The following is a 1153433-nucleotide window of genomic DNA, read 5'->3' on the forward strand; positions in this document are numbered from 1 at the left end:
ATTTGAGAGATTTTTCTGGATGTTTGTGCCACATACTCTATAATTCCCTGCTCTTTTTTAAGTTCAATGTTCTCAAGCAATTCCATCATCTCCTTTTCTTTTTCATGGAGAATGTTCCGTAATTTGAGAAATCCATTTCTGATCTCCTTTCTCTTAGTTTCTTTGTAGGTCTTAAAATTGTTCTTTAGCAAAAGGATTTCCATTAGGTCATTATCGACCCCATATCGGACTGTAAAACAAAATCAAGCCAATTATTTCAACATCCCATTGAAATGTTGTGTAGCAGTTAGTAGGACTCAAGCTGGTCTAGTATAGCATAGAGGGACTTCAGGATTGGTAGAACATAAGACAAGGAATCAGAATTCTGATGCTTTACTCTCCGTTGTGCCGCTGCTTGCTAAGTGTCCTTATAGTAATGATTGATTACTTTTCAAATTTGAATGGATAAAGTTAGGGGCCTCAATAGACATGACCTACTTTCGAGAGGTGACAGAGCTTGGCACTTCTGAAAATTAGGTGGCCATTTCTTTAGATGCCAAAGTAGGGATTTAGGTGCATAAATTTACATATCCAAATTCAAAAAATTTGGCCTCATCCTCTTAGCACCTCAATTTGGTCTTCTGTAAAATACATCTGATAATGCTTATATACCTCACCTTCGAGCTTAATTTATGAGTGATCATAAAGCCCAGAGTAATCTTTGTGAAATTTACCATGTTAGTGCAAAGTATTACTTATTATGAAAACCATACTAGCAAACAGCAGCAGTTATCTGAGTTTCTTGTTTTGCTTTTTATTCCACCCGTCTGTCTTTTCAAAGGTTGTTATAGGGATTTAGCCATGCAACTCCCTTTGAATTTAGAATCTGGTGCCAGGGTAATATCCTGGTTAAAAAGTTTATACATATAAATTCACTTGTAAGCAGGAGGGAAAAGGGGAGGGGCAGGATTCTGGGAGAGGGTCTGATGAGGAAAACAGTAACTGGGAGGGAGAGGCATAGAGTATCTGGTCTCGAAGTGGGGAGCACTGGGTAGGCAAAGGAAAGGGATGAACGGAGGGGAATGTCAGAAATGCAGGGTACCTGATGAGGGGTGCTGAGGATTATGAGGTGGATGGAGGGTGATGCAAGGAAATGTGAGAAGGTGGGAAATCCATAAACTCCTATGTCTTTTAAACTGTAAGGGTCAATTTCTGGCCCATACTATAAGCCCTTTGTGGTACTTTGGCAGTGTAAAGTGACTGGAGAGATGCCACACCTGTACAGCTAAAGAGTCCCCTGTGTGAGGGAATATCTGACTTAGCTGGCTCTGGACCACCCCAGGACAGAAGGCACATCTGTGAGAGAGAGCACAGCCATAGTGCTGTGGAACTCCAATAAATCCTGACCGGTACAGCACCCAGGCAGGACTTGCTAATGACTGCAGCAGTGAAGTCTTGTGTTGATTTCATATCTATCACAGCACATCCTTTCAGTGGCTGTCATGTGTTAATGTGCTTTAAACTTGTATATATCTATATTTTTGTATAGATGGGGTAATATTGTTTCAGCTGGACTCCCCGAAACACACTTTCAGCAACAACGATTTTAATGAAGTTCTTTGCACATTTCCGATTGATAGATGATAGAAAGAACTTCATTAAAATCGTTGTTGCTGAAAGTGTGTTTCGGGGAGTCCAGCTGAAACAATAAATATTACCCTATCTATACAAAAATCACACAGCCAGTTAAAGACAAACATCAGAGTTTTTAAAAACAGTGCAAACAAGCAGAAAAGCTGACATAGGAACCTTTTTTAAACTTGGCAATAGCACTGAAGAGTGAAGCAGCCTCATTTGAGCACGCCACTGGCAAGGATAGTATCTCATGACCATTGTGCAGGGAGGCACTGCAGAACTCACAGATTAGCTCGTGGTCATCTAGACAGTATTTAGAAAGGTTTGAGTTGGGATGGAGTAAACAACAGCACTCTCCTTGATCTTCTCGATAGGCTTTGGTAAATATGTGGTCTTGAGTGGTGATCTCACTGTGATGTAACCTTAGACACTCGTTACAAAAATTCAGCCGGCATGTGAGACATCTCTTGGATGCCTTCTTTGTCTTCTCTTTGCAAACTTGACAATAGATTGGTGCTTGGGTTTTGTCAAATCTCCACCTCAGAAAGCCATGTCTGCGCATGTATCTCCGAGCCAGTTTGGCTCTCAGGTAATTCATCCTCAGATGAGTTTTATTAGTGTAGGGGAGGCAGTGTGCTTTGACACACACTGGGCATACAATGATGAAGAAATTCTCAGTTACTTCAGCCTGGGCTTTGCTTTTACTTATACACTTCTCACAAATGCAGTGGTTGCATGGTAGCATAAATGGGTAGAGATAGAGTTGTTTACACAATGGACAAATGAGTTGGTCACGAAAAGCATGTCCTGATGCATCCCTCTCCAGTGTAATGATTGATGTGTCACTTTTACTTCCAAAGGTTGGCAAGCTAACTCTTGAACTGAAAACAAAAAAAAAAAAAATTGGATACTCACTAAGAAATAGATTCTAATGTACACAATTCTGCTGTACAACCTCATCCATTTTTATTTTTCCAAGATTTTGATTTCAAGAAACAGGTCATGACTGTGTTCTGTTCTGCCAGCATTGCACACAAGTGAGTAAAAAGAAAAGGAGTACTTGTGGCACCTTAGAGACTAACCAATTTATTTGAGCATGAGCTTTCGTGAGCTACAGCTCACTTCATCGGATGCATGCCGTGGAAACTGTAGCAGACTTTATATATACACAGAGAATATGAAAAAATACCTCCTCCCACCCCACTGTCCAGCTGGTAATAGCTTATCTAAAGTGAAACCTGACACAAGTGAGTGTTTCTGTTCATGGTAGTAGTTGCACATTTACTACAGATTTGTACAATGCATGCAAAGCTGCCTGTTTTATTTTTCAAGATGTTCGTTTCCCCACCACCACAAGTGTTGCAGCTATTACACAAATGTCACCATCCAGCACCTATTTTTTGCTCCACCTCTTTTTCTTGTTTATATGCTTTGCCTGTTAAAATTACTATAATGAGTTATGATTCATGTGAATAGTAGAATAAACAGGTACCTTAACCACTGTATCTAACTATCCTTTGCCTTACAAGGGGAATCAAAATCGGCCTCCTAATGGAACCCTATTGCCAGCTCAAGGATCTTTGCGGACAAAAGTTTTTAAAAGTGGCTGGTGATTTTGGGTGTCTCAATTTTTGCAGTGCCCAGCTTGGGATGCCTTAATGGGGCCTGATTTTCAGAAAGTGCTCTGTAAATCTCTCTGCTCTGTAAGTGCTTTTGAAAATCTTGGTCAACTGTCTCTCCATCATAATTCCAATGAAGATGACACAAGCTCAAGTGGTTAACATAGTCACCAGAAACATGAGATAAAATCACTGCCTCATCATTCAATTTTTGCTGTAGACCTAGTTGGGTTGGACAGTCTTGTACCCACTCCCTGCTTCCATAATACTGCCTTCACCACTACATTTCTTGTTGCTGCTGTTTTCAATCTCATATCTCCCACTCTACACACTCCAAAACTGCTGCTCCTCCCCCTTGAGGTGTGGCCCATCCCCTCCCCTGTATATAAGTTAATGTGTGTAATATCATTAACTAAATAGATTCTTCCCAGCGCTGCCCTTGTTCTATCCACTTGTCTCCCCCACTTTCAGAGCCAGAGTTACATATTTTAAAGGCAAGAATCACTTATGTGTCATAGATCTCTGAAGATCAATCAGTTCTTCTCCACTCACAGTCTAATCTTTATAATCATTACCACTTCTTTGGTCTGGCTAGTTTCTTAGAGCCCTAGGCATACCGTTGCAGTAATTTCTTTTCACTGTCTGCTCTTCAATTTAACCTGTATTTAATACTTACATTTTCCCATCCCTCCCCCACCCCAAGATTATTATCATCCCATCTTTCCACTCTTTTCAGAACATTTTTATGCAGTTGACTTTCAGTTTCCTCTACTCCCCTACCCTGACCACCATTTTCCATTAGTCAGCATTTTTTCTCTTTCTCTTACTCTCACTTCACTTTCCTCTTTATCAAGCATGTGTCCCTTCTAATTGTACAGTCCTCTTTCTTTCCTTTTCTCAGGCTTTTACTCAATTAAAGCTTGTGGGAATTTTTCAGTTAAACATTTTTTTCACTTAAAATGTCAATTTGTCAAAACCAAAACTGTTCACAGATCAATAAATGTCCTGTCTTGAAAAAATGTCAAAATGTTTTGAAATTGTCAAAACATTTCATGCTTATATTTTCTAAATGAAAAATTCCAGTTTCCTGGAACAAAATAACTTTGTTTTGAAATTTTATGCTTAACGGGGGTTAAAAGAAGGGGGGGGAAGTCAACAGTAAAATGGAGCATTTTGAAATTATTGAAGCAAAACATTTCAATTGATCCAAACTGAAATAAATCTTTAGGGTCTGGGTTTTGAATTCACAAATATTTTTTGATTTTTTTTTTTTTTTTAACTTTCTTCCTGATTCAGGCATGGAAATTTTTTTTTCTGGATGGGAACACTGTCCTCCCACTACTTCAGCTCTACTTTCCATGCCCAGCTTGGTCACACTGAGAATAAGTGACAATTTTTGATTCGCGCCCCCCCCCCCCCCCATGCAGCATATCCATTGTAATGTAATATGTAAAAAAAGACTCCTTCTTTGAATGCACTTACTGACGTCTCCTTCTGACTCTGGGAAGGTATGATGCGTAGGTGGTATTCCTGCAGCATCTGCTCTCATAATACTGACAGCTGGTGTTCTCATCAGTGGTACAGCAACAGCACTTGCAGTCTGGGTCATTTGAACAGGAGCAGCAGCACCAACGGCAATTTGGGCTCTCTGAACATGAGCAGTGACAACATTGGCAAGCTCTGCCTTCTGCATATGGGCAGGGGAAACAGTTGCAATTCCGCTCCGCAGTAAAAAGGAAACGCCAACATGAACAGCATCCTTCATTAGTCCTTTCCAGTGGTGGGCAGCAACGGCAGCCCAGACAACATGGCCAATTTAGGCATAAAGTATTGTCCATGGCTCCACAAGACACTCGGAAGAAGGTTCACTGATCCTTTGAACCCTATCCTCACTTTACACGGTAGCACTTCTAAAACACATGAGACTGGTTTGACGACTCAGGCTTTGTGTTGGGATAAATGGTTCGCATTCCAGTTAGGAATAATGATGTCACAAGGAGCTATTTAACCAAGGACAATCATATTTGCATATGTAAGTGATGTGCTGATTACATCATGTATATGTCACAATTACTAAGATCTACCTTTGCTGTTTCTTGTATTGGCACCCAACACAACAGTCTCTGAGCTGGCAGAAGTTACATCTTCATCCAGCAGCCAATGGCGCTTATGAATTTCCAACAGAAAATTCTCTAGTGTGTTGAAAATTTGGGAGCCACATTAAATAGAATACAGTATAAAATAAACACAAGTAATATTGTGCTGGTTGTATATTCATGCACATATTTAGAGTTAGTAAAGCCTATATTTTGAAATTTGCCTCAGAATTTTTAAGGTACTGCGGGAACACAGGGTGTCTTGCTGCACAATGTAGATCCAGCGCGCCACAGAAAACATGAGGATTTTCCACCTACCTTCTCAAAGGTATATATGAGAGAAGCATTTTCTGAAGGCTTCTCTTTTTCAGTGCAGACGACCAGCCACTCTACCCCTACCCGACTCTCCAAAAATAAGGCAGAGTCTGATCCTGTTTAACTTCCTCTTCTTGCAGTTTCTTCCCATCACTTTGGATGGTGATATAAAGGCTTTGGAAAGAGAAGAGTGCCCTGCACTTTTCCAGAGGGGACAATTTCAGCTTCTGCCTTTTATATCTGCATGATACCCAGTCATTTCAGTGCCTCATATTGACAATTAGCATTCCTTTGCCATCTATTGAAGAATAATCCCACACACTGTTTGATACCAAAAAAGCAAGGGCAGTATGGTCTAGCCTATTAAAAAATTTGATACAACAATGCAAGGAGCTCTGGAACCAGCCAGCTTCAGTTCTTACAATTTATTGCTTGCATTAAAGGTCTCCTCTAGGGACCACATCCAAATATGGGGCCCCATTATGCTGGGTGCTGTACACATACAAAACAAGAGACCCTGAAGACCTTACAGACTAAATAGGAAAACAGGCAAAGGGCAGGAGAAAGAGATATCAGTATTTTACCTATTTTACAGATGGGGAATGGCTGGATTTTCAGAGTGATTAAGTGTTTTATCCGAGTTCATGCAGGAAGTCTGTGGCAAAGCAGTAAATGAACGTAGGTCTCCTAAGTGCTGGCTCTGTGCCCTCACCACAAGACCATTCTGTTGTAGAAAACTTTTCCTGGCAAACTTTACAAAGCTGCTGATTTTTTATCATAGTTCCCATCCTGAAATTTGGTTTCTTCTTTAGCTATCCTGCCCCAACCTCCTGGAAGGACCCTGCTGCCAGACAGACCCCGGAGAAGGTCTTCAGTTCTGGCGCAACTTATATCCATTGAGGCTGCAGAAATGTTGTGATTTCACACAAATATTTAACAGATTGATCTACACATTTAATGAATATGCATTCTTTTTTACATAAATAGCAAAGATCCTGATTACCAGACATTAAGACTGTACTGCTCTTACAAACACAGGAATAGCTTTGGTCCTGACAGGCTCCTGGTCATTATGGTGTCTCCTAAAGACTCTGCACCTGCCCTACTTTTCCAAAATGGATGGACACCTGTGGCTAGATCAATGAGCTTGGTGAAACATGCTTTTGACAATGTATGATAACTTTGATGCTGATGTCATTCACTGGCATGGGAAGGGAATGGTTGACTTTGCATTGACAGCATCTCTCAGGAAAAACAGAAAAATGTCAACCTCATCCCCCATAAACCCATGCCAGGGACCTTCTACTTGCTTCCCAAGATACAAAAACAAGGGAACCCTAGCCAAGACACTCCTATGGAAGGAATATTAGGACTCATAAAAACCATCCTCAAGCCATTCAACACACAAAGGGACAGCTTCCTCCAGGACACAACTGACTTCCTCCAGAAACTCTGCAACATTAACAGCCTCCCTCAGAACACCACACTTGCTACCATGGATGTCTCCTCCCTATTCACCAGCATCCCTCACAATGATGGAATCACTGCCTACCTCAGATATCTACAAGAAAATAGAAAACACTCAGATGTCCAGTCCAAACACGTTGCCAAACTCATCCATTTTATAGAACAGTATCCATGTTTATCCATCATAACAATTTTATATTCAACAACACACACTTAGTCTCCATGGCTGTTTCCTTGGTTTGGACAATGATGACTCCCCAATATGTCCACTCTTGAATGAACTGAAACAAAAAAATGCTAAAAGACCAAAACATCCCATATCACTTGTGGGTGAATTCTTTTCACAATGCAATCACTCTATAACTGACTTCTCAGTCCTCATCCTCAAAGGAATCCTTCAAAAGATGGCTTTGCTAGACACTAAACATCATTAACTGAATAGGGACATGGAATTTATGGCTTTTTACAACAATCTGTAACCCACTCCACTCCCCTTCCCTAGCCTCTCCCACCTCTTTTCCCTCTATGACTGAAGTGGTGTTAACTGGCCCCTTCACCTTGAATGGTCCCTTGAAATGTAACTGCTTGTGCTAAACAATCTGTTCCAACCTGTATTTAGCTGTGACGTGCTGAGTACATTTCCCAGACCTGAAAAGGAGCTCTGTGTTCGCTCGAAAGCTTGTCTGTGTCACCAACAGATGTTGGTCAAATAAAAGATATTACCTCCCCCCACCTGGTCTCTCTAGGTAAATACAACGGTTACCATTAAACAATCAATAGCGTCTAACAATTACCGCACAGACATCTGAGATAGCGCCGTCTTTTCCCTTTACTTGAAAGTGAAGACAACAGTAAGAACAGTATAGTATATGTTGATTTTTTTAATGGCACCTATTGTGCTGTAGGTAATTAAGAGTTTCTTTTAACATGCAGAATATTCATCAGCTTGGATAATGGGCTAATGAATAATTTGGGCGTAATTAAGACAGAAGTCTTGACAAAGTTTGTTATTACAATGACTCAAAAGTAGCTGTAGGCTATTTGCTTAAAGCCTAATCTACTTAGATTTTTCTGATTCACTGAACCACAACCCAATAGACCATAATGGTGCATCCTTATGGGAGGCCATTTACATGATGGACCATAACTGATCCTATGGAATGATTATGGTCAATTTTGTCAATAGATTTTTCATAAATAAGCCTTAAGTCAGCAGCTTAAAAAAAAATCGTTCTAGACTGTGGGGAGGGGTGAGAAGAATGTTGCTACAAATACTTTGGACCGCCCCACTACTAGATATTCCTTCCCTAATGCAATTCAAGCTTCTCATCTTTGCATTCAGGCCCCCATATGGTAACCCCTGCCTGTCTTCCCTTGTCTTTTACTGTTCTACTTTGAATGCCACCCTCTCCAGCACCCCCAGTTTGGTGCAGCCTCCAAAATCATTTAATTTTTTTTCTACCCTAGACCCTGCATTTGGACAACACTTTCTATGATTTTTGTTTGGATATACAGCCAGTTCTGCCAAGAATGGCCCATTTTTGATTAACAAGTTTGTTCACCTCTAGCAGATACTGAATGATCAGATCATTTTGGCTGCCAGAGGAACTGAATCAGAGGCAGCAACTGCAGCCAGGCTGACAGAATTTTAGCATTCAGCAGTGTTTCTTTTTTTCTGTTGTGACTTGGCCCAGCTACCACTTATATCACATGGCGTAGTAGGCATGTTTTGATGTAGTTTTGATGGTTTCACCCACTAATAGGTCCAATCCTGCAAGATGCTGAACACCTCACAGGTTGAGGACTTGCAGGGGGTTTTGTGTGTGTGTGTGTGTGTGTGTGTGTGTGTGTTACCTAGCTATTACCCCAGTCAAGCAAAAAGAAGAGAGGATAATATAAAGGTTGAGAAAACAGAATAGTACAGGAATAGAATTTCAATGTAATTTAAACTAAATGAATTAGGAATAACCATTCATTAAGGCTTCATTAGCTATCAATTGGTTTATTTTAATCTGATGTCTTCCACCCTTTGAATCATCTTGTTCATTGCCCCTCCCCTCCCCACCACCACTTTTAAGAGTGCTGGTTTTTTTTCTTCCTCCCCAAACATCTCATTGATATTTACAGATGTAGGAAAAGAGGCTGACTGAAATGCACACGTTATCCAGGGCTTTACACATGACCAGTATGTATATTGACATCAGATGAACTCGGCTGAAGAATACATTATTCAGGGGTGTGCCTGCTGTTTCCATGTTTATACAGCTTAGACTAAGCAAAGCACACTAAATAAAGAGGGGAAAAATACTGAGCTCAGAATTGCTTTTGATTTTAGCCTGGATTACTTTATATAGTGTAGAAAGACAGCCCAGCATTACTGCCCTTCCACACCTGGGCAAATTTCCCTAATAGGCCCCAGTTCGTTATCCTTTGTCATCAGTCCCAATTCTCAGTCCATGCAGTTCAGCAGGGTTGGCTATTTACATACGACTCTCAGCATTTTTACAGTTGTTTTCCTTGGCCGGTGGTGGTAGGGTGTTAGACGCTTCTGTGTCCTCGGGGTGTGGGACATTTGCCCTTCTTGTTTCAATATTCATCTTATCACCATTTTAACGTGTATTCTCTAATGTTGTAATGTATGTTTTAGCTTAGCAACAGGGATAGTTGTGGTGGGGCACGTCTAGACAAGCTGTATATGTGCATGTGACCATCACAAGGCACATGAGTAACTTGGGCGAGGGGGAAGGGTGTTAAGAGCTTCTCTTTGGGGTGGAGAGGTGACCGACTCTGAACAAAGAGGTTCATCTGCCCGCAACTGGTACATCTCGCTGCTGGCAGGGAGTGAGATTGTTTACTTTACTTGCTGTACTGTAGCTTACAATCACATATTTGGATTCTATTGTTTTCAATAAATGGTTAAAATCCAGCTGGTCTCTTGAACCTAACTGAATTGCTTGTAGTAGGAAGGGCAGTTCATAACAATTGGTGCCCCATGTGAGGACCAATGGATCTTGCTAGATTTGAAAACTACAACACTTGGAGTCAGGGAATCACAATCTTGCATTTCAAGTGGGGGAAGCTATCTTAATCTCTTGAAGAGAGATGGTGGTGGGCTAAAGCCTGTACAGAAAAGAGAATGGTGGAGGAAGAGGTACACTGTTACATCTCCTTACTGGTCCTTAGATGCCTTCATGGCAGACTCTCAATTATTCCCTTGGAATTTGCTCCAAGAGCAATGGGAAAAGTTGATGGCTACTAAGCCTAAAGGCATCATTAGGAAAAAGGCCCTAATTCAAGGATGCTGGAAAGACCGCTCTGAAATTCTTGGAAGACTGTGTCAGATCCAGGGAGCCTTCAAGGATATACAAGTACAATAGGCAGGAGAACAGCAAGCCCACCAGTTCCTTGATAGCAATCTGCAGACTGCTCAAGCCTCTATCTTGATCTTCTTAGTGACACTGGGAATGGTCACTAATGAAAAGGAGGCATTGTCTGAAAAGTGCCAACAACTTGGGCAAAAAGCAGGGGAATTAGAGAGAGAATTGGAAGATGCTCAATCTGCCCTTCGAGCTGTAAAGCAGGAGAACCAGGAATGGAAAAGGGCAGCCTCCCATGATCACTGCAATTGAATAATTGCTAAATTACATGCCCAGTTACAAGTGAGGCAGGATAAGATGGCTGCCATTACAGGTTGCTGTGCAACTCAGTACTCACCCTTCTCCTCAGAGGAAGAGCTTGATGAGGGAGATTTATGTCCCCTGTATTAGTGTGGTTTATGGCATCATGATCCAGATCAGGGAGATAAGATTAGGGTGAGTATGTCCCTACTCATTAGAGACCTGCCAAGGGAAGCAATCAAAATGGCAACTACAAAGAAGTGGTAAATGAAACCACAACTACTTCACTTTCCAACAAACAAATCTGAGCCATTGCTCAGTCCATGGGACCTTCAACAGGGAAACCATTTGCAGCTGGATTCCATAATGGGAAAGGGAAGCTAAAGTAAATGGGTGGACAAATCAAAATCATTGCCACCCAATCTCAAATCACCTATTCCCACCGAGCTTATAGATAAGCATATAGATGAGGAACCACGATCAAGAGAAGCTAAAAAGAACCTAGCTGCCACACTCTTAGGGGAAAATCATTTGTACCCTAGTGTGATGCTGTATGATTGAATATGGCCACTTTTATAATTGATATTACCACTGTTATACAATTGCAACAATTCTTATACAGTGTTTGTCATGTAAGGTATCAATGGAAAAATTGTAATCTGGTAGGTATGATCTTATTTATATGGATGTATCATTTTTGCATCTGAAGTTATGAATATGTATTTGTATCTCAAATGTGCTTTGTTCAAGGGTGACACCCACAGGCTAGTTTAACATCCAGTCTAGCTAGCATCTTGTTGCAGAACCATTAAATTGTTTGATGGACCATTCAGGTGGTGATGGGCCATTAAGGGAAATCAGCTCAATAATGAGTCTTCCTGTGGATGTCTCAGACGGCGTGGGGCCAATGGCTATCCCTGTGATTCAGCAAAACCTGTAAAGACATGTGAAGTGGACATGTGACCTAAGACACCATCTTTGCCAGTAACTTTCCATGTACATGGGCTATGGGCACTGTTTGGGACTGTAACTTTCCATGCACCTGGGAGAGGGGGTAACTTGTAACTGGACCATCTCCATTTTGCTTCATTCCTGCTCCAACTCTCTGGACTGTGGATTTACAACAAAAAGGAGTATTTTGAACTAGGGACTGAGGACCTTCCAATCTTTTGGAAATTACCAAAGACTTTTGCAAGCCAGCAGTCTATTCCATCATTGCTACAAACCTGACCTAAGGCTTTGCAATTATTTGCATGTATATGCTCTTCTAACCATTTTAACTCTATTCTTGTCTTTTATTAATTCTTAGTTCGTTTACAAAGGATTGGCTGACAGCATGATATTTTGGTGAGATCTGAAATCTGTATTGACCTAGATATATATTGGGGTAAGTGTCTGATTCTTCTGGACTGGTAGAACCTCATGTATGGTGAATTGGGTTTTCAGTAACCTTTCGCTGTACAAGACCAATTTGTCTGCATGGGAATCGTGGGCTCCTTGGAATGCCTAAAGGGGACTGTGTTTTGGCTTCTTCTCAAGCAGTGTGGTACTGCAGAAGCTCTTTTGTCACTGGTTTGCTGAATCTAATTGTAGTATAAACGACCAGTTTTCAGGTGTGCCTGCCTTGTTTCTTCAGTCTGCCCTGAGTGTGGCATTCTCGATTTGGTCCATTCTAGACACCTGGTCACACCTAGCATCATGAATATAGAGCCTGAGATCTCCTCAGGGTTTTGAAACTCACTTTTTTTTGGATATTATGATTTAATCTTCCTGGGTGCCTCACTATGTGGAGGCATAGTGCTCTAGGCTGCAGTACCTGGGGGAGGGGCTGAGCTGCCCTCAACACAGGGCTATGCCTGACTTTGAGTGCCCAACTTGCAATATATTAGTGTCTCACATTGCATGCCCAAAAAGGGAGGCACCCCACATTAGCAGTCACTTTTGAAAACTTGGTTGCCTGTGGCTCACCCTCAGCACCTGTGACTGAGCCAAGAATAGAACCAATGTCTTTTGCCAATAAACAGGATCTCTATTTTTTTTACCCTGTCAATTTCACTAATACTTTACGACTGGCGTAGCAGTGTCTGTTACGTGGCTGCTCCCTGGCAATGAGCCTACCTGGAAGATAGCTGGTTTTATTTCATTTGTTTTTAACTTGTTTGCCAGCCCTGCTTGCTTCAGCACCTGATTGGGAACCGGCCCTTTCCTCCCAATATCTGTGATGTGTCAGCCCCATTTAGCTTAAACTCCCACATGATAGAAATGTTTTGCTGGCTCAGTTGCTGTTAAATGAGAGAGATTTGAAGTATTGAACCTTTCCAATTTCTTGCTCTTATAATATAAAATTAAAATTCAAGATGATTCAGTTGCCAGTGAGGTGCATTGGAAATAGCTAGACCAAAGTTGAGCTCCTGAGGAGAGGAAGGCTCCAGCTAAAGATTAGCAGCTGGATAAAGCAAGAGAGCAAAAACCATATTGTGAACTTAAGACTGCTTCATTGCCCTAAAGCTACAGCAGGAGTTTGCTGCACTGAGCATCATACACCACTGAGTAAATAAATAGGAGGAAAAAATAACATGGTTTCCTTTACAACATTTTTCCTTCTGGTTACAAGAGAATGTAATTTGCCTCATTTAATGTACAACCACCCAATGGATTAAGTTGCACTATGACACATCTGGCAGTCATTCAGCTTGTCCTCCCCATCAACGTTAATTTCTGAATACTATGTAAATGCTAGAGCTGGACGAAGTACCAGGGATAAGTATTTGTCGAGTAATTTATTTGACCGTTATTGCAGTTACCTGCAGAACAGATTATATGCAGACAATGTTCAGCCAGCTTTAAAGCTGGTTGAATGATGCCAAAAATTAATTGTCAAATCATGGCAATATTCATCATGAAAGAATATAATTGACAAATGAGCTTTACTTGTATAATCATGTGGTCATGATGATGCTGTGAAATCAGACTTTCAAAGTAATATACAGGTGATTTATAAGGTTAAAAATATCAAACATAGAAACTGCCATACTGAATTTGATTGGATGGCCATCGAGTCCAATATCCTGTCTCCGACAGTGGTCCATATCCTATGCTTTGGAGGAAGGTGTTGGAAACCCTGTGAGAGAGAAAACCATTTAATAATTTGTCCATAAGGGAAGTTTCTTGCTAAATCCAGGCATTTAGGCATCAGTCCTGCCACATGCAACATGCTCTGGCCTTGATGCACCAAAATACTCATGCACATACTTAACTTTACACATGAAAGTATACATATTTGTGCTTAAAGTTAAGCACAAGCTTAAGTTCTTTGCTGTATTAGGGCTGAGGTGCTCCGTACTTTGCAGGATTGCTCCCTTAGTTGGTGATACATGAGCTGAAGCACAAGGGTTTATGGACCTCCTATTTCTTACCCTATCTTTATATAACTTCACCTGTTTTCATTATGCACGTGTCCAATCCTTAAAAATCTTGGCCTAATGATTTCTTGTGGAGAGGAGTCCTGCATGTTAATTATGCACTGTTTAAAAATGCATTTCCTTTGAGTTTCATTTTGTTGTATTTCAGTTTCATTAGCTGCTTCTTGTATCAATTGAGAGGGTAAATAGAAATACCTGATTTACCTTCTCCATACCAGACATCTTTTTTTTTATATCCTACCTTTTAATCCCCACTTATTCCTCTCCTTTCCAAATTAAACAACCCTAATCTTGTCACTCTTCTTACAGACTGTTTCAGCCTTCTAACCCTTTTTGTCACCCTGTCTATTGCAGCTGTTATTAGGGTTACCATATTTCAGATTCCCAAAAAGAGGACAGGGGAGGGAGGAGGAGCTGAAGGGGGGTACAGTTGGAGGGTGGTAGGGGGGCACCTGTGGCAGGGGTACTCACTGGACATGAGGGGGCAGTTTCGCTCCCTGTCATGGTGGTAGGTCAACTGGCATAAGCCCAGGACACAGCAATAGCTGTCGGTCAGCACCTCCTTGTGGGACCGCCTTCCCAGCGCTTGGACCTGGCGCCTGGGTGGGCAGGATCCAGCAACTGTGGCTGCAGGGGAATGGACCAATCAGCTGTGGATGCAGGGGAGGGACCAATAAGGAAGTGGACCAATTGGGTCTCTTCTGCAGCGTCTGCTCTTCAAAAAATCTCAGACGTTTCCTGTTCCAAAAATCTGCCCAGACAGAGGATGGAGCCACAAAAAAGAGGCAATGTCAGGGAAAACCTGGACGTATGATAATCCTAACTGTTGTATGACCTAGCTGCTCCCCTGTGTGTAGGAGGCAATCATCCTATGGAAGATGTCCCTCTCTCTGGTGCTGCTGAGGCAGTAAAATGGTAGCATTTTGTGCCTTTCCCTTGCTATGTGTTGGATAGTTGTGCCTCATCCATACTGTAGCTATAAAGAACTTTAAAAGCTCTTTATTCTTTCTTCAGTGTTGCCAACTCTTATGATTTTTATTATGAGCACTGTTCCCTCTAAGCTGTGTGTGAGTGTGCACGCACACAGAGATCCTAAATCCCACGCACACGGCAAAACACCGCGCACACAACAATTTGCACAGAAGAAATATTTTGCGCACACAGCCTGTCAAAAATTAGAGGGAACATTGATCATGAGTCTTGCAATATAGTGTTTTTCTTTAAGCCTCAGATGCTGGAGTTATGAGATTGTGTACAGCTTTCATTTAAAAAAAACCCAAAAGGTAAGTTGCTAGCTCTCATGGTTGCGAAGAAAAGCTTGAGAATATGACAAGTGCACCCTAAAGATACAGAAACCAGAAAGCCAATACCAAAAATCTAAATTTTTTTATTAGAAACAAACAAACCCCATGATTTTTAAGCCAGTCGCATGATTTTGGGGGCCTGCCTCATGGTGTTTGAACATATGGGCTTCCCAATAATATAATCCTTCATTTCATAATACCAGCATGATACTACAGGACATAGTAATGCTGTCCATATATCTAGGCTGAAGACACTGAGGCCAAGTTTCTCAAAAATAGGAGCCCAACTTTTAACTTATTGAAAAATCAAGAGTCCACATAAGCATTTAAGGGCCGAACATTTGACACCCAGCTTTGAAATTCTTGGCCAAAGGCTCCAAATTATTTGGTGTTTTTCTGTTTGAGTCTTTCACAGACTGATCCTTATTCATTAGTTGTATTTTCCAAATAGCTTATACAAACAATTGTCAGCCTGTGGTCTGTTTGCAAACTATTAAGTTGCAAGTTCGTTTGTTCATTCATTTATGTATGTGCTTTGCAATAAGTCATCTTTGACATATGTTATAGCTTCTGATCCCTGGTTGGATAATTGAAATGTTAAAACAGAAGACTAGTGAACAGCAAATGTTAATAAAGAATAGCAAACACTCTTGCTTGCGTATGAAGCTGCTTATTCTGGTGCAAATGTTGGCATTCATACAAGGAACAGACATTTACGTGACCACGGACTAGTTTACTCTAATGTTCATTAACAGCAAACAGTAAGGGGTATGAACATGGTCAAACCACCACACAGTCAGAATTCAAATGACCACTCACAAATGCTGTTTTGCAGCTTTCAATCATCTCTATTGACAAGACCTCCTTGATTTCGTGGTATTATCCATCAGCACAGCCGTTTAAGTGTTACTAAGTTACTTTCAAGCAAAAAAAAAAATCATAAAGCAATCTTAAATAATACCAATCCAAAGCTCCCAAACATTTTACAGTAAGATCCATAATCAAGATGTCAGCAAATCATTGTGTTGTTGTCCTAGAGATAGGAAAGGTTCTTGATGGGACAAATAACTTGTAGATTTAAGCTTTTAAAAAACCGACAGTTACCAGATCATGGTACAGCTACAACACTACAGAACAGCATATAGCCCATACATTTATACAAATGTAATCTGCTATAATAACAATCGGCTAAAGAAAAACTTAGAGAAGTGGAGAAATTAACGGATGTTATAGTTTGTGAGTTAGTAGTTTGTGGAGAGGGATAGGGAAGTAGGATTCTGGTTTTATTCGTGGCCCTGGGCAAGTCACTTTGTCTTTCTGTGCCTTGGGTATGGTTCTTACTGTTTTTCTCAGTGATGTTGCTGCTGAGGCTTAATGAATTAATAATAACTGTAAATCACTATTAGCTCCACAGATTAAAGAGTCTCTATATGTGCAGTTATAGCATGTGTAAGTATAAATTGTACTATGAAAGTTCCTCATGCTGTTGAATCATCCTCCACCTCCCATTTGTAATGATGAATCCAGGCATTAGGCAATTTCATGTAATTAAAATGTTGTGCACTAAAATCGCCCCCTGAGTTGCAGCTCTTGTTTTCATGGGGATTCCCGTGGAAGGCAATAGTCTTCCAATGTTAGCTGAGCACACATGAGCAGAATACCAACAGTGTCATGGAGGGCATTGTCTAAAATAGCACCAGGCACTTTAGGCAGCCACAATTTCAGTGAAATGATAGAGTATTTTCAAGACTCAGGACTAACCTGTCTTTGAGCGGGTGTGAATGCTCTTCTTACCTAACAACCCAGACACATTCAAAGGCTGCATCATCTTGTTTTTTAATATTAGTAGATTGAATTCAGAATTTTGCATTGTTGCGTTTTTTGTTGCTCCATTTATAATCTTAGCACGTCGCACACAATTAAGCAGTTTCACATATTCTTAGCCTTCAGCCATTCCATTTTGTGTGACCCCCATTAGCGCATACAAAAACTGAATAGTTTTGAGTCAAGGGCATAACTAGCTATACATTTGTGGGGCGGGGAGGAATTCAGTTTAACTATATTACCCCCCCCCCCCCCCCCGCTGGTCTCCTCACATCATCACAACCCACCAGTCCTTTCTAGACTTTCCAGCAACAAAGGAGCTGGATTCTAAAAGATATGCTCTAGGAATTATTTGTTTGTGTTATGCAGGAGGTCAGATTAGATGATCACAAGGGTCCTTTTCTGGCCTTGGAATCTATGAATTTCCCTTTCCTCCCAAACCATCATCCCTTACCTGACTTTCCTCCCTTTCCTCCATCCAATTCTCAGCCTTAGGCCATACAACACTAATGGCTTCAGCACAGGGTCTGGCTGGTTGACCAGGACTTGTAGCAGAATTGACTGGGATCTGTGATTATTTACTCTTTGTGATAGAAGATTGGCTCCTTACTCCCCTCTGCCATATATCTGTCATATGGGAGACCTTTTTCTTCACTACAGAGGGTGAGGGTTGGGGGTAGGACTCATGATTCCATTAGCAGCAACTCCTCCCTCCCCTGCGTACAGTAGTACTAGCAGTGTGGAGATGCTCTCTCCTTTCCTCACCTCAGTTCCTGTGCTTGGCTAACATTCTCTGATGATGATTCCTGAAGTGAGAGCACTGCAGACCAAGCAAAGGAGGAGTCATGGTACTGAGAGAGGCCTCACTAACCCCCAGGCAACAGCAGATCTGTAACAAGGAGGCCTGTCATACTGCAAGCCAGTGACTAACATGTGAGCGGTTTATGCTCCCCAAACATTTGATCAGTGCCACCCTCATTGGACTCTGGAGGTCAGCATTTGAATGGGATGCCTCCAGGGGATGCCTACAATGAAGTCTCCCAGAAGCATTGTTGGTGATCCAGGAGCTTCAGACTTCCCTGTCAATAAGGATGGTATCAGCGCTGCAAGACTGAACTCTGCGGCTGAGCCTGCAGTATTTTGAGTGAAATGTAAAGACTACATCTACCCTCCCTTGATTTAGTCATTTACGATTCCATAGCACTGTTAGTCCTGGTCACAATGCCAAGCTGAATAAAATACATTATGCCTATCTAAATTATCCCAGTGTTTTCAGTTGGATTTGTTTTCATTTCATTGTCTAGCATTGATGTATGCCACTGAAAAGCGGCCACATTTCACCCCAGAAATAGCTTCATTTTGATGCTATTGAAGCAATCCCTTTGTATAAGCTGTATTTTTAGCATGTAAAGCTCTTTTGGAGCCTGTAAGTTGAAAGCTGCTGCACAAATGGAAAAACAACCTGCTTTCATCAATACCCTCATTATCATGATTAACTTGCCACAAATCATCAAGGGAAACATGGGAATGTCATGGAAGTTCTAAGTAAGTCATGATTCTTATGTGAAATCGAATAAGAAGAGCATGAGAGGACAGTTCCGCTAGCTATGATAAAATCACGAGAAGAAAAGACTCAATCCTCATGCTTCATGTGGTAAGAATAGTTGTGGTCAGGAAGACTTTTCCATCTATTGTATAATAGGGCACAATTAGATACATTAAATCTCTGAGGCATTTGATAATAGCCATTGTGGAAAACAGGATATGGGACCTGTATGACAATTTCTGTGGTCCTGCAGTTACCTATCTGGCCTATGCTAGATATAAATATAGACCAATATTTGATCTTCTTCCTCTTCTTTCAGTACTTACTTATTTCTTCAACTGCAAATATTTAATCCCAGCACTGAGGTATCATAAATAACTTATTATTTTAACCAGTTATGTTGGTTACAAGCTACCTTGGTTATATCGTGGGCACTTGGTAAAGAAAAAATTCGCCATCAATCCAAGAACATAAAGTCCTCCTCAGTATCATCATTGTATGGTTCTTGAAGATGAATGTTAGGACAGAGTACTCATTTGCTGACATAAATAACAGACCTAAAGACTGGCCAATAGCAGTAATACATGACTGCCAGAGTCCTTCTTGAAAATGGGTGTGTCTAGTTACCACGTTCCAGTTGGAAAATTAAATAGGTCCAGCTAAAGAAATAGATTGAAATGACTGTTCAGTCGCATCTCAGAATTTTCCGAGTCTTTTATCTCCTTGGGAATAACATACCTGAGGACAGAGGCTTGGTCTACAGTACCAACTTATGTTGGTATAACTAGATCGCTCAGGGATGTGGAAAATCCATACCCTTGAGCAATGTACTTATACCGCTCTAACCCCCGGTGTTGACAGAGGACTTCTTCCATTGACATAGCTACTGCCTGTCAGGAAGTGGAGTCTTCACTAAGTGCTAGAGCACTGCAGCTGCACCCATGCAGCTGCAAGTGTAGACAAACCCTCCCAGCCTGCAACTGCTTTATTTCTTATCAAACAAAACACACAAACAAGGTGTAAACCAAGAGATCTTTTTTATGCAGAATGAAGTGAGAAGTAAACAGTTGTTCTGCCTCTATAACGCACACCTGCTCTTTGGAAACTTTCAACAGGAGTGGACCAGTTTTAATAGTATCTGCCCATGCTGCTGCTTAAACTGTGCTTCTTTTCCTTCAAAAATGCTGTTTTACTACAAATTTTCACTGTTTATGGCTAAATGGCCCACAAGCGGTTTGAGAATTTTGTTGTTGTTGTTGTCTATAGAAATATACATAATAGCAGGAGGGCACACGGCCTATCATTCTAAATGAATGACCATATGCCACCCCTCACATGTGGGAAGTAGCTGTCAGTGCAACTGTAGATCTGGTCTCTGGGTTCCTCTCAGAATGTGCTGCCAGTGAGTTAAACTAGCCAGTCCAGAAACGTAAGACTGTCCTTCCTGTTCTGACACAGCACTATTAAGGGACTGGCTGGAGATTGAGTTCAGTTCCCAGCTCTGTCCCAGGCTTTCTCTATAACCGTAGGCAAGTCACTTTATCTCTCTGTGCCTTAATTCCCCAACTGTAAAATCTGGATGATCATAAACCCTCCTTAGACAAGTCAGACAATCTCCTACTGTGTTTGTACAGCTCCTAGGACATTAGGGTCTCTATCTTTGCTATTGTAATACAAACAATTTTTAGCTCCATGCAGAGAAGATAGTGTCCTAACAAATACGATGTATATCTAAAACTGAAAAATATTTATGTTTAGCAGGCTATATGTAAAAACCCCATGATGAGCTCAGCTGAGGATGTCTTACAGTGTTAGACTGAACCACAGCTGTTCCTGCATATTGTCCTTTCAGAAATCTAATTATCACTTTAAAAACAAGATCTGAATATGGGAAAAAGGTAACACTGAGCTGGGTGGCATAGGATACTTCTGCACCATACTTCTGCAGCCCTGTCATTTTTGTGGAGAATGAGAGCTGAATTGTGAATTGTTTTGCAATGTGTGTGATACATAGGAAAACAGCTAATCATTTTTAGGATTTAAATGTAGATGACAGTATTGATAGCAGAGCTGGGCAAATGTTTTTGACTGAAATTTTTTCCACAGAAGAAATGCAGATTCAGGCCAACCAAAACAATTCACAGATTCATGTCATTTAAAAAAAAAAATCAAAGCTTTTCATTTTGACATTTTCAAAACTAAATATTTTAATTTTTTATTCAAAATGACTTTTCATTTTAAAATTTACTTCAAATTTACAAAAAATAAAAAAATTTTAAAAAGCTAAAGAAGAAATGAAAAGTTTTGTTTGACCCAAAGCAAAATTTGCTACTTTTCAGTTTGCCAAAAAAATTAAACTTTTTGTATCAGGTTGACTCAAAATGTTGTTTTTTTCCTTTTTTGCTTTTTGTTTTGTTTTTGGAACAGCCACTGAAATGAAAAAAAAATCAGTTATACACATAGCTTTGTTTCTGGAGTTAACAGATACAGGATTGAACAGCCCAGGGTAGAAACATGTAGACAGCTCTTGGCAAGTTCAGGTGCCATCTTCTCATTGTATGTTTCACAGTAAGTTTCAGTTTATGGTACAGAAAACATAAATGTCACTTGTGATACACCATACATCTTTTATACAGATTATTCAAAGGTCAGTCTGCAGTTCTTATCTCTCAAAACAATATAGACATACTATAGTGGTTTGAAAAGGGGAGAGATTTGAGAGTATATTGGCTAATCTTTGCCAAAAGGAAGTGCAAATTCCAGTGCACTGAGCTATTACAAATTTGTGATAGATTACAACTCTTATACTTCAGCTTTCTATTATGGAAAGTAGAGTAACTAAATTAGGGAATAAGGTCACCTGCTGCTTGAGGAAAACCATTTAACTTTTCCATATGCTAGTATTTTAATATTAAAAGACTTTATCTGGTCTCCTTAGAAGGTGGGTACCCTTAGGCAATCGTCAGTAAAGCAGTATTTAAAATCACTGTCTACTTTTGTCATTCTCAGATGAGTATCTTTTTTTGGCCTGTGGCCCCAGTTAAAGCTTGCATTACAAGAAAGGAGAATGAACCTAAAGAGCCTAAGGTGTCTTTACAAAACACATGTGACATGCTGGCAGACCAGGTGCCATCTCTTGCCAAATGCTTCAGCCGAGCACTGACAAATTCATTGCTGGAAATCAGTCTGTTATAAATTCAAAAATCTTAACTATACTAACACACGGGTGAAACAATGTGTTTAATTTTAATGAAATACTTGTAAATTGCTGCCTACATTAATATCTTCTCTCAAATCTGTATCTCACGTTATAAGGTAATATTTAAGTTTTTGCTTTATGACTGTAAAAAATGTTTGCTCTGAAACTGTGAACCCAGTCAGGAGGAATCATCTCCTAACCACCAACAAGGCTGGTTTGGGGAGATGAAAACTGTACATGCACCTTTGTCAGGCTGTCCCTTTGTGACCCAGTGTGAATTCATCTCAAAGGTGGGCACCTGCCTTTCCTGAGGGGTTCTATAAGGTGGTGGCAACTTCAAACCTTCCAGCATTTCCATAGAAGCCATTCTGATGGAGGTCTGGTGGGACAATAACAGAGAAATGTTTCCACTGCTTTCTGGTGTGTTTAAAATTTCATTAACAACAATAAGATAATTCTGAGGAATTGGTCCCACCTTCTGAGTATGGCACCCTCATTTAAAAACAGGGCCTTCTGCCTTCCTGTGTGTAAGGACAGGAATAATTGGCATGCCTTAATTTACAGTAAAGAATGCTTAGACACTAGGGCCCACATCTTCAAGTGTACAGTTTTCACCTCCCAAATTAAAAGGAGCTAGGTACCTAATACCTTTTGAGGATCTGGCAAGAGCCAAATTCTACACTCAACTGCACCGCTGTAACCCACTGATATCAATGGTGCTGGCTAACAGTAATACAGAGCAAATAATCTGATATATTCATGACCAGAGTTTAGCTTGTACAATTTATCCCCAAACCGGGCTTATGGTGAATTGCCATTTTCCCTATGCACTCAATTGCTAAGAAGGCTTTGAAGAACACATACAGATAATTTTAAAAGACCACTGCAGTGTGCAAAATCATATCTCATTTATTTTACCTTAAAATGAAATAAATTTCCTGCTTTAAAATAATTTTCCTGTTAAAATGGTCATTCATTGCATATTAGTAATTAGGCTACCGGCCAAAATTTTCATATGTGGGTGCCTAAACTTAGGTGCACAAATATGGACTTAGATGTCTAAATGCCTTAGGCTTTGGTTCAGCACAGCATTTTAAAATATATTTAATGCCTATTGATGTCAGTGGGAATAGACTACTTACATTGAGTATATGTTCAGGAGCTTTTGTGAATCAGGGCCACCTTCCTGATTTTGAGAAGTACTGAGCAAGCATTGCTTCCATTAATTTAGGTGCTTAAAAGACATCTAACCCTTTATGACAGTCTGACCCTATTTGTGAGCAATAAACTTTTCTTGAAAATGTAACCCATTGACTTTGGTGGGATGTGGGTGTTCAGCACCTGTGAAAATCATTTCACTTCCTGCGATACCTCGTTGTGGGTTTTACTGCTCAAACTATATGCATCACCATTACATTTACTTAAACAAAGTATTGTTACAGCCTACTGAAAATGGCTGCTATTCAGACCAGTGTTCAGTTCACTTTTCTGAAGTATTTGTACAAATACAAATAGTTAGAAAATAGCACAAATTGAATACAGTGACACAAATCAAATACTAATTGAATTTTCTTCCCATCATTACCAAGAAAACAGTCACATTTCTTTCCTAAACTGCTGTCAACTATCTGGCAAGGAGACTATAGACTGCACACCAAACAACTGGAAAAGAGCCAGTTCTGACTTTCCTAGGTTCTCAGACTGTGGGTCGGGACCCCAGTGTGGGTCATGACCCCCTTTGAATGAGGTCACCAGGGCTGGTTTAGACTTGCTGGGGCCCGAGTTGAAGCCCAAGTCCCACTATCTAGGACAGAAGCAAAAGCCCAAGGGGCTTCAGCCCTGGGCAACAGGACGCAGGTTGCAGGTCCTCTTCCTGGGGCTGAAGCCCTTGGCTCCCCCACCCAGGGCAGTGGGGTTTGGGTGGGTTCAGGCTTCGGTCCCCCCTCCTGGGGTCATGAAGTAACTTTGTTGTCAGAAGGGGGTTGCGGTGTAATGAAGTTTGAGAACCCCTGTCCTAGGTATTATTATTCAGCCAGTGGAAACATCTCTGAATGTTAGTGGGGATAGTATGGGAACAATGCCCACCAATCATTATTGTACCTGGCTACAGAAGGCAGGAAAGAACATATATTCTGTTTATTTTCACCTATCAACTGTCTTTGTTTTGCACTGAAATGTGTGGATTCCATTCCTTTTGGATTCCATCCTCTGCCCCCCATGATAATCAGTTAACCTGTCTTGGATATTGATGACAGTTTACTTTCCACCAGACTTGATTTTAAATATTTGTCATGGACAAGGGTAAGGCCTGGAGCAAGCTTCACAACAAAACATTTTAGCTTCTAGATGCGGAAGTTCTGATGCCCATTTGTGATGGACATGCTTGTCTGAAATATGTATCAGCTGCTTCATCCAAGCCCAGTAATTCACAACCACAACTACAGCAGCACTCTCTCTCAGCATTAGTAGACAGTTGTAAAATTCAAACAAACAATCTCAACCTGGAATAAGTCAGCTGAAATATTAAAGATAACCTTTGGCTTTTTCAGCAGGGTCCAAAGACAGGTTTTGACTTGTGAGTCTAAGCTCCTTAGCTTTTAGTGTCTGGTGTTTTTTTTTTTCTTGTCATCAATATAATTAAATTTGCATCTGACTGAACAGGAGTGAGATCCTGCTTCATTTGCAGATTCAATCCTACTAATTCCTTGTGCCCCGAATGGAACAATATAAGACATAACCTCCCTCTCCCCCTGCAACTGTAGGAGATTCTTTCATAACAGCCTGCATGATGTTTTTAACTTTTGAAAAGTCTTTCCATGTGGCACCTACTGAGTATCACAAGGCAGCTAAGGCCTAGATGAATCTTTGTTATCATTGGTACCACAGTACTGCCAGGAGGCAACGGTGTGAATGGCTCTACTGGGCTAAGGGCTGTACAACCACTTAAGAAAAAGTCCCTATTCCAAAGATCTTACAACCTTAATAGACGAGACAGACAAAGGGAAGTATTATTATCCCCACTATACAGTTGGGAAACAAAGAGACCAGGAGATTAAGTGACTCACACAAGAATACACAGGAAGCCTGTGGCAGAGCCCAAAATGGAATTCAGATCTTCTAAGCTTTAGCCCAGTGCCTTTAACCACAAGATCATCCTTCCTTTTAAACTCTTTACTCTGTTCTACAGCCACCAGTCTGATGAGCAAACAAGGTATTGTAATGTGAGTTTGTTATATTTTTGTTCTAATGTAGGTGAGAGAGTGTGTTCTCATGTAGCTGAGAAAATTGAGGAGTTGTTTAAAAATAAAATGCCATTGTTTTCACTTGGATCAATACCATTCCCTGAACCTAAAAGAACCACTAAAAGGGTTTCTCACAATAGAAGGCACAAGTTATTGTTTTGTACTAAGCCCTCTGACGTTTGACTTTCTGTATATAAAAGACCATACAACGTAAGCCACCCCTCCGCATACTCACAAAATGCAGTGGTAAAGAAAACAAGGGGGGAGAGAGTAGAAAATGCTATGGAATATAGCTAACATTCACAGTATTAAATACTACATGTACTTTGGTTAATTATATATACACATGTTGCCCGACTATTTTATTTCCATGCATTATAAAAGTATGAGGATGTGTACAGTACCTGCAAAAAACCAAACAATCCAATGCTACTTAGCATGAATTTAGCCAGGCTATAATTTACATAATACATTTAATCTGTGTTTTGTCACCATTGAACTGTTTCCATCTCCCTTCTGGGTTCATGCAGCTGAGACATTCGACTTATATCCACATAGTCACCAGAAAAATACACTACTAGACATTCAAATCCCAAGTCAATGTCAAATAAAATTAACATGGCACACATCACATCGAATAAAAGTTGTCTGATAGGTCTCAAAACATAATTGTAAATGGGGAATTTTCATTGAGCGGATGTGTTATTAGTGGGGACCCATAGGGGTCAGTTCTTGGTCCTATGCTATTTAACATTTTTATCAATGACCTGGAAGAAACCATAAAATGATCACTAATGAAGCTGTAAATAATGAAGAGCCCAGGTCACTGATACAGCGCAATGTGGATTGCTTGGTAAGCTGGGCACAAACAAACAAGTTATGTGTTTTAATACAGCCAAATATAAGGATGTGTCTACATTAGGAGCTAGGACAGAGGTGAGCAAACTGTGGCCCGTGGGCCACATCTGGCCCGTGGGATGGTCCTGCCCGGCTCCTAAGCTCCCACCCCGCAGCCGTGCCGCCATGCCGGCAGCGCTCGGGGCGGCAGGGCTGCGTGCTCATGCAGGGCAGGACGGCAGCATGTCTGGCTCCGGACAGGCGGTGCGGCAGCCAGACACGCTGCTCTGAGTGGCCTGGTAAAGGGACCAGTCAGGGGACAGGGAGCAGGGGGCAGTTGGATGGGGTGGAGGTTCGGGGGGGGAAGAACAGGGGGGTTAGATAGGGGATGGGGTCCTGGGGGGGCGGTTAGGGATGGGGGTCCCGGGAGGGGGGCAAGGAGCAGGGGCGGTTGGCTGGGTCAAGGGTTCTGAGGGGGACAGTCAGAGGACGGGAAGTGCGAGGGGACAGATAGGGGGTGGGGGCTAGGCTGTTTCGGGAGGCACAGCCTTCCCTACCCAGCCCTCCATACAGTTCCGCACCCTGATGTGGCCCTCGGGCCAAAAAGTTTGCCCACCGCTGAGCTAGGATTTGATTCCCCGGCTTTTGTACACATACTTATCCTAGCACTCATGCAGCTAGTGCACATATAAATAACGTACCAGGAGTAGCACAGACAGTGGCAGTGGACACACAGCTGAGCCATGCTGAGTATATACCTACTGGTTTCCCAATTACATTTCAACACTTTGCTAATAAAAATCACAATAGTTATCCCTTAAAGAGAGTCTTTTTGATTTATGAAGAGCAAAGAAACTGTAGACTGAATCTCAGCGCCGTGATATTGTGGAGTTGCACACAGTAGTAGTTTGGTTTCACCTGTCTGCTCTTTCTTCCCCCCTCTGATTCACTGTAGCTAATTATGTTTTTTCAAGTTAGGATCACTAGATTCTTTGAATGTTTAGTGTTGCTTTCCTGGTAATTTACACGCAATCTGTTTGCTCAAGCTGATAGCCTAAAGCTAGATACAGTAAATTCCTAATTGTCTACAAAATAATAAACCAGAGCTGCATAAGATTTTAACTCACAACATTTAACTGGAAACAATACATACATTCTACTTTATCTTCTGACAGAGCTAGTAAACCAGAGCTAAAAAGCCTTTCCTAAGTTACTTCAAGAGGAATTTAACTTCCCTGAGGTTTATGTTTACTCAGATAAATTAAAAACAAACGCTCATTCACGTCTTACTTGACTGAGGTCACTCCTCTAGACCACATATCATATGCCAGCTACTGCATAGGGAAAAGTGATGTATCTGCCACTGCTGCTGTGACTTCTGCCCCCGTCTCATGTAGTTTTGAAGACGTTGCTGAAACACTTTCCTCTCTCCTTTCCCCATTCCTACCTGAACTTTTATTCGCTTTGGGGCACAGCCATAGCTGAAGTCCTGGAAGCCAATGGACATATGACACTTTATACCAGAGTGGTGTCCTAGATACACACAGTTCATGGATGAAAAAATAGTCAGTCTGGAACTTAGAGCAAATGTCAGCTTCGCTCCAGGGCCAGAGAGGTAGCTGGATACACAGCCCATAGACCCATACTGTGAACCCAGACTCCCAATAGATTATAGCAAAGCCTCAAAAATCTTCTTATGAGGTTCGGGATCTGAAACTAGATGGCTCTACAGATTGGTAACAAGATACCAGTGCTTAACCTCTTGCTCATCGGCTTCAATCAAGACCAGTTCTCTAATGATCAAAAGTCCTATAAAAGTTGTTTGGGAACCAGTGTGGAATGAATACAACCGGTCACTGGAATTTAAAATGTAACCCTTCTGCCAGGTGGAGTTGGCAGCAACCAGGGCCAGTTCAATATCTAGGGGTTCCTTTTCAACAATATAACACAGAACCGGCTCAAGCCCCTACCCAGTAATCTGGGAAAATTACACACCACACTGGGTGCATCTGCGAGGCAATACTTCCCCTCTCATAAGCACAGAGTCTGAATGTAGAAAAGTAACTAGTGGTGTTCCAGAGGGTCAGTCCTAGGACCAATCCTATTCAACTTATTCATAAATGATTTGGAGAAAGGGGTAAACAGTGAGGTGGCAAAGTTTGCAGATGATACGAAACTGCTCAAGATAGTTTTGTGAGATCTTTTTGAAGTTCTTCACAGTCTGCTTTGGTCTTAACTAAGTGATTGGGCAACAAAATGGCAAATGAAATTTCATATGGATAAATGTAAAGTAATGCACATTGGAAAAAATAACCCCAACTATACATACAATATGATGGGGGCTAATTTAGCTACAAGTAATCAGGAGAAAGATCTTGGAGTCATCGTGGATAGTTCTCTGAAGATGTCCACACAAAAGCAAACGGGATGTTAGGAATCATTAAAAAAGGGATAGAGAATAAGACGGAGAATATTTTATTGCCCTTATATAAATCCATGGTACGCCCACATCTTGAGTACTGCATACAGACCTGGTCTCCTCATCTCAAAAAAAAGATATACTGGCATTAGAAAAAGTTCAGAAAAGTGAAACTAAAATGATTAGGGGTTTGGAACAGGTCCCATATGAGGAGAGATTAAAGAGGCTAGGACTTTTCATCTCGGAAAAGAGGAGACTAAGGGGAGATATGATACAGGTATATAAAATCATGAGTGGTGTGAAGAAAGTGAATAAGGAAAAGTTATTTACTTGTTCCCATAATACAAGAACTAGGGGCCACCAAATGAAATTAATGGGCAGCAGGTTTAAAACAAATAAAAGGAAGTTCTTCTTTGCACAGTCAACCTGTGGAACTCCTTGCCTGCGGAGGTTGTGAAGGCTAGGACTATAACAGGGTTTAAAAGAGAACTGGATAAATTCATGGAGGTTAAGTCCATTAATGGCTTTTAGCCAGGATGGGTAAGGAATGGTGTCCCTAGCCTCTGTTTGTCAGAGGGTGGAGATGGATGGCAGGAGAGCGATCACTTGATCATTACCTGTTAGGTTCACTCCCTCTGGGGGCACCTGGCATTGGCCACTGTCGGTAGACAGGATACTGGGCTGGATGGACCTTTGGTCTAACCCAGTATGGCCTTTCTTATGTTCTTAAGGACAAAAATGGGCTTTGAGCTTCCCAATAGTCTACGAGGAATATGAGGAATATTGGAGTTTGGATTTGGGAGCTTGCTGGTTTCACAACAGACCTGCATTTCTTCACTGATCAGAGCAGAGAACTTGATAGTATTCATATTATCCAAATGTGCACAGAAATTCAGAAGAACAATTCATCCATTATCACTGTCTCCGTGAATCCTGCAAAGAAAAGATTTAGGTGTGGATGATTTAATTGTTGTTATCATGACACTGAACCTCATTAGATCACATGGCCTATATTATTTCTAGTTGTTATTATTTGTATTTCAGTAGCAGTTGAGGGGGGTCCAATTGAGATAATGGACTCATTGCGCCAGGCTCTATAAAACATACAGTCCCTGCTCTGCAGCGCTTACAATCTAAATACTGTAGACACGACAGACAACAGGTGGGAGGGAAAACAGAGGCACAAAGAGGTGAAGTGACTTGTCTATAGTTATATAGCAGATATGTGGTAGATCCAGAGTCAGAACCTAGCTTTCTTGATTGCCAGTCCAGAGCCCTTATGCACAAGCCCATGGATTTCCTTGTTGAACTCACATCTGAAAAGAGTGATTTGCTGTGCTACTCTGAAATTAGACATTTAAAAGGAAGGAACACCTTTGTAAAATTTCTTGTATTTCTAGAAGAGATCAAAGATTTTTAACTGGGAATGGGAAATCTGTTGATATGTCTGAAAATTAAAAGTAGCTCTTTGATCTTGAAGGGCTCATGGATATTAAATCACATCTATATCAAAAAATGTAAATTTCCCTTTTCGGGGTTAGAATCTGAGGCTGAATTTCAGGTTCAGATCCACCTTCCAAACAAAGCAGACTTATTTCAAGCACACCTTCAGCAGAATGACATTTCTTACTTATGCCTAAAGACTCAAAAATATCAGTGAGATCACACATTCCAATACTGAACATGGATCAACAAGTTTAATGATTCATGTGTTTGATGGTTCAGGACAGAGATAAGAACATTTTGTTTTTAGTGGAATCGGATGTTGTTGAGACCAAAGCAGAACTCAGATACATTTAATACTCTGAAATTTATTAAGGAAATTCACAAATGCTAATCCTATTGGGAGTTATGAAATTCAGTGGGAGGGGACTGGGACCTTAATGAATTCCTATAAATGCCTGCTGAGTACAGATAACAAGAGTTAACATACAGGAGATGCCATTTCTGCAAGCAACTTTAGAAAGACTTGTAATGGTGACCAGGGCTTTTCTATTACAAATGGGAACAAATAAAATCACTGCAATCCCCTAACAGACTCAAACCTACATTTTAAAAAGTGTATAGCCACCTCAAAGATACAACCACATATCAATAAGTTGGTTTCAAAGGAGCTGTGCCAATCTTCCTATCTATACTACTTCTCCTGTCGCCTCCAGCAGCACTGGAGCTAGGCACAAACAGACTAAGCAATTGTTTGGAGCCCCAAGCAGCTCAAAGGGAGGGGTCCCCTATTCAGTTTTTATGTTGTGGTGTGGGCTGAGGGCCCAAAATATTCCTGCTTAGGGCCCCCAATGGGCTAGCATCGACTCTGGCCTCCAGTCAGTATTTTGCTATTTTGTGTGTTTTGAAATCCTTGTATACTCTTCCAGCTCTTTGAGGTTGCAGGAACAAACCATCTCAATGTGTAGAAAAAAGAGTAAATATGGCAGGCGACCAGCTTGGCTTAACAGTGAAATCCTTGCTGATCTTAAACACAAAAAAGAAGCTTACAAGGAGTGGAAGATTGGACAAATGACCAGGGAAGAGTATAAAAATATTGCTCAGGCATGCAGGAGTGAAATTAGGAAGACCAAATCACACTTGGAGTTGCAGCTACCAAGGGATGTTAAGAGTAACAAGAAGGGTTTCTACAGGTATGTTAGCAACAAGAAGAAGGTCAGGGAAAGTGTGGGCCCCTTACTGAATGGGGGAGGCAACCTAGTGACAGAGGATGTGGAAAAAGCTAATGTACTCAATGCTTTTTTTGCCTCTGTCTTCATGAACAAGGTCAGCTCCCAGACTACTGCACTGGGCAGCACAGCATGGGGAGGAGGTGACCAGCCCTCTGTGAAGAAAGAAGTGGTTCAGGACTATTTAGAAAAGCTGGACGAGCACAAGTCCATGGGGCCGGATGCGCTGCATCCGAAGGTGCTAAAGGAGTTGGCAGATATGATTGCAGAGCCATTGGCCATTATCTTTGAAAACTCATGGCCATCGGGGGAGGTCCTGGATGACTGGAAAAAGGCTAATGTAGTGCCCATCTTTAAAAAAGGGAAGAAGGAAGATCCGGGGAACTACAGGCCAGTCAACCTCACCTCAGTCCCTGGAAAAAATCATGGAGCAGGTCCTCAAGGAAGCAATTTTGAAGCACTTTGAGGAGAGGAAAGTGATCAGGAACAGTCAGCATGGATTCACCAAGGGCAAGTCATACCTGACTAACCTAATTGCCTTCTATGATTAGATAACTGGCTCTATGGATGGGGGAAAGCAGTGGACGTGTTATTCCTTGACTTTAGCAAAGCTTTTGATACGGTCTCCCACAGTATTCTTGCCAGTAAGTTAAAGAAGTATGGGCTGGCTGAGTGGGCTATAAGGTGGATAGAAAGCTGGCTAGATCGTCGGGCTCAGTGGGTAGTGATCAATGGCTCCATGGCCAGTTGGCAGCCGGTATCAAGCGGAGTGCCCCAAGGGTTGGTTTTGTTCAATATCTTCATTAATGATCTGGAGGATGGCGTGAATTGCACCATCAGAAAGTTTGTAGATTATACTAACTGGGAGGAGTGGTAGATATGCTGGAGGGTAGCAATAGGATACAGAGGGCCCTAGACAAATTAGAGGATTGGGCCAAAAGGAATCTGATGAGGTTCAACAAGGAGAAGTGCAGAGTCCTGCACTTAGAAAGGAAGAATCCCATGCACCATTACAGACTAGGGACTGAGTGGCTAGGCAGCAGTTCTGCAGAAAAGGATCTCGAAGTTACGGTGGATGAGAAGCTGGATATGAATCAACAGTGTGCCCTTGTTGCCAAGAAGGCTAACGGCATTTTAGGCTGTATAAGTAGGAGCATTGCCAACAGATCGAGGGACGTGATCATTCCCATCTATTCGGCATTGGTGAGGCCTCATCTGGACTACTGTGTCCAATTTTGGGCCCCACACTACAAGAAGGATGTGGAAAAATTGGAAAGAGCCCAGTGGAGGGCAACAAAAATGATTAGGGGGCTGGAGCACATGATTTATGAGGAGAGGCTGAGGGAACTGAGATTATTTAGTCTGCAGAAGAGAAGAACGAAGGGGGATTTGATAGCTGCTTTCAACTACCTGAAAGGGGGTTCCACAGAGGATGGATCTAGACTGTTCTCAGTGGTAGCAGATGACAGAGCAAGGAGTAATGGTCTCAAGTTGCAGCGGGGGAGGTTTAGGTTGGATATTAGGAGAAACTTTTTCACTAGGAAGGTGGTGATGCACTGCAATGGGTTATCTTGGGAGGTGGTGGAATCTCCTTCCTTTGAGTTTTTCAGGTCAGTCTTGACAAAGCCCTGTCTGGGATGATTTAGTTTGGGATTAGGTTCTGCTTTGAGCAGGGGATTAGGTTTGGGATTAGGTTGGGATTAGGTTCTGCTTTGAGAAGTCTAGATGACTTCCTGAGGTCCCTTCCAACCCTGATAGTCTATGATTCTATATTTTGTTTAAATGTGCAGTTATTTTTGCTTAAAATCCTACGCATGTTTAGTTGTGGCCCTCAGACTCTTAGTAAGTTGTCTACACAGCTCTCAGCACTGCCAAGATTGTGCACTGCTGACATAACATATGGATTATTTTAAGTAATCACATTATGTGACTAGAAATAGGATGAAATCTCAAGCATAACTCTGAACCTTTCATCTTATATTATACTCTCTCAGTTCCAACTGCTTTATTGAAACATCAAGGTTAATATATAAAACATGTTGTTTTGTCCAGTGTATATGTGTCTTCATACAATTCAATTGTTTTAACAACCCTTCCTCTTCTAGCAAATTCTAGCCTCTTCTGCTACGTCCTATCTATCTCCATTTGTTACTCAGATTGTGTCCTGAGAATACACAACTTCATACCACTATTGTATGTTTCACCCTTGTAATTATTCCAGCTGGCACACTCAAAGGAGCCAAAGAGAGTTAGATACCCACATACCTTTAAGATTCCATAGAAGTTAGATATCTAGCTACCTTTGGCCACTTCGAAAACCTAGGCCTATAATACTGAATATTACTATTATTTATTAGAGGCTCCACTGCTCTAGGCACTGTACAAACACATCATAAATTCCAGCACTCCATAATGTGTAATCTAAACAGACAACAAAGGGTAGGAAAGAGGAGGAATAATTCCCCATTTCAAAGATGGGGAATTGAGGTTGAGATTTTCAAAGCTATCTAGGGGATTTAGACAAAGATTTTTCAGTGGAAATTAATGGAAGATCTGTGCCTAAATACCCTCCTTGTCTTTGAAAATGTCAACATGAGAGATTATGTGACTTGACCGTGGTCACAGAAGAAGCCTGTGGCAGAGCAGAACAGCACCCCCAAACTTCTGGGTCCCTTTACCACGCAACCGTAACAATGCAACCATCTTCTCTCTTAGCAGCAGAGCTTTGAATAAAACAGAGAATGTTTTTCTTCATATGTTTACTCTTTAAAAAGGAAACTAAAAATTCCTAATCAATTCCCTGACCAGAACTAATAAAGCAAATATAAAAACTGCAGTGAAAACTCATCTCTTTTAAAATATCTGTGCTTTAGCTACAGAAATGAGAACCAAACCTTCCAAGAAAAGACAGTGTCCCCCATCCCCCTTTTGTGTGTGCATGTGGCAGGGGCAGGGGCAAGGGCCACTTTCCCTTTTAGAAAAAGCAGTCAAAAAGGTAAGTCCCAGCCATCATGATAGCCAATGAAATGGATACTTTCTTAGACCAACTCTATTTTATTGCAATTGCAATTAATACCGTTATAAAATTATTATCTTAAAATAATCTCTGAGTGAGGAAATAAATGGTGGCTACAGATGGCATCACTGTCAGTGGAGTGACACGCATTCCCTCTTCTCTTTTCAGGCTAATTGACCAGCTTGTGCCTGTCTCTCTTGTGGCAGCTCAATTGTTTCCCTATTGCTCTCTGATCTTTCTTTCTCTATGCCTGCTCTCTCTTCCTTGCTTGTCCATTTTTTCTCCTCAATCTTTCCTTCAGTTGTAAAACAAGGACATTTTTTCCCTGTCAGACTCAGCATTATCATGCACAAGAGGAGCTGAGCCCAAGGCACACTGCAGGGAAGTGATTGCATGAAGCTGCACACAAGATAGTGATTTGCTTGCTTCTGGTACTGCAGGAAGCATGAACAAACATCTCAGTGACAGCAGCTGAAAGCATTGCAGCAGAAGGACTGAGAGTGCTCACCTTCATGCAGCTGTGAAGAAACAAAGCGTTTCTACTTTGTACTGAGTCCAAAAAACCCCACTCCATTTTCTGTGTGGGCTAGACAGGAACATTCTGTCATTTTTCATTTAATTTCATTCACACTGGCAATTGAGTGGGATGTGATGTTTTGGTTTTTTTAAAAAAATTCCTGTCCATTAATGTATTCATTTCTTTCTCAGATGGAAAGACACTGGTTTCTCTTAATTCGTCCAGCAGAAACTCTCAATTCTGGGCTGTTTAATACGGGAAGAATTATTGCTATGCAAAGGAACTTGGCACCTTTTGATTATTTCTGTTTTAAGAAAGAAGCAGACAACAGGATTAAACTGAATTCTTTATTCAAGCAAATTCATATGCTGTAAGTGAAAGAGCTACCAAACATCGTGCCCATCTTCTCTTGATTCTGTTGTTTAGAACCACAGGAATCACCAGACTGGATCAGAACAGTGGTCCATCTAGTTCAGCATCCTTTTTCTGACAATGACCAGAAAGAAATAAAACTGGGCAGGAAAAGGTTTTTCCATCCTGAGAGACTTTTTGAGATTTCTAATTTTTTTCCTCATTCTGAAGCAAGATGAAAAATTGAAATCTCAAATACTTCCATGAAGCATAAATCAATTAAAAGAAAGAACAACTTAGTCTCAGGTCAATTCAAATGTTTCACGTCAATAATTTCGATCTTTTAAATTTGTTTTTCATTTTTTACTATAAAGTAACTTAAATTTCAAAATGAGAGGACTTTTCAACAAAAAAATGGAACAGTTTAGTTTAGGAAAATGTCAAAATGATATTTCTTGACAACTTAGGGTATGTCTACACTGCAGTTAGACACCCATGGCAGACCCACACCGTCTGACTGAGGCTTGGGGGCTGTTTAATTGTGATGTAGACTCTCAGGCTTGGGCCCAAGCTTTGGTACCCTCCCACCTCGCAGGGTCCTAAAGTCCAGGCTGCAGCCTAAGCCTAAATGTCTATGCTGCAATTAAACAGTCCATTAGCCTGATCCCCATGATCCCAAGTAAGCTGGCACAGGCAAGTTTTTTATTGCAGTGTAGACATACCCTGAGAACCAATCCTGTCCTGCAAACAGTTATGGTTTTTCCATCACAAAAACATTTTGTTGAAAAATGCCCAACCAGCTCCTGTACCAGCTGCTGCAGAGGGAGGTCCAAGAAGCACCGCAGTAAGAAGTTATGGGAACAATCTGCCTCCAGGTAAAGTTCTCTCCTAATACCTAATAGTTAGAGGTTGGTTTATACCCTGAGGCATGAGAAGATACAGCCAAATCTTTTGTTTGTTTCTTTAGGTCCCTACAGCACCTAAAGTATGTGTTGAATTTATTCACTCTTGTTCTATACCAAGGGTGGCCAAACCACTGCTTGTGAGCCACATGCAGCTATTTTACATTTACAATGTGGCTTGCAGAGCCCCTCAGCTCTTCACCATTCTCACCTACCAGATTGTGGGAGAGCTCGGGGCTTCTACCCTGCAGCAGGGTGGTGGGGTTAGGGGCTTCTTCTGCCCAGCAAGGAGGGAGGTCTTGGGGCTTGAGCCCCGCGGGGGCACCTATCAGAGCAGGGCTGAAGCCCCAAGCCCTGGCAGGTGTCTCCTGCCAGGCTGAAACCCCAAGACTTCCCACCCCTCAGGGCAGAAGCCCCCAGCAGATGCCTGCCACGGAGCTAAAGCCCCAAGACCCCGCCCCCCCACCGTTCGGGGTTGGGACCCTGAGCCCCAGCAGGCATACCCCAACTCTCTAACTTCTGAAGACTGTCATATGCGGCTGAGAGGGTCAGTAAGTTTGGCCATCCCTGCTCTGTTCAATCAGCATTAGATTCAACATGTGACAACTAGATAGTGATGAATATCAAACGATTAAATAAATCACAAAAAAGGTGAGTCAAATTTGTTGGAAATGGTGTTAAAAACTGCTTTATGTTTGGTCCCATAGTACAACACTGACATATTTTGATCTTTATATTAAAAGTAACACAGCAATTGTTATTGCCATCATAACATATAGCAGTGAGAAATGGCAACTTACCAAGAAAGATACGCAAAAGCTGGATGCATTTCATCACAAATGTCTGAGAACAATATTGGGAATAACATATAGAGATAGGAAGACTAATGAAGAAGTCAGAAAAATGACTGGACAAGGCACCCTCTCACAAATCATCTACAGAAGAAGAATTTAGTGGCTGGGACATGTGCTGAGAATGGAAAAAAGAATGCTTACTAAATACACCCTTGAATGGAAACCAGAAAATGCAAGAAGAAAGAGAGGAAGACCGTGAATAACATGGAAATGAACAGTTCTGAACGACATCAAGCACCTCAATATGAAATGGGAAGATTTGGAGAGAAGAGCAGTTAGATGTGCCTCCGACCCCCAGACCTCTATAACACAACATCCCTGCTGGCTTATCATGACCCATGACACCACATCTTGCAATATAAATTTTAGGTCTGAGCTTCCTAGCAACATCCCAGTGACGAACATCCCCCAGTCCAAACTCTACTGCCTACAAACCATCCCCACACCTACAGTGGCAAACCCACCAATCACTGTGCCATCAGAAAAAATTCCTCCATTTTCCCCATGTGGATTAAAGGAGCCCAATTAGGGCCTCTGGAAATCTTACTTCATAATGAGCCCTGAAAACCTAGAGGTCAGAAGTGGATTTATTTACATACACGGTCTCTAGTCCTGCAAAGACATCAAATTCAAAGTGTAACTACTCACAGTATATACCATTAAGGATGTGTGTAATTTGTTGCAGGACTGAAGCCTATGTCACTAACATCTGTATATGAGATTAATTAGTACAGCTTGTCCAAAAGGTTCCCTCAAAACATTTTTTTCAAAGAAAAAAAGCTTTTTTGACAAAATGGACATTTTTGTAAAAAAGCTTCCATTTTCATTCTGTGTGTATGTGCGTGTGTGTGTTTTGCTTTTCAGGATCCGAATCCCTCTTCCTCCTAAATTTAAAGATTTTAACCAAAGCCAGACATTTTTTAGCTTTTGACTATAAAAACATGAAGTGTTTGTTGTTCTGGATTTCAGTTCTTTTAAAACCCCTAAAACGTTAACAAAACCTGAAAAAACAAAAGTTTTCATCAAAAATGTTTTACAGAGAAAAAAAATTATTTCCTGGTGAGCTCTGTTAATTTGCCTTATATTATTTAATATATCATAAAAAAATTACTTTCCCTATTTTATTTATCTCCTTTTCCTCCCCCCACTGCATCTCAAGTCTCATTTGGACACTCTGCATATATAAGAGTAAATACGACAACGTGTCTCGTGATGCAGAGTCGGCAAAGAGGAGGACATAAACTTCCTAGTCACAGTTTAGTACTGTTTTCCTGCAGGAGTTTGCAAGATATTAAAATAACAGAAACATGTCGCTATAAAATCATATGTTTCCTCATCCTGAGTGTGTATTGTATTTTATCCAGTTTTGGAAGTACCAGTTATTAAGAAAACCTATAGGAGATTCCCCACCCCAGTCATTTAAAACACAAAGTTTGATTTCAAGACAGAAAAGGGCAGTTTGTTGTCAGGGCAGATGTCTAGTGAGGCTGATTGAAGAGTTTTGGAGAAGGGAAAATGGGGCTAGTGGATACTAATTGTATGAACTTCAGGGCAAGGGCTGGATCTGCATATGTTTGAAAAGCACTTTGTGTGCTGTGGATGTGATCGCAAATAAATAATAGATAATTTTGGAGCTATTGGAGAGATGTGTGGAAACAAGTTGTGGGCTGTTGGGGCCTGCGGGAAGGCTGTGACAAGGGCTGAGCAAGCCTGGAAAGACTATTGGAGGCCTATGCTGAGGGGCTGCCACAGTTTGGGATCTATTAGAGTGTTCTGCAGAGGGTAAGGGAAGGCTGGCTGGCCTACTGGAGGGTTATGTGGATGGGATAGTGAGGCTGGTGACATCTATGGAATGGTATTTAGAGGGCTTGGCAGAGAAACTGGTGAAGGGCCATACAGAAAGAAGGACACAGTTAATGGGACCTGTATTAGGGTTGGATAGACAGGACCATTGTGATTATCTAGTCTGCTCTTCTGTATAACACAGGCCATAGATCTTCCCCAAAATATTGTAATATAATAATAATGACCACATAGAAGCCCTTTCATCTCCTCCTTGAAGAATGCCTCTTTGAACTTTCCCAAGCCTTGTAAAACATTTAGTTTCACTTGAGTCTCTGATCTGTTTAGGGTGACCAGATGTCCCGGTTTTATAGAGACAGTCCTGATATTTGGGGCTTTGTCTTATATAGGTGCCTATTACCCCCCACCCCCATCCCGATTTTTTACACTTGCTGTCTGGTCACCCTAGATCTGTTGTTTATCACCACTGATAATATAGGGTTTCATATATACAGCACTGAACTGACCAATGCGTATTTTGTCAGTGTACCATTGCTATCTGCTGTATCAGGGTCATTCAGCTCTGTGGTATGGGCCCCATATTAATAAAAACTAAGGAATAATCTACTGAAGGTGAAATGGTAGGGATCACGGTTTGGGAGCTATCCCCATTACCACTGATATGAATCACCATAGCATACAGTACAGTTTTAACTATGGAGTGCTAGCTGGCCAAAGATTAATGTATATATATACACTCATACACACATACTCACATGAGTGAGAGACATTTCATATAGAAGTAGAAGGACATGATATGCAAGTAGAATACCAAGATGTGATGGAACACTATGGAGAGGTTGATTGATTGAATGGGGTGCCAGACAGACAAAGATAGACAGAAGTACACAGCCAGAGAGGGATACAGATGCAGTCAGCTGGGGGGAAAAATGGCAGAATACATTACAAGAAGACAATGGAGTAATCCCAAGAAAAGCAGTACCTGATAATGATTTACATTTCCACAGCACTTTTCACCCAGGACGCTTTACAAACATTTTACAAAGGGATCTCTCCACTCATCCCAGAAAAACAGTTACCTCTTGGGTGAAGGTGTTAAAAAAAAAACAGGTTAGAGGAATGTCACAAAACAAGGAGAGAGAGAGAGAGAATGATAACATAGAGAAAGAGAGGGAGGCAGAATAGTTAAGGCTGATATTTCATTTAAAATATATCCTATTCAAAACAAAGTCATGCCCTTGGACCAAAGTAAAATACACTTCAATCAAAACAGCATGATAATGAACTTATAATCGTGTGCTGATTAATGTCTATATTGTAACAGACAAACAGCATTATCATTTCAGTTACCCTCTGAACTTTTATATTTAATTAGTATGTTTTATCATTCAAAATGAGAAAAATATTAAATCATCAGTAACTTTTGCCTATTGTTTCTCTATCAATAAGAAATAGAACTGATATTTAAGGTTGGAAGGCCTAATTTTAAAACCAAATATCTAGTTTTGCAGTTTTCATCCTTGGATAATTTTATCCACAACTTTGAACTTGCAGTGAATTGCTAGGTAGAAGCATGAGTGAATGGCAGATCCAAAAAAATGGTGGCCCAGTTTGAAAAATAAGCATATATACACACCTATACCCACCCACCCACACACCTTCTAAATCTGTTCATTGAACACAAGCAGAAGGACTCTTTTCCTCTTTGAACTATTGTCTTACATTCATTATGCATGTTTGTATTTTGCAACCACAAAGACCATCAGTCTGCCCTACACTAAAAGCAAGAGAGAACATTATATTACAAGAAACAGCACTTTAGCATCTATCAATACAAACAGAACATAGCTGGAATATTACACATTTTACTGAGAACTGCTGACTATAGCTGCACACTGCCATGATGGCATATGTTGGGGGTACACTACTGATCTCCAGCTATACAGATTTTGTATTTGTGGTGTGCAGTGTGTTGCGTGTGTGGGGTTGCTGTAGAAAATTCTCTCTCAGCTGTTGTACAGTCACATCTGAAAGCTGACTGATTATAGTGTCCACATTTCATTTTCAGATAGGTTTACATGACCTTTCTCCACTACGAAGTGTGGTCCCATTTCACTGTGTATCTGATTATGTTCCTAATTATGTTACCCTCATCAAAAAGTAGAATGAGATAGTATATAGCAAGCTGATGCAATGAGATCTGAATCTTCTCCACATGCCCCCTTGTACCTTCCACCCTAAACAGACACCACCACTCCTCCACCATCAAGACATATTCTGGTGAGTAATTCCATTTTTAAAAAGTAGAAGATGCGCAGCTCTCAGCTATCTGTGGCTACATGAAATAAAGATGCATGAGCAGCTCAGGAGATGCATGCACAATCCTTTGTAAACTGCACCAGAGAAAAGCAAACACCTCATACTGACTGACCCCTAAACTTCCAAATTACATTTCACTCTTAACACATTCAGATTAAAATACTCCCCTCCAACTTTATACTTGGCTTCACAATAGGTGTGCTTGATCTTGTCCGTGCTGTATCTATTTCAGCCTTGCTTCTTGATTCTGGGATTTATTCCCTTTATCTCATATACTCTTGTTTTTTGGTATTGGTACTCTACATCATTCCAGCTGACATCCCATTTCTTTGTTCTGCTGTAGTTCATTTTTGTTGATTTCATTCTTATACCCACATCCGTCTATACGCTTAACTGAGCATTTCCTTGCCTACCAATGATTCAGAATCTTTTAAAAGTTAAAACCATGACATTAGACTTTCTCAACATTTGCAAAGTTTAGATGTTTTAAAGCAACACAAATAAATGTCTAAGGCACTGGGTGGGGTAGAAGGTGGCCCAGAGGAAGATGAGTAGGAGGTGGGCTAAGTATAGACCATCCCATGCTATCATACTTTCAGGGCCCTGGACCAGGACACAATGGAGTAGGAAGGCCCAGGTCCCCCTACCCTCTCCACATTCCCCTATCCACCCCAGATTCCCCTATGCCTAGCTCTTTAATGGGCAGACTAAGGGGGTTGCTGACAAGGAAGCTGACCCAGCTGAGACCCATTTAGGGGTTCTTGCCACATTGAGGTAAGAGAGAGACCCTGCTGACCAAACAAACCATTCCACATCAGTCAGGAAGCTGTTAACAGTCTTGGTTACCTCTTCACTCTCTAGAGCAGTTGGTTTATGTTTTATTCTTTTTTTCTTTCCTAATATATAGATTCTGTGGGTTCTTCTGAGGAGTCTAAATATGTGTTTATGAAGAGAACAAAAGCCTATTTTTTTTCTTAAACATTTAAATGTTGTTTGGGTTTATTCAGATGCTCGGCCAGAACACCTGAAGGGAGGTCAAGAGTGTGAACCAATGAAGGTCTCCACATGTCAGAGAAATGACAATACTGATGTAGTATGATGAGAAATCACCTCAGGAAAAATACAACTGAATCTTTTGAAAAATAGCCAGAAATTATACTTGCATCTGAAGTGGAGGTGTTTTATCATTATTCCTGCGACAGCAGGAAAGCTTTGTTATGTATTTTAGATGTTTGTTATCTTGAGTAAATCTGCTTATTACTGCAAAAAAGATCACATTCAGTTGTTCAGGGATGTGTTTTCTAGTAGACTCATGGTTGTGTAGCAAATTGTGATGTGAGATTACTTTTAATTCAGACCTATTTTAGCTTGTAAATAGATATGGATAAAGCCTTTTTAGATGCTACCCCATGAGCAGAGCAATGTCTGTAAGCTTCAGTTGAGTGCAGTGAAAAAGAAGAGTCTTGTATTCACAAACAACTAGATCAGAGCTAACATACACATTAAGTTACCAATATCGTCAATAGGGTGTGTTTTATTGCGGGCAAATAATCAACATTTGTCAGAGCATTCAGAAGAAAGCAAGTGAGCATGGATAGACTGGTGGTTATTGTCACATGCAGAGATTACTTCTAGTACAGAATGGAGTACTGTGACCTCAAGTTCTAGGTTAGTGAAATAAAGAAGTTGGACGAAAATGAGTGAAATAACTGATTTAAAAATCATACACACAGACACACACACACACACACACATATATATGTTTATTTGTTGTGGCACTAATGAATCTACTAGTCAATGAAGATTACAGGAACTGAAGTGACAAGTATCTTCTTGGTTAACGGGACTTTTAACTGAGTTCAGAAAAATCTGCAAAAAAGGATGCTAATGAGTCACCAAATGCTGTGTCAGGGTCAGTAAAGCCATTCACAGACTCAGAACTAGACAACCGAATTTGTTTCACTGACTGAAAATCAAACTGTTGTTACAGAATTTATAAAGGGAACAATCATTATCAGCATGACCTACTCAGTAGCCACATTCACCAGCCTGTTAAGTCTGATTTGAATCACTCCAGTAGAGTGGAACAGACAAAGTCAATGTAAGCGATTATCTGGGAAGTGCTGCAGCATAGGGGAATCCACTGTTGTTGTGGTGTTAGCAGCTTGACTTCTTTGCCAGTTCAGATACAGAGAATGACTGGAGAGCCACTACTGTTGCCTGATACCCAGCTGCTGCAAGTGACCCTTGGACACATAAGCAGCCTAAGTAAGATGCAGCACCCGTGAGGCTGCTCAATTGTTTATACCGGTGGCCCAGGTCTTAAGTCATGTCAGTGCCATGATCAGGACTTAATGCCAGCTTTGAACTACACAACTTGTACCAAGAGCAGCATGACCAGTGTCGTGTATCTGGCCCTCTGTCACGTGGATTCATCATTACAGGATTACCATTAGTGGTGCTGGAACGCTTTTAGTAGTGGAGGTGCTGAAAGCCAGCCCCCTCGCCCGTGTGTGCATCCACCCCCACCAAGCTGAGGCTGGGAGCAGGGCTGTGTCTCTGGGAGGGGGAGGAACGGGGACAGTGGTAAGGGGGCCAAGGCTGTGGCTGCAGCTCGGGGTGGGCGTGGGGCCAGGAGAGGCCCTGGGAAGGGGCCGGGAGCCAGGACCCCACATGAGGGGCCAGGAGCAGAACCCTGGCTGTGGGGCTGGGCGTGGGGCCCTGGGAGTGGAGTCCTGGGAGTAGCAGGCCGGGTGCAACACCACAGGACTAGAGTCCTGAGAGCCGGGGATGGAGCCAGGCAGGGGCCCCGGGCATGGTTAGGCTCCAAAAAATCATTAGATTCACTGAAAAAATCAGGAGATTTTTTTAAAAAAATCATTAATTTGGGGTTCTTTTAATTTGTCTTCTACTTTGAGTCTTTAGGTTACACTTGCTTCATATTTTCAGTCTTTTTGCGGCAACCATAAGGATTAGAAATTTACTCTTTTTTTTTAAAATGAAAGCCAATATTCTTATGTAATCTACTCACTCCAGCATTGGGAGGCTTTATGGAAAAACACCAAATATAATAAAAAATTCGGATACATGGCAACACTGGATCTATTTCCATGTTCCACGATCATATTTTTTCATATATAAAACTGCATTGGCTTGTTTGTAATATATCCTGTATAAATTGCAAACTCTTAGATTTTTTTCTTCTGATGCCAGCCTTAAAAACTGTAGATGATTCTATTTGCTGGTCAGGTCTTATAGAATAGTAACAGAAGCTGAGACTCATTGGTCTCCTGTCAATGTTCTTGGGGATATGGACATGAATGATGATGCTATTGATGACCCACAAAACTGAAGACTCAAGATTTATATTCTATTCACTTTTTCAGCTATTGCCAGTAACCATACATTACATAAAATCTGATAAAATAACAAAACTTCAAAAGATCCTCCACTTTTAAACTGGTCTTTAGCTCTTGCTTATACTTCTATTCTTCACCTGCTCCCTAGGTGTTACTATTACTGACTTAATTATCATTTGTGAATAAGTTAATTTACTTGGGGGGGAAGGGTTTTGTTTACAAACCTACAATGATTTCTCCAAATATATGCATTATTCACAACTTTATGCAAACCAGTCTAAGTGGGTTGGAAAACTATTCATTTGAATTATTTGTGATCCTTCTTTCATTACATAGCTTGATCACTCAAGCCACATGGCATAGTTTTAGTTTCGCTGAAGACTGAATGCTTCTGTACATCCAGTAGTCTTGAAAATGACTGACAGCTACAGGCTTGATTTTCAGAATTGTACACGAGCAATTATAAATCCAATGTGTGTCTGCAATTTTGTGCCTAAACTGCAGGTGCAATTAATATGACTGCACATGCAATCAGATCACTTCATGTTCAAATGGCCCTGCCCATATAACTCATGATCTGAACATACACTTATCCATTTATGTGCCTATTCGTTACACAAGTGCATGCACAGTTTTACGTATGTTGCACTGCGAGGCAATGGTCTTTTTTAAACTGGAACATTTTATTAAAGCTTTTGTCAAAATGCAAACAAATACAACATGCACAAGCCCTACTACTAGAGAGTTTTCAGGGGGCATGAAACTCTGCTTGCCACCCTGCTCTGTAGAGCTTCGTGTCTGACTTCTTCAGCATGGTCTCATCCCTCAAATGGACCATGAGGAAAACTTCCTCACAAGGAAACTTGCCCCGGCTGGCATTTCAGCCTGTTCATTTTCTCTCTCTCATACACACACACACACACTCAAATACTTGCATTTACATTAACATACTCTAACATTTATATTCTCAAGTGTGAGAGCAACACATACAAAACAATGCATCTAGTTTTGAGACTCATCTGCCTAGCTCTCAGCAGCTGTATTTGTCTGACTGCTCAAGGAACTGGTTTTTTCCTTGGGACACTGGTCTCATCTAGCCCTCTTTTCTTCATCCACGTTTCTGGAACAAAGCTGTTCCAAGTGGATCATTTTAGCCTTCTGATAAGGAGACATTGTACTGACCTTCCAGGATAAAAAATCAGCTAAGCCTTTTATAACTCAGTTTACAAATAAATTTTATCCTGTACTTTGGCAGTCGGGGGGGGGCATGTACAGTTCAAAATATCCCTAGGGCATCAAACAGAGAGAAGGTTAAACTAAAGAGCTACTCGAATGGCAGTGGGAATTGCTACCACCATTCTGTCAGCATCCTGTCAGCAGGAAGGGCTAGAATGCAAAGTGCAAAAATGCCTCTTATTGTGTAGCTCAGCAATCTCTGTGACCAAAGAATGAGACAGTTTGTAGGGAATTTACTGTTTTGATAACTCTCATTGCCTAAGCAGAAGATTTTAATGCCTCCATCTGTTTGTGTCTGTCTGCTTTCAACCTCAGCAAACAGAGCAACTATAGGAAATGGGGGGGGAGGGGAGGCAGAATCCTGAAATAATAAATGCTACTTTCTTTCAGAATCCCAAGAGACTTGTAATTGGTTTGTGTTCTTAGAAAGTCTCTGATGAGCTGCAAAGTATGTTTAGACTAACGTCTTACCTGAAATGACTTTTGTAACTCTCCTAAGCACTTACAGTGCAGGAAGAGTTTTATAAAGTTGGTGTTCTTTGCCCAGCAGATGATTTGAGAGCGAGAGAGTGAAAAGAGAGACTTCAGGGGAGAGTAACAGTCAGCAATCTTGCTAGTACACTCAGGAAAATATCAATGAATTCCTCTAGCATTAACTATTGATATACCAACCAGCCATACGATCCCCTTAGAGTCTAAAAACATTCCTACTAATATAGCAGAGCTTGTGTTCTGCTATGTACCTTACCTTTTGCTCACCCCAACAGCCTAAGCATAAAGTTATGTGAACCAGTTAGGAAAAGATCCCCTGCTGCCTCTGTGCACAGAATCTGCAAGGAAAGAGCACTAAAGATGAACTGAATGTGGAGAAATAAATCATGTGTTTAACATACAGTTGTGCACACTGAGGTCTCCTATTTCAAAATGAACGAGGAACTCAGACTGTGCTTTTGACAACTTTAGACACGTTTCAAATATTTTATTATCCAGTTGCTGTAAAAATCTGCTAGAATAATCAGTTTGTAGAATGATTCCATTTGACATGGGTGAAGCTTCAGGCCATTATTTGTGTTACACTGGTGCCTAACTGCCTCAGTCAGAGTTGTGGCCCTGTTGTGCTAGGTACTATGTGTACACATATTGAGAGAGAGTCTCTGTCCCATAGATCTTGCAATATAAATAAAACAGCCAAAAGGAGGGAGGTGAAAACAGAAGCAAAGTGACCTGCAGGTTAGTGGTAGGGCAGGGATTAGAACCCACGTTTCCTGCTTCTCCATATTGTGTTCTATCCATTAGATGAAAGTACCCCCACTTCTTATTTTATCCCAATCATTTCACTTCTTTCTCTTATAAATCCTGAACTCAGTTTGGCCCTTACCCTTAGGGTACCCTCAGGGTGACAGTGTGTAGCATGCAGGTTCTACTCCACCTCTGCACACACATGTTGAGCAGCACCCAGGCAGTTCTTGTTCATAGCTCAGGACCTGGGATAATTTTTCCATTTGATTTGATTTTGCTGTGGTCCACTGGATGGCTTCCTCATCACTTGGACAAGCTTTAAACATTTCCAGCTAGACCCCACTTGTGTAGTACAAGCCTAGAAGGGGGATGTCCCTTTCATAAATCTCACTTACAATTGTATAAATTGCTATGGGCCAATGAGTGAAGTCCTTACTTTGGTTTTGCTAGGTCCTTACTGAAGTCAATGGGAGTTTGTGACAGTAACGTTTCAGTAGCAGTTAATAAAATATTTTAAAAGACATCAGGATATGCCCTGTGTAATTATAGTACTTTGTATACTGTACAATGGATGCCATTTGCTATTCAACATTCACCACAACGTGGCATTGGACTTTACTGTGGTAATTTCTATGGTAATTACTATGGTGAAGCCAAATCAGTATTTTTCACATCACAGTAAGTAACATACAGTGTATTTCCTTTAAGGCTCTCAAAGCAATTTATAAATTTAAAGAAGTCCCCTGGGAGGTAGGTATTATTACATTAATTGTACCAGAAAAGAAAAGCAAGAAACAATCACAATGGGAATTACATAACACCACACAATGCAGCGGAAGCAGCGCAGAAAACAGAATGCAGGAATCGTTCCTCACAGTCCTCTGCCCACCTCTCAGGCGAGTGACCTAACCACTGGGCTATGGGATATTCTCAAACTCTCCTACTGTAGCTGAGGCACTCTGGATAAATAGTTAAAAAGTCGTTGGAGCAGGGGGAGCGTCCCAGCTCTCAGGTAACTGCTCTCGCCAGGAAGCTGCAGACATTCTTTATGCTTCTGCATGTTCACTCTCTCTGGCCCTAATGAGAGCGAGAGAGAGAATGTCACAATGCCTAACTCCTGTGAATTCAGGCATAAGCCCCTTGCTGGATTGGATCGGAGGGTGTTAAAAGTGAGAGCTTGTACAGTAATACAAAATGTAATGGATCTGACAGATTCTGGGCTAAATTCTGCTCTCATTTGCATTGGTGTAAACCTAGAGTAACTCCACGTAGTTCAGTGAAATTGTTCTGAATTTACACAACAGCACACAAGGAAAAAGTTACTGCTGTCTACTGTCTCTTGAAATAAAACTTCAGACAGAAGGATAGCCCCCAAGTACAAGTTAATCAAGTAAAGCTTTGATATGGCAGACTCATACTCTCTGAAGCCCACTCTCCTCCAGTATGAAAGTGTAAAATCACTGACTTTTTCCTATTCTGTTTAGTAGCTGTTTTATTATGATGTTACAGCATCATCTTCATTATCAAAATCTGACAGCCTGGCTCACCAAGAGTGTGTCTTGTGTCTTTCTTGGCACACCTGATTTAGTAGGGCATGTTCCTAACATAACTCCTTTGACATCATATAGGATGTTGTTTTTGAGTCTTAATGCTATATCCATAGTCGAGACCAGATTCTCCACTGGTGTAAAGCAATATAGTTATATTGACTTCAAATTATTTGAAGTTCTGGCCCTATGTATTGACTTGGAGCTCAATCACTAACACTGAGCTATATCCCTACATTTCTTGCACACAGAACTCCTCTGTAATTTGGAGGAAAATGTGGGTAAGTAAGGAGTGTGGGACGAAGTACACTATGTGTACAGAACCTGATGAAAAATATAGCATATACTGACTTGTCAATATAAAGGAAAAATACTTATATACATTTTCAAAGTTTTTATACAGTTTTCATCACTATTGCCCTGGTGCAGCAAACAACACAAGCAGATGCTTAATTCAAGCAAGTAAATATTCCCATTTTAGTCAAAAAGACATAAAAATGTAAAGCTAAACTTACTCCATGTTTTGGTTCAACAATCAAAATGTGGTAAGATGATGAAACTGAAAAATAAAAATCTGGCTATGGTAGCGGTATAGGTGACAATCCAGCAAAGCAATTAAGAATGTGCTTAACATTTTAAGTACATGAGCAGTCCCACTGATGTTTTCTGACGTCTTCATTTTGGCAGAACTGTAAGTGCAGATATGGCCTTAAGTAGGATTTACTTATCCATGCTTGGGGAACATACCACTATTCAATGCAAATCTATGGCTTGTCCAGGTCTGAGTCTTCATTTCGGCATTATTTTCCACCATATGTGTCTCTCACTATCCAGAAGATTTCCCAGTCATTTCTTTACAAGAGCAACTGTAGCAACTGTGAATGATGAACCCACTGAAGAGTTATGATCCCAGTCCTCCAAGGCCTCTACACATGGATCTTTCATTCTGTGCACAGCGAGTTTATAGTATTGGACCCTATATCTGAAATAAACAATCTTAGCCACAAATGCTGAGTTCCAACATCTTAGATGACTTAAGATAACTTTTAGAATATATATCCTACTTAGCTTTAGTATTGTAAAATAGAGAACCCAGAGTATTACTTGCCTTTTACTGAATTGAGAGGCATGTCACATAGCAAAAATGTTGCAATGGCTTTTCACATTTTGTATAAGCAATTTTCATTTGGTTGTGGTCTCATATATGCTATTCTGAAACAAGGAAATCAAAGAATATTTTAACTTGAACTAACTTGCTTTATATTGAATTATTTTGGGATTTACCTATCTTAGCTTACAATATGCCTGTCACAGACTTAGACAAAAACCAGGTAAAGGCTACATAGATGAAAGAGTATAACCAGTTCATTGGTTTATGGACACTGAAACCCCAAGAGTAATCCATGTAATAATCCCAAGTGCTGGATTTTCCATTTGGATCTGAGTTAGCTGAAAATTACAAAGACACAGACAGCCAAACAGCTCCTCTTGACTACTCATCTGGCTCATATACACAGTTTATCCCAGCTAGTGTAGAAAATGTGCACACATGAAACATTGGCAAACTACTTTCAGAAGTGACTGTATGACTCTCTTATGGACAGGGATAAAAACTCCCTTTTATTTGTTTCCAGTTCCTCACTTTGGATGTTGTCAAACACAGATACAGTACACAGGGAAACACTAACCGAACAGGGCTTTTTGATAGCTGAATCAAGGCAGAGCACTTTGTGAGGCGGGGAATTTGCAGCAGGGAGAAGAGGCTGCTGGGATCCATTCATATGTATAGATAACTCTGCTATTTAGTGCTGTGCTATTTACATACTTAAGACAGAGAACAAGCCATGTGTGCTTTTGCTCTGTATTTAGGGTCCAATAGTTTAAGCACAGGGCTGTAATCAGGAAGTCCTGTATTCTAATCCCAATTCTAATGTGGTGTCTCTCTCTAGCCTTGGTCAAGTCGCTTTGGTCCCTAAATTTCTCCATCTATAAAGTGAGACTGGGAGGCTTTATAAAATTAAGACCTAATTCTTCCCTTGGTTATTCTGGTTTCTAGAAGCACTAGGACCAAGGCTGGCTGCCAGCTAGGAAAAGTTTTTTGAGCTAGAGCTAACGTCTACTGACAGAGCCGCACAAGGGAGGTTGGCTATGAAAACACTATCTGCTATGCTCTTGGGTTGAATCTCATCTCCTAAGGTGCCATGGCTGGTGGGGACTCAAGGGTACAGTATCAGCAGGGGTGGATTGAGACCACTAAGTACCTTGAATGTGAAAAATGTGAATGTGCTATAAACTACAAGCTATCCATATCCTTTCAACTCTCATTAACAATAAACACCCATAGGTGTCCTCTTAATATATCCCCCTATCAATGTTATAAATCCTGGACTGTATGAGAAACCACAGGAATCAAAACCAAAGAATAAACTCTTGAAAACACCTAGGAATCAAAATGACCACGTTTAACGCGGATTTAATTAAAATTCTGTAGCACAACAGGGGCTTAGACTCAGAGAACCTGAGTTAGTTTGGGGGCTGACTTAACACACTGTTCCAGCGTTGATGCTGGCTTAACCATGAATAATGGGTTTTCTGTTTGTTATTTAAATAGACGATTTAATGTTTAAACAATAAATAAATTTCTACCAGCTATTCAACCAACCTAGTGCCACACAAACCACACAAGATTCAATGAATATCTAAACTCTTGGGTATACAAAAGCAGGGCAGGAAATCTAATGTATCCTTCTACTCCCAGCCCTGGCCAGAACTAGAAAGAACAAATTATACACCATTGGGAGAAATAAATTTTTCAAACATTTTAAATATCTCAAAAACAAGTTTCAGGTCAAGTTTTGTTCTGTGCATGGGGGAGAAGTTGGGATTGAGGTGTTTGATTTCATGATTACCAATTCACTCTTCCTCATCTAAAATCTTAAATTCAGAAATATTTCATAGTTTACATATGGAGAAATAGGCTTCTCACCATTTGCCATTTCAGAATCATGTGAGCAAAATATCTTTAAAATATTATTTAGATTCACCTACAATGTTTTTCTATATACAAAGAACAGCCGTATGTGCTCTGTCTGAATGACTTAGGCAGAGCTAGCATTAGCATTCTGAGGTGGCCCTATCCTTTTTGCGCCAAAGCAAACAAATTCTTGTCCCCTGTTATCGTACCACTATGCATAGGGCTGATCTAAGGTCTTGTCTATACTACAAAGTTTTGTCACTGCTGTTGCATGTCCTCACTAGCTCCTTGTGTCAGCAGAGTGCATCCACAGTAACAGCTCTTGCATCGACACAGAGAGCAGTGGACTGTAGTAGCTATCCCACCCTGCACCTGGTGCTTTGGGAAGGGTTGCAGTGCTTCATGGGGTAGGCACAGCATCACATGATGCAGGTTTCTCAATCCCATCATTCCAGGGGCATCCTAGTAGATTGTCCACAGCTTTTTCAACTGAAGTGGGGGAGTGGGAGGAGGGAGAGGAGAGTGGTGTGTCTGGGGTGGGGGAGACAGCAGCCTGCTGCCTGACTGACCTATCCGAAGGCAGGGTGAACTCCCCCCCCACACACACACGTCAGGCCCCAGCTCTGCTCAGCACAGCAGGCTCTCCCAGAGCAGTTCATTCTGCCTGCCTGCGGTTCTGTGATTCCCTACAAGTTCTCCCATACCCTCCTCAGCTGCTGGGGGAGCGGCATCCTGAGCAACCCTGTGAGCTCTTGGTGCTGGGGAATGTCAAAGCAGCACAGCAGTGCCCCCCCCCACACACACACACACCCCGCTCCCTGCAGCAGCAGTCTGTCTGCCGCAGTGTTCCTAGTGCAGGGCAGAACAGGAGCATTCCACGCTAATGATTTGCTCTTTGTTCCCCAAATGGCGCAGCATGCTCAGCTGTCAGATATTTCTGGGAGCTTTGAAAAGTGAGGGCCGCATGCCTGCAGGGCAGCAGAGATCAACACAATGAGCAGAGCGGACACGGCAGGCATTGTGGGATACTGGTGGAAGCCAGTTATGTCAACAAAAGAAACAGCAGTGTCTACCCTGATGCTTTGTCGCTTTAACTTTGTGGCAAAAATCTTTATGCCTCTCATTGAGGTGGTTTTATTTTGTCGGCAATACAGCAGAGTTTTGCCACCAAAAGCAGCTTTGCAGTGCGTACACCTCCCCTGTTCTGTTGGCAAAAGCTGCCTGTTGCCGACAAAACTTTGTAGCGTAGACAAGGCCTGCGAATTTGGGGGAAGTTCACAGGACGAGTCTTTCAGATACACCCCCCTAACTTAACAAGCATGTCACATAAAGAGCTTCATCCAGAAAAAGAGAGAGAGTTCTATTTACCTGTTCCTGGATGGCCAATTAACGAACATCTCCTTTCTGACAAAGTTGCTCTGAAAGTATCAGCATGATTACATCCATTGGCTCTCTGTTCTTTCTGAGGCATGGCATGGAAGGCAGGAAACCCATAGAAAAGCCGTGGTACTGGTGCTGAGGCAGCTACACAGAGGACAAATTGATACTCTCCTCACCCTTTCACTGGGGCCACCACTTTCTCTCCCACAGGAAAAAAAAAGCTGTCGAGGGTGCAGTCAGCACACTGCCCCTCATAGGGACATAGCTCCACATAATACTGCTCAGCTTCCACAATCAATAAGACAGAGTTAGCTTAATAGCTGGTTAACATAGTTCGTCCTGTAGGCTGTCTGATGGCTACGACATGAAGATAAAAAGAAAAGGAGGACTTGTGGCACCTTAGAGACTAACAAATTTATTAGAGCATAAGCTTTTGTGAGCTACAGCTCAGCGCATCCAATGAAGTGAGCTGTAGCTCATGAAAGCTTATGCTCAAATAAATTTGTGAGTCTCTAAGGTGCCACAAGTCCTCCTTTTCTTTTTACGGATACAGACTAACACGGCTGCTACTCTGAGACATGTAGATAGTCAAGCCAGCTAGGCTGCCTTTGGGGATTGGTCCTGCTTTGAGCAGGGGGTTGGACTAGATGACCTCCTGAGGTCCCTTCCAACCCTGATATTCTATGATTCTATGATACAATGGCGTATCCGCTTTAGACAGACAGCCACAGACTGCAGATTGGGTTCCCCTCTGATCCTTGGCTATTTCAGCTCCATTCCTTCTACTTCCCAGCTAGGCCTCCCCTGCAGAGGGACAAAGGGGAAGCTGCCCAACAGCCATGGAGATTTTGGACGATGAGGTTTTACATAAAACAGGCAGACAGGAGAATATTGTTGGGTTTGTGTAACCATTTGTTTCAGATTAGACAGATTTTCTAATTTTCCTCAGAAACTGCCCCCCACAGGTACAAGTACAAAGCTGTTCCTCTGAAATTGTTTTTCAGAGAAGGGATCATCTGTTCCAGTGTGATGCATAAGTGTGTGTGTCTGTTTATGACCAGAGAGTGGCATTTTAAAAAATATAAAAATTGGGAAAATAATTATATGACCGATTACACCATTCACTGCTGCTTTTTAAAAAGTTCTCTAGTGAAGATCCTACCTCTGTTGAAAGCAATGATGGTTTTGCCACTGATGTTAATGGAAGTAGGTTTGACAATAGAGCCAGATCTTCAGGCTGGTACAAATCAACGTACCTCCAATGACTACAATGATTTAACCCCATAAGGATTTTATGTCATGTTGATTTATATCATGTCTCTATACATTTAGTTTCCCCACCCAATTTTTGGCATCTCCAGTCCTTTTAGAAGTGGTAGACACATATTGTGCTGGTTGTTAACTTTTATAAAAAGGATAGTACTACAGAAAAACTTCTCACGGTTTCCCAAATCCCTTGCTCTCATACATTAATGTTTTCATCCAAATTTTCAAGAAAACTATGTGTTTCCAAATTCTGGACTCTATGGTCTTGAGTTCCTGGGAAAATAAAAACAGGGAGCCTGGGGAAATGTTCATTACTGAACTGATTTGCGCTGGCAGCTTCTTTTAAATACAGCTGTCATGCTGCTAATGGTATGGAGATTTCTTTCTCTCTCTCTCAGAGAAAGGCAGTTTTCTTTTCCAACAAGAAAATCCACAACATGATGCAAAATGTCAGGAGTAATTAATTAATTAGTTGTGTCAACCATTAGCAAAATCTCTCTGAGAAGGTCATTGGTTAGCTAAAGCAACCACAAAGGAAACCACAAGGGTATTGTAACTAGACCTGGACTAATTTATAAGTTGTATTTAGCCTTATTTTGCTTATGGAATACCTCTGTGTCACCATGATTTCCTTGAACCTGTTCATTTCCTGAATGTCTTAGACAAATTTGGTTTGTTTTTTCCCCTCTGTGGGCTTACTGCAAGCAGTCCTCTGTGTATTTAATATGTGCTATTTGAACTGTGTTGACTAGTTATCATTATTCAGAGACATCACATGATACTGTTTCTCTTGCTTGATTGGATGAGTGCATTTGTGGTGAAAATACATGCATGTGCAAATTTAAACTTTGGTTTCCATCACCATTCAGACCAATAAGATCTCATTCCTTCAAATATTCATGGAAAGCCATTGTGCTAATACAAAAGAGGGATGAGCCCAGTCCAAAGGGAATTCACTTAAAAAGCTGGAATGAATATTTGTAGGGAAAAACTTGCAACATTCACTCACTTTCACCCACTTGTAATAGTGATTTCACAGCACTGGCAAAAAAATAATGTGATTTCTTTTTTTACCCTTTTCGTCTGTTAGAGGAATAACTGGCAATTTCATTTCTGATAAACAAATTTTTAATAGAATCTAGGTGCTACTTGTTTTTCGATTGTATGTGTCCATCTCTGGAATATTCATCTCACTAATTTTAGATAATTTGAATTAAAAAAAATTACAGGTTAGTTCCTTAGGTATGAACCACCTCTGAAGGGAGGACAAAAATGGCTGTGTGTCACCTTTATGCCCCCTAATTCTGATTCCAGCACCCCCAAGCACATCTTAGGCCAGCCTCAGGGCTACTTTAATTGGCAACAGCTTCCAAGGAGCCATTGTAGAAACTGAGAATCATTGAAGCATAGCAGTGTTCTGGTCATGCCACAAGAGGATTCCGCTTGCTGTGCTAAGGAAATCTTCAGTTTGGCCACTTAAACCAGCACTGGAGCAGCAGAAAATGCTTATTCTGGCCCAGGATCTGGACCTCTGGATCCAAATACCTCTTAGAATCTGATGCATTAGAAGTGTGGACAGGATCCTAGAGTACATCATTATACAAGCTTAGGCGAATCTAAGGACTTGGCCTCCATTCCTTCTGAATGTGTTATTAGAGGCAAGGGCACATGGGTCCTAGCAACCAGGGCAGACCACCAGAGTAAATCCTCCCTCTCCCTGCCCATAATGCCTGAGGTAATACTAGGAGAATGGATTGGTTGTTGCACATTTCTTTGTGAATGTGACATCACTATCCAGTGTTTCTGTGGATGCTCAAGGATGGCTTCTACAGCATTATTAGAAGTTCAGCTGGGAGAGAGGACCAGAGGTGAAAGTAAGCCGGTACACCCCAGTACCACGTACCGGCAAGAGCCGGTGCGCCATACCGGGGTGGACTGGCTTCCCCAGGCTCAATTTAAAGGGCCTGCAGCTCCCAGCAGCGGCTGGAGTCCCCGGCCCTTTAAATTGCTGCCAGAACCGCATTGCCAGAGACCCGGGGTAGCAGTGGTGGGGCTGGGGTGGCGATTTAAAGGGCCTTGGGCAGTCGCAGCGGCTGAGCCCTGGGCCCTTTAAATCATCCCCGGAGCCCCGCTGCCACTTCCCCAGGGCTCCAGCAGGCTCCGGGGATGATGTAAAGGGCCCGGGGCAGTAGTGGCGACCGGAGCCCCGTCCCCAGAACCCTGCTGCCAGAGCCCTGGGGAAGCAGCAGCAGGGCTCCGGGGATGATTTAAAGGGCCCAGGGCTCCGGCCGCTGCTACCGCCCAGGGCACTTTAAACCACTGCCAGAGGCCCCGGCTGCCACTGTTACCCCGGGGAGGGGGGAGGAGGCACTTGCCGGTACACGGTGGGCTGGGGATGGTTCTGACGTCCCCCAGCCCCACCCCTTGCGCCCGAGGCCCCGCCCCTTCTGGGGGCCAGAGCCGGCCCCAGCCTAGCCCTGTACTGGTAAGTCCCAAGACTTACTTTCACCCCTGGAGAGGACATCCATTCCCAAACAAGAAGAGGAGAGAGAATGTCATATGACTTATCTGACCAATTGCAACTCACCATTGCAGCCCAGATAGATAGTAAATATTGTCTACTCAGTGAACTTTTCATAATCTATAGAGTTAACACTTTTTCAAATTAATTTCTAATGACTAGGTTAAAGGAAACTGAAATATTCCATAGGGGAAATAAAATGTCAAAGACTAAATTCACTCTGAGATTTAATAGATTTGATCTATAGAAGAAAATATAAAAGAAAAAGAGCACGCATTTTGATGCTACTCTGGCTTTACAGTCCAGCACCGACTGCTTTGAACCAAAACCTTTTTTTATTTAGATAGCTTATTTAAAACAGTCTGCTCTAAATCAGCTATTGTAGATTTTCACTTTGAGTCTGTAACAATATAAAAGATTGTTGAGTTACAGACTCAGGGTGACAGTACAAAAATCTTTGATTGGTGTCTTAAGAGCAGTGCTTTTGTTCATACAAAACTTGAATAGAGAATTATGTATATTGATTCTCTCTGAAAATAATAGGAAGCATTATATTTCAGAATAAGAAGGTATTTGATATATATTACCATCAGCACAGTTACCCAGACAAGAACCTCTTTACACAGAATTTTTGTCTCCAGGTATCAAGCTTCTATTTCTCAGGAAAATGTACAATTTTATAAGCATATGGAATAATTTCATTACAACTTTTCAGGATCCCAAATGGGTAAAGAGGATGATTTGCAAAGTGGAGAAAGTGGCAATTATCTTGATGATGATTTATCGACTAGCTGTGCTGCTCGATTATGAATAATTATCCAGTTAATTGCTATACGTGTCAGTGACTAAGTTTACTTTTCAAAATATAGGTTTATAGTTCATAATGCTAAAATGGGTATAATCACTACAGATACTCACCTATTTATTTTCTTTCTTTATTCCATGGTGACTATCAGATTTTGTGACAAGAATGACAAAGCTTTCTCTTTTCCTTGTGTAAGTAGTTAAAAAAATTAACATAATTATCACTTGTCTGAATCAGTTTTATATGTTAATTTTTATTTAAAAGATACATATTTTTGAAGAGAGAAGTAAAGAGAACGTTGCCATTTTAGAGTGTCCTAATGAACTTTAATACTTGTAAGTGAAGAAATAAAGTTCAAAACAACTGTTGACATATTAGTCTGATTTTACTCTGAGGCCCCTTTACATCACTCTGGCAGTATAAAGGGGCCTTTAAAATGAGTGATAATTATAGCTATAACTACTTTAAGGTCAGTTTTCACTAGCATTAAAAGCCTTACTGTAAATGAAAACCTGTTGAACACTATCATACCGTATTAGTAACTTGTTTAAATACAGAAGTTCTATTGCATAAACTTTACCAATATAGTTAAAGTGGGACCACCCTCCTAGTGCTGATGCAACCATATTGGTATAAGATATGTATGCCAGTATTACTTATTTCTATACGGGAAATGAAATAAATTACACTAGTGTAAGGCATTTTTATGCCAGGGTAATAGTGTCCACTGTAGAGGTTGTACTAGTTTAACTATTTTGGTTAAAAATAAAATACATCCCTATCCAAAATACCAGCACAAAAATTGTGTGTGGTTCAGTCCCAAGGAGTGCAATGGAAAGAGATTGCAATTACAGTACTCAAAGTAACTCTGACCACCTGTCAAAGTCATTAGCTAATAAGGTAGCCTGTTCAATTGAGTAAGATTTTAATAGCGCTATTAACAAAAAAAAAAAGAATTATGCTATTAAATAATTAGCCTCCCAAAGTTTCTGATTGTGAGGTAGTTTAGTAGATAGGTCAAGAAGGTACAAACTGCTTAGGAATTTTCTTCAAACCAGGATGATATTAAGCAGTATACTTGAAAGCTGGTTGAAACCATAGATTAATAGTTCAGGGCTCTTCATAATGCTACCTTCACTTTGATTCAGACCCAGACATTAGATTCAAGGTAAAGCAGACTCTTGTGAAGAAAATAGTTGTAAAATGAAATAATATTTTCTTTTCAGAAGAAATTAATCAAGTAGTGGTTGCTCCTAATGGATTCTGCCTCTGCTGCTTCACGCACCCTTATCTGGTCTGCTAATTACAGTACATGTCATGAAGAGATGATCAACTCTGCTTCTGAAAAGAGTCCCCCGTGGAGACTGCCTACGGTTTTGACGTTTTCAATGCCAAAAATGAAAACTGACAATTAAGTCAACCTTTCACTGAACCAAAAGAAAGGATAAAAGGTCCTGTCAGTCATAGTCCAATACATATATGAATGTTTCAGAAACAACTGGGGAGAATGGAGCAAAATAAAAGGAACAGAGATGTGAATGAGCAAATAGGGAAATGGATTGTCAAGCAGTTTGTCCTGAAATCTGGGCTTCATGAAATGTTTCACTAAACTGCAAATGAACAGAAATGTTTTCATGAATTCCCTTTTTAAGGATGTGATCCTGTGGGTATTGAAGTCAAAGGTGCAAGATGAGGCTCTAAGGGCAGATTATTAAAGATATTTAGATGCCTAAAGATGTAGATAGGTGCTTATGGGAGTTGGGCACCTAGGCCTCTTGAAAATCCCACTAGGCACCTATGCACCTAAATATCTTTACAAATCTGACCCTAAATCAATTAGAAGAGTGTTCTTTTGCATTTCCATTTCCCCTGGGTGGATGAAACCTACCAGGACAGGAGTTTAGTGAATCAGTTCTAACAGCTTGGAACCTCAAAATCCTGTTACTACTAAAACAACTAAACTGATGTATGAATAAAGTAAAGAGTTAGTGTACAATTAACCTCATCTGCTTGAGGACAAAGATGAAGCTGGCAGCATAGGCTTCTTCAGATTTTGGCCCGCACTAGACCCAATGGAGACAATAGAGGAAGACCGTGTCCAGTCACTACATGAGTGAAAAGTAGGGACAGGGTGCAAGGATCCTCCTCCACTGTATGCTGTATCAGTACCGGCCTCAGTGTCAGTCCTTGTATTCTTGGGCTGAGATTCTGAGAGCTACTGGAGAACTTATACACCCATTTTCCATTCAAATTAATGGGAATTGTTTGTTCAAATCCCTTACGTGACTTTAAAGATCTTATCCTTGAAGTGCAAAGACTTTGTAGGGCTTGTATCCCTGCTGGCACTAACCTCTCCAGGGCAGGTAGGGAGAAGAGCCATGGTCCCACACTTGTCAGCAGAGATGGCCATGGAAAGTTGGAAGTGAATACCATACCTACTTGAAGGGTGGCACAGCCACCATGCCCTTCTAGTGCCCCTTGCAGCCAAGGAAACGTTGTGCCTCCTGCAGGTCCATTGCTTTCCAGAGCAACTCCTGGGGTGGTTGCACTTCTGCACCTCCCTCACCAAGAGACTGGTTCTACCTGCCAGAACCCACACCAGAGACTCTGCCAGCTCATACTGCCAGCACTTCAAAGACAGTTGCTGAAAATAGCCACTCTGTAAAAGAAATGCTGGAGCTGATCTCTCTTTGGACAAATTAAATTTAAAGCTTCCTAGAAGGGGAAGATTAATTCCTTTGTATCCAAACAAGCAGAAGACGCCACCCTGTAATGTTGTAGGGAAAGTAATTACCCCAAACACTAGTGAGAAAAATCATCTGAAATGAAAATTCTTTACCCAAAAGAACAAAGCTTCTCCCATTTGACAGGAGTCTAAAAGGATAGAAAATAAAGTCCAGTTACAGAATATAGAAGGTCTTGTGCTCCTCTACTCTATTCTGGTTCTGATGCCATACCTAGCATTATGGTATTTTAGCACCTTAGCATCTGTTACCTACAATTCTTTCCTTCTTACTCTCTTCTTACCCAGAAGGGAAAATTTAATGTGGATTTTCTTGATTTGCATTTTTTTGAATTTTGTTTTTTAAGTGTGCTGTTTTATGAGTTATTAGTGAAGGCAAGGTCAAAGTAGCACACTTTGCATTCAGTCCTCAGATCTTTCTGTCTTCATGGAAAAGTCTCTGACTGGTCTATCCGGTCTTGAGTGCTATAAAATTCTTATTGTACACACAGAGATGGAGTGCATTACAAAGTTATCTGTGCAGAAAGATCAGAAAAGAAAAGAAAAAATATGACAGACCTAATCACATACGGTTGCAATGAACATGCTGGTCACATGTTTTTGTTTTGTCTAAACAGTTGTCACTGTTACACAGTCAAGTTTCTCTTCTCTTACCCCCTTCTTCCCTCCCTTCCCCGCCCCCCAACCCGCCGACCAAAGGAGACAGTTTTGTTATGAGTTAGGGGTTAGTATAGTCAGACACAGTTTGGATATATTGGGCCTGATTCTTATACCAGGATGAAACTGGTATGATGGGGTGAATTCCCCGATACAGTCATAGAATGGAGAATAAGGGTCCTTGTTTAAATCTTGGCAGTGCCCCTTTAAGATAACTGCATTAGATTTATATCACTTTGAGGCAGAAGTCTCATTTTTGGTCTATATTATGTGAAAGTTTCTTTGGTCTGCTTGACGACACATACATGTCAAGGGATTAAGAGCATTCCTTAGAGAACAATGATGACTTTTAAATTTGCCTGGAAGCAGTGCCACTTGAATCACCGAATTAATTCTTACCAGTCCATCTTACATACCAATGTTGAGTCCCCAGATACTGTATTTTCATTATCAGTCAGTTTGTGTACACAATGAATGCAACCTATGCACAAGAATTAAGCAGCATACTTATTATTCTTTAGCAAAGACATTTTCAGAGCTGAAACAAATAGAAGCCTATCTCAGCACTAGAGGGCACTCTGTAGTTAGGCACCAAGGGCCTGATTTGTAAAGGTACTTAGGAGCATAAAGATGCACATAGTTGCTCTGTGGGATTTTCAGAAGTGGCTGGCTGTGTATCTGTATATTTAGGAACCTGAAATACCTTTAAAAATCTGGCCTGAAACACCAACTACTATCTTTAAATTGTTTAAATGTTTAAATTGAAAAAAAAAAAAAAAAGGCAGTGCAATGCAGAAACACCCAGGTGCTGGCAGGACAGGGATTAATTAGAATGTTACTTCTAATGTGGCAGATGAAAATGACGCAGCCTTTTTTGGAAAGTGGGTCTCCATATAAAGCTGATCCAAACAGTTGTGAAGTGCAGTATGTTACAATGCTGTTCCTGCACAAAAGAATCCTCTCTGACTTGACACAACTTCACAAATAAGAATTGTCATCGTGTATAAAAGACAGGGAGTTCAAGAATGCTTAGAGCTTCCCTCATAAAAGACCTGATTTTTATCTCAGCCATGCCCATTTAGAGCTCTTGACCTCAGTGGCATTCACACTAATGTGAGGTAAGAATTGGGTCACAAACTGGGTTTAGAACAAGGATCTGAAAAAGGACTACAGAAGAAATGGGAATATTTGTTGTGTACAAATATATGGAGAAGTTTGGCAATTTCTCAACTACTGAACAAGGGGAAGCCTGTCCTGGCTGGAGCTACCTTTTTTAGAGTCCCTTTATACCATTGCAACCCTTTCACCCACTGCAAAGGGGCTAGAGCAGGGATGAGGATTTCACAGGTATTTTCAGAGATCCAACCTACCTAGGAAAGGCTGCCAGAAGAATTAAACAATGAAGCTTATCTACACGATTATCAGGTAAATTCTGACTAAAATGAATATTTGGCCATCATGACAACATGGAAAAGAGGTAGAATAAATATTTAATTTTCAGAAGAGAGAGAGGTAAGTAGCAGGAGAAAATAGTTATTCTGGTTGTTAGTAATGGAGTAGAGTTGTCTGCAGGTGCTATTTTTCCCCGTAGAGTAAGTAGTTGCAAGCAACACATAATAAATATGAGCACTTGAGTTGTGAAAGTGATGAGAGCCCTGGTGAATTAATAAGGAAAGTCTTTGCCCGTGAAAAAAAATTTCTCTCATGATTTCACTCTTTCCCACTTACAAATCTTGGTATCAGAGTAGCAGCCGTGTTAGTCTGTATTCGCAAAAAGAAAAGGAGTACTTGTGGCACCTTAGAGACTAACAAATTTATTTGAGCATAAGCTTTCGTGAGCTACAGCTCACTTCATTGGATGCATTCAGTGGAAAATACAGTGGGGAGATTTATATACATAGAGAACATGAAACAATGGGTTTCACTGTAAGGAGAGTGATCACTTAAGGTGAGCTATTACCAGCAGGAGAGCGGGGGGGGTGGGGTGGAGGGGGAACCTTTTGTAGTGATAATCAAGGTGAGCCATTTCCAGCAGTTGACAAGAACATCTGAGGAACAACGGGGGCGGGGGGGGGTGGAATAAACATGGGGAAATAGTTTTACTTTGTGTAATGACATCAGGAACAGTATCCCCGATAATGTCACGGCAAACCTGGTGGCTGAACTTTGTGACTTTTTCCGGACAATGTATACCTTCAAGTCAGCGGCACTGCCCCACAGTATGTCAACATTTTTATGTCTGACTTAGAACAAAGCTTCCTCAGCTCTCATCCCCTAATGCCCCTACTCTACTTGCACTACATTGATGACATCATCTTCATCATCTGGAACCATGGAAAAGAAGCCCTTGAGGAATTCCACCATGATTTCAACAATTTCCATCCCACCATCAACCTCAGCATGGACCAGTCCACACAAGAGATCCACTTCCTGGACACTACGGTGCTAATAAGCGATGGTCACATAAACACCACCCTATACCAGAAACCTACTGACTGCTATTCCTACCTACATGCCACCAGCTTTCATCCAGACCACACCACACGATCCACTGTTTACAGCCAAGCTCTACGATACAACCGCATTTGATCCAACCCCTCAGACAGAGACAAACACCTACAAGATCTCTTTCAAGCATTCTTACAACTACAATACCCACCTGCTGAAAAGAAACAGATTGACAGAGCCAGAAGAGTACCCAGAAGTCACAGGCCCAACAAAGAAAATAACAGAACGCTACTAGCCATCACCTTCAGCCCCCAACTAAAACCTCTCTAACGCATCATCAAGGAGCTACAGCCTATCCTGAAGGACGACCCATCACTCTCACAGATCTTGGGAGACAAGATCCCCCCAACCTGAAGCAAATACTCACCAACAACCACATACCACACAACAGAACCACAAACCCAGGAACCTATCCTTGCAACAAAGCCCGTTGCCAACTGTGTCCACATATCTATTCAGGGGACACCATCATAGGGCCTAATCACATCAGCCACACTATCAGAGACTCGTTCACCTGCACATCTATCAATGTGATATATGCCATCATGTGCCAGCAATGCCCCTCTGCCATGTACATTGGTCAAACTGGACAGTCTCTACGTAAAAGAATAAATGGACACAAATAATAACATTCAAAAAACAGTTGGAGAACACTTCAGTCTCTTTGGTCACTCGATTTGGTCACTCTAAGGTGCCACAAGTACTCGAAATCTTGGTATGTTTGTTCCATCTCCCCTTACTTCCAGCTCAAGTAGCTTATCAAGTACATTACACACTGTTCTTGCAACCTTGTTATGGTCTTTTTGCTTCGGAGGTTTAACATAAGAAATGTCAAAAAAAATTGCTACACATTAGACCTGGGTCTTGTACTATGACTGACTGATGAATGATCAGACCTATGCAAACATGATGAAAACATTTGATTAATCAGTTCTAGATTTATGAACTCCAGCCTAATCATGAACGTACATCCTTAAGAAACACAGTAAATCATTCCTAACTTCTATACCTCAATGCAATGAGCATGTAGTTAGAGTGGAGTTGATTTAGACATTACCTGTTTTTTAGGAGCCACATAGTTTTGGTTGTAATGTTGATTCCTTCAAGTCCCTCCTCAAAGGTCACCTCTACCTTAACACATGCAGAAAACTGCCATCAACCAAGCAGGTGGTGAGTGTGATCAGGGCTACTGATTAGCTAATACAATTAGCCTGTGCTAAAACACCCTATCTTTTTTGTTACCCCAAAACCTGTTTCTCACTCACCAGTTCTGTTGGGTCTTAAGCTCTAATCCTCTGTTGACTTCAGTGGGGTTACATGTATGGGCAGTAGTTAGCTCATATTTTATCAATTGCAGGATCAGAGCCATAGATTGTAAGATGTTTTGGGGGTAGGGACTATCATTCACTATAGTCACTATACAGTGCCTCTGTTTGAGGCCTCAAGGCAGTGCAACAATTTAAATGTTAAACAACAAAATAATAATGGTACCCATGATTCCCAGCCTTTTATATATCTCAATTCCAAATACGCACAAGTTTCAGCACGCAAAGGAATTATGCAACTGACTTGGCTTTAAGGCTAGTGAATGTTTCTTTTCTGAGAATTCACTAAATGGAAGCATGTATATTAGGGTATGCCTACTCTGTTCTCGAGAGGTGCAATTACAGCTATCTTTGATGTAGCTTGATGCCAATTGCAGTGTAGACACACTCTTAAGTATCTATCTCCTTTTTTGTCTTCCTTGACATGTTTTTATTTAATAGGCTAGTTTCTCCATCACCACAATCTATCAGACTTTATTTTATGCTAAACAATCCTAACGGGTGGTTCCTTTCTTTTCCATTATTTAGCCCTATTTAATGCTTGATTTCCTAATCCTCTTTGCTGACCACTGATGCTGTTATGGATAATTTCGCAGCCTAATGACATAGCTTGTAGGTAAAGTACCATATTCGGGGACCCTTGGGGCCTAAGAATTTAAGCTCTCTGTCTAATTTGGCAACAGGATTACCTATATTACATATATATATACACACACCTATATGGCAAGTCACTTAATCAGCTTGTATTACAGATTACTCATTTGGAAAGCTGTGATAATTGTGGAGCTCATACCGCACAGTTCTCATAGAGGATATGTTGTATGAGGCTCTTAATAAAGCGATGGCCTTCAGGGTAATAAAAAATAAAGTATAAAAAAATTAATCATATTGAACTACCTGCCTTGCTATGGTATGATGGGTGATGTGGAGAGCTGAGTATTATTAGTGCATTTCCATAGGCAAGTGAGTATGACCAGGACATGCAAGGTGACATTTGTATAACACTATAGATGAAGTATTAGAATGAGAGAACCGGCATTATGACAAATGTATGCTATAAGAAAGTCCAAATTGGTTTGAAGTGCTTGAATTTAGTGTGTAATGAGTGAGGTTACTTTATAATACAAGGTAGTATTAAACTAGAAAAAGAGAGACAGCACTTTTATGGGATAGCTTGTAGGTATTAGTGCAATGAAACAGAGAGATGCAGGATCTGAAAAGATGCACATCAGAAGATATTGGTATTTGGCCCATTTAAGTGTAAAAAATTCTCTTACAGCTATAATAAAATGAGTGATTTGAGTCAAGTGTTCCATTAAACTAGATCATAAATCTTCCTCAGCTCACAAGAGAGAAAGTTAGACATAGCTGAAGGAAGTGTCATCCCACATAAATGGGATCTGGTGAACTTGATGTGGATTTGGCACTTTAATGACTAGGCAGGAGGGGGACAAAGTAGAAAATATTCTGATACTTATAAAAGCTTTCTGCAGAAAGTGCCCTGTAAATAAGCAAGGCAGAACCCACTGACATTGCCTCTTGTCTCTAGCCTTCATGTGATAAACTGATAAGTTTATCCCAGCAAATACATCTTGACAAACTAGATAAATAGAGATGTGAAATGAGGCTGTATGGGAAGGAAGGGCTTTCTTTTGCTTAAGGCACAGTTCTGGGAACCCAGAGAGCTAGTTTGTGTTCCCACTTCTGCAACAGATTTCATGTGTGTCCTTGGGCAAATCACTTAACCTCTCTATGCCTAGGTTTTGTCACGTGACTCCTTGAAAACTCAGGGCCACTCTTTGTATACAAAATCACAGCAGGAGTGCATTCATTCTTAAAAAGAAAACTTGATGATTTGATTAATCAGTTCTAGATACATGAACTCCAGCCTAATCATGAAGATACATCTTTAAGAGACACAGTAAATTATTCCTAACTTCTGTACCTCAATGCAATCAGCATGCAGTTAGAGTGGAGTTGATTTTCCAGTCCTTTAAATCCTACCTTTTTTCCTGTGACATCTCTAGAGAACTGTTAGATATTCAAGGTGTAAATGAGGTGAATTTGTTTCTAAAATTCTGAATGTCAATCTCCCTCTCCTCTAATTTTATTAAAGAAAGGTGTTTTTATATCAGTGATCTTCTGTCTATTCATATCCATAGGCTAGCAGCACTCACCGATCATAATAGCAAAATTTGTTGTGAGGACTTTCTCAGGTTGACACCATTCTTACTGTATATGTTATGGAACAAAAAGAAAAAAGCTGAGATAAAGATTGTCTTGAGTTTATCTGCGCCACTGGCCACCAGAGGCTGCAGCATTAGGATGAAGACTGTCTTGGACTGTAGGTGTTCACACATATACATGTGAGAACAAGGCGGCAGGTTACTGAATGTAACGGATTGAGGCCTCATGATGTCCCTTGTAGCATGTATGCCCCCTGCAGGTCTCACAAATCACCACTGAAGCGATTCTTTCAAAGAGCAAGCCATGTTGGAACTCCTTCATTAGCTAAGAGCATTCCAGTCCAACCCCAAACCACAGCTTTAATGAAAAGTCCAAAACAGCAATGGCGGATTTAGAGTTAGTGGGGTCCTGTGCGCAGCTTCATTTTCAAGGGGCTCCCCTCAGGACCTAGCCAAGAAAAAGAACATTCTCCCCCCTGTTTTTCATTCTTTTTTCTTCATCCTCCTCCTATATTACAAGTAATGGGAAGTAAATGAAAATAAAGTGAGGTACCTTGATTGGGGCAGGGGGTTGGGGTACAGGAGGGGGTGGGCTCTGGGAGGAAGTTTGGGTGCTGGATGAGGGCTCTAAGATGGGGCAGAGGGTTGGAGTGGGTGAGGAGTGTAGACTCTGGGAGGAAGTAATACTGATTGTGTGTATCTAAGATGCTACTCATAAACAGACAGTTCCTGTCCATCAATATAACTATTGATTCAGAGATCAAAAGGAAATATTAACATTTGAATGAATCTTGGGTAAAATAATGTCATTGTCTGTAAGTCTCTTTGAAGTTTGTAATAGACTGCCTAATGGATAAATTGACCTATGTTCATTTGTGTAACTAATTACTGGTGGTGTTTAGAAAGCAAAAGGTCACATCAAAAACCTATTGTTTAACCAGGACTGTGTGGTCAAGTGGATGCTAGGACACTCTAGAAAAAGACCTTTGAGTCCTGATCCCATTCATCTCAGATCTGCTTAGGCTTCATCAGGGGACATTTGAGTTGCATGACTGGGGATCCCAGTTATGCTGATGCCCTGAATATGATATTTGGATATTGGACTATAACCTATGAACTATTTCTGAAAGAACTCTCTGCAACTACAAAGCTCACCATCTGTGCTATGAATCTGCACCTCAATGAATTGAACTCATGTCTGTATGTATATTAATCTTTTAACCATACTCTCTCTCTTTTACTTTTTAATAAATTTTAGTTTAGTTAATAAGAAATGGCTGTAGTGTGTATTTGGGTAAGATCTGAAACATTCATTAACCTGGGAGGTAATGTGTCTAATCCTTTGGGATTGGTAGACCCTTTTCTTTTATATGCTGAAATATGATTTACAGAAATTTTCATCAGATTTGTCATGGGTACCAGGATGGGGACCTGAGGCTGGATCACTTTAACGGAACTATGTTGTTTGAACTTCTGAGTAACCAGTAAGGTAATAAAAAAGCAGTTTTGTGCTGGTTTGTTAAATATAAGTATTGGAATATCCACCAGCTTTTTGGGTATTATCTGCCCCATTCTTTGCAGTTCACCCTAATTGAATGACCACAGCTGGCTATTAATTTTTAATAATTTGAAAATACACAAAATACATTATTTAAAACATTAAATGCTTTAATGGTACGTATACATTTGCAATTATGTAATGCATCTTATGAAATCTTATTTTTACAAATTGGTCTGAACATTAATTATAGAGCTGCAATTTTTTCCCTCGCTTTCATTTTGGCGAACTCATTAATAATGTAATCAAAACCTGCGTCTTTGGCTATTTCATATTCTATGCTCAAAGTGAGCAAATGGTTCAGCCTTTCTTCCCAGTGGCTGAACGCAAACAATTTTTAATCAATGTTAGCTTACTAAATGCATGCTCGCCCGATGCTACCAACACTGACAACACTGTTAGTAGGCGTAAACAAATACAAATCTGAGGAAACATTTTCCAACCCTTTTTTGAAGAGAGCATTAAGAAGTGTAAGTGCAGAGGTTATATGTATACCAACTCTTAAGTTGGAATCTTCTTTTATTTTGTAAAAGATTCTAAGTTCCTCTTTACAATCTTCTCTGTGGAGGTCTTTTGGATATGCTGTGGCCAAAGTGTCAACAAAATTTTCTATAGAAGATTCATCCTCTTTATCTGGTGGACACAAAATGGTTGAAAATAAATTTGAGACTTCAGCCATTCTTTCACCAAGACTTCTTAGCTCTGATAGAAGCAAATCCATTGTCGGGAAGAACACCTGTATTTTGAACTGAATATCGGGAGAGTCAAACATGCCAAATCGGTCCCCCCAAGAGGCAGTTACCTAGTCACAGATACTGGTCTTGATCCCTCTTAAAGGGACCATGTACCCTGTGACACTACACCAGCAATTATTCCCTACCAATTGATCTAAGGAGTAGCTAGGGATTTGTAGAAGATTTCTATTTACTTCCCTTCTGGATGAGATTTTCAAAGGTGCCCAAGGGATTTAGGCATCTAATTCCCACTGACTTTTGAAGGGCATTGGGTGCCTATCTCCTTTGGGTTCTTTGGAAAATCTCAGGCTTTGTCATTCATAGCAGCATGGAGGAGAAAAAAAAATTCAGTCTTAAGTACATGAGACCTGGTGCAAAGCTTATGGTGAGTAAAAAACTTATGAACCCACTCAGAGCACCCTAGGCATATGTATTATGTTCATGGCATATACACAGAGGAGTTCAAAAATGAACACAACAATACTCTTTCTGAAAGGTTGCAAAGTAATATTGCTTTATTTCTTAGAATCCAGAACTGTAAGCCTACCTTGCTGCAGCCTACCTTGCCGCAGTCCCACTGAAGACTCACAGGGTGTCCCTCAGACCATACAATTCTACAAACAGGACCAGGCTGCGCCTTACAAATTAAAGTGATCACTTGTAATTTTCACACAGCTTTCAATACACCACAATATGCTTTTAGTCAGGGTGGTGAGCAAGGGCTAACTCTTGTTCAGATGCCTTAAAGTGTCTGACCGCATCTGTGTGCACTCAGAAAAATCTTAATATGCTACTGCAAAAATAGCTACTGTATGATTTCACATAAGGAGGGTTATGACCTTTCTGTGTGAGCAAGTGATAGCTGAAGTGCAAAACAAGATTGGAAGGACGGACTTTCTATGATCGGGACTGGCAAGGAATCATAAGTGAGAAAATAGGTTTGTATCTCAATGCCATTTTCATTGCCCTTTGACTGAGCCTGAAAGAAGATAAGTTTATTTAAAAAAAAAAAAATCAATCCATGAGGATATTATCATTCTAAAAAGGCCTCTTCGGGCTCAGGTGGATGCACTGTGGAAACCAATGTCCTTTCCCAGCCTGCTTACACCTCGAGGAATAAAAATAGTCGTTCTATTTGTCCTTCAGCTCTTTATTGAACCAGGCCTTCAGAGTATGGTTCACTTTGAATTCATGCTTAATGAAGCATAAGTTGTATTAATAGCAGCTATTAAATCTAGATAGCTCAATAGGTTATTTGGACTTAACACACTGAGTCAGACAATGCTAAGAGTGGCCATGTCCAGTTTGTGATGCACTCCAGAAATTTCATTTCAATTCCTAATGCTCCTGGCTATGAATCATAGTCCGCCACAGAAGCCTCATTCTGTAGAAGTAGTCTCGTTTACAGGGAAGAACTCTTAGCAACAGTTATCAGTGAATGATGAAGCCCACAGCTGCTAGAAGAAGCAGGATGGAAAATAGGAAAGAAAAACTCAAACAAATATTGTGATGTTGCACTACATAATGTTTTATGAAAATATGCTTATGAGTGTGAATATAATGTAACTGGAATATGCTTTATGCAAAAGGTCTCTTGTAAGGTATCATTACAAATATTCTACTGAGTGTGTTTATCCTATGTCTATGAATGTATCCTTCTTGTATCTGAAGCTAGAAATATAAAGTACAACTCAGGTCCTATCGTAATTATGCAAAGTGTGGGCCATTGATGGTAGTTTAGAATCTTGATGGCTCCCATTGACTAGGACAATTGGTTATAAATGGCTCTGTTGACTTTCAAGCCTTCCTGTGTTCATGTAAGCCAGCCCAAGAAGCATGGTGGAATCCATCTTAAACCTGGTGCTTTTCCATTTAGAAAAAGGGGTGGGGATCCAATGAGACAAAGATTCCCGCCTTGTGCCAAAGCTATAAAAGGGGGTGGAAGAGAACAAAGGAGACTGCTAGTTCTAGACTGCTAGGAGAACACCTCTAGTTTCCACCTAATATGCCTGCTGGAACCCACAAGGACTGTGCCGAGGAAAGGATTGGCCCAGACTAGGAAGGAGTCTAGTCTGTGAAAGAAGCTTATTGGAACATCCCTTAGGGTGAGATATTACCTGTATCAGTTTCATAATGTATTAGGCTTAGACTTGCATGTTTTTGCTTTATTTTACTTGGTGACTTACTTTGTGCTGTCTGTTATTACTTGGAACAACTTAAATCCTACTTTTTATTCTCAATAAAAATACTTTTGTTTATTATTGAACCCAGAGTAAGTGATTCATAAGAACATAAGAGTGGCCATACTGGGTCAGACCAAAGGTCCATCCAGCCCAGTATCCTGTCTACTGACAGTGGCCAATGCCAGGTGCCCCAGAGGGAGTGAACATAACAGGTAATGATCTAGTGATATCTCTCTTGCCATCCATCCCCACCCTCTGACAAACAAAGGCTATGAACACCATTCCTAACCCATCCTGGCTAATAGCCATTAATGGACTTAACCTCCATGAATTTATCCAGTTCTCTTTTAAACCCTGTTATAGTCCCAGCCTTCACAGGCAAGGAGTTCCACAGGTTGACTATGCGCTGAGTGAAGAAGAACTTCCTTTTATTTGTTTTAAACCTGCTACCCATCGATTTCATTTGATTAATATCCGGGGGAGCAAACAGCTCTGCATATCTCTATATCAGTGTTATAGAGGGTGGACAATTTATGAGTTTACCCAGTATAGGCTTTACACAGAGTAAAATGGATTTATTTGGTGTTTGGATGCCATGGGGAGCTGGGTGCTGGAGACAGGTAATCTGCTGAGCTGTTTTCAGTTAAGTCTGCAGCTTTGGGGGAGTGGATCAGACCCCAGGTCTGTGTTGCAGCAGGCTAGCATGTCTGGCTCAACAAAACAGGGTTCTGGAGTCCCAAGCTGGCAGGGAAAATGGGCTCAGAGGTAATTTCAGTACATCAGGTGACAGTCCCAAGGGGGTCTCTGTGACCAAATATCTTGCCAGCTAAGAAAAGGTAGGATATTTTTAACTATCCAAATAATATAACCACTGCCATGGCACATTCACATTGTCCCTTCTACTCAAATGGTCCAAAAATGTTGGACAGCATTAACAAAAAATATATAAACTGCATTATACAATCTATATGCAAAACTCACTTCCTCCACTTCTGAAGTGGTATGGAACATACCTAATGCTACACTATACTTAGTGGTATGAAACATACCTGCATGAAACATACTGAACGCTACACTATACTTAGGACCCTAACAAATTCATGGGCCATTTTGTTCAGTTTCATGGTCATCAGATTTTAAAATTCATAAATTTTATGATTTCAGCTATTTAAATCTGAAATTTCACAGTGTTGTAATTGTAGGGGTCCTGACCCAAAAAGGGGTTTTGGTGGGGCGTGGGTGGGTCGCAAGGTTATGGCGGGGGGGTTGCAGTACTTCTACCTTTACTTCTGTGCTGCTGCTGGCAGCAGCTCTGCCTCAGAGCTCAATATTTATGGTATTGCCACCCTTACTTCTGCGCTGCTGACTGCAGAACTGGGCCCTCAGTCAGCAGCCACCACTCTCCAGCTGCCCAGCTCTAAAGGCAGCACAGAGCTAAGGGTGCCAATACCATAACCCCCCCTAAAATAACCTTGTGACACCCCCCCCCGCAACTCCCTTTTGGGTCAGGACCCCCAATTTGAGAAATGCTGGTCTCCCCCCTGAAATCTGTATAGTATAGGGTTAAAGCACACCAAAGACCCTGATTTCATGGGGAAGACCGGATTTCATGGTCCGTGATGTGTTTTTCATGGCCGTTAATTTGGTAAGGCCCTAACTATATTATTTGATTGGATGGCAAGAAGAATAGCATATAAAACAGCTGAACCTGCCAGGGGACTTTAGGTAGGCAGAATGTCATTTCCCCAACAGATATTGTTTCCACATTGCTAAGGTTAACATCTCCTAGATCCACCAAGTCCAATATGCTGCCTCTCAGAGTCACATATGCCTGCTGCTTCAGAGGAAGAAAATAATACAGTGATCTGAGCATAGGCCTGGGAACAAGGACTTTATTGGGTGAAATCTTGGCCCTATTGCATTGGTGAGAGTTTTGCCATTGACGTCACTGAAGCCAGAATTTCATCCCAAACTTTAATCCCTGCTCTGAGACTGACTCCCATTGTGAGATTGCATGAGTCATTAAACATCTCGGCTTCATTTCCTCATCTTTAATAATCCCTATTTACCTCAGAGAAGCAAAGGGAAAATGATTGGGAATTACACGAAAACTACATATGCTACTAAATTCTAAGTATAATGAATGATTATAGGATTAACAACACTCCATCATGCTTCTGACCAATTGTTTAGTGGTGTACAATAAATGTTGAACAATAGTAGCTGTGGTGCATATTCTCTCTTGACAAAGCTAGCTAAGCCCTGAAACAAGAGAATTATTATTTTCTTAAAACCTTTTAACTGTCCTCTTAGTTTCCCAGTGTGGTTTGATCAGACTTTTGTCTCTCTTTCAAATTGCATTACAGCTCTGAGGAGCCACCTTAAACAGCTCTGAGATTTAGCCCATAACAAATGGATATGAATAAAAATAATTAGAATGGAAAATCCACAATGACTAATTCACCTAACAAATTTAGACATTTTTTCTGCTCCTGAAAAATTATTCTTAGTGAATTTTACCATTATTCACATTTTTTCATTAAAGTTTTTTACTCTGCAGATCGATCGAAGTTACTGTGCTTCCTTGTTTCAAATTTGAGCTATAATGTCAAGTTGTGATTGTTTCTGCTTCCTAATTGGATACATATCACGTTTGGAGAGGCCACTGGGACAGGCAGAAAATAAGCATGATAAAGGAATTTTAGAAATATAAACAATTTTCCTTTTTGGGCCTTTGTCCTGGTATAACTCCTTCCACAGGGTTTCTTGGCAGAGCATAAATTTAGCCATTTAGAAGAAGTAGCTGCATGTGATCATAATTGCTAAGGGGCCAGTCACATGCATGTGGGGGTCCCATGTCATTTCTGCATTCTGGAGTTGGCTTTTGGGAACCCTGTCCCCCTCCTATGTCAAGCAGCATCACACCTCGTATAGAGTACATCACTCCAAGTGCAAATATTTCCAGTTTAAGCTTAACACTGCTTTCATGTAAGCAAAACTTATTTGCTTGAATGTTGCACAAAAGGGATGTGAATGAGATCTGAGAAAAATTCACCTTTTAATCAGATTGAATTGTCATGGAAAATTCTTTGCTATATAAGCCCTACTCAAATAACAATGAATATAAGCTGTAATATCAGTCCATTTATTTAAAGCCAAGCTGTGCTATGTATGTTGCTAAAGAAGCTTAAGAAAGTAAAGGAGAGTCTTCCCCAACACAGAGTTACATTAGCATAGCCACATGGGCCACTATGTTATGTCAGTAAGTCTGCTCCCTAGTGCTAGCCCCACTTTCCCCTCCCCAGATCTCCAGCTTATCTCCCTTGTGCAGATTCTTTGCCTCTAAAGAGGCACATTCTTTCCTCCTTTAAACCCCCAAACATCCAGCTCCCCAGTGAAGCCAGGCATCTACCTTTATTTCTTCCTAAGTGCTGGTCCTGACTGTCTCTGGATGGTGGTGAGAGGTGATGAGATAAGGTGGTTAGGAGGCAAGCATGAGATGTGTGTCTCCTTGCTGACCTAGCCTGTGGCCCTCTCCTAGAGCTGGAGCTCACTAAGGGATAGTGAATGCACTGCAAGTATAGATGCCTATATCTGCATCTACCTAGTGGTCAGAGCTGCCCAAAGCCAGACTGTTACTATCGTCCATATTTTATAGTTATAAGATAAAGATTTTGGGAGGGGAGTAATGATTTTGGGTGCTCAACTTGAGACACCTAAAAGGGACTTGATTTTCAGAGGGTGTGCACTGAGCATTTTCTGAACATCAGCCCCTTTAAGGTGTCTCACTTTGGGCACCTAAAAATCATTACACCCTAAATCACGAGTCACTTCTGAAAATCTTAGCCACCCCTCCCATACCATTATTAGCTACCTTTTAAGAAAAGCTGTGCTTAGAATGGATTTGCCTGAACACAAAGATGCTATTCACAGCAGAGATCTTTACTAAATGGTACAATGAACATCTGTCTTTCACTTCACTAAAGCCCAACAGACAACATAACATTAGACTTTTGATATAACAGAAATGAAGTTGATGTTTCTCACTTGAAAAGGCTTTGCCTCAACATTTATTTTGGCTAAATGCCTCAGCTTCGCCTTGGCATTTTACCGAAGCAGCGGAGGAGCAATATTCTATGTCACTGTTCTGTTCCACTGACTAACTCTTAATTATTATTCCAAATGGAACTGAGACCAGCTAATCAGGGAGCTAGAGGATGACTGACCTTTATTTATTGCTGAAAGGAACCCAAAACCACACTGATACCATTAAACAGGGGCAATCTCTAGGATATAGCCTTAGATATCTGATAGCTTTTCCTAATAGTAATAAAAGCATTTCTATAACACTTCTCATCTTCAGAGCACTTCACCAACTATAATTCTTTTGGCAGCCATGAGGTTGTTAATGTCCCCTAAGCTGGAAATGCATTTGGCTAGTGGACAAAAAAAAATGTTACTTTTAGAAGTGAATTCTGCTACTAACATTTCAGCGAACTCACTATACTGGTGTGCCAAGCATATTCCTTCCTCCTCCTCCCCACAGCCCACCCAGGATTGGCTCTAGGTGTACTGTGTCCTAGTCAAAGGCATGAATTTTCCATGTCCTGTTGCTCCCCAGAATAATGAGCCCTGTCTGCAGTGGGGAATCTCACTCTCAGGTATAAAGAATCAGTTGGTATTTAAACTTTGCTTTTAATTTTTGTTATGAGAGGCCAGTAAGGAGCAAGTTCATGAGAAGTATCCAGATCTGTCCCTGTCCCCCTGCTGTTCTGCCTATAGCTCATCATTTGCGTCTCTGCTGAATTTTTGCATACCAGCAGACTGTCATCTTTCCCCTCTTGAGATCATGTTCTTCTGATTTCTTGTTGATCCAGCTTGCCAGAAGGTAAGAAACCTCCCAGTCCTAATACTATTCCAGTAGTATTATTCCTTATTAGGTGCACCCTAAGCAGTCACCCATATACCCTACACAATATTCAACACAAAATATTGTGGGTTGAACCTTTTTTTAAAATGTTTTAGCAAATAGAAAGTTGAAAAAATTTGTTTCAGGTTGAAATGGTTCAAAACCTTCTCCCTCTTACAGTGGTGTAATTCCACAGTGTGAGAGTGCACTACGTGGCTTACAATGTTCCAGCTAGTCCTGGCAGATCTGAATATGCAGTAGCGGTGTCAGTCCCAGGATATTAGAGCAACAAGGTGGGTGAGGGGATCTCTTTTATTTGACCAACTTTTGTTGGTGAGAGAGAGAAACAAGCTTTTGAGCTTACACAGAGCTCTTTGACAGAGAGACAAGCCTTGTGGATGGGGAAAGCGGTAGATGTGGTATATCTTGATTTTAGTAAGGCTTTTGATACTATCTTGCATAGCCATCTCATAAACAAACTAGGGGAATACAACCTAGATGGAGCTACTATAAGTTAGGGGCATAACTGGTTAGAAAACCATTCCCAGAGAGTAATCATCAGTGGTTCACAGTCAAGCTGGAAGGACATATTGAGTGAGGTCCTGCAGGTATTGGTTCTGGGTCTGGTTCTGTTCAATAGCTTCATGAATGATTTAGCTAATGGCATAGAGAGTACACTTACAAAGTTTGTGGATGATACCAAGCTGGGAAGGGTTGCAAGTGCTTTGGAGAACAGGATTATAATTCAAAATGATCTGGACAAACCGGAAAAATGATCTGAAGTAAATAGGATGTAATTCAATAAGGACAAATGCAAAGTGCTTTACTTGGGGTGGGGGGGGGGGGGCACAATCAATTGCATGCATACGAAGTGAGAAATGACTACCTAGGAAGGAGTACTGCAGAGAGGGATCTGAAGATCACAGTGGACCACAAGCTGAATATGAGTCAACAGTAAAACATTGTTGCAAAAAAAGCTAACATCATTCTGGGATGTATTACCAGGAGTGTAGTAAGCAAGACACATGAAGTAATTCTTCCATCCTACTCCATGCTGATAAGGCCTCAGCTGGAGTACTGTGTCCAGTTCTGAGTGCCACATTTCAGGAAAGATGTAGACAAATTGGAGAAAGTCCAGAGGCGAGCAACAAAAATGATTAAAGGTCTAGAAAACATGGCCTATGAAGAAAGATCGGGAAAAAAATGGGTTTGTTTAGTCTGGAGAAGAGAAGACCGATGGGGGACAGGATAACACTTCTCAAGTACATAAAAGGTTCTTACAAGGAGGAGGGTGATAAATTGTTCTCCTTAACCTCTGAGGATAGGACAAGAAGCAATGGGCTTAAATTGCAGCAAGACAGGTTTAGGAAGGACATTAGAAATAGCTTCCTGACCATCAGGGCAGTTAAGCACTGGCACACGTTGCCTAGGAAGGTTGTAGATTCTCCATCATTGGAGGTTTTTAAGGACAGGTTAGACAAACACCTGTCAGGAATGGTGTAGTTATTATGTAATCCTGCCTTGAGTGCAGGTGGCTGGACTAGGTGACCCACTGAGGTTCCTTTTGATCCTACACTTCTATGATTCAGGTCTGGGAAACTTACTCAGAGTGTCACAGCTAAATACAAAGTGGAACAGATTGTTTAATACAAGTAAACACATATTTCAAAGGACCATTCAAGGGGAAGTGGCCAGTGAACACCCCTCCAGTCATGGGGAGAAAAGAAGAGAGGGGAGCAGGGACCAGCTGGGAGGGGAGATTACAATTGAGTTATACATGATTGTAGTAACCCATAAATCCAGTGTCTGTTCAGTCCATGATTTTTATGACCGTGATAGAGCGCTGGATGTTTACAGGTGAGGCAGCGCTCTGATTACTTTGGGGCGAGTCTACACTTAAAAAGCTGCCTCAGTGCAACTGCACTTTTGCATCTTTGCTGCTACAGTGCTTTAATGAAGATGCTCTAAGCCAGTGGGACAGAGCTCTCCCATCAGCATAGTTAATCCACCTCCCAAAGAGGCGGTAGCTATGTTGGCAGGAGAAGCTCTCTTGCCAACATAGTGCTGTCTCCTCAGGCGTTAGGTCAGAATAACTATCTCGCTCAGGGGAGTGGATTTTTCACACCTGAGTGACGTAGTTATACCGAGACAGTGCTGTAGTGTAGGCCAGACCTTAGGCACCAATCAGTTCCCCTGGAGAAGGCAGAGTGAGGGTATGCAGCTAATTAGCTGATCAGGCAGGATAGGCTGATGAATCAATTAGCCATCAGCTGAGGGATATAAAGGACGATTCTGGGGCATCCCAAGGACAAGGATAGAGCTTGCTCCATTACAATGACACATTTGGGATGGAGTCAGCTAACTAGTATGGGTGAAACAAGCTCCAGTCTTGAGCTCTCTCACTCTCTGCCATATCGATCTCTTATCTTGTCTTAAACTTAGATTATAAACTCTTTTGGGAATGGCCCTTTGTGATATGTTTTCACAGTGCCTTTTGGGGCTCTGGCCTCTAGGCACTACTCTTATACAAAACAGTGCCCGTGCTAGTCCACTGGGGGGGCCCAAACAGGGATTATTTGACCCCCATCCCCAATCAATACTAATAATTAATAGGGGGGCCCCCTCGAGCTACTTGGAGTCCTAAACACTTGCTTAGTCTGCCGGCTCTGTGTATAAATAAATACGTAAAAACTTTCAAAAATGCCACCTTTTTTTCAGTGATTTTTCTCCTTTCCTTGCTACCATGGCTCGAGTTTGTAGAGGGGGCTGGGAAGCACACTCTGGAAACATTGTGAGTCTGTCTCAGGAACTTTCCACCTCCTAAACTATCAGAGTTCAACATCTTAGCATCTGAATAACTAAGGCTCATTTTTAAATGGAACCAAACTTCTGAATCTGGTGAGAATTGCCCAGAGCCAGGAAGGGTGAACACTGATTGTGTTAACATGGTTCATACAGCCATCATAAAAGTGTTGATAATAATTAACAGAAATAGGTTTCTGATTGAGGATATATGTTGCTTCCTGCACAGATATCTATAGCTGTATATTAAAAAAATACTTACTAGATCATATTACAGCTGTTGGTTCAGATTCACTCAAATTTTGCACAGAATAGAATTAATACATCTTCATGCAACATGCTATGACATCACCTCTTACCTTTTATTAGGAAACAAAATTAGTTCTGGTAATCACTTCTAAATCATCAATTAGGATGAGAATTTCACACACATTTCAATGGGAGCAGTTAGGCTGAGGGCTTTTGATCATCTCACTCTGAAGAACTCATACATGTTACCAAAAAATTTAAAGTGTTGCCGATAAAATGGGTTCAGAGTTTGAGTTAGGTTCATATTTTCTCTGAGTTCATTGCTCAATGGGCTAAATATGTTTTATTAAGCAGGAACAGAAAGAATTAAAGGTTATTCTGGGGTGGGTTGGGATGCAATTCTGTATTTTTTAAAAAACTAATGAAAAAAGGAATAAAACCCAATTGCTTTCAAGGGATTGAGCAGGGAAAAGGAGGAAGGAACTGCTTTATAAGGAGGGGAGGCTCATTGGTTTTTAGGAGGGGCTTTTTCTGTTAGAAAAACACACTTTGGAGCTATGTCCTTATGCCAGCTTACAAGGCTTTGTTCAGGTGATATTATAGCCAGCCAGTACAGCGACTGCTAACTAATATTCCAGGCCCTCATGATGTTTTATCATTAAAAATTATAATGATTTATTTTAATCATACAGTGTCCTGAAGGGAATAAGCTTTCAGGAATGCAGAAAAGAGCTACATATGCCACACCTTCATAACTAATGAGAAAATGGAATCTTAAACCAGTAAGCTTGGCCAAGCCTAGGTTACGTGAATTAGAGTATGAAGGAACCCATCTAGCTCTGGCTACTGTAACACCAGGCCCTATGTAGGTTACCAGCAGCAGGGATTGAAGCTTGGACTTCTGGATCTTAAAGCATGAGTCTTTACTACCTGAGCTAAAAGACTCACTGTGTTAGCCACAGCTGTAGCTGGCCTGTTGACCTCTGTGTGGCCCATCTGGAGAGGGTGTGGGATACAACCCATAGCAGCCTTCATTAATCTATTGCTTGCCTATCACAAACCCGAAGATGTGATGATCCACTCCCCCACTCACTTTTACGTGAGGCTCAATAGCCTCTGCAGGAAACACTGGTGGTTGAAGGCAGCAGCCAGAATATCAACTAGGATTTAGAAGACAGGATTAGAAAATAACCAATTGAGAGAACAACCCAGAGAAAAAAACTACAACATAATTGGAGACATTGTGGCTGACAAACCAGGTGTTAATGTATAAAACCCTAGAAAAAGCAGGAACCTGGGTCATCCCACGAACAACATAGCCCACGGTTGATGCTGCTGCTAGTATCATTTTGTTTAAAACATGAAAAATGTGGATATTGTGAAAACTGAAGAGCTTTAAAAAGTAAAACAATTGGAGTTTTACAGGTCCTTTAAGGTCTCTTCAAAATTGGAAGCAATTGCTCAGATATATTTTTCTCTTCCTTTTACCTACAAAATAGGCTTTATTATGTAGCCTAAATAACAGCAAATCAATATAACAATGGAACTAGTATCCCTGAATTGATTATACAAGCGTGTTTGCTCCAAATGAACCATTAACTATTTTCACTGTTTACTGTGGGAGCTTGCAGTATGGGGAGGGGGTGGATAAGTGGAGAGTGGTGTGTTCTGGGGTTGTTGTAGATGTTTGTTTATTCTTAAGTGGTGGCTTATGAGAGTTACACACGTAACTATAGTTGGTAATTTTAATCTTCTTTGTGTCCCATAACTGTGTAAGCAAATGGAATTTTATATTTTAATCAAATGGTTCTCTCACTACAGGAATCACCTGGTGTTACTATTTTTATTTATTTATCTGGGGTTATCAGTCCATCTTTTACAGTCTTGGCCCCTTTGTCAGTCAGATATCTGTTGTGTAGTGTGCCATCTTTCAAAAAAAAGAAAGAAAGAAAGAAAGAACAATGGATCCAATATGTTCATCAAAACAGTTGTCTTTAATCTCTAATCCTTTACATTTCATCACTCAAGTAAAATGGGATACATAACAGGACCCTGTTGAAAATAGTTTGTATAGATTATACTCTAAATAAATTTGTTAGTCTCTAATTTTCCAACAGTAGGTTTTGCCAGCTCTCAGGGCTTCTAGGTTCCTCACTCTGTGGGAGGGAGCCTGACAGCTCCAAAACTGTGAAATTCCTGTCTCAAGCCTGGGTTTCAGGCTCCGAGCTGCGCTGCAGGGATCCTAGAAGCAGAGCTACCAGATCTCCAGGCTGCTTGGAGAGCCTCATCAATTTCATTTTGAAAAGTCAAAACAAAGTGTTGTTTTGATTATTTCTAAATGAAATGTTGGAATTCCCATTCAATGGAAAATGTCAATGTTTCATTTGGATTCTTTTTCGGGTTCCATCCCACCATAGCACCAACCCTTCAACAGACCCTCCACATTACCACCTCATATCCTCCCCAAATTCACAAAAAAGTGCTGAAGTATTTTATAACCATGAGTCTTTTCATAAAGGCCCCATTACTCCATAATATAGACTAAAAGGTATAGCCAATTGTTTGACTAGCTACATTCGTGGTTCTTCTTAAAAGTGTTCAAGAGAACAAATACCCAAACTCAGACAATAAATTTGGCTAAAGACAAAACTGTACAATATGAAAAGGAGACATCCATACCCCTTCTTCTGAGAAGAATTTTTTATTCACAGCATGCTCACCTTATGCAGAAGATGTGCTTCAAAGATATGCATTTGAGTTAGTAGTATTTATAGTAAGAGTTTACAAGTTATAAAACTTTACACATCACTGAAAGTTTAACCCACTAATTGTGCCAGTTTTGTCCTTGATATCTCCCCCTCTATTTTTCCCATCTCTCATTTTGAATATTACATTCAAAGCGTTGACGAGTCATGAAAGTATTCCCTAACTCTACTTGATATCAAATATTCATGCATCTTTGTTTTGACAAGTTTCCTATTTTCTAACGGCAAAACAGACTTCAGCTTTTCAACGTATTGTGGGATGTTTGACATAGATGAACAGAATTGTGGGAAGAGCATAATACATTCAGTTAGCATAACTTCCTGTCATAAATATAAAGGGAAGGGTAAACCCCTTTGAAATCCCTCCTGGCCAGGGGAAAGCTCCTCTCACCTGTAAAGGGTTAAGAAGCTAAAGGTAACCTCGCTGGCACCTGACCAAAATGACCAATGAGGAGACAAGATACTTTCAAAAGCTGGGAGGAGGGAGAGAAACAAAGGGTCTGTGTCTGTCTGTATGCTGGTTTCTACCAGGGATAGACCAGGAATGGAGCCTTAGAACTTTTAGTAAGTAATCTAGCTAGGTATGTGTTAGATTATGATTTCTTTAAATGGCTGAGAAAAGAATTGTGCTGAATAGAATAACTATTTCTGTCTGTGTATCTTTTTTGTAACTTAAGGTTTTGCCTAGAGGGGTTCTCTATGTTTTTGAATCTAATTACCCTGTAAGATATCTACCATCCTGATTTTACAGGGGGGATTTCTTTTATTTCTATTTACTTCTATTTTTTATTAAAAGTCTTCTTGTAAAACACTGAATGCTTTTTCATTGTTCTCAGATCCAAGGGTTTGGGTCTGTGGTCACCTATGCAAATTGGTGAGGCTTTTTATCCAACATTTCCCAGGAAAGGGGGGGTGCAAGTGTTGGGAGGATTGTTCATTGTTCTTAAGATCCAAGGGTCTGGGTCTGTAGTCACCTAGGCAAATTGGTGAGGCTTTTTACCAAACCTTGTCCAGGAAGTGGGGTGCAAGGTTTTGGGAAGTATTTTGGGGGGAAGGACGCGTCCAAACAGCTCTTCCCCAGTAACCAGTATTAGTTTGGTGGTGGTAGCAGCCAGTCTAAGGATAACGGGTGTAATATTTTGTACCTTGGGGAAGTTTTGACCTAAGCTGGTAAAGATAAGCTTAGGAGGTTTTTTCATGCAGGTCCCCACATCTGTACCCTAGAGTTCAGAGTGGGGGAGGAACCTTGACACTTCCCAACACACACACAAACATACATACACACACACACATAACACCTATCAATGTGGTGTTTACTATGCCTAATATATAGGCATACAATGTATATGGCTAACATATAACAATATGATTAAGGACCGTAGAGATACAAACCTATTCTTTTTTCTTGCCATAAAGGTCCCTCATTTTCCTCTTGAATGGGGGTTCCTGCTCATGCAGTGAGACAATCCAAATCTTTATTTGGTGAAATAAAGACTACAGAACATTACCTTTTATGTGAAATTCTAAAATCATATTTATTGGCCAATTCACAGAAAGTGCCATAGTGACCACAAAAATGAATCTGTTTTTAATACATGTACAGGCCAAGTTTTAAAATAACAGGTCTATTTTCAATATGCATTTAACAAATCATGTGGAAAATGCCAGGATTTTAGCAATCTCAAAATCAGAAACGATTGTTCAAAGTGACATGGTTTCCATGGATTATACCACAATGTTGATGCGGGGAGGGAACACAACTTATTCCCACTACATATAAAGTTCATTTTCAGTGCACTTTTCTGTGTATCAATTTTTACTGAACAATTTATTAAAGAAAAAATGGAAAAAAAATCAGTAATCAGATTTGTAGTAAATGTTCAAAAAATCAATAAAAACAAAAATGAGGAGTCCTTAAAGGAGGAGCACCTTAAAGACTAACAGCTTTATTTGGGCATAACCTTTCATGGGTTAAAAAACCCCGCTTCTTCAGATGCATGGAAGAAGTGGGTTTTTTACCCATAAAAGCTTATGCCCAAATAAATCTGTCAGTCTTTAAGGTGCCACCGGCCTCCACATTGTTTTTGTGGATACAAACTAACATGGCTACCCCTCTGATACAAAAAATCAATGTCAGTTCATATTCACCTTTTTAATTGCATATTAATTTCAACATCCTGCAAAAATTGTATAGATCCTCTCTTCCATACACATTTAGCACTTGCAACAAGACATTTCTAGGTGTGGCTTTGATCACTTCACGTGTACAATAATATATATAATATAATGAGCATCTCTCCTATGCTGAAGAGATTGTTTGAGACACAATAAAAGGCTTAGAACAATCATACAATATGTGTCTGATTCATTTGTATCCCATCTGGTATATTCTGTATTGCCTATAAATATGGTCACAGTTACACAGAGATTAAATTGTTTAATTGCTAGGAAACCTCCCGAAACTGGAAAAAAAATGCTACTGGCTAGAATTATTGCTTACAGGCAAGAACTAAAGCACCAATATGGAAGCAAATCTTGCAAATTAAAAGTGCATTTTCCAACAAGGAAAGGTATCTTTTCCACTATTCAGTTATTATAAAATGTAGTGACTAGAGAGAATATGAAATATAGTGAAATGAACCGACCCAGTCAGCCAATTAGAGAAAAGGGATATTGAACTCAAAACGGTGTGGTTATTTCCTGCTGTGCAAAATCCTGAACTCTGATTGGCTTATAGGTATGATTTGCATAACTATATTGTTATATCTGAATAAAAAATGCCCACAACAAGCACAGATGCCTGAACTTTTGCCTCTCGACCTATCCATTCATCCCAGTTAACCCCATTCTTTGCTGTTCCTCCCCCTTGTCCACTTACAACCCCTCATCAAATAAGATTAATCCTTTTTAAATTGTATTTAATGTGTGGGGTCAGATGGGGGTGAAGAGCCATAAGAAGCTGGAAAATGAAAACAAACACTGTTGAGAATTTGCTTACCATTTTCCAGCCAGCTCAAAAAGTGGCCACGTTTGTTGTAACTTGGGAATTCGGAAGCCAATAGCAACTGTGGAAAATATAATAGCCAGAGGTGATTTGCACTTTCACTGCAAAAGGACCACCCATGGCTAGATCTTGCCTGTTAGGTACAGACCTGCACTAAGGGAAGAATAGAGCCACTTCACACCCAGATGAGCAGTGGAAGGTCTTCTGCTTCACTGAGGCACAATGCCACCCTGACCTCCCAAGCAACCAATGGGGTGTGCATCCACTATTGTAGCCTTTATGAGGTGCTCTCTACTTCCCCATTTCACACCACAGATCATAATGGGGGTAGCATGGTTCTACCTCCTCCTTTCTGCCCCTTTTGGAGCTCTATATGTACCTGGAGAAGTGGGGATATGGCAATCTCTACTCTCCCCTGAACACAGACCGCAGAATTGGGTCACACAAGGTTGGGGTGGGAGGAAAAGCTCCTTGCGCCCTGCCTTCTCCCCTGTAGACTCAAATAAAAGCCAGGCACAATTTAGCCCATGATGATTATACACAACACTTGAATCTGATTGGCTAATAACTCCAAACTAGAGAACAGGGAGTTGCACATTCCATGGTTGAAAAATAACCATACAATTACGATGCCATGTTTATAGATTTGGGCCTGTGGTAATGTCCCAAAGCTCCAACAGGTTGACACAATTCCATTTCACGGGGCAACCTCAAGTACTTATCTACATAACCAAGCACATTCAGCCAATCAAATCACATGAATGGATGAAAGTTCTAGTGTCTCAAAGAAATAAAAACCATGCACCAGTAATGACAACTCTTGACGGTTATTGTTCAGAGGGCAGGGTATTTCTTTCATCCCTTTTACAAATTAGAGTGTTTAATAACATAGTCATGTGCACCAATGATGCCTCTCTTTGTATTTCAGAGTCTAAGCTGTGACAAGCTACAATGGCTTAAGCTTGCCTCCTGACTCTTTCAGTCTTGCATCAAATACACATTGATATGAAGAGAGACTGTCAAGTTCATATCTGGCCATATATATATATATATATATATATATAAGCAGTATCAGAGATCATCAGTCTGTTACTGTCTAGCTTGTTAAAAGAGAGTTTCATTATAGGTTTTGTATTTGTTTATCTCTGAGATACTGCACAGAAGTACACAGCACTGAGAGAGTGAACTGACCATAAGTAACAAGGGGAAATATTTTTTTTTAAAGATTTTGTGGTAAATAGAAATTCATAAAAAAGGCAACAAAAATGATCTAGGGATTGAAGACCATGAATAAAGAGACATAATTAAAAGAACTGTGAATGACTTGTCTCATAAATGACCAATGGAGGAAAAGTGATAACCATCTACAAATATGTGGAAGGTATAAATCATAGTTAGGGAGAAGATTGATTTAGCTTAGGGTAAGAGGGTGTAACTAAGAGTAATGGGGGGAAATTAAGAAAAGGAGAATTTAAACTGAATACCAGGAAAAGCTTCCTAATGATGAATTCTATTAGACTCTGAAACAGTCTCCCAGGGGAAGCAGTGGAAGCCCCAGCCTTAGAATCATTAAAAAAAAACTAAACTCGGGGGAGGGGGAAGCATTAGAAAATATATTATAAGGAACAATCCTGCATTGCTAGGATAATAGACTAGCTAGACTATTTTTTTTCCTCATCTTCTGATTTCTATGACTAAGATTTGATGAGCTAATATATGTTCTAAAAGTAACCTTTAAACATTGTGGTATTTTTCTTTCTTTCCTACAGTTTGGTATCTTTGTACAGGGCCACGTATATCAACAGGAATCACTTGAATGTCTGTTACTGTCTAAAGCAATGATCCACTTCAAATCCATGCTCTTTTGTTAACACTGTTCTTATTTTCTGAACTACTGAATTCCCAATTAGGTACAAACTGATATTACTCAGATTGTGGTGGTGCACTATATACATCGTAGCATGGCCATTTCAAACATTTTCAGAAGTGACCACTTATTTTTGATGCCTCAGTTTTTGGGTGCCCTAATGCAAGACATTTAGGGGCCTTATTTTGTGAGGTGCAAACTATCTTCAGTTTCCCCTGGAATTGTGGGTAATCAATATCCCTGGAAAAAAATATTACACCTAAGGTTTTCAAAATTGTAGCACCCAAAATGAGTGGATACTTGGACATTTGTAGCAACTCTAGAACGGTTTAATGTAGTAGTTAAGACCTTTGTATTATTGAATGCAATCTTTATACGGTGCCCCCTGTTCTTTATGTAACATGATTTTTTTCCACAGCTCTCTGAAATATCTTAACACAAATCAGAGTGCTGAAATGTCTCTGAATCTTCCCTTAATTCTAATAACACAATCACTGGAAATTTTAATTATCTGTGAATACCTACAGAATTTGCATTCTCACAAATCAGAAAAGACCTAGTTTGACCATAAAGCATTCCCCACACAATGCAGGCGTAGCACAGTGACATTTGTCATGGTTCTTTTGCCTTCCTGTCTCTGCTGGAGGTGTTGTAACTAATGTACCAAACAAGCCACAGGCAGCAGCAACCAACTTAAATCACTCACAGTTTTAGTTCATTACCACAATAGCCTCCATGCTGTGAATGATTAAATATTAAGCAGAAATGTATGTATTGTCATCTTAGAACACCTGTCAATTTGACATTCAGCTTCCTTCCTAAAACTGCTAAATGCAGATAACGGTCAATCCAGAAAGGATTATAGGAGATGTTTCTATTCTCTCACCATTTGATACTCTGAGGATTTGAGCCTCCAATGCTTGTCTCTTTTACACCAACCTGATAACCCGCTTTAGCTCTGTGTCCACTATTTACTTTCATCTCTGCTGTGTCACCACTCACCATTCATTTCTTAAATATTAATCCTCTGTTTCCTACATTGCTCACCTAACATTAGCCTATATTCTTTTCACATTCCAAAAGATCATACAGCCAAAACATCCATATAAATCTTTCCCAGCACCACAGGGCCTCACTCTTTGCAGCCTACTGAAAATGATGTATCGCCAGTTTTATTTCCAATGTGAAACTTTACTCTAGTGACTAACATGGTCAAAATTATCTGAGTAAGCCTTTTATTCAACTGAGATGTGTTTAATACTTTGGAAGGAATGGAAGGGGAAAGACACTGGGGAAAAAAAAAAACTAATCAAGCCCTGGAAAACTTAGCAAAAGGTCTGATAAAGGATAAGATAGTCAAAGGAGCCTAAAGAAGCTAGGTGCCCAACTCCCATAGAAAGGTTAAATTCTTTTGAAAATCCCATCCAAAACCAATGGGTCAGAAATTTGCTCTATATTCAGACACATTTCTAAAAATGCACCCTGTCATTTTACAGACATATAACACACTGCACAGCCTGACAGGTTCTGCTACATGAAAAAGGTCACCGAATTTGCCACCTAAAATGAAATCAGATATTTAGCTGACAAAATTAAAGTCACACTTCTATGAAAGAAGCATGTAAAACTTATGCTTCTTCCCTAAAAATTCTTACCGTACAAATACAGTTGTACCTATTGGCCTGGATGGAAGTTTTGGGCCCATATTGGGACCAATATTTTCTAGCTCAGGTGCCTAAAGTTTATTGTCTAAATCTATATTTAGGCATCAAAGGGCTAGATTGCTGCTTGCCTTCAGGGAGCTGCACAAAGGAATTCAGGAGTGCAAGGTTCCCTGTCCTTCTCCATTAGGCTACCCAGATCTTGGGCTGGGGTCCTGTGCACAGTGTAACACAGTCATTGCTCTCCCTCACAAGCGGAATATGAATGGAGTCATCTGTCTTCTGGAGCTGGCTGGATCTGTGTTGGGGGTGGGGGGTGCAAACTGCATCCATTCCAGTGTCCTAGGAGGAAAAGTGACTCTGCAGGGCTGATTGTCCACTACCTCATGCAGCCATTTATACCAGTGCAAAATGAACACACTGTGGGTATAAAGCACTACCAAGTCAGAACTGTACTGTTTTGCATTCATTTTGTAACAGTGGAAATGACTGCAGCAGGCACAGGACTAAGAGAATCAGGCCCGATGACTCATAGAACCTTCTGGAACTCCCCTGGGACCAGCACCCTGTACTCAGAGCTTCATAGGTGGCTAGATTTTCAGTGGTGCCCATAAATCTTTATTTTCCACAAAAGGAAAAAAATCCATGAGACATTCCTTTTAAAACAACCCCCCATTTCACCCCCCAATGTTTATCTTTTTCTACAGGATCAGTATAAGCTTTTAGCATTACATACTTTCTCTCTGTTTTTATTAGTATTTTAAGTGTATTTCATTTTATTAAACATCCTCTTCAGAAAATCCAATTAAAATGGACAAGAGAATAGACCAAGGACACTCTCTCTCTCTCTCTCACACACACACACACACACACACACACTCTCTCTCTCTCTCTCTCCCCCCCTTGTTTTTGGCAGGATTTGTGCCTACTGTGCCCAGAAAAAAGTTTTTTCATCACACAACATACATAATTGCAAATTCATTCCTCTGTCCCTCCTCCCACACTTAGCAGACAGACACACTCCAACATGTATGCAGTAAACAGAGACCTTATATCTGCAGCCGGTAAATGTAAAACCTCTAAAGAAATTAGGAAAGTTAAAAAAAAATGGTTTTTAGTTAACTTTGTTGTAAATGTGCATTTGCTACCAAGGTTTCAATAGCCCAAGTTTGTCCGGTTTTTGGTTTCCTTTCAGAGAGCATAAAATTACTTCAAAACAATTATTATTTTCCCCTACAGTAATAATTAAAGAATCAACAGTGCTAGCAGGGGCAGGGGCTTTCTTTCATTGTGTGTGCATACAGCAGTGCCTAGCACAATCAGACGCCATCCCTGACTGAGGCTTCTAAGTGCTTCTGGAACACAAGTATTAAATAATAAATTATAATAACTAAGTTCTCATGAGGCCTGTTCCAACACCTATTGAAGTCAACAGAAAGACTCCCAATAAATACTGCATATCAGGTCCATGCGCGACCCACTTTTTCAATCACCAGGACTCTTGCAAACTCTTGTAATCCCTGTGTGAGAATGCTGACAAAGCCTGTGTCATTTTTCTACTTGTTATATAACAGAAGCTTCACATAAGATGGTGGCGGGTTTTTTTTTAAAGTATTTTCTGTGGTATCTTTCACCCTTAATTACAGTCAAGAACTTTGTGGAATGAATATGAACTGTTTTTATGCAATTCAGGCTCTATTAATTTCTGTTTAATCATCATGGCTCTTTTCCAGAAAAATAAAACACAGCAGCTTGCTAAGTCATTCAGAAACAAGGAAGCTTAGCTGACTTGCTAGACATCACTGGTGAAGTTTTGCTGCTACATCAATGTTATTTTAGCAAAAATATTTCTCAGGTCTGATGGAATGTGCTGTAACAATAGCGGTTGTCTCTTGGACAACACAGTCCAACTGGATGTCTTTCTGCCACTCTCCAATCAAAAAGGATTGCGCCTCCAGCTGGCATGGTCTAAAAGAAGAGTTAAACCATTACAGCATGGTCACAAACTTGCATTCATTCCAGGATGGCATTTCCTTTACTAAAAATATTATAATATCCTACAGCAATGGTCCTAGGCCACTCTGGCTTACAACTGTTTTCCAGCTGTGTTTACACTGTAAACTGCAGGAAACATAGCAATTCTTAAAGAACACCCTGGCTCCCTATTTGTTTTGAGTGCAATTCAAGGCGCTGATGCTGATTTGGGAATCTCTATGGTGGTTGGGCATAGGCATAGAAGTCAAGGTTAGCTGGGGATTCTTTTGTTGTCAGTCCTTAGACATGGATTTCTGAGGGCTAGTAGTTGAAGGGGTCCTCAGTGGAAAGCAGTTGGATTGGGAATTTTTATGATGTCGGGTGTGCAGAGCCAGAGTCTCTGGTGGACATTCAGGCTTTGGTGTACAGTTCGTATCTTTCCCTTGGCCTTATCCTATGAAGACAGCATGACTGTGACGGTCCTACATAGTTTAGGGATGAGTAAAAGTGGTCAAAAGGTGAGGTACACTATCTTTAAATAGCATAGAGCAGTAAGACACTGGCCATCGCTGAACCCTCTGACCAAGTCACAGTCAAAATGGAGCCCTTTCAGGATATAAAGAGTTCACCAAACTGTCTACCCTTACCAGGGTCTTCAGCCTCATCTATGAGCCCTTTAAATCCAGTCCTTTGCTCAGTTCTCTAAAAAGGCCTTGTCCCATTCTCCTGACTTAGGGCACCTGGTCAGTGATGAGGGGAACCCAGACTTGTCCACTACTCTGGGTTCCAACCCAGGGACCCTACAAACAGCATCCACATACTGCTTCCTTGAATTAGCTGCTGTTGAATTCCTTGGATCTGGTCCCTTTACCTGAGGCTTAAAGTTCTCAGGTCCTCGGTCTCCCCCAGTCCAAGTCTAGTAAATGCACCCCATCAAGATCCTTTGGTCAGAGGGGAGCACTCCTCTTCATTCCCTCTGGCTCCAGCCTGGAACTGAGCTGCTAACCCCTGCAGCTCCTTTTATCTGAGCCTGCTGAGATCTGATTGGCTGCTTCCATGAGGCTCTCCAGGCAGGCCTAGAGGACTCACCTCCACTGCTCCTTTCTGGGGTGGGGTGTAGTAGAACTACAGAGCCTTCAAACATATACTAGGGAATAATCAACAGTTACACCAACTGGCCATCAATCCCAAAGCTTGTTATCAGCCTGAATCTCCTACACTGCACAGCAGTAAGAACTGAACCATCAGAGAGATGGTTCAATATGTTTTAAAATGCATATGAATCTGACACCATTAGTAACAGACAGAGTACTATAATTCCAAAAACTCCAATAACAAAAGGCTTACATGAGTCATAGTGGTTTACTTATCAGTTGCAAATATCCAACTATGAAATGCCTCCGCTGAGAAAGCTAAAATGAGAAATCACCAGGATTTCACCTGCTGTATAACTGGCAGAGGACAAATACCTAACTATATTTAAAGTGGTAAAGTACACACTATGACACCTTTATTTCCTATCCAAAGTTTAATTCTCTTGTTGCTGCTGCTGCCATTATTGGCTTGTTTTGGAAGGGGAGTGGAAAACCACTATACAGAAAACAGAGGAAAAACATGACCCATAAAGGTGAAACAATTACAGTTGGAGAAACTAAGATGTTAATCATGTGTTAGACATCAAGATTTACAGCACTCTGTTTCTTTCCCTCAAGCTAGATTCCTACAAATTGGGTACATGAAAATTAAATTGTGCTACAAGGTTTATATTGTCATTTTCAATAAACATACAACTGGCACAGATATGCTTAATCTAATCAATTATGTATTGTAGTAGGGAAGATGGGATTTCTACTGGCTTATAGATCATCAAGACCTGTATTTCTCCTCTCTATAAACAATCAAATGCTTTCTAGATGTTTTTAATTTTTGTGATTTATGGTATATTTCCCAGATATCATCATATTTGAATAAATGAATATTCAGAACAAACACTAACATTTTATTTGAGTTAATACAAAGATTTAATGAACCCTTATTTGAACTGGTGTCAGCTGGTGCAGTACATCTTGATATTGATCTCAGCAGCCATATGTCTTTAGAATCATTTGTATAGATATCATACGTGTGGTATGGGTGGAAGTGAAAAAGAAATCTGAGCTATTGACCATGAAAAGCAATGTAAGCAGCAATATTAGTGCAGATAACACATTGTGCAACTGGACTGAATTTGCATTAGTAAATTTTGCAGCTTTTTCCAAGCTGCCTCTATCCTCCAAATGTCAGAAGAGAAAACGTAGGTATCTATCTTGGGGCATTTTTAACACCCCATCCCCACAACAGCCAGATGCCATATGAGGAGGTCTTGCTTTTGCGGTTTTTCAGGGACTTTTGGGGCCTAATCCTGCTGCTTTTAATAAGGTAAAGCTCTCATCTTAATGACATCAGTGTGAGTTTGGCTGAGTAAGGGTTACAAGACTGGGTCCATTTTAACACTTGCTACTGGAAAATGAGGACTTTTATGGGGCTTGATGATCCAGATCTGTATTTGGAGCAAGGGGATATGCCTCAGGCAGCTAGATTATTCAGGGGAGTGCAAAAGAGTAAGGATATTATACTGCCCTTTTAAGAGGTTGTACAACAGTTCCTACAGCAGGGGGTGGGGAGTGGGCACCACATAGCTTCTTGAGTGTAAAGACTGCAGTTTACCTGTTTTCTAATAGGAGATAGATGGATGCTCCTTGTATACATTCTCCTCCCTTGTCATGAACCTGTTCAGGGCTGGGTACAATCTGGCCTTGAATGAAATATAGTCTCTAGTCTAGCCATAGGATCAAAGTGATAAGATTGAGGGTCCAGGGAAATACACTTTGAAATCTCTAAGGAAGTGAAACAGAGACCCCCCCTATTAGAAATATTACATAGTATTTTTCATTATTCAACCAGTACAGTCATGTAAATTGTAGTGTGTTGTAGAACTGGTTGAAAGTTTTTAATGTAAGCATATTTTTGACAAATACTTTTTCAAGCAAAGTGATTCTCCCCCCCCCATTTTGGGTGGAAAAAATGGCAACTGAAAAAAAACAAAACAATTCAGTAAAAATGTTTTGGCTTTCATAAAGATTTTTTACCTTTAGGAAAAAAAAATCTAGTTTTGGTTTCAGCAAAAGTGAAATATTTTTACTAAAAATGCTTTTTGAAAACCAAATGTGTTTGGTTTTTATTCATTAAAAGAACCTGAAAAAATTGTAGAAATGTTTGGAAAAAAAATGAAATAATGAAAAACAATTCCTTCAGAAATAGATTGTAAAATGACAGTGTTCCAGTGTTTTGGGCCATTGCTACAGAAAACTGTAGTGATGTTTCATATGTGTGTACATTTTATAAAGGAATATCCAGTTCTCACTGAAATTTTGTAAAAATGACCTTCCTGATTATTTGAATGAAAAATGCTTCATAACCTGCTCAGATGATTAACCTAAAATAAGAACATTTTAGTGTATAGACTACAATCTTGTAAAACCAGTAACAGAGGTTCTGCTTTTACTCATCTTACTTCTATAAATTAGACATTTACAAATATAAAATTATTCATATTTCCTCCTTCTGTAATGTACCAGCATGATCTGAATAGATTTGCATCCAATAACCAAAATGTAAATATTTAATGAATGTTCATATATTTATCAAGCCATGAATAAGTTATAAAATAATTAGACCATTAATAATGTTGTAAGTTGCTGTTTTAAAAAAAATGGTGAAAATCATTTGACAAAAGTTGAATTTTTCAATACAATTTTAATTTTGAGATTGATTTTTAAATCTCTAATTTTTACTTTCTGTCTGAGCAGAAAGCTTTGTTTAGTTGTGTGCTGAAAATAAAACCACAAATGAAAGGCCTGCTTCATATTATTATTAAAAAAAAAAAATTATGCCTTTTCACCAGATTTCCTTACATCATACTCTGGAAGGAAGAAAACACAATATATATACACTTTAATAATGAGTTGTTTGTACATACACCATCTAAAATGCAAAACAGTAAGTGGCCTAAAGAAATATCTTGCTATTCAAAATATTAGTGAGTATAAAAATAAATTAGGGGACCAATCCTGCTGTTCTTACACCCTCAAGTAAATGGGACTGTAACACATGAGAAAAGTTCCATATTGCCAACACCAAGCATTCAAAAATCATGAGTCAGGTTCCCCAAAATCATGAGGTCAGTCTAAAAACCATAATTTTTTTTTAAAAAAAGGAATAAATTTGGGACTGTCTTAATTTACCTTCCAATTTTTTAAGCTTGTAGGGCCCACTCGGGTCTCATTTTCAACCTTTTTTTGCACCCATAAGAGCTAGAAACTTGATTTAAAAAAAATGAAAGCTGAGATTTTCTGTATTCACATTACTGTAAGAGCTGAGGCTTTAAGAAATATACCAAGTAGCAAGAGAGCTAGCAACCCTAGAAGTTATCCATATGAACCCAGAGTGAGTAAGGGTTGCCCCCTGCAGGATTAAGTGCCATGACTGTGCATGGAGCCATGGCATCCTAGCAAAGAAAAAAGATTGACATGTATTTTTTGTTCTGTTACGCTCAACACTGTACTGCTACTGAGCTTCTTGGGGGCACACAGGAAAGATAGGAGGAATGGCTCACTCCAAACAGCAAATTACAAAGCCAAATCCAACAAACAAAATCTAAAGGAAAGAAGAGGGTTGGAAACAGGTGAAAAGCCACAGGGCAGCATTCATGGTCATGCCAGTTGGTTTGTCTGTTATACATTAAAATAGTTACCCTAGGAAGTGCTGCCTCATTTGTTGTTCATGTCATTTTGAAGATGCAGAGGATATTAAAGGGAGGAGGAAAAAAAAAACAAAAAAAACCAGAAACAGACTTACCAGCATATTTTGTGTATTTTTTTCTTTGAACAGTGTTTAGGAAAAAACATGCTGCATTAAACTAATACTTGCTCAAGCTCTCATTGTACTTTTATTTCTTTTGGTTCCAGGTGGATTCTCTTTCCTTGTTCCTATTTTATTTTACAGACCCCTTTTCTCAAAGAATAAAGGGTTCAGGAAGAGGAGAAAAAGGACAGTTGTAAGTGCAAAGGAGAGCTGGAGAGTCTAGGTTATGTCAGTTTTTTCCTGTGCCACTGTTTGGTTGCTAAAAGCATAGCAAAAATGTGGGACGATATTTTACAGAATAAAGCCAGACAAATTCCAGCTGGCATCATTTAATCAGTCTTTCTACAGGCAGAAGGGAACATTTCCCCAAGACTGTATTTCATTTTCATGCATACATGTAAGTACCTGTCTAAGTCCCAACCAGAGGCAACTTGAGTATACTGGGGTTCATTGATTTCCTGTTACTGCAGTAAGATACTGCATCAAGATAATGATTTACAATGCAGATTACAAAACACTGATTTGCAGCAAATTACTGAATCCATGGCTAATGATTTATGTTTCACATAAGAAAACATTGCTTAATCTGTGGGCAGAAGATCTCTGAGACTTAACAAAAGAAAAAAAAAATTTTTTTCTGGTGGTTTTACATGATAGTAGTCAGATTTCAATAGGTGGACTGGTTAAAGATTATCTTCAAGGTCATGACACATTAGCAGATAAATGTATTACCCATTCCTATTCTCACATACACCCTACATGTGAAGTCTTAAATATCCCTCTGCAGAATGCAATTAACATCCAAGAAGGCCAAAAAAAAAAAAAAAGGGGGGGGGGGGGAGAGGTGGTAAATGGCATTCAGCCTTGACACCTGTAGCACTAAACCTCTGCTTCCCCCCCACCGCACTCCTGGAGACACTGCAATACCAGGTCAATCTGAAGGCAGATTTTTTTTTAGACACAAGAAAGTGAAGCCAAATGGCAACAGCATTATTTGGATCCACAGAAATAATCATCATAACAAGCTGAAATCTCTCCTATATGAAAAAATAGCAAAGGCAAAACCTCTATGGATTGAGTGACAGGACTTTTATTGGATTATTTGGAACAGAAACTGGAAATTGAGGGACTAAATTGACGGACCAAGCTCCAGACTAGTGTCATTACCATAGAGGACATTAAAGTTGGTACCCTGTATTTCACAAGGCATTGTAAGGAAAGGGACAATTCTATCAATAGCAACTGATACAACGATATCAATTTGGGCAATAGAACTATATCTATTTTAGGCAATAAATTCAAATCCTGTCAGTTAATTCATAGACAGAAATTAACTTGACTCAGAAATAAATTGTATTGCTGTTTACAAAAGGAGCAATAGGACTGGCAGGTTCTAGTAAGGGAGTGTTGAATCATCCCACTCCAACTGCTCTTGCCTGGTGGCATTCTGTTTGTCTCCCGCATTTCCAATTTCTTCTTCCTCCTCCTCTTCTTCACTTTCACCTGATTCATCACTGGTTGTATCTTCCTCCTCTTCTACCTCCTCCTCACTCTCCTCTTCTACATGGTGAGGCTCTTCATATTTCTACATTATGTTAGAAAACACAGAAGGAAAGGGACTTGTTCATTAACCTAGCTAGGGGAACATAAAGCAATTGAACCAGTAGTTTAATACCTCCTGTAACACCCATGAAAATACGTAATGTAGCTATATAATGGCTTGCTTCAGAAATTAATTGCTAATATATTGGGAAAGCGTGAGTTACGTGACTACCTGGTTACTAGAGATATATATAGATAGAGTAGAATAAAGTAGCAAGTAAATTCTAAAGCTTGAAGCTATTGTAGCAAAAATGGAATATTTGTAAATGATTGTCCTTGTTTAGCAAAGCTACCCATAGTTAGCTCTTAACTTTTGCTCATGTGTCAGTTTCTCTAGACAGGTGTTCAATTTTGTTGCTCTTTTCTGAACCTCTGCCCTGGACTTCCGCTTGCCTTCAGTTTGTCAATATTTGGTACCAGCACATTTTAAAATGGACAAATTGCATTGTTGTGGGTGCTTCAAATTGCAAGAGTCTATGCTGGGCAGGAAGTGAGAGGGCAATGCTCCTCTCCCCCTTAAGCCAATTCTTCACCATCCCATCAAACAACAATCAGATGTAGGAGGACAAATAAAATAATAAATAATCAGAAGCATAATCATCACCATCTGTATTATAGCCATGCCTACAGGCCTCACCTTAGATCGGGGACCAATTGTGCAAGATGCTGTACATACACATAGTAAGAGACAGACCCTGCCCTGAAGAGTGATCACACAAACAAAGTAGCAATCTAAATAAATCCATCTTTAAAGTGTTTTTAAAAAACAGTAACTAAACAAGCTACCACCCAAAATGCTAACTCCTGGAAGTGCCATGGCAATCCAACTTTTTTGCATACCTCCATGGGGTTGACAGTAATGGTTAGAGCAGAATCATCCCAATCCATTTCATTTTCTTTACTTCCTTCATTTTCTGTAGAGCTGGGCTGATGAGAAGTCCGAATTCTGTAGATGCCCAAGGCTATGATGAAGACTAGTATGCTGACACAGATTATTATAACAATAGTAGCCACGCTTGGAACAACTGAAAAAAATAATGGAATAATTTCTCTACAGATTTGCCTAAACACCACTAAAAACATTCTTTCCTTCTGTTTTTTTCTTTTCTTATGCTGAGATTCTGCAATCTGCACATCACTGGTAATATTTCCAATAATTACATTCAGTGATCACAAATGGTAAGAACAATGCAGAACAACTCAATGTTAGACAGTTGTCTGTTGCTGCCAGAAGGTTAAACTGTCCTTCATCCATATTGTCCCTTTCTGCTAAGGGCAGCCAGCACGTCCCTTGGACCGCACCGCTTCCCACAGCCCCCATTGGCTTGGAGCGGCGAACCATGGCTAGTGAGAGCTGCGATCGACCGAACCTGCGGATGTGGCAGGTAAACAAACCTGTTCGGCCCACCAGGGGCTTTCCCTGAACAAGTGGCGGACCAGCTTTGAGAACTACTGTGCTAAGGGACAAATATTCCCAGGATTACAATTAGAGAATTAACTTCATTTGTGAAAATCACTGATGTCTGGAATTCTGCCATTTGCCAGTTTTAAATTTTTCAACTTTCTGGTCTCTATTTAAAAAAAACAAACAAAAAACAAAAAAACCTGGCCACACAATTTCCAATAGTGTATTTTTTAACGAAAGCACAACTCCTCAGAAAGACAGAGGGGGACAAATGTTACTTTCTTTTACACCTATGCAATGACTTCTTTTGGGTTGCCCAGGGTATAAGTGGGGATTCTATGTCTTCATTGGTTGACTGAACTGAATCACAACAGAAACACTGACAACACCTTAAGTATTATGAGCAATCTCTGTATAGTTAATACCTGAGCCAGGAATGCTGTTTATGTTTTCTTCTGGGTGATGGATAGACTGGAGAAACGGTGGCTGTATTACCATGTGATTTACATGCTCCATAAAATTAGAGTTCGAGTTGTGTAGGATATTGACCTGGAACAAAAGAACAAGCAGCATGATACTACAAAGTGCTGTAAATTCCAATACCATGCCTTCTGGTGTCTGAAACTGGTCTGATGATGAACTTCACAGCAAAGATTATAGTATATTGATCTTAGTAGAAGATTCATGTTCATTTTGTAGGCACTGGAGACAAGATCAAATGTCTCCCGAGTCAGTTAACCTATCCTGCGTTATTTTATGGTTTAGCTGGGCCACTTTGTTATTGGTAGCTCTTGAACAGACTCAGAGAATAAAGAAGCTCTCTCTCTCTCTCACCTGTGTGAACCAGCTCTCTTTTTTCATCTTTCTATCATAAGTTAGATGCACTATTGGAGTCAATAAGAGTTTTATCATTGTATTTAACTGGAGCAGGTTTGGGCATTTGTAGAGCCCTTATTAATTTGATGGAATTTTCTAAAGTACTCTAGAGAACTGTCTTGAGGGCACTCTGTTCTCTGTCCTACTCTAAGTGCAAGCACAGCCTCTTGTTTGAATGTGATGCTATCTCTGTTCTACTCCAGGTTAAGTAACAAATGTGGAATGTTTCTTTGGGGCTCACTCAGCTCTTTTCTATTCTGCTTCTATGGGGAACGCTATGGCAAGTTGGGAGTCTTGCAGTGTGGGGAGTCACCCAGTTATTCAGTCTGCTCCCTGTATGTATATCTGCTGACATTAGTGACTGATACATTTTATTACTCTTGCTTCTGTTAGCAATATAGAGCCATGCCAGCTGTGGGAGAGTGGGCTGAATTCTATTTTGGCTCATGCATTAACGTAATTGTTAATTAAGTTGCAAAGGCATGGTCAAATTCAGTCTTCATTCACACCTGTGCCACAACACTAAAGGTAATGGAGTTAGGCACACAAGAAACTCTAGAGAATCTGGCCTAGAAAATCTTTATGGAGATGATCAATGAGCCAGAAGGAACAAAGCTGGATTTTCAGAACCCAGATTACATTTATAGGACCAGCAACTAAACTCAACCTTTTTTCTTGTAAACCAAGACAAACTGTTCTGAAAATCATTGAAACCCCAACACAGAACTCTCCAATGACAGATTTAATGTCAATTTGCACAGTGCAACGGCATTTGAAAAATGTCCAGATGAAAGCCCAAAGAATCATCAACATGGTGCTCAAGAAAATGTTTCACAAAAGTAAGTATTCATGGCAGTCCTGACTATGCAATGTAGCAGGTGTGCACTATGCTTGTGTTCTTCCTCCTTGCCTGAAAATGAGATCTGAGCCCAAGTTAACAATTTTCAAAACACTGAGTAAGATGAGCAATATATTCAAATATTGATTATATGTTTCATTTACCCGTGGCAAATAGCATCCTTTGTAATAAGTCCCCAGGTTTTAGAAAGGACAAAGATTTCTCACATGACAGCACATGTACATGAAAAATTCTACTTGTTTCCTCACAGAACTTACTTCTCTAAAGGTTCCTTCAAAGGAAGGAAGGAAGGAATGTAATTCATAGCACAACGCAACTCTAACCCCTTCTTTTCTCATAGTCTATATAAATACCAATAATAGGCCAGGAGGAAAGCTGAGAAAGGAAAGCAAAAGGCAGAGCAGAGGTGACAGGAATTTGTTTTTTTTCATAGCTCATGCATGCATTTTTAAAAAAATTAATTTACTATTTTATTTTTAAAGGGCCTAATTATAGGATCTCTGGGCTTGGACCTCTATTACTTTGCAGTATGTCCAGTCATTTACACCAGTGCAAACTGGATATAAAATGATAGCAATGCCAAAAAAGTCACTCTGCAACAGGGTGCACTCACCCTTTAAGGAAAACTACAGGCTCAACACAACATACTTCTACTTTTATCCCCAGAAAAAGAATTCTGGGAGAGGAAGCACCCAGATGGATTCTGGGAATTGTAAATTGGACAGAATATAAGAGGCAGCCTTTCCTCACTCAGTGTGAGAAATAGAGATGTGGAGTGAGGAAGGGAAGGTGGCAGGCATGCTGGGGAGATTCAGCAGAAGCTGGTGAAGCTAGCAATTTAGAAGGTTCTATGGAAGCAATCTAGAAGAGGTGGGTGGATAAAAAAGTGTAAAGAACCCAAGGGAGATGGGAGTTCTGTGACTTTTGTAAAGAGCCTTGGGGTGGACAGAAGTAGAGGATGGTAACCAAGGGTTGTGAAGTACACACAAGGAGGGGTGCTATTAGAAATAGCCAAGTCCCAGCTGGAAAAATCAAGGGATTACCAGAGTGAAAGAAAAAGCTGTGGGCAAAGGGAACATACAGGGAATGGGGCACCAACTGATTGATAACTTACTGATTTGGGACCCACCACTGGAGCTTCCAGACAGTGAGAGCACTCTCTAGCTTCAGTTCCCTGCAACATGAGAAGGGAAGAATGGTAGACCCTCAAAGAAGGCCTGTGGCTCAAAAGGACAGGCTGGATGAAGTGCTATTACATTCCAGAGAATGGAAAGATGGACAGAAAGGCTCATGACCCAGTAATGGGACTGCATGGAGCTTTTGTGTTGGTTTTTAATTTGAACTCCAGTTTGGGACTTCAGTTACCCCAGGAGATATGGAATCTTTCTGAGTTAGCTGGAGGACTTAATTTAATCATTGTACCTGCCTAGAGAGAAATTGAGGCACAGCTAGGAAAGGGAAACTGATGCAGTAACCACATTATAATAGGACACCTCTGACCACAAACACCAGTCCTGATTGCATTCCTCCCTCCCCTCAAAAGCCTATGTGAATAAATATGTCTGGTAGAGTGACCTACAGGGAAACAAATATGGGCTATTTCAGATGAAGGGTGGGTGTTAGTTGCAATTTAAGGCCCCTTGTGAAAAATAGCATGCGGGTAAGTTCCCTTTCATGTATACCGAGTGGGCTCCAGCTCTTTAATCTCCACTGACCAACTTTAGCTCTGTTGTGCAGGAAGAAAGGCAGTGTGTCACGTAGGCAGTCCTCATACCATTCAAGATCAATGCCAATACTTTAATTTCCTTTCAGAAAGGAAGAGATATCTATTGCAAATCATGGCACAGAATTATCCTGTCCGCTAGCTTTGTCTCCAATTTGGTTGAAGGTGTAGCTCCAATGCTGACTGTATTGCAGTAATCTAATTTTGAGGTGATGTGGCCATGGATAACCACCACAAAGTCTGCCTCCCACCAATAAGGCCACATTCTCCTGACTAAGTTGAAAACTGGCCTTCCTAGACATGTTATATGTTACATGATTTGGGAGGAGTGGTAGCTACGCTAGAGGGCAGGGATAGGATACAGAGGGACCTAGACAAATTGGAGGATTGGGCCAAAAGAAATCTGATGAGGTTCAATAAGGATAAGTGCAGGGAACTGCACTTAGGACGGAAGAACCCAATGCACAGCTACAGACTAGGGACTGAATGGCTAGGCAGCAGTTCTGCAGAAAAGGACCTGGGGTGACAGTGGACGAGAAGCTGGATATGAGTCAGCTGTGTGCCCTTGTTGCCAAGAAGGCCAATGGCATTTTGGGATGTATAAGTAGGGGCATAGCGAGCAGATCGAGGGACGTGATTGTCCCCCTCTATTCGACATTCGTGAGGCCTCATCTGGAGTACTGTGTCCAGTTTTGGGCCCTACACTACAAGAAGGATATGGATAAATTGGAGAGAGTCCAGCGAAGAGCAACAAAAATGATTAGGGGTCTGGAACACATGACTTATGAGGAGAGGCTGAGGGAACTGGGATTGTTTAGTCTGCAGAAGAGAAGAATGAGGGGGGATTTGATAGCTGCTTTCAACTACCTGAGAGGTGGTTCCAGAGAGGATGGTTCTAGACTATTCTCAGTGGTGGAAGAGGACAGGACAAGGAGTAATGGTCTCAAGTTGCAGTGGGGGAAGTTTAGGTTGGATATTAGGAAAAACTTTTTCACTAGGAGGGTGGTGAAACACTGGAATGCGTTACCTAGGGAGGTGGTGGAATCTCCTTCCTTAGAAGTTTTTAAGGTCAGGCTTGACAAAGCCCTGGCTGGGATGATTTAGTTGGTGATTGGTCCTGCTTTTGAGCAGGGGGTTGGACTAGATGACCTCCCGAGGTCCCTTCCAACCCTGATATTCTATGATTCTATATGGCTGTTTAGTAGCAGCTGGGGATCCAGTAGTTCCCCCAAATTCTATTTAAAAAAAGTAGGCGTACAACATGAATAAGAAGGGCAGGTATAATCCTTGTTCTAACTTCCAACGGCTTCCCCCAACCTACCAATAGCAAATCAGTTAGCTAGCTGTTACCTATTCTCCTTTGTCAGAGGGTGCAACAGTCAAGAGTTGCTGCTGTTCTTAACTGAGAGCAGGGAGTGGCATAGAAATGCTTAAAGAGAAGTGTTGAAGCAGTTCAGTGTCTGAGAAAAGCACTTGCGAAGCTTTTGAGAAGAGGTGAAGCTGTAAACTCAGCCAGACTTGATAAAAGAGAAAAAAACAAACGAGAAAAAAACAAACAAAAAAACAGAATATAAGCACAGCAGCAGCCCGAATTCGCCACATTTTCTAAATGCAGGATTTTATAAGAGCTTAAAAATTAAAAGGAAACTATGCCAATTGTGCCATGAGCTGAAAGAAATGAAGTTCTTCGTGGCATTACAACAGCCATACAAAGGAGACACTGGAGAACCATGTATGTGATTGATTAGATGAACATATGGGAGCATCCTGCGGCATATTTTGCCATAGAAACCCACTGTCAGGCTAAACAGGCATTCAGAATTCCAATAGAGAGGACGCATTCCATAGACATAAGGAAGAGAATGGGACAGTCATCCCAGGAAATGGGAGATAAGTGGTGAGCAGAAATGATTTCAAGTATACAGCACTTGTGGAATTACTCCCAGCAGCTGTTGCCCCACTCAGTTTGGTTGACTGCGGAGCAGACAATCAGTCACCAGCTGAACAGCTCACTTGTGTGAATGTAGTGCCTCTAGGTCTGGTTTTAGTATGCAGCCTCCAACTCTGTAGCTGAAATTTTTGCTAGCCATTTTGAATCCATTTCAGTTGGAGGCACAATTTGTTCCATTTCTACATTTAACAGATTTATGGGTGCAAAAGCAGGAGCAACTGTTTGTAGGTGAAAAAATATGTACTCAAAAGTGGAGTGAATTATTTTTTAAAGTATTGACCTTTCCCATAGTACTGACTATTTAACCTATTTTATAGGTGTAATTTGAGATCCTAATGTGGGAAAACAAAAATGGAAATACCCAGCCCTGAAACAGCTGTGAATTACATCTATAACTGTCAAATAAAAGTGTATCTTTCAAAGTGCATGAAGTCAAAATCCAAAGGTTCAAAAAATATGCATTTTAGAAGGGAAAAGGATCAAATAGAGTGACCTGGCCCAATGCAACTGCTAGTGTAATTCATATTATCTCTATTAAAACAGATAGTTATTAAAATGCAATATTTTTGTTGGCAGGATTGGACTTTCTGTGAAATTTCATACCAAGGAATACTGCCTCCATTTGTAGTAGATAAACTTGGATATACACGTAAGCAGAACCTTTTCTACAATGCTATTAATCCAATTCCAGTTCTTAATGAACAGGTGGCCATCTATGTTATAAGTTGCCATATCAGATTGGACCGGAATTGCATCTGGTTTTTTATCCTGACTCTAGCAATCTCTAATACCAGATTAGACCATGTAAAAAAGCACCACCACAACTGGCACCCAGGTTCGGACGAAAGAGGATTACATCAGCATGGAAACTGAGCAAAACAGCCCCTCTCACTTGTGAAAGGTTGACTTGAGCCCCATTACTGGGATAAGCGTGGTGGTGTAAGCCTCCTTACTCTGTTTTGTGCCTCCACAGAAAACTTAAGCCCTGGGATATCAATCTGGCATATTATACCAGCATGCAGTTCACTTTAAAGAAAAAAATTGTTAACTAGAACAGGTGCTAGCGGTGTTGAGTGAGGTCTCTGAAGTAATGCCGCATACAAGAATGAAAAAGGCTCTTTTGTGCTGGAACAGCACGCTGGTTACTAGGCAGAGCTCGCTTGCCTGTGATTTGTGGAGACACCTGCAGTATCTCACATCGCTGTGCATAGGAAGCAATAGTGTTCTGCCTCATTTGCTGGAGACAAAAATATGTGGACTCTCTGCTTTATATGCAGTTATTTAATTGTGACTATGTGTGAGCAGCAAATGCTGTAGAACAGAGTGTTGATCCTGAGGTTGAAAGATGCAGTACATCTGATGCGTTAGACTATGAAAGTGAAGATCCTCTATAAAAAACTGAATTGAACTCTATCCTCATACTGACTTAGGAGGTGCAACTTAATCTGGAATGATTTCCTACTGATGAAGAATACATCATTTCACTTACCGCAAGTCGGTAACACTTGGTGGCACACAAAAAAGCAGCACTGACAAAAAAGAAACCGTACGTGAAGTTGGAAAGCAATGAGCGTGCAGCATGGTGCTTTCAAGCTGTAGTATAATAGCTGGGACATAGGTTGGAGCTTGAATGTGGGAGGCAGTTCATGGAAAAATATTCATGGTAAATAGGCCCAATGTTAGATGGGGTGGATCTGAGTTACTACAGAGAATTCTTTCCTGGGTATCTGGCTGGTGAATCTTGCCCATATGCTCAGGGTTCAGCTGATCGCCATATTTGGCATCAGGAAGGAATTTTCCTCCAGAGCAGATTGGAAGAGGCCCTGGGGTTTTTTCACCTTCCTCTGTAGCATGGGTCACAGGTCACTTGCTGGAGGATTCTCTGCACCTTGAAGTCTTTAAAACCATGATTTGAGGACTTCAATAAGCTCAGACATAGGTGAGAAGTTTATTGCAGGAGTGGGTGGGTGAGATTCTGTGGCCTGCATAGTGCAGGTCAGTCTAGATGATCATAATGGTCCCTTCTGACCTTAATATCTATGAAAAAGTAAGGATGACCTACACCTCTACTATGCATGGGAAGAATGTGGTTTTGTATATTATGTGATACAGCATGGCCAGAGGGCAACAGGAGAGTACTAAAAGGGAGCCTTATTCCCTGTAGAGGGAAGAAAGTTTGCAAGAGACTAATTAAAGCATCTGAAGCCAGTCGCATGATAAAAAATCCCTGCTTCAATCAGACCAGGAGGAGTTGGAGCAGAGAGCAGTTTGGAGAAGTGCCATGGCTGGCTAGAAGACCAAGACCCTAGGTAAAGAGACACCCGGCTTATGGGGGAGGGGAGAGGAGAGAGAGAGGGGGCGGGAGCAGGAAGCCCCACAAGCTGAAGAGCAGGAGAAGGAAGTAGCCCAGGGGAAGGAAGCACTAGTTCAAGTGGTTTACCACTATCCCTAGGGCCCCTGGGTTGGGACCTGGAGTAGAGGTGGGCCCGGGTCCCTCCCTCTCCACTATCCTTCTCTGGGTTAGTGGTGGGACAGTAGATACCCTAGTTCAGGGGCAGGAAACTGCCCTGAACCACTGCCCCACTCCCCAAGCAGAGGAAGTGTGGGACCCATCATAATTGTACTGGCAATTTGCCACAATTAGCATCAAGTGAGAGTTCATCTTGTCGTTACATACCACTGAGTAGGCTAGGCAGAGCAACATCCATTCAGTATTCCCAGCTAGAGATGCCATACAAAATGAAAGTGACCTATGACATATGTAGAAGTTTTCCTCTCATAAGTTATTACTACTCTTTCATTATAGCACCCAAAATGTGGTAGGTACTGTACAAACACAGGAACACTCAATCCCTGCCCTGAAGGATGAGGGAAGAAATGTAGTTCATCAATAACAGAGGGAAAGTTTTGGTAACAATGCATCTTTTCATTACTCACCTCCAAGTTAAAGTCATTACTGGTGTATCGGCCATTCAGCTCTGAGCACTTGATCCTGAACTTTCTATCAAAGATGTTGAAAGTGTGCCAATTGCGATATCGAACCTGTCGAAGCACCAGTTCATAGTTTCTCATTGTGTCCACACCTGAATCAGTAACACAACATGAAAAAATACCAAAAGATGCGTAAGAGGCAAGCATTGTAGAAACCTTTGTGTTTACTACAAGAGTACTGAACAGGGAAATCACATGTTCTAAATAATAAAATAAAGTGGATAGAACAATCTGAATTTGTCAAAGATTCCAGTTCATATCAAGTTAAGTGAGCAATGTTAGGACTTCAGGAACCGTAACAAAAAAACCCCTTATTTTCATACTAGAGAAAAAAATATACAGATGTGGCACTAATAATTTAGTAACTTCAAAAATTACAGTGTGGCCTTCAGTGGGTCAGGAACTGATCAGCACTTGTGTGAGAGCACCAAGGAATCCTCTCACTGACATATGCCATAAGGTCTTGTCAAAGGGAGAATATGTTCTGTGTCCCCATATGCTCCTGGGGGTTCACTTCACCACATAGGGGTATAAAAGGTGGGGCTATGGACATGCTGAGTCCTACAGGATGAACCAGTTACCTGGTGGAGCAGGCTTTCATCTGGGAGCTGAGGTGGAATTGTGCTTTTTTGAGGCACAATCCCTTATTCAGCTTCCTCTGGATAGTGTGATTCAGGTCTGCTCTGTCCCTAACACAGAGTGGTACCTTAAAGGCAAAAACCTGGCCCTTTCCTTTTAAGGATGTAATTAAAATGTAAATGACTCATTAGCATACCATAGATAGAATACCCTGCTGTGGAGTTGGTGGCATCTAGATGTTTTCCTTGGTGCTCCTTACGATCCAGTTCTAAACACTCCTGTCTGGGATCTAGTTCCACACCAATGACCAAAATGTCACAGAAATCCAGGTTGTGAACCATTTCCTCTAACACAACTGGCTTATGGACTGTAAACACAGGGAATAGACCATACAGAAATAAGAAACAAAATCAGAGAAAAAACAGTCATAAAACAGATTTATACTTTAACATGGTTTGCACAGTGCTGTCAGCTTCCAAAGGGAATTGCTGAATAGTTCTAAGCATGTATTAAACATTGACTATAGCATGCAAGTCAAAAGCAAGAAATCTCCAGTACTCAGATGTGACTATGAGGGGGGCATATCAGTACTTAGATGAATCCAAAATATAGCAAACCATAATAAAAAGTACTCAAGAATATGTGAGAAATAACACTGAAACATGGTTTTGGAAGTAACTTCACAGCTTAACAATTTCGCTTTTCAATACTGTATTGACATCAGCCTGGTACTACTTCATTCAGTACATTACTACATGTGCCAAGGAGCTGTGAACATAAGTCTTTCTTTCTGTGATTGCACGATTCTCTCAATTCTTCTATGGCCCATAAAGAATTTTGTATTAGAGAGGATGCTATACTAATCTATCCAAGAACTAGCAGTCATAAACTGGAATATCAAATGATCACGCGTTTTCCAAGCTCAAAGTAATTGAGTTGTAAACTGACTGTCCTTCAGTGAGTAGTATAAAATCTATCCTGTCTCAGAAGAGAGTTAGATGCATATTTAATATTTTAATTCTCTGGTTTACTTGGCACAAAGTGGCTGGAACACTGGCTTAACTGGCTCCCTGCGGACAACCTTTGCATAATATAAATCTCTGGAATCACAGCAACTGTCAACTCTCCTTAGGGTCCCAATTTAGAGGCCACTCCCAAGAGGAAGGGATTAAAGTCAGAACCACCCTATTCCCTGGCAATCTTCAGCTGCTGGAATAGCCCATGAGGGCTGTGGATTGCTGGGCACAGCCTTAACTGTTTTGCCTGAGATGCATCCAGCCCCCAGTCAGCTGCAGAACTGGGGGGGTGGGGCAGAAAGACAGATAGCAGAGTTACCTTTGCCCCAACTCCCTCAGCTGTGCCAAGTGTATCTCTGCTGCAGCTGGGGATCTAGCTTTACAGAGTCTGTTAGGCAACTTTTCTAAAATCAGTGAAAAACTTCCTTAAGTTAGCAAGAATTCACAGGTTTCATAGTGGTAGCCATGTTAATCTGTATCAGCAAAAACAACGAGGAGGCCTTGTGGCACCTTAGAGACTAACAAATTTATTTGGGCATAAGCTTTTGTGGGCTAGAACGCAGAAAGCTTATGCCCAAATAAAGTTGCTACTCTCTAAGGTGCCACAAGGACGACTCCTTGTTTTTTCAAGAATTCAGTTACCTTTGCTCTTTGATCCATGGATGAAAGTGTCCAAATGCAAGAATGATTCAAACCACAAAACATGGTACTTATAATTCAATATTTTTTGCAAAACCAGAATCTTTTCCAATAAGAGTTGCAACAATTTAACAGATACTTTATCCAACCATTTTTATTTACTACTGTTAATAGATAATGGTATGAGGTAACATTTTAAAAAATGCCTAAGTGATTTGGGGACCTAAATCAATTGGACCTAGATTCCTGAGTCACTTATGGACAGGGTGCATTAAAACTGAGGAGTTTTTAAAAAATTAAATCTGATTTTTTAATTTAAATTAAAAGCAGGATTATTTTAAAAATATTTAAAAATTAAATTTGAAGTTGACAACCTATATTAATCCCTACATTTAATATATTAAAATTTAAATTAAATACAAAAAATAATAAGCAGTAAATGTTTGCTCACAAGTTCCAAAGAAAGTCAAACCACTGAACTGGTCAAAGCCACTGACTGAACACCTGAAACCAGAGTTTGCTGAAATATTAAACAAGCTTTTGACAGCAGTAGCCTCTTCTACATGTGCAGAGAGAATATTTTCTTCATTTTAGTTTATTCAACTAGTTCCATGCAATGACTAGTTCATTCAAAGTTAAGAAACCCACTGGAAGCTGAAAAAACAGGGAAGCTTGTTTTCCTCTTCCAATCTATGAAGAGCAATTTAGTGGGAGAGAATGAGATCTACTAGTTCTAAAATATTGAAGGACATGGTAATCCATTTACTAATGACAGATAATACTTCATTTGTTTAACACATCAGTTTTAAATGCAAAATGTCTCAATAAATAATTTTTTTCCTTACTTATCTAGCACATTCAAGATAGTGTAAGAACAATATTTTTTAAAACCATTTAATTGGGTTTGAATTTCCATCCATATACAGATGGACAGAAATTACAAGTTAAAATGAAGCATCTAATCTAGTAAAAATGTAAGATATATTACTCAAATAAATGTGTATCAATATAGTGCATCCTCCTGATTATTATGAAGCACAATGTTTCATTAATGTTGCAAATCAAAAATTCTATTGGTTACCCATCAGTGTGGATCAATCTTCCCTTAGCAAAATAACTAAAAAGTACAAATGCAAAACACAATTAAAATCAATTACTTAAAACAAGGTTTTCTGCTTGTTGATTTAAATTACAATTAAAACTGGTGATTTAAATTGCTTTGATTTAAATCAGGGGTCTCAAACGCAAATGACCACGAGGGCCACATCACTGACACCCCACTCTCGCTGCCCCCCACACTGCCTCTTTCATGAGGCCCCACCCCTGTCCCACCTCTTCCCACCCCTTCCCTGCCCCCATTCCAACCCCTTCCCCAAAGTCCCCACACCAACTCCGCCCCCTCCCTGCCCCCAGGGGGTGCAGGAGGGGTGCGGGGTGTGGCAGGGCGCTCAGGGCGGTTGGGGTGCAGGAGGGGTTCGGGGTGCAGGGTCTGGGGTGGCAGCGGTGCGCACTGGGGCCAGGGCAGGCTCCCTGCCTGCCTACCCTGGCCCTTGCGCCGCTCTGCTCCAGGAAGCAGCCGGAACCATGTCCCTGTGGCCCCGGGGGGCGGCGAGGGCACAGGGCTCTGTGAGCCCGAAGCTCCCTGTTCCCGGCCAATGGGAGATGTGTGTGTGTGGGGGCAGTGCCTGACAGCCATGGCAACGCAGGAGCCCTCTGCCTCTCCCCCGGGCCACAGGGATGTTGTGCTGGCCGCTTCAGGGAGCGGTGCGGGGCTTGCAGGTCAATCCCGTGGGCCGGATCCGGCCTGCAGGCTGTAATTTGCCCACCCCTGGCCTGGAGGTAGGCTGGGGGCGGGCTGCAGGAAATAGCTCTGCGGGCCGTGTGTTTGAGACCCCTGATTTAAATCAATCTGTCCTGTTTAGGACTAGATTTTTAATGGTATTTTGGTGCCTAAAGATGCAAATACATGCCTAGTGGGATTTTCAAAAGCAACTAGGCACTTAACTCCCAATGGGAGTTAGGCACTGAAGTACTTTTGAAAATCCCTTTGATCACCTAAATACATTTAAAAATCCGGCACTTAGGCATTTTTACTCATAATGCACAGGGATCGGAATGAAATCTCAGAGTCCCTAACATGCAAAGTGACTGATCACCTCTTTTGAGCAGGTATCCTTTTACATATTACATTGCATGCAGTGACTGTAGCTCACAAAAGCTTATGCTCAAATAAATTGGTTAGTCTCTAAGGTGCCACAAGTACTCCTTTTCTTTTCACTACGATCTAGAATACTTTTTGGCCTTTGGAGGGCAGATATAGTTTAAGGCAACCGATAATTAGGATTGTTACAGAAAGAAGCTTTAGAGAACCAGTGCCACTATATATCATTAGCAATTTCAGCTTTTCTGAGAGATGTAGAAATAGTTGCCTATTATTCTGGTCTGAGAAATGTAGCTGAGGAGGATTCCTAAGACAGCTGGTTAATGGCTTTTTAATTAAACTTCATAACAGCAGCCAAAAGGAAGATTCTTTTTTTAAGAAATTTTTGGTGATGCCTTATTAATATTTCCTAGTGTTTGCCTACCACTGAAAGGATATTCACATTAGGATATTCAAAAGATATTCAAAGAGTCAGGATATTTCACGTTAACTCTGTTGAGCACTTCTAATAAGAAGTAGGCTCTTCAAAAGCACAATGTAAAAAAAAAAATTAAATGGTTTAGAGAAACTATACTTAATGAACATACACACAGTAGGCCTGTAAACTTGTGCCTGAGGATCTGCCCGTTTGTTTCAAAAATTGTTTGAAATACACAGTAAAATAGTCTAAATCCAAGATTGTGAGCTCTCTGGAGCAGAGATTGTCTGTGTTATTTCTGTGTACTGTATCTTGTACAATAAGGCCTTAACTCCAGCTTGGGGCAAATGTGGAAAACAAATACACAAACCTCCATCATTTTCTTTGAAGTCCACAGAATGTTCCACTTTGGTGACTGTGCTGACAATTCTGATATCTGGTAACAGAGTCACTCCTCTTTCACTTTCAAATTGCGTAGCTGGTCTAGCAAAGTGGTCCATTCCACTTATTGTGATCTTGGGCTCATTGGCCTGAAACACCATTACATAGGCTTCTATATCTGGGATGTTAATGCAGACATCTTCACCAAAACACCTGAAAAATATATTTCTTTAATTGCATGGAATAGTTGTCAGGTGAAATTCCTCCCTTGCTAGAGGCATGCAGTAAAAAGCAAGCTAGCATGGCTACCTCACCCACTCTTTCTGTGCATGTTTCTGTCTTTACTTTCTTTTGCCCAATGCCCAACTAGTTAATTTTTGTGCTTATTTCTCCATGTTATTTAAGCTGTCTTTGCCCCCAGATAAGTCCATTTCATACTGTGATCCACCAGTACATATGCACATATTTCTGTACTCTGCCATCTGTAAAAGTTAGCAATGGTACGAACAGTTCTGGGTTGCAAAGTTCACGTGGGCCTATATACAAATGTTCACAATTACTGGAATTACCTTTGAGTAGTTTAACACTTCAGTGGCAAGTGCAATCATTAGTAAGGTCAGTAGGCAAGAAACATTTAGACACTTAATTAACATTTAACAAAAGAGTCAATGGTTAAAAAATAAAGTTAATTAGATAACAACTAATCATTGTAAGCTTAACAGAAGGGACCTATAATAACCATACAGCTAAGGGTAGCCTAGAATTCCTCCTAACCTGTAAGGGGTTAAGAAGCTCAAATAACCTGGTTGGCACCTGACCAAGAGGACCAATGGGGAAAGAAGGTACTTTCAAATCGGGGGGTGGCACGCACAGAACGCTTTGTTGTGTGTGTTCTCTTGGGAAGTAGAGAAGCATCAGGTCAGAAAACTCCTTCTCCTATAAACCATCCTAAAAGTCTCTCATATTACAAAAATTGAGAGTAAAAGCCAGGCAAGGCATGTTAGATTATCTTTTGTTTTGCTTGTGAATTTTTCCTTTACTGGAGGGAGGTTTATTCCTGTTTTTTGTACCTTTGAAACTAAGCCTAGAGGAAGTTCTGCTGTGTGTTTGAATCTTTTGTTACTCTGTAAAGTTATTTTCCATCCTGATTTTATAGAGGTGATTTTTACCTTTCTTTTAAGAACCCAACTGATTTCTCTATTGTCTTAAGACCCAGGCGTTTGGATCTGTGATCACTTTGTAACCAATTGGTTAGATTATTATTCTCAAGCCTCCCCAGGAAAGGGGGTATAAGGGCTTTGGGGAATAGTAACTCCAAGTGGTCCTTTCCCTGATCATCACTTGGTGGTGGCAGTGTACTCTCCAAGGGTAAAGAATTTGTGCCTTGGGGAAGTTTTAACCTAAGATAGTAGAAATAAGCTTAGGGGGTCTTTCATGCAGGTCCCCACATCTGTACCCTAGAGTTCAGAGTGGGGAGGGAACCCTGACAGGACCAAATTGATACAACATATGTGGCAAAATACCTTGTTTACCTCAGTCCTTTTTAGCCTTGGAGACTCAAGTTTAGGGCAAGACAAATCCCTATAGGTTGCACAGGGTCCTGCTACTCCTCTCCTCAGTCAGTCCCTTGTGCTTGTTTTCCTGCCCTTCTGGGGAAGCAAGTGCAGCCTCCCTACTGGGAAGGTTTGGTGTCTTGCTGCAAACAGCCTACTAGCAGTTTCCCTACTCCCTCAGTCTCCTCCTCCTGCTACCCAGCAGAGGGTTTAAAAAGGTCCCAAGTAGATGGAGTCAGCTGAAGCTAATTGGTTCCCTAGCAACCCCTTTTCCAGCTGAACCCTATTGCCCAGTGGCTCTCTCTCCTCAGTGGATAGGGAGGGGCCTTTTAATCCCCTGGGACTAATTACTACCCCCCTTTTGTATCTTTGTCCTGGGTTTACCACACATAGTTGTCTTGTTAAATGTGAATCAAGAACTTAACTATCCACTTAAATGGAATGCATCATGGGCTCAGTGCTGCTCTTCCTGAACACCAACAACTCCAACTGAAGTCTGTGTGTACAAGGAATGGAAGACTGTTCCTTTACCATGGAGAAATGTTATCATTGTTGTTTATGCTATTCTGTGATAGTTGTATGATAATAGTAGGACACAGTAATTTCTACTTTGTCCAAGATGCCACAATTTTGCAGTGATTGTGGCCCTATCACAATATAGGCAAAGGCTATTTCTAGCAGAGAGGCATTGTTCCTGTAGATGTACCCTCTAGTCATTATAAAAGGCCTGATTTAAAAGTTATGGCTCTAAGTATGTCAGAAGAAAGCTTAAGCAATTGGTCAAATGGGAATAATACTGACCTTCTACTGATATATAACATACACACAGACACTTCAATATAGACCAAATGCTTCACAAATGGTACACAACTAAATTACATTTACAAGAAAGACACCATAAAAGCAAAACATAAGAAACCCACAAAGTAATTCAGTATAAAAGCAAATGCAGCTCATGCCTTATGCTTGATAGTGTAAAGGTATAGTTTATCATATATTTTAAATCAAATTCTATTTTTACATTTCCAAAGAAAAAATAATGTATTTAAAAATATAACTGATCTAATCGGTTTAACTGAATGTAACTTACTGGACTTTAGATGAGACTTTAAGACGCCGTACGCCCGCGGTAGGGAACTGTCTAGAGTTGATATATGAGACCTTTTGGAGAGCTTGATTTATATTCTCAATATCATCTCCTTCTATGACAAGGACTGACTGGGAAGGGTTGAAGTGATACTGGGGAAAATGCATATAATTAGTATTTAGGGTAACAGATGGATAACACACTTCTAAGGAATTATTTAGAGAGACTGGCTAAAATCTAATAATTTAAGAAACAAATGCTGTGAGTAGTCAATATTAGTTAAGTACATATATAGCTTTTAGGAACAAGTACCCACCAGATGCTCATCTATCACACATTTTAGAAATTGTTATTGCTATAGTTAACCGTATAGTAAATGAGGAGCTAGTCGAACTACTGTGAATCTACACTATTTACTCAGCTGCTCATATTTTTGAAATGCGACTTTTCATAAATGCATCATTTTATTATTATTATTATTATTATTATTACAGGATATGCTAGGGAAAAATTATTGCTGGTAGAAAATCATTGACTTTAATAAGAGTTATACATGAAGAAAATCTGTCCTGCCTTGTTTTCACTGCCTCTGTGTATTTTTATGCCAGTCCATCTTTGAGATATTTTTCCACATGAGTGAACAAAGCAATTAAACTTTCCTTACCACAACCCCAGGAATGACAGTCACAACCAAGGGTATTCTCCTCCCTCTATCTCATGATCACTGGAGGGATCACTGTGTAAACTGGGGCTTCCTCCTGCATAAAACCTGCTGCTCATTTGAACGGATAAGTCTTATTAGAGAATCATCGGTTGTCTTTGTAGCTGTGCTAACCTTTCCAAAGCTCATAAGACTGAAAACAAAAATGTAGCAGCCCGCTGACAGAGGCCAGCCTATCTATGTGAACTGTAAATGCTGATTGGTTTTATCACCACCAAGACCGTGAGGCTTTTCCACAGTAGTGACACTGCAGGGGTGTGATTTCTAAAGCACACTAATGCATTACACATGTAGCTCCCACTCACGTGCACTAAATCTTCCTGACTGCGCTTTAATGTCATGCTGTGTGAAACAGCACGATGGTAAAGCACACTAGACAACCTGTTATGTGCAGCAGCAGGGTCTACACGGACCAATTAATGTGTAACACATCAGTGCACTGTGGAAATCACACCCCACTATGTAGACAAGCCCTAATTCTGAGGTTCATTTACAGACAAATAAGTTTGTTTTCTACCTTTTTTGTTAGTTTGGTGTATGTGTGTGAGAGAGTGAGAGTTTGTTGTTAATTTCCTTCTGAAAGATGTCTGTTAATCAGGTCAGTGAGCCATCTGTGCTGCACAGAAAACCAGATCAACCTTCTGAGTTTACATCCTCCCACTTAGGCTCCATAAAATGTAAGGAAACTAATACCAAACGCACTTTCATTCCATGCAGTCATTTCCTGAGGCTGACTGTTGATTATGGGAACATATTTTATAGTTCATGTCAAACAAACGTCTACATTTTAAAAGAAAAAGGTTTAAAAGATGAAGATTAAATAGAATGTGCACATGAGAGAGGCAGGGCAAGCTTCGAGCTGAGTAGGACAGGGAGACGTAGGTTCAAGCCTTGTGAATACACATCATGAAAAATTTAAGAGATTTTCTGCAGAAGAATGTACTAACACTACACATGATCATGCATATCACTCTTTTTACCTGTAGACTAGCAACAGCAAAGAATGACATTAGCAAGGGGTGACTCAAGCTAGCTAGTTAACTTAATGGCTCAGGTGCAAGAGTTCTGGAATGCTGCCAAAGGGAGTGGAAGAAAATCCTAGCCCTAGTCTACACTACAGAGTTAGGTCAACATAAGGCAGCGTTGACTATGGAGTTGCTTACACTACAATGTTCCTCCCGCCACTTTAACTCCCGCCTGCTATGCCAATCTAATAAATATGCGTTAACCTAAGTGGCCACCATGAGGTGTCCCACAATGCCCTACCATGATTGCTCTAGTCACCATTTGAACTCCGCTGCCCTGTGGCCAGATACACGGGTGCATGCCCCTCCCCTTTTAAGGCCCGGGGAATTTTTGAAATTGCTCTATTTACTTGGTGTGGAAAGCGAATATAACTGCCCAGCTGACCATGCTGGCTCCATGCAGCACTGCAGGTGCTGGATCTCCTGGGTGCAGGCATAGCTCTGATCCAGCCATAGGAACATTGACATCTATGGCCAGATCGCTCGGGGCATGGAGGAGAAGGGCTACAATAGGGATACGCAGCAGTGCCATGTAAAAATCAAGGACTTGCACCGGGCATACCAGAAGGCAAAAGAGGCAAATAGTTGCTTGGTGTGGAGCCGCAGACATGCCAATTCTACAGGTAGCTGCATGCCATCCTTGGTGCCTACCCCACCTCCACGACGAAGTGCCAGTAGATACTTTGGGAGGACCTGGGAGTCACAGGCCACCAGAGTGAACCCTGAAGATGAGGTGCTGGACAAGGAGGAGGAGGAGGATGGAGGACAGGCAATACGGGCATCTGGTGGAGTGGCAAGCCAAGATCTCATTTTGACTCCTGAGCAGTTAAGCCACTCCCAGCAGTCCAGCACTGGAGAGCCTGATGCAAGGGAAGGAACCTCGGGTAAGTACTCAGTTTGCTTCAATATTGCAGGGCCACATCTGTGAAATAACCAGTAGAGGTAGAGTCACTATTTGCTTCTCATTCCCCTGTACAGCTGGGCAGAGGTGGCCCTGCCGAACAGTTTGTCTATGTGCACTGGATGTCCCATGAATCCTCCATAGAGGTCTTTAGGAAACTTTCCTGGAGGTAGTCTGCAATCCTTTGCCAAAGATTTCTTGGGAGGGCTGCCTTCTGTCTTCCCCTGGAGTAGGACAGCTTGCAGCTTTCTGTACAGGCCTGTGTTCTTAAAGATGCATGCTTCATGCACTTTCCCTGACCAGTTCATATTATGTCAGTGAAACAAACCCGGTGATCCACCAGCGCTTGCAATACTGTAGAAAAGTAGCCCTTTCTGTTGATGTATTCCGTCGCAAGGTGGTCTGGTGTCAAAATAGGGATGTGCGTGCCATTGATTGCCCCACTGCAGTTCAGCAACTCCATTTCTGCAAAACCATCCACTATTTCCTGTACATTGCCCTGAGTCACAGTCCTTTGTAGCAGGACATGATTAATGGCCCTACATACTTGCATCCACAAATGGTGGATTTCCCAACACCAAACTGATTCCCCACTGACCTGTAGCAGTCTGACATTGCAAACTTCCACAAAACAATCGCCACTCACTTCTCCACTGTGAGTTCAGCTCCCATTTTGGTGTCGCTGCACCAGAGGGTTGGGGCGAGCGCCGCACACAGTTCCAGGAAGGTGGCCTTGCACATCCAAAAGTTCTGCAGCCACTGCTTTTCATCCCATACCTGCATAACGATGCAATCCCACCACTTGTTTCTCGGGCCCAGAACAGACGGTCCACCATGTGCAGCTGCTCTGTGAATGGCAACAGCAATCTTGAATTGTTTATTTTCCTGGCGCATAGCAAGGCAGAAACCAAGGCACCATCATCAAACTCACAGTTCAGTAAATACTGCTGGATCAGGCATGTTGTGTTTGTGCTGCTCAGCACAATACTGAAGAGCAGTGAGGATCCATGTTTTCTAACAGAGATGGTGGGCACTCAGGTTACCACAGCTGTTGAAAAGTGGCACAAAACATACTAGAATGTCGATGGAATGGAGTAAACCGATTCAGGAGATGCTGAACCTGCCCCCATGAGGCATTACAAACCCTTCCCAAAACACCCTGTGGTAGATTGTGGTGAGTTGCACAGTGGGATAGCTACCCAAGGTGCATTGCTCTCTGAGTCAATGCAAGAGCTGCTACTGTGGATGCACTCCACCAACACAAGACGGTAGTGTGGACATGCAACAGTGGTTTAATTACATTGATATAACTTAAGTCGACTTAACTTTGTAGTGTAGACAAGCCCTAGGCTGTTTACATCTTGCTCTTGGAGGGTGTGGAGAGGGGAGAGATAAGTTAAAAATAGCATAGACAGTGTCTGCAAGATTTGTTGTGTATATCTGAAAATTAGACCATGGAAGAAGCATAAGATAAAAATTGCAACATAAGAAATCTTGTGACAGTATTAAACTGTTCTTTTCTAGATAAATATAAAGAGATCAAAGGGACCAACTGACAATCCTACTAACTTTTAACATTCGCTAGTCATTTTCCTTCTGGCGGTGGTACCATTCAAATATCCATATTGTACATATCCATGGCAGTCACATACAATATCTGATGTCACCAGGTGTGTTTATTTTGGGACAATGGACACGATCTTCCTCTATTAATTTTCAACCCAAGGTCAGGCACCAACTGTGCCTCTTCTATCTGTTCCTCTCCCTCTTGGCACAACCAGAAAACTCTGCCTGGTGTATCTCCGACTGCTTTTTTCCATTTTTGCCTCCTGCTGTCAACTCGGACTGTCAGACTGGTTGGGGAGGTAAACATGAAAGAAGCACCTTTAAAGAAACACCATGCCACTGTTGTAATTCTGAAATTGAAAATGTTTTGAAGTTCAGTGTGGGAAGGAAAAAAAATTCCCTGGACTTCATTTTTCTTCCACCCACTGCTGGTTCATAGAGAGAACCATTCATCCGTGCGGGAGCAGCAGTGGGAGGCAAAACTGAAGAGAGGTTTTTCCACCCACACCTGAAACCACAGGCTACTATAATAATGTCAATTTCAAAATGACAACAGGGGTGCAACGACTAGGTATGTTTTTAATAAGCATGAGCCAAGTATAAGCTGACTTATGACATACAAATTCCAACATACATGTATTGGTATATATTTGTGAGGAAACAGGATTTTCTAGTAAACAGCCTTATGTTACATTCATAATCTTAATTTGTAAAGGACATTGCTAAGAAGCATGCCATCAAAATTTACTGAATTGCTGGGGTGGAAGTCCTATGAAATCATTTACGTTCTCACTATAATAAATAAAACATGAAAATAGAGTACTTTTGGGGCTCTTTGTTCAGTATATAAAGGTAGTACCACAAAAAAAGAAGGTTTCATGCAATAGGTTTTACCCAGGAAAGAATGAGGTGGTGAAATAGAGCCACTCAATACTGACACGAGGGTTAAAGTAGAACAAGGTGAATAACTGGGGTTTTTGTAGGTCTCCGGAAGTTCCACAAAAAACATTCGTTTGTCCGAAACTGAAACCGATTTTTTTCAGTATTTTCAGCTAATCAGAAAAGTTGACAAATTTCATTTTGGGTTAAATGAAACAAAATATTTCATTTCTGGGTATTTTTAATAAAAGCAAAGGAAAATGAAGGGCTAGATTTTAAAAAACTACTGGAGGAAGTGGAGGTAGTGGTGGAAGTAGGGGTGTTCCACTTTATATAAAATGCTTGAATAGTTTTTGGTCCAAAGAAAGTGAGAATGAGGACACTCATCTGGAATGTGGGAGACCCAAACTCAAGTCCCTGATTCTATACCTACGTAATTATGTATGCAACAGGAAAGACAGAGAGTGCCACCCCAGAATAGCCAGTAGCCTAGTGGTTAGGGGCACTCACCTAGGAAATGGGAGGCCAGCTTTCAAGGTTACTGAGTATAAGGGGCTACGACTACCTCCTCCTCTGGTACTTTTGTGATTGGCATCTAAATTCCCTTGTCAATATAGGGTCCCCTTCCAAAAAAATGTGTTTTGTTGGAAACTAATCAGCAAATTTATATCAAATTTGTTAATAGCTTCAGCCAACCTGACTCTTCATTTTTCAGCGAATAAATTATTTGTCCAAAAACTTTAATCAAACTCAAGTTTAAAGACAGTGAAACAATCTTATCTTTACCACATAAAGCTAACTCCTGCAGCTGTTACTCATGTTGAGTATTACCTATTTTCACAAGTAAAGGTTGAAGAATCTGGTCCTAAGCTTGCACATGCAACTTAAATTTTGCCCCCTTGTCTGCAGATACCATAAATCAAGAGTACAACATAACCTCTTGTCTAGATTCACATGTGTATCTTCTTGCAGCTCTGTGTATTACTTAGTATATGCCACATTTGGCATATGTCAAAACCCACTCAAATAATTTCCCTGAAAAATACACATAAACAGTACCTTCACAACATTCTCTAGATTAAAATATAACACAAGAGTAACAATGACAATTTGTTGCCAGGTGGAGGCCACATAAATTTGCAGTTAAATTACCTCCCTAGTTAATTGTTTAATTCTCTGTTCTGTTCCAAAGGAAGGTTGTACTGTGATTATCTATACTGCTAAAATAACTCAATATTAGTGAACTGGCTGACTCCCCAAAATATGCCAAAGCAAGATTGTGCTGCTGATTAAAAAGAAAATGTATAATACTTGGGAACTGACAAATTTGTTAAAATATGCAGTTTAGAGAGGAGTATTTGTTACCTAACAAGTCTCTTAGTAACTAGAGCTGTTCTGGAATATTCTGACAAATTTGTGTCAGCATAAAAGGGTGAAAATTACATTCAAGAGGCTACGTATGCATATCCAAGAAAGTAGAGAAAACTATGAGTGAAGTCTTGGCCCCACTGAAGTCCTAGCAATTTTGCCATTGACTTCTATGGGGCCAGGAGTTTGCCCTATATTGTATTACTTTATAACGTGATTATGTCATTAAAGACCATAAGATAATGGATATATACAAACACAGTTAAAGTTGCACATGCAAATTTAATCTTTGCATTTCCTGACTTTTGCATACTTAATGGTCCCATCTTAATGTCCTATTAATGTAGTTTGCCTTGTGAAATATATGTTAAAACTAACACACAACCCAGTTTGCAGAGCTGCCACCAGATGAAATGATATTTCACTTATGTTTCCTGTTGCTTTAAAGCTATTTCAGACCAAAATTCAATAAAATACAGCAGTCTGTAGAAGCATGCCTATTTTTGTAAAGGTTTCAGAGTAGCAGCCATGTTAGTCTGTATTCACAAAAAGAAAAGGAGTACTTGTGGCACCTTAGAGACCAACAAATTTATTTGAGCATAAGCTTTTGTGAGCTACAGCGAAGTGAGCTGTGGCTCACAAAAGCTTATGCTCAAATAAATTTGTTAGTCTCTAAGGTGCCACAAGTACTCCTTTTCTTTTTGTAAAGAGTACCAAAACAGGGCTTTGACAACATGACCTGGAAATCCTTAGGGACTGTGAAATAGCTGCGGCACCTTACTTTCTAAGTGTGTATTGTTGAAATAATGGAAATATTTTTCTTTGCATTATCACAGCTCCTCTCCTTTATGCTTTTTCTTTGCATGACTTTATGGGAAATTATATTGCTTCTAGGAGTACATTTGTACTGTGTGTACTTTACCTCTGGCTCTCCACTTCATAAATCAGGTCTAAATTTTATCAAAGATGATGTCAGTTCATCCCTCACCTTTATTCCTTGGCCAAGACTCTCAAGAGAATTAATATCCAGACCTTCCTTGCAGGCCTGCAAACAGGAAATCACTTTCTGACTTTCAATTTTGCCTGGACGGATAGTGAGACTGGCAAGGCTGCCATGGAAATACTGAGCAAATCTGGGCTTAGCGACTTCCCCTCCTAGGAAGAAACAGAATGCAAAATTATTCTGTTGATAATACCCAAATACAGATATTCTAATAACTCATCTTACAATATTGTAACATACAAATATAGGTTTGATATCCAATTTAGTCAAACACTGTTAAACTCCTGCAATCCCAGTTACCACAATCAAGTGAACAGAATCCCAACTAGAATACGCTTTAGGCATTGTTGTGATGGCATCCAGGAACACCACTATATTTAAGGTTTTGTCAGCATTTCCATTATCGTAAACTGCTATTTTCAAGGGTTTCAAACATGTACTTGTTGTTGAAACATAGCACACAAAATCCCTGCCCAGGAATGTATTGTTATTTCAGAATATGTGAATAAAAAGGTATTTGACTATTTTTTAATTTAAACAGGATGCGAACAATCTAAATTAAATATAACATTTTTATGAGATTTTGTACACCATTTTATGCTTGCACAGACTAAACACAGGTTTCAATGTATTTGTTTGTACATATATTTATTTGTCCTTTTTCTAAACACTTGTCCATCACAACAATCTCTGGCAGCATGTGCATTTCTTTAAAAAAACAATGCAACTTTATACAATGTTAAGTAAAAGTAGACTCCATCCAGAAATTTAGCTTAGCTATAGATTAACATAAGCATTGCCTGACCTCATCCCCTCAAGCAAATCCTAAAGAAAAGATAGGGCTATCACTGTATCCTGGAAGTCAACAAGACTTGGCCTCTTGGGAACTAACATGAGAAGTGAATTCTAGAGTTGAGGTCCTTCCTCTGTGTACAGCCCGCCTCTAGCCTCCAAACATTCTAACTATCACTGGATTTCATTGAGTTGGCTAACCAACTGCCATGAACGTGAGGAAATGAACAGAGCAAAAAGAGGCAGCTTCTCCAAATTCAAATCCTACAGGGTTTCAAACATCATGAATTGCCACCAGAAGTGAATAGGAAGTCATAGATGCATTGGCATACTACAGCCAACTCATTAGGCAAACGGGCTACTTTATTCAAATGCAGCATCTGAATGGTATTCAAGTATAGCATCATTTTTAGTGGTCAATAATAAATGTTAACATCCACCACTTGCAAGCAATTGGAGTTACTGAGCTACTGCCCACGAGCACTTTGTATAAATCTCCTTATTCTCTTCTGGGTACACTTCTAGACATTGATGAGTAAACCCCTGAGAACTCCCTTCCCCACTCTCTCTCAACACTGTACTCACTACAGAAAAAACAGTTATTTCATATATATATATAATAATGTGACAATACACACTGGAGTAATGGGGTTGGGGGAAGGTTTTGTAGACATAGGTTTGGGATTGCTTCATTCCCCAGTCACGGAAGCAGACATGTCACCATGTACTCTTAGATGTGTTCCTCAGCCAAAGAGCATCCCCTTTTGTCTTCTCTGATGGCATCACATTTGGCATCACTATTTATCTCAAAGAAAACTCCCCACAGTGAGAAAAAAAATCAGTCTTTTTCTCCAAGCTGTCCATCATGTAGAAAAGTTTCTCTGGGTGGATTTTTGCAGAGTACAAGAAAACCTTCATTTTTTCAACATCTCTAATTCAGGATTAGTTTCTACTGTACATTAGGCCTTTCAGTATTTACCGAGTTCATAACACCATTTGGAAAATGGTTAGTGTACCAAAGCCACATTCAATTTCTCCCTCCCCCCCAAAAACCTAGTAATAGCAACAAAGTAATAGTAGGTGTTCTTTAAAATTAGCAGTTAAGTATTTATGCACAGTAGATATTTTTAAAATATAAATTATATTACATAAGAACACATTGAACTGAATTAACATTCATTTTCCTTTTGTCAGGAATATCCTCAAACAGAATATAAAATCAAACAAAATACCCTTCACACCCTTCCCCCAAAACCAGACAAGAGCTCAAAAAAAAAAAAAAAAAAAAAAAAGGAGGGCCTCTAATTGTGCTTTGAAGTTGTGCATGTTCAGGCTTCAGCAGACTCCCTAAGAGACCAAGCTCCACAGATGAGGGCCTCTGGCTAAACCCCTGACACTGATCCTGGAGTTTTAAACTTCAGAAACCAATAGCAAGAGCTTGCCAACTGATCTGAATTGTTGTAACGTGATGCAGGATGAGAAGTACACAATTCAAGGATTTAAAGATTACAGCCTACTCCTTAAATTGTATCAGGAAACGAACATGAAGTTAGGGCAATGGTTTCAGTGTAGGTGATCTCCACTCACAGGGCCTCAGTCGGTAGGCATTCATTCTACACTATATGGTGTTTCTGGGGAGATTTCAAGGAAAGCCATGACAACTAATTAGGGTGAACCACCGTAGTCTTGTCTGAAGGTGACAACACTAAAGATGATCATTGTGTGGTCAGTGTTATAGAGGGATGATTCAAGCATCTTGGCCAGGCTGTAGAGAATAGAGTGATGCACAGATATTTTTTGCTTCTTATTAATCTGGGTTCAGGCCTTTCACTTTGTAGTTGGTCACTTAACTGGTTTGCCAGTTTCCCGGGGATTCATCCTACAGCTTCATCGTCCTGGCCCACACTGAAATGTAGACATTGAAGGGAAACAATAATGAACCTGCAGGACCAAGTGGGGGGATACAGAAGAGGATGAAGAAGGCATGATAGAATCATATTTCCCATAATCTTTTCCTGTTAGATTAGCTGGAATGTCTCACTGGGGTCCTTCCTTGATATTCCCTTACTCCCTAAGTATATATAAGGAAATACAGTAGTAACATCTACAATACAACTGAAGCTACATATTGTGGTTGATTACAACATATCATTTGAAGAAGTCTTTATTGTATCATTTAAAATGACATAATTGACCTTGGACCATACTGAATACACATAAAGAGAATATTATTGTGCCAAAAACCCACTTGTAAAATCCATTTAAACTGGTTTACAAGAAAGCAGAATGACCATCTGGAGCTGTTACAATCTCTGAAGTATAAAATTCTTGTTTTAAAAATTATCTGTCATGCTGGGAATCAATGAACTTCCACAAACCTTATATGATTTGCCCATCACTATTAAAATACTTATTGTACTGCAACTCTACAGTCAATAAGTGCACGAATCTGACAGCCAGCCAGTGATTAGCTTCTGAAGGGGCAGTAGGGGTGAGAGGAGCATTTCCCCCTTTAACCTCTCCTTTTCCTCTATGCAGGAGCTGCTCGCAATGGCAGTGATTGCATTCACTTGATTGCATGGGGCTATGATTATTAATGGAGCTAACCACCCCAAAAGGGAGACAGGGAAGGCCCAGCAAAAGAGGGGGTCATGTTCCCCCCACTATGAACTGGCCAGCTGTGAAAGGAAGCTTGTGTTTTCCCTGTTGGACGTAGCAATGTTCTACCCTGAATGCTGGGGAGTTTCAGGATGGGTTGAGAGTCTGCACAACTCCCTCTCCCCCGCCACCTCCCACTCGATTTATAAAGGCGTAAAACCAGGAAGCTGATTTTCATATAAGAAGCCATGACCATTTCCTAGAAATGGTCTACTAGAATGCTTGGTGGATGCAGAAATAACCAGAGACACCAAAAATATCTGAAACAACATGCTCAGATACTACTCTGGTGCTTACACACAATGATGTCGGTGTCTATACAAGTATATAGTATTGTATAGTTGGTGTCTATGCAAGTATATAGCTATTTCAGATAGATCATTTCTAAACTTTACAGAGGTATGCTGTTTTCTTCATAGGGTGGGGTAACTTCCACTAGAATAAACAGGAATGATTGTACACGCATGCTTAGAAAGAAGAATGCATCTCATAGTTTGCTGAAATAGGCCAATGAATAAGCCTTCCATATAGCACTATTTAGCAGAGATAAAGAGAAAATGATGTACCTGTCATTCTTGTCCTTTTATGGTAAATACCAGTAATTTTAACTGACCACCATCATGGGTCTGATAGCACATGGACATTTTGCAATGTTTATAGCTCAGTGTTTCAACTCGGATATCTTCTCAGACCAATGAGCCTATATCAATTTATTGTGCACTTCAACAGCCAGTAACTGCCACCACCATGCAAAATGAACAAAATATACAGTAAAACAAGAACCGAAAACCAAAGCTTTCCCCAATTTTGAAGGCAAAATTGACAGGATAGATGAGTGCTGATCTGTTATAACTCAGTAATTTTCTGTTTTCCAAAGGTACAAAATAAGAGATCCCCACTCTGTGAAGAATAAAAAAAGTGTCCTGAGTTTTTATAAAATATTGCTAACTGATAACACATAAAAAACTTGTTGCAAGTGGAATTTCCAATAGCAGTATAGAATCAGTATGTGATTATGGACAGTAATGTTTATAAGAACAAGCGTTTTTATTTGGGAGCAGGATATTCTTCTTCTAAAGACACCTCTAACTCCTCTGGGGCTCATTCTGATCTAGTTTTATCCTTGTGTAACTCCATTTAACTTTGGTGCTTTTGCTCGATTATACCGGTACAACTTAGATCAGAATCAGACCTATTTACTTCAACAGAGTTGTATCCAGTTACCTGATGACTGAATTTGACCCAAAATACCTAAAATAAACACATGCTAAGAAACATCCCCTCAAAATAAAATTTAAGGGGTAGAAGGGTGAGTTGCTTCCAAGAAAGTTCTCTGTCTGTGACACTTTTAACCAAAATTTGAATTTCTGTTACAGTGCTGAGTCCAAGCAATAATCTTTTGCATTTGTATGTAGGGTACTCAGATGCATTTAGCTGGAAATCTCCTGAATGATAATATATATATATATATATGGGGCTAGCAGTAACCAGGAAGAAAGGCAAAAGCTTTGGTGATAGAGGTCTGGTGATGAACCAGCTCACCTTCAATATAAGGAATTTTTAAACTCATATGCCATTGTGTGGCAGAAACTAAAACATTCTTCTTCTCTGGCATAGCACGTGCAAATTCCTGTCCTTCAGAGCTGTCCTTCAAAGCAAGCCATCTAATTGATCTAGAAATCATTGATTCTCAAACTTTTTTTTTTTTGCGGGCCACTTGAACATTGCTGCGGGTCTTGGCGGACCACTTAATGATATTTACAATAGTTAGCTAACGGTACAAACAACATTTGGAAAGTGCTTTGGATAAAAGTGCTATATTTTAAAAAAAAACCCTTAATAATTAACTTTTTTGTTCTACAAATAAAAGCACAACTCATATTTTAATATCAGTAGTCTTACCTTTCTAATGCGATGGATGTGCCCTCTCTCCCCCACTCGGCAGCCCTAGAGCTGATACTTGGAAGGAGGGGGGGTCTCTCCCTCTCTCCCCTGCCCTGGCAGCTCCTTAGCTGGGGAAAGTTGCCTCTTTCTCTGGCCACCTCAGCCCTGCATGGCCCAAATTCCCCGCAACCCCTCTTTTCACCCCACTTCCCCCTCCCACCTACCCCTCTATTCCCTCCAAGGCCACCACCTCACCTTACATTTGTGTCTTCTCCAGGGTCCAGGCACCTAATTAGTGGAACCATGCCAGTGCAGCTCTACTGATTAGGTGGGTGGCCCTTCATTCTCTTGTGTGCGGTCACCCAGGCATGCACCTTAGCGGGAACTATCAGCGGGAACTATTTATCACTATGAATGGAGCTCGCAGACCACTGGTGGTCCATGGACCACAGTTTGAGAACCTCTGATCTAGATTATCTCAACCAATTTCAGTGTCAGCTGTTCCTCATAGTCAGCCACTTCACAGTTAAACTCAATCAGATATTGATATGCTTTTCTAAGAGTCTGTAGTAGTATCAAGGACTGTGAGAATAAGGACACTATCTTCTCTGATAGAGTTTCATTTAGTGTCCCAGCTGGAAACTCTACAGAGGGAGATGATGAATCAGATTCATGCCTCAATGCACTAATTCACTTAGGGAAATAGTTACGGTTGGGTGCTGTATGCTGGGCTGCATGACAGCGAATGATGAGGGGAACTCTTGCAATTAGCTTCCATGCTGTCAGCCATGGAGTGCTGTTGATATATATACGCAATCCATGGAGAAGTGGAATAACCTGAGAGTGCCTCTGCTTATTCCCCAGAGAATGGTGACAGGCAACTCTCCAAGTGCTTTTAGTTTCAGAATGTCACTCCTCTTCTTTAATGTGTATGTTCAGTTCAGTGAGGCAGCAGGGGTCACAGTATCTTTAATATGCTGATAATACAAGTGTGCATTGCTTTTTTATCAGACCCAGATGGAGGCAATTACTTGCTTTCCCAATGTCTGGCAGAAACAAATGGATGAAGGCTATCTGGCATAAACTCAACTCATATAAAATGGAGGAGACAACAATTGGCTATCAGAGGCATCTGAAGAAACTGCCAAAGTCTATTATTGCTCCCTGTATTGAGCATGTCAGAGTGGGTTGCAATCTCAAGTATGCCAGACACCTCCCAACTCCTGGATTCCCAGATAGCCAGAAGCACTTTTTTCTATATTGGGACATGCAAAAAAATCTTACTTTCTTTGCTCTGGTCCAGATCTTGCCACAATCATCCATGCCTTTACTGCCTTAAGCTAGACCAGTGCACCGCAAGAATCCATGCCATCAAAACAGTTGGTGCATTACTGGTGTGTGTCTCGAATGAGGCCAAAACCACTGACACAAATGATGTCTCATGTTTCAAGAGCACAACACAATGTGGTGGAGGACCTTCATATAACAAGCATTTTGGTAATGTGGATCCACCAGTAGGTTCTACTGAAAATAGAATCAGAGGGTCTGGAGAGAACTGAAGGTCCTTGAAGTCTCAAGTGCAGACATCAAGACATATAAGCCATTAAAATGAGGCTCATCATCAATACGGGTAGGTCTCTACACATATTTCAAGGAAGGTTCAATTGCTTTACCTTTTGAATTAGAATCAAGTGACACACTGTGAAGGTAAGAGCACTGATGTGTCCAGGCAGTTGCTTCAAGACTGTCAAAGTGCCACTTTTTTCTAAAATGCCAAATTTGCACTAAAGTGCCAGCTTCCAATGCCTAGCCTCAGCCCTCAACCAAAATATTTGATTCATCTAATCTCAAGGACCTTTTCTTTGGGGCTGCCAGATGTGCTGAAAGCATCAGGGAAGGCCAGACACAATGATAGGTTATTGCCTGAGTTGATGGCTCAAGACAACATCCAGCTGAGTTGTGATTCTTTTGAGGTATTATAATGACTGGTCGTGCTGTCAGTGTCAGGCATCTTCCAGGTTCATGGCGGGCAGGGGCAGGGGAAACAGAGGGAGGAGAGCTACAACCAGACAGCAAATGTAAATAGAAAAGGAACTTGAATTGAAACTTATTTATGGGTCAACAGACAAGACAAAACAACTTGCCTCATAAAAAGAAAATGGTGAGTCAAAGAATTAATGTGCCAGCGGAGCCCAGGCAAACTTGGTAATACTTTTAAGGGGGCTTTTAAACAAAAAGGAAGTCAAGAAAAAACAAATAAGACAACTTCAGCAGCTAGCTGATGGTCTGGGATGCTGAAACACCTGACGGGGAAAACTGAACAGCAGTATTAGCTGAGAGGAGTATCCAATTTTGTCCATGAAGAGAAAAGAAATAAGGAGCAGCTATTTGTGGCCCTGACAGGGATGATTCTAGCAAATATGAGGCCTGCTGCAAAGCTTTCTGATTGTGGATTGGAGTTTGATGTTTAATTCCATAGTGAGAGAACTAGCTGTTGACTATTGTGTCAACAATGGTGTATTTGTGAAGGGATTTAGAGAACTAATAGATAGAGGCTTCTACTAAACAAGAAGAGGAGGAACCTACAGTGTATCCCAAGAAGGGTCCCAATAAGGGAATATGATTCCCCAGCAGTTTAATTTACCATCCCAGATCTCTCAGTCAGCACAAAATAGAGTGTGTGCCATAGCACTCAACGCAAGAGCTAATTTCATGAACATTATGCTACCATTTCAACCTGTCTTTGGTGTGGTGTCGGGGCCTTCATGGCTTGAAGTCTGAAAGCAATATCCGAACTAGCCCTAGGTCCACAGAACACTTAAGGGCTACCTGCCATCAGCTATACAAATTCCAGCCTGTCTATATGCCATACATGAGATCCACAGAACGAAGGTTTGTTGCAACCCTTGCCCTTTCAGGAAGACAATGTTCTTCCAAATAAGATACTGGGCAACTTGCTATGGAGTTGTAACCTCATGCTGTAACTTAACTTTCTTAATTACTGGGGAGGCTGGGGGGACGAACAAAAAACCCCCTCACAATTTCTAATTTTTGTATTCTGTTTCTCAAAGTAAATCACAATTCATGCTAAATTAATTAATGCTGTACACAGAACCATTGTACTATAAGCCTACTGCTGGAATAACATCCCAGAGCCTGATGCACATCCCCAGGAGAGAAAATACAATTAAATAAGAGGCAAGTATCCACACCGAATTAACCATTGAACATAAATTCAGCTCTGACAGAAAATACCCACGCTCTATTCTATTTTTGCTGTGTATATAATGCTAACAAAGATTTGTGAAGAGAGGCTGCATTTTTCTGCATCTTGTCTAGTCCTAATGTGATGAAAGTTGAGCAACACAAAAGGAGAGTGTAGAGACTCCCCTACTATTGTAGCAAATGCACCTGTGTACATATGTGCAGGGTCATACTCTCTGCTGCATCTGAAATCTGTTTGACACAAAAGGAAAAAAAGAAGGGTTTATGACTCTTTGATTCTTTTCCAGCTTCACCTCAGCCCCAGTTGGAGCAACCTAATATCTGTTCTAACATACATCAGCTGGCAATGACCCTCAAGTCATTGTCCATCAAGATGGAAATAGAAGGAATGCACCATTCTCCAACACATGCTGTATGCCAGGGCTACAGGGAGGGGGCTAGAAGCTGGCTCTACACCCATTGGGATCTCCCTAAACACTTAGGAAATCCTGAGAGATGCAGGCAGTTTCTTCTCCCTTCTCTCAGTATTCTTAGTCCGCCTTCTATTGCACTGCTCCTAACATACTTTCACTGACTTGTGTAATTAGAAATCAGTTCTCATACTGCATATACATTTTGGTGATTGTTTTGCCAATTGGATTTCTTGGAAGGTGAGATTATTCCACAAAAGGATTCTATAACAACAATTCGGGTATTCATCTGAACTATGGGAAAAGGAAGAAATAAGAGAACACAAAACAAAAGAACCAAAATTACTTCAGTCCTGGCTTTTTATTGTATTTATGCTTACATAGTTTGCTTGGTGACAGGCTTGTCCTAAAGAATTTGCCCTTCTTAAAATGTACAATGCAGTCAACCCAAGTTAATTACCTCATCTCTCACCATGGATTCCAAGACACCACAACAAGAATAGGTTGTAATATTGAAAATAATGACTTTCAGCTATGACAAACTACAATATAACCTTGTGGCAGTAATTAACTTGTGTCACCACTTTACTGACAAGAGGTGGGGAATGATACATAAAGAAACAATCAATTCCTGAGAAGAGTATGAAAATTGGGACCTTATCTTTTCAAAGAAACCTGGCTGAAGTTCAGTCTGTGGTACAATGGCTGATTAGATTACCAAGTTTTATAACTTGCTCACTTTTCTCACTGGCTTTGCCACAGAATGATTGCTAGCAAAGAGGGGATCAAAGTGAGAACCTATAAACCTTTGTTTAATGGAAGTAATTTCTCACCCTGTAAAAGGGTTCATTTGCAGCATCCTCAGATAAATTGAATCACAATATAATGGGCTCATTCAGAAGAAACTTCTTACCAGGGCAGAATGCTAGAAAATGTAACTACAGGACAATCTAACCTCATTTGTTTGGACTGCTTAGGAGCAAGAAACAGCAATTGTAGAATCTGAAAGGGGGAAGAAGAATTATCTTGTTGTTAAAGACCAGGACTGGGAGTCAGGCAATCTGGTTCTATTCTCTGTTGTGACGAAGATTTGCTTTGTGACCTTGGGCAAAACACCTTTTTTCTCTGTGCCTCAACTCTCCCGCCTATAAAGTGGGGCAAATTATAATTCTCTGCCATGGAAGGATGTCATGAGGCTTAATTCACTGGTGTTTGTAAAGTGCTTAGAGAGCTTTGGGTGGATGAGTGTCAAGGTTCCTTCCCCACTCTGAACTCTAGGGTACAGATGTGGGGACCTGCATGAAAAAAACCCTAAGCTTATTTTTACCATCTTAGGTTAAAACTTCCCCAAGGTACAAACTATTTTACCTTTTGCCCTTCGGCTTTATTGCTGCCACCCCGAAGCGTCTAACAAATATATAACAGGGAAAGAGCCCGCTTGGAAAAGTCTTTCTCCCCAAAATCCTCCCAAACCCTACATCCCCTTTCCTGGGGAAGGCTTGATTAAAAATCCTCACCAATTTGCATAGGTGAACCCAGACCCAAACCCTTGGATCTTAAGAACAATGAAAAAGCAATCAAGTTCTTAAAAGAAGAATTTTAATTGAAGAAAAAGTAAAAGAATCACCTCTGTAAAATCAGGATGGTAAATACCTTACAGGGTAATCAGATTCAAAACATAGAGAATCCATCTAGGCAAAACCTTAAGTTACAAAAAGACCAAACAGGAATATACATTCCATTAAACAGCTTATTTTATCACCCATTTAAACAAAACAGAATCTAATGCATATCTAGCTAGATTACTTACTAAAAGGTCTAAGACTCCATTCCTTTTCTGTTCCTGGCAAAAACAACACACAGACAGAGAGAACCTTTGTTTCTCCCCCAACTCCAGCTTTGAAAGTATCTTGTCTCCTCATTGGTCATTTTGGTCAGGTGCCAGCGAAGTTATCCTAGCTTCTTAACCCTTTACAGGTGAAAGGGTTTTTCCTCTGGCCAGGAGGGATTTTAAAGGTGTTTACTCTTCCCTACCCTTCCCTTTATATTTATGACAAGGCTATATAAGTACAAAGCATTTATTATTATTATAGGAGAGGAGACTGGCATGGACACTGCAAGCTCATGAGCAGTAAGTGATTGGTGGGATGGCTCATCAGCCATAAAACCCACCTTCTTTGCTTATAAAGTAACACATCAACAGAAGTAAGACTAAATTTCCAATTTAGAAAACCCCAGACACTTCAGGTCCTCAAGAACCTGCACCACACAAGAAATTACACCCCCAGTCCTAGGAAATCAAGCCATATTAATATCATGAACTGTTTTTTTTAAAATAAATCTTTCTCCAGTCACTGCACCCTCCATTGCTTCTAGGATTTATTTTGGGTTTGAGAGGGCATCAGTTTTTACTTGCATGCAGTTAAGTTTGGCTTGCATATTTTAGCCTAATAATTATTATAATTAGTCAAACAATTTTTCAGATGCATAGTATTTTAGATGTTTTAAAATGGTTATTTTGTATTTCTGTTAGTTGAAAGATATTTTTAATCCAGTCTGATTTAAATCTGGCTAAATTCTAAAATTAGCACTGTGCCCCGAAACTTCCACGGTGTAATTCCCTGAGGGCTCTAGCGTTGCTTTATGGTGCCAGTCTGCAATGTGGAGCTGAAGGGGTGCTCTCCGTTATGCAAGGAAAACACGCCTACTGCTACACCCCTACAGAGTGGCTGGTGGTGTGTTGGGAGCCGAGCCATAGCCACATCTCCTTCCTGGTTGAAGCAGTGGTCCTCACTGAGGTCTCCCTTGTGCCCCTAAAAGCCTGTAAGATGTCAATCTTGCCCTCAGTGAGAAAAGTGAAATGGATTTCCTTTAACATTAAAGGCATAACAGCACTTTAGACTTAAAATGATAACACAACCACTTACATCAAAGTCACAGCTTTGACAAAAATTCATCAGACCACAGCTTCATACAGGAACAGCCTTTTGAAGAGTTGCAATTGAGTTAAATCCCCTTCCCTAAATGTCGACAGGGAAAGCTACTACAAGTACACAAATGTATCATTTAAGGAACAGGTATATTATTATTGAAACATATTCACCTTCATATTCACAATTTATCATTAGGGTCCAATTTAGTCACCCTTATATTGAGTAGTACTTTACTTCATGCATATTCTCACTGAAATCAATTATTCTACCTAAGAAGGAAGGTACTATTCATCACTAGGGCCCTACCAAATTCACAGCCCATTTTGGTCCATTTCACAGACATAGGATTTTAAAAATAATCAATTTCATGATTTCAGCTATTTAAATCTGAAATTTTATGGTGTTGTAATTGTAGGGGTCCTGACCCCAAAAGGATTTTTTGGGAGGGCGGGGCGGGGGGTGCTGCGGTACTGCTGCTGGCAGCGGCACTGCCTTCAAAGCTGAGCAGCTGGACAGGGCGGCTGCTGGCTGGGAGCCCAGCTCTGAAGGCAGAGCCACCACCAATAGCAGTGAAGAAGTAAGGATGGCATGGTATGGTATTGCCACCTTTACTTCTGCGCTGCTGCTGCTGCTGCTGAGACCAGATTTCGTGGTCCGTGATGCGTTTTTCATGGCCATGAATTTAGTAGGGCCCTACTCGTCATCAATAAGGGAGTCAGGAGTGGCCTCTTTAAACTGCAAAACAGTAAAAATAGCTGCTAAGAAGTTACTTATTTGCAGATAATTCTGACTATATTTTGGACAAGCGGAAATAAAAGTATAAAGGGAATCTTTATATGTTCTTATAATGTCCTCATTGCCATAATATCTGACCACCATCAGTACAACATACAGCAGCATGAGGGACAGAAAGGACTGGTTAGTTTTTGCTTTGTAATTCTCTTTAAGATATGGGACAGATGTATTTGCAACTACACTAATGGTCTACAGCAGTGGTTCTCAAACTTTTTTTTTCCGCGGACCACTTAAAAATTGCTCAGGATCTCAGCGGATCACTTAATGATCTTTCCAAATGTTGTTTGTACCATTAGCTAACAATTGTAATGCGCTTTGGATAAAAGCGCTATATAAAAAAAATCTTAATAATAATTAACTTATTTTTTTATCTACAAATAAAAGTACAACTCATATTTTAATATCAGTATTCTTACCCTTCTAATGCAATGGATGTGCCCTTTCTCTCCCAACACGGCAGCCCCGAGCTGGGACTGGGAAAGAGAGGGGTCTCTCCCAGGCAACCATAGCCCTGGAGCTGGGGAAAGTCACCTCTTTCTCTGGCCACCACAGCCCTGCAAGTCCCAAATTCCCCCCAACCCCTCTTCTCATCCCCTCCCACCTACCCCCTATTCCTCCTAGGACCACCACCTCACCTTACATGTACGTCTTCTCCAGGGTCCAGGCACCTAATTAGTGGAGCCACACCTGAATGGCCCCACTAATTAGGTGGGTGGCCCTCCATTCTCTTGTGTGTGGCCACCCAGACACACACCTTAGAGGGAACCATCCACGGACCACAGTTTGAGAACCACTGGTCTACAGCATCATCATTTGGAAAATGTAGTGAACTCATCATTTTGCATGAATTCTCACTGCAAATGCTCAGAAGGATTCAGGAACAATTCACAGTAGAAACTGGATCAAATCTTGTTAGAAATCCAATCACACTTGTCAGGACTTCATACAGAGCACTTCAGGATTCCATCTTTTTTTAGCTGTTGATATGATTGCACCCACTAAAAGAATCCTGGAAAAAGCATATGGACACAAACAGACTAGCATAAAAATATCATGGAAGTTTACTTAATTTCTCTGTGCACTTTGGCAATAATAAAAACAAAATTTGGATGGTGTACATTGCAAAAGATTAGTGTATTTGATGAAGAAAGTGAAAAGCAAACATGGAAGTGAACTGCTGAGAATAAAAGCTCCTACTTTGGTACTAAGAGATCCCCACTCAGTGAAGAATAAAAAGTGTCCTACATTTCTATAAAATATTGTGAAATAGTAACATATAAAAGACTTGTTGCAAATGGAATTTCAAATAGCAGTATAGTATCAGTATGTGATTATGGACAGTAATGGTAATAAGAACAAGCGTTTTTATTTGGGAGCAGGATAATATTCTTCTATTGAGAATAGAAGCCCTTACTTAGGTGCTAGTTCTTAAAGCACTATTAAAATTACTCATAATTCTCCCATGATTTTCTCACTGGAATGCAAAATTAAATGAAATTCCTGAAGACTGACAAAAGCAGGGAATATAGTAGTATTCATTTACACTATGAGGATGCTTTGGACACAGTTCTCACTCATACTCTAGTAAAGCGGGAGTAATTTCTCTGATGTCACTGGAGTTTTGTTAGAGTCAACCTGGTGTAAGATGAGAATCCCAGTCAGGCCCATGATGGTCTTCCATCCCAATGAAGGCCTAAAGGAATACAAATTCTGGAAATTTGATCTAAAGTAATCTAATTGGTGCAGATAGGACACTTGACGTGTCCAAGTCTCAAGCTTAACTTTATCATATAGTTAAGTCCAAGAGAGCATAAATTTAGATGATGTACAGCTGCTTTTGAAGGAAGACTTTTAAGATTCCTTTTAAGAGGAATCCAGAATGGAACTTTGGCATTTCCTGTATTCCATCTGAACAGCTGAAGGGAGAAAGAAGATTCTGCGAGTGTCTGTAAGGACAAATAACTCCCCTAACTCCTCAGAATGGATGTGATAAACAATGCCATAAAAGCAGGGGGAAAGAATTATTGTGAAACTGAAATGTTATTTATGACAAAAAGCAAAATTCTCTCTGTCTGAGTCTCCTACATCAGATCCTACTGTACACCTTTCAGGAATCTGATTTGTCTTGCATATCTCACATTTCACCTCACCGAAAATCTACTTGCTTACAAAATCAGACATAAAAATACAAAAGTTTCACAGCACACTATTACTGAAAAATTGCTTACTTTCTTATTTTAAACATATAATTATAAAATAAATCAACTGGAATATAAATATTGTGCTTACATTTCAGTGTATGTATATAGAGCAGTATAAACAAGTCATTGTCTGTATGAAATTTTAGTTTGTACTGACTTTGCTAGTGCTTGTTGTAAAACTAGGCAAATATCTGCATGAGTTGACGTACCCTCTGGAAGACCTCTGCGTACCCCTAGGGGTATACGTACCCCTGGTTGAGAACCACTGTCCTACATGATGTTCCTCAAGGGAAGACAAGACTAGCAAGCGAGTGGTTCAATTTTAAGCAAGCTCAACATGGATTCCAAAGCAGATGATGAAAAAAACTGTGGCTGAAAGAGATTCCCATCTCTTATAACCTGGAACAAGCTCAGAACAGCAGCTCCCATTTCAGGAATTTCTGATTCAGATTCCTCACCTTGCAACAGGTTCTCTTGTGTGGCCTTTAGCAAGGCATCAACCTCTCTGCCTTCTCCCATCTGTTCTTAAGTACATCGTGCAGTGCTATGAGACTATGTCTTGCAAATGCTTTGAAAATGAAAAGCACTACATTTAAGGTCAGGCTTGACAAAGCCCTGGCTGGGATGATTTAATTGGGGATCGGTCCTGCTTTGAGCAGGGGGTTGGACTAGATGACCTCCTGAGGTCCCTTCCAACCCTGATATTCTATGATTCTGTTCTAAGGTCAAGCAATTTCTGTTATTGGTATAAATACAGGGGTGAAAGTGAGCCGGTACGGGCCAGTACTTCATACTGGTAAGAACCCGCACTAGTCCATTCCCAGCCTGCCCCTTTTGCCTCCCCTGTCGGCACCCCTGCTGGTAGGGTCTGTACAGGCCGGGGGAGGCAAAGGGAGCAGCTGCCCTGGGGCCGGCAATTTAAAAGGGCCTGGAGCTCCGGATGCTGCTGCCACTACGGCAACAGCAGAGTCCAGAGCCCCAGGCCCTTTAAATCAACACGGGAGCCCTAGGCAGCATGGGCCAGCGGTTCTGGAAGGGCTGGCTGGGGGATGCTGACCCCCCAGCCCCGCCCCTTCCACTCGAGGCGCCGCCTCGCCCTGTACCAGTAAGTGGCCTCAGTTACTTTCCCCCCTGTATAAATGGATTATTCTTAGCTCATTCACAGTAGCAATACTTTGGTCTTGAAGTGAACATTAACAAGTGTGGTAGAAGCAGCAGTTGACTTTATAATATTAGCAGGTGCTTCACTGAACAAAAGGATGAACATTGGCAGTCAGAAATGGAGTGCCTCTTAATTCCACTTACAATCCACTGAGCCATCAAGTTTCACAAGTCACTGGATAAAATCCAGTCCAAGCCAGAAATAACTGAAAACTGTTTCCACTTGCTGTTTGTGTGGTGGTCTAATGTATGTGAAATAACTCTGTGGTCTCAACAGAGCTGTTGGGAGGTTGGACAAATGCCTCCATCAAAAATCCAGAATGACATTGCACGTTAATTTTCACCCTTACCAGCAATCTCAGACAAGGGGTCAAGATGGTCAGGAGACTGACCTATTCTCATTGCTACAGGTGGCCAGACTGGAACTAGGTTGAGGCACATGAATTACTTCTGGAGGAATTCTACGTTCCTGTGAGGGCACAGAATTCATAACTTCTGCAAATTTCTTGGCTCCCCCGCAGAAAAATGGGGGAGCAAAGAAATCTGTGGGGAACACACGCCTCTTCCCCGGCAGCCTGGGCACGTCTGCTGGGAGCAGCTAGCAGCAGAGAGCAGCTCACAATGGGGGGGATCAGGGAGGCTGGGCATGCTTGCGTGCGTCCATGGAGAGATGTTAAGGGGATGGAGCTGGGCCCGTGCCTGCGTGCGAATGAATGAGACACACACACTCTGTCCCTCTTGCTTGCTGTTCCTGGATCCCAGCTTGGAGGCATAGGGCTGTCTGAAGCAAGCTCTGTCCCTAAGGCAGAGCAGAAATGTAACAATTAAGCAGGCAGGCTGCTAACGTTCCCATTGTTAGTTAATTGCTCCCATTCTTAGTTGATTAAGGCTCGTTTACCTTGCCAGAGAGGGGTAAAGGAGCCTTATTGTAAATGACAGTAACGAAATCCTAAGCTAGGAAGATCTATGTCAAGGGATCTCAAACTGGGGATCGGGACCCCTGAGGGGGTAATGAGGTTATTATATGGGGGGTCGCAAGCTGTCAGCCTCCACCCCAAACTCCACTTTGCATCCAGCATTTATAATGGTGTTAAATATATAAAAAAGTGTTTTTAATTCATAAGGGGGTTGCATTCAGAGGCTTGCTATGTGAAAGGGGTCGCCAGTACAAAAATTTGAGCGCTACTGGTCTATGTGCTTTCTGTCTTTTTTTCCTGTGCCAGAGAGCCACAATGGAGTTAGATTACAGCTCAGGATCTATTTTACTTATCCATTAAAAAAAAAAAAAGCAGGACAATGATTAGCAAAACTGTATGACTTTCATGTGTGAAAATCTGCGCAATTAAAAGCGACGTTGTACGTTACAGAACACCAAACACCAAAATAAAAGTAATGTAATTTAAATGAAAATCCACGATTATAACTGGAATGCAGGATATTGGTTACCAAGTATTTGTAATTTAACTTTCATGTATTTAGGAAATGCTGAACAGTTATTGTGATTTTTTTCTGTATATCAGTTTAAATACATTACCAAAATAAGTGAAACTGGTGTGATTATATTGCAGTATTTCGACAAATTAAATATGCAGGATTTTGCAGAATTTTGCATTTTTGGTGCAGAATTTTGGGGGTTTGGGCACAGAATTCCCCCCAGGACCAATGGATATAAGAGTGTGAAGATCCCTGCATGCCTGCTACTCATGCAGTATCTCTTCTGTGGACAAACATAGGATTTCATTTTCCAGAACTATTAACATTTAATTTTCTTGATGAGCACAAAGGATGGAATTTTAGGGAAAGAGACAAAGTAGTAGAAGAAACTAATGAAGCGATAACTGAAAAAGGATAAAAGCAATTAAGGGGATGCACCAAAACATAAAAAGAAAAGGAGTACTTGTGGCACCTTAGAGACTAACCAATTTATTTGAGCATGAGCTTTCGTGAGCTACAACTCACTTCATCGGATGCATACCGTGGAAACTGCAGAAGACATTATATACACACAGAGACCATGAAACAATACCTCCTCCCACCCCACTGTCCTGCTGGTAATAGCTTATCTAAAGTGATCATCAAGTTGGGCCATTTCCAGCACAAATCCAGGTTTTCTCACCCTCCGCCCCCCCCACACAAACTCACTCTCCTGCTGGTAATAGCCCATCCAAAGTGACCACACTTTTCACAATGTGTATGATAATCAAGATGGGCCATTTCCTGCACAAATTCAGGTTCTCTCACCCCCTCACCCCCCTCCAAAAACCACACACACAAACTCACTCTCCTGCTGGTAATAGCTTATCCAAAGTAACCACTCTCCCTACAATGTGCATGATAATCAAGGTGGGCCATTTCTAGCACAAATCCAGGCTTTCTCACCCCCCCCCCCCCCAGGAAACACACACACACACACAAACTCGCTCTCCTGCTGGCAATAGCTCATCGAAACTGACCACTCTCCAAGTTTAAATCCAAGTTTAACCAGAACGTCTGGGGGGGGGGGGGGGGTAGGAAAAAACAAGGGGAAATAGGCTACCTTGCATAATGACTTAGCCACTCCCAGTCTCTATTTAAGCCTAAATTAATAGTATCCAATTTGCAAATGAATTCCAATTCAGCAGTTTCTCACTGGAGTCTGGATTTGAAGTTTTTTTTGTTGTAAGATAGCGACCTTCATGTCTGTGATTGCGTGACCAGAGAGATTGAAGTGTTCTCCGACTGGTTTATGAATGTTATAATTCTTGACATCTGATTTGTGTCCATTTATTCTTTTACGTAGAGACTGTCCAGTTTGACCAATGTACATGGCAGAGGGGCATTGCTGGCACATGATGGCATATATCACATTGGTGGATGTGCAGGTGAACGAGTCTCTGATAGTGTGGCTGATGTTATTAGGCCCTTTGATGGTGTCCCCTGAATAGATATGTGGGCACAGTTGGCAACGGGCTTTGTTGCAAGGATAGGTTTCTGGGTTAGTGGTTCTGTTGTGTGGTATGTGGTTGTTGGTGAGTATTTGCTTCAGGTTGGGGGGCTGTCTGTAGGCAAGGATTGGCCTGTCTCCCAAGATTTGTGAGAGTGTTGGGTCATCCTTCAGGATAGGTTGTAGATCCTTTATAATGCGTTGGAGGGGTTTTAGTTGGGGGCTGAAGGTGACGGCTAGTGGCGTTCTGTTATTTTCTTTGTTAGGCCTGTCCTGTAATAGGTGACTTCTGGGAACTCTTCTGGCTCTATCAATCTGTTTCTTCACTTCCGCAGGTGGGTATTGTAGTTGTAAGAAAGCTTGACAGAAATCTTGTAGGTGTTTGTCTCTGTCTGAGGGGTTGGAGCAAATGCGGTTGTATCGCAGAGCTTGGCTGTAGACGATGGATCCTGTGGTGTGGTCAGGGTGAAAGCTGGAGGCATGCAGGTAGGAATAGCGGTCAGTAGGTTTCCGGTATAGGGTGGTGTTTATGTGACCATTGTTTATTAGCACTGTAGTGTCCAGGAAGTGGATCTCTTGTGTGGACTGGACCAGGCTGAGGTTGATGGTGGGATGGAAATTGTTGAAATCATGGTGGAATTCCTCAAGGGCTTCTTGATTATCATACACATTGTGAAGAGAGTGGTCACTTTGGATGGGCTATTACCAGCAGGAGAGTGAGTTTGTGTGTGTTGGGGGGGGGGGGCGGAGGGTGAGAAAACCTGTATTTGTGCTGGAAATGGCCCAACTTGATGATCACTTTAGATAAGCTATTACCAGCAGGACAGTGGGGTGGGAGGAGGTATTGTTTCATGGTCTCTGTGTGTATATAATGTCTTCTGCAGTTTCCACGGTATGCATCCGATGAAGTGAGCTGTAGCTCACGAAAGCTCATGCTCAAATAAATTGGTTAGTCTCTAAGGTGCCACAAGTACTCCTTTTCTTTTTGTGAATACAGACTAACACGGCTGTTACTCTGAGACCTGTCACAAAAACATGTTAAATAGTCCTGCTAAGAAGGATACTAGCTAGGAATATGTGGTAAAAAATCTCATGAATGCAAACATCCAAAAAAAGTTTCTTCATCAAGGATACTGGAAGTATTTGAAAATACAACATCATTCTTTAATACTGATACCTATTTAAAACCCCTAAATTCACTGGATCTTTGTGGATTCCATATACCCAAGGAAAGAATGGAAGGAAGTTGAGTTGAGTTAGTTCACAATAGAATTGTATGTGAATCAAACAAACTGTTGACTCTTCCATTTTGCTTCATAGATATTGTACAAAGACTACAGAAGAAACAGAAACCAGACCTAACCAAAAACCCCTCACTTAAGCTAAGCCATTACCCCTCCAAACAACCAGTTGAATTGAGGATCTAATTTCTGAAAACCTTGATAGATTTTTCACCACATATTCCTAACTAGAAAAAAAATAAGATAGAATAAAAGTGTAATAATTTAGTTATGTTAATTAATGCTAATGAAATAAAAAATATATAAATTGCATAGGTGTGAGTGGGAAGAAAGAATCGCATTCTCAAATACCAGGCAGATACACATAAGACTCAATCCTGTACTCCTGACCCCGGTTCTAAAGGAGCTCTGCAAAGGATCAGGTGCACAGGATTGGGCCCTGTAATAATGAGTTGATTATCATAATATTTTTCTGATCAATATGCAGCACACAAAATCTTGACTATCATTATGATCTTGTTGTGTATGGTACTATACACATAAATATAAAGATAGGATCTCTGCCTCAAGGAGTTTACAATCTAAAGGCTGGTTTCAAAGTAGCAGCTGTGTTAGTCTATATTCGCAAAAGAAAAGGAGTACTTCTGGCACCTTAGAGACTAACAAATTTATTTGAGCATAAGCTTTCGTGAGCTACAGCTCACTTCATCGGATGCATTCAGTGGAAAATACAGTGGGGAGATTTATATACATAGAGAACATGAAACAATGGGTGTTACCATACACACTGTAAGGAGAGTGATCACTTAAGGTGAGCTATTACCAGCAAGAGAGCAAGGGGGTGGGGTGGGGGGGAACCTTTTGTAGTGATAATCCAGGTGGGCCATTTCCAGCAGTTGAAAAGAACGTCTGAGGAACAGTGTGGGGTGGACAGGGGGGAGGGGGTTATAAACATGGGGAAATAATTTTACTTTGTGTAATGACCCATCCACTCCCAGTCTCTATTCAAGCCTAAATTAATTGTATCCAGTTTGCAAATTAATTCCAATTCAGCAGTCTCTAGTTGGAGTCTGTTTTTGAAGTTTTTTTGTTGAAGAATTGCAAATCTAAAGGCTGGATTTGATAACCCTTACACACTGAATAGCGCCAACGCCTCTAAGCAGTTGCAACCTTTACTGAAAACATACAGTAAACGACAACAGACCAAGCTTGTAAGATAGATGCAGGAGGAGGTGGGAGTTTTGCCCCATAACTTGACATTACTGCAGTCAGCCATTTTGTGTGTTTAACCACTATTAGCTAAAAACCAAATACCAGATAGCTAGAAATAATTTTAGGGCTCTAAAAGGCAAGGCCAAACAGCTACATAAATGCAGTTTTTCTAATTGAAATAAATAAATAAATAAAAACCAAAAAAGTTAATATGCCATAAAAATAAAAGAAAATGTTTAAACAGACAATCTTGGTTTTAAGTACCATTGTCATATACATTTTATTATGGTTATAACTATAAATACTAAAAATGTTTTAATAATAAAAAATAACATGTAATTTCCTACATTAAAAAAAATTGGTAACCCACTAGGGGTGGCTATAATAACCCACTGAAATTATTATAAATGATGTGCTTTATTTAAACTAGCTATATAAAAAAATCAGCAAAAAAATACACTTTAGAGCAGTCCAAAAAAGCTTTTCTTAGGGCAGGGAGCTAATACCTAAACTCCCCATCGGCTGGACAGAAGGCGGGCCCCTGGAAGACCGGCTGGTAATTACTCAAGACCATCTCAAACTTTGGGTAACTATAATGTTTGTGGTGCTCTAAACTATTGCTATTGCATATATGCAGGTGTGCTTAAAGCCTAATAAAATAGTATTATTATTAAACAAAGAAGTTGTGTCCCCATTGATTTATTCCTAATGCCACCTTAAAAAAACAAACCAGTTACGTTACCATTGCTTTGGGTTCAAAAAACTCTGGGTAATGGGAGAGAGAAAACATTTAACAACAGAAAGGGAATACATCCCCTGGGAAAGTATTTTTCCCTATTTTGAGCACATTGTACACATTGTTCTATTTCATATTAGGAAGTTGTTTTTGTTTTAATGGTTTTTTTAAAGTTACGTTCCTGTGCATGAGTAGATGGCAACAGAGGGAAGATTAACAATGGAAATCTAATTGAAAGAAGTGAACTTTAGAGGAAATCGGATGGAGGAAGTTTCCAGTGCATGAAAAAAATGTGAAATAAGAGACAGAAGTACAAGTGGCATAAGGACAGGAAGGAGGACTGGGAAGAATTCACGGCATAAGAAGGGGAGCAAGAGGCAAGTAAGGCTAATATATAAGCAGGGCAAGCTGTGTAGGGTTTTGAGGACATGAACAATATTTGGATGGGCTTGAAGCTGGAGACCAAAAAGAAGGAGGTTAGAGAAGTCAAGACAAAAGGTAATGAAGATTAGCCTCATCTCAGTACATGCACAATGCAAGCCAAGTACATTATTGCAAAATGGAAATATAGGGCCTGCTTCTGCTCTCAATTCCACTACTTTTACCACTGTGGAACTTCATTGATTTCAGTGGGGCTTCTTCTGTTTTATACCAGTGAAAGTGAAAGCAGAATCAGCTTTCCGTCAGTCCCGTAATTCCTTAAAAAAATTATTCTTAGTGCACTTCACATGAGAGAGGCAGACAGGGGAAAAAACACTCTTTAAATGGGATTTAAATACTTTCTCTCAGTTTATGTACCCTTGATCGTGTTACCTTGCCAGCAAGCACCAACAGTTAGCTGCATGGCTATGTGTGATGGATGAATAGGCCAATCATTTGTCACAAGGTAAGGCTCATACGTCGTGCCGTCCATATATAAGGTAACCACAGGAAACTCAACATTGATGACGTAGTAGTGCCATTCTTTATCACAAATCTGAATAATAAAAGAAATGAAAGAAGATCTTTAGACCCCTTTGTTCTGCTCCTATTTTCATGCAGAATAAATTCTTTTGATCATGTTATTTCCAAGACGTGGAATTCTACTGGTAGAAGCAGATAACAATTACTGCACTTTAGGCTGAAAAAGAACAATGTTAACATTTTCATGGATAAATTTTTGACACAATGCTATGGTATTTAGCCTGTAACTCTGTGGTTACATCTCTACACACGCTGGTCAAAAAGGAGGCATCTCACTGAAATTAACAAAAGTCAAACCAATGTTGACAAATATCACAACTGGCACACATGTGTAACACATTTTAAACAAATTCCTCTTAAAACACATTCTTTAAAGGGATGGAGCAGAGTGAAAATTCAATGGATTTTGCACTTGTTGTGCATCCTTACATTACTTAAGTCAGATTAACTAGTTAATACATCAGAATAGTTAATGTTTGTACAGCCTTTCAAGAATACAAAGTTCTGTAGAAGTGCTCAATAGTGGTTTTTGTATCTGACCATGATTATTCTAGACCATGAATCAGCAACTTTTGGCATGCAGCCCGCCAGGGTAAGCCCCCTTGCGGGCCGGGCTGGTTTGTTTACCTGCTGTGTCTGCAGGTTCGGCCGATTGCAGCTCCCACTGGGAGTTCATCAGCAGTTCATCACTACAGACCAATGTGGGGTGCGGGAAGCAGCAGCCAGCACATCCCTCAGCCTGCACCGCTTCCTGCACCCCCCATTGGCTTGGGACACGAACCACGGCCAATGGGAGCTGCGATCAGCTGAACCTGCAGACGTGGTAGATAAACAAACCAGCCCGGCCTGCCAGGGGGCTTACCCTGGTGGGCTGCATGCCAAAGGTTGCCAATCCCTGTTCTAGATATCCCTTTTCCCCCTAAATTAGGAAAGAATTTATTGCTCAGGGCGTTGATGAATTATTAGCACTTGTTTGACCCAAACATTATTATTTATTATTATTATAAATTGTATTGCCTCGGTGCCTAAGGTCCTCAGTCCAGGAGTTCATTGGCCTAGGCATTGTACAAATGGAACAAAAGAATGGGCCCTGCCTCAATGAGCTTTCAATCATGGTTTGGGCAGGTAACATGAAAGTTTCCTCACGCAAATCTATCAATGAAACTCAGCGCTGGCCAACATTTTTGCTGCTATTTCAAATGTGAGATCCTATTCTGTTATGCCAATGTACCTTTGTCTTGAACACCAGTGCCCACAGCTAATTCCATACCTGCCATGCCAAATCTTGTGTGATCATTTGTGAGATGGACAGGGGTTAAAATGAGACCACCACACCCATTTTCACTTGTAACACAAATACAGATTTGAAACAGGTCTTCAGATATGAAAGACTATGTAAACCCCATTGCATTCCTAGCTCCCTGATCCCTTCATGAAATCTTGCAGATTTTCAAGTTCAAAGGCGTAACTCACAATAAAGTGAGAATGCAAAAATGTGTTTTTAAAGATGAAACAGTTTCAATCATCACTTGCAACTTTGAAGTCTGTACAGATAATTGTTTTCATGTTTTAAGACAGTGACACACTTGAATGCAGATATTGTCCCTGTTTCTCTAAGGCGAGCAGAAAGGTAAGCGATGTTAAAGGGTAACAACTTTGTCCTCAGTTGGGTTAAATGTTATCTGTAGCAATATCTGCCCTTTGAGAGAAAAGCTAATGTTTTGTTCCAGAAGACATTTCAACAGAGCTTAATCACTTCCATTTCAAATGGATACATTTATTATTGCAGACATTGTAGCCAAACAGCAAGAGATAAACGCAACAACATGCTGCTGAAGACTTCCTTTTCCCAAGCAATATAGAGCACAAATGTTTTCTGAAGGTTAAATGAACTAAAAGCAAAACTGAAAGTAAATAAATTGGAAAACTGAAAACTCTTTTGAACAAACAGCAACAACAAATAGGATTATTCAGTCTGACCCTTCAGGGAAAAGCAACGTTTCAAGAGTCCTGAACTAATTGTGATGCATCATACCTACACATGTCTATCTTGTTACATAAAAGAAAATGACTGATGTGGTTGAATATGGGATACTGTCAACACATGACACAAGCCTCAGAGGTTATAGTCTATACATTTCTGAGGGCTCCCCACGGGTGCCTCTTTTTGCTGTTATAAATAATACTCTTTGGGAGATACCAAGTACCACTGCAGATGAGCAATCCTTGCTACATCCAAACAAAGAACAAGGACATTTTAAAAAGACAAACTCTCGGGGGGAACTCTTGTGTGTATATTATAACAACCTGTGAACGGGCAGCTAGCTGGATTGCTCAATTGACTGAACAATCTGGTAATTATACAGGAACACAAGATTAAATCACTGCACTGAACCAGGAGATGATTCCACTTAGTCTAGTGCTATTGGATTCTTCAGAGAAATATGTAGGTGTCCGTCATGTACAAATTAACATTTCTATAGGGAAATTTATAGACCGTATGATGTGTTAGTCCTCTACCCCTAAGGTATTAAAAATAATAGTTAAAAGAAACCATGGCCTAAGTAACAGCATCTGCTTCTTCACTATACTAACAGGAGTGGAACCAGCTCTGATCCTAAATTTGAACTGGAACACAAAGTATACACTTTGGTAGTCTATGTATTTTGTGTCCCTGATTCCGATCTCACAAAGTTATGACTGTATAAAACAGCCATGAAATGACAATGGGGCCAGGCATGCCTCACACTCATGCTCTCAACTTAGAATTGTGTCATTCTCACTGCAGTGGGAAATCACAGTGGAGAAGGCCTCCTAGGACTACAGACTTGACAATGCGCTAGACAGGGGTGGACGAGGCAGAAAGGTCAAATGGGCTCACAGAAGTAATGGGCTTCCATAGAATTTGGTCAAAAGAACTTTATAGCAGTTTAGCACAATATGAAAGTTTCTTACATTTCCAAACAAAACAAAGACACCACATTTTGGTTTTATATATATATATATATATATATATATATATATATATATATATATATATATATATATATATATATATATATTAACACTTTTTAGTCTCTGGACTACATCAGTCACTGATTCTTATGGCTAATTTTATTTCTGCTGCATTCTGTTGTGAGCCTAGAACTGACATGTGCCACACTGGCTGTGCAGAACTTAAGGAACACCCACCCACCCTTTCTGAGGGCCATTTAAATGCTACTACTTTGGCAAGTACCAATATTATGGTCATTTTTGTCAGAGACAAAGACACACTAGCACCCTGCCAGGTGTTAAAGAGCTATCATTGGCTTAAATAGCCCTTCCTCAGCAACAAGAAGGTTTAAACAAGAAATTTAAATTTCATCACAGAGAAAGTTCAACCCTCACATCCACAAGAGACTACTTGTCGCCTGCACCCCAGTTTGGGGTAATCCTCAAAGAGAGGACAGTGGTCTGAGAGAGAGAGAGAGACAGTGCCCTCCATTTCACCTCTCCTCCTCCCAACTCTCTGCTCAGCTCTCAAACAGCTGAATTAAGGGGGAGTGATCCCAAGCTGGGAAGAGACCCAGCCTGTGAAATTTACAGCAGTGTATGGTGAGACAAAACCTTTGCTTTTAAATTCACTTAGCTTAAGTTAGGTGTTAGTTTGCACATGACTCTTATTTTCTTTTGTAGCCAACCTGACTTTTATGTATCATCATTTATAATTACTTAAAATCTATCTTTCTGTAGTTAATAAACTTTTCTTATTGTTTTATCTTAGCTAGTGTGTTTGGAATGAAGTGTGTGGGAAACTCTATTTGGGATTACAAGGCTGGAGCATACATCATTTTCCTTTGATGAAATAATGGACTTTCTATGTGCTTGCACTGTTCTGTAGTGTGCTGGACAATACAAGATACACATGTTTGGGGAACAAGGCTGGGAATAAGAATTTGCAGATGTCTTCCTGTACGTAATTCAGAGAGTGCTGATCAGAGTGCTTGTGGGTTTAGCTGGGAGTGAATTTGAATGCTGAAGGTTGTGTGAGCAGACCAGCAGTGGATGTTCTGATAGCAAAGCAGTGTAAAAGGCACCCCAGGCTAGAGAGTTAAGGGAACACCACTGTTCAGTGGTACAGATTGTGCCCTGAGGAATGTCACAACCACCTACCTACACTACAGAACATTAGATGGCATATTTTATATAGCCTGGACAAATCCCAGCATCATCAGATGCACCCATTTCATTGCACTAACAAATTTAAGGGCCTAGGGCCAGATTTTCACCGGTATTTAGACACCTAAAAATGCAGGTTGGTGCTTAGTGAAATTTTCAAAAACATCGGAGCAGGTTAGGTGCCTAACTCCTGTATTATTTCAATGGGAGTTAGGTGCCTAGGTGCTTTTGAAAATCCTACTAGGCACTTATTTGCATCTTCAGACCCCTAATAACCTTTGAAAACTTGCCCTGGGTCCTTTATAGAAGTGGATACATTTGAAAAAGCTAACGGAATTGTCCAAGACAACAGGACTTAATTCCAATCACTCAGAGAGCAGCCGCAGTGGGTATTTCATGCCTGGCCATGTCTCAAGAAATAAAATGATGAAATAAATAATGGCAGCATGTAATTTGATGTGTAGCCATTTCAGACACCTTTTTTGAACCTGTTGACCACAGGAAGCCAATATGTTTTCCCATATGCAGCTACTGTGGCAGCAGAACATAATGCAACCACTACAGTGAAGCTGTTAAAGTAAAATGACAAAATGTATTGGCAAATCAAGATTTTTTTAATCAGATCTGGTAAGAAATTTTTAAATACCCTAATTTATAAAGCTATCCTAGTGAGATGTTACAGATGAGCAAACTTGACCTTAAAAGACTGCTGGGTGGCCAGGGTGGTCTAATCACTTTATCATGTCAGTCTGCCTCTCCAGTGCATTAATCAAATCATAACTAAATAATCAGCTTGGAGGCTCAGTGGTATTTATAGCTATCAGGATGCATTTTATATAATAGATGCAAATAATGTGATATACTTTAATGGAATAATCTCTACATTCATACACAGTTTTTCAAGGTATAAAATACCCACCCTCTTCTGATGGAGTTATCGAATGCCAAAGATTTTGCTAACTGATATTGGTGTGATCTGGACCAAAACCGAAGTACTTTTACCTTGCCCTTTGCAGTCTGCAAAATAGCCAGGTACTTTCTTGACCATTACATGCAGATAGTTCTTATACACATACAACAGTAGACTTCAGTGCAATTGGACTGCTTGCATTATCAAGGAGTAAGAGTTGCAGGATCCAGCCTTGTTTACTTCAATGGGGCTACTCACATGAGTAAGGAGTGTTCACATGCTCTGTATAATGGTTTGCAGAACTGGATTGAACATTTACCATTGTGGCAAAACAAGAGGAAAAATTAGCATAATATTCCTCTTATGCTAGTGTAACTTCATTGGCTTCAGAATCAGGCCCATTGGGAGTTTCATAGATACTAAGGTCAGAAGGGACTATTATGATCATCTAGTCTGACCTCCTGCAGAACGCAGGCCACAGAATTTCACCCACCCACTCCTGCAAAAAACCTCTCACCTTTGTCTGAGCTATTGAAGTCCTCAAATTGTGGTTTAAAGATTTCAAGGAGCAGAGAATCCTCCAGCAAGTGACCCGTGCCCCATGCTACAGAGGAAGGCGAAAAACCTCCAGGGCCTCTTCCAATCTGCCCTGGAGGAAAATTCCTTCCCGACCCCAAATATGGTGACCAGCTAAACCCTGAGCATATGGGCAAGGTTCACCAGCCAGATACTACAGAAAATTCTTTCCTGGGTAACTCAGATCCCACCCCATCTAATATCCCATCACAGGCCATTGGGCCTATTTACCATGAATATTTAATTACCAAAACCATGTTATCCCATCATACCATCTCCTCCATAAACTTATCGAGTTTAATCTTAAAGCCAGATAGATCTTTTCCCCCCACTGCTTTCGTTGGATGGCTATTCCAAAACTCCTCTCCTCTGATGGTTAGAAACCTTCGTCTAATTTCAAGTCTAAACTTCCTGGTGGCCAGTTCATATCCATTTGTGCTTGTGTCCACTCCCTTAAATAATTCCTCTCCCTTAAATAATTCCCTTAAATAATTCCTTAAATAAGTTGAGCGCGTTCGGCAGAATCAGGCCCCTATGGAGGTTATGAAAAATGCAGTCTGTTTTCTTTTAAGAAAATTTCCATCATACAATGGTTAGTAGATATTTTATGAACTTCATACCAGCTTCCTTCTCTTACTTTTTTCATCTCATAATGCACATCATAATCCTCCATTCTGTGACAATGACTTCAGCACATCCTGTGATTGCACACAATATTCTGAGCTCTGAGGTACTATATAAAGAAGTCACAAATATCTTTTCACTAATTTTTCGATACTCTGTGGGCAAAACGGTAGGGACGTGTGACTGTGCTGCTGCCCTGTTTTCTATGTGCAGATACTCTGCAAACAGAGTTGGATGAAGAAAAATGCTGCATCATTGATGTTTAAATTGCACATATTTTTGAAGTTGCACAAGATACAACCAATATTATCAGCACTGATTTACACATAGAGGGCAGATTCCACCATCAGCTATTCCTGTGTAACTCTACAGTATACCCACTGAGATCAGTGGAGAGACTCCAGATTCACAGCAGTGTAACTGAACAGAATTCAGCCCAGTCACTTTAAACTGATGTTTTACTCTTTCAGTCAATAAAAGACATTTATCTCCGCTTCCCTAGTAACTGCTGCATTCTTTGTCCTTGAGATGTAACCCACTTTTCCAAACACATGCATACAATGCAGCATCTTTGTGGAAAATCAGTAACGTTTAAGGGACACCCACTTTGCTTTTTTTTTTTTTTTAACCCTACTATTCCTAGTCCAACTAAAATTACTGCCAAGGAAGTGAGGTAGAAATAGAAAATAATCCCTTTTTGAAAGATGTTTACTATGTGCATTTGATAGCACTTTGTGTTGGTTAGTATCTCTGTTCCCTTATATGGTCAGTCACTCATGCCTCCTCCCACACTTTATTTGTATGGGCATTTCCAGTACAGGGAGTCCTGGGACTTACAACACAATTCGTTCCTCAGAATTGCATTGTAAATCGAAACGGTGCAGGTCGAAACTGCTTTTCCCATAGGAATCAATGGTATAAAGGGGGGATTGGTTGATACACAATTTTCACCACAATAACCTAGATTTTTGTACTAAATGAATTATAGATGACTAATGTAGCAACATCAGTGTATTTATTTGGTAAACATCATTCAAATAAACATACAAAATCACATATGCTTTGAGTTTCCAGAACTTTTTGAAGGGCTCTTGGCTGGGGACTTCTCTGAAATCTGGGCTGCAGTCTTCTCTGGACTCTTCTCTGCAATCTTAAAGAATGTGTCCAAGGAACTTTGTACAGATGAATTGGGCTTGCTTTTTACAGAATTGCTTGTACATAACTTTGTGGTCATGTTATAATGAATGGAGCTGGAACGGGGTCCCTTGAAGTCGCTTGTCTCATTGGCTTTCAGGGCCAGAGCAGCTTGTTGCCAAGTAGCCTTGCTGCTTGTTTTTGATTGGCTCCCAACCCCGGGCTCAGCCAATCAGAAAGCTTGAACAGTGAAATCAGTGATTGGCTGAGGCTCAGCATGTGTTGTGTGCTGTCCTCCCTGCCGGCTTTCCTCGTAAGGGTGAAACAAGCATCATAGGGGCGAAATGGGCAGTCAATTGAAAAGTGTTGTACGTCCAAGGACTCCCTGTATTGGGGAGGGAACAATAATGAAAAACGAAGGGAAGTGGGGCCTCCTCCGTTAAACCTTCTGGTTTGTGCTTGACTCTGCCTGATGCCTTCATCTTGCTAATGCCCATCAGCCTGTTGCTTCTCCTCTCCTTCCCCTACAGCACAGGACTTTGCTGTCTCTCCAAATCCGTGGAAAGCAGGCTTCCTTTCAAACTTTCTCCTCTGGATACTTCCTCAGGTTTACCTCCATGGACAGCATCATTTAGGGATGGGGTGGGGGAGCTGGGTAGCAGAGTAGGACAAATGATTGAAAACACTCTAGCATGATTAACTTTATCTACAAAGATTTGTGAAAACTACTTTTCAATGTGTAAATATTTTAAAATAAATCACTGGAACACTCAACTTTAAAAATATTTAATATCATAAAAAGAATTTTTCAAAGAAACTTTCCTTTTTCCCTACTTGTTGTCCATCAACAGCTTTTTTGGCTTGTCCAGAGGATGACTTGCTTGAAGTCCTCAGGTCCAGCTATTCTCTTCTGAGTACTTGTGATTCCTTTGTGCTGCTACTTGGTCAGATAAGTAGTTAAGTCCAAAAAGAGACTAAATAGGTTACACATTAATTTCAGAGGGACTTAATTCCGCAAACCCTCTGGATCAATTGTTCTCTTACCTCCTGGGATGTGCCACCACTGACCATTTTAGGGACTGCACTGGCTATTCTCTGACACAGATGGGTTTGTGTACTAATGCAAGGTCTCCCAGAAACAAGTTTTCTGACACTGGCCAGGCTATGCATTGGTGGAAGTAGAACAAGTTCTGGGTGAATCTGGTCTCTGACTTGCTTATCTCCACCTCCAGGCTTGTTTTTTTTCTCCTCCCCTCTCTGCTTTTTCACCTCTCTGCTTTATTTAGTGCCAGCTTCCTTACAGTCCTTTTTCATTATCTTCTGACTATTGATATGAAAGCTAGAGCTGTGCAGGGAATGGAAATTCCATTTTACGGAGGATGTCAAGATTTTGAAATTTGTTTTCATCCCAAATGGGAACAAAACCCCCCCAAATTTGAAATTTTCTGTGAAAGAAAGTTCTTGAAAAAATCATTTGGAGTTAAATTGGGTTTCTTTGACAAAATCAAAATGGTTCCATTTTGAATTTTTAAAATGTTATAAAATAAAATATAAAATGAAAAAAAATTCCCAATGAAATCATTTTCAAAAGAAAAAGAAAAATATTTCATTCCAAAAATATCAAAAAGGGGCATTTCAGCATTGTTGGAACTTTCTCTCTGAATAGGGTGACTATATTTCCCTATGCTGTATACGGGACGTGGTAAAATTACTTGTATTCAAACAAGTTCAATGGGAATCAATCAGAACTATGCAGTACAAAAGTTCAAATTAACATCAAGTTGACTAAGCCCCTGTTAAAAAGAAATTCTGCATAGTTGGATTCTTTTTATTTACCTTCTTATCTTTAAAGCTTTCAAGTTCACATGAGGAGGGGTGACACACACACCCCTACCCTCCATATACACACACTCCCATACACCTCTCTCACAAAGGTGGGGTGACTGACCGTCTGACCCACCCTGACACTCTCCGCCCTTCACGCCTGGCTGGGCCCCCAGGATGGACCCGCCTCTCCTGGTACTTGGTGCCGCGTCTTCCCGAGGCAACACATGGGGGTGTGGCACACAGGGTCACATGCCCCTCCCCCCCAAATTTCTTCCAGTGTTCACACCAGAATGTGGCCAGCAGCAGCCATGGGGGGGATGTGTCTTTGCAGAGCTCATCTCTTCCCTTTCACACACATAGCCCCCGCCACCTCCTGTGGCTGGAAGCAGCTTTTCCCTTCCTGTCCGCACAATGTTGAAAGGCAGCTAACACCTTCAGTCTGCTGCTGGCCACTGACATAACCTGGCCGCAGACATAACCCAGCTGCCTCCAGCACAGGCAGGAAGGGGTTAATCCCTAAGGATGCATTGTGCACAAGGGCCCAGGGAACCTGACTGCAGAGGCTTCATTGAACCTGGCCAGAGAGGTGTCTCAGTAGGGGAGGGTGCCTAGGAAACGGACTTATAAGTAAGGCTAAGATTATGTCATGGAGGTCATGGAAGTCATGGAATCTGTGACTTCCAGAGACCTTTTCTGCTTTAGCCTGGGGATAGTGGGGCTAGAGCTGTCACCCAGCATGGGCCCTGAAGCTCTCACCTACCATGGGCCGCAGGGTCCCTGCAACTCCCAGCTGCCGTACCCTGGAGCTCTGAGCAATGGTGAGGGGCTCCACACAGCTCCGAGCTGCTGTGGGCGGCAAGGGACCCCAGCATTCTCAGCCACCACAGGGTGCCAGGGGGACTCCGGAACTGCAGCAAGGGTGGGTGCTGGATCCCCCCCATACCCATTTTGTCACAGTTATTTTTGATAAAAGTCAGGAAAAGGTCACAGGCTTCCATGCATTTTTATTGCCTGTGACCTGTCCGTGACTTTTACTAAAAATAACTGTGACAAAATTTTAACCTTATTTATAAGAGGTGGATTAAAATAATCTCTACTTCATCCAAAAATATTGGTCAATCATCATCCACACATGCTGCATGTAAATATTAAACTGAGTTACAATTTTAAAAATAATGTGGTTATTCGGGGCTAGCCTAGCCATTAAAGGAAAGGACTGGGGAGGTCAGAACATTTGGGTTCTAGTTTCACCTCTGCCATTGACTTGCTGTGTGATCCTGAGCAAGTCACTTAACGTCTCTGACCTACACCCACAAAGGGATTTAGGCATTACAATGCTCAGCCACTGGAATATAGAAGCATTCTCAAGCTGTGTCTAGCCCAGGGCATATACGTACGAAGTCCACCAGCTTCAACAGGAGGGATAGATAAAGACCCACACCATAATATCCCTTAGTCCAGTGGCTAAGGCACTCACCCGAGAGATGGGAAATCCCTGTTTAAATCCCTTCTCCATATCAGGCAGGGAACTGAACTGGGGTCTCCCACATCCTCAATCAGAACCCTAACCCCAGGACGAAAGGTAATAAAGGAGGTCACCTCCAGTGTCATGCTGTCCTGCAGAGAGGCTCAAGAATGTGAGTACCAACCTCAGGGCAGGCTGTTAAGAAACAGGGCACAAACCCCAAATTGACTATGAGTTCTATATTTAGATTTCACCAACCAAGTACCAAGCATAAACTCCTCAGGCACCACAACAGCCTAACCATGGAGTCACAGACTGTCCTTCTTGGGTACCTCAGTCTATCTTGTCACCTAGGCAAACTTGCCTTTGAGATAGATGGTCCCTTACATCAAAAATCACAACAATATTCAGGTTATTCCCAGTACCAAAGGACCAATCACTTACCCCAGATCAATTGCACCTTAGATCTCACACCAAAGACAACGCTCAAAGCCAATCCTACAATAAACTATCTAAAGATTTATTAATTAGGAAAAGAAAATAAGAGTAATTTACAAGGTTAATGCAGGTAAACATATACAAACAAATGAGTTACAGTCTTAAGTTTCAAAAGGTTATAGAAGCTTCTCTAATAACCAAGTTCTATATATTTCTCAGCGCAAACCCAGGCTAATCACAGGTTCTCTTGCTTATGCCTAGAAAACCTTGCCCTTGAGATTCCAAGCAGCACAGAGATACAGTTCCTTCTTATTAAGCCTTTTTATTCCTGCTTTCAAGTTGCAATCTTAGCGGATGGGAGAAATTCACTTACATGTGAATTCATGGGGCCGTGAGAGAGCACTCAACAAAGTCTTTTGTCCTGATGTTCTACAATAGTGTCCATGGGCCTTCTCTGTTGGGCAGGACCCAAAACCTTTTGGAAGCCAGCGTTTCACACTAATTCATGTCTCTTTCCTGTCTGGTGAGCTACAGAGGTTTACAATGCAAATGCTCAAGTATTACCTTACCATATGGGATAGATATGTTATAAGTGAGATTAATACAAGCACCAACTTACAAGCATTCATAAAGTCTAAGCACTAAGCACATTTTTATGACTCTGATACCTATTTTAGCAATACTAACACACAGGTGAGCCAGACTAATTCCAGCTATGTATTTATTGGTGTTCAGTTGAGACATCAGGGCTTTGGCATGATCTGGCACCTGGTTTGCCAGCATCACTTCCACTTCCTCCTCTGCCACCACCCTCCCCCACCCAAGCTGTTTTGTACAGTGTTCAGTGTGATCAGAGCATACCTACCAGATCAGGGATCCACAGGCAAGACAAGCATTTCCCTGATTGTTCTTCACCTGAAGATCATGCGGGGGCTTAGGCATGAGATCAATATCTGGGTGCCTGCTTGAGGCAGCAGTGCACATGCCCACAGGCAGAAATTTAGGTGCCTATGGAACATTTACAATAAAAAATTAGGTGCATAGTGATTTTAAGCACTTACAGGGTTAGGCAGCAGTTGAACAGGGGTTTTATGGATTACAGTAGTACCTAAATCTATAGGTCTATTACGGGAGTTGGTGGGTGAGGTTCTGTTGCCTGAGATTTGCAGCAGGTCACACGAGATGGTCCCTTCTGGTCTTAATGTCTATGAGTCTAATTTTGGGGTTTAGGTAACTAAGTCCCTTTGTGGACCTGGTCCTATGTGCTTTAATTTAGCCATCTGTAAAATGAATATAGGAATAATACCTATTCACATGGGAGAAGTTATGAAGTTTAACTAATGTTCCAAAAGCAGTTCCTTTAAGATAATTGGGTGAAAGTGCTATATACAAGAATTATCATTATTAAGGCTATGAATTAATCATGGGTAGGTCATGGACAGAAAAAAAAAATGACAGCCCCTGACCTGTCCATGATTTATACCATAGATACCCCTGATTGAATCTTGGGGCTGTAGGGGGGCCCACTGCCACTCCAGCCATCACCAGAGGGGGAGCCCGCTGCCTCTCTGGTCCCCACCGTGATGGGGGAGTTCCGGGTGGCCCACTGCTGCTCCAGCCACCTCCAGGGTTGGGGAACCCTAAGGGGCCCACTGCCACTCCAGCCGCTGCTCAAGGAGCGAGGGAGCCCTGGGGCCTGCCATTGCTCCAGGACTGCTGCCAGGAGCCGCGGCTCCTCCTGCCATCCCCAGGACTGCTGCTCAGGCAGTCTCCGGGGCCAGCTGCATCAGCAGCTGCTCAGGTGGTCTCTGGGGTCAGCCACATGGGGCCACCACAGCAGCGGCCAGTGCAGTTGGCCCCAGGGCCAGGGCCACTCCAGCAGCAGCTAGTAAGGCTGGCTGTGGGGCTGGCTGCAGAGCTGCTCTAGCAGTGGTCCATGTGACTGTCCCCGGGCCTCCTGGGCAACTGGTCCTGGGGACAGCTGCTTGGGTGGCTGTTGGATCAGCCACACTGGCAGCTGCAGAAGTCACAGAGATCGCAGGAAGTCACGTAATCTGTGCCTTCCGCAAACTCCGTGACAGACACGGAGCCCTAATCATTATTAAACATGACCATTCTTTATTGAAATAGTTTATTTTTACAACCTCATTGACATCAACACAGATGGGCCTGTCTAGTTCAGGAAAGTTTCGGTACTTTTAACTGGGTAGTCCCACCTAACCCTACAGAATGTAGGTCATATCTCCCAACTGATGTATATCACCACCTGGAATGTCACTCCAAGATTTATTAGCCTTATAGCAGCCTGTCTGTTTACAAGATCATGCAGTATGTCACTAGCACTTTTCTTCCATCATTGTCACATTCTTTTTGGTGACCTTTCAAGCTCCTGATTTTCTACTGCTCAGCAGTATTGCAAACATTTGTGTTTTAGGCCATTGTTTACTATCAAGACTATAATGGAGAAGGTTATTATTGTCAAGTTACAACAAATCAAGATAATTAATAAAGGAGCAACCAGAAACAGATAGGCATTGGGATGCCTAAACTGCTTGAATAATGATAGATATCTGTACTTCTCAGTAAAACAGGTATACTTGGGACTATGATCATGAATTACATCATTTCCGACAGTAACACATTAGAAAAGGGGAAGTGCTGGGAGTAACGTTGCCTTATAACCCTGAAAATGCTATTCTCCCTGGATCAGCATCATAGGCTCTTTCAATATTTTTGCACATCTCTAGAAGAGCTTGTAAATTGTATTGAAAGGGAGGAAAGTCTTTAATGGCTTTGTTACTAAAGAGTTAGAGGTATCAAGCCTTTTCCTCATCAATAGGATAAATATTGATCTTAATAATGTTAACATGTTCTCTTAACTCCATACATATACTGTATTTATTATGCAGCAGGTCATACAGTGAATAATATATTTTCCTGAATCCTGCTAGATTTCACTATACGGTACATGTACATGGCTTATACATAAATTTCCACTGTTGTACAGTTTTCCACTTTGTAAGCATGTCTCTATAGAGTTTATAGAGGTCACTATTGTGAAAAGTTAGTAAACATGCAGGGATGGTTCAGGCTCTGCATTTTTATTTGACTTTACTAGAGAGGATAACAAATGCAGCTAGGAGAATTTCCCTTTGATCTTTTGCTTATGGGCATTAGCATTATCCGCTCAGCCACAGCACCCAAATCAAACATTTTGCCCTGCTATGGAAGAGGTGACATGCTTTGTAAACCTACTTCACAGTTTTCCACCCATTACCATTATACAGAATATGAACCATAGATGTTGGGTGGGTGCGGGGAAGAGATATTAATCTGGGCTTAAAAAGAAATATCACTTTTTTCAATTTATAAAACAATCCTTTTTGAAAGAGCTTTGTTAAAATGTACATATTCTGACACCATCCTTTTATGCAGATGACAGAAGATGGATAGTTAAATGGATCCAATATATTTTAATGAAGAAAGATCTCATTGTTAGAACACTCAGCACCAAGTACATACTATGTGTCATCACTGTACTGTATACAAAATGTGGCTCCCAAGGTAATAGAGTCTGAAGGTTCCAAAAGACAGCTTCATCTGTATCTTCGGTGGGTAGTGTGGTAAACCCAGGACAAACAGCTACAAAACGGGGGGGGGGCAGTAATCAGTCCCAGAAGGTTAAAAGGCCCCTCCCTATCCACTGAGGAGAGGTAACCACAGATTAATAAGGTTCAGCTGAAAAGGGGTTGCTAGAGAACCAATTAGGTTCAGCTGACTCCAACTGCTTGAGCCCTTTTTAAACCCTCCCCTGTTAGGCCAGCAGGGGAATGAGAGAAGCAGGGAAGCTGCCAGTAGGCTGTGTGCTGCAAAACACTGAACCTTTCCAGGAAGGAAAGAAGTACTTGTGGCACCTTAGAGACTAACCAATTTATTTGAGCATAAGCTTTCGTGAGCTACAGCTCACTTCATCGAATGCATACTGTGGAAACTGCAGAAGACATTATATACACAGAGACCATGAAACAATACCTCCTCCCACCCCACTCTCCTGCTGGTAATAGCTTATCTAAAGTGATCACTCTCCTTACAATGTGTATGATAATCAAGGTGGGCCATTTCCAGCACAAATCCAGGGTTTAACAAGAACGTCTGGGGGGCGGGGTAGGAAAAAACAAGGGGAAATAGGCTACCTTGCATAATGACTTAGCCACTCTCAGTCTCTATTTAAGCCTAAATTAAAAGTATCCAATTTGCAAATGAATTCCAATTCAGCAGTTTCTCACTGGAGTCTGGATTTGAAGTTTTTTTTTTGTAAGATAGCGACCTTCATGTCTGTAATTGCGTGACCAAAGAGATTGAAGTGTTCTCCGACTGGTTTATGAATGTTATAATTCTTGACATCTGATTTGTGTCCATTTATTCTTTTACGTAGAGACTGTCCAGTTTGACCAATGTACATGGCAGAGGGGCATTGCTGGCACATGATGGCATATATCACATTGGCGGATGTGCAGGTGAACGAGCCTCTGATAGTGTGGCTGATGTTATTAGGCCCTGTGATGGTGTCCTCTGAATAGATATGTGGGCACAGTTGGCAACGGGCTTTGTTGCAAGGATAGGTTCCTGGGTTAGTGGTTCTGTTGTGTGGTATGTGGTTGTTGGTGAGTATTTGCTTCAGGTTGGGGGGCTGTCTGTAGGCAAGGACTGGCCTGTCTCCCAAGATTTGTGAGAGTGTTGAGTCATCGTTCAGGATAGGCTGTAGATCCTTAATAATGTGTATGATAATAAATGTGGGCCATTTCCAATACAAATCCAGGTTTTCTCACCCCCCGCCCCCACACACACAAACTCACTCTCCTGCTGGCAATAGCTCATCCAAACTGACCACTCTCCTTACAATGTGTATGATAATCAAGGTGGGCCATTTCCAGCATAAATCCAAGTTTAACGAGAACGTCTTGGGGGGGGGAGGGGTGTAGGTTTTTTCCTACCCATCCACCCCCAGACATTCTGGTTAAACTTGGATTTATGCTGGAAATGGCCCACCTTGATTATCATACACATTGTAAGGAGAGTGATCACTTTAGATAAGCTATTACCAGCAGGAGAGTGGGGTGGGAGGAGGTATTGTTTCATGGTCTCTGTGTATATAATGTCTTTTGCAGTTTCCACAGTATGCATCCGATGAAGTGAGCTGTAGCTCACGAAAGCTTATGCTCAAATAAATTGGTTAGTCTCTAAGGTGCCATAAGTACTCCTTTTCTTTTTGCGAATACAGACTAACACGGCTGTTACTCTGAAACCTTTCCAGGAAGGGAGGCTGTATTCCCTCCCCAGAAGGGAAAGGAAAACAGGCACAAGGGACTGACAGAGGAAAGGTATGGCCTGACCTTGTGCCACCTAGAAGGACTGCCTTGCCCAAACCTGTGTCTCCAAGGCTAAAAAGAATTGAGCCTGATGAGGTGAACAAGGTACTTTGCCACAGTAGTTTGTGCCTAAAGCACAGAACCAGTATTTGAAAAGTAATTCAAAGGAGGAAATACTTGTTAGTTCAGAAATTCCTGTTTCTCTGGATTTAAATTGAATTTTCCAGACTGAAAATATTTTTTCTACATATGCCACCTAAGTCAAATGTGAGAAGAACTGTGGGTATTCTATTTGGGAAATAATTCATTGTGCATGAGATTGATGAATTCTGCATGAATGTGACCCAAAAGGTGAGCATACAAAAGGCTTTCCCTCCATCCTGCTGTGGATTAAATCTATTGTTCCTTATGAATAGAAAACACTTTCAAAGAAATCAAATGAGCTTTTTAGATTTTATTTTTGAAAATAATTTATTTTCTTAATTCTTTTCTTATTGTTGAATCTCATCTAATAGAAACCTGTTACTGTTGAAGCATGTTCGTGTAAAATGAGCTGATGAATATCCAACTGTCCCTAGCTGATAATCACAAGGGGTTAATTATATAAATATCTACAGGTCTTCCGTTTGTTGCAATCCTTTTGTTGTGCTACTCTTTCTTTACACAGATCTCTTCTGTAAAATCTCCTTAGCAGAGAGGTTCATGGGTAATGCTGACTGATTAATGGGAGCAAATAAGTTATTCAAATTTCACCTCTATTTTCTTCCCTGTATGGTCAGTGAGCAGCTTATGATTTCCTCTGATCTGTTTCAGAAATATTTGCTGAATATTTCTGGCAAATACTTCTCAGTCTGTAGATTTCTGTGAGTAATTCACTGCATGTAGTCTGTAGTCAAGCTGACCAACAGGTTAATTTTTATTGGAGATGGGTCACATGGTATATTTCTATCCTCTAATAGGATGAGCATAGCTATTAAAATCATGTTCCAGGGATGAATAGACAGGAATATATATACTAAATTCATTTTTCAGAGCATTACTCAATACACAATTGGCTGGCAAGTATATTCATTTTCTGGAGGAGTCACTGAAAGTAAACACAAGAAGGGTGCAAACAGTCTAATCAAATCCATCTAACAATATTAATCATCGCAGAAGTGTTTCTTTGTTTCAGTAACTGTTCTGTGTCTATTCCCTTTCTGCCTGCACATTTACATCCAGTTATTGGCTGCATATGCCAACCTTATTTAATCCAAACATTACTGCCCTGAAAAGAATTTTAACTGACTTTTGAGGCAAAGCATCAGCCCACTATTCATGACTGCAAAAAACCCAACAACTAATAGCTCTACAGCCTCTTCATAACATTTGTAACAACTGTAAAATTGATTTTTTGTTGCTTTTTAAAAAATTTCCCTTTGGTTTTCCCTTCACTAAATTTACATTTTTGCACTTACCTAACATGCCACTTTGCTTCTAGAACTGTGAAATGAATATACCTGCCCCTCCACTGACAACAGATAATGTATGAAGGCAATTGTTAAGAGAGGCTGGAAGAAAAATATCTCTATATGGAAAAGAGAATCCATATACCCAAACCTGTTAAGTTAATGGACTGTGGACTGAAAAGTGGCATCATATTCGGCAAGTTCAATGGTTTTCCATAATAAAGGATACTGTCATGTACTTATCCTCCACATCAAACTTCAATTAGAATCTTAGCTGCTTGGATTCATACAATCTCTTTGAGCAAGTTTCTGAATCCTGACAGCTGGTGGCAGGCAGTGAAAGGAAAAGCCAGACTGCTTTGCTCTGGACCAGTGCTTATGAGACTGCAATAACAATTCTGTTCCAAATGTTAGCAGCAGAGGGGGTTATTAGGTGGTGCAGTTTGTACCTCCCTCTTAGGAGATGTTTCATTTTTGCTTTGCCCATAACTGGTATCTTGGGGCCATACCACAACCTAGATTTCAACAATACTGCAGCAGCACAATAAGCTGATGTTGTACAAGCTTCACATATATGCAGTCAATGTGGGAAATAAACTTATTTCTGGGTTCATGGACTGTTTCAAAAATTTCCAAATCCAGCTCTTAAAAAATTGCAGGTAGCATGATTACTGTTGCCCTTTCTTCTGACAACCTGTTTTACTGTGATACCAGTGTTGCTCTTCTGCAGTGTCCCCCTCCAATCCTGGAACAGAGGCAATCAAACAGCATGCAGGGCAATCTTTCTTTTTAGGAATCTCAGCCCAACACCAATGCCCAGTTCCCAAAGAGCAACTCTCATCAGAGAGCAAACTCATTCTTTCCACCACTCTCCAAGGACCACCGCCACTACACAGCACTTAGTGTAACATAACTAATACCACAGTATGTCAAGTTCCTCACCTTATATAGTATTACAATTCCTTGCTACAGTACAGAAATAAGCTGACTGAGTTGGAAGTTATGTAAATCAAACAGCATCTAGAACAGCCTCACATTCTGAAGAGGAGAAACTGAAGATGTGGGGCAGGGTAGGCCTGTGTCACCATCTTGATCTCACTAACTGAAAAGGGTAGTGCAGCTTTACATTTCTGAACAGGAATTTGAATAATTATTAGTTATTCCATGCACATTATAAAAAATGTGCAGGATTGTAGCAGCGTAGTCATCTGCTCCTGCCCTGAAGGGCTTGAAATTGGTCCTAGGAGAGGGCTGTGGCTGGGAGCAAGCAGTTCCCAGGCTGATTGGGGGAGGCAGGCTCAGCTGTGGCCATGTCCCAATCAGGGCTCAGCTGGCCCTTACAAGAGGGCAGTGGGTCAGGAGCAGAGTGTCTCCTCTAGCTGTGGAGGGAGATGGGCCTGGCTGCAGGGGAGTATACCAGAGTATGTAAGGTGGAGCAGGACTGGGGGAAGGTCTGAGGAGCTCCGGCCTGCAAACTCCCCAGGCTACAGGCCTAGTGAAAGGCCAAAAAGGGTACTAGGGTTGCAGAGGGCAGCCCACGGGTAGGAAGAGGCAGCAGGTCCAAACCCCCCTTGCCTGTGATGATTGGCTTATACACTGCAGTCTGCCCCAGTGAGTGGGGGCTCAATAGTGACTGGAAGTAGCCAAAGACTGAGGAGGTGGGGATAGTGGGTGTGGGTTCCCTGGGGAGGGGAGACCCAGAGATGGGGAGGGAGGGTACTGCCAGGGGGCAGCACCCTAGGGAAAGGGGCACTGGGGTCCAGGAGGGACACGAGGGGGCAAGCAGGACACTGGCCTACAGAGGGCACTCCGGAGGCTGGAAGAGCTAATTCCCTGAGACCAGCAGGAGGCGCTGTAAGGGTGAGTCCTGCACCGTTACAAGGATTTTATTGTATACGGTGCTCAGGTAAGTTTTGTATGCAAACTGTATTTCTGCTTTCTCTCAAGGAATATCTGTCCTCTTGAAGTTTATCATTTTTAAATTAGTTACCTTACTCAATACAGAATTAGAGTATGCTCTTTCCTTACTGTTTCATATGTATACTATTTAGGCATTTAGTTTAATTTAAAACTAATTTGCATCCTTGCTCTCATTTTTAATGTATATTCCCTAGTGTTATCTGGAATACCCATCTAACGTGTTTATGGGGTGTTTAGAAGACAACCCTAAGGCTTGTTCCTTATCATTTTGGAAGGAATGATTAGAAAAAATTGAGATGGCTCTAGCTGATGTATGTTTGTCTTATGTAGTAATGATTTACCTTACCAATCCAGAAACTGCATCTTTCAAAACTGAATTCTCCTCTTCTAACAGTACTGCATATTTCTTTGCCACAGTGTGGATGTCCGCTGCATGTTTTGAAAATACTCTGATGCACTACCATCCATGGATGTTCCACTTGTTAAATAAGTAAAGATTATACGATGATATAGCACTGAGAAATTTACTGTAAATATTATCATTGGTCCATATTTATTCTACACACACCTGTTGATTACACTGGATATTTCTCCCCATATCTACCTGATTTTTTTTGCAGGCAATACATGGTTAATATTTTTTTAGTCATTTAGTGATCTACCAAAGAAGTCATTCTCTGTCCCCACCACACATCCAAGCAACCTTTCCACAGAGATTTAATCACATTTTTGCTAATTTAAGTTTCAGTGAAACCGCATTTACTGATGGAAGAAAGTGTTGTCATATTTTTTTTACCAGCTCTAGTAACTACCCAAGTAAGTTGGCTCTAACTTTGATATCAGAGTCGTACAAAAAAGACGTTCTATGATTTTTTTCTGTGATAAAGACATGATTGAATCCAACAACTTTCTGTCATATTTTCAATGATGAGTGACATAGCAAATCTTTTCTAGAGAAGGAGATAAATAAAAATAATGCAGTTGCCTGCTGTCAATTGGGGCAAATATTTTATTACTGAGATTAAGGTTTAATCTGATCTGTGCACTGTTCTCAATTTACAAGTACCAAAAATAGATTTAGTTTCTTGCTTTGTCTAAACTGCCTGCCTTACATGCTATAGGAGAGAAGGTTAATTGTAGTATTGACCTCTTTGCTAGATAGTCTCTTAATCTTCATTCTCCTGATGACATTCAGCCAGACTGATTTGATAACTGTCTTCCAACACAGGGCTCTGTCCCCCCTTTGTTAATCACTCTACCCATCAGAAGGGGTGTGTGTGTATATATATATATATGCTCTTACTTTGCCATTTAATAAAGAACACTTTACTTCAACCCTAGATCATCTGGAACATGGAGGTCAGAACTTAAGAACTTCAAGGAATTCAAAGATAAATCTCATTTATTCATTCTCAACATTAGAAGAAAAGAAAATCAAGCACAACTCATACCTCCAAAATGGGTCCTCCTTATTATGCCCTAGGTCCCATTACTTCAATGCCAGGCAGCCTTTCTTCCATCAGGGACTGTTCCAGATTGACATATAACTGGTAATCCATATTTTGGAGAGGATCCCCAGCTTGCCCTGCTCATAAGGGAATAGACTATCACACCCTACAAATACAGTAGACCCAAGGACTTCTTTTAATAGTATCTACACCACTGACAAGAGAACGTATGCCTGATTATTTATTTAAATATATTTTTCAGAGTCATTTTTATTGTAACATAATGTAAATGGATTTAAAATCGGGTTGTACAGCAGTTCTGGATTTGCAATACATTCCTGCCTTTTTTCACACCCTAAAAATTCCGACAGTATAATTTCTTTTCTCTCCCCCCTCCCCTCCCCTCCCCCCCGATATAATGAATTAAAATTACTGTCAAAATGCTGCCTTTGTCAGACAATTTTCTTCCAGCTAGAGGAAGAATAAGAATAGTGATAAGAACATCAAAAAGTTCAGGATTTGGATCAAATAAGGATCTGGACCATTAAATGGTCACTTCTTTTCAACAAACATCATTTCCACAAAGAGGTCTGATAGCAATTTAAGTCCCTTGATACTTGATGATCTCCTTCATTTAGCCCTTTGTAAACTGGTGTTTTGTTTTTTTTTTAGGTTCCCACCCATGGAAAAATGCCGAATCCATTACACTAAGCATAAGTGATTCAAATTTCATGTCACATAGGTTTAAGATGGAGAATGTGGTATTCCAGAACATACAAACAAGTGTTGCTCAAGCTAAATATTGAGCAACTGAAGTGTTTAATATTGAAATTAAACTGAAATATACTGGACAAGTAGTCATGTTTACTGGTAGTTAATAAAAGTAGTTATTGAAGTTCCTTCTGTGTCAAATAACACAGATTAGGTAATTGATAGAAGGCTAAATGATTCCCATGAACTGGTAATTAATATAAAAAAATGACTTTGGGATTACAAACAACACATTGGTTGACTGCTTCTTGGTTTTTTTTTTTTTATTTTAATTATACTCAAGGGTAAAATAGTAAATCTAATCTATGATTTCTATTAAATACCCTTTGAACTGCATTTGGACGCAAGAGCTGAGGCACTCCAATGCTCTATGCAAATGATCTCTAATGCAAGAGACCCCTAATCTCCATGCTATGCCTTATGAAAAAAAGGTACATCCCGGATGCTTTCACATGGAGATGTTCATTCTTCACTCAAAGAGCGTCAGCCCTGCTGAGAACACAGGACTGATTTCAGCAAAAGTTGGAAGGTGTGAGGATAAAGTCGGTACTCAGCCACAGGTTTTCCAACAAAAAGGGTGAGATTTTTGGCTGAAGTCTGTGTTGTGAAGTATTTGTTATCCATAATACTCTAGCTTTAACTAGGAGCACTAGGGGATGTTGACTTAGATTGTGGTTGTGTGTCTTTTTGTTAGCACACAGTCTGATCCATAAGCTTAGCCTGTCAGCAAAAGGTAACTGACACTGAGGCCTACTGGAGGTTTACCACTCTGTGTCCTCAGCTCTTGTGAGGCCCGATGTATTCATTACACCTCACACACTACAGTTAATCTGTATCTAAAATGTGTCATGTAAGAGATCACGGGAAAACTAATTGATCATTAATAGTCATGTGTGGGGTGTGTGTGTACAAAGTTATGGATGTGTTAGAATTATCTACCAAAAATGTACTTGGCAAGCAACACATAAACCCAATCTGCCTGAGACAAAGGAATGTGTATTTGTTTCTGACCAGCCTAGCTATCAAAGACAATGAGGGTACATTTACATAAAAGGTGAATAAAGCCATCAACCTAGTGAGTGGGGGAAATAGCATCTTGAGAAGGTCAGAACCTCAAATGCTAAGTAATTTAAAACCAATTGTAGACAATATTATCATATTAAAGTTTATCAAGTAAGTTGTTTTATGAAAACTAATGATACACTGGTAATCATTGTTAAATCTATACATTAACATTATATGAGAAATTATGAATAACCAATGATATGCTTTGTCTGTGACCAAATTTTTCTCCCCAGGCAGGAGTGAAGGTAGCATTATTGAATGTAAAGAACAGCAGCCTCATTTACATACGTATCAGCAGGGGAATGGGATGCCCACAGGAAGGGGAGAACAGCATGAGGTCATCCTGCCTGTTAAAACAGGGCCAATGAATATTGAGCGTGAAGGGCCAAACTCCCATTAATATGTATGTAAGATCTTGACCACTCTGTCTGTTAAGAATCTTTTACATATGCCTCAGACCAAGCTGTGGAATTTGGGCCTGAGGCCTAGTTAACAATGGACAATATATGGCTAAAGAAAGCTGGGATAAGCAGGAGCCAGCCTTGTTTGTTTCAACTATACATAAAATAAGCTGAGACGGCATAACTCCAGGTGGAGAGCAGTAATTGGAAGGCTTATCAGGAGTCATAGGCACATAACTGACTGAGAGGAGTCTTGAAGTCTGCTCACTGGTTCTGGAAAAGATAACAGTACATACTCCTCTAGAGCCAACCTGAGTTCAGGGAGAGACCTAAGATGATAGCATGAGTTATGGCATCCTCCCTCACAGATGCCAACCCCCATTCGCAGAAATGCAGGGGCTAGTTAGACACGATTGTCATTGCTGTGTACTGTTCTTTTTGCTTTAAACCCTCCAGAAATGTACCTGTGGGCCAACCTGCCTGGAAAGGGCTACCGTCATTTCTATGGACATGAAATCAGGATTTAACTTGCACGTTACACAGGTATTATCCCTCAAAATTCTCCTCTTGCATTAGCAAACACGTTAACCTGAGCTATAGGTGGCGCTATGATGTAATCTTTTAGACTATTGGCTTATTGTGCTAATTTAGTCTTGCTGCTCAAAACTATCCAGGGGCTCAGGAACTCCCACCCCATCACTTCTCTCTGTCCATTGGCAGCCTATATAGTCTATTGTAATCCATTGTTTAGCAGTGTCTCACTAAGCCTAATAAGTGAAGTGACACTCCACCAGCACTGCGCGTAATAAACCCGCATGCTTGACTCTACACGGTGCCGAACTTCTCTTCCTTCAGAGAGATATAAGGGGAAACAGAGAGCCATTCTGGTATCTTTCACCTAGGAAGACAAGGGAAATCACGCTTCAGAGTTCGGTGGCAGCTCCTGACTAGGCAAAAGTCAGCCATGGCAGGAAAGAAGAAATCTATCTTGAACCAAGACTGTAGCCTGTTCGGTTAAATTCTAGCCACTAGAAAGTATATTTTACGTTCGTATGTTTGTCATTCTTTCTCCCTTGAACTTGAATTCACTTAAAACATCTATTTTTGATTGATAAGCTTGTTTTACTTTTAATCTAAACCAACCGTGTGCTGTGTTTGAACTGAAGTGATTGATGACTCCAGGTAATGGACTAAGCTGTGCTTTTGTCCCTTAAAAAGGGCAGTAAACCTTGTTACTTCTCTGAGTATTCCAGCAGAGGGTTGGACACTTCAAGGTACATTGTTTTGGGGCAAGTCAGGCCTGGGAGTTTGTTGGGGTCAACCTGCAAGTAGTAACCTGCTATAGGCAGGCTTTTGGGGTCAGAGCGCTGAAGCAAGGTTGCACAGCACAGACACAAAGGAACTGAATGTTTGCTAGCTGTTGGTGTCTGGGTTGTGATGCAGAGCATTTAAGGCATCCAAAGTTAGAGGGCAGGTAGTGACACACATTCTTACATTAACATAGCATCCTGAAGTTAGCTGGCAGTGTGGTCAAGCAATCTCAAACAGGCAAAGTGTTTGATACTGCTGACAACTTTTCATTGTCACAGCAAAATGCCCACTGAATATTAAAAAAAAATCTGTCACGTGGAGAATTCCCGCATTGGACTGTCTGTCTTATGATATTATGTAATGCTCCCTTTAGTATTTCATAAAGACACTAAACCCACCCAGCAATTCAAATTCAACTTTTCCATACTGTGCAGATTTCCTGTCACCCATGCGGAAAGCAGTTCAAAGTGTCTGTTCTACCATAACTATGAATGCCCAGAAAACGTAAGTGCTATACCCCTCAAACCACTCCCCCAAAGGCCTATGCCTTGTTAGACATTTAGATAAATAAAACAAGACAAGCTAAAATTAGCCAGTTGAGCATTGGATAACAATCCCCACCTCCTACAATTTTGTCCTTAATAAGCCTGAATTTTTCAGTCTAGGATTACTCAGAATAATGTTCTTGAACAGTTGGCGATTCAGTCATTTACACTGTATATTTCTATTATATTAAGGATAAAAGTGTTTGGACCACAATTTGTATATTGCATACTTCCTTCTCTTGGAAGTATAAAAATGAATCAGAGGTCACAAATTTTTTCCCTTTCCTCTTGAACAAGTAGACTGTAGAATGAAGAAATTAAATTGTCTGTTTACATTCATTACACAATGAGGAAGCGTCTTGCTATTCAGTTTTAGAATTAAGGCATGCTTGTGGATAACGAATATGCCCCTATCTGCAAAACAAACAGAAGGAGCCTTTTTCACTTTCATATTGGCATATTTGAACAGAATGGAAAAATTATTACCCTGGTTAAATATAACATGTGCAGTCCTAACAACAACATGGTCTTAACAGGTCACAGAAATACAACGTAGCTCAAGTTTTCAAACTAGATTCTTTTCTTTTAAATGCCAACTGAGTGGCATGATTTTTAGGTTAGGAAAAGATATAAGGCTTCAACCCCCCCCATGGGATGCTTCATATCCTGAACCACCTCAAAGTTTTCACCGATTTAACAAAATCCTAGCAATGCATGGTCCTTTTCTGTCCTTAGTGTTGTCCTGATTATCCTGGTAATGTCTGCTCCATTACTTCTACGTACTTTATAAATGATATCATTAGTACTGATATGGCAATTTCCTGCAATAAACTTAATTCAATGAGATTTTTCAAGGATAAGAATCTTTGGAGTCCATTTATTAAATGCAAAGGTTATGTAACACTGAAAGCCCCAAGAAGTGTTATAAATTTCAGAGGACTATACTGAACAATGGGTCAAACAAGAAGGGACTTTGGGACATTCTCAAGTGATTTGCTTGAGGAATCTCCAGGCAGAGGTGAATGCAAATTCCCACCTCCAGTTATGCAAGACCCAGCCTTGAAAGCTACATCCCGAGGAGGGGACCATTGTCTGCTGAATAGCTTCTTCCTGGATTCTGAAGATCAAAGGCCCAAGATGTATTCAAGGGGGTGCTTATTCTGAGCTAGAGCTGTTATTAACTTGTAACTGCAGAAAATCCCCTCAGTGGGGTTTAAAGGACTGACTCCTGCCAGAGCCTTTATTGGAGTTGAGGTAATCTCTGGTAAGCTTATTAGCATGTGTTTACATTTCTTCATTGTTTTCAATTTTTTTTTCTGGAACACTTTCACCTTCAGAATAAATGTGCTTGCTTAGAAAGTGCTGTGTAGTAACTGCTAGCAATTATGTTGTTCATAGCTTCAAAGATTAAACAAAAGTACAGATGCTGGCCTGTGGGAATATCACAATGTAGGCAGGGAACTGTGCAGTCTGGAAAGAAGTCAGTAAGGAGGGAGAGAGACATGTCTCCACCCAAGAGAGGTGACAACTGGGATTCTAAAAGTGGGTGCTCGTCGTGGACCATGGAGGGGAATACAACTGCCCTGAAGTGTGACACACTTTAACAGAAATCATTATAATGATGTGAGGCTCTGAAATTTCATCTTACCCAGTCACTTAAATGCAATTCTGGCTAAATGTTTTAGAGACAATCAACATCAGTATATTTCAGGAAAGGGGGAAAAAAAGCCAAGTTGTGACTACACTGGATTTATGATGTTTAGGAAAAAACAATTGATGCTGCACAGTATATAAGGTTATTACTAGAATTGGTAAAATCTGAAAGAAAAAAACACTTTTTATGGTTAATGAATACCAAGTTTTTGATTAAACTCAAATAACTTGTTGTTGATTTATTTGTGGAGCTAAGAAGGCAAAAGTATCGTACAAAATGAATATGCATTTTAGAACACCAGTTCTCTTCAGTGCTTCAAAGACACACACACACATATTCCTATCCTTAGTTTATATATCCATCATTTGGAAGCCCTATTCAGGACACAACTTAAGTATGTATTTAACTTTAAGTTTCAAATAAACACATACTTAAGTTGTGGCCTGAATAGCAGGCACTTAAGTTCTTTCCTGTATCAGGTATCCCATATTTTATATACTGACCCTGGGCCTGATTCACCACATTTCATTGAAGCCTATGCAATTATTCACACTAGTGCAAGTGGGAATCTTAAAACAGACTTCTTTCCTTTGAAAGTTTCCACTGGATTTTTCTGTGGGAGGGGATGATCTTGGTCCATGGGAGCTGGACTATAATTTTCAAATCACACATGAGGGTGAAGTCCACCTGCTTTTCCAATAACCCAGTATTTTTCCTCTTGTTTGATTTTACTATTCTGGGAATATTTTCTAATGTGGAACACATTCAGTAAAACGGTCTTGACCGGAGAAGGATTTACCACTGGCCAAAGAAGTAGTTGACCAATACTAATTATTGCTGTCACTAATACTAGTACTTTGATTAAAATACCAATCTGTATGTTTCTCCCATGGTGCAGACAATAGTATTTGTCAGAACTGTCAGTTCATTTGTCAAATAGTATTTATGGGTTAAAATAACTTAGTTTGATTACTTTCGGATGTTAAATTATAGCCTGGTCAGTTATACAGTTTAAAAAAAAAATAAAAACAAAACTGTGGTCCTATTTATTCACACATTGTCAAGAGCTATACTAAAATTGTTATCCTATCAAATACAGTCTCTCTATTTGAACTGCAGAGCATTTCAACAGCCTGCAAATGAATTATTGATGTATGTGGCAAAATTATCTCTCAGTACAAAGCTAAAAAAGATAATTCAATTTCCCTCCCTTTGAAATGTAGCATGGCAGTCTTTAATGTGGATTCTCCTTTAAAAATCTATTTCTTTAGGGGTGGGGGAGAAGAAGAATTCTACCTGTCATTCATATATACTTGCACAGTTTGCTAAACACAACAGAATATCTCCATGGTCCCTCCTCGATGTTACTCTCTGAATGAAAAGAGTGCTCAATATTGTGAAATGAAGGTGTGCTCTGCTTATTAATTAATCTTGATAACATTATTTTTTAAATCCAATTGAACCACGTCTCCCACTGCATTTGGGAGGGGGGAGAAATGACCCTTAGTAAATGCTGCAGGTTTTGATTTTCTGTCTCTGTTTTAAAAGGCTGTTTAGCCTTTCAGCATTTTAAAAATTATATTCCAGATGATGGACTACATCATGATTTATTTGTTAAAACAACTTTCCCGTCAAATGCCTTAAGGTTTAAATTCTGGAGAGCACTATGGTATATGGTATTATCCTATTGCTTATGTGTGATCTGTATGAGACACAAGATCTTAAGACTCACAGCGAAAGCTTTTCTGAAACATAACACCTGAACAGATTATTGGCACTTAAATAATAGTAATGTAGAGTAAAGAAAACAACTCCAGAATTAGAGCCTCTAAATAGTCCCTATTCCTCCTGTCTAACTCTAATCTAAAAAGTATTTGGCTTAGATCACACAAGACTTTACATTTAACCAATATTACTGAAACATGCCATTTTCCCCTGGATATTTTATTTTATCATCTCTTAAAAAAAACATTTTATGGTCAGAAATATGTTGAAAAGGAATGCTGAGAATAATTTATTCATGTAAACTATACTGAAAAATGTACTAGGCTCTTATATTCTCTTATTATTAATGCATATACTAAACTTGATGTACAAGCAAAATGGAACAGCAGTTTGGGCTTAGAGTAAAACATCTCTGAAGGTAACTGGAATGAGCCTTTATCTACATATTTATTCTCATTTAATAGTGAGCAAATATGGAATTCCACTTTATTTCATTCATAGGCTATATAATTCATCTTTGAAACCAGCTGGCATTTAAAACACTTTCCATGATGCATGGGATCTGTCTTCTACTCAGCTGATATCTCTAGGGATTCTTCCTGTAGACACCATTATTAAGGGATTTATGATAACATTATTTTTCACTCTTTAGAGGCTTCAGTAAAATATATAGTCTACAAATTGGTTTTTGGTGGTAAACTAAATAAATACTTATTTAAGTAGCTTTCAGAAACATGTATTATTCACCCCATAGGCTGGGAGAGACTCTTTCAAGTCTACTATATAATAGTTACTTAGAATATATAATGTGAATATTAAAACTGTAGATTGCCCTCATGCAAACTAGCCCCTCGCATATTATGCAAGTGGTGAGTTTTGCAGACAGATGTCTATGGGATGATCTGGGCTAATGATACAACTTTTAAATCCTGATGCCAGGCCATAAGTAACCAATAAACAGGCTATAGTGACCAGTACTTTGTTTTGGGGAGAGGGTTTGTTTGTTTGTTTGTTAAATAAGCACTAATTTTCTTTTTATTAATAACACATCCTTTTAGTTGCTGAGAGTTTGTAGGCAAGACAGACAAATGATGCTACGTTCTCCAAATTCTCCTGACTTCACAGAGAGTATGCTTATCAACGGAATATCTTATCTGGTCCTCATCCCACTCTGCTCTACAGATAACCAAAGTCTTATCTGTACAACATGGTCACTCCTAAAGAAAGAATACTAATGCTATGATTTATTTAAGGAGTCTGTGTAGGTTATTAGCCATATGTTAAACAAAGAGATTACTCAGATAACATTATATATTTTCAAAAAGAAAAGGAGTACTTGTGGCACCTTAGAGACTAACCAATTTATTTGAGCATGAGCTTTCGTGAGCTACAGCTCACTTCATCGGATGCATACCGTGGAAACTGCAGCAGACTTTATATATACACAGAGAATTCCCACAGTATTCTTGTCAGCAAGTTAAGGAAGTATGGGCTGGATGAATGCACTACAAGGTGGGTAGAAAGCTGGCTAGATTGTCGGGCTCAACGGGTAGTGATCAATGGCTCCATGTCTAGTTGGCAGCCGGTATCAAGTGGAGTACCCCAAGGGTCGGTCCTGGGGCCAGTTTTGTTCAATATCTTCATAAATGATCTGGAGGATGGTGTGGATTGCACTCTCAGCAAATTTGCGGATGATACTAAACTGGGAGGAATGGTAGATACGCTAGAGGGGAGAGATAGGATACAGAAGGACCTAGACAAATTGGAGGATTGGGCCAAAAGAAATCTGATGAGGTTCAATAAGGATAAGTGCAGGGTCCTGCACTTAGGACGGAAGAACCCAATGCACAGCTACAGACTAGGGACCGAATGGCTAGGCAGCAGTTCTGCGGAAAAGGACCTAGGGGTGACAGTGGATGAGAAGCTGGATATGAGTCAGCAGTGTGCCCTTGTTGCCAAGAAGGCCAATGGCATTTTGGGATGTATAAGAAGGGGCATAGCGAGCAGATCGAGGGATGTGATCGTTCCCCTCTATTCGACATTGGTGAGGCCTCATCTGGAGTACTGTGTCCAGTTTTGGGCCCCACACTTCAAGAAGGATGTGGATAAATTGGAGAGAGTCCAGCGAAGGGCAACAAAAATGATTAGGGGACTGGAACACATGAGTTATGAGGAGAGGCTGAGGGAGCTGGGCTTGTTTAGCCTGCAGAAGAGAAGAATGAGGGGGGATTTGATAGCTGCTTTCAACTACCTGAAAGGGGGTTCCAAAGAGGATGGCTCTAGACTGTTCTCAATGGTAGCAGATGACAGAACGAGGAGTAATGGTCTCAAGTTGCAGTGGGGGAGGTTTAGATTGGATATTAGGAAAAACTTTTTCACTAAGAGGGTGGTGAAACACTGGAATGCGTTACCTAGGGAGGTGGTAGAATCTCCTTCCTTAGAAGTTTTTAAGGTCAGGCTTGACAAAGCCCTGGCTGGGATGATTTAACTGGGAATTGGTCCTGCTTTGAGCAGGGGGTTGGACTAGATGACCTTCTGGGGTCCCTTCCAACCCTGATATTCTATGATTCTATGATTCTATGAATATGAAACAATACCTCCTCCCACCCCACTGTCCTGCTGGTAATAGCTTATCTAAAGTGATCATCAGGTGGGTCATTTCCAGCACAAATCCAGGTTTTCTCACCCTCCACACCCCCCACACAAATTCACTCTCCTGCTGGTGATAGCCCATCCAAAGTGACAACTCTTTACACAATGTGCATGATAATCAAGTCTGGCTATTTCCTGCACAAATCCAGGTTCTCTCACATCTCTCCCACCCCCATACACACACAAACTCACTCTCCTGCTGGTAATAGCTCATCCAAACTGACCACTCTCCAAGTTTAAATCCAAGTTAAACCAGAACATCTGGGAGCGGGGGGGTAGGAAAAAACAAGAGGAAACAGACTACCTTGCATAATGACTTAGCCACTCCAAGTCTCTATTTAAGCCTAAATTAATAGTATCCAATTTGCAAATGAATTCCAATTCAGCAGTTTCTCGCTGGAGTCTGGATTTGAAGTCTTTTTGTTTTAAGATAGCGACCTTCATGTCTGTGATTGCGTGACCAGAGAGATTGAAGTGTTCTCCGACTGGTTTATGAATGTTATAATTCTTGACATCTGATTTGTGTCCATTTATTCTTTTACGTAGAGACTGTCCAGTTTGACCAATGTACATGGCAGAGGGGCATTGCTGGCACATGATGGCATATATCACATTGGTGGATGTGCAGGTGAACGAGCCTCTGATCGTGTGGCTGATGTTATTAGGCCCTGTGATGGTGTCCCCTGAATAGATATGTGGGCACAATTGGCAACGGGCTTTGTTGCAAGGATAAGTTCCTGGGTTAGTGGTTCTGTTGTGTGGTATGTGGTTGTTGGTGAGTATTTGCTTCAGGTTGCGGGGCTGTCTGTAGGCAAGGACTGGCCTGTCTCCCAAGATTTGTGAGAGTGTTGGGTCATCCTTTAGGATAGGTTGTAGATCCTTAATAATGCGTTGGAGGGGTTTTAGTTGGGGGCTGAAGGTGACGGCTAGTGGCGTTCTGTTATTTTCTTTTTTAGGCCTGTCCTGTAGTAGGTAACTTCTGGGAACTCTTCTGGCTCTATCAATCTATTTCTTTACTTCTGCAGGTGGGTATTGTAGTTGTAAGAAAGCTTGACAGAGATCTTGTAGGTGTTTGTCTCTGTCTGAGGGGTTGGAGCAAATGCGGTTGTATCGCAGAGCTTGGCTGTAGAAGATGGATCGTGTGGTGTGGTCAGGGTGAAAGCTGGAGGCATGCAGGTAGGAATAGCGGTCAGTAGGTTTCCGGTATAGGGTGGTGTTTATGTGACCATTGTTTATTAGCACTGTAGTGTCCAGGAAGTGGATCTCTTGTGTGGACTGGACCAGGCTGAGGTTGGTGGTGGGATGGAAATTGTTGAAATCATGGTGGAATTCCTCAAGAGCTTCTTTTCCATGGGTCCAGATGATGAAGATGTCATCAATATAGCACAAGTAGAGTAGGGGCTTTAGGGGACGAGAACTGAGGAAGCGTTGTTCTAAATCAGCCATAAAAATGTTGGCATACTGTGGGGCCATGCGGGTACCCATGCCAATGCCTGAGATGATGGGGCGCCCAGGATTTCCAGGTTTATGGATCTTGGGTAGTAGATAGAATATCCCAGGTCAGGTAGATAGAATATCCCATTGCCAATTGTGCCCACATATCTATTCAGGGGACACCATCACAGGGCCTAATAACATCAGCCACACTATCAGAGGCTCGTTCACCTGCACATCCACCAATGTGATATATGCCATCATGTGCCAGCAATGCCCCTCTGCCATGTACATTGGTCAAACTGGACAGTCTCTACGTAAAAGAATAAATGGACACAAATCAGATGTCAAGAATTATAACATTCATAAACCAGTCGGAGAACACTTCAATCTCTCTGGTCACGCAATCACAGACATGAAGGTCACTATCTTAAAACAAAAAAACTTCAAATCCAGACTCCAGCGAGAAACTGCTGAATTGGAATTCATTTGCAAATTGGATACTATTAATTTAGGCTTAAATAGAGACTGGGAGTGGCTAAGTCATTATGCAAGGTAGTCTGTTTCCTCTTGTTTTTTCCTACCCCCCCGCTCCCAGATGTTCTGGTTTAACTTGGATTTAAACTTGGAGAGTGGTCAGTTTGGATGAGCTATTACCAGCAGGAGAGTGAGTTTGTGTGTGTATGGGGTGGGGGGGATGTGAGAAAACCTGGATTTGTGCAGGAAATAGCCAGACTTGATTATCATGCACATTGTGTAAAGAGTTGTCACTTTGGATGGGCTATCACCAGCAGGAGAGTGAATTTGTGTGGGTGGGTGGAGGGTGAGAATACCTGGATTTGTGCTGGAAATGGCCCACCTGATGATCACTTTAGATAAGCTATTACCAGCAGGACAGTGGGGTGGGAGGAGGTATTGTTTCATATTCTCTGTGTATATATAAAGTCTGCTGCAGTTTCCACGGTATGCATCCGATGAAGTGAGCTGTAGCTCACGAAAGCTCATGCTCAAATAAATTGGTTAGTCTCTAAGGTGCCACAAGTACTCCTTTTCTTTTTGCGAATACAGACTAACACGGCTGTTACTCTGAAACCTGTCATTATATATTTTGTAGATGTATTCTAGGAAATTTTCTATTTAACCTCCCACATTATGGAACCTAGCTATACATAAATATAATTTTAGAAACAATATAACGTGAATTGTCTTACTCTTCGTTACAAAAGCAAAGCATTCCAATTAAATATATTCTGGGTAATATAATAATAAATTAGTTGGCATATCACAGATCTTTGTACTTGTATATAAGCCTCCCATGAATAATTTAAATAATAAATTCTGCCCCTTTGGAAAATAGAACTCATTCCACTGGATTTGTTAAATGTTTTCATTTCCAGAAACATGTGCTTGGAAATAATGCTATAAATTTGAAACCTTGCTATTATTTCTTCAGGTATTAGTTATGCAAATCCACACAAGCAGGGTTAGCAGAGACATTTCCGATACTTGGCTAATGCATGTGTTTACTTGCTCACTTTCTGGAGAATATTCTGGGGAGCAAAATCAGAATTTTGTCCTGAGATTTAGCTACTCCTCTTCTGAAACAGAATATACATGCAGCTTCCCATTTAGGGGCTTTGAGAACAAAATCTTTAAATAAAAGACTGGATATAGCAAGGCAGACGTTATGGGTTATAAGCTCCCCTTTTGCATAAACTGGTGCAGAGGGAGCAGATATCTGCCAAAAAATTCTGCTCTCAGTGCTGGCTATCAAATATCAAAGGATTAAGCTTAAAACCAGAATGCCTTGATCTCCGGTGCTCTCAGGGCTTAATCCTTAAATTGCTAAGAACTCTGGCCCCAATCCTGAAAGCACTTAAGCAAATGCTTCTCTCCCTGAGCACAGCAGTAGCACCACTGAAGGGAAGCTTCACCACAAGGGAAGTAAGTTGCTGTAACCCTAGTGAGAGTTCAGTCTGTTCTGCCCCAGATGGTCGTACATAGGTGAAAGATGGAAAATCCCTGGCTTCTTTATGAGCGGGAAGACCTGGGATATATCTTCTGCTCTCCCCACACCTCCTAGAGCTATGATCCAGGCAGCATTACCATAACTGTGCAGTACTCTTAAGATTTTGCGCTCTCCCACCCCCACCACTTCAGGGTGCAGCTGTGTCAGTCTGGGGCACAGACTTGCCTTATATTTGTTAAAACCCTATTGGAAGTACGGCATGCTCCTTTTCATCCCTTTGATAAGTATCTAGTCTTTATGTCTCAGTTCTCACCTGGTAATCTGAAAATATTTAGATTCCCACTTTAGTAACAGGTACACAGAAAAAAAGAGCTTCAGTAATAGCCGGTGGGGATGATGACCTCTCTCACTGTAAATTATATTTGCTGCTTCTTTGATGACTTTACATCATTTGTCGGGGCCTTCGGCAAAGACTTGCTATCTCTTAAGGTGACACTGACTTTGCCTGAGAGGGTTCCTTTGAATACCTCACAGAAGGAATGTGGAGTTCAGACAGGCAATGAACACATGCCCTTTTACAATTTTCACATGATTGGGAAGGTGATTTACTTGAAGGAAGTGCATATCAGTGATAAAGGCTTCCCTGCTCCTTTAAAACTTTAATGTTATATTGAGAGAAAGTCCCCTGAGAAACCGAATAGTTCTTCATGTGGGAAGCCTTATTCTAATTCTAAATGATACTTTTGTCTAGATGAGATGAAGATATGCAGAGAGAGACATGTACATGATATGTGCACCTACCCTCCCAAATTAGTGTTATACGTTCCTCTGAAGATTGGGCCCTAGAGTTCCATATTTGCAAAGAGACCGTGAATGCTAGTTTGTTTTGAGCAGACTTTGATCTTTAGTGACGGGAGGTGGCAAAGATTCATATTTTGCCACCTTCTTAGTTTCTGTAAATTGAAAAATGATCGTATTTTCATCCTTCTGTGTTTATAATAAAAGATAAATGTGTAAGTTACCCAGCCCAAATATTATGCATTGTCTCTCGACTTAAATGGGAACTGCTGGCCATTTAATTACACAGCTGGCATTATGTAGAGACAGATTATATGTTAGGTAACATACAGAGACAAGTTAATTAAGTACCTGTTATGCCTGAGATATAGTCAGAGAATAGTGTTGTTTAGTCAGCAGATGGCATTCTTTCAGTGCTAACTATAACCATGATAGCTTTGCTTTTGTGAGAAACTGAGTTAGCAGTAAGGGTCACATTCTGTCCTCCTCAGAGCTACTCTGGATTTGTATCAGTGTAATTGAAGGTAGAATTTATCTCGAGTGTCTAGATTAGTTTAAAGAAAAGGAGTACTTGTGGCACCTTAGAGACTAACAAATTTATTACAGCATAAGCTTTCGTGTGCTACAGCTCACTTCATCGGATAGGCAAACTTTAGAAGGTTAATAGATTTGGTTAGGTTAAATATCCAAAAGTTCTAATGCTTATCCACAGAGTTGAGCTGGCTGAAGTTTTGCTACTGAAATGTTATTCAACAGATACTGGCTTTTTTAATCAGATAGACATTTTTATGAAAAAAATTCTATTTTTGTCAAACATCTTGGGGGGTCTTCTGAAAAAACAACAACAAAACAATAGTTTGGGGGGTTTCACTACAAATTTTTTTAAAAATCAAAATAAAATTTTTAATGAGATTGAAAGAAAACATTCATCCACATTTTTCATGGATGAAAAACCATCTCCCAACCAACTGTACTAAAGCATATACAAATGTATCTCAAACTTTTTGGTCTGGAAATCTTGCAAAGTGAAAATTCTCTCAAAATTTCTAGAACCTATGGCTTGATCAGAAGTTTTATTGGTGTGAAAGCAATCTTTTTTGCAATAGAAGTACAGAGATGAAGTTCAAACACTAAAACTACCCTTCCAGAACATTTTCTTGAGTTCTCCAACATCAAAAACATTTTTTTCTTCTTAATTTATTATGCTGCTCCTGGTCACAACTGCCTAGTTATGGTCAGGTTCTCTTTTTTCCATTGAGTGATTCAACCACTTGATTCTGTATGAATAATACACTGTGTCGTCCCCAAATTTACAACGCCAAATTTGTGAGTAAAAACTTACTTTTTGGAGGATTTTCAGCTGTTACTTAGTTTAATAGTTAAAGTTGGCCCTAAGATATCTTTAAGAAATCCCTTTGAGTGCCACATTCTTATAGTCCTTCTAACAAACAAAGGGCTCATTAATGACACTTTAAATTTCCCAAATAAATTACATCTAATTGAAAAGGCTGGAAATGGACACATTTGAAGATACTGTAATTAAACCATGTTATTAACTGTTGTTGTCTATAATTGTTACGCTCACAGTCAAGGACAGTTCAACAGATCAGGTCAGCCTTGAGCAGTGCTGCTGTTACATTAGAGGTAATCAATCAATCATCAGACCCCTACCGTTATATTTGCATGCTGTAGTTTTCTTGGTTGAAATGAGTCCGTGCAATGAGGGAAACACTACAAATGCACGAAGAATTTTCTTTGGCTGATTGCTTGTTGCCTGTTGACAGATCAAAAGCACACTGGAATTGCAACATGCTCCTTGGTCTGAAAAAACACTCCTAACCTCTTCCCATCTACATCTTTGTCTCAACAGGGTCCCATCAGAAGCTGATGCCCATCTCTAATGGCAGAGTTTTCAGCTGCTCACCTTGTGAGGGTATGCACTGATAGTAAACCTATTGCTACAGAGAGGCAGGAGGTGCTTGCTCCTCAACAGCCTCCTAGTCAGTGAACTGACCCTGCAAGAGCTCAGGGCAATGCTTTTCTCCATATTACAATAGGGCTGCCCTGATACCTCTAGGTGATAATCTGCCATTGGCAGCCTTCAGCTCTGTCCACTGGCACCATCCCCACTTTCTGATGGTCAGCATCTCCCCTCCAGTCTGTTCTACCAGCAGTCCTCAGCCCTACCCCACCTTTCTTCCTTCTGTGCCCTCAGCCCTGTCCTTCAACCTCCAGCAGCTCCTCTCCCTTTCTAGCTGCCACATACAAGGAACATAAAAGGCCCCCCATATCTATTTTATATTCTGCCCCTTTCCCTACCTCTTTCTCGCCCACTCAGACCCACCCCCTCAACACACTCCGTCAAGACACTTGAGAGAGCTGTTTGTTATGATAGGAATTCAGGCAGCACCAGAGATGAGGATCCCTTACACAACAGCATCTCCTTTCATAAAGGACGAGATCTTAGTGAAAGAACCCTCCTTGTTCAGCAGCTTTGATAATATTTTAGTTTTTGCTATAATGTCTCATTCTTTGTGTACAGCTAGCTGAGCCTGATAATACATTTATCAACACCTATCAAGTGCACACAGGGATAAGAAGAATAAGAGGTTATGAAACTGCATGTGTATCACACAACGGAGCATTCATCCCATTAGGTAATAAAAAGTAATGATGATCATATGTTTATAGGTCAAAATTAATCCTGACCGGTAACTTCCCCACACACCATGAAGCATGTACCCATCTTACATATCAAAGGGGGCAAATTACATGCCAATTGAGCATTTCCCTAGTCATCAAGAACAGGCATCCCATAAAGCATGATGTGTACTAGTCCAAAGGATAATTTTGGGCCCTTGGGTTCCAATTCTAATCTTAGATACGGGATTTGCAAGCATACCCCATATACCCTACCTCATAAAATCAGGTACCACACGTGCATGAGATAAAGTTTTTAGTTAGATGACCTTCTTCCTCTATGCAACTGAGATTAGAATCAGATTTAAGTATTTACAATATTATGTAAATGTAGAGCACATGCTACAACTGACGTATATTTAAAATACCTGTGTTTAAAGAACCATCTTGGAATCTTCTGTAATTGTCATAGTGTTATCAGTGCTCTTCAGGTTTATTATTAATGTCCACAGCAGAAGAACCAAGCTTTAGATAAACATTCCAAGGAGTAGTTCTGATCAATGGCCTCAAGATCTTTCCACCATCTCACAGGAAATAAATATTTCTTAAATCTAGCTAGGGCCTCATGCTCTTTACTCAGCTTTTATTTTATAAACAGAAGTAATGTAATATTGCTGAGGTCTTTGATAATGATGTAGAAAAGATTTTTAAAAATAAATAATAGAATGCGTTAACTACACAAAGTTAAGCTTATCAAATATTTTGGAAATATTACACAAATTATTTTCATATATAAAACATATACTCCCTATCTGTACACAAACTCACTCATGTGTATGCACACACATCAGCATGCACACAAAATGTAGCTGAGATATTACAGATAAATGCATATTGATGAAAAAACAAAACTTCCTCAACGACAAATAAAACTTTGCTCTCTTCTTCTTGAAGTTTTCATAGTCCTGCCATTTAAGAAACATGGTAAAAACTGTAATGATTTAAACTGCCAGTACATATTTAGACTGGTAGAGTCTATACAATAATGTACTTTAAAGAGACACATATTGTATAGTTTTCTGCCACCAAACTACAATTATATAACTGGCTTTTGGTTTATGGATCTCATATTGATATTTATTTTTCCATGTAATTACTCTTGAAACATGACAGGGTATATTGTGAACTATGACATTATATTAATATTTTTATTTTATACTTTTTTCCTCATTCCTTATTCCTTTTTTCCTTACAAAAAGCAGATACATTCTGGGTTTATAGAAAAAAAAATCTGAAGTCCCTGAATGGGTTAGCGTATCAAGTGTTTTCTCAAACACTTTTCACAATGCTGACTAAAAGTGTCTGTAGGGTGTGAAGACAGGATGCACAAAGTGTGAGAAATCACATTTACGCTACATCTCTCATACAAAAATCACAGTTGAGGACATAGCTAATTTATTATCTGAGAAAAGGCAATTCTCCAGGGCAGACAACTATCAAAGTGAATCTACAACAGCATCAAATAGAGTTGGACTCTTCTATTCCCTCAAGTGCACAGCAGACATAAACCCATTCATTAGCACATAGGAATTGTTCACTTTCATGTAACATTTCCATCTTCATTTAGGTTACATTAAGAGAATGCCAAAACTGGCAAAGTGAATTAACAATTTATTTTGAATTTAGTCTACACTGCGCACCCTAACATTTTAAAAAAATATCACTTGTGCTATCTTGCTGATGAAATTTTTTAGTGAATTAGGAATTTCAAATAACTGACTAGGGGTTAAGATAGCACTAATATGTTATTACGTGAGAAGATTTGAAATGCTAGGCTACTCTCAAGATAATCTGCATTTTCAGTGTGTATGAATCCATTTCATACATTAAAAGACACATTGGGTAATGCAGTGATAAAGCTTACATTAAGTTTTCTAAATTGATAATTAAGATAATCAGATACACTACAACAGCAAACGATTGGCAATAAAGTAAAAATTCTTCATACTATAACTGATCTGTTATATTTTATATAAAATAGGCTTGTGGAAAATATTTTACAAGGTTCAATCTGCATATACAGTTCCAAAATTTAATCCTTACACATCCTATGTTCACAGTTCATAGCAACTGCATTTGTATTCCCCCTCCTTGGTCCACCAAGGGCCCACTGCTTCCGGTTCCTTAGCCATCACCTCTCTTGGGCAAAGACATGTTTCTCTCTCCCTCTTGACCAAGTTTCGAGTTTGCACAGTTCCCTGCCTACACTGTGATATTCCCAGCAAGCTAGACTACCTAAACAGGCCAGCATTTGCACTTTGCTTACTCTTCAAAGGCTATGAACAACCTAATTGTCAGCAGTTATAAGTTACCATACAGTTCTTTCTAAGCAAGCACATTTATTCTTAAGGTGAAAGCACTCCATAGAAAACATATTAAAAACAATAAAAGAACCTACACGCATTCTAATAAGCTTGCCAGAGATCATCCCCAACTCCAGCAGGGGCTCAGGTAGGAGTCAGTCCTTCAAACCCCAGCAAAAAGTTTTCTTGTAGTAATAAGTTCATAACAGCCTCAGCTCAGAGTAAGCATGCTGACTGTTTCTTTATACAGCTTAGGCTTTTGATAGCTCAATTTTGGGAACAAGTAATCAGCTGGCAATGGTTCTCTTCTCAGGGTGTCAAAAGGTAGAGTTTTTGAAAAACTGGGGGGAGCAGAAGGGATTTGCTTTGCACCTCTCCCCAGCTATTTCCCAGGAATTCACTTTATAGGCATTGTCCCAAAAGACGCTTCTTGTCTGCCACATTGTTCAATATAGTCCTCTGATCAACCAGGCCCACAATGCTACATAACCTTTAACTTTAATACAATGGACTCCAAAGATACTTAAATTTAATTCAATAAGTATATTGCAGTAAATTGCCACATTGGTCATACATATACGTGATTTATTTGACTATTATTTCATTTTAAATTAATTTTGTAAGATGCCCTAAACAATAATTATTTAAATAATTTTGCTGTTGACCAATGTACCTTGACACTGGAAGTTGATAGGTAGGATTTACCAAGGTACAAAGTCAAGAACTACATTTTTCAATCAATTGGGATCAATAGGGATCAGACATTCAAAATGTTGATAAGAAAAAGTGGCTGTGATTGGCCCATTGTGACTTGGAAACCATGTGTTTTCATTAGAATTCAAATGCCTCTAGTATGTGTTAGCAGCCGGGATGTAGGAAGTCTGGCCAACTGGTGAGAGCAGGAAACAGGTCTAGTGGTCAGAGCAGGCATCCACACTGGGGAACAGAAGCAGGGGTCAGAGCCGGAGTCAACAGCCAAGTATCAGAGCCAGGAGGTTGAGCCAAAGTCAGGACTAGCCATCAAAGCTGAGGATTGCAGCTGGCTCAGATACCTAATGCCAAGACCAAAGGGTTGAGCCAGAGTAAAAAGTCAGGGCTGGAGGTCAGAGCCAGGATTGGGAGCTGATGGTCAGAGCAAGGGAAAAGGGCAGGAACCAGAGAGAGGCAAGGATCAGGCATCGAGCAAGAGCAAGGTGGGAGCTATAACTGAGGAGCAGGTCAGGAGCAGAGCAGGAATCAGGAATAGGGCTGGATCAGGACTGGAGGAGGCGGGCAAGTGCAGGGTCCAATGTGGCAGTAGCAGAGGTCTGCACAGTTGCTCAAATGGCTGGCACAGGTCACTTCCTGGCTTAAGTAGTGAGTGTGAGCCAATTACATGGTTGCAGGCCTTGAGTGCTACAGTAGAACTGCCTGTGGTGTCTGACCTTCCAGGTACAGTCAGATGCTTCTTCACCCATCTCCCTTGGTGGTGACAAGGGAGTGCCAGAGATCCAGAAACCCCAAAGGCCCGGGCTCCATACAGTTTCATAATATTATAAAACCAGTGACCTATATTTCATGAAACCATTAACAGTTACAATAACATATTTCAAAATATTATCCATTAATATAGTATACAGAGGCAACATGTTTTAGTGGTTTGAACACAGAAACGGGGAGTTAGAAGACCCAAGTTCTGCACCCTGCTCTTATGCACAGGGTGACCTTTGGCAAGTCATTTAACTTCTCTATGCTTCAGTTTTTCAAGCTGTGAAATGGGGATGGTGGTCATATATAATTAAGTGGCAGAGAGAAAATTCGAAGCAGACTAGTAAGCTTTCTGTGTTACATATCCCTTGAACAAGCCATTCCAACTGAGCTGTTCCACTGAGTTCATTGGAATTTGGACCAGACCCTTAACATGGTCTGTCACTTCCCTCTTCATTTACAAGAATTTCATTATTATTAGTACTATGCTCTCTTCCCTCATAGCACCCAGCACTGTCACACCTGTCCTCTTGCTGTGAAAAAGTATGTCTACCCTCTGCAATGAAAACCCTGTGGCTGGCCAGTGCCTACTGAGGTTGGAGGGTCCCAAAGCTCAGGGTACAGCCCAAGCCAGAATATCTGCACCACAATTAAATAGACCCACAGCCCAAGCCCTGCGAGCCCGAGTCAGTGGGCACAGGTCTCACCCGGGGGTGTCTAACTGCAGTATAGACATTGTACCCAAAGTGGCCTTCTGATGCGTTAATTCTGCTTTTGAAATTGGTGAGCAGGAATTATACTACAAGGTCATAAATCATCTTCTTACCGACCACCAGTCTCTCTCTGCCATGAGTTGAGACTTTACTAACCTGAGAGGAATACAAACACTCTTGAATGAAAGCACCTACATGACAATGTTACTTTCCATGTCCTGAGGCTGAATGGATTTCAATAATTGGACAAACTTCATGATATTCATAGCTATGGCTCTTATCTAGCACTCCCTCAGCACAGTGTGGGAGCCTTGACATGAGACAAAGAGTCAACGGTGGCAAGCAAATAAATGCAAAGCTTATAATAACATATATATATAGTGCTACTTCACAGCAATTATAAGTTATTATAAGCTTATTATATATATATATATATATATATATAATATATATATATTCACTGGTATACGTTAGTGCAACTGTCAAATACAAGAGTTTGCAAACTTGTTTCCAGGTGAATTGTGAATCATTTTTGTAAGACTTAAGAATTGTAATATGCAGATAGCACAGTAAGTTCACATTCCCTTTCAAAAAATATGGATGGTTTAATTACAACTTTAAATAATTAAACTGCTTTATCATATTGACAGTCAAAGCGCCTGAAAGCCCAGATTATTATGTACTATAACTGCAGCATGTCTATATGCTGTCACACTAGAACTTCAATATGTCCTACTAAATTAGGTCCATAGTTCACACATGAGGAAATAATGTTATAATCCACTTTTCTTGTCACTAAATTGCAAAAAGGCCATTAACATTTGATTAATTCATATAGGTAGGGCCCTGTGTATTTTGCAATTCTGTAGCTACAAAGATAACCAAGAAATACACCCTTGACACAGAATTTGTACGAGGAGCTACAAATTTACATTGCTAGGCCTTATTGTTGCCAAGAAAATCTTCCAGACATGGAATAAGTGGAAAACCGATATAGAATTTTCTTTCTGAGCCTGGAGACATTAAAAAACAATAGCTCTAAGACAGGTGTAAACTGCTCCCCTTCATCTAAATGCAAAACCATACTCTGAAGTGTCCCCAGTCTCTGTTTACCAGAAGTTGGGAATAGGTGACGGAGGATGGATCACTTTATGATTACCTGTTCTGTTCCTTCCTTCTGGATCACGTGGCACTGGCCACTGTCAGAGGACAGGATACTGGGCTGGATGGACCACTGGTCTAACCCAGTATGGCCGTTCTTAGGTTATCATGTAAATGGATTAACACAGACTTATTGATTACAGTTTAAATACCAACATTGTTCGTTGTTTCAACGTTACAAAAAAATCCAGCTCCAGTAAGATATCTAACCATTATATCTATAGAAAATAGCAGATAGTTGTCTGATTAGTGACTATGGTAAAGAACCACACAATTGCTTTCATCTAACATTGAACAAAGGAACTTTATTTAGTAGAATTTGGATAACAGAATTCTTCCTAAAAAGAAAAGGAGTACTTGTGGCACCTTAGAGACTAACAAATTTATTTGAGCATAAGCTTTCGTGAGCTACAGCTCACTTCATTGGATGTAGCTCATGAAAGCTTATGCTCAAATAAATTTGTTAGTCTCTAAGGTGCCACAAGTACTCCTTTTCTTTTTGCGAATACAGACTAACATGGCTGCTACTCTGAAACTGTCAGTATTCTTCCTGAAACTTCTTTGTATCTGATTCATGGTAGATTTTCTACCTAAAACTTTCCCCATTCTGTTCCTTTCTAATATCCTGCCAGAGTTTTAAAGAAAAATACACATTTTCAAACCTTATGCCCAAACTAGAATTTAACATCACTTCTGTTATTAATCACAAATGGGAGGGGGAAAAAAATCTATCATTTCCCCCTTGCAAAATAAATAAATAAATAAAATAAATAAAAATGCCTCTTGAATCTCCAAAAGCTAAACTGACTTTCTGTGAGCCAAAAGTCACAGATGTTCCCTACCCAGCTGCCCAGCTCTCCAACTTTGCCCGATAACTTCCGCAATATAGTCATGCACATTCTATAAAAACTTCAGTGGCATAACTGGAAATCAAGGGACAGCACAAAATAAATGCAAATAAGAAAAATGGACTGAGTCTATTTTTCACATTCATATTTAAACAAACAAAAATCTTTAAAAAACAATTTCTGAAGCTCCAGGAGAATTTCTACATGAATACTTCAGAAAAAAACAAGGCAACTTGATGTGGTAGGTCCAGCTTGCTGCAGCATATACAGGTCCCAACATATAGGGTCTGCTTGTGCACAATTCTCCATGTATGGAACACCCATTGACTTCCATAGAGCTATTTGGAGAGTTTGCAGGAGCTGATCCATACTGTGTTTTTCCTCCATTGTTTCCCATTTAATTTCCATGGGAGTTTTACCTCTGACTTCAATGGGACCAAAGTTAAACCAACACTGGTTGCTTTTGAAAATCCTGCCCTGTAATAAAATTACACGAATATTTATATCCCTGAAAAAAAAAGCGGGGGGCGGGGGTCAGTCTCAAAAGGCAGCACACAAACATCCATAGAAATATCTCCTGATCACTGAAATTAAATGCAAAGAGGGGTATTTCTGAATGCAGCTCAATGCCTCTTCAAGGGTCATAGCAGGTTTACAACGGCACAATGCAATATTATAGAAATCAGTTGGCATAAAAAGAGTTTTCAGGCTCATGTAGCACAATTGGTCTTGCGCAGCACAAAATTTAATCCATTTGTCAAGACTGGCTGTTAACTGGGATAGTACAATTACATTAAAAATACCTTAAATTGGGATTTCAAAGGACATTTTTGTGCTGGCAAAGGCTGCTTTGAAGCAAGATGCTACATATAATGGATCAAAATAGCATTCAGAGTGAGAAAGAAAAATGGTAAATAAACTGTGTCAGATAAGATATTAGAGGGTTAGAATGTAGTAGACTAGGGGTGCTTTGGATGCCACAGAGGCTGTTTGAGGCCTGGGATGATTTCTTCTTAGTCACAGGATTAGCATGATTCATCTATCATTTTTCTCCTGCTGGCTGTGTAGGATGCAAGTTAGGTGTTTTCTAATTTTCTGTCTGTGGGAGGCTTATTAAGGATGTATGCACAGTGCTCTACAGGCCTGCATACCAATTGGTGAAGAAGTAGTTATATGCTTACGAATTGAAACTCTTTTGTGCATGATTAATTAAAGTCACTAACTTTTTTTTTTAAACTGGCAATGAAAGGTGCCAGATTTACACACACACACACACAGAGACACACACAGACACAGGCACTCACACAAACACACAGACACTCATGTAATGGGCAGTGCAAGTTTATGCCACACTATCCCATCAATACACCCCAGCATTCTAGGGTTCAGAGTATAGTTCAGTCATAGTCCTCTCTGCTGACTCTGTCAATAAAAGATCCCTTTTATGATTTTCATGTTATGGTCACTTGTCCTCTAGGAAGTAGTCTCAGTCTATTTCCTAATTTCATATAGAACAGCCATCATATAATAACAACTTTCAGCTACTACTGACAAAACTAATTCAAACTATTACCCTGGATATGAAAGGCTATATATCCGATTCTAACCCCTTAATTTTGCCCTATGATAACACAGCATGCATAGCTGCATATCTTGGAAAATCAGCTAAAGCACTATCATACACACGCACAGTTGCTTACTTTCCAAAGTAAATAGAAATGCAGTGTATTAAAGGACAAGCACTATCAACTGTAAGCTCCTATTCTACATCGTCAATGAGTCAGTTGCATGTAAATGGAGGCCTACTCAGCACCATGTGCACGTGTGTAGAGGCAGACAGATAGAACACATTATATTCGGATTCACTTGAATAACCTACTCTCTTACTATGAACAATCACTGTTTTCTGTATGATAAAACTAACCTTGAGGCTGTTTTAGTACAATTTGTGCTTTACACTCAGTTTGGATTATTCAGAGCAGCTTATCTTGACTTTGAAAAGAAACTATTTTCTGCATCTTTATCCATTTTTGCCAATTTAGCATGACTGCATCATGCTCCTAGATCCTGCAGTGCAGCCATTTTTGCAGGGACTCAATGAAGATTTTGCCAGGGGGCTCCAGGACCAGATTCAATATGAGCGAAATAGCAAGAGACAGAAAATAATTAGAGTTTGAATTAAAAATTCTTGTGTCCCTGGCTGAAAGGTCAAAATAAGATTACAGCTTTAGATGTTGATTTAGGGGGAAAATGTCTTGGCTTTGATTAAGTCTTGCATACTAGTATGAAAAATGTAATATCCATGGTGCACAGAGTGTGAAATATATTGTGCATTGGCCTGTTTAATGCCTTGTCCTCCACTATTACCAAAAGGCTTTGAAACGATGGCTTATTATACAAATCATTATTTGGACTCAGTGCTGTATGGGTCAGAGGAAGTCAGGAAGGAGCAGTAGTATAAAGTAGATTGAGATAGAAGGGAACTCTTCCCACACCAGCCAAGGAGGACGGGGATCCCTGTCTCTTCAGATCGCTGAGGAGGAGGAGCTGTAACCTGGCTCCCCCTTAATGCGGCCCCACCACAGGGGAGGTACTATATGGGTGAGAGGAGCATTTATCTCCTTGCAGATCTCCACGGCCAACTGTAGTGTTGGCGACAGAGTTGGTATTAGCAGTTTTTTGGGAAACAATTTTTTGCCACCCCTTCTCTAAATTAACTAACTCTTGTTCACTATGGACTCACCACTATATCAGGGCCAGCACAAAGTTTTTGAGGAGGGTTAGAGAGCTGATCTTTTGAGGGTATATGTCAAGCTTAGTTAAATTATTTTACATAAGAAGAGGGATGAGTGTGCGAGTAAGAGAGGATTTAGCCCTTTCCAAACCCCAGTTCCCTGCACTCACCCCTCATTTTCCTACATTCCTTCTCCACCAATATAGTCTCAACAAAGCAGATTAACAATGTATCCTAACACCTGCAATAACCACTTACAACACACTTACTGACAGGTTAATGCTGAACTGCAGAGAAAGGGGTTGTTATAAACAAAGCTTTGAAAGGAATATTGGTTAAGCATTCATGAAACATGTACCTTGATATGAATGTAGGTATTTGTGTGGTGGAGGAGGCCCAAGGATGTCCTCCTCAGCTATGCCACGCATTCAAGACGATTTCTTTCCCTTTGGACTCCTGATGTTGATTTCATCATCAGATTGTTTCTTGTGCTAGTTGTGACAATCTAAGCAATATAAGTGTCTGCAGACTTTTGGGATTTAAAGTCTCTGGGTGTGCTATCTCATGTGTGTTGTATCAACCAGGCAAGATACTAACAAGCTTCAACAGGACTTTATTTTCAAAGTGTAAACCTCTTTACCAAGCTGCTGCTGCACCCTCTGAAGCTCTCTCCCAGCCTCTCAACTCCTCCCCCCTCCTTCCTGTTTCCTGTCCTTTCAGACTCCCAACAGCCAGTGCCCCAATTCTAATAATTACAAGCAACATCTAAACACCACATTCCCGCCTCTCTTAAGAAACTCTCCCAATTAAACAAACATTATTGTTCTAACCACAGAAACAAATATGAAACAAGACACTATACTGTTGGCAGAAATATTACACTGAAAATACTGTAGATACTACATAACAGTCTCTGGTCCAGACAGGTGGTCGTCTGGGTCTGACAGGCCGTCTCTCAAGCCCCAGTTCCAGTGCAATGTCTCGTTGTGTTGGTACTACGGTGAAGTCATCCAATGCAGACTGGGTGTTGGCATAATCTCCCCTTGGTGCATAGGCAGGTGCAAGGTAAGAAGCATTCCATACCCGCCCATTAGAAAGTCGATAGGTGTAAGTTGTGGTTCTAGAAGTAAGCGTTCTCTTACATGAAGCATGGTTGTTTTCTCAATGGAGCTCTTCTCTAATCATCTCATCTGCCATATTCCCAAAGTCACAAATTACAATCAGACTCCTCAGGGAAGCAATATACTGCATTATAGTTTCCCCTGGTTTCTGCTCACGCTGGCGAAATCTGTAGCGATTAGCTACTACATTCACTTTTGACACAAAAAATTTTTTTAACGCAGTGAGTGCAGTCTCATATTTATCATCTGGAAGGGGAAAAGTGCAAAATATACGCTGCCGTTCTGCTCCAAGGCAGTGGATTAGCAGAGTATGCTTTCTTACTTCAGAAATCTCTGTAGCACTGATTGCAAGCAGATAAGTCTCAAACATATAGATCCAAGTTGTAAAAGCAATTGGAGGCTCACTGGGTTTTGCAGAAAGGGTGCAGGTGGGTTCAGAGGCAGAAGATCCATCCTCGTCGCCAAAAGGTTGTATCAACCAGGCAAGGTACTAACAAGCTTCAACAGGACTATATTTTCAAAGTATGAACCTCTTTACCAAGCTGCTGCTGCACCCTCTGTAGCTCTCTCCCAGCCTCTCAACTCTTCCCCCTTCCTGTTTCCTGTCCTTTCAGAATTCCAACAACCAGTGCTCCCAATTCTAATAATTACAAGCAACATCTAAACACCACAATGTGCTGTATCCATGTTTGAAAGGAATCCATTTACCTACTGAGATCAAGGGATATAGCTAAATTTTGGGCCTTTAGATGACTGGGTAGTAGAACTTCCTTCGAAGCTCCTTAAACCCCACTGCAGGGATGCAATCCAGCCACTAACAAAGGCTATACTGACAGAGTTTGTAACCTCCTTGAACATAAGCCATTTTGACAATCTATAATGGCAGTAGTTCTGTTGATGGAAATATATATGACACAGCCATAAGGAAGCAGAAATTATAAGACCTTTGGGGAGGGAACTTTCAAAGGCTTAAAAATTGTAGCCTATAACTCTAATATTAAGCACCTAACCTCCCCAAAATAACTGCAACTGCATGACACACATTAGACACATATGGAGTTTTTAAGACATATGATGTGATAGATAAATAAAACCTCTTATAGACCTTTTTCAAATGAGAAAAGGATTCATTTCAAACTCTTGGATCTCCAAAAACCCATCTCTGATTAACTTCAATGTTTCAGAGAAGTATTTATCTCTTGGCAGGAGACTAAGCTTCAGAAATATCAGGTGGAAAGGAGTTTTTCTGAGGAGAAGGAAGAAAGTTACTTGCAAACTCTATAGTAGAGCTGTAAACACAATCACCTACTGTGCTTTAAGAAACAATCTTACATTGGCAGGAAGAGAGACTAGAAAATTTAACTGGTTTTACATTTCTAGGGTGAAATTCTGGTTTCACTGAAGTCAATGAGAGTTTTCCCATTGATTTAAAGAAGATCAGGATTTCACCCCAAATATCTATTCCAACTATGACAAGTTGGCCCTTTGAAGGGCACTTGGTTAAAAAACCTTGTGCAGAGAAAGTTTACTGAGACTGTAGGCAGCACCAGTGGCCCCTGGGAACTTGAGGGATATCTACTAGAACTTCATTAACAGCAGATCACTGGTTACAAATACTCTGGGGGATACTCCACTGGCTCAGCTATACCCAAAGGGAATTTAAAAAGTTCAAATTCTACAATAACCAGCCTCACCAATTATTCCCAAATAACTCAACTAAAGAACAACTCTACACTCATTCACCAATAACCTCACAAGTTGAAGAGGAAAAATATTAAGGAAACACTTTTCAGATTCCTTTCCAAGAGATCATTATTTATAGAGCCCAATTTTCATATTTGGGTGCCTAAAGTTAGGATCTTAAATACGGATTTAAACTTCCATATAGCCATTTTAGGCAACTAAGTGCCAATTTAGATGCCATTTGTCATAAATATAAAGGGAAGGGGTTAAGAAGCTCTGATACAGTACTATAAAATCTTCTTACCTGTAAAGGGTTAAGAAACTCAAGTAACCTGGCTGGCACCTGACCAAAATGACCAATAAGGGGACAAGATACTTTCAAATCTGGGGTTGGGGGAAGGTTTTGTCTGTCTGTCTGTGTGATGCCTCTGCCAGGGACAGATCAAGAAAGCAAGCAATCCAACTCCTATAGAGTTAGTAAAAGTAATCTAGCTAGAAAATGCGTTAGATTTTCTTTTGTTTTTGGCTTGTGAAATTCGCTGTGCTGGAGAGAATGTATATCCCTCTTTTTGTGTGTCTTTTTGTAACTTAAGGTTTTGCCTAGAGGGATCTCTATGTTTTGAATCTGACTGCCTGTGAGATTATCTTCCATTCTAATCTTACAGAGTGTTTCTGTTATCTTCTTTTGCTCTTTTAATAACGTTCTGTTTTTTAAGAATCTGATGGGGCTTTTAGGGTCCTAAAAACCCAAGGCTGGTCTGTGCTCATCTTGTTTATTCTCAAGCCTCCCCAGGAAAGGGGGTGTAAGGCTTGGGGGGATATTTTGGGGGAAGACATCTCCAAGTGGTCTCTTCCCTGATTCTTTGTTAAATGGCTTGGTGGTCGCAGCATACTGAATCCCAGATACGAGGAATTTTGTGTCTTGGGGAAGTTTTAACCTAAGCTGGTAGAAATTAGGGGGTCTTTCATGTGGGTCCCCACATCGGTACCCCAGAGTTCAGAGTGGGGAAGGAACCCTGACACCATTATATGGACTATGATGATAAATCAGCTCCTAATATATACTAAAGTTTGAAAATTGGGCTCTATAATTAACTATGAGAAAAGAAATGATTTAAAAAGCTCTGGCAAATGCCTCACAAATGTCCTTTTAAACTTCTGTACAGGAAATTTACAAAAACAAAAAAATAAATGGTTTGATTTTGCACATTGAAATGAAGGAAACACCTATGCTTCACAATAAACTATAATTGCCAGAAGATAGGGAAGCTGCTACCTATGGGGCATCTGTCGCTCAGTTGCTTAGGAAATGTTGCAGCTATGCTAACAGTGTGTGCATATGAGATACACACTGTTTTTCTTGAAAGTTATCTGAACCTTATATTCTGGGTCATTACTAAGGGGCTCACTTGGAAACTATACTGGCAGCTGCAATCAATTTCAGAGATGATTAAAGTGGGGATTAAAAAGAATCAGTGGTAGTCTGTATTCATTTTGTTAATGTTTCTTATGAATAACAAGGGTCCCTTCAGTTTAAAGTCCTACAGTCTTAACTATTAGTGTTTTGGCACATATACAGCTAAGAGGTTAAATGTGCTCTGCAGGTACAGGCCCAACGTTATGACACTTTCAGGTCAGTGGAGGACTATAGGGTGAATGTTTAGCACCATGTGCAAAAATTTAGCTTTGTGACTCTTCCATTAACTTTAATGGAAGGTATAGGGTAAATACATACCATACTGAAAAGAACCCCATCAACCTATGAATAGATTTAGCAGCCTGCCCACAGCTGCTCACAGCTAACTTTGCAGCTCCTACTGTGTGGAGGTCTCCCCATGTATTATAACTGCAGGCTGCATCAAATTTCCAAAAGGAGGAAACACTACAAGAAGAGTAGCCATATAATATCTGACGTGGCAACCTGTGCTGTGCCTTTACCCGAGGATGGAATTTGGGACTCAGTTATGTCTTCCTGCTATAGATATAAATGAAGTATAAGAAATTATATTCAAGATGAAAACGAGCTGCCTTCTGTGATCTTTGCCTCAGAACATCAAACATCTTGTGGGCTAAACAGGGAACCCTAAGAATCTGGTATCATGAATTCTATTGCTCCACAGTACTCGTGAAAAATAATCCATGCTCCTGAGGTCACTGGACTCCTCTCAGCTCAAACAAGCACCAAATTGTTGTCAGAGTCACGCAGTAATTTATGCCCAATAAAGTACCCGCCCACTGTTTACTTTCAATTAACAGATGCTCTGTGCTGGGCCCACTGCATCAACCTCTGGTTTTTCTTCCTGAACCGTGTACATGCCATGAAGTCTGCAGATTTCCACATTACAGCATGCTCCAGGTTGTGAGAATCTGGTTAATATTCTGAAACAGCCAGGTTCCATCACACTAGCACTTAAACTATTCATTTCAAAGACTGAGAGGTCATGTACTAGATCCTGGCCTAACTAAACTCAGAGGGCCAGATTTTCAAAGATATTCAGGTGCCTTAAAAAAGCAGAAAGGCACCTACTGGGATTTTCACCTTAGTAGATTAGGCACTTACATTCCATTGGAATTATCTTTGAAAAGCTCTCCCAGAGTTTCAGTCTGGTTGGGTTCAGGAAGAATTTGCAGACGGTGCTGGAAGGCCAGAGGGAATAGCAACAGAGAGTGCATTTACATGAGAAGTGACCTTTCCTAGTTGCCAAAGCCTCCTGCAGTATGACTGGGACAACAGTAACTAAGGGTCACAAAAACCTAGTCGCTCTAACCATAACAAACTTTATGTATACTTTACACTTAGCCTGTTGTTTCAGCATGGAAGAGCACTAGAAAATATATTGTGAGTATTATCCTACACTAGCAGAGAAAAGAAAAATGAACTAGTTGATCTAATAAATCTTTTCTATCATTGAATGTAGTTAAGGACATTGAAGTCAATGGTAAATGGGACAAAATACAACATGGTTTTACAAAAGGTAGATCGTGCCAAACCAACCTGATTTCCTTCTTTGAGAGAGTAACAGATTTTTTAGATAAAGGAAACGCAGTGGATCTAATTTATTTAGATTTTAGTAAGGCGTTTGATACTGTGCCACATGGGGAATTATTAGTTAAATTGGATAAGATGGGCATCAATAGGAAAATTGAAAGGTGGATAGGGAATTGGTTAAAGGGGAGACTACAACGGGTCCTACTGAAAGGTGAACTGTCAAGTTGGAGGGAGGTTACCAGTGGAGTTCCTCAAGGATCAGTTTTGGGACCAATCTTATTTAATCTTTTTATTACTGACCTGGGCACAAAAAGTGGGAGTGTGCTAATAAAGTTTGCAGATGATACAAAGCTGGGAGGTATTGCTAATTTAGAGAAGGACAGGGATACCCTACAAGAGGATCTGGATGACCTTGTAAACTGGAGTAATAGGAATAGGATGAAATTTAATAGTGAGAAGTGTAAGGTCATGCATTTAGGGATTAATAACAAGAATTTTAGTTATAAGCTAGGGACGCATCAACTAGAAGTAACGGAGGAGGAAAAGGACCTTGGAGTATTGGTTGATCATAGGCTGACTATGAGCTGCCAATGTGATATGGCTGTGAAAAAAGCTAATGTCGTCTTGGGATGCATCAGGAGAGGTATTTCCAGTAGGGATAAGGAGGTTTTAGTACCGTTATATAAGGCACTGGTGAGACCTCACCTGGAATACTGTGTGCAGTTCTGGTCTCCCATGTTTAAGAAGGATGAATTCAAACTGGAACAGGTACAGAGAAGGGCTACTAGGATGATCCGAGGAATGGAAAACTTGTCTTATGAAAGGAGACTCAGGGAGCTTGGCTTGTTTAGCCTAACTAAAAGAAGGTTGAGGGGAGATATGATTGCTCTCTATAAATATATCAGAGGGATAAATACCAGAGAGGGAGAGGAATTATTTAAACTCAATACCAATGTGGACACAAGAACAAATGGATATAAACTGGCCACTAGGAAATTTAGATTAGAAATTAGACGAAGGTTTCTAACCATCAGAGGAGTGAAGTTTTGGAATAGCCTTCCGAGGGAAGTAGTGGGGGCAAAAGATCTATCTTGCTTTAAGATTAAACTCGATAAGTTTATGGAGGAGATGGTATGATGGGATAACATGGTTTTGGTAATTAAATATTCATGGTAAATAGGCCCAATGGCCTGTGATGGGTTTTTAGATGGGGTAAGATCCAAGTTACCCGGGAAAGAATTTTCTGTAGTATCTGGCTGATGAATCTTGCCCATATGCTCAGGGTTTAGCTGATCGCCATATTTGGGGTCGGGAAGGAATTTTCCTCCAGGGCAGATTGGAAGGCCCTGGAGGTTTTTCGCCTTCCTCTGTAGCATGGGGCACGGGTCACTTGCTGGAGGATTCTCTGCTCCTTGAGGTCTTCAAACTACAATTTGAGGACTTCAATAGCACAGATATAGGTGTGAGGTCTTTTTTAGGAGTGGTGGGTGAAATTCTGTGGCCTGCATTGTGCAGGAGGTCAGACTAGATGATCATAATGGTCCCTTCTGACCTAAATATCTATGAATCTATGAATCTATGAATCTATGAATGGTTTTTAAGTAATAGGGTCCCAGTCCCCTACATAAAAATTTTCAGTCCATCTTCAATGTTGGTCAATGCCTGATACTATATGATAATATGGAGGGCATATTTTAAGTATAAAAGTGGTTCTCTAGTGACAATCAGGCCAATATTATTTCACTAAATATGGAAATATAATATGCCAATTACTGGTTTGGATTCCCTTCTAATGGTATCTGCTCCTGCAGAGATTCCTTCAACTGAGTGAAGCTCTTCATCTCTCACCAGAGATATAACTCAGAGCATGGCCATGTTAATCTCAAACTGTCTCTAAGGGCTCATTCAATTGTCTCTAGATGAAATCTTCAGGAATCTTCAAGATACACACCAAAGAACTATAGCTAAATAGCTGGGATGATGTTTAAACTTCAGTTCAAGATGTGAGGCCAGTCTGCTCGTGTAAACTGTCACAGCTCCATTGACTTCACAGAGAATTTGGCTCACAGCCTCAGGCCCTCATTCACCCCTTATTGGACACTGGATAGCAGTTGTATTTATCAAGTTTTGACACAGACACTCTGATTTGGCTCTATGTATTGTTCTGAAACAGTAGCATATCATACCCTAAAATCCAAAAGGAAAGGTGTACCAAAGCAACTGGGAGGTGAGCAGCACTCTGCACGAGACAGAGGGAGGAAATGTTAGTATCAAAATATAAACCAAGAGAATGTATGTTGCCTGCTAACCATCATCTATATTAATCACAAGCAAAAATATGACTAGACACGAAAAAAAGAAAAGAATCCAGAGTCCAGTTAAAGATATACATTGTTTTTGAATGTAAGAGGGAAAATATAATTGTAAAGCTGTTGCCATTTCTATATTTCCAAGTGTGTCTAATTTTTAGCCTCATATCTGAAAAAGTGTGGAAATGACAGAGAGAAAGCATGTGAAGGAAAAAAATCACAGACTGTAGTAGAGATGAAAAAGTTCTGTCAGGCTGTTAGACATCTCCCTATCAATGTAGTATTGTCCCCTACTTCACATTTTCCAGTGCTTTGTCATGGCTAAGTTACTGGAATTTCATGCTAGTTTACTTATTCAAAGACACTGTTCCTCCCTCTTCAAAAGAAAAAAAAATAACCCTGCTTCAAAATCACAAGGTGATTTTAATTCAGCTTTCCAGCTCAAAATGGTACACATACGTTTTGAATAAATATCTCTAAAATGTTGAATGCTTATCAAAACTTATCTTTTACTGTAGCAATTCAGTTTCCTGGCATTGATTTATAAATATTTCTATTGCACTCAACACAATAGTATCAAACTAAATCATTTTTACAAGACCTTTAAGGTTCACCATTCATTAGTGTAAATTCATCCTTTGAGGCATTTTAAGGCTTCTTCATTTCAAGTATACCGGAACTAACCCTCATCTGGATACCAGAAGTGAAAAACAAGTGCTATGTCCATTAAATGGGTTCCTGTTACATATATTTGACAATCAGGATTCAAGGCAACCTTCTGGTACATTTTAACAAGAAAGTAAGGGATTAAACAATTAGCATAATGCTGTACCTGTATGTGAACTTTACATTTTGTGCTCAAAAATATGTCACAAAAACTTGGTTTAAGCAAATATTAGTCTGTAAAAATGTGTCTTTGCATCATCCTTATCGTGACTAGAATTAATAGTTCTCTGGAAAGTAACCTTCAGTTACTTAATATTTTCTCCATAAAGTATTCTTCATAATCAATCAAAATTAAATATAACAGCAACTGAATGTAGGAGTCTACAGACTAGGAAGGACAAGTCAACACACACCATCAAGTACTTGTCTCCACATCAGCAAAGTCCTTATTGGAAAGGTCTAAATCAGTTCTATTGTGCAAATAAAACAGGCTTCTGATGGTGAATGGAGGACTTTTTAGGAACTACATGTAATGTGATGCCCCTGTGTGGTTGTCATCAATGGGAATCAAACCCACGAGCTCTGGATCTAAAATTACAAGCCTCTATCGCAACGAGATAAAAACAGTTAGCTCAAAGCCTGCAGCAAACTCTTCAACATTGATGAGTGGAACAGAGAGCCATCCCCCATAAGTATAGGTTATATACAGATAACAAAAGGAGCCCAAGTACCTGATCCAGCTTCCAGTGGAACTCTGCTGGGCGAAATGTATCAGCCTGGTCAAAATCTTTACGCAGCAGAAACACAAGACGACAGTTGTGCACATAAAGTGCATAATGGTGCCGATTCATTTCTGAAAATATATAACAAATAAAGAGGCTTAGACCACTGAAGTGTCATAATTGCTTTGTCTAGCTGAATTTGCCTCAAATAAAAATTCTGCCTGTATAAGCAATATACACTTCAAACAAACCAACAAACATAACATTCTACTTTATTTCAGAATTGTACCTCCTCATGAGTTTAGTGAAAGCTGCAGGTGCTTACCACCATCGAGGATTAGGTCCTATCCATTTAGTTTATGGATTAATTAGGTCAGCTGTTTTCCAATTAATATTTAATCTGATTTCAATTAACACTTAAAACTAATTTCCCAAATCTAAATCATGAAAAATTAAAAACTAATTTTCCCCATTTTGTCAACCACTCTCCACAAAATCCTCAGATGAATTTTGAGAAATGCAAAAGTATTGCGGAAACTTTCACTGAGCTCAGTTACCACCCAACTAAGGAATGTGTAAAACTTTCAGAGACACAATACTCAAGATTTATGGCTTCCTTTCAAAATATATTAACTGATGGGAAGAAAAACTCCACTCATGCCACCGTGATCTCTGCCAAAAAGATTTAAAATAAATAGACTCACCTGTCTTGTCAGAGTTGCAAAGAATGGTTTCTTTTTCAGCTCTCAGTCCTGGACTAGGTCCATGTTTCATCCACATAGTGATAGTGAATTGATCAGTTAAATTCTTTGGTACTATTCCATCAGGAATTTTGGCTCCTTGTTTTCCATCAAATTTGAAAATCATGTCATTGTTGTCTATCAGAAGCCCAGCTGTCCAGTTAGTTGCTGGACTAGGAGTGGGTAATAAGTCAATGGCACCTGAGGATGCACCTGCAGATGACATATAATGAAGAGGTAGTGATGAGAAAGCTATTCTGTTAAATTCATTATAGGCCAGATTCTGACACCTTTGCTCCTGTTTAGCAACATCTTACTCCACAAATGGTCCCATTGACTTCACAGTCAGAATACCTTTATACAGTATCAACACACAGTGTACAGAAAGGTGTATTATGTTTTAGAGGTTTTGTTTTTGATGTTGTGGTTTTTTTAAATTGGTGCTATTAATGAAATCTCTTCCCTCCTCCCCCCGCCCCCGATATATTGGTCACACTGAGTACAACTTTACAAGTACTGGGGGAGATGAATGTCATAGAATGGTCTCGTTATCTTAAATAGCTTTAACATTATCTTATGTTTCACATCTGGCATTTCAGAAACTACAAGAAGCAAATACTCTGTCCCAATGGAAAGCTCAAAATCTCCCCTTCCTGCTGGTGTGTGTACATAGTTCATGGTGATGTGTTGTGATACAAGGTTTTATAAGCATGCGTTTGAGACGACTGCATGAATTTCCTTCCATCAACACATCATAGAAATTCACAATGATAGTAGAATGTTAGTAATGCTATCTCTAGAAAACAGGTAAAGATTCATATAACTGCAGGATGACCAGATGTCCCATTTTTAAAGGGACAGTCCCACGTTTAAGCCCTCCTGCAGGTGTCCTGACTTTTTCTTAAAAACGGGCAAATTGCCCTGTATTTTTTGTCTCCCCCGCATCAGTACTGGTGGGTCCTACTGCTGGCCAGATACTGCTCACCAGCCACCTGCGGTGAGTCGGGGGGTCCAGTGGCCAATGATGGGGGTGGGGATATAAGGCTGGTAGTGGGGTGAAGATGCAGTGCACAGGGCCAGCCACTCCCCCCGAAGCGTGCCAGCTCTTGGCCTGCAGGGCCCCGCCCCCCCATCCCCTTTCTGGCTGGCACTGGCTGCGAGCTGTGGTGGTTGGTGAATGCAGGCAGGTGCCAGGCGGTGGCCGGTTACATGTTGCCTCTGCTGCCCACCCATTGGCCCTTTACGTGCTTCCTCTCTCACTGTCCTTTCTCTACTTTGCCTCTTTGCCCCCACCCCTTCCACTCAGCCCCACTACTCCAACATATCCCACCCCCCAGCGGCGTGCATCCCGCTCCCAGCACTGTGCGGAGAACCAGCCCCTGGTTGAAGCGCTGAGCTCACCAACAGCCTGGCTGGCAGGCTCCTTCCTTCCCCCACTGCCTCTGGCTGGGCCGGTGCCCTGGGAAAGCCCAAGACCCTCTGGGCCAGGGCACTGAGCAAGAGGAGCGGAGCCATGCATGTGCCAAAGCCCACACAGCGCTGGCAAGGGGAAACCTCTCTGCCCCTCAGTTAAGCTCTGGAGTGGATGGGGGGGGGGAGAGAAGCGATTTCCAGCCTGTTCATGCCCATAACCTGCAGGATCCACAGCAGCCCCTGGGCCAGGGCTTAGCACCCTCCTCACCCCTTCCCCTGCCCTGAGTCCTGCCCCCAAGGGGCAAAGGGCTGCTTCATCCCCTGCTGAGCCACCTTTCTGGCCGGGTTTGCCAAAGCCCCTGAAGTCAGGTTCCCTGGGCCCCTGTGCATAATGCATCCTTAGGGCTTAACCCCTTCCTGCCCGAGCTGTAGCTGGGGGCGGCTAGGTTATGTTGGTGGCCAGCAGCAACCTGGAGGGGTTAGCTGCCTTTTGACACTATGTGTGCAGGAAGGGACAAACTGCTTCCAGCCACATGGGAGTGGTGGGGGGAGGTGGGGAAGAGATGAGCTCTGCAAGGACACAGGCCAGGTCATCCCTTCCCCTCCCCCACATCCTCCTTCCCTGCAGCTGGAAGCAGCTCCCATCCTTTCCCTCCCTCACAGTGAGAAAAAGCTGCTGCTGGCCACATTCTGGTGGCAGAAATCTGGAGGGGAGGGCATGTGACTGCATGTGTCCCCCGCCCCGTGTTGTCTCAGGAGGGCGCCCCGTGTTGTCTCAGACAGCATCGGGCAGGGAGGTGTGTGAGAGGTGTGCGGGAGCGTGTGTGTGTGACCCCTCCCCATGTGTGTGTATGAGGGGTAGGGGTGTGTGTGTTACCCCTCTCTACATGAGCCCTAAAGCCCTAAAGATAAGAAGGTAAATAAAAGAATCCAACTACACAGTATTTGTTTTTAACAGGGGCTCAGTCAATTTGATGTTAATTTGAACGTTTCTATGACTGATTGCCATTGGACTAGCTTGAATACGAGTAATTTTACCAGGCGTCCCATATTCAGCATAGGGAAATATGGTCACCCTATATCACTGTAATAGACTCTTGTAGTCCCCTCGTAAAACCCTTGGGCCCCATCTACACCTAAAGTAAATAAGAAAAATGTTGTGTCCGTTGTGATGTAATTAAGTGGAGCTGACCCCCACAATAGCTGTAAGTAGGTTGATGGAAGAATTCTTCCACTGACATAGCTACCAAGTGGATATACCAACAGAACGCCCCCTTTCATCACTGTATGAAGTATCTGTACTACAGTGGCATAGCTGCAATGCTGTAGCTATAGCACTTGTAGCATAGACTTACCCTCAGTATCATACAATACATCCTTGATAGCTGTTACCCTAAGTACCCTAATGACTGCAGAGAGAGTGAAGGGGTGCTCATGACGGAGGTCAATCAGTCGCTTTCTAAAAAGTGAATGTTTAATGAAGTGGCTATAAGCTACCCAGCATTTTTTGGAGAGACAATTTGAAAAACAAACATGGAAAATGCTACAGTGTAGAAGATCTTAATAAGTTAGCAAAATTCTTTAGAGTTGGGTGGTCATGGAAACATAGCATCCTTCTTAAGGTTTACCATTATCAGGCAGCTTTTTGAGATAACTAATGGTCTGTTGTGGTGGAGCCTTTACTTGGTAAGGTTAGCAAGGTTAGTATTTAGCATGGGTTAGGCATCCCAGAAGAATTTGTACATTCCTGATGGTGCCTTGGTCAAGAGAAAGTGTCAAGAAGAAATCCCAGAATGAACCAAAACAACTCAAACTAATGAGATACCACCAACTAGCAGAGAAACACCCTAACCTCTAGTGTTGCATTCGGTGTTTAGCTGTATGTGGGGACTGTATCCTAGCCAATTTTTTTTAATGTAATTACCATACTGTAATAATCAACATGCACCTTTGTGGTGGAATTTGTCACATTTAATAACTCTGAAGTTCTTGGATATTTTCCCCACCCTTACGTTATTTCTAACAAGTTTTCTTTTTTAAAACAAATCTCATTTAAAAGTCATTTCCAAGTGGCAGCATCATCAAACCTAAAAATATATATTTGGAAGCTGTGCACAAGGACAAACTGTGTTTGTTTTATAAGCAGTAATTGTGGATAACACACCAGGTTGCATTGCCTAATACACAGATGTTATCTATTGGAAAACAACAAACTCAATTTATCCAGATGGCACAATCTATAATAAACTTTGTAAATTTGTTTTTTTATTGCTCAAGCCACTTAAAAATACTTTACTTGCACACAGCACAAGTAACACTATCTTTTTCTAAAGGAATCAGCCTTTGTTTCTTTTTAAACTTAAAAAAGGCCACAGAAGTAATTTGCAAAGAACTGTGTGTTAAAGAAAAAATATGTTTTTAAACTAAAACAGATTTGTACTAAATAATTTCTGGGATCATGGAGAAACATTTCTGTCTCTTTATTAATCCTGCACCATGGTCAGAGGCAGCAATAAACATTTAGTAGGGTAATCATGCTAAGATCTAATTTTTCAGTTAGAGTGAAACTGTGAGAAAGTTCCCAAATGAACAAATAAGCTTCCTAAATAGCTTGCTAAGACTCCAGTCCAGCAAGGTACTTAAGTAGGAGCCTGACTTTAAGTGTCTGATAGCACTGTTTGGCTTCTCCAATGCTTAAAGTCAGACTCCTGCTTAAGTACCTTGGAGAATCAGGCCCCAAACTGGGAGGTTCCTACTCAATTCCTACATAATTGTGTTCCAGAGTAGCAGCTGTGTTAGTCTGTATCCTCAAAAAGAAAATGAGTACTTGTGGCACCTTAGAGACTAACAAGCTCAAATAAATTTGTTAGTCTCTAAGGTGCCACAAGTACTCCTTTTCTTTTTACATAATTGTGCGGAGATTTACTCCAAAAACAATGTTGGATTTGGATGTTCAATACGTGGCATCTCATGGAGCTTTACTGAGTTTTGGCACAGTTTATACAGGGTCCCTGCTAAGTAACTGTTGGACCCACATTCTTGAGATGTTCCCTTCTTCAGTATGAGATATTTAATTCTCAACAATGACTTTGTCAGTAGCCTGGAATCACCTGATTTTAATTTAACCCTAGAAAATACAAAAAAATGACTGGTGATATGACTTATATGCAAATTCATATGTAATTACCATTTGAAGCACTCCCTTTTTCAAATTTAATTTTTGTTTCTATATTAGAGAAAACAAACTAAAGTTATAAAACTTTAACCATTTGGGAGTAAATCCTGTCTGTGCTTATGCAACCATGTCAGGAATAGCGAATCAAATAAGGAGGGCAAAGTCAACATGCAGGCAAGAATATATGGGTTGAAGGGACACAGATGCAATCCTGTCACATTGTTTTTGAGAGCATTAGCAACTGCTCTCTCCTACAGTAACATGATGCTCACCATAACTACAGTGTGTGAGGTGGAATAAAAAAAAGGGGCGTGTCTTCCCCAAAACAGCATAAAGTATGTTATCATCTATTGCAACAGCTAGCACCTTCTGAAAATCACAAAGCACTTTGTTTCACAAGGCAACAGCAGCAGACAGCTGCTCATTGAAGCACCTCAATATTCTGCTCAGGGTATCTTTTGTAGCAGATTTACCTCACAGAGAGCCCACAATGCACTGCTGCCTAGGGTTTGGCAATATTTAATATGAACCTTTTAAATACTTTTTGCTGTTTTTTCTGGGGGGCGAGGGAGGGGTATTTCAGTTTATTGATTAAAATAGATGTAAATGGTTTCATGCTATGCAAATGTCAAGAGATGTCATTCCTCCCTTTATTAACGCTGTCTTAAAGGCCTAATTCCCTCCTCTGGTGTCCATAGATCTCGTTGACTTTAGTGGGTGCTGCACAAGAAGCACAGAGTTTAAGATCAGAAAGGACCAGCAGATCATCAAGTCTGACCTCTTGCATATCACAGGCCACCCACAGCACCCACACACTAAGCCCAAAATTAAACCATAGTGTTACGGCCCACAGGAGATTAGACTATTATGTGCCACAGGCAGAGAATAGGAGGGACCAACGTGCACCAGTGCCTGGTGCCGAAATGATTAAGTGAGAAACACCCAGCTAATCCTGGCAAGTCACTCACACTCACACGTGGCAGAGGATGGTGAAAAATGCCAATCTGACCTGGGGACAAACTCCTTTCTGACTCCACATATGGTGATCAGTTAGACCCTGAGTACATGTGCAAAAACCAACCAGCCAGGCCTTTGAGACAGAGAATGCTCAGTGCCTTGTTCAATGTCCTATCTTCAGCCGTGGCCATCCCTTATTCTTCAGAGGAAGGAGATTAAAACAAACAAAACCAGAATACATTTGGGGTATGTGTGTGGCAGTGGGGAGTCCCTTCCTGACCCCTGCAAGTGACCAGATGAAACCCTGAAGCATGGGCTTTTAGGAACTTACGATATAAACCAGAAGTGAACCGCAGGACTGCTGGGCCTTGCCTCTTTCCATCACAAGCAACTTCGTTGTACTCACAGATTTCTCCAGCTCTTTCTTAAAACTAATTAAGTTGTTTCCCCTCACAACTCCTATAGGGGGGTTGTTCCAGTACCTCACCCCTTTGATGGTTAGAAACCTTCTTCTAGTTTCCAGCCTGACTTTGTTCACAACCAGTTTATATCAATTTGTTCTTGTGCCAACGCTGACCTTTAGCATATAAAGGATGCCCTAGTGGTTAGGGCACTAACTGGGACTTGAGAGGCCTGGGTACAACTCCCTGCTCTGCCACAGACTTCTTGGGTGGTCTTAGGCAAATCCCTTAATATCTCTGTGCTTCAGCTCCCGATCTGTCAAATGGGGATGTTAGCAGTTCCCTATGATTTTATTTTTATACAAATATATTGGGAGAAGGGAAACAGCAGCATGATCATTCATCCCCTGTTGTCCAGCCTTAACTGATTTGTTTAGTCTAAACGTTATTTTAGTAGCGGGTGGGGTGGGAAGGAGTACTGTACTTTTGCAGAAGACTATAGATTTTTTTTTCCAAATTCCCTATATTTTAAAATGAGTCAAGAAGCATAATTTCATCATCTGAGCTGAGGATTCGCTTTTTTTTTTAAAGCTCCTGTTACACCGATCTTTTCTGGAAATTACATTGCATACCTTGATTGTCAAAGTGGGAGTGAATCACTGGCACATTGAATGGCAGGTATAAATGAACAGAAAGATAAATGACTGCATTTTAATGTCTTGTCCTTCTTCAGCAGTTGAATTCACTGGATGTCCACCAGATAAGCTAAGCAGTGAACACATGATTTATCAATTGGGGCCTTAATTACAAAGGCTTGAGAGAGTCTTGTGCTCTATGTGGCACAAGTGATCATTTCTCTGTAATCACTCAACATTGCACTCTCCCTGCAATTGCATGGTACTTCACTGACATCAAGATATGCAGGTTGTTCCTTTCAAAGAATTTGTTCCTCAAACTATTACACACGATCAGATCATTTCTGGGAGAAAACAGTTTTCTAAACATAATTAACCTGCTTTCCTATGAGCCGTCTCTGAAGTAGGGACAGGCAGTAAATACTAAATACAGGCATTTAAACCACTCCAAATGCAATTCTGATGCAAAACTCATTTTCTTTTATAACCCTTTCAAGCAAACTCCTGTCATCAGTATCTGTCTGTCTGTCTTTCACATCTACTCTTCTCTATGAACACAGGAAATCCAGACACAGGAGCATATCCTTGAGTCCATTTGAATTTTTCCCATTTTACAATGATATTTTGCATTCCATCTATTTTCTCTTCTGGATTTAAAGATTCTATTCCTCTATAGATGTGCTGAGAATAGCTCTCACCTAAGCAATAATACAGTATTGTTAGTCATTGTGTCTGTCCGTCTTCCAAAACACTTTCCTCTACTGGATACACTAACACCATAAGACCTGCTGAAGTATTTATGATCGTGCCTCTCTCTATCAGTTTTAACCTGCAGATATTCTTCCTAGGAAAAATGTTAACCCAGAATTAAGACTGTAAATACTTATCAGTTACTCAAGGGGAAAAAGTAGCCCTTTAAAAACGTAGTTTACTCAAAAAGCAAACATTAGAAAGATTGGAATTTCTTTTTCAAGTGTCACCTGAACGAGAAAGCCTAGAAACTCACATCTAACCTTAACTCTGCCCCTTAAATCTACCAACCTTCCACCTTGAGTAAAGTTCTTATCAAAACCTAGTTTAAGTCTAAAGTCTTGCTTGCTGAAGTAGTTTCCTCAGAGTGTTGAGCTGAGAATCTCTGCTTTTGTATACATGTATCAGTGATACTGCATGTATGTATGATCCCTGTCATCCCACATTCCTGGCATATAACTTACTTAGTTTGGGTCCTGCCCTTAAAAGATTCATATCCCCAGATATGGTTGCTACATAACTTTTCTAAATCTTACAGAGTAACCCTTCTTCATCTGAAACCATATGTATTTTGGTGAAATTGTCCTGAATGATTACCCAAATGAAGTCAATTTTTGTTGAAGAGACATATAAACCTATGTTTTTCTGATGCCTGCAATGGGTCTTGAAAAAGGCAAGAGTATTTTGCTGCAATGTGAAGACACGTTTAGTTTTATTTAAAAGCTAAAGTGGTACACAATCGTCTATCAATATGGTTTTCAAACTTTTTCTTTTGCAAAAACACTAACAAATTTTGAATGGCGAACTCCTTTGGAAATCTCAGACATGGTGTCCACAGACTACAGGTTGAAAACTACTGTTCTATGTTAATGACAACCTTTCACAGACCCCTGAGACATAATCTGCAGACCCTTGGGGGTCCGTGGACCACAGGTTGAAAACCACTGATCTATGAACAGGTTGCCCAGATAGATCAATGTCTCAGTTTTAATATCACTAATATGATGAAGATGAGTGCTGCTTGTAGACAGATTTTCTCATGCTTTTGTGGTATCTCTGTTAGTTGGATTATGATACAGGAGTAAAATTATGGTTGTTTGTGTTACCTTAGCTGTGCAATTTCCAGGCTAATATCTGTAGATTTTATAAGGACAATAACATTCTTTTACTTCTTGTTTACGCTCCAAGTAACTGATAGATATTTATAATCTTAATCCCAAATTAAAGTTTTTGGCCTGGGAAATGTTTTAGATTTTTAAAAAATGTTTGGTAAAGTTGCCCGAGACATTTTCAGGCCCAAAATTATTTTCTAAAGGGTTAGTTTATTGATCTGTACATCTGTGCAGCATTGCAGTGGTGTTATCAAAGCAAATTTAAGCCAATTAATAGAGTACAACAGAAAAGTTATGAATTCAAATGGAAAAGTTGTATTGATTGTAGGTATCCTAGAACACATGTCATGGAAGCTTAGACATGGGTCTTAGGAAAGATGCACTCTGGAGCTGTAGACTGCCTAACCGCACACTGATGGCAGTTCAGATACAAGTCTTAGGAATGACACACCCTGGGGTTGCAGACATCAGAAGGTAAAGTGTACATGGCTCTACAGTGTGGCTTGACAGTCTGTTGACATCCTGAAGTGAAAATCTTACACAAGCCTTTAGCTGGAGTGCTGGCCACTCCAATGCTCAGGAACTATACCAGAGTCCACACATAGAAATAAAAATTTCAGGTCATAGGTGTATCAAAATACTTTTTTTCTTAACTAACTAATAACTAACTAAATAGTCCTCTTGCCTTCCAAGAATAGCAGGACACTTTTCCTGTTGGTGATACCTGCATAGCAAAACAAATTTGGAGCATCTAGTTCAAGCCTATATTGAGTTACTGAATAAAGGGGCAAAACACATTTGGAAACTCTTCACTGAGTCAGAATATCTTTTGTAGAAACTATCCATCTCTGAAATACCTTTTGTCCATATTTCAGAGTAATAGTCGTGTTAGTCTGTATTCGCAAAAAGAAAAGGAGTACTTGTGGCACCTTAGAGACTAACCAATTTATTTGAGCACAAGCTTTCGTGAGCTACAGCTCACTTCATCGGATGCATACTGTGGAAAATACAGGAGATGTTTTTATACACACAGACCATGAAAAAATGGGTGTTTATCACTACAAAAGGTTTTCTCTCCCTCCACCCAACTCTCCTGCTGGTAATAGCTTATTTAAAGTGATCACTCTCCTTACAATGTGTATGATAATCAAGGTAGGCCATTTCCAGCACAAATCCAGGTTTTCTCCCCACCCCACCCCCTAAACCCACTCTCCTGTTGGTAATAGCTTATCTAAAGTGATCACTCTCCTTACAATGTGTATGATAATCAAGGTGGGCCATTTCCAGCACAAATCCAGGTTTTCTCTCCCCCCCAGGAGGAGAGTGGGGTGGAGGGAGAGAAAACCTTTTGTAGTGATAAACACCCATTTTTTCATGGTCTGTGTGTATAAAAACATCTTCTGTATTTTCCACATCTTCTATATTCCACATCTTCTGTATTTTCCACATTGCACCCGATGAAGTGAGCTGTAGCTCACAAAAGCTTATGCTCAAATAAATTGGTTAGCCTCTAAGGTGCCACAAGTACTCCTTTCCTTTTGTCCATAGTCTCCCAAACTTTCCAATTTTTTTTTTAAACTCTGGCAAAGGACTGCATGACATTTCTTAGGTGGATTTGTTTGGTGCAATGAAATTAGAAAGTGTCATTGGAATAGGAGTTACAGTTTCATGTGGGTGAAGTGCTAAGGTCTTCATAATAATCTGTTATTTGTTTGTACAGCTCCTGGTCTGATAAACACGGATCAGAGCCCTAGGTGCCGCCAAAATAGAAATAATAAATCATCCACATCATGAACGAAGGGAAGGGAGAAGGATGAGAAGAAGAAAAGAAGATAAAGAGGGGAAGAGAGGAAGGAGAGGAGAACTGAAAATAAGATAGGAATACGTAATGAAAAGAGAGTGGAAAAGAGAAGCAGGAACTACCTCTGATGTCACATCATGCCATCTTGTTAATTCCTATGGGTACCAGCCAGTTAGCTATAATGGGCATTGTGCATCTGTAAAACCACATATACAGTAGCTACTTGGTCTCTGTGTTTATGGGAAAAGTGCTTTATCTGGACAAAAGGAATTAATAAGTAAACTGAAAACCAAGCACATACCACATAATTTTTGCAGTGATTTCTCAGAGTATGTCTCTCGGTCACAACCCTTGCCAATGTAATTGGTTTGCAATTCAATAGTGGTCTGGATTGAGGAAACAGGTCCATCACAGGTTTCCAGATGAATGCTGGGAAACAAAGGTATGCTGCCAGAGCCAGGCTTATACTCAATACGCTTGTTCCAGTCTGCAAGATAAAAATAAATCCACAGTACAAAGTAATTAAAAAAAGAGGAGTATGGTGATTAACATTAGAAGAATTTCCTGAATTGCACTGGATAAGAGCAGAGAGAATAGAGAGGAGGCAGTTGGAGAACAGTGTTGGAGACACTGAGCGCTGGTGCTATGGAGACAATATTGTGCCTAAGATAGTTGGTTTAGCAGAAAATAAATGCACCGGGTTGTGCAGTGGAGATCCAGGAAGAGCTGTTTCATGGCAGGGTTGTCAGCTCAGGAGAAAAGAACTTCAAATTTGTTTGCTTAACCCAGAGTCGTGTTTTAGTTGAGTTATACTGAAGCACATGTCACAGGCACCTAACTGGAGACCCGAATGGACAACGAATGAATAATGTGACGTGCACATTTAAAATAAGCCACATTTTCTAGTATTGACCAGGTAAGCTTGATGGGCTTCGAAGACTGAATTCTCATTGATTTGTAAAATGCCACTGCTTTGCCCCGCCAGTTCAATAAGTTCATTGCTGGGACAGAGACCATAAAGTTTGGACCCAAGCATCAATGAGTTAATTGCTCTATTTTTTTTTAAAGATGTTACTCTATTTGTAAAAGTATTTTGTGCTCAGTGAAGTAATAACATCGCTGGCTAGTGCTAGGCAAGCACTATGTAAGTTTCCTGACAAGAATTGTTAATACATCTCATTCCTGATCTGCAATGGCATTGCTTATATCATATTCCTGGGAATAATATTGTCAATCATGCCAAATTATGACAGATTATGAAGTTCTGTGATATGAGCAAATGTCCGCTAAGGACTAGGATATGACCACCAGCTTCATTTGACTCATGATTAAAAGCTTTTCAACTCTAGTCTGGAGATGTGAAAGGCCAGTGTACCCATCCACAGCACCACCTTTCTCTCTCCAAATGTTGTCTTAGTTCTGTGGACTACTAATGACAGGAAGCTACAGATGAAGGTGCTCTGCAGGCTTACAGCCAGACCAAGCTGATCCATGCTTTGTTTATCCAGCTGTCTCACAACTGAGAAGATTTGAGAAGTTACCAATCTTATAGCACATGCTGTCTGTGCCACTGACCTTTTCAACTGGAATGTTTAGTTTCTAAATCTGAATAAATATGGTGTTTTCAAGCTGTTTTAGGGATTAGGTAGTTCTGATTTAGTGATCCCACCAAAGGAATGCTGTATTAAAATTAAGAAAAATGAGTGTGTTTCAGCTATATTTCCAATTTACATTTCAGCCAATACACTTGTTTTAGGTACATAATTTATTACAAAACAAAGCAAAGGTGCCACATTAATATTGAGATTAAACCATTAATTCTTTTAAAGTCATGGGCCTGCTTAATGTGTGTCTGCCTAATCTGCACATCTGGGTATTTGGAAGATTTTTCAGACAGATCAATCTTGTAATGTGCATAGCTCCAGCTTCTCTGGAGTATTTTTAGCCAAAGTGGGTCTTTGCTAGTAGAATAAACTAAATAAGTCTGAACATTCAATCAAACCTGATTAAAGGGAACGTACCATCCAAGGAAGTTCTCTTGATCGGGTGGTAGAAACAAAAGTCTCCAATTCAGTAATTAAATAGACTTTCACTTGCTTTATAGTGAATCTTCACCCTGCTCATGCTGAGGTTTTACTCCACTGTAAATAGGTTGTACCAAGACAACTCCTTGGCACCAGGTCTCACTGCAATTGTTTCCAGACGGTGAGTAAAGAAGAACTGAGCCTAGAACTGCTCTTCACTACATACTCTCCAGAGAGCCTCTTGCTACTGCTGATTTGGGATGCCCAATTTGAGACACCTTAAAAGACCTTTCAGAAAGTTCTGAGCATTCACCCTCTGAAAAGCTAACCCTTTCAAGGTGTCTCAAATTGGGCACCCAAAAATCACTGGCCACTTTCAAAAATTTGGCTTAGTCTATCCGATTATCTGTCAAATACTTGTTTTCTTGCTAGAGACAGAGATTAATCATTTAATACTTTGTTATTAATTGTCTGAAGCTGTGACTGTGGGAAAATGAAGGTTGCACATGATGTTCCATACTTACTGTAACAAAAGCTTTTAGGATGTGTTGGTCACTATTCAAAATTATTAGAAGGCAATCATGCCTTGCTCACTATACCTATTCTATAGGATGTTTAAAATAACTACATTTGCCTGAAACTCCTTCCTCTAACAGATAACTAATTCCGTGGAATGTCTTAAGACGTTGTCAATTGTATAACAGTATATCAACAGATTTGCATTCTCCACCCTTTCCAAAATACTTCAGGTTTACACTCTCAGACTGCTTAGAAAATAATGTAATTTACTTCCTAACATTTCACTTCAAAAATATGAGCATTTGCTGTTATATATGTGCTGTGAGAACAGATGAATCATGGCTCCTTCTATTCTCACATTCTCTAGTTACTTACAGACTATTCCCACACCCACAAATCATCAAACAGTGTGAGTTTCAAACTATTTAAAATGTTTCAGACTAGTTCTGCACTTCTCTGATTTTGGCCACTTTTTGGTTTCTTAGCTATCTTAGATGAATTGGCACTCATGCAAAATATTCATCACTGGATGTGTGAAAAATGACTGAACAATTAAGGTTGACACATCTGTCTGCAAATCCACAATCTTTAAACTTGTGTGAGGTGTTGCTTATAAAATAGGCCATAAAAATGTCAATACTCATATTGTAGAATAATGGAGGGCTTCTGTTCTTCTGTTTTGTTTTGTTTTTAATTGTCACCTCAAGGTCTCTTGGGATTTAAAGAGGTGCAGCTTCATTTATTCCTGTTACTTTTCCACTTGGCAAACGAGATCACTTATGACTAGAACTATACCAACCTCATAGTCTTAGGTATTCACATTTGTCCAAGCTCCACCGTAAAATCCCAACTAGAATTCAGCCACTGCTTTTTCATGCTGTATGTACATTTGCATCACAGTTTGTGTTGCTGGTAGTATTTCCATCCGCGTTTGACACTGGGGCCTCAGCCCTGCCTAAGTCCAAGCTGCACTGCCTGCGCAGACACAAAAGGGATTTAATGCCGACGTATTAAGGTCAGCATGGCGTTTGCCCTCAGTGTAGGTGGCATTCTGGGACAGGAAAGGGGCAGTGCTGGAGTGCAATGTAATCCTGAGCACCCAGGCTCTAAGGTGATGGCTATGTTAAAAATAGATTGGGTTGTTTACATAGTCCTCATTCCTATGGTATTTCCATACCCCGGAGGTGTTAAAATGGAAGTTAACACTCTTACCCCACCTCACAGTAAGAGGCAACTTGAAAAGTACATAGAAGTTGTGAATGTGAGAGAATGAGTGAAGTATCTGTGTGAAGAGGTGACTGCGAGAAAGCTAAGTCAAAGAGATAAGTGTTGCATTTCATTCTGAATGGGGCAAGATGTATGCTTGTTCTGATCTCTTGCAGAAGAAAGCTCCATTGATTAGGTCCCAGGTCCTGTAAAAATCCCATCCCTTGTCCTCAATACGCCTGGTTGGCATGGAAAAGTTACTGCAGGAAGTCATGGGGGAAGAGGGGATCACTTATATATCTTGAACCCAGGCCAGGGAAGCTTTTGAATAGCAGGACAGACATTTTAAATTGGGATAGACAAAATGCAACTAATTTCTGAGGCTGAATAAACAATTAGACAAATTAAGATATCTGAACCCATCTGAAATGGATGGGTTGGTATCCAATAAGCTAAATCCAAATCTCCTGGGTTCTCCTTTGGTAAACTCTGATCTGTGACAACATATTTCCAAGGTAACACTCTGCAAACCCATACCAGCCACGGTAAAGAGTCTGGACAAGAATAAGTCTGCCCAGTTCCAGAGAATGAGGACACTGTCTGCACTTCCTCATTCACCTGGCCCTATCCTGCCATCTGTGCTATAAAGCACTGGCAGGTAGTCCTGGGCAGGCCTCACACCTAAACATCACCATGTCATATATTTGGGTGTGAGGTTCCATGGACTATGCAACTAAAATTTGAGCCTAGATCCAAACTCTGAGTACCTCAAACTAACCCAGTGTGATCCTGTTCAGATCAAATTTCAATGACAAGCCAATCTTTAAAAATAAATAATAACGATCCCCATGCACAATGATGGAATGATTTTTCCTTTGAAATGATAGGTAACGTAAATGTTTTAAATAAAATATGGGGTGCTTATCTTGACCTTTATATGGGTATTATCTGTTTTTTCTTTCCTTTTGGTATATACTGTAATACAATATATTTCTAATTTCTATTTACTCTATCTGCCAAAAAAGGCAAATTCTGCCTCTACCTTTGTGGCTAGAGAGGGAGCCCTGGCACACTAACCAGTACAGTTCCCCCTGTGCCAGGGAAGATGCACAGAACTCAGCTCCCACTGAAATTGTTTCTGTGCCTATGTGGAAGAGGGCAGTGGGAGCTATGTGCAAGGGTGGGGTGGGGTACAGCTACCTGGTGAATCTCCCCAATCTCCCCTGTGGAAGGGCTGTCCCTGTAGGCAAGCGGGGCCTATTGCAGCCTCAAGGGTTTGGAGCTGCATTTGGCAGAGTAGAAGGGGATATTTGATTCTCTCTGTGCGCCACCCCAGCACTCTTCTCAGCTACTGGCCCCTAACTGATTTGTTTGACAAGTATCATCTGTATTTAAATATTTTACTGTTTATGCACTGAAAACCAATACCATGTGAGAACAAATAAAAAAAGCCAGCACACCCAAATAGAGTTACAAACCGAACAACTGTGAACAGCTCAGCGTCCTCACTAAGTGGCCTAGAAAGCTCATGACTGATGTATGGAGCGATACTCAGATGAAAAGAAGCCCAAGGGCTAAATAAATGACATCTCTGGACACTTACCATATGGAATCTGGGACGTACAATACAGTACAGTCAGGCAAGGCATGATTTTGTTACAACACCATTTATTTCAATGGAACGTAGAGACATACTACCGCGTCACAAGCTGGTGCTGCTTTGCTTAACTTGTACACTCAGGGAATGCTTAAAAGCTTAATGTTCAATAAAGATGCAACATTTCTGAGGCGGTCCTACTTTTGATACCTGTGTTGCCCTTTAGCCTTTGAATACTGTGCTCCATGGAATGTCATTTTAAAGGCATAACATATATTGTCAAAATTATAACATCCCAGTTTACACAAATAAGATACAAGGTCCTTTCCTTTGTTTTTCAAACACTGAAGTGAATGCACCAAGCCATTCAAAGGATTAAGAGAGGAAAATGTTTTTTTTTTCTCTGCAGTAATTTGTTTTGTTACTGTTAACCTGCTCTGAATTCTCAATATCCGAAATAGTCTCTGAATGCTAGAAAGCCTCACTTATATTAGCATTCAAGGTCTTTCCTAGTTCTATTAGTGAATTATACTTTTCCATTAATATTCTGTCTTCAGGTTACACATGCATTTGTGTGACAATAATTCCTTTGTATATATGTTGTGCACGTACACACACATACGCACACACACACACACAGAATAACTTCCCCTTCCACAGTTTTCCATTCATTTTATAATCATTTGGTAATGTAATTCAGTTGTTCTTTATAGTCAAAAGTTAATTTTGAGAGAGATCTTGAAATTCCACATCATAATGATGGATAATCATAATAATGGAATGATTGGTGAGGCCTCATCTGGAGTACTGTGTCCAGTTTTGGGCCCCACACTTCAAGAAGGATGTGGATAAATTGGAGAGAGTCCAGCGAAGGGCAACAAAAATGATTAGGGGACTGGAACACATGACTTATGAGGAGAGGCTGAGGGAGCTGGGATTGTTTAGCCTGCAGAAGAGAAGAACGAGGGGGGATTTGATAGCTGCTTTCAACTACCTGAAAGGGGGTTCCAAAGAGGATGGCTCTAGACTGTTCTCAATGGTAGCAGATGACAGAACGAGGAGTAATGGTCTCAAGTTGCAGTGGGGGAGGTTTAGATTGGATATTAGGAAAAACTTTTTCACTAAGAGGGTGGTGAAACACTGGAATGCGTTACCTAGGGAGGTGGTGGAATCTCCTTCCTTAGAGGTTTTTAAGGTCAGGCTTGACAGAGCCCTGGCTGGGATGATTTAACTGGGAATTGGTCCTGCTTTGAGCAGGGGGTTGGACTAGATGACCTTCTGGGGTCCCTTCCAACCCTGATATTCTATGATTCTATGATTCTATGAATAAATAAACTGCAATTTACTTAAAGAATTTGTACACGTATATCTTTATGACTCTGCTCCTGAAATCTGATCTGTATAGATGGATCCCAGCAGAGCCCCATTGATTTCAATGGCATTCTTCAGGATTTCACCAGGCAGATCCAACTGCAGGACCAGGGCCTGAGTTGCCAGAGTTCAGACTAGTGCAAGCATAGGAGTTAAGTTTCAGAGTAACAGCCGTGTTAGTCTGTATTCGCAAAAAGAAAAGGAGTACTTGTGGCACCTTAGAGACTAACCAATTTATTTGAGCATAAGCTTTCGTGAGCTACAGCTCCGATGAAGTGAGCTGTAGCTCACGAAAGCTTATGCTCAAATAAATTGGTTAGTCTCTAAGGTGCCACAAGTACTCCTTTTCTTCATAGGAGTTAAAACGTCAGATTTGACCATAGTAAATTTCACTTTTGCCATGGCCTCATTTCATAGAACATTTAAGAACTGGCATTCTGTTGCACTCACACATCAGCAAGAAAGAGTGGTTAGTGATGTCACTGTTCCCGTCTTCCCTTTCATGTTTTCTTTGTCTATTCCTCCATCTCCCTCCTCCCCGTAACAAATAATTTAGCTTGCTTTTTGTTTTATACTCACAAAATTAGTTTAATGTTTAAAAAAGGGCTTCTCTCATCTGTATTTTATGCTGCCAGGTAAGTCTTTGAATATCACTGGAAGCTGGTTTGAAGAACAGTGATTGGTTATAGTTTAGGCCTTGTCTACACCTAAAACTTGTGTTGACCTAGCTACATGGCTCAGGGGTGTGAAAAATTCACATCTTTTAGAGATTTAGTTAAACCAACCTACGCCCTGGTATAGACAGCTCTAGGTCACCAGAAAAATTCTTCTGTCAACCTCGCCATGGCTTCTCAAGGGGGTGGATTAATGACAGCAAAGAAAAAACACTTCCATCACTGTAACAAGTATTTACACTACAGCGGCATACCTGCAGTGCTGCAGCTGTGCCACCATAGAGTTTGTAGCGTAGATGTAGCCTGACAAACATATCCTTAGAAACGTATGATCACATCTTTTCCAAAATGCCAGTCCAATTTCACAGGGTCCTGAAGGACTTCATTTCCACGGAGTGTCAACAACTGGCTTAGTATTTTTGACTGCTAATGTTGGCTTTGTGATGTTAATGCTACCAGAACTGTGGATATATGACTCACATTTTTGAATCTGCAGAGACTTCTGAGAACCAGTTAATCCACCTAAGGATGGAGATTGTGGTCACATATTTTGAGGAGATAGAATCAGTGTGGAAAAGTTAAAAAGATGCCTTTTTAGACTGACTGTACTTCCCTTTTAGTGACCAAGTGAGGCCAATGCATTCTGCCGGCTTGAGCACAAAAGCATTGGCAGAAGACATACTACATGGCAATCTATACACGTTGACTCAGATGCTCTTATTTCACACCTGCACTGATCTCAACGGATTGTCAAAACTGGGTAAAGTCAATTTCTTATAATCTGTGAAAGAAAGGACGGACTAGCATTGCATTGAAAACACCACCTCAGCCTAAATAGTGTGCTATTCACACATTCAGTGACCTGCCTCATTCAGCATTGGTTGTGCTACCCATGGAAGTAAAAACATACTGAATAGTTCTTATCCTCTATTACATACCTTTTATAGTACACAAGTACCTACAGTTTGGATGTTGGCCATGTATAGAACCAGATTAAGGAGCTTCTAAACCTCAACATGCCCTGTAAAGGATGCTCAGTATTCTTATAGAAAGCATCATGGTGATAGCACACAACTCAGACAAAACTTAACATAAAGTGCAGCCACACAGCATACATGCACCTGGCCACTGCCTGAAAATCTGAATCCAACTGCTCCATCACACACGTTAGCCCCGAGCAGCAGGGTGCTTCAGATACACATAAGTTCACAGCAGCTGCTCACAACTCCCACAGTCAAGATGCCAAACAGCCAAGACATTCTAACAAGTTAGACACTGTAATTATTCCAATAGATCACACTAACTTCTTTGTCTTTCACCTGAAATGGTATTTTCAAAGTGGTTTTGTACATTAGTCATATCATACACATCAGGTAGTCATTCTGCACCCCTTTTTTTTTGTCTGAGTACATGGTATTTAGCCAGCTGCTGTACTGCCTCGTTTATTTCCACAGAAATATTGTAGAGTTCCCTCTAGAGTTGTGTATATATAGACGTAGGTTTGCGTATGGCCATTTCCATTTTTGTGGGTTTGCCTTCTCCAGCAGTGGGTGTATTTGTCCCCTCCTCACCCCAAAAGCACATACAGGGAGAATGAAAAGTTATTTTAATGGCACAACTCTGTATGATGGCCCATGCCATTCTGCCTTTGCCAGCATTCTCTGCATGGGGTTGCAAACAAATGTAGATAAAAGTGCAGCTCAGAGAGAGTTATTTCTAAAGCATTTTCAGCTCCATTTTGGAAACGGATATATGAAAATAAGAGCCATCCCACCTGATCATCTCATCTGTTCCCCCTGCCCTTGGCATAAATGCAAAAAACTTTTGAAGGGGAGAACTTTTCTCTTTTACCACTTTCAAAGGCCATGCATGTGAAGTGGCCTTTCTGGGGAACTCTGGATAGAATTTCTTACAGGATCCATCAACATCATCACTGTACCCTTGCCAGAGTTTCATTTTTTGAGATCATGCTTTAAACAGATATAAGCCCCTGACAGTGGTTGAGAGAACCTTCTCCTTCCTAAGGACCTGAGTGTGCTGCCTGCCAAGGACTCCCAGCAGCTTCAACTTCCAGCATCTGATGGATAGCAGGGATTATGCCAAAATGAAGCAAAATTTAAGTTGCAGCTGGGCCTCCAAAGGAACCCTGCCACCGGTGGTTGCCCCCAACAGGAAAGGGCCCGAGACCCAACAGAGCTGGGGATGAGGGGTTTGGGGTGTGGGAGGGGTTCAGGGCTGGGTCAGAGAATTTGGGTGCGGGGGTGAGGGTTGTGGGGTGGGGCCAGGAATGAGGGGTTCAGGGTGTGGGAGGGGGTTCTGGGCTGGGGCAGGGCGTTGGGGTGTGGGAGGGGGTCAGTGATCTGGGCTGTGGGTACTGGCTCTGGGGAGTTTGGGGTGCAGAAGGGGGCTCTGGGTTTTGGGGGGGGCTCAGGGCTTGGGCAGAGGATTGGGGTGCGGGCTCTGGAGTGGGGCCAGGGATGAAAGGTTTGTGGTACAGGAAGGGCTCTGGGTTTGGGGGAAGCTCAGGGCTGGGGCTTGTGGCGTGGGGTTGGGGCATGGACTTATCTCAGGTGGCTCCCAGTCAGCAGCCCAGCGGGGGGTGTTAAGGCAGGCTTCCTGCCTGTCCTGGAACCGTGGGTGGCGCTGCGCCCCAGAAGTGGCCAGCTGCAGGTCTGGCTGCTAGGCAGAGGCACACAAGCAGCTCCACGTGGCTCTCGCCTGCAGGCACCATCCCCTCCCAGCTCATGTGCGGAACTGGTGCTCGGGGCGGGGGTAGCATGCACAGCCCCATTATCCACCCCTCCTAGAAGCTGGACCTGCTGCTGGCCGCTTCTGGGGCGCAGCGCGGTGTCAGAAGAGGTAGGGACTAGTAGCCTGACTTAGCAAGGCAGCACCACCGGCGGGACTTTTAATGGCCTGGTTGGCAGTGCTGACCAGAGCCGCCATGACCCAGTGACTTACATTCTGCAACCCAGTAGTGGGTCGCGACCCGCAGTTTGAAAACCACTGGCCTAGGAGGAAAAAGGACCAAAAAAGTGCCACCATGGCTAAATAACAAAGTAAAAGAAGCAGTTAGAGGCAAAAAGGCATCCTTTAAAAAGTGGAAGTTAGAACATATTAAGGAAAATAGAAAGGAGCATAAACTCTGGCAAGTGAAGTATAAAAATATAATTAGGAAGGCAAAAAAAGAATTTGAGGAATGGCTAGTCAAAGACAAAAAAAGTAACAGCAAAATTTTTTTTAGTACATCAGAAGCAGGAAACCTGCTAAACAACCAGTGGGACCACTGGATGATCAAGATGCTAAAGGAGCACTCAAGGAAAATAAGGCCATTGCTGAGAAACTAAACTTATTAAAATCTGAGGAACTGTCCCAGATTGAGGTGCCATTAGAGGAGGTTTTGAAATAAATTGATAAATTAAACAGTAATCAATCACCAGGACCAGATGATATTCACTCAAGAGTTCTGAAGGAACCGACTGTGAAATTGCAGAACTAACAACTATGGTATGTAACCTATCATTTAAATCAGCTTCTGTACCAGATGAGTGGAGAATAGTTAACGTGATGCCAATTTTTGAAAAAGGCTCCAGAGGCGATCCTGGCAATCACAGGCTGTCAGGGTACCCTCCCCACTCTGAACTCTAGGGTACAGATGTGGGGACCCGCATCAAAAAAATCCCTAAGATAATTTTTACCAGCTTAGGTTAAAAACTTTCCCAAGGCACAAATTTTGCCTTATCTTTGAACAGTATGCTGCCACCACCAAGTGATTTAGACAAAGAACAGGGAAAGGACCACTTGGAGTTCCTATTTCCCCAAAATATCCCCCCCAGGCCCTTACGCCACTTTTCCTGGGGAGGCTTGAGAATAAACAAGATGAGTACAAACCAGCCTTTGTTTGTTTTTTAAGACCCAAAAAGCCCAATCAGATTCTTAAAAAACAGAACTTTATTAAAAGAACAAAAAAAGATAAGAGAACAGCTTTGTAAGATCAGAATGAAAGATAATCTTACAGGCAGTCAGATTCAAGACATAAAAAATCCCTCCAGGCAAAACTTTAAGTTACAAAAAGACACAAAAACAGGAATACACATTTCCTCCAGCACAGTGAATTTCCAAGCCAAAACAAAGAAAACCTAACACATTTTCTTTACTTACTAGATTACTTACTACCTTCACAGGAGTTGGAGGGCTTGCATCCTTGATCTGTTCCTGACAAAGGTATCACACAGACAGACAAAAGCCTTTTCCTCCCTCCAGATTTGAAAGTATCTTGTCCCCTCATTGGTCATTTTGGGTCAGGTGCCAGACAGGTTACCTGAGCTTCTTAACCCTTTACAGGTAAAAGGACTTTGCCTCTGGTCAGGAGGGCTTTTATAGCACTGTATACAGAAAGGTGGTTACCCTTCCCTTTATATTTATGACACAGGCTGGTAAGTCTAACTTAAGTATTAGGCAAATTGGTTGAAACAATAGTAAAGAATAGAATTATCAGACACATAGATGAACCCAATATGTTGGGGAAGAAGCAACACAGCTTTTGTAAAGCGAAATCATGTCTCACCAATCTACAAGAATTCTTGAGCGGGGTTAACAAGCATGTGAACAAGGGTGATCCAGTGCATATAGTGTACTTAGGCTCATCAAAGGCTCTTAAGCAAAGTAATCTGTCATGGGATTAGAGGGAAGGTCCTCTCTTGGTTAAAGATAGGAAAGCAAGGGTAGGAATAAATGGTCAGTTTTCAGAATGGAGAGAGATAAATAGTGGTATCCTCCAGGGGTCTGTGCTGGGACCAGTACTGTTCAACATATTCATAAATGATCTGGAAAAAAGGGTCAAGACGGAGGTGGCAAAATTTGCAAATGATACAAAACTACTCAAGATAGTTCAGTCCAAAGCAGACTATGAAGAGTTACAAAGGGATCTCACAAAACTGGATGACTGGGTGATAAAATGGCAGATGAAATTCAGTGTTGATAAATGCAAAGTAATGTACATGGGAAAACATAATCCCAACCATACATATAAAATGATATTAGCTGTTACCATCCAAGAAAAAGGTCTTGGAGTCCTTGTGGATAGTTCTCTGAAAACATCTTCTCAATGTGCAGCAGCAGTCAAAAAAGCTAACAGAATGTTGGGAATCATTAAGAAAGGGATAGATAATTAGACAGAAAATATCATATTGTCTCTATATAAATCTATGGTACACCCACATTTTGAATAATGCGTGGAGATGTGGTTGCCCCATCTCAAAAAAAGATATATTGGAATTGGAAAAGGTATAGAAAAGGGCAACAAAAATTATTAGGGGCATGGAACAGCTTCCATCTGAGGACAGATCAATAAGACTGGGACTTTTCATCTTGGAAAAAAGACGAATAACGGGGGAATATGATCAAGGTGTATAAAATCATGACTGGTGTGGAGAAAGTAAATAAGGAAGTGTTATTTACTCCTCCTAATAATACAAGAATTAGGGGTCACCAAATTAAGTTAATAGGCAGCAGGTTTAAAACAAACAAAAGGAAGGATTTCTTGACACAGCACGCAGTCAAGCTGTGGAACTCTTTGCCAGAGGATGTTGTGAAGACCAAGACTATAACAGGGTTCAAAAAAGAACTAAATAAGTTCATGGAGGATAGGGCCATCAATGGCTATTAGCCAGGATGGGCAGGGATGCAAAATTGTGCTCTGAATTGTCCCTAGCCTCTGTTTGCCAGAAGCTGGGAATGGGCAACATGGGATGGATCATTTGATGATTACATTCCCCCTGAAGCACCTGGCATTGGCCACTGTCGGTAGACAGGATACTGGGCTAGATGAACCTTTGGTCTGACCCAGTATGGCCATTCTTATATTCTTACTTGCAACCTTAATTCATTTTTAACTATGTATTTTGGGAAGAGACAGACTATTCAGATGAGTTCCTTGAATTCTGAGCAGACTGGTTTGTTTACAGCAGCTCAGTAGCCCGATAGCCTTAGTGATTGTTATCCCTTTGGAATCATTCTGTTCTTGTGAAGTAAAATAAAAACCTGATTTGTGGTTTAATTGGTCAGTAACTGATCAGATCTTTGTCAACCTGAAGGTGAGATTTAGGAGGTCTTTGTACCTGTGTTTTTCTTTCTTTCTTTTTGGCACACTCTCTACTCAAGAATACTAAATTCCCCTTTCCTTTTTTCCCCCCAGCATAATTTATAATGGAACATAATTCACCACAGGCCTCAACATGCTAGTAATGATTTTTTTTTCTCCCCCCACCTCACTGTTGCCTATGTTGTATCTTTTCTCATTATACTACTGGGTCTGACAAGCAGAAATTAGTTACTTTTATCAGTTTTTGAAAATAACACCTTTCATGTCTTCATTGCAATAAGCATTAATAATACAATACATACTCCTATTTTAGTTCTTTCTTTAAATGTGACCTTTGAAATTTATTACTTATCAGATGTATTTAAAATACCATATATAATCAAACAAGTTTCTAACCATTATCTGTAAAAAAACAAATTATAATTTTTAAAACTTTAAATGGTACTCGATTTCAAAGAGAAAGCAATTTACAGCAGAAAATGAAACAGCAATTCAAAACACTGATAGAAAAACACAAAGAAGGGAACAGAGATGCACTCTGATATTTAGATTTTTGCACATTCATTTAAAAAGGTGGTCATGTTGCCTTAGTGTCACAAAGACTAGGAGCCTGATCAAAAAACTGATGGAGTTTTGTTTGAGTAAGGAGTGAAGGTTTGGCTCATCAGTTCCTTTATTAAAGGCAGTGATTCTAACCTTAACACAAGTCCAGTGTGGTGATTTATTCCAGTGTGAAACCTGGTCAGGCACAATCTCTTCAGTATCAAAGGGAGGACAGTAATTTGTAATGACATTCCACAATTTCTAAGAAATCTGTAATGATGTTTTATAATCCTCTGCTATATGTAAAAAGGACATGGGTAATTGAACAAACAACCAAAACAATCTCATTCAACTGAGTGGAGATTCTGAGAACCAACTACCTGAAGCAAATATACAAAATTCGAGATAAGCTTCTATCATTTTACATTAAAAATCCACGGTACCACAGGTGAGTGGATTATTGGTCTATATAAAATATAGGAGAAACTCAACTTGATTAGAAAAATGTGCTGTCTGAAACTCAGCTAGTGCTTTCTTCAAAGAAACTATGATTCTATGCTTATTATTTGGTGAGTGCCAAAGATGCACTATACTCATGTAAACCAAGATCCCAAGGAGCTTACAATATACAATGCAATCACATACCATTTCAAGTGATCTGAAGAAACGTAGATACAATTAAAGAGATTCTGTTATCCATTTCTCTGATGTAAAAACCAGACTAACTCCATCAAATGAACTAATTTGGAAGTACCTTGGTATAATTGAGAGCAGAATCTAGTGCAGTTTACTAATACAGATTTTCTCCATGGCCTATGCCAAAGACTCATAATAGACTCTTGAACAACCTCAGACCATAAACAACAAAGAACACAATTGTGCAGCATATCCTACGAAAACAAAATTCAGAGTTAAAATAAATATTACGTACAGGCTTAATAAATGCTATCAGGCCACATAATTTCCAACTGCTCATAGATGTCTCAGATGAGCTATTCTCTTCTTATACCACATAGTGTACAAATTTTTTAAAATGTGATTTTTGTCTACATACTTTAGATAAGTTCTGCCTCAGTTTAATGCAGTTCCCACCCTCCTCCCCATTTTATTTTCCATTCCAAACATATGGGCCTCTAAATTCTCTCAATGTCACTACATTAAAATAACAATCCAGGGAATGATCCCTACTATACATCAAGAGTTAAACAAAGCATCAGTCACACACAACTCTGATTTCTAGGCGGAGAATAACTTCTGCATGTGGGAAGAATCAGAACTCATGTCCAGCCTTTTGCCAAGATCATAAATAGATTATATCCATTTTACGTAATATTAAAGAAGGAGAATGTAAGCAAGAAGGGTTGTTTGCATCTTTTATCACCTATCAGTTTTTTTAATTACCTGAAATATGTTCCAATGAGCAACTGTATTGTAATTGATGTCTGAACTGTCAAATAAAATTGCTGTAAGTATGATGTTATTGGGCAATATAATTGTGCTTTGAGCATGATTTCTTCACAAAGATTACCCAGTCTATAGAATACCTTTATGGAAATAATGAAATAGTTAACAACCGGGGATTGCATCATTTTAATACTAGTTCCTGAGCTTACATTTTGATGCATTTAATCTTCCAGCAAATGATCTCACAAAATAGAGTATTTGCACAAGTAAAATCTCTCTAAAGAATTCTCTTTGATCTTATAACAAGAATAGTAAGTTTTTTAGACCAACAAACATAGCTAAGAAAATGTAGAACTATTTCAAATTTGTTTCTTTCATACGCTTATTTTTATAAAATCTGTCTCTCAAATATTCTGGACACATGCACAATGAAAACTATGTATGGCCTCTGACAACTAACGTGTGGTTTTCTCCTCTGAATGGTGAGTATAAAAATGGAATCCTGGTGCTCCACGTTTATTGCATCTCACTGACTTCCAGAACCATTGTGCTCAGTTTACAAGTAGTTTCTTCTGTCAGCCAGCTCCACAACCTAGGTGATGACAACGAAGGCAAGATTTTTCCTCCATAAGCATCCACACTAACCATTAGGTGTTAACCCCATTTTAGGGATGGCAGATTGCTGCCTGCGGATTGTGCCCTCTTTGGTACTGTGCAAATACACTAATAACACTAACAGACTGTCCATGTAGGTGGAACTTAGTAAACAACTCTGTTGATGACTCATGAAAAAGAATCCTGCTTGCTCTGTCCCAGCGGTTCTCAAACTGTGGGTCGGGACCCCAAAGTGGGTTGTGACCCCATTTTAATGGGGTCATCAGAGCCAGTATTAGACTTGCTGGGGTCTGGGGCTGAAGCCAAGGGCTCCAGTCTGGGGCAGCAGGGCTTGGGCTCTGCCCCTGCCCTGCCACCTGCCTGGGGTCATGAAGTAATTTTTGTTGTCTGAAGGGGGTCATGGTGCAATGAAGTTTGAGAACTGCTGCTTTATCCTAGCTCTATTGGCTCTGAACAGTTTACTAAAAAGGATTTAAAATAAACCAAAACCCAAACCATCACCATTTTTGAACTCCATAGAGTGTTTGACTAAGTTTTGGAAAGGTTTTTAAACGATGCTTTTATTCTGCGTTGATTTGATCAGTCCTTCATTCTGAGCTTTGCCACAAGTAAAAAATACCAGTAAAAAATAGTAATCATTTTACACATAACTGTAAAGAATACCAGACATTATATATTGTGAAAGAAAGAAAAAAAAAAAACAACAAATGATATCAAATATTAAACCCTACCTTGCCAGCCTGGTTTGCACACTGGTTTGACATCAACTCGTACTAAGACATCTTCTGTTGCACGTTTTTGTCCACAGTCAAAAGCAGTTACCATTATCTCATACTCGTGCTGTTTATCGTAGTTCAGCTTCTCGGTGTTTCTAATATTACCTGCAGATTTAATATAACATCCAGGAATTATTTATTGGTCAAGCTTATTTCTTTGACAATTATGTATTGCATCCAGGTACCAGCCCACAATAGCGAGGGCCAGATAAAGCAAGCCCTCAGTGGGCAGAATTCCCATTCAGGAGTTCTACAAGCAGAAGATTGTGGGACAGGGCCCAAATGAAAGGAACCCATCAATGTCATATAAGATTTAATTTTACAGCTATGTATTTGCACAGACTTGATTACATGCAAAAGTATCTTTTTAAGTAATATTGAACATGTAATTACAGGCAACACTATCCTCATCTGCATACACTTCTTGTAGAGCATCCACATCATCTCTCCTTTCCTTTAGACCTTGTAGACTGAAAACCATTGGCCCATGTTTGGGAAAGGAGTAGGAGGAGGGTAGACTATGCGTCAGGGCTAGGAAAAAAATCACACTGTTTGCCCTCTAGTCCTGTGGAGATCATGGAGGGAAGATAGTTTAGCTTCGGCTGTACTATCTTGTCACTCATTCCCTCTACAGTTAGTTCCTATCTAAATGGTGAATATCTTCTTCCTTTTAGTCCCCTCCCTCGGGCTTTAGCCACAGGAAGAGAGGATTGGGGCCAGGATCATCATAATCTACATAATAAAGCTCACTAGCATTTTATATGACACCTCTGTGCTACCAGATGGAAAATAAAATTCAACAACAAAACTCATCTGCCAAACCTGACAGATACATAAAGGTGACAAATTACCTGTTCTAGTTATAAAAAAAATTACACATTTCACAAGAAAATGGAAAGATCTCTCTCAGTCACCATATTCTGTAGTGTTTTAGGACTGCTGTCATAATGAATGAGTTCAGCATTTTAATTCAGTCCATTTCCGCAGAAATACAGTTGTCGCTCAACCTGCACCTCAGAAATGTTTAATATACCCTTTGCTCCAACATATTAACGCATTCTTTAGCCAGGAATATATCTAATCATACACACATCCTAAAGTTATATTCATTCTAGATGGCAACTCCTGTCTCAAGTCATCATATCATACCAAATGACAATCTAGATCTGACAATCAAGTAGTTTGACCAAAATTTGCAAACTTGGGCACCAAAATACATACATTATTTATGCACATAAAAAGTGGCTGATTATCAAAAGGTACAGAGAAGGCAGAGCTGCCTCCTTTAAACATGCTGGCCTTTGCTAATTCTTTTCATCAAGTTTAAACTTGAGAAAAAAACAACCCCAAACTGCTATACATACATGGCCAATTTCCAAATCCGGTCTTTAGTTCACAACTGTGCAGGAGACACCTTGAACCCACAGATAGTGTTTTCAGGGAAACTATATGCAAGTGCCATATTGGTCATTTGGCCATTTTGGTCAGAGTCAATCATTTCTGAGCACAAACAATAGCACGTACAGAACGGCACACACAGAATTAGAGCTCTTGCACTCTGGGGGAAGTACCCTATCCGGGTGCATCGTGCTGTCCCTTCTTCTCTCCTCATAGCAGGGGGAAACAGGGAAGATGATTGTGACCAAGTCACATTCTGGTTCCTGCTCCTGAGGCAGTGCAGTAAGCATTGCACTATACTGATCCTTAGTATTTAGCTAGGACTATATATTTTCCAAATGATGCATCTTAATTAAACCCTCATAAAACTCCTACAAAGTAGGCAAGATCATTATCCAGTCAATATCCCTCTCTGGTTAATTGTCCCTCACTTGGATAGTAACCCGTGTAAAAGGTCACACTGAGCTTTTTCTGACCACTCTCTGACCTAAAAATAGCTTGCTATTTTACTTTCCCACCCTTATTGCAACTTATACTAAAACTATGTTATTGGTACATTTTTTTCACAGGTTTTGTCCATATGTAAAATACCTGTTTCCTTCTAGATCAACCAACCAATAACACTCAGGAAAAGTATACTCTAGCCACCCTTCACTGTAAACACAGCTTTACGAACCTCATCTAAAGCCCACTGACATCTCCTACTCTCTGCTGGATCGAACACCATCTTCTGGTCCACATCTTTGTGGGTTCCTTCAGTTTGTGCTAAATTGAATCTTGCTGCTCAAGCTCCCAGTGAGATACCCCACCCATTATTAAACCCCTTTCTTATGATTAAACACAAAAGAACACAACATCTTGTTGAATACTTGCAGCAATAAGTGTGACTTATTTCCTGTTTTGCTTTTGTCCTTCCTTAACCCCTTCCGTTCCAATTGAGGGTGAGAGTGTACACACTTCACAGAAAGGGGAACAGAGCAGTGCAGTGACTTGAAGGTCATGCAGGAAGGCAGGGACAGGATTAGAATTCCTTTATTCTAGACCATTGGCCCACGTTGAAATGTATTCTGATATTCAGAACACTAGATTCTTCTATCTGATAAGAATGAAAACTCAAACATATACTTCTCAGTTATTTTTTGGCATTATAATGAGTATCAGGAATTCACTGTTTTTGTTTATAACTCACATTGCTTAGTGCTTCCTTAGTAGAAGTTCAGTGTGTTGGGGTGCCATTAAAACAACTAAATATCAAGGCCCTAAAAAACAAGCCCTTCTGAATAGTAACAGGGAAAATTACTAACGAAGTATTCACAAACACAAGGCTTTGGACTTGGAGTGACGAAAGTCCCCTGGAAACCCCATGTTTGCAGCAGATACACAAATGTTGACATTCAAGGGTCATAGTGTGCTCTCCAAACCCAAACAGATTAAGGGATAGAATTCGACACACTAAATATTCTGACTTATAATACCGAAATATAAAGATGATGAATTGTTAAATGGTAAGATTAGGATGAGTGTTGTTAGTTTATTTTAATAATTTGTAATTATGGATAATTTAGATGAGGTAATGGCTAGGCTAAAGATTTACCTGGTAGGGCTGTTTTGCCATTTCTTCTCCTTTTACACAAAAATTATTGATTTGCTTAAAATGACATTATTGCTGATAGGATAAATACAACATTGTGCTGGAAATTTTGAGATTAAAAAAACCCTACACAAACCTGTAATGACAAGAAGTCCTTCTACTTGGAAAAACTAGGGGCAGGATGACAAGGAATAGAAAGATAGCAATGGTTTAAACAGCAAAAATTGTGTAAATTGCAGGAAATGTATAAAAAGACTCAATGAACACGGCCCAAATTGGTGAAACTCTGGATCAGAAGCTGAAGGAATGGGACTGAAGGACAAGACCAAGGGGTCAAAGGAGGCGATGACGGCCATCGTAGAGTACAGGAGAACTTCCCTGTGCCCTGGAATGCAGCAACTTGGGTCCTCTATATAATCTATTTATTGTCTGGCATAAACATGTGTTCAGACACTATAAGTGGTAATTCTGTCTTAAATTGTATAAATAAAACCAAAAATTGATTAAGCCTAAAATTGGGTGGACTCGTAAATCAGTTTCCCACCATTATATCCCTAAGAAGTGCAATGTTGCCATTATATACTTACTTGTGCATTTATTATCTGTTCATACTTTACTTACTGTCTGCATTTTATTATTTCTTTCCTGCATATTCCTTTGTGTATGCTTCTTTTGTTCTCTGTACCATTGCTTTACTCCATGATATGTGGAGATAATTCTCAAGACACTGAAGTTGGCTAAATCAACATTAGCAGCCTACAGGAATTTGCTTGGGATGATAGCTATAATGAAATACAAATACATTATAATGATTTATAAATCTCAGAACACAGTTATCTTCTAAGATTTGTACTCCTAAGATTCTGAATATTTAGGGTATTTTTTAATTTTAGAGGTCATTTGAATGTCTTCTACATATTACTGTGTAGTTTACTGATCTAATTATTCTGTGTGTTTCTGTTACATCTGCTATTTGTAGCTTTATGTTACTTTGTTATTTTACAATTTAATCAATGAGACTTTTTTTAATAAGCAAAGGGGAAACATTATAAATAGACAAAATAATGAACGGCTTACAGGTGATATAGTGGGAATTTCTGTTCTCTGTCTCATCCTACACAAACAAAGGGATAGTCAATGAAACTGAAAGGAAGGAAAGTTAAACCTAATAGAAGTAAATACTTTTCCACATGCTTCACAGAAAGCTCATGGAACTCATTGTAACAATATACCATTGAAGCCAAGCACCAAGCAGGATTCAGAAAAGGAATTAAACATTTATACAGGTAATAAGAATACCCAGAGTTATAATAATACATATTAAAAATAATAAGGATATAAACCCTCCTGCTTCAGGGCATAAACCAACCTCTAACTATTAAGGGTCAAATATTAGAAACTATTTATTGGGGCAGGCTAACTCATAACTGCCTGTTGTACGGTTTCTTGGACCTTCCTTTGCAATAACTGATGCAATCCACTGCTGATGACAGGATACTGAATGAACTGGACCACTGATTTAATCAAATAGTGTCACAATAAAATGCCCCCCCATGGGGTCCCCTGGGTAAGCACCAGTGTTGTATATTGCTAACGCCTTTATATGCATTGGAAAGTATCTTGGGAAGGGTTGAAGGTGTAAGTGGGGAGTGGAAGATTCCGTTGCAGGTTATGAGAGGCCGAAGAGGGAGGAAGGGAGAAAGGAACGGGTTAACTCGACGATCCAGCTAGGCCCAAAGATAAGGAATGAAACTGCAGCCCAAGGCCAGCGTATACAAACAAGCTCTCTGCTGCCAAACAGCCAGAAGCCTCTATCTCAACCCCGGCCAGCCGTGAGAAAGAAGAACTGAGCCAGACAGAACTGAAGGGGTTGCAAAACTAGTAAGATTGTGAAGGTCAGTGAGTGGAAAAACAACAGTCATGCGACTCTGAAACCGGTGTGTTTTGGGGAAACTAAGGGAGCTGCGGAAGGCTGGTTTGGACTGGTACCAAGAGCATGGGGGACGAGGGTCCCTGGACGAAAATGCCCCCGGAAGAACCCAGGGCTTAAAACCCTCCTGAGAGCTGAAACAAGTCGGAGATTTACAGCGGACCCTAGATGACCTGTGCACAGGGCAGGACTCTCATCTACCCTTCCTCCCCTCTTCTTCTTCCCACGGTTGGCCAGCCTTGTGTTGTGCATGTGTAAGTATAAAAGTGGGTTAGGGCTCAGGCACTAACACTTTCTTCCTCCCTCTGAGTGACGTGGGGTGCGTCCGGCACTCACCACTGTTATTTGGTTAATAAAGCTTTAAACTTAGTCACTTGGTGTGCTCCTTCATCTCCTCCCCTAAAGATCCTGCAGCCTCAGCCTGATCACCTGAAGCCCCAGGCAGAATGGTAACATAAATGTGTCACACGAGGGCAATTCCTGTATTAGCACACCAGATGAACTAGAATTGCCCCTTAAGTTTTATCCATGCCTCCTGTGTTAGCAGGGAGTGACTGTATTATAAAAAAAAGCAATTCATGACTCCTATGGAGGGTGAAAGGTTCTTTTTGCTGCATCAGTGGCCTCTCACCTCTACTATCTGTCCTGGGGCACAGGGGCTGAACTTTGAAATTGAAGTCTCTTTCCATCCTCTCTACAGTAGAGGGCTATGGGAGGCTGCATCTGGCTACCTGCTGGGGTATTAATAGGATTCCCAGATGTCCCAATTTTATAGGGACAGTCCCAATATTTGGGGCTTTTTTATATAGGTGCCTAATACCCCCCCACCCCCTGTCCTGATTTTTCTCACTTCCTATCTGGTCACCCTAAGTATTAGAATAATGCCTTGTGAGGAAGCAGAACACTTTAATGGCAGTGAACACAGGGGGTGATTTAAAACACACACACAGAGAATTCATGATGTCTTAACACTAAATTCTCATCTTCTTCTGACAGCCCATATTCTATGTTCTCTTCAAGGACATGCGAGCTGGTGGGGACTACATTGTGGAGAGTCAAGTTAACAAAGAAGCCAACAGGCAGCTACAAGCTGCACAGCTTTCTAAATCATATCTTACAGTACTTTTCATATAAAGATCTGAAAATGCCTCACAAAAGCAGAGACTATTTCTACACTATGAGCTTGGGGGTGGGATTCCAGGCTTGTCATAAATATAAAGGGAAGGGTAAACCCCTTTGAAATCCCTCCTGGCCAGGGGAAAGCTCCTCTCACCTGTAAAGGGTTAAGAAGCTAAAGGTAACCTCGCTGGCACCTGACCAAAATGACCAATGAGGAGACAAGATACTTTCAAAAGCTGGGAGGAGGGAGAGAAACAAAGGGTCTGTGTCTGTCTGTAGTCGTCTTGGCCAGGGACAGAACAGGAATGGAGTCTTAGAACTTTTAGTAAGTAATCTAGCTAGGTATGTGTTAGATTATGATTTCTTTAAATGGCTGAGAAAAGAATTGTGCTGAATAGAATAACTATTTCTGTCTGTGTATCTTTTTTGTAACTTAAGGTTTTGCCTAGAGGGGTTCTCTATGTTTTTTAATCTAATTACCCTGTAAGATATCTACCATCCTGATTTTACAGGGGGGATTTCTTTATTTCTATTTACTTCTATTTTTTATTAAAAGTCTTCTTGTAAAACACTGAATGCTTTTTCATTGTTCTCAGATCCAAGGGTTTGGGTCTGTGGTCACCTATGCAAATTGGTGAGGCTTTTTACCAAACCTTGTCCAGGAAGTGGGGTGCAAGGTTTTGGGAAGTATTTTGGGGGGAAGGACACGTCCAAACAGCTCTTCCCCAGTAACCAGTATTAGTTTGGTGGTGGTAGCGGCCAGTCCAAGGTGTAATATTTTGTACCTTGGGGAAGTTTTGACCTAAGCTGGTAAAGATAAGCTTAGGAGGTTTTTCATGCAGGTCCCCACATCTGTACCCTAGAGTTCAGAGTGGGGGAGGAACCGTGACAAGGCTCATGTAGACATACGTGTGCTAGGTCTCATCAAGGTAGTGCACAAATAATAGTAGTGTAGCAGCAGTGGCATGGGCTAACCACTTCAAGTACGTATCCCAGGATTCAGGCAGGTTTGTACTCAGGGCAACTAGCTCATGTTGCTGCTGCTGCTCCCCATGCTACTGCAGCTAAATTACTATTTTTAGTGCACTAGCCTGACAAGCGACAGGTATGTCTACATGAGCTGGGAATCACACCCCTTGCTCGTAACGCAGATGTAGCCACAGAAGTGAAGTGACTTGCCCAAGTTTACCCAGTAGGTCAGTGGCAATGCTGGAATAGAACCCTGGTCTACTCACAGCCCCATGCTCTGTTCACCAAACCATGTCCCCGGCCAAATGAGGTAGAAAATGCAATAAACATAAAGTTCTGATAAAACCTTATTTTGTGACAGAACTCTGCATTACAACATAATTGTTACTAATATTGTCTAATTTTATTTTAAATAAATAACTATTGAATTGGTCATTGAAGATCTCTGCTAGGAGGAAAACTCTACTAGGCTGCATGCCACAATCAGTTTTAAAAAAAAGTCAGATCTTGTGCCTTCATTTCCAGTTCTTCATGCGGACACGCATGAATTTGCCCCTTCCTGTTAAGTGATTTTATTTTATGGCCAGTAGTTCATTACCGACAAAGTTAAGCTCATTACATACAAAAAAATCCATTTTATGAGCATTATGGTCTCATCACATGGATGAAATTTTATTCAGCAGAAAATTACAGACACACACCCAAGCCATTGTATGTAAGGGATATACAGAATCAGGCTCTCAGCTGGTGTGAACTGGCTTCACCATAGCTTCACTGACTTCGATGGAGCTCTGATGGTTTACACCAGTTGAAAATTCAGTGTGTAGTATTCCGTCCCTTGGGGGACTTGGATCTCACATGGCAAATGGCACCTCGTTCTTCCCAAGGTTTGATTGAACTGGTAATTTCAAAGGTGGTTTAAAAGAGAGTCTAATGATTAGATTAACAAATAAATTTGCTAGTCTCTAAGGTGCGACAAGTACTCCTTTTTTAATGATTAGTGGTTCCTAACAACCTTGCATCTCACACACACACACCTCTTTCATCTGAGAAAGGAAAGGTATCACACAGCATCTCATAAGCACTGAATACACATTCCATAATCCTGAGATTCATCACAATACAGTTAATAGACTCAATGCACCTCTCCTTAAGTTAGGTCTGTGATACCTAGCTTATGATCCAAATCAGGATCCAAAACAAATTCTGCTCTATTGAATATTTTCCCAATCTATCTCACAGACGTAGTGTCTGTGACACTCCTTCATACTTCCCCTTTGCATTTTTCAAATACCAGATGGCATCTTGGATCTTTTTACCACGAATTTCATCCCTGCTACAAAAAAGAGTAGACACAATGGGCATCTCTGGATAGACTGGGTGAACATTCTGTAAAGATAATTCAATGACTAGAGTGAACTCTCTCTCTCTCCTTTTCTACCAATAAACACTGTTGCCAATTCTTGCAATTTAATCATGACTGTCATGGTATTTGGTGTTTACCGTTAAGCTGCAACTCCTGGAATCATGTAATTATTTGAGAATGTTTCATTGTTTACTTTCTAGCCCTCTTGCTGTGGAGAAAAACTTGAAAACATGAGGCCTAAAAGCTTAAAAACCAAAAATCAAATACCTCCCCCCCAAATTATGATTTTTAAAAGTCATAATTTTTTGCAGCCTCACTTTTGAATGCTTTTGGCTGGGAATAATGAGTAAAATTACCTGTGATTTAAGTGCCCTAAAATAACCCATTACTTGGCTAGTAAGAAAAACTAACGGGGGTAGAAAGTGGTGAGCAACAAGCAGCTCACCATGCAATTTTTAACTACACCACTCTAACGGCTTGCTTTGTTGTTATATATTTACCTGGGTTTCTTGCTTCTCCTGTATCCCACTCTGGGAAATTTACACTACCCAAGTACTGTTTGGCTTGGGTTTCTTTTTTGCTGAGCATGGAGCAATAACATACAAGCACCATAGCTCAGCCTATGAAGGAAAGCGTGACTAGAGTGACTGTGTGATATGCGTCAGTGCAGAGAGTTGTAATCTGCTGCTTGTTTATGCTGATGGCAGGTTACAAGTCTCTGCAGTGGCATATTTCTGCTGTCTGGTGTTTTGGGAGGCTGGAGTGAAGGCTTTTCCTATGCCCTGCCCCACAGACGGTCACATCCTGTCCACTGTTAAAACTTCTTTCTGGCAATGCAGAACAGATTTAAAGCTGAGATACATGTTTTTGTTGGTGGTGGTGGTGGTGTGCCCCAATTTCTCCCTGTTGGCTGCATAGAATAGAGGTGTTCTCCATTTTGAAAGCAAAGCAATGATTTTTCATGGGAACAAAATATTCAGATGTTTCTTGAATTAGTCAGGTACATGATACTAGGCCTGTGTAAAAAAAATGAAGCCTCTGCAGTAAGCGCGTAAGCTGCTGTGTATTGTCTGGCAAAGCCATACATCAGGGGGCGGGCAACCTTTTAGAAGTGGTGGGCCGAGTCTTCATTTATTCACTCTAATTTAAAATTTTCCATGCCACTAATACATTTTCACATTTGTAGAAGGACTCTTTCTATAAGTCTTTAATATATAAGTAAGCTATTGTTGTATGTAAAGTATATATGGTTTTTAAAATGTTTAAGAAGCTTCATTTAAAATTAAATTAAAATGCAGAGCCCCCTGGATTGGTGGCCAGGACCCTGGCAGTGTGAGTGCCATTGAAAATCAGCTTGCATGCAGCCTTTGGCACGCATGCCATAGGTTGCCTACCCCTGCTATACATTGTTACAGATGCAAGTGCTATGGGATTTTTTTCATATTTTTGTGAAGATGGGGGGTTGCACATCCTAGATTGTAAAACAGCGTCTTCTCTGCACAGAACTCATATATTTGGGTTGAGTACAATATATAGGTTTTGTTTCTTAGGGTCTGATCCAAAGCTCATTGTAGTCAATGAAAAAATTTCCATTGGCAACATTGAGCTTTGGATCCCATCCAAAAAGAATAGCTTCTAAAAAAAAATTCCCTCCTGCTTACCATTAAATATGTGAAATACTCATCCCTTTTGTAAAGCATGACAACAGGTTTATCCATTAGAACTAAAACATCTGGACACAGTTTGTACATTAAGCAAACCTATATGTGAACTCTTAATTAGCACAACACACCTTAATAGGCACAGTTGCAGATATCTCCTAGATCTTATTTAAAGCATCCCACAGCTAAATAAATAGTGGGGCACAGATGCTAGAACTAGGGGTTCTGGTGGAGATGACGCATCCCTTGGTTTGAAGTGGTTTGCATCATATATAGGGTTTACAGTTTGGTTCAATGGCTCTCTAGCACTCCCACTATAAAAATTGTTCCAGCATCCCAGAACGTGGACTCTACCCTGAGCCCTAATGCCTACACAGCAATTTTTAGCCCTGCAGCTCAAGCCCCGTGATCCTGAGTCAGCTGACCTGGGCCAGCTGTGGCCATGCCGCTGGTTTTTTACTGCAGTTTAAACATACCCTTCATGTCCTATTCAGTAAGTCAAACTCCCTTAGGGCTTTCAACTCCCAAAGAAGAGGGGAAGGGGAGATCCCAGTCCCTGCTGCTAGAGCAGCCTTCACAAAGCCATTGCCAGTCCTGGCACAGCTCTCACTTTGCTTCCTGGTGCCACATGCAGTTCATTTCCCCTTTCTCTTTGCCTACCAGGGTCCTTTAAACTGTTCCTCCACTGGGAGCATACCATGCGCCTGTTGAGGAGAGGGGCCCCCAGCCCCGTATTCCGCCTTGTTCAGTGTGGGGCCTGTAGACCCTGTCACATTACCCAACAATCCTGACAGTCCTCCTTATTCACACCAACCATCCAAGCACTACACAGCTACTTGTTACACCACTTTTGAAAGATAATGGATAAAAACTGAAACCTATAGTATTTCCTAATATCTCAAACTCGGGAAATAGAAATCAGTAAATCTGGCAGAGTTGGAGGGAATTGCATGCACATGCCTATCTCGCTGTATAAAATCTCCTGTTCTAGCACTCTCTCTGAGAAAAGATTACTGCGCCAATTGACTCCCATTTACTTGAACACAATCATAACCATTATGATTACGCCTCCATATGATATCTAAAATGCTTGCTATGATGATATTATAATGGGGGGGATTCCCCCCTCCCCGCATGCCATTTACGTTTTTATTGATGCTAACTGGTTATTATCTTTTGATGCTCAGCTATGCATTATGTGAAAGCAGCACAAATAAAGACAAATCAGTTTTGAACAGGGGAAAGGTTTTCTCTAAAGCATCCCAGCATGAAAATGGCTGCTAGGAGAAGACAGCTGCTTTCCATATGTAATTTTGCCAAAAATCAGATTAAACTTCAGAAAAAAAGTGCTCTCCTCCTAAACACAACATGGATTAACTGATTCCGTGGGGCAAGATAAGTTGGAGCTCACATACGACACATTTCTTTGTAGAGTTTCTTCTGAGCACAGACATTAACCTTTTTTTTAAATTACTTTATGCAAAAAAAGTATTTTTTGTCAAGATCAATAGCAAAAAGTTGATAAAATGTCAATGGCCAGGCCTGGATGTTTCTTGAAAGATCTCAGCATGATGTCTCTCATGACCTTAGGGTAACACAACTGCTCAGTTTTCCATCATAGTTCTCTTCCCTCAAGAATGCAAGAGGTAGCACATTTGATCTACAAGACGATGCCAGAGTGGATCTGCTGAAATACCCTACTCAGAGAGCTGCTGGTTTGTATTATATGTGCAGCGGGGGAAGTCTTCAAAGTGTTTTAATGTGACCCTGCCACCCGCAACTCTGGTGACAAGTGCTGTGTTGCTCCCCAGTGTGAAGTGGACTGGAAGTTGCAAGAAGCTGACAAGCAAGTAGGGCAGCCAAGGGTCGGGCTGCGGCATATGGAAAACAAAGTGTTTTTTCCAGCGTAAACTAAGGTATTTTTTCATAAAATACCTTTTCATTTTGTTTTTATATCAGCAAATATGTACCAGGAAACCAATTTAAACCTAGGACTAGAGGGCAAATTAGTGTTTGCCCAGAGCCGTCTTTATTCCTTGTTACTCCACAAGGAAGTGCGCTTCAGTTCCACTCATCAGGGACCACCAGTAGAGAGGTGAATTAGTCATTCTTCCTGCTGATCCATGCCAGGAAAATCTGGGCTATCAGAAACACTGGGAGCAGGTGCTCCAGTCAGCGTTTAGACCTTGATTCATCAAGGTTCTTAAGCATGGGACTAACTTTAAGCAAGTGAGTAGTCCCCTTGACTTCAGTGGTATTACTCCCATGCTTAAAGTTAGGCATGTAGTTAAGTAATTTACTGAAGCAGGACCTTAGACACCAAGTTGATAGGCACTGTGGGTAATAATTTCAAAGGTACCTAAGCCACTTAGGTATTTTTGAAAATGGGATTTAGGACCCTAAAGTATTTAGGCACATTAAAAACGTATTAGTCTTTGTAAACATCTTGGATTAGAATCCACATTTAGGGGAACAGAATTGAACTATTTGATAAATTGTTCCTCCTTCCTGGAACATTCTATTAGGACTTTAGTAATGTGCAGGACAAGATTAAGGTAGGCAAACCACTGCTCAAAGCAGGGATGCACCACCCTCACTGGAGATCATGGAGGCATAGTACCTGCCTGCTACACTCTTCCAAAGGATGCACAGGGTCCTCCCCTCTCTTCCCTACACATGAGGTCATGTCTGCTGGCTCGTGCAGAGAAGAGCGAGGGCCATACCCCCCATTTGTTTTTCCACGCTTTTTTGGGAGGCCAGCACCAGTAGTGGCACTAGCTTCACACAGTCCTTGTGTCCTCTCTTCCCCTTGTGCACTGCTAGTTACAATCTAGCCCTACACTAAAAAACCATACAATAATAAACCTCAAATGACAGGACGAATAAAGCAGCATAATTATATATACAGAATACAGATTTTTATTTATTGCAGCTAGACTGCTCATGGGAGAGAATATATCTCAAGGAGGCAAAATTACATGGGGTCCAAATTGGTTTTATTATGAATAGCGCCACAGAAGAACTCAGAAAAAAAATGGCACATAGTAGGCTCAATCTATGACTGCTACAATGCAAGCCTCAACAAAGCTATCTTTAAAAAAACTGATTCAATCTAAAACTAGAATTTCAGGCCCCTGGTAAACAACCCTTACACTTTCCCCCAAGATCCTTCTCCCACTTGTGCAGCAGAAACAGTGCTGTTCCACTGTATTTTGGTCCTGTACTTTCATGGATTTGCAGGCTGGATCTGGCCCTTCATGTCTATATTGTAGAGAGATTTTAAAACTTACTTACAGAACACAAAGTAGTAACAATACATAGCACTGACTGGAAATATCACTTTTAATCTTCAAAGTGCCTTTTCAGCATTAACTAAAGAATTCCCACTACCCTAGTGAGTTGAGTAAGTATTATTAGCTCAGTTTTATAGAATGGGAAAGTAAAGCAGAGAGGCCAAATCTGGTCTTAAAAAAGCAGAGCACATAGTCTGGCCTAGCAGCATTTCCGCCATCCCACAATGTTGTACAATGAATTACCAACTGGTAGGGCACTGAGCCTACGGGTATGGAAGTATTTAATGCAAAGACTCAGGCACACAAGTAATAAATATTATTTCAATTTAAATTCAAATCCTCAGCTGATGTAAATCAGGGTAGCTCCATTGTCCACAGGACCCACTATTTAGCAGAAATCACTGCAGCTACGCTGACATACACCAGTTGAAGGCGTGGCCCAGAATTCCTAATTGCATCTTGCCCAGGACTCACCGTTTCTGTCAATGGCAAAAGGAACATCCGGGGTGACAATTTCATAATTGCATATCTGGCTGTACTGTGGAGAACAGTCCTCATCCACGGCTTCCACCTGCAGTATACTGTCATAGATCTTTCCCTCTGTCACTGTGGTCTTATACGAGGTCTCTTTGAAGGTAGGTGCAAACTCATTAACATCCTTCACCTGGATATGGACCACTGCCCTAAAAATATAGAAACAAAGAATTTGGAGAGAGATATCCATTCATCTTGACTTCAAACTGAGATGTCAATCTCCGTTCATTATCCAAACACATGACAGATTAACACCAAAGAGGGCTTGGAAAATAAAAACCTATGCACTGTGAGTAAAGTGCTCTTGTATCATTTTACTTTGTGTTTCATTTCCATTTTTAATCTGCACTACTTAATACTTTAATATGACATTTCTGTTACGAAAATGTGCAACAAAGTTATCATGGAGAAAGCCTAATTCTCCTCTTGCTTAACACCAGTGTAAATCAAGAGTCAGTCAGTGGAGTGAACCCTTTGTAAAAAAGAAAAAAGAAAAAAGGCATAAGAGGAGAATCAGGCTTAAAATGCTCCCTTAGACACCAATTGCTTAGACACTGAAAATATAAATATCTTGAAAAATCCCCGTTACTAAGTAAGCACCTTCCCTTCTTTCCAGGGCAAAAGTTAATTGTTTATCCACTCCCTAAGTTCCTAAAATACTGCAGATTCCATGTTCATTTCCCCAGTTTCTTGCATGACATTTAGAGCTTGTGAAAGATGCTGCATTGAGAGCAATAAGGGCTGAATTCATCGACAGTATTTAAAAACAAGTCGTACATGGGCACTGGTAGGGACATCTTTCTCTTCATACCACGTGACTGCACCTGAGCCTTGTTCTGGAAGGCAGTGTGCTGCAACCCTCCTCAGAAGGGCTCAGCTCTAGAGATTGGGAGAGTAGTTCAAGTTCCACGTTGATTCAGCGCTTAGCTGCTCCGGTGACTGACGATTATACAGCCCCTCTGGCAACAAGTGTGACGCTGGATTGTTGTGTGATGTGGATATCTGTTAATAGGACCTGAACTAGGAGCACCAACTCATTTCACAGATAGCTAGCCACTAATCAACCATCTTCATGATTATTACTTAAATTGGAGTAGACCCTAGCAGGCCCAGCCAAGAGCACACCCCCTTTGTGACAAGCACTTGACACATATGAGACAGTTCCTGCCGAAAGAGCATACAATCTGAATAGACAGCGATGGAAAGGGCAAAAGAGGGATAGAGAGGTGAAGTGACTGTTATACAGTAGGTCCGTGGCAGAGGCAAGAACAGAACTCCAGCTTCAGTTCGGTGCCCAATCCAGTACCCCACACTGCCCTGCATTAAATAATAACAACTTCTAGACACAGCTAACCAGACTTGGTTTTGATCACAGCCAGACCACAAAGTCCCAAAGTCTAATAACTGCTAGACTGCTACTGAAGTTTGAAAGAGAGAGACCATAGCATTTCATATGAAACTCCCAAAATTGTTACAGTGGAAAAATTAGCTGTGACTTGAAACTTGTTCTATTTTTCAGGTTGTGCCTTAAGAAAAACATGATTAAAAAAAAATAACAAACCCACCCCCCAAAAAAACCAGATCATGATGCAGCTCACATTATATAGTAAAATAAATTCTTAAATTCCTGTATATCCGATATAAACAAAACGGTGCATTGTTTAAATGGCTCATACAGTAAATTGGGCAGTTTATATGGCAATTTCACTGTCTGTATCAGGGCAAATTTCATCTTTACTGACAATTGGTTTCATGGATCAGACAAAAGGCAGCACCATATCTGGGGCATTGGTTCTATATTGTCTCAGTAAAGAGTGCCACCTACTGACCCACCAGCAACACTTCTTGCAGCCTCTGAATCTTTGGAAGATTCCCACCAAATGCTGAGCCAGCCAGGTCTGCTGAGCTTCTAGGGGCTAATAAAATCTCAGTGGAAAGGCAATAAAGCTGCAGCATATAAATGAAAATTAAAAAAGGTGATTTTCCCCCCTCCTAGTAGCTCTTCTCTACCATTTGAAATTGGCTGAATAAAGTTAGAGAAAAAATAAATTCAGCATAGTTTGGTTACATAGATATCAGTTAATTCTAGTTTCCAAGGCTCTGATTATTTGATTTAGCTGATCTGTTTAATGTGGGAAAATATATAGTATGGAAAAATATTTAAATTTAAAATCATTATTTTATTGTAGTCCATTTGATCAGTAGTTCTATTAAAACAGTTCCATTGAAATTACTGAAAATCAGGTCAATTTGAGTGAAATGTTTTTTAAACCAAAAAAAAAGACACCAACAATGCACAATCAATTCCAGTGATAAAGCATTTTGTTTCCATTTGCTTCCCACAGACTATAGCATAAAAAGAAGCTCTTCCACCTGAACTACATCTTTGAGTAAATACATGCCACAGCCAATGCATTTTTTTCCCTTATTGTCACTCACTTGTGAGATTTCTTCCAGTTTGTTCCACTAGGTCCCGCTCCACAGTCGTATGCCTGGATGATAAATGTGTACTCCTTCTGCAGTTCACAGTCAATTGGACTTTTTGCTCGGAGACGACCTTCTCCAGATGTCTTGTTTAGCACAACAGCTTCAAAGGGCATTTCCTGTCCATGGATTTTAAAAGCACAGATTTCGCCTGTAACGAATAAAACATGGGGAATATTATTGTTGGTTAGAACCGATTCAGACATGTTTGAGTGACATCTGATGTGCAGGCAACCACCTGTATTTCACAACCTGTGACAGATAAGTGATGTGGACTATTCGCTGAACAGCATACCATCACAAACTACCAGCTGAAATAAACAGAACCTCATGTAAATGAGTGAGAGGTAAAGGGACAGGCAGAAGGAAAAATAGAGAAAGTCTTTATACTAGGTCTCATCTTCTTTCGTTGCTATTCTTTCTTCTGACACCCGCACTGCCTCTGTACCAAGTGGCAGCATGTCGATTTCACCAAATTGTTTTGGTTGGGGAAAAAAAAAAAAATCAGGGAAAACAAAACCCAAACATTTCATTTTGAATTTTTTTCCAATTTTATTTCAAAATTTAAAAGGTTAAAAAAGTTCAAAATTGACACGAAATGTTTTGTTTCAGGTCAAACAAAATGTGTTGCTTGACGCAAAGTGATTTTTTTTTAACCTGCCAGTGAACTGAAAAATGTGCACTGCTCTACTCTCAGTACATTGTAAGTGTAACTTGTTCTATTTACACATATATACCAGTTCTGGAACAGAGGCAGTCACCTCTTTTCAAAATCTCAGCACTCACCCAAACATCTTATTCCCAGGAAACTATACTGTCCCAAGACTTACTTCCAAATATAGAGAATAAAAAGAGAACCAACTCTGTGCTATTTGCCACAGCTTCTCTCAAAGGACTACTATATAACAAAACTGACAAAACAGCATAGACTAAAAATTGCTTGCTTACTAACAAAAAATTGCAAGAATATATGTAAGAGCACCATCTGGTGACTCTTCCTATAACATTTTTAAACACACTTTTAATTAATGGCAAGTAGGCTACACTATGGCTCTTTGCCCATTTCACAGGTCGTCTATAGCTTCAACCTCTGTCTTGACAAACATGCCGCAGCTTTAGAGTGTAATCATTATGCTTCACCTCTGTAGGTAGGAAATAAGAAAATGTGGAGGCTATTGAACATTGTAAGGGAGGGTGTATTAGAGTCTGGTACTGTGGATTTCTCTACAGGATCAGCACCAGTTATTTAGCATTTGTGTTCATCCATACTTATGGCACAGCAGGAGAATACATACAATACATGTTTAGCTGGGGTCAGTGGCCCCACCACCTTACACAATAGCATGGATGGGATGCAACTCCTATACTAGTACATAGGCTGGAATGGTGGCTGCAGGTAGCCTGCACAGCTCTCATGGCCCTGGGCTGAACATAAGATTTCACCTTCCCAGACTCTGCTTGCTCCACCTGCAAAAAAACTGAATGTTAGGGCTTTATGCAGGTGGATTTTACCAAATGGTCAAATCCCAAAAGGGGCTAAGTATCTGCATTTCGGTGTATTACTGTGGGAGTTGTGGGTGCTCAGCAATACCCAGGATCAGGCCCATTGCTGTGTATGAACTGTAATGGTATAAATAAAGGGGTGAAATTAATAAGATGCCAAGGATGATGAAGCTTGCTGAGTGCTGATCATGGGTGTTGATCATTGTGAATATATACTAGGCATCAACTGAATGCCATATTCATCTCTGAGCAGATAATTTTCACTCCATGCATCTGAAGAATTGGGGGTTTTTACACATGAAAGCTTATGCCCAAACAAATCTGTTAGTCTTTAAGGTGCCACCAGACTTCTTTTTGTTTTTGAGGATACAGACTAACACGGCTGCCCCTCTGATCTCTGAGCAGAGTGTTATCCTTATTTTTCTGCAACAAAAAATTCTGAAATAATACTGTGGACTTTGATTTTAATTTAATGCCTTTTCTGATACATCAAAGTGATATTGTTATATAACAACTGAAGTTTAATGGAGAAATATTATTCATGGCATTCTGTAACAATGACCTTCCCACAGTTCTTAATAATAAAGTTTCCCCACAGATGTACAGTCCATCAATACAAATCATACCTTTAGGTTTTTGTGGTTATTACTATATTGATCTCATCTGATTATGAATAATACAACATTTTTAGTCACCCGATTCTGGCCTTTTAAAAAATAAAATAAAAATAGTTTACTGCAGTAAAGAAGAAAATTAGCTGAATCTCACACACTCTCTCACACACACACACACGTTTGTCAGGGTCAAACCTGAGTGATGCTGTGACCACTTGCACCAGGGTGCAATGCTACTTGCTCAAATTTGACCCAGCAGCCCCTTCACCATAACGGAAGGGCAGTCAGGCCAAACCAGAGCAGCACTGCATCCCCAAGTACTAGAGCATATATTTGCCTAGGGTCCACGGATGGATTAATCTGGCCCTGTTTGTGATTATCCTGTTTTTCTTTCATTTCCTCATTGCGTTGTACAAGCAATTCTCTACAAAGGAGGTTGACTTTAGTTCCTGGGTTGGCCTTACAGAGACCCATGGGAAGGTTGGAAAGACAGGAACAAATCCTTGTACAGAGATTCACATAGGGCATCCACATGGCACATGCTAGTGTAGGCTTAGAAGGAGCTCCTAGTGGGAGCAGGTGTTACTCTTTCTTCCATGCCAGCAACTTGAAGTTCTCCCTCCCCATCCTTCTCTAGGCATGCCTGAGAAAGGGACCTTTGTCCTGGACCTGTAAGTAAAGATATGCTTTACATTTTGTGGGACAACTGCTTTCACAACTCTGGCATCATTCAGACTTATCCTCACTCATGCACATGCCTATCTCGCTGTATAAAATCTCCTGTTCTAGCACTCTCTCTGAGAAAAGATTACTGTGCCAATTGACTCATATTTACTAGAACACAATAATAATCATTATGATTATGCCTCTAGATGATATCTAAAATGCTTGCTTAAGGCTTAAGTTGAAACTGATCACCAGAGAAGAGGCTGAGGATATGATTCCCTCATCCCACCCCTACAAGAAATATTAGTCAAGGTAATTAACTTTAGTTTTGTTTGGGGTTTTTTGCCTCCCTTCAAAACACACTGCAGTATGATCTGAAGGGACCAGAAGGGTGAAGGGCTGCTTTACAAAGTCTTCAAAGACAGGGGATGAAGGCGGCGCTACCAAAAAAAAAAGCATTTGCCCCATTTAGGATAAGTTCCTTTTTATGGTGCCTTTCAGCTCCAAAGCTTGGGCATTTGTGGATAGGTGGAAGTCTCTTGCAGTCGAAGTTGGTTGTAATGAATGCCCATAAAACAGGCATGAGAACAGGTATCCTGAGGATGCTGTGTGGAGGGAGTGGTGGTGGAAATAGGGCATGGAGGAGGGTCTATACAGAGGTACAGAGACCCCCTTGGGAAAAAAAACATTTTTCCACAATATTGATATGGGTGGGGAATTGCCTCTTGGGGACCCCCTTGGGTTTATGAGTACTTGCTACAACATTAGCTATTGACTACATGGTTACATCTCAGTCTGCATTCCTGTAATTCAATAAAAGTTGTGGCCATTGACATTAACCTATTTATGAGTGTTGTGTTCTCTCTGCACATCATCCAGATTGGCTTCAGCAATATACACTTACTAAATTTGAGACCTATGTTACTTGAAGTGTGAACTTTGGTGGAGATCCATGGATTACTACTGTAGGGCAATCAATCATATCATTTCCCATTTAGGAGTTATGCTGAACTGAAAAACAGTACTGGTAACTTGCCATTCTTGGCGTATAATTAACAAATCTCCTCAACACTTTGAAATTCTTATTAAAACAAAATCTGATATTCAGCAACCTCTACATGCAAGGCTTAGGATATCAATTATTGCTCAAAATCAACCAGACTGTCCTAAAAGTGACTCCCATTTCAGGGAATTGGCACTGATTTTAGTGGCAGAGGATCACGCCCCTAACTTATTTAATCTACAAACCAGGGGTGAAAGTAACTTAAAGGATTTACCAGTATTCCAGAGTCCTGAGCAGGGGGGCGTGGCCTCAACTGGAAGAGGTGGGGCCTTTAAATACCTGGGCCCTGTAAATCAAGATTTAAAGGCCCGGGGCTCCAGCTGCGTCTGGGAGCCCCAGGTCCTTTAAATCACCCCCAGAGCTACCAGCTGCAGAGGCGGCTGGGAGCCCCTCAGGGATGATTTAAAGGGCCCAGGGCTCCGGCCGCCGCTACCACAGAGGAGCTCTGGGCCCTTTAAATCACCACCAGAGCCCTGCCACCGCTACCCCAGGGCTCCAGTAGTGGGGCTCTGGAGGTAATTTAAAGGGCCAGGGGCTCCGGCCGCTGTGGGGAGCCCCAGGCCCTTTAAATCACTGCCAGAGCCCTGCTGCTGCTACCCCGGAGTTCCGGCAGCAGGGCTCAGGAGGTGATTTAAAGGGCCCAGGGCTCAGCCACTGCAGGGAGCTTTAAATCACCAGCCTGGGGAAGCCAGTCCAGTCCGGCACGGTGTACTGGCTCTTGCTGGTATGCCGGACTGGACCAGACCCACTCACTTTCACCTCTGCTACAAAATCAATTGTTGGACTTGCATTGACAGCTACAGAGAGGAAGCTACTTTAGTTTATAAATACAAAGGAAAACAGTTTATTTAATTAATTTCAGAAGGAGCCAACAGATGAAAATGTGTTATGCCCTTTTCCCCCCTGCTTACAGATGACCCTTAATGCTCTGTTTACTTTTTCGTCAATTGACACGTATAACACCAAAGATGATGTGTCTCTAGCCTCACTCAAAAGGAGTGATATAAAAAGGTAGTTCAGTCTGCATGCCCATTCATCTGTTAGCGCCTACTAAGGCTTATATATGGGCTCCAACAATAATTTTTGCTTACATGGAACTTTTAAGAACTAGATTGAGCAGATGGATTAAGATTAATCATGTCACACAGGGTATTTGAAAGCCTTCAGTATCTACTTTTAGTTATTACCATCCTGGACTGAACTCAAAAAAGGGTCCATGAAGCAAAAAAAGTTTGTTATTTTTTATCCCTTTACCCATCACCTGAGCCATTTAGTCCTCCAAGAGTTTTAGAAAGGTTCATTCTAAATTGGCTAGTAGATATGATTCTGCTCTCAGCATAAATCAGGAATGGCTCCCCCAAAGTTAATTAAAAGTATACCAGTGTAAAAGGGGGATAAATCAGAATCAGGTTCTAAATCCCTTTTTAACTTATTGCACGCACTCCGTCTATACACATTGATTTAGATACATTGCGCGAGCACACACACAAGAAGTATGCAAGCAAACAACACCGTTAGTATTGTACGATTAACTCAGTACCCACTTTCTCAGTAACCCAGCATGGAGCCGCTGTAAATAGATTTTGTTGGTTTTAAAAGTTTTTAAAAATTGAAACCTTCCAGTGTAATAAACTGCAGGAAAGTGTGAGAGCTTGGATTCTGCAAACATCTCCTGCAGTGCACAGTTCTGTGTTCTTGGGAGTTTCTCAGTGGCAGGGGAAAGGCTTATTGCCACGACCTGTTTTTCTGCTGTGCTAGCGCTCAAACAATTACAAGCTATTTTTTTAAAGCAAAAGTAATAATTTGTATTACTGAAGAAAATGTTGTTGCGAGCAGTAGTACTTTTACTGTGTATGCCTTTCTAGCTCAGTGAACTCAACATTATTGAAGCTCGGCGAACTACTGCAACTTAGCAAGCTATACTGAAATCATAAAGGAAGAAGCGGGTAACTTAATAAAATATGCTGATTATGTTTAATTTTATGAGCAAGAAACTCAGCCAACTGGAATTCAAAACTACTGCTATACGCACTGCTGTATTCACTTACTCTTCAAAAGGTGAAAATTTGAGAAAGCCATTCAGCTGCAATAACGTAGAGAAGTAGCCCTTTGCTTTGATGTACTCCATTGCAAGATGGTCTAGTGCCAAAATTGGGATATGCGTGCCATCTATCTCCCCAACGCAGTTAGGGAATCTCATTGCCGCAAAGCCACCCACCATTTCCCGTACATTGCCCAGAGCCACAGTCCTTCGTAGCAGGAGGCAATTAATGACCCTGCACACTTGCATCACTACAACTCCCACAGTGGACTTCCCAACTCCAAACTGATTCGCAGCTGATCTGTAACAGTCAAGAGTTTCCAGTTTCCACAAAGCAATCACCACTCACTTACCTACCATTATGGCAGCTCTCATTTTGGTGTCCTTGTGCCACGGGGCAGAGGCAAGCGCTGCACACAGTTCTAGGAATATGGCTTTGCTCATATGAAAGTTCTGCAGCCACTGCTTGTCATTTCATATTTTAATCACACTCCAATCCCCAGAGCCAATCAGAAGGGGGGCCAGGAGGGCCAGTTGGCCTGGGCCTCAAGCTCAAAGGGGACCTCAGATTTAGACACTTGTTAATTTTTTGGCATTTGATAAGTTTTGCAACTTGTTTTTATGCGCATCCATATTGGACCAAAATGTGACACACACTCTCAGCTTAGAGCTGAAAATTTAAGAAAATAAGAGATGTGATTTGGTAAAAGACATAATTTTTTGGTTAACTGATATAGGTTTTGTCATATTAAAGTGTTAAAAATGTTCATAAATATTAATAAAAATAATCGGTTCTGATGGCACAAGATTAGACCATGATGAACGTGTCCTCTCAGATCAGCTGATTATATAAACAAACTACTACTAGTGTCTGGTGCTGGATCAACTGTATAGAAAGGTAGAGAATTGTTACATTTTAGTGTCTTTATAGTTTTACGTCTAGTTGACTAAGGAATTATTTATGTGCGAGAATTCCTCATTATTATCTTCATATGGTAGCTAAAAGAGGTGACTGGTTGGTTGGTTGAGCCCTAGCTTGGTAGCTTGGCCATCATCATAGGCTTTCGTAGGCTATAGGCCCAGATTCAAGATGAAAATTTGTGAGGACAATCTTGTACAGTGCGTTTCACGAGGACCCACGTTTGAAATTTTTGGACATTATCCCTCTGTCTGTATCTGTGTCTGTGTTTACTATATATATGTGATCCCTTTGTCTTCAGCTCAGCCTGTTATATTATACCTTGAGCGCTTGAGTTTTGATTCAGTGATAAGGATAATAACATGTCTGACTGTTTCATTTTGTGTTCTTAATTAGTATTCCTTCATTTTAAGTCTTTTCAGCATTTGTGTACCATTCAGCATTTTTGTATATGTTTACAGTAGAAGATTTCAAGTGTAGATAAGCTACTTATTAACAGCAGAATATTTCAAGTGTGGATAGGCTACATATTGACCAGATAGATCACTATGAAGAGGAGATTTGAAAGTGGTGCAAGCAAGAGACAGCAAAAACAACTGATTGAAGCAGCAGCTAAGAGCTCAAAGCCAATAACTTCATTTCTCAAACCACTGGAAAACACACCTTACCCAACAAACAATGCTACAGATAATGAAAACTCCGCAACTGCAACAGGTGATATTTCAGTGCCAATACCCAAACATGAGGACAGTAGTCAAGAAGGAGATGTGCCAACAGTAACAGATGCAGCAGATGCGTACGATCAAGAAACTCAACAGCAACAGGAAATGTAGATCTTATGTAGCAAGAGCAATTCATGAGTACTACAGGTTTGACTGTGACTGACACTGGAATTACTGACAAGAGCAATGCTGCCCAAACGCAACCTTTTCTTCAAATTAGTTGTTTTGAAATTCCAAGTAACATTCTACGAGATGCTGATAATCATGCGTTCCCTACTTGTCTGCTGATAAAAACTCTTCCAAATGGTGACACCTGCAAAAGGGACTGGTTATGCTGGAGTACGGAAAAACAATCTCTGTACTGTGCACCCTGCTTCATTTTGAACAAAGGTGGTGCAAATGCATCAGTTCTCTCCGATCAATCAGGATGGAGCATCAACTGAGGTTGGAGGAAATTGAAAGACCGAATACCATCACATGAGAGTTCAACGTCACACAAAGAAAACTATGTTGCATGGAAATCAGCCAGTGGGGCAGCATCAGCTGAAAGTTCAGTTAAGAATTTACTCTTGATTGAACTCTCTACAGAAACTAATAACTGGAAAAAACTTCTTGAGTGCATCCTGAATGTCATCCTTTTTCTTTCTGAGCGGGGATTGGCTTTCTTTGGTTCCAGTCAATGTATTGGTGATTGTGCAAATGGAAACTTTCTAGGCATAATTGAGCTCCTCAGCAAATATGACCTACTTTTAACAGAGCATGTTAAACATGTTTGAGAATCGCAAGAGAATAAAAAGCGCAAGCAAGTCCATTATCTCTCCACACACATACAAAACAAGTTTATTGAGCTATGTGGGTCATTCGTTCAAATACCAATTCTTCATGAGATTTGAAATGCCAAGTATTTTTCAATCATTGTTGATGCCACTCCAGATTGTTCTCACAAGTAACAAACTACTATAGTTATTTCATATGTTAAGATTGTAGACAGCTCAAAATTTTCAATTGAAGAAAGGTTTATTTTGTTCGATAATTTCATGAGAAAAACGGGAAAAGAAATTGCTGCTTGAGTACTAGCAAGTCTACAAGGTTTTAAGTTAGATTTTCAAGTCTGCATTGGTCAAGCCTATGACAATGAATCTAGTATGGCTGGGAAGTACAAAGGCGTACAAGCAGTTCTGCTTGAGCATAATTCAAACTGTATTTTCTCCATCTGTGGAAACCACACACTAAACCTTGTAGGTGTTGATTGTGCTGAATCATGCAAGGAGGCAGTTACTTACTTTGGCACTACTCAGCAAATGTACAATCTCTCCAGTAGCAGTCCACAAAGGTGGGGAATTCTGAAGCAATATCTTCCTGTTTCGCTGCATGGGATGTCCAAAACTAGAAGGTCTGCATGGATTGTTTTTAAGTTTTTAAGGTTTTTAAGGTCAGGCTTGACAAAGCCCTGGCTGGGATGATTTAATTGGGGATTGGTCCTGCTTTGAGCAGGGGGTTGGACTAGATGACCTCCTGAGGTCCCTTCCAACCCTGATATTCTATGATTCTATGATTGATGGTGTTCAACCAGTTATGCAGCATTTGAATTCAGTGAGAAAAGCTTTAAATCAGCTTGGATCTCTCAATCTCACTGCACAGGCTCGAACTGAACTTCAGTTTATTCAGAAGCACATGTCCAAATTTGAATGAATTCTGATGTCATCTTTGTAGATGAAGCTACTTACAATGATCCACCAAACTAATCTGGTAACTGAAGCACACAATGCTACAGTTGATGTTGAGAGGGATAACTTTGAAAGTCTTATCAATGACATTCAACAGATTCGTGAACAATGGGATGTGATCCTGAGTGAGTCCAAATTAGTAGCACAGAATATTGGCATTTCATCTGAGTTCTCCACCAATCGCAACTTACCTACTGAATCCGATGCCGAGCAGCATTATAGGGTAAATGTCTTCCTTGTCATCATTGACTCTATTCAATCAGGTCTTACACGTCGATTTGTGTCACTGCAACTAATTTGTACCCTTTTGGGGTTTCTTTGGCAGTTCAACAGACTGAGTAATGAAGATCTACTTTCTGCAGCTGAACAATTTCAGCAACAGTACAACAAAGAAATCTCAAAAGATCTCAGTGACAAGGTCATCTTCCTCAAATGAATATATTCCACGAACTTTAAATTGGATTGCAAGCAAAAAGAATTGCTTGCAGAAATACTCCAACTTGGACTCTCTGGGGTGTTTCCAAATATCACAATTGCGTTGCGTATTTTTGTCAGATTGCCTGCATCAGTGGCTTCAGGTGAATGCACCTTCAATGTGTTGAAGCAAGTAAAGAACTATCACCGTTCAACTATGAGACAAGTGCATTTGAATGGGCTCGCCATGCTTAATATTAACTGTGACATTGCATAAAAGCTAGATTTTTCCTCAATAATTAGTGCGTTTGCATAGAAAAAGGCTAGAAAAGCATTTGTTAAATAAAAAAAATATTCAAATTATGTCTCATGCTTTTTTTGGTGCCTTCTTTTGTTTTCATGTATCATCATTTTTTTATTTTTCTTATGGCTAGGGGCCTCAAAAGCTGGAAGTGGCCCGGGCCTCTCTGGACCTCTGAGAGGGCCCACCGATCCCACCACTCAGTGCTTGTTTCCCGAGCCCAGTAATGAGTGTCCACTGTGTGCAGCTGCTCCAGGAATGCCAACATCCACCTTGAATGGTTTCTTTCCATGGCACACAACAGGGAAGGCAGCACAAATTCCTGTTCAGATTCGAAGCTCATGAAATACTACAGGTTCAGTTGTATTAACACTTATCAGAAGACTGGTGAACAGTACAGGATCCATGGTTTTATGGAGAGATGGCAGTCGCGAAGTTTATAGGGGAAGTTGAAAAACCATGTGAAATGCAGTCAGAAGCCCTTGGCATTATGGGACAGCGAAAACTCTCCCCTCCCTCCATGATCCACTGCGATCCATTCCTAGAACTCCTAGTGGGAGAAGGTGGCGATTCGCACAGTGGAATACCTACCCATGATGCACTGCTCTCTTTGTCAGTGCTAGAGCACCAACTGTGGACACGCTCCGTTGACACAAGGAGTGTTGCGTGAACAAGCACAAGCAATGTAATTACAGCAGTTTATGATTGTCAATGTAACTTAAGTCAACTTAACTGTGTAGTGTAGACATGGCCAGGAGTGGCGGCTCTTACAGCAAAGCAGTGTAAAAGGCACCCCAGGTAGGAGAACTGAGGGGATACAGCTGTTCATCAGTGCAGATTGTACCCTAGGTAATGTCACACTGAGATCCTGGGGTGTAAAGCAGTATAGAAATAGAAAATATTGCATTTCTTTTTTCTCAGCAATCAATACTTACCAAATTCAATTTTCTGTTAGATTATTATGGATAAACCTTAAGTAGCCCTCAATGTATCTTAACCAACAAACTTTCCCTCATCCTCAGATCTTCATGATTCAGCAGAATAAAGCAAGAAAGGTGTAAATTTTGAGAACAATGCCAAGGAGTTCCAGAGCACAATCAATAAAAGGAGTGCCAGAAAAACCTATGGGTGCTGAAAATGTACTCCTAACCACATTAAGCTTGCTCCAACCACAGTATATTGACTTCCTAATCTTTGATAGTTTCATGTTTACAATAGTTACATAGCTGTAACAGTGCATATGAGTATTGCATTGACACAGAGACAGGGATTAGGGGCACGTTCGTGATGTGGCATGTGGAGACCTTGGATTGATATCCCTCTACCTCTGCTCTAACTGTTCCCGCATTGCCAGCTCTTGTGATTTTATCATTTAATCTCATGATATTTGCTGTCTGCCTTAAACCACAACCTCCTAGGTTCATGATTATGTGTAATTCTCAGCTTTTGTTTAAGAAAAAATGTTTCTACCCCTAGTGGTTTTTGCATTTTGCACTTTTGCATTCCCTGATTTTAACTGTGTGACCTTAACATTACATTAACAGAAGGAAAAGGAGTACTTGTGGCACCTTAGAGACTAACAAATTTATTTGAGCATAAGCTTTCATGAGCTACAGCTCACTTCATCAGATGAAAGCTTATGCTCAAATAAATTTGTTAGTCTCTAAGGTGCCACAAGTACTCCTTTTCTTTTTGCGAATACAGACTAACACGGCTGTTACTTTGAAACCTGTCATTAACAGAAGGGTTGTTTTTATGCTATGACTATATAAAGGACACAAACAATGTCTTAATTAAGTCATAATGCTTAGGGAAGAAGAAATAGCAAAGACTCTATAACAGCTTTATAAATCATTAAGGAAATATACTGGTATTGTCACATTCTGCAGGTTTTGAAGATATAATGCAATATTCAGAAAATATTGAAAACTGTATAGTTAAAAAGTGCAGATAGTAACATTAACAAGAAACCGTTATTCTCTGGGGACTAACTAGGACATAATTATTCTGGTTCCAATGGCATCTCTTTCTGATTCATTTTTTAATGAGTGTCAATAAAAGTCATAATTGGATGTACAAATCCTTTAGGCTTTTATACACAGCCTACCTTCACTGGATGCCTATTGTTTAGTCTAAGCACATACTGCAGCCTCTACACTCATGATCAATGATTGCATATTTTTATTTACATATCAGAAATCTGTAGTAGATGACACATCAATTCATTTCAGCCAGTCATCTTTTAGTAAACACTGGCACCCAGATGCTGCAAATGCCCTAATTCCATGTGTGTCTGAAAGATGGATCATGGGATGATTTCTCCTCTAGATTAGTGAGGTCCACATTGATGAAAACAGGCGATAATTTGCTCTACAAGGCACTGACCCATTTTAGTGTGTATATCCTTTGAAAAAGGTGAAACCGTTATTATAATAGAGACCTAGAGGACTTTATGTGTAAGATTAAAAAGCGTATTACAATGGCTGCAGTAATTTGTAGTCACTTTAAGTATTGCTGAGCTGTTAAAGGACAAATGCTAATAAAATATATAAAAGCAGCTTATCATATTAAGAAGCTAATGATGTATAATGTGACTGGAATTTCAAATTAAGCAAAGATCAAGAATTATGAACATTTGCTGGCAAACACCTAGTGCTTACTGAATAGTTACTCCACAATAGTCAATTAAACGCGACAAAAAATACAAAGCAGCAGGATTACACCAACAGATCTGTTCCACTCAGATTCCTTGTGAGATGTACAAATCACTCCTGTAAGGCACAGAGACAAATAAGAAACTAACAGTAACATTTCATGTTTGGAATAGAAAACTAGCAGCTGTTTATCTTTTGAGGACTCAGAAGACTGACAGAAAAAATTACTTTTTAATTAAACTACTTTCTCCAGGGCCCAGCACCAAGACAGAAGAATTTCCTGAAGCAGGAAGCTTGTGACACTGTGCATTTATTTAAATTATTCTTCTGAGTTTTTTTAAAATGCATTATTTTAGGGTACTATTAGCTTATTCAGTGAGGTAAACATGGCAGGTGGCCAAGTTTTGTTTTCTAGTCTATTATTACTTAGAGTTCAGAGGAGCCATACAACTTTAATACCACAATTCCATATAAGGCATTCTGGGCCAGATTCGGACCTGATGTCAGCAGGTGAACACTCCATTTAAGTCAATGGAGAGGCATCTGCTTGCAGCAAGACTGAATTTGGCCCCCTATTTGTGAGATTCACCATGGCTCAGATTGGGCAATCAGAGCTGGAGGAATGGACTTCTGCACCTGTGTAGGGTTCTAGACTTCTGCACACGCAGAGTTGTGGAGGCTAGAGGATCCAATTCCAGGATCAGGGTTCCCCCCCCCTTTAGTATTTGGAGAGTTGTTGCCTATTTGCTCTTTTTATTAAAACATGACTTACATTAAAATCAATCACTTTAATTCGAAAGGTGCTGAGTGTTTCATTTCAGGCTCAAGCCTGCAAGGAGCTGAGCCCTCTGGCTCCAATCCAGCAAAGCACTTTAGCCTGCGTTTAACTTTCAACACGGGAATAGTCCCATTGACCTCAACAGCTCTTTGTTGACTTGAGCTGAGCCAGTCACATGCTTCAAGGTAAGCAGGTATTTAAATGCTTTGCTGGCTCAGGGTCAACATGCTCAACATGTTGCAGCATCAAGCCCTAATACTGGATAGCCATGGTATGAAAATGAAGACTATATATGCCTATTGCCATTTATAAGAAGCAGGCTTCTTCCATATTTTCTTGTCTGAGAAAGGCATGTATGCTTCCCAGTTATCCTAAGCTCTTGTAACTACCACCTGACTCCACAGAACTCTCCTCCTTGGCGAGCATTACAGTATGTAAGGTTTCCTCTGAAACCAGATGATGTCACTCCATGTATCACAGGCACCTCTTGCCTCCGGACCAAAATATTGTAAATGGTGTGTGCCTTGTTTAAGCATATATTTAAAAGGAACTCCCCCACCCCCTCCTCCTTGCTGACTGAAGTGCATGAAAAGCATTGAAACTAACACATAGAGCCAAATCCTGCCCCAGTTCCCCTTTCTTTCCCTCTCCCCCCACTCCTGGTAGACACAAAAGGCCCTGAATTTGCAGAAGCATCAGGATTCCTCTGTGTGTGGAGGAGAATGAGTCTGGGAAGTGTTACAGAGAACTTCTGGCAGACCATGAACGTCTGTGAGGGGAGGGCTCCTACCTCATACTGAGAATGAGGGGCGATCAGCAGGTTATCTCAAGTGCCTATATACAAATGCACAAAGCCTTGGAAACAAGCAGGGAGAACTGGAGGTCCTGATGATGTCAAGGAATTATGATGTGATTGGAATAACAGAGACTTGGTGGGATAACTCACATGACTGGAGTACTGTCATGGATGGTTATAAACTGTTCAGGAAGGACAGGCAGGGCAGAAAAGGTGGGGGAGTAGCACTGTATGCAAGGGAGCAGTATGACTGCTCAGAGCTCCGCTATGAAACTGCAGAAAAACCTGAGTGTCTCTGGATTAAGTTTAGAAGTGTGAGCAACAAAAGTGATGTAGTGGTGGGAGTCTGCTATAGACTACCGGACCAGGGGGATGAGGTGGATGAGGCTTTCTTCCGGCAACTCGCAGAAGCTACTAGATTGCACACCCTGGTCCTCATGGACGACTTTAATCATCCTGATATCTGCTGGGAGAGCACTACAGCAGTGCACAGACAATCCAGGAAGTTTTTGGAAAATGTAGGGGACAATTTCCTGGTGCAAGTGCTGGAGGAGCCAACTAGGGGGAGAGCTTTTCTTGACCTGCTGCTCACAAACCGGGAAGAATTAGTAGGGGAAGCAAAAGTGGATGGGAATCTGGGAGGCAGTGAACATGAGTTGGTCGAGTTCAGGATCCTGACACAGGGAAGAAAGATAAGCAGCAGAATACGGACCCTGGACTTCAGGAAAGCAGACTTCGACTCCCTCAGGGAACTGATGGGTAGGATCCCCTAGGGGAATAACATCGAGGGAAAGGAGTCCAGGAGAGCTGGCTGTATTTCAAAGAATCCCTATTGAGATTACAGGGACAAGCCATCCCGATGTGTAGAAAGAATAGTAAATATGGCAGGTTACCAGCTTGGCTTAACAGTGAAATCCTTGCGGATCTTAAACATAAAAAAGAAGCTTACAAGAAGTGGAAGATTGGACAAATGACGAGGGAAGAGTATAAAAATGTTGCTCGGGCACGTAGGAATGAAATCAGGAGGGCCAAATCGCACCTGGAGCTGCAGCTAGCAAGAGATGTTAAGAGTAACAAGAAGGGTTTCTTCAGGTATGTTGGCAACAAGAAGAAAGCCAAGGAAAGTATGGGCCCCTTACTGAATGAGGGAGGCAACCTAGTGACAGAGGATGTGGAAAAAGCTAATGTACTCAATGCTTTTTTTGCCTCTGTCTTCACGAACAAGGTCAGCTCCCAGACTGCTGAGCTGGGCAACACAGCATGGGGAATAGGTGGCCAGCCCTCTGTGGAGAAAGAAGTGGTTAGGGACTATTTAGAAAAGCTAGATGTGCACAAGTCCATGGGGCCGGATGCGTTGCAACCGAGAGTGCTAAAGGAGTTGGCGGCTGTGATTGCAGAGCTATTGGCCATTATCTTTGAAAACTCATGGCGATCGGGGGAAGTCCCGGATGACTGGAAAAAGGCTAATGTAGTGCCCATCTTTAAAAAAGGGAAGAAGGAGGAACCTGGGAACTACAGGCCAGTCAGCCTCACCTCAGTCCCCAGAAAAATCATGGAGCAGCTCCTCAAGGAATCAATCCTGAAGCACTTACACGAGAGGAAAGTGATCAGGAACAGTCAGCATGGATTCACCAAGGGAAGATCATGCCTGACTAATCTAATCGCCTTCCATGATGAGATTACTGGTTCTGTGGATGAAGGGAAAGCAGTGGATGTATTGTTTCTTGACTTTAGCAAAGCTTTTGACATGGTCTCCCACAGTATTCTTGTCAGCAAGTTAAAGAAGTATGGGCTGGATGAATGCACTATAAGGTGGGTAGAAAGTTGGCTAGATTGTTGGGCTCAATGGGTAGTGATCAATGGCTCCATGTCTAGATGGCAGCCGGTATCAAGTGGAGTGCCCCAAGGGTCGGTTCTGGGGCCGGTTTTGTTCAATACCTTCATAAATGATCTGGAGGATGGTGTGGATTGCACTCTCAGCAAATTTGCGGATGATACTAAACTGGGAGGAGTGGTAGATACGCTGGAGGGGAGGGATAGGATACAGAAGGACCTAGACAAATTGGAGGATTGGGCCAAAAGAAATCTGATGAGGTTCAATAAGGATAAGTGCAGGGTCCTGCACTTAGGACGGAAGAATCCAATGCACCGCTACAGACTAGGGACCGAATGGCTAGGCAGCAGTTCTGCGGAAAAGGACCTAGAGGTGACAGTGGACGAGAAGCTGGATATGAGTCAACAGTGTGCCCTTGTTGCCAAGAAGCCCAATGGCATTTTGGGATGTATAAGTAGGGGCAAAGCTAGCAGATCGAGGGACGTGATCGTTCCCCTCTATTCGACATTGGTGAGGCCTCATCTGGAGTACTGTGTCCAGTTTTGGGCCCCATACTAGAAGAAGGATGTGGAGAAATTGGAGAGAGTCCAGCGAAGGGCAACAAAAATGATTAGGGGTCTGGAACACATGACTTATGAAGAGAGGCTGAGCAAACTGGGATTGTTTAGTCTGCGGAAGAGAAGAATGAGGGGGGATTTGATAGCTGCTTTCAACTACCTGAGAGGTAGTTCCAGAGAGGATGGTTCTAGACTATTCTCAGTTGTAGAAGAGGACAGAACAAGGAGTAATGGTCTCAAGTTGCAGTGGGGGAGGTTTAGGTTGGATATTAGGGAAAACTTTTTCACTAGGAGGGTGGTGAAACACTGGAATGCATTACCTAGGGAGGTGGTAGAATCTCCTTCCTTAGAAGTTTTTAAGGTCAGGCTTGACAAGCCCTGGCTGGGATGATTTAACTGGGGATTGGTCCTGCTTTGAGCAGGGGGTTGGACTAGATGACCTCCTGAGGTCCCTTCCAACCCTGATATTCTATGATTCTATGAGGCTGTGATTCACTGGGGCTCCCTCCATCCTAGCACAAAGGGTTAGTACAATGGGTTTCAACTTTTTCTATACTGGCAACACCTCAAAGCCCCTCTCCCATAAAACCATATGGGAAGGACACAGTGGTCATAACTCCTGGTCAAAAACCTCTGTGCAAGGGAGTTCACAAATATTTGAATCCCCTGATTAACTGTATCTATCCCCCACTGCAAATGGTGCAAAGACAAAAGCAGAGGTTACTAATTTTCTAATGGTGTGTGGACTGTACATGCAAAACTGATCATCAGAGAATCAAAGCATTTTATCATGAATCATTCTGTGGTAATTCACTTATACTGTATATTGTACATGGCAGATTGTGGTCTGTATAGACAACCAATTTAGTTTTGTATTGTTGCTTGTGCAAACATTGGGATATTCTGGATAATCTACAGCCTTTCTTATTTTATCTTTAAAAATTCTGAAAATGCCTCAATTTTTTTGATAATTAATTTTGCATGTATATCCCACAGTTCCTCTCCACAATCAAAAGTGATATTGTTAATGTGCAAAACTGAGAACATTCTAGGTGATGATCCTGAATGGAATGGAATTGATTCACATTCTGAGCTCTGGCAACCTGATTCATGCTACCGAAGTCAGATAAGGAAGACAGATTTATTGCTAACCCCAAACAAACTCATTAGGTGTGTATAGAAATATGGGCCTGGTGCATGGGAGTTGCTTGGGAGGGAACATTGTGAGGCTACATGGGCTCATTTCGAAAATGGAATGTCTCCATTTACTGAGATACAACCTTTTGGTGTGATCATATAGGATGTCACACATTAGCAGACTCGGCACAGGTGAGTATTTGGATGGGAAACTACCAACCCTACATTTCTATAATTCTATGATTTCTCTCTCCAGGTTCTGTGTCTGAGGGACAGGTGAGGAACCGAGAGCCAGATTACTTTCAGAGGGGAGAAACAGAGTGAGCAAGCTTCAGCTTGCCCTGGAGCCCTGAGTCAACCATCCTTTCCAGAAGCCAAAAACCCATTGTCCAATGTGCAGGAGCTCTGACTAGATCAGAGGGGGGCAAACTATGGCCCACAGGCCACATCCGGCCTGCAGGACCCTTCCCTCTGGCCCCTGAGCTTCTGCCAGAGAGTGGTGTCAGGACAGGAGGAGGAGCCAGCCCAACTCCCCGGCAGCGCGGTGAGCGGGGTGGAGGCTAGCCCCAGCCCCTCCCCTTCTGTTCCCCTCCCTCCCTCGCAGTCACAGTTCCCCCAGTGCCTGGGCAGTGTGGCTGCAGCTCCGGCCGGGTGGCACGGCTATAGCGCCGCCATGGAGCTCCAGGGCGGCGCGGTCAGGGGGTGGGGAGCAGGGGAGTTCCAGGGGGTGGGGGCGAGGAGCAGGGGGATGGTTAAGGGGCCTGGGCCCTGCTGCCGGGGGCAGGGGCAGAGCAAGCCAGGGCCCCCCTCCACCCCCAGCATGCTTGGCCCCTGTCCCCAGCAGCCAAGCCCAGCCAGGGAGCGAGCCCTGCCTGACTGCCAGGGAGAGCAGCAAAATGAGCAGGGGAAACAAACAGGGAAAGGACTGAGCCCCTCTTTTCCCCACCCCATAGGTAACGTGGGGTGGGGAGAGCAGGGAGGGTTGGATAGGGGATGAGTGTCCCATGGGGATGGTCAGGGGGCAGAGAGCAGGGGTATTTGGATAGGATGCAGGAGTCCTGGGGGGCAGTCGGGGGGGGGGTTTCCGGGGGGCTGGATGGGGGCAGGGGCCAGGCCACGCCTTACTGTTTTGGGAGGCATAGCCTCCCCCAGCCTTCCCTACCTGGCCCTCCATACAATTTCTGTACCCGATGTGGCCCTAGGGCCAAAAAGTTTGCCCACTCCTGGACTAGATGATCACAATAGACCCTTCTGACCTTAAAGTCTACAAGTTTATGAATCATCAACTAAATCATATGGTGTTGTTTCTACTTCTTGACTGAATGACTGAAACATTATAAATAGGGGGAAAACACTTCTGGGACAGATAGCAAGTTTCTGCTCTATGAATCTCCATTTCAACCACATCCTGCAGGTTAAACAGCATTCCTATGATAAGTGACTATCCTTCTAGAAACATCTGCATGAGCTTTTGAACTTATGAGCTTTTGAACTTCTTCACCAATTATTCTAACTAAATTTCTTGTTATCATCTTCCTTTGCATATTTAATCAGCTTGAAGGTATACGATACAGTAGAACCTCAGACTTATGAACACCAAAGTTATGAACTGACCAGTCAACCACACATGTCGTTTGGAACCAGAAGTATGCAAACAGGCAGCACCAGAGACCAAAAAAAGAAAAAAAAAAAAAAAGAAGCAGCAAATACAGTACAGTAATGTGTTAAACATAAACTACTAGAAAAATAAAGGAAAAGTAGCACTTTTCTTCTGCATAGTAAAGTTTCAAACCTGTATTAAGTGTATGTTCACTTATAAACTTTTGAAAGAACAACCATAACATTTTGTTCAGAGTTATGAACATTTCAGAGTTAAGAACAACCTCCATCCCCGAGGTGTTCGTAACTCAGAGGTTCTACTGTATGTAGGTTTATCGGGGGTTCTCTCAGTAGGTGTATCGGGGGTTCTCTCAACTCATGTTCATAAAAATGTAAGAGAGTCAAACAAACAAGAGGGAAGATATAAATACAGATACAAAAATAAATGGCTCACCAAGATTGTAATCGACCGATTTGTCATTTCCAAGAGAAGCAGCTTAAAATAAAAAGCTTAGGAACATTATTTGAATTTGGCATGGAGCCTGAGACTGTGGACTTAATACCTACATCTAGCAGATATACAGTACAGTAAAGCAGAACATATATTTTAACTGTTACGAGCACCATATGGACCCTCCTGATCATGTTTTTTTCCCCTTAATTTGCTTTAACTTGTTTGGGTTTTTTAGAGAATTTGAAAATGTTCATTTCCAGGTATAGATTCACGTTTCAAACTGGATTGATAGACATGATGAGTTACTTTGCACTAGAGACTCTCTGAGTCTAAATTATCACCACCAATTTAAAATAACTAAGGTAAAATGATAGCGGCTGGCTCTGCATGAAAAAGAATATCACACAGTCAAGATAATAAATACATATATCAAAGGGAAAGAAAATATGGATCTCCCAAACTCAGATACTAAATTATTATCTGCAATCTAATTTATGCTTGAGCTATTGCTGATTTTTTTGTAAATTCAAATTAACTTATGCTTCTGAGCCTTTCATTCATTCCCCTTATTAGTTTATTTATGCATTTATTTTTATTTCCTGACTGCTTTTTTCTACAAAGCCTCTGGAAAAGACCAATAAAAGCACCATTAATACACCCTCTATTGGCTTGCCCCACCAACCATATATACAATCTGCCTCTTTCTTCTTTAGATCGAGTGGTAAAGGCATGTATTTTTGACGCTGAATACCCCAACTATAATCCTCACTCATGACTGTGATGTCCATGTCCATGTAGCCATAGTTCATTAGATTACACTTTTTTTTCAACACAGTTATTTAAGAGCTGCCCGCCATATTTTCAATGAGATCTTTTTTACAACCAAACCATGCTTAGTGCTTTATTCATTATTGATGTGAGAACCTTGGCCAGAACAGCCAATTTCTATGTTTCTGAGCATATTCTAAAATCAGTAGCAATGTTTTCTATGTCTTCCTTACTTCCTAGTTTTGTCTGTGTTATGGGCTTTTTGCTTGTTTGTTTGTCTTTGTGCAGACAAATTTTTAAAGAGTTCAGTATCTCAGTCATATGAATCATCACTAAGTTAATTCTCATCATTTATTATTGAGCCTATTGCTCCCCACTGCAGGAATGTCAAATACCAGGGCCATTTGATGGGTTTTTATCATTTGGATAGCATATTTAGGATTTGTGTTCAATTCAATAACTGCACAAGTGTAACCTGCTGGTGTAGATACTATCTACACTGTCATGGAATGACTTGTACCAGTGTAACTTAGCCTAGTTACAAAATTATGCTGCAGTGGTATAGACAGTGTTGACAATAGGCTATACTACTGGCTGAAATCCCAATGCAGAATCTAAGAATCTAAGCTTCCATTAAAAAACAAACAAAAAAACCCCTAAATTTGTGGCATTCGTAGTGATGAAAAAAACCTGAATGTAGATAGAGAGAACAAATGCAGTGCTCTGACTGAATCTTCAGAAAGCCTTAAAAAATGACTCAAAGATGTGAAACCCACTGCCCCCCATTAATCTCACTGGGATACCAATTCTATAGTCAATGATGACTCGATCTATTTAATTGCTGATCCTTTTAGTGGATGGGTTCGAGGAAGGATTGTGATTGAAACCTCTGGATTGTGGGAACTGAAACTTGCTGCAGGATAGGAAATACAGAAGGAAGATAGAAAAGACAGGGAAGCAGAGAACAGAGAATGGGGAAGGAATAGAAATGTATGGCAGAAATAATGCTGGTCCTAGAGAGAAACATATCATTTTTATTAAGAGATACTGAATATGTATAAAATAAGGCCTAGAAAAGTTGTACCAATATAACTATACGAGAATGGTTAAAGCAATACAACCTCTGAGAGTGAACACAGCTATACTAGTATATAGATGCTTTACACCACTAGAGGTATTCCCATATAGGAAGGGGAATCTTCTTATATGAGTTTAGCTTTTTTATACAGTAGAAATGCATCTAGACCAGAGGTTGTTCTTGTATTACTATTTTGCTTAAAACAATTACATCCCTAACTGAAATAATTAAACAAGTACAACAAACTGCGCATCCTAGGCCTAAGGTAGCAAGCAAATAAATAACTAGAAGATTAATTACTCGATAAAAGCCATATTTGATCTTGATTAAAATCTCCCATTGTGATCAGTGGGAGAGCTGCTATATATTCAGGGGAGCACGGAGTCCAAAATGTTTCCCTGAGCCCAGGGACCATAATTAAAAACAGAATTCAGCTCTCACCATAAAGGGTGTGTCTTCACTGCAAAAAAAAAGGGAAGATGGGAGGAGTCAGAGCAACATAAATAACACACAGTTATCTCACTGTAAAATCCTAGTAGAGACAAAACACTGGTAGTTTATATCTTGAGGTAGCTAGGTGAGGTCAACATCCTGGCCATCCTCAACTGGTTTATCACGTGGTAAAACTACAGATGTCTTGTCTCCACTAGGCTGTTACATCTGGACAGCTAACACATTAGTAATCCTGTGCTAAAAAACACACTTGTTTTAACCAGTGAAGACAAACATAAAATGAGTTATCTAACATCCTACTGCAGTGCTTCTTTATCAACTGATATATTTGTATATGCGACCAGCTCTACTGCAAACCGTTAACAAACTTGTGATCTCTTATTCGATTCCCTCTCCTCTTCTTTAGTGCTAATACAATTTGGGTCATATGTTGAGCCTGAGATCTTTAAGTAGTCAATCCCTTTCAATGCTATGGTACATTAGCTGCTTCTTGTTCCTCGCTTTCTGCCTTTTAGAAGAATTGTTGATTGTTGTCTCTCCTGTTTTCTATACATTTCCTAGCTCCTTCTGCACAGTGGATGAAATCCTGGCCCTCCTGACATCATTGGGAGAGCTGTCACTGACTTCAATGGATCCAGAATTTCACCCTTGGATTTTAATACTTCCTATCATTGCATATTACTCACTAGGCTGCTTAAGGCATCAAAACACATATAAGGATCAGGCTGAATGGTGTAAATATCTGGGATATGCTTGGACTTCTTTTCCTGCATGCTGACATTCAACATGAGAATAAGCCACTTGCTTTCTGTGGCATATAAAGCTTCAGTGAGTGACCTGTGCAGAGATTAAGGGTGTGATCCAAACCTCATTGAACTCAATGGAAAGACTCCCATTGACTTAAATGGGCTATGAATCAGGCTAAGGTTTTTGTCTTCATGTTGAAATACTCTTGGATATATCATCTCTTCTTTTATAACTTTTACAACCTTTGATTCTTTGACACCGTTTGTGTTTTATGATTCCAGGATGTAGAACTTTGAGTGCTCAGATAAGTAAGTGTACTAATGTGCTCAAGTATTTGGATGATCAAGCCCTTAAAAGTTAACAGGAAAACACATATTGTAAGATTCCTATAAACAAACCTTGAGAAAGGAGATGCTGCAGCAACTTAAAAAAAATAGCCACTGAAAATAGGGATTTTTAACAAAAACAATAAATGGATTAGAGCTGGTCCTATTCCCACTAAAGTTAAGAGCAAAACTCCCATTGACATCACTGGCAAAAGGATCAGGACTTTGCTGAGTGTTAGCAAAATATAGCATTACAGACCACTTAAGATGCAGCATTACAGATCACTAGTGGCTATATTATTCTTAATAAGTAACCATATTAAAACTAACTCCTTTAACACAGGAAATGTACACAGAGAACACAATTACCAGATAATCTTATGCATAATAGCAAGGATTTTAAAGACAGAATAGATTTTTTCCCCTCTCTAGTCTGTATTCCATCATCACCTTCATTTTAGAAAGTGAAGATGAAGGCTTATTTTTTACGCTTTAGAAGCTATGATTGAACTTTCATTGCAATTTAATATTTAATTTGAAATTAATGGAATGAAGGATGCAACTATTAAAACTCAACATGTGCAGCATAAAGCAATAAAAACATAGTGCTGTAAAAACATACCATAATAATAAATCGTTTCAGGCAATTTAGAAAGAGAAAATAAATATCTATATAATTTTAATTAACTACTCCTCAATAATGTAAAAAAAAACAAATTACATTTGCAGCTTCTGAAGTAAATTACAACTGTAACTTGAATATATCTGGTAGGAAATTTAAATAAAGCATTTTATCAAGATGTACAATTAATTCAAAGCCATTTCTATTGGGTGATCTTTGCATTTATATCCTCAAGACTGGACAAAGAGCATTTGCATTACTGGGCAATACTGTTTTGTTAATGTTTAAATAGCGCAGGCAGCTGTGAGCTAACTTTAAAGAGAACAGATACTTGGGAATCTTTCAAGGTTTGAACTTTGGGAAAAAATATTTGACACCATGACATTTTTCAAAAATAGCTACTTCATTACATGCTCAACCACCATTGGAGCGGCAGTTGTACAAGAAGGCTGTTGGAATTTACTGTGGCATTTAGCCACAAGTCCTGTGTAGGGGGATGAGGAAGAATGTGCCCCAACCCCAGCAGAGCACAAGAGATAGCTCAGCCATTAGGGTAGCATAGAACGCTTCCTCTAGCATGCCAGTCTCTCTCCCACTGGGGTGCTTTAGGAATCAGTCCTTGCACTTCTCCGAGCAGGGGAAGAGCAAGGATAGCAACTGTGAGCAGCTCGTACAGGGCTGCAGAAGTGGGAGGGGTGTGTCTTGTTTCTCTCTGTGGTCAATCAATGGCCAGAATCAAACTAATTCTTAGCAAATATCTAGTATCACAGTATATTGGGAAATTATTAGAATTAGTAGAAGAAGGTGGGCAGGAGAAACTGTAAGAATGTGGGGAGATGGTTGCATCAGCATACGGAAGGTTAAATCAGTCAAGTGATGAGTTTATCATCACTTTCAGCATCAGTATGATCTGAGATGACACATTAGTCCTCATCACTGTACAAAAATGCCTGCACTGTGCTGAGGGAATACTCAACATCTCTCAGAGACTAGGCTGAGTTTGCAGATTTAGCAGTTAGAAAAAAATATTTTTACTTGTAAACTGAGCACATCAATGAATTGAGAAACCATATGCAGGTGAAGTTCCCACAGTACTGCAACAGAACACATGCACATTAAACACACCATTCAAACTTGCCCCTTTCCTAGTGTTTGGCTTTATTTGCAATGCAAACACCATCATTAGCAAAATATAAACTTCAGTCTGTATTGTTCCAGTGAGGCTGTTCTAAGGGTTTCCCTGTAGTGCCTACTCTGTCTCAAAACCTAGTTTCCTCTGTCCCTTGAGAGAGACTCCTTGATCTACATGCCAGCATGAGCCACTGATTATATCTTTATGCAGAGGTCTAGCATCTCAGAGTGGCTCTGCATGCATTCCTCCTCTGCAGGATCCTAGACACTGCCACCCGGTGACAGAGACTATAACAGGGAGCCCCACCGTGCCTTTATTCGAAAGTCTCTTTTCAGTATAGAACTGCACTTTAATATTTCAAAATGCAGTATCAGCAATCTGTGTAGCATCATACACCACGCAAAGAGAGGAAAGCACCTCCACTGCTGCTCTATAACACATAGTCCGTCATATTATCTGGACTAGTAGGCTTAAACCATGACAGTTCCTCTGATAGGATTATATCCATGAAACAGTAAGGAAGAACCCAGACATGTGTTACTCACAATGTATTAAAACATTATAGATGTGATAATTAAGTCAGTTAGTCAAAGGGAACTATGCTGAAGGATTCATGAAAGAAAAAATATGGTCAAAGATGTATCAATATTTATATTTAAATTTTATTTCCTGTGAAGGGCTTAGATAGAAAAACCCCCAAACGGTGGGTGTGGTATAAGTCTCCTTCAAATTCTCCTGTCTGTCCGTGTTCTGAATCACCCATAGCACCTTAATGTATGCCTCAGATTACTATTTAGCCTATCAAAGGTGCTCACATCTTAGTCAGAATTCCTGGGAACTCTTAAAAGTGTATGTGAGCATGTGGGGGAGGGGGAAGAGTGTACCCATGTTTTAGTGGGTGAAAGAAGGTTGAAAAATAGCACGGAAGAAGTCAAATGGTACTACTGGTGACAACAAAGATAACAATTAAACAGATCAAAACCTCAAAGCAGGTAAACCCTCAAGATCCAGATAACTTCAGCAAGTAGTAGCACTCATCCTCTTTGCCCCTCCCTCCTATGGAGTGAAATCCACTGGTCTCCACTGAAGTCAGTGGGAGTCCTGTAAAGCATGTTTAGAATGTATAAAGAGACATAGAAGGAAAACATAGATGGGCCCTTTCCATCTGAGATGTTTAATACTGATGTAAATTAAGTTTTGTCTACGCAAGTAGACAGAAGCGGGGGGGAGGGAGGGGTAAAGAAAGAGTATAAGAAAAGGCAAAAAGAAACATGTGAAAATAAAACTAAACATAGTCTTCAAAGCAACAGCTGTGTTAGTCTGTATTCGCAAAAAGAAAAGGAGTACTTGTGGCACCTTAAGAGACGAACCAATTTATTTGAGCATAAGCTTTTGTGAGCTACAGCTCACTTCATCAGATGCATACTGTGGAAAGTGTAGAAGATCTTTTTATACACACAAAGCATGAAAAAATACCTCCCCCCACCCCACTCTCCTGCTGGTAATAGCTTATCTAAATTGATCACTCTCCTTCCAATGTGTATGATAATCAAGGTGGACCATTTCCAGCACAAATCCTGGGTTTAACAAGAATGTCTGAGGGGGGGGGTAGGAAAAAACAAGGGGAAATAGGTTAACTTACATAATGACTTAGCCGCTCCCAGTCTCTATTCAAGCCTAAATTAATTGTATCCAATTTGCAAATGAATTCCAATTCAACAGTTTCTCGCTGGAGTCTGGATTTGAAGTTTTTTTGTTGTTGTAATATTGCAACTTTCATGTCTCTAATCGCGTGACCAGAGAGATTGAAGTGTTCTCCGACTGGTTTATGAATGTTATAATTCTTGTTATAATCCATTTTAATCTACATACCACACAGACTATGCTGACAGCTTGTGCCACACGCTCTCAAAGAAACTGCGGAACCACCTGATCAACATCCTCTACAGCAAACAGGGAAAGATTAAGAACGAGCTCTCAAAAATGGATACTCTCATAAAAAAACAACCTTCCACACAAACTTCCTCGTGGCTGGACTTTACTAAAACTAGACAAGCCATTTACAACACACACTTTGCTTCTCTACAAAAGAAAAAGGACACTAAACTTTCTAAACTACTACATGCTACAAGGGGCCACAGCAATGGTTCCCTCAACCCACCCACCAATATTGTTAACCTATCCAACTATACTCTCAGCCCAGCAGAAGCAACTGTCCTATCTCGGGGCCTCTCCTTCTGCCCCTCCACCCCCACAAACATGATACAGTTCTGTGGTGACCTAGAATCCTATTTTCGACTCAAGGAATAATCCAACATACCTCTGAACAACATACTAATCCACAGAGACCTCCCTACCAACACTACAAAAAGAAGGATTCTAGGTGGACTCCTCCTGAAGGTCGAAACAGCAGACTGGACTTCTACATAGAGTGCTTCCGCCGACGTGCACGGGCTGAAATTGTGGAAAAGCAGCATCACTTGCCCCATAACCTCAGCCGTGAGGAACACAATGCCATCCACAGCCTCAGAAACAACTCTGACATCATAATCAAAAAGGTTGACAAAGGAGGTGCTGTTGTCATCATGAATAGGTCGGAATATGAACAAGAGGCTGCTCGGCAGCTCTCCAACACCACTTTCTACAAGCCATTAACCTCTGATCCCACTGAGAGTTACCAAAAGAAACTACAGCATTTGCTCAAGAAACTCCCTGAAAAAGCACAAGATCAAATCCGCACAGACACACCCCTGGAACCCCGACCTTGGATATTCTATCTACTACCCAAGATCCATAAACCTGGAAATCCTGGGCGTCCCATCATCTCAGGCATTGGCACCCTGACAGCAGGATTGTCTGGCTATGTAGACTCCCTCCTCAGGCCCTACGCTACCAGCACTCCCAGCTACCTTCAAGACACCACTGACTTCCTGAGGAAACTACTGTCCATCGGTGATCTTCCTGATAACACCATCCTGGCCACTATGGATGTAGAAGCCCTCTACACCAACATTCCACACAAAGATGGACCACAAGCCGTCAAGAACACTATCCCCGATAATGTCACGGCTAACCTGGTGGCTGAACTTTGTGGCTTTGTCCTTACCCATAACTATTTTACATTTGGGGACAATGTATACCTTCAGATCAGCGGCACTGCTATGGGTACCCGCATGGCCCCACAGTATGCCAACATTTTAATGGCTGACTTAGAACAACGCTTCCTCAGCTTTCGTCCCCTAACGCCCCTACTCTACTTGTGCTATACTGATTACATCTTCATCATCTGGACCCATGGAAAAGAAGCCCTTGAGGAATTCCACTGTGATTTCAACAATTTCCATCTCACCATCAACCTCAGCCTGGTCCAGTCCACACAAGAGATCCACTTCCTGGACACTACAGTGCTAATAAACGATGGTCATATAAACATCACCCTATACCGGAAACCTACTGACCGCTATTCCTACCTACAGGCCTCCAGCTTTCACCCTGACCACACCACACAACCCATTGTCTACAGCCAAGCTCTGCGATACAACCGCATTTGCTCCAACCCCTCAGACAGAGACAAACACCTACAAGATCTCTATCAAGCATTCTTACAACTACAATACCCATCTGCGGAAGTGAAGAAACAGATTGATAGAGCCAGAAAAGTTCCCAGAAGTCACCTACTACAGAATAGGCCTAACAAAGAAAACAACAGAACGCCACTAGCCGTCACCTTCAGCCCCCAACTAAAACCCCTCCAATGCATTATTAAGGATCTACAACCTATCCTGAAGGATGACCCAACACTCTCACAAATCTTGGGAGACAGGCCAGTCCTTGCTTACAGACAGGCCCCCAACCTGAAGCAAATACTCACCAGCAACCACAGACCACACAACAGAACCACTAACCCAGGAACCTATCCTTGCAACAAAGCCCGTTGTCAACTGTGCCAACATATCTATTCAGGGGACACCATCACAGGGCCTAATAACATCAGCCACACTATCAGAGGCTCGTTCACCTGCTCATCCACCAATGTGATATATGCCATCATGTGCCAGCAATGCCCCTCTGCCATGTACATTGGTCAAACTGGACAGTCTCTACGTAAAAGAATAAATGGACACAAATCAGATGTCAAGAATTATAACATTCATAAACCAGTCGGAGAACACTTCAATCTCTCTGGTCACGCGATTAAAGACATGAAAGTTGCAATATTACAACAAAAAAACTTCAAATCCAGACTCCAGCGAGAAACCGTTGAATTGGAATTCATTTGCAAATTGGATACAATTAACTTAGGCTTGAATAGAGACTGGGAGTGGCTAAGTCATTATGTAAGGTAACCTATTTCCCCTTGTTTTTTCCTACCCCCCCCCCCCGACGTTCTTGTTAAACCCTGGATTTGTGCTGGAAATGGCCCACCTTGATTATCATGCACATTGTAAGGAGAGTGGTCACTTTAGATAAGCTATTACCAACAGGAAAGTGGGTTTGTGTGTGGGGGAGGGGTGTGAGAAAACCTGGATTTGTGCTGGAAATGGTCCAACTTGATTATCATACACATTGTAAGGAGAGTGATCACTTTAGATAAGCTATTACAAGCAGGAGAGTGGGGTGGGGGGAGGTATTTTTTCATGCTTTGTGTGTATAAAAAGATCTTCTACACTTTCCACAGTATGCATCCGATGAAGTGAGCTGTAGCTCACGAAAGCTTATGCTCAAATAAATTGGTTAGTCTCTAAGGTGCCACAAGTACTCCTTTTCTTATAGTCTTCAAAGCTATCCACCTGCCATCAGGTACCTGCCCGATAGAAGACTGTGCGCTTCAGTGTAGCTTTCAATGGGATATAAGCTATTCTGGGAACTGGAAGGAGATACCGTTGTATTAATTTATACGGAATAACATGGGCCCAATGAGTTAAAGGTGTTAAAATGACCCTGCAAGTATTCAGCATTAAAGAATTCTAAACAAGGTTTGGCATACAGAGACCTCAGCCTGCTTAGTACCATGGCAAATGCCATGAAGAAGGAAAAATAGTTAAAGCATTTGAAATGTGAAGTATTAAATAAGGCTCTTAATTTAACAACATCCCTCGTTCCCTTTAGCTTTAAAGAGTTTTTAGAACAAAACCCCCAAGTTTGACAGTCTTTTAGATGGTATTAAAGATGGTAATAACTGTACTTTCTGGGTGGGAAAGAACTTAGTTGAAATGCGTTGGAGCTGTTGTTATTGCTGTCATTGCTTGAAGTCTGATCCCCCCCTGCCTTTTTTTAAGATGACAAAATTAGATTCACACACACAAAAGGAGAGAGAGAAAAGAATAGCAAAGATGGAAAATGAAGCTTCTATCTCTGGTGTTGACTTGCACTTGCAATCACACTGCTGGAAAAACTCAGGCACAGCACATGGTTTTATTAGCCACTCTTGAGACGTGGCAAACTTGTGGCACTGATTAATGCATTGCTTTAATTTGCCTTTCAGGTCACAGGCTTACATTGCTGTTGCAAAATAGACAATCCTGGCTGGCTAAGCCAGACTCTTATTGGACAGAAGAAAAAGGAGATAAGAAAAAGAAGAAATAATGTAGGGAAGAAAAAGGATACAAACTTTGAGTGAAACTGATTTATGCTTTAATTTTGATAGAAATAAAAGTTTCAGACAAGAAAACCCTGCTTTTATTCAAGAATATACTTTTTAGATATTATAGAAGAATTTTTAAAAGGGGGCTTAATGCAAGAGTGCATGTTGCATATAAAAATGAGTTAAGAGTATAAATTGATCATTAATCACTAGTATTTCACTATGTAGAACCAATGTTATAGCATAAAGTAAGTGATAACTAGAAGTGAAAACACATATTCAAAAGTAAATGATTCCACTAGGCATGATCTAGGAATAAATCTCTTTATAAATAAAGTTCCATACTTTTCTGATAGGATTCTAGTCCATCAATCTGAAAATTAAAAGAAAATCCCTTTGCACACAAGGGAAAAATTGAGACAGATCTAAAAAACACCGCCATTCCTAAAGTAGGTCTAGAAATTTCTTTTACGGAATGCTGTTTCCATGAAATCATGGGAGATCAGAGTTGTGTGTGACATTGTGGATTCGGTGACACTGAAATATTTCATGAATTTGTGTCCATTTCAGTGAATTGTTTCATTAAAAAACTTTCTTAAAAAATCCCCTCCCCAAATGAATTGTTTCATTATTTAAAAAATATAGAATATTTTGATTTTTCCATTTGAAATGACTTTTCATTTCAAAACTTCCTTTAATTGTATTAAAAACAATCAAACATGTTTAAAAATGGTCAAAATCCAAAACAAAACTCTCAACTGTCAAAACAAAACACATTTTTTCAACCTTTTGATTTGCTGAAAACTAAAAGTTTTTGGTTCAATCCAATACTTTTTTTGGGTGTGTGTGTGTGTGTGTGTGGGGGGGGGGGTGAATATAGGGGATTGCCAGTGAACTGAAATATCCATTATTCACACAGCTATACTTGCAGGTACCAATTACAATTGAGCCCATTATGTTAACATGGTTGGAAACAGGGGCTACCACCTCCAGTCTCAGAAAGTCATAACTAAGGGTTCCAGACAGACAGATGAAGGTAGTGAAACCTGTCACCTCAGAGAGTGAACTGGTGAGATATTACAAAGGGACATAAGCCACCCCTCACTCTGTAACCATAACAGTACAGTAAGGATGGGGGTGCAGTAGCCTGGTAATCCAGTCTAAGCAGGGTGAACTGCAGACTTCCACTCTAGAACTAGCGTAGGTAGAGGCCTGTCACTGGGAAAAAGCCCAGAGAAACTGTAGATCTCAGAGGGGCAGCTCATACCTGCAGTATCACTCAATCATGAGCAGAAAATTCATTGAAGTAACAGGTCACATCTCCCATTTTTTACTCTCTTTAATTTTTTTAATTGAAGAGAAGAGATTTGAGGGATCAGAATGAGTGTGTTGGTTTTAGTGATCCAACATGAGCACATCTATTCTGGTCTGCAAATGTAAGATTTATTATTAAATATGATGCAATCCTCAAAAGCTCACAATGCTGTTTCCCTTAACTAATAAGTAATTTCTCTACTATGTAATTTCTCTTTTTGCCCTTTGTAGATGATCACTATTACATTCTTTGAAGAGCCCATTTTCTCAAAGCATTTTCTGTGGCCCTTGATCAAGCTCAGTAGTATTCAGCCATGTGAATAGTCCCATTGACTCAGGACTACTCTATGTGAGTAAGAGTTGCAGAATCTGGTTCTGAGTGAGATGCAATTAAGTTCCATAACCTATTCATGCTAGGGAATCCTCCTCCGAGTGCCATGAACTAATTCTATAGAAAGCAAAAATAGTAATACACTAAATCAAATGGTCAGGTTAGACCAACATGACCCTCATTCACAGTTCTCACTGTAAGGTTTTATCTACAGAGTGTATGAAAAAACTCAACAATATAAATTTTTGGAATAAATTAATAGATTTATGCTCTATACATTAGAGAAACGAGTGCATATTTGCACAGTTTTGAACTAGGACCCTACATCTGAACTTTAGGGGCAGTGATGCAACCTTTAATTATGCCCCACTGGAAATCTATTGAATGGTATACAGAAAGACTGGCCTTTGATTGAAATATATTCAGGACGGGTTATGCCACTCAAAACAAATTTAAAAATCTCCTGAGATGAATAAAAAAATAGTCTCTTGGTTGTTATTGCATCAGCTTCGCTTGGTATTCTGCTAAATCCAGGAAAGTTCCAGCAAAACTTTGATATTATGATACTTAGACCTTGAGAGCCTAGGAAATCCATTCAGATCTTGATATCAATGACTAATTCTGTCTGTACATTATTCCATGCTGATCGATATCATTTTCTGTGATCCTGTGGCAGGTAAATTAATCTCAGATAATTTTATACCACTGATGAGGTATGGTCAGTGAGGGGACCTCAATTCTCTAGCGCCTTTCTCACCTTGTTTAAAAAGTGGCAGATTATTTTGGCTTTCCAGAAACACAGCAATGCCTTTTCCTCTCTCCTTCCCCGGGTTAGATCTTCAAGGAAGGGGTTAGGGGTAATTTTTTTTCTTTTGGTTAATTTTCTGAATAGCTAATTGGATAAGTAGCAGTTTAAGTAAATGTTGCTGATTTGGGGCTGAGGGGTTTTTGTTTTAGCGTGAACACAATTAGAGCAATGGAGGGATTCATTTTATAAAATAAATATAAATCTCAAATCTTCAAGTCACAATGATAGATAGTCCAAAGCTGCAGAATGGCTACATACTGCACTATATAAATGCCAGTTCTACTTTCAAGTTCCTTCAAAACACAAAGCTATATTTGGCAACAAAAGAATAATAAAATAATAATGACATTTTTTCAAAGGTTTTGACCCTACAAAGTACAATGTGCAAATCTAGAGATGTGCCAAAGAGATAAGAGTCTTCAGGGGAAAACCTCAGTGAAGGAAAATTATGCTCTAAAATGAAAGGAGTTTAGGAATGTGAAAATCTTTATGAAGATGTCATTTCTGCACTGAAAGAAAAATGTTGCAAGGGTAAACACTATTCAGGCAGATGTATACCATCAATAGCATGCTGTTCTTTAAAGAACATATTAGAGTCCATATGCTGTGAAGTCTCTGAAATCATAACAACGATTATCCACTAAAGAAAGAAACAGTGTACATTATACATAATACAAAGGCAGGATCAAGACTATACAGAAAGATACTGATATAGGTAAGAATAGAAGAAGAAGGCTTCCATTGTCTACTGCAGTACCTATTAACTCAAGCTAGGGTCTGATTCTTTCCCTTTCATTTTCCTACAGGTTTAATTTATATGGAAATGCTTGTACAATAATTAACACTGGATAATGTGCACAAGACACAATGAGCTCTCCTGCCAGAGAGGAATGTTAAAGCTATACAATCAGCACTCCAGCCTTGAGGGGTTACCCTATTTTTTGTGGAATAAATGGAGTTAACAGCCAGCCACTTCTACAAGTGTATTCCTAATTGTCTTTCCTTCTGCCTCTGCAAACTCTCTCATCTGCCTCTTTTTCACTGTCAAAGCAATCTTTGCCCCTTTTTTGGCTGCCACTGCTCAGCCACCCTACCTATGTCAGTATAGTGCCAGGTGCACTCACTAATACTACCCACCTCTGTCTGCAGGACCCTTCTCTTTCCCTTTATACTGTCTATCCCACCCTCCTCCAGTCACATATCAGTGAGGGCAGATAGAGAAATGGTGCGAGGAGGACCTTCTACCTACTGTCCTAAGTTACACGTTCACTGCATGACAGGTTACATATCCCTTAAGCCATCCTTCTGCCCACTATCCTTGTGACATGTGTCCATCCCCTGTACTATTCCAGCTCACCCCTGGAAACAACTCTTGTTCCTTCTCCACTGCCATATGCCTCATTGTCCCAACACAACCATCTTCCACAGCCATTATACTATGAGCCACAACACACCCACATCCTACCCAAAAGACCCCATCCCATTTACCACTTTCCCACTGCCATTCAATCACAATTTTAAGAGAGGTACTAGTTTGGGGACTCAAAAAATCTCAACACCCTTTCAAGGTGAAGGGGTGGGAGAAAGAGAAGTAAAATTTTGTCTGGTCACAGAATTATATAATTTTTAGGTGAACAGACTTCATTCCCTCCCACAATAAATATCTTGAAAATGTGGTTCTAGTCTGGAAAAAATGACTGTGTGATAATTATACCAACAACAAATCTGCTCAGTCTATATGAAAACATCCTTTCTTTCTGCCAGCCCTGCAAACTCATGATACCAGTCAGCTCTGTGTTCTTGGAGAACCAGGATGCAGTATCAAGCCTGCCTGACTCATGAAGGACACCCCCAACCCCAGCCTCTGCTTGAACCAAAACCAATCAGAGAAAAGACTTGCAAAGAGCAGTGAAGGGCAGTGGGAGACACACCTAGACCCTTCCTGACAAGGGTGATAGGATTAAGGCAACTCCCCTAGCCTCATTTGCATCAAAGATGGGACAGGGAGGCATGTCCATTAGCATACAGAATGGAAAACGGAGATTCCAAGGCAAGAACAGCACTGAACTCTGTGGCCAGAAAAGCAGGGAAGCACTGCATCCTGGGGGATCTCTGCTCCAGATGTTAATGAACCTATGCCTGCACACACCTAGCTCAGCAGTTATCAGACCAATTCTAGTAATAAATCTTTGATTGATATCCAAAATACTGAAGCAGTCTAATTGCATTGTGAGCTCCCTGGAAGGAAGGAACACCACCCATAGCTAGGAGTGATCAGCCCCTATTGTCTAGCCCAAAGAAAACCCTTGAGTCATCAGTTTACCCATAATCAAATCTAGTGTTCTCCCTTGAACCATTGTTGTTTCTCTACAAAAACCTCTACCTATGTTCAAGTAAGTGTTCTGATGCATGGATCCATACTCTGTACCAGTTCCACTGGGATTTCATCTTCTCCTGACTGATCATGCTGGGGGCTCTATCTGTCTCCAGCACTCAGGACCCTGAGCTACCACCATCACCTGGGAACCCCGACCAGTTCAAGCTTCATGGAGTGATGAGATCCCTCTCTCTCTCTCTCTTTTCTTTTCTACCTCAGGTATAACTTTCTAACCCTGACTTGTTTGATCAGTTTTCTATATATGACTTTTGTAACCTTTAATAATGTAACTGTTATGTTTGTTTAGGCTCTCCTTGTGTAGTTATCACTGTTATTCAATAAATAACTTTTATGGTTAAGCTGGTTGCTTCTCTCTCTCTCTGAACTTTATTCTTTTGTGTTTTCAGCTTCCCCATTTGCTCTGCAGCAACACTTCTCTACCTAAGCTACAGATTCCTGTAGCGCCCAAAAATACAGTGGGGTTTGCTCATCCAGTGGGTTACTACTAGTACAGTTGTAACGTGAAAGTGGGGATAGGGACATGCTGAACCTGTGACGTATGAGGGTGGCAGCTTGAAAGTGCTGCTTGACCCCGTCCGCTGAGTCCAGTGGCATAGAAGGGTGGCAGTCTGAAAGTGCTGTTCAACCCAGCCTGCTCAGGCTTACTCTATTCCAGTGCGGTGCCCGTGGCATAGGAGGGTGGCAGCTTGAAAGTGCTGCTTGACCCAGCCCATGGAGTCTAGGGAAATATAAGGGGTCAGCTTGAAAGTGCTGCTTGACCTGGTCCACTCAGCCTTCCTCTGTTAATATGTGTGTGTGTGTGTGTTCATCTGGTTATGGGGCTGGAGGAACCCAGCCCTGGGGAACCTAGGTCCTGCAGGATAGCTCCATTGGGAGGGGACTTGCAGAAGGGAGGAGGGGAGCTCCATATGAAAACACAAATGACACAAGCAGTACATTAATAGAATTATAGAACCCCCTCCCCAGAAGAGTAACCCTAATAAATGAGCGTACCCCAAAGTAACGGGAAAATCTGGTAACACTCCGCCTGCGATCTGAAAGATGAGTTGGAGTCATGTGCAAGACTCTGCTGGCCAGATTCTGCCTGTAGTTAACAAGCACAACTCCATTGTCAATAGTGAGGATAGATATAGGTATAACTGGAAACAGAATGTGTCTGTGAAACTGGAAATTAGCTGTTGTCAAGGCCAAAGCCAAACCTTCCCATAGGTTATACTGGCTGTGTATGTGCTAACAGGGGTCAACAGCAGTAAAAACAAACAAACAAACAACACAACTATTTCTTACTCTAAAATAATCACATGACTGAATATGTACAAGAAACACAAAGTAAAGGGTTGTCACCAAAAGAGAACCTGTGGTTCCCACCAGTTTGTTCCTGTGATATAAATGTGTCACTCATACACCTTTTGCTTTCAGCCTGATGCTAAAAAATCCTTTTGTAGCAAGGAAGAGGGTGAGATGAAATGATTGACCTTGCCTTATATCCCAGGCATTTAAACTGCAAATCTGGTCACTTTAAGAAATGCTGGTATATTTACATATTAATTCAAATTCAGGAAAGGAAGAGTAAAATCCATTTTCTGTACAAAAGCAAGTGAAGTTAATTCAATCAATAATACAGTTGTATATGGACTCTTTTACTGTTCTTATATAGTAATTTGCTATTTCATGGAATCACTTTACAACCACCATACATTGGTTCAGAGGATTAAGTAAAAAGAAATCCTGACAAGTTCTCTGCTGTGCTGAAACAGTGGAAAAAATCCATTTAACCCACCATTAGCATTTATTGCATTTCCAACTTGTTCCCAAGTGGTACAAAGGGACACCTCAGTACACAGTTTGGAGGTGGAATGAAGGGATGCAAAAAGGGTTCTCACACTCTAATGTAGCCCCAGAATGAACAGGAAGGGAGGAAGTAGGACCCATCTCCTTTCAGCAGCCCATAAAGGGCAGTAAGAATCTCTCCATAAAGGGATGTAGTAGCAGGCATATGTCCATGGAAATCAGGAAGATCTGGCATGCATTCTGTTTCTGGTACTTTGTTGGGAGGGGAGCAGACCATCCCCATTGCAGGGCTCTGCCTTCCTGACACAACTGGCTTCATATATTAGAAGGAGAAAGCACATATTATTACTGGTGTGAAAATGGATATATATTTTATTTCCCTCTTTATGAGCCTCTCTTTAAAAAAATATCATACAGAAAATGTGGATTTAAGTATTAACTCAAACATAGAACCAAAATTTCAGTATCATCTTCTAGCAGCAGAAGAAAAGCAAAAGATCATTAAGAGTAGTAATTTACAGATTCAGCTGCTATATTATCAGTTTTTGTACCAAAAACAGATTAGTACTTCAGCGGATTATTGTGCAATCTATGAACCATACATTTCAAACAATTATTTTGTGTTCTGTTTCAGCTATTTAAAAAGGCATTTGCTGACACACACACCCTGTTGTGCCAAAATAGTCAGCCAATTGGCACTAAATAACTTTTCAATTTACTTTTCATGTTCAATTTCATCTGGCAACACAAAAGCAATGAAAATATACATGGTTTAGTTCTTTGAAGGTTACTGTAAATAACTTGGGAGAGATATAAATTATTATTGCCTCATTTCATATCAGGAGCTAATGACTTTTAAATGCAAAAATGTTTCCACTCACACAGAACTCTACGTTGACATTTCTGTTTCAACTATCACATATATTTTTATGATCAGGGCACTGAATGATCTGTAATTTGTCTATTGTTATTAAAACAGCCCAGCAGTATTAGGATAAAACCTCATTTCCCACACAGTATTATGCAAGATAAATTATCTGTTAATGATGCATTTCAGCATAGAGTAAATATATCCGATACTTCATCCTTTAGAAATAAATTATATTTCAATATGATTCATGATATAAACCTGCTTGGAGGAATATAGCATTTCCATTTTTAGGGATAGATGTTCTGTGTGATAGGGAATTTAGATATGAGATTCCCAACAGAGTTAACAGAAGCATGATTATACCACCCAAGCAGGTTAAACATGTGGGGCCCAATTTTACCCTCAGTTCCCATTGAAGTCACTGGCAAAGCTCCCTTTGATTTAAATGGGAGCAGAACTACACTCTTTCCCCTAAGTGACACTACACTGGATAATTACCATGCAACATTTGTGGGCTTAACTGTGCCTGTAGGGAGCCAGGGTGGCTCCCCTCCGAACCAGAGGGTAAAGAGCCACCCTCTGGGCCTGAGTGGGCGTGGCCAGGCCAAGCTTCCGCCAATCCCCGGAAGGGGAGGGGTGGGACAGGAAGTACAAAGTGCGGGGCCCTCTGCCCAGTGAGGAGAGCACCAGGGAGGGAGACAGATGCAGGCTGCTCCCTCATGATCCTGCTGCTGTCCCAGGTGAGGCCCTGGGCAAGGAGGAACCGGACCGGGAGGAAGGCCTGTGGTGACCAGGACTGCCAGCTGCTGAATACCTGGAGGGGCCTGGCTGCAGCCCAGGCCAGCGTGAGTCCGACACAGAGGGGGAGCTGGAGCTGCCAGCAGCGGAACACCCGGACGAGCTGGAGGGACTGGAGAGACCGGGTAGGAAGTAGCCCAGGGGCAGAACTGCACCATGGGGTGGGTGTGTTTGGTCAGCGGGCACGGACGGCCCCGCTGGCCCAGCGGCAGGACCTTCGCCTCCCGCCACTGACCGGGCCCAGGGGCTGGAACGCAGTGGAGTCGGGTGGGCCTGCGTTCCCCTACCCCGGCCAGCCTGCCTTGGGTAGCAGAACGGTGAGCTACAGACTCGTGCCGGCGCCCCCCTGCCTGAGGGGCGCGCTGCAGACTCGTGCCGGCACACCTTCTCCGTAATTCCCCAGCGCCCGAAAGGTGTGACTGAGGCCTGCCAGTGGGATCATAGCTCTCCATCGCCCCTAGGGGCTCGGAGGACCGACTGAAACCTGTCACAGTGCCATATTGAACCAGATTGGGTGGGACCTTCCCTGTTTTTTGATTGGGGAGGGGGCCAAAGGGGCAAATAAGCTGTTATTCAGAGGAAGGCAAAAAATAACATCTTAACTACAGGTATCTTCTCATCTCTTTCTCAGGGCCTACCTGAAATCAGCTCAGACTACTAGGTAGCAGCCACCAGAAGCCTTTCCAAATTCAGCCAGCTGAGAGAAGCACAGACACATTCTTCCTCTGTTGCAACCTGCTTTGGTACCAGCTTCCCCTTCCATTTCATAATCCCACTCAGATCAGCCATGTGATAGGCAGGAACCCAACCATCCTTTGTATGCCAAAGCACCGTTATATCCTGTCTTAGTATATAACATGTTCCAAACTTTGGCCCATTTCACACACTAGTCACTTTTTATACCAACTCATGTCAAGCTGAATAAAATCTGACCAGACAAATGAATGCTGCTTCCTTTACGGTTTCTGACACCGGCTAACATGGGGTGGGTTTGGGTACATGTGCCAGCTTGTTGCCCTAAGGCAACATGTATATCAAATGTAAAGCCCACCAAACTAGGTTTTCATTTCTTAGAAAAAGGAAACGCTTAACCAGTGATGTTCACCAAAACTTTTCCCCAATAAGGGCTCACTGCCAACTTGCCAGTTTGAACATACTTTGCATAACACTGAACTGCACTCTGCTTTATTTTTAGTACCAAGACACAGCCCACAAAGAATACATGTAACAAGGAGTGCTCTGACATGATCCATTAAGCTTGCTGCCAAGATCAGGATAAATCATCACAGGCTGTGATCTGTAGTCTTTGCAGGCTGTATATCCGTACTGAAAATGAAGGCAGAATAGGTTGCTTGAAAAAGTCCATGAACCAAGCCAATGGGCTGGATGCACTTTACCCTCTCTTGGTCTTATATGGGCAAACATCAGATGGTGCCAAGGCACTTTTGGAGATGGTGGTAATTTCAGCTAAGTTTCCATATCTGAAAAATTTAAAGACAAAAGCAGATACTAATATAAGGAAATAAATTATTGATCATCTATGAAACAGCATGGAATAGTTTGGGAGTATAATTCCCAAGAGTATTTTTATTCCTATCCTTTTAGAATGAAATATTTGATCCTTCTGTCATTTGAATTTCATTTCCTCATACCCTATGAGGAACAGCTGTACTGTTTGTATTATGTATCCTAATAAAGGAGGGCCATATCATTCCCTCTCTCTGATACAAATTAGGCATAAAGGGCTGGAGTGTTGGTTCTGCGGTGTCATCTCCCACTCCCTTTTGGAAGCCTCTTCATTAAAACTCTATAAGGATTGGGTTCTGTACTATTGGAAGGATGTCCTAGAAAGGGGCAGAATTGTTTGTGTGTGTGTGTGTGTCTGTCTGTCTGTGTCTGTTCTTCCTAGCATTGTCCACCCACAAACAGTAAGTATATGCCAAGTGTTGTCATTAATCCTTGATGTGAAATCCACCCCAACCTCCAATAGAAGGTTCCACAAGTAGTAAGAGGTAGCCCCCCTAAAGCACGGATCCTTCAGGTGTTATTCTGCCAAAGGTCCAGATGTGTGGAAGGAGCCAGGAGCCAGTGCAGAGACATAGGGTTTCTAGAACTCTGCAGAGCCCCTGTGAGCCAGGCAGCCTTGAGAGTGTCACTGTTAATGGAGCCCTAACCCCTCGTTTCTTCCTCAGGTTGGGAAACAAAACTCACCCTCAAATGCAAAGGAAACTCTGAGTGGAAATTTATTGAATTTCATATTCTCTTCATCTGCCCAGGTAGCAGATGAAATAGCTCTTAAATAGATGGATTGGGCCTTACTCTTTGTTTGCACTCAAACATAGGATGCCAGGCGTCTATGACATGACAAATAATTCTCTTCTCCCCCTACCCTGCAAACCTCATGCTGGCCAGTGAAGCTATCCTCCCTTGAGGGAAATTGCACTTTGCAGCCTTCCACGCGATGGCCATTCTTCCTCTGTGCTCTGGGAGAAGGTAGCACTTCGGTGGTACTTCTCTCTACTACCCTTACCTAAAACTGTGGCTGTGCCTTAAAGGCACAACATAGACCAATAGATGGACCACAGCCACATACAATACTTTACAATCCAATTAACGTTCAGAGCCTCTTACAATATGTACATTCTAAGACAGCATCTTTAATATTATTTCTTTTCAAGAGTAGCATCCTTTCTGTATTTACTCCACAAAAGCATAACTCTAGTAAGCTGGATGGTACAGTATTGACAAAAGCAGTAGTCAACGAATATTGACTAAACTTCATGCAACATAACTTGGTTTGAAATATCCTTGAAGGTCTGTGGTTTAACTTTGCCCACCTTGTTGAAAAACATATATCAAAATCATTCTCCACACCCTAAAGAACAGTCCATCATGTAAATGAACAAATTAATGGCAGCTGAAGCAGGGCCTGCCAATTACTGTGAAAATTAATTATTCCGTTAATAACTACATTGATTAAATCTTACTTTAAAGTCATGTTGGACAATGTGATTCATTAATTTCACTTGAGATCTCAGCCATTTGTGCTAATTGTGTGTGTGTGTGTGTTTGTTCGATTAGCGCACACAGCTGAGGTAGATAGATGCGAGATACGGATGGATGATGGCAGGCCTTCCAAGTACGTTTCCATTCCATCTACGGCTGATCTGTTTCAAAATAGCCTGCTAGTCTGTTTCAAAACAGTATCCTTTGAAAGTAACAATGCACACTAAAATATATATCATTGTGCAGCCTGTAATGTTTAGAAATGGAGAAAGCAAATATTTTAAAAAATGCTATTTTTGAACTCTGGATATTGTGACCATAAGAATGGCCCTACTGGGTCAGACCAAAGATCCATCTAGCCCAATATCCTGTCTTCCGACACTAGCTAGTGCCAGGTGTCCCAGAGGGAATGAACAGAACAGGTAATCCTCAAGTGATCCATCCCCTGTCGCTCATTCCCAGCTTCTGGCAAACAGAGCTAGAGACACCATGCCTGCCCATCCCAGCTAATAGCCATTGATGGACCTATCCTCCATGAATTTATCTAGTTGTTTTTTGAACTCTGTTATAATGTTGGCCTTCACAACCTCCTCTAGCAAAGAGTTCCACAGGTTGACTCTGCGTTGTGTGAAGAAATACTTCCTTTTGTCTGTTTTAAACCTGCTGCCTATTAATTTCATTTGGTGACACCTAGTTCTTGTGTTATGAGAAGTAGTAAACAACACTGCCTTATCTACTTTCTCTATACCACTCATGATTTTATAGATCCCAATCATATCTCCCCTTAGCCATCTCTTTTCCAAGCTGAAAAGTCCCAGCCTTATTAATCTCTCCTCAGATGGAAGCTATTCAATACCCCTAATCATTTTTGTTGCCCTTTTCTGAAACTTTTCCAATTCCAATATATCTTTTTTGAGATCGGGCGACCACATCTGCACACAGTATTCAAGATGTGGATGTACCATGGATTTATATAGCGGCAACATGATATTTTCTGTCCTATTTTCTATCCCCTTCTTAATTATGCCCAGCATTCTGTTTGCTTTTTTGACTGCTGCTGCACATTCAGTGAATGTTTTCAGAGAACTATCCACAGTGACTCCAAGATCTCTTTCTTTAGTGGTAACAGCTAATTCAGACCCCATCATTGTATACGTATAGTTGGGATTATGTTTTCCAATGTGCATTCCTTTGCATTTATCAATATTAAATTTCATCTGCCATTTTGTTGCCCAGTCACATTAGGTTTCTTTATTGCACTGCATATTTCATCTCAAGGTTCTTTATGAAGTAGGTACATGAATTTTTAATGAAAATCGGACCAAGTTAATGAGGAAATACACTCCATTTCGTACCATATTGTACATTTTCATAACTTGCTCTTTGGACCATGTTCTAAGAGCTATTCTGTGCAGACAAAAAATCCCCAGTTTTTACAAACCAAGAAAAAAAAAAAAGAGCAGCAGTTGAAAACTTACTAGCTGAGACCAAATTAATTGAACATATACATTTCTCCAAGGTTGTCTTTCATCCCTTATAGATCTTAGTCACTCTTTGTCATATGTTCCCATTGGATGTTTGCTCCACCAAAGAGTTCAAAATTGAACTTTCTGCTCATAAGCCCTGTTAGAAAAGTAAAAGCACTTTCTCATTTTTCCACTGTATAGTATATGATGAAAATACATGAATCCATTGTGATTTATAGACAGGTTCAGCAGTCTTTTCATATTTTCTTGAGCCATGAATCAAGTTTCAGGCTCACTCTTGAAGAATAAATTATTTACTTGAATAAGTACAGTGTTAGCTGATCCAAACCAGTTGAAGTGTTTCTATCATAACTATGTTTCTTAGGATTGATTTATAGTTTTTTATATTGTTTATACCAGTTGTTCATATTTGATTGCTTTATTTGTTCTGTAATGAGTTGGGGTTTTCCTTCCTATTCAAACACACTTCTTTCTTTGGACCAACTCTTCCCTCAGCTTTCTGCAGTCGTAAAATACCTCATGTGCTAGTGAAAGTTGTTAATAGATCATAGCACTTGTTCACAAATTGTCTTTCTTATGACAAATTACCTTATGGACATCTCCTCATTCAACATCCTAAAAAGAATATGGTCAGAATCTTGACTAAACAAGTTTGGATCCTCAAATGATGATGTTTGAAGAATGGTGGTTAACATTGTCTTTAGGGAATATACAAGTCACTCCTGAGCCTGATGATATCAAAGGTTTATACCTACCTCTGTTTCTTCACTGCCAGATGACTCTCAGATCCTCTCTTTCTCTTCTTCTGACGATTTGAAGACATTTCAGGAGATGGTAGCATGTTTGGGTCCAGATTCTTGACAACTCTGTCTTGTCCATTCAAAAAAAGACCCATATACTCTTCATCATGTTGAATTTTCCCAGAGTCAAAGAGTTTTTAGACTTGTCCAAGAAACTGTACTTACAATCTGCTTCTAGTACCATCATGGTGAGAACTGTACAAAGTGCCCCAGCATTATTCCAGTTTATTTTTCTATTACCAGGATCCTTAGTGGTCTCCAGTGCCTCCAGCACATCCTACTGGGGCAGGTCTTTGAGAGAAGAGTGATAATCTGGGTCTTGGGAGCCTCAAGTGCAATTGCCTGTGCCACAACAGATTCCCTGTGTGGTCTGGGGTAAATGAGTTAGTCTCTCTGTGTTTCAGTTCCCCGTCTGTAAAATGCAGATAATAGCACATCGCTATCTGATAGGGATGTTATGAGGATGAATACATTAAAGCAGGGGGAAGTCAATTATTTTTGTCAAGGTCCAAATTTCTTGGTCAAGATATAGTCAAGGTCTAGACTCCAGAAAAAGTAATAATAATGATAATAAATAGATTTCGGGGTCCGTTCAAAAGCATCTGACGGTCCAGATCTGGCCTGTGATCCGCCTATTGGCTACCCCTGCATTAAAAAGAGTGTGATGTGCTTAGTTACAATGCTAATAGAGATCATACAAATAGCTTAGATAGAAAGGGATCTACTCAAGAGAGGCTGTCTAAATCCATATACATAGCAAATTATCAAGCCATTATGACATAAGATTTCCCAGCTCTGAGGTAAGATTCTTAATGTATTTGATCCCCTCTTGGATTCTAATGAAGGGAACATTAAATCCACAGTGCAAGAGGGCTACAAATTAGTAAACAATTGCTTGAGAGAAGTTTATGGTGCTTCGGATCAACTAGGTGAGTCACAAGGTGGATGAAGCACGATAAGCAGAAGAAATACATGCACACAACTTCAGTTACTGTTAGACCCTATTTTAGGGACTTTTTATTTTTTAGATATGTGAAGTACACTGTTAGGCTAACACTAATTCCCATTAAACAATGTACCTGAGTGCTGAAAAAGCACCATGGTAAATATCATCTGGAAGATAAAGAGGGTGGGGGGGGAGGAGTAACAGCATCCTCCCAGCCATATTTAAATATATTATAAGACAAAGAGATAGAGAAACAGCATGAAGCAGATGTGTTTGGGCACATTTTATGAATCCCAACAGTGGGATATCAGACAAAAGATGCACTGTGTCACAGCCATTCTAAGGCAGGTGTTTTCTGCCCCAAGCAAAAAACACCAACCAACTCTCATACTGAAAGGTTTCCATCACTTATCATGGTTGCCAATTTCCTATCCCGGGAAACATGTTTGCTTATAAGCGAGATGCATGTTGCTGTCATTCCCCCAAACCTCTCCCTCTCTTCCTCCCTCCCCCCACTGCACTCACAGGATTATTAATTGGGGGGAAATACCTTTTTTTAAAAAAAAATAAATCTAAACTTTAATGCATGAGTTCTCATTCTAGTCAGTGTAGACTTGATGAAGGAGAAAATGAGTAATCTTTGTCACTCGGCTGTGACTGCTTTATAGTCTGTGTGTGTGTGTGCACGTTTAAAAAAATGCTTCTTCATTAGAAGCTCTCATTCCCATCAGCCAGAGCAGATTGAAAACTAATGGTGAGGTCCAACTACTAAATTAATGCTGGCAATGAACAAAATCATTTCAGAGTAGTCAAGTACATTTCTCTGTAATCTGATTCAATGCGCTTGGAAAGAGACACATTGTTCCTATTCAGCACAAGTGAGAACACAGTGGCATAAATATGAAATACTGTAAGAAGTCAGGCTCCTAGAAGAAAGAACCAAATCTTCATTTCAACTACCCAGCCCATTAATTGTATTTACTGTTTTGAATTTTTCTAGCACTAAAATTGTTTTGGGAAAAAGCTTCATAAGGTTATAAAAAGTACAATAGACACCTAAAAAGAAAAGGAGTACTTGTGGCACCTTAGAGAAAAACCAATTTATTTGAGCATAAGCTTTCGTGAGCTACAGCTCACTTCATCGGATGCAACAGACACCTAAATAGTGTATGCAAGTTGCATTTCATCCAATTATTTCATTCATTGCTTATGATCAGCCACTCCAATTCAATTCTTTTCCTCACAGTCATTAGTTTGATCCTTTGTCTGACTCCAGACAAAGGAGTGGCAGATCTGGAAAAGTATGTATCGGCAGGAGAGAAGAATGAGCTAACAAGTCAGACACCATGTGGAAAAAAACAAAACAAAACCCAAACCAACCCAGCATACAGGTGTGACTGTGCAATCTATCTAACAGAATCTGTGAGAGTCAGCAAGTTATTATTTTTTTTTTTTGCTACCTTCTTTTTCCAGTTACTAACTTATTTTTCTGGCTCTTTTCTCTATTTTGAACCAGAATTTAAAAAGATATGCCTCACTTCTGAAAGTGTCACTTACCAACAGGAAGTGAGACAGGGTAGGTCAGTGTGATTGTCCTCTCACCCAGAACAGAGAATATTATGTCTATGCTATTGAAATGCTCCTTCTCAATGGGAAAGAGAGTTCCTTACACGATCCTAGATTCAGTTCCCCAGGTGACAGCATATCCTTGTCTGGCAGAGCATCAACCAGCACCCATGCATATAGATTTTGGGATTAGTTCTAGTCTTTTAATCTCCGATCCTAGGGAAAGATTTGACAGCTACCGTGACACAATGACAAAACATCTCTTTTCTTTAGTAAAGGTAGGACTGAGCACGTGTGTTGCAAAATTCAGCAGCAGTGCTGTCTATATATTACACACACAAAATGCCTTGAACATTAAGGTTACAGGTCAAGCATGCAAAAGGTAGGGAATGCCAATATTAAGGTTGCTCATGAAGGGAGCATTGAGAACACAGGGGAGCCTGTTTCCCTGTTCTCAGTTCTGGCCCCTGGAAGCCAGGAATAGCAATCGCACAGGAAGTCTCCTTGCAGCTGTGGGATAAGAACATGGTCATTAAAAATGGAGTATTCAGAGAATTTAGCTGCCAAACACTATCAAGACTCTTGAGCATGTGCAAATTCGGCTTATAAAAGGCTTATAACTTGGTCAATTTTGGATAGATTTTCGCAGAGACAGGAAAAGGGACAGCACTTACATGAGAGCAACCCACCACAAACACCATAGTACTGTTTACTAAAAAGAATGACACTTGTGTTGTGACTATATGGCACGCTCTGATATTGGGGATGTAAACCCACGCAGTTTGTGTATCAGCCCAACCTAGGAAGTCACACCGGTTCTGGTGTAATATGCACTTAAGAGCATAATACAGTGACGCCCAAATTTTTCCTGTTGAGCCCAACCCAGGCCAGTAATGGAATCTGTATGCACCCCCTCTCCCTTACTGCACGGGTGGCTCAGCAGAGGAGCTTGAGCTGAAGGTGGAGCTGGGAGAGGAGCTGGGGCTAGAGGCAGAGCTGGGCTGGGGGCGGAGTGGAGCTGTGGCTGGGACCAGAGCTGGGTTTGGGGGTGGGATGGGGGGCTGTGTGGCACTCCCTCCCCACTACCTCCATAGGGGTTGGCCTGGGCCCTGACCCGCACCCCCTCCCCAAATGTTCCTCCATGCCCCCCCAGGGGACCACACCCCAGAGTTTGGAGATCACTAGCATGGTAAGTGAGGAAATGCCCTTGGAAGATTTGCTTCCAAATCAAAAAAGTTACTTAATAGTTCTCATGGTGCATTTTAAAGGTTAGAGTTAAAAGAAAGCCCCAACACAAGATGTTAATTAACCAGTTTAAACTACATATGTGACAGGGATAAATAGTGCAGGAAAAACGCCATCTAAGGAGAAACTTTTTTCTAATTCTTGTGATTTGGAAAGGCTCTGAATCACTAAAGAAATACTGTGGAAACAGAAAAAGAAATATGAATACATTGATCTTTAATTTTCTGGTACTTAGAAAGCGTTGACAAAGTTGCTTTACACGTCAAATATTGAAAAAGTAAGGCAGAAAACAGGGTAAAACAAAAAAAGGCTTCAGGCATACTAAATACAGAAACACAACGAAAACAATTGCCAGAATTGTTTCCCTACTTCCCCCCCCCCCAAGACTAAAATTCAGCACTTATAAAAAATTCAGAGACAGGTCCTGAGCTAGGTGTATATCAGCATCGCTCTCAATTAAGTCAATGAAGCTGCGCCAAATTAACTAGGTGATGCTCTGTCCTTCTTAGTGGAAACCTTTCACTTATACAGGATTATTATCTACTAGATGTGCTTGTTTTGCATGCAGGCTGTGTAGTACATTTAAAAAATACACATTTGATTTTAAAAGCACATAAAAGTAACTGCCCTAATAAAGCAAGGGTTTCTATTTCCTGACTCTTCTCTGAAAGATTTATAAAACAGCTTTAAATTCTAATTCAATAAATATTTGAGCAGGAATAATGGAAATGAGCCACATGTAAATAGTAATGGAACATTGCTGGAAGGCAGCCTGCACTAAAAAGAATGGTTAAGTCAAATCAGATCGGTATTTGTTCATCTTCAGCTGTTTGGCTCCAGAGAACCTGTTATTTAGACAGCTTATGTTAGCTACACAATAGTTTCCTTCAGCTCTGAAAACTGCAAATCAATGTGAGACATTATTTCTGGTCTTTCCCCTCTTCACTCCTAAGCTTTTTCAAGGTTATACTGATAGAGCCAGTCTGTAGCATAATTTAACCAGTAAGAGATTCATCAGAGAAACCATACAAGTGAATGCAAAAACATAAATAAAGTGTGTTACGTGAAGATGCAACATTTAACAGTGATTCTGTAATCAACAGTGACCAGGGGCTTTTCTAAGGGCCATACATGTATTTGATTCACAAAGGAAGTTTGCATGTTTTCTTATAAGCATGATATTAAGAAGCTTTATAAAGCTGTAATGATGGCATAAATAGTCTTTCCATCCACTTCACATCAACTGCTCCCACCGATGAGTTGCTTCAGACTCATACAAAAAATGTTGAGATTCCACAAGCAACTTTCTTATAGGATGACAGAAAAACTGAAATTTCAGACATTACACCCTAAAAAACCCAACCCAACCCAACCCAAACCCTCCTCCCAGAAAATAAGGAGCTAGATCAGGGGTCTCAAACACGCGGCCCATGTGGCTTGCGGGGTTTTTTTGTGTGGCCTGCCAAGCTCCCTGCACCCCCCTCCTGCACGCCCCTCTGCCTACCCTGTGGTGCCGTGAGCCCCGCGCCTCTCCCTGAAGCGGCTGGAACCATGCCTCTGCGGCCCGAGCAGGGAGGGTGTGGGGGGGCAGAGGACTCCATGAGTTCCTCTCGCTTCCAGGCACCGCCCCCCACAGCTCCCATTGGCCAGGAACGGGGAACCTCAGCCAATGGGAGCTTCGGGGGAGGTACCTAGAGGAGCAGCAAGAGCAGCACATGGAGCCGTGTGCCCCCCCGGGACGTGGTTCCAGGTGCTTCCTGGAGCGGAGCAGGGTGGCACGGGGTCAGGGCAGGCAGGCAGCAAGCCTGCCCTGGCCTCGGTGCACACCACTGCCACCCCAGAGCCGCTCTAGGTAAGCGGCGCTGGGCCGGAGCCCGCCCCCCAAACCCCTTCTGGAGAAATAATATGTCATTGTGGTTGTAGAGGGTTTTTTAAAAAAAAATTTAAGTGCTTGGGCAGAGTTTATACCTACAGAGAGATCCAATTTATTTATTTAATTAAAAGTGAAATATACAGTACAATGCTTCTCTTTAATGTTTCATTTTGACAGGACATTTATCTTGGATCATTTGGATCCAACATCAGATGTAACTGATTTTGTATTAACCATTATTAAAATATCCAGTAATGTTAGCCATAATGCATGCAATGCCACAAAGGGAGCTAAGTAGCTGAATAAGTTACTTTTACATGGGCAGACCTAATTCTTATCAAACGTAAGCCAAAAATGAGTTTGTTGGTCTCAGCACATTTCATGGCGGGCATTTCGTCACACCGTGTTGGTCTCTCTTCAGGACAGACACAGGTTAAAATGGCAAGAGCACTGTATTTAAGGACTGAAGTGCTTTGTTAGGCGTGATGGGAGAAAGAAATACTTGCAGACTGTCTGCCCACACTATGCTGGGTTTCGGCTAGTGCCATAAGGCCTAACATCACCAAAGGCACCCATGCCTCTTAAAGAAAGTATTTTCATCATTGACATTGTGGCTGGTCGCAGCAAAATCTTTATGGTAAAATATTAAGATTAAAAACCTAAAATGGTGTGTTGATAAATTAGGTTGGGATTTTTAAAAACGAGCTTAAGTGAGATAGGTGCCTAGTTCAATGGGACAGCTGAATTCTTAGGTTAGTTGGAAGACCCCAGCCTTTGTACACAGAGGAATCTGTAATGCTCCCACCTGAACGACACCCCCAGAAAGCGGTGACATTTAAAATGACAGTACATTATAAAATAGGGAGGAGCAAACTTGTTCTGACTAATTTCATAGCCACAAACAATCAGAGCTCAAAAATTTGACCAAAATGTATGGTGTATTCAGATTCTGCACTGGAGAAACTGTTAAAATGGAGCAGAGTGAAAAGCATTTAAGACAGAAAAAGGAGCAAAAAGACAAGACAGAAAAATTTGAATGTAAAAGCAAAGCCAGTACATTATGATACTATACTGCACAGAGCAGTGGTTCTCAACCACGGATACACATACCCCTGGGGATACTCAGAGGTCTTGCAGGGGGTACATTACCTAACCTAGATATTTGCCTAGTTTTACTACAGGCTACATAGCAAAGTCAGTACAAACTATAATTTCATAGACAATGACTTGTTTATACTGTTCTGTACACTGAAATGTAAGTACAATATTTATATTCCAATAGATATATTTATAAGTATATGGTAAAAATGAGAAAGTAAGCAATTTTTCAGTAATAGTATGGTTATGACACTTTTGTATTTTTAGGTCTGATTTTGTAAACAAGTAGTTTTTTAAGTGAGGTGTAATTAGCGGTTATGCAAGACAAGTCAGACTCCTGAAAGGGATACAGTAATCTGGAAAGGTTGATAGCCACAGGCATAGAGGACACCCACTTGTGCTGGACTGCCTTTCCAGGGTTTTTCTATCCTTAATAGAAAACATAAACTTCTATTTAAAGTGTTAGAATAAAAGAACAGCCATACTGGGTCAGACCAATGGTGCATCTAACCCAATAACATTTCCTTATTCACTTTCTCCACACCATTTGCAACTTTGGATTTAATGTTTGAGGTCTGTTAGTACAACACTATAATAAAGTTAGACAGTGTAATTGATCATTCTGTTCCCTAGAAACTAATCCGATCTCCTGTCTCCTCTGTACAGATTTGGTTTTAGTATGTGATAAATAAAGTAATTAAGGTGATTACTCTAGATTTGAGATTCATCCTCCACATACATTTGTGATTGATTTACTACATTACAGAAAGAAGCAGCTCAGTACTGGAAAAAGGTGCACGCTACTTCACTGATTATAGAGCAGTTCATGAAAATTTCGGAAAGATCTCAGATCTTTCATTGTTCACCTAGCCATCTGGATGGATAGAAAATACACAATGGGGGGAAAGGAGAGAAGACAGAAATTCAAGCTAAATGTTCCCATTCAAAAATAAAAATATTGGAGGAAAGAATACAAGTTTTTCTTTCATTGAATGTTAGAAAACCCCTGGGGGATTTTAAACAAAATGTTTCAGTTATGTGATATTGTACTGCAACATGTGAGATAAATGTGTTTTTATGATCACCCATGCTGTGAAAAAACTATGTTCAGTATCACATGTCAAGAATGCAATTGTACAAAGAATGTTAGCAATAAAAATTAGCATGTTTGGGGCTGGCAGGCTGTGCATGTCTGTCACAGGGTAACCACCTACACCAAGCACTCTTTTCTGGTTACTGGCCCATACCTTCCCAAAAGAAGTACAATCCAGGACCCTCTCTTCCTGTCTTTGCTTTTTTATTTTCTCCATCAGAGTTATAAGATACAAAATTGACTTTGTGGAAAAACTGTTCCTTCCAAGCCAAAATACAAAATTTGAATTTTGCAATTTTAGTGTTTTTGATGTAAATTTTTTTTTAAAAAGCAATTTTGTAGAATTACACAGAAAAATGGAGTCTGAAGGCTGTAAAATTGCATGAAATACACTTTTTTTGTGAAAAACTTCAGAAAAAAACATTTTCAGCTGTTTTACACAGCTCTTCTGAATAGCATAATGAAAGATAATGAAGCTCTGCAGTACAGACTCAATTGATCAAAAAACAAGTAGAAACATAAATCTTTTTTTTTACCTTCTAGCTGAGAAAGGAAACTCATACTGGTCAAAAGATGACCCAATAAGAGATGTGCCGGAAATGGTTTTCCCATCCGGCACACATTTTTGAGACTAAAAATAAAAGGTGTGTGTGTGTGCCCACATGCACAGTCCCATGGTTAGGCATTCATCTGGTATATTGGAGACTCAGGTTTACATTCCTGCTCCAAATCATGGGACTTGAACTCTCTCTTTGGCCCAGTGAACATTTAACTATTTATACAACGTGGACAAGCTCAAACAGGATAAACTGAGATAGACACTCACTCTATATCCTTGTGGTTAGGGTACTCACTTGGGATATGAAAGCCCCAGATTCAAATCCCATCTCTGTGTGATTCAGGCTAGAGATTTGAACCTGGGTCTCTGGGATCCCATGTGAATGCCTAGCTATTAGGCTGTTGTGGAGTGGGTGTCTCTGTCCAGAAATTCCATCCTGGATCTGAGAACCCTTCCCAACAAGAGTTTTGTTGAAACTGGCCCTTTCTGGCAAAAAGTCTTGGTTTTGACAAATTGGCATTTACAAATGAAAAAATGTTTTGTCAAAAAAATAAAAAATCCACAACCTGATACATTCCAGAAATGAGATCAAATCAAAACACAGCACAGGAGCTGCGGCATGAGGCATTACAAAGTACTGATTTAGTGGGACGAAGAACTGCCTGCAAGAAAAAAAAAATCCCACAGAAGTTTTCACATTATCTTTTCTGGATTTTAGCATGAAGGCCTAAAGGCAGACTTTATATTTGCTCAAACATGCTTTCCCAGAGAGAAGAAATTGGAACAACCATTGCTTTTCCAGCAAATCTCTATGTCTGATAGGCTCGTGAGACATTTTTTGACAGTGTCTTCTTGGTGAAATTACTGGATAACATTAAAGCATTCTGACCTATACAGTCAAAACTGTAGTACCGTTAAAAACAAGTGTTTAGTTTTATTTTGAGTAATTCTTGGAAAAAATCAAGCAGCATCCATAATACTGTATTGAACACATATTCCTGCCTCTATATGTAGGGTTATGTCATTTTATATATAATTTAAAAATATTAATTGTATATTTTAGAACGTAAGGACATAAGAATGGCCGTACTGGGTCAGACCAAAATTCTATCTAGCACAGTATCCTGTCTTCTAACAGTGGCCAATGCACGGTGCCCCAGAGGGAATGAACGGAACAGGTAATCATCAAGTGATCCATTCCCTGTCGCCCATTCCCAGCTTCTGGCAAACGCTAGCGATTTTGTACATTTCTGGCTTTAGTCTTCCGATTTTTAGATCTTTGACATTTCTTTAACTCAAGACCAGTTCCCTAAATTCATGTTATTACATAATGAGCACACAACTCATACCTGTTCCACTGACTTACATATACTTTAATAATTCTCCTGCCCTGAATGGCTAATTACAGAATCTTATGTTTTGTATTCACAATATCTGAAGCTGCAGGATACATGGAAATAAACTGGCACCTGGAAGATGCTGTTTTCTTATTCTACATCTGCTTTCACAGTGAACTGCAGTACAACAAAGAATCTGGAGTGGTTTTATTCTTATATGCCACAGGGCATAGAGTCAACATTGATGGAGTAACATCTTTTGCTTTATGTGCTGTGAACTACTTCACATTGTTTTGCCCTCCTCCTCTTGTCTGAGTCTGTTCATGGTATATTCATCTTTGTGTTTTCAGGAGGACCACCAAGTTTTATCAATTGACCAGGGAGCCACTTTTTTGATGATTTTCTATTGTTGGCTCCTCTTTACTTATTCTACTCACCCCTTCACTCTCCCACCCCAAAGGGAGAGCTGACAATTAGGCTATTGAGGAGATGTGACGGATCGGATTGAGTTAGCAACATGAAAGGAGTACAAAATGACGGAAGTTTATAAAAGATAGAAAAAGTTTCTTTCACTTTTGTGGTATATATTTTTTCTGCTATTTTTATCTTCTGCACCCTGCTGAATGATTCAACATAAATATGGCAGGTCTATAGATCTTTCTGTTCCCTGCTTTTGTGGGCCCTGGACCCTGCCACAGAACTCCAATATCCTGGTTTATAAATCCATTCCTATTCAGCAAAACACTTAGGCATATGTTTAACTTTCAGCATGTGCTAAAGTCCTAATAACTGATGGAGCTAAATGGTCCATTGTGTTTAAGTGCTGTTGTTAATAGACACCTACGTGCCTGGCTGAATAAGGATGGACGGAAGTGCATGTTTAAATGCTTTGGTGAATTTGGGGCCCAAATGAAGATAGGTACTTGATGTAAATGGTTATCTTCTTCACCAGTAAGTAAAACTCTGCTATGTATCCAAAGCCTAAGACGCTATAGCAGGGGTAATCTATTTTTATTAAGTTCCAAATTTGTTGGTCAAGATATAGTCAAGGTCCAGACTACAAAGAAAATAATAATAAAATAATAAATAATAATAATAATATAAATAACAATAATGATAATCATAAGTAAATAAAAAGGTTTTGGGGTCTGGTCAAAAGTATCTGTGGGTCCAAGTTTGGCCTGTGATCTGCCTATTGATTATCTCTCTACTATCGGATGTGTATCAGTCTAATAAAATCAGCATCAACATTTTCTCTTCAACCATGGACGGAAGGTGACCATGGACCAAATATCACTACAGCGTGCCCCTATTTAGACCTGAAACCAAGGAAAGCGAAGGACTCCAGATAGTCAGACAGGTCTTGTTACAACACTCTCAGCCAATGTGCCCAAAAAGGAAGATTATGCATAGTTAAACTGACCTGTGATCAAAGGATCATGAAATATCTTCCTTTAACTCTTTACATGCTAAAACCATACAGCAGATAAATCAGAAAGAGACTTGACAGAATGATCTGAAAGTCATAAAATTCATTCAAAATCTTCCCAAACCATGGTTGATCTGGTAGGAGTAAAGGGATCAATTAATCTGGATTACCCTACATCCCAAAAGACTGTCAACACAAATCCCTGTCTGGGCTTATGTTTGAAACTGAATTCAAAATCAACCCAGTATTTGTTTCTACGCATATTTATTAAAAGGTCCACATTTGTATTTAGACATAAATACAAAGAGCAGGCTATACATTTGCACTCCTTTGTTAATGGGCTATCAAAATCCACAGGATATTGAACACTTTTACAGTGTAATCCAACAGTTTATTGTCCTTTAAGGGATCAATAAATTTCTTGAATCAAGGCAGTTTCTGCCTGCACTGAAACCTCAGAAAAAAGAACAAGGTCATAGCTCAAGTTGGCCTTTTGTCTCCCATGATAGTGAAGCATTTTGTTGCATTAATCTTCAAATCATTTCTTATTTTTAGGGGTGTCAGTGGGGTGCCTGGTGATACGGAGATGCAGAGACAGATAGAGACAGCAACCAGTGTCAGTGGCTGTGAGGAGTGTGTGTTTGAACAAGTGCTGCATCCAAGGAACAAATAAAGCCTGTGTCCTCACATCATAAAATAACCAGTGCCACTGATCATCCTTTCTATGCAATAGTGGTGGGTGGCATCGACATCTCTTAAGAAGCACAATACAGGCTTCAATAGCTTGGCTCCTACTTGTCTTAGAAACCTGTCCTGTGTCTTGACATCCCCTTTGACTATAATACCAAACTGGTCATGAACACGTTGCCTATGCTTATTCAAAGAAGATGTTTGTGATCAGATTTTGAAGGAGCAGCATAGCTAGGCAACATTTGTTCTTAGCAGCAGAGGACAAAGATTAATTTGACTGTTCTCTGAAACCTCAGAGTGTTGTATCCAGGTTGAATGATGAGAAAAAAAAACCTCACTAAGGTGCGACAGCATTGTTGTTCTCTTCTCCAGATGCTGAATGCTGAAAACACGCAGTACATAATATGAAAGGGTAGACTTCTTTACTTTGGTGGGTTGCAGCTATTTTGTGAAGAGAATTTACTTGCCTGTAAGACTGGTTCTAATGGAAAATAATAAGAAAAGGATGCTTTTCCCCACAGGAAAAAGATGACAGTTATTTCCATGGTACATGCTGTACTTTTGTGCTTCATGCCTACAATCTTAGAGAAGCAGGGCACCCTGTAGCGAGCAGATTCATATTTACATAAATAGACATTCTTTCTTGCCCCATTTTTATATATACGGACCCCTGGAGAGTCACAATGCTAAATATCAAGCTGTCAGGCATAGCTGAGGCCCTTAGTGTGTCGGTTTGTTGCCATCTGTCTGCATTTGATTTTCAAACCGGCACCTGGTTTTGATGGGTACAATTCAGGTCTGTTTATGTCAACAATCTGTTTGTTAGTTGAGATTTGCATGGGACACGACCCCAACATCCTACTTTCATGTATTCCCCTTTAATCTACGTACCCATCAATCTGTTATGCTGTGAGATTACTCACGTACTGCGCTTTTGCAACTGCCAGTCAGCTTTTTTCCCCTCTCTCTCTGTCTTTCTCATGTACACACACACAGACTTAATTTAACAGTCTCTCCCAGAATGAGGGGGTTACTTACCTGTAACTGAGGGTTCTTTGAGATGTGTGATCCCTATCTATATTCCACTGAGGGGCTATGCATGCACACCATGCATTGAGAGTCAGAGATTTTTCAAGTAGTAGTGTCCATTGGTCCGTGCATGTGCCCTTGTCTTGCCCTGTGGTTTCATCTGAGGTGATAAAGGGTGGGGCGGACCCCGTGGCTGGTACATAGTCTCTTTTTTCTGCCCTCTTTGGGGTAGGCTTACATGTGGCCAGCGTATGCCAAACTGTGCAAGCTGGCTTAAGGATGGCATCACTGATTGGTAGAGCGACTCTGCTTGGCCCCAATGAGTGAAGCATATCTAGCAGCTTATGCTGAGTGCCTTGGATCTGCTCCAGGGGAACGTGAAGTTCCCCTGAAATTCTATGCAGGAGACCATGGAATTGGTACTAGTCATCAGGAGATGGGGAGGGGGCTGTCGAAGTCACAGCTACATCAGGAGAGGACGACGGGAATCTCTCCTGTTTTGGCAGTACTGTCAGAGCTGGACTAAATGTCTCATCTTCCATTACCGGTTCCGAGTGTTTACTTGAAGGAGCCCAAGACAGTAAAAAAGGTGAAGCCTCCCTGACAGAATAGACAGGTTCTGAGGGAGGGTATTGGGGCCAGGATTCCCAACAGGGCCAGTAGGACGGATCCAGAGGGTGCTGAGGAAGGCCCCATGGTGCAAGAAACTAGTGGCTGTGCAGCAGCTGGAGTGGAGGATACTGCCAAGATGTAGAAGGCCTCCGTTGGTATTTGTGGTAGTGGGAAGGGGTGCATGGTCCCTGACCCTCAACCAAGCCCTCCAAAGATGAATCCTTGGAGACTGGTTCCATCAGCAGTACCTTCGGAGCTGGCAGAAGCATGTACACTGCCAGAATGGGGTGAGGAGTGCCTCAGATGTCGCATGTCTGGTGCTGGTGATGATGTCTCCCTGGAAATAGAGGACCCCAGAAGTCATGGGGACCTTGACTCTTCCAGGGCAAACACTTCCTGGGGCTCTGGTGCTTTTCCCAACTTCCCTGGAGCGAAGGCACTTTCTCAGTCCCCGGAACTGGAGCGATGGTCTTCCCTGGAATGGATGGCTTTCTGGCTCTGAGGGATGCCGATATGTTGACTGTGCATGCAGGTCTGCATTCGGTATCAGCGGATCCATCGATTTGTGCAGCTTCTTTTCATGTCTGTGCGCTTTAGGGCGCATTCCGTCCCCATGACTGGAAAGCATGGAAGGAGTCTCTCCCTTCTTAGGCTTACAGGAAGACTTACTGCGATGCTTATGTGCGTGCTTCCTTACCTCCTGACTAGGCCCTGGTATGGGGTCCATAGTGGTGCTACCACCAGTGCTGGCCTCGGACTCCATAGTTGGAGACACACTCCTGGCAGCCTCAGGCCAATGCACACAGGGGTTTGCCCGGCTAGTGTCTGAATGAGGTCTCATTGAGACTTCCATAAGGTGCTTCTGGAGGTGGAGAGCCTGGCCTTCCCAGGCTTGGGAAGGACGGGCAGACACTGTACCTGGCTGAAATGTGCGCTTCTCGCAAGCAATAGAGGCAATGATGAAACAAGAAGCAATGTGGACAGAAGGCACAGATTTTGAAGCCTGGGGTTTTTGGCAGAGCCCAGTACCTGCATGTAAGTATGGAGGCGGTGTGTTCACAGGGAACAAAACTCCACAAAAGGGAAGCCCAATCCTACTCCTAAAACTAGCAAACTACTAAAAACTACTATAAAAACAATAAAAACAGTAAAAATAATGATGTGCAAATGTATATTTTTTAAAGTGTGTCACATGCAAGAGGACGCTAATCGTTCTGACCTGGACCGTGCGGAGATGAGAAGAAACTGGAGATGTGGTTGGCCCGCCCCGACCTTTACTACCTCAGATGAAACCATGAAGCGAGCCAAGGACACATGTGCAGTCCAGCTTGAAAAATCTCCAACTCTGGATGTGTGGTATGAGCCCCCAGTGAAATATAGATAGGGGCCATCAACCGAAGAAGTTATGCTTCAAGTTGTCACTACTGAGAAAGGATTATCCAGTAGAGTAACAGAAGGCAACTGAGCACTGTCCTGCTTTGCAGATTCTGAGCACCATACAGGAATTACAGGTAAAAACATTGCACCAGACTGCGAACTCTTTTTTCATCTTAGTGAGCAGAGGATTAATCTTTTCCAGTCAGTTGGACTTGCAAATAACTGCTCATCACTCTAAGGGTTCACAATCTGGCACTTTGACTTTTCATAATCATTTACTATGTTAAAGTGCATTAGGGAACTTTTAATGCTCACCAGCAGGGTCTACAGGAACCAATTAATGGGCAACATTAGAAATCACACCCCCATGGTGCACACTGATGCACCATGTAGACACACCCTTACACAAGAACAGAAAGTTTTTCGTCCTGCCCTGCAATATATATTTTCCAGCCTGTCTCACACTGCCCATTTCATCAAAAGTCAACCCTATAATATTCTGCATGTATATGTACAGTTTAATTTGAATTCACTTTTCATTTATAGCTCTTTTGTTTTTTGTGGGGGAGTAAATTGTGTCAAAAAGCAAAACTAAAACCGCTTTGTACATAAAGAAATCAGGTTTTGTGAAGACATATTACACTCTGACTTCATTTAGTGTTAGAGTATTATCCACAATAAATGACATCAATAAAAAATGTGAAGGTCGTGGTTTACCAGTGAGTAAATAAAGCAAACAACTCCCTGATTTAATTTAGAAAAAAAAATCTAGAGGGAACAATAAATTCCAGATATGAAGCAATGAGCAAAAAGCAGGATGTATTTTCTTACTACTGGGATTTCTTTCAGCAATATAAGGCAGTTTCAAGTTTTTAGGTCCCTTGTCCATAAAGATTAATGTGGCTGAATTCCATCTTCTCTTTAGAATCATAATGGCATGGGGAAAACATTGTTAGATTTTTACTAACCCCAGCAAATGTTATAGAGGCAGATCTCAAACTTGGGTGGCAACTTTCCCACTATCACTTCATCAAAGTATATCTTAAATGTTTCAGGAATAAGATCTCTTTTCACTTACTAAAATATTTCTTTGAACTTTTAGACTCCATCTTTACATTTTTAAACACCCAAATTGAACATATTGAAAGCAAGATTTATTTTGCAAATCTAATCTTTAACTAAAAAGGACCATGTTTCTAAGACATTTCTCTGCATCTATTTGCTTAATCTTGTTAAAACTGGGATTTATGGAACTTTTTCATGTGAACAATTTTGAATTAAAATAAGATTGGCCTTGTTAGGAATCAAAAATTTAACCAAAAGAGACAAGATAAACTATATCAGCAAAGCAGTAGATGCTATGAAGGGCTGTCACTATGGCACTAACTAAATTTTGTTCATTATTTGAGACTTCTCCAGTTTGAATGCTCCTGACATCATGTGTTACTTCCTGAACAAATCAGATAGCAATGGAGTAGAGTATTTTATAAGAGTTTCCAATTGTCTTCAAATAAATAGAAAAATTCTGGCTTTTTGGGGGCTAGACAATAATTCTTGCTCTGTGGGAGTAATACAGTATTTCCAACTCATGACAATAAAATCTTTATTACACACCATGTGTTCTCATTCTTGTGTGTTATGGTCACAGTTCTCCACATTTTTGCATCAGTTAGATGCAGCTGTAACAATGGAATTACATTGGCCTAAAACTGATGTAACAGAATGGGGAATCAGCCCCAACTTTGAACTCTTCTCTGATCAGAAATTAATTATGAGAACTGTAGCTGGTTAACAACAGTAGTTTTCGGGTAAAAGCAGTTCCTTTACCATCTGCCTTTGCTTTGGGACCCATCCCACAATTTTAACCACTTTCCCCCCTTTGTACAGTATTTTACTACTACTGAATTAGAATACCATCAACATGTTGGTCCCTTGACTTCAATAAGGCTCCATGGTGGCACAGGGGGCCCACCTGACCTGAGTCATTTGCTGGATCAGAGCCTTAGATAATAACAACACACCATTTCTACACTTTTCACTTCTTCCACTCCAACCCCCCCTTCGCTGATATTTTAAGATGCCAGTTCAGATTAAAATAACTCTACTGAGTCCAAACCTGCTCCCAGTGAAGTAAATTGGAGCAGGATTAAGCCAAAAGGGAGGGAAATCTTGAAAGTATCTTGGAAAGTTAAATGCAGAATTCACTATGTAGTCCTGCATAGATAATATTATATGGAACTTGATTACTATCATCAGAGTTCAGATACTGTAGTGATGCACATGATAGACAGACAGACAGACAGACTGACCCAATTAATAACCTGAGAAATTGAGTGGGGGCAGCATTTGTCTTCTTCTGGTTAAAACAGTCTAACAGAGAGGAAAGCTTTTACAATTAATACTTTGATGGTTAAAAAGGAGAAGACAGGCACCATACATAAAATATAGCCGAAGCAAGACAAATTATACAGACAAAAAGCACATCAAAAACTATTTCAACACAAAAAAAAAAGAAGAAGAAATCATTCTTTTCATGCTTTAAGAGTTGCCATGACACTGGAAGTTCTAGCAAAGGAAAAACGCTGTATACAATTGCAGCATAGCATTTATTTTCTAAATCTGAACAAGCGAGCTGTACTCAGTCTTGGTCTGCTGGTGATAAATTAAGGTTAGAAATATAATCAAAGTAATTTTTCATGTTGGAGTGGCAGCACTAGATACATTTAAGGCCAGAAAGTCTGAAATGATTACGTTACCTGTAGAGTAAGTTTTGTTGTGAATGCTGACTGCTGAGAAAATTTAGAGGATTTAGAGCATATTATGCCATAAAACAGTGGTTCTCAAACTTTTTTTTCTGCAAATCACTTGAAAATTGCTGAGGGTCTCAGCGGACCACTTAATGATCTTTCCAGATGTTGTCTGTACTGTTAGCTAACTATTGTAAAGCGCTTTAGATAAAAGTGCTATATAAAAGAAACCCTTAATAATAATTAATGGTTTTTGTTCTCCAAATAAAAGCACACAACTCATATTTTAATATCAGTAGTCTTATCTTTCTAATGTGGTGGATGTGCCCTCTCTCCACCGCCGTGGCAGCCCCCGAGCTGGGGCTGGGAAGGAGAGGGGGTCTCTCCCCGATAGCCACAGCCCTGGAGCTGGGGAAAGTCGCCTCTTTTTCTGACCCCCTCAGCCCTGCATGTCTCAAATTTGCCCCACCTCCTCTTCTCACCCCACTGCCCCCTCCCACCTACCCTGTATTTCCCCCAAGGCCACCACCTCACCTTACATGTGGGTCTTCTCCAGGATCCACCTAATTAGTGAAGGCACCTAATTAGTGAAGCCAGGCCTGCGCGGCTCCACTAATTAGGGGGGCTGCCCTTCATTCTCTCATGTGCAGCCACCCAAGCCCGCACCTTTGAGGAAACTATCACGGACCTCCTGAATGGAGCTCACGGACCACTGGTGGTCCACAGACCACAGTTTGAGAACCTCTGCCATAAAATTTATTGTGTAGTTCTATAGTTTCATGTCTAAAAGCCAGGCCTGCCGACAGGAGAGGGGCAAAAGGGGCAATTGTCCAGGGGCCCAGCAATTCAAAAGTACCTGGGGGTCTCCAGCCACCACCGCTGCTGCGGTAGCGGTGGCGATGGCCAGGAGCCCCCGGGCCCTTTTAAATTGCCCAGGTGGGCCGCAGGGCTCCTAGGCGCGCTTGGGGTGGTACTGGTAGTGGCGGCAGCAGCTGGGCAGTTATGTGGAAGCCCTGGCCATGCCAGAAGTGCGTGCCCAGCAACGAAACCAGCAGGAGATCCTTGGGCACCAGCCAGCGCAGGTGCAGTAGTGCCCAAAAACCTCAGCCATCCCTTTCTAGGGGGCCCATTGACCGTTCTGCCCTGGGTCCCAGAATTGCAGTCAGTGGGCCTGCTAAGAGCTACAGTTTTAGACCCTTAACCAACAAGATGTTTAAGCATGTTCCTACATTTGCAAATGTGAATAATTCCATTTAAGATATTTATTTTCAAAAGATATAGTATACAGTAACAGGTTTTCCTTCCCTTGAAACTACACCAGAATATTAAAAAAATGAACTTGCTGTAGTCATTTGACTCTTTAACTGCAGGAAATATCATCGTATTCCTCCACACAAAATAATCATGGTTTTATAGTTTACAATGGGTTCTCCTAATGTGCCCAGTGTGGTATCTGATATCAATCCGTTAAATTCTAAGATACATAATCCAACCTATTGAACAGTTATGGATTTGACTGAACCCTAGACACTATACAGTAATCATAGGCCTAAAAGCAGCATCAATATTTCAAACTCAGAATGGGCTAAGAATAAAATTATGGTTTGAAGAGGACACCTGCTAATACATGAGCCACTACTCTGTTTATGTTCATCTGCACTGTATATACTTCTCTTTCTTTAAACAAGGAGGAGAAATCAAGCTAGTCAGGGCACTGTGACTGTCAATGAATAAAAGTAGTCACTTATTTTTATAAAAAGAAAAGGAGTACTTGTGGCACCTTAGAGACTAACCAATTTATTTGAGCATGAGCTTTCGTGAGCTACAGCTCACTTCATCGGATGCATACCGTGGAAACTGCAGCAGACTTTATATATACACAGAGAATATGAAACAATACCTCCTCCCACCCCACTGTCCTGCTGGTAATAGCTTATCTAAAGTGATCATCAGGTGGGCCATTTCCAGCACAAATCCAGGTTTTCTCACCCTCCACCCCCCCCACACAAATTCACTCTCCTGCTGGTGATAGCCCATCCAAAGTGACAACTCTTTACACAATGTGCATGATAATCAAGTTGGGCCATTTCCTGCACAAAAATGGCCCAACTTGATTATCATACAGATCCAGATCCAGAACTTTGTAGTTTGGTTCTCTAAATTCCTAATGGCAAAAATCCAATTTAAAAACTCTCCCCAAAGAAAATTCAAGATACTCTAACCAAATTCAGTCATCCTGCCATCACCTTCTCACCTGCCCAAATGTCTGTTAGGAAGAAGATGGGCCTTGCATGCTCCTGAAAGGCTGATAAATCCAAGCTCTAGAGGACGAAGAGGAAAGTATTCTGAACGCAGAGCTGGAGACCCCTCCAAGAAGAAAGCTCTCTCACCAGCTCCCCTTTGTTCCTGTTGAAGGACTTCCAGTTCTACTGCCTCTACTAATCTCAGTTATGGCAGCGTGGGCAGAGGAGAGATGCAGTCCCACTGGGTCCCAAATCATTCAGTGCTTTACAGGGTATACGGAGTACCTTCCATGTCACCCAGAAACTAATTTGAAACCAATGCAAATCTTGGAGTATTGCTGTTGTGTATACCCTGTACGTTATACCACTCAAGGAGCACGTGCTACATTCTGCACTCATTTAAACTTCTGAGCAGCCCAATGTACAGCCCCCTGAATCACCACAATCTACTCTTGAATTGAGAATGGCATGAATGATAGTAGCGAGATCCACATCTGAAAGGAAAGGTCACTTTCTTTTGCCTACGACTACTATATGATTTTATGAAAGTAGCCCTGGGTTTAATAAATCCCTAAGTCTGTGAACTTGGGTCACAAATGGAAGGTGCTCTGCCAGCCAGGAATGCTGGTACTATCTTCACCCCCTCCCCTGGTAGTTTTTCAAATAAATATCACTTCAGTCTTGCCTCAATTAAGCCTCAGCTGAATCACCCTCATCTGTTCTCCAAATTTACAAACAGAGTCGGCTATTTGTGTTACTGCACCAACTGGATAGGATGTGATGAGAATGTGGAACAAACATTAACAGCACACCGAATATGCTGGAGCCTATATTTCCTCACTCAGAGTCTGACATAAAGCCCACTGAAGTTACTCGGACTCTTTCAATTGATTTCAATTGTTTTGGATCAGGTCTGATTTCTCCTAATGGTCTCAAATACACCCTGAAAAGGGATGAAAAAGAACTGACCCTCCCCCCCACAAGAGATCTCTGAGTAAAATAGCAGTTGCACAATTTCAATATTTGAGACATCCCAGCTAGAAATGAATAGAACAACCAAAAAAGTAAATCCACCCCCTGCTACTAGTGACCTCTCACACATCCCAATAAAACCTCAGGCTCCATGGTATCAAAAGCATGTGAGAGATCTAAAAATCTGCACAGATACTTTATCCTCCTCCATTGCTAACAGCAGATAGTTTACATTGATATATAATGTATATTTGTGCACTAGCAAACTACTGGAGAATGAGAGATGAATTGTGCCAACTACGTCTTCCACTTTTCTTGCTTTCGAAACATAAATAAGCTGAGCAAGTAAAATGTTTACAGCAGTTTAACATACATAAAGAGGGGTTTGGTTCTTGTAAAGGCAGAGGCTGGAAATGTCAATTAATATCAACAAATTCATTTAGGGCTGTAGTTCATCAATAACTGAGCTCCTCAGTTTCTTCTGTCAATCTCTGGGACCACATAAAAACATGCTTTTCTGTATAAGTAGCCTGCCATGTGCACGCCAGTGAAGAAATCACTCTTGTGTATGGCCACCAGATTACTATAGATATGGTTAGGGAATAGAAGCAAACCTCAACTATGTAAAAATACCCACTGTGATAATGTACATTTAGGCAATGTATAATTAATAGTTCCAAGAATATGCTACTAAAACGGCAGGCTAACCCTGGGGGGAAAGTTATAAGAAAAACTGCAAATGAAGCACAGAGTTGAATGCAAACACGTGCAAATGTAATCCACTGGTTAGTGTGTGTTATACATCCCCCTCTCTGCCTGAACCACAGAAGTTACATCTCTAGCTATGGAGCCTGACTCTTTAGCTCAAGCTAGAAAGATTCATGCTTTTAACTCTTGAGACCCGCAGTTCAATTCCCATGATGTTTTCCAGCATTTCATTAGCATCTGATTTAGAATGCTAATAGATTCCTACTGTATGACATACAATACACAATAGTCCTCCATGGAGATACGTCCTCCCTTTTTGGAGGAGACTGTTTCAAGATACACTGCCTTTGAGTGACTGGTTTTTAAAAGACACACTTAGACAACATAATATTTAGTACATATACATAACTCTACACATTTTTTCTCCATACAGATATCTTGCAATGGTTATGATGATCAGTGTTCCACAAGTTTTCATTAGAGACTTTACACAACATTCTTTCGGTGAACCTAAGGGATCCCTGTACCCCACTGCCCACTGCCAATTTGCATCAAGAGGTTTTGGGGTCACAATTCCCAATGGCAGCCAGATCTTCTAATTTCATTATACCTCTATTAATGTTGTTGTAAATATTAATATTGTTCAAATGGTAATAATTGAAACTTGTTACCATCTGGTGGCTATTTGGTAGCCTACAAGAAATGTCTGTTTTGTAAGGGACAAGTATGTACATTGCAAAACTAACACCATAATTAATACAGATCAATTTAGGACTATGGGAGTTCCACTTTGGAGGCAGTTCTCATACTAAAGCTCTACTACTGCTATCTTCAAAGATATCTTCAAAGAACAACAGTTACAGATAAGTAATTATCTCTCTTTTGGACACACACAAATTACACCTAGTGTCTGTAATTATATGAAAATATAGCTGTACATTTCTATGCATGCTAGATGAATGATAGCCAAGTTTATCGGGAATAATGTGCACATCTCAGAACAAATAGAAAATCCTTGGAATAAACAGGCATACTTGTGAAAGCACAAATGTTCTGAAGACAGACCTAGTATATTAATATAGCAAAATACATTGCAGGTTTGTTATGTCATTTGGTAAATCCTCTCTGAATGTTCTCTCCTTTCTCATTACATATTTATATCTGCAGAGTAAGATTAAAAAAAAATGTACCCTGGTATTTTCTACCTCTCTACCCTCTCCATGTTACCGTTACACTATACTTCACTATAATTATTCTTAAGAGACAATGCGTTTTACAGACTAATTCACAGACACTCTGAAACTGTTAAATTATTTACAAAGTCAAAGGAAAGACCTTAAATTGTGTTCCCACTCTGAAATACTTTGGCATTTTAAGCTTCACGATGTGTGAAAGTCAGTGCATGCTCAACAATTCAGGGAACTCAAGTACAAAAAAAGTCCACCAATCAATCAACGTACTCCGTTTTAGTAACATTAAGGCTCTGATTGAAATCCCCAAATGCAAGGAAATTCACAGTGAAGGCTGAAAATTCTGGCTGGAACTCCAATAGTAAGACATTACATTGCCTTTCAGATTTCTCTCTCTCTTTTTTGGGGTGCGAGGGGGGGCACAAAGAAGATAAAATATAGGTATCAGTCTAGATTTTCAGATGTACAGTATCTTTGCCTTTTGGGACTTGAAGTTGGAGCAAAAGTTATGACATTCTTCATGAGGTAATGTAAGGCAATCTTTAGCTGCTGCCAAAAGTTACCAAAGGGTGAGCTTCTTGGGGAGCCCAGAATACATAAACTTTTTAGATGGCCTGAAAAGCTAATCTGAGCAATTCCTTTGAGTTTTAACTGCTCTAATAAATCAACTATAGGGTCAGATGTTTCTATAAAATCCTATAAAAATCTCCATAAAAATATTTAGCACAATGTACTGTACTGCAAGCAATGCTCCTTGAACTTATTGCACATATATATTGCAGATTATAAATTTTCTGGAGCCCTGTAACAGTGCTCTCTCTCCCTCTTGTATCTTTTGCTAGTAGGGTCCGACAAGAGGGAAGATTTTCAGTAATTAGGGTTGTGAATTTGTTTTATGACCTTTTGTATTGTGTATCTTAGTCAGACTCTTCAGTTTTGACTAACTCCTGGGGCCCCTGCATGCCTAAGCAGGCCCCTAAGTAGCATAATAGATATGTACTGGTTGTGCTGAGGCATAGCAGGAGCAGAGATCCCAAAAAATAAGACCGTGTATCCTCCCATGTGCCATGAAGATGATCCTGAAGGTTAACCTTCATAGCTTCCCTACAAATGGGTAATGTGGGGAGGCTGGAACATGACCAATGGTACCGTCCATTACACGGACTGATTGGGCCAAACATTGCATAGGTAGGAAGAGCAATCTGCATTCATTATTTCTCTGAGCATGCTCAAGCCTGGCAGCGTAGGCAGCTTGTCTGGTTGGGCTAAGGACTCAGTCCTCATCCTACCATACATTTCTGTCTGAGGCTCCTTCCACAGGATCTGACTCTAAAGGTCAAATACACAAAATGTGGAGGTTGCAGACACTGTCCAAGTAATGCAGACATGCATAAGCATCCAGTTACAGTGGCTTTAGTGCATTGTGCATGAAACGTCAAAGCAAGTCAAAACATGGGTGCTCATGTTTGCACGCATATTTTGCGCAACCAGAGCCATTCCTTGGGTACAGCAAATCGGGATGGCTGCCCAGGGTCCCGCACTTTTTGGGGCCCTGTGGTGACTGCCCAGAATCACCGTACGCTAGGGATGGCTCTGTGTGCATGCCATACTGTGGGGGCTAGGTCGGCCCAGGGTGCGAGGGGCTAGGCTGGCCCAGGGACTTAGCGGGGGCCTGATGGTGGCAGTGAGGGTCAGGCTCCTGGCATCGCTTGAGGGAGGGGGCGGAAGCCGGAAAGAGGTGGTGCAGGGGCAGAGTAAGGGCAGAAGAGGCGGGGTGAGGGCTTGAGGAAGGGGTGGAGTGGGGGCAGGGCCTAGGGTGAAGGGGGGTTTGTCCCAGACCCCACAACCCCCCTAGTGACGGGCCCTGCTGAAAACTGAAGTATTCTACACAGGAGTTTTTTGAACTGATCCAGTGGTGCAAAGCAATCACATATCTAGTTTCACTGGCTACTCAGAGATTCACCTAATGGAAGGTGAATCCATAAGTGGTGCTGTCCTGTGCCATCCTGATCTGGGATAGGGGACATGTTGAAGGTGTATCTAAGTAAGCAGAGGTATGCTGCTGTGGTCCTCCATTTATCTTCATCTGCTGGAATGTCCCTTTGGCAGTAGTTGCAGTTGGATGAAACTTAAAGAAGCCCCGAAGCCTGAACTACTTAGTGGATTTTGTTTGTTGGTTGTGTTTTTTTCCTTTAACTTTTCACTAATTTTTATTGAAGTAATTTTTCATTTACACAACAATGACCAGAAGAAAAACAAAGTACATACATGAATCCTGCAGGAGACAGAAGAGTCTGAATGTATGGAAAAGACAATTAAACATATATTTCACTATTTTATTAAACTGAGAAGAAAAAACAATGAAAACAGCTTTCGGGGTCATTGATCTATGGCAACAGAGAAATAGCAAGGAAAGGCTAATGTAATAGCCTCAGCTAACTTATCACAAATCACACCAGATTTTATTGTACATTCTTTTAACCCTCCCTATAATGAGAGTTTCTCCATCAAACTGATGTTAACTACTTCAAACTTATGGGTTGGGAGCACAAGCTTTTTTTAAAATGCCTTTGGTCACAGCTCAGGCCATAGAGACAGAAGAGGTGGTATGTAAATTATTCTTCACTAGGCCAAGAAGGCCAAAATGTAGCCATAAGAGCAAAAAGAGAAATACCAAGAAATGTAGCAATATCTTTGCAAATATCAGGCTAGCACTTCTTTACCTTCAGGCATAAGAACTGAATGTGTGATGTCTTCACAGGCTGTGTTTTGGATTAACACCACCAACCTTTCCTTCTAGAGAGAAACTAGAAACTTGCAAGATTCCCAGGCTGGGGAGATAAACTCATGCTAGTGGGGCTCAAGCTAGCTCACTAAAAATAGGAGTGTGGATGTTGCAGCTTGGGAAGAAACTCCACCTGACATCCCAGCTCTGAGCTTGGGTGGCTAGCCCAATCTCTGCCAGAGACACAACATCCGTATTATTTTTTAGCGTGCTAACCCAAGCCTGCTTGCTAGTGTGAGTCTGTCTACTTGGTCTGGAAGGTTCACTCTCAGCAGCAGTGGAGACATAACTAGTTTTACTGAACCTTGAGGGCAAGAATTTTGTTTTGACAGAATATGAATAACAATGAGTTAGATATGCTCTTACTGCAAGGACAAATATTTTCTACTCAGTGTCAGATAAACTCATTTTTCAGGCACCCATTTACATTTCACCTTTGTAAACAAGTTGTATAGCAGATGTGCCCTCTTCCAATCTGTACTATAACATCCATTTGATACGCTGCAAAGTTGTAAACTGCCATAAGCTCTGGTGATGGGAGGAGATCAAGTAAGACCATGCACTGTTCTAGACTAATTTTTGTTGTTTGTTTATCAGTAATGAGATGACTCAACGAATATCTATATTTTATTATTTCAGAGCAATATTACAATTATTCCAGCTAGAAGTATTTAATAAGCCACATATATTGGGCCCAGAAAAGACAGAACATTTTTACAGAGACAACAAGCAAATTATTTTCAGGTCAATTTTTATTTCTGCTCTGCTAATCAGAGATTCTGATCTACTACAATATGGCAAAACAGTCTCATAATTTGTCCAGTAATATAGGCTACTTTAGAGCTGACAAAAACTAGCCTGCATTTTAACAGTAAACTAAATCCTCACCCCTCTTCCAAGCCCAAACAGCTGATCTTATCTCAGAAGAGAAAATGGTGGGGAAAGGAATCCTCCCTAACATTTAACAGTAATCACAAGAGTTAGTGAAAAATGCTCTCTGCCGTGAAAAAGGGATATTAATCCTTTACAATCTTCTTATCAGGTGACTGGGGCCAAGAAATAAAGAGGAGTCTCTTTCCAGCACTTCTGTGTATCAACTTTCACATTTATAACACCAAGTGCCCATGGAGTGTCTCTGTAACTGCTACTGCAATCCGGAAACAGCAATAGTTCCTATTGATTCTGTGCATGATTCAAGGGTCAGAGGGTCATTATAACAGTGGATCTACCAACACTGCCTTCCACTAAATCTGGATCTCTGGAGATATACAGCCCCTTCGCTGCCAACCCCTCCCTACACACCAGTTCCACTGCCTCTATGCTTTCTGTGACCACAGAAGAGGGGGCAGGATTTGCCCCAATTCATTTCATTTTAAAAATAAGGAAGTCTTTTGTATACTAACTGGAAAGGAGCAGTGATGTCCTAAGCAAATCCTTTGGGATGAGAAGGCTTTATTTCCTCTACAGCTTTCTTAGCACTCTGTGCCACACTTGGTGACTGAAGATACAATCAGACTTGTAATTCCCTATCCACCATGTTATGTTATCTGCTGCCACGCCTTTCCTATAGGCAAAGGTAACCACCATTGATTTCTGAAACGTTTGTCCTTCAAACTGTGGATTTGAGATTCCTGTGCATAAAGAAAAGGGCAAACTAAAATAACAACTTTCCTGGGCCGTCAAACTGGGATTCACCAGCATTTAATGTTGAGTTACATTGTGATAAACAGTGGAGGGTTTTGATTTCAGTAAAAGAAATAACAGATGGCAGAAGTCTTTGCTCACTCATCTGGGGTTTTTCCCAGAAGGGACAACTGGTGAGGCACACCCTTTGCTGTAAAATGGTGGGAGCTTTTTCAAAGGCAGCCCAACCCACCACATTAATTTGAGGGGGGGAGAGAGAAACTTTATCAAAACATCAACACTGACAGAGTTACTTTGATTGTTTTGCTATTTCACTGTTTAAATACTTGTCAAGTATTTAAATACAAGTGGCTATGATTTCAGAAACAAACGTGACTGGCTACATTCACCCCAGCTCCCAACAAGAACATAGTTTTCCTCTTCTTCCCCACACCCCCCTCTTATTGTTATTTAGTAATCAGGAGCATATGGGCCATTGTCTATTAGCAAAGACTGTCTGACATGCTGCTACTCCTACATATTATATTAAAGAGATGCTGATTTAAAATTTCAAACTAGAAAGATTTAAAAAACAAATAAAAAATATACAGCTTGCCATGCCTTTTTTTAATTAATACAGAACATTTAAGTACCGTACTTAAAAATGGCTTGCAACAAGACCAAATTAGAAGCAAGGCCTATAGGACAATAATCCAGGGTTTGTAAATTTGAATAATAGAAATGTGGGGCTGGAAGGGACTTCAAAAGGTCATCTACTCTATCTCCTCATGTAGAGGCAGGACCATATATACCTATATCATCCATGACAGGTATTTGTCTAACTCATTCTTCAGTTCCTCCAATAACAGTGATTCCACAACCTTCCAAGGTAACCTGTTCCAGTGCTTAACTATCCTTATAGTTAAAGATTTTCATAACATCTAACCTAACTCTTCCTTACTGAAAATTAAACTGTACAGATTCTTGCTCCTGCCTAAGGTATTATCCAGTATAGTAGTAGCTCATTAAACACTGAGCACTCCATCACGTTGTACAGAGACCCTGTACTCTCCATAGCCTGTGGTCCCATAATCCAATAAGATTGCAATGGAAGTCTTGCCAATCACTGTCACTGTAGCAGGGCCAGTCCTTAAATCATTTCCCTCAAAAAAACCCCTCATACTATATGTACCTTTAACAGTTCAGAAACTTCAGCTCACATTTATTTCAAACCCGAGTAGCTACAGGAGCAGTTTCAGCAAGTGGCATCGTAAACAAGGCATGTACAAATTAAATCATAACTATCATGATTATCAACAAGCGGATTTACCAATCAATTCAAGAGAATGCAGAATTGCCAGCAGTCTTTCAAGTTTGCAGGAATATTCAAAAGAATGATATAATTAGACCTGAGTCTAAAGTTAGAAGAGTAACAAATAATGAATTGTCTATTTAGAGTACGCTAGAAGCAATTTCAAGGACAAAATCCAAGTCTCAGGAAATTAGAAGTTGTTATATTTCTGGAGCCAGCAGAGACAGAGATGGACAGTCAGATCCAGAGGTAGCTGATAGACACACAGCTGTCTACTGTGTTGATTTTATTGTTCTGGTTGCAAAACTGAAACAAATAGGAAAATGAGGCTTTTCACTGGGAAGGGGGAAATGCTCAAACATTTAAAGGGACAGAACATCACAGAACCTGTGTCCAGCAGCCACTGAAGTCACACAAGTAGATATACAAATGCCCAGCCAACAATCTCAAGACACAGAGAATGGTGGAATACTAAAATCCATTTCAACTGCATCAAAAACTTGATGCCATGTTAATCCATCTATAAGAACTGACTTCTGATGCCCAGATGTCAACCTCATCACCAAGGTGAAATGCAAGCAGTGTCCTTATGACACTTGCTTTCAAAAACAAAAACAAAACAAAACAGAAGGGGCATACTCTAGATGCTTGAGGCTAGTTCAGAAGGGAAGGAAAAAGTGGCAATCACACAAATGAAAACATGTCTATAGAATCGCCCTCTTTCAGCAGAAGCATTGGGATAGTAGTCTGGAAACAAAGGCCCTGATTCACTATAACAACCCAGGAGCGCAAAACAGCCATAAACCCATCTTCACTGTCCACCCTGCAAGATATCACCCTGTATAGGGAAGTCCTCTGTCGGCCTAATAGTGGCATCTGTGCTACTCCGCTCGAATCCTCTGGTGACAAAGCTAAACAGGGGCTTGGCTGGAATGCCTTTGCACCCAGATGATCTCCGGCTACCAAAACAGACCCCGGAGACCATGGACAGCTAGGAATAAGGTAAATCAGGCAGCTTTAAATTATTCTGGGGACCAGCCCAGCCCTAGGTATCAGGGGAGAATAAAGATAGTTTAAAGTCAGCTTTGTTCCTCCATGCCCACTGGTTTTGCATGCAGTGTAACCCACACACTTCCTGGGTGTGGCGTTCTGGCCCATCTAGTGGCACTGAGACCACTTAGAGAGAGAGTTAAATGGGTCTGTTATACAGCCTTAGCTAATAGCCAGTTTGTTTTTAGCTCATGCCGTAGAGGCTCATGAACTAAACTCCAGAGATCCTCGGTTCAATCCTGCCCGCCGACGACCAGGATCTGTCGGCATTACAGCAGCACAGCACAGCAATCTGGGTGAAGATCTCGAGTGAGATCACCCTCTCCTCTTTTTGAGTTCAGTTGTTATAATAAAGTTAAAAAAAAATTCCAGTACATTTCTGAAGTGCTGTGGATGCCACTCTATAGAGAAAAGAAAAGGAGTACTTGTGGCACCTTAGAGACTAACCAATTTATTTGAGCATGAGCTTTCATGAGCTACAGCTCACGTCATCGGATGCATAAAGTGGAAAGTACAGTGAGGAGATTTTATATATACACACAGACCATGAAAAAATATACATTGTAAGGAGAGTGATCACTTAAGATGAGCTATTACCAGCAGGAGAGTGGGGTTGGGGGAGAGAAAATCTTTTGAAGTGATAATCAAGGTGGGTCATTTCCAGCACATTTCCAGAAGTTAACAAGAACGTCTGAGGAACAGTGGGGGGGTGGGGAATAAACAAGGGGGAATAGTTTCACTTAGTATAATGACTCAACCACTCCCAGTCTCTATTCAAGCCTAAGTTAATTGTATCCAATTTGCAAATTAATTCTAATTCAGCAGTCTCTCCTTGGAGTCTGTTTTCGAAGTTTTTTTGTTGAAGGATAGTCACTTTGAGATCAGAAATCGAGTGTCCAGAGAGATTGAAGTGTTCTCTGACTGGTTTATGACTGTTATAATTCTTGACATCTGATTTGTGTCCATTTATTCTTTTACATAGAGACTGTCCAGTTTGGCCAATGTACATGGCAGAGGGGCATTGCTGGCACATGACGGCATATATCACATTGGTAGATGTGCAGGTGAACGAGCCGCTGATAGTGTGGCTGATGTGATTAGGCCCTATGATGGTGTCCCCTGAATAGAGATCAGGTCTGGGAATAACATAGGGAAGGCACTAAGGAAATGAGGGGTTCTTCTCACAACGTAAGAAGGAAAGTGTCTCAGTTCTTTAGGAAAAAGGATACTTTGCCCCATTGCCTCTGTGGTTGGTTTGTATGATTTAAAATGTAGCCTCCTTTATATATCAAACATCAAGATATGGAGCTAAGGCCAATTACTTTGACTCCCCATCAAGAAAAATTGCATTATCTCACTCTTTCTACTTCAGATCTCGTATGCTATACTTTTTTTTTTTTTTCAACTTAGGGCACAGTTCTGCCACCCTTATCCTTTCTGAGTAGTACTTTACTCCATGAATAGTCTGCATTTCAGTCAGAGGGCTATTTGCAGAGTAAGATACGACCCAATGGATAACGGAACCTGACCCTTAATGTTAGAATTGTACTTTCCTTTAGCTGTCCATCACTCTGTAGCTCCATCAGCATCTGAATTTCAATCAGATGAGCCCCTTTCATCCACTCTTCTTCATTTCTCTACGTGTGATATTTAGTTAAAAAATAACCTGACAAATCAATTGTCTTTATTAAAAGTAGGGTTTCTTGGAGCAAGGTAGATAAGTGTGTGCACGTGTTGTCTAATTTGACTTTAATTATTTTGGCTCACAAGTTTCTGTGTGGAGACCTCAGGAGACGCCTATCTGAAGCGATCTTTTTGGCATTGCCATAAAATAGAAACGGTGGAATTTTCAAAAAAGCTCGTCATTGGCCTAACTTTGGTCTCACTGAAGTCACTGGGCATTTTACCCATTGACATTGAATGTTTAAGAAAGTCTAGCTCAAAAAACAGTTTCATGACCAATTCATAGATAAGGCCAGAAGGGACCATTGTGATCATTTAGTCTGTCATCCTGTATAACACAGGCTTCCCTGAATTAATTCCTATTTGAACTAGAGATGATAATCACACACACTCAGCAGAAGTCCAAGTGCAGAGGCTAACAGTATGAGGAGAATTGCCCAGATCATACACATACTAGGTTCATGACGATATGTGAAAATTATCAGTATTTTAGGAGCAACCTAAAATTGAGTGAAAACAAGCAGCCAGCACACTGTGGGCTTGCTCCTCACAGCACAGGTGTGGAGTGTTACACATAAAAACTCAAGGTAAAAAGAGCAACACAAGAAAACCTGATTCTGTATTAATGAAGTTACCACTATCTACCACCAGAAATAAGGCCAAAGATGGGAGCACGTCATTTGCCTGATGAGGCATTATACTTGAGGAGAAGGCACACTGATGGCATAACACTTCTTTCCATTCAGTGCAGAGAACTGCAGTATTGTCTATTTTCAAGCAGAGAGTCTATTCATGCTTGCTTCCAAGAGCAACAACCTGTGATCTGTGTTGCATGTCACACACAGATTCACAGGAACAAAGCCTTTGTGTGGATATGTCTGGAGACCACAGGAATTCAAGAGCAGGGTTTTTTTTCCCCCCAGTTCTCTTTCTCCTAGACCATGGACTTCTGCAAAAAAACCTATACTCAGTGACTTGCGAGTTTACAATATATTTTCTTCTGTTCTTATTCCCTGCTCATCACTGTGGGTTAGGAGGGCCTAATGGTATTTCCTCCTACTGGTTTGGGAAGAAGAGGAGCCTTAATATCCACTCTATCTTTCCCCAGGCCCCCAATATTAGTGTAAGAAAAAGAAAAATAGACGTAATCCCTGTTGGAGTTTGTCAGTTCGTGGAATGCTGGGCTGAGCCTCCAGGGGACCTACTCTATGGGCTAAAACAAGGACTCCAGAGCCTCTCGATGTCATTTCCTAGCATGCTTAGAGTCTGGGGCAGCGACAAAATAGATTGAAAATACCTACAAAAGCCAATAGGGAAGCTTCTGATGGGGTAATTTATACAGAGTTTGTTGGGCCAACAAGGAGCCAGAGCTGCTCTGTCCCTGAGGCTGGCGGGGCAGTGGGGGCCAGGGAGAAGAGCAGTCTGACTCAGAGACAAAGGGACTAGTCTTAATTTTACTTGGATCTGTTGAGTTTGGAGCTGAGAAAGAAGCACACCTACAGAGTCTCTGCTTAGCTCCCAACCCCGACAAAGGGAGACTGAATTGTTGCAGGATCCCACGTGTGGCTGGACAGTTCAAGTCCTGCAGAGACCAGGGTCCACAGAGGCAGAGAATCAATCTGGAACTAGCTCTTCAGAGCCTGCGAAGACCTCCACAGCACTCTGAATCAGGAAGCCAGGAGAAGACCCTGTCCCAGCTACGATGAAAACCCTTTTGCTTTCCTTCAGGCAGCCAATGTTTGCAGCACTGCTACCTCCATCTCTGGACTCATCCTTTACATTCCATCTGGCTGGAAGATGCCAGGGAGAGTTGTGGTACAGTTGTGAATGTTAGGAGAGGGAGAATTTGTTGTATTAATATTTTAGTATCTACTTAACCTTAACACTTTTCTTTCCTAGAGCCTCAGTTTCCTGTCCCCTTTTGTTCAGTCTTGGCAGAATTTGATTTTCACTTTTTTATAATTTTGATCGATAATATCAATGTTTATTTTAAAGCATATTTTACTGATTTAACTGCTCGTAGTTCTGCAAAGTTATGGTGATCAAACTTTTTTATTTTCTATTTATTTAAATTGTCACAGTTATGGGAAATTGCGGGGGGCAGATGATAATTATTTAATGACACTAGGTATTGAGACTCAATAATTGCAAACTTTGTACCCATTCTAACAAGTTGTGAATATCACATATCAAAATAGACAAAATAAATATGTTTAAATCAAACTCCAATTACTTCTCAAGAAGTATTTTTCTTATTTTGCCTATTTATAAATTGATTATTATCAAGGGAAATATTTTTCTGATGGTGTGTGTGTGTGTGTGTGTGTTTATGATGAAATAGACATTTGCTGAGAAAAAACCTAATCCTTTCAAGTCTACTTTTGTAATTTTTGGGTGTGACATTTCATTTGTTGGGGTTTATATTAGTACATTTTGTTTCTTGTATACTGGGTCCTACTTCTTGTTAAGAGTAGTAGTACTAGTCATTTTCCCATGGGACAGCATCTTTTGTGTCCCCGGCACAGAGAGGAGTCATCTTGGGTGGAGGCACCAGGCATGGCAACAAAGAACCCAAGAGCCAACTTATGCAAGGAGGAGGGGGAAGTCACTCCAAGTAGCTAGCACCGATGAGGATGCTTAAGCCATGCCTTAGGGCAGGGGCAACATAGGACGTCACATGTTCAGGAGCAGTGACACTGATTTTGGGCAGGTCATATCCCAAATTGAATCTTAGATCTTCCATAATATTTATTTACATGAGACACTCTGTTCATCTTTGCACCTTCAATATAAAGGTGAAAGTTTAAATGCTGTATTTCAGCTATCCTATTTATGGCAAACTTAATCTATATATCAATGATAATGCAATGTGATAGCCTCTCCTAAACCATTACAATGTATCATATTAGCATATACTTACAGGATCCTTAGCGTACTAGTTCTGATTCTGTACAGATTGGTTATTTGGGAGTTAGTGTGATGTATCATATAAATTCCATAGTTGAGATGCCTTTAATCCACTAATGACATCCAACAGAAAAGTAAACACATTAGAGTTTTCCTAGTGAAAGAGGTACATAAATAAATTAAAGTACTGCACATGCATAGTAAGTCAGGTAGTTTTATTTTCGGGGTGGAGGTAGGGTGAAAGGGCAAAAATCTAAATAGATAGATTTAAAAAGAAGTCTACAGGTCTATATATCATCATCATCAGAGCTGGCCAAATACTGCAAAAACAGTGTTTGAATTCCAAACAGCAGTTCTGTTCAGCCATTCCCACTACATGGCTTATTCCAAAGACCAATGAAGTCAATGGGAACATTTCTAATGAGAAGTGGCACACCAGTTGTTCTATCAAAAGAAATATCTTGCAGAACCTGTCTCTGTAGTTAGTGGGAGAAGAGAGACATTCCCCTTGGAAGTATTAGACTTTTGTTGCCTGATGAATTATCTCATTGCTATTTGTATCAATATTCTGTAGTCTGGCATTATATATACATACACACAGACTGATTGTGGTTGCAGGTCAACCCATAGTGCACTTATAGCCCTAATGGGGTCATGTCTTACTGTATTTAATGATTAACCTTTCATGATATTTTATGCTTTCTATAGGACCAAGTAACCATATTAACAATAACAAATATTAACACCAATTACTGCTAGTCAAAAAAATTCATTAATATGTACATTTCTGTGCAATGGCTTTTCACAACCATTTGTAGAGAATATTTTCATTTTAGTCAACATTTTCTGTTATATTTTTATGAAAAATAAAAAGGAAGGGGATTTTGGTGAGGTCTCCCTTGGCTCTTCTTCACATTTGCAAATGAAAAAAGTATGGGAAGGGGTGTGAAGCAGGAGCAGGATTTTTGATTTTTTTTTCCTCCTGAAAAACCAGAAGACATAAAACTTAGAAAGAAATGAAAAAAAATTAATTTCATTTGAAATTTCACAGAGAACAGCATTTTTTCATTCGGCTCTAACACCAAAGGTTCATGTCTTTATTATGAAATGGCCTGCAAATGTTCTTGTAAAACTTGAAATACAAAATCACTTGCAAGTTGTGGAAGTATATAATAAGCTACTGGAAGCATAAAATGTTTTTTGCTGTTTGCACCACTCTCACTGCCATTTAATTTATCATACTTTATAAATAAAATCAGAATTAAATACATATTCTCACTTAGAAAGGGATTAGTCAGCATGAAGTTCCTCAATCCATTTGACCTGCTGAAATCACACCTCAAGTAATACCAGTGGAGTTAGCAAAGCTGCCTAGAATGTCTTGTTTGCCAATTAGCAATGTCTGATGCTCTGACTAACTTCACTCTCAAAAGTATCACTCCAAGGGAAAGTGTATACTGGAGTGACATTCCCAAACAACTCAAGGTCAGAAATAACTTGAGTTGTTTTGGACTGATGTTAAATATCCAACAAACGCATGCTTCTCTGAATGTATATATATTTCCCCAAACCAATTATATATATATTTATAATTCTGTGTTAAAACCTTAAGATTCAAATTAAGGGTCTAAAATATCTATATATGCCATTCAGTTTTAAACCCCAAAAATAGAGGTTTGCAAAGGAAACACTGGCAAGGCAAACCTTGAACAATAGCAGATCAGACAACACCTCCATAATACATCTGATTGCTATTGATTTAGAGCTGCTATGTATTCTCTCCTTAGCCACGTGTCTTCTTTTGAGTTTCTTGCACTAGTCTCGTTAATGAAGCTGTTTTCAGAGTTAGTTCAAAGACAGCTGAGCTGCATCTTATGAATACACAAAATATATCCCCCAACCTTACTGCTTTGTTTCCATGACTGCTAGCAACCAAGTTTTGAGCTAGTGCTCACTTTTGTATCACTGCAACACAATTTGTACTGCTGTTGTCTTCCAGTATGTCTATCATAAATCCCTCCATCTTCATTGGCTTTTACACTGAGTTGTCTGTAAGAAGTTAGTCTCAGATGAAATTTGGCACTTTGTTTCTTTGACATTTAAAAACAATCATTTTTAAATGTTTATAATAGGTCATTTTCCATACAACTAAACATATCACAAGAATATTACCTATCATTCTAATGTACGTTCATGGCAGATGCACTGAGTTAATGGACAGACATGAAGTCTATTGTCCTCACAAACATGAAATAGAATATTCCCAAAGCAGAGCTAAGCTAGGACTAGACCATGAAAATCTCTCTTCCCCAACTGAGTAGATGATGTGGTTTTCCATCCCTTTTTAATCCTCCCCAACAACATGATTTCAGGTGGGAAAATACAGGCTTTTGAGCAAATTTTATTTTTGAGGGTATACCAATGGTGACCCAAGTCACTTTTCCTGCCAAGTATAAACTCTCAGGCTTTAGTTCTGTGTATCCTGGTGGTTCTACCCTTGATTAGTAACATTCAGTTAACCATTGTCAGTGATTTCGCACATCCTAGTGTCGTACAACTGAAAGGATATAGTGGATCACAAGCTAAACATGAATCAACAGCGTAACACTGTTGTAAAAATAGGAAACATCACCAGCACCTCCCTTGGCCCACACCGCTTCCTGCAGCCCCCATTAGTTTGGAGCGGCGAACCGCGGCCAGTGGGAGCCGCGATCGGCTGAACCTGCGGACGCGGCAGGTAAACAAACCGGTCCAGCGCGTCAGGGGCTTTCCCTGAACAAGTGGCGGACTGGCTTTGAGAACCATTGGTCTAGATAGGTTTCAGAGTAGCAGCCGTGTTAGTCTGTATTTGCAAAAAGAAAAGGAGTACTTGTGGCACCTTAGAGACTAACCAATTTATTTGAGCATAAGCTTTTGTGAGCTACAGCTCACTTCATCGGATGCATTATCTAGTGGTGGGTTGTTTAGCCAGGCTAAACAAGCTGTGATGCCTAGCTCTGTTCCGGAAACTTCTATCAGGACCCAGTCAGAGGTGATGGACCTGGACCCCAGGCCAATGTCTGCAACTGCAGTAGTGGATCCAGTCCCAGAGACCCAGATGGAACCAGTCCCAGAACCAGCGGAACAACCAGCACCAGACCCATTGCCAGCACTGAATCAGTACTTGCAACCTCAACCCCAGAGAGCCCCACCGAACCTGAACCGGCAGCAGCCCATAACCCTACACAAGAGGCTCAGCCAGAGCCTGAACCCCAACATAGTGTCCCAGCAGAGAGCGGTTCACAGTCAACGGAAACAGCCCCATCCCCTACATCGCTTCCAGAGGGACCAAGCATAGGTCCATAATCCAATGAGGAACTGATGTCTTCAGCATCAAGGGAACAGTTCCAGATCGAACAGGAAGCAGATGAAAGCCTCCAGAGAGCTTGGACGGTGGCACGGAGCAACCCACCACCTCTCAGCTCTTCTAATCGATCCAGGTTTGTTGTAGAAAAAGGACTTTTATACAACGAAACTCTTTCTGGTGGACACCAGGAAGACTGGCATCCTCAGAGACAGTTGGTAGTTCCAACTAAATACCGGGCCAAGCTCTTGAGATTAGCCCACAATCATCCTAGTGGCCATGCTGGGGTGAACAGGACCAAAGACCGTTTCGGGGGGTCATTCCACTGGGACGGAATGGGCAAGGATGTTTCTACCTATGTCCGGTCTTGCGAAGTATGCCGAAGAGTGGGAAAACCCCAAGACCAGGTCAAAGCCCCTCTCCAACCACTCCCCGTCATTGAAGTTCCATTTCAGCGAGCAGCTGTGGATATTCTGGGTCCTTTTCTGAAAAAGACACCCAGAGGAAATAGTTCTGCTTTGAGTGTCAGGGACTGGACTACAAGACCTCTCAAGGTCCTTTCCAGTCCTACAATTCTATGATATTTAGAGTTGTACAGAATCAGAAGTTAGAGACAGAAAAGATCTGTTAGCGCATCAAGTCCAAGCTATCTCTAGGTACAGGAAACTTATTGATTGACTTTTTTTCCAGAATACTGAAATAAAGATTTTAATCCGTTTGCATCCAGCTAATGGACATGTCAGAAATTGACTTGATATTACATTTGACCTTTTGGTGCTGGCAGTTTGTGAACCTGTTTCTGCCCTCTGCCATAAAGAAACAGATTACAAGCAGCTTATGCCACAGCAAATCTTTCCCAGCCCCCAGTCCTACCACCTCCAGAATTTCTACCATAATACAAGCAGTGCTGTAGACTGATGCTACATTATCATGTCAGGTTTAGAGATTTTTGTGAATTGATTACTATCTACAGCCTTATAAAGTATTGCCAACTCTCAGGGTTTTATCAAGAGTCTCACAACATTCAATGTCTCTTCAAATCCCCTGCTTCTGGAGGCAAGTAATGACATGAGAATCTCAGCTTTCATTAAGAAAAAGTAAATTTCTCACCCCAGTGGTTTCAGTGAAAAGCTTGAAAACATGACCTGAGTGTTCCCAGAAACCAGAAAGCAATAAGATCCCAGATTGTATTATTTTTAAAATCTCATGATTTTGAGGCCTATCTCATGACTGTTGAGCGCTTCAAGTTGGCTGCTTTTGTTTAAGGATAACTGATAGAGCATATAATCAGCACACCTGAGGGACCCACCATTACTTTTATGGAGGTACAGAAGTCCTTAGTAGCCTCTGTGCTGCTCCTGGATTCTCAGGTAGGAGCCATAGTTAAGAGCACTATGTTTAGTTTAATCTGTGTCTGGTGAGAAGAATGCAAGCTTTTATTTCAGTTGGCCATGTATGGGTTTCCTGGATACTAGACTACTGTTTATGATCTATATGGGGCTACACTTTAAAATCGTTTGAGAGAGGAGGTTAATGCAGGCTGCAGCTGCTCATTTACTGAGCAGCGCTTCTCAGAGCATCATCTGCATTGGCTTCCGATTAGCTTCAAGGTAGAGGTTAAGATGCTGTTTAGATCTGGGACCTGAGAGACCATCTGTCTTCTACAGCAGCAGCAATCACTCAGGTTATCAGCATCCTGGATTGCAAGGGAGGAACTGAGAGACAATTTTCTGTGACTGGTCCTCAACCCTGAAACTTATTCCCTTCCTTAATCCCATAGAGCCTGGATTTGATGGTTTGTAGGTGGTGTTTTTTTTGGTTATGTTTTATATTGGGGAGAGGGGATAAGAAATCGGTGGGTTAACGATGCAAGTACTGCAATATATAATCCTACATTCCTGCATATGTGATGCACGGTGGTTATATTTCCCCGCTTCTGGTTTTTGGTATATTTTAAATTATTGTACAAGTATCTAGAGCTTTAACTAAAATAAAAAATACACAAGCTTTTCATGACACCTTAATTACCAGTTTTGTAGGGAGCTTTTACCACTGGATACATTAAGTACAGTGAGTTATAATTAGTGACATGCTAACACTGTGGTAATAAAAATATTGATGTCCAACATTCCAGAGATATTCATAGTCTAGGCAGCAGGAACACCTATTTAAAATGGAGGCATCTGCAATAAAGCAATCATACTTCAAGGCCAAAAGGGAAAGGTGGAACTGGTAAATGGAAGTAATGAGAACTAGGGCACATGACACTAGGTGATAACGGCAAAAATGTATGTGTGTAACCTGAGAATCAGATGCTGAGGAAAGATTGCTTTCACACCAACAAAGCATTCAGTAAATGATTAATACTTACTGCTTAATACTTGTATGACCTAATCCTTCATGGAGCTGTGTGGAATGTGCAAGGGTTCACTCATTCAGAGGTTACTACAGGATCGGGGACTTGGACTGTAAGCATTTCAGGACAGACGGTTTTCCTTTCATGTCTCAGAAGCACCTAGCACTTTGTGGGTGCTGCTGCAGTTAAAAGTAATAATCTTTTGCTGATGCTACAGGAGGGATAGTTTGATTTCCAATTCAAGCATCTGGACTGAAGATCTGCTTTTCAAAAGTGCCTCAGTACCTAGCAGTTCTCATTGGGACACTTATGGCTGACCTGTTTTGAAAATCTGGCCATGTATTTTGGTGGAAGCTGAGCTTTTCTGGAAATCTAGTCCTTAGTAACTATGAGGATGCATCTAGGAAATAACAACTTTGTAGACAATTTGGAATACTACATGGAAAAGAAGAAAAAAATGCATTCATCTGGAGGAAGAGGCAACTAGGATTTGCTTTTTCAAACTCTTTTCTCATTTTGTGGCAGCTCCTGCAATCATAGATTAGATTAGATTAGATACATAGAGAGCTCACTATAAAGTTTTATTTTCCCCTTCTCCTTTTTGTACAAAGCAAAAGTTTATATCCTGGATATGCCTAGCTAATCATGGTCATCTATAGATAGGTCAATACTTGTCCGTTTATATAGCAAATAAAAGACTATGACTATAATGATTATAGACATATTAATTATGGGCCAGATTCTACCACCCTTACTTCATGTAGTATTTAACTCCAGCAGCATCCCATCTGATTTAATTGAGACTACTTATGGAAGATTTTAAATTCTATTTACAATTTGAGCAAGGGTGGAAGAATCAGGCCCTTAATTAGAGCCAGATTATGAATCTCCTGTTGAATAGTCCTTCATTCATACTGCTTTTGAAGTCAGTGGCATTACTCATAGAGTAAGGGGATACTAACTGTAAGGCAGGTATGACAACCACAGGTGGAAGTGACTGCAGTATCATTTCAGAACGAATGAATATTGTGTGATGGTGCTGATGCTTTCCAATAACTGTTGAGAAGCCAGGAGCTTGGACATCATATCTGAATTATGAGGTAGAAGACAGCATGCATAAAAACTGGCCAGAACTGAAGACAATACACCACTATCAGTGTGCTCTAGTTTACTAGACTGATTCATTTAAAAGTAGTTGTAAGCTATCATTTGTCCAATGCCACACTTAGCATTCTTAGTTTCTTCTTGATTCTACCCAACTTCCAGTTAGTCTCCCTAAAATAAGTGATATGAAGCCAAAAGCATTTATATAAATCACAAAACCCCAGACTGGTATGCTGGGAAACTGTGTAATTGTGTGAAAAGGCTGGAAAAAAAAATCTAAAATGCCCTGAAACGATTTTCATAATTAATTTACTCCTAAATAGGACCCCTTAAAAACACTGTATAGAATGGCTCTCTCCCTTAAAACATCTTATTCTCTTAGCACCAATACAAAATATAACTTACTAAATTAAAGAGCTACTAATTAAACAAAAAAAAAAAACCATGAGAAAAAGGATTTTAAAAAACCCACAACTTGATGTTGATAATACAGAACTAAATATGTACATAGACCCTTATCCTGCCACCAGATCTGCAGTTAATGAAGTGTGTGAGAGAGCGAGAGACAGAGAGAGAGACTTCAACTTTTTCCCCAGAAAGAATATGAAAGAATTCAGAGTAACAGCCGTGTTAGTCTGTATTCGCAAAAAGAAAAGGAGTACTTGTGGCACCTTAGAGACTAACCAATTTATTTAAGCATAAGCTTTCGTGAGCTACAGTTCACTTCATCTGATGAAGTGAGCTGTAGCTCACAAAAGCTTATGCTGAAGTGAGCTGTAGCTCACGAAAGCTTATGCTCAAATAAATTGGTTAGTCTCTAAGGTGCCACAAGTACTCCTTTTCTTAATATGAAAGAAGTGGTAGAAGGAAAATTAATGGATTTTGCACTAGACCAAGTCAGACTTTTCTAGGAAAGAATATAATGCATCATAAATAACGTAAAGGTAATTAAAGTCTAATTTAAAAGTGCATTGATATTATATGAAATATTTAAAATTGCTGAAAAAATTTAAGCTTACTCCAGAAACAAATATCTTTCTCATTCTGCTGTGTGGGGAAAGTCCTGGCGACATCTTGTTTATGAAGAAGTTCTTATCTAAGAGTTCACTGGACTTTAAGAACCTTCTATATAACACTGAAATATGCCACAGAATTTCTATAAAGAGGTCATACCTGAGTAATAAATCAAGAGGGACTATGCTATTTTACTTTACCAACCACTCAAAAAAGGTAGAATACTTTAGGTACTAGGAAGAAGTCCTGTATGCAGGCTTTTTCCTGAATGAAAATAAAAGTTAAAAAGAACTCTCTTGAGTTCCTCTGTGGGTCAGACCTGTGTTTTCTGAAACAGGATCGCATAAACTTCTGTCAAAAATATCAAAAGAAGAGACGAAGGAGGACTTAAAAAAAAAACAACAACAGAGAATGAAAATGTCATGTAGACAGATTCATGTCCCCCTCTATTTTCCCTGGTCTCAGGGTTGAGCTGGAATTCCATATTAATATATTGTTCAAGAAAACGGACAACATGATCACAGTAGATGATACTTAGGCACATCAGCGTGTTGACTGCTAGTTTTGCTCAATGGCCCAAATTTAGCCATAGTATAAAAACACTGGACCTGGTTCTTAGAAATAACTGTGTTAAATGTGATAGTCATTGGCAAATGTTCACTTATTAATGGCGGCCACCGTAGATAGAACCATTACAGCATATGGGTCAAATTGTGGAATTTTTACCTGCATTGGTATATACACCTCATATGCAGGCATAAGTATTTTCTTTCTGAAACAGCCTGGCAAAGAGTTTCAGCTTCAAGAAAACAGTACTTCTTAGTATAATCTTATAGCTATAACAGACAAACTTTTTTCTTGGGGTGTCCTTTTGAAGCCACCTATTCCTTGTGCTGCTGTAAAGCTGTCATGTTTGCTCTATTTTCTTGTGGCCTACATTTATGTTCAAGGACAGGAATCCCAAAAGCTGCATTTAAAGGTAATATGCCCATGAGCATATCTGAGCATTTATTCACCACTTTCATATTTTTTCCTGCATTGTGTCCAAATTAATTTTAAAAAAAAAAAAGTACAGATGCTGTCTCTTTCTTTCAAATGTTACCACCAAACCAACCTGCTTTTGCAGGGAATTGCCCAGTTCTGAAGACTCAGCTTGTATTTGTCAGAATGTGCATAATCAAAAGATGGTCAAGATCACCCAGGTAAGAATAAAAAGCATGCATTACATAAATTTGAGGCACTTCTCTCACACACACGTTCTGTTATACAGAATCACCCCTCAACCAACATCATTATACTGTCACAGTCAAACTGTGAAAGGATGATTGCTTTACTGCAGTGAAGGTCACAGGAAAATAACCTTTACTTGGGTTCAGAAGTTCAGATTCAATCTGAACTGAATCCAACCTGAACTCAAGCATTTTCATATTAACTCCCTTGTCCTAGAGCACTCTTCATACTTGACTAATTAAAGAATGAAATAACTACACCACAGAAAAAGAAAAGAAAGAAAGAAAGAAACTTAAACTTTGTATACTTTATATTTTTCCCTGACATAGCAATGTATTACATTTTGTTAGTTAAACCAATCATTAACATCTGTGGTGACTATACGTCATGGCATGAAGAAAAGGCAAAAAAAGACATTAATCCAGATCAAAGCTTGCAATCAATTCGATTCAGCTTCAGTGAAGTAGGAGGGTCTTGAATCCAATGTGCAGGATCTCTGCATCACTCCCCTCTCCCCCTGGGGTGATCATGAGGAAGGGGAAGAATTGTAACTCCCATCATTCCTCTGTTTACTCAGCATGGCCAGCAGTCAGGAGGCAGCAGCCAGAGCTTGTGGAGAGCAGCATGGGAGAAAGACAATGGGAATGGGCAGAGAAAGTCAGTATCAAAAGGAATTTTTTAAGTGAGATGCTATATTCTATATTTCACATGGGAAAAACTAATGTCTTAATTTGTTTTCTAAACATTTTTGGATAGGAAGGAAAAAACAACCTGAAGACAAAATACAAGCATTGACAGCAGCTTGCACTATGGTCATGACTGCTCTGTTTACAGAATTGTGGGATCTAGAGGTTCAGTGGAAGCTTTGTGGGGGGAGCTGGAATAAATGGCTGAGCAAAGGGATAGGATGGCTAGCATCAAGTTGAAGAGCATTTCAGAATTCAGGGAAGAAGAAAAGTGTGTAATGCAGGAAGAGAAGTCCTCTCAGGAGTACCAATACATCTTGAACTATCAAATGAAGCTCATAACACACAATGCAGCTGCTGTTGAAGGAAATAGATTGGATGCACCACCATTCCCATTAGGGGAGTTGATGCAATAGCAGCTAAAAAAAAAAGATAAAGCAAAAACACAAGGAGAAGATGGAGTTTTACAGTGGTGAGCTGCTCCTGGCATTCATGTTTTGCACATGCTGACTTGCTACGTTTGTGATTAAAGCTTGCTGTTGTACAAAGAAAACTGAAGCTTTTTTTATTTTCAATTTTTTGGTGTGGCACTAAATCAATGAAGACTAAGGCAAGGGGTTGGAACATGTCACGGTTAAAAATAAATTTTAGAGATACCAGGCATCCATTATCTCTGTTCATGCATCTGGTTAACTCCAGCATCTTTAGCTCAAAAGAGCTATACATGAATCAACATTCTCCACACACTTCTGCATGAATATTAAACATCTTACTTATCTTTTCGTAAAAAACTGCAGCAAAGGCTGGCATTGAACAGTTTTGTATAACTAGGAAACTGGGCATATTTACTAAGCACACAATGTAAACACTTATTTCTCATCTGCAAACTGGTGTGGGTGGGGTAGGGGAGGAGGAAGAGCACTGTCATGACTCACAGATTATAAGGCAGAGCATAAGAACACACAAAAAGAAAATCGCATTTGTTGCCCGTCCCTGGAATGGCTTCTATTACCATAGCATTTTTGAGATGAGATGACCAGAACTGAACACAATACACCAGGTATGAGGTGCCATCAATTTATGTACTGGAATTAATCACTGCAATTTTTCCATGCCCCTGTACAGAGCAGCAAAAGGAATGGGGTGGTTTACAGAATCATGGAAGTATTGAGTGTAATGGAACCTCCTTTGTAACACATGTAACTTGCACCTCAAAAAATATCAGCAATAAAGCAATTAGCAAATATTAGGATATAACAACCGACTGAGCATTTTAGTTCCCATTGCTTTCATGGACTTGTGGGTGTCATCTCTTGAAGAGGGCACTGAGTGTTATACAAAATTGGGTCTTATGTCTCCCAGTAACAGTAATTATGGATGAGAACAGGTATCTTTATCTAAACCCGAGGAGATACACTTCACTCTGGAAACCTTTAGTGACTGACTATAACTGTCATTTGCAGATCCAATAAGATATGCCTGATTAATATTTGAGCTTGAAGAATGTGACAGTTCTTGTCAACTGTCTAAATGGGCCATCTTGATGATCACTACAAAAGTTTTTTTTTTCCTGCTGATAATAACTCAACTAATTAGCCTCTCACAGTTTGTATGGTAACTTCCAACTTGTCTGTGTGTGTGTGTATATATATATATCCAGTAAAATTAAGCAAGGTATGACCAAAAACAATAGAAGCCCTACTTATGCAGGGATCTGCAGGGGGATGGGAAGTCCACAGGAAGGGAAGAACAATACGTGGTCACCCTGACTGACTCTGGGGACAAATCAGTAAATTGGGGAGGTAAGAAAAGGGAAGAAACCATTTTGGAAACCATCACCGGAGAGACACACGGGACCAGAGCTCTTGGAAGCTGAGAAAGATGATCCTTCAACCAAGGCAGTTGAAGTCTCTAGGAACAGAAGATTGGTGAGAAAAATGAACAAAGATTATAAGTTGCTGAAGGTAGGTCTTTGCAATTAGAAAGTGTATTTTTACTTTGTTTATTTCTAACCCTTTCTAACTGTATTCCGTCTACTTGGTATCACTTAACTCATGTCTTTTTGTTAATAAACATGATTTCTTTTTACAATAAACCCACCCAGTGCTTGAAGGGAAGGCTATATTTACCCCAGTTAAATTAATAAACTGTATTGTGCTTTTCTCTCTTTAAAGGAGCAAACAAACCAAATTAATTCTTTGAATGGCCTAGGAGATGGCTGGACATTTCAGGGCAGACAGTTCTGGGGAAATTTGGGACTGGGGGTGTGTTAGGGTCACTTGGGCAGTAGTAACTAAGATTGGTGGAGACCAGAGTATGGCTGCGATATAACAAGCAGACTGTTGGGGTCAGATTTGCTAACCCAGGGCTGCTTATCATAGACACTCAGTGCATGCTTGCAAGCTGGGTGGGAGCTTCCAAACAGAAAACTACAGCAGCAGAGTATTTTAAGGTACTCAGGGTTACAGGGCACCTGGACTGCACCCCAAAATGTGACAGTTGAAATTTAGTAAGTAACAGGTGTCACAAAATATGGTCCAGATACGCATTAGGGAAAGGATATGGATCCCTGATAAACAGGAGTTAGAAGTGGATTTAGGGGGAGGCATCCACCCAACGAAGACGGGCAGTTGAGGCTCCCTATACCTGGTACAGCAGGTAAACAACCTCCCTTCTTTCCCAGTCCCCCTTAGCCCTGATACAAGGAGGGAGGTCCGAGCAGATTGGGACGGACCCATGGCTTCCCACCCACGTTGGAAGAAACTATTGAGGAAGAATAAATGACCTGTACTGTGTGATTTATTGCAAAGTATTCCCAGAGCTGATAAATGAATAAAGTTGAAGCCTAATTAAACCACATCCTTTGCATCTTGTCTTTCTTCCTGCATGAAAATGAAAGGAGAGAGATAATCTTTGGACCTTGCGCAGGGTTGGGGAATGGTTCCTTGCCCCTTCTACTCCCTCCTTGTTCACCAGGGCAGGACTAAGCACAGTCTAGACTGTAATGTAAGATGGACTGGTAAAGCTTGAGAAAGTTAATGAAGCTTGCAGTCTTATTGGTTAGTACTGAAGAATGAGAAATAACATTACAAATAATAAAAAAATCAGTTTGCTGTGGAAAAGAAATGATTCATAGTGCTCTGATGTTAGGAAAGTATAATATTTAACAATTCTTAATCCTTCCCATACATTATGTACTAGTTACAATGGTATTTAATATTTCAAAAGGAAGATTTGAATTTAAAAATGTAACATTTTCTATCTTGAGGGCTTGGCATTTCTGTGCCATTTGAGAAGAGAGATTTTTTTTTTTTTAAAATTAGGCCACTGGCATGACAGTTCTGCAAAGTGAGACAAGTCCAACTGTTTCCTACAAGTGCTGTGGTTTGCCATGCTTCCTCTCTCATGAAAGAGACCTTTGCTTTGTTGTGACAGTTTTACAAATTGGCATTTCCTGCTTACATGCATTCTCACTGGTGATTACTGGCTTAAGAACCAACACTGTTTATTTGCACTTTACACATGCTTGGTAATGTTACAATTTTTTTCTGTATACAAAAAAAGCAACCATACACTTAGGATGAGATTTTCAAAGCAATTAGGGGGATGCAGACCCTATATTCCATTAGTTTCAATGAAAGGGATATATGTCTCTGAATCTCCTAGACCATTTTCAAAATCTTTACCTTAAGTCTAAGGGTTTGATTATACGAGGTGCTGAGCATGCTGACCCAGATCCAGCAAAGCGCTGAAGCACATGCTAAGCTCCAAAAAGATTTAGAAAGCGACTTAATTAAATCAGTGCCATTTCTTTGCACAGCCCACCCCTCACATTATTAGGCTCCAATATCCTTTAAGAAAAAGAGTGGAATATTTGATGGGTTTTTGGCCTTGGTGCAAGGTCTACCCTATAAGATACAAACTTATATACCATGTAGGATGTACTTGGATTTAAAAACAGATTTAAAATGAAATCCTTTAAGCAATCAAAAACCCAGACGTTACCTTTACAGGCTTATATCCTGAGTGCCAGAGGTTCTGAATTATGTGCAATCTTTTAATTCCTGTCAAGAAGTTATGAGCCCCATGAGTTGCATGCCAGTGGAGTTTGTCATAGCCATTAGCCCCACAGTCTATAGGGCTTGACTACATGGGGGTTTAATCTGTAGTGAGCTAATGTGTTAACGCATAGTATGCATGCCACACTAATAGCATGCACATAGAACAGGTGTGCCTCTTTCAGTTCACAGAAAATTACGGAATTGAAAATTTGAGAAGCCATAAGCATGTCAGGCATCACTTAAAAGTGGCCAAAGGAAAGCATTCATTGTCCCCTACAACTCCCCTCAGAATTCTCAGGTAAAGATTACTATAACCTTCCTCACATTCTTTCAAAGCCCTTTCCTGAGCTATCACCTGTAGATTTGGCGGGGGGAAGGGAACATTTTGAATAGTTTATTAATTGAAAAACCCAGTTTGGGGGATGACCAAAATTATTTGTGAATTCAGGTAAAGTTTGGCGAATAGTTTCAGTGGGGAAAAAAGGGGGGTAGGAGAATCGGAAGAAGTCAAAACTTCGTTTCAACATGTTCTAAAGGAGAGATTTTGACTTCTTATTTTGAAATGATGTTTCATGTAGAAGATAAACTTGATTTTTTTAAAGGATTAAAAAACTGAAACTGGAAAATAAATCAGTTCAGTTCAAATGACCCAAACGGATTCATTTTTGTTTTGGTGAGAAAACCTCCAAAAATTTCAGTTTTAATTTGACCTAAAACTAATTCTTTTTCAATTCTTTGGTTGCACCACCATTCTGAAAAAAATACCTGCTCAGCTCTAGCCACCAGCAAAGGAAGTCTCAGAGGTGCAGATTCACCAGAGATGTCCTCTCATGAGAATTTAACTGAGCACAAAATACCCAATACTAAAGAACTATTTTTTGTGTGACAATGAGACACTGCCTGCAGGTGGGAAAGAGGTGGAAATGTGGACTGCGTTAAGGATGGTGTTCAAAATTGTATTGCTAATTTTCTAAGTTTCTACTCTATAGTGCACAGTGTTGCAGTTTATAAATACACACGTAAAGACACCGCAACAGCATTTTAGCCATTTAAAGACATATTTTCAACCTTAACATTCTTAATGATTTATATCTGAGAACATTTGATACACTTTGTATTTACCCCAGCCTAACAAAATTTTTATTAGTGCAGACACCCACACCATGATGAGGCTTATGAAAAGAGTAATGATATTTACTCACCTGAAATTATATAAATTAATAAGCAAGCAAGCAAATTCATCAGGTAGCATTTTGCCAACCTTGTTTTACTCTGTGAGGAAGCACCTCGTAGTAGTTTCTATAATATTCTTGAAGCAAAAGAACCTACTGGGTTAGTAAGCCTATAGCCTTGCTAAAGAAAAGAGATGGGAAGCAATGTCTTTACTGGACCAACTTCTGTTAGTGAAAGAGACAAGCCTTCAAGCTTACACAGATCCAGGGGTAGTCAATAGGCAGACTGCAGGCCAAATCCAGACTGCCAGACACTTTTGAATCTTTTCATTTACTTATACTTACATTGCCTGTGTAATACGAAGAGAGCCTGAGACATAAGCCCTTGTATCAGAGGCCTGGTATGAGGCAGAATCTGGCAAGAACCGGGCTGATATTGCAAAAATACACATTCCTAAGAAGTGCTAAGCACAGAGTACTCATGCAAACACATCCCAATATCAAAGATGGTACAAAAACATTCCCCAAGTATAACATGAACACACTGACCCCTCCTAAAAGATAAGGTCAGGATAACACTACGCAATAAAGATGTTTTAATCGAACCAATATGTACAAGGTGATGGGTGATAACTAACTATGTCAGGGGGCAGTAACTATGTCAGAGGCTTGTTTGTATCAGGGAATAAAGACGTATCTCAGAGGGAGTATCTTTGTCCAGCTGAAGGGGGAATGAAAGTCCCTCCATTCACTGAGCTGCATCCATTCTCACGAGCATGCATGTCTTAGTATCCTCGAAGAGTCTGCCAGGTGCTATTACCGTGCTTTATCAACAATAAACCTGGCTTTGTGCTTTCATACCTTAACAGCTCTTGTGGTCATTGGGCTGTTCACTGAAGGTCTGCTGTGCCAAGTGTCTGCGCAGAGCTGGGGCAGCACACCGGGAGAACACACACACTGCCGAACATCTAACCACAGCCTGTTGCTGCGTTTGACAACCCGGGGCTGATGGCTTGGGCTATCAAAGGCAGCAACAGGTGATATAAGTGCGGGACTGACCGCCAGAGCCCCGCTGCCACGGGGCTTTGGGGTGCAGTGCCCCACAATGCCCAATGCTGTCAGTGGTGGAAGCGCTCCTGGTGAGGACACGCACCACCAACAGAGGGGGCATAGCGTGGACAAGAAAAACTGTGGTAATTACTGCAGTGGCTGAACATCAATCTAACTTATGTTGACTTAATTTTGTAACATATACTTGCCCTTATTATCATCATATTGCTAGTGTGGTGCAAAAAATGTTCCTCTGGAGTCTGGACCTTGACTATACCTTGACCAAGAAATTTGGCCCTTGACAAAAAAAATTAATTGACTACGTCAGCACAGAGCTCCTAATCAATTATTTTTTTGTCAAGCTCTTCCTCGGGTCTGGGAAAGGTAACCAGAGGGTCACAGCTAAATACAAGATGGAACAGATTGCTTAGCATAAGTAGTCAACATATACTGTAAAGAGAATATACAAGTGAAGTGACCTACTCCTCTGCAGTCATAGGAGAAAAGAAAAGAAAAGAAAAAAGGGTGGGGCGGGGTATTAGTGTGTTACAGATTGTTGTAATAAACCATAAATCCAGTGTCTTTATTAAATCCATGTTTTTTAGTATCCATCAAAATTATAAATTTAAGCTCCCAGGGTTGTGTTTTAAAGGTGTTGCCTGTCTCACCAACAGAAGTTGATCCAAGGAAAGATATTACCTCACCCACCTTGTCTCTCTAATATCCTGGGACAACATGGCTACAACAACACTGCATACAACATATAGCATTATTGACATCTGGACTTACTTTTTTCCATAAATACTGGTGCAAGTTATGTTACTATTGCTCTCATACATGCTAGGTCTACTCATTTGTCCTGCTCTCATGCCTTCTAATACTGTAACTCTATGCCTCTTTTCAATGACTTGACATGTGGGAAATTATTTATCTCATATGTTCAATACAACTTTCTTGCTATGCATGATTTATATAGTTTAAGTATTTTGTTGACTTTTCAGTTATTTGTTTCTAATAGTTCATCTTAGGAAATATGCATAACTGTATGTTTCACTAATGTAATTCTCTAGCCAGGATAATAAAAAAAAAGGCAGAGGCACTAAAGGCATGTGCCCAGGACCACAGCTCCTGGAGTCATGTGATTATTTTAGAATCTCAGCTTTCATTTAAAATTAAAGTGTATGCTTCATGGCTGCAGAGAAAAACTTGAAAATATGGTTGAAGTTTTACTGACCCAGTAACATCTGAGCCTGACTGCCTGAGTCTGCAAACAACCCAAAACAAATGCTTGGGAGTTATGAACTGCCTCAGTCATCGCAGTGTAGAACTGCTCTGGGGGTACCACCAATATAACCCCAGCAGAGGATTAGGTGTGCAATGTGCAAAAGGCCAGTCTGCTCATCTAAGATGATATACCCTGGCTCCTGAAGTAACTACTGAGAGGCTCACTGCTGCCACACTGACTGCTCCAGGTGGAAGAGGCCATGGCTGATATTTCTGGAGAACAGGGCACCATACTACTTCCCTGCCACAAGGGATGGGAGGGGGTTCCCCTTCCAATGCTACTCCAAATCACTGGGAGAAGTGAGGACAGTCATGGAAGACCATTTGTCACAGGGCCCCAGACTGCCTTATTGCCTAGAACTGGGAGCACCAATGTGCCACAAACTGTTTCAGTGCATTTCCAGCCCTGTTTTGCAGATAGCTCAAAATCCAAACTTTTGGGTACTTGTGGAAAGAATCTCAGTATTCTGAGGTTTGCCCAAAATACGTTTTTGCTACCACAATGCAAATTATAAATAATTACATACATCAAATGACACATATAGTTAGCTTTAATTCCACCTCTACAGCTTTTATATCATGGTCTGAGCTATCTCAAGGAGTGTTGAGTGGAAATTACACAATCTTACTGTAATTTTACTTACAAGGCTCTCTATATTTTTAATAGCACACTCCACACGTACTATATTGAGTCATGAGGCTGCCAGTACAGCACATGTTGAGGTCACAATGTCACTAGAAGTTTATAACATGATTTGTACACAGGTTATTTTAATGTATCTATTTTTGCCCTCAGACCAAAAGGAAACTGTTTTCTCTATACAGAGAAGTCTCACTCCAAAGGCTGTAATGTGAGGTTTCTGCACCTTAATTGCTTGTTTTCATTAGAAATGTATCCTTGTCAAGTTTCACCATACTTGGAAGCCATGTAATTTTGGACACTATTGATTAGTATGTAATATAATGGTATTTAAACCATTTTAACAAAAAATGGAGAAAGTTCCATTATTGGTCATAAAAATGTCCTTTATGAAACACAACATTTTACATTCTGATTGATTTTCTTTTCTTTTTGTTTTAAACCCAGTAATGGGGAAGACCAGGAGAAGAGGAGGAGTACTTTAGCAATAATACTGTCCTGGGTATTGTTCCATTAAAAATACACCACTATCTAGGGAAAGGAGCACACTGTATTTTATTGCTGTTTTCCAATACAGTGAACGTATAAGAGAGTATTTTAACAGCATTAATGCTTGTTTCATATAGTTTGAGCTGGTTTAAAAAAAAAAACCTCTAGTGAAAAATGTATACCAGTTTCTCAGAAAATTTTGACATTTCTTGATCTGTTCTACACATCATTCTGGCAAAAAAAAAGGCCCTAATATATTCAAGTAACTTTGGTTTCTACTATTAAGTTCAGAAATACAATTGGCATTGAATACCAGAGCAGAAAGGGTTTTATCCTCTGAGATACTGAGCACCTTCACCTTCCATAGAATTCAATGGGAAATTGAGGGTGGATAGCACTTGGCAAGTTCAAGCCCTAATGTCCTAAGTATCAGTCATGCTATTCTGAACATCAGAGAAGTACCTTGAATAGAATGTATATCCTGGAAAACAAAATAAAAGACAAAAACCAATATATAAAACACAGTTACTTCAAAACAAAGGGCCATGGCAGTATTTCAAACACTTCATCACCGTTTCCCACCTCTGACCTGGAAGTTTGTAATTTGAAGCCTCTCACCAGGATATGGGTTCATACCCAGTACCATCACCACATTTTAATACCAACAAGTGCTTCTACACTATATAAAGTAGCATCCATTCAACTAGCTGTGAAGCCAAACTCCTTCCTGACTATCCATCAGACATGGGCAGGAAGAAGTTAACCAACTGTCTAATATTTTTATAAAGTGGAGAGGATTAGGCTGGTGCCCCTGCCAAAATTCCCTTCTCTCAATAGAAACTAGTTTCAAATGTCCAAGGATGTGCATAAGGCATATTCATATTGTTGAACTGCCCCATTTTCTTAAGACTGACACTGCAGTACACACTATGTAACCCATTACTGTAAATTGTGTCAGGAAACCTTGAGAGTGCAAGGATCTGTATAAAAACCAAGTTCTGTGCAATTCAATATGGTCCATCATAAATTACTCACTGCTCTCCCTGTGCACTTGTCCCACTCTAATTCTCTCATTGTTCTGCTTTGCTTACAGCTACATAAAACCCCAAGCTATATAGGGCAATCCTGTTTCTAGAAACAGACCCTCTATTTATTCCATCCCGTCTGCTTTGTGGCAGAGGGTCCTGAACTACTACTATTTCCAACCAAGTTACAGAACAGTAACAGCTCAGCTGACCCCCTTTTTACTCTGTAATCTCAAAGGATAAGAAACAAAACAGTCATTTCAAGAAGGATCTTCTATTTAAAGCCATTACTTATTTTCATTACAACCTACTTTTTGTAATTTTATTTAATTAAAAATAAAGGGAACTGAGTAGGAATATCCCTGCAAAATAACCCTGGTACCACTACTAATTCATGCCATTTCTTAAATTCAGACTAGTGCAAAGGAAAGATAGTTTCAGCTGAATGGCAGATGATTTAGCCACTAATCCTAAAATATGTTAATTACAATGAGACAGTTTGTTACCAAGGGTTTACAGTTCTTATAAACAAGCATAGTAGTAGGTTACACATCATAGATTTTCACTCCAGGCATGCTATACCTTTCATGGAATGGAAACAGGGAAACACCCCCCCCCATGTCTCAGAAAACACACAGAAAAGAAACGTATGCACAATCAATATCAACATTCTTTTTGGCACTTCTGTGCCAGTAAAATCCATGGGGAAAAAACCTAATTCACAGATTATTAAAACACATGGGCAGTGACACAATTTGCCCTACTTTGTTTTGTCTAGCCCCCAAAAGCAACTGAAATACAGTGGTGTAATTTAAATATTATCAACCATTTGAGGGGTGTATAAATATTTTGATAGAAAGGAAAACTAAAAAAAAAAATAGATAAAATAATTTGAGCTGTATTCTTTACTCAAGGAAACCTGACGGTGATGTCAATCAGGCCCTGATTCAGCAAAGCACGATTCAGCATGATTTCAAAGAATGTGCTTACATGCTTTGCTGAACCAGGGCCTCAGCTTTTGCACTGGATGGATATTCATAAATATAGGGGAAAATAAGAGAGAGATGGACAGAAGGGGTGAATATACTCACTGGTGTGATCCTTGCACAAGAGGAGAGACAGTGTTTCCAACTAACACAATATTTTTGTGGGTCTTGTAATTTTGCAGCATTAATAATAATAATTATTATTATTGCATCTCATAAATTCATGAGAAGCTCCTGATCTGGCAGCTCAGGTTTTCTGCCTGAATTAGTCCTGATACAGCAGTTCTGGCTTCGGCCATTAGATGCTGCTGCTGACAGTCTGAGCTTCTGGCATTGGACTGCAATTCTGGCTGCCAGCCCCTGCAGTTTGCTCCTGGCTTCCAGACTGCAGGTGCTGAGTCTGGAGGCAGTACACCATGTGGATCACCTGTAGAGGTACTGTCACTGGCTCAGGCTGAAGCCCCTTTGTTGTGTTCAGTAACTCTCTCTATAGGCTTGTACGCCTCCTCTGTGGGGCCAAGAGGGTAATCCAGTCCCACCCTTGACTCTGTGTTCCAGCCCAGGGCCCTGTACCAAATAGCTAGGTTTGCTCCTTTACTGTGGTTTTCCCTGGGCCACTTCCTCCCTCTCTTCTCAAGTTCCCCTGTTAGTCTCCCAGTCTTTTTCCTGGTTAGTCAGGCTCTCTCCCAGGCTTCCCATCCCAGAGAGCTTTCTGTACTCTATCCCTGCTTAGAGCTCCCTCACAGCTTCCACCTGGCACTCTCTCTCCAGCTGGGCTTTATCATCACTTAAACCTGGCTCATTACTGCAGCTTTACGGGGAGTTGCCTGATTATCCTCAGATGAGGCTCATTCTGTAATCAGGTTGGCTGAGGCCCAGGCCCTGCAAGCAACAGGCCAACCCACCCTGTTACATGTCTGATGGGGAGGAAGTTAGGCAGGAATTTTGTGCAGTGAAGGAGGAGAGATAGCAAGGGACTGAGCCCTTCAGAAAGGGGGGTAAGTAGAAGGCAAGGCCCAGGGTAGAGAATGGGGAAGGGGCAACATCCTGATGGGGAGGAAGTTGGTCTGAAGACAACATCTGGAGGGAGTGAGTAGGGCAGGCAGCAGTATCCAGTAGAAAGAGCACCTGAAAGTCCCCAGGACAGAAATGGGAGGCTTTGGGGGAGGCTGTTCATTCTAATCATAGAAGATTAGGGTTAAAAGAGATCTCAGGAGGTCATCTAGTCCAACCCCCTGCTCAAAGCAGGACCAACCCCAACTATATCATCCCAGCCTGGTCTTTGTCAGTCTGGGACTTAAAAACCTCTAAGGATGGAAATTCCACCACTTTCCTAGGTAACCCATTCCAGTGCTTTACCATCCTCCTAGTAAAACAGTTTTTCCTAGTATCCAACCTAGACCTTTCCCACTGCAACTTGAGACCATTACTCCTCATTCTGTCATCTGCCACCACTGAGAACAGCCTAGCTCTATCCTCTCTGGAAACCCCCTTCAGGTAGTTGAAGGCTGCTATCAAATCCTCCCTCACTCTTCTCTTCTGCAGACTAAATAAGCCCACTTTTCTCAGCCTCTCCTTGTAAGTCTTGTGCCCCAGCCCCCTAATTATTTTTGTTGCCCTCTGCTGGATTCTCTCCAATCTGTCCACATCCTTCTGTAGTGGGGGCACGCAATACTCCAGATGTGGCCTCACCAGTGCCAAATAGACAGGAATAATCAGTTCTCTCGATCTGCTGGCAATGCTCCTACTAACGCAGCCCAATATGCTGTTAGCCTTCTTAGCAACACTGTTGAATCATATCCAGCTTCTCGTCCACTGTAATCCCAGGTCCTTTTCTGCAGAATTGCCACTTAGCCAGTTGGTCCCCAGCCTGTAGCAGTGCATGGGATTCTTCTGTCCTAAGTGCAGGACTCTGCACTTGTCCTTGTTGAACCTCATCAAATTTCTTTTAGCCCGATCCTCCAATTTGTCTAGGTCACTCTGGACCCTACCTCTACCCCCCAGTGTATCTACCTCTCCCCCCAGCATAGTGTCATCCACAAACTTGCTGAGAGTGCAATCCATCATCTAACTCATTAATGAAGATGTTGAACAAAACGAGCCCCAGGACAGACCTCTGAGGCACTCCGCTTGATACTGGCTGCCAATTAGACATCAAGCCGTTGATCACTACCCATTGAGCCTGATGATCTAGCCAGCTTTCTATCCACCTTATAGTCCATTCAACCAGTCAGGATGTAAAAAGGTGTTGGGGAAGGATCCTTCTGATCAGTCAGAAGTTAAAGTGTACACATGTGTTTCTAACATTACAGGTGGAGTTTTCTGAAATGCATGTGTCTTTCTCCCTAAGAGTTCAAAAATCAAACCAGCCCTCCCTTGCAAAAAAAAAAAAAAATTTGAAAAAATTAAATATCATGATTTTTCAAGCCAATTTCATAATGGCTCATCTGTCTCATGAAGTTGAACCAGTGGGTTTGACAACACTGGAGGCACGACTCAAGTGCAGTAGATACAAGAGGATTCTTTATTTGGGAGGCTGGGCACAAGTCCCTGGCTTACTGACTGAGAATCACAGCTTGTGGTACACACTGCCTGGAATAAGCAATCATGGAACAAATTGAACACTACTGTGCATACTCAGATTGCCTTAAATCAGCCCTCCATTCAACATAACAACTAGGAAGAAAACTCTGCAATGAGAGGCAGGAGGAGATTTCCTGCCATTTATCTCCCTCATGCAAGAGGGACAGTTGTTCTCCATATTTTTGTACTGCCTGTTTTGGGGGCGGGGGTCGTTTTTTTGTTTTAACTGATTTTGGTCCCTATTACATTGTAACCAATTGAAATCAATGGGAGTTTGCCTGAGTAAAGAATGCCAGACTTAGTGCTAACATATCTTGTTCCAAATGTGCTTGCACCAAAGCAAGTTCATATTGTGCAATAAAAGAAATCATAATGTAGTGCAACTGCAAGAGTGAATGCCACATAACACTGTGATGATTCCCTTTATTATACAAATATTTCTTTGGCTCTGCTGCTAGTGATCAAGTTTAGTAGAAACTCAGTCCTAGACTATGTATACAGATTTTTCTTTAACTTGACCTACTCCACTTCAGTGCTTACCAGAGATATAGGAATATGATTTTTTGAAGAACTGTTTTTGACTGAGGAATTGATTAACCTACAGAAAACACAGAGAACCTGCTTATGATTAACACAACTGGCAGACAGCATCTGCAGGTATAGGAGCCCTTTCAGGCAAAGAGTGCTATATACTGCTAAATGAAGCCTACTTTATCTTGAGTACACACATGAAAAGGGGTCTTACATGACCAAGTAACAAGCAGCTGAAACTAGCAAAGGTTTTAAAAGTTATAAGCAACTGAAAATAGGGAGTTCAAATGGAAACCAATATTATATGTAACCTTAACTGTGATAGCTTTTCCAACACTAACTTAAATGCTAAAATAGAGACAAGGTGGGTGAGCCCAGATCTGAGGAAGAGCTCTGTGTAAGCTCAAAAGCTTGTCTCTCTTACCAGCAGAAGTTGGTTCAATAAAAGATATTACTTCACTGACCTTGTCTTTCTAATATCCTGGGACAAATATGGCTACAACAACAGTGTTAAAATAACTTCATTTAAAACTCAAAAATAATTTTGAAACTGACAATACCAGGAACTCAACCTGTGACCTGAAAATCAGTCTGTGTTCATTTCTGTTTCTAACATGATCTCCAGTTCAGTTGGAAACGAACAATTGGTTCTGATGGAGATACATAAAGGGAAACAGAAGCCAGCTTATGCCCTATAGTTGTTTTAGCTATGTGGTTCTTTCAGTTGTTAATACCTGGAACTCAGTCTTGAAGCTCGGACACATGAGCTTCCTTGATCTAACTGAGACTGTTCAAGTAGTATCAGAGATTTGATTTGCCAGTAAAATAAATAGATAGGAATGGATCTGCGGGAAAATAAGATGATATTTGAATATAGTATTTTTCTGACTACAACCTCACTGAAAAACAGAAGACTTACTTTTCTGATTATTAAGGTTATTCTATTAGTATGCTGCAGGTTTGCACTAACACTTGGCCCCTAAATTTACTCTACTCTAGATCACTTTAAAATAGCCCCTTCATCCAAAGCACTGGCCCTTGCATGATGGTTCAGAATTCAATTCAGTATTTCCCATATGAGCTTATGTGACAGAACATGCTAACAATCTAACCAGAGCTGGTAACAATCTACTCTTGGAGAGGGAAGAATGAAGATGGATGACATAAGGATTAAATTAAAAAATCACAAGAAAATAAAAATTAAAAAGTGGTAATGGTATGTACTTCACAGTTCCACCAGAATAAAAGTAATTTCTGTGTGTGGTGGGGCGGTGCCCAACCCCCTGAGAAAAAAGGCTGAGCCAGGCTGAGAGGCGGCGCAGACCAGCAGCCAATCAGAGAAGGCCTGGGGACAGCCAATCAGAGCAGGGAAAGAGGCAGCCAATCAGGGCCAGGCTAGGTCTTATATAAAGGCTGCTTAGCAGAGAAAAAGGCAGTCACTCCCTGACTAATGAGGGAGAAGGACTGGCTCCTGAGCTAAGGAGCAGCGTCTTGGATAGAGCACTGTGGGGCAAGCTTGGGGAAGCAGAGCAGGACTCTGGCCCAGATACCTGCCAGGCTGTGGCCCTTGCTAAGAGGGGTCAAGAAGGTGCATAGGGCCAAAGGGGAAATGGCCCAGGGAAATAAGCAGGAGAGAGGAGGGCAGAAGGAGGCTGCTGCTAGAGGCATTGTTAACATATCACTATCCAGGAGATAGACATTTTAGGAACAATAATAAAGGTGGTGAAAAAAAACCAACAGAACTTCCCCTCTTCTTAAGTGACCCAGCAAGGGGAAGAAGTATGGCGATTGTCCAGTGGCTTAATACTATCCAATGCCCTATTAACTACCACATAGGCATAGGTGCTGGAACTAGGAGGGGGAGGGGGGAGGGGGGACATGCTGCAACACCCCCTAGCTTGAAGTGGTTTCCATTATATACAGGGTTTACAGTTTGGTTCAACGGCTCTTAGCCACCCCCACTATAAAAATTGTTCCAGCACCCCTGCACATAGGGATGTAGTGGTCAGGCTTCGCAACTATGATATATCCTTAACATGTACCCTTCCTTCAAACCCACTGCCTCTATCTGTTCTTGAAACCATCTCCAAGTGTGAACTAAACTGGGCCTAAAGGTATCAAGAGCCAGTGTTTGTTCAATTTAAAATGAGCACTCTTTTCTTTCTAGTGTAATGTTTGTAAGCAATATAATTGGAAATGAACAGCTGCATCATACAGACATTAACATCTGCATCAGCTGTGAAATCTGAAGGTAAATCAGTAAATCTCAAGAAGGAATGTCATGTAAATTAATTGGGAGCTCGTGCTTGCTATGTGAACATGGTGAGAACATCTCTGCTTTCTATGCTGAACCCTTGACAGGTGTAAATGAGAGCTGTTCTATTTATAGGACATAGACAATGGAAGAGTATTCCTGGTTCCTCCTATACTCCAGTTTCCTTCATTCTATAATAGACTCATATGAAGATGTAGATGAGAAGGTGATTAGTAGAAATTTATCCAGAAATCTGAAACAGAGGAGAACAAGCAGGAGTCCTCAGTTCTCATAAGTATCTGACTTTCTAAAGTTATCCAGGCCCAAGTTATTTCAAAACTGTACTCCAGCTTCCACTTATCCAACTTCTACATTTGCTGCAAGCAATGAAAGGAAAAGGAAAATCCTTTTGAAAAATATGAAAAGTTAAAGGTGACCAGTTCTGAGTGGAAAAGACCTGGTAGTTATTTAGTCAGTGAAGGGAGTGCAATAAAACAGGTGAGGTTGGAAAGATCAAGGGCAACTACAGCAGAACTTCAATGTGGTAGGTGACAAATTTACTTTTATTAAGACCACCTGTCAGACTCCTGCAGCAACTGAAAATAACTTGATTCAATTCCTGCTTTTTTCTTTGTCTTTTTTGCTGATTTCTACATTGTCTTTTCCCTCCATCCCAAAATGCCCCTGTGCTGAGACTTTCTACAAATACAATAGATTGAGAAAAACATTACTATTATTTATGGCTGTAATAACATCACTCAGAGTACAGAAGATTGGCCGAGTACAGAATAAAAGATTCTTTATTTTATTTCATTAAATAAAGAAAATAAAAACAGCCAGCTAGTGGTGGTTTTGTTTTTATTTTCAATTTGTGGTTCAGCCTATATATATATTTTTTTCTAGGAGTAAGAGAATATTATTTTGTATCAATGAAGAAGACTGTATTGTGAGAAATATTGTAGCCAGTGAATTCTCTGCAGCTCATCATAACTGCTCGTTTGCAAGCAGGAGATTTATTTGATGTATTTTTTGATTTGCCAATTCCATCAAGGCATTTTTACTCACTCTTTGCTAAGAAATTCCCAGGAGCTTTTAGGACTATTCCTCACAGAGTAAGGGGTAAAATCTCATTTTGGTGCACCAAGAATTAGCCATGTAAATCCCTGAACATCAAGGAAAAAATGTTTTAAAAGAGATTTTAGAGGAAAATATATTTTCATATTTTTATTTTGTGAAAATTATAAACAGAATACTATTACTATTTAAACTGCAATAGCAGCGCCTGCCATGCTCAGGGCCCCATCATGGTAGGGGGCAGTACGTACAGACTGGGCCAACATAGTCATGGCCTTAAAGAATTTACAGTCTCAACAATTAAGAGACAGAGTAGGAGAAATATTACTTCTATTTTATCTGGGAAACTGAGGCACAGATTATGTAATTTATGCAAGATCACACTGGAAGTTTGTAGCAAAACCAGGAATTGATCCCAGTTCTCTTGGGGGCCCAGACCAGTGCTTTAAACTCTAGATTAACCTTTATATCAAATCAGAATAAGTTTTAGCAATCTGCTAAGTATTTTTCCAATTGTTGGGAGTTAATAGCATAAATGTCAAAAGCTAAAGAATAGGCCAGAAAACTCTGGATTCTGGGGCCTCAAATAAGACACTTCTCCTTCCAATGCTTTTTTCATGCCAGTTTTCAAGATTAGGAGAAGGACAACTTATTATATGTTAAACCTCAGATTTACTACCCTGGTCAGCTACTGTAAATACAGTAATCTAATCTGTATTTAAAATGCTGTGATCATGTCCCAGGAAAACAATAAGATTATCAAGAGGGATGGACCATTAATAATGTAGTTGCTTAGTAGAAAGTCTGCAAAAATAGGAGGAAACAGAGAAGGAATCTGAGGTCAAACTACAGCTGGTGGTTTGATGAAAGTAATTCTACAAGTCAAGCATAAGGAAGCAGCTCTGATGCCCACAGTGTCTAATGGCTGACATAAGGAACTTTGCATTTTACAGATGGTCATGTTGCACACAGGGGGTTGGCTGGAGTACACTTCAATTGAACTGAAAGCCATGATACAGTCATGTGGAAGGCAATGTTTATAGAGGATGCACCTTAATAATCTAACAGTAAATTGTGTATAAAACAGCATGCAAGCTCTTTAATGTGTGGTTTTTTTTTTTAGAAATGGCCTTCATTGTCAAGGTTCAGTAACGAGCCCATTCATCTTCAGAAAGGGTTGGTCCTATCTGAAGAAATACAGAAAACATGGGATGTAAATTTCCTAATTTCATTATCTTGTAGCTATTAAGAAATTGAACTATATTATATGAAAAACAAAACCACTGAGATGCCAGGATGGGTATTACTGAAGGAGGAATGTGTTTCCCTTAACCTCCTTTTGGCAGCTCTTAGCTTGTCAAAATTATAATAAAAGTGGTCCTTCATTGAAACTGAATGAATGTTTGATTGAAACATTGTTTAAATCTTCCTCCATGAACAATCTACACTATAGGGCATTCCAGCTATAAACTTTGGAGGCTATATTTTTCTGAACTAACAAGATGGCCCAGAGTACATTTCATCTAGAGTAGGTTAATTTAAAGATGGTTGCCAGCTCTCATTCTCACCTCTCAGTTAATGTACAAATCAGTGTTTACAATATTGCAGAATAAAAATTTGATAAAAAAGATGCCAAATGTAAACAACAAGAACCCAAATCAGTGGTGTGTTTGATTTTTGGGTTCTCCTATTTTTTATATAAACTATCAGTGTTCCAAAACATACAATTATGCTTTGAAATGTTCCAAAAAACCCACAGGGAAGAAAAGATGGTTTAACTTGGAGTAAGGCTTTAATTAGACTTAAATTAATTAAATTGGGTGAATTTACGTCACTATTAATATTAATATTTCTTCAACATCTTTCGACAAATTCCCTGCAGACTATACCAGATGCAATGCAGAAGAAATCTGTAACAGTAATATTTGCTGGAAATGTAGGAATGCAAATCTTTTGCACGTTGTTGTGGCATTGTACTAAAGGAGGGGGTAATAAGAAGCTGTGTTTCTAAGCAAGGAGTTTGCTGTTGACTCAAGGAACTTTGTGCTGAATGCTTTGAAACTTAACAAGAGCCTGAGTAATCCTCATGAATAGTTTTCGGGAGAGCTTCAGTCTACGAAACTAGAAATTGACAAGCCAGTTGAAAAACTGAGTAGCATTATGAGTGAACTAAATTGCCTGAACAAATTCATATTTTAATCAAAAGAAATGGCAAAACATTTTAAGATCTGGCTACTGTTTCTAGATCACTAACATTAAGATGCCCAGTAAAGTCATTTTTTCTTGGATAATTTTTACCACCTTTTTTGCTGTTTGTATTTGTCACAGAAACCCCATTACTGCGGCCATTACCTACTCCTTTTCTGCCTTTTTAACAGACGTTTAAACAGACAGAAAATGTTTTGGTGGGAATAACTGATGTCTTCATTATCTGCTAGGTTCCCCCTGTATGCAAACCAATATATTTATGCACAATGACCTGCATGTGTATGGTTATCAAACGTGGCTATCATCTTAGCAGCTCTGACTCTGAGAAAGATTGAACTGGTTATTTTGTGATTCCAGCCATCTGTCTTTTTTTTTTTTTTTTTTGTTAGACCTCACTTAAAGGACATAAAAACTGACAGAGGTCAAAAGCAATGGGATGAAATTAACAAATGGAATTAGGCTACAAATCAGAATTTTTTTTTTAATCAGTAAAGTTTTTTAGACAATGGAGTATGTGCAAAACCAAGTAGTGGCTTCAGCATCATCCAGCACTAGACTGCACAAAGCTGACAATATAATGCAGGGAACAATCTTGCATTAATTGAAGAATGTACTGGATAATCTTATACAACATTGCTATAGAAAGAAGATGTCTAGAAATGTTCCATAACTGCTTTGGAGGCAGAATACATCTTAGTACTTTACTTGGAAGTGGACTACACCTCAACTCCACCTGGAGTCTAGAACCAGAGGACAAGTGGAAGGATAAGTGGAAATAAATGTGATTGAGAAGAGTTCCGATTTGAAACCAAGTCTTGATGAACTATATTCCAGTGCTGTATTTTAGTAGGTCATAACACATGATTCTTCCAAGATCCTTTAAAAGTAAAGAGGCAGAATGTATTCAGTAACTCATGCTAGATGAGTGTTTTGAATGCAAAAATGTAAATTTCTTGCTCTGCACTGAAGGAATTTATATTTGTCAGATAATTTCTCAAATTAAGAGCTCATTGTATTTGTAATTATCTCCCACCCCGCATAGTTATCTTTCTCACACTTTCTACTTAGATCACCTAAAAGCATTTTATTTATTGTCCACTGTGGGTGATATCAGGAGTCCTTATGACTACTAGTGTAGGTAGCCTGAGTCAAGAGGCTGTTCTTTCACAGAAATCTTACACACACACACACACACTAACCTCATGGGTAAAGCTATGTCACTTAAGACGATATTAGTATACTGAAAAGTAAATTCCCCAGAATATAGAGATAAAGAGCAAGTGAAGAGTAAATGTATTATGAGCAGTGTATCATTATTTGACTTCTGCTACTGTCACGGTTCCTCCCCCACTCTGAACTCTAGAGTACAGATGTGGGGACCTGCATGAAAAACCTCCTAAGCTTATCTTTACCAGCTTAGGTCAAAACTTCCCCAAGGTACAAAATATTACACCCGTTATCCTTGGACTGGCCGCTACCACCACCAAACTAATACTGGTTACTGGGGAAGAGCTGTTTGGACGCGTCCTTCCCCCCAAAATACTTCCCAAAACCTTGCACCCCACTTCCTGGACAAGGTTTGGTAAAAAGCCTCACCAATTTGCCTAGGTGACTACAGACCCAGACCCTTGGATCTTAAGAACAATGAACAATCCTCCCAACACTTGCACCCCCCCTTTCCTGGGAAATGTTGGATAAAAAGCCTCACCAATTTGCATAGGTGACCACAGACCCAAACCCTTGGATCTGAGAACAATGAAAAAGCATTCAGTGTTTTACAAGAAGACTTTTAATAAAAAATAGAAGTAAATAGAAATAAAGAAATCCCCCCTGTAAAATCAGGATGGTAGATATCTTACAGGGTAATTAGATTCAAAAACATAGAGAACCCCTCTAGGCAAAACCTTAAGTTACAAAAAAGATACACAGACAGAAATAGTTATTCTATTCAGCACAATTCTTTTCTCAGCCATTTAAAGAAATCATAATCTAACACATACCTAGCTAGATTACTTACTAAAAGTTCTAAGACTCCATTCCTGTTCTGTCCCTGGCCAAGACGACTACAGACAGACACAGACCCTTTGTTTCTCTCCCTCCTCCCAGCTTTTGAAAGTATCTTGTCTCCTCATTGGTCATTTTGGTCAGGTGCCAGCGAGGTTACCTTTAGCTTCTTAACCCTTTACAGGTGAGAGGAGCTTTCCCCTGGCCAGGAGGGATTTCAAAGGGGTTTACCCTTCCCTTTATATTTATGACAGCTACTCTAGAATATTTTTGTAATTTCTTTCTAAACTACATGTCAATACAGAGGTCAGGCACACCTTCATGTTAAAGAGGACTAATTAAAGATGAAAAATTGCACTTCCCATGAAAGGGAAAAGTATGAAAAAAATCTAACCTGGGAGTACAAACGCTCAAATGCCTTGATCACAATCATCTGTTTATTACATAGCATCACTACTGGGCAGAGTTAAGGGTGTTGGGTGCCTAACAGTGCATTTCTTACCTTAGCTTGTTTGTATTTCTCTCAAGTGGAGTGATAACTCTGAATTTCCTGGGTTTATAATACTTGGTTTGGGGATGATTACAACATCCCTAACATGTTTTTAATCTCATAGGTACTCAGCCTTAACTCCACATTAACATAGTTATTTGTTTAGGGATATTTTAAGTGATTCCAATTAATGCCCTTATTTCATCTGTCCAGTTCCAAGTAGATAATGTCCAGATTAAAAAAAAAATACCACCCACAACTGGAACTCATATATGCAGTCTACAGAAAGAGGCCAAGGACTGCCTTGCCACAAAGAATGGTCTTCTCCCTCATTGATACTGGTATTCTGTCCCTCCAGCTTAAGAATGAGGCATACAGGGAGAGGATTGTTGAAAACCTGCAGTGCCACTACCTTTCTTAGGTCTGGCTCTATAGATAAAAAAAGAGGGTGTGATTCTCAAAGACCATCAATCCAATACTTTTTAGGACCCTAAAGGCCTGAGCCAAACATCACACTGAAATCAACAGAGACTCCCATTGAATTCAATGACTTTTGCATCAGGCTCTAAGGCCCAGATCCACAAGGCGACTTAAGTGCTTAACTACCACTTTAGGTACCTAAGGTCAAAATTTAGGGGCCACTGAAAACCCTTGCTCAGCTTCCATCTAACTCTGGAGGTGCCTGAAAATCCCTCGGCATTTACATTTTTGCTCTAAAAGACCTGTGGGAACCCAGGTACTGTTTTATACCTGGGCCTCAACAGGATCCTCAAAGCAGGAGAAGGTAGATGTTCCCCCACCTATACTCCCAAATGATTGGGTGGAAGGAGAGAAGCAGGAGAGTTCCTCCCATATAACCTTTAGCTCAGAATTTAGGGAACTCCCTTGGGATGTGGAAGACACCAGTTCAAGTTCCCCCCTCCCTAATGTAGACAAGCAATTTGAACATGGGTCTCCCATATTGCAGCAGTGCCCTCACTCTTGGGCTGTGGGATATTCTGATTTGAGTCACTCAAACTCTCCTGCTGAAGCTGATCCACTTTATATACATAAAATAAATGTGCACTGGCCCAAAGAGAGTGAAAATGATTCTATAGCTCAGTGGTTCGAGCACTCTCCTGAGAAGTGGGAGACTTATGTTCAGATCGCTTCTCCTCATCTGGCAGATGGTGAAAATGAACCTGGGTCTCCTACATCTTGCCACTTTTTTTTTATTTTAATTTTTTTTTCATTCTGCCACCAAACGAAAGAATTGGATGTTCACACAACTCCCTACTCAAGTGCTCGTCTTTCTGCAGATGTATAATCTTTTGCAGGATCAGGGCCTGAGTAACAAATAGCAGAAATTGGCTCAGTAAATTTCATAGCATTATTTAAAGATTTCAGTCATTGATTTTGATCTTTGTTTTGAAAAAGATTAAAAACCAGGGAACCAAAACCCTTGCAGGTTTTCATCTGAACATTTCCAACCAGCTACTACATATTGTTTGATTAACTGCCTACAGCTAACTATGGTTCCATTTACATGATGCTATAATATGTTGATGTTGATTTATAGCAGCACACAATAAAAATGTAGTCAATGAAGGAGTAATTATGAGCTGCATTTTAATTTCACACAACAAAGCAAGTTCTGCATTACAAGTGGAGGAAAATTAGAAACTAGAAAATTACTGTGAATGCCAAAAAAATTAGAGTATAGTATTCATTCACACTATTCAAACACCAGCTCACAAGAAACTTGTTCTCTACATGTACTCAAATATGTAACAGATTGCTTAAAAATGCAATTCTGAATTTACAAGCCATATAAAAGTGTATGGTTGTGAGACATTTCAAATAGCAGAAGTCAAATGACGGTTAAAGGAAAAAAAAAGCCCACTAAAATACATACCATGCTGATTGTAACCCTCATACAAGTTCAATAAGACTAAAAGCTAGCTTGTTCTTTGAAGTTAGAAAGATCATTGGTTAAATTATTTAATAAATCTGCTGTATACAACTACACTAAGGCCGGGAACCAAAATCCACTGAAGTTAATGACAGTCTTTTCATGCATTATAATTTAAGCATTTGATCAGGCCCTACAAGCATTTTTAAACCATGAATCCTGATCAGTCTCCTAAATATTCTAGTAATAAAAGGTCTGATAACTAAAATTTTTATTAAGGTAAACCATTGAAAGTAAAACCTGAAGACAGGTTACCACATCAAAGTATTATACTAACAAGTAGATGTCGTTGAAGCAACTATAAAAAAAATGTTCCTCTTCTTACTAAACAAATCTCCCTAGGTTAAGTTGTGACAGCTAAGGGACGTGAGCCCTCACAATTTCCACTGACTTCAATGGGAAATGAGGGAGGCCACCAGGGTGTGGTCTCCTCCATGGTTTTAAAGTTGTATCTGTTTGCTACAGCTACAAAAATCCATCTGTACTACTGTTTACTCTGCTAGCTCTGCAGAGCCAATTCTATTATGGCTGAATGAGCTGGATTCCATTCATGAATAACCAACGGAACTGTCAGTTAAGTTCCACTTGCAGAATCACTTTTAGTGGTGATGATGCATGAATCAGAATGAATACAGCTCATCTCACATCCCAAGCTGACTCGGTAGCACTGGCAGTTACAACTCCCTCCCCTTGGGGAAAAAATTGTGTACTCTTTTTTTTTTGTATACTAAGGAAATATATTTTAGAAGCCCTGGACGGACAGAAACATGGAACCCCATGATGTTCTTGAGTCAATTTCCAGAATATCTTAAGTATATTCAATAACAAAAGATTATATTTCATATAAGAAATCATTCTTCTACATTGCAGTGATTAATCATATAGGCTTTCAAAATTAAACCAGCACAGAAAGAGAGCAGAACAATAAAACAGAAAATAGCCTGACTGACTCAAACAAAGACAGCAGATAAAATAACCCCTTAAAGGAAAAAGTCTGTTCCATAATTTTAACTACTTTCTGATTTTTAAATCTCAAAAGAAAGTACAATAATAATTCATTCTGAATGGTGACTCACAGTCTAGCATGAGCACATATTAAAAGGTATAGTTAAGTTACCAATTCTGGCTGAAAGTAGGAAATGTAAGAATTAAAAAAAAAAAAAAATTTGGAGAGAGAGATAAAAGTAAAAACTAAACTGATGAACTTTTTGAGCCTGATAAAAAGGTTTAGGTTAGTTTCTGGTTTATCCAAACAGCCCTAAGAAAACACAGCTTTTCAATGGGATCAAGAATAGCATGTTCATCCTCAGAGTTTGTAGAGTGGCACAGGTATAGACATCCAACCATGGCTTCTTTTCCAATCTACTCAGCAAGGGAAATACAATGACAATATTCAGAGTAAAAAGAAAAGGAGTACTTGTGGCACCTTAGAGACTAACCAATTTATTTGAGCATAAGCTTTCGTGAGCTACAGCTCACTTCATCGGATGCATACTGTGGAAAGTATAGAAGACCTTTTATATACACAAAGCATGAAAAAATGGGTGTTTACCACTACAAAAGGTTTTTTCTCCCCCCACAAACCCACTCTCCTGCTGGTAACAGCTTATCTAAAGTGATCACTCTCCTTACAATGTGTACGATAATCAAGTTGGGCCATTTCCAGCACAAATCCAGGGTTTAACAAGAAAGTCTGGGGGGCGGGGGGGAGGAGGGTAGGAAAAAACAAGGGGAAATAGGTTACCTTGCATAATGACTTAGCCACTCCCAGTCTCTATTCAAGCCTAAGTTAATTGTATCCAATTTGCAAATGAATTCCAATTCAACAGTCTCTCGCTGGAGTCTGGTTATGAAGTTTTTTTGTTGTAATATCGCAACTTTCATGTCTGTAATCGCGTGACCAGAGAGATTGAAGTGTTCTCCGATTGGTTAATGAATGTTATAATTCTTGACATCTGATTTGTGTCCATTTATTCTTTTACATAGAGACTGTCCAGTTTGACCAATGTACATGGCAAAGGGGCATTGCTGGCACATGATGGCATATATCATATTGGTGGATGTGCAGGTGAACGAGCCTCTGATAGTGTGGCTGATGTTATTAGGCCCTGTGATGGTGTCCCCTGAATAGATATGTGGGCACAGTTGGCAACGGGCTTTGTTGCAAGGATAGGTTCCTGGGTTAGTGGTTCTGTTGTGTGGTATGTGGTTGTTGGTCAGTATTTGCTTCAGGTTGGGGGGCTGTCTGTAGGAAAGGACTGGCCTGTCTCCCAAGATTTGTGAGAGTGTTGGGTCATCCTTCAGGATAGGTTGGAGATCCTTGATAATGCGTTGGAGGGGTTTTTGTTGGGGGCTGAAGGTGACGGCTAGTGGCGTTCTGTTATTTTCCTTGTTAGGCCTGTCCTGTAGTAGGTGACTTCTGGGAACTCTTCTGGCACTATCAATCTGTTTCTTCACTTCCGCAGGTGGGTACTGTAGTTGTAAGAACGCTTGATAGAGATCTTGTAGGTGTTTGTCTCTGTCTGAGGGGTTAGAGCAAATGCGGTTGTATCGCAGAGCTTGGCTGTAGACGATGGATCGTGTGGTGTGGTCAGGGTGAAAGCTGGAGGTATGTAGGTAGGAATACCAGTCAGAAGGTTTCCGGTATAGGGTGGTGTTTATGTGACCATCGTTTATTAGCACTGTAGTGTCCAGGGGGCGGGAAGGGGGGAGAAAACCTGGATTAGTGCTGGAAATGGCGCACCTTGATTATCATACACATTGTAAGGAGAGTGATCACTTTAGATAAGCTGTTACCAACAGGAGAGTGGGTTTGTGTGTGTGTTGGGGGAGAACACCTGGATTTGTGCTGGAAATGGCCCAACTTGATTATCATACACATTGTAAGGAGAGTGATCACTTTAGATAAGCTATTACCAGCAGGAGAGTGGGGTGGGGGAAGAGAAAACCTTTTGTAGTAGTAAACACCCATTTTTTCATGCTTTGTGTGTATAAAAGATCTTCTGTACTTTCCACAGTATGCATCCGATGAAGTGAGCTGTAGCTCACGAAAGCTTATGCTCAAATAAATTGGTTAGTCTCTAAGGTGCCACAAGTACTCTTTTTCTTTTTGCGAATACAGACTAACACGGCTGTCACTCTGAAACCTGTCAATATTCAGAGTAGCAGCCGTGTTAGTCTGTAAATTGGTTAGTCTCTAAGGTGCCACAAGTACTCCTTTTCTTTTTACAATGACAATACTCAGTAGGATTGACTATTTTATTATACACGTGTAAGAAGTTCTCAATCCAAGGCCATACTGAAGAGCTGTTCAATATACTTCCTTCCATCAGCTACCTTCTAAGAAAGAAACAATTTCAAAGGAATGATAAGTTTTATAACAGGTGTTTCCCTACCCCTAGTTGCTAGCTAATATCAATTGCTTTATATGTGAGCACCACACTCCACTATTAGCCACCTTGTCTCTCCTTCCTGCAGCAACTTTACATTATGTATCTTTGAGCACTCTCCTCTCCTCCCCTCCCCTCAACCCTTCTTCAGCTAACTTTGCTTTCCTTTCACACTACCCTTATCATACACTTTTCTGCTTCCTGTTAACTTCTCCTCTCTGATCTCTCTCACACCTTTCAGCGGAAGTGTTGCTGCAATCACTATTTTCTTCAGTTTGCAGTTTATCCACAGAGAACTGTCACATTTCTTCCCTATTGTGGGGTTAGAACTGTTAGTGGATTTGGGGTTTTTTTGGGGGGGTCAAGCACTAAAAGGATTACTTTGGCTGATGGCACACATCTCCCTGGGTGGAAGCTTCAATCAGAAAACACACACATACCCTCTCTACGATTTGATTCTCATTCTAGAGTGAAGCATTCAGTGTATGAGCTAAGTCTTCGATTTGTCTTAAGTGCATTATGAGGAGGGGATTGTTGCCTATGAGGCAGCTGGCATCTGGCCACTGATAGACAACATGATGGATTATTGCCTTGCTCCAGTGCTTAATTTGTAATGAAAGAGGTGCCAGGGCTCAAGCAATATTTTTTTACTTTCATAACAGATGCAGCAAGCCCAGAGGTGCCAGGGCTATGAACTGCCAAGCCTAGAGGTGCTGGGGCTCAGCCTTGGCACAAATTAAGCCCTGCCTTGCTCTGGTTCCAGTGTTCCAATATGGTTCCTGGTTATAGATAGATTTTTCATGTCTTTTATGTCTTTTGGGTGAAACATAATAAAAGATTTGGGTAGTAGTGGTCTTGCCCTTTTAAAATGATCAAAGTGCAAGCTAAATAGATGATACTCTCAGCACATATTAAGAATAAGGGAAAGCTATTTTCTTTCCCTTGGAAAACTTTTTCTGCTATACCTTATGGGACTTTTTTTAGTGCATTAATACTTTACACTGAACCTGGAATCCACCAGCAGGTCTTTCTAGTGATTCTGAGAGGAATCAGCAGTCTCAGCTAAACAAATCAGAAGCATTAAGAAGCTGGAGTAAAAGGGAAAAGAAATTGGATGCCTGTGAAAAGAAGGTTCACTCTCCAACAAGTCTGCCACGTTGGCATGAGAACCTATAATGAGAGGTTGCTCCCTCTCTTCTGTAGAATGGAAACTCACTCCCAGCTGATACATGTCAATGGAGAAAGAAAAAGCAAGCTCTGATGATGACCCTACACTGATTCCTATCCTGATACATTTGGGCATTTCAGCAGAGATTAGAGTTGGAAAGTAATTCTAGTTGCTCAGATACTACAATAATACACATTAAGATAAATCTGTAAACAGACAGACTAATGCTGGTAATTTAGGATTATGAGATTTTTTTTAGTCCCATTCAAACTACTCTCTCAAGAAAAACTTTGAAAAAGAAAACTTTGTTTCTTATGTTTGTGGCACCTTAGAGACTAACCAATTTATTTGAGCATGAGCTTTCGTGAGCTACAGCTCACTTCATCGGATGCATACCGTGGAAACTGCAGCAGACTTTATATACACACAGAGAATATGTGTGTATATAAAGTCTGCTGCAGTTTCCATGGTATGCATCCGATGAAGTGAGCTGTAGCTCACGAAAGCTCATGCTCAAATAAATTGGTTAGTCTCTAAGGTGCCACAAGTACTCCTTTTCTTTTTGCGAATACAGACTAACACGGCTGTTACTCTGAAACCTTTCTTATGTTTGTGACCCATTTTTATCATCATCATTTTGACCAACATCCTTGAGAGTAGGTAGAAGGGAGAAATTAAATAAAATTTTAATGACACGGAAAAAGAAAAATTAAATTTAGTTTTTCTCCAAATTCCACTCCGTGATTAATATTTTACAGTATTTTCTTAGTGGAATAAGCTGGAATCAAAATTGACTTAATAAACAAAGAAGAAACATTATGTTTTAAAGACTGCACAAAAATGTTTTAAAACCCTACCAAGAAGAACAAACATTACTAGCACTTGGTTGGTTTCATTAGTTTTAAAAAAGAACAGTGGCCATGACTAATGTAATAGAAAGTTTGAAACTACAGTATGTGATCGATATGAAAACTGCTTCTTTTTGATGCCAGCTGTTGCTGGTTCTGATAGCTTCATTGGTACATGTTTGTGAGCTATTTAATTGAATAAAGACTGGTTTATAGGAGCAAAAGAAATGGAGAATAACCATGTTCATTTAATTCACTTGAGATTCAGCTTGTTTTCTGCTTCCTTAATATTAATGAAAAGAAATCCAATTTGTTCTACATGGCAAGATATGTAATTTAGATGCTCATTAATTCAAGGTTCAGGTAGCAGCTCCCTGAGAATGTTGTCTTTAAAGTGTTTATTTTCTAAGCTAAGTAAGTTTGGTTGGAACAAAAAAAGTCTTGCACCAAATACAGTAAAATTGGAGATGTCTTTTCACTTTTTCCATTGCAAGTTTACATATTTTTGCATTTTATTTTAATTTTGAAAGCTACAATATGTCTTTGGCATACCAGCCTTTTGATAATATGTCTCTAAAATATTATTATAGGACTGATATGTATCATACATAAGCTTATATCAAGATATGTATGACAAACAATATGCCATGTAATATATATCAAAATTATTTACATTTACTAGGGTCTCAGAAACAATCCTCCTTTGCTAAAGGGTAAAGCTGCTTTCATGTTTTGGTTCCCAGCTATGTTAATTGCATTATGAGCTCCCTTATTAAGGTATTTCTTTGACACCTCTGTAGTAGGAAGAGGGCCTGAAACATAAGACCTTGTATCAGAGGCCTGGTATGAGGTCTGAGGCTTGGGCTAAAGTAGCAGTCAAAACTTTGCTGCTATAAAGCAAAGTTAAATTGTGAGCAAAAGGCAGGCCCTGCTCACAGAATCTGGCAATAACAGGGCTGATATTGCAGAAACACACATTCCTAAGAAGTGCTAGGCACAAAACACACAAGCAAACACATTCCAGAAGGGTGGTGCCAGAACACCCCATACCAAGAATAGCACACACACATTTCTCAAATATAACAGGAATACACTGACCCCTCCTAAAGGTAAGGTCAGGATGACAGCGAGATGGATAGAGATGTACAAGGTGATGGGTAGTAACCAGCTACGTCAGAGGGTATTAACTAACTACATCAGAGGGGCAATACATAACTTGTTTGTACTGATGTATAAAATGGAGTCTCAGAGGGAGTGTCTTTGGCCAGTCTAGGGGGCAGTTGAAAGCCCTGACTCAGCTGCGTCCATTGTTACGGGCATATATGTATTAGTGATCTGGTAGAGTCTGCCGGATACTAGTACCGTGCTTGGTTGACAATAAACCTGTCTGGGTGCCTTCGTACCTTAACGGATCCTGTGGTCATTGGGCAGTTCGGTCGAGATCTGCTGTGCTTTCTGCGCAGAGCTGGGACAGCACCCAGAGAGAACACAGACATGCAGCCAAATATCTAACAACCACCTTAGGATACTTCTGTGACCTCTAACTTTTGCCCACTGTGTTTAAACAAGGGGATATTGATTAATGCTTAAACTAGGCTGTGTTTTTCCAAAAATTAAGCAAATGGGGAGCTATTATCTAACAGCTCCAGACTCTGATCAACACAAAACAACATGGAACCACAAAAGTCCCTATAAGTCTGCACAACTGTTCGTTGCCTGCAAACAATATGTATGTATTTTAAATTCTATCTAGAATCAAATGCTCAAGTGTGGATTTAATAAACAATGATTAGTTCACAGGTTTTTCAATTTCTCTAACATTCACAGTTGAGCAAAGGTAGCAGTCCAAGGAGTCTATGCTGGGAAAGAAAAGGAAAGTAAAGGACATTCCACTAGATATACTTTCGCATAATGCAACTACAAGAATGAACACACAGGTATTTGGAACTATTGGACATGGGGTGGGCTGAAATTCTTCCTTCTCCCACTTTACCATCTAAAGCAGTTATAGATCAAAAGGCTTGGTTCTCCACTGCCGTAAGCCCTGTAAAAAGTAAGTTCTACCATTTGTACATTCAGAATTCTGATTAGGCAGAGTTCTGCACAGGCATAAGTGACCATACATGGCAGTCGAGAATCAGGCACCAGTAGTTTTGTGACATTTTACACTAAGTTAACAGGAGCCCGCCATGTTATTAGGAAATAGTAAATTAGTTTGGATATAACGAGAACTGACAACCTCCTTAGGAACTCAAACCAAACCCTTTTTTTCCCCAGGAAATTCAGATGACATTCCCACCTCTCCTCTCTTTCATTTCTGCTCACCTCTGCCAACTCACCTTGGTTCCAGACATGTAAAACATTGGGAGGAAGTCTGGGCTTGTTACATTTCTACTACATGCAAAGCAGGAAGTACCAAAAAACTTGAGCTTTCTATAGTGCCTCATGAGCAGGGCTAGTTGATAAATTTTACCAAAACATTTTCCTTTTCAGAAAATGGGGTTTTGTCAAAATTGAAAGTTTCCACAGCAAGGGGCAGATTTTGGCAAAAGTTTTCCACAATGGAAAATAAAAACTTAACATTTTTGTTTTGCTCAGCGTTAATCTTTGCTCCTGCCTGAGCTGCCATTGTGCCTCATCAGAGTTGTAGTTCCAGGACTCGTATGACCCCATTCTCCCCTATGTACAAAGCTTCCCGGCTGAACTACTTTTCCTATGAGACACTGTGATCTCTCCCTGTGGATGAGCTTCCTATTGTGCCTCATGAGCAGGGTCCAGAGGGGAAAATAGGGGCATGAGAGACTCAGAGCACCTATGAGGAACTGTGGTAGCTAATGTAGATGCAGTAATTAATGTTGACTCGACCTGAAATTAAATGTTTCACTGTGGGACAACAAATTGAAACAAAATGTTCTGAAATATGGGAATGCCGAAACATTTGGTTTTAACTGAAAATGTCAAAATGAAATGTTTCAACCTTTCTGAATCAAAAGCTTTGCTATTTTGAATTTCTGATCCTAATCAGGAGGGAAACAAAATTCAAACAATAAATAAATCAGAATTTCCTGCGTAACGAGAAATGGAATGTCCAATCAGCTCTGCTCAGGAACTTCTCAACCAAGTTTTGCACATCTAAGTGGTTATTTATAATATTTCAGATAAGATTCAGATAACTATGGGTTTTTGGAGCCTATATGCTCTGCTGATGTAGAGAAATTGTCAATATTCTACCATTAATACAAGCACCTCTTTTGCAAGCTTTTCTGAAACACTTTCCTCTCCTCTCTTCCGTAGCCTGCAGTGGTGGGTGGCATATGGCCTAATGTTTGAGAAAACACAACAATTTCTAAATTATTGTTTCATTATATCAGGCTATTGGTGTCTTGTTGGCCGAATTTTCAATGTACAGTACTTACAAACCTTCTATGCATCTCAAAGCCAGAATGATTTGTCTTTGCAATGTATTTTCAGTTTTGCTGCAGAAGAGAATTGCTACATTGAGGTCATTTTCCGGGAATGTGCATTAAGGAAATGAGTCCTGTCTCTTCTCAAACATTTTTGCTTGCGAAGTGTCAGCTATAGGAAGTGAAAGTACAAAGATTATAATGAAGCAGTATTTTTATCTTGCTTCCAGGTTCCTATGCTGGGGTCTTTCAGATTCTTGTATTATCACTGTTCTGCTGGTGCCAGGGTTTCCCCATCATTTTGCCCATAACCCTTAGAAATTTTAAAATGAACATAAACTCATATTGGACCACTGGCCACATCCAACAGCAAGACTTCAGCATCCCACTGACAAATTTTAAGTCATGCCACCTTCTCTCTATGACATGAATAAAATCCTATTACGAATCTGAACTTGATTATCATGGTCTTCTATAAAATTAAGGAACAATTTAATTTCTGTTATTACGATGATAGTAGTGGATTCAATAGCCACAAATTTAGTTTCTAGCTTTTTGACTGAGCTATTTAGGGAGTGCAATTATCTGTTACCCTTGAGCTCTTCAGCCTGAATGCTTGGCTTGCAGTCAGCTTGCCATGCACATTGTAGTCCATTATGCGTTGAGATTTCTTTTTAAAGAAAAGCTTTGGAGAAATCTACTGGTTACAAAAGCAAAACTGCACTTAATAAAGTGAATAGAAATATAGACAGTAGAAAGTATGAGGTTCGAAAGTCACAAGAAACTGATTGTGTGGGACACTCCCACCTGATCCTAACAGATGTTCACTGATCAATGCTTAAGAGAAAGGAAAATTAAAAATAAGAAGGTCCTGACTACATTATTCTAGAGGGGAAGAAATCCTTCTTGGCTGTAATCTGACAATCAGTTTAATCATGCACAAGAGATAGCATAGTTAATCCCCTTTTCTCTTGCAGTTTTATAGAAAGTTACATAAAGCCCCATGTAAACTGGGTTACCACATAGATAGGGGCCCACATTTTCAAAAGGGATGCTTCAATTAAAATCAGCAATATTTACAAATGGATTCATTTGTACAGCAAAAACCCATATTTGTTCTTAAAAATCAGGCAATTGCACAAGAAAACCAGTACTTAAGAGTAGTTACACAAGCTGTGCATGGAAGTGGAGGATTTCAAGTGTCAATTTTATTTTATTTTTTGTGTGCACAAATGTGTTACTTCGCCAATATTTTGTGTACAGTGTAGGCTGCTTCCCATGCGAATCCTCACAGCCAGGGTGCCTCTGTGGTGCCTCAAATTCCACACAGATTCCACACTCTTTTTCTGAGGTCAAAATATTCCTCCCTGGGGTCTGAGTTATTCATGGAAAATAACTCAAAATAAAATTCAAAGCCCTGACTTAAAGTCCCACAAACAAATGTTTCTCTTCCTGCTCCCAGGCTTCCCTGCCTGCAGAGTTTTGAACTCTTTCCCTTGGCTGCTCATTAGCAGGCTACTCCCAGCCCTTCCTTAGGATACATCTACACTGTGTAAGTGTCAGGATGAGCTCCACCCTGACATCTGGTGGTGAGGTGTGGCAAGTTGTGGAAAAGAACTTTAGGGGCCGATCTCATTTGCACAGGCACACCCACCATGCCTAGAATGAGACCATAGCTGCCCAAATGGTCACTTTGGCTGCTGTGGGATCCCCAGTGTCTCTGTTATTGGGGCAGGAAGAATAAATTGTTATTACCCTGATTATGGGAACTATGCTTGGAACTGTACGTGGCCTTTTGTTATGATGGAAGGATTCACCATCAACTAAGTAGCACTCGCTAGGCAAGGGTCATGGGTTCCAAAACTGTGTGAATAGAGAGAGGCTGTGGACAAGTATTAATACTTGGTGGCATGGGCCCCTTGGTGAGGGCCTTACATGCTAATTGCACTTCCTCCTCTCTCCACTGTGGAATATCAGAGCTAATTTTGATTTCATTAGAAGTCTAGTTATAGGCTGCTGAACTCACTTTGGGCTGACAGTGCACCAGCACTGGGGCTCCCCTACTACAAGCTGAATTCACCTAAGAGCTGAAATCACTGAGTGTTGTGTTAAGTAGTGGGGGAGCCTGAAGATATATTGTAGAGCAGTTTGCAGGACAGCTGGTGAAGCAGTTCGATGTGGAGCAGTGTGTGGATGGCAGGAGCTGCTTGTGGGCCATGGAGCTGAGCGAAGGAGTTCGTGGGGCGGCTGGCGGAGCGCAGCTGAGCGAAGGAGTTCGTGGGGAGGCTGGCAGAGCGGAGCGCAGCTGAGCGAAGGAGTTCGTGGGGCGGCTGGCGGAGCGGAGTGCAGCTGAGCGAAGGAGTTCGTGGGGCGGCTGGCGGAGCGGAGCGCCGCTATGGAGCTATGGGGCGGTCAGCTTCAGATCACGTAAGGTGCCTCTTACCCCCGTCCCATTTCCACCCAGGTTGGGAGGTAAAGCTCCGCAGATAAACTTTCGAACTCTGGGGCTGCCCTGGCCAGGGACAGAGACTTTTGGGGCATTGGACTTTTGGGACTTTGGGTGATTTGGGGTTGCTGGACTCAAGAACCAAAGGGAAAAGGGCATGCCCCAATTTGCCTGAGGTGGGTTTTTTTTGCTCATGGGTTGTGTTATGAATCCTGTTGGTGGTGTTTCCCCACATAATGCCACATTGTTTCTCTCTGTTATTAAAAGGCTTTTGCTACACTCAGACTATGTGCTTGCGAGAGGGGAAGTATTGCCTCTTGGAGGCGCCCAGCGGGGGTGGTATATATTGGTCCCAGGTCACTGGGTGGGGGCTCGAGCCGGTTTGCATTGTGTTATTGGAATGGAACCCCTAGATATTGAACCCGGCCCTTGTTGCTGCCAACTCTGACGGGCAGAAGGGTTACAACTGCAATAAAAAACCCAGTGCATCATGTCCCAGAGCCCAGGTCAATTGACTCAAGCTTGCAGTGGAGACTCCAGGCTTGGGCTGGAGTCTGGGCTTTGAGACCCTCTCTTCCCATGGGTGCCACTCCAGCCCGAGTGTCTACGTTGCAGTTTTTAGCTACTCTGCCCACGCCCCAAAAGCCGGGGTCATCTGACTCAGGCCAGCCGCAACTGTGCCATGGGTCTTTTATTGCTGTGTGAACAAATCCTAAATTCCAAATCCCAGAACTCTGCTAGAGCCTGCCTGTTCCTAGCAGTCTCTGTTCTCCCTGAGCATTTACCCCCTCACTGGAGCTTCCAGCTGGTTGTTATAGGGGAAAATTACCTCATCCCTCTCAGGTAGGGTGCAGCCTGTAATCAGGGTGGCCAGGGTTGCCAAGGGCAAGCCACACTATTACATACAGTTAAAGGGAATCTTATGAAATGTTGAGCCTTTATATGCCACACTATTGTTTTTATTTGTTTGTGGGATTTTTAAAATGGAGGCGTTTCACTGAACAGATATCCAAGAAAAAAAAAGATTTCATTTGTGTTTCTTTGTTAGTTTTTTTCTCTGATGTCATATGGGATATAGATACCAGACTTGTTAATTGTATACACTTGAGTAATGTAGTTTGTTTAATACAGTGCTATTATTGATTTGACCAGATTTTGATTTGTGCTCAATTTTACTTTTTAAAAACAATATTCTCTGGTCATTTGTGCACTGCATTTCACATCACTTACATCAGTCAGGTGCTTATTCCTGTGATGTCCTATGGAATCAAATGGAAGTTCTGTTACTCCTCACTGGAGACTGGTCAACATAGTCTGCAACTCTTGGTGCACTAGTTATGAAAAATACACCCAGTGCTTATTAATAATCACCTGCCCCACCCCCATTCATTGTAGTACTTGTAGATGAAAGTCTGATATATCACCCCTATATTAAATTAATAGTAAAATTTGTCATAGCATAGGCCTTTGTAGAATGCTATTATGCACTCATCCATCATATACATAATGCTCAGATCCTGCAAACGCTTAGGTGCAGAAGAATAGGACTGATCTGAAGCTTAAAGTCAATGGACTTCAGTTGGCTTTAGATCAGGCCCTATATGCATAAGAATGGTTCCACTGATTTCAGTGGGACTACGCATGCGCACAAAGTTATTCATATGCCATGTTTTCAGGCCCAAAGACAGCAGAACACTTTTCATGGTACACATTGTTGTAGGTAGGGTTGCCGATTTTGGTTGGACATATTTCTGGGGGTTACATTAAATGATATCATCTCTAATTAAAGATTAACCTTTAATTTCTGAAGACTCCAGGACAATCCTGGAGGATTGGCACCCCTAGATAGCCTATCAGACACTGGACTGTTTGAGAGGATGTCATTTAGATGAGATGTAAAAGCAGGGCCATGGTAGTAAGTGGTCATTAAAGATCCCATGGCTCTTTGTGGAAGAATTGGGACCTGGGACATGCTCCCTACTTCTTCATGGTGAACTCCAGGTGGGGAGAGGGGGAGAAGGCAATAACATTAAAAACTGCAGCAAAATACAAAATACAAAAAACACTTATTCCTAGTGTATCTGAGGACCACAGAAAACAAAGCAACAGCCACTGCACTGGAGATGTTCTTTGCACCTTCACTCAAAGGCAGGAAACAAACTGGAGAAGAGGCTTATGGGAGAGGGCCTTTGCTGTTAGAGGGCATCATAACAGCTGCTGGGCCTGAACTAGGTTGTCTTGCCTCCTGCAAGCATATGTTACTTTCCTTTTGTAAATCATGAAATAATTAATATAATCTAATACGTTTTAATCAGCATGGTTGCTCCTGCAATGTAAAATAATTTCCATCTTAGAATAAATTCTGAGTTTTATAGTGTAATCACTTAATTTGAACTAATTAGAAATTAAACTATAAATGCAATTATAATACAATTAAGAATAAAAAAACATATGTTTTGCATCATAGTTTCCATAACATTTTTGATGTTTTGTTTACCAGCTACTTTATCTTCAACAGAAGCCAAGATCAAGTATGTAGCCTCCTCATGAATAAAATGTGAACTGAATATATTTTAAACCTGCAGTCTTATCATAGCATCATCATCTTCAAACTGATACAGTCACATTCCAAAATAACAGAGGCAAAAATGAAATCAGATTAAAAAAATATACATCAAGAAGTTATGACAAGCATGTCAAGTACAGTAGTGTGGTGTTGAACTTATGAATCAGACACCTGGCATTCTGAAGGAAATAAAAACAGTCTGCAATTTTTGAAAAAGATTGAAGATTCAGATTTTTTTCCTCAGTATGCTAATATTCTATTTTAATGTATTCATATGGGAAATTAGCAGATTACCATTTCTGATTTTATTTTGCAAACTCATAAGCCTAAAATAATATATTAAACCTACACATATGGAAACCTATTGTATCTTTTAGCACATTTTCAATTCTTACTGTAACTGTATTGCAACATTCATCTTGTGAATACAGTCTTTAGTGACCTTAGTTTGGGGTTTTCATATTGAGATGGGGGAGAAGAGTTACCATTGCTTGATGGAACAATTATTGCAAAAGATTGTGATTCACTGTTCACACAAACACAAAAAATACTATCTTAAATCATGAACCAAATAATTCAGAGAAGATCATATTCATGCCTTCAAGGCAGACAGTGTAAATATTCAGGGAAGTTCTCCATGCTTGTGGAGGAGGAATTTGGCTTACACTAAACTGAAGGCTTACAGCTGAGTATTGTGCAGTGAGGGTACAAAACTTTACATGAGAGTGGAGAACAAGTTTTCCAGATTGCCTTGCTGAGCATTATCCTTTTAATGTCGGACCAAGAGTGACCCTACTGTGATCTCAGATGTGAAGCAAACATTGGACTTGTAACTTTTGTAAAATCTACTATATGGATACACTGCAAAAAATGTCCACATATTTGAGATTATAACAGCATTCTACGTGGTGAAGTAAAGCAGGCAGAATGAGACCAGACTCAGGCAAAAAATAAAAGGAACTGATTACTGTGTTCTAGTTTGCAAATACAAAAATACACAGATTCCACCTATTAGGAATCGCTTTGTTGCCAGCATAAAGTTGCTATTATTTGGCAGTTGCGAATATGCGGAAGGCACGTTTGCAAGGCAGCAGTCAGGGAAGGAAGTGCTGGGATGTGCTTTCACTGGTTGCATCCCTGCAAACTTGCCTGAGGCTAGGGCTCAATCTGTCCCACATCTTCCGTCTGGGGTGCTAGCCTGGCAAACCTCCCTGCACAGGACAACACAGGAGGGGCCTTTCTTTAAAAAAGTTGCTAATAAGTGGCATGTTGTTGCTAAAATCTGAATCCCATTAACACTGATGTTAATACTGGATAAGTTCCCAGCAATAAGTTTCCATTAACCTGAAGTTGCTAGTATCAGGATTGTTACTAAGCAGAATCTACAGTGTTGCCCAAAATGAATCATATTGAACCTGACGAACTGGAAGGAGGTCAGAAAACTGCTGCACATGCATAAAGACAAAGAGGTTTGAGGGTATGATGTATGAGAAAAATTTTAAAAAGCAATAGATGGGCTAAAATGGGGCAGTCTATGTCTGAAGATCATAGGAAGAAAAGTAGGAGTTAAGGGATGCATATCCCTGTTATGATATATATGTGATATGGAATAGTCTCTCATGAGATGTGGTAGGAGCCTTATAGACTGAAGCATTTAAAACAAAGATGGATGAAATGCTACATGACATACCCTAGGGAGGAAAGATGGGCCTTTTAGCTTGAGACTCAGCAGCCCTAGGTTCAATTCCCTGGTCCCATGTGACTTGGGGAAAGCCACTTTAAGTCACCTTCTCCCCTCCATAAAATGGGGATAATAATGCCTCCCTACTTCATAGGAGGTTGTAATAAGGATTGGGAGGTTCTCAGATACTTCAGTGATAGGGGAACACCTATAATACTTTGGTGAATATTCCTGAATCCATTACTTTTCCATCTCTAACCTCTATAATTCTATGACATTAGAAATATTCTATAACAGTAGGGGGGAAATCTATCATTTGAATCTTACTGATAAGACAAATTGGAAAAGATATATTGAATCTAAAAATAAGGAAGAAATGGAGTCTAGAGGAAAAGTCAATGAAACTTTGTAAAATATATATATATATTGCTGTGTGCTTGGTATAGGATATTAATATTAACTGGAATAAGAGAATACATCTTCTGTAACAGAGGATCAAAGTCCTCTGAATACAAATAAGAAAATATCTTTCTAAAATCAGAACACCTTAGTCTCATGTGCATGAGGAAAAGCAAAGGAAAAGGTCATTAAGAATTCAGAACAGAGGGTCATAGGCTGGCACGATTAATTACTTTGTGGCAAGTACTTTGTGAATCTACAGCATACCACATTTCTGTGCGGTAATATCACATGTAGACATGGCTACAGCGCACTGAGGAGTTTCAGTTCACTATAGCATTGTCCAAATGGGATGTTACTGCACAGCAAGCAGGTGTGCTGTAGATTCAAAGGCCTGCCATGATTCACTTGGCTTACCATGCAGTAACTTGCTGGGTAGACAAGCTCCAAGATTGTATGCTCTCTGGGACTGTGACAGTCATGGAGCCCTGAACCCTGACTGGGGTTCCAGGGAACTACTGTATAACAAACAAATGTCCTACCAACATCAGGGGCCTTTTGAAAGCTGCAGATGGTAATTCCAAACTAGACTGCCCTGATTAGATAAGAGGTCTGACTGATGCCCATCACAATAACAATACTTTGTGCTCTGCAAACGTTAACTATTTATGCCTCACCATATCCATGTAAGGTAGAAAATAAAGGGATCCTTTCACTTCCCACAAAAATGCAGTCACCTCTAGAGTGGAACATGTGCCACTACACAATGCAAAACAGGGTAGGACTGGAAGGGGACGAGACACTTTACCTGACTCAGGGGCATGCACAGGAATTTAAATTTAAACATTTAAATTTGAATACTTTTGGAGAGGCATAAATGAAAGGTTCATGTAACTCTACCACCCATTTTTCCAGACGACTCTGGCGAGGATGCCCAGCAGCCTCAAGCAGGCAGCAGCTCCCCTTGCTGCGGCACTCTCCGTGTCCCTGCAACCTGAAGAGAGAGGAAGCAGCAGGGTGGCGTATTGCCGGTGTACCTTATCTGCTGCTTCTCCTTCCCTGCTGCTGGAGTCCAAGCGCTGCTGCCTGCTTTGCAGATGCCCGCTGAGGTGAGTTAGGGGCTGGCAGCAGAGGCAACATGTGGGACTCCAACAGCAGGGAAGGAGAAGCAGCAGGCTGCAGCTGTAGAGGAAAGAGGAGCTGAGCAGCCAGATGCCCTATTACTTCCTCCCTTCCCAGGCTGGTGCCCCTGCTTGCCCCCTCTTGTGCACACCCCTGATCTGACTGAAATTATAGAAATAATTTAGGTAGCAGAATGCAATTATCTGAGTAAGTACTTGGCCAGTACTTCAGGGTTGTATCTCACTATTCTTGCAAAAAGTGGCATGGGGTTTTTTATAACCTAGAGTGGTCAGGACTCTTAGTTTTAGGTGTCATGTGTGAAAGATAGGAGGCTCTCCACTGCTAGAGGTACTAACACCATTCTGGGGCATTGGGTCAGAACCACTTACTGAATCACCATCATCACTTCTTGCAGCATCTATTCTTTTCTTGGAAGTCCCTCACCCAGGTACTCACCTGATTCAATCTTCTTTAGATTCTGAGAGCTCATCGAAACACAAAAAGGTGGTCTGGCCACAGGGAAGGAAAATTGAGCTACGTGGAAGCTGCTGAAGGGCCAGATTTTAAAAAAATATTTAAGTGCCAAACTCCCATTGAAACCAATGGGAATTAGGTGCCTAAGTATCTTTAAATATCTGGCCCAAAGTAACTAACCTCAATGTAAGTGTCCTACGCCCTTCAGTGCACTATTCCTCTTTTTGGGACTTTTAGTTCTCTGGCTTATGGCTGAAAACAAATGAAAATACATGCAGTATATGTCTGGGGCAATTTTTTTGTTGGGGTGTTGGTGGAGAAATTGATGGACTCAGTGTGGCTTCTTTTAAATGGCTTCTTTAAATTGACCTTGAAATAAGAGGACCTCCTCTCCTTAACTGCTACTGTGTTTTGAGGGAGTGGTGTTCTTTTCTTTATGAATTATACCGGTGTCCCTTGCTTTTCCCATTGATAACCTCCCTGAACGCCATTTATTTTTAAACACAAAAACATTCAGGTCACTGGGATCCCACCTTGCGTTCCGATGCTGACCTCCAAATGAGGACATGTTCATTTTTGTATGGAGAAACCGGTCCCCAAGTTGGTGCACTGGAAGACCATACAGTTATGTTGAGTGAATTCTCCCAATGTCACTCCCCAGGGTCCAAACAGCACAGTTGTTGTATTCCATACTCGTAGAAGAGGGCAATATTTCTCTGGCCCTATTTGAGCCTAAAACTGGAAGCCTTCACAAATTCTTGTTGTTAGCACTTCAAGTATGTTGCAGTACATATTGCTGATGCAATCTTAAAACCCAAAATACTACATATCAACTACTGTTACCATTTCTTGCATCTAAGTAGCAGCCTGGTTACCTGAAGATATCATTACATGCATCTCAAATATTTTTAATTTATCTCTGTCATTTTTTAAAATTAATTCATCAATATGTAAAAGCCCCCCCGATCAGTGCCTTTGCACTAGTTGAAGTTTAGTGACAGAAACAGCATTCTTGGCATTCAAGTTATGACTTGTTTAGGAAATTGATATTGGCATTTTCTGCACGATTTGCTATTTCTCTAGTGAATTACTTTCCCGTCTTTGATTGTCCTATAGAAATTCTAACCTTATAGGAGACCCAACTAATTAAAAAAAAAAATTGGCACATTTAACTTCAGGCAGAGTCTGGGTTTTCTGTGAGAATTAACGCACGTATTGATCTGTTAAAACAATAAACTGACCACAGCAGTCTATTACAGAAAACAGCCAGGTGCTTGAGGTTAAATATTCATCACCAAGAGATGAACTTAATCTCTCTCATACCTATAGGCTAATGTCACAGGTTTCAAAGAGAAGATGGATGCACAGGAGACAGGATTTTATATAAAAAGATTTGTTAACAAGTTGAATAAAGAATTTACCCATTAAAGCAAGTAGTGGGGCATTCCTATTCACCACATTCCCTTCTGTTTTACTCAGAAGAATGCTGCTATGTTATTGCCTTTATCAACCCTGAGCACCTTTCTGGTGGAATTGTTTTTGCAAGAGTGACTTGAGCAAAACGTCACGCAAAAGCAACAGAACTGAATAATACTAAGGATAAGATCTGCAGTCATTCAGCTGTTAGGTACCTGTAGTATCAACAAATTCCAAGTGCTGGGTAAAACTTAGAACAGCACATAAAGTCTAAATAATATTTGGATTTCCAAATGAAGGATCTTAATAATCCATGTTAGCCTGATCCAGACAAATAATCTTTCTGATGGGGTTGCTTTTTTCCTATGAATGGTGTGCTTTTACGTGATTCTTCAGCCACTCCCTCCCTTCCAGTCCCTTGCCCTTATAACAGAGTTGTCAAAAACATCTCTCAGAAGCCATTTTGTGATTATGAATTTGAAGATGAATATCAAAATGAGCCTTGAGACATTTTTGACCATGTTATGTAATAGCATTAACTCTAAAGCCTACATTATACTCTACAACTTAGCCAGTAGCTTCTGTTGATATATGTTAGCTAAAATCAGCCTGGCTTCATCTTGTTGTTACCTGAGACAATTGACTCAACAAAACCTGGTCACTTTAATCATCTCTGATGCTGTGATATATCTGTCCTTAAGAGCGGCATCCTTGACATTTTCCCATAACTGTAGGTGGCACCATTGCACATCTCAGGGAGAAAAGGTGCACTCTGGATTTTCACTATCAAAGAGAAAACAAATCAATTTTATTCACCCAAGAGATTAAACTGCTGATGCAGAAGGTTATTAAAATACTGTCTGCTTCTCTGTGGCTCTGGAGTCTAGGATAATGGATCTTACAAAATGACAGTCTGTGCGGGGAACCCTGTGTTCTCTACTGACATACAGGTATTATCACAGAAGAATAAGAGGGAGGTTCACAAATCTTAACAGACAACAACATTCTCATGTTAACCACAATGCACATAATTTATTCCTTGAGTGAGCAGGCGCTACTCTGTTGATTTCAGTGGTATTTAAGCCTGGGCAGAATTTGACCAAATAGACTTTGAGTTGAAAGGGAAGAAAACAGCAAAATTCTTCCTTAGAATTATTATACCCCACCATCCCCACGAGACCAAAACAAAACAAAACCCATAAAATTAGGGTCTCCTTCAAAATAATGTTATCACAGTAATGTAGACCTCCCTTGTGCACAGGATGACTTTTTCCCCAAGTTTGGAGTTTATGAATTGGAAAACTAGCTCATTTGATTTAATTTCCTCAAAATCCTTTTATTCTCCATTTTGGAGATGGGAACTCTGTCACAATGATTTGGTATAACTGCTTGCAGTTGGTTCATCAGTCATTATTATACCCATCCACTTCCAAACACATTGCATGGAAATTACTATGTAAATGCCTTGAAAGTTGATGAATTGATCCTAAAATGTGGAACTAATAATAAAAGAGCATTATCCTCACTGCAGTTGTTAACACTGCTCTAATTAGGATTTTAACAATTACGATTACTAGCTAAGATTGTCTTCCTTTTACAGATACATTAATTAGAAGGAAAAGAAGGGAAGAAGAACATATGCCTTCACTGAACAATCACTTTAATCAATAAAGGTGTGTTGCCTTCAGTACATTACATGGAATGTACAGAAATAACTTCTTCGAAAAAATTGCCTACCAACCCAGTTACAAATTACAAAGACTTCTTTGTGAGATGTTGAATAGAGCACTCTTTAGCACAATTATTTTTAAAAATGGATGTTTTGCTACAGGACACCACAGTAATTTCTATAAACTTATTTCTTTGCTGTATCATTAAGTGGCACAATAGACCTGTATGCACAGTTTACATAGTCCTTAGCTGAAAAATGCAAATGTGCAACTATTTTAGAGGGCCACTTTCTCCACCCCCCATCACTCCCAACTCACAAAGCAGAAATGCATGGGCAATTTTAGATCCCCTTTAAATATGTCATCCACGTCTAAAACTACATGCAACCATGCTGACATGCAGATGTGAAGAGGATGCACTGCCAGGATCACAACAAGCTAAGATGTTGTGACACAGGCCAAGGCTGTAGTGAGTGTGCCTGCTCCAAAGTGAGCTTTTTCCAAGCTATGCACTTCCCAATTTCCCTAGTACAAATTCATTCCACCTTTAGTGTCTAACTACTCACCTCACCCGTGCAGGCAGACACCCCACCCTCATTGATTTCCACTTTGACATTTCTAATTTTTTTTTCAGCTGAAACTATTTGCCAACTTTGACCCAAATTTGCTGAATTTTTTTTTGCAAATTTACTATTTGCTGAAAAAATTTCACCCTGCTGTATCTAATCCTTAAACTGAAAGTAAACCAGTTTACTTCTTTGTAGCTGTTAGGGGGACTCTTCCTCTTTCGAAATCTGAAGAGATCTGTCTGGTACATGGTTAGTATTTTTCCCCCTGGCTGAGTCTAATTCTGGACTGTGTGCAGTTACGCAACTTACAGCTCATTTACCAGACAGGTAAGAATGTTTTCAGCATCTCAGACATTTTGGGCCAGTCCTTGTTCGTGGGCTCATTTCCTATGATTTAGTTGCAGGGTCAGCAAAAAGCTTTCAAACTTGAGCCAATAACTAGAAGATTCTTTGTTCAAGGGTTCATGCATACTGCCTTTCATTTTGATCTTCATCACTTTCCCCTTTTTCTATGTTTCTTTGAATTCCAAGTTCAATTAAACCTAACATCTCAAACTTGAAAGTCAACAGCACTGAATGTCACTTAGTTTCTAATCAAAATCATGAGAACAAAACACTTTAACTAGCTAAGGTTCACTTGCAACTGGTTCAGTTAAATTGTTTGTCTTACGGTAACCTTTTGAAAAAAGAACATACACTGAGATTTGAAGTAAATTCAAAACCAGGGAAGTTTCACATATCTTCAGATTTCATTGTCAATATTTCATACAGCACTATTCATTAATTTACTTATTGGTCTAACTATTTTTAGATTAGTTTGAATACTTTACTACCTGGTAATGAGAAGTGAATGTGAATATAGGTCAGTGCATAAGTTAAAGCTGAACCTGAGCAATTGTAATGTGGTAAGATAGAAGAGTACAGAAAAAGTTAAATGCAATGAAACTGTTTTAAGTGCTGCCCTTGGGACCGGCAAAACTCAGTAACTACTAGAGGTTGGGCAATGTGTAAAAGTCAAACAAACTATACTGGAATTCTTGGGGATGATATAAAGTGGTTGCTATAGAGTACAGACAGTACTAAATAAATATCCAAATAATATAATGTTATATCATTTTAGAATTTCAGATAGTACATTTTAAAACGTATATACAAATGAATCCTTATAATCCACACATATCAATACTTATTTTGCATTATACTATCCAGATACAGGGTAACTGCCTAGTACAGGTCTGCAATGCTGTTAAATGTCTGATAAAATACAGAATTACCTGTGTTTTTGTTATATCTATATATTCATATTTGTAATTTGTTTTTTATATATGAGACAAATATTAGAAAAGCATTGAGAGGAGGCATTCCCTAAGATTCCCCTTTTATTGCTGGAAAATACATCTTTGTGCTATTGTGACAGATGGATTTTAATTACTAAGTAATTCATGTTTGGAGTAGAGGTATTTATAAGAGACAACTCTACAAATAATGCAAATACTGTAGCTTTAAGAATAAGCCAAATGTGACTCAGTCTAACACTTTTAGGTAGGGACAATTGATGTGGAAAGTAGCATCCAGTCCCTGAAGAGTAGGAATGATCAAAATAGGCATTTTAAATGTTAGATTTTGAGAGAGGAAATTGTAGTAATACTGCCAAATCTACACAGCTGAGAATGTTTAAAAATACAGGGGACAAATCACCATTACATGGAGAACAGAAACTATTACACTTCCCTAACAATGATCAAACACAACATTGTGGAAATGCTGATGTAAACTTGACCAGTATGCTTAATATAAAGTATGCTTTAAACTAAAAGGACTTATGAAGGACTGGAGGATCCAATGAGGAATGGGAACTGAATAACCTGAAGCTAAAGATGCTGCCTCACCAAGAAAGTCAGTGTGGGGGGTCAGAAAGCTCAGATAGAAAATAGGAGAAGGAAATGACTTGGAATTGTAAGCTATTTTTATTATTAACTGTAACAGAACTCAAGGTGAACCTCTCTAGATGACCTTTTGCAGAGTGTCGTACTATATGTATATGATGTCTTTTGTTTTTAATCAGATCTTCTCTATCTGATAATAAATCTGGTTATTAAACTGGCTGCTTGGATCTCATACTGGTTGGGAATTTCCCACCGTCTGTCTTGGAGAGGTGTGACAACCATCAGGAAGATGCAAGGCTGTCTGAAGCCTATTCAGCTTGGGATTCCTGGTCAAATGGGAATGGACTAAAGAATATTCTCCTGAAGTACCATGGCCACCACCAGCTTCTATTTCCCCTTCATCAAGATCCCTTTAAAAACTCAGTTTCCAGTGGCCATCTCAGTCCAACATTCTTTAATTCACTCTGCACCAGACTGGCAACAGAGTAAACTGTCAAAAACAAAACTCAGAAGCAAACACAAAGTCTTTCAACAGTTCCAGCTTCACAATCTCCAATTTCCTGGGGTTCCCTAGCTCAGGGATTCTCAACCTTTTCTTTCTGAGGCCCCCACAATATGTTATAAAAACTCCACGGCCCACCTGTGCCACAACAACTTTTTTCTGCATATAAAAGCCAGAGCCGGCATTAGGGAGTAGCAAGCTGGGCTACTGGCCAGGACCCCACACCACAGGGGTCCCCACAAAGCTAAGTTGCTCAGGCTTCGACTTCAGCCCCAGGTGGCAGGATTCACGGCCCCAGGCTTCAGCCCCGCATGGCAGGGCTTCAGCTTTCTGCCCTGGGCCACAGTGAGTCTAACACTGGCTTTGCTTGGCGGACCCTCTAAAACCTGTTCGCAGCTCCCCAGGGGGCCCTGGACCCTTGGTAGAGAACCACTGCTCTAGCTCACTGCCAGGCTTCCTGCCTTTGGCAGTCTTCTACTTTCGGACATATTTTATTCTGTCTAATTCCATTTGAGACTTCTGTGTTCTAGAAATGATTTTTCCTAACAAAGTGGGATGGGGACAGAGATGTGTATTTTATATATTAATGTCACCAGTGATTGTCATATCAATGTCATTGCAGTCTGATGGATGTATGGGAAACATCAGGGATGAACACTGAGTGACATTAATATAATTAAGACAATAATGACATTAATATGACAATCACTGGTGACATTAATATAAAAAAAATACACATCTCTGCCCCCATACCACTTTGTCAGGGAAAAACTCTAGAAAACAGAGGTCTCAACTGGAATTAGACAGAATAAAATAATATGACTGAAAGAATAAGCCTTTGGAAAAAGTTGTTAAGTATAGCCCTGATCCTGCAGTTGCTTGTACACTGAAATACCTATATGCCCACCTGCATTCAGTTGATAGATTGGGGCCCATTTCTTGTGGTGTCAAACACTGCAACAATTCAACTTGTGTAGTATGATAGATGACAACTTTTTATTGAAGTTGGTTTGCAATTGTAGAACCCAGTCATACATGACATCTGATTAAAATATATGTAATTATATTTTTTTTAAAAATCAGTGCTATTTTAATTTACCACTAGTGATAAACCAATAGAATAATACTTGTCCTATGAGCTAAGATTGGAGCATTAATCTGTGTAATGTGATAACAAAGCACTTATTACTAGAGAAAGGCCTTCAGTAGTAGCCTCAGTCTGTTAGGAAACAACTGCCATAAGAACCTAGTAGCTATACCATGGCCAGCCAATGCCGATGTGCAACATAAAACTCAGTAGGATTTCCTAATGCACATGATCAAAAGTGATTTCAATAGCATACCCTCATTCAATATTTTGCCCCCAAGCATAACCAGTAACTAGTGCTGACTATTAACCACACTGAAAGTTTTAAAGACTATTTGTTCAGCTATTTTTGCTTATTGGTAAAGAAAAAGTTTTCTCCCCATTCAAAATGAATAAAAATTATATCCCCACAACCAGTAAATCTAAAACTGCTATACAATTTAGTTCTTTAAAAAAGTCAAATTTAGATGGAGATTAAGCATCTGGCCCCCTTGAAGTCAGTGTCAACATTCCCGTCAACTTCAGTGAGGCCAGGATTTCACCCAGAATAGTTTTGGAGCAAGCTATAAGCAACTGACACCAGTGATTTATTGCCAGTTTGACAACAGCATTTGCTAGGGCAAACACTATAATTATGCCAAATAATATTTTAATTGTTTTGTTAGCCTTGTTAAGCAACAAGAGTTTCAATTAAAAAAGAAAAAAACCTTCAGCAAATCTGACATTAAGTCAAAGGGTTTTAAATGTACTGTACTATTACAGATTAGCTCATCTCTGATTGGCTAAAGGACAGAATAAATGCGATATCTAAGACAATCAAAACACAACATTTCTATTATTTTAACCATATATACACACATATTTTGCACACAGACTATATGAAGAGCAATCGTCACTCCACTACACCAATATCCATCAAATCAAATGACAGCATCTTCCCTCATGAATCATTTGGTATAATGGAAATGAAGTCAGTTGAATACAGCACTGTTGCAGGATAAATGACTCCCATTTCAAAAATAAACATCTCAGCTTCATCTCAACGTTTATTTCCAATAAATGTCTGAGCATCTCCTTGGCATTTATCTCATAGAGGGAGACCATTATCTTGTTGCAACATTCTATTCCACTGACATTATCTCTTAAATCATCCAAAGCCTATTATCAACATCTCCTGATGTAATTTATTGCTTTCTTGCACCCACAGTTTAAAAGCACCTTTTACTGACGTAACATTGTCAGTTAAGGAAATGGGGAAAGAGTTCATGATGAGATCAGAAATGCTGTACCTTCTGCACTGAACTAGGAAAGAGACACATGACAGAACAAAGGGCCTCATCCTGCAAGATGCCAAGCATCTCCACATCCCACTGAAACGCCTGGGAATAGAAAATGCTGAGCGCCTCCCCAGAAGGAACTTAGCAACTAACAGGACTGGGCTCCTTAGGTGTTGAATCAGGAAAACTTTATCTTAAATAAAGATGCCTTCTTAGGGTCTGGGGGCCTGATCCAAAGCCCACTTATATCAATGGAAAGATTCCCACTGACTTCAATGGGCTTTGGATCAAACCTTTGCTTAATAATCAGGATGTTGAGCTATTTGGTGAATTTGCATTTTGAATACTGCCAAGCCTGTTCAGTTTTTAAGCTCACGAACTTCAAAGACAAGTACAGTATTTATTTCAGTTCTGTATTGTTTCACTGTCTTATTTCGGCTCAGAAAGCCATTTTATGACTACAATGGTTCAGCCAGGAGCCAGCATTTAGCTTAGTTCTGTCCTATTGCATGCAATGTGCCTACCTGGCAGAACGTTGGAAGCATCCTCAACATTTAAAGAAACATCATCAATCCATTTTCATGTGGGAAACAGCCAGTGACTTTTCTTTTCATACCAGCCAGCTTTTGAGAACATAGCCTGTCCCTGACTGGATATGGGTGAAAACCCTAAGGTGAGGCACAAAGCCACAAAATGAAATATATACATTTATCCTAAAATGTAAAAAAAACCAATAGCACAGCAGCCTTCTGCAGCAAAGAGATCATGCATGCTGCTGCTCTTGCTTCAGCAGTGCCCCCTGGCATCAGGTCATGGCATTGCAGTGGGCCTCATTTGTAATGGCTTCTGGTGGCCCCATGATGGCCTGTTTCTACCTGGGTCTTCCCTCCTGCCAGGTCACCTAAAAGTGCAGTCCCCGCCCAGGATAATGTCCAGTTGTAAGTCCAGATAAATATCTAAACTAATAATTCTTCTGCCACACTAGGGCTACACTTAAGTTCTCTAAAAAAGGAGTACTTGTGGCACCTTAGCGACTAACCAGTTTATTTGAGCATAAGCTTTTGTGAGCTACAGCTCACTTCATCGGATGCATTAAGTTCTCTGTTTCTTGGCCCCTACTCCTGGGCCCTGCAGTTTCTCCTAAGCTGCTTCCTCCTAGCAGGTTCCTCCCCTTCCCCACTCCATTAAGTACCATCTCTGAGAATTCTAGCAACTTGCCTCAGAGAGCTTCCTGCTCCTTACAGGTTCTATCTCAGCAGCCCATCCCCCACAGGAGCCTAACCTGTTCTTAGTAGGTCTCTTCCAGCCTGACCTCTTTAGGTCCTTCCTAGAGAGGGAACTCCCCTTGGTCCTCTCTCTCCTGGTCTTCTCCCTCACGGAGTTCACACTTCTGTTTAAGCAGTCCTTGCTCTGATCCCGCACAGCAGGAATCAGTCATGATCATTAAGTCTCCATCACACTCATCTGGGGGATAGCTGTCTGGTCACAAAGAAGGCTTATTAAAATGATGCTATATTTTAGCTTCTTTTCCATGTTCATTATTCTATCTATAAAAGAAAGTGTGTCAGGTCTGTGTTTTGGGGCTTAATACCAAATGACAATTACAAACATATAATTAAGAATTAATTACACATCTGTCAGATACTAGGGAGTTGAGGACCATATAGGGATATCCACGATATAGATGTATAGCTTTGGGAGATTCCCCCTCTCCCAGTGGCAAAACACTACATTAATGCAGAGTTAAAGTTGCTTGGTGGTATGTCATCCCTTTGAAGAATGCTGAGTTGAGAAAAAAAAAAAACCTTCTGAAAACCAGGAAATGGCCATTTTACTACATTGGTACATGTACAGTGAAAAAAATTTATATTTTCTTAAAATTTTCTTTCTGTGAGTACCCTAAAGATTTACTGAGTACCATACACTACCTAGGATAAAACTTCATAGATTTGAGATCATTTGACCTGCATCACATCACATCACATCAATAGTTTGATCTCCAGCTCAGACAGGGCAAGATGGTGGTGGTGAAGACCTCAATTTTTTTAATGACACTTTTTGAGGGACTTATATCTACAGAACTTCATGCTCAAATGACTCCAAATTTGGGCCACTGACTGAGCCTCCTGAGGCACACCAAATTTAAAAGTAATCTGACTAAGCATGTCAATTTTAAAGGACTTAGCGAGGTCAATATTTAAACACAGGTCATAATGCAATCTTAATTATAGTGGTGGCTTCTGTAATGCAGACAGACCCCGGTCGTCGGTGGGCAGGATCGAACCTGGGACCTCAGTGCATGAGATCGCTACCGCATTAGCTAAAAGCCAACTGGCTGTTAGTTAAAGCTGTAGAGCAGACTCATTTTATCTTTCTCTATGTGGTCTCGGTGCCACTAGATGGGACAGAACACCACACTCACAAGGTGTGAGAGTTACACTCCCATGACACTATAATATATATATAAATAAAATCATTAGGGTCAATATAGTAAAAATGGTAAATAGGCATTGTGTTGGTCAGAGCCAGGAGATGATATAACTGTTTACAAATAGATGAAGGGTATAAACGTCAAGGAGTAAGAGGATAGGATGGATGCCAGAAGCATTCTCCATCTCTCATTTCTATGAATCTATAATCATCATCATCGTTATTATTACATACACACACCTCACCTTTCCAGGACTGACATATTGAATACTTGCAATGGGTGACATTCTCCCATCTGTTCATGCTTTGATTGATACTCCTCGTTTACTGTTTAAATTTTGGTTTTGGGCAAAATCACGGCATTAAAGTGCTGTGTACTATAACTATGTCCCCACTCGTACTGCTAAAATTAAGGCTGAATTAGTATTCACAGCAGTTTCATACAAAACTGAAGTTAAAATGTGATCATAAAATTTTACTCTCAGCCTGGAATTAATTTTTATTATCAGTTAAAAACAAAAACAAAAAATGAAAACTCCAGAGTCACACTGGAAGATACATGCTAAGAGCCTGATCCTGCTGCTATTCTAGTCAATGTCAAAATCCCCATTAACTTCAGTGGTGCAAGGTCAAGTCCTACACATATGTCTTCAGATTTGAAATGTATGTATTCCATTTTGTGAAAGGAACTACTCATTTCTACAGGAACGAGGTTTGGAAAGTGAATATATGGAACTTTTCTCTAGCACATTGCTAGGGATCACTGTGCTACTGCTGGGGATAACATCTTTCCACTGGGATGAACCAATCCCTTGCAGTCAATAAAGACCCCAGGTCACTTTTCATAAGAGTAAGGGTATTAGCTAGAGCGGTGTGGAAAGTTTTACAATGATTGCAGTCATATACTACTGATTTTTTTCTGGTCATTATATTACGTTTTACGTATAGACTGCAACACTTTACAGAGCTAATGTTCAATTCAGCATAGCATACTAGCACTTGGCAGTCAAGTAAGATTATGCAGCAAGTTCTACAAGTGGTACTATAAAGCAAAGTCATAAAAACCTTGCTGGTATAAATTACACTCTTATGCTTGGAGGTGCCTGTGCACCCTTAAGAATGAGAACAAAAGCGTACCATTTATAAACCTGCTTTATCCTACTCAAACTTATTCTTAGAGTACATCTTATTAGCTATTCCAACATAATTATACTATGAATTAAATATATTACACAAAGCAATTTAAAGCATTATGGCTCCATAGTGTAAAATATGTACATTAATAATGCACATTCAAGGAGTGCACTACAATACTTATAGAAGGAACACAAACATGTAAGATTTATAACCCCTCTTATATATAGATATAGATATTTTACAACTGAACAATACTATACTGAGTTATTGCATTTTTTAGGTTTAATTATGACCCTCAAAATTTAGAATTTAAAATTGTATGTACAAGATAGATATGGGCAATAGTAGTAAACAATAATAATACTTTGCACTTTCAGAGTATCTTTAACAATAGACTCTCAAAGAGCCTTAAACAAGTGATTGAGTCTCACAATATTTCTAAGACACAGTTAAGGACTAAATGGGGATCATTTTGCCACTGAAATGCAGTCACCTCAGGAGTGGAAAGTGGCAGCTATTTAACAGAACATAGACACACAGCACAACAGTTAATATTTGAAATGCTAGAGGGAAATGGGTTAGGCAAACTAACCAGAATTTGGGCCTGCACCTGTATTCTTCAAAATGAGACACCATTTTGCATTCATGTGAAAGATTATTTCATATGTTTCTCAGTCTAGACCTATATATTATAATATTATTAATTATTATTATATATTTTATATATATTATATATTAATCTTATTATTATATATTTATAATATATATATATTTATTGTATATTTATAAATATGTAAATGAGACACCATTTTGCATTTATGTGAAAGATTACTTCATATGTTTGTCAGTCTAAACCGATAGATAAAGGAGGCTTTATTTCTCCAGCATTGTCAGTTCTAAGACTGAGATGTATCCAGCAGAAAACTTCATTCACCTCTGAAAGCATACAATAGGCTGGCCTATATCTAGTGGTTAACAATAATAGTGCCATTGTTACAATGCTTGGATACAGTTATACTCAAGTTACCTCAGGTGAGGAGTGCTGAATAAGCATACACATGCTCCTTTCATAATCAGTGGAACAAAAAGAAAAAAATGACTAAAAAAGTAACATATCAAGGTCATATTGTCTTTAACTTGCTGAGAATGCTGATTTCAGTATTTCAGTTGCTCTGTTACTATAATAGAGAAACTAAAGAAATCATGCACCAAACTCTCACTTCAAGAAATAGATTTGCTTTTCCATACCTGTTGGCTTTTCAGAAAGAAAATAGGAGGGATAAATAAAATCCAGAGAAAACAGGGATCAAATTCTGCTCTCAGTTATGCAAGTGTAAATGTAGCTTTGCTGAAGAAAATGGAGTTGCTACAGATTTAACACTCAGAGAATAGAATTTGGCCCTGGTTGTGGAGCACAGACAATTTTTAGTTTTATTTCTTATAAAAAACCGCCCAACAATTATTAAATTGTGGATTCAGAATACTTCTTTAAAGCAAACTTTCTATTACATAACAAGGCAGATTTTTGCTTCATTCTTTCCCTTCTCTTGCTATACTTCGCTTTTCTTTCTATATTTTGATGCAATTCATACAATCTTTTTCATAATTGCCTTCTCTCAGACTAATATTCTACGGCCTCAACAGTAGGTTCTTATCCTCTATGAATATACCTAAATTGCAACTGGGAGGTGTGATTGCAGCACATGTAGGCATACCCAAGTGAGCACTGATCAACCTAGCTTGCTAAAAATAGCAGCGTAGCCATGGCAGCACAGGCGATGACATGGGCTAGCCACTTGGGGACATTTCGAGGGTCCATGGCAGTGCTATAATTACACAGCTAGCCCACGCTGCCTCTGAAGGTACACAGCTATAAGCAATGGTCACATAAACACCACCCTATACCGGAAACCTGCTGACCACTATACTTACCTACATGCCTCCAGCTTTCATCCAGACCACACCACATGATCCATTGTCTACAGCCAAGCTCTACGATACAACCGCATTTGCTCCAACCCCTCAGACAATGACAAACACCTACAAGATCTCCATCAAGCGTTCTTACAACTACAGTACCCACCTGCTGAAGTGAAGAAACAGATTGACAGAGCCAGAAAAGTACCCAGAAGTTACCTACTACAGGACAGGCCCAACAAAGAAAATAACAGAACGCCACTAGCCATCACCGTCAGCCCCCAACTAAAACCTCTCCAGCGCATCATCAAGGATCTACAACCTATCCTGAAGGACGACCTATCACTCTCACAGATCTTGGGTGACAAGCCAGTCCTTGCTTACAGACAGCCCCCCCCAACCTGAAGCAAATACTCACCAGCAACCACACACCACACAACAAAACCACGAATCCAGGAACCTATCCTTGCAACAAAGCCCGTTGCCAACTGTGTCCACATATCTATTCAGGGGACACCATCATAGGGCCTAATCACATCAGCCACACTATCAGCGGCTCGTTCACCTGCACATCTACCAATGTGATATATGCAGTCATGTGCCAGCAATGCCCCTCTGCCATGTACATTGGGCAAACTGGACAGTCTCTACGTAAAAGAATAAATGGACACAAATCAGACGTCAAGAATTATAACATTCAAAAACCAGTCAGAGAACACTTCAATCTCTCTGGTCACTCGATTACAGACCTAAAAGTCATAATTCTTCAACAAAAATACTTCAAAAACAGACTCCAACGAGAGACTGCTGAATTGGAATTAATTTGCAAACTGGACATCATTACATTAGGCTTGAATAAAGACTGGGAGTGGATGTGTTGTTACACAAAGTAAAACTATTCCCCCCCCCACACACACACACTGTTCCTCACATATACTTGTCAACTGCTGGAAATGGCCCACCTTGATTATCACCACGAAAGTTTTTTCTCTCTCCTGCTGGTAATAGCTCACCCTACCTGATCACTCTCATTACAGTATGTATGGTAACACCCATTGTTTCATGTTCTCTGTGTATATGAAATCTCCCCACTGTATTTTCCACTGCATGCATCCGATGAAGTGAGCTATAGCTCAAATAAATACGTTAGTGTCCAAGGTGCCACAAGTACTCCTTTTCTTTTTGCTATTTTAGTGAGTTAGTTTCATCAAAGCTATGCAGCTGCGGGACTGGAATCATGTTACTTCATTCAGGAGGTATGACTGCAATGTAGACGTACCCTTAACGGACTAGTCCCTTGTGGGAGGGCACAAAACACTCAGCTACTATGATACACATTCCCATTGTCATCTCAAGAGTTTTAGGTATGCAGGCATTCGGATTCCTGTATGGGCCACTACTTATCGTAATCGGGGACAGAACCCTGCTCCTTCACATCCAAAGTGCATGCTTTCATAGAATATCAGGGTTGGAAGGGACCTCAGGAGGTCATCTAGTCCAACCCCCTGCTGAAACCAGGACTAATCCCCAATTTTTTCCCCAGATCCCTAAATGGCCCCCTCAAGGATTGAACTCACAACACTGGGTTTAGCAGGCCAATGCTCAAACCACTGAGCTATCCTTCCCCCCCCCCCCCTTAGAAGAGCGGTTCTGAAAGCCAGTCTGCCGCTTGTTCAGGGAAAGCCCCTGGCACACTGGACCATTTGTTTACCTGCTGTGTCCGCTGGTTTGGCCGATTGCGGCTCCCACTGGCCGCAGTTCACCGCTCCAAGCCAATGCGGGCTGTGGGAAGGGCGGCCAGCACGTCCCTTGGCCCGCGCCACTTTCCGCAGCCCGCATTGGCTTGGAGCGATGAACTGTGGCCAGTGGGAGCCGCGATCGGCCGAACCAGCAGACACGGCAGGTAAACAAATTGGTCCAGTGCGCCAGGGGCTTTCCCTGAACAAGCGGCGGACCGGCTTTGAGAACCACTGCTTTAGAAGAATTAAAAGCCAAGACTGACATTTGTGCAATGTTTTAGAATTTATGTCTGCTACGTTTGTATCAAAAAGAAATAATTGTTTTTGATAACATCTGAGGTACAAGTATTGTGGTTCTCTGCATGACTATGAAAGGCCAAAGTGTAGTGGAAACATAACTTTTGTCACGTGCAAGAGGTCTAGAAAGCATAGAGTCCAGGGGGCCTTGTCATAAATATAAAGAGAAGAGTAACCACCTTTCTGTATACAGAACTATAAAATCCCGCCTGGCCAGAGGCAAAACCCTTTCACCTGTAAAGGGTTAAGAAACTAGGATAACCTCGCTGGCACCTGACCAAAATGACCAATGAAGAGACAAGTACTTTCAAAGCTGGGGTGGTGTGGGGGAACAAAGAGTCTGTCTGTCTGTGTGATGCTTTTGCTGGGAACAGAAAAGGGAGTCTTAGAACTTAGTAAGTAATCTAGCTAGAAATGCATTAGATTTCTGTTTTGTTTAAATGGCTGGTAAAATAGTGGTGCTGAATGGAATGTATATTCCTGTTTTTGTGTCTTTTTGTAACTTAAGGTTTTGCCTAGAGGGATTCTCTATGTTTTGAATCTGATTACCCTGTAAGGTATTTACCATCCTGATTTTACAGAGGTGATTCTTTTACTTTTTCTTTAATTAAAATTCTCCTTTTAAGAACCTGATTGGTTTCTTTCATTGTTCTTAAGATCCAAGGGTTTGGGTCTGTGTTCACCTATGCAAATTGGTGAGGATTTTTATCAAGCTTTCCCCAGGAAAGGGGGTGTAGGACTTGGGGGGATATTTGGGGGAGGGGGAATGTCTCCAAGTGGGCTCTTTCCCTGTTCTTTGTTTAACACGCTTGGTGGTGGCAGCATAGGGTTCAAGGACAAGGCAAAGTTTGTACCTTGAGGAAGTTTTTAACCTAAGCTGGTAAGAATAAGCTTAGAGGGTCTTTCATGCAGGTCCCCGCATCTGTACCCTAGAGTTCAGAGTGGGGAAGGAACCTTGACAGGCCTCCACAGACCTTTACACACTAGATAACAGAGCTGACAGAGACTCACTTTGCAAAAGTAAAGAGTACATGTGAGAGAGAAGAGAAGGCTGTGGATTTACAGTTGGAGTAGTAGGGATATTACATAAATGATGTAGCTCCAGCGGACCACAGCTTAAAGTAACCAGCTGGACACGGCCAGTCCTACGTTATGTGGCCCACAGAATCAGCAATATGCAAGCTACACAGATGGTCCATGTACTACTTGCAAGTTGGGGGGGTTGATTATATTCCCAATATGTGCATAGTTTTCCCTGTAAAGCTGTGCTTAGGGACTAGAATTATGACCCTCCAGCATCAGTTAACACGCAATCACTGTTTTGCCAAACTCATATTTGAGACATCTGAAGAATGGCCCAGGGCAGGAAATGTCTAGTTCCCAGGTCTTCCCTTTCTATTGTCCTTCCATTGAGATCAGTGAGCTTTGGACCTGGTTTTGGATGAGTGTGTCTTTTCAGTTACGCCAGAAAGCAGCCAATCTGCATGAAAACTCATCATTATAATGTGATACTGTCATTAATAATTATCATAGAATCATAGAATATCAGGGTTGGAAGGGACCTCAGGAGGTCATCTAGTCCAACCCCCTGCCCAAAGCAGGACCAATCCCCAATTAAATCATCCCAGTCAGGGCTTTGTGAAGCCTGACCTTAAAAACGTCTAAGGAAGGAGATTCTACCAGCTCCCTAGGTAACGCATTCCAGTGTATGGTGGTAATTCTATAAATGCAAATTGTTCCTACAACAGTTTGTAAATGATTTCCCCCCTAATTTTAAAGCACTGGGTAACTGTACTGTGAATTACACTAGTAATTCTGTACAATACCTCCAGGAGTATATACAATATGTTTTTTATAACTCAATTCAGATCAATAAGGCTTGAATAATAATTTGGCCTTAGCAACATACAGAGCCTTCAGGAAGGCCTGTTTTGACTGTTAAGAATCTGCTTTTTGAACTGAATTTAAATATACAATTGGCAAACTACTGAATTGCAAGATTTTTTTGTTACATATTATGATATATAATTTCTACTTTACTGGTGCTCAGAACTGGACAATTAAGTATGGGTTGCCTGTTTGAAAATGCAGATTAATCATTCTTTGGGAAATAAGCTAAAGATATCTGACTAAGAATTATAACTTGTCCACGTATATTTATTTTCCATTTAATGAAGCATTTCCTAATGTACTGTAGAAGTGCCTTAATTTTAACTCCCATTATTTACTCAGTGTCTGCAAGGTGAATAATAAGTCATTAAAATCAATATCAATGGATGAAGCCCCTCTAGATAAATAATATTTCTTACATTGTCTGCTGCTATTGCCATTCCACTTAATAAAGTAGAGAAGTGTATTATTAAAAAACCAATGTGTTGCAAACAAAATTCAATTAAAATGAATCATCAATGTAATTCAATTATATATTCCATTAGGACTTTGTAAAATCCTATTAATTACAAAGGAACTAAAAAGAATGCTCTCTTTGGTCTTAACCTTCCTGTTCGTCAAGGTGATTTGGAGTTAAACAAGTTTCAGGGTAACCCTTTGTATAATTGTAGCGGGGTTTGGAAAATTTACCCAACAACAAGAAGTCTAAGTGAGAAGTATGTGCACTGCCCATTTGTGCACTGCCCATGTGCACTGCCCATGTGCACTTGCAATTTAAGGGGATAAAACAATGATTGAGGTTTATTATATGCTATGATTATATTTGTAATCAGGCTCTGAATGAGCGCACCCCTGACATTTAGTGATGACCTGGGGGAAAAGATTTCAGGAGAAAACCATGTTTTCATAGATACGCCTACTTTGCCTACATGCCTAGCAGGTGAAACTGCTTTACCAAAATTATCAATTTTGGCTGGTTTTGGGTTACAGATCACTCTAGTATTTGAATGCAGGGTTAATGAAAGGTCACCTTTATGTACAAGTAAAGGGCACCTGGATTTTGCTTAGTATGCTCTGATTGGGGGTGGGGGGAAGGTCACCATAAACTGAATCTCACTTGCTAAGCAGGGGATAGGGATACCAAATCCCAATGAAGATAAGAGTGGGTAGAGACAGATGTTCCTACCTGGTGGTGTGGACTTTGCCCAAAGAGTGCTGGACCCCATTTCATCTATTCCTTTCCAGTGTTTAATGACAGAACTGATTAGATTCAATTTATAATCCTTGTTTGTGGTTGGTACTTCCCAGCGATCACATTACTGCTGAGCAGGTCTGGGGCAAAGCCGTTGGGGGGGCGGGGACAGTGAAAGGCAACACAGAAACTGCACTGGCTGTGAGGTTCCTCACAACCTGCTGAACTCACTAAGAGCTGGGTTAAGTGGTGGAATCTCAGAACGTGCTGTCACAGGAGCAAAAAGCAGTGGTGGCTTGTGGCAGCAGAGAAATAGCAGCACCAGAGAGCAGCTGCTGGGAGTAGCAGAGAAGCAGCAGCAGCTGTGAGCCGGTTGCAGAGCCAGGTGGGAGGTGAACTCCTATGAAAATACCTCTGAACTCTGGGTCTTCACTAACCAAGACCAGCCAACTCTGAGCAGGGTGCAACGGAGGGAGAGGGGAGTGATGTGTTAAAGAGACATTTGTGGCACCTTAGAGACTAACCAATTTATCTGAGCATCAGCTTTCGTAAGCTACAGCTCACTTCATCGGATGCTGTAGCTCACGAAAGCTGATGCTCAAATAAATTGGTTAGTCTCTAAGGTGCCACAAGTATTCCTTTTCTTTTTGCGAATACAGACTAACACGGCTGTTACTCTGAAAAGAGACATTTGTTTGTCACACTTTCCCACCACATGGTGGGAAACTGAGGCAAAGGACACTGCTCGATGCACTGTGGGGTCAGGTTTGTTTATGGTCATGTGCTTTTGGATGTGGTTGTGGGGTTTTCCCAAATTAATGCTTGGTTCCCTTTCCCTTTTATTAAAAGTTCTCTTTTATTATGCACAGACTCAGTGCTTGTGACTGGGGAAGTACGGTCTCTTAGAGGCACCCAGTGGTGGCGTTACATTCTCCCACTTTATTGGGTAGGGGCTTGAGCCAGTTTGATTGTACTATTAAGAGGAACCCCTAGATATTGAATCCAGCCCTTGTTGCTGCTAGCTCCACCTCACTGAAGGGTTACATATTATTCAACAAAAAGTTGTTTGAGAAGCTTTTTATAAGCTCTGTAATACTCTACATCTCTCTTGCTTTTATTCCACCCTCTTTTCATTTTATTCTATCTGCCTGGCTTCACACCACCTTCTCTGTTCTTTGCCCTATACTCATAGAGTATGGTGCATATTTTATTGTATTGTCTTCAATGTTCATTTCATCTCCTTTTTCACTCTTGCCCACACACTTATGCAGTCTAGCTGTCTCTTTCACTACATTGTGCTCTTCCTCTATATTTTCTCCCATTTTGTCCTACTTCTGAACATTTCTCTTTCTCTTCTAACTTATCTCTTTCATCTCTCTCACTCACCCAAATGCACCACCCACAGATAGGGCACTAGGAGAGAGGTGCCTCTCAAATGCATCCACCTACAAACAGGGCTTGGAAATTTTACCAGATACATATTCAAATGACTTAACCACTAGCCAAATATGAATGTGGCTCTCCCACTCCAGGGTAACAGCTACTTGAGAAGATAGCCTCTCCACCCACCCCATACATGGATATTTTCTCAGGGGGCTTGTTCCAGTCCCTGCTTGAGAGCTCCAGCATTCATACTAGTGACTGCGTAGTACTGGAGGTGCCTGATAAATCTGAAGCTCAGTTCCCTTTTGTTGCTGGAAGGGACCAAAAATATTTTCTTTCTCTGTCCACCCCCAGAACCTCCTGGCTGCTATGAGGGGAGTCTCCATTACTGTCCCTTCAGGATCAATATTTGTGTCCTTCTCCTCAGTAAATAGCACTAATGTTTGGCACTGCTGCTGCTCATGGATTTTCCAAGCAATAGCAGAGTAAAACTAACCTAATTCTTGTCAGGTTAACTTCTGTCCACAAGCTTCTGAAGAGCAGCAATTAAAACTGACAAAACTACAATGATTTTTTAACTTTACTGCACCTTGGCAAGGCTATGAGCAGCAAGAGATGCCGGGGGGCTGACTCTCTGCAGGCTCAAGATAGTTCACAATTTGGAGATTATCTGCTCAAATATAAAGGCTAAACATTTAATCTAAGGAAAATTATATTTTACTACTAGATTATGCCAATTTACATCAGCAAAGATTGTGGTCCTTGGATTCTGTAGACATAATATATACTCTCCTCAGAAGTTTTCTACTTACTTTCCACAAACCCCAGTTTATAAATACCTGCTTACATAGTTCAGCAAAAATAAACAAACAAATAAAATTAAATAAATCATTCCAGTATAAACTAGTCTGAAGCTAATGTTTTGAAGGAAAGGAAAGCTACATAATATCATTGATAGTCTCCCAATATTTCAAAGATCACCATTATCAAAGTGCAATATTGAGACGTCTATTGAGTAAGCACCAGATGCAGTCATATAAGCTAAGTCATAAAGGACTTCAAACAATAGTGTGGAATACAGTAAGTGGTGATTTTTAGAATGTATTTATTAGTTAGCAATTGGAAAACCTCAAAAGTTTTATCAGTTCAATTAAGTTTGAACACAGCAGTTCAGTTACTTTGGGATAAACACTCCAAAAATCTAGATGTCTTTCTATACCTCTTCAGTCTGCAAAACTGGGCAGAAAATACTGGAAAAGCAGCCTCCTCCCTGGGTTTTGGGAGCTTCTAATGCTGGTTTTGGCCAGAACCCAGCAGTACCAAGTGTGCACAAAGGAAACCTGTGGGGCAGGAGGGAGAATTATGCGCCAGACCTTCAGACACAAATATATTCAGTCTGGATTTTGGTTGAGTTTTGGGCAAGGGTTGGTGAGGTTTCTTTTTTACCTACAACTATTCACCCGTCTTTAATTACAGTTATAAGAGGGTTATATGCCACCACTATAACTTTTGAGGGTGGCATCCCATGAATGGAGAATATACACGATACAATATTCAAATGATATTGTGAATTAAACTTCAGAGTTCTTTCAAAATAAATCATTTCAGCATAAAGGGACAGCATACACAGATGCCCCACTATATTCAATGGTGTTACCATGATGACAAGTTCTAGAGAATCTTTTGATCTATTGCAAGATGATTATTTCACTGCTATTATTATTATTTGTATTACAGGAGCACTCAGAAGTCCCAGTCAGGATTGGGGCCCTGTACAAACACAAAGGGAGTGTTCCTACATAGTCAAAGTCAAATATTACAGCCTCAGTAACTGATTTCTGCTTAAAATGCCCATGTGCAAAGTTTAGTCACTTAGCGCCATACATAATTGAATCTATACTTTTGTAGTTGCTCAAACCAAAATGCTAAATCTGCTGCAAATTAAATTAAAAAGAAAATGTAAGACCATTTTAAACTGTTCTCCCTCCTCCTCAGATTAGACATAAAAGCATTTAACTCCAACACACCAACTCTTCTCCTTAAAGTGTGTTCCACTGTAAACTAGGGTTTCCAAGATGTAGAGAAGCTTGCAGAAAGTGCAAAGCGATGACACATTTATCTTTAAAGCAATTCAAAATTTCAGACACAGTTCTTCATGCACGTTAATAACAGCTTTAGGAAACTGGAGGGAAAGTGACTCACAAAACAAGCAAGACTTTTTAAATTAAAATTTCTTTATAACTTAAAAATTCTGCCACAATAGTTGCCATTTCTTACTAATCTGAATAAGCAAACTATGGGGATTATTTTTAAAAAACGGACACATACATTAAATTAATGAGAAATCCTTCGAATTCCTCTGTAGCTCTATTTTACCCTTTCATTTGATTTCTATTTAGCATATTACCTGTCACCCTTCCTTCTCATGCAGGGAAGACATTGACCTACTCATGTTTTTAAATCTATTTTTTTTTATTTAAAAAACAGCCAACCAAAAAACAAAAACAACCAACACTGAAAGGCAGACATAGGTGATAGAACTAGGGGTGCTACTGCACCCCCTGGCTTGAAGTGGTTTCTATTACATATAGGGTTTACAGTTGGGTTCAATGGCTCTCAGCACTCCCACTATAAAAAGTGTTTCAGCACCCTTGAATGCATGGACCACTCTCCCCATTCATTGCTAGAATTGCTTCCATAATATAGTGGGCCTGCTTCTGTGCTGCACCTTGTAGAAAGAGCAGGCCTGGATGGGGTACAAAGGTGACATAACTGGGGAGAAGGCAGTTCTGGTTTGGGGAAAAGGCAGTCTCCAAAGTTAGAAAAGAAACAGGGCTGCTCTACCATGCAGAGGCAACCTACAGCTGACAATGGGCTGTTCTGGAGTGCAGAGCATTCTGGCCATTCTCCCTCACACATTCAATGCTCCCCACTATGCACCTACAGTAATGTGGGCTACTGAGGGAAAAGAGGGAAAGTGCATGGCTGCCTACATTGGATTTATGGAATTCCTGTTTGTGAGGTATTCTCCAAGGGCCAGCTGAACCAGTTTTGTGGCACCTGTATGGCAGCTGAGCGACTGTTAACAGGATGAAGAAGAGTCCAGAATTGTTTCCAGTGTCTTCATTCTTCATTTAAACCATCAAGTTTCTGATTGACAGTGGATACCATTAACTGGAAGAGGAAGGACAAGGCTATCATGTTGAAGCAACAACACTGTTGTTGTGAACCAAGAGCACTATTAATCTCCTCCACCTCTTCTCATCTCAGTCTTGAATAAAAGTGACCGCACTATGGGGCTTGATTTTCCTCCTACTGACACTAACAGGAGCATGATTGGCATCTATTACATCCTTCTGAATATGAGAAGTGCAAGACATTGGAATGTCTTTTCTGTTAAAAGCAATGACAGAACATGGACCCAAAGGCCCGTGCATCAAAAGACATAGAAAAAGTGGATGCTACAACCAAAAGCTATTCAATCATTTATACTTCCCACTTCATCTCCTCTGAAATGCAAATAAGAGCAAACATTTTCCCATATGTAGTTTTACCTTAATGTCCTCTAATTAATAGAGTTCTAAATGTTTTTTTCAACAACAAACATTAATTTTCTGTGGTACCTACTCATTTCAGCTTAAGTATGTTTCAATGCCAAAATACTTAATATTAGTCAGCCCCAGAGGAAAGGTGAAATGAAACATTAGAGAAGCCCCTAATTTACGGTCAATTTAATTAACATAAATGCTCTGCTTGGTTCATTTGGTCCAATAATACTTTGCAATAAAGCTGCCAGTGACAAACACTTCTTTATTGTTTGCTGGGGGAAGGGCAGAGTAGGGAGGAGACCAAAGGCAATAAAGCAATCTGCTTGTAGGTGGTGCCTCTTCTGATGGAAGGTGGTTTGAACTTAAAGCGATTTGCTCAGCTCAGATTTTGGAATCTAATTCCTCCCTGATTTGGAATTCAGGTGTTATACTACATATAAACTAATGGAGAGGACAATGAAAAACAGTGATTATCTGCCCTTGCCCCCCTTGGAAATGTCACCAGGTCGCAGATTCAGGCATCGTTTTGTAAACGTGTAATCCAGAATTCATGAATAGAGTGGGATACATTCTGTTTTATATTCTGATCCCATGTGCCATTCTGCTGTCATATGGAGCTGGAGCTGTGCCTCAACGGATCAGGTGAGAACTTCCCCTGCATAAGGCCACCCCAAGTGACTCAATGTAACCCCTTTCATAGGGGGATGCAGGGAAGTCTCTACAGGACATGCTGCTATGGAGATTCTGGCCTGCACTGAACTGCAGAGCAGCCCATATATAGGCTTTGGGAGGCTGCCATAAACTAGAGTTCTCCTGAGGCTGCTCTTATTTATGCCGGACGGGGAGGGGGCGTGATGCAGCTCCTCAAGAACCCCAGAATTCTTTGGGTGAGAAGATAAAATATTTTTCTCAAAAACAGTATTTTCAAGAACCGTTGCTTCCTTCCTGCTCTTGAGCTGCACCTCCTGGAGCACAAAATCTCAGCCAGTATGTCTTAGCCAATGCTGCTGCTTGGAGCCCAGCACTTCGTGCAAGCGCTCAGCTTCCTTGAATCTTCATTTAAATCAATGGGAGTTTAGAGTCACCTGCACATTGCAACAGGTGCTCAGCATCTTGCAGGTTCAAGCCTAACATTAAGCAACTCCAGCTTTTAGTGCTAAGATACCCATGCTGAACAACATATCATAGGCATAATCTGAAAAGAGCCAAAGATATTTAACAGCTTCCACGAAATGATTTAGACTGGGATTAAGGGATTTGGACACTAACTTCTCATTCCTTGGCAGTGTGCCATCTAACTCCCTTAATCTCCTTGGAAAATCTCAGCCTTAGATTTCTGTGTATATGTTTTATCTTCTCTAACCAGTATCAGAGGGGTAGCCATGTCAGTCTGTATCCACAAAAACAACAACGAGGAGTTTGGTACCTTAAACAGATTTATTTGGGCATAAACTTTCGTGGGTAAAAAACTCCACTTTTTCACCCCATGCATCTGAAGAAGTGGGTTTTTTTACCCACGAAAACTTACGCCCAGATAAATCTGTTAGTCTTTAAGGTTCTCTAACCAGTGGCACTTGCTGTGTGAACACAGGCAAGCGCCATGATCACAGCCAGAATGCAGCGTTTTACTATACCTAATTGAAGCAGGTGTATAATTTGGATTTATAAAGTGGGTTGGATGGTTGGCTATCTAAATGATCATAGGGGTAGTAAAGTGGTTCTTTGTTATTTTATTTGTATAGAATGCCGCTGCCCTTTTAGTGTACCCAAAGTGCTGTTTTGTTACCTATGTTTATGGCACAATATTCATTCTGCAATAACTAACTTCCACAAAATATATATCTTAGACCATTTGCCAGCTCACACTATTTGAAACAGGGTTGATAACACAGTCCCCAAGAAGAGGCTGAAAATATTACCCTACTAAACTTTGCCAGCTCATCTTTTTTCAATAGGGACCCTCTGCCAGGGAACTGTTTGACCTCTGCATTTGTCAGAAACTGTTCTCTCGCTTTCCAGGATTATTTTTATTTCCAGTTTAGCCAAGGATAAAAATCATTGAGTCTTGGAAGGTCTTTTTTTGGTTTGTTTCCTGTTCCTTTTGTCTTTTTTGTGACTCACATCCTTGACCGCTTTTGCTACTGATGTACTGTGGGGTTTCACATATGCCCAACAACCCTGTGGATGTCTGCTCCTCACTACAGCATGCCATCCATTGCCTTTGTCAGAGAGCTGGGAATTTAGAGCTACTTTGTACTTGTGCTAAACTTAATGGGAATTGAGCCTGAGTAAAGGAGCGCAGAACAGAACTCTCAAATACGGAGATAACTGTGTCCTTCAGAGATTGGGCCAAGCAACACAGTGAAGGAGACACATTCAGTCAAGAGCTCACAGAGTGGCCAGTATTAGCATAGAAGAGGATGTGAGGGAGCATATCCCTGCTTCTGACGGAGTTCGCCCTTCTTTCTGTGCATGACTAAGCTGATCTGACAGTGTTCAAAAGTCTTCTAGTGAGCAGCAAGTGTGCCTTTGGAATGCAGATAACTGCATGCATTTTTTTAAAATATCCCTATGAGAAGATACCTGATAGCTTAGGACACACCCTCCCTCCTCCAGACCAAACCCACTGCAAAGGCTTGATATCTTTCTGCTGCTTACCCTAGATCGTAGTTCATCCTGTGCCACTGACAAATCAGATAGTCGACTTCTTTTATTGACTATGGTCACTTGCTAGTTGTGATACTTCCCGCCTGATGCCAGTGCATTTAATAATCCTCCATCACTGTCTTCTGCCAGTTCTTCCTTGGCCTTCCTACTTTTCTTTTTCTTCTGTTGGGTACTCAACTCAGTGCATACTTAGCTCCTCTCCCATCTTCCATAGAGCATGTAAGTCCTAACCACTTGACCTCTCTTTTTTTTTTTTTTATGATATTTCTAACATGTTCTGATCTGTCAGGTCCCTTACTCTTATTTCCTTTTTTCCATGAAATCTGTAGTATCTTCCTCAGCTACCTGTGACAGAAAGGCTCCAATCTCTTTTTGTTAACCACAGTCATTGGCAAGTCTCTGCTCCACATAGTAATATGCTCAGTGCAGTCACAGGGTACAATCTGAGCTTTGTTTGGTGCAGAGACCTCTGTTTGACCAGACATTGTACATCCTTCCAATAGTGATGTTGGCTTTTCCTAATCTTGTATGAATATTTTTATTGCCGCCTCCTTCAAATGCCATCACGCTCCCCAGATAGGAGAACTCTTCTTCCTATTCCATTTCTTTTCTAACCACATACATCTTTGTATTGGTTCTCCTGTTTCCTACCTTCATAATCTTGGTTTTCTGTGCATTTACTCTCACACCAATTTTTGTTGTTTCCTGATCTACCCCTAGGCAAGGACAATCATTCCATTCCATGTCATATTTAGTAATGCAATGTCATCAGCAAAGTCAAGGTAATGTAACTCATCTCCAGCTACCCTATTTTGCAATGTCCATAATGCCTTTTGTTGCCTGCTTCATCATCCAGTCTATTGCTAATGCAAAAAGAGGATTGATGATAACACACACCCTTATCTAAATCCAGTCACAATATCAAACCACTCACCAAAACCTGTATCCAATTTTACTGAGCATCTACTTCCATTATATAAACTCCTCAATATGTTGATCAGCTTGTCTGACGTCCCACAGCTTCTGCAATATTCCACAGGGTTCCTCTGTGAAAACTATCAAACACGGTCTTAAGGATGATCAAGTTGATTAATATCCTACTCTTTGCAAATGTTTTCATTCAAACGTGGGAGTGACTGTTAATATGACTGGAGTAAAAATATTATTCACCATATAATATGTCAGGCAAACAAGACACTCAGAGTTGTAGGGAATATATGAAGTTTTTGCTGCTGTTAGTGCTCAGCCAGCGGGTGGAGGTGGCTGTTTACAGCAGTAAAGTACAGGGTTAAAAGTTAGCAAGCTTGTAACTGTGTGGATGATTGTGTGGTGGAATTTGTTTATTTTCAAGAACAAGAGCATTCAGAAATAACTAATTCCCAAAAACACATTTTCTATTAGATGCACACTCAAAACTAACTCATAAAATTCAATTAACTTTTGCTATTTCAACTTGCCATCTGTAACAGGGCATGCTCCATCCCCATCCTTAGATGCTCCATCCCCATCCTTAGCCTCTGTCCATTGAGTGGTAATTTCATGTGATTTATTTACATTTCTATCATCAACACCAATACAGTCCCATGAAGCACTATAATATATAGTGCTTTTCTACCTTTGCCATAGGGCTGAGGAGGAACAGATGTACCCCTTCCAGGGCTGTCCCTACCCATACGCGAAGTACGCAGCTGCGTAGGGAACCAGGAAATTTGGGGCACCACATTTCCTGGTGCCCTGCGTGCTGCTCCAGACCCTGCCCCGCCTCTTCCCCATGGCTCCTGCCCCAATCCCTCCTCTTCCCGCCCCCACTCCAGCCCCACCCCTACTCCATCCCTTCCCCAAGCCCCCTCCCCGGCCCTACCTCTTCCCTCCCCTGCTCTGCCCCGCCCCACCTCTTCCCACCCCTGCTCCATCCCCACTCCCCTGAGGACTGCTGCAGGGGTCAGCACTTCGTAAGTGGAGCAACCCGGCCCCAGCCTGCTCCGCTCCCCTGGCTCCCAGCTGCACCGCTGGCGAGTACTGGGATGTGGTTCTCCCCTGCCCTCCAAGGCTGGGAGCCAGGGGAGCAGAGTTGAGTGGGCTGGGGGGCGGTTTCCCCCCTGCCCCTGAGCTCCCCTTCTGCAGAGACCTGGGGCCTGCCCCCCCCGGAGGCCTGGGGTGCTGCTTAGGGCACCAAAATGGCTAGGGATGGCCCTGACCCCTTCCTTGTGATCTCTTCATGTACTAGGCTCAGCTAGCCCTGGTTACTCTTACTCCTACTCCCTCTCCCCAGTACTTCCTTCCTGTGTCTTTCTTATGCCCCTCAGCTGAAGAACTAATTGGTCCATCCATCCTCCCAGCCTGATCAGCCAATTAGCTTGCACATCCCCAGTCAGCTTTCTCCAGGGGATCTGATTGATGCCTATGTGATCAGAGTGCTGAGTCACCTGCTAGCTCCCAGCACTCTGTCATACCATCCACCATTTAGAATGATATAGTCCTTTGTCTAAAGCCATTATTTCAGGACATTTTAGGAGTCACAAAATGTAATGTTTCAGAGTAACAGCCGTGTTAGTCTGTATTCGCAAAAAGAAAAGGAGTACTTGTGGCACCTTAGAGACTAACCAATTTATTTGAGCATGAGCTTTCGTGAGCTACAGCTCACTTCATCAGATGCATGCCGTGGAAACTGCAGCAGACTTTATATATACACAGAGATGTATATATAAAGTCTGCTGCAGTTTCCACGGCATGCATCTGATGAAGTGAGCTGTAGCTCACGAAAGCTCATGCTCAAATAAATTGGTTAGTCTCTAAGGTGCCACAAGTACTCCTTTTCTTTTTACAAAATGTAATGTGCTCCAATTCTTGGGTGAACTAAATAATTGACACACTACTCCAATTGAAGCCTTATCAGTGCTGAGTGGAAGAAGTACTTCTCATGTCTTGCTTACAACACTCCTGACAATACATCCCAGAATGATTTTCACTTTTTTTTTTGCAACAGTATTACACTGTTGACTCATATTTCATTTGTGATCCACTTTAACCCTCTGATCCTTTCCTGAAGTACTCCTTCCTAGGCAGTCAGTTCCCATTTTGTACTTGAGCAATTGATTGTTCCTTCCTAAGTGTAGTACTTTGCATTTGTCCTTATTGAATTTCATCCTGTTTATTTCAGAGTGAGACGGGGCGTGACCTGGAAGGCATCTATAGACTAGGGATTTTCAGATAAGACTTGACCAGACTTATAGATCTTGGCCTGACATATTTAGCAGCTTTGTCATTGGTTTATTCCTATCTCTGTTACCCCTACTACAGGAAATACTGGTAGACAGGAGACACAACCGCTCCGTGGAAGGTACCCCTGTCTGGGAGCGTGCAAGATGCTTGCACAGACTAGCGCAACCAGGGACAGCTGCCGGGAAGCCTGGTGCCCAGCCTATTGGGCAGGGCTTGGGTTGGTACAGCCATGCCAGAGGAGCTGCCCGCATGGGGCACTGGCTCCTGTGAGTGGCAGCCCAACATGCTGCAGCTTTCGCTGCTGAGGTTCCCGGCAGAGTCCTCCAGTTCCATGGATATCTGCTTTATATCCATGGATATAAATTTTGTAACCACGCAGGGCTCTACGTGTCACCTGAGGGGTGCACGCAGAAGGATTATGAGGAGATCCCCTTGTAATTGTGACATAGGGGTTAAAGTAGGCCCTGCATCCCATCCACACTTTAATTATTATGCTCTGTATGCATACACATGCAGGGCCACAATGCTTATCAAACCTTGTGAACCTATTGATTGTGCCACCTTCCTGTTGAGACGCCTGTGCTGGCTGAATAAGAAGGTTAATATAATATTGTTTCTTCTCCTACCTCAAATTACCACTACTTCCGTCTTATGCAGTTTAACAATCAAGCATTTTAAAGGTTTCAGGTGCTTCAGCAGTATCATATTTTTACAGAATGTCTCAAACCAGTTGTAAACACCAAATGCAACTCCATAATATTTGTTCAATGAGTTGTAGCACCTGCTAATAAGCAGTGAGTAAATCACACTGCAAATCTGTTGCAAATAGGTGATTAAATGACTTAGCTTCAAGAATGATTGTTTAGTGAACGCAAAATGAACTAACTTCTCCAGCAACTATTGTCAGTGTGAGCTCTGACAATACATAAAAACAAAGCGAAGATTAGAGTTACTACATTTTCTAATATATAGCCCCTCTTGAAGAGATTCTACAGTCCTACAAATATAAATTAATATACAGAGAGAGAGAGAGACAGACAGGATGAATACCTGTGAAGTGACCTCAGTATCACAGTTTATAAAACATTTTCTCTATTCCTCTTTCCTTTGAATAACTTCCCTCTCATGAATGTGCCAATTTGATCGGCATGAACATCTATCTGAGTTTAAAAGAGGAAATATCCAGTTTCTGTGACATTAAAAAAATGTATCTTGCTGCCTTTCACAACTTTAATTGAAACGGTATCTATGTTTTATCTTTTTCCTCTATAATTTTCACTTTGCTATTGTCTTGTGTCTTTCTATTTTCTGCTTGATTTTTTCCCTGCTTAAGTTTCTTTTATCTGTTTTATCTTTCTATAAATCTATAATTTACATTCTTTGATTCCAATAGCAGTAATTTTGTATATCTGGGTTCTCTTTTGGCAGGTCTAGCATTAGTAGTCACAGGAAAATGGGTAGAAACATAATTACAGTGCTAGGCAGATGATATAGTCTGAAGATTATAGACTGATAGACCAAGTCAACATTAGTAAAAAATATTAGTTGTGATCTGTGTAATAAGCTTCTGGTGGACTCCAGATGTAGCATCAGAACAATTATGAAAGATTATGCCATGACTAAGGCATAGTTTAATGAACGAAAATATTGAAATCCTGTAAAGTAAGTATTTAAAAAATACCTTGAGGAAACAGAGCAGGGGCAGGTTGCAGGGGAGAGAAGCTACTAATTTTCAGTGTATTTGACTAGTACATTTAAACTTTAAAGGTGGGATTTTCAGAAGTGCTCACATTTGCCTAACTCTGCTCCAAGTTATGTCAATGATAAAACATCCTTTGACTTCAATAGGAGCAGAATTAAGCAAATGCTGATACTTTTTTGAAAGTTATGTCCTTAATATGAAGAGCTGCCAGCTAGAAACCCATCTGGAGAAACACTCAGGTTTCCATGTACCTGAGGAATCTGCAGTACGTTCATGAACATATAGCCAAAATCCATCTTTTGTTAACATGATAAAGGGAAGACTTGCCCTGCTGTGACTGAAGAAGAGGATGTAGGCCCCTATATTTCATATCCAGCAGAGAGGCAGGTACCAGGTTAACAGCTTAACAGGCTTTGCCCTGGACCAGGACTTGGCTCACACTCACAAACAATAGAAAGATGTTCAGATTTAGCTGTGAGTTACTATTGTAGAATGCTTCGTCCTTTCTGACCAAACAAGAGCCCATATTCCATGTCTCCTGAAAAAGTAGCCTGTCTCCTTGGTCTTTGAATCTTAGCTGTTTGTTTATTATAACTAAACGGTTATCCCCTTCCCCTCTTTTCAACACAGAAGACGGAAAGCAAAATACAAGTGTCTAGGTCCCATTTTGAAATGTGACATAGGCACTTAGAGGCCTAGGTCCTGTTGATTTCAATGAGACTTAAATCCCGTGTTTTCAAAGGTATTTAGCCATTGTGGTATTTAGTGCTGCAACACTTAGCTGACTTAAAAGCTTAAATCTCATTATCAAAAGGGATTTAGCTATGTAGGAGCCTTAATCTCATCAACTGTCAATGCATTTTTGCGCCTAAGTGCCTAAATCACTTTTGGGAATGAGATGTAGGCTCCTAAATCAGTTAGGCATTGCAACACTGAGTGCAGAAATGCCTGAATATCCTTAAAAATCTGGTCTCTGTGATTAAGTCACTTTTAAAAAATTAATCCTATACCTAAATTGTGGTGGTGTTTTTAAAAATAAGAATACTGTGAAAATGGAGATGGGAAGTCAGAATGGAGAGGGGAGGCTCATTTGATAGTTCATATGATATTCCATGATTCTAAACAGCAACAACAGCAACAATGTGACCGAACAAAATTGAAAAATATGTACCTACAAACAGAAGTTATACAATTTATTTCTGAAATTTTAAAATGCCTCTATTGAACAAAGAAATTGATATGGCTCATTAGGTCATACCATAGATCCTTTTTTGCAACAACAATTCCTATTGCTGATATCCCTTCATTCAATATTCACCAATGATGCTTAACAACATAACATCATTAATTCAATGGATAAGGCAGTAGACATCAGTCTGCTTGCTTTTATTTTTCTTAGTTTTTGAATTTAAAGTGAGTTAAATAGTAATTATATTAATTTAATAATCTCATAAAATAGAATGTAATTTTTTTCAAGTTAATTAAACTCTACTAAACTCAACTGCTGCCACATCAGCAAGGCTTCCAGAGTTCATAAAGCAGCTGACACAGAGTTACTTGTAAACAATGGCTGTTCATAATCGGACTGCATTAAGCTTTCCCTCCCACTGAATTAGGAAGCCTGAAATCACTTTAATGACAAAGGTTAAAGTTTGAGCACAATTATTGCACTAGCTTTTCCCATCAGTGATCCCTCTAGTCTAGTTTGTGTCTCAGTTCCCATTTCCTGTTTGTTTAATCACAGTGCAGTATGGTGCTTAAATGAGATGTGCAATATGAAGATGTACAGCTTAGAAATGAATGAAGACAGAAGCATTAAAAAATTCATATAAAGGCTGTTGTCTTTCAAGAAGATTATTGCAAATGAAATTAGCTCTTAATAGCCTCATCACAATCTGGAAGTTTAGTGACAAGGCAAATTATTGAAACTGGGGATATAAAACCAGAATGGATATCGTAGTCTGAAGAATAAAATAAAGAGTACAATTTGTATAATGTATTAGTGGTTCATTCAGTTCGAAGAAAGGAGAGTGGCTGAACTGAAGCTGAGGGGTTGATATGTAATGTTAATCTAATTTAAAATAAGGTTTTTAAACAGAGTTCAAATGTTATTCTAATCAAACGAATGGTGTGGTACACTAATAAGCGCATGCCAAAAAGGAAACATTTGTATTAAAATATTTATTTGCTACAGAGGGCTGGCAGGACATCAGTAAAATCTTGGAGCAACCAATATGCAAGAGACTGTCCCAATAATGGTATCTGGGTTGGTTGTATAACTAAGGCTGAATGTATTTTCCTCTGTAGCAATGTCTTGCCAGGACAGAACATCATTATGCCTTAGGCTCCACTCCTGTCATTATTATTTATTTGTTAATCATCAGCAATAAGGACACAAATAAAAACACAATCCCTGTTCTCAGGAGCTTACAGTCTAAAAGACAGACTCAAAGGCTCACCTCATGGTATGAATAGCTATAAACCACAATTACTTCCATTTTTAAGCACCAAGGGGTTCTTCATTTAAGCTTTTTCTTAACATGTTGTGAATCTTCCAGCTTTTAATGCCTTGGAAGCACTTATCAGGAGGCTAGTAGTCATCAGAAACTCATTATTCAACCAGTCGGACTCCTGATTGTTATTATCCAACGATTTACTAAGTCAGATACAAACATTTAGTGAACCACTATCACATAAGTGCAAGCCTTGTGGGAAACATACCCACAGCATTTATGATATATTGAAGAAATGGGTTCCCTTTTCCCTTAAATAGCCAGTGGCTTCCAAGTCAGGTGTTTCTAATGTTTTATAATCTATGAGCAATGGGGCCAGCTGGCAGCTAGCAGCAGTTCGACTGTGCTGTAACAGCAAGAAAAATCTAATCAACTCTCCAACTTATATCAGTTAATAGCAGAAAGGGAAGAGCTACAATCTCTGACACTGGTTGCTAAAAGTATGGAAAGAATAGGAGTTCAGAAGAACACTAATAGTGATAAAACACTGTATTACTTAATAGTTAATTCATAAGAAATTCAGTCAGATAGTTGCAACAAACAAGAAATTTTAATTGTGAACGGAATAAGCCTGTGCAACAAAAGGGCTAGACTGTGGTTTCCATAACAAAGGATGGTGCAGAGTAACAGCACCCCCGAGAGAGTATGAGAAAGGATTTTACCTTAGAGTATGTTTTCCAGAGCTTCCCAGTTGCATTGTAACAGACCCAGTCTTTCAAATGCGAGCAAACTTTCTACCATGCCGGAGTGGTGCTTCACCAGTTTTGTACCTTGCACTTGCATAGTGCAGAGCTGAGCCTAGCTATCATGCCCTGACCATCAGGTGCATCCCCAGATCTCCCCCAACCATCACCCAACTCTCACACACTTCTTCTCCCTAATCCAAGATTTACCTAGATGAAATACCCACAATAAACGTAAGCCATGATGGTAGTCTAGGAAGCTGTTCACTATGGCCAATCAAATGCAATCATACAACAGCGACTTCCCACAATCATACAACAGGTGAAGACAAATACCAGTAATTTAAGCTTCCACTGATCAATTTAAGTGAGTGATCAAAAAACATCATCATCGACATCATCTCAAAAAAGGTCCTTAGTCTAGCCTGTATCTTAAAAACCTGGGTGGATGATCAGCAGGCCCAATGCTAGTGCATTTTGTTCTCCACATCTCACCACACACCTAGACTGATAGAAGACAAGGATAGAGAGGAAACAGTCATCCTATTTCAGTCCAGCTTCAAACAACAGAGACCACTCTAAGGCAAAATCCTCCAGGGCATCCAGTTTCCCTGTAAATCCTCAGAGAATCACAGCATGTGCATCCTACTAAACTATAGTATCCCCCAAAGTAAAGGTTTCCTAAAGGAGCTGAGATGCTGATTAATCTAAGGCATTTTGTCCTGGAAGAAGATGTTGAAATCCATATTGATAACACATCTGATTCAATGATCCAAAGCTTCCTCTCCATGCTTTCCACCCTTATTGACTGAAATAATAATTTCCAGACCTTCAGACTGGACATGAATTTAGGGATCACAAACACTCTCCTGTGCTGAACTAACTACAATCCCAAAATCAGAATCATCCCGTCTCCAAGACAGAAGCAGAAAACATACTGGTCCACTCCTGGAAGACAATGGACCTAGTCAAATTTCAGAAGGTGGTTGCAAGCAATTCCATCAAACCACAAAGGCATGGAATAGATCTAATGAGTCACATGACCACTCCAACTCCAACTATTAATGCTGACATGAAAATGTCCACTTTCCTCTACAGAGCTCTATAGTTTGATGAAAACTGGCAAAAGAGATAGCTGGAAGGAAGACAACATGACTATCAGTGGTGCAAAAAGGCCTGAAAAAGACAGGGTCTAGCACAAAGAATTTTTGCAGGATTATGCTCTGGTTGTGCAGGAAGCAGAGGAAAAACCTCTCCTGAATCATAATAGCAGCTCAATCATACCTCATGGAACTATTCCTGACCATGAATTGCTTTAGTAACCTGCAATGACTCCAGTCAGTTCCAGAACCCATCACCTTCTACTCTAAAGAAATATCAGCCTACTTCTCAGAGAAAAGTCACGCCTATACTAAACAGCTTAAGGATCCATAAGAAGGTCTAGATCTGCTAACACAACAACACCTTCCATGTCAGATTCCAGATCACTCAGACAACTCAGAAAGACCTGGGAATAGAGATGCTTGAACAGTTTTGACATTTCAGCAACAACAAAACTGTTGCCATTGTTCACCTGATGTATAGAAAGAGGTCAACATGTTTTGAATATTCTAAATTTTGACATAACATTTTTGGTAAAAAAAAAATTGAAAATGTTATTTTTTTCCTGCATTTTCAACCAGCTCTGGTGTAGCTGATGTGCTCAGTAACACCGGGAGCTCAGAGCACACCACACCAGTACTCTGATCCCTCACAAGCTTCCTGCTGAAAACTGACAAACTCAAGAGTTTTAGTTTTTGTCTTTAAAGACCTCCATTGGACTGGCCCAATATTCCTGAGGGACCAGCTCCCCTTTCATGATCAAGGTATCCCAAGACAATTATATTGTACTGAAACAACAGACCCATCAACCACAAGAACGTGATTCATGTGTACAGGAGACAGATCTTTATTAGTGAATGACCTAGAAACCTGGATCTCACTCCTAGAAAAGATCAGAATGAACCCCATGGCCTCCACAGAAAAATGAAAAACCTGTTTCTTTGACATAGCCATCTCACACCACCACCTTTAGGAAAAAGCCCTGGTGAATGGTGGAGACAAAGGGGAGAAAAATAGATCTTGTGTGGACCCTTCAAATTTTGGAAACCACTCTGATACCACAATGATGGACACCATTTAAATATATTTATATATAACGATTAGATTATTTCATTCCATAGCTTCTCTCAAAGCATGTAAAAGCAAAATTCTAATTTCAAAAAATTGTTTTAAGTACATATGAAAAGCAAGTTTAGAACTGTAAAACTGAGTCCGAACTTGAAGTTTTTTTTTCCTGTTGCTGAAGATTATACTGTTTATAACCAAGATTTTAAACTTTCAAGTTGTAAAGAAAAGAGATTAATTAGTGATGCAGGTTTTTTTTTCCTGTTTGAGTTTAAATATCCATTTGGTTTAACTGTTCCAGGCAGTTTGCACATCAAATCATAATCTCTTTTTGAAGAAAAGGAAAACAGCTTGTCTCAACGGAGAATAGGCTACCCAAATTAGCAACTACATAAAAGAACTGTATTATACAGCTATGGGAACTGAAGCTTTAAAATTATTCCTGGGACAAGGAACACCACATCAAATTATTATGTACACTGGAATTCCAGGAAGTAAATGAAATCTATTTCTCTTCTTTTTCCCCTTGATATGTAAACTTTATGAAACATTAACCTACGGAGAAAAAAAACCTATGAATGGTATTTTACTTAACTATTATCAATTAGATGCTGAAACATTCAAACAGTCTCTTATTAATACATTACATTTTCAATACTGTGTGTATGTGGGAAGCAGGTCACAAAAGTCAGAGGGAGTTATTTTAAAAAAAGGGGTTATGTGTGTTTCTCATGCTATATTGACAACAACATCTAGTGCACACACACAAAAATGACGAGTCACACTCCAAACTGCTGATTTTGGGGTTTCTTTTTACAAGATGCTGAATGCCACACAAGAGTTGCTCTGCCATAATGTTTGATGCTAGTAGCATAATCTTCTTCAAATTTTTCAATACAAGGTCAAATACGTTCTTTCAAAAGCAGTGAAACCTGAACTGACACTCAATCAATCCAGAGCTGTTGCTTAATGAATGTGGTTTCATACAGGTCTAGCAGAATTATACTCATATCCTTGGGGGTGTTCTTTTAAAATGGAAATTTGCCTGTTGTAATACAAATAAAGATGGCCTCTTATGCAATAGTATTCTTTCATTACATTAATAAGTTATAACTAATAGTACTTATTTGTTGTTCTAACCTTTAAACCAACATTTTAAAATGAGTCTATACATGTAGATTTAACACTCATTTGAAATTATAATGGTGATGCATTGCTGAATCATTTGCATATATTATGGTTGTAAATTGGCCCTCCTGGGGTGGGGTGGGGTGGGGTGGGGCATGTGGAACATAGACTGAGTGTGTGGGGGGGGAGGGAACATAACAGAAACATACAGATGATGCAATTCCAAACTATTGAAATATGCCGTGCAAGAAGATTCTGATGCAGAATTGGGGCTTTTTGTAAAATTGCAGTACTGCTCCATGTAGAGAATCATTTCAATAAAGCAATGCCTTTAAAAAAAAGTAATTATAAAAACATAAGTTTGACGTTAAAAAAAAAAGTAGGAGGACACCCACTTACCCTGAGACTTGCGTTTGGGGGGGGTCAATTTTGGATGTGTTTGTTTGGTAATCATGGCCACAACTTTAAGACGCATCAGTTGTCTTTTTACTGAAAGAAGATAATTTTGGTGCTAGTTTAATCATCAGCTCTGCAGTCTATTTCCAAAGAATGGGGCATTTGAATGCAATGCTTCCTCAGATTTGATAACCCGTGACATATATCAGCCTGTACACTGAAAATTTGCCTTGCAAAGTGGAATGTAGCACTTGTATAGTCTCCACCAAAACATGTCTTACCATTGAAACTTCTTAAAAGCAAAAAGTGCACAATATGTTTCCAACACCAGAATACTCCATCATGTGGACTGTTTTACTGAAGCACCTAATCAAGACTAGTGCATTTGCATATCTGAAAATACTGGAAGAAATTATCTGTCCACTCAAGAATTACTCTCCTACTTACAAAAAACAGCACACACAACAACAAACAGATCTATTGTAGCGTAGGTTTCTCTTTTAGATTAATAGTTGATGCATGTGTTAGATAGTATGGGGAGCAGGAAAAGAATCCAAATTATAGACTTATTAGAATACCAAAGAAAACCCGGGGGGAGGGAAGGGTTTCTCTGTTCATCACCAACAGACCATTACCCCTTGGTCATTTGTCTTCAGTGTTGCAGTTACACAGCACATTTTATTTCTATGTGAAGATTAAAGGGCGAAATCCTCAAGGTGCTGTGATCCTTCCACTCCCCCCTCACCCCGCAGCTGACAAACTACCAACTACAGTGTATTGCAACAGTGAAAATGTTAATCATCTCTTCACAGGGCTTGTGACACTAGTAGATGCATCTGAAGATAGACTGTGTCAGAGACTTGCTTTTTAAACTAGACCTAACAACAAGTTTGTGTTTAATTGTCTTCTGACATTTTGATAAAATATTTTCCTCTCCTGTATAAGGAATCTGAATAATATTTTTCATGGTTCCTTATCATTCCTCCTAACTCTGTAGTAGCTTGTGGCCAAGACTTTGTATATAAAAGTCATTTAGTGTAGCCACATTCACATCTTCTCTGACCTCCATTGTCAGTTGAATTCTTGCACTTTAGTTCTCTGGTACATTTGAACTAATACATTTTAAATAAATCAAGGTAATCTACAGTCTATACTCAAACATCCTGGCTTCTTTGGTGTCCACTGAGAAACAGAGAAAAGTCATTTAGCCAAAAGATAGAGTGTTGAGTTTTCAAAAGCACTCAGCACTGGTCTATGTTCCCACTGAAGTTAATGGTAAGCAGGATTTTCAAAAGCATTCATCGCTGGTCTTACTCTGCTTTCATTAAAGTCAATGGTAAAACTCCCATTGACTTCACTGAGAACAGAGTTAGGCTAATGCTAACTCATTGACTTCAATGGGCACCCTTAAAGAGATATTTCTATAGTGTTTCTGTAATCCACAAACCTCCTGGGTGTGGTGTTCTGTCCCATCTAGTGGTACCGAGACCACTTAGAGACAAAACGAGTCTGCTCTACAGCCTCAGCTAACAGCAAGTTGGCTTTTATCGCATGTGGTAGAGGCTCACACACCAAGCTCCAGAGGCCCCAGGTTCAATCCCGCCCACTGACGACCGGGGTCTGTTGGTGTTACATTTCTACAATAAGGTTTCTCCAGAAGAGCCAAGGTGTGTGAAATAATTTCTACTGAACCAACTTCTGTTGGTGAGAGAGACAAGCTTCTGAGCCACAAAGAGCTCTTCTTCGGGTCTGGAAAAAGGTACTCTGAGCATCACAGCTAAATGGAACAGATTGCTTAGCATAAGTAGTTTAAAAAATCTTTTCCATCTTGCATTTAGCTGTGACACTCGGAGTACTTTTCCCATACCTGCAGAAGAGCTCTGTGTGGCTTAAAGCTTCTCTTTCTGACCAACAGAAATTCGTCTAATCAAAGATATTACCTCACCCATCTTGGGAGTCTAATATCTTGGGACCAACATGGCTATAACTACACTGAATCTCCAGAAAAGCAGCACATCACCAGTGGAAAAAAGTCACAATAGGAAAGCAATTTTCACAATTTCAATCTCCCACATTATCTCCTGCTGCTATATATCATCTTCGGTGTATTTGCCTAATTTATATAAGGTCCAAATTTTCAAATCTGTGCACCTAAAATTAGGCCCGTAGATCCCTATCTAGAAAGTTGGGGTCCTGATTATTTGTCCACTCTAATCATTAGAACACGCTCAAAGGTCAAGCAGCAATGATTATTTTATACTTGGGTGTTTATTTTTCCCCCCATCCAGAAAAATAAGCTAAGAGGAAAATCACCCTTTAAAAACAAATATTTAAAATGCAGTTTAGAAAATGCAAACACAGAAAATTTCCCCTAGGGAGAAAACTATATTGTTAAACTTATTTTAACTATAATTTCAAACACCTTTTACTAAGCGATTTTTTTAAAACATAGGGGTTAAAATCTTCAAATGTGCTTGTTTTAAAATTGGTTTCTAATCACTTATAACTCTTTATAATAGAGTCCTAAATAGCTAAAATTGATACAACATGCCTTTTGAGGATTATAATGTTTTATCTGCAACTATATGACAAATCACATGTCACATAATTCAACAGCCTTTAGTTTATATTACTATACCAGGTACCCAGGTATTTACGCACATGAGGTAGGGTATAATAGCTCTATAAGCCAGATTTAACCTTTTTTACACGTTATCTTCCTTGGAAAAATTAATGGGTGAAGGTCAAAAGTGTGACCATTTGATTATACAAGCTAAATGACATTTAATACTTTTAAAGGTAGCAAATTGATTTTTGCCAAAGATCTTCTAACAATGGGTATGGCTGGGTGCAACCGAAGTTCAAACAATCAAGAAGACCGAATACTGGAAGAATTGTGGGCTTATATGAGATAGAAAATAGAGGTTAGGTAATTTATCATCTTGAAATTGGATTTGATTGCTCAGTCATATATACAGGTTGGATAATATTGGTATGACGGATATCAGCCGCAATATCTTCATGATCCGCTTCTAAAGCGGATTTCAACAGATTGTGATATAAAACATTGGACTGCTTTTCTTCATTTGAAAGCCTTTGTACACATGGCACAGGATGCAGGGCCTATATTTTTTTCACTTAATGAAAGTATGTAATGAAATGAAGGTTGGTAGAATCGAGTAACATATTGTGGTTGGCTGCATTTAAATGGCAAATATATATATAAAAAGAAAAACTAATTAACCTGAATTAGTTTGAGCTAGGTAGTGAAATTGTATTTGATTTTGGGATGCATCCTGGTGCTTTGGGGGATGTAGTTATGAAGAGATGCAATGTCATAAGGGAGACTTCACTGACCCTAGTGAGCATTTATACATATGAGCAGTCCTGTTGAAATCAAAGAGAGGGGTACTCATCCATGAAAGTGTTCCATAATCTAGAGCAATAATCACTGAAGTTTTTGACAGAATTTCTCCAAGCACATCAATTCAGGAAAGAAGGAAAAGTTTGGGGGAAGAAAGCAGATAGTTCAATCCAGAGTTAAAATATAATTGGCCACATTTTGTACTGACTCATGAACTTCAATGGTGTTCCTCAGAGTAATGGCTCCAAATTCTGTTTTCAGTTAAAACTGCATAATTCAGGAGTAACTCCAATGATTTCAGTGTCATTAGTCCAGATTTAATTCCACTGAATTATTCCTAATTTATAAAGCTGTTACTGAGAACAGAATTTAGCATGGAGAGTTTACATGCGGTCATTGCAGAGTTTGGGCCAATGGTTTAATTTTCCGATTACAAGCACATAACATTTATACTGAGAAGAAGTCATTTTGCATTTATTCAATGTTATGGGTTGTCTTAGTTTAAGGCTGCTGAACTGGATCTTAATTCAAATGGAGAAGTATTTACTCTTGTGACTAGCAATGAGACAATACATAAGCCATATACATTTTGAACAAATAGGCAACTGAGTTTGATTATTTAATTAAAACCTTTCTGAGAGTTTTCACTAGCTACCAGAACCAGGTGAAGAACTAAGGCCCTGGAGAGTGGATGGGTTTATTCTTATATCCATTTGTTTGAAGTGCTTTGTATACTCAACAAATAGTGCCAAAAAGATGAACCAATCAGGTCATTAATACTACAGCATCAAGTTTATAATAAAAACGAATATACACATTTAAGCAATAACACATTGTGAAAATGTTTTCCTGAACAAATGGATGTATGGAATTCCAACACTGAACATGCTTTACTGCACCATGGTTATGTAAGTATTTGGAATTGAATTAATGCTGTAGGCCTGAAAAGGCCAAAGCAAAATCATTCACAGGTACAATGTTTGTTGTCTGAATGTTGCTTTCTTATTTAAAAATAGTACTTGCATTTTCAACAGTTGTCTTTTCTGCAGCATGTTATATGTGGTCACTAAACCAGAGTTATCAGAATCCTCTAAAGATCAAACAGTGTAGAGGATTTACAGTGGGGGGAAAGAAGAATAAAGAAAATAACATTTAATTAGGAAATGGAGGAACTTTTTGTTCCAACTTAGTTTTTCTTCCCTCCCTCACTTCCCCCAGTAAATGGATTCAATTCTGTCTTTACATTTAATTTTAGAGGGAGAAAGAGGTTGTACTTTCAGCTATTAAGAGCAGAAGAAATGCTGAAACAAAACTCCAAATTTCAAAATCTACTGCCTTGACTTATGCTTTCATTGTTTTTACATCTCAACTTATTTTCAGCCACACCAAATAGCTTAAAGGAATTCAAATTATGTTTTTAATTTAAAGGAAGAATTCTAAATCATCCTGAAATGTGATTAACATTTTTGAGCCTGCTGATTATTATTTTCATATTTTGATGCTTTGTACAGCCCAACAATTTATATTTTTAAAGAAAATAATTAAATGCATTTTGCTCACTTCTGGAGTAATTATGTTTATATGTTTTCACCTGAAAGCCTTGGCTATAAAAGGAAACTTTCCAGTTGTAGAAAAAATTGGAAAGTAGGAATAGTAAATAAGATATTTTGATACCTTCTTAGTAAAACTGATTAGCTGTAAGCTGTTTTATCTAATACAAGGAAAGATGGAGAATCTATGGAGAATTTCTTTGACAGTATAGATATTTTCTCCTGCCACTAGCAAGTATGTAAGAGAAGCAAATAGAGTATTACCAAAGAGAAAGTTATACATAATTTAGGATTCAGATTGAAATTTCATCTTTTTTATACTGTTTGGGAAAATGTTTTATGTTTGTGAAAGCTAAGGGAGTTTCCGTGGAGCATTCAAAACAGAAATGATGCTTTGATTCTCAGACATGTGCAGTATAATAAGTGAATCAGAAGTAGGCAAGTAGAGATCAAATATTGTAGAGCATCAGTCAAGTCTACAGTACAGTTCCAGAAGGGAAGACATCATATTTAAAGATGGACAGAAAAAGCCTTAATGGAAATGCTTGTGGTGAGTACTCATGAAATTTGTCTCATCATAAAAGGGACTGGAGAATCTCTAAGAATTTCTGAGGAGGAAGAGCTATTAGAATACAGACCAACTGGTAAAGGCTTCTGAGTTTTTCCTACCTCGTTCTTAGAATCAAACACATTAGGATCTTTACTTGCTATTGCAAGTTAGCTCTGAATTCTCTATACCTTAAGAGGTCAATTTCACCTTCACACTTTCAATTGTCACCAGTGTCCCATGCAATCTATGAAACACTTATTTTCCCCTCACTTTTTTCCTGATAACAAAGATAGCTTGAACCTGAAAGCCACAAAAAAGAAGAATAAATCTGAATATGTTGCCTGCAGCATAGGTAGAAGAGTAAAAAATAATAAAATAAAAATAATAATGATAAAAATCAACATCACAGTCAATGTCAGCATCCGGGAAAAGAAACCAATCCATCAAAGTAATTATTATTGACAGCTCACATGCACTGTGGAAACAGTGGGCATTTCTTTAGAGCTGTGATAGAGTTTCCTTTCCATACATTTTTTTTTAATTCTACAGTACTATAAAGTTGCCTAAAAACACTATGCCAATTTAGAATACCCTTACTCATACATGAATGGCTCCTTGACCCCAAATTAATCTTGTGGACTAAGGTACTGCTCAGTGTGAATAATTGTATTAGAATCTGACCCACCTCCAGCAGACTTTTTTACTCCTGTACTGCTGGTGTACGGAACTGTGTGTCAAGGATGGCGCAGAGCATCTTACCAGAGTGTCCTCATCAATTCCTCATGTCCTTTCAGCTAAAAAGGATACCAAGTCCACTACACTTTAGGGCAGCTGGGGCATAAGTCTCCCTATAACATAGTGATGCAACAATTTCTCAAATGTCCATGTCATTTTGTGCACTAGATGCACAGGCTTGCCTGATGTTTCTGGTCATCATTTCCCTGGTTAGGCACAGAGATGCTTGCACCTAACCTTCCTAGAGGAGCACCCACCCACACACTTCAGAAGCAGAGGGAAGCTTCTGTTTCAATCACACAAACACAAACTCTACAGAGAATGAATGAGGTGGTTAGGTGGGTCCTAAATACTAACATTGGGCTGTAATGCTAGTACAAGAAATCTGAAACTCAGCTCCCTTAAAAGCCCATGTCCTACAATGGGCTATGTCACTGCAAGAGGATGTTGGTATATGCAGCACATTACTGGGTTTACAGGATGGATATCTAGCATGCTTTTAAGAGATAAATAACTTTCATAACAACTGTGTTATAATGTGCTGTTTTTATTTAAAAACAACTGGCTTTTCCCAAGTCAGTCTTAGGATATGTGAAATCTGAACCCTGGACACTTCAGTCGCCCAAGGGAACTCCTGATACAAAGGCCCCCTACCCGTAGTCGCTCCCAACATATTATGATACCCCCTTAGTACCACTGGAGTCATTCAAGGGACTTAGCGTCTCCTCCTCCCTTCCTCTGCATCCTAAATTGTTCCCTCCATGGGTTCTTTGATGTGCTAGCTGGCTGCACCTCCGCCATCTCTCTTTTCGAGTGGGATCTGCTAGTAAGAGCCATGGCTTCAACTAATCCCTAGCCTGAAGACCACAATGCTAAGGAGGAGGGTTCTGGGCTGGTAGTTGTTGCTAAGGATGAAGGGGATGCAGGTACAGAGGACGATGGACTATCTATTTAAGATAAGAAGTTTCCACGGTTTCCATGTTATGTGAATGTCATCCCTCCTGATTGACAAAATGTCACAAACCTCTATGGTGTACTGAGAACTGTATTGGAATGTACAAGTTATTTACTTTAAGAGTGGGAGCATTTCCTGGTCTTGCTTTGTGGCTAGGGGGCTCTGTAGGGAAGTGTGCCATCTGGGTGCAGAAGTCAGTCTGGAAAATGCCAGCCTAGAACAAGGTGGGGCAAGTAGTGTCTCTCTAGATTTAGGGATTAGTCTGCTTTGTCTGTCTGCTTTGGGGTTCTTGGGTGTTATTGTTCTGACTTGTAAGAAATAAAGTAGTGTTACAATGGAATTTTCCAGCAAGAGAACATTATGTTTTTTATCTAACTCCTCTGTGTGCATGCCATGAACATATCCCCAAACCCAGGCTTACCTGGAACAGCTGAACAGTTTGCAGAGCTCTACTCACTGTTGTTACTTTAAGCACATTCAGTCATGTGAATTAACTTGGATATTCACATAGGTCCCTGAGGCAAAAAGTCAACTTCAATCTTCCCTCTGCCTGCCTAAGGGAGGGAATTTCCTAGCCTAAGAAGGGACAGATTAGAACCTGTTTCAAATTTCTTTGGAAAATGGAGAGTTGGTCTATTACAGATTGTTTCCATGTGTAGAATAAATATGTCTCTCTCTGGAATTCATGTTTTATACAAGAATGTGGGAGAACATTTGTTCAGAAAAAACTCTCCTTGCAGGAGTTCTTGTTACACTAGGGCTGACCGCTGGTTTCAGTGCAACCCTGCAAACCCAGAAGCAGCTGTCATGATATTAACACAGAAGTTAGTATCACAATAGTTGGCCAAGAGCACCGTTGCCTCCCCTTGACCTCTCCATTAGATTGTTCTTGGTTGCAGCAGTAGAGAGATACTGCTGTGCTACTGGTGATAAAGATTAGCCTTTCTGCAACAGCAGCTATTGAGTCAGTCTGCTCTGTAGGCCATTGACATATATATTAATACATACATATATTAACGCTGACCAGTGCCACCAGCATCTCCAAGGGGGACAGGTTAGAGTAGTACCTCTCACCCTGGGTCAGCAGAGAGAGTGGGAGGATGGATCTCCTTCCTTTGTGCATACAGACAGGACTTTCCATTAGCAGCAAGATACATCTGGGGATGGGATAAGGGGAGTGTGAAGTGGGGTGCAACCTGATCTATTGCTTACCAGATATGTCAGTGCAAGGCTTGAGGCTGTCTCTTTCTCTAGATAGATTAGATTAGATAAAATAAGACAGATGTAACATCTAATGTTCCGTGTGTATTTTTACAGAAATTAAATTTTCTCTATCTACAGCACTAACAGTTATTTATATGCTGCCAAAATACTGTTCTCATCATAGTGAGAGTTACAGTGACCCTAGAGTAAGTTTTCAGATTTTTTTTTCCCTTGGACTCCAACATTTAGGGCCTCTTCTCAGAAAGCCTATGGAGTTGAGAAAACTGTACATCATTTTAGCTCATGTCATATTTTCTAGAAGTGCCTGCAGTAAACATTCATATTTATTTTTGCAATAAAACATTCAAGTCTTCTTTATGTACTACTGAGACAATTAATTCTCTCAGGAAAACTGGAGGTAGGTCATTTAAACAGGCAAGAGAAGCTGTCTGGCGTTTCAAAGAACCAAATGGACGAAGAAGAAAATCCACAAACTCCCCAACAATCTTGTCTGAGGAAGAGGTTCACTGAAATCAGAGATGACCAGGTTATTCTTTATCATCAAATTATATGGCAAATGTAACTTTGTTAAATAAATGCAACTTTTGTCATTAGAAATTTCTTCTGAGGGACTTTCTGAAATCAAGCAACTTTCCTGATGAGAAGGGAAACTCAATATAAAAGTTATTATTCCAGATCCTTAGCTGGTGCTAGTCAGCCTCAGTTACATCCATGGAGCTATGCTGATTTACACAAGCTGAAGATCTGGTCCATTTTCTCCTACTTACTATCTGTGCTCCTTTTAGGAAGCTGAGTTTTATACAAAATGCAGTATCTAGCTTTCAGAGAAGAGAGAGAATTTTAGGACTGACTATGGAGAGTGTTCTTGCCTACCTGTGCCGCAAGGTGAGTCTGAGACTGCTCCATCTTCAGAATGTTTCTTTTTTACTTCTATTTTTCTCACAGCACTAGCCATTACTGTACAGTGTATTAGGATGTCAGTAGCAGTCAATAGTCACTGCTTTGATATGAGTGAGCATGCTTCAGATATATGGCTGTAGAAATCAATGGGTCTTCCAATACTGTCATCAGTTTCATTCCATCATCAGAGAAAGGACAGAAATTCTATGAACACCGTGTTACTGTATTTGTGAGAAAGGACACCGATAATGGCATATAATCAGTACAAGTTAATTTACATTGCCTAGTTGAGGAAGTGGAAGCTGCTACGCTAAAATAGCAATGCATAATTAAAATGCTATTGGTAAGCATTATATTATAATGGAGACAGGATAGTATTATGATTACAATGATGATGGTTACTCAAATTCAAAAAGATCTCTTGTAATACAATGTCAATAGATGCAATAGTGCATTGAATTACAATAGCATTTAGATATGTTGTCTGCAATTTAGTCTCATTAAGTATGAGATAGCTTGTTTTGATATATGAAAGAAAACAGTACATTACTCTTGTAATTAACCTGGTGAAGTTAGAAGTTTCTGTCTGTGATGGAACTTCACCTTGGTCTAATATATAGGAGCTGATATCCATTGGGGAAGCATAAACAGTCCAAATTCTGACTAGTTCATTAAAGGCCCCATCATCACAGCACTTAAACATATGCTTAAATCCAATTGACAACAATGCTTTCTTGAATGTGGATTTAAAATGTGCTTAAAGTTAAGTGCCTGCTTAAGTGCTTAGAGAAATTAAGGTCTAAACCCATACATAGATTGATGCATATATTTTAAGACCAGAAGGGACCATTTTGATCTAATTTGACTTGTACAGCACAGGCCATTGAATTAAACTTGTATCTGGTACATGCATTAAACATATAGCAGGATAACAAATTATAAAAGAATATTAAAAAAAATTAGGTGAAATAACTGCTTTCTGCTAGAGAACAAACAGCAGACAATTGAGCAAACAGAGCTCTTTTCATTACTCTAACACTATCTAATGACTGCAATATTTGCATTTCAATCATTAGTTAAAAGTAATTTAAATATATTATAGGCCAAGTTTTCAGAGTGGTCCCCTAACTTAGGGTTGCCACCTTTCTAGTTGCTAGTAACTGGATGCCTAGGGCCCTGCCCTTGCCTCCCCCACCCCCTCCAACGCCACACCCTATCACTCACTCTTCTCCCTGTCACTCACTGGATTGTCTCAAGGAGACTGCCTGCAGGTAGGAAGTGGCCCTGGCTGACCAGGGACTAGCGCAGGTTAATGACCCAGCGCCTCCTCCCGTCCTGTGGTAACTGGACTTTTGGTTCAGGAGCCATTTAGGATTGCCAGGTCCCCTTTTTGACCAGACTTTCTGGTCAAAAACTGGGCACCTGGTAAGCCTAAATTGAGTGGCACCTGCACACACAAGCCAAAAACTGGACTGTCCGAGTAAAACCCAGACGAGTGGCAATCCTACCCTTAAGTTGCAACTGCAAAAATGTGCACACAGTGCTGCATGTCCAAAACCTCATTTTCATGCACAAAACAGGGAATTACACACAGACATTATGTCACCAGACACACATTAGGCACCCTCTTCTGGATAGTTGACCCTAAATTCTGCTTAAAGAGCAATAAAACCTGAATTATTGGCAAATACAGACTAGCTAGCCATTGATAGTGAAGGAGACAATGGGATCACTTAGCACAACAATCAGAACAACTAGGAAACATGCAACCTTTCAAAAACTCAATTATTTCTGCAGCCAAGAAGAGAAAACACAAGCCATGCAATGCCCATATAAAAGGCCAGCATGGAGCTGCACTCTTGCAGGGGAGCACCAGAAGACAAATGGCGCTCCCTGGTGTGAACTAGGAGCACACCTATTACTGAATCCCTTTGTGGTTTTCAGCCACCTTCTTCTGTATGCGAATCCTGATCCTTGGGCCAATGCAGAGAAAGATGGGGCTATGGTCCTGGCTTTTCTCTTCCCACTTTGGGGTACACAGTGTACTCTGTGGAGAGTAGGAACAGTGCAAACCCACTGGATGTAGGGACTGTAATTCTGCCTGGCTCTTGCATAGGGCACTCAAGAGCGACAAGGCCCCTTCCATCTTCCCCAGTTCCACCTTCCTCATAGGTAAAGGGCCTGTAGAATCTGGCCCATCCTGCTTGGCAAGTACGAAGAATCAGATTCTTCATAAAATAAAATTAAAAAATTGCTGACCTGAGAAAAGACCCATCTCGTAGGTATTTTTGCATCTTTTGTTTGTTGGGGGGGGGTCATTAAATGAAAAACCTAAATAAAAAAAAAATTGCAAAGAGCAGACTGCTTTAAAAACATTAAACAAAGTAACAAAGCTAGGGCCTTGAGTCATCAAATCACTTTAGCACATGCTTATCTTTAAATTTATGGGACATAAGCACATAGTTAAATGTGTCTTAATTTGGATGGACTTTCGCTTGTTAAATCACCATGAAAGCACATGGTTAATTTTAAGCCCATGAGCAGTTCCCCTGAATTCAAAGGGAATGCTCATGTGCTTAAAGTTAAGCACATGCTGAAGTGCTTTGCTGGCTCAGATTTTTAATTGTTTCCTTAGAACATTCTGATTATGCATTGTTAGGATTTTTCCATTCTGAGATTTAATAAATGTGCCGCCTTGTTTGTTATAATCATATTTTAGTTAATTTTGTGAAAGTGCCTTGAGTCCTTTGGGAATGAGGAACTAGTTTTCAATCATTAGTATAGCGCAGAAAGTCCTCTCTAGTTTTGATAATTCTCCCGATGTATTGCTTGAAGGAATTTCTCTGCTAAGTTTGAACATGTACCCATATATCCTTAATTAAAACTTTAGCTCTGCGGAAAAACAGAACTGTATCAGAGTATGCTGTAAATGAATTATTGTAAATCTAATCAGAAATACAAGCAGCTTGGAGTAATTGGAAGGGGGGAATAATCTCTCTGTTACAGTTATATAGGGCAGGAGTTGTGTTTCATTTCAGTTGTATGTGGCATAAGGTTATTATAAAATGAAATGTGTCTGATGTATTGAAAATAGTTTGCTTTGATTGGCAAGATTACATTTAGCGAGTACAGTTAGGGCAAAACTGTTTTGATGGCATAATGAAATGCAGTTGTCTAAACTGAGATGTCAATGAGTATAATAGCAGTGAAAGTAAAAATAGATCTGTTTGTAAATAAAGGGATTATAAGGATTAGGTTCACTTGCACAAACAGTTTGAGTTTTGAAGATTTTTATTATTTGAAGGATTCTTTGTGGATTGGAGTTTTGGTAGCAAGAAACACTGGAAAATATTTTTTCCTTGAGAACACTAGAGTAAGATACTACTCAACATGGGTATGAAGGTAAGAATGAGCCCCTTAGAGAATACTTGTCTTGCTGTGGTTTTACTGCTTGTAGACTACTATTATTTTCTGGGTATAGTATTATTATTGTTTCATTACAATGGTTTCCTTAATCACTTGATACTAATCAAAAGACCACTTAGCCCCTTATTTGAGTAAGTCCCAATAGTGAAGGAAGAGTAGAATCCACAGGAAAGTTTGTTCCCATAGCTTGTGTCCAGCACTGCTTCCCTCCTCTATTTGTTGTTCTAACAGTATGTGCTTAGGTTACAAGAACAACAACAAACAGGATTTAAATAATCTAAAATGCTCTTGTATGGTAAATTTTCATTAACCTAAAAATCTCCATGTAATATAAAAACAGGCCCAAATATTCCCATGTACCCTTAAATGTTGACCACTTCAGAAGATCTTTTACCATTCCTAACAGTCTTGTGAAGCATTTTGTCACTGATAACTCAAGACATTGACAGATCCAAGGCCCAGTCCTGTGAGGTACTGAGCAAATGAAACTAACAACAAATCAACGGGAGCTGAGAACCCAGCATTTCACAGGAAGTGCTCAGTACTTTGCAGGATCTGACCCTCCTTCACCGAGAGAACTAAGAACTCAAGGCTTTTCACAAGTTTTTAATACAATATGTTTCCAGGAGTGTATGATCAAAAGTGGAAAAAGAAACTACACTACAAAATTAGGTTGATTTAAATTAGGTTGACCTACAGCCACCACAGCAATTAAATCGGCTGTTGGTGTTCACACTATTCTCCTTCTGCCGGTGGTGCATGTCCTCACCAGGAGCACTTGCACTGATGGAAGTGGGGCACTGGCAATCATGAGGGGCTCACAGCTGGAACCACCCCTCCCCAGGGTTGACAGCCCAAGTTGTCAGCCCTATGCAGGGCTCAATTTCACTGCAGGGCTCAATTTCACAGCAGAGAGCCTACCAACATTGAAAGTTGACATTCTTGTCAGTTTCATGGCTGCTGTTATTTCACATTTCCTCTCTGGCTCCAGCTATCAGCCCCATGCAGGGCTCACAGTTGGAGCCCCCTGCCCCGGAACCGACAGCTCCAGTCAGAGATGAAATGTGAAAAAATAGAAGCTGTGAAACTGACAAAAATACCAATTTCACTGCTGGTAAGCTCCCTACTGTGAAATTGAGCCCAGCTCAAGGCTGACAACTTGAGCTGTCAGCCCTGGGGTGGGGGGAAGGGGCAGGGGGGCAGGCTCCCGCTGTGAGCCCCACGCCAGACTGACAGGTCAGGGTGTCAGCATGGGAGCGGGCTCCAGCTGCCTGTCCCACGCAGGGCTGAAAGCCAACAGGCAATGTAAGTAAAGCAGTGTCTACATGGACACTGCGTTGCCCTAACTATATCCACCTAAGCACTACACCTCTCGTTGTGGTGGAGATATTAACTCGATGTAGTTGGTGATTTAAGTCGGCGGGAGCACCATTGTACTGAAGACACTAACAGAATTATGTCAACATAAGCTATCTTAGGTCGACCTAACTCTGTAGTGTAGACCAGACCTCAGTCTCTGGGTATTTTCAAAGCTTATAAGCCTCCTAAAACTTCAAATCTAATTGAAAAAGCTTGGAGGAGGGAGTTGATACAAAAGGGCTTTCTTTACTTGATGGTTCTATCAGTATTTTATTGGCACTGAGCACAAAACTAGCTTGATATCTTAATTGAAAATGCGGCCTATTTTAGCACAGTCTGTGAAATTGAGCCCTCAAGATTCAAGGCCCAGTCCTGTGAAGTACTGAACATTTTGTTTAGGGTAATGTTAATAAGAGGAAAGAAAATGGGCTGGATTCCCCAAAATAGAGGAGGAGGTGGCTGTTTCCACGCACCCCCCCGCCCCACCCCCATAGCCTAGTGGTAAGAGCACTCACCAGAATCTGCAAGACCAAGGTTCAAATCCCTGCTGTGGAGCAAGGATTTGAACCCAGGGCCAGGTCATCTCCCAGTGGAGATGGCTTCAACCCCCAACTCTCCATCTGGCTTATGACTCTCGTTGACCCTCAGCTCTGGCATTCGGCTTCTGTCTCTCCAGTACTGATACCTGGCTCCGCCTCTAACTTAAGAGTCTGGTTTACCCCATTTTGGCTCTGGCATTTGGCTGCTGCCCCTCAGGTACTGACCCTCTGCTCATTTCCTGGACTCCTCTTACTCTGGACCACACTCTAAATGGGAGGTTGAACTCTTGCCTTTACCATTAGGCCTGACCACCCAGGGCCTAGCTGGCAACAGCTCCTACCTTTTCCCATGGTCTCATGAGCAGCTCCCCAGTAATGAGTGGCAGGTGTTACACCCTTCCATCCAGGAGCAGAGTTTTGCATTCATTCCCAGACAGTAAACATAAACTCAAGCCCATCTAAGACAGCAGTCCATCCCAGGTATGAGACACACGTTTTTTGCATTACATCCTTTCGTACTGAGGGGGGGCAATCACTCTCTGTCCTGAAGATACGATTCCATCCTGCACATTCAGCTCATCTTTAATTTGAAAATCTAGTTCTGCTCCTACTGGATTTGGCTTTTGTTTTCTGGCCATCCTGCTAGTATTGCTGTCCTGACTGCCTGTCACTGGCTGCCCTTTTCTTTAGCCAATTTTGATTTCTGTCAACTTCATTGTTGAAACTGGGTGATTGAATCCACTGTGTCCTGGTCCCCTCTCCCCAATTTGACATATGCCTTGCTCAGGGTGTCAGCTAACACCAATAATCATCCTAGACAATAGCTGATCTCTGCCTGGTAGCACTAGAGGTGCATGAATATGCGCTGCAGTCTCTTTGGAGCAGAAAAAAGGGGCTGTGCCATTATTTTCTCCAGCAGTATGTTGTCTGATTGCTCTATTACTTGGTAACCATAGGAATACCAAAGGAATCACTCCACTCTCAATACCATAACCAGAATCTCCTTTTCTCTTTGGGCATGCGCCTGTTCGGTCTCTGACAGGGCTCTGCTGGCATAAGTAACCAGCTGCTCCTTTCTCTGATACATGATGCTGGAGTGGCAGTGGCTCGCCTGGTCAGGAGTACTTCAGAACAGGGCCGTCTGTTACCATTTGTTTCGGGGTGTCAAACATTAGCTGTTGGAGACCTGCCCAGTCCCACTCAACATCATGGCTTGTGAGCTGACATATGGGTTCCTCTACTGTATCCAGGAGTAGACAAAACTTGGACAGAACATTTTATCATTCCTATGAAGCGCTGTACCCCTTTCACATCCACTCGAACTGGCAGTCTCTGACTGCCTTGAGTTTGTTGGGAACTGCTTTCAATCCTTCTGCTGTGAGCAGATGTCCAATGTATGTCATCTCATTCTGAGTCATGCTTTTTGAGGTTGAGTTTTATGTTCTTGTACTATTCATTGATATATAAAAGCTTGTAGTTTTCTGTCATGGTCTCGTTCAGCTTCTGTATCACTGCTCCCTTTACCTAGAGTGAGGATATCAGCAATTATTTTCACCCCAGGCAGTGCTTCCAGTGCATGGGTGAGTCTTCTCTGGAAAACCTCTGGTGCTGGATGAATGCCCATGGGCATGCCCAGCCATCTGCAGCAACCAAATGGTGTTGCAAAGGTTGCAACATGCTGGTCTCTCTCTATCCAGCCTTATATGCCAAAAGCCATTTCTCATATCACAGACCATGATGATTCTGGTTTTGAAAAGTTCTGGGAACATATCATCAATTGTGGGCAGTGAATAGTGGTATCTTTTCAATGCTTGGTTTAATGGCTTTAATTCAATGCAGATGCATAATTTTCATGATGGCTTCTTTACCACCACATGCTGCTTGCACAGGCTGTCCTGGCCTCTACAGTTGCTATGATACCCCTGCTCTGCAGACTTTCAAGTTCCTTGCAAACTGGATTATGTAGCGCGACTGGCATTTTTCTTCATGGTAAACCTATAGCTTCCACTGTGGAGTCTGATTCCATCTCTTTCCTTTAAGGCACCTGTTGCTTTTGAAAATAACCCTTTTAAAATGGTCTCCATCGTCCATGGGACTCTTCCTTTTGTATCTTGTACTGCAGCTATAAAATTCTGGTGGTGCACCCTGATTAAATCCTTGGCTTGTATGGCTGTATTTCCCAAGAGGAGTCTACGGTCCACCACCACAAACTTCAGTTGGTACCATTCAGGTTAGTTACTATGAGGTCACATTTTCTTACAGACTGCATTATGCTCTTTTTGTACATTATTAGATGGTGCCTGCCTCATGTAATGGATGTGCTCAAGTCCAAATCACCCTGAGGAATCACAATGCAGGAGGTCTTGCTATCCAGCTGAATTTGCAGAGAGCATTTCTGTGAATGGTGTAAAAATCCTCTTGTGAATCTATGCAGAAAGTTAGAATGTTTTCATAATGTCAAAACAGTTCATTTTGACAATTCCACATTTTTTTCTTTTTGTGTTTCAACTGAAATTGACACAGTTTGTGAAATGTTTCAGTCAACTCAAATCTGCATTTTTTTGTTTTTAAGTGTTTTTCCCCAAACAAACAAATCTTCACCCCATTCTATTCCCGAGCACTTCCTTTTAAGTCTCTTCAACACCTTACCTCTGCCCCCAATAGGTACCAAACTTCTAAGAACAGTGAGAAAGTAGTTAAAAAAGAAACTATCTTACCATACAGGCAATCCCTTTGAACCTTGGTCTTCCACATCCTGGGATGATTTAGTTGGGGATTGGTCCTGCTTTGAGCAGGGGGTTGGACTAGATGACCTCCTGAGGTCCCTTCCAACCCTGATATTCTAGGATTTTAGGAGTCCTCTTACCACTAGGCTATTGGGTTGGGTGGAGGGCATCCACCTCCTCCTCTGTTTTGGGAAATCTAGCCCATTTTCTTCGCTTTTATTAACAATACCCTAAACAAAATGTTTTGTTTGATCCAAATTGATATGTTTCTAACTTTTTCATTTTACGAAAAATTCTGAAATATTTCAGTGTTGGTTCAACTTGAACCATTTTTTCCACCTTTTTTTGAATTTCGGTTTCAAAATCAAAATCATAATTCAAACTATTCCACTCAAGAGGAAATATTAGTTTCCCCACAAACTTATTATTTATTTGCATTCTCATAGCATCTAGAAGCCCTAGTCATGGACCAGGATCCCATTGTGCTAGCTGCCTGTCTGTTGAAGACCTTTTGTCGTCAGTTTCCTGAGGTTTTTTATTTTTTTTTTTTATAATGTCTTCCTGAATTTAGAATGGAGCATCACAGCACCAGAGACTTCAGCTTTTTGCCCCCTTAGAGATGCATTGTGCAGACAAATCGCTAACAACTTAAATATTGGGTGGAATTATGATCAGGGTCTGTGAAGCAGCTGAAGGGGTCACACTTCATTCTGGAGCTGAGAGACTGATCCAGAATGATGACTGGGAAAGCCAGCAAAGTACAAGAACTGTTGCAAATTTTTTTTGTGCTTAATAACATTAATAAAACATAACAAAAGAATGCTAAAAAAATGCTCCCCTAAGATTGAAGAATTGAGACAGCTGTGGTAAGTGCTCCCAAAAGTAAAACTTACTAACTTAAGGTTTACAATGCCTTTGTGGAGCTTCCAGAGCATTGCAATGTTGTAAGGTAGTTAGGGACAATCAGGACTTTGTAAACACCTTCATTTAATTGCAAAGCTGTTCTCTGTTTGGAGGACAAAATCAAGAACTGCTAGCTTTCCTATACTGCATCTTGCAGACAAAACAAAAACAAAATAATAATTTGATGATGATGCACAACCCAAGAAGAAGATTTAAACATTAGAGGTTATCCTGAAACCTACCTACGTGACCACTGAACATCTGGTGTTTGAATAAAGGTGATTTTCTAACACAATTATAATCAGTATGCTTGGGGTGATCCTTCAAGGCAGCAGGTCACTTGATAAGGGTTGACTATTATACAGATTTTCACTCTATTTAGACAGACACAAAATTAATGAATTCCCAATCAAAAAGAGGCAAATAAAAACTTTCATCATATCTTTTTAATAGTAGAAATTCAAAGAGGTCAGAACAAAGTGCATAAGTGGAACAAAAGAAGAAAAGATCTGTTAATTGTGAAAGGGATTAAGAAGAAAACCACAGTAGAGTCTTCTGGAGAAGAAAAAGGTCACAAAATGGAGTGAACAGACGTTGGGTCAGGAGAGCTAACTTCAGTTTTCATACTCTCCTCAGGGGTAAATGGTATAGTATCAATTGATGTTCTGGATTTTCAGACTATAACTTTAGTGTCTCTGCCATGATACTATCATGTTGATAGAATTTCCATCTTTTTTTTGCTCATGATTCAGTAATAATGGCTCAATGAAATTTTACCAGTCCTATTCAACTGGATGCTTTCAATTATGATGAAGAAGGTATGCAGGCAGGGCCAAATTTCCACGACTGTTTAGCACCTATGTAGGAATCTAAATTAAGTGCTCACCAACCAGCTGTTATCAAGTGGGTGCTGAGCACTTCTGAAAATCAGGCAAGTGGTGAAAGAGAAGAGGGGGAAAGTCAAGACCAAGTTTGTAGCAATTACAGTTCCGCTTGAATGGAGAAATAGAGAGAGAAAGAAAAAATAAAAACTATTGTACGTCTATGAGCATTAGGTCAGATTCTCAAGAAAGTAAAGAGGCAAAGTCACATTGACATTAATGCTATATTAGCTAAGAATTTGGCTTTTTCATTCCAGAAATTTCTCCCATTAGAGACTGGGCAGCCCTCCTCTTACCCAACCTGTAATCTGTGACTGAAGACATAATAGCTGTAAAATGATAAAATATTAAGAAGTTTAAACAGGTTTTGTGTGTTTTGTCTAGGGACATTATGGAAAGAACAACTGCACTATTGTAATTGCACTTCTACATTGATTTGTTCTGTGTAAAGTGCCTTGTGATAAATTCATCACAGAAGCTGCTAGACAGACATTTGTGGCTTCCTAGGCAAGAATTCGTAGCTAGTCTCTCACAGCACCAAGCTGACCATTTCAGACATGTTCCAAGAGTGAAGTGATGGTGATGCGTTTGCTGGGAATGAGTTGGAAATGGCCTTGCAGAAATCATAAGCACATCGGGGAAATATAACAAATTGCAAATGGAGGAAGGGATTATGAAAGATGAAGGATCCTATTGTAGAATGAATTGCCATAGGCAGTACCGGATTTACCATGGCACGAATGGCTCCATAGCGCTGGGCCCAAGCTCAGAAGGGGTCCATAACACTCACTTCCTCCCCTCTCGCAGCATTGCAGAAGCAGAGGCCCTGAGAGCGAGCCTCAAAGCAGCAGGGATCCAGCATGGGAGCTGAGAACCAAAGGGGCCCTGGGAGCTGTAGTTCCTTGGCCAGCTCCGTGCCCATAGAGCTGGCCCTGGAACGGGGAAGGAACTACATTTCCCAGCATTCCCTTGACAGCTATCAACAGAAAAGGGAGTGGGAAGGAGTGGGGAATCTGAGACCCCATGTTCTGCAGCTTGCTGTGAATGGAGAACTGGCTGCTAGAAGGGGGTGACACTGTGAATGGGGAACAAATATGCCCAAGGAGTAGAAGGCTTTGGCCCAGATATCACCCTCCGAAGACTTCCCCAGACTGGCTTAGGGATGCTGGTGTGACCTCGCCTGGCAGCCCCCAAAGAAGGAATTGGGTGGACTAAATGGACAGTGCACCTCTTTATCTGAAGCCTAGCAAGGACCCCCCAAAAGTTAAAATGATAAGTAAGGGAGGGAACGCTCTATTAGAGGACCTGGGCAGTACCAGGCGTAGGAGGATTTCCACGTCTGAGACATGGAAGCAAAAATTGGCTTTTCCTTTCCAGATTTATTTAATATTCAGAAAGGGAATCTAGCACCTGCCTTCCAGATTTGAACACTCTCAAACTTCAGAAGTGTTCAAGCTCAATTTAGGCAGCTGTTACTTCATTTCTCCCAAATCAAATATGCCGATCCACTGTAACTTGCTGTAGAAAAGGTAGGATAAAATTGAGCAACAAATGCTGGCTAACTAGAACTGGAATTGCTATTTTCAAAAGCCATTACCATTTTTGTTTTAGTTTTGTTTGTTTAAAAGGAAGACAGTAATATTGCATTGGCTAATTCTCCATAGAAATGAAGCGTGGAACAAAAGAATAACAAAGGCACCTCAACTTTTCCTCATTTATGTAAGACAGTCTTATAATATGGATCCAGATATCCTCTAATCACACAAGCTGAAAATTGTTCCCCTGTACTGCAGTTCTGTAACCATGCGGGAACCAGTCGTGTCTGTGTTCTGTGCACATCCAAAATTCCTGGTGAATTCAGAAGTGCCTTGCTTTGTTGACCATACTTCCTGATATTTTCAGCCCTGGTAAGCTAAGCAGGTTTACATTTAGTAATTGGGCAGGAGGCCTCTCAGAAAAAGTTAGGTGCTGTAGGAGGTGTTGCTTATTCACTAGGTAACGTGAGATCTTCCTGTTACAATAGTAAACCAGTGCAGCATAGAATGCACTTTGCTCCTAGAGACTAGAATAGGGTCCTTTGCTTCTATACACAGCCCATTAAAGATAATGAAAAGACTCCCACGCACTTCAACAGGTTTTGGACAGAACTGGTTATACACAGGGTAACTCCACTGTCTTCACAGGGTCCTGGTCCCACAGTGGAGGATGGCCATGTGAGGTTGTTGCAGAGCTGCTGCTTAGGGATGGGAACCTCCTGGCACCCCAGCCTCCAAAATCATTCAGGCTGCACTTTCCTCACAACTATGTGCTAGCTGAGGGATGCGTGGGAATTGGTGGCCTCTGCTGCAGGTGATGGGCATCTCAGGTACTTAAAGCCATGGCCTAGAGGAGGGAGGTGCTTAACTGCAGAGTCTGCAGCTGCTTAGTGCCAGTGTTAAGATTTTAGAGTCCCTAGTGCCGCCGTTGCAAGCTTTAAGCATGCTCAGCCTTGGAATTGCCAGCCCTCCCTTGACTAGTAGCTGCAGCTATCTAATCTCTGGTCTACATTATGGGGTTAGGTCACATTTAGCCGTGTTAGGCCGATTTTAAAATGGATGCGTCCACACAACCAACCACGTTCTGTCGAATTAAAGGGCTCTTAAAATCGACTTCTGTACTCCTCCCCAGCGAGGGGAGTAGCGCTAAAATCGACTTTGCTGGGTCAAATTTAGGGTAGTGCGGACGCAAATCGACGGTATTGGCCTCCGGGAGCTATTCCAGAGTGCTCCAATGTGACCACTCTGGACAGCACTTTGAACTCTGATGCACTAGCCAGGTACATAGGAAAAGCCCCGGGAACTTTTGAATTTCATTTCCTGTTTGGTCAGCATGGCGAGCTCAGCGGCACAGGTGACCATGCAGTCCCCCCAGAATCGCAAACAAGCTCCAGCATGGACCGAAAGGGAGACACTGGATCTAATTGCTGTATGGGGAGAAGCATCTGTGCAGGCAGAACTCAGAGCAAAAAGAAGAAATGCCAATATATATATGCCAAAATCGCACAGGGCATGGTGGAGAGCTCAGGCAAGCCCACCAAAAGACAAAGGAGGCAAACGGGCACTCCGGGTCAGACCCCCCAATACATGCCGCTTCTATGATCAGCTGCATGGCATTCTGGGTGGGGACCCTACCACTACCCCACCACTGTCCATGGACACCTGCGGGGGGCCGGGGGGGGGGGGGAAAGAGTCTCACGCAACAGGGAGGAGGATTTTGTGGATGAGGAAGAAGAGGAGGAGAATGTGCAGCAGGCGAGCAGTGAATCCGTTCTCCCCGGCAGCCAGGACCTTTTCATCACCCTGGAGCCAATCCCTGACGCTGAAACCAGAGAAGGCACCTCTGGTGAGTGCACGTTTGTAACTACAGTACAGGGTTCAAAAGCAATAGTGTTTAATGTTTGATTTGCCCTGAAGAATTGGGATGCATTCATGGCCAGTACAGCTACTGGAAAAGTCTGTTCACATGTCTGGGGATGGAGTGAGAATCCTTCAGGGACATCTCCATGAAGCTCTCCTGGAGGTACTCTGAAAGCCTTTGCAGAAGGTTTCTGGGGAGGGCTGTCTTATTTTGTCCTCCACAGTAGGACACTTTACCATGGCAAGCCAGTCGCAAGTATTCTGGAATCACTGCAGCACAAAGCATGGCAGCGAATGGTCCTGGGTTTTGGTCACATTCAAGGAACATTCGGTCTCTCTCTTTCTGTGTTAGCCTCAGGAGAGTGATATCATTCATGGTCACCTGGTTAAAATAGGGAAATTTTTGAAAGGGGACAGTAAAAGGATCCCGTTCAGGCTGGGCTATTTGCACTTGGCTAAAAGGGATTATCCCGGAGAATAGCCACGCAGCGGGGGGGGGGGGGGGGAGGGGTGAAGGGATCATCCTAGAGAATAGACATGTGTGAGGTAGGGGGAGGTGTGTGTTGCACATCCACCCGAAAACTGCAGACCCTCCTTTTAAATGTGAAACCCAACCCATTGCTTGCTATGGGAAAGGATGGTGCTGCAGTTTGAAACCATTCCCACATGTTATGCGTAAGAAGCCAATCCCGTGTACCCTGTGTCTTACCATGGCTGCCTGGAAACCGAATTCTGTTGCTCAGGCATGTGTGATATGTCACCATACTGGCAGGTGCTCAATATAAACAGCAAAATGCGACCTTGTACCTAAAGCACATGTGCTATCTGCTGTGAATTGCTTGACTCACTGTGAAAGAGTATCCCTTTTGTTCTCAGAAATGTATCTTAAATTTTATTCTCCCTTTTTATCTCCCCCCCATGTGTAAATGTTTCTACGCTCCCCCTATCATCTCTGTCCCTGAGGTTATCGCAGATTAGAAGGCGAAAAAAATGCACTCACGATGACACGTTTTCCGAGTTCATGCAGTCCTCCCGCACTGATAGGGCACAGCTTAATGCATGGAGGCATTCAATGTTAGAGGCCAGGAAAGCATTAAGTGAGCACAAAGAGCAGAGGCAGGAGCATGAAGAGCGGATGCAGGAGGCGATGCTGAGGCTAATGGGGGAGCAAACGGACATGATGAAGTGTCTGGTGGAGCTGCAGAAAAGCCAACAGGAGCACAGACCCCCACCGCATCCATTGTATAACTGCCTGACCTCCTCCCCAAGTTCCCTATTCTCCTCACTCAGACACCCAAGAACGCGGTGTCTCCAGGCACCCAGCCACTGCACTCCAGAGGATGGCCCAAACAAGAGAAGGCTGTCATTCAAACAGCTTTGATTTGCAGTGTGGCTACAAAAAGCAATGTGGCCTTGTCCTTCCCTCCTCCCCCACCCCACCCGGGCTACCTTGTCAGTTATCTCACTTTTTTAAAAAATTAGTAAAGAAAGAATGCATGGTTTCAAAACAATAGTTACTTTATTTCGAAGGAAGGAGTGTGGTTTGGTTACAGGGAATTAGAATCAACCAAAGGGGGTGTGTTTGCATCAAGGAGAAACACACACAACGGTCACACTGTAGCCTGGCCAGTCGTGAAACTGGTTTTCAAAGCCTCTCTGATGCGCAGTGCGCCTAGCTGTGCTCTTCTAATCACCCTGGTGTCTAGCTGCTCAAAATCAGACACCAGGCGATTTGCCTCAACCTCCCACTCCGCCATAAATGTCTCCCCCTTACTCTCACACACATTACGGAGCACACAGCAAGCAGCAATAACAATGGGAATGTTGCCTGTGCTGAGGTCTGACCTAGTCAGCAAACAGCGCCAGCAAGCTTTTAAACGTCCAAAGGCACATTCTACCACCGTTCTGCACTTGCTCAGCCTATAGTTGACCTGCTCCTTACTACTGTCCAGGCTGCCTGTGTAAGGCTTCATGAGCTATGGGAGCAAGAGATAGGCTGAGTCCCCAAGGATAACTATTGGCATTTCAACATCCCCAACGGTAATTTTGTGGTCTGGGAAGTAAGTCCCTGCTTGCAACTGCTCAAACAGCCTGGAGTTCCTAAATATGCGAAAGTCATGCACCTTTCCCAGCCATTCCACGCTGATGTCGGTGAAACGTCCCTTGTGATCCACCAGTGCTTGCAGCACCATTGAGAAGTACCCCTTGCAGTTTATGTACTGGTTGGCAAGGTGGTCCGGTGCCAAGATGGGGATATGCATTACGTCTGTTCCCACCAGTTAGGGAACCCCATTGCAGCAAAGCCATCCACTATGACCTGCACATTTCCCAGAGTCACCACCCTTGATAACAGAACGTCAATGATTGCATTGGCTACTTGGATCACAGCAACCCCCGCAGTAGACTTGCCCACTCCAAATTGATTCCCAACTGACCGGTAGAAGTCAGGTGTTGCAAGCTTCCACAGGGTTATTGCCACTCGATTCTCAACTGTCAGGGCAGCTTTCATCTTGGTATTCCTGTTCTTCAGGGTTGGGGAAAGCAACTCACAGAGTTCCAGGAAAGTGGCCTTACGCATGCGAAAGTTTTGCAGCCACTGTGAATCATCCCATTCCTGCAACACTCTGCAGTCCCACCAGTCCGTGCTTGTTTGCCAGGCCCAGAAGCAGCAATCCACAGTATCAACCAGCCCCACTGCCACCATGATGTCCAAACTGCCACAGCCCGTGCTTTCAGGAACGTCTGCATCCATGTCCTCATCAAAATCATCCTCGTGCTGGCATCTCTTAGTCTGGTTTTGCATATACTCCAGGATAACGCGCAAGGTGTTTACAATGCTCACAACAGCAGCGGTGACGGCGAGTGAGTGGGCTCCATGCTTGCCATGGTATGCCATCTGCATTAGAGCAGAGTTGCAGCGGAAGCGGTGGATGCCAATGGATGCCACAAGAATAGATACTTACACAGAACGACAAGAGGATCTGCGAGGTGGATTCATGGCACCAGGAGAGCAGAGTTGCAGCAGAAGCGGTGGATGATGACAACATGGAGAAATTTGCTATTGAGACTGAGCTCATTAACAAGAGCAGGAGAGCAGAGCTGCACCAGAAGCAGTGGATGATGACAGTTAGCGACTAAGTCATACTGCATCGTCTGCTGACAGCAGCACCCAGGACACAACAGCAGCGGTGATGATAAGCTGAGCTGGTTCCATGCTTGCCGTGGTATGGTGTCTGCACAGAAAAAAAGTGCGAAACGATTGTCTGCCATTGCTTTCACAGAGTGAGGGGCAACTGATGACATGTACCCAAAACCACCCACGACAACGTTTTTGCCCCAACAGGCATTGGGAGCTTAACCCAGAATTCCAATGGGTGGCGGAGACTGCAGGAACTGTGGGATAGCTACCCACAATGCGCCGCTCCATAAGTCGATGCTAGCCACGGTAGTGAGGATGCACTCCACCAACTTAATGCACTTAGTGTGGACATATGCAATCGACTGTATAAAATCGATTTCTAAAAATCAACTTCTATAAAATGGACCTAATTTCATAGTGCAGACATCCTGGCCTCTGGCAATTGTCCCCATGTCTATAGCCAGAGAAGCTGCAGGTGGCTCTGTGACTTCTGGGGGCCATTAAGCTAGACCAGATAAAGGAACTGAAATTAACCTCAAGGAACAAGAGATCACCAGTAGGAAAGGAATGTCAATGGAAGTAGGGAAAGAGGAAGCAAGTCAGGCCTGCAGCAGGAGAATAGCCCCAGCTGGTTGGGGAACATGTCCAAAGTAGAAAGGAAACAAGTGTAGCACCCCCTTTTCACCTGGTTACCTCCTTTAATGCCAGTCCGCTTACAGATTTTGATGGACAAGTCTGGGTTCTTTTGGATCCCGCCACCCACTCAGCGGCGTGTATCTTCATTCTTTTTTTCCTATGAAATTATTTGGCCGTGCCTCCACCCCCTCGCTCCTTCCTGGCAGGGTCACCAGGGCAGCGTGGGTGGAAAATTCTAACTACAGAGTAATCCCCACTTACTTGCCAGATAGTTGGAGACTTCCAAGAAATAACACAAACACATAAAAATATACTCAACACAATAATTATATTAAACAGGAGACAAATACAACATAACAGGGTAAAACACTATTTTTAGGGTCACCGGTGCCCACACTGCAAATACCCGTGACTTGATGTAGCAAATGTGAAATTAGTGTCCCGTTGGTATGTGTACTTTGCTGGGGCCCTTGATGACCTATAACCACAAAATTCTTCTCTGCAGTGGTTTAGCTGCGTGGCTGACTGGGTTCAGTACAGCCCAAAGGACTCAAGTGGGAAAAGGTGGTAAATCCCTTCACAGATGTAATATGCAGCAGGTTATAAAATCCTCAAACCCTTACTCCCTGGCTTGAGGACACAGTTTAGGGAGTAGGGGGTCCCCGAAACAAATTCCCTGACTAACTAACTAAAAGATGGTGCACTCACAAAGTCCATGATTCTCAGGTTCGAAGATGACTCTGGACTCCTCAGTCACTGCAGAGGGGCTGATCTCTGCTGGCAGGGATCCTCCTCAGGCAGGAATCAGGCTGTGTCGGTCCCAGGATTTCCCCTCACCACAAAGGGGTGCAGGGCTCAAGGTGTAGGTTACACAATTACACTAACATCCAAACGGTAGCCTCCTAGCCCAGCCTCCAGTCACACACTCAGCAAGCAGCTTCCCTGGACTAGCAGACAGAGCAGAGCTGACCATGTGGTGACTGGTCTCACCTAGGGAGCTGGAGGGCGAACTCAGCCTGGCTGGGAAGTTTCCCAGCAAACACTACAAATTGGGAATCATCAGTGGGGAAGGAAAAACCCAGCTGAGGGGTCTGCTGACAGGTCCCTAGAGGCCTGTTCTCAGGGCAACTCACCATATCCCCACACAGCCAGTCCTGCCCTTTTCCTGACTGGCTCCAGACTGACTACAAAATGGCCTCTCCCTGGGAGGGCCTCTCACTCCCTATTGGTTGCTGGGCGGACTCTGAGTCTGCCTTGGCTGCCTCTCTCTGAGCTGCCAGCAGACAGTGTCCCCTGTAATCTATGTAATCTCCTTGGGGGTTACAAAAGCATGGAGAGAGATGGTGGTGATGAGGTAGTAGACTAGCATGTAGATGGCAGCAGAGGGAGAAAGGCTGGTGTCTTCAGATTCCCAAGGGCTAAGTCCTCACTTTGGGGAAATGGTGTTTGCAAGTGGCTTGCTCAAATGGCAGGATGGGTGCTGAGGGAGGGATTTGTCAGAACTGATCAGGTTATCTGCTGGCTTTGGAACTTTGAGCTGAGACTAGGATCACATACTGTGAAGTGAGCTGTAGCTCACGAAAGCTTTTGCTCAAATAAATTGGTTAGTCTCTAAGGTGCCACAAGTACTCCTTTTCTTTTTGCGAATACAGACTAACATGGCTGTTACTCTGAAACTGGAGACATGGTTATAGAAGGTCTGAATGAGGAAGAAGATAAATCTGTGGGGAGTTTCCCCTGATCACTATGGAAGTTCTACTCACTTTGGACACTGGTAAACTGACAGAGGTGTACAGCTCAATGGGAAAAGCTGGGGGCTGTGGGAGCTGTGTATGGCAATGCATATGTAACCCTTCTGCCCGTCAGAGTTGGCAGCAACAAGGGCCGGGTTCAATATCTAGGGGTTCCATTCCAATAACACAATGCAAACCGGCTCGAGCCCCCACCCAGTGACCTGGGACAAATATATACCACCCCCGCTGGGCGCCTCCAAGAGGCAATACTTCCCCTCTCGCAAGCACATAGTCTGAGTGTAGCAAAAGTCTTTTAATAACAGAGAGAAACAATGTGGCATTATGTTGGGGAAACACCACCAACAGGATTCATAACACAATCCATGAGCAAAAAAAACCCACCCCAGGCAAATTGGGGCATGCCCTTTTCCCTTTGGTTCTTGAGTCCAGCAACCCCAAATCACCCAAAGTCCCAAAAGTCCAATGCCCCAAAAGTCTCTGTCCCTGGTCAGGGCAGCCCCAGAGTTCAAAAGTTTATCTGCGGAGCTTTACCTCCCAACCTGGGTGGAAATGGGACAGGGGTAAGAGGCACCTTACGTGATCTGAAGCTGACCGCCCCATAGCTCCATAGTGGCGCTCCACTCCGCCAGCCGCCCCACAAACTCCTTCGCTCAGCTGCGCTCTGCTCCGCCAGCCGCCCCACGAACTCCTTCGCTTAGCTGCGCTCCGCCAGCCGCCCCACGAACTCCTTCACTCAGCTCCACGGCCCACAAGCAGCTCCTGCCATCCACACACGGCACCGCATCGAACTGCTCCACAATATATCTTCAGGCTCCCCCACTACTTAACACAACACTCAGTGATTTCAGCTCTTTGGTGAATTCAGCTTATAATAGGGGAGCCCCAGTGCTGGTGCACTGTCAGCCCAAAGTGAGCTCAGCAGCCTATAACTAGACTTCTAATGAAATCAAAATTAGCTCTGATATTCCACAGTGGAGAGAGGAGGAAGTGCAATTAGCATGTAAGGCCCTCACCAAGGGGCCCATGCCACCAAGTATTAATACTTGTCCCCAGCCTCTCTCCATTCACACAGTTTTGGAACCCATGACCCTTGCCTAGCGAGTGCTACTTAGTTGATGGTGAATCCCTCCATCATAACAAAAGGCCACGTGCAGTTCCAAGCACAGTTCCCATAATCAGGGTAATAACAATTTATTCTTCCCGCCCCAATAACAGAGACACTGGGGATCCCACAACAGCCAAAGTGACCATTTGGGCAGCTATGGTCTCATTCTAGGCGTGGTGGGTGTGCCTATGCAAATGAGATCGGCCCCTGAAGTTCTTTTCCACAACTTGCCACACCTCACCACCAGATGTCAGGGTGGAGCTCATCCTGACACTGCTTACACATATAGTCATGTAGAGGTGTGTGATCAAAATGAAAAATGTCTCAGATTCAATACCGGGTATACTATGGCAACCCCCACACCAGGCTCACATTTGGAGCCCACAGTGACTACATAGGGGCCCACAAATATGTTTGGCTCTGGAGCCCACAAAAGGTTAATTCAGCCCTGGCCATAGGCAGTAAACACGATGAGAGAAGACAGTGATAGGAACAATAATATTCATCTGCTCCCAACAGACTCACTACCTCTACCTATCTATCTGAGCACCTCACAATCTAACGTATTGATCACCACAACACCTCCATGAGGTAGGTAAGTGCTATTATCCCCAAGTGATTGCTGGAAGTCACCCTGGAAATGCGTGGTAGAGCAATGATTTGAACTGGGGTTTCCCTGAGTCCTAAGCTCTTGCCCTAACCACTGGAATATTCTTCCTTTCCAGTACATTTAGAAAACTGGACACACATGCATATAGGACACCTTCTATGACAACAGAGAGTGAATTTTAACACTAACCATTCTAAGATAGAGGAGTCTACTACATAAAATAAAATGAGCGTTACATAAAACTGGCTAACGGGAAGTGGAAAGAACAGTTATCAGAGCATCTACTTCTTTAGTCAGATCAAATTGTTGTAAGTTTGAGTAATGGAAGAAACAAAAATCTGTCCCCTTTTTTCCCATTCAGAGCTGTGTTTTCATTGTCACTGGCAAAGCTACATGTAATAGCTTAAGTGCAGAATACTAAAATATTAATTCCTGTGCCCTAGTTTCACATTCTTGTGCACTACCCATAAGTGTGAGTAGTTACTTATTTTGGTTGCTTATTAAAAAAGTGGTCAATTCTGATCACTGCTAACTTTTTAAAAAGCCTATTTTTACTAAAGTGTAAGAACTTAAAAGACAAAAATCATCACAGCCTTTTTATGTACAAAAAGAACAAGCACATTATTAAGTGTGATAGAGCAAAAGAAACATAGTATTCATTAAATTATACTGTTACCAGTCCATTTTTTTAAATATAAAGCATTATAAATTTTGACAATGGCACACCAAGTGAGGACTAACTCAGAATAAATATTATAGCTTGTCAGTGCATTTGCTATTCTCAGATATTATCTGAAACATGTAACATTTCCTTTTGTCTGTTCAAGCTTCTGTTTTATGAAGTTTGCCCACTGAATTATGAACGTCAAAAAATTAATTAGAAAGTTAAAATCAATAAAGCTTAATCTGGCATTTTAAATTACTTCCCAGTATTTTTAGCTGGCCTTCATTTCACATTCACAGTTTAACCAGCACCCTAAAATATGCTTTTATTTTACCTGTGATGTTTGGATTTTTTGCATCTTTATTCACAATAGAGACAGACTTCACAATCTCACATCACATTCTTGTATTAAAGAGAAATGATCCTGACAACAGTTTGATAAGACCTTTGTCATATTTTCTATTTTATTTCACTCTCATTTAGCTTTGTTTATCACTGAAAGGGAATGTGGGCAACCAGATCTTCTATGACTAAGAGTCAGTCTCAACGTTGATTCTTATGCTCAGCCTTATCTTCAATGTAACAGACTCAAGGAATGGTTGCTGAAATGATAACTGCTATTTAAGCAAAATAAAACAGGCCAAAATACAGTTCTTTAATTTTGGATCAGTCAGACTAATACTTGCAGTAATGGCAACATGGGTAAAATATTCGAGAAAATTCATAGGAAATTAGATGATGTTGAAAGATTAACTATTGAAGTCTTCTTACCTTTCCCTTTCACCATTCCATTCACTGTCCTTGCCACCTGTTAGGCTATTGTTAAAAACTATAAAATGTGCCTTCTCTGTGGCTTCAGAGGTTTTAAAACTTTCAGCTAGTTATTTGATTCCACGTTCACTAAGCATTATTTCACGGGCTGGGGAACTTGCACAGTGTGAGTCTGTTTAAAGTACATAAAAAGACTACTGTCCAGAAAAAGAGGGTTCAAAGTTATTGCTTAATTTTGTTGTTCCAAAATGTCCTCTAACTAGTTTGGGAAATCTGGGTAGTGTTGCTTAAAAGTTCTAAGGGCTTGTGTAAACATAAGAGTTGTACCATTTTAACAATACCACTATAGTTAACGTGTTACAACCCCATAGTGTAGACAAGTGGTCCTCAAAGCCGGTCCACCACTTGTTCAGGGAAAACCACTGGCGGGCTGGGCCGGTTTGTTTACCTGCTGTGTCTAGAGGTTCGGCCCATCGTGGCTCTCATTGGCCACGGTTCGCTGCTCCAGGCCAGTGGGGGCTGCAGGAAGGGCGGCCAGCATATCCCTCAGCCCGCGCTGCTTCCCGCAGCCCCCATTAGCCTGGAGCAGTGAACCGTGGCCAGTGGGAGCCACGATCGGCTGAACCTGTGGACGCAGCAGGTAAACAAACCGACCCAGCCCACCAGGGGCTTTCCCTAAACAAGCAGCAGACTGGCTTTGAGAACCACTGGTGTAGACAGAGTCATCAGCATAAAAGTGTTTACACCTGTACAACCCATCCATGAAGGGAAACAGCTATACTGGTATAAGTGACCTTTATACTATATAACTGCTTCCGCACTAGGCAGGGTGACCAGATAGCAAGTATGAAAAATCAGGACTGAGTGTGTGTGGGGTAATAGGCTCCTATATAAGAAAAACCCTGAATATCAGAACTGTCCCTATAAAATCACGACATCTGGTCACCCTAGGACTAGGGCTTTTATTATTATAATCATTTCATTTACCTCCCTCAACCCCACTCCAGCCAACAATTTATACTGGTAACATTTTTAACTGTAGACCAGGCCATAGAAATCACCAGAGATCACACACTGACCAAGAAAATGTCAGTTTGATTTATTTTTTGTTTTGTCCTGTTCTGGTTTTTTTACACGAAACATCAAAGCACATTTTCCTATAATCAATAGGTAATGTTCTCCTACTTAATTCTTAACATTTAATTTTGACTATAGGACCAGATCGTCTCACCATTACTTATGCGGAGTACTGCTTTACTCCTTGAATAGACCCAGCATTTTAATGTGCCTGCTCGAGGAGTAAGGTAATGCCTCTTTGTGAGAAAGGGTAATGGAATCTGGCCCAGAGTTATCAGTTACCCCATGATGCATTCCATATTATTCTGCTCTCTCGTACATTGACTACACCTATTATCAACAATTCCTCAAAACAGTAGAACCCTTAATGCTGTAAGTAAAATCACAATCCAGGCCAATAATAAAATTGTGCATTCACAGTATATTTTTCTGTTGTATTTTTTGCTAACACTTCCAGATGGAAGGCAGGGGCTCTGGTTGCTATGTGGAGCAAAACAACACTCAAGGGCAGACACGTAATGTCCAGCCTAGACTGGGAGGGGACACTGATAAGTGGGGGGAGAAGTGGCCCCCATCTCTGCATCTTGTGGCCTACCCCCTACTTCTGTTAAGGTGTAGTGAGGACTGAGCGGTAGGTGAGTACTGGAGGATTGTGGTACACGAGGCAAAGTAGGGAGCAGTGAGGAAGGACAAAAGGATCAACAGAGTGAGCAAAACAATCAGGGAGAAGCAGCGAATAGATGGCTGGGCAGCTGCTTCTCCAACCTTTATTCTGGAGCATCCCTTGCCTGTAGGGTGACCAGACAGCAAGTGTGAAAAAAGGGGGGTGGATGGTAATAGGAGCTTATATAAGACAAAGCCCCAAATATCGGGACTGTCCCTATAAAATCGGGACATCTGGTCACCCTACTTGCCTGGGACTACAGCCAGGAGCTGCCTCCTCCCCCCAGCTTATTTTCCTGATAGCAGTGTGACCTCCCACACATGCTTCTAATTTACTTTAGCCCTGAGACAGGCACTCAGTGAGAGGGGAGCCAGTGGGGGAGGATATATATACACACAACCACCTCCCCAGAAAGGATAATAAAGCAATACCTTTGATCAACTCATATCCTGCAAACAACGCTGCTCCCCAGAAACCTGAGAAACAGTTTTTGCAGCATGCCCTAGACATTAACAAACCAGGTTTTGCAATAGCCATGATCATTTACTGTATAGAACATTACTTATTTTCTTATTAATAAAGGCACATCAGAAATTAACAGACTCAAAACAATAAAAAAATAACATGTGTTAAGCACCATTCTTCATTGAGCTGCACAAATGAAAACCCCAATAAAGTCTATAGATGTGAAGTGGGGGGTCGACCCCCATTGGCCAAGCATTCTCCATTGTCTCTGGACTCCTTCCAAGAAGGCTTCCTGTGTTAGGGGATTCTTTTATACAGAGTTCCTGTGTTAGGGGATTCTTTTTCTGATGGGTGTTGACAGCAACTAACACTGTCTGGTTACTCCATTGTTGTGCCTGCAAGGCTAGTTTTGGGTGTTTCCAGCATCACATCATACTTTAGTAACTCACACATAGTAAGATTTCATAACTTCATATACAATAATAGTACATGCAATCCAATGATATACTAATGTTTAGCAGATTGAGACTTTTAGAATGATACCTCACAAGGCATACTTTATACAAAACATATCATAATTACATCACCATGTAAATATGGGGTACTTTGGGGTGTGGAGCACCACAGGAATAATCCTGTACTAGCAGGAAGTCCTGATGGACTTCAGTTGAGAACCTGAAAGGTCTTCAACTATAAATTCCAACTATAAATTCTTTTGCCTTTGGTCCAGAGTGATGCCAATGATGTGGCCATGCTTAGATTCAAAAGGGTCCCCCATGCATCCTTCAAGTGCTGTCCCTTTTGAAAATAGGTGTACGTACATTTGACAATTTGATCATTATTCTTTTTCCTGTGTAAGGACTGAATAGGGATTTCAGGAGCAGATGCTAAGTGAATTTAGGGTGAGGTTTTTACAGGAGCTTAAGGGAATTAGATGTTCCATTCCTATTGACTTTCCTTCCTACCTCCCTTCTGCCCCTTTGAAAATCCAAGCCATGATATTTAAGTAAACTGCCATTTTGTCATCTTTGGACTCTCTCTTTGCCCACAAGGAACATATAGCAGAGGTAGCAAAAGTGTAGATGTCCACAGTATGTGCCAGCCAAGTGCCTCAATCCTGATGCAGAAGTAATCATCTGCAAGGAATTATCTGCAGAGATAAGTTTATAGTTCAGTCTCCATGCCCATTTAATCTTTGGCTTCTCCGCTGACACTAAGATGCCAGTTGCTGTGGCATGCGGTGTGGCTATAGATCCTAAAGGAATTGGACCAAGAGCACCAACTCATTTCACAATGACCACAGAACAGCTGACAGATGGCAACAATAGGGCTAGATTTGAAAAACACTCCCTTTTATATCAAAGGTTTTATATAAAAGTTATGAGATCGGGTTCTCTCTCCCTTACACTAAATTTACATTGACATTAGTGGAATTACTCCTGATTTACACCAGCAAAAGTGAGAAGAGAGAATGAGGTCCATGACATTTAAAAGAATTTCTATAAAATGTTCAGCTTTAAATACACTCAGCCAATTCTGCACTGACATAAGTGGGCAAAGCTCCACTGAGAGCAATGCTTCAGTCAATGAAGCAGCAATGAATTTGACTTTGTGGCCTATATACGACAAATAGGCTGCTGCGTCCAGGAAAAGAGAGTAACAGAGCATCAATTAAAGAACCTGCAAGTGCAGATCCAGAGGAGCGTTCTCAGAGCATAAGTAGAGCTGTGACCTGGACAGTCAATCCTTCATTGTCCTATAGAATGCTCAGTCCCCAAAGCCTCCAGTAGTCTAGTGTTAATTTACTGTCATCTTTTCTAGTCTAGTTTGACAATTAAACACAATGTTATATTTCATTTAATTTCTATATCCCAGATCCACATCAAATAAAACATTAGTCTTTTCTGTTTTTGTTCATAGCTTTCTTCATTAGCACACCTGGAACCTCTCCAAGGCAAGAATCTTAGTAAGGAGCGTAATCATGTCAGAAAAGTCCATTAGATCTGTTGAGCTTACTAACAAATCAATCATGTACCTGGGGGTCTTTCAAACGTTTGATTAGTGCTTGGTTAAAAAAAAATCCATTGTGAATTTACTACAAAACAAACATCTATGTTTGAAATATTAAGTCTATTTACTTATAAACATTGTAGCAAAGTCATCAATCATTTGAATTTCTTTTTAGTCTGGTAGGTATACTCTACCAGTGGTTCTCAGACTGTGACTCGTGACTCCAAACAGGGTCGCCAGGGCTGGCTTAGACTTGCTGGGACACAGGACTAAAGCCAGAGCCCCATCATACGGGGCCATAGCCCCACTGCCAAGTGCCAAAGCCAAAGCCTGAGGACCTTAGCCCTGGGCGGTGAGACTCAGGTTATAAGCCCTTTCCCTTCGGCTTCAGCTGTCCGTCCCCCGTCCCCCCCGGGTGGCGGAGCTCGGGTGGGTTCAGGCTTCAATCCCCCATCCTGGGGTCGTGCAGTAGTTTTTGTTGTCAGAAGGGGGGTCGCGGTGCAATGAAGTTTGAGAACCACTGCACTACACACATTAATTTTTATTAATATGTATTTCTGTAATACACTGATAATCATTCATATTTTCTCAAGACTTTTCTCTTGTTTTAAAAGTAAAGGAAGTAAATTAAAAAGCAACTGTTTTAAATTGACAAAAATCAATGAGTTAAAACTGAAATTGAGTCTTCAGCTCACTCTGCTTTTCATAGATACTAAGGTCAGAAGGGACCATTATGATCATCTAGTCCGACCTCCTGCACAACGCAAGCCACAGAATTTCACCCACCCACTCCTGCGAAAAACCTCTCATCTATGTCTGAGCTATTGAAGTCTTCCAAACTGCCATGTATGACTAGACTCACACTATCTCAGCATTTGCATTCTTTTCATACTTAGAATAGGAAATAATTTTCCTCAGTATTAGCACTAATTTAAAATCTCCATCTCTCCTTGTATTTCACGATAAGGTGGACAAAATAGTTTCTAATGTCAAAGATGTTTGTTTATTATTTTAAATATATGCAGATTTATTTCTTCATTATTGTTTTAGCATATAGAGATTTTTTTTTAATTTCTTTCAGTTGCTTATACCATGCACATCATCTCGGCATAGCATACATACTACCATAAATCAATTTATAACTACCTATAGTTTGCAGGGAAATTACACTGTGATAGCATCCCAAAGTCCCAACGGATAAAGACTGCATCACTCTGGGTTTTGTACAAATGCATGGGAAGACAGTCCCTGTCTTACAATCTAATTTGAAACAAGACACAACAATAGAAAACAACAGGAAATGGGGCAGGGAGGATGAGGGTAGCAATAACGTGATCATGGTTACGTGGATTGCACAATCTGAAAGTTTCAAATCATTCCGAAAAATCTTGCCTTTCATAAATACATAGATACCTGTTCAACCTAGTCATCCTCAGTTGGATGGTTTCTAGTCAGCATCACAGGAGAAGTGGATGTTGAGAGGGATTTGAAGTGCCACCTTGAAATGGTAGAGCTTAGTGGGGCAATGCAAAGGACAGCAAGTGATACAAGTATGGGATGGTAGAGATGGGAAAGATCTTGAAAGTGAACATTACCTCAGAGCTAACCTTAGCATTTTCCCACCCTTACTGATAACCAACTCATGTCTACTGTGATCACACTTCTATGAAGAAGGAAGGCTGCCCTTAAAATCTGGGGGGACAGCAAGGGGACAATTCTTTTGGACATCCCTAAACTCATGCATTTCCTATTAAAACATGCATATGGGGTTGGAGCGTAGGGAGCTGAGGATTCAGCACTTCCTTCAGCCTTAGCAGGAGAAATGGTGTTAAACTGTATGAGATGGGGCACATGTGCAGTAGTCAACATTTTTTAAAAATGTTTTGCAATGAAGAGAAGCCCAAATAAGCTGGAGGTCAGCTACTACAGTACATTGTCCATTCTGGTGAATTGTAGCACTTAGAGAGATAACCAACATTTAATAATGGTCACAACACCCTTGTGAAACAAATATCATCATCTCCAATTTTACAGATGGAAGACTATCTATATAGTCTTATAACAAAGTAGAGTTATTTTTATTTATTTCAACTAGAGTTATGCAAGCTGAGTACCCCTGAGTGTCTACAGATGAGCTCTAAAAAACGGAGGAACCAAAAATCAGAGATCTCTTCTGAAAAATGTGATTTCACCCATACCACCCATGTCAGAATCCAAGACAGGATGAGAATATAGGAATACCTTAATTTTAGCCTCATGACTAAATTAGACTGTTTAAACTGGAGGGGCTGTCTGTGAGGGAACTTGCAATGGCCTTACGCTGGGTGGCAGCTTTACTAGCACAAACCCCTACAATCACATTTCTTGATAATAGGGCAGCTGTGGATGGGCCTGCAGCTATTTATGTTGCAGTTCACAAACAACGAGCCTAATTAACCACTCACCCACCACTGCGTGGGAGGAGAGGGAGAACACTAGAAGAAAAGATACCAAGATGAGATATTCAGGTTCTCATAACTGCCCTAAGTTTGAGCCCAGTTCGGTGAGTGGTGATACCCTCACTCAGTGATGAGCGGCCAAAATCTTAACAACCGGTTCCTTCCTCACCCCACAAGGGGGTCGTAGCCCACCCCCGCCCCAAGACTCCTGCCCAATCCAACCCCCTGCTTTCCTTGACGCCCCCCCACCCCCCTGGGACCCCTACCCTGTTCCCTGACTGCCCCCAGAACCGGGCAGGAGGGTCTCATGGGCCACCGTAGTGGGAGCCCACCCCGCCCCTAAGAGCCAGAAGGACCTGCCGGGGGGCAAGGTGGGGAGTCCTGGCGTTGCTTTCCTGGGGCAGCTCCCAGGAAGCATCCGGCAGGTCCCTCTGGCTCCTAGGGGCGGGGTAGCATAGCTACGGGGGGAGCAGAGGGAGCGGCCGCTCACCGCACTGATCACATCAAAAGTGGCACCTTAGGCACTTGCTCCGTGGGTGCTCTGGGGCTGGAGCACCCACGGGGAAAATTTGGTGGGTGCAGAGCAGCCACCGGCAGCTCCCTGCCCCGCGCTCGACCCCAGCTCACCTCCGCTCTGCTTCCCCGGGCCTGAGTGCGAAGCCACCGCCTGCTTCTCAGCCCTCCCAGACTTCCTGCACGAACAGCTGATTCACGGGAAGCTGGGGGGACGGAGAAGCAGAGCGGGCCGGCGCGTTCAGGGGAGGAGGTGGAGGCGGAGCGGAGGTGAGCTGGGGCCGGGCACGGAGCTGCCAGTGGGTGCTCTGCACTCACCAAATTTTCCCTGTGGGTGCTCCAGCCCCGGAGCACCCACGGAGTCAGCGCCTAAGGCGCTACTTTTGGCCGGTTGTTAAATTTAGAAGCCCTTTTAGAACCTGTTGTCCCGGCTTCTAAATTTAACAACCGGTTCCAGCGAACTGGTGTGAGCCGGCTCCAGCTCACCACTGCCCTCACTACCTTCTACAGGAGGAGAGTCAGGCCTACAATGAGTGTTTTTGAAAAGCTCACCACTAGTGCATACCTATTTGGCAATGTGTTATCTGCAAGACATGTCTACTAGATTAACACAATTACTGCTTCTACGTTCAGCCTCATCTGTACATTTTAGGATATGTCCTATTGTTTTAATAGAGTATGCTTAGGCGATAATTGTGAAATGTTAAATTTACATTACAATACATTAACCTCTGTGAATGTAAGTCATCTTTAGATATGATGGTTTTGAGTAAGAATGCTAGACTTATGGAAAACTTCTTGGGAATAGTCTCATAACTTTTATGCTTACTCCGCAAGACATTTTTGACCTGACTTTTCTAAACAAAAAGAATGCTTTTGAACATGAATAGATGCTCAAATCAAGTTTATTTTTTTTTAAATATATAGGAAGAAACTGAGCTTAATATTTGTGTCTATCACCACTTCATTAAAAAGACTAGTGCAATTTCTAAAACTCCATTTGACTTTTATAAAAATCGCCTTAAGGTCTAATTAAATGTTCCATGAATGCTAACCATAGAAGATCTATTTAATATTGAAGCACTGTTATTAGGAATAATCTATTTTATTCTCAAAGAGTCTGGAGTGACACAGATCTTTCTGATGGTGTAAACAGATAACTAATTTAACCTACTGCCATACAATTATTTCTAAATAACAACATGTTTTTCTTGTTCAGTGTAGAATACAATGCAGAAACATCTGAGATGCTGACCGAATAATAGTTACCATATTGTAAATTTCTGGGATTGCTAGTTAAAGACAACAGGGAAGTTACATGTCTCAGGAAGACAATTGCTGGCAATAAGATTCTGTGCACTCTTCGTGCTCATTGGTTTTGCTTCTCTAGCTCCAGGTGATATATGCCTTTTTTTCTTTTGGCAAGGAAAGAAAGTGAATAGAGAAGGGCGGGGGGGAACAATTTCCATATGGCTTCCTGAAAAGCCAAATATGGATCTCACAAAGCACAGATGATGGCAACTACTCACAGAAAAAAATGAAGTAGGTACTTGTGTTCCGTTGTTGGGACATCAATACCAGTACTGTTAAACTAGATTTCAACAAGGGGCACTAGGATGATAAATTGCTTAATCTAAAGTAGCCAAACTGCTCAATTATTTCTGACTATACCTTCTGCTTCTCCAAGAAACAAGATCTATATCTGCATACCTGCTTCAGGACTGTTCTGAAGTTATTGCACATAGATGCAATTAAAGACTTTCAACAAATCACCCATATCTCTAGCAGAGATATTTCTTCCAAGGATTTAGCCTTTGATGCACCTCTTGATTTAATAAATCCCTCCACATAGGAAAGTAACAGCTAATGAATTTAGTCATTCATTGATATTGGAACAAGAATTCTTCTTTGAGGACCATTGATTCCAAAAAGTTTCCCACATCAGTGTCAACAGACATAAAATGTAAAATTTTTGTTATGAAACAATTCAGTACCAACAGACATCAGACATTTAATACTACAAAACAGGGTAACCCTTCGTCTGTTCCTCTTCCTGGACTAGTTTAGTTGACTCACCAACCAAAAAGCTGCTGCAATGTCTTTATGTACACATGTGCTGGAGTGAGAAAGGATACCCATTATTATGGTAGTATAAGAAATCTACGTAAATGCCCATAGAAAGTGAGTTAAAAAGGACATACTTGGTTTGACCCAAGAGAAACAGACAGACAATCTGATTGCTAATCAAGTCTGCTAAAGGAGAACAGGGAGAAAGTCAAAAACTCTTTCCCTGACTTAGTTACATGAAATAGCTCATATGTATGGCTTACCTTACCAGAGCGGGAGCATTAAAACTTTGTTTCCATTTCATTTTCTTGGAAACAGTTCCAAGGAAAGAAGCCTTTCCTGACAAGACTAGAATGATAATCCTGTGAAGGAGGAAGGATCATTTTACTTTGGCCTCTAAGTCTGAGCATTAAGGATCATCTAGATAACCAGTTTTATGTTTAAAGTAGCACCAAGATTTGATCTATTAAAGCACAGAGATATCAGGCTTAGCTTACATGGGGAGGCTATTTCCAAACTGTGCACCTTCCTAGTATAACTGAAGAAGAGCTATCTCTCAATGAAGCTACCTAGAGCATCTGCAGATATCTTGGAATTTTTTTTTTAAATATAGAATATTCTTTTTGAGTTTAGTATCAAATTGATAGCCAGTATAATGGTCAATTATTTCTTCCAGTACTGCTTCATAAGCAGGAGAAAAAGATACGTTACACCAGGATGAACATTGCCAATTTACGAAAGAATTCTTACAACTTTCCTATTCAATAAATCTTTAGGAAAGGCATGTTCCTCCAAGATGATGGCTGAAGAACAGAAGCACATGGTCATTATCATTAGATAGATCACATTGCAGCTCTTGAGAAGATTCAGGATTTTTTTCAAATGAAATGGGAAACCAAGTTTCTGACAATTTGTTGCAATTAATGATTCTATGACAAAGTCCTGACCAAATTCCAAATACCTAAAACTTTTCCTTTTGGTTTCAATTTGTTCACGTACTCTTCATTTCCTGTCCTATGGCCTGATCCAAAGTTCAACTGCTGTGCAGTGCTGTTGTGGGCTGGAAGTGACAGCAGTATAGTAAGGGTAAAATTATTAAAATACTTTTTTTTAATTTGTTCTTTATATGCAAAGCTCTTTGGAGTCTTTCACGATAAAGGGTACTATATATAAACATAACATCAACAATACAAAATATTAGTTGGTGGAATCCTTACTCAGCTCCATACAAGAGCTACGTACATTGTAATATCCAAAAAAATGCTATTTCTGCAGTCTGGTTTAATTAACCAGATAAACCAGCATTAAGAAGCTAGACTCAGTCAAACCCAGCCTAACCTTCTGCCAAGGCTTGGCTACTCATTGGACTCTTTTTCCTCAGGGCCTCTAATTTGTGGACATTAGCCCTCTCTACTAGAGGCCTCCCTTTAAATTTTCTTTATGATCAGGATGCAGTCTAATGAGCTCCAGTGAGTTAGCTCTCTGCAGTGCCCACACACCTGCTAACGTGACGTGTCAATATGGAAACCTACCGAACATCACATTTCACTCTTAAAGTTGTACAACTCAGACCGTCCTTTCTACATATCTATTTGCAATGCTTCATTCCTGATATCTGTTTGCAAAGCTTATATACATGATATACCCACAGAAATCACTGAGAATGCAAAATGAATGTTAGTGTAACGTTGCAAGTGAAATTTTAGATGGCGTTTCTGAATTGATAGCCCATAGCAGCTGTCATAAATATAAAGGGAAGGGTAAACCCCTTTGAAATCCCTCCTGGCCAGGGGAAAGCTCCTCTCACCTGTAAAGGGTTAAGAAGCTAAAGGTAACCTCGCTGGCACCTGACCAAAATGACCAATGAGGAGACAAGATACTTTCAAAAGCTGGAAGGAGGGAGAGAAACAAAGGGTCTGTGTCTGTCTATATGCTGGTCTTTACCGGGGATAGACCAGGAATGGAGTCGTAGAACTTTTAGTAAGTAATCTAGCTAGGTATGTGTTAGATTATGATTTCTTTAAATGGCTGAGAAAAGAATTGTGCTGAATAGAATAACTATTTCTGTCTGTGTATCTTTTTTGTAACTTAAGGTTTTGCCTAGAGGGGTTCTCTATGTTTTTGAATCTAATTACCCTGTAAGATATCTACCATCCTGATTTTACAGGGGGGATTTCTTTATTTCTATTTACTTCTATTTTTATTAAAAGTCTTCTTGTAAGAAACTGAATGCTTTTTCATTGTTCTCAGATCCAAGGGTTTGGGTCTGTGGTCACCTATGCAAATTGGTGAGGCTTTTTATCCAACATTCCCCAGGAAAGGGGGGGTGCAAGTGTTGGGAGGATTGTTCATTGTTCTTAAGATCCAAGGGTCTGGGTCTGTAGTCACCTAGGCAAATTGGTGAGGCTTTTTACCAAACCTTGTCCAGGAAGTGGGGTACAAGGTTTTGGGAAGTATTTTGGGGGGAAGGACGCGTCCAAACAGCTCTTCCCCAGTAACCAGTATTAGTTTGGTGGTGGTAGCGGCCAGTCCAAGGACAACGGGTGGAATATTTTGTACCTTGGGGAAGTTTTGACCTAAGCTGGTAAAGATAAGCTTAGGAGGTTTTTCATGCAGGTCCCCACATCTGTACCCTAGAGTTCAGAGTGGGGGAGGAACCTTGACAGCAGCCAACAAGGTCCTTGTCCTGACTGAGGTGTTTGGCTGCTATTGCAATATAATATTATTATTAAAATGATAGTTGATATAATTCTCTTCTAAAAGCTCACAGAGTATTATTTTGTCATAAAAGCAAGAAAAAGGGGAATATTTCAGCAGTCTTCAAATGAAGTGAAGTTGTCATTACTAGTCAGGAAAACAAAGTTTAAAATTTTTGCTATAATCGCTCTGACACTCTGGCGCCCGAATATTTACCACTATCATGTAATTAGGATACATTTTGTACAAAGTATGCCTTGTGAGGTATCATTCTAAAACTCTTGATCTGTTAGACAGTACTATCTTGTTGCATTCTATGTACTATTGTCGTATGTGAAGTCATGAAGTTTGGCTATGTATGTGTTACTGAAATATGTTGTGAGGTTGAAAACACTCACAAGCAGCCTTTCAGGTACAACAGTAAAAAGGCCAAACAATGTTAACGGCTTGTGGAGGAAATGCACACAAGCACAAGGACTACCCCAAGAACTGTGTACAACAGAAACCTCTCAGAGATAGCACTACACAATGGGAACTGTTTGACCGAGATCACAGCAAAAGAGCTTTCCAGCAAGTGGGAAGAAGATATAAAAGGGGGACAATGACATCACTCTCCCTACAACAACATACCTGGAAACACCTGAGGGGCAAGGACTAAACTGTGGGAAGTGATGGTTCCAGTCTAGAGGGATTTTAAGCCTGTGTATGAAAACCTGGGAAAGCCAAGGCAACTTGTGCCTTAAGAATCTGCCAGCCTGTTTATCACTCAGGGTGAGAATTTGCTAATTTATATCCTATCTAGTGTGTTAAGCTCAGTTTGCAGTTTTGTTTATTTACTAAGGTAGTCTGCTTTGATCTGTTTGCTATCTTTATAATCACTTAAGAACTATCCTTTTGTAGTTAATAAACTTATTTTTGTTCTGTCTAAAACAAGTGTGTCTGGAAGTCATAACTGGAGGGGGAAGTTGTTGCAAATCTCTCTTCACATGGAGGGATAAGGTGAATTTTATGAACTTACGCTGTACAATTCCCTGTGCAGCGGAAGATGGTATAATTTTGGCTTTACACTCCAGAGGGGGATGCATGCCTTAGCAACTCAGAGGTACCTTAGCTGAGCCTTCCCATGCAGAGCTGATCTCAGCATGTGTGTGTGAAGCTGCATCTGGGTGTGTCCCTGCCTGTATGTGTGCTGGTTAAGTGTGCAGCCTGAAACCTGAGGGAGGGCTTGGCTGGCTTGCCTCAGCAATACAGTTTAAAGGGTCAGGCAGGCTCAGAGGTACCCCAGTTCCAAGTGGCACCCCGGTGGAAACCTGTCACAATCGCCAACATTCTTTTATATTCAGGCACTATCTATAATAATAGTACAGTAAAATTCAATCTCAGCTAATCTAATCACATTTATTATTAGAACTCATTCAGAAAATTAAGTCTTCACATATTAAGGGTTATGGCAAATGAATGGTAACAACAAAAATAGGTTTTAGAGTATTAATGGCAGCAAACAAATGATACACAACTATATGCAAGTCCTCATTTTGAATGTTAATTTATTTATACAAAGTGATAGAAAATACTCTTTCTTATAGATCACACAATATGATATGACAATGTATTGGCTTCATGACAGCAGATGAGGGGAGTGGGCATTGGTTAGCAAATCTTTAAGAGAACTGGCCAAATCATGAATATAAAAATATGTGGACCAGGAGAGAGACAGTGGTCCAGTTTCCGGCCGACAAACCCTCAGTTAATTTTCATTCTAACTTTGGCAAGCAATTTCAGACTTAAACATTGTTGAATGCAAGTTGTAGTAGCACTGTTTTCTAATTCACAGGCTTTAACTTTTCCAAAATCAGTGTTCTGGGTTGAATTGTTATTTTCTTTTTTAGATAAGCTGTATAAAATAAGAATAATTTTTTTAAAAAAAGCTGATGAAATATAAGGAGCAAATAGTTAGCTCATCAATGTATTTTCTTTTAAAAAAGAGCAGTAATACAGCTGATATAAACAACACTGGGCTCTTCTGACTGAAATTGAAGAGCTTATTTTATTTAATTATAAAAGAGGGGGAAAAGCAGCAAATCCATAGTCAGAGCTCTAGAAAGGAGGCTGACAAGGTGTTTTTTACATTTGTCCTCCTGTCTCTATTTTCCCTGTCATCTCTACAGATGAAATAAATGAAGAAAACCTAGAGACAGCATATTGCAGTACAGAGATCAAAGCACCAATCCCATTTTATTTTTCAGTAAATTCTTTAAGCCTTAAAGAGATCACTCAGATTTAAAGGTAAATGTGGACAAATAGCAATTAACTTGAAATACACACGTGCGCTCTGTTTGAAATCCAAATCAATTTCCTTCAAAAGTCTTTCTTCCAACAGTTTCCACAGCAAAATTAAACAGGAAAATAAGTTCTGAGACAACAAAAAAAAAAAAAGCTTCCTGACAAAACAGCATTAAACTGTTCATTTAAAAATATTGGATTTTAATTAATTTAACGGCTATAAGTGCAAAAATTGTGGCTATCAAGATATTCTATGAAGACAGACAGCTGGAGTTTTTATAAACAACAATTGTCATACTACTATTTAATACATTCTTTCAAAAATACTGAAAGAACAGCAAATAAATGTATATATGCTGTCAAGGTTCACAAGGGACATATGGCCTTTCATGACTATTATGTGATTACAGTCACCACAGAGTAGCTATACAAGATAATAAAATCTGCCTCTGAACTACTGCCAAGGTGTTCTCTCAACACAAGTTTGGACATCTTGCCAAGAAGAGTTAACTAAAAGAACCAGTTTGCTCTTAACTGTCCAGATTGCACTTCCTCATTTAAAGTCTCTGCAGCCACATAAAAATAAAATAATTGACCTTAGGAACTGATATTCATACTTAATATCTGTGGTAAATCTCTATTTCTATGTATATTAAATATGGATACTGTTGGAAAACAGAAAAGAATGGTTTGCTTTAAAAAAATTAAGTTTTTTTTTAAATAGCATTAATCTTGAGAGAATATTATTTGCCTAAATCAGTTCAAAAAGCAATATACTTTTTGGATATTAGACTTATTCTATTTCCCCCCTTTTCTTTGTTTTGTGTAATAATAAATAAATACATTTTAGACTTTTTAAAAAAAATAATAGTTCCCCTATTTGCTAATCATCCATCCCCTGATCATTCCCCAAGAAACATTCCTGTGCCCTTCCCTACTTGTGTTTTCTTCTATTTCCATGTGACTGCGTTATTTTCACAGCCTCCTGTCCAGGTCCATATATCCCAAGCCAGTTGCATTTTCAGATAAATCACATAAATCACCCCAGCTCACTTTTCCTTCAGTAGCTTAGTTGGCAAGTTCCAAAATTCAGTGCTGAAATTAGCATCTAAAGGCATCATTCTATACACAAGAAGTGCTATTAATTTCTATGTGGGGAAAACCCCAACATTTGGGGGAAATAATATCCAATTTAGGGACAATCTGTGATCTCCTTACTTATCCAAGTAGCCCCATTGAGTTAAACTCCCATTAAGGCCCAGAGATTCTGCTTTTGTGTGCTTTGATATATTCCACAACGTATTAAATAATTCTGTCAGGCTTGATCACAAAAGCACATTGAGTCTGGGGCAAGCAGAGTAGCCAGAACTGTCTGCACTGTGGGGGCAAAGTCATTCAAAAAGGGAGAGGTGAATACAATTCAACAGCCTAATTTTCCATGGCTTTGTACCTTTTTCCTTTACAATTCTACAAAATGATTGTAAAGTGAGTATAAAACATTACGGAAAGGTAGCATTTTACACCCACTTGTGCATTCACTAGGCAGTGAAGTGCAAAAATGCCAGGCAGTAGAAAACTAGAACTCAATAATTTAGGGAAAAAAGGATTCTGACTTTCCCCTTTCTTCCAAGACCTTGAGGGTTTTTTTGTCCTCTGCTGTATCTGAAAGGTTCAGTTCCCCCTCAAGCAGCTAAAACAAGGATCCTGTTGTACCAATAAAATAAAAAACCAGCAGGATCTTATTAAAGGGGAAAAGGCAAAATACCACATTTATTGTGAATACAGAAAGAATCATAGTAAGCAGTTAGTTATAGCTATAACATTCCATTCAATCTCATATTTATTCTCACATTCATTCATACAAACACACACACACACACACACACACAGGTTCTGCAAGGTTGTTATCATAGTTACCAGCCTTAGAGTTGCTCATGCCAAGTCACTGGCCAGGTGGCCTGGACATGAGGAGGGAGCAGGGCCTTGTCAGATGCTCATCTGATGCTCCTGGAAGTTGGTTTGCAGAATCAGACCCCAAAGTTCTCACTTTTTAGAGTCTATTTTTATAGGAATTTCTTCCTATGCCAGTCTATGGGAATTGCTTCATCATGCTGTTGCTGAATCAATCAGCAGATAGCACATTCCTGACGGCTCCAAGATGTTATCTTGTTCTTTGGTTCTCCCATTCTTGAGGCTGTTGGGTGGATTCCAGTCTGCCCTCCGGGGGGGTCCTCTGGTTATTTCCACTTGACGCCTTCTTCAGCCGATGGACACTGGATTCTTAGGCTGGCACCTCCCTGATCATTCAGTTATCATCTACACCAAGCATCCATCCACATCCATCCTCTATCTCTATTTTAATCACAATGGTTAATACAACAAAAGGGCGGGGAGTCTCTGGGTGCTGTTTCTGTTGTTAGAGTATTGCTTTGAGTCTCTCTCTCTGTGAATTGCTTTGAGAACAGACTCTGTCTTGGAATGTACTAACACAATTAGCAGCTTGCAAGTTTCACACATAGAGGGAGAGAAAGTACCAAAAACCAAGAGACCTCTTAATTAGTAATACCCTGGAATTTAAACTCTGGGGAATCAAACTCATTTGTGATTTTAATACAGAACTTCTTTAATATGATCCAACAATCCTACCATGAAAACTAAGACCTACCTTCATCAAACACAGAAGGAAAAAGAACACAAGAATTTAGAAGAGGAATCTACCTTCCCAGTTTCCCCTGAGCAAATAGCAACTTATTGTTGTAAATGCCTGTTTTCTCTTCTCTTTTCCCCCTGCTGTTCTCAGTAGTATGGGCGTCAGAGTCAGACCTACTGCTGTAAAACTCCACTCCCAGACAACTCTTTGTACTCTCACCTGTACCTCAGTGACATCAATAACATCCACATCACTCAGACATCTTTCTGTGCAAAATGTGCAAGGAATGGAAAAAACTGGTGAAAAGTTTGAACTTTTCTCCCCCAAAGGAGTATTATGTTTTCGCTGCAAACAGTAAATTTACCTTCTTAGATTAAATCCACAATTACCATGAACCATTACAGCCTTAAATCAATGATGTTACCTATGCCTCTGTGCCATATTTCTAGCAAGAAAACCAAACCATGTCTGTTTCCCTGTACTTGTGATTGAATGCCAAGACCACACTTAGTTCTTGAATTGTAAAGACAAAGAATCAGCACAATCAAAAGATTAAGGGCGCCAAAAATGGTCATGACATTATTTCTTATGTGTTTTATGTTAACTGCAACCAGATTCCCACACAACTCCTGTCCCAAAGAGCTTACAATATAAACAGACAAGACAGACAAAGGATGGGAATCAAAACAGTGGGACAGAGACAAAATGGCTTAACAAGATCACACAAGTTAGTGGCGGAACTGAAAGAGAACCCAGGTTTCTTGACTCCCTGTCCAGTGTCCTAGCTATTCAACCAGGCTTTCTTCCCTACTCCAGCCCCTCCCACAGATAGTATATTTATGGGAGATATAGGAGTTTGCGTATTTTTTAAGCATCATTTGTTAGTCTGTAGCAAAGGGGGTGATGGCTTAAACAGGTTATTGAGAGAACATATTCCAGCCCAGGAGAATAATGCCTCTGAAGATATGAGTCGGGGTGGGGGATGAATACAGGGAAGAGGATAGGATGGGAGGAGAGGCTGAGGTTCCTGACTAACAAATAAAATGTTTGTTCATTAACAGGTACAGACTATACCTCTTGCCAAAGATTATCAAGAAAACATAACTCAGTGACCCATTAATGCTTTATGTGAAAAATGGCTTTCATGCTCAGAAACCATTTGAGACAAATTACATTTATCTAAGCTGATTTGTGTTAACCTGAGTACTCCTCTTGTCATTTTTAATGTATTCTACTGACATTTTCCTATCATAATTGTCTTATTAATTTTATTTTTTAAAGCAAACTGAACAGGACTCTCTGAGAAGTGTCAATTTTGTTGCAATAAACTCATAAGTAGTGAAAATTTCAGATCATGTGCTGTTACTAATACTGCATGTTATTACAAATGATTTTTCAAAGTCATTGTTCCTCACTTAAGAACACAGCTAAAAAGGAGCACAGACACAAAGAAGTCTGTGTGATGAGGAAATGATCAAGTTATCAATCTTTCAGACATACAGGTGAAAATACAGAGATGGTTGGAGTTTTGCATGGACTGGTCTGATCCTGAAGTTCACCACCTATACACCCATCCCATTTTAGTCAGCTTTCCCACTATATTGTTCAAGTGTTGAGAGTAAAACCATGTCTACACTGGCATCTGGGTCTGAGCACCTGCTTAGCCTAGCATATTCCATGGTTCTTTGTGCTAAGATGCTCTAGGATTCTTTTCCAGTCAATAGCGTCAATTGTGGCAGAACATGTCTGCCCTTCGGGGGCAGGGGGGAACTGTAGGAATGCAATGTTGAACTGCAAGTACTTGAGTGATTTAGCTTGCATCTTCACTGCAAAAAGGATGAGTCAGATTGATGGATGATTCTTGATCACCACATGCTAGAGAGAACCAAACCACCTTCCCCATTGCCCCATGCAGCAAGATAGAGCGCATGCAACGATATCACCCTGTTCATTTCTCATAAATTTTTCTGCTGGCCCTCCTTTAGACTTGCCGTCCTCTACCAACTTTTTATTATTCACTTGAAATCAATGAAATATCAGAACACACCTAGATCATCGACCAGCACAGAGCTACATTTCATTCTGCTTAGGTGTACCTGCTATGCTCTGAAGCAATCAAGCCCCAACTGATACTGTGCTTTTCAATGATCACCAAGAAATCTGATTGCAGAGTTCTTTTTATTACTTTTTATTATTCTTTTATTAATTATTTTCACAGGCTCACACACTTTTGGCAAGCACTTAGAGGAGAAGAAAGTGATCAGGAACAGTCAGCATGGATTCACCAAGGGAAGGTCATGCCTGACTAATCTAATTGCCTTCTATGACGAGATAACTGGCTCTGTGGATGAGGGGAGAGCAGTGGATGTGTTATTCCTTGACTTTAGCAAAGCTTGTGATACAGTCTCCCACAGTATTCTTGACAGCAAGTTAAAGAAGTATGGGCTGGATGAATGCACTATAAGGTGGATAGAAAGCTGGCTAGATTGTCAGGCTCAGCGGGTAGTGATCAATGGCTCCATGTCTAGTTGGCAGCTGGTATCAAGTGGAGTGCCCCAAGGGTCGGTCCTGGGGCCAGTTTTGTTCAATATCTTCATTAATGATCTGGAGGATGGCGTGGACTGCACGCTCAGCAAATCTGCAGATGACACTAAACTGGGAGGAGTGGTAGATATCCTGGAGGGTAGGGATAGAATACAGAGGGATCTAGACAAATTAGAGGATTGGGCCAAAAGAAATCTTATGAGGTTCAACAAGGACAAGTGCAGAGTCCCATGCTCCACTACAGACTAAGGACCGAATGGATAGGCAGCAGTTCTGCAGAAAAGGACCTAGGGGTGACAGTGGACGAGAAGCTGGATATGAGTCATCAGTGTGCCCTTGTTGCCAAGAAGGCCAATGGCATTTTGGGATGTATAAGTAGGGGCATTGCCAGCAGATCGAGGGACGTGATCGTTCCCCTCTATTCGACACTGGTGAGGCCTCATCTGGAGTACTGTGTCCAGTTTTGGGCCCCACACTACAAGAAGGATGTGGAAAAATTGGAAAGAGTCCAGCGGAGGGCAACAAAAATGATTAGGGGACTGGAACACATGACTTATGAGGAGAGGCTGAGCAAACTGGGATTGTTTAGTCTGCAGAAGAGAAGAATGAGGGGGGATTTGATTGCTGTCTTCAACTACCTGAAAGGAGGTTACAAAGAGGATGGATCTAGACTGTTCTCAGTCGTAGCAAATGACAGAACAAGGAGTAATAGTCTCAAGTTGCAGTGGGGAAGGTTTAGGTTGGATATTAGGAAAAAATATTTCACCAGAAGGGTAGTGAAGCACTGGAATGCGTTACCTAGGGAGGTGGTGGAATCTCCTTCCTTAGAGGTTTTTAAGGTCAGGCTTGACAAAGCCCTGGCTGGGATGATTTAATTGGGGATTGGTCCTGCTTTGAGCGGGGGGTTGGACTAGATGACCTCCTGAGGTCCCTTCCAACCCTGAGATTCTATGATTCTATTTTAAGCACATCTGAATTCCTTCCATGCGCAAAATTCATACTGACTTCAAAGGGAGTTCCACACACAAAACTGGTCCCCATACTTTTCCATCACTAAGCATAGGGGCTTACTCAGGAAGCTATTTATTAGTAGTAGTTTGAGTTATGCTCTAAAATCAAGACATGATTACTACCATCCAATAGTAGCTCGAATCTTATCTAGACCTTGAGTTCGCAGACCTGATTTGTGCATAAACACCTTATTTGAGCGTGCAATTTTGTACATTAACAGTAGGACTTGAGAGTAAAGTTTAATAGTGCCTTAGAAAATACCATTATATAATGCTTCTAATCATGTGTTTAAAAGTACACACACAAAAATTCATAATGTGAGCTTCTGACATTTCCCTCTCAAACTTTTAGAATTTAAATTCTCTTAACAATAGATTATAACCAGAACTGTGGGTAATATGCTGGCCCCTTTGACATCAATGAGAGTTTTTCTCATTTATTCAAACTACAACCCACTCAAATTTTGGAGGGCTGGGATAAAATGAGCCAAGAAACCAAGTGTTCCTATCAATTATCATTTCTATTTTTGCCCATTTCTCCTTGTAGAATCAGTATCTGAACCTTGTACTAAGAATGCCTTCCAACACTTCCTATGTTAAACAATCACTTTAAAATGTCTCCTTGCTTTCCAGGGCAATTTTGTTCTGCCTTTGACATACACCTCAATTAGGTAAATTATTTTTGTGTACACGTGGAGGACATTTAAGGTGTTTTACTGCAAAGAAATATTGTAATACAGGCAATTCACTGAAATTAATAGTTTGATATTTCAAGTACAAATTCAGATACAGTTACTTTGTTCATAATGAGAAAATTATTTTTCCAACATGAACAGGATATCATAATTGGCTAATCCTGTTGTGTTGTGTCATTTTTTGCATCTATGTCCTTTGAAAAGGACATAACATGCACAATGTATGGAAATTACTACAATTCCATTATCTCTGAGCATTTAACACATTTGATTGAAGATTTAAAATCTTTTAAAATTGCCTAATTGCCTACTGCCCCTAAATAGGTCTTGCATTTTGGTTAGTAGGGCCATGTCCAAGCCTAAATTATTTTAACAAGTTTTCTGGAATTTACTGTACAAGATTAGTATTATCTGAAAATATCCATTTATTGATGGTTTTCACTTTATTTTCAAAAAATTCCATAAATACTTATAAACTGAGAACAAATAGTTGTGCTTCAAACCTGACCTTGGAAAGTCTGTAGCTTAAGTGTTGACTCATTTAGCAGGAATAGCTTGTTACTGGACTGATTCCCAGCTTTACATGTCAAAATCAAATTCACCTTCACTCTCACTGAGCACTAAAGCGAACCGTGTGGATATCAAACCTAATATGGAATCTCTAAAAAACTAAAAACACAGTAAATTAAAAATGTTAACCTTCTTCTATGTGAGCAAGCATAGAGTCTTAAAGAAAAAAAGGAACAAGTAATGACTCTTGTTTTTTTAGGTTCATATCTCTATCTCCAGTTATGGGAGTCTTGGTTGTACAAATGTATGATTGCTATAGGATTCTTCTGTTCTAATCACTATACTACACCATTGTTGATTCCCAGCCTTCCATTTTTCCATTTACCCTTGCTGAAGAAATTTAGATTATTGAGCAAATTCAGTAGCATCCACATGGCGCAAGGCTGATCACCCTGCACCTTTAAGTGGGGGGTGGGGGGAGGGCGGGGTGTTGGCTGGCTGGCTGCCCGAATGAAAGGATGAAAGTGCTTTATGGCTTGGGGGCAGGGGTGATGTGGGGCAGGGGTGAGAAATGAAAACTGCTGCAAAAGGGTCAGCATGGTCACTGACTCATCCCCTAGGAATGCAGGGTTTAAAAGAGGAAGCCCTGGGCCTGAAGCCTCCCTTTTACACAGAACAGTCTGAAGCAGGACCCACCTGCCCTCACCTTTATGTGGTACAATACCAGGTTTGGTCAAGACCTGCTGTGAGCATTATGCTAGCCGCTCCTTTTTAGGGAGACTGGGAAATAAGTTTTCCCTTACCACCATATTGGCTTGGATGCAGTTGGGGTTTTTTCACCTTTCCCACAGCAGGTTCAGGAAGGACTTTGTTCATGCATGGCATGATGGGAGGTAGGCCATATGTCTCAATTAATTATTTAAGTGTAAGGTGGATGTCCAGTGCAGGTACTCCATAGGAAAGGTATACAGTGACTGGATAAATGGTTTGGAAAAGGACTTAAAAAGAGGTGTTCGTTAAAGGAACGAATTGGGGGTGATTGTGGACTTCTATGATTGATATGGCAGGGAGCCAACCCCCCATTCTTTAAGCTCACCTTAACCCTCCTGTGAGGGGGTGAATGGAAAAGTCCTGGCAATAAATTTGCTGGAGAGACCTGGATGAAAGAAGAGGGGGAGCTGGTAAGAGTCCTGGGTAATTATGGTAAACATGGGGTTACCTGCACTGTATACTTTTATCTGCCGGGTAGTCCCAGACATCTAATTATAAAGTTGCAACCTGATTAAACCCATGTCAAATGTCTCCTGTTCTTCTTTCGGTATAGCCAGACAACTCCCCATTTTCAATGAAGCTGCACAAGACTGACATAATGCAGAATCTTGAGCCACAAATGGAGCATGACAACAATTCCTAAGTGTGTTACCAACAGAGATGAATGGCTTTGGTCCATGCATGGATCAAGTCCCATCTTACTGTTGCATGGCTTCTGAACAGCTCACAAATTCCATGACAAGACTGCCCAAAGATTCCATGATGACAAGATCACAAATGCCATAGGTCAAATGCAAAAAAGTATTGCAAATTAGACCTCGAAATCCTGTTTCTGTATTAGTTTGTGGCTTAATACTAGCAAGTATTATTCTATATTAGTTTCCTGTATAAAACTTTTATTTGTAAAAAACTAACTCAAATAGAATGATTTCAACTTCACATAGTAACACTTCTGTTTTTAAAAAGTGCAAAAGAATAATATAGGTGGAAGTGAATACATGAAATGATATTTTACTAGAGCAGTTTTTTTTAAGCTGATTGTTGTACAACTCACTGAGTATTTAAACCAATTATACACACAGCTGACCCTCACACTAATGAATTTACTCATTCCTTTTTTTTTCTTGTAATACTAAAAGCACAAGAACATTTCATTCCTATGCATTGCACTGCATTATACAAGCAGTTGTATTCATTTAGCAGCATTCCCTAAACAGGAGATATCATTACAGATTAAGTTAAAGGGACACACTGTCATACAGCTTAGACCCAACATTTGGGTTTTGCTCGAACAAGTTTTTATGAAACCTAATATTAATAAAAAACATGATGTTTTAAATTTTATTTTTAAACTGAAAAGTTTTCACAGGGAATGTTTAATCTCACCATATTTTGCAACCCAAAAACTGTAGCATTATGTTGGCGCACAAGAACCAGAAAGTGACTAACTTATGGCATCTTGTTATTGTCAAAGATGAGCAAACACAGTGAAAAATAAAACAATATTTTTTAAAAAAAATTTGTAGTTTGTATCATCTAAGCTATTATTAATAACATCAATACATTTGTTTTTTAATAAATACAATGTCTAACATGGTATTATTCCTTTGAGTGAAAGTTAATGTACAAGGCTGATTGCATAACATCCAAAAAGTTCCTTCATATCATGAGTAAAGGTAGACAAGAGCCTTTAAATCAATCACCAACCTATTAACTTCCTTACTTCTTCAAATAATTTGACATTTTAAGGTAAAATACACTGCACTCCACTATTATCATTACTTAGCGTTATCCTTTAGAATACAAGAAGCATCTCACACTTATTTTCACAGCACAGGATCTAGAAATGTAAGTCTAAATTCCTTCATGACCACTCAAGTTCTACACTAGACACAGACCACTGGGCAACAACTAAAAGGCTTGTGAGAACACAATCTGAGTGGGTTGAACCTTTTAGACTTAAAGCAAAGTCATTAAAATACCCTATTTTTGACTACTGCCATGGCAACTAAAAAGACAGTTAAACTCAGCAGGCAAGGAGAGATTCACAAGCTAGCCAACAGAGGTCACTATAAGAGAGAGATTGCTAGATTTCTCTGTTTCTGGAGCCTAAGCATCTCCTGTCACGCCTAACCTTACTGCATGGAAAACAGTAGCCTTGAGGTCATTCCTAATCCTGTATCTTCTGCAGCTGATTGTACTACTGCCAAATCTTCAGGGCACTTTTATTCTCCATGGGCTGTGTTCCCCGTCAAGAGCATCGTATTTTGGATTTTAAGGGCTACACTGAGGCTATGTCTATACTTGCAAAGTTTTTGCGGTGTCAATTTCACTGGTGATAGGGAACTGGTGAAAGAAAAGCGCTGGTTTGTGTTCTCACTTACTTCCACAGGCGTCACATCGCGTTCACATTTGCAGCACTTCCATCACTGATGAGAGCAGCGCACTGAGGGCAGCTATCCCACAGTGCAGCTCTCTCCATTTTGAGGATAGGTCTTCGAGTGGGGGAGGGGGTGATCATGGGGCATCCTGGGTCCCTGCACAGCCTCCTCTCCCCAAACACTGATCAGCTTCAGTAGCTCAGCATTGCTCCAAGCAGGGGATTGTTTGCTCCATGGAGCAGCCATTGTCACCTGGTCAGATAAGTGAGCACTTGCCAAGAAAACATGAAGGGAAGTTTCAAAGTTCCCAAGGCTTTACAGGGGGAGGAGTGGACGTCTGTTTACCTGGCATCAGTGCAGCTGGCCAGAGTGGTCACCTAGGCACCGTGAGATATCCTCCAGAGGCTAAAAGCTGTGTAAACAGGAAGAACGTGTCTTAACTTGCACATCACCGCAAAAGTATCACCGGTAAGAACGGTATGCCTCTCATGGAGGTGGGTTTCTGTTTGTGGTGAAACTTCTGAGTTTCACTGCAAAAAGTCACTGGCAAATGTAGATGCTCCCGTGGTTTTTGCTTGAAAAGGGACTTTTTGCCCTTTAAATGGCAAGTGTAGACATGTCCTAAATTATGCTGTACCAATTATGCTATACTAAAAACTTCTAAAATAAAAGCTATTCAGCAGGTGATTCGTTACAAACACCTCCAAGACTTAATTTAAGGTTCAAACTTTTGGTCATGCTTTACTATAAGGTTAAAATATTTAAAACCAATATATTCTGAGCCCCATATATCTGACAGCATGTTTTATGCCTTACTGCCAGTGAAAGGTAAAAAGAGATTATTCAGAATCTCAATTTGAAGACATCCACATTTAACATCCCACATTTTTCAGGTTAAGAATTAAAAAAAAAAAAATTGTGCTCTGTTACTGCTGAGCTCTGTTTACCAGTTGATAAACCACCACTACCAGGAATGGTACACTTTTTGAAAGTCTGTAAACATCTTAGGAGGGTCCTACAGAAAAATGGAGTTTTGTGTCCAAGCTCTGGATCAAGTGGGCTACTACAGCTGGATTTGTCAGGGTACACTTGGGCATAAGAATTCTCCTATTAACTGTGAAAATGTCAATGATTTGCTTGAGAGGGTGAAAGTGTATGTGAGTGATCAAACAACCGTACATTTTTATTTCATTGTCTACCTTTCCTTTTCAGTGGTCCGGGTCAGATGGTAAAGTCAGTCAGAGATTAGGATTTCATTTGCAAAGGAAGTCTGATTTGCAAGCCGTGAACTATATAGCACTACTTAGGTGAAGACATGCACACATGGATCACATGTGTGTGTGGTGCCAAGAGGGCAAGCATCTGAGAACCAAAATGACCATTTTTAAACAGGTGACCTGAAAACCTATTGATAAAGCCAGAGAAATTTCAGAGTTAATGGCCCTGATTCACTACAGCATTCCTCCAATTTTACCTCGGTGTAACATCAAGTTCAGTGGAAGCCCACCAGCAGAAAAACGTAGTAATAAATCAGACTCTACGTTCTGAATGCTTCAAGGAAAAGAAGAACATTCCCCACTATCCTATTCTAAATGTTATCTTTTTCTTCTTCAGTTCTGCAATAGCTAGAAACACAACACACAGCCAAGCTCCTACTCAGTACAACACTCCAGCATTCTCTTCGGTGGTGACATGATGCTCAGCAGTAAATTCTGCTGGAAAATGCAGCTAAACTATAAGGATTAAAAAAGGCTTCCTCCCCTTACTTCCTATCCTTTCAAAAACAAACAAAACAAACAACACCCCCTCAAAAATATTGCACAGTTTTGTAAGTTTTTTTTTAAAAATTATCTAGATAAGTTACTGTCATATTGATTCAGTTGAGCTCTCCATATCGGCAGCTAGAGTGACTCTGTGCTATGACTAACCTTACTGCTAGAAAACCTGATCCCTGAGGTCATCCCAGATCAGGTGTCTTGTGTGCAGCAGCTGATTGTGTTCTACTGCCAATCCTCAGGCCAATGCAACTCTAATTTGGAACTATGTGTTTTTTGGGAAGAACTCAAAGGTTTTCCTTGAAGGCATGTCATTATCGTATTTTTTGGGAGGGGTGGGGAGGGGGGTGTTAAATTTTTTTTAAAAAGAAAAAATTAACCAAGGTGGGGGGGGCGGTGGACAATAACCTACCCTGAGATGACAGTTCATGTCTCCATATAGATTCAAAGATGGTGTGATAACATTAGCACAATGCATACTGTGGAGGGAAAGAAATCACAGCAGGCTGTAACCAGAGAGCCACAGAAGTTAATGTTTAAGAGCTTGGTTGTGCCTGAGACACACAGTTATTCTTGAAGCTTCCAGGCACAGGTATGCATTAGGAGCATTCTCAGTGTATGTTTGTTAGGGTACAGTATTACCAGACACAAGTATGCAAAAAAGATTAGTTGGACTCCAAAAATTATATGATTTGACTTAAAATCATCCTGAGATTTTTTTTTTAAAACAATACATTTGGGATCTTTTAATTTTCTTTCTTGCACCTAAGCCTTTAGTAGTCACATTTTCAAGCTTTTTTATCCCACAGTCATGAGGGCCACAAATGTTCTTTCTGTGAAAATAAAAAAACAATATTCTCACATGGGAATTGGGGCTTTAAGAAAATCCCCAAATATTGCAAGGCTTGTGATAAAATCATGAGAATTGGCAACTCTGAATAGTATCCATGATCTATCCCCATCCCATCACAGAGGCCCATCTTAGTAACATCACTTCTAGGCACCAGCTTTTACCACCACCCAATGCTGAAAGAAAGGAGAGATTTTCAGAATACTGCAAACATATGGTGACCACACCATAAGAAAAATCACATGCAGTTCAGAGTCTATGTATTAATAGAAGGAGTTAATGTCATGAATAAAACTTTCGCCTTATTGTTCTCAAAAGAGAAAAAGAAACAGATGCCAGGAACAACATTAAAGTTCCCAAGAAAGGAGGCAGAAATCCCAGCGGAAGTAAAGACTATGCCACTGCTGATGTTTAAAAAGCTAGAAAGTCTGAATATGGACAGAACTCCATAGCCAGATATTTATGACCAATGAATAGAAAGTTGTTCTTCATAGCACTAATCCCAAATTAAATAGCCAATGTGTTAATAACAGCTTAGCTCTACAGTTGTGTGCTTTCCTGCAGAGAAGCAGGAGACAAGTTCTTTGCTGTGCCCCACAGAAAGCATAGCCCAGAGCAGATGGAGGAACAGCAGTGCTTAAAGCCACCTTTGTGCCACTCAGCTTTTGGCTAGCAGGGACCAATGTGTCCCTGTAGAAGTCAGAGCTGATCTAATTTACAGCAGCCTGATCCATGCTCCTCTGCATCCTCAAGTAAGCCAATAATCCCATAGTGCTCAGTGTGATAGAACCCCTTCCTCCACCTCATCCCCTCTTCCAGGGGCTGTATGACAGCCCTACACTGCACCTGCACTGAAGTTTTCTGCCCTAGCTGAATCTGGCATATTTACAGCCATTAAGCACCACTGGACTTGCTCTGATCTCTGAACCTGCTCTCACACAGGCTCCAGTGTAAGTGAGCTCCTAAAGGCTGCTCTAACTTACACTGCCTGCATATGTTTCCCAAAGAATCAGACCCTAGTGAAAACTGGTAAAGCAGATCTGTGCCCATCCCGCCTTACCATGATCTGCCCCCTTGTCCAATGGAATGTGTCAGAAGTGGGGGACTGGCATAGGAGTTGGCTTCACCAACCTGATGCCCACTGAGACCTCCTCCCCCACCAGGGGAATTCTCAGGTGGGCAGTGCAAATGGGTTGGAGAAAAAAGAGTGAGAATCTGGCCCATTTACATACATAGAAGAAACTCTGAAAATTGTAGAAAGCAAAAATGGAAAAATTCCAAAAGGAAAAAGGGCTTTGCTTCCTAAACCAGTTTGATGGGATAGGTATGAAACCCTCTGAGGAAACCCAACTACTTAAAAGCAAGGAAGTGAGTAGTGAAGGGCACCATAACACTTACATAGCTCATGAAATACAATGTTGGGGGGGGTGTTTTGTTTTGTAAATATAAAAGTAACTAGAGATGTATGGGATTTATGCCAGCCAGAATTCCAAAAAGCAAGGAAGATGTACCCGTAACTAGCATCCATACATGCACCCTATATATACACACACACATATTCATATATAAATACATATCTGCACACACACTTTTAAAAGAATAAATGCTTAGCTCTTAAAAGCTATTTGAAAACTGATGCATTAGAATGAACTACGTGAAAGCTAGTGCAACAGCTATGGCCCTGATTCAGGAAAGCATTTAAGCACATGTTTAATTTTAGCAATGCTTCTAGGATACCGAAGTGCAGCACAGAGTCAATCTCCTGAATTGGGATGCTTTCCTGAATCTGGACTATATGATCTTAGAGCTTTTGAAGAAAATATCCCAGAAAACTACAAAATTTACAAGTGGGCTACAGCAATAGGGAAAGATACTGGAATGGAATCAAATGGAATGTAGGACCTCAAAATCTCTAATCTGATTGAAGCCAGAAGGATAATTTCACAAATGGGAAATTCCATACCTAACACATCTTTTTAAAAAGCCATAAACATAATTTAACTGGACTTCAGGAAATCTTTTGATATATTCACATAAATACAATAAATCTATAAAGGTAATTGTAAGAAATGAGGCAAGCTATTTAGGCGGATACAGGCCTGATTTGTGAATGGCAACAGTTTGTTCGTAAGTGAGCAGTGGACTGCCACAAGGATCAATACCAGGATAGATCTAACTCATTTATTTACATCAGTGGAGGAGTTAGAAGTATTTTGCACTCAGATTAGCACACAGTTGGTTCACAACTAAATCAATAAAAAAGGAGGAGCGTGATGTAATTGAAAATAGATTTGAGGTGTAACAACTGTAGGTAAGTGATTTCTGCAAATAATTGTAGAAAAAGGCAAGGGCAAATGAACAAATATATTAAATTAAAACTTAGTATTAATATTTGTACAGTGCAAAACACTGGATAGGAGAAGCATATAGGGATAGTGATGGATAATACGCTAAAAACTTCAGTACAGTGCTCAGTAGTATTTGCTTACTGTATACTTTCAATTTGCACCTTTCAAAATTCACTCTAGGCTCTTGTACAAAATGCAAATTATAAAATAAAATTCAAAATGACACAATGTCAAACTCCCCATTCATCTTCCTCTCATTATACTCACAGATGAGCCAACAGGCTGTGTAACACGCTATGAAGATCAGATGATTTAAACTCTGTTTAGCCAATGTTTTGAGGAAAACGTTTTGGATGAAGAGAACTCTAGAGTCAATTCCATTAACTATTGGAAATGCCCTGCCACCATCCTACAGTCTCACAAGACGGGCAAATAAACCAAACAAACTTCTGGGATATTAAAGCAGAAACTTTCTAGATAAGCGTAAGGAAATTTCTCTGTCATGATATACAGAAACAGTGAAACTGGATTCAGAATATCACATAAGGTTAGTTGTTTGGGTTTGCTTTTTGTTATGGAATTGGAGACAAAGTGAATGCTAGCAACCAATACAGGGAATTAAATATTTTGGTTATTCAAACTTCTACGGAATCTAGGCTCTTATTCTTTGAAAGTAAAAGAAAAATTAAGAGTACAGCTCAATAAGAAATGTAGAGTTTTGGATAGACTAGAAAGCAGCTCTGTTACAAGGCTATTTGAGCTAGTGCCAAATATTATACAATATTAACTGGGCATGAACTTAGAAGTGAAACTGGCAAGGTATTGGCACAAAAACCTGCATATTGTTTTCCTCATGTTCACCTCTTATATAACACATCAAATATATTACATGCAACAGATACAAAATGAAAGAAGACAAACAAGTTAAATGAATGAATACATTAAAGCCATTTTTAAAAATCAACATAAACAACCAGTACTCCTGAGCAACTTTATCAAAACAAATAAGTCTGTCTGTTTGATAGAGAAAGATTTCAAATCCAATCTTCCAGAGGACAGTCATAAATGGCATAAAACCAAACAATCCATAAGCATTAAGGAATTAAACTAAATATCAGTCATCAAGGAGTTAATAACATATAAATGAGAAGAGTACGTGTGACTAATATTTCTACCTTATTTCAAAGAGGAGTTAGGTAAGTGAAGAAAATATAAAGCAGGTAAACCAACCTTAAGGGGAATCTTGGGCTCTTTCCATTCTAAAACACCTTCTATTCCTAAATAACTTTACAAGTAGATGGTGAAAGATGTGTTTTTCAATTAATGCAATTGCACATTGAACTGTATTATCACTTTTAAATGTATGACGAGAAGAATTAATTGCACATCTGTGAAAAGATATCTAATTTTGCAGAGGAAGGTAATATCACACAAAATGAGTGATGCTCATACCACACACAAGTAACTGTTAATCATGTAGGGTATATTTTCCTGGTTTTTAAGGAGTCGTTGACAAATTCGTAAAAATACAAGTTTCAGAGTAGCAGCCGTGTTAGTCTGTATTCGCAAAAAGAAAAGGAGTACTTGTGGCACCTTAGAGACTAACCAATTTATTTGAGCATAAGCTTTCGTGAGCAGCTTATGCTCAAATAAACTGGTTAGTCACGCCACAAGTACTCCTTTTCTTTTTGTAAAAATACAAGTTGCTTGTTTAGAACAAAACATTCTTGTGATCAAAAAATTGGCACTTCAATCACAGCTAATTAGTCCTAAAAGCATCTTTGTAGGACAAATTCCCTGAGTCTTATTACAGCAAGTATCTCCTAAGGAGAGGCAGCCTCAAAGAAGCAAACTAATTTCCTAATTCTACAAAGAGATCCATCTTAGCATAAGAGTCCATCCACATGAATCACTTTGCAAGCATTGGTTCCCAATCTGTGTCCTAGGGACCATATGCTAGCAGCCTATGGAGGTCTGGCTGGTCAGGTGGTACTGGATCTCTCTAATATCATGTAGCAGCTGAAAATAAAGACAGCTGAGATGGATTACATTTTTATACTTCATTTCCTATAATTGCCAATTGCTATATGGTTGCTTAAGTGACAAGAGAGAATATGTGCAATTGTGGATGAGAGGGGTTCAAGACAACCTCTCTATTAAAATGGGATTCACACTGTGAAAATATTTGAGAATCCCCATTTTGCAGGAGCAGAGCATAAAGTATCATAACAGCACAGTCATGGGGGGAAATGGTTTATTGTGACTGAAGGTACTGTCACATGGGAGGTCAAGGATTGAGAGTTGTTATTTAACTGAACATGGACCTATACTTCAGGATAATGCTTGCCCATGTGCACCCAGGCTAAAACACTGGAAAACAGCTCAATCTCATGTATAGTGCATGCATTTTTAATAAGCGCATCTTTTAATGATCTCTATACCGCCATTATTTCTTATTATTCTTCCATCTTTTTGCAAGTTTTTTTATTTTTTTTAATGCAACAACCACTTTAGCTCTTTTGCACTTCAAGGAGCTTATCTGTTATTTTTCTGCTCCAGTAGCTCATAATGTGACAGACTAAGTGTACGGGGAAAAAGACTTTATATGGGAAAAATCCTCAATATTGCATAATCTATCATAAAGCAATCTTATCAGAAATCTTCATTAAATTTCCTGTCTTGGTTCAGACTGTTATGAAGTACTAGCATCATTACATAATATGGAAGTGTCTTTGAATACTACTTACATAGTTTACTGCACAGCTGGTTTTTAACTACCTACCAGTAAAATAGCTTAGTTATATAGAATTTGTTTAGGCAAACAGAATGGTAATTAATATTATCAAACCAAGATTCCTCATATATCACCCGTTTTTATTAAAAAAGCCCAATGTTAGCAGCACAAGCTTACTACAATGCACATGTATAGTCTCTCCTGCCTCCACAACAAATCAGCAGACACATTCATTCTGAAACATCTCATTTCAAGGTTTATAGGCCCAATATCCAAATCCAATAGACGGACAATAGAACCTTTGATGGTATTAGTATCACTTAGATGATACTATCATTGTGCTGCACACAATCTGCTTGCAGCTGTTCTCTAGTAAGTTATCATGCCTTAAGCAAACACAAGTTATATTGTTTGTGTATCTTCCTACCTGCAAAGGGAACAGGAGCATCCTTATCCAAAGCAACAAGAGGAGGATCCAAAATGACAGTATCGTTGTTTTCAGTAATGACTCCGTGATAGGAAGTTTCTATCCATGGCTTGTGTTTGTTCACTAGAAAACAAAATAAAGAATGTATTTAACTCATTTGATACATTTCTTATCCTCAGCCTGCTCACTTAATATATTTTTAAAAGGAAACAGTACTGTAGTATGTCACTCATTATAATATTAACACTATTAATACATGACCACTTTATGTCATACAACCCATGCACTATAGATATCATATCCAGTTTACCAGTGAGGAAATAAAACAACTAGGAACACAATAGTCCAGATTTTCAGTTGAGCACAGCTCCAATTTAGGTATGAAGAAAAATAGCAAGATTTTCTATACAGCACATTGGGTGCTGAGTCCTGTTGAAACCCTGACTGTACCTGACACAATGAGAACTCCTGGATGCTAAGTACATCCAGTCAAAGATTTTCTGATGGAACAGTTTTTCCGGTTGGAAAATGCTGATTTGATAGAATCTAAAACGTTCCATGGGAACGTGTCAATTCTGTTAAACCTTCCAATGGAAACTAGGAAGGCAGCAACCCACAACTAGCCTCGGTGCCTAGATTTATTTGAAAATTCCTTTTTGTGGGCAATTTTAAAGATTTTTCAGACTTCACTCACACTCAGACCAAAACACAAATATTGAAGTTTTTATTACAACAAAATTTCTTTTTTCAACCAGTTCTAGCACTTTTGAAAATCTGCCCCTCATTTAGATGGCTCCGTGGGTGCAGAGGTCTTTCTGAACATTTGGGCCCCAACTATTATTAAGCATTTCACATTCCGATCCCACTGGAAGCTTATGACTAAGTGGGAAGACAACATGAAGTACCTGACTTGGGAGTCAGAAGGTTTACCTAACTGAACATGCATCTACCACACACTTTCTTCTCCGCTATTTGGTATAAAGAAAATAATGATCATTCACTTTTGCTTTTTAATATATAAAAGAAGTGTTACTAATAACGTTTGTCTACAAACAGTATTTAGCCTCCTAAACCAAAATCTGAATGTTCTGTTTTGGGAGCTTCTACAGAAGAATTCCAGTGGAACTCAACTAAATTAATAACTATTAGAAGATATTTCCCAAGCAACAAGTAACAACACATTTCATCTTTGGACTTTGCAAGTTCTGATACCAGTTACTTTTCGCACATGTTATTTGTGTACCAGATATTAGTGAGGACATCTGGTGGGCTAACGGAATTGCCTTCAACCAAAATCTAGGGTTGACTTGTAAAGCAAATGCAAATAGGACCAAATGGGATCATTTACAATAAATCTACCGCCAAAAAAAAAAAATCCCTAATTTTACAAATAAAAGGTCCTAAATGCCTTGTCCTATGGTAAAACACACAGGCAGGAAAAAGTGCCTGGGGAGATTGCCCTAATACATTTCCTTCAAATCAAGAGAGTGAGTTTTAGACACCTGTACTCAGTGTTACATTGAATAGGTGCTGGTCCACAAAACGTATAGGGTACAGAAGAGGCCTGGGGCACCCATGCCTCCACACCAGCTTTGGGGTCTGGCTGGCACAATGAACCATTTCCAGGGCTTCCTCACATCCCCATAAAAGATTATCTCAAAATGTGAAAGGGGAGGGGAGGAGCGATGGGACACACTATGATATGCAATTAGATTATGATCACCTAACCCCCTGGACCAGTCTACTTTTCACCCACCACTTGTCACCTCCCTCCACATGGATCCACATTCTGACAGATAACTTCAGGGGTGCCAGAAACAGAGCCGAAGAGGCAGTTAACCCCCATCCCCATGCCTCTTCCAAGCAAGGGTACATTCAAGCTCTAAGGATGATATGAGCAGGTTAGCAATCCTTAGAGTATTAAAAATAAGCTGTCAACAGTCCACTTCTTGAAAACATTATGGTCTGCTAAAGATTGTTCCCGCTGACATATTCATTAGAAAGGCTTCATGGTTACAACCTCATTCTTCATTGTTTTTGATGTATTAACTTAAAATTTTGTTTTGTTCCATTAGAAAAATAATATGCCTTACTACTTTAAAGTCAACAATGTCACACAAAATGGAATGAGTTTGTGAGCACTGCTTCTTAGTTAATGTATCATCAATGTTTTAAAAATAAGCCTTTCCACTAGAACTGTGAAAATAATGGAATTTTTTTATCACTAACAATTTGGAAGAGTCAAAAAACCAAAACAAAACCAAAACAAAAAGAAAACAAAAACCTTCAGGTCAAAACATTTAGTTCAACCCAAGACAAAACATTTTAACTGAGTTTTATATATAGAATTAAGGTAGTTTTAAAACAAAGTCAATCAAAGAATCAAAAAACTTTTGAAAATGCTAAAACAAAAAAAAATATTTTTTTGAGATTTTTTTTTTTTACTTAAACAATTTGGTTAAATTAATTTTAATTCACAAAATGTTCTGGTGTCACTGATGAAAAAAGCAGATTCAAAAATTTTTTTCGCCAAAAATTTTTTTGCCCATCTCTACTTTCCACCTTGGTTGGGTGCAAGACTGCAAATAGCCTTGCAGGTACAAAACCATAATCATTCACAATGTGCCAATTTGTAGAGTAGTATGTTTTCCTTTACAATGTTTGATTACACAGTTTGAAACTGAAGGACCAATTGATTCAGATCCCTTTCTACCTCAATGTCTGCAACCCAGACGCAACTCATAAAATGCAAAATTAATTGTGTGGGTAGCCTGGCTCCTTGGAATTAGACTGGTTAGTTGACTTGACCAAAAATGGGATGAAGGCCAAGAGGCCAGTAGGGGTTACAATGTGAGAGGTAAGAGTTTTATTATATGTGTACCACCCATTTGGACTCCAAAATGTATGATATTGGAATTATACTGTATTTTTATCTGAATTTGTGATTTCAACAATTTCCATCCCACCATCAACCTCAGCCTGGTCCAGTCCACACAAGAGATCCACTTCCTGGGCACTACAGTGCTAATAAACAATGGTCACATAAACACCACCCTATACCGGAAACCTACTGACCGCTATTCCTACCTACATGCCTCCAGCTTTCACCCTGACCACACCACACGATCCATCGTCTACAGCCAAGCTCTGCGATACAACCGCATTTGCTCCAACCCCTCAGACAGAGACAAACACCTACAAGATCTCTATCAAGCATTCTTACAACTACAATACCCACCTGCGGAAGTGAAGAAACAGATTGATGGAGCCAGAAGAGTTCCCAGAAGTCACCTACTACAGAATAGGCCTAACAAAGAAAATAACAGAACGCCACTAGCCGTCACCTTCAGCCCCCAACTAAAACCCCTCCAACGCATTATTAAGGATCTACAACCTATCCTGAAGGATGACCCAACACTCTCACAAATCTTGGGAGACAGGCAAGTCCTTGCCTACAGACAGCCCCCCAACCTGAAGCAAATACTCACCAGCAACCACAGACCACACAACAGAACCACTAACCCAGGAACCTATCCTTGCAACAAAGCCTGTTGCCAACTGTGCCCACATATCTATTCAGGGGACACCATCATAGGGCCTAATAACATTAGCCACACTATCAGAGGCTCGTTCACCTGCACATCCACCAATGTGATATATGTCATCATGTGCCAGCAATGCCCCTCTGCCATGTACATTGGTCAAACTGGACAGTCTCTACGTAAAAGAATAAATGGACACAAATCAGATGTCAAGAATTATAACATTCATAAACCAGTCGGAGAACACTTCAATCTCTCTGGTCACGCGATTACAGACATGAAAGTTGTAATATAGCAACAAAAAGCTTCAAATCCAGACTCCAGCGAGAAACTGTTGAATTGGAATTCATTTGCAAATTGGATACAATTAACTTAGGCTTGAATAGAGACTGGGAGTGGCTAAGTCATTATGCAAAGTAACCTATTTCCCCTTGTTTTTTCCTATCCCCCCCCCCCCCCCTCAGACGTTCTTGTTAAACCCTGGATTTGTGCTGGAAATGGCCCACCTTGATTATCATACACATTGTAAGGAGAGTGGTCACTTTAGATAAGCTATTACCAGCAGGAGAGGGGATTTGTGTGTGGGGGGGAGCGGGGTGAGAAAACCTAGATTTGTGCTGGAAATGGCCCAACTTGATTATCATACACATTGTAAGGAGAGTGATCACTTTAGATAAGCTATTACCAGCGGGAGAGTGGGGTGGGAGGAGGTATTTTTTCATGCTTTGTGTGTATATAAAAAGATCTTCTACACTTTCCACAGTATGCATCCGATGAAGTCAGCTGTAGCTCACGAAAGCTTATGCTCAAATAAATTGGTTAGTCTCTAAGGTGCCACAAGTACTCCTTTTCTTTTTGCAAATACAGACTAACACAGCTATTACTCTGAAACCTGACATACAGCCATAAATATTAATTATTATTATGATAGCATCCAAAGGCCTTGACAGGCATTGGGGGCCCCTCTCTGTAGGCACTATACAAAAAAAGGAGATGCTTCTTGATTGACACCAGATAAAATATATCAATAACCAACCACTAGAGTGGGAGTTCACATGAAAAATGAAGTCTCTGTTCACTTTTCTGAGAATGTGTGTACCAAAGCCATACGTAGAAAACCACCCAGTCTGGATAATTTTGTTGTTATTAAATTGCTGTCTGTTTTCCTGTAAAATAAATCTTCCTCTTTCAGCTCTTCTATGCACAGGTTTGGGCACATATTTTTGATGGAGTATTTAACACATTGTCCTATAATCAGTTGCATTACTCAAGTGATTGGAAATCTATAGCCTTTCACTTTCCCCTTTGTATCTGCCAGTATTAACAAGTTTCAGAGTAGCAGCCATGTTAGTCTGTATTCACAAAAAGAAAAGGAGTACTTGTGGCACCTTAGAGACTAACCAATTTATTTGAGCATAAGCTTTCGTGAGCTACAGCTCATGTCATCGGATGCATTCAGTGGAAAATACAATGGAGAGATTTATATACACAGAGAACATGAAACAAAAGGTGTTACCATACACACTGTAAGGAGAGTGATCACTTAAGATGAGCTAATACCAGCAGGAGAGCCGGGGTTGGTGGGGTGGGGAGAAAACCTTTTGTAGTGATAATCAAGGTGGGCCATTTCCAGCAGTTGACAAGTACGTCTGAGGAACAGTGGGGGTTGGGGGAATAAACATGGGGAAATAGTTTTACTTTGTGTAATGACACATCCACTCCCAGTCTCTGAGATTGAAGTGTTCTCCGACTGGTTTTTGAATGTTATAATTCTTGACGTCTGATTTGTGTCCATGATCTTGGGTAGCAGATAGAATACCCCAGGTCGAGGTTCCAGGGGTGTGTCTGTGTGGATTTGTTCTTGTGCTTTTTCAGGGAGTTACTTGAGCAAATGCTGTAGTTTCTTTTGGTAACCCTCAGTGGGATCAGAGGGTAATGGCTTGTAGAAAGTGGTGTTGGAGAGATGCCTAGCAGCCTCTTGTTCATATTCTGACCTATTCATGATGACGACAGCACCTCCCTTGTCAGCCTTTTTGATTATGATGTCAGAGTTGTTTCTGAGGCTGTGGATGGCATTGTGTTCTGCACGGCTGAGGTTATGGGGCAAGTGATGCTGCTTTTCCACAATTTCAGCCCATGCACATCGGCGGAAACACTCTATGTAGAAGTCCAGTCTGTTGTTTCGACCTTCAGGAGGAGTCCACCTAGAATCCTTCTTTTTGTAGTGTTGGTAGGAAGGTCTCTGTGGATTAGTATGTTGTTCAGAGGTGTGTTGGAAATATTCTTTGAGTTGGAGACATCGAAAATAGGATTCTAGGTCACCACAGAACTGTATCATGTTCGTGGGAGTGGAGAGGCAGAAGGAGAGGCCCCAAGGTAGGACAGATTCTTCTGCTGGGCTAAGAGTATAGCTGGATAGATTAACAATATTGCTGGGTGGGTTAAGGGAAAAAAAAAATTCCAAAACAGACTCCAACGAGAGACTGCTGAATTGGAATTAATTTGCAAACTGGATACAATTAATTTAGGCTTGAATAGAGACTGGGAGTGGATGGGTCATTACACAAAGTCAAACTATTTCCCCATGTTTATTTCCCCCACACCCTCCCACCCCCACTGTTCCTCAGATGTTCTTGTCAACTGCTGGAAATGGCCCACCTTGATTATCACTACAAAAAGTTTTCTCTCCTCCCTCCACCACCCCCACCCCACTCCCCCCGGCTCTCCTGCTGGTATTAGCTCATCTTAAGTGTTCACTCTCTTTACAGTGTGTACGGTAACACCCATTGTTTCATGTTCTCTGTGTATATAAATCTCCCCACTGTATTTTCCACTGAATGCATCTGATGAAGTGAGCTGTAGCTCACGAAAGATTATGCTCAAATAAATTGGTTAGTCTCTAAGGTGCCACAAGTACTCCTGTTCTTAAAACAAAAACACTACTCAAAATTATTTGCAGGCAGTTTACAATGTGCATCTTTTTAAAATCATTCTAAGAACTTCAGATAATATACCTTTTATGAATCTGAAAATAAATTATTTAATCTAGCTACTTTAGAGCAAAATTATTCTTCAGTAGCAGAAGACCTATACTTCTAAAACAGTTCCCTGTAACTAAAAACAAGCAAGCCTTTTCTACTATTTGTGCAATTCTAGTTCTAGAGTATGGAATACATAATATTGAAATTACCAGTTGGTATCTGAGTGTAGCTTTTTTCTCTTTTCTAGGCAAAGATGTCTCATTCAGTAGTGAACATGTACTACAATACACCTTCATAATATGTGGTATTTAAAAAATGTCATTTTTCTTAATTTGTGATCAGTGAATAGATTTATTTCTCCAATATGCAAAAATCAGTTTCAGAATATCAGAATAATACTAGCCCCAACGTAATGTACACATTTCAGACATATTTGAGAGTCTCCCATTCATATACAGCATCCTTGTGGAAATGGGATTTTTTTTTTTAAACAATGAACAGATTTTCATTTAAAGCCTTGAGAAATGCATACGTTTAATTATATATTTTCTTTTCTTCCAATTTCCCTTATCTTCCAGGTACACAATGTTTCCCACCTTCATTTCATACTACATTTTCTTTTACTTTAATAATATTAATATATTTGAAACAAAAATCTCCAAAATAAGTCATCTGCCTACTATTCCCTCTCAGCGATTCCAGCATGTATTCTAAATCATGATTTTTACAGATCATTTAAACAATATTTCCTTTTAGCCTCTAGTTTCCCTGTGTCATATTTTCTAGATTGGATCCTTCTGACCAATATTGGAAAAATAATATGAATTTAAACTACAAACAAAAGAAGAATTTTTTTCCAATGTAAGTCTCATCCCATTTACAGATTTACCAGAGTACCCAGAGTGCTGCGACAGCAAACAGAACAGGGTTTTAAGAGTCTTCCCAATATTGCAAGTTTCTTTTATTAAATGAAATTCTATTAAAAAGTCTTACCATCTGAAACAGCAGAAGAATCCAATATGGTACAGGAATATGTAGTAATCTTAGTTAATGCTACTACTTAATTTTCAGAGAAAAACATATGCCTGAAAGAGCCCACTAGTATTACAAGAAAAAAAATGTAATCAGTCCACTGATTAAAAAATTAATGAGATGCAGTATATAATCCAACAATTAATTTAAATACATCTTTTTTATGTTATGAGATTGGGAACCTTTATGTATAAAATAGCCTGAACCAACCTTTCAAGTTCATCCATGTCAAAACTGTAATGTGCCTTAGTAATCCTTCGGACATATTTACTGATAAAGTTAATTACAGCACCACTGGAATAAAATGAAAAAACAAACACAAGCAGCACTTTCAAAAATACAGCTACCATATCTTATCTGCCTTTGAGTTGAGTGGATAGTGTGCTTTCAAGATGGCATCTGCAAATTTCAAGTTTAGTGTACATTATAGTATTGCATATATAGTCGATTTTTATTGTATCTGCTCTGACAAGCAATTAAATCACATTTTGCTCCAGACTTTTTATGAGTTTCTGTAGCCTTGTGCTATCTGGCTAACCGATTAATCAAGGAGATTATAAACTATACATAAATATGAATGGGTGATTAGTCAAGCAGATAGTATCTCACTGGTAAGGGGCCTTTAAGTAGTCTACTAAGAGAATCTATGTATGACTCAGTATGGCTGTTCTTATGTTCTGACAGTATTGCCTCTTAATATGAAAGATACATGGAAACTGCTTCCTCTAAAATGAAGTTAAACTACTAGTAAGATTCAGAAAGAGGCTTTTTAACAGAATTCCTTCCACAGCCTGCCCAAAAAACACATTTGGAAGTGAATGACTCCCATCGAAGGCATCATCTTAAGAAGACTAAAAACAAATTATTCAAAACTCCAGCACTGCACTGCACAGCACTGTTCCACAGACAGCAGTAAAATTTGAGGAAAAGTCATTTCCTTGTTGTGCTCCATCCAGGACTCCAGATGTCTGAGAGAAATGCAATTCTCTACATTATAGAAGCGCACAAATAATTACTGGTATTGTGGTTATGTCCCTACTATCGTAGGCAGTATTACCTGGGGTTGTAAACATTAATGCAAGGTAGGGTGTGCTACAAATAGAGAGCAAAAAGGGATAAAACTAAAGTGGGGGGGGGGAAGGGGGAAGAGTACTGCATTATTAAAATATTCATTTTTAACTACAGATACTACAATTAACTGTGTAAACTTTCTGTTAACTGTGTAAACTTTCTGTTAACTACAATTAACTGTGTAAACTCTAAGCACAAGGTGTTTCAGAACCAGATTATGTTTAGGCTTTGGGTGCAGAGATTATGTTTTAGGCTAAGTAGGTTTGACTCCATTGAAGTTTCATGAGCTGGTGCCAGGAGATTTTGGCAGAAAGTGACAGAAATCCTGTGGGATCAGTTGATGTTCCTTGTGAGTCCTACCATCCTGGCACACATACAAAACACATGCTAAAAGCAGGCCCCTTCAGTATCTTGAATCCAATCCAGGCCCTAAATTGTACAGGAGAGTTCAGAGCCAGAGGTCTGAATATAAACTCTCAGACCTGAGATTTTGGTTTTGACCCATGTCTGGTTATGAATGCACTGACTATGTTGATGTAACATTGTCTGGCTATACCGAAACAAGGACAGGAGACATTACATATGGTTTTAATCAGGCCACAACTTTATTATTAGATGTCTGGGACTACCCGGCAGAAAAAGTAAGCCCCATGTTAATTCAATAACTTCTCAGGGTGCTTCTGCCAGCCCCCCCTCCCCGCCATCTTTTTCCATCCAGGTCCTCCGGACAACTCATTCCTGGGACCGTACCATCTGCCCTCCCTCATAGGAGGGTTAAGGTGGGCAAAAAGAAAGGGGGGTTGGTTTCCTGCCATGCCAGTCATAGGAGTCCTGTCCCATTTCCTCCCCTCCCCCACACTCCCCTGTTCCATTCCTTTAATCAACATCTGCTTTTTAAGTTCTTTTCCAAGTCATTTATCCAGTCACTGTGTCCCTTCCCTATGGAGTACCTCCACTGGACATCCACCCCACTTATATAATGAGTTGTGACATACAGCCTACCTCCCTTCATGCCACGCACGAACAAAGCCCTCCCTCAACCTGCTGTAGGGAAGCCAAAAACCCGCAACTTCACCTAGGCCAACTGGTCGGAAGAAAAAAATTCCTTCCCAGCCCCCCCTAAAACGAGGCTGCTAGTGTAATACCAACAGCAGGTCTTGACCAAACCTGGTATTTCACCACATAAAAGCGGGGACAGTGGGTGCTGCCTCAGCCTGCTCTGTGTGAAAGGAGGCTTCACTGCACAGGCTGCCCCTTTTAAATCCTTCTACCCACCTGGATTCCAGGGGATAAGTCAGTGTCGCCCCTTATCCCCTTTTGCAGCACTTTGCCTCTTTCTCTCCCCTCCCCAACCATAAAGCACTATTTCCTTTATTCGGACAGCCAGCCAAATCCTGCCTCCCACCTCTCCCCCAAAGATGTGGTGAGGTCATTAGGGCTGCACAGATGAAATCATAAAGTCAAACTAAAAAAAGTTTCCAAAGGCAGTTTTAATGTAGCTGAATTATACTTTTATACTTTATGCTATATACTTTATGACATATAGTAATACACTGACATATACATTTAAAACAGAGAAACATTGGAAATTAATAATAGAAATCTGCAATCATTCTGAGCTTGTGTTGCTGTTAGAATCTTAACTTCTGAATTTTCAGAGTCCTTGTGATTTTAACATTGATAGTGTGTTTTTAGTTAAAGAGGAAAAAAGGAGGAAATGCCTGTATTCAGTAATATTCACATTTCAATGTTCTCAATGAGTGTTTAAAATTAATGCTGCAGTGAAGGAGGCAGAGAAAAAAATATGTTTAGCCCCCCCCAGTCTCCAAAAGTCAGCGGATGGAATTTTGTTCAAACTTTCAAAGAAAAGAATGTTCAGTGCATGAAGAATTCCAGCAAAATAGTGTGACTAGATGGAAATTTATCAACAAGTAAAAACAAAAGTTCAGAAAGACAACCATTTTCCAGCCTTTAATATACTAGGTTCTACCATGCACCAATTATAATAATTTTTAAAAGCCTAAAAATAAGGCAGTTTATATTGTCAATCCTTTCTTTACAGAAGGCCTCCTATGAAAACACTTCTAATAAAATTACATGCATAGCCATGAAGATTAGATTTTCCTACTAAAGGAATAACTGGGCAGCAGTGAAATCCATAGCAGAATTTCTGAATTCATACCTGTATTCAATTAAGCCACAGAAGAATTATAGCCACACTCAATGTTTTTCTTACCCTCCCTTCTATTACTTTATTAATCGTCGACATAAAAATGCAATGCAAATAATTTGCAGCACCTAGGATAAGACCATTAATCTTTTTTGTTAATTATACTTAGGGGCTGATTCATTAATTGTATGCATCATTAACACTGCATTCTCACACTCTGTACCTGCAATGTTCGTGATTACAAGCCTCTGAATTCCATGAAACCCTCTTCCAAAAATGTTTCACCCTCTGTTGTCCACTGAAAGTGCATTCAACATGCAAAACCCCAGAGTAAAAGCAAGAGCATTCACTCTTCATAAAGTCTGCAAGAACTGCTGTGAGCAACAGTAGCGTATTCAGCAGGCCCATATTTTCTGCTGTCCTATTAAGGACCACGAAGGAATCCATGGACTTTAAGGTAAGGTTTGGATCAGGAATGAATTCATGGAATCAGGGAAACAGAGGAAGACTGGGAGATGGGGTTGGGAGATATCTTGGAAGCCAGAAATCATGCAGGGATCCTACATGCTACAGCAGGGGTTCTCAATGTTTTTCTTTCTGAGCCCACTCCCCGCAACGTGCTATAAAAACTCCATGGCCCAACTGTGCCACAATAACTGGTTTTCTGCATATAAAAGCCAGGGCTGGCATTAGATGATAGGAAGCAGGGCAATTGCCTGGGGCCCCATGCCCCAGTGGTCCCCTCAAAACTAAGTTGTTCAGGCTTCGGTTTCAACCCTGGATGGTGGGGCCAGAGCCCAGGGGTTCACCCCATGCTGCAGGGCTTCGGCTTTCTGCTGAGGGCCCCAGTGAGTCTAATGCTGGCCCTGCTTGGTGGACGCCCTGAAGCCTGCTCGCAGCCCCCTAGAGGGCCCCTTGGTGAGAACCACTGAGCTACAGGGTCCCATGAGCCTGTCCGCTGCAGAGCTTCCTATCCTCCATTTCCTTTGTGCCATATGGTGCTTAGCAGCTTCACATGGTATTTTGCTATCTACCTCCTACTACATGTCAGAAGGTGGGAAATTCCCAGACAAAAAACCCTTTGCTCAATGGAGTTAATTATAGATCAGTCAGCTAAGAATTAAAAAAAAAAAATCTAAGAAGAACATTGCCATTAAAAAGAAAAGAAATAAAACTATTAAAACCCTGGGAAATTAAGAGTTGAGGTTGAAAACTTAAAAGAAGCAAACATTTTAAACTATGAAAAACAGATGAGCATAGACCACCTTAACTCTGACCTGAAAAACAAAGTTTTCAGACAACCTTACCCATCTGTAATTATTTAATCCAACAGTTACAATGCCTTAAATCATGCAGAGATCATGCAGACTCCATCATCCCTATGGCTACACTGTCCCCATCTTCACTAAAATTTCGTACTTCCAACAATTATCATGAAAGCTAGAGTTTCTATATCTAGATGCCTCCTTGCTGCAGATAATGACACTATACACATGAAAAGAGCAAAAGATAAAAGCTTTCAAACCTCAGCATCTAAACTTTGGCTCCTCAACCCATATTAAAATTACCTAATTTTCAGAGGTACTGAGGATGCACATGTCCCACTGAAGTCGAAGGAAATTATAGGTGGTAGTGCACTTTGAAAATGAGGCCAGTTTTATCTGGGTGTTTAAACATAGAATTAAGAGCCCAACCTCAGGCACACAGGTTCAGATTTGCAAAAAAGCTCAACAAATTGGGTGCTGACTTGTCATGGCTAGACATTAATAAATATTAAAATAGGAACTGCTGGGTTCTTCTAACAACATGCATCTAGGTGTGGTGCTGAGTAGAACTGACCAGAAGATCACAATTCCTTTTTGTGGCAACTTTCAAGATTTGATCATTTGTTTTCATTCCAACTGGAATGAAAACAAAACCCTTCAGAAGTTGTCACAAAAACAGAGTGGTTTCAATGTGTCCGTTTTTCAGATCAACACATGAGCTTTTTGATTCAGAAAGTCAGAATGTGACTGGTCTGGGATAAGGGAGACCCAGATGCAAGTTCCCAACTCTGCCAACTCAAGTGCAGGGTTTTCCAACTCGCGTAATTCTGAAATGGGCAGAGGAATGTCTTGAACCTGGATTTCCCAAATTACCGCCATAACAACCTGGCTGGACAGTAAACATCTCTTTCATTGCCCCCTCTCTTTATTTTAGCATAATATCTGACCAGCTGTAGTGGTAGGCCTTTGAAAATGTGGCCCCCGTTTTGAACATGTTGAGCAAAAGCTATTGTGGCCACAAAGCATCATACCAAACACTGGAAACATATGTATAAAACAGTCCTCTAGTGATCACTTTCAACATTCCACATGCAAACTATACACATACAGTATCTCCTCTAAACTGAAAATGGATGTAGACATTCTGAAAGCCCTTAATCAGGGGAGGGGGAGAAATGGCAACCAAAGGAAGATTGGTGAAAGGCAACAGTTCAGTATAATGGTACTTCCAAATGTAAGATGACTGCAGATTTCATAAAGCCCTTGGAAAGTATGCTTGATCTAAAATAGCACCTTACAAACCAGGCATAAAAGGAACACTGAAGTGAGGATTAAAGGCTGGCACTGTGTGGTGTTTAGATGTTGCTTGTAATTATTAGAATGGGAAGCACAGGCTGTTGGGAGTCTGAAAGGACAGGAAACAGGAAGGAGGGGGGAGGAGTTGAAGAGGCTGAGGGAGAGCTACTGAGGGTGCAGTAATAGCTTGGAAAAGAGGTTTCTACTTTAAAAAATAAAGTCCTGTTGAAGTTTATTAGTACCTTGCCTGGCTACTACAACACACTGATACAGGGGCAGAGTTAATATTGTCTAGGTGACTTAACTCTTAATTTCCATACCTGTGAAAAGTTTAGATGTACTTCAAGTTTTCTGAGTTTTCTACTTTTTTAAAAAAAAATTAGCTGCAACAGGGCATATATTTTTTCTTTAAAATTACTGATCCAGTATGTTCTCCCAATCGAAGGGTTGTTTTTAATCTGAGACTGTCTAACCCCAGTTATCAACTCATCTGCCTTAAGGCTGTTAGTGCACTGACTTCAAGGAGCTTCAGATTAGGCCCTTAGAACCCAATGCTAATTTGGCCTTCAACTCCCAACTCAACAGAAATTGAGGATGTTCAGAACCTTTCAGCACTGGGCCTCCAGGCCCCAATTCAAGAAAGCACTTTAAGCCTGTTCTTGAAGTCCCATTGATCTCAATGAAACAGAAGCTCGTGTTTAGAAGGTTTCCTGAGGATGGATGTTTTTCTGAATCTGGGTCTTAGAGGCTCTGCACTCTATCAAACTGGTTCTTTATCTTGCTACCTTACAGAGTACAAGAAAGAAAGAGGGTCTTTCTAATGCCTCATTAGGCTACTGAATAAGCAATAAATTATAAATCCCCCAGCAAGCTGATAGTGTACTGGAGGCTGCAATACATGTGCATTAGGATTTTTTTTACGTTGCAGAGCTATATATAAAAGGCTGGCTCGGCAAATTTCAGAAATCAACTTTGAAACAGACAATAAGTTTGAACTTGCAATTGCACATTCCAAGCGAGATGAATGCACATTCCAAATGAGATGAAGTAAACATAACCAGTGTTAAGTGTTTATTCAGGGGGAATAAAGGAGAGCCTCAAACAAAGCAATATAAATATATCTGTGACACAGAAAGGACAGGAGTCCAGTAGAAGACTGGAATATAATGGAGTACTCTGTTTTCAAATACACTAAAATTACATTCAAATTAGAAACAAGGCAAGTCAACCCAAATACAAAAACATAAAAGGTGAAGAAATAACATCTGAAAATTGGCATAACTCAGTATTTCATCCATTGTCAAATTAGTCCACTAACCCTTTATGGATTTTAGATTGAGAGAAAATTAGATTATATTATTGGTATTTCAAAAATGTATGCCTCTTTCAGTATGAGGAAAACAATAATCTGTGACTAAATTAACATCAAGACAGAATGTTGCAATATCCTGAATTCTAGAGAGAGGCTTATCATACATACACGTTTTATACATACTGACAAAGTGAACAGAAACAATTTTGTTCTGCTGGTCACAGTCTCTCACAGCATACTTGCTTTCACGTGTTATACAGTTCACTGAATTATGAAGTACTGATACCCAAGTAGGTACTTTTTGTTGCTGTCAGTGATCCCATGTTTTACTTCTAATATGATACATTAATAGTAACTTATTTTGTACATTTTACATACAATTATAGGGTGAAATCCAGGCCCCAGTGAAATCAATGGGAATCATATATATCTCCATATATCCAGTACAGAATAATCCACTGAAAGTTGTGATCTTTATAAGGTACCAAGATAGCTGATCTACAAAATAATCAGGCCACGTATAGAGGAAGGTGGCTAGAGACCCACATCTGTTCCAGGAGTGAGGTTCTCAAAATGGGGCTTCTTTCCCCCTGCCAAACTTTTCTTGTGGATCCCAATCCCTTGGTCCCCATTCATCGACTTCTAAGATAGTGTTTCCTCCTGGCTCTGTGAAGATTGCAGACATGATAAAAGTTATGTTTATTCATAAAACTTTTAGAAACTCTCCTTGCAGCGGGGTGGTCACCCCGTTCTGTCCCTGAAAGGGTTAAAACAGCCCTGGGAGAGGGCTGCCCTGGGGGAGCCAAAAGTAAAAGCAGCCCTGGAGAGGGCCGTGGCTGGGGGAAGAGGAGTGAGAACAGCTAGGGGAAGCTGACAATGTAGCTGACGACAGGTGTGGCTGGCTTAATTAGGGCCCAGCTGGCCCTTATAAGAGGGCTGTGGGCCAGAAGCTGTAGGAGTCTTGCTCTAGCCTGGGAGTGGCAAGGGCTAGCTGCCTGGGAGCAAGGTACCTGAAGTAGAACAGTGCTGGGGAAGGACAAAGGGAGCTGTGGAGCTCCAGCCTGGTAAAACCACAGTCTGCAGGCCTTGTGGAAGGCCTATGAAGGTACTGGGGCTACACAGGTGCAGCCCAGGGATAGGCAAAGGCAGCAGGTCCTAACCCCTTACAATGATGAGTGGCCATTACAGATTGAGTCTGCCCCAGTGAGCAGGGGGCCAGATGATGACTGGCAGTAGCCACTGACGCAAGGTGGGTTTAGAGGGTTGGGGGTTCCCCTGGGAGGCAAGATTCAGAGTGTGGGGGCACTGCCAGGGGGCAGGACCCCAAGGTAAAGGGGCACTGGGGTCCGGGAGGGACATGGAGGCTAGCGGCAGGCGAGCCACTGGCCTGCAGAGGGCATGCTGGGCTGGAAGAGCTAATTCCCAAGATGACCAGCAGGAGGCGCCATGCCAGTGAGTTGCCACATTGAAACCTCAAAAGGGAGTGTAGCAATGTAGCTCATGTAGCTCACAAAAGCTTATGCTCAAATAAATTTGTTAGTCTCTAAGGTGCCACAGGTACTCCTTTTCTTTTCTCAGAGGCTCGTTCACCTGCACATCTCCCAATGTGATATATGCCATCATGTGCCAGCAATGCCCCTCTGCCATGTACATTGGGCAAACTGGACAGTCTCTACGTAAAAGAATAAATGGACACAAATCAGACGTCAAGAATTATAACATTCATAAACTAGTCGGAGAACACTTCAATCTCTCTGGTCACGCGATTACAGACCTAAAAGTTGCAATTCCTCAACAAAAAAACTTCAAAAACAGACTCCACTGAGAGACTGCTGAATTGGAATGAATGTGCAAACTGGATACAATTACCTTAGGCTTGAATAGAGACTGGGAGTGAATGGGTCATTTACACAAAGTAAAACTATTTCCCCATGTTTATCCCCCACTCTTCCTCAGACGTTCTTGTCAACTGCTGGAAATGGCCCACTTTGATTATTACTACAAAAGGCTTTCCCCGCGCCCGCCCCCCCTTCTCCTGCTGGTAATAGCTCACCTTACCTGATCACTCTCCTTACAGTGTTTATGGTAACACCCATTGTTTCATGTTCTCTGCGTATATAAAATCTTCCCACTGTATTTTCCACTGCATGCATCCGATGAAGTGAGCTGTAGCTCATGAAAGCTTATGCTCAAATAAATTTGTTAGTCTCTAAGGTGCCACAAGAACTCCTTTTCTTTAATTATGAGTAACTATGAGGAAGTCATGACTTACCCACAGTTATCCCTTGAACAGAAAAGGATGGTAATCAGATAAGGTTATCCTTTCTAACCAATTAATTCAGCTCTACTCAAAATCGATTTCAGCCACCTTTCTTTCTACTGCTGACGTTTTGTCCAGTGAAATCTGCTCCTCCTCTCTTCATTACCTTATTTAGTGTACTTGTCAGATGTAGACTGTAAGCTCCTAAGTGTCAGTATTGTATCTGCATAAGTACTTTAAGACGAATTGCAAAGATAGGACACCATAAATAATCCATTATACCACCATATATGGCCACTTATTCATTTTACATTACTGCCTAGAGGCCCCAAATCAGGATCAGGACTCAGTTATGGTAAGTACTATACAAACAGAATAGAAATGAGATTTCTGTGATCATTTTGTCCATCGGTCCGCTTGTCAGTGCAGAATAGGTCTGAAGGATGGTGGTGATATTAAAGCACTGGAATGGAACTCCAGAGATCTGGATTCGTTTCCTGGCTCTGCCCTAGACTTTTGGTGTGACTTTGAGAAAGTTGCTTCATCTCTCTGTTTCAATTCCCCATGTATAAAATGGGGATACCACCTCCTTTTCTCCCACCTTTTGACTGTCTTTCCATTTAGATTATAATCTCTACAGGGAAAAGAATATCCCTCACTATGTGCATACACAGTGCCTTACCCAATGAGCCTGACTATGACTGGTGCCTCTAAAGGCTATTGTAATAAACATTATTTAATAGCAGTTTCTGACCTGGAGAGGATACAATCTAATGTTTCTACCACAGGTTAACTAGACAGGGCCACAAAATAGTCTATGTCATAGATCACACATTAATGCATTATAAATAACATAGTCATCCCTACTGAAATGGTGAAGAGCATGTAGAGAACAGACATATCTCCAAACAGACACAGTGTGTTGCCAGAGGAAGTAGAATAACATTAATTTTGTATGGAAGCATGTACAGACCCCTAACAGTACCAAAGTTCTATAAGTCTTTAGTGACAGCTAACTAAAAGCATTCATATACATGATGCCTCTTATTGCTTTAAATATTAAAACCATCCTAGGGAATTTTGATTGCTGGTATTGCTTCTTGTAGAGCTTGTATCAATGAGACTGTTACAGAATAAACAAAGTAAGTATTCCAGAACACTACACTCTGTCCAACAAATGGCAAACTCTCTAAAGATAAAGAAACAGGTTGTTAAATCAAATCATTGTTCATGTAACTTCAATTCTACACCATATGCATCATGCAAGCACTATTTGTAGTCCCTTAGTTAAGGTTGAATTGAGTTGTGCACTTAAAGCAGGGATTCAAAAATTTTGCATAAAGTACAGTTCATCCCCAAAGCTATAATAGCTACTCAGTGTTCAGAATGAGTTTTTGAAAATTTACAAGTAAATTAATCCATTTGTGAGTTAAAATTACACCTAAAAATAGATGGGTTTGGGGGGCAGGGGAGGGAGGTAATTTATATTTTTAACTCAGATGCTCTTAATAACACAGACTCTTCAAACTTTGACTTCCAATATAATTTAAACTCACTGAAAACTCACTACATTCTCAGGACAATTGGAGTCAGGGGCCGGGATTTGACCTTTTTTTAAAATTTATTTTAAAATGTTCATTTTCTAGCATGTCTCTTTTTGAGAGTTTCTTCTTCACAGGGGCTGAAGAATAATGTTCTTCTGCGGGAGAACTTTTCAAAGTGGCTGACATCTATTGTTCCCAAAGGGACTGATGCGCCAGACTACTTGCAGGTCCTCTCTTTCAAAATGGCCACCACCTCTCAATGTTCCTAGTGGAAGTGAAGCCAAGCTGCACTCGAAGTGGTGGTAGCCTTTTTGAAAAAGGGGCCTCCATCTTCCCTGAAGACAGACTGCTGCCTCAATCCTGTTAAGAGAACTAAGAGATGTTTACCATTTAGATAAAGGACAATTCTTCATAGATGTCTCCGTAGAAGAACACTGTTCTACAACACAGGCTAAAAAATAAGTTTTCATTTTAAGAATAATAGCAAAAAGTTTAAATGTTTGGTATTAATTTTTCCCTCAAATTAAACATTACATCAGACCTACTCAACAGGCAAGGCAAGAAGAGAAAGCTTGGGGGTAGTATGAGGAAATAACTAAGGTGTGTAAGAGCAGGGGTGTGTGGGGGCAGAAGGGGGAGGAAACTGGGGTATGTGCACAAACGCACACAAGGAAACACGGAGTTGGCAGTTGGGGGCAACTTGCCAGTACACTCTGGATGTTTTGTGCTGCTTCAGAACAGGGTAAAACTGGTAAAGCATAACAGTGATTTTATTCTTTTTATTATTATTGTTAGGGCCAGATTCAGTGTGACATTTATTACATATCTTCAAATCCCGAGAGATACGTGGTGACATTATCCTAGAGTTTCTTGGTTCATGTTCATGTATACAATTTTTAATAATAATAAAATAAGCCCACACAACTCAAGGAAATTCCAAGACAAAAAATTATGTTAAGATTGAGTTTTAAATTGAGCGCACATGTCAAGAACTTAGGGACAAATGCATCACAGGAAAGGGCAGAATTAAGATTATTTCGGTGCCTTCACTGTGTATTTCCATACCTTAATATGTTTGGATTTATCTTAAATGTAGGAAATTCAGATTTAAAGTTAAATTTATGTTTGCTTTTGGGATAATTACAACACCTATGTAACGTATTTTATCCTAAATCATTGATATGTACTTTCCACCTTAATTCCATTTTAATGCAATTTCTCCCTCCCCTGGAATATATATTACAATACTGTATTTTATTATATTATCCCATACTTTATACACACACAGGCTCCCTGCTGCATTGAGAGCACCGGATAGATAGTGAATGAGGTTGCTGTCCACTTTAGTCACAGGAGAAGTTGCAATACACATAGTGAATAAAGCAAGGGGAGACAAAAAGAGAAGGGATTGTCCTGTGGTAAAACATTCCATTAGGATTCAGGAGAACTGGATTGTATCCATGGCTCTGTTACAGACTTCATACGTGATGGATAAGTAACTTAAACCACGATTTTCAGAGGGTGCATCTTATTATAAGTTCCTAATTTTTTTGTTTTTAGAGTGTAAGTTCTTTGGGACAAGGCCTGTCATTTTGTTAGGGGTTTGTACAGTGGAGTCTTACTTGCTACCACAACACAAATAATTCTGCCAATCAAAGTCAATGTGAGGTGTTCAGTCCCTCTAAAAACTAGGTCCTAGGTATTTCAGCTTTCTATTGCTTAAGACATTGGCTAGAAGAATGTATAAGCTGTATATCCGGTGAATAGTTTCATTCTGAGTCATAAAGATATCCTGTTTTTCATAACAATGCTGCATTTTTTTCAACTGCATTCCATCTAATCTTTAATTTTTCTGTTCATTTATTTCAGATTAAATCAAGGTTCAGACATAGAAACCACTCAAGATAAATATTTTCCCTCAGCTTTAAGAGTGTTTTTATGACTATAATAAGCTCTGACTTTTTAACGTGCTGTTTAATATAGTTTTTTTTTCCTTTTATGCTGCTCTTTATCGTCAGTACAGCTTTTTTATTTTTTTTAGGCAAATTCTTGTCTCCCACAGTATATTGCCCATGATTTCAAAACTAAAACTGTCATTTAATGCACCTTAAACAGTTTAGTCTTTCTTCAGTACTATTTCACCCATTTCCTCTGCATTTCAGTCTGAAAATGCTCTCTTATCTCCTTTTTTTAGCTCACACTGAGCTCCTCTCAACTTCTATGTAATTTAAAACATACTAGTCTATTTACATAGAAATCAGGGTGCCACCAGACTTGTTTGGAAATGTAATGCACAGATGAACAAATATGCTGTACTCCTTTCTGTAATTTTGTTTTAAATTTTGAGTGAATTTGATGCTCGTGAAAATGAGGGATTAACAATATTTGATTACAATGTGAAATGGAATGAGCACACACTAAACAATCTTCCTCAGAGTTATGGCAATGAAATTTTAATAGTTATCTAACATCCTCTTGCCCTCACATAATTCCAACCGTAGGTTCCCTTCCCCAACCAGCCTCTCTGAATTATGTCAAATTGTACCCCTCCAAAATCATGTGACAAACAGACTTCATTGTCTCCAGGGGGTACTCCCAATAAAACACTTCTTGCAGCACTGTTCACCTGACACCAATAGAATAATGAACTATAACACAGGTTGGATGATGGCCCGAGAAGATCTCAGACAACCTCCTCTTTTTTGTCCAATCAGTGGAGGCAAGAGAAGAGACTTACACAGCTAGAAAGCAAGGTTTTCCTTTTTCCTTTGTTACTAAATTAAGGGGTGTCCAGCACACTGGGCTTTGCAAAGTATTCAAATGCAAACAGAGATGTTAGAAAAACAGTTTAATTTAATTTTCTCTCTATTTTTAATAAACCACAATTTTAAAATACAATTATATGACTTGCATGTTGGCAAGGTAACTTCATGCAGATAGCCCTGAAAGAAAGCAACAACCTTCAGATTCTAAGGAGAAGTAGAAAAGGTAAAAGGTGTTTCTGAAGCCAAACCCTTCGTCCATGTTCTTGGTTAAACAGAGCAGGTTCTCATTCACAGTATGGCAGAGGAGTCTTCTCCCTTAAGGTATCTCACCAAGGGCTGCAGCAGTGGGACACAGGGGAGAGACGTGAGCTGAGGGGTGTGTGGATGATAGACAATAATATTACCCGCATACTTATGGCTGGAGTTACTTGAACAGTTATCAGATCACATATTATGATGCAATTATAATTATTTCCAATGGTGTTATTTCATTATTACTGAATTGGTACTATGCCAAATCATGCATTATTTCACAGTGACTATGGAATTAGCTTGTGAAACCTCTGTAAATCCCTTTTCTTCTAACATTACAAAGCTTAGGCTATTTAAGAAAGCATGTATAGCAAAGACACAAGTTTTCATCTGCATTCCTGAGATCACAGAGTAGCTCTTATAAAAACAGAGCTATTGTGTGATGTAGTGTGATATCTTTAGATGTAGCATGAGGTAACTCAGTAGTATGGCATTACTGGAGATGTAAACTACCCTGATCAATGCAGATGACTAGTTATTAACGGGTATAAAGCAGGGGTGGGCAAACTTTTTGGCCTAAGGGCCACATCTGGGTGGGGAAATTGCAAGCAGGACCATGAATGTAGGCCTGGGGCAGCGGGTTGGGATGCGGGAGGGAGTGGGGGGTGTAGGAGGGGGTGCAGTGTGCAGGAAGGGGCTCGGGGCAAGGGGTTGGGGTGAGGGAGGAGGCTCAGGGCATGGTGCAGGGAGGGGTGCGGGGTGCGCTAAGGGCAGGGGGTTGGGGTTCAGGAGGGATGCAGGGTGCAGCAGTGGGTTGGGGTGCAGGCAGGGGGCTCAGGGCAGGGGGTTGGGGTGCAGGGTGCAGGAGGGGCTCGGGGTATGGGCTCCAGCCCGGAGCCACTTACCTGGAGTGGCTCCAGGGTGGCAGCAGCGTGCACCGGGGCAAGGGCAGGCTCGCTGCCTGCCCTGGCCCCGCGCCACTCTGGGATGCAGCCAGCACCACATCCCTGCAGCCCCTGGGGGAGGGAGGACAGAGGGCTCCGCACACTGCCCTAGCCTGTGGGTACCTCCCCTGAAGCTCCCATTGGCCACGGTTCCCCATTCCCAGCCAATGGGAGCTTCGGGAGAGGTACCCACAGACAAGAGCAGCGCACTCAGGCCTCTGCCTCCCCTCCCCCAGGGACGTGGTGCTGGACACTTCCCGTAGTGGCCAGGCCCAATTACTAGCACACACATATCTCATCTATGGTTAGGCACACAACTGGGCATGTATCAGAGACAGGGGGGCCACGTTCCCTGGAAGAATGGTTATTGATGGGACACCAGGAAAATGGGGAGTTAGGCTGAAATCAACTTAGTCACATGCACAGAGTTTAATCAAGTTCCACTTGTTCAACTTAATGTGCTTCCAACTTCAGTCTTTGCAAATAAAATCTGGTGGAAGGGTCTGAGCTGTGAGTTGCTGAAGTGCAGCAGATGTCAGCATGAGCCATGGAATTCAGTCTGAAGCCCTTTTGGATTTTGCAGACACAAACCTAGTCCAGTGATGCACCCAGTGGACACTGGTGTTCAAGCAGTACGTACACTTGGCCATACAGGAGAACAGAAGCAGCTGGAAAGTAAAACTATTATTTTACCTTATTGGGGAACACAGCAGTGACATATGCACCACTCTGAAGCTCACCATGGCCTCAAGCCTCACAGCAATCCTAGGAGCTCTGGGGAACTACTGCTCCTCCAAAGCACAACAAAACTGTGAGGGGATACACAGTTTTCACTAGAGACCAATCCAAAGGGGAAGGTATAGACCCCTATGTTACAGCCATATGCACACTGCGTGCTACATGCAATTGTGGGGACTTGACAGACCCTGTAATTCAGGAAGGATAGTCTGCAGCACTTGGGATAATCACCCATGAAAGCCTCGAGAGAAAGGATAAAAGTCCTAAGAGACACAATGCTGCCAGAAGTACATGTAGTGAGAAAACAGTCAAGGACAGGCAGGTAGCCAAGCTTCCATACCCATAGTGAGATGCATTACTGTGGAAGACAGCAAGAGTGGGTAAAGGAGAAGTGCCCTGAAGTAGGACAGCACTGCAAGGAATGTGTCAAGTTGAGCCATTTTAGCCACGTGTGCAAAAGCAGAGAAAGCCCTCAGAAAGACTCAGACTTGTAAAAGAGGGGGATGGCACATCAGATAGCAGTGATGATATCATGACACCCTTCTTGAGTCTAAGCGCATATCAGATTTAGGCTGTCGTGACAGGAGAGCAACAAGGGACAATGCCAACCTCGGTTCATGCAACACTGTTCACAGGAAACGCTCTGTGCAAATTCAGCTGGATAGCAAGGCCTCCTGCAGTGTGATTCCTCGGGGTGATTTGGACTTGAGCACATCCATTACATGAGGCAGGCACCATCTAATAATGTACAAAAAGAGCATAATGCAGTCTGTAGAAAAATGTGACCTCATAGTAACTAACCTGAATGGTACCATTCTGAAGTCTGTGGTGGTGGACCATAGACCCCTCTTGGGAAATACAGCCATACAAGCCAAGGATTTAATCAGGGTGCACCACCAGAATTTTATAGCTGCAGTACAAGTTACAAAAGGAGGAGTCCCATGGACAATGGAGACCATTTTAAAAGGGTTGTTTTCAAAAGCAATAGGTGCCTTAAAGGAAAGAGATGGAATCAAACTCCACAGTGGAAGCTATAGGTTTACCATGAAGAAGAATGCCAGTCGCGCTACATAATCCAGTTTGCAAGGAACTTGAAAGTCTGCAGAGCAGGGGTATCATAGCAACTTGTAGAGGCCAGGACAGCCTGTGCAAGCAGCATGTGGTGGTAAAGAAGCCATTATGAAAATTATGCATCTGCACTGAATTAAAGCCATTGAACCAAGCATTGAAAAGATACCACTATCCACTGCCCACAATTGATGATATGTTCCCAGAACTTTTCAAAGCCAGAATCATCATGGTCTGTGATATGAGAAATGGCTTTTGGCATATAAGGCTGGATAAAGAGAGACCAGCATGTTGCAACCTTTGCAACACCATTTGGTTGCTGCAGATGGCTGGGCATGCCCATGGGCATTCATCCAGCACCAGAGGTGTTCCAGAGAAGACTCACCCATGCACTGGAAGCACTGCCTGGGGTGGAAATAATTGCTGATATCCTCACTCTAGGTAAAGGGAGCAGTGATACAGAAGCTGAACGAGACCATGACAGAAAACTACAAGCTTTTATACATCAATGAATAGTTCAAGAACATAAAACTCAACCTCAAAAAGCATGACTCAGAATGAGATGACATACATTGGACATCTGCTCACAGCAGAAGGATTGAAAGCAGTTCCCAACAAACTCAAGGCAGTCAGAGACTGCCAGTTCGAGTGGATGTGAAAGGGGTACAGCGCTTCATAGGAATGATAAAATGTTCTGTCCAAGTTTTGTCCACTCCTGGATACAGTAGAGGAACCCATATGTCAGCTCACAAGCCATGATGTTGAGTGGGACTGGGCAGGTCTCCAACAGCTAATGTTTGACACCCCGAAACAAATGGTAACAGATGGCCCTGTTCTGAAGTACTCCTGACCAGGCGAGCCACTGCCACTCCAGCATCATATATCAGAGAAAGGAGCAGCTGGTTACTTATGCCAGCAGAGCCCTGTCAGAGACCGAACAGGCGCATGCCCAAAGAGAAAAGGAGATTCTGGTTATGGTATTGAGAGTGGAGTGATTCCTTTGGTACTCCTATGGTTACCAAGTAATAGAGCAATCAGACAACATACTGCTGGAGAAAATAATGGCACAGCCCCTTTTTTCTGCTCCAAAGAGACTGCAGCGCATATTCATGCACTTCTAGTGCTACCAGGCAGAGCTATTGTCTAGGATGATTATTGGTGTTAGCTGACACCCTGAGCAAGGCATATGTCAAACTGGGGAGAGGGGACCAGGATACAGTGGATTCAATCACCCAGTTTCCACAATGAAGTTGACAGAAATCAAAATTGGCTAAAGAAAAGGGCAGCCAGTGACAGGCAGTCAGGACAGCAATACTAGCAGGGTGGCCAGAAAACAAAAGCCAAATCCAGTAGGAGCAGAACTAGATTTTCAAATTAAAGATGAGCTGAATGCGCAGGATGGAATCGTATCTTCAGGACAGAGAGTGATTGCCCCCCCTCAGTACGAAAGGATGTTATGCAAAAAACTTGTGCCTCATACCTAGGATGGACTGCTGTCTTAGATGGGCTTGAGTTTATGTTTACTATCTGGGAATGAATGCAAAACTCTGCTCCTGGATAGAAGGGTGTAACACCTGCCAGTCATTACCACGGGAGCTGCTCATGAGACCATGGGAAAAGGTGAGAGCTGTTGCTAGCTAGGCCGTGGGTGGTCAGGCCTAATGGTAAATGCAAGTGTTCAGCCTTCCACTTAGAGTGTGGTCCAGAGTAAGAGGAGTCCAGGAAATGAGCAGAGGGTCAGTACCAGAGGGGCAGCAGCCAAATGCCAGAGCCAAAGTGGGGATAAACCAGACTCTTAAGTCAGAGGCGGAGCCAGGTATCAATACTGGAGAGACAGAAGCCGAATGCCAGAGCTGAGGGTCAACCAGAGTCATAAGCCAGAAGCAGAGTTAGGGGTTGAAGCCAGACGGCCGAAGCCAGAAGGGGAGCAGGGACTGGAACAAGGGCAAACCCAGATGAGGGTGTGGTGAGCAGTTCAGCGGCTGCTCAACACAGTTGGGGCCAGGTTTATAAGCAAAGCTGCTAAACCAGCAGCCCATCATGGGCTGTGTCCAAGACAGTGCAGCTGAGCTCATTGCTAGCCTAGCCGTGAAGTTAGTCAGGGAGCAGGCCAGTCGCTGCTCCTAGCTGGCCTGTCCTTGACTGGAGTGGACTTATTTACATTCAAAGAGCAGTGGTATTTGATTACAATGGACTACTACTCATTCTTCTGAGCAGGGGCAGCAGGTTTGTATAATTTTTGGTGGAGCTCAGAATGGGTCCAAGTCCCACCCCGCCTGCCCCCCACATCCCCCCACCTGCCTAAGGTTCTGGACGGGAGTTTGGGTACAGGAGGGGGTTTGGGGTGCAGGCTCTGGGAGGAAGTTTGGGTGCAAGAGGGGTGTGGGCTCTGGGAGGAAGTTTGGGTGCTGGCTCTGGGCTGGGGCAGGGGGTTGGGCTGCAGGAGGGAGTGTGGGATGCGGTTTGGGGTGTTGGGTGCAGGAGGGGGTTTCAGTGCTGGGTGCAGACTCTGGGCTGGGACAGAGGGTTGGGGTGTGGAGTGTGGGCCGGGGATGAGGAGTTTGGGGTGCAGCAGGCAGGCTACCCTGGGGCTGGGACGGAGGGGTCAGAGAGGAGGACTACCCTCAGCCCTCTCCCTACTGGCAGCAGCGAGCTCCAGGGAAGAGGGAGGGGGACACTCTCCCTGGCCCGACACTCACTCAAGCCCCCCCAGGCTGCTGCTGAAGAGGTCCAACCAGTATAAACCCACACACACACCCTGGTGGGGCAGTGGCTGCCATGCGCCTCCTCCCTCCGCAGGCGCAACAGCCGCCTCAGCCTGTCCCTGGAGCCGCTCCCTTGTAGCTGGCAGCAGCCAGTGAGGAAGCACAGGGTAGAGCTGCAGAGGGCAGCCGCCCGCTGCCCAGGGAAGGCAGGGATGCTCAGGGGAGGTGTGTGGGGTCGGCAGGCAGGGCCAGGGGACACGCCAGGGGAGGCACATGTGGGCAGCAGGTGGGGCCGGGGGAAAGACCCATCCCCGAACATTGGTGGAGCTGGGCCCCCTGGGTCCTGAATTTCCCGGAGCCTGGGCACCACAGGCCCATACAACTTGCTGCCCCTGCTTCTGGGAGGTCGATGCCCTGCCTGATACAAGAAGCAAGTCAGTATTTGGCCCATTTTGTGAGATATGGCATTCCATCCACTGTATTCACTGAAAACAGACCCCGATTTTCTTTGGAAGTATTCAAGGAATTTGCTCACAAACAGGAGTTTGACCACCACACCACCTTCCCAGCATATTTACAGAGTAATGGTAAGATGGAATCAGCTGTGAACACAGCTAAAAGACTGATATACATGGCTGTTTCATTCAGCTCAGACCCCTTGTTAGTATTTTTGGCACATCAGAATACCCCAATAGAGGGGTGGCAAAACAGTCCAACACAGGCACTGATAGGATGAAGGACCAAAACCCTGCTACCAGTGAGGGGAGATCTGTCACAGCCAGAAGGATAGAAATACTGCTGAGAGGAGATGAGGAACCATCAGAGAAAGCACGCACTGGAGTATGACAGGTCAGCCAAGGACCAACCAGCCTGAGACAGGCATTCCTGTGAGGATCCACCCAATAGAGAGACACCAAAAGGAGTGGATCAAAGGAGTTGTGAAGGGTGCAATGGCATCCAGGTCATAAGAGGTGACTACACCGAGGGACAAGTGATCTGAAGGAACAGGAAAAATTTACTAGCCAGCAGACACAATACCCAGAGAAAGCCCACAGAGATCATCACAGATCAGAGAGAAAACCATCCAGAGGCCAATCCCCCAGACACAGTTTGCTACACTCGAGGCAGGTGAAGGGAGACAGAAAGTGGTCACTCCCAGTATGGTCACCTGTTGAGGAGACAAAACTATCGCAAAGACTACGTAACCAGCCAAATCTGTGGTAAACACGAGACTCCATTTTGGCTATGTGCTAGCAATCTCTGGCAAAGGGGGCAGGGGGTGGGGATCTGGAACTCAATTATGTTTTTTTAACATTTATATTGAAGGGTTTCTACAATAGGGAAGATGATCAGGGGAACTGGAGTCAGAGGACCCATGTTCCCTGGAGAAAATGTTGTTGATTGGTCTCTGGAAAATCAGGGAATGCATGGAGTTAAGTTGAAAGCAACTCAGCCATATGGACAGAGCACTGCTCAGGGTTAATGAAGTTCATCTTTACCTGCATTCAGCTCACTCTGCAAATGAAACAGGATGCTTAATTATGTTGAAAATGCAGTTACACACCTACAGTAAACAAGTAACCATGTTCCAGATTGACACAGTTGCTTTGGTGCTCTCGCTTAGATGCACACTAGTTTCTTGAATCTCAAGTACCACCTTTCGAAAATGTTGAACCATGTACAAATGCAGTGTCACTCAGATAGGTGATTACATTTTACACACAGAACACAGATGCTTTTGAACATTTTGTGCACTGCACAATAGAGCTCATGTCAAAAATATGCTATAGGGTCTAATTGACAGGACTAAAGTGACAACAGCACTGCAGTCCAACACTGCAAAACTAATTCACTTTTCAGTTGTTGTTTTATTCCATGTTAGAAAAGTTTTACCAGTCTGATACCAGAGGATATCCAAACAGCTGAGTAACAAGCATGAACTAACATGATGGCATTTAGACACCCGGAAGATCCCAGCGATTAGGGACTGGAAAGTCTAGCATATGCATTATATGTGGGAGCTGAAGACACTGCTTCAAAGATAGAACGTGTCTCAAAGAAACATTCAGTCATGGGAAGCAATATTTTTCTAGGAATAATAGCACATTCTATAACAGCTGAATAAAATGAGATCAGAGTTGATTGATATCAGTATTTCCACAGGAATTTTATTAGTTTTTATGGGTTTGGAGTGCATTTCCTTTTTGCCATTTTTCTTGTACTCCATTCTTTGTGAATCTGGAACTTCAGTGCTTCTCAACTCTCTTTACTATGATTCCTGCATAAGGACAGTATTCACCTATTAATTAGCCACAGGAGTAAGGGATAAGAACTCAGCTTTTTGGCCAATGTATGGGCAAGTTCTTGCCTGTGCCCGACGTGTGACACAGTGATTAAGGAAGAATGAAATTGGATCTATTAGTTATACATTTCTAATTATTTTAGCGAATTTGTTAGGTTTGATGTCTATCAGATAATATTTTTTTCCAGACTACATCACTAAATTCTCCCTCAATTATCAACTACTCCATGAACAGCTAATAAACAAGATTAATTTTGACCCACAGCATATCAGCTTTTGTCCTAGAGTGTTGCAAATGGGATACATTTTATGGCAAATTTCATTTCATGCTTTTTATTGCAAAATGTTTGGAACAATGAATGGTAATTATATATTTTATAGTTCATTCACTGCAAACTAATCATTTGGTTCTCATTACTCCAGTAAAAGCATGCCCTGTCCTCTCATTTATGCATATTATCGGTATTTATTCAGATTTTTACTTTGAGTGAGTTGTTGAACTTTGAAACAATATTTCTACTAAATTTCCTTTTTTAAAAGAAAAAAAAGATGAAGAAAAATGTCAGTGTATCATGTTATATTAACTTTAGTGGCTACTGTCAAAAGAATAATTGACTAAAATCAAACTTCTCATATCTCTTATAACGTGGCTCAGAAATGCAGTCATAAGAGAGAGACACTCTATAAATCACTCCTACAGAAGTCAGGAAAGGTTAAAACCACCTTGATGTATTTTATAGAAATCAACTTTAACTATTTTTTTCCCACAGTATTTCTGATCTTGTAGGAGTCACAACACAGAAATAATTATTTCTGGTATTTCAAGAGATCACACTATTGCATATCCAATGATTGCGCTAAAAGATAGGTAAGCATTAAGGGAATCAAGTGTATATTGGTCTTCTAAGAACAACATCTCTAACTACAGATGGATAAGTTCAAAGCAATTTGGCTATTCTATTCTGGGTCTGTTGCCCTCAGTAATCATATCTGATTATCACAGTCTGTCACTAGCCAAGACTCTTGTTAATGTATTCAAAGGACACTGCTCTCAAAAAAAATTGGGCTGTTAATGGAAGAAAGAAATCTTGATTCTGTTCCCTTTGGAGACAGTGGCAGTTTTCCCAAAAAGAACAGGATCAGGCCCCGAGTTGGCCAAACAACAGGATAAAATAGGACTATTTACAGTGCCAAAGAATGTGCAGTATGAGAGCACACAGTCCACAAGTTCACTGTTCAAAGGCAAGATAATGGTAGGAAATGGTAAAAGAAAATAAGTATGAATCATTAGTGTCCAAGATACACCTGAGCCAAGAACCACTATCTGCCAGTCAGAGATGAACAGTATCAACAAGTGAACACTGCAGGAGGGATTACATAATGGCAGAACTCAAATAGTAATGATAATAAAGACAAACTGTTAACATGCAAGTTCCTCAGAGAGGCATCTCTGCTTATTCACTTGGTAGGGTCTGTGGTAAGAATAAAATGGCAGGTAGCCCACAGATCACCAAAGTTGTAACTCCTATTATCATTACTATTGGTATAAGCAAGAGGCACCCATTCCCCTGAAAGAGATTTGCAACTTTGTTGTAGCCAGGTTGGTCCCAGGATATTCACGAAAGAGATGGTTCAAATATTTTTGTCCCATGTGTCCAACATTACCAATTTCTTTTTGCACATTGTGCATGGGCTAGTTTCTTTATAAGGATATGGGACTGGGGATGGAGTGACTATGTCCCGTGTTACATTTACAATTACTATTATTAAATATTTACATTACATAGCACCCAAATGCCCCAATCCCGATTGCACAGATTGCTGTGCAAACATAAGAGAGAGACAATCCCTGCTCTAAATAATCTAACAGTGTTTCTAAAGTCTAAAAAAATACAAGTTCCACAGATGTGAATCTGAATCACACTTCCTATTGCAGCCAAAACCATTGATCTCCGGGGGTTTTTATGGCTAGAAACCATTTATTTAAGATCCATGTACATTAATCTGACAACACCACTTCTAAAACAACAAGCTTGCTACTTGTAAAGGTGCAACTAGAAATAGCAGGGCTAACAGAGAATGTTTGTATCAAGCTTGAGAACCCAGGAAACTGCAACTATACAAATGCAGAAATTACATGACATCATTATGTAAACAGGGATATAACAAGACTGATGAAGTGATTTGGCAACTGTCTGTACAAAGTTTAAAGTAGTGCATCGTCAATACTGTTTGTCAACTTTTAGTGTTATAGCAACAATTTCAAATAGTCAGTATTCCATAATCCAAATAGAATGAGAAATTTTAACTCCATTTCTTCATGAGTAGAGCTGGCCAGGCATTTTTTTGGTCAAAAAATGCTTATTCATTAAAACCAAAATTGTTTGCAAAAGAGGTTCAGATATGTTAAATTTCCCAACTCAAAAAAAATAGTGTGGGAAACAAGTTATGAAATTATCAAAGTGTTTTGAATCACCCAAATTGATTGGGGACGGGGGGTCAGGGGGATTCACAAAGATTTTGACTTCTTATCCTGATTTGAGAAAAAAAATTCAAAAGCTCAAAAATATTGAAGGGACAGGAAAAAAGTTTCTCACTCAGTTCAATTCATGACCCCACGTGAAGTGACCAGGAATGATTGGAGGTTTTCAAGAACAGCTTAGTTAAACACCCGCCAAGGACAATCTAGATAATGCTTAGTCCTGCCTCAGTGCAGGGGACTGATCTAGATGACCTTTTGAGATCCCCTTCAGTGCTCTGATTCTATGATTTAATGATTCAGGTGTGTTTACTGGAGCTTGTATCAGTTAAAAATCTACAGGATATATTCCTTCACAGGTTTTGACCAGTAGATGCTAGTGGAACATAGAATCTAAAACTCCCTGCCACACAGTCTTTGCCCTGAAGGTCAAAAGGTTGCAGTGATGTAATATAGCCAGTGCACTCATATGAGCAGCTAGTGATGGCCACAGCATACAGAAAGGATTGTTATTTGTATTGTGTTAGTTTTCAGATGTGCAAGTTGCTTTCCAAACGCAATCTATTTGAGCTGTAGCTCACGAAAGCTTATGCTCAAATAAATTGGTTAGTCTCTAAGGTGCCACAAGTACTCCTTTTCTTTTTGCGAATACAGACTAACAGGGCTGTTATTCTGAAACACAGTCTCTACTCTGAAAAACATACAATCCACAGTACATTATCAAGCATATCCCTGTGTTACCAGCATCATTTGCAAATGAATGCTGCCTTCTGGCAGAAATGTAAATTCAATGCGGACACACTGTAAATGAGCACAGAAAAAGGGGACATTCTTACTGGATGATGGAAAACAAGAGCTGCATACATAAGCCCTGATCCTAAAAACACTTAAACCCATCCTTAACTTTATAAACACAAGTTGGTCCATTGAAATTAGACTACTCAAATGCATGAAGTTAAGAATGTGCATAAGTGTTTGCATGGACCTTAGAGCAAAACAATGGCAATCGACATCAACTTTAACAAACCTAGTGCCTGTTTTTCAGCAGTTTCACACCACCAGCGCTGTGAGGTTTACATGACAGTACATGATACACCTAAGCATGTGGCCCAAAAAGGTGACAAAAGCCTAGGAAAAATATAAACCCCAAAACATAGATGACCTGAATGCTTTGTAAATAGTCTCCCAAGAATTGCTCTCCCAAGCTGTTTTTCTGGACTTTCACCTCCTCTTCTCTCTACCACCAATACTTGGGGGGTGTCATCATTTCATAGTATGGCCATTTACATTTTATTTCCTTGGGGCAAAGAACCGTTCTTGTCCATAAAGCACCATTCACAGTAACAGTCTCTTAAGATATCTTAATTTGGTGATTTACAAGTCAAAATAGCTTTCAGCAACCTCAGTCGTTCTGGCCACAGGGAGCCCCAGTAATCAAGGTGAGCTGGTGATGTGAAAGTGCTGTCCTCAGGCCTTCAGAAGGAAGCCCTCTGCTTCCTTTTCCACTACATTGTGGTGTTTCACTGGCATGCAGTGATGCAGAAGACAATGTAAGGGTAATACAAATACTACTTAGTGGAACGGACCTGGGAACCCCCAAACTAAATTCACTAGGTGCCCTCAAAATCCTAAATTCGGGACAGGGGTAGGAAAAGGCAGTGCTAGTGATTCTAGTGTCATTTTCCCAAAACTGAAAGTGCAGCTTCTAGCCTTGTGTGTCTCTGACTAAGGAACATCATCATAGGCAGATAGGTTAAAAGGAACAAAATGCATGTCACATCAAATCAGTCAAGACCACTGGGTTTTTATGAGGGTGGGGGGGGGGGGGAAGAAACTATTTGTAGAACTGGCTTCATTTAGGTTGTTTTGCAATTACAATTATATAACACACATTTATTCTTTTGCCAAGAGAATTCAGTGCTTATATAAAAAGGCGCAGAATAGAAAATATAAAGTCCTCGGTCCATCCTTATAATAGACAGCGTGGGGGGCAACAGCCCTGCAAGCTTTCTCTGCCAACACACTGTCAATGCTCTTAAACCTAGACTTAGAAAGAGGTAGGCAAGGATGGTTGTGAGGCTCATTCCCCTGACAGGGGTGCTGGCAATTTTTTTTAAATGCAAAGATTTACCAATTTAACCTCTAAAATATTAAAAATTGTTATAAATAATATTAATCTCCTTAGGGCATAGCACAGGGATTTCATTGGCTGCTATCACAGGGGAAATGCAACCTATATGGAACTATTATTAGGTGGGTGCAAAACTGGTTGGAAAACTGTTCCCAAAGAGTAGTTATCAATGGTTCACAGTCATGCTGGAAGGTAATAATGAGTGTGTTGGTGACACTGGGCACTACACTAGGTAACTCGGGAGGGTGGAAGACCATGAGTGTTGATGAAGCACTCTTGCTCTAGGCCCAGATAAACTGAGGCCCCTCTGCTCCTTGTGCTTTCTGTGATCCTGCATAACTCTGAGGGAGCTAGCACACAAACAGACAGGTTTGCACACGGCTCGCCAGCCAAGGCCAGCTTTGGCCTGGGAAACAGACAGATAAGGCAGAAATGTTTAGCAAAAACCAGTAACAAATAGGACCAAATAAGGCAAGGCTCGGGCAATGCTACTGAGGAAAAACACAACTGGCTGCTTTAGCTGATTGGCTACGGTATTGTACGGGGCAACAGGTAATTGGTTGCATAAGCTTGTGTAGTGAAGTAGGCAAAGGTATAAAATGTATACTGGAATCTGCTGCACTGCTGCAGGATTTGAGACAGCTCAGTCTCCCTGCGCCCCATTTGAAGCTTCAAATAAATCTCTCTGCTTCTCCACCCCGTTGTGGTCATTGGCGCGACGCACACCGGGCAACGAACCCAGCTGTTGCTTGCCTCGGGCACTCTGTGCTGGCAACAAGTGGGGTCCCACAGGGATCAGTTCTGGATCCCATTCTGTTCAATATCTCCATCAATGATTTTGATAATGGCATACGGAGTACACTTATAAAGTTTGCAGACAATACGAATCTGGGAGGGGTCAAAAGTGCTTTGGAGGATAGGATTAAAATTCAAAATGATCTAGACAAACTGGAGAAATAGGCTGGAGTAAATAGGATGAAATTCAATAAGGACAAATACAAAGTACTCCATTGAAGAAGGAACAATCAGTTACACACATACAACACGGGAAATGACTGCCTAGGAAGGAGTATTGTGGAAAGGAATCTGGGGGTCGTAGGGGACCACAAGCCAAATATGAGTCAACAGTGTAACCCTATTGCAAAAAAAGTGAACATCCTTCTGGGATGTATTAGCAGAAGTGTTGTAAGCAAGACATGAGAAGTAATTCTTCCACTCTACTCTGTGCTGATTAGGCCTCAACTGGATTATTGTGTCCAGTTCTGGGTGCCACATTTCAAGAAAGATGTGGACAAATTGGAGAGAGTCCAGAGAAGAGCAACAAAAGTGATTAAAGAACTAGAAAACATGACCTATGAGGGAAGATTGAAAAAATTGGGTTTGTTTAGTTTGGAAAAGAGAAGACTGAGAGGGGACACGATAAAAGTTTTCAAATATGTAAAAGGTTGTTACAAGGAGGAGGGAGAATTTTTTTTCTTAACCTCTGAGGATAGGACAAGAAGCAATGGGCTTAAATTGCAGCAAAGGAGGTTTAGGTTGGGCATCAGGAAAAACTTCCTGCCAGGGTGCTTAAGCACTGGAATAATTTGCCTAGGGAGGTTGTTGAATCTCCGTCATTGGAGATTTTTAAGAGCAGGTTAGACAAAAACCTGTCAGGAATAGCCTGGATAATACTTAGTCCTGCCATGAGTGCAGGGGGCTGGATTAGATGACCTCTCAAGGTCCCTTCCAGTTCCATGACTCTATGATTATAATATAGGCTCTTCTTATTATGGAGAGATCACTCCTGTGCAGAGGGCCAGCACAAGACATATGCATCATTTAATGGAGGTCACAACTTGAGAGTCTTCCTGTTTTTTTAGCTGACCCCTCTACTCTAGGATATGTAGTTTCTTCGGTGTGCTTCAGTCTAAGTGCAATTCTCCCTCTGTTCCTTGGGCACAGGTTCAGAATGCACTAATGATGCCAGAGCAAAGATGGTTTTCCTAATGATGCTGGACTCAGTCCTATGTCCTTTTTTTATTTGTTTTTAATGCTTTATCAATTGTAGGTTTTAAAGATTTGCAAATGCAATTCTTCTGGTTTTTATTCAGAGACTATAATAGGCAGGTTCTCATTTTTTTACTTTTGTTTTAATAAGTTTTTTATAAGGAACTAAGTAGAGCTGGGTGGAAAATGCAGTTTCAGTACTGCAGGAAAATCTGATATTTGGGCACGGGGTCAGGGTGGGGATTCTTTACCATCAGTCCAAAAGTCTCAAAGTATTTCATGGAATGGAAGATCTGAAATATTTCAAATTGGAAATAATGAAATGACCTAATTGAAATGTTAAATTTGGGTAACATCAAGACATTAGAATATAAATATTGCATATAATTATAGAATACTAAACATTTATAGTTATGTTTAATATAGGTCATATATTTTTAAAAGTTTTAAAAAGTAAAACCAAAAAGGCAAAATGAAAGACTCCATTTTGATTCTGACTCATTTCAAAATCTTTTCAGTGAAAAATGACACCTTCCCATGAAACATTTTGGCTTCAATGTGCTGGATCATATTAAAGAAGTTCTGTATTAAAATCACAAATGAGTTTGATTCCCCATAGTTTAAATTCCAGGGTATTACTAATTAAGAGGTCTCTTGGTTTTTGGTACTGTTTCTCTCCCTCTATGTGTGAAAATTGCAAGCTGCTAATTGTGTTAGTACATTTTAAGACAGAGTCTGTTCTCAAAGCAATTCTTTGTAACAACCACCACTCACACAGAGAGAGAGACGCGAGTTCAATCCTTGAGGGGGCCATTTAGGGATCTGGGGCAAAAATTGCAGATTGGTCCTGCTTTGAGCAGGGAGTTGGACTAGATGACCTTCTGAGGTCCCTTCCAGCCCTGATATTCTATGAAAGCAATACTCTGTAACAACAGAAACAGCACCCAGAGACTCACCGCCCTTTTGTTATATTCATCTCGCTTTGTTAACAATTGTGATTAAAATAGAGATAGAGGATGTATGTGGATGGATGCCTGGTGTGGATAATAACTGAATGATCAGGGAGGTGCCAGCCTAAGAATCCAGTGTCCATCGGCTGAAGAAGGTGTCAAGTAGAAATTACCAGAGGACCACCGGAGGGCAGACTGGAATCCACCCAACAGCCTCAAGAATGGAGAACCAAAGAACAAGATAACATCTAGCAGCACGGAGCCATCAGGAATGTACTATCTGCTGATTGATTCAGCAACAGCATGATGAAGCAATTCCCATAGACTGACATAGGAAGAAATTCCTATAAAAATGGACTCTAGAAAGTGAGAACTTTGGGGTCTGATTCTGCAAACCAACTTCCAGGAGCATCAGATGAGCATCTGACAAAGCCCTGCTCCCTCCTCATGTCCAGGCCACCTGGCCAGTGGCTTGGCATGAGCAACTCTAAGGCTGGTAACTCTGATAACAACCTTGCAGAACATGTGTGTGTGTGTGTATGAATGAATGTGTGAATAAATATGAGATGGAATGGAATGTTATAGCTATAACTAACTGCTTACTATGATTCTTTCTGTATTCGCAATAAATGTGGTATTTTGCCTTTTCCCCTTTAATAAGATCCTGCTGGTTTTTACTTTATTGGTATAACAAATGAAGCAGCATTTTCTGTCAGAAAACCATTCGCTCTAAAATTTTCCATCAGCTCAGGTGCCAACCCTCCTTTCCTCAAAAGCAGGGACAGCAGAGATATTTTTGGAGAGCCAGGGCAACAAGAGAGGCCTAAATTTTCATGGTTAGGCAGCAGTGGTACCAATTTAGATATTTCTTGTGGGGTGCAGGGAGAAATTCTCGTGCATGCCCCCGTGCCCCTGCCAGATCATGGTTTTCCTTCAGCTGGGAAAAACTCCACAGTTTCTTACCCATTCAATGCATGAGCCAGTGCTGCCAGGAGTCGATTTCTTGGCAGACGCGCCTGCACTCTACCATACAGGAACAGACTCCCTGTACACCAGGTTCCAATGCTATTTGGCCCGACCACCCTTCCATCAGGACAAAGGAATGGCTGAACCAAATTTCATGCGCCAGGTCACAATACCATTCACTGAAGTTTGGCCTGGCCGTCCCTTCTTCTGTACATAGAGGCATCCAGCTCACATTTGAATGATGTTGTGAGTATGCAAGCTGGAGTGACACTCTGGACAGCAGCTATACTGATTTAGTACAGGACCTTTGCTTAAAAGTGGTTGGGCTTGGCATTACCACTTTTAAGCCATGGTCATTCATCTCCTCCCGCATCCAAATCCCTGCTAATTGGTGCTGCTGTTAGGCAGGGAACAGGGAAGTCAAGCCCCAAAAGAAAGTTGAAGCCCAAACCCTGAAATCCCATGTGGTAGAACTATAGACTCCATAATGAGGTTGTATTTCTATACAAGATGCAAGATATCTGGAGAATTCTGGAGGGATCAGCAAACTTTTGGGCCACAGAAGCAATGTCAAAACCTGCCTCTCAGTTACATCAGCCTAAACCCACAGTAACTTCACTGAGTTCTGTGAAGTTACTCTAGATTTAGACCTGCAAGTGAGAGCAAATTTTGCACCATGATGTTTTGACCTTGGTTCATATAGTTTTGTGGAGTATGAGGTCTGAGAGAGAATTAATGCATCCAATGAAGTGAGCTGTAGCTCACGAAAGCTTATGCTCAAATAAATTTGTTAGTCTCGAAGGTGCCACAAGTACTCCTTTTCTTTTTGAGAATTAGCAGTGTTACTATAATGTCTTTGTTGCATCAATCATGATAAGATTCCAGTGTTGTATTTCTAAGTTAACTGGCACGTTGATTCCTACATTTTTCCAACCCCAAAGAGTTGTCTGTAGTTTTATCCTACATTCCTGTCTGCCTGCAAACGACACATCTGTGGGAAAGACAATACGGATTATTCTTCACCTATAAGATCCAAGCTCTGCTGTGTGTTTTTGAGATACGTTGTAGGGTTTTTGTCACCTTACCCCTGCACCAATATATTCCCTGAGTGTAATGAGAATATTGCTTCAGAAGTTCTCTTTGCAGAGCATAATATGACAAAGAACTGAATTAGGAATCAGGTGTCTTGCATGCTTCTCCCCGACCCCCCATCACCTTTTTTTTTTTTTTAAACAGAGCTTTTCTTTGACAGATGGACAGAAGCAGTTTGCTTTTATTATCATGTGGGTAATAAAAATGCACAAGTAAATGTGGTAGCTTAACAATTCTCTCAGAGCTTTGCACTAAATATATTACACTAATTCTTTTAGTCCTTGGACAAGAAATCATTAGGTATGGGCTATTAGTTGCATTATCATTACATTACTGTATCATTATGAAAAATAAAAGTTCTAATCATCATGAACATTTATAAAGTACAGTGGTATCAAACCACTAGAATATCCAAAACACTAAACTAACCAGAATAAATAATAGATTTTGAACCAAACAAGGTTAAAAAAAGATTCATTATGAGAACTGAGATTATGGATGATTGCACGTGGATGGGATTGTATCCAGGGGACCTCAAAAGGACCATCAATGTCATTCAGTGGAACATCTGGATTGTACAGAGAGACAAGTCTACAAGAGTAGAAAATTTCTACTCAGCTGAAATCTTATCTCCCCACACAAATGGAATAACCCTGCCATCAGCTCAAGATGTCACTGCATCTGAAATATCACTTCCCTGCGATGGCTCTCACAGGACACTGAATGTGCCTACACTGCATTTAACCATAAATCAACATTTATATGTAGTAGTAATTCAGCAGGTTAAAACCTAGCAAGGTTTTGCATTTTTTGTGTGCATATAACTTTATGGTGGAGCTGTGTAACTCTTCTGTGTGAATATGGCAGTTTTATATATTACACACACATATACTTATTTTGGACTAATCTTCATATAATACTGATCCATCACTGTGAAACTGTGTACTTACCTTTTCCTTTTTTATTATTCTTTTAGATCAATATTTCCATTAATTTTTATACCAGGGATGGATGGTACAGTGTTATATTAATATCATATAACAGCCACTATACATAACATGGGTTTCTCATCCACCGTGGATATTGCACATTCAAAGGGAGTTGGCTAGAAATGTATTAAGGACATACTACAAATAGAATTATGGGGGATGACATTCATTGTAATTTTAGGCTCTCATTACACTACCATACCAGTCTGGATGCTTGGAGTATAGTTCCTCCTAAAAAGCGTGTGGAGACAGTACACTATGCTTTTTGATGCCATATCCTCCTATATAAGGGCCAAACCATTTTTCAGGCTTCAGTGGTTTCCGTCTGTACCTAGTCGGTGGAAGTCATACATCCAGTAGTGCAACAGCTAGAAGAAACAGGCCTAGAGACCTAGAAGACCTTTGCTGTATATGTGTACAGTTCCTACAGCAGCCTGCATGAGTCACCAAGGGCCAGATTTTTAAAGGCATTTAGACGCAGATTCCCAAAATACAAGATAAATGTAAAGATGCAGATAAGTGATTAAATACTATGAAAAATCCGTTCCCAACTGCCTTCTAGTCCTTGATCCTATGTTCACTAAAGAGCAACACTTTCAGTGCTTCACATTCAGGTAGCAAGCAGCAAAGCAACTGGTTGTACGTAGGCTCCATGCGCTGCCTAGTACAAGCCACACACACACCAAAATTTATTAGATTTTCTGATAATGAATATGGTATATTCAAAGCTGTATCTTTAAGATCACCCCACATGCAAATCTGTGCCCTCAAACTAATTTTTAATTCCTAAAGAAATACATTTAGGATTAATAAGATTAATTTATGGAAGAAAGTTCATAAAAATAACCACACTATATATTTCACTGCCACAGAGTTTTCCTTTCAAATTCAAACAAGACAAGATACAAAACAGTCACCTGTAGAAATACCCATGGATAGATGGAGCCACAAAAAACTCATATTTGCAGGTTCAAAATGGAATGCTATATAGTTATCCACTTCTCTCCCTCTTAATGCAGGTTTTTGTGGGTTCAAATGTATTTTTCTGGTACACATACTGCCCCCACATTATTGTTACATTAATAAATAATAATGGCCAAATGTTTAAAGTAGCAAACAACAGGAAATGTATGCAAGAAGAGGAGAGGCCCTAGAAGTTGGCATTTGGTTAATTCTGCTGGGGAGCCCTGGTCCTTGGTATCTAAAGTAGGAAGGAGACATTGGTGGTAGTCCAAAACGTTATTCTAGATCAATTATTACTGGTGAGTTATAGTGGCACTTGTACAATGCCTGGAGAAAAGTGGGAGAGGGGGACCAAAAAGGACCCAAAAAGGATGGGTGTTCACATGACTTATTTTTCACTAGGTTGTGCTATTGCTGCCCTTTGAAATGAGCAAATAAACTTTATTCTAGATGTAAAAGAATTTCACTTAAATTCTTCTGCTGCACAGCCCTATCTGAACTCAACCATATGTTTCCATGCTCTGTTTGACAACAGCTCAAATAGCTTTGTAGCAATAGTTTTCACTATTCCCTCAGTATTTTGTAGACCTCACTCAGAACTACCTTAATTTCTCTCTCCACCTCCTCCCCACAAGAATACATAACCTCTTTCTTTAACCTTTTGGAATATCTCCCTGTACTATGCTTATTGTCCTTTGCACCTTTTCCTTTTTAGACTAATACAGCCAGAAATGTTGTATCAGTTCTCTCGTGTGCTATTGTAGAACACACAATATACTCAGCAACTTTTATTTGTGACAGTAAATATGGTGGGCCCAGTTCTGCTCCCACATGGGTTTTATACCAGTGTAATTCCTTTCACTTCCACATAGTTACAAATTTGAAATAAAGACAATATAAATATAAATTTGAAGAAAGATAGGAATCAGACTCATGCAATCTACTAACTCATGATCTGATTCTAACATATTGAAATAGTAGTCCCTCATTAGAATCAGGCGAATTGCTGAAACAACTAAAACCTTGTTTTTAATGTTTATTTGTTCTCTTGCTTTCCTATTCTGAATTCTATGCAACTACTAAAGATGGAACAAAGCCATGAATCTTGCATCTGAATTCATTTCTGAAGTTCAGAGAGGTTTGTATTAGGCATTTTGGGTCAGCTCCATCTTACACAGATGTATGAAAGCTAGCACAAAGGGGTCCTGATCTTTTATTATGTGTTCATAGGTGTTACCATCACACAAATAAAAAAGTAGTAGTAGTAATAGATCCAGATCCAAATAACCCCAAAATTCAAGAGGGGATTATTCAGGGTCTGGAATCCTGGTTGGAGCCCAACCATAAGGCTTGTACCAATATTGTGCAGCACAAGCAGAAAACCAGAACAGTGGAAGAATAAGTGATCAGATCTCATGCCAGTGGGAAAAGGACAATTCGGCACATAGACTAAGGGCATTATAAAGATGAGATTTTGATTTACATTCTATTGAAGCACCATATACAAGCTGTTATTGAAAGTGAGATTTCTGCATTTGACCAATCAGTGGTTTATATCTGTTTTGGCAAATCCTATGGGCCATATGATACTCCTCAAGTGATACAACCCATCGCAACTAAGGCTTTGAGGCTCCGGTCACAAGTTCCCAGAAAAGGTGCCATCTTTTACCAGGGTCCAAGGCACTGTGGTCAACTTTTCAAAACTAGAACCCTAAAGTTAGCCTCCTAAAGTCCATATTTAAATAACTAATATCTAAGTGACTTAATTCAATGGGACCTTTTTCCTTAAATTATTCAGGTGCTTTTCAAAATCCCACTCTCAAGCATCTACATGGGGACTTACGCTCCTGTTTTTGAAAATTTTGATCTCCGCTATTGTCCTCTAAACTTCTCACTGCTCCTTCAGCAAGAATACTTCTTACACTGGCCAATATTTACCGATTTTATGCACCAGATTGTAAACACCTTATTCACACTTGTGAGCAGTTATTCACATGGAGTAGTCAACTTAACATCAATGGAGTGAACTGTGGGAATAAATGCTTACCAATGTAAGACGTTCACAGTCTCATCTTATCCAAGAAAACTAGAGGCAACCACAAGCATCAGGTTCTTACTTCCCCACCAAGCTTACTGAAGAAGTGTATAAACCGTAGTTCTATAAAAATATGTGCTGTTGTATAGTTCTACCCAGAAAAAAAAAATCCTCTACACTGGAAGTAAAAAGAAAGCACTTGATGCTGGCTCTAGAAAGAGTTCCAGATTTGGATAGCCAATGTAACAGGTGCCCAATTTGCTGCTGTTGCCTCTATTTGCAGGTTCAGTATATCCCAGGCTATTGATAATTCCCCCAGAACAAGTTTCTTTCTCCCTTCACGCCCTTAACAGAAGCTGCCTGACTTCAAAAGGCTCCTTCTGAACAGTAATTTGAAGAACAAAAAACCACCCCCGTTATTATATTTCACAAAGCAGAATGTAAGAATATCACTAGACTTGCAGTTGTTACCTGACACTTACTTGAGGTGTTGACACTTTTACCTAATTATAAAATTTCAGGCTGAATATTTTACGTATTTTACGTAAGCAGCCAATAATTGGTAAGAAAAAACTGCAGGTTTTGGGGGTTTTTTGTTTTGTTTTTTTTAACTTTAGCGGGTTTTTTGGTTTCTAGAGGACTGGTCAGAATTTTGATATTTTTTTTCAGAAGCTTGTGATATGAAATTACAAAGAGCATAAGCTTTGTAGCAGCTGAAGAGGATTTTAAAATTTTAAATTACTATATGACAAACCTCTACAGCAGTCTTCTTAAAATTACAACCCTCTAAGCTGTGTATATTGTAGGCACCCAGTGTTGGTTCTAGTGATTCCCAAGTGACCTTTCCTCGTAGTTAATTTTCTTTTCTTTCACTTGCAAAGTTGAGCAGCAGCAGAAAGTCTTCACTGCCAAGTTTCCAATGTTGTGTTTTCAATGCATTCAAAACAGTAGCCCCCAGAAACAACCTGTAGTTAAATGTCTATGAAATTACAACACTGCAGGACCTGCTGAAAAACTATAGCCAGAAATCCCCAAATGACACTTGTATAAGTTCTTGATAACTGGTAACTGAACCTTCTCACTTTCCTGGACAAATGACAGGTTAGAGGAAATAGGATTTAAAAACCCTCTCCTTACCACATTACAATTCTAATGACATCCTCAGACATTTTTATCTGATATTGGCCAGCCTTGTATGAAACGCCCCCAGACATTAATTTCTAGTTTTCAAGATGCTAGAAGCTGACAAACAACAGGGCTTCATGATGGAATCTTTCTAAGGAAGCACAGCATTGAGAAAAAGTGTTTGCTTCGCTTGATGCAAACACTGACCCAGAAAGCGCCCCCAGGATCCACACACTTCCTGTTTGGAAAACGGGAAACCGGTTGGAGTCAGTTGCCTCAATGGTACTGTCCCCGCACTCTCCTGGGCACACTCAATTCCAAGATTTACAGGGAAAACTGGAGAATGAATGTGTCTGAGACAAGAGGGAGCAGAATCAAATGGACAAATGTACTGCAGCCAGCCTGTATAAGTTACTCAGAAAGGCAGTTCAACCCATGAAAATTTTGCAGAGCTTCTTCCAGGCAGAGGATACCCATTAAGGGGGTTCCAAGAACAGCTGTGGATAAAAGTCAGCATGGCAGTGGGGCTGATTTGGAGCTACGTTGCCAAGGAGCCAAGGGAGATAGAATTAGGGGCAATATGAGGTGAATGGCCTCACACAGATGACCATGCCCCTTAGACATATCATAGAATCATAGAATATCAGGGTTGGAAGGGACCTCAGGAGGTCATCTAGTCCAACCCCCTGCTCAAAGCAGGACCGATCCCCAATTAAATCATCCCAGTCAGGGCTTTGTCAAGCCTGACCTTAAAAACTTCTAAGGAAGGAGATTCCACCACCTCCCTAGGTAACGCATTCCAGTATTTCACCATCCTCCTAGTGAAAAAGTTTTTCCTAATATCCAACCTAAATCTCCCACACTGCAACTTGAGACCATTACTCCTTGTTCTGTCATCTGTTACCACTGAGAACAGTCTAGAACCATCCTCTCTGGAACCACCTCTCAGGTACTTGAAAGCAGCTATCAAATCCCCCCTCATTCTTCTCTTCCGCAGACTAAACAATCCCAGTTCCCTCAGCCTCTTCTCATAACTCATGTGTTCCAGGCCCCTAATCATTTTTGTTGCCCTCCACTGGACTCTTTCCAATTTTTCCACATCCTTCTTGTAGTGTGGGGCCCAAAACTGGACACAGTACTCCAGATGAGGCCTCAGCAGTGTCGAATAGAGGGGAACGATCACATCCCTCGATCTGCTGGCAATGCCCCTACTTATACATCCCCAAATGCCATTGGCCTTCTTGACAACAAGGGCACACTGTTGACTCATATCCAGCTTCTTGTCCACTGTAACCCCTAGGTCCTTTTCTGCAGAACTGCTGCCCAGCCATTCGGTCCCTAGTCTGTAGCGGTGCATTGGATTCTTCCATCCTAAGTGCAGGACTCTGCACTTGTCCTTGTTGAACTTCATCAGATTTCTTTTGGCCCAATCCTCCAATTTGTCTAGGTCCCTCTGTATCCTATCCCTACCCTCCAGCGTATTTACCTCTCCTCCCAGTTTAGTGTCATCTGCAAACTTGCTGAGGGTGCAATCCACATCATCCTCCAGATCATTTATGAAGATATTGAACAAAACCGGCCCCAGGACCGACCCTTGGGGCACTCCACTTGATACCGGCTGCCAACTAGACATGGAGCCATTGATCACTATCCGTTGAGCCCAACAATCTAGCCAGCTTTCTATCCACCTTATAGTCCATTCATCCAGCCCATACTTCTTTAACTTGCTGGCAAAAATACTGTGGGAGACCGTGTCAAAGGCTTTGCTAAAGTCAAGGAACAACACGTCCACTGCTTTCCCTTCATCCAAAGAGTCAGTTATCTCATCATAGAAGGCAATTAGATTAGTCAGGCATGACTTGCCCTTGGTGAATCCATGCTGACTGTTCCTGATCACTTTCCTCTCCTCTAAGTGCTTCAGAATTGATTCCTTGAGGACCTGCTCCATGATTTTTCCCACAGGATAAACAATCAGGGATGTTCTGTGTCCTAGAGACAGAATCTCTTGTTTGCTCTTACCCCAGGTCAAAAAGTCATAGCATTTAAAGCCAGAAGGGACCACCAGAACATCTAGTCTGACCTCCCGTATATCACAGGCCACCAACCCTATTCAGCACCCGCACTCTAACCCCAACAACTAAAATTAGACCAAATTACTGCAGCCTTCAGAAGACTAGACTTTTACGTGTCACAGGCAAAGAATGGGGGGCGGGCAGGACTGAGGTGCACTTGTGCTGGAGGACCCCGCAATGGTGGGGAAATGATTAAGTGAGATATGCCCAGACAATCCTGGCAAGCGACCTGAACCCACACACTGGAGAGGAAGGCAAACAACCCTTGAGGTTTCTGCCAATCTGACCTGGGGGAAAATTCCTTCCCAACCTCACATAGGGCAACCAGTTAGACCCTCAGCATGTGAACAAGAATCAGGAAGTCAAGCACCTGACAGAGAATGAGTGCTGGGTGTCACCTCATAGCTCTGGCACTCCCCATCCAATGTCCTATCACCTGCTGTAGCTGTTCCTGATACTTCAGAGGAAAGATTAAAAAAATCTTTCGAGAATATAATGGGTGACGGGGGGGGGGGGGGACGACGGGGGATTCCTTCCTGACCCCTGCTGGTGGCTGGTTGGAACCCTGAAGCAATGGCTTTAGGAACATAAGATATAAACCAGAAATGAATGACTTTAATAGGATTTACGCAGATGCTGGTCTGTTTTCCTGAATTGGGATGCTTTCCTGAATCTGGGCCTCTGAAAGGAAGACAAACTCCATTCCACCCCAGCAGTGGAGCTTCCTATGCTTCCCCTCCCACAGGGCTGCCTCCTGGGGAAGGGATGTTTAACCTGAGAAAAACAGACTATAGGATTCAGAATGACCTCATTCATCTAAACTATTCTTGGGTGATCATCCAGTAGTGTTATTAATAGAGCTGAGTGAACAACTTTTTTTTTTTTTTTTTGGTTCAGTCACTGAAAAACAAATAAATCTGGGGGTTTTAAAAGTTTTTAAATTGTTTCTAAAATAAAATTGAGGGAAATTCTGAAACAAAATCTCTTTCCAAAACAAGAAGTCAAAACTTTTTTTTTTTAAATCCCAAAATCAACTGTTCTGACATTTCCAGCATTGTCTCTCTTTTTTTCCCCCAACTGATACAATTTGAAGTCAACCCAGATCTTCATTTTTCAGCAAGAAAAGGTACCACAAGAAAATTTTCACTCAGCTCTAGTTTTAAGCTTCTGTGAAATTATCCTGAGAGGAAGAAAAATGAGAGCACAGAGAAAAATTGTTTTAAAAGAGCAAGTCATCCATTAAAGTGAAGTGTTAATTTTGCCATAGTAGTTATGGTAGCTTGAGGTCTAATGTAAAGTCAGCTAATTTAGGGATAAACAGCTTCCATCCTTATTTGACAAAGCAGTGGTGATTTTTCAGCTGTATAAGATTACAAATTAGGAGAACATTCAAGTCCACTTATTTTAATTTTACCACAATGGAAAAGGAAGAGCTATGTCATTTCTGAGGAAAACATCTATTAAGTTGTCAGTCATGATATCATTTGCCTCAACAGGGTGTAGTAACTGCTAGCTCAAAACTGACAGACAACACAAAAGCATTTCAGAAGTGAAAAACAGAACCGCAATTAGCATGGCATGAAGGAATCTATGAGGCACTGGAATAAGGAGAGAGAAACAGCTATCCATATAAGTAATTGATGCTAAAAAGCAGTGTGGGACAAATCATGACCTTGGTTGTGCATTTGTGCAGAGGAGACAGGGAATGTAAGGAGTCTCCTTCTCATGAGAAGCTAGGCAGGAGCTGTGGCACTGGGGACTGTGCCTTTAAGGGCTGAGCTTCCCATACAGTGTATGAATGGGCATTATGAAGGTCCTGTTAGGCATAGCTAAATTGGAACCCAAGCTCTTACAAGCACCTTAAGCACTGAGTGATCACAACACCACAGGGGGTAGTATAGCTGCTATTCTTACATAATCATTCCCCTCCAAGTACACACACTCTGGGGTGGGGGCAGGGGTGGAGAGTGGGTCCTGAGCATGGCCTTGGCTTTACCCCCTCCAACTCACCAGCTAGAAAGGTCTGGTGCAGACTACCTCCCCTATGCTGCAAGCGGGAAGCAGGAGCCAAAATGCAACTCCAACTCAGAATTTGGTCCCTTCTCTGCTCCTTTGGGAATCTCAGTTATGTGCCCTTCTGCCAGACAGTGCAAGATTAGGATCTAGTGCTGTGTATTTAAGAGTGAGCTATTAGTAGTTTTGGACATATTCTCCACTCCTTTCTTCCAGATTCTGTACATAGGTTCCTCTCAACTCCAAACCGGGCTTTGATATGACAAAACTGTATGGTTTCTTCTTACAAGGTGCAGGAGATCCTGGTCAAGATGAGATTCATATGCATATAACAGAGTGCTAGAAATTCTGGGCAGACTGGTATGTTCTACGTTATAGATTTATTCTTGGATGGAAGAATTTTGCCCTCAAGGTCAATTTGAGGTATAAAAAACCCTCATGTTATAAGCTTATTATTATAACAACAATTTAAAACTAGTGAATTCAGTTGAAATTAAAGCTACTAACTTTCCTTGAGGCAGTATTTTTTATCAAAGTTGTGAGAGATAGGTTGCCTGTGACTTGTTTTATCAACCTTTATCCCAGGTCGTCTTTTCTAAAACGTAATTGATGTAGAATGAAATGCTAAAATGACTAAAAGAGCTGACATGCTTTTTCAAATGAGGAAAGGATTGAGCTGAGAGGAAAAGATGACCACACTGTTTGCTTTCTACTGAACCTAATTTAATGATCCCAGTCATTTTTAATTATTTTGTAAATGAGAAAATAATAAACTACAAATGCACACAAGGATACAAAACACATGACATTTATAGTTTTTGAGCTGAAAATTAATATTTAGCAAATATGCTTCATATTAACTTAAGAACTATGACAATAAAACTGTTATGTAATTTCTATCTCTATCATGCATTAGAAACTGGGCTGACAACACTATAGTAGTTTTTGGGTCACAGGGAGGAAATACTCAATCTGATATGGGATTTACAAGAGATGACTGAATGTATTAAGTTGAATAGATGTGCTTTGAAACATCACAGATGGCCAAAAAAGAGGGTAGAATAGGCTCCGTTTTTTGATTCTGCCAACCTTAAGGCTTTCATATCAGCTAATTGACTCACGGACACAAGTATTTTTTCACACAGATCATCCACACGCATTAAGACAGATGAATTTGTTGGATCGGTATCAACATGGATTATCTGCCATGTAATGCTAAATTGACAACTGCAGAAGATAAAGTTGCCATAGGCAACACTAGCTGCAGAAACAGTGTGTATGAGACGCCTGTTCTCACTTTCAGGTGACATTGTAAACAAGAAGCGGGCAGCATTATCTCCTGAAAATGTAAACAAACTTGTTTGTCTGAGCGATTGGCTAAACAAGAAGTAGGACTAAGTGGACTTGCAGGCTCTAAAATTTTACATTGTTTTATTTTAATACAGTTTTTGTACATAATTCTACATTTGTAAGTTCAACTTTCATGATAAAGAAATTGCACTACAGTACTTGTATTAGGTGAATTGAAAAATACTATTTCTTTTATATGACAGCTTTCAGAGTAGCAGTTGTGATAGTCTGTATTCACAAAAAGAAAAGGAGTACTTGTGGCACCTGAGAGACTAACAAATTTATTTGAGCATAAGCTTTTGTGAGCTACAGCTCACTTCGTCGGATGCATCCGATACCAGTCATAGGGTAGGTTCCTGCGAGCTGCCCATCTACTACAAGCTACACTCTCTTTGTAAGTTCCCTGATTAAGAACCCATTACAGCTGCCTTTAGTGAACCATGCTCAAAGTGTTCAAGCGTTCTCTCTACTCCCCTGGGTCCTTGCTTCCACCAGAACTCTTTTCCTAAATATAGGCTGATGTCACTTCCCTTCGTTAGGAATGGTGTGAATCAAGACCTTGAGAGCTCCCTTTGGGTTCCCAAAGTGTCTGCACATCCCCCTTCACAAGTACCCTTCCGAGAACTGATTAACGCTGGCAATTGTGATTTGAAGATACTAAGTGCTATGGGCTAAACTGAGTGCTATGGGCACTCGTAAGGGGTGCTGTGCAACTGCACCACCCCAAGAGGAGATCCAGGAAGGAACTGGAATTCAGAGGGGCATTTATAGGGTGACCAGACAGCAAATGGGATGGGGTGGGGAGTAACAGAAGCCTATATATGAAAAAAAAAAAATCAGGACTGTCCCTATAAAATCGGGACATCTGGTCACCCTAGGCATTTACTCTGGGGGAATAAATTACTTCACCCCTATTTCAAGGTGCAGTTTACCTACCCGTATGTGCCTAGACACCTACTCTGGCTCCTCCCCTCCTCTCCTATTAGCATACAGTGAGGAGTCCCAAATGAGCAACCCCTTCCTCCCCTGCACCAGAACTTCAATGTGAGCAGCCCTTACTGTGCTAGGCAGGTGAGCAAGAGAAGACTTTATTCCCCTGCAAAGCTGCATAAGGGCCAAAGGCAATCTAGGGCTACAGAAGCAATAAAAAGGGCTGTGCTAAGCAGAGCAAGCTATTTTATTGCTTCCTCCTAAGAAGAGTAGCAACTGGTGTTACAGAGGCGAGTCTGCTGTGAGAACAATGTGTAATTTAGAAGAAAGCTGGTTTTCTATGGGGGCTGCCAATAACCCAATTGTAGCATAGGCCTAAAACAAACACAGGAGGGCACATGGCTCATGGGTTCAGAAGTCGCCCTGGGACATGTCAAAGCCAGATATATAGATAGCATATTTTTTCCGCCCTACAACTGAAAGAATAAATGAAACTTGATATTTCCCCCACTCTAACTACTGCACTCAATTAGATTTACCTCATGGATGACTGAGTTGCAGTTCAGCATCAAACCCCACTGACCTACCAGTCTAGAGAAGCCTCTACAAGAACACTATTTGCTCAAAATCCTAAGCAGTAAATCCTATTGCTGACAAAAGCCTGAGTTATTGCCCACCTGCCTGTGCTCTTGATTAATGGCCCAACCACAATGGTTAAAAACTGACAATGGAAAGAGTTATATTAAAATTGAGAATGATATTAAAAATGTTCCTGGAAGAGGAGGCTGTGTTTGCAAACAGGTAATTGAATTTCCCTCACACTGCCTTGTAAACCTAAGTTTGTTAAAGTGAGGTTTGTTTTCATGGGACAGTCCACTGGGAGGCTGATTACTTCAATAAATGTTGGAGGAGCAAAGAGGAATATGAAGACTACATCAATATATGAAAATTCTATATCTAGTAACTCCCTAATCCTCCTGAAGGAATACTTTAAAATGTTAGGTCCTTCTTAAAAAGCCAACTGAAATATATATAACGAGCCATGACTAATTACAGGGCAGCATGATGCCAACTCAGTCATCATATTTAAGGTTAAATTGAACAATGAAGACCTCAAGGAGGATTTCTTCCCTGGAATTTGGGTTTCTTTGACTCTACTCCACCACCGTGGTTGCTGGTTAGACAGCTGTGGCTCATGAATGACCCTCAGTCCAGTAAGTTCTCAGCTTTATTCTTACTACAGTTCACAGATTAGTGATTTATTGTCTGTCAATTTCATCTGTAAACAAACGATCAAATTTAAGATTAAGCAAAGCAGCGGAGATGCCAAGAAGGTTCATTTGAGTCAGAGAGATGGAATTTCCAGGTGAGAAATGAGCCCTTCTGTTCTTAGGTACCCACCAGCTGGGACCAAACTAGTAACATTATAAACTGCAGGGTGCAAAACCACTTAAATCTTATTCAAAAGAAATCTCTGAACAGATATGAGAAAATGGCATATCAAGTTTATAATTATTAAGGTCTGGAGATTGCACATGGAAACAGAAGCAAAACCAGGCAAGGGATACGGAAGAGGGACCAGCAACATTACTACATTTCTCCAGAGCCAATATGAGCTCCTCTGCAGGGGTTATATGTGTGTGGGGTTCAGTGGTTGAAGGTACCATTGAGCAGTTTCTCTCTGCAGCAGACCTTCCACCCAGCCGACAGATTTCCATTAGGAAATCCCCTCTCGTATCTCCTCATTTTTTGAGATCTTTCTGAGGTAGCTGCATAACAGATTTCTTCAAATGAAACTTCATCCCCCAATAAGCCGTGATTAAAGGACATCAGGCCCTTGCTGGTGAACCGACGTCTTGAATTTGTGACTGTCTATTCTGCTGCAGCACCTTTAGAAAACCTGTCAGCTTCGCATGTAGATTTGAAGTCAAGACTTGGTCACGAAATATGCTTAGTTTAGGTCAATAAACATGAGGGGCACGAGCGGATACCATTGTCTCTCTTGTCAGACTAAGGGGCAAATTATGCCTGGTCCTTGCACAGGCATGCAAGGACAGATCACTGTGTGTGTGAAAGAAATGTTTCCCCCATTTCTTGCCTCCCTGCACATTGGCTAGCACAAAGACCGTAGACTCCTTCCCCACCCCTCCATCCACTAGGGGGAAGAAGTAGCAGTGCCATGGTCCTGGAGGAAAGAGCATCTTATAGCCTATAGAGGTGGTAGCATGTATTCCAGAGAGCTTCAGGAAGCACAGGGCTCCTCAAATCTTCTCCCTTGGAGCAGTGCAGCTTCACACCACCCTCAATGAAAGTTTGTGCTTTAAAGACAAAAAGTAGCAAATTAGAATAGGAAATCCATAGGAAAAATTCCTGGTTGCAAGAGACAGTACCTTAGAAATACTCTGCCACACTCTTCCTCATCATTTTCCCTGGCAACAGACTGCAAAGGGGAGATGTCACTGTACAGTAGGGACATCAGCTATGTTAGTATTAATAGTACATAACATGTGTACTGGCTAAGCTTTAGAAAGTTTTGTTAACTGCATGTATTATACTCTCCCCACAATTCTGTTCACTCATGTCAAGTATCTCATAGCACCTTGCAAAGAGATAAGAACTATGTCATAGTAACAGAAAAACAAGATAGAAAGCTGATTGATTAAATTAAATTTCAGATGACCCATACAATAACTTTTTGTTTATAAACAGGGCGGGTAAAAACAATAGCTTTTGAGGTGTAGCTTTGGGAGCACACCTCCTGTGTAAGGTGAATTTAACAACACAGCATGAAACAGCTTCCCGGAAACTGGTATCGTAATGAACTTTTCCTTTTGTACGATACTATTATTGTACAATAAGCAATAAATCTGACATTGGTTATTTGGTTTCCTGAATATATTTCATACTGAACCAAAGTGTTATCCATAGAATTATCAACAGCTCTTCCATTATCCTAGTTAAACAACCTGCCACTAGTTAAGTTGCTTTCAAAAATATAAAATAGAAATGAGAAGGGGGAAAAAAACCAAATTCAGGATCTACAGGGAAAAATGAGTGAGATTTTCAGAAGTATATAATCGAGTTAGAAGTAGAGCTAGGTGAAATTTTTCAGCTGAAACTTTTTGAAGGGGGCAAATGGGGGGCAAAAGAAGACTTAGCAACACCAAAATATTTCATGAATCCATGTTGGTTTCACCATTTTTTTTGGGGGGGGGGGAGGGTAGGGGGGAGATATTTTGCGTGAAAAAGTCAAAATGTGTTTTGTCTTGACATTTTCAAAATGAAACATTTTGATTTTTCTATTTGCAATGACCATTTGTTTCTAAATATCCTTCAATTTTATTTTTAAAAACAAACATTAAAAGACAATTGAAATAAAAAAACAAAAACCAAACATTTTGTTTGTCCCAAAATGATTTCCCCTCCCCACACTTTTTGGTTTGCTGTTTTTTTGTTTTTAATTTTTCAAAGCTGCCAGTAAACCAACCAACCAAAAACGTGTTATTCACACAGCCCTACTTAGCAACACAAGTCACCATGGAACTACATCCTTAGATGCTTCTGAAAATCTTAGCCCATGTGTCTATGAACATTGCTTTTAGGAATGTAATCACAGGCAAATGGACCTCATCCATGTGTTATTACTCTTAATCATATGGCTGTAACCTGAACCCAAAGGAAATCCAGGACAAGCCTTTGTCAAAGCTCCTTGTTAAACAATTCAAAAAAATGAATAAGCTAAAGGGGAGAATATCCCAAATCTTTCACTACTCAAGGAATGTATCCAAAAACATACAGTCTGGCCCAGTTCCTTTCAGATGTGAGGGATAGGGATAAAATGACTTTCCCCTGCTGGGCTGCAGATGTATTGGACAGAGGGAGCCATCTCTTTCTTTTCTGCAATTTTCTTTCCAATGTTTGGCCATCTGTCCGCCATTAGGCCCCTTTGAATCCGAAAGCAGGTCCAAAAAAATGCAGTGGTTCTCGCAAGTATTCTCTTGTGGCAGAGGCTACGATAGATCACTGATGATGAAAGCTCCTGCTGGTTACCTACCAGTCATGGGGGGTGAAAAGAGATCTGGTTAGATTTGACTGATTGATAGCCAGGTTCAGACTGCTAGCACCCATAATTACTGTATCTGCGGGAACAGAAGTAAACTATTTGCAAAGTATCTGACAGTGTTAAAATTAACAATGATTTGAGATACAATATGGAGTCACACACTGAATTTTCAGTTGAATGTTCAGTAATAATAGATTATTACTACAGGTGACAAGCACAGCAATGCTTGGAGTATAGGCTCCTATATCTTTATCAAGGGTCATTTGTTGCTTATATCTTACTCACCCATTCTACCTTTTTTTCTGAAATTTCATATGCTAGCTCTGAGTCAGGGAGCGTATTTTTTTCTGAAAGTTTCATGGAGGTCAACTGAGACAAATGCGCTGGCAACAAACATTTCTATATAAATTGTGTGGAGGTTTCTAAGGAATAGGCAATGTCTCAATATTCTGCTCAGTGTGACACTGCATGAAGTGAGGTGGAATTTCACTGTAGTCGTTTATAGGCAGTGAACAGCCCTTTGGTGTCCTGCTTTCTTTCACAAGATACAGAAAAGTACACATGGAATGAGGCAGCAACTCCTGTGTTGTTGATTATACATACAGCACAGTGGAAATCATTCTACTTTTGCCTGGTGAATAGTTGGACATGCATCATCTTCTTCTCAGTACTCTTGAACTGTGTGCTTAAGGACATGAAAGATGGAGTGTATCACACAAGATCAGATGGGAAACTCTTCAACGTGTCCCAACTTAAGTCAAAGTAAAAAAGGTGCTAATCAGGGAACTTCTATTTGCTGATGATGCTGCCCTCATAGCCCACAATGAAGATCTATTACAAGAACTCATGGATTGCCTTTCAAGTCCCTGTCAGACATTTGCTTTCACCATCAGCATAAAGAAAATGGTTGTATTAGGGTAGGGGCTTCCAAAAGATACTTCAATTACCTTAAAAACAAACCAGCTAGAAATAGTCCAAAAGTTCAGCTATTTAGGATCTACAGTGACCACCACCAACCTCTCACTGGATGAAGAACTAAATGTCAGAAAGAAAAAGGTTGAGAACCCCTAGTTTAGTAGTTAAATATTGCCATGGGATGCAAGTGATCTGGGTTCTGTCTCCGCCACAACCTTCCTATGTCACCTTGGACAACTCACCTAATTGTTCTGTGCCTTGGATCAGCATCTGCAGATTGGGCTTTTAATATTTGCTACATTCACAAAGCTGTTCAGAGGATAAAGTCTGAGTGAACCCAAGGTTTGTGAGGGCCTTAGATACTAAGGCACAGAAAGGTTTATAGGAAACATTCTGTGTTCACTGCAGGGTTTGTGGCGGGAGCAGTAAATGACGCACAGGCCACACACTGAATGATACTGTTCAAGTGAAATACTGAACAGCTGCCTCATTTGTTGAACGCTGCCACACCCACACACCTAGTGAGGTGGGGTCCTGTTAAAAAAAAGTTCATTGTTTAATACAAGGCTGCTTCATAATACATGCAGGCATACTTAATTTAGTCATTTCCTGACTTTCAATTACTTCACTCTGCAACCTTCTTTTAATGTAGCGGTTTGTATCTCAAATTATATTTGATAGTGAGCAAGGAGTTTATTGTACCACTATGATCTGATACATCAATTTCAGGAGTGAGGGTGGCACAATTGGTTCTTACTCACTTTTCAGAGCTGGAAAATTTAGCAATCTCCCCTTTTTCTTCATTTGTCCATAACACAAAACCATTCTTTGATGGGCAGCCTCCCTCCCACCTGTGATAATCTCTTTATAAATGTTAAATAGACAAGCCAGCTCATAACTGGTAAAGCAAAGAAGTTTCAGGTTAGGATCAAAGGACATGGACACAGCTACATGGAAAACCTTGCACAGCATCCATCTGCATTAGGAATGGCTCTAGCTAGTGTTATTTTTTAAAAGCAAAAATTACACTAATAAATTAAAATCGTTCACCCTTCAGTGTATGTATGGTGACCACTGATGATTATACAGTGAGAGATGAACAGTGACAAATTAATTTTAGAACACAGAGTAAGATGAATCACTTTACAAAATATAGTTATTAGAGTTCTAGAGAACACATATAGAGTGACAGCTAATTGTCTGCTCCACCATGTATGAATGTACAGTGGTAACAACAATTCCCAACAATATATATTTGTTAACTGTTTAGGGAGTTTTACATACAGTTTATGCTTCTCTCGCTCTCAATTATTTCTCATAAGACAGAGCGCTCCACCAGGATGCTATTTGTATTATATGCTATAGTAGTTAACTAAAACTACTCAAAGGTTGCTTCCATGTCCTCATCCTCTTTGCTGTCAAATCAATTCTAGCTGCAGTACAGGATATGGTAAATGTTACTAACTACTGCAGATCTTAAGGACAAAATACATTAATCATACAAAAAAATCACTCACTACCCCTTTGTGTCATATCAATTTCAGGTGTAAAGTACCTTCTCAAAGAGTTAATAGAAAAAAGAACTGGAACAGTTTGGAATTCTAAGTAGTTCTCAGAGTCATCCTACAGAATTAAGGTAATGCGGTTGCTGAAACAGTTGTATGTTTGCAAACCATTCCACAGACTTCCAAGTATTGTGTATTTGAGTCAGAACGAGTCATCTGCTATTACTGAAACTCTCACTGGCAAGTAAATAGCGAGGGTTTAATAATTTAAGAACAAGTCTTTGTGATATCCACTGGTGCAAAGGAATGTGGTTCTTATCGATCTGCTGTAGAAGGTAGGACCTAATATTATTCTCCAAATTTATCAGTCATTTGCAAGCAATGGGCAACACTTTAGACTACTCAATTAAGTATACTATTTCATTAAAAAATTTGCTGCTAGACCAAGGCAGTAAAATTTTATGTATAATTGTTTCCTCCTCTTAGACGCTGATCTAAAACCCATTGAAGTCAATGTTAGTCCTTCCATTGACTTCAGCGAGCCCTTATCTCTTGTCCCATCATGATACAACACACACAGAGCAAAGAGCCCTTCTGCAAGAATACTTTAACTGAGGCCTGACCTACACCTAAAAATCTTGGGTCAACCTATCTATGTAGCTCAGAGCTGTGAAAAATTGTGTGCTGAGCAATGTAGTTAGATCAATCTAATTCCTGGTCTAGACACAGGTAGGTTGGTGGAAGGCTCTTCAATCACTCTCTTTACCACCTCTTGGAGAGATGGATTAACAAAATTGATGGAAAAACCCCTTCCACTGATGGAAGTGTCTACACTGCAGTGTTACAGCAGTATAGCTGCAGCGTAGACATAGGCAGAGTCTTTTTACAGCTAGGGCTTGTCTACACTACCACGCGGGGTCAATCTAAGATATGCAACTCCAGCTATGTGAATAGCGTAGCTGAAGTCGATGTCTTCACTGCGGTAAGTCGACAGCTGACGCTCTCTTGTCAACTCGCTTGCGCTCCTTGTTCTGGTGGAGTACCAGAGTCGACGGGACAGCGCTCAGCATCTATACTAGACATGATAAATCGACCCCCGCTCGATCGATCACTGCCCGCTGATCCGGCAGGTAGTGTAGAGAAGCCCTTACTTTTGATAACTGTGGCAGTGCATTTTGGAGTGGGCGGGAAGTGAGTGTAGAGAAGCTTAGGTACTTTTAAAACTGCCACCACCGGTATAGTATTACTTAGCCTAAAGGTCACAGACATGGTGCTCAGCAGTTATTTTTAAGGGAGATTTTCAAAGGCACAAGTAGCACCAAGGCACCACACTCCTATTGACTTGAATTGGAAATTAGGAGCCTAACTATTCTGTGTGCCTTTGAAAATCTCTCCTTACTTTTCTAAAGTGTATCAAATGACACATTGCAGGATGCATTGTTTAAAACCACACCCAGTATTTGGTGTCCTTTAGATCTCAGAAGAGATTTATTTCTGTTACAGGAGAAACTAAGCAGATACCAGAGCCAGGATTGTTAGACTCTGACCACAAAGGTTTTCAACAGCAAAAAGCACCATAACTCTCATCCAGTCTCCTTGCCCAATTCTCCATTTCCTTCTCTCAGCAGAGCTAAGGAGCCCTTCCTTTTCCTCACGAAAGTCATTTTTTAAAGATTGTAATTTCTTATACTCCATGGGACATATTCACTACATCTAGCACAGGTAGGATACTTTGATAAACCAGCTACTTGTCTTGCACTGTGAGGGGGATTCACAGTGAGGGAAACTGAGGGAAAGCAGGTGATTTCCCACGTAGGGCACTTGCTATGGACACTGATTTTTCTAGCCTTCTAAAGGCTTCATAGTCGAGGGGTGTGACATTATTGACATGAACTCTGACCGTATAGATCATTGTTGCAACTAAGGTCCTATAGTTGCACCAAATCTTGTACAAAGGAGGTCCAGCAAGGTGTCTATGGAAAGGTTATGATTTGCTGGTTATGATCTATATGTGTATCATTTTTGTAGTTGAAGTTATGAATATTGGCTATGTACTTGTATCTCAATGTGTTTTGATTCTAAGCAGCCTCAGTGAAGCATTTGGTCAGCTTCATGAGAAAGGACTATTCTCAGAAAGTGCCCAATCAAGAAACACTTAACTGACCATGAACTTTGGGAGAAGCCAATCCACATCTGAGCTTTCCTGGGAAAGCTCAAACTAACATGTAAACAATGGTGTCGACCTGTAAAGAACTGAGTCATGCATGGACATGTGACTTGCCCATGTGACTCCAAACTCCATCTTGTTGCTGAGATTTTGCACAGGAGAACAAAGGGGTTTCCACCCACAAGAGAGAATATAAAAGGCCCTGGAAACCCCTCCATTTGTCTTCAATCCTGCTTCTTACTTCTGGAGGAACCTTGCTACAAACTGAAGCTCTGAACAAAGGACTGATTGACCCATCCCAGCCGCGGATGTACTCCAGAGACTTGATTTGAACCTGCAGTTTATTCCATCACTGCTACAAGCCTAAACCAAGAACTTGGCCATTACTGTATGTAATTGATTCCATTTAACCAATTTTAACTCTCATCTATATTTCTTTCTTTTATGAATAAACCTTTAGATTTTAGATTCTAAAGGATTGGCAACAGCGTGATTTGTGGGTAAGATCTGACTTGTATATTGACCTGGGTCTGGGGCTTGGTCCTTTGGGACCGAGAGAATCTTTTTTCTTTTACTGGGGTATTGGTTTTCATAACCATTCATCCCCATAATGAGTGGCACTGGTGGTGATACTGGGAAACTGGAGTGTCAAGGGAATTGCTTATGTGACTTCTGGTTAGCCAGCGGGGTAAAACCAAAGTCCTCTCTGTTTGGTTGGTTTGGTGTGCCTTAATAATAAAGGAAACCCAGCCTCGGGCTGTAACTGCCCTACTCTAAGTAATTTGTCCTGAATTGATATTCTCAGTTGTGTCCCGCCAGAGGCAGCATCGTTACAAGGGGGTTATTACATCATTGTAGTTTCATACTGGTGGACTTTCCATTCTGAGGCCCTGTGCTTGTCTGTCTGATGGAATACAGCAAAATACCTGTTTCTGAAATCACATTCCAAACCTTCAAGGGGAAAATTTACAAAAGTGCCTAAAGGATACATGACTGAAAGTCAATGTACTCCTAACCCCTTACACTTTCTAAAAATCTCCCCCTAAACTCTTCGATCCTTATGCTCAAGTTACATGCTCTCCAAAACCGTTCAGATGTAGAAAACCCACTCTGATGTTTAAAACCATCACCTCTAGAGTTGTTTTGAAGATAGGAGATCATTTCTCACTCAGAAAAGTGAATCAATTGAGCTATGCAGCAAATAAATTCCTTGCGATTTCAAAATACCATTTTTGTAAATTCATTGGTTTAAACTCAAGGAACCATATCATGAAGTATGTCTTTCTGTAAAGCTATGAAACACAGTTCGATTATATGGGCTAAACTACACTACGGGGCTAAGTCAACCTATGTTACGCAACTCCAGCTACGTAAATAACACAGCTGGAGTCAATGTACCTTAGGTCGACTTATTGCGGTATCTACACCACACAGCGTCGAAGTGAGAAACTCTCCCGTCGACTTACCTTATGTTTCTCATTCCGGTGGAGTACCGGAATCGACGGGAGAGCAATCGGTGGTTAAGACCACCCGCTATATCAACCCCTGGCGGATCGACCGCCGTGCGTCGATTCCCTGGTAAGTGGAGACAAGCCCTAGGATTCATTGTCCACGTGCTGCAGCAGCAGTAGAGGGCTGCCCAGTATTCAGGTGACTGCTGCACTAGAGGCAGGATAAAGAATAGGAATTCAGTACAGACTCACATTCTTGGTACCTCTAGTGAAAAATGCTAGTGCCACATGGAATTATAGTCATAACCATGAAGTCTAGCATTTTTTATCTGCAGAACTCAAAACACTTTGCAAAGGTGCATAAGCATTCTTACCCCATTTTGCAAATGGGGTGCAAAGAAGTAAAGTAAGTTGCCCAAGATCCCAGAGTTTGTCAATGGCATAACCAAGAATAGAATCTAAATCCACCTGAGCTGAGAGCCAGATTCTCAAGAGGTATAAACTGTCATAGCTCCATTGACTTTGATGGAGCTATGACAAACCTACATAAGCTGAAGGTCAAGTCCTAGGCCTTCTGATTCCCATCGCATACCCTATCTGCTGGACCAGAATATCTATCAAGAACACTAGCCTCTCAAAAAAAAAAAAAAAAAACACTACATCTGCACAGATGGTAAGGCTTTGTCTACATTGGAAAGTGAAAGACAAAACTTTTGTCATTCAGAAGTGTTAAAAAAACATCCCGCCTCCCCCCCCGCAAAAGACAAGAGTTTTGTGGACAAGCACTAGTGTGAACAGTGCTGACGGCAGGAGCGCTCTCCTGCCAACAACGTTAATGCCACTCGTTGGGGGTGGACTTTCTTTTGTCAGCAGGAGAGCTCTCTTCTGCTGACAAACAGCGGCTACGCTGCGTGCCTTTTAGCAGCACAGCTATAGCAGCACAGCCGCGTCGCTAAAAGCTGCGTAGTGTAGACAGTGCCTGAGCAGAGAAGGGGAAAAGACACCACAGATATTTAAGAATTTATGTAAAAGTGGTGCAAACTGACTTTCTAGCGGTTATTTAATTTTTGTTTGATACTTACTTTTATGGTAATAATAAAGTTATTGATAAGCTGAGCCCTCAGTTCACACACTGTAGAGAGGTCCACAGACCATTTCAACAGAACACAAAATCTATCAGTCATGACTGGTGTACACAGAGTGATATATAACTATTTCCTTTAGCATACTTTGAAACCCACAGTTTCAGTCCCTCATGTAAATGTATTCTGAGCCTCATTTATCAAGAAGCAGCACGGTCCTCTTCTGCTAAACTAAACTGCCTAATGTACAGCGAATATCAGCTCTCTCCATAGAATACTAAATAATTTTAAGACAGCACTTTCTAAAAGACTTGATACCCCAATGGAGAAAATGTTTACTTCTGACACTATGAAGATAAAACCATTTAACATTACAAAGCCATTATCAGCTCGATAGAGAATTTTGCATAGTTTTTTTCTGTACATTTGTGTGGATGAGATATAGATCGAGAGATGAATGTGAACAAAAATGATATAGGACTGAAATACTCATTTTTTCTACTTTTAAAAATATCAAATCTAATCTAATTTCAATATCTACTATCTAATCTAATATCAAATCTAATTTCAAAGTTTGTAGAACAAGATTCCAATCTACAAGGTAAGGTCTTTTTGAAGCAAAGAAGGTAATATTCAATGGTCTTAAAAAGCGGATAAAAACACTTTTACATTATATTTGAATGGCACAATATTAAAATGATGTCAGTGCATCTTGTCTGAATACATATCTATTCCATATTCAGTATTTGCTTTCTTGGAGTCACTTAGGATATGTTTTTACTTCCCTGGAACAAAACAGAATTGTATTAAAATGCTTCTACTCGCATTTCACAGCTTGATTGTGACCTACTTTTCAGCATTTGGACTAAAAAGAATATTTCCAATGAACTTTCCATGCATCAAGATCAACAATGGTGTTTTGGAGAGGGTATAAAATGCTAGGAGACTGACTGTCCCTTATCTGCTACAGATATAAGGCAAGATGCAATGTGACTATGAAATGCTGCTGCTCTGATATGGTGGTGTTTATACCTACGTTATATGCGTGTGTGATGGCACAAATCCCAGGCTATGTTTAATGAGGCAGCACTTTTTGAAAAAATTCCCTAAGGAATGTACCAGTCCAAGTCCCATGTCAAAATCAGTGACTTCTGATGAGACTTAGGCTCCTATGGGTTTAGGGTTGCTAACCCTCTAGGACATAATCCTGGCACCTCCAGGAATTAAAGATTAATGTTTAAAGATTATGTCCCATGATGAAAGCTCCAGAAATACATCCAACCAAAATTGGCAACTCTATACAGGCTAGATTTTTAAAAGCACCCGTTTAGGGATCTAAAAATGCTGATAGGTGCCTAGTGGGATTTTCAAGAATGCCTAGGTGGCTAATGCCCACTGATTTTAAATACTTGGCCTTAAGTGCCTAAATCACTTTTTGAACATTTCTACCCACTGGTGTATTATTTGTCTAGTAGAGCTGTTTTTTTAGAAAGTGTCCTCCATCACCTTGGTGGGGAATTTTGATTTTTCAGAACTTTGAACACTGCCTCATGGGAATTTTAGTTCAGGTGCCTTATGATCTATTCTCCTCTAAAGGCCAAGCTACCTGGTCACATTACATCTCCTGTGAAACACCTCAGTCTACCCTCTTGGAAAGGAGAGATGAGAGATCATGAGGGATGGTAGTTTATACAGGAAGCCTAGCCCATAGAGAAGAATCAGGACACGAGGCAACCAAACTACAACTCCCATGAGGCATCATTTCCAAATCAAAATACTCTACTTTGTGGGTGTTCAATTTGTAATTTAAAAATAAAAATTATAAAAGAAAAAAAAAACTTTCCACGGAAATTAGATATTTTGGGAGAAATTTTGTTTAGTCAAAGACCAATATTCTGTGGGGAAACAGTTTCAGCGGAAACTTCAATGAGCCCTACTGTGCAAGCAGCTCAGTGTCAGTTCTATCAGTAATGCTGTCATATAGACATAATGCTTTCATAATTTTCTGTATGCTCTCTAATGTTGATTCAAGTTTTTTTAAAAGCACAACTTTCCACTTGTTTCTCTCTATAAAAAAATATACAGTGTTTATACCATCAATACCAAAAATTACACTGTAGATGTAGCCTTTGCCAAGTTGATATGAAAAATATAGAAGTATTTTTCAGGGGTTCCAAAAGTAATGTTTTGCCATTGATTAGCACAGCCCTGATTTTGCTAGGAGATTTGTAATGATACGGTATGTGAGCTGATTCATACTCCTGTTATCATCAAGTGCAAAAAGTCTTTTGAAGGGTTGCCTATGGGAACTTTGGATTTCATATTATCTCCAAAAACAAAACATACCAAAACATTGACTTTAATCTTCATCTTCTAGATATTCAAAGCTGAAATCCAGCACACTGATCAAAGAGATTGTAGGATCTTAAAAAAACTTTTGCTAATGGAAAAAGTCTGCCTAGCAGCCTTTTAGCACCATGGTGATACAAATTGCTATGCACAACCACAGTGGACTGAATGACTTATTAATAGCTCTCTTTTGTCCTGTATCTAACCATAACAAAATCTATACAGGACTGCAAATCATAATGACCCTATGACTAAAACCCAAGGACAATCGTGTCACTTTTAAAGATACATAAATGATTAATAATTGAAAAAAAGAAAGAAATGCAGGTATTATTTAGTATGTTAAATCACGTCTCTAAAGAATGTTCTATTATAACTTGGAAAAAGTGAAATTATAGAGGAATACAAAAAAAAATTAAGTCTAAAATTTCTTTAACTGCAATGTAGGAGGACAGTTGACAGACCAGACAATATTGACATGCGAAACAAAACCTGAGAGATATGCAAAATGTAATGAAATATCAATCCACCTGAATTATACTCACTATAAACATATATTTATCTTTTTTCTTTACTACTCAGTTCAAGTCTCCTTTCCACTTGTTTTTATTCAAGCAACATATTTCGAACTGGCTTGAGAAAACAGACTTCGCATAGATAGTTTCTCAAAGATCAGTGGCCACTTCATGTTATGGTCTCTGGTCTTAAACTATTCCTGTTTTCATGGGTGGGAAGGCGGAGAAAAATAAAAAAATAAAAGAACACAACACTCACATCCCTTCTCCTGTCTGTCCCTCTTCCCCTCCCCGCCCCCCCCCAAAAAAAAAAAGAAAAAAAGAAAGAAACCCCGCAAGACAGGGAGTGTAAAAGCACATTAAAGATTTAGCAGGGTGGATTTTCATTCCAACTTGTGCAATACCAACATATGCAGACGATATGCAACATTGTTATTTTGACTCTCATCACTAAATGTCTGAATTTCCTTTGTTTCTTTAAGAGATTGTCTGGAAAAAAGATTATAAAGTAAACTGACATGCTGTAACAAAGACAAGGAATATTTCTTCCATTTCCAGCACAATAAAAAGAACACGTTGTGTTGCTTCACATTTCATAAAGTGGTTTATTCTAAAGAGAATTTAGCTTCATACCAGTACTCCTCATTTCTCTCTTTACAAGTTACACAATGTAAAAACAAATGTCCAAATTCAAGACTCCTGCAAAACTTCAAAATCTGAATGAAAGGAAAAGAATCAAGATCCAAATTTACTTAATGTTTTGCCTCACTTTTTTGTGCTTTTCTGTATTGTCAACAGAGGTAGCAAATTCAAAACGAAGTTAAAACTAGAAAGTCGTCTGACTTTAGTAATAGCTTTTACACTATAACTAAGTTGTTCCATGCAAAGTCACTTCTCTTGCAACTAACTATATGTAATATACATCCTATTAGGCTGCTATACAAAGTTTCTTTCAAACTCAAGAGCCACTTTATTCTGAATTCAGCAGAAGTTTGTTTACCAAGATCAATCAAGATCCTGATAAAAACAAATAGACTCACAGACTTGAAGGTCAGAAGAGACCATTGTGATCATCTAGTCTCACTTCCTGCACGTTGCAGGCCACAGACCTTCACCTATACACTCCTGTAATAGACCCCTAACTTCTGGCTGAGTTACTGAAGTCCTCAGATCATGGTTTAAAGACTTCAAGTTACAGAGAATCCACCATTTACACTACTTTAAACTTGCAAGTGACCTATGCTGCAGAGGAAGACAAACTGCCCTCCCTCTCCCCAGTCTCTGTCAATCTGACCCAGTGGAAAATTCCTTCCCAACCCCAAATATGATGATCAGTTAGAACTTGAGCATGTGGGCAAGACCCAGCAGCCAGACATCTAGGAAAGATTTTTCTGAGGTAATTCAGAGCCATCCCCATCTTGATGTCCCAACACCATCTGTTGAGGATATTTGCCGCTGGCAGTCAGAGATCGGCTACATGCCATTGTAGGCAGTCTCATCATACTATCCCCTCCATCAACTTATCAAGCTCAGTCTTGAAGCCAGTTAGGTTTGTTGCCCCCACTGCTCCCCTTGGAAGGCTGTCCAAGAACTTCACTCCTCTGATGGTTAGAAACCTTCACCTGATTTAAAATAACCCACAGTATTAAAAAAAAATGGAACAGTCCAAACATCCAAGTTAAAGTGTTTCCCTTAAAATCAGAGTTTCCATAGAAACATGGCCTGCACACAAACAGAGAAAGTCAGAGTTTTTAATCCGTTCTTTTTCGGTGCAGATAGTTACCACTTAGCATCAACTACTGCAACAGGTAACATGACACTTGCTGAGCAGCTTCATTATAGATTTCTCCAGACTCAGCACAGCCTATATCAGGCAATAAATTGCACAGATCACATCCTACTGCTCACAAGCAGGGGTCGGATGAGCAACATTTACACAGCACATAAGATCCATGAGCTGTCACTCCACTAATCAGTATAGGAACATCATATTAATCAAAAGACCAGCATCAAGGTATCCTTCAGGCAAGCAGCCAGATGGTAACTTTCCAGAACATTTCCAAAGTGTACGGTCCACTTACAGGGTAATATTGCAACATAATAGTCAGGCACATAATTAAAATGGGTTTAGGATGAAATTTGAAATGTTTTTAAGTGAAAGAGCACAAAGGTAAACACAAGCACACAGTAGTTACTCACTAGCAGTTCTGTTTGTAAGTGTCATCTTTTCCCCAAACTCCTCAGCATACTAGGGAACAAGAGGTTAAGCCTGTCAAATATCCCTGTTTCACAAAAGAACTGCTCCACCCTTTCCTATCAATCCAAACACCCCAAGTAGTAATCCCTAAATAAATAGTATAGATTAGAACAGCAGGATGAAGTGATATAGGACGGGAGGAGAGGACTATGGCAAATAGAAACAAAATCACTTATTGGTACCTCCACTCAACCCACTCTGACTTCCTAGAGGATCGTTGGTATCAAAGGCAGAGGACGACATATGTAAAGCCCTAGCTATCCACATGAGAGAAAGAGGTAACTTCTACCAGCAAAACCAGTTAGGTTTGGCTGACCTCCTGGTTATAAACGAGATGATGGATGGCACCCATACAACCAAGTCAGGAGGGTTTAGATAACATTCCCCTACTCCAAGCTCTTGCCTGCTAAACCATTTTATGTAGTGATTGTCCATCCCAGGCAGAATCAAGCCCTTGGTGCCTGAAACGGGAAAAAGGAATTAGGGAGCTTGTCCCATATCTGATCTTTCCCATTCTCTCTTTTCCCTCACTTATTCTGTCATTTTTTTCTCCTTTCATCAGGACCCAGACATCACCACACTGGAACATGATGATCTTTGATACCCTGAGGCTCGGATGACTGCACTGTGGTTTATTTGGAGTTCCCCTTAGAAAAATAAACATAGGGCCCAATTCTGCTCCCATTTAGTCCAGGACAAAACCCCCACCAACTTCAATGGGCACAAGAGCATTCTGATACATTGCACCTACTAGAAAAGGTACAATCCTGAGAAGTAATGATTTGTTTCTGAAAGGTAATCGAGAAATCTCAGTAGCAGAACCTGAAGTGTGCAAGGCCCTTGGGACTCAATAACACCAGCAGTTCCCAACCCACAGAGGCATGCAATGGATCCCTGTGGGCTTGCTGGGAGATGGAAGGACACTTTAAGTGCTGATGCAGTAATGGAGCACAGAAGTCCTCTAGGTTTAAAGCCATCCATGGGGGTGGAACAACTCCATATATACCTTTGAAGTCTTGTTGATTCTCATTTTCTGGCATGTGGAGACAGAAGGCCAGATTCTCTAGTCTGGCTGAGATGCACACGATGTGGGGGAGGAGGGAGAAGAGAGAGCATGCGACAAAAGTGAGAAGAGCTGGAGTGCAGAGGTACTCTGACCCCACTTGCATTTACCACATACGGAACTTTTCCTGTTGGATCAGGGGAAAGTAATGACAAATGACGATAGTACTGAACCTGAAGATTCTGCTAAGACATTTTTTTCTTTAATTCTGATAGCAGTGGAAATCTACTGAGGATCATTTTTACTGACTACTTGAATTTGTAAGTCATAGATGTCTTGTTCAGAGTTTTCAGATGGCTTACACATACAACTAGGATCAGGCTTTCAAAAGGAGCTCAGTTCCTATTTATGCACCTAACAAATGACCTGATTTTCCTGTGCATCCAGCACTCAATAGTTGCTCATGAAAGCTTCTGGGAGTTAAGCGGTTTTGAAAATCTAGCTTCACATGTGAGTGCTGAAAAATCGGCTGAGCACTTTTGAAAATGTTCTCTTCTTCAACACTTAGCCAGACAGTTGGCCATAGCGATCATTCACCATTGGGTCCGTTCCCGTGCAACCGCAAAGGCTTGACAGCCTGAGAGTCCCACATCAGAACAGACTTGATGAACCCATGTAATAGGGGGGTTTGCCTCTGGGCCGCCTCCACCCCTTGGTTGGTGGAATTTTATCCCAAATGTTATAAGTCACCCGGAGCATGGCATTCACTGGAACGTCCTGTGGCATCCTTGCAACATGTCCAAAAAGCATAAGGCACCACCTGCGGACAATGGTCCCAGTAGTCAGTTGACCCAAACAACCATAAACATCCTCATTACAGATTAAGTCATTCCACTTTATGCCCAATACATGATGTTGACATTTTGTGTGGAAAGCCTCCAGCTTTGTCCAGCTCGAATAAATCCTGAACTTGGTTGTCATACTAAGATGATGTTTATTCCGTATCCGCTGTAAATGGCCCATGGCAGATGCTGTGATGCCAATCCAATGGAGAACCTCTGTGTGAGAATTGGAGGAACTGGTAAGTAATAGAGCCCAGATAGCAAAAGCTGGAAACTGATTTGACCGTTTCATTGTTCAAAGAGATTTGAGTCACAGGTGAACCTGGTCCTAGATTTTGCAGTTTTGTCTTTGACCACAAAACATGGAGACCAATCTATGCTGGAGTGCCTCATGAAACCTGTCAGGGCTCTGTACTAAAAGAACAGTGTCATCTGTGTGGTCAAGGTCTGTGAGCAAGAGATCACTGATCACAATGCCTATGGACCTGACAGAATGCTGCATTATGAAATCCATTGCCTGACAAAGGAGTGCAGGGGCCAAAAAGCAACCCTGCCTAACACTAGATACTGATTTCAAAGGCGCTGACATCCAGTTCCCCCAGACGAACACAGGCTGCAGTTCCATTATGTAGCTCTCTAATCAAGTCTAGCTGAGTGGTAGAGACACCTATGCCCTTTAAGGCCTTCCATAACAAGACATGGCCTACTGAATCAAATGCAGCTTTAAGATCAACACACGCTACGTGCAGGGGCTTCCTGAACTCACGATGTATCTCAGACAACAAGCGAAGGGCCAAAATGGTGTCTAATGTGGACCTGTTCCTCCTAAAGCCTGACTGCTGGCAACAATGCTTCCAATGTAGCAAAGGCACCAGACAGGCCAGCAAAACATGCATAAACACCTTCCCTGGAACGGAGAGCAAGGGGACATTCACTGAGCGGTCCCTTACCCTTATAGAGTGAGATCACAATACTATCCTTCCAGGTGGTTGGCAGCATTCCAGTTCTCCACACCAGAGGAAAGATGGCCAGAAATGATTTTGCTACAGGATCAATAGCACATTCTAGCAGCTCTGAGGGGATGCCATCAGCACCACCTGCCTGTCCATTTTTCAGTTTAGAGATGGCACACTTCATCCAATGTTGGTGCATCCGTACAAATGTCTGGATCTGGAACCGCAGTGATTGCCAAATCATCCAGCTCTGAACAAGCAGCAGCTGGACAATGATTCAGGACACTGTGATAATGTTCCACCCAGTGTGAGAGAATGTAACACCTGACTTACATTGATGGTCTTGGCTGTTGTAAAGGATGCCATTTGTTGTGACTACCTCTTGACCACTGAGGTTGCGAATGGTGTGGAATGCTGGCTTCAAGTGGGCCCTGGCCAAGCCAAATTCGACAACATCCGCCACTTGGTTATAATATGCCTCACGATTGTGGAGTGCCGGGGTGTTAAATTTTCGTTTGAGCTGATTACAAGTGCGCTGATCACCACACTGGTGGGCTGCGGCCTTCAATTTAACTATCTGGAAAGCCATGGTTAGTGTTCTGGATGCCTATAGCCAATCATCTGCTCAGCTGATTGGTTGAGGGTAGAAGTGAACAGGGACCAGGCAACCTCCATGTCATCTGGAAGTTTAGGTAGAGCCAAGAATCTGTTGCAGACATGAATACAAAACGCATTGGCTAAACCTGGCACATGGGGTGCCTCAATGTCAAACTTCTTCATCATCACAGAGTGCTCTCCTGCTCATTGGAGCATCAACACTATAAGGGTGACCACTAGATGATGATCTGTGTTCGCTGCACATTCCGCACCATGATATACTCTCCAGGAGGCAAAGAGATACCTATCACATGTAATGATGTGTTCCAACTCTTTCTGAGTGATGCCATCATGAGAGATCCATATCATCTGTTATATGATACCATGACCCAAGAATAGAAAGCCACTTAAACCATGACCCAAGAATGGAAAGATTCTGGGAGGCACAGAATGTAAGCAAGTGGTGAGAGTTATTATTGGGTGTGCCTGAACCATAATGACCCATGACTTGTTCAAACCCAGTTTTCAGGGAGTCAGTAACTGCATTTAGGTTACCCAGGATCATGAGATTATCATGCGGAGGGACTGTGCATATTAGATGTTCCAATTGATCGTAGAAATGATCTTTAACTGAATCAACAGATTCCTGTGACAGCGCATAGACCACTATGACAGTGAGGTAACCGTGCCGATGTTTAAGATGTGCAATAAAGTAAACGAGGAGACATGGGCATCCAGGTTGTCAGGGAGGACTTGGCCTCGCCTCGCAGTAGTATTGCTACCCCATAAAAATGGTAGGGGCTGCCAGAATACAGAAGTAAAGAATCTTCTACCTCGTGACATCCATGATCTATCAGCATTCCTTCTATTAGTCCTGTGATTGATATATCAGGATGATCCATTTTGCATGAAACAGTGACCTGATGACCATGCCCGTGAAGAGTTAAAACATTCCAAGTTGCAATTTTGGTGGACTGTTGGAGATCCCAGATACAATTGAATGCATTGTCACAATGTATTGCAGACGTGCCTGCTGACATCAGGATGTGCCTTCCCGGGGGGAGCTTTGGCACAAACCCGTCATGTTTGCACCGAGGGGAGACAGCACTGACAAGGCATCTACAGCTGAAAGTAATGCAGGGGCTTTAACCCTGGTGCTGAGTACTAGGTTATGCATCATCAAAAGAACCCAACAACCCAAGAGCAAGCAATTATCCAGGGAAATACCTCGTCCCACTGGGATGAGACGGAGGCGCAGTAACAACTCTTTTCCTGGTCTACCAGTACTGGCTTCATGCTGTGCGATCCGAGCCGTTGAGTCTCTCTCAGCGACTTCCTTCATCTCGGGTAGCTAGGTGCAGCTGCTGCCCTGCACCTTTTGCCCTTGGACTTTATTGCTGCCACCACCAAACGTCTAACAAATATATAACTGGGAAAGAGCCCGCTTGGAAACGTCTTTCCCCCTCCAAAATCCTCCCAAACCCTACACCCCCTTTCCTGGGGAAGGCTTGATAAAAATCCTCACCAATTTGCATAGGTGAACACAGACCCAAACCCTTGGATCTTAAGAACAAGGAAAAAGCAATTTGGTTCTTAAAAGAAGAATTTTAATGAAAGAAAAAGTAAAAAAAATCACCTCTGTAAAATCAGGATGGTAAATACCTTACAGGGTAATCAGATTCAAAACACAGAGAATCCCTCTAGGCAAAACCTTAAGTTACAAAAAGACACAAAAACAGGAATATACATTTCATTCAGCACAACTTATTTTATCAGCCATTTAAACAAAACAGAATCTAACGCATATCTAACTAGATTGCTTACTAACTCTTTACAGGAGTTCTGACCTGCATTCCTGCTCTGGTCCCAGCGAAAACATCACACAGACAGAGAAAACCTTTGTTTCTCCCCCCCACAGCTTTGAAAGTATCTTGTCTCCTCACTGGTCATTTTGGTCAGGTGCCAGTTATCTTAGCTTCTTAACCCTTTACAGGTGAAAGGGTTTTTCCTCTGGCCAGGAGAGATTTAAAGGTGTTTACCCTTCCCTTTATATTTATGACACAAACCATTGTGGAACATAAATGGAAAAAAACTTTGTTGATTGCTCCACCCCACACACACACACACACCCCATGAAGAGAAGACATGTGCAAACACTCACCCCACAAGTTAGAGCTCTGGGGGAAGGGAATAAAAATCCCTGTCAAGAAGGAATGGTTATCCCTATGCTACTTGAGCTACAGGGAAAGGGCAATATTTCTAAGCACAAGCAAAGGATCCTCAGCTGCTTTGCGTGAATTAGCCCTAAAGGACATATAGAGCTTGCACATTACAGCAGCTTATATTACTTTCTGAAACCCAAGCCTGTAACTCATTTGTGCGTTTCTATTTACCTGCTTTAACCTTATAAATAACTCTTGTATTTCTTTTCTTAGTTTATAAATCTTTCGGGTTTTTTATTAATTATTATTATTATTATTGGATTAGCTACAAGCATTGTCTTTGGTGAGAAATCTAGGTGCACCTGACCTGGGGTAAGTGACTGGTCCTTTGGGACTGGGAATAATCTGAATACTGTTGTGATGTTTGGTTGTAAAGGAGCATCTATCACATAGCTTACCTGGGTGGCAATACAGATCAGAGTACCCAAGGGGCTGACTGTGACTGCATGTTCAGGCTGTGATAGTTCTTAAGGAGTTCACACTTGATACTTGGTTGGTGACATCTAAACATAGAACACACAACTAGTTTGGGGTTTGTGCCCTGATTTGTAACAGTCTGAGGTTGGCACTCACAGTCATGAGCAATTCTAGACAGCTTAACACTTACCAACTAACAGAAAGAGACGGAGCAACCTAACTAACTACACATTGGCCTAGGCCCTCTTTGAAGGGGCAGGAACATGTTTGGAAAGGTTTCTAAAAGAGACTGACCTTGCACTGGGGAGCATCTGTAAAGATTAATTACTAAGAGACAGATTTTAATGGAGTAAGGTGTCAGAATCTGTTCCAAACAAGTTGGTTCCTAGAGTCAGAAAAGAATCCCCCTCTCTCAGTGCAGGGGCCTGGTGTTTGGGATAGTTAGGCCTTTCTATTTTCCTTATTACATTTCTGAAACATTTCTCAGGACATACATTATTCAGGCAAGGCATAGAAAATTTATGCCTTGAAAAATCTATTTTAAATCTGTTGCATTGTCTTTAACTGGCTTTTACAGATACCGTATGACATAGGCAAGCTAAGCTATACTGAATAACATTTGTACAGATCAGATCAATGTTGCCTTACGGAAAAATATCTGATTGGCTCCAAAATCTGCAATGCAATGCAATGCAATATAAGCAGTTCGTACATAGTGTCCTTTATAAAAGTATCCCAGGGCATCAGACAGCATGTCAAAACAAGCTCCTGTTAATTAAAAGCAAGGTCAAATGGATAATTTTTCCAGCCCCTTTTATAAATACATTTTGTATCAGATTTTCTAACACTAGCGTATTGAGTAACCAAAAAGACAGGCTGCAACACAAGCTAGAGAATCCACTGAATTTCAACGAACATTGCCACTCTGGCATCTAGCCAATTTAAAATAATGATTCAAGGGTATTTCTGCTACTACACTTGCTCCTGAATTGATCAGCCAATTTTTGTGGTTTCATAATTTCCTTTTAAAATGGTTCTCTTATCTCTATTGCCCTGTCAAAGACCCAAACAAACAAGAGATATAGCACTGTCTCTTCTGAAGAGCAAGTGTTATCAAATGCACAAAGTAAACAAGCTGAAAGAAGAGAGGGTTATTTGGTTTCCTCTTATCTCTTCAGTTATACTTGACAACAGTAGAAAAAAATGATCCAACAGAAGTGATATTTTAAAGTTGATTGGGTCCCTTTAATTTACTGCATTGCACTTACAGGGGTATATTTACAGCTGGGCTTAGAGCTAGTCTTTGTGTGAGCACATCACCATTCAGTTATTTATCCATGGTACTTCTGTGGCCCCCAACACTGTAGAAAAGTAGAACCTCCGAGTTACAAACCTCTCAGGAATGGAGGTTGTTCGTAACTCTGAACATAACGTTTCAAAAGTTTACAACTGAACATTGACTTAATACAGCTTTGAAAGTTTAGCATGCAGAAGAAAAATGCTACTTTCAACCATCTTAATTTAAATGAAACTAGCACAGAAGCAGTTTCCTTACCTTGTCAAATCTCTTCTGTAAAACTTTCCTTTTTTAAAAAAAAGTCTGCTACTCCCTGATTGCGTACTTCTGGTTTCAAATGAGGCATGTGGTTGACTGATCAGTTCATAACTCTGAGGTTCTTCTGTATCTGAGCACTGAAAATGTTTTTGATATATTTATTCACACAACATCCCAGTGAGGTGGGATAATAGTATTTCCCATTTTACAGATAAAGCACAAAGAGAGAAAGGCCTGGCCTACACTAGAAAATTAGCTCAGCTTATTTAACAATCCATTCATCCCATCCCAGATGGTAACGTGACATGGCATATCCTGTTTCCTGCTGTGACCCAAGAGCAGTTTTTAATCCTTCTGCAACCAGTGGGTAATAATGCAAAGTACAGAGGGAAACTGAGGCATGCATAGGAATCATAAAAGTGTGACAGAAAATTTCACTTCATCCCACTAAATGATTTGCCCAAGGTCACACTGGAAGTTTAAAGGAGCAGGAATTGAAGCCAAGCCTTAAGTTCAGGCTAGCACTCAAACCATCCTTCTCACTGGACCAGTTACACAATTGGACCAATTACACAATTGAGTACCTTTGCCTTCATGAGTTGGTTGTGGGTGCAAACCAGGAACTGAGTTCTCCAAAAAGATTTGCACCTGCAATGCATTTTGTGGGCACAAGTCTTGCAGGAGCAGCTTGCACCCACTGAAGGGAGCCTGTCCTTTTGGAATTTTTTCCCCAAGAGTAAGGATTAAATGTTTCCCTAAGGAAACACGATGGATAAATGCTACAATAGTAGTTAGGTCTTCAAATGTGCATCAAGTTATATAAGATATGTAATGCAAGGCAAGTTATTTTCACAGTTAGAACGTTTTTATTTCTTGGAATTTTGTGATACTAACTGTGCAGCCTTAGCATTGCATTAACATATTATATTTAATTTAATTTATACTAGCAATGTAATGATATCCTAAAATATCTCAGTTCTATATATTTCACAGTTTGGAAACAGTTTAAAATTCAAGAGAGTTTGGAGGCAGTGGGCTAAAATTCAACATTTGAAACAGAGAGGTGAAAAAACAAAGAATGTACGACTGTCAGAGCTTCCATTCTGGGGGATGATTAGTGTTTATTATCTGGGAAATCATAGTAAATAGGATAGTGTAATGTATCCTAGTGCTCAAAGTTAACCTCCAGGTCTGATGCACATTGGAGTTCTCTCAAGAACCTAGCTGTAAAGAGACACAAATGCTTTCACATTACAGCTTGAGCTTGGCTGGAAAAAGGATGGTGGCCTCAACTTCCTCCTTGATAAAGCCTTTCTTTATTCGTACTAATGAATGATACTTCACCAGGGTGCCCATGAAAAGAAGAAAATCTAGTGCTTTCTCATAGAGAATGCCCTCCAGTGACCCGGTTACTATTAAACTGTGAGCTCCTTAACCATAAGTCTATAATAGTAAAAATAATGCCCCTGAAAGGTCCAGGATCATTAGTTTTGACGTGGACATGCTCATGGTATGATAGACCCTCTTCTGTCCATAGTGGCTCTCTAGCTGCATCCAGATTGACAGCCCATGGGATTCATGTCTCCAAGAAGGCTTGAATATCCCTACAACTGCCTACTCCAGCAGTCCTAACAGATTAATGGTGTTACTGAAGCCAGCTTCTCTAATGTCTCATTTCAGTGGATATGGCTTTGTTAACAATCACTCCAGTGTTATCCCTGTAGACAAATGATCCGTCTTCCTGTCTAAGAGTATTACCAGTGCTGAAACTGCTGCAGCCTTTCCCTCCCATCCTTTCACACGGCTTACCCATCATATTAATTCATCAGGTTTGTTTGGGGTGCTATGCCAATTTTTCCACTGCTCCTTCAAAGGAATCCTGGGGAAAAAAACAAACAAGTGCCCTCCCCTTTACTCTTTTGTTTTATTCCCACTTCAGCTGTTCATTGGGTTTCTGTACATCAGGTAAGAGTGGTGACTCATCAGCTTTCTTATTCACTTTTGTTTAGAAGTTATTTACAGGGGCTGATTTCTTTTTGTTCAGGATGTTTTAGTTTCCCTGTTGGGCACTCTAATAGCCAGACATGTCTGTTTACATGACTGTTTTCTTGCCTAATGAATTATCCAATATGAAACTCATCACTTCCAAATTTAGGGTGAAATCCTGGACTCACTGATGTTAATGGATTTTACAGTTAGTTCTATTACATGCTACTTTCACCAAAATATGTTATTTTGGTATGGTTCGAAGAGACACACCAGTGTTTCTGCTCGAATCTCAAATATTCTTTGAGACATCTATCAGAACCATTTCACCATTCCACTAACTACATCAGCTCAATGGTGCTTACCCAGTTTCCTAACAAGCTTTTCTAAAAAGTGTAAGCTGTTGCATGTAATGTTCATTGGGTTTTGATCCTACAAATAAAAAAAGGACAAACATTTAAATTTGTCAAGAATTTACTATTTACGTGCATGACCCCATCTACTACTTGAAATGCTATCCAAAAATTTCAAGTAATCCAACAACACAGCCAATCCCATCTCACCATGATCAACACACAACTACAAATACCGACTACATCTATCAGAAAGGTACAATGTGTTTAGTTTCTTTAATGCTCTGGAACTGTTTGAAACGTTGCAAAGATAACAGAGAATCCACTAATTCTGAGCCATATGCCTCTGTTTGAAGGTGGCATAAGCAGATGCCAAGATTGGGGCTGGCGAGAAATTTTCCAACAAAACAGAGCGTCATCAGAAAATGCAAAGTCTTCAAACCCAAGATATTTTGCAAAAATAGTTTGGGTTGATGAATTTTGGGTGAATTGCAGGCAGGATCTGATGGAACCTTGTCTGCCAAGCAGGATTCCATCAGGAATATGACTGGTTCCCTGGCAGGCTACTGGGCAGCCCAGGCTTCCAGGATCTGTAACTACAGGGCAGCCCTGCCATGTAGATTGCCCCAGGGCTTGGAACCCCAGTGCTGTCAGGCAGCCAGGCCAACTGGCTCCTCATGATGGCTAACTTGTGAGCAACTCTGGGTGCCAGCTGGCTCAGAGTCTGGAAGCATTGGGGTCTCTGGCCCGAGGGCAGTGCATATTGTAGGGCTGCCCCTAAGTGGCAGATCCTGGAAGTCTTGGCAGCTGTGATGGAAATTTACATTCTTGTCAGTTTCACAGCTGTTCTCTGAATAGCATCAGGGAACCTGCCAAGAATGTCAATTTCAGTCTGCAACTGCTGGGGTCCCCAGATGCATATTTTGTTTCAGAAACACCAGGTGTCAGTGTTTGTGAAACAAGATGTGTGTGTGGTGGGTTTGTTGCTTTTTTGGGGGGATCGTTTTTTGTTTTTCTTTGGGGGGGCAGGATGTTGAGATTTCCAATTCATGGGAAATTAACACAAATTTGGTTTCATTTCAAATCAGAATGAAACCAAGTTTCAATATATCACAAATTTCCCTGATCTGGAAATCCCTAGTTCTGACCAGCTCTAGCCAATAAATCCTTCTGGCACTGCTCTGAAAAAAAAAGAATGCATTTTACTAAGAAATCTGATGAGAGAGGAGAAATCCCTCCTCTTGGCCTCCAAAACTACCAAAAATTCCTGAGAAAATGTCCACAATCTGAGTACACCATGAGCACTCTCCAGTCTGATGAGCCTTCCTAGAGCCACCTGATTAACTATTTTGGCACCAAATCATTCTTTCACTGGCAGCAGCACTGACAAAGGGTGAAAGTTGGAGCTTTCCCAATATGAGTGAAGGCAGGAGAATCCCAGAGTGGTCCTGGGGGCTTTGACTCTCTACTGCCTAAGAATACTTTCATTTTCCACAGAGACAAGGTGGGGAAGGCAATATCTTTTACGTGGATCAACTTGGTTTGGTGACAGAGACAAACTTTCAAGCTTACACAGGGCTCTTCTTTAGGTCTGAGAAATATACCCACCCAAAGTGTCAGAGCTAAATAGGGTGCAACAGAGGAGAACTTCTGATTCATACTGAGAAAGCAGGGCAATCAGCTAGTTATCTTAGGTGCCTCTACACGAACGCAAGAAGCCTGGGAAACAAGCAGGAAGAATTGGAAATCCTGGCACAGTCAAGGAACTATGATGTGATTGGAACAACAGACGTGGTGGGGTAACTCACATGACTGGAGCACTGCCATGGATGGGTATAAACTGTTCAGGAATGACAGGCAGGGGAGAAAAGGTAGAGGAATTGCACTGTATGTAAGAGAGCCATATGATTGCTCAGAGTTCCAGTATGAAACTGGAGAAAAGCCTGTTGAGAGTCTTTGGGTTAAGGGTGATGTTGCGGGAGAGCAATACAGCAGTTCACACACAATCCAGGAAGTTTTTGGAGAGTGTTGGGGACAACTTCCTGGTGCAAGTGCTGGAGGAACCAACTAGGGGCCATGCTCCTCTTGACCTGCTGCTCACAAACAGGGAAGAATTGGTAGGGGAAGTAGAAGTGGGTGGCAACCTGGGAAGCAGTGATCATGAGATGGTCGAGTTCAGGATCCTGATAAAAGAAAGAAAGAAGAGTAGCAGAATATGGACCCTGGACTTCAGAAAAGCAACTGACTCCCTCTTGGAACTGATGGACAGGATCCCCTGGGAGGCTAATATGAGGGAGAAAGAGTCCAGGAAAGCTGACTGTATTTTAAAGAAGCCTTATTGAGGATGTAGGAATAAACCATCCCAACGTGCAGAAAGAATAGCAAATATGGCAGGTGACCAGCTTGGCTTAACAGAGAAATCTTCGGTGAGCTTAAACAGAAAAAGGAAGATTTCCAGAAGTGGAAACTTGGACAGATGACTAGGGAAGAGTATAAAAATATTGCTCGAGCATGCCAAAGTATAATCAGGAAGGCCAAAGCACAATTGGAGATGCAGCTAGCAAGGGATGTGAAGGCTAACAAGAAGGGTTTCTACAGGTACGTTAGCAACAAGAAGGTCAGGGAAAGTGTGGGGCCCTTACTGAATGGGGGAGGCAACCTAGTCACAGATGATGTGGAAAAAGCTGAAGTACTCTATGCTTTTGATGCCTTGGTCTTCACAGACAAGGTCAGCTCCCAGACTGCTGCACTGGGCAGCACAGCATAGGGAGGAGGTCAGCAGCCCTCAGTAGTGAAAGAATAGGTTAAGGACTATTTAGAAAAGGTGGACATGCACAAGTCCATGGGGCTGGATGCAATGCGTCCGAGGGTGCAAAGGGAGTTGGCTGATGTGATTGCAGAGCCATTGGCCCTTATCTTTAAAAACGCGTGGCGACTGGGGAAGGTCCCAGATGATTGGAAAAAAGCAAATATAGTGCCCATCTTTAAAAGGAAGAAGGAGAATCCAAGGAACTACAGACTCACCTCAGTCCCTGGAAAAATCATGGAGCAGGTCCTCAAGGAATCCATTTGGAAGCACTTGGAGGAGAGGAAGGTGATCAGGATTCACCAATGGCAAGTAATGCCTGACCAACCTGATTGCCTTCTATGATGAGATAACTGGCTCTGTGTATATAAGGAAAGCAGTGGATGTAATATACCTTGACTTTAGCAAAGATTTTGATACTGTCTACCAGTATTCTTGCCAGCAAGTTAAAAGAAAAAAAAATGGTCTATAAAGATGGATAGAAAGCTGGCTAGATCAACAGGCTCAACGGGCAGTGATCAATGGCTCGATGTCTAGCTGGCAGCCAGCACCAAGTGGAGTGCCCCAGGGGTCAGTCCTGAGGCCAGTTTTGTTCAACCTCTTCATTAATGAGCTGGATGATGGGATGGATTGCACCCTCAGCAAGTTCGCGGATGACACTAAGCTAGGGGGAAAGGGAGATATGCTGGAGGATAGGGATAGAGTCCAGAGTGACCTAGACAAATTGGAGGATTGGGCCAAAAGATATCTATGAGGTTCAACAAGGACAAGTGCAGAGTCCCGCACTTAGGACGGAAGAATCCCATGTACTGCTACAAGCTGGGACCGACTGGCTAAGCGGCAGTTCTGCAGAAAAGAACACGGAGATTACAGTGGATGAGAATTTGGATATGAGTCAACAGTGTGCCCTTGTTGCCAAGGATGCTAATGGCATATTGGGCTGCATTAGTAGGAGCATTGCCAGCAGATCAAGGGAAGTGATTATTCCGGTCTATTCGGCACTGGTGAGGTCACATCTGGAGTGTCCAGTTTTGGGTCCCCACACTACAGAAATGATGTGGACAAATTGGAAAGAGTCCAGTGGAGGGCAATGAAAATGATTAGGGGGCTGGGGCACATGACTTATAAGGAGAGGCTGAGGGAACCGGGCTTATTTAGTCTGCAGAAAAAAAGAGTGAGGGGCGATTTGATAGCAGCCTTCAACTACATGAAGGGAGGTTCCAAAGAGGATGAAGCTAGGCTGTTCTCAGTGGTTGCAGATGACAGAACAAAAAGCAATGGTCTCAAGTTGCAGTGGGGGTGGTCTAGGTTGGATATTAGGAAAAATTATTTCACTAGGGGAAGCACTGGAATGGGTTACCAAGGGAGGTGGTGGAATCTCCATCCTTAGAGGTGTTTAAGGCCCAGCTTGACAAAGCTAGGATGATTTAGTTGGGGTTGGTCCTGCTTTGAGCAGTGGGTTGGACTAGATAACCTCCTGAGATCTCTTCCAACCCTAATCTTCTATGAAAAACAAGGTGGAACAGGTTATTTAGCATAAGTAGTTAACAGACATTTCAAGGGACCATTCAAGCTGAAGTGACCAGTTAGCACCTCTCCAGTCATAAGCAGGAAAGAGAACAAAAAGCTGAGGGAGGGGTTTAGTGGGTTATATATTGTTTAAATAAGCAATAAATCCATTGTCTCTGTTCAGTCCATGATTTTTAGTGTCTAGTAAAGTTATTAATTTAAGCTCCCAGGCTCATCTTTTGAAAGTGTTGTGCAGGTTTCCGTTGAGGACTGAGAGGTCAGATATAGAATGATCACTTTGTGAAAAAAGTGCTCACCCAGAGGTTATAGGGTGTTTTTGTCTTTTATAGTTTTTCTACAAGAGTTTCTTCAAGAGCAGAGTGATTGTCTCATTTCACCTACATAACTGTTATTGGGGCATTTAGTGCACTGGACGAGGTATACCACTCATTGTGATAGGCCTGCGTAGGATCCATGGATCTTGAAAGGTGTGTTGAGGGGGAAATTGATCAACACTTTCCCCTTTGGCCCCCTCTAAGTAATTTATCTGCTTCTTTGTTTACACTCAACTATTTGTACTGTTATGTAAACTCAAACTATGCATATTTAGCTCTTCTTATGTCTCCTCATTAGTCAGTCCTTCTACCCAATGAAGTCATTTTGTTCTTTTCCTTCTCAAAATATTTGTTAATATCTTTCTGGTCTTGAAGAGTCCAGAACTGAATATAGGATTCCAGGTTTGGACTCAGATCTGTATAGAATGGGTCGATTATCTCCTTGCCCTACAATTTCATTATGGATTGCTTCACTGCCTATTCTCCATATTCCATTGAAAATTACATTGGTCTTTTTTGCTGCCATACTTCACTGAGGTTCGCATGTCTGTTGCCTATCCCATATTCCATTTTCTTGGTCTCTCTTTCTCACTTGAGTATTTTGGATTATTTCTTCTCCCTCCCCAAGCCCATATCTACCATCTAGTATTTACTTATTTTGGTTTCCTCCTCTGCCATATTTCTAGCCACTTGCAGTCACTATTGTCATTTGTCTAATCACAATACAACAGCTCCCAGTTTACATTCACCAGTAAATTTGACTAGTGTGATGTTTACTCCTGCTTGGAGAGAACTAACAAGGGTATTAAGGAGGACAAAACCCAACAAAATCTAATAGATCCCTGTAGCATCTCATCCTTCCTTGATCAACAGCCTCTTTCTCTGACTCTGTGCTCTTTCAGCTAGTTTTCAGAGAACTGAAGCTTCCAGTTACTGAACAGAAAATGATGGAGGCAGAATGCTGGGAGCTTAGCAAAGGAGAAATTCTAAGGACTCCAAATGCAGTGGAAGTTATTTGTGACTATAGGCTGACCGCTGGCAAACTGTCAGGCCATCAGTATGGACTGGTACCTCTGAAGTACACCAAATAGGAGGGAATTTTTGGATAGAAAGTAAGTAAATTAAGAAGAAGGAAGAAACAATTGATGCAGACAAAAGAAAAAAAGAACCAAGGACAATCAGATGGTTATTACTCCTAAATTTGTTGCATCAGATGTTAATTTCCTCTCCTTTAAGCCCTGAAAATGATGGAGGCTGGGTTTTAATGTACATTTTCATTTTAAAATTGCTACTCTTCCTTTCAGAGATTATTTTGAATTGTTGGGAAATTATGCATTTCTGCTAGGTAAATGGAGAATGGCATCTACCAATTTAGATTGACCTTTTCCCCCTTTATCGTTATGATCCTAGTTTCTCCTCATTCTCTACAAGCAAAATTTGAATAAAGTTATAGTCACTCTAGTAATGTATTTTTCAGCAAATCTGCCTATTACATTTTGCAATATTGTGTTTCTTATGGATTCCAATTTCATACACAAATGATTTTTTGCACAACTATAAACAATTTTTTAAATAGACTTGTTAAATTTAATTTGTAAAGTTAACCTTCCATTTACTTTGGGAAGGTATTCAAACACATTGGACACACAGGTAGATCTTATGATTTTTTAAATGAGGAAAAAACAAATGACTGTATTATTTCCTTATCTTATACTGCAACACTGCATGACTGTTTACTACAATAGCTGGTAAACCTCCATATATACTCAGTGCTTGAATCTTCTATTAAAGTAGGAGTCTTAGCCTAAATTACCCCAGCAATTAAAGTGATGAAAAACAATTCACACCCACTAAGTGCTATGTGATTTCACAGGAAAGACTGTCAAGGTACACCCTTTATTAAATCCACTCTAATGGAAAAGATCCCACAAGTGACCTTGGTGGACAAGCAGAACTTACTGATGGGATAATCTTTATCCTTCCCACAGTTAGAAGAATTAAAGTACCATCACAGCCAGTGAAGCAAGGCTGTTCTCCACACCTGCTTAAAATGAAACAAGAACATAATGTGAAAAAACAGTTGTCATGCTTTCAAATTTGATCCAAAGTCCTTAGCTCCACCCCTTTGGTGGAACTTGTTGGCTTATTTAAACAATTGACTCTTCACAGCCAGGGAAGTTATACTGGGGAGCAGATGTTAATCACCATCCAAACAATCTATTCCACTCATATAGGCCCTGATGCTGTGGACATTTATGTGGATATGTCACTTTATACATGTGAATAAAGTTATACACCTGCAAAGTGTTTACAGAATTGGGGCCATACTCACTAGTCCTAGTCTCCAGATACATTTTAGGCTTTGTCCACACTAGCACTTTTGTCGGACAGGGGTGTGAAAAAAAACACCCCTGATGATATAAGTTTCACTGACAGAAGTGCCAGTGTGGACAGTGCTATGTCAGTGGGACACGCTCTCCTGCTCAGCATAAAGCAGCTACACAGGAGACCTTACAGTGGCTCAGCTACAGCGATACAGCTGTGCTGCTGAAAGGTCTGTAGTGTAGACATAGACAAAGTCTGTGACGTGGTGGAGTAGAAACCCAGACAGCATTCTGCAGCCAAGAAGAGGACACATTTGAGTTCCTATCCTGCTGTCTATTGAAGGACCAGTAGCCAAAGGAAGCAGTGGAGCAACAAGAGATCTATTGCTCTGTTCAAACACCGACTGGCTCAGCTGAAACCTGCTAAAAATGTTTAACTGAAATTTCAGGTCACTTCCACTATGAGTCTGCAATAAATATGCAAGTAACATATCTACTGAGATCTTGGCATTCTGTATATCAATATCCACCTTCAAACTATGGGATGTCAGTATAGCAGCCAGATCCTGTGCTCTGTAAAAACAAAAACAAACCTAAGTGTTTGCTGATCTGCAGGCTAGTGTGTTCTTATTTTTGAAAAAGTCTAAGGCCCCAATTCAGTAGACATTTACATGTGTTTAATTTACTCATACAGCCTGTCTCATTGGATTTATGAAATTACTTGCATGCCTAAAGTTAAGAATGTGCTTAAGTGTTTACAAAATTCCAAACAGACTTTTTATGTAGGTTCAGTGGTATGTGATGTTAATTCCCAATCCATCCCAGATTTTGTTTGAATTATTTCCTGTGAGTGACGCAAATACAGTGCAAGTTCCAGTATTTTGTACACAGGACAGACAGACACAGTATATAGCTAGATACTGTAGTTTAATTAATTTAAGTAATTTAGTGTAATTAATTAGTTTAAATAGATTAATGTAAAATTACAAAATGTAACAATGTCTCTTGTACGCTTTATTTCTAGTACTTCCTTCTTTTCTGGCAAAGTCATATAATTGGGTTTACTGAACTCAGTTACTGAAGCATAAAATACAAAATTGTCTGAGATTATAATGTTTTGGGGGGGAAAGCGTTGTAAATTAATCAGTAATAAAACATTTGTGTGAGGAGCATTTTAATAAAAATGAATAATAGATACTAAAAAACTACTTTAAATAGTCCCTTTTTTGTCTGGAATGCAGTTTGCGATTATACTAAAATCACCACCAATGACAAAATGCCATCCGGATGACTTATTTATAGTAGTTCTAGAATTAGTCTACAGAAAAAGTCAAATGTGGAGAGTAGATGCCTGGAGCAGAAAAACGGTAAATTGGAAAGATTGCTGCTATTACTGACCAATTAAAATAACGACTATATAATACTCTCCTACCGCCCCGCCACAACTCTAACTGCTGCAAGCAGGAAACATTGTCCTCCCACCCAGTTTCTCCCCAACACCCATACACACTGTCAGAAAGTAAACTCCACACTAGCACTTTTGTCAGCAAAAAACACACCCCAGCCAACAAAAGCGCCAGTGTGGACAGTGAAATGTCAGCAGGAGAGCCACTAATTGGGGATGGTTTTAGTTATGCCGGCAGGACAGCTCTTGCCTGTTGGCATAGAGCGGCTACACAGGAGACTGCACGGCTGTAAGGTCTGTAGTGCAGACAGCCTTAGTTACCTAACTGAACAAACCCTTGTCCTTCCTCAAACCCTCTGTGTACTTTTGTCTCCTCTAGTAGTTTTGGTCTAACCTAGATTGCAGAAGCGTCAAGGGAAAGACTCCATCTTTCTTGGTCTTGTAAAGCACAATGCACATCTACAACACTATATGATAAATACGCCAGCAAAGAAGTCTACCTAGCCTTAGAACGAATGTTAAGAGCACCATCTTCTCAAGTAGAAAAATCATAACATTTTTAAGAGAACTCTCTGATGTACTGCAATGAGGCCTCCATCCACAATTGGTGATATGATCAGATGGGTTCAGAGTGCATCATAGACTTAAGATTCCATAGATTTTTCTCAAACTATATCACCATGTTCACATACGTAGGGCAAGAATTAAGATTAAGATTAAGTGATTTTGAATGTGTACATTGTTCGGAGCCCAACTTGAAACACCTTTTGAAAAAGGAGCCCCATTTCTATGAGAAGTATTCAACATCTCCCGAAAATCAGGCTCGTTTTAAAAGAGTCAAGTTGGGCCCTGCGAAACTGAGGCACCCCTAATCACAACGTCATTTCTGAAAATCTTGGCAGTTTTCCTTATGGAAAATACAGTGTATGAGCTAATCTGGTTGTGATGCTCACTATCTTTACAGATTAGTCAAAACTTCAAAAAGTTTGATTATAGGCTGGCAGTCTAGTTTACAAGCATTTCTAATTTGCTATTGTCAATATCTTTAAACAATATACTGTAAGTGATACAGGCAGATGGGCAATTAAGATTCCAATTTACATTGTGTTGTAAGGTCTACATAAGGAAAATGTATCATTGTGAAAGGCTCATTTCCTTGAGGGGACCACATGAAATGTACCTCTAGGGTATGAAGATGAAAGCCCCGTTACCGACAGACTCCTTTAATGTAGCTCCTCCCAGAATCTCAGGGAGATTTAGAGCTTGTCAAGAAGATATCATTGGGCTGTTTTCTTTTATAAAGATTTTAGTTAGGACCAGCTGGAAGGGGAAAAAAATCAGCTACAAATGGAAGCCAATTTTGTTCATCACCAATTTTGTCTTTGTTTAGCAGAGAGTTTTCTGGAAACCAAGTAAGCTGCTTAATTCATCTTTGTATAGTGTCAAGCAAATGTCCTTTGATAATACACTAATTAGGACGCTCTTAATATTCTTTCCACAATATCCCACCCTTTTATGGAGATATGCAACCCTCAGACTAAAGCCCTCTGGGTAATACCAGGCACGCAGTAACAGGGGAGAATTTGTGTGTAGCTTTGTTGCAGAAATATTGACAATACATCTTATGAAAAGCCAACCAAATGGATAAAAAAGGGGGTATCTAAGATAGTCATACTATTGTTCCATCCAAATGTGATGGCAGCATAAATAGTGTTTATGTATTTGCTGAGTTTACAAATAAAATTATTGGAGATTTTTAAATAGACAGTGAAATATAGCAATTTTCATCTCTACCACACAATAATTTAGATTCACGCATGAAGCTGTTCTCCCATGATTCACAAGATGTTTATTGCTAATTCTTTAATGTACAGTCAGATGTTCCTCATTCAAATTTGTGGCTAGAAATACAAGGAAATATTTTCCCCCCCTAACAGACTTCAGCAATTGGATTTTGTATCTATCTAGCTGTTCACAAAGGGTACATCTACACTGCAACTAAAAACCTGTGGCTGGCCCACATCAGTGGACTTGGGCTGACAAGGCTGAGGCGAAAGGTTGTTTAACTGTGGTGAAGGTGTTTGGCCTGGGGCTGGAGCCTGGGCACTGGGACCCCACGATGGGGAAGGGTCCCAGGGCCCAAGTGTCTACTCCACAGTTAAACAGCCCCTTAGCCCAAGCTCACTGACACAGGCCAGCCATGTATGTTTAATTGCATTGTAGATACACAAAGTGCCTAATCACTATGGTATCTAAACCCAGAACACATCTCCTTAATTACACGATTCTCTGTCTAGCACAATATTTAATTTAGTTGCAGTGCTGCTCACATCTTTTCGAAGGTATGCTTACTTTTAATAATGCTTTGTAGGTTATTTCTACAGGGCATACCATGGAGAAATAAGGGTCTCAAGGCAATGGAACTTGTAAATCAACTCAAGACATGTTTTACTTTACTCTTTGAAGGGGAATTTGCACACATTCCAGATGACTACTTGAGTTAGGGCTATATTTCTTTCCTATAGGTTTTTTCTGTGGGTGGAGAGAACTTCTGACAACTCAGCAAGTTGAAAATCTTCATGGAGGGGTCAGTAGGATTGGCCTTAAAGATCAGAATCTATTCTCTACAACCTTGAAACCTCCACGCAGACCAGCCGCTCTTTGTTCCTTGCCAGCATAACCTTTCCACCAGTGGGCTGATTCACACAGAGGTGTGCTAGGACTGGCTTCCTCACTTGTGCCTTCAAAGCACTGACCTCTCATAATGGGTAAAGTGTAAGGCGGTGACATTAATGTCACATTGAGAAACACTAACCCAACACATATATTTTTAGTTGGAAATATCTGAATTGCTCCATCCCAGACTACTCCCACAGAGCCCCAACCAAACACTGTTCATAGGGGAAGATACACATGAGCACATGGGAAAGGGAAGCATTCTGTTTTAGCTCTACTCCCCATCTCTGACATTTCCCCTTCCTTGCTCTCCCTCCCCCACCCCAACTCCTTCACTCCCTGCTGTATTGCACAGTACAGAAGGGAGTCCTAAAAATTAGATTAAACCCTCAGCATGGAGTGGGGGAGAGAGGGGAGACAAAATACCCAACACATCCTGGGCTGTTCTCCTCGTGAGAAAGTCTTCTGATTGACCTTGGACAAAATGCCAGTCTATTTCAAGTCACCAAAAAGAAGATCATGCACTCTAAAGCTGTGACAGCGGATGCCAGTTCTGACATGTGCGCAGAGGATCAGGATCTTCCTAAGATTGTTTGAGGCTATATCTTGGACTGGGTGTTGAACCCTGTCTGGTTCAGGGCACATATCCATAAGCACTAACACAAGCAGAGAAAGATACAAAGAATCAGAAGGTTGGCCACCTATGTCATAGTCACACTTTGCATTAAATATACAGCTTCCAACTTCCACTTCTTTATACCATCGTACCACAGATTAGCCAAATTAGTCAGCAGGTGATTTTATTCAACCCTTTCCAACTAAAAGCATCCCTCTGCTATAAAACAAGAGGCCAACCTCAGCACTGAATTTAAACCACATGCAACCCTACTTATGTTTTGCACATGGCCTAAGGCTGTGCAGAATTTGGTCCACTGTGTATTCCTACTGAAAGGAGATAGTAGTGTCAACACATACTGCTAAAACCTGGTGACCTGTTCATTTATCTGAGCAGTAAGTGTCCATGAATTTCACAGATTGAATCGCACAGAAAAATTCCCCAGGCTATTTCTTCCTGAGTATCTCTCTCAACCTGTCATATGCAGACTATGAGTCAAAGATCCAAAATGAGGGACACAAGGAAAAATAGCAGTGCAAGAAACGAACTCATGCAGTGAAGAATTTCTCTACCCACCTCAATAGTAAAGAATACACCAGGCATGGGAGACAAAATACAGCTGGTAATGCATCTTTAAGTGTTGGTGCTTTTCAAAAGGACACTAATGTGTTCCACCACTGCAAATAATCCATAAGGGGAAGCTGCAGGGACTGGGTTAACAACCAATAAGTTCTATAAACTTCAGTTTCATATTTTGGCATTTCTGATATAAGCGATTTCCAACAATACTAGCGAGATAACACAAGGTTTGTGGGAAGATGGAGGTATGATGGGGTACCTGTCCCACACTGGGCTCTAAGGGGTTAATAGAGCCCTTGGGAGGTGTGCAGGAGGCAGCCAATCAGAGAGGGGCTGCAAGGACCAGCCAATCAGGGCTGGGCTGGCCCATATAAGAAGGGCTGTAGAGCAGAGCAGCTTCAGTCACTCCCTGGAGCTTGTGGAAGGAGGAGAATTAGCTGCCTTGCAAGTTGAAGGCAACAAGCACCCTGGACAAAGCAATGCTGCAGACTAAAGGCAGCTCCCGGAAGGCTGCAGGGATCTGCAGGCTAAGGCCCTGAGGCAAGGGCATAGAGGGTGCTGGGGCCACAGGGAAGTGGCCCAAGGAGATCTACAGAGGAGTCAGAGGGGACACAGTAAGTGGCGGCATCTAGAGGGTCCCTGGGCTGGGACCCAGAGTAGTGGGCAGGTCTGGTTCCCCCAGTCAACACTGGGGAAGTGGCAGAACTCTGGACTGCACTTGCCACTGAGGGAAGTGGCTGGATAAATATTGCAGAGCCCCCAGAAGGGGGGAAACCCAGAGCATAACATGACTGGAGGGCTGTGTCACTGAAGAGGACACCATTGTCCTGGGAGTGATGGGGATCCCAGAGCAGAAGTGATGGCGGTGAGGCACCACCAGAAGAGGGTGCACTGGTGAGAAGAGCTAATCCCTGTGACAGCTGGCAGGAGGTGCTGGAGTGGTGAGTCACACCCCCTCATAGAAGGCCAATTAAGAGGCATGCTCCCACACAGCAAACACCCTTGGAGTCAGGGTTGACCCTAGTCTTCATAGGGCACAACGCAAAATAATATGTTCAGGGGCCCATCCATCTCCCCGATTCCTCCTAATCTTCCTCATTACACACCACCATCATTTCAGCTACCTCCTGACTGCCTGTGATCTTCTTGGGGTATAATAATCTCCCTCTTCACCAATCTGTTTGTTAGGATCAGATTAGACCATAGACAAGGAATCCCTCCGAGAGCTTTGCTGGATGGGGGGCTGGGCCCTGGAAGCACAATGTCCTATGCAGATGCATAATTTTCATGTACATAAGTACACAGTGATGGCAGTTCATCGGCTCTGCCTTCTTTGTGTGCAACTACATATTGTTCCGGGACATGGCTGAGGAAAGCATTGTTAAGTAGTTCAGGAAAACAGAGTGGAATAAGCACAAGCAGAATTATGGAAGCAACATAGAATAATTTTCTGAAAATTTACTGCACAGGTTACATTAAATGCAGGCAAGTCTAACCTCTGAAGAAAGGACAATAAGCAGAAACTGACCCTTTAAAAATATTACTTCTGTAATTTCAAAGTACCTGCTTCTTGCATCATTTCTGCAGTTTGCCAGGTTATACCCGGTTTTAATTCAGCACCAGGAATTGCCATGTAATATTAAAGGGTCAAGAGAACATACTGTATTCCAGGTGCTAGTGTTTTATGGGCATCTGCATGAGTACAGCAGTTCTGTTGCCAGAGCTGGAAATATATATTCTCCAATTTACAGTGTAAACAAAAAGAATCCTATGTGTCCCTTGCCCAGTACTCTATAATGACCCAGGAACACAGGATGGGACAGAAGCAACTTTTAGAACATCTGAATAGTACAGTGAGCTATGGTACTGGATCAGAGGAAGACTTCAGCCTTCATCATGCCAATTGCCTGTATGTATGGGCAGAGTTCAGGTCAGACTTCAATTTTATGTTCACCGGCTAGACTTACATAATATTCAGGTACCCACTTGAACTTAGTTTCAACACAACCCTTACAGGCCATTTTGTCTGAACAACAGGAAGAAAAGAAAAAAAGGTAGTTAAAAACACAACTCAAGGAATCACTAATTCTGCACAATATTGGAAAAGTAGTGAGCATTGCAGCATGGTAGAAAATTGTCTCCTTTCTGGTCCTGTTGGGAAAAATAGTTCTGCCTGTTATGAGGCTGAGTGGGAGCTGGTAAAGCCCTTTCCATTCAATTAAAGGCCTTCTCCATAGGAAGGGAGAAAGTATCTGCCTTTACACAAGATTCCACAAAGTGATGGCCTCTAATGGTGAAACAGAACACAGCTATTACGGTTTTAATACAGTAGCACCCCGATATGCTACATACTGGCCACACAGAGCAAGTCATAAGCCCTATCCTAAACTGCTTGCAACTGGTTCCAAACCACTTCTTGCCTCACTCCATTATATTCAGTGAAGTTGTACGAGGAGTGAATCTGGCTGCCAGTCTTCTGGGTATAATTTTTCTGCTACCTGCTACTTCTTCCTGTCCCAAATATTCATAGATGTTAAGCAATATTCTCTGGGAATACCCATCTCCTCGTTCACCAGCCTCTCCTAAAGTCTTGTATCCATTAGCATCCATATCCATTTGCATTGTTAATTCTTCTAAAACAGACAATGTAAAAAGAAAAGGCGTACTTGTGGCACCTTAGACTAACAAATTTATTTGAGCATAAGCTTTCATGAGCTACTGCTCACTTCATCGAATGCATTCAGTGGAAAACACAGTGGGGAGATTTATATACATAGAGAACATGAAACAATGGGTGTTACCATACACACTGTAAGGAGAGTGATCACTTAAGATGAGCTATTACCAGCAGGAGAGCAGGGGGTGGGGGAGAGGGGGAAAAACCTTTTGTAGTGATAATCAAGATGGGCTATTTCCAGCAGTTGACAAGAACGTCTGAGAAACAGTGGGGGATGTGTGGGGGGGAAATAAACATGGGGAAATAGTTTTACTTTGTGTAATGACCCATCCACTCCCAGTCTTTATTCAAGCCTAAGTTAATTGTATCCAGTTTGCAAATTAATTCCGATTCAGCAGTCTCTCCTTGGAGTCTGTTTTTGAAGTTTTTTTTTGTTCAAGAATTGCAACTTTTAGGTCTGTAATCGAGTGACCAAAGAGATTGAAGCATTCTCCGACTGGTTTTTGAATGTTATAATTCTTGACGTCTGATTTGTGTGTCCATTTATTCTTTTACATGGAGACTGTCCAGTTTGACCAATGTACATGGCAGAGGGGCATTGCTGGCACATGATGGCATATATCACATTGGGAGATGTGCAGGTGAACGAGCCTCTGATAGTGTGGCTGATGTGATTAGGCTCCACAGTATCCCAACATTTTTATGGCTGACTTAGAACAACTCTTCCTCAGCTCTCATCCCCTAATGCCCCTACTCTACTTGTGCTACATTGATGACATCATCATCTGGACCCATGGAAAAGAAGTCCATGAGGAATTCCACCATGATTTCAACAATTTCCATCCCACCATCAACCTCAGCCTGAACCAGTCCACACAAGAGATCCAGTTCCTGGACACTACGGTGCTAATAAGCGATGGTCCCATAAACATCACCCTATACCGGAAACCTACTGACCGCTATTCCTACCTACATGCCTCCAGCTTTCATCCAGACCACACCACACGATCCATTGTCTACAGCCAAGCTCTATGATACAACCGCATTTGCTCCAACCCCTCAGACAGAGACAAACACCTACAAGATCTCTATCAAGCATTCTTACAACTACAATACCCACCTGTGGAAGTGAAGAAACAGATTGACAGAGCCAGAAGAGTACCCAGAAGTCACCTACTATAGGACAGGCCCAACAAAGAAAATAACAGAACGCCACTAGCAGTCACCTTCAGCCCCCAACTAAAACCTCTCCAACACATCATCAAGGATCTACAACCTATCCTGAAGGACGATCCATCACTCTCACAGATTTTGGGAGACAGGCCAGTCCTTGCTTACAGACAGCCCCCCAACCTGAAGCAAATATTCACCAGCAGCCACACACCACACAACAGAACCACTAACCCAGGAACCTATCCTTGCAACAAAGCCCATTGCCAACTGTGTCCACATATCTATTCAGGGGACACCACCATAGGGCCTAATCACATCAGCCACACTATCAGAGGCTTGTTCACCTGCACATCTCCCAATGTGATATATGCCACCATGTGCCAGCAATGCCCCTCTGCCATGTACATTGGTCAAACTAGATAGCCTCCACGTAAAAGAATAAATGGACACAAAAATCAGACGTCAAGAATTATAACATTCAAAAACCAGTCAGAGAACACTTCAATCTCTCTGGTCACTCGATTACAGACCTAAAAGTTGCAGTTCTTCAACAAAAAAAACTTCAAAAACAGACTCCACTGAGAGACTGCTGAATTGGAATTAATTTGCAAGCTGGATACAATTAACTTAGGCTTGAATAGAGACTGGGAGTGGATGGGTCATTACACAAAGTAAAACTATTTCCCCATGTTTATCCCCCTCCCCCACATCCCCCACTGTTCTTCAGATGTTCTTGTCAGCTGCTGGAAATGGCCCACCTTGATTATCAATACAAAAGATTTTCCCCCCCCCCTCGCCCGCTCTGCTGCTGGTAATAGCTCATCTTAAGTGATCACTCTCGTTATAGTGTGTATGGTAACACCCATTGTTTCATGTTCTCTGTGTATATAAATCTCCCTACTGTATTTTCCATTGAATGAATCCGATGAAGTGAGCCGTAGCTCATGAAAGCTTACACTCAAATAAATTTGTTAGTCTCTAAGGTGCCACTAGTATTCCTTTTCTTTTTGCGAATACAGACTAACACAGCTGCTACTCTGAAACTAGTAATGTAATTAGTCACAGAGCTTTTCACCCATAGGTGTCAATGCACCTTATTAGAGTAGGGAAGTATGACTTTCCCTATTTTACAGAGGGCATATTGACACTTTACTTCAGCAAAGCTGAAGATGGGTGAAGCATCTTTAAGAGGCACACATACAAAACAAATTCAATTAATATTTATTCAGCAGGTAAACTTTGCTTCAAGAAGCTGAGTGGAATCAGGCAAGTCTCCACCACCGGGATATGAAACCAACCTCTTCCAGTTTATTTCACAATGAGAGAAGCTGCTCTTTGAATGATGATGAATAATATATACAGTACTTCTATCTGTATTAAGACTTGCATGGATAAAAAATACTACCTGGTCAAAAGGAAGCGATGTATTTGGTCCTTATTTAAAACCTGCATTCAAGCACAGAGTCAGCCAAAATCTATTCAGATGCTGTTATATTTAATATTACCAAACATACTCAATCTCTAAAAATACCTTATATTCACTGTATATAAACCGGATGCATGCAAAGCGTGTAAGCATTTAATATTATCAGCACTATTAGAGGGACATAATCATGGCTGACATGACAAACATTTAACTTGAAAAGGAGTTGATCCTCAAAATTAAAGCTCCCACACTAATAAAAAAATCAATCATCAACTGCCTTCAGTTATTTTCTTTGCCATTTCAGGTACAATCCCATACCTCTGCTCTGAACTGGTGGATATTAAAATATTCAAGATTCCTACAATCTGAAGTATTCTGAAAGATTTTTTTGTACATTTCACAACCTTTCCTGTTCAGAGCGATATAAAAGCTAAGAAGCATGATAAACATGAAGATGAAATACACACCCTCAAATCAGAAATTTAGTGTAACCCTTGAAAAATGTCCTATTAATGCTGTCAAAATGCTGTGCTATGAAAAACCTATTTCCAGGATATTAAAAATAGCATTGGTTGAAAGTCTTCCAACAGGAACTGTTTTTGATGCAAAATTGCGTTTTCTACTTCCCCCCCCCCATCATCATCGAAGTGTAGGACTGGTTGAACTTAACAGCCACAGTGTTGGTTGAAAGAAAAGGAGTACTTGTGGCATCTTAGAGACTAACAAATTTATTTGAGCATAAGCTTTCGTGAACTACAGCTCACTTCATCAGATGCATCCGATGAAGTGAGCTGTAGCTCACGAAAGCTTATACTCAAATAAATTTGTTAGTCGCTAAGATGCCACAAGTCCTCCTTTTCTTTTTGAGAATACAGACTAACACGGCTGCTACTCTGAAACCTGTCATTATGCAAGGTGTTGGTTGAGTTTTTTTCCTCCCGAGGAAACCAGGTTCTGAACAATTCCAAGGGATAGATTCTGTTTGCTAGCTATCCCTTTCAATAGCCAAGAAGTAAAAGCAAAACTATTCCATTTTTAAGATAAGATTGGACCTTGACTCAGGACAGTCCTTGTACCGTGGAAGAGAATTTGGGAGACGGGCTATGTCCAGATACAATCAAAGAACCACAGTCTTCATAGCTTAAGTATAGCTACGAGGATGACAGAGTGCTGCCCTTTCTAAACTACACCCTAATTATCTGAATCAGAAGAGGAATAAGCATAAGAAAGCCCTTTGGCCAGGGTTGCACGAAGAGCTAGGATCTCTAACTCCTTAAGGCTCGATTCAGTGATATACTGAAGAATATGCTTAACATTAAGTACATAAATAGTGCCACTAGCGGTGCTCTGTAGACTAGAACCCTGAAGCAGAAAGTTTGAGCTTTCTTTATTTTTTCTCACGGGATGCAAAGTTGGGGGGAAGATCTTTTAGATTAAATACACACACTGGAACTCCAGATCTTGGTGTTATTTCCTTGAGCAATGAATAGCTCAGATTTTGGTCTCTGAGTTTACACAACCAAGGAATAGTTATTACCACCATGCTCAAGTTCATATTTTATTTGAGAAAGGAATGTTTTTAAAGTAACCCTTACAGAAATGTTTTCCACTAACCCATAGGAAGGTGAAGGATCAGTTTATACATAAAACATTTATCTTTTGGTCTTAGCGACCATAAAGGAAAGAAAACTTTTAATATCTTTGTTACCCAAAATTAAAAGTGCAACATTTATTAAAAACAAAGAAAAAAACAGTTGGTGTACCTGTCTCTGTCAAACTATTCACATTTTATTTATTCCTGGGAAGTTCTAGCTTCTAATGTTAGGAAAACATCTTTCAGTTTCTTGATATTTCTAAGCCTTTGACTTTATCTTAAATAAAAATCTTAAAGCATGGACCAGATTCCCATTTGACTACTACTTCATAGGACAAAGCGTAGTACTCAATAAAAGAAATTTTGTCTTCAGAACTAATGTCCAACAGAAGTTTTATAACTTTGGCTGAAATAAATACTTTTTTCGTCTTCACACACAAACGTATGGCCTCCTGTTCTTTAAACGACCACCACACCTTGTTACACTAAAGCCAGGATTCCATTAACACCAACAAAATAAGGGCATGTTAAAAGTGAAATTCAAAAATCAGTCCACAAACTTGGAAGCAAGGAATCTGGAAAGTTATTTGTTCTACATTATGTTACCTTAATGGCAACAAGAGATGTGCAGACCTTTCGACATTAGTGTCAGGTATAGATAAATGCTGCTTGCAGTAGACTGTAGAAAATTCACTGATACTAAACACAGAAAAACACTTAGCATGCACTATTTTCCTGTGTGTGGTTGTTGATTTTCTATTGAAACGTGTTGTAGCAGCTCAAGAAGGAGAAGAAAAGACTTTCCAGAGATTAGGATGTTTTGATAATGAAGATCTTTTACATTAAATACATACATAAAATATTATTAAAAATGTCTTGATGAATCAGAATATTTATACCAACTATACCCTATACTACTTATTACTCAGACTTTTGAATTTTAAACTTGTACATACAAAACTATTAAAATTAGTTCTTTTACATTAATGGTCATGATTATAAAAACAGACTACATTAATGCCTCAAAGGAAGAGTATGCTTGGAAATAACTGTGGTATTTTTATGTTTAAAACCAGAATCTTACAGTAATGCCTGTGGAGTTATAACTTCAGAACAAGTGTCACTCCAGTTCTTCAGGATTAACCACCCTAATATCTAGAGGCAAGGAATCTTAATTTTGAAGCATGGTTTAAGAAAATCCCAGCTCACCTGAAACCCAATCCTACTCCCATGGCAACACTCACATTTACTTCAGTGGTGAAGGACAACACCATGAAAGAAAGTTACAACGATTCCCAAGGAACAGACTCTTTCTTTGGATTGTAAAACAACATTAGGAAATTCTGCCATAATAATGGAATAAAATGTACATATGTACACTAGTAACAGCTTTATGCAAAAAAACCCAAAAAAACCGCAAAAAATACTTCTAGCCATTTATGTACCGATATGCCTTACCAAGGGAATAAAAAAAAAAAGTTTCTTGAAGAGAGCCATCTCATAGGTGGAAACAAGATTTTTCTTCCCTTACCACATTCTCAGTTTGCATAACTACAGATGTAAATTAATGGTTGAACATTTTTCAGCCTTTGGTAAAATCCAGCTACAGGGTTTGACCCAATGACCTTCAGAGACAACATTTCATTACACAGTTTGATGAATAAACATTTTCTTTTGTTGGTTCTAAGTGTGCTCCCCTTTTATCTTAGGATTCCCATGTTTTATTATGGAACAAAGATTTAAAAAAAAGAAAAAGAAAATAAAGAAGGGACTGATCAGATTTAATTTTGCCTTTTTTACTTTTCCTTCCAGAATAGAGATTCCCAGTCTGTGCAATCCTCATGTTGATGACATACAACAACTCTCTCATTATCTTTGTTGCTCTTGTCTGGGTCTGGTAAATCTCCTATCCATCTTTAGAATAGCAACCAAAACTGGATACTACATTCTAGATGAGCTCAATATAACAACAAAATAGATAAAGTTTTCAAAAGCACCTAATTTCAGAGCCAAACAATGTATAAATAGCTTCTATTTTTACCTTCAATATGCATTAACCTGCCTTTAACAAAGCACTGATATGCCGTCAAGTCTCTTAGGAAGAGATTACAGATAGTGCTTTGTTCTACAATACATGCAGCCAATAATCACACTCTGGAAACAAACAGAAAAATGTACCCTTGCAAATATTAATGTATTTAGTATCAGTACTTAAAGCAAATTAAGGTCCCAGTCCTGCATATACTTATGCATATGGAGTAGTTTTATTGAAGTCTTAATTCCAATAGAACTACTCATAGAAATATAGTTACTCTCACACATAAGTATTCCCAGGAGAAGGCCCTCTAACATCCACAAATTCATAAATGTTAGGACCAGAAGGGACTACAATCATCTAGTCTGATTTCCTGCACAACACAGCCCAGACAACCCCACCCAATAATTTTTGTATCAAGCCTGGAAACTTATGTTTGCGCTATACCTACTTTCATAAAGAGATCCAGTCTAGGTTTAGAGACTTGAAGTGATGGTGAATCCAGCAAATCTTAGTGTGGAATCACTAAAACTGCATGGAAAATATGAATTCTGTTTCTGAAGATTTTGAGGTTTGTTTTCATTCTGATTTGGAATAGCACCAAAAAAAAAGTTGTTTAACAAATTGAAATGGTTCATTTAAATAGTTTCAAAATAAAATTCTGCTTGGCAGGCTAACAGGGAGCCAGGAAGCATCACCTTAGTCAGAACATCAGAGCTTGGGAGCCAGCGCTCTCTCCCCCCAACCAGCCCATCAGATGGACTAAACCGGAGCTAGGAGGCTGGAAGCCAAGTAGCCCACTAGGTGGGCTGACAGAGAAGCAAGCATGTTAGGAGGAAGCCACCCTCGTTTTGGTCAAAATTTGTCTAAATCGATATATCCTATGGATACATGGAATGTTCCAATTTTAACAAAATCAGCATTTTCCAACAGTAAAACATTGTCAGAGATTTTACTAACTACCCTCTCTGTTAAAACCATGCCTTCTTTCCAATCTGATTTTGTCTAGTTTCAGCTTCTAACCACTGGATCCCATTGTACCTTTTCTTCTAGATTAAAGAGCTATCAGCACAAATCTTTCCCCTGATGTTGGTAGTTGTAGACAATGGTCAAGTCACCTCTTAACCTTCTCTTGGATAAACTCAGTAGATTGATCTTTTTGTCTCTTACAAAAACCACACATTTTCCAGACTTTCCTTACTAAATGTCAGTATTTGGATATGGGTACCACTTTTCCATAAAAACGCCATAGCTAGATAATTCTCAATTGTGCACACTCCTCCTTCCCCCAACGAGACACCACTACTTGTTTTTCCTCCCTTCCTAGCATCCATTTTTAATCAAAAATAATTTTTATCTAGTTTTCCATGTGTCAATTTAAAAAAATTAATAATGAACAAACAAGCTTTTCTACCTATAAGCTTGTTTGATTTCTTTCAATGAATGTAATAGAATTGATTCTGTTCATCGGCAAGAGCAAGATGCTAAGTATCTTCTATGAGGTGCTGAATGGACATAACTCTCATTCATTCTGGCTGGTAGCTGAGCAATTCCATTGCCCACCTATCCTGCAGGAGGTGTTTGTCATCTTGAAGGATCTATCCTCAAGTTACACAGCAAGAAAGTCTCCATGGCCAAGTCAGACTAGAAGCTCAAACTACCCAACCTTCCAATGCAGTATACAGAGGATGCCAAGGGAGGCACTTACTTAAGTTATCTGTTAGCCTACAGCCAATTTTCGTTTAACTATATCTTTCCACCTCTAACAAGTGCTGGGATACACAATACCGCAGTATAAAATTTTAGGAGTTTTTTGTCAACATCAGTGACCTAAAAAGCACATTTGTCTTAAAATATCTAAGACACACTGTTCATGCATCAAGAATATGCTAGCCCACCAAATATGAAAAACACGACAGTAATTTTAGAAAAATTGGTAGTTAAATTAGCTTCACTGATTCAACTCTGAGTGCCAAACATTTCTCATGTTCAATGCCATCATTCTCCAGCTGCCATCAGGTGTGTGATTTCCAGCCAGCAAGGCAATGCATGGATACAAAGCTGCAAGAAATATCCACTGACTTCATGTTTGGGTCAATATCAAGATAGTTAAGACTAATGACATCTTTTAATCAAAATGCACTTCTCAGGTCAATACTGATATTAACTTCACCAAAGATCCACTAGCCACCATATGTTTCTACTCTCTTTCTATAATGCATAATATTTATGGGCAAGAACCACAGCTGGTTTAAAATCTACTTGGCTCTATTAAAGGCAATGAAGCTATGCTAATTTATATCAGCTGAGGATCTGGAAATGTACCTACAAGCAGATAAAGATACAAAAGTGAAAATTATTTTATGCACCGTAACTCCTGTCATACATCTTAGAAATAAATGCATTCTTGCGAGTCATTTTTGTAGGAATCTTGCTGATAAAACCAGAGCAGCTAGTCTGTTGATAGGGGAGCGGTTTACTCGGTTACAAAACATAGAAAAAGGATTTTTGTATTACATATTTTCCCTTTCTCCATCTTTGGTACATTGGCTCCACAGAGCTATTTCCCAAACCTTGCGTTTTGTGGAAAGCAGGATTAGTACAAATAAGTATGTATTCCATGAAAACATTGATGTTTCTAGATTTTATGTTAGTTTCAACAAATTACTATAAAAGCCTTTGTTGTGGTCGTGGGTTTTTTGTTGTTGGGCATGCATTTGGTTTTTGGGAAAGTGTGTGGATTTCTTTTTGCTAAATACTCTACTGAGCTAGTGGGCTTGCAGCATGTGAAATTAGACTTCACCTGCCCAGGTGACCTTATTGAATCTTTCTTTTTCTGGTAGCTTTTGAAATGGATACATGATCTTTTAAAAAGATATTTAAGGATTTAAATCTCAGAGGATTTTGTTTGGGGGGTGGGAGGGTTAAACTTATATGTTTAATAGTTAGAACTGAAGTATGATATCCTGATGAAACTGTAGCATTTTAAATAATTCCACATTGCAGGATCAGAACTAAGATTAGAAGGTTATATGAATTGTGAGATATGGAATGGAATTGTGAGATATGGAAAAGGCAAAGGAGGGCCGGGTGTGAACCCAAAGGTAGTACTAAGAGGGAAGGGGTGAGGAGAAGTGTTGGTGAGGAAAGTGTCAAAACCAAAACCTCACAAGATACAAACATTCTGTCAGGAAAATGGTCAGTATATCAGTGATTCAATATGGCACTAAGAATAATACACTAGATTCTGAAATAGAGACGGATTACTTGGGTAGTTTCTGAAGTGTTAGAAATACAGAAGTTATACTCCTTTGCATTTAAATTGGGAAAGGCCAGATTTCCATGGGAAGGGGGAGAAAGGGGAATAACAGCAGCAGAAATTGAAAAACAAGTGAACACAGTAAAGAAGATTTCAATGAAATAAAAATCTAGTATGTCATGTAGAGACCTGAGGGACCTACACAGATAATAATGAACAAGATTTATCTGTTCTGAGTCATGACAATTTTGCTGATGACTTGGCAGTCATGAATTTGTAAAATGAAAAAAAAAGTATATATTTCCAGCAATGCTGCTTTACAGCTATAGTGTGCTCTCTGCATTAGCCATGGTTCTCCAAAGTGAAATTAAATAAATAGCTTCATAAAATATTACTTATATTTCCTAGAAATACATAGGGCATGTTTGAGTACTATGAGGAGAACTCAGAAGGGTTCAGAAAATGTAATACAGTCAGTTATAGGGACAATAAAAGGCCTAGTAAAGTGAGGGAAATATAGTTTAAAAATTTACTTTACAAAAAAGTTACCTAATGATAAGATAGTATCCTCACCCATTCTTCCACACAGGACATAGAAACTCCACCAACCAGCAAGCAAGGATGCAGAAGCACTGTATCAAGACAGTTATATATTTCAGCCCACTTACTTCCTCTTTCATCATGAAACTTCCTAGCTAACTAATTAAACAACAAATCAACTTAACCACAAAAGGGAGGAAGGTGGAAGGGGAGGATAAAAAAAGAGACCTTGACAACTTTATTTATTAGTAAATAATTCTTCCTTGTTAAGCATCTTGTCTTCCTCCATCCCATGCACTACAAAGCTGCAGAGGATGCATCACTTCAACAGCTAGATATACATCATTCTACAGTTTGCACAATGTTTGACCAAGGACACTTCATCCAACTGCAAGCATTAGGTTAGAAGGGGAGGGTGTGCCTTGTACAATGTTTTACTTGATCCAGGAGCATGTAGTTCAGTGGAAACTCTTTCTGCTCTTCATAAATTTCCTATCTCATTCAATCATGGTCTGGGAGATTAGTTAGCTGAAGTGAGAGATTCAATAGACTAAGATTATAAAAATCCCTAAAAGATGGTGGTCACCTAGCATATGTACATACCTGCACCACTGGTCGTAGGCCTTGTGTATTTAGCTCTGCTAAATAGGTCGATGCTGAATGTTTTTGAAGTATAAACATTTACAGATTGATACCCATTCCATTGTATCTCACTTATCGTAGTTGCTGTGCATTATAGTAAAGTGAAGCACTGCAATATCACAAGTACTATGGTGTGGTAACTAAGGATGATCATTGAGGCCACGTCTACACTAGCAAGTTTACAGCTGTACTGCTGTACAATCGTTCATAAAGCTGCTCTATGTCGACAGGATAGAGCTTGCCCATCAACACAATAAAGCCACCTAACCGAGTGGCAGTAGCTATCTTGGCAGGAAAGTGTCTCCTCCCAACATATCACTGTGCACATGAGCGCTTATGCCGACAAAATTAATGTAGCTCGGGAGTGTGTTAGGGGTGTGAAAAAACCACACCTGAGTTACATAAATTTTACCGACATAAGTGCAAGCGTAGACATAGCCTGAATTTGGAAGTGAACGGAAACATATCTCTTAGGATAAAAAAAAAAAGCTGTACCAGTATTGGAGGTGTCACAGTCGAGGGGTTTGAGAGCGCCAACACTCCAAAATGGAGTTCTGCTTTTATCCATCCTTTTAAGCAACTCAGATATTCCCTCTGAGGAAGCAAAGAGGTAGTAGACTGACTTAGGGACATGATAAACCACTAGTCAAACTGATTTCAACATGCTACACGATGGCATACAGTGGTAAATTAGAGTCTACTCAGAATAGGGGGAAGGAGACATTTTGGGGCTGCAACTTTAAGGGAATCTAGGGTTTGACCTAGAACACCTAGAAATCAAAACAAAAACATCTAAAGAAACTGGGTGTGATGGGTTCTCCCCAGGGTGCCACCTGGAACTGGAGTACCACTGAGCTTGCCTGACCCACCAGCCTGGCCTCTCTTTACACTGTACTGCTCTGACAGGCCCTCAAACCCCCTCCAAACACACATACAGGTAGGGACACACCCAGCTGCAACTACACACAGATGCTGAGATCAGCTCTGCATGGGAAGGCTTTGGCTAAGGCATCTTCCAGTTGCAAAGGCATGCCCCCCGCCCCTGGAGTGTAAACCCCAAACTCTACAGAAATCTGTACCGCATGAGCTAATGAAATTCACCCCCTCTCTCATGCGCAAAGGGAAAATATAACAGCTTTTTGCCCCAAGTTATAACTTCCACACACTGGTTTGTGATCAAGAAAAAACAAATTTATTAGCTACAAAAGATAGATTTTAAGTGATTATAAGGGATAGCAAACAGATCAAAGCAGGTTTCCTAGCAAATTAACAAAATGCAGTTTAAGCTTAATATACTAAAGAGATTCAATTCTCACCCTAAGTGATGATTTATGCCAGCTGCAGGCTCTTAAAGGGCAAGCTGCACTTGCTTGCAGTTTAAAACCCCAAGTATTCCCTTCAAAGGCTAGAAAGCCCTCTAGCTTGGGTCCAGCCCTTCCCACCAGTTCAGTCTCTCTGTTCCTCAGTTGTTTCCAGGAGTCTCTGTGGGCAGGGAAGTCAGTGAAGAACCACGATGATGTCAGTCCCCTGACTTAAATAGCTTTTTCATATGACTGGAACCCTTTGTCTCCAAGCTTGGTTCCCATGCCTTTCAGTGGAAAAAACACTGGTATTCCAAGATGGAGTCCAGTACCAGGTGATCTGGTCAAATGCCCCTGTCATGTCATAGTAGCTATGACTCAGAAGCTGTTTACAGTGTTCTCAGAAAGGCTCCCCAGTGGGAGATAAACTGCTTCTAAGGCCTACTGTTTTCTCTAATGGCCCTTCCCAGCCAGCCATCTAGACTGATTGCATTCTACCCAGTGGGCATACCTCAGGTGTAAACATTTGTAATAGATCATCATCATGTTCTCATCATTCCTCTGGCATTTAGGGCAGAAACGAAGCTCCTCTACTCCTGTCAGTTTCTGGCAAGTCAATATTCCTAACTTCAGAAACCAGAATGATACATGCATACTGTGACATTACATTCCATATGCTTTATGGAAATATGCTTCTGATATGAATATGGCATAACAGATCTACTTTATGCAAGATGGCTCATGTAAGATATCATTGGAAAGGTTATGATTTACTGAATGTGATTATCCAATTTGTATGTCTGTATCATTTCTGTATCTGAAGTTAGGAATATTGACTATGTATCTGTATTTCAAATGTCTTACTTTCAGTGTCACCCCCAACTAGCCTTTCAGGTACAACAACTGAAAAAGCCAGACAGGGCTGATGGCCCATTAGCAAAGACAATGAACTGTGAAAGAGCTTAATCTTCCTGTGGACACTCCAGAGAGCCTGCAAGTAATGGCTGCCACAGCCCTCTTCTCCCCCAGTTCAGTTCTTGCTTCCGGGTGTTTTGGGTGGGGAGACAGAAGAGAACCACAATGATGTCACTCCCCTGCCTTATCTAGCTCATGTGTATGGTGGGAACCCTTTGTCTCAGAGTGGGAGAACACGGGCATTCCAAGGGATGGGTCCAGTGCCAGGTGACCTCTCTGAGTCACCTGGCACTGGACCCATCCCTTGGAATGCCCGTGTTCTCCCACTCTGAGACAAAGGGTTCCCACCATACACATGAGCTAGATAAGGCAGGGGAGTGACATCATTGTGGTTCTCTTCTGTCTCCCCACCCAAAACACCCGGAAGCAAGAACTGAACTGGGGGAGAAGAGTTGAGCCCAAGCTGGAAGGGCGTCTAGCTTGTGAGTAATAATACCTGAGGTCTCAAGCTGCAGGCCAGTGCAGCTGCCTTTCAAGACTTTCTGTAATCTGCCTGTAACAATATCTAGGGTGGAAAATTACTATTTGTAACCAATTTCTTTAGTGAAACAAGCTTATTTTGCATGTTTTGTTTTATTTGCTTAGTAATCTGCATTGTTCTGTTTGCTATCTCTTTAACGACTTAAAATTTATCTTTTATAGTTAATAAACTTATTTCTTGTGTATAATATAACCCAGTTTGTGCATACCTTCCTCCACATTGAGGGAGGAGACAGATTTCATAATACACCTTTCATCTGCACTCCAAGGGAGGTGGGCACCTGGGTGCTGGGACAAGTCCCTTAAGCTGAGTCTTCCCAGAGCTGATCTCAGTGTCTGTGTCATTCTGCAGTTGGGTGTGGCCCTACCTGTGTGTATGCTGGAGGAGGTTCAGCAAGACAGGTAAAAAGGGGGCCCATGCTGGCAGAACAGGCGGGCTCAGTGGTATCTCAGCACATCAGGTGGCATCTTAAAGGGGGGCAACCCGTCAGACATTTTATTTTTGACTACAATATTTCTGAAAAATGTTGACAGATGCTCTCATCAATCACTTAAAATGCTAAAAATAATATACCAACTAAATTACAACAAAATTTTACAGTGCACAAAAAAAGAGTTAATTTTTGTGATGGGGTGAGGTAGCCCTAGACATGAGCTTATTTTGGAAATCACTGGGACATCTGGGACTAGCTCATATTGGACTTAAAGCTATAACACACCATTTGATTGGCTCCTTAGCAGAAGGAAGCCAAAAAGAACACCCTGACAGACACTAGTACACAAAAAGACTCCACAAACCCCAAACCTGCATAGAGCCACAGCAAACTCATTTGTATTTATTCCTACAGCGTTCCTAAACCACCTAATCTTCCTACACCTTCCCCCCAGGAGCTGCTAGGAAACAGACCCAGCTGCTCAGGAGAATGTTAGTAGGTCACTTCACCTACACACAGACAGGCCAACACCAATGCTGGCAGGATGGGTGATAGTTCCTATCTGCCCCTATTGATACCAATAAAGAATTTGTCCCTTCTTCATTTTAGCATATCCTACCATATTATAGTCACAGACTTTTTCCCCCCTCCTTCTCAGTGTTTTGTTTTGGTTTGGTTTTTTGGCCTCTGGAACAACTGAAGCTCCAGAATTTCCCTCTCAGACTCAGATTCCATACTATTTAGTTCTTATAAGCAAAAAATTAAGAACAACAAGGAAAAAAGTTGCAAGGAAAAAAAATACCACAATACCTTGCAATAGATAGATTATATTTCACTACATTAAGATCAATACCAGTAGACCAGCCAATGGAGTTCTTAGCCTTTATTCCAATTATTTACAAACTTGGAAAACAGCTCTGCTCTAGGGCTTTGTCTATACTAATAGATAACTAAAAGTTTTTTATTTGGGAATTTGACATACAGATTGCAGTTGTAATATCACAGCCTTCTGGTGGCATATTGAAGAAAAAACTAACAAAAAACTAAACTGACATTAGGCTTTCAAAACCTTATATTTGAACTGTCAAGTTCACTAATTCTATCGCAAACATTCTAAATCTACCCAAGCGTTAGCTATTGTTCTTGAACTATCCAAGAGCTTTGAATTAGCACACTAGAGATCTCCCCAGGGTTCATAGATCATTCATTGTACCTAGACCTGTCTTGAGCACACTGATCAATAAGAAACATAATCAGAAGATTTCAAAGAAATACTGCAGTCTAGTGGTGTAGAGGCATATAAAAATATCAAAGCACAAATGGAGCATAAAGAAGTGCTCTATCTTCAATTGGAGAAGAATTATTTAAGACACTCATTTTTCACACTGAACATTTGCTTCATCATTTGTAGCTGGGAATTCCCTACTGTCCAATATTTTGCTGGGCAAATTTTTATTTCTCAAACTGAGACTATGAACATGAAACTTTCAGAATGCAAGGGGCTTAATTCTGTTTTCAGTTACACTGGATTAAATACAGAATAATTCCACTGATGTCAGTGAAATTTATTCTAGTGTGACTGTTCAGCATTTCAACCTCCAAGTTTTTCTTTGTAGACCTCCTCCTCCTGGACTATAATTCAACAGCTACTCAGTAATGGTCTGTGAAAACATTCCTGCTAAGAAAATAACTCCTAGATAGCCACTGAAGAGTTCCAGTTGCAATTCTAGCTTTTCTGAAATTAGTGGGAAAAGAGACTTTTTTGCTACAGATGTGACAGAATAAAGGTGCTTGAAAAAACAGAAAAGGATTGAGAAAGATGCTTTAAATAATTTTGTGGCAGTAAATTTCCAAAACACAGAATTGACATCTAGGTGAGGTAAGACTGCATGAGACCATAAGAAACCCAAACAAAAGTTTGGGTTATTGATGGGTTAGGTAGTGTCCTGGTCTGAAGCAGCTACACAGAGTTGTAAGGGGTAAAGGTGGCTGGAGACTGAATCTAGGTGTCTCGCATCCCAGGTACGTCCCCTAATCACAAGCCTTGTGGCTACTCTGTAGTGGGTCTCTCTCCCTCTCTGATTACTCAAATTTTTTTCCCCAAAAGTTCTTGGTTTTATACTGATGCAGAACAACAATAGTTTGAAATCCTGAAAATGTTCCCATGATGAAAAATCATTTCTTGCCCAGCTCTAGGAAGGGAGAGTAATTCTCACCTTCCCTCCTACGTGAAGGTTCAGAACTCACCGAGAACTCAGGCTTGGGCAAAGGAGGAAAGAATGGGATATGCTCCTGATCCATATGGGAGGGAATGTAAGTGGGGAGGGAGAGTGCAGAGGTGCAGCCAGGGTTCCATTCCTTTACGTGCCAGCCTGCAGAGTTGTCCTAATTCAGTGACATAGCATAGCACTCCAGTGGAAAAGGGGAGCTACTGATGAGGTGCTGCCAGATTCTCAGTGCTGTGCCTAAAAGCTCCATCTAGCTCAGGGGGTTCTCAAACTTTTTCTTTCTGAGGCCCCCTCAACATGCTGTAAAAACTCCACAGCCCGCCTGTGCTGCAACAACTATTTTTCTGCCTATAAAAGCCAGGGCCAGTGTTAGAAGGTAGCAAACAGGGCAGTCGCTTGGGGCCCCACACCACAGGGGGGCCCCCACAAAGCTACATTGCTCAGGCTTTGGATTCAACCTAAAATGATGGGGTTCAGGATCTTGAGCTTCAGACCCACGTGGTGGGGCTTTGGCTTTCTGCCCCAGGCCCCAGTGAGTCTAACACTGGCCCTGCTTAGCGGACCCCCTGAAGTCTGCTTGCGGATCCCCAGGGGACCCCAGACCCCTGGCTGAGAACCACTGATCTAGATCATAATTACGTTTAATCCTGTTATATCTTTAAAATTAAAAGTAAAAAGACAAAGCATAGGGGTTGACAGTTTCTTTTTCTGGTCATTAGCAATAGCTTCCTTAATGAGAAAGTCACTGCCCACCTGCATTACTTTTAGTACTTCACTAAAAATTTTGTTCCTTCCTCCACTGAAGCATCATGTTAGCATGCAGATAGGAAGAGATCTTCAAAATTTCCTGAAACAGATCAGAGTGCCATGCTCCTAGTTTACTTACCTGCAGACCTTCATTTGAAGTAGGAATTAGTGGTCAATGAAAGACCTACGCTTCAAGATAGACCATTTCAAGTTGAACAGTATGGCTTTGGTCTGACAAACGGTGGCAGAGAGGGAGAGGAGAAAAAAATTCCCCCATCAATGCAGTTAGAACAGTCTGGATCAGCTGACAGACAACAAAACACTGGTGCATGTTTCAGAATTTATTATGCTGGTTATTTTTAATAATGTGACCCACCCAAAAGGTAACAGTCAGAATTCATTGTGCTGGCCATTGTACAAACACATTCCCCATCCCAAAGAACTTACAGTATAATATGATGTTTCCTTACAATTGTAAATCCATGCTGACAGGATAGAGAATGTTTTTTTACGCTTGTGGCTCCAAAAGGGAGCCCTTTCCAGACTTCCTCCCTCGGAAGCATTGCACTAGTAATTAAATGCCTTAAGCACAGCTGATTAAAAGTTGTTGTGGGTGGCAAGTGTTTCTCATTGGGCAGACGGACAAAAAGGGCCTGAAGAGGGTAGGCTGGCAGTGCTCGTTCACCACTCTTTAGATTTATAACAAATAAAGGGAAACATTGCTACAGCAATGAGAATGAGTTATAGTTCTACATAAGCCTGGATACGCTATTAAAAAAAGTGTATGGGGAGGAGAGAGGGACTACAAAGCCTTTACTCAGATTTCGACTTCAGAACAAAGTACATTTTCACCTAAGGATGAACAAAGGATGTTCATCATCAGCTATAACTAAAAGCACAGAATTGAAATATTGTGCGGCATAGAACAGCAACTTAAAGCCCAAGATAAATGAAGATTGCTATAGAAGTCCTAATAGAGGGCAAACCATGCTCCAAGCTAAATTACACAGAAAAAAAAGTTACATTGTAACATCAGACTGTCCAGAAACAGTGAAACCTGTTAGAACTCTGTCTTTTTATTCGTGTTGAACAATGAATTGTAGCTAAATGTATATGTCAGATATAACAATGTGATGCCTTAGGGTGCTTATCTGCTTTGCAGTAATAACATTTTTTCTTTGATAAAATAAATGACAGATTACACCAGATATTAAGATAACATGCAACAAAAAGTAAGTATTCCTTATGCAATCTTAAACGTGTCACATAAAAGATCTCATTCAGTATTGCTAGTGTTCAACAATAAGGCTTTGATTCAGCAGAGCACTTAAGTACATGCTTAAGTCACATGGATTTTAATGGGATTTAAGCAGATGCTTAATTACACCACTGAGTCAGAGCCAGCAGTGTTTTTCTAATAATAAAACAAGAAGATTTGGAAGCAATATTGAGATTCTCACACTACAAGGTTAGGTGTGTAATGGAGACAACTCCTAGGACACCTGGCTGGAAGATTAGACCCTGATCCCTATGCATGCCTGCAACCTGATCTCACTAGAAAATTAGGGAGAAAGGCAGGGTAGCGGGTTTTTTCCCCCCAATACCTCAACAGAGAAAGGGGGGAAAATGTTCTTTTTGATTCTTTTTAAAATGTGCTTGGTTAGGTGTTTTATTAAACTGTCAGAGTTCTTTAGAAATAGCATTTTTAGCATTGAGAGTTACACTGATAATAAAACAGCATGGCATGCTCATCTTGAAATTCCCTTATTTTTCATTTCTACCCTTCCTAAAAAACCAAGAAGTTGGTAACTAAAGCACAATATAGTTAGGAGGTTTGCAGCAAGAGGGAAGAAAACCAGGAATAGGAGTTTAAAAAATTACAAATATAGAAATATAATCTCTTTATTATGATTATGTCAAGTATTTTGAAATATTTAACACTAAAAAGAAAAAACTCTCAGATCTAATATATTGGCTTTGAAACCATAAACATGTAATATCTATATATTTTCTAACAAACGTATTTTATTTAGCCGTTACTGTCACTTTACAGCTTTCCTCTTCCTCTGATAGCTTTTAATGTCAAGCTATTTAACTGTGACAGCTGGCAAGAAATCAGCTTTGAGTTTTCTCATTAAAAGTAATGCTGTGTTAGTAGCCAAATACTTGAAAATGTGAAATGTTAAAATTAAATGATGTGGAAAAGACTTATTCTAACTTCGCAAATTTTAACATCTTTGCCAAAGTTTGTGAAAAACACCAGTTAGGCACTAGTTAGAGTATTACAAAGTGTTAATGAGGGAAAAAATAAAGTTAGGCTGAGTGATTTAATGGGGTTTACTAGGCAGCTTTGAAGTTATGTAAAAATTGGCCTTCCCGCTGCAAAATAGTATTTGTCTCTTTCCTAGTTCTCCTAATTTCCTACAATCTCTTGTATTAGAATTTTGACTCTAAATTAGTCTTTAAAGGATTAGATTATCAGTATGTAGCAGTAAATGTCAATTTCACTGCACACACAAACTGACAAAATATTTCCATCAATAATAATTGAAATTTACAAAAAAACTGATTTACAGAAAAATGTTGCTTGAGAACTTACTAGATTTTGATTTAAGGATATTTACTTTATATATTTTGATTTGTGATGTTGGTAATTTGTGTTTTATCAGTTAAAGGTTAAGCTTTTTGACCTTTTGAACTTCAGAGTCTGTCATTCAGTAATTGTTTCCCCCATAATTTCTTGCAACTGTCAAATTTTAAGCTGATAAATACTGGAAAAAAATTCTTAGAAACAAACAGTGATGTTATCATGAAAATGATCAAATACAATCAAATTGTGCCAAGTCTACTCAATTTTCTGTTCATACACTGCTTATGTAGTTGATACAATGCCTGTTTTTGTACTAACGCTGTTTGGGGACTCTGTTTGAAAAATATTGTACAAAATTAGAGGTTATTGTATTTGAAGTATCCAATTCTGCGAAGACTTATGCACATGCTTAAATGTATACACAATCCTGGCATTGCTAAATCAATGCCAGTGGTATTGACTTTGCAGGATTGGGATCTAAAGTTATAATATATCTGTCCCCTATATTACGCTCAATGCAGTGGACCTAATTCTCTGCTGGTGTAAATTTCATAGTTGCAAGTTCAATATGAGCAAATATTTTCCTTTCCAGATAGATAGTTACAGTCTTCATTGTGCTACAAGGACAGCCTGTGTTTGGGGTAGTTCCAGGCTGCACCATCACTGGGGGATCATGCCTCCTTGAGGTGCAAACAGTGCAAACAAGGGCATGCTGACTACAATATATGAGGGATCATGCTGCTGCTCCATCTGATCCTCTCTGCATGGAGTTGGAACCACAGCCCTGCTTTCTCCCACTCCCTTTGGGGAGAAATATGTTCCTTCACATCTCTGAGTCCAAAAGCTATGCAAAGGCCAAAGACAGTGTAAAAGGGAGATACAGAGTGTCTCCTTGTACCCTAACCAATCAACACATACACACACACCCATGCAAAGCCAGGGACACTATCCCCTAGTTATTTTAGGCTTCTGCAGCTATGGGCATGATCCAGCCCTAATTATGCGCTCAGGTGTTTTTTTCTATAAAATACTTCAATAAGTATCAAGTAAACAATTTCCATGGAGCGTTTTTGAAATCACTCATTCATCTCACTCTTTTGTGCTGATTCTTCTTAGTGCAGTTATTTCCAAGCAAAGATATCCTAATAACTGAAATTGAAAAGGCAAAGCCTCAATTTGTAAAGAGATTGTTCAGTGGCTGATTGGCCATATACCAATACACAAAACCATTTATTTGGATGACATCCAATAGACAAAAGATATTTTAATGACGAACTAAGAACAGATCCTACTAATTCCTAGTTTGAACCTCTGATTCAGCAATTCTCATCTAGACAGACTTGACTGGGGTTATTAGTTCCAACTGCTTCCTAACAGCTTTAAAAAATTAAATATTTAACTTAAATGTTGTCTGAAAGTGTTTTTCAGACAAGAAATAAGGGACATGTTTTGAGGAACTGATACTAAACAATTGTTCTTCCATTATTTGAAACCAATGGCCATCTGTTATATTCAGTCTATTAAAATACCATCTTGTCACACTGTATAACAGAACATAGTCAGCTATAATAAAAATTAAAAAATGAAAAAAAAAAAACAGTTTAGCTGCCAATCTGAAAACCCATTACTCTCTCTGTTTCTAAACCTAATTTATACTGTCTAGAATGTTTTTGTTTATTCTGAAACAGCTTTAAAGAGTCACAGATGTTTGTTACTGATTGGTGCCATATTCCAGGCATCCCATGCATTTGTCCATGTACACTAAATCCTAATAAATCAGGTTTTAATGAAACAGCATTTAGCATTCTGAAGACATTCTCGCTCAAGTTCACCATAGTCTGCTAGATAAAGCAACACAAACTTTTTGTTTTAAAATGTAGTAGACTGTTTGGTTTATCAGCATGGATAACATTTGATTGAGATGTCAATCTACAATGAGCTTGCTACCTAGCCAGATAGGCAACAGGAAAAACCCTCCTCAATAAAAAAAATGACAGATCAAAATCCTACACCAAACCTCTAAAATGAGAGGCAGCATTTCAGTCCTATGATTCAACCCACAACTAAAAATTGATTGTTGCTCCATGTATGAGTACATCTCTAGGACAATCTAGAAATTCCTACAATATAGTTATTAATATTTCACTTCTATCTCCATTAAGGTACTTGATGTTGGATATCATATTTTGACATTGCTAATTCTAATCAGGATTGTGTGCTCCCACACCGATTTTCCATGTAACATTTAGCTAGCTTCCTCCTTCAGAATGGGTTTTTCTCCTTTTGTTATATGGCAATTCATTTACTTGAATTTAAGGTATTGGTGCTAATTGATATGCTTGAGACAGTTAACACACCAGTTGGCACTAAGGAAAATGTAAAGTTGAATGTCTTTTAAAAGGGGCAAAGGAGAAAAAAGTCAACTGTTTATCCAAGCTGAATCAAGAAGGTAATTTACAATCATTTCACAGCCACTGCAGACATGGCCACTGGTGTAAACCAATTTTGTGTGAACCAGTTGTATATCACACAATTCAGTGAGCGGGAAGTCAAATGCACAAGGCAGCATGGAGACATTATCTGCTTTTTCCATTCTTTTGGATGGATTTTACATCTGCTACTTTCTGCCAGTTTGGACAATAGCATATAGCAAGTTTTGCTTACATGCTTGTGACTGGAACTTGAGATTAATCAGGTGAAGATCTGCCCGCTTTCATCAATTGACCAAGTAACCTGAACGCTAGCACAACTGACCCTGACTTCACTCTCCCTTCTCTTTTTTTCCTCCATGCCTACTCGCTTCAGGTGCCAGGCTTTAACTACAGCAGGTTCTCCTCACCATATGGATCATGGGCCACAACAACATGCATACGAAGGCGAAGCAATATGTCCACATAGAGTGCAGATGGGCTTCTCAGCCAGAGTGTAGTTTCTGTGGTTCATTTGGCCAGGTGTGTAGTGGGACTAGCTGATGTCTTGGATCCATGAGCTGTGGAAGAAGCTCCCTGCCCCAGTTATCCTCCTCACCAATCCTGAGTGCCAGGATCTGGTCAAGGACAAGGACATTGCTTGGGGGTGGGGCAAAGTGGAATTGGATAGATGTGAAGCAGCAGTTTCCCTCAACCTTATTGGAGAGGTTAGGGTTGCTGCAGTGCAGGGCTTGTGTGTGTGTGTGTGTGTGTGTGGGTGGGGGGTGTTCCTGCACCATGGCCAACTGACCAAGTGAGGAAGCAGGTTAACAGGGCAACCTTCTCATTCATTTGGGACTGAAGATCATACACTCATGCACAAGGACATTTTATATAGGTCCTCCATATTTTTTACACACACTACAACTACCTGTCTTCTGCTTATTAGGAACTGCCAGATAATAGCAATTTTTGCTGGCAACTGAGGGGTTGCTATCTGGAATCTATGGTCAATACAAGCAAGTCCCGGTTCTTCCCCCACCTGATATCAGTCATCCCCATCCCTCCAGTTTTCTTGTCCAGTCTCAGTCCCTTTCTCCACACCCATTACTCCCCAGCTCCCAGTCCCCCTTGCCTTCTCCCATCCCCTGTCAGCCTCCTATCCCTATCTTACTCTCGGGGCTCCTTGTCCCAATCTCTTCCTCTGTCCCCCACCTCTGCCTCAGGCCTAGCTTTTATCCTTTCTGCATTTCATTTAGGTGCCATCTTCCTCTATAATGCCTGGGCCCAGCAGAGGGCCTGGGCTGGTGCTGAAATCACAGGAGAGAGACGATTCCTGCTGTCAGTTCCAGGGCCTGAGCCCAGGGTGGACATGGCCCCAAACAACCAGGAACAGCAACTGCAAGGGAAATCTTGCTTAATCACCTGCAGCCCCAGGCTGAACATTTTTAATGTAGACAGAATCTTCAGGGAATTTAGCCTGCAAATCTCTCAGAAGTCTCTAGTGAGCTCGTGTGAACTGAGATTTTTTCCCAAGGCTTATAACATACCCAAATTTGGGACTTTCATGGGGCAGCAAAAGGCACATCCCTGCCACAAAGAGACCTGCTGCCAAAATTCAAGTCTTTGCTAGGAAGCACAAGGGCACTAGAGCTTCTCAAAGAAAAGGGGGATCAATGTTGATTGTTTTCCCCATGTGTTTCTTCCCAAGTTTCATTCTAAAAAATGGCAGAACCATTTCAGCTGAATCTATATATCTATATCTAGTTTAAGAACTTCATCCTGAGCCAAACACTCAGCATGGAAAATTTTAGTTCAAAACAGTTAAACTTTGGCAAAAAAGTTACAAGAAACTGAAAAAGGGGTCTTGTAATGGGAAGTGTCAGGCAACCTTAATTTAGACAGTGCTGACAGACCTGTCTACAATGTCCCTACAACTAATAGCCACAATCATTACTAGATCAATTCGGTTTGTGACCATGATGGTTTCAGTTTATCAATTGGGCTTAAGTCTTTCAACTACTAAAACTGGTGCCTTAAGTGGTATCAATTTGTAATCTCAATAGAGATTTTAGTGACTTTATAGGCATGGAAAGCATGAATTATCCTTTCACTCCCAGAAACACCATCACACATTGGCTGGGTTGCATGGGAAAGATTGTGGGTTTAAAAAAAAAAGGAGGAGGAATTTCGTCTTTGAAATCAACAATTTGGCACCTTTCAATATAAAAACAACAAGGAGTCCTTGTAGCACCTTAGAAATTAACAAATTTATCTGGGCATAAGCTTTTGTGGGCTACCACCCACTTCATCAGATGCATAGAATGGAAAATACAGTAGCAGGTATGAATACAAAGCACATGAAAAGATGGAAGTTCTCTTACCAAATGTGCCTTGGGAGTCAGTGCTAATGAGGCCAATTCAGCTAGGGTGGATGTGGCCCGTTTGCAATAGTTAAAAAGAAGGGGTGAATATCAGAGGGAAAATAGCTTTTTGTAATGACCCATCCACTCCCAGTCTTTATTCAGGCCTAATTTGATGGTGTCAAATTTGCAAATTAATTCCAGTTCTGCAGTTTCTCGCTGAAGTCTGTTTAAGTTTTTTTGGTGAAGAATTGCCACTTCTAAGTCTGTTATTGAGTGTCCAGTGATGGTCGAAACAACAAACTGGACTTCTACATAGAGTGCTTCTGCCAATGTGCACAAGCTGAAAAGCAGCATCACTTGGCCTATAACCTCAGCCGTGCAGAACACAATGTGATCCACAGGCTCAGAAACAACTCTGACATTATGATCAAAAAGGCTGACAAGGCAGGTCCTGGAGTCATCATGAATAGGTCAGAGTATGAATGAGAGGCTGTTAGGCAACTCTCTGACACCACATTCTACAGGCCATTACCCCCTGATCCCACTGAGGGGTACCAAAAGAAACTGTATCATCTGCTCAAGAAACTCCCTGAAGCAGCACAGGAACAAATCTACACAGACACACCCCTAGAGCCCCGACCAGAGGTATTCTATCTGCTACCCATTATCCATAACCCTGGGAATCCGGGACGCCCCATCATCTCAGGCATTGGCACCCTGACAGCAGGATGGTCTGCTTATGTGGACTCTCTCCTATGCTACCAGCACTCCCAGCTATCTTTGAGACACCTTTCTGAGGAAACTACAATCCATCGGTGATCTTCCAGAAAACACCATGCTAGCCACTGTGGATGTAGAAGCCCTCTACACCAACATTCCACACAAAGATGGACTACAAACTGCCGGAACACTATCCCCGATAATGTTCCAGGCAAACCTGGTGGCTGAGCTTTGTGACTTTGTCCTCATCCACAACTATTTCAGATTTGGGGACAATTTATGCCTTCAAGTCAGCAGCACTACTATGGGTACTTGCCTGGCTGAACAGTATGCCAACATTTTTATGGCCAACTTAGAACAACGCTTCCTTAGCTCTTGTCCCCTAATGCCCCTATTCTACTTGTGCTACATTGATGACATCTTCATCATCTGGACCTATGGGAAGGAGGTCCTCGAGGAATTCCACCTGAATTTCAACAATTTCCATCCTACCATCAACCTCAGTCTCAACCAGTCCACACAAGAGATCCACTTCCTGGATGCTACAGTACAACTAAGCGATGGTCACATAAACACCACCCTATATTGGAAACCTAGTGACCACTATACTTATCAACATGCCTCCAGCTTTCATCCAGACCACATCACACAATCCATTGTATACAGCCAAGCCCTCAGATACAACCACATTTGCTCCAATCCCTCAAACAGAGACAAACACCTACAGGATCTCTATCAAGCAGTCTTAAAACTACAATACCCACCTGGTGAAGTGAAGAAACAGAATGACAGAGCCAGAAGGGTACCCAGAAGTCACCTACTACAGGACAGGCCCAACAAAGAAAGTAACAGAATGCCACTAGCCGTCACCCACGGCCCTCAACTAAAACCTTTCCAGCACATCATCAAGGATCTACAACCTATTCTGAAAGACGATCCCTCACTCTCACAGACCTTGGGAAACAGGCCAGTCTTTGCTTACAGACAACACCCCAACATGAAGCAAATACTCACCAGCAACCACACACCACACAACAGAACCACTAACCCAGGAACCAATCCATGCAACAAACCGTGTTGCCAACTCTGTCTGCATATCTATTCAAGGAACACCACCATAGGACCTAACCACATCAGCAACACCATCAGGGGCTTATTCACCTGCCCATCTACCAATGTGATATATGCCATCATGTGCCAGCTGTTAGGGGCTTATTCCTTCACCCACTTACTTCCCTGGTCCTTCTCACATGAACAGAGAGCAACAATACCCGAAGTCCAAAGGTGCAAACAATTTGATGTTTATTGGGGTGAACTTCCAGCAAGCATGATTCCAGTTTCCTTTCTTAGTGTCCCCCTTCCCAGCTCTGACAGCTTACCTGTGTCCCTATTCCCATTTCCGCCCCCTTAGCAAAACATGATTCCAATTTCCCCACCCCATTCTCTGTTCCCATTCCCCCCCTTACTTCCTGATTGACTGCAGACTATATAGTAAAACTTGAGTTCTGCTTAGCTATACCTTAACCAATCATTTTACTGAAATTTAACTAACCAATCCTAACATATTGTAACATGATTATGTAACCAATTATATCCCACCACCTTAATTAGTTTACACCCAGCAAAATTAATTATACAGCAGACAGAAACAATCACAGAACCAGACAGAGACCATGCAAATAAACAATAGCAAAGTGGGAACTATAATGACAAAACAATACAGAAGTGAGGATTTCACAACTACATCTATTGATAAGTGAGTTCTTGCCAGACAGGATGCTATCAAACTAAGTTTCCTTGTACATCTTCTAGGCACTTCCCTTTCTCGGAGGGGATAGGCATTATCAGGACAGGATTGTATTCCTAACAGCCCACTAGCACCTTCTTTCAGTGTGACCAGTTTGGAATGTGAGGATGTGACCGCTCGCTTCCCAGGTTATGGCTGCCTCTGCTGCTTAGCCAAAGGCCTTAACCTAAGAACAGGGCCTCAGGCTGTCACAGTAAGAGAAGGCCCTTACACCGGCAGACAGTGATTTTGACTCTTTTATACCTCTATAACTAGCTAAGTGATAAGAATACACCTAAATTCTTAGAGGATAGGCCTTTACAGACAGGCCTGAATATCTATACCCTAACACCAGCAATGCCCCTCTGCCATGTACATTGGACAAACCAGACAGTCTCTGTGCTAATAAATAAATGGACACAAATCAGACATCAAGAATCGTAACTTTCAAAAACCAGTAAAAGAGCACTTCCATCTCCCTTGACATTCAATAACAGACTTAAAAGTGGCAATTCTTCAATAAAAAAACTTCAAAACAGACCTCAACGACAGACTGCAGAACTGGAATTAATGTGTAAACTTGACATCATCAAATTAGGCCTGAATAAATACTGGGAGTGGCTGGGTCATTACAAAAAATAATTTTTCCCTCTGTTGATATTCACATCGCCTTGTCAACTGTTGAGAATGGACCACATCCACCCTAATTGAATTGGCCTGGTTAGCACTGACCCCCACTCAGTAAGGCAACTCGCATCTTTTCATGTGCTGTGTATTTATACCTACCTACTATTTTCCACTCCATGCATCTGATGAAGTGGGTTATAGCCCATGAAAGCTTATGCCCAAATAAATGTATTTGTCTCTAATGTGCCACAAGGACTCCTCGTTGTTTTTGCTGAAACAGACTAACATGGCTACCTCTCTGAAACCTTTCAATATAGTCATTTAAATTCCATTATTTACAGTATTTTTTAAAATTCATGTAACAACTGCATCAGACAATGATTCTAATATACATGTGAGAAACAACTGAATGCATTCTTGGAGGAAGGGATAGAGCAATGAGATATAAAAGCAGAAAGCTGAGGTTAAAGTCCATCAACCTAAAAGAGTTTGTTAGCCCACATTTTCCCTGTCCATTTCTCAAATGACTTCAATTTACAAAACTTAAACCTATAGCACAGCACACTTCTCCAGCAATAATACAGACCATAATATCATTTTGCACTTTGACATTTACCATTTATTTCTGAAAGCATGCTGGGTTTGGGACAGTTATGAAGAACAAGCAATCATGATCTCCTGAGATATGGTACGCTAAAAATCTCTCGAACTATAAAGGAAGATGGGGGTGAATTAAAATAGATTCTAGATTAGAAGTACAAGATTCTTAGAGAAATGCCATAGAGGACATATTAGAGCTTGTACAGGTGTCACATAAAAGTCAACCTTGATATATTTGTGCTACAGAAGACTGTCGATTATAAAAAGTGTCTGGAACTCATTGTCTAGCTATTATCAGAACAAATCCCATTCTTTTGCAATGGACATCTGTTAAATCTTCCACTCTTAATGGAAAATGTTGCCTCTGGGACACACACTTTTATGATAACACCATTTCTTCAGAGATAAAACTCTTCTCATTCTTATTTTAACAAAGCAATTGTATTTGTGTCTGGTTTTCTTCAGGGGAAAAGAATAATAGGCTACAGAAGTATCCAAACCATTAGGGACAACATAGTGTAATAAGTGCTAATTAGACTTGCACCACCTAGCACACAGCCCATCGTCCACAGAGAACAAATGAAGTCATCTTGCATTAACCAAGCCTGCTATTGGCAGGCAACAGATCATACATTCAGTTAAATTAAACTGCTAAAGCTGAGAAAATGTTTAAGAGGCTAATTGACATTAAAAGTTGTTTTGACCACATAAATTCAATATTAATATAGAATGCAATTGGGGACATAGGACAGAGAAGATGACCCAGTTGGCATCCATAGAACTGATATGTGGGAGGGAAACGGACAGCCAATATTTAATGTCAACACTCTCTATTCTAATATGGACAACTGCAACCCTAAAAAGATTAGGATTGTCATTCTCAGAAGTTGTTTGCAGTGTTGCTGTAGCCATGTTGATCACAGGATATGAGAGAGACAAGGTGAGCGAGATAACATCTTTTAGACTAACTTCTGTGGTGAAAGAGACAAGCTTTCAAGTTACGGAGTTGAAGAAGAGCTCTGTGTAGCCCAAAAGCTTGTCTCCGTCACCAAACAGAAGTTGGTCTAATAGAAGATATGACCTTACTTACTTTGTCCGCTTTCATAGGTGACACTGGAGCCCATATTAGTACTGTGTATGTGTCCAATAACAGAATTTTTTTTCAATAGGAGCTATAGGAGCACTGAAATTCAAACAATGTATTTATGTGCCCAATTTTAGGCACATAAGCTCACTGGGGCTGCTGTTTCAAAGGAGATTCATACATCTTCCTAGTTCATTGGACCTGCTCACAATAGCAAGCAACATGCCTAGCAAAGAGTGTTTATAGGATAAAGACCGTGTTATAAATTTTGAATGCTAAATGGCACATGTTATAATTAGCTCATACAGTGACCTCAGGTGACAAACAACTTCTGATTGCCTCTATTATGCAGACTTGATTTATAACATTGATTTTTCTCACTTTTTTGAAAAAAAATGTAAACTTTCATAGTGCAGCAGCTGCCTAAAACCTAATCAATTAACCATGATGGACAGCACTAATAAAAGATCATCATTGTCAGCCATCTGCCTTTTAAAAATCTAAATTGTTTCTGGGCTTGATAGTAAAGCCAGGCAAGCAGCTAAGATTACCTATCAGTCCTTAGGCCCCCTAATTGAGAATATACTCATTATACTGAGTTACTGATACATAGGATTGTGGTAATGCACTCACTGATTAAAAGTCACCTCCAATTTCCAACTATCCTAGCGGTGTATTTACCATTCCAGTCACATACTCGAAACAATAAGTGCCTGCCGCCACCACCTCTTCCTCCCCCAACACCCACTTCTGTTCCAATCCTATCGCTAAATAGATGCTAGTTTTATCTCTTACAAATAATGTGTCATTGTCCAGGAGGACTCGGACTATGAATGTAAACATATAGTACTAATTCACACAATGCAAAATATCAGCAAAGAGAAACATTAGACAAGAATAAAATTCTCCAGGGAAAGTATTTATTGAAAAGGAACAAGTTTAATCTACAGTTACAGTTCTCCATATCAGTTCTCAAGCTCTAGTCTCTGCAGTGTCTTTCCACATGGGGACAAAAAGTTACATTAGCTTAAGGAATCTGCCATGTGTTCCTTTTTTGGATTTGGCAGAGTATTAAATAACTCATTCACAGCTGGAACAGTATTTTTAATATTTGATTCATATTAAAACAGCTTTTTCAATTATGGAAATCTAGCAAGAGGGTGTGTACTTTAATAACCCTATGATGTGTTTGGTGTTTCCTGTAAGTGACAATATTCACAAACTCTTCTCTCCCTCACTCTCTGAGATCTTCTATCATGCTGCTAAATATGTGGGTTGTAAACTGTGTACTGTGGAGCAGGAGAAGGGATATTGCCATTAGTTTGAATATGGTTTCTAAATAGGTTATCTCCCCACCCCCCGCCCTTTGCCCACTGCTTCCCCAATTTCTGGCATTTGGTCATCTTGCTCTTCCTCTTGCAATGCAGATATGTTCCTTATTGCAAAGGATTTCATATATTCCAAAACCCTATCCACCCTAGTCTGAACTTATTCAAGAAGTGTTACTGCCACTAGTGTTCTTAAACAGGTATCCTACAGTCTAATAGACGGCAGTCTACTTGTTTTGTTAGTGAAGGTTGCCCTGGTATTTAACCAAAATGCCATTTGCTTAGTTCATTCCATTAGTTTTAGTTATATAATGACAAGCCAATCTAATAATCTCCTTTTTTTCCTAGTACTTATTTCCTTGAAATACTTGTAGATGGCTATATCCCTCCTACGCACCCCATCCACCATTAGTCAATGGTTGGTAAAATTATATAAATTTACTTGGTATCATGATTAAATGGATGAGTAATTGAGGAAATATTATTTGCTCTTCTCTGGATTCTCTAACTTATCTACCTCAGGGACAGAAACACGTTATCAGAACGCCATATTCCAGCTACAAGATATGCACCCTATCGGAAGGCACATAGCTAATATAATCTTTTCTTATTGTAATTATTTCATCATTGCCTGTATTTAAAAAACTCATAAAAACATCAGTATCCTTTTCACTGGGAAGAAATGTATAATTTAACTGGGATTGACATCTGTCCCATCATCATTATAATAAGTATAATCATGAATTAAGCCATCTGGACTAATAACTCTATCATCCCATGTAGGCACAGCCCTCTGCTACATTCCCAACGGAGCGCCAAAATCAATTATGTTTCAAGGAAGCTCTGTGTGGGGTGTAAAGGCCCACACAGATGGACAAATTTGCAGGATCATGCCTGTAGGTGCAAGGTCTTCATGTTGCACCTATCTGCCACAGAAAGATGTTGGCGGATCAGTAGGTAGTAGCCTTCCCCCTGAGCTATCACCAAATCAACATACCAAGTCTGACTGTCAAGTCAGGCACTACCATAGCACGTTTAACGTAGCTAAGCATTCGGTACACAAAGTTTATTACTGACTATAAGAAGCATAGGATGGCAACTGGACAAAACAAACTGCCCTTAAATTCAAAGGCCTAAAGGAATTTCTCTGCACTTCATAGCCATGCTCTTGGTACACAAAGGATTATGGATCCCCTCAAACTGTTAGAGGCAATAAACTCTGGTTCATATTTGAGTTTGTGAACCATGGTTTAATTTGTTGCTGATGAGAAAAATTGTAGCTCTTGGGATCCAGAAAGAGGGCGGGCAGAAGCCCACCCACTGCTAAAGGACCCCCCCTCAGCCTAAGGGGAGGATCCACAGGACCTGGAAACCAAGTGATTTCGGGGAACAACTAATGAAATAACAGGGACAGGAGTGCGGTCAAAGGGTCAAACAAAGGGAACTTGACAGGGACACCGAGCAGAGAACCCCGGACAGTGCCCACTGCTCCTCGAAGGTGTCCAGGGAGTCAGTGGACGCCGCCCAGAGTAACTCTGCCAAGATGTGTGAATGGACGGAGGATCAGAAATAGGCCCCACAGCCACAGGAGACTCCGTCGGCCAACCTCCTCTCCCTTGTTTTATAGATGGTCATTTTAGCCAGGGCCAGGAGGAGGTCGACCAGGAGATCCTGTGTCTTTGTGGGGCCACAGATAGGGAGTGCGTAGATAAGGAGGTGAGGGGAAAAGTGCAGCCAGAAATGTAACAGGATATCTGTGAGGAGCCGGAATAGGGGCTGCAGCCTGGCGCACTCCAAGTAAACGCCGCAAAAGGGGCAGGTGTCCGGGATGGGGGTAAACCGTGCCAAGTACACTCCCGTGCTCATGGCCCCTTGAAGGAGCTACCAACTGATATCCCCGGCGGGCCTCGGAACTAAGGTAGAATACAGGTTGGCCCACCAGGGCTCCTCACCCTCTAGAGGTGGCAGGAGGTCCTGCCACTTTGTGTCGGGGCGAGACGCGAGAGTGAGGAAGTAAAGGGTTCGAAGTGCCAGCACGTATAGATGTTTTCTTGGTGCGGTCTGGAAACGAACCGGCTGCAAGGGGCAGGGGGGCTGGTTGGATCCACAGAGCAGGGGCCGAATGAAAAGGTCTGGAGGGCCTGGGGTGGAGGGTGGGCGGGATGTGCCCTCTCGCAGGACCCGGTCGAGGTAGGCCCGAGCAGCGGGCGGTAAAGCGGCCCTCACGTCCTGAAGTACGTGCCGGGGAATATGAGGCCTGGAGAGCCCCATGCTCTGAGCGAGCGTCAGGGGATCCAGCCAGTCTCCCCAGACATAGTCCAGGAGGTCTCCGACTCTGATGACTTCTGCCAGGACCAATCTCTGGCACACGGAGGGGGACTCCGCCACCTGCACACGGAGCTGGGAGTTGTGTAGCAGGGTCTCCGCGAAGAGATCTGACCCTCTCAGTGGCTGCCGTGGACCTGGTCCTGACAGAAACTCCAGTGCTTTAACCACACAACAATTCTCGGGGAAAATCCTGTGTTGGCAGAGTTATGGAAAAGATGAATTAGGAGGTCCTATGTCTATGTTCTCCAAAACTGTGTGGTAAAATATTTTAAATACTAAAAAGGGAACAAAATTTCAACAGCATTTTAAGTCTTCTGCAAAAAAGGAGGTGATAAGAGTGACGTATAACTAGTAATCTAGAATAATGGAGTAATGATAGGTCAGAATGGTCTCACGTGAAGGATAATTTCACAAAGTTCCTTCCAACTGTGCAAACAAATAGTGGGAGGATGGTCTGACCCCTCTGAAGAACAGGGGAAGTCAGGGTATGTGCCAGGTGGCTCTATTGTATCCTGGCTGCCAGGACTTTCTGCAATAGTAGCTACTACTGCAGCACCCTCCAGGAATTCCATTGTGCACAATGGAGCCCCAGAAAAGGAAGGGTTACCAATGGGTACCGGAGGGACAATGCACATTTGCCCCAGCTCACCTCTCCCCATATCATGAGACCGATGAGGGGAAAGGGTGAGCGCTCTTGAGGTGGCCGATTCCACACACCAAGATAGGATGGCTGGGATCCACACAGAGAGAGTCCCTTCCGCAACCCAGGTCTATGGGGAATTTAACCCCTCCCCCTAAAATTAATATTTAGTATGTCTGTAGATGTTTCCAACTCCTCTCCAAGCACTTTCAGAACAATTAACAGTTCCTACCACCCCTGTGAGATAGTTTGTTATTAATCCCTCTTTTACAGATGAGGAAGGTTAAATCAGCAATAGCTCCACTGACTTCACTCAAGCTGCATTGATTTAGGTGAGCTGAGGATCTGGCCCTAGAAAACCATAGAGAGGAATTAAGGGTCTGATTTTTGGAAGCTCTGAACACTTGCATCTCAAGCTTGATCTTCAGACAGCTGAAATCAAGAGAAGCTGCGGGAGCTCAGCAACTCTTAAAAAACTCAGGACCATTCAGGTGACTTGCCAAAAGTTGCACAGCCATCTGTGCCCGAGCCTGGAACAGAGTCCAGATCTCTGGCATGTGTTTTGACCACAAGACAATACTTCCTCCTCAACGCACAGCCCTACAGTCACTGCTGCTTTATACAGTGACTTGCAAGCGCTTTGTTACTTCCAGCTTTTAAAGAACACCATCCGTAGTGTGCCAAATGTGCACACATGGCGCTGTAGAATTTACAATGGCTTCAGAGCAATCTACACAATCAGCACTCCATTACATAATTATGCTTTCCTGTGCAATTGCTACTTTTAGCAAATGTTTCAGCAAATTGTAGCAGTACAATTACAATACATTGACAAAACCATGATGTTCACACAAGGCATATATTAATTTTAACTGTTTCCAATTTTTATTTTGTAACTACATCCAATATATTTGCTTGATTTATATAATTTTTTCCAAACACTAGCCCAGTGCCTACAGGGCTGACAGTACATGTAATTGTAACCTACAGACCTTCTGGGTGTGGTGTTCTATCCCATCTAGAGGTGGGGGGTGGGGGGAAGGAGAGAGAGGAGACGAGACACTCTGCTCTACATCTAACAGGCAGTTGGCTTTTAGCTCATGTAGTTAGAGGCTCATGCACTAAGCTCAAGAAGTTCCAGGTTCAATCCCGCCTGCTAACGACCGGCGTCTGTTGGCATTACACAATAGTTTAGTAATCTTTACTGATGGCAAACCTACTTTGGCAGAATTGAAGAGTGAACTTTGTCCCTGAATCTTTACCTAAAACTCAAATAGAAACCAACTGGCATCTTAATCGAAGAAAAACAAGATATCCAAATTCTTCTATCTTCACATATTATGGCACTTCCTGGTTCTGGCTGCGACCTGATAATGACAGTGATCACAGAAAGCTATTGAAATATTTCTGCATTAACTGGAAGTACTATCTGAAGCATCTGAAGAAGTGGGTTTTTTACCCACGAAAACTTATGCCCAAATAAATCTGTTAGTCTTTAAGGTGCCACTTGACTCCTTGTCATCATTGTAATGGATCACAAGATAAATATGAGTCAACATGGAACACTGTTACAAAAAAAACCAAACATCGTTCTGGGATGTATTATCAGAAGTGCTGTAAGCAAGACACAAGAAGTAATTCTTCTGCTCTACTCCACGCTGATTAGGCCTCAACTAGAGTATTGTGTCCAGTTCTGGGCACCACATCTCAGGAAAGATCTGGACAAACTGGAAAAAGTCCATAGAAGAGCAACAAAAATTATTAAAGGTCCAGAAAGCATGACTTATGAAGGAAGATTGAAAAAATTGGGTTTGTTTAGTCTGGAGAAGAGAAGACAGAAGGGACATGATACAGGCAAAGGAAGTGTCTGTTCACATGAAGCAGAAAGCAGACACTCTTACATTCACAGAGAAGATACAGAGTGCTAATCTTACAGTCCCTAATGGATTCAATTGCATTATCAAGAAATTGATGTACTTGCAAAACGAAAGCTCTATTTTATTTTGCAGTTCCAATATTTTCATTCCCTTGTGGTGCGACCAGAAGTTTCTGGAAGGTCCGTACCACCATTTCTCCACCTTTTGAATGCTGAACCCTTCTTAGGAAAATGAAACCAATCACAGCCCTACCGCTCCTGCCATGTGTAAAATTAGCAGTCGCTCATAGTATATCGGGTTGATCTCCATAATATGGAATTTCCTCTCTTTTTTTAAACATACTTGAGTGAGCAATGAAATCATTCACCATGCAAATATTTGAATAACTGACACCCAAATTAGCAGCCTTTGAAAAGAAAGGGCAATTAACACCTCAGAGCTATTTTTCAGGTTCAGTGCAAACTCAGATGACATCACTGTTTTGGTCACACACTCTCCCCATGCCCCTCCACCCCAGCATTTCTTCACAACTATAACTTCCAGAGTCCCAGTTTTCAATTAAAAATAATGAAGTAAGAGGTCAATCTCTAGCTAATAGTTCAGGTCCTTCACCTCCTGTGGGGGAGCAGTCTCCACGACGGGAAACATTGGATTATAGCATTTTGCTTACTTAAACAGTCAGCCTTTTTCTTCAACATTTTTTTTCTGATTCCCCTTATCTACTAGATGTAGTTTCAGCTATGAAATGTCAATGTGTTTCAGCTTGCCTTTATCAGAGCAGCGTCTAATAGGGTGCTTTCACAGCCCTTTATGAGGATTAAACAAAATATTATACACATCAACAACACTGGGGAGATGTTGCAAAAATTAAATAAAAATCAGACTCAGTCTCACAGCCTTACACTGGTCTAAATTAGATAAAGATTACTTTTTTAAAGTCTGCACTTCGTTGGCATGCAGGTTTTCTGAAGGCATTTTGAAAGGCTAAACACCCAAATCACAATATTATTACATTCAAAATAAATATAGGTAGTAAACAGTATGTGGGAGTCAAGTACCGTTAGCAGAAGGGGAACTAAATAAACTCATGAAGGAGGCCTATAATTCCATCCACTCATGTGAAAGGAAGGCTTGAAAAGCACCTCTGGCTCAGTCTGTGGAGTCATTTAGTTCCACAGTGACACAGTTTTACAAAATATTTGCTCCTGTTCTCGAACAAAGCTCAAGGGTAAACAACTACTAGGCAACCTTTCTTCCTCATCTCTTACTTTGTTAAGGTTCAAGCATACAGAGGAAAGATTCACTTACATTGTACAGTGAAGTTTGGAAAATAGTAATTTTCTGTATGAGGCAAGAAAGGGTCTTCCAAATTATCCCTTGTATAAACTGCTATAAACAGCATGAAAGACATTTAACGAAAACTATACAGTTTGGTGAGCTAACTCCATTTACACATGTATTCCAGACAGACCCACATCAAGTTAAACCAGTATATTCACAGAGTAAACACCATCCCAATAATCAGACCAACATACAACTACTCATAAAATTACAGGACAGCCCCATATGCAAGAGCTGCATCCAGAAGCCACTCAACCTAGCTGCACTAAATGGCATCCTGACTGTAACCTCAGCGACGATAAAAAGAGAGTTGACAGGTCACAACGAACAAATCATGGTTAGGCAGCTGGGGTGCTGTTTATCATGATCACCACTTTGTTACCTTGTTCCTTCCTTCCCCCTCCCCAGTCTGTTAAATCCAACCATTTCCACATCTTATACTTAAGGTTGTAAGAGATGGTACCTTGTCCAAAGAAGTTGGTGATGTATTTGACAGTGCCTATCACAACAAGACAGGGGCCTTTAGGCACTCGAACAATAAATTACTATAATCGTAATAGTGTAAGAGATTTAGAGAGATTTCTCACTGAAAGCAAAGAACAGTTTTTCCTAGTTGAAGGAATCACTGGATGTCAGATTTCAGGTAAATTGAAGTAGAACACCTTCTAAAATGAGAGAAAAGTGACAGGAAAAAATACATTATAAGCGTGTTTAAGTCTACTGAGCTGGAAATTACTTTTCAGGGAAGGCAAGGTGGGTGAGGGAAAGGATGCGTTGCAGTTACAGCTAAAAATCACCCTCCTTTCCTCGTCACCCTCCCCCCACCCCCAAAAAAAATCAAACAGGTGTTTTAAGCTAGTTATTTAATACATAAATGCTTTTCAGTCAAGGTAAATGGAGAAGTCCATATTTCTGGCTGTGCTATATTTTCAGGATATTTGTAGAAACACAAAGACTTGTCCTGTTTTTATTCAGGTGGCCTGCTTGGCAATGGGAAGGACCAGGGGCATGCGCAGAAATTTAACTTTTACCTCTTTTTGGGAGACGGGGGGGGCACACATTCTGTGCACCTCCCACCCCAGTCCCAGGAGAAGCTCACTCTTCCCTTCCCCCAGCCCGGCCGGAGTTCACTTTTCCTTCTCCTGCCCCCACTACCTGGGGCTGGAGGAGTTCTGTACTCTCAACCATTATAGGGGTCCTGTGCCCCTGCTTGCCCCTCCTTGTGCATGCCCCTGGGAAGGACTATGGGCAGTTCTCAATTGGTTAGCACCTGAACTTGGACTTCTTGAAAAATATCCTTACACTGTGATTTTCTGCATCGTCTGACAGATCTAGTAGGGGACATCCAAATCCTATCAGCATTCTCAGGTAGATGTTGCGATTTACTGACTACTCCTCAGGGTTCAACCTTTTTCCCCCAAGCCAATCTGTTTTTATATTGGCTGTTCCCTTTAAATGAGGCCAACATGGGTATCAGTGAGGAGAATGTGCTGATGGGGTCTTGGAGAACAACTAGACTGCAGGTTCCCCCAGATTTTTGAGGTAAACTATTGATACTGTTTTCAGTCCTAGCAAGCAAATGGGCTTAACTCAATTTATAAAAACATCACAAGAATTGGCATAGCAACTCAGGGACAGGGCACTACACTTTATTTATTTTAAACCGACTAGCTTCCAAGTTGACACTGTCTTTTTAAATGTCAAGGAACTTTACTATCTTATTATTTTAATTATTACCATAAAAATACTACTATGGATAGGGAACTTCATCCTCCTGCCTCCCATATGCCAATCTTTGATTTTCTGCATTTTAAAGTTATCGCAGTAGTTGAAATTTCACTAGAATAAAAAATTAACTGGATTCTCTATAGACTAATAAGAGTACTTTTATATCTGAGAACATTTTGCTCTCTTTTTGTTTCTCACATAATGCATATTTCATAAAATATTTTCTATTAAAACATAACTATTGTAAACTTCATAAAAATAAAGCAGAATACACAATTACAGCTCTCCAGAATTTATAACTGCAATTTCACATGACTTCTGCATGTTTTTAATAATGGTTATTTTGAGACACAACAAACAGGCAGAGATGTTTTCCCCTTAAGGATTACATCATTTTAAGCCTTAGGGGAAATATATACCAGACAGCTAGGAAGTTCTGGAACCACTTATGAATTGAGTACTTACACACCACGATATCTATACACATAAAGGGAAGTCAATATGCTACAAACCACAAATCAGTGGTTTCTCAGGCCAGCATACGGCAATATATATGATTAGCAGCAAAAAAAACATCACTAGTGGTTAGTGCTCTAGCCTGGGACCTGAAACACTTAGGTTCAATTATCTGCTCCATCAGAGATGCCCAGTGTTACACTGGGCATGTCATTTAGGGCCAGATGTTTAAAGGTATTTAGGAACCTAGTGGGATTTTCCAATCTGCATCTTTAGGTGCCTAAATACCATTCAAAATCTAGCCCTTAGTCTTCACACCCTCAGAGCTCCATGATACACGATGGAGATAATTGCATGTCTCTAAAGTCACAGGGGTATTGGGACAAAAATACATGAGACAGTGAAGCGCTCACACTCTGATAATGGGGGCCATAAATATATTTAAGATACACAGTAAAAGTCCAACACCAAAAAAAATGCTAAACGAAAGTCACACAGAGTTTTGGAGGGTTTCACAAAGTATTTTCATCAGGCTAGTTTTTCTGTTCAAAGGAATGTTCATAGTAAAACATCATTATATGAAAGTTCATAGCTCTGTTATATAAAAAGAATCATTGCTCAAATCTGTGTAGCAAGGTTAAATTAAGACACACTAATTTTGCCTTTCCAATGGGTTTCCTGTGCTAGCAACTCTTACCTAAGAAAGAACGGACCTAACAAATTATAACAGAACACTATAAAACTCACATTTCTACAAGAAAGTATCTTTAGACTATAAGCAGATTTTTTTATTTGGGGGACACAACTGCTATGCACAATGTTCCCTCTAATTTTTGACAGGCCACATGTGCAAAAAATTTCTTCTGTGCAAATTTTTGTGCTTCTGTGCACATTTTTGTGTGTGCGCGGTGTTTTGCCGTGTGCGCGGTGTTTTGGATCTGTGTGCACGCGCACACAGCTTAGAGGGAACAGTGGCACTGGGGTGTTAGAGGAGAAAGGACTAATGGATCTGCTGCTGCATGAATAAAATAGCTTTTCCCCTCTACATGAGGCAGCAGTGCAAAAGAGCCAGTATCAGATAAACTCCAGCTCTTAAGCTTAGGTAGCAGCTGTGGAGTATCATAAGAGAGGATGATAGCCTTCCCCCAAGGCTTCAGAAGAAATTACCAGCAGCAATTCCAAGAGCTCAGGCTGTGTATTGAGATAGGACACTAAGGCTAAAATCTTAGTCAGTATAATTGCTAACTCAGGTGGCATAAGCAGAGGCATTCAAACTGGTAGTCATATTGAATCCAGATTCAGACAGGACAAAATGCCATGGGAAGCAGTCTCTGAATTTAAGAAAAATAGTCACGTGGCTCAGTCAAGCTTTCAGCACAGATTCCCTGAGCTTGGAAGCCAGATCAGTATCTTCAGCAGGTTCAGAACAATTTCATGACACTAGAGGCTCTGAGCTATTTCATTCAAACCAGGACATTATAGATTTAATGGGTACATAACACTTAACTATGAAGGCCACGAAACATTGAGTTGCCATTATTACATTTACATGACATACCACAGGCTAGCTAATGAGAAAGTGATTAATTTCTCTCAGACACCATACACAAACAGGTGATCATTGAAAATGTTAGCAAATTAGATGAGCAATAGATTGTGTGTGTGTCAGAGAGAGAATCTCACCAACATACCATCCTCGGGGAAAGATTGTGCTTCCATAATATGCATGTGGATGGGACCTTCTGACCAGAAATCTTTTTATTTAATGTAGAGATGGGGTCAGCTATCTGTACAACAACATTCCCTGTCCCTCTCAGATAGGGCAGTCCAAGTGATTCATGTGGGTGTGTTTGGGGTGGCAGTATGGTCACGAACTGGATGGGTGGATCAGCATTGGCTAGGTACCCACACCAGAGATTTAGGAAAATTAGTACAACTCCAAGCTGTAGTATCCATGCTATGGAACTTCCGCCAGAATGAGGAACTTTCTTTAGAGGATGGATAAGAAAGGATACATGGGACACCAAGGCTCCTGAGGAACCAGGCCACCAGGCAGATACTCTTAATAATATGAGGGAATTTGTGGGAGTAATTGTTTAACTCCCTAGAAATCCATTGTGCTTGGCACCTCATACGGAGGAAATAGACAGGCCCTGACCCAAAGAGATCACTGTCTAATTTAAAACAAGCTGCAACAAGAGGTTCTAAAAGTTGGTGGGATGAGGGAAGTAGGGCCAAGCTAAGTAATAGGGGAGCAAAAAGAATGTAAATAAAAATTGGAGAGGATTCAGAAAAGAGCCATGAGAAAGAGTAAAGGATTAGAAAACATGCCTTATATTGAGAGACTCCAGGAACAAAGTCTGTTTAGTTTAACAAATAGAAGGCTAAGGAGTGACTTGATCACAGCCTACAAATCCCTACATGGGAAACAAATATTTGATTATGGCCTCTTCAATCTAGCAGACAAAAAAGGTATAACAAGAGCCAATAGCTGGAAATTGAAGCTAGACAAATTCAGATTGGAAACAAGTCACAATTTTTATTTTTTAAACCCAAACAGTGAGGAACTTTTTAAACCCAATCTTTGGAACATCTTACCTACCATTGTGGTGAATTCCCCATCACTGGAAATAGGCAAACATCAAATCTTGATTTAACAAAAAGATATACCCTGGTTCCAATAGGAATTACTCCAAGGAAGTCCTATGCTTTGTTTTACACAGGAGGTCTGAGCAGTTGATCACAATAGTCCCTTCTGGCCCTATAATCTCTGAAATGGGTATAATTAACGTTTCTAGTCCTCATTTTCATTTTACATGTAATTAAAGAAAAAATATTATAGCTAGACATAATTCCTACTGGCCAGCTGCCTAGCCAAGCTTCAAGGTAGAGCCTTGGCTCCTTCTGCAGGGGGAGGGAGACAAGGGCAAATCCTCGACCCAATGGAAATGTAAGGAAGAAAACTTGGGAAGAGATCTTTGTGGTGTGTTCCTCCCCCTTAACTTGTTCCTGTTGGTTTTCCCCATGGGGGAGAGGGGCGCCTCTAAAACTCACACACAGCTCAACTACAAAGACAGAGCTACAGAAGCTAGATTTTCAGGCAAGTTAATAATCTTAACCAATTTACAAAAGGATTAATAAATTGTATTAAAGTCAAGAAAATGTGGCTTTAATCCCTTCATTGCTGAAATAGTTACAAAACATTCTAGTTCAAGGAGATTCAGGATTTAAAAATACAGTTTGATCCCAGTAATTATATGTAATCTATAATTTTGTATGTAATAATTAGCTCATAACTGCAGTGATAATTAAGCACTTCATTATAGCAACACAGCATATTTTTAAGAAAGCAGGTTACCTCCAACATGTTCTGATCAAGACCGTACTTGTTATATTAGGTTGTTTAAAGTGAGGAATAAACAGGAGGAATAACCAATAAATTTTCCTCCAAAGAGCCAATTAAAAAGATGTGCAAATATGATTAATATGGCCATTTACATTTGTAGAAACGTTATGTGGGAAATATATCATTAAAATGTATACTTTTTATGTTAGGGAACTTTGTACCATGGGCTTTGGATACAAAAGGAATTTAAGTAAAAGGCATCATTTGCTAATCTGTTTAGTCTAAACAGAAGGCAATAGTTCCTCTAGTAAGCAAAAGCCTCCATCTCACTATAATTAATCTTTTCTTAAGTGATCTCTGTCACGCAGAGCACAGCCAGTTACCCTTGAAAAGCAACAACCTCATTATTTTATTAGCACTACATTGTGACATTTTTACATAACAGCAGAACAGTTCAAACAAATGCTGTAGGGCGAACAGTTCTATTCTGTGTAAGTGCTGAGGGAATAAAGCATTATTATATTATATTAATTAGATTATATAATTATTATAAAGCATTGGATGTCAGATTAACAGCTGATCTGCAGTATAATTTCTAATTTAAGTAATAAACTTATCAAAAAGATTCATATTTAAACACTCTCACTTTCCTCTATTTGTATATTTGGCTAAAATTTTTCGAGACTTCAATTTATTTATTTTTAAGTTCAACACAGAAAACGTGTTAAAAGTTAACAGAAATGTCATGAAGTGTTCTTAATTTTAGTCCAGCTCTTTGTACTTTTTTATTATTATTTTCACTGCATTAGCACCTAGGAGGTCCCATTTGTGATTAGGGCCTGACTGTGCTAAGCACCCTATATAACCATGGTTAGAAACTCTGAAGAGCTCACAGCTGAACAGATGAATGATAGAGGGGAAGTAAAGGTACAGAAATGAAGTGATTTACCCAATATCACATAGCAGATCAGTGGCAGGGTAGGACTAGAGCCCAAGTTTCCTGACTCCCAGCCCAGTGCCCTAGCCACTAAACTAGACTGCCTCCTTTATATGCAAAGTTTTATGACTTTCTGTACACAAAGAGCCATACCCTTATTTAAAGAAGAAAGCCATTATGAAAGACCATTGCTTGTCTCCCATGCACAGCCTACAGCAGCTGAGAGCACAAGTCTGCTACCCTCCATGCACACAGGCAGAGTATTCAGAAATTAAACCAAAGAGGCACTCAGTGTCATAGACACATATGCTACACCAGTGGTTCTCAGCCAAGAGTATGTGTGCCCCCGGGGGTACTCAGAGGTCTTCTAGGGGTACATCAACTCATCTAGATATTTGCCTAGCTTTACAACAGGCTACACAAAAAGCACTAGGAAAGTCAGTACAAAACTAAAATTTCATAGACAAGGATTTTTTATACTGCTTTGTATACTATACACCGATATGTAAGTACAATATTTATATTCCAATTGATTTATTTTACTATATGGTAAAAATGAGAAAGTATGCAATTTTTCAGAGACAGTGTGCTGTGACAGTTTTGTGTTTTTATGTCTGATTTTGTAAGTTAAATGAGGTGAAACTGGGGGGTCACAAGACAAATCTGACTTTTGAAAGGGATACAGTAGTCTGCAAAAGTTTCATGCTACATAAAGCGATTATTTGAAGCCCCGCTGTCGCATGACCAAATATAAGATAGCAGATCTATAGGGGTCTCAGGGACCTACCAAAGTCAAGTTGTGCCAGTTTATATCCACAGTGACTTTGGCACAGTCAGTCATACCGAGAGGACAGAGGATTATTACATGATTGTGGGGAGAAAGGAAAGAAGTGTATGTGATGCAGATGGGAGTTGAGATTATCTTCAAGTGTCTTCCAATACCTTGGAATAAAATTTTGGGACCCCCGATCTTGGTATTCGTATTATACACACTGTGGTGGTATCTGGTCAACTAAAATAAGTTAGGGTGGAGGATGGTGTTTTGAGAGATTTCTAGCAGATGGAAGTGAGTTGTATGTTTAATGTATACTGATAGAAGTGTGGGTTACAGACAAACCCCACTCTGCCATTAGAATCCAAAAGGAGTATTGAGTTAAAGTAACATTGATGATTATATGCTAATAAGTTACATACATATTCATGCTCCTATGTGAAAAAAGTCAGTATTGTATATTTTTATAAGTGATTTCTCTTAGTCTTCCCCCATTCTGGAATATTTTCTTGATTTTTAAATTGCATTCATCACTGTGGTATGATTGACTCAGCCTTCCTGAATGGTCATTTAATAACAAGATCTCACACCATTGCCAAATTCAATTTCTATATTCACTCACTAGAGGGCACTTTCCCCTCAGTCAGCACTCACCCCATTGCCCACATCACTCCTCCTTTGCCCTAAAAGATAAGTCTTCAGATAGTCTGTATTCGTGCCCATTTTCCTCAGGGAAAAAAAAAAGTGTCCTTTGTTACCTCCATCTCAAAAAAGCTGGTTTTTAACAAGAGTTTAATGGTCTTACCTTCCCCCATACTTTGTACGGATTAGCCTCCTCACACACAAAGCTCTGTGGAGAGTGGGATACAACTTGTATCTTCTCTCTGACAAGTTAGAGGGGAGATGAAACCACTGACCATTTTGGGTGGATGAATTATCTATCTTGCTCTTTATTTATTTTTAAGATTTTTCAAGCCCTGCATTCTCCACCCCCTGCTGAGTGTTGCCTTGTCATTGGAAAGAGCATATGCACCAATAGCAGTGCCAGAGGACAAAGACTATTTGGCAGATAGAATTCAGCAAGTGGCTGCTGGCTGCCCCTTCACAAAAAGAGCCATGTTGGAGGAGAAGGGGAACCCTAACCCCCACCTACAAAGAATCTAACAACCTGGGAGGGCAGGAGAGAACTCCCTATGAAATGATACGGGAGAGCAGGAGAGAAGTGGATTGGCAAGAGGGGATGGGATTAAGAAAGAGAGCACGCACACACTAGCTAGGAATCAGAAGCACTCCTCACAGCATGCACAAAGCCAGCCTTGAGCATATGTGCTGCAATCGACAACACTAAGTTTTCCTTTAGGCCATTTCCCTTTGCTCTGTTTTCAGGAGTGAGAGGAGAAATCAAAACATGGACTGTTTGTCTCTTCTGTTCCAAGTCTGGCATGAAGCAGATTGGCTGCGTTTCACCTGGAAATAGGGAGAAGTGGGCCTCCATTTTCTCTCCCCTTGGCAATTCGAGGGGCTTAGGACAAGGTTTAGCATCGGCCATAATGACCGCCTCAGAAACACTATACTCTCAGGTAGTTGGGAACAGGACATATACCATGCCTCCCCCACCCCATGACCTCCTACTTGTTTCCTTCCATGGCAAAGGAGCCTTTAAGTGCTCACCAAACTGGTGGATATGCAGTTACATGCCACCATGCACATCATCTCTGGCATCCTGCATCCAACTCCACTCCCATGGCTTCCAGTTCTGAGCAATATTGCTCCTCCTCATATCAGACGAAAGGCTGACACTGGCAAGTTACTGGAGAAAGTACGTGACAACTCAAGCCTGCCGCTGCACAATGACCTTTTTAAGCCACCAGCTGCACGTTTGCGGTCACGTTGCCCATTATGCTCTCATCCGCCATGCCAGGATGTTAGGGAAGAAACACTCTGGCAAGAGGAATGGATATCTGTCATAATCCCCAACCAGTCCCTCGTCGCTGACCCCACAATCTGCCGGCCTGGTTTTGACCTGACCCATCAACAATGGTCCCTGTTGAACAGTTCCGGACCGGACACGGTCTCTGTGCAGCCAACCAGTATCTCTGAGGCCTTCGTGACCTCCCTTTGTGCAACTGCGGCACAACACAGACGATGACGAACATAGTCGACAAATGCCTGCTGACTACGTTCACCGGTGGCCTAGAAGAACTGCATCACGGCACTGAAGATGCCATTGCTTGGCTAGATGACTATGCACACGCTAAATAAATAATGGTCACACAGTGTGTGGGGACAGCCAGGGGAAAAGGAGGGGCAGATGAGGAGAGCAAGCAGTTTACGCACCTACCTCTTTGCAGCATCTTTTCTTCATGTGCTACTGTCTTTTAGAATATAATTAAAATAAACTGGGACTATTTCAGTGAGCAAGGACTCCTTGTTCCAGCCCCATAATGAACATTTCTTGTTCATAGGTAGGACTAGTCAAATTTTCTATAGTTTTTTTTTTAATTAATAGAAAATTGGTTTTCAGCTAAATGCAAACATTGCAGAAAGTGCCATTTTTCCCCCCATCAGAAAAGCCTAAAAAGTTTGAGTGATTTTGATTAAAAGCTGAAGAAGTTTTCCACTAAAAAAAATTCAGTTTAAAAAAAAAAAGTGTGTGTGTGGGGGGTCATTTTTATTGAACCTATTTTCTGGATTTCTCTATTTAGAAGGTTACTTTGTTTATTTCTGAAAAAATATTAAAACGACTAAGAATTAAGCATGGTACTTAATTAGCTGCTGGCCAGAGCCCAGATGAGATGCCAAAGGACAGAGTTATTTTCTAGTTCTACAACTTACAGATTTTATAGACATTTAAGTATTAAGCAGTTTGAAATAGGATCAAACAACCAACCATATACATTGATTTAGTTGGGGATCGGTCCTGCTTTGAGCAGGGAGTTGGACTAGATGACCTCCTGAGGGCCCTTTCAACCCTGATATTCTATGTTTCTATTATTACCGCGTCTGATCACCCACATTTTGTGACACTACTTCTTATCTCCTTCTCACTACAGTTCTTTAGTATTACCAGTGATGCGGTCTCAAATCACCCCCTTTAGTCTTCTATTTTTCTATCCAATTGTTTTCACTATTAGAGACTATTTTGGTCTCTAAGAAAAAAAATATTTAAAATAAGTGTTTGTCTAAGTAACAACTTGGCCCCCAATTGACTAGAAGGCTAAAATTGAGTGCAGGCTTTGAAGACAATACAGTAGCACCAACAGGAAGAGTTTGTGGAAACACAGAAAATCCCATGCACTAAATTACGTTTTAAACACCATTGCTAGTGAAGATTATCTGAGTGATCACAATAATTTAAACAATGAAAAACAATATTTTTTCTGTCTTGTAACAGCAGTCTGGGTTTTAAAATGGGTACACCTGACATAAGATTGACACAAGAGTTTACCTTTGAAAACAAAGACTGGCAAAGCTCTGGAGATAATTCCTGCATGTTTATCGATCAGTTCAACACCTATTACCTCTGCCTTCAGCAAACAGAGGACTGGGCATCAGAGACGTAAGCAGCTGCACGATCCATGAAATTCAGAACAAACTATCAAGAATCCTGATAGACATAGGAAAAACCTTGAAGACTTTCTAGCCAACATTAGCCATCCCACAATTGATAAATATTTGAATTTGAGATGTTGCTTTTAGAATGCAGGTTATTTCAGTCATGTATTGTTGTACTAAATAGTCTATTAGCACTATACTTCCATTTCTTCTCACATTTTTAGAATCTTCCCATATTTTACAATACTCTGGGCCAAATACAGCTGAGTTATAAGTCAAGTAACTCCCACTGACTAAAAGGAGTGGCGACATCTCATGTCACGGCAGAATTTGGTCCTGAAATACATAGGGAATATGATTAAGGTAGATAGTGTTGAAATCAGTTTAATCATTAATACAAAAAATGTTACTTTAAGTGTCCTGTAATGCACTAGGCAATTAACTCCCAGTGCAGATGCAAGATATGATCCCTGCCTTAAGAAGCTGACCAACTAATTTCAAAACATGACAACGGTGGTATCATGCTGTCTGGAGTGGCTCATGACTGTGAGCGCAAACCTCAGGGCAGACTGTCAAAAAGCAAGGCAGAAACCCCAGTCTGATTGTATAACGTATATCCCATGGTATGAAAGTTATATTGAGTGTTTGCAATATATGTCTCTCTAATTTGTGGAACTCACCAAACAGCAAAAGTAGCATTAATTAAGGTAAAGTACTCAGCCTGCATAGAAGGTGGCTCACTGATAGGCAAATTAAGTACTGTGTAGCATTAAAAGGACAGAGACCTTGTTGATTGCATTTCTCACTCCTTCTTGGAAGGGGAGGCCAGTGCATGAACTCATCCCTTCAGCTTGGTTTCCAGGGAGAAAAAGGATAAAAATTCCTGACAAGGACACACTGGGTCTCTTTATGCGGTTTGGACTGTTGAGGGGCAAAGATTCCTAAACATAAGCTACTTCGCATGGGTCAGCCTTAAAGGACATATAGAGCTGGTATTTTTATTCCCCTGCCCCCAACCCAGAATCCAAGCTGATGGGATGAGTTCAAGCACAGGCCTCCCCCTTCCTGGAGAGAGTAAGGAACGCAATCAACAGACTCTGTCTTTTGGCGGTACACAATGTCTCATTTGCCTTCAGTGGGCCATCTGGTGCACAGGCCAAGCTCTTTACCTTAATTAATGCTTTTTTTCTCCTGTTTGGGGAGTTACAAAATTACAGAGGCTTACAATGCCATCACTCCAAATAAGTTTATATCATGGGATACAGATAGTATAAATAGGATTATACAGGCAGCATCCTACAAGCATTCCACAAAGCCTAAACACTAAAACATTCTTATAAACACTAACATGCATTTTAACTATACTATCCCACAAGTAAGCCAGACCTGTTTCCAGCAATGCATTTGTCAGTGCTCAGAGAGGCACTGGGCCTTGGCACAAGCTGGCACCTGGTTTACCAGCATCACAGATGGTACCAACACAACAGAGGGAGAAGAGGAGGAGGAAAGACAGAGGCATCGCCAATATGTTTAAGACTAGTGCACAACACAAACAGGCTCAGAACACATGTTGAATAGAATGAATAAGTCTTGGCGCTGTGACAGAAGTGGATCTTTAGGGCAGATCAGTTTAGGAAGGGTGCTCTAGGCATAGAAGAAAGCATGAAGATGGTTATGGAAGAAATGGACAAACGGAGAATCAAGGCTAGCATTGTCGGAGTAGAGTGAGTGGGTGACAATAAAACACTATCCAATAAATGGGGGGAGGGGGACGAGAGAGAGAGTTAGGAAAATAATTAATGGAGGTTTTTTCCTAAAATTGTTCGGTTAGAAACTAGCCTAATTGAATTTACCCTAATGCTACAAAGTCAAAGCAGTACACAACAACAGCAATTTAAATCGCCAATTTTGTTATACAGTGATTTTTTTATTCCTATATTGAAAGATGGAGACAAATTTAAGATATTCCTAAACTCAAGTTACCATCCTTGTGACGAGATGCTACTGCTCATATACGTGCACAAGCCTTAATTCCTTAAAGCAGCAGCCTCAGAAGAACAAGGGTTGTTTTACAAGTGTTAGATTTGTTTATAGCAGATAAAGGCTGTAGAATTTGCCTCAGGTTTTCCATTAGGACTTTTCAGAGACCAGAATCAGGACTATGGGGCACTTCAGACACTGTTTAGATCTTCTTGTTTTTAATAAATTTGGATTGAAACAACTTCTGATACAATGCAACAAAGAAAGTAGTTGGAACAGGATTACTGGTGAAATAGTCCTTCATTTTTTCCTGTTTAGTTTATGATCTGCTGCAGAAGAGTTTGGGGCAAAGCAATGAAATGTTGCTATGACTGTTCTGTTCTGATACACAGTGGTAGTATGGTGCTGGTTAGATAAACAATGCAGTGTTTCTAATCACATTAGTGAAGGCATGAGGAGGACACTCCTCTTAACCAAAGTGAGAGTGGCCATGAAAGGATACCCAGCTTAGTTTGTATGTGTGACTGGAAGGAGAGAAAGAGAAGAGATGAATTACAGTACGTCCTACACATTTTTGGGGAGTTCAGTCTCTGAACTAGAGTTTTTGTTTAAATAGTGTTTCTTTTTCCATTAAATGGGTCTCAAAATATTTTTCAGAATTGCTTTCTGGGTCCGGCTGGTCACTATAAATCAGGGTACCAACTACTCAGGAGTTAAATATGCTGTCAGAAAAAATTAGCAGGTTTCTCAAGTAATTACGTCAAGAATGTCTTCTCTGAAGGAAACCATTAATTGTATTCCATCAACCAGATGACAGGAAATCAACTTTTTCCCACAGAAACCCCAACTGTTAAGAAAGCAAGGAGCTATGATCTATTCGTCAACTTCATCTACTGATTTATAATTCAGCAAGGACTTCTGCTCTTCTAAGTGTTCTCTTACACTCATGGCACTTACAATATGTCAAACAACTGCCCAGTTTAGGAACATCATGATCCAGCACCTAGTCAGGTTGAAATATAGCCATTCAGAGATGTAAGGGAAAAGCAACAACCCTGGTTCCCTAGACACCCACCCACACAAATAAACAAATGACATTAAAAAAAAAAGAGAGAGAAAAGCCTGCTGTTTAGCAAGGCAGAGGACCATGTGTACGCATGCGCGCACCCCCCACCCCCGCCCCTCTAATGAAATAAGGCCATGTCTACACTATGAGTGCGACGGCAACACAGCTGTAGCATTGCAGCTGTGCTGCTGTAGCACCATAGTGTAGATGTTTCCGACAGCGACGGAAGGGTTCCTCCACCCCACATAATCATTGTAGCTAATCCATTTCTCCGAGCAGCAATAGCTAGATGAAAGGGAGAATTCTTCTGTCGACTGAGCCACACCTGCACCAGCGGCTAGGACAGCTTAACTATGGCACTCAGGGGTGTGAGTTTTTCACAACCTGAGCACTGTAGCTAGGATCTAAAATTTTAAATGTAGTCCAGGCCTAAGTAAAATAAAAGAGGCTGTCACTCACTACTTACTGGTCTGTCCTATCACAGCTTCTGGCAGCTAGCCCAACACATATCTGGAGTATAAATCCAATTTAAAGTTAAAAAAAAAAAAAAAAGTTAGAGGTCTGATCCTACTACCCTGACTCATCCACCATTGAGTAAAATGAGATTATTTCTGCTCCTAAAGATTACTCTGCCTAATTTACAGAATTAGGGCCTACAAATTGTTCTACTTTCACAACAGGCTCTATGGAGTCTGAATCTTCTTACAAAAATACCCAGCATTTTTCCTATCAGTGTGCTTAAGATTATTTATTTTTTAACATATATGCATACACAATGTTAAAACTTGCTCCTTAGCTCTCTTTTGTGTTATAAAGTGTTCCACTAGGCTATCTGGGAGATATCAACCAGTACAAACAGTGACATGTAGCAAGAATCTGCAGACACTTTGTAAATAGTTCCCTTTATACACTAATTTCAATAAAGAATTATTGTAAAAGCAATGCGGTTCAGGCCACCTCCCTCTCCCCATCTCTGACTGAAACCAATAGCTCAGTTTTTATAGTCCATTACTTCGTATTCTGATGGGATTGGGTTTGTTCATTTTGATGAGACAAGCAGATTGAAAGTCGAGGCAGTTTGGTTGAGTAGACCAGACAAGGGATTAAGAGACTGGGTTCTATCTTTGATTCTTGTCATTGGCCTGCCTTGGGCAACTCCTCTTTTCACCTTTCTGTACCTCTGTTCTACTCCTCCCCTGAGTCTAAACAGACAAACCTCTTTGGGACAGGGCCCCAGGGCCGGTTCTTACTATGACAATCACAGAATCATAAAAATGTAGCTAGAAGGGATCTCAAGAAGTCATCTAGTCCATTCCCCTGAGCTGAGGCAGGACGAAGTATACCTAGACAATACCTGGTTTTCTACCCCGTTATTAAAAGCCTCCAATGATGGGGATTCCACAACCTCCCTTGGTAACTTACTTCAACAGGTAGCTGTCCTCATAATTATTAGAAAGTTTTTTCCTAAGTCTTCTTTGCTACAAGCCAATTATTTCTTGCCCTACCTTCAGCGGACATGGAGAACAGTTAATCACGGTCCTCTTTATAATAGTCCTTAATATATTTGAAGACTTATCAACTTCCCCGTCAATCGTCTTTTCTAAAAAGACTAAACATGCCCAGTTTTTAAAAACTCACACTCAAAGGTCAGATTTTCAGAACTTTGAATCACTTTTGTTTTTCTCCTCCTCTTGCCAATTTGTCTACTACTGCTTAGGTAGTTATTTCCTATTTTGTGCTTGTGCAGTTGATTTTTTCCCCGCCTTAGTGCAGTATTTTGCATTTGCATTTATCAAAGGTCATTTTGAACTCTGATCTTGTCCTCCAAAATACTTTCAATCCCTCCTATTTTAATGTCATCCGCAAATTTTATAAGCGTATTCTCCACTCCATTATTAAAATCATTAACGAAAATATTGACTAGGACCAGACTGTGGACAAACTCCTGTAGGTTCACATTAGACACATCTTGCCAGTTGGACAGCAAACCACTGATAACTATTTTTGGAGTACCTCCTTTCAACCAATTGTGCACCCAAATAGTAGTAGATTTATCGAAACCACACTTCCTCAGTTTGCATACAAGAATGTCATGTGGGACTTTGTGAAAAACTCTAGTAAAAAGCAACATATTAATTAGATCTACGAGTATGTAGAGCACCTCACACAGTTGGGTTTCTAGCTATTACTGTAATATAAAAATTAGAGTCCACCACTGAGCTGTACCCAAATATTTGCACCCACTATATCTAATAACAGTGAAAAACAAATCCGTTACTTACTGAACTGTGCACTTAAGGGTTACATTCTGGCTTTGCCATTAGCCCTGACTAGTGCACAGTGCATTGCTCTGCCTTGCATTCCCCAGTCCACAATCTAGCCCAAAAGGGAGTTACCAGAAGGGGGAGGGAGTGTGTGCATGCACTACGTATTTTATAGCACTCATTGTAAGCCTGGCAACTGGGAGAGGGAAAACACCCTCACCAAGTGGCTGCACCCTCAAAGCTACTTTTCTTGATTTACAATGCACTTAAAAAAAGGAGCTACCAAAAGAAGGGTACGTTATATTCTGCATAATAAAATTTATGAAGTATATAAATTCAATTACATCACTGAAATTGTATTGTAATAAAGAAAAGAGCCATCATTCAAAGAACACACTGATGCATTTGACATTTTTCAGCCATGAATTACAATGTGATAAACTGATTCTTAGAAATAATAAATAAGCCTGATGATAATCACTGAAGAGGTACAAATCTTTTGAAATGTGCCATTTATGTTGCATAACACAAATGGTCACTAGTTGTTATTTTCGCTGCATTAAGAAACTTGTTTTTCAGCTCATATATTTCCTTCTCCTCCTATTATACATGCCCCCTGCAAGCAATTGATTTTGGACCCCTGGCTATATATTTTTGGCCTTTCATTTTTGATTGACAGTCAACTTTTTGCGGTCTTTTTACACTAGAATGATCTGTTCATGGCATACAGAGAAGTTAAATAAAAACAGAAAATACTCTTACTAGAAGCTTGCAATGACACTACTTTATTTCTTAGAAGTCAGAACAATAACGCACAACTGTTTCAAGTGAGTCCAGAAGTACCATCTCCAGAAAGATACATTACTACAGTGCTTCTAGGAATGATTACTGCATAGTGCCCAACAACCTAGTGACTGTTTCATCATGCTGAGAAGTACTGCCTTTCAGAGGTACTCACAGGGATGTCAATGTTTTTATATTAATATCTTTACATTGCATAGGTTACAATTCTCAGCCAACTGGCAGAGCATGTTAAAAAGCAGAAGTAAAATCTCTCGGTAGGCACATTTAGCCAAGGGTTAATAGAATCAGCAGGCGTGTGCAGTTGTTTGTTTGTTTTTGCATCAGTAACATCCGCATCCCCCAGACTGGATGATGGTATTTGTCAAAAGTAAAATTAGTCCATTTTAGAGTTAAAGTTGAAATGAAAGCATGCTGTTTGCAATTCACCCTTTCCCTAGTCCATTGTGGGGGAGTGGTGGAACATATTTCAGTGACTAGCAGCTAAATGCCAATGATCTCTTAATTATGTCATCTTAGACAGAAAGTATATTTCAACCCTAGCACTTTATACTGTCATACTTTTGCAAGATTGATTGCCACAGTAATTCTTTTCATGTAAGCATGTGCAGTGGTTCACCAAACAAAAATTATCCAATAATTCAATCAAAAATTCAGTTGGGTACTGTGTGAAATAATCACATTCCTGGAGCTTTAGACTACACAAGGCATAGTTGAGAGCTTCCTGTTCCCTGAGGTGCAATTGTCCCATATTTATATCCACTAGAGGGGCCTTGTTACTCTTTAGACTTCCTTTGCTTTTCTGTAAAATACGTTTACTCTGATCAATGACAAATGTTGATTGTTCAAGTGAGAATCAATGGTGACATTAGTAAAAATTAGTCTCACTCTCGAAGGCTAACCAGACAATAAAAGTGATCTTTCAAACTAGGTGTTGAGTAGCATTTACTGAAATAAAGCTTGTGAATACAGTCCGCTTTGCTATGTTACAGATGCTCATTCTGTGAATGGAGCTAGTCAATGCTGACCAAGTTAAACTAGTATATCACAAAAAATCTAATAACTATAATAAATAACCTAATAACCTCCCTATATCAGTTTTCCCTCAGCCTACTCTCCCTTCCTAACTTTCTTCAGCTAATCTGAGTGTAACAGCATTTAAGCACCATTGAGAAGAGTAGAGTTCAACATGATGCTAACTGTGAGTGGCCAGCCAGGGAAGACAGGACAACCTATGCTCTCCATCATGTCAACTGACTAGCGGTTAATCATTAGGCTTGGTCTACATTCATTAGTCAGCATCGTGTCATCTAATATAACTCTACTCAAACATCCACTGAAGACCCTGTGATGAGTGACAACTGGACCCCATGGAACAAGGGAGAGGGGCACCTATCTATGATCATTATAAATGACACAGACTTCCATGAAATTTAAAGTTGCAACCAAATCCACCACGATTTCAAACTGGGTACTTTCTTTTTAGAGAACTTTCCACAAAGCTCAAATCAAGACAAACTGATTCTAAAACTCATTGCATTTGGGTTCGATGTGGCCTGGTCAAAGGATATATAACCAGCCCATAACATTCCAATACTGAAGAATGCAAGCTTTCATTTAACAATCCTTAGGTTTCTCACACTTGTAGCTGTGAAAATAACCTTCCAAATGTGAGTCACTGACATAGTCTTAAACAACCTGAATCACCTCTAAAGTGGGTGTGTCATCTTAATTGGGTGTTACTGGACACCGGGTTGACAGATGACTGTTTCAAAACATAGGTATGCAACCGCACAAAATAGTTTTGGCATGCAAATCAAGCCATTAGCCATTTGTCCATGCAAATAAACGAAGGACAGAAATATCTGGGGTTGAGTTTTAAGTTCCTTGATTCATTCCCCTGCCCCCAGTAGAATGAAGCTGAATGAAATGATATTTGCTAAAGTAAGATTTTATTGCTTCACAGAGACCATATTTTAACCACAGTCATTGCCATCAGGAGGAGATCCACTGTGAACTGAGGGGGAGTGTGTGCGCACGCGCGTATCCCTAGCTTTGCCATGGTTAAAAGTATAATTTGTCCCTTTTTACTGGTTAAGTCTGACAACCCTTCTAAAGAAGACTACTTTGTGTCAACTACAAAAACTGTCCTTGAATCTATGCTATTTACAGGGCAGGGGGGAGGGGGAGAGTGTTTAGAAAGTTGTGTGCAACAAGAGGTGTGGGCTGAATCTTGTACTTTACTTTGGGTAGAATTTGAGACCAGCAAATCATCAGGGATCAAACATTGGGCTTTTACTTTCAGTGTCAGCCAAACAAAAATATAATTATTTTGAGGCAGTTTGTAGAGCTGAAATTACATTTAATTAAAAGCCTCATCTAAATAGGTTTCTCTTGTTGTGTTTGGAAGTTTGTCAAAATTTAGATCTGCAGTCTCATTCTCTCCATGAGGGATGGAAATTGCTTTTGTCCACTTCATCTTCAGAAATGACCCCAAAAGGAATAGGAGAGGTATTATTAATCAAAAGTGCACTGGCAAGAGATACAGAGTTGTCATAAATATAAAGGGAAGGGTAAACACCTTTAAATCCCTCCTGGCCAGAGGAAAAACCCTTTCACCTGTAAAGGGTTAAGAAGCTAGGATAACCTCGCTGGCACCTGACCAAAATGACCAATGAGGAGACAAGATACTTTCACAGCTGGAGGGGGGAGGGGAGCGGGGAAAACAAATGTTCTCTCTGTCTGTGTGATGCTTTTGCCGGGAACAGAAAAGGTAAGGAGTCTTAGAACTTAGTAAGTAATCTAGCTAGATATGCATTAGATTCTGTTTTGTTTAAATGGCTGATAAAATAAGTTGTGCTGAATGGAATGTATATTCCTGTTTTTGTGTCTTTTTTGTAACTTAAGGTTTTGCCTAGAGGGTTCTCTATGTTTTTAATCTAATTACCCTGTAAGGTATTTACCATCCTGATTTTACAGAGGTGATTCTTTTACTTTTTCTTCAATTAAAATTCTTCTTTTAAGAACCTGATTGCTTTTTCCTTGTTCTTAAGATCCAAGGGTTTGGGTCTGTGTTCACCTATGCAAATTGGTGAGGATTTTTATCAAGCGTTCCCCAGGAAAGGGGGTGTAGGGTTTGGGAGAATTTTGGAGGGGGAAAGACGTTTCCAAGCGGGCTCTTTCCCAGTTATATATTTGTTAGACACTTGGTGGTGGCAGCAATAAAGTCCAAGGGCAAAAGGTAAAATAGTTTGTACCTTGGGGAAGTTTTAACCTAAGCTGGTAAAAATAAGCTTTGGGGGTTTTTCATGCAGGTCCCCACATCTGTACCCTAGAGTTCAGAGTGGGGAAGGAACCTTTACAAGAGTGCATGTGCCCACATTAATAGCAACCTTCAATAGGGTTGTGTCTCCCCAAAAGCAAAATATAGGGAAGGAAGGAATTTGAGACCTGTGCAGCTAGAAACTCAGTAAAAGCAGAGGGAACTGGCAAGGACTGAACTGAATTTCTGAACTTTGTGAGTAGATGAGTTAACTTAATGGGATTACTCACCTGCATAAGCATTTGCAGGATGGCAGCCCATAAATGTGTACTTGATTCTGATAGAGTTACTTAGGAAAACGAGTCTTCCCATCTCTAAGGGCACATCTACATTGCAGCTGAGAGATGGAATTCCCAGATCAGGTCAGTGTACATGCACTAGCTCTCAAGCTAGTGCCTAAAAATAGCACTGAGCCGCAGTGGCAGTGGCTGGCAGCTCAGGCTAGCGGCTTGAGTCTACAGTCACCCCTGGCTAGCCCGAGGTGTCACAGCCACACTGCTATTCTTAGGGTATGTCTACACTGCAGCTAGACACTTGCAGCTGGCTTGTGCCAGCTGACTCAGGCTCACAGGGCTGTTTAATGGTGGGATAGACAATCGGGCTCAAGCTGGAACCCAGGATCTGTGACCCCAATCCTGTGAGGTGAAAGGGTCCCAAAATCCAGGCTCCAGCCTGAGCCTGAACAGCTACACCATAAACAAACAGCCCCTTAGCCCTAGCCCTATGAGTCTGAGTCAGCGGCCATGGAACGGTTGCCGGTTTTTAATTGCAGTGTAGACATACCTTTAGGAGCTAGCTTGAGCAAAGCTGGTGCCTGTACATCTACCTGAGCTGACAGGTACATCTCCCAACTGCAATGTTGACATATCCTAAGGTTTGGGCCAAAGCACAATGAAGTCAGTGACAGGCTTTCCATTTACTTCAATGGATTTTTAATCAGGACCTACATGCACATAACTCCTGATGACTTCATTTATGTTTTCCAAACAACCAGCACAGGATTAGGTCGAAGGACAAATTAGAACAAACATTTCAATATTAATTCCAGACTATGCATTTATTTAAACAGCTGAAAGTTATTGATTAGTTTACATAATTAAAAAAAAACAAACACACCAGCATTCACAGTACTTTGATTGTTATTTTACATGGTAACATTAAGATGGTTACCAGAAGTCCTGGAAAGGATGCTACTTAATTTCCTTGTGATACATAAATAAAATTAAATCTGTTATTAAAACAATCATAGCCTGTACAGAAAGCCAATACTGGAAATGTAAAATTCTCTCTGCCCCACTACTCTGTTATAATATAGTAATACATTGCAACAAGAGGGCTTTAGGAGCCATAGAAAAAGATAACTTTGTTAAAGGCCATGCTGTTGCTGAAAGCATATACATTTGGCGCTTGTATTGTGGGTGGGTTTTTTTGTTTTAAGTTCGTTTATGAACTATCTTACCTTATCCTTCAGAAGGATCTGATGTCAAAAACCCTCATTTTCTGCATGATAATGCAGTATACTTCTTTATCACCATGATAAAAATAAAAGTACACTTTTCTTTAAAGTGTCTTCAAAGCTATGTAACACTTGAATTTTGTCACCACCATAGTAATAAGCACACTGCATTATGATACAGGTAAGCAAAGAAAGTGAGGCTTTTTGAAGTAGAAGATAAGGGGTTTTTTTTAAATTAATTTATAAAACACCTTTCCCTTCTCCTCCTCACCTTTCAGCAGCAGTATGGCCTTTAACCTGGGCCAAAGCCCAGACCTTCCATTTTTACCAGTTCCCAGACACCGCTGCCCCACCCCCACCCCAGGACATGGATATTCACACTGCACCCCATCTCTCATATTCCTCCTTGATCATGTGACACCCCAAAGGGTGATATGTCAGAAGTACGTAAAACAATCTTATAATATTTGAATGTTATCATTACTGTAAAACAAAGCCCATATTAATGGAATTTCAATACCAGATATTATGCTCAGCAGTTTCATGAACCAAGCATACTTGAACATGTTTACTTTTGTTCTTTTTTTTTTTTTTTAATTAAGCAAGAACATAGCCCACCCTAAAAACCTTTACTTGCAATACAAATAAGTAATCTAAGCAAGGGATCCATCTTCCTGTATGTCAGAAATAGTTCACACACTTTGGGTGTTTAACTGTCCAATAACTAGTGAAAGAGATGGGGTAAAATGTGAATACCCACATCCTTGGTGGGGGTGTACTTGTGCTGTGGCCAGATAGCAGCATTCTAAAAGGTGGATTCTGTCCAGTACAATGAGATATTACATTAATCTGCTGAGAACCCAGACCAATGTTCTTTTACTGTTACAGATATTTATTTCTTCAGAGCTCTTTTGTTCATGAAATAACCAAGTGAACTTTTGATTACTGAGGATAAATGTGGGCTTTCCCAAAAGCATTGATGCTAGGTGAATTTGCTTGGGCACAGATTTAATGAAGTGATTTATTCTGACAAGAGATCAAAGCCCAAATAACCTGCCTTCTTTGGTTCACCCACAAGATGCTAGAGACAATAAAGCTAGACGCAAAAGAATCAGACTAGATCCTCTCTAAACTCCTTAAATGGCACATTATTGGATTATATGATGAAGGCAAAGTTGAGAGTAAGAGTATAAACCAATATAATTTACTCCTTCCAGCCCCTGTGTGAAATCTGAAATAAGAGGAGGAATGTGCTTTTGAGGACCTATTGGTCACATCCCTTTTACTGGTATTTTTGATGTTTCCAAATCTACAGCCTTGCCAGGGGATGTCAGCCTCTATGGTCTCAGTAGGGTTGCTACAAAGGTCAAGAATATTAGGATTGAAAATATTTGTTTTAAATCCATCAAAAATGTTATTTGGAGCATAACACCTGGTTTAGTTTCAGACCCAAGAGAACATTACCATATTTGTTCAAAGTAAACAATCTCAAGTCAAATTATTCACTTTCTTCTTGCATATTCTGCTCTGAAGTCCCATAATTATATCTGAGTGAAAAGCCTGAGAACAATATCTCCAGCTAGTTAAAATGCTTCACTGTTGACTAATTATTAATTATAAATTTGTTCAACTTTTCAAATCTGTTTACTAGACATTTGTAGTCTTCTTCCCTAAACCCCATGTAATCCAACATCAGCACCATCTCTCAGGAGTGATGTATACACGACAAAAGCATTAAAATACAAAGAGAACAAGTTGGTTAAAACAAAGTTATTTGTGGTTAGATGGAACTGAAATAGTTGTGATGCTTCCTATTTCCTAACTAAAGCTTGGTATACACTTAAAACTTATATCAGCATAGCTAGGTCAGTCAGAAATGTGACAAATCTAGTGATGTATCTCTGTAAACAAACCTCCTGTGTAGACACAGCTATGCTGACACAAAAATGTATCAAATAAAGAGTGCTTCTGTTGGCATAGCTAACATTGTTCAGGGAAATGGTGTTCCTGCACCAACAGAAAAATTCCTTAATCATGGCATGCACTGCATCTATACTAGGGACTATGCCAACATAGGCTATGTAGTGTGGACATAGCCTAAGTATACATTCAGTCTGACCAATGCTACATGGAAGCAGGTTTGTTGAAACAGCCTGGAGATACATGTTAAGATTTATGATGTCCTTACTTCTTAATTTCCCAGCTTTGAAGTTCAGGAGTTTTGTAAGTGATGAGGTATGCAATCAACAGTTGACACTTAGAGAACCTAACTTTGCTTTTCCTTTAAGATTGTTCTTCATTTTTGAAATATTCTTTACGGTTCTGCAAAGGACGTCACTTTGTTCAGAGTCAAAGCTGGTTGAAAAACCATGAACAATTTCTCCAAAATGTTGACTTCTCATTTTTGTGTGTGAGAGTGTGTTTAAAGATTCAAAGTTTTCATGAAGAGTGCAACTGAAAAAAATCAGAATCTTGGAAAAATTTTGCCAGCTCCATTTAGGACAGACTGATGCATGCAGTTTTCACTTTTGCAAACAGAACTCAGTAAAACAGAAAGCTGTAAAATGGAGGGGCTGAGAGGTCAAATAGATCCAACAGAAAGAGTCATGGTCCATTTTCTTGGATCAAAAACTGGCTAGGAGTCAGGAAACAGAGGGCATGATTAAATGGTCAATTTTGATCATGGGAAAATGTTAGCAGCAGGTTGCCCCAAGATACAGTACTAGGTCCTGTGTTAATATATTTATTAATTATATTTATTAATTATCTGGAAAATGGGAGTGATCAAGGGAGCAAGATTCACAGATAAGGTTATTTTGGTTTGTCAGGACCAAAAGGGGACTGAGAAACTTCAGAGAAACCTAAACAAGATAGGTTCCATGGGTATCACAATGACAAATGAAATTCAGTGTCAATAGAAATGAAAGAAATGCATATTGGAGAAGAGATTTGAAGTACCCGTACACCTTACAGGGTTCTAAATGAACTGAATCAAACCAAGAAAGGGACCCCAGGACAATGCACAGCTCTGGTTTAAAAAAAATCCAACAAGATGTTAGGATGCATAAGTAATGGGATTTGGAACACCACTGAAAACATTCTAATGGCTTTATATAAATCAGTGGGGCAATCTCACCCGGATACTGTATGCAGTACTGGTCGCCTAATCTCAAAAAAGAATATTGCAGAACTAGAAGGGGTTTGGACAAGAGCGACAAGAATAATCAAAGCTCTGGAAAAACAGATGTGTTAGGATATAGATATTCAGGCCTGTCTGTAAAGGCCTATACTCTAAGAATTTAGGTGTATTCTTATCACTTAGCTAGTTATAGAGGGATAAAAGAATCAAAATCACTGTCTGCTGGTGTAAGGGCCTTCTCTTACTGTGACAGTCTGAGGCCCTGTTCTTAGGTTAAGGCCTTTGGCTAAGCAGCAGAGGCAGCCATAACCTGGGAAGCGAGCGGTCACATCCTCACATTCCAAACTGGTCACACTGAAAGAAGGTGCTAGTGGGCTGTTAGGAATACAATCCTGTCCTGATAATGCCTATCCCCTCCGAGAAAGGGAAGTGCCTAGAAGATGTACAAGGAAACTTAGTTTGATAGCATTCTGTCTGGCAAGAACTCACTTATCAATAGATGTAGTTGTGAAATCTTCACTTCTGTATTGTTTTGTCATTATAGTTCCCACTTTGCTATTGTTTATTTGCATGGTCTCTGTCTGGTTCTGTGATTGTTTTTGTCTGCTGTATAATTAATTTTGCTGGGTGTAAACTAATTAAGTTGGTGGGATATAATTGGTTACATAATCATGTTACAGTATGTTAGGATTGGTTAGTTAAATTTCAGTAAAATGATTGGTTAAGGTATAGCTAAGCAGAACTCAAGTTTTACTATATAGTCTGCAGTCAATCAGGAAGTAAGGGGGGGAATGGGAACAGAGAATGGGGTGGGGAAATTGGAATCATGTTTTGCTAAGGGGGGGTGGGGGGGATGGGAATAGGGACATAGGTAAGGCTCTGTGCTGTCAGAGCTAGGAAGGAGGACACTAAGGAAGGAACCTGGACCCATGCTTGCTGGAAGTTCACCCCAGTAAACATCGAATTGTTTGCACCTTTGGACTTCGGGTATTGTTGCTCTCTGTTCATGCAAGAAGGACCAGGGAAGTAGGTGGGTGAAGGAATAAGACCACTAACAAGATGAAGAGATTAATAAATTATAAAATCATGAGGGACCATTCTGATCATCGAGCCTGGGAGGAAGACAGTTTATTCCACATATGCCTACTGCAGTGTTCTTGTATCATAGTCTGAAGCATCTAGTACTTTCAGAGACTATGGTCTGGATATTGGACTATATGAACCACTGGTCTGATCCAGTCTGGCAATTCCTACATTCCTCTGCTGGGCCCATGGAGGCTGCTGAAGCTATTCCTGCCTCAGGCCTGTTCTTACCCCTTCCATGACTGCAATAGTGAGAGAGGGAGTGGTAATGACTAATTAAAAAAAAAAAAAGTTACCTGTATGTTTTGGGAACACCTCTCACCACACCTGGACCTACAGAAAAGCAAATCTTGCATTCCTATTACCAGTCAGGAATGAGAGCCTTTATGCCCTGGCCTTCACCTATTCTATTGAGGAGGAGGCAGCATCTAAGAGAATGAAATGCAGACTGGGAGAAGAGAGGATCCATCAGACTGAAGCCTAGGAGCAATTTTTGATCCAAGTGACCCTTTAACATTTCTTTACTGAAAGATTTTTGTCCATCAAGATGGAACTATTTCAGTGTAATAGAATTTGGGGCATACTGAGACTCTTCAACGTCATTCCCAGGACCCACAGAAAATAAATCAAGGTGAGCAAAGTATGTAACTTTGTATTTGTAAAGGGCTTAGACTGGGCAGCCGCATAATATCAACAATGGCACCACAACATTGCTCTTCAGAAGGATGGACTGCTACATAACAAGGTGCAGGTTTCTCAGCAAGGCACCTCTGCCATTGCAAGCTAGGACAGGGAGGGAGAAATCTGGCCTAGAAAAAGCCTCAAGATTTAGATTCAAAGCTTACAATAAAACTAAAATCTGACTTTTTTTTTCCAATTCAATAATCTGGAAGTCTTTGTTTTGCCAAAGTAGAACAATCATGTATAAAAGATGAAGTACAACAGAGTGCACTCTCCCAATGTATTTAATAACAATTAGATTCTTTAAGCAGCCATTCCATTAAATAAAATGTCTGAGTATCTTACATATTTGTTTAAACCACGAAAGAACAATCATCTCTCTTGCTCTTTCAGACACTGTGTGCTTTTAAGCATACTTCTAGGTTTGAACAATTCAATACTGAAGTTAAAAAAAGAATAAAGATGAATAATGCCATGAATAAGTAATTAGAGGAGGACAATTTCTTTGAAGTAATAAAAGAACCCGTATAGATAGAATTCTGCAAAATATACCAAAACTGTTACCCAAGAATGTAACTGGTGCATAGGTACAACTATTCAGAAGGAAAACGAGATGGGTGTAGAGGAGGGAGAAAAGTAATACATAGTGGAGGGGCTGGAGGCATCTTCCCCTGGGAAAAATTTGGAATGCCCGGTTAAGTTTCCTGTATTTGACAGAATTTTAGTCCATTTAAACAACAGACACAAGTGCCTATGTATTTAATACCATGCTTTTATAGTCACTACCCATCTTTATCAATTAGTTTCAATAGTTAAAAAAACACAACCTGTTTCTTCCCTCATTTTCTCTTCAGAATTTTTAAATTTGTTCTTTACTCCAGCCTTCCCACTTTATAGATTCCCATCCCTGTCCTTATTGTCTTTTGGCTTCCCTTCACATGGTTTCCCCTCTCCATTTCTCCTTTCAGTATCTTCACTTTGACTTTCCCCACTGCCCATTTTACCCCTTTTCTATTTTTTTCCTCCCTAATCTCCGTTTGCCTCTCATTTAAGTCCTGAATTCTTCCTTTCCTCTCCTGCACCTCCAGTCAACCTTATTCTCTTTATTCCAGGATTGTACCCCTTTCCTCTGAATACCTAATGCTCTTAGTGGGGCTTCCCCTGCCAATACACTGTGGAAAGCCACCTCTCCAGCGCACTGTTCAAAGAACTTTCCATAGTGTCAGAAAGGAGTAGGAAGAGAGCAGCTCAAACACTATGTCCTCGTCTTCTCTAGGAAAAAAGGTTTTCCTTGACCTGCTAACATCGTAGAACTTCAGCTTCCTTTGTGAACACTAGAATTTTAACCCCTCAGCCAACATATGCTAAAAACACACACATTCTAGTGGAGACACTGCCTAACATTCCTCATTAACGCAGACAGGTGGTTCCAGTTTTGGTGTGTCAGGTGGAGCTTACAGCAGAAAAAAAACAGACATCTTCCAAGTACATAGACAATTTTTTAATTTGGGGGAGGAGAGCCTACAGTTAGCAATAAAGTAGCTGTTGAATATTGCTTCAGTGTGTAGTTTCATACTATAACTAAGGCAATGTCTACACCAGCGCTTTTGTTGGTAAAACTTACATCGCTGAAGGGTGTGAAAACACATCCCTGTGCGACATAAGCTACACTGACAGAAGCATCAGTGTGGACAGCGCTATGTTGGCGGGAGACGCTCTCCTGCCAACATATCTACTGCTGCTCATTGAAGGTGGTATAATTATGTCGATGGGAGAACTCCCTCTCTCACTGGCACAGAGCGGTTACACGGGGGATCTTACAACTGTGGAGTTATAGAAGTACAGCTGTGCACACCGCTAAACAAAGCGAAGACAATTCAATCAAAAGCATATTCTAAACAGCCGAACATGAAAGGAGGAGTCTGCCTAAAAACTGAAACACACACGTAGGCAGTAATTATAGTGTTTTATAACCCTCCCCTCTCCTCCTCCCCCCAACATCGTCCTATTGTAGAATCTTATAGTTCTGTTCTTTCATCTGCAGCTGTGTCTCAATTTTTGGCTTTGTTTTAATGAGATTCAAAAAATGCATCTTCTCATCATAAACTTATAAATGCTGGAAGGCATCTCCTGGATCACAGAATCCAGTCACCTGCTATCACAAGCAACCCCCTTTATATAATCTTGTTCTTAAATTTATTAAGCTCCATTTTAAGACTAGTTAGATTGTTTGCCCACACTACTCCCATTAGAAGGCTGTTCCAGAACTTTACTCCAGGCTGTTCCAGAATTCCTCTCTGATGGTTATAAAACTTCTAATTTCCAGCCTAAATTTATTCATGGTCTTTATACCAGTTTGTTCTCTTGGGCCAAAATTGTCCTTTAGTTTAAAGAGCTCTTAGAATCATAGAATATCAGGGTTGGAAGGGACCTCAGGAGGTCATCTACTCCAACCCCCTGCTCAAAGCAGGACCGATCCCCAATTAAATCATCCCAGCCAGGGCTTTGTCAAGCCCGACCTTAAAAACTTCTAAGGAAAGAGATTCCACCACCTCCCTAGGTAACGCATTCCAGTGTTTCACCACCCTCCTAGTGAAAAAGTTTTTCCTAATATCCAACCTAAATCTCCCCCACTGCAACTTGAGACCATTACTCCTTGTTCTGTCATCTGCTACCACTGAGAACAGTCTAGAGCCATCCTCTTTGGAACCCCTTTCAGGTAGTTGAAAGCAGCTATCAAATCCCCCCTCATTCTTCTCTTCGGTAGACTAAACATCCCCAGTTCCCTCAGCCTCTCCTCATAACTCATGTGTTCCAGTCCCCTAATCGTTTTTGTTGCCCTACGCTAGGCATTCTCAGATGACCTCAGTTTTCCTAGCTGTAAAATGGGGACAATTATGCCTCCTTTGTAGAGCACTTTGAAAACTACCGATGAAGAGTGATACATAGGAGCTAGATATTATCATCACTAGCACTGGTACCTCATGGCAATTTTTCTTTAACTTCAGGTAGCACAGGCTTGTGTTCTCAAAATGTAGGTTCCATGGCTACCTCATACATGAGGGCAGTGTAAGTGGCAATTGTCTTTATTCCCATCTATAACATAGTTACAATACATCCATTGTGCAGCTTGCACAGCCCACAAAACGTATTTTTGGTTGGACCGGGACAAAAGGGATATCCAAAGAAGGATACACACACACACACACACACACTCCATTGTAAATTATTTACATAAAACAGAGGTATACAAAAAAAAGTAACTGTATTCCTTTTACTACCCAAATTAGATGTGTGGAGTTATTTTTTTGTATTTTTTCCTGTAGCAAAAATAAATTCTCAAATTTCATTACCACTCCTGTTGCTACAAGGGTGGTACAGCTAATCCTTTTTTTTTTCTCCAGTCTTTACTTAGAGCCAATAGCTTGCTTTATCTTATTCTGATCTAGTCAGAACGGATAGTAAGGTTGGCAACAATATGCAGGAAGTGAGCAATATATGAGCAATATAATTATGAGCAATATAATTCCCCAGCGCTTTCGGTAATTCAACAAGATTCAGATCTTAACAGATAGGTATATCCACTATTCAAGGCTTCTTAAAAATTAAGGGGAGAAATTAGAAACTGAGTTGTTGTTTAAACATGGCAGGGATATCATCATTTTAAAAATTAGATCATGAATGGAAAACCTATTAGCTATTACCCCTTATGATAGGACATGGTAGGGGTGATCACAGTACATCAGAGGGAGGCTGCATGTGAAATCCTCATAGGAAAAATTGAGGTTTCACAAAGTGTTTTAAAATAACGAGAGTAAGAGCCTGATGGAGTAGGAAGGTTATTCCATGTCTGGGAAGAAGGAATAAAAGACTAAATTCAAAGAAGGAATTTACATCTGCCAGTTTAGAATCCCACAATTGTATGCTACACTTTCTGTGCTAGTTAAACAAATCACGCCAATTTCCTTCATGCAGTAACTCCTAGATTCACCTATTGCATTTAAATTTGTAAACATTTTCAAAGTAATTGAGAAAGGGTTGAGAAGCTCCATAAAGCTATACACACACAACATTTTACAGTGGTCTTTGTTATAGAAGACAAATTGGGACCACCCATATTGTCAGTTGTGATCTTAGTTTGCTATGATTTATTGGACGCTGTGGATAAGATAGATGTAGAGCTTGAACCCCAAAAATTCAGTTTAAAAAGGTTTCTTAACTCTCATACTGGATGAGGAAATAGAGTAGAGATTTCAAGCTATAGGGTAACATGGCTTGGATGCGTCAAGATAGATATGGAGTAGAAGGAGCTGGCTACTTCACGAGCTCTTCCTATCAGCTAGCTAAACAGCAACACGGCAGTTGCTATTAAGAAGGTTCTGTGACCTGAACAGTGTCAGAAGGACAAACTGATTAGTAGCAGTTAGAGACAAAAGACACAACAAGCAAAAATAAAATTGAAGAGCTGAATAATGCACATTGTGGAATTTGGAAACAGGAGCGGCTGAGGAAACATTTTTTAATTTTAGAAGACGCTCAACGGGAATAATAATAATAAAAAAAGGCTTCTTTTCAGTAAAAGATAATTAACCAGGAAAATTGAATCCACCCCTCAGCTTGTTTGTTTTCTGTGCTTCAAGACACAATATATTAAAAAAAGGGGAAAGTTTTTATTGTGGTTTGAGGCATTAGATCTCCATGCTTGATAAATCCAATTGTAATAATTGAAAGTGTGTTTTGATTACATTGCTCTTCTGCCATATTAGATGCCAGAAATCATTTGCTTAATAGAAACTGGCCTCCATTTAGCTCAGCACAGCATTTGGAAAGTTTGTGTGATGAAATGTGCTTCTCTTCATTTCAATCAGTTACACCACTTTTAAAACATCAGCGTACACCTGTGAATCTCCAGCTAATGACAGCATCTTCAAAAGGTGACATGCCTCATAGTGAGCATTTTTTGGGGGGGGGGAGGGGGGGTGGCTGGTGGGGCAGGGAGAAGAGTTACTCTGTGCTGCTTCTGAAATTCCTTACATCCATGCTCATCTCTGTTCATGGGTGATCATTATAGAAAGAGTATGAAGAGAAGCAAGTCTCCAATGGCATTAGAAGGTGAGAGTGTTTAGTAGTCTAGTCTTCACATCACTACATGCAATGTACCTACATGGGAGTCCCAGGGGCTGGTCTATGCCCCAGCCTGTAACCAGTCTCCTGGGAGTGATCCCTTTACTGTTCTGGGCCCCCCGAGAACCACAGGGGCAGGCCTGTGGCTTCCAGACTGGGCCTTTGGCAACAGCAATGCCTCTCCATGCCTGCATGCAGACTCCTGTGGGAGGCTTTTCTGTGCCCCTTTCAGGACACAATGCTCTCAGGGAGTATTTACAGTGAAACAGGCAACCTTTTCAAAACAAGGTAACCATTTATTAATCACCTGCCACACAGACTCTTATAATCCTTAGGTTAGAAGTCTCGGTCTCCCTCCTTAGTCAGTTCCCAGGTGAGAGAGCTTGTGGCTTCCTCTAGAAGCCAACACTTTATCCCCCATGTCACGGTTCCTCCCCCACTCTGAACTCTAGGGTACAGATGTGGGGACCTGCATGAAAAACCTCCTAAGCTTATCTTTACCAGCTTAGGTCAAAACTTCCCCAAGGTACAAAATATTACCCCCGTTGTCCTTGGACTGGCCGCTACCACCACCAAACTAATACTGGTTACTGGGGAAGAGCTGTTTGGACGCGTCCTTCCCCCCAAAATACTTCCCAAAACCTTGCACCCCACTTCCTGGACAAGGTTTGGTAAAAAGCCTCACCAATTTGCCTAGATGACTACAGACCCAGACCCTTGGATCTTAAGAACAATGAACAATCCTCCCAACACTTGCACCCCCCCTTTCCTGGGAAATGTTGGATAAAAAGCCTCACCAATTTGCATAGGTGACCACAGACCCAAACCCTTGGATCTGAGAACAATGAAAAAGCATTCAGTGTTTTACAAGAAGACTTTTAATAAAAAATAGAAGTAAATAGAAATAAAGAAATCCCCCCTGTAAAATCAGGATGGTAGATATCTTACAGGGTAATTAGATTCAAAAACATAGAGAACCCCTCTAGGCAAAACCTTAAGTTACAAAAAAGATACACAGACAGAAATAGTTATTCTATTCAGCACAATTCTTTTCTCAGCCATTTAAAGAAATCATAATCTAACACATACCTAGCTAGATTACTTACTAAAAGTTCTAAGACTCCATTCCTGTTCTGTCCCTGGCCAAGACGACTACAGACAGACACAGACCCTTTGTTTCTCTCCCTCCTCCCAGCTTTTGAAAGTATCTTGTCTCCTCATTGGTCATTTTGGTCAGGTGCCAGCGAGGTTACCTTTAGCTTCTTAACCCTTTACAGATGAGGGGAGCTTTCCCCTGGCCAGGAGGGATTTCAAAGGGGTTTACCCTTCCCTTTATATTTATGACACGCCCCCCAAATCTCAGCTAGGGTGAAACACTGGCTGGGATTTCTTCCTGGAGCTCTAGGAAAACAGAGTTAATAAGACACATGCATCTCTAAATATACTACCAAGTACATAAAGACTAACAATATTTTCCACATCTCAAGGACGATTTTAACCAGTTGATTCTGGGAAACTTTCACGGGAGAGTGCATCAGCCACTTTGTTAGAAGCTCCTGAGATGTGTTGGATGTCGAAATCAAAATCTTGGAGAGCTAAACTCCACCGAAGAAGTTTTTTGTTAGTTTCTTTGACGGTGTGAAGCCACTTTAGTGCAGCATGGTCGGTTTGCAGGTGGAAACGCCGTCCCCAAACATATGGGCGTAGCTTTTCCAGAGCGTAGACAATGGCATAACATTCTTTTTCAGTGACTGACCAGTTGCTTTCCCTCTCAGACAGTTTTTTGCTGAGAAACACTACAGGGTGGAATTCTTGATCAGGTCCTTTCTGCATTAAAACTGCTCCCACACCACGCTCGGATGCATCTGTGGTTACTAGGAACGGTTTGTCAAAGTCTGGGGCCCTTAGTACAGGGTCAGACATGAGTGTCGCTTTAAGCTTGTTAAAGGCCTTCTGACACTTTCCGGTCCACTGAACAGCATTTGGCTGTTTCTTTTTGGTTAGGTCTGTCAGTGGGGCAGCGATTTGGCTGTAGTGCGGTACAAATCGTCTGTAATAACCGGCCAAGCCTAAGAAGGATTGAACCTGTTTCTTTGACTTTGGGACAGGCCACTTTTGGATAGCATCCACTTTGGCCTGTAGGGGGCTGATAGTTCCTTGACCCACCTGGTGTCCAAGGTAAGTCACTCTGTTTAGGCCTATTTGACACTTCTTAGCCTTAACAGTTAGTCCTGCCTCCCTTATGCGCTCAAGGACTTTTTGTAGATGTTCCAGGTGGTCTGCCCAGGAATCCGAAAATATGGCCACATCGTCAAGGTAGGCGACTGCATATTCTCCTAATCCCGCTAGGAGACCATCTACAAGTCTTTGGAAAGTGGCGGGTGCATTTCGCAGCCCGAAAGGAAGTACATTAAATTCATACAGCCCGAGATGTGTGATGAAGGCTGACCTTTCCTTGGCAGATTCATCTAGCGGTACCTGCCAGTACCCCTTGGTTAAGTCCAAGGTAGAGATGAACTGGGCCCGTCCCAGTTTCTCTAATAGCTCATCTGTGCGTGGCATGGGATAGTTGTCTGGGCGAGTTACAGCATTTAAGCTTACGGTAGTCCACGCAAAAACGTATTTCCCCATCTGGTTTGGGAACTAGAACCACTGGAGATGCCCATGCACTTTCAGAGGGGCGGATTACACCCATCTGTAACATATCCTGGATCTCCCGTTCTATAGCAGTTTTAGCTTGAGGAGACACCCGGTAAGGGTGGACCCTAATTGGGTGAGCATTACCTGTGTCAATGGAGTGGTATGCCCGTTCAGTCAGTCCTGGGGTGGCTGAGAACGTTGGCGCATAGCTAGTGCACAGCTCCTGGATCTGCTGTCGCTGCATACGCCCAAGGGTCATGGAGAGGTTCACCTCTTCCACACCACCAGCACATTTCCCTTCGTAATAGACACCTTCAGGCCACTCAGCGTCGTCTCCTCCCTGGGCTGTAAACTGACAAACCTTTAATTCTCTGGAATAAAAGGGCTTTAGAGAATTAATATGATACACCTTAGGCTTTCGGTTGGAGGTGGGGAATGCTATGAGATAATTAACAGCTCCCAGGCGCTCCTGGACCACGAATGGCCCTTCCCACGATGCTTCCATTTTATGGGCCTGGAGCGCCTTTAAGACCATGACCTGGTCTCCTACTTTGAAGGAACGCTCTCTGGCATGTTTATCATACCAGGCTTTTTGCTCTTTTTGAGCATCCTGTAAGTTTTCTCTAGCAAGGGCTAAAGAGGTTCGGAGGGTGTTTTGTAGGTTGGTTACAAAGTCCAGAATGTTAGTTCCTGGAGAAGGTGTAAATCCCTCCCATTGCTGCTTCACCAACTGCAATGGCCCCTTAACCTCACGGCCATATACAAGTTCAAATGGGGAAAACACTAAACTGGGATGTGGTACAGCTCTGTAGGCAAAGAGCAACTGCTGCAATACTAGGTCCCAATCATTGGAGTGCTCATTTACGAATTTACGTATCATGGCCCCCAAAGTTCCATTAAACTTCTCCACCATGCCATTTGTTTGATGATGGTAAGGAGTGGCAACCAAGTGATTTACCCCATGAGCTTCCCAAAGGTTTTTCATAGTTCCTGCCAGGAAATTAGTCCCTGCATCTGTGAGGATGTCGGAGGGCCAACCTACCCTGGCAAAAATGTCTGCTAGTGCCTGGCACACACTTTTAGCCCTGGTGTTGCTTAGAGCTACTGCTTCCGGCCATCGGGTGGCAAAATCCATGAAAGTCAGTATGTACTGCTTTCCTCTGGGTGTCTTTTTCGGAAAAGGACCCAGAATATCCACAGCTACTCGCTGAAATGGAACTTCAATGATGGGGAGTGGCTGGAGAGGAGCTTTGACCTGGTCTTGGGGTTTTCCCACTCTTTGGCACACCTCACAAGACTGGACATAGGTAGAAACATCCTTGCCCATTCCCTCCCAGTGGAATGATCCCCCCAAACGGTCTTTGGTCCTATTCACCCCAGCATGGCCACTAGGGTGATCATGGGCTAAGCTCAAGAGCTTGGCCCGGTATTTAGTTGGAACTACCAACTGTCTCTGAGGATGCCAGTCTTCCTGGTGTCCACCAGAAAGAGTTTCCTTGTATAAAAGTCCTCTTTCTACAACAAACCTGGATCGATTAGAAGAGCTGAGAGGCGGTGGGTTGCTCCGTGCCGCCGTCCAAGCTCTCTGGAGGCTTTCATCTGCTTCCTGTTCGGTCTGGAACTGTTCCCTTGATGCTGGAGACATCAGTTCCTCATTGGATTGTGGACCTAGGCTTGGTCCCTCTGGAAGCGATATAGGGGATGGAGCTGTTTCTGTTGACTGTGAACCGCTCTCCGCTGGTGCACTATGTTGGGATTCAGGCTCCGGCTGAGCCTCTTGTGTAGGGTTATCGGCTGCTGCCAGTTCAGGTTCGGTGGGGCCCTCTGGTGTTGAGGTTGCAAGTACTGGATTCAGTGCTGACACGGGGTCTGGTGTTGGTTGTTCGGCTGGTTCCGGTCCTGGGACTAGTTCCGTCTGGGTCTCTGGGACTGGATCCACTACTGCTGTTGCAGACATTGGCCTGGGGTCCAGGTCCATCACCTCTGACTGGGTCCTGATAGAAGTTTCCGGAACAGAGCTAGGCCTCACGGCTTGTTTAGCCTGGCTGCGGGTGACCATTCCCACCCTCTTGGCCTGCTTCACATGATTGGCCAAGTCTTCCCCCAACAGCATGGGGATGGGATAATCATCATAGACTGCAAAAGTCCACATTCCTGACCAGCCCTTGTACTGGACAGGCAACTTGGCTGTAGGCAAATTGAAAGAGTTGGACTTGAAGGGTTGAATCGTCACTTGGATCTCTGGGTTGATTAAATTGGGGTCCACTAAGGAAGCATGGATAGCTGACACTTGTGCTCCGGTGTCCCTCCACGCGGTGACCTTCTTCCCGCCCACACTCACAGTTTCCCTCCGCTCCAAGGGTATCTGGGAGGTATCTGGGCCTGTGGACCTCTGGTGTGATTCCGGTGCAATGAACTGTAATCTGTTGGGGTTCGTGGGGCAGTTGGCCTTTACATGCCCCAGCTCGTTACACTTAAAACATCGTCCAGCTGACGGATCACCGGGGCGAGGAGGGTTGCTGGAGAACGGGGTGGTGGGACAATAAGGGGTCTGGAGGGTTCTTTGGGAGGTAGGTGGGGCTTTGGGCGGCCCCCGGTAATAGGGTGTGGTCTGGGGTGGTCCCTTCTGGTCTCCGCTCCAACTGCGACCAGTTTTCTTCTTCTCTGCCACCTCCACCCATCTGGCTCCAATCTCTCCTGCCTCGATTACAGTTTTGGGTTTCCCATCTAGGATGTATCTTTCTATTTCCTCAGGAACACCCTCTAAGAATTGTTCCATTTGCATTAGGAAGGGCAAATTTACTGGAGATTCAACACTTGCTCCTGATATCCAGGCATCCCAATGTTTCACAATGTGGTAGGCATGTCGGGTAAATGACATGTCTGGTTTCCACCTTAGGGCTCGGAACCTCCGACGAGACTGCTCGGGTGTTATCCCCATTCTGACTCTCGCCTTGGATTTAAACAGTTCATACTTGTTCATATGTTCTTTAGGCATTTCAGCTGCCACCTCAGCTAAGGGTCCACTGAGCTGCGGCCTCAGCTCTACCATGTATTGGTCAGTAGAGATGTTGTACCCAAGGCAGGCCCTTTCGAAGTTTTCTAAGAAGGCCTCAGTATCATCACCTGCCTTGTAGGTGGGGAACTTTCTGGGATGGGAAGTGGTACCTGGAGAAGGATTGCTAGGGTTTGTTGGTATATTCTGCTGGGCCTTTATCCTCTCCATCTCCTCCACATGCTTCCTTGCCTCCATTTCCCTCTTGTGGGCAGCCTCCTGTACCTCCTTCTCCAGCCGCATGAGTTCTATCTGTCTTTCATGTTCCCTTTGTTTTTCCTCAGCCTGAAATTTGGCTAATTCCAGCTGTAGTCGAGCCGAGGATTTGGCCATTCTAACCTCTCTGTTTTTAACTAACTTTACACCCAAGGTTTAGAAATAAACAAACAAAACTTGGCTGTAAAATTTTGCTGTGCTGGAATAGAATACCTATTCTCTGATAGTGATTGTCAGCCTACAGAAAAAGACAATTCCCTTGTCTCTGCTCTGGGCCCAAATTAAAGCAAAAAACCTCCAACTACTTGGAAACCTGCTTACCCAGCCCAAAGAAAAAAAAAATTTCTTTTCAAACCTGTGCTCCTTGTAAAACAAAAAAAAATCAAAATCCTAAAAAAAACCCTGCCACTTTTGTCTCCAGGCAAATGGGTAGAGCACACACCCCCTATTTACTTTTAGGAAGAAAAGAAAAAAAAAACCTCTGGGTTGGAAGACTGAATTTCCCTGCAGGAGTTAAGTACCCTGCCTCCAGGCAAAGAAAACCTGCAATTCACAAGATAATCCCCTTTTGTCTCTGCTTGGCCACAAAGCAGAGAGAAACCAAGCTGCTTTCAGTTTCAAAGCTGCTTTCTGGACTTCCTAAAAATTCCTTTTTAAAATCTGTATTTCTAGTTCAAAAAATCTCAACTGGATCTCAAAATGATTTCAGGTTAATCCCACCACTGTGCCACCATGTCAAGGTTCCTCCCCCACTCTGAACTCTAGGGTACAGATGTGGGGACCTGCATGAAAAACCTCCTAAGCTTATCTTTACCAGCTTAGGTCAAAACTTCCCCAAGGTACAAAATATTACCCCCGTTGTCCTTGGACTGGCCGCTACCACCACCAAACTAATACTGGTTACTGGGGAAGAGCTGTTTGGATGCGTCCTTCCCCCCAAAATACTTCCCAAAACCTTGCACCCCACTTCCTGGACAAGGTTTGGTAAAAAGCCTCACCAATTTGCCTAGGTGACTACAGACCCAGACCCTTGGATCTTAAGAACAATGAACAATCCTCCCAACACTTGCACCCCCCCTTTCCTGGGAAATGTTGGATAAAAAGCCTCACCAATTTGCATAGGTGACCACAGACCCAAACCCTTGGATCTGAGAACAATGAAAAAGCATTCAGTGTTTTACAAGAAGACTTTTAATAAAAAATAGAAGTAAATAGAAATAAAGAAATCCCCCCTGTAAAATCAGGATGGTAGATATCTTACAGGGTAATTAGATTCAAAAACATAGAGAACCCCTCTAGGCAAAACCTTAAGTTACAAAAAAGATACACAGACAGAAATAGTTATTCTATTCAGCACAATTCTTTTCTCAGCCATTTAAAGAAATCGTAATCTAACACATACCTAGCTAGATTACTTACTAAAAGTTCTAAGACTCCATTCCTGTTCTGTCCCTGGCCAAGACGACTACAGACAGACACAGACCCTTTGTTTCTCTCCCTCCTCCCAGCTTTTGAAAGTATCTTGTCTCCTCATTGGTCATTTTGGTCAGGTGCCAGCGAGGTTACCTTTAGCTTCTTAAACCTTTACAGGTGAGGGGAGCTTTCCCCTGGCCAGGAGGGATTTCAAAGGGGTTTACCCTTCCCTTTATATTTATGACACCCCACCTTACTAGTACTTTGCTCTCAAGTTTCTGTTCAGCTTCTGTGTTTAGATTTCCCTGCCTCTATCTCTCTCTGGGTAGTTGGTTGCTAGGTGTCAGTGTCTGTTGATTCGGTTTTCCATTGTCTCCTCAGATTTTCTATCAATATAAAGTTGGCCTTGACCAGTCCTTTTAATGACCCATTTGTGCTCAGCGAGCTAGGTTTCTCTCTCTCACACACACAATGGCGATGTCTCTTATCCTGCTCTGAGAGCAAATTTAAGGCTTGTCTATATTTGAAACGCTACAGTGATGCAGCTGTGCGCTACCGTAGCACTTCAGTGTAGACACTACCTACACTGACAGAAGGAGCTCTCCCGTCAGCATAGATCATCCACCTCCCTAAGAGGTGGCTGCTCTGCCAATGGAAGAATTCTTCCATCAACCTAGAGCTGTCTACACCTGGAATTAGGTGGGCTTAACTACATCACTCAGGGAGTTGGATTTTTCATATCCCTGAGAGACATAGCTATGTTAACATAACTTTTAAAGTGTAGACCAGGCCATAGTCCTTTTCCCCTCCCACACTGGCTAGCCAAAAAAAAAAAATAGTGGAAACTGAGGCATACATAGGATTCATAAACATGTTACAGAAAAATCCCAATTCATCATAATATCCCTCCGGGTTGTATTGGTTTTAGTAATCTTTAATATTGGGGATAGTAGAGGAGACAAATCACTAAGTCTGAAGAGAGAAGAGGAAGAAAGGTAATGTATGCATGTGGAGAGCATCTGGTAGGGATTCCCCCCCTGCCCATGCTCCTCAAAAAATGCCAATACAGCAACACAGTGTTTTTGCACAAAAGGATCAGTTTCAACAAGACTTTCTTCTGGAAGGGTTCTCAGGTCCAGGATGGAATTTCTGTTCAAAACTAGAGACACTGACCCCAGAATAGCCAATAGCCCATCAGTTAGGATGCTTACCCAGGCTGAGTCCTTCATATGGACTCAGTGTTTGAGTCCTTCATATGTCTGATCTAGCACAGGGACTCTAACCCAGGTCTCCCACATTCCTGGTGAGTGCCCTAACCACTGGGCTATGGTTAATCTGGGGGAAGTCTCTTGATTTGGGGGGCCAGGCAGGAGACAAGGGAGATTTCAGATGTGTCACATTATAGAATAGGAACATTTTTAAAAGTTTTCACAGGAGTGAAAAACCATTTCCCACACAGCTCTACCCAGGACTTTAAAATGAGTGAGGCTAACCATTCAGACAGTGGTCCTCCCTTTGTTGTTTAAAGTTTGGAGATGACTGAGCAAACATCATCATAGAGATAACAGATCCATTTAAATAGAGAATAAATGCAGCTGAGAGACATAGGAAACTATGACCAAATTGTCTCCTGACTGAGAAACTACTCTCTAGAGAAGTTTGTATCTGTTGATTTTAACGAGAAAAACATTTTTTAAGTTCATAGCCCATGTGATAAACAGCATATATCATAAAACACATCAAGAGTAAACAGAGTACACAAAGGGGTTGAACACTCATTTTATCATTTACCACAGGTTTCTAAGATGTCCCCAATTCCAAATCCATTCCATATTTGCTATGGTGACAGAAGTAAAAGCCTTTCAGCGTTGTCTAACATTACATCACAGCAGCACAAGTTCCCTGGCTTGTCAGAGACTTAAAAACAAGTGGAATCCCTTACCTGCCACAGCTACCATTTAAACATCCTGCTGGTTTGTTCCAGCTAACAAGAAGCAAACAGAGAAGGTGTAAGCCAAGTATGTCAAGAGGAGTCCTAAATAATCTTTCTTATGTACTCCACTCGGAGAGGATTTACTTATTTTGTGTGTGAGGGCACGCAAAATGAAGTAAATTAGCAAAACTATAGGATAGCTATAAGGGTTGGATAATACACCAGAAGTCTTAGTTATTGTTTTTTGCTCAGAACTTAAAAACAAAAAAGTTACCTATAACTAGAAACCAAGCAAACAAACAATTTCCAGTTTGAGACACAAGTGAAAACACAGGATAAAATGGAAACCTTACCTATGAAGATTTCTTAAGGTGACCAGACAGCAAATGTGAAAAATCGGGACAGGGGGTGGAGGGTAGTAGGAGATCATATAAGAGAAAGACCCAAAAATCAGGACTATCCCTATAAAATCTGGTCACCCTAAGATCTCTACAAAAAGCATTATCACCAGAGCTCCTTATCATGATTTCTATCAGAAAAACAATTCATATTCAGAGGTTACCTAGAGAGCACCCAGTTTATTTGCTAAGGCTCTCATCTTACTTAGGCTCAGCTGCATCCAGTTACTCAGGGGCAAGTACAATGCATAATTTCCCCCTCATTACTCACAGCTGCAAGCGACACTCCCATATGGAACTCTAAAATCCTAGTTCAGACCACAGCTGGGATTTAATCCCAAATCCCTCTGGCATTGTCTCATTTAACAGGGCTTTGGTCAGGGGCTGCACTGGGGCAGGGTTTTACAAATTACTGCAGTGACTCACAGTGCTCTAAAGTACCAGCACACCCCAGCACCTGGTGCTTACATTAGGCAAGGGCTTAAATCCTTCCAAAGAACCAGAAGATTATACTTCATTTCCAATATCTGTGGACAGACCTGCAGGTTCTACATTTTCAAAACATATGCACTGAGTCCTGCAGTATTTTCAAAGCTTCTCTCTCTAATTATGGGTTTTGCTGGTTTAATGAGACATGTAAAGCTTCACCATTATGCTGATTGGTTTTTTTTTTTTTAATAAATCTCATTCATTTAAGTACAGAAAGACCTAAAGCCTGACACCACTAAGATTCTCTTCTTGTGGGCTTTGATTTTTAAGGTAAGGCAGAGCAACTCCATTTTTTCCCCTGACACAGCAACATGTACTAGAGGTATATGAGGTACATAAGGTATCCTCCTTAGACATGATGGGAGTGTGGTATTGAAACCATAACAAGCACTTGGGGAGTCCTGCACCAAGCAGTTGTCCCAAAATGATTCAACAGGCATCAGACACAAACAGTATTAAACAACTGGTGAACATTTCAGGAGCTACATCAGTCAACCCATGCTTCTAAAATTGCCCCCACATCCTAAAATACCTCATAAGGTTGTCCCATCTATTCCCTAATCTCCATCATCCAAGGAAGCTATGATTTTGTACAACATTTTTTGGAACAAAAAACAGAGCTCTAGTTATAGTTATTATTATACTATGTCAACTTGTCAGACTCTAAACTACAATAATCATGCATATATCTACCAAGATACAAATGTCTTGGATACTAGCATTTGGCATGGAGCTCAGCTGTGTAGTGAATTATGTAACTGTATTTCTAAATTTTAAAAGCCTTCCAATTTATTTCGGGCCTTCTATATTCACTTTTTCACAGTCGCATAACCTCTGGTAGTGGTGCCATTCATTATCATTTAAATCTTCAAGATGATTTTGGTCACCACTGCCTGTCAACTCCCTGGAGGTCACTCACTGACCCGAAGAAACGGCATTCTTGAATTATGCAGCAATGCACAAAGGTGCAATTCTAACATTCTGGCTGGTAGGGAACCAAGGTCTTACGCTTTAAACCACATAAATCAATGGAGCATTTTGAAATGCAATGCAAGAGATTTATTATCCAATTTGCAAGGCTCAGATATGTTGCTTCCAAACAGTAGTTTAACAGTGGCAGATAAAATCCAGTTTTTGAAAATAATTAATCATTTTCTGAAAAGGCATTGGTTTGTGTTCCAGTATGACTGAAGTCTCAGGTTCTACAAAAACACAACCCAGTGTAAACACCATCCTGATCCTCTTCAATCCATTTAATATATTTTATTTTGTAGGCCTTCTTGAAAAAATATTTTCATACAACAAGTGCTCTCAGCTCAACAAGTACCCTCTGCAAGCTGTTTACAGAAAGCTGTCAACAATACCCTGGCTGACAAACCACTAGGACTGATAGCATCCACAATACCCTAGAAGTGACGTGCAAGATCCCACTTGTTTTAATAATTCTTGACATCTCTCAACAAGGGTTTTTTAGTGACCAATATTGTTTCCTTCCATCCAGACATGCTGTACATCCAAATAAGCTGCTCCTTGTAATCTTTTGCATCAAAAGGGCAATAGCTATTATTTTTCTATGTATACTTGAATTGAAAGCATCAAAACAGTCTAACAGGGGAATCTCTAGCAATCATCAAATATATAACCCTGCAGCACTCAAATGATCTATCAATCATTCAAAATCAATTCAAAAGATGCACCAGCTTTTTAAATGTGGTTCAAAAAGCCTCACAGAGGAGTTGCATTAGGCTTCAGGTAAATACGTGAAATAGATTGGATTTTCTACAACAAAGCCCTTGGCCTATTATTTTTTCCTGACTTCCTCTCTATTAACAGATCAATTTACCTGTGCATACAAAAAAAATAACTGTCTCTCACTGTTATTACTCTGTTTGGTAGATTTGATCTTAACTCCTTTATTTGGAATAATAATGATGTACTTTGCACTTCGGTAGCCCTTCTCATCAGAGACTCTCAATGCACTTTCCAGGCATTAATGAACTAAGCCTCACTAACCCACTGAGAGGGACCTCCTGGTTATTATTCATCTTTTACAGAGAGACACAAAAGACTTGGTTATGCCACATCCCACTGTAGGAAGTAGGGTGACCAGACAGCAAATGTGAAAAATTGGGACGGGGGTGGGGGGTGATAGGAGCCTATATAAGAAAAAGACCCAAAAATCAGGACTGTCCCTATAAAATTGGGACATCTTGTCCCTCTAGTAGAAAGGGGAGTGTCAGTATGGGGCTATTGTTTGCCTGAGGCACAATACCACTATGAATTTTGATGAGCCATTCCCTAGAAAGCAGGCCCAGCTCTACTACTTTGGAGCAGACCCTGATTGCAAAGACTGTCTTGGTGTCTATCCTCTGTGTGGACACGGAAGGGGAAGAAGGCTCTTTATAGAACACTTACCCCACCTTGGGCACCACCACAGAGGTCCTCAGGCCACATGAGATGTCTGCGCAGACCTGGGAGCAGAACCCAGATCTCTCCTGACTCCCAGTTCTGTGCTTTGACTAGAGCAGCGTTCTTCTTTCCTATACATGGTATTTTAATATAAATATCATGCTATGCACTTACATATATTTTTGACTCAAAAAAAATAACTAAGAGGTAGACTTGCTTTGTACTGTTTAAGAACAGCAAAACTCCATCTGCACCCTAAAATGTTTTTATATATCTAGATAAAGTACTCCCAAAGCCTTTGCAATCATAGTCTCTGAGCACCTCACCATCCTTTATGTATTTATCCTCACAACACCCCATTTTCCATACAGGGAACTGGAGCACAGAGAGACTAGGGGATCTGCCCAAGATCACACAGAAAGTCTGTTGTAGAGTGAGCAATTGAATATGGGTCTCCTAAATCCCAGGCTAGCACCCTAACCATGGGACCATCTTTCTATACTTCTCTAAATGACTTCTTTCTATTTTCCCGGTAACTCTCTCCTTCCTCTGAAAGATGAGTAAAATAAATATACTATATGATGTCGTTAAGTAAAAGTCTAACTACTTTGTATACTTTTTAAACATAAGCCATCAAACCCTACTGGTATCTTACCACATGAGTATAGCAGTAATCAGGTACATTATTCTATTTATTCTTTTTCTTTCTTTTTTTTTTTCTGTTTGTATGTGTGTTGCCTTATATAATTTTGTTAAAATACATCTAAAAAAACATAAGGGAATTTCCCATTTATTTGATATTCAAAATCACTTTTTTAAAATTAAAAAAAAGGCCAAATTCTTCCCTCAGATTTGCATGAAGGGCTTCCATGAAGGTAAACAGGAAATCTGCAAGCAGATTTTAGTTCAGAATTTGTCCTAAAGAAAATGTGTTTCGACAAAAAGCTTCAGGTAGGGAGCACTATATCATGATTATATCTAGGAATTCTATTTTCAGGAAGTGCTTAAGGAGAGAGAGAACAGTATATGTAGAAGGTATAAAGCCTGAATGTTGCATTTTTATGATTGAACATTGAACATGGCGTCAGTGGTAGGATTTGAACCCATGTCTCTACTGGGATGGCTATGGAGACAAATGCTTCTAAGAAGATGGAAAGCACATGTCTTGATCATTATAAAAATATTTACAAGTGTTGAAATAATGCACATTGCTAAAAAAAAAAGTAGAGTAAATCTGTTATAAAGCTCACTGGTATTCTTAGAACACACCAAGGGCCCAATTCTGCAATCACTAAGGCCCCAATTTACCAAGGTATTAAAGCACATACCGACTTTTAACCATCAATGTAGTCCCATTGTTTTTGAGATACTACACTTGCTTAAAGTTAGCCACGTGCTTAAGTACTTTCCTAAATTTGGCCTCACTATTGAGTGTGATATTGCCATGATTTTAATCCCATTTTCTTCTACTTGCAGTAATAAGAACAATACGTAGTAGTACTTCGTTGAAGGATTGGGGCATACCTTAGGCCTTGTCTACATTAGGAGGGTTTGTAACTATAACTATGTTGGTAAACCTTATGAGGGCAGACACAGGTTATACTGGCAAATAAGTTATTTTGGCAAAATAAATTACACTAGTTTTCTGACTATACCGGCCAAAGAATTATTTTTCTGGTATAAGTACATCTACATTAATACATTTGCCAGCACAGCTATATTGGTTAGGGGTGTGATTTTTTTCCCACCTCTTAACTGACAAAACTATGCTGGCAAAACTTTTAAGTGTAGACGAGACACATTTACGTTTTTGAAAGATGTGACAATTTAACTTCTGATATGCTAGATTCCCAAAGCTATCATTATGGAAAGAAGATGCCGTGCTTCAGGTCAGCTTACTTTATTTTTCTTTCCATACCTTTTGAGATATGCATAAACTTGTAATACACTGGACAAGTCATAAAAGACCTGATGGTACATTATCACACTCTTTTGTATACTATTTCTTTTAACTAGTGAAATATTTCAATCTGGAAAAGATATTGAATGTGGTTTGCTTTTATACCTTCAGCACTTTTGCCCAACAAAACCCTGTCCTATAACTCTGTGTTCCACTGCCTGACTTTTGAAAACACTGTATTACCGTACTTCATAATATCAGTATTTTTACAGCGACACATTGTAATGTCACAAATGCCAAAGATGTGAGCCCTCAACTCATCAGTATAGAGTCTTTGACTGGAAAACTAATTTAGTTCAGGCATCAGCCAAATACTAATGGAAGAAAATAGTTCACGTGTGTGAATGGGCCTTTTATTTTCTTGTACATAAGAAATTAGAGTAACACTTCTTGTCAAGGTTCCTCCCCCACTCTGAACTCTAGGGTACAGATGTGGGGACCTGCATGAAAAACCTCCTAAGCTTATCTTTACCAGCTTAGGTCAAAACTTCCCCAAGGTACAAAATATTACACCCGTTATCCTTGGACTGGCCGCTACCACCACCAAACTAATACTGGTTACTGGGGAAGAGCTGTTTGGACGCGTCCTTCCCCCCAAAATACTTCCCAAAACCTTGCACCCCACTTCCTGGACAAGGTTTGGTAAAAAGCCTCACCAATTTGCCTAGGTGACTACAGACCCAGACCCTTGGATCTTAAGAACAATGAACAATCCTCCCAACACTTGCACCCCCCTTTCCTGGGAAATGTTGAATAAAAAGCCTCACCAATTTGCATAGGTGACCACAGACCCAAACCCTTGGATCTGAGAACAATGAAAAAGCATTCAGTTTTTTACAAGAAGACTTTTAATAAAAAATAGAAGTAAATAGAAATAAAGAAATCCCCCCTGTAAAATCAGGATGGTAGGTATCTTACAGGGTAATTAGATTCAAAAACATAGAGAACCCCTCTAGGCAAAACCTTAAGTTACAAAAAAGATACACAGACAGAAATAGTTATTCTATTCAGCACAATTCTTTTCTCAGCCATTTAAAGAAATCATAATCTAACACATACCTAGCTAGATTACTTACTAAAAGTTCTAACAGGTTTCAGAGTAACAGCCGTGTTAGTCTGTATTCGCAAAAAGAAAAGGAGTACTTGTGGCACCTTAGAGACTAACCAATTTATTAGAGCATAAGCTTTCGTGAGCTACAGCTCACTTCATCAGATGCATATCGTGGAAACTGCAGCAGACTTTATATATACACAGAGAATATGAACCAATACCTCCTCCCACCCCACTGTCCTGCTGGTAATAGCTTATCTAAAGTGATCATCAGGTGGGCCATTTCCAGCACAAATCCAGGTTTTCTCACCCTCCACCCCCCCACACAAATTCACTCTCCTGCTGGTGATAGCCCATCCAAAGTGACAACTCTTTACACAATGTGCATGACAATCAAGTTGGGCTATTTCCTGCACAAATCCAGGTTTTCTCACATCCCCCCCACCCCCATACACACACAAACTCACTCTCCTGCTGGTAATAGCTCATCCAAACTGACCACTCTTCAAGTTTAAATCCAAGTTAAACCAGAACATCTGGGGGAGGAAATTTCCTCTTGTTTTTTCCTACCCCCCCCCCCCCAGATGTTCTGGTTTAACTTGGATTTAAACTTGAAGAGTGGTCAGTTTGGATGAGCTATTACCAGCAGGAGAGTGAGTTTGTGTGTGTATGGGGGTGGGGGGGATGTGAGAAAACCTGGATTTGTGCAGGAAATAGCCCAACTTGATTGTCATGCACATTGTGTAAAGAGTTGTCACTTTGGATGGGCTATCACCAGCAGGAGAGTGAATTTGTGTGGGGGGGTGGAGGGTGAGAAAACCTGGATTTGTGCTGGAAATGGCCCACCTGATGATCACTTTAGATAAGCTATTACCAGCAGGACAGTGGGGTGGGAGGAGGTATTGGTTCATATTCTCTGTGTATATATAAAGTCTGCTGCAGTTTCCACGATATGCATCTGATGAAGTGAGCTGTAGCTCACGAAAGCTTATGCTCTAATAAATTGGTTAGTCTCTAAGGTGCCACAAGTACTCCTTTTCTTTTTAAAAGTTCTAAGACTCCATTCCTGGTCTATCCCCGGTAAAGACCAGCATATAGACAGACTCACAGACCCTTTGTTTCTCTCCCTCCTCCCAGCTTTTGAAAGTATCTTGTCTCCTCATTGGTCATTTTGGTCAGGTGCCAGCGAGGTTACCTTTAGCTTCTTAACCCTTTACAGGTGAGAGGAGCTTTCCCCTGGCCAGGAGGGATTTCAAAGGGATTTACCCTTCCCTTTATATTTATGACACTTCTAATTCTAACTGGCTACTATTGTGCATTCCTCTGCTTAGGTTCTGAATAAATATCTTGTCAGTGCATTCCCTCCATTTCTCTCCCCTTCCCCAGTGACTCTTTCAGATCAAAATATATTGTAGCTCTCATAACTAATCTACTTAATCCACCAGATACAGTCATTGTTTGTTAAGATCCGTTCCATATACTTCCACAAATCTTATTTACGCCAATGACAATTATTTTCCTTTCAACAGATAGGACTGAAGGGGACCAGAATTCTGCATTATGGAAAATGATAGCCATTCCATAGAATATGGTCCAATGACCCTCATGTCACAGTGAGGCAACAGAGATGTTTGAATTATTTAGTCTGTGCCAGTCACTTTCTGCACCCATGAGCCTTAGTGGATACTTCATTGCCCAATAGGTTTGTGAAAGGCTTCCTGGAGACTGACTCCTTCCCCACATTGCTCCTGTCCTCCTGCTAGGAGAGTCTGGGCAACTTAACTGCTCATTTCCATACTTTCAAATGTTTAGATTTCTTGTAAATGGAACCTGAAGTCTGAATTTCTGGGTTTCTATTTTATTTTCCTTTTAACTTTTGCAGTGTTCTTGAAAGGTAATAAACACTCAAACCACTGATGTATACTAGCAACCTTAACTTCACCCCAGCAAAGTTTTTTATATGACAGTATTTTATATAGAGCCTACCCCGCAACTCCATTTGCTAATTTCAACCATAAAAACTAGACCCTATGGGACAGATCCTCAGTCAGTGACAACAACAGAGCTGCACTTATATACTAAGCTCCATATTTGATCACTGTGTTCTGTGGTTCAAAGCTTATAATTATGTTACAAGCAGGTTTTACAGAAAGAAGGAAAAGAATATAATGTTAGAGGGAGAGAAACAAAGGCCGTTATAATGTGGTATAAAGATGCCCACAATCACATTAGGTAAATTATTTTAAGAACTAAAGCCACAGGGTATGCATGGAGAGTGCCACCGCATGAGGTAAACAATACTTTAGACCATATCACTTGGGAAACACTAGGGCGGCTCTTTCATTTGAGGCAGTCTTTCCACCTAAATAAACGTGACTGATTCGGTTAATCAGGCTCACCTGAGGCCAAGCTTTGGCAGGTAGAGCAGTGCTCTTGTGTTTCTACTTGATCTTGTTAAGTGGCACTTTAACATAGACAGAACAATAGGATTAATGGTTATTTTTCTCTTGCATGTCTCAGGGCAATACACGCAAAATACACATAACATAATTATTTTCAAATAACAGCAAAAGCTGTATCATATGTTGGAGTAAGACTAGGGTTTGAGACACATAGCGATAAAGGTTATCATAACATTTACATCGAACTAAGGTGTAAGTAATTCCCATAGATTTTATTCTCCAGTAATTATTTTGAGTAAATCAGCCTCAGTAAGCAGATGTTGGTTCACAGCATTATGAAGCCCCAAAGAATTTACACTTAAAACTCTGAATGAACATTCTGGCACTCATGTTTTTCCTCATTTGTCAATTTTATATTCCCATCAGTAACATCTTATATTAAATAAATCTTAAAATGCAAAGTGAAGACCAAAGATTCAGAAAGAAAGTTTTCATTTGGGAAGCATGTTTCATATCATATATCTTAAACTTGTCTTGGAATCCTGTGCTTGCTCTGTATCCAGGTCGCACAGGAAATTACAGTAATCTGTCTTCCTTTCTAAATGGCAAATCACTGTAAGAACCAATTTTATAGTTTTAATTGTCTGTAGTGACTAATTTACCATAGCTTTATATTACAGTAATGTATAAATGTACCTATCAAGCAAGACTATAACTGCTGGTAGAAATTTTTCATAGCTAAAATACAGTCTCTCAGGGATAACAAAATAAAATCAAAGCTTGATATTGGGCCAAAGGGAAAACTTATCATGGTTATTTTATCAGTCACTCTTTGCAAAAATGTTAAGCAAGTCAAAGGTAATATATTGCTGAAGCAAGATTTATTCACAAAAGCAATTCAGAAATGTATTACCCATTAAAGATGAAATGTGATTTTGCATTTTGTTGCTTAAAATCCATTCCCCTTCCTTCATCATGTAATTTCCTCAAGCTTTCTTTCCTTTGTCAACTAGTCAGTATCTGTGTCTGGTGGTACCAAATAGTATTGGTGATCTCTGATACCCACAGAGGGTTATTTTTTTTTTATTTTCTCTCCCCAGCAAGCAGCCTGAAATGCATATGACTCAGCTTGCTGGCTCAGTAAAACAGGGGAGTTTAAATACTTTGCTTTCTAATATTTCCATTTCCCCCAGAATACCTCCCCAAACCCACCTGTGGCTGCTTGTACTGGAATTCAGAAAATTTTCTGCTCATTACCACAGCTGCTAGACCTAATTTGTGTGGTAGGCACAGCCTTAGTAGCATTTGTATTAATTCTACACCTTGATCCCTTGGTATTTTGAGCAGATAAGCTCTAAAAATCACTGCGCTTTTGCCCTACATTAAAAAGAGCAGAATTAACATCATGATAAATAATTGGCATTTTCTAATGAAGCTATGCACTAGTTAATATGCCATCATCAAACATTGCCTACCACATTTTGTCAATTATTCTTGTCTGTTTAAAACTATATTTTTCTTGTCTCATGGGGCACAAATAATTTTTTAATCAGCTACAGCGGAAGAGTTTTTCCAGTTACATTTCTCAGCAATTCCATTAGGGTGAAAAATCACATCTTTTGTACATAGCCTGAGTAATGAGCTTTGTGCAAGGGACCTCTGGAATTCTCTCCCATCCTCCACCTCAGCTGAGAGCTAGCAATACCGGGCATGAGCACAATTACTTCAATGGCAATTGATGGCACTTGTGGGATTTAGCCTTTAATAAGTCATTTACTAGAAGCTGCAACAAATGCCATGAATTCAGAATATTTTGCCTTTTGAGAGCCTGTTCAGGGAAACCACCAACCATACACACACAGAGCAGTACCAATAATGACTTCATTTGTGTTTTCTCCACAGTCAGCCTGACTGAGATAACTTAACAATTGCCATTTATATCGGAGTACAAGGAAGTCACCTTCTTGTTTCAGGTTATTTCTGCACATAGTCTAGAAATAGCTAATCTAGTCATGCCAACTTGAAGCAACACTTTGAGATCCAACTTTATGCACTTAGGGTTGCCAACTTCGTAATATTTAAAAAATGGACACTCCAACAGAAGTATCGGAACCTTCCCTTCCCTGCCCCTATCCTCCCCAAGGACCTGCCCTAGCCCCGTCCCTTCCCCTGGGCCTCATCCCCCGCCCCTTCTCCTGAGGCTGTGCTCCTGCCCTGCCCCTGCCCCTTCCCCCTGAGGCCCCACCCCCCATTTGCTCCTCTTTCCCTGTCTATACATCACTTACTGCTTTTCCCCTCTCCCACCATCCTTGCATTGCTCAGGAGGGACTGCAAAGCCAGGGCTGGGAGCTGCAGCCTCGCGCTGCAGGTAAGAAGTGGCTCTGGCTGAGTAGGGGCTTTCATGGGTGATGACTCAGCACCTCTCCCACCTTCAGTAATCAGACTTTAGGTGTCGGGTCAGTAGATCTCAGGTCTCATTTTCAACCTGACCTTCCGGTCAAAAACTAGACACTTGGCAACCCTATAATGCACTCCCTCTCAATATATGGCTATACTCCTAACATTGCTACCAAGCCATTTAAAAAAAAAAAAAGACAAAACAGATATATTTTTAAAAGCCCAATTTTCTTTGGCACATACTTTTTAAAAAGTTATAGGATTTCCCAATGAAATACACTAGACAGCAATGGTATGCAAAGATATCCTTTACCTTGCTCTTCTAAATTTACAGCTTTGTCTCCAGGACATTTTGAAATGTTGTGTAACAAATGGTCCCTGACTAAATGATATTTTAGCCTATCACAGGGGTTGAAGCTGAAGAGTCTAAGTTTTGCTGAGCCAGCCCATGGCTGCACTGAAGATTTAGTAATTCGGAGGTGTAAACCAAAGTTTAGTGTCATCTTTTAGTTTTAATTTGACTACAGCTGCTTGAGCTCTGGAGTGAAATACTGAGGCTAAGGAATTTTATTTTAAAGTTTGATTTGTGTATCTGTTAAAAATGCAAGTCAAGATTGCTTCAGAATGTTAAAGGAGATATATTGAGACAGTGCTGAATGGTCTGCATTTTAGGAGAGTTTGAAAATCAGCATGTTTTCCATGGGAGCTACAGTCCCTTAACCTTTCGAAGGAAGTGTGTTTTGCATTGTTTCAAGACCATTCATTTATTTTCTGTTTGAGCAAACTGCAAAATATGGAGACAGCTAACAAGGACGAGCACTCACTGCACTGTAATGATACTGTGATCAGAGTGCCAGACACTATTATCCAGGTGCAGCAAGAGGTGGTTTTTTTCTTGCTATCTACACATTATGCAGTTTGTTGAAACAGAAAACAAATGAATGGTATGGGAGCAATGCACACTATACTTATTGCAAGTGGTTAAAGAACTGAAACTCCATGCAGAGCTGGCAATATCCCATTTTGGCTAGGTTTTAGATACTCAAGGTGAGTGTACAGATTCAGCCAGTACCCCAAAGTCTAGGACAGACATTCCATCACTGGGGACTAAAAGCAAGAGCCTGGCTGGTGAGGGCTTCCCACTGTCCTCTGTGCTCCCAATGGATCACAACCACCACCACCAGCAGCAGCAGCCTTTGCCTAGTTCTGCAGTGTGAGGGATGAGATGCAGAGAGGGCTGTGTGGTGACCCCCTGGAGAGGAAAGCTGGTTCTACGGTGAGGGCACTAGTCTAGGACTTTGGAGACAGGCTATGGCTACACTACAGCTTAAGTCAACATAGGTTATGTCACTCAAGGGTGTGAGTTAGCCACCCCGTGAGTGACATAACTTATGCCGACTTAAACGCCGGTATGGACAGCGCAGCGTCAGTGGGAGAGTTTCTCCTGCCAACATAGCTACCACCGCTTGTCAGGGCTGGAATAATTAAGCCAAGGGAAGAGCTCTCTCCCGTTAGCTTAGAGCGGCTACACAGAGAGCTGACAGCAGTGCAGCCACAGCAATGCAGCTGTGCCTCTGCAAGCCCAATAGTGTAGCCACTGCCCAAGGTGCAATTCCCTGCTCCACTACAGACTTGCCGGGTGACCTTGGGCAAGTCATTTAGCGTCTCTATGCCCTAGTTCCCCATCTGTAAAACAGGAATAATAGCACTTCTTTATCTCCCAGAGTGTTGTGAGTCTAAATATATTAAAGACTGTGAGGTTCTCAGATACTATGGTAATAGGGCCATAAAAGTACCTTAGATAGACATATCACCTTTCCCATATCCTTAATGACCTGGTGAGATGGGCCATCGGGAATTTTATTAAATACAGTTTGAGAAAATGTGTGTATGCCAGAGTTGCTCACGTAAATTTGGTAGGTTCCATTAATTAACCAGTTTTCAAAATCTGGCCTTATGTACAGAAAAAAAATCAAATGTGAGAGAGAGATTGACATGGAAAAAAAAACAAAAGGCAGAGTTTGTAAAGCTACAAATGTGAACGGATAGGAAGAGGTGTTTGGAGAACATTTAAATATGGTTTTTCTTTAAAGATATGTAAATACACAAGATTTAACTAGCACCAACTAGTGCTGACAACAGATGAAAGAGGTATTTGAAAAGGTATTAATTCTGGGTGCCACCTTGTACTCTAAATATCTGTAGGTATAAACCCTAGTGAAAACAATGTACTGTAGCCAGCTAAAAAGAATAAGCATGTTCCATACTGCGATAATACTACAATAATAGCACCAAGCTCTGCTATCACTGTGCAGTGAGTGCTCAGTCTTGCTACACCTGCCTACCTATTTTGTACCTTCTTCAAGCAGAAAATAAATGAATGGTTTGGAAGCAATGCTATTTTATGTAAGAAAGGTCAGCTTGGATTTGGTGCACTGCTTATATTGAAGATAAGCCTATTATACTGGGTTATATTGTTTTTACTTTTTCCACTGAAAATGGAGTTCCTCTTTCCCTATCCTTAAACCAACTCATCTGTCAACATTATCTATTCATAACTCTATGGTAACTGTTTGTAGGTTCCCAGGAATCGAACGCACAGTACAGCTATCATGGAGTCAGTGGGACTACTCATATAAAGTAAGACAAACCAGATTTGACATCATGACACCTTATAAATACATTATTTCTCACGCCAGCGAGACCATAGTTCTGTCAGAATTTTCTGTTTAACAGGGTCTGTACCTCAGTGTCTCACTGTTTTTCAGAATCCTTTTTTGTAAACATGTCATGAGGAATTTAACTTGCCCCTAATTAATATGTGCAGAATTGGTTTCCCCATGACAACATACAAAAATTGTTTTTAAATGTATCTCTGTTTAACATATGCCCAGCATTCCATACATATTAACTTTCAGAAAAGGACTATGCCATGAAAGTTATGCCTTTACTGTCAAAAGGTCAGTAAATGAGATAAATGATAAATGAGATTTATTTTTAAAAAAAGCATCTATTTTGATTAAAGAATTGCACTAACAAATATATCAAAACACAAAGCAAAATAAAGAATACATGACTTCAAATATTTACCTACTTTAGATAAACCTAAATGTACTTATCCAATAAAAACAAATAGGAACAGGATCCACATATTGAAACTGACAACGAACATCAGAGCCAATATGCTCTGAGTTTAAAACCAGCTCAGTAATACTAAATAGCTTATCATATAAGCTATTACAGTAAGTGTACATGAAACTCTAAGTTGAAGTCAGTTACATAAAAAATGTACCTTAGTTAAGTAGGGTCACTTATGCATTTCGGAACTGGTTAAAATGCCATTGAAGTCAATGGAAAGACTACTAATGGCTTTGAATTATGCCTACAATATGGGAGTCCCTGAAATACAAGAAAATTGGCAAACCATCATAAAAGTATTGCTAGATATTGTAAATGCTGAACTACTCTTTACCTGTGCAATAAATATTCTGAGTTTACTTACTGACAATCATGATATAAACTGTTTTGCATCATCAACATTATCACAGGCAAGATGAAGAATCACAATGAAGCATAAGAGAAAATCTGTTTTGAAATTCAAGCTACAGATAAAAGCCTTAATGGAGGCAACAATGATGGAATAAGCAATACATCAAAAATAGGCTAAGATATATAAATGTTACATACCTGGTCACATTGGACTATCTGGAAAGTGAAGCTCTAGCAGGGATTTTGTAGATTTATTCAAATTAAACCATGACAGATATTAGAAAAAGCAGTATAACTTGGAAATGAAATCTCCATTGTTACAGTTTATTGCCCCATTCGGTAATGTACTTAAGCACTTAAATAGCTGCATTGCCTTCAGTGGAAGTATTTATGTGCTTCAAGTTAGATGTGTGCTTAAGTGGCACATGCTTGCTGAATTATGTGTTGTAGTTTAACACATTTTGTATTTTTACTTTCATTTCTAATGAAGAATATGTAGTGGTACAATCTGAACATATTGCTTTCATACCCATATTAAACCATATAGTTTTTTGCTATTAAAGAGACTTGAGCATTTAGTAAGTGCAGATTATTTTAATAAATGAACTCATGCAAAGCCTGGGCACATTCTGTTTAGCAGTCCACCTCCACCACCAGTAAGACATATATACCCAGCCCTACCAAACTAGGATTTTCCTACCACCCACTATAACCCTCTCAGTCTACTTTCCCAGCAAAAGCCACCGAAAAGGTGAGTTCTGTAGCATGATCTGAAATTCAACAAATTTGGGTTCCAGTAGATCAAGTGAGTTGCAGAGTCGCAAACCATTCCTGAAAACATTCAGCCTCCTTACAATTTAAGTAGAGGGCTGCTCTCGTGAGCACCTCTGCTGATCTCAAGTATTGCTGTATTAAATGAAGGGGAGAAAAAGCTGTCTCTGAAGCACCTACGAACTAAACCATTCAAGCTTAAGGTCACTGGTTCAAATTCAAGACCAGTTAGCACTAATTACACTTTGTTTCTCGTCAATTGTTTGATGACTTGGATGAAGCCACTTAGCAATCTCATTCGAGTCCACATCATAAAAAAGACCTTCACAACTGCACCAGTTGCCAACATCTTGGCAGTCTCAGAAGAGAAGCCCAGGACTGAATAGGCCTTGAGACTGAATTAGTCTAGAGAACCAACCAACCTCACATCCTTATTATTATTATTATTTGTATTGCATAGCACCTAGAAGCCCAGTTATGGACCAAGACCCCTCTGTTCAAGGACCCATACAGAAACAAAACAAAAAGATAGTCCCTAGAGGTGGTCCCTACAAAACAAGTCAGATTTGTGAAAGTCTCTGGAAACCTGCAGTGATGCTGTACCTGTTCTGTGGATAAATAAAGGGCTGTATTTTTCAATACTATCATTGTGGGGTCTTTCCTTTACCACTAAGTTCATTTTATTTAAGAAACATGCCCCTTCCGAGGCAGATACGAGATAAACAGAATGAGTCAAGATATTGAAATGCAAAGGATCAAAGGATGGCACCAAAGTTTCAGCCGCTTCTACATAATTCTAATGTTGCTTTCAAGTTCCTTCTGTATAATATATGACAGGCCAATAAAAGACCATTCCCTGTGCCAACTTACCTGACCAATAAATATAAGTTACGATGTCCTAACCGACTGAGATTGTTTAACACTACTATATCAGATGGGGCAGACTCATCATCTGTTCATGTCCTTCTTCACTTATTATTTAGCATCATATGTGAGAAGACAGATTTGCTTTTTTTAAAAATCATTAGTTTCAAATGATAAAATTATTCCTAGTTAATAGGCAACACTGTTAAATACAAAAAACACTACACTTGGTTCATTTACAATTTCTTTTTAGCCCAAACAGACTTTTACAAAGTACAGTGACAAGCCTACCTTCTAATCTAATCATTTTTGTTATTGCTTAAACAACACAATCTTCTTCTTAGCATACGCACAACATGCCTCAAGTGGCATGTGACCATGATTCATCATCGAATTTGGTCCGCTGGTTGGATCATTAGTTTCCCTGGGACAGGTACGGACAGGGAGTGCGACATGAATGCTGATCAACACAATGAACATACTAAGTCATGGTTTGGAATGTGCTTTAAGTAAACTCATTTCATTCACACTGCCCTTTACAATACAGATTTAGAGCCGCACATAAATGTAGCACTGCTAAAGCATGTCTGCATGTATATTTCTGCATGGTAAAAAACAAAATAATGGCTGTAAATCTGGTGTTGGAGCATTTGATACAATTTCTGTATGAATGTGGTAATTTAAAATGGCATATCCATTTTCTTTCATATCTTGTCTGCATGTTGAAATGCCTTCAGAATGGCATTACCAGCTGGCATGTTGGCAATTCAATTTTGTACACGTGTTGTCTTTGGAAAATTGAAATGCAAGTGTTGAACTCTATCTTAGGATAAAGTTTGATTAGAATATTAAACTTGGCCTAAATTTCCAGAGGATTAGTGATTTTGGGAGCCCAACTTGAGAAACCTTATAGAAGTGTGATTTTCAGAAAGTGCTTGCCACCTGCTCTCTGGAAAGCAATCCCCTTTATGAACATAAACTGAAATTAGGACTGAAATGTGGCCACCGGATACGATTGCCAAGCCTCCAGGATTGTCCTGGAGTCTCCAGGAATTTAAGATTAATCTTTAATTAAATATTGTCATATGATGAAGCCTCCAGGAATACGTCCAACCAAAATTGGCAGCTCTACCATCAGATAAGTTTAGGGAGTGGGATAAACCTGTTCCTCCAAGACAAAAGACAAGCTGACACCTCTAGCCAGGTGTCATCAAAGATGATGGGCAAACAGCTGTCAAGTGGCCACTCTCTGGCAAAGACTGGGTAGGGGGCAGAAACAGATCGATCTACATTTTAGGAAACATCAGTATGAATCCTCTTTCACCGCAAGACTCCAGGACTCCAACCTCACAGCAGGAATGCACTTTATTTAGGGGTAACCCACGGGAAAATCCATTTCACTGGGTGACTGGACTAAGTGAGGAGCAAAACCACTCCAAGGTATCTCTCCCTGTTTATCTCTCTTTCTCTTTTGCCTAAGACAACAAAAGAAGCAGCCATCTGAGTTTGGAAGAGATCCTAACCTTAAATAGTCAGAAGCCGGGGAAAGAATTCTCTGTAGTACTGACTTCAGCTGTTGCAGGATCATGACCTAAATTTGGAGTTTCTGGAATTTTGTAAATATGAGCTAGAAACAAGCTAGGAATATTTTAAAAAGTGAACAGGAAATTTTTCAACAAATCATAACTATAAAACTCCTCTTCTGATTGTTTCTGCACTTCTCAGAAAACCTCTAACCTGAAATAAGATGCTTTATGAAAAGTTTTTGTGAAATTGGCTCCTTTGGGGGGCAGTTGTGTGTGGGGAAGAAGGGCCATTAAAAATTGGGTTCATAATGGTAATTTGCTTGAACCTTAACTGTGGAACAAATGAGAGATTTCATCCTGGCATTAAAACTGAAACAAAATGGAAAATCTGTGCATCCCTTTGATATTAAACCTCTTGTGATATGTTGTTCAACATTGCAGAAGGTTCATAAAATGATTTCTGATTTATTTAATAGCTACAGAGTCAGAGGACAAGTCAGCTGATTTGTGTGACCTAGGGCTAGTCATGTAATCTTTCTGTGCCTCAGTCCCCCTTCTGTAAAATGGAATGATAATAATGCTCCCTTTGTCTGTCTTGTCACCTTAGGCTAAGCTCTTCAGGATAGCAACTGACTCTTAATATCTATATGTACAGCATCTAACACAATGACACCCTGATGTCAGATGGGTCCCTCTAGACCAGGGGTTCTCAGACTTTTGTATTGGTGACCCCTTTCACACAGGAAGCCTCTGAGTGCGACCCCCCCCCCTTATACATTAAAAACACTTTTTTTATATATTTAACACCATTATATATGCTGGAGGCAAAGTGGGGTTTGGTGTGGAGGCTGACAGCTCGTGACTCCCCCCATGTAATAACCTCACGGCCCCCTGAGGGGTCCCAACCCACAGTTTGAGAACCCCTGCTCTAGACTGTACTGAAATAAAAATAATCATCAAATATGGAAGGCATCAGTTCCTGAGTTGTGTCCAGCAACAAGATAAGATAATAAATCAGAAGTAACAGAGTTTATAATATAAAATATTAGTTTGCAGAATAGAGGAAAGAAACTATGCTTTTGTTGTTCATTTAAAAGTTTTCAGTTTGATGGTTCGGCAATAGTTTAGAGCACCAGACTTACCTACTCTACCTACAGTTAGCCATTGAAATTATTAAATCATAAACAAAATCCCTGACAATATAGGAACAAAACTGAGCAACAGCTGTGGATGATAGGGGGAAAAAAGCTCCCAAAAGACCCAACATTCATTAAATATTAGCAGAAACAAATGAGCTAACTGGGAAGGTAGTCAGCAAGAGATGAGGTACTGAACACCTTGGAAATAAAGGGTATGATATTTGGGAAACTGAATAAACTATGCATAGCAAGTAACAATCATGCTTTTACAGAAACTAATGATGCAAATGCAGCACTATATGAACTGGGTGTGGGAAGGAGTTGTATCACAGTATCATGTCAATGTTAGGAAAAATAGGGGACAAAAATTAACTTTGGAACCAAGTACAAAAGTTAAAACTTGGTAACACAGCCCAAGCCCATCCATGGCCAGAAATAGTGTACCAGAAAATCAAGAATAAAACTGGAACAGGAAAAAAAAACCCTACATAGAATTAGCTACATACAGTGGAAAGAATTACCAGCAATTGGATGTCAGTACTGGTGGGTGGGTGTGTGTGTGTGTGTGTGTGTGTGTGTGTGTGATATATATATATATATATATATATCACACGCACACACTAGGGCTGTCAAGCAATTAAAAAAATTAATCACAATTAACCGCACTGTTAAACAATAATAGAATACCATTTATTTAAATATTTTTGGGTGTTTTTTACATTTTCAAATATATTGATTTCTGTTGCAACACACAATACAAAAATGTACAGTGCTCACTTTGTTTTTGTTTTGAGTGCAGCTATGTAACCAAAATATCTACACTTGTAAGTTGCACTTTAATGACTAAGAGATTGCATTACAGAACTTTTATGAGGTAAATTGAAAAATACTATTTCTTGTTTATCATTTTTACAGTGCAAATATTTGTAATAAAAAATAATGTATACTTTGATTTCAATTACAACACAGAATATAGTATATATGAAAATGTAAAAAAACATCCAAAATATTTAATAAATTTCAATTGGTATTCTGTTTTTTAACAGTACGATTAAAATTTAATTGTGATTCATTTTTTTTTAGTTACTCACATGAGTTAACTGTGATTAATTGACAGCCCTAATAGAGATACACACATGCATATAGAAAACACATATACACCATATACATATGGGTCTAAATACCTTTCAAAATAGGATCTTAAAATCAAATGTGTGGGCTTATCCAATTGTAATAATACAAAAGTCAAATAATATCCCCATGATGACACATGCATTGGTGTAGGGACAAGGGAAAGGTAGCTTGAGCCTTCTCTTCTATGCAGGGAAGAGTACACTCAGGGCCACCTTAATTAGCAACCCTACTTCAGTGGTCTCCGTTGGCCCCTGCAAAGGTGCAGAATGGTTGCGGCACAAATCAGTCCCAGCTACATCTTCTCCCACTCTCCCACCTATGTCCATAACACCTGGGGCTGCTGCAGAAATGCCACAAAGCTGGCAGAGCCAGTTCTCCTCCTGTGGCATTGGAGGAATCATGCCTGGACAGTAGCACAGCTAATTTGTCCCCAAATTTCAGTGAACTTAAAGCCATAAAGTGAGAGCATGTGTGAGAAAGTAGCAGAGATATTAGAGGAACAGATATCACTACCACTTACACTGATTAAGTCCTGGTCTGGAGCATAACCAGAGAGCAATGGGATATTAGACTAAGAACAGTTGTGAGTGTGGCTTGGCGAGAGGGCTTGAAATCTAACAATTACAAACACAGAATAGCAACCCTTGTGCTAACAGTTTCAGAAAGTACATTGTATGAAAAAGGCAATCAACCAGCTAATATTGGAATAGATTTTATCCTGAAAATGTTACCACCTCAAAACAAACAGGAATTACAGAGATCCCAAGACATTGTAACATACAGTACTTTTTAAAAAATCCCTGACATCAGGTCCACTATAATTCTGCCACTTAAGAAAGTTACTGCAAAAGACTGATAAATTGTAGGAAGTGAAACACACTAAAACATTACAGAACTCAAGGAACTCTTTTTTGTATTATTTTGATCGTAACATGCTGGTGTTAGGAAGGAATTAAAATTTAGCCAGCAGAAAAGGCAGAAACTGCTGAAAATCAAGGACACTAACAACTATAAACAATTAATAAGCTTATATGGTCAATGCCCGCCTAGTAACTTGGTTTTTAAAACAAAATAAACCCTCCCTTCACAGCCCACCAGATATTTGTAAGCACTTATCCCTACCTCCCCCCACCCCGCCTCCTTCCCCAGCAAGGTAGCCATAAATGCTTAATGCAATAGAATGACCTCTATACGTACGTACTGTTCCTATTTTTATTTGGAGGTTTTTTTTAAATTTGTAATAATGTTTGGTTTTGTATGTACAAATACATGCAAATAAGAATGTATATAATTGGCCACTATGGCACCATGTTTTTGAAACTGCTTGTCAGTCTTCCTGGTACCGTCAATAAACCCCGTTCAGTATTGTCTGTGCTTTCCTGATTCCTGGGGAAAAGAATCTTTTTGCCTAACACTGGTTAAGCAGAATGCCTCACAAAGGGGATTGGGTGCTGTTTTATTACAGGATGGTTCTCCAATTACCTTTGATTGCAGAGACATCACTCACAATGGAAAGTACTAAGCCTGAAACAGAAAAAGAGGCACTTGCTGCAGTCTTTGGATATGACAACCTTCACCAACATGTATCCATTGTTAAACAGTATTTTGTTAAACCACCCAGAGAATACAAGACACATTCTGTCATCTTTACTGACACTGGGGCTAATTATGAAGTAAGATACCAGTCAACATGACTGAAGGTGGCACAATCGGGCCCAGAGATGGTTGAAGATATTACAGAGGCACCAGCATAGCCTCAAGCATGTGATAGGCGAGACCTTAACTGTAGCAAATGCGGTATCTAGGCCACATTTGCAAGAAGCTGAATAGCATGGAACTGAATTACACAGACATAGAAGCACATATGCAAATACTTGCTGAGAACCCGACCAGTGCAGTTTCTACTGGCAAACTACAGGATTTGAGTGAACTATAAATTTGAAAGGCCTCCATAATAGCTTTGAATACCTCCCTTGGGACAAGTGTCAAATTCATAGCTGTACTACGGCACCTTTGTCCCATAATTCCTCTAGTGCCACGGGGGTCCCAAAATCTGTAAAGATTTAAACTGGTTTTGTTTTGAGAACTTTTTTCAAAGATATCTCTGTAAACGCCATGCTCTTCAGTTTACATTACTTCCTATTTACACAGAAGTTGAGCTTGTAGATATTTGCACTTTGTCATTTCAATGAGTCTGACAAAAAGTCACCTTTTGTTAACTGGTAGCTTTATATAACATGTCTGTATCTATTTTGGTCCTAGATGTAGTTTCACTACCGACCTTCATTTGATGGATTCTAGGTGACAATGGAAAAAACTCTGATTCATTTTTTTTTTTTAACTTCATCATGAACTTTTGATCATTCTTTTCTGCATGCTTTCCTCATCTGGAAATAGACGTATTTTATGTGTATTGCCAGAAATCACTATTTGAGATATAGCTGAATTGTTTTTCACTAGTAGTAGGATTATTACTGTGTCTGTATATTACCTTCCCTTCGATCCCATGAAAGACAAGTATAAGGAAATGACTGGGGATCCTAGAGCCACACAAAGCTGTCAGTGTTGAAAAGCTGTGTTATTAACTAAGCTAATCTATTAAAATGCTTCCTTGATTTTAACAAGGTGCAAAATATATGTCCATCGATACACTCTGGGCCATTTACAGTCATTTCAAAGCATAGAACTAAATAATGAAAGTTGACATAGGTTGACCTCTAAAGCAGACCTGCCCCACCATACAAGAGAAATTCACTCCCCTCACTATTTGCTCAGGAAATGCCAAAGTAAATAAATATCTTGCTGCTTGTGCTGATATTCAGTAATATCTAACTTTGTAGCATCAAGGGGAAAGTGATTTCAGAGCCAAGGCCTACCTCTTACTCACATTGAGACACACTACCTAACACTCCTTCCCTTTACATTTCAAGTCTGGTGAATGATAATGAATGTCCTAGCAGATCTCAAATGCCAGGATGCACAGAGGAACAGGAAGTCTTTATAGTAACCGGGATCCAAAACATATAGGGATTTATATATTAAAAGCAACTAATTGAACTGCACCCAAAACCAAAAACAGGTAGCTAGTGCAATGTATGGAACACAGGTGTTAAAAGTGGTCTTTATATGGAACAAGTAAGTAAGTGGGTCAGCACATTCTGCACTAGTTGAAATTTCAGAGTAGCCTTCAAGGATAGCTTCAACTGGAGTCTACCACTGTAGTCCAGTCTGGATGATAGGAGGACATAGTTAAATGTGGTGTAGTCCTCATTTGAGAGGAGAGGTCACATAACCTCCTAGCTAAATGCCAATAAAAAAATAAGCATTCCTGGTTACTACTAATGAATATAGGAGCAGCAGATGATCCAAAAGAACCCTCAGATTGTGCATTTGCTTAAAGCAATTCTAATCCAAATGATGGTTGAAATACCAACCACTTCTGGAAGCACTGTTATGTGTGGACAAAAAGTGTGTTCCAGATTTGCCACTTAGTGGTAGCTCACCAAATTTCTCTAGCACACACAGAGTTATAAAGAGACTTTTTTTTAATGAAGCATTACATTCTGAAGCACAATTATGTGGGAATTTAAAAATAATCCATATATATTCTGCAATTTACACAGCCACAAAACGACAGTATGTATATGGCCAAGCCAAGATTTTAGCCCTCAGAAACAAGGTCCCCAACACAAAAACACCCCAGTTCCTCACTTGTGTAACCCATTTGCAACAAATCCAGAAGGACAAAGTACATCATACTGCCTACCTACTGTTTGTGCTTTTCTGGCAAGTAGGTAAACTCTTTAAAATTCTTCCTACTCACAACACGAGGTAGCTGAAGGAACAACGTCTGGGTTGAGGATTCTTGGTTTATCACTGGGGCACAGATTATGAATTGTAGCCCTCATCCTGGAGGCACGATTTTTTAATGTATCTTAACATTTCATTTTTAAGTGGTGATGGCCCATTCTCCTCTTGTTGCATGGAGGATTTACATGGACAATGTGAACGCTGATAGGTATTTAAAAATAAATTACCCACATCAAAAGGAAAAAACAAAGTCCCCAAAGTTTCCATGTATTTTTGCAGCTTCTGCTGTAGCTGAAAGACTAAACTTTCAGCATCAAGGCATGTAAATTAGGCAGTAGTTTTATTTACCAGTGTTTTACCAGGACATATTTTGCATTTTCAACACTCTAGTGACCTTTGTCAAAGCCACTGAATAATTAGTGGGAACTATTGGTTCCTAGTCTAATAATCTCATTAATAGCTCTGGCCAGAAAGAAGATATTTGTTCATTGCTTGTACAAAGAAGAAAATTGTTTCTTTCATAAGTTATACTGTAGTTTTAATTTATAAAAAAGGGCTGTCAAATATAAAGGGAAGGGTAAACCCCTTTGAAATCCCTCTTGGCCAGGGGAAAGCTCCTCTCACCTGTAAAGGGTTAAGAAGCTAAAGGTAACCTCGCTGGCACCTGACCAAAATGACCAATGAGGAGACAAGATACTTTCAAAAGCTGGGAGGAGGGAGAGAAACAAAGGGTCTGTGTCTGTCTATATGCTGGTCTTTACCGGGGATAGACCAGGAATGGAGTCTTAGAACTTTTAGTAAGTAATCTAGCTAGGTATGTGTTAGATTATGATTTCTTTAAATGGTTGAGAAAAGAATTGTGCTGAATAGAATAACTATTTCAGTCTATGTATCTTTTTTGTAACTTAAGGTTTTGCCTAGAGGGGTTCTCTATGTTTTTGAATCTAATTACCCTGTAAGATATCTACCATCCTGATTTTACAGGGGGGATTTCTTTATTTCTATTTACTTCTATTTTTTATTAAAAGTCTTCTTGTAAAACACTGAATGCTTTTTCATTGTTCTCAGATCCAAGGGTTTGGGTCTGTGGTCACCTATGCAAATTGGTGAGGCTTTTTATCCAACATTTCCCAGGAAAGGGGGGGTGCAAGTGTTGGGAGGATTGTTCATTGTTCTTAAGATCCAAGGGTCTGGGTCTGTAGTCACCTAGGCAAATTGGTGAGGCTTTTTACCAAACCTTGTCCAGGAAGTGGGGTGCAAGGTTTTGGGAAGTATTTTGGGGGGAAGGACGCATCCAAACAGCTCTTCCCCAGTACCAGTATTAGTTTGGTGGTGGTAGCGGCCAGTCCAAGGACAACGGGTGGAATATTTTGTACCTTGGGGAAGTTTTGACCTAAGCTGGTAAAGATAAGCTTAGGAGGTTTTTCATGCAGGTCCCCACATCCGTACCCTAGAGTTCAGAGTGGGGGAGGAACCTTGACAAGGGCCTTTATTTTTTCCTCACCTGTTTTAATGAGGCTTCCATTAGCTGATTCAATCTCAGAATTTTTCAATGGAGGGTTGAGAATCTGACTTCATATTCTTAATGCCACAATCTTTTTTTAAAGCCATGTAAGTTCTTGTTAGTCACGTAAATCTAAGATATGTTTGTAAGTCTTTTCTATTAGTTTACAAATATTTCTTCAGTGTCACCTGCATTATGCCAAGGCTATGTAATTAACTTTCTGCCAACAAGTAAAGACTGGGATAAAAACATAGACCCATTAGCCATAAATACATGGCTCTTCCTTACTCTTATATCTGTTTCACCAGCAGAAATACTCATGAATTTCCATGTTACTGTTTACAGATTTCTGTGGTTGTTTGTATTCTCAAGTCCAGGTCTCCCACATAGACAGTCGCAATTTAGAACTGAGCTAACTCTGACTATTGTCAGTATTGCAATGGCTTGTTTTGGTTGCAAACAACTTGCTAGACTATAAGTCTACTGTAGCTGAAAGCAGGATGGAAAGGAAATGCTTTGAGTTGCAATGCAGCTTCTGCCCCCTTTCTGACAGAAAATTTAAATGGTGCCTTCTCAACTTAAATGGCAGTGCCATACAGCGAGCACACATGGCACTATCTCAAAGGGCGAGGCCCAACCTGTGGTCCCCTAGAGGAGCATGAGGAATTCCTTTCACAATGCAGCCCCTCCTCCACCGCATTTCCAAAGCAGACCATACTTTAAAGCCACAGTATGACCCACATACTGGGCTGGATCCTCACATATGTTCCGGCTCCTTTATGTTTCCTGAATAGTGCAAAGACAATGGACTTCAGACACCACTGCCAAGATGAGAATTCCCACAGTGCAGGAAGCATGCTGCGGTGGGAAGAGCAGGGCACAGCTCCACACTGCCTTGGAATGTCACAGCTACTGCACAGTCCCTTAGAGAACATAATTAAGACTACATTTTAGTAAAAGTCATGGACAGGTCACGGGCAGTAAACAAAAATTCACAGCGCATGGCCTGTCCATGACTTTTACTATATATCCCTAATTAAAACTTGGGCAGGGGGCTACAGATCCTCTGGAGGGCAGTCTGGGGGCGCCGCAGGTACTGGGGAGGGCAGCAGCCCACTCAGGGACCCCTGCTGGTGCTGGGGGGAGGTTGGCAGGACTGGCAGGCTCCCTACCTGGCTCCAGCTGTCCCTGCAGCTCCTAGGTGGCGGAGGGGCCAGGGGACTCCGCACGCTGCTCCTGCCAGAAGCGCCAGCTGCACAGCTCCCATTGACTGCATCGCAGGGGTGGGGCCTGCAGGAATGGGCAGCGTGCGGAGCTCCTTTACCCCTCCTCCTAGGAGCTTCAGGGCCATGCCAGGGGAGCTCCACACCCTGATGTAAGCACACACACACACACACACACCCCAGCACCCACTGTCCCTTTCCTGAGCCTCCCCTCCCTCCCCACACACACACATATTGCTGCTGGTGGCCCAGGTGACTTCGGTGACCTCCATGACAGACTCGCAGCCTTAAACATAATCAATTATCAAAATTACAACAATGTTGGTGCTGCTAGAATTGACCGTGCAGCCTTGTTCTCAAGCTGCCCTGAAGTCAGAACCAATAGCCTGATTTCCTTCTCTTCCCATTTCTCCTGTGCTGAGCAATATGTAATCTTTAAAATGGGGCTTGGCACAGCAGTGGGTTCTTACCACTTTGTATTCCATTTTCCCTATTACTGTTTTCAGTCTTGAATCTAAGGCTCTGTTTACTATATCTGAGCAGTAGCACATATACTTACCCGTTTCTACCATTTCATTCGATTCAGCAGTTTAAGCAGATGACGCTCTCTTGCTCCGTTGTTTATGTGGCAGTGCAAAAACTGTCTGTTGAGTTTTGTTTACATCAAGGGCCATGGTCCTCGTGATACCCTGACTGAGTTAAGCTTTGATTTTTATTCCCCTGAATAAACTCAAGGCTGGCTATCCTGACTGACTTCCATCATTCAGTCACTAATACTGAGGGACATTACTCAGTGTGAGACAGGGGCTTTCATTTTCAAAATACACTTTGACTTTTTTGAAACATTTAGGCTGAATAGAATTGGCCTCGTCTACCTGCCCTAACTCCCTTCACACACTCAGGTTATCTTTCCTTTGAGACTCATACACTAATGCTAATCTCAAGAGTCAGGCCACAATACATTTTATTGCTTTAGCTGTGGTTGGGACAGAGTGACAACCTTCAAGCAATTCTTACCTGAGGTTTTATATATATATTATTTAGACAAAATGGGCACATTATTGTCAAAAAATAAATGACAATGGTTCAGATAAGCAATCAGATTATATCGTAATTTGTAGCTTTGAAGTCAAGAGGCTTGTTCAGGCTGGGAAGTCCTGGCATCTGCTTATTTAAATGAGGTACTCCTCTCCATGTCCTTATGCTGGTTTAATGGATGCTCTTCTTAGAATACGAAGAACGTTCTTTGCAATTTACAAGCCTGCTGTTCGATTTGTCTGTTGCTCAGAGGATTCCAGTGTTACTGATGGTACTGTGGGCAGCACTAAATATTTATCAGCTGTGGGTCAATCCAGCTGGGGTTCAGAGTTAGCTGAAAGGATTTGTTTGTGGACTTTTTCTTCACTACTACTTGGCAGGCACTTCTTTCTCTCATAACTTTTGCATATTCATAATACTAAACTGTATATTGTCATCTCAAACACTAATAATGACCCATGCATAAGTGTCACTGAATTAAAAAGCTAGTTTCTAGAATATTTCTAAGGCTAGTAATGCAATTACAAATTAAAACCTTCTACCAGGCAAACTAGATGCTACCTTGTATGTTCAAAAATTTACAAATGGAGAAGCATTATATTAGGAATTCATGCATATTTATTGCTACCCACTATGCAGCATGAATTATGGGCATGCAATCTACTTGCTACTGGTATACAACCTTCACTGCGAAGCTGATCTGGCCAGCAGAAAATATAGAAAATTATTTTAATCACTTGTGAGATACTTTGACAATTAAGAATACCTGATATAAAACCATTTCTTGTTAGTATGTTGCAAAAGCTTGATACTCACCATTTTTGCAACATACTAATCAACGTCATTATTTCTAAAAAAAAGGACACTTATAGATTCATAGATACTAAGGTCAGAAGGGACCATTATAATCATCTAATCCGACCTCATGCACAACGCAGGCCACAGAATCTCACCCACTCACCCCTGTGAAAAACCTCTCACCTATGTCTGAGCTACTGAAGTCCTCAAATCGTGGTTTAAAGACTTCAAGGAGCAGAGAATCCTCCAGCAAAATACCCATGCCCCATGCTACAGAGGAAGGCAAAAAACCTCCAGGGCCTCTTCCAATGTGCCCTAGAGGAAAATTCCTTCCCGACCCCAAATATGGCGATCAGCTAAACCCTGAGCATATGGGCAAGATTCACCAGCCAGATACCCAGGAAAGAATTTTCTGTAGTAACTCAGATCCCACCCCATCTAACATCCCATCATAGGCCATTAGGCCTATTTATCATGAATATTTAAAGATCAATTAATTACCAAAATCATGTTATCCCACCATCCCATCTTCTCCATAAATTTATCGAGTTTAATCTTAAAGCCAGATAGATCTTTTTCCCCCACCGCTTCCCTTGGAAGGCTATTCCAAAACTTCACTCCTCTGATGGTTAGAAACCTTCGTCTAATTTCAAGTCTAAACTTCCCAATGACCAGTTTATATTCATTTGTTCTTGTGTCCACATTGGTGCTGAGCTTAAAAAATTCCTCTCCCTCTCCGGTATTTATCTCCCTCTGATATATTTACAGAGAGCAACCATATCTCCCCTCAACCTTCTTTTAGTTAGGCTAAACAAGCCAAGCTCCTTGAGTCTCCTTTATAAGACAAGTTTTCCATTCCTCGGATCATCCTAGTAGCCCTTCTCTGTACCTGTTCCAGTTTGAATTCATCCTTCCTAAACATGGGAGACCAGAACTGCGCACAATATTCCAGGTGAGGTCTCACCAGTGCCTTGTATAACGGTACTAAAACCTCCTTATCTCTACTGGAAATACCTCGCCTGATGCATCCCAAGACCCCATTAGCTTTTTTCGCGGCCATATCACATTGGCAGCTCATAGTCATCCTATGATCAACCAATACTCCAAGGTCCTTCTCCTAATTGATGCGTCCCCAGCTTATAACTAAAATTCTTGTTATTAATCCCTAAATGCATAACCTTACACTTCTCACTATTAAATTTCATCCTATTACTATTACTCCAGTTTACAAGGTCATCCGGATCCTCCTGTAGGACATCCCGGTCCTTCTCTAAATTGGCATACCTCCCAGCTTTGTATCATCCGCAAACTTTATTAGCACACTCCCACTTTTTGTGCCGAGGTCAGTAATAAAAAAGATTAAATAAGATTGGTCCCAAAACTGATCCTTGAGGAACTCCACTGGTAACCTCCCTCCAGCCTGACAGTTCACCTTTCAGTAGGACCCATTGTAGTCTCCCTGTTAACCAATTTCTTATCCACCTTTCAATTTTCATATTGATCCCCATCTTTTCCAATTTAACTAATAATTCCCCATGTGGCACGGTATCAGACGCCTTACTGAAATCTAGGTAAATTAGATCCACTGCGTTTCCTTTGTCTAAAAAAATCTGTTACTTTCTCAAAGGAGGAGATCAGGTTGGTTTGGCATGATCTACCTTTTGTAAAACCATGTTGTATTTTGTCCCAATTACCATTGACCTCAATGTCCTTAACTACTTTCTCCTTCAAAATTTTTCCCAAGACCTTGCATACTATAGATGTCAAACTAACAGGCCTGTAGTTACCTGGATCACTTTTTTTTCCTTTCTTAAAAATAGGACTATGTTAGCATTCTCCAATCATAAGGTACACACCCTGAGTTTACAGATTCATTAAAAATTCTTGCTAATGGGCTTGCAATTTCGTGTGCCAATTCGTTTAATATTCTTGGATGAAGCTTATCTGGGCCCCCCGATTTAGTCCCATTAAGATGTTTGAGTTTCGCTTCTACCTCAGATATGGTAATATCTACCTCCATATCCTCATTCCCATTTGTCATGCTACCATTATCCCTAAGATCCTCTTTAGCCTTATTAAAGACTGAGGCAAAGTATTTGTTTAGATATTGGACCATGCCTAGATTATCCTTGACCTCCACTCCATCCTCAGTATTTAGCGGTCTCACTTCTTTCTTTGTTTTCTTCTTATTTATATGGCTATAAAACCTTTTACTATTGGTTTTAATTCCCTTTGCAAGGTCCAACTCTACTTGACTTTTAGCCTGTCTCACTTTATCCCTACATGTTCTGACCTCAATAAGGTAGCTTTCCTTGCTGATCCCTCCCATCTTCCACTCCCTATATGCTTTCTGCTTTTTCTTAATCACCTCTCTGAGATGCTTGCTCATCTAGCTTGGTCTACAACTCCTGCCTATGAATTTTTTCCCCTTTCTTGGGATGCAGGCTTCCGATAGCTTCTGCAACTTTGATTTAAAGTAATCCCAGGCCTCCTCTGCCTTTAGATTCATAAGTTCTTCAGTCCAATCCACTTCCCTAACTAATTTCCTTAATTTTTGAAAGTCAGCCCTTTTGAAATCAAAAACCCTAGTTGCAGATTTATTTTTGTTAATCCTTCCATGCAAAACCAACATAAATTGTTTAATACATTGTGGTTTGGTAGCTTTGACCAGTAAACACCAAATTAAGGTGCTGAAATTTTTAAAAACTGTTGCAGTGTTCCTGGAACTGTGCAAAAAATGAAACATCCATTGTACCATTTTTTCACCTTGCCTACAAGCTTATGGTGTGTCTTGACAGCTCCACATCATTCCTAATCTAAATGTACATTAAAAAAAGCTTTAAAATTATATATGATGTAGAAGTTTGTAGGGTGGGTACATGAAACTCTAAACACTTAATAGTTTCCAAGTTCTTTGTTTAAGGTTTTCCGCCTGAAAGGTCCCAGCCCTGTCCCACCTTGAGCAGAGACAAAACTTCAAAGGCCTTAACACCTGTAAATTTGATGCCCCCTTTGAGCTTGAGGCCCAGGCCAAATGGCTCTCCTGCCCCTCCACCCCTCACCTGATTGGCTCTGCTTCTCTGTCATTTCTGAGTGTGGTGAACCCAGCTGCTAGGTTCTAGATTCTGTGTGTGTGAGAATATATTATGTGACACTTTGCCATAAGAAGGAGATACTTGGGGATGCCAGACCTTTAAACTTGGGATTTCCACTGGAAAATATGGACACACTTTATATTAAGGTACAATTAATAAGTGGTTACTACATTATTAATAGATGTTATAAACATTTTACAGATCTGAATAGTACATACTGTAGGTGGTTATATGTACATCAGTGGACAGTGTAAAGGATCTATTTGGCCTATTGGATTCTATAACAATAGATTAATTATTCAATTAAACATCTGCTAAGCTGTTTACAAGCTGAACCTTAATATGAAATAGGTTACCAAACTATGATAGTAACACAGTTAGGCATAAAGAAAAGGAGTACTTGTGGCACCTTAAAGACTAACCAATTTATTTGAGCATAAGCTTTCGTGAGCTACAGCTCACTTCAGCTGTAGCTCACGCAAGCTTATGCTCAAATAAATTGGTTAGTCTCTAAGGTGCCACAAGTACTCCTTTTCTTTTTGCGAATACAGACTAACACGGCTGTTACTCTGAAACAGTTAGGCATAATCATTTAGGTTATCAGATGTTACCACAGTTCCTTCTCTATTATCCTCTTGCTCCAGGGTTGGGTTGCGAGAGTAAAGGGAAAAGTAACTGCAGCCCCTTACAAGTGCAATTTACTTCTCCCATCATGCTGGCTCAGCTTTACTAACCGGCATTTAAGAGGAGGCAGGAGGAGTGTAGTTAAAGCTCTGTTATGATAAATGGGCCTACAAATTTACCGTAATTGTGAGCAAAGTGTGTGAAAGTGGATAAAAGTTTATAAAGTGTCACGATAACCTATAACAATAAATGTTTATGGGAAAAGGTGCAAAAGCAAGCAAGATAGACTGAATTAGTTGAAGCAAAAAGGCTGACTTATGTACCTCCAAGACTGTGTTAAAATCATACTTGGTAAACAAGAAAATGTGGGACCAGAAATAAATGAACCAAAATTGATGTATCAGATATTATGCCTAATTGGTGGACAAAATAATGAAGGGATAGGCTATTCCACTTATCTCTCTATTTTGGGGTCCTTAAAGATAGAGACTTAGAGAAAAATTGGCCACTAGAGCAAACTTCACCATCATGGCTGCCACCCACTTTTCCTGGGACCCTGGGTCCTTCTTTGTCCCAATCCTGAAAGATGTCCTGAACAGACTGGGCCACAGAGTGGGACCCAGAGGACATCACCACCTCCAGCTAAATCCTAAACAGCACTTGGGATGTAAGACTTCATCTTCTTCCCTCTCTGCCCCAATGTGTCCCTTTTTCCCCCCACTTTGTTTCTTTCCTTTCCTGTCTCTCTCCTTTTACCTTCTGTTTACTAAAAGACTCAGGCTTGGCCAGCCAGGCTGCATGTTTTGCAACATTGCTGTAAGCCTGGGATAAGAGGGGGGCATATAAAAGCAATGTCCTAAACAACCTTTTGCTGGTATGAGTTTGCCAGGTGTTGAAGTGGTTATTAGGACCCTGTAGTGCCTGTGTGTCTTCAGCAGTGAGGTTGCAAGTTGGAGTCAACACGCGAGACAAGCTGCATTTTCTATCCTTCCAGTTCTTTTCTCTCCCCTATTGGGTGTTTGTCTTTTTTTTTTTTCTTCTTCTTAGGAAACAGGATCAGACTTTAACAACAAGAGCAACAATGACAGCTCCAGCCCATCTCTACTAACTTATTCTCTTTTCTCCAAAAAGACAGTTATTACCATCTTTGATACCATCTAGGAGACTGTCAGACAATGGGGTTTTCCTTCTAAAGACTCTCCCCAGCTGAAGGGAAAGGAAACAAGGGATGCTGTTAAAATGAAAGTCTTATTTAATACTTTACATTTCAGATACTTTAATTGTTTTTTCTCTTCCTTTCTGTATCTTTAATAAAAGGTTTTTTAAAAATGTAATGGTGTTATCCAGGGTATTAAACAAACTGAGGCCTTGTGGATATGTCTACACAGGAATTAAACCCCCAGCTGGCCCATGTCTGCTGACTTGTGGGGTCCCAGAGTTCAGGCTCCAGCCCATTCCTGAACTAGCCTTTAGTTACTTCAAGTGCACAGGACTCCACCAAAAGAAACAGGGGGATTTTCTGACCTAAGTATTTTTATTTTTAGTAGATAGTTTCCCTACACACTCCATTTCTGACTGTAAGCTCTTTGGGGCACTGATTATAATTTATTTTGTTTGTACAGTCCTTAGCACAATAGGACCTAATCTGACAGAGGTCTTTATGTACTATGGCAATATAAATGATAGATGATGATGGATGATTAGTCATAGGGAATGTTAATATTCTGCCTAACATTTAAATCCATCTTACCTCCAGAAAAGCTTTCAGACCAAAGGAAGGGTGTCAGAAATCAATCTACGCTTAGGATCTGAGTGCCAGATGTACGAAGATGCAGATAGATGCCTAATGGGATTTTCAAAAGTCTTAAGTGAATTAAGTGCCTATTGCCCATTGATTTCAATGGGCGTTAGGCACCTAACTGCATAGGCAGGTTTGAAAATCCCACTAAGTGCTATCTGCAGCCTTAGGTGCCTAAATACCTTTGTACATCTGGCAAATCAAAGGAACCTCCATTGACTTCACTGGGCTTTGGCTCGCATCCCACATTTTTACTCTTCCCTCCAGCAGTTGATTAGAAAGGTAACCATATAAGCCAGCTCTGGCACTAAGGAAATACTGGAAAACCAATTTTTTCTTTCTTTTTTCTTAAGCTACTATTGAAGTATTTGTTATTAATATGACAGATGCTTTCACTTTTTATGTTTATGTGACACAGAGGCCCATTGGTGCCAGCTGGCAAAAGGCTCACTACTCTGCATCAGCAACTCCTAGCAGGCTTGACAAACGCATTACACCCAGCACACTGATGTCATAGTATTTATCTATAAAGAATGTTGTGTGAGCTCTTAAATGAAAGCCAGAATCATGCTGGTCATTAATATTGCTATGAAACGTACATACTGATGTTATTTTAAAAGTTATGTCTATATACTGAAAATAAGTTTGTATAGATAGTATCACAGTGTTTGCATAGTTTGTACACCAGCAGAGGTGAAAAACCAGGTTCCTGCCAGAGTAGAGGTGTTTATCTGTTGAAATGTAAGTTGCGTATTGTCTCATTCGCAATCATCAGTCTGAGCTAAATGTGGATGGAGAACTGTAAGATTTAACAGGCAGAGAAGAACAGGAGGGGGGAAAGAGCCTTGTTTGGGGATGCACTGCAAAGGTTTATTGGACCATAACTAGGGGACAGAGACAGAACCCTGGTGTCCATCCCTAAGGGAGAAAATCTGACAGCGTTTTTTGCATCTATGAACAGTGGATCCTACCCATGTTGGTTGCTGACATTGGAAGAAAGCCGTAGGGGAGACACTACTTTAGACAAGGATTTTAGCCTGTTAAAGTTAAGTTTAAATTCTAAGAAACATGTTATACCTTTTGTTTTATTTGTATCCATTTCTGCTTCCATCATGTTTACTCAGCATCTCTTAAATCTTAATTTTTGATAATAAACTTATGATTGTTTCACTATAACTATATCTCCATGCTGTGGTGTTATGAAGGACTTGATCCTGAGTTGCACCAATCAAGCTGTGTGCATACTGTTCCCTTGATAATAGTGAATCTGGTAGTTACTGTGAGGGTCCAGTGATAGAGGCTAGATACTACAGGGAGACACTTCAGAGGAGCTCAGGGTTTGGGGTACAACATGTAAGGCAAAGAAAGGGCTGGCAGTCTTGAGGATATTATTTGGGGTGGGTGTCAGGGAGCTGACACACAGTTAAGCACCAGTAAGTCTCTCTCTCTGACTGAGATGGGGGGGACGGGAACATGATGACTCACAGTCCTGTAAACCTCCAAGTAAGTTTACAGCTTATACGATATGAAAAACTATCTGCCAATATGGAGATATGTCAGGATGCAAGGAAAATAACATTATCGTCAGATCACTGATTATTTATGCTGTTATAGACTATTATACTATTATTTGTCTAACACGTGAATGCAACATATGAAGATGATTATTGCCGTATCGCTGCAGGAAAGTCAGCATGAAGATTTTTATACTTCTGTGGCAACCATTTATATGCAGTATAAATTGTGGCTCGAAAACTTGTATCTCTCACCAGCAGAGGTTGGTCCAATAAAAGATATTACCTCATCCACCTTGTCTTTCTAAACACCTGTACAGTATCTTTGCTCTTTTGAAGCAGACAGATTTGAATCCATAATTTTTGTCTTTTGGGCACTCTCTTTTTTCGGCTAAAAGTATAAAAAAAGTTAGAATTTCCAATTTCAGGTGATTGATACATCCTTTCCAAACAAGCATTCAAAAGAGAGCATTTAATCTAGTCAATTATTTTTTATATTTATATAATCAATTGAAAAGGCTCTCTCAGTACCATAGCTGTGCTTCTCACTTGTACAGCTAGGTATTTCAGTTTTATAAATCCAGGGAATAGCAGTTTTTACTGCAATCATAACAGAGAGAGTGCTCTGAGTTTTCCAGTGTGTTTGTTTAATTATAAGAAATTCATATGAACAGAGAGGCCAGCAGAGTTGAATAAGCTAAAAGCTTGTCATTTTTAAGGATAATAGCACAGGTTTAGAAGTAATTTTATAGTCTCATTACTCTTGCAAGCATATATGTTATTGAAGAACCAGTACAACCTTATGGGAAGCATTGACTAATAGGGAAGATATAAATTTTCTGTTATAAAATATGTGCTTGCTATTGCATGCTTTATGAAGGACATGTATTATTTCTGTTCAGTATTTTTCAGATATCCTGTAATTCTTTAATCAATATTAGTATATTCAAGTTAAAACTCTTAAGGCTATGAAGATCCAGAAACTAATTCACCTCTTTCTCACTGATAGAATTAACAAAAATCTCTAACTCCATTCAAAACCAGTGATGCATCTTTCCTAAGCTTTAGAATTCGATTGTGACAGAGGGCTAGCTGTAGCACCCTGGTCACTGAGATTGCTGCAGCACCGAGAAAGTTGCAAGCTTAAATGGAGCCCATTAACTTGTTTCTAGTGGAGATTGCTGACACTTTGTAGTAATTGTTGTGCTAATGACATCATTGGCTCAGTAATTGGGAGGCTACATACTTGAGAGGAACTTCCTGCTATATATCTGTGTCATGTCCTGTCCTGTTTGGAAACAGAGGATTAAAGGTGCAGGTGGTAGAAAAGAAAGGGTGTGTGTTTGTGGACTGAGAAACCACAAAAACGGGCTAGGCAGCACTGCTCATCAGGTAGCTGAAGAAGTGTCCTGTGACATGTGGAGGCTTTTCTGGGATTTTAACCCTCTTGGTTGAGAGAAGGTGACTAGAGAGGTGACCTGTATGAGGCCAGAGTATCCAAATGCAATGGATGAGATGCTGCGCAGGACCATCAAGCAACAGACAAACATGCAGAAGATGCAGCAGGTGGAAAGATGAGCATTTCTGGGATGGCAGGAGGAGTACCAGCAGGCATTGCAGAAGTTTATTAAGGAACAGTCTCAGGTACACCAACAATCCTGCAGAGGTTGGTGAGTTCCAGTGTGGGAACTGAAATCTGGCAGTGGGTCTGGGTGTTTGTAAGATGGCCCCAAAAGATAACCCTGATGCCTTTTTTGCTGATTTTTGAGTGGATGGTTATCAGTGCCAGATGAGAGCTAGCCCCTCACTTAACAGGCACAGCTCAGATGGTTTATATGGTCTTGAGCAAACACCAAGACCAAGACTAAGATACCCTGAAGGCTGCTAATCGGAGCCTGTCAGAGAAATACCATCAAAAATTTAGAACAACCAGATGAAATGTTGGGATACATCCCAGGGCATTTGCACAGAAACTGTCAGACTGTGCCACTCAGTTCTTGAGACCAGATAGACAGGAGAGAGAGGCTATTATGGACTCAATTATTCTACAGGAGTTTTCGCTGAGCCTCCTTCAGGCTGTGAGAGTCTGGGTCCAGAAGCATTGGCCAGAATCACTGGAGGCCATTGTAAAACCAGAGGAGTATGTGGAAGCGGACATGCCACAGAAGGACTTTCATCGCTCTACAATGAGGGCAGAGGGAAGGAAGATTAAGGAACAGATTTTATCAAATCCCTGGAAGGGGATGTAAGAGGCACACAAGGGTGCCTCAGGACCTGTTTGGTGGTTAGTTACCAATGCGGTAGCAAAGGACATATTAAAAAAAAAAAGACAGCCCATGCACAGACTATGGGCTTGTAGAGTTCTGTGAATGGCCGGCATAAAAGGAGGGAATGGGATAAAGACTGTTCCTGTCAAAGTAGGCTGGAGAACCACCAGGGGTATGGTAGATTCAGCAGCCATGTATTTCCTTGCATGGAGCACTTTGGTTAGACTGCAGTGAGAACAGAAAGGGGCGATGATAACAACTGACTGTGTACGTGGGGAAAAAAAACAATTTACCACATGGCTGTTGTCCCATTGGAAGCAGGAAGAAAATTTAAGTGATAGAGGGTGGGTGTGATGAAGTCATTGCCCCATGTAGTGATGACAGAAGCTGACTGGACTCCATTACCCTCACATTAAAAGTGCACAAGACAGAGAGAGAGACCACAACAGTTGGGTCCGCGTAAAGAAATCTCAGGGGTTGGCCCTCCAGGTAGCCCTCTGGGTGCAGTGTTTAATAACAAGCTTGGAAAGAACTGACATGCTAAAGGAATTGGGAAGGAAAGTGAAATTCAAGAAGGGGGCAATGGATCTGGGAGTGATAGCTCAGAGACACCTATCAGAGAAGAGGGACAGAGGCTCCATCAACTCCCAGGAAGAGCAAACCCCGGGCAAAGTCCAAGATGAAAGACATACCGAGGAGGGAGAGAATGTTCCCAATAATGAGACTAGGGCAGGGGAAGTTACCCAGATAGTCCTAAGCCCAGGGCAAGAAAGGGATCCAGATATTGAAGCTTTGGAGGGACAACTTACTCAAGTAGATACAAGCCAGGGACAAAAGAGAAAAAGTCCAAGGGATAAGATGTGATGATGTATGGGCCAAGATGAAATTGTAGGAAAACCTCCACACTCTGAGTGTACTTTTTGTCACTAGAAGGCAGGAGACCCTCATTGGTGGCCCATGTCAGGCCAGGTCAGTCTGAAAGGGCCCAGGAAACCCCAATAGAACCCCAACCCTATTAAAAAGGCAGGGCTCGGACTGGGAAGAAGGCTTCCCCAGGAGGCCAGAGAAGACCTCAGTTGAAATAAGGGGGTGGGGACAGAAGTATGTGACAGAGTGTGAACTGTAGCACCCAGAGAAGGCTGCAGGGTTACCTGTAGCCAGTTAACCTCTTTGTCATGGGAATTGAGGACACTTCATGGTAATTGTTGGGCTAATGAGGTCATTGGCTCAGTAACTGGGAAGATCCATATTTTGAAGGAACAGGAACCAGGGAAAAGCTTAGAAGATGAGCGGGGTGTAAGAGAGGTGCTGTGTTCCTACATTATGTCCTGTCCTGTTCGAAAAATTTGTGTTTGTGACTGAGACCCCACAAAACCAGGCTAGGCTGTGCTACTCACTGGGTAGCTGAAGAAGCCCCCCGTGCCTGTGATATTATGAACAAGTTTAGCTAGCTGACAATGGTGGGCCAGACCATCAGTTGAGTGTAAACTGCTATATTTACACTGATTTACACCAGCTGACGGTCTGGCCCATATTATGGAGGAGGAACAGCAACTTTCTTGATTAAGGTTCAGCAGAACTTAGTGTTTAAGAGCTGATTTTTCAAAGTACTCCAAAATGCACATGCATAGGTCTATTTGTCTTGAAATTCTCTATGCAACATCAGAGGCAGGGGTTGAATTAGTGTGGGGATTTGGAACTTGTGCTGAACAGACACGAAAAAGAAAAAGATTAACCAAAAAGGTCTTTCTTGAAGAATGGATAAGTTAGTGTGGGATACTCTGAGTTATTGTTTCAGTCTTATTTATTTTCTTCATTAAAAAATCAAGATCTCTTCTATGTACTCCAAATATTTTTCTTTCCCTCTCTAGTAGTCCTAAACAGAAGCAGCATGATACTACATTTTGACCTTCTGTCTACCAGAAACAGTGAAAGTTAACTAGATTAGGACTCTAATCCTGCAAATGAATCCACATGAGTGGACTCCTGTATCCACAAAGAGCTTCACTGACTTCAGTGTAGACAATGAAGTCAGTGTGAAACTCTGTGTGGATACAGTGCCTACAGGGGGGCACGGATGAGTGTTCATGTCATGCTCCTCATTAGTACCTGGCCTGCACTGTGGAAGCTAATGATCCAACTAGCAGACCAAATCCGGTGATGAATTCTGGTCATGTGCCACCTGAGATACATTGTGCATACACTAAGGAGTGCCAACAGGCATCTATGCACATAGAGCAGTTTGCAGGTTTTCTTTAGGTTTTATGCACATTTTCAACATATTCTGGGCCAAGGCTGGCCATGTTAGAATTGGGATGTTCGTTGTCTTTCAAATTGTTCTAGTTCTGGAGAGAAGATGAGTGTGGTCCAATATTACATTTTACACTGTGCAAAATGTAATGCTGGACTAAAATACCAAGTTACAATCTCTTCACCAAAATGCATATTAGACCGTTTTTATTTTCAGTTAAGTAGAAGGAACAACATTTGGGCATCTCTTCTAGGAGAAAATTTGCACATGCTCTCACCTTCAACACTTTCATACCATATAAATCAATAAATTCCTCCACTAAGGAACGTTCATACCTTATTCTCTGAAACCTCTGCCATGCTCCCAGCCCCCTGCTGGCTCTGCGAACAAGACTTTTTAACATAAAAGTATGCAGTAATGAGCACATGCGTACACTTCAGCATAACAAATAATTGCACAGTCTGACAAATCTTGATTGTAGTTACCCAGGCATCTCTACAAATAATTATAGAACAGGAGCCTAATCCTGCAAGCTCTCTATGTATTGTGGCTCGCATATAAATCAATAGGAGGTCTGCACACTAAGGACTTAAAGGATCACAGTCTTGTTATAACTCTAGGTGAATGCTATTGTAGATATAAACAGTTCTTAGACTTTTTCGATTACATGGTACCATCTCAAGTGGACTGGAAGTGTACAAAAGAGTAAGATAACTTTGTTTTGCACCATATTAAAATTTACTCATTGTTTCTAAGTCTTGCAAATTCTTTCTGCATAATATCTCTAAGATACAGTACCCTTTCCTACCTATCCACACAGCTAAAACTCTCATCCTGGCTCTCGTCTTCATACATCTCAATTAATACTGCAACATCCTTTTCTATGGCCTTGATAAATGCAATCTTTCCCCGCTCATATACATTCACAATGCTGCTGCAAAGATCATTTTCCTAGATCATATCTGGATCTCATATTTAGTTTTGGTTCATCTCCAATTTTTAAAGTCAAGTCATATTTTTATACCATTTCCTGGCCGCTTTCCACTTTCTTTTTTTTTTATTTATTTTTTTTTTTATGAAATCAGCACTTTCAACCAAGTTTTAAATCTTCATGGCTGATGTATAACTGGAGTTTTCTCACGTTTCACACTAATGACCCTGCAGTTATATAGGAGGAATCATTCCAATAGCCACACTGCTGCAAAACTACTTTCAAATAATGACCCAGATGAATAATAGCTCTCAGTCAAGAGGCTGACATCTCTCTAAAGTGCCATTTTAGGAACCAGGGAAATGTTCGCTTGAATGGCAGAGAAAGTGAGAGTGAACAAATAAAGGCAATTGCTTGAAAAACATTTTTTTAAATAACTGACAGAATCATGAAAAGGGGTAATTTCTGACCTGAAATTTTGTTTCTAGAAATATTTTCTATAACAATCCACCTAAGCTTGGAACATTTTTCCAGTCTTCTCACTGCAAACAGTGATGTCATTGTCAGAAACATCAGTACATGACATACACTTTACAGTACTGTTTCCTCCATTATAAATTCATCTGAGGATTTTTATTACTCAGAGACTCAGACTTTAAGGCCAGAAGAGACCATCATGATTATCTAGTCTGACCTCCTGCAAATTGCAGGCCACAGAACTTCAGTAACTCAGCCAGAAGTTAGGGGTCTATTTCAGGAGTGGGTGGATGAAGTCCTCAAATCTTGATTTAAAAAGACTTTGAGTTACAGAAAATCCACCATTTACTCTAGTTCAAACCAGCAAGTGACCAATATCCCACATTGCAGAGGAACACAAAAAACCCCAAAGTCTCAAAACCCCAGTCGGACCTGAGAGAAAATGTCTTCCCAACCCAAATATGGCGATCAGTTGCCCACATGCTCAGAGTTTAAGACCCACCAGACAGGCACCCGGGAAAGAATTTTCTGTAGTAATGTAGACCTTTCCTCCTCTAGGGTCCCATCTCTAGCCATTGCAGATTTGCTGAAAGGCGTCTCAGATGGTCCCCATGCCATTGTAGGCAATCTCATCATACCATCCCCTCCATAAACATACGGAGCTCAGTCTTAAAACAAGTTCTGGTTTTTGCCTCCCACTACTCGTCTTGGAAAGCTGGCCCAGAACTTCACTCCTCTGATGGTAGAAACTATTATCTAATTTCAAGTTGAATTTATTAATTGCCAATTTATATACAATGATGGTGTGGGGAAATTGGATCATCAGATTTATAGGAAGTATTTTCAGCAGCCAAATTTCAGACAGGAAACTATACCCTTTTTGCAATATTTCTGTTTTCATATTCCTGGTTTCACATAAGCTGTTTGCTAGGAAGCAATATCCTAAAAATACAAATACGCTGAAATAGTACAATATATAGAGAATAAATCAGAATATATACATATAAGAATTATATCAACAAATCACAGATAATACCTTTTTATCCCAAAAGGACCCTAAGGTGCTTTATAAACAATACACACATACAACGCTACTGAAATACAGTTATCTCTGGAGGACAACCACCCCAATTATACATGGTACATAGCACAATATTTGGGAGCAAGAAGTAATTTTGCCTAAGGTCATCTGGGCAACTCCCACTCTTACATAAGCATATAGAATCCTCAGTTTCCCACAGAGCAGACAAGAGCTCTGGGGCTTAAGTTCTGGGTGAAATTGACCAAAGTGCCTCAGTGTCTTAGGAACCTAAGTTCTATTTTCAAAATGGCAAAAGAGCCCAAATCCCCAGTGAGATTTAGGGCATGTCTAATGCATTCTACAGGACTGTGATTTCTAAAGTGCACTAACATGTTGCCTATTAATTAGTCTGTGTAGACTGGGCTGGTGCACTTCAGGTGCACATAGCGCTGTTTGAAATAACGTTTTGTTAAAGCGCGCTCAGGAAACTTTACTTTTTTTTCAGCCCCAGACAAATGAGCTCAGGAGGATAATTAATTCTCTGTGATAAAGAAAGAAAAACCCCACAATGTGATTAATTCCACAAATCCTCCAAATCCATCAGTCAGCTGAAGAGATGGTGTGAGAGATCTGACTCTAGTTCAGAAAAAGAGAGAGAGAGAGGTGCCACAGACTCTCCCAAATAAGAATTTTAGGTAAAGCTTTAAAAATATCTTCTTCTGACACTTGTAGACATTTAGAGGGTTTAGAAATAGTTCCTAAAAAGGATAATGAAGGAAGTGATATAAGTATGCTCCCAGTAGACTCTACTGTGTTCCCTTCATTCAATCCCTCTGACACTAAACAAAAATTCTCATTTGCCTCCAAACATGTCCAACTTCCACAAGGTAAGACTTCTCTCTGCTGATATTTCCCCAAAATAAATTTATCAGACACCTCTGGGCCTAGCATATGCAGCCTGCCCCATAAGTCTAATAATGCAACACTTAAGGACATCATAGACCAGAGGTGTGCAACCTGAGGCCCACACGTGGCCAGACAGGGTAATCCATTGGTGGCCCGCCAGACAGTTTGTTTACATTGGCACGGCCACCCGCAGCTCCCAGTGGCCTCGGTTCGCCATTCCCGGCCAATGGGAGCTGCAGGAAACAGCGTGCACCGCAAATAAGTCCCAAATAAGTCTGGGGTTGGAATCACGATTTAAAAGGCTTTTTAAACCGTGTAAACATTTTATGTGGTTTAGAAATGCATTATTCTTAGTTTTCTTCTAATTTTTAATAGCTATACATTATCACAGCACAGATCTTTTTTTAACTGATTTAAGCTTTTGCTTTGTCTCAGTTCAAAGACTGGGTTTTGTTTAGAATTGTTTCTATAGTATGATGCTACTTTAACTTTACTTGTTAAGCTGTAAACAATAAATGAAAAGTAAAATGGAGAATACTTGGAAAGGTGTTTCACATTTTGCTGAAAATATTGGAGTAGCATATTTTTTCAAAGATGCTTTATGCCTACATTGACATTAGTGACATACAAAGTAGCTGTTATATTGTCACCAATGTATGAACTCCAAGAATTCCAAGATATAAAGACTGGAATCTCAAATTTTTTCTCACAGGTTCGATTGCTGTATTTCCCAGACACTCAGAAGTCCCATGGTAGACAGTGGAGGCAAAATTGGACAAATGATGGGCCATTAAAAAAACAGGAAAGTATTTTGATGAGTAATTCTGTTTATTACACATAATGATTGAAACTTATGACAGAGTGATTGAAATAAAATGACTGAAACTTTAGTGCAGGGCCCAGCTAAGGCCCCAATCCTGCACACACATCTGAATGTCTTCTACTTTATGCATGCAAGTATTCCCATTGACTTCAATCAGACTTTTCATCACTATAAAACTAAGCATGTGCAGAAGCGTCTGCAGTATCAGGGCTCTAAGTGGCATGAATGTGTGTGCTGCAGTGGAGGCAATGACATGGTTCCCACACTGTAGTGGTCCTGCACAGACCAGCACAGAGTGTGGCAATGGAGGCAGTCAATGCCTTAGCCACGATGCACCGGGGCTAAGAGGCAATTCATCTCAGGCAGAGAAAGGGGAATGGAAGGGCTTGCAGTGAAACTGCATGCTCATTGAAATGCATATCTGAAGGTGAATTGTGCCTCCCCCAAACCCGAGAGCTTCACCCAAATAAAAGCTTAATAATAAATAATAATAATAATTCTTTATGCAGGTGACGAGATTTCACCCATGTCTTTATAGAGGCCCGAGTGGTGCAACTGCTATTCTCTCAAAGAAACCTTTAGGTAATTAGGCAAAGCACAACAGTTTGCAAAATCTCAGAAATATGACAAACTATCTTCCCCAGTTTTTAACCAGGGCTGCTTGAAAATTTTTCATTAACATTGTTTTTTGGATGGAGAATTGGGTTTTTGATTGAATGAAAAATTTCATAGAAATTAGTTGCTTTGCACAGAAAACGTACTTTTTAATTGAAAAAGCCAAAACCAAAAAAAGTTCTGGATTTTAGCTGAAGACTTTTTAGTTTTGCACAAAGTGGTCTAAACTATTCATGGAAAACATCAACAAAACTGGTTTGTTTGTTTTTTACATTGTTAATGAAATTTTCTATGGAAAAAAATACATTTTCCAAGCAGATCTATTTCAAACCCGCTTCCACAGCCCTGATTACAAAGTCCCACCTTTTCCTTCAGCAGCTGCTTTTACAATTCAGGTCTTCCTGGATTGTTATTACCCCAGTCCACCATTTGCCAGGCACAAATTAGTGCTTCTGCATCTTCCCATAGGGTATGTTAATGAGGCTGCAGTGTGACCTTAGATCATCACAGGAGTTGAGTACAGAGGCACTGGGAATCAGACACACCTCAGGGTCACAATTCCTCCCACTTCCTCCTGGCTCGTGGGAGGTAGTGAATTATCGCTGCTCTGTATTAACAGAGCTGCCAGTCCCACGGTAGTGTAGTGGGTCTGGCCAATGAAAAATAGGGATAGAGACAAGGCTCCACCCATGCCTTCTTGTTCACTCACTCCAGGGAGGTTATAACCATACAAGTAGCCCAACTTATTCCTGCATGTCTAGACCCAAGATCTGGGTATCCACATAAGGCTGCAAAGGGGAATTCTTACTCCCCTTGCTTCTTTGCATGGGTATGTAGTCCAAGTCACAATGTAGCCCATAGTGAATATTGCAGTACGAAGGTAACCAGAAAGTCTGAATTCCCTGTTCCAAATAGAATTCTGAAGAAAACAACTATTCCACCTATTAGTACTTCCAGTGTGCATGAACAAAATGATCAAATTTGCCCATAATTAAGCGGTGTGTGTGTGCCACAGAAGGAGAAATAATCTGAAGAAAAGCTAATTATTGTGACTTGGAAAATGATGCTGAATAATAATTACAGCACAGCACCTTTAACATGATTTCTCTCTCTCTCTCTCTCTCTCTCACACACACACACAAAAGCTGGACCACAGGAAGGAAAATGAAGTTGTATTTTGTTCAGAGAGGGAAAAGACGACAGGATAATGTGAAATAAGTAAAATGGCATGTAGACAGCATTTTGATAAGGATTCTGCCAGGATCATAGTTCATATAAATTTCAAACCTATACTGCACATCTGCAAATTCAATTTTTAAAATAGTTCCACAAGGCTTCTTCCATTAGCACCATCAGAATAGTCATTTTAATTTGGAGCTGAAGAGACCGGCGTAGAACAAAAGCATTCGAATTCTATTCCAGAAAAAAATAGAACATAAACAGTTAAAAATAGTCTGTCAAGAAATAATTACCTATAATTTTCGTCTGTCACTGCTAAATAATTAGTCTTTTCTTGTGCAATAAAGTTATCATTAATAAAGGACTTTCAGAACTTCTTTGCAGCAACGGTTCTGTCAAGCTTGCTTTATCTGCTGTCCTTGATTTCTGCGTCTGATTTCTTCCCATTTTTCTGTCAGGGTCCAGATGGTTACAGGGACCAATTTGTTATGATTCAATGACATTCTCAATAAGCACAGCCCATTCCAATCACTGTGTGTACTGTTAACAGCAGTACGTTCCTTGGATGGGAACTGTCATACGTTGACACCAAGGGTCTTATCAGACATCTGTTTAAATTAAGAGATCCAAATTCCTGCTGATTAATGACCTTTTTCTGTGAATAAACAGGAGGATCAGGAGTTAATTAAGGTACATGTTCAATTACTCTAATTGGTGTCAGGTGTACTATTTCATATCAGATACAAAGAGAACTGCTTTGCTGCTTTTGGACACATACAGTGCTACCTACTACACATACAGACAGGCTACAGTTTTGTCAACCCATTAATAACCTTTGGGAAAACACTATGAGGTTTACTTTCTTGCAAATCACAAAGCTAAGTGGTGGACAAACTGAACCACAATCTTCCTGGTGTAACTCCAAAGATTTCCCCAACGATGAATTTGGCCTGGAATCCTAGCATTCTAGTCGGTGTCGTATATTTCATGTACAAAATGCTGACCAGAAATAAAATGCTATGTAGCTTCCTGGTCAAAATTTTCAAGGAATTTTTAAATACAGGATTTGAAAACTGAATATAGTGACCTTGATCTATTGACCTCTAAGGATGAAAACTTTCCACCTCCATCCATGGACATGCAGGGTCTGAACCACAATGAATAGCCTCTCTGTACTAGACCCTGGAAGTTCCATGAAGGATTTTCTGCAATCCTCTACATGTCACAGAGTTGAGCAAGTGGCAAGAATCCTCCCACAATGTACACCCACTGGCTCCAAATGCTGCTTCCAAGAGTCAAACATCTGCTGCCTGCTACTCTGACCGCGTTTGAGCTCTGCCACGTTGGTCTAAATTTCCACCCCCACCAATAGCAGGTAGGTGATATAAATTTCACCCCAAGTTATTCTTTATCATTCTCCATCTATTCTATATATACACACAATGAAAAATGACAGATTTGTTGTTTGCTCAAGTTTATCCTCAAGTTTGTATTCTGAACAAAAATTGATTAAATTAATTTAATTTATTAAAAAGTTTTTTTCTTAAATGTCTTTTTATTTGATTGTTATCAAATATACAATGAAGCTTTGAGAAAGCTGCATTTGCCATCTCACGATTTGATCAAGAACTGCATTTCCAGAAATATTTATTGGATACATCAGAAATGTAATATGCAACCCCAGTGGGTTATGTCAATGTCCTCTGAGTGAAATAGCAGCAACTTGTAAAACAGGTCTACATTTTTTGTACAAGACTTAAACTCGATAGTGGAAGTTGATATATTTATTCACAGCTAGGAGAGCCATGAATGTCAGAGCAAGGAAGTCAGTCTGCTAAATGAAGTTTAGAGTTATGAGAGCTCGTGTGATAGTTTATGAAACTAGTGTGCAAGTTTAATAAAAGTTCACTTTACATCATCTCAGTATCATCAGAATGATTCTGGACTTGCAAGTCATCACAAGCATAAGCCTGGTGCTGCTGTGAAACATAGGATGTCACTGCTCTGCCTGTACCATCAATGAAACTAGCAGCAAATACTGAAGGATAACAAAAGGAAAGTATGATTGATCTCCATGAAAAAACGGCAAATAAAAATCAAATGATTGAACCCCAAGTTAGAGGTAAGTACATTTCTTTGAATGTCATGTTTGCATCAGTGACAGACTCCATCTAGTTTGCGTCAAAGCATATTAGTAAATATTTTATATCCCATCATATCTTGTATTGTACTGTATTTATCCAAGAAATATTTTATAAAATATTTCTCTCTAAAAATACTGCCTGTGCAGAATACTCACTCTTTGAGTCTTAACACTTGTGCACACCTCTAGCTCTGTAGGTTTCCAGACTAGGGGAAGCGCATGAGCCAGGTCTACCATTTGTCACTCTCTGCTACTCCCTGCCAAACATAAATGCTGCTGTTTGAACATTCCAGTCAATCAGTTTCTTCTTGCCTGTGGATCACACTTTCATTGACTATTGCTGCAGACCTGGAGTTTTCCCTGGATCCCTTCAGTGCCTTGCTGGGTGCCTGTTTCTACACCATGTCTTCCAGTCAGTTATCTTAAATAATTGAAACCTTTGCCTCAGTCACTTTGGCACACTGTTGCAGTGTTTTCACACCTGTTTCTTCCTAGTTTTTTGACATACTCCTCAGTGCTCAGGCACCACTAGTCTTTGGCTTGATTTTGGCACTCCTACCCCCATTTCTCTTTTGGCTAACACTTCAGCATTCTTACAACATTTGTGTACTGATGTGCTGAGGACAATCTAGATGGTCTGGCACCAACGTTTGTTAGAGTCTGTGTTTGATCTTCGCACCTCACTGTTCACACTTGGCATTAAGTTTGTTGATTCTCATTGCAACTTGATGGTAGTTTTATTTTGGGGAAATCCCTTGAGAGTCTGACTCTCGGAGAGTGAGAATGCTGCACAAGTGATATTTTTAGGAAAGGAGAGCAATTACTTGCAATTCTTCATTACTGAAGATATCATTTTGCACAACTGCCACTCACTCATCTCCTCTCATAGTCTGCAGGCTACCTTTTCTTAGCTGTCTCTCCTGCACTTTGTTTTCCATTTTTTTTTTAACTGAGGCACTTTTTAAAAAAAAAAGTCATATGTTGATCACCTAGAACTGGCTGTTACTTCTGGGAGATTTGCATCCAACGCAGTTACTGATTGGGATGCTGAGACTGCAGTCGGAGGCAGTGGACAACAGTAGAAGATCCAACTGAAGAAGTGCACACAGAAAGTCATCAGCAGTGCGCAACACCACATTTTATTGATCTGACAAAACCCAAGAATTATGTGAGATATTCTTGAGTGCCATCTACTGGCTCCTCAACAATTTACATATATACAGACGAGGAGCCCTCCTGCTAGTCAGCAGACAGCCTTACTCACCCACAAACCCATTGCCACTGTCATCAAAGATCAAAATACCTTATTACACAGTTTTAAGCTAAACGGTTTGGAGCCAAAAGTGAGAATCCTGCAAGATATCTTCAGACAAGCCGAATAAAAGAAAAGTAATGTTCCCCTCTTTATATATAGTATTTTCCTTACTGAAATTTAGACCTCTAGAAAATAAATGCATTGGGGGTTTGTGTTTTTTTTAAGGGTGGGGGGGAGGCGGCATTATTCTGCCGAAGTTTCTTGACTTTGTACTTATGTTGCTTCTCATAAAATAATGGCTTGTTGGAAAAACACCATGTTTCTGGCCTTACAGATGTCTTTTAGCTACTTTTCTGTATCTTTTGTTCACATTATGATAAATGTATGGTGAAGTTGTGTTTACTCATGTTGTCATTTTCTCCCCAATAAACAATAGGAGACATAATACAATCATCTGCTACATGCTGAGGCAGAGTGAGTTTTGCATTGTGTTCATGAAAACCAGAAAGCATTTTTCCGTTCTTAAAAGAACATTAAACAATGCTACTTTATTGGATTTATTTAGGTGAGAAGCATTCGTGGTTTCTATATTTGTATACAACTATTTTAAAATGCAGATGTATTTTAACATAACCTTTAAAAAGTAACTATTTTAATACCATCTTGTTACCATCATGCTTTCTTTATCTCACAGAGATATTCACGTATCGTCATTCTCACTTTTATATTACTGGACTGCAGGGTGGATTTGATTTAAATCACTAGTCAGGAAGACTCGATTTAATCATGAATTTCTACATACAAGTGCCTTCTTGTTGGTTGTTATAACCTTAATACATATTCTTCATAACTCAGAGATAGATGCAGGTTTTATTTTTAGAAGGCACACATTATACATTTTTAAGTGATTTATTTTGAAAACTTTTCAGATTAGTTTTACAGCTACATCAGAAAACGAATGATTGTTTGGTTATTTCATTTACCAAAGGTAATTGAAGCAGATATTTATGAAGTCATTGGGAGGTGATCTATCTCCAATTCAACAAGGACTACTTCCCACCATCAGGTCTGTTACCTGTTACACCTTGCCTTCTATGGAAAGCGTTGGATAAGGGTTGGGAGGCCAGGGCTGTGGAAACGGGTTTGAAATAGATCTGGTTGGAAAATGTATTTTTTTCCTGTAGAAAATTTCATCAACAATGTAAAAAAACAAACAAACCAGTTTTGTTGATGTTTTCCATGGACAGTATAGGTTTGAAATTTATATGCCTTCTATGGAACCTAGAAACAGAGCAACCTTGCCCCATACATAGCATTGCTTCAAGTGATGTGCTATAGAGAGGTCAGCTACACTACCACCATATGCAAGCAGCTACTGATCTGACCCAGCATGTGCCTTTATCTGTGCTCAATCTCTCCTGTACCACAAGCAAGCACTAGATTCTGGCAAGGCATGGGACTGTGGTAAACAAAAGAGAGCAAAACTTAGAACCCATGCTGCTGAGTGCAGAATATAAATTCAGACCAGAAACTGACAGCAGATATGATGGAGAAAGAATGAATATATGAGGAACTGAGTGAAAGGGAGGAGTGGGAACCCTTTTTGCTGTTCTCCAACAACTGCCAAAACCCTCCCATACGTACTTCCTTGCCCATCATCCTGTATGAACCCCTCCACTGTGCTTGTTTTTTCCACACTGAAAATCTGGAAAACTTTTCCCCCCAAAACTACTTCCTTTCCTCTCCCTTTACCCAAGTCACAAGCATGCTTCACTCTTCTGTGTCCTACCCAAATAAGATCTGGTTTCCTTGACCTCTCAGAAACCCCTTTCATGGGAGAATTTTGGAAAGGTTGCACAGCCCCTGTCCATGCCGCACCTGGGGAAATAGACGATTCTGTCTCTAAAGCCATCAACCACCCATATTTTTCAAGGCCTAAATACACTAACAAAATAAAACAACAATCAGTAGGTTATATTGCTCTTTCCAATTTTGTGTGTGTTTGTTTTACATATGAAGAAATATGATATGTCTTGAGTGTGTTGCCTGCAATTTTTAAACTACTGCTTGGTTTTTCAAGCAGTAGTAAAGATTATAAATACTATTATTTTACTACATTTCAGCATACCGTGAATTGAGGCAAAAACAGAAATATATACATATTTCTCATGCAGCTACCAGAGCCATTTTTATTAGTAGTAAAAGCTCAAACCTTTAATGCAACAACTCAAAATTGGGCTTCTCCTCAATAAATCCATATTTCATACTAAAGAAGCAGGTTGCCTGTGCATTTAAGGTCTGGCTCTCATCAGGCTGCAATACTGAGTTGTAAAATCTCCATCTGGATGAAGGTTGAATGTTGTGGTCACTGGGGCACAAAAAACAAAAAAATGAAGAATGTTATCTTTAACGAGTATTAGTGCTTTCTAAATCCTAGTTTGGGCTAATAAATCCTTCTCATTTCAAATGTGGGATGGATAAATAGTTTATGAAATAATATCTGCAACCGTTAGAATATTTTTTTCTTATTTATAAAGCACAGTTCAAAAATATCTGCTTTTATCCTTAAAATCTTATTGGCATTTATTCCAACAGAGGAAAAGGAACCAAACATCATATGTTTCCATCGTCCTTGTAGCATAAATGACCTTTTCAGATACTTTGACTATAATAAATTCAACATACAGCAAAGGAAAAAATAAGAAAAGCCACAAGGACTGAATTAGTGATACAATGATGCATATACTAATTCAGTCAAAATTACTCTGGAGGTAAGTAGGGCTACACATCAACAGCTGGTCAATAGAAGATACAGGTGGTGAGCACCTCTGGAAATCCAGACACTTATCCAGATGCCCATATACTGTGTGTTAGTCCAAAGGTGGGCAAACTACGGCCCATGGGCCACATCCAGCCCACGGGACCGTCCTGCCCGGCCCCTGAGCTCCTGGCCCAGGAGGGTAATCCCCCCGTAGCCACGCCGCCTCGTGGGCAGCATTCTGGGCGTCAGGGCTGCATGCTCATGCAGGGCAGCATGTCTGGCTCTGGCCGGGCGGCACGGCTGCCAGACATGCTGCTCTGAGCAGCATAGTAAGAGGGCTGGGGCCGGTGGTTTGGATAAGGGGCAAGGAGTTCCAGGGGGCAGTCAGGGGACAGGGGGTGGTTGGATAGGATGGAGGTTCGGGGAGGGGCAGTCAGGGGACGGGGAACAGGGGGTGGTTGGATAGGGGGTGGGGTCCCAGGGGGCATTTGGGAGTGGAGGTGTGGATGGGGGTGGGGCAGTCAGGGAACAGGGAGGAGAGGGGGTTTGGATAGGGGCAGGGGTCCTGGGAGGGGGCGGTCAGGGGACAAGGAGCAGGGGTGGGTTGGATGGGTGGGGAGGTCTGAGGGGGGCAGTCAAGGGGTGGGAAGTGGGAGGGGTTGGATAGGGCATGGGGGGGCCAGGCTGTTTGGTGAGGCACAGACTTCCCTACCCGGCCCTCCATACAGTTTCGCACCCCAATGTGGTCCTCGGGCCAAAAAGTTTAACTACCCCTGTGTTAGTCATATTACCCCATTGTGCTAGGCATCGTTCAAACAAAGAACAACAAAAAAAAAAAGAGTCTCCTGCTCCAAAGAGCTTGCAGCAATCTAAATTGCTTTAGGTATCTGGTTTAGGTGTGATCACGAAGGATCCTAGAAGTACATTTGCCACAGAAAAATGCGGCATTTGCATTTTTTACAGAGCATTTTTAGTTTTTCTATTATACAGCTGCGGTTTGCTGCTCCAGGCCAATGGTGGCTGCGGGGAAGCGGCACGGGCCAAGGGATGTGCTGGCCACCCTTCCCGCAGCCCACATTGGCCTGGAGCGGTGAACTACAGCCAGTGGGAGCCGCGATTGGCCAAACCTGCGGATGCGGCAGGTAAACAAACTGGCCCAGCCCGCCAGGGGCTTTCCCTGAACAAGCGGCGGACTGGCTTTGAGAACCCCTGGACTAGATGAAGGAAGTCCACAGCCTGATTATTAACCAAACAAATCTTTAAAATGCACTTCTACTCTGAACAGTTACTGTTTACATTGCACCTTCCTACTGCCTGTGCTTATGTAAAGTCTTATCTGATATGATATAGTGACAAAGATAGTTTACTTACTATTTTTCACGCCTTTTATCAGTTTTGTAGTATCAACTTCACTCTGGAAAAATGACCTGGATTCCATTCTGCCTCATGTGCAGACAGAGTTGTTAGCCAAGTTCCAATTACAGGGCCAAATTCTGTTCTTATTTTATACCTATTCAAATCTACTGAATATGCAGTTGCACAGGTACAAATTGAAGGCAGAATATTTGAAGGTAATAGAACAGAACAGCTCAGAGTATGACTTGCAAAGTCTTTACTATCTGTCAGAGTAATAATGAGTGATGATGAGCAAGCTAGGAAGAATGCAGTGTCATATCCATATATCTCAGGTTGAGTTTGTCAGGTTGACAGAAATAACACAACCTTTTAACTTGTAAGTTGAGAAAATTTGTTCTGGAAATCACTGAGAACAATACACAATGTATCCCATTTCAGAGTCATTTCAAGAGTGGCACTCTAAATCTGCTGATGTTTTTATTCTCATGGTACTGACTCTGTCACTCTAAAATGCCAGTTTATTCCAGAGAATGTTAAAAATGCTTTTGGAAAATCTGATTGAATATGTGAATAAGAGTGAAAAGAAGTGTGAGCCAACAGAGCTGAAATTTTTCTTGAAGATTAAAGGCATCTGATTCAAGCAGGACAGGCTATCAGGATACCAAAACGGGTCATAACTATCATGAGCCATGAAGAAGTGTAATTATTCTCCAAAGGCAAGAACCAGGTCATTATGTATAGAAGGAAAAGAGCTTGAGAATAGAGAAGCATATACAAGAGTCCCAGCCCTCCACACAGCCAACCTCTCATTAATGTTTTTGATGAAATCTGAGATTATTGTTCAATATGAAATCCATTATTTTATTTAGACTCCTGAAGAAGCTGGCAGGGTCCCTTTCTTTCTCTCTCTTCCCTCACACACAACACACAAAGGTGTTTTTTTTTTTATTTATTGGGGGGGGGGTTGCTGTTCCTTATATTACAAGGATTTATGGCTCTCTTCTCCCTTTGAGAAGTTTCATGCACCTCTGTGAAAAATGTTCATGGCTTTCATGTGCATCTGGAATGTATAGGTTCAAAATACAAAAGAAAAACTTGATTAGGAGGGCACTTGCTTGAGATGGCAACTTTATCTCTCATATCTGAGTTGGCAGCTGCAATATCTACTTCCATCAGAACCCCTATCTTGCTATCTAAGTTGAAGAGTCACCTGGAGGTGTCACACAATCTGTACAGAAGATGGCAAACTAACGTCTAATTTCCTCAATGCCCACACACTAATCCTCATCAATTAAGGGCTCCCATATAACTAAACCATAACTTTCTGTCAAAAATGTATTAATTAGACAAGGGAGACCTTTTTTTTCCTGTGGATCCTGCTGGGAAAAATAAAAATGCCAAATGACCCAAGCTCAACTTTCCAAAGAAAAACAAGGCTGAGGAAACCCAGAAGTCTCTCACATAGGACTTCACAGCTATGAAGGACTTTCTAACTACCAAGGACTTTCTAACTGAAGGTGATTAAAATGGAGAATGCTCCTTAAATAAACGAGATTACCTCACCCACCTTGTGTCTCTAATATCCCGTGACTAGCAGGGCTACAACTACAGTCCTTAAGGCAAAGACTAACTTACTCTTGAGGAGAAACAAAAAGATCTTCAGAACAGATCACACAGGAATAATTTGTAGCTACTGGGGGTCCCTGAAGCACTGGAAGGAAAAAAACATGATTAACCTTCTCCAGAACATATTCTCTGAGGTCCCAGGATTGGGTCTGGTTTGCCTCCCTGGAAACTGAAAGGGCTCATCAAGTAGCAGGGGCCAAAAGGAGAGAGAACAACAACTCTAAATTTCAATGGCCAGGATTTAATGACAAAGTTAAGCTGATGTCTGCTGCTAGGCAAAAAGGAACTCTTAAGTATATGGATTTTAAACTCTCTTTGTATCCAGACTTCTCTGTAAATTTAAGCAAGAAGAGAACAGCATTTAATTGCATCAAACAAACTCTCAGGGGATTAGACATTAAATATAGCTTCGTATATCCTGTGATCTTCATAATGAAGCTTACAGACTCTGAAATACTACAATACCCCATCAGATGCTTGGCATACACTACAGGAATGAAGATTATAACCCCTGAAGAAAAGCAATTATGATTGGAAAAACCAGGCAACTCACATACATATATTTGAAATATAGGATATATTTAAGAGTTAGAGGATATAATTAGTACTGTTAGACAAGATATTTAATATAGTTTGATAATCAATATTTTCAATATATTGATAGCCAGCATGAGTATATGTATATATTCAACACAACTATATTACTCTTCTCTCCTTATTTTTACCTATATTTATAAGTCTATGTATATATTATATTCATGACGCTTATATATTCATGAATATTTTCTTGCATGTTATTTGTGACTCCCTATATAAACTACATGTGTGAACTTGTATATTTATTTTTACATTTCTACCCATACTTAAACCTTATCTATTTATAATAAGCATATGGTAATATATTCATATTCATTTATTTGGACACATAATTTGTGTCACTTCATGTTTACCTTTCTTTATTAGTCTGTGAGTATGGATATGTATATACAATATTAGTATTTATATACCACCATATACTTTTGCATTCATATCTATGAAGCAATAGATTTAATTCATTTATATACCTTGGCACATGTAGGTATTTTGGTAAATTAAGGTATATTTCCGGCAAATTCCTAATTAATTCATATTGTGCGTGGGAAGGAGTGGGAAGGAGGAGGATGAAGGCATACACTGTTCAGGATTGGAACATGCCCAAACTGAAAGTTTGGGAAATGAAGGGTAAGGTGGGTGATGTATGGGGGCAGTGGGAGGTTGTTTCTTTGTTTAATGGGCAGCAGGTTGTTTTATTTTCTATGGAGCAGTGGTGCAAGTATGCTGGTATGGTATGCTGTACCAGTAAGCTATTTATAGCTGGTACGGCATACCGGAAAGACCGAGGAGCCTGCCCCCTGCCCCCCCCCCGACCTTCCATGGAGCTGTCTCTCCTCTGTCTGTACAGCAACCCCACTGGAGGATAGGGCTGGGGGAGAGGGGGCAGGGCTGCGGGTGGTACAGCTGTCAGAGGAGCTGCCGGTGGGAACGGCAGCGGGTAAAGGAGCAGAATGCTGACAGCTCCTCCAGCACAGCTTCTGTACCACCCCCCAAGCCCAGTCCTCCAGTGGGGCTCCTGTACAGAGTCCATGCAGAAGGACTCAGGAAATGGGGCTGTGTGGAAGGGCTCGGGGAGGCCCTGATCTCCTGGGAACCACAGCAGTGAAAGGAGCAGAATGTGTGGCGGCCTGATGGCCCCACACTGGCATCTCCTCCAGCACTGCTGTACTGCCCCCAGCCTGGCCCCCAGCCCTTCCACACAGCTGCATCTCCTGAGTCCTCCTGCCTGGGGTCTGTACATCAGAAGTCTCCAGCGCAGCGGAAAGAGGACAGTGTCTCCCCTCCCTGCCAGGTAACATGGAATGGATGTGGATCATGGGGAGGGGATGGGGAGAGTGTGGGGGCCCCGGGCTGGGTAGGAGGAGTCACATGGGGGGGGTCACGTGCCCCCCCCTTTGTGTCCCTCCTATGAGGGCAGCATACCAGCAAGAAATGATTTCTACTTGCACCACTGGTACGGAGAGGCACTTGGAGTAATATCATCATTTCTCATCATGGTCATAGTGCTACAAGATCCTCGAAATAGAAGTTAAATATACTTCTACTTAGAGACTCTAAATTTCTTCGGATGGCTGAAACATCCATTACCAACTTCTTGAAGGAAAATACAAATACTGTCTCCTCTAATATAACTATATGGGACACACTAAAGGCTGCCCTAAGGGGAGAATGTATAAAAATTGCATCTGAAAAGAAGAAAGGAACACATTACATAATTCTTTGGCACAAGCAGCTGCTAAGTTGGGGGGGAGGACATAAAGATCCTTACAATAATGAGCTGTTGCACTCTCTCATTACCACAAAATACAAATACAATGAATGTATGTCCACCCAGATTTAATTGATACTTACATAACTTAACAAAGGCATTATGAATGGAGGGATAAGTGGGCAAACTCCTAGTGAGGAGAATTAAAATGGCTTCATCCAGTAACACTATCCTCTTTACTGCAGGACAATGGTCATTTTGTACAAGAACCTGATAAAATTAAGAGGCAATTTAAAGACTTCTATGAATCCCTTTACACATCACATTGTGAGTTCAATTTCAATCTATTGGACCAATTTGGGGAAGGACTACCCTAAATATATTGTTGATAACTCCAACTGATTATATGAAGGAAGATATATCTCTACTATAAATTAAGCAGGAAATTGGCTTGCTCAATTATGGCAAAGCACTTGGATGTGATGGCTTTCCAGCAGAATTTTATAAGACATTTATCAATCCATTAGCACGGATACTGTCTGAAGTCTATGAAATATTTACAAAGGAAATAATCTCATGGGACATGAAGACAGTGATGATTATCCGCATTCTTCAAAAAGGCAAGAACATTCTTCATTGTAGGGATTACTGCTCCGTATTTCTTTTGAATACAGATGACAGAATTCTGACAAAGGTTCTCAGTTCATGGTTAAACAACATAGCTCTACCAATAATTCCCACAAACCAGGTAATTTTATTTGAAGCAGATTAGCAGCAGACAATACTCAGAAGATATTCTACCGAATCCTTAGGGCCCTACCCTAAGCCGTGAAAAACATCACGGACTGTGAAATCTGGCCTCCCACCATGAAAGCTGGTCTTTTGCGTGCTTTTACCCTGTACCAGTAGTGGGCAACTTGCAGCCCACAGGCTGCATGCAGTCCATCAGGGTAATCTGATTGCGGGCCACGAGACATTTTGCTGACCTTGACCGTCTGTTGGCATGGCCCCCTACAGCTCCCAGTGGCCACTATTCACCATTCCTGGCAAACAGGAGCTGCGGGAAGCGGTGGGCCGCAGAGACGTGCTGGCTGCCACTTCCTGCAGCTCCCATTGGCTGGGAATGGCGAACCCCAGCCACTGGGAGCTGCAGGAGCCGTGCCTGCAGATGGTCAACGTCAGCAAAATGTCTTGCAGCCCACAATCAGATTACCTTAATGGGCCACATACTGCCTGTGGGCCGCAGGTTACCTACCACTGCCCTATGGTATGCAGATTTCTCAGGGGGGGGGGAGCAGCGTTTCTCAAATTGGGGTCCTGATCCAAAAGGGAGTTGCGGGCGGGGGGGTTGCAAGGTTATTTTAGGGGGGCTGCAGTATTGTCACCTTACCGCTGCGCTGCCTTCAGAGCTGGGTGGCCAGAGAGCAGCAGCTGGTGGCCGAGCACCCAGCTCTGAAGGCAGCGCCCCCCCAGCAGCAGCGCAGAAGTAAGGGTGGCAATACCATACCATGCCACCCTTACTTCTCTGCTGCTGCCTTCAGAGCTGGGTGACCAGAGAGTGGCGGTTGCTGACTGAGGGCCCAGCTGTGGAGGCAGAAGCGCAGAAGTAAGGGTGGCAATACCATACCAGGCCATCCTTACTTCTCTGCTGCTGCTGGCAGCGACTCCACCTTCAGAGCTGGGCTCCCAGCCAGCAGCTGCCACTCTCCAGCTGCCCAGCTCTGAAGGCAGCACCGCCACCAGCAGCAGCACAGAAATAAGGTTAGCAATACCGCATCACCCGCCTACAATAATCTTGTGACCCCCCCACAACTCCTTTTGGGGTCAGGACCTCTCAGTTACAACACTGTGAAATTGTAGATTTAAATATCTGAAATCACGACATTTAGGATTTTTTAAATCATCTGACCATGAAATTGACCAAAATGGACCGTGAATTTGATAGGGCCCTACTAAGCCATCAGGCACAAACAACTTATGTTCCAGCTGTTATCCCATCATGAGATGCTAAAAAGGCCTTCAGTTGAGTGGAATGGCTTCAAGCGATCCTGGGAAAATTAGGATTTGGACCTAAATTTCTGACTTCAATTTATATTATTTACAAATCACCTCTTACCTCTGTTCTGACTAATGGTATTTTCTCCTCTACTTTTCACTTAAATCAAGGAATGCATTAGGGTACCCTCTATGCCTTCTACTATTTGATATAGACATGGAACTGCTAGCAGCATATAGCAGACAGACATCCTCCATTGAAGGAATTATTATCCGGAATGATGTGCACAAGATTAGTTTATATGCAAATAATATTCTGTTCACTCTAAAAAAAATCCCTTCTTTTTGATTACACCACCACTCACTGCAGTAAACCACTTACATAAGAACGGCCAAACTGGGTCACACCAAAAGGTCCATCTAGCCCAGTATAAGGTCTTCCGACAGTGGCCAATGCCAGATGCTTCAGAGGGAATGAACAGAACAGATTATCAACAAGTGATCCATCCCCTGTCATCCATCCCGTCACCCATTCCCAGCATTCCCAGTGAGGTAACAGGATTTTGGATAAATTGGAACAAGTCTCTGTGACACGCTAGCGTACAATCCAGACTGTGTCTACCCTGCCCTGCAATCTTGGGTGCCATGCAATGCTTTGCTGAAGGAGTCCCCACCTAGGCCACTCACAAAGAGTCTTCCAGCATGCAAGCCACACCCTGAGGTGTTTGGGTGTAACTGCAACCTGCCAGCCACACTTGGGTTATATTCTGGCTCTCACCAGACTTGGTTATATTGCAGGGTGACCCCAAAACACTTCCAGTCCTAGATTTCCCCCCAGAAATGTATGTCCTGTACTACCCAGCCCACTCCTGGACAATACAAGCTATATTAGGTCAGTTTTTTTCTTTAAGAGGAACAGTATGCATACAACTTGCCACCCCAAATGGAGTTTTACATCAATTTAAACATGCTGTTTTAGGTAAACAATTAAATAAATTTATTAACTACAAAGGGATACATTTCAAGTGAGTACAAGTAATGAGTCATAAAAGTCAGAAATGATTACAAGAAAAATAATGATAAAACGTGACTGGTGCCTAACTTTACAAATTTATGTTAAATTCAAAGCAAAGCAGTCCAAGTAAGTAAACTTCTTAGGTCAGGACCTCTCCCCCAGTCCAATGGCTGCTTCCTTCAGATGCAGTGAATTGATGGGCAGAGAGAGAGAGAGAGAGAAGGCTGCCTTGAGGTGTTTGTCCCTTTTTATAGGTTTCAGAGTGGTAGCCGTGTTAGTCTGTATCAGCAAAAACAACGAGGAGTCCTTGTGGCACCTCAGAGACTAACAAATTTATTTGGGCATAAGCTTTCGTGGGCTTATCACTTCATCAGATGCATGGAGTAGAAAATACAGTAGCAGGTATAAATACCCAGCACATGAAAGGATGGGAGTTGCCTTACCAAGTGGGAGGTCAGTCTAACGAGACAATTCAATTAACAGTAGGATACCAAGGGAGGAAAAATCACTTTTGTAGTGGTAATGAGAGTGGCCCATTTCAAACAGTTGACAAGAAGGTATGAGTAACAGTAGGGGAAAAATTAGGTTTAGGTTTTGTAATGACCCAACCACCCCCAGTCTTTATTCAGGCCTAATTTGTCCCTTTTTTATAGTCTCAGTCCCCTTCTTGAAAAACATTTCCATCTGGGTACCAGGAGACAAAAAGTCTAGGTGAAAGGATGTTCCCTGCTGCTTTTTCCTTATCTGTTTGAGCTTCCTTTGTTTCCCTTCCTGCTTGATGACTCTGTTTACTATTTAAATATAATTTAAGCACAGCATACGTTCCTTTGTTTAAGACAGACCTGTTTGCCAACTTCAGTTTGGAATAGGTGTTAACACCACCATGAAGTGGAATCTTATAACTTCACATACAATGTCTCCACACGTATTTATCAGGACGACACTGATCAGCAAATTAGGACTTTTCAAATGATACCTTACATGGCATAATTTGAACAAAGATTATTACAATAATGCGTAGGGTGTGAATACAGGGGTATGTTCTGTCAAAGTCTCAAGAGATGGTTGTTTCTTACAGACCAAATCCATCATAAATACAATAATTCAATCAAAGAGATAATTTATTTAGGCACCCGGATATGCTCTGATTTATTAAAGATAGTATCTGTAAACATGGAGGTCATACTCAGAGAAGTGACAAAAGACATGGAGAAAGGGCGGTCCCTACCAACATCTTATTTTGGAAAGGTAAAGGCTATTAAAATGAATGTTGGACCAAGATTACTGTATATGTTTAGCTTTATTCCACTTAAATTTCCTCCTTCAACTTTCAGAAGTATAAATAGAGTTCTACAAGATCTACCCTGTTCGAGTAATGCCAGGAAACGGATGCCAGAAGAGTCACTTTACAAAAATGGAAATCTGCTATTCCCCCTCACCCCCCTTCCTTGACTGGTTAACTGAACTAACCAACATCACCTTCATGGAAAAACGGACATTAATCTATCCACAAGTTCCTATTTGAAGGCACTTAGTTTCCAATGCCCTCAGGAAAGACCAACTCTAGGTAGACTGGGCTTCTGATGCTTCTCTCTCATTCTTCCTTTTTTTTCTTTTTTTTTTTTTTTTTTAAAGGGTGCGAGAGGATTGTTAGGGAATTATCTATCTTAGAACACATAGGAGTATTTAACTATGAATATATCATACAACGTTATTGTTAAACTGTGTTTCTGCTCTGTTTTCTTTGTTATTTTATTTGAATATGTGTAGATGGATATGTTAAAACTTGAAACTTAAAAATTTTAAAAAGAGCCATAGCCAGGACCTATTTCCAAAAGGAAATAAAGAAAAATGGCATTCTGACAGCTCACAGGGATTCGTGTCACCTCCTTGAAGTAGACAAGATGGCAGCCAAGCATCTAAAGCAGAGAAAGGGAATAGGTTTCCTTCTTCTTGATCCAAAGCTGATACAAAAGAGCTCTAAGGCACTCAGGACAGAACTCCATTCCAGGCTACTAACTATAACAAACAGACATGGCTAACCTAGATGAGAGGGTCAGCACCACTGGAACTGGAATAGGACAGAATGCAGATGGAGTATTAAATCTGCAGGCCAGAATCAAGTTTGAAGAAACAGAAGCAAGATAGGATCTTTAAAGTTGATATGGAGAACAGGAAATAAGCAGGAATAAAGGTGAGAATAATATGACACACTGAGAACTTGGAGAAAGATAATCTGACTATTAGCGCAGAATATCATTAAGGCGATTTTAAATCTGAAGAGAGCAGATGAGGTAGTTATAGACAGGAATGTCAGAGCCCTTATTCTCTCTCTCTCTCTCTCTCTCACATATATATATGAAAATCACTCCAGGGATATAACTAAAATCACATCATTATCACCAACATTATCACCTGATAAAAAAACCGAGAGAGCAAAAGATCTGCTGCCAAGCTACGAAACCCAGATATTTCAAGGTTTATAAGCTACAACCCTGAGGTTGTGCAGAAAAATGGGAGAGGTAACCTAAGAAAAAGCAAAATGATACAGATTTGGCTTCCCATTTAAATTTATATACTTCTATCTCAATAAAGCTTTTGTTACTAAGGGTCTGAAATAAAGGAAAAAAGTTCTTAAAATCCCTGGGGCTGTTTCTGGAAAGACAAATTGAGTGTCAGTGGGACAATACAGAAGAGAAGCAAAAGAAAAATACATGGAAGGCTGCCAAGAAAAGGAAGCACAAAGAACTTTAGTGTCACTTTAGAACACTGAAAGGAATGAGGATTAGGAATGGGTTGGCTGTAATCACTGGGCATATGAATCACATGAACCTTAATTGTTCAAATCAAGAGACAATTAAAATATTAATGTAAAGGATACTAGATTATCTATTGTAAACAAACATGAATCAATTAAATGTTAAACAGTAAAGTTGGGGGGGGCAGGTAGGAAAGCATATAGGAGAGCACCCTCCTAAAAGGTGGGAAGGCGAGGGGCAGTTAACTAGTTTAGTTGGATAGGGTAGCTATGGGGAACAGTAAAATCCCTCACCTCTGGTCCACAGAAAGATAACAGACCTGTCTTTAATGGCTGTGGGTTCAGTGTCCCTAGTAGTGGTTAATGCCTCCCATGACCTGTGGCACTATGACCGATTCAATGGATTTGGGTGAGCATACCCCCTCATAAAAATCCTGGGTGGGAAGCTGGGAAGTGAAGAAGGGGTGTTTCTTTTTTCGTCTTGTTGTATTGGATCAAGATGAATCAGAATTTAAAACAAGCTTGGTATTGAGGAATACACCAGAATTGAAAACAGCAAGTAATATAAAAACTAGTTGTGTCAAGAAAACAAATCATAGTCTGTAAGATTTCTTATGTTCAGTAACACATGTTCAGTAAAACAGTGTCTCCCATTCATGGATATTATATGGCAAATGTCTTGATTGTTTAACCAAAATAGTAGCAATATAAAAACTGAATTGTTAAATTCAATTATAGTTAATAATGTACAATGACAGAAGGCCTTACATACAATTAAGAAAATGCAATGACATATTATCCTCTTGCAAAAAAATGTTAAAAAAGAAAAGAGGTGTTGGGACACTTTTCCCCGTCACAGATAGGAGTTTAAATAAAAGAGCAATGAAAAGACAAGGAAGGCCCCTGAATGCTTTTAAAAAGAACCTTAGTGGCAAAAATGTTTGCCATATTATCCATACTTGTTCATAACCCAGTGTAGAAAAAAATTCTCCTACAGCTTCTTCTCGATGAGATAAATTTGTTATAGTCCTACACTGAAACAAAAATGTCATAGGTTTGATGACAACATTTCTGAGGGCAAAGGAATAAGTGCTATTTCAGTCAAATATATTAATCAGTCTTAGAAAGATGGCTAGAGTCCTAATGATAAAAAAAATACACTTTTCTCCTGCCTGCAAATAAATAAATGTGCAATGACATGTTTTCATCACATATTCTCTTACAGTTAGTTGAGAGTAGCACCTCTGGAAACAACAAATTGTCAGATCTCATACCGTTCCCATCTTACCTAACAAACTGACTTCAACCACTCACCATTTATTCACCATTTATGGCAATCACACTTTGCCCTTTTACAGAATCTCCTAAAAGAAGACGTTAGTCAATAAAGAGACAACCTTAAGTACTTTAAACATAACAATCAAGCTAACATTGAATGAGGCCTACTGTGGAATGCAGGCAAGATTGTAATAAAACATCAGTTAAACATTAGCAGAGCTTTCCAATTAAAAAAAAGAGAGAGAGAGAGAGAGAGAAAAGGAAAACAGAATAGTTCTTAAGGAGGAAACAAATAGGCTAAAACGGTTATAAAATAGAATCAAAGAATATTTTTCAACAATTGCAAAATGCAAGAGGAAAGTTAAATAGCCCAAAAAAATCAAACTGGAAAACTACTTAGATATAGGGAGCAGAAATGATATGAGAAAGAAAATAAACGGGACAAACATCTGGCCCAGAAATTAAATGTTTCCTGAGGAAAAAAAATACTCTTCCCGCATAGCAAGTGACCAGCATCAGATATCATGCACCCAAAAGAAGCAAGTACTATATATTTGTAGTACTATCACAATGTGTACAAGTCTCACCAGCCATAAGTAAGGCTACGAGTTTGTCACGGAGCTCACAGAAGTATCGGATTCTGTGACTTTCTGGGACCTCCAGGACTTCTGCAGTGGCCGATGCAGCTAGCCTGGGGGCCAGCCACACCAGCCGCTGCTGGGGCAGTCTCGGGCCACCACCCACCCCTCTCCTCAGCAGCAGCAGGAGTTTGGGTGTGGGAGGAGGCTCAGAGTTGGGCATTGGGGCGCTTACCTTTGTCTGCTCCCTGGAAGCAGCGACATGTCCCTCCCTTAGCTCCTAGCAGATGGCTCCATGCGCTGCCCCACAGCTCCCATTGGCCATGGGTTCCTGCCTAATGGGAGCTGCGGAGCTGGCGCTTAGGGCAGAGGCAGCGCACGGAGCCATCTGGCCGCATCTCTGCCTAGGGTGGAGCCAGGTAGAGAGCCTGCCAGCCCTGCCAACCCCTCCCCCCAGAGCACCCACGGCACACCCAGGCCTCGCCCCTCCCCCAGCACACACAATGCCACCAATCCACCCCCCAAGATTTAGTCGGGGTATTTAGTACAAGTCATGGACTGGTCAGAGAGCTGTGAATTTTTGTTTATTGCCCGTGAACTGTCCATGACTTTTACTAAAAATACCCATTACTATACATAGCCTTATCCATAAGTAGCCAAAAGGTGGAATTTTCAAAAGCATTGACTGGACTCTGCTCCCATTGGCGTCAGTGGCAATTGGCTGCAATAGGAGCACAGTTTGATAATTACTGAGCACTTCTGAAAATCCCACCAAAAAATCTATAACTATACAGACTGTTCATCTTTCAATATAGACTCAGATTAGAAAACCTTGAAGAAGACATCATGGAAGAAAAGGTAGAGGCTATTGCAGATTTAAATAGTCAGGTGAAGGCCTCAGTTTAGACAGGCTTCCTGCAAAATTTCATGAAGCATCTCAAGGATGTGCCCACTGAGAAAAATGTTCAATGTTACACTTATGAGACTTTCTAAATCAGAGTAAAAGAAGGTTTTCTAATATGCTCCTCCTACCAACCCATTTTGCTTATGAAACCACAATGTACAAATATTGGCAAAGGTTTTGGCTAACAGATTAAAAAAAAAATACTGCCCTCTTAAGATGATACAGGTTTCTTTCATGACAGACAGTGAAAACATGACGAGTGTTGGTGGATTATTCATTCTGCCTGATCAGAGGAAGACCCATGTATGTTATTAGATGTAATAACCATTGTATGTATGTACCATTAGATACAGAGAAAACCTTTGATCAAGTAGAGTAGAATTATTTCATGGAAGTCTTAGAACAATACAGAAGAGGGGTGTAACAGTCTTAGATGGATAAAAGTACTTTCATAACAGGAAATGAGGTTTAATGGATGCACTCTGTTTTCACTCTCTCTAGAGGCATATGACAGGGATGTCCTCTGTCCCGGAAGCTTTTTGCATTGGACATGGAACCATTCACCCAAATAATCCATTGCAATAAAAATGTTAAAGGAACAGGCGCAGCAGATAATCAAGTGAAACCAGAGTCTATGCTCTATTATTTTGATCTTTGCTAACTCCCAAAATTCCTGTAAGGAAGTAACTAAGAGTTTTGGAATTGCATTAGTGTACAGAGTTAATCCAACTGGGTGTGAAATATTGGGTACACATTTTTCAGTGACAGAAAAACAATGGGTACATGCGGAATTTGGGTTCAATATGGTCAAAAATTCTATTAGATTCCATGGGGGACAGATATAAAGAAACATATCTATCTATAAGATCTTTATTTTATCTTGTTATGGAAATTGATTTAAAACAATATGAAGAGTCTGAGAGTCTGTCTATACCACAGTCACGGGATGTGACTGTCAAAGATGAAGGCATTCCTAAGCTAGTGTCAATCTAGTTAGCCAGGGTTCTAATAGCAGTGAAACCATGGCTCCCCAGAAATGCCTGGTAAAAGTACCAGACCTTGCTTAGTGTGTGAATTCTCACTCATTTAAAGAGAGATTTACACAAAAATGGTACTCTGTTACACAAGACATTGAGTCTAAACCCAGAGGCAACACACCGGCCCATGGAGTGAGCCAGATGCTCCTGTAAAGAAGAATATCTTCCACAAGTTGGCAAATTGGCATCAGCTTCTCCTTGGGCCCCACCTGTGAGATCAGAGAGGGGGTCAGCAGAGCCTCTGGGAAAGAGTGCAGCTACCTTGCTCAGCCAGAAAAAGTAGACAGAGCTAAATGCAGCTCTTTTCCCTCTCATCTAGTCATTTCCATTTCACAAGAAACAGATCAAAGGTCAGATTTTCCTTTTGTGTCTGGTTTGTGGTTTAGATCAGTTTGTTTTGTTTTTCTTAAGAATTACTTTGGAGGAGAAAAATATAGTACATCAGCTCCCTTGCCTCACTTAGGCCAGAACATTCACGATAACGTACATTTCCTCTGGCTCCCAAGAGAAGTGTTAGAGTTAAGATCCTCTGAATTAAGGAAGTGCCAGTTTTGTAGTCTGTCTTTAATATTAATAAAGTTAATTAAGCAGAAAAAAGAGGGACTTAGCACACATTAAATAAAGGGCTTTTACTGGTATATTTGCAAAAAGAAAAGGAGTACTTGTGGCACCTTAGAGACTAACCAATTTATTTGAGCATGAGCTTTCGTGAGCTACAGCATCCGATGAAGTGAGCTGTAGCTCACGAAAGCTCATGCTCAAATAAATTGGTTAGTCTCTAAGGTGCCACAAGTACTCCTTTTCTTTTTGCGAATACAGACTAACACGGCTGTTACTCTGAATACTGGTATATTGTCTCTGGAAATCCAGATTAACCTCTCTCATTCTGTGCGACAATCTTCTTGTCATGTGTATAGCTGGAACACTTTAATGGAAAACACTGCAAATGTGGTAAAGATGGTGATAACTTTACAGGGACACATCAAAAGCAGCCAAAATTATATTATTTCAGCTAAAGGCAGCTCAGTGATTGAACTTTCTAGGAGGTTAGAATAATCTACCTATTGCTTTCAAAGATGGCAGTTCAGTTTCTGGTACTGATAGTCACCTAAGGAAATCTCAAATGAAATATCTAAGCAAGTTTCCTCAATTCTGGAGGTTTTGGGTAGGGAGAATAGGGGCTTTGTCCTGTGCCCTGAAGAAAGATAAATTCTAATCTTTGAGATTCAATTACAATAGCACTGCATTGATCTTGTTTAATTTTTTTTTAATGGGGAGGTTAAAGAGGTGAAGGTTTTTGTGTTTGGTTCCTTTTTAAAAAGTTTCTTTTTAATGTACTGGTGTAAATTAAGGCTTGTCTACACTGACTTAGTGTACTGGGGTGTAAATCTACCTTGATACCACACATTAAAAATTCCAGTGTTCCAAACAACAGCTCATCAAAGCACACTACCAAGCTTGTAGTGCACAACAGCAGGGTCCACAATGCATTACGATCAGTAGAACTGGAGTCAGGGGAGATAACATTGTTGATGGTTGACACCAGTTGTAAGTTAAATTGCATTCAGCGTCACACTGATGAAACATACATGACCAGTTAGTACATGGCAGGGTATTGGGCTGTAGATTGACCTCATCTTGCTGTGCAATAAATCTCAGTATGTCTCTGAAGACAAGCCCTTTGACTGGCATACTGGAACTGGACCTAAACTAGATCCTCAAGTTCAAATGCCTTTCAGAAGTTAAGCATTTATGTCTATTGCCTCCTCATCACTGAGTCTGACCTAGGCCATACAGTTTGGGGTCTGAATCATATTCAAAACTGGAAAAGGCCTATTTTCCAGTTACAAAAGAGTTCAATCTTGTGAAAACAGGTGTTCTCATGAAATATTGGCACAAGAAAGTGAAAATCTTGTGAGTAGAACTGTTATCATAAGATTTCTACCATTTGAGACATTTCTATAACACTGAAACTGAGAACTAGTCTAGAGTGGGCTGGATCCATCTCTAATCGAAGAAAACATACAAATTCCTTTTTAAGTTACACAGACTCTTAGAGGGCACAGCTTCATAATTCAAAACAGGGTGAGGTAGGAAGCTGTTCGTTTTATTCTTAAGGAGTTAAAATCCAGTCTTGGTTTTTTACATTCCCCCCTTTGCCCCTACAGCCACCCCCAAGAAATGGTTTGGGGTATAGTAATCAATTGTATATGTTTATGTAGTGCTGTGATTGGCGATTTGGAGTTATAAAAAATGCTAAAAAGGGCAATTATTCACATGTTTCAGGCGATACAACAAATACACCTTGGTGCAACAATTTAAAATATTCTACCACAAGTCTCCCTTCCACTTGAATAATTCCGCACCCTATCCTACATTTGGAAATGACTGGGGGGTTTGGGGGGAGGGGCAGGGAGCCTGAAGGTCATCGGATTCATGCCATGGGGCCCCCACTCACAGAAAGTACTCAGCTGGCAGCCCCTCTCTTGTATGTACCAACAGGACTCCAGTTGGAGTGCCACTGCTGATCTCACCTTTGGCAGTATGGCACAGGGAGAGAAGCAACCCCTAAGGTAGGTAGCTCCTAAGCCATTTTGTGCTTGAAAAAGATATAAAAGCTCATTACTAGTATAGCAATCTCTCATAGCAATGCTATGTTCTACCCTACAGGTGATTATAACAGTTCCACATTAACAACAGTATCAAACAGTTTTTGAGAAGTGAAGAATAACTTCACTGCGTAAGCTTAGAGGGGGATTTTCCAGGAAGGCACACTTCATTAACTTCTCTACTCTTGTTAAAGGGGCTGTGAATTCTGTAATGAGATACTAATTTTTGATCTCATGTAAAGGACAGCATTTTCCACAGCACTGTACAGACTCAGACATTAGAGTACATCTACTGAATCACCAATATTACTTCCTATGGTGTCTTGCGTTTTTCTTAAAAGTCTTCAATCCAAATCCCAATCAGGACAGACTACACATATTCCAGAATGGTATGGCTTTCAAGACATGATGTCCTTCACATATATTTGGTTTAATGCCATAAAGTAATGAAACTGTAGAAAAATAAAGCCCCCACTGTATAAGAAAGGGAATTTGTTTGCCACGTATAATTGCCCATTATAAATGTGTATAGTGTGTTGGTTAAGTTAAGTAGTTTTTAAAAGAGATTTCCTGCTGGTCTTTATTCCATGACTAATCCAGCTAGTGGGGGTTGCAATATAATTATAATCACCATCGTGTGCGGGATGATTTTACCCAGAATGTGGATATTTTTGTTTTTAGAAGATATTCATTTATATAGCCCAATAGATTATATGAATGGGTTTAACAGTGCTAGCTCAGTAAGGCATGACTCCTATACACCTTACAAAGAACATATGATCTCTCATTCTCTCCAGCACCTTCCTTTCCTTGGTGAGCAGATTCCCTTGCGATGCTTGATACGTGGGCAATTGGCATTCAAGTCTTAACTGAGTTAGCAACTTGACAGCTTGTACACCTTCTTTGTACATAGGAGAGTTAATAAAGACCTGCCCATGAGGAGGATTTTTAAGATGCCGTAGCCTTTAGGAATGCCTTGAATTTTTTTTTACTACTAGTATTAATTAATTCCTTCTCAATAATGCAGTTTTCTTTCACTAGTTCCTCTGGGTTTTTGTTTTGTTTTTGTTCCTCTTTTCCTTTGTGAGTAGTAGCGTAGAATACTATTTAGCTCCTCATCATTGACTTGAATGATTCTCACAGTACCAAGGTATTATTTTGGATGGTAATTTGGTGAGCACACAGGAGATAGGTGGGGTTTTCCTAAGTGACTTTCCATTAACTTTCACTCCCTTGTTTTCTCTCTACAGCCAGGCCAAGATACTACCGTGGTGTTTGTTTTGCATTTTTCTGTGTTATAGCAGAGCTTCCTAGCACAGAGAGGTTCTTTGGATGGCTAATAAGCATTTATTCCATTGACAAACCAACTCAGATCACTGGTACACATCATCCTGTTTTGGGTGACAATTTTATGAAGAAGGCCAGCATAAAAATATGTAACAGCCTCATTGAGTGAGTACAAATTAACCAGCGTGGCTCGCATGGGTTCTTTATCCCTTCCACAACTAGATGAGCTCATGAGGGCAAGATGTTCATTTTTCATTTTTCCACTCCAATGATTTATAAATCAATAGGCAAGCAACCCTTCTGTATTTGGGACGGAAGGGTTGACAGTTTTTAATTTAGATTGTTCTCTGACAGGAATACCAGTTGAAAGTTTTTTGCACTTTGGACTCAATAGGCAATACAGGGGAATATGGGAGTCACTCCCTCAATTTATTAATCAGATGGGAAAATGTTTGTGAGTGTGATCGCATGAGAAGATTATTGGATATTTTTAAGGTATTCAGTGAAGTATTGAGAGAGGACAAAAAATTAGATATTCAGTTGGGTTACCTTTAATCTACTTGCTGTGTAGTTAAACTACTAGGACAAATAATACAGAAGCTGATGCCACTATAGAAATAATCAAATTTGATTTTTTGAGTGTCCCTAGACAGCATATTCAGTAAGAGATTGGCAAGAACCACAGCTGGACTAAAACAAACACATCATTATATTATGGTCACGAGTGAAATGAAACAGGATTTGAGGCCTCTTAAATCATAATAGAATTCCAATGAAGCATTTAACAAGGGTCTAGATGCCTACTTCTGAGCTGTTTTCTAAAACAGCAGGGGACTTGAGAAAAAGGAGTGCGTTTTCAAAGAACCATCAGAACGCCAAACATAGCCTCTTACTGGGGTTCAGGCACGATGAGTTAGGGACAAAACAGACAGATTTTCCCTACTTGATGGCACCACTGGACTATATTGAAAGACAGGCTCAGTGAAGAAGGCGTAAATTTTTTATGGTAAGAATAATTAGCCATTGGAACAATTTACCAAGGGTCATCATGGATTCTCCATCACTTACACGTTTACAATCAAGATGAGAGGTTTTTCGAACAAGTTTACCCTAGGAATTTTGCGGGTGGAGGTGAGTTCTATGGCCTGTGTGATATGGGAAGTCAAACAAGATGAACACAATGGTCTCTTTTGGCCTTGGAATCTGTGGAATCTGTGAAAGCATAAAGAAATGCCTTTATTCGTTCAGGTAACAAAACAGCGGGGAGCCAACAAGCAGACTGCTAAATCCAAATGAAGTAATGAAACTAGTGCATTACCCCCAATCTTTTTTTGATTGAGACCCAATCACATGTCAGGGTGAAACATGTCCTGAGGAAAACCTAATGACATTGATGAGGTCTTTTTTTCAGTTCATGAAGTTTTATGTCCTACAGTTGGAAACAGACAGTGAACCTTGGAGGTCATGGAAACATGGTAATCAAAAAAATGTCAGCTTTTATAGGGTCTATATCACAAGACACCTTTGAGAGCCACAAAAGCAGTTGGCTGGAAATATAAGACTTATGGCACATTTTTGGCTAGTACTGTTTGGACCTGTCATAAATATAAAGGGATGGGTAACAACCTTTATGTATGCAGTAACATCAAATCCCTCCTGGCCAGAGGTACAGAATCACTTACCTGTAAGGGGTTAATCAGTTCCACTAACCTATTTGGCACCTGACCAGAAGGACCAATGAGGAAAGAAGATACTTTCCAATCTAGGGGGGGGAAGGAGAGGGAAGGTTTTGTTTATGCTTTTTGTGTGTGCACCTTCTTATACAGAGAGAGGAACCAGGGCAGGAAAAAACATCTCCTAAAAAGATCCTGAACTGATACATCTTAAATTACAGAAATTGTAAGTAAAAGCAAGGAAATGCATTAGAGTATCTTTTGTTTGAGCTTGTGAATTTTCCCTATGCTAAAGGGGAGGTTTATTCCTGTTTTGTAACTTTGAAGTTGAGCCTAGAGGAGAATCCTCTGTGTTTTAAATATTTTACAGAGGTACTTTATTTATATATATATATATAAAATAAAGTTCTTCTTTTAAGAACCTGATTGGTTTTTAGTGTCCTAAAAACCCAAGGGTCTGGTCTGTGCTCACCTTGTTAACCTATTGGTTGGTATATTATTCTCAAGCCTCCCCAGGAAAGGGGGTGAAGGGGCTTGGGGGGATATTTTTTTTTTGGGGGGGGGGGGAGAGGACAGAGCTCCAAGTGGTCCCTCCCTGAATGTTTGTTAATGGTGGCAGCAATACCATCCAAGGACAAAGAAAGGAATTTGTGCCATGGGGAAGTTTTTAAACCTAAGCTGGTGGACTGTAAGCTTAGGGGGTCTTTAATGTGGGTCCCCACAACTGTACCCCAGAGTTCAGAGTGGGGAGGGAACCATGACAGGGCCTATCCAAAGGAAAAAAAAAGGGGGAGGGAGGAATATCTTACAATAGGGATGAATGTAATGCTATATTTTGAAGTGATGAAGGGATAAATGTCTGGCGTTGTGCGTGAGTACATTCTGCTCAGTAACTGAATTGCCCATAAACCATGCAGACCTTTTGAAGGCAATTGTAATAATGTCTATTGCACAGATGGATATTTACAGTATATACACACTAACAATGTCGACCAAGTGAGAGGAAAGATGTTAAAAGAAAGCAAACACTATTCACATGACAAAACAAAGAACTTATATAAAGGAGAATCATGAAAATCAGCAACAGCCATGCAAACACACAGATCCCTAACCCTAACAACTCAAGGAGGAAGTGAACTCATTCCCTTCATTTCCTCAATGCTTACAAAACACTGTGTCTCAGTGAAGCCTGGTTCTTTGAGCCCTGATCATTCACTCAGGCCTTCCCTTCCAGTCTTTGTTTTAAAGAGAATTTCCCAATTCTACTACTATCTCTGGGTCTTCATCGTATTTTCAGAACTCCGCTCTTTCCAAGAGGCGCCCTCTCGAATAAATTCATTCCTGCACTGACCTCAATACCAGCTCAAGGGTGTGGGAGAATGACAAGTTTGCATTCCTCACCCTCAATCATGTGGCAGATTAGGACAAATCAGAATGCTGCCTTAACTTGACCATGGCCCCCGTGGGCCTTGCAACATCAGGAACAGAGATGCTATGACCAAATCTCCTGCCAGCCCTGCATGCCGCCAATATGCTCAAGGCCCACTCTGTATTTCCCCCTGCACCAGGGGCTCTTGCATGAAGTGGGGGCAAAGAGCTAGCAAAGCCGGTTCTACAGATCCCACAAAAGACTTCCTATTGTGGAGACGTTCTCTGAAGGGCTCTATGTAGCTGCTGTTTTGCCTATATGTACCAATAGGTCAGACATAAGACCGACCCATTGAGCTCCAGATCCAAAAAGGAAATTTCATGTTGATCTCTTGAACTATAAATTAGCCAAATATTTCCCAAACTGACTCCAAATGATTCAAACATCCTGATGTTGCAGCTTTTTGGAACAACACATAGGTTATAAAATTCTATGGCTGCACACAAACTCCATCACAGGCTCACTACAAACCTACTCCTTTAAGCCTTCCTGACTTTTTCTATTAATCATTTCATGGATCCAGTTCACTGACAACAAGAAACAGCTTTTTAATAGCAGGCTTTTTAATTAAGGTTAGCAGCCAGCAATAATTTTAACCGTTAGTAACTTAAAAATCCAAATATTTTAAACTTTAATATTTTAGAATTAGCTAATTATTCTACATAACAATTAACCAGACCCAGAAAAAAAATTGAACAATCTGAAAGCAATCTAGTTAATTACAATCTAGGGGACTACCAAAAAAGTCTGAACATTTTACAGCACAACAACAAATCTGTATATTTCTGTCCCTTGAATTATCCATACAGAGGCTATTTTTGTATTTGAAAAAGTCTGAAGTAGTTAATTACAGAAGTAGGTATCATTTGGCTATTCCTGAATAGTGCTCAAATAAAGTCTAGCAGAATTGCATAGCTTCTTGCTGTGCTGCAAAAGACTCAAAACTGTACTTCAGAGAAGACCCAGGACATCTTTATGAAACTAATTAAAATTGATTTGGCAAATGCAAGAACACAGTTTGGAAGAATGAACTATTTTTGTTCCTTTTATTTAGTCTCTCTAACCACTCTAACCATTTAATTCTAATTAGATAGAGCCAGAGAATTGAACTGGCAGGAACAGTCATTGACATTTCATTAATGTCTGGTGTTCCATTAGCAGAAAAAGAAAGCCAAAGTAATAGGAACCTAGGCTATACATTCCTTTAGCATTTAAAACTAACCATTAAAAAAGTTTAAAAGACTTCTCAAAAAAGGACAATTCTATGGATTAAAAATAAAAAAAAAAACAATGTGAATCTGCTCTATTCACAAATGTTTCATTTAGGTACTTGCATTTATTAAATCAGTGCAGTTTTCCATATTGCGGAATTGATGTGTTGACTGTTTATAATCAATGAACTCATCCCAAGTATATAGCAACATATTGCCTACGGAATTGTTTAATTTACTTTTGTAGAGATTTGAAAGATCCTGTGTCCACAATTGTTCCCTTATCTTCTGAGTTTTTTAACTGAACAAATCTCAAACAAAGATTGGAAACAGTTGAGATAGCACATCAGTACCAAAATACCATCCATCAGCATGCAGTTCAGCATGCAACTCCTACTGAAGTCAATGGAAAGATTCCCATTGATTTCTATGGCAATAGGATTGGCTCATTGGCCATGGGACCTTAATAGTCTATTCATTCAGCACCGGCTCCCCATGGTTTTGAAGGCATCCTTAGAAGTTGTTCTCATAACCATTACTGTTGGTATCACTGCACATACTCTGATTATTTAGGGTCTGATTCTGATACCCTTGCTCACAATGTGAAGTGCCTTTACTCCTAATAATTTCAGTGAGGCTACTCACTGCGCAAGATGCTATTCCATGTGCGTAAAGCTATCAAAATCTGGCAAAGTAATACAGGATACACTCTAGGTCTCTACACAAAAAACAGTATTAGCATTTTAAAAAACGGTGAAGGTAATCCCGGATATGTGCCAAAGTGATCTGTAGAGCACGGGAGTCACGCTGGCAAATGTCAATGTGGAATCTGAGTTTGGAACATATTGTCACACTCTTAACACCCTACCATGAGTCCCCTGTATCACAATGTCCCATTTCTCTGCCCCATGGGGGTTTTTCTTCAGGGATTAGTTCCCTCAATGGGAAAAAGAGATGACCTATCCTCTTCTAGGCCTCTGTAGGACCTGACCATAGGGCAACCGAACACCCACAGAGACCTTTGCAACACACATGCCACCATATTCAGGATTAGGCAGGTTGGTGTGAAGCTTCTTTTACCAGGACAGAGTAGGGAGGCTTCTCAGGCATCTGGGTTTGGTGCTAAGATTTTTATTGTTGTACTCTGACCCATTCTTCACCCTACTTTCTAGTTTCCATATTTCTCCTGCCTTCCAACCATTTTCCTCATGATTGGAAAGAATCCCAGGCTGGCAAGAGTTTTACAGGAAGGCTGATGAATTATTTAAATGCAGGAAAAATGACCTTTTGCAGGACACACAGGGCATGTAGTAAGTCCTTCACAAATAAGGGTCTCAGTGTCCATTAGCTAATGCATGTTTAATGGTGAATTACGATGCAAGTGCTATGCTTCTTCACAGCACACTCACAGGAATATCAAATGATTATATTTAATACCCACTTTCACAACAATTTAAAAAAAATTCCTAATGAGTGGACACTCAACATTAACTAAACTCCTTAGGCATGGATAACATAATGAAAAGACAATTTTTTCCATCATACGATTGTTAAAAAAATTTTACAGAGAACATTAATCTTTTTGCCTCTGTTAAGTCTTAGATTATGTAAAAGTAATAAGTCCTAGAAGTTAAAAACCTTGATGTACTGAAGCAAAATGCATAGAATTTTTTTTTTAAAAAAAAATCATTTAGATAGGTAGGTAGGCTGAGCTGATTAATGAAGCATCAAAATCATCAGTTAAATTTAAGAGATCATTTTTTCTTTAATTTTTGGCTTAACTGAGGCTCTATAGTCACACACTCTTATAACAGTGTTAAATATCACTCATCTGACATTTTAAAAAGAGGCAATTTGCTATCTGGGATTCCCACATTGGGATACAAGTTTTCTTATAGCACATTCCCAGGGGGAGCATTTGCTGGCAAGGTTTCTGTGGCAATGTACAGTGAAACCCCTAGGAAAGGGCAGCAATGCAAAAACTTCCTGGCCAACCCCTAGGTGTGCCTCATTATATCCTGGTGGTGCACGGGAATGTAGTTTGCTCTTCCTGTTGCAAAGGAGGTGAAGAGAGTGCATTCTGGGTTTGCCTACACCAGGAAAAGAGTTTGGATTAACTAACTCTAACCACATCACAATCATTTCCCTAATGTAGATCAGGTGAACACGTTGTACTTCAATTTAGCTAGTCAAGCTTGACCCTAGTCTCCCATTAGGTTCTACCTCAATTAGCTAAATTGAAGCAAAAGGTATTAACCTGTCTAAATTAGGAAAATAGATAACGGCTAGGGCAGAGTTAGTCAACTCTTTGCCTAATTGAGACAAACCCTCTGTGGAATCTTGAGGGTGTTACAATGGGCCTAATTTTCAAAAGTACTGAGCCCCCAGAGCTGCCACTGACTTCAGTTGGGCCTGGTCTAGTGTAGGATTTAAAGGTGTAATGTCATCACATGCTGGCTAAGACATTGTGATAGTCTAGTATAGATAAGGCCCACTGCTTTTAACATGGGCTAAACATAGTCAGGTTAAAGCCCACGTATGAATTCAACCAGCTAATATTACAGCTTTAAATTCTACTCAAGACAAGGCCCTAGAGATCTGGGTGCTAAATACTTGTAAAAACCAGACCCTAACTGAATTCTTTGTGTCTGTTTCCCCGCTGTAAAAAGTTAAAAGCAATTTCTTTCCACAGATACCGCAAAGCATAGTTCGCCGACATTTGAAAAGAGCTTTAAGATTCTCAGATGCAAAGTGTTATAGGATGGCAAAACATTATAAATTAAAGCAACATTTTTCTTGAGGTGGATGCTTCTGTCTGAAATCCCAGTGGCAGAACGAATACAAAAACCAAAGATGTGCTTATAAAAACAAAACCATTTTTCCTCCTTTTGAACTAACTACTTTTCTTTTGTTGTACCGGTAGTTTCTTGCAGTATGCAGAGTATTGATCAGGCAGCCATGCCAAGAGTATTCCCTTCATATACCCAATATTTTGTATCCTTCCCCCAAAGCACTATTAACATGTGGTACAGTCCTTGTACAGTCCTCGATCTACATATGCATCTCCTAATGAGGTCAATAAGAGCTGCAGACATATAGTGAGATGAAGACAGGGAGGGAAGTATATGCCCCTTAATTATTCAGGCAAGCTGTTACTTCCTATACTATCTAACGGATCACCAGGCATGAGGTGTTCCTCAATTCCAAGGCCAGAAGGAACCACTGTGATCATCTGGTCTGACCTCCAGTACAACACAGGCCATAAAACTTCCCTGAAAAAACTCCTAGAGCAGATCTTTTAGGGAAAAAAAACATCCAGTTTTGATTTAAAAATCCCCAGTGATGGAGAATCCACCACAAAACACACCCTGGGTAACTTGTTCCAATGGTTAATTACCCTCACTTAAGAATTTCTGCCTTATTTCCCATCTGAATTGTCTAGCTTCAGCTTCCAGCCATTGGATTGCATTATACCTTTCTCTGCTAGATTGAAAAGCCCATTAACAAACATTTCCCCATGTAGGCACTTTACACTGTAATCAAGTCACCCCTTAATCATAGGTGCTGGAACTAGGGGTGCTTCTGCACCCCCTGTCTTGAAGTGGCTTCTATCATATACAGCGTTTACAGTTTGGTTCAATGGCTCTCAGCACCCGCACTATACAAACTGACAGGTTTCAGAGTAACAGCCGTGTTAGTCTGTATTCGCAAAAAGAAAAGGAGTACTTGTGGCACCTTAGAGACTAACCAATTTATTTGAGCATGAGCTTTCGTGAGCTACAGCTCACTTCATCGGATGCATACCGTGGAAACTGCAGCAGACTTTATATATACACACACAGAGAATATGAAACAATACCTCCTCCCACCCCACTGTCCTGCTGGTAATAGCTTATCTAAAGTGATCATCAGGTTGGGCCATTTCCAGCACAAATCCAGGTTTTCTCACCCTCCACCCCCCCACACAAATTCACTCTCCTGCTGGTGAGAGCCCATCCAAAGTGACAACTCTTTACACAATGTGCATGATAATCAAGTTGGGCCATTTCCTGCACAAATCCAGGTTCTCTCACCCCCCTCCCAAAAACCACACACACAAACTCACTATCCTGCTGGTAATAGCTCATCCAAAGTGACCATTCTCCTATCTCCCTACAATGTGCATGATAATTAAGGTGGGCCTTTTCCAGCACAAATCCAGGTTTTCTCACATCCCCCCCACCCCCATACACACACAATCTCACTCTCCTGCTGGTAATAGCTCATCCAAACTGACCACTCTTCAAGTTTAAATCCAAGGATTTAAACTTGGAGAGTAGTCAGTTTGGATGAGCTATTACCAGCAGGAGAGTGAGTTTGTGTGTGTGGTTTTTGGGAGGGAGGTGAGGGGGTGAGAGAACCTGGATTTGTGCAGGAAATGGCCCAACTTGATTATCATGCACATTGTGTAAAGAGTTGTCACTTTGGATGGGCTCTCACCAGCAGGAGAGTGAATTTGTGTGGGGGGGTGGAGGGTGAGAAAACCTGGATTTGTGCTGGAAATGGCCCAACCTGATGATCACTTTAGATAAGCTATTACCAGCAGGACAGTGGGGTGGGAGGAGGTATTGTTTCATATTCTCTGTGTGTATATAAAGTCTGCTGCAGTTTCCACGGTATGCATCCGATGAAGTGAGCTGTAGCTCACGAAAGCTCATGCTCAAATAAATTGGTTAGTCTCTAAGGTGCCACAAGTACTCCTTTTCTTTTCACTATACAAACTGTTCTAGCACCCCCGCCCTTAACCTTCTCTTTGTTAAACTAAATAGATTGAGCTTCTTAAGTTTATCACTATAAGGCATGTTCTCTAATCCTTTACTGAGACAGGAAGAATCCTATTCACTTTCTTTTGTATGCCAAATGGCTGTGGTGTAACCCACTTCATGTTTCTTAGACAGCACTGCAATATGTACCACAACCCTATTAGACGTCTTGAATGAGAAATATAAACACTAGATGCTAGCACAGACAAAAATCAAGGTGAACTCTCATAATAACTTGGTAATTGTACATAAAAAATATTACTGAAATGCTTTTAGGAGAAAGGCTCAAGAGGCAGGTAATAGGATAAAAGACCTTGACCTCTAGGTAACTGATTCAAGTCTGACACAGCTCAGTAGTGGCAGAAAGTCATTATCAGCTGATGGCTGTTCAGCAGCCTCCGTGAAATGAGTTAATAATCTTGCCAGTGACAGGTCGCCATTTATTCCTTTGTTACCTAGTTAGCAGTTTTGGCAGAAAGGCTAAGAACTGAATCAGCATCTGCAGATGGACTCTCCTGAAGAAGCATGAAACACAGCGACAGCGAAAGGAGAGAGTCTGCATTGCTGCCACTGCATTTTTTTATATGGCTAAACAGAGTTCAATGTCTAGCGCTGTTAATCTACCACCTTTCCCGAGAATTAAATTCACCATGAAAAAAATTGCTTTTGGTTTTATTTCTCTTTAGGTTACTGCTGCAGACAAGGAATTGGTGATGTTCTTTCACTGACTTCACTTTGAGGGGCAACATATCCTTGTCTTGACATTTTCGACAGAAAAGACTTAAATTACTAATGGTTTAAAAGTTACAGTTTTAAAGTTTCCATTCCATGGAAACAGTTTTCCATTTTAAAAAGCTGAAACATTCAAGTTAAAAATATGTCCTGTGAAAATATATGGCCCCTTGAGTGCGTACAAGGATGATTTCCCTGGCTAGGCTGTGCTGCTGTATATGAAACGCAAGAACATGGAAAAGCCACTAATATGAATTACCAACTTGCACTCATTTAGGATATCTGTTGTCCTATATATAATGAGTTGGGAATTCAGTTGGTTTTTTTGGTATTACCACTGCCACTGAAAATTATTTTAAATAGGTAACATTTTAATGGTTCATAACGACTATTTTTTTAAAAATTAAAGGATTTAAGTAAGTGATCACTAACTATAAAACACTAAGTAGCTGCACTTAGTTCATAGTATCAAAGAAACTAATTGGGGTCTTGCTTTTGTGTCATCAGTAAGGTGAAAGGGACAGGCATAAACTCTATAAAACTATATTGTAGCTAATTATGTCCTGATAATTAGATTCAGTATAATGGTGAATAATGCAATTAGGAGCTCTGTCCATTGAGCTCAGTACAGTGTTTTTTATGCTGACAAAGTAGCTTCCATGACCAATTCAGGAGTCATCCATGAAGTTGCTCTCATATCCACTAAATCACAAAAAAGGGTCATATGCTCCTTCTGTCCCAAACCATCAAGCCCCACACAAAAGCTATGGCGTACCTTGTCTGTCTGTCCAAATGTCAACTAAGTCTAGCCAAATATAAAAGAATTCAGGAGATCAAGCTCATTATTTGTTCTCTATGTAAGGGATAAAAAGTCTAAAAATCCTTTGATATTTAGATTGATCAGAGGGGGTGTGTGTGTATAGAGAGAAAGAGAGAGAGAGAGATGCAATATAAGGTAAAGAGTTGGGATTCTCCTGTACTCAGTCCATTCTAGCAGGTATTTTCATAGTTTAAGTTAACAATGTAATCATAAGATTTTATTTGTTTAGGGAGATATAGTGTTCATGAGAGCCCTGGAAGTCATTTCAGTCAGCAGGCTCTGCAGCAGGAAGGGTATATCCTGGCCAATGATTGACAGTTTTGCTACCAAGACTGCGAACACACTGAAGACACAATGTAGGATTCTTACTATGCTAAAGAATATTGAGCTTGCTTAATTAAGCAACATTATTCACTAACTACTTCTTGAAAAATAAGCACGTCTGTGCAAAATTTCAGAATGGATTATCTGGGTTGCAAAGCTCTTTAAGCCTTGCCCAAAGGAAAGTTGAACTTTAACTTTTTGATAGAGTGATCAGAGTTATCTACATCCTACTGTTTCTACATGTTCTCCCTGCCCTTCCTCTCTGGGGATCACAGAACTAGTTGTAGCCTTTCTGTCTGAAGTGAGGTTCCTGCTGCTCAGCTAGTGAAGCCATAGTTCTGACAAGTCTCTTCAGATAGCTTTAGAGGTCAAAAACCTTGCCTCTCCTGCTGCAGGCATCCTGTTTATTTTGTGCATGTAAGTCTGGGTCAGTATACTTCATTTCCTCTTCGAGAGAAAACAGGAAAGAGTTAACTTCACAACTAATAGAAATAACACACATGGTAAAGTTAGCAAAATAGGGTACAGTATGCCATATTTAACATTCCTTTGCAGCAAGACAACCACCTTTGTCATTCAACCTTAATATCCAGAAATCGCTAACCCCTTTCTACTGCTAAGCATGACAAAGAAAACCTAGGAAAATGTCAATTTATTCTATTACTACACTCATTTCTCATGACAAATCACTCCATGCTGGTGCCGCTGCATGTTCAAAACAGACGTAGATATTTTACTTACTTACAAAAAAGGAAACATAGAATCATAGACTATCAGGGTTGGAAGGGACCTCAGGAGGTCATCTAGTCCAACCCCCTGCTCAAAAGCAGGACCCATCCCCAATTAAATCATCCCAGCCAGGGCTTTGTCAAGCCTGACCTTAAAAATCTCTAAGGAAAGAGATTCCACCACCTCCCTAGGCAACGCATTCCAGTGTTTCACCACCCTCCTAGTGAAAAAGTTTTTCCTAATATCCAACCGAAACCTCCCCCACTGCAACTTGAGACCATTACTCCTTGTTCTGTCATCAGCTACCACTGAGAACAGTCTAGAACCATCCTCTCTGGAACCACCTCTCAGGTAGTTGAAAGCAGCTATCAAATCCCCCCTCATTCTTCTCTTCTGCAGACTAAACAATCCCAATTCCCTCAGCCTCTCCTCATAACTCATGTGTTCCAGACCCCTAATCATTTTTGTTGCCCTTCGCTGGACTCTCTCCAATTTATCCACATCCTTCTTGTAGTGTGGGGCCCAAAACTGGACACAGTACTCCAGATGAGGCCTCACCAATGTCGAATAGAGGGAGACGATCACGTCCCTCGATCTGCTCGCTATGCCCCTACTTATACATCCCAAAATGCCATTGGCCTTCTTGGCAACAAGGGCACACTGCTGGCTCATATCCAGCTTCTCGTCCACTGTCACCCCTAGGTCCTTTTCCGCAGAACTGCTGCCTAGCCATTCGGTCCCTAGTCTGTAGCTGTGCATTGGGTTCTTCCGTCCTAAGTGCAGGACCCTGCACTTATCCTTATTGAACCTCATCAGATTTCTTTTGGCCCAATCCTCCAATTTGTCTAGGTCCTTCTGTATCCTATCCCTGCCCTCCAGCGTATCTACCACTCCTCCCAGTTTAGTATCATCCACAAATTTGCTGAGAGTGCAATCCACACCATCCTCCAGATCATTTATGAAGATAATCTTTTATCCCTGTCATATGCAAAGTATTTTAATGCTTTTTTTTTTTTTTAAGAAGAAGATGCACATTTTACCTTTGGCAACAGAAAATAGAATGAATAACCAAAGTGTTTATAACACATTAAAAACCAAGCAATAAGACATTAATACCCTTTGTGAGCGTGCACAGCAGTGTTCTTAAATTTGTTTAAATTAAATAGGCAAATAGTAGAGACTCTTCATATACTTCTGTAGCAGACATTTAAACAGAGACGTGAGAAACAAGTATTTTAGATTATCAAAATCTAACATATGGTATCGTACATAATAGGCTAAAGTTTAAAGAACACCTGTATTATTATTATTTGTATCACTGTAACCTAGGAGCATTAATCATGGACCAAGAGCCCATTGTGCTAAGCACCATTCAAACACAGAACAAAAAAGACAGTCACTGTCCTAAGAGTTTATGGGTACAAAACAAGAGAGAAGAGATGGATACAGACTGATAGGGGAGCATAGGAAATAATGAGACAATATTGGTCAGTATGACAGGCTGTGGTACTGAAGGGCAGCTCATTTGGACACACAAGCTGTTCTCCTTTTATACACATTAGAAAGAGGCAACATTACTGGTACAGCTGTTTTCCATTTCCTTTCAGCTCTACTGGACTTTTTAGACAGCCCAGGTGAGACTTTGGACATCAGCACTATAACCACTGATTTCTCTATCACCAGCTGGGATACCCACACCAAGGTCTCTTATCAAGCTATTATTGTGTTGTTGCCCCAGCACTGCTTTTGCCTAACTTTCCCTGTGTCATAATGACCTCCACACTCTACCCGAGGCCCTGTTTACCAGCCTCATGCCCACAAAGCCCATTTTAAGCACACAGCAAAGTTGAATTAAGTGTACATCAGCACACTGAATGAAAACTAGTATCTTCATAAATGGTGCATTAGACAATAGGCTTGCACTGGACACAAGTGAAAGGATTGCGCAATTCTAAGCCTACTCCAATGGAGAATAGGATATCACAACAAAACCAGAAATCAGTAACACAAACAGGCTATTCTCTAGAAAGGTCCAGGGCTGAAAAAACAGCAGTCTTGCAAGACAGGAGAGGGATGTGCTAGCAGAGCTTATTAAAGCATTAACTATGTCTGCCTTATACACACTCACTTCATAAAAAAATAAAATTCAAAGCATTCACACAGGTATTAGTTGAGAAGCAGTGTAATCTGGAATTCTGAGGAAACTGCCTTTCTCTCCCTCCTATGTCCACTTTGGACTTTTTCTATGGAAAGGCATGATCCAATTGCTTATATATACAAACTACATTCAAAAGTAACAGGCTATTATTTTAATGGGAATATAAGAAACTGAATGAACTGATAACTTTCAAAAGAGGGCCCTAGTCATTTATAAGCCTATAAAGTTCCTCACTTTAATAAGTCCCTCTTCACTGTCCATTTCATTGCACAGAAATATTCTAACGACACTGCTAAAAACAGTAATTCAGGAATTCTTTAATATCCAAAATAACATACTCTACTTGCTTTATTCATTGCCCCTGTGCAATGAAGTGCAATGCTATGTTAAAGTTATTGGACAAATCAAACAAATGTATTGCACCAGCTGGGGGGATATAAAAAAGGGCCAGGATAAGGATATACAGTTGTCTCCAATGTTCAAAGTAGGTTTTGATTTTGTATGTGAAATTCTTTGAGTTGTGCTTCATCTCTATAAGGCTTTCTATTTGCTCTTCTATCAACCACATCTAAAATTTGTTTCTTCACACTTAAATGGACAGAACTTATAGTTTTAGAAGGGAGGGGGGGGAAGGATTGAAAACAATTCCAAAATTTTATAAATTTACAGTAAACAGTATAAAAATATTTTAGAGCAGTCTCCATAATGTAAAATGAAATGATTAGTTCCACCCATAAAAGAGAATATATTAGAAGCTTGAAGGGCTAATGAGTTAATCATAAATTATGCTGATCAGTTATGTTAAACTTATTACAGGCTTCTTTAATTATAATACAATAAGAAAGCTCCAGGTTTCTCAGACTCACAATTCTGTGAGTGACAGGATAGTCTAAACTTAGTTACCACAAACCATTTCATGTATTATTGCTTACATAAAATAAATTTGCAGAATTACACCCAAAAGGAAAACTCAGGAGGAGAAGAGGAAAATTTTACTATATGGTTTACAGGTCCAAAACTGAAATGCATGGTGAGCTCAAGTTAGCTAACAAAGGCTGTAGATAACACCATGATGAAGCACTACAGCAGGGGTTCTCAAACTGGGGGTAGGGTCCCCTTAGGGGGTTGCGAGTTTATTACATTGGGGGTCACAAGCTGTCAGCCTCTACCGCAAACCCCGCTTTTCATCCAGCATTTATAATCGTGTTAAATAGATAGACTTTTTTTAATTTATAAGGGGGGGGGTCGCACTCAGAGGCTTGCTGTGTGAAAAGGGACACCAATACAAAAGTTTGAGCACCACTGCACTACAGTGTTCAACAAGGCAAACGTATTCCACAAACTGTATAAGCATATTCCATAAGCAAACCAAGGAACTATCCTAGCAACAGCTGAACAAACAATAATCATCACAATCTTTTGGAAGAGAGAACTAAAGGTTTGGTTTAAGGGCTTGGAATATCAGTGGATTCATCACCCAGCTGTTATTCTTATGTTTTAAGTTCAAGCTGAATTACTTTACAAGGTCTAAAATTACCCAGATTTGTTGATGTTGGCTAGGTTCCAATCTATTACAAACTACCAACATTTGACACACTTGATAAGACCATACGTTTAAGAACCTTTAAAATGAATGAGCACTGGAAATAGATGATCCTTGCTTTTCACAAGATGGTCTCCCCAGTTCTGAGTTCAAGGAAATAGATACTAAATGCTAGTTCTGAAAATATAGACTCTAGTCTAGTCTATATATACAAGGCCCTTATTCTACAATCCGATCAGCACAGACAGGACCTTATGCCCACTGAACTGTGTTTGGCTTCACACAGATGCAGGGGTCTGCCCATGAGAATCAGATTGCAGCATCAGGGCCAGACAATGTAGACTCGAGTTTTGTACACGAGACACTATGGTCTTAAAAAAAAAAGCATGATTTAAACTAACATTCTAACCCTCTTTCCTGGGACAGATACATAATAGACTGTGTTGAGGAGAAAAAGACTGCCAACAACAACACTGACTTGACCATGTAGCATAAATTATAGCAGAATACATTAGATTTAATAGAGGAAAGTCAGTAACTGATTTTACATTTGGAAGCAGAAGATTATTATTGCACTTTTCTCCTACTATAGCTATTATCACTGCAAGAACCTCGTTTCTAGCTCTTAAAAATAAGTTACTTCTACTGACGAATTGGTTAAAAAGCTTTCTGTCCAATTTCAATTTACTTAATGTTACACACACTATAAAACAGCAATAATTTATATTTAGCTTCTGCAGGGAAAAGACTTATTTGCTTGGAGGCATCCATCTGATACTTCTGCTGTGCCCATCTATGTTCAATTGTGTGATCCCAGAACAGGCAGGATAAATAAGACTGAGTTGTGTTTGAGAAGATTCAACTTCACACCTTTGACTGACACATTGTGTTTATAACATTATACGGTAAGTTGTCCCAGTGCAACCATTATATAGCATACATTCAGATGTCTTTACCTCCAGAAAGAAAACTGTTCCAGGTTGAAACTGCACTAGTCTTTTGTGTCAGCACTGATTAAAGATATTGAGTAGCAGTTTCAAAAACACCCAAGTGTCTTAGGGCTCTAAGTCTCAGTGAAAGTCAATAGATTTAGGTTCCTAAATTACAAAGGGCTACATTCTTAGATGAGAGGATGAAGGCATTTAGTAGGTTCAGATGATTCCCCACACACACACACACTTCTCAGGAAAAATTAAAATACAGATCTTCTACAAAACATCCTCCAAATTTGCCAGTAAGTTTGTCAGTATTTTGGACTGCTTTTGATATTTTAAAGTGATTGACTGAGCAATTGACACTTAGGGCCAAATTATGGCAGCACAGCTATGCTAGGAAAGGGAAGGGCACAGAACACTTCATCCCATCCCTCCTTCAATGCACCCACTTAAGGACAGCGATAATTAAACTACAGGACTAGATAGAATCTGGGGAAGGAGACAGCTAGCACTACTACCAGAATTAGTAGCTCTGCATTGGTTGTGTTTGAGCAGCTACTCACGTTCAATGCACATATAGATGCATGCACACACCAGAGACCCAGTGAAAATTTGACCATAACAGATCTCCACTTTAAAATCTTATTTTATGATATTTTGCTGAAGATATGTTGTTGTTTCCAAACTGTGTCTTTCCTTGCTTTTTTGTGTTATCATGGTGTTATTAAAGTGAACTTCTTGTACATGAATATTATGTAAAATCTTCGTGTCAGTCTAAACTTGGCAATCCTTTCAACCCTGGTAGGAAAAATATTTTTCATTGTGTGTGTCTTAAAAGCTGATTGAAGTTTTGCTGTCTTTACAAGCAATACAGATACGCTGGGGGATTTTTCACTTCTTGTGTTCTGTTCTTCCACTTCCTTTGATCATGTCATGAAAAGTCATTCTTTGATCAATACATGATCCAAGAGGTCAAAAGAACTCAAAGCACAGGGTTATTTAGGCATATCAGATTGTATTAACCACCCTTTGGGAGCAATAAGAGAAGCCTGCTGTGCTAGTGGCACAGCAGAGATAATATTGCATTATCCAGGTCAAAATTAAAATGTATCAATTCGTCCTTAATATAATTAATTGTTCCTTTATGCTGCCTACCAATTATTTTTCTCCTACCACAGTTGAGCACTGACAATCTACACTATTTCACATTATTTGAAATACTATTTATTTTTATGAGCATTTCATTCAGCAGTGATAAAATTTAGTCTTTCATGGTTGCCTCATGATCTTGTTTCAGGGAGGAATGCAAATAGCCACACTTGCAAATGACTGTATTGCAGGGCGGGAGTAAGTGGGGAGGAGGAAGTGAGTGAGCTCCATCAGCTCAGTGAAAAGAAGAGGAGAAAAATGAATTAGAATGAGAAATCCTGAAAAATCCAAATTGGAGTCGTAACTTTTACAAGCTTTTGTTATGTCTATAACCAATGCTATTTAAGACAGCAGTTGTTATCCAAGTTTTTTAAAATGTCAGTGATCACCAGGATATTAAGCAAGGCTTTTGATTGTGTCAAAAATTGCAGGTGTAAGACAGCATCCTATAATACATCCCCAGAAGCTTAATTCGGTCATTACTTTCAAGAGCTATAAAAAAAAACTATATTACATTTTTTCCAACTAACAAAATGAATTTCTCCAGGCTCTCCATTTCAACATAGGAATTAATCATTTGTGCATTGAAAAGTTTGTTATTTTTGAAAAAAACAACAGGACAAGCACTAGATTACCTAATGTAAGATTGTCTAGATCAGATGAGCAAACCTGACCTGAAACAAATCTCAATTAAAAACACAAAAACATCAACTGTTAGGTTTTAGTTCCTGTTGGTACTCCTTGATGTTTATGAGAGAGAGGGTCATTTATTTCTTTGGCTTTATTTACATTTACATTTCAGTGGAGATTATGGTAATAAGTTTTAGATCACCTGTGCACCACAGATCAAGCCATGTCAATGTCGTAAAATTTTGATTTATATTCTCCCAACAGGAATTTTGACTTCAATGGAAGCAAAATTGGGTCCTTAATAATTCAACCAGCGATGCCAATTCTTTCTTAACCATTTTGCTGTTTTCCATTTAAGAACATTTCTCCACCACCACAACCATGTTTCTAGTGAGCTGAAATTAGCATGATCTATGGCTGTTCACTTCTACCAGTACCATCACTGGCATTGGCAGTGTTTTGGAATATTGATTGCCAGATAGATGCAGAGCCAGAAGTGTGAGCTCAAAATATTCTTTTAATGTAACTTCCACACAAAAATATCTTCTGGATAGTGGGATGGGGAGTAAGGGCTCAATCATACAAGGTGCTATGCACTCTGGACCAGTCCAGTGAAGCACTTAAGCACATGTAGGCCACGTCTACACTACCCACCGGATCGGCGGGTAGTGGTTGATCTATTGGGGATCAATTTATCGCGTCTAGCGTAGACGCGATAAATCGATCCCCGATCACTCCGCCGTCGTCTCCGGCACTCCACCACTGCAAGAGGCGGAAGCGGAGTTGACAGGGGAGCAGTGGCCACCAATCCTGCGCCGCGAAGATGCGAAGTAAGTGATTCTAAGTCGATCTAAGATATGTCGACTTCAGTTTACGCTATTCTCGTAGCTGAAGTTGCGTATCTTAGATCGATCCCCACCCCCAGCGTAGACCAGGCCTAAGTATTTGTAGTCCAATTGCAGTCAGTCAATGGTACTACTTAAAGTTAAGAACATGCTTAATTGGTTTGCAGGATTGAGCTAAAGTGCTCCATGCCTTTAAAGATCGAGTCCTAAGAATGCTTTGAACAAGTTAGAGGATTTTAAAAAAAGCTATTTAGAATCCTAAAGACATTTCCCACCAGCTTCCATCATTTTGAAGAGATGATATATTTTGAATCTAAAATACTTTGACAGTATCTCCACATAGATAATCAGTCAGATGCTACACTGACAAGCAGAGGACAACTACATAGACAGAGCTTTCACTGTAACTCCTCTGAAAACTTTTCTGAAGATTTCCAGTCCTTTTCTCTTCTAGCCTTACAGAAGAACAGCAGATTCTTCAACCATGTGAACAAAAGATAAACCACATAAACCTGGGGGATGGGATACTCAGGGTGGATAAAAATCAATGATATTTTTAAAAAATTCAAAAAAATCAAATTATTTTGATAAAATGCTTTTTGAGGAAAAAACCTATCTAAAGATAGTTTTAATTAAGATACATTATAGCTCAAAGACCATGGAATAGGGATTATAAATTCTAATTCTATAGTACGAGACAATATATTCATGTAATGTTTAAGAAAAGTTTTGTAAATGAGTTCCAATAGTTTATTGATTAGGGACCCAATCTTATGGAGTTCCAGGGGCTTCTATATAGATTATTTAGGTTAATCTTTCTTATCTACCCAATGGGACTCAGGGCTCAGTCTAGAAGATACCATCAGAGATGCTTAGTTTTGCAGTTCTCAAACTGTGGATTTGTCTCTCCAGAGATAACATGCTTGTTAACAGCAAAAATCACTTTTTAAAATAAATAATATATAGAGGTGAGAAATAACAGACCTCTACCCTATTGTCCCTCTGCAAATTTGAGTACACGGAGTCAATCCCTTACCTCTCTAAAAGTGCAAAGTTTCAAAAAGTTCAATGAATACAAGATTGTTGGGGGCGGACTAGATCTGGACAAGGAGAAGAAGTCTGGAGATAAATGTGAGAAGGGAGGGACAGGCAGTAGAAAAAAAAAGTGAAATTGTTTGAGCAGCATATTCCAGGAGTCCTGAGGTCTTTCTGAGCGTAGCCTTCATTGATTTGAGATCTACCATACCATTCTCTCACTTGAAGGGAAAACCTGTACTGGCAGCAGGCTGTAAAAGAGACCCAGTTTGGGAATAAGAACCATTCAAGAAATAGATGTTTGCTGATGATGTTTTAAAGAAAGTCACACCAGTGAACTGGTGGAAGTCACTTAAGCACTTGGATTCAGACACTGTTGAAGTGATAATCACAGCCTTCCCTACCCAGCCCTCCATAAAGTTTCGCAACCGCGAAGTGGCCTGCGGGCCAAAAAGTTTGCCCACCCCTGGGCTAAACTCTCACGCAAGGCAAGGCAAGTTTTGCCTGAAAACAACTGAAAGCAACCTCTTATATTAAATAACATATTGCAACACACATAATACCTCCTTGATCATTGCAATGCAGAACTCAAAGAAGAATATTTTTTTTCACTTTGATGTAGAACCACCATCAACAGCTGAGCATGTACATTATCTCGTCAAATGAACAGAGATGCGAAAAGTTTAATACTATTAACACTGATCTTCATTTTACAATTGAAGAGTAAATATTCAGCAAAAGAAGTTAGCAGAGCGCCTTGTGGGAGCTGTACAGCTAAATCTCTGTGCACTGCACTGAATATTTAGCCCGAACGGTTCTATTTCGGGAAACTGAACTGCATATCTATTTTGTTTTCTCAAAGAAGTTCTCTGCTACAAGAATAATGGGTTTGTTGTCTGCATTCTGTTAATCAAAAGGAACACATAAAATACACAGCTTCATATTGAAAAGGTATCTGAACCATTTACACAGGGATTTTGATGATGAGCAGCAGGATTTTTTTGTATTATTAAAAATGGAATTTAAAAGTCTGAACATGGATTGAGAATGTTTTTAAGAGACAACACCTCACAGTATTTCATTCATATCTCCAAATCCTACACAGTAGAGACATACTTGTATATCCCGTATATGATCTTTTACATAAGTACGGCTGGCATACATACTTAATATACGGCACAGAAACTAGGCACTTAAAATAAGGGCTTTTCTGCACTTGAAAGGCTGCAGCTGTAGCACTTCAGTGTAGACACTACCTACATCGATGGCTGGGATTATCCCTCTGGCGCAGGTAACCCACCTCCCAGAGAGGTGGTAGCAAGGTGAATGGAACAATTCTTCCATCAACGTAGTGCTGTCTACACAGGGGGTTAGGTTGGTATAACTTACAACACTCAAGGGTGTGGATTATTCACAACCCTGAGTGACATAAGTTATACTGAAGTAAATTGTAGTGCAGACAAGGTCAGAGAATGAATCAATTCCAGTCAAATATTCAATCTGAAAATCTTCACTGACTGAATGTTCTATTGTCACTCACATGCAACTAATACTGTAAGCTAGCCAATGGTAAAAACTTCTTTAAAACATCGGACTTAAACATATTTATTCAAAAAGCCATATCTGGCAGGACTTCTGATGAGAAGAGAAGGTTACAGGCAGGTTATTATAATTAGAGATTCTATTTTCCTATTTTTATTCATTTTCAGTGTTTAGTTTTGATTATTTTACTGCAGAGGTCCCCAAACTGCAGCGGTCCCTGGCCTCAGCACCCAGCCAGGCCTCCACTTCCAGCCATGCCTCTGCCCCGAGCTGTGGCCCCAGCCTTTGCCCCCTTACTCCTGTCCCCCATCTTCAGAGCCACAGCCCCACTCTGAGCCCGGTCCGGGGGCAGGGGGGGGAGGGGCTGGGGTAAGAGGCACAACCCTAAAAACTTTGGGGGACCACTGCTTTAGCGTTTTCTTATTTCCTAGAAAAATGTTTTTATAAGACGCCATAGCTACATTGCTGTAACACCATAGCATAAATGCTTCCTGCAGCTCTGGAAGGGTTTTCTTCCATCACTGTAATTAATCCACCTCCCCACCATAGCTTCTTCCATCAGCCCAGCCATGTCTGCACCAGGGGTTAGGTCTGCATAGCTACGTTCTACGTGAATTTTTCTCATCCCTGAGCACCATAACCATGTTGTTTTAAACCTTTAAGTGTAAACCAGGCCATAATTATACAGGTATAGTTATACCAGTATTACCTCCTCAATGTGAGCACTTTTATTCCATTATAAGAATGGCTCTTGGTTTAGCTTCAACCTCTTCCCAATGCACATAAATTAAACCAAAAAAAGCCACCCTTCTACTGGAATAAGAGTGTCCTCATTTGGAAAGAGGGGGAGGTTAGTACCCATATAATTACATCATTTAAATTCACACCTTTGGATATGCCTGGGGGGGAGAAAAATACTTTCCCGACTAGACGAGGCTTAAGTCTTTGCAGGATAAGGACATTATTTATTGATTGCATTCTACATTTCCATGCTGTGCATAACTTACTACACTGCTTCTGTACACACCTAAGAAATGAACTGTGAAGAGAACAAACAGGGAATATTATTGTTAATCACGTTTATTACAATAGTTCCTAGGAATCAACCAAAAATGGGTCTCATTGTGCTAAGAGCTATACAAAGAAAGTAACAGACAGTCCCTGCCCTGAAGACATTACAGTCTAGACAGACACAGGGTGAGGGGAAGGGATAAAACACACAAGCAGAGCAAACTATAATGATACCAGCAAACATCATGGTTAGTTCCAAACCTGAGGCGGGACAGGGACGGAAGGAAGGTAGGTAAATAGGAAAAGAAGAGACGAGAAAAAAAAGAAAAGAAAAGGAAGGAGGCTAAAGGAGGACATGGCTGACAAGAACAGGTTAAGAGACAGGTAACGGGTTATAATTTAAGACTGAAACATCCTGTTCATGTTGAATTACACTGATCCCTGGTCTTTAGGTCAAATTTAGCAGCGTTAAATCGATGTAAACCTGCACCCTTCCACACGATGAAGCCCTTTATTTCGACTTAAAGGGCTCTTAAAATCGATTTCCGTACTCCACCCCTGACAAGTGGATTAGCGCTTAAATCGGCCTTGCCGGGTCGAATTTGGGGTACTGTGGACACAATTTGACGGTATTGGCCTCCGGGAGCTATCCCAGAGTGCTCCATTGTGACTGCTCTGGACAGCACTCTCAACTCAGATGCACTGGCCAGGTAGACAGGAAAAGAATTGCGAACTTTTGAATCTCATTTCCTGTTTGGCCAGCGTGTCAAGCTGCAGGTGACCATGCAGAGCTCATCAGCAGAGGTGACCATGATGGAGTCCCAGAATCACAAAAGAGCGCCAGCATGGACTGAACGGGAGGTACGGGATCTGATTGCTGTATGGGGAGAGGAATCCGTGCTATCAGAACTCTGTTCCAGTTTTCGAAATGCCAAAACCTTTGTCAAAATCTCCCAGGGCATGAAGGACAGAGGCCATAACAGGGATCCGAAGCAGTGCCGCGTGAAACTTAAGGAGCTGAGGCAAGCCTACCAGAAAACCAGGAGGGCGAACGGCCGCTCCGGGTCAGAGCCCCAAACATGCCGCTTCTATGATGAGCTGCATGCCATTTTAGGGGGTTCAGCCACCATACCCCAGCCATGTTGTTTGACTCCTTCAATGGAGATGGAGGCAACACGGAAGCAGGTTTTGGGGATGAACAAGATGATGATGATGAGGTTGTAGATAGCTCACAACAAGCAAGCGGAGAAACCGGTTTTCCCGACAGCCAGGAACTGTTTCTCACCCTGGACCTGGAGCCAGTACCCCCCAAATGCACCCAAGGCTGCCTCCTGGACATGGCAGGCAGAGAAGGGACCTCCGGTGAGTGTACCTTTTAAAATACTATACATGGTTTAAAAGCAAGCATGTGAAAGGATTAATTTGCCCTGGCATTCGTGGCTCTCCTGGATGTACTCCCAAAGCCTTTTCAAAAGGTTTCTGGGGAGGGCAGCCTTATTGCGTCCTCCATGGTAGGACACTTTACCACTCCAGGCCGGTAACATGTACTCGGGAATCATTGTACAACAAAGCATTGCAGTGTATGTTTGCTGGCATTCAAACAACGTCCGTTCTTTATCTCTCTGTGTTATCCTCAGGAGAGTGAGATATCATTCATGGTCTCCTGGTTGAAATAGGGTGCTTTTCTTCAGGGGACATTCAGAGGAGCCCGTTCCTACTGAGCTGTTTGCCTGTGGCTGAACAGAAATGTTCCCCGCTGTTAGCCATGGGGAGGGGGAAGGGTTGAGGGGGTAGCCATGCGGTGGGGGAAGGCAAAATGCGACCTTGTAACGAAAGCACCTGTGCTATGTATTTAATGTTAACAGCAAGGTTTACCCTGAAAGAGTGTAGCCACTGTTTTATAAAATGTGTCTTTAAATACCACTTTTTTTTTCTCCACCAGCTGCATGTGTTTCAATGATCACAGGATCTTCTCCTTCCCAGAGGCTAGTGAAGATTAGAAAGAAAAAAAAAACGCACTCGTGATGAAATGTTCTCTGAGCTCATGCTATCCTCCCACTCTCACAGAGCACAGACGAATGCGTGGAGGCAAATAATGTCAGAGTGCAGGAAAGCACAAAATGACCGGGAGGAGAGGTGGCGGGCTGAAGACAGGGCTGAAGCTCAAATGTGGCGGCAGCATGATGAGAGGAGGCAGGATTCAATGCTGAGGCTGCTGGGGGACCAAACCAATATGCTCCAGTGTATGGTTGAGCTGCAGCAAAGGCAGCTGGAGCACAGACTGCCACTACAGCCCCTGTGTAACCAATCACCCTCCTCCCCAAGAACACGGTGGGGGGGCCACCGGCCAACCAGCCACTCCACCACAAAGGATTGCCAAAAAAAAAAAAAAAGAAGGCTGGCATTCAATAAATTTTGAAGTTGTAAACTTTTAAAGTGCTGTGTGGCATTTTCCTTCCCTCCTCCACCACCCCTCCTGGGCTACCTTGGTAGTCGTCCCCCTATTTGTGTGATGAATGAATAAAGAATGCATGAATATGAAGCAACAATGACTTTATTGCCTCTGCAAGCAATGATTAAAGGGAGGAGAGGAGGGTGGTTAGCTTGCAGGGAAGTAGAGTGAACCAAGGGGCGGGGGGTTTCATCAAAAAGAAACAAACAGAACTTTCACACCGTAGCCTGGCCAGTCATGAAACTGGTTTTCAAAGCTTCTCTGATGTGTACCACGCCCTCCTGTGCTCTTCTAACCGCCCTGGTGTCTGGCTGCGTATAACCAGCAGCCAGGCAATTTGCCTCAACCTCCCACCCTGCCATAAACGTCTCCCCCTTACTCTCACAGATATTGTGGAGCGCACAGCAAGCAGTAACAACAGTGGGAATATTGGTTTCGCTGAGGTCTAAGCGAGTCAGTAAACTGCGCCAGCGCACCTTTAAACGTCCAAATGCACATTCTACCACCATTCTGCACTTGCTCAGCCTGTAGTTGAACAGCTCCTGACTACTGTCCAGGCTGCCTTTGCACGGCTTCATGAGCCATGACATTAAGGGGTAGGCTGGGTCCCCAAGGATACATATAGGCATTTCAACGTCCCCAACAGTTATTTTCTGGTCTGGGAATAAAGTCCCTTCCTGCAGCTTTTGAAACAGACCAGAGTTCCTGAAGATGCAAGCGTCATGTACCTTTCCCGGCCATCCCACGTTGATGTTGGTGAAATGTTCCTGCTGATCCACCAGAGCTTGCAGAACTATTGAAAAATACCCCTTGAGGTTTATGTACTCGCCGGCTTGGTGCTCCAGTGCCAAGATAGGGATATGGGTTCCGTCTATGGCCCCACCACAGTTAGGGAATCCCATAGTGGATGGCTTTGCAGCAATGACCTGCACATTTCCCAGGGTCACTACCTTGCTATCAGCAGATCTTTGATTGCGTGGGCTACTTGCATCACAGCAGCCCCAACAGTAGATTTGCCCACTCCAAATTGATTCCCGACTGACCGGTAGCTGTCTGGCGTTGCAAGCTTCCACAGGGCTATCGCCACTCGCTTCTCAACTGTGAGGGCTGCTCTCATCTTGGTATTCATGCGCTTCAGGGCAGCGGAAAGCAAGTCACAAAGTTCCATGAAAGTGCCCTTACGCATGCGAAAGTTTCGCAGCCACTGGGAATCGTCCCAGACCTGCAACATTATGCATTATGGTCCCACCAGTCTGTGCTTGTTTCCCGAGCCCAGAATCGGCGTTCCACAGCATGAACCTGCACCATTAGCACCATGATGCATGCATTGGCAGGGCCCATGCTTTCAGAGAAATCTGTGTCCATGTCCTGATCACTCACGTGACCGCGCTGACATCGCCTCCTCGCCCGGTATCGCTCTGCCAGGTTCTGGTGCTGCATATACTGCTGGATAATGTGCGTGGTGTTTAATGTGCTCCTAATTGCCAAAGTGAGCTGAGCGGCCTCCATGCTTGCCTTGGTATGGAGTCTGCACAGAAAAAAGGCATGGAACGATTGTCTGTTGTTGCTCTGATGGAGGGAGGGGCGACTGACGACACGGCTTACAGGGTTGGCTTCAGGAAGCTAAAATCAACAAAGGGGGTGTCTTTACATCAAGGAGTATTTCAGGCAGGACTTCACGGAGGGTTCCAATAAGAAATGGTGCACCTAAGTTATTGTTCTTATTGGAACAAGGAGGTTAGTCTGGCCTCTGATTGATACATGGCTAGATTTACCTCGCTGCACCTTCTCTGTGAGTGACTGCAGTGTGATCTAGAGGAATGAGTCCCCTAGACGGGGGTGGGGGGGAAGCAAATGAGTACAAAACAAATCTGGTCTATTTCTTGTTTTGATCCACTCCATCTATCTTTTACATCTTTGGCTGGCAGCAGATGGTTCAGAAGGACTGCATGCCATCCACATTTCATGGCTGCCCGGCAGAAGATGGTACAGTACGACTGCTAGCAATCCGTATCGCCTGCCTGCTCACCATAAGACGGTTCAATAGGACTGACTGCAGGACTAAAGAGAATGACCTGGTCAAGTCACTCCAAATTTAGTCCCTGCACCCATTCTGTCCAGGCGCTCCCGGCCGACGTGGCCAGGAGCACCTCGGACATGATGATGATGGCTACCAGTCATATTGCACCATCTGCTGCCAGAAAGCAATGGGTTGCTGCTACTGTGTAGCAATGCAGTACCACGTCTGCCAGCACCCAGGAGACATACAGTGACGGCTACCTGAGCGGGCTCCATGCTTGCCATGGTATGGCATCTGCACAGGTAACTCAGGAAAAAAGGCGCAAAACGATTGTCTGTCCTTGCTTTCACGGAGGGAGGGAGGGAAGGGGGGCCTGACTATATGTACCCGGAACCAACCGCGACAATGTTTTTGCCCCATCAGGCATTGGGATCTCAACCCAGAATTCCAATGGGCAGCGGAGACTGCGGGAACTGTGGGATAGCTACCGACAATGCAACACTTCGGAAGTCAACGCTTGCCTCGGTACTGTGGAAGCACCCCGCTGAGTTAATGCACTTAGAGCATTTTCTGTGGGGACACACACACTCGAATATATAAAACAGATTTCTAAAAAACCGACTTCTATAAATTCGACCTAATTCCATAGTCTAGACATACCCTGAAAGTCCTTTTAAAATGGAATCTTTCAGGGGGAAAAAAGCCTATCATTGGTGGCACTAAAAGATAAGAACATAAGAACGGCCACACAAGGTCAGACCAATGGTTCATCTAGCCCAGGATCCTGTCTTCCGACATTGGCCAATGTCAGATGCTTCAGAGGGAATGAATAAAACAGGGCAATTTATCAACTGTTCCATCCCCTGTCCTCCAGTCCTAGCTTCTAGCAGTCAGAGATTTAGGGACACCCAGACTGTTAGGTTGCAATCTGACCATCTTGGCTAATACCCATTGATGGATCTATCCTCCATGAACTTATCTAATTCTCTTTTAAGAGAGGTTACACTTTTGACCTTCACAACTTCTCCTGGCAACAAGTTCCACAGGCTGACTGTGTGTTGTGTGAAGAAATACTTCCTTTTGTTTGAAACCTGCTCTCTATTTCATTGGTTGAACCCTGGTAGGATAGATAACACCACATTAAAAAATATTATTCTTTTTCAAGTAAAATGTATGTGTTATATAAGGCATATTTTCAAAGAAAAATCAGGATAAAAAAGTGCATTACATTATTAAAATTGACTAAGATTGACAATGTTGCACCTATTAAGATTTTAAAAAATAAAATAAAATAAAATAAAATAAAATAAAATAAAATAAAATAAAAGCTTTTTCCTATGCTGCATGACAGCTCTTATAACTAAGGAACCCTATCCTTTGCCTCATGGCTATATTGCTCCCACTCTCTTTTTATGAGTTTTTTTAATTGAAATACATTATTTTTAGAACAGTTCACATACCAGCTATAGGCTCCTTTCTTTCTTGCTGGGATATTACCTACAATGCTTCCTTTCACAAAGGGACATAATCAGAGAGATAAAAAGGATAGGGAAATTTTGGCACTTAGATTAATGTATCAGTACAGCTAATTAAATTATGTTTAAGTTTTTCCCCCACCAACATACCCCTGAGAAAGCAGTGTGGTCGTTTCATATTAGCCACAGCTTCTGCTTGCTTTTTCCACATCACAATTTTATTATGTTTAAACATCAAAAACAAGAACACAGTCAGCAGTATTTGTTTTTGGGGAAAAAAAGCCTAAGAGTCATTTCTAGCCTTATTCTCTATTCATGGTGTGTAATTTAACAAATAACCTGTATGTTTGATTTTATTAAGTTACCCATGTGACCAGGAGAATCTCAAGAGAACAGCTGAAAAGAGACAGAGAGAGAAATATCCATTCCATTAGTGAGAAAAATCAATAACAGATAAAAGCTGAGAATTTCTTTTTTTATAAAACAGATAGTCTTAATCCAAAATGAAAGGAATAGACCAAAACCAAAACCAAAACAAACAAACCCCTTTCTAAACCTTAAAATAATATAAAATCTCTCTTAATGTCAGTTCTTACATTCCATTTGCAATCAGGCCCAAATTCTACATGAATTACTTTATATGCTCCCTATGCACGAACACATGAAATATACATAAAAATACCATGTGGCGCGGTTTTGGTTTTAAATCTTTATGACTAAGCTCGTGGGTATTAGGCATTAATATACTCTATTTTATCTACATTAATCAGAAAGGCTAAGCTCAGGAAAGCTAAGCAAACAGAAAAAGAGGGGACAAGAGCCAATCAGTCTACTGAATTTTTTTTTTAAATTTCTTGTTCACTTTTCCGCTCTGTTTTCTTTTACCCATTTGCTTCTGTTGTAAGAGTGGCTGTGTCTGGGCCTTTTGTATAGCACCCATATAGTGGGATGAGTGTTATGGGGAAAATCTGTGAATGGATTCCATAATCACACAGCACCTAAACTGCAGTTACATGCTGTACTTCTGCTGTATGGAAGAGCTAGGCAACAGAAAATCCCTGCATGGGAAATAATTTTTTATTATTTAACATTTTTATTGCAATATCACCTAAAGGACCTAAGTTGAGGCCCACTGCACAAGGCACTGTACAAATATGTAATGCCCCCCAGAGCTTATGATCTAAAACTGTTCCCTCTACACTGAGATTGCAAGAAGAAATGTGGGTAGGCCACCTCTGGCTAGCAAATATCTGCACGACGCAGATCCAGTGGGAGAAGGGAAGCAATGAGCGGCATCCATCCACTGCACATGCTTTCCCCAGACGCATCTCAGCCACACACTGGAAATGGTAGGACAACTAATCAAAAAAACTACAGCTAAAATTTTTGTAAAGCTCCCTACCCCATTTTCTAACTGCAGGGTGACAACCGCATGGTGTAACTGAATATTTCATCCCCCAGCTCCACAGTGCTTCTGCACTTTGTCATGGGCTTAAAGCTATGTACTCTTTCCCAGTCTGCCCTATGTGAATAAAACCATTTATTAAAAGACTGGATGTCAGTGGTTGGATTGGGTGGGTAGGGAAGAGTGTTGCTCTGGCCCATTTCTGGGCCATGATCACCCCCAAAATTCTCCCGACCCCCTAGCACTAATCAGCTTAAAGATTCCCCCTTGCCTTGGCTCTTGTTGCTTTTCAGTTTCAAGCAAGGGAGGTCATGGTTGGCAACCTTTCCAAATTCAGTAAAATGACAGCTGGTCTGCCACTTTGTTACATCTTACAGGGCCTAGGGAAGAGCCTGCATGCAAACACCCTCTCTGAGCAGCCTACATTGCAATATAATCATGCTAGTAGATGAGACAGGAAGTGAAAGTGACAATTAACCAGCTAGTGTAATTGGCTATGCACAAATAGTTATTGAATATACACAATAAACAACCTGGAAGAATAGAGAAAAGAATTCCTCATTAATTTCTTTCAGCTATTTTAACTACTACTTGTAAAAATACATGGTGCAAAAATGTCAGACAAATGTGATTTTCCAGTTGACAGTGTCCCTTTAAGAAAATGCCCCTGAAAAGCTGAAATTCTTCAGAGAGAATTAATGTAACCACCAGGGCCGGCTCTAGGATTTTTGCCGCCCCAAGCAAAAAACTTTTTGGCCACCCCAGCTTTTTTTTCGGGTCTCCCCGTCAGCTCCGCCCCAACTCTGCCCCGTCCCCAAATCCCTGGCCCCGCCTCCTCCCCCGGGCGTGCCGCATTCCCCCCTATTGCTTCCTGCAGCTCGCCCCCCACCCCTCCCCCCCGCAACCCTCCGACCTAGCTCACCTCCTCCCCACCTGCTTCCCTGAACATGCCGCCGCTCCGCTTCTCCCCCCTCCCTCTCAGGCGAGGGAGAGGCAGCGCGTTCAGGGGAGCAGGAGGAGCAGAGGTGAGTGAGGGTGGGGGGGAGCGCAGGAAGTAACAGGGTGGGGTAGAGGAATCGCTCCCTGCCCCAGCTCACCTCCTCTCCACCACCGCCGCCTCCCCTGCGCACCACTGCTCGGCTTCTCCCTCCCTCCCAGGCTTGCTGCACAAAACAACTGTTTTGCCCCACAGCAAGCCTGGGAGGGATGGGGGAGAAGCAGAGCAGTGCACTCAGGGGAGCAGGCGGAGGCGGAACGGAGGCGAGCTGGGGCAGCGGGGGCACATTTCTCGGGGCGGCATGGCCGGCGCCGGAATGCTGCCCCTCGAAATGTGCCGCCCCAAGCACCTGCTTGTTTTGCTGGCGCCTAGAGCCAGCCCTGGTAACCATAAAGCTTTCAGCCCTAAGAAACCTGTTCCATTAAGCATAACATACAATACATACTAAACTTATTTTGTTCTACTGAAAAAATAAGACGAATGATGCAATTAACTAGGACTGGTCTAAAGACTGGGTTCTCTCCCTCCTCAGAAGTCACTGCTGAATAGAGGGAAGTCCAGGGTTTTTTAGTTGAATTCAAGGATTCTAGGACACTATCAAAAATCATATTTGCAATTTTATATCATTATTTGAATTACAGTAATGCCTAAAGGCACCAATCACTGATTAGGGCCCAGTTGTACTAGACTCTGTAGCCTATTGTACTGTACCAAATTGTAGAGACATACTATAAAACAGAAATGAAAGATTGTGTCAATATATATGAACAAGGCACGAGTACTTAATTTGTATCATAGAGTTTGTTTTTAAATGACACTTGCAATGTGCACGGATAATGAAATTTAGTCAAATATTGCATCAGAGCTAAGAGAATAAATGAACACATTTCTTTGATGACGTTAGTAATAGGGAGCAAACAAACAAAACTCCCAGAACAATGCAATTTGGACACGGAAAAAATGAAAGTCCACGGGGAAATCTTGGGTTGACTACACTACAGGGAACTTCATACACAAGTTAGGGAAAGAAACAAATGTAGCAGTCTAATTACCACTCCTCCTGCACCCGCTTCCTCAGCTCACATTACAGGGCCATAATTTGTAAGGAGTTGCATCATCAGTGGACTGTTATGATGCCATATAAGCAAGTCCACACAGCTCTCCTTTGCGGAGCATGGAGCTAGACTGTCCCTTTAGGCTACAGCCCTAGAGCAGGCACAAAAATTTACGTCCCCACAAGTCACAGCCTGAGACAGACAGTTCCTCAGGGAGCTGAAAGAGCACAAGCTAGTGCAACTCCTGTTAAACCCTTTTACAGGGGCAGCATGTGCACCTCCACACTGAAATGAGCCAGTTTTGCTAGATGCTGCAGAGGAGAGGACAAGGTGAAGACCCTTTTGGACAGGCTAGAACTACCGTTAATAGCCTCGAGCACATCATGATTGCAAGGACTAGAATGGTGTCTGCCCCCTCTTCAGGGGCACACGTGCTAGGAGAAGGCTATTTATCAACTCTTCTCCTCTTGCAGAAAGTATACAAGTCTGGCCGTAATCTATAACCCAGGGTATGAACCCACATGCCAATCAGAAAGCATTTTTTGTCTAACAGGTTCTTCCACCCTCATATTTCTCAAGTAGGGTGGAAAGAAAGCATTTGTGTTTCTGTTACGTTTCCAGAAAATGAGCATTTCCAGGATATCCAACAGTTGTAGTCAAGCATCCAATTTCAATGAAAAATAGTTGGGGAGGGGGAGGGGGAGGGGGCAAGGGGGAGAAAAACATCTGTAGCAGTCCACAGGCTGCAAGAAAACTACAATAAAACTGCTGTGCCAGCAGCCACCTTACAGTATCCACATCACTGTTCAGAAAAAGCTATTTGATTTCGTTTCTGTGACAGTGAAACTCTCCAAGGTATGACTAAGGAAGAATCCTCCAGATAATAAGAGAGCATGAGGGGAGAAATAAAAACAAAACAGAGAAGTATCTACCAGCTGGAGTCCCTGAAAACCATAACTAAACCCTTTGGGACAAGCTGTTAGGTTGTGGAAGCTACTTCCCTTACAGGATATAGTACAAGATAAACAAATGTGCCTCACACTAGTCGATACATCAAGACACCTCCATCATTTTTGCTTTAATAAAGCACCAGGATCACGAACAGCTAATATAAATGTATTCACTTGAATCTTGCCAGTCACGTGGTGGTGCAGGAGGATTTAAACATTACTCTGGCCATTCACAAGAGCTAAGGCAGTTAGATTAATGTATCAATACAGCTAATTAAATGTTTAAGCTTTTCCCCCCACCAACATACCCCTGAGAAAGCAGTTAAATTAATCACATGCTCTGGTTCAATATCAGCAAGTGTGTGCTACCTGGTTGGTTTTCAAACAGGATGCACAAAGTAAAAGCATCCATATAAATGGCCTGGTAGCATAAAATATCTCACAAGTAAATATTCAAAGAATGTGGTTTCCCTCTTTATGAAGTGAAGGGATTTCTGAGCAGATTAAAATAGTGGCACATCTTTCAGAAAGAGGGCCTGGGAGCAAACTAAACTACAGAAGAGTTTGATTGGTTTTCCTGCTACTGTGGAACATAGTTCAGGATCCTGACACAAGGAAGAAAGGAGAGCAGCAGAATATGGACCCTGGACTTCAGAAAAGCAGACTTTGACAACCTCAGGGAACTGATGGGCAGGATCCCCGGGAGAATAACATGAGGGGGAAAGGAGTCCAGGAGAGCTGGCTGTGTTTTAAAGAATCCTTATTGAGGTTACAGGGACAAACCATCCCGATGTGTAGAAAGAATAGTAAATATGGCAGGCGACCAGCTTGGCTTAACAGTGAAATCCTTGCTGATCTTAAACACAAAAAAGAAGCTTACAAGAAGTGGAAGATTGGACAAATGACCAGGGAAGAGTATAAAGATATTGCTCGGGCATGCAGGAGTGAAATCAGGAAGGCCAAATCACACCTGGAGTTGCAGCTAGCAAGAGATGTTAAGAGTAACAAGAAGGATTTCTTCGGCTATGTTAGCAACAAGAAGAAAGTCAAGGAAAGTGTGGGCCCCTTACCGAATGAAGGAGGCAACCTAGTGACAGAGGATGTGGAAAAAGCTAATGTACTCAATGCTTTTTTTGCCTCTATCTTCACAAACTAGATCATCTCCCAGACTACTACACTGGACAGCACAGCATGGGGAGGAGGTGGCCATCCCTCAGTGGAGAAAGAAGTGGTTTGGGACTATTTAGAAAAGCTGGACGAGCACAAGTCCATGGGGCCGGATGCGCTGCATTCGAGAGTGCTAAAGGAGTTGGCGGATGTGATTGCAGAGCCATTGGCCATTATCTTTGAAAACTCATGGCAATCGAGGGAGGTCCCGGACAACTGGAAAAAGGCTAATGTAGTGCCCATCTTAAAAAAAAGGGAAGGAGGAGGATCCTGGGAACTACAGGCCAGTCAGCCTCACCTCGGTCCCTGGAAAAATCATGCAGCAGGTCCTCAAGGAATCAATTCTGAAGCACTTAGATGAGAGGAAAGTGATCAGGAACAGTCAGCATGGATTCACCAAGGGAAAGTCATGCCTGACTAGTCTAATTGCCTTCTTTGACAAGATAATTGGCTCTGTGGATGAGGGGAAAGCAGTGGACGTGTTATTCCTTGACTTTAGCAAAGCTTTTGACACAGTCTCCCACAGTATTCTTGCCAGGAAGTTAAAGTAGTATGGGCTGGATGAATGGATTATAAGGTGGATAGAAAGCTGGCTAGATTGTCGGGCTCAACGGGTAGTGATCAATGGCTCCATGTCTAGTTGGCAGCCGGTATCAAGCGGATTGCCCCAGGGGTTGGTCCTCGGGCCAGTTTTGTTCAATATCTTCATTAATGATCTGGAGGATGGTGTGGATTGGACCCTCAGCAAGTTTGCAGAGGACACTAAACTGGGAGGAGAGGTAGATACGCTAGAGGGTAGGGATAGGATACAGAGGGCCCTAGACAAATTAGAGGATTGGGCCGAAAGAAATCTGATGAGGTTCAACAAGGACAAGTGCAGAGTCCTGCACTTAGGACGGAAGAATCCCATGCACTGCTACAGACTAGGGACCTAGTGGCTAGGCAGCAGTTCTGCAGAGAAGGACCTAGGGGTTACAGTGGATGAGAAGCTGGATATAAGTCAACAGTTTGCCCTTGTTCCCAAGAAGGCCAATGGCATTTTGGGATGTATAAGTAGGGGCATTGCCAGCAGATTGATCGTTCCCCTCTATTCGACATTGGTGAGGCCTCATCTGGAGTCCTATGTCCAGTTTTGGGCCCCCACACTACAAGAAGGATGTGGAAAAATTGGAAAACGTGCTGCGGAGGGCAACAAAAATGATTAGGGGACTGGAACACATGACTTATGAGGAGAGGCTGAGGGAACTGGGATTGTTTAGTCTGTGGAAGAGAAGAATGAGGGGGGATTTGATAGTTGCTTTCAACTATCTGAAAGGGGGCTCCAAAGAGGATGAATCTAGACTGTTCTCAGTGGTAGCAGATGACAGAATGAGGAGTAATGGTCTCAAGTTGCAGTGGGGGAGGTTTAGGTTGGATATTAGGAAAAACTTTTTCACTAGAAGGGTGGTGAAACACTGGAATGCGTTACCTAGGGAAATAGTGGAATCTCCTTCCTTAGAAGTTTTTACGGTCAGGCTTGACAAAGCCCTGGCTGGGATGATTTAGTTGGGAATAGTTGCTTTGAGCAGGGGGTTGGACTCGATGACCTCCTGGGGTCCCTTCCAACCCTGATATTCTATGATTCTATAGTGAGAGGCAGGAAGAGAAAGTGTGAGCGACAGGTGGAGCAAACGGATCAGAAGCACCAGGTGCAGGCCAGCTAGTAATGGAAGCAGAAAATAATGTCACCAATTTAAACTACACAGAGAAATTTAGGTCACTGCAACATAATTGCCCAAGTTTGAATTTGGCTAGAATCAATACTGGTCTTGTCTCCTGCTCCTCTCTTTTACTTATGACACTTTGCAGGAGTTACTGCATGTTGGGAAGGGTAAGAATGAAGAGCAGGAAGTGCGGAGACCTACTTGGATGGGGGAGGGGGGGGATAATCTTTCTCCCTCATGAACATTTCCTCAGCTATCACCCAGAGAGAGATAAAGCTGCTTTGGGTCCCCCTTTTTTTTTTTTTTTTTTTTTACCAGAACTGACCTGCTGAGGATCAGTTGACCTTAGTGCAGTTAGTTTACATGGTAGCATGGGGCTTATTTCCTTCTACACAGGATTCATCCCCAAACTGCAACATACTGTCTTGTACAATACACACAGTGTTGTTGCTTAACACCTCTAGGCTAGATTTTGATACCTTTAATCCGCTTTAGTAAGACTTCACTGCACAAAAGATCCCACTGGTTTCAATTAGACCAGTTATGGAGAAAGGTACTAGTCAACATGACTAAGGTGATCAGAACCTGGCACATATTAAATTACAAAGCCCAGCGGATTAAAAAAGAACTTTAAATGAAAAATAAAATAGATGCATATTATGTGTGTTTGAAGAGCCAATTTCTGACTAAATTGTGAGAGTTTCATATCTGACATTTGGAACAAACACTATTTAAATGTATGCATATTCACACACATTTTGCTGATAAGATTTTCACATTCAAAATTGTTACAGCCTGTGAAAGTCCACACATTTCTGTTTAACAAATGAGGTCTGGGAGATGTGCCAGTCAGGCATATCAGTCTGGTGCTATATAAGTACAGCAAGTCTGCCTGTTTGAAACATTGCTTACTGTGTATTAAGGGTAACCGATTTCAAATCTAGTGTCTTGCATTTTCACAAAAATACACAAAGTAAATAATCTACACATACTATGGAATGATGGCCTGCAATGTTTTCCATCTAAAAATAAAATTCTTGTTCAGTTACCCAAAACAAACACCCCTTTACTTTAAGTTAGCTCAAACATCAGAATATTTCCACACAGACTATTTCACAAAGTTGTTTTTAAAACATTAATTATGAAAACCTTCCCCCCATAGAAATCTGAATGCACAAGTTTGAGCCCATTCTTGCGAACATGCATGCACATAAGTAAACCCAGAACTGGCGCCATCACTAGAAATTTCCTACAACACATAGGTATATGTTGTGTGTCCATAAGAGATGCTTGGAAATGTTGTCATGACTTCTGTCACAAAAATAGCTGGATACACATGAACTGTGTTTAGCCCTGTCCAAATATATCATCTGCACTCAGATTTGTTGCTGATAAAAGGAGACTATTCATATTTTTTTAAACACATTTTCCCTTCTGGGCTCTCAACAGGGAGATCTATTTCTTGGCATTGTACGTCATTTTTTTAAAGCTCAAAGCACTTTCCTATTGATTAGAAGTAGACTAAAAAGGCAAAAAAGACATGAAAGGCTCACACTTTCCAAAACAAAAACAAAGCACTCAGTTTTAAGGGGGAAATTACTATAGGCCAGATTCTGATGCCCCCCAAATGGTAATTCTGAAATCAACAGGACTACTTTTTGAATAAGATGCTACATACTGGAGTAAAGATGTCAGAATCTGGCCCTAAGAAATAAAAAAAGCCTCACTTAGCCACATTATATTTTAGATTTCAAAATTTTGGGGATTTCTTACCATAACATGAAATAATCTTGACTTGTAAATGAGACTCTGCTGTACTCAGTCCATCAAGAATTTTCATTTTCAAACATCATGGTTTCATCACCAATGGCCACAGAAGTTAGAAAAGACTATTAGGTTATCTCTAGCTCCTGCCCTGTTTGTGCAAGATTGCTCCTTACACTAGAGATTCTATTGCTTTGTCTAGCCTAGTTTTAAATGTCCCAAGTAATACCGACTTTGAATTGGAGTTCAAAGAGCACACAGTTTTAATTATGTAGCTTCCTAGAAGTGAATTAGTACAATTCTGGACAAATTTTAATTATTTTTCATGAGTAATGCTTATACCTATTTTTTTCATATTTACCATACATTAGAGAGCCTACCTTAACTTCTATATGCCACATACTGTACATAAATGAGCAATAAGAAAGAAGCTAGAGTACATGCTGTGATGAGCAAGACCTTTACAAGAAGTGTGGCATATTTAGTAAACTTGAAGACAACAAGAATGTACAAAAAAAAAAAGAAGTGTTGCCTTTCCCCTTCTCCCCCGCCCTGCAAAAAAGGTTGGAAGAATGGCTTTTTAAAATGTTTTTAGTCTCTACTCCCCTCCATACATTCCTTCCCTGAAAACTTTTCCCAAACACAGCCATTCCTTTAACATAGCCTTTTTTCACCATCAAAGCAATTCTATTTGACAATCTTCCTTTAGAATGGTTTAAAGACAGCCGTGGCTGACACAAGATGTCATGTGATTTGGTCAGCCAGAATGGACAGAACCAAATCATCTTGTAAACATGTTTAAAAACATGCTTTAGCTCAGAGACAAGTTAAACATGGTAACTGTGATAGCTGACATGGGACCTCACAGAGTCTAAGAGAATACCAAACTCAAATTAAACTATGTGCAAGTGTAACAGGCGGTGACTATGTTTGGAACCCCTAAGGGCTGAGAGTTTATTTTATGCCACCATTGATGCCTATCTGCTGTCCCTGGCAGTTCTTAGGAAAAGGATCATGAACTTCCCCCAACACACACACACACCCCTTGTGAACTCCATTTTTATGTCTCTTGGGGTATGTCTACACTACGAAATTAGGTCAAATTTATAGAAGTCAGTTTTTTAGAAATCGTTTTTATATAGTCGATTCTGTGTGTCCCCACACAAAATGCTCTAAGTGCATTAAGTGCATTAACTTGGCAGAGTGCTTCCACAGTACCGAGGCTAGTTTTGACTTCTGTAGTGTTGCACTGTGGGTAGCTATCCCACAGTTCCCGCAGTTGCCGCCACCCATTGGAATTCTGGGTTGAGATCCCAATGCCTGATGGGGCAAAAACATTGTCGCGGTTGGTTCCGGGTACATGTCGTCAGGTCCTCCCTCTCTCCATGAAAGCAACGGCAGACAATCATTTTACGCCTTTTTTCCTGAGTTACCTGTGCAGACGCCATACCACAGCAAGCATGGAGCCCACTCAGCTCACTGTCACCGTATGTCTCCTGGGTGCTGACAGACATGGTACTGCATTGCTACGCAGCAGCAGCAACCCATTGCCTTGTGGCTGCAGACGGTGCAATAGGCCTGAAAACCATCGTCATCATGTCCGAGGTGCTCCTGGCCGCTTCGGTAAGGTAGGTCAGGAGCACCTGGGCAGACATGGGCGCAGGGACTAAATTAGGAGTGACTCAACCAGGTCATTCTCTTTAGTCCTGCAGGCAGTCCTATTGTACCATCTTATGGTAAGCAGGCAGGAGATGAGGATGGTTAGCAGTCCTACTGCACCATCTTCTGCCAAGCAGCCAGGAGATGTGAATGGCTTGCAGTCCAACTGCACCGTCTGCTGCCAGCCAAAGATGTAAAAGACAGATGGAGTGGATCAAAACAAGAAATAGATCAGATTTGTTTTGTACTCATTTGCTCCCCCCTCCCTCCGTGAAATCAACGGTCAACAATCGTTTTGGTAAGGTCTGTCAGGGGCACCTTGAAAACTTTAATGGAGATTCAGTCCTGCCTGAAATACCAGAGGGAGGGATAGCTTATTGGGTTCAGCATTGGCCTGCTAAACCCAGTGTTTTGAGTTCAATCCTTGAGGGGGCCATTATGTGTGACAGTTGTTTTTGTTTCTCCTTGATGTAAAGCCACCCTCTTTGTTGATTTTAATTCCCTGTAAGCCATGTCGTCAGTCGCCCTTCCCTTCTTGTGCCTTTTTTCCATGCAGACGCCATACCACGGCAAGCATGGAGCCCGCTCAGATCATTTTGGCAATTAGGAGCACATTAAACACCACGCACATTATCCAGCAGTATATGCAGCACCAGAACCTGGCAAAGCAAAACCGGGCAAGTAGGCGACATCAGCACAGTGATGACAGTGATGAGGACATGGACACAGACTTCTCTCAAAGCACGGCCCCGGCAATGTGATCATCATGGTGCTAATGGGGCAGGTTCATGCGGTGGAATGCCAATTCTGAGCCTGGGAAACAAGCACAGACTGGTGGGACTGCATAGTGTTGCGGGTCTGGGACAATTCCCAGTGGCTGCGAAACTTTCGCATGCGTAAGGGCACTTTCCTGGAACTTTGTGACTTGCTTTCCCCTGCCCTGAAGCACATGAATACCAAGATGAGAGCAGGCCTCACAGTTGAGAAGCGAGTGGCAATAGCCCTGTGGAAGCTTGCAACGCCAGACAGCTACCGGTCAGTCGGGAATCAATTTGGAGTGGGCAAATCTACTGTTGGGGCTGCTGTGATGCAAGTAGCCTACGCAATCAAAGATCTGTTGATATCAAGGGTAGTGACCCTGGGAAATGTGCAGGTCATAGTGGATGGCTTTGCTGCAATGGGATTCCCTAACTGTGGTGGGGCCATAGACGGAACCCATATCCCTATCTTGGCACCGGAGCACCAAGGCGGCGAGTACATAAACCGCAAGGGGTACTTTTCAATGGTGCTGCAAGCACTGGTGGATCACAAGGGACGTTTCACCAACATCAACATGGGATGGCCGGGAAAGGTACATGATGCTTGCATCTTCAGGAACTCTGGTCTGTTTCAAAAGCTGCAGGAAGGGACTTTATTCCCAGACCAGAAAATAACCACTGGGGATGCTGAAATGCCTATACTTATCCTTGGGGACCCAGCCTACCCCTTAATGCCATGGCTCATGAAGCCATACACAGGCAGCCTGGACAGTAGTCAGGAGGTGTTCAACTACAGGCTGAGCAAGTGCAGAATGGTGGTAGAATGTGCATTTGGACGTTTAAAGGCGCGCTGGCGCAGTTTACTGACTCGGTTAGGCCTCAGTGAAACCAATATTCCCACTAAAAAGAAAAGGAGTACTTGTGGCACCTTAGAGACTAACCAATTTATTTGAGCATGAGCTTTCGTGAGCTACAGCTCACTTCATCAGATGTTTACCGTGGAAACTGCAGCAGACTTTATATACACACAGAAATCATGAAACAATACCTCCTCCCACCCCACTGTCCTGCTGGTAATAGCTTATCTAAAGTGATCAACAGGTGGGCCATTTCCAGCACAAATCCAGGTTTTCTCACCCTCCACCCCCCCACACAAATTCACTCTCCTGCTGGTGCTAGCCCATCCAAAGTGACAACTCTTTACATAATCAAGTCGGGCTATTTCCTGCATAGATCAAGGTTTTCTCACATCCCCCCCACCCCCATACACACACAAACTCACTCTCCTGCTGGTAATAGCTCATCTAAACTGACCATTCTCCAGGTTTAAATCCAAGTTAAACCAGAACATCTGGGGGGGGGGGGGGGGGGGTAGGAAAAAACAAGAGGAAACAGGCTACCTTGCATAATGACTTAGCCACTCCCAGTCTCTATTTAAGCCTAAATTAATAGTATCCAATTTGCAAATGAATTCCAATTCAGCAGTTTCTCGCTGGAGTCTGGATTTGAAGTTTTTTTGTTTTAAGATAGCGACCTTCATGTCTGTGATTGCGTGACCAGAGAGATTGAAGTGTTCTCCGACTGGTTTATGAATGTTATAATTCTTGACATCTGATTTGTGTCCATTTATTCTTTTACGTAGAGACTGTCCAGTTTGACCAATGTACATGGCAGAGGGGCATTGCTGGCACATGATGGCATAGATCACATTGGTGGATGTGCAGGTGAACGAGCCTCTGATAGTGTGGCTGATGTTATTAGGCCCACTGTTATTACTGCTTGCTGTGCGCTCCACAATATCTGTGAGAGTAAGGGGGAGACGTTTATGGCGGGGTGGGAGGTTGAAGCAAATTGCCTGGCTTCTGGTTATGTGCAGCCGGACACCAGGGTGGTTAGAAGAGCACATGAGGGCGTGGTGCCCATCAGAGAAGCTTTGAAAACCATGACTGGCCAGGCTATGGTGTGAAAGTTCTGTTTTTTTCTCCTTGATGAAACCCCCCGCCCCTTGGTTCACTCTACTTCCCTGTAAGCTAACCACCATTCTCTCCTCCCTTTAATCACTGATTGCAGAGGCAATAAAATAATTGTTGCTTCACATTCATGCATTCTTTATTCATTCATCACACAAATAGGGGGATGACTACCAAGGTAGCCCAGGAGGGGTGGTGGAGGAGGGAAGGAAAATGCCACACAGCACTTTAAAAGTTTACAACTTCAAAATTTATTGAATGCCAGCCTTCTTTTTTTTTGGGCAATCCTTTGTGGCGGAGTGGCTGGTTGGCCAGTGGCCCCCCCACCGCGTACTTGGCCGTCTGGGTGTGGAGGCTATGGAACTCGGGGAGGAGGGCGGTTGGTTACACAGGGGCTGTAGTGGCAGTCTGTGCTCCAGCTGCCTTTGCTGCAGCTCAACCATACACTGGAGCATATTGGTTTGATCCTCCGGCAGCCTCGGCATTGAATCCTGCCTCCTCTCATCACGCTGCCGCCACATTTGAGCTTCAGCCCTCTCTTCAGCCCGCCACTTACTCTCTTCAGCCCGCCACCTCTTCTCCCGGTCATTTTGTGCTTTCCTGCACTCTGACATTATTTGCCTCCATACATTCGTCTGTGCTCTGTCAGTGTGTGAGGACAGCATGAGCTCAGAGAACATTTTATCACGAGTGCATTTTTTTCTTTCTTTCTAATCTTCACTAGCCTCTGGGAAGGAGAAGATCCTGTGATCATTGAAACACATGCAGCTGGTGGAGAAAAAAAGGGACAGCGGTATTTAAAAAGACACATTTTATAAAACAGTGGCTACACTCTTTCAGGGTAAACCTTGCTGTTAACATTACATACATAGCACAGTTGCTTTCGTTACAAGGTTGCATTTTGCCTCCCCCCACCGCATGGCTACCCCCTCCCCCCTCCCCGTGGCTAACAGCGGGGAACATTTCTGTTCAGCCGCAGGCAAACAGCTCAGTAGGAACGGGCTCCTCTGAATGCTCCCAGAAGAAAAGCACCCTATTTCAACCAGGAGACCATGAATGATATCTCACTCTCCTGAGGATAACACAGAGAGATAAAGAACGGACGTTGTTTGAATGCCAGCAAACATACACTGCAATGCTTTGTTGTACAATGATTCCCGAATACATGTTACTGGCCTGGAGTGGTAAAGTGTCCTACCATGGAGGATGCAATAAGGCTGCCCTCCCCAGAAACCTTTTGAAAAGGCTTTGGGAGTACATCCAGGAGAGCCAGGAATGCCAGGGCAAATTAATCCTTTCACATGCTTGCTTTTAAACCATGTATACTATTTTAAAAGGTACACTCACCAGAGGTCCCTTCTCCGCCTGGTGGATCTGGAAGGCACCCTTGGGTGGGTTTAGGGGGTACTGGCTCCAGGTCCAGGGTGAGAAAGTTCCTGGCAGTCGGGAAAACCAGTTTCTCCGCTTGCTTGTTGTGAGCTATCTTCTTCGTCCCCAAAACCTGCTTCTGTGTTGCCTCCATCTCCATTGAAGGAGTCAAACAACATGGCTGGGCTATGCTGGCTGAACCCCCTAAAATGGCATGCAGCTCATCATAGAAGTGGCATGTTTGGGGCTCTGACCCGGAGCGGCCGTTCGCCCTCCTGGTTTTCTGGTAGGCTTGCCTCAGCTCCTTAAGTTTCACGCGGCACTGCTTCGGATCCCTGTTATGGCCTCTGTCCTTCATGCCCTGGGAGATTTTGACCAAGGTTTTGGCATTTCGAAAACTGGAACGGAGTTCTGATAGCACGGATTCCTCTCCCCATACAGCAATCAGATCCCGTACCTCCCGTTCGGTCCATGCTGGGAGCTCTTTTGCAATTCTGGGACTCCCATCATGGTCACCTCTGCTGATGAGCTCTGCATGGTCACCTGCAGCTTGCCACGCTGGCCAAACAGGAAATTGAAATTCAAAAGTTCGCGGGCCTTTTACTGTCTACCTGGCCAGTGCATCTGAGTTGAGAGTGCTGTCCAGAGCAGTCACAATGGAGCACTCTGGGATAGCTCCTGAAGGCCAATACCATCTAATTATGTCCACAGTACCCCAAATTCGACCCGGCAAGGCCGATTTCAGCGCTAATCCCCTTGTCGGGGGTGGAATAAAGAAATCGATTTTAAGAGCCCTTTAAGTCGGAAAAAAGGGCTTCGTCATGTGGACAGGTGCAAAGTTAAATCGATTTAACACTGCTAAATTCGACCTCAACTCCTAGTGTAGACCAGGGCTTGGTGTAGTGGTACTTTTTTCACCTTTGCTCTTCCTCTTTTGAGAGTGAAGATTTCCCAGGATGCATAACACCACTTCTTCCCTACAGATAACAATCAACTGCACATTTTGGCTGCATTTAAATATTTGAACAACATACTGTTATTGATCTGAAAAAAGAAAGCAGACTAGCATGGCTGTGTTCAGAAGAAACTGTGTTGTTTGTCCTTCGAGTTCAAAGATGACCATGACATCACCGATTGCTTTGGTTTCTTTGAAAACATGAGTGGCTGATCAGGTCACCTTGAGCTTTGAACTGTCTGTGGCACACTGAACGAGAGATGTTGCTATGGGTTACTTGATAAACAGAGAATACTCTGCTGTTGTGAAATTTATGCCTCTGGTGCTTCTGCTCTGCCTCAGCAGTTCTCCTCTGCTCATAGACTGTAGCTCCAGTATGGCTGAGACTTCATCAAGTAGAATGATTAGGAGTGAGATCTTCCCAAAACTCTGGGTCAATGTTGAAATACCTCAAGCATATCTTGAGGGAGTCTTTGACATGTTTCTTCTGGCCTCCCTGAGAGTGCTTTCCCTCCTTTAGCTCACCTTAAAAGATCTTCTTTGGCAGTCACTCATCTGACGTGCTGCTGGCATGGCCTGCCCAGTCCAGCCCATCTCCATCTGTGATTTCATCAGAGTATGGATGCTTAGAATACCTGCCCATATGAAAATCTCAGTATCTGGAACCCTGTCTTGCCATCTTATCCTCAGCCATTTCCTCAGGCAGCCCATGTGAAAGTGATGCAGCTTCATGACATGGCACCCTCTAGGTTTCACATGAACACATCAAAGTTGGCAACACAATGACTTGGTAGACCTTCAGTTTTGTTTGCTCGCTCACTAATGCCTCTGAGCTCCCACACATTTGGACATAGTCTGCCAAAGGTCACACTTGGTTTTCAGAAGAAACTAGGACAATTAGAAAGAGTGTGGGCTAGAATGAAAAGTCATCTTCTCTCCAATAAGTCCACAGTTGTTCCTTTAGATCCTGGGCTGCTTCTCTTGACATCTTAACAAAGTGCTCTGTCCTTTGATCTTCTAAGTCACACATTTTTCTCACTAGCTAGTTTCCAAGTCCAATTTCAATAACTGCAATGGGAGGATTGCCTAGGCACCGCACAGAACATGTTTGGGCTTCTTTGTGCTCTTCAACCTTTGGGAGTCTCTCTGTACAGAATAGTTGCAGTTTCTCCTTAAAGTCACCTCATAAGCAAATATCATTCATCACAAATACCACAGTATGTCCAACCCCAAGTATTCACAAAAAAAAAAAAAAAAAATCAAGCCTGAAAAATCATGAGATTGGGTTAAAAATTATTTTAAAAATAAATGGTAGGTTCCTTTTATATGCCTTCTGGCTTCTGAGCCTTTACCGTTCACCTGAGTTGCATTTTCAACTATGGAGGCCAAAAACCTATTTTTTAAAAAATGTAACAGATTCTCAAATAATCAATTAGGACTTTAAGGGAAAAAAAATGTATAACATCAGAAGACTCACAAACAAACCAGACGCTGGCAACACACAAAATGATAACTCATATATCCAGACATACATAACCATCAGAGTAACATTTCTATAATTCTCCTGCCTCAGGGAAAGATTTGGGAGCCACTTGATGGCTTTCCATTACTAGCACAAACACACACACTTTTCTATGCTTGCTAAAAAGTATACTAAAATGTTCCACTTGTTCCGTGCAGGAAGTAAACCTCAAACAACAAAAGGTAACCACAATTTTGTGTTAAGAAAATTGCCAACCCATAGTTTTCAAAAATTATGAGTCAGACCCCCAAATAATCATGAAATATTTTTAAAAATCTCATTCTTTTTAAGCCTAAGTGTTGGATTCTCTTTATTTGCCTTTGGATTTATAACATTTAGAATTCATATTTTCATAATTTAATCTGAGACTATGAGACTAGAAAATTCCTTCTCCTCCTTTCCTCCCCACAGCCCCAAATAATGAAAGCTTAAATTCTCACAAAATAAAATGATTCCAGAAGCAGAAGCTTTAAGAAAAAAAAAACAAAAAATATCACGACACATGCAATAAAAATCACAAGTGTTGACAACAAATCTATCTATACATAATTAACTTTTCTTCAGGTTTCTATATCAAATTAATTCTTTGACTATATCAGGGGTAGCCAAACTTACTGAGCCTCCAAGCCACATAATACAATTTTGAGACGCTTAAGAGCCGGGTGTGCCCGCCGGGGCTCCTACCCTGAAGAGTGGGGAGGTCTCAGGGCATCGGCCCCACTCCTGCTGAAGCCCCATACCCTGGCAGGCATGCCCTGCAGAACTGAAGCCCTGAGACCCCCCTCCCCACTGGGCAGAAGCCAGAGGCGATGCATGGGGGGGGTCACGTGCCCCCCCAGATTTTTGCCAGGGTTTGCTGGCCCTGCTCAGTCACATGGTGCCGTTGGACCCCCTCCCTGCAAGGCAGCTGCTGGAGCCAGCAAGCTGGGAGCTGCGGCTGTCGGGGAAAGACAGTGGCAAACAGCTGGGAGCTGCAGGGAGAGCCGCTGCTTTTGCTGCTGCCTCTCCAGGTGGAACTAACACCCAGAAGCTGCAGGGAGGGGCCACTGAGGGTGAAAGGGCGGGCATACCTGGGGGGGGCATGACTCAAGCTGTTGAGGGGAGGGGACGAACCTTTAAATTGTGCCACCTTCTCTGAGAAGGCACCAGTTGTCTCTGGCAGGAGCCCCGGGCTGCTCCCCCTCCTCAGCCTGGTAGATGGAGAACAGGAGGGGGCATGAGGAGCTTCACTTTAATTATAAAAGAGCCACATGCAGCTCGTGAGCGGGGGTTTGGCCACCCCAGGTCTATATTAATACTCATGTACTTTCATATTATCAGATGAAAACAGGATAGATGTAATATATGCACATATATTACCTCATAAAAGCAGAGTGTACATATCTTAAATACATTTGGTTTCATACTACTGCATGTTATACATTATACATAGTCTATTTGCACAAATTTGTAATATTTCATGAAGCTCCATCTGCACATTGTTGAATATATACACCATTTGTGTGCAACATATTGAATACAAATAATAGCTAGGAAATATTTGTTTGGGCTCTTTTTGTGTGCCAAAAACTTACCTTGACCATCAGGCAAACCCCAAGTGTTTCAAGCAGTAGTGGTAATGGCCTATGGAGCTGTGCAACATGCCATAATGCCTGGTTTCATTTAACACAATCAATGAAGAATCAAGGATGATATTAGACTGACTAGGGAGGGCAAGGAGGGATAGGGTGCTGGGAAATTTCTCCACATCATTCCTTTTGTCTTGTTGGGGTGACTATTCTAATCATCACAGCCTCCCATCTAGTTTTCTTACTTACAGAAATGAAAATATGGCCCTCAACCTGGATACAAGCTACAAATTTGATGGTTTCATGGGGCCCATATCATGCAGGCACTTACTACTAGGAGTAGTGCTCAATACTGGGCATAGCTTCTCTGATATCAATGACCCACGATGCCTTTATGAGTTCCTACAGGACTGAGACGTTGGTTTATCTATATCAACCTGCATTTTCAGTATTTAAATCCAATTTAATTCTTCTTTTTATATTATCAAACCAAATTTTATTCTGTAATCTTGAGGGGCCTCGGAAACATACTCAAATGATCTTCCTCTCTGCCTACCTGAATTACAAGGAGCATTTGAACAAAAGCCCTGTGGGTTTCCTAGTTCACCTGTCCTGAGTCTCCAGTTAAGCAAGTACAGCTTGCAGGGTTTTGCTGAAAGCACACAAGGCTTGTTGTTTTAAAACCTCAAAACAAGGTCTAATTTTGGAATTTGGCAGGGAAAGGAAACATTAAAAAAATACATAATTGATTTTCCCTGGTTAAAATTAGCATTCCTATCTTTTCAGTGAATATTATCACTCATGAACAACAACGAATATTGTGCTCAAGTTATATGCTATGCAAATAAAACATTTCTTCAGCAATTTTATCCCATCTAAACAAAATTTAATATTCTTCGGAGGTTTAAAACACAACAGTTTGTCATTACCAAAGAAAGGGCAGGTATGGGGAACAGAAATACACTTAATACAATATACCTCTATTATCCAATCTTGTGACTTCATTCACAAAATGCAAGCATGTTTCCTAGCTCTTTAAAAATGCAAATTTGGGGACCAGGGTATCCTAGGGATATGCTAATTTGCTATAGAACCTTTAATTTACAGGTTCCTGGTATTAATCTGTCTCAGAATCACAGCAAACATCAGTCTGTTTAGTAGCTTATGTGAAACGAGTTGGTTGTCTCTGTACAGTTCCAAGGATAAAAGTGTCAACATTTTAAAACCCCAAATATAACTGACATTTATTGGAGACCAATCTGAATGCAGAAGTCAAAGGCAGAATGGACAGTTCTCCTCTATTCCTGCCAATACCTATGGTAAGATAATTTGGGAAACTTGGCCCTATAGCCGTTTCAAACTTGTTCTATGCATAGAGAAAATTCATTTTCAGTGCCGTCAGCCTGAACCTTCCATGAGCAGTTAGGGTCGGATTCGCAGCAGGACTCAGCATTGGTTTAAATCCCACCCTAAACATGCAGATGTATGTGTAAAAGAGCCAAATTGGGCCTTTGAATATGTGCCTGCAATTCCCAGTGACTCATGAAGACATTACTCAGTTATATATAGATTTACTAAATTCATCTGTCAGTTCATAGACAATACTGACAACATAATCTCAGTAACAGCTTAATTTTAGCTTCATGTATAAATACGTCTTCATTTTAAGCTAATGTAATGCCAACACAATTTTGTTGTTGTTGCTGCTGGACTGAAGTTAATGGTGTTAAATGCATTCACGTTCAGTGGCAAAAGAAGTGACAGTACAGGTCAGCCAGGGCTGGCCTTACTGTGAGGTGAAATGAGGCGGCCGCCTCAGGTGCCAGACTGGGGGGGAGGGGGCGGGGGGGGGGTTTGAGGAGCATCACTAGGACCCAGAGTGTAGAAAATTGTGTCCGCAGCTGGTGCATCTGTATTCTCTCTGCTCTAGATGCATAGAGATGGTGGAGTGCTGTGGTGAAGGAAGGACGGCACAAGAGACATAACAGGCAGGTAGGCGAAAAGGTGAGAGGGAATAACAGAAAGCAGCAGGAGCTGCAGGGAGAGAGAGGAGGAGGAGCCTCTTATGTACCTTTCTAGCACCCCCAGGAGCCTGGACTGATTAACACCAGCTTCTCAGGGAGCTTCCTGTTTCCTGCTGCTTCCCTGAACCCACTTGAGGGGAACTGGCAGTCAACTGAAGTACTAGGAGCCAGTTAGGCCCTTAAGACACAGATAGCTTCCCTCACTCAGGCCCTGCTACCAGCCTGCTTATTTGTCCCCTTTAATTTAGTGTTGAGAGCCACTATAGCTGGCACAGAACAGCAGTCATGAGTGAAAGAAGAAAACATGGGACAGCATTCAGAAAAACAAAGCAAGCAAAGGAAGCTTTTCTATCTAAGGAGGAAGGAGATCTCCTGAGATACATGGACACAAATGTTCACGGTGAGCCTTCCGGCCCCAGCGAGGATGTGAGTGGTTAGCAGATGCCTGATCGTCCAGTTAGCCAGAGTGCAGGTGACCTGGCACCTACTGCAGCATTCATATCTCCATCTCAAATGGCTGTAACCATGCAGATTCCTGAAGAAAAGTGTAGCTCAGAGAAGAGTGTGGTGGAGGCAAAAGAAACCGCTGCTGAGTTTAGCTCCTTAAGTCTAGACGATCCAGGACTGTGGACCCACTTGAGCAGTAGCCTTAGGGACTTCCTTGTACTGCATGGGCCACAGCAAGTGAAAAACTTCATGTTCCCCAAAAACAATGAAAATAGAAGTTTCCATCCAACACATTACTGGCGTGAAATCCCCAATGGTAACAAACTGGAGAGGCCATGGCTTATGTACTCAAAAACCCAGAATGCTGCAAACTGTTTTTCTTGCAAACTCTTCCAGACTAATGTTCCAGCCACATTGGGTTCTACAGGAACAAAGGCTAGAAATCTGGCATGCCATGAAAAAGCAGCAAATCACCAGAGAGCATTCCATAGGCAGAAAGAGCTTGAGATGAGACTAAGGTTAAAGGCCACCATAGATGATCAGCATCAAAAGATTGCATCAGAGTCTCTTTACTGGCAAAGTGTTCTGAAAAGGCTCATTGCCATTGTGAGAATGCTTGCTACCCAACACCTAGCACTGCGTGTGTCAGAAATATAAAGGGAAGGGTAACCACCTTTCTGTATACAGTGCTATAAAATCCTTCCTGGCCAGAGGCAAAATCCTTTCACCTGTAAAGGGTTAAGAAGATAAGGTAACCTCACTGGCACCTGACCCAAAATGATCAATAAGGGGACAAGATACTTTCAAATCTGGAGCAGGGAACAGAGGGTTTTGTCTGTCTGTGTGATACCTTTGCCGGGAACAGATCAAGGATGCAAGCCTTCCAACTCCTGTAAAGTTAGTAAGTAACCTAGCTAGAAAATGCGTTAGATTTTCTTTTGTTTTTTGGCTTGTAAAATTCGCTGTGCTGGAGGGAATGTGTATTCCTGTTTTTGTGTCTTTTTGTAACTTAAGATTTTACCTAGAGGGATTCTCTATGTTTTGAATCCGATTACCCTGTAAAGTATTTACCATCCTGATTTTACAGAGGTGATTCTTTTACCTTTTCTTTAAATAAAATTCTTCTTTTAACAATCTGAGTGGTTTTTCATTGTTCTTAAGATCCAAGGGTTTGGGTCTGTGTTCACCTGTACCAATTGGTGAGGATACTCTTATCAAGCCTTCCCCAGGAAAGGGGGTATAGGGCTTGAGGGGATATTTTGGGGGAAGACATCTCCAAGTGGTCTCTTTCCCTGTTCTTTGTTTAACACGCTTGGTGGTGGCAGCATAGGGTTCAAGGAAAAGGCAAAGTTTGTACCTTGGGGAAGTTTTTAACCTAAGTTGGTAAGAATAAGCTTAGGGGGTCTTTCATGCAGGTCCCCACATCTGTACCCTAGACTTCAGAGTGGGGAAGGAACCTTGACAGCGTGGCACTTCAGATCAGTTGTATCTGCCAAACAACGGAAACTTCCTTAAAATTGTAGAGCTGATGGCTGAGCTTGATGCTGTATTCCAGGAGCATCCAAGAAGAGCCACCACCGAAGAAATGGACACACACCACTACCTTGGAAAAACAATTCCACATGAGATCATACAATTACTGGCAACAAAAGTCAAACAGAAGACTGTGGCAGATTTGAAGTCAGCAAGATATTACTCTGTTATTCTGGACTGCACACCTGACATCAGCCATACGGAACAAATTACTTTAATGGTGCGTTTTGTAACAACAGAACCTAGTGAAAATGTCCTGCAATGGTGACTGTCAGGAGAGCATTTTCTAGAATGTATTGACATTGATGATACTACAGGAGCTGGTATGACAAATGTGCTTCTTAAAAAGCTGGAAGATATGGGAATTGAGATAGCTGACATGAGAGGTCAGGGCTACGATAATGGTGCTGACATGAGAGGAAAGAACAGAGGAGTGCAGACATGGATCCGAGAGCTAAACCCTCGATCTTTTTTTGTCCCATGCAGTTCTCATTCATTGAACTTGGTAGTCAGTGATGCAGCATCAGTTTCTAGTAAGGCTGCTAAATTTTTTAATATAGTTCAAAGCATCTATGTATTTTTCTCAGCATCAACTCATTGATGGCAAATTTTGAAGCAACATCTGGGAACATCCTCTCTGACACTGAAACCACCGAGTGCCACACGATGGGAAAGTAGAGTGGAGGCCATAAAGCCTATCCAACACCAAATTGGAAAGATAGATGATGCCACAGTTGCCATTATGGAGCATAATGCTATGACAGGAACTGTTTGTGGGAGAACAGTGGCAGAGGGAAATGGAATCACCAGAAACATACATAACTTCCAATTTCTGTGTGGCTTAGTGTTGTGGCATGACATACGGTTTGAAATAAATGTTGTAAGCAAGAGACTCCAAGGTGTTGACCTTGATATATCTGGAGCAATGGAACAACTGGACAAAGCAAAGTCATACCTACAGGCTTACCGGTCAGATGAGGGATTTCAAAACGTTCTGAAGAGTGCACAGAAGTTGGCAGAGGAACTTCACACTGAAGCTATTTTTCCACCCATTCAAGAATACAAGAGTCACCGAAGAAGACATTTTGATTATGAGGCATGGGATAATCCCATGAGAGTCTCCAAACAACAATTCAAAGTTGAATTCTTTGACCAGGTGCTAGATTGTGAAATACAGTCAGCTGAAGAACGTTTCATGCAGCTCAAGGAACACAGCAGTATATTTGGGACGTTCTATGATATTCCAAAACTCCTCACTACGCCTGAAGAAGACCTAACACCAGCAATGCAGGGCACTAGAGACAGTGCTGACACGCGCAATATTGATGTGAGTGATTTAGGTGATGAACTGAAAGCCCTTTCAAGATACATTTCAGTTGGATCAACTCCAAAGGCTGTTCTGGAATATATGTGCACAAATAAGATGACCACCCTCTTTCCAAATGCTTTTGTTGCTCTGCGCATACTTCTAACACTTCCTGTAACAGTTGCAGCTTCTCCAAGCTGAAGTTAATAAAAACACATCTACACTCCACAATGACACAGGAGAGGCTGGTCGGCCTTGCAACCATCTCAATAGAGCATTAGCTGGCTCAGACTGTGGACTTTCAGGAAGCAGTTCAAATCTCTGCAACCAAGAAGGCACGGAAAGCACCACTTTGATTATTCAAACAGACAAAAATGCCAGTGTTTACAATGCAGACAAGAAAAGTTAACTTTCAAACGCCTGAACAGCAAATGTAAGTGTTACTTAAAATTTTTGAACAAAGCATTTTAAAGTTGTTAGTTCTCCTTTACTGGGGTAGGTAACAGAGCAGTACCATGAGAGGAGTGGAACAGGAAGAAGGCAGAATTGAGACCTTTCAAAGTTTTGGCCCAAGTGAGGGGGCATGGGGGAGTCATCTGAGCTCCCCGCCTGAGGTGTCAAAATGTTGTGGGCTGGCCCAGAGGTCAGCTGTTTTAATGGTTGCATAAAATGTTTTAACTTTGTTACATACAAAACTAAAAGTATAATGTTGCAAGTGCAGTATCATCGGTCCAAACACTCTGAGCCCGCAGATCCTGACTGGGGAAATGCCAGCTTCAGTGTGGAATCTCTGTTGTCCCCAGAAGAGGTTGCAAGAGCAGGATGTACAGAGGCAACAGGAAGCCAGCACAGTTGGGAAGCAGTAAAAAGCCCCTGCCTAGTAGAACCCAGAAGACCCAGAGACACATTCCCTATTCTTCTGTTGTCGTCCCCCCACCCCACCCCAGTCAAAGACTACAAAGAAACTCTGCAAGGTCTCAGTTTTCTATGGAAATTGCTTGTACAGGTGAAAATTTGGTCCACTGTTTGCCTAATTGAGTATTATAGAGGCTACCTGGTTAGTACCTGATCAGGTTAAGGTTGTAAAAAAGTGTCCATTAATCTAACCATGTTGAACATATGCAGCATTCCCCATTTCTGTTTTTTCTGGATGAATACATAGTGAAACGTATTACTGTTTTGTTTTGTAAAAACATAGACCATTTTTTAAGTCTAAACAGAGCAAAGTTAATTTCACTGTTGTCAATTAAAACAAAAACTGAATTTCCATTATGGTTTCACTGTGCACTTTTGAGATTCATAGATTTTTGTAATTAGGGCCTGAGCTAGCTCTACCGAAGTCAATGGAAAGTTGACTTCAGTGGGACTTGGATCACGTTCAATGTACCATTCATGTAATATTTCCACCCTTCTAGCAAAAATAAAATCAATCACAAAACCTATTTTTTCCATTAATGTTTAAAATAAATGCTGCCTTGAAATTTCCCTGAAGGGAACATGTCTTATGTTAAATAACAGCAATCAACAGAGCAGCAAATTTTCAGGGTCACTATTTTCCTAGAGATTGTTTGGATATGTAGGCTGACATTGACATCTCTGCTCCCTTTCAATAATTCAGCGATCATGTTTACTCTACAACACACACATTTTTAGGAGAAAATACTATTTGAATGTCTCATCTTAGAGCTCTAATGGAATTGTGCCAACTCATTTTACAAGGACTGTGTGGTAATTCTTCCCACTGAATTAGAGTCAACAATATGATGCTGTTGCAAAAAATGCCTAATATCATTTTGGGGTGTATTGACAGGAGTGTTGTATGTAAGGCACAAGAGGTAATTGTCCTGCTCTCCTTGGCACTAGCAAGACCTCAGCAGGAGTACTGTGTCCAGTTCTGGGTACCACACATTCGGAAACGTGAATAAAATGGAAAGTCCAGAGGAGAGCACACACACACACACACGCGTGCACACACACAAGTTTAGAAAACCTGACCTATGAAGAAAGGTTAAAAACTGGGTAGGTTTAGTCTTGAGAAAAGAAGACTGATAACAGTCTTAGGACTAGAAGCAGAGAAGGCAGTAGAGCCAACAATTTCTCTTGTAAGCTGGAGACTGATGGAAATATTTGCACAGTCTACAGATCCAGATGGAGTCCTCAGTTTTCTCCTGAGCTGCATCCTAGCTATGGCAACATGGCTAGTACAGGTAGTGCTTTGCTGCCATTGGCTAGGCCTCCACTTACTGAATTCTCATATTCCCTCAATTGTGAGTAAATTCTGAGAGAAGTAATTATTGCTCATCAGACCGGCACACAACATATGATGTATAGTGTATTGTAAATTACATTGCGCTGAGAGGGCATGCAAACTAAGTAGCTGTTTCCTTGACTCATCTCCCTTTCATGTGGCCACATCCTCCTGTTACATGAGTAGCTATCCATGAATAAAGGCAGCTACGCATTAGGAGGAAGAGAATATACCGCACATCCCCCCCAACTCTTCTCCATCTAGCTCCTAACCTACTTTCTGTGAATCCCCCTAAACTTGGCTTCCCTTGGTACCAGGCAACATTTGGGGTTCAATCTCCTCCTTTGCTGAGCATAAACAAACATATGAAAATAGAAAGACAAAAAATATATTCTGTGATGGCTAGCATTTGCAGCCAGGCTAATCTTTGTATGGGGGCATGAGTGAAAATTGATTAATCTGGAGGGAGGCTATAGGAATCAGATTAAACAAGATCTTGAAAAGAAAGTCTCAGAAACTTCTGAAGAGGAACAAATACACTGAGTCTCAAAAAGCCATTCACAATGATGCTACAGTCAGTACCCCACAGAGAGTACCTTAGAACAGAAATAAGTGAACTGACAAATTGACTTTAAACATATAGGCTGAAATTCACCCTGTGGTTTTGTAGAAGTACAAGCAAAACCGGCAGTGGGAGACAAATCTATTTTACATTGCTGAAAATTAGAGATGAGCAACAGCTTCAAAGTTTGGAACCAAAGTAAGGGGTGCTCAGAGACCAAGATTTTTTTCCTCCATTTAATCCATTTTAGAGTGGCCACATTGAAAGTTCAGACTCAGATTTAAAGTTTTCTAAAATTTGGGCATGTTTACAGCTAGGCAGAGTGGTTAAAAATCAATTATTTAAAAAAATAAAATAAAAATCACATTTTTAATTTAAATCAGATTTTTTGATAAAATACTTGTTGAGGAAAAAAACTATTAAGATACATTATAGCTGAAAGATATCTCATCATGGAATAGGGATTATAAATTTGAATTCTATAGTATGAGACAATATATTCATGTAATTTTTAAGAAAAGTTTTGTAAAAGGAGTTCCACTAGTTCATGGATTAGGGACCCAATCTTATCGGATTCCAGGGGCTTCTATAGAAAGATTAACCTAAATAATCTATATCTACCCAATGGGACTCAGGGCTCAGTCTAGAAGATATCATCAGAGATGCTTAGTTTTGCAGTTCTCAAACTGTGGATTTGTGTCTCCAGAAATAACATAATTGTTAACAGCAAAAATGGTTTTAAAATAAATAATAATAGAAAATATAAATAGAATACATAGAGGTGAGAAATAATAGACCTCAACCCTATTGTCCCTCTGCAAATTTGAGTACACGGAGTCAATCCCTTACCTCTCTCTAAAAATGCAAAGTTTCAAAAAGTTCAATGAATACAAGATTGTTGGGGGCAGAATAGATCAGGACAAGGAGAAGAAGTCTGGAGATAAATGTGAGAAGGGAGGGACAGGCAGTAGAAACAAAAGTGAAACTGTTTGAGCAGCATATTCCAGAAGTCTTGATGTCTTTCTGAGTGTAGCCTTCATTGATTTGAGATCTACCATACCATTCTCTCACTAGAAGGGGAAAACCTATAATGGCAGCAGGCCGTAAAAGAGACCCAGTTTGGGAATATTTTAATGAAGTTCCTCTACCTGTGGGTAAGACAGGCACGCTTGCAAAATGCAAATAGTGCAACAACTAACTGCAAGGCCTGGTTGCCCGACTGAAACATCATGAGAAGTGTTCCTTCTCAGGAGGAAGCTGCGTTGAAAATGATGAAAAGAACATGTCTGAACATGCAAGATCTTCAGGTTGGTAAACTTTTTTATTTCATACTTCATTCTTCAGGACTGCCTATTTTCCTTCTGGACTATTCTTGAATTCTCATGTTTGAGCAAAAAATATAATTGTTACTCTATGGTACTATCATTTTAGATGCAGTTGTGATAAAAAATAAATAGCTGAAATAGGCAGATCTTCCTTTTACAATTTCACCTTTAAAGTAGTACTGAGTGTCAATGAATGCAGTGAGTAATACTAAATGAGCAGCATGGTAATAATAATTAAATAACTGCACTGACTTATTTTGTTTAGGAGAATTCATTCTCAACATACAGGATTCTGAAGACTATCCACCTTCAAGATCACCATCATTTTCTGTAGTTTCAGAGTTATCTGCCAATGATAGTGTTTCAGTTACATAATGTGTCACATAGCCACAGTATATCACCTGTAGCAAAAAGAAAAAAAAAATCTCCTTCATCTAGAAACAAACCATAGATAAGTCTGTGATAAGATTCAGCAGATTACAAAAAGAGGTAATTGATGAAAAAGTTGCCCGGATTATTTACGCAACACACTCTCCTTTCCGTATGACTGAGAACCCACACTTCATTAACATGGTTCAGTCAGGAAGACCAGGATACAGAGCAGATGTCTCAGGCAAATTGCTGGATAAAGTGTATGAAAAAGAAATTGAGCAGTGTACAAAAGGTCTAGACGGTGAAATTGTTAACCTGAGTCTTGATGGGTAGAGCAATGTCCAAGATGATCCTGTTGTATGTACTTGTGCGACAACAGAAGGTGGAATGTCTTCCTTACAGAAACTATTGATACATCAGGAAATGCACACACAACAGAATATTTACAAGTAGCAGCAGTAAAAGCTATAACAAACCGTGAAAAAAAAAATCAAATTTTTGGTCACAGACGATGCTGCAAATGTATCCAAGATGAGAAGAAATTATTTAGAAGAGAGTGAAGACAGTCCCAAGCTAACAACATACGGTTGCAGTGCTCATTTGATGTATCTCCTAACCAAAGACTTCAGTGTTCCAGAAATATAGGCTAATGTGATTGAAATTGCAAAATATTTCCATAACAACCACTTTGCAGCAGCTCCTCTGAAAAAAAAGTGGGAGTAATCAAGCTAACTCTCCCACAAGACGTGCGATGGAACTCAGTGGAGGACTGTTCTGAGCACTAGATCAAGAACTGGCCTAATCTGATGGAAGTTTAGGAACAAAACAGTGAAAAAACAGATGGCACTGTCACAGCCAAAGTTCTCAGCATTGGGCTTAAGAGACATGTTGAACACATGCCGAGTACCCTGAAGCCTATTTCTGTAGCCTTGAACAAAATGCAGGGGAATCGCTGTTTTATTACTGATGCTGTTGAAATTTGGAAGGAACTGAGTGAGATCTTAAAAAGAGAAATATGCAACGACAGAGTTAAATTACAAGCATTAAAAAAAAACAATTGGGGCAAGCACTATCTCCAGCTCATTTTCATGCAAATATTCTCAATACTCAGTACCAGGGTCAAACCTTAACTGTTGGAGAAGAGAAGTTGGCTATGACATGGCCATCCAACAATCATCCAGCCATAATGCCAACTATAATAAACTTCAGAGCTAAGGATGAACCATTCAAGAAATATAGGTTTGCGGTTGATGTTTTAAAGAAAGTCACACCAGTGAACTGGTGGAAGTCACTTAAGCACTTGGATTCAGACACTGTTGAAGTGCTAATCTCACTTTTAAGAGCAGTAGCTTCTTCTGCCAGTGTAGAAAGAATATTTTCTTCCTTTGGACTAATTCATTCCAAATTGAGAAATCGTTTGGGACCTGAAAAAGCAGGAAAGCTTGTTTTTCTTTTCCAGATTATGAACAAACAGGAAAATGAAGGTGAAGATGACTGAATTAGCTGCAGAAGCCAATATTTTAAGTTCTCATGTTGACCTGGCTGACAAAGTCAATTTAATTTTTGGTTTTTTGATATTTCATTTAACTATTTTAGTTAAAAACAATTTTAACAAAAACAAACCTAATTTTAAAAAACTTGAATGTTTAAATTCAAAAATCCATATGCTTGTTTTGTTAAAATATTATGTTTGCTGTTGAAGAAAAAAATCCAGAATACATAACAGTGTTTTAGTTAAATAAAACAATTTAAATGTCTGTCTGGTGATGTTCTCCTCCTAATACAGCATGGGAAGAAAATCCTCCAAATATTAATGATTAACCTGTTGAATTGGAGACAGTTCACCTCCCAGTGACTTTATAAATATCTGTTTCAATTACCTTTGGTAAATTAAATAACCAATCAATCATTTTCTAATATAACTGTAAAACTAATCTGAAAATTTTTCAAAACAAATCAATTTAAAAATGTATAGTGTGTACCTTCTAAAAATGAAACCTACATATATCTGAGTTGTGAAGAATATGTATTACAGTTATAACAACCAACAAGAATGCACTTTTATGTAGAAATCCATGATTAAATAGAGTCTTCCTGACTAGTGATTTATATCATGGATTTAAATCAATTTGATTTAAACCAGATCCACCCTGCAGCTAGGATTCTATTTCAAGGCGTAGCTTTTAAGTCCATCACTCCTTCCTATAACCAAGTGAGGAGAGAAACACAATACGTAGCCCTATAGTCATAACACCATGAATTACATGTTAAAAAGGCTTTGGCCTGATACATGCTGTGGTAATTTGGGACATTCAATGTGTTTTAATGTAGTTTCAAGTGCTGTTCCCCAAAGGTCAGTCCTAGGACCAATCCTATTCAACTTATTCATAAATGATCTGGAGAAAAGGGTAAACAGTGAGGTGGCAAAGTTTGCAGATGATACTAAACTGCTCAAGATAGTTAAGACCAAAGCAGACTGTGAAGATCAAAAAGATCTCACAAAACTAAGTGATTGGGCAACAAAATGGCAAATGAAATTTCATGTGGATAAATGTAAAGTAGTGCATGTTGGAAAACAATAATCTCAACTATACATACAATATGATGGGGGCTAATTTAGCTACAAGTAATCAGGAGAAAGATCTTGGAGTCATCGTGGATAGTTCTCTGAAGACTTCCACGCAGTGTGCAGCAGCAGTCAAACAAGCAAACAGGATGTTAGGAATCATTAAAAAAGGGATAGAGAATAAGATGGAGAATATTTTATTGCCCTTATATTAATCCATGATACGCCCACATCTTGAATACTGTGCACAGATGTGGTCTCCTCATCTCAAAAAAGATATACTGGCATTAGAAAAGGTTAAAAAAAGGGCAACTAAAATGATTAGGGGTTTGGAACAGGTCCCATACGAGAAGAGATTAAAGAGGCTAGGACTTTTCATCTCAGAAAAGAGGAGACTAAGGGGCGGGGGGGATATGATAGAGGTATATAAAATCATGAGTGGTGTGGAGAAAGGGAATCAGGAAAAGTTAGTTACTTATTCCCATAATATAAGAAATAGGGGCCACCAAATGAAATTATTGGGCAGCAGGTTTAAAACAAATAAAAGGAAGTTCTTCTTCACACAGCGCACAGTCAACCTGTGAAAATCCTTGCCTGAGGAGGTTATGAAGACTAGACTATAACAGGGATTAAAAGAGAACTGGATAAATTCTTGGAGGTTAAGTCCATTAATAGCTATTAGCCAGGATGGGTAAGGAATGGTGTCCCTAGCCTCTGTTTGTCAGAGGGTGCAGATGGATGGCAGGAGAGAGATCACTTGATCATTACCTGTTAGGTTCACTCCCTCTGGGGCAGTTGGCATTGGCCACTGTCGGTAGACAGGATACTGGGCTAGTGGACTTTTGATCTGACCCAGTATGGCCATTCTTATGTTATGTTCAAGGAATGACTAACTATACTAATACTAAACAAAGTCAAGGAGTTCTGTGGCTCTGGTAATCCTAATTCTGAAACTCAGCTGTTTCATTTTCTTGCTCAGAGGGCTCAGATTTCTGTCTTTGGATTCACTGTATGGAATATTGTGGGTAACATACCTATTATCTCATAATGATATATATAAAGAGGTACTCGTGGATGAACAGCAAAATAGTAAGCATCAACTCAGAGAACAGTGACTAGTTGATTATATTCCTTTAACAACAATCTATTGTGTTTGTAAATACCTGATTGGAGCCAAGACTTTTCTAGGCCATCAGTCATAATACATCTTCCATCATCACAAAACTACTTCAGTACAAAGGTTGGACTGACAATACATGATACCATCATTTCTCTGGTGGCCAAATGCATTTAAAAACAAAGGTGAATTCAATACTGTACAGAAAATTTTCAGAATGTGAATCAATACAGTGACAACTGTGAATCAGCAAGTACAAATAAGACCTGATTCTGATCTCATTCTCACCAGCTTCACATTGTGGTGACTCCATTGGCTTTGCTAGACCTACTCACTATTTGCAAATGACATCAGAGTCAGGATTATTAGCTCTGAGAAAGGTGAGAACTTACCCTTTATAAACAAAAGAGTACTGACTCTGAAGCCCAGTGATTAGGATTTAAATGTAAAAATTGATAACTATTTCCCATCTGATCATTGTAGCAGAACTATCCTGCTATTCTGAGATATTATAGAAATATGGGATCGTGAGTGATGTGCCATACCATTTTATCTCCCCAATATAGATACCCATCTAATATGCATTTTCTGACAGACTAAGAAATAACTGATCCCACCTTTTACTTTGTATATTTAGACAATCTTGGCATTGAAAAAGGTAAGAGTTGTGTCCAAGTGCCTTTCATCAGATACAAAAGCGTTTTGAACAGAACAGATCCTAGTTGTGTGTTCTTAAGCTGTTAGTTCATTTCTCAGGATAGCCCAAAGCACAAGTTGTGCATTTTCTCTGACTCACTTTTTCCTTGAGATTGTCCCCTGACTATGTCCATCACACAAATTCATTCTCACAGAGTGCTTGTGGGCATACTATACATGTTTTGACACCCCATGAATTGTTAAAGAAGTTCTCCAGACACATGTGAACCCCCATGTCTTGCTGCTTGCCTATTCAAGTGCAGTATTTTTGGGTCAACAGATATGCTCCACTGTGAAAGGGAAAGTGGCATCAATGTGACACTGTTGCCAGGAGCGTGCACTGGGGCAAAAGAGGGAAGTTGTCCTTGGCATTGCAATGTTATGAAGACTGACCATCTAAAACCATATTTTGTCGTCACCTGTGTCCTAATGAATCTTGCATGCCGCTTTATGAGCGGGCACAAATGTAACCAGCCAAGTCTGTGCATCAATCATGTGTGTTAAGTGTAGGATTTACAATCTGGAAATGGCAGCAGTGCTTCCTGTGCCTATTGCTTAAGGGGACATGCCACCACTAGTTTAGCCCACAATTGGACAGTTTAAGGTGAGTTGTTGTATCTTTTGAATCAAGCTCAGTCTCTAAAGAAAGGAATAAAGGACTGATATTAAAGTAAGTCTCCCCTTCTTTAGGCTTATCACACAAACAAACAAAAACCATGGAATTACCTAAGGAGCAGTTCTGTGAGGTTGTTACATTTCTGCTGAAAAGGGTGAAAGCAGGAGGAACCATTCTTGGAAACTTCTTACAAGAGTACTTTATCTTTCTGATCAGCAGAGCCCTGAATACAGGACCAGAGCTTCAGCTGGTATAATAAACTGGCATGGCTCCATTGAAGTCCATGGGGCAAAGCCAATTTATGCCAACTGATGATCTAACCCATTGTTTAAAATGCACATTTTCATATCTGATTATTGATAAAATACTAACTTAATTTAAAATAAACCTCAGAAAAAACAGAACTGAAAAGAAGCATTTACAAACCTCTATAAAAAGGGTCACAACTAATCTGGGAATTCCAAACTAGTACACGATATTGGTATAACTGTATTAGTATTCACTGAGTGTCCAGTTACACACACTAAGAACTCCTTATATCCAAAGCTAAAAGTTATTTTTAAATTTTGACACAATAGAACTGCTCTGTGCCGGGACATAACTTCTTTTAATATCTGAAGCAGTAAATATTCAGCTGGTAAAAAGTCAGCATTATCTGAAATCTTTCAGCAGAAACAAACAGTCTCACCCCCAAAAGATATCAGCCTGTTAAACTATAGAGAAGAACTTTTCACAACTGTGATGTTGTCCAGAATAAGCCTTGAACTGTTACCCCTCAGACTATTTACAGTCCCAGAAACAATTTGTCTGCCTACAAGTGCCTATGCCTTTAAAAGCAGTAAAACAATGGAAGTTACACTGTGACCTTTGCATTTTTATATACACAGCTGTTCTGTTTAAATTGATTTTAAAGAAAACAACCACTGAAAAAGCCTAACTACATTACCATGTGCTCTTTTCTATTTCTGACACCAAATGTACAATGTGAGGGTCTCCTATCTTAGCTAGGATTTATGCTCCACTTGGATAATGCAGACTTCCTAAAACAGCTCAACATAAATCAGGCTAGTTTTAGAGTCTCTGTACTTCAGTTCACAATAAAAGAGATCTAGGTTGTATTAACCACGATCTTAAAAGTTTATTTCTTCTTCCTGAGATTGGCAAACAGTAGTGAGTATGTTGCTATTCAACTTCAGTTGTTGGGATATTTTAACTCTGTCCTTTAAAAAACTATTCTAAATAACATTGCCATGCAGCTGCCTCATAAATATCACTGCCTGTAGCTCTGGTGCATTCTGTCCTACATTTAACTCTGGCAGTATCCTGGGACAAATAAAGCTCAACAGAAGATGATAGCACCTTTTTCTGCTAACCATCTTGCAGTCCCTTTTAAGTTGATTATGGCCCTTGCATAGGCATATGCAAAACTTAAGAATTTGGTCACTGGAAAGTACATTTGCCACATATGGGTCAGTTCTAAAGGCCATTGAATCAGTGGAAAGAGTCTCATTGACTCCAGTAGGCACCAGCTCAAGCCCAAACTGAGCAGAACTTAATTTTGTAAATTAAGGTATTGTTGCGGGGTGGGATGCTGGCAAAAGAATGAGGCTCTTTCATTCTTGATAGAGGTGTCCCACTTTTATTTAATTATCCTAAAACCATACTGTATACAAAGATAACTCTACAATACCAACATTTACACATATGAAATGTCATTCATACTGATTACTTAAAAATCAAAATCCACTAACAGTGTGTTGTACAGACAAACATTCTAAAAATTCATGACCTCAGGGAAAAAAGAAAAGTCAGATGGACAATATACAGGTACTTACAAATGAGATCTCATTAAATGACACTATTGCTTTTTTTTTTATATAACCATTCTTAGAATATTCAGTTAGCAACAGAAAGGAACTGGGGGAAATAACAGGTGCAAAAGTAGCAACAGCAGGAAGGCTGTGTTAACTTGTAAACATGCTTCTAATGACAACTACACTTTATTCTGTAGTCGAGCTACCTAGGTCAACACTTCATTTAATGTTCTCAAATTGGATTAAAACTACTTTTGGAAGAAAAAAGTAAAACAAGAACTTCTCCCACTGGCTTACTGAAAGCAGTTACATCAGCTAGAGGCACAGGGAGGTCAGTTGCAAAGGGCTGGTTCTCTACTTGTTGGCATTCCTGAAGCTACTTGGATAGCATGGAAAGCTTTGCAGTGAAGGAAGAACTGTTCATGTTTACACAGAGAAGCATAAACTACACATCTAGGGTGAAATCCTGGCCGCCCTGAAATCTGGAAAAATGCCCATTAATTTCAATGGGGCCAGGATTTTGTCCATGAATGCCAAACATCAAGAACCGATATAAATAATATAATTAATTCCTGCCATTCTGCCTGGCCATCCTTGGCGGCCATTATAGCCATTACAATGAGTTGAAATTCAAAACATCTTTTATTATACCCAACTCATAAAAGTGCCTTAGAGTTTACTCCCGCAGAATTACAGGCTGGCTCCTGATCCAGGGCTCAATAGATACTGAGGATGTACATTGCCATGTATGCCAGCTGCTCACCAGTCTGAATGATGCTGAGGATGTTCAGGCCCAAAGCATGAGAAGGACAGAGGGAATCTGAACCCATTCTGCAGGCAAGTTAGATGTAGGTGTTTAGGGAGAGAACCAATGCAAATATTCTCCCCACTCCATGCAATTACAGTCCTCCACTGATCCCAAGCTTCTGTTTTCCCGCACTGAGACCAAAGTGGGGTAGCCAGACTGCTCCTGTGTCCGTCAGCAAATCATTCAAACTCTGGCTGTCATTCAACTGGAAAGGAGTTTGACTCTGCTCCCAAGTCTGGAATGAGAAATGTGGTGTCTCTTCAGCAACACCCGTCAGCACCCGCAATGGCATATATGGCAGTCAGGGGCTGATTCACAACATCTGCAACCAGAAAGAAGCCACCCCAGGTGGGGAGTTAATCATCCTCCCTTAGAAGTCATAATTGCTTCCATGGCTACAGAACTTGGGCATGTCACCTAGTCCTGCAGGTTTCTCCTCCCCAGAAGCTACAGGGTTTGAGATCTGGCCATACAAAAGGTGTGAACTAAAAGAATTATTATTAAATATACAAATATAAACACACAAAGACAGACTTTATCATATCTCAGTCACACTGGGTCAGATTTTCAAGGAAGCTGATGTTAGTGAGGACCCCAATTCCCATTAAAGATCAATGAGATTTGGGATCCAACTCCCTTTGGCTCTTTTGAAAACCTCAGCTTTTGAGAATTACAGGAGATTAACAGTTATTTTCGGGGGGGGGGGGAGGTTAGTTGTTTTTACATTTTATTGATTTCTTATTGATTTTAACCTCACTATGAGATTGTCCATAGTTTTGATTCTATTCTAGCAATAATGTTTTAATGGTTTATACATTTTCTGCAAGTTTCCCCCAAACCAACTACTGTAGTCAACATGTAACCACACGTGGCATACTTGTGATGCAACATGTACATCAAAAACCAGAAATAAACTACTTAAAGCAAATTCCCCCTGAACTAAGTATAAGGAATTCATTTTTACATACACCTTTTAAATATTTAAATCAAGTAGCTATCTCCCACTCCCTTATTATTCCTTAATTCAACTTCTATCTAGCAAATGCACAATTCAAAAAAAAAAAATCAATTCTTTCAAGTATTAGACCTCTACACAAAGCTTCATGCCAAGCAATGAACTGTGCTACCAACTGTCCAGCATAACTATTAGCATATTTAAAGAAAATCCACAACATAAAACTGAATATAAAGCACGAGTCCTCAGATTGCAGTTTCATAGTGATTCAGAGGAAACTGGATTACCTAACTAGAATTTACAAAGCAATACTGAAAAGCAGGCATAGAGCGTCATACCTTCAGTATGAGAGACTATTCTGAAGAAATATCACACATCTAAGCAATAAGTCCCCTGATACGTTCCCAATCAAATATTCTTTGCACAGCCAAGACTAGCACTTAAATCAATGAAACGTTTGAATGCACCATAGATATTGAACTCTTCTTTTGGATTTGGGCCATTTCCTATACACCTATACTTTATTTGTGTGTGCATACACTATATGTATACATATAGTATTGTGGTGCAAGAAGGAGCAAGAAGCACAGAGTTGCATATGTGGTTACAAATAAAACACTTCTGTAACAACATCGTACAAGTAGGGCTGCCTATACAAATTAACTCTTTAAACAGCTTGATTCTCATTTACTTCAATGGATTTTGAATCAGGCATTAAATGTCTTCCAACACAGCTCCCCTCTATTAACTTTAGAGACACTCCCCTCCCCCTCAAATCACAACCACTTACATATTTTTTTATTTTTAAAGAATCACAGCTAACATATTGAAATAGAAAATCCCAATGAGATCCAACCATAAACGTCTACTGAAAAACATTTCCTTTTGGTGGCAGAAACAGCTTTTTCCTATTTGATGTTAGTCTTGGTCTTTTTCTCCCTAGGTCTGTGGGTTTGGTTTGGGGTGGGATGATGTGGGGAGTTCAACCCTTTTGTGTTTATTATTTTTGTCTTACTTGACTTGCACTTTCCACATCCTCTGGCTCAGATTTCTCCTGAAGGGTTGATTCATAATTCACAGATTCTTAAAGTAACTAGACAGATTGTCGTCTTCTCCAAGATCACATTCATCATTAGATTGTCAATGGATCTGTATAGTACTTATTACAGTCTTGCCAATATGCCACATGAGCTTTGGGTGTGTGTAAAGGAAGCATTCTGCAAGCTCTCAAATGAGCTGGACTTCTTTAAAACTCAGAGTGGAATTAAAATCTTTGCTAGGGACCCTCCAATTTGCATTCAGCAAATGAACTGCCTTTGCTCTCATAGGCCACAACTCCCACACTGCAAGAGGCTTTCCAATTAACGGAACAAGGATGCGTGGCTAGTGTCAAAGATCACCGATCTGTTCAATTTGTTGTTGTATCCACTATTAGGCAATGTTTACAATCTTCAGTAAACTGCTCCAGTATACAGAAGAAGAGAAGAGGCTACTTCATTCCCAACACTGCCAGAGTCACATACTGATAATCTGCAACCACAGTTATTGCTGACCTCTCTCCCACGCCATATGTGCTACCTAGATCCCTTTTTACAGCTGTCAGATATTTAGTCTGAGCAGGAGCGCTGGGAAACTTTATCATATCTTCCAGATGCAGCTTCTTACTTACTGTTACCTGTCCCCAAAGTATTCTGTTGGAGTTGCTGTTTTGTGTTTTGTTTGTTTTTGTTTTGAAATAAAACAAACTCAAAAACTCTTAAACATCATTGTATCAAAAGGGTAACTCAGTTAAGTGACTGAAGTGTCACTTCTGAGCATACTCAGTAACATCCACTGACATTTTTAGCAATGCCGAATAAAGCTCATCCCCATTTGTCACATCACAATTCACAGTCTCTCTGTTTGGCGTGACCTAAGGGCTGCTGTGCTCAGGCTGCTATTGGACAATTTGCATGAAGGAAATTGTAAACGTCTCATTTTTAAAAACTAAACATAATTCACAATCCTCCAGAGACAGACAACAGTGGTGAATTTGACTCAAGCCAAATCTCACTGTAATTGAGACTTTAGAATTAGTCTATTTTAAATTGGTTTCAGAGTAGCAGCTGTGTTAGTCTGTATTCGCAAAGAGAAAAGGAGTACTTGTGGCACCTTAGAGACTAACAAATTTGTTAGTCTCTGAGGTGCCACAAGTACTCCTTTTCTATTTTAAATTGTAGTTGTGCAGCTTTAAAATTGCATTAAACATATTTTGGAGGTTACTAGTCAATTATTAGCTATACTTGCCAGGGAGGGAGGGAGGGGGGAAAATAGTTTAATATAGAAACACATTTTAGTCTCCATTTTTATACCACAGTAGGGAAGTTTTTCCATTTAATTAAGTGTTAGCCATTCCACGGAGCCACTCTGCATGTGCTGGGCAAGCTATACTTTGCCATTTTCTCAGTATAACCCTCTTGGATATAGTTAAAGCAGTAAAGAACCACTTTGAGGAAAATAAGGTGAGTTGGAGGTTAGAATCCAGGAAATAAAGAATACACAGCATAATGAAAAGGGCAAGGGAAAGGCTTTTGAAAGCTAGAACCAGGCTTTTTTAAGCATCATTCCAAAAATGTCTTCACCGTATGATACAGAAAAAGTCTACAAGATAATGCAGCTGACAAATTAAAGGATAGATTTCTCTAATATTTCTTATCAGATATTTTCTCTGGTGTTCAGTAACACCAACTATGAATCTTATTTTTTTGCAGAAACTATGAAGCAGGCAATTAGATGTATTCCTAACATAGGGTGAAGTGTTTTTACTCTTTACCAACTATACGTGCATAGAGCTAGTTTCCCCACTCTGCTTTGATTCCAGTGTCTAATGGTTGTGAGGGAGGATGTAACCATTGATACATTTTTTCCAGCTAATTGTTTCTCTGACAGTAAACTGCCAAAACAAGCGGACATTGTCTCTGACAACTGCTATGCAACTTCCATGCTTTTCTGCAAAGGGGCAAGTAGCTGATCTTTAAAAAGTGATGAAAGCAAGACTGAAACCAGTTTACCAAGGTTCAAGTGTGTAATTTAGAGATAGGCGACAAGGAGCTGTCCTCCAGGCTATAAATATTTTCCTTGTACTCCCATGAGTAACGCCATTACAAGAAAGGCAAGGCTGTGATCCCACACTGCATTCAACACCAACTAACAATGGCTGATGACAGGAGGGAGAGCACACTTGATCAAGTACAGCAATAGTTCATTCCTAGTATATGATTGGAAAGTACTGGTTCTTGGCTGTGATTATCTTCCAGTGTATGCAATAGGGAGGATATAGGTATGAAATGGGTATCATGTAAACTGAAACAGGCTAAGCAGCATCAAATCTAGTCAGACTCAGAGAAATTAACTCCCTCTATATCATATGAAATTAAATGCTGTCATAAGAGTCACTTCTATTGAAATACCTAAACAATGGAAGTAGCATCAAATACCCTGATTTGTTTTCTGAGAATTCTCAATCATTTCAATATCCTAACATACACAGAATGTCATTATACAAATCTTTTAACCTTTGACATATAAATTTGCTTTTATAGCCACCTTTTCCTCCAGAGATCTCAGTGTGCTTTATAAAATATTCTTATCCCCATTTTACTGATGGAGAAACTGAGGCAAGGAGCCTTTACATTACTTGCCCTAAGTCATAAGCAAATCACTGGCAGCATCAGGAATAGAACCAATCTTGGTTGGCTCCTAAGCCTCAGAGTTAATTGCTGTACCACTGCTGCTTCTAATGTATTTTGGATGGAGGAAAAGAAAGGATGTTTCTGTTTTGCATATGCATTTGTACTTTGAATTTGTACGATAAGAGAAAGTTTCACCATGACCTAGTACAACAACATCTAGAGTTGTGTAAAACCCATGGTTTCTGAATAATCCCATCAACATATTCATAGCACTGTACAAATATTGACTCATTCAGAAATTAGGATAAGAACACAATAGCCATTCGGGTCAGACCAATGGTCCATCGAGCCCAGTATCCTATCTACCAGCAGTGGCCAGTGCCAGATGCTTCAAAGAGAACATGAAAATTATCAAGTGATCCAACCCCTGTCACCCAGACTCAGTTTCTGGCAGTCAGGAGTTATGGGACACCCAGAGCATGAAGTTGCGTCCCTGACTGCTGCTGCACATTGAGCAAATGTTTTCAGAGAACTATCCACAATGACTCCAAAATTCTTTTTTGAGTGGAAACAGTTACTTTAGACACCAATACTTAATATGTATAGCTGGGATTAAATTTTGCTATGTGCATTACTTTGCACTTATCAACTTGGAATTTCATCTACCATTCTGTTGCCCATTGACCCAATTTCGTGAGATCCCTTTGTAACTCTTCAAAGTCTGCTTTGAACTTAACTATCTTGAGTAGTTTTGTGTCATCTGCAAACTTCACCACCTCACTATTTGCCCCCTTTTCCAGATCATTTATGAATACGTTGAACAAGACAGGTCCCAGTACAGACCTCTGGAGGACACTGCTGTTTACCTCTCTTGACTAGGAAAACAGACAATTTATTCCTACCCTTTGTTTCCTATCATTTAACCAGTTACTGATCCATGAGAGGACCTTCCCTCCTATCCCATGACAGCTTACTTTGCTTAAGAGCCTTTGGAGTAGGACCTGGTCAAAGGCTTTCAAAAAGTCCAGCACCTTATATCCACTGGCTCACTTTTGTCCACATGCTTGTTGACCCACCTCCAAGGATTCTAGTAGATTGGTGAAGCACAATTTCCCTTTCCCATGTGGACTCTTCCCCAAAATATCTATATGGGTCTGATAATTCTACTCTTTATTAGTTGAAATGACAATTTGTCTGGTACTGAAGTTAGGCTTACCAGCCTGTAATTGCCAAGATCGCCTCAGAGCCCTTTTTTAAAAATCAGCATCACATTAGCTATCCTCCAGTCATCTGCTACAGAGGCTGATTTAAGCAATCGGTTACACACCACAGTTACTCATTCTTCAATTTCATATTTGAGTTCCTTCCGAACTCTTGGGTGAATACCATCTGGTCCTGGTGACTTATTACTGCTTAATTTATCAATTTGTTCCAAAACCTCCTCCACTGACCCCTCAACCTGGGGCAGTTACTCATATTTGTCAGCTAAAAAGAATGGCTCAGGTGTGAGAAACTCCCTCACATCCTCTGCAGCGAAGACTGATGCAAAGAATTCATTTAGCTTCTCTGAAACAGCCTTGTCTTCCTCGAGTGCTCCATTAGTACCTCAATTATCCAGTGGTTTCAATGACTGTTTGGCAGGCTTCCTGCTTCTGATGTACTTAAAATTATTTTTGCTGTTAGTTTCTAGTTGCTCTTCAAATTCTATTTTGGCCTGCCTTTACACTTTACTTGCCAGAGTTTATGTGCCTTTCTATTTTCTTCTGTAGGATTGGACTTCCAATTTTTAAAGGATGTCATTTTGCCTCTAACCGCTTCTTCTACTCTGTTGTTTAGCCATAGGGGTGGTTTTTTTGGTCCTCTTACTGTTTTTTTAATTGAGGTATACATTTAGTTTGAGCCTCTATTACTGTGTTTTTAAATAGTTTCCATGCAGCTTGCAGGCATTTCACTCCTGGGACTGTTCCTTTTAATTTCTGTATAACTAGTTTCTTCATTTTTGTGTAGTCCTCCTTTTTGAAGTTAATGCTCCTGTGGTGGATTTCTTTGGTATTTTCCTCTCTATGAGGATGTTAAATTTAATTATGTTATGGTCACTATTACTGAGCAGTTCAACTATATTCAGCTCTTGGACCAGATCCCTGTGCTCCATTTAGGATTAAATCAAGAATTGCCTCTCCCCTCATGAGTTCCAGCACTAGCTGATCCAAGATGAAGTCATTTATGGTGTCTATATATTTTATCTCTGCATCCCATCTTGAGGTGACATGTTCCCAGTTAATAGGGGGATAGCTGAAATCCTCATTATTAGGTTGTCCGTTTTGGTAACCATGCTAATATCCCTGAGCATTACACAATCACTATCTTGATCAGGTGGTCGGTAGTATATTCCTACTCTTATATTCTTAATATTCAAGCATTGACTGTCTACCCATAGAGATTCTAGAGTACAATCTGATTCATTTAAGATTTTTATGTTATTTGACCCTGTGCTTTCTTTCACATTTAGTGCTACGCCCTCCCCCAGCATGAGCGTACTCTGGCATTTCTATATTGTGTACCATGTCCTATTTATCATCATCATTTCACCAAGTTTCTGTGGTGCCTATTATATGAATATCCTCATTTAATACCAGGAACTCAAGTTCATTCATCTTAATATTTAAGATATCTTCCTATGAAATTCTCAAACATTTCTGCTAGGGGAGATGCAGGGGGAAGAGTTCAGGCTTATATGTTTGTTGGAAGCAAAATATGAAGTATCTGTCCCTTTGGGTTTGCTGTTTTCATGTTGCTGGCAGTCATATCTGATGCCACATAATGCATTTGCCCAGTGGGACTCAATGTTCCATTGATTTGGAAGTGTTCTGAATAACTAAGGCTACAAGTTTTGCACATATAACTGATTTAATTTTGTATCAAATGTTCCCCTACTTATTTAGATCACTGAGATGCTTCCTGCTGTACTTAAAATTAGGATTAAAGTAGTGTTTATGTTACTCACAGATTCCAAATAAGAGTTGAATTTCAATAGTGTAACTAGTGAGATCCCACAAGATGTTCTGGATCTTTCATTAAGCTTAACTGAACATTTAAAACAACCAAATATTAAAATGAGAAATAATTTTAATGATCTGCCTTATGCACAGATTTGTGGGGGCCAGAGGGAGGAAGTGAAATGGCATTACATTTTTATTTGTTCCTACTTGTGGCCATGTGTGTTAAAATGTACTAAAAACCCTTCCTAGGCGCTCAGTGATAGCATTTGAAGGCTGCACAGATTAGGAAACAGGCCCTGCAGGGAACTTAGCGACAACTCAACTGTATGCATGCAACTCCAAATAATCCTAGAAGTGGCATCTATTAGTCTTACTGAATGAACAGGAGAGGGACTGCTGATTTCAATGATCTCCTCTCTCACTCCAAAACCTTCTGTGTTTTAATCTAAAAATGTGCCACTAGAATAGTTGAGTGATGGAGAAACTCTGAATAATTGTCCTGGATTGTCTGTGCTACCCCCTACAGCAAGATGCACAATCACAAAAGGCATACAAGCTGTGTACAAAGTGCATGACATCTTACTAGTGCCTTAAACAAGAAAGCATTCAGCTTCAAGCTACCAAACAGCTTTAAGTTTGAAGCACTAACAAGTCTTTCAACTATGTGCACATAACTGCCTTTTGACTCCAAATCCTCCTCATATATAGAAATATATTGAGAAAGAAGAAAGCACCATGAATTTTTTTTTTAAAATCTACACAACCTTTATCTTTCCCCTCTTTATTGATGGAAATGAAAACCAGAATCTAAAGAGAGAAGTATATTAGATACTAGATGCATTACGTGTGATTATATGACACTTTACTGTGATATTTTACCCACAGATTAGACCACATTTTAAATACAAATATGGATTCAAAGTAGAAGAGGACAATGCAGGCCATGTAAAACAACAGAAGTGTCATTAGTATTTTTAATCAAGCATTAATCATTTATTTTTTAAATTATTGCAGTTCAAAAGTGCTCTTTGCAGCCCTCCAGTGGTTAAGTGGAAAGTAGAACTCTTGACAAAAATATAGAATTCAGATGTGCCTGTCTGTTGAACTGGCTACAACATTGTAAAAGATGCCTAAGAAGAAACAAAAGATAGCATATTTGCTAGAAGAAAATATCTAAAACAAGAGGTGGTTATCTTAAAGTTTATGCTAAGTAGGTAAAGAGAAAAACAGAGATATATCCTTGCATTAAAATACATCCCCTTATTGGTTATCAAACTTTATAATATGCAATATTTTCAGGACAAATGTACTGTAGTGCTCCAAATACATATACTGAATATGAAACAGAAAAACAAGTCCCTTTATGTGAACGAAGTTCCTTCAGGCTCCTCTATTTCTGTCTATTGAGAGACTAGTTTAGATTTTTTCAAGTAATCGGAATCTTTTTCCAGAAAAATTGGTTCCATGTTGAATACAATGTTCCTTGGATTTTACATGAGTCCAGTTGTAATTTAGCCACCAAAGAGCCCCCCACAAAAATAATACAAATGACAGGATTTCCTACATGAACACAGTAATTAGATCACTTTAAATTGATCTGAAAATAAACTAAAGCTAAAGACCTCAAAACTTCTGTTCTGAATCTCTTTGTAAGAGTGAAAAGAAGCAGAATTGCAAGAGAACAATGTCAGAAGGAAAATCAGATTATTTTTTAATGGGCCAAAACAATCCATAAGTGTCAACATGAGTAGCAGCAAAGGGTTGCCAGACCTACATAAAAGCAGAGGTTATTGAAGGATAAATCTAAATAAGCCTCCAACAATCTATATTTAATTACAACAACAGGATAAAAAGAGGGAGCAGACCCAGTTAATTCGGGATGGACCCAGCGGTTTGATGCTAGACAGCCTCCAAGAAGAAGTAATTGTTACTACCTTCTCCACACACACCCCAAAACACACACTTTCCTTTCAGTGTCCCAGTCAGCCCTGACCATTTGTTTACTTTGAACCAGGAGACATCCCAACCAATTTGAGATGCCTAAATACGACTGTGTCTTTTTAGCTAATAGATGCAATCGTGATCTCCAAACCGGAACGGTAATCGGAAAGTCGAGGTAAATCTCAGCAGAAATCAGCCTGACATCCTTTCATTTGTCACCACCTCCAGACACACACACACACACTCCCGTGCCGCCCATGGATGTTTATCTTGTCCAAAAAAAAAAAAAGAAAGAAAGTTGGAGTCAACAAGTTATTCAAACGTTGTCCCAGCTCTCCCGAGTACCCAGCAAGCTGTCCTCCCCCAGTGCCGAGGAACACCAGCCCCATGAGGCGGCTATTACAGTGAATCCCAAGGGAGTGAGTGGGTAAGGCAGGCGGTGGGTGTCTCAGTCACACGAATAAGCTTTTTGATCCGGTCTGGCTCCCGAGCTAACGGCTTGGTCTCCGACCTCTCCCCTTGGAGTAAGCGACCCGAAGCCGGCAGACTCTTCCTGGAGAGCCAGAGCCCCTCAACCCCACATGCTCGTGACCCCCCCCCCCCCCAAGCCAAGCCCAGCGCCCCACGGGCTCCTTGTGCCTCCAACTTTCCGCAGCGTCCCCTTGGTGGTGGGTTACTCCCCACGCCGGCACTGACTTCACACCATGCACAAGCAACGTGAGGAGTTGGCGGGGGAAGCCATGTGCGCGGCATGATTAGCCCGGCTGGCTCCCTCCGAGCCGGAGCGCGACCCGCCTAGCTGCACCGGGCTCTCTCTCCCGGCACGCCTGGCTGCCGCCGCGAGCCCCCAAACTTGTGTCCGCTCTTTGCCAGAGCCTGGGCGCTCCCCACGCCGCAGGCTCGGGGCTCAGGGCAGCCAAGTGTCACCGTCCCCCCGCGCGGCCGGCAGGGCTCCCCCCAGGCCCGACAGGCTGCCGGGAAACTTCGCCGCGCCACCCACCTTTAGCGGCCAGGAGGGTCCCGACCCCCAGCAGGAGCACCGCCGACTCCCAGCGCAGCCTCAGCATCTCCGGGCTGCTCCAGGCAGGTGGGGACTCTCGGCTCCTGCCAAGACGTGAGCGCCACCAAACGCTGGCCCGCAGGGGGCTGCTGGGCGCGCCCCTCGGCTCCCTCCGCCCGCCTCTCCCGCGGGCAGCCTCCAGGTGCGAGCGGTACTGGGCTGCGGCGGCGGCGGCGGCTTCCTCGCTTGCTGCTCAGTCATTCACAGCCTCACTGGCAGGACCAGAGCAGCGCCAGCTTTCACGCCGGGACTGCTGCGACGTCACAGGGAGGAGATTCATGAATATTCATGAGCAGAGCGAGTGAAAACAGCACAGGGTGAGGGGGGCCACGTTCCAGCCCAGAGCCCCCCCCCCGCCACACACACACACACACTCTCTCTCTCTCTCTCTCTCTCTCTCCCCCCCCCCCTCCCTCCCTCCCCCCCTCTCCCCCCCCGCCCCCTCCACCCTTCCGTGCGCTCACCCACCCCGGGAGCTGGAGCAGAGAGAGAGGCAGGGTTCCAGGCTCTCCCTCCCATTTCCACCACCAGCCGCCAGGAGAACGAGCCTGGGGCTGAAGCAGAGAGAGCAGCAGTAGGGTTCCCCAAACTCCCCCTGCCACTTCCACCTCCAGCCCCCACGTTAAGCAGTTTGGGGCTAGAGCAGTAGGGTTCCAAAGGCAGAGCAGACACACCTGGGGAATGGAACAGACAGTGCAGCAGAGACAGAGCCCTTGCACCTGTGCCCTTCCCACTCACACACACCCACCCACCCACCTCCACACACGCAGGAGAAGCAGAGTAAGGGGTAAAACGGATAGACCAGGGCTCCAGTCCAAGCCCCTCTTCTACCCCCAGACACCGCTACAAGGATGGGATGGAGGATAGACTGGAGAGTGGGAGGATTCCAAACCTGTTCCACTCTCCTCCCCCCCAACAAAGGCTACAGAAGCATTCCCAGCCCTTCCCTTCCTACCCCTGCTCCCCTCAGGGAAGAGCAGGACCCAGAGAGTATCTGGTAGGGGACTGAGAAACATAAAAGGGATTTCATGGCACAGAACAATGGATGAAGGTTTCTGAGACCTTGGGGCTAGAGCCATATAAGAGAGACAGTAAATAAAACAGTGAGATTTTGGGGTGGGAAACTGGGCTGCTTTCAGGGAATGAGACCTGCTCTAGGATAGCCAAGGTACACGGTTGGAATGGGGGAGAATAGCTAAGAAGCTACTTGAACCTAAGACTCCCAACAACTCCACCACAACTGGGCTGTAGAATCAGCCTCTGGGCCGCTTTCAGGGAAGAAAGGGAGAATGGAGTTACAGAGGAGGGAAGAATGAGATAAAATGGGAATGGGCCTGGTCAGAAAGAGGAGCATTTGGGGGAAAAGAGGAGAGGAGAGAGGGGAGCTAGATAGTAGGTGGAGGGTTCTCATGCTACAGGGGGAGGTTCTTTGTCCCTTCTTTCACCCCTCCCCCCAAAAAACCCCACCAACCCTCTATGACAACTTGATTCCTTCACTAGGTAGAAGACAGGATTCCAAACCCTTTTCCCCTTCCTCCTCCCCTTCCTGCACAGTAAACACAGTACAGCAGGGTTCCGCATCCTTGGTTGAAACCTTCCACTACAGAGCTGGGATGAACGGTTATTCTACTGCTGCCTTTGGCTACTATATCTAGTGAAAATTAGGGCAGCTGTTCCCTTCTAATCTCCATCGTGGGGGTAGAAAAAGGAGAGAGATGGTGTAAGAAAAAAACCTAGCAGTAAAGTCATTTGACAGGAAAGACCTGGGTCTAGGGAAAATTCATTTTTACCAATATTTATTTGTCTCTCATCTTTTATTGAAAAAATGAACTATGACAGGGAATTGGGCTGTGGTAAGCCACTCTACTACTATTAGGTTGGAGGAAACCCCTTAGTCCCTGAATTGTTAACTGTTTCAAAATAGACTGTTCTGTATGCACAGTAAGATTTTCCTACAAATGTGTCATAAGGGCTTTTAGTACATGCTATAAGACTTGATAATGCTTTCTGATATCCAACTGGGAGCACATCAATCCCTATCTTGTAAAATCAGCCAAATACACTACAGCTGATTTTTAAAAGATGCACTGTAATGCTTATCACCCATCCAGCCATCCCTTAGAAGTAAATATAAGTGTGGTGCAGAGAGGTTTGCCTGCATGATACCTGTTAACATTAATGGGAATCACATGGCAAATCTCTGTATCTTCCTGAAAATGTCCCCACATATGTGCATTTTCAGTAGTCAAACTGACCCAGACTACAAAGGCACAGAAGGAACAGATAAAATATACAGGGTCAGTGACCTACAAAATAAAAAAAAAGATTTATGCTACAAGGAGCATCACAAGAAGTCTGTAATGTAAACATTCCACTTTTTTCCAGAAAATATTAAGGTGATTTTTGGATAATGTGGCAAATTGCCAGCAGTACTTTGATGGGTCCCGCACTCTCTCTTCTTGGGGAGGGCTTTTTCTCACCCCTGAACTGGGGAATTAACTGCCCCACTAGTGTCCTAGAGTAGGGGAGTGAAGAGGGAGAGACCCAGGCCCACCCTCTACTGTAGGTCCCAGCCCAGGGCCCCGAGGGATAGTCGTAAACCACTTGAACTAGCAGTTCCTTCCCCTGGGCTACTTCCCTCTCCTGCCCTCCCTCTGCACAAAACAGATGTCCCTTTACCTAGGGTCTTGGTCTTCTTAGCCCACCACAGTACTTCTCCAAACTCTCCTCTCTGCTTCAACTCCTTCCCTTGTCTGATTGAAGCATGGGGGTTTTATCAGGTGACTGGCTTCAGGTGCTTTAATTAATCTATAGCAAACTGTCTTCCCTCTACAGGGAATAAGGCTCCCTTCTCAACTCTCCTGCTGCCCTCTGGCCTGGGCTTTCCTTACTTTTTGTCCCTGTTTTCAGCTTCCCCCTGACCGGGCCAGACGCTCTCCCACCTTATCCCCCCCCTTTTTTTTTGTTTTTCTGCTGCTGCTTGAGCGCTGGTCAGCTGCCGGCTGGCTGTCAGCCCCCTGCCCTCGGACACTGAAACCCCCTGAGAGAGGGGGGGCCTGCTGACCCACTCCCGGGAGGCAGGGAGTGGAGGGACCCAGCCCCCAGACCCAGCCACTTGCTGTTTGTTTGTGGACCCCTATCCAGCCGAGAGAGACTCTTATCATCTGTTCCAGCATCCCTGGAATGCTACAGCTGCAAAGAAAGCCCAGAAAAGAAAGGGAAAAAGCCATCTACCAGAGGAACACCACCCGGGGAATCTACAAATCGCTGTGGAGGGGGCCTTAAGACTGAGTAACTTTCGAACTCTGCTCTCGTGTGGGGGGAGGCCTTGACTGTGTTTGTAGGGACACAGGGGGTGTGGCACAGAGCTGTCCCCCAATCCATCTGTGTCCTCCCAACCTCCACACTACTATCTTCATCACTGCCCCCCTCCACCATCTTTGCTGGCTGTTTAACATCTGCCTCTGGACTCAGCTGCTCGCCCTGATTCCACCGTGTGGGCCAGAAGCACCAGCCAACCAAACAGGACTCTCTGTACAAGCGTACTGTGGTTCATGTGCCCCCACCCAAATTGTCCACCCCACAGCTTGTCCCTTTTTACCTGACCCCCAACTCCTATTAACCATCTGCCCCCACCCCCGCTGAGGCATCGGCAATGAAGGGCACCGGGGTGACCTCCGCCGCTGCCATGCCCATCGCCTCCCCCAACTCCGGGGAGCCCCTCCCAGCCGGCGGGAAAGTCCAGGGCAAGAAGAAGGGGAAGGGCCCTGCTAAAACCACCAGGCCCTCCATGGCAGGGGCCACCCCTACTGCTGCAGCCCCACCACCGACCACAGCATCCTTCCCTGCTGCCTCCTTCACCAGCTCTGCGGGTGTCCCTCCCTCAGCCCCCAGGACATATGCCCGGGCGGCGGCAGCCCCCCCCACCTGCCGCCTCGTCATCTCTCCTGCCCACCACCTCAGCCACCATCGATAGTGGCCGGGGCCCCTTTCCCACCATGACAAGGAAGCACGGTGTCCTATGCCTCCTGGTGCCCACCTCGCCCCACGTGGAGACCTACGTGCGGGCGTTAGCGAGGGTGGTGGGGCCAGCGGCCATTGTGGCGGCATCCAAAGTGTACGGGAAGGTCGTCTTCTTCTTAACATCGGAGGCTGCTGCCCAGGAAGCAGTGGAGAGGGGCCTGGCAGTGGGGGGGGGGGGTGTTTCTCCCCCTAGAGCCGCTAGAGGACCTGGTCCTGACCTCTGTCCCTCCTTTTCTCCCCAATGCTGCCCTGTTACCCGCCCTTTCCACCCTGGGGAAACCAGTTTCTGTTATCAGCCCTCTCCCGTTGGGCTGCAAGGACCCCACCCTCCGACACATATTTTCCTTCCGCCGGCAAGTGCAGCTTCTACTGCCATCGGCACGTGACGGAGAGGCGCTCAAGGGATGCTTCCTAGTCCCTCATGCGGGGGCCCGTTACCGGGTGTACTTCTCCACCGGGGAAGCCCGGTGCTACCTCTGCCAGTCGTCGGGGCATGTCCGGAGGGACTGCCCCTTAGCCCAGGAAGGAGGGGCACCTGGGATCCCCGAGATCCGGCAGGACATCGACCCCATCATTGCCAACGCCCCTGGCTGCCTGGAACCCGAACCCGCCCCCGCTCCTCTTCAGACCACCAATACTCCCGCTCAGGCCCAAGGGGCACCTCCCCTACAACGCCCAGATGAGCGGGAGAGCCCCAACCTCGCTGCTGACAATCTGGCGGGGCCTATGGAGGAGGGTGTGGCAGAGATACCACCAGGCATTGGAGAGAGCCTGCCCCAGGGAGAATCCTCCCTCCCTTATGCTGCTCCACCATTCCCCCCCCCAAGTCCCTGAGCCATCGCCTCTACCCCCTGACACGACCCCTGCTAACCAGCCCCCAGATGATGCCATAGAGGGCCGGGCCCTAGTCCAGGGGAAGTGAGGCAAGCGGAAGGCTCGAGCTGCGCCTCATCCACCTGAAGCGGAGGCCCCCCGGAAGACCAGGAAGGGGGGCACCGATGCCAAGCCTTCCGCTTTGCCCATGACTGCGTCCCATCCACTGGTGTCACCCGGGAAAGACGTGGCAGCACCGGAAGGTAGTGTCTCCCCTCCAAGGGAGACCCTCGAGGAAGCCCCTTCTGTCCTGACACTACCCGAAGCCCCCGTGAACCCCAAGGCAACCGTCGTGGTGGGTGCCAGCGGGGAGAACCCCGGGGTGGCGGAAAGTGTCCTCTCCTCCATGTTCAAGGAGATTGAGACCCTAGATCTGACCCTGGTCACCCAGGGGGAGGATGACCTTTTGCCAGCAAACCTCAATCTGGGCGACCTCACTCCACCCCTCTTTTCCCCGTTCTCCCTCCCCTTAACTGCTGCTTCTGCTCCCACCTCCAAGGAGCCCCTGGTCTCGTCCATCGACCCGGCCGCTGATGGCACCCCGCTGACGACCACCGAGCCTGCTCAGGTGACAGCCGGCGCCACGCGGCCTGGACAGGAGTCGCCAGGGGCAGCCCCCGTTGGTGCGGAGCAATCGACTTCCTTCCTGGGCGGGGGCCCTACAGAAGATAATCCACCTCCTGATGCTGTGGCCACTAAATCCACCATAGAGCCCGCGCCTGGTATCACTGAGACCCCCCTCTCCACCCCCTTAACCCTCGAGCCTGATCGGGAGGCGCCACCATCCAGCTGCTTGCCTCCCGAAACCCAGAACCTCGCCTCTGCCCCTTCCCCTACCCCTATCCAGTTTACCTCCTGCAATGTTATTGCTGCCCCCGGGCCTGTCTCCTTCCCTTTTCCAACTGATGACCCCCCAGGGAGCGGCCTTTGTGTTAGGGGCTATTTTCCCTCCACCGCCCCCTATTGCCCCAGGGCTTGAGGCGGGCCTAGAAGCTCCCACCCATCAGGCACCCTGTCGGGGGTCCGCACCCTGCTTGCCCGTTTTAGTGGGCCACAGGGCTGCACAAAGGGCCCGGCCGGGGAATAATCGAGAAACCGTAACCCCACCCCCCATGAGCTGCGAGGAGCGCTGCGGAAGTTTTTAGAAGATGCCCATGGTTCCCGCAACAAGGTACAGCTTGCTCTCCAGCGATGGGGGGGGACTTTTCTCAAATCCTCCTCATGGGGGAAGGTAAAGGGACGGGGAAGTAGGATTTCGCAGCCTACTGGCGGGTCCGCGTCTTCCGTGAACAATTACTCACCTATGGGATGGGTCAAGGACTGTTGCGCGGCCCGCTGGGGGATGCGAGCATCCCTGCCAGTGAGGATCCCTCCCCGACCCCCCCCATGACACCTCTCACCCTCGTAACATTGAACACCCGGGGTTGTAGGATGGCTCTCCGCAGGTCCCAGGTGCTCTCCTTCCTTCGGGAGGGAGGGTACCCTGTGGTTTTCCTAGAGGAGACCCATACGGATCCAACGGCCGAAGACAGTTGGCGGCTGGAGTGGGGGGACAGGGTCTACTTTAGCCATTCCACAGTTCGACAGGCTGGAGTGGCGACCCTGTTCTCCCCCCACCTATGGCCCGAGGTGCTAGAGGTCGCCGAGGCCGTGCCGGGTCACCTGCTGCATCTCCGGGTCCATATGGAGGGGCTCGTGGTTAACCTCGTTAACGTCTATGCCCCAACATTGGGCCCGGAGCGGCTGCAATTCTATCAGCAGGCATCCGCCTTCCTCGGCACCTTAGATTCTCACGAGTGCCTGGTCCTGGGAGGGGATTTTAATACCACCCTCGAAGAGCGGGACCACTCGGGGACCAAGCAGAGCCCGGCCGCCGCGAACACCCTCCGGGAGATAGTCGAACATCACTCCCTAGTGGACATCTGACGTGACCATCACCCGGATGACACTTCCACGTTCACCTTTGTCAGGGTTGAGGCCCATCGGTCGCACAACTCCCAGTTGGACCGCATTTATTTATCACGCTTCCATCTCTCATGAGCCCACTCCTCTAGCATTCGGCTGGCCCCATTTTCTGACCATCACCTAGCCACCGTGACAGCCTTCCTCTGTGCGGAGAGGCCGGGGCCAGCCTATTGGCATTTTAACAACAACCTGTTGGAGGATGAGGGCTTCGTGACGTCCTTCCGGGAATTCTGGCTGGCCTGGCGAGGGCAGCGGCGTGCCTTTCCCTCAGCGCGACAATGGTTGGTCCTGGGGAAGGTGCACGCCCGGCTTTTCTGCCGCGACTACACCCGGGGCACCAGCCGACGGAGAAATGCGTCGATAGAGCAGTTGGAACGGGAGGTCTTAGACTGGAGAGGCATCTGGCCGCCAGCCACGAGGACCCGCTCCTCTGCGGAACGTGCCGGGAGAAGCGGGAGGAGCTCCGAGCCCTCCAGGACCATCGGGCTCGGGGCGCCTTTCTTCGATCCCGCATCTGCTTCCTTCGGGAGATGGATTGTAGCTCCCGCTTCTTCTATGCCCTGGAGAAAATGAGGGGGGCCAAGAAACACGTCCCCTGCCTCCTGGCAAAAATGGCACCCCCCTCACGGAACCGGTGGAGATGTGCGGGAGGGCCCGAGCCTTCTACGCAAGTCTTTTCTCCCCGGATCTGACCGACCCTAGCGCTTGCAGAGTGCTCTGGGAGGAGCTCCCTATGGTCAGCACGAGCGACCGAGACCGGCTAGAGCTGCCTCTCACTCTGGCCAGTTCTCGGAAGCCCTCCGTCGTATGCCCACTAATAAGTCTCCAGGCATGGACAGGCTGACCGTGGAGTTCTACCTCGTGTTTTGGGACGTCCTCCGCCCAGACCTAGTCACCATCTGGGCCGAGTCTCTGCAGAGCGGGGTCCTCCCTCTTTCGTGCAGGCGAGCTGTGCTTGCCTTATTGCCAAAGAAGGGGGACCTCCGCGATTTACAAAATTGGCATTCCGTCTCGCTCCTCAGCACGGACTACAAAATCATAGCGAAAGCAATCTGGCTCTGGCTAGGGTCCATGATGGCAGACGTGATCCACCCAGACCAGACCTACACCATCCTGGACCACAGTATCTTTGATAACCTATTTCTGGTTCAGGACCTTTTGGAACTTGGGTGTAGAGATGGTCTGTCGTTCGCCCTCCTGTCCCTAGATCAGGAGAAGGCGTTCGATAGGGTGGACCACATGTACCTCCTGAGCACTCTGCAGGTGTTTGGCTTCGGACCCCAGTTTTCTCTGGGTGCTGTACTCTTCCACGGAGCGTCTGGTTAAGCTCAACTGGACCCTGACCGAACCGGTCAGCTTCGGGCGAGGAGTACGGCAGGGGTGCCCCCTCTCGGGCCAGCTGTACGCTCTGGCAATCAAGCCCTTCCTCTGTCTCCTCCGCAGGAGGTTGACAGGGTTGGTGCTGTGGGAGCCGGAGCTGCGGCTGGTCCTGTCGGCGTACACCGATGATGTGCTCCTCGTGGTCCAGGACCCGGGCGACTTTGCGCGGGTGGAGGCTTGCCAGGCCATCTATTCAGCAGCTTCCTCCGCCCGGGTCAACTGGGTCAAGAGCTCTGGCTTGGCAGTAGGAGACTGGCGGCAGGTGAGCTCCCTTCCACCGGTGCTTCAGACCATCCGGTGGAGCGTGGGTCCACTGCTCTACCTCGGCGTTTATCTTTCTGCCACGCATCCCTCTCCACCGGAGAACTGGGAAAATTCAGAGGGCGGGGTGATAGAGCAGCTCCGGAAATGGATGGGACTACTCTGATGTCTCTCCCTCCGAAGGAGAGCGCGGGTGCTTAATCAACTAGTCCTGTCCATGCTCTGGTGCCGGCTCAACACCCTGGTCCCGGCCCCGGGTTTCCTGACCAACCTCTGGACATTGATTCTGGCGTTCTTTTGGTCAGGAATGCAGTAGGTCCCTATAGGGGTTCTTCATCTACCCCTGAAGGAAGGAGGACAGGGCCTAAAGTGTCTGCACACTCAGGTCCGCGTCTTCTACCTCCAGGCCCTACAGAGGCTCCTCTATGATACAGGCAGTTTGGCGTGGAGCATACTGGTGCATGACATCCTGCGCTGCATCCAAGGGCTCCGACATGATGGGCAACTCTTTTATCTCCGTCCGGGAGGTCTTCTGCGAGACCTCTCCGGGCTGCCGGTCTTCTACGAGGACCTCCTCCGGACTTGGAAACTGTTTTTAACGACCAGGTCCGTGGCGGCCACTGAGGGGGCAGATCTCCTCACGGAGCCCCTGCTAAACAACCCCCAGCTCCATGTGCAGGTGGTGGAGTCCCACTCGGTGCGCCAGAGCTTGATCCTGGCAGAAGTCACGAGAGTTGGAGACCTCCTGGACTGCGACCGGGGAGACTGGCTGGATCTCCTGATGCTCGCTCGGCGCATGGGGCTCTCCAGACCTCGTACCCCTTGGCGCGTACTTCAGGAGGTGAAGGCCACTTTGCCGCCCACTGCCCGAGCTTACCTCGACCAGGTCCTGCTTGAGGGCACGCCCCGCCCACCATCTAACCCAGGCCCGCCGGACCTTTTAATTGGACCACTGCCCCGTAGACCCAATCGACCCACTCACCCCTTTACTGCGAGCCGGCTGCATGAACTGCAGCCGGTATGCTTCCAAACCGCGCCAAGGAAACATCTATACACGTTCTTGCTCCACACCCTTCACGCCCTCACCCTAGTGTTCCACCCTGACACAAAGTGGCGAGACCTTCTGCCACCTTTGGAGAGTGAGCAGCCCTGGTGGGCCAGCCTATATTCCACCTTGGTTCCGAGGCCTGTTGGGGACATCAGTTGGCGGCTCCTTCACAGAGCTGTGAACACGGGCATGTACTTGGCGCGGTTCACCCCCATCCCAGATACTTGTTCCTTTTGCGGTGTGAGGGAAACCCTGGCGCACGTATATTTGGAGTGCGCCAGGCTGCAGCCCCTGTTCCGGCTCCTCACAAATCTTCTATTACGTTTTTGGTTGCATTTTTCCCCTCACCTTTTTATTTATGCACTCCCTATCCGTGGCCTCACAAAGGCGCGGGATTTCCTCATTAACCTCCTCCTGGACCTGGCTAAAATGGCCATCTATAAAACCAGAGAGAGGAGGTTGGCCGATGGAGTTTTCTGTGACTGTGGGGCATTTTCCGATCCTCGGTCTGTTCATGTATCCGGGCGGAGTTCCTCTGGGCAGCGTCCACCGACTCCCTTGATGCTTTTGAGGAGCGGTGGACGCTGTCCGAGGTTCTCTGCTTGGTGTCCCAGTCTGGTTCTCTTTGTTTGACCCTTTGATTTGGGCGAGAGAGTAAGGGACCCCAGCCCCAGCCATTGATGCTGTGGACACCACCACCTTAGAGGGGTCCTTTCACCCATAGGTGCACGTGCCCCCCCCACGGGTTGTCCACCCCACAGCCTGCCCCTCTTGTTGGGTGCTTTCAAAGGAGGGAATTGTTGGTGACACTGGGTGTGGTGCCAGGTAACTCGAGGGGGTGGCAGACCTTGAGAGTCGATGAAGCCACCTCACTCTGGGCCACCAGGTAACTCGGAAGGGTGGAAGACCACATGAGTCGAGGAAGCCCCCCCGCCCTGGTCCCAGGCAAGCTTGAACACTTCCCTCCCCTAAAATTAATGAGAAAACAATTGTGATTGGTTGCTGTGTTACACATTGCATATGCTGTTGTTTTCTAAGTGTGTTATGCAAATAAAAACACCTTTTTTGCTTCAAAATAAAAAAAAAACACTCTCCTTTTGCCCTCGCTGTATCACAATAACCAACACACAAAATGAATATATATCTAAATACCCTTTGTTTTGTTTCACCTGATGAATCAGATAGACTGTGAGGAAAGCATCATTGAAAAAATCTTATTTTAAACAAGAGCCTTAATGTGTATTTACCTTGGTTGTTGTTTATGTTATAGTAGTATATAGAGACCCTAACCAAGAGTTGGGCCTCATTATAGTAAGCCCTACACAAATGCACGATAGGACACAGCCCCTATTCAAACAAACTTAACATTTAAATAGACAAGACAGACAAAAGATAGGAGAAAGGAAGTGCTATTATCCCTTCTACAGATGGGGATCTGAAGTACAAATTAAGTAACTTGTCCAAGACTACATAAAGAAGTCTGTGGCAGCCCTAGGAATTGAACCCACATCTGGTGCCCCAAGACTGTCCTTCCCATTTCCCTGATGCTAATGATCTACTTACATGAAAGACTATGAGTCCTATAATCTGTTGTGACAGCTCTCATATACATTACTTCCATGCATAGCAAGCCAAGGTGTTTCCTGATGAAAAATATATATTTAAATAATGTTAATGAGGTGGCACCAATATGGAAATTGAAAGTTAAAACTGTCATTAGGAGCCAGATTTTGTGCTGATCAGCAGCACAGCATCCTCATTAATTTCCACAGGCTTTCCTACGGTGTAAGTCAGCAAAGAATTGTGCCACAAGTCTTTTACTCACACCTGCATGCTTATATCTAATAATGGCATGATTTAGGGACTGTCCACTGGCACTCTGAATTTTTTTTTCCTTTTCTTGGTTTGTGTCACAACCATCATATTATGTAAATGTATTTGCTCCCAGGCAGGTCATTTCTTAGGGATTATTTCCCATTTGAGGCTCCTGCAGTCAACATACCTTCTACCACCTGAGAAGAGCAATAGCCCGCACACAGAGAACTAAAAAAAACATGCCAAAACTTTGGCCTAACATATAGTATTGCTCTGGTGAAATGGAAATTATAAAATAAGGGAGAAAAGGTCATAGTCTTGCATTTACTGGGAATTACTGACGCGGGTCTGAAATCAGTGACAGACAGTCGCAAAGCTCCATTTGTGCCAAGAGATCTGAAGCTTATTTTTATCATAATTTCCCCGGTAGTGGATTCAGGATAGATGTTGGAGGAAGGGATTTGCTCTTAGGGATAGAGAGTCTGCTGTATAGATTTAGGTGGCTCCAAGGTCAAGATCAACTCTACTTTATTACCATCCTCTTATATATTTATAGGTTTGAGATATTATGATTATCATTTTTCCTAAATAAAGTCAACAACAGACTTCCATAAGTGACAAATTTAAACAGGCTTTATATATAGTATATATATTCAAGCACAAAATATTGTTAGCACGGAGTTAAGGATGTGAACATTAAAAATACAAGGAACGGTGAGAAAGAACCTTAACTCAACATTTAAAAAAAAACACTTCATCCTTAATATACAATATTTCAATAAATAAACTTGTATGCCTTTGTCTCAGGTGCAAGCCTGATCCTTTGTCTCAGGTGCGAGATCCATCGAGGTGCACCCAAGTAGTGCTCATGGCAGAATCTGGGTCTTTGACTACTTGGGTGGACTGACTATTGCTGTGTGTTTATACAGGATGTAGCTCAACGGGACCATGAGCTGACTGGTGCTTTTAGGCACAATATAAATAAATACTAAATAATAACAGCATGTAATTTAAAATAAAAAATCAACATAGCAAGCTAAATGTGACCATCTTTATGAGAAGTTTGAATGCCATGTTTATTGTTCATTTATTATCAAAGCATATGTCAAAATGTTTCCCCCGGGGAGAAGACAAGAGACAGAATGATCCACACATGACAGATGTTAGACAACATTGCTTAATGCGCTATTGGAAGGTGCTCAGATTCTCCAGTGAAGAGGGCAGTATAAGAGCCTATAGAACTCTGGTGGTGGGCAACCTGCGGCCCATCAGGGTAATCCACTGGCAGGCCATGAGACACTTTGTTTACATTGACCGTCCACAGGCATGGCCGCCCGCAGCTTCCAGTGGCCATGGTTCGCAGTTCCCAGACAATGGGCCGCAGGTTGCCCACCACTGCTAAAGAAAGTAGAATAGATTTTGGATAGTGTAGGTGTTCCTATAAGGAAGAAAACGGGCTTAAAAATATAGCATTATGATGTATTCATTTTAATATTTGACATCTATTATAATAATCATATTATAGCACCAATCATTATCCACCTCTAGAAGAAATTGAAATGTCATTTTCTCTCTTTCCCTCCTTCCCCCCAAGCAATATGGTAGAAAGTGTACCTGCCAGTCATATGTAGTCATTTGCTTTTTATCTGTGAGCCCAATTCACCTCTGCTATAAACAGATGCAATGGCATTGACTTCATTTACACTTACTTCCAACCAGTGCATTAGGCCCAATATCTTCCAAATTATCTTCTCTTATGCTCTATGCTTTTTAAATATGCAATGGATATTAGAGGAACTGAACAGAACGATGTAGTGCTCTGCCAGTGTACCACCAGGAACACAGCTACATGCAGTAGAGCATAAATGACTCAAGAGATTTATCCAGGTCAATAGATTTTAATAAATAAATAACGTGGCTATCGAATAGGAATCTGACAGACACTGGCTTGAGCAATGAGCATAAATATAAACTTTTCTTCCTATATATTTTGCAATTCCTAGCGTGTTATTAAATACAAGAAAAAACTTATTTTATTTAAGATCAATTATTTAATGAACTACCTGAATACACATACATTTTATAATCTTCTGGAAACATTTTTAAAACAAAAGACGAAGCTCTACTGGGGGTAGGGAGAATCTGTATCTGCTTAAAGAGCATTAAGCCTCTAATTTACACCAAAATAGCTGAAACATTTGAAGTTAAGGCTGCCAATATTTCATGGACTTGTTCTTTATTTTATGGTGCGAATTAAGGACCTTCTAAGTTAAGGAAATTTCTGAAGATGTACCAGGGGATTTAATCACACCTCTTCTATTAAAATTAATGAAAGATGACTAAGTCCCTGACTTTGAAATTTTCAAACATAGCCTTAACGTTGAGTTTCTTTGCTTTTGACGGTCTCGTTCATTTTAACAGGTATTGTTGATCACATCTTGTGATCCACTTCAAGATTAATCTTGGGGATGAAGAACAGCCATTATTTTGGTTATTAATTTTATTTTTTGTGCTCTCATTTTGTTTCCTCCCCAATCCATTTTTTTCTTCCTGGATCTAGAAAGAAGACCCTCTTCCATTACTGTTCTTGCTTCTGATATCATCAGCAGAAGGAGGCAGCACCAATTAATTAATTATATCAATTTCCAAACAAAAAGCACCTAGGCAACTTGTTGACGAAAACAGAAAACAGGCTGCTGCTGCTGCTTTAGACCCTAGCTCAGGAAACATCCCTATTCAGAAAAGCACATAAGCACATCTCTATATTTAAGCATGTGCTTAAAATTAAGCATATGCTTAGGTGTTTTCTTAACTAGGGATGGGTGTAAGCATTATCTTATGTACTTTCCTAAATCTGAGGTTTAAACAATGCCAGTGGGGAAGGTGTGTGGGGGTGGGGGGGGCAGCGGGTAACACCTGTAGAGGTTTCCTGCTTGGGATATCCAGGTATAAGCTCCCTCACCCACTCCAAATTTCCTGTTTGCTGGAAGAGGTACCCTGCTCGGAAAGAGATCCCAGATCCTGAGGGTCAGACCTAGCACTGTTTCCTCTCTACTCCCATAGCAGCAGGGGCACTTGATGGGAAAGAGAGGAGGTTTGGGAGCTTTTAAACTGAAATCTGCTGTTTATTCCTTCTTGAAGCCAGCCCACATTTCCAGGCCTCTTGAAGACGATTGGGCAGTGATTTTTTTCTGTGATTTTCCTCCTTGGTTCCACATCAGTGTATCTCTTTAGAAGGCCACTAGTGCTGTCCCCCTGTTCATCAAGTGCGAGGAATGTGAGTGTGTGCGCACACATACGTGCATGAGCACAAACAGGGTTATTTCTCCTCTGCCCGCCAGATTGGGAACGTTTTGCGGGGATGGTTAGGATGAGAGGGAGAGGGTATTTGAGGGGGCTTCTACCTGACATGTACTCCTAGTTTAAAGAATGAGGAGTACTTGTGGCACCTTAGAGACTAACACATTTATTTGAGCATAAGCTTTCGTGGGCTAAAACCCACTTCATCGGATGCATGCTGTGGAAAATACAGTAGAAAGATATAGATATAGATATATATACACACACACAGAGAACATGAAAAAATGGGTGTTGCCATACACACTATAATGACAGTGATCAATTAAGGTGAGCTATTATCAGCAGGAGAAAAAAACCTTTTGTAGGGATAATCAGGATGGCCCATTTAAAACAGTTGACAAGAAGGTGAGAGTGCTCCTCCTTCTTTTTGCTGATACAGACTAACACGGCTACCACTCTGACTCCTAGTTTAGGTTGTTGAAGGAACTTCTGCCCAAAATCCCAAGTTGTGGGATTTCCTGAGGAGACAGGCACTTGTTTCTATCAACCTCCAAGTTGGGTCATGTCTTGAGAGTGGGGTGGGGTGCTTGTCCTTATCTCCCCAGTTGCAGGATCTTAACAGAGGAGACCGAGGTGCTTTGCACTGAGTCCCACATACGTGGTTTATCGGTGAGCAGCTTCAAGTATTTTTCCCAGGTCAGCAGATCTTCCAGGTCAAAGCTGATACCTTCTCTCTTTGCTAAGTAGAGGTGACATCTTGTGCCAAGGACATCAGATGCCAGAGCAGAAGAAATTTCAAAGGGTACCCCTAAAGCAGCTATATTTTTTATTTCAAGAGAAGTGTGGGTCTTTATTCATTATGATCCTTGTTTTCTAGAAATGAGATCACTGAATAAAATGATCCCAGCTCACATAATCACACTTAATCACTTAATCTCACTTAATCACATAAAAAGAAAATCAGGTCTGTTCTCCTTTGATGGAGACCTTCAAGGAAGACCTGTGTGCATTGCAGGAAGTGGAGATGGTGATTCAGTAGAAGATATGAGTCATTAATGACCCACTATAGTTGTGAGGCTGGAAGTGCCTTCTTTTGTATGAATTATGACACTCAAGTCCTGACAACTAGTGTTAATTAAAGATCCTATGGCATGTTCTACAAGAATAGCAATGTTCTGGCCAAATATCTGTTTGCATAATTACATTCTACCTACCTAAATTCCCCTGAAAATTTAGCTGTGGAAAGTACTCTTCCCTATGGAGTTATGTAGTGGTGCCATTAATTGCCGAAGAGTTCATTTGTTTCACCCAAAAACGCAGTGAAAGCATTTCCAAATGGTCTACTGAAAACTATTCAGTGATTGTTTTTATTTTATTCATAATTAAAAAATAAAATTCTCAGTATAGATTTCAACGTTCACTAATGAGGTATCACTTGTTACATTACTTGCCTTTTCATTTTCAGTGGTGAGATGCCTTGAAAATGACAAAGAGCCGATTATCTTTGTGTAAGCGGGGAATAGTCCCGCTATTGTGGGGAACTTTCCTGACTTCTGCACTACCCCGGTGAAGTGGGCTAGCGAAAGGATCTAAGTCCTCACTCCCACTTCCTTTACCCAGTGGCCTCCCTGCCCTTGAGGACTCCCCTTCCACTCTCCTGTCTGGCAGAGTCCTCGTAACCCCAACAAGGCTGGGCCCAGGATTCCTGGGGGGCTCGACCCCCAACACTGCTGTGGTCACCTAGGACGGGGGCTAGGGTGTCCCCACTCCGGGGTACTGCCCTGGGCACTGGGCACCCTGGGCACTTCTCTGACCCACTGACCATTACATACAAGTTAAAGCAAATGCAAGTTATTTAATCAACAATTAATTTTAAAAAGAATAAGGAATAATGGGAAAGGTTAAAAGGAAACACATCAACCCACTCTGTGGCAGGGAACATCACAAACAGTGTCTCTGGAATGTCTGGGCAGTTCGCAGTCTGTTCTTTGTAAGTCCCAGGCCGCCTTCTCAGGCACTGGCTGTGCTGCAGGGATGCTGTGGGTTGGACACTGGCTCTGGTGGTGGCCACACGCTCTCAGGCTCTAGGTGGCAGGGCCCTTCTTCCCAGTGTCACCCCTGCCCTGTCGGGATTACGATCCAAGCCTGGCCTGCAGAGCCTCTTGGCTGAGGCGTCTCCCTGTGCTGGGCCCGCTGCCCAGGGTCCCCCTCGCTCTCCCCAGCTGCTCACCGCACCCAGCGCCGGACTGCTCCAGCCCCAGCTCCGCCACTCTGTCTCTGCTGCTCTGCCTCCAGCTCCCTGGGCGGCTTCTTTGGCCTCTCTGCCCCTGGTTGCTACAGCTCTGCTCCCAGGACAGGTTGTTCTGCAGGCTGCTCCCGTGACTCTGCTCCCAGCACTGACCTGCTTCCTGGGCTGCTTTTCTGGACCCTCTGGCTCTGGTTGCTGCAGCTCTGCTCCCAGGGAAAGTCTGCTCTCTCTGGGCTGTGCCTCTGGCTTTGGGGCTGCAGCTCTGCTCCCAGGACAGGATCTGCTCTCTCTGGGCTGCTTTTCTCGTCCCTCTGGATCTGGCACAGCTCTGCTCCCCAGCTTAGCTTGGGCCCCTGCTTTCTCCTTAGCTCGGCCCAACTCTGTCTGACCCAGGCAATTCCAGCTCACACAGAGAATGGGACCTCCCTGGCCTCCTAACTCCCTGATTAGCCTGCTCGCCCTATAATTCAGGCTGACCTGGAGCATTGGCCTCTCCCCATTGTTCCTGGGGACTGTCAGTCTCAGGGTCCTGATTCCCCATCGACCCTTCTCCCTTTGAGTACTGGGAGCTAGCAACTAAAACACCCCCACTGAATGTTAGTAAGGGGGCAACAGTCCCCTTATATTTGTAAGATGTCATCTGTGTTGGGTCTTTCATTAAGTCATCATTTGCACATAATTTTATTGGAAATCTTTTTTTTCATGACAATGATGAGATTGTCAGTCTAGCACAAGGAAACTAGCAAATGAATCACTAAATTTTAATGAATGAAGCAAAGAATTTTCATTTTAACACTGGATCTAAATTTCATGGGCATGATATAAAAGAATAGGAATAAATACATGGGGCACTGACTAATATTTTCTGCCTGTGGCCCAATGTTTCCATTTTCAAAAATTTGAACCAAGAATGATACCTATTTTTCTAGGCTGTAAAATCCATCAGCATTTCTAAAATGCCTGTTATGACATCAAGGCACTGTGTATAGGTTGTTTAAAAAAAACATTAGCAGCTATCTGGAAGTAACCGGCAATTCTCTACCTTGCTCTTTGGTTTAATATTTGGCTTCTGTTTCAGAGCACATTGCTGAATTTTCTTCTGTGGTTTTTTTTTTTCCTTTGGGGAATGTTCCACTGAAGATATGAGTTTTTCAGCATAATGCAAAGATGTCAAGGGTGAGATTCTTCCTGACTGAGTGTGTTCACAGAAAGCACAGCTCTGGAATAAGGCTCTTCTTCCAACTCCCTTGTGTTTACAACTTGGCCTCAATAGCAGTATCTCTCTTTGCACTTAGGTTAATTGTAGGGTGTTGGATGCCTGTAGAGCTGTGATAGTGCGTCCTCAGGCATGAGTCAATCCTTGAGATATTGTGGTCCTACGTCTTTAAAAAGTGTGTAGATCAGCACCAGAACCTTGAATTGGATCAGACAGGGAATGAAACGCCAGTGTAGGTTACTGAGTACCAGTATATTACGCTCTCTTCTGCTCATCGAATTATGAGATGGACCACTCTTCTACTTTTAGCTGTGCGATACCAGTAGCCTCTTTGTGAACATTTTGTCTAGACTTTGGTAGAATTAGTTACAACAGTTGGCCAGAAGGTGACAGATACATGGACTTCTCTGGCCATGTCATCACTTTAAAGGATAAGCAGAAGCTTCTTGCCAGCTGAAATCAGAAGGTGACACTTTTGGTGACTGCCACTGCTTGAGTGTCTAGGGAGATTAGTAATTCCAGCATGACACCTAAGGTTGCAAACTGTCTTAGCTACTGGAAGGCAGAGGCCATTGTCTGAGGGCAAGTTGATGGAGTTCTCCAGTTCCTCAAAGTATTTCCCTCTTCCAAGTAATGTCAGATCGGACTTTGCTGGGTTCAGTTTGAATCAACTCATTAGCCAAGTTCCATTTGCCAGGAGGCCTCACTTTCTTCATCGCATGGAAAAATATTGCCACCGGGTTGCTGACCTCAGGCCCACGTAAGCTTGTGATGTTCCCCTAATAATTGTACATGGATGTTAAACAAGAGCAGTATTCCTTTTGGGAATGTGGATGTTAGATCTTTAGGGGTGAAGAAATAGTTGTCCACCATGGTCCTTTGGTGCATGTTAGAAAGGAATGTAGCTTGCCAGATCCTTAAAAGGACAGGAGTAATATTTGCAGAGAAATTCTGTCAGGCTTGGGGAATTTGCAGAGGAGCACACCATCCATGAAGCTGGCCATTGTGTGCTATACTCCAGGCCTCGGTCACACTTCATAGCATGGTTCCCTTGGGATCTATGTTGTCTTTGTCCCAGGCCCCTCCTGGTTCATGGTTTCTTTTACCTCTTCCAATAATTCTACTTTTAAATGCTGTGTTTGAGATTTAGTTTTCTATTTTATCTTTGAACCTCAAAACTTTCCATCCTCAATACTCATTATATTTACCCTCTTCTTTTCTCAATTCAGTGTCTTTTCCTAGTGATACTTACTGCACTTTTAAAACAAAGTGCCAGATTTTCAGCTGGTACAAACCAGCATTATACCATTGAAATAAATGGAGGTATACAGATTTATACCAGCTGAGAATCTGGTGCTGAATTTATAGCATTCGCAGAAGTTGCTAGACTCACACCTGTGCAAACATAAGTCATCCACTTATTCACTAAACCTGTACATGGAAGTGACACTTCTCCTCATCTCTTCACAAGTACAACTCAACCCTGAGTTGAAGGGGACAACTTTCGAGGAAGAGAATAGTTTAGTCCACATGTATAGTCAATCTTGGCATCTGTACAGACACTGCCAACAAGAGTTGTAATTGCAACATTTCTATAACAGATAACAGTTCAATTGGAAATGTACTGAGACCATCAAATAACTATCACAGGTACAATGACTTTTGATCACTAGCAATATAAGTATGGTATTTGATCCAGATTTGAACCAGAGACTTGAATATGACAGATTGTAAATTATATCATATTACCAATCCTCTAAACCAACTGGTTCTCCATTATTCCTGTTTTGAATTTCATTTTTCATAACCCTCTTTTTTCCTCTGTGCTGGATTTCTCCGGCATATTTTACTTTATACTTTTGTTATTTTGTTTTTTATTCATGCAAGTTTCTTGATGTTAAGCTTCTTAGATTTTACTCTGGTTGATTAGCTAGCAACTCCTGAAAGTTGCACTAGCTGATAATCAGTTGAGTAAGCACCTAGGTAAAAAGTTCCACCCAGAGACATAAGGAGTTCCAGGCATAGTAAGAGTGGAGAAGACCACTGGTGTTGTGACTAAGAGCAATTGTGGATTTTTCTGCAACATGGTAAACCTTTGAGGATGGATGTGGTGCAACTTGGGAGATGTATGTGTTTTAAAAAGGTAGTGTGTCTGAATCACTGGGGATCAAAATACTTTATTTTTGTGTGGTTTTGTTTTCCAACAGTAACTGGAATTGTGTACTTCATAAGTTCCACTGTTCCAATTGCACTGATTGCCTTAGCGGTAGTTACACCTTTGTGTATACATTAGAAATTATAGTAATATTTGTAGCTATAGATACTGCAACTATATTGCATGAGTTAGCAAGAGGACAGATAGCAATGCATAGCAAGGAAAGCTCATACCAAAACATATGTATTTTGAAAGATTAGAAATACTAGAAAAATTGCATCACAGATAAATGGACTTCTGGATTGCAGGTGCTCAGCTATGTAGATGCATCTGTGAACTGTCACATCTAATAAAAATCAAATAAAATTGAGCAAATCAGGTTCCTAGAAGAAATGTTTGATAGGTCCAGAGTGAAACACGTCAGAGAGGCATCACAAATAAGGCAGAGGTGGTGGATTCCACACTTAGGGTGGCAAGATGAGGTCTCAATAAAATACTCTTCTTCATCTGGTTTTCTGCACTAAAGAAAATAAAACCACCATACAGTGGACATTTCAATATGATATTATACGCTGCTGAATAGATTTAGCTGAAGTGGTAATCTAGTCATTCTCAGCTGAGACAGCACAAAGACAAACTTGCTCATAATTTAGTCAGAGGGTAACCTCAAACACACATTGCTTATATTTTTGCTTGATCACGGACACTGTTCTCACATTCCACTTCCTGGTATCATCCCTGGGCTTTGACCAAAGCTTACAATTTGCCCAGATACTAATCCTTTAAAGTCACAATTACTGTAATTATTATAACATCACCCCAAGATTATAGCTACTAATGTAGAAATGAAGTGTTAGAGAAAAATCCTAACTTTATCCTGAAGCCCAGTCTTGCCTTAGCCTATTCCTATCTGCCCAAAGGAAGGTGTTGGAGAGAAATGATGCTTCAACATGAGACATCCTGCAGTCACAGGGCAAGAGGGATTCTGCCAGATGTACTTTGAGACTAGTAGAGTTCATCACAGGCCGCTTTGTGCTGTTGATATGCGCTAACTGCTACGAGGCTCATAACAGTCCTTTACTGTAGACCATGCAATTCTGGGATGTAGTGTTCTGCAGAGCTCATCAGTCCCATTTCCTAGCATTCTAAGGAAAGATTATGTCTTGCTGCTTGAACAAGGTTAAATAGCTCACTGTGTTCTTTTCTTCCTCACACACCTTGGCAGCACAGGGTAGGGTATTGGACTCTATACTTTTCATTTTCCCAGTAGCATATCAATAGTGAAAGAGCTCTGGATTAGAAAATTATATTTTGCTAAAGTTTTTTTGAGCATTGGTTGGTCTTGTGGGTTATTGAACATTTCCTATTTTGAGGATTTTTAACTTCTACTGAACTTGTGATGTATGCTGAATGCAGAATGAGTGCATTAGCCTGCCAGTGACTGAGGTGCTAGAGTCCATGGACCAGCTAAATAAAAAGGACAAAGAAGCAGGGTGTTGTTCAGAGAGCTGCATTTTCTACCTCCCTTGTGAGAGTTTCTTTATTTGGGGGCTCTCAATTTTTCAGTGTGGTTTCTCACCGCCAGTAAACAATGGGCAAGCGCTGCTTAGCACGGTAGTCCAACACCACGATTGACACACACATTTCATCTGTCAATATCAATCATTATATGGCTTGTATGTTTTAGTCAATTTAAAGTTTTAAAAGGCAGCTATTTGGCTTTGATCATTCAAAAAAAGTCTTACCATCCGTAAGCTTCTAGATTTCAGTCAAACCCAGATAAAGCAAAAGACACAATTAAAAGACTAAAGCATTGAAGCGGTTTGAAGTTATTTCAGATGTTCATAAGTCAATGAGCGAGAATCCTGTACCTTGACTGGGTCAAAATTGCTGGTTAATCTCTGAAAATGATTGATTTTTCAAAATTGTTTTTTCATAAGTACATCGTTATTCTTCTTAACTTTAGATGGAGGTTTATAATGGCAATGGCAATGCTTCCAACTAAGCCACAAAAGATCAAATCCTGCAGCTCTAATGCAGTTCTACCACAGCAGAGGGAGCAACTTAGGCTAGGCTGTGAGTGTGGGCACAGGAGCGTGGTCACACTTGTACAGCCCACGCTAATCCATTCTCATGGCTATTTTAGCAGTAACTTGATTAGAGAGAGTACAGGTACTCTCTATACAAACTCCAGTTACAGTATAGATGTAGCCTTAAGCACGAGGTGCCGCTCCACTCAGTCTAATATCTTTAAAAATCTGGGTCCAAGTGACTCGTGCATGGTCACAGAGGAGTCTGTTGCAGACCAGAGAATTGTACCCAAGTTTTCTAAGACTACGTCCACACTGCACATGTCTTGCAGAAGTGTGTAGGGTATGTATAGCTACACACCACAGTGAAAAACAAGCTGTGTCCACACTGCAGTGTATAGCTACTCACGGCTGGGAATGGGGGGAGTAGGGAGGCAACGGGGAAATGATCCGGCAGCTCCCTGCTGCTGTAGCTTTTCCGCTGCACAGAAAGACTCCTGCACCAGAACACTCCACTGCTAAAAATAGCAGCATAGATGGCGAAGTCACTTCTTGGGCAAGTACAGAGCCCTGTAGGGCACATTCCCAGATACATACTCACAAGGTTCAGGACTGCCTTTACTCACCTAAGCAGTGCCTCACCGTCTACACTGCTTTTTAGACCCATGCTTAGGGGAGGACATGTAGTGTACCTACTCCACATGCCTACAAAAAGAGTGTGCAGTGTAGATGTACCTTCAGGTTAGCAACCTAAGCACAGGACCATATCCTGACTGTTAGTTGAAACATGCAAAAAAAAAAGGTCAGAAGGTTTGGTTATGTGGAAAACTGGGGATTGGGTTGAAATCTCCTTTATTTCATATGAAACCCAAAATAGATTAGAGTCCAGAAATGAAATCCTGGCCTCCCTGAAAATGGGAATTTTGCCACTGACTTCAATGAGGTTGGGATTTCAGCCTAGGATTCTAAATGTGAAAGGCTAGCGCACTAAAAGACCCAAAGCAAATTCTACTTAGGTCAATGAGTGGGTCTTTTCCTGGACTTCACTGGGTTTTGGATCCTCTCTCGTTACTTACTCCTCACAGCCCCATAGTAATTTTTTCTTCAGATTAAATAAAACCATTATGGCAAAAAATGCATTTGATCAGGACAGCGAATTAGCTCACAATCTAGGATTAAATGTCGAAGTTCCCAGTTATATTAACTGCTGGATGACAAAAGCAGAATTTTAATTGGAACAGGTCTTTTCTGGGGGATTGCACTATCTCACTTTTCTCTTCTTTTGTTCCTATTATTATAAGGCATCATGGGAAAGCAAAATCTAAAATGTTGATGTAATTCTCTCAGCAAAAACAACCTGGGTAATAGTTTCCTCTCAGAAACCTTAAATAATCAATATTATACATACTATATCTTATATAAAAACAAAACCTATTATACATATTTAATCTACCTTTGCTTTCATCTCTTAGTACTATGCCCCTACCACTTCATTCCACTTCTTCCTTTTCTCAGCCACCTCTGAGTTTAATTATTACACATGCTGTAATGCTTTGTGAAATTGAGTCTTCAAACAATGCCATGGACAAGTGCAAGCATTTCACGGAGGCTGAAATTTGCATGTGCTTTTAGCAGTAAGTCCTCATCATTCTGAGAATAGCCCAGATCTCTTTAGTATTAGGTTCCCCATAAAACTCTAATTATTATGGTCTAATGAGAATAACCAGGAGTCTATAATTTATCATTTTGCATCAGAATCTGAGCATTTTCAAGTAGTTTTCCTGTTGACATGTGCCCAGGGCTATCACCACAAAAGAGCTACTGGCTTTGGAGCTCAGTTGAACAAAAGAAACACAACTCCTTTGGCATAAAAAGATGAAATACTGTTTGAAGACTTGGCCACATTCAGCATTACATCTTGGTCTTTTCTTTTCTACCTGATAGTATAAATTTACCTCCTCAAGGCCAGATCTCTCTCACAACTCCCTTTGATCTAGGAGAATTGCAGAAAATCTGAAAATCTCTTGACTGGGGCAGCAGGTTTGTGTAATTTTTGGTGGTCCAAGTCTCCCCCGCCCCCACACACACCTGCCTAAGGCTCTGGGAGGAAGTTTGGGTGCAAGAGGGGGTTTCGGGTGCAAGCTCTGTGAGGAAGTTTGGGTGCAGGAGGGGTGTGGGCTCTGGGACAGAGTTTGGGTGCTGGGTGGGGCTGGGGCAGAGGGTTGGGGTGCAGAAGGGGGTGTGGGCTCTGGGAGGGAGTTTGGGTGTAGGAGGGGGTTTGGGGTACAGGCTCTGGGGGAGAGTTTGGATGTGAGAGGGGTGCAGGCTCTGGGCTGGGACAGGGGTTGGGGTGCAGGAGGGGGTGTAGGGCATGGGGTTGGGCTGGGGATGAAGCGTTTGGGGCACAGCAGGCAGGCTGCCCTGGGGCTGGGGCCGGGGCCAGAGAGGAGGACTCCCCCAGCCCTCTCCCCACCAGCAGCAGCAGCGAGCTCTGTGGGAAGAGGGCCCCACCCCCAGCCCGGCACCACACTCACTCACTCAAGCCGCCCTAGGCTGCTGCTCAGGAGGTCCGGGCAGGATAAGCCCCCAACCCCCACGCCGACTCGGAATCACCTGCGGGCGGGCGGACGGACGGGCTCCTCCTCCTTCCTCCGCAGATGTAGTAGCCGCCTCAGCCTGCCGCCGGCGCCACTCCCTTGTAGCCGGCAGCGGCCAGCGAGGGAGCGCAGCGCGGAGCTGCGGGGGGGCGGGACACACTCGGGGGAGGCACGCGGGGGTGGCAAGTGGGGCCGGGGGACGCTCCGGGGGAGGTGCGTGGGAGTGGCACCTAGGGCCGGGGGAGAGACCCGGCCGCGAACATTGATGGAGCCAGGCCCCCCGGCCCTGAATTTGCTGGAGCCCGGGCACCACAGGCCCATACAACTCGCCACCCTGCTCTTTACCTCTGCAATTTCCTCATTTAGTTTCTTGTTTTTCCCTCTTTTTTTTCCTCTTGAATCTTTATGCATTTTGTCATTCCCAAGCTGATGGATTAACACAGAAATTAAATTGGTTTATCAAAGCTTTTAAGGTGTACTCTATGCCTTATGGTACATCTCTAGGATGCTGTGTCAGCAGTATTTTCCAAGTCTGTAATTACCTGACTTTTGGACCTAATTGTGAATCAGGGTTTATACACAATTCCACCATCTAAATACTCTGCTTGTTTAAGGAATAATCTGAAGATACTGGGTATCAGAAACCCAGCCATCTCTAATGGCTAGATTTCGCCCATCATGTGCAAGGGGGGAAAGCGTACAATTAGTCTTCCTTACCTAGGAACTGGGCACAAGCACGATACTTGCAAGCCCAGCACGCCTAGAAGAATGGGAAGGAGCAGGGAGTAGGCAAGGTATTGCCTTGCTTTCTTCACTGCATGGGACCCACATGAGAGTGCACACCTGCTGTACCCCTTCAAAGTATGTTGCAGCAATCATGCTCTTCCTGTGCTGTAGGAGGCATTTTGCCCATAGGGGGTCCCACTGAAGCAGTGCAATTCTGCTACTAGCATAGCCAGTGACTGAAAAGTCACCATCTGGCCCATAGCCTTGTTTTTTTCATTGTAGTTACAAAACTACACAATAACCTACATAGGGCCTATAGAACAGATCCTATCGGCTGATGGATCCCACTAAACTGCTTCCCTTCTCACAGAAATATACTGATATTTCAGATTAATGAAGCAGAAGTACAGGTTTCAGAGTAACAGCCGTGTTAGTCTGTATTCGCAAAAAGAAAAGGAGTACTTGTGGCACCTTAGAGACTAACCAATTTATTTGAGCATAAGCTTTCGTGAGCTACAGCTCACGTCATCGGATGCATACTGTGGAAAGTTTAGAAAATCTTATTATATACACACAAAGCATGAAAAAATACCTCCTCCCACCCCACTCTCCTGCTGGTAATAGCTAATCTAAAGTGATCACTCTCCTTACAATGTGTATGATAATCAAGTTGGGCCATTTTCAGCACAAATCCAGGTTTTCTCACCCCACACCCCCCCCCCCACACACACAAACTCACTCTCCTGCTGGTAATAGCTTATCTAAAGTGACCACTCTCCTTACAATGTGTATGATAATCAAGGTGGGCCATTTCCAGCACAAATCCAGGGTTTAAGCAGAACGTCTGGGGGGGTGGGGGGGTAGGAAAAAACAAGGGGAAATAGGCTACCTTGCATAATGACTTAGCCGCTCCCAGTCTCTATTTAAGCCTAAATTAATAGTATCCAATTTGCAAATGAATTCCAATTCAGCAGTTTCTCGCTGAAGTCTGGATTTGAAGTTTTTTTGTTGTAAGATAGCGACCTTCGTGTCTGTGATTGCGTGACCAGAGAGATTGAAGTGTTCTCCGACTGGTTTATGAATGTTATAATTCTTGACATCTGATTTGTGTCCATTTATTCTTTTACGTAGAGACTGTCCAGTTTGACCAATGTACATGGCAGAGGGGCATTGCTGGCTCATGATGGCATATATCACATTGGTGGATGTGCAGGTGAACGAGCCTCTGATAGTGTGGCTGATGTTATTAGGCCCTTTGATGGTGTCCCCTGAATATATATGTGGGCACAGTTGGCAACGGGCTCTGTTGCAAGGATAGGTTCCTGGGTTAGTGGTTCTGTTGTGTGGTATGTGGTTGTTGGTGAGTATTTGCTTCAGGTTGGGGGGCTGTCTGTAGGCAAATACTCACCAGCAACCACATACCACACAACAGAACCACTAACCCAGGAACCTATCCTTGCAACAAAGCCCGTTGCCAACTGTGCCCACATATCTATTCGGGGGACACCATCACAGGGCCTAATAACATCAGCCACACTATCAGAGGCTCGTTCACCTGCACATCCACCAATGTGATATAATCCATCATGTGCCAGCAATGCCCCTCTGCCATGTACATTGGTCAAACTGGACAGTCTCTACGTAAAAGAGTAAATGGACACAAATCAGATGTCAAGAATTCTAACATTCATAAACCAATCGGAGAACACTTCAATCTCTCTGGTCATGCGATTACAGACATGAAAGTCGCTATTTTACAACAAAAAAACTTCAAATCCAGACTCCAGCGAGAAACTGCTGAATTGGAATTCATTTGCAAATTGGATACAATTAACTTAGGCTTGAATAGAGACTGGGAGTGGCTTAAACATTATGCAAGGTAGCCTATTTCCCCTTGTTTTTTCCTACCCCCCCACCCCCCCAGACGTTCTTGTTAAACCCTGGATTTGTGCTGGAAATGGCTCACCTTGATTATCATACACATTGTAAGGAGAGTGATCACTTTAGATAAGCTATTACCAGCAGGAGAGCGGGGTGGGAGGAGGTATTTTTTCATGCTTTCTGTGTATATAATAAGATCTTCTAAACTTTCCACAGTATGCATCCGATGAAGTGAGCTGTAGCTCACGAAAGCTTATGCTCAAATGAGGCAGAAGTAGTAATTCTGTTTATATAAGCATTTTTTGTGATTTATCTGCTACATGGTACAGAGCTAATTTGTGCAATTTACTGGTATAAGCAACACAGTGTCTTGCATATAATTCCCAAACCAAGCCCCTGTACTGCTCAAAATATGGTAACCCTCTGTCACGGAGCTCGGCATGGCCAGCGGGGGACACCCCCATTTGCTCAGTGCAGGGTTGATACACCCCATCGCACAGTTGTCAAGATTACCTGCTGAGTCAAGCGATTACAATCAGGAACTCTGGACCCCGGGCGGGGCAGAGCAAACAAGCAATCTATAGCCCCTCAGCCTCCTGGCTGGGGCAAACAATAGCCATTTGGGGGCACTAACTCTCCTGCGTGAGACAAGCAGTCTATATCAAGAATCCCCAGAAGCTACACCTAGTGGAAAGTGCAAGGCGGGGGTAGGGGAACCCAGACCAACCCTACTCCACTGGGTTCAGAACCATGGCCCTATGAAGCTGGTTAACTCCCTATTAAGGGTTCAAGCATCGGCTCCTAACATGTTCCCTTGGTCACTTCCTACCATAAAGCCCATCTCACGCATCCCCATCAGTCTCCGTGGTCAGCCGGTCTTCTGCAGCTTAGTCAGGGTCCACAGCCTCAGCAGTCTAGAGCGTCGACAGTTCTTCTGGAGGAGCCTGCAGCACACATCCTTCATTTTCCTCAGCCAGCCCCAACTGAGCTGAACTGCCTCCTTTTTTCTGTTCACTCCCTATGGAGCATGCACAGCAGGGGCGAGGGGGTGTGGTCATTTGGGTTCACAATGATTGGTGAGACTCCGCTTGCCCAGTGCAGGGTTGATACACCCGATCACACTCTCCTTGTTTTATACATAGGGAATCTTTTATTCCTAGATAATAAATACAGGAGCTTTTAGCCCCTCTCTATGGATTCATCTCTTCAGCAAGTGTTCTTACAGACACACAATACAAATCCCTCCATCTGCATTAATCTAGAATAGCGAATACACAAAACAAAATGAATTGGCAACAGTATAACTTGTTCAGATGTTGCTCTGTTTATGTCTCACAGAGGCATAATGGGGAGAGCTGGACTCCTACCTCAAAAATATTCCCACCATTCTTCCCTTGAATTGAAAAGTTAATTCACTTGGGCTTAGTGTGTACCCCTTGCATTTTTAATTTATGTGAACATTCTGGTGACTGAGTTTTGCTCACGCAAAAGCTCACAGAAAGTGAGCTTTAAACTTACACATGCAGGTAAGTATTAGGGGTGTATTTTGCATGGAATGGATGTGATAATGCTTCACACAGCAAGGGGACAAGACTATCAAAACCCTCTGCAAGGGACAGATCTGGCACAGAGGCAATTACCCAAACCAGACAAAGATTGGACTGTACCAGTTACAGCTATGACCATGAATAAACACACACTTGTTTTGCGTGTATGTGATGAGAGAAAAATAAATGTAATATCTGAATCCATCCAGTGAACGTTGCAATTTTTTTTCTAGTGATGATGCCAAAGGCAAGGGCATGTCTGGGGTTTTAAAGTGTAGGAGGAAGGATTACATGACAGAGTGAACTTTCTGAATCTCTTAATTGTTCATTTTCAAGCCTTTTAACAGTTGGCTCTTTGCAAAAGGTACCGTATTTTTGTAAAGAGGATGTCAAAAAGGGAGTGTGGGGTTAGCTAGACTCCATTAAATTTCACTTCTCCTCTTAGCTCTCTTTTAATAAATTATTTTTTGTTTGGAAATAATATTACTGTCTAATTTGCTGCAGATCTAAAATTAATAAGGTAACTCCAAAGAAATATCTATACAAATCATATCTAATGCAACCAAGCACATTTTGAGTTTTAAAAAAAATTGATTAGGGAGATCTCAACAGAGGTAAGAACAGCTGACAGATGGAAAGCTAGCTTTGAATGGTTCAAGCAATAAAACAAATGATTGGTTTACCTAATACTTACATGACAGCTTTCAGGGAATCACTCTCAAAGAAATATGTACCACAAGAAAAGAGGTATAACTCAAGATTCCACTTGTGTGTAATTCTGTCTTTAATGTGTTTCTGCTTATTTATTTCCAATGAATAAAAATGCTCGAGCACATAGTGGCATGTACACGCACATACACAGTCTATTATAAATATATATAGTATATGCATGTGTGAACACATATTATATTAATCATATTATAGTTAATTCTACAACATGTATCATTTATCACAACAAATGCTATTTGCCCATTCCTCATAGCATTTGATGATGTAAAGTATGGCCCAGTATATTCTCTGTGCTATCAAAAAATGAAACTCACTAAGGAAGCTACGTAGATATTTCAGTAATAATTATGTCTTCTCCCATCACTGAATTTCTTGGTTGGATGCTTTCATATAACGAGAGATAGTATATTCATTATTTCTTGCCCTGGCTGCATAGATCAGGTTTGGAGCCTCATAGAAGTTCTATCTTAGCTGTGAGCACCTCTGGGTTTGAAGAAATCAAGATCACCTAGATTACTGCATGGCTGCTACTTCTGTTACAGCTAGAACAAAGCAGTCTCTCTCTGTTTTCCTTTCAACAGTTGTTTGGAATCCTCTTTTTCCTTGTAAGGAAGCTTATACTGTAATTTGTAAAATTATATTTTCTTTTTAAAAAAATGCAATTCACCAATGATCAGTCACTGAATATCAGTGTTTGGAAGGCTAATTACTGTATACAGAATAAGTTAATTATTTCACACTACATAATGGGAATGCAGAAAGTAAGATAGAAAGAAAATATAGGAAAACTTACATGTGCTATTTCATTCTTTTGAGGCAAAACAGTCAATGTACCAGCATGTAAGCTGCTGAATAATAAAAAAAAATATATAGTGGAATGTCATATTGGAATCAATGGGCCTCTCCTCATTTGTATAATTTTTACACAGGTATAAATCCATTGAGCTCCATCCTGAGCCCCACATCAATCCCATGACGCAAAGGGACCTTTGAGCAGCTAGATCTCTGCATCTGGGAATTCCCCTTGCATGAGAGATTTTCCAGCTGGTGTAGAACTAGGATTACCAATTCCTACACCAACAGCTATCTGTGCTAGGGGGCATTCTCGGGGGTAGGGAAAGGGTCAGTTAGGAGTGCTTGGTGCTGCAGCAAGCTGTAGATGGCAGACATCCCTTTCGGGGTTACAGTCAGCCATGCATATTACAGAGAAATCCCAGGGCTGCGCTGACCTATGCCAGACACTGAATCATCCTCTGGCTGGCTCTGGGATCTGGGAGTTACACAAACCTTATCAACACCACCCAGCTGAGTCAGTGAAGATACTGCTACTTTACTCCAGTGTGAGAGGAAAATCAAGCCAAATCTTACAGACGTGAGGATTTCTTTAGGCCAGATTCTGATTGTTACATTGGTGCAAACAGAAGCCAAGAAAGGAAGGTAGGAGTGGATCATTCCAACTACCCTGTTCCATACTCTCCCCTGAAGCCCTGGTACTAGCCACTGTCAGAGACAGCCTACTGGGCTAGATGGACCATGGTCTGAGCCAGTATGGCCGTGCTTATGTTCTTAACCGGGGAGTAACTCCACTGATTCAGTGGAGTTACTCCTGATTTCACCGGTGTAAATAAGACCAAAATTTGACCCTTAGTTCATAGAAAAATAGAAAAAAGGGAAATGGGGGGGGGAGAGTGAAGAGGAAAAGTTGAACTGGGGAAATTTAGGGTGGTGATGGTTACAGATCAGTTTGTGGTGCCACATTGTCTGCACCCACAGACGATGAAACACCATTGAATTCAGTGGAGCTGTACCCACTGAAAGCAGCAGAAAAATTGGCCCATATTTTATTTCGTCAATAGAAGACTACTTTTTAATGCCATTTAGTGGAACAAAAGGTAAGGTTTCAAACTCTGCTAGGAATTAATTATAGTATTAGGTAGCTGGGCTGGGGAAATGGGGAGAGAAAGGCTAGAAATTGGCTATAGGACAAATAAGTCACTTTGGCAAGTGGAGACTGTAAAGAATGTCTTTTAAGGTAAAACCAGATGAAAAAAAAGCTCAGAGTGTCAGCCAAGGGCAGACAAAGTTTGGAATTCCACTGCCATTAGTCCTTCCCAACCACCCCCTCGAATCCTCTCCACTGGCAGTACAATTGCTGCAAAAAGTGACATCAGCTTTCTATGGTGCAAGGAGTATCTTTCTCTGGTCCTCGATTTTTCTAGATATTGTCTCGCTCTTCCTTCTCTTTGTTTCTGTGCCTCCTTCCTCTCATTTTTTTCGGTAAATTTCTTTTGTTTGCTCATTTTGGGCACAAGCCAGCAAGGTTCTGAGCACTTCATGAAGTGCCAAGAGTCCTAAAATCAGCCCACTTTTCCTCCAGAGCCAACCATGCAAAGTGCCAGGCCTCCAAAGACCTGGATGGGGAGGAGGGGACTCAGCACCTCCCAAGAGGTAATCAGTGCCTTGTAGCACTGGGCTTCAGAGAAAGTTCTCAGCAGCATTCAGGATAGAGTGCTTTGTTGTGCAATTTTCCTTCTTTTAATATTGCCCTATGCAGTTGCAGTGACGCTCTGAGGAGGGATTCAGAATTGTCTAAGCTTCTAGTCTCTTTCTACCGTTACACACACTATGCCTAAGGATGCAGAACTGACTGACTGGGATGCTAGTTTCTTTCTGAAGCCAGCTCCTGCTAAGTACCCTCTTTGATGTGGCATCCAAGGTGGCTTCCCAGACTTCCCATTTAAAAAATGCCTCTTAAAAAAGAGAAGAGGTAGGTGCGGGGGAAGGATAATTATTTTGTTTTAAATGTCAGGGTGATAAGGTGGTTGTGTAGATGTTTCTTTTTATCTGGTTTTCTGTTTCTCCTAATAATTGTTGCAAGGCAGAGATGTCAGAGTAGGAGTGATTTTATTACATAAAAAGGGAAATGTATGGCATAGCAGCTACTACCATTAACTTCTCTCTCCTTCCTCCCCACAACCCCTGCAGAGAATTAATTTTGGGACAAACTGTTTCCTCAGGTACATGAACCCTCCTATACAGATCTCCCCTGGATCCTGTATAGAAGAGGGGGCTCCAATGCTTCCATGGTGCTCTTCCCACTTGTACCTTGTGGAGGTCTCTCTGCTGTTCCAGGCTTGGTGCGGAAGGATGTGGAGGGATGATAATAAGTGAGGGTGAGGCTCAGAGGAGATATGCATCATTCCCACTGTGTCCAGCAGAGATTACACATGTTAACACAGCCCCAGCATTCCTGTGGATCCTCCTTTAATGGGGAAGCCCAGGGCAGCTGCATGAAGGGAGGGCCTGGTGGCACTGTACTCCACGGGCCCAGCCACAGAATTTTGATATGAGTAGTACAGTGTACCATGTGACACACACCCCACCCCATTCCCATGAGATGAAACTGGGGACATTTCATTAAGAGAACCTTACCGATTTTCCCTCCACTGAAAATTGATGGAAGGAGGTTATCAGGGGATATCACTGTTCAATAATTCTTTGCTCTTCTATAGCATCTTTCATTGAAATATCTCAAAGCATTTTGTAAAGATTAAGTCTCGGAACAACCATAGGTATCATTAGCCTCATTGTACAGATGATTCTTAAGGCACTAAAAGATTAAATGGCCTATGCAAGATCACACAATAAGTCATCAAATTCCCATGGGACCCAGAAGAGGGACTGGCAGGAAAAACAGGAGACCATGTCTCTCCTGCCAACCATTGTCCCTGAATCAGTGGGCAATTACCATGGATGTACCCCATTAGAGCACAATTTGTCCGATATACTATACAAGGTCATACATCTAGAAAAAAAGAATAGGGGACTGGCTTTCAAGAAGTATACTGTAATCATCTAAACATGAGCTCCTAGTGTGATGCTGTGGCCGAAAGGGCTAACACAATTTGTGGTTGTATAAACATATGAAATTCAAATTGGAGTGAAGGAAATATTACCTCTGTGTATGGCATTAGTGAGACCACCCCTGGAATACCATGTCCTGTTCTGGTGTTCACAGAATAAAAAAGGACGTTGAAAACTGGAAGGATTCAGAGAAGAGTTACAAGAATTATTAGGGGTCTGAAAAATATGCCTTACAATGAGAGACTTAAGGAGCTGAGTTTATTTATTTACTCAAGCAGAAGGCTAAGTGGTAGGTCTGAAATCACTTATGAAGGGAGAAGATATCTAAAGCTCTTTAATCAATAATAAGATCCAAAAGCTGGAAACTTAAGCTAGAAATATTTGAATTTGAAATAAGACAATTTTTAAAATGCTGTTAATTGAGTGAGTGGAACAGATTACCAAGGGAAGTGACAAATTCCTCATCACTTAAAGTCTTTAAATCAAGACTGGCTATGTTTTATAAAGATGTGCTCTAGTTCAACCACAAGTTATTAGCTAGATGCAGAAATCACTGGGTGAAATTCTATGGCCTGTGGTATACAGGAGAACAGACTAGATGATAACAGTGGTCCCTTCTGGACTTAAAAAAAAAAAAAAAAAAAGAGATCTATGACCTAGAATGGAGTACATAGCATCTGTATGGATGGCTCCAGCCCACATAGATCTCAGTGGTCCATGGTTTCTTGGGGGTGGCCTGCTTTTTCAAAATTCAGTCCATTCCTACTCAGAAACTCCACATGGAGTTTCTTGACATGTTTCTCTCCTCATAGGGTTCCAAATTCCTTGCACACTCAGGGTGAGATTGTGAATCCCTTAGTCCCACTAGTGAGCCATTATTCATATGAGTAATTCCCACTGGAGTGAGCAGAATTTCTTGGGTGTGTAACTACTTAGCAAGCAAAGGGGTTCATATTCTAACCCAGGGGTTGGCGACCTTTGAGAAGTGGTGTGCCAAGACTTTATTAATTTAAGGTTCGTGTGTCAGTAATAAATTTTACATTTACAGGGGCCCACAACGGAACCCCAGACTGGCGGCGGGCTGAGTGGGGCCGGTGGCCAGGACCCTGGCTGGCAGGAGCCGGCGGACGGAACCCCAGACCAGCAGCGAGGTGAACAGAACCCCAGGCCACCAGCAGGCTGAGCGGGGCCGATGGTCAGGACCCTGCCTGGCAGGAGCCGGCGGACGGAACCCCAGACTGGGAGCAGGCTGAGCCTAGGGCGACCAGACAGCAAATATGAAAAATCAGGACAGGGGAGAGGAGGTAATAGGAGCCTATATAAGAAAAAAAGACCTAAAAATCAGGACTGTCCCTATAAAATCGGGACATCTGGTCACCCTAGCTGAGCCACTCAGCCCGCCGCCGATCTGGAGTTCTATTCGCCGGTCCCGGCCGCCGGCCCTGCTCAGCCCGCTGGTGGCCTGGGGTTCTGTTCACCCAGGCAGGCAGTGGGCTGAGTGGGGCCAGTGACCGGGACCCCAGCTGGCAGCAGCATGCCAGTAAAAATTGGCTCGCGTGCCACCTTTGGCACGTGTGTGGCAGGTTGCCGACCCCTGCTCTAACCCATAGGATATGGGGAAGGGTCACTATTTGATGTGGGGATTGAGGCTGCTGTTTTATAACTACACTATGTAGAACACTAAATAATTTTGCACTGAGAAGTAGACTGATTAGAAGGATTCTCTCACTCAGATTTTTATTATTGTTGCTTCTTTCTTTAAATTTACAGCAAAGTTTGGTCCATTTTCCTTCTGTGAAGCCTGATCCAGCTCCCACTGAACCCAACAGAAGTCTTGCCATTGACATCAGTGGAAGATGGATAAGGTTTTTAGACAACAAAACAGAAATGAAACCCAACAGCAAGTCTCTATATTTATGTTCATTTCTAGCAAAAATTCTCCTATAAGTCTAAACGTTATATTTATGGTAGTCTCCAACAGACTATAGAAAGTGAAACCTATGGTCTTGCCCATACCAAGAACTCTCCTGGGTACCCAGTCAAGTACTGAGTGGCCCCCACAAGGACTGTACTCACCAAGAAATGTAATAGAGAGCAGAAAATAAAGAGTGGGACAGATAGAGAGAGACAGGGTGAGTAACACACTACAGTATTTTTTATGAAATCACAGTCTCCCTTACTAAAAGATCTGACCCACAAAAAGATAAAAATAGCATAGAGATTATTTAACAAAAACTAGTTTTAAGTTTGTGCTATTTTGGGCTCTCTAAATCTGCTATGCCTGAAGTGTTGATAATTGAAGAGTCACTCTATGCTGGGCTATGATGAAAAGCTGCATTCAGATTCCAATTTAACATTATTTTGTTCATGTGACAATATCAGACTTTCATACTGCAGGGTTCTCATGCATACGCAATAGTAATTCACTCATTTTTACTTGCAGCTCTTTTATTTTAGTTAACATAATCCACAAGTCAATTTTCTTTATAATAAAATATAGATGTTACAAATTTAACATGATTACTAGAAGAAATCCCAAATCACTCACTGCTATGTAAAATAATTGACACAACTCTTTTCCTGTTCCCTATTGCTGAACTAATCTATTTAGAAATGTTCTTGGGAAGCAGGAATAGTTGTCATTACTCCAATTCTTTTGTATTCAGGACAAATAGACAGTGTACAGGTGACACTGCCCAGAAAATGAAGTGTTGAGGACTTTACAGCTCCCAATTGTAATGTAAGGTTTCAGCTTGAGTCTTTATGAACTTGTGTTCATGATACAACCACCACTGTCCTTTAGAGGACAATTAGCAGGATTGTTTTGTTTGTCTGCACTTAAATTGGCGGAAGCTCTATTCAGGGTATGGCAACAGCAACAAAGTTGCCAAATGCAGAAGTGGCTTCTGGGTAGATGCAAGAGTTAAGCAAATTATTGGGCTTCTTTCAGAAAAAGAGAGATGAAAAGGCCTAGAGTAAAATTTTCAAAAGCACCTAAGTGACATATGAGCCCAGGGCAAGTTTTACAAATATATCTAGGCACCCAAAGATACAGGCAGATGCCTCATACAGTTAGAAATCTGGTCCTGAGTCACTTTTGTAAAAGACCTTAGGCTCCTAGCTCATTTAGATGTTTTTGAAAATTGTACTGAGTCCATTCCCTAGTCAAAGGAGAATCCTTGCCTACTGGACGGAAGGAACGTTTAAATGGCTTCATGCCAGCCTATCATTCCTCAATAAACCCCTCAAAAATGAAGAAAAGCTGTTCTTCAGTGTTTGAAAATTAAAAATAAAAGCAAGCTGCTTTCTCCACCCACCCTTTGTTGTGGGGGAAGAAAGAGTGGCAAGTGTCAGTGGGGTCTCTTGTGGGAGGAGGCAGAAGGCACACATGGCCAGTCTCTGCCATCTACAGTCACTGCCAGCATCTTCTGGCAGCTCTCTCTTCCCCCATATGGCTGAAGTGCCGGCAGGGAGGGAGGAGCTCAGTCACCCATTTCTCAGCAATTAAAAAAGAAAAATGAAGCAGCCAAATTGAAGCAATATATTGCCATAACGCCATCATATAAACTGGGATAAATACAGATGTCATATATGTTCTCTTTATATATAAACCATATGTTGCGTTTGTTTGTGAAGGTAAAGACCAAAACACTTTCAGGTTTTATAAGATGAGCAGTTCTCTATGGGTGAAATTCACCATTGCTCAGGGGGCCAAACAAAGCCTATGCAAAGCCCTCAACACAGGGTTTAAGTGGTGCTCAGGTCTTGGGCTGCACCTGTGCGCAGGAGAGAATTTCATCCCAAATTAATTAAGGACTGAGTGTCTACCATGTGCTTGCTAAGTGATGTGTCAGCACCCACTGCTCAGCATTCAAAGATAAACTGAGTGTGTTGCTCAAATAGCAGGAAGGGGAAGAATCACAAAAGAGGCCACTTTACAAAAATGTAAACCAGAGCGTCTAGAAACTTAACAGAGGACTTTATCTTCTGGTATTCCCAGTCCCTAATTTTTCATTAAGAAAGATATTAATCTGAAATAAATAACTGAAAACAAAAGGGAAATGTTTGAAGTATTTCTGTCATACACAGCAGTGTTCTGCACCAAAGGCAATGGCTTATATTAGTCTTTGCAAGAGTGCTGGGACTTTCCTTTTTATATACATCTCCAGGCAATGTTTTCTGTAATTGGGACAAGATCTGAAGACTGTTTTCTGGAGTAACAAAGCTGAGGTTTTAATTCTTTTAGTTCCTTACTTACTCCCTTCCACAGCTCTTTCAAACAACAAAGTGCACTTCAGTTTGGGTGGTCAATGCAAGAGCAACTCAGTTTCCATTAGATTGGGAGCTTTACAGGGTACAGAACATGTCTATTGGTATATATTCTGTGGGTACCTAGCACAAGTGTGGGTACTATGAATAAATAATAAAAACCCAACAGTAGTTTTGGCTTCTGCTTCAGGCCAGGACACAATGTTGCGCTCACCTATTTTTGAAACACCAACATAGTGTGCATCTGTATTCTGAAATTATTATTAGGAGGCACTAGATGAGGCCAAAACTAGCCTCAGTGTGTGTGAATTACCTTCATTTATTGTTTGTTAAGCACAAACACAGAAGACATGGATCTTGCCCAAGTGATTTTATCATCCCAGACCATACTGTACACAGCCTTTACACAGGAGGAAAAGCAAACAAGCAGCATGTAAGGTGGCCAGCCACAATTAGAGTTCCTTTGCTCATAGGAGTGCAAGGACCTATCTCTATGTCCTCCCCTAGGAGACATGGGAAGGAGGCAAGTCCATGGCTTCACCACCCCATCCACATGTCTGCAGAGCTGGTTGGCATGGGGTGGAATAAAGATTGTAACAGCTGGTAAACTACTTCTACACCTCCCAGGTGATTCACGATCTGCCTCTACCAGGCAAAATGTCTCCTAGTGCTATCCATTTCCCCCAATGAAGTGCTGTGCCTCTTAGTGAGCCCAGGGTAGGTTTGACAATAACCCATACAACCACACTCCTTTCCATCACTGTGGATGCCTGACCCATTTAAAGCCTTCTCTTTCCACTGCATCCTGGGACCTCCACATCTAAACTCTTCACATCCAAAAAATCTCTTGTGCAATAGTCCATAGTTCCATCCTTTGCTTACAAAAGGGGCAAGGAATCAGGCCCCCAGACACTAAGATGGTATAACCTTAACCTGGGTTGCCAATTGCTAGATGTTAAGCTGATATTACAGAATTCACCATTTCCCCTAATGTCATCCTATAAACATATAGATTTACTTAATCTCTCACCTTAATTTGCCTCCTCTCTTTTAACGGCATTAGCCTCTATTAAAACCCTAGCTGAGACCATCACTCTTGTGGTTATTATTAGAAATCATCTTCTCCATTTAAAATACTTAAGACTTCCTTTACCAATATGAAACCCTGGTTGGGAGTAAGAGTTAAATATATTGAAAAATAAAATTAAGTCATCAGACCTTTTTGCCTTCTCACAATAACTAATGCCAGCCTGTCTGGGAAGATTTGGAAAGAGGTCTAGATTTTAAAATAAGGGAAAGGAAACAGACCTGTCTATGAGAATAAAGATCTTTTTGATGGGTCTTGTTCAATTCCTGACTCATGGAAATGACTAATGTGCTTTTCAGACACCAGTGGAGATTTAATATTAAAGTGCTTCCATATGAATCTAGGGATTCATAAGTCCTCTGTCACAAAAATTTGTAAAAGCAAGCATTCTGAACACTAAGAATCCAGTCAATTTCACTACCAATAGGACTAATTTTAGAGTCTTAATTTTTTTTCATGATTTATAGTAGTCATAGCTGAGTGCAGACATTTGGACAAAACTACAAACATATAAATTGCAGATCCCTGAAAGAGTAAAAACAAATAAAGATTTTTGCAAATATTAAGCACAGCAGTGAATATGAATCCAAACCTTCCTTCTTTCTCATTATAGGTGGGGCAAGTAGTGACTCTTTCAGATAAGGTTGCCTGAGACTATCTGCTATAAGACCCTGGTTTCAGTTGCTTATAACTTTGCCAAACATTAATTATTGGAGCTCTATTGTACTAAGCACTACACAAATATGTAAGGAGAGATGGTCCCTGTCCACAAAACCTTATCATCTAAAGGGACATGGGAAACAGAGGCACAAAGAGGGGAAGGCCACACAGGATCTCAGTGGCAGAGCTGGGAACAGAATCCACATCTCCGGACTCCTCATGCAGTGCTCTTTCCACTTATCCACAGTACCTCTCTCCTAATTTCATGCATGCTGTTGTAATTATATCAGTGAATTATTTATACATGCCTATACATTAATCCCGTATTACAATAAAACAGCAAAGGGTTAGAGCCATGTCTACCAGACTAAAGGCCCTGAACATTTGACTGAACACTCCTCACACCTACACCTTTATAAGCACAAATGTCCTGGCTGCTTGCCTCCCGAGCTTCTCTATTCTGCTGTGTTGTACATCTTCCTTTTCACCTGACTATTTTTGATAGAAAAAAAGAAAGCTGAGGCTACAGGTCATAGATGGAGATATTATGAGTTCTATGACATCTTAGATGTTGATTCACACAAAGCTCTTAGGGAGCTACTTACAAAAGGTGGTACCTGAAGAAATGAACTTGCAGCCCTTGAAAATGAATGTCCCCTTTGCTCCTCTGTATAACCAAACGTGCTGCTTTCCAGAGGTGATGATTCCAGAAATGGCAGTGCAACATACAGAACATGCAGGATGTTGTCTCCTAGGCTACCCCCGTATGGAAAGGCACCTCAGTGTTTTGATGCATTCTGATCATCACCACCCACATGTCTACATCCACTGAAGTCAAATGGGAGTTTCACTTTTGACTTCAATGTATACAGTATTGCACCCTCTTTTTGTCACTCACTCCTCGTCCACATTAAGTTTTGCTGCATTAGCACACCGTGTGATGTCTTCTCTGATTTACAAAGATAAATATGCCTTCTTGTGCACAACAGCTGAATAAGTACCGTTACGTTTTGTCAGAGTTAATAGGAAAGGTGCATGACCGCATACTATGTTGAAAATATATTCTATAATATTATGCAACTTTCAGGGATGTTCTGCTACCAAAGTAACACTAAACAACATGACATATACTTCTGTTAAGAGAATAATTAGATAGACATATGAATTGGTGTCCCTGTTAAGCTAAACAATGGATTTTCATTCGAAGGAGTGCCTTGGAAGATTAATGGTAATAATGAAACATTAAATATTTCCTTCCTGGGGTGCTTAATCTGAAACAGGGGGAAAGCAATCATTTCACCCAGGAGAGAAATCCCTGGAGGAAAGTTTTCAGTAAAATATTGTATTGCTATATCTCATCCCACATATGTCAACAAAGAAATTACATGTGTTGTGGTTAATGCAGGAAAGGCCAGTAAGCACAAGGAGAGTAAATGGAATCAGCACAGCGGAAAAGGAGATACACAGTAATATCAACAGGAGAAAGTGGAGAGGGTTGGAGAGATGGTAGCAGAGAAGGGAAGGGTAAACAGTGTGGACAAAGGGAGGTCAGAAATAAGATGAGTAGAGAAGAAAGGAGCAATCATTCAAGTTAAGAAGACAAGAGAAAAGAAGATGTTTCTGGAGCTCATCTCTAGAAGGCAATTTAAATATTAAGTTTATAAAATATTAAAGGTCAGTTGAGTAAAGGCTTGAAAAGTGCAATACAAGAGTTAGGTCTTATCATACGTTGAGAGGCATGGATCCATGTTCACATCATACTCCTCATCAGTACCTGGCTGGGGCTGGGGTAGCTCATGACCCAACCAACAGATCAAATTCAGGGATGAATCCTGGTCACGTGCCACCTGAGGCACACTGCACATACACTAAGAAGATCATATATTTTCTCAGTCACGAACGTATGCAGCCTGACTGTCCCTTATGTTACTCCAGTTGTATATTAGTGTAAAAAAGGGGTATAAAATTGGGGTAGAGCAGTCGCGAATCAGGACCTTTATGTATGCATGTGTGCACACACACTCGCTGTGTATACCAGATTCTCTACCATAATACGGTGCTTTTGTAGTTGTGCAAAAGGGGTGTAAAGCTGGTGGATTCAGCTAATTGGGCAGTCCTGCATGGCATAGTCACTGCATATCAAGCTCATTCCTGGTCCTTGATATGTGGTGTAGCTAGAGCACTGCTGCACTCCAGCGATCCTTAATTGATGCAACAGCCCTCTGAGGACTATCTAGCATACACGATATCAGCCCTGAGGCCGCTTTACATTATTTCAAAGACTGGCTCAATATACAACAAACGGCAGCATTGGGGAACCAAAAAAGGCTTCTTGGGACTCCTTATTAACCTCACTGCAACAGCTCTGCCCAGGACATATAGGCCACAGCTGAGAACCTAGAAAAACCTAGACCATGAGAAAAACAGATTTTTGAAAACACAGCTTTTTCCTTGTTCAATAGGGGTCTGATCCATTTGGGATCAATAAAATGATTCCCATTGATTTCAATGGGCTTGGAACACACATTAAAAGTCCTACTAGTACATTGATGCCCCATCTTCAAAGAACATTCTCAAGCCTTTCATGCTTGGAAGATAAGCAATGTAATCAATATTTTTCAACATTAATCAAGGCTAAGAGCCATTTTATTTCTACTCTTTTCTCCAAATTGTGTTGGATTCTTAGCAAGTGCATCACTTTTTACCAACATATTCAGACTTGGCTGAAGGGGACAGAAGCTTTTAGCGGCTGCTAGTTCTGCTCAGCTGATAACACTTCATATTTATTATACCTACACACCAATAAAGGAGCAAATGCTAAATTTTTCACTAGGAAAAAGCACCATTAAATAACCATCATTCCTGATTCTGGTTTCTTACCTATAAGTGCCTTTTTATTATTTGAACTGATGACTTCCATTGTCCTGGCATTTTTTCCCTTTCAACTGTATTTTACACTCACCATTTCTTTTTCCAGTCAGAAGTGTTAATTAGGAATAGAAGAAAGCAGAGAGACACTGGATATAGGTTTCATCTTCTCTTTGCTGTCCATTCATCACAGGCAGTTTCTTTCAGATCTATTTTAGAGGTGGCACTATCCTTTAAAAAATGCACATAAAAACTATGTTCAGATAAAGTTAAGGGGTAACTACCATGCAGACAAGTCAGTAACTCAGAGTCCAGGCTGGATTTCTCTCCATATAAAACTTACCTCACAGTGCCGAGGTAAAGCAGCAGCACATGCAGTAAAGAAGATCAGCTCGCTATTTAATCCACCCTTCCCCCCGCCAGGCACAAGGGGGTGAGCAAAGCACAGTTTCATCTGTCAGAACTCAGAAGCCAAAATTGTGACTGGTTCTGCACACCTGTACATGAGCGTAAACGTTGAGCTGGCAGAGGGGTGTCAGATAATATGGTAGCAGCCAGTTAATTCCCCTCCACTACAAGGAGTACATGGAGAAAAATTGTGGATGTGTCTCTGAAGCACCAGTTAATTTTGGGCTGATGCAGCATCTATGGCAACCCTTGCCCAGGGCTCTGTGTAAAGTCTACCCATCTGTGGTTTGTTTTAATAATATCATACTAGTGGAAGATGCCTAAGAGCCTGAAAACCAAGTCCTGGATTCAGGAATGCAGCAGGTCAGCAATAGCATAAGCTTCCTCACCAATATGCACCAATCCTTTCCCACTGGGACAACTTTTAGAGGGAGAAATCAGTCAGTAAGTCTCCTATTCATCCCTTGGCAGGATAGGCTAGGTGTGATGGTCTGATGACACAGATGCTTATTCACAAGGAAGTTCTCCCATAGCAGGCCTTGTCTTTGTGCGTTTGTTGAGATCAGTACATTGTTTATCACCAACAATGAATACTAATAATATGATCCAGGCTGCCAAAAAGCATCACATCTTCACTTTTGGCTAGACTAGTCTGGATCTGAACCAGTGACCTAGGGGTGGAAGAGATCTGCATCAATCCCATGAGTTATCCTTTGTTTCTGTGTTATGATAGAATAAAATATAAACAGATGGAAAAAATTCCCTTTCATAAATGTGTGGAGTTTACATGAGATCAAATTCTATCTGCTGTGAAAATACAAGTTTAAAAAACGTTATAGAGTCTATTATTTACCCAAATTATAATGGCTCCTTTGTTAGAGGATGCCATTATAATTATCTGCTTTCATCATTAATACTTGGAGTCAGTGGTTAATACAGAGGTGACAAGTCACAAAAATGCCTCCAACAGTTGATGGCTTTTCTCTCTAAGCACCGTCTTTTTATTTCATATCCCCTGTGTGTGTATCATGCTTCCTTTAGAAGATGTCTTCTGTTCTCTCTCATACACATGATCACATTTATAATTAAACACTTCCAATCATATTTTATTCACACACAACCAATTACCAAATCCTCTATTGCTCAGTGCCGGTACACATTACATTAAAAACTTTGGGAAGTGGTAGAACTAGAGGGAAATTTCCAATTAACTCCAAGTGTCATGCAAACATCTTCAGCCTTTTCCATGGCACTCAGAAGCATCAACCAATAAAGAATCACTTACTCAGCTACTTAGCTATGTCAGCTACAAGGAGCATAAACTAATTCTCTGAAAACTGCGTTGGCTTTCTGTTTGCTCTGGGTGCAGTTACATTGATTAGAAAGACTATGCAATGCTGCTTCTTTCTCTGAGAACTGCTGCAAGTGATAGTTGAGGCCCTTGTGCTAATAGTCCCTGGATTTGAACATCTGATGGTAGAGGAAAGGTTCTCTCTGCAGGGCCTTTCATCCTGGAATTCACATCCTCGTTGATCTGACAGAGCACAGGTCTGTTATCCTGTCAGCCCTGGGGTAAAGCCACTAGCTTTGCCCACTTCCTCAGCTAAATGCGGGCTGGGACAATCCAAATTTGGTGCTTACTATAGTGCGCCGAGTCTTTTTTTGCCAATACAATTTGTGAAGTGCTTTTACAATTTGCACATGTATCTAGAAAGCCATGTTATCTGGGATATTTTATAAAAATTAAAAATAGAGAAAAGTGGGGGCTTATTCCAGCTCCCACTGGAGTCAGGCATGTCATTAAAATGTCCTTTTAACTGTGACACCCACAGCTGTACCCAGTTTTCAACTAACATGTTCTCACCCAATGCAAAACCTGTCTCCTCACTCCATTTCCTGTTTTCTCATTGCTTTTAAACCACAGTATTCCTGAGCTTTGCTTCATGAATCCTCATTGCAACTCCCCTCAGACAATTAGCTCCCATTCCCTTTGAGGATCTAGCCACAAAAGGGGGTCAGAGCCTCAGGAAGGCGAGATATCCAGTGGCTGCTGGAGGTGTTGAGCAGAGGTATCCTGCAAGTGTCCAGGCCAGAGACAGGAGAAAGCTCAGTGTTCAGTGTAGGCTCTGATATACTCGTCCTGATCCCGGTTATTATTTATCACATAGTGCCACAGATTAAGTTGCACATACACTGTAGCACCGTCATCCAGGTCAATGAAAGTTCTGCATTCAAAAATACTGGAGGATCTTGGGGTTCTCCTCTGTGTGGTGCTGAGAAGCCTCTACCCCTATACACTTCAGGATCAGCATCTTGCAAAATTAGACTATATATTGGCATATATACATTGGGAACCAAATTATGGGCCATATTGTGACACCCATACTCACTCTGAATAGTATGTGACTACTGGTGGAGTAAGGTACTATTCAATGTGAGTAATCTGGCCCTATGTAAGCATTACTCATCCCATATAAACATTCTCATTTTTCTCACCTTCCCACTCCTATCCTTCCAAAGACATACAGCTTTGTTTGCTTAAAGTCAAATATAACCCTTCTCTGTTTTCCAGGAAGATATAGCCATCTTTATGTAGAGCAAGTAGCAACTGTTAAAATAAAACGGCATATCAGTGACAGCATGGTTACTGTAGACCAAAAGAGAGCGAAATAGAAGTGACCTTAGCCATAAGGCTAGTTTGAATTCTTTCTGCGTAAAAAATAGAGGCTAACAACTGGCAAATGTCAGCCTCATTATCAGGAGCTTTATTTTTTTTCAATGAAAGAAAAATTAGCCGTTAGCTCTTTCTTCAACATAATAGACCATTGCTCCCATTAGAAGTCCACCATTTACTTTTGAATAACTATCAAATTACAGAAACCTTTTTTTTGCCAATCAGTATTAAAAGCATATCTTGCAGGCTTTAACAGCTATATTTATCTTTCCACCAACACTAGCTGTTTAAATAGTTTGGACATAGAGCTGTGATATACTAAGACAGGGGGCAGCTAAGCAAAAAGAACATTGAGTTCAAGGGTAATTGATTCTCTGTGATATTTACAATACCCTCAAATTGTCTAGTAAAAAACCTCTGAAATGGAACATTCCAACTAGATAAAATGAAACCTGAAACACAGCTGTAATTTCAGTGCCCCTGTTGGAAACCAAGGCAACGTTCTGCAATCTCAAGTCTACAATAAGTGCTATATATATATAAAAAAAAAACATTGTGGTCCAAAACCTGATGGACCTCAGTGGGAGTTTGCCTAAGTCAAAATTTGGAAAAGAACCACAGGATTTGATCCACCTATTGTGCCAGCACCAGATGTAAATCAGTATAGCTTCATCAAAATTAATGCTGCTGTACCATCTTACACCAGCTCAGGATCTGGCCCACTGGAATTTCACAGGACATTAAGTGACTGGATACCTCAAGTGTGATTATTAGACACTAAGGAATATTTTTACAAGAATCCGGTCATGGGGTCCACTCACCACAGGTGACACCTCCTCCTGGCTGCTCTGGGGATTAGCTCTTTCCAGGTCTGAGGCCCCCTTCTGCTGCTCTCTGCATGCCCTGCTGCCACTCTCTCTCACTCTCTGCCACTCGCTATGCTTCTTCTTCAGGACTTGGCCCTTTGGCCAGGTTACTATGCATTTCCCCCTTCCAGGGTCTCAAAATCTTTCTGCACCAATGGGCTTATTCTTTTCTCCCCGCTCTGGTTTCCTTTTCCCCAACCTGGGATTTCTTACCTCACCTTGTTTCACTATTGGAAAGGGGCTCCGGTCAGTCCCCAATACAACCAGATAGAGCAGCTCCTCCACTTCCCCAACCTTTTTCCAATAAACCCTCCCCTGCTTTATAGAAGCCCTGCCCATTCCTTCACAGGTGAGCTTCCCCTATTTAGGGCTTTCCTCTCAGCCTTAATTCTCCCAATGTGCAGCCTAATAAGTTAGTTGGCCTTCATTAACTCTTTTGGGATGAGTGTGGGATAAACATCCAATCACAGGTCCCTTGTCCAAAATGCTGTGCAGTTTCATATCTTGCCCCATATGCTTCCTTGCTTCCTAAGATCATATAGGAGATAACACCACATTTATTTGACTCATCTCAGGATTGGTTCAAATATAGATAACCCACCTCTCCTCCCCCCATCACTGGAAAAAACAAATTTCAGTCTGTTCCATCCTCTTATGCCAGGCCAGTTTGGATCGAGGAATTCAGCCCCAATATGGGTAGGGAAAATGGGACCCAATTTGCTGTGTATTTGTGGAAGGTGTTAGGGGAATAGTAAACTGAGGTGTCTTGTTAAAAAAGGAGGATGGGAAACCCTGCAGTGTGCCCCAGCCAGAGATCAGACAAAAAAGAAGATGTCTCAAGCCCCTGGGACCACTATGGAGCTTCCAGTCAGCAAAGAGCATCTCATGCTTCACGCCCTCATGCTAGTGGAGCACAAGTAATAAGCATCACACTAGAATTTCATCCCATCCCTGGTGAGAGGGTACAAGAGGCCCACTCAGCTACAAGTTTAGCTGCAGCGTATGATGATCAAATCTAGCATCCCCCGAGGTTAACTAAAAATTTACCTCTGTCTATATAATGGGAATACTGCACTCACGGCTCCACAGGGATATTGTGAAGCTCAACTTATTGTTTGTCAAATGCCTTGAGAGAGTCTCTGATGGGAAGTGCCTTTTTAATGCCAAGTACTATTAGCACTAAAGAAACAACCCTCCAGCCAATGCTATTGCCAGGTATAATTTACTGCCTGTGTCACAATGAGAGGTCAGATCTGATAGACACCCACTGTAAAACAACAGACTCTGCTACCACAGAATTGGGAGTCCATGCAGAGAGGTGCGATAGGAAAGCCAAAGCCACTGAGTTGAGTGGGGTGAATAATAGGTTTTTTGGTTCACTGGCAATTCCAAAATAAATAAATAAAAAAACAAATAAGTTTTATTTTGGTTTGAACTTAAAACCATTTTTTAAAAATATCAGGGAATCAAGAAGCCTAAAATACGAGCAAGGTTGTGATGAGCTGCTCTACTCACCTCTGGACGGGGCCTTCTCCTGGCCATTCTGGGGACTACCTTCAGGAGGTCGATACCCCTTCCCATGGTTACATGCCATCTGTCCGCCTCTCTCACTGGGTCTGCAGCTCCCCCACTCCAAAAGCTGCTACTGTCTCTTTGTGACTTAGCCCTCCGGCCATGTCCCTATATACATTTTCCCCTGCCAGGGTATCAAAGTCTTTCTTGAGGAATCTTAAGCAGGCTTCCCATTCACTGTCCTATTGCTACTCCATCAGTGGCTAGTAGGGGAACCCAGCTTTGCCCTCTACTCTGGGTTCCAGCTCAGGGACCGTTTCGTCAGCAGCCAAGGTTTGTTACCTTCTAGACGTTACTGCTTTCCTTACTATCCAGCACTCCCCCCTCTCTGGGTTGGTTGGTTGGTTTGCCTGCCTCTTGCCTCCTAACTCCCTCCTCCCAGGAAGTAACTTGTAGGCTACCTCTCTTGCTCACCTCCAAGCACTCTTCCCTTGTCCCAGGGAATGACTGCAGACATTCCCAGCAGCCCCCTCTGCAGTCAATTTCCTGCCTTTATAAGTCCAGCCCATCTGGTTCATCCTCAGCTGGACTCCCTCACTCATTCAGGGGATTACTTAGCCGCCTGATTCTCTTCAGCTGTGGCCTGTCAGTTAATTATTCCCCTTGTCACTCTACATTTGCTCAGAAAGAGTTAACACCCCATCACAAAGGTCAAAACAAAACATTTAATTTCCAAACCATTTTTTGGTTCAATTGAAACTATTTGGCAAACTTGACACAATACATGACTAGCTTCAGATCAACTGAAACTGTATTTTTTGGCAAATAAAATGATTCACTGAAAAAAAATCCACCCAGCTCTACCACTGGGTGTATCACTTACCTGCCATGACTTTCTGAGGACACTTCTGAATGGTGCCGATCCCTCCAATATCTGTGCACAATTACCAGCAACCCTCCTCACTGAGAGCTTGCAGGGATTTGGAGGCCTTGCCCAACTAGTAAATGCTTGTCTCATCTGCATTCTCTTGAGTTTGTTTCTTTCTATACTTCTCTCCAGGAAAGCTCTGTGGCTCCTAGTAGGCATCTCAACCTTGCCCACCTTCCACTTGGCCCCACCCACTTGGGTTTCTTTGCAGTGAGGAAGCATACAGGGTTTTGTTCTCCATTTCCACAGCTTCCAAAAGGCAGCTGTGGAACCCAAACATCTCTCTTACTGTAGCCACAAGTCTCTGAAATCATAGAGCCTGTAGACCACTGTGATAATCCCCTCGCATTTTTCTTTAAAACATTATCAAGACCGTATGATGTAATGTTTTCCATTGATGCTAATGGGATTCCGGGAAGCGCTAGTCAGAACAGAAATTAGTTTAGGAATTTTGTTCCTCCTTTTTGAAAAATCTCTCCCTTTCAAGGCACAGTATGATATTTAATTGATACCTATGAATGCTGTCACTCTTCATGAAAGTTTCAGGTTCTTACAAGATTTACTGTGTACTTAATCGAGATTTGTAAATGAGACTGTTATATCTGGAATCTCCCTGAGAAAACAGAGACAGCTGGTGTTTTGAATATACTAGATGCTACAGGATAAGGTAAAGAGAAATAACCATCATGATGACACAGCATTTACAGCTGCAACCATAAGAGATGGAAGATTCACAGTAGCCTAATTCACGATGAAACAGCTATCAGCAGCCCAATTTCATTCCTAAGAAGAGACATTATTAACTGGTGACCCAGTAAGCAGACAGGTGTGAAATAATGTTTCAGTTTAAAAAAAAATCTGAACATGTGGCTTGTAAAATGTTTACACCCAGTTCAACCATGTTTATAGTAATGATGCTTACAAGTGTGTTTCTTATGAATTGTTTGGAGATACTGAATGCAAAATCATAAAAGCTGAAAATGGAAAGCAGTTTATTCCTACATAAAATGACTATATCAGCATATTGTACACACCTACTTACAACTGGGGATGAGGTAAGGTCATGTGTAGTTTCAGCAATCTCTGTAAATTCCATTTTGTGCTTCTTCATAAGTTTAAGTTTTCAATTAAATGTTCCATGGCACAAAACTTGGACATACTAAGAATTAATTATGGTAAAATGGTAATTTTACAGCATTACTTTTGTAGAAACTAGCACAAACATCTCATATGATATCTTGATTTTAATAAAGCTTTTGATACTGTCCTGCATGACCGTCTCATAAATAAACAAGGATTAAAATTAAAAATGATCTGGAGAAATGGTCTGAAGTAAATAGGATGAAATTCAAAATAAGGACAAATGTAAAGTACTCCATTTAGGAAGGAACAATCAGTTGCACACATACAAAACGACTGCCTAGGAAGGAGTACTGCGGAAAGGGATCTGGGGGTCATAGTCAACCACAAGCTAAATATGAGTCAACAGTGTAACACTATTGCAAAAAAAGCAAACGTCATTCTGGGATGTGTTAGCAAGAGTGTTGTAAGCAAGACATAAGAAGTAATTCTTCTGCTCTACTCTGCTCTGATTAGGCCTCAACTGGGGTATTGTGTCCAGTTCTGGGCACCACATTTCAGGAAGGATGTGGACAAATTGGAGAGAGTCCAGAGAAGAGCAACAAAAGTGATTAAAGGTCTAGAAAACACAACCTATGAGGGAAGGTTTAAAAAAGTGGGTTTGTTTAGTCTGGAAAAGAGAAGACTGAGAGGGGACATGATACTTGAAAACTGTTATGTAAAAGGTTGTTACAAGGAGGAAGAAGAAACATTGTTTCTCTTAACCTCTGAGGATAGGATAAGAAGCAGTGGACTTAAATTGCAGCAAGGGTGGTTTAGGCCGGACATTAGGAAAAAATTCCTAATTGTCAGGGTGGTTAAGCACTGGAATAAATTGCTTAGGGAATTTCCATCTTTGTAGATTTTTAAGAGCAGGTTAGACAAAGTACCTGTCAGGAATGGTCTAGATACTTAGTCCTGCCTTGAGTGCAGGGGGCTGGGCTAGATGACCTCTCGATGTCCCTTCCGGTTCTATGATTTACACAACCAAGACAGAAATTGGGTGGAAAGGTAACCAGTGTCACAGAGAAATGAACTGACTTGACTTAGGTCACACAGCAGCTTTACAGGACTGTTAGGAGTAGAATACAGGTGTCCTGAATCGCAGTCCACTGATATGCCCACTAGGACCATACTGCCTCCCCCTGGAGCCGGACAGATCATATCTTATTCCATTCTGAAACTCACGGGGCATAACAGAGACTGCAGAGAGAGTGAGAGAGAGAGATTGGGCCAAAGGGCTGGAAGTCACAGTGTTACGTCAGGATACTCACATCCAAATATTCATGTGCCAGACAGAACAGAGTGGATTGTAGCTTTCAGCCACTGAAAACTATGTTGAACAGAAACAGTTTTAAGAATTAGATGGATGGATGGCCTTGATCACCCTTCTTTAGCAGTAATGAACCAATTCCATTTTTACTACAAGTAAAGAAGTGGGCCAGGGTTGCTACTGCTGCATCAGAATTACAGTAATGAGCACAAAGAGGTGCCAAAAGGTAAAGACAAAAGGAAAGGACCAGATTCTACTCCATTTTATCTCATTGTACACTACCATATTCCTTGACTAGTTTTATTTAGTAAGGTGGTAGCATCTGATCCTTTCTAAACAGATACCTTCCTACTTAATGGTTTTTAAATGCATTTAAAATGAAGTCAAACAATGTTGCCAAAGATTTTAAAGATTTTATTGCTGTAAGAAACTCATTAGTCATAAATATTTGTAAGAGCAGAATCTTATGGCTATGTGCAAATGTTTGCCGATCATTTCAAGATGTAAAAATCCTTCAGTTATTGTTCAAGAAGGCTGGTACCAGCTTTGATAATCTTCAGTACACATTTTATTTATAAATTCACCTTACACAAATTCTATATCCAGGGCATTAATTGCAAGTGTACTTCGGCAGAGCTTGAGAACTGAGACCTTCTGCTCAAAATGACCCAGACAACCTGTTTATTTCATCTGATGGAAACAAAGGTGTGCCATAAAGATGGCCCATTGCAGTTTAGGACAGTGAATTGCTGTTCAGAATTGTACACTTACCAGTTTTCAAGCCTGGTTTATGAATGAAATGAACAAGATAGCAATATTTACTAAAGAATCCCTGCCACTGAGTTCGTTATTTGTCCCTGGTATTTATTATATTAATGTGGTTATCTCTGAAGGGGAAGAAAAGAAATATTTATTTTACACCTAAGTATTTTATATATATTTGTGCCAAGTTTAACCGTTGCCAGTTGCAAAACAGCAGAATATTTACAGCAGGCTCCAGCAGCAACCACATATTATGGAGATTGCCCCTGGAAATCTGCTGGAGTTTCTCCTTGAATGGGCCTTAGCTAAATAGTGTTGCATAAAATCATACCTTCCCTGCATGACAATCCGCTTTTGTTCCGGTTTTGTCTTTTTTTAGTTTTTCTCGAACTTTTCAGCATTTAAGTTCTGCTTCTAAATTTATACAAACAAAAATCAGAGAGCTAGTGAGAGAGAGCCAAACAGCACATCAGACTGAAAGATTAAAAAATACACTTTGTTTCTGTGGCTAGGCTACACTGAGAGGTACCGGTGACCAATGCTCCCTCTAATTTTTGACAGGCCGTGTGCACAAAAAATTTCTTCTGGGCAAATTGTTGTGCTTCTGTGTAAATTTTTGTGTACGTGGTGTTTTGCCGTGTGCACAGGGTTTAGGATCTGTGTGTGTGTGCACACGCGCATAGCTTAGAGGGAACAGTGCTGGTGACTGATCACAAACCTCTTTGAGACTGGATGTGAACCTACCCCGCAATTAATGTAACTGTCAGGATAAGTCAATCACAAGCCCCTCACCTATGACAAAAAGGGTTGTGGACCAGCTCAGGAGTTTTGGCTTGGCTGAGTATTGTCTGGGTAAACATGGGAGGGGCAGGGTGGGGCTGGGGGGGGCAGAGGAGAGGACAGAACTGACCACCTGGGAGAGACTGAGTGGGGGGACAGGGGTGTGGAGGGGGAAAGAGTGGGAGATGGCCAAGCAGCAGTCTGTAAGCACCATGTGACCCTGGAGAAGGTTTGAGGAAGGTTCTGGATCTGATACTGGCTAAAGGGGCTTGGGGCTATAAGCAAAGATGATATCCCCTGTTTTCCGGTTCCTCCTCTGTTCAAGAAGCAGGACTTTATACATTCCTTGGAAATAAACAAGATTGCATCAAACAAATACCTGACTATCACCAATTTCTCCTCCCAACTGGAACATTCCTGCTCGGCTCGAAAAGGGGCAACAGTTATTTTAAATCACTTAAGCAGGGTCCGACAGAGTTCTGCTAAATGAAAAGTGATCAAGCAGCCAAAGATGAAAGCAGCAGTAGGAGAGAGTGAAAGGCTGAACAGTGGTCACAAGCAAGGGACAGACTGCATGTGCTGCTTCAAAGACAGCTCTCATATGTTTGTAACAATGATTTATAAAGCACTAAATATTCAGAGAAAAAGATGCAAAGTCAAAGATGCAAAATATGAATCCAATCCAAAGTCCTTTGAAGTCAATGGTTGTCTTTCCATTGACTTCAGTAGCTTTTGACTAGTCCTTATACTGCAAAAGACATCTCCATCTATTTGGAGCTCTAAAAGCAACATGTCATCAGATACAGGCACACTGTTCCACTGATTGCAATGAATATCTGCACAACTGAGAATAGATTTTTGTCCCTCTGTGAATTAAATCCCATGCTTCAATACATTTCCAGAAGAGCCAGTGTATTGTTTTTAATAATATCTGTGTAAGACACTTCTCTCAGACATTTTTAATTGGCAATTTTAAAAAGTCATGGAAGACTTTTTTATTTGTTTAATTTAATTTTTTTTAAAAAAATCTAATACATTTCTTTTTAAAAATAAACCTATTTAAAATTAGGGCTACCTATGTTAAGGCATAAATTTAGTATAAGCTATTAAATTTAAAATAGTATTCCATCAGTACGTTTGCTGCTGAAAATGTAAAGAGAGTCAAACCACTGAACTAGGGGAAGTCACTGGCTAAGCACCTGGAATCAGTGTTTGTTGAAGAGCAAAACCAATTGTTGATAGCAGTAGCCTCTTCCATGGGTGCAGAGAGAATATTTTGTTCATCTCAGTTTATTCAACAAGTTCAGTTCAATGACCAGTCATTCAAAGTTGAGAAACCAATTGAAAATTAAAAGAAACAAACAGTAAAGATTGTTTTTCGCTCCCAATCAATGAATAAAAACAAGAATGTGATCTACTAGTTCTAAGTCTTGAAGAATATAGTTTCCAAAAACAATAAGTTTTATTCATTAACTACAGATATTTCCTTTTTAAATAAATCCATTAGTTTTAAATGCAAAACACATTTTGATAAACGTACTGTTTTTTCTTAGGTATCCAGCACATTTAAGAAATACTATTTGTGTGGATTTTTAATTGGATTTCAATTTCCATCCAAATACAACTGGACACAAATCACAAATAAACAATTAATCATCATCTAGTAAATAGGAAATGAGTCATTCCCCATTTTCTAACATAATACAAAAAGGTAAAAAATAGGAATCTGAATACATGTATGTTAAGCTATATATTTGCTTAAATAAATATGTATATATTTTAGTATTTCACCTGAATAGCAAAAATTAGTGTAAAGTCTACATTTCGTTGCAATTAAATATGTTATAGTGGTTTCTAGCCAATGAGAATCAACTTTTCTTTAGGAAAATACTTAAAAAGTACAAATGCAAAACAAGATTTAAATAATAAGTTTTAATCGAGGCTTCCTGCTTGCAAGTTTAAATCAGAACTAAAATGGGTGATTTAAATTAATCAACCCACCCTGACTTCTTACAGCAATCAGTCTTTGGGATCATTGATGGGAGTATGAGATAAAGATAACAAGATAAAGATTAGAGTACAGCTGAGAATAAATTATAAAACAAAGTTTAACAATGCTGTAAGATAGTAAAGTAGGCAGTACTGCAACATCCTAGCTGTTTCTAGTGGGGTCATACATCAATCAGAGAAACAATGCCATATCCAGGAGGCAACTTGACTTGTCAGAGTGGATTTAGCACAGGGAGAGTATAATGGTCAGTGTCAGCATCTGAGACTAACCAATAACCTCTATGTGACAAACATCACTACAAACTAGAGTCAACATTCCTAATTAAAGAAATCCCTGCGTATGTCAGGAGCAGAGCCCATGTGATATCTGTAGAGAGCTAAACTTGAATTGTTTTATTAATGTCTGGCTTATTTTAGATGTTTCTGTTAGTATGGTGGATGCAGTGTAAAATCAAATTGAATTTTATTATAAAATGGCATCAGTTGGTCAGTTGAATATGCTAAATTATTTTCCTTTTCAGTTGAAGCACCCTGACATTTTGCATCACTACCAGCCATTTTCCTCTTACGTCAAAGAACGTTTACCTCAACCAGATGACCAGGACATTCCAGTGCAGCCTTTATAGAGCTAAATTGGAATCTGAGGATAATCTTCTGTCTGACCCATGTTGAAAGAATTCAGACTCAAGAGACACAGGCACAGGAGGATTCCAGCAACAGTTATTGTTTTATTAACAAAGTATTTCTCAGAGGCCCTGATCCACCACTGCCTTCTTCCAGTTTTATGCCAGGATAAATTAGGTGAAAATTTGACCCATAAGCTATAAACATTCACAGGCATATTCTACTCCAATTTACACAGTGGGACACCTCAGTTAAAAGAAGGGAGAAATCCAGGTAAAGTTTCCACCTCAGACTCTAGCTTCCTTATTAAAACTATCTTCACAAGCTCATTCATAAAAGGCTAATGCAACATTAACATGCAAAATATCCCTCCCTAGCAAAGTAGTCATAAACATGTTACTGCAGAACAAGGAATTTATTTTCTAGACTGGGGGCCACATTCTTCTCCCGTTTACATTAATATAATTCCACTGAGTTTTATAGACTTGCTCATGTATAAATGGAAGTAGACATTATCCCCATGAGCATGTGTCCTATTTCAGCCTCCAAGGATACATAAACTACAGGGGCTGACAATACAGTATGGAGCAGATTCTCGGTTGGTGTAAATTGTCCTAGCTCAGTGTTTCTTAATTGAATTTTCTCAGAATCTATGGGACAATTTACCCCAGGTGAGAATATGCCCCAACATATCCCAAAAGGAATAGTTTATATTTTCCCTTTTGACAAAATAATCTTACTCAGTCTAGTAATGGTGTTTCCAGTTCTTCTCTTGAGCGTCTCTCATAAGGTGGGTGGAAGAAAGAAAGTCAGTGGGCCAAGTTCTCCTCTGACAGAGCTGATCAAAAAACTGGGGAAAAAGTTCATGAGACATTTCAAAATTCTGAAGTTTCCATTATGCAGGGAACAAAATGAAGCATTTCTTCACTATTTCAAAACTTCATGGTTTTTTTCCCACAGTTCCGCCCTTTTTTCCCTACTGCATGCAATAGAATTAATGATAAGTAGGAGTTACCCCACACCCACATTTCCAATTTTCTTCTTTTCCTTTTGACACTTTAACTCTTAAAAAGTTGAAGTTTCAAAAAGTTACCGTAAGTGGAAAAAGAAGAAAACTGAAAACCTCTAGTTGTTTTTTTCTGTTGCATCCAATGGGGGAAAAGGAAAGAAAGGTGGAGAAAAACACTTCTTCTTCTTCTTCTTTTTTTTTTTTTTGGTTTTGAAGAAAAGCCATGGAAAATTAAAAAACAAAACAAAACAAAACAAAAAACCCCAAAACCGAAGTTTTTTCCATGGAAGTTTTCAGTTTAGAAAGAAGTTAAAAATTTTCCATTGGGAGAAAAAGTTTCAAATGAAAATGTCTCCCAGATTTACGCTCTCAGCTGAGGGACTGCATAAAGCCTTTTGTACTGCCCGCTATCCCTCTCTTTGGAAAGTTGTCCCTGCAATCTCCATGCAGAGATGCCTCCACCAGTGGCATCCACTGAGCAGGTGGATTCAGTAGCCTCTCTGAAAATGTCACTATGCAAGGGGGCTATGGGAGAAGTCAAGAGGGTGAACTAAAGAAGTAGTTACTGTATTTAGCAATTAAGATTCCTCACATTACAAAACAGAAGGGCAGGGGCTGCTATTTCAGTGCAGGTTCTGCTTCACATTCCAGCACAATTCTACAAAAGGCCTGTGGGACTGCCCAATGCCCTGCCTATGAAGCCTGGTCTACACTTAAAATTAGATTGACCTAGTTATGTTGCTCAGGGCTCTGAAAAATTTACCACCGAGTGCCGTAGTTAGATCAACCTAACCCCCAGGGTAGATACGCTCAGATCGATGGGAAGAATTCTTCCATTGACCTAGCTACCACTGCTTGGAGAGATGGATTAGCAACTTCAATGGGAAAACTCCTTCCGTTGATGTAGGAAACATCTACTCTACAGCACTTCAGCAGCTCAGCTGCAGCTCCAAAGCAGCGCTGCTGTAGAGACTGTACTGTAGGCCTGGCTTGAGTTGGGTTATAGATTCTGCCCCTGCAATCCCTCTAACTACTGAGAAGTTCTCTGCACACAGCCTATTTACATAGACTTTGTGCTGGTGTGTTTGAGAAAGGAATACATCCTAGAGGAACCATGGAGCAGATCTTTCACTGTTGCCTTACTCTGCTATCTTTCAGGCCCGAAAAGCCACCTTGTTTTTGAAACAGCCTCTTAGCAGCAAATCTTCTCTTTTAAAATCACAATGAGCAAAGCAATGGCATGAAGTACAGGACAAATAGAAAAATGTGAAAGCAATAAGAATAAAGGTTTCAACTCCTAAAGAGCAGGTGTTAGACAGAGATTACACCAAAGGGGAGATGAGAAAGCAAAATAAATGTGCAATAGAAAAGGGACATCGTTCAGTAATAGATTTGTGATTGTGAATGGACAGTATTATGGTAGAGCTGTACAACAAAAGAGTTAGTCCACAATGGCAAAAACAGTATTACACTCTTAACATTTGGAAACATTATCTGTTATAGAAATTTCTGAGGAAAGCTCTTTGCATCTCTATTACATTGGGGATATAACTGGACAATTGCTCAACTGATTAATCCAGGCATGGTGTCTCTATTATGTTCTGCAATGAATACAGACGCTTTTATGCAAATGCTGCCCAAATAAAATTGTATGGGCTAAGCTGTGAGTTGGTGTGTTCCTACTGTACAAAAGGGTTTGAGAATAGACTACAGATTGTTGCAAGCTCGTCTTTAGAGCCAGGCTTTTAGGGGTCCTTGGCTGGCTGGAGAGAGATGAGCAAAAAGTCTCCCCCTGCTTGCCCAGCAGTGCTAAAGCCTCTCACTACTGCAGTCCCTCTGTGCTCTGAGTAGTACAGTGACAGCTCGTTACTACTGCCCTGCACAGTGATGATCAGAAGATTGAATTTCTGTTCCATGGGAAATTGCGGCTTTTCTTTCCAACCCAAAACAAAACAAATGTTGAAAAATTAAAATTTCACAATTTTTCATGGAATGGAAGTTCTGAAGAATGTTTATTCAGAAACAGTTTGTTTCAATAATGCTGAAACAATATCAAATATTATTTATAAGTTAATGTTTTAATAGAGTTGAAATTCTTAAGTCGAAACAAAACATTTTTACCTAACTGCTGACCTCATCACACGCTCTAGATCAGGGTCGGTGCCCCAAGGGGAGCAATCTGCTTCTCCCTAATGAATGGAGAGAACTGTGCAATCCCTCCCATATGCACGGGGAGCAGCACTGGGGGACATGGTACTTGCCACAGAGTTTAGCCTCGAGTGCACAAGCCCCTGCAGTTTAGCTCTTAAAGTCTAACTGCACCATTGTGTCTAAGTAGTCTTGAGAGAGCTGCACAAGGATAACAGAGACCAGTCTGGAAGCTGATTGTAATAAGATTGCTGTTTTAACCTCTCTGGCAATCTTTCCTTAAGGGATGTTAAGCATTTTCTTAAGGATATCCAAGTTCATGCATTGCAGATCTTTCATGTACAAGTCTATCCATGCAATAGAATGGTGCAAGCTTTTGTGCTGTCTGCCCAGCCACGAGGAGTACCTGATTTCCAGGGAGATGTTTGTGCAATTATTTCATAAAAAATTATTCACTGACTGCCATCAAATTCTGTTTACAAATGGTCTATGAAAAAATTTCCCTTCACCTGTGTTTGTTTTTCATAATGATTTGCCAAGTAATTTCTTGGTCTGTAGTTCATTCACTAGTAGCACTTTGTTGCGAGTGTTCAATTTTTGAAACTGGATTGGACAAACAGGTAACACAGCCCGTTTTCTTTTAAAGGTCTGATTAGCTCATCTTTCAGTAATACTTTTCCAGTATGAATATGCATGAATTTGGATTCAGAATATTTGCTTCTGAAAATATCGTCATAAAGTTTCAGCAAACATCCCTTCTGCTAAACTCATTCCCTAGAATATTTGTGGAAAGCAAACATAAAAAGGAGCATGACACAGTCAACATGAATTTATTGAATGATTCAAGAGCACATTCAAGCAATTCAAGGTCCTTTAAACTAGCAGAGGAATAAGCATAGCAAAGCTCAGCTCTGTTACATCCCCTCCCATTCCCAATATACCCCCAACTCACACTTAACATTGCCTCTCCTCCTTATGCCAGGGAGCTGCTGGTGTAGGAGGCTGCCAATGCTACCACTGCACCAGCTAGGAATTCCCCCATGGTAGGGGAATCTCTGGTTTAAGGCCAGTTTAAGAGACAGCAAACAAAGAAGGAATATAGAACCAATTTTTAACACTGCAAACTGTTAAGACTGGATCATTACATTTTTAATATATTTATTCAGCATATTAACTATTTACTATATTTTTAATGAACTGTCAAAGGGGGTAAACAGTAAGGTGGCAAAAATTACAGACAACACAAATGTAGGTTAGGTTAGTGAAGTTGCAAGGAACTCCAGAGCATCTTAGAGCCAGGAAACGGGGCAACATAATACCAGATGAAATCCTTTGTTAACAAATTCAAGGTAAAACACAAGGAATACCTTAAGCTATTCATATTCATTGATGTGTTCTAAGTTACAGTGTAACCACTCAGGAAATTCAGCCACTGCAGACAACTCAGTGAGAAAATCTACTCAGTGTGCAGCAGTGGTTAAAATTAATATAATATTAGGAAGTTGTACTGAATTGCAAAAATATAATTCTACAAACCACTGGTACACCCTTACCTTGAGTGTTATGTTCAGTTTTGGTTACCTAGCACACAAAAGAACAGAAAAGTTTCAAAGATGGATGAAAAAGCTATTAGTCATGGAAGGACAAACATACGAAGAGAGCTTGAAAAGACTGCCAGGTATAGAGAAAAGACAAGAGTACATGGAAAGCAGAATATACAATAAAGAATAGATTAGAGAAGGTAAAACAGGCTCTTCCATTTACCTTTTGTTATAAAACAAGGAGCCATCTGATAAAACCAAAAAGTGACAAGAGTAAAATTGACACAGGGAAGTATTTGCCTACAGGACCTAATTAACCTGTGGAACTCACTGCCAGAAGATATCTTTGAGACTATGATTTTAAAAAATGGTTAGACTTTTATATGAGTCATGAGACCAGTCACAGTGAAGGAAGGAGTTTATCCCATCTAATGTAAAGGATTGAACTCTCATGCTTCAGGACCCAAACAAATCTGCTTGGCATTAGGAAGAACCTTCCCCAGACCTGACAACTGCACTTGCACCTTCTGAAACAATTGGTGCATGCCACTGTCAAAGGCAGAATATCGGACCAGATGGAGCAGTGATCTGATCTGATCTGGTTATTCCTATATTCCGTGTTTGTAGACCTTCTGGTGCAGAATAAAATTAATGTTAAAGTTTCCTGTAGCTACTACAGCCTCAACATTTGGTAGCCAATTCCCATTAAAATCAGTGGGTCTACTTTAAAATACGGTACAGAAGAAACAACCCAGAGTTTATGGAAATGGCCTTTCATTATCTGATCAGTAGACTGTGAACTCTGCACATTCTTCAAGTTCTGATTGATTAGAGAATCTTGGAAATCCATATTAATCCTCAACATTTATGTTACATAAGGCACAAAAGTTAAGCTTCTTCCATGAAGCACGTACATAGCCTCTGATTGCTTTTCAGTTCCTCTGTCGTCAAAAATCTGATCCTTCTCATTTTTCCAATAGCCTATGCATTAAAAATTGTGGCTGTTTTCTATCAACACAGCAGCATCAGCACTATTTTTATTTACCTACGAGGTTAACAAGATATTTGTGGGCATGCTCATACTCCTTCAGCTTCTTGCTTTTTGATGGCACAAGATAGGTGGATTGTCACAGGCTGTGTTCTTGTTTCTCTGTCTCTGTGTCAGATTTGATGTGGAGGGATAGCTACACACTTGTCATACTGTTTCATACACTCCCTCCTTTTATCCTAATGCCCAGATGCCTTTCACTAGATTTTGCTTTCCCATGGCTTTGATCTCCACCTACAAGAGGCAGGATGCTATACTGTATGGAGCTGTGCAGAAAATCATGGAAAAGTATCTCTAATTTCTTTTTAGTGTCCTATTCTTTCAGCATTTTGCCATAGGGTTCCATCATGAATATTTTGCAGGAAATGTAAACATTTACAAATGAAATTCTCACACTGAAAAGTCCCTTTCCTTCCTATAACCCCAGGGAACTAATGGTATCTTTTTATGTATTCCTTCTTGTCTTCTCTTGCATTCATTAAATCTCTAGATCAAGGGTTCTTGGACTCAAGTTGCGCAATCTATTCATGATGTTTTCTGAATTTAAATGCTTGTCTTCACTCCAGAGTCTAATACTTTATCTGTTCAGTGCAACTTTCCTTAATTCATGAGTTAATTAAACCTCATAGATATATTTTCACAAGGATAATTTTTGCCCATGACTCTAACTCTGGGGAAATATAAAGAAACAGCCAATGAAGTTGATTAAGTATAATTGTACATGCATTCCCCTCTCCCCGCACTACTAGCACCAGAATTATTTTGTTTAACTTTTCACTGGGTTAGACCAAAATATTTGATCATTACTACACTAGGTTGGGTTTTTTTAAGCATTTCATTCGTGAGCTGTGTAAGCTGTAATAGTCTCAGGATCTAACTACTATCCCTGGCAATATAAGAAAACTCTGCTGCTTTTTGAAAAGTTGTTTGTTTTGTGTTTTGGGTCATAGCAGTCAATAGTAGTACCAAAGTATGGTAAGTGCTCCCTAATCACCAACTGATATGGACGGTTGTTCCAAATACTATTTCAACTTGTACAGCCATCCTCTAGAGACTAGAATGAGAACACAAAACTCCAGGAAGTAATGTTGGCTAGTGACAGGAGCACTGGCCTGAACTCAGGAGACAAGGGGTCTATTCCCCAGTTTGGCCCACTGAGTAAATTTCAGCATGTCATTTCACCTCCCTGTGCTTCAGTTTTCCCATCTGTAAAATGGGGATAGTGACACTGACTTTCTTTGTAAAACACTTGGAGATCTACTACAAAAAGCACTATATAAAATTTAAGTAGTATTATTTTCACTTGTGTCCAGAGAAGGATCTGAAACCAGTTCTCCAGAGATGAATACCCAATACATTGACATATTATAAGATTTAGAATAGTATTAATAGGAGACAATCAATGACATTATTACAGATAGACGTACATGTGCTGCTTAACTGAATCCATAGAAAGTTGGATCTTGAGGAGTGCTGTTTGATAATTGTGGTGCATTCACCAACAGAGTCTGCTCACCACCTGAGTGACTCAAAAGAAACAAAAATATGGCATGGTGTCAAAACATTATACTTATATGAATTTAGTACATTTGAAGGGTTCCAAATTGACAGCCTGTAGACTACGGGCCTGATTCTCGTCAACCATACACCACTTGTACACTGGTAATAATCTATTGACTTCAATGAAGTTTCTTTTGATTTACATCAGTGAGAGGAAAATCAAGCCCTTAAGCCCATGAGATAAGAACACCATAGGCAGTAACAGTGCATGCTTTCCCTCCAATGTTTGTCAATAACTGGTCTCTATTCTCATTCATAACGTGAACTCTTTTAGAGAGGTTGCCAAGAAGGACACCACTAATTAGAACTGAATTGTGACACTGCAAGGGTAGAGGGAGTTCTGTGTGGACATCAATTCTTTAGGAACCAAACCAAGACCAACACTTCAAAAAATAAAATCACTGAACAAACCATTATCTGATAATTATGACTTTTGGCCTCTGTCAGTCTTCAACCAGCAACTAAAGGTAAAATGCTGTGTCCCCTTGACAGTCTCTTTAGCCATATATTTAGTGTATTTACTGGTTGATTATGGCTTTGGCTGTGGTTTCTGCACAGTCAGTGGACTCCAGTTTGAAGTAGCTACAAAAAAAAATGGTTCCACTGCAAGGACTGAGATTACCTTTATGACTAAATTTACGTGATCATGTTTATAGATCTTGACTAGGGATTGGAACAAGGCGAGTCATTTAATTACATATGTCTAGTCCCTAGCACAATGGTTCCTGATCAAAGTCTGGGTTTTCTAGCAACTATCTCAATACAAACAACAATAAATACAAGTTAAATGGCTGATCAAAAAGAATCCAACCTGGGTAGGTTAGCTTTTAGAAAAGGCATCTGTTTTAAATTGCTCAAAGGTTTGAAATGTTAGAATAAGTTCCAGGGAGATGGATTCGTAGACAGAGGGCGGGTTAGGTGGATGTTATGTTTATTACATGGGTCTGCAATTTATCACTATTACATCCACATGTAAGATACTTTATTTGTATTATGGTAGCACCCAGAGGTTCCAACCACAATTGGGACCCCAATTTGTCTGGCACTGTAAAAATACACAGGGCCAGGTTGAAATTCACACTGAATAATACCTGATGAAGTCCACACTCACACAAGTAGTAGTCTCACTGCAATCAAGTGTGGGACAGTGCATCACAACCTAGCTTATTGCAAATGAAAGAGTTTAGAGTGTAAGTATATATGGAGAAACCTGAATATTTCTATATAAGGACACATGTAGGCATTCACAAGCATTTATACTGAACATATACAGATGTGTGTGTTGTCATGGCACAAACACAAACTACTCATTCAGCTAATCACAAACTGCAGGTATCCAGAAGAATCTACATTCTTGAATTTATAGATTCACAGATTCCAGGGCCAGAAGAGACCATTGTGATCATCTAGTCTGATCTGCTGTACAGCACAGGCCAAACATCCTCAAAATAATTCCTACATTTTAAGAATGAATAGACTTTACATTATTTACAAAAAACCCTGTCTAGAGATTTTTAAATGATTAATTTTAGAACAGAAATTCCCCAGAACAAGCCATTTCCCAGAAAGCTCCTACAGTCTGTCATCTAATTTCATAACTGGTACAGTCAGACAAAATTCCAATTAAGTTAATGGAACTAAACCAGAGCTAAATGTCATCCAGTCACAACATTTGAAGTGTTGCCATTTAAGGCCCTTATGCCTCCAACAGATCCAGCACAGGCTGACAATTCTGTCCACACAGATCTGAATTTGTCCTCAGAACTGAAGCATGAAGTCTTGCCTCTATTGAAGTCAAAGGGAGTTCTGTCAGGGAAGTCAATGGAAGTAAGATTTCACCTTAAGCGTTGTGCAATGCTTTTGTAATCTATGAGACATCAGCCTGACTGCTCTGCTTCCCCAGAATTGGCTATGAGATCAGCAATCACAGATCAGGTACTTTTAAATTATTAACCATCGTTTTTATTAAAAATATCTGTTTTCAGTTTGTTTTTTAAACAAAACGCAGATTGGTGTACAACCTCTCATCGGGCCAGCAGCCTTTATTTCCCAGGCAGCTGCAGAAGCTGCTAGCAAGAGAAGAGCAAGAATCCTGTAGATTCCCATGGCTCTTCAGAAAGAAGGGTTCATGTTTGCAATGCCTCTTTCATCCCACCGGAAACTCCTGAAACCTAGACTGCTAATGTTACTTTTTAGAAATAAAGTAAAGCTATAAAAATACATGGACAAGTCTAAACTTATTTACCCTGACACATATAATACATACACTTATGAAAAGGACCTATAAAAAAGTTTTAATTGAATAATGTGCATTAGGTATAGAGCTGGTCATGAATTTTCCATTAAAGTATTTAACAGAAAATGGCCTTTTTTGTTCACACAGAATTTTTGATGAAAACAGAATTTTTGTGAGTTTTCATAAAAAATCCAAAAACTTTCAATACCAATCAATGGTTTGGTGTTGCTGAAAACAAAAACATAAATTTTGACAGAACCTGAAAAGAAAGAAAGGTTTCTAAGAAATCTTTTTGCAAAAAAGTTTTCGTAGGAATTTTTCATAGGAAATAGATCATTTCCCAGCCAGACTAATTATGGGAAAACTGAAGCTCCTTGACGCCTGGAGAATTATACATTACAGAATTTTACAGTAATAGACAAAAACAGCTCCAGTGTAGCTATGTTGCTCATAATCATCACTTCTAATTATTGCAGTAATTTTAAAATTGATCATCAAGGCTAAGGCTCGTGTGGTTCGTGAAAACTTCCAAATCTTGAGGGGTTTACATCTTATAACTATTACTACTCCACAAATATTTCTCTTCCACTCCTTCCCCATTCTCACTATCCCTGTTTGCTGTTGCAGTTCTCTCCCAGCTTCTTCCGCTCTCATCTCCTACTGATCTAAAACTGCAGATGCAGGTTTTGAAAGCTGAGTTTTTTCCCCCTTCAATCAAGAGCAAGCACAGCTGCAAGTTTCAATACCCATAGAGGCTTTTAACATCAAGTTTTTATTAGAAATGCTAAATTGGGAGCAATAAAAGCTCCCAATTTGATAGTTTAATAAAAAGAGAGGGTTAAAAGCAGGCATGGTTGTAGATGAGCAGTACGGAGACTGGCGGTGCCAAATATTTGTTTTTTAAATAGCTGGGCTCTCTTCTTCCAGCAAAGATTGTAGTTTATGAATGATGTCAGGGCCAATAGTACGGAGCTCTAGCTGATGGTGCAGGCATAAGCCACGGTTCTGCCTACATTAGCCAAGAGGGTCATGGTCTATGTAAACATTCCCATACATATTGCTCATTGACTGCTCTTAGACGGGAATATACATGTACTGCTTAAAATGCATATTCCATAAATACACTTCCGTAGCTCCCACTGTTGTAGCATGTGAGCATCTTTTATGGTAGTGATCATGGCTGTGTTGGTATTTATACCAAGGGCTCTCCCTCAGTGTATCAACATGTAGGCAGCCCTCCCCTAAACCAAGGGATTATGCTCAGTTAGAGTTAGCACCTTTATCCAGCAAAACAGACTCCCCCTGCACCCTGATGATAAGATTTCTAATTTGTGTCAGATGCTTTCTGCCTGCTGGACCTCAGGGCTAGCTGCAACATCTTAAACCCCACAGTAGATCCTTGGAGTTCCATGAATCCTTCATGCCTCTGGCCCTGAAGGAGAGTTTACAAGGACTTTCTGTAAATTCCAGAACTGCCAGAGCATCCCTAGGATTTGCAGGCCACCAAATTCTGTACTATACACATAACTTGACAAAGATTAAAGTTAACCTCCGGTTCCTGGTTCATTCTAGGCAAGGATGGAGCTGAGCATGTGAGGAGGGCAAGAGGGAATTCACATTATTAAATATTTATATTGCAGTCATGTCAAGAGCCCCAATCAGATCAGACTCCTATTGTACTAGAGTGCTTTTTCTGACACCATCTTCCTCCAGTCCTTAGGAAGCCATGACCAGTCGGTGGTCCTGGTGTTCCTCCAGTCATGGCCTGAGGGAGACATCCATAAAGTAGCTTCTGGTTTCATGGTCTCTCTGCTTGATCAGTCAGTCGCAAGCCACTGGGTGTGAGCAGGGAAACGTCAGTCAACTGGAAGCTTTGTGGACCTGGGTTGAGACCCTTGGGGTCATGGCACAATTGCAAAGGAGAGAATAATTGGCTAGGTTGTAGCAGTGCTGAAAAGGATCTAGGGGTACAGTGAATCACAGGTTGACTATGAATCAGAAAAGTCTGCAAAAAAAGACAAATATCATTCTGGGTGATATTAACAAGAGCATCGTACATAAAACACAAGAGGTAATTGTCCAGCTCTACTTGGCACTGGTGAGGCTTCATCTGAAGTACTGTGTCCAGTTCTGGGCACCACACATCAGGAAAGATATGGACAAATTGGAGAGATTCCAGAGTCGAGCAACAAAATCGATAAAAGATTTAGTAAAACCTGACCTGTGAGGCAAGGTTAAAAAAACTGGGCATGTTTAGTCTTAAGGAAAGACGACTGAAGGGGGGGGGCTCACATATATGTAAAGGGCTGTTATAAAAAGGACATGATCAATGTTCTCCCTGTCCACTGAAGTAATGGGCTTAATCTGCAGCAAGGGAGATTTAGGTTAGATATTTGGAAAAACTTCCTAACTATAAGGGTAGTTAAGGTCTGGAAAGGAGGTTGTGGAATCTGCACTATTGGAGGCTTTTAAGAGTGGATTGGACAAATACCCCATTATGAGTGGTCTAGTTCACTTCTCCTACCTCAGCAAAGGTAGCTGGACTTAACCTCTTGAGTTCCCTACCAGCCTGACATTTCTCTGATTCTAAGAGCAATGGCTCTACTTTCCTGCACGGATACTCTCCCCTCTGAGGCTGAGGCAACATTGAAGTCATTTGCAGTAGAGGATGTTCAGCTAGGAGGTCTTTTTTAGTGTACTGATATTTCTTGATAAATATGTATAGGTTTACATCCTGTGATCACGTACAGTGTTGAGCAATAGGTGCAGATGCACAATGAGATCAGTGTATACTACCCCCTAGCCAATTTGGAACCTGGAGGAGTCCTCCTACATGAATAACAGTTAAAAGAGAATAAACTTCTTCAGAGAGAGATTGATGTGGTCTGGGGACAGGACTGGGACTTCTACTGCCAGCTCAAACACTGAGATACCCTATGGCTTTGATTAAATTGTTAAACCTCTCACTTCAGTTTCTCCATCTGTGAAGTGATGATAGTATCTACCCTGATTTTGTACTCCTCTAGCTAGGTACACTGTGACCTGAGCGCTTTCCATGAGAAATAAAAGCAAAAATTTATTTTCCCAGCCTTCCTGGCCAGAGCAAACTTTTACTTATTGTTGGAATTTATATATTTATACATAGTGTACAAAGATGTGTTCAAGAGAGCTTTCCCAGGAGAGGTAGGACAGGGAGATGGGTTTTACATTTCGTTCTGAATACAGGGAGTACTTAGTCTTATTTTTGCTGGCAGTAAGTTCCATTGTGAGTTTGTAAAGCTCTTTGAGACCCAAACAGCACTGTATATTAAAATATTTTTGGTGTAGCACAGCTATCCATTTATCAGGTTTCTGTTCATTTACATCCCATGTTTTAATTCACATACTCAATTTGTTCTGTGATTGGAAAACTACAGATTAAACACCATTGTATTCACTAGCTGCTAAAATTATTTTAACTATAAGTAGAATGAAACTGACACATAAAACCTTACAGCTCATTTCTGTACTAAATATAGATGTGAAAATACTGGCGAATAGACTGTAGAAAGTGATTTGTCACTTGATCCATACGGAGTAGCCAATCTTGTCAAGGGTAGAAATTTCTATAACAAAGCAACACATCTGCTTGCTCTCATGTAGGGTGAACAGACAGCAAGTGTGAAAAATCGGGGTGGGAGGGGGGGTAATAGGCACCTATGTAAGACAAAGCCCCAAATATGGGATTGTCTGTATAAAATCGGGACATTTGGTCACCCTCATGAACTTCCCCATAAATTGTGAACTTCTCTTGTCTTTATTTCAATGGATGTAGAAAAATGATTCAAAAGTGTGGGTTAGAAATTTATTGTCTGTGCCCTTGAGTTCATAATCTGGGAGAAATTGAGTGGGAGGGATGATTTTAAATAATAAAGCTAGTTCTATTCTACTGCAGAAATACAGTCATCACCAACCATGATTTTATGCAACACTAAGACATCTCTGCTTGCTAACCTATTACCCCCTCTTGCTCTTCACATTGGTTATTGTGCCTCTGGTCATAGTTAGCTGCAATGCTGTTGCTATTTAATGCTTCAGTATTTCAGAGGATGGGAGGTGGGAAACAAACAAAGTTGTTGATGGATTACATCTGCTACACTGTGTATTTTTAAGGCCAAAAAACTTCCACCATTTCCTATTTAAGTCTATATCAAAACACCCAGAATTAACCTAATTTATCATAAACGAAAGGTACATTAATTACAATTGCTCCAGGAACAAGTTGTCTTCATTTCATAGTGGTACGCCCCTGTGGTGCTGACATAACTTGGAACTCTCAACTGAACAAACTATTGTGGAGCATGTGCACACATCAGCAGCAGTGCTGTGAAGGCTGACCCTGAAGCCGGAGCCCAGATTGGCCAGAGCAAGGGAAACACAAGAAGCTCATCTCTCCTCAGCCCCTTTCCAGAGCTCTGGTTGACTAGAGAGCTGGAAGGAAATCTCACCCCAACTTCCTGTTGCTGGCTCTCTTCTGATTGGATCGCCATTCGAGAAAGATGTACATGAGCCATTAAAGAGGCATGTCACGTGCTGCTTCTGGGACACAGCAGGCTGAGTCTGAGGTCAAGGAGGAGCCCCTCTGTATGGCTATTGTGAACTTGCACATCATGTGTTGGGCAGCAAGAATCCACGGAGAAGGAGACCTCGGATCAGTGACTGACGAGGAGGAGTGATGCTCGGGCCCCCAAAAACTGTAGTGTTGCTGATAAACGTGTAGGAGTGACTTCTGGATGAATATCTGTCTCCTTTGGCTATGTCTACACTACAAGCAAGGGATGTGATTCCCAGCTTGCTTAGACATGCTTGGGCTAGCTCTCGTCTGAGCTAGCACACTAAAAACAGTAGCATAGCCATGGCAGCGTGGGCAGCAATGGCACAGCACACGCTAGTAGCCCTGAGTATGTACCCCTGGGGTTCAGGTGGGTTTGTACTCAGGGCTGTTAGCAAGGTGCTGTCATTGCCCATGCTACCGCGGCTGCACTGCTATTTTTCATGTGCTAGCTCAGATAAGAGTGAACACAAGTATGTCTGCATGAACCGGAAATCACGCCTCTGGTCACAGTGACAAGAAGCTGTAAGAGGATTCTCACCCCAAGGCCCGGGGTATGACTTTGGCACCAACTACCTGCAAGCAGACCCCTGCTACGCTATTTAAAATTAAATGAAGAGCCTGCCCCGTATGTTAATTCACAACAGCTCAGGTGCCAGAATCACTATGATTTATCCTTCAAGTAATTTTATGATTCCTTGTATTAGTCTATATTCTACGCATAGGGAGGGTAATGAAGGCCTAAGATATCTACTCCAAGTCTGAGAGGCAAGGTAGATTTAGTCAAAATGAGTATATACCTTCAAACTAGTTATGTAACAAAGGACATCCCACTTCGATTATGGGAGGCAGTGGGAATGATGTTGCTTGGCTGGAATGTTGGTAGATTTCCTCTGCAGTATCAGGGAGTCTAGAATCAACGCCCAATCTACAGGCTTGGCTTGTTTCATGTTGCCAAGTTTTATTTTTATTTAAATTGTTTTCATGTGCTATATCAAGTCACTTCAGTATTCAAACACAGTTGCTTTTTCCACACTGTCATCTGTAATGATACATTTTTAGCCTTCCAATGGCCCCAGGTCAAGTGTTCAAAAGTAGGAAGGCTGGAATACGCTGTAGAAGGGAATTGTACAAGTTTATTTAATGATTCCTTTACAAAAGTGATTACCATAGCAGTTTACAAAAGTTATAGATATAAATTATTCAAAGCTACCCAGTGTGTAGTTTAAAGAGCTACTGCTGTATCAAACAACTGTCACTGCCAGCTGCCACCAGAAGCGTATCAGAAATCATCAGGGGAAAAGGAAACCTACACAAGAACTAAACCAAAGAAATATGCCTTGTTTCATCGTTCTCTGAAGATCACGAAACTCTGAGGGGCGAATGAATTCCAAAGGTTGAAGCTCTACTTTGAGACAGCTCTTCTCCTGTTCTGCAAAGTTCACTTCCCGGAACCAGCAACAAGATCTTAACTGATTTAGCTCCACCTATGGCTTAATTGCTGGAATCTCTCAAGATTTTGCCCTGAGTTTCTTCCTCTGTACAGCATGTCATCCAAAGAGAGTAATTCCATAATTTCAATCACTATTTTTCTAAACAGATTCGGTCCGGGGTGGAATCTCTCTCAGTCCAGTCTTACAGCTGCAGCTGTTTCTACCATCTCCCATATTGTCCTGCTGCCACCATCTCAAACCAGGCCTATTCATGATTCCCCCTAACTCCTCAGTACTCCCTCCTGTCAGTATAACCACAGATACCTTCCACTATCCTTCCAGTCTCAGCTTCAGTGCCACATTCAACTCCTTACTCTCCAGATCTTCATGAAATCCTGTTGTTTCTCCCTGAAGGAGAGACCCAGATCTACCCTTTCCTCTTTGTACCCACTACTAAAAATCTTCACATCCACCCCCTAGTCACCTGTCCTTGATTACTGCAACCACTGAGTTGTCTGGCCATTTGATCACACATTCCCTATATCCTTTCACTGACTTCTTGTCTTGGTATCTCAAATTCAGGCTCCTTGTCCTCATATTCAACATATCTCTTACATATCTCTGCTCTCATTCCCATCCTCTTACTCCCTTTTCTCTGTTAAATTTATTCCTTACTTGTCCCATCCACATCTTACTCATGATTCTCCACATTCTGTCACATCCTCCCTCAACTCAAAACAACTTCCCAGTTCTTAAAAAGAAAAGGAGTACTTGTGGCACCTTAGAGACTAACCAATTTATTTGAGCATAAGCTTTTGTGAGCTACAGCTCACTTCATTGGATGCTGTAGCTTACGAAAGCTTATGCTCAAATAAATTGGTTAGTCTCTAAGGTGCCACAAATACTCCTTTTCTTTTTGCGAATACAGACTAACACGGCTGTTACTCTGTTCCCAGTTCTTGTCTACCAAAACAATACTCTGTGGATCCCACCTTAGAAACAATTTCTTCCAGCAAGCATCTCAGTTCTGTATTTCCCACCAGTAATATTCCTACACTCTCCTCTCCCTAATTGTCCTGGGTCCTATCTTTGCTAGTCTCATCTTAGACTGCAAAATCTTGTAGCAGGCAGGGAACATTTCTTAGGCTACATTTTGAAGAGTGCTATATGCATTGGCAACTAGAGCTGAGATTTTGGGCAAATAGTTTACCTGGGTCTCCCACGTCCTGCGTGAGTGCCCTAACCACTGAGATAAAGGTTATAAAGGGAGATGGCAGCACCTCTCTTTCAGCCCTTCTGAAAATCTATCCCTTTATTTCCTTTGCTTTTATTTTTAAAAGTTCCCAGAAACAAAACATTTTTTGGTCAAGCAAAACACTTCATTTAATCCAAAACAAATTTGTCAACTTTTTGATTCCCCCAAATTTTCCAGAACATTTGGTTTTGGTTGGACACAAACTGATTTTTTTGTTTGATGTTGAGACTTGCCAGCGAACTGAAAAATCAGTTATTCTCTCAATGCTCTTAGCACCACCACACAAAAGATGAACAATAACAACAAGAATGAGGCAGAAGGCAAGAGGTAGCCTTTCAGCAGGGGAACAGACAATTCAGGGCCTTTAAGATAATTATAACATCTAACAGCATATGCAATTAGCGCAGATGCTAATACCCCCACCCCCATTATTTCTTCCACCTACTGAGTTCCTTTCAAATCCAGGTCAATGAAATGTTACCATAATTTCTTAAATTTGTGCATAGTCTCACTTATGAGAGACAAGTGACATTCTAATTGTTTTGCATAAATCCAGTTCTTACAACCAATCTTGTACATTTCATGTGTTAGGCTTTCATAAGATGAGTTACAGAAGTCGGTGTCCATATTCTGAATAGCATTGTATCCTTTTCTAGGAAATCTTAGCAAGCCTGCCTTTGGTGAGGGAGAGAGGATTTTCAGTAGCACACAAGGTGCTAAATCCCTTTTGGTGAGAGGTGGGCTCCTAACTGCCCTCTGTACATTTGAAAGTCCCCGTCCCACCCCGGCTTCTTCTCCCAGCCCCTCCTGTATCACTGTTCCTTGGGCCAGTATGATTTCTTAACTTGAGAAAGGATTTTGTTTCCTACAATCTCAAACCATAGCTTGCTTACAACATTTTCTGAAGCCTGGTGTGGATGGCAACTGCTAGATTTTTATCATTAAAATCTTGCAATCCTGGCAAGAAGAGCATTTAGTTGATGTGTGGTTATGAATCAGAGGCCAGGTGGGTCTGTCTGGAGTCGGTTCAATTTCCTGGTGATACAGAAATGCAAAGTATGGAGAAAGCCAAGGACAGCTAGTTCGGTGTGAGTAAATCCCAGAGCTATCTACAAATGATAGCGCACAATTAAAGATAGGACTGAACAGCTAGCAAACTGATCTCGATTTAGCATCCTGTTTGACAGTTTCCCTTCATGCAAGAGGAGATAAGGAAGTCAATTTTTTAAAACTTAGTTTCAATGGGTTTTTAAGGTCTTGTCAAATGCTATCCAGAAAGCGTGAGCTTCAGGCTCTGATCTCTGCTGTTATTTACAGCTCAGGCATTTTATTTACACATAACCAGAGCCCTCCCTACTCCCTTCCCTCTGGAACTGTTCCTATCCTGCTTGCAGGATGTTATAGTCTATTTTTGCCCATGTCAGTAATGTTTTGCTCAGGGGAGATAGAAGTATTCTGGAATCTGATTTAATTTGAATTAGTATTTGGAACAAGACTGGTCGGATGCCAGGCATACAATCCAAGCAAACTTGGGAGTTCCCTCACATGTATATTACACAGTACTGTGTTGAGCAGACTTACTGTGTAGCACATCCTGATACCCTGCAATATATCAAAAGATAGCTAGGAATGCAATTTCTGTCTTGATCTCTACTCCAGCTTCCTTTTTCAGTGGACAGGTCTGATTCCAGAAACCAGTGACCTTCTCCCTGCTGGCCCAGATGCTAAGTATGTCTGTCTATAAGTGGCCCTTCTTGGAATGAAGATCTATCATAGTATTTTGGGACCAGATTTTGTTCTGTCTACCCACCCTCATAAGAAATTCTGCTCATAATACCATCAGAATAGTCAACTGCTGTTACTTGTGGCTAGTGAATGTTAGCAACAGAGTAAAAGAGGACCAGCGTGCTTTGCTCCTTGAAAATGTTTTTCTTAGATGAATGAGGAGGTACAGACATACTACAGAAAAAGTAACAGAGAGAGAAAAATTTCAGACACAGAAAACTCAACAGTAGTGCCACTAATGAAAAGTGAAATCTTTTATAAAAAATTTAGGATCTGTTCCTGTTTTCACAGGCAGCTTCCCCTGCATGTGCCGTGTCTATCATTTCACAGCTCCATAGGCAAATGAACTGCCCTTTACAGTCACTTACTTAGCTATTTACAGTGGTGTTTGAATGGTTCTGGTCTAGGTATGTGGACACTGAGCAGAATAAAGGTGAGCTTCACACTGGCTCCAAGTTTATGTTCATTATTTTAGAGATGTGTTAAACCATGAAGAACATGGATGTGGCATTCATCCTATCTCCAACCATTGTGGAAGGCAGTTATTCACACATAGGACTTAGACCAATTTTTCCCAATTTTTTTTTTCTAAATGGGCCTTTAAATGGGTCTTCTTCTAGGCATTTTCCATTTGCAATTTGTTAACACAGTGGTACATTGCATATGAAAATGCAAACTAGATGTAGTTATCTAAATTGTGTGGGCAAGTGTCCCACTGCTCATGCAAATAGGTGCGCAAGGACGATTTGCCAGTGTATTTTTAGAGGCCTATTCAGCAGTTCACCTTTATATAGTAAAATGCAATAAAGATTTAAGACAAACCCCAAAACACTAAGTTACTAAAGAAAAATACTGAAACTGAAATATACTGAAAAAATACTGAAAATACTGGAAAAAGAGCTCTTTATTCTGTGTTTGGCTGCAAAATTTAACATTGGTTCTCTTCCATGTCACAGTAAGTTCATTGTATGTTTCTTCCCCCTTTTTAAATCCTCTCCTTATCTTTATAGCTAAGAGCCATCTAGAATTCATTTTGAAACCTATAAGTATTGCCTACCAGCTACCGCCCACTCACCAGCCTTGCAGATCAAGTATGCCACTCTCACAGGAGCCCCAGCATATGCAGGCATGAGGCGCAAAAGGCTGTGAAGAGCTTTAATATGATGAGTCTGACAACCAAACTTCAATGGGTGTTGGGCCTGGCAGCATGGAAATAGAGACCAGATATAAGTTTTGTAGCTCATACCCACCTCCTGTTCACATGACACCCTCATACAGACCAAAATCCCAAGTTTGACGCCACTCAAGTAAGCAGTTGATTATGGCCAGAATACATTCTACTCACATTACTCTTTCAATACAATTTCTGAGTTAAAACAACATATACCAATAAATAAAAAGCTTCTAAAAATTCACTCCTTTTTAGGCCTGTCTCTAGCATCTCTATCTTCCACATTGGACACTTTCCCCCAGACTCCTTGAGTTCTGCATCTTCACTACAGTCATGGACCTCACTGGAATGTCCTTAATGTTTGTTTATTTCTCTTGCCATCCTTGCATCTCCCCTAATGAAGTTAGGTGCTTGCTCCTCATCCTTGCTGCTGAAATCTGCTAGTCTTTACAGTGAAACAGTGTGGTCCAATTAATAGAGCACTGCATTAGGACTCAGGAGAGCAGTGCTCTAGTCCTAAAGTGGTGACCAGCCCTGTTGTGTGACCTAGGGCAAGGCACTTCAGCTCTTTGCCTCTGTTTCTCCTCCTACTTTTTGAAAGCTCTTATGGACAAAGGCTGTGCTCTGTTTCTGTACAATACATAGCACAATGGGGCTCCAATCTCTGTTGGGACCTCATGGCACCATTGTAATACAAATAAATAAAAACGAGGGCTGCCAATTAGTCGCAGTTAACTCACGCGATTAACTCAAAAAAATTAATCGTGATTAATCGCACTTATAACAATAGAATACCAACTGAAATTTATTAAATATTTTGGATGTTTTTCTATTCTATTGTTATAAGTATGATTAATTGGGATTAATTTTTTTAATCGTGATTCATTTTTTTGAGTTAATCGCGTGAGTTAACTGTGATGAATTGTCAGCCCTAACAAATACATCAAAATGAGGATGCACCCTGCTACTGCAGTATCGACAGACCCTGGGTGTGCATGCGTTACAGTATATATGAATTAATCACATTATAAACAACATGAAAAATAGAATGTGTGCCAATGATTTTTTTGAACTGTCTCTGAAATAATGCTGTCTATTAGATTTGGCATAAGTGTAGGGTGACCAGATGTCCCGATAAAATCGGGACTGTCCCGACATTTAGTTGTTTGTCCCGCGTCCCGACTGATGTACAGTTGGGACGCCATTTGTCCTGATATTTTGCTTCGGCGCCACTCCAGCTTTTTTTTTTCTTGCTCCGGTGGCACTCCGGCTTGGGGGGGGGGCGAGCCTGTGGCTGCCCCTCCTCCCCCCCCCCCCATATGTCCCGATATTTTGTTCTTGTCATCTGGTCACCCTACATAAGTGAAACATTTGATATTGAAGTCAAGGGGAGTATGATTTGGCCCTATGGATAAAAACACAAAGCATTTTCTAAGGATACAGTTCAGGACTTGGAAGAAGATGCTGCTGCTTCTGGCTCTGCTACCAACTGACAGACTTTGTGACAGTCTCTCAGCTGTGCATGAATTCCCCAGCCTGTAAAACAGGGATAATATCTCTACACCAAAGCTGTTTGATCAGGATTCATTTATTAATTTTGCAAAGCATTTAGTTCAGAAGGTGTCATAAAGCGCATAACCTTATCATGTTGACAACTCAGCCATTCAGAAATCATGCGTTAGCATCCTCCCCATCCAAAATTGAAATTGTTTAAAATAAATGTTGGATTCTCTTCCTATTTGCTTTCTGTATTTTTTGCAAATGGAAGTTTGCAATGCAGGTTCATTGAAATTTTACAGATGATGCTCAATGGTCTTTATTAAATTCATTTTACTGTGGAAGCCATTAGGCAAAAATCTTAAATGCATTTTATTATTCTTACGGCACTATGACAGAGTTAGAACAATGCCCCAAAGCATTCATATCTACCTGTTTTAAATATTGGTAGTCAAGGTTATTCTCAACTATGTATGTGTATGCTTGGTTCATCTTTTGTAATCAAATTTTGTACATATTGAATTCAAAACAAGTTTCTCAAAGTCCAATTAACAAACCAAAAAAACCAACAACAACAAAAAAAGTGTTTTGTCCAAGCAATTCAATTCTTTCTATGTAGAGCAGTCCAGAGTCATCTTGGAAAGGATTCACTCCAAACAGAACCAACACATGTTCCAGGAAATTGAAATAACTGATTCTCTCTTAAATTGAACATTGAATCCATCTCTTGGCATTTCTGCTGCACTCATATTATTCAACTCTCGTCTTAAATAACTAATCCATTTAATGAAAGATTAGGCATAGAGTCCAATATTACAGTCCAGATCCAGTAATGTAGGTATTTTATATATTTTAACAAATTAAAGCAATTTAAGTAAGAGCTGTGTAGCTGACCCATGCTTCATATAAAAGTCATTAAAATCTGGGGATCACACACAGTAACCACACTCACAGCAGAAGAAAAACTCCTCAACTAGTAGGTCACAGATCCCTTTGTCCTCACTGTAAAAGGGTGGGCCTGCCTTGTCGCACCACCTTCTGGCCAAGTATGGCTCTGCTAAGGCCTGCCTCAGTTTCCTCCTTCAGTGGGCCAGCAATGGGTTCACTTTAACAGCCCAGGCAAGGAGAAGACAGATCCTTTAATTAACATAAGTGTCTCCCCAATCCTCAGGGGGCTGAGCCAGAAACCACCATCACTTGCTAGTTGTTCTGGTCCTCACCCACTTAACTTCCTCTTGCAGTTTTAATTAGGGAAGCCCTCCACTAGAACAGGGAGCCTCCTTGATGATACACCTGATTGCAGCTCCTGGAAAGATAGCACTTCATCACATTCACCACATCTTCTTTTACTTCGTAGCTGGATAAAATTCCACTGCATTAACTGTTTGCACCTCGTACTTGTATGTAAAAAAGAAAGAGCTAAATTTTGTGGTGGGTTTGAATGGACTAGCTCTTACCTGCTTTAGGGAATAATCCCTTGCTGGTATAAGAAAAAGCAAGATGAGCCTATAGGTGTTTCCTGTCTCTTTTGGGGGGCAGATTGTTCTTGGACTTTCTAGAGGTTTGCAAGCATGGGGAAGGAGGAGCATGCAAGAAGCCTTCCCAGCTTGTGAGGTCCATGCAAGATTCAGCTACATTTGCAAACCCTGTACTCTCAAAAAATGCAGTGGCTGCTTCCTCCCCAGTCTGCTGTGGCAAGAGGCAGTCCAGACTGGGCACTGGGGAGCAAATTGTATTCCACGAAGGAGTGTAGTGGTGGGTGCAAAGTAGCTCTGAAAGGTATTGTGCCTTCCACTATTTCCCATCACAGAACTGTGGCAGAACTGTGCATGTTATATTATTCTGAAGTCCTGGGATTTTTATTTTTTAAAAGGCAACTGATTTCAGCACCTAGGTACTACAGCAACTGGAGCTGTATTTGCAGCTTCCCACAAAAAAGCTTCATTAAGGTTAAGGTAGGAAGTGTGTTTCAGGCGAGCCCGGCTCACATACAGAGCCAGCATGATACTTCCTTTACAAATATTCTGCACCTTTTCAAATAACCTGAAGATTAGAATGCCTGCAAATCTTCCCCACTGCCCTATTATCCTTCATCCCTCACTATCACCTAGCTGATTTATACTGCCTGTCCAAATTTAGCTACAAAAATATTCTCTAAGATCAAAACAATATAAGGCTTTTGGGAAAGGATTCTTTGAATAGCAAATGGGATTTTTGAACCCCCTAGTAATTTGTGGTTTGGCACTTGGCATGTATTCTTGGCAAATTTTAGATGGGTGGAGGTTAATTTGCATAGCCAGTGTATTTTGTTTTTGTTCTCTATACAACATTAAGAACATGAGGAAACATCATATATATGGTGGGGTTCTGTCGATAAATTTTATAGTTAATTGTTTGACCACACTTTGGTTCGTTATGCAATATACTTAAGAGACCAAATAACCAATGACAGTTAGGTTTATTAATAGGGTACAGTCTCCAAGGAGCCATCCCATGCAGCAATGGTACATCCACCGTACGCAGAATGTGTGCTCCCCCAAGCTACACATTTCAGCTGGCGTTATGTATACGATGATTTTAGAATTTACTCATCTCTTTACACGTCACTAACATCCAACCCATCAGTTTGTCCCAGTTGGTTAACTAGTGCTCTGTTCCTTCCTTGTCATTGTTTTAGATACTAGCATTGCAGGTACTGGTCCATGCAATACTAGTATCGCTACCTTGTACTACGACATAGAGCAAACGTATCTTGATTTTGACAAGTTTCCTATTTGCTTATGCCAATGCTTACTTCGGCAAATGCAAGGAATTATGGGATTTTGAGCATAAGTGAACAGGATTATGGTCAGTTTGGCTATATCACGGTTACAATTTTTGTGTTTAATGCTAGTGGTTCTTAATGCACGCTAATTATATATATATAGAGATAATACATAATTATTAGTAGGATATATATTTATGAGTTAGCCAGTATATATTAGTCAACAGTTCCAAATAGCTCTGTTTATTAACTATATACAAGCATAAAAGGCATAGCTATGTACGTATGCTGTTTCTCTGTCAGGATTTAGTGTCTTCTGCAATAGAACACAGGGAGGTCCCACTAGAGGGCCTAAAGTTATTTAAGGGACTACTATGCAATTCCTATGTACTACACAGTATCAATCAGATGGATAAAAGAGTCATGAGGGATTATAGGGCAGAGGGAATCCTTTAACTGTTCATTTCCAGACTTTGTGGGGTTTTATACGGTGCAGAATCTTTGTAAAGAAAGCTGTCTACAGTGTTAGTTGGAGTTCAAATGGAACACGTTCCACTGTAAATTACATAGATGGATATGCTTCAAAGCACTGAAGTGACTCATCTTAGATCCACCTGCCAAAGTACCAGAGCTCTCTTTATGGCTGTTAATGTTTCCTGCCACAAAAGTTGTGCCTTTCCATTGCCATGTTCACTATGTGCTGAAGTGGTTAGGTCACTTTCTTCTGTACATTAAGACAGTTGTTTTAGAGACATTTTTGGCTGAGGCTCTTGAGGTGCTAATAGGTGAGGGAACACACATAATTCCCACTGATTTCAGTCAGAGATGGGTGCTTATCCCTGTGCAAGCAGTAAATCGTACCATACAGGGTTAGGTCCTTTGAGATGCCCATCTGAGTGCATCCTTCAAGACTCATGTCAATGCAAGGAGAGAAAATTGTGTATTAATCATATTTGGCCTACTTTTGTAAGAATTACGCCTACAGCAAGGCTGCATGGCCTAGAAAGAAAAGATTTAAAGTGTGCTAACATTCCCTAATCCTGCTTTATCCGCTCTTTCCCTGACACATTCTAGGCCCCCATTGTTTTTCAGTCAAACTCTTCCCCTGACTGACTATTAGCCATTGTCATCCATCAAGGAACTGAAACCATGCCATGTGATTTGTGATGAATTGGAACTAAGATAGCTCAGGTGAATACCACATATCAGCTACTTCCAGGAAACTATGAGACTAATCTAAAGGCTTAGAATTCTTCCAGAAATGAGTTAAGTAACATTTATTCAGTAATTAAACAGAAATTATAGCTTGTTCCCCAGACATTCTTCAAGCAGAGAAAGAAGCTAAATTCAGTAAATTCTTGTCAGGACTGATTAAGAACAAATAGCTTTAGTCTTTGCCATTTTGTTTCTAGATGTGGGGGCTATGCTCCCAACAGCCCTCTTCCATCAGATTTGAGAGTCTGTAAACAGTACACCAAGATTCGGTAGTAAGGTACAGAACTGGACACTACATCCTCTCTGGCTAGATGTCTACAGAGACCAGACTAAAGTGCCTGTCACAGAATGAAATGGGATTTGTGCAAGGTCCAAGAAGCTCTTACAATTGAGTTGAACAAGTTTAAGACAAACGGGTACTAAGATAACACACGCTGGGAAGGTAGAAAGTGTTCTTGAGCATTGTTTGACATCATTTGGCCCAATAAACAATAAAAAGCAACATAGCCACTAATGGCATGCAACAGAACGCCAGACTTTCTGTTAGTCTCAAGATCACAGAGGAGAGTACAACCATATAATGAGGTTTTGTCCCAATAAGGAGAATTTGTCCCACATTTTGCACAGAGATCTCTATTGAAAACTACTTATACACCCTAACCCCCTCCCAATCGTAGGTGTATTTGAGCACCTCACAATCTTTGTTTATCTTCACACACCCTTGAGAGGTAGGGAAGTGCTATTGACCATTTTACAAAACATGTAACATTTTACAGACAGTGAAACTGAGGCACAGATTAAGTGACTAGCCCATGAACATACCAGAAGTCCCTGGAAATGAACGCTGGCCTCTTGAGTCCCAGGTTAGGACCCTAACCATGAGAGTATCCTTCCTCTCTAGCTAGCCTACTTCATGAATGTGAGCTTTTCCTTCTGTTTGAAGGATATTACACCCAGAAAGCAGCAAGTGGAATTTTAAAAAATGCGTGGTTAAATATAAAAAATCATCTAAATGATCTTAGTGGATTAAATGATGGCATTCAATCTGGAAAATGCAGAGGCTGTTCTCCTTTGGCATGCTTAAGGCTTTGTAATGAGAGTGACTGAATTTCATTTGATCCTGAACTAAGGTTAAAAAAAGACAAAGTTAATGCTGCCCAGGAAGCAACTGAATAAGTTTCCACTACAAAGAACTGGGTAGCTCAGGGGACTGGCAGTGGGATATGGTACATAGCCTTTTAGCTCTAGGCACTGAACTGAATCCTACTCATGTCAGGAGTTTGGGCAGTTTGGTTAGATTTACTTATGGCCTCAGCCTATGCCCTTAGAGGATTAGTGTCCACATGACCAGCCCCAACATCACAGATGGTATTAATCCATGTGCTTGTTAACAATATCAACTGAGACTCCTTGCGCATGGACGCTGAACCTCACTAGTAGGAGTGAATATTCCTTGTCAAGGTTTCAGCTCAACAGTGCAGGAGAGTGGAGAGGCATGCATTGCAACTGCCCATGATGCAGTGGACCCATTCTAGAGCTTGAATCTACCACTCTTGCTTAGCATTCAGAAATTGCACAGGTGGCTGGATCAGTCCTCAGTTTATCACACTGTTAGTCTGGCTGTTTCCACAAAGACTTAAAAGTTACTTTAAAAAATCAGATTATGACACATGAAGGGTGTGTGCAGAAGAAAGACATTACCCTGACTCTTGTGCTGACAATGAGACATGGTTGGCCTATTAGCTTTGCACATGAAAGTTTAACTCTCAAGGCAGCAAATAAAAAGCTATGGAGTCATAACTAGGACCTCCATAGGAAGGATTCAGTTACATATGTAGGTACAGCAGAAATTAAACTTCTGCTTTGTAAAAAATACAGTGTGTCCTCCTGAAACTTACAGCACTTACTCATTGAATACAGAATGAGTTTTCTAGGAATTTACAAATAAATCAGTTAGTTTATGAGTTTACATTTATTAGAAACCTGTTACCTTTAAGAAATTCAGGATTTGTCTCAGTTTTCTTGGTGTCAGATGAGTTGAAGGTAAGAAATGCACAGGTTAGGCACCCAAACTACCTTAACTCTGCCATGTAGTGACAACAGGAAGAATAAGAAAATACCTAATGTCCTTAAGAATTAACTTAATCTAATCTGGGACCACAGATATTAAAATTCTTTCATCATGATCATTTGGTTATTGCATGATGTCACTACAGGGCAGAGTGAATGGTGCCCTAACTTTGTATTCCTAACCTCAAGAAGTTTGTAGTAAACTCTAAATTTCGTAGGTTTATAATCTTCGTCTAAGGATAATTACAACATCCCTGTAATGTTAGCCTTAAGTTACTGATATGTACTGGATCATAACTCTCTATTAATCTAATTTTATTTGGGAATAAATATTGAAACTCGCTGAACAATGGCAACATTCTCGTACCATCACTAAGTGAAGGAAAACACTGAACTTCTTTGTTCCTGGTGAGAAAGCAAAAAATTAGAGATTAATATTTTAAATATAAAACTGAAAAAAAGAGTATTTGTACAGCCAGAAGAGGGGATGCATATCTCCAAGTCTTTCACTCCATGAGCTATAAGACTGAGCACTGGGAAGGCAGCATTGCCAGTTCCAAGAGGAGGAAGAGCTTTGCACTTCCGCTAGAGTGATCCCCCTCTGGCCTAATTAAATGATTTGCATTGACAGGCTTCTAGGAAAAGCCATATTGTGTTCTCCCAGCTGAGGAGTGAAATTGCAATGCAGGCCTGCTTGAAGGAGAAAAGGTGGAAAATGCCTACCAGAAAGCTAGCATGTTTGTTTGTTTTTAAATGCAGGAGCAGTAAGTGGGGAAAATATCCAGGGAAACATCCCCAGGTTCATAAAAAATAGATGACCCATTTTCTGACTCATCGCTTAGGGTGGCAACAGTACATGCAAGTCTATGCCTTTGTCAATGGTAAAGGCTAGTAAGGGGTCAACAAGAGAGAAATGGCTTTTCCTGGAGAATAAAGGGATACAGTGAAGTGGAACATGAAGAGTGTTGAATAAAAAGCAAAGTGTGGGTAAGAACATAATGAACGGATGGGCAGCAGAGCAATGTGGTTGATCAAAAGAGTAACTATGGCAAATGCCAGAGTATGCAATGTTACCAGTTCCAAGCATTCAAAAACACCACCAAAAAACAAAACAAAACAAAGAGTCAGCCCCATTCCCCCCACTAAAGTCATAACATTTGAAAAAAGAGGGTTTTTTTTCATTTGGCTTCTGATTTCTAAGCATGGAGGGGAAGGGGGGAAAGGAGGTTTACGTTTTCTGGCTTTTCTCTGCCACCATGAGGTCTAGAAGCTTGCTATTTTAAAAGTGAAAGCTGAGATTCTCAAGTAATCACATGACTCCAGGAAGGGCTGGAAGGAAAAAAAAACCTCATAAGAATCAAAATAAAATCATGTGTTGGCATGATTTTATCAGTACAACGGCACACAACATTACCACCCAGAAAAAGCCAGCTTGAAACAAGCCATTTCCCCCATGTGCCTTAAATAACCATCCCTATGAAAAGGTAAGCAGAACATGAGAAATGGAGTGCCTAGGAGGTTCTTTAAAGAGGCTCTGAGTCAGCAATTTAGCAAGGTATAGTCATATAGACCGTGCAGTTCCCTCTCCTACTCCTATTGTAATGCATTTAGACTGAATAGCATGCTAGCCTTATCCTGATGCAGGTGTTTGGAACTTTCCCTACCCTGTAGCAGTCTGAGTAAGGGAAACCATAGTTAGTCCTTGTCCTTCAGGCATCCTCCAAAGGCCCAAGACACCACAAAAAGCAAGAAGGCAACAGGCCTGTGGCCCAAAGCTCAATATAAACCTACAGTTTGGGTTGAGTGTACCACAGGGAGCAAACTGGATGATAACATCTTGTCACTGTTGAGCATTTTGAAATATGACCACTTATTACAACCCCTCTCCTGATTCACTAGCCAGGTGACAGTGAAACCACTTTCACTGAAATTCATTTTTTTAAATAAAAACTTCCCACTAATATTGTGTTATGGAACATAATTAGATAGGAGGTACATATGTTATGTCTGTATCAGTGTCTGTATTAGCCATATACCTTGCTATTATGCTCTTTTCTGCCCCAGCCCCCGAAACAAGACACAAGACATATTTTTATACTCTCAGAGCAGGCACACTTAAATTGTTACATATTCACTCATGAGAATTAATTTTCAAATACTGGACAATTACAGACACTAACCGATTATAAACCAAACACACAATCACTCGTTTTCTTTATTCACTTTTTGCTTTGTTTTATGCGTCTCATTGTTTAGTTTCCATACTAGCTACCACTACCTAGTTGCACTACCTAGTAGGCCTGTTCACAGTACTCTTCACTGGGTATGTTTTATCTTTTAAAATAATTTGGTTAGACTAATATGGACATGTTTAATCTGTTTTATCATTGTATTACCTGGAATCTATTCAGGTAACATCTTAGAGCCATTCATGAAAGGTGAGCATATCATGCTCTATGTTGCAGGAATATGGAATAATATATGGAGTGAAATGTACATAGAAACCACCTTCATACGGTATGTCCATGACCATGGTGGCATCTTCGGGATCACTTTGGCACCAGAGACTATCAAGACTTGGGGTCTTAGCCTCTACATATGCAGCTGGTGGAAGATATTGCAAACAGAAATGACACTAATGAGGCACAGATTCAAAAGAGCCACAAAGAAGAAATGAAGTCAAGGATTGTGGCAGGTGCAATGGGCAGAGAAGCTGTTAATAAGAATCTAGAGCTGTGTATCAACCCCTTAGACCTCAGTAAGCACCCCAGTGGCAAAAGTAAATACTGTCAAGGATAGAGTGGTACTCCCAGCAGTCAATATAAAATGTAGCTGTCCCTCAGGGTTCTCTGACAACAGCAAGGATAGCAGAGACACGGACAGTGATAGAAAAGCATGCACAGGTTGATCCAACAAAGGTACTTTTCACTAACCTTGTCTATTCCTGAGTGATAGGTCTACAAGCAAGTTCACGAGAGGCAGAGGTCAAGAATATTTTGTTCACTGACTCTGGTGACCTGAGGATTGCCCAGGCTAAGTCTGACCTAAAGAAGTAGCTGCAAACTGAGGTATCAACTATACATACATCACAAGAAGTCCCTGCACAGTTATTGATGGTTCTACAGTTCTTTGGATAGTACACTGTCCATCAAATGGTACCATGAAGGACTTTGTGACCAGTTTCAAAGTCTATACCAAACATAAGCTAGCAGTGGATAATGTATACCCTCTCTGACAGATACAAAGAGACTTCAGCGCTAACAGGGACAGAAGATCTAGCAGGGCTAAGGAAGCAAGCAGAGTGCATCCGCTGAGAACAAGCACACAACTACCTCCATAGAACGTCGTTTTGATAGTTACTCAAAGAAACAGTTAATTGACACCACATGTACGGCATTCATTCAAGACAAGAAGTTTCACTAACATGTAGTAAAGCACAAGCTAGTCATCACAGGCAGAGACAAAACCCCAGTTGAATTAAAACAAGGAGGTATGGTGATCAATAGACAAGATATGGCCACCTCATATGAGAAAGCCAATAACATCCTTGTACAACAAATGGTGATGGCTGCAAACCAGAAACCAGATGGAATATCAGTATTATCAGATGACCAATATATTTGTCTTATTCTTGCACCATTACCTTAAACAGAGTCTAATATCTTTAGTGGTTATGGAATCTCCAGTCCAAGAGAAAGCTGTGACATCCATGCTGCTGCTGAGCATCACCGAAACATTGTATCAGGACTGTCAGCTGCCCATGCTCTGTAGGGCTGTAATACAATAGCTTCCTATTTTTGCCTCGGCAAAGGCACTGCCTTGAATATTCTGAAAGCTGGATACTCCCTCTGTCTGTTGGGTGACATCAGTGCAGCAGGGCCTGATATCATTGAACTGGCAACCGAATTCATGGCTGCATCCCATGGACAATGAAATTGTGCCACCATGTCAGAAGATGGCAGAACTCATGGGCAGCAAAAATTGGCAAAGATACTATGTGAATGCCAAAGCTCAGCTCCTTATCATCACCAACGGAAGCATTTATAGAAAATGTAGAACAAGCACAACTTCAGGCATGTGTGTGAGAAAAGTACATTGGATCCAGATGCACCACCACTTGATCCAGTGCAGTATGAATGGGTAAATGATGACAGTTCCAACTCTCCATTTCTAAAAACTGTACCAGACAATGTTGTGCTTGCTCCTCTAGATATTCTGAAGATAATCAAGTGCTCCTGTGAGAGTGATGCCCTTTGTAAATCTGAGACATAGATGTAACAATGTCACAGTACCATGTGCCATATTCCATGTATGCCAAGAAGGTGTGTTTTGTTCTAATGACCTGACATCAGCTTTAACATTTGCTGATGAAAATGGCAATGACATGTAAGGACCTGTGTTACTCATATTAGGACACTTGACTGTAGTTTGAGTGAGACAGAACACTAATAATCATTAATAATGATTCCAAAATGAAGTATTTGGTTAAAATAGTTAAAATTGTAATTTTGTTTCTTTATATATGATTAACATTTTTCACATTAAAGAGTAGTCAGTGTATCAAATGAAAACTGAGGTCTGTGCTAGCCCTCCAACCCTCCTCCTCACATTCCCCTATTATTCAAATATGTATCATTATTGTATTGTAAATGTTAAATACATGCATTTCACATATTAGAACTCATTTGCTTGATTGGTGGTATGCCCCAACTCATGCGGACTCTTACTGAAATGTTGATAATTCCAAATGCTCAAAAGGGATGGAGTGTGACCAGGCAAATTCTTAGAAGGTATGGTCTTAAGATACAAAATCCACAAAAAAACCCTTTGTATGGCTCCTAAAGCTCCTAAAGTGGCTGCAGGACTATCAGTCACATCTTGGACCCTTTTCTTTGTGGCTCTAACAAAGGGATACGCCTCCCCAATGCCAGTCAGAGTCACCAAGTGTAACTAGAGACTTAGGAATACTTCCATATGAATGACTGAAAACATTAAGCCTATTACGTCAAAGAAGATGGCCAAGGTGGGACATGGTAAAGTACTGAATGACAGAGAAGGTAAATCAGGCTCTCTCATTTATCTGTTACAATGGAAGAGGCAAAATTTTAAGATTGACCAAAGCAAAATTGATATATTACACAATACCTAATTAATCTGTGGCATTCAAAACTAATGGGGCAAAGAGCTTAGTAGGAATCAAGAGGATTTGACATTTATGTGAGTAATGAGAACTTCAGAACGGAAACAAGTAGAATTAAAAAAAAACTGTAGAGAGGCCATCAGTGCTCACACTTCAGAGCCTCAACCAGCTAGTGACTCACTAGTGGGATTAGAAAGACACTTCACCCAGTCAGCTACAACAAAGGGTTTTACATCTATGTAACATATGCTGCTGTCTCAGCTTCTCCTTGTTGGTTGATAGCTTAATCATCTTGCTTAATGAAAACTTCACCTATTAAGGTAATGGTAATCCAAACAAGAGTCCAAGTGAGAGTCCAGAATCTTCACCAAGTCTCTTTCTCCAGATCACAGCTCTTCCCCAGGGATCAATCAGTTCTCACTTTTCTCCCCTGTCCAGGAATAATAATGGCCCATGAGGGTATGTCTGCACTGCAACATAAGCCTGCACTTGAGCCCAGGCTCAAGCCTAACACCCCTTGTGTGTCTACACTGCAGTTGTGCTAATTTACGGCTCATACACAGGGTCCCAGGACCCTGCAGGGCTGGAGGGTCCAAGCTCGATTTAAGCCAGGACCCAGTTAATGGGTTAAGCCAGCCCTATTGCTTTGCAGTGTAGATGCAGCCCTGCTTGACTCAGGTCCCAGGAGCTGGCCAGAAGTATCCCACAATTCCATAGGACAACTTCCTTAGTCCGCTTTATCCCAACAATCTGCAATCCACTCCACTGAAAAAAGAAGCCACAGCCCTTTGAAAATGGCAGCAGCTCAGGTCAGTGTTAACCCTTTCTTTTCTGATTACCTATCTGCAAGCACACGGTCAGATAGCCTCCTGGATTTGCAATGGAGAGCAAACTGATTAAGCCTTTTGCAAAGCAAGCTGCTTCCTGGTAATAAGCAGGGTCTATAGTAAAGTTTTCCATGGTGCAGCACGGTTCTAGGGCCAGAGTGACCACATATAGCGGTAGGGGGAGGCATTAGGGACTATTGATATGGTTACTTTGACTTGGATCTGCGCATTGCAGTGTGGATGCCAGAGCCCTAGTTCTGAGCATGGGTCAGAAAAGTCTTAACATAGAGTTAAAATGCAATGTAGATGCTCAAGACCAGGGTTCCCTAACATGGATCAGCTGACTTGAATCCCACTAAACCTGGGCTTACATTGCAATGTAGACATGCCCTCTCAGTGTAATATATGCCCTCCCTCTATCATAAGCACCAGCCTTGAACCTGCAATAATGAAGCAGGCATCAGGTTTGCTTGCCAGCTAATGGCTATTCTTCCTCTCACTAGTCACTTATTTCCCCTCTAAGTATTGGCTATTTCTGGTTTTCCAAACCCTCAGTATATCTCACTCAGTCATCTGGCTGTCTTTGTCGGACTTTTCCTGGACTATTTCCACCAGCTTCTTCTTCAAAAGCTACCCCCGTCCCAAGCTTTCTCAGGTCCTTGTGTTAGAAAGATGTAGAGCTCCTGTTGATTTCCAGGTCGATCCCCAGTAGAGAGCTCCACAACAGATCTTTGACCTTCCCCATCCTCTCATCTCCTTACTAGAGAAACCTACTGGTAGCCTTAGTCACTTCTTTGTATCAGAGAGCACCACAGGAAGACTCACTTCTGAAGGTCTTATGCTGTATGTAAAGGGTAGCTAGCTACTTCTGTACCTGTCCCTTCTCCCTTGCTACCCCAGATTCCAACACCCTGGCATCCCTCAGGACAACAACTTCCAGAATGTCTCCATTCTGAGTTTAAAAACAGTAACATGACCACTCATTTTGTTAAATTGGGTTATTCCATAACTGTCTACTAGAGTTTCCTGTACTTTCCAGTGATTACAGCTGTCATGCAGGTCATCAGACTAGATGCATCATCTGGCATGTCATTTCTATGTTCCTAGGTACAGTTGGCACACCTTGTTCTGGTTTGGTACTACAATTATTGCTGCTGCTCAGTGCTGGAGTACACCAAACACCTGGGGTGCCAGTAGCATGCCAGCTGTATTGCAATTCAGAGGCAAGCACTGTAGGTGCCTTAGCAGTGCGGCCTTGTAGGTGCTAGCCCTGGTGAGTCCCTATAACCACTCAGACAAATGGCTAAGGGGAAGGGTATTTTACTAGGGCGGACAGGAAACGAAAAGGTTGCAGATATCCTAGGCAGAGGTTCAAACAGTTACAGTTCAAAGTGAGCAAGAGCGGTAATGTAATGTTTGGGTCTCTGGGGCAGTCCACTCAAGAGTCATGATTCGTCAGGCCTATTGCCTGGGGTGCCCTCTCCAATCCAGTCTCTATTCAAGCAAATAGAAGCCCACAGATTTCCAAGCTAGGCTCAGTTAGTCTCTCTCATTGAAGCCTCTCTGCACTGGCTCCCTGCCCGCCTGCTCCACCATAAGTCCCACAAATCCCAGCACCCAGCTATAACGTCCAGCCACCACAGCCTGTCCCAAACAAAGCTCTGTACCCACTCCTACTTCCAGCTCCCTGCTGGCCATGCAGCCACTGCTTCAATTTCCCTGCAGCTCCTGGCTCCCATGAAGCCTGTGGCTCCCAAACTGAGCTCATTTACTTCTTGGTTCAGGACCTCTCTCCTTATCTGGCCAGGGGAAAGAGAAGTACAGTCAGTACAGAATTTACAATGGCACCAAGCCCACACTCAGAAGAAGTCCAGGCACCTGGACCATGGCCCTACACTTCTGCTCCACCCCAAGGCCCTGCCCCTCTCAGCCTCTTCCACCCAAGGCCCTGCCCATCATGTATTCCTCTCGGCCCCCTCCCCACCTCACTCCACCGCTCGCTCCTCTCCATCCCTCCCCCCCCCGCTCACCCCCCAGTGCAAGTGGCAGGTGGGGCCTCGAGGTGAAGAGGTCAAGCAGGGGTGGGGCCTCAGGGTGGAGCATGGGCGGAGTGAGGGGCAGGGCTATGGTCCAGGTACCAAGGCCCACAAAAGGTTAATCCAGCCCTGAGTGCAGTGAGGAGGGGATGGGACAGATGGGCGCTATAGTCCCATGATTTGCAGATCCATCACAGTACTGTATTCATCAGGCACCAAGAGAGGCACGAACAGGAACAGGAGTGGCTGTGCTTTTTGCAGCTAATCTCAAAGGCTACCAGCTCCAAAACTAGATCTACTTGAGTGTGTCTTCTAGGAAGACAGGTTAGTCCTAGGCTGGGGGTAGAGTATGTCTACTAATAGTGTACAGATTACCCTACTATACTACACAGGTCCTGACTGCATTTCTCTGGTTCCTGTCTGTAGTGGCATCATAGATAGCTAGTCGGGCTCACTACATTCTCTGTCAATGCAAATGATGGTTTTCCCCATTGACTCAGGAATTTGTAGCTGCCTGGACGATTTTGGGATTGTCCCAGGTGCTTTCTGGTTCTACCTATAGAGCTTATTGTACTCTGGACCTAATATTTAGAATGGAATAAAGGTAAAGGTAATGTTTACACTGTTGTCATGGCTGACTACTGCTATTTGAGGTTGGAGCATTCTTATCCCTTTGGCGTGAGGGACCTGTTTTAGATTATCCTCCTCAGGAGAGTAGAGTGGGCTTAAGGTGTACAGTGACAGCAACAGATCTCTGTCCATACCTCATGATTTTTTGTTCACACCCTTTAGTACAGTGGTCCATAGATATTCTGTCTGCTACTTCACCTTGATAGGACACCGTTGTTTACAGATGACCTGCGACAGATGAAGCAAGAATAAAGATGGCTAGAGTGTTACTCGCTCACATCATGTGCTGAATCCAACCCATTACATCATAATGAATTCTCCGTTTTATTCCTCAGCAGCATATGTGGCAAATAAAGGGTGCATTGCAGAGTGTAGGGAAAGCGATGCACAATAGATCTCTAGTGGATGATTGAAAGCTTGGTTAACCCAGGCTGCCACCACCTGGTTACAGTATTGTTTTTCTTGTGCTGAGGAGTTTTCAAGTTACTTTGCAGATAAGAATCATTCAGATCCAAACCAAACTTTTTGCTTCCTTAATATAGCTTAATTTTTAATGGTTACCTATAGATAGGAGAAATATGTGCTGCAGGAATTTAGACTTATGACTCTTTCTAACCCATTTTGTTATGATACCACCTCAGCTTCACACCAAAGACAAACATCTTGAGGTGTATACGAAGGGAGAGTAAAAGGGCGTGCGCTTGGCATTAAGGATAAGAAGGTACTATGGGGATTCAATTGTACCATTCTTCACAGGGGCAGTGCTGAGCAGCAGCAGCAGCAGCCCTGAGAGAGGCAAAATGCCTCCTGGAGCTGCCAGCCACAAAAAAATGAATGAGCCACCAGAGAAATAGGGATGGGGCAGACCCCATATTCCGCAGACTGCAAAGTCTGCAATTCTGTCAGGACCTATGCAGCTCTCACAGAAAGGGGGACATTAATGCTCATTTCTCCATACTGTGTAAGGGCCAGGAAGAATCTAGCCCTGAGAAATGAGTATAAACTTAGAGGCTGATTTTCTAATCGTTAACTCACATGAGTTCCTCACTCTTATGAGTAACCCCCTGGACATGAATGAGGATGGTGGAAATGAGCCCCTGTTCAAAACAAGCAGATAGAAATTGAGGATGAAATTTTCAAAAGCATATCAGGCCCAGTTTCTTAAAGGTATTTAGGCTCCTAACTTTCACTTATTTCCATAGACGTTAGGAGCCTAAATGCCTTTAATGATCTCGGCCTCAGTGACTTAGCAGGACAATTCCCATTGAAAACAAAGTTCTCTGAAAGACTTTCCATGGGATGTGTGCTCTTAGAACTTCCATACCATGGGGAATTCCAACATTCTGAAAATAAAAATTGTTATGAATTGAAACAAAAAGTCAAAATGTTAATGTTTCCCATACAACGAAAATTCCAAAATGTTTTGTTTGAATAGTGTCAAAACATTTCATTTTATGTTGACATTTATATTGTATTAAATATATATACTCATAAGCTTAATATATGTACATATATATTTATATTCATTTTAATATAAAAAATGAACTGAAATGACACTAAATGTTTTAAATGTTTCCCATAGCAAAAATATCAAAATTGACATTTGCCATCAAAACATTTAGACTTCGAAGAAATAGAACAGTTTTCCATCAAAAAATTCAGTCTGCAATTATTTTTTTTTTCCAGCTTTAATGCTTACTACTTGGTATCAATGCCAAACTAAAATCATCCTTGGATTTCAACAGAATTACATAAGGGATGAATTTGGATCCCTGTGTCTATAAAGCATTTATATTGGATACCTGAAATATTCGTTGGACCATGATATCTGAGAAAGAGAGAACATTAAAAATAGACCCCATTCAAACATGTATTCACGCTTCTCAAGCAGCACAGTGGTTATTGCTGAGAATACTTCCCTGTGCTGCGTACTATATTTGAATATCGACTCAAGACTGCCAGGTGCTGAGCACCCTCAACTTCACTGGAAGTTGTGGATACTCAGTATATCTCGGGATCCATCTCCAAGTATTTTTTTTTATACACCACAGTATAATTAGATATTTGTAATGTCCGGTATTGACATATTTAGATTGTGCTGCTTTCAGAGTGACATCAACACCTGCTTAGTTATTATAATAATAACAACATCAAAATACATTTCTGTGACTGAATTAAGACAAGAAAAATTGTTCTTGGTCTTTCCTATTTATAAGTACCTTGCTCTTGTAAGTAATTCCTGTCAAATTTGATTATTATAAAATGCTTTGGAAAAAGTCCAGAATACCACAGCCTCTGTTTAGATTCAGATACACTAGATTTATTTGTGAAATGTTGCAGAAGGCCAATGCTTTTTCCATTTATACTAAACGAAATAAAACTGTTCTATTTGGAGGACAAAATAAAACAGTAAGGCATTGTAACTAGGAAAGTAAAAGTGATGAAATCCTGTTCTGGAGAATCATATTAAGCTTAAAGCAAGGATTTTGAATTTGCCCACTTATCTTAGAGCCTTCTTACCCCTACAAATGAAAGCCCCGAACTCTGGAGTCAGTCTTGTCACTTCATCTCTTAATATCCTTGCATTGGCCCCTGGCCACACAAATAACTCCTTACCAATGACCTCTGTATTAATGTGGCATGCTTGAGCTATGTTTGCATCATCCCTTTTCATTCTCTCCTGTGTTTAATGTGATGTAACTCCCTATAGTCTTCTGAGATAAATTAATCTATGTTAAGGCAGGCAATTTTAGAATGGGTTCAGTTTTCTCCATCTATAATTCACTCAAACAGTGAGAGTTCTATCCGCGGGTTACAGAAATGAACAACATGATACCACCTTCGGTAGCCCTTTTACTTCTGCTAATAGCAAGCAGGAACATCAGCTTCTGTAAGAGGTAAGCTGCAAGTTTCATCAACTGCCATCAACTCAAAGGAAAGATGTCAGCAAATATTTCATATTGAGACGTAAAATTTGCATATGACATTTCTTTTTAACTGTATTTGACAAGCAACTAAGTTTAGCTCTAAATCAGATTATATGCTCCTCTAAATATGCAGTACAAACACAGTTACAGACAGATGTAATATGGCCACCAATAGTAAAAGAATTTGAACCAAATATGATTATATTTAAAAAAAATCATCATGGCACTATAAAACAAGAGATTTGCTATAATAGAAAAGTATTAATAATTTAAATCAAAATCTATTGGGCCAGGTCCTAAGTTGGTGTAAATCAACAAAGCTCCATTGAAGATGTAACAGTTTACGCCAACTGAGATCTGGCCCATTTTACTCATCTAAGATTCTATTTTAGTTTATATAAGTACCTATATCACGTATATCACCTTAGTATCTGAGCACTTTGCCCATCATCATGGTATCTAAATTGATAGATATATTATATTGCTTATCTATTTAAAATCTGAGAAATGAAACATCAGAAACTACAATAAATGGTACTTTTCACTGTATGAGTGCTGTAATGTATTTTTTTGCACTTCGGTAACTCTATAATTTCCTACAGTATCAAATCTGCCATGGACATAGAGCTCAATCCAGCAAAGTGCTCACAACTCCCATTGAGTCAAAATCAAAATCAAAATGTTCTACAGAAATGTGTTCATTTTGCAGAAACTTCATTTTAAAAAAAATTAAGATCAAATTATTTTGATATCAAAATTTTATGAATATAAAATTAAAGGTTTCAATTTTTAGAACAAGGAAAGGTGTGATTCACCCCCCAAAAATTTTTTATCAAAAGTTTCATTCCATGGGGGAAATTTTGACTTTAATTCCAATTCGGAATAAAAAATAAACTAAAAATGTCAATTTCCTGACAATGGAAATTCTGAGTTCTGACCAGCTCTCTCTCTATAATTAAAACAAAACAAAACAAAAACCCCTCATACCAGTGTGAGATGCCCCAGATATACTGAGATACAAGCGCACTGATTACTTATTCTTAAAAACGTTTCAGCTCATGAACACAGGTGATGAATATATGATATTGCAGTTATTCAGATAAAAGAACTCTGGACCAAATATTTGCAAATTTGCATGCACATTTTACTCCTGTGTTATTAGTTATAATTACCATAAATACTTAGTCATGGACGAGGACCTCACTGTGCTAGAGGCTGAACAAACAGAACAAAAAGAGTCTCTGCACCAAAGAGTTTACAATCTAGAGTATAGGCAATTTGCACATGCTCAGGTTTTGCAAGGATTATTTAGCCTCCATTTATAGAAATGTGTCCTTTTGTATTTATTGGAATCACACACTGCATCTATTTGAATATCTGGTCAATCACAGCTCTCTCGTGGCCTTTAATCGGTGGCCTTCTCTTCACTAGGAAAAAAAGATGTGTGTTCTACTTCTTCGCTTTAGTTAGCTAACTCAAGGTAAAATCCTAATAAATACAAGGCTGCTTGTTAACTGCTACACCCCCCCCCAATATATGAAATACAAAACACAGGAAATTTGAATGTATTATTCCAACTGTAAATTGGCTACATTACTCACATGACGCTGATCTAAAGCTCATGGCAGTCAGTGGAAAAACATAGAAGTAGAAATCCAAGCTGCAAGATTTGGATCCTGATCCCTTGTTGTCTCAAAACTCAGTGGTGTTCAGGGCTGAGATTTTGGATTATTTTGTATTAGAGTTAAGATTAAAAGTGCAGCTACACTTTGGAAAAATGACTCTAATCATGCCATTGTGCTGTTCCATATTTATTGTATCAGCGATTCCAGATTAAATTTGCTTTCTTTACAAGTATTAAGATCTTTTCTCCCTACCTGTATTAGGGGGGTAGCCATGTTAGTCTGGATCTGTAAAAGCGGCAAAGAGACCTGCGGCATCTTATAGACTAACAGACGTATTGGAGCATAAGCTTTTGTTGGTGAATACCGACTTCTTCGGAGGCATGATCCGACGAAGTGGGTATTCACCCATGAAAGCTAATGCTCCAATACATCTGTTAGTCTGTAAGGTGCCACAGGACTCTTTGCCACTCTCCCTACTAGCTGACCCAGTAAACTCCAACTGAGATTCAAAACTCAAGGAATGCTTTTTTCTTGGCTAACATTGCACCACTAGTAATAAATATTCTGCAGCTAGAGCTCAGTTAATAATTCTGTTTATGATTCCTAAACCACAACAGAACTAACTTCATTCTCCCTTAGCAGTCTTGGTCTTATAGATCAAAAAGGAATACAAAGAACAAAAAAGAAAATATTTGTCATTACAGTCAACCTGTGGGACTCATTGTTAGGGGATGTTGTGAAGGCCAAAACGACAACTAGGTTCAAAAAAGTATTAGATAAATTCCTGGAAATTTGCTATTAGCCAAGGTGGCAAGGGAACATCATGCTTTGGGCGTCCTAAGTCTCTAACCACCATAAGCTGGGAATGGACGACAGGGGATGGATCACTTGATAATTCCCCTGTTCATTCCCTCTGAAGCATCTGGCATTGGCCACTGTTGGAAGACAAGATACTTGGCTAGATGGATCATTAGTCTGACCCAGTATGGCTGTTCTTACATTAAAAAGATGTGACTCTGGTAATGATATTCACAGCAAACAGATCTGTTGAGAAAGTAGTTCCCATTTTTACAGTCATTTTCTGACTATAACTATACCTTAGGCTATTAAAAAGTTGACATATACAGTATTATAAACTTAATTGAATCTAGAGCAGATACTCCCACTCCTGTTAGTTCCTGTGTTGCTCTCTAACTGCTAGGGAAAGACCAATATATAAACAGAAACCCATGTCTATGGCAACATGTAATTCATCCTTGAAGTTCTCTACACATACACAAAAATTCATATATTCTTTCTTTCCCTTTAAAATACTTTAAAGGGTTATAATAGCAATAATGACTTCCAGGTCAGACATTTCCTGTCATTTAATGACTGGCTAGGTTAAACGCCTGAGGCAAAACCACAGGTCCTCAACTCCTCCAGCAAGTGAGGAATTGCCAGGAAATGCCTGTCCCTGAAAGGTATTATGCTTCAGTACAAAGTGCTTCACAAGGCATGAAGTGAGGATGGAGATACCAGTGTTGGGAGAGCTCTAACTTTGAATTTCCTGACACGTGTTTTAAAACTTCCAATATATATTCCACATGGGCCAGTCAGAAATTGGAGGTGGCACAGAATGCGACAGCCCGTTTATTGAGGAGAATCTCTGTAGCGGAGATTTGCAATAAAGACACAAGCACAATCCTTTCATTAAGGTTCATACCATGACATCAGGAGCTCTGTGATCTGCCTCTCAGATCAAAGCTGGAATTTGAAGATGCTGGTTTTAACCTAACAAGCTTTAAGCGATTTGGAACCTGGATATATCAGAGACTGCCCTTCTCCCCATCTTACTGCATTTCCAGTCAGAAGGAGCAACTGAGCTGAAGCCTTTTCAGTTCAGCTGAGAGTGAGCTGCTGGAAAGACATTTTTCATGATGACTCTTCGCCTGGAATTTGTTCCATCCTTGGTCTGAAATAACCCAGATTTGTTAAAGTTCAAAACATGCTGCAAAGTCCATAACTTACACACACAGGCTTTTGGGGAAGATTTATTCTGAGGGGGAATACAATCTAAACCTCAATGGTATATATAGACGGCAATGGGGTGAAATTCAATTGTACAAAGTACAAGGCCATGCACTTAGGATCTAATAAGAATTTATGCTTTAAACTAGAGGCTCATCAGTTAGAAGAGATGGTGGGGGAGAAACACCTTGGTGTATGGGTCGATCATAGGATGACTATGAGCCATCAATGTGATGCAGCTGTGAAAATGGCAAATACAGTTGTCAAGGTTCCTTCCCCACTCTGAACTCTAGGGTACAGATGTGGGGACCTGCATGAAAAACTCCCTAAGCTTATTTTTACCAGCTTAGGTTAAAACTTCCCCAAGGTACAAACTATTTTACCTTTTGTCCCTGGACTTTTTTGCTGCCACCACCAAGCGTCTAACAAATATAACAGGGAAAGAGCCCGCTTGGAAACATCTTTCCCCCCAAAATCCCTCCAAGCACTACACCATCTTTCCTGGGGAAGGCTTGATAAAAATCCTCACCAATTTGCATAGGTGAACACAGACCCAAACCCTTGGATCTTAAGAACAATGAAAAAGCAATCAGGTTCTTAAAAGAAGAATTTTAATGAAAGAAAAAGTAAAAGAATCACCTTTGTAAAATAAGGATGGTAAATATCTTACAGGGTAATCAGATTCAAAACATACAGAGTTCCTCTAGGCTAAACCTTAAGTTACAAAAAGACACAAAAACAGGAATATACATTCCATTCAGCTCAACTTATTTTATCAGCCATTTAAACAAAACAGAATCTAAACATATTTAACTAGATTGCTTTCTGACTTTTTACAGGAGTTCTGACCTGCATTCCTGCTCTGGTCCCAGCAAAAACACAAAACAAAACAAAACACACACAGACTGAGAGAACCCTTTGTTCCCCACCCTCCCCTCCAGCTTTGAAAGTATCTTGTCTCCTCATTGGTCATTTTGGTCAGGTGCCAGCGAGGTTGTCTTAGCTTCTTAACCCTTTACAGGTGAAAGGGTTTTTCCTCTGGCCAGGAGGGATTTAAAGGTGTTTACCCTTCCCTTTATATTTATGACAGCAGTCTTAGGATGTATTAGGCTAGGTATTTCCAGTAGAGATAGAGAAGTATTATTGCCATTGTAAATGGCACTGGTAAGACCTCATTTGGAATACTGTGTACAATTCTAATCACCTGTGTTCAAGAAAGATTAATTCACACCGGAACAAGTACAGAGAAGAGCAACTAGGGTAATCAAGGGAATGGAGGGCCTATCCTACGAAGAGTCTGGCTTGTTTAGTTTAGCAAAAAGAAGGTTATGAAGGGATATGATTGTTCTCTATAAATACATTAGGGGGCTAAATACCAGGGAAGATGAAGAGCTCTTTAAGCTTAAGGACAATGTTGGCATAAGAACAAATGGCTATAAAGTGGCCATGAACAAATTCAGGCTGGAAATTAGAAGATGCTTTCTAACCATCAGAGGGGTGAGGTTTTGGAACAGACTCCCCATAGAATTCATGGGAGCAAACAACTTAGTTGGGTTTACAAGAGATGAATGAATTTATTAATGTGATTGCATGACCAGATACTTGTGGTGGTAGGGAGCAGGGGGCTCAGGAACTCTGGGGCTTCCAATTTGTGTTTTGTTCCTAACAGCTCATGTTTCACAGCTTCATCCAGCCCTCTGCAATGGTCAGGAAGGGATTCCACCACATGATGTATTCTATGTGTGCATGTGTGGCTGGGGGGGAGGGGTGTTCTCTGAAGCATCAGGGATGACCATGGTTGGAGATGGAACACTGGACAGGATGAGCCCGTGTGTGCTCTTAGGTACCATTGAACATTCTGTCTCTCAGGTGCTTGGCTGAATGGTTATTTCAGTCATGCTCAGGGTCTAACTAATCACCATATGTAGGGTGGGGAAGGGATTTTCCCCTAGGTCAGTTTGGCAATGACCTTGTGGGGGTTTCGCATTCCTCTGCAACATAGGGTATAGGTCACTTGCCTGGATTATCTGGGCCTCTCTCACTTAATCAATTCCCTGCCATTACAGGGGCTTGGGCATTGGTGCACCTTGATCCCTCCTATTCTCTGCACGTACTAGTCTAGACTCTTATGAGCTGTAACACTTGGGTTTAAATTTTGGATTTAGTGTGTGGGTGCTGAGTGGTTTTGGTGGTCTGTCATATGCAGGAGATGAGACTGGCTGATCTGGTGGTCCCTTCTGGCTATAAACTACATGAATCTATGAGCCAACTTGGTTATGGGTTGCTGTTTGTTATTATACTTTACGGATTGTATGGATTTTAAGTTGTGTAAATGATTAGCCCCTACATTAGGTGCAGAAAAGCTAAATACATTAATTCATTTAATACCAACCATAATGCTGCATTAACATGAACATATTTTTTTTTGCATTTAATTAATAAATAAAGTATGAGAGTGCTCTTTCCCAGTTTAATGCCATGAGGCAATAGTATTTTTTTAGCATTATCCTGCAAACACTACTTTTTAAAGACCAAAAGAATACTTAATTATTGGAGATATTTACAGTACCATCCCACAGAAGCACAGCTGCTAGGTAGCATCTGATTACCCAGGTTCATATTGAGAAAGTAGATCCAACAGTTTATATGGCACTGATTATGTGAAAATGAAAATAACTGCTATTTTCGTGGTTCAATGAAGGTGCAACACCAGCTATTGTAAAAGTGCCCTGATTGGAGCCTGATTGGCTCTTCAGCATTCCAAAGGGGTCACCTAATCTGTGTGAACCCCAAAGCACAGCTGAATTTGCAGTCCAGGTTTCTAAACTGCCATCTGTTCAACATTCTAAACTGCCAGACTCATCTCCTTCCAGCACAAAAATACATTTTTATGGCACAAAGTTACTTTATATAAGCAATAAGGCAACTCCAGGAGGTGGATTATCACATGATGAATACATGTCACTGAATGTTAATCAGTGACCAAGTCCTGGATTAAACCAGGATAACACAACCACTTTTTCCAAAATAAAACTGATTTAGGGATAAGGTATAACCAGCCACCCCCCCACCCCCGCCACACACACACACTGCCCCTCAAAATAAACCTGAACCCCAGCCTCCAACAGAACAAAGTCTTGTTCTGCATGATGACTTATGCATGCAATTACATATCAGTGGTGTCGGAGACCAGACCAGCTACTGGCTTGCTCCCTAACTAACTTCGCTGCTAGGCAACCAATGTGCCCAGCTGTATCACCTTGGAACTGACAGAGTGGCCATAGCCCCTGGCTGCCTGCTGATTTTGCAGTCCTGCTTATAAGCCTGGCCCCACTCACTATGTATCATGCCTGTAGCTACCTTTGCCCTTGTCCCAGCTCTGCTCTAGCCTGCTTCCAGTCCCTGATCCCCTTCAGCTTCAAACTTCTGGCTTTGATTCCTGCCTCTGCCTTATGACTCAAATGAAAAAGGACCAAAAAAGTGTCACCGTGGCTGAACAACAAAGTAAAAGAAGCAGTTAGAGGCAAAAGAGCATCCTTTAAAAAGGAAAAGTTAAATCCTATTGTGGAAATAGAAAGGAGCATAAACTCTGGCAAGTGAATTGTAAAAATATAATTAGGAAGGCCAAAAAAGAATTTGACGAACAGCTAGCCCAAAGACTCAAAAAGTAAGAGCAAAAACATTTAAGTACTTCAGAAACAGGAAGCCTGCTAAACAACCAGTGGGGCCACTGGACGATCAGGATGCTAAAGGAGCACTCAAGGAAGATAAGGCCATTGTGGAGAAACTAAATGAATTCTTTGCATCAGTCTTCATGGCTCAGGATGTGAGGGAGATTCCCAAACCTGAACCATTCCTTTTAGGTGACAGATCTGAGGAACTGTTCAAAATAGAGGTGTCATTAAAGGTGGTTTTGGAACAAATTGATAAATTAAACAGTAATATTTACCAGGACCAGATGGTATTCACTCAAGAGTTCTGAAGGATTTCAGATGTGAAATTGCAGAAGTACTAACTGTGGTATGTAATGTATCATTTAAATCAGTTTTTGTACCGGATGACTGGAGGATAGCTAATATAATGCCAATTTTTTTTGAAAGACTCCAGAGGTGATCCTGCCAATTATAGGCCAGTAAGCCTACTTTCAATACCAGACAAATTGGTTGAAACAATACTAAAGAACAGAATTATCAGACTGTGACAGGGTCGGGCCAGATGGCTATAGGAGAGTAATTTTTTTTTAAGCAAAAAAAGGTATTTTTTTATTTGCATAACACACTTACAAAACAAAACAACAGCATATGCAAAGTGTAACACAGCAACCAATCACAATTGTTTTCTCATTAGCTTCAGGGAAGGAAAGTGTTCAAGCTTGCTTGGGCCCAGAGCGGGGGGCTTCCTCGACTCTCGTGGTCTTCCACCCTTCCGAGTTACCTGGTGGTCCAGAGCGAGGGGGCTTCATCGATTCTCAAGGTCTGCCACCCCCTTGAGTTACCTGGCGCCATGCCTGAGTGTCACCAACAATTCCCTCCTCTGAAAGCACCCAACAAAAGGGGCAGGCTGTGGGGGGGGGGGCACGTGCACCCACGTGTGAAAGGACCCCTCTAAGGTGGTGGTGTCCGCAGCAGCAATGGCTGGGGCTGGGGTCCCTTACTCTCTCCCCCAATCAAAGGGTCAAAACAAAGGGAGCCGGACAGGGACACCGAGCAGAGAGCCTTGGACAGCACCCACCGCTCCTCAAAAGCATCAAGGGAATCGGTGGACGCCGCCCAGAGGAACTCCGCCCGGATACATGAATGGACAGAGGATCAGAAAACGGCCCTACAGTCACAGGAAACTCCATCGGCCAAACTTCTCTCTCTGGTTTTATAGATGGCCGTTTTAGCCAGGGCCAGGAGGAGGTTAACTAGGAGATCCCACGACTTTGTGAGGCCATGGATGGGGCGTGCATAAATAAAAAGGTGAGGGGAAAAATGCAACCAAAAATGTAATAAAATATTTGTGAGGAGCCGGAACAGGGGCTGCAGCCTGGCGCACTCCAAATATACATGCGCCAGGGTTTCCCTCACACCGCAAAAGGGACAAGTATCTGGGATGGGGTTGAACCACGTCAAGTACGTGCCCGTGCTCACAGCTCCGTGAAGGAGCCGCCAACTGATGTCCCCAATGGGCCTCGGAACCAAGGTGGAATATAGGCTGGCCCACCGGGGCTGCTCACCCTCCAAAGGTGGCAGAAGGTCTCACCACTTTGTGTCGGGGCGGGACACTAGGGTGAGGGTGTGAAGGGTGTGGAGCAAGAGCGTGTATAGATGTTTCCTTGGCGCGGTTTGGAAGCATACTGGCTGCAGTTCATGCAGCCGGCTCGCCGTAAAGGGGTGAGTGGGTCGATTGGGTCTACGGGGCAGGGGTCCAATTAAAAGGTCTGGTGGGCCTGGGGTAGAGGGTGGAGGGGGCATTTCCTCGAGCAGGACCCGATCGAGGTAAGCTCTAACAGCGGGCAGCAAAGCGGCCTTCACCTCCTGAAGTACGCGCCGTGGGGTATGAGGTCTGGAGAGCCCCATGCGCCGAGCGAGCGTCAGGAGATCCAGCCAGTCTCCCCGGTCGTAGTCCAGGAGGTCTCTGACTCTCGTGACTTCTGCCAGGATCAAGCTCTGGCGCACCAAGCGGGACTCCGCCACCTGCACACGGAGCTGGGGGTTGTGTAGCAGGGACTCCGCAAGGATATCTGCCCCCTCGGTGGCCGCCACGGACCTGGTCGTTAAAAACAGTTTCCAAGTCCGGAGGAGGTCCTGGTAGAAGACCGGCAGCCCGGAGAGGTCTCGCGGAAGACCTCCCGGACAGAGATAAAAGAGCTGCCAGTCATATCGGAGCCCTCGGATGCGACGCAGGATGGCGTGCACCAGTATGCTCCACGCCGAACTGCCTGCACTATAAAGGAGCCTCTGTAGGGCCTTGAGGCGGAAGACACAGACCTGAGTGTGCAGACACTTCAGGCCCTGCCCTCCTTCCTTCAGGGTTAGATGAAGAACCCCTACAGGGGCCCAGTGCATTCCTGACCAAAAGAACCCCAGAATCGATGTCCGGAGGTTGATCAGGAAACCCGGGGCCGGGACCAGGGTGTTGAGCCAGTACCAGAGCTTGGAAAGGACTAGTTGATTAAGCATCAGTGCTGTCCCTTGGAGGGAGAGACGTCAGAGTAGTCCCGTACATTTCCAGAGCTGCTCTATCACCCCGCCCTCTAAATTTTCCCAGTTCTCCGGCGGAAAGGGATGCGTGGCAGAAAGGTGAACGCTGAGGTAGAGCAGCGGACCCGCGCTCCACTGGATGGTCTGAAGCGCAGGTGGGAGGGAGCTCTCCTGCTGGCAGTCTCCTATTGCCAAGCCAGAGCTCTTGACCCAGTTGACCTGGGCAGAGGAGGCTGCCGAATAGATGGCCTGGCAAGCCTCCACCCGCGCCAAGTCGCCCGAGTCCTGGACCCCGAGGAGCACGTCATCAGGGTACACCGACAGGACCAGCTGCAGCTCCAGCTCCTGCAGCAAGAACCCTGTCAACCTCCTCCAGAGGAGGCAGAGGAAGGGCTTGATTGCCAGAGCGTACAGCTGGCCCAAGAGGGGGCACCTCTGCCATACTCCTTGCCTGAAGCTGACCGGTTCAGTCAGGGTTCAGTTGAGCTTAACCAGACACTCTGTGGAGGCATACAGCACCCAGAGAAAACCCACAAACTGGGGTCCGAAGCCAAATGCTCGCAGAGTGTTCAGGAGGTACCCGTGGTCCACCCGATCGAACGCCTTCTCCTGATCTAGGGACAGGAGGGCGAACGACAGACCGTCTCTACACCCGAGTTCCAAAAGGTCCAGAACCAGAAATAGGTTATCAAAGATACTGCACTCCAGGATGGTGTAGGTCTGGTCTGGGTGGATCATGTCCGCCAGCACAGACACTAGCCGCAGCGAGATTGCTTTCACTATGATTTTGTAGTCTGTGCTGAGGAGCGAGACAGGATGCCAATTTCGTAAATCACAGAGGTCCCCCTTCTTCGGCAGTAAGGCGAGCACAGCTTGCCTGCACGAAAGAGGGAGGACCCCACTCTGCAGAGACTCGGCCCAGACGGTGACTAGGTCTGGGTGGAGGATGTCCCAAAACACGCGGTAGAACTCCACGGTCAGCCCGTCCATGCCTGGAGACTTATTAGTGGGCATACGACGGAGGGCTTCCGAGAACTCGGCCAGAGAGAGAGGCAACTCTAGCCGGTCTCGGTCGCTTGCACTGACCATAGGGAGCTCCTCCCAGAGCATTCTGCAAGCACCAGGGTTGGTCGGATCCGGGGAGAAAAGACTTGCGTAGAAGGCATGGGCCCTCCTGCACATCTCCACTGGTTCCGTGAGGGCGATGCCGTCTTCTGCCAGGAGGCAGGTGACATGTTTCTTGGCCCCCTCATTTTCTCCAGGGCATAGAAGAAGCGGGAGCCACGATCCATCTCCCGAAGGAGGCAGATGCGGGATCAAACAAAGGCGCCCCAGGCCCGATGGTCCTTGAGGGCCCGGAGCTCCTCCCGCTTCTCCTGGCACGCTCTGCAGAGGAGCGGGTCCTCGGGGCTGGTGGCCAGATGCCTCTCCAGTTCTAAGACCTCCCGTTCCAACTGCTCTATCGACGCATTTCTCCGTCGGCTGGTGCCCCGGGTGTAGTCGCAACAGAAAAGCCAGGCGCGCACCTTCCCCAGGTCCCACCATCGCCGCGCCGAGGGAAAGGCACGCTGCTGCTCTTGCCAGGCCAGCCAGAATTCCTGGAAGGACGTCAAGAAGCCCTCATCCTCCAACAGGCTGTTGTTAAAATGCCAGTAGGCTGGCCCTGGCCTCTCCGCACAGAGGGAGGCTGTCACGGTGGCTAGATGGTGGTCAGAAAATGGGGCCAGCCAATTGCTGGAGGAGTGGGCTCGTGAGAGATGGAAGCGTGATAAATAAATGCGGTCCAACCGGGAGTGGCTCGACCGATGGGCTTCCACCCGGACAAAGGTGAACGTGGAAGTGTCATCTGGGTGGTGGTTGCACCAGATGTCCACTAGGGAGTGATGTTCGACTGTCTCCCAGAGGGTGTCCACGGCGGTCGGGCTCTGCTCGGTCCCCGAGCGGTCCTGTTCCTCGAGGGTGGTATTAAAGTCCCCTCCCAGAACCAGGAACTCGTGAGAATCTAAGGTGCCGAGGAAGCGGACGCCTGCTGGTAGAATTGCAGGCCCTCCGGGCCCGATGTTGGGGCATAGATGTTAACGAGGTTAACCACGAGCCCCTCCATACGCACCCGGAGATGCAGCAGGTGACCCGGCACGGCCTCAGCGACCCCTAGCGCCTCGGGCCGTAGGTTGGGGGGAGAACAGGGTCGCCACTCCAGCCTGTCGAACCGTGGCAAGGCTAAAGTAGACCCTGTCCCCCCACTCCAGCCGTCAACTGTCTTTGACAGTCGGGTCCGTATTGGTCTCCTGCAGGAAAACCACAGGGTACCCTCCCTCCCGAAGGAAGGAGAGCACCTGGGACCTGCGGAGAGCCATCCTACAACCCCGGGTGTTCAACGTTGCGATGGTGAGAGGTGTCATGGGGAGGGTCAGGGGGCTCCTCACTGGCAGGGACGCTCGCATCTCCCATCGGGCCGCGCAGCAGTCCGTGACCCATCCCGTAGGTGAGTGATTGTTCACGGAAGACGCAGCCCCGCCAGTAGGCTGAGGCATCCTGCTTCCCCGTCCCTTTACCTTCCCCCATGAGGGCCCTTGTGGCCTGGAGGATTTGAAAAAAGTCCCCCCATCGCTGGAGAGCAAGTTGTACCTTGTTGCAGGAGCCACAGACATCCTCTGAAAACTTCCGCAGCTCTACTCGCAGCTCATGGGGGGGTGGGGTTACGGTTTCCCGGTTGTTCCCTGGTGGGGCCCTTGGTGCAGCCCTGTGGTCCACTAAAACGGACAAGCAGGGTGCGGACCCCCAACGGGGTGCCTGATGGGCTGGAGCTTCTCAGCCCACCTCAAGCTCTGGGGCGATAGGGGGTGGTGGAGGGAAAATAGCAGCTCCTAATGGGTCAGGGCAGGAGAACACAAAGGCCGCTTCCTGGGGGTCATCAATTGGGAAAGGGAAGGAGACAGCCCTGGGGGCAGCAATGACATTGCAGGAGGTAAATTGGATAGGGGTAGGGGCAGGGGCAGGGGCAGAGGTGAGGTTCTGGGTTTCAGGAGGCAAGCAGCTAGATGGTGGCACCTCCCGATCAGGCTCAAGGGTTAAGGGGGTGGGGAGGGAGCTCTCAGTGACACTGGGCACACGCTCTGTAGTGGATTTAGCAGCCACAGCATCAGGAGGTGGATTATCTTCTGTAGGGCCCCCGCCCAGGAAGGAAGTCGATTGCTCCGCACCAACGGGGGGTGCCCCTGGCGACTCGTGCCCTGGCCGCGTGGCGCTGGCTGTCACCTGAGCAGTCTCGGTGGTCGTCAGCGGGGTGCCATCAGTGGCCGGGTCGGTGGAGGAGTCCAGGGGCTCCTCGGAGGTGGGAGCGGGAGCAGCAGTTAAGGGGAGGGAGCATGTGGAAAAGAGGGGTGGAGTGAGGTCGCCCAGATTGAGATTTGCTGGCAAAAGGTCGTCCTCCCCCTGGGCGACCGGGGTCAGATCTAAGGCCTCGATCTCCTCGAACATGGAGGAGAGGACAGTTTCCGCCGCCCCGGGGTTCTCCCCACCAGCACCCGCCACGACGGTTGCCTTGGGGTTCACGGGGGTTTCAGGTAGTGTCAGTACAGAAGGGGTTTCCTCGAGGGTCTCGGAGGGGAGGGTCTCCCATGGAGGGGAGACACTACCCTCCGGTCCTGCCATGTCTTTCCCGGCTGACACCGTTGGATGGGACGCAGTCATGGGCAAAGCGGAAGGCTTGGCATCGGTGCCCCTCTTCCTGGTCTTCCGGGGGGCCTCTGCCTCAGGTAGATGAGGCGGAGCTTGAGCCTTCCACTTGCCTCGCTTCCCCTGGTCTAGGGCCCAGCCCTCCATGGCATCATCTGGGGGCTGATTAACAGGGGTCGTGTTAGGGGGTAAAGGTGATGGCTCAAGGACTTGCGGGGGGGAACGGTGGGGCGGCATAAGGGAGGGAGGATTCTCCCTGGGGCAGGCTCTCTCCTATGCCTGGTGGTATCTCTGCCACACCCTCCTCCATAGGCCCCGCTAGATTGTCAGCAGCGAGGGTGGGGCTCTCCCACTCGTCTGGGCATTGTAGGGGAGGTGCCCCTTGGTCCTGAGAGGGAGTAGCGGTGGTCCGAAGAGGAGGGGGGGCGGGTTCAGGTACCGGGTGGCCGGGGCGTCGGCAATGACGGGGCCGATGTCCTGCCGGGTCTCGGAGATCCCAGGTGCCCCTCCTTGCCGGGCGAAGGGGCAGTCTCTCTGGACATGCCCTGACGCCCGGCAGAGGTAGCACTGGGGTTCCCCTGTGGAAAAGTACACCCAGTAACGGGCCCCCTGGTGGGGGACTAGGAAGGACCCTTTGAGCGCCACTCCGTCACGCACCACTGACAGCAGTAAAAATTACACTTGCCGGCGGAAGGAAAAAATGTGGCGGAGGGTAGGGTCCTTGCAGCCCAACGGGAGAGGGCTGATAACAGAAACAGGTTTCCCCAGCGTGGGTAACAGGGCAGCATTGGGGAGAAAAGGAAGGACAGAGGTCAGGACCAGGTGGACGCCCAGGTCCTCTAGCTGCTCTAGGGGGACAAACACCCCCCCACTGCCAGGCCCCTCTCCACCGCTTCCTGGGTGGCAGCATCCGATGCTAAGAAGAAAATGACCTTCCCGTACATTTTGGAGGCTGCCACAATGGGCGAGGGCCCCACCACCCTCGCCAACGCCCGCACGTAGGTCTCCACGTGGGGCGAGGCGGGCACCAGGAGGCATCGGACACTGTGCTTCCTTGTCGTGGTGGGAAAGGGGCCCCGGCCGTTATTGATGGTGGCGGAGGCAGTGGGCGGGAGGGATGACGAGGCGGCGGACAGGGGGGCTGCTGCCTCCTGGGCATACATCCTGGGGGCTGAGGGAGGGACATTCGCAGAGCTGGTGGAGGGGACAGCCGGGGAGGACGCCGTGGTCGGTGGCGGGGCTGCAGCAGTCGGGGAGGCCCCTGCCATGGAGGGCCTGGTGGTTTTAGCAGGGCCCTTCCCCTTCTTCTTGCCCTGGCCTTTCCTGCTGGCTGGGGGGGCTTCCCTAGAGTCTGGGGAGGCGATGGGCATGGCAGCGGCAGAGGTCACCCCGGTGCCCTCCATTGCCGATGCCCCAGCAGGGGCGGTGGCAGGTAATTAACAGGAGTTGGGGTCAGGTAGAAAGGGACAAGCTGTGGGGTGGACAATTCGGGGGGGGGCACATGAACCACCGTATGCTTGTCCAGAGAGTCCTGTTTGGTTGACTGGTGCTTCTGGCCCACTCGGTGGAATCAGGGCGAGCAGCTGAGTCCAGAGGCAGATGTTAAACAGCCAGCAAAGATGGTGGAGGGGCCAGTGGTGAAGATCGTAGTGTGGGAGTTAGGAGGACACAGATGGATCGGGGGCAGCTCCGTGCCACACCCCCTGTGTCCCTACAAACACAGTTAAGACACAGTCAAGGCCTCCCCCCACATGAGAGCACAGTTCGAAAGTTACTCAGTCTTAAAGCCCCCTCCATGGCGATTTGTAGATTCCCCAGGCGGTGTTCCTCTGGTGGACAGCTTTTTCTCTGTCTGTTCTGGGCTTTCTTTTTTGCATTCCAGAAATGCCGGAGCAAGTGATAAGAATCCTCTCGACTGGAGATGAGTCCGCAAACAGCAAGCAGCTGGGTCTGGGGGCTGGGTCCTTCCACTCCCCCCCTCTGGGGAAGTGGGCCGGCAGGTCCCCCCCTCTCTCGGGGGGGGGGGTTCAGCTGGAGCGGCAGCAGCGTCTGAGGGTGGGCGGGGAGGGGGAGATAACAGCCGGCCGGCAGCCGACCAGCACTCTAGCAACAGCAGAGAAATAAAAAAAAACAACAAAAAGAAAAGAAAGGGGGGAGAGCATCTGGCCCGGTTGTGGGGGAAGCTGAAAGCAGGGGCAAAAAGCAAGGAAAGCCCAGGCCAGAGGGCAGCAGCAGGAGAGCAGGCTAAGTAGGTCCCTTTTCCCTGGGTAAGGTAACAGGGAAGGTTTTTTTTTTTTGAAACAGAAAAGAATTTTATTGTGTAACACTTGCAAAGAGTTACCAAAGAAACAAAACAAACTCTAGCTTGCCAAGTCGTGAAGTGGCTAAAGTATACCCCGTCCCCCCACTCCAGCCGCCACCTGTCCTTGGCGGTTGGGTCCATATGGGTCTCCTGAAGGAAAACTACAGAGTACCCCCCTTACCGAAGGTAAGAGAGCACCTGGGACCTGCGGAGAGCCATCCTACAGCCCCTGGTATTCAGGGTTGCAATAATAAGAGGCGTCATGGTAGGGGGGGAGGTGAGGGAGGAACAACTGATATTGGTAAAGGAGCCTCGCCCCTCTCATTCCCCGCCATTGTGAGCAGGGAGAGACGGGGAGACACCGGAAGGAGGAGGGGGAAGCAGATTAACCACTCCTCCCTGCTGGGCTGCAGGTGGTGGTGGGGGGATGGTACCAAATGGGTTGGACTGGAAGTGGGGGAAAAACAGGAATCGGGGTCCGGTGATAGGGCAAGCTGTGGGATAAACAGTCCGGGGGAGGAGGTGTGGACCCACGCACGTTTGTCCAAAGAGTCTCGTTTGGTCGGCTGTTATGTCCGGTCCAAAAGGCAAAGTTCAAAGCAAACAGCTGGATCCGAGGCAGATGGCAGGTTGCCAGCAGGGACGGATGGTGGGGGGGCCGTGACAGTTGTAATAATGTTGGGAGGGACACCGGTGGATCGGGGGGCAGCTCCGTGCCACACCCCCTGTGCCGCTACAAACGCAATTAAGCCACAGTCAAACTCCCCCCCACGAGAGTATAATTCAAAAAGTTACTCAGTCTTACGGCCCCCTCCAAGATGATTTGTAGCTTCCCGGGGTGATTTCTTCTGTCTGCTATCTTCTTCTTCTCCAGCTGTGTTGGCTGTGTTCCAAGGCTTCCGGCAGGCCGAGAAAAATTGCAAAATAAGCTGACAGCAAAACGGCTGGGTCTGGGGGCTTCCACTCCCCCCTCCGGATAGCAGGTCGGCAATCTTCCCCCCCTCCTCCGGGGGTTTCAGCTGAGGCAAATAGCTGTGCCCAGGAGCCGGCGTGGGGCGGGGGGTGCTGGCGGCAAGTTGGCAGCTGACCAGCACTCAGCGGCAGCAAAAAAAAACAGCAGAAAGACAAAACGAAACGAAAAAGCATCTGGCCTGGTCACGGGGGAGAACTAAGGCAGGTTCAAAAAGTAAGAAAAATCCAGGCCAGGGGGTTTTAGGAAAGAATAGAAAGCAGATAGCTAAGGAGCAAGCGAGGGACGTTCCGTTTCCCAACAGGGAAGGTTTTTTTTTTTTTATTTTATTTTTTTTTATTTGAAACAGAAAGAAAATTTATTGGTAACGCTTACAGAATTACCAAAGGAAACAAAACAACTATGCAACAAAACAACGCAATCAGAAGGTATAACACAGCAGCTTTCAGGAGGGAGAAGTGTTCAGGCTAGCCTGGGCCCAGAGCGGGGGGGCTTCCTCGACACTCGTGGTCTTCCACCCTCCTGAGTTACCTGGTGGCCTAGAGCGGGGGGGCTTCCTCGACACTCGTGGTCTTCCACCCCCTCGAGTTACCCAGTGCCGCGCCCAGTGTCACCGATCCTCCCCCTCCTGAGAGTGCCCGGTAAGATGGGCACGGCTGCGGGGTGGGCAGGTTAGGGAGGGGGGGGGTAGACACCCATGTATTATAGGACCCCTCCTAGATGACAGGAATGATGGTATCCACAGCGGCAACGGCTGGGGCTGGCGTCTCTTGCTCTTCCCCTCAATCAAAGGGTCAGACGGAGGGAACCGGACGGGGTCACCGAGCAGAGAACCCCAGACAGCACCCACCGCTCCTCGAAGGCTTCAAGGGAGTCGGTGGACGCCGCCCAGAGGAACTCCGCCCGGATACGTGAGTGTACTGAGGATCGAAAAACGGCCCCACAATCGCAGGACGCTTCATGGGCCAACCTCCTCTCTCTGGTTTTATAAATGGCTGTTTTAGCCAAAGCTAGGAGGAGGTTCACCAGAAGATCCCGCGACTTTGTGGGGCCACGAATGGGAAGTGTATAGATAAAAAGGTGGGGGGGAAAATGAAGCCAGAAGCGTAATAAAATATTTGTGAGGAGCCGGAAAAGGGGCTGCAATCTGGCACACTCTAAATACACGTGCGCCAGGGTTTCCCTCACATTACAAAAAGGACAAGTGTCCGGAATGGGGGTAAACCGTGTCAAAAACACGCCCGTGCTCACAGCTCCGTGAAGGAGCCGCCAACTGATGTCCCCGACGGGCCTTGGGACCAGGGTGGAATACAGGCTGGCCCACCGAGCTTGCTCACCCTCCAAAGGTGGCAGGAGATCCCGCCACTTTGTATCGGGGCGGGACACCAGGGTGTGGGCGTGAAGGGTGTGAAGTGTAAGTGTATATAAGTATTTCCGTGGAGCAATTTGAAAGCTAACCGGCTGCAGTTCGTGCAGCCGGCTTGCAGTGAAAGGGTGAGGGGTTTGTTGGGATCTACGGGGTGGGGGCCCGATGGAAAGGTCCGGCGGGCCCGGGGTAAGGGATGGGCGGGGTGCGCCCTCGCACAAGGCTCGGCTAACATAAGCCCGAGCAGCGGGGGTCAAGGCGGCCTTCACCTCCTGAAGTACGCGCCGGGGGGTACGAAGGCTGGAGAGCCCCATGCGCCGAGCGAGCATCAGGGGATCCAGCCAGTCTCTCCGGTCGTAGTCCAGGAGGTCTCCGACCCTCGTGACTTCCGCCAGGACCAACCTCTGGCGCACCGAGCGGGACTCCGCCACCTGCACACGGAGCTGGGGGTTGTGTAGCAGGGGCTCCGTGAGGAGATCTGCCCCCACGGTGGCCGCCACGGACCTGGTTGTTAGAAACAATTTCCAGGTCCGGAGGAGGTCCTGGTAGAAGACCGGCAGCCCGGAGAGGTCTCGCGGAAAACCCCTCGGAGAAAGATAAAAGAGCTGCCGGTCATATCGAAACCCTTGGAAATGGCGCAGGAAGGCGTGCGCCAGTATGCTCCACGCCGAACTACTTGCACTATAAAAGAGCCTCTGCAGGGCCTGGAGGCGGAAGACGCGGACCTGAGTGTACAGACACTTCAGGCCCTGCCCTCCTTCCTTCAGGGGTAGATGAAGAACTCCAACAGGGGCCCAGTGCATTCCTGACCAAAAGAACTCTAGAATCAATCTCCGGAGATGGGTCAGGAAACCCGGGGCCGGGGCCAGGGTGTTGAGCCGGTACCAGAGCATGGACAGGACTAGTTGGTTAAGCACCAGTGCTCTCCCTCGGAGGGAGAGACATCGAAGAAGCCTTGTCCATCTCCGGATCCGCTCTATCACCCCGCCCTCTAAATTTTGCCAATTCTCCGGCGGGGAAGGATGCGTGGCGGAAAGGTAAACGCCGAGATAGAGCAGTGGACCCGCACTCCACTGGATGGTCTGAAGTGCGGGTGGGAGGGAGCTCACCTGCCGCCAGTCCCCCACCGCCAAGCCAGAGCTCTTGACCCAGTTGACTCGGGCGGAGGAGGCTGCCGAATAAATGGCTTGGCATGCCTCCACTCGCGCCAAGTCACCCGGGTCCTGGACCACGAGGAGTACGTCATCGGCGTACGCCGACAGGACCAGCCGCAGCTCCGGCTCCCGCAGCACCAACCCTGTCATCCTTCTGCGGAGGAGACAGAGGAAAGGCTCGATCGCCAGAGCATACAACTGGCCCGAGAGGGGGCACCCCTGCCGCACTCCTCGCCCGAAGCTGACCGGTTCAGTCAGTGTCCAGTTGAGCCTAACCAAACACTCCGCGGAGGCATACAGCACCCGGAGAAAACTCACAAACTGAGGTCCAAATCCAAACGTCTGCAGAGTGCTCAGGAGGTACCCATGGTCTACTCTATCAAACGCCTTCTCCTGATCAAGAGACAGGAGGGCGAACGATAGACCATCTCTCCGCCCGAGTTCCAAAAGGTCTCGGACGAGAAAGAGGTTGTCAAAAATGCTGCGACCCGGGACAGTATAGGTCTGGTCTGGGTGGACCACGTCCGCCATCACGGACCCTAGCCGCAGCGAGATTGCTTTCGCTACGATTTTGTAATCCGTGCTAAGGAGTGAGACGGGACGCCAGTTTCGTAAATCGCGGAGGTCCCCCTTCTTCGGCAGCAAAGCGAGCACCGCTCGCCTGCATGACAGAGGGAGGACCCCGCTCTGCAAGGACTCAGCCCAGACGGTGACTAGGTCTGGGCCGAGAATGTCCCAGAACGCGCGGTAAAACTCCACGGTCAGCCCGTCCATGCCCGGAGATTTATTGGTGGGCATGCGACGGAGGGCTTCCGAGAACTCGGCCAGGGTGAGAGGCAGCTCTAGTCGGTCTTGGTCGCCCACGCTGACCGTGGGGAGTTCCTCCCAGAGCACCTCGCAAGCGTCAGGATTGGTCGGGTCCGGGGAGAAAAGGCTTGTGTAGAAGTCACGGGCCCTCCCACACATCTCCTCCGGACCCGTGAGGGGGGTGCCGTCTTCCGCAAGAAGGCAGGTGACGTGTTTCTTGGCCCCCCCTCATTTTCTCCAGGGCATAGAAGAAGCGGGAGCCGCGGTCCATCTCCCGAAGGAGGCGGATGCGGGATCGAACGAAGGCACCTCGGGCCCGGTGGTCCTCAAGGGCCCGGAGCTCCTCCCGCTTCTCCCGGCACGCTCCGCAGAGGGACGGGTCCTCGGGATCGGCGGCCAGGCGCCTCTCCATCTCTAAGACCTCCCGTTCCAGCTGCTCTATCGCCGCATTTCGCCGTCGGCTGGTGCCCCGAGTGTAGTCACGGCAGAAGAGCTTGGCGCGCACCTTCCCGAGATCCCACTCTCGCCGCACCGAGGGAAAGGCACGCCACTGCTCTCGCCAGGCCAACCAAAACTCCCGGAAGGACATCACAAAGCTCTCGTCCTCCAACAGGCTGTTATTAAAGTGCCAATAGGCCGGCCCCGGTCTCTCTGCACGGAGGGAAACCGTTACAGCGACTAAATGATGATCGGAGAATGGGGCCGGCCGAATGGCGGAGGAGTGGGCCTGTGAAAGATGGAAACGGGATAAATAAATACGGTCCAACCGAGAGTGGTGTGACCGATGGGCCTCCACCCGGACAAAGGTGAACGTGGAGGTGTCATCTGGGTGATGGTCGCGCCAGACGTCCACTAGGGAGTGATGGTCAACTATCCCTTGGAGAATATTCACGGCGGCCGGACTCGGTTCGGCCCCTGAGCGGTCCCGTTCCTCGAGGGTGGTGTTAAAGTCCCCTCCCAGGACCAGGCACTCATGCGAATCCAGGGTGCCGAGAAAGTCGGACACCTGCTGATAAAATTGTGGCCGCCTGGAGCTCATTTGCGGGGCATAGATATTAACAAAATTAACCACGAGCCCCTCCATATGGACTCGAAGGTGCAGCACGTGGCCCGGCACGGCCTCGTTGACCCCTAGCACCTCAGGCCGTAGGTTGGGGGAGAATAGGGTTGCCACTCCAGCCTGCCAGGTCGCAAAGTGGCTAAAGTATACCCCGTCCCCCCACTCCAGCCGCCACCTGTCCTCGGCGGCCGGGTCTGTATGGGTCTCCTGCAGGAAAACTACAGAGTACCTCCCCTCCCGAAGGTAAGAGAGCACCTGGGACCTGCGGAGAGCCATCCTACAGCCCCTGGTATTCAGGGTCGCAATAATAAGAGGCATCATACGGAGGGCTGGGGGGGTGGGGGTCTCGTATTGGCGGGGGGGTTCAGGGCCCCTGGCGGGTTGCACAGCAACCCATGACCCATCCCGTGGGTGAGTAGATCGCTTCGGAAGCTGCGGGCTCGCTCGTAGGCCGCAGCACCGCGCTTTCCTTGCCCCCTGCCCTCCTTTATAAGGGTCTTTGTGGCCTGGAGGAGTTGATCAAAGTCCCCCCATAGCCGAAGAGCCAGCTGTGCCCTATCGCGGGCGCCACGGGAGTGCTCTAGGAACTTCCGTAGCGCATGCCGCAGCTCATGGGGGGGTGGGGTTACAATTCCTGAGGTATTCCCTGATGGGCCTCTTAATACAGCCTCGTGGTCCGCTAAGGCAGGTAGACAGGGTGCGGACCACCGACGAGGTGTCTGACAGGCTGGGGTTATTAAATTCATTTCACACCTTGGGGTGGAGGGGGATGGCAGGGGAAAAATTGCCACTCCTAACGGGTCGCGACTAGAAAGTGCAAAGACTGCTCCCTGGGGGGAGTCTGCAAAAGGCGGAAAGGAAATAACCCCAGGGGCGGCATTAACATTGCAGGAGGAGGGACCTTGGGCAGGGGCAGGGGTGGGGGCAGGGGCAGGGGTAAGGCTCTGGGGTGCAGGAGGCGAGCAGCTAAAGGAAAGTGCCTCCTGAGCAGAATCAAGGGTTAAGGGGGAAGGGGAGGGGCTCCCAATAATGCTAGGTGCTGGCTCCTTGGTGGTTTTAGCGGTCACGACATCAGGTGGTGGACCGCCTTCTGCAGGGTGCTCACCCGGGAAGGCAAAAAGGGGGAGGGAGCATGGGGAAAGGGAGGCTGGGGTAAGGCTGCCCAGTTCGAGGCCAGCCGGCAGCAAATCATCCCCTCCCTGGGTGACCGGGGTCAAATCTAGGGCCTCAATCTCCGCATACACGGAGGAGAGGCCAACTCCTGCCACCCCGGGGGCCTCTCCTCTAGGGCCTGCCTCAACGGCCGCCTCGGGGTCCGCGGGGGGTTCGGGTAGCGTCCAGGCAGAAGGGGTGTCCTCAGGAGTCTCGGAGGGGAGGGTTTCCCGTGGAGGGGGGATTCTGCCCTCCAATGCCAGTCCGTCTTCCCCTCCCGACACCGGCGGATGGATCTCGCTCGCGGCCGTGGCGGGAGGCTCGATAGCAGTGCCTCCTTTCCTGGTCTTCCGGGGGGCTTCCGCGTCGGGTGGATGCAGCGGAGCTCGAGCCTTCCGCTTGCCTCGCTTCCCCTGGACTAGGGTCCAGCCCTCCATAGCATCATCTGGGGGTTGGTTAGCAGGGGTCGTGTCGGGGGGCGGAGGCGATGGTTTAGGGGTTCGGGGAGGTAGCGGTGGGGCAACATGAGGGGCGGGGGCCTCTCCTTGGGGAGGGCCCTCTCCTATACCCGATAATATCCTTGCCACACCCTCCTCCATGGGCTCTATTGGGGTGGTACTAGCAAGGGTGGAAACCCCTTGCTCTCCGGGGCATTGTAGGGAAGGGATCTCTTGGGCCCGGACGGGAGCAGCGATGGGTCGAGTAGGAGGAGGGTTGGTTTCTGGTACTGGGCAGCCAGGGGCGTCGGCAGCGACGGGGCCGATGTCCTGCCGGGTCTCGGGGGTTTCGGGTGCCCCTCCCCCCCCAGCCAAAGGGCAGTCTCTGCGGACGTGCCCCGCTGAGCGGCAGAGGTAGCACCGGGCCTCTCCGGTAGAATAAAAGACCCGATAGCGGGCTCCCTCGTAAGGGACTAGAAAGGACCCCTCAAGCGCCTCTCCGTCACGCGCCCCTGCCGGTGGCAGAAGCTGCACTTGCCGGCGGAACGAAAAAATGTGACGGAGGGTGGGGTCCTTGCAGCCCAATGGGAGAGGGCTGATGACAGAAACAAGTTTCCCCAGGGTGGAAAGAGCGGGTAACAGGGCAGCATTGGGTAAGAAGGGAGAAACGGAGGTAAGGACGAGGCGAACGCCCAGGTCTTCTAACGGTTCTAGGGGGACAAACACCCCCCCTACCGTCAGGCCCCTCTCCACCGCCTCCTGGGCGGCATCCTCCGAGGCTAAGAAGAAAACGACCTTCCCATACATCTTGGAGGCCGCCACAATAGCCGTGGGTCCTACCACCTTCGCCAACGCCTGCACGTATGTCTCCACGCGGGGCGAGGCGGGCACCAGGAGGCAACGGACGCCGTGCTTCCTGGTCAAGGCAAGGAAAGGGCCTCGGCCGCTGGTGATGGTGGCGGAGGCAGGGGGGGGCGAGATGACGAGGCGGCAGGCAGCGGGGAGCCCGCTGCCGCCCGGGCATACGTCCTGGGGGCCGGGGGAGGGACAATCGCAGAGCTGGTGGAGGGAAACACTGGGAGGGGCGCCACGGTTGATGACGAGGCCGCAGCGGTGGGGGCAGCCCCTGCCATGGAGGGCTCAGTGGTTTTAGCGGGGCCCTTTCCCTTCCACCCGCCCTGGCCCTTCTGGCGAACCGGGGGGGGTTTCCTAGAATCTGGGGGGGGGGTGGGTGCAGCAGCAGCAGCAATCACCCTGGTGCCTCCTGCTACCGGTGCCCCAGCAGGGGGGGTGGCAAGTACCTTAACAATAGTAGTAGGGGGGGGACCTTGGGGGTTGGGCTGGGGTGGTGGTGGGGAAGGGACAACTAATTTTATTGAAGCAGTCTCGCCCCTCTCGTTCCCCGCCATTGTGAACAGGGAGAGACAGGGAGACACCGGAAGGAGGAGGGGGGGGGGAGAAGGCAGAATAGCCCCTCCTTCCGCTGGCTGCGGACGGGAAGGGAAAAAATGCCGAGGGAGGGGGGCTGGGAGGAGCGGGGGGAACAAAATCGGGGTCCAGTAAAAGGGGCAAGTTGTGGGATAAGCAATCCGGGGGGGGGGGGGTGCAGACCCACACACGTTTGTCCAAAGAGTCTCGGTTGGTCGGTTGTTAGGTCCGGTCCGGAAGGCAAAGTTCAAAGCAAACAGCTGGATCCGAAGGGAGATGGCAGATTGCCAGCAAGGACAGACTGCGGGGGGGCCGTGACAGTTGTAATAACGATGGGGGGGTAGGGGCACCGATGGGATCGGGGGTGGGGGTCTCCACGCCACACCCCCTGTGCCGCCACAAACGCAAGTAATCACAGTCAAACTCCCCCCCACGAGAGTATAATTCAGAAAGTTACTCAATCTTACGGCCTCCGTCACGATGATTTATATTATTTCTTCTGTCCGATGAAATCTCCGTCTCCGGCTGTGTTGGCTGTGTTCCAAGTCCTCCGGTATGTTAAGAATGCTATAAGGTCCGAGCTGCTGGCGAAACGGCTGGGTCTGGGGGTTTCCACTCCCCCCCCGGACAGCAAAATCGGCAATCTTCCCCCCCCTCCTCCGGGGGCTCAGCTGAGGCAAATAGCTGCGCCCGAAAGCAGGCGTGGGGGTGGTGGCCGGCGAAGGACGTAGACGGAAAAAAAACACAAAAAAGAAAAAGAAAAATAAAAAAAGCGTCTGGCCCGGTCGGGGGGGGGGCTAAGGCAGGTGCAAAAAGTAAGAAAAATCCGGGCCAGGGGGCTTTGGGAAAGAACAGAAAGCAGATAGCTGAGGAGCAAGCAAAAGACGTTCCGTTTCCTAACAGGGAAGGTTCCAGAACAATGAGGAACCTTCTGGAGACCATTAAGACAGACAGGCTGATTAGAACACCTGCAGCCAATCAAGAAGCTGCTAGAATTAATTAAGGCAGGCTAATCAGGGCACCTGGGTTTAAAAAGGAGCTCACTTCAGTTTGTGGTGTGCGTGTGAGGAGCTGAGAGCAAGAGGCACTAGGAGCTAAGAGTGAGAACATGTACTGTTGGAGTACTGAGGAGTACAAGCATTATCAGATACCAGAAGGAAGGTCCTATGGTGAGAATAAAGAAGGGGTTGGGAGGAGGCCATGGGGAAGTAGCCCAGGGAGTTGTAGCTGTCACACAGCTGTTCCAGGAGGCACTTAGACAGCTGCATTCCACAGGGCCCTGGGCTGGAACCTGAAGTAAAGGGTGGGCCTGGGTTCCCCCCAAACCTCCCAACTCCTGGTCAGACACAGGAGGAGTTGACCTGGACTGTGGGTTCACGAAAATGGCCAAACTGAGGGCTGCCATGAAGCTCCAAGGTGAGCAAATCCACCAATAAGTGCAAGACCCACCAAGGTAGAGGAGGAACTTTGTCACAAGACACGTAGTTGAACACAATTTGTTGCGGAAGAGTCAACATGGTTTTTGTAAAGAGAAATCATGCCTCACCAATCTACTAACATTCTTTGAGGGGGGTCAACAAGCTTGTGGACAAGGGTGATCCAGTGGATGTAGTGTACTTAGATTTTCAGAAAGCCTTTGGCAAAGTCCCTTACCAAAGGCTCTTAAGCAAAGCCAGCTGTGAAGGGACAAGAGGGACGGTCCTCTCATGGATCAAAACTGGTTAAAAGATAGGAAACAAAGCATAGGAATAAATTATCAGTTTTCAGAATGGAGAGAGGTAAATAGTGGTGTCCCCCAAGGGTCTGTAGTGGGACCAGTACTGTTCAACATATTCACCAGTGATCTGGAAAAAGGAGTAAAAAGGGAGGTGGCAAAATTTGCAGATGATACAAAACTACTCAAGATAGTTAAGTCCAAAGCAGATTATGAAGAGTTACAAAGGGATCTCACAAAACTGGGTGACTGCACAACAAGATGGCAGATGAAATTCAATGTTGATAAATGCAAATTAATGCACATTAGAAAACATAATCCCAACTATACATATAAAATGATGTTAGCTATTACCACTCAAGAAAGAGATCTTGGAGTCATTGTGGATAGTTCTTTGCAAACATCCACTCAATGTTTAGTGGCAGTCAAAAAAACCCTAACAGAATGTTGGGAATCATTCGAAAAGGATAATATCATATTGCCTCTATATAAATCCATGGTACGCCCACATCTTGAATACTGCATGCAGATGTGGTCGCCCCATCTAAGAAAAGATATACTAGAATTGGAAAAAGTTCAGAAAAGGGCAACAAAAATGATTAGGGGTATGGAACAGCTTCCATTTGAGGAGATAATAAGACTGGGACTTTTCAGCTTGGAAAAAAGACAACTAAGGGGAATATGATCAAGATCTATAAAATCATGACTGGCGAGGAGAAAGTAAATAAGAAAGTGTTATTTACTCCTTCTTATAACACAAGAACTAGGGGTAACCAAATGAAATTAATAGCCAGCAGATTTAAAACAAACAAAAGGAAGTACTTCTTCACACAATGCATAGTCAACCTGTGGAACTCTTTGCCAGAGGATATTGTGAAGGCCAAGACTGTAACAGGGTTAAAAAAAAACTAGATACGTTCATGGAAGATAGGTCCATCAATGGCTATTAGCCAGGCTGGGTAGGGGTGCAAAACCATGCTCTGAAGTGTCCCTGGCCTTGTTTTGCCAGAAGCTGGGAATGGGCAACAGGGGATGGATCACTTGATGATTACCTGTTCTGTTCATTCCCTTTGTGGCACCTGGCATTGACCACTCAGAAGACAGGATACTGAGCTAGATGGACCATTGGTTTGACCCGGTATGGCCACTCTTATGATCACCCTCCCGATGTGGCATTTGTCCTGCATTTGTCCTGCCCTTGGCTCATGTCTTGGACTCTGCCTACCTTGGGATCTAGCTCTAACTGGTAGGCTGAACTCTTTCATCACAAGGCCTGACTGCCCACAGCCTGATTGGCTACACATTTGCATCATGAATTTATTGGGGCATTAGAACACATGCAACAGAAACGGATTTAGCAATGACTAGTGCATCCATCACATAGGGCTTTCTATAGAAATTGCCTGGTATACTTTGGGAACAAGAAATGAGGCTGGAGCAAGAAGGAATAACGAACTGGGATGGAAACAGCACACTATCAGTAGAATGAGCCAGTCTACTTCAGTTTGCCAATATGAGCATTTAACTAGTCAGGAAACATTTACTACAGCAAAATTTATAGTACAAGGCTAGCATGCTATAGTGTTTTTATAGTTTTATTTATTTTAGTGTAAGTTTGCTGTAATACAAATATAAAATTTGTGGCATTATCTCTATTTTTACAGAATGTAGTGGTGCTCTATTCAGTGTGCAAATTCACTACAGTATTTACAAATATAATGCAACATTTCCCATGGTCTACAGTACTATGATATTTACTACAGACCGCAGAACCATGCACCTTTGTCACAATGGGCTAAAACCTCTCCCTGTGCAAAATGTATCCAAACGGACTGTGTGCTGGGACACCCCATGGCAGCTATGGCCACTGGAATCATTCAGCCCACTTGTGAAGCCATTCCACTCTTACATGGTTGCTGTGCTGCAATACATGGGGTAGGAGGAGGATTTTGGGACAGCAAGATGTGGGGAAGTGTCAGCCAATACTTCCACATAGTCACAGATCCACTCCAAATCCTTTTCTGCACCCACCCACCCACAGATGGGTGGAACTCATGTTCTGTGGCATACCAAAGGTCATAGAATCATAGAATCTCTGGGTTGGAAAGGACCTCAGGAGGTCATCTAGTCCAACCCCCTGCTCAAAGCAGGACCAATCCCCAACTAAATCATCCCAGCCAGAGCTTTATAAAGCCTGACCTTAAAAACCTCTAAGGAAGTAGATTCCACCATCTCCCTAGGTAACCCATTCCAGTGCTTCACCACCCTCATAGTGAAAAAGTTTTTCCTAATATCCAACCTAAACCTCCCCCACTGCAACTTGAGACCATTACTCCTCGTTCTGTCATCTGCTACCCCTGAGAACGGTCTAGATCCATCCTCTTTGGAACCCCCTTTCAGGTAATTGAAAGCAGATATCAAATCCCCCCTCATTCTTCTCTTCTGCAGGCTAAATAATCCCAGATCCCTCAGCCTCTCCTCATAAGTCATGTGTTCCAATCATTTTTGTTGCCCTCCGCTGGACTCTTTCCAATTTTTCCACATCCTTCTTGTAGTGTGGGGCCCAAAACTGGACACAGTACTCCAGATGAGGCCTCACCAATGCTGAATAGAGGGGAATGATCACATCCCTTGATCTACTGGCAATGCTCCTACTTATACAGCCCAAAATGCCGTTAGCCTTCTTGGCAACAAGGCACACTGTTGACTCATATCCAGCTTCTCGTCCACTGTAACCCCTAGGTCCTTCTCTGCAGAACTGCTGCCTAGCCACTTGGTCCATAGGCTGTAGCTATGCATGGGATTCTTCCGTCCTAAGTGCGGGACTCTCCACTTGACCTTGTTGAACCTCATCAGATTTCTTTTGGTCCAATCCTCTAAGTTGTCTATCTTCTGTATCCTATCCCTACCCTTCAGCATATCTACCACTCCTCTCAGTTTAGTGTCATCTGCAAACTTGCTGAGGGTACAATCCATGACATCCTCCAGAATCTGGAGTCCAGATCATTAATGAAGATACTGAACAAATCTGGCCCCAGGACTGACCCTTGGGGCACTCCGCTTGATACCGATTGCCAACTAGACATGGAGCCATTGATCACTATCTGTTGAGCCTGACAATCTAGCCATCTTTCTATCCACCATATAGTCCATTCATCAAGCCTATAATTCTTTAACTTGTTGGCAAGAATACTGTGGGAGACCATATCAAAAGCTTTGCTAAAGTCAAGGAATAACACGTCTACTGCTTTCCCCTCATCCACAGAGCCAGTTATTTCGTCATAGAAGGCAATTAGGTTAGTCAGGCATAACTTGCCCTCGGTGAATCCATGCTCACTGTTCCTGATCACTTTCCTCTCCTCTAAGTCCTTCAGAATTGATTCCTTGAGGACCTGCTCCATGAGGAGTAGGTCTGCAACCTACTCCCTCTCCCATCCATACCTGGCAAATCCATGGCTGTTCCACTGAGATCAGGACCTTCTGAGGCCTTTACTGGGGCTTGAGGTCTTGGTATCAAGTCATAACTTGGGTTATTTAACATATAGTTAACAGCATGTGGCAGTATAACACCTATCCACCAAACCCTGCAATCTTTACTTAGTTAGTGGGAGTTTCTTCCATTGGGTTCTCTCCAGCTTCAGTAAGTATTTATTTGTTGTGGTTTTGCTTCCTTTTCTGCAAGAAAAGGCACAAACCTGCATTCCTTTTGTACCAAGGCACAAAGCTGCCACTGTACATTGTGTTGTAGATTGAAAGGGAGTTAGCCTGACTAAATCACCCAGGGCCTCCCAGGTTACAGAAGGTCATGGTAAAACTGACCGAGACTGGTCAGAGCCAGCCAGAGGGGAAAGGGGGAGAATGTAACAAACAAGATAGAGAAGGTTCCAGAAAACTGTGGGGAGAAGCATGCATAACAGTGTGGTTGCCAAGACAACACAGCCTGCACAGAAGAGTATATAGGAGAGACTGAGAAGTTTTGGACTCTGCAGGACCACAGAGACTGTGCCAAGCAGCCTTCAAGATCTGTCAATGCAGACCCAGAGGACTTGTTCTGGTGCCTGACCAGCACTGTTATGGGACTTCAGTACTAGGACTGTCTAAGCTAAAGCTAGACTGTTAACAGTTAATATTTGCTTGCTTATGTATTCAATAAATTTTGCTTAGCCAGAGTCTGTCAGGCTCTTGTCAGATTACTGGTGTGCCCAAAACACCCACAAAACTCAGTCAAATGTACTGTACAAGTTAGAGCAATTCTTGCCACTTATTCTTCTGGGGTACTTAGAAAGTCTCTGAGCCCATCTGGGCAGGATGAAATAGGGGCTGGAGGAGCAATGCAACTCCAAAATGGAGCTGTGTCTCTGTTACCTCCAGGTCCTATTGGCAATAGCACCATCTCCACCAAAGGTGGGGTCACACCCCCATGCTGGCTGACTACAACCTTTTGGGACTGTGAAGCATTGCTGTTCCAGCTCATGGTCTGCTCCTTTATGCATGCACTGTGTGTGGTGATATAAGAGCTTCCCTCTATACCCCAGTGTAAAACTGGGTAGGAAAGCCCAGGATTTTGCCCATAGGTTCCACTTCAATTTCCACAATTAGTGCTTTTTTGCTGTGGAGCCCATGGTCAAGATTTGCAGAAGAGGCTACTGATTTTGAAGGCCAAATGTGACACTTTAAAGGGGGCTGATTTTAACAGGGCAGGTGCTTGGCCCATTCAGAAAATCTAGCCCCTTTAAGTCATCTCAAGTTGGGCATCAAAAACATGAGACACCCAACAGTACCAGTCACTGCTGAAATAAGGAATAAATAAATAATTTGGGAGAGTAAATATTAGATGAGGGTGTGACAGATAACAATACCCTGGGCAAGGCTTATGGAATTAAATGGAACTTTATTGAATTAAGTTTAACATCTGTGAAGTCCATTGCATTAAAAATACATATGGATATGTACTATTGTGGGATTTTATGGAATTTCTTTATCCCGATGACAGCATCAATGCAATCTCTAGTAGATATTTCAAAGGACTTTTTGAGACAATAAATGTGAAGTGAATTTCCTAGGAAATACATGGGGGTAAGGGGAATGCAAATGACCCACTTCAAATCCATTATATTGAAGCTAAACCCTGGGGAAAGAAGCCAATTTTCCACTGATTACCTGCTCCTGACAATACCCATTCAAAACCTCCATACGGTATGGGGGGGGGAGGGGAAGCTAACTTTTCATGTGCGCTAGCTCTAAGCTGAGACTTTTAGGGACTTGTGACCACAAAAGAGATTCTTTCAGATGGGCTGAAGGACTCACTTGCCACAATCGATATTGGAGACAGCTGGGGAGGGTGAGGGATCTCTAGTAAGAATTCTTATTAGAATGCATGTTCACTCTTTTATTGTTATTGTTTTCCTTGTAATGCTTATTTTTAAACCTTAAGAATTAGGGCTGTCAAGTGATTTAAAAAATTAATTGTGATTAATCACACTGTTAAACAATAATAGAAAACCATTTATGTAAATCTTTTTGGATGTTTTCTACATTTTCAGATATATTGATTTCAATTACAACACAGAATACAAAGTGCACAGTGCTCACTTTATATTTATTTTTTATTACAAATATTTGCACTATGGAAAAAAATGTAACTTTTTACAAGTACAATTACTGTAGTGCAATCTCTTTACCATGAAAGTTGAATTTACAAATGTAGATTTTTTTGTTACATACTGCATTTAAAAATAAAAATGTAAAACTTTAGAGCCCACAAGTCCACTGAGTCCTACTTCTTGTTCAGCCAATTGCTGAGACAAACAAGTTTGTTTACATTTGCAGGAGATAATGCTGCCCTCTACTTGCTTACAACATCACCTGGAAAGTGACAACAGGCATTCTAATGGCATTGTTGTAGCTGGCATTGCAAGATATTTATGTGCCAGATGCACTAAAGATTCATATGCCCTTCATGCTTCAACCACCATTCCAGGGGACATGTGTCCATGCTTATGACTGGTTCTACTCAATAGCAATCCAAAGCAGTGTGGACCGACTCAGGTTCATTTTTGTTATCCGAGTCAGATACCACCAGCAGAAGGCTGATTTTCTTTTCTAGTTGTTCAGGTTTTGTAGTTTTTGCATCTGAGTGTTGCTCTTTTAAGACTTCTGAAAGCATGCTCCACACCTCGCCCCTCTCAGATTTTGGAAGGCACTTCAGATTCTCAAACATCTTTTTATTGGTCTGTGGGTAGTAGGTGTCTCAAATATGAAGCCACCTGCTCCTTCCCATTGTCTGGTTGCTGGAAAGGGGAAGCAGCCTTACTTGTTTCTCCCCTCCTCTGCTCCCCTTATAAAAAGCTTTCTGGCTGCCGGGGAAAATCTATTACTGTAGCCTTTCCTCAGCCTCCTGGCTGCTGTGAGTGTGTATGTTGGGGTCACTAATAGTGCTCTACCAGTTCTAGTTTTTGTGTCCTCTTCCCCATTGCATAGCTTCAATGCAAGAAGCCCTAGCTGCTGCTCAAGAATTTGCCAAGCAGCAATAGAGTGAAATTGACATGATGCTTTTTAGTTTCACTACTACCCCACCAGGCTCTGATTAGAAGCAAGGGAAACTGACAAGTCTTGTTATCTCCTTTGCTGCTCAGAGCATAACCAAGCTAATGGAAGCGTCTGTCTGCAGACACAGAAAGATTTGGTTCATATTTGGAATCTATCTTTGCAACAAGAAGGGCTACGTAGCCCTTCATTTTCAGACCCAGGTTTCAAAGATGTGAAGACTTTTGCCTTAATTTGTTAAAATGAAAGTTTGAAATTGACAACTTAACATTCCCCTATGCCCAACACAACAAAAACATTCCCATTTCATATGAAAAAATGGGAATTTCATTGCATTTTTGTTTACAATTTAAACTTCTCTTTTTACTTTCAGTGTTTCAGACCCTAAAGCATGGAGGTGCTGTTTGCAAAAATTGGAGTTTCAGCTGTCACTTAATAGCCAGTGCTGAGCCTAACAAGGGGAATTTCGAACTCCCCCACTCAAAAACTTGTCTCTCTCACCAACAGATGTCAGTTCAATAAAAGATATTTCCTCACCCCACTTCGTTTCCTCTGATATCCTGGGGCCAACATGGCTGCAAACACTAGATACAGGATCAGTTGTCAGAGTTACAAAAACTAAGTGCTTTAAAATAATCATTCTTTCCCAACTTTCACTGGCTCTGTTTTCAGCAGGCTGAACCTGTTGCCATGGTAACAGGCACTGAGTACATCCACCAGGCAGGAGCAGGGACATTAGATCCCCTGTTTAATTTCAGCTCTGGACAAAAGCTGAGAACTGAAAATACTATTTAACACACAACACCCATTGGACCATATCCCACTCTGACTTATGCCCTGTGCAAACCCATTACCTTAAAAAACAAGTTACCAGGGATGTAACTCCGGGCGAAACATGGTCCATAGGCTCAGGATTCTACAGACTATAGCACTTCAACTTAAATTAAAGAAAACATCTCAAAGACGTGTCCTTTCTATTTATTGCCCCTGTTATGGTGGGTGAAACCTGTTAGAATCTGGGGTGGGGGGGGGGGTGTAACAACTACCTTCATGATAAATGTCAGAAGCAGCTAAGGGTTTTTTTGGAGGTGGGCGGGGGGAGGTTGGAATAAGACAGCTGAAACAATAGGAGCCACCTTCTAAAACAGGCCATGCGTAAGGTCATTTAGAAACTGAGCTATGTGTGCAGGGAACGTCACTGGGTGTTGTGCATATCTGTGAGCAGAAGCAGCAGAGAACAGAGAGAGAAGCAGTCAAAAAGCTAAGCAGATAGCCAGAGAAGCACTTGCAGCATGACTTTGGGAGAAAGCCAAGCATGTGAGCTTCTTGGGCAGAGCGCTGGCTGGAGAGAGGCTTGGACCTGCGAGCAAAGAAATTGCCTTCAGTTTGATTCCTACTGCATTCAGGTAAACAAAACTTTGTACATTATTTGTAAATAAATAGGACTGCATCAAAGAAATACCCAATTCCAACATCAATTTTTCCTCATAAGGAAACAATCTTCAAAACCCTGAATGTTGGCTAAATGCTCAGGTCAAAAGACTAACAGCATCTTAGACAGTAAACAAAAATAGCTAGGAACTTGCAACCTCTGTGATTGTACCAGTTACTCAGTCTTACAACCGGACATTAGATTGATCTGAACTCCCTGTCTCTGATCTGTGAACTGGATTCTCATGTCCCGTTTACACTAGCAAACTTTAATGACTCCCGTGGGCTAGGCTGTTTGGCAACGTTAACAGAGATTTCTGGGTGGAAGTAACATAAAATTGACATATAATGCATTGCACTGGATAAATATATACAGACATGATATATGCATTACGTCCACACGTGGATGCTATGCACTGATTCAGGGGCAGCTCTGCAGCCAAGTAAAGCTACATCTATACTGCAAGCAAAGGGTTTGATTCCCAGCACACATACTGGTACGTACTCAGTGAGAGCTAGCACCAGTACAAATAATAATGTAGCCCTGGTAGCAGGGGCAGCAGTAGCAGGGGCACAGGTTAGCTGAGCACAAACCTGCCTGAGCCCCAGGGGTATGTACTTGGCGTGGCTGGTAGCATCGATGTAGCCTAAGGGTTAGGTTCTTTAGTGCCCAAGTGCCGCAGAGGCTGGAGGGAATACTGTGTGCGAACATACCGTCATGGTTTACACAAACCAGGCCAACAGGTGAGAACTGTTGCAGGATCAAAGAATACTAGAGAGCCTTAGCTGTGATACCCACATTATCAGACCCGATGTGCACTGGTGACTCATTTGAAGCTTCTCTACCAAGTGTGCCAGAAGGGCATCTCCCTCTAGCCTAGTCAATAGGGGCCGTGCTAAGTTGGTCTCAGCTGGGAATCTCTCTGCATATCTTACACTTACTCAGCTGGACCTTTTGCTTGTAATCAGCTGCCTTTTTTCATTATGGCTATTTTATATCGTTAAGATCTGAACAAATCCATAACTGAGCTAACCAAACAGAATCAAGGAGCTCACAGGTGGTCACTGAAGTATTGCTATCACTAGGGAATGGAGCGGAAGCAATTGCCCAGAGTACAAATTAACCTCGTCTTGAGTCAGACTATGACCAGAAATTCAGATACCAATGCTGGAATAACTTTTGCCATCTCTTCTATACCAAAGGCGTCAATATCTTTAAATATTCACTAAGTAAATCTTTAATATTTTAAATTCTACATATCAGTAATTATTCTGAGCTTTTGATTACAAGCTTTTATTTGTGTCTAGTTTGAGACACCATATTTCCATAATGGCTTAAGAGATTTGTACCTCAATTTTAAGTGTTAAATTACTAGGAGATCTCAGGGCATTAATCTATATTTTCCATATCATTAGCAAAAATGCAAGACTCACAGTTTAGGGTGTTTGGGGTTTTGTTTTGTTTTTGAAAATAGGCTGTTAATTTCATGTACAGTGTCATTTAAAGTGCTCAGACTTGGAAAACGCCACCTGGCGATTAATAGGACTCTAAGGCTGATAGGCCTACAATTAGATCTGTGATACTAGCTACCCTTGGTGAGCAGGTTTGTCCACACCCCACATTTTCCCTCTGCTGTGGTTGTGAAGAGACAGGACTATGAATATATAAAATCCAAGCAGTGTGATCTCCAAGCACCACAGAGAGCAGGATGATTGGATAATTCGTATGAAAATCCCATCCTGGATTTACTGTTGGGATACTCAGAGAAACTAATTTTTTTCCAAGGTTTCATTCATTAGATATTCAGGATCGGAAAGGCTTATACAAAAAACCCTGTGTTCCACCTAGGCTATATTTTGTGCTTTGCAGATGATCACAGAGACACTCTCAGGAGGCTTGCTAAACCAGTTAAAAGGTCACCACACTTGTGAACCCAGGTTCAAGTAATTAAATAGAGGATCTTAAAGTCAAGAAAAATATTGGGCATCAATAATACATAAAACCCATTAGGTCAGTCTAGAAGTCAGTAAGGCTTCATGCCAGCCACTGAACAATAACAAGGAAAGGGAATGCCAACCCACAATGGGGAATTCTAGACAGAAACAGGACATCAGGTCCATTTTCTCCACTTTCACAGCAGAACAAAAAAAAAAGGATGCAGCTTGCTTGTGCATTGTCACTTACAGTTACTGACCAACATGCTCAAAAGCGCCTCTTCCTATCTTAGTGTGTTTCACCTTTGCCGCTCTCCAGGCAATGGGAAGCAATGTTGCCTCATGGCTAGAGTAGTGGAGGGGAATTCAGGAGACGTACATTCTATTTTCATCTGCCTCGGGTCTGCTGCGTGATGTTGGGCAAGTCACGTCACTGGTGTGTCTCAGTTTTCCCCTCTGTAAAATGGGGATAATGGTACTGACACCGTAAGTGTGCTATCCAGAATCATAAGTTGTTTCAGTTGTACATTTCTCAGGGTAGGGATTACGTTTTCAAACACCAAGCTCACCATCTGCACACAACTAACAAGAATACTAATCAGAATTAATAGACTAGATCAGCATCTGCTTCTGTAGCAGCAGCTACTGGATGGAACGAACAGAAGATAGCAGCACAATATTAATAAGAAAAAGGTCTTAATTGTTCTGTAATAATTCCCGTCTTTCTGTTACCCACCCTTTGAAAAGGACCTGGCAAGTGGCCAGTTCAGTAGATGGAGCAACATGCAGTCTCTTTCTCCTCTTTCTCTGTCTAACAAACGGAGGAATATCTGATTTTTTTGCTTAAGAACTAGCTGGATTCATCATGTTGAGAATTGCCCACTATTGATATTTAGAAAGACAGAGAGAAAGGCCACTGATATAATGAATGATATATTTCCCCTTCACGGGCTCATTGCTGGAGCCAGAGTCACCCCTCCCTCTTTCTGCCTCTGCCACTGAACCATAACCATATTTTAATCTTCTCCATAACTAGGGGACATCAGAGGGAGGTGAAGAGATTGCTTTTCTGGAGTGTGACAGCACTAGTAAATGTGATAAAAGTAATTAAATCCTATTCAGTCGGCTTCTGACTTTCCCCATCCTGAACATTCTTCTTGCAACTTCCAAAAATAGGTTTCCCAGTCGCTGGCTACACTAATTCACCCCACCCTAAAATGGGCCTTATTATATATTTACTTATTTGTATTGTGGTAGCAACTAGGAGCCCCAGTCATGGACCAGGACCACATTATACTAGGTATTCTACAAACACAGAACAAAAAGATGGTCCATCCCTGCCCTAAATAGGTTGCAATTTAGGTAATTTTGCTTGGGTGCATGCTGGCCATAGGATAACTTGTCAATGTCGAGTGTAAATGGATGCTATCTGTACGAATTATTGCACCTACTTTTCTTCAAGATTTTATTTGCTGCCATTTGATTGCCCTTCCTTTAATGATTCTCCTCTGCTTATATGAACTCTGTGAAGAGTTTTGTTATTTGTACTGTATTCTGCTAGTGCCTACAAGCTCCAGCCAAGGTTGAGTCCTTTGTGTATGAGGCATTGCACAGACACAAGATCGAAGGCATTTTCTGCCCTAAAGAGTTCACAGTCTAAGACAAGACAGATACTCCAATGTAGACAACAACTTATAAGTAAAGTTAAACTGTAAAAAACTGATCATGATCAATTCATAGAGGAAATAAACAACCCAGAGAAACCAAAGTGTTGAATTATTCAAATATCTAAGACGTTTAAAGTAAGCATAATCTGCTCTTGGACTCTGTGAGAGAGTTGAAAGAGACTAAATTTGCACAATAAATTTGATGTTCACTATTGGCTCAGATTATGTAGCAACCTGTGTGTCATGTATTTGTTTGTCTATGGTACTGCTCATGAAGTGGTGGGTGCTTTCCAAACTTCAAGAGATAATGACTGTTCCTAGGGGGTCACAGACATGAATCAGAGGGAAGGGAAAACAATAGTCAATTTATATACAAGTCACTAAGCAACATGGCAGAAATGGGGCAGTGAAGGATTTATGTGTGGTCAGGGTAGTGATCTTTCAGATGAGCTCAGGTAGTTTATACAGCGCCTGGATGGGTGCTTGGAAAAAATGCAGAGAGGTGACTGTGGAAGAAGCTGAGAAATGGGCAGACAAGATGGGACTGTTGTGGAGCAGAGGGGACTTTTCCATTCAGCTGCACTTTTACATCTTATTTTAAATAGGGTATGATTAACTCACAAGAGGTGATGATGGGGCTAGTCATGGCCTGGTAGCTCTGAAGGGGGCTCAGGAGACATGGGTTGTGTTCTGTCTGTAAACTGGAGATAATGATGCTAAACTTCCTTTGTAAAGGACTTTGAAATCTACAGATGAAAAACACTATATAAGAGCTAGTCAGTATTATTACAGTCAGTCTGTCTCTGCACCCAAGGAACTGCTTCAGAAAGGAAACAATCAGTCTTCTTCCCCAACCCCCGTAGCCTTGAGAAAATAATTCCATATTTCACCCAGTAAAACCTCAGCACTAAATACAACAGAAGCATGAACTATACTTTTTTGTAAAGATACCTCAAACTGATACTGTTTTATAGGGAACAAATAATAGTTTACATGTTGTATTCTTTAGTTATAGATATTCTTTAGCCATTCTTTGCTTTCTCTCTACTAGTAGGTACAGCACAGCAATTACTAGCTACCTCCAGGCTCCCTAAAACATGCACAAAGGGTAAATGAGCACAAAGCCATATTAAGCCTTCTCCCTAGGAGGCCTTGAGGCATCTGTCATTACTTGAGAGTGTCTCATGGAGATATTTGCATTGTACAGTAGGAGTGTCTATCTGAATGACGACATCACCAAAGGGAAGAAGGAGCTCTTGTTGGATGGGAGGGATTTTTCCACCTCTCCAGCTGCAAAAAATGAATTCTGCTTCATTGTCTTCCATCTGAAGCCAGATGATATAGGAGAACAAATGTTTCACATTCTGGCATCCAGCCAAGAGGCAAGACTACTCCATACAGTTAAAGCCAGCCCAGTAAAACTAGCTTATCTGGTAGTGAGCTATAGCCATACCAAATCAGGCCATTCTAGCTAGTCCGGTAATTTCTCTAGCAGCAGGCAGCACCAAGTGTTTCAGAGGGAGATATACCCCTCCTTCTTAATCCACCTACTAAATTGCATCTCTTTAGGGGGAGACTCTCTCCCCAGACTGCAGCATGAGATCAGTTTATGCCTTGAAGAGTGGGGCTTGATTTTCACTGTTTAATCTTGCGTGACTGCAAATGTTATTGCTGTCCATGGGATTCTTAAATCCTTTCCAACATCCAGCTAAGTTATTTGTCAGGAAATACACACCATGCAGTGAAGCTGTTCTTTACACACCATGCAGTGAAGCTGTCCTTTACATTGTTGAAATGAACAACCTAGAACTGACGGACTACATTGAGTATACAAAGAGCAGTTCCTTTCATCCCTTTACCTTTCACCGCTTTGCAAGTTTGAGCATCTTTTTGATCATGAAATGGGGATTTCCAGTGAGTGGTTTATTATCCCCTTTGTTATGTCTCAGTAAAGTCCCAGTCCTTGTAGTCTCTCTTCATATGAGAGACCACCTATGCCTTAAATAATTTTCTCTGCCAGTCCATGGACCTTTTCAGGCTCTGGTATATTAATCATTGTGGGCTAGACTCATCACTGATTGACTTTAATGGAGTTACACTGCTCAATGGCTACATGCAGTACTTCCAACTCCACAAGCACAGGGAGGAGGCCAAACGGCCTCGTGTAATAGCTCTGCATTTGAAAGAACCAACTCCTCCACAGCCAATTCCTTTGAGCTAAGTAGTAATAGTAATCAGGATTACTACTTAATAGCAGGGCCAGTTTCCCCTACCCCCAGTGGCTGAACAAATCACTGTATTGACGATGGGGGTCTGGAAATTCTGTTTCTACCTTAGGGCTCAACCTGGATTCCCCCCATGCAACACTGCTGGTTGCACAGTGGAGATGCACACTGTAAATGAGATCAGAATTTGACCTCTAGACTTCAATTTTCAGTTAGTGATGCAATTTTCTGGACTCTTTCTTGAAATCTTGGAGACTCAGCATGAAGGAAAAGTGCAACTGCCCCATGTTCTCCCAGGGGCTCCAATGGTTCCTTGAGTAAACAGTGTCTGGAAACCTACTGTGATCAGTGATGGTCTAGTATTTGCCATCTGCTCATGAGGCTTTGGATTGCCCTCCCTCTAGCAGCAAACGTTGTGCAGGTCCCCAGGAATGCTGCCTCACTGAATGTCCATCTGGGATTTGAGTTCTTAGTATCATTAAGTAGGAGGGGGAACATAATGCCTGCAAGTGGGGAGACATGCATGTGCAGCGCCATCTCCTTTGAGCAGACTATAATGAAAATTAACAGATCTATTTTTTAAAAAATAATAAGTAGGTGCATTGCCATCTGTCCCCATTATAAAAGATTCATGTGAAAGTTAGTATATTGTCTGAGGTCTAGGATATTTTTTTAAGGGAGCAAAGAGAAAATTTTCAATTACATTCTGTCAAAGCACATGGTGTGTTTTTAATTTTAAATTCCCTCTGCTTGCATTTTTGGGGATCAGACTCTTGAAGTTAATCACTGTACAGGGAAGTTAATTCCTGCTGATTCTATAGGTTGGCATTTCTTTCTCCATATTCACAAGCATCTGAATCTCTCCCACTGATTGGCTAGTATGTCTCTAGTTTCAAAAATAAAAAAAAAATATTAGGAGTGGGAGATGGTCCCAAAATATAGATTCTTGCTTCCAGAAGCAAGAGACTTGGCAGCACTAAATGGTGGTATTTGCTGGTTCAGGACTAAATGAATGTTGGCAGTAATGCTCTCTGTGCCCTACTTAAAAAACGGTCATTTTCTCAGCATATGATGTTCTGTCTTGTGTCACATCATGAAGTGATTCAGTGTATGTAAATCACCATCAGTCTGCAGCAGTTTCATGGGGAGGGAATATTTCGTCTTTGTTTGGAATTAAGTACCTGCTACAACACTCAGGGCATTTACGAAAGGGGAAAGTGGAAGAGATACATGTGAAAATAAGCAGTTACTCTAATTTTGCAGGTAGATAATCACTGCTAACATTTATTTTCCATTGAAACACAGGTGAATAAAGCAAGGCACCTAAATAAGTAAGCCCTGGTCTACACTAGGACTTTAGGTCAAATTTAGCAGCGTTAAATCGATGTAAACCTGCACCCATCCACACGATGAAGCCCTTCATTTAGACTAAAGGGCTCTTAAAATCGATTTCCTTACTCCACCCCTGACAAGTGGATTAGCACTTAAATCGGCCTTGCCAGGTCGAATTTGGGGTACTGTGGACACAGTTTGACGGTATTGGCCTCCGGGAGCTATCCCAGAGTGCTCCATTGTGACCGCTCTGGACAGTACTTTCAACTCAGATGCACTGGCCAGGTAGACAGGAAAAGAACTGCGAACTTTTGAATCTCATTTCCTGTTTGGCCAGCATGGCAAGCTGCAGGTGACCATGCAGAGCTCATCAGCAGAGGTGACCATGATGGAATCCCAGAATCGCAAAAGAGCTCCAGCATGGACCGAACGGGAGATACGGGATCTGATCGCTGTATGGAGAGAGGAATCCGTGCTATCAGAACTCCGTTCCAGTTTTTGAAATGCCAAAACCTTTGTCAAAATCTCCCAGGGCATGAAGGACAGAGGCTATAACAGGGATCCGAAGCAGTGCCACGTGAAACTTAAGAAGCTGAGGCAAGCCTACCAGAAAACCAGAGAGGCGAACGGCCGCTCCAGGTCAGAGCCCCAAACATGCCGCTTCTATGATGAGCTGCATGCCATTTTAGGGGGTTCAGCCACCACTACCCCAGCCGTGTTGTTTGACTCCTTCCATGAAGATGGAGGCCACACGGAAGCAGGTTTTGGGGATGAAGAAGAAGATGAGGTTGTAGATAGCTCACAGCAAGCAAGCAAAGAAACCGGTTTTCCCAACAGCCAGGAACTGTTTCTCACCCTGGACCTGGAGCCAGTACCCCCCGAACCCACCCAAGGCTGCCTCCTGGAACCGGCAGGCAGAGAAGGGACCTCCGGTGAGTGTACCTTTTAAAATACTATAAATGGTTTAAAAGCAAGCATGTGAAAGGATTAATTTGCCCTGGCATTCGTGGCTCTCCTGGATACTCCCAAAGCCTTTTCAAAATGTTTCTGGGGAGGGCAGCCTTATTGCGTCCTCCATGGTAGGACACTTTACCACTCCAGGCCAGTAACACGTACTCGGGAATCATTGCACAACAAAGCATTGCTGTGTATGTTTGCTGGCATTCAAACAACATCTGTTCTTTATCTCTCTGTGTTTTATCCTCAGGAGAGTGAGATATCATTCATGGTCACCTGGTTGAAATAGAGTGCTTTTCTTCAGGGGACACTCAGAGGAGCCCATTCCTGCTGGGCTGTTTGCCTGTGGCTAAACAGAAATGTTCCCCGCTGTTAGCCACGGGGAGGGGGGAGGGTTGAGGGGGTAGCCACGCGATGGGGGGAGGCAGAATGCAACCTTGTAACGAAAGCACACGTGCTATGTATGTAATGTTAACAGCAAGGGTTACCCTGAAAGAGTGTAGCCACTGTTTTATAAAATGTGTCTTTTTAAATACCGCTGTCCCTTTTTTTTTCTCCACCAGCTGCATGTGTTTCAATGATCACAGGATCTTCTCCTTCCCAGAGGCTAGTGAAGATTAGAAAGAAAAAAAAAAACGCACTCATGATGAAATGTTCTCTGAGTTCATGCTGTCCTCCCATACTGACAGAGCACAGACGAATGTGTGGAGGCAAATAATGTCAGAGTGCAGAAAAGCACAAAATGACCGGGAGCAGAGGCTGAAGAGAGTAAGTGGCGGGCTGAAGACAGGGCTGAAGCTCAAATGTGGCGGCAGCGTGATGAGAGGAGGCAGGATTCAATGCTGAGGCTGCTGGAGGATCAGACCAGTATGCTCCAGTGTATGGCTGAGCTGCAGCAAAGGCAGCTGGAGCACAGACTGCCACTGCAGCCCCTCTGTAACCAACCGCCCTCCTCCCCCAGTTCCATAGCCTCCACACCCAGACGCCCAAGAACGCGGTGAGGGGGCCTCCGGCCAACCAGCCACTCCACCACAGAGGATTGCCCAAAAAACAGAAGGCTGGCATTCAATAAATTCTAAAGTTGTAAAATTGTAAAGTGCTGTGTGGCATTTTCCTTCCCTCCTCCGCCACCCCTCCTGGGCTACCTTGGTAGTCATCCCTCTACTTGTGTGATAAATGAATAAAGAATGCATGAATGTGAGGCAACAATGACTTTATTGCCTCTGCAAGCGGTGACTGAAGGGAGGAGGGGCGGGTGGTTAGCTTACAGGGAAGTAGAGTGAACCAAGGGGCGGGGGGTTTCCATCAAGGAGAAACAAACAGAACTTTCACACCGTAGCCTGGCCAGTCATGAAACTGGTTTTCAAAGCTTCTCTGATGCGTACCGCGCCCTCCTGTGTTCTTCTAACCGCCCTAGTGTCTGGCTGAGCGTAACCAGCAGCCAGGCGATTTGCCTCAACCTCCCACCCCGCCATAAACGTCTCCCTCTTACTCTCACAGATATTGTGGAGCGCACAGCAAGCAGTAATAACAGTGGGAATATTGGTTTCGCTGAGGTCTAAGCGAGTAGGTAAACTGCGCCAGCGCGCCTTTAAACGTCCAAATGCACATTCTACCACCATTCTGCACTTGCTCAGCCTGTAGTTGAACAGCTCCTGACTACTGTCCAGGCTGCCTGTGTACGGCTTCATGAGCCATGACATTAAGGGGTAGGCTGGGTCCCCAAGGATACATATAGGCATTTCAACATCCCCAACGGTTATTTTCTGGTCTGGGAATAAAGTCCCTTCCTGCAGCTTTTGAAACAGACCAGAGTTCCTGAAGATGCGAGCGTCATGCACCTTTCCCGGCCATCCCACGTTGATGTTGGTGAAACGTCCCTTGTGATCCACCAGAGCTTGCAGCACTATCGAAAAGTACCCCTTGCGGTTTATGTACTCGGCGGCTTGGTGCTCCGGTGCCAAGCTAGGGATATGGGTTCCGTCTATGGCCCCACCACAGTTAGGGAATCCCATTGCAGCAAAGCCATCCACTATGACCTGCACATTTCCCAGGGTCACTACCCTTGATATCAGCAGATCTTTGATTGCGTGAGCTACTTGCATAACAGCAGCCCCCACAGTCGATTTGCCCACTCCAAATTGATTCCCAACTGACCGGTAGCTGTCTGGCGTTGCAAGCTTCCACAGGGCTATCGCCACTCGCTTCTCAACCGTGAGGGCTGCTCTCATCTTGGTATTCATGCGCTTCAGGGCAGGGGAAAGCAAGTCACAAAGTTCCATGAAAGTGCCCTTACACATGCGAAAGTTTCGCAGCCCCTGGGAATCGTCCCAGACCTGCAACACTATGCGGTCCCACCAGTCTGTGCTTGTTTCTTGAGCCCAGAATCGGTGTTCCACAGCATGAACCTGCCCCATTAGCACCATGATGCATGCATTGGCAGGGCCCATGCTTTGAGAGAAATCTGTGTCCATGTCCTGATCACTCACATGACCGTGCTGACATCACCTCCTCGCCTGGTATTGCTCTGCCAGGTTCTGGTGCTGCATATACTGCTGGATAATGTGTGTGGTGTTTAATGTGCTCCTAAATTGCCAAAGTGACTGAGCGGCCTCCATGCTTGCCTTGGTATGGCGTCCGCACAGAAAAAAGGCGCAGAACGATTGTCTGCCATTGCTCTGACGGAGGGAGGGGCAACTGACGACACGGCTTACAGGGTTGGCTTCAGGGAGCTAAAAATCAACAAAGGGGGTGTCTTTACATCAAGGAGTATTTCAGGCAGGACTTCACAGAGGGTTCCAATAAGAAATGGTGCACCTAAGTAATTGTTCTTGTTGGAACAATGAGGTTAGTCTGGCCTCTGATTGATACATGGCTAGATTTACCTCGCTGCACCTTCTCTGTGAGTGACTGCAGTGTGACCTAGAGGAATGAGTCCCCTAGACGGGGGTGGGGGGAAAGCAATTGAGTACAAAACAAATCTGGTCTATTTCTTGTTTTGATCCACTCCATCTCTCTTTTACATCTTTGGCTGGCAGCAGATGGTGCAGAAGGACTGCAAGCCATCCAAATCTCATGGCTGCTCGGCAGAAGACGGTGCTGTAGGACTCCTAGCCATCCTCATCTCTTGCCTGCCTGGCAGAAGATGGTACAGTAGGACTGCTAGCAATCCGTATCGCCTGCCTGCTTATCATAAGATGGTTCAATAGGACTGACTTCAGGAGTAAAGAGAATGACCTGGTCAAGTCACTTCACGTGGCCAGTAGCACCTCGGACATGACGATGACGGCTACCAGTCCTACTGCACCATCTGCTGCCACAAGGCAAGGGGTTCCTGCTGCTGTGTAGCAATGCAGTACCATGTCTGCCAGCATCCAGGAGACATACGGTGACAGTTACCTGAGCGGGCTCCATGCTTGCCGTGGTATGGCGTCTGCACAGGTAACTCAGGAAAAAAGGCGCGAAACGATTGTCTGTCCTTGCTTTCACGGAGAGAGGGAGGGAAGGGGGGCCTGATGATATGTACCCAGAACCACCCGCGACAATGTTTTAGCCCCATCAGGCATTGGGATCTCAACCCAGAATTCCCATGGGCAGCGGAGACTGCAGGAACTGTGGGATAGCTACCCACAGTGCAACACTCCGGAAGTCGACGCTTGCCTCGGTACTGTGGAAGCATTCCGCCAAGTTAATGCACTTAGAGCATTTTCTGTGGGGACACACACACTCGAATATATAAAACCGATTTCTAAAAAACCGACTTCTATAAATTCGACCTAATTTCGTAGTGTAGACATACCCTAAGTGGGTTGATTTTTTTCAGAGACACTGAGCAGTCCTGGTTCCAACTGACATCACCAGGAGATAGAGGTTCTCAAAACCCTTGAAACTCCCCACATATTTAGATGCCAAATTCTGGATTTAGATGCTTAACTCTAAGCCTGCAAGTTTGAAAATTTTCACCATAGTTCTTTGTATTGCCCCCTAAATCCTGTCCATCAATAATTGCTCTAGTAGCCATGTAACAAACTCCATACTGAGCATGGGCAGAAGGGGAAGAAGAATCTTTCCTGGTTACAGGCAAGCAATGCGATCCCACCCCTACACAGTTGCCAGAACTGCCAATCATAGAGACAGGCGCCCACAGCTGTGGTCAATAGAGAAAACAAGACCTGTCAAGGGGAGAGAACAGAGAGGGAGGAGACAGAATGGCCTGAGACAGCAGAGGAATAATAGTTCTGCACCAGACTGCCTCTGGAAGAGCAACCAGGAGACAGACAGACAGAAAGGCTGCAAGTCTTGGAGTTGAAGGGCAGATAGACTCAATTTAAGGGGAGGGTTCATGAACTGATCTGATTGAAAACAAACTGAAGAGGGTCACTAGGGAGAAGCTGGGACCCCTAGAAAGATCACACCAAGTAGTGTTGACAGGCCAAAGCCACAAGATTTTTAGCTGTCCCCAAACCTCTCTCACCATCCAGCATTACCAATATCATTCTTTGTAGTCCCCTCTTCTCCTTCACATTATAAATGCTTAGGGCTCTGCAAAGCTGGCAAGTTTCACTTTGTTTATGTACATCCAGAACTTCTATTCCCCCTTCCCCCAAATCAAATCCAGGATGAAATTTCGTCTGTTTCACTACTTGACAGCAAAAGCTCAGATTCTAAGGCCAGAAGAGACCATTCTGATCAACTAGTTTGACCTCCTGTAAAACATGTGCTATAGATCTTAGCCAGGTTCATTTGTAGAGAATATCTTTAAAAAAACAAACAAACAAACAAACAAAAACTAATCTTGATTTAAAAATAGTTGATGAAGAATCCACCATGACCTTGGTAAGTTGTTCCAATGGTTGGTTACTCTCAGTTAAAAATGCATACTTTATTTCCAGTCTGACTTTTTCTAGCTTCAATTTCCAGCCATAGGATCATGTTATACCTTTTAGGCTGAAGAGCTCATTATTAAATATGTTTTCCTTGTATAGATACTTATAGACTGATGATCCTGCATTGACAGTTACATTTTGAGACCTGTCAGTTTTTAATCTATTTAAAGTGTGCTCATTAAAAAAACTAGAATGATATAAAATTAATCAAAATGAGGCACAGCATCAAGTCAAATGCCTTACAGAAGCCCTTATATTGCATCAACACTATTATCTTTATCATCCAAGCTTGAAATCTCATTAAAAAGTTAGTTTGACAGGATGTATTTTCCATAAACTCACACTGATTTGCATTAATCATCAACTAGAGGAATGTAACATAACCAAATTCTGTATCAGTCACTCCATGATCTTGCCCAGGATCAATGTCAGGCGGATAGCTCTATAATTATCAGGATCATCCTGTTTTCCTTTTTTAAAAAAGTGGCACATTAGCTTTTTTACAGTCTTCGAAAAACTTTCACCAATGCTCCCGGACTCATTGAAAATCAACATGAATGGCCCAGCAGGCTCCTCGGGCAGCTCTTTAAAAACTCTTGGATGCAAGACTTGCAATTTATAAATGTTTAATTTTAGTAACTTCTGTTTAACATCCTCCAGAGATACTAGTGGAATAGAAAGAGTTGAGATGGCTTCATATGTGTTTTCCCCAAATACAGAATAGAAATATTTATTGAATACCTCTGCCATTTCTGCATTATTATTGATAGTTCTACCCTTTCCATCTAGTAATGGGCCAATACCATTGTCAGGATCCTTTTTGCTCCTAATATATTTTTAAAACTCCTTCTTATAGTCCTAACTCTATTGGACATAAATTTCTCCTGGTGTCCCTTTGCTTCCTTTGTCAATTTTCTACAATTCCTAATGATTTATATTCATAACTATCAACTTTCTCTTTCATTTATTTACAGATATCTTTATTTGCCCTTTAAATCACAGTTTTTTAAAACTAGAATAGCCTTCTTCCCCAAGTGTGACTTTTGAAGCATCTAGTAAGGTGTTCTTAAATTATTCCCAATTATCATACACAATTTCTGATTAAATTCTTCCCCGCAGCTGATTTGCCTTGTAACTGTTTTCAGTTTGTGAAATTGGCTCTAGTAAAGCACCAGGTATATATAATAATGGTCAGGACTTCATTCCGTTTGCACATTATAAATGTGATCAAGTCACGATCACTTGTACCTAAGCTACAATTAACTTAGTTGTGTGATCAGTTCCTCTGTCAGTTAGGACAGAATCCAGTATAGAATTGCCCTATGTTAGCAACAAAACTTTGAGTTAGAAAATCATCATCTAATAATATTTAAAAATTCCAAAGATGTTTTAGCCCTTCAGCGTGAGATCATTCAGCTCACTGGCCAAGCATGCATCACTCAGATTGAAGCCCCCCATGATCACTGAATATTTTTCCTTACACATTGTAATAAGTATCTAAGGAATCAGTCACTCTGTTCCCTAGTACCATTTGGTAGTTTGTAGCAGACACCAGCTAATACCCCATCATATGCTTTATCTGCTAGGAGATTGATAACTCGGAAGAAAACAGCAACTCAGGAACTGGTAATGCCATTTTTGACAGAGTGCCATTTCCTTTTTTGCCCACTCAATCCTTCCTAAATAGGTTGTAACCATTGATTTTTAACATTCCAGTTGTGTGAATCATCCCACCAGATTTCAGTAATACCAATGAGGTTGAATTTATGCTTGTAAATGAACAATTCCAATATCTCGTTTGTTACCCAGGCTCCTAACAGTGTATAGGCAACTCAAGAAATTTCTCCTCCATGGCCTTTGGTTCCTTGATTAATTTTGTTCTTAACATCTCAATTTTGTGTTAACTGAGTACTCATCTCTTCCCTCTTTTTACCCTCCTTTTTTTCCTGTTACTTTAACCCTCTCCTGACTACTCTAGCCAGCCTGTCCCCATGGAGATTGCCACCCATCTTCTACTGTGGTGGTGGTCACCTAACCTATAGAACCCTTTTCTCCCCATAGAAGGTGTACCAACGTTCCACAAAACCAAAGCCCTCTACACTACACCACTTACCTAGCCAGTGATTTGCTTCCAGAATCTTCTGCCTGCTTTTGCTCATGGGATAGGAAGGATCTCAAAAGATTGTTTGGATATTTTTCAGCACTCTGAGTTCCCAGAAGTCATTTACTATTTGTCAGAGATGCTGTGATGCAGTGTCAGTGCTGATATGAACCATCACTAATGGATCCTTGCCTGTAGGCTTCAGAAGCCTATCCATTCTTAGATGGCTGTCTCTTGTCTTGGCTCTGGCAAGGCAGCATACTGACCTGTTGTCCACCTGTTCCTTGCAGAATGTTCTTTTGATTCTTCTGAGTATTGAACATTCAACAAGGATAGTCTGTATCTTGGCCAGCTGGAGAACTCTTGGGTAAGCTTGATTTTCTTACATGTTGGGCCAAGCTACCATCCACACATGTTCCATACATCTCTCCCTTCCACTGGGGCTGTTGGAGCTTGATATGTATCTTCTATCATTTCCATGCTGAGTACCTGAAACTTCTATTTGAAACTTCTGGCCATTGAATTTTTCCTGCTTCTCTTCCCTCTGATGGCCCGTCTGCTCATCCTCTGTCTCCTGCTATGCTGCTATGACCATTTGCATCTGGTGGTTACAAATTGCCAGACCTCTTCTCTGACTTCCGGTTGAAGGAAAAATGGAGCTGCCTACAAAGGAATCAGTGAGACAGGGAGTACTGGTGTTTCCTGAACCTATTCTCTAGGAACTCTTCAGCTTCTCTTTCTTTGCCCATCCAATCCAATTTTTTTTCCCCCTGTGCCACAACTACCAACTTGCACTTCATACACAGGAAATCCTTAGTGTTTTCAGGTAGGAAACAACATGGCATTTCCATTGCAGCTCACCAAAGAGTGAAGTTTTGATTTGAACAAGCATATGACATTCTTAAAGTTTTACCCTAGGTTAAAATTTTGCGTTTTTACAGATAATTTTGCCCTTTTCCTAGAAAAAACTTTCTGCACTTAAACGGCAGTTTTCTTCTTAGGTGTATGATGTTTCACTTCAAACTAGCAAAAAAGCTGAAGTGGAAAAATTACTTTGGGGAATTTTTCAAGTTTCACTAGTGCTGAAGATTTTTTCTCACTGGTGTAGCCAAGACCATTTCTGAGTCTGTGGTGCCATGATTGAACTGGTCATTAGCTGGTACTAAAGAGTGATGCATAATTCCTCACTCCTACTTCCTTGGAGTCTGAAAGTCATTTCTGTGATAGAATGTCAGCCTGTTGCAGGAACAAAGGATCTATGGGCATAAAGGAGGGGATATCTCTTGCAGTTCTCCTCCCAGAGATTGCTCTCAAAGTGTTCAGTTGTCACACACCACCTTCCCTACCAACTCCCCATGGAACAGGCTGCTGGACTTTCCTAGAAGATCCATAGGTTTTGCAGGCTAAAGTCCAGGATTCCCATGCATGGCAAAGGGATTCCTATGCACAAGCTTAGTGCCTATACAGAAGTGCTCAGTCCCTCTAGCTCTGGCACTTATCCTTGTCAGCCCTTCTACCAGGAACTCTCCTGGCTGCAGCTCCCCAAGGGGCCTGTTTAAAAGACCACAGTGGAGGGTGATGCCACGGACAACACCACACTATCTCAATGCCTCACTTGTGGTCTGCCCATTTCCCATCACCTCCCTTGCACAGATTTCCAGACCTATGGGGGACACTCTGCAGTGTCTGTACATGGTGTCAGATGACTGAGCTCCCTGAGGTGGTCTTATGCAGGGGTCCCCTCCACTCCCATGGGGGGTGGGGGGGCGTCACAGTGATATGATTGGACCCTGGGATTGTCTCTGCTGATACAACACTGCCTTGTTTAGGGATAATGTCCACCTGACGCTGTGTGAGATGATCAGTGAAGTAAATTTGGCAATCAGCAGCATCATGTTCCTATTACGCTTCTGGCATTTAGGGCAGTAATGAAGCTCCTCCACTCCTGTCTGTTTCTGGCAAGTCCTTCAATGGTTCCCCAGCTGTGCCCCAGGTTTTTCAGCTCTGCTTCCACAGCTCTTTGCCATGTTGTCTTTGGACAGCCTTGTTTTCACTAGCATTCAGGTATCCATCTTATTGCTACTCTGGTGATGGAATCAGTTTCCATCTGAAGCACATGGCCAATCCATCTCCAATGCCTGCTGGCAATGATGGTGCTCATATCCTCTTGGCTGCACTGTGTCAATAGATCTTGGTTTGAGATTGTTCTGGGCCAAAAGATGGAGGATTTTTCTGAGGCAGGTTTTATGGAATGAAAACAGTTTGGCCATGTCATACTTTCTCATTCCCCAACATTCTGTGCTAAAGTAGTGTTGAAAGTATGCAGCTCTGATAAATCTTGCGTTTGGCTTTGGTGTTGTATTTTGAGGATTTCCAGACTATATTTAAGCTCCTGAAGGTGTTCCTGGCTTTATTGATTTTGTTCTGGATGTCTTAGCTTGTTCCACCATCTGTTGCTGCCCAATTATGTGGATATTTCTACATTATGTTCTCACCAATCTTCTGTCCATACCGGTGATGGTGAAGCAATATTAAAAAGGTCATGATATCTGTCTTATTGCGATTTATTTTCGGTCCAATTTGCTGGCTGAATGCATTGAGTCGAGTTGTTTATGGTGTTGGATATGTGATAGGAGAGCGACATCAGCTGCGAAGTCCAGGTCTTCAAGGGATGAGAAGAGTGTCCATTTAATGTGTCTTGGCACGTCTTCTGTTGTATGCCACATTAGCCAGTTGATGGCAATGTTGAAGAGGACTGCAGACATGACATACCCCTGACGTCCTCCTGTTTTGACGTCGAAACTGAGCTCACTGTGATCAACATTGCATGTAAAGTTGAAATAGAAGCTTTTGATGATGATTATATGGAAAGGAATTCCATATGCCCAGAATGTGCCATCCTGTGAATGCTATCAAAAGCCTTCTCAAAGTCTATGAAATTTATGTAGACTTGCCATTGCCATTGTAAGCACTGTTCTATTATGTTTCATAGTGTGAAGATCTGGTCTGTACATCCATGCCCTTTCCAAAAACCAGCTTGCTCTTTTCTAAGTGTAAGCAGTGTCAGGATGAGCTCCACCCTGACATCTGGTGGTGAGGTGTGGCAAGTTGTGGAAAAGAACTTCAGGGGCCGATCTCATTTGCATAGGCACACCCACCACGCCTAGAATGAGACCATAGCTGCCCAAATGGTCACTTTGGCTGCTGTGGGATCCCCAGTGTCTCTGTTATTGGGGCAGGAAGAATAAATTGTTATTACCCTGATTATGGGAACTGTGCTTGGAACTGTACGTGGCCTTTTGTTACGATGGAGGGATTCACCATCATCTAAGTAGCACTCGCTAGGCAAGGGTCATGGGTTCCAAAACTGTGTGAATGGAGAGAGGCTGGGGACAAGTATTAATACTTGGTGGCATGGGCCCCTTGGTGAGGGCCTTACATGCTGATTGCACTTCCTCCTCTCTCCACTGTGGAATATCAGAGCTAATTTTGATTTCATTAGAAGTCTAGTTATAGGCTGCTGAGCTCACTTTGGGCTGACAGTGCACCAGCACTGGGGCTCCCCTACTATAAGCTGAATTCACCTAAGAGCTGAAATCACTGAGTGTTGTGTTAAGTAGTGGGGGAGCCTGAAGATATATTGTGGAGCAGTTTGCGGGATGGCTGGTGAAGCAGTTCGACACGGAGCAGTGTGTGGATGGCAGGAGCTGCTTGTGGGCCGTGGAGCTGAGCGAAGGAGTTCGTGGGGCGGCTGGCGGAGCGGAGCGCAGCTGAGCGAAGGAGTTCGTGGGGCGGCTGGCGGAGCGGAGCGCAGCTGAGCGAAGGAGTTCGTGGGGCGGCTGGCGGAGCGGAGCGCAGCTGAGCGAAGGAGTTTTGTGGGGCGGCTGGCGGAGCGGAGCGCTGCTATGGAGCTATGGGGCGGTCAGCTTCAGATCACGTAAGGTGCCTCTTACCCCCGTCCCATTTCCACCCAGGTTGGGAGGTAAAGCTCCGCCGATAAACTTTCAAACTCTGGGGCTGCCCTGACCAGGGACAGAGACTTTTGGGGCATTGGACTTTTGGGGTTGCTGGACTCAAGAACCAAAGGGAAAAGGGCATGCCCCAATTTGCCTGGGGTGGGGTTGTTTTTGCTCATGGGTTGTGTTATGAATCCGGTTGGTGGTGTTTCCCCAACATAATGCCACATTGTTTCTCTCTGTTATTAAAAGACTTTTGCTACACTCAGACTATGTGCTTGCGAGAGGGGAAGTATTGACTCTTGGAGGCGCCCAGCGGGGGTGGTATATATTTGTCCCAGGTCACTGGGTGGGGGCTCGAGCCGGTTTGCATTGTGTTATTGGAATGGAACCCCTAGATATTGAACCCGGCCCTTGTTGCTGCCAACTCTGACGGGCAGAAGGGTTACATAAGAATACTATCAACTGCCTCTGATATACGCTGGACTAAAAATCTTACACAGTGCTTTGCTTGGCACAGATAAAAGTGTGATACCACACCAGTTATTACAATCAATCACAGAGTTCCTTTCTTTGGTATCTTCACTATAACCCCATTGATCCACTTATCTGGCACTTTTTTCCTTTCCCAGACTGATATAAATAGAGGGGCCAGGATAGATGCTGCTAATTTTGGATTTACCTTGAACAATTCTACATTCAAGTTATCCTTGCCAGGAGCTTTCCCATTTAAGGATTTGATGGCTTGAATGATCTCTTCCTTAGTTGAGGTGTCTGTGTTGATATCAAGATAGCCTTCTGCCTCCTGGATGTTTGCTTCCTCTTTAGGTGGCTCCCTGTTCAGCCATTCTTTGAAATGCTCTGTCCAGTGCATTTCTTGTTCTTTTTCAGTTGTTAGTAGGTATGCTTGTTTGTTCCTGATGAGAGTGTTTGTTGGTATCTGCCGTGTCATTTTGTAGACTGTTCCATGAGCAGCTGCTTGTGTTGCCAGATTATCAATGTAATGCCATTTGTCTGCTCTCACAAGGCATTTGACCTCCCGGTGTGCCTTGCTATACTGCTGCTGGTATTTGTCCTTTAGCTTCTGGGATTTAGGGTCAAAATTTTTTCTTCAAGGCTCATCTGGTTTCTATGGTATTCCAGATGCTGGGTGTAATCCACTCCTTCCTTCTCTTCTGCCTGTAGCCTAGACAGGCTTCACTGCTCTGTTTATAAATTGCTGTTACTTTGTCCCACTTCTTGTTGATCTCATCTGCATTCCCCATCTCTTCATCAAGGTCTGCAAGTGCTTGAAACCAGTTCTTTAACTGCAGAACGAAGGCTCTGTATTTCAAGGGAATTTAGCTTGCCAATATCAAAGTCTATGTCCCTTGTTTGGTGGGCCCACACTTCTCAGTTTTAGCTTGATGGATGCTGTCACAAGGTGGTGGTCGCTGCCAACATCTGCACCCCTTCTCACTTTCACATCTGTCAGAGTGTTGCCATTGATCATGATATGGTCAATCTGGTTCTTATCTCTGCCATTTGGAGAACACCATGTGAGCTTATGAATTTTGCAATGTTCAAATAGGGTTCCGCTGACGACTAGGTCATTCAAATTACAGAAATCAAAAAGCTTCTCTCAGTTTTCATTCATGGCGCCACACCCATGTCTTCCCATTCCTCTGTCATTGTTTGTGTTGTCCTTACCAACTTTGGCATTCAGGTCTCCCATGGCGCTAGTTAGGTTGTGGCGTGGTACTCTCTCTAACTCTGCCTGTAATGTAAGGTAGAATTTGTCCTTTACTTCTTCATCACTGTCATTTGTCAGAGCATAGCACTGAATCAGGGTGATATTATGATGTTTCCCTTTCAGTCTGGCACTCATAAGTCTGCTGCTGCTGGATTTCCGTTCAAGCAGGGAATACTCCACTCCGTTCTTCAAAAAGATGGCAACACCCTCATGGTGTTATCCATCCTCCCACCCAGAAAACAGCAAAGTTTCTCCCCAGGCTGTTGTTAATCTTCCAGATTTCACCTGTAGCCTAATCCAAATCTGATCTTGGACTTCAAGAGCCATCGTGCATTCATCTACTATGGAAACTAGTTCCTTTTTGCTCTGTTAGATGAAATAGAGAAGTTATTTCATTTACATACAAAGTGTATAGTAGAATGCTGGCCAGTTTCTCCTCCAGATACATGGCTGTAACTCATTGATTCTATGGGAGTAGTATCTGTTAACCTAAAGTCAGGACTGGGCCCTTGTGTCTAAAGTGGAAATCACATGTTTGTTGAACAGCTGAAAATCTGGGAACTTTCCTTTTACTACAAAGAGAAACTGATTCACAAGTTCCCCTTACAGAGGATCCCAAATGGCTCTACAAAGGGCCAGTGGTATCAGTTCTAGATGCCACAGAGAAATGTTATTACTTGATGCTCGGACTCAGAGTTATGTTTTCCACACACTACAAATTCAGTCCTACATTGGGTTGAGCATTCTCACCCTGATCCAGCACAGTTTATGCCAGATTGGGAATGTGGTGCTCGACACCTTGTGAGATCAAGCCCCCAGTCCTTTTCCTGGCCAGCACAAAGAGCAAAGAATCTTCCTATAGCTTCTCTTTTTAAAGGATTCCTGCTGACCAGGGTAGATAACATGGATGTACTGCACTGACTATACATACGGACTAGCTAGTTGCAGGGCTAGGCAATCCCTCTTGCCCCACAGCATGAACCTTCTTGAGGCTGTAATTTATGGTCCCACCCACTCACTCAATTCAGGTCCTAGCACTCTTTTAGTGTTCGGGAGATATTCCATCCTGTTGCATGTGCAGAGAAATAGGTTCCCTAAACCTGCTTCTCTGCTTAGGCACCTGCACAAGAGAAGGCAGCAGGATTTAGCACTAGTGTTCCAGAACTAGATTCTATGGACACAAGATTTAGTGCAAAAATTCCTGTTTCAAATGCTGCAGTTTGCACACAATGTACCTACTTAGCCCTATGAAGATAGGGTAATACTACAGGGTATGTCTACAAGCATCTAGGAACGAGGCTCCCAGACTGGCTAGACAGCCTCATGTTAGGTGGGATTGATCTAGCACCCTAAAACTAGCAGAGTGAGCATTGTGGTTCTGGAGAAGACTCTGGTTAGCCACCCAAGCTCAGGCCAAAGGGTTTGGGGGGCGGGGGAGGCGTAAGAGACTGAGCTGCCACCTGAGCCATCCTTGCTGCTAATTTTAGTGCACTAGCTCCAACCCAGCTCATGCAAGTCTGTTTTCCTGGGCTGGGGGGTTCACTCTCAGCAGCAATGTGCACATACTGTAAGTGACCCTCGTATGTAACGGAGAAATCCTGAGGATTTACCCTATTGCTGAAACAAAGTAGTCAAAGCCTAGCTGAAACAGGGCTTTAGAATTAACACTGAAGAGGCCATATTGTCATTGTGGCTTTACTTTAATATGATTGACATCCAGTGACCGTCTCGTGTGTACTTTATAGGGCCCTATTCATGAACGTATAATGTTGACAATTGGGTCACCTTTCTGTTGATTTTCTTTACATGCAACATGACCCTGTATTCTATGCATAATTAAACAGTCAGTGATCTATAGGTATACAGAGTGTGTGCAGGGTCTTGGCTGGTGAAGAGCCACCCAAAATAAGATTAAGCTAGGAGACATCTTTTTCAACACAGAAATGCCATTTTATAATGGATCATATCTATAACAAGAACTGTTTGAGAATTTGAAAGAGGAGGGCAATTGGGTGAAAGATTATGAAATGGTAGAGTTCATGATTCTAAGAAATGGTAGGAGGGAGACCACCACAATAAAGACAATGGATTTCAAGAAGGCAGACTTCAGCAAATTCAGTGAGGTGGTAGGTAAAATCCCATGGGAAGCAAGTCTAAGGGGAAAAACAATTGAAGACAGTTGTCAGTTTTTCAGAGACATTAAAAGCACAAAAGCAAACTATCCCACTATGTAGGAAAGAAAGTATGGCAAGAGACCACCATGGCTTAACCAGGAGATCTTCAATGATCTAAAACTCAAAAAAGTCCTACAAAAAGTGGAAACTCTGCCAAATTACATAGGATGAATATAAACAAACACCACAAATATGTAGGGACAAAATTAGGAAAGACAAGGCACAAAACGAGGTCAGAATAGCTAGGGACATAAAAGGAATCAAGAAAACAAACATTCTACAAATACATTAGAAGCAAGAGGAAGACCAAGGACAGAGTAGGCCCATTACTCAATGAGGAGGGGAAAAACAATAACAGAAAATGTGGAAATGGCAGAGGTACTGAATGACTTCTTTGTTTCTGTTTTCACCAAGAAGGTTGGTGGTGATTGGATGTCTAACATAGTGAATGCCAGTGAAAAGGAGGTAGGATCAGAGTATAAAATAAGGAAAGAACAAGTCAAAAATTACTTAGACAAGTTAGATGTCTTCAAATCACCTGGGCCTGATGAAATGCATCCTAGAATACTCAAGGAGCTGACTGAAGAGATATCTGAGCCATTAGCGATTATCTTTGAAAAGTCATGGAAGATGGGAGACATTCCAGAAGACTGGAAAAGGGCAAATATAGTGCCCATCTATAAAAAGGGAAATAAGGACAACCAGGGGAATTAAAGATGAGTCAGCTTAACTTTGTACCCGGAAAGATAATGAAGCAAATAATTAAGCAATCAATTTGCAAACACCGAGAAGACAATAAGGTGATAAGTAATAGTCAGCATGGATTTGTCAAGAACAAATAGAGTCAAACCAACCGGATAGCTTTCTTTGACAGGGTAACATGCCTTGTGAATAGTGGGAAGCAGTAGATGTGGTATATCTTGACTTTAGTAAGACTTTTGATATCTCACATGACCTGCTCATAAACAAACTAGAGAAACACAACTTAGATGGAGCTACTATAAGGTGGGTGCATAATTAGTTGGAAAACCATTCCCAGAGAGTAGTTATCAGTGGTTCATAGTCATGCTGGAAGGGCATAATGAGTGGGCTCCCATAGGGATTGGTTCTGGGTCCAGTTCTGTTCAATATCTCCATCAATGATTTAGATAGTGGCATAGAGTACACTTATAAAGTTTGGGAGGGGTTGCAAGTGCTTTGGACAATAGGATTATAGTTCAAAATGATCTGGACAAACTGGAGAAATGGTCTGAAGTAAATAGGATGAAATTCAATAAGGACAAATGCAAAGTACTCCACTTAGGAAGGAACAATCAGTTGCACACATACAAAATGGGAAATGACTGCCTAGGAAGGAGTACTGCAGAAAGGGATTTGGGGGTCATAGTGGATCAGAAGCTAAATATGAGTCAACAGTGTAACCCTGTTGCAAAAACACACAAACATGCTGGGATGTATTAGCAGGAGTTTTGTAAGCAAGACACGAGAAGTAATTCTTCCACTATACTCCACGCTGATTAGGCCTCAACTGGACTCAATTGTGTCCAGTTCTGGGTACCACATTTCAGGAAAGAGGTAGATAAATTGGAGAAAGTCCAGAGAAGAGCAACAAAAATGATTAAAGGTCTACAAAACATGACTTATGAGGGAAGATTGAAATAATTGGGTTTGTTTAGTCTGGAAAAGAGAAGACTGAGAGGGGACATAACAGTTTTCAAGTACATAAAAGGTTGTTACAAGGAGAAGGGAGAAAAATTGTTCTTCTCAGCCTCTGAGGATAGGACAAGAAGCAATGGGTTTAAATTGCAGCAAAGGCAATTTAGGTTGGACATTAGGAAAAACTTCCTAACTGTCAGAGTGGTTAAGCACTGAAATAAATTGCCTAGGGAGGTGTGGAATCTCCATCATTGGGGATTTTTAAGAGCAGGTTGGACAGACCCCTGTCAGGGATGATCTAGATAATACTTAGTCCTGCCTTGAGTGAAGGGGACTGAACTAGATGACCTCTCGAGGTCCTTTCCAGTTCTATGATTTTATGTCAACACATACAATACTTAGAGCCTTAAAGTTGCTGATAAAATAATTGAATAAAGCACAAATATCCCACCTAGACCCGTTTATCATATTCTACCTCTTTTTCAAAATATGAAACATTCCAAACAACTCTGTTAAAAAAAAATCTAAATTCTTCTTTCAAATTTCCAAGATCTTGAAACAACTAAAATTTCAGAATTGGAGAAGTTTTGTATAGCTCTTGTCCAGCTTACAATTTCTCAAGCTCATAAGAAGGCATCATGGGCTAAATATTTCTGGTCTTACTCACATGACTAATTCCAAAAGAGTCTGTGGGATTACTTCTTGAGTAAGGTAATGAGGACATTATCCCCATATGTGATGGGTAGTAGGTCCAAATGTTTAAAAGCCCCAAGATTTTCCACCAGAAAAATCATGTTACAGATGGGCAGTTTTAAAACTAACTCAGATGTAAAGGCCTTTGTTGCATACAAAAGTAGCCTGATTTCATCCCCCCCCCCAAAAAAAAAACGAACTTGAAACTCAGCACAGGTTCATCCAAAGACTTGCTAAATTTCAATTAATTAATTTTTGTGTGAATCTTGTCTCAATTTCAAGTGCAGGTTTGAGTTTCAGAAAAACTTCCTTGGAGGATCCAAGAGGTGAAGGCACTGTAGATACCACTAGCCAATGGCCTGTTAAGCATAGATTTCCCTAAAGAGTGGAACTGTAGGGTTGGTCTACAAAGTTAGGTTGGCTTAACTACATCACTCAGGGGTACAAAAAATGTCACACCCTGTGAAATATACTGGCGGGGGGAATCAACCTAAGCCCCATTGTAGACACTACTAGGTCTTCCATCAACCGATCTACTGCTTCTCTGATAGTGGATTTACTAGAGTGATGGAAGAACCCCGTCACTGTATTACTTATCTACACTGCAACAGTAGCATTTCTAGTGTAGATATAGCATAAGGTCCAAAAGAATTGAGATCCACAGAACCACCTGGAGGCCAGGATGCTACTGGAGAGGAGTGTGGCAAGGATACATGGGGAAATTAGTCAGCTGGTAGCAGGGATTGGCCCTGGCTTCTGTCTATTGCCTCCTGTGTTTCAATGTAGGATTTTACTATTATGGGGCATGTTCTCAGACACTCCATAATGCACAGCATGGTAACCTGCACACATGCCAGGCCAAGCACTGAAGGAGCTGGGGCCCACCAAAAAACAGCAGGAAGCAAGGGCAGTGGTGCTTCCAACCAGAAGGTTGAAAAACATTTTTTCCAACCAAACAAAATGGCTTTAAGATTAAGCACCAATTGAGGAAAATCCATTTAAAAAAAAAAAAAAGATTTTCACTTAAAAAAAATTAAGTCAAACTGTCAAAAAAATGTTTATAAAAAATTGGGGGGGGGGCGGCGCGTTTTCCTTGTATCTATTTCCAGCCCCTCCCATTACTGTAGTAAGCATCTACACAGGAGCACTATAGTGGCAGTAGCTGCAGCTGTGCCCCATAGCATTTTAAGTGTACACCTAGCTTACACCTGAGCAGCTCTGTCCAGATGGCCATCAGAGATCTCTCCCCGGTTGCTTTTCCGGCCTGAAATGTTCTAGCAAAGCTGGGCCAATTTATTATTGTAATTCAAAAGCAAAAAAGCTTTTTATTTGGTGGTGGGGAAAGGTGCAGGGGAAAAGGGCTGCATACAGCAGCAAAAGTGACCAAATTAATGGGAATTAAATTAATTTATAAAATAGTATTTCTGAGTAGGGCCAGGTGAAACTGGTGGGAAAAGTTATTAAAATGTTTTCACTAACTAATTTCACACTTTTCTCCCTCTTATGTGTGTGTTTCTGGAATTTCAAGTGTGTGATTTACAACAGTGTCCCAAAATCTGGGAAAGCCACCTTTTCTTGAAAAGTTGCACTTGTGAATTATGAAAGCTTCTGGAAGAGGTGTTCTGCAAAGACACAGTGATAGACAGGTTCTAAGCTCTACTCCTTCTGTTGTCTCCAACAATGCTTTTCATTTATACACATTTCTGCACACAGTGGCTCTGATCCCATAGCTTCAGTGTCACTCCATGCAGGAGTAAAGGTGCATGTGTGCAGATGCAGTTCCAGAAGGAAGGTGTACAGAATCCAAGAGGAGTGCCAAAAAACACAACCACATATCCCCCTTTAAGGGCTCCAACACCAGTCAGAACTCCAAGTTTCCTTAATATTCTAGGAAGGAGTTTTACAGGGTGGCTGGCTTTCTCCCTTTACCTTAAGCATCAGGCCAAGAGCCATTTAACACAGTTCAAAAGGCCCTTACCTCAGCCTTGAGTCAGAGCAACCAAATTTATAGTAAAATTTTACACACAAATAATGGGGGAGTGGAAGGGGAAGTGTGGAATTGCATTAAATCAAATAGTGGAAACATTTAAGTAAATTCTCAATCTTTTCTCAGCAGTTTCACCTAGCCCTGCTCAAATACTATTTAACATTACATTGATTCCTGTTGATTTATAGTTTAAAAAATTTTATATAAAACATATATATGCTGAGTTTGGTTGCTCTGAGATAAGGGCCTTATGAACTGGGTTATGTGGCTCTTGGTCTGAGGCCTAAGCTAGAAATATATATATTAGAATACAGATCAGACTAGTGACCTGAATCCTACATGTATGACTTCTAATCTTTCCCTCTGTTCAATTTCCTTTGTATTTATATAGTCCAGCCCCAGAGCTTAGCATGAATCCTTGACTGCACCCAGACTGTTAGGTCCAGACTGTCCCTTAACAGGATAGAAACCCCTTCACACAGGCCCCTTATCTGGTTATATTAAGAAGGTAAATCATTATCCTATTTATCAGATTGTAAAATGAAGTGCTTTCTAGGCAAGTCAATTAACCTGTCTCAATTTCTCTGCCTTGTTGTAACAGGAGAGTGATTATAGTTATTCGAAAGAAAAATGTGAAAAATATACTGGATATAAGAGGTCCACAACCACAAGTAGATCGATAAATAACAATCCTAATACTCAGAAAGGTTAAGTGGCTTACACAGGAGGCATTGTGGTCTAGTGGATTAGGTATAGGCCTAGCAATAGGACAGATGATGGTTCCTCCTAATCTTGGCTCTAGCGGTTTGACCTTAGGCAAATAATTTAACACCAGCCCTCCATTTCTCCAGCTACAAAATGATTATTTACCTGACTACTAAATATTTAGTACTACATAACCAAAAAAGCAGTTTAAGGTCTATTCCTGTCTCGGCCAGGGAGTGAAGTAGGAATCTCCTGGTTTAGGCTAGGTTTTTGGGTGACACCAACAACTCTTATTTAGGGAGCTTTTTACAAAATCTGGAATGGGACTTTGAGTGAAGGTAGCTTTTTGATTTTTTTCTCACCCACATGCAGATCATGGAGAAAAAAAATCACTAAAATTGTCAATGAAAATTTTTGAAGTGTTGTGGAATTGCACCAGTTTCAGGAAGATTTACAGACTTAGATAAATTGCATGAAAACCCTCAAAAAAAAAAAAAAAAGAGGGTTATACAATGACTGTCTCCTATCTCATTTGGAGAACAGGAGAATACACTCAAACTCCTCCCTTCTTTTGTTTGAGGGTTTTGTTTTTGTAAATTGACAAAATGAAATATTCAGATTTCTAAAATTCATTCCTGGTGTGAAAGCTTCTGTGCAAAGTTTCAGTGAAGTTGAATTTTTATATCTAGGTTATAAACCCTTGCAAACTAAAGCCTATAATGCTGACAGCAGTTGTAACAGGAAAAATGTGAGTATTAACACTAATAAAATACTGATCTTTTGCTGCATCTCCCCAAAGGGCATCAAGTGGAAGAAATTATAAAAGCATCATATATAATCCATTAAAAGATCTTTCAGCATGTGATAGACAAGTTTTTATTTGGTTCATTGTAAAGTTTCAAGGTGGATGTGGCTTAAAACTAACTGATTACTACAATGGGAGGGAGAGAAATGAGTGGTTGAAGTAGTAGATTGGCAAGCAAGAGAGGTGGGTTACATTCCTGCCTCTACCACAAACATCCTGTATTATGTACAGCAAGACATTTAGAGAGATTTTTGAAGGTATTTGGGTGCTTGATGCCCATTGAAATCAATGCCTAAATACCTTTAAAAAATCTGGCCCTTAATCACTCAGTTCCCCATCTGTTACATAGGAATGCTCTGTTTCTTAGAGTCTGGATGGTCTTTTTCAACAGTAAGCACCTCAGGCCAAGGACTGTGTGTATGTGCATTGTCTAGGTGTTACTGTCATACAAAGTAATAGCTGCCTTCCAGGAGGGAAATCAGACCTCTCCGTTTCATAGGTTCTTTAGGAGCAGACTCAAGACAAGCAAAATTTACAAAGCACTGATAACTGGAATGTGGTGTCCTTCATCTCATCAACCTAGGTCAGGTCAACAGGCGCAGATTAAAGTGGTCTTTGACATTCAGTTGTTTTGCAGTATTGTTGTAGCGGTTTTGGGCCCTGGATAAGAGACAAGCTGAGTGAGGCAATGTTTTTTCTTGGACCAATAACCCCCAAACCTTGCTAAACTCATCAGAACCAAGCTCCACACAAACCAGGACCCAACAGCTCAAAGAGTCACGAGACTCTGAATATTCCTCCCACAGACATAGGTGCTGACTATGGGTGCTCTGGGGCTGGATCACCCACAGGGAAAAATTAGTGGGTGCTCTGCTCCCCTCACCCCCCACCACCTCTTCCCCCTCCCCTGAGTGCACTGCATCTCTGCTCCTCTGCCTACCTCCCAGCGTTTCCCACCCAGCTGCCACCAAACAGCTGTTTGACAGTGTTACCATGCTCCAGGAGGGAGGGGGGAGGAGGAATGGGAACATGGTGCACTCAGGGGAGGAGGTGTGGAAGAGGCAGGGCTGGGCCAGGGATTTGGGAAAGGAGCTGGAATGGGGGTGGGAAGAGGCGGGGCAGGGCCTCATAGAAAGGGTGGAGTGGGGGCAGGGCCAATGGCAGATGGGGGGGGGGGTCGAGCACCCACAGGAAAGAGGGGAAATCAGCCCCTATGCCCACAGACATACCTCCCAAGACTCATTGAGCCTACGCATGCCTATCACAAAATACCGTATACTGCATCCAGTGCAACAAATGGTGAAGCCAGATAAGCACTACACTCTTGAATGAAGTCACAAACAAAGACAAAAACCTATCACCTCTGGATGAACACTTTCCTCAAGGAATCACTCTTTATCGGACCTCAGTCTTCAGCCTCAAAGGAAACCTATGCACAACATTTTCAAGAGATGAACCTGAATTCATAACTCTGCTAGACACTAAAAATCACAGTCTTAGAGACACTAATTTTATGTCTTATTACAAGATTTTATGACCTACTAATCCTCCTTTGTCCTATGACAGCAGAGGTGTCAATTGCCCACTTCATTTTAAGTGGTCTCCTGCAACATGTTAGCCTCTCATGCTTAATCTGTCCAGACCTGAATAAGAGCTCTGTGAAGTTCATAAGTTTGTCTCTTCCACCAACAGAAGTTGGTCCAGTAAAAGATATTACCTCACCCACCATGTCTCTGTTTTGACATTCAGGTCAGCCTACTGAGTCTTCATTTTTTCCCCCATAATCTATCAATTTCCTATAATACTTTTTTCCTTTAAATACAGTAAAATATACAGGAGTTCACCTTGTTGTATATCCTGTTGGACATATAGACTCTTCATCATATGTGGTAGTAATGGAGCTGACATGTGACAATATACAAGATCATTGCATTTTTTTTTAAACAGTGGAATAAAACTTGTTATGAGCCAACAATTACCATTGACAAGTTGCAATCATATTGGGAACTAATTTTATGAAAAATGATTGCCTTTCTCTGTAACCAAATCCAAATATATGTCAGAGTTAAGCTCACATTTTATCAAGTGGCTCAGCATCCTTCTATAGTCCAACCTGCTTTTCCAGTCAGGCACCCACTTATATAAGGGAGAAGGAGGATTCATGCATTATTGATATGGCATAGTACATTTGGTATTCTTCAGCAGCAGGAATGCCACATTCCCATCATAGTAACCCAAATATATTTTTATTAAAAGGCCCATAAAATCTCCTGCTAATTATTAAAGAAGATGGGGAGAAAAAAATATGAAGTCTAAGTACAAGCTGGGAAATGTAATGTTGAAGCCGCTAGTACTTTGGTAGGCATTTAATCATTTTAAAATGAATCAGGTCATCCCTTAGGGTTTATGAATTCTACATTTTTAGGTTCTCCTCACCTAGAAAATAACCTCAATGAAAATTTAATTTGCTGGGGGGGGGGGGAAGCTTTAGTAAGCTGTTCTCTAATTTCCTTTCAAAGTTTAGCTATGCCCACACTATCAGTTTCCTAGTCTGTCATTTGGAGACAAAGTGAAATATTATTTGGAAAATTTATAACCCAGCAATTTAAGTGTTCCCTCTGCATGAAACATATACATAATTGCTATTTCATAAAAGTTTGATAATGAGATAAAATGCATGCAGACTTGCCTGTAACAATACGTAGGGCATTATTCCAAAGGTCATTTTAAATAATGAAGTGGATTGAGTGCATCTGAGAAAACAAAAAGATAACTAACACTGCAAAAAGATCTAAGATGAATACTATCCAAGGTCTAACATTTCTTAGCATCTTGCACTTAAACATAGGATTGTTGTGGTTTCATTCTAATCCTCTTCGGGAACCTCAGAGCTGGCATTTGACTGAGAAGCCAGCACCCTCCCCTGCAGAGGCTGCATCTGTCACTTCCAAAACAGAATTTCTTTGGAAAAAATCAGTAAACAGCATCACCTTTTACAATCTGTTAGATATACTCCCAGGGTACTATCTATTCTGTTTCATGTGTGATCATTGTCCAATTTGTTATATTATGAGTGCTAAAAGATGGTTTCCATTGTACGTAGACTTTCATGTTCTTACTGGATAAAATAGGACATTACAGGCTTTCAGATTTTGAGGGACAGATTTACAAATGTTTAGTTTTCACTGAACAGATTTTGCAATATCTGACTGCTTGGGTTTTACATATCTACATGAAGTGACACTCCTGGCCTGATCCTAATTTGACTTAAAATGTCCTGTTAAATGCTTAATCCTTAAAAAGCGAGAAACTCAATTTATTTTAAATCATAACTTAAAAAATTGCTGGGATAAATTAAACAGCATCACTAACAGCAGGGACAGAAAGGAATATGATGTACAATGCATGTGCAAGGCTGTTTGCTTCATTACAAGAAAGCATCTAGGTGGCTGATTCAAAAGGGGGCCAAGATAGTAATGACTGATAGACAATCAAATGGCAATGAATGACTATGTGAAATGAGTTGTGTCTAGGTCGGTTCATAGCAGACAGGTGTCTGCAATACAAAAAATCATCATCACAGTGGGCACCCTTGTTGTCAGTCTCATTATGGAAGCCAAGCATTAGCTGGGCATGGAGAATGAATTAGAAATAGTCCCTCAGTGAGGATTGAGGCATATTGGCAGTATGGGGTTGTTTATATTGCCACTGCCATTACTATTCTTGCTTGAAGCATAAATAAGACTTCAGTCTCCAGTGTTAATCTGGCATCTATCACAAGCTATGAACTAGAGAACTAAACATAGGCCTAAAATGTGTATGCTTAACTGGGGTAGTGATTTACATGTGCAATCATACATCAAGACTGGAATTTACTCCATAGATTTCATTAAAGTAAAAAATAGACAAAGTAAAACCTTTAATATGCCAGTACTTACACTTTGTATTACAGAGCACTGCTGATCAATGGAGCTTAAAGCCCTGTACAAAGATAGACAAGTATTAATTCCACATGTTATAAATGAGGGCTCAAGTGGCTTACCCAATATTACACCAGACCTCAGTTGCAGAGGTAGGACTAGAAACAAGATCTCCAGTCTATGGTGCAAGCCTGCTCCAGTACATATCCACAGTGGATGGCTTAGCACAAGCCGTGCCACACCACTGCATTTTAAACACGATTATGAGGACTACCATACATCATGGGGAGTGTTTAATCAATAGTATAATACACATTGAAGTCTTCATAGGCCACGCACTTATGTAATTGTATGGTTAGTGAGTTACGCTTGGTGAGGGGAAGGAAGAGATTCAGTTTTCCACCTTTTAATGAAAAGAATATTTCTATACAGTTTATTGAATCTTTGACCACATAAAACACGGACAAGTAACAGAGCAAGTCATAGCACACACAGATACTGTGGACGCACCACTGTATATGACATGTAACTCATTGTTGACACTCAGCATTCCTCCGGATCAAAAGTTAACAGCTATGCTGATTTGTGTGATGAGGATAAACATCCCCTGGGCATCAGGTTTTAGACCCCCAACAAAGCAATATTGCCCATTCAATTTCAAACCGAGATTTTTCAAGCTTCAGAGGATGAATTTCAAGCATTACTACATGTGATAGAGATATCAATTGAGTATGCACATCAGCTTTTTCAAACTTTCAAAACGTATAATTTTTCTAACCTTTATAGAAGTTTGCTGTTACTTTGCAAACTTTTATATTATCCTTACAGGATTAGAAATAACCCAGCATGAGATGGAAAGTTATTCTTTAGCATAATAAAACAATTAGAAGACCATTTCCAGCAATCAGATACAGTAGAATCAGCGTTTTTCAGACCTTACAATGCAGCCTCCAAACATCTGCCCCCCTCACTATCACCGAAGTAAAAAATTCTGATGTTGCAATTTCCAGAATTTATTATTCATTCTGCCAAATGCTAGTATATGTGTGACCGACTGCCACATATGCTGGGGGTGAGGGTATATGCACAAACACACACACACAGCTTATCTTAAATACCATCCAATTAGCTTAAATGAAAATATAAATATTATGTTGCCATTATTCCCCTACAAATTTTGGGGTTATTGCTTATTGTTGCTAGTGTTATGTTCTTCAGAACTTACAATTTCTAGATCCATTGTTTCTTTTGATCTCCATATAATCATAGTACTGTAGTCTCTTGCCCTCTTCATTTATTCCATTAGTACCAATAACCTTCTCCTTACTAGAAATATTGTAATTTTTAAAAAGGTATTTTTGTTGTAGAATTTTTTACATTGCCAAGTAAGATCCACAGCAACATGATTGGAAAGGCCCCAAGTAGCAGCCAAGAGCTACTAGTAGGCCCCACTGGGATAATAGTTTCCCAGATATCACTGTATTTAAACACATTGGGCCAATTTCCCCCATTGCAATTCCACTGAGTCAATGCAATTACACCAAGAATAAATGTGGCCTGTAGTTGCTAGGAGAGTTCTAGAAAGGTTTAAAATAGATATGTAGAGCAGGAAACAAACCCATCTATAAGACCAGTTGGATGGGAGAGGGGTAAAACATGGCTGTAGAACACCATAGAAGGGATCCTAGAATAGATACTTGTTTAGATTTAGGATTAAATTCTGAACCCTACCCTCACCAGGTCTCCATTTTGGTAGACAATATATTGATGTCCAAGTATCTGATTGCTACTGTAGCCATCTGAGGTTACCTAAATCGCACCTGTCAATAACTGTGGATGTAAAAATGAGGTCATTGTTTGAAAAAGTAGGTGCTGAGCATATGCTGAGATCCACAAGAGCCATTTTTAAAAAATCTTTTTCATCTAATTGCTTTGATGTAGCAACGTGGAACACCTTATTTTTAATAAGGCTTCAACTAGTAGTTTTTCCAATGGGGAAACTTTATTCTTTTTTAAATTAAAAACTCTTTAAGTGTTACAGTGGTTAATTATAAGCAATAACCCACTTTATGATGGGTGTTATTATACACTCTCACTTCATGGTTATTGCTTAATAAGCCTTATATTCATAGTTATTTGGAAGGAAGGATGAACATGTGGTCCAAAGGTGCTGGCCTGGGACTCAGGATATGTGGGTTTCGTTCCTAGTTCTGCTAGAAGTTTCTAGTGTGTCCTGGAACAAGTTGGTTAATTACTCTTTGCCTCAGCTTCCAAATAAATAAAGTCATAAAAAAGATTAACTGACTTTGCCAGTGTTACACAAGGAATCTGCTGTAAAGTCAGATTTAAATCCAGCTAACTCACAGGAATGTTGTGAGGATAAATCCATAACTATTTTGAAGGTGCAATGGTCCATATAACTAGCTATAATCTAATCATGCAGTGCAGTCTGGATTTGATTCTCCTTCCAAAGACGACAGTGGAAAGGCTCCCATTGATTTAAATAAGAGTTGAACCAGGCACTACATCCACATATCTGGTATAACAATACACTGTTGTGTGTTTGTGTTATTGCTTCTTTATAGAACTGCCTATGGTACATGGTAAAACTGCAATATAGTAGGAATGAATGTAATCATCATTCTTCTGAAGGTAGCCCAGAGGGGTCAAGAGAATTATAACTGCAGAATCAAGTCTTACCTACGCACTAATTGTATTTTTGCATAAATTACATCAGTAAACAGATAGTGCATTGCATAAAGTTGTCCTGTTCCCAGAGGGAGCAGTCCACCCCAAGTTTTTTGGGATCTTTAAAATCACTTGTAATGGGGTACACTACAGCCTCATCCTTTGCTACCCCAGACACCTTTCAGTCTCTGTCCAGTAAGTGGCAATGTCATTTGACTTTTACATTCCCATCACCAACAGTCTTGTACAAAGTATTTAGTGTTTCTTACCCTTTAGCACAGGGCCAGATCTCAGCACACACTGAACTCAGTTAGCCCAGGTCCTCCTCACTCACAGCATTCCTGTGTCTTCTTTTATAACCCTCAGTTGATGGCTAATTGGTTCATTTGTGCTCTGAGCCTCATCAGCTAATTAGCTGCATATCCCCTCTGCCTTCTCCAGGGGAACTGATTGGTGCCTATGTGATCAGTGTGCTGGCTCACCTGTTAGCTTCCAGCACTCTGTCATATCTCCCCTCTTTGAGCATGAATACCATCAGGGAATGTCTTTTTTCTTGGCCATTTCTGCCTCCAGTTCAGTATTTAGAAAGTAGAAGGTATAAATATTCAAACATTTTTTTTTTAAATTAAGCACACTTAATAAAAAGCATTTATGAGGTATTCCAAACTGTCATAAAGTAGCATCATTTAGAGATTTGCAAGGAAGTTTATTGGCAGCTTCATACACAGATTATATATATAAGCAATGCCCTATAATGCATCTTCCAGCTGCAATAAAATTTGAAATGGGCACTTGAGTCACTGCCCTATATGACAGCAGGTATCAGATTACAAAAAAGGGCTCTTATTTTAATTTTTTATGCATTATCTGAGTCATGTTCTAAGATGGCTACACTAGCGAGCTTACAGCAGCACAGCTATACTGATGCAGCTGTGCAACTGTAAGATCCCTCATGTAGCTGCTCTATGCCAACGGGAGAGAGCTCTCCCATCAACATAATTAAACCACCCCCATAGCAGCAGTAGCTATGAGCAAGAGAGCCGTCTCCCACCAACATAGTGCTGTCCACCCCATGGCTTCTGTAGATGTAAGTGTGTTTTTCACACCCCTAAGGAACATATTTTGTACTGACTGAAGTGCCAGTGTAGACATAGCCTAACGGAAATCCATGAAACCTGGAAAAAAAACCCCACACCTCTTCCCCCACAACAACTGTAAATTCTGAGGATTTAAGGATTTCCTTCAGATTTTGCGGTGTTGTCCAGAATCTAATCTTTCACTTAAAACAAATGAAGTTTGAGACCTCTTTAGTTGTGAAGATAGCCTTGACAATGTAAAGCTGTTACCTTTGTGATGCTTCAGTCTGAAACAATAGATTTCTAGGACATGTCAACTCCCTGCTAATCATTGTAATGGAGAGTCAAATCTGAAGGCTAATTATGACTCCTTAAATTTCAAAATCATTAACCCTTTACTGGCAATACTTAGACCCAAAAGACATTCAATTGTATGTATTCTAGTTCAGCACTGAGAATCTTTGAGCATGGCAGATAATTGAAGTTATAAAACTGTATAAGTTATGTTGCACATTGGAGCACACACATTTGAATTTGAAACAGGAAGTGGTATGTGGATATTACAGTTATAAGTTGCAGGATAGATAAGTGACCAAATAGCACTGGAGATCAACATAGGTAGGACTGAATTCATCATTAAAGTAACATTGCGAGGAGATCACTGACTAAAGGAGAAGAGGCATGAGGGATTTAGTGGAGGTGGGGGAACAGGTTGCTATTGCCAAGATTTTAGTTAAAAGGCCGAGAACCACTGCAATAGAATGTGCATCTGTGTGCATATTCCAGATGTTCAGTTTAACAAACTCAGGATGCACCCATAAGTGAAGCATATTGCAACTGTATTGAAAGTGTTGATCCTACAGGTTTGCACTTACTCAAGAAGAAATGTAGCAAATTAAATTTGATAATTTAATCTAGGAGTGTGGTGGATAGAGGATAGAAATTACAAATAGAGAATCTTTCCAATCATTTATAGTGTACAAAAACACACAGTGGATTTGTATTGTGTAGCTATTAACACTGTGCCACTTTGTAAATCCTATGGTCCATTAGGAATTCAACAGTTAGAGGTAGCTGAATACTGGAAGAAGGGTTGTTAATTTCCTCTGCTAGCTACAAGCTACAAAATATGCTGTCAAGGTTTGCTGTTACTGCTTCCCTAACCTATGTGGGAAAGATTAGTGGTTTGGCAGTTGTACAAAGGGAAAGCTTCACTGTCACTAAGCACGGGAACTATCCCCGGTGCTGAAAATCCTTCAGAGCGTTTATGTGGTAGGGACTGATAAATATTTCCAGATCCCAAAGGCAGGCTTAGGTTTAGAGAACCCTTCCAGCTCTGGCTGGAAAGTGTCAGGCTGTGATATAGGACATTTGGGGCTGTTACGTAATTGCACAGTTTCAGAAGCTTGCTTAATTGTCGGACTGGTCATCAGTTTTCATCGGAAATAGATTGTATCCTGCGCTAGTCTCATGAGTAAAGAACTGATTGGTACCACTGAGAAATGGAATGGTCATTCCACATCTGTGCTTCTACATAAAACGGATTGAAAAACCCAGAATCTACTCCACAATTGTCAAGGTCCAAGTATGGCCTGTTAGAATTTGCATGTTTAATCTTAACTAACTGTTCTCAATTGTCTTAGCTGTTCAAACTCCTTATAGTCTATAGGAGAGATTGTGAACCCTTTACTCATGCTGCTGAGCACTTTCCCACTTACATAGCACTATTGAAGTCAATGGAACTATTTATGTGAATAATTGCTCCCCACTGGGACTAAGAGGATATAATCTGACTCTAAATTTTCTGAAAAAATCCTTGCAAAAATATTTAGATTTGTTAACACATTGCATGAGAAAAACAATGACTTAACATGATATGGGAACACATTACCCCCTTTGTCGAACACCATCTCTTGGCAACTAATTACAGAGAATGTTGTAATGCAGAGCCTGATCAGACCCTTTATAAAAGATTATATACTGTAATGGTTCAAAACACATTGCTTATAGTAGTGTTAGTACAGTGCATTGGACCACTATTTTTGGCAAGACAGGTAGTGATACCTTTAATTAAGGTTGCCTGGCATGTCCCATTGTAAGACCCAGTTTTTAGTTGCTTATAACTAAGTCAGATTCTAACCATTCAGGCTGAAATTTTCCAAATTGGATGTTTGCCAGATGCTCAGTTGTTTGATGTTTGGAAATTTTCAGCAAAAATTGTTCAGCCATTTCTGGAAACAAGATTAAGGAAAATTATGTTTGGCTTATGTTAAATTGGTTGTAAAGCTTTGGGGTTTTGTTCATTTTAAGAAGCTCTTACACCTATATCCTTCAGAGCCAGGACTTAAAATTTGGAAAAGGGGTGCTCTCAAGGGTGTGCCTTTTACTGTTCCCATGAAAAACTGCCTTAATCGGTCAAGTTACGCAACAGCAGCTTCATATGGCTTTGTTGTTGTCATAGTGGCATGTACAATGGATTTCCATCTTGAAAGGTCCTTTGCAAGTGTTTCCTTAGTCAACAGTCAGGATGAGAGGATTTAGCCTCCTTAAATCCCTCAAAATTGTATCTTCCAACCTCAGTCGTGGCTAGTCTCATGCTCTGCTTCCTTCAACCTCAGCTCTATAAACCTTCTGTAAAAGTGTCAAGTAATGAGCCTTAAAAAAACCTCACTTCACACATGGGCAATAGAGACTTGTTCGATGTTGGTGACCTTAAATGTGGGGTTTCTGAAATTGTGAATGCTCGACTTCACAACTGTGTTCTTTTAACGTAGTTTAAATGTCATTGCAGAATACAGTGGGCTTTTTATAAGGAAAGCATGGAGGATCAGTGTGTTCCCAAATACATGTCTTGATCCTACAGAAACAATCCACTTATGTCTATAGATATTTGTAATGGAACACCCACTGGCCACCTGGACTCAGCTTGGAATGGGTCAGCCTCTGGTAGAATGAAAATTAGACAACTGAGCTTCCTCTAAGTACAGAGCAAACTTTGTAACACCAAAACTGAATAGTGAGTATTACAAGAAAACTTTTAATAGGTTATAGCTAATGGGCTTCCCAGACATCTTTCAAAATATAAAAGACAGACCAAATCATCCTCACATTAGTAATTTCTAAGCTATTCAAAGCAATATTGTGAACATTAAGATCTGAGAAACAATGAATTTGTGATTGATTCACCATGTGCTTCAGTTCATAAATTCATTCTACATCATCGGTGATGTGCAAGAAATTCACACCCTCTGATCAATAGTTTTTATAGCTTCAGTGAACTACCTGAATTAGATTTTGGAAGAAAAGATCACTGTCTCCAATAGTGATAAATTTTAGTTTATCAAGTTTTTGACCACAAAGGCTGAGATGAATTTTGATCAATGAGCCCTAGTTTTTAAAATGGTTTTGATAATCACATGTGATGTGTTGCAACATAGAAATAACACATCCAGATAAGGTTGGCATTTTTAGCTTCAAAACAATGAATGCTTCCCTATTTGGCCTAGCCAGTGTGATGAACTCACAGAGTGAGGTCTAGTTAGTGAGAGGGAAGGGACATCTTGTGGCTGAGGCCCATGCTTGAGACTCAAGAGACCTGTTTTCCATTCCAGGATCTGCCAAATACTTCCTGTGTGACCTCATGCAACTTATTTCATCTGTGTGTGCACTCCAGTCTCCCCATCTGTAAAATGGGAAAGTTGCACTATCCTACAGGGATTTCATAAGGTCACATTCATTAGAGCTGGGAAAGTGTAAGTCAGTAGCAGCTTTACCTCCTGTGAAGCATTTTGATGGAATAATCCAGAGGACTCCACAATGATAAACCCACTACTGCCTAGCTGCAGTGTATTCTGAAAGAAGGGAGACTTCTCATTTACCCTAGGTTCTCTTTTTATCTATATTCTGGAGAAGATTTTCATGCCTGCTATTGATTCTGTATTTAAAACAATCCCCTTCTTCCTGCTCCCAACAACCTATCATTTATAAGCAGCTGATCTCTCTTTCTTACTAGTATGACGTTTACAGAACGCTCAGGGTGCAAACAACATATATACTGTATTACAGGCACTGACATTTTCCTAACAGCAAAGGTTTTAGAATCCAAATATGCTTTAAATGTCTGTAGTGTGTTGTCTCTAAGACAATCCAATACATTAGGTTGCGAGTGATCAAAATCTATTACCATCTGACAGCTCTAAGGCCCTATATTAAAGGAGATAGGAGGGAGCTGATGGGTTCAGTTCCCCATGGATGTCTCCACAAACTCACCATCACAGCTGGCTCTACTGTTTCCCTTGCTAGCAGTCTCATCACGGAGACCAAGGAATGAATAAGCATAGAGAATGAACTACTCTCCCATCACTATAGGTGGGATTCCTCTCAGGGCACGTCTCACAGTCAAAAGCGGTGCATGGGCCGACCCACCAGAGCTAGCTTGAATCCAGCTAGCACAGGTAACGGCCGCACAGACCGTGTGGCATGGGTTTCAAAACAGGTAGTGCAAGACCAGCACATGCCCTTGGTACGTACTCGGCTCATTAGCCTGATCTGAAGCCCTTGTTGCTCTGTCTTCATAACTGTGGTTCCCTTCAGTAGCTGGATTCAAGCTAGCTCAGCTTGGCTAGGCCATACACAGCTTCTGCTTGTAGACATACCCTTAGTCTCAGGGCTGAGAAGCTTGAACTGACAGCTTGTGTTTTACTGGTTCCATTGATAAATAGAGGGTGTCAGTCTATAAAGAGGTCCACCCAGGACTTTTCATGAATATCAAGGGCTTGATCCAAAGCTCACTGAAGTAAAGGTTTCCATCAACTTCCGTGGGCATTGACTCAGCCCTGAAATTCACTAAAACAAGCTTGAAAAGAGTTAGAATACACATTATTGATATTTATCTCACCACAATTCTATCACTTTATATTGCATTTCTTTTCAGAGCACCTGGATGTGGGGCAAGAGCCAAGAGTGAGCACTAGCAAAATATGCAATCTGTAGCTTTTATTAATAAGTGTAATGATGAGCCAAGCAATCTTTGTATTCAGCTTCTTTAAGACAAAGCCAACACAGCCATGGATAACACCATGAAACTGTGGTTGGCAGGAAAGTTCACTTTTTTAAAAAAGAGTACTTTTTCCTTGTCTGTGTGGAGCAAGATTGCAAAAACAATTACAAATCCTGATTGAGCTTTTTTAAAAAAAAAAAAGGGTATAGGCAGCCCTGCCATAGGTAATCACTATGGGAATCTGCTGCTAATCAGAGGTTTCGCTTTTGAAAAAGGATTTTCCCCTCTGGTTCCCCCCACTGCAGTAAAATCTTCTGTTGACCTCACAGTTGTGGAAATAACCGCTGTCACGAAATGGCTAGGATTTACTGGCTCAATATGTAAAAAGATGCATAGATGTTGAGGGATACCAGTGATATCATAAGTCACGAAAGGAGAATTTCAAGTAGCATATGACATAACAGGAACTATGAGTTTGAGCTAGTTCTATACAACTCACTGCAATTCATTTATGGGGTTTCTTCACCCTTAAGATTCAAGACTCTAAAATCAGATTGCAACTGTTAAGGGTGAACTGCTGGGCTTAAAGTATTCAAAGAGGCACTCTCTCGACAAATTGTCTACAATTACTGTCCTACCCAGACAAAAATGTTTAAAGTTTTTATCTTTGTCAACAGAATTTTATAGTCTATTGTGGAACAATAATTTGTTATTTTGCCTTGAGTGGCTCTCATCTTTAGTAAATTAAGTACTCCAATACCATGAAATCAATGAAGTTACAGCAGGGGTAATTCAGTGTTGAATTAGGTGCCATATTTTCATGAAAACTGCCTTGCAATTTATACTCACCATCACTAAATTTGCCCCTTATTAGGAATAAGGAATCACCTTATTGGTAACATGGGAATTACAGAAAGTCCATGAAAGATTTTAAAATCAGCTGACATGTTTTATTTCATTTGCTAAAAATCAACTCTATTTGCACTTATTGAGATGAAGTTTTACTCCCAAAATCCCTTTTCTGTCTCACCTCATGGCAACATTCTCATAGCCCTACTTGATGTAACTTGAATAGCGTTAGTTTCTCATATTTCTGCCTTTTTCCCCCCCAGCGTTTTCAGTCAGCACTAAACGAAACTTCTACAAAGCTCTCTCAATAATGGAATTATGACCTTGCTTTTCTTCCACAGCAGCAGAAAAAGGTCTGTGCTAAAGTGACATAAAAGAAAAAAACACATGTAGTTCTGCACTAATGTAAAATGACACTCACTTTCTCCATACAGAGGCATAGAAATGTCCTGTGCTACATGGGGAAATACAGTCCCTATAAAAACCACGTGCCCTCTGAATACTTGAAAATTTCCATAAGATCAGGACAGCATTTGTCTAAGAATAACTGACCTTGTCATAGCCTAGCCCAAGAGATTGATGTGTTGTTAATGTTTCAACACCAAGGTAAAAACAAAAAACAAAAAAACCCACGAACACTAACATTACTAATATACAGTGGGACCATCTTAGATGAAGTTTGGATAAATACAGTTAAGGGGGATCCTGAACTGTTTGAATAGACTTTCACCACCCTTAGACTGAAGCTTCACTCTGCATATGGGGACAAAAATCTTCCTGCCTCTTGACACGGTCAGCATGAATATTGGTTTGGCATATGGGCAATGGGTGGGGAGGCTCCATGGGAGATAGGGAAATTAATCCATCGCAGGCTGCAGAAAGGAAACAGAGCTACTTCATGGTCATTGACTTCAGTTGGAGCAGATGCAGGACCCTCGTTAGCAAAAGATTAACCATTTAAAAGCCCAGGCTAAGTATGACACACACAGGACCATGCTGGTCTCTATAACCAGTTCAGAGCTATTGTGTGTGAGTAATATTCTCTAGGGTCCTGGTTCAAAGCCCATTGAGGGAAAGACTCCCTTTGGCTTTAATGTGCTTTGGATGTGGTTCAAGGAGCTAGATTGTGCTATCAATTATAGCTTTGCAATTTCATACAGTAAAAGGCAGAATCTGGCCCTAGAAGGAGAAGTTAATCCTAATTCTGCTTTGCTTAGCTCCTCCAACACCACTCATCTAGCATGGCTTCATATAGATAGCTACTCTTATTTTTCCTGACTTGGCATTTTTGAACACGTGAGATGACTTGTCTCAGAATTGCATTTAGAAAACAGAAATCACAAATCCTTCTACAGAGAACTACAGATGCCTTATCCAGATGATTGTGTGTGGATTACAGCATCTTATTTGTAAAAGACACATTTCTATCAAGAATTTCTAACATTGTGCTAGGAAGATGAGCAATGCCCTTTCAAGATAACTAGCAACTTCCTTTTAAGAGAAAAAACTCCTAAAATATTGTGTGGAGATCAAAGTAATATAAATGACTTTTTCCCCTTGGTGACACAGGCAAAAAAAACAAAATAAATTAACAGCCAGTTATAGCAAAACCAAAACCCAAAACCTTTTGTTTAAATTTCATATTAAACACTTATACTTAAATTATTGACTGAGGCTGAAGTCTAAAATAAAAGACTATTCCTTAGGAGTGAAATTCACCCCATGACAGAGGGCCCTTCAAAGGTTTCATCTGTGGCAGAGATGTACAAACAATAGAAATAAAGCGTTAGATTCACAAGGGGCCTAGGCACCATTCACAAAATAGAGAAGGAGGAGATGGTGCCCTTATACCCAGTAACATGGTGATTAGGGCACTCATCTGGGATATGGGAGCCCCAGATTTGAATCCCCACTCTGGAATAAGGTGTGGAACTCATCTCCCCCCATCCCATACGAGTGCCTTAACCACCCAGAAATTAGCTACGCTAAGGTGGAGCTATCATAGTCTCTTCTATTGAATCAGTTCCACTTTGTGTCAATAATTAAATATTCCTTGGACAAGAGAGTGAGTGACTCTGTAATCTGGTGGTTCAGGCACTACCCTGGAAGGGGGGCACCCAGGTTCTGGTCCCTATTCTGAGGAATATTTCTACAAAGTGAAACTACTTCAACAGAAGAACCCGAGAAAGCCCTGTAGCTTAAGCACATCCTCCCCTAGAACTCAAGGAGTTGGAGTACTGTGTTTTCAATTCAGCCCTCTAGGGGCACAAGATGGGGGAAACAAACAGACACACAGATAGACCCCACAGAAGATTCTAAAACAAATTATTCTACTTAGATAGCACAAAAGATACACAGATCTAGACAAAAAAACAAACAACTATATGCATTACCCTACCTCAGTTTCCTTTCTGTTCAAGAGAGTTCTTTAGGCTTAGGACAGGCTCCTCTGGGGTATTCAGGATCTTTTCTCTATTCCTTACCCTCCTGCCCAGAGCTTCTCATCCAGGGCCTTACAGACAACCAGTTTAACTCTTTTTGTTACCCTTTCCCTTCAAAGTGGGTAGGGAAATTTCCTTTCTTTTATAACCATCCGTCCCCTTTGTCAGATGACTCCCTGATTAGCCTCAGTAGGTGATCAAAATCCCCTCCCAGGTGATTATGAAGTGATCTGTGGCTTAGTTACCAGCCCCTTAGAGTTCAGATTTGAAAAACTGGTTTTCCACGGGCAGCAGACATCTCTTTATCCAAGGCTGCTCCATTTGAATGGACAATCATCCAGGTTTATCAATCCTCTGGTGTCTGGGTGTGAGGTATTCTACATCATCTAAAGATGTATAGCAGCAGCTCCACTCCCTCTGTACCTGCCACAATGCATATGCCTAAATGGCAAGGCTGACCTCTTAATAATTATCTATTTCAGCTGGTGAATGTTGTGAAGTTTGGCTTCTGGACCCAACAATCAAGGAACTAGGCAGCTCAAAAGCACACAGAGTGGGATTCACAAAGTGGGATTCATATTTGGTCACCTAACTCCCATTGAAATCAATGGGAGTTAGGCATGTAAATCCTTTTGTGAACCTCACCCATGGAGAAGTAATATTAACTAAAGATTTTTAGAACCTGAAAGCTTTTGCATGAAAGTTGAAATCTCTTCTTACTTTACTGCTCTAGCCATTGCTGATGGGCCTGCTTCAGCAATTTCCTGAAAAGGTGCGTTATGGGGATTCGGTTTTTACAACTGTTAATTTGAATCCGATAACTTGTACTGAGTAAGTGAAAATATTAAAAGCTTCCATGGCATTTAAAATGCTTCGTGCAGTTTGGTTCAGTAAAAGCTCATCTTTAAAACACTTACAATGAAAGGAAAAGCAAAGGGAATTTAGCCACTCTAGCTGCCCATGTTTTAACTGAGGTCATCTGAACTACAATTCCCAGAATGCTGAGAACAGTTATGTACAGTAAGTGAATATTAGGGCTGAGGAGAGAGAAGGAATATCAAATCTGATTAATATGATATCCAACTGATAGCCTGATTTTTTAAAAGTCCATAAAATGTAATAATTACTATACAGTATTTCATATTAATAATATGTAGATGGTAACAATAATTATTAAGCAATGGTAAAATTTGGATTGCTAAAGTTAGACCATATTTAAAAAGTACCAAGTTTTCTAGGCTTTTATGGAGGAACTGTTCCATGTACCTAGCTGAATAAACAAGCAATGACTGAGAATGCTTCTAAATTAAAGCTCACCTAATTGATTGCACTTCTGATGAGAGAGAGAGAAGAATTAGTTGGTATGCTCACTACCAAGCAGACCCAACTATTGCAACAGTGACAGGAGATAAAATAAGCTGTCTTTTCCAGTAAAATAATGAGGAGTTTTGAACACTGGTATTTTCCTGTAATGAGAAGGAAGTGACAGCAATGAATACATCAGCGACAGTCACTGCCTGGCTTATTTTCAGATTTAAAATTCTGCCATACACGTATTGTGCACAGTGTTGGCTTGATCAAAACACCACAACATTGTTATGTCAGAGGGAGTCCCAGATCTCATGTGAGGAGAATCTTTTCCTTGGACAGGCTTCACAGCATTAAAACAGATAAACAGATTGTCTTTTTATTAACTGTTGTCTTGGGTCTCTGTGGGAAGTCAACATCAAAAAGGAGAAAAATCACCTTCGGATCAGTATACGACCATAAATCCATACAAAACTGCAAAAAGGAACAATTTGTTACCTATTTCATGCCATAATGCTGCTGAAACAGATGGAAATCAGAATTGCTAATGCTATAGTCCTCTGTATGATGCGATAAAGGCAGGTTACCATTGGCTCTACTTAAAAGGCTCCCTCTGCCGATACAAACAAAACAGCTCCCAGGCTTTAACCAGTCTCAGTTGTTTGGCTAATCTGAACTTCTGGCAGTATTTCCAGCTATGTAAATTTAGGCAGCCAGATCCATGGAGTATCTTCCCTCTTCTGGTCAATGGATAATCCATCCCTTTAAAGGTAATATTTGTAGAAGATTTTATTTTCTTTTTGTGCACCTTAAATTATGATAGACATTAGGGGCTGGATCCTGGACCCCAGCTTTTTTCTGTTTGTGCTGCTTTAAAGAGCTGCCCTAATAGATTTGAGTACTTAAGTAGCTCAGCCAGAGGAAAAAGGCCCATTACAGGATTGGGTGGGTTAGGTTCTATGGCCTATGATGTACAGATCAGACTACATGATCATGATGGTCCCTTCTGGCCTTAAAGTCTATGAGAACTGGGGAGTCTACTGATGTAAGGGGCACCCTTAGGTAGGGTAAAGATGTGCTGCCCTGCAGGCATAGGGAGAGTTTCTAGATGTGGCCAGGCTGTGGAGAAGATGAACTGTATGGTGTTCCAGTATCCTCTGGCCAGATCCCTTTAGGATCACTCTAGCCAAAATGATTTAGAATAGTGCCCTCCTGAGCCTCCTGCATGCCATGAAACAGCTGATTGGGAGGTGTGGGGCAGGAGTGGGAGGCGCTCATCGGCAGGGCTGCTGGTGCGTGGAAGGCGCTGGGAGCGGTGGGGGAGCTGATGTGGGGCTGCTGACTCATTACTGTGGCTCTCTGGCAATGTACATTGGTAAATTCTGGCTCCCTCTCAGGCTCAGGTTGGCCACCCCTGGGCTAGGATATAATCTCTTAGCACTCATTGCCAAATTATCTTGTGTGATTTGGAAGAAGGTAGGAGACAGTCTGACCCACTCTTCAAACCATTTCCTGTCAGACAGGAGAGGGTAGGAGCTATGGAAAACACAGACAATTATCAGGAGAAATACATGGCCTGTGACGCGTGAGTTACTTGACTATTTAAAAATAAATGCCACTATTTCTTGTTACAGCTCTAGAGATTACTCCAAGTCAGGAAGCTCCATCCCCATTTCTAACTGAGTGCAATGGTTTGTGTCCAACCTAACTTTTGGGTTGGTTGTTTTTGTTTTGTCTCAGGACTTAACATTTTTCTCTCCTTCTGATCTTGTGCAAAGGAAAGTTCCCACTGAGTTGAGGGGGTGGTTTGGCTGTGTTAGGACTGACTGACAACTGGTATCCTGTCTCCCTGCCTGACTATATGAGTAACTCCCAATCAAGTCAATGGGAGCTCCTCAAATCTGACAAGTGGTATAAGACCCCCATGGTTGGGCCCAGTCTCTTTGGTTTGTGCCATGTTCTGTTCCTCCGTCTCCTGTTCTCAGCCCCAGTTCAGCTGTGTTATATGCAGCACTGTTACAGCCCAGCACTGCTATCCTTTTAGAAATGTTTCCCGTCTCATCTTTATGGGAAAGATTAAATAACGTTAGACAAAGTGAAGCTGTACAGTTACAATTTAGAAAAAACACAATTGTCAGGGATCAGAGTAACAGCCGTGTTCGTCTGTATTCGCAAAAAGAAAAGGAGGACTTGTGGCACCTTAGAGACTAACCAATTTATTTGAGCATGAGCTTTCGTGAGCTACAGCTCACTTCATCGGATGCATACCGTGGAAACTGCAGCAGACTTTATATACACACAGAGAATATGAAACAATAGCAGGACAGTGGGGTGGGAGGAGGTATTGTTTCATATTCTCTGTGTGTATATAAAGTCTGCTGCAGTTTCCACGGTATGCATCCGATGAAGTGAGCTGTAGCTCACGAAAGCTTATGCTCAAATAAATTGGTTAGTCTCTAAGGTGCCACAAGTCCTCCTTTTCTAATTGTCAGGGAGTTACCAATGTGCATACTGATGTGCAAGAGAGATTAAGAACGATGCAAGATTTCAAAATGTTGGCATAGGGAATTTCTTAACATAACCTCAATGTAAGGTCTTAAACACTGATGTACCAGTAATCTGCCACAGCAAAGTCCCCCCTCCTCCATTCCAGATGGCAGTCCTCTTATATATCTCATCTATTTCTAACACACCCCACTCAGTGTAGTATTTAGGAAGTGCTGCACAACTAAGCAGCATATGTCCAGAGTTGGATTTCACTGGTCCCTGAATGTGGACACTATATCTTATTCATCAGGCTCTGTTTAATTAAAAGTATGGTGGTACAATCCAGAAAAAATAACTGATTTAATGTGGGAATCTCACATTAATTGGGACAGTGTTTTCCACCGCAGTTTTGTTTTTCAGAATGTGCTTGTCATAAATATAAAGGGAAGGGTAAACCCCTTTGAAATCCCTCCTGGCCAGGGGAAAGCTCCTCTCACCTGTAAAGGGTTAAGAAGCTAAAGGTAACCTCGCTGGCACCTGACCAATGAGGAGACAAGATACTTTCAAAAGCTGGGAGGAGGGAGAGAAACAAAGGGTCTGTGTCTGTCTGTAAAAAGAAAAGGAGTACTTGTGGCACCTTAGAGACTAACCAATTTATTTGAGCATGAGCTTTCGTGAGCTACAGCTCACTTCATCAGTCTGTCTGTAGTCGTCTTGGCCAGGGACAGAACAGGAATGGAGTCTTAGAACTTTTAGTAAGTAATCTAGCTAGGTATGTGTTAGATTATGATTTCTTCAAATGGCTGAGAAAAGAATTGTGCTGAATAGAATAACTATTTCTGTCTGTGTATCTTTTTTGTAACTTAAGGTTTTGCCTAGAGGGGTTCTCTATGTGTTTGAATCTAATTACCCTGTAAGATATCTACCATCCTGATTTTACAGGGGGGATTTCTTTATTTCTATTTACTTCTATTTTTTATTAAAAGTCTTCTTGTAAAAAACTGAATGCTTTTTCATTGTTCTCAGATCCAAGGGTTTGGGTCTGTGGTCACCTATGCAAATTGGTGAGGCTTTTTATCCAACATTTCCCAGGAAAGGGGGGGTGCAAGTGTTGGGAGGATTGTTCATTGTTCTTAAGATCCAAGGGTCTGGGTCTGTAGTCACCTAGGCAAATTGGTGAGGCTTTTTACCAAACCTTGTCCAGGAAGTGGGGTGCAAGGTTTTGGGAAGTATTTTGGGGGGAAGGACGCGTCCAAACAGCTCTTCCCCAGTAACCAGTATTAGTTTGGTGGTGGTAGCAGCCAGTCCAAGGATAACGGATGTAATATTTTGTACCTTGGGGAAGTTTTGACCTAAGCTGGTAAAGATAAGCTTAGGAGGTTTTTCATGCAGGTCCCCACATCTGTACCCTAGAGTTCAGAGTGGGGGAGGAACCGTGACATGGTGGCATAGTGGTGGGATTAACCTGAAATCATTTTGAGATCCAGTTGAGATTTTTTGAACTAGAAATACAGATTTTAAAAAGGAATTTTTAGGAAGTCCAGAAAGCAGCTTTGAAACTGAAAGCAGCTTGGTTTCTCTCTGCTTTGTGGCCAAGCAGAGACAAAAGGGGATTATCTTGTGAACTGCAGGTTTTCTTTGCCTGGAGGCAGGGTACTTAACTCCTGCAGGGAAATTCACAGTCTTCCAACCCAGAGGGTTTTTTTTTCTTTTCTTCCTAAAAGTAAATAGGGGGTGTGTGCTCTACCCATTTGCCTGGAGACAAAAGTGGCAGGGGTTTTTTTAGGATTTTGATTTTTTTTTTGTTTTACAAGGAGCACAGGTTTGAAAAGAATTTTTTTTTCTTTGGGCTGGGTAAGCAGGTTTCCAAGTAGTTGGAGGTTTTTTGCTTTAATTTGGGCCCAGAGCAGAGACAAGGGAATTGTCTTTTTCTGTAGGCTGACAATCACTATCAGAGAATAGGTATTCTATTCCAGCACAGCAAAATTTTACAGCCAAGTTTTGTTTGTTTATTTCTAAACCTCGGGTGTGAAGTTAGTTAAAAACAGAGAGGTTAGAATGGCCAAATCCTCGGCTCGACTACAGCTGGAATTAGCCAAATTTCAGGCTGAGGAAAAACAAAGGGAACATGAAAGACAAATAGAACTCATGCGGCTGGAGAAGGAGGTACAGGAGGCTGCCCACAAGAGGGAAATGGAGGCAAGGAAGCATGTGGAGGAGATGGAGAGGATAAAGGCCCAGCAGAATATACCAACAAACCCTAGCAATCCTTCTCCAGGTACCACTTCCCATCCCAGAAAGTTCCCCACCTACAAGGCAGGTGATGATACTGAGGCCTTCTTAGAAAACTTCGAAAGGGCCTGCCTTGGGTACAACATCTCTACTGACCAATACATGGTAGAGCTGAGGCCGCAGCTCAGTGGACCCTTAGCTGAGGTGGCAGCTGAAATGCCTAAAGAACATATGAACAAGTATGAACTGTTTAAATCCAAGGCGAGAGTCAGAATGGGGATAACACCCGAGCAGTCTCGTCGGAGGTTCCGAGCCCTAAGGTGGAAACCAGACATGTCATTTACCCGACATGCCTACCACATTGTGAAACATTGGGATGCCTGGATATCAGGAGCAAGTGTTGAATCTCCAGTAAATTTGCCCTTCCTAATGCAAATGGAACAATTCTTAGAGGGTGTTCCTGAGGAAATAGAAAGATACATCCTAGATGGGAAACCCAAAACTGTAATCGAGGCAGGAGAGATTGGAGCCAGATGGGTGGAGGTGGCAGAGAAGAAGAAAACTGGTCGCAGTTGGAGCGGAGACCAGAAGGGACCACCCCAGACCACACCCTATTACCGGGGGCCGCCCAAAGCCCCACCTACCTCCCAAAGAACCCTCCAGACCCCTTATCGTCCCACCACCCCGTTCTCCAGCAACCCACCTCGCCCCGGTGACCCGTCAGCTGGACGATGTTTTAAATGTAACGAGCTGGGGCATGTAAAGGCCAACTGCCCCAAGAACCCCAACAGATTACAGTTCATTGCACCGGAATCACACCAGAGGTCCACAGGCCCAGATACCTCCCAGATACCCTTGGAGCGGAGGGAAACTGTGAGTGTGGGCGGGAAGAAGGTCACCGCGTGGAGGGACACCGGAGCACAAGTGTCAGTTATCCATGCTTCCTTAGTGGACCCCAATTTAATCAACCCAGAGATCCAAGTGACGATTCAACCCTTCAAGTCCAACTCTTTCAATTTGCCTACAGCCAAGTTGCCTGTCCAGTACAAGGGCTGGTCAGGAATGTGGACTTTTGCAGTCTCTGATGATTATCCCATCCCCATGCTGTTGGGGGAAGACTTGGCCAATCACGTGAAGCAGGCCAAGAGGGTGGGAACGGTCACCCGCAGCCAGGCTAAACAAGCCGTGAGGCCTAGCTCTGTTCCGGAAACTTCTATCAGGGCCCGGTCAGAGGTGATGGACCCGGACCCCAGGCCAATGTCTGCAACAGCAGTAGTGGATCCAGTCCCAGAGACCCAGACGGAACCAGTCCCAGAACCGGAACCAGCCAAACAACCAACACCAGACCCCGTGCCAGCACTGAATCCAGTACTTGCAACCTCAACACCAGAGGGCCCCACCGAACCTGAACTGGCAGCAGCCGATAACCCTACACAAGAGGCTCAGCCAGAGCCTGAATCCCAACATAGTGCACCAGCGGAGAGCGGTTCACAGTCAACAGAAACAGCTCCATCCCCTATATCACTTCCAGAGGGACCAAGCCTATGTCCCCAATCCAATGAGGAACTGATGTCTCCAGCATCAAGGGAACAGTTCCAGACCGAACAGGAAGCAGATGAAAGCCTCCAGAGAGCGTGGACGGCGGCACGGAGCAACCCACCGCCTCTCAGCTCTTCTAATCGATCCAGGTTTGTTGTAGAAAGAGGACTTTTATACAAGGAAACTCTTTCTGGGGGACACCAGGAAGACTGGCATCCTCAGAGACAGTTGGTAGTTCCAACTAAATACCGGGCCAAGCTCTTGAGCTTAGCCCATGATCACCCTAGTGGCCATGCTGGGGTGAACAGGACCAAAGACCGTTTGGGGGGGTCATTCCACTGGGAGGGAATGGGCAAGGATGTTTCTACCTATGTCCAGTCTTGTGAGGTGTGCCAAAGAGTGGGAAAACCCCAAGACCAGGTCAAAGCTCCTCTCCAGCCACTCCCCATCATTGAAGTTCCATTTCAGCGAGTAGCTGTGGATATTCTGGGTCCTTTTCCGAAAAAGACACCCAGAGGAAAGCAGTACATACTGACTTTCATGGATTTTGCCACCCGATGGCCGGAAGCAGTAGCTCTAAGCAACACCAGGGCTAAAAGTGTGTGCCAGGCACTAGCAGACATTTTTGCCAAGGTAGGTTGGCCCTCCGACATCCTCACAGATGCAGGGACTAATTTCCTGGCAGGAACTATGAAAAACCTTTGGGAAGCTCATGGGGTAAATCACTTGGTTGCCACTCCTTACCATCATCAAACAAATGGCATGGTGGAGAAGTTTAATGGAACTTTGGATGCCATGATACGTAAATTCGTAAATGGGCACTCCAATGATTGGGACCTAGTATTGCAGCAGTTGCTCTTTGCCTACAGAGCTGTACCACATCCCAGTTTAGGGTTTTCCCCATTTGAACTTGTATATGGCCGTGAGGTTAAGGGGCCATTGCAGTTGGTGAAGCAGCAATGGGAGGGATTTACACCGTCTCCAGGAACTAACATTCTGGACTTCGTAACCCACCTACAAAACACCCTCCAAACCTCTTTAGCCCTTGCTAGAGAAAACTTACAGGATGCTCAAAAAGAGCAAAAAGCCTGGTATGATAAACATGCCAGAGAGCGTTCCTTCAAAGTAGGAGACCAGGTCATGGTCTTAAAGGCGCTCCAGGCCCATAAAATGGAAGCATCGTGGGAAGGGCCATTCGTGGTCCAGGAGTGCCTGGGAGCTGTTAATTATCTCACAGCATTCCCCACCTCCAACCGAAAGCCTAAGGTGTATCATATTAATTCTCTAAAGCCCTTTTATTCCAGAGAATTAAAGGTTTGTCAGTTTACAGCCCAGGGAGGAGACGACGCTGAGTGGCCTGAAGGTGTCTATTACGAAGGGAAATGTGCTGGTGGTGTGGAAGAGGTGAACCTCTCCATGACCCTTGGGCGTATGCAGCGACAGCAGATCCAGGAGCTGTGCACTAGCTACGCGCCAACGTTCTCAGCCACCCCAGGACTGACTGAACGGGCATACCACTCCATTGACACAGGTAATGCTCACCCAATTAGGGTCCACCCTTACCGGGTGTCTCCTCAAGCTAAAACTGCTATAGAACGGGAGATCCAGGATATGTTACAGATGGGTGTAATCCGCCCCTCTGAAAGTGCATGGGCATCTCCAGTGGTTCTAGTTCCCAAACCAGATGGGGAAATACGTTTTTGCGTGGACTACCGTAAGCTAAATGCTGTAACTCGCCCAGACAACTATCCCATGCCACGCACAGATGAACTATTAGAGAAACTGGGAAGGGCCCAGTTCATCTCTACCTTGGACTTAACCAAGGGGTACTGGCAGGTACCGCTAGATGAATCTGCCAAGGAAAGGTCAGCCTTCATCACACATCTCGGGCTGTATGAATTTAATGTACTCCCTTTCGGGCTGCGAAATGCACCCGCCACTTTCCAAAGACTTGTAGATGGTCTCCTAGCGGGATTAGGAGAATATGCAGTCGCCTACCTTGACGATGTGGCCATATTTTCGGATTCCTGGGCAGACCACCTGGAACATCTACAAAAAGTCCTGGAGCGCATAAGGGAGGCAGGACTAACTGTTAAGGCTAAGAAGTGTCAAATAGGCCTAAACAGAGTGACTTACCTTGGACACCAGGTGGGTCAAGGAACTATCAGCCCCCTACAGGCCAAAGTGGATGCTATCCAAAAGTGGCCTGTCCCAAAGTCAAAGAAACAGGTTCAATCCTTCTTAGGCTTGGCCGGTTATTACAGACGATTTGTACCGCACTACAGCCAAATCGCTGCCCCACTGACAGACCTAACCAAAAAGAAACAGCCAAATGCTGTTCAGTGGACCGGAAAGTGTCAGAAGGCCTTTAACAAGCTTAAAGCGACACTCATGTCTGACCCTGTACTAAGGGCCCCAGACTTTGACAAACCGTTCCTAGTAACCACAGATGCATCCGAGCGTGGTGTGGGAGCAGTTTTAATGCAGAAAGGACCTGATCAAGAATTCCACCCTGTAGTGTTTCTCAGCAAAAAACTGTCTGAGAGGGAAAGCAACTGGTCAGTCACTGAAAAAGAATGTTATGCCATTGTCTACGCTCTGGAAAAGCTACGCCCATATGTTTGGGGACGGCGTTTCCACCTGCAAACCGACCATGCTGCACTAAAGTGGCTTCACACCGTCAAAGAAACTAACAAAAAACTTCTTCGGTGGAGTTTAGCTCTCCAAGATTTTGATTTCGACATCCAACACATCTCAGGAGCTTCTAACAAAGTGGCTGATGCACTCTCCCGTGAAAGTTTCCCAGAATCAACTGGTTAAAATCGTCCTTGAGATGTGGAAAATATTGTTAGTCTTTATGTACTTGGTAGTATATTTAGAGATGCATGTGTCTTATTAACTCTGTTTTTCCTAGAGCTCCAGGAAGAAATCCCAGCCAGTGTTTCACCCTAGCTGAGATTTGGGGGGCGTGTCATAAATATAAAGGGAAGGGTAAACCCCTTTGAAATCCCTCCTGGCCAGGGGAAAGCTCCTCTCACCTGTAAAGGGTTAAGAAGCTAAAGGTAACCTCGCTGGCACCTGACCAATGAGGAGACAAGATACTTTCAAAAGCTGGTAGGAGGGAGAGAAACAAAGGGTCTGTGTCTGTCTGTAGTCGTCTTGGCCAGGGACAGAACAGGAATGGAGTCTTAGAACTTTTAGTAAGTAATCTAGCTAGGTATGTGTTAGATTATGATTTCTTTAAATGGCTGAGAAAAGAATTGTGCTGAATAGAATAACTATTTCTGTCTGTGTATCTTTTTTGTAACTTAAGGTTTTGCCTAGAGGGGTTCTCTATGTGTTTGAATCTAATTACCCTGTAAGATATCTACCATCCTGATTTTACAGGGGGGATTTCTTTATTTCTATTTACTTCTATTTTTTATTAAAAGTCTTCTTGTAAAAAACTGAATGCTTTTTCATTGTTCTCAGATCCAAGGGTTTGGGTCTGTGGTCACCTATACAAATTGGTGAGGCTTTTTATCCAACATTTCCCAGGAAAGGGGGGGTGCAAGTGTTGGGAGGATTGTTCATTGTTCTTAAGATCCAAGGGTCTGGGTCTGTAGTCACCTAGGCAAATTGGTGAGGCTTTTTACCAAACCTTGTCCAGGAAGTGGGGTGCAAGGTTTTGGGAAGTATTTTGGGGGGAAGGACGCGTCCAAACAGCTCTTCCCCAGTAACCAGTATTAGTTTGGTGGTGGTAGCGGCCAGTCCAAGGATAACGGATGTAATATTTTATACCTTGGGGAAGTTTTGACCTAAGCTGGTAAAGATAAGCTTAGGAGGTTTTTCATGCAGGTCCCCACATCTGTACCCTAGAGTTCAGAGTGGGGGAGGAACCGTGACAGTGCTGTAAGGGGAATGTTCTCCCTGGTATGGCAGAAAGGCATACGGTCCTCAGTGCCACTGGTGGCCTGCGCTTGTGCTGTGCAGGGCTGCGGACAGAGCAGCTGTACAGGCCTAGGTAAGTGGTTTTCGCACCACCCCTAGACAGGAGGGAGGGAAGGGGATAGGCTAGGATAGGGAGCACAGGATTTGGATGCACCAGGATCCAGTGACCATGACACCACACAAGCGGCTGAAGTAGCAGCTGCAAGGAGGGCTCTGTGCCACACTGCTGCACTCTGATCCCTGAAGTGAGGGTGAATTTCACCTTCTCGCCTTGTGCCCACATAGAGCCCATTACTTGGGTTTTCAATTGACTCGACAATACAGTTTTGTTTATAACAGCATCTTAGTCCCTAAGAGATATGTAAATCACACTCTTCTATTTCTACATACCTCATCGTTGTCTGTCATTAATTTATTTTTCAATAAACCTGCAGATGCACATGGCTTTATACAATGGGTAAAATGTGCCACCCAAATAACAGACTCATCTCAGTCATACCTGTGTAAATTGACATCTGTGGAATTACACCAGGTTTACACTGGTGTAAATGAGATCAGAATTTGGCCCCAAGTTCTTTCTCCCACAGGACGCACAATACCAGCTTCACTGATACACTGACAATTTGTACCACTCTGGCAATACAAAGCAGCCATAAACCCCAGTTAACTGGCTAGTTAAAGCAGCTTTATGGCTGCTTTGTGTCTGGAGTGGTGCAAACTGCAAAGTAGCTATACAGAGCATGCTGGTGCATCTAGCCTATAATCTAAAGTCCCACAGCTATAGAATACAATTGAAAACACACAGAGTGGGAGCTGTGACCTTTATAACCAGAACTTTTCTCTTGTTTGATTATTTGGGATCTATAACTGGGACATTTCTTATATTTTCTTATTTGGGCTCTCTATTGAGTTTTGTGGTTGTGAGATTGTATACTGTTTTCTTTCTGTGTATCCTTTCCATAGCAGGAGGGATTTATTCTCAGCACACAGCTGTGAGGGAGAGACCAATGTGCATAATGATGTGCGCGAGAGATTGAGAAAGATGTAGATTTTCGAAATACCAGCACAGGGAATTTGTTAACAGGACCCCATAAACTGTGATACGCTTTTTAGCAGCACAGCACAGAACAACATTTCCCCACAATAAGGAAGTCCTTTCCCTCCGCCATGTCAGTGGGTCGTTGTGGTGATGTCATGGGCTTGAAAGGAGTTAATAGTAGGGTGACCAGATGTCCCAATTTTATAGGGACAGTCCCGATTTTTTGGGGCTTTGTCTTATATAAGTGCCTATTACCCCCCACCTGCTGTCCCCATTTTTCACACTTGCTGTCTGCTCACCCTAGTTAATAGGCAATTAATTATGGCACAGGTGTAATAGATGGACCTAATTAGTTGCTTCTTAGCCAGGGGGGTGGGACTGGGAAACATCAGCTGATAATGTAATGGACACCTGGTGCCCATAAAAGGGGGAGAGAATTCACTCTGGAAGGACAAACTCCCATGAAAGACCTGAACAAGAGTCTACAAGAGAGCAGAGACTTTAGTAAGAGTGGTTCTGAGGGACCAGTGCTCATTGTTGTAACTGAGAAGAAGATCCTGGAGTAGTAGAGGAAGGAGATTCCCATTTTAGAATGAGAAGTGGTACTACCAATCCCCTCTGCTTAAATTCAGGAACACATATGCAATTGGTAATATTGCTAGAGCTAGTGTGAACTTTTTCAATGTGCCTATTGTATGTAGCTAACCTTTCTAGTGTTTCTAATAATTTAGGGCCATATTCAAAATTAAAAGGCATATGTCAGAATATGGCCCTATATCTCCTTTCTACATGGAGCTGCCTTCTCAGTTTAGATTAGTTGTGGAAAAGAATATTTCCCATGGAAAAAAACTGCTATCCTACTATTCTGTGGGGAAAGATGTGTTTAAAGACAGGAGTCTGTCACTGCACTTTAATAGTGACAAGACCGTGTCCTTCTAATCTCTTGTAGTAGTTAGTCTGCATCCAAAGTTCCTTGTCCCTGTTTATCATAACTGCCCTAACAGATTGCAAAGAGTCAGTCAGTGAAACAGCTTGTCTCTTACCTAGCTTTAAAAATGAACTCCAGAACCTTGAAATGGATCCAGGATCAGACAGCATGCTAGCCTAGTGCAGGGAACTCTATTGTGATCAATTAGCCTAATTCATCAGCTGATCACAACATGTTGTACTAGCTGTTACTTTCACATGGCTTTCGTGTAATAATCTAATATGGGGAGGAGAAAAGGAATATTTCCAAGCTGAAATGACTGGATGCATGGGGGAAAAAGGAGGGTGAACTACTTCAGCACAATCTACCCTTGCTACTTGTTTTATTCTGGTGCTATTGTTTCAGATGTGCAGCAACCTGGAGGCTACACCTACTTGTGATGTTAGTGTGAATGTATTAGGAAGGAGACAACACAAGAAGCATATTCCAGCTCTCCACATTCCTAGATGGAAAAATTAACATTAATCCTCTCAAAAAGGAAGGAGAGCAAGATGTGTCAGACAGCTGTGGAACACTGAAAGCTGATCCCCTAAAACAGGAGTCTGCATGCTCACTACCATATATAGATATTAAAAGAGGGACCTATTGGGGAAATTCTGGTACTGACTAAGTGAAATTGTAAGCAGAATGGCCACACTCTTTGTTGGGAGTCTCTGTCAGGCCCTTCCCTCAGGGCAGGGTTATTAATTCATATAAAACACTTGCAAAGTATCACAGCACAGAAGTGTTTCCTCTCACAAGGCTGTAGGGGCCCAGAAGCCTTTCACTGTACACTTTTCTCCAGTCACAGGAGCCAACCTCCTTCCAACAGCTCTCCTTCCAAATAAGCTCTCTCAGCCCTTTATAGGCATCATCTGTCCCCTTCCCAGCAGAGTCTGATATTGAACAGGCTGGCTTGGCCAGGATTCTGGCCCTTAGAGCAGACCACTCTGTTACAAGGGCAAATGCATTTTTCAGACTTATGTTTCTCATTCACTCTTGCTTCTCTCCAGAGCAAATTATTATTGTTCTGTTGTACAATTTGAGAAATTTGGCTTTTCCCACCCTTCATATTTTCTTTAAAGCCAGGACTTTTTAATGATGATTGTAAGGATTTCTTATTAGTGGTGCTGATGTTTCATTTAAAGTATCATTAAATTCTATTCTAAACATACCAAGATCAAACTGTGTAGTTCCCTCCTATGCTACTCCAATGATATTATCTGAATAGGAAATAATCACTCAGCCTTTTCTGTATGAGATGCACTTCTGGCACAATTTCAATGGTAACGAGAGTTTTGTTTTATTTTTAAACTTTAACAAGCAGTTAGACACACAGTCCATTATAGATGCTACAAAGATTTATTCACAGTGCTCTTGTGTGTGTGGTTTCTGAGTCAGTCCAGCTTGCGGATATGTGAGCTGAATTCAGTTTCCTCAGATGATTCTGTCTGGTTGGCAGTATACAAAGGTGCAGAGAGGTACATCTTTTAAATGTTATTTCCTACAAATGTAACATAGTAGCTGTGAACTGGTTTAATAAATTAAAATAAATAACTAACTAAATAAAATATAAATAAATAAATAGTATAAAATAAATAAATAAACCACATAAATTGGTTTACTTTTAAGACTCTTTTATTGTATTGAGTGCCACAGAGAGCACAGCTAAAGGATGAGTATTCAAGTGAGATGGGTGGGGACTTCATTGCATAAGTCATTCGTTTTAAAGGGAATTATATGACTAAATTTTTTTGCCTTGTGTTGCATACTTACCTCTCAGTAACTGCTATTCAAAAAAGCTCTTCTCATAACCTGGGTAAAGCAAGGATAATGCTATGTTCAGAGTAGCTAGATCCTTTCTTGCTGGAGCTGCTTCTGATCTATACTAACACTGTTTCTTAGAACATTTACAGTTTACAGATGTACTTAAAGTTGTCTCCAAAACATGGTCATTCCTTTGGTCCAAAGTTTATATATATATATATTAGGGCTGTCGATTAATCACAGTTAACTCACTTGATTAACTCAAAAAAATTAACTGCGATTAAAAAAATTAATTACAATTAATCTTACTGTTAAACAATAGAATACCAATTGAAATTTATTAAATATTTTTGGGTGTTTTTCTACATTTTCAAATATATTGATTTCTATTACAACACAGAATACAAAGTGTACAGTGCTCACTTTATATTATTATTGTTATTACAAATATTTGCACTGTAAAAACGATAACCAAAGAAATAGTATTTTTCAATTCACCTCATACAAGTACTGTAGTGTAATTGCTTTATAGTGAAAGTGTAACTTACAAATGTAGATTTTTTTTTTGTTACATAACTGCATTCAAAAACAAAACAATGTAAAACGTTAGAGCCTACAAGTCCACTCAGTTCTACTTCTTGTTCAGCCAATTGCTAAGACAAACAAGTTTGTTTACATTTACGGGAGATACTGCTGCCTGCTTCTTATTTACAATGTCACCTGAAAGTGAGAACAGGCATTCGCATGACACTTTTGTAGCCGGCGTTGCAAGGTATTTGTGTGCCAGATATGCTAAACATTCGTATGCCCCTTCATGCTTCAGCCACCATTCCAGAGGGTATGCTTCCATGCTGATGATGCTCATTAAAAAAATAATGCATTAATTAAATTTGTGACTGAACTCCTTCGGGGAGAATTGTATGTCTCCTGTTCTGTTTTACTCACATTCTGCCATATATTTCATGTTACAGCAGTCTCTGATGATGACCCAGCACATATTCATTTTAAGATACTTTCATAGCAGATTTGACAAAACGCAAAGAAAGTAAGAATGTGAGATTTCTAAGAATAGATACAGCTCAGTTTAGGAATCTGAAGTGCCTTCCAAAATCTGAGAGGGAAGAGGTGTGGAGTGTGCTTTCAGATGTCTTAAGAGAGCAACACTCTGATACAGAAACTACAGAATCTGAACCACCAAAAAAGAAAATCAACCTTCTGCTGGTGGCATCTGACTCAGATGATGAAAATGAACATGTGTTGGTCCGCTCTGCTTTGAATTATTATCGATCAGAACCTGTCATCAGCATGGACACATGTTTTCTGGAGTAGTGGTTGAAGCATGAAGGGACATATGAATCTTTAGCACATCTAGAACATAAATATCTTGCATCGCCGGCTAAAACAGTGCCATGCAAGTGCCTGTTCTCACTTTCAGGTGACATAAACAAGACTTGGGCAGCATTATCTCCTGCAAATTGTAACCAAACTTGTTTGAGTGATTGGCTGAAGTAGGACTGAGTGGACTTGTAGGTTCTAAAGTTTTACATTGTTTTGTTTTTGAGTGCAGTTATGTAATAAAAAAAATTCTACATTTGTAAGTTACACTTTCACAGTAAAGAGATTGCACTTCCTGTAAGTATGGCCTGCATTTCTTGTTCGAGCTAGCTAGATTAAAGCTTGCTTGGAAATGTCTATACATGCTGCCATCACACCTCTGACTACAGTGTAAGATGTACCCTAAGTCTCTCAATGCCTTAATTCCTCATCTGTAAAATAAGGATATTAACACCTCCCAACCTCACAGAGGTGTTATGAAGATAAATATATTAAAGATTGTGAGGTGTTCAGATACAGTAATAAGTGACAAACATAGAGGATAGGCACAGTTTGGTTTTTTTTGGAGGGGTGGGGGGAGGGGAGTTCTGAAGGTTTCTAAAAATACCTCTTCTGTCATGGGGACAAATTCTGTCCTGATATACGTTCAGAACTGCCATTAACTTCTATGACTATTGAGAGTCTTGATAGAAAAAGAGCACTGCTCATACTAACTTTGATGCAAATTATTCACATTTAAAATAAACCGAATTTGGGGGTGGGGGAAGCAAACTCAGTTGCATAGCCTAGTTTTTTTCAGAGGTGATGAGCACCTGCTTGCAGGACTGGTCCTCCAATCCTCGCCGCACAGCTGGAGTTCCTATGTGTGGATTCATCAAACTTACGAAGGGAGTAACGTGACTCCTGAGTGTTGTCTCTGAATGTGACGCTTTTCTATTGCAGCTGTTTTGATGGACAGCATATCTGGATGGCTGAACTATTCGTTTGTTAAGTTGCCTTCTTTGGAGGTAAGTTATTTGGATTAGATATTATACACCCTAGCAATACTTCTCATTTTTTAAAATGCCTGCCTCTTGTTTTAGATTTCCATGATCATTCTAAGAACACGGTGCAGTTCTCGCTACTCTTGTTCAATCCTTTTCACTTCATGCTGCCATTTCTTGCAAATTGCAAACAAATGGAGTTGTTCTAAATATGGCATTATTCAATTTCACTCACCACTTCTCAGTCTGGAGACACAGCAAAGTTCTTTTTTTCTTTTCCCTAATTACTGCTATCTTCCCCTGTGATTCCCTTTCCCTTCTGAAAAGGCTTGACCATTCTGCAGTTCTTTCTGTCTTTATCATCTCTACATAAATAGGAATGCTCGAGATCCAAATGTGCTAACCCTGTTGCATATGTAAGTAATGCTACACCCAATTAGATATTGTTCCTATCACAAATAATCTTTTTAACCAGTTTTTTATTCACTGCCATGCACTACCCTGGAGCTTTGTAGCTTATAGCTTAAGTAGAAAGCTGTCATTGTTTCCACTGGGATTTGCAGTATTAGATGCAAGAAGACTAATCACACTCGAGGTGGCCCACAAGTTATAGGAATAAGAATTTGTTTTGCAGGTTTTAAAGGAGCTGTGCACTTTAATGCATACTGCTATGGGGATTAGCATAGGGATGCTAAACGCAAGGAGGAATTGGATAAAAATCCCTGCAGAAAATGAGGGGAGCAAAGTGTTTTGTCATCTTTAACAAAAATCAACATCTGTTTGTTACACTTGTATGTGCCAGACAATTGAGGTTTTCTAAAAGCTGTTTGCAGAAAACTCTGGATTGGGTGAAAGACACACAAGAAAAATGCCAAGCTAATCTCCTCTTCTCCTTTATTGTGGCACCAATAGCAAAGTAACAAGTCAATTGTACAACTCTACAGTATTCTATAGTAATGTTCCACCACACTGCAATATACAGTGTAAAATCAATTGGATGCAAACAGGCAGACCTTCAGGAGTGATGGAAGTCTGTGGGACTCCATGTGGGCACAAAGGCCTGCTCAGGTGGAACCAAGTGCAAGACTGTGGCTGTGACAATGTGAAGGTGCTGCAGCCAGTAAAGAGTTAAATAGCTCCCTGCCTGTGTCATTGCTGCTGGGGGCAGCACATATAAGAAAGAGGAAGCCAGCAGCATCTGCTTTCCTGGGGTAGTTGAAGCAGGGAAAGCTGCTGGGGATTACATCTAACTAGCATTTTCAACTGAGTTGTTTGTATTGTGTGACCTAGTGAACAGTAAGCAAATCCCTAAGAAAGGGACTTTAAAAGGACTTTGGCATGGAGATGGATTCCCTTCCCTGGCTGGTGAAAGAGCCACCAGTTTGCAGGGCTGTTAGCCTCCAATATGTGGCAGAGTAAATACTCACTCAAAAAGCCCAGTAAGCACCAGCTGGCTGGGAGCAGGATTTGTCAGCAGGAGCAGCTTTTTCCTTCAAATAGAAATGTTTCTTTGCTTCACAGATTAACAAACAGTCTTCAGATGTATGTTTTAAGAAAGGCTCTGACTGGCAAAAGGATGGTTGCTCACTGTACCAGATGAGAAAGAGAGGGGCAGCCTAGGAGAGAGAATTGGCTAGGCATAAGAAATGGGTTAAGCAAAGGCACTGAGGGGGGTCAGGTTGGAAGAAATGAGACCTGAATTGTAAGCAGGAAAAACAATGTTACTCAGTGATTAGGGCCACTACTGTGGAATATTTGCACTTGATAATAGGGGGATAATGGCACACTGGGGTACATTCTCAGTACCTTTGTCTCCAACTCTGATATGCACCCACCCACCCACACACACATTGTTCACAGTGTATTGGCTCCTAGGTACTATCCCTTTCTTCCCCCAGGACCCACCTGAGCCTTCTCAGTACATACAGGGTCCATGCTGGGTGAAAGGGAAGTGACTGGGAAGGCTGAGGTGATGTTTGAGAGGGTGGACGTTGTCCCCTATCTAGTCTCACTGAATTTATTTGAAAAAAGGTACATAAGAATGGCCATACTGGATCAGACCAATGGTCCATCTAGCCCAGTATCCTGACTTCCAACAGTGGCCAGTGCCAGGTGCCCCAGAGAGAATGAACAGTAAAAGGTAATACAGTAGAGCACTAAGACGTATTACCTTTTACACACACACACTGGAGTGCTGAGGCCTGCTGTGACCAGCAGGATGTCACTGTTAGTGCAACTCCAATGTGGCTGCATTGCCAGGGAGTTGGATGAGGAGAGGGCTACCAGCGTCTAGAGCTGGTGTGGAGGCACACGGACCCAGATCCTCAAAGGTATTTGAGCACCTAAATAACTTTGAGGATCTGGGCCATGATCTCTCTGCAGATGGCTCTTGCCCCACCTGAATCCAGGGGTGCTGGGACAATTTGTATAGTGGGGGTGCTGAGAGCCATTGAACCAAACTGTAGACACTGTGTATAATGGAAACCATTTCAAGTCAGGGGGTGCGGCAGCACTCCCAGCACCCTTTTTTCCATCACCTATGTCTGAATCCCCCAGGATCTGCTAGGTTTGTGGGCAAAAATCAAACTCTTTTCTGTAGACAACCTATACCTTCCCCGCAGGAGACGATGTGGAGGAATCTCCCTGAGGAAACCCTGGTTTCCTCCCTGGAAGTCCCTTCCATGGCTTTTAACACTGAAGCTGATTATCTTATCTGTTAGGTAAGTGCAACAAAATACCATACTCGGGTTTGTTTCTGCAATTTAGTTGGAGGTGCAAAACTAGGAGCAGAAATTTTTCCCACAAAAGGGAGTCTACCCTTCATTTTAAGGTGTTTATACATTCCATACAGGTCTCACCATAGAATCATAGAATCATAGAATATCAGGGTTGGAAGGGATCCCAGAAGGTCATCTAGTCCAACCCCCTGCTCAAAGCAGGACCAATTCCCAGTTAAATCATCCCAGCCAGGGTTTTGTCAAGCCTGACCTTAAAAACCTCTAAGGAAGGAGATTCTACCACCTCCCTAGGTAACACATTCCAGTGTTTCACCACCCTCTTAGTGAAAAAGTTTTTCCTAATATCCAATCTAAACCTTCCCCACTGCAACTTGAGACCATTACTCCTCGTTCTGTCATAGATGACCTAGTGGATAAGATGCAAGCAGCCAGTGTACACCAGCGCTCCTGGCTTTGCTAGCACTGATGAAGCGGAACTGGTGGTAGCAACAGTGTGAAATTTACAGAAAATTGGATTCGCGTAGACACCCCTCAAGCAGCCAGGTGTTCTCCAAGATGGCCCTTAATATGGTGCAGAAAGCACCTGGGGTCATATGGGACTGCACTGTCTAGTTTCCTAGGGTCTGCTACTGTTACCAAACATTTCAGAGTGGAGAAAGGAACCAATGATAAGGGATGGTTTAAATCAATCACCTTTTGCCACTGTGAGGCAGCAGAAGGGACACCAAGAGCCAGACTGCAGCCATTTCGTCTGATGGGGAGGCTGAAGGGAGCAGCAGTCCCATCTTGCACATACAACCCAGACCCTCTCTGCATTCCCAGGGGGCTGAAGGGGAGAGAATGGTTTGGGAAGAAAAACGGCAACATGCCTACAGCATACTGCCCCTCTGACAAGTTGTCACTATTTTCTTTGCTGAAGATATACATGGGATCAATAAAGGCAGGCTATAATGGGGACCCTGTGCAGCACTACAATGATATCCCTGCGTCACTTTCCCTTAATGGGCTTTCAGTAAGTCCAATGAGGCTGATGTATATTGAAGTGCCCCTTCAGGGATCTAGCTTATTTAACCCAAAGATGGAACATTACACAAATAGGCCTCAACTCCAGCATTCTAGCATCCTCAGCATCCTTGGTCCAACCCCCCTCAAGCCCAGGTCCCTTATCAGAGAGGCCCTCTTGACCCAGAAACCTCTTCTGGTGCCAGGGCCTCTTGTCATCAGCTGGGGAAGTATCTCTCCTCTTGAGTCAAGGTCCCCACAGAGATCACACTATGACACCCCTTCCTCAGGACAGCATATAATGCCTTTGATTGGGGGCTCCTGCGCCCACCTGGATAAGTCCTTCTATTGGAGCTCCTCCCTTGCAGAGCCTCCCCCACCTAGGAGCGCTCTTCCTTGGTTTCCTGTCCTGGTGAGGCCCCTCACCAGCTCCCCTGAGAAGCCTTCCCCTTGGGAGCTCTCTCTTTCTGCATTCTGGGGACTGGTCCTCTCCCCAGGAACCCTGATCTGTAGGGAGACCCACTTGGTGTAGCTTCCTAGCCAGCCCCGGAGGAGCTTTTTCCCCAGGTGCTCCCTCCCTGCTTTCTGTCCTGCCGAGCACACAGGGCAGAAGTTAATTAGTTCTGAGTTATCCCCAGATGGATCCGGGCTGGCTTGTTCTCTTCAGCAGAGCCTGTCACAGGTAGGCCAAGCACCTGGCCACCTCAGGGGCCAGCTACCCTATGACCCAGGCTCTGTGGGAACAGAGGGGGAGATTTCTTACCAGGGTGTAGGAAAATCAGACACTCCAGACACCAGCCCTGTGCATGGTTAATATATTAATGTGGCTGAGAAAGGAAACAGCCACTCTCCCTTCTCCCCACAGAGCCCGCGGGTGTCTCTGGCAGCAAGGCGGAGATTTAGCAGTCCCTCCTGGAGGCCACCTCAGACCCCAGTGCCCCAACAAAGCACAGGGCATGCAGCACCAAACACACCGTCACAGCCTGATTGCCCCATCAGTGGCTATGGCAAGACCGTTCCCAAATGAAAATTGGGTTCCCCCTCAACACACCTCGATTGTGGGGTCTAGGGGCCAAAGCCACAGCTCTGGTGCTCATCAGCGACTCCTGACTGAGAGATTCATTCATCTCCATCCTGGTGTTTCTAGGGCTCCCCATTGCCCTAGGGTAGGAAGGCACCAGCTCCCCTTTGGTCAAGCACGAAAAGTTATTCCTGACACCTCCAGTTATTGAAAGCCAGCTGTGGACCCCGCCTTCCCCCTGTGACCAGGCTCCATGTGGGGTGTCGGGATTTCATGAGTAGCTGGGCCAGGGACATACACAATGGCAGCCTGGCTGGTGACCTTCCCTCGGGGTTGGTGCTTGGCACTGTGCCTGCCCTCCAGCCTGACTTCCCTCCACCGACTGGCACCCAGCCAGAAAAAAGCCCCGGCGGGACTAGAATGGCGTATATGACACAACCCGCAGGTGGGAAGGGCTTTGGCTTCACCCGACTCTGCCCTGAATTATTTGGCCACTGCCCTTGACAGGCTGCTGGTTTGAGACTGGCCTGGCCTGATTCCCTCCCTGCACTACCTACGCTGGCAAGCTCAGCCCAGCTTTGTCCAACAGTACTGTCTCCAGGTGGCTGCAGCTGGCTCTTGAGTACGGATGGTACCTCCAGGCTTACAAATAAATCTGCTCCCTTTTTCAGCCTATGCCAGTTCAGCATCTGCCCTATGGACTATCAAACGGGCCGTCACTTGCTAGTGTGGAGTTTGGCCACTTCTGTGTTAGGCTGTGAAATCATTTAAAAAATGTACAACAGCGGTGCAGGCATGTTGCTTTCTTGGCTAGGAAATGCTATTTGCAGAGGTAGGCACCCTGGGAAACCAGCTGTGCAGGCCACTGTTAGCGACCAAAAGGGCAGGTGACAATTGGCTGTGAGGGATGGGAACATGTGGTTACTGTGGTACCAACCCCACATCAAAACTTGCCTTCAGAGATTGTTTCTCTGTGACTTGGAGCACGGAGTACCATTTGCTCCAATGAGTGCAAACCATCGTTCGGAGATCATATTAATAGATAGGGTGCACCTATCATATCATTAATTATAATGTCCCATGGCCAACAAAAATATCCTCCTTGGGGAAGAGCAAAACAATACTGAAAGGTCAATGGAAGTAACAGCATGAATTAAAATGGCAAGTAATAAGACTGGCTAGAGTATCAACAAGATACCCCACGCCCTCAAAAAAAAAAAAATCACAGGGTGCTAGATCAAAGAATGCACCCAAAGGATAAATGAGCTCAGGGGAGTCTCTGACCAACTGACAATTATAGGAAATACTGTGGCTACAAGTGCCTGCAGCTTATTGATAATAGTGGGAGGGCCCTGCTCCAAGGTTTCAGTTAAGGAATCCCCAATACAATCTATGGATAGTGAAAAGGATATTTCCTACCAGTACACTGTTGGTTTTGTGGGGTTTGCATAAGGATTTTTCACGTGTCATAGGAGACCATGAAAACAAATGCAGTTAAAATTAGCAGTCCAAATCTTCCCCATATAATGCACCATTCCATCAAGGTTTTGGGGGTTAGGACATAATAGTTTATTGTATGTTGAGGATTTGGAATCGTAATTTTAACATTTGTTTTCATGGTCTCCTATGGCATATGTGAAATCCTTATGCTTGACAATCTGTCCCACCTTGTGTTTAGCTCAAACACTCTGATTACTTTCTCCAGATCTAAAGAAGAGCTCTGCAGCTTGAAAGCTTGTCCCTTCTGCCAACAGAAGTTGAGCCAGTACAAGATATTACCTTATCTACCTTGTCTCTTTCATTTTCTACAGAAATGTTTCAATTTTTTTTTTGTATCAAGTTGGCTCCACATGAATTAAATCCCAGAAGTTACCATATGATTATGATACATTACAAGACACCATGGCATTTCACAGAGTAGCTCCAGTCTACTCAGTAAGTGACTTTGTCACATCTCATATCATGTGTGATATCATGAGGAAAATCAGCACTAGCTATACCACTACTGTGTGTTTCTTTTGTGCTCCAGTTCTGTAAAAGGATAAATTGCCAGCATTACTGAGTCTTCACAGATGGTAATAGCTTTTTAAAGATTTGTGGAGAAGTGAAGGAATGTTGCATCATTTGTAGACTTTCCTTCTGATGCATGTGCTTCAACGTCCAGTAGCCGAACTAAAACCATATGTGTACATGAGCTTGTTTCCATTTTGGTCTTACATGTGCAATGTAGAGACCCAACCCTGCCATTTACAATGCATGGGCAGACTGGGACTCTCTACAGACAGTGTTTCTCAAATATGGCCACCATGGCCACAAGCGGCCACCAGGGGCTTTTCTTGTGACCACAGCCTCCTGGGTGGTGATTGGGGTGTGTGTGCGTGCAAAGTAGCAGTCCCTCCCCCTCCCTGGTGCTCCTGGATGCCCCACCTTGGTGTTGGTTGCTGGAGCTGCCAGCAGGGTTTGGGCCCTGCTGTCCTCTGGAGACACCTGGGGCACGACACTGGAGGAACAGGCAGCTGGTGAGTTCCTCACCTTCCCAGGGGTGGTGGGACTCAGGCTTTGGGCTTCAGCCCAAGGCTCTAGCCACATGGCTTCAGGCTCTGTCCCTGGGCCCCATCCTCTGGCTGCAGAGCTTTGGGCTCTGACCGTGAAGTTTCAGACTCCAGTCCCCCGCTGTTTTCCCCACCCAGTCCCATCGCCCCTGGCCCCTGCTGCCTCACCCAACACTCCATCCAGACGCTGACTCCGTGGGTGCTCTGGGGCTGGAGCACCCATGGAGAAAAATTGGTGCGTGCTCTGCAGTCACCGGCAGTTCCCAACCCTGCTCCGCCCCCCTGTTCCAGCTCACCTCTGCTCCACCTCCGCCTCCTCCATGAGCACGCTGCATGCCTGCTTTTGCCCCTCCCTCCCAGCACTTGCGCTGCAAAACAGCTGTTCCGCGCAGCGGGGAGGAGGGGGAACACGGCTCACTCGGGAAGAGGCAGGGCTGGGGCGGGGATTTGGGGAAGGGGTCCAATAGGGGCAGGGAGGGGGCGGAGTTGGGGCGGGGACTTTGGGGAAGGGGTTGAATGGGGGTGGGGCAGGGGTGGAGAAAGGGTGGAGTCAGGGTGGGGCCAGAGGTGGTGGGGCGCAAGCACCTTCCGGAGCTGGGGAAAGTTGGCGCCTATGCATCCAGGGCTTAATTTGTCCCCAGGCTTGCCAGGGCTGAATAAGTCTTCTATGAAAAGTGATACTTGTATGTTTGTTAATATCACTTTTCACAAAAAACTTACTAGCTAGCAATAAATAAATTACAATAATTTGGACCTGTAGATATCCATATTTATTTGGTTTTCCTAAAGCTAATTAAGTATTTTAGGAAAAAATGTGAGAGTGGCCACCAGCAAGAGTTGGTGGCCTCACTCTAAGGCCACCAAAAAAATTGTCCTGAGAACCCCAGTGCTAGTCTGCCCATGCATTGTAGGTTGGCGTTGGGGCCTAATTTTATGCTAAACATTCTAGCATACAACCTGTTGGCTACATCAAGTAAAAACCTCTAATTCCCACTTCTGAACTTCCATCTGTAAGTCCCTTTATTTTCAGCTAGACAAATCCATTTACAACTGCAATCTTCCCTGGGCAGAAACATATGACATCCCCTGAACAGTTACACAAATCCTAGTTGTGTAATGGAAGTATGCGGTATCAACAGGTACATCCATTAGGAATACACATCTCCTATGAATAGACAACATTGGTTCATATCGTCTCCAGTTTTCAATACTACAAATAGAACAGTGAAGTTTTAAGTCGTGCAAACAGGAGTTGTTGCAGATATTCCGCTTGAGAATGCAAATAAACTAATTATTTATGCAGCAGGAAAATGCTAGCATAAAATATTTTGAAAGCCAGATATGTCAGTAAGACTTTAAAATTCATTACAAATCATGAAAAAAACTATATCTATACAAAAGAACCTCAGAGTCATGAACACCAGAGTTACGAACTGACCAGTCAACCACACACCTCATTTGGAACTGGAAGTATACAATCAGGCAGCAGCAGAGACCAAAAAAAGCAAATACAGTACAGTACTATGTTAAGCGTAAACTACTAAAAAAAAGGGAAAGCGGCACTTTTCTTCTGCATAGTAAAATTTCAAAGCTGTATTATGTCAATGTTCAGTTGTAAACTTTTGAAAGAACAACCATAACATTTTGCTCAGAATTACGAACATTTCAGAGTTATGAACAACCTCCATTCTTGAGGTGTTCATAACTCTGAGGTTCTACTATATAATATTTAGCTATACCTTCGTATTTAGTGCATGAACTATATCTGATAATAGCATTCCATTCAAGCATATCTTCAAAGGATGTAGGCAGAATAAAAATCCCTTTGATATAATGAAGCATTTTATCTTAATATAGTAACCCACTGTGATAGATCTGAAAGTTTTATAATCTTAATCAGAAATATGCACGGGGGTAATGTTTCAACACACATGTTAATGAAGATATCACTGGAATAAAATAAGCAGTAGAACTGGTTGAATGCTATTCACAAATAGTTTGACATGGTTCTGCGTATCCATTGTCAGATACATTAGTGAATGAAGTTTCTCTTAATATTCCATCATGGATTTATGCAGCTGAACAATATTCAGAACTCCACATAGCTCAAATTCATCAAATACATTATTTGTGATTTTCCCCATGAACTGGCAAATAATTTGTACATGTCTGCTGTTCAAACAGGTCTTTGAACTGGTGCCAGATTATTTTTCTTGTTGAATTTACCAACTTTGTGACTCACAAAGAAACTATTTTCCCGTACAACAGAAGGTTGAAAATTGGACAGATTTTCTTTAGAAGAAGAAAAATGATGTTGCTACCATAATTTTGCTGGGTTTGTGGATGTAATGAATACCCAGATTAGCTGTATGCTTACACTCCCAAAGAAATGAAATAGAGACATTCACCATAAACAGAAACATATTTCTAAAATCCATGTTAATATCACTTTGTCTGTTTTTTTTATTCCAATACCATCCTTGTCTGGTATGATTTGTAGAGACTGTAGATCTCTTCAGCATGCCTTGCTAGCCATAGAGCCCATTATGTGTTTAATAATTGACTATTCCATAGACCATTCATGCATTTTTGTCTGGAACTAATTCGCCTTTGCATCAGCCTGAATGTACAGTCAATTACAGATGTGATCTCACAAGTGCTGCAAGGGCCACATTTGTTATTCAATCCAAGTCTGTTAAAAGTTATATCCATGCCAGGCGCAGCTTGGAAAATATCCTAAAACACATAAACTACTATACTGAAACAATGATTTATTAAAGTAGATGGTTCATCAGAATACACCTCGAACCTTTATTGAGAAAGTTGTACCTCACATTATGCTCTTCAAATCAGCTAGTGAATTATCCAGGGCTATACATCACAGATTAACATGACAAATAAACTACTTGCAACTGTAAACTGAAGCAAACTTTGCAGTAAACTTTATGTTATTCATACATATTAATCTCTCTGTAGCAGAAAAGTACAGGAAAGTTTCCATTGTCTTATGTAGACCTGTTGTCCCACTTTCATTGATCAAAATTTATGAATTGTGGAGGTGCTGCAAACTCAGCAAAAAATGGTGCATAATAAAGAGGTCACTTACAAGTATATGATGATTTGTCTCATAACAGAACAGCATGTTTGCCACCTTTTTATACACTGATCCAAAGCTCACTGAAGTCAATGGAAGGACTTCAGTAGGCTTTGGATTACACCCTAAATGAGTACTATTTACTTGTTTAGATCACAGTCTTAATCAATTTAATGGGAGTGTTGTCGGATTAAGGAATGTAGGATGACAGGCACATCTAATGGATTTTTCATCCAATTAATTTTACTGACAAAGGGACAAAAAGATCTATTCCTTCCTCAAGAAAACTTGTCCTTAAATTGTAGTTAGGCATGGAGATCAAACTAATCTTTCACCCTAGAGGTTGTTTCTCCAACATAAAGTTGAAGTGCATTAGAAGAACAATGTGGGAAGTTTGCACTAACATGGCATATACTCTGCTCTGTGGCTAAATAGAAGACTTATAGAATAATAGAAATGCAGGGCTAGAAGGGACCTTGAGAGGTCATCTAGTCCAGCCCTCTGTGCTGAGGTAGGACCAAGTATACCTAGACTATTCCCGCTACGTGTTTGCCCAATCCATTCCTAAAAACGTCCAGTGATGGGGATTCCACAACATCCCTGGAAGACCATTGCAGTGCTAAATTATCCTTAGTTAAAAAAAAGTTTTTTTCCTGACATCTAACCTAAGACTCCCTTGCTTCAGCTTAAGACAACTATTTCTTACTTCAGTAGACATGGAAAACAACTCATCATCATCCTCTTTATAACAGCCCTTAACATATTTGAAGGTTATGTTATCAGGTCTTTCCCTCAGTCATCTTTTCTCAAGACTAAACAAGCATTGTTTTTTTAATCTTTCCTCATAGATCAAGTTTTCTAAATCTTTTGTTGCTTTTGTTGCTCTCCTCTGGACTCTCTCCAATTTGTTCACATCATTCCTAAAGTGTGGCATGCAGAATTGGACAAAGTACTCCAGCTCAGACCTCACCAGTGCTGAATACAGCAGGACAACTATCTCCCATGTCTTACATATGACACTTCTCTTCATCCACAACAGAATATTAGCCTTTTTAGCAACTGCATTACATTGTGGGCTCATATGAATTTGTGATCCACTATAACCCTCAGATCCTTTTCAGAAGTATTATTGCCTAGCCAGTTATTCCCCATTTTGTAGTTGTGCATTTGATTTTTTTAAAGTGAAAGATTTTGCATTTGTGTTCATTGATTTCAGATCAATTCTCCAATTTATCAAGGAGATTTTGAATTCTAATTATCTTGTCCAAAGTGCTAGCAATCCCACCCAGCTTTGTGTCATCTGAAAATTTTATAAGTATACTCTGCACTCTATTACCCAAGTCCATAATGAAATATGGAATTGTCCCAGACCCAGGACAGACCCCTGATGGACCTCACTAGATACATCCCCTCATTGATAACTACTCTGAGTATGGTCTTTCAACCAGTTTTGCACCCATTTTATATAATTTCATCTAGACCACATTTCCCTTCAGGCAATCCAATACCTTTTATGAGCACTAAAATTCACTGAAAATGTTTAATGTGTGTTTGCCATACTAGATTAGGCTAATGATCCATCAAAGACCAGTATTACCTTCAGCGATGGCCAATATTTGATGCGGCTGAGAGAAGCAAAATCCCCACACAAAACTGAGTTAACTGTAAAATAGTGCATTGTATAATGAGAGGAAATTCTTTCCTGACCCCTGCAGACAATCACTTATGCCCTGATTATCTTTCTCTTGTCTTAAAAACACCACAAATATCCACAAATTATCCATCCCTCTTAAAAAATAAATCCATGCACACTACTTGGCTTAACAACATCCTCGGGCAGTGAATCCTACAAACCAGAGGTGGGCAACTACGGCCCGCAGGCCACATCCAGCACGCGGGACCATCCTGCCTGGCCCGTGGGCTCCCAGCCGGGGAGGCTAGGCCCCAGCCCCTCCCCTCCTGTCCCCCCTCCCGCCCCAGCCAAGCCGCTGTGCGGGCAGCACAACTGGTTCTGGCCAGGCTGCCCAGCTGTGAGCTCCTGCTGCTCTGAGCAGCATGGTAAGGGGGCGGGGAGCAGCGGGGTTGGATAAGGGACAGGGGGTCCCGGGGGACAGTCAAGGGACAGGGAGTAGCGGAAGTTGGATGGGGCGGAGGTTCTGGGGGGCAGTCAGGGGACAGGGAACGGGGGGCTTGGATAGGCATGGGAGTCCCGGGGAGCCTGTCAGGGGGCGGGAGTGTGGATAGGGGGCAAGACAGTCAGGGGACAGGGAGCAGAGGGGGTTAGAGAGGGAGTGGGGTCATGGGGGGCGGTTAGGGGCGGGAGGTTCCAGGAGAGGGCGGTCAGAGGACAAGGAGCAGGGGCAGGTTGGATGGGGCGGGAGTTCTGAGGGGGGCAGTCATGGGGCAGGAAGTGGAAGGGGGCAGATAGGGGGCAGAGGCCAGGCTGTTTGGGGAGGCACACACAGCCTTCCCTACCCAGCCCTCCATACAGTTTTGCAACCCCGATGTGGCTCTCAAGCCAAAATGTTTGCCCATCCCTGCTATAAACTGTAGGACGTTGTACTTTTTGTCATCTTTTTTTATTGCAAGTTAACTAGTCTCTAATTTCATTGTCACCTGTCATTCTCATATTACCAAGGAGAAGCTCCGTGAGCTCGAGTCAGCTAGCATGAGCCAGCCATGGGTGGCTAATTACAGTGTAGACATACCCAAGTGACCCTGTGCAAGTTGCTTCATGTACCTTAGATTCTCAATCTGTAAATTAGGAATAATACTTACTCAACTTGGTAGAGCACTTTGAGATTTATAAATTGTATATTATTCTTTGGACCCATTCATTCTCAGCTATATCTGTCTTCAGGTGAGAGGACACAAGTATCCTGTTTGTTTTTAGCTGCTATTGTATAACGATCAGCTGTCTTCTCTAAGCCATCTGTCAAGATTTCTTGTCATTCTCCTCATGTTATTCCTACATATTCAGAGCCCATCAGTGTATGCAAGAAGTTTAAACTCTTTTTGCCAGAATGCCTCACCTCTCATCCAAGATAATTTTTCCATGTGTCCATTCTGCCTATTTCCCCAATCCGTCATTCTTAAGAGTACTATTCCTTGCATAAACATCCATCTAGACTTTCCTCAATAGTTTTTCCTAATCCAAACCATTTGATATCATCCTATCATCATCATCACCAATCACTAGCAACCTGCTATCTACTTCCTTAAATTCCTGTGTGAATTATGTTGTATGGTTTTTTTGGGGGTTCTGTATAGTAGATGGTGTTAGAGGAGGGGTGGGCAAACTATGGCCCACAGGCCAGATCCAGCCTGTCAGGGCTTTGGATCCGGCCTGTGGGATTGGTATCCCCGTGGCGCCGCGGGCCCTATGCTGTTCCCGGAAGCGAACAGCACCACGTCCCTGTGGTCCCTGGAGAAGGAGGGGCAGAGGGCTCCAAATGCTGCCCTCGCCTGTGGGTACCTCCCCCGAAGCTACCATTGGCTGTGGTTTCCCGTTCCCGGCCAATGGGAGCTGCGGGGGGCTGTGCCTGCAGGCGAGGGCAGCACGCGGAGGCCTCTGCCTCTCCTCCCCCAGGGGCTGCAGGGACATGGTGTCTGCCACTTCCAGGAGCATCGCGGGGCCAGGGCAGGCAGGCAGAGAGCCTGCTCTGGCCCCGGTGCGTGCCACTGCCACCCCGGAGTCACTTTAGGCAAGCGGCACCGGGCCGGAGCTCTCACCCCAAATCCCTCCTGCACCCTGCACCCCAACTCCCTGCCCTGAGCCCCCTGCCACACCCCTCTGGCACCCCAACCCCCTGCCACACCCTGCACCCCTCCTGAACCCCAACCCCTTGCCCTAAGCCCCCTACCGCACTCCACACCCCCTCTTGCAGCGCAACCCCCTTCCCTGAGCCCTAACCTCCTGTCCTGAGCCCCCTCCTGCACTCTGCACCCCTCCTTGCACCCCAACCACCTGCACTGAGACCCCTCCCGCACCCCTCCTGTACCCCAGCTCCATGCCCTGAGCTCTCTCCCGCACTCTTCCCTGCACACCCACCCTGAGCTCCCTCCTGCACCCTAACCCCTGTCCTGAGCCCCTTCCTGCACACTGCATCCCCTCCCACACCTTGCACTCCCTCCTGCACCCCAATCCCCTTCCCCAGCCCTACATTCATAGCCTGCACGCAATTTCCCCATCCAGATGTGGCCCTTGAGCCAAAAAGTTTGCCCACCCCTGTGTTAGAGAGTTGTCAATTGTCCTTGTTGATGTATTCATCATGATTGAAGACTAAAATAGGGCACTTTTTGTTTGCTGGTTTGATCACTATCTGGTGGATGAAGTTCAGGAACTGAATAGCTGTCCTCTTGACGGTGGAAAAATTTTGGTGGATGTGATATCTGTAAGGATTTCAGCCTTTTTTTAAAAATCCTGAAGCAATCAATGTAATGATCAATTTGTAGGTTAGTCCACCATGGGGTATCCAGTCAGATGATTCTTTTTCTCTTATGACTGTCAGTGGGGATGTGGTAGTGTGGATAGAGTCATCTTTGTTGCGAAAGAATTCTTTGAGGCAGAGTCGGCTCATTACAACAATCTAACCCACTAACCTTGCTTTGTCGTCTGATTTTTGAGGTTCTAACTGCCCTTCAACTGCCCTTTGAATAGTCTTTTGCAACATATAGAATCATATAGGACTGGAAGGAACCTTGAGAGTCCAGTAGTCCAGTCCCCAGCACACGAGACAGGACTAAGTATTATCTAGACCATCCCTGACTGGTCTTTGTCTAACCTGCCCTTAAAAATCTCCAATGACAGAGATTCCACAACCTCGCTACACAATTTATTCCAGTGCTTAACTACCCTGACAGTAAGGAAGTTTTTCCTAATGTCTAACCTAAACTGTTCTTGCTGCAATTTAAGCCCATTGCTTCTTGTCCTATCCTCAGAGGTTAAGGAGAACAATTTTTCTTCCTTCTCCTTGTAACAATCTTTTATGTGCTTGAAAACTGTTATCATGTCCCCTCTCAGTCTTCTTTTCTCCAGAATAAACAAACCCAATGTTTTCAATCTTCCCTCATAGGTCATGTTTTCTAGACCTTAAATCATTTTTGTTGCTCTTCTCAAGACTTTTGCCAATTTGTCCACATCTTTCCTGAAATGTGGCGCCCAGAACTGGACACAATACTCCAGTTGAGGTCTAATCAGCGCGGGATAGAGTGGAAGAATTACATCACGTCTTCTGCTTACAACACTCCTGCTAATACAGTGGTTCCCAAACTTTTCGGCATCATGCCCCCTTTTTAATTTTCGAGAAACCCTCATGCCCCCCACCTCCTTGTCCCCTAACCGCCCCCTCCTGGGACCCTCTGCCCCTCTAAGACCCCACCCCCCATCCAACGCCCCCTGCTCCCTGTCTCCTGACTGCCCCGACCCCTATCCACACCCCCACCCCCTGACAAGCCCCCCGGGACTCCCACGCTTATCCAACCCCCCTTCTCCCTGTCCCCTGACTGCCCCCCCGGGACCTCCTGAACCTTATCCAACCCCTCTACCCCATGCTCCCTGCCCCCTTACCAAGCCACTCAGAGCAGCAGGACTGGCTTATTGGAAAGTCTGGGAGGTGAGCGGGTGCAAGCCGCTGTTAGGGGGCTTATTCCTTCACCCACTTACTTCCCTGGTCCTTCTCGCATGAACAGAGAGCAATAATACCCGAAGTCCAAAGGTGCAAACAATTCGATGTTTATTGGGGTGAACTTCCAGCAAGCATGATTCCAGTTTCCTTCCTTAGTGTCCTCCTTCCCAGCTCTGACGCCACAGAGCCTTACGCCTGTGTCCCCTGTTCCCATTCCTGCCCTTAGCAAAACATGATTCCAACTTCCTTACCCCCATTCCCTGTTCCCATCTCCCACTCCCCCACGCCTCCCACTTCCTGATTGACTGCAGACTATATAGTAAAACTTGAGTTCTGCTTTGCTATACCTTAACCAATCATTTTCCTGAAATTTAATTAACCAATCCTAACATATTGTAACATGATTATTTAACCAATTATATCCCACCACCCAGCAAAATTAATTATACAGCAGACAGGAACAATCACAGAACCAGACAGAGATTATACAGACAAACAATAGCAAAGTGACAGGTTTCAGAGTAACAGCCGTGTTAGTCTGTATTCGCAAAAAGAAAAGGAGGACTTGTGGCACCTTAGAGACTAACCAATTTATTAGAGCATAAGCTTTCGTGAGCTACAGCTCACTTCCTCAGATGCATATCGTGGAAACTGCAGCAGGCTTTATATATACACAGAGAATATGAAACAATACCTATTCCCACCCCACTGTCCTGCTGGTAATAGCTTATCTAAAGTGATTTCCAGCACAAATCCAGGTTTTCTCACCCTCCACCCCCCCACACAAATTCACTCTCCTGCTGGTGATAGCCCATCCAAAGTGACAACTCTTTACACAATGTGCATGACAATCAAGCTGGGCTATTTCCTGCATAAATCCAGGTTCTCACATCCCCCCCACCCCCATACACACACAAACTCACTCTCCTGCTGGTAATAGCTCATCCAAACTGACCACTCTTCAAGTTAAAATCCAAGTTAAACCAGAACATCTGGGGGGGGGGGTAGGAAAAAACAAGAGGAAACAGGCTACCTTGCATAATGACTTAGCCACTCCAAGTCTCTATTTAAGCCTAAATTAATAGTATCCAATTTGCAAATGAATTCCAATTCAGCAGTTTCTCGCTGGAGTCTGGATTTGAAGTTTTTTTGTTTTAAGATAGCGACCTTCATGTCTGTGATCGCGTGACCAGAGAGATTGAAGTGTTCTCCGACTGGTTTATGAATGTTATAATTCCTGACATCTGATTTGTGTCCATTTATTCTTTTACGTAGAGACTGTCCTTCCTAGGCAATCATTTCCCATTTGTATGTGTGCAACTGATTGTTCCTTCCTCAGTGGAGTACTTTGCATTTGTCTTCATTGAATTTCATCCTATTTACCTCAGACCATTTATCCAGTTTGTCCAGGTCATTTTGAATTATAATCATAGAATCATAGAATATCAGGGTTGGAAGGGACCCCAGAAGGTCATCTAGTCCAACCCCCTGCTCAAAGCAGGACCAATTCCCAGTTAAATCATCCCAGCCAGGGCTTTGTCAAGCCTGACCTTAAAAACCTCTAAGGAAGGAGATTCTACCATCTCCCTAGGTAACGCATTCCAGTGTTTCACCACCCTCTTAGTGAAAAAGTTTTTCCTAATATCCAATCTAAACCTCCCCCACTGCAACTTGAATCCTATCCTCCAAAGCACTTGCAATCCCTCCTATCTTGGTATCATCCACAAACTTTGTAAGTGTACTCTATGCCATTATCTAAATCATTGATGAAGATATTGAGCAGAACTGGACCGAGAACTGATCCCTGTGGAACCCCCACTTGTTATGCCCTTCCAGCATGACTGTGAACCATTGATGACTACTCTCTGGGAACAGTTTTCCAACCACTTATGCACTCACCTTAAAGTAGCTTCACTAGGTTGTATTTCCCTAGTTTGTTTATGAGAAGGTCATGCAAGACAGTATCAAAAGCTTTAATAAGGTCAAGTTATACCACATATACTGCTTCCCCCCATTCACAAGGCTTGTTACTCTGTCAAAGAAAGCTATTAGCTTAGTTTGACACAATTTGTTCTTGACAAATCCATGCTGTTACTTATCACCTTATTATCTTTTAGGTGGTTGCAAACTGATTGCTTAATTATTTGCTCCATTATCTTTCTGGGTACTGAAGTTAAGATGACTAGTCTGTAATTCCCCAGCTTGTCCTTATTCCACTTTTTATAGATTGGCACTATATTTGCCCTTTTCCAGTCCTCTGGACTCATACCTGTCTTCCATGACTTTTAGAAGATAATCGCTAATGGCTCAGATATGTTCTTAGTCAGCTCCTTGAATATTCTAGGATGTATTTAATCACGCCCTGGTGTCTTGAAGACATCTAATTTGTCTAAGTAATTTTTAACTTGTTATTTCCCTATTTTAGCCTCTGATCCTCCCCATTTTCACTGGCATTCACTACATTAGATGTCCAATCACTACTTAACTTTTTGGTGAAAACTGAAACAAAAGAACCATTTAGCTCTTCTACCATTTCCGCATTTTCTGTTTATGTTTTTCCTCCCCCTCGTTGAGTAATGGGCCTACCCTGTCCTTGATCTTCTTCTTGCTACTTATGTATATGTAGAATGTTTTCTTGTTACCCTTTATGTCTCTTGCTACTTCAATCTTGTTTTGTGCCTTGTTAACTCCTTATCTGTTCCACCTTGGTATTGAGCTGTGACACTGAGTACCTTTCTCAGACTTAAAGAACTCTATCTGTATAAACTCAAAATCTTTTCTCTTTCATTAACAGAAGTTAATCCAATAAAAGAATTTACTTCATCCACCTTGTCCTTTATTCCTATTGGCAGTGTGGGGTTTACTGCATACCTAAAATCTCCCTACCTTCCTTCTTTTGTACTACTCCCTGCTCAGTCCACAATGTGTAGCTAGAATATAACCGAGCTCTACTCAAGGGAGCATTCCCCGTCTCCACCTCTGGCTAAGTGAGAGAAGTAGAGAGTTCTCTGAGCATAGGGAAATCAGAAGAGGTTGAGGAGGACACTCCTGATTCAAACGCTCATTGGCAGACTTGCCCTAATATTAGTCTCTCTCCAGAAATTCAGTAAGACACCTTTAACCAGTTTTTAATCCACAGCAAAACTTTCCTCCTTACCATTTGATTATTTATTCTACTTCAGTGTTTCATATTTTGCATGTGTATAGCACTCCTTATCCTGAAAGAGCAGAGCAGAGTACTTTACAAATACCTGTAAGTGTAGCCTCAATTTGGGTGGACGGAAGCACCCACCAGCCATTGGATTGCATAAATGTCTATCAAAGGAAAACATGTCAAACTCCATCTCTGAGCATGTGCTTTTTAATGCTGATATAGAATTGACCAGGTTTCTGGTTTAAAGGTTTTTCAAAAGTATCTGCATGCAGTTAAGGGAGTTCCATGAATGGAACTCATTTGAAAAACCATGGTAATGACAACTTTGGTGTCTTTGCCAAATTCTGACATGGGCTTATCTAGAGACACCCTGTGCTTTCAGTTGGAGGAGGGATTCTTCAGCTCTCACACTCAACCTACCATGCAGAGCAGCTATGTACTGTTAAGCAGCTGCTGTATATCACCCAACTGTGGCTGCTGCAGTTCACCAATCAGCAGAGTAATTCCTATACATATGTTTCAGCTCTGGAAGGGATTTAAGGTTTTGTCAAAGGCAAAATACTGTCTCAGCTTTAAGAACAAAGTTGCTATCAGAGCCTCCATTATTCTGTAAATCTGTTGGGGAAATTCTGGAAGAAAGTCAAGATTTTAAATAGAAATTCATTACATTTTTTCAAATAGTTACAACAGATAAGAAAAGCCTGACTTTCATTTCCAAAGCCCTGCTGGCTTTCCACAATGCATATCTTAGTGTTCTACTATTTTATTCTTTGTTGAAGGATTCTCAGTGAGGTTTTCTGGTCTATAATTTGTGGGATCTTCCTGGACTCCTTTAGTAAAAAAGACAGGACATTAACAATTTTCCAATCTTCAGTGACATCTGATTCAATTTAAAGAGGTGGAACCTAATCCAAACCCCAATTCATGGAAGACAATGGAAAGTTTCCCATTGGTTTCAGACAGGCCCTTACTATACTTCTTAGTTTGGTATCTCTGCTCTTTCACATTCACAAAGATTGCACACCCTGAACACTATAGTTAGGTTGACCTACCCTCCCCTGTTGAAAGGCAGCTAGGTGGACAGAAGGATTCACCAGTCGACCTAGCTACTGCCTCTTGGAGAGGTGATATAGCCTATGTCCACACTATAGCAGCACAGCTGTGGCCACACAACTGGATTGCTTGTAGCACAAACATTTGCTATAGTGATGGAAGAGGTTTCTCCATTACTATAGTAAATCCAGCTCCTCAGGAAGAATTCCTCCATTGACCTACCAGTGCCTATACCAGGGTTTAGGTCGGCCTAACAGTGTGTTTCAGGGGTGTGAATTTTTCACAACCCTTAGCAACATAGCTAGGTCGACCTAAGTTTTAGGTATACACCAGGCCTTAGCCAAATACAGTGTGGGTCTGATGATTTACTGGACTTAATGGTTGTTGAACAGGAAACTTCATTTATTTATGTGTATATCATTGCAACTCCTGATCTGCTGTACTTTCACACCTACTGTGGTAGGTAGTGTTTTCATTTTGACTGTGATCTTATTATACATGGATGGTTCAAATATTGTATGTTAAGACCTTAATTATGCAGATTGCTTTCTCTTCAGTGTAAACTATATTTATTTATAATGTAGCAATGTGTTTTTCTTCTCTTTTCAAATAATTCTGTTTTAGCTTTCACTGCACTTGAAGTTTATCTGTGGGGAAAACAAAAAAAGAGAAATCTCTTTGAATTTAAGACTTTAGGGAGATAATTAAATGAAAATTGCAGGTTCTGCATTAGCTAGAAAATTTTAGACATTTCATTGTGTGAGTGAAGCTTTTTTTCTTTTTTCAAGTGGATACTTCATCTTTCAAAGGGCTAATTACAGTGTTGACTACCCAATGTACTGTATGGTAAACTTTCATTTTTTTCATTAACAATGGCAAACAACAAAATTGTGCCAGAGCTGCAGAACTATTGCAGTTGTTGATGGCTCTTAAGTAGTGAAAGTAAAGCAACAATTACTCACTCATGAGTTATTTTATTCTCTCTGTAATTGACTTTTGTTTTTCTGCAAGCACTGTTATTTACCATCCATTGCCAAAGTGAAAGTGCACTTTGAAACTGTGGGGGAAGGGAAGATCACTACTGGATATAAAGACTGTGAATCCCAAGAGGAAAACTGTCTATCTGCTCAAAGAAAAAAATGAGGTTGTATCATAGGTTTCAATCATATTCAGCTAGTCTGGTTTGCAGTGGTAACTAGCAATGACAGTTGCACAAAATGTTATGGCTCTTCTCAAACAAAAATTCTTGATATTGTAATGAGGACATGAAAAAGCCCTAATTCTGCTTTTTTCAATTCATATAAAATATTCTTCTTTCTAGGGTTCTATTTTACTGTTGCTCTCTGCAGGAGGAACAGGCTGCAGATAAGCTCGTCACAAATGTCAGATTTTGAATTACCTATATATGGACAAGTCAATTAGTGAGTGGCAATAAGTCATCAGATGCAATTGCAGGGAATATGCAGTCTGGTCTTCCCTTTCTCAAGAGGCTCTTATCTTCTCATCTATTGCAGCTATAACTTGAAACTCTGCTGCAGTTGCCATCTGGCATATAAGCATGGATCTGGGCCTAAATGCAAAACAATAAAGATGGATGAAAGACTTTATGCTTTGTGTAAGTTCTTGTGTATTAAATGATGTTAAAACCAGTGATTCAAGGGTTCTATGCACAGGTGTTCCATCACATCGTTTTAAAGTTTGTCTAAAACAGTTTAAGACATTCTCTAGCCAAGGCGGGGGCAAAAATCCAGCTGAACAGCATAAATAACTTAGTTCACTTTATAGGTTTCTCTTATTAAGTAAAGATATGAGAGAAAGAAAGGTCATATTACCATGGCCTTTAGCATTTATGATCTTGAAATGTTTCTGTCACCAACAATTTTGCACACTTAATCAAATGGAGTGGACACATCAGAATGAAATTTCAGACTCAATCAGGTATTTAATTACAGCTGTGTGGTAGGTCAGTAATCCAGGAGGAAGATTATAAGTATTGCTATGTTGGAAAGACAGACATCTCATTTACATTAAAGCACTGCAGTTGACAAAGTGATAGAATAAGATGCTACTGCATTGCAATTTGCGGGAGACTCGGTTAATGACTTTCTGAGTGCAAGGCTATCAGATTCCCTACACAGACAGAATTTGTTGGAGGAAATGTACTAGTGAATATGTCATGCTGCAGTGCCCACAACTGGTAGACCACAGTGCTTCCCTTGTTCCTCCTCCTAAAAATATTGTGCTGTAAATCAGGAGCTTAATCCTGAACTGGCACGACTCCCTCTGCTTTCCATTGACGTTAGTTGGGGAGGGGAGTGTAAGAAAAGGGAGGCCACAAAAAAGAATGCTGCAGCTTTAGTTTTCTCTCCAAAAGTGCAGCAATCTGGGCACGATGTGCAGAATATATGACAGAGTGGTGTATTAAGTCTGCAGCAGCATAAGTTCACTTAAACTAGTGAAATGAGGTGACATATAAAAATCCTCTCAAACAAATGCTGATGAAATCCATGTACCACACCCCACCATGTATTCTGTATATATCACCTGTATTATAGAGAAACTATAAGGTGTAGAGCTGTACAAAGGATGACAATCATGTTGACCAATATATGCTGTCTAGCATATATATATACATGTAATATTAAAAATATGCATTATCCGCACATATATATGCATTAAGTACAAATAGTATAGTAGTTATATAGACTAAATTGGCCAACACCTTTAATATAATCCTGTTAAATTATACTAAGTAGCTCATAACACCTTGCATTAGCTGATGCAAGCTTTGGCCTATGTAGATAGGAAAGCTGACAGGATCAGGATATACAATTATTTTTCCATAGCAACAAGTAGGGAGTTATTCTTACAAGCCAGTGTTGGAATGTCCCAAAGGAAGAGGACAAGCCATAGGATTGTTCTACCCTTACATAAACCTAGGAAGTGCCCTCACGCCCCTTGGTACCTGAAACGCGTGTGTTCAGAACAAAGATAAGGGATACACCATGGTACCAGAAAAACAAGGTAGAAAGCTGATTGGTGAAATCTAGTTTCAGATGATGTACACAGTAAATATGTAGGGTATAAAAAGATGTCTTTAGGGGTATAACTTTGGAAGCAAACCTTCTGCATAAAGTGAATGTAACAATGCTGCATGAGATTGCTTCCCAGAGACTGGAATTGTGTTAAACCTTTTTCCTGTACTATATTATTATTGGCTTATAGCAATAAATCTGACTGATATTGGCTATTTGGTGTGTTGAATATACTTTTTAGCAAACCAAAGTATGGTTGTGCAATTAACTTAACTTATCAATAATTGTTTCATTGCAATTTTTGAGATTTCAAAATTTCTTCTTGTTCTGCACTTAAAAAAACACATTTGAACATTTCTGTGAAAGGGATGTGTCAAAACATCCATTTTTTGATTGAAAACCCGATATCTTTGATTTAGGACTTGTCTCCTCTCCCTGGTCAGATGTGACCAGAGAGAATGCTGGACTAAAAAACCTTCCTGACAAAAATGTAATTGAAACCAAGATGTTCTTCAATTAAATGGCATATTTTGACAATTTCATTTTGTCAAGTGTTCCAACCAGCGCCAATAAATTGAAATCAGGTACAGTTCCCAGCTGCTCTGAACAGAATCTTAACGCCTTACTTCTCTCACTTTCCTCAGTGCAAAGACAAAGAAACTCTACTGAAGCCAACAAGGTTTGGGGTAGATGTACTCAAGTGTGAGTACCCCTCGGTGTGTAGTGCAAATGTATACATTTCCTGTGACTTAGCTTTATTGGCAACATCAGTTTAAAAACAAAAACCATAAACCTCAGCCAAAGATTTTTCCATGATAAGCTACCCCGAGGAATTTGTTACATACACTTCCCTCTTTTAGACACCCCTCCCGCCCCTTTCCTCTGCCCATAAAGCTGCTCCTACTTCCCTGATATCACTGAAGAATTAATGAGCCACCTCTGTTAAAATGAGTCAACAGGATTAAGCCAACAGCTCCTTGAAGGATTCCAACATACGCTAACAGGGTGTGTCAACAGAAGAGCCCTGCCACCTTGTTTTATAATGTTTCTAAAAATATTGGGGCTATTTTCAATATCCCTTTATCTTCAAAGCCAGGTATCATGAGTCCAACTTCACAGGAAAAAGAGGAAATGAAAAATTAAGCTAGTAAACCCTTCAAAGATGAACTAAAATAACTTTGCCCTACATAAAAATGTTAACAGTTGCAATGTGCTTTATCTCAGGCCCTCCTAGGGCAAGATGGAAGTCTCATTGGGAAGCTGGCAATCTCTTCTTTCCAATATAACACTCCCTTTTCTAGCCCTGCAGGTTTATTAGAATTTAAAATACAAATCGCAACAATTTTTAGGTAGAGAAAAGGTGTCAATGTCCTAGAAGATAATTGGCCTGCGTTGGGCTAGTATAATTTTGGGGGTTGGGTGTGGAGAGCAATTCTGTATTTATGGGGAAAAGGATAATGTACTTCTTTGGTGGCTTGATTTTTTTTTTTAAATGGCAGCTGTCTTAAATTGCTTCATGGTTGGACTTCTGGAACAAGTTCAAGAGGAGTAAAGTAGTGATACCATCAACATGAGCAATACCTTTATCAGGTTTTCACAGTGGTATAAGTCCCCCACCCCAGAGCCAGGACCATATGTACAGAAGCAGCTCACTGGCTGGCACTCCCCCTATAACTGTGTGTGGTGTTGCTGGACTCTGTTGGTTGCCACCATCTGAATCTTCTGTTGCCTCGTCCTCTGGCCAGGTCACTTAAAAGTTCAGTCCCCATCCAGGACACTCAAGGTCCCAATGACTACATGAGTGTATTTCATCCCAATAGCAGTAACAGCTGGAGTCTGTGTACCATATCCATGTGACATGGGTGTAAACATTTGAAGCTCAGGCCCATGATAAGTGATTGGGCCTGGAAATATAGGATCCTTTCTTGCTGATATTTCTGAGTCATGCCCTTATTTCAAAAACAACTCACTTCTTGAAATGGATGGAAGGATTTACAGTGCATTTTACTACAGTCCATGTACATTCTGCATAGCGTCATCTAGCAACCGAATAATCAAATTGCATCTCGTGTTTAGAAGAGGAAAGCACTCAAGTGCATGTCAGCAGCAGCCACAATTTAAAGATAGATGTGTGAGTGAGACAGAGGGCATGCTGCAGCACGTCTGGTGAAGACCCTTTTTGCTGATGGGAGAGCTCTCCCGCTGACACAGCACTGTCCACGAGCGCTTATGTCGGTGTAACTTATGTCACTCAGGAGGGTGGTTTTTCACACCCCTGAATGACATAAATTATGCTGAGATAGACTGTAGTGTAGACATAGCTCTAGTAAAGCTAATCTCGGCCTTTGCTGTCCCTCTCTGTCTGCCTCTAGGCATCCTATGTGACCAGTCTGTCACACTGATAACATGCTGGGTCTTGTGTATTCTGTGAATCCATATTCTTTGAATTTTCAGTAGAATTTGGCATCTTGTCAAGCTTCTGTGAAATCCCATGTTTTGGCCACACAATCTGCCAGTTTGCTACAGCCAGGTACCAGATGTTTTGTTCTCCCTGCCCTGCTGACTTGGTGTCATAAATATAAAGGGAAGGGTAAACCCCTTTGAAATCCCTCCTGGCCAGGGGAAAGCTCCTCTCACCTGTAAAGGGTTAAGAAGCTAAAGGTAACCTCGCTGGCACCTGACCAATGAGGAGACAAGATACTTTCAAAAGCTGGGAGGAGGGAGAGAAACAAAGGGTCTGTGTGTCTGTCTATATGCTGGTTTCTGCTTGGGATAGACCAGGAATGGAGTCTTAGAACTTTTAGTAAGTAATCTAGCTAGGTATGTCTTAGATTATGATTTCTTTAAATGGCTGAGAAAAGAATTGTGCTGAATAGAATAACTATTTCTGTCTGTGTGTCTTTTTTGTAACTTAAGGTTTTGCCTAGAGGGGTTCTCTATGTTTTTGAATCTAATTACCCTGTAAGATATCTACCATCCTGATTTTACAGGGGGGATTTCTTTATTTCTATTTACTTCTATTTTTATTAAAAGTCTTCTTGTAAGAAACTGAATGCTTTTTCATTGTTCTCAGATCCAAGGGTTTGGGTCTGTGGTCACCTATGCAAATTGGTGAGGCTTTTTATCCAACATTTCCCAGGAAAGGGGGGGTGCAAGTGTTGGGAGGATTGTTCATTGTTCTTAAGATCCAAGGGTCTGGGTCTGTAGTCACCTAGGCAAATTGGTGAGGCTTTTTACCAAACCTTGTCCAGGAAGTGGGGTGCAAGGTTTTGGGAAGTATTTTGGGGGGAAGGACGCGTCCAAACAGCTCTTCCCCAGTAACCAGTATTAGTTTGGTGGTGGTAGCGGCCAGTCCAAGGACGACGGGTGGAATATTTTGTACCTTGGGGAAGTTTTGACCTAAGCTGGTAAAGATAAGCTTAGGAGGTTTTTCATGCAGGTCCCCACATCTGTACCCTAGAGTTCAGATTGGGGGAGGAACCTTGACATGGTGGCATAGTGGTGGGATTAACCTGAAATCATTTTGAGATCCAGTTGAGATTTTTTGAACTAGAAATACAGATTTTAAAAAGGAAATTTTTTTTTCCTTTGGAAAGGAAGTCCAGAAAGCAGCTGAAACTGAAAGCAGCTTGTTTTTTCTCTGCTTTGTGGCCAAGCAGAAACAAAAGGGGATTATCTTTGTGAATTGCAGGTTTTCTTTGCCTGGAGGCAGGGTACTTAACTCCTGCAGGGAAATTCACAGTCTTCCAACCCAGAAGTTTTTTTTTTCTTTTCTTCCTGAAAGTAAATAGGGGGTGTGTGTTCTACCCATTTGCTTTTTCTTTGGGCTGGGTAAGCAGGTTTCCAAGTAGTTGGAGGTTTATTGCTTTAATTTGGGCCCAGAGCAGAGACAAGGGAATTGTCTTTTTCTGTAGGCTGACAATCACTATCAGAGAATAGGTATTCTATTCCAGCACAGCAAAATTTTACAGCCACGTTTTGTTTGTTTATTTCTAAACCTCGGGGGTAAAGTTGTTAAAAACAGAGAGGTTAGAATGACCAAATCCGCAGCTCGACTACAGCTGGAATTAGCCAAATTTCAGGCTGAGGAAAAACAAAGGGAACATGAAAGACAGATAGAACTCATGCGGCTGGAGAAAGAGGTACAGGAGGCTGCCCACAAGAGGGAAATGGAGGCAAGGAAGCATGTGGAGGAGGAGAAGGAAAAAGAGAGGAAGCATGTGGAGGAGGTGGAGAGGATAAAGGCCCAGCAGAATATACCAACAAACCCTAGCAATCCTTCTCCAGGTACCACTTCCCATCCCAGAAAGTTCCCCACCTACAAGGCAGGTGATGATACTGAGGCCTTCTTAGAAAACTTCGAAAGGGCCTGCCTTGGGTACAACATCTCTACTGACCAATACATGGTAGAGCTGAGGCCGCAGCTCAGTGGACCCTTAGCTGAGGTGGCAGCTGAAATGCCTAAAGAACATATGAACAAGTATGAACTGTTTAAATCCAAGGCGAGAGTCAGAATGGGGATAACACCCGAGCAGTCTTGTCGGAGGTTCAGAGCCCTAAGGTGGAAACCAGACATGTCATTTACCCGACATGCCTACCACATTGTGAAACATTGGGATGCCTGGATATCAGGAGCAAGTGTTGAATCTCCAGTAAATTTGCCCTTCCTAATGCAAATGGAACAATTCTTAGAGGGTGTTCCTGAGGAAATAGAAAGATACATCCTAGATGGGAAACCCAAAACTGTAATCGAGGCAGGAGAGATTGGAGCCAGATGGGTGGAGGTGGCAGAGAAGAAGAAAACTGGTCGCAGTTGGAGAGGAGACCAGAAGGGACCACCCCAGACCACACCCTATTACCGGGGGCCGCCCAAAGCCCCACCTACCTCCCAAAGAACCCTCCAGACCCCTTATCGTCCCAGCACCCCATTCTCCAGCAACCCTCCTCGCCCCAGTGACCCGTCAGCTGGACGATGTTTTAAATATAACGAGCTGGGGCATGTAAAGGCCAACTGCCCCAAGAACCCCAACAGATTACAGTTCATTGCACCGGAATCACACCAGAGGTCCACAGGTCCAGATACCTCCCAGATACCCTTGGAGCGGAGGGAAACTGTGAGTGTGGGCGGGAAGAAGGTCACTGCGTGGAGGGACACCGGAGCACAAGTGTCAGTTATACATGCTTCCTTAGTGGACTCCAATTTAATCAACCCAGAGATCCAAGTGACGATTCAACCCTTCAAGTCCAACTCTTTCAATTTGCCTACAGCCAAGTTGCCTGTTCAGTACAAGGGCTGGTCAGGAATGTGGACTTTTGCAGTCTATGATGATTATCCCATCCCCATGCTGTTGGGGGAAGACTTGGCCAATCATGTGAAGCAGGCCAAGAGGATGGGAACGGTCACCCGCAGCCAGGCTAAACAAGCCGTGAGGCCTAGCTCTGTTCCGAAAACTTCTATCAGGACCCGGTCAGAGGTGATGGACCTGGACCCCAGGCCAATGTCTGCAACAGCAGTAGTGGATCCAGTCCCAGGGACCCAGACGGAACCAGTCCCAGAACCGGAACCAGCCGAACAACCAACACCAGACCCAGTGTCAGCACTGAATCCAGTACTTGCAACCTCAACACCAGAGGGCCCCACCGACCCTGAACTGGCAGCAGCCGATAACCCGACCCAAGAGGCTCAGCCGGAGCCTGAATCCCAACATAGTGCACCAGCGGAGAGCGGTTCACAGTCAACAGAAACAGCTCCATCCCCTATATCGCTTCCAGAGGGACCAAGCCTAGGTCCACAATCCAATGAGGAACTGATGTCTCCAGCATCAAGGGAACAGTTCCAGACCGAACAGGAAGCAGATGAAAGCCTCCAGAGAGCTTGGACGGCGGCACGGAGCAACCCACCGCCTCTCAGCTCTTCTAATCGATCCAGGTTTGTTGTAGAAAGAGGACTTTTATACAAGGAAACTCTTTCTGGGGGACACCAGGAAGACTGGCATCCTCAGAGACAGTTGGTAGTTCCAACTAAATTCCGGGCCAAGCTCTTGAGCTTAGCCCACGATCACCCTAGTGGCCATGCTGGGGTGAACAGGACCAAAGACCGTTTGGGGGGGTCATTCCACTGGGAGGGAATGGGCAAGGATGTTTCTACTTATGTCCAGTCTTGTGAGGTGTGCCAAAGAGTGGAAAAACCCCAAGACCAGGTCAAAGCTCCTCTCCAGCCACTCCCCATCATTGAAGTTCCATTTCAGCAAGTAGCTGTGGATATTCTGGGTCCTTTTCCGAAAAAGACAGCCAGAGGAAAGCAGTACATACTGACTTTCATGGATTTTGCCACCCGATGGCTGGAAGCAGTAGCTCTAAGCAACACCAGGGCTAAAAGTGTGTGCCAGGCACTAGCAGACATTTTTGCCAGGGTAGGTTGGCCCTCTGACATCCTCACAGATGCAGGGGCTAATTTCCTGGCAGGAACTATGAAAAACCTTTGGGAAGCTCATGGGGTAAATCACTTGGTTGCCACTCCTTACCACCATCAAACAAATGGCATGGTGGAGAAGTTTAATGGAACTTTGGGGGCCATGATACGTAAATTCATAAATGAGCACTCCAGTGATTGGGACCTAGTGTTGCAGCAGTTGCTCTTTGCCTACAGAGCTGTACCACACCCCAGTTTAGGGTTTTCCCCATTTGAACTTGTATATGGCCGTGAGGTTAAGGGGCCATTGCAGTTGGTGAAGCAGGAATGGGAGGGATTTACACCTTCTCCAGGAACTAACATTCTGGACTTTGTAACCAACCTACAAAACACCCTCCGAACCTCTTTAGCCCTTGCTAGAGAACTTACAGGATGCTCAAAAAGAGCAAAAAGCCTGGTATGATAAACATGCCAGAGAGCGTTCCTTCAAAGTAGGAGACCAGGTCATGGTCTTAAAGGCGCTCCAGGCCCATAAAATGGAAGCATCGTGGGAAGGGCCATTCACGGTCCAGGAGCGCCTGGGAGCTGTTAATTATCTCATAGCATTCCCCACCTCCAACCAAAAGCCTAAGGTGTACCATATTAATTCTCTTAAGCCCTTTTATTCCAGAGAATTAAAGGTTTGTCAGTTTACAGCCCAGGGAGGAGACGATGCTGAGTGGCCCGAAGGTGTCTACTACGAAGGGAAATGTGGTGGTGGTGTGGAAGAGGTGAACCTCTCCATGACACTTGGGCGTATGCAGCGACAGCAGATCCAGGAGCTGTGCACTAGCTACGCGCCAACGTTCTCAGCCAACCCAGGACTGACTGAACGGGCATACCACTCCATTGACACAGGTAATGCTCACCCAATTAGGGTCCAACCTTACCGGGTGTCTCCTCAAGCTAAAACTGCTATAGAACTGGAGATCCAGGATATGTTACAGATGGGTGTAATCCGCCCCTCTGAAAGTGCATGGGCATCTCCAGTGGTTCTAGTTCCCAAACCAGATGGGGAAATACATTTTTGCGTGGACTACCGTAAGCTAAATGCTGTAACTCGCCCAGACAACTATCCAATGCCACGCACTGATGAACTATTAGAGAAACTGGGACGGGCCCAGTTCATCTCTACCTTGGACTTAACCAAGGGGTACTGGCAGGTACCGCTAGATGAATCTGCCAAGGAAAGGTCAGCCTTCATCACACATCTCGGGCTGTATGAATTTAATGTACTCCCTTTCGGGCTGCGAAATGCACCCGCCACTTTCCAAAGACTTGTAGATGGTCTCCTAGCGGGATTAGGAGAATATGCAGTCGCCTACCTTGACGATGTGGCCATATTTTCGGATTCCTGGGCAGACCACCTGGAACATCTACAAAAAGTCCTGGAGCGCATAAGGGAGGCAGGACTAACTGTTAAGGCTAAGAAGTGTCAAATAGGCCTAAACAGAGTGACTTACCTTGGACACCAGGTGGGTCAAGGAACTATCAGCCCCCTACAGGCCAAAGTGGATGCTATCCAAAAGTGGCCTGTCCCAAAGTCAAAGAAACAGGTTCAATCCTTCTTAGGCTTGGCCGGTTATTACAGACGATTTGTACCGCACTACAGCCAAATCGCTGCCCCACTGACAGACCTAACCAAAAAGAAACAGCCAAATGCTGTTCAGTGGACCAGAAAGTGTCAGAAGGCCTTTAACAAGCTTAAAGCGACACTCATGTCTGACCCTGTACCAAGGGCCCCAGACTTTGACAAACCGTTCCTAGTAACCACAGATGCGTCCGAGCGTGGTGTGGGAGCAGTTTTAATGCAGAAAGGACCTGATCAAGAATTCCACCCTGTAGTGTTTCTCAGCAAAAAACTGTCTGAGAGGGAAAGCAACTGGTCAGTCACTAAAAAAGAATGTTACGCCATTGTCTACGCTCTGGAAAAGCTACGCCCATATGTTTGGGGACAGCGTTTCCACCTGCAAACCGAACATGCTGCACTGAAGTGGCTTCACACCGTCAAGGAAACTAACAAAAAACTTCTTCGGTGGAGTTTAGCTCTCCAAGATTTTAATTTCGACATCCAACACATCTCAGGAGCTTCTAACAAAGTGGCTGATGCACTGTCCCGTGAAAGTTCCCAGAATCAACTGGTTAAAATCGTCCTTGAGATGTGGAAAATATTGTTAGTCTTTATGTACTTGGTAGTATATTTAGAGATGCATGTGTCTTATTAACTCTGTTTTTCCTAGAGCTCCAGGAAGAAATCCCAGCCAGTGTTTCACCCTAGCTGAGATTTGGGGGGCGTGTCATAAATATAAAGGGAAGGGTAAACCCCTTTGAAATCCCTCCTGGCCAGGGGAAAGCTCCTCTCACCTGTAAAGGGTTAAGAAGCTAAAGGTAACCTCACTGGCACCTGACCAATGAGGAGACAAGATACTTTCAAAAGCTGAGAGGAGGGAGAGAAACAAAGGGTCTGTGTCTGTCTGTAGTCGTCTTGGCCAGGGACAGAACAGGAATGGAGTCTTAGAACTTTTAGTAAGTAATCTAGCTAGGTATGTGTTAGATTATGATTTCTTTAAATGGCTGAGAAAAGAATTGTGCTGAATAGAATAACTATTTCTGTCTGTGTATCTTTTTTGTAACTTAAGGTTTTGCCTAGAGGGGTTCTCTATGTGTTTGAATCTAATTACCCTGTAAGATATCTACCATCCTGATTTTACAGGGGGGATTTCTTTATTTCTATTTACTTCTATTTTTTATTAAAAGTCTTCTTGTAAAAAACTGAATGCTTTTTCATTGTTCTCAGATCCAAGGGTTTGGGTCTGTGGTCACCTATGCAAATTGGTGAGGCTTTTTATCCAACATTTCCCAGGAAAGGGGGGGTGCAAGTGTTGGGAGGATTGTTCATTGTTCTTAAGATCCAAGGGTCTGGGTCTGTAGTCACCTAGGCAAATTGGTGAGGCTTTTTACCAAACCTTGTCCAGGAAGTGGGGTGCAAGGTTTTGGGAAGTATTTTGGGGGGAAAGACGCGTCCAAACAGCTCTTCCCCAGTAACCAGTGTTAGTTTGGTGGTGGTAGCAGCCAATCCAAGGACGACGGGTGGAATATTTTGTACCTTGGGGAAGTTTTGACCTAAGCTGGTAAAGATAAGCTTAGGAGGTTTTTCATGCAGGTCCCCACATCTGTACTCTAGAGTTCAGAGTGGGGGAGGAACCTTGGCACTTGGCTTCAGCTCTTTCCCACCCAGGTCCCTCAGACTGCCTCACCTGTCTCAAGGGGAGGAGTGCCTTGGGGGAAGAACGTGGCAGCTGGGGTCAAACCAATGAGCTTCCAGCACTGAGCAGAACTCCATCTGCCTGGGTTGTGAGGTGTGCAGGACTGGATTAAAATAATTTGGGACCCTTGGCACATAACAGCACAGGGCTCCCTGTCCACGACCCTTTCCCAGCACCAAAGCCCCACCCACCCACCCAGAGAAGCAAAGACAGTGCAATGGGGCAGGAACAGCAGGGAAGGCAATAGGGGTTTTCTCTCCCTACCAGTAAGACAGGGAAGGCAGCAGGGCTCCCTCCAGTACTTTACCAGAAGGTGGGGTATATTTGTGTGTGTGTGTGTGTGTGTGCCGGGTATGCTCTGTTGCACTCTTCTCATGTTACGTGCAGGGGGTGGGTTGGTGGAGATCCCCAGAGCAATGGGTTTTGGAGTTAACAACTCACTGAGAGATGAATAGGTCAGTTCATCCCGCTCAGAGTTATTGCTTCAAGCTGTCTTGATATCGCCACTTTGGTGATGCTCACATTACATTTCCAAACTCCGCCACAATGAGGGCTCGTATTTTTTTTTTTAATTAGAGCTTAGAATCTGATGTAATGAGATGACTCCAGGAACTGTGTCTTATGCTTGAACTCAGCAATACATTATAAAAAAAAAAAAAAAAAAAACAGTTTAACCTAATCACCATTGCTGCAGAATCAAGTTCTGAAGACTACCTGCTGCAAAATGTGGGTCCATTGTGCTGCAAAGTAGACAGGGCCTTGATAACAAGGCATCATTTCACTCTACTAACAAGTTTTCCACACTGGCTAAGAATTTACAAAAAACTTCTCCAGTACTGTCATAAAAATCCAATTTAAAGAAACACTGTCAAGTTTTTTAGATCCAAAATCTGAACTATTTTACATGAGCTGATACTAAGTACTTCATTTTGGATTCTAAGTACTTCATTTTCTTTCAGATCTAAACTTCTTTTACAAGACAGTTTTAAAAACACACAATTTTTGTGAGGACCTTTATGTTCCATTTGAAGTAGCATTATATTAAATTAACCAACACAATTCCAAGAGCTGAGATTATATCAATCAATAATACTGTTAAACCAAAAAAATAGTTTGGAATGACACCATGATATATGATACAGTGCGTAAACAAACCCAGTTATGTTAATTTCAGCTCCATTCAAAACAAAGAGGAATAAAAAGCAATGAGTACACACAAAGGATAAAATAGAATGGAAGACAATTCTTACCAGCCTTTCAAGGTGATACTATGAACAATGGACGATTAGAAAAGAAAAAGTATTGTAAAAGTACTTGACAGGGTCTTTAATATAACAGAGAATAGAAAGAAATGAAGCAAACAAGAACTCTCCATTCTGTTCTTCTCTGACAAAAAGCTGCTTTAATCCTTCATGAAGCTTAAAAAAAAGTGAGAAATTTTTATTTATGTGCCTTTCAGTTTTTGTATTTTATCTTCCAGATAAATCTTCCACACAGCCAAGTTAAAAAGTTTTGTGGTTGTTATTTGAGCCCTTTTAAGTAGAGTTTTTCACCCATACCTTTCAGATAAAGCTTTGTGTCCTGCCCTGTCTCTACCTATGCTCATTAATCTTTTGCAACTTCAGAGAAATACAGTCCACTGTAGCTTGTTTTGCTTTGTTTTGTTGAAGCTTTTTAGTCCTCTGATTGTCACTTTTGGCTGCATCAGTAACAATGGATTAGTTAATGTTTCTCTTTAATCTTAATGGCAATCAGGCAACTGGATGATATTCATTAATTGAAAGTTAACATTTTCTTGTCTGCTTATCTCTATAGCACTATTTCTGTGTAATGTTTCAAACACTAACCATAACACTTAAATTATCTAAAAATAAAATCATGTGTATTTGTATTTATAGGTTAGGAAGAGAGAACGATAGCCACATAGTTCATGCTAACAATTCTGACTATCACCAATACTGCTAAGGTGGGTAGAGGTTAATAAACATTTATCTCATTTTCCCCCTCATCACTTCCCTGTAGATATTTTTTTTCAGACCAGAAATACAGATTGGTAAGTGCCAGATACCAGGAACTGAAAGATTGTACTAACTAGTGCTGCTGCTGTTTTGGCAGGTCTTACGACTACAAGACCCAATTCTACAGCTTTTATGTATGCATCACAGACACTGAAGTTCATGAGAGTGTTCCATGTGAAGGGCTGCAGGTAATGCCACGTTTGGGACAAAGCTGGCAATCATCCCATCCACAGAGAATGTTTAACTCACAACTTTTGCTTAAAATTCCATACTCTTACTTTCACTTCCTTGGCATAGATATCTGAATGCTCCAAATTACACATTACTTAGCTTAGGACATGAACAGCATCCTCTGGTCTTCTCCTGCCCTCCATTGAAGTCAATGTCAAAACTCCCAATGGGTCAAATCCTGCTCTTAGTTACATGGAGAGAAATCCAGAATAACTCCACTGAAGCCAATTAAATTACACTGGTGTAATTAACTACACTTTGACTTCAGTGATACAGCTCTGGTCAGTTTGTCAAGACATCCCATCATTTTGTAGCAGCAACTGTTTATCTTAATTATTTACAGAAAGACAGGCTGGCATCTATTAGTTCATCTCCCTTAGTCAACTGAAAACTTTGCATCCGATGAAGTGAGCTGTAGCTCACGAAAGCTCATGCTCAAATAAATTGGTTAGTCTCTAAGGTGCCACAAGTACTCCTTTTCTTTTTGAAAACTTTTAATGCACTACCACTCCTCCGTTGCATCCCTACCTGCATGCTTAATGTTACTGTATTCACAAGAACATAAGAATGGCTATACTGGGTCACACCAAAGGTCCATCTAGTCCAGTATCCTGTCTTCCAACAGCGGCCAATGCCAGGTGCCACAAAGGGAATGAACAGAACAGGTAATCATCAAGTGATCCATCCCCTGTCACCCATTCCCAGCATCTGGCAAACAGAGGCTAGGGACACCATCCCTGCCCATCCTGGCTAATTGCCATTGATAGACCTATTCTCCACAAATTTATCTAGTTCTTTTTTGAACCCTGTTATAGACTTGGCCTTCACAACATCCTCTGGCAAAGAGTTCCACAGGTTGACTGTGTGCTGTGTAAAAAATACTTCCTTTTGTTTGTTTTAAACCTGCTGCCTATTAATTTCACTGGGTGACCCCATGCTATTCCTTGCACACTGGACTTGATTCTAATCTCTTTAATGCCATTGTAAATCAGGTGTAGCTCCATTTATTTCAGAGGAGTTAAAATAGTGAAAGGGAAATCAGAATTAGACATACTGTACACACAATCTTCTTATGATATCATCAAATTACATTGTGTGTGGCTCATTTGTGAAAGCATTTTTTTTATCCAGTGATACCTAAACTCTAATTGGAAATTGAATGTTTCTGTTTAAAGGCAATGACTATGAAATGTTTACTGTGCTGCAATAGCATTTTGTTTAGAGTGAGAACAAAACCATCAAGGTCAGATCCTCAGCTGGTGTATATCAATCTAGGTCCCTTGACATCAGTGGAGCTATACTAATTTATGTCAGGTGAGGATCTGGCCCTCAGTCTAAACTTAGTCTAAAAGATTTAACGTTTTATCATTTTTTGCAAGTGAAGCACAGTGCTGTTTCTTCAAGTTGTGTCCCAACGGGTGCTCCACTCTAGGTATATCTGCATCCCAGCACTGCTGATCCAAGAATTTTAGTAGAAGTGTCTGTTTGGCCTGCGCATGCCCTGCCCTTCCTTGTGGTCTGCCAAAGGTTAACCAGCACTGAGCAGGTGAACCCTCCTCAATTCCTTCTCCTTCCTGGCTTGAGATGGAATTTTAGCTGTCTGTTAGCAGATCATTACCTTTTATAGAATTGCTAATTGTTTCTCTCATCTTTTAGAGCTCCCTTTTCTTTTTTCTCTCCTTTATCTTTTATTTATTTATTTAAAAAAAAACCCAAACAACTTTACTTTTAACTTTGTTTTTCTTTGCTCCCCCCTCCCTCCCCTGTTTGGCAATCCTCCACTGGTGATATTATGTCATGCACCCCCATTTCCGAGTGCTGAGTCAGGCAGTGAGCAATAGGACATAGTCTCCTGCTGCTCCTGTCATCTATCCTACGGTACCCATTTCTAGTACGACCTCAACCGTACCACCCCTCTGATCCCCAGCCTCTTTGATATGGGCAGCCATGGAACCCATCTCCAGGGCCCTTCCCACCCTCTCAATGGCCTCACTTCCCACCCTCTCAATGGCCTCATCACCAGATGAGACAGCGATGCCCCCTCCTCCATCATTGACAGATCACTTCAAGCTTCTCCAGGAGCTAGTTCAGAGGGTGGCAGATGCAATACAACTACCATTACAAGAGGTGACCGAGACACCATAAACTATTGGACATTCTACATGCCTCTGCATCATCCAGAATAAGGCCCTCTTGGATTTTGCCAAACTCATATGGCAGACCCCGGCATCGGTCCTGCTAACATGCAAGCGGGACAATAAAAAATATTACATGTCAGCGAAGGACACAGAATTTTTCTTCTCCCACCTGGCACCCCCTTCCCCCCCGCCTGCCCATTTTGATCATTGTGGATGCAGTGAACTCAAGAGGCCATCAGCGTCCTCTGAAATCCATCCCCTTAGACTGGGACTGGAAGTGCCTTGATCTTTTCTTTTGAGAGAAAAATATACTCATCAGCCACTCTACAGTTACATATTGCAAACTATCAAGCCTTAATAGCAATATATGATTACATCAACTTCTCAAAACTGAATTCCTTTATTGAGCAGCTCACAGATTCTCACAAGGACCAATTCAAAGCCATCATTAACAAAGGCCAACTAGTGGGGAAAACATCATTCCAGTCTGCACTCAACACAGCTGACATGGCAGCATGTTCTACCTCCTCTGTTGTTGTGATGACATGAACCTCTTGGCTGCACTTATCCGGTTTCCCCAAACAGGTGTGAACAATCATGGAGGACCTTCCCTTTGAAGGTACAAAGCTCTTTTTGGAAAAGACAGACGCTTCCCTCCACACTTTAGAAGATTCCAGGGCTGCTCTTTGATTGCTCAGAATCTATTCACCTGGGCAGAAGAGAAAGTATAGTCCTGAGCCTTCATTCAGGCTTGTCACAATAGTCATCCCAATACTCAGATGAACCCCAAAGAAAGAAGTCCAGTTTCTCCAAATGGAAACCTTTGGGCCCTCAACCTGCTTCTTTGCAGCCATCCACCTCAAAACAACAGTTTTGACGGCTTGGTCGGGGTGCTGTCAGACCACTCTCTTCAAAACCATCCAAAGCTGAAAATCCCATAACATCCCTATGGATGCCTTCTCATCCCATTGCTGAGCATGTGGGAACAGATAATTTCCAACAAATGGGTACGGGAAATTATTTGAGAGGGGTACTGTGACACTGCACTCTGTATTCTTCAGAGTGGTATGGTTATGATATGATTATGCTGCATCTTGTACAAGATATGTCTTGTCAGGTGTCATTGGAAAAGTTATGATTTACTGAATATGATTATCCTATGTGTATGCATGTATCATTTTTATATCTAAAGTTATGAATATTGACTATGTATCTGTATTTCAAATGTAGCTACACCTGAGTGACAGCCACTAGGCAAGATGCTTCCAGTCTAGATAGCTGGTTATGAAGGGCCTATTCAAGGTAATGGGCCATTAGGGAAAACAATAGGCCTGAGGAGAAGCTTGTCCCCCACCTGGTGAGCCTTCCTGAGAATGCTCCAGACAGCCTATGGATAATGGCTGCTATGACTCATCAAGCCGTGCAAGAGCATATGACCAGACCATATGACACTGAACTCCATTTTGGGTACCTGTATTTTTCCACAAATTGGTGTGGGAACTAAATTTGAAACAAAGGGTTCCCGCCACATGGGAAGGCTATATAAGACAGAGAATGACATCATCTGCTGTTCTTCACGCCCCCACAACTGAATACCTAAGAGAAGCTCTGGAAGAAAAAGGACTTGGAACAGGGGTGGGGAGCCCAAGCTGCAAAGGAAGTGCAGCTTATGCCTTGAGACTCTGCAAACCTGCTTGTATCATCAGTCAGGGTGAGAAACTGCTAATTCATAAACAATCTATCTAGTATGTTAGGCTTAGTTTGAGATTTTGTTTATTTGCTAGGTAATCTGCTTTGATCTGTTTGCTATCACTTATAATCACTTAAAATCTATCTTTTGTATTTAATAAACTTGTTTTTGCTTTATTTAAACCAGTGTTCCTTTGAGCAAAGTGCCTGGGGACAAATCTCAGCTTGGTTAACACAAGTGTATGTGCATATCTTTCCCACATTGAGAGGAGGGTGAACTTTATGAGCTTACTTTGTACAGGTCTCTGTGCAGTGTAAGACAGTACAATTTTGGGTTTAAACTCCAGTGCGGGGCAGGGGGTACATGCCTGGGGAGCGAGGGGTTATCTTGGCTGTAGCCTCTCTATTGTTGGTTCATGCAGTGGCTGGTCAGAGAGCCTGCATGTAATTGCAGTTGGGTATGTTCCTGCCTATGTGAATGCTGGTGGGAGTGTAGGACCACGAGTGGTCTACAGCTTGTCACAGCAGCACAGTGAGAAAGGGAGCCCAGGTTGGTGAGTCAGAGTTCTCAATGGTACTCCAGTTCCAGTTCCCTGGGGGGAACCCATCACATTTGCTCCATCCATTTCACCTCCCTCCCCCAACCAAACACCCTTCCCTGTCCCTCTCCAGGAACTTGTCTCATGAGAGTCTATTATGACAAGGGATAGACCGTCTCCTCAACGTAGGAACCATAGAACCAGTGCCCCCACATCTAAGAGGCAAAGACTTTTACTCTCGCTATTCCTGATACCCAAGAAAAAGGGAGGTTGGAGACCCATACTAGACCTCAGAGCATTCAACAAATTTGTCAAGGCTCAGAGTTTCAAGATGGTAACTTTGGTGATTATCATTCCAGAGTTAGAAAAAGGAGACTGGTTCACGGCCCTTGAACTCCAAGATGCTTACTTCCACATTTCGATTATACCGGGTCACAGAAGATACCTCAGATTCACACGAGGCCAGGACCACTACCAGTACAGGCACTCCCTTTTGGACTCTCATTGGTCCCCAGAGTATTCTCCAAGGTTCTCTCTGTGGTGGAGACCCACCTATGGTCCCAGGGCATTATGATCTACCCTTATCTGCATGATTCACTCCTCAAGGTATGTTATCCATCAAAATCAGGAAGTCAAGAGCTAATATTTCTAATGTATAATAACAAGTGGGAGAAAAACCCTAAAAAAGAAATAAAATCCAAAAAAACCTTTCAGATTTTATATATCCTAAAAAAGTAAAAAAAAAAAAGGCACAACCCAATTTTTTCTATGTAGGTGTCCTTTAAACAAAGTGAAATTACTCCATTTGCATATATTACAAAATAATATTGATAACTTCAGCTTCATGACTAAATTGTTATTTATATTAATGAAATAGAGATATCTCCAGATTGGTATTGGAGAGAGGCAAATTTTAATGTAGAGTAAGAGGCAGTTGACAGGTACAGTGGGACGGGATAGAAAGGCAGAATGGGTAAATATTTTTTATTTTTAAATTTAAACCAAATAAATTGCCCTGTTAGTAAACATTCTAAAGGAAATAAAGAAGAAAATAGTTTTAAATGCTAAATACTAAATTTTAGTACACGTAAAACTCAAATTTCTATAGCTATTATTTTCATGTGTTATTTTTTATAAATATTGAGATCTGATCACTAGAAGTACATATTATCCACTTTTTTAATAAAAGGTATTAAACAGGAGACAGGACAATGCAATTCTGAAATGTTCACATTGTATGTTACAGGTTGCATGACTATATGCTTTGTATTGGAAATCTTAGCACTTGTGCAAAGGACAGCAAAGTACTGTATAAAAGTTAAACTTTTGCTCTTTCCTATTCTTCCAAAGTGTTATTGTCTGAGTTGCTGCCCATGATGAATTATATTTGATATAGATAAATGACAAGGAACGTGACTGTGTGTGTGCAATAAGCTATTCTGAAAAATCACCGTTCAGCTAGGGAAACCAAGAGATTCTGGGATGAAAGGCCATCTCAATGGTAAATGTATTCAATGACAATGACCTCATACAAAAAGGGATGTTGAATTTAGACCCCAAAGGGGAAGTTGCTGTTGTTTTGGGAAGACACTAGACCAGGTCTGCATAACTCGTAAAGCGGCGAGGGCCATATTACTCCAAAGAAAACAGCTGAGGTCCGAAACCCCCTGGCCCCGCCAACCCCCCCCAGTGCCGCCAGGCCCCGCGGAAACAACACCCCCCACCAGTGCCGCCCGCCCTGCAGAAACAAACCCTCCTTCCCCAGCGCCACCCAGCCGAAACAGCTGTAGGCTGAAAAGGAAGGGGGGGGTGATACTTTATTAAGAATTTTTCAATTAAAGCAAACAATTTTTTTAATTTTAATTTTTTTTATGAATCATGGAAAAATGAAAAACACCTGTTCCGTTGAAAGAAAATATTTGTACTTTTCATAATTACTTTGCAAATTTAATGAGAGATAGTACATCTCTTTTTGGCAACAAGCTTGTCGTATTCGGGGGTCATATTTGAAGTGGATATTTTCATAATGTCTTCCAAATGGTTGTCAGTCAGAGAAGAACGTTGCTTGTTTTTATTCATGTTCATGATGGAAAATGTTTGTTCACATATGTAAGTGTTTCCAAAAATGCTGAACATGTTCAGTGCAACTTCGATAACATTCTTGTATTTTTAATTGTCCAGACTTTTGTAGAAGTCCCGCAGGCTGCTTTCTCTGTGCTTATTTTGGTAAACTGCTGAACATTGAAGTTCAATAACCTCCAACTGCAAATCTAGTGGCACTTCCTCTGGATCCACAGAAAAGGGATCTTCAATTAGCTTCAACTGTATGTCTTCTTCTTAGACAAAGTAAGTCTTCTGTCAAATTCTTCAATCAAAAGATTAATGTGCTTTGCATATTTTTCTTCTAACTCGGCGTGTTTGTGCTGAGGGATATGCTGTGCACAAGTAGGAAAGTGACACATTTCGCCTTTTGACAGCTGACTTCTGAAAAGTTTCAATTTCATTTTGAAAGCTTTCACTGCTGCACACATTTGAAATATAAGTTGATTTTTTCCCTCAAGTTGAATGTTGAGATCATTCAGGTGTGCTGTAATATCACAAAAGAAAAAGAGATCTTGATTCCAGGACTCATTTTCAAGCTCTGGGAATTTTATTGGCCCATTTTCTAGGAATCTTGCTACCTCCTCTTTCAAAGCAACAAAACACTGGAGCACTCTTCCTCAACTCAACCACCTCACTTCTGTAAGGTAGATTAAGTCGCTGCACTCGGCGTCTACCCCTTCAAGAAAGTCTTGAAATGTCCTATGTTTTAGTCCTCTAGAACGGATGTAGTTTACAATGGAAACTACCACTGACATTACATGCTCAAATTTTAAGACTTTGCTACACACAACCTGCTGATGTATATTGCAGTGATGTTTGGTTATTTGTCTCCCGATAAATTCTTCAAGAAGAGTAACTGCTCCAACATTTTTTCCACACATAGCTGGAGCACCATCAGTACAAATGGCCACCAAGTTTGTGAAATCTAATCCCGATTTATCATTCATGCACTTTATCACTTCACTGGAGAATTCTTTTCAGGTTGTGCGACCTGTCATGGAGCACATGTTCTTCAGTAATTTCCAAGTTTTTATCAATACCTCTAATAAAAATAAGAAGTTGGGCGGTGCTTTTAAATCGGTGCTTTCATCCATAGCTAGGGAGTAAAAGCAGAATTCACTGATTCTCTGCTTAACTGATCACTTAGATTGGTAGTCAAGTCAGCTATTCTTCTCTGTACAGTCATGCGTGATAGACTGACATTCTCAGATATTCCCCTCTTTTCTGAACATAACTCAGATACAGCAATCAACATACACTTTTTTAAAAACTCGCCTTCTGTGAAGCATTTCCCAGCAGCAGCAATTTCCTTAGAAATCTGAAAGCTTACTTTAGTAACCGTATCGTTCTCTGCGCTCACTTTCTTGAAAATTTGCTGTTCTCCACTAAGGATTTTTGCTAAACTGGCTGCTTTAATTATTTTTTCATTTTGGTTCAATTTGGCAAGATTGGGATATTTAGTTTCAAAGTGCTGCCGAAGGTTGTATTCTTTTAGAACGACTAACATTTCGCGACACATGAGGCACAGTATTTTGTCTTTGGAAACAGTACATAAGTACAGGTTTCAGAGTAACAGCCGTGTTAGTCTGTATTCGCAAAAAGAAAAGGAGTACTTGTGGCACCTTAGAGACTAACCAATTTATTTGAGCATAAGCTTTCGTGAGCTGCAGCTCACTTCATCGGATGCATACTGTGGAAAGTGTAGAAGATCTTTTTATACACACAAAGCATGAAAAAATACCTCCCCCCACCCCACTCTCCTGCTGGTAATAGCTTATCTAAAGTGATCACTCTCCTTACAATGTGTATGATAATCAAGTTGGGCCATTTTCAGCACAAATCCAGGTACAATGTGTCTGATAATCCAGTTGGGCCATCTCCAGCACCCCCCCCCCCCAGACGTTCTTGTTAAACCCTGGATTTGTGCTGGAAATGGCCCACCTTGATTATCGTACACATTGTAAGGAGAGTGGTCACTTTAGATAAGCTATTACCAGCAGGAGAGTGGGTTTGTGTGTGTGGGTGGGGGAGAAAACCTGGATTTGTGCTGGAAATGGCCCAACTTGATTATCATACACATTGTAAGGAGAGTGATCACTTTAGATAAGCTATTACTAGCAGGAGAGTGGGGTGGGGGGAGGTATTTTTTCATGCTTTGTGTGTATAAAAAGATCTTCTACACTTTCCACAGTATGCATCCGATGAAGTGAGCGGTAGCTCACGAAAGCTTATGCTCAAATAAATTGGTTAGTCTCTAAGGTGCCACAAGTACTCCTTTTCTTTTTGCAAGTATATAAGTTTTTATTTGTCCATTCAGTGTTGAAAACTCTGTGCTCTGATTCTATTTTTCTCTTTTTCTTTTCACTCATGGTATCCATTATGAAGCTCAAGATTGTATTGAATAAATTCACACACAAGGGAAACACTCACAGTCACACTCAAAGAGAAGAGATAACTCACGGCGCATGGCACACTAACAACGCACTGATGGTGTGTGGAAGCCTGTAGAGGGGGAAAGAAATGGCATGCATACGGTGATCAGATCACAGCAGTAAAATAGGACCCGCCCCCTCCCCATTCGACCCCACCATCACACCCCTCTTCACCTCCTAGCCCCCCGCTGGCTTCCTGCATTCCTCCTAGTCAGTCCCCCACCCACCACTCACCTCCTTTCACCTCCTCTCTTCCCTGCCATAAACCCACATGCCCGTCCCTAGAACCCCTGCCGGCTCACTGCTCACCTCTTTGCCCACCCACCGCTTGCCCACCCACTCGCCCCCGACTCGCTGCTCGCTCTCTCGCCCCCCCAAATATAAAGCCTCATTCAAAGACCCAGGGGTCACTATATTACTGCACACAGCAGTCAATCAATGCAGTTGTAGATAAATCTCTGCATTATGCATTTTTGTATAACTTTTATATGACTTTGTATTGAACCTTGGTAATATGTTATACCAGGCCCCTAAGGTAGTATAATTAAGGTAAAAGAAAAATGTCTTTTTGCTAGAAGTAGAATAAGATCTTCCCCCCACTTTGTAATCAATTGCCCTGTTGAATGAATGAGGTGTGAATGAGGAAGGTGTGGAAGGCAAGCACCTCCAGACAGCTGCAACCCTTGGAGAGGTGATGCGAGCCAGACCAAGGACAATCAAACTTGTCAAGTGGGCTGACTAGAGAAGAGCAGACAAGCACCTTCCTTTGGGAACACCCTCTTTGCAGCATTGGGACAACCCCCAGTCCAGAGAAAAGCAGCAAAAAGGACCAACGGGGACAGTCCCAGATTTTGAATCTGGGAGATTTGCATAAGAGGGAAGCTGTTATAAAGGTGAGGTGTCTTGCGGAGAACCCTAGGTTTTGTCTTGTCAGCATCGGAGCATTGATCTGGATCTACAGAAGCCCGGCTCCACCACTCCCCCATCTAACTCATCTGGCCAGTGACGTTAAGGGAAGCAACTCATTGGTAACAACAGCAAGATGGAGTGTGTTTGTATGTGAGTGCATGAGTGTGATACATATCATATGCATAGGATAGTGTTGATTATTACATGTACTACTAATAAATGTGGTGTTTTGCTTTATTAACTCTGAAAAGATCCTGTACAGTACTTTAAGTACAACAAGGTAACAAAAATTAAAATACTGAAAATTGATGCCCCCCCCTCCAGCCACCAAGTCGCCGCTTGCCCCCAGCCCCCCTCCCCCGCGGCCAGCTCACCTGCCCCCCAGCCACTGGCCTCTTCACCACCCCGCCCGCTGGCTGGGTGTGGAGCGCTTACCTGGGGAAGCTCGTGTTTGGTGCTCAGGATTGGGGTGGGGATGTGGGGGGGTTCAGGAGTCAGGGCTGGGGAGGTGTGGGGGGGTGCAGGGCAGGGGGCGCAGGGGTCAGGGTGGACAGAGGGCTGGGGGTGTGGGCTGGGGTCATGGGGGTGCTCATGGCAGAGGCTGGAAGGGGTGTGCCCTGATTCTAGCCCCTTCCCCAAGGCCACGCTCCCTCCTCTTCTCCTCCTCCTCCCCGGAGCAGCAAGCATGCTGAGGCTCTGCTCTTCCCCCTCCCTCAAGAGGCAGCAGGGAGATGGGGAGGGGAGGGAATGTAGCATGCTGGGGGAAGAGGCCAGGGAGGAGCCCCAGCTGCCAGCAGCATCAAGCTTCTGCCCCCACAGGAGAGAGCAGGGGGACGGAGAAGAGCGGGCCAGGCCGGGACCCCTTTGGACCAGGCGCCAGTGACGCCATGGTAAATCCGGTATTGCTGCCACTGCCCGCCCGCCTGCTTGGCTCGCCATCCCCCCATCCCCCTCAGCTCGCCTACTCGCCTCCCACCGCTGGCTCGCCTCCTCAGCCTCCCTCCCCCGCCGCCAGCTCACCTGACCCCCAGCCACTGGCCTCTTCACCACCCCGCCCACCTGCCAGCCGGCCGTTGGCTTGCCCCATCCCGCCGCTTGCCTACATCCCCCGCGGGCCGCACAGTGAGCCCACGGGGGCCGCATGCAGCCCTGGGGCCACATGTTGCGCAGGCCTGCTCTAGACCGCCCTTACGAGCTGTGTATTTATGAAGTGTAAATGTTGCTGTAACCCTGATCCTGCTGACTAGGAAGGGAGGGAGGTGAACACCTTCCCCCAGAGAGAAACATAAGAGGAACCAGGACTCCATTCCCCCCTTCCCCACATTCACATACGCAAAAAGACCTGTACGGCTGTGTTAGGGGGCCTTCGGGCAAAAACTCTCCACACCCAGCAAATGCTACAGTGCTGCTGATGTGGGATCTGTGAAGCAGCCAGAGCTGCTACCAAACTCTCTGCCTGGACTCTGATCTTCCCCATTGATTCTTGCTACATTTTGAGACATTGGCTTCTCTGGCCTTTTGGAGAACCCCAGAAGAGATGGGAGGCATTGCCTTTTTCTCCCCACCCATGTCATATTCAATCTACGCCATATAAAGACAGAGGGTGTGGAAGGGTGAGGGAGGTTAAACTAGACTAGTAGCAAGTGGCTCCTTTCCTGTAGTACTTCAAACGTATAGCCAGCCCAATTACAAGGAGCAGAGAACTTCAGGGAAGAGTCCTGCCCCTTTCAAAGGTGACCTTTTGAGGGAACTTAAAGGGCTGGTAGCTCATTCAGAGGAGTCAAATCGCTCAGGTCATATATGGGATAAGTACAGTAGCCAAGAAAAGTGTCAGCTCTCATTCCTTGATGAGGGTGTGGGGCATTCCCTGGTGTTGGGGGTCTCCCTTGGCTTGTATGTGGGGGAATCTCCCCAGGGGCTTGGCTGTGATCCTCTGGCATGAGAGCTCTTTTGGTATGTGGTGGGGGTGGGGGGAGGTAACCCCTCTGGCTGCATATCTTGCTGTAGCAGTGGGTGTTCCCTGTAGGGATGGCTCCCTCCATAGCTGAATGTATGAGGGGGTTCACTGGGGGAAGTGTGGCATGTGTATGGAGAGGAGGGCTCCTGGGGGAAATGGGGTCACGGGGGGGGTTGTACAGGAGGAAGGGCTCCCAGGGGTAGGGGGGGTCGCCGGGGGCTGAGATGTGTAAACGTGTGAGTGAGGTCACGACATGGTTTTGAGGGGGGGCAGAGCGCCCCGGCGGGAGGTTAAGCAGCTCTCAGCGTTGCCCCCTCCCCCCCGGCTCCGGGCCCGCCCCGAGCCCCGCCTCTCAGCGGCCGGGCCGGAGGAAGGAGGCGGTGGCTGGGGGCGGGATCGTCCAACGCGGCTGACGCTGACCCCGAGTCCCCGCGCAGCGGGTAAGGGAGGAAAGGGATGGAGGCAGCCCCTGGGGCCTGGCTAGGCCCAGGCCGGGCTCCCCCGACCGGGCGGGCTCTCATGCGCGCCAGGTCCCGGGTGACCTGCCTGCCCGCGCTTGCTGCGGGCTGCACCCACCCGCCCAGCCCCTGTATGTGCCGGCGGCGGGGATGCGCCTATCTCCGCGCTGACAGGGCCCGAGCGCCTGCGGCCTCAGCGAGCTGCGACCCGCACCCCTGCGCCGCGGGCCCTGCCTAGGCGGGGGGCTGGTCAACGTCCGTTCAAAGTAACTTCCCGCCCGGGCCAGGCTCCGTTCCCGGCCAGCGGGACTCCGCCGCCCCGGCCAGGTGAACGCCAGGCTGCTCGGGCCGCCACAGCATCTTCCTGGAAATCTGCGTGCGCACAAATTGGGAAACTGGAAACAGCCCCACGCTGGGGTGGGGGCTATTTATGGGCATTATCCCCACACTTCACATGCTTCCTCCACAGTGGCCTGTCTGTACTGTCCGTTGTCCTTTGTAAAGCAGGTGATTGCAGTGTCCATGATGCGGTTGGCTGTAATCCATAGGTTACCTGGCATGGCGAAGCCTGGTGGGTTGCTCTGTAGGATCCGTGATCAGGTTTTGATTGTTGACCCTGCTGCTTTTCTTGCAGTCTCTGCCACTTGTGTTTTGGTGACGGTTTTGAGAGCTTTGGCCCCTAACTAAATGGGATTCCTGAAATTAAGGTGGCATCTTGGTGGGAGAGGGGGTGATTGGAGACTTTCATAGTACATGCATCCAGTGAAGTGTAGCTCACAAAAGCTTATGCTCAAATAAATTAGTTAGTCTCTAAGGTGCCACACATACTCCTTTTCTTTTTGTGGATACAGACTAACACGGCGGCTACTCTGAAATCTTTCATAGTCATGCAAGTCTGGGTTTGACCTCCAAATCACAGAACATCTACTGAATCCACTGTCTGTGTAAGATCCTTCTTTGGTGTTTTGATTCATTCCTTGTCACCAGAAGAGTGGATGACAAATCTGGTTATCTACCTTTAATGTTGCTTTTCAAATTTCCATATGAAAAAATAAGAGATGCTTCCTTTAAGTGTCTTTGTGTGCTGTATGGGCCTGTGTTTTATTTTTACAGAGAATAGGCAGGGATAACATGTAGCATTGTTGGATATGGATGGTGTCGGTTGATCTTTCTCTACCTGTCCGATCTGTGCTTAAACCAGAGGAGAAGGAAAAGGAGAGTAGTTCTAGGGGGGGAAAAGATGTATGTGTAAGAGAAGGTAAGGATGTATGTCTGATGAAGGAGTAGGTGTTTGGTCTGTGTTGCTGTTTAAATCTGTTTTGGATTTTCAAATGAAGGAAGATTAATTGAATTCTATGTACTGTAAAAGGCAATGTTTACTATCATTTTTGGTTGTAGTATCAATCAAATCTTCGCACCAAGATAAATGAACACAGGCCTTTAAATTAAACGAGTGTAGAGTATATTATATGGAGCTGCAAAATACAGCCAAAACATTTTCTTTAAAAAGGCACCTAAAATTAAAATCATGGACTGGCCTGGATAGCTGAGGATGGCTAGATACAATGTCAAAAAAGTAGGGCTTGGTAGCTGTCCACAAGAGAATGCCTGTGAAGAAGGGGGAAAAAAACAAAACAGATTGCTCAACTTTTCTGTTTTGATTTTCTTGCAATGTTTGGCTGTGCCTCCTTGCCTTCAGCTTTAAGAATGTCTGTTCTGTGAAGTACAACGATTTCTGCCTACTTTTACCACCAGTACTGATCCAGTGCTCAATTGTAGAAGAACATTGAATTGTGTGGGGTTCTGTCCTTTAGTGATTCAATAAGAGACAAAACAGAGACCCTGATTGCTTGTGGTCACTAAGTCCTCAATTCTCCAAACATGCATATGATTAAAGTTATTGACATGCCCAAGTGTTTACAGGATCAGAACCTACAGATCACATGGAACTTTTTATAAGAGTAGAGATGAAGACCTTAGTGTTTGGACCGAACTCCAACTTGGGTAATGACGTTCTTCACACTCAAATTTCCCCTGTAGTTACCACTGGATAATCAATTTTTGCTTAGTGTCCTATGTGGTTTTGTGTCTTTACTATGTGCTGTTAAATGACTACTGCATTCAACCCAAAGGGTGAGTAAAGTGAGCCTTATACACAGAGACTGTAAAATGCTCTGGGATCCTTCAGGATGAAAGGTGTTAATATAATTGTTACTACTTCAGAAATGAACCTGTTAGCAGTTTTTACTTCTAATTATTTTATTATTATTTGTATTGTGATAGCAGCTGGGAGCCTCATTGGACCAGGACCTTGTTGTTCTAGATGCTGTACAGACAAAAAGACAGTTCCTGCTCCAAAGAGCTTGCAATGTAACTATTGCTTATCCATAGTTAGGAGTGTTTTTAACTTTTTGTTAGACAGTTGTCTAGGCGGCAGGTAGAACAGATAGTAGAACCTCATTCTGGCTCCTATTTTTGGGGAGCAAGGGTAGTTTGAAAAATGAAAGTAAATGATTATTAAGCGCTGTTTTCCCTGCAATCTTTGTTTTTTCTTTTTTCTTTACTTTTCTAACAGTAAGTGAAAGCAAACACAACCAAGAATCAGAACTGGGAAAGTGAAGAGAAAGTCTTAAAGCTTCTTTCATTAAACAAGGGTACTCCACTAGGGAAGTAGATCTCATCATGGAATGGATCACCCAAACACCCCTGCGAGAACCGGCTTCCATACAGAAAAAGTAACCCAATTGATTGCACTCCCCTAGTTGTCTCCTTCCACCTCATACTAGAATGCTTTCAGGGTATCATTATGCAGTTACAACAACAACCCATACTTGAGGGTGATCACATCCTGAAAGAAATCTTTCTCAGCCTTCTTTCCCCTGCCCCCCATTTCTGCCTTCAAACAACCTCCCTCCCTCAGCTTTGCCAAGGTCATCATCAGAAGCAAGCTCTCCACAGATTAGGACACACTGACTCAAAGTGGTGCCAGAACAACAGATGCAAAACATGCAGACATAGCAATACTGCTATGATGATCAGTACCATTGCCACTCTCCCCAACACACCTTTCAAGATCCATGAGTCCTACACTTGTCTATCAGAACATGTGGTATATCTCATCCAGAACATCAAAAGCCACAACAACTTTGTGAGTGAAGCTAGACAATCACTGTGCTCTCAAATGAACTCATGAAAAAAATACATCCTATCACCTGTGAGCAAATCCTTTTCATGAAGTGATCACTTCATATCCTTTGAAGGTGAGAACTGAGAAGTTAGAAAGCTACACAATGCCTTCAAATGATGAGCCTGGAACTTAAATTCATTATGCTCCTGGACATTAAAAACCATGGACTTGACAGAGACAGGTTTTATAGCTCATTACAACACTGTACAACACGCCCTACCACCTGATAACCCTTAATTGCCCACTTCATTTTAAGTGGTCTCCTACCTACAGCATGTGTAGATCCCCTTATGCTTAAGAATCTGTCCCACCTTCTATTTAGTTTGGACACTTCGGTTACCTTTTCCGGACCTAAGGAAGAGCTCTGTGTAACTTGCAGTGTTGCCCATTCCACCAATATAAGTTGGTCCAATAAAAAACATCACCTCACCTACCTTGGTCTCACTGAGGAAACACTCAAAATAGTAGTGGGGGGTGGGAATTGAAGGTTGCATGACGTAACTACATAGCACGCAGTGGACAGAGAATGGACTGGGACTCAGAAAACTTGGGTTCTATTCCTGACTTGGCCTCTGGCGTGCTAGGTGACCACTCCACGGCTCAGTTTCCCCATCTGTAAAATGGTGATAAGGACTCCTTTGTAAAATGCTTTGAGATGTACTGATGAAAAGTGCTAGATGAGACGATATATTCAAACAGTATTGCATTTTTATAGTTTATATTATTAATATGTATCCCAATTAATTGAAAAAGTTTTAAATATTTAGCCTGGTATTTTAAAAGAAGATAAGGGAATTTTAAAATACAATGAGAGTTGGGAACCTAAATTCCTTAGGCTCTTTTGAAAATCCCAACCTTAATTATCTTAGTCAGCAGTCTGTGTGCAAATGAGCACACCGGACAGGCAAGCAAAATACGTTAGAACATAGATATGCCACCAAAGGGAATTTTTTTATGCCGAAATTGTTTTGAAGTCTCTGATCACTTTGATTATTATTTACTAGTTGAAATTCTAAACATATAGACTTGTGTGCATGAGGTGGGGGAAACAATTTAAACTGTTGATTTGAACAGCAGGCTTGATTTACAAAATACCTAGCCCTAGTGGGAAAACTTTTGCGTGTTTTATGTTTTTGCATGGTGCTCTGATTACCCAAAGTCTTAATCACAAATTTCCTTTTAATTGTGATATGTTACTTTCAGGGTCACCTAGGTGTTACTGAATTTTGCAATTTTGTTTAAAATAGCAACAATAATATGTACAATATTAGCTCAGACTCTCAAGTCTGGTATCCTGCCTCTGGCAGCAGCCAATACTTGAAACTTTAGAGAGTGATGAGAAAACCCATAATGCACTTAGCAAATTGTACAGTTCTGTATATGGGAGAATAATTCCTCCTTGGTCGCTAGTGGTGGTCAGTTTCCACCATGGAGCATTAGAATGATAACCTTTCTTAGATTATCTTTTTTCCATTCTGTTTGAATTCTTTATTTCAGTAGAAGACACCAATTATTTGACTGGGAGACTTTTTTTTAATGACTATACAGTAAATAGGCAAGACGTAGTTTCTCCCAGCAGAACAGGTGCGTTAGCATTATCTGATTTTTAAAGGCTGAGATGAATTGATCTCTCTTCTGTGTGTCCACTGTGTTCCTACCATCTATTATCATCCCTTTTTTTCCTTTTATTCCCCTTTTGGTCATCGTATTCAACTTATTCATAAGTGATCTGGAGAAAGGGGTAAACAGTGAGGTGGCAAAGTTTGCAGATGATACTAAACTGCTCAAGATAGTTAAGACCAAAGCAGACTGTGAAGAACTTCAAAAAGATCTCACAAAACTAAGTGATTGGGCAACAAACTGGCAAGTAAAATTTAATGTGGATAAATGTAAAGTAATGCACATTGGAAAAAATAACCCCAACTATACATACAATATGATGGGGGGCTAATTTAGCTACAACTAATCAGGAGAAAGTTCTTGGAGTCATCATGGATAGTTCTCTGAAGATGTCCACGGAGTGTGCAGCGGCAGTCAAAAAAGCAAACGGGATGATAGGAACCCTTAAAAAAGGGATTGAGAATAAGACAGAGAATATCTTATTGCCCTTATATAAATCCATGGTATGCCCACATCGTGAATACTGCATAGAGATGTGGTCTCCTCATCTCAAAAAAGATATATTGGCATTAGAAAAGGTTCAAAAGAGAGCAACTAAAAGACTGGGGTTTGGAATGGGTCCCATATCAGGAGAGATTAAAGAAGCTAGCACTTTTCATCTTGGAAAAGAGGAGACTTAAGGGGGGATATGATAGAGGTATATAAAATCATGAGTGGTGTGGAGAAAGTGAATAAGGCAAGTTATTTACTTGTTCCCATAATATAAGAACTAGGGGCCACCAAATGAAATTAATGGGTATCACATTAAAAACAAAAGGAAGTTCTTCACTCAGCGCACGTCAACCTGTGGAACTCCTTGCCTGAGGAGGTTGTGAAGGCTAGGACTATAACAGGGTTTAAAAGAGAACTGGATAAATTCATGGATGTTAAGTCCATTAATGGCTGTTAGCCAGGATGGGTAAGGAATGGTGTCCCTAACCTGTGTTTGTCAGAGGGTGGAGATGGATGGCAGAAGAGAGATCACTAGATCATTACCTGTTAAGTTCACTTCCTCTGGGGCACCTGGCATTGGCCACTGTCGGTAGACAGGATACTGGGCTGGATGGACCTTTGGTCTGACCCAGTATGGCTATTCTTATTCTTTTATCCATTTGTTGTTTCTTGTTGTATTCTTAGATTGTAAATTGTTTGGGGCAGCACATAGCACAGAGAGGCACTGGTCCATGACAGGAGCTTCCAGACACTTCAGTAATAGAAGCAATAAATAATAATAATAGGTATAAGACTTGATTTACCACAAAATATTCAGACGCTAATGCAATTGGCCTGTTTTTTCAGTGCCCCTCATGTTACTAATACTTTGCATAATATATTAATGTAATGCTTTCTTTTCCTATACAAGTGTTTGGTTACTACTGGCAATGCAGAGCTAGTTACCTATGTTCTTTCTAAGGAAGAAATTAGCAATTAAAATGACATCATGTTAATAAAACACCTGAAATGTAAAATGTGAGCAAACACTTATCACATTTTGAAACTGGAAAGTGAGTGAAGAAAGCACTGGGTTTTTAAAAAGTTTTGGAGTATAGCGTCCCCTACGAAAATCTGTTGGAAATCCTATGTGTTACTGTGGGATTTTTGTGTGTGTGCTGATAGGATGTGGAACGTTTGCATATGGTTTCCTTGTTGAGTGTTCTTCAGTAGAAATTCCTGCTGCTTGCATTAGGTTGCTCCATGTTGTAGCTAGATTCACAGGCAAAGCTGGTTTGGGTTAGCTGTTGTGCTGCTTTATCATTTTTTAAGGCATTATTTGTAAGTAGTTTGTGCTTTCATAACTAATTTTGGCTTTACTAGTGCTTAAAATGGGGGCAGGGAGAAAGGAAGAGGCACAAAGCATCACAGATCTAGCAAAGTGAATAAATAAACTCAAGCTTGTTACTGAAAGATACACTTTACACTCTGTTTTAACAAAAATGCTGCTTCCAGATTGGAATAACCCCTCCACTTTTTTCAGACCACTTTAAGTACTGGCTTTCACCCAGGGGTGCTGGAAGGGGGTAAGGGGGCACATGGCCCCATCAGTTTTTACTGGCCGTAACGGCAAGCAATGGGAGAAGGGGGCGTAGAGGAGTGAATGGGGAGCAGGGTCATGAGCGGAAGAGCGGGTGTGGGGAGAAAGGCCGCATGGGGGGGGGCATGGTTTGGGTGCTGGCACTCCCCCCACTTTTAGGGAGTTTCCGCCGCTCCTGCTTTCACCCCTAATAAATGAATTTTGCTAACTCTAAAAGAATTACAAGTTAGGCAATAGAACTGTTTTATTTCTGAACTGACCATTCTGGTGGAATTGTGGAGGTTTTTAAAATTGAGCTTCTAGTGGTTTGAAAATGGAGATGCTACTTTGGCTAAATTGGCTGATCACTTGGCCTGGGAATACTGGCATCGCAGATTAGTCATGCATGTAACCTTTTCCTCAACATTAATGATTGCTAATTGCAGGGCACTGTTCAATTGTGTGCAATGAACAAACTTACCTTTAGGAGTCAAGATAGATCTCTCATTCAGTACCCTCTGTGGGCTTTGTTCTCTAGTCCTTGTGCAGGCAAAACTAATGCTGCAGGATAGGGAGCTAAGTGAGAAGAATAGAAGCAGCTCTGGTTTAAGTGGGTGGGAATATCAGGAATTGTTGCATAAGCTGCAACTTGTGCACAGACTCCTAGCATGGTTTGTTTGATTGTTTGATTTCTGTGAGGCTTCAAGAACAGCACGGGGTCTGCCTATGGGCAATGCGTAGTGGGATCCAGGAGTAACCAAACTGCTTACATTGCCACCAAATGTGTAGATCATGGAAAGGCCCTTGTGGCTAGCCTCGTTTGACTCCTTTCGTAGGTAATTATGGGTTAGTGAATTTCCTCTAGTTTTGTTAAGTAGATAAAGAAGTGAAACTGTGTAAGTATACAGTAATACACAACATACTCAAATTATATTGCATTTTTATATTGTATATAATTACAATAAAAGGCATAATTTTAAAAAGTAACAATTTATTAGAGCAAATGTGTGAAGTGTTCCATATCTTTACTGAAGAAAAAGCAGAAAGACCTTGAGGAGTTCCTTTTTAACACTGAAAACATAAATAATATAAATGAATTGCGATAAGGGAAATATGATCTTGACAAAGGCCCTGACATTGCATATGCTTTGAAACATATTTAGTGCTATGCGCATAAGTTCCTTGAATTCAGTGGGGCTTCTCTTGTAAATAAAGCTGCCCACCGGCATAAGATTTTGCAGGATCAGGCCTGAAATCAGGAAATTCAGATACTTGCAACTGCAGCACCCTCAAGTGAGTGCACCTGTGCAGTCCCATTAATGGGATGCAGGGGTCTGTGCTGGAATATCCCACTGTGGATTTGGTAGTTAATTAATTTTTGATGAATTATTTAATGTGTGAATTTTTGTGAGCGAATACAATATAACTAACATGGATTAGTTTTAGTACATATATGTAATGATTTTACGAACCACATTGGCTGTTATGAGTTGCTTTGTCGCTGTGTAATGTCAATGAAAATTTGCCAGTTTGGTGACTTTGATGTTAGTTCTTTGCAATGGCATAAAGAGGATAAATAACTTAATTTTTTTAGGTTTCAGAGTAACAGCCATGTTAGTCTGTATTCGCAAAAAGAAAAGGAGTACTTGTGGCATCTTAGAGACTAACCAATTTATTTGAGCATGAGCTTTCGTGAGCTACAGCTCACGAAAGCTCATGCTCAAATAAATTGGTTAGTCTCTAAGATGCCACAAGAACTCCTTTTCTTTTAATTTTTTTAAAAATCCAGGTGTGGCTTGCATTTCAGAGGAGAAAAGTTTTTGATAAAAGGACAAAACAAATGTAAGTGACATTTTTAAATGTTTATTTCAGAAATGTAATAACAATGAACACTTCTCCAAGATTTAAATTTTCAAACTTAATTCAAGAAATTAATATATTTTTTCCTTGTTTTAGAGTTTAGCTAGTCTGGTATTTTTAAATTAAAAGAAAATAATGATGCCAAACTGAATTGAAATGATGCAAAGAAGGCACATTGATGCATCTGTGGCAGGGAATCTGCCTTTGATATATATAGCTTCTAATGGAGTCAGCTGAAGAGCAAAGTATAACAATGTGATTTGAAGGGGCGCCAGCTTGAAGGGAGAGCAGGCAATTCCAAAGTGGCTAGCTCCCTCTGTTAACACCTCAGGCATTTGAAATTCATGGTAGGGAGACCTATTGCAGTTTATCTGTAAGGCACCATACCCATTGATATGCTGCTGCCAGCTCCCGTTGGTTCAGAAAATTACTGCTTAGACCAAGAAAGGATATTTTAAAGCTTAAAGCCAAGAAAAATGGAGGGACCCCCCCCAATAAAGCTCCACCCCATCTTGTGTGCTGAGCAAGAAAGCTACTGTATTTACATAACAGATTTATTTTCAAGATGACAAAATCTGCATACCTGTCTCTGTCAGTCTCTGCATTTAAATGCCAGAGTTAACTCTCCACAGTTGAATGTGAAAAAGCCCAGATGATCCCTTGTGTTCTTATATGGTCACTGCTTTGGAGAAGACTAGGATCTGTCAGAATAAGAGGACCAGAGTTTTATCTGCAACTTATAAAAACTACGAATGGACTGTTATATGCCTTGACTATACGTGCAGGAGGTGGGGTCTGCTTTGTATTTTAATAGGTTAGGACTGATGATTGATTATTATATCCTCACCTGCAATGCATTTTTAAATAGAGGGCAAATGAAACTGGCAAATGAAATGAGGTGCACTTAAGTCACTGGCATTTCACAGAAGCATGGTCAGTTACGTGGCCCTGAAGTGGTTATATGTATGGTATCTTGAGAGTGTCTCTGTCTAATATTTATACCAGCCTTTCAAAATTCTGCTTGGCCAGGGTCAGTATTTTGTTGATGGACAAATAGAATATTCTGTACCACTGAAATAAACAAATATACCTCATCTATATAAAAAGAAAAGGAGTACTTGTGACACCTTAGAGACTAACCAATTTATTTGAGCATGAGCTTTCGTGAGCTACAGCTCACTTCATCGGATGAAGTGAGCTGTAGCATGCATCCGATGAAGTGAGCTGTAGCTCACGAAAGCTCATGCTCAAATAAATTGGTTAGTCTCTAAGGTGCCACAAGTACTCCTTTTCTTTTTGCGAATACAGACTAACACGGCTGTTACTCTGAAACCTCTCATCTATATAATTATTTATATTATGCTAATCACCAAGGTATCTAGGTGTGGATGCACTGGTAAATTTTCATAACAGTTATGCAGTACTGCTTTGGACAAAAGCACACGCTGGCAGGAATATATTAGCTTGAATATTTTTTGTTGTGGAGATTGTCCCATAATTTTATGGTATTAGGATGGGTTGATCACCAATTGGCAGTATTTTTAAGGGGGTTGTGTATATCAGGATTTTTAGTCAAATTTTCCTGTGAGGTTGTGGGAGGATCAATGAGATTTTATATTCTTTAGCCAACTTTATTGCCTAAAAACGTAGTTTGGGGACATATTACCTGCTGGTGTAAATCAGTGTAACTGAGCTGGCTTCAGTGAAGCTGCACTGATCTACACCATCTAAAGATTTGGCCCTTTAAGTTCATGAGGTAGGTTGTGATCTCACACCTGTACAAATCTAATTTTAGTGAAGTTACTCCAGATTTGCCCAGTGCAATACGATCAGAGTCCTGTCCTATGTCTCTAGAATTCAATTTTTTCTGGCTTGTCCAGAAAATTTAATGTAATGTAAGGGTCAAACTGGCCCTTACTGTGCAAGCATCAATGTCTTGTCCTTCAGTTTACTAACTTTACTGCATACTTGAAGGTTCATACATTAAACTGCACTTGCTCAGCACTGTATTGTACATTCCAATAATTAATGAGAAATGGGTTGAGTTACTGATTGTTTCAGCAGAATTTACTGTGATCATCTGTAACATCATCTATTATTGATGTATTGCAGGAATATAAGCAATACAAGAAGAACTCACATGGATTCCTTAATGAATGTTATAATCGTTGTTTTATCTTAAAAGCTATTTGATATGGAGAAAGTGTGTCCTCCACATTTCTAAAGATGTCAGCATATCTTGTTTGTGCAACCACATGCTTTACCAGATTTCTCAAAGTGACCCTCTCAACTTGTTCATGCGTAAATTTGACCTGCTGTACCACATCTCTTGAAGGATCCTGATGTGCTTTATGAACGTACAGCCTTGCCTATAGTGTAGCCACTTTTTGAGTGTAAGGTGGCATTTGGGGACAAGTGGCACACAGTGATAGAGAATAGGGAATTTTGGCAGAAAACATCAGGGAAAACCCCCTATGTTAAGTGCCATGGGATTTTTATTGGCAAACAGGACCTAATTGGCAAGGACTCATTCTAAAGAACTATGGGATGGAACTTAATCTATCTGCTGTAATCTAGTAAGGTGTGAACCTGTTGTTCAAGACAGTTTAGGTACTTCAAGCTTGATTCTTATGCCTGGTATACACTACGAGTTTGTCGGATTTAGCAGCGTTAAATCGAATTAAACCTGCACCCGTCCACACAACGAAGCCATTTTTTTCGACATAAAGGGCTTTTAAAACCGATTTCTGTACTCCTCCCCAACGAGGGGATTAGCGCTGAAATCGACATCGCCATTTTGAATTAGGGTTAGTGTGGATGCAATTCGAAGGTATTGGCCTCTGGGAGCTGTCCCACAGTGCACCATTGTAACCGCTCTGGACAGCGCTCTGAACTCGGATGCACTGGCCAGGTGTACAGGAAAAGCCCCGGGAACTTTTGAATCTCATTTCCTGTTTGGCCAGGCGAGCTCATCAGCACAGGTGACCATGCAGTCCTAGAATCGAAAAAGAGTTCCAGCATGGACTGAACAGGAGGTACTGGATCTGATCACTGTATGGGGAGAGGAATCTGTGCTATCAAGAAGATATGCTATGCCAAAACATTTCAAAAAATCTCTGAGGCCATGAGGGACAGAGGCTACAGCAGGGACGCAACACAGTTCCACGACATGAGCCTGCCCCAGTAACACCATGATCTCCAAATTGCTGGGTACCGCGGTTTTAGAGAAATCTGTGATCATGTCCTCATCACCGTGCTTCCGTCGCCTCCTCGCCTGTTTTTTCAGGTGCTGGTTCTGCATAAACTGCATGAAAGTTAACTTTCGTAGTGTAGACATGGCCTTAGAGCACTAAGTTATCTCCTCTGTCATGAAAGTTAACTGCTGCGGTGAGCTGAACGGGCTCCATGCTTGCTGTGCTATGGCATCTGCTTGGGCAATCCAGGGAAAAGGCGTGAATTGATTGTCTGCTGTTGCTTTCACGGAGGGAGGGTTGACTGACGACATTTACCTATAACCACTTGTGACAAATTTTTGGCCCCATCAGGCATTGGGAGCTCAGCCCAGAATTCCAATGGGCAGCGGGGACTGCGGGAACTGTGGGATAACTACCCACAGTGCACCGATCGGAATGTCGATGCTTGCCATGGTACTGTGGATACACACCGCCAAATTAATGTGCTTAGTGTGGATGTATGCACTCGACTTTATAGGTTTCAGAGTAACAGCCGTGTTAGTCTGTATTCGCAAAAAGAAAAGGAGTACTTGTGGCACCTTAGAGACTAACCAATTTATTTGAGCATAAGCTTTCATGAGCTACAGCTCACTTCTCAGATGAAGTGAGCTGTAGCTCATGAAAGCTTATGCTCAAATAAATTGGTTAGTCTCTAAGGTGCCACAAGTACTCCTTTTCTTTTCTCGACTTTATATAATCTGTTCCCAAAAATCGACTTCTGTAAAATCGGAGTACTTTCGTAGTGTGGAAATGGCCTTAGAGCACTAAGTCATCTCCTCTGTCATTAAAAACAACACCTGAACTTCAGCTGTTTGTTCTGCAGCAGCAAGCTAACAAAATCTCTGACCAGATCACTGCACTTACTCCGATTCATGATCCTTGAAGACCGATAACACAGAACCAGAAAGATATGTTGGCTTTATCTGATTAGAACCACAGCCAAAGTCAGTGCCCTCCCACCCACCTAAATTGATGGGGAAATTTTAAATATAAAATGTCTAAAGACATTTTTAACATTCTTTTTGTTAAAACCAAGCTAGAGCTAAGTGAAAAAATGAAAAAATTAACAGCTAAAAATGTGGGTAGTGTGTGCTAATCTCTGAAGTGGTTTATACCCCCAAAATTTTTTCCATTCCTCCTTACAAAATTTGACTTGCTCCTGCTGAATAACTATTTTTTATTTCAATTTTTTTTCTTATGCACACCATCATGATCTAATTGGGCAAGTAGATTTTGTGCCTGGGCTGGTAAATTTTCAGGATGGTTTTGCAAGGCTGCCCTACCTGCAAAGTAGTCCAAAAGAGTTACAGATAAATGTTAATTGTAACGAATCGTAACTTTTTGTGAAGTGATTTTTTGAACATCTGAATTGGAATACCCTGAAAAGCACATTTTTGAATGAGTATACAAAACCATTTACTGTGGCGATACTTGAGCCTGTATATAATAATGATCTCTTAGCAATATTGTTACTCTCAAGCTTGCATCCTTATTTTTCTCAGTAGTAAAATATAAAGGTGTTTTCATACTACAGAGCCAAATTATCAAAGCTATAATATCATAGACAATAAAGTACTTTAAAAAATCCTTTTAAACCTCAAACATGACATGCATATCTCTTCCTCTGATCTGTTGCTTTAATTACCCTTATTTCACAAATGCAGTAGAAATATTTTTTTCTAGCATTCCCAAGGCACTTTTTTTTTTTTTTTTACTAATGGGATTTCAGGCTCCGAGACCTTGTGATGCTTTGAGGCACACACATCTCCTATATATGATACCTGGGCAGTAAGCAGCTGAATGGGCTTATGCTCTGCTGTCTTGCAGTTTTTAAGCAATGTAGCAGCAAATAACTTTAAGCATATCAAGACGGTTTTGAAGCCCAGCAGTTATTTGAAAAAAGAACTACATGGGAATGTAACCTTATCTTAAATGATTGCCATTTTTGTCATGCAGCAGAGCAGAATTGAATCTGGTTTGCTGTGCGGTAATTGCACAATCATAAAATGCTACCATGCAACTTAATATTTCTGTTTCTTGCTGAATAAAATGGTCTGGCTAGCTGATCTGCAAATGCCAGGCTTTGTTGTTTGCGTTGCCTCTCACCTTTTAGCACCAACGGTTTAAAAGAAAAGTTTTTCCAGTGACAAGCCATAATTTAAAAAAATGATGGATGCGTAATAGAGTATAACAGCTAGAGATTTTTTTAGGACACATTTGAATAGTTCTGTTTCCCAAATTTACTGTAGAAAAATAGTAGAGTGAATCGACACTATATATTGCAATTCTGTAGTCATACCACCCTGTGCTCTGGTCCTATATGTTTTAACCAACTAATCAGGGCCATGCCGGGGTGCGTATTTGGATGGGAAACTAAGGGCATGGCTACACTTGTGAGTTAGAGTGCATTGAAGCAGCCCTGGGCACCCTAACTCACGACACGTCCACGCTGGCAAGGCACCTAGAGCTCCTGGTAATCCACCTCGATGAGAAGCATAATGCTTGCTGCACCCCGCTGGAGAGCCACAGCACCAGTGTGGATGCCTTGCTCTGTTAATGCACTCTAATCAACCTCCAGAAGTGTCCCACAATGCCTCTTCTAGCCACTCTGGTTATCACTTTGAACTCTTTTGCCCTGCCGTCAGGCGATCAACCGTCAGACCTGCCCTTTAAATTCTCTGGGAATTTTGAAAATCCCCTTCCTGTTTGCTGAGCAAGATTCTCAGCAAATATTTCCAGGTGACCATGCCTCCACGCACCAGGTAATCCCAGTATGGAGCAATAGCAAGGTGCTGGACCTCATCAGTGTTTGGTGGGGAGGAAGCTGTCCAGTCCCAGCTGTGCTTCAGCCGTAGGAATTATGATACCTTCGGGCAGATATCAAGGGCCAAGATGGAAAGGGGCCATGACCGGGATGCACAACAGTGCAGGGTTAAAGTGAAGGAGCTGCGGAATGTCTATCTAAAAGCCCGCAAGGCAAACCGCAGCTCCAGTGCTGCCCCTGTGACCTGCTCTTTCTGCAAAGAGCTGGAGGCAATACTTGGGGGCAACCCCACCTCCACCATGGACACTTCAGAGCCCAGTTCAACAAGGCAGAGGAGGAGGAGGAAAGTGGGAGTGAGGGTGCTGAGGAGGAGGCAGACACCCCGGCATCCAGGATGCATGCAGCCAGGAGCTGTTCTCAAGCCAGAAGGAAGGTAGGCAGTCGCAGCAGCTGGTGCCTGGGGAAGGATAAACACCAGAGGAGGTGCCTGGCAAGTGGCTTTTATTTTGGGAAGGAAGTTGTTCGGTGCAGGCTCTTGGGGCGAGGAGGGTTAGGGCTGGATGTGGAATAGAGTGTTGATGTGCTCTCTCACATTGTGGTAATCTGTCTCAGTGATCTCTTCAAAGGTCTCATGCAGAAGCTGGGCAACGTACTTGTGCAGATTCCTTGGGAGAGCTACTGTGCTCCTTGTCCCAGTCAAGCTTAACAGTCCACGCCACTGTGCCGTGTGGGGCGGGGGGACCATTGCTGCACACAGGCAATATGCAGGGCCAGGGCTGAAGCCGCATTGTAGTAGAAGACCCTCCCTTGCTTCCCAGGTCACCCTCAGCAGCGAGATATTTTCCAGGACGAACTCCTGTGGAAAATGTGGGTACAGTGTTCAGTTCAGCAGACCCCTGCAGCTGTTAGCTCTCCCCAAGGCATAGAGCCCCAGAGGACAGTATGGCAGTGAAACAGTCTGTCCCCCTTGACCCTGTGTTCTTACTCACCATTTGGGGCTCCTGTGGGTTATGTGGGCTCGCTTTGGGACAGACAAATTCTGCTTTTGGGTAGACTGTGCTTGTCTTTGGGTATGGGCGAATCATTGCTCTGTCTGGTGTGAACAATGCTGCGTCTGTTAAGTGTTGCATTTTGGGTTTACAGATGCAACCTTTAGATCTCGGCCATCCTTGTTCTTCCCGGCTGAAAGACTCCAAAGAATTAGGAAGAGGCCACGTAGAAGCAAAGAGGGCATGCTGCATGAAGTAATGCAGTAGTCTCTTAATGAAAATCAAAAAGTGCAGGAGTGGCAGGAGAGTGAAAGGAGGGTCCGCCAGCAGAATGCGGATCGCCGGCACCAAAGCATGGAGCAGCTGCTAAGCATTATGAAGTGCCAAGCGGACTCGATACAGGCACTCGTAGCAATGCAGGCAGAGCACTACCGCGTCCTCTCCCCCCCCCCCCCCCCATGCAGCCCTCTCTGGAACCACCTCTCAGGTAGTTAAAAGCAGCTATCAAATCCCCTCTCATTCTTCTCTTTTGCAGACTAAACAATCCCAGTTCCCTCAGCCTCTCCTCATAAGTCATGTGTTCCAGATCCCTAATCATTTGTTGCCCTTCGCTGGACTCTCTCCAATTTATCCACATCCTTCTTGTACGGCGGGGCCCAAAACTGGACACAGTACTCCAGATGAGGCCTCACCAATGTCGAATAGAGGGGAACGATCACGTCCCTTGATCTGCTCGCTATGCCCCTACTTATACATCCCAAAATGCCATTGGCCTTCTTGGCAACAAGGGCACACTGCTGACTCATATCCAGCTTCTCGTCCACTGTCACCCCTAGGTCCTTTTCTGCAGAACTGCTGCCTAGCCATTCGGTCCCTAGTCTGTAGCTGTGCATTAGGTTCTTCCATCCTAAGTGCAGGACCCTGCACTTATCCTTACTGAACCTCATCAGATTTCTTTTGGCCCAATCCTCCAATTTGTCTAGGTCCCTCTGTATCCTATCCCTGCCCTCCAGCGTATCAACCGCTCCTCCCAGTTTAGTATCATCCGCAAATTTGCTGAGAGTGCAATCCACACCATCCTCCAGATCATTTATGAAGATATTGAACAAAACCGGCCCCAGGACCGACCCCTGGGGCACTCCACTTGACACCGGCTGCCAACTAGACATGGAGCCATTGATCACTACCTGTTGAGCCCGACAATCTAGCCAACTTTCTACCCACCTTATAGTGCATTCATCCAGCCCATACTTCTTTAACTTGCTGACAAGAATACTGTGGGAGACAGTGTCAAAAGCTTTGCTAAAGTCAAGAAACAATACATCCACTGCTTTCCCTTCATCCACAGAACCAGTAATATCATCATAGAAGGCGATTAGATTAGTCACCTTCCCTTGGTGAATCCATGCTGACTCTTCCTGATCACTTTCCTCTCATGTAAGTGCTTCAGGATTGATTCCTTGAGGACCTGCTCCATGATTTTTCCGGGGACTGAGGTGAGGCTGACTGGCCTGTAGTTCCCAGGATCCTCCTTCTTTAAAGATTGGCACTACATTAGCCTTTTTCCAGTCATCTGGGACTTTCCTCCGTTCGCCACGAGTTTTCAAAGATAATGGCCAATGGCTCTGCAATCACAGCCGCCAATTCCTTTAGCACTCTCGGATGCAACTCGTCCGGCCCCATGGATTTGTGCACGTCCAGCTTTTCTAAATAGTCCCTAACAACCTCTTTCTCCACAGAGGGCTGGCCATCTACTCCCCATGTTGTGATGCCCAGCGCAGCAGTCTGGGAGCTGTCCTTGTTAGTGAAGACAGAGGCAAAAAAAGCAGAGAGCACATTAGCTTTTTCCACATCCTCTGTCACTAGGTTGCCTCCCTCATTCAGTAAGGGGCCCACACTTTCCTTGGCTTTCTTCTTGTTGCCAACATACCTGAAGAAACCCTTCTTGTTACTCTTGACATCTCTTGCTAGCTGCAGCTCCAGGTGCGATTTGGCCCTCCTGATTTCATTCCTACATGCCCGAGCAATATTTTTATACTCTTCCCTGGTCATATGTCCAACCTTCCACTTCTTGTGAGCTTCTTTTTTATGTTTAAGATCCGCTAGGATTTCACCGTTAAGCCAAGCTGGTCGCCTGCCATATTTACTGTTCTTTCGACTCATCGGGATGGTTTGTCCCTGTAACCTCAACAGGGATTCCTTGAAATACAGCCAACTCTCCTGGACTCCTTTCCCCTTCATGTTAGTCCCCCAGGGGATCCTACCCATCCGTTCCCTGAGGGAGTCGAAGTCTGCTTTCCTGAAGTCCAGGGTCCGTATCCTGCTGCTTACCTTTCTTCCCTGTGTCAGGATCCTGAACTCAACCAACTCATGGTCACTGCCTCCCAGATTCCCATCCACTTTTGCTTCCCCCACTAATTCTTCCTGGTTTGTGAGCAGCAGGTCAAGAAAAGCTCCCCCCCTAGTTGGCTCCTCTAGCACTTGCACCAGGAAATTGTCCCCTATGCTTTCCAAAAACTTCCTGGATTGTCTGTGCACCGCTGTGTTGCTCTCCCAGCAGATATCAGGAAGATTAAAGTCACCCATGAGAACCAGGGTGTGCGATCTAGTAGCTTCTGCGAGTTGCCGGAAGAAAGCCTCATCCCCCTGGTCCGGTGGTCTGTAGCAGACTCCCACCACTACATCACTCTTGTTGCTCACACTTCTAAACTTAATCCAGAGACACTCAGGTTTTTCTGCAGTTTCGTACCGGAGCTCTGAGCAGTCATACTGCTCCCTTACATACAGTGCTACTCCCCCACCTTTTCTGCCCTGCCTGTCCTTCCTGAACAGTTTATACCATCCATGACAGTACTCCAGTCAGAGTTATCCCACCAAGTCTTTGTTATTCCAATCAAGTCATAATTCCTTGACATCACCAGGACCTCCAGTTCTCCCTGCTTGTTTCCAAGGCTTTGTGCATTCGTATATAAGCACTTGAGAGAACCTGCTGATCGCCCCTCATTCTCAGTATGAGGCAGGAGCCGTCCCCTCCCAGACGTTCCCTGCCTGAACTTATGATCCATTTCCATTCAGGCCTAGAACCTTCTCAGTAGTTTCTAAAACAAGCACATTTGTTTTTCAGTTCTTTAGCTCCATCAGTACAGCTGACATACTCCCCGTTGGGGAAAAGGTAAATTGCCCAATCTTGCCTCGAATCTGGGAGATCAAATCCTTCCTTTTTATAATAGTAGTTAAAGTTAACATTTCCCTTGCATTTGATTCTCTCAGGAGCTTAGATGAAAAGGCAGTTAACACTCTTCATCCTGTTCCCTTTGCTATAACTCTGCTTGATTTTAAGCCTTTAGTTAATTAATGTCATACAGAAAGTTGTGCAGATGTGTGCTTTGTCTACACCTGAGAATAACCTCATCCAGCAGTCAGTGTAGCTATACAAGGGGTCCCTGGTATACATCTCTCACTTATCCGTTGTTTCTGATATCCATCGCTCATCAATAGGGGAACATGTTCCGATTTATGTTGGTCCTGATTTGCATATCTGTCGTTTGCACGGATCGGGACTGATATAAATTAGAACATGTTCCCCTCTTGTATAGTATAGTACAGTACTGTACTTGCGTCCACCGGCCACGGTCAAGGCTTATTACCTACGGAGAACGTTCTACATGCTAATTAAGGAGACGGCCGGTGAAGGAAAGCCCAGTGTAAAGGAGTTTTGGAAGTCCTACAACATCTTGAATGTTGTGGAAAACGTTGCCGCGTCAATAGAAGAGGTCACTTCACAATGTATATATGGCATTTGGCGCTGTGCATGGCCAGATGCTGTCCACAGCTTTGTGGGATTTGATGTCATTCCTGCTCTCGAGCAAGAAATTGTCAAGTTGGCGAAGAATGTCGGCTTCAAGAAGGTGGAGGAGGAGGGTGTACAGGAATTGTTGTAGTCTCATGCTGAACAAATGAGGAACTGATTGAGCTGGACCAATAATGGATATCCGAAAAAAGCAAGAATGATGATGACGTAGGGCAGGAAGCCAGAAGTCTGACAACAAAGAAATTCTCCCGTTTCTTTGGATTGCTGGATGAGATGATGGAAATCATATAGAGCAGTGATCCTTTTCGTGAACGGTCTGCCAAAGTCTGAAGGGCTCTCAATGATGCAGTGGCTTGCTACAGGGAGATCAATCGTTCAGAGATTCATGCAAGAGAGCAAATGTCAATAAAATCCTTTTTTAAGACTTCTGCAACCAAAAGCCAGCCACGGAAAAGCCAGCCCAAGAAAACCTAGCTATCCTACCTAAGTTTAGTGTAATTGACGCTGTTTTATACTGTATTACTGTATTGTATTTACTATATTAAAATGTTCTGTGTGTTTGAACGGCATTAGTAGGGTTCTACATTATTTTCTTCAATGTTTTATGTGTAAAATGTGTACTGTAGAACCTGTCATTGTAAAATGCTACACTGTTTAAGCGAAAAGAACATTGTCTTAAGTGGATGTGGTGAAGTTGTGAATGCATCCCCCTCTTATTCCATTATTTCTTATGGGGAAAAATTCCCTGGTATATGTCATTTCAGTATCCATTGCCCTTTCCAAGAGCACAACCCCAGTGTATACAAGGGACCCCCTGTATTAGTGCATATCTCTATGGTTAGACAGCTTCAAGAAAGGATAACACTATCTCAGTTAGTGCAAATCCTAACCTGCCTCGTTCTGTGTTTAGGGGTTGGCACTGGGTCAGGTACCCTGACTGCTGAATCAGGGCTATTCCTGTGGCCATATCTACACTACAAACTTTGGTCAGCTCACATTATGTCGGCATACATCTGCTGAAGTTTGTAAATCACTCGGGCATGTGCATACTTGACTACTTGCACCGGCACTGTGCATGTTTATCCTGAGTGCTTGTGCATGGCTGGAGCACCCATAGAAAAAAATTAACTGGTGCTTAGCACCCACCAGCAGCCAACCTCCCCTTCCTTTCCCCCCCCCCACTCCTGCCTGCTGATGGCCCTGCCAATCAACTCCTCCCCTCCCTCCCAGTGCCTCCCACCCGCTGTGGCGTGGGGGAGGCACTGGGAGGGAAGAAGGGGGAGGAGTGGGGACAGGGTGTGTTAAGGGCGGGGAGTGGAGCAGGGGTGGGAAGAGACAGGGTGGGGACTTGGGGGAATAGGTGGAGTGGGAGCGGGCCTGGGGCTGAGTGGGGGTTGAGCACCACTGGGAAAAATTAGAAGCTGGCGCCTGTGCTGGAAGGGACCTTGAGAGGTCATCTATTCCAGTCCCCTGCACTCATGGCAGAACTAAGTATTATCTAGACTATTTCTGACAGGCGTGTGTTTAACCTGCCCTTAAAAATCTCCAGTGATGGGGATTCCACAACCCCCCTAGAATGTCTTTGGGGGTCAGTTTACTGAGGGACAGCGAAAAACAATTCAAGGTCGTTAGTGGTGGTCTTGGAGCTGCAGATGGCGGAGTGCAGCTTTTGGGCCTGAGAAATGAGCACTGATTGGTGGGATTGCATCATAATGTAGATTTGGGTCAACGAGCAATGGCTGCAGAACTTTCAGATGTAAAAAGCCACATTCCTAGATCTGTGTGCTGGGCTTGCCCCAGCCCTCCAGGACAGGGACACCAAAATGAGAGCTGCACTAACAGTGGAGAAGGGATTGGCATTTTATTCCTTGAGGAATTCTGTTCCAAAAAATTAAAAATGCTGTGCACAATATTTTAAAATTCTGCATATTTTATTTGTCAAAACTACACAATGTAATTATGCCAGTTTCAATTATTTTGGTAATTTATTTCAAATATGTCAGCAAGTATGTCTGTAACAATACAGATAACAAAAAAGATTCAGGAAATGTTTTATGACAAATAGATTGCTTATTAATATAAAACTTTGAGTAATTAAGGCTACGTTTTAGTCACTGGTATTTTTAGTAAAAGTCATGGACAGGTCATGGGCAGTAAAGAAAAATTCACAGCCTGTGACCTGTCCATGACTTTTTTACTATTTACCCTTGACTAAAACTTGGGGGGGGGGTATCTGGGGAGGGAAGCCTGGGTGCTTGGTGGTCAGGGGAGCAGCATTGTGCAGCCCGGGACCCCTGCAGCTGCTGGCGGGAGGGGTTGGCAGGGCCAGCAGGTTCCCTATCTGGCTACGCACCTTCCTCCCACCCCAGCAGCAGAATTTGGGTGTGGGAGGGGGTTGGGATAGAGTGAGGCGGGCTCTGGGCAGTGCTTACCTGGGGGCTCCCCAAAGCAGCAACATCCCCCTTGCTCAGCATTTCAAAAACATGCAGGGGGATGGGGGGCAGGGATTACATCTGTTCTCTGTGACCTCGGGGCAGTGAAGTTTAAAGTTTTGCGACCAGTCCAGAGCGATCACTGTCGCAAGGAATGGGGCCTTGTGGGACAGCTGCTGGAGGACCTTTAGGGTCAACACAAGTTATATAGTTTTCTTTAAAAATTAGCAGCAAATGTGTACTGCTTAATATATTTATTGCCATATCATTACATTTAAGCTGTTCTGAGTAAAAACGGGCGGTGAAGGGGAGAAGAGGCTTCCTCATTATGGATCATTAAGGGTCAACTACACTACAACAATAATCATGTTGGAGAACCTGAACACAGGTTTGACTTGCTGTGTAGATGGATCTAGCTGTGCTGTAACTATATCCCTGAATCATGCTACAACCCTTGTTGACAAACATGTCAAACCAATAATAGAATCATAGAATATCAGGGTTGGAAGGGACCCCAGAAGGTCATCTAGTCCAACCCCCTGCTCGAAGCAGGACCAATTCCCAGTTAAATCATCCCAGCCAGGGCTTTGTCAAGCCTGACCTTAAAAACCTCTAAGGAAGGAGATTCTACCACCTCCCTAGGTAACGCATTCCAGTGTTTCACCACTCTCATAGTGAAAAAGTTTTTCCTAATATCCAATCTAAACCTCCCCCACTGCAACTTGAGACCATTACTCCTCGTTCTGTCATCTGCTACCATTGAGAACAGTCTAGAGCCAATCTAATAGCTTTCTTTGATAGGATAACAAGCATTGTGGATGGGGGGAAGTGGTATATGTGGTATATCTTGAATTTAGTAAGGCTTTTGATACTGTCTTACATAACCTTCTTATAAACAAACTAAGGCAGTGGTTCTCAAACTAGGGCCGCCGCTTGTTCAGGGAAAGCCCCTGGCTGGCTGGGCCGTTTTTTTTATCTGCCTTGTCTGCAGGTTCGCCCAATCGCAGCTCCCTCTGGCCACGATTTGTCGCTTCAGGCCAGTGGGGGCTGCAGGAAGTGGCGTGGGCCAAGGGATGTGCTGCTGCCCTTCCTGCACCCCCCATTTGCCTGGAGCGGCAAACCACGGCCAATGGGAGCCGCAGTCGGCTGAACCTGTGGACGCGGCAGGTAAACAAACCTGTCCAACTCACCAGGGTCTTTCCCTGAACAAGCGGCGGCCCTAGTTTGAGAACCGCTGAACTAGGGAAATACAACCTAGATGAAGCTACAATAAGTTGGGTGCATAACTGGCTGGAAAACTCTTCCCAGAGAGTAGTGGTCAGTGCTTCACAGTCAAGCTGGAATGGCATATCAAGTGGGGTCCCTCAGGGCTCAGTTCTGGATCCGATTCTGTTCAATGTCTTCATCAGTGATTTAGATAATGGCATAGGGAGTACACTTACACTGCTGACACATATTTAACTCTGTAACGTTCATATATCCCAGAATGATGATTGATTTTTTGGTATTAGCAGGAGTTTTGTAAGCAAGGCACAGGAAGTAATTCTCCCATTCTAGTCTGCGGGTTTGTTTAGCCTAGAGAAGAGAAGACTGAGGGGGGACATGATAACAGTTTTTAAGTACGTAAAAGGCGGAGGGAGTAAATTGTTCGTGTTAACCTCTGAGGATAGGACAAGAAGCAATGGGTTTAAATTGCAATAATGGCTGTTTAACTTGGACATTAGAAAAAACTTCCTAACTGTCAGAGTGGTTAAGCACTGGAATAAATTGTGTAGGGAGGTTGTGAAATCTCCGTCATTGGATATTTTTAAGAACAGGGTAGATAAATGCCTGTCAGGGATGGTCTAGATCAGGGGTTGGCAACCTTTGAGGTGTGCCGAGTCTTCATTTATTCACTTTAATTTAAGGTTTTGCGTGCCATTAATACATTTTAACGTTTTTAGAAGGTCTCTCTCTATAAGTCTATATGTTCTATAACTAAACTATTGTCATATGTAAAGTAAAAAAGAGTTTCAAAATATTTAAGAAGCTTCATTTAAAATTAAATTTAAATGCTGATCTTATGCTGCTGGCCCACTCAGCCCGCTGCCAGCCTGGGGTTCCGTTCAACTAGGCTAGCAGCAGGCTGAGCGGGGCCGGCGGCCAGGACCCTGGCTGGCAAGGGGCTGAGCGGCTCAGCCTGCTGCCACTCAACCCGCTGCTGGTCTGGGGTTCAGTCCACCGGCTCCTGCCAGCCAGGGTTCTGGCTGCCAGCCCCGCTTAGCCCGCTGCCGGTCTGGGATCCCGGCCCTACCCACATAGAGTGGGTACCTATCTTCTCCCTGGTTCTAGCCCATTCTCTTCCTCTCTCTCTGCACTGAGCGGAGGGTGGGAGTGCACTGAGCACAGGGCTGGGGGTTGGGGTGCAGGGTCTGGCCAGGAGCTAGAATGAAGGAGGGGGCTCAGGGTTGGGGCAAGAGGTTTGGGTGTGGAGTGCTTACCTGGGAAGCTCCCATTTGGTGCAAGGGGTGGGGATGGGAATGTGGGGGGTGCAAGAGTTAGGACATGGGGCATGAGGGGGCTGGGTATGTGGGGGGTGCAGGAGTCAGGGCTGGGGTTGTGGGGGGTGCAGAGTCAGGGCAGGAGGCTGGGTTGTGTGGGGGGTGCAGGGGTCAGGTCAGAGGGCTGGGTGTGTGTGAGCTCACGAAAGCTTATGCTCAAATAAATTTGTTAGTCTCCAAGGTGCCACAAGTACTCCTGTTCTTTTTGCGAGTACAGGCTAACACGGCTGCTACTCTGAAACCTGTCATGATGCAAAAATGTATGTTTTGTAAAAAACATTAAGATCATGAAGGTTTTGGTGATCGCTCTCAAGAGCAATTATTTTGTTCAGAAGACCTTTTATTTTCTGGTAGCATTACTTTCCTAACTTTTCTGTTTCCAGAACATTATTAGGGGTGTGTCCATAGATTTAATTTCTGTACAAATATAGGGTGTTTTGATTTAATACTCACCTGGCATATATTCTGATGGTGCTGTCTGCTGATCTCTTGACATTTTACTAATGTTCCAATGATGGGCAGTTCTGAAAATGGTAATTCATTATTTATTATTGTGAGAAACAGCTGTGGAATACCTCTCTGAGGCAAGAGTTATTTTAATAGTTATTTTTCCTTTAGGGTGAAATGCCGGTCAAGATCTTGGTGTGCAGTATCGGTCATGATGAAGAGCCGGCTACCTCTTGTTCTCCTTGCGTGTGGCTCCTTTAACCCCATCACAAACATGCACATGCGTTTATTTGAGCTGGCTAGAGATCACCTTCATCAAACAGGTCAGTAGGATGGAGTTTGTGCAGCCCTCTTGGGGAACATGGAGTATTTGAAAGGAAGGTTGGATTTTCCAGTCTCGGAACTAAGGGCTGATTGGGTGTCATTTTAACATTTTCTCATTTTCATGGTATTATTTTTTGCTAATTAAGTATGAGTCTTTGATAACACACTTGATGGAATGTTCAATAAAGAAATCCTAATGTTGTTACCTCCTCCTGTTGAGTCTGGTTACCAATTGTGGAGATTTCATAACAAGGTGTTCGCACAAGTGCAGATAGTTTTGTAAACAGTTTTAAGATCTCATTTGCAGATTTCGAAATTTGCTGCAGGCTGGTTCCGGTGAAAGTGCACCGTTCTTTGGAATGGAGAAGAAGCATTTATGTTGAAATTTTGCAGTTTTATGATGATGTAATTTTATATGAAGAAATGGTATAGTTTGCAGTTTTGACTACCAGGCAAAACTGGGAAGGGGAAAAAAGTGAGTTTAATTACTCATTACGCATATTCGTTAAAGGGTAGAACTTTCCTCCTCAAGCAAAACAGTCTACATGAGGGACAGGAGGTCAAAATTTCAGCAAGCTAGGAAGTCTCAGCAGCTAAGCGGAAGTGGGTAGTGGCCTAGAGAATCAGCAGTCTAAAAGAAAGCAAGAATCTGAAGCAGCACAGTACTGCTAGGAAGGAAAGAATCCTAAAATTGATTAATTCTTAATTCCTGAGTGCTTTCTCCCAGAAATTGTCAGGGAGTGGGGATAAAGAAGTGTGCGGGAGGGAAAGAATGGGTAGGGAGATAAGGCATTTGAAAGTGGTTGGAGAATAGCAGTAGCAGGAATTGTTTGGTCAAACATGGGGATCCAGAAATGCTGCTAACCTGCATTGGTTAGAGAGCAGCAATTGCATGCTAATAGCATGCTTTAAGAGGAAACTGAGTGGTTTTCTGGATGGAGAATTGCTAAGCTGCCTTTGTTGTACTAAAGGGTTTCAATCATCTAGGAGCACCAGAACTAAATAGTTAAAGGAGGTTTGAAGTGGGCTTCCCTTCTTTTGGGTTACTGCTGCCCCTGCTGTACAGTTGGACAGAGAGAGGTTGGGCAGGGGTAGGAGTGGGTCATCTGCTCCAATATGGCAGGCAGCACGGCTGAGGTGGTGTGAAGTGGGAAACAATCTGATACTGTAACAGGCCAGTAGCTGATTGCTTTCCCTGAAGCTAGGACTGAACCTGGAAATGAATTATGACTGTCTGAATCACAGTTCATTCCCTGGTCTTCTCTGGCAGATTGTTAAATAACAATTTAGCCCAAATTTTATTAGAAATGTACCTTTGGAAGATTGAAATGAAAGTTTTGCTTTGCAATGTGACAGTCAGTTCTTTGATGTGTGATAGTGTTGTTGAATTGAAATTGAATGAGTTAGGCTGTTGTTGTGTCAGTGTGATAAGTTGTGGGGTTAGTGGGCTAATGTTTGGTGATTGGTATTGTGAGGGATGTAACTTGTTTTTTTTTACTTTTTCATTTAATCAGTGCTGTCAAGGTTCCTTCCCCACTCTGAACTCTAGGGTACAGATGTGGGGACCTGCATGAAAGACCCCCTAAGCTTATTCTTACCAGCTTAGGTTAAAAGCTGCCACCACCAAAGTGTTACACAAAGAAAAGGGAAAGAGCCCACTTGGAAACGACTTTCCCACCGAAATCCCCCCCAAGCCCTACACCCCCATTCCTGGGGAAGGCTTGATAAAAATCCTCACCTTTTTGCATAGGTGAACACAGACCCAGATCCTTGAATCTTAAGAACAATGAAAAAGAAATCAGGTTCTTAAAAGAAGAATTTTAATTAAAGAAAAAGTAAAAGAATCACCTCTGTAAAATACCTTAAATACTTTACAGGGTTGTCAGATTCAAAACATAGAGAATCCCTCTAGGCAAAACCTTAAATTACAAAAAGATACAAAAACAGGAATATACATTCCATTCAGCAAAACTTATTTTATCAGCCATTCAAACAAAACAGAATCTAACGCATATCTAACTAGATTGCTTACTAACTCTTTACAGGAGTTCTGACCTGCATTCCTGCTCTGGTCCCAGCAAAAGCATCACAAACACAGACAGGACCCTTTGTTTTTTCTCCCCCTCCAGCTTTGAAAGCATCTTGTCTTCTCATTGGTCATTTTGGTCAGGTGCCAGCGAGGTTATCTTAGCTTCTTAACTCTTTACAGGTGAAAGGGTTTTTCCTCTGGCCAGGAGGGATTTAAAGGTGGTTAGCCTTCCCTTTTATATTTATGACAAGTGCCAGCACAGGTAATTGAGTAATGCACATTGTATAGTACATCTTTCTGTTAAAGCAAATAGACCTGTTGTTCACTTATTTAATTTACTATTATGATGGTGACCATCTAAGTGTATCTCCTGTTAATGCATACAGATTTTCTAATATAAATAGTCTAAGCAATAAGGGGGTAATCTTTATCTCTGTCATGGTTTTCTGTAGCACCATGACTGTGCTTTCTAAGTGCTTCCCAGGTAAATTAGATCTGCATACGAATAGCTTTGTGGAATCTTCTCCCAGGGCTATGGCAAGTTTTACTTGAGGTAACCAGATAGATAGATAGACATTTTTAAGTCATTCTGGCTGTGATGGGGAACTCTCTAAGAGAAGGGTCTGGCAGCATGCCCTAGACACTTGTCACAGTCCGAGTTAGTTTCCTCCAGAAGCTCATTTCACAGTAGAATCCCTCTACCCAGAAAGCTTAAATGCTTTGTCCTTCACTTTGTCTGCTGCATTGTTCCAGAGGAGTGAAGATATCTGGGCAGGATGTGCATAGAGATGTGCTTGCTGAAGTAGCTGAGTCCTGATCGATTGATGGCTTGGAAGATGAGGACCATGACCTAGAACCAGACTGGAAACCTGTGGCGGGGTCGGAGCTCAGTGATGCTGTGCCACAGAGGCCTGTTTCACTAAAGGGGGACCATGGTCTGCTGTATTTTGCATTGCTTCCATCTTCAGACACAGATACAGGAGTTGTAATAATGCTCTCTCTGAGTAACAAATGTTAAGGACTCTGTAGCATGGTCCTTCTTCAGAAGGTGTGAAGTTGTTAGCAAGCTGAAGGTAGAAGAAAGCATTTTTGGTTAATGATGCTACCTGGCTGTGTATGCTCAATGATGAGTCAGATGAGCTATATAGCAGTTATGCAATAGTATGGTTCAATTTCTCTTCACAGTCCCGCTTCTCTGTTATGAATGGCATGAATCACCCGTGTAATTATGTAATCACTATGTAACATAACTGACATAATCTCTGGTAATTTTTTTCCATCTTTTTGCACATCTCTTCAGTTTCAAATGCAGTCTCTATATTCCTATTTCGTATACTTTCCCACTTTAGGAATGGTATTTTATTGAGTTCCTTTTAGATCTTCAGTGATAACTGCATTCTTATCAGCAGATGTCAAGAGATTCATCCTTTCGTTAATATCAGTAGACAAGTCTTATGAAATCACTTCATAAATGCAGTAGATGTGTCTATACACCACTGAATAGCTATGAGAATAATGCATCTCTTAGTCTGCATTTTATCTTTTCTCAAGTGAAACCATATTTGACTTGTCATGAATCCTCATACGTAGATTTTTTTCCATATGTGATACAGCTCCTTGTTCTGCAAGTGTCTTTTGGAACTTGTGCTGATTGTGAAAAAGGGTTTTGGCACAATCTGTTAATGCTAATTCTGTCAGATGCTCATGTTCCCCTGCCATCTTTATAGTTTGTATGAATTCACACGGTTTCAGTAGACAGTGAGAAAAGCCAATTCTAGAAGCTGCCTGACATTTGGTGTTTTGAAATATTTTTGATAGTATTCTGGTTTGTATATCTTCTGTTGGTTGGTGTCTCCTACCTGGGTGCTCCAGACAAGCTCAAGAGGAGTGGAGGACCAAAGAGAAGAACAGTGAAGATCAGTGAAGCTGCAGGGACCCCAGATCCATTCACCCAGCACATGCCGTAAACATGTTGTTGCATGGTAAAGCTCCCATTGTGGCCCCTAGGGTAACTGGCTGCAGGAGTAGCTGGCATGTAAAAGACTGCAGGCTTTGATGGCCTCTCATTTCTGCACATGTGACTTTCCTCTGGATTCCCCTCAGTGGATTCCCCTCTCACCCTGAAGCATATAGTCTTCAGGAGACTGGAGGATTGGAGTTAACAGAGAAGTTATTGAGAGGAGAAGAGTCAGAAGAAAAAAAATGAGGAAGAAAGGAAAGAAAGAAGGGGCCGGGGGGAATGAAAGAAAATGGACTGAAAGAAGATGAGATGGTTGCTGTTGTGTTAGGACATTGTTCAAGAGGGAGGTGACACCCAAGAGAGAGTGCCAGCAATACCAGTTGGGAACCACTAGAGTTTACAACTTGTACACGTGTGTAAAGGCTTTATTGTAACCAGTATTACTTACTATTCACACCTTGCTGCTGCTTCTTGGCAAAGTATGATTGCTGCCTTGTCCCCATTTTTCAGATGTACTCCATGCATGATGCCTCAAAAACTTACAAAAAGCATGTCCATGACACACAGGAGTCAAATCAACTTGTCTCCTAGCTCTTCATGTTTATCAGATGATATTAGAGATTTTTTTTTCCTCTTTGTGTCTCTGATATATCCTGGTTTTTTTCCATATATTCTGGTGCAATATGTTGATTATAGAGGCCCTTCTTACATTTATTACTAGTAGCTAATAATCCATCAATAGAGGACTATAATATCATAATGTTGCTCTGTCCTTCTGTGACCGAAAGCACCCTTGTATTCACCACACTACACACCTGTGACAGAGTGCTGGGCAACAGCAGCTGAGCCACTACAACTCTTAACTGATTACTAGAGCAGACCTTATTAAGAAGAGCTGTGCCTAATTGATGGGCTGAGAACTAAAAGGCCATATGGGAAAGGGGGTTGCAAAAAGATACCCTGGAGAGAGAGATCTCTCTCCCCTCCTTGCCTTACGCTCCCTAGGACTGTAGGGGTTAAGGCTATTTGGTGTGTAAGGGTGGTGGAAACAAATATTGTTAATAAAGTGCATGGGGTGTTTTACCAGCAAAAAGGGCTCTACGCTGTTTGTGGGCTTGAGCAGAGGCAAGAGCGAGCTGGTCCTGCCACAACACCATTGTAATAATCTTTGTACAAAATATGGCTTGTGAGGGTATCGTTTGAGAACTAATAATTCAGTGGTTGATATGGTGATATGTAAAGTTATGAATACCCCCTGTATGATATTATTAGCAAACGTTCAAAACCAGACAGCCCTGCCTATGCAAATATTGTTAGACAGGTCCAAGGAATGTCTGCTTACTTCAATTTACATATAAGTAATAAAAGGGACCTTCAAGATAGCAGGGGGAGGAGATCGCATGAAACAGAACAATTTTCATTTTAGCAAACACAATGGGGTGAAAAGAGGGCAGTCTCTGCTTAAATATACTTTACTTTCAAGGGAAACCCTCAGAAAAATCCACTTCAAAGATTCACTGGACTATAAAAGAAAGAGGAGAACTCCAAGTCATCTCTCTCACCTAAGAAGACAAAGGCACCAGCGCTTTTGGGTCTATGGAAGAGATCCTGGCAAAGAAAAAGGTCAGTCTCCATCTTGCTGGAAGACTGGGCATGAAAAAGGCCATCATAAACAAGACCTTGAACCAAAACTTGATAGATTAAGTTTTAGGCTCTTATGTGTATTTTCACTTTTAATTGCTCGTAACCATTTCTAACTTTATCTCTTAGGCTTTGAAGTTCATTCAATATATCATCTTTTGATAATAAACTTGATTGTTTTTTTTAATCCAAACCAGTCCAGTGCTGTGCATAAACTGAACTGTTTGGTAACTTCAGTTAAGGCAACAAACTGTTGAATATTGACTCTTTACGTGGGGCAATGACTCGTAATATCTGAATTGTCCAGAAAAGGGCTCGACTTTGCAGAACACACGTTTTGGGGAAAATCCAAGACTGGGAGTGTGTTGGGATTACCCTGGTAACCAAGGCTTGTGGAAGCTAGAGTGTGACTGGTGTGTTGTTTGCGAACTGCAGGATCAGGGCTGCAGCTATACACAGACACCCAGGGTGTGACCTGCATCTTAATAGACTAGTTATGAGCAGCACAGGTCGGGAGCTACAGGAGCAAAACATTGTGTGGCGCCCAGAGTTACAGAGCAGCTGGTGACACAGCCCCACACTGGTCTGGATTGCACCCCAGAATGTGATGCCTTCTCTCATCTAGTTCTCTCCATTCCTAGCTCTGTTCCAAAAACAGCGTCTCATCACGCACTGAACTCAAAGTTTGGAGACTTCAAACTCACTGCCCCTTCTGTTCTCATTACTCCCTCATCTACCTTGTGCCACTTTATCGTTACCTACTGTTGGGTGATGAGACAGTAACTATGACAGATTGTGGAACATGTCTATGTCATCTTATGAGTTCTATTTTGGGTTACAGAGTAACAGCTGTGTTAGTCTGTATTCGCAAAAAGAAAAGGAGTACTTGTGGCACCTTAGAGACTAACCAATTTATTTGAGCATGAGCTTTCGTGAGCTACAGCTCACTTCATCGGATGCATGCCGTGGAAACTGCAGCAGACTTTATATACACAGAGAATATGAAAAAATACCTCCTCCCACCCCACTGTCCTGCTGGTAATAGCTTATCTAAAGTGATTATCAGGTGGGCCATTTCCAGCACAAATCCAGGTTTTCTCACCCTCCACCCCCCCACACAAATTCACTCTCCTGCTGGTGATAACCCATCCAAAGTGACAACTCTTTACACAATGTGCATGATAATAAAGTTGGGCCATTTCCTGCAGAAATCCAGGTTCTCTCACCCCCTCATCCCCCTCCCAAAAACCACACACACAAACTCACTCTCCTGCTGGTAATAGCTCATCCAAAGTGACCATTCTCCCTACAATGTGCATAATTAAGGTGGGCCATTTCCAGCACAAATCCAGGTTTTCTCACATCCCCCCCACCCCCATACACACACAAACTCACTTTCCTGCTGGTAATAGCTCATCCAAACTGACCACTCTCCAAGTTTAAATCCAAGTTAAACCAGAACATCAGGGGCGGGGGGGGGGGGGTAGGAAAAAACAAGAGGAAATAGGCTACCTTGCATAATGACTCAGCCACTCCCAGTCTCTATTTAAGCCTAAATTAATAGTATCCAATTTGCAAATGAATTCCAATTCAGCAGCTTCTCGCTGGAGTCTGGATTTGAAGTTTTTTTGTTTTAAGATAGCGACCTTCATGTCTGTGATTGCGTGACCAGAGAGATTGAAGTGTTCTCCGACTGGTTTATGAATGTTATAATTCTTGACATCTGATTTGTGTCCATTTATTCTTTTACGTAGAGACTGTCCAGTTTGACCAATGTACATGGCAGAGGGGCATTGCTGGCACATGATGGCATATATCACATTGGTGGATGTGCAGGTATACGAGCCTCTGATAGTGTGGCTGATGTTATTAGGCCCTGTGATGGTGTCCCCTGAATAGATATGTGGGCACAGTTGGCAACGGGCTTTGTTGCAAGGATAAGTTCCTGGGTTAGTGGTTCTGTTGTGTGGTATGTGGTTGTTGGTGAGTATTTGCTTCAGGTTGCGGGGCTGTCTGTAGGCAAGGACTGGCCTGTCTCCCAAGATTTGTGAGAGTGTTGGGTCATCCTTTAGGATAGGTTGTAGATCCTTAATAGTGCGTTGGAGGGGTTTTAGTTGGGGGCTGAAGGTGACGGCTAGTGGCGTTCTGTTATTTTCTTTGTTAGGCCTGTCCTGTAGTAGGTAACTTCTGGGAACTCTTCTGGCTCTATCAATCTGTTTCTTTACTTCTGCAGGTGGGTATTGTAGTTGTAAGAAAGCTTGACAGAGATCTTGTAGGTGTTTGTCTCTGTCTGAGGGGTTGGAGCAAATGCGGTTGTATCGCAGAGCTTGGCTGTAGACGATGGATCGTGTGGTGTGGTCAGGGTGAAAGCTGGAGGCATGCAGGTAGGAATAGCGGTCAGTAGGTTTCCGGTATAGGGTGGTGTTTATGTGACCATCGTTTATTAGCACTGTAGTGTCCAGGAAGTGGATCTCTTGTGTGGACTGGACCAGGCTGAGGTTGGTGGTGGGATGGAAATTGTTGAAATCATGGTGGAATACCTCAAGGGCTTCTTTTCCATGGGTCCAGATGATGAAGATGTCATCAATATAGCGCAAGTAGAGTAGGGGCTTTAGGGGACGAGAGCTGAGGAAGCGTTGTTCTAAATCAGCCATAAAAATGTTGGCATACTGTGGGGCCATGCGGGTACCCATAGCAGTGCCGCTGATCTGAAGGTATACATTGTCCCCAAATGTAAAATAGTTATGGGTAAGGACAAAGTCACAAAGTTCAGCCACCAGGTTAGCCATGACATTATCGGGGATAGTGTTCCTGACGGCTTGTAGTCCATCTTTGTGTGGAATGTTGGTGTAGAGGGCTTCTACATCCATAGTGGCCAGGATGGTGTTATCAGGAAGATCACCGATGGATTGAAGTTTCCTTAGGAAGTCAGTGGTGTCTCGAAGGTAGCTGGGAGTGCTGGTAGCGTAGGGCCTGAGGAGGGAGTCTACATAGCCAGACAATCCTGCTGTCAGGGTGCCAATGCCTGAGATGATGGGGCGCCCAGGATTTCCAGTTTTATGGATCTTGGGTAGTAGATAGAATATCCCAGGTCGGGGTTCCAGGGGTGTGTTTGTGCGGATTTGATCTTGTGCTTTTTCAGGAAGTTTCTTGAGCAAATGCTGTAGTTGCTTTTGGTAACTCTCAGTGGGATCATAGGGTAGTGGCTTGTAGAAACTCGTGTTGGAGAGCTGCCGAGCAGCCTCTTGTTCATATTCCGACCTATTCATGATGACAACAGCACCTCCTTTGTCAGCCTTTTTGATTATGATGTCAGAGTTGTTTCTGAGGCTGTGGGTGGCATTGTGTTCTGCACGGCTGAGGTTATGGGGCAAGTGATGCTGCTTTTCCACAATTTCAGCCCGTTCACGTCGGCGGAAGCACTCTATGTAGAAGTCCAGTCTGCTGTTTCGACCTTCAGGAGGAATCCATCTAGAATCCCTCTTTCTGTAGTGTTGGTAGGGAGGTCTCTGTGGATTAGTATGTTGTTCAGAGGTATTTTGAAAATATTTCTTGAGTCGGAGACATCGAAAATAGGATTCTAGGTCACCACAGAACTGTATCATGTTCGTGGGGGTGGAGGGGCAGAAGGAAAGGCCCCGAGATAGAACAGCTGCTTCTGCTGGGCTGAGAGTATAGTTGGATAGGTTAACAATATTGCTGGGTGGGTTGAGGGAACCATTGCTGTGGCCCCTTGTAGCATGTAGTAGTTTAGAAAGTTTAGTGTCCTTTTTCTTTTGTAGAGAAGCAAAGTGTGCGTTGTAAATGGCTTGTCTAGTTTTAGTAAAATCCAGCCACGAGGAAGTTTGTGTGGAAGGTTGGTTTTTTATGAGAGTATCCATTTTTGAGAGCTCATTCTTAATCTGTCCCTGTTTGCTGTAGAGGATGTTGATCAGGTGATTCCGCAGTTTCTTTGAGAGCGTGTGGCACAAGCTGTCAGCATAGTCTGTGTGGTATGTAGATTGTAATGGATTTTTTACCTTCAGTCCTTTTGGTACGATGTCCGTCTGTTTGCATTTGGAAAGGAAGATGATGTCTGTCTGTAGTGAATGTCTTGTTACATGTCAGCCTCCAGTCTGAATGAAACCTGTAGTGTGGCTTTCAGTGTTCATTCTTGACACTTGACACCTAATGGACAGTCTGTGTCTAGGAAGCAGTGACAGAGTCATTAAAGGCCATCAACACTGAATTGCTCTACCCCAGCTGAACAATGCGTTTGTAGCTAGCAGGGTCAGTGTCTTTGAATGACTCTGCCCAGAAGCTGATGAGCACTGGAGCCTAGAAATTTCCAAGTGGAAACACAAGAAGAGAAAAGGCGTCAGAGACTGTTTTAAAAGAGAAATGCTCTCTAAGGTTATGTCTACATTGGCAGAGTTTTGTCACCGAGAGTTTGGTCAATGATCAAAAAGCATTTAAAGAAAATCATTGTTGCATGTTCACACTGTCATACGCTGTCAGCATTGCACATCCACACTTGGGGCAGTCACATCGATAGTGAGAGCAATACACGGTGGGTAGCTATCCCACAGTTCAGCTCTCCACTTTCTGCCAGTAGGTGTTGTGGGAAGGCAGAGAGGATCGCAGTGCATCATGGGTCCGGGCTCAGTGTCCCACGATGCATTGCTTTCTGTCCCAGCATTCCGTAAATTTCTGTCTTTGGTTCATGTCTTCGGTTCTTCCCACCCCCGGCCTCGCCTTGACTCCACCCCTGCCCCGTCCCCATTCCAACCCCTTCCCCGCCCCAACTCAACCCCCTCCCTGCCCCTATTGGACTCCTTTCCCAAATCCCCGGCCTGGCCCCACCTCTTCCCCTGAGCGCGTCTTGTTCCTGCTTCTCCCCCCTCCCTCCCACAGCTTGTTACATCGCGAAAAAGCTGTTTTCGGCATCAAGTGCTGGGAGGAGAAGCAGGGACGCGGCGCGCTCAGGGGAGGAGGCGGAGGTGAGGTGAGCTGGGGTGGGGCAGGGAGCTTGGCTGCCAGTGGGTGCAAAGCACCCACCAGTTTTTCCCCGTGGGTGCTCCAGCCCCAGAGCACCCATGGAGTCAGCGCCTGTGGTGAATGGCAATGGAGTTAGTGTTGAAGCTCCAAAGTCAACAGGAATCACGGTTGTCTGAGGTGCTGTCCGACATGGATAGGAGCAAAATTAGATTGCTTTTGACATTCATGCAACAAGTGAACATGGTGGAATGTCATGCTCGGGAAACTAGCACTGAGTGGTGGAATCACATAGTTATGCAGGTCTGGGATGATGAGCAGTGGCTGCAGAACTTTTGGATGCAGAAAGCCACCTTCCTGGAACTGTGTGCTGAGCTCACCCCAGCCCTGCGGTTCAGGGACACCCAAATGAGAGTTGCCCTCACGGTGGAGAAGCGCATGGCGATTGCAGTGTGGAAGCTGGCTACTCCAGACTGCTACCGTTCGGTCATGAATCAGTTTGGAATGGGGAAGTCAACTGTTGGGGCTGCGTTAACGCAAGTGTGCAGGGCCATTAATCGCATCCTGCAGTGAGAGACCATGACTCTTGGCAACGTGCATGAAATAGTGGAGAGCTTTGCAGAAATGGGTTTCCGTAACTGCAGAAGAGTGATAGATGGCATGCATATTCCAAATTTGGCTCTGGATAACCTTGCGATGGAATACATCAAAAGGAAGGGGGACTTCTCCATGGTGTTGCAGATGCTTGTCCATCACCACAGCCGTTTCACTGACATCAATACGTGGTGGTCCGAGAAGGTGCATAATGCACGTATCTTCAGGAACACCAGCCTTTACAGAAAGCAGGGGCTTTCTTTCCAGACCAGAAGATCACCATAGGGGATGTCAAAATGCCCACAGGGATCTTGGGAGACCTGGCGTACCCCTTAATGCCATGGCTCATGAAGCCGTACACGGGAAAACCTAGATAGCAGTAAGGAGTGATTTAACAATAGGCTGAGTAGGTGCAGGATGACCATAGAATGTGCATTTGGTAGATTAAAGGCCCGCAGGTGATGCCTTTATGGGAGGTTAGACCTCAGTGAGGAAAATATTCCCATAGTCATTGCTGCATGTTGCATAATATTTGTGAGGGGAAGGGCGAAAAGTTTGCTCAGGGGTGGACTGCTGAGGCAGAATGTTTGGCTGCTGCTTTTGAGCAGCCAGATACCGGAGCTATTAGAGGGGCATAACAGGGGGCAATTCAAATCAGGGAGGCTTCGAGGCAACACTTGGAAGATGAGAACCAGTAACATTTTTTGCTATGCTTGGGACGGCAATGCTTAATGAAGTTGAGTTTTGTTAGGCCAAGAAGCACTTGCAATTGTTCAGGCCAAGGATTCAATGTAAGCAAAAGATTACAGTGCTTCTGTATTTGCTGATGCCTTTTGCTAGCATAACTTGCATGGAAACAAATAAAGAGTGCTTATCTTTCAAATAACTTTGCGTTTATTGCAAAACAAAAAAACCACAACAGCACACACATACAGAAAAATGCACATTCTCAGGGGAGAGGAGGTACTAGGGGAGGGCCGACTTTCAGAGCTGAGCATAAGTCCAACTATCGTTTGTGAAGATGTCTGCGGGGTGGGGTGCCCGGGAAAGTGAGAAGTCCCAGAATACAGAAAGGAATGCACGGGTGGAGTTTGGGGAGGGCATGGGAAAGAGTTCTGAATGTGTTGAAGGGGAGGGCTTGCACACATGTGCTCAGTCTGCAGCATTATGAGGTACTGCAGCATGTTGGTTTGCTGCTCCAAAACTTTTATCATCCTCTCTATTGCAACCCTACTGTAGGCCTTATTTTTCTTTTCTTTTTCTGCCTGTCGCTTTCCTGCCACTGCCTGCATTCAGTGGTTCATAAATGGAACCACAATACCTTATTATTCACAGTTATTTTTAGGATGGAGGTTTCATGCTTCATTCCCAAACAAAACACTGTTTTTCACAGATCACAAGATGCTGCTTTTCCTTTCTTCTGTCCAAATCCAAAAGACCCTAGATAAGTGGGGGTGGTGTTTTGAGAAAATGTGGTGTGAAAATTGCGATATGAATGGAAAATAATTTTTATTATAAACTTGATGTGTGAAAAGCACTCTGTTTATCTAAGGACTGTCCCCTTAAAAAGATCTTGATCTTGTTCATCCTCAACTACAAACGAGTTAAAGGTAAAGAGGCTTCGAAGGCCACAATAGCCAGATGGATTAAGCCATATAGTGCTTGGAGGATTCATGTCTGACTAGACTCAGTATGGTGATGGGCACCGTGTAGAACTTTAAACCTCATGTATGTTAATGAATTTATTCTAACACCCATCTGTGGTAGTTAAGGAGTTCCCACCCAACCTGTGAAGAGATTTGCAAGGTTGCAGTGTAGGGTCTTCCACTACCATTTTTATCAGTGGCTCAGTAGTTTACTTCCTTTTCTAAATGTGTGGATGACATAGCTATCTCAATGTTTTTCTTCACATGGATTGCTGTTTCTTATTTCCTCCCAAAGGTTTATCTGAAACAAAAGTGAAAAATGTTGTCTTGCCTGTTAATTTTTTTCTTCCTCCCACTGTCTTTTTTTGTACTTGACAGTCTCTTCCTTTTTGGTTTTATGAGTATAAATCTGGAATGATATCCCTTTATAACACTTTTTAATTTGTAAAGAGTATTGGGTGACTAATATCTGAACTTCTGCAAATGGCCGTAGGGCCAAAACACTGGACATCTAATACTGCTTGACACAGTTAAATATAATCTCTACATAAGATAAAGAATTTGGTTTAAATAGAATGTTGAAAAAATACTGTTTTCATTTCACTGACATTAATATGCTAAAAGGTCTCCAAGGAACATTACTACTCTTTTGTGGATTAAAGGCAAACTATAAACATTACTTTAATGTAAATCTTTTATTTTGTGATTTAATGTATGCATAGTCATACACAGACAAAGAATAGTTAGAAAAATTAAATAATCCAATTAAGTAACTGGGTTCTGAAAACCAAGCAAGTGTCTTAGTAGTTTTTTTTAATGAAGAAATAAAAATATTTTTATAAATATTCACTGAAGTGTGCTGTGCATCTATACTTTGATCATTAAAACACAAGATTACCTCTTTATTATTTCCAAATGGACATGAGTATTCTTCACTATGAGGTGTTGAGCAGCTGCCCCCCAGAAGGTGATTGTATTTCAGTTAAAAAAACAGGAGTACTTTTGGCACCTTAGAGACGAACAAATTTATTAGCGCATAAGCTTTTGTGGGCTATAGCCCACTTCATCGGATGCATAGAATGGAGCATATAGTAAGAATACACACACACACACACACACACACACACACACACAGAAGGTGGAAGTTGCCATACAAACTGTAAGAGGCTAATTAATTAAGATGAGCTATTATCAGCAGGAGAAAAAAATTTTTGTAGTGATAATTAAGATGGCTTATTTAGACAGTTGACAAGAAGGTGTGAGGATACTTAATATAGGGAAATAGATTCAATATGTGTAATGACCCAGCCACTCCCAGTCTCTATTCAAATCCAAGTTAATGGTATCTAGTTTGTATATTAATTCAAGCTCAGCAGTTTCTCATTGGAGTCTGTTTTTGAAGCTTTTCTGTTGCAAAATTGCCACCCTTAAATCTTTTACTGAGTGGCCAGAGAGGTTGAAGTGTTCTCTCACCGGTTTTTGGATGTTATGATACCTATATGTTCCATTCTATGTAACCGATGAAGTGGGCTGTAGCCCACGAAAGCTTATGCTTTAATAAATTTGCTAGTCTCTAAGGTGCCACAAGCATTCCTGTTCTTTTTGCAGAGACAGACTAACAGGGCTGCTACTCTGAAACCTGCATTTCCGTTGTGAACAAAGGGTGTTTGTGTGTCTGTGTGTAATAAAAAAAAATTGTAAAATTTTGATATAGGCTGTTTGTGCAAAGATTTACATGGGATTAACTCTACGCACTGTGAGTAGCCTCATTGAAGTGAAGAAAAAAAAATTGACTCTGTGCTCTCCCTCTTCCCAAAATCACCCAAATCCTCCCAAACCCAGCTCCTGTCTGCTGTGATCATGCACTATGCTGCATTAATGTGAATGGACAAAGTAATCTCAGGTGGATTTTAAATGAATAGGGCGACCCTGTATCCCACCAAAACCAGGAATGTCCTTGGGCTGCTCCTAGAGGGATTTACAGGAATTCTTGTTTTGTCCTGATGCTGTAAACCCCAGCAGACTGGCCACCTCAAGGAGTTGCCAGCTAGCCGAGCTAGTGAAAAGAACAGTATGTGTATGCTGTGTGCATACGCATGCACCTCAGGGACCACTCTTAGATCTGTCACATGTTAGAGTGATAGGCTCTTCTGTGTAGCTCCTTGTGGTTTAGGCAGCATGCAACTTTCCAGCATCTCACTTGTCCTGTCTCTCTTCTGCCTGCTCTGCCACCAAGTGACCAAGGGAGTGAGGAGCACTCACTAAATCTGTTCCTTCCCCCTTTCAGGTTAGGTCCTGCCTGCTGCACTTGCAAAAGGCCTCTGGACATCAGTCACCAGCTCTCCATTGCCTACTAATAAATTTAGGGGTCCTTTCCTGTACTAAACCTGTATCCCAGTGCACAAGGAATTTCCCTTAATTGACACTGAGCAACTCTGGATATTTAGTGGAAATCGCCCACATCAGGTCTAGGGTGAAAGAGTACATGTTGCCTGAGAAAGGTTTGTTTTTTTGTCTGGGAGTTGTAATGTATTTAAACCAGCAGCCGTAATGCAGTAAAGGAAAATGTCTGCTCCCAGCTGTCGGGTCAGTGTCAGGTTTAATTAATGTCACAGCAGTTACTGCTATGAGTTTAACTTTGATTTTCCATTACAAAATGTAAGTTGGGAGAATTAAATACTGCATGATAAAGTATTTCAGTCAAATCTAGAGGTGAGGTTGAAGTGTAATCTGTAGTAATTCTGTTTAAGCCTGCAGCAGTGCGATCTTCAAAACTCTGAAGTTTAGAGAGGTGCCAAGCAACATAAAACAAATATATAAACTTTGTTTTTAATGTTGGTTTAATTTAGAAGATTTATTAATCAAATGAAACCATTTCAGTAGAGAGAAGTAAATTTTCCACGTGGTGAGCTAGAAGTAGGACACAGAACCCTTGGAACTGGTAATAACTAATATAGTACGCATTTCCATTTCGCACCCACCCTGACATACTGCTAATTTAAACTCTCCTGTGTTATTGGGAAGGTTCTATTTTTGTCAATTAATGTGGAAAAATAATTGGTTAGATTTAAACTGTGAGGCCTAATCCTCTACAGGCATATGCAGGTGTAACTGCATGAAATTAATAGGAATTTCATTAATTTTGTCAGCAGTGAATCAGATTCCTAGAGACTAATCTAGATGATGCTAAATGAATACCAGCATTTAGCACCTTTATATTTTCAAAGTACTTTACAAAGATTAACTGATTTACTCTAATCCAATTAAACAAGTTTTTTATCGAGATAAAGGTGGTAGAGCCCTGTGTGGGACTTTTTTTTTTTTTTTTTTTTTTTAAATCCCGCTTCCATCCCACACTGCAGTTCCCACTCCGGCATTGTTTCTTGCATTTTTATCCCACTCTCACCTGAAGAAACCTTAGATCCCACAAATGCTGCAAGAGAGGCAGATTCTCCCCATCCCGCTACTTAAAAAAATAATAAAAACCCCACACAGACTCACAACATGGTTGATTAATATTATATAAACGGAATTCAGACACAATTTTTACCACTAGAAGGATAAAACAAATCTTGCTTAAACCATGTAAAAATACTTGCCTCCTGTTGTAATAGACATCAAATCTTTCTTTCCCTCATTTAAATGTAAGTACTGAAACCTTAAATAAAAAAGAACAATATTGCTGAAATTCTATTTGACAGACTACTGTCATGTATATCACAGAATGTCAAAACAAATTTCACCACAATTTTGCCTTAAAGGTGCAGATTTTTTTAATGATTATAAAAAGTAGGTTGTTTTTAAAAATGGAAATATAGTTGAACTTTAAAACATACCATTCAAGTTATTTATATGTCAGGATTATTATTGCTTTTTGAAAAACATTTAATGGAAAAACTGCTCACAACACTAGGTTTTTTGATAGAAATAAATTTTAAAAAGAGGCTCAAACTAAGTGATCAGTAATAAGGTCAACTTAAACAGCCAGTGTACTTAAACTTGCATTTTGTTTTTCTGCAAATTACTGCAGTATGTTTTGCCTGCAATCCTCCCTGCAACAAAGTACATTTTATCTACTCTTGCTATTATGTTAGCAGGTTCTCTGGGACCCCATTCCCACTACAGGGCTCTAAAAGGTAGTTTTACAGACCCATACAAAATTCCTTGCAGAGCTGCTGTCTAAATTCAGTGTTAATTAGACTAGTGTGCCATTGCTTTTCCTGCCCTTGTGCCCATCCTAATGAAGTCTTGTACCATTAAAGTGACTTTTAAAAGACTAATTGGAATGGACCTGGTGACATCATGAACTAACACACCTCTCTAAACATGGCACTCTGCCTTTCTAATACCGTTCTGATCCTTATGGGAAGTGGAGATGATCCCAAGGACCCTAGAAATAAGCATACCTATGATAATAAAGAAAAAAAACACCAGAAACACTTGAAAGCAACAGGAAGAGGCAAGAGTTTCTAAGTTGGCTTTGAGCGTGAAGATTGGACATGACCAGCACTATAATCCAAATAATTAACAATAAATATGTTCATAGTCTAGGATTAAGAAACAAACAAGGCAAATTAAAGTTTAGGGTTTTTTTTGTTTTTTTGTTTTTTTTTGTTTTTAGAATAGGAAAGTATGAGTGGATGGAAATACCCTCTTTCCAGCCTCCAAAAATGCCTCCCCAATCCTGATGAGCTGTCTACTTAGATTGTAAATCCTTTTGGGCAGGGAGCTGTCTTACAGAGTATTTATAAAGTGTCAAGCGCCATATGAATTAATGACACTAATATTGCCAGGGGAATAGGCATGCATGGTCTGCAGGATTGAGCACCAGGCGCGGAGTCAGGAGTAGAAACTCCTGAGTTCTAATCTGGCTCTGGTATGGACTTGCTGTGTAGCCTCAGGGAAATCACCTTTTCCCTGGCTGATAAAATAAGTTGTGCTTAAATGGCTGATAAAATAAGTTGTGCTGAATGGAATGTAGATTCCTGTTTTTGTGTCTTTTTGTAACTTAAGGTTTAGCCTAAAGGGATTCTCTATGTTTTCTGATAGTGATTGTCAGCCTACAGAAAAATCCTTAAATAAAACCCTAACACCTTTGTCTCCAGGCAAATAGATAGGTAAAAAAACAAAACAAACTTCTTCAGCTCTTGTGAAGACTTGTGAATTTCCCTGCAGGAGGTTAACTACCCTGCCTTTAAATATAGAAAGCTCCAGCTCACAAAAGACAATTCCCTTTTGTCTCTGCTCTGGCTCCCAAGCAGAGACAAAAAAAACTTTAACTGCTTTCAGCTGAAAACCTGCTTTCCAGCAGCCCAAAAGAAAAAAAAATTCCTTTCTAAAATCTGTGCTTCTTGTTCAAAAAAATCTCAAATTGATCTCAAAATGATTTCAAGTTAATCCCACCACTCTGCCACCATGTCAAGGTTCCTTCCCCACTCTGAACTCTAGGATACAGATGTGGGGACCTGCATGAAACCCCCCTAAGCTTATTTTTAACAGCTTAGGTTAAAACTTCCCCAAGGTACAAACTGTTTTACCTTTTGCCCTTGGACTTTATTGCTGCCAGCACCAAGTGTCTAACAAATATATAACAAGGAAAGAGCCCGCTTGGAAACGTCTTTCCCCCCAAAATCCTCCCCAAAGCCTACACCCCCTTTCCTGGGGAAAGCTTGATAAAACTCCTCACCAATTTGCATAGGTGAACACAGACCCAAACCCTTGGATCTTAAGAACAAGGAAAAAGAAATCAGGTTCTAAAATAAATAATTTTAATTGAAGAAAAAGTAAAAGAATCACCTCTGTAAAATCAGGATGGTAAATACCTTACAGGGTAATCAGATTCAAAACATAGAGAATCCCTCTAGGCAAAACCTTAAGTTATAAAAAGACACAAAAACAGGAATCTACATTCCATTCAGCACAGCTTATTTTATCAGCCATTTAAACAAAACCGAATCTAACGCATATCTAGCTAGATTACTTACTAAGTTCTAAGACTCCATTCCTTTTCTGTTCCCAGCAAAAGCATCACACAGACAGAGCGAACCTTTGTTTTGCCCCCGTTCCACCTTTGAAAATATCTTGTCTCCTCATTGGTCATTTTGGTCAGGTGCCAGCAAGGTTATCCTAACTTCTTAACCCTTCACAGGTGAAAGGGTTTTTCCTCTGGCCAGGAGGGATTTTAAAGGTGTTTGCCCTTCCCTTTATATTTATGACAGGTACATTCTGACAATAAGGAACCTAAGAGTGTGGAATCATGTGCGTTTATGTTTGTAGCTCTCAGCCTGTCCCCAAAGCCAGAAATTTACCATAAGAAACTGTGAGGGAGAAAGTATCAGCTTGGTGACGCAGGAGAGGCCATGGAGAAATGACCTCTGAATGGTGGCAGTTAGCCAAACTAAGGCAAGGTCACAGGTTAAAAAAAGGGGCTATTAAAACACACATGCACACCCTGAGGTAGTAATTGGGGTAAGCAGTAAAATGTGACTAAAGATTCACTGACAAAGGCCCTTACGCTGCCCCCTTGGGACTTGGCTATTGACTTAAGCAATAACCAGGCTGCAAATGACTACTAAGTGATTAATGGGACTTGACATCCATAAACTAAACAAAAGAGTTGTGAACCTAACCTTAAATTGCCTTTATTATGGTGCCAGAAGGAAAAATATTTACAGTTTCCATAAAATTGGTACTTGAAATAATTACATTAGAACATTTTACAAGTAATTTGTAGTAATGTTTATTAATTGACAATAATTTATAGCTACTTATAATAAATGAATACTAAGCCAAGGCACAAAACAAGACAGAACAGGGGGACTCAAATCAGTATCTTAGATGTCTGTATACTAATGCAAGAACTATGGGAAATAAGAAGGAAGAACTCGTAATGCTAGTAAATAAACACAACTATGACATAGTTGGCATCACAGAGATTTGGTGAGATAATATGTATGACTGGAATATTGGTGTAGAAGGGTACAGCTTGCTCAGGAAGGACAGGCAGGGGAAAAAGGGAGGAGGTGTTGCCTTATATATTAAAAATGTATACACTTGGACTGAGTTTGAGATGGAAATAGGAGACAGACTAGTTGAAAGTCTCTGGGTAAGGATAAAAGGGGTAAAAAACAAGGGTGATGTTATGGTAGGGGTCTACTACAGACCACCAAACCAGGAAGAAGAGGTGGATAAGGCTTTTTTTAAACAACTAACCAAATCATCCAAAGCACAGGACTTGGTGGTGATGGGGGACTTCAACTACCCAGACATCTCCTGGGAAAATAACATAGCAGGGCACAGATTATCCAACAAGTTCTTGGAATGTATTGGAGACAATTTTTTATTCTAGAATGTGGAGAGAGCTACTAGGGGAGAGGCCGTTCTAGATTTGATTTTGACAAATAGGGAGGAACTGGTTGAGAATTTGAAAGTGGAAGGCAGCTTGGGTGAAAGTGATCAGGATTCTAAGGAATGGTAGGAGGGAGAACAGCAAAATAAAGACAATGGATTTTAAGGTGGCAGACTTTAGCAAACTCAGGTAGTTGGTAGGTAAGATTCCATGGGAAGCAAGTCTAAGAGGAAAAAAAATGGAGACAGTTGGCAGTTTTTCAAAGAGACATTATTAAAGGCACAAGAGCAAACTATCCCACTGCATAGGAAAGATAGGAGGAATGGCAAGAGACTACACTGGCTTAACCAGAAGATCTTGAATGATCTAAAAATCAAGAAAGAGTCCTAGAAAAAGTGGAAACTAGGTCAAATTACAAAGGGTGAATATAAAAAAATAACACAAGTATGTAGGGGCAAAATTAGAAAGGCCAAGGCAAAAATGAGATCAAACTAGCTAGAGACATAAAGTGTAACAAGAAAACATTCTACAGATACATTAGAAGCAAGAGGAAGACCAGGGACAGAGCAGGCCCGTTACTCAATGAAGAGGGAACAACAATAACAGAAAATGTAGAAATGGCAGAGGTGCATAATGACTTCTTTGTGTCGGTTTTCACCAAAAAGGTTGGTGGTGATTGGACACCTAACATAGTGAATGCCAGTGAAAATGGGGTAGGTTCAGAAGTTAAAATAGGGAAAGAACAAGTTAAAAATTACTTAGACAAGTTAAATGTCTTCAAATCACCAGGGCTTGATGAAATGCATCCTAGAATACTCAAGGAGCTGACTGAGGAGATATCTGAGCCATTAGTGATTATCTTTGAAAAGTCATGGAAGATGGGAGAGATTCCAGAAGACTGGAAAAAGGGCAAATATAGTGCCCATCTATAAAAAGGGAAATAAGGACAACCCTGGGAATTACAGACCAGTCAGCTTAACTTCTGTGCCCGGAGAGATAATGGAGCAAATAATTAAGGAATCAAATTGCAAACATCTAGAAGATAATAAGGTGAAAAGTAATAGTCAGCATGGATTTGTCAAGAACAAATCATGTCAAACCAACTTGATAGCTTTCTTTGACAGGGTAACAAGCCTTGTGGATAGGAGAGAAGTGGTAGATGTGGTATATCTAGACTTTAGTAAGACTTTTGATACAGTCTTGCATGACCTACTCATTAACTCACATGATCTACTCGAAACTAAGGAACTACAACCTAGATGGAGCTATTATAAGGTGGGTGCATAACTGGTTGGCAAACGATTCCCAGAGAGCAGTCCTTAATGGTTCACAGTCATGCTGGAAGGGCGTAACGAGTGGGGTTCTGTAGGGATCAGTTCTGGATCTGGTTCTTTTCAGTATCTTCATCAATGATTTAGATAATGGCATTCTGAGTACGCTTATAAAGTTTGTGGATGATACCACGCTGGGAGGGGTTGCAAGTGATTTGGAGGATAGGATTAAAATTCAAAATGATCTGGAAGAACTAGATAAATGGTCTGAGGTAAATAGGATGAAATTCAGTTAAGACAAATGCAAAGTACTCCACTTCAGAAGGAACAATCAGTTGCACACATACAAAATCGGAAATGACTGTCTAGGAAGGAGTACTGCGGAAAGGGATCTAGGGGTCATAGTAGATCACAATCTAAATATGAGTCAAACACTGTAACATTTGCAAAAAAAGCAAACATTATTCTGAGATGTATTAGCAGGAGTATTGTAAGCAGACCACAAGAAGTAATTCTTCCACTCTATGCCACGCTGATTAGGCCTCAACTGGAGTATTGTGTCCAGTTCTGGGTGCCACATTTCTGGAAAGATGTGGACAAATTGGAGAAAGTCCAGAAAAGAGCAACAAAAATGATTAAAGGTCTAGAAAACATGACCTGTGAGGGAAGATTGAAATAATTGGATTTGTTTAGTCTGGAAAAGAGAAGACTGAGAGGGGACATGATAACAGTTTTCAAGTACCTAAATGGTTGTAACAAGGAGGAGTGAGAAAAATTATTCTTTTTCTTAAAAATTATCCTTAACCTCTGATGATAGAAAAAGAAGCAATGGGCTTAAATTGCAGTAAGGGAAGTTTAGGTTGGACATTAGGAAAATCTTCCTAACTGTCAGGGGGGTTAACCACTGGAATAAATTGCCTAGGAAGGTTGTGGAATCTCCATCGTTGGAGATTTTTAAGAGCAGGTTAGATAAACACTTGTCAGGGATGGTCTAGATGGTGCTTGGTCCTGGCATGAGTGCAGGGGACTGGACTTGATGACCTCTCGAGATCCCTTCCAGTTCTATGATTCTAATGTCCATTATCCATTTCCCAAATTATATATATTCTTTATGATGTTTGGGTGTTCTTTTAGCTTTTAATTACTTTAAATAATGAAAATATGCTAAGTAATTATTACAACTATTTGTTGATTATAAGTAGCTCTTAGAGAACACAAGTAAATAACAAGCAACTGTTTCATTTTGGATCAGCAGGAACTTCACATTCAAGGTACCTTTGAAAATCAAGCCATTTATTTAGGTGCCGAAAAGGTTTTGGTGCAAAACATTAGGCACCCGACTTCAAAAACACTAGCCAATGTCCATTTAACGCAAAGGGATTAACCCATCTAGCTGAGACAAAAAAAGTGGTAACTAAATTTCAGAGATTAGCCATGTAGATTGTTTATACAAAAGAGACTTCTGAGCAGGCCAAGAAAGGGAAATTGCCATAGGGGTATTTTCAATCAGAAATTCTCTATTTGCCAGGAGTCAGAAGACAGAGAGTAGTAATCTCAAAGGTACAGTTCCATTCTGAAAAGTGACAACATAAAATTAGCATGTTCTTACCTGATTCTTATTTATATTATAGTAGTGCATAAAGGCCCCAGCTGAAATCTGGGACCCATTGTATTAGGTGCTCTCCCAAAGAGGTTGCAGTTTAAGTAGACAACATCGACAAAGGAAGCCTTATTTTACCTGTAGCTGAGGCAGAGAAAAATTAAGTGAGTTGCTTACAGTCACATAAGAACTGTATGGGAGAGCCAGGAATTGAACCCAGGTGGCTTGGGTTTCAGTTGAGCTCTTTAACCAGAAGACCATCCTTTCTCCATTTCAATGTATGTATTCAGAGTCATATGTTTACTTTATTGCCTGACATTAGTTTTTAACTACTTGTTCTACCTCTTATCTCTGCAGCGCCAATATAGCTAAGGGCAACCTCTACACTCTGAGCTAGGGGTGTGATTCACCTGCTCGTGTACTCATACTCACACCACCTCTTATCGAGCTAACATGAATATAAATTGCAGTGTGGCCACAGCAGCCCACGTAGTGGCAAGTGGAGACACAGCTGAGTCAGGTTAAGTATTACCCACCAATTTCAGGCAGATTTGTACTTGCCACAGCTCAACCGTGGCTTCGCTGTGCAATCCTTGCTACTGTAGCTAGACTTCTACTCAATGTGAAAGCAGAAATTTGCCTTCAGGACCTTTATTACTGGTCAGGTTTTACTGGTGACAAAGCCAAGGAAGGAAGGAAATAACCCAGTTTAGCTTTCATATCCCAGGTTGAGTTTATATGGCTGGCAGTAAGGAAAAGCTCTTTGTATTTGTAAACTGAGCAATATCACTAGACAATAAAAATGGCCATTTTTACAGTGTACCTTTAAGTCATGAAGGCCACACAGTTTAAATCTGCTGGCATGAAGATAGCTGGGGAGATCTGTTACATTATTTTTAAAAGGAAAGAAATCTCATTGGGCTTAGTACATATTCCCAACAGGGGGACAACAGCCTTTCTTTGAGACCATCTCCCATATAGTGGAAGAATTTACAACTCAGTACATTATAACAGGAGATCTCAATTTTACAATATATCCCAAACTAGACAGGTCAGATTGCAGCTGGAGAGAGGATAAAAACACAGGATAATACCTAATGCAAATAAAAAATGACAAAAAAAAATCAGTAAGATTATTAAAGAGTTGGGTGGAATTAAGAGCAACCATGAACACCTTTTCTCCCTCATTCACATCAGCTATACCACATCTGAGAGTACATAATAGTATGCATTCTTGCTTGCAATGCATTCCGTAGTGTAGGCAGAGATGAACCAGATTGTAGGGCCAGGCGATGCCCAAGTAATAGTAAAGATAAATATTGGTCAGACTTCAGGGGCACAACTCCCAATCAACAACCACTGATTAAGACATGATGTGTTTTTGAACTCAGATAAGTTAGGAAGATATTTTCAAATCATGATGCAAGTGGGCCACAGGCTCTGAAATGATAAACTGTATGTTATAATATCAGGAAGGGTGGAGGAAAAGGCAGAGAAGCTAAAAGAACTAAGGAGAACAAAAGAGAACATTCGAATAAAAATCCTGAGGAAACCTGCAATCCTAAGAGGCCAGCTAGACACGATTCTGTCTGAAAAAAACAGAGACTTTAATAGGCTAGAGCAAAACTGCTGTGGGTAAGGAGACAAAGCAAATGAATGACTCATATCTGAGGGTGGAAAGAGAGCAGAAATCCTTTATATCCGAGATCAGAAGGGGAGTCTACAACACCAAACAAAAGAAATATCTGGAATCTTTGAAGATTTCTGTTTAAAAAAACTTTACCAGAAAAAAAAAAAAGGTAATATGAAGACACTGGCACTAGAAAAAGTAGGATTCTCATGCTCAAGAAAAAAAAAATCCCACCTCCGAAGTCTTTGTTATTTTGTAGTCAACTAAACTTTGTTAGTTTAAAGTAAAAATTGATTTTCAAAAGCCCATGTTAAATACAAACACCACGACAAACAGTAATTGTAAAGATTCAGGGTGACCACAGATGGCACCCAAAAGAAATTGATTACTAAAGACAAAGTTTGAGTGCTCATTTGAGGGAGGAAAACCTGGAGAAAACTGAATTCTGGTTATTTTAAGGATAATTATTATGGGTGATAGGTATCTTATTGTACGCTCAGTTTCAGGAGAATTGTAAGTGATAGTTGGAGTGTCAAGAATAGTTGGTATCAGTGTACTAAAATGGAACTGAAGTCTTCTGATGGAGGTTTGGGAAAGAAACAAGAATTCAAGTAGAAAATATAAGTGCCAATGTTGAATAAATGCTTGTAAATCTTAAAAATGTAGGGCTCAAGAAGTCATGAAGTCCAACCCCCAGCACTGCAGCTGGACCAAGTAAACCTAGACCATCCATGACAGGTGTTTGTCAGGTTTGTTAAAAAACCTCCACGGATGGGGACTCCATGATTTCCCTTGGGAACCTATTCCAGAGCTTAATTACCTTTACAGTTAGAAAGTTTTACCTAATATCTAACCTATATCTCCCTTACTGCACATTAAGCACATTATTTCTTGTCCTGTCTTCAGTGGGCATGGAGAACAATTGATCATTGTCCCCTTTAAAATCGCCCTTAATATATTTGAAAACTGTTATCACATCCCTCCTCAGACTTCTTCTGTTAAGATTAAATATGCCCAGTTTTTTTTAACCTTCCCTCATAGGTCAAGTTTTCCAAGCCTGTTATCATTTTTGTTGCTCTCCTCTGGATTGTTTCCAATTTGTCCACATCTTTCCTGAAGTGTGGTGCCCAGAATTGGATACAATACTCCAGCTGGGGCCTCACCAATTGCCTCCCATGTCTTATATATGACAGTCCTGTTAATACACCCCAGAGCGATATTAGACTTTGTTGCAGTTGCGTCACATTGTTGACTCATATTCAGTTTATGATCCACTATAGCCCCAGGTCCTTTTCAGCAGTACAACTGCCAACCCAGTTATTCCCCATTTTGTAGCTGTACATTTGATTTTTTTTTCCTTTCTAAGTGAAGTACCTTTGTACTTGTCTTTATTGAATTTCATCTTGTTGAATTCAGACAAATTCTCCAATTTGTCAAGGTTGTTTTGAATTCTAATCCCATCCTCCAAAGACCTTGCAACCTCTCCCAGGCTGGTGTTATCTGCAAATTTGATAAGCATATCCTCCACTCCATTATCCAAGTAATCAATGAAAATATTGAACATAATACCGGACCTCAGACTTGACCCCTGTGGGACTAGATACTCCCAGTTTTACACTAAACCATTGATAACTTGTCTTTGAGTACGGGCTTGCATCCACTTTATAGTAATTTCATCTAGACCACATTTCCTTAGTTCGCTTTTGAGATTGTCATGTGGGACTGTGTCAAAAGCCTTACTAAAATCAAGATATATCACATGTACTGCTTCCCCTATCCACTAGGCCAGTAACACTGTCAAAAAATGAAATTAAGTTGGTTTGGCATGATTTGTTCTTCACAGATCCGTGCTAGCTATTCCTGTAAACCTTATTATCCTCCAGGGTACAAATTGATTAATAATTTGTTCCAGTATCTTTCCCAGGATCAAAGTTAATCTGACTAGTCTATAATTCCCTGGGTCCTCTTTGTTCCCCTTTTCAAAGTACCAATGTGTGTGTATATCATGCAGTGGAAGGTCAGACCTGCTAAGATGTGTAAGTTACTTCAGAGGACATAAGACCTAATTCTGTTACAGCTAATGGAGATTCTTCTTTACCTCTGTGGTTTTTAGAGCAGAAGATTCTGATTTTCATCATTGCTTACCCCACTGGAAAGATGCAAATCTAGTTCAGACTAAAGATCCAGGTGTGTACATCTAACAAAGACACAGTACTTTAAGGTACTGCAATTAAAAGTAATTTCCCCTTACTTGGATAATGTTACCACACTCCAACTTGAGCTTTTAGTTCTTTTATTAAATATATTTGCTGTGGTATATAGTTATAAAAGAACAAATATATTCTGCCTTATTTTTATAGAAATATTGAAAACTAATTAACTGAAGCCCAAAAATGAAAATTGTTGAATAGTATGTTATAAGCAAAGTACGTTATATAATGTAAATACAATATATGAATCCATACTGTATTGCAACTCCCTCCCTAACTGTGGATCTGTTATAGCACTATATTATCAAAGCAGTTGATTTATTTATCAGTGTTATTAATAAAAATCTTATAGGTAGCACTGTAAGTTTACACAACAATTAAAATATTTTATGTACCTGTCATATATTGTTCAACACTTTAGATGAACCTTCACCATATGTAAGTGAAAATGTTTTCACTTTCAGACTGAGGTGGATTTAATGACACTTTCCAGCTCCACAGGCTGCATTGCCTATATGAGGATGGTTTAAAAGAGAAGATACTTTAAGCTGGGTTTTTCAAAGCAAACAGGCATGCAAATCCTGTTGAATTGTAATGGGATTTGTGTGCCTAACTCCCTTAGACTCTCTTGAAAATCTCACCCCAATGTATAAAATGAAATTGCAAGCTATTAGATTACGGTGTCATGTTCAAGTATCAGAAATGAATTATGAGGCTCTCAGGATAGCCCTCTTTGTAGAATAATAGAGATTGGCCGCAGCAGGGTGATTTCCTTTTTTTTTCTTTATTCAGTAATAAGTAACTTATAAAGAGATCTGTTTTTATTTTATTTTCTCCCCATATACCTTAGAATACCTATGTTAGATTCATAAAGATCTTAGCGTGATCATTTGTATTTATTGAAACATCTCTATTCTGCACTCTGTTCTTATCCATTCTAAGGACGTGAAGCTCATGTTGGAGCTGCCTTTCTCTGCTGTTTCTATTTGGATGAATGCTATAGCTTTTGTGGGAAGATTTTATCTGCTTTTATTTCCTGATTTGAATTTGGGGCTGCAGAATCTGACTATGACAGCTTATAGCATTAATGATTTCATTACATTACAGTAGTTGGAAAAGACGGGCATATTTTCACATTTAGTTAACATGATCAACCAGATGGAAAGCTGGTTTCATGGCAGATAAACTCGGCAAGGATGTTTTTCCACAGTGTTTTAAGTTTTGTTTTAAAACACCTTCATCACCCATCCTGTGCTATACAAAAAATAGAATTTTTGAATCTACTGATTTGACTGGTTTGTGCTATTAAACAATACAGCAGAAAACTGCTCCGATTTTACATAGTGTAATTCTTGTTTTAGCCTGATGAGGAAGCACGATAATCTTGTTAAATGGTATGCGTGAGATGCTTGGAAACAAACTTTGGTCAATTAAAACATTCATCATCTAGGCTGTCTGAAAGCTGCAGTGGTACAGTTACTTGAACTAAAAATTCATTAACCTTTTCTTCAGTGAGCTTGACAAACATTTCTGTTTGCAGGAAGTTATATACTCATCCAGCTTTCCTTTTAATATTGTCCAATGGAGTTAACATATCAATAATAGAACTTAGATCACATAAGAACAGGAACATTGCTTTTCAGTGTTTACATAAATTCTTTTTTATCACCATTTTTAAAAAAGATCTAAAATGCTGATTTTCTTTCTTGTCTTCCAAAGGAAGGTACCAGGTGATTGAAGGTATCATTTCTCCAGTCAGTGATAACTATGGAAAGAGAGGCTTGGTTTCAGCGAGGCACCGGATAGCAATGGCTCAACTTGCACTGGAGACATCGGACTGGATTAGAGTGGATCCATGGGAGAGTGAACAGGAGAAATGGACTGAGACTGTAAAGGTGCTGAGGTAATTGTGTTTATTTTTATTCATAGAGTTGCCAGAGGCCTCAACAGCTCACAAGGAACAACATTTGTCATGTCTGCATTTTAACAGGGCTACAAGCAATGGAAAGGGCAAAGTATGCTCACTAGGACAAAGTACTAGTTGAGTAGGCCTTTTAGACCATTCACTTAAACAGAAACAAAGGGATGTGATTCATCTTTGCCCAGAGATGAAAAGCCTCTTACGGATTGTTCATGAATCATCTGCTTTGTGATAAGGATGCTAGGTCTGTGGGCTACGAACACTCATGAACTAAACTTTTTTCTCTGAGCAGGATTCTCTCTCTGGAGTCTAGTGTTCCCTAGTGCAAGGTGGGTGGAAGTCCCCAAGCTCTCAGGCTTTTTAGTCTATAAGAGTAGTAGTATTGGGTTGTGGCACAAGTTCCACTACACACACCCTTACGCTAGTGGTCACACACCATCCAGGACATTACCTGCCACCATTCAGTGAGTTCCTTCTTGATTAGAGTCACTGAAGAAGCTCCATGCCAAAGTCCATGTCCCTTCACGTGTTGCTCCAGTTCTTCAATACACTCAGCACTGATCTTGCTTTGGGGTCCTTTTCTGCTGTGTCCCTCCCCTGCCTTCCAGTCAGGTCCAGTTCTTTTTGCTTTTAATGTGTGGCTGGCCTGAACTCAAGAATGATGTCAAGGCTCATTTGATCCAAGGTAGGGTGGTTTCCTCTGTCTGCCTCAGGGCTGTTTCCATCTTACACAAAGCAGTTATGTAGTCCTCACTTCATAAGCTTGTGAAGCACTGTTGCTTGAATTCAGTCTGTGGGGAAGAATCCTACTCTGGTCGTTCAGTACTGCAGGGATGTAGGGGAGCCCAAACTCTCCCACCTGCTAGAGTTCTGTTAGCATGCATCTTGAAAGCTGTCAAAAGGTGACGGGTTTTGGTGTGTATCTTACCTCTCTTTTATATTTTTCTCATTTCTTGGCCTCAGCCTTGTTCTTGCTTCCTGTTGCAGTTATTTATAGTTTCACTTTTGATCTTTCTTCAATCTCTGAGAGGGAGAATTCTTTCCAGGTGCTATAGTAAGAGAAGATTACTGTGTAATTTTGCTTCTCTAAAGATATCTTTTTGGCAGGATTTCTTCAGGGTGGCGGTGGGAGATATCATTTTCTACTTTACCAGGAACTGACTGGACAGTTCCAAGAGAGGCTGGGGGTGGGTGGAGTGTGTGTGGTGTGAGACCACCAGTAGTAATATGACATGTGCCTCAGTGTACTTCTGCTGACATTGGGGATTTAGAATTTGAGATCTTGGGGAGTTTCCCATCTCACATTAGGGAGCACAAGAGCCAGCTGTGAGACTCTGACCAGAATAATGCTTTCAGAGAAGCCAAACTACTAGGTAAGTAATTCTTCCATGTTGGCCTTGATGACAGTTCTAAAGTCTGCCTGGCATGCTGGAAATGCATATCTCTGGATTCTAGTAGGGGGGAGGGAGAGAAACAAGAAAGAAGCCAACAGTTAATCTAGAAATATCTTTTGAGAGGATTTTTATTGGATTTTTAAACAGTTGATTTTGGTGCATACAGCTGATTAAGGAACAAGTTTTCAGCCATGGTCTCTGAATTTTCATGGGCAAAATATGTGTATGCATATGTTCACAGGTGAAAAATTGAGTGAGTTGTCTGAAAATTAAAGTACCTGTGCATGTTTAGTCTACATGTTTCTGTAATGACATACCTACATGAGTTTAAGAATACTTATAATTTTCATTACTTAAAGATCTTATCTACCCAGGAGGATAGAGATTAAGACTATGAAAGCACTAAAACCTTTTGATTGTGGTCCTGATCATCACTTTTAAAAAGGAATGCTATCGTGTTATAGGCCGAACATCTACTACTAATATTTACATACAGTACCTATAAATGACACATACCTTTACCTATGATATCACTGTTCTCACATGCAGTGTGTGTCCCCTAAAGATGAAACCAATATCAGCCCTCCAAACCCAGAGCTTGAATGGTCTGATAACCAAAGTGTTGATTCTGAATGCCCTACATATTCTGCCTCTTAGTCTTAAATGTTCAAAAGTAAACAGTAATTTTGGATGCCCTACTTTTTAGATGTCTGACTTGAGACCCATTAAAGGGGACTGGTTTTCAATTAAGTGCACACGACTCAAATTGTGCACCCCAAAATTGAGGCACACCAAGTCACTAGTCACTCTAGAAAATTGTCCTTAATTTCACCAGGTAAGTTTAAGAAATTAAGTAATATTAAACGGACATTGTTCTTAGGTCACATGGTCTAAATAGGTTAGGAACCATGTGGCTGTGAGAAAAAACTCTCCTCGCCAAGGCCTTTCTGGATGGATTAGTACAAAGAAACAGGAGGCTAATATAACTTGCAAACCAGTCTACTTTCTTGAACTTCCACTAAATTAGTTGAGATATTTTTGCCCTCAGTACCATTTTTTTCTGCATGTTTATCAGTTCAAACCAGTCCTTTGAAGGATTTCTTACTGAAACTCGCAACTAGTAAAACCCAACTCCATGGCAGCTGCCGTTTTTTTAAAACCACCTGAACTTGCTGTGTCCTTTTGTCTGAAACCTTACAACTTCAGCTATACACACGCACACATACATATAAATAAATACATTATGGTGAGTGTATCACAACATGTTTTACTTCTTGTCCTATTTCTATTTTAGAACATAGAAATTATAGAAGGTTTAGCCTGTATTTTATGAGAGACCTCCAAGGAACATGAGTGTGCTATAGCTATGTTGTTGATTCAACATTTTCAGCCACAGCCATCTGTCCTCACTATGGGATGTGCTTTTTCTCCCTCTGATTAGAGCCAGTTTCTAGACCTGTTGCACAAAGCTTAGAGGCTCAGACAAAAACCTTCCAGGATTGTCCGGAAAGTAGTGTCAATTAGGCATGTTATTCTTCTCTTGTTTTCCTAAACAATCATGTTGCATCATTCCTAAACAACTGCTGCTTTCCACCAGAGAAGCAGCTGCAGGTTTTCAAGGTGAAGTGAGCCCTGTAGTTATCCAGGGCTTGATCCTACAAGCCTTCTGTACTCACAGCTCCCTTTGAAGTCAGTAGACATGCTGCTTGTAAGCATTTGGTTTGTAAGATACTTTTGAGTCCTTTGGGAGAATAGGTGCTGTATAAATGTAAACTATATATGTATGTATTTTGTCAGTGATTATAACCACAGTCTCATGTGAGCAACCAAGTGCACAATCTGTACAGAGAGGGTACCTAAAGAGAACTATGAAGAGATTTGAGGCACCAAGAATTTGTGCACTAACAGTTCTGGTGGAGAGTTCACTTATTAATGTGATAAACTGTGTTAATTCTGATTTCTTTGTAGCTTTTTTACCCATCAAAGAGTTTAGAGCACACTAATAACCAAGTTTTATTGTGACAATTTCTCATGCTTTCTTTTATTAATCAATTGTTACCTAAACGCTAAAATTAAAGCAGGTAATAGAAAAGAAAAAGTGAAACAAGCATTTTAGCAAGAATAAGAGTAACAGTTTCCCTCAAAGCAGTGACTGAGCTCTCTGCTTTCTAGCTGAAATAAGCACTAATACCTGATGCCTTGTGCTTAATCCAGTCCCTTCAATATAAATTCAGTGTTTTGGTAAAATGGCATGCCAAGCAATCTTAATTGTCACTTCCATTTTTGTTAAAGAAATAATAGGGATGGAGCCTCAGCTAGCATAAATTGGCATATCTTCATTGTAGAGCTATGCCAATTTATACCAGTTGAGAATCAGGTCCATACAATATACTCTTATCCTGATTACTAAATTAAGGACTGATTGCTTTCCTCACTGTGTGTTTCTCTATAATTTTAGTAGCAAGCTGAAAGATATTCTGATACCGGAAAAAAGTGGTAAAAATCAAGCATTATTGTACATAGCTCTCCCTTCTCATCAGCAATTTGAATCACACACTTTACTGTGTTGGTATATTGTGTCCTGTTAGGGGGCATGGGAATAACTTACAGTTCTGTGTGGGGTTTTTTTTTTTTATGATTAAAAATGTGGTAGCAAAGCAAAATTCTAATTTGCGTAAACATGATTTACATATGCTGATTTTATGTAGGCAGTGTAGATTATTTTGCGTGATGTTTTGGGGAACGTGTCCCTGAAATTTGTTGAGGGATCAGGAGGCACAGTGAAGATAAAAAGTATCTGTTTAAGGAATTTTCATTCCTCATTATGGGTATGATTTGACAAAACATCACCCTGGCTGCTGTGCCAGTCAAAGGCTTCCACAGCTTTGCATTGCCTTGTATAGGGAGAAAGATTAATAGATTTTATCCCCCTCACCCCACTCCTGAATTACGTTCTGTGAGCTTTTCTCACTGTGGGTCACAGTAAAGGCATTTTTGGTGGATTGCTAAAATCTCCTCTGGTTGTGAAATAAATTCTAACATGAGTAGCAGGTCCTGCAATGCAGAGGGGAAATGAGAATTGTTCTTTGTGAGTTTCAGGTTTTGCATGGCAGTGCAATATGTTCCTCATGCACCATGAGCTGGGGAGGAAGGGACTCACTGGATCTAATTCCAGTCAGTTACGGCATATTGTGTATATTTCTGAGTATAAAACAGCATTGTTAATAAACACAATGAACTAAATGTTGTACCCCTGTTGTGACTGAGGCCTGACTGCAGTGTATTTACACCAGGGATTAATTTAGGACAGAGAAATTAGGTTTGTATTGATATTAATGATCAGACATAGCAATATTTTAATTCCACCAGTAATGTAGGAAGCATTCTCTGGAAGAAAGAGAATAGATAAATTTAAAATTGCTGCCTTTTATCCCCCATGTTTTACTATAGTGTTTATAATATAATATTGTGTGTTTCTCTATAAAACATGATACATATGTATCTAAATAAAGTTGTATATATAAATTCAGAAGCCTGGGAATTTGTAGATTAGTAGGTACATTGTGCCATTGTTTAAATGAAAAGCTAACAGCCTTTACAATGTACACTGTACAGAGTCGTGGTTCAGTTTTTGTCCTATACAAAACCCCGGTCCGCAATTAACTTTGTGCAATGGGTTATTGAAGGATTCTGGATTGCATTGCATTGATTAATGCATTGAAGATTGTGTTAATATAGTAAGAGTTTCATACTGTAGATTGATGCCTTGCATTATATATTTCTTCAACTCTTACATGTTTATAAAAAAGGGTTTGATTTTTAAAAAAAATTTACATTGTAAAATAACGGCAGAAACCGTTACAACTGTGTTTTATATTGTTTGAAGGGGGGAAACTTAAGTCACCTCTCGGAATACCACCAGGAGAGATGTCGGGGATCACCAGTGAATTTATACATAACATATAGCCTGAGTTAAGGAAGAAGTGTTACCCTTTAGTCTTTCTGGCCTCACAGCGGTGCTTTTAGATCTTCTGTGCTCACAGATGGAGTCGGGCAGTAGGGCTGGAGGCAGAGCGGGGAGCTGGAGCTGGATAAAACCAGGAATTAGGAGTGGAGAGTGAAGCAAGGGAGAAACAGGATAGGTGAGAAGGAGCAAAACCCAAAAGAGAATGCAAAGAAGTAAAAGACTGACAAAAACAAAGTAGTAAAGGAGAAGAATGCAGAAATATTTACTTGTGGCCTCACTAATATATTGTGAACTGGAAAAAAAAATTCTATTGGCCATCAGGGAACTGGACTTGGCAAGCTGGGGATTGGGAACACTGTGCGTTGGGATTTACAGAGCCAGCAGAAAGCCACTGATGACCCATTTATCCAGGCCCTCATCTTCCCTCTAATATCTTAAACCCCTGCATCAGGAGTCCCATTCCAGTAGTCCTGCTAATGTCCATCGAAAAGGGTCTTAGCTCTAATGTTCATTAAGAGATTTTATTCAGTGGAGAATCTGTCTTCTCAGGCAACTTTGGCTAAATTTCTTTCCCTCTCCTTACTCTCTCAGTGCTACCAGTTGGTAATGGGGACTAACACAGGGGTGGGCAAACTTTTTGGCCCAAGGGCCACATCAGGGTTGCGAAACTGTACGGAGGGCTGGGTAGGGAAGGCTGTGGCTCCCCAAACAGCCTGGCCCCCGCCCCCTATCCACCTCCTCCCACATCCTGCCCCCTGACTGCCCACCTCAGAACCCCTGACCCATCCAACCCCTCCTGCTCCTTGTCCCCTGACTGCCCCCTCCCAGGACCCCCCCGCCCCAACCATCCCCTGAGACCCCACCCCTTATCCAGCCTCCCCTCCCTGTCCCCTGACTTCCCCGCCCCCTATCCACACCCTCGCCCCCTGACAGGCCCCTTGGGACTCCCACGCCTATCCAACCCCCATCCCCTGACCACCCCCGAGAACCTCCACCCCATCCAACCCGCCCCCTGCTCCCTGTCCGTTAACTGCCCCCCCTCCCAGAACCTCCACCCCATCCAACTGCCTCCGGTCTCCTGACTGCCCCCCGGGACTCCCATGCCTGTCAAACTGCCCCCTGCTCCCCAACCCCCAGAACCTCCGACCTATCCAACCAACCCCACTCCCTGTCCCCTGACTGCCCCCCAGGACCTCCTGCCCCTTATCTAATCCCTCCCACTCCCTGCCCCCTTACCATGCTGCTCAGAGCGGCAGGACTGGCTTATTGGAAAGCCTGGGAGGTGGGTGGGCACAAGCTGTTCTGCCCGCGCAGCAGTGTGGCTGCAGGGGAGGGGGGACAGCAGGGGAAGGGGCCAGGGACTAACCTCCCCGGCCAGGAGCTCAAGGGCCAGGCAGGACAGTCCCGTGGGCCAAATGTGACCCACGGGTCATAGTTTGCCCACCTCTGGACTAGAACATGGTCGGAGGAGGATTCTTGTAGGCCAAGTATATTGAGGAGTCGATTTTGGAGCTCTATAAAGGCAATCTCTCAGTCTGGCATACCTCCCATAGATGGGAGTCCCATTCTAACAGACCGTAGCTGGTCTGTTGGATTGGGACTCTCACTACTGAAGATAGTCAAGTTGCAAGGAGACTGGTGTCAAGGAAGCACAGAGACAAGTAGGAGTGGTAAGGGCTATTGCCTGGAGACAGAGCAGGAGGGCTGGCGAGGCAGTGAGGGCAAATGTAAGTTGCTGGTGGATCTGGGCAGCTACGTCAGCCTGTCTTTGTAGGGTTAAACTCAGTTATGACACATAAGGCAATAACTCCCTTTGCATTTAAATTTGAAAAGTAGCCATATCTGGAATCTCATGAGAATTATGTCTTTGGAGTTTCTGGGGACTGTGGCTCTTTAACTAAAGGAACGAGGAAAATAAATAAATAAAAAGGTAGACTCTTGGGGAATAAGCTTTGGAAAAAAGTATCATTTTTAAAATCTCCTCTCCAAGATTGAATATTTTAATAAAATAATAATAATGGAAAGTCTGTGTTTAATATGGAAACTAAATGTAACAATTAAAATGAAAAATGGAGGGATTTTAATTCTGCTTTAAGCAAAAATCTCAACGATGCTTTAAATGTGGAGTTGCTACCATAGCTGCCGTAATAAGTAGAGGGCTTTAAAAGGGACTGGGGACTGTAACCAGTACATGGAACTTTTGTGTATTGTGCATGAATGTTAACTACCATTGATACTAATCTTGTGACGTAGAAAATGAATATGGTGAATTCTTCACACATCTCATTAAAGTCTAAAGTGCATAGAAGCAGACTGTGTTCTGGAAGCTGAAAGTGCCAGGTAATTGCTTTGTGTATCTCTGAGAGGATTACCTCACACCAAAGCCTTTATTTTAACACAGGCACCATTATAATGAGTCGCTCAGATCGCTCCAGTTCAGGAAGGAACTCATGAGAAAGAATTGGCCTATAGAAAGAGCTACTGAGGATTTCCTTTCTTCATTGGACCCAGGTTTGTTTGTTATGGTAAACAGTGATCGTTGTTTTAGAAGTGAAACCAATTCACCTTTACCAGATTAACCTAACTGCGGTGGGAAAGTTGGACATAGTAGCTCATTCTTCTGATGGTTGGAGCTTTATGCCAAAAATAAACAAATCCAAATGCCTTCAGAACTGCAGCTTCACCTTTGGTTGTAGTGATTGCCATATTGAGATAAAATTGTACTCCATTTTGGGTTGATATTTTCAGGTTTTGGGTTTCTAATCCCTGATAAATCTTTTAAAAATCTGAAATATTTTCTCTTGAAGCTGTAACTGTGAGAATATGAGTTGCTATCGTGCTGATCTTACATAGAGGGAATAAGCCAAAAAATGAGGAAAAGGTTCAAAAAACATATTGAAAAATATAAAATTACTTCTCATTGTAATGCTAACATTGGACTATGTGCAAGAATGATTCAAAAAGTGCATACATAGTGCCCCAGTAGTATGTTAGTTTATTATTTATTTATTTTATTACTACAATTTTGGGTAGGAAAACTCTAAAAATACTGAATTAAAAACAGAAGAAATGCTCTACTTGGGGATTTTCTATTTCATCATTCTACTCCCTGGGTCTGTGGTTTGTTGAGACACTACTAGATTTCTGAGGGTATTTACTTTTGCCCCCACAGTACTTGAAACGTTTTTAGGCATAGATAATCTCTCTTCTCTTACATTAAAGTTTCTCATGATGACATAAGGACTTTAAAAGCTCCCGCTCTTCCAATGAGCGCTGCCTAGAGGAAGGTTAAGTTACATGTTGACAGATTGCCCAGAAGAGAGTCACAGTGGATCTGTTTTTCCTCATCTTGATTATGCACAGAATAGGAAGAAGTTGCTCCCCTCTCAAACCATACACTGTAGTTAGATGACTTCATCACTCGTATCTATGACTATGAAGATATTATAACTTGGCACTTCCAAATGATATTTCTTGCTGCCAAGAAACCTCTGGAAAGCAGTTTTTTGTGCTGCATCTGACTTTCCACTTGAATCTTGTCATTGTCACTTGCTAAGGCAGCCATTAACCCCACAAGGAGAGACTGCAAACTTCTAGTCATTGCATCCACTGACTGTAACATCCTTACATAGTCTAAGAAGGTTTAATTAACCACTGATGTTTGACGGATTCACATCGGTAACTGCCACTGGTGTAAATGGGTTAATAGACTGCTGAATGCAACTGTCTTTTGACAACTGTAAGACTATGCTCTGTAGCCATTGTGAATTGAATAATGATCTGGGTAGCACTTTATGTAACAGTAAAAGGAAAACACTAATTTTCAAACTGATCTTTTAGTTTCACATAAAGTCTTTCTCAGTTTGTAGGTGATTTACAGTCGACAGGCCAGATTTACACCTGCAACCAAGATCCACTCAATGCGGCACAGACTGAGTGGGGCAGTGAGGGTATGTCTAAATTACAGCTAGAAATGAGCCTCCCAGCCTAGGTAGACAGACTCAGACTAGCTGGGCTCCGGGTAGTGTGCATCTTTCTACTCAGGTTGGTAGGCTTGCTCCCAGCTGCAGTGCAGACATACCGTCAGGGAGCTTCACGATTCTCTGCCCATCTCCAGACACGAGTTAGAGTAGCTAAGGATTGCTCTAATCTATGCCAGCTGGAACTATCTGGAGATGGTGGGAGCACAGTGTGATCTTGTCACTCACCCTCCCTTCCCTCTACACTGGGCTGCTGTGGAGGATGGCATATTTGTTGCCTGTGTCGTCTCTGCACTCTCTAGGAAGATGCAGGAAGTTTCTGCTCCTTTTGTGCCACATGACAAAGAATCTGGGCCATTGTCAGCATTTGCCAAGATTTGCTATACAACCTAGACCAGGAAGTTGCTGCAGTGCCTCAGTACTCCTGAGAGAGAGGTTAGTAAATGCTGACTTTTTAGTGGCAAGCCAGTGCAACTATAGAATTCTCAGAGCCGTATGAAAAAGTAGAAATGGGTGAATTTGGGCTTTTCACCATCTTTGCAAAAAGGCTTAATAATCAGAATCTAATAGCAGGTTTGTGAAGCGTGATGAAATTAAGTTTAATTTTGCATACAAAAAAGTTGAAGCAAAATTCCAACAAATACTTTGTTTTTTTGCAAAATGTATGCAAAGTGACACCTAGGGTTTTTTGTACAGCCTAGTTGTCATAATTTTGTCCCTCACTGAATTCATCTGTACTTAATGTACATTTTAAATAGAAGGGGCCAATGAGGACAGATACAGACACCTGGATTTTAGACCAAATGACTGCAGTTTTATTAATTCTGCAATGGTATTGCTACTCGGTGCAACCCATCCTGGCAGCAATGGAAAGGAGGGAGGCCATCGATGCTCCTTATGTCATCTGCCTTCCCCCTGAGCATCCCAGCCACAGGACTTTACAGCCACCTGAAAACAAGGCCTTATCAAAACCTGCATTATTCTCAAGGTATGTAACCTATGATGATCTGGAAAACCCTCTAGCCTCATAGGATGCCTCAGACTTATTTCACCTCCAGCCCTTTTTCTCAGGGTTGTGATGATGTAAAATGAAGATAATAGCTGCTGAAAAGTTAACTCGTTGAGAATCTCCAAATTATTTTTCCTGATGGCACTGGAACTTTTTGCTATACTTTAATTATTTATTTAATGATGATAGTATTCTTTTCAAAAACTACAGTAAATACTATAACAGTATTGTTTGCTAATAATTTGGAATTTGTTTGCTAATAATTTGCTTTGAAAGGACTTAGAAATGATTTATGGTGGCTGATTCCACGTTAATTCTTCCCTCAGTCCCTTGTATGATATTCTGGCAGGGTTTCACATTCTTGATAGATTCACTGAATTAAGCTTCACATACAGTATTTCTTTTTCTGCTTATGAGACACTTGATCTTCGTTTTATTTGAAATTGAATTCCTTGCATTTCAAGTCTCCAAGTTGCCTTACATGAATAAATTTGGCACCTTTCAAATGCTTTTACATGGCTTAGTCCAACAGCAGTCTTTCTTAATTAAAGCTTGCTGGATCTTAAATCCAGCTCCTTTCTTTGTATTAATGATTGTTTCTCCTTTGGCTAACCCTGTCCTTCTTCCCTGAATGACATTGCAGAGTATGGTAGTTCATTTCTGTCCATTATTGATTCAGTCACACCAATCAAAAACTTGCAAAAATTTTCCCAGTCTTTCTTCTTTTTGGATTTATAGAGACATGGCCTGAAATAAAGGCTGTTGTACTCATCAAAAAATGGAGCACTGGTCTGTGGGCATTTGGGCTTTAGATCTATTATCAATTGTGAAAGGTGGAGATCATTATTTTGCAGGATGTCCTTGAAAGTCGAAGGACATTATTTTTTTCCTCACTGTATTGCCTTTGGGGGAAAATGTGCTGGTTATATTGGCAGCCTTTTGTAAAACTAGCCATTTGTTAAATTTGGACAATAGTCCAAGATTTGCTTCCTCTTTCAAAGGATTTCTTATTCTGTTTGGATATTTTCTGTGAGGATGGATAGTGTGTTGTCTGTAGTTTGAACTTATGGCAAGCTTGGTTGTTTAAAGTAATCTATCAAAGGGCAGTGCATGTACCTTCAGAGAGAGAATGCTATGCACAAACCAGCTAAAGCTATAAAGCATTTTGTGATGTAGTATTATGTAGTATCTGGGATACAGGCCAGAGTCTACTTCAGGATTTTTTAAAAAATTTATTTTATTTTGGCCTTTTATAATGAAAAAGCCATCTACCTCATTTTAAACAGAAAATGTTGCTACCTTCTAATGAGCCACACACCAACTAGAGACTCTTTATGGAAGCTTTTTTGTCTCATTGCACAGTTATTCCTTTTTCAATTGTGCTGTTAGCCAAAATTCAGAGACTTTCAGACAGGTGGAGAAATTGATGATGGAGTTGGATATTTCTTTGATGAGTCCTGTTTATTTACAAGTGTGACTGGCGTCCCAGGGGAGCCAACTGAGATCACTCAATTAGGGTGAACTGCAAAGAATGGGTCAGGCAATCCCCAAAGCTGGTGGATATTCCAGTACTTAGATTTACCAAGCCAGCACTAAACAGCTTCTATAACTCCTCACTGGTTACCCAGAAGCCAACAACACAGTTCCCTAAAAGAAGCTCAGCCTCAGGCCTCCACCCAGACACCCAAGTCAAAGATGATGAGGATTACTGAAAATCTTATTCGTCATATAAGAAAGTTCTATGAATCCCAAAGGATCAGAAACATTACCTCCCAGGTTAATGAATCTTCCAGATCTTAGCCAAATTCACGCTTACAGCCAATTCTTATTCACTAAACTAAAATGTATTAAAAAAGAAAAGAAAGAGTATTGGTTAAAAGATCAGTATACCTACAGACATGACTACAATTTCTGAAATTCAGATTCATAGCAGAGATGGTGAGCTTTCTAGCTGCAAAGAGTTCTTTCAGAATTAGTTCATAGGTTATAGTCCAAATGTTTATATTCAGGGTGGTCCAGCCTTGTGGCTGAAGCTTCCCCTGCATGAAGCATCAAGCAGATCTGAGATTAAAAGGATTGGGACCCATGGCATCTTTATACAATTTCAGGCCTTCTTGTGACAGCTCAGAGTCCTTCGGCAAACAATAGACAATTATGAGTACTTTTGAAGTAGATCTACTTCCTAAGCATTGCCGGTAATTATCCACACAGGTTAACATAAGGCAATGGCCCATTTTCCATCATTCTCAGGTGATTTGCTGTACATTTCAAAGAGAGACGAACACAGCGATATCCTGTTTACAGTTAATTTAAATGTTAATATTCCATTTTTATCTCTGAATCAATAGCTATAGTGACAGATAGCCATGTAAACAGTCAGTTCCTAATGTTTGACAAGATGTAAATATACACATACAATTAGTATCACCTCCAATTTTCTAACAATACAGGTTTGCATTTCAAAGTTCTAGCCTATCTAGCATGGACTGGCCCTAATTACCATTCACATACTTTTCTAACTTGTCTCTAATGATTGACTCTGGGTCAGTTAGCCTGCAAGCTGCTTAACCCTTTCTGGCCATACATCACACTTTGTATAAGATTTGTTGCAATTATATAACAATGGGAGCAACAATGATTTGCATGATCATATTTTAATTAGACAGCATCACAAGAAGAAATTACAAAGTCCTGTTTCCTTGAACACAGAGGAATTAAACAACAGGAGATAGTTTCATTGCTCATAGTCCAAGCCTCTGTTAACCAGCACTCAGCCCAAAAAACTCTCTCTAGGTTTTTACTCAGGACTGTGTTCCCAGTGCTTGTTCTGATATCTCCTTGGCACTTTGCTCCTTTCCTTTGTGTGCTTCTGAGGGGTTTCTTCAATTCATCTCTCTCACACACAGATACACCTCTCCAATCCAATCAGTCCCTTGCCTCTGAATGATCATAGTCATACCACCGCCTCTTGTGCCACATTAATCTCTCTCCTTCTCCAGACTTGTGTGTGACTTTGTTTTGGGTTGAGGCCCCTGTTGTTTCAGCTATCTATTCCATAAAGGACCTCTGTTGCTTTTTACATTTATCCTGTAATGAAAGGCAGCTGTGAGACCCAATAGGTCTACCGATAACATGACCTTTTAGTTGTCTTTTTAAATAAGCAATGGAGCTTCTCAGCAAGCTTTCTGTTCCTTGTGTACAGTGCTGGTGACATCACAACAGTTCTGGAGAAGGAGACAAGGTGATACTGTAGTTTTCTAGTATGGCACAATTCCTGTTTAATATTAAATACTTCGAGTATTAACTACCTTTGAGAACTGCACAGTACCATATTAAAAAATATCCTTTCTTATAATGCTGAGAGACGTTCAGACTTTTCTTAACTGCATGGAAAACATGCCAAGACTCTAAGGGCTGCACCTAAATCACCTAAAATGGAGCAAGTTTCCTGGCTGCCAGAATCAAGATGGTGCATTGCATGCTGGGTATTGCAATCTCTGCAGGCCTTACTTCCACATTAAAGATGAGCGTGGCTACTGGTTGCATTGAGCTAAACTTGATTGCCCATCCCTCTTTTATCTTTGTGGGCAGATTCTAGCTCCGATTCTGTCCAACACCTGCACCATGCATGTGTAGAGTTTTGGTGCTGCTGCTGTTTTTCTTTGTAATATTGCAGAGCCCCTTTTAAATGCTTTGGGCCCATTTTAACCGGCGAATGTGCAGGGGTTGAAAGTTGCCAGCCCACCCTCCTTACTGTGATACAGCTGGTCAAGAATTTTTGATTTTAGAAATTTAACTGACAAATGGCAAGAATTTTCTGACTTTTTTTGACCAGCTGTAGCACATAGAGACATTGACACCCCGAAATCCTCAAGGGGGGCTGGCAGTGGTACTGTCCCAATTCTCCTAAGTGTGTTGCCAGGGGGAAAGTCACTTGAAGTTCTGTCTGGGGCTTCATAGAAGCCTGTCAATAAAGGCTCCTTGGAGATGTGCTGAATCAACTTATCTCTTGCTTTGCCTGGCCCTGCTCCCTCCTATGCTGCCAATGCTTACTTTTTGGTCTGCATCTATTGTCTCCAGGTTCCTTGGAGGAGCAGGTGTTCCAGGGGGATTGTGCTGGTGAATCTCTGATCCCTTTGGACTTAACACTGTGAGGGGCCCACATATTTTGCTCTATTGGCAGATCTGGCCCTAAAAGTATTATTAATTAGTACTTATATCTTTTTTCATCTTAAGAATGATGTGCATCAGCTCGATGTAAGAGTGATACAGCAGACCTCTGTGTAAAGTTCTCCTTGAAAGTAAGTTAAATTTCACCCATGCAAATAGCAGCCTTGCCTATATAGGGTGTATGGAGGCTGGCCAGCAATGGCTGTAATTGGGTCAAATCCCTACTGCAGGCAAAGTCTGAGACAGACACAGGTTGAGACTTTCCCAAACGCTCACTGAGCGTCTGGGTTAGAACTTATGAATTTCTGTTTCCCAATCCTATGCTTAGTCTATCTGGGCTTTGTGCCACCTTGCCTTATATTATTAAGGTTGTCTGACACTTCCCATTAAAAGTTTTTGGTTGCTTTTAACTTTGCCAAGCTTTAAGCTTTCAGGATGAAATTTGCCATGCCAGGTACCTGTTTCAGGCTGAACTTCGCTGGAAAATTACAGGAAAAAAGAACCCAGTCATTTCAAACAGCATTTAACCCAGTTTTAAAAAATTCTGGTGACCTTTTCTTTGAGACACTCTTGTGCCTCCATGCTTTGGAGCAGTGACTTGATATTTGGCAGGGAGGTGACCTTTATGTCATGGATGTTCCTTTTGCCACCCCCATGAATATCTGCCTAAATTTGGCTAAGTTATAAGCCTCTGAAAAATTGCAGTTCACAAGTACTCAGTAGAGACTTGTTGGAGCTTTTCCATTCTGTTTCCCAAAGATTTTATCCAGCTGAGAGATGAGCAGGTCTTTCCCTGTAATTGCTGCTCCCTATGATCGCAGACAGCGCCCGGTTGGGCACCTGAATTGAGAGCAGGGAGTCTGTTTCTCCTGTCCTCTCAGTGTGTCCCGGGGTCAGTACAAGGTTTACCATGGCGCCATGGCGCCGGGCCCACAATCAGAAGGGGCCCCAGCCAGCCCGATCCCCCGGCTGGCTAAGCTGGCCAGGAAAGCTGCCCCTGCTCCGCCCCCGCCCTTCCTCTTCTCCAAAGCCCCTGCCTCTGCTCCGCCCCAACCCCACCCCCACCCTGCAGGGTAATCTCCCACCTCCATGCCACCAGTGGTCGTGCTCCCCACTGCCGTATTGACGCCTCCACATTTATTTATTGACAAATAAAATGTGCAGAACTTTAAAATATTGTGCACAGAATTTTTAATTTTTTAGTGCAGAACCCCCTCAGGAATATGGAGTGCTGTGCAGCTGTGATGGTGGGACTGTGAGGAAGGGGTGGGCAGTAGGGAGGTCTATGGGTGGGGGGCACTGAGCGAGCGGTGTGGTTTGCAGGGTGCTGTGCGGTTGTGGTGGGAGGACTGACCATCCTGCACCTTGCCCCATGGGGGACCACAATTGTGTTTGTCGCCAGTCCCACAAAAAGTTAATCTGGCCCTGCCCAGAGTGCCCAAGGAGGAAATTGCCTGTTTCAGATGCAGAGGGACAAGAGCCAGATCTAGCATCGAGGGCCGGGGACGAGGGGCAGGGAGAGTAGACTGGGACAAGAAATCTGGGGTGAGGGAACTGGCATGGAAGTTGGTAAGGGATGAAAGAGGAAAACTGGGAATGGGGTAGGAGCCTGGGACTGGTTGGGCAAAGTGACTAGGACTGGGAGCCAGGGAGGGAAACAAAGTGGCGGGGACTGGTTGAACAAAGAGAGTGGGACTGGGAACCAGTAGGTCAAGGGGAAGAGAGACAGATCTGATGAGGGGCCAGAAATCAGGAGAAGAACTGGGAGTTGCTGAGCAAAGAGAGAAGGAAATGGGTGGTGGGGGTGGAGAAGGTAAGAGGTTGAAACTGATATTTGACAAGGAGCCCAGGGAGGAAGACTGTGGGTTTGGTAAATGTGAGGTTGGGAGTCACTGGAGGCCAGTGGGGTGGGGAGGGGAGAGACAAATCAGATGAGGAGCAGGGAGCAGAGACTGCTTGGGCAAAGAGATACTGGGACAAGGTGCTGGTGGAAGATAACTGGGAATGGCCGAGCAAGGAGATTGGGACTGAGAGCAGGAGAGGGAGTCCAGACGGGAAAATTGGGTCCGGGATGAGGAGTAGGAAAGACAAGATTGGGCCCGGACAGATTGGAGGAGATGGAGCTGCAGGGGTCAGTGTTTGGCATCCTAGAGCACACTCCTCTGAAGAGCTTGAAATGGAATCCAAAATTCTAAGTCTCACCATTCCTCTGCTGTCAGCTAATGTCTGTGAAATCCACAGGCAAAAAGCATGCCATCCCCCTGTAGTGCTGATTCACATGGAAGATGGCAACCTACTACGAAAGTTGGAAGGTGTGTAGTGAATGAGATAGAAGATTGTAGGAAGAGAAAGGATGATCTCATGGTTAAGGCAGTTGAATGCTATTCTGGAGAATTAAATTCTATCCCTACCTCTGCCACAAAGTTCCTTAAGTGATGCTAGGCTAGTCACTGAAACCAGGTAATCACTAATTGTGTGTTCCTCATTTTCTGAGTACCTGATTTGAGGGAATGGTGTCAGGTTTACAGAATTGCTGAGCACTCACTGTTGCAACTGAAGTCAATGGAAGCTATGCTTTGAACATATGAAACACTATATAATGCTACATATGGTCCTAGGCATCTCAAATTGGAAACCCAAAATTAGTAGATACTTTTTAACTTAATCTCTCTGTGCCTTAGTTCTCCAACTGTAAAATGGGGATAATGTCTCCTCAGCTTACAAGGGTATTGTGAAATAATTTATTGTGAAAAAAATTAATGTTGGAAAATCACTGTCATAATTTTCCACTGTCTTTGGAGCAGGGTTTGAATAGAGTGCAGTAAATAAAGTATGGGGCCACACATTGAACAACTGGGGGGGGGCGGGGGGAATGAAAAGCTGATGATTAGATGAGCCCTGTCCACTCTGTGTACTGAATGAGACTGTCCTGTGGGAAAAAAAGTGTGTATAAACATGTAATTAAAGACTGTGTCATAAAGCATGTGCACAGAGGGGCTACACTAAGGTTCACAGGCAACCTTAATTTCCTAACTTTTGAGTGCTTGACTTTGCAACCTTAATAATGTCCTTTTAACATGGTTCTTGTGTGTGTAATTGTGATATAAACCTAACAAAACATAGCAGAAATGTAAAACATAAACACTTACTTTGAGAATAATTGTAAGGAGGTTCTGAGATAAACCACTAAAGGAAGAACATCCACATTACAGTAATTCTGGTTTGTCCTGAATTCACCACCTCTTGCATGTATGGTTACCAGGTACTGGAAAAATATGTGATCTTGCCTACTGCGAGGACTGATGTACTCCCATGGAACAGGGTGAATTAAGGGCAGTAGCAGCCTTAATGCTGCATTTCCTGGTCTCTGGGTTTTTGTCCATTATTTTTCACTTTTTAAAAAAGGTTGATTTAATATTACTAGATTTTATTACTCCTAACCTATATTTAGGAGATGATGCTGAGATAGAAGAAAGGTCTCTAATAGCCTTACTTTACCAGTACACAACAGTAATATTAAGTTTGGTTGCTCTGGGAAAATGCTGGAAGCTGCCTTGGCTCGGTCAGAAGTACTCTGGAAAAAACAGAATGACTTCACAGCTGAGAGATATCATCACTCCCCAGTGCATAGATGAAACGGCTAAAATGCTCGTGGGAGCTGTATGCACCCCAGCTGCCTGATCCTTCATTGTGGAAGTCAACGGGATTTTTCCATTAACTTGAATATAAGATCAAGCCTACATCGAGTAGTGAATAGAACCTCAATGGGTGGACTACTAGTTTCTCAATGTATGGCCTATTATCCAGCCTAATACCCTATGAGCCAAATTTATGCCCTTAAATACCCCTTGATTGTATTTCATCGTTGTTGCTTATAAAAAATACTGCAGTAACTGTCCTTTACAATCATACAGATCACCTTTTAAATCCTATGGGCCAAGATATAGTTGGCCAATGGAGTTTGGGTTCTTTTGGGATCTGACTGGTGATTAGACAGTGGACCTCTGTCTCAAATTCCTTACTCTTTTTCCAAGCAGAATATTTCATGTAACTTTTCAAAAGAAATTTGGGTAAAATACCAGAAATAAGTGAAAAACTTAATGTCATCTCATCAACTTTTTTTCATGTTTAATAAGGATCTTCATAAAACTTCCATTTGTTTTTGCTTTTCCAGTTTCCCCAGAGTTAAAGCTGCTTTGCGGAGCTGACATTCTGAAGACGTTTAGTACACCTAATCTCTGGAAGGAGGAGCATATTAAAGAAATAGTAGAAAAGTTTGGTTTGGTGTGTATTAGCCGTGCTGGCTCTGACCCTGTTCAGTACATCAGTGAATCAGAACTTCTGACTCGATTCCAGCACAATATCCACCTGGTCACAGAATGGATTCAGAATGAAATCAGTGCCACGCATATACGACATGCTTTATGCAAAGGACTAAGTGTGAAGTACCTCATTCCAGATTCTGTCATTTCCTATATTAAGCACTATAATATCTACACAGAAGAGAGTGAGAGGGGAAAATAAAGGGGATTTAACTTCAGCCTCTTAAACTACACAACACAATGATAAACACACTAAATGATTGACGTCTTTATTCCACCAAATGGGGAGAACACAATGGCATTTATTTTTGGAAAATCCCTGCAAAGGCACAATCTTTGTGTATGGAGGAAAGTGAAGTAGGTTGTGGGGAGATGCAACTAGCTATACTTCTGAACATTTGTAGAGTAATTCAGAAAAGTTTTTGTATTATATTACTACTGAGGTCATGCTTTCCTAAGCTGTTATGTGCAAAGGGCTATCAGTTTTAAGATCTCCACTAAGAGTTAATTTACATTACATTTCTTCTATTTTTAACACAAATATTAAAATCTTTAGTAATTGTTGAGGGATTCTTGTGATGACTTAAATGACCTCAAGGGCTGTAGTTAGTGCTTTCCCGTATTATAATCATCTAATACCAGGAACTGTTTCAGTGGTCTTGGCCATTCGCAGATAGTGAGAGTAAAATTATTGTCATTTTCCTTCTCAGGAATATTTTCAATAAACTGCTAAAATGTACATAGTTATTGCACATTTCTACTTTATAGGATCCTGAAAAAAATTATTTCACTGTATTACTTAATACCGTTCAGTTTTGTGCGTATATATGTTGGCAGATCAGAAATAAAGCCCTGATTCAGGAAAGCACTTAGGCATGTGCTTAAATCCCATTATTTTCAATCCAGCTCATAATGAGACCTTTAAAGGGGGTTCTTTGCTTTGCTCTTAGTCCTATATGCTAGTCCAGTCCCCTGGCGTAGTTTAGAGCAACTAGCTGTCAAAACCCTGAAGCTGTTGATATGGCAGCCCAGCTATAAGGGAGCCCCAGCCATGCCCCCTATGTCAACATCAAGAAGAGTGAGCAGCACTGGAGATTCTACACTCTCTTTCCTTGCATTCAGGTGAGAATTATCTGAACTACTCACTTGATTCTACTGTTCTTGTTCCCTTTCCTTCTTGCATGAATAGCCCCTAGAGATGTCTCAGCAGTTCTGAAGCCTAGTAATGCCAGCCAAAGTTTTGAAAGATTTTGTTAATAATTTATGGGAAGTGGTGAAATTTATCTGCCGCTTTCCCTTAAGTAATCTTTGAGTTTTCCCAACTCAGCAGTCTGTGGATGTCCTGTATAAAACCATACAAATTCAATACAATGATTGTTCACACTATATGCTCTTTTGGTGTCATGGGATTCATTTCAACAATGAGATTGTGTTTTGCTTTGGCTTTCATAGCACACACATGCTGCATTCTACTTTGTGTATAATGCTTAGAAGTTGCAATAAAAGAGGATATTTTCCAAAAACCTGTTTTCTCTGGGCCTGATATGGGAAGGCCTAATTCAGCTGTGTCCTCTGGATTACTGGACAGCTAATAGTTGAGAAAATACTTTTAAGGAAAAAGAATAAAAGAAACAACAAATGCAGCATTAACTGGTGATATGATCAGATATTGTTGGTTATAAAGTGTTTGGATAGTCAGGTGGCTATATATATTTTCAATTGTAGCAACATTTTGGTTGCCAGACACAATTATATAATTCATATAGTAGCTAGATCAGGGTGGGCAAACTACAGCCCGCGGGCCAAATCTGGCCCACCAGCCATTTTAATCTGGTCCTCGAGCCCCTGCTGGGGAGCGGGGTCTGGGGCTTGCCCCGCTCCGGTGCTCCAGCCGGGGAGCAGGATCGGGGGCCACTCCACGCGGCTCCTGGAAACAGCGGCATGGCCCTCTCCGGCTCCTATGCATAGGGGCAGCCAGGGGCTTCCTCTCCACATGCTGCCCCTGCCCCAAGCAATGCCCCCGCAGCTCCCATTGGCTGGGAACCGCAGCCAATGGGAGCTTCAGGGGTGGTGCCTGCAGATGGGGCAGCGTGCAGAGCCGCCTGACTGCGCTTCCGCGTAGAAGCCGGAGAAGGGACATGCTGCTGTTTCCGCGAGCCGCTTGAGGTAAGACCTGCCCAGAGTCTGCACCCCTGAGCCTCTCCCCGTGCACCAACTGCCTGCCCCAGCCCTGATCCCCCTTCTGCTCTCTGAACCCCTTGATCCCAGCCCAGAGCACCCTCCTGTACACCAAATCCTTCATTCCCAGTCCCACCCAGAGCCCTCCCCCTCCCTCCCCACACACCCTACTCCCTAGCCTGGAGCCCCCTCCTGTACCCCTCATTTCTGGCCCCACCCAGGACCCCCAACCAGAGCCCACTCCCCGTCCCGCATCCCAATCCCAATTTTGTGAGCATTCATGGCCCACCATACAATTTCTATACCCAGATGTAGCCCTAGAGCCAAAAATTTTGCCCACCCCTGAGCTAGATACTATGTTAATGGGCATCTTGTTTACTAATAATGAGAAAGTCTGATGTAATTTGAAAGGGATATGATTTGTACCTAAGACAGTGGGTTATTGCTAGTGTACCTCTGTGCAACTTGAACTGTAGTGTTTCTGTAATGAATAATGCAGTGAAAGTAGTTAAGATGCCTACTGAGTAGTTGTTCCTTACATGTCACAACGGACATGGTAAACCATTCAAATGTTGGGCTAACATCTTACGGATCCTGTCAAATTCAATTTTGATGTAGAAGACTCCACAAAAGAAAGGGAGGGAGGGAGGGATTGTGTAAGATGCATGCATCCGATGAAGTGGGCTGTAGCTCATGAAAGTTTATGTTCAAATAAATTTGTTAGTCTCTAAGGTGCCACAAGTACTGCTTTTCTTTTTGCCTCAAGAGTGGACTCTGGAGCACTGTGGCTTTGGCTGTGTTTCAATGCATGTTAAGCATGGGGTAGGTAGGTAGTAGGTAGGTGGGGTAATTTAACTTGTGGTAGCCTAACCTGCAATAGTGCAACCACATCTCTGTTTTGTCGTATCCCATCTCAGCACTGGTGTTGTATCTTGTGACAAGCATTACAGCTATCTGGGCACATACTGCAAGATTCATATACACAATTTACTGTGCCAATCTATGCTCACATTGGCAGGTGTTGTGGGACAACTTGTCTGCCCTCTCTGGTGACTGCATGCTGATACATGGGTATGTTAGTAGGCATTTTTTTCCTATATCAGACAGCAGACGTGAAGATGGAGAAACTGCAAGGCAAACTGCACGTAGGACACTGAGCAGGAGCTGAGCAGAGTGATAATCCACTTCCAGTCACAAGGCTAATGGGAAGGTACTGGAGGATCATCATGTCTTGATTGTTGTCCCAGGCTGCACATTTTCACTGCACTTCCTTCAGTAGCAGTATGTTATCTCAGGATCTGCCCCATAGCTCAGGGAGTGGTCGCTACTATATGATGTAGCACTGATAGAGACGTGTAGCTGTTTAATTTCCATATTTACATAATCTGAAATTACAAGGTTATAAATTAAAATGACCTTTGGGTGTTGACATGCATTTTATACTTACAATAAAGCTTGGTATGTACTATGGAGATTTGTCTGGATAGGTCATGTAGCTCTTCATTAGTTCAGCTCTGCAGCAGGATACCCTTTGCAACATGAGTCAAGATAAAGGGTCAAGGAAGACATTTGTCGTGTTACTTGCATCTGATTTCAGATGCCGTTTTCCCACTCCAAAATCAGATTGACTACACACCCTTTGTCTCTGAGTTGGAAGATTGGAGCTGGAGCACACATGTCACCCTGTTGCATCAGTATGTTATGCACAGTTACATTTTATTTACTCCACATACATCTTTTCTGAAGATCCAAGAGAATATTCATCAGTTATCAGTGAACTTCCAATGCTTGATGGATCAAGAATGATGTCAACCTGGTTGCCCCTGCCCACTGTTGCATTAGGAACATACGAATATAGTATTTGCAATACTGCGTCATATCACATTGGTACATTGTAATGTCAAGTACCTACTTTTACATGATGCTTTCCAGGTGACATTCCACCTTCTCCCACTATACATAACCCACTGAGCTTATCATGCAATGCTGGATATGTAGGGGAAACATTTCTTACTGGCCCTGTGGTGATTTAGCTTCTGTCCAAAAGCATGAGATTTGATTATCTGTATCTCAGCTTGCACAACTATCACTGGTATACTTGGTCATCAAATTCTCCAGCCCCTTTTCAAATCTAGCTACGCAGTTTAACTTTATGAACTCTTGCATTAGTGGATGCCACAGGCAGGTTACAGCTTGTGTGAAGTGTTTTATTTGCTTTTAAATTGACAGCCATGACCTATCCCTAAGTGTAGGAAGATTTTACAATCTCAGGCTCAATAATATATCATTGCTTGAATAATCTGGTACTGTAGCACTAACTTTTCACTTGCTCATTTCAGCAGTATTTAATGTCTCCTGAAATGCTTCTTGTTCCAGTGTCTGAACATGGTTTGCATTCCCTTAACTAACAGCACACTCTGATTAATAAAGACATGCAGCACTGATGAAGACATAAGATAACTGGAATTGGCCATTACTCCCTAATAATAAACTCTGCTGAATAATGACTGGCTTTTCCTGAGCCATCAATTCACCAACCAGTCAATATCTGCTGGCATCACCCCTCGCTTGAAGATGACGGTATAATCATGGCTTATTACTAAACTCTGAAACAGAACACACAATTACTTTCACTGGTAGAGCTTGTGTGATCCTCTTCTGAGGGGAAGAGATTAAAAAAAACACTGAAAATATTCTCAAATACTCCAAACAAACAGGATTTCAATTGTCTGCAGAAGCCACCCAATGTGTCCACTACAGCCAGCCACCTATTGTAATATCCATCCATATGCCTAAACCAACCATCTTATTTTCTAAGCAGCATAGAAGGGGAGGAGTAATGTGGATAAAATGGACACCCGGATAATCAGTGGCCTTACAGCCATTGTATTGAAGGTGAATGTTCCATTCCATTTAAATGAAGCCATCCTGCTGTCATTATAAATCTAAAAGGTTCAGCTTTGTGGAAGGATTTAATGGTAACCCTTCAGTGGTAATCGGATTAGAGGGGCTCATATAACTGCATGGTCTGAAGAACAGATAAAAGAAACCAGAGTTCAAACTCGCCACAGAGGACAGGCATTGAGCTGTGTGGTGCAGAATCAACTCGCTGTTCTGAGGCTTTGGCTATCATATACCCCAGAAATGCCTGCAAATTTCAATGGTTACTGGAAAATGCTTAGCAATGACAATTTTGAGGAGTATCTGAAAGCACTGGGTAAGATTCCTTTCATGTTTCTTTAGCAAATAATCAATAAAATGCCACCTCTCTTAGTCTTGGGTTGGATTTGATTTCTTCTGGGATAGTCACAACCACAATTTTAATGCAGTCTTTAAAAAATGCTTTCTTCAAAAAATATGATTACTCTGTGTTATGCAAAGTTTTGTTTGATTTGCTTTAAGCGACCTGTTTGCTTTTTACCTTACTACCACTAATCTATGCAGAGATTCAGCTACAGAACTTTAAAGGGCAAGCAAAAATTACTCTCTCAACATACATGTAGGTGGAAAGAAAACAAAATGTGCTTGATGTCAAAGTTTGTGTATATGCAGTTGGCAGGGAGGTACGTAAAATGCTTATTTCTATAGAAGTAGCATTTTTAAGTAATCAGAATGAATTTGTGTCAAATAGCTCAGTAGGAATTAGTAATGTCATGTTTCCTTTCATCTGTTTGTTTAGAAACACATTTGTTGTGGTAATAAATGTAAAGGGTACAAGGTTTTTTCCAAGTAAGCAAATTAATTCACTTGTAATTAACTTTAGTAAAACAGCCAGAGAACTATGTACTTGTGTTTTGGTCCATCCCAATCCTCTCAAGTTGTACAAGTCTTGTATTGTTGTAGATTTGTGGCTTTACTGCAAATCTTTTTTTCTGTTTTGCTTTCAGATGTAAACATTGCTGTGAGAAAAATTGCCAACTTGCTAAAACCTGACAAAGAAATCATTCAGAATGGAGATCATATGATCATTAAAACGCTAAGCACTTTTAGAAACTACATCATGGAATTTGATGTAGGAAAAGAGTTTGAGGAGGATTTAGCAGGGGTAGATGATCGCAAATGCATGGTAAGTATTAGAACTGTTACTATTGCATGACAAAAAAAGATTAGAAATAATTAGTAATAATCCTAGGTCTTGCAGCAGGATGCAGAGGCAAGACATTTTCATGTGGTTATTCTTAGAATTTTTATTTTTGTATTTGACAGCTTCATTTAGACAGGGCTGTAAACTGTTTTTAGCTTGTCTTTACAATAAAGGAATGTTAATGTTAAACTTGAATGTGAAGTTATTTCTTTTATTAAAGAACAGGCACTAGGTTTAAATTGTCTCTAGTATAATGTAATTGTAGAATGACATTTGCTATTCAAAAAGTCATTTACAGCCAAATTGTGCCACCCTTATATTGAGTAGTGCTTCACCACAGAAGCAACCCTGTTGATTTCAGTGGGGTAATTTACTACTTAATATGAGCAAGGGTGACAGGACGGAGGCCCCTATGTTTAGGAACTGGTGCTTTTCCTCTCTCTCTCTCTCTCTCTCTACCTTCCCTCACTTCTGTGGTGTTGAGAAGTTGTATAGTCAATTGCTTGACCACACTCTGGTTTGTTATGAAATATATACAAGAGGCCATAACCAATGCCAGTCAGGTTTATTGCTCTAGGCCAGTAATAATATAGTACAGGAAAAAGGATCTATATGGATGATACCATTTTCCATGAAGCTGTCTCATGCAGCGTTGTTACATTCACCTTGCGCAGAAGGTGTGCTCCCGCAGTTACACCCTTTTTATCCACTACCTGTTTACCAACGAAAGGTGCTGTGGATGTCATGTGAAACTAGATTTCACTATAAATCTTCCCACTGTATTTTCCACTGAATGTATCCGATGAAGTGAGCTGTAGCTCACGAAAGCTTATGCTCAGATAAATTGGTTAGTCTCTAAGGTGCCACAATTACTCCTTTTCTTTTTGTAGATTTAACTGATCAGCTTTCTACCTTGCTTTTCTGGTAGCATGGTGCACCCCTTATATTTTGTTCTGAACACATGTGTTTGAGGTATTAAAGAACGTGAAGACACCTCCTAGGTTTGTCCTAGGGTAGTTAGCCTGTGAGGGGAACTCCCGTTCTGTTGCTATAATAAAATAATCACATGTCCTGATCCTGACAGCTTTCGTATCTACTTAAGCCATAGCTTACTTCAGGTATGCAAAGTGTTATGGAATACTGAGCATAAGTGAACAGGAGTATAATAAAGATATAGGCCAATTTAGGCTATTTAACTGCTATATTTATGTATAGTAATATTTGTGCTTAATGCTTAATATATATGGTGTGGATCATACATGTTATCAATATAATATATATGCAAGTAGCCAGTATATACTGGTCGGCAATGGAGAGTTTCGCTACACTACAGACAGCAGGCTTAGCACATCCATTTAACAAGACAAAACCAGAGCAAACCTTACAGTAAGTAAGTGGCTCCAAGTGCTCTCCCTTGTGAGCTTTTACAAAATATTGTCTCTGGCAAGAGGTATCTCATGACCAATAATACCAATTAGCAGAAAAGGCTCAAGACTATCAAGCTACTTAGATAAGTCTGAGACTGGATGTTATCTCTCCCATTAGTCCTAGGGCATGGCATCTCTGCAATCTCCTAAAGCACAGGAGTTGCTGACAAGCTAAAGAAAATTATTTTACCAGCCATTGTAGCAGGGAAACAAAGCAGAAATGAAATAGACTTCCATTCTTAAAAAAACCTGGCCATCTTTATGACTGATTAATATTTTTCTCTGACATCAGGATGTAGAAGTTTACTTTTGATCCAGCAATGGCAGGAAAAGGAAGGTTTATGAGATCCAGTGAAAGGGAATGGCTAGATATGTGTCAAGCCACTGCATGGGCTAAACCTTCAGTACTCTTTGCTTCAGAGCCCAGACACCTGGACAGGAAAAAAAGGCATTTTTTCCCCTCCTTCCCTCTTCTCTTTCCCCCCCCCAAAAGGTGGTATAGTATAGTACAGCATTTTTAGTTACTGGCAGCTCCTTAAATCAGGGCATAGAGGCTCAATAGAGAGATATACAACTATTTAAGCTTTATTGACCCTGTGTGGTTTGCATGAGTCACAATACTGACTGAATTCTCAAAGACTTGTCCCAGAATTCACTGGGCTTGCTCTAACACCCGGGATGGATTACCTGGGTGGCATCATCTGCTGCAATTGTTCCAAAATTCCAGTCAGGAATCTGGTGGAATATACCTGAGATATGACACTTTCACCAAGTCTGATCTTACATCTTGGTCACCAATGCTATAAACAATCTAGAACTGCAGCTCTGCAACTAAATAACTACATTAGTAATGTTAGCCTCATTATATCTGCCAGAATTGCCTTGGGTAATAGTGTAGTTTATAGTTTAGTGCTTCCTATGGAATTATAAATGGATTATTTTTTTAAGAATGAGATCCCAGCTCTCCTACATCATAGGAGGGTTGCACACTGGAACTGTCTCAGGTTATTTTGCTCTCCAGACCCTGGGAACAATATGCAATGTGGTGCTGTACCACTGCGATGACTAACTAGCACAGCACCTCCTGCTGGTTGTCCTGGGAATTAGCTCTTTTCCAGCTTTGGAGCACTCTCTGCAGGCCGATGTCTCGCTTGCCGCTGGCCCCGTGTCCCTACTGGACCCCGGTGCCCTTTACCCTGGGGTTCTGCCCCAGCAGTACCCCCACACTCTGGGTCTCCCCTCCCAGGGGAACCCCCAACCCTCTAAACCCACCTTGCCCCAGTGGCTACTGCCAGTCATCATCTAGCCCCGCTCGTTGGGGCAGACTGCAGTCTGTAATGACCACTCATCATTGGCAAGGGGTTAGGACCTGCTGCCTTTGCCTAGTCTTGGGCTGCCCCTCTGCAGTCCCAGTACCTGTGTAGGCCTTCACCAAGGCCTGCAGCCTGGGGGCTTATCAGGCTGGAGCTCCCCAAGCTCCCTTTGCCCTTCCCCAGCACTGCTCGGCTTCAGGTACCTTGCTCCCAGGCAGCTAGCCCTTCCCGCTCCCAGGCTAGAGTGAGACTCTTTCACCTTCTGGCCCACCACCCTCTTATAAAGGCCAGCTGTGGCCTGATTGGGGCATGGCCGCAGCTGTGGCTTCTTCCCCCAATCAGCCTTGCTGTTCCCCGCCACAGCCCTCTCCAGGGCTGCTTTAACCCATTCAGGGCCGGAGCAGGGTGACCACCCCGCTACAGGTGCCCATAGCCTTTGAGTGACTAATCACTAGTTTCTGACTCTGGCACAAATAAGGGACGGAACAAGAAGCACAGGGACTGTTCCTGCCTAGTGTTCCTGAGGGCAAGTCACTCTGAAAGGAGCAGGGAGAAGGTAGAATTTGGCCTTGATTCCTCCTCTCTTCCACACTGGCATGAGCTGGGAAAGTGAGAATGGCTTCATCTTCCAAATAGATGTTGCATCTTGCACACTTCCCCTCTGAGTATCCTGAGAGGAAGGATGGTTCAGTGGTTATGAAACTGAACTGGGACTTGAGATAACAGACTTCATGTAGGACCTTGGGCTTGTCACTAAATCTCTCTGTGCCTCAGTTTCCCATCTGTAGGCTGGGGATAATATCTCTTTTTCTCACAATCTAAATAGACAAGGCAAGGAGTGGAAGTTCTTCAGGGCAGACACTGTTATCATGAGACATTTACTGGGGCCTTTTGGCGTTATGTTAGTACTGTTAGTAAATGATAATAGAAGCACAACCGGGCCTTGTATGAGTGCTTCCAAATGAAGTACAATCAGGAAATTGCTGCCTTTTCACATCTGTGAAACTAGGCAGAAGCCCATCCTGTGAGTCACAGTGTAGAAGTAAATATTGTTTTGATAGAAAAGTGGTTCAAGTAAATCCTACAGTGAGTTGATGTACTAGAAGCATACTACAGAGATATTGCCTATGAGGTATCAGGAAGTTCAGTTTTGAGAAAATTCTTGTTGGCAATATACATAACTGTGTTGGACGTAAGCGTCTAATGTAAGACCTCAGTGTTTTGATGATACCGGTATAAATAACTACGTAGTTGCAGAGGTTGTGAATAACATCTGTACAGCAGCTCTCCTTTTAACTAACAATTATTATTTTCCTAGATCCTATCTGCTTGCTCATTCCCTGACTTCTCAGCAGTGTTGCCAACTCTTGCAATTTTACCTCACAATATTTCGTGGTTTTTTTAAAGCACCAGCTCCTGGAATCATAGGTTTATATCAGAATACCCTGTGATGCCACTAGTCCACTGTGTGTAGATTATTTTTAAAAAGCAGATGAATTAATAGATAATACAAACAGTAAACAATACAAATAATTAATAGATAATACAAACAAATACAATTAATAGATAATACAAACAGTATATCGATACAAGATAAAAAATTGGTGACTCTTCATTGTGTACACTTAGTTTACATTTTGGTCATATTTCCATAGGGAAAATGTAACCTTGACAGGTTGTGGGATAGTTAGAATAATTCCAAATATCAATAGCACCTGTGATGAGGAAAGACTAAAGAGATTGAGCTGATTCTTATCAGAGAACAAAGACTCTGATGTGGCTTAAAGGACGTACAGAATGTCACGAGTGGGGTTGGTATTATTGAGCTAGGTGCTTTATCAGGGTTTTTGTCCTTATACTCTGCTAAAGCATCAATACTGATCACTGCTAGAGGCCAGACAGGGCTTGTTGGACCTTTGCTGAATTAAGTTTAAGTATCTTTCAAGTCCATTGTTTTAAAAGAATGGTTTATGTATGATGTGTTCTACACCACGGGGGAGGGCTACTACCCCTCCTCCAAGAACTAAAAACAGCATGTAGAGATTAAGGCAAATCAGCCCAGTTGTAACCCCACCACAAAGATACCAACTCCTGGAAAGGCTCACATATACTGATTCTCCAGGGACCAAGAGCCAAATAAATGACTCTGGGATAAATAGTCTGATGGACAAATGGACAGGACCTTCTGTTCAAAGAAGGGCTCCAATCCTTGAGAAAGGGTTGGAAGGACTGACACCTACCCGAGTCCTTGTTGGAGTTGGTTGATCTCTGGTAAGCTTTTTAGAAAGTGTTTCTTTTATTGTTTTTAATAGGTTTTCTCTGCAATGCGTTCACCTTAAGAATAGAGTGCTTGTTTAGAAAGAGCTGTGTTATAACATGTAATTTTATCTTTTTGAGAAATGCAAGCAGGATGCCTGCATTCATATCAGTCCACAGCAGTAATGTATATTTTCACAGTATTTTCCCTCTGCTGTTGAGTTTTATTACTTGGATTTGACTTTAACTGTGTTAGCCATAGAAAAATTCTTTACCTTTACTAATTATCCGAGCCTTAAATTTGTGAAAGGATGTGTCTATTCTGCATGTACATTACAATAGTTTAAAGTAATTATTTGACTGTTACAAATAAATTTAACCTTATTCCATTACATTCAGTAATGGAATAAGTAGACTTGATAGGACTGGTTCTGATCTCCCTCCCACCAGGTACAAGGCTACCTGCTTCTTTCAAGTCACTTCTGCTTTACACAAGTGTGAGGTCAGAATTGGGCCCATTATAACATTACATAAGATGTGAAGTTAATTAACAAGTATTTAGGGAGGATCTAGTCCACGGTATTACTGGATTCTACAAGAGGAATGAACTGTTGCTAATCTATTTTATATCAGGAATCATAATTAAGACTATGTCTACCTGAAGAGCAGGCACCCTGTAATTATAATCACAGGGATTTCCATGGGACCGCTCAGAGAGAAAAGTAGTACTCAGCACAAGTCTGAGGCCCATTATCAATTGTGCCATTTTAATGAGATGTGTTGAACAACCTGCTTCTAAATCCGCAGCCCTTCCACTTGACCCACAGGTTGATTCATGTGTCTTGTGTTCCTGCCTCCTTTTCTGATTCTGTCCTCCTGTAACAGTTCTACTTCCTCTGGGCTCTTTGCTCTGTGCTTTCAAGTATGCCCTTACATCCCCCATCTCGAGGATAAAACATCCCTCAGTCCCTGTCGTCTCTGTACCATTCTATCCTCTGGGCTTGTTTCAAACAGTATTACGTTGAGGTACACTAAGGAACTTTTGGTGCATACCCAGAGTGTCCATAGAGGCCAGTTAGTGTGGGACATGCTAGTGCATGCTAGAATTTACAGCCCTCTGCTGTGGAGCCCACAAATTCTGGCGAGTTTGTCTTTCAGTAGAGATTTGAGCAGGCCTATAAGGGTATGTCTATGCAGCAAAGAAAAACCCACGGCTGGCCCGTGCCAGCTGACTCAGGCTCGGGCTGTAGAGCTGTTTCATTCCTGTATAGACTTCTGGGCCCTGGCTGCAGCCCAACTCTGGAACCCTCCCTCCTCGCAGGGTCCTAGAGCCCAGGCTCCAGCCTAAGCATTGAAGTCTACACAGCAATGAAACAGCCCCACAGCCAGAGCCCTGAGCACCCGAGTTGGCTGGCATGGGCCAGCTGTGGGCATCTAGTTGCTGTGCAAACATACCCTAGTTGAACAAACATGTTCCAGAGTCCTATAGTGGCAGATTTCTGTTGCCAGATGCCAGAACTCAGAGGAGCACCCACAGCAAGAGAGGGACATTGTGGTACACCCTACCAACCTATTTGCTTTGAATTAACTTTTGGTGCTGCAAAGTGAAGCAGAAGACAGGACACCGGGGGCCGGATCATGGTAGCGAGAGTACAAGTGTGAGTGTGGGGGAAAGGATGAAATAAACAGCTCCATTGTGTACATACACAATGTATGTAGATGCTCACCCTGCTCTATCTAGTGTGCTAAAAATAGCAGTGCAGCCTCACGAGTACAATCCTGACTAACTCCTGCGTATACACATGGGAGGCTAGCCCAAGCTGCCACCCATGCCACCACAGCCACCATCCTATATTGAGCATGCTAGCTCGAGCATGTGTGTCTATCCATGCTGGGAAGCTCCTCCCAGCTGCTGTGTAGATCTACCCAATGTGGCTAGGAAGCACAGGCTCAACACACAGATAATGCCACCAGTGGGATACTTAATCCTGGCCCCATTCTCCCCTCCGCTCCTGGGAATATTTGTTGCATCCTTTGACAGGGTGGCAGAGGTGCGACTGCCACGTACACCCCAGGAAGAAATCTGTCTGAAGAATCCTGAGGATTCACTTTCAATAGGAAGCAACTTTGCAGCCCTTCCAGCACAGGCTCCATCTCTAAGCCACATTCCAGCTCAATGGTCCACTTTTCCAAACCCAGTGGAAGAGTCTCCAGTGGAATGGAAAGTGCATTTAATTTCTATAGTCAGATCAAAACGCAATACATTCAGATCCATAGTCTAAATGACACAAATGTTTCTATAGGCTGTGCGTGGTCCTTCTGTTCACAAACAGCAAAGCTCTTGGCACCACTTCTTTAGCTACAGTTCCTGCCCACCTGGATCATTTCCAAGCTGATAGGAGAAACCAAACATTTTAAAATTCTTTGTAGATGCTGAAAAGCTTTGTATACTTGGGATGAGTCATTTGCGGAAGAAATGTATTTCCCTGCATCAAACTTCAGTTTTTCTTGGACTTCTGGCAAGTCTGTCATGAAACTCATTGAACATGTAGTAAGAGCATCTCTTAGGATACAACATTGTCTTACTACTATAGATCACTTGCATTTTGAGAACCTTGTTGGAAGCCAGTTTTGCATACTTTCTCCAGCACAACACTGATGCTGTTCAAGAAATTTTATTTGTCTCTGGCTTATCAAGGTTCATGATGGTAAAATAAAACAAACAAAAAGCCACACACACAGACAGGCAAATAGGAAACATGAAGGAACTGATTTCCTTACACATGGTTCAGGCATCATGTTCTTTAGGTCATCATCTTCTTCTTTTGCTGCGTTTCAGAGCCTGTAGCACTTCAACAGTTTGGGAACCTAATAGCTTTGTTTTCTCAGCATTTCCATAGCGGATTCAGCTTCCTGGATTTCATGTGCAAATCCCAACTGCAGCCGGAAAATAAAAAGTGCACACATTTTTGATTCAGACGGTCCACTGAGAGAAACTGCATTTTCAGGAGAGTGGGTTGCTTCATGCACTACCAGATGGAACTCTTTGTTACAAAGTAGATAGAATGTCTTGTTGAGCTTAGTTCACTTGTTCAGCTCTAGGCTGTCTTTTTGCTGACATTGTCCTATTCCTGGTTATGGTTCTGAGTCACAGTTTGGGCAACACTTATTATGAGTTTGATGTTCAGTGAGCTTTTGTATATTTATTGAGATATCCTGGATCTCCTGGATTTTTGATTGTCCACCTGTACTCGATATTACTGTATCAGACTTTGCCATCAACTAAATCTCATCCTATGATTCCTGTTGTATGACTAGAGAAGTGTCAGAAGAATGTCCATGTGACACTAACTCATACTGTGTCACTTTAATTGTACTCTGTTTTTATTAGCTTGTCTTTGTGTCGCTAGTCCGGTGGTGACTATATCACCCATGTTGTCTTTTATTTGCAGAGGAGCCAGGTCATGGGTTCAGAGGAGGCCTACCATTTCTTCTCCTCACCTGAGTCAGTCTTCCAACTCCTGTAACTTGCATTTTTCTCAAACAACTTGTAGATGTAAAGAACGACTATTTTAATGACTGCTTCGGTCCCACTGTGTTCACAATTTCTGTGTAGTAGTTGAAATATTGTTAAAATATTGTACAAGAAGGTAGATTAATGGATTGTTTCAGCTAACCTGTCATTGCTGGAGACATAAATTCAAATTCTGACATAGGTCAAAAGGGAAAGATGAATTTTCTGCTCCATGTTTGATCACATCAGATGATGACCATAATTTTGTTCATTTCAGCAATAAACTGTGGGATTCCTGGTACTGGGTCTGCTCTAAAGCTCTGTAGAGAAGAGTGAAAGGGCAGAGGTGCTGCAAACTTTTGTTACCTTAGCTAACAAAACACAGAACCTCAATCTAAGCTTTTTTTCCTGATTAAGGCATATTGCCTGTGTTTGTCACTGCAGGGCCTTTGCCCCTAGTTTTCTCAGCTTCAGACACATACCCTTTTTTTACTCTTGGGGTCTGGTCTGGTGAGTCAGCAACAATAACTCTGCATCTCTCTGTAGTGCCCTGGAAGTTTGCGCAGTTTTTCCTTGCAGTGTTCTTGGCTTGCTTTAAATGACACAAAAGGGGCTCATCCTGCAAAGTACTGAGCACCCTCAACTATTATTGGCTTCATTGAGTAAGATACGAACAGAATCACTGGATTGAGAAGGACTATGTTCGGGAATGTGGCATACAGTCTTGGGTCACTGCAGCCATTTGCTGCATGGCAATATAAAGACACCTCTCTGAGTGGTATTAGGAAGAAAAACAGAAGTGCCTATGCTGTAGTCCCTAAAGGAAGGGAAATCAATAACACATTTTTGATTAAAGGTAGTAGCTACAATTCACATCTTTAGATGCTACAAGGTGGGATTCTTCTTAAACGTCCATTGTTGTTCTTGATCAGTAAAAAAAATAGTTCTTTAATTTTTGAACAATTCATGTTATTGTCTTTTATTCATCAATAAAATATGCTAGCAGGTTTAGATTATATGCTGCACTGTTCATGTGAGCACATTAGGGATAGTACAGCAGGAAACATTCTGGAAAGCCAGCATCAAAGGCTTTTGCATTTGGGCCACAAAGGGAAAAATACCGTTTTCTGATAAAACAGTTCTGATGAATACTGGAGTAAATCTCAGAAGTCGATATTTGTGACCCCGTGTCAATATGATTTATCACTAAATGTAGGAATTGTGACTGACCTTACTTCCATGAAGACTACACTAGTGTGGTTGCCACTGGGGGAAATGCAAAAGGATAGTCAATAGGTTTGTTTGGTTTTACTGAATGTTCCATTCATAAATTTTCGTTGGCCCACACTTGAAGACAATAGTGTTACTGCTGAAATGGGCATGTGTAATGTGTATTCTGGGCTTTCCTTTTCAGGAAGATGCTGCTGCTTTGGATGCATATTTAAATTACAATGTTCATAACTCACAAACAGATGAGGCAATCAATTTTTTTTAGTGAATTAAACACCCAAGCAAAATAAAGACATCTGAAGAAAAGCAGTTTAATTGAGACCATACAGCTTAGCGCATCAAGAATATGTATAATATAAGGCAAAAAATGATAAAACAAACCTCAGAGATAGAAGAAGAAAGATTTATTTGCTGTCTGAGTGTTTAAAAGCTTGTGCTTTCTCAGACTTCTCCAGGATACCTATTTGGGGCAGTGGATACAGTACAATCTATTTTGTAGAGTCACCTCACACCTGCTAACTAAAGCACTCAAGTACTGTACAGTTAGAATTAAAAACATGGTAAGTAAATTAATAGTATTTACAACCACCTTCTTGTAACTTGGAAATAGAAAACCCAGAGAGGCTTTAGCACAAAAAGGTAAAAGGAAATGGGGGCAAAATAGAACTATTACAGGTGAATAAGTTGTTGGGGGTGACTTTAAAGATCCCAGTGTCAAATAGAGGCCTGAAATACAAGCAGCTATTGAAGGTTGTGGCTTGTGTGTGGAGAAGGAACTATGTGATTGTGCACAGACACAGTACTATCAGGAGGACATCACTACTGGTTTCCCTCTAAAATTTCTGTGGATATTGTACCCGCTTTAAGCTGCATTTGACCCATAGAGGTTTAAGTGACTAGTCCAAGGTCACATTGCAGCGAAGTGGCAGAGTCAGAAATATAAGCAAGAAGTCCTGGCTCAGTGCCCAGCTCCCATCACAATACCACTTAATTTCATGCATCCTAACTGATTGTTAATGGATATACTGAAATAACTTTAAGCCCCTTAACAAGCTCTTTTGTCCAGTCTATCCTTTTTTGTGACCTGCAAAAATGGAGTTTAACTAAAGTTTAACAATCAGAAGTGTTGTGCAATTTTCAGGACCGGTGGTATCCCCCAGGTAAGCACATGTTGCTTGCTTGGGAATTCTGTAGGTCTGCAGCACATAGATCTATAGGTCTTGTCCTTTTTTTTTTTTTTTTTTTTTTTTTTTAAAAGATGTCAATGTGTTTTGTATTTGTCGGGAACAGGAGTTACAGCGAGCCAGTAAGTAATCCTAACAGGCACACAATGAGACACAATCATCATGCCAAATGCCTGCCTGCCACTGTCATGTGTTTTCTGCCTCAAACTAAAGTCATTACAGACTACACAAATATTCCACTTCAGCACTGTATTCTGTGCCTTAGTTAATGTTTACAATAATTTAAGGGGGTCTTTTCTTTTAAGAGAATGAAAAGTGTAAGGAAGGTTTAAAGGGTTTGTTTACTGTTTGAAGTAGAAGCGGCAGCACAAGCAGTTATGAATCCAAAAATCTACATTACATTTTTGAAATAACTGGGTGTCTCCCAGCCAAGAGTCACTGAAATATTCTAAGTATTGCTGTGATGCTTGGAGTTCCTTCCCTGGACCTGAAGAAGAGCTCTTTGTGGTTCAAAAGCTTGTCTCTCTCACCAAGAGAAGTTGGTCCAATAAAAGATATTCCCTCACCCACCTTGTCTCTCTAAAATACTCTTCTTCTTTGTATAACTAATTAGTTTATAGCGGAAAAGAACTGTTTTATCTTCCAATGTAAACCCCAGCAGGGTACTTCCATAGCTTCCTTCTGAATGTCTGAATCATAGACATAGAGCCTTTTCCCAGCATGTTTAATCTAAGATTTAAATGTTTTAGAAGTTGTGTAATGCACTCCAATAATATAGTAATATTATGGTGATTAAAGTGCCGTGTTTGTGCTGAAGTAAAACTGTTTATACCCTTTGGATGTTTTTTTTTAATGTCTCCTATATTATTCCCCTATAATATGCCCTATTCATGGGAAGGATGTCAAACTGGCAGAAATGGAAACTGAAATATTCACTTTATCCTCCAGGCAGTGTAAGATTTTCAAGGAAGCAAGGAATCCCAGGCTTCAGTGAATTGTTATTAATTTATGACATCAAGATTTTAACACATGAACCAGGGTTAAAATTTTTCACTCAGAGACCCAAACTCTATCTCCACATCTCTCTCTCGCCTATTTCCTCTTGAGTCTTAGTTGTCTGTTCAATGTATGTGGTGTCCAGCAGATGGCATTATGCAACAGGCAGCCGCGCTGCAAGCTTTCTTCCTGCTTGTCCATATGGTGAGTAATGTACTCTACAGGGGAGAGATTTCTAAAGTGCATCTCTTGGTATTGAAACCTCCCCCTCAATTACTGGGAGCGGATCACATCCACCCTGACTAAATTGGCCTTCAGCATTGGTTCTCCTCCTGTAAGGTAACTCACTTCTCTTCATGTGCCAATATATATTTATGCCCGTATCTGTAATTTTCACTCCATGCAGCTGAAGAAGTGGGGTTTTTACCCACAACAGCTTATGCCCAAATAAATGTTAGTCTTTAAGGTGCCACTGGACTCCTCATGGTTTTTGTAGCTAACCCGGTCACATCTCATGGAAAATAGAAATAGATCTCTTCTGTTCCAAAAATATTGCCCTATTTCCACTCAGTAGTATTTTCTCAGTTGCTTTTTTTTTATCAGCCATTAAGAGTTTGAGCTAAAGGGAAAACCCCCAATGATAAAATACTACTGATTAAGATTAATTCTCCTGACATACCAATTTCTGCTACCTCTGGAACAAAGATGAGGAGAACACTGTGTTCTTCTCTAATAGGTTCTGTTCTCTTTGAATCCTGTAGGAAAATGAGCACAACATAAGGTCAGAAAAGATTTGATTTGCTTGCACCATTCAAGTGTGTATGTATATCCATGCATCCAAAGAGAAGGCAAAAAAGACTATTGGGAATTCTAGGTAATAAAACTGCAGAATTAATGCAATCTCTTGCCTTGTGCCTCTGGGGGGTCATGCTAAATCACTTAAAGGAATGTCTAACCTTGATTGGTAAAAAGGAACATAAAAACATTGCATTTTTCTGAGCTCAGACAGCATTTTAATCACCTTAGAAAGCTGAGGGGGGGAATAAAGTTGTCTCCCTGTGCTGCTAGAAAGATTTCTTTATTTTCCCCAGCTGAACTAGACTAGAGAGGAGTTATCAGACCTCTTACAAGTTAGACAAAGATGCATAAAGTTTATTATTGTTGATATGAGCATTGGATGAACATAACCTGATTCTGATCTCACACTGGCTTTACACCTACATAATGCAACTGATTTAAATGGAGTTATTCCTGGTAAACAACAGTGTAAGATCAGAATAGAATCAGGCCCAGTGTGTTGCTGCTTTGTGGCTTATGATTTACATAATCTGTGCAAACTATATGTAGTGAATTATTTACTACATACATTTAGCTTTTTTTTGTGTCCATAAGTTATCTTCACATGGGGGGGGGGGTCCATTTTTACAGATTTTTTCATTATTCAGAATTGTTTGACTGCTTTATATGAATTTATTTCAGACTATGAATTGCTGATACATTATTCACTTTGATTAGTTGCTATTGGTTGCCTAAGTCACCAACTATTGTTTACACTCTGGGATTGGATGACTGAAGAGTTTATAAACGGATAAAAAGGAATCAAATAAATTTTAAGATGGATATATTCACCCTCCTGGCAAAAACCATGGCACCAAATGCATTTTTCACAAGTATGTTTGAGACTTACCTAATTTGTGAATAAAAACCAAAAACAAATCAATGGTTCAATATTCATAGGAATGAATATAAAAAGTATTGTGAATGCCACAAAAGTGAATTTACAGGCTTTATTAGGACAAATATTTGGAAACTTATTTTTTGCCATATTTGTCCAGTTTTAACTAATATTCATAGGTACTTATTCTACAATTAGCTTTCATGGGGACCACTCCCGTTCCACTTGCAGTCAGTAGAAAATGCTCCGCTTGACTTCATTGGGGAAGGACTGAGCCTTTTATTTGTAAATGTTTCTTTCACTGAAGTGATTTTTCCATGCTGTATTCAGCATTACAGGCCAAACAGGCTTTAAGTTTCACTGTGGCTGTGCTTGGCAAAACACAGTTATCCGGTCAGTTCCGTTCCCCGCTACCCACTATGCAATGGGAAGAATGCACTTCACTCAGTTCTCTAGGAAGGTGAGTGGGCCAGATTCTCAGCCAGTGTAAACCAGTGTAGCTTCAGAGTCGAGCTCAGTAATGTGAATGAATATTTCTTCTGTTTTTGAAATTACCCCCCTCCCCTCCCCACACACACTCTTTGAATGCCTTGATATTGACCTTCTCTAATTTTTCTTTTTTATAGAATATTTATGGCCTTTATATTTATGTAGATAATTAGGGTGCAGATCTTGCCCTCAGTTTATGCAGCCCCATTGTCCTCCCTCTTTGTCACTTAATCTTGTTCATCACAAACTGCTTTTGATTAGTTCCAATACAATTTGATTAGTTTCTTCTATGGTACAAAGACTCCTGAAAACCTGCAAAAGTCAAGGTACATAGTTAAAAATAATAATGGGAGGTTGTTGATGCTTTTTCCTTAACAAGTGTCCCTTGAGTATGTCCTGTATATTCACCAACATTTCTTAAACATCTTGCTTTAATCATTTCCATTAGTATATTTCATGAGCCCGCATAGCCTTCCTGCTCTTCATTTACTAGTGCGTATGGGGGTGGATAGAACAATATTGCTGATTGCCATGGCAGCATTGTGCATATCTGCAGCTATCATTAATTCTTAATGAAAGGGTTCAGGCCGTGAGGAACCCACCAGTAAAGGAAGCCAACTTAATCTTTAATGGAAATTGGTTTTAAAATAGACATTGCAAAAAGAGACAAATGAAAACTAGTGTTACGCTTGTGAATCTTATGAATGGCTAGAACATCTACATCTTAGAAGTTCGAATTTTCTAACTGGCCATTTTAACCCTTTGTGACTTATTTCACAATAATTTTTATGCATATCTTCTCCTGTCAGATGAATGTGCTGAACATGTTGTAATCAGTAGTCCTTCATGTGGTAAGGTATTAAGACAGTAAAATGTAGGTGGTTCTTTATGAATGTGATTTGCTGCTGAGTTTATTTTAGAGGGAAAGACCAAAACATTTCTGAATGCATTGTAAAAGGTGGAGAGACTTTTAGCAAGGACAGTTGAATAGTTTGTCTTCAGAGACTCCATATGACTGACAGTGCCTCACTTACAATTATTTACCCTGGCAATCTTTCTCATGATTCATTTTCTATGCTTGTTTAGTTGGAAGCTTCCCCTGGGATTTACAGATGGTGGCTATCATGGTTATCATTTGAGAATTAATTGTTTGTAACATACACATCCTCAAAAAAGAATAGGGATGAGTCGTACTTAAGCCCTATTCAGTGTTCAACTCCTGTGCATGACAAATGTAGGTTGACTTCTTTTTAAAAAAAAGCAAGGTGGAGACAAGTGAATTTCCATAATGTCTGTAGAATTAAACCTTTTCTCCATTTTTGACTGCTCACAGAGGTAATGTCTTCAAGGCTTTCAAGATCTGCACAGTAATTCCTTACTTTTTTATTCCTTGGACTCAGTTCTCCACTCTGTTACACTGGTTTAAAACCAGTATTATTCGACCAGTGCTCAGGGTAACACTGGAGTAAAACTAGTGTAATGGAGCCAAAAATCAGGTCCTTTTTGTTTTTATATCACAAAACAATATTTCATTTCAATCCATCATACATTGTTACAAGAAAAAAACCTAGTCGTTGCTTTTAAAGATAAATAAGCTGTACTGCCTTAGGGCCTGAGCCTGCAAATGCTTACACATGTGAGTTGTTTTACTCATGGGAGAAGTCCCATTGAACTACTCAGGTAGTCATGTATAAATGTTTACAGAATTATGCCCAACCCAGCACAGCCACTGGGACTTACACCCTTTCTTAAAGTTAAGGGCATATTTGAGTGCTTTGCTAAATAAGAAAGGGTTGCTGAGCCAGGGCCTAAAAGGGTATTTAATAAAACCAAAAACGTAATGAAGGAAATCTGCCATAGTTTCAACATCTCCATAACTAAAGAAGGGTCTCCCAGGTAGAGATGCTACTTCCACAGAAAGTCTTGATCGATGATGTCAGACAGCCTGGGACATGAACGGCAGCTCAGCATTTGGATGCTCAGGAAAGGCCTAGACAGTTATTGTTAGGTACAGCCGATTATTATTTTAAGGCAGGGTGTAGTTGGTCCCAGGCATGTGTAGGATCTGAAGGAAGGATTGGGGAGGCCACCTATTGATGGGAAACGTAACTTTTAGAAGGTCAAAGTTTCAGGCCCTTTTGGAAACATACTACTAATCTGAGCACCAATGGAAAGAGTGCATGTGTGTATAAAAAAGGGAGAGCGGTCATACATGTGAATTAAGGCAGCTTTTTCTCCTGACCTCGAGGGTCAGCATTTGTGAAGAAATCATGTAGAGTGCTTACATTACCAAAAAATCATAGATCTGACTATACCACATGGATTCTTACAACAGCTTTAAGAGTCTCCTGCTTTTCTGGTGTATTGAGACACCCAGCTTCATTTCCTGTGGCTCAGGCTTTGCCATCAAACTACATTTAATTGTTCTTTTTAATGACTTCAAGAAGTTTAAAAAAAAAGTGTGTGAGAGTTATACTCTTCTCTTCTTAGTAATGCGATAGTGTGATTAAAATATCTATTGTATTACACTGAAGCTTTCCTTTAAGGAAATTGACTCCACCTAAGTGTAATAGATGAAACTGAATGCCATAATAATGCTGAATAACATGTATATATTTTGCTAGACTAACGTGAGTTGGGATGGAGATAAACTTCTTTGCGTACAGAAAGGAGAAAAAGAAGGCCGTGGTTGGACCCAGTGGATCGAAGGAGATGAAATGCACCTGGTATGGTCATGTAACATGTTTTAGATGCCATAATTTTTTTTTATTTATTCAAATGGTGAAAGTAACAGCACACAGCTTGCCGCACCTTATCTTGGCTTATTGTGGAGTAATTAAACATTGGTGTTGCATTTGACTTGCTTCTAAAGCAATAATTTCATGCCGGGCCATTATTCTCTCATGCCCCTTCTGCAAAGAGCAATGTTCTAAATTCAGGCAATCTTTGTGTTAACTGTTTGTTCCCAGATCTATCCATTTAAATTGTGTGCACAGAGGAAGACGTGTCATAGAAATATCCTTCATGCACTCAGTGATATAAACAGTATGGGGACTGAAGAAATTCTGTATCTAGCAGCATAAGCCAGAGGGAGAAAAAACATACCATTGTTCTTTTTAAATATGGGCCAGAATGAATGCTGGCTTAGAAAACAAAGAGAGCAGTTTTGTTTGTAAAACGCCATGCTCTTTCTGACTGTTGTCTCTATATTTCCTAGTTAACAGCAACTAACATAAGTTTATAACATTTTTTTTCTAGATAGAGGTTCATAACATCCTCTTTGAGGCTTACCTGATGTGGTAAAATGTTCTTTTCCCACTGAAGGGGGCAAATCAGATCTCTAGTCCCACTCACCGTTCAATTCACGCAGCACCTAGGAGTTTTCTGTTTAGAATGCTGAATCCCTGTCTCCAGATCAGTAGCACAATGCCATCAGAGATCTCTGCAACAGCACCCAGAGCCAAGTGAATGCCACTTTACTGCATAGAAGGGTCTGCGAAAGGTTAGGAGGGAAAGAGGCCCAGAAACACATTTAGGTCTGTCCCATGTAATCAATTTTTTTTGTCCACACACTGCCTAATGCCTTTGTGTGTGACCTCTATGGATGATACTATGGCCCCAGTGAAGCCAATGGTAAAACTCCCACTGACTTCAGTGGGGTCAAGATTTCACCCACACATGTATTTTTCACAGTCAGTATAGCCTCATTGTCCCCAGTTTTACATCACTTGGCACACTGGCCTTGAGCTACCATCATTGCATCAAGAAATAATGGATAGGAATCCCCTTTGAGCCTGCTAATCCTGCTTCTGAATCAATCTGCGTGACAGCTCCTTCGTTCAGTCATTCGTTCCCTCTGTGGAGCTGAACACGTGTTGTCTCAGTAATGCTCCCAAACCTTGCTGAGGAGAGAAGTTAATGAGGGGGGTCAAAAGTCAAAGCTGGATCTCCCACTGACATTGCAGAGCACTTATCACAGGGGAAAGCAGCCAGTTCTTTTTAAAAAACATTTCTTCTAATTGCTCTGTAGCCTTTGCTAGTTTGTTCTGTAAATAGGGTGACCAGATGTCCCAATTTATAGGGACAGTCCCGCTTTTGGGGTCTTTTTCTTATATAGGCTCATATTGCCCCTCACCCCCGTCCCGATTTTTCACGTCTATCTGTAACACATATCTTTACATGTGTTGTTGTTGCTGTCCAGGTCCCCATTCCTACATATGTCTGGCGTATTCAGGCTCCAGGCAGGGGAAGTCTGCTAGGAGCCATGGAGAAAGTAATCCTTGTCACAATGGCAGCACAGATGTGGAGTCCCGCTATGTTTAACTTTAAGGACATGTATTTCTCCATCTCTTTTCAGCAAAGCAATTACATACGTGCTTAAGTGCCATTGACTTTTCAGCATCCAGACCTGCTGCTTCAAGGGCTCTCTGAAAAAAGGCCACTGGGAGGGTTCCTATTCAAGCAGACACATAACCAACAGGACAGTGGGGTGGGAGTAGGTATTGTTTCATATTCTCTGTGTATATATAAAGCCTGCTGCAGTTTCCACGATATGCGTCTGAGGAAGTGAGCTGTAGCTCACGAAAGCTCATGCTCTAATAAATTGGTTAGTCTCTAAGGTGCCACAAGTACTCCTTTTCTTTTTGCGAATACAGACTAACACGGCTGTTACTCTATAACCAACATTGCCATTTCCAGCTGAGCATGACATGTGCCAAATCACACTCTTTTCTACCAGCCAAGTACTGACACTGCTGTATATAAAATACTCTGGGTGGAGAAAGTCTCTAAACTGCTTTAATGCCCAGCCTTTTCTGATGTACATTTTGTCACTTCTTGTATGTTTCACTAACTCAAAAAGGCATCATCAGTCCCATTGGAATCCTCAGTGTGGTCTCCTCTCCTTTGACCTTATTTAAAACTCGTAAAACTTTTAAATAATTGAGATCGTCAGGTCTCTGTCATTCTGAGAGCCCTTTGGTGCCAAGGCAAATTATCATAAACATATTTTATGATACTTCAATAATTATTTTATGATCCTATTGAACTTTACACAATGATCCAAATATTTATTTAAACATTTGCACAGTTTTATAATATATTGAGTGTTATGCCTTGGAGTTTAGTAGTTTCCCAACCTGCTAGTTCTCCTGGTCTGAATTTTGTAGTATGATGGTCTTCTTTTTCCTTCTTTTTTTCCCCCCTTCCTTCCTCAAATTCTGTTTCACTACAGTGACTTGAAACAGGCACTTATCTGGCCATTCTCCAGTTCCTTCTGAATTTTATAACCTTTTTCTTTTGTATTGACTGCCTCTCACAGTTTGTGGTGTTTTTTTTAATCAGTAGGTTTCATAACTTTACTGCATGTTCCTTCTTCCAGATTGATATATCAGAGTGAACAAAATTGGTTCTAATACCAATCCTTGTAGAACTCTACTAGTTGTTTCCATTCATCCTGAACTGTGTCCTCTTACTAGTATCTTTGAAATCCAGCCATCCATTCAAGTAGCTCAGCCCAGTAATATACTTACTGTCCTAGATTAGTCTTTGTGTGATACTATATCAAAATTTTTCCTTTAGTCCTAGCAAACTATGTTCATGGCTTCCCTGTCAATTTTGTCTCACGCCCTGAAAACGTTCAGTAAGACATTTTCAAAAATTTTCTCCAAGTTAGGTCTCTAAGTTCAGTTAAGTCAGAAATGTCAAAGTTCAGCCCTTTCATAGAATCATAGAATATCAGGGTTGGAAGGGACCCCAGAAGGTCATCTAGTCCAACCCCCTGCTCAAAGCAGGACCAATTCCCAGTTAAATCATCCCAGCCAGGGCTTTGTCAAGCCTGACCTTAAAAACCTCTAAGGAAGGAGATTCTACCACCTCCCTAGGTAACGCATTCCAGTGTTTCACCACCCTCTTAGTGAAAAAGTTTTTCCTAATATCCAATCTAAACCTCCCCCTCTGCAACTTGAGACCATTACTCCTCGTTCTGTCATCTGCTACCATTGAGAACAGTCTAGAGCCATCCTCTTTGGAACCCCCTTTCAGGTAGTTGAAAGCAGCTATCAAATCCCCCCTCATTCTTCTCTTCTGCAGGCTAAACAATCCCAGCTCCCTCAGCCTCTCCTCATAACTCATGTGTTCCAGTCCCCTAATCATTTTTGTTGCCCTTCGCTGGACTCTCTCCAATTTATCCACATCCTTCTTGAAGTGTGGGGCCCAAAACTGGACACAGTACTCCAGATGAGGCCTCACCAATGTCGAATAGAGGGGAACGATCACGTCCCTCGATCTGCTCGCTATGCCCCTACTTATACATCCCAAAATGCCATTGGCCTTCTTGGCAACAAGGGCACACTGCTGACTCATATCCAGCTTCTCGTCCACTGTCACCCCTAGGTCCTTTTCCACAGAACTGCTGCCTAGCCATTCGGTCCCTAGTCTGTAGCTGTGCATTGGGTTCTTCCGTCCTAAGTGCAGGACCCTGCACTTATCCTTATTGAACCTCATCAGATTCCTTTTGGCCCAATCTTCCAATTGGTCTAGGTCCTTCTGTATCCTATCCCTCCCCTCCAGCGTATCTACCACTCCTCCCAGTTTAGTATCATCCGCAAATTTGCTGAGAGTGCAATCCACACCATCCTCCAGATCATTTATGAAGATATTGAATAAAACCGGCCCCAGGACCGACCCTTGGGGCACTCCACTTGATACCGGCTGCCAACTAGACATGGAGCCATTGATCACTACCCGTTGAGCCCGACAATCTAGCCAGCTTTCTACCCACCTTATAGTGCATTCATCCAGCCCATACTTCCTTAACTTGCTGACAAGAATACTATGGGAGACCATGTCAAAAGCTTTGCTAAAGTCAAGAAACAATACATCCACTGCTTTCCCTTCATCCACAGAACCAGTAATCTCATCGTAAAAGGCGATTAGATTAGTCAGGCATGACCTTCCCTTGGTGAATCCATGCTGGCTGTTCCTGATCACTTTCCTCTCATGCAAGTGCTTCAGGATTGATTCTTTGAGGACCTGCTCCATGATTTTTCCAGGGACTGAGGTGAGGCTGACTGGCCTGTAGTTCCCAGGATCTTCCTTCTTCCCTTTTTTAAAGATTGGCACTACATTAGCCTTTTTCCAGTCATCCGGGACTTCCCCGGTTCGCCACGAGTTTTCAAAGATAATGGCCAGTGGCTCTGCAATCACAGCCCCCAATTCCTTCAGCACTCTCGGATGCAACTCGTCCGGCCCCATGGACTTGTGCACGTCCAGCTTTTCTAAATAGTCCCTAACCGCCTCTATCTCCACAGAGGGCTGGCCATCTCTTCCGCATTTTGTGATGCCCAGCGCAGCAGTCTGGGAGCTGACTTGTTAGTGAAAACAGAGGCAAAAAAAGCATTGAGTACATTAGCTTTTTCCACATCCTCTGTCACTAGGTTGCCTTTCCTATTCCTCAGGAGGTTTTCTCAATACTGTCCCCACCGCTGAAGTAAAGTTTGTGAAGCTGTAATTGGCTGGATCTTCTCCAGAACACCACCTACAGTGGCTCTTATTTTTCAATGACCATGTACCACCTTGTGGTATTTATCTTTATTGCCGTATTTCCTATATTTAATGTGGAAAATACTGCAAATAGCATAGTAAATGTAACTACTGCTTATGGGAGATGTCCAGTTTTTAATGATATCCTCTCCATCTCTCTTGCTACATCCTTGATGATTCTGGAACAGATCTTCTTTGCTTGTTCTGTGTCTTAGGTCCCAGTCTTGCAAGCTGTTGTGCCTGGGTAGAGCTCTGTGCGGGAATAAGAGTCTACCTATGCAGAGCAGCTTGCAGGATTGGAACCTTAGTCTTCGGGGTGAAATCCTGGTCCTGTTGAAGTCAGTAACAAAACTCCCGTTGTCTTCAGTGGAGTCAGGATTTCACTCCAGATGTTTAATGTCTTAATTATCTATTCAGGCTTTATCTTGATTTTCTTCAGTAGTGGTTTCCTTCCTAACCAATGTTCCTTTGCGAACACTTGATCCAAACCAATTATCATCCCCATCTTTCAGAGGCACCAGTGTCTCTTTTATTTTACTTTATGTTCCTTGTGTACTTGAAGGCTTTTTTATCTGTTTCTCTTTTCCTCTATCTACAGTATTTAAATAATTGTTGAGTTAGATAGAAGCTTCCTTTTCCTTCGTTTGTCTAATCATTTTATACGATTTCTATATACCTTCCTTTTAACTGCAGTCCTATTTTGTACATGCCTTTCTTTCTTGATCATTTTCTGCTCTCTTTCCTTCACCCTCATTGGTCTTTTGTATTCCTGCAATATCCATTGCTAGATCATGGGCATTTATTAATTTATCTTTGAACACATTTCCTCTTCTTTTGTTTTATCATATTGATTTAATTTCTTGCGTTCTTTCTAAGTTCGCTCAAGTAAAATCAATGAGCAGATTTGAAAAAGTAAGTGGTGGCTGTTTCCTAATCTCTGATCATTTGTGACCCCAAAATGAGGAGCTACTTGCAGCATATTCTGCAGATTTTCATAAAATGGTTCTTCTTTTTTAGGTGCTTTGATGAGCAACAAAAGTGTTATTGTGTTCTTATTTGGCTTCAGCACGAACATTCGTTAAGATAAACAAGATGTTCCATACTTCTCTCAGAGCTGTTCTCTCAAGATGGGTACACCCTGAAGTGCATCTGTTTACATGCTGCAGTTCACACTGTGAAGTTTATCTCTGCAGCCTCTACTACCAACTGATTTTTTTTTTTTTAAGTCTTAGATTATGAAACGCAACATGGCAGCCACCAGACAAAAGTGCTGGATATCCAGCCAAGCATGCTCCACTCAAATCCAGCCTTTGGGTAAAATCCTCTGTCCTACAGAGCACTGCAAAGTGCACTGGATCACTTTTAAATTGCTTCTTCTCTGCCCTGTCAGTTCTCCATTACCAATTATCTTCATGGAGCTATCCAAACATCAATTAGGGATTGCACCCTTCTTGGTTCCCTCTTTTACATAATGTGTAATGAAACAGAAAAGTACCAGGTCCACTCACTGTCCAATATACTTCTTCCAGTTAATTTGTCAGATTCTGAGGCAATTTTTCAGCAGCCTTCTGTTTTTGACACTTGCAACTGGTTACCCATGCATCAGTGAGGACACAGTCCTTATGCAGATGCAAAAACTTATTTTTGCACATGTAGCTTGGGTACTGTTCAATTTGCATATGCAGATATGCTGCTTGTATGCCCTCAATGGATAAATGTCCATTTAGATGTGTGCAAAAAGTAATGTGTGCAAAAGTGAGAATCCTTACAACAGTGGAATCCTAGGCTGGATATTTGTCCCTTGTACTAATTATTAGCTTTTTTCTTTCCACAGTTCTATCCAATTTCAGTTATTGTTGCTGCATCATCATACATTCCTATTATCAGATTACTCTAACACTTGTTCCTTAATTTGAATCCACCGTAATTGTCCATCTAATATTTGACTTAACCATATAAGTAGGTGTTTTAGAAACTGACATTTACACAGTACATCCATGTGTGTAAGTCACACTTATGACTCCTATTTTCCTTTCAGGAAATCAGAGTAGGCGGTGTCAAATGTAAACAAGTCTTTAAGAAGGTACAGTGAACCTAACCTGCCCATTGCCGATACAGAGATGAAGAAGAACAGAATAGAACGTATGGACTTGCTACCGAAGCGCCACCTGCTTTTAGTGCCCAAGTATATCCTTAACATCTAGCGAGCAGACCCCCTGCACATCTGTGCAAATGAAATTAGAACTGTGTAGTGCTGTCTTTGCAAAAAGGATTTTTGTAAAGAAATCATTCTAACTAAACACAATCCTTTTTAGAAATGCCAATTAAAGATACTGAAAATCATAAATCACTGTGTGTGCCTTGCTTTATGGTAGATCTAAGTCTAAAGTAGTTTAATATAAGTGAGTTTGAGGGTTTTAAAGTATTGTTATTGCTGTTTTTCATTTACACTAAGGCCACTTTACATTGCAGTAGTCATGTGAAGCATCCTTAAGGTGGACTTTCTTTGTAATATCTTGTGGTGGGGTGTAAACCACATAGATAAACAAAGGGGTTAGCAGGAGTCAGACCTCAAATTAGTCCACCTGGCTGTAACTGGAGGGTGTCTCAGGCTTGGGGAGGAGCTGGGTGGTCTTCTGATGGAAGGAAGTGAAAATTACGGGGAGAAGGTCCAGGAGAGAGACCCAGGACAGAAAGGCCCAGGAGGCAGAGGAAAGAAACCACAGGGAAACTAGCCTCAGGGGTAGGCCCTGGGAAAGGGTCTACATTCTAGAGAAGTAGCCCTCGGGATCAGTTTTCCACAACAGGAATGGAGCTGCGGAGAACCTGGAGGGATTGAAAGCTCAAACCCAGATAGATGAAGGTTGCTTTAGCAGTAGTTGGGGCTTCCTGAGTTCTGTTGGGAAGAAGTCTGGAACCCCACCCCCAGCCCTGGAAAAAAAGAATGGGACTACAGAGGAGCCCAGGACAGATGGAAGATGCCATGTTGATAATTAGAGTTGTGTGGGACATTCATACCCGAGAAAGGGTGAGACTTTAAAGTGACCTGGCAAGAGGATTGAGTAACAAGAAGATGTAGACCACTGCAGGGGCAGAGGGATAATTGGCAGAGGACGCCACAGAAGAAGTCCCTACCACACCACATCCTGCCACAAAGGGTCACTCTAGCTGGTGAGTCCCTCTTTGACAGCCCCTTTTTCAGTGCTGGAGAATGTAAAGGGCCATTCGTGTAAATGTGGATCAGATCCAAAGTATTTTGTTGTTTTTAAAAAAACCCAAAGATTGAAGTCCTGACTCCACTGAAGTCAATGGCAGTTTTGCTGTTGTCTTCAGTGGAGCAGGATTTCACCTGAACTGTTGTAATAGAAGAGAGATTGTAGTTTCTGAAGTTAAGCAATGTTGTGGACCAACAGTCAGCAAAAATAGTACTTAAAGCTTGTGACCAAGGGCCAATCCCTTTTTAAGGGTATTATCCAAGGCTTTCCACATTGATTTTGTTTCTTATTTCAAAGAGGCTAGCTGGTAAGTAGATAAAACTACAAGGAAGTTTTTACTGTGGCTGCTAGAAATTGTGCATAATAATCTCCTGCCGTGTAGAAGATTTAATGCACAGGTAGTATTTGTAACTTTAATTGACATACCAGAATATTCATGTTCTTGTGCTGAGGGAGGAGTAGAGCACAGCATCAATCTGACAGTGATTAAATCTGTTTAAAAATAAGCATATTAAAAGTAATTGAAAACTTATTTCATTGTTGGAACATCAATCAATGTACTGAAATGCTATAGTACAGCATTTCTCAAAGGGGGGCTCCATGGGCCCTGCTGATCAACTCCTTACCCCGTCCCTCAACTCCTCCCACTCCTTCCCAGTGCCTCCTGCATGTCTGGAAACAGCTGTTCAGCCGCGTGCAGGAGGTGCTCGGAGGAGCGGGATGGGGCGCGCTCGGGGGAGAGGGCGTAAAGAGGCAGGGAAGAGGAGGGCCACGGGTGAAGAGAGAGTGGGAAAAGGTAGGTTGGGGTGGAGCTTTGGGGGAAGGGATGGAGTGGGGGCAGGGACTGAGCAGGGGGCTCAGCAAAAAATTTTAAATCAAAAGGGGAGTCCTCAGGTTGCTAAAGTTTGAGAACCACTGCTATAGTAAATTAGACCCAAGTGGGCAAGGTGCTGAGTATCATCAATTCCCATTTAATTCAGTGAAAGTTGAGGGCCCTCAGCACATTAAGCATCAGACCTGTAGTACCCGATATATAGCACTAAGTGTTCTTTACACAAAAACTACTGTTATGAGCTGTTTTCACGGGACCAACCAAGGATAGACCTGAGATAAATAATAGATGTGAAACATCTTGCATATTTGCGCTGAAATGGGCTGTTTATATTCTCACTTTCTGAGCTCCCCCTCTTAATTTATTTTATCACTGCTGGCCCGTAATAGCTATGAATATAGAAATGCAGCACAGATAATCAACTGTTTATGTAATTCTCTAGCCATAATTATAGCGCTATGATATGGAAGTTAAATAGTAGACAGGTTGTAATGTGTACATGACATGGTCATGTCATTCTACTGTACATTAAAATTTACCCACTCAAGTTGTTCTATGTATCTGTGAAATTAACAAAGGGGCATGATGAAATACCCCCTTTGCATGTAACTTTTTATGGAGGTTTTTTTGTGTGTGGTTTAGGTCTCTATATGAAAAGTTACAAATTCAGTGTGATATTTCTACTTTAGTCCTCTGTGGTTATTTAATGACAATGCACGTGCTTAGGTTTTGGGAGTGATATTTAGACTCCTACTCACTGGGCTTGTGGGCTTTAGACATGTAGAGAAAATGGGTTCACACACTGTGCAGAGGGTGTTAATTGTCTGTCTCCTTTGGTTTCTATATTTTGCCATCACTGCAGTATCTGAATCCCTAAAGAGTTGTGTCATTCTTTTAGCATCCCTATTAGCTGATACATGGAATGGTCGTGCCACATGTTCTGTCTTTCCTCTAAAATGGAGGGAGGACAATGCAAAGATGGCTGAAAGTGAATGGAGTACAGGCATTCTATAATGAAATGGGAGAGGGGAAACTCAAAAATCTGGTTAATCTCCTGGTCAGGATCTGGTTCTGTTAAAGGAGAGCCCTTGCTCAGTTGTTTAAAATTATCCATTAGAAAATGGTCAACATCACCTCAGGTCAGGATTGGTGGAAGCCCTAATCTTCATAATCCAAATCATCAGACGTTTCCTTCTCTTGGATGAGTTACTGGTGTAGGAGCTAATAATTGCCTTTTAGCTATCCAGGCTATGGATTTTACACTGCAAAATTTCAGACATCTCTGACCAAGGGAAATGTAATACAATGAGCAATAATGACGGATCTCCTTGCCTTTTATTTATAACCCAAATCTCAATTCATTAAAGGATTACGATTATTCCTCTCAGGTGAAAATTAAGATTGCACTGTAACAAAATGGTTCACAAGCCTCTATCTGTAATTAAAATTTGCATAATTCTTTTTAATGCTCCGCTCCATTCAGATATTTTTAAAAAATTAGTTTTCCTTCAATAGAGCTTGACAGTTCATAACCCTTGATTCACCAAATCTCTTCTAATTTTTGGCGCCAGCTCCCTGCAGTCTTATGCAACATTCACAGACTCTTTTGTGGAAGGTTCTAAGTGCATCAATTAACACCTAGCTAAGTAAATCCAATTGTTAGAGACTTGTTATTATTGTAATCAAACAGACAGCTTTTCTCTGTGGGGTCATTTGGTACAAGGGCAAATTTAGTACTGTAGTTAATAACTAATGGGTTATCAAACAGGGGTATTGTAACCTGTTTACAACTATAGAGAAAAGGCAGACTCAAGAAATGCTTTGACATTTTATAGAACCTATGGAAACTTTTCAAATATCTTTACCTTTCAGTAGATTTTCTTTAAATCACCTCAACTACTCATCATTACAATCTCTATCTGCTATCTTTACTCCCACACCACTTTTTCTTTGAAAGAGACACAGAAAATTCAACTTATTCATTGCTTACCGGGCAGTGCCCTCCAAACAACGCATACAGAGCTAGCTATGCTTTTATCCCTATTAAGACCTTAACAACAAGGCATCAAAGTAGAATTTTAACTTCCTCTGTAAAATACCTTGTTGGTTTGGATGTTATGCAGTCAAAATCTTTATCTATGACTTGACAAACAATACCAGCTTCCCCTACTGCTCCTAAAGCTACTTATCGGCTAATTTTAAGACCTTCATGGTAAATTCTTGCCCAGCAGTTTGCTACTCAGAGATTTCTCTTTGACACTGATTATTTCCTTGATCTTCCACAACCATCCAACTCTGGTTAACCAATACATCCAGCTTTCCTTATTTTTGCACAATGCGTTCCTTCTAACCACTGGATTAGATTTTTGCAGGGAAAGAATAGATGATATATTAAAACAGCAGCAGGGATAGAAGGAGTAAAGCATGCTTAATTTGTCCTTGTTTCAAGAAATTAAAGCCAGTCTTGGTTCTATCTTGTGTCTAGAGAAATCTGTCACAAAAATAAAAAGTAAATAAAATGCAACCGTTTCCCTTTAACAATTGCACATCTGTTCCATTCACCTCCTTAGTGTTTATTGATCTCCTTTCCCCATCCTCATTGTGCTTAGATCTTCAAGGGGTGACTGGCTTACCCACTGCCTTATACAGAAGTAGTGGGAGTCAGATACTTTAGCATTGTGTCCCACTGCTCTGACAGCAGGTGAATGGATGACTAGCTCCAGATTGATTTAGAGTCTATGTGGGGAGGTTTCACAATCCCTTATGCTTTCTATTCAACAACACCTTTCCACTTCGGTATAGGTCTTCATAAGTGGCCTCAATATTAGAAGTAGAACTAATAAAAAAAATCTTCATCACCATTTGAGAGAAAATAGCTATTTCTTCTACATGAAAATTTCCAGGGAAAATGGCCATGTCCTGCGTCATGTTTGAGCAGAGGAGTTAGTGAAAAACCTGAAAAACTAAAAAAAAAAAAAAATTATTATTGCAAGTGAAAAACAAAAAATGTTGGGCAAAGATGGTTTGGTTTTGCTGAAACTTTTGCCTGACAAGTTGAAATTTTCAGTTTTTGATTGCTGTAAAAAGCAGGAAAAATTTAGTTCGTTGCCCAAAACTGACAATTTTGTGTTTTTCTGCAGTTTAATAACAACCCAGACATTTTTGTAGAAAAACTCAAAAAATGTTCTTTTTGTGGAGATTTGTTGGGGGAGGGGGGATAATTTCCCAACCAGCTCCAATCTGAAGCCTTTTCATAAAGTATTTGTTCTGTAGGTGGGTAAGCTTCCAGGAAACTAAGACTACTATGCTTCTAGCATAATGTCTCCCAGAGATTTTCACCTGACCTATCTTGTGGTGAAGCTAATTTTGGCCAGCTGACAAGTCAATTTCAGCATGAAGTGTCTTAACTATAGCACCAGTGGTGGGATATGCTGTACAGACATTTCCAGAATGAACTTCTCAAACTTAGAAGTTTTTGGCTCAAACTCTGACATAGTCTCCAAAACCCTACCTGTAAGTGTGGCCTTGGGAATACTTGGCGTGTTTGTGACATAATTTAGCCTGTGATCCATCAGAATCATAGAATATCAGGGTTGGAAGGGACCTCAGGAGGTCATCTAGTCCAACCCCCTTCTCAAAGCAGGACCACTCCCCAATTTTTGCCCCAGATCCCTAAATGGCCCCCTCAAGGATTGAACTCACAACCCTGGGTTAGCAGGCCAATGCTCAAACCACTGAGCTATCCCTCCCCCCTTAGAATGAATTTTAGAAAACATTAAGTGTATGAGAAATGTGTTTCCCATTTTGAACCTAACACTTCACATCGAAGATATTAACAGCATGCTTTACTATATCATAGTTCCCAGATTTTCTTAGAGGTGACATTTAAAAAAATCTTTGGTCTTTTTATAAACTAGGAAATATTATTTACTAAGCGCTGGCAAGGTAGTTGGTTCTGCAAAAGTCAAAATCAAAATGCATGGCCTGATTACTCCCACCCTGCACACATCATAGTCATTTATTTCTGCCCAAAGTGAATGCAAAATGGATATAAAATGCAACCAAATCAGAGGAGGAGCCTAGCCTTCAATTCAACAATTTTAGCTCATGTTAAAATCTACCCTGCCTTGTCTATGCTATATGCAGTATAGTTGTAGGCGTGTCAGTCCCAGTCTATACAAATCTATTAGGTACAAGGTATTAGCGAACACATTCTAACAAAATACTTCTAAATCCACAAATTTCAGTATATCATGCTTCTCTTGCCTTCCTCTTCTGAATGGCTGTATACTGAGTATCAGCAATACCTGGCCTCACTTAAAGTTAGGAGCAGTAATCTAGACTTTCCTCTACCTCTGTTTTGTATTCCCTAGTCTTTCAGGTGGTGTTATCTGTTCTGAATATTTGGCAGAACGGGTTTTGCTAACTTTAGGCAACCAGGACTTGGAAAGACAATTAGCACTAATTATAAATAATACTACCTCACACTTCTATAGCACCTTTCTTGCAAGGATTTCAAAGTATGACGTATTGAAATATCTGGAGGAAATGACTTAACCAGACAAAGCCCTCTAATGAAAGGTGTATGTGTATTTGGAGCATTGATCCATACCTGTCACTCAGAGGAAGAAAAGTGCTTACCTCTATATAAGTTAGGAACAAGGGAGAGATTTCATAAAGGAAATGTCAGGCCCCCTGCATGGTGGCAGAGAGAGAGAGACAGATTTCCTTCTGAGGAGAGACACAGGACATACCCTGTAGGATCAGAATGAACCACAGAGCCTAGAAACATAGTTCAGATATTTTTAAATTATTAATAATTATTTTCCTCTTTGGAACTGCGAGCTCAGCCTAGCATCACTGGCTCTCTAGAGAGCATGTTGAGTGATGGAGTTAATGGTTAAACTTTTGCCTTTTCTGCATATTCTCTTTTGTATCCAAGTTGATATGAAAAGCCCATTTGGTCGATGAAATCCAAGTGACTGGTGGTGTGTATTTGAGGACAGCATTAGCTGAAGAGACTCTGGAACTCCTTGCCAAGGGATGTTGTGAAGGCTAAACCTATAACAGGGTTCAAAAAACAACTAGATAAATTCATGGAGGATAGGTCCATCAATTACTATTAGCCAGGATGTTCAGTGATGCAAAACCATGCTCTGAGTGTCCCTAGCCTCTGTTTGCCAGAAGCTGGGAATGGGCGACATGGGATGGATCACGCAATGACTGTCTGTTCTGTTCACTTCCTCTGAAGTATCTGGCATTGGCAACTGTGGGAAGACAGGATACTGGGCTAGGTACACCATTGCTCTAACCCAACATGGCCGTTCTTATGTTAATACTGTCCCTGACCAGAGACAAATCAATGTAATACGGTTGGGTTCCTGCTCGCTCATCACAGGTAGTGAGTCAGGGTGTGTGATTTTCCCTTAGAAGTGCCATTGGGAAACTTCAAAGCACAGCCAGGGCAGAGTGGTATAAACCAGGGTTCTCAACCTTTTTCTTTCTCCCCCCCCCCATACTATAAAAACTTCACAGCCCACCTGCGCCACAAAAACTGTGCCAGCATTAGGGGGTAGCAAACAGGGCAATTGCCTGGGACCCCACACCACAGCAGTTCCAGCAAAGCTAAATTGCTCAGGTTTCAGCTTCAGCCTCAGGTGGCAGGGCTTGGCACCCCAGGCCATAGCAAGTCAAATGCCAGTCCTGCTTGGCAGACCCTCTGAAGCCTGCTCACAGACCCCTGGGGGGCCCCAGACCCCTGGTTGAGAACCACTGGTATAAACTTCTATATTGCCTCATGCACATAAGTCACTGGAAGGGCAGGGAAAACTAGGACTTGGTCAGCCTCTTGGAGACTGGGAATTGAAAAAGCCTGGAATGTGAGGTTTCCTAATCCACTTGGAGCTACTGAAATGCAGTGATTTTCATGGGATTAGATGAAGAGTGAGGTGCTACTTAACATGAGCAAGTGGTGCAGAATCTGTTCATTAGTTATGCATTGCATTTGAATACAGTGGCTGACATTAAAAGGAAATATCTCATGTGATTAGTTGCAATGTTGTTTTAGGCTGTATTGGTTTGCACAATATGACAAAAACTTCCTTTTTAATGTAAACTACTGTAAATTCAGTATTCATAGTCACAGCCTTCCTCCTCATACACTGGATGTATCATTTAGGAACCTGCAAAGGGAAGGGGATGGGGGGCAGGTGGAGGCTGTGACTACAACTATTGAATATACACTTTTTTACAGTAAAAAGAAAGCATGTCTGATTATGTTCACTGACTCAGGATTAAAACAGTGTTGCAACTAATTACAAAAAGACCAATACTGTGATAAGAACGATGATTCCTCTTTAATGTAGGCCACTGTATTCAAATATAATGTGCCACTAATTAATGGAAAATGATATGGGTAAGGGTGAACAGTTAGCTACTCTACAATTGCCTATGCACATAAAAATAGTGCACCCCCCAAAAGCAGCATTTGCTGTACAAATTGGGTAAATGTGCATTTAAAACTACCTTTCTGTGGACAGCTGCAGAATCTGCAGCTCCAATGGGTGTACTCACCAGTTTTGTGGGCTCAATTTTAAAGTGCCTGCATTTGAAAATTTAGCCCTTATTTTGTTTTCTCCTTTTAACTAAATAAACTAGTTCTGAGAAGCAGGGGGAGAAGGCAGAGAGGAAAGATGACAAGGAGGCTGTAATAGAGGAAGTGCTAAGCCTAACTCTAGTAAAGCTTACTTACAGGTGTTTGGAATTGTTACCTCCCCCCCACTGTTCCATGCTGGATGAGGAGAGTCACTTATAACCGCATGCAGTCACCGCTATCATTTGTTATTACTTAAAAATACAACAGATTAGGCCAGCCCACTGATACTTAACATTTCATCAGGTTCAACATGACTCATCGCTGGTTCCTTTTTAATTTTTGTAATCCTAAATTAGCATGATCCATCATAATTGTTCCATACTGAGTAATTGCTGATCACTAGCCACAGCTGTTATTCTTTCCAGGACTTGCTTTCACCTGTGGCATGCTAAGGGAATGAATAAAAATTAACACATTTCAGTTCTCTTTCAGTGAAATCTTTTTACTGTCCAGAAGCATGTTTCACTCTTGACTCTCACATTGTCAGATTTATATGGGGAAGAAAATGTTGCAGAATACAATAGAATCTTCAGCAGCCTAGCAAAGCAGCCAGGAGACTGGCAGTCACAAACTTCACAAAAATAGTAGGAGGCTGTCTAACTAAAAGATCTAAGACTAGTTTTCATACCACACACACTGTGTAGTTGTGAAGAAAGCAGTCAGCCCTCTCCACTCTACCTCTGAAATCAATGTCTGTTACAGACACGAAAGAGCTGAAAATACACTTTCTAAACACTATATGGGTTTTAAAAGAACAGCCATCACAACTGCCTTATCCCAATAAATACAGTTCATTATTCCAGATTTAATTTCCAGCCGCTTTCCTGATGTCACAAACAGATGGTAGCAGAAAAGATTAATCTGAATAAATTGGTCCAGGTGAGTCAGAGACCTGCTATCACTTGAACAAACCACCCAACATTTACAAACCAGAGGCTAGATTTTCATAAAACTCTCCAGCTGTGACATTTCACACCAGTTTCAGATGGGAAAATACACTCCTACTGATGTCAGGATTAGAGACTAAATTAAGAAGACTGAAATAAACAAGAACTAAAGGCCAGACATTCTGCAGTCCTAAATGGGGAAGAAACAGATGAGACACAGAATATGGAATCAAACAGGAACTAAAATGCCGAAGTTCCATAGTCCAATATTAGGATATGTTCTGAATGGATCAGCTCACCAGCTCCACACCATATGTTAAAGTTTCCAAAGGAAAATAATCACAAATTTCCGCAACTCACTTGTTATTGTTAATTAATCTGACCTCCCCTTTTCAAATCACTGCTGAAGGAGCTGTGAGCAGACAGGTCACTGAACACATGGTTTCTAAAACATCCCACAACTACAGTATCACCTGAAAAGTACCTTAACCACAACTGCAGTGTGTGTCTGGCTGATGCATATTTGCAAATTGACACTGCACCAAACCACATGCTCAGTGTAGCACTGGATGCTTAATCACACAGATTTTTCAAAGCTATTTAGGTTCCTGAAGATGCAGATAGGTGCCTAGTAAGATTTTTCAATGCCTCGGTCATTAACTCTCATTGAAACCAATGGGAGTTAGGTGCATGTCAAGCTTGGGTGTTTCTGAAAACCCCACTTTGGCACCTAAATCCACCATTGAGGCATCACTAACCTTTTCACAGCTGCTACCTGATCCCCAAGGCACCTAAGTTTCAGTTGGCCTGCAGTTGCAAAACTACCTAAGCCTTGATGCCACCCCACAGCCAGCAGATTGCTTGGAGGGCTGGAGGCAGGCTATCGCCAGGTGGAGGTGCAGCAGAGCACCCATGCAAAATACACACAAGGGAATGGAGAGTGAGAGCGCTAGCAGGCATGATCAAGTGAAAGAAAGAGAGATGATTTTGGCAGCTAGGGCAAGGGCTGGCGTAAGTGTCTAACTCCAGGAGGGGGTATGTAAATGAGGCTGCAGAGCGAAGGGAGACACCTTTCTTTGGCCTGTCAGCCAGCCACACTAGGTCAGTCACTTAGGGTATGTCTACACTGCATTTAAAAACTGCCAGCTGACTTGGGCTTGTGGGGATCAGGCTGCGCTGCTGTTTAAGGGAAGGGTAGACTTCTAGGCTCAGACTGCAGTGCAGTCTGATCTCTGGGACCCTCCCACCTCACAGGTTCCTAGAGCCTGGAGTCCAGCCCAAGCCCAGAAGTTTATGATGCAGTTAAACAGCCCTGCAGCCCGAGTCCAAGTCAGCTGGTCCGGGCCAGCCACAGGTGTTTAATTGCAGTATAGACATATCCCCAGATGCTTGATCCCCTCTCCTCAGCATTTCACTCCTAGCTAGTTCAGGTGGCTCTCTGCTCAGCTGGCTGGCATCTGAACATCCCTTTCTAAGGTGTTCAGCTCTCCCCAAGCACTGATTGTACTGGAAGCCTGGGGGCCGAGCATAGGGCACAAAATTTCTCTAGTTGGCAGCAGAACACCTGGGGTTAGGTGTTGCTATGCTGACCGAAGAAACATCCGAACATCTTTCAGGCACTGGGCCCAATATCTCTGTTACTTCCTCTTTACATTGCTCACCTGTATTACCTCAGGTATTTTCTGTGTGTCCAACAGTTTTCTCAGGCATGCATTTTCCTATAATATCCCTCTGATACACAAATGAATGATTGTAAGTACACAACACAGGTCAACTTATTATCAGTCTAAAATAAGATTTAAGGGACCTGTATTTAGAGGAGAGATTTCTAAATCTCATCTCAATAAAGGGCAAATGTGAACACTTCCCAAATCAAGACAACTAGCTTCCAAAACACTTCTAAGTTTTTTAAAAAATAAATAAATAAATTAAATTAAATAAAGGCCACGTGTCAATAGGTCTCATGCTTCTGATTCAGAGATATGGATATTCCTGTTTTTGTGTCTTTTTGTAACTTAAGGTTTTGCCTAGAGGGATTCTCTATGTTTTGAATCTAATTACCCTGTAAGGGATTTACCATCCTGATTTTACAGAGGTGATTCTTTTTACTTTTTCTTCTATTAAAATTCTTCTTTTAAGAAACTGAATGTTTTTTCATTGTTCTTAAGATCCAAGGGTTTGGGTCCGTGGTCACCTATGCAAATTGGTGAGGATTTTTACCAAACCTTCCCAGAAAGGGGTGGGGGGGTAACGTTTGGGAGGATTTGGGAGGCGGGGGGGGGGAGACGTTTCCAAACGGACTCTTTCCTAATAATAATACTGGTTAGACGTTTGGTGGTGGCAGCGAAAGTCCAAGGGCAAAAGGTAAAATAGTTTGTACCTTGGGGAAGTTTTAACCTAAGCTGGTAAAAGTAAATTTAGGAGGTTTTCGTGCAGGTCCCCCCATCTGTACCCTAGAATTCAGAGTGGGGAAGGAACCGATGAAGTGAGCAGTAGCTCATGAAAGCTTATGCTCAAATAAATTTGTTAGTCTCTAAGGTGCCACAAGTACTCCTTTTCTTGATTCAGAGAGTGGCTCAATTACCCAAGAGACCATTTAAAGTGGCTTCAGCCTTTCTTCTCAGCTTCTCCCAATACAAACACCTACCTTTAAATATGGTACTTAGGCAGAAATCTCCAGAGGAAAAAGTGTCACTGGTGTAACAGAGCAGAATGCAGTCTGGAATACCCAGCTTTATCAATGGAATGCCAAAAGACCTACTTGAGCTGAGCACTAAAGAAAGGCATAATAGATATAAAAAATATTATACTGAGCACCAGTGGCTTGTCTTTCATACCTGGCCACAATCCAAGGCTGTGATCTTCGTTTTAAAACACTGCCTTCTGCAGTGTTTCTTGCACTTTCCTCTGAAGCATCATGTACTGGCCAATCATGTACTGGCTGATAGGATACTGGACCAGATGAGCTTCACAGGTCTGTTCCAGTCTGACAATTCTGATGTTCCTAAATACAATATACAAATATAATCTGAAAGGAAACTAAAGCTCTTAGGTATCAAAAAGAGGGGTATATCCTGAAGGCCACTGTTTTCTGACAGGAAACCTCCCTTGGACTCTTACACCCTGTCATAAATATAAAGGGAAGAGTAAACCCCTTTGAAATCCCTCCTGGCCAGGGGAAAGCTCCTCTCACCTGTAAAGGGTTAAGAAGCTAAAGGTAACCTCGCTGGCACCTGACCAAAATGACCAATGAGGAGACAAGATACTTTCAAAAGCTGGGAGGAGGGAGAGAAACAAAGGGTCTGTGTCTGTCTATATGCTGGTCTTTGTCGGGGATAGACCAGGAATAGAGTCTTAGAACTTTTAGTAAGTAATCTAGCTAGGTATGTCTTAGATTATGATTTCTTTAAATGGTTGAGAAAAGAATTGTGCTGAATAGAATAACTATTTCTGTCTGTGTATCTTTTTTGTAACTTAAGGTTTTGCCTAGAGGGGTTCTCTATGTTTTTGAATCTAATTACCCTGTAAGATATCTACCATCCTGATTTTACAGGGGGGGATTTCTTCATTTCTATTTACTTCTATTTTTATTAAAAGTCTTCTTGTAAGAAACTGAATGCTTTTTCATTGTTCTCAGATCCAAGGGTTTGGGTCTGTGGTCACCTATGCAAATTGGTGAGGCTTTTTATCCAACATTTCCCAGGAAAGAGGGGGTGCAAGTGTTGGGAGGATTGTTCATTGTTCTTAAGATCCAAGGGTCTGGGTCTGTAGTCACCTAAGCAAATTGGTGAGGCTTTTTACCAAACCTTGTCCAGGAAGTGGGGTGCAAGGTTTTGGGAAGTATTTTGGGGGGAAGGGCGCGTCCAAACAGCTCTTCCCCAGTAACCAGTATTAGTTTGGTGGTGGTAGCGGCCAGTCCAAGGACAACGGGTGGAATATTTTGTACCTTGGGGAAGTTTTGACCTAAGCTGGTAAAGATAAGCTTAGGAGGTTTTTCATGCAGGTCCCCACATCTGTACCCTAGAGTTCAGAGTGGGGGAGGAACCTTGACACACCCCTACAATACATCTATAGAGGACATTATGGGTCCCAGGAGAGTTGGGAAATGAGTCACTGGATCTGGGATAGAGCAAAGAGCTTTATTCTTCCTTCAGTGTTTCTCTTATCTTTTTAACATTCAGCCCTATGAAGCTATCACCTTGTCCCATATTTGCCAATAGTTTGACCTCTTTGCAATAAGAGTACTTGTTGAAAGACTTGCTTCCCGCCTGCGCCTCCCCTCCCCCCCCCAAAAGGAAAATAAAACCTCCCATAATTGCAGTGGAACCTAGGAGATTCAAAGGCCAGACTCCTTCATGGATCAAATTGATATGGTCTTTTTTTCTTATAAGAAGACACCTAGATACTTGGGTTTTATGGTGATGTATGCATTAGAAATGCTTAGGGCTTTGGTCCTGCGAAGTGCTGTGCACTCTGACCCCAAACCACAAGCATTTAAACACATGCCAATGATGTCAAAGTTAAGCATGTGCTTAAGTGCTTTGCTGAATAGGGCCCAGACTCGTTGGTACATTGCTGGATTGAGCCAGACAAGAGAAAGCATTTTTATGTCTTTTTTGCACCTATTAAGTCTGAACTTCCCAAGAGTCCAGTTATTGGCTCTACTTTAATGCGAGTGTGCAGTTATAGCCACCGTACAAAAGGTTGCTATAATGACAGTGTCTCAGACTTGGAACATCTCTCACTTCCACGTAGTAACATAACCTTTAAACAACCAGCTAGGGCATATATATTTGACAGAAGATAGGAAATCAAAGATAATTGGCATTTTCCAATGTAATTGGAGACATAAAGAGATTACATGATTACCCAATCACAATGCTTTTCTGGCCTCCTACTATTTTGCACTTTGCCACTGTGACCATTACAATTCATGATAATAATCAAGGTTGTGGCAATGATGGCTGGAAATGTAGTTATGAATTTAGTTCCAAAAATGGAAGGATATTTTGTTCCATTTAACCAGCTGGATATTGTCCCTTTCAGCCTCTGAAATGGCCCGTTCCTTTTACTGTTTGTCCATGCTGTGAATTTGGTTGTGTGTCCATTTGTAGCACTGATGCTATTTGGGGATGGGGGTGTTGGGGAAACAGCTTAAGAAACTATATTGAGCTTGGGGTACTAATTACACCGGTCTCTTATTAGAGGCTGAACAGCCTCTAGCCCAAATTCTTAGCAGTGGCCAACTTCCAAGAGTGAAGCTGGGAAGGGAAGCCAGAAGGGAACTAGCTGCAGCTTCTTGATTGTGGGGCTGGTTCTGGGGCTGGTCCATCTTCCAGCCCATCTTCCAGTTGGGGATTGCTGGAGCACATCATTCCAGAAAATCCCTTCCTAATCCCAAGAGGCACCCTTCACTGGAGGTAGGTATGGGAGAAGACACAGGAGCTGGCTATGCTATCTCTCTGCTGGCTGGGACTCCCCAGGGCTGGAGAAATCCTCAGTAAGAGAAATATGACTGCTTCTGCTCCCTTCACATTGTAAGAGTGGAGCAGAGTGAGAGGAGTGAAGCTCAAGGTTGACTCCACAATCTTTTCTCCAACAGTTCCAGGATTGAACCTACAATTTAAAATCAATTAAAACAAATGATAGACCTGGGATACTTGGTAAGCCCATTATAATCAATACTTTACATGACATAATACACAAAACATACTAATTATGGTCACAGAGTTAAGAAAATAATCACCCAGCTACCTACATTTTTTCATACATAGAACTTCAGTGTGGGATCTCCTCCTGCTTGGGAATGTCGTACTTTCCTTCCTTGGAAAGACTCTGATACTCCTACGGAAATAGCTCCTACATTATAATTTCCTTTGCTGGTACTAGCCATACAGAAACCCAAACTGACAAATTATTTACCAATATCCCTCTCAGATGCCTGATTTTCTGTTCCATATTTAGAAAGCAGATTGTATTTATTCATGTATAGGATGTCCCTGGAGATCAAACACTACAGCACCTGAGCACTTCACAATAATTAAAGCTGCATCTTAAAATACAAACAGAAAGTGGTGAGAGGGTAAAACCTTTCCAGTCTCCAGCCTGGGCTCCACTATATGCTGTCCTCCATACAGTCCAAATGAGTTTTAGCAAAAGAAGCTCAACCATTTGAAGGCCTGTCATTCTCCTTTGGCTTCCTTAAGTTCTAACCTTTTCAGCTCAGTTATTGGCAGGTTGTTACAATGATTACTATGATTACACATTAAATTTATCTTTAGTAATTCATATAGGTCTGATTATTCCACTGATTAGTGTATTAAGAAACTCATTGACATACTTCTCACAATTTCTGTGAAACTTTTAATGCAAAGCTGGAAAGATAACCCTCAATTATCTGTTAATCAATGGATTAATCTGCTGCCCACCACATATAAATTAGAGAAAACTGTCACCAACATTTATTTTCAGCTAAATTTGCAGTAGCCTGGATCCCTGTGGAATTCTCTCAGACTTCTGCTTTCAATTTTTACTTGAGACCTCATTCTGGGACTTGAACATCATCTAGTTCATTTAGTTTCCCTTTTCTTTTTCCATTTGATTTTCCAGTGAAAGACCATTTGCCATCTTGTAATATAATATGTATAAAATTTACTAAAATATATCCATTCTGTCAAGCAGGGCATGCATTTATTTATTTTTATTTATACGAACTTTTAGAAGGGGGCACCCTTGACAACTTTTTACAAATATACTAAAATAAGCAGACCAGTCAGTTCCCCAAGTTGAACGCAAATCCACAGCAATATCATCGATGCACCTGAAATTAGTTGATCCCAGCACACACAAACCCAAGAGCCCCATGCCACCACTACCTATCCCTGGTCTTGTCATGGACAAGGGAGAAAAGGTGAGTGGAGCAGTGCAGCCTGAAGGCGCTTGTTATTACATTCCAGCTGCCTATGTATCTTTCATTTTATAGCTATGGCTCTCATCCAGGGAGGTGCTGAATACCTTAAACTCCCATTCATGTCTGGGGGACTTTGGAGTTCTGAGCAGCTTTCAGGTGTCACTCAACACCACAAAAACATCACATCAATGAGACCCAATTCTGCCCTAGAATCCACTACCACAGACCCTTTGTGCCTGTGTGGTGTTCCTGTACATGGCTACAGGGGGTCTGTGCCAGTGGATCCTGAAGCAGGATTGCGGCCTTAATTAGTGCATTTATCTCTGATTTAATTTCATAAAGTCATAGAGTTTAAGGCCAGAAGGGACCATCAGATCATCTAATCTACCACCAACACCACCTGCACACTAAACCCAGCAACCCACATTGGACTAAAGTATTACAGCTCACAGGAGACTAAACTATTGTGTGTCACAGGCAGAGAATGGAAGGGACCGAGGTGCACCAATGTCCAATGCCCGGCAATGACAGGGAACTAATTCAGTGAGACATACATGGACAATCCCAGCAAATGACCCACACTCCATGCTGCAGAGCAAGGTGAAACTCCCTCAAGGTCACTGCCATCTCTGTATTCCTTATAACTCCTAATAAAAGCTCTCACATTTGATGTATTTGGAAATGAGCTCCTTGCATTCTCTTCGGGGTCTCTCTGAAAAGGACCTGAACATTTCAGACAGCTGATCAGGAATTTGAAATCCCTCTTATCCTGGCCCCCAAAGCTAGAACTTTTAAATGTTTATCAATGGCCTCTTAACTACAACAATAAACTCCCATGCTGCTAGCACTCCAAATCGTGTTGGTCATCTTGCTAAACTCATGTCTTGGTATCATAATGTTGAGCAATCATATTTTTTAAAAGATCTTTAAATAAATAAAAAATGATTGTTTAAAATTGCCAGCTCTTCCAATCACAAGAGCTCTTTCAGGACCATACATATTGCCTTCCCCCCATTATTAGTACTGTATATGGGTAGCTCTTAGTCAGAGGTGAAAGTAAGCCGGTATGGCGTACTGGCAAGAACCGGTGCGCCGTACCAGGGTGAATCGGCTTCCCCAGGCACAATTTAAAGGGCCTGCGGCTCCCAGCACTGGCTGGAGCCCCCGGCCCTTTAAATTGCTGCCAGAGCCCCACTGCCGGAGCCCTGGGGTAGCAGAGGCAGGGCTGGGGTGGCGATTTAAAGGGCCCGGGGCGGTAGTGGCGGCTGAGCCCTGAGCCCTTTAAATCGTCCCTGGAGCCCCGCCACTGCTTCCCCAGGGCTCTGGCAGGCTCCGGGGATGATGTAAAGGTCCCGGGGCAGTAGAGGCGGCCAGAGCTCCATCCCCGGAGCCCTGCTGCCAGAGCCCTGGGGAAGCAGCGGCGGGGCTCCGGGGACTATTTAAAGGGCTCAGGGCTCCGGCCGCCGCTACCGCCCAGGGCCCTTTAAACCACTGCCAGAGCCCCTGGCTGCCGCTGTTACCCTGGGGACGGGGAAGGAGGCACTTGCCGATACAGGATGGGCCGGGGCTGGCTCTGACCTCCTCCAGCCCCGCCCCTTCCACCTGAGGCCCTGCTCTTTTCGGGGGCCAGAGCTGGCCCCAGCCCAGCCCCATACCGGTAAGTCCCTAGGCTTACTTTCACCCCTGCCCTTAGTAGGCGAAGACCAGACTTTCATGCTATAGTTTTGAACTTTGTTAATTAACTAAGGGTAAGTTTTGAAAAGGAAACCTGTCAAGAACTTGTATTTAGGATTTTTGTAGGAGATGGCTATTTTTTACTTGCTTGTTTGTTGACAGACTTGCGTGGTTCTACTTTCCCAGTCACCTTGGACAAGTACTTTTTTTTTATAAGTAAAATATTGCTCATAATTGTGGTCATAGTGATTAGGAGCAAGAAAATTTAGATTGGCCTTGGAATGGAGTGACAGTGGAGCACTGACTGGCAAAAACAAAAGTCAGCACTTGTGTCCCCAGAACTGGCAAAAACCCAATACAACCCACCTCACAGGCCCCAGCACAGAAGCCATGGCTAGGAACCTAGCTGAGGAGAAGTTTAGGGAGAGTACTACTGTGCTCCAGCAATCACTTGAGAGCTGCTGCAGTTGCACCCAATTTAGAGCAGCCCTGAGGTACTGACCCTGTGTGAATAAAACTCTCATTAAGAATATTTGTTGGCTTTTTCTATAGGGGAAAACACTGGGTTTATTTGTTGCCCGTACAGTAATGGGCATTACTGAAGGTGGTGTGACTTTTTCTACTTTTGGGCTTATAGATTTTAAAACAAGAAGATATTTAGAGCGTGGAGAATTTTCCTCATCAGATTATAACAATGATAAATTACATGAAAGGGTAAGGTCTAGGATATTTGAGAGAGCCCCATTAAAGTGATTTCCAGTTGAGTTAAAGAAGACCCATTTCTGTTTTTATTTGACAAAATCAGTTCTTTAAGATGTTCTCTTAATGGATGAGCCTGTAATAAATGACATTATGGCACTTAGGGTGGTCAGGCATGAACAGGCTAAGTGGGATATATATTCTTTTAGTTAAATTATGCTTGTCACAGGGAAAACAAACCCACATTGCCTTCTAGGAAACCTTTCCATTCAAAATCCATCAATCAGTCCTCCAGTTCAAAGTCTGAATAATGTAACCTTTATCTGATGAAGATAAGAACTGGCAATGGCAGTTAGAAAACTTTGTCACACAATAAA

General features: G+C 41.6%; 4 protein-coding genes across 8 annotated transcripts in view; 2 read left to right on the forward strand and 2 right to left on the reverse strand.

Moving 5' to 3' along the window:
- TRIM42 (tripartite motif containing 42) overlaps positions 1–5071 on the reverse strand; it is a 9288-nt gene extending 4217 nt beyond the window's left edge. The window contains 3 exon segments of the mRNA XM_073358898.1: positions 1–229; positions 1789–2489; positions 4695–5071. The exon segment at positions 1–229 is cut by the window's left edge and continues 604 nt beyond it. Coding sequence (XP_073214999.1) covers positions 1–229; positions 1789–2489; positions 4695–5071 — 1307 coding nt within the window.
- An 89048-nt stretch (positions 5072–94119) lies between these two features.
- CLSTN2 (calsyntenin 2) lies at positions 94120–836050 on the reverse strand. Of its 3 annotated transcripts, none has more exons than XM_073359979.2 (17): positions 793230–793568; positions 478081–478203; positions 246325–246520; positions 243826–244034; positions 229980–230129; positions 213494–213679; positions 202913–203161; positions 202218–202339; positions 144998–145160; positions 121999–122165; positions 114554–114702; positions 111900–112123; positions 107492–107662; positions 106663–106808; positions 98742–98865; positions 97752–97936; positions 94120–96894 (listed from the first exon to the last, which is right to left on the reverse strand). In XM_073359979.2, the coding sequence occupies exons 1-17, from the start codon at positions 793294–793296 to the stop codon at positions 96703–96705; spliced, it is 2823 nt and encodes a 940-aa protein (XP_073216080.1). In that variant the 5' UTR covers positions 793297–793568; the 3' UTR covers positions 94120–96702. The 3 variants fall into 3 exon arrangements, with proteins under 3 accessions (XP_073216080.1, XP_073216084.1, XP_073216085.1); XM_073359984.2 differs by lacking the exon at positions 793230–793568 and adding an exon at positions 835926–836050 and having other exon boundaries at positions 94121–96894; XM_073359983.2 differs by lacking the exon at positions 213494–213679.
- A 195170-nt stretch (positions 836051–1031220) lies between these two features.
- Positions 1031221–1108174, forward strand: NMNAT3 (nicotinamide nucleotide adenylyltransferase 3). Of its 3 annotated transcripts, XR_012160808.2 has the most exons (7): positions 1031221–1031355; positions 1033949–1034108; positions 1056478–1056629; positions 1085253–1085436; positions 1093217–1093326; positions 1104149–1105418; positions 1107578–1108174. XR_012160808.2 is itself a non-coding variant. In XM_073359985.2 (6 exons), the coding sequence occupies exons 2-6, from the start codon at positions 1034056–1034058 to the stop codon at positions 1104496–1104498; spliced, it is 849 nt and encodes a 282-aa protein (XP_073216086.1). In that variant the 5' UTR covers positions 1031221–1031355; positions 1033949–1034055; the 3' UTR covers positions 1104499–1107097. The 3 variants fall into 3 exon arrangements, 2 of the variants coding, with proteins under 2 accessions (XP_073216086.1, XP_073216088.1); XM_073359985.2 differs by lacking the exon at positions 1107578–1108174 and having other exon boundaries at positions 1104149–1107097; XM_073359987.1 differs by lacking the exons at positions 1033949–1034108; positions 1107578–1108174 and having other exon boundaries at positions 1031245–1031355; positions 1104149–1107097.
- Positions 1108175–1109469: 1295 nt separating this feature from the next.
- RBP1 (retinol binding protein 1) lies at positions 1109470–1134511 on the forward strand. Its single transcript, XM_073359988.1, has 4 exons — positions 1109470–1109691; positions 1110362–1110540; positions 1127267–1127368; positions 1134223–1134511. The coding sequence occupies exons 1-4, from the start codon at positions 1109619–1109621 to the stop codon at positions 1134274–1134276; spliced, it is 408 nt and encodes a 135-aa protein (XP_073216089.1). The 5' UTR covers positions 1109470–1109618; the 3' UTR covers positions 1134277–1134511.
- The last annotated feature ends 18922 nt before the right edge of the window (positions 1134512–1153433 follow it).

This window comes from Lepidochelys kempii, chromosome 9 (assembly GCF_965140285.1).
Source record: "Lepidochelys kempii isolate rLepKem1 chromosome 9, rLepKem1.hap1, whole genome shotgun sequence".
NCBI classification, from domain to species: domain Eukaryota; kingdom Metazoa; phylum Chordata; order Testudines; family Cheloniidae; genus Lepidochelys; species Lepidochelys kempii.

What these genes read in the sequence shown, in the direction of transcription:
- RBP1 (XM_073359988.1), top strand. Translation starts at nt 1,109,619, where the DNA reads ATGCCTGCAAATTTCAATGGTTACTGGAAAATGCTTAGCAATGACAAT. An exon ending in GGAGTATCTGAAAGCACTGG is followed by an intron (nt 1,109,692 to 1,110,361) that starts GTAAGATTCCTT and finishes TTTTGCTTTCAG; the next exon opens with ATGTAAACATTGCTGTGAGA. An exon ending in AAGGAGATGAAATGCACCTG is followed by an intron (nt 1,127,369 to 1,134,222) that starts GTATGGTCATGT and finishes TTTTCCTTTCAG; the next exon opens with GAAATCAGAGTAGGCGGTGT.
- NMNAT3 (XM_073359985.2), top strand. Translation starts at nt 1,034,056, where the DNA reads ATGGAATGGATCACCCAAACACCCCTGCGAGAACCGGCTTCCATACAG. An exon ending in GAGACTGTAAAGGTGCTGAG is followed by an intron (nt 1,085,437 to 1,093,216) that starts GTAATTGTGTTT and finishes ATTTTAACACAG; the next exon opens with GCACCATTATAATGAGTCGC. An exon ending in CCTTTCTTCATTGGACCCAG is followed by an intron (nt 1,093,327 to 1,104,148) that starts GTTTGTTTGTTA and finishes TTGCTTTTCCAG; the next exon opens with TTTCCCCAGAGTTAAAGCTG.
- CLSTN2 (XM_073359979.2), bottom strand. Translation starts at nt 793,296, where the DNA reads ATGCTGAGGCTGCGCTGGGAGTCGGCGGTGCTCCTGCTGGGGGTCGGG. An exon ending in GACCCTCCTGGCCGCTAAAG is followed by an intron (nt 478,204 to 793,229) that starts GTGGGTGGCGCG and finishes TTTGTTTTCTAG; the next exon opens with TGAACAAACACAAGCCATGG. An exon ending in AAACAGCATTCCTGGCTCAG is followed by an intron (nt 97,937 to 98,741) that starts GTATTAACTATA and finishes TATTTTTTTCAG; the next exon opens with TTGTTCCAAGCGTGGCTACT.